Below are 1,153,433 nucleotides of genomic sequence, written 5' to 3' on the forward strand. Positions count from 1 at the left end.
CCACATATGAGCACTCTAGGCGAAACATGTCTGCCCTCCAGCACTTTGCCAGTCACTGTCTCTCACAATACTCATTCTGAGTTTTTCAAAGCCAGAGTCCTTCTTTGCAGTGACTATTCTGGCAAACAGAAGTGGTTCCAAATACAAGTCTATGACTTCCATATGGCATAGAAGAAAGAGAGAAAAAACAAACTGTCAGAAAAAGGAGATCCGCGCTCACAGAAAAAAAAACACTGAGGACAAATTCACGTGTAGACAGTGGTGAGATGAAACACTTACTTGGAAGGAGGGGGGTATGATGCACAAATGCCCCCTCCTCAGAGTGTCCACCACAAGGCATAAAGCTAAGCTTCAAGTCACCAGATGATTCTCCAGTCGTTGAAATCAAACAGAACTTTTAATACGGCAACGCGTTTCGGTGCAGAATAAAGCACCTTTCTCAAGCCATTAACATATAAAACAATATACAATGCAGATATTTATACACAGTTAAGAACAGACAATTAAGAAAAGACATACCCCTCCCATGTTCATCTGTGCTGTGTGTCCAGCATTCCCCAGGCTGGGCGTGCACTGATGACATCAGCGGCACCATGTGATCCGGGCGTGCACTGATGACATCAGCGGCACATTGTGATCTGGTAGCCGTACTTTATATGTACTAATCAAGTATCTAAGATGAGACATTCATTTAAGCTAACTCACACTAATGTCAGAGAGTGAAGTAACGTTTCAGTAGTACTCAAATGCAATAATCTAATTGCCGAGCGGGAGGGAAGTGACCCCAAAAAGAGGAGCCACCATGATTATGTTGTTATTAAAGGCAATGCCAAAAAGCCAGGAAACGGGGGGGCAGGATATGATAACATGGATAATAATGGTAATAGTCTATAGTTAGGATACCAACCTACAATCAAAAAAAAAAAAAAAAAAAAAAAAAAAAAAAAAAATAAAAAATAAAAAATATTTAAAAAAAAAAAAAAAAAAAAAAAAAAAAAAAAAAAAAATTTTTAAAAAAAATTTTTTAAAAAAATTTTTTAAAAAAAATGTAAAAAAAAAAAAAAAAAAAAAAAAAGGAACCTATTCTGAATCATAAATTCTAAAAAATAAAAATTTAAATTTAAATTTTTTAAAAATTTTTTTTTTTTTTTTTTTTTTTTAAATATTTTTTATTTTTTATTTTTTTTTATTTTTTTTTTTTTTTTTTTTTTTTTTTTTGATTGTAGGTTGGTATCCTAACTATAGACTATTACCATTATTATCCATGTTATCATATCCTGCCCCCCCGTTTCCTGGCTTTTTGGCATTGCCTTTAATAACAACATAATCATGGTGGCTCCTCTTTTTGGGGTCACTTCCCTCCCGCTCGGCAATTAGATTATTGCATTTGAGTACTACTGAAACGTTACTTCACTCTCTGACATTAGTGTGAGTTAGCTTAAATGAATGTCTCATCTTAGATACTTGATTAGTACATATAAAGTACGGCTACCAGATCACAATGTGCCGCTGATGTCATCAGTGCACGCCCGGATCACATGGTGCCGCTGATGTCATCAGTGCACGCCCAGCCTGGGGAATGCTGGACACACAGCACAGATGAACATGGGAGGGGTATGTCTTTTCTTAATTGTCTGTTCTTAACTGTGTATAAATATCTGCATTGTATATTGTTTTATATGTTAATGGCTTGAGAAAGGTGCTTTATTCTGCACCGAAACGCGTTGCCGTATTAAAAGTTCTGTTTGATTTCAACGACTGGAGAATCATCTGGTGACTTGAAGCTTAGCTTTATGCCTTGTGGTGGACACTCTGAGGAGGGGGCATTTGTGCATCATACCCCCCTCCTTCCAAGTAAGTGTTTCATCTCACCACTGTCTACACGTGAATTTGTCCTCAGTGTTTTTTTTCTGTGAGCGCGGATCTCCTTTTTCTGACAGTTTGTTTTTTCTCTCTTTCTTCATTATATCTGGGGGAGTTCTTCTTTTAGAACCCCCAGCCTGTATCTGCAGCTCTCCTTTATTTTGAAGGATTGGAGCACTGAGGAAAAGACACTTTGTGACCGCATCCACACAGCGTATCTTGTGTGGATTGGATCTACCTGTGGCGCTCTCCACTTTTTTCTACTTCCATATGGCATAGAAGGGTATATAGACAGGTTTCTAATAGAACAAACCTTTTAAAAAACAAGATATCATTAAGCCTAATTAAACATCTGTATACGTTTTATGCTATGGCTTGCCAGCCTTATTGGATCAGGACTGGGGTGACATCACAGCATGATCCCCACACCAATGCATATTCCCTATCATTTCGGCATTGGATGCCGACAAGCACTTCTCTGCTGATGTGTGGATGGATTGTTTGGCTTGGGGGGCTTGTGTCCCAGTCAGGCAATCTTGCTTCATTCTGGCTCTTCTTCACAGAGAACGCTGGTTGGACTACTAGCTGAAGGTGTTTCTAGTCGATGCTTGATTTTAGTGTTATCTGGGGTGAAGTTACATCTGTCTCCTGACTTGTTGCTGTGTATGCACATGCGTATCATCTTGTACAGAGTGTGCTTTAGTAATATCTAGCTCTACATACATTGTTCTACACTATAACTACCATTATCCATGTTTCCAACTAGGTAGAGTCAGGGTCGCTGTTGCGGCGGTTCTGGGATCTGTTCCTTTCTAGTAATCTGGTTCAGGTCTTGTATATGTTTCTCCATCTTCTGGCTCTGGTGGGAGTGGTATTAGGTGAGACTTGCTTGGTCTCACCTGTGGGTAATTTGGAAGGACTATTAAACCTTGCCTTGCGCTTAACTCATTTTCTCATGATGTAGAGAGTGAGTGACAATGTATGATTATGAAATTTTCAATGGTTTCATTCTCATTTGCAGTGTTTTCACACCTGCAATGCTGCATGAAAAAAAAATTGCAGCATGTCCTTACTTTTTGCGATATCGCCAATGGTTTTCAAAATGGCCGGTGGCAGCAGTGCCGGCCGCATTGAAAACAATGGGAGAACATTGCGATTCCTTCAGCCTCACGGAGAGTCCTTTCAACCGCAGCAGGAGTAGAGGGATTCCCCCTCGGGGATGCGAGGCTGTTTGCATGTGAAAGCACCTCACATCCAGGGGTTTCACATGGATTGCGAGGGCGATATCGCACCATGAATCGTAGCCTGATATCGCCCACGCCAGTGTGAAGGAACCCTTAGGGCAAACTTACATGGGCGTGTTTTCAGGCACAATTGACAGAAAATAAAACATTGATTTCGATGGGTTTGTTCACAATAACAAGTGTTTTTGCTCATACGCCCGTGTGAGTCCGCCCTTAGGACACGAGCGTAGGGATTTTTACGTGCCCGTTCAGATGGCCCAGGTCCAGTGCATATACGCCGAGTCTGGATTGCTGTCGAACGGGGGGGGGGGGGGGGGGGGACAGTTTAGCAGCTCTCGGCAAGGGAAGGGGGTGGGACAGGGTAGGAGCTAGTGTGCTAAGCTCTTCCCCTCTCTGCCCCTTGTCGGCTGCCCAGAGGATGGGGTGGGAGCTTAGCCTAGCTACTTCCCATCCCATCCCACACCCTCCCATTGCAAACAGCAAAGGGCGGAGAGAAGGAGGTAAGGCAGTGGGAGTTTAGCAGACATGCTGCTAAACTCCCTCCCACCCCCGTTCTCCGGCAGCTACCATAGGCTTGCATAGGAGTCTATGGCAGCGGCCGTATTCCGGCTGGGAAAGATAATTCCTGGCCTAAAAGTGCCTGGCTGAAATGCACTCCTATGCGCCGGCTGGGCGCTTTTACACCGCGGAAAATCACGCGTCTGATCTGATGCATTGGAATCCAGTGGATCAGATGGTAGCGTATACATATGCTTGTGTGAATAAAGACTTAGACTGAAAAAAGTTGCATCATAGACCACAATCTAGGCGCAGGAGCTTTTATAAATCTCCCCCGCATTGTCTCTGTACTTCTAGCACAATAAATGACATCCAATCGATAATAAGTATTTTGTGTCCAGTTCAGACATAACATTTTAAGCTTCATGCAGCCACTTAATGCTTTTCGAAAGCCTCCTGCTAGAGTTTTCATATAATACACATCTATTGGGGAGAACTTGAAATTGCCCACTGTTGCTTTGCGGACCAGGAGCTGAGGGCACTTATGTCAGTTGGTGACCCATGAGTGATCTCTATACTGTGCTCCTGAAAAGTGTCAGCCAGATGGTTTCAGAAAGTATTTCACACTTCAATAGGAAATTAATTGAGAGATAAACTCTTTTAAACACGTGTAGATTTCTCTAATGAAATGATGTGGGCAGTGGTGCTTTCTTTATTGCATGTGACATTTTGATGAGTTTCTATTACTTTGGAGAAATTGAGGTTCTCTGCAGAACTGCAATGTTCTAAATAACTGTAGGATCTTATCATTACAAATACAGGGGAGAGACGAACTCTGACAACTTAAATGAACTATGAATATAAGAGGTAATCAGGGCCACTTCTACCTGTTAGCTTTTTGCTTTCACTGTAGTTTTTAAACCATTCGGCATATGTGTAGGTAAAACTCTTGCTGAACCGCAAAATGTGATCTTATATGAGCTGACAAAACTAAAGGCATCCAAAATTATTCTGCATATCCATGAAGACAGATGGGAACCAAAGTCTATCGCATGGATTGAATATTTAAAAAGAAAAAAAAAAATCAACGTATATCGCAGTTACATGATCGTTCTGATCGGACAGCATTATTATGACAGTACAACTTGACCTCTTCTATTTTATAAGGACTTCTGCATATGACGGATCATAAGGGGATCAAATTTTTTCCAGGGACAGAGGGGTGTGGTCGGGGCGGGGCTTATCACAACGTATGATTTTACCTCCGTCGTTAGAAATTGTACAGGGCCATTTTAAAAAAGGACAGGGAGCAAATGCCGCAGCATTTCTGCATTCCAAAAAAACTGTCAAAATTCATATCACTGGTGTGGATTTTGACTGGAAATACTCAGTAGAGGTAATGACCCCACAATCGCCTCAGTAGTAATACTATTACTACTTGGGCTGATATAGAGGACACTATTACTAGTAATGTCCCGTATTTCGGCTCCAGTATTAATAGTGACCCCCACAGTAGCCCCCACCGAGACAGATATACTTACCTCTTCCTTGTCTAAAATATGCATTTATGTTGTTTTAATTACTATTACATACACAAAATAATATTGTTCATTATAGTCTTAGCAACTGGTTAAAGGTGTTATAATGAGTTTTATTTTACATAAGAAGGGTTCAGCCACTTCTACATTCCTGTAAGTTTGCAGGTTAGTTCCTCTGTTTTAGCTTTCTAATTCTTTTTCTGACATTAGCTATACTAAGGGCACTTTCACACGAGGGCTGTTTTAACGCAACTGGACGTACCCTTACGTCATAGGGATAGCACGACATTATAACAGATCTCGCTCTGTCCGGCAGCGGGAGCCGGCTATCACTGATAGCCAGCCTCCCGCTGCAACAGCGGGGGTGCATCTCTGTAGATCGCGGCAGCGAAAGGGTTCACAGAGGGAGCGTGCTCCCTCTGTGACATCAGCGGGTTCTCGCGATGGTTGCCATGGTAACAGGATGCCACGTGTTGCCATGGTAACAGGACGCCACCTACAGGCCTATGATTGCTGTAATCCATAAGGCATTGCAGGAGAGAAGTCCTGCAATGCCTTATCAAAGCGATCATTGGTGCTACAGTGTAAGTCCCCTAGAGGGACACAAATGGTGTAAAAAAAAAAGATCAAAATAATGTGCAAAAAATAAAAATGTAAAGAAAAATGTAGAAAAATCCCCATTTTTTTAATGCTTTTTCTCATATTAGCATAAAAAAAATAATTAAAAAGATCCCACATATTTGGTATCATCATGTCCGTAACGAAATGTACAATAAGTTGAACACGCTTTATATCCTGCACAGCAACATGCGTTAAAAAAAAAACAATAAAAAACTGAGGCAAAATGCTAACTTTTAGCATTTTGGCTCTCAAAAAAAACAATAAAAATGATCAAAAAAGTCATATGTACCCCAAAAGGGTACCAATAAAAATGACAGCTCTTCTCGCAAAAAATTAGCCCTCACCGAGCTCCGTCCATGGAAAAAAAAGGTATAAGCCTTTTTTTTCCAAAGAAAGGGTTTTTATTAGATAAAAGTGGAAAAACCTAAAAAAAATAAGAATTTTGGCATCGTTGTAATCGTAGCGACCCGCGAAAAAATGTATTGTGTCATTTATGCTGCATAATTACGCTTAAAAAAAAAATCTGTGGCAGAATTGATGCGTTTTCTCGCCCTGCGATCATAAAAAAAAAAAATAAAAGTTTTAAAATATAGTCTATGTACCCAAAAAATGGCACCAATAAAAACTACAGTTTCGACAAGCAAAAAACAAGCCCTTATACGGCTGTGTTGATGGAAAAATAAAAAAAGTTATGGCTTTTAAAAAAATGGAGATTAAAATTTGCCAAAAATCGTTGGTCCTTAAGCCCAAAAAAGGCCATGTCCGTAGGGGGTTAGAGGTGGTACAGTAGGTCCCCATTAGAGATGAGCGAGTATACTCGGTAAAGGCAATTGCTCGAGCGAGCATTGCCTTTAGCGAGTACCTGCCCGCTCGAGATGAAAGGTTCGGGTGCCGGCGCGGGGGAGCGGTGAGTAGCGGCTGTCAGCAAGGGGGAGAGAGGGAGAGAGAGATCTCCCCTCCGTTTCGCTCCGCTCTCCCCCGCAGCTCCCTGCCCACCACCGGCACCCGAACCTTTCATCTCGAGCGGGCAGGTACTCGCTAAAGGCAATGCTCGCTCGAGCAATCGCCTTTAGCAAGTATACTCGCTCATCTCTAGTCCTCATCTTTTCAGAAGTCTATCAAATTCTATACTTTTCCTATTGTTGACTCTCCTTTTGTTAATTAAGACCTTCAGGGAATATCTTTAAAGCATAGAATCCTAGAATGGTAGAGTTGGAAGGGACCTCCAGGGTCATCTGGTCCAACCCCCACTGCTCAGTGCAGGATTTCACATCTTAAGGCACATTTACACGCAATGATTACACAGCGCAACAAATGTTTTAAAAATTGACAGAACAGAAAGTCATTGATTGTTTCTGTAAAATTAAAACCTGCTGATTACACTGGTACAACTGAATACTAGCTTTTAAGGTACAAACCATTTCCTTTATTTAAGGTGATAACAGTTTGGACGTGCCGTAATATTACTATTCAACTAATTTTGGTGGAAAATGGCTCTTGGATCTTGACTTCCTCCTGTAAGAAACATTACTTTCCCTCTCTAAGAACCAGTAAAAGTCACCCATCATATTCGGTTTGTACTTCCCTTTGTAATGGTCTTCAGTGACTGAGATGTCGTTTGTGTGTGTGGCTTTATTCCCATGAGCGAATATACGCCGGGTTTTCACGCCTGGGTGTATATGCACTACCCATGTAAAGCATTGGTTCACTGTGCATTCATTCACATGGGCGATTATACGGCACGTAAATACGTCAGCACCGTGAAAGATAGAACATAAGTGGCCGAAATACGTCCGGTGTATACTATGGCCAAAAAGATAGTTCTGGAACTGTCTTTTGGCCAATATACGCCAGCGGGTCCCATAGACTCCTATGAGAGCAGGGAAAAAGAAGGGAAGGGGAGGCATTTTTGCAGCATTCAACGCAGCGAAAAGCTTATAGGTGCCTCTATATAGGCACTGGAAGACATCCCGAGGATTATGGCAGAGCGACTGTTTTCTGGGGTGCGGCGTATTTTTTCGCTAAAAATGATGCTCGTGGTCATGTGAATGGACAAGAAAACGCTGGCCACGATCACGGAAAAAAGCCCATTCAGGCGCTTATGCGGAGTGGGCATGAAAACGTAAATACGCCTTCGCCCTGTATCCGCTCATGGGAAAGAGCCCTAATACGCAGTAAATAGAAGCCATTGCTAGATCAGGATGTAATACTTGATTACTTAATGAGTGAAATGAATTTACTGGGACTTATTGTGCAGGCATGGAGGAGTTAATGACAGACTTGTTGCTGAAATGATTTTTGCTGTTTTTCATACTACTAAATTGCTTCAGCGAGTCTGAGAAGTGTGCAGATTTCCAAGGCAACTGGGGCTCAAAGGTCCGACTGTGTTTATTGCATTGCTGCAGCTCTTGTACATGGTGTATTCTCTGCTGTTAGGTAAAAGTGGCAGTGGATTGTATAATCATCTACTGAGTGGTCCTAGTTATGTGTCTTAAGTGGGTAATTGTTCATAATCTTTTGTTAAACCCTCCACAGGTCATTACATTAAGTACTAAGGAGAGTTTTGTATATTCCTACAGTGATACATGGAATCCTACATTGATACAAGTGATTTGTACATCCCTTAATAAGTAAACCTGTAATGGTTTTCCCTTCATAAGGCAGCAGAGTCCCATTTAATCAGTTGGCAAATAATATCGTTTTTTCTTCTTTGTTTCTGATAATAATTGTTGTTAGAGATGAGCACATTTTTCAAAAGTTTATTTTGAACCGGGTCCTAGGTTCAAATCTGACCAAGGACAACATCTGCATGGAATTGGCAAACTCCATGTAGATGTTGTCCTTGGTCCCATTGGATCGTAAGACTCCACTGGCAAGACAACAGTGCTAGATGCTGAGCTGCATCCCCTGAAAAGCCACCACTGCCCCTTCCACAGTGCTTAGTAATTGCTTTAGGGGGGTTTATGAACTTCCTGCTTGAGGTTCGCGGTTTCCCCAAACCACATTTTGTGCATAATTCAACCTGAATTTTGGTTCAACAGATTCAATTTGCTCATCTCTATTCTTCATTTATATAGTATCAACATGTTCCCCAGTACTTTACAAATCAGAGGGCACCTAAACGCAGAAAATAAGGTATTCTATACAATATTAAACATTTTGAACAATAAGAGCGAGGGCCTTACTGGCAAGTGTTTACAATCTATAAAAAGAGAGGGGTTACACAAGAGGTAAAAATGCTTGCTCTGTACAATGGTCCAGGGGTCTGAACTCACTCAAGGGCATGCTAGGATATAACTTTAGGATAGGTGCAGCAGATTGCTTATCCATACAGCAAAAAAGGTATGTCTATGTATACCAACCAATGGAGAACAAAGGGATTCTCTATGGACAGCATGGTGGCTCAGTGTTTAGCTTACTTGCCTTACAGGCCTGGATGTCTTGGGTTCAAATTTAACCAAGGACAACTTCTGCATTAAGTTTGTATGTTCTCCCTGTAGTTGTGTGGGTTTCACACTCCAAAAAAAATACTAATGGGCAAATATAGATTGTGAAGCCCCTTGGGGTCCAATGTAAGTGATGACAGTCTGTATACAGTACTGTGGACTATGCAGTATATATGTGCTATATAAATGAGCAAGTTTAAAATAAATCTTTTAGCCTCCATCAGGTGACCTATGGATAGATTTGATGTATGTGGCTGCAAAGCTTCCCCAATACACAAAACGTTGACTCTACAAACTGCAGTGTGAATTCACTCTTACATTCACATTATATCAGCAGTTGGTTTTGGCAACATGGATGACCATGCACATAGTATAAGGGGGATATGTTTCATCCTACTGGTCTCTTAGCTTTACAGTACGGCTTTAATGTACATAGTGTGCTGGTACCTGGGGAGATCAATATGGCAATGTCAATATAAAAAAACTTTTCGATATTTGTTTCCTGTGGTACTCATTGAAACGGAGGCATACTCAAAGATTGAGGAAGCTGAGATGTTCTTCGAAGGGGTCTAGGAGGTTCGAGTTATGCCGCTGACTGTGTTTATTGTTCTCTAAGCAGAGGCATATACAGTAGACGAGAGCGGTCAATCCCACCGCAGCAGTTCCATATAATATTCAGGTCCTTATAAGGTAATTATTGCAGACACCCACAGTGTCCAGCACAGAATACATACTGCTTCAGATAGTTGTCCTATATTACTCAATACGACATTTTATATTTTCAACATTGTGTATATTCCTTTTATGTGTACTAACTTTTAGAAGTTTGTGCATGTATTAGCTCTACTTCATTATAAGCATTGTAGCAATTGTGGTGTTTTATAAGTGCTTCACTGATTCTCTAGTAGTAGTCTTGTGCATATAGAAGGCAAACATCCTATAAATGAAATTCGATTAAATGTTGAACTCGGACAACTGTCTTGGCTAGACGGAAGGAAATGATTGTGTTTGCAAAAAGTAATTTATGAGTGTTATTTTCTGAAGAGCTCAAAATATGGAGTGACACCTAAACAAAATCAATAAGAGCTGTCACTAGTTGTGCAATCAGAATTCTAACTAATAGAAATGGGAAAAGTTCTATTAATCTTACAGGTGCCAAAATAAGAAAAGATGAATTGTGGAAATCTGAGAGGAAACTGACCATGTAAATGTTATTGCACAAGAGATTATGGCAATACATTTCATTATATTCTTATGTACTGGAAAGATGGAGAAGGCCAAGTCATTTATCAGAACTCAAATGTTCAGAACTTTTACCTAGGCTTGGGGAGCATTTACACTGTGGGATTCCGTCTGGGGATTCGTCACAGGTGCCAAAAACGGTATTATGATGGAAACCTCAAACAAAACCGTTAGCTCTCATTAGTCAAATGAACACCACTTTAGCGACTGCTTAGCAAGAGTTCTATTCGTTTCCACTGTATTCAGAGCATACAGTAGCATAGTCGACTGTTCCATCTATTGGTTCATCGATTTCAAATCCACATGAAGAAAAAAGAAGTGACATGTCCCTCCTCGATGTACAATATGTGCCGTTTCCATGTGGAATCTGCATTGGGAAATTGGGCAGCAGAAAAGCTAGACGCACCTCTGAGTATAAGTGTACAATGTGTGACTATGTATTAGCTTCTGTAGGGCTCTTTCACACAGGCTTTCTATACTGTTGTAAAGATTGCGTGAACGGGTTAATTCAAGCTGCTTGAAGTATCCCGTTCACACAATCCGTAGTGCCTATGGAAAGCACGCAGCCAAGATAGGACAGGATAGGATGTAAAACAGGTGGTTTGTCACAAGAAGGAGAGTTGCTAAATGACATCCAAAGGAACAGATAGGGACTGGAACCAAATCTCAGAACAAAAGACTGGGGTCACTCCACCATCCCACAGGGCTTGTTTAGTATTAGACATTCAGCATAATTAACTGGTTTTCCAGTGGTAGAGGTGTATAGCTGGGTGTCAGTGTAGAGCTGGTATTGGAGGATTGTTTGTCCAATTGGGGCTGTGTAGATAAAGAGAAGGGGACCAAGGACCGAGCCCTGGGGAACCCTGACAGCAAGAAGAAGTGGAGAGGAGATAGAGCCAGCGACAGAGACGCTGAAAGAGCGGTCAGAGAGGTAAGAGGAAAACCCGCAGAGAGCAGTGTCCTTTAGGCTGATAGAGCAAAGCAGAGTGAGAAGGAGGTCATGGTCAATAGTGTCAAATGCAGTAGAGAGGTCAAGGAGGATTAGTAGGGAGTAGTCACCTCTCGACTTTGCCATCATCAGGTCATTAGATACTTTTGTGAGGACGGTTTCGGTCGAGTGTAGGGGGTGGAAACCAGTCTGGAGGGGGTCAAGGAGAGGATTGTCAAAGAGAAAGTGTGTGAGGCAGGAGTAAACCAGTCATTCTAGTAATTTGGAGATGAAGTGGAGGTTTGAGATGGGTCGGTAGGTGGCAGCATCAGTCGGGTCAAGTGTTTGTTTTTTTTTGTAGAGGGGATATCATGGAATGTTAAAATGAGGAGGGAAAGGTGCCAGACATTATGAAGAGGTTGCAGATGGGCTAAGGTGGGTAATGAGAGCTGGTGAGAGGGAAGAGGGTCGCTAGCGCAGGTGGTGGGACGAGGAGCGGAAAGCAGTCTGGAGACTTCATCCTCTGTCATTGGTTCTAGTATGTAGGTGATGCAGTACTGCGGACACTGGGATCGGGGCTAGCTGTGCAGTTTTCAGAGATTTCTTTTCAGATGTTGTGGTTTTTTGGTGTTTTTTCATTCTTTTTAAATAGGTGGCTAGTTCTCCAGCACTAAGATCCGTCATAGCGGCCTGTTCTTTGAGGCTGAGGAAGGAGTGAAAGGTGTCGAAGAGTCGTTTTGGGGTTGTGGGATAGTGAGGAGACAAGGGAGATGAAATAAACTTGTTTGGCATGGTGAAGGGTAAGATTATAAGTTTTAAGCATGAATTTGGAGTGGAGGAAGTCTGCGGGCTGCTTTGATTTTTTTTCCACCTAGAGCACTGTCAGATGAAATGCATTTGGGGCGTGAGCCAAGGTTGTTGTGGTCTGCGGTGGATGGCTTGGCCTGACGGGGAGTGCATTTTCATCCAGGGCACATCTGAGGGTGGTGTGGTAGTGTTTGGCAGCCACGTTTGGGCAGGAGAGGAGATAAATAGGGGACAGGGAGGACTGGGTGGTCTCGATAAAATGATCAGTGCAGACAGTCTGGAGGTTCCTAGAGGTGCGATAGATGGGAGGGTCATGGGAGATGCTAGGGTGCCTGATGGAGAAAGAGGAGGCTGTGATCAGAGAGTGGAAGGGGGGAGTTAGTAAAGTGGGAAGCCGATTAGAGGTGGAGGAAGATTAAATTGAGAGTGTTGCCATCTCTGTGAGTGGGGAAGTCTGAGAGTTGTGATAGGCCGAGGGAGGAGGTGAGCGTTAAAAGCTGGGAGGCAGTTGAGCTGGGGTCATTGAACCAGGCAGCAAAGTGGTCCAGGAACAGGTGGGTGGGATCTGGAGGCCCGGTAGATTACTACTACGGGCAGGGACAGTGGGCAGAAGGATGTGGACTTCGAATGATTGAAAGGTGAGTGAGGGAGCTGAGGAAATGACCTGAAAGGTACAGTTCGGCAAGAGGAGAACGCCTACTCTTCTGCCGCGCCTGTCGTTTGATCTGCGTGTCGTGGAGAACTGCGTGCCATCATAGGACAATGCAGCGGGGGAGGTAGAATCGGACTGCTGTATCCACGTTTTAGTAATGGCAAGCAGGTTGAAGTGTTTGGTAAAGAGGTCATGGATAGTTGAGTTTGTTGCAGGCAGATTGTGAGTTCTGTTGGGGAGGTGATGGGGAAAAATGCATGTGGTAACAACTGGAGTCAATTCAGGTTGAATGGAGCAATGGAACGTACCATTCACACACAGGTTTTGATCTTAAGTGAAACATGGCATAATAGTCCAGCAGAGGGGAGTCATTTTAGTCACCACTCGTTTGACTATACAGAAATATTTTGTATTCTTTATAGCAATGATTGGCCTTTTTTGTGGTATTTAAAACCCTGTGTTATTGCCTGGTGTGTTTCTCATGTTTTCAAGAAGATGATGATTGTCTGGCATGTACAGAAATACAGAATTTATAGCTAAAAAAATAGAAACAGAAGAATGAGTTAACTAAATTTTTCCTTTTTTTTTTAATAATGGTATCCCATTCGCATTTTTGAAAGTAATTCAAAAGCAACCACTAGAGGGCAGCACAACTCTTTTCATCTACTTTTTTAAAGAAAAGTTAATGCCATATACAATACATAAAGTTTGCGAAAAGTAAGCAGTTTATTAATATGATGTAATTCATGAAATGTGCCTGAATAATAACATAATTACATTATTGTTATTATAATTATTAAAAATGGCTGGTTATGCAATATATTAGGTGAAAGGTTAAAGCAGTTAGAAATGTGAAAGAAATTGTCACTATCTATAATGCTAAATTTACTTTGGGAAAGACCTAAAGGATTTCTGTGCAGGAGAAGGAAGCAGAATGCAGGACAGTGGGAAATATAAGAGAGTCCCCTTTTTTCTATTGATTTCAGATAAAACCTTTATTTCTTAGGTTGGGAGCTTCTGGTTAGCTGAATCTCATCTACATCACATTAAAAGAAGCTAATGTCATGCTACATCATTGAACGGGAAATAGAACATAAAAATAGATATTTAAAACGCCTATTAAATTGTGGAACGGAGCAATTATACATAAAACACACATCTGCTTTGAAGGTGGTTGTCATTATTTACCTTGCAAATGCAATTATTGTAATTACATTCTTTGTGAGCACATTCTGATTTCATTTGGCTAGCAACTATATCAGAGACCATATTAGGCTGCATTCACATGGATGAGCGCGATATCAATTTTGATCATGGCGAGTCGGAGCTGTTTTGATTAAAAATCACATCGCTTCTGTGAAAATGATCCTCATGTGCGTGATAGGATCACAAGTCATTTCCATTGACTTCAATGGGAAACATGGCATTGCACTCGCATGCACATTGCACAGCATGTGAGTGCCATGCCATGTCTTTCATTGAAAATAATGGGAGAGGCGTTTCGACAAATTGCCTAAAAATGGAACATGCTGCAATTTTTTTTTCCCCTTGCTGCAAGGAAAAAAAATCACTTGTGAATAAATCCATTCAAACGAATAGCTTCCACATTCGCATGAGTTTTGTGCACATCACACAAAACTCGTGCGAGAATATCGTTCATGTGAATAAGCCTTTAACCAGTAAAGTTGTGACATTACTAGCAGGTAAATGGAACATTTCCACTGTAGCGCCACCTATTGGATGGCAGCATTCTTTCAAATTAATGCGTGACCCTTTTATACAGGTTTGTAGAACATGATGTTATACACTAGGGGTGTCCAACTCATTTTTATCAATGACTACATCAGCCTTCTGGTTGCCTCCAATGGGCAGGTTGTAACTGTAAGACTGTATAAATATAAGAGTTGCATTGACTTTCAAGGAGTAGTTATATTTATGTAGTCTTACATTTACAATGGGCCTACATCTAATATAAAAAGTCCCACAGGCTTTTCCTGGCAACACACATTGACCCCTTTGTGTTACCTTTGGTGGGGGATTTTTGGTGTCGTTAGATTTGTTACATCCTCCCCACCGCCGTAGCATCATAAAATTTGAGTTTGATGCATTGAGTGACTGTCAAGCAAGGTCAAAGTCCCTATGTTAAGTCTAGCTTCAGCCAACAGCGCCGCTAGGGAGAGTCAGGGCTCCTTCACACTGGGGAGGGCGATACCGGGCTGTAACTCATACCAAAGAATTGCAAAAAAAAAAGACATGCTTTGCCCTCACAATCCATGTGGAAACCCCTGGATGCAAGACATTTTCACATGGATACAGCCTCGCATCCTTGTGGAGCTGAAGGAATCCCCTGGAGCGGCTGTCACAGCTGTGGCAGGGGATCGTGATGTTCTCCCCTTGTTTTTAATGGGGCTGGTGCTGCAACCTGCTCCATTGAAACCCATGGACGATATTGCAACAAGAAAGGACATGCTGCGATTTTTTTTTCCTGCATAACATTGCAACATAGTGCCATGCAGGGAAACATCACAAATGTTAACGTAACCCATTTTATGTTCGCGTAGCGAACATCTCGTCAACCTAGAATTGTTAAATAACCTGCGACCCCACATCACTCACCATCCTCATCCATTGATCATGTTCTGAAAATAATAAACACTAAACAAATGCAAGCACAACCATTTAAATGGATTTCCCTGTTAGCTAGGTGCCCCCACTAGGTAGGTAATTTCCCCCAGTTGACAAACCCCCATATCTATAAAGTAGCATAGGGGGTTCTGTATAATAATTACACAGAAACCCCCTATGCTGTTTTATAGATAAGTGCCCCCCAGCCTCTAGAAAACCTGCTGCAGCCAGTGTGTGTGTACTAAATTGCCAAATTCTGGAGGTGCTGACTGTTCTCCGAGGTTCTCAGTGGCTCCCAACTTACTGGCTGCTGCTTCAACAACCAGGGAAGATAAGGCATTCGCAGTCCCGATTGGGTTAAAGACAGAGGTAATCTGCTATAACAGTCCTGACATCTTTAGCCCACTCACTGTCCCAGAGCCACACTCGATCACAGTGCCCCAGCTGTCTTGTGTGACTGATGCATGCAGTAAATGTCACTGTCAGGACTTGTTACTGCACTGAATAATGGGTAACTTAACTGCTGTGTTTCCCCGAAAACAAGACCCTGTCTTATTAAATTTTGCCCTAAAAGAGGCACAAGGTTTTATTTTCGGGGAATGTCTTCTAACAGCAGCAAAGCGCCGCGATTTCAATCACTTTTGCTTTTGGAGGCAGTGTTCCTGCCTGCGACAGCGGGTTTAGCACACCCCATCATTACTGAGGTGCGCTAAATGCAAAAAATAGAACAGGCAGCGCCCAAAAATCATGTTTGAGCACATGTCTGCGAGGCTCTCATTGAAATCAATGCGAGAGGTTTACCATGATTACCGTGGCATTTAAAACGATGCAGTAATCATGGTAAAAGGTCTGTGTGCTACTTACCTAGCCAGGTCCCTCCCGTTGGTCTGTGGAATTCCAGCAGCTTGCTTGCAGTCTCTGACAGAAGATCGATTTCTGGTAACCAATTACAGCCATCGCATAGAATGGCTGTGATTAAGCCATCAAGCGCTGCTTTGATTGGCTGAGCCGCAGAGCTCAAGAACCAATCAGAGCCATCGCTTTCTGGAGGCGGGGTTTATGAACTCCGTTACTGGGAAGCAATCTTTTGACGGCTGCTGAGGACTGCAAGCAAGCTGCCAGAACTCTGCAGAGTGTCGTGAGGGACCTTGACGGTGCCTGCTAGGTAAGTATTGCTTTTTTAAAAAAAAAATCTAGTGTGGCTAGGGATTATCTGCAGGGAAACACGGTACTTTCCCAGTAGACACCAAATATAGTCTGGACTGGACACTAAACCATATAAGCTACTAACTTTTTCCTATATCATTCTACCTCACCATTTTTCTGGACAATGAATAATATACCTATTGGATGAGTTGCCGGATTGTCTGTCTGGTTTCCGCACACACCACAACTTACATTGAAGTACATGTGGATGAGGATTTTAAACCCCATTTATAAGTAGATCAATGAATCTGGGCAGAATTCCGAATGTGCTGCGGATTTTCAAACATATACCATGCCTATACTATTGCTGGATGCAAAAGATGAAATCCATTGCAGTATACTCCTTGACTATAACCTGCGAATTTCATGTTGCCAACAAATCTAACCTAACCGGTCTCTTTTAGTCATTGTTTGTATGAATATTGAATATATTATGTCAAAACAACATTTTGAAGAGCAGAAAATTCCTTTCCGATCTGTTTTAAAGCTGTCCTGTCATTACTCATTACCCCAGAAGATTGACAAAATGTGATAGAGAAGCATAGTGACGGATCACCATGGTAATTTTGCTATTGGGGATTTCTTTCTAGTTACATTGTTACTTTTTCTTAATCATTATGTAGAACCATTTGTATTTAGATTTTGATATTCTTGTACCATTTTTTTTAATGTACATCTTTGACCTAATGCCTTCTGCCTTTTTATTATGGCATTTTGCAATATTTTATGGAAATAAAATAATAAACTATATTTTTAGTATTTTTGTCTGTACCTCTTTTTAAAAGTGTTTTTGCTGTTGAGTTAAATGAAACACTGGTAAATATTTGGAAGTGCTGTTAAGGCCTTATTCAGACAGGCGTATATCATTCAGGTTTTCACGCCAGGCCAATATACGCTGCCCCCTCTGCAAGGGGAGGAGGCGGGACAGGAGCCAGTGCACTGAGCTCCGGCCCGCTCTCTGCCCCTCGCCATGGTTTGCAATGGGAGGGGGCGGGACAGGGTGGAACTTAGCTCTGCCCCTATCCCGCCCCTCTAATTGCGAAGAGGGTGCGGGAGCTCAGTACATTAATTCCCGTCCTGCCTCCTCCCCTTGCAGAGAGGGGCAGCGTATATCAGCCAAACATGAAAACCAACCGATATATGTCCGTCTGAATAAGCCCTAAGGCTGTGGTCTACTCATCTTCATCCTCCTCATTCCTACTGGATGCAAACAGTCATTTTATGGAGTCTCAACTAAATGCTTAACTGGCCAAGTTGTTAGTGATAGCATATCCTTGTTTTCCAGCTCGTAGATTTGGACGCCCTCTACAAGTTAACACTGGATCAACATGGACTGAGGACCACTTCCTAGATTTTCTAGTCTTTACCTAGATGCATGTCATTACTGGCACTTACTAGCTGCAGAATAGCTGCCACAACCTGATGCTGATATTTCTGAATAAAATGTTATTGTTCCCAGTAAGAGAAACCAAATGATCTTGTTGATGTGATACATTTTAATGGCTAACAAATAAAATGATGATGTTAACAAGGTTTTGAAACTACTTGGTCTTCTTGATCAGACATCATACAACAAAAGTATGTGAAGAAAGCCTAGGCAGATAGATATTGTTTTATAGCCTGATGAAGAGGCCTCCGTAGTCTCGAAAGCTTACACTGTTACCTTTTTAATAGCTATGAAATAAAATGTTATCCTATCTAAAATATTATTTTCTTTCCCTTACTGAAAACCATATTTTGTTCTACTTTCTAACACATATCAAAGTTTTTGGATATTTCTATACCGTACGTAACAATAAAATAATGCTAAACTTTGGCTATAGTTCCAACTTCTAATTTACCAATATGTGCTATTTTTCAGCTTTGGGTGGAATTCCTCTTTAATGAATGATTACCATGAGGTTCCAATTCCATCTTCACAGTGAAGTTCTGCAGCAGCTGACTGATCTATTATTAGGAATAATGCACCTCTTACTTAGACTTCCATGAGCATTAAAAACATTATGGCTGTGAATGGTGTTTTTTTTTTCTTTGATCATGGATCTCCTTGGTGACTTCTGTATGCTCTACATCATCTCATACGTTTAATTGTGGACTGTGAAGCTAAAACTCACAATAGTTACAGGCTGGCTTGAAATATCTCCACATCATGACTTGTTATCAATAAGTATTCATTACAAAAAATTAGCTTAGACATCCGTACATGTAATGCCTATTTATTGTAGTGGAAACTGCAGCATTCTGAGTGCGTTCTATCATAAAATCAATAGTATATGTGTTCCTCCGTATAAAAATAATCTACGTTTTTTTATGTGAGCACTTTTGTTAAATCGTTTTGTGATTTTCAGCTCGGTCTAGCTTGACCTTTCTTTCTCACTATAACTTCATTTATATTTTTCACAAAATACTTAACAGATTTTACACAGTAATGTTGTATGATCAAGGCCAAGGTGTTCCCACTATTTTTTTTTGTAAATAAATGTACTGTATATAATGTAGTCAGTCTACTGGGTTTCATTCTCTTTGGAAAAACACAGACCAACTAGAACAACCTGCAGATGCAATATATATATACTAGCAGTCAAAAGTTTTAGAACACCTCAATTTTTCCCGTTTCTATTGATATTTACACAGTTTAATGTCTCAGATGTACTGTGAAATGAAAGCATAGAACAAATACTGTATATACTCGAGTATAAGCCTAGTTTTTCAGCACATTTTTGTGTGCTTAAAAAGCCCCCCTCGGCTTATACTCGAGTCAGGGAAAGGTTAAAAAAAACCCTTCATACTCACCTCCCAGCCGACATCTGTGTGGTGCGGCAGGCTGCTTGAATTCTCTCCGCTGTCATCCCCCACCATCCTCTCTGCTCGGCTCTGTCATTCCCCTCTGTCAGCGTTGTGTAAGTAAGAGCTGTGATTGGATCGAGCACCAGCCAATCACAGCCGGCACTCGATCATTCACAGCCAATCAAGCTGCTTTAGAATTCTCCCCACTGTCCTCTCCCTGCTCAGCTTTCAAATCCCCTGCTGTCAACGCTGTGTAAGTAAGCGCTGTGATAGGATCGAGCGCCGGCTGTGATTGGCTGGCGCTCAATCCAATCACAGCGCTTACTTACACAGTGCTGACAGAGCCGAGGAGAGAGGATGGTGGGGGATGACAGCAGGGAGAATTCAAACAGCTTGTTGCACAGACTGGGAGGTGAGTATGGAAAGGTTTTTTTTACCCAGTATTTACTAGAGTATAGCTCGGCTTATACTAGAGTCAATAAGTTTTCCCACTTTTTTTGTGGTGAAATTTATTGTCTCGGCTTAGATTCGGGTCGGCTAATACTCGAGTATATTCGGTAAGTTAAGATAAATAAAAATAATGGACTATAATTAACTATTTCACCAAATTAAATCTAGATTTTTTGACTCTTTAAAGCTGTTATATCAGCTAGAGGTCGCTGCTTTGCACATTCTTTCTACAATTGCATTCAAATATTGTTCAGAAATTTCTTTACAACATTGTTGCAGAGGTTCCCACAAATGTGCTGCACTTATAAGCTGCATTGCTTCCACCCTTCTGTCCAGTTCACCCCAAATAAGCTCAATTAGGTTTGAGGCTAGAGACTGTGCAAGCCATTCTATTCCTTGAAACCTATCGCATGCTTCTCGTATTTTTAAGAAGTTCTGACATAACCTAGAAATATGTTTTGGATCATTGTTTTGCTGTAATATTAACCCCTGACCAACTAGGCGTACAACAGAGGGTATTTCATGGCATATCAAAATACTGTGCAAGTTGGCAACTCTAGATCCAGCAAAACAGCCCCCGACCATCACGCTTCCTCATCCATGTTTGACAGTTGGTGTCCCACACTCAGAAGCCATCCTTTCACCAACTTAACGGCATACAGAAACCTTACATGATGTTCCAAATATGTCAAATTTTGATCCGTCAGTCCATAAGACATTCTACTCTTCGGTAGTTCACTGGAGGTGCTGCTTGGACCAGGCAAACTTTTTTTTTTAATTTTACTTTTCAAGCTCAGCAGTGGCTATCTTACTGATATTCTACCTGTCAAACCTGTAGATAGACCTCTTCTCTTCACAGTTGAAATGGAAACTTGTTTATTCTTTGCTTCATTAAGCTGTGCTTGAAGATTTTGTGCTGTGAGGTTCCAATTATGCAAACTGTTGACTCTCAAAAACTTGTCATCTGACTTTTAGTGGCTTTTGGTCTGCCAGACCTCTTCCTCTCAGTTTCCTCCAGTTTCCAAGTGCCTTTTCTTAGTATAGAAAACTGTACTGGCTGCCACTGTGGCATTCTAGGCAATTTCTCTGTAGGACAGACTTGGTACTATTGTATCTTGACGCCACAAGGAAGTCCTGCTGGAGTCAAGAATGACAACTGGGTGACACCCCCTCTACTTGATTGGCTGTAGAGATAGCTCCCCTGCAGGTCCTGCCAGGTCTCTTTCATTTTCATGTTCTGTCTCCGGTCCTGGCTCCTGGCCTTGATTTAAGGTCCTCGCTGCTGCCGTCACTCTGCCTGGCTCCCCAGATGTGCATTTCCGAATCCTGGCCCCTCTCCCATGCTCCTCAGGCTCTCTGCTGCAGCAGGTTCTTTCCCTGCCAGCTGTGTCGTCCCACCTCCGCTCCTTGGCTGTGCCCCGCTGTCGGCGGTGCGGCTCCTCATGCGAGGCAGTACAGAGAGCCGTCGTTCGGCACATATCTGTGCTCCTAGCGTTCCTGCGGCTCCTGAAGCACAGTGGGAGAAGCCTGGCGAAAGACCCGGCAGTAGCAACATGTCACTGCTGCTGAGCACCGCTGGGCCACACACACTGCTCAGACCCGCTGCATAGGGGAGGACATGGTGAGCAGTGGTGGGCTGCACAGTGGAGGACACTCTGAGCAGCGGTGGGCTGCATGATGGAGGACACACTGAGCAGCAGTGGGCTGCATGGTGGAGGACATGCTGAGTGGCGGTGGGCTGCACGGTGGAAGACATGCTGAGCGGCGGTGGGCTGCATGGGGGAGGACATGCTGAGTGGCGGTGGACTGCATGGGGGAGGACATGCTGAGCAGCAGTGGGCTGCCTGAAGCAGTGCTGTAGAAGCCAGTGGCCAGACCTGGTAGTCCATTGCAGCGCTACTGACTGCCGCTGTGGAGAGCCGCTGCAGCCGCCGCCCGCAGAGTACTGGAGGAGGAGGACAGCTGGGAGCCCATACAGCACGGAGGGACAGTCACTCAAGGCCAGAGGGAGGCCACAGAGGCAGGAGACAGTCAGTGACAGCTGCTAGTGGCTGACAAAACTGCACCCTAGGACCTTCCAGGACCCTGTACTCTAGCACCAATCGGGAGCTAGTGGTGTAAGAGGGGCATTCCCCCTGTCAAACCCCTAGCTTCCGTTGGCGTCAAGATACAATAATACCGACAGACTTAAGACCCTTTTACACGGGACGATGATTGTTCTGTTCATTCAGGCTCCTGCAGGGTTTTGAATGATTATCCCATGTAAAAGCATGCTGAAACTGAATGCTTAAAATCTGAATGACCATTTTTTTAGTGTAAACAGCAGCCTCTACATACTGAACGGCCTCTGCTTACAGTGAATGATGAGGTGTGGGGGAAGAGCGGGGAGAGAACTCTCCTCCAACCACCCCACCTCCTCCTAGCTGCGCTGTGAGCAAGCCAGCAGTACGCGCTCCTGTGTAACAGCACAGGAGTGAGTATACACAGGGACAAGTGTCAGGCATCGTTTGCCCTACACCCCTTTCCATGTAAAAAAGGGTCTTTGCACTTCTAAAGGTTATAATTGTCTCCCTATATTCTTTGGTTAATTTCCTTTTTCCTACCATTATGATAGTGATTTGCTCTGTCCTGAAGAGCAAAACTGTCCAAATGCTACAGATGAAAGAAAAACCTCATCCACTGAGGGCAGAAGTATAATGCTATATTCACATTTGCATTTGGCAGCTCTATTAGAGGTTCCACCAGCAAGAAGAGTACAGTATGCTATTTTTGGTGGCAATACATGAAAAAACTTGTTGGATCCCCAATGGGCCAACTTATAAGTCAATGGGGTCTATCAGATGCTACTAGTCAAAGCTATTGTACAACAGATTTGGCACACATCTGTGGTTTCTGCTATGAATGGAAGTCATGGAACAATTGTGAGCAGAGCCTAAAGCAGGATCAGCTGAGCTCTACAGAGAAGACGGCACACAGCTATAGTATAGTCACACTTAGCAGTAATTGTACAGTAGAAGGCCAGCTATTACTGCATTGAAAGAACACGTATATGCATGAAGTTTTGTCATGGTTTTCCTACAATTGTGGTAAACTTGTTAAATATAATAGTAACTATTCTTATTGAAATCTGCATTTTACCTGGTTCCTGTGTGCAGTAATGATGAGGCATTCTGCCTCACTGCTGCATATGAATGTATTACTGCTGGAGACCGTAGAATCAATAAACTGGGTTCCCGGAGAATCTGAAGGATTCACATTTTGGATAATCCATAGAGAATAACCCTTTTTTTTTTAAGATTCTTTCATCTCTATTCAGGAGCATGGTTGTTTTTCTTTTCGTTTTTTTGGTTTTCAGTTCTCTTTAAATATGTAAAGTCTGTCTAAGTTTTATATTTTGCTTAGACCATTAACTCTTTCTTCACCTTTGCTTGGCAATGAATACTAATTATGGTAATTCTAAAGAAAAGGCAGCACAAAGTCATATATCGGTGATAAAAGAAAATAGCCTTGTTGTTAATAGCCTACATAACACGTGATGACATATTTTGTATTAGTTCTCTACTTTGCACTTATACTTTTAGCACTACTTATTTTAACATTGGGTTGTTAAAATAAGTTAATAATCCTTTTTTTGTTATAATGCATAATTTACATCCATGTCTTGCCAAAGGGCAATTCCATTACAATCTCATTAGATGCCATTATTTTTCTAGCAAAAAGTAATAATTTGCTTATTTCTTGCTTGGCTGTCCCAGTAGCGCCAATAACATTATGATCACTTAAATATGCATAATATAGGATTACAAGGTAAAAAGTATTAACAAATTTAAAGAGGTATTCCCATCTGAGCACTTCCTGGCTGAGATGAGAAACCTACGGCTGGTTTCCTGACCTCTTTGCTGGGCATTATGGAAATAGCTGAGCATGGCAGCCTTATGCGGTTTCCATCATTCTAATTAAAGTGAATGAGAGTTATGGAAACCGTGTAGCATAGCATGCTACTATGTTTCCATAACTCTCATTGACTTCAATGGGAGTTATGTAAATAGCATAAGGCTGCCATGCTCAGCTGTTTTTGTTAGGTTTCTCATCTCAGTCAGGAAGTGGTGAGATGGGACAACCCCATTTTAAGTATATCTTTTAAAAACGATTGGTTTCCTGGACATCCATAAGGTTTAGGGTCTATTCACATCTCATTTGTGATCTACCTTTGGGATATGCAATGCATTGGGATAATTTCCTGACATACTGTTTATTCCAATGCGGCTATAGATATAAATGGGAAAGCATATATTAAAAGAGTGTCCATTTGGCATACTTTCTTGCTGAAAAGAGTAATTGATTATGCTTGTTAATCTAAAGAAATCCCACTTAAACACATATACCACAATACATTTTTTTTTCAATGTATTGATATAGACCTAGAGTTGTATTCAGTCATGGCCAAAAGGTTTGAGACTGGGGGCGTGGCCAAGCTATGGGAGAGTGAGGACGCACGTCTCTAAGCTCCGCGGCCGCCATCATACAGCACACTGGCATACAGCTGATACTCACCAGCCATGAAGACGAGAGGAGGGAAACTGAGGGGAGACCCTCCACCAGCTAACGGGACCCCGCTGCGCCGCTATCTCCACTGCACGGGCGCTGCTGTCGCTGCTACTGCAGAGAAGCTCCCTGCAAACATGGCGCTGGGGAACTATGTGGAGTCGGCACAGCAGAGCGGAGGAGAAGCGGGGAGCCCGCGCTCGCATGGGACTCCATGCTCTCCAGACAAGGTCAGTGCAGGGGACGAGGCTCATACTGGAGGCAAGACAAGGCTCTCCCTCCACAGCAGCACACAGTACAGCCAGAAAAAGGACACATATGGCCCCAGACAAGACCAATAGCTGCCTGGAAAAAAACAGCACTCACAGTCAGGAGGGTGCAGCACAGCAGCCAACCAGGGCCTTCTCAGGCATTATAAATACACCTAATGGAGGCACCATGACACTCACCACCCACCAGGCAGCTTCCTCATGAAAAAGCCCGAATTACATGCTCCATTCACCAGGCGACAGGGCTCCATTACCCGGTGGCAAAGCACCAACCCACAAGCTACCAGAGCCGCCATTAGATGACTCCCAGAACCTGCAAGCACTGTGGGTCATGGTCTGCGCCCTGCCGACAAAAGTGGACTTAGAATCACAACTCCAACATATTGAGGAGAAACACGAGCAGGCTTTTGCTGAAGTCAGTCACTCTATGCAGACTGTCAGACCAGGTTACCACACTAGAACAGACTCCGGGTGTGTCGTCTATGGATTTTCAACAACCATCACTCATGATTGAAAGGCAACAGAAACAGCTTAGAGACCTAACGTTCCACCTAGACGACATTGAAAACAGAGGAAGGCGCAACAACCTCAAATTAAGAGGTATTCCAGAGGATGTTCCACCAGATGCATTACATGAGTGTGTGACAACCATCTTTAACAAACTGTTGCAACGCCCAGAGGACAGAGCTATAGAAATGGACAGAGTCCATCGCCTCATGGGCGGGAGAACTCGGAACCCTAATGTACCAAGAGGCGTCATCTGTCGTATACACTTTTATAGGCAGAAGGAGTAAATCCAGCGGCTAGCATGGGAACGGGGCCCAGTCAGCTTCCACGGAACAGAAATCACAATCCTGCCGGATGTTTCAAGACTGACCCTTAATAGCCGAAGGCTAATCCACCCACTACTAGATGCAGCACGCAGGGCAGATGTGACATATAGATGGGGGCACCCGTTCCACCTGATTCTCCGCAGACGTGGACGCCTGTTCAGTCAGATCTCCAGCAGACCTTGAGGGGGCGTTCTCATTCTTAGAAGTCTCAGCAGTGCCGATCCCGGATTGGATGGTCCCAATGGACACGGCCCCTCCAAATGCGTGATGGAAAAGAGCACAGCTGGACTTCAGTTCTCCAGCCACAGTTCGGACTTTGATATATTTAGAATGTTCTTATGAACACAGGGCCCAATGCTACTCTCACCACAGAATTTGAACTGTTTGCCCTCTCTATCGCATAAAGAAGAGTGCGGGCAAAAATTCTCTGTCATACTCGGTTCTTCTTTTCCCAGATTAGGTTCCCGCAAGTTGCGGCCAAGCGGATGTGCCAAACAATCACACAGTTATTTGCTTAACTTTGAAAGGATAGAAGAAGACGCTTCTATTCTCTCTTTATACTACACACTCTCTGAGCCTTTTGATGCCCTTGCTGGCCCTACACATTCCCACGTTTCCACAAGTAGGGAATCAGGGGCCCTGGTTTATCCCCGAGTTTCGGGGGAACAGGCCTTCTGATTAGGTTATGGTTGCTAGTGTCAAGCTAGCGTAGAATTTAGTTTTCAGTGTTTGTCATTGTCTTGTGAGTATCCCCTTCTCTTATTCCTCCCCTCCTTTTCTCCTTTGTATTTGTTTCTTGCACACAGGGAGTATAACAACCTCTCTCTTCCCAACTATTAGACTAAATATTGCTGAACATGCCACCCGGATCGGCCAATCTCACAGTTATCTCTCTCAATGAGCAGGGATTGAATAGCCCAAAGAAAAGGTCCTCCATCCTCATCTTCTGTGGAAAAGAAAAGCGCAGATGGCCTTTGTACAGGAGACACATTTCTGTACAGATGCGTCCCCGAGGTTCTCAGATGCCAGGTTCCCAAATGCCTACCACAGCACGAACCACGAGTCGAAATCAAAGGGAGTCTCCATCCTCATCGCCAACTCAGTACCGTGGGAGCACGAAGAGACTCGCAGTGATCCAGGAGGTAGATATCTCTTCCTTAAAGGTAAGCTTGCCGACACACCGGTAACACTCGCAACGGTTTACCTTCCTAACTCCAACCAGGTACTTTTTTGGAAAGAACCCTAGAGGACTTAGAGGAATTCAAGGGGGGGCACCCTGATACTGGGGGGAGATTTCAACATTCCTTTAGACCCACATATAGACACTTCCAGGGGAAGTAGCAGCCTATCACTAGCTGCACACCGTAGGTTCTGTAAAACGCTCAACAAATACCAACTAGTCAACGCATGGAGGATCTTGCACCCCTCAACCAAAGACTACACATTCTTTTCCACACCGCACAACACATATTCCAGAATAGATTATTTTCTTTTACACCATTCGACCTTGTCTATCCTAACCTCAGCAGACATAGACAATATCACACTCTCAGACCACATCATGATTACTATATCTCTAGCGCTCCAATCAATAAACAACAGAGTACAGCATTGGCGTCTAAATGAATCCCTTGTTAACGACCCCAACACCTCTAAAGAAATTAGCAAAGCGCTACAAGAATATTTCCAACATAACACCTCAGACGTAGATCCACTAACAATTTGGGAAGCTCACAAATGTGTCATTCGAGGATTCTGTGTTAGCCTCAAATCACGTATCAAGAAAGAACGTAACGCACACCTCCAGGGACTACTCTCCCAGATACAGACACTAGAACTTATTCACAAATCCTCACAAGGCAGCGATAGGGGGCAGAGCTGATCCAGCTCAGAGAGAAAGTCCGCTCGCTCTGTCTAGGCCAGGCAAAGTCAGGCGCCAGTTCTTCGAATTCGGGGACAAACCTAGCCGCACATTAGCCCGTGCACTCCGCGACACCAGATCCAGGACATACGTACCTCACATTACAAATGCTAATGGACAAGTGCTACATATTCCCCAACGGATAGCAGAAGCGTTTAGGGACTATTATCATGCATTGTATAACTTAGCTCCCCCCTTGCCGGGCAAGGAGAGAATAGCCAGGAAGGCGACGATGGAGGAGTACCTATGGCGCTCAAACTTAGGTAGATTCCCACAGGAGGCTATAAATGCAATGGAGGCCCCAATCATACAAGCGGAATTAGCAGAAGCCATTTCAGAGTCTAACACTGGGAAAGCATCGGGGCTGGATGGACTCACCCACACGTACTACAAAAAATATTTCATCTGGGCCTATAATGCTATTACGTCTGGGAACAAACTGCCCAGGGACACCTTGAAAGCACACATCACGGTGATCCCAAAAGAAGGGAAGGACCCATCGCAATACCAGAGTTACTGTCCGATCTCCCTGTTGAATGCAGATTTTAAACTGTTCTTCAAAATATTAGCCAATAGGATTTCCCCATTTCTACAAGGCTTGATCCATAAAGATCAGGTTGGTTTTGTCCCAATCAGAGAGGCCAGGAAAAATACGCCGAAAGCCATAAATCTGATTTTAGTATAGCAAAAAAATCTGCAATACCCATCTGTTTATTGTCCACAGACACGTACAAAGCATTTGACAGGGTGGACTGGGACTTCATTTTTGCCACGGTGACCCACATGAGAGTGGGGCCAAATATGCTCTCATGGCTCGCAAGCCTTTACTCTAATCCTACGGCCTCTGTTAGGGTGAATGGCCAGCTCTCTACCCCATTCACGATCAATAATGGCACAAGGCAGGGCTGCCCGCTATCGCCCTTAATTTTTGTCTTATGCTTGGAGCCATTGTTGGGACATATTCGCTCTAATCCGGATGTTAAGGGAATCACACTAGCAGACATGGAACACAAGATCGCAGCATACGCAGACGATCTTCTGTTCTTCATCTCTAACCCGCGAATATGCCTACCCAACCTGTTAGCAGAAATTAACCAATACTCTACCCTATCGTATGTCAAAATTAACTATAACAAATCGGCAGTACGCAACGTATCACTACCTCAGACCTTGATATCGGAGCTTAGAGATTCTTTCTCTTTCTTATGGGCGGGAAACCATATACAGTATCTAGGCATCAAACTGACACCAGAGGTCAAGGGGTTATATGCAGCTAACTTTCCAGCCCTTCTGAGCAAGGTGAAGCAGGATCTCAGTGCCTGGACAAAAGGATTATTTTCATGGTTCAGTAGAGGGGCGATCATTAAAATGAACATTCTCCCAAGAGTGTTGAATCTGTTCCAGGCCCTTCCCATTCCCGAAGCAGTTCTTCCAACATCTAAACTCCCTTATAACCAAATTCATATGGGCGGATAGGCCCACCCGGATTACATGGAACACACTCTCTAGACCAAAAAATGAAGGGGGTATGGGCCTTCCCAACCTGTGCATTATTACCAGGCAGCTCACTTAACGCGAGTGGGTTTCTATAGAACAACATCCCACATCCGTGCCACTAGTGGTTTTAACCTGGGCACAGGATAAGATACCCCCGGAAGTAGTCAGGCATCCTACGATTGGACCTACACTGTCAGTAGTGACTAAAACATATCCTAGGATTGATATTTCCTGAGGCCTTCTCCAATGTTCCCTATCCTGGGCAACCTGACTTTTCCCCCGGGCATCGAAGACAGGGCTTTTCAAAACTGGCTCTCTGAAGGCATGTTCCGAGCAGAACACTTTTTAATGGATGGCCAATGGCTGTCGACTGACGCATTACTGGAAGTGAGGGATAGGGCACCGCTGACATTCTGGCAAACGATTCAATTATGGCACTTTCTCACTTCTCTCTCCCGACCTAGTACATTCCTGTGCCCCAAAACACAATTTGAATCCATCTGCGATGAAGAGGGTCCCTCAAGGCACACATTATCCAGAATATACAACATACTCAATTCACAACCTGCGGCCCTGCCACCGGGATACATACAGAAGTGGGAAACGGAACTAGGGTTTACATTCTCCCCTGAGGAAAGAGAAAAAATATTTACTATCATGCACTCCTCATCAATATCTAGCAAGATTCAGGAGTCGGGATTTAAGATTCTCTCGTGCTGGTACAGGGTGCCCTTCTTATTACACACGATATTCCCGTCAGTCTCGCATCTGTGTTGGAGATGTGGCATAGAGTGGGATACACTGTTGCATGTGTTCTGGGAGTGCCCGGCCCTGGCGAACCTTTGGTCTGAAGTCTGGTGGATCACGTCTAAGTTCATGGACCACTCGCTACTGAAATCCCCGCCGTTCTTACTCCTGCATCATAGCGACATACCTCTAGTAGTGTACAAAAAAATTGATGGTGTGCCATCTGGTGATTTCGGCGAGATCCTGTATCTGCAGATTCTGGAGGCAGGACACCCTGCCCACTTTGGGTTTATGGCTTAATACAGTAAACCGGATCATGGAGATGGAGGACCTTACGGCATCTCTTAAAGGATTACAGGAGAAATTCAGGAAGACTTGGTACCACTGGATAGCATTTCAGAGAAATACCAGCAACTACTCCGTGTGTAAGCTATCACTCACCCCTCTCCCCGGATCCCTCCCTTTCTTCTCCCTTCCCTCCCTTCTGTTGGTCGTTAGTCTGTCTCATATCTGTGTTCTGTTTTCATGTAAAATGGTTTGATATTGGAAATATGGAACTGTAAGCGATACAATGGGGATTACCACCCTGGAGTCTTTACAACACATACAAGAAGCTTAGAGTTCCAGCTACATCCCCAGTTACATCCCCACCAAATGGTGAAGAATCTAAACACAAGACTGTTCCATAGCCCATATTCTTCATCTTCATCTTTCCCCTCTTCTTATTATTGATGTTGTTTTTTCTTTTCCATAGTTATATACTAGAGATGAGTGAATATACTCGTTTCGAGTAATTACTCAATTGAGCACCGCGATTTTCGAGTACTTCCGTACTCGGGTGAAAAGATTCGGGGGGCGCCAGGGCCACCCACGGCGCCCCCTGAATCTTTTCACCCGAGTACGGATGTACTCGAAAATCGCGGCGCTCGGGCGAAAAAGGGACATGGCCGAGTAGGTTCGCTCATCTCTATTATATACGCAATGGTATGGCAGAGTGTTTAACGGTACTTGTAGTTATTGCTGGAAGACGTTTATTTTTGTTAATTTTGTTCAGGTAAATCAACTGGAGAATGATAAAGTAATTCAAAGAACGATCTTGCCAGAGTAGGAACATGAGTAAAAAAAGGAAACACTTAAATTAACCGATAATACACAACAACCAGGACAGAAATAAGTAGAGAACAGTAAGGCTGTGTTTAGTTAAATATTGTAAGATGTTCAAGGAAAACTGTTCTTGATTTTTGCTATTTTTTCTTCTGATATTGTAAGAAAATGGAAATTGAAAATGATAAATAAAGAATATATATATAAAAAAAGTTTTGAGACTGACGCAAAGTTTTCTGCTTCAGTGCTTTTAGATCTTTTGGGCTACATTCACATGGGCGAGCATGATATCAGACTGACAAACCTAGCCCGATATCACACTTGTCAACGTTCATTTTACCTGTGGATGTGAGACTTTTTTCTTGCAAAAGCTCCTCACATCATTTTTCTGAAATTCTAATCTTCCAGCACTTGATACAAATGTGTAGGAGAAATGGCAAGTTGGGGCGGAGCCTGACCGTGGAGCTTGATGGCCGCTTGATACCGGAGCTCCCACAGCACGGCGCCCGCAGAGGACTCACAGCACCGCTCACAGCTGCCAAAATGCCCAAATGCCTGAGGGACAAAGGAGGAGAACAACCCTGCACACCCAGGACATCCAAAAATCAGACGGGCATGCAGCGCTTCCTGAAGGAGCGCAGCTCCCGCTCTCCTCACCCGACCATCAAGATGGCGCCGGCCCACGAGGCTGCATCTGCTTGCAATAAGGAGGGGGAGGGAGAACTATCCTCTGATGAGGAAGACTCGGGGACTGTGTCTTGGGGGTTTATGAAAGAGCTGATAACAAACGCTCTGCACCCCTTCATAAACGACCTGACAGAGATAAAAGAAGACATAAAACAGATGGGGCGCAGAGTTGAAGACCTAGAGGCTGCCTCCACATCTATAACATCCCATGCCTTAACCATAGCCAAAATACTAAAAGACCCGCACGACAATTTAAACAAAGCCCTTATCCTCCAGGAGGACCTGGAAAGCCGTAACCGGAGGTGTAACGTCCGCTTTAAAGGCATACCTGAATCCTGGGCAGCAGAGGCCCTGGGTAAAGTAGCTACTGAAATATTCGGTCAGTTACTGGGGATGGAAAGAGCAGCGACAATTTCTGTAGAACATATTCACCGTGCTCTCAGCCCCCCCTCCAACAGAGCCTCCCAGGGATGTTATTTGCAGACTCCTTTCCTTCCAGGACACTTCTGCCGTCCTGAAAGCTGCAAGACTCCACAAAGATCTAACATATGGAGACTCTCCAATCCAAATTTTCCAGGATCTATCCCCAGCTACCTTAGCGAAGCGGCGCATTCTGCAACCTTTGTTAGAAGCCCTCAGAGCAAGAGACATTCGCTACGCATGGCTCTTCCCTTTTGGCATCAATATTTCCTACGGGGGCCATAGACTGTTGGTTCGCACCCCAGATGACCTCAGTAGCTGCTGGGAACACCTTGAAATGGACCCGATAGATTTACCAAATTCGCTACCGCCTCCAGAGTTCCCCAAGCTCCCAAAGCTAACTCTCCCGGAATCCTGGCAACTGGCGGGTAATCCAAAGTCACCTAGAGGGAAAAAGAAGAAGGCTAAAGACATCCCTGCTAACACCGACGGTTGAAAAAGGAGGAGTCATCCAGTTCTCCCCATTTACCTCCCTCTAGACGCTTCCTCGGCTTTGCCACCCTCCGATATGGCAGCCTTTGGGTTCACGGACACCCCAGGAGGCCTGCCCTCGTTGGGCTTCCCTCTACCTATTGGCAGAATTGGGCCAATGTCATTATTAACATAATGTTCTTTCTTTTGTTGCCTTAGGTATGATCACTGCTTTAATGCTGTATCTCTCCCTTGGCAGTTGATATGCGGTTACAACGCTTGATTTCCAATTTGAGTTCCTGTGGGCGCCTGTCTGATCAGGCTTTTTTTTTACGTAGTTGGTGAACCTTCTTTGGTGAGGCCCAGACAACTCGCCCCCCCCCCCCCATCACAGCGGGGCCCGTTTTTCTTGGTTCCGCTGACTTAAAATTACTATATTAGTGTTGTGCTGAGCAATAAGCTCTCTGCACCCAACCTACCCTTTTGTATCAACTCCCTTTCCCCCCTCTCTCCCTCTACACATTTCCCTCTACCCTCTCCTCCTAACTTCTGGTTCTAACCCAGGAGGTGGAGTATAAGACTCGACCTACAGAAACACCTTATTTGCATAACTTTGTTTCTTCTCTTCCTTCCATAGCAAGGAGACCGTCGCCCACTCCACGATACTGATATGGAGAAACCCTCCAGATCACCACCTTTAACGTGAATGGATTGAATTCTCCGAACAAAAGGCACCACGTTGCCCTTCTCCTGAAAAGGTATGGCTCCAGGGTAGTGTTTCTACAGGAGACTCACTTTAAGGGGGACAGATGTCTGTCCTTACCTGGTGGACAGTTCCCTGTGGCTTTCCATAGCTCCCATCCCTCTTCCGCCTCCAAAGGGGTGTCCACTCTAATACATAAATCCCTCAATTTTATTTCTGAGGCTCGCTACACAGATGAGGAAGGCAGGGTTCTTTCCTAAGAGGACGCCTTAATGAAACTAAAATAACCTTAGCTAACCTCTATGCTCCAAATAAAGATCAGATACTCAAGCACTTTGCCATCGGTCAGATAATCCTAGGCGGAGATTTTAATCTCACTCTCCTCCCCTGGCTGGATTCATCGTCCGGGAAATCCCAGATTTCGCAAAGGAAACTAAGTAAGCTCATCCGATGCCTCTCTCAGCTCGATATACTTGATGCCTGGAGATGCCTCAATCCATCCTCCAAGGACTATAGCTTTTTCTCGCAGGTCCACTCCTCCTTCCAGTGCCTAGACTATGTCTTTATCTCCTCTTCCCTCCTGCAACACACAAAAAAAGCTGTGATAGATACCATGGCCATTTCAGACCATGCCCCGGTCCACCTGACCCTCCACTTGCCAAATTCTCCCCCACGCGAATGGAGATGGAGGGTCAACTCCTCCCTCCTCGACTCGGCAGAGGACAGGTCCCAGCTAAACAAAGCTTTGGAAGAATACTTCCAACTCAACAACTCAGCCGACCTCTCGATTGCGCTAGTGTGGGAAGCCCATAAGGCATTTATGAGAGGACTTTTGATTGCCGCGGGCTCCAGGGCGAAAAAAAAGCAACAAAAAGACATTGATGATCAACTCATACAAATCACTAAACTTGAGCGTTTGACCAAACTCTCTCAAGGCAAAGCCGCTACAGAGAAACTAATTACCCTTCGAACAGAACTCAAACTCCTCCTGGAGACTAAATTCAATAAAAAACATTTATACCTCAAACATATCTCATATGCCCAAGGGAACAAGGGAAGCAAATTTACATCGACCCTTATTAAAAAAGCCCAAGCAAGAAACCTTATAAAAGCCATCAGATCCCCAGCGGGCCATCTTGTCACCTCTACATCTGAAATTGTTAAAGAATTTCAATCTTTCTACTCCCACCTATATAACCCCAGAGACCCGCTCACTCCTGAAAATACTTCCAACGCCCAAAAACAAATTGAATACTTCCTCAAGGACTTAAACCTCCCCAAAATACATGAGGACGACGCCGCATCCTTTTTGTCCCCGATCACTCCACAGGAGGTAGAGGATCTCCTGAAATCATCCCCCCCCCCCCCGGTAAGAGCTCGGGCCCTGACGGCCTTTCCCTTGTCTATTATAAATCTCTGAGTACTTCTCTTATCCCAAGACTAACAGCTCTTTATAATTCTCTTTTAAATGGGACCCCCCTGCCTAGACAAGCACAAGAGGCGCACATCACCCTAGTGCATAAAGAAAATAAAGACCCCGAATCCTGTGGGAGCTACCGCCCCATCTCCCTGATCAATTTCGACATGAAATTATGGGCCAAAATTCTAACAAAGCATCTGGAAAAACACATTGCTAGATTAATTAATATCGAACAAACTGGCTTTGTCAAGGGCAGGGAGGGGAGAGACAATTGCCTGAGACTTCTACATGCAGCTAGATACTCCCAAACCCACAACATATCACTCGCCTTAGTAAGCACAGATGCCGAAAAGGCGTTTGATCGTGTAACTTGCCTCTATATGGATTATGTCTTGCTGCACTTTAATATCCCCCCAAAATTCGTATCGGCGATTCTCTCTCTCTATGCTATGCCCCACGCAAGGCTTAAGATCAATAACTCCCTTTCCCCACCTTTTGATATAAAGAACGGTACTAGGCAGGGGTGTCTCCTCTCCCCCTCTCTTTTTATACTTGCCCTGGAGCCATTCCTCCAAAAAATTAGACTAGACCACATCATACAAGGCCTAAGAATAGGTAACGAAACCCTTTCGGTAGCGGCTTACGCCGACAATATCATCTTTCTCATCACTAACCCTGAAGAAGGGCTCCCCCGCCTCACCTCTCTGTTGGAGAATTTTGGAGACCTCTCTAACTTTAAAATTAATTTCACCAAATCTGTTGCTCTAAACGTCTCCATTCCCACCAACCGATTCAACGCCATCAAAAAGGCCTCCCCCTTTGCGTGGTCCGACTCGGCCATTGATTTTTTGGGCATAAAGATTACCAAGAAAGCGGAAGACCTGTTTTCGACAAACTTCCTCCCCATCCTCACTAAGATTAAGAAACTATTACGTTCCTACGATCTCCCCTTTATATCATGGCTAGGTCGTAAGAACATCCTAAAATCTTATGTCATTCCCATTATTCTTTACAAAATTAGGCTTCTCCCCATCTCTCTCCCATCCAGTTTCTTTAAAACACTTTGCTTAATTTTTTCTAGATACCTCTGGATGGGAAAGAGACCGAGACTGGCCCATGGCCTGCTGATTAGGAGACGGACGGAAGGAGGAGTGGACCTCCACTGCCCCCGGGAATTTTACCTTGCCACTCATCTGAACCATTGGATGGAATTAACGCATCCAAATAGAGACCCACTGATCCAACGTATGGCAAAGGGATCCTACGGCCCTACCTTGCTCGAGGACCTTTGGTTCCCAGAGAAAAGGGGCAGCAGGGATCGTAGAAACAATCCTCTTCTAGAGGGTGCGATGGAGTCCTGGGACGCCCTGGGGAGGACCCTAGCTCCGCCCCCCTCCCCTTGCACACCCCTATCCGCTCTATATAAATTTATGAATCTCCCACTTGAACCCTGCTCGACGCGGGTTTGGAGGATTTTCTCGGGGAAGCGTTTCCAGGACATTCATGCACTCAAACAGGAGGGCCCCCTTACCACTCTAGAAGACCTCCTACCTAACCTCTCACTCCCTTTTCTAGTATCCACCCACGTGGTTGGGGTCCTAAATGATTATCTAAAAACCCACAATTCTTCTAGGCCACTCACCCCTTTTGAAACAGTGATTGGAGGCCACCCTACCCCCTCTTCGAGGAAAATATCTTATATTCGCAAGAAGTTTATATCCCACCGTACCTCCACGAAACCTGCCTTCCTCATCTCCTGGGAGAAAGAGCTCCACATCTCCCTTTCAGAAAGCGAGACCAAACTTATTCTGAAGACGGCCTTTGGGCTCTCCCCATGTGTCACCGCCCAGGAGTCTCACTACAAGCTCCTGGCGCGATGGTACAGGACCCCACAGTGGCTGTATGACCGCAAACTGGTGGCGCATGATGAGTGTTGGAGATGCGGGGAGTCCACGGGATCTTACCTACATATTTGGTGGGACTGCCCGATTATAGCTCCCTTCTGGAGGGATCTAGGCGAAGAGATGAAAAAGCTCTCGCCCGAGTTGGTGCTCTCTCCTGAGGTGGTCCTTCTGTGGAGACCTACCCCCGCCTTTCACCCGATTAAGCACAGACTGGTTGCTCTCCTGATCGACACAGCTAGATCTCTTGTCCCAGTGCTGTGGAAACAGAAAGATCCCCCCCACGCTGGCTCTTTGGAGGGCCAGAGTGGACTTGCTGGCAGACTTAGAGGAGCTCTCGAGCTGGTCCAGCGGAACGCACGATAGGTTCCTGGAGATTTGGGGACCCTGCCATGGTATTAGGAGAGTAGACCAGCGCTAAGCTACTGAGGAACCACACGCGGAGCGGGCGACTAGGTTCCTAGATTATAGCTACTTCCCCCCTTTGATGCTGAGCCTCTTCCTCCTCCTGGGATAGATGACCCCCAAGGGGGTCCCCTCCTCCCTCAGCCTTTAGGGAGAACCTTTCGATCGGTCCTCCAGACCGCATCCTGGGTATCATCACTTTCTGGTATCACTAATCCCCCTCCCCCTACCCATTACACTCCCCCCTCCCTCTTCTACTCTTTCCCTCTTACCATACCCCCGCCCCCCCCAGGTGTCCGTCTTGTTTGGATAGAAAGTTATAAGTGGCTGACTGACCCTTTCATAGCTCTTTTTACTACGGTAACAGCCGCCAGTTGCAGAAGATGTTCACGACGTTTATGTTTACTTTGCATACTGTTTATCAGAGTCTCACAACCTGATATATTTAGCCTCCCTGAGCTACGTCATCTAAGGGTGGTACAAACTGTTCCCATAGAGGTGACATCGGGTCATATATGCACTGTTATCTCTGTTTATGTATGTATCAAAAAACCTAATAAGCATTGATTAAAAAAAAAAAAAAAAAGAGAAATGGCAAGTTTTTCCAATTGATTTCAATGGGTAACATCACATGACACTCATGTGCGCAATGCACGGCTTCCAGTATTTGACTGTCTCATTGAAAACAATGGGCGATGCGTTCTAAGGGACGCAAAAAAATAGGACATGCAGGGATTTTTTTTACCTTGCAGCATTCCTGTGATGGACAATATCGCTCATGTGTATGACTTGCTTCAGAGGGACACAAAAACGCTTGTGTGAATGCAGCCTCAGTCAGATGTTTCTATGGTACAATGCTATTTAATTATAAGCATTTCACTAGTTAACATAGTATGTAACAACGAAAAAAGACATATGTCCATCTAGTTCCATCTATTACCCTCCAATGTTGATCCAGAGGAAGGCAAAAAAAACTAGGCTGTAGAAGCCAATTGTATTGTCCCCCGATATATTTATACATAGTTATTAAGTCGCCCCTCAGACGTCTTTTGTCTATGCTAAATATCCCCAATTTCAATAATTTCTCTGGGTATTGTAGTCCGCCCATTCAATTTTTTACTTTAGTTGCCCGCCTTTGTACCCACTCAAGCTCTGATATGTCCTTCTTGAGTACCGAGGTCCAAAACTGTATACAATATTCCATGTGTGGTCTAACCAGTGACTTGTAAAGAGGAAGAACAATGTTCTTATCATGTCCACCTAGACCTCTTTTGATGGACCCTATGATCCTATTTGCCTTGACACTGGTTGCTCCAGTAAAGTTTACAGTTAACCAAAATCCCAAAGTCCTTTTCCCCAGTGTTTCCCAGTGGTTTCCCACTTAGTGTGTAATGGTGACATGTAATTACCTGCCAATGTGCGTAACTTTACATTTATCAGTGTTCAAGCTCATTTGCCACTTCTCTGCCCAAGCCCCCTTTTTTCTGTCCTCTCTTGTGTTAATTACTATACATAGTTTTGTATAATCTGCAAATGATATTTTACTGCACAATCCTTCTACCAGGTCATTAATAAATATATTAAAAAGAATAGGGCCAAAAACTGACCCCTGTGGTACCACACTATTGACCCAATCAGAGTATGTACCATTTATAAACCCCCTCTGCTTTCTATCACTGACCAGTTACTTACCCCCTTACACACATTCTCATCCTGACCAAGAATTCTCATTTTATTTACCAACTCTTTATGCGGCACAGTATCACTTATTAACGCTTTGGAAAAGTCCAGATGCATAAGATCCAATGACTCTTCCTGGTCCAGTCTAGAACTTACCTCCTCGTAGAAGCTGATCAGTTTTTAAACTCTTATTAACAAATTCATCAAGTTTAGTCAAAGACTCAATTTTTACAATGGTGATCTTTTTTCAAGACTTCTGCAATTTGCCCTGGCATGCTGGATATCTGCTTTTGGGCCAAATCCTGACTGATGGCAATCTATTCTTGCCTAACCAGTGTTTGAAGTTTATCACAATGTTTGTGTATTTGTTGCCCTTGGAGGATGTTTAGATACAATTCTTTTCTCATAGCAGTGTCCTTAGGCAAAATTGTGAGTGAGCCCACTCCCGTGGATGAAAAGTTACCCCGCACATGACTGGTCTCAGGATGCTTTACAATCATTCTTCCAGATGTTTCCAACAGTCTGAGGGGCTTCATCCAGGGAAAATACTGTACAGTAAAGTTATTTTCTGTAATGAACACCCGCTTCAGACTATTTGGGACATCTGGAATCAGCAATAAGTTATAGTTACTTCAACAGATATAAGTTACTTGCTATTTTAGTGTTTAGTTATTATTCTGCTTAAACCTAAGAATTTTTTTTCCAAAATACTTACATTTAAAGGGGTTGTCCCGCGGCAGCAAGTGGGTCTATACACTTCTGTATGGCCATATTAATGCACTTTGTAATGTACATTGTGCATTAATTATGAGCCATACAGAAGTTTTAAAAGTTATTCACTTACCTGTTCCGTTGCTGGCGTCCTCGTCTCCATGGTTGCCGTCTAATTTTCGCCGTCTAATGGCCAAATTAGACGCGCTTGCGCAGTCCGGGTCTTCTGCTGTCTTCAATGGGGCCGCTCGTGCAGAATGCCGGCTCCGTGTAGCTCCGCCCCGTCACGTGCCGATTCCAGCGAATCAGGAGGCTGGAATCGGCAATGGACCGCACAGAAGCCCTGCGGTCCACAGAGAGAGAGGATCCTGGTGGCCATCTTCAGCAGGTGAGTATGAAGACGCCGGACCGCCGGGATTCGGGTAAGTACTACCCGGTTTGTTTTTTTAACCCCTGCATCGGGGTTGTCTCGCGCCAAACGGGGGGGGGGGGGGGGGTGTTAAAAAAAAAAAACAAACAGTTTCGGCGCGGGACAACCCCTTTAAGTGCTTAAATTATTAATATTTATTTTTTTATTTTTAAAGAAAAATCAATAGATAGGGATTTCAAACTATAAGAATTTCTTTTCAGGGGTTGCCCAATGCTCAATAAATTGGTAAGCACTGCTTATATGTGATATGAACAGAGCCGAATGTTCCCAATATTATTTCTGCATTTTTAGAAGTTCTGATTTATTTCTTTAATCTAAGTGTACTATCTCAGCATTTTTTTCCATATATTTATATACTTCCAAAAATATGCATTTTATAGATATATGTATTCATCAATGATGTCTGATAGTCACTCTAACATATGGATAAAGAGTAAACTGTAAGGAAAGAATATTGATAGTAGCATAGGGTTTAAGAGTTGACTATACAGGGCACTGAATTCTGGATTTGCTGTCATGTGACTGCATTAATGTTGGAAAGTGACCTGTTTTCCCAGGGTTCTTACTAAACAGCAATCCTGCTATGCTGAATTATCACACAAGCCAGAAGACAGATTATATCAGTAGGCATTAAGAATTTGCCAAATCCAAAGTGAAACATAATATTCAAAGTAAAGTTAATGAACATTAACCTAAAATTCCATCGCACAGTGCAGGAAAAATAACTGAGTGCACATCAGAATTCATGCTTAATAAAATAGAAGGCGAAATAATAGCTAGTGTAGTAACAGGACCAAACCAGAATAATGGAGGAAAAGCCCAATTATGCTAATTATCTTAATGCATAATGTACATCATATTAAAATATTCAGCCAGTCTTCTCATTTGCAATCACCTTCATCATTTACAATATGCATATCCATTTGCAATAACCATTTACATCCGATCAGACATCCTACCCTTTAGTCTATAATCACGTTAATTTCTAAAATATCAGTCGAATACATATACTATACAAGAAAGGGTTTTGAGATTAATGACATATTTACAGGTTAAGAGAGATTTTAAATGTAAGCACAATAACATTATCAAATACATCTAGTAATGAGGAGTCCCTATAGTAAACATTGGATTGAAACCTCACATATAAATATAAAATATAGGCTAGGTAATGTGGTAATCCAGTCCATCTCTGGTAATAGATTACTTGCTTTACTTCGTCCTTGGCAGGATTTTTTGGCCTGATGCTTGTATGGCACTATCTACAGTGTAATGCAATACAAACATCCAACATCTAAAAATATGTTTAAACTTCATAGCGTCAAACTGGAGTTTAATGTGTCCAGCAGAGGAGATTATTTTGGGGGAATTTCTCCTTTATCTGCGCAGAACATGTATTAAGTGTTTATTATTACTTCTATAGGTCCAAGTCCACTTGCAGATCATCTGGTTCTTTAGTCAGTCAGTTTGATGTTGTTTTAAGGAAATACGATTGAATTCTCCATTACAATTTTGCAACTTTTCCTATTCCTAAAGGTCCTATTCACATCTGCACTAGATGCCCCATTCGGAGCCTTTGGTGCAGATCCAGCCCAAAGATTCTGTCTGGCATGCCAGAAGTCACATGAACCCTATTATGGTCAATGGAGTCCATCTGGTGGCATTCCGGTCGAGCATATGACAAACCGAGCAGTTCCAGAGACAAACAATGGAAATGACATTGTAAACTGGACGCAAATGTTAATTGGGCCTAAAAAGTTCTTTTGACAAAGGAGATGTCCTGTAAGGTCCACTTTGTTGTGACCAGTGTTTTAAATACACACAGTACTGTGCAAAAGTTTTAGGCAGATGGGGAAAAATGCTGCAGTATAAGAATGATTTTAAAAATAGAAGCGTTAATAGTTTTATTTTTTATTACTTAACAAAATGAAAAGTGACTGAACAAAAAAGAGATCTAAATCAAATCAATATTTGATGTGGTCACCCTTTGCCTTCAAAGCAGCATCAATTCTTCTAGGTACACTAGTGCACTCTTTTTGAAGGAACTCGGCAGGAATGTTCAAAACATCTTGGAGAACTAAGCACAGATCTTCTGTGGATTCAGGCTTGCAAAAAACTTTCTTTTCATGTAGTCCTAGACAGACTCGATGGTGTTGATTTTAGGTTCTGTGGGGGTCATGTCATCACTTCCAGAAGTCTTTGTTCTTCTTTATGCTGAAGATTAGAGATGAGCGAGCATACTCGCTAAGGCTAACTACTTGAGCGAGTAGTGCCTTAGTTGAGTATCTGCCCGCTCGTGTCTAAAGATTCGGCTGCCGGCGCGGGTGACAGGTGAGTTGCGGCTGTGAGCAGGGGGAGCGGGGGGAAGAGAGGGATCTCCCCCGTCCGTTCCTCCCCGCTCTTCCCCACCGCTCCCTGCCCGCCGCCGGCACCCGAATCTTTAGACACGAGCGGGCAGATACTCGACTAAGGCACTACTCGCTCGCGTAGTTAGCCTTAGCGAGTATACTCGCTAACCTCTACTGAAGATAGTTCTTACTGACATTGGTTGTATGTTTGGAGTCATTGTCTTGCTGAAGAATAAATTTGGAGCCAATCAAATATCTCTCTGATGGTATTCCATGATGGATAAGTATCTGCTTATATTTCTCAGCATTAAGGATATGGGTAATCCTGACCAAATCGCCAACTCATTTGCTAAAATGCAGCCCAAACTTGCAAGGAACTTCCACCATGCACTCATTATTGTACCTTTGGAAAACAAACTGCCTTCTGTTACAGCCAAATATTTTAAATTTTGACTCCTCATCAGGAGTACCTGCTGCTATTTTTTGGCTTTTGGTCACAATTCTTCCATGAAGTCCACTTCTGGCCAGTCTTTTCCAAACAGTAGATGGGTATACCTGGGTCTCACTGGTTTATGCCAGTTCTGAGGTAATGGCACTGCTTGACATCTTTCGATTTCAAAGGGAAGTATGACTTTCATCTGCTGCTTTAAGTTTCATTGGCTGACCACTGCGTCTACATCTCTCAATGTTGCCTATTTCTTTGTGATTCTTCAAAGAGCTTGAATAGCACATCTAAATTTCCCAGTGGGCTTTGAAATCTTTCCCTGGGAGAGACTTTGCTAATGCAGTGCAACTACTTTGTGTCTTTTTGCTGTGCTTAGTCTTGCTGTGGTGCATGACCTGTAACTTAAACAGCCTTCCGCAGCCTTACCTTTATAGCAGTGTTTGGCTGTGTCTCGCCCACTTTTAAGCTTCCTACACATAGTAATGTTGTATTAATAAATATAACATGTAATATTGTATCACTCAAGAAAGACTTCCAAGCCCCTCTTGAACTTTTATCAAATTAGTCATCACCACGACCTCAGGCAGAGAGTTCCATAGTCTCACTGATCCTACAGTAAAGAGCTCCCTTCTATGTCGGTGTACACAGCTGTATATGTTTCAGTTTAATGACTGTGTTTAAACAGGCATATGAAAATGATGATCATTATTACCTGTTTGGTATAATTGGTTAATCATACACTTGACTATAATTCTACAAAATCCATGACTTTGTGCAGGTGTTAGTAGAAGAATTGATGCTGTCATGAAGGCAAATGGTGGTAACTAGAGATGAGCGAGCATACTCGTCCGAGCTTGATGCTCGTTCGAGTATTAGGGTGCTCAAGATGCTCGTTACTCGAGACGAACACCACGCAGTACTCGTCTCGATTAAACGAGCACTGACCATTGAATTCAATGGAGCCGGCAATACAGCCGGCTCCATTGAAAGCAATGGGCTGCCGGCGATCGCGGGATGAATTGTCGGGAAGGGCTTAAATATATAAGCCCTTCCCTGCAATTCATCCAGAAATGTGTAAAAATAAAAAAAATATATATACTCACCTCCTCCTGGCAGACGGAGTTCAGCACGGCCGGCGGCAGTCCTCCTGAACTGCTCTGAACAGCTGTGAGTAGTATTCAGCAGCCGGGGATTTAAAATCCCCGCCTGCTGAATGAGCTGCCTCTAATTGGTCACAGCCTGACCAATCAGAGGCAGATCTCACTCACACACCCATTCATGAATTCATGAATGGGTGAGTGACTGCTGCCTCTCATTTGCTCAGCGCAGGGACCAATCTGATTGGTCCCGCTGACAGTGCGGGGGGGTCTCACTCTTGCCACTATTGTGGCTTAATAGTGGGACCTGGGAACTTGAGATGCAGCCCAACATGTAGCCCCTCGCCTGCCCTATCCGTTTCTGTGTCGTTCCCATCACTTTCTTGAATTTCCCAGGTTTTCACAAATGAAAACATTAGCGAGCATCGGCAATATACAAAAATGCTCAAGTCGCCCATTGACTTCAATGGGGTTCGTTACTCAAAACGAACTCTCGAGCATCACTGAAAGTTCGACTCTAGTAACGAGCACCCGAGCATTTTGGTGCTCGCTCATCTCTAGTGGTAACACCTAATACTGATTTGCTTTAGTTTATTCACTTTGCATTTTCTTAATTGACAAAAATTAACTAATAATACTTCTATTTTTGAAGATAGTTTTACTTTTGCAGCATATTTTCCACAGCAGTCTAAAATTTTGCGTTGTACTGTATATGTTAAAAAAAAGTTTATGGTATGGGGCATGGCTTGGCTATTTGAATGGCTGTGTGACTGGAATGCTGCTGAACTACCAGGGTTTCACAGTGACACCAAAGTGGTAAAATCACAGCCAAAAAGGTGCCCCCCCCTACTGCCTAAGTGTCCAGGATCCTGCGGAGGAGGAAGCACCCATCGCGCAAACTGGAGAAGCTCATTAACTTTTACTTTTTCAGTCCCCTGAATGTGACCAAGATGGCATGGCCAGAAGTTCGTACCGAGGCTCTCTGCATCTGAACCTGCAGAGTGAAGTGAAGGAACAACTCTGAGCCATCAGTTAGTGGAGCATCCCATTTAAGCCACACTAGTTCATTTGCAAATGCAAAGGCAAGTCCTGCAAAAGACAGGCAGAAGCCTCCGCAACAATGCAATCATAATTATCATCTTTCCGGCCACATGGCAGACATGGTTTCTTCCCCCCTCTTCTAGCCTAGCAAAGCAAAGACAGAAGTTGGACTCTCTGGGGGGATAATCCAGTGCAATAGTGAGCGATCACTCATTTATTACAGCATTAGCTGCTGTGGCAGACATATTTGATAGTATTCCTGTTAATGATGGATCATTCACTGACACCTCCATGAAAGCTATGCTAAAAATATTCCAAATTTCTCTGCAGTTCCACTTTGCTCAGCTTATCCAACCCCTCAACTCTGCTATAACTGAGGCAGTAAACAGAATCGTCACATGGCAACCTTATTGATGCACATTGTGCCCTGGAATCAGAATGTGATCAAAACAAAGTGGTGGACTTGGAGGACAGGTCACACTGTGATAATAAGTTGTGAGAGGTCCCTGAAACGGTGTCTGTTGCTGATGCAATATTTACAAAATCTGATGAAAACGCTGCTACCTAAATATTTCGCGGACCATGTGCAAATAGACATTTTGGCGCAAATTCACTTTTCCCATGTAAAAGCGAAGCTTCTGGAAGTGACCAGGAAACTAGGCCTACTATCGGCGCCATACCAAGCATTGTCTCTATTCTCAAACCTATCTACAGTGACTGTTTCAGAGATGACAACTGCCTTCTGTCACTACAACACTTCAAGATAACCAAATCGCATATAAATGGGGTTTCCCTGTATGTCTTCTGATTACTTACAGCAACACTATTTGTGTGATTTAAATCATTGGATGATGGGATTAGCCTATTGCGACAATGGAACTTAAATGTCTCCCCTCCCTAAGCAGTCCATGCAACAAGTAGTTGACAGTAGAGATGAGCAAGCACCAAAATGCTCGGGTGCTCATTGCTCGAGTCGAACTTTTCGTAATGCTCGAGAGCTTGTTTCGAGTAATGAACCCCATTGAAGTCAATGGGCAACTCGAGCATTTTTGTATGGGACCGATGCTCCGCATAGGTGATGACTTGTCAGACACCAGAAAACATCAGAAAGTCATGGAAACACCACAGAAACGGATTGGGAAGGGCAGGGGCAGCATGTATGGCTGCATCTGAGGCTCCCAGGTCACACTTTTAAGCCAAAATGGGGGCAAGAGTCTGGCGTCACCCCCCTAACAATTTACTTGGCACAAATCCTCATTAGCAAGACACACGTGCTGGCACATCTTAGCTAAGCACCACACTACCTGCAACCAAGGACAATCACTGCCTGCGGGTGACACCGCTGTCTCTTCTTCTCCTGGGTTACATGCTGGCATTGCTGTCCAATCCCCCTGCACGACCCGGCATTCACAGGGCACCCAAAATTTTCCCTGCACAGCATTCAGCTGGCCCATTGCCACACGCTCACTTCATAGCCACACCACCCTCATGTCTATTTATAGGTGTGTAATGGATGACGAGGAACCGGAGGCACACACTGCAGAGGGTTGGCAGGGCTAGGCAGTGACCCTCTATGAAAGTGTGGGCGATAGCCCACAATGCTGTTGAGAATTGATGATAAATTGATATACGATCATCATTCCAATCCCGTGCCACCTCCGGCACAAAATTGTCAGGAGCCGTAAATGTGGGCATAAAGGGGACTCAGGTGCCAGCACTTCTACATATCTCTACAATGCAGCAATACTCTGTGTGGGAAGCAGGCTCAGGCTCGGTCCCAGCCTTCTCCTTGTGTGACCCAAGGTGCCAAGAGTTACATAGCAATGGGAAATCCATGTGTCCCCACAAGATTCATTCTGTGTAGGTGTCAGATAGCTCAACACTGCAATAGGAAATCTTTGAGTTCCTTGGGCTCGCCTATGCGGTCGGTGCACAAAGATGGTAATCCACAGGAAGAAATCAGAGTGCACAAACATGGCAGAATTTTACCCTGCTAAGGCCGCAGCATGGGCCCACATTTTTTCCCTAGTCAGTCAGTGTATGTGTGCCAGACAGGTAAAACAACGCAATGGGAAGTCTTTGTGCACCCACAGCATAGGCGAGCCTCGGGAACCCAAGGAAAGTATTACACATAAAGAAATCAGAGCGCCCAAACAAGGCAGTTTCACTCTGCCAAGGACCTCAACCTCAGCTCACACCCTAGGTAATCGTGGGCATAAAGCGGACTCGGATGCTAGTGCAGCGGTGAATGTCTCATTAATGCAGTAACGCTCCTTTTCGTTTGGCCCAAACCAGTGTCTCAGATAACTGTGGTAACACGAGAGAAAATACATGTTGCCCAGCGCTGATCCCCAGACCCCAAGCAGGAGTAGGAGGTGGCATAATAAGGCCGAGAAACCATGACCGAGGTAGGACCCGCAATACTCTTTGTGGGAAGTACGTGAGCAGGCCCTGGGTCAGGCTCAGTCCCAGCCTCCACCTTGTGTGACCCAAGGTGCCGTAAGTTACATAGCAATGGGAAATCCATGTGTCCCCACACTATTCATTCTGTGCAGGTGTCAGATAGCTCAACACCGCAATGGGAAGTCTTTGAGTTCCTTGGGCTCACCTATGCTGTCGGTGCACAAAGATGGTATTACACAGGAAGAAATCAGAGTGCCCAAACATGGCAGAGTTTCACCCCGCCAAGGACCTCCGCCTCGGCCCACATTTGTGCCCAAGTCAGTCAGTGTATTTGTGCCAAATAGGTAAAACACCGCAATGGGAAGTCTTTGTACACCCACAGCATAGGCAGACCCCTGTAACATTTCTGTAGCAAAAGTATAGGCGAACCCCAGTAACATTTCTGTAGCAATAGTATAGGCGAACCCCAGTAACATTGGTGTACCAAGAGAATAGGCGAACACCGGTAAAAAGTTGATTACCAAGAGTATAGGCGAATCTTGGAAAAATTAGTTTGCTAACAGTATTGGCAATGGCCTAAAAAATTGGTGTACCAAGAGTACAAGTGTATCCCTGAAAAAATTGCTCAACTGTGAGGCCAGGTGAAACCCACAAACATTTTTGAAGATACAGCTCGTTATTGGTTAATTTGTAACAGAGCCTGGAGGCAGCCCTCTGCAATTTATCTTTTTTTTTTCTGAGAGGTATACACAAAGCTAATTCTCCCCTTTTTTGGTGTGATAGAGGATGCATTTTTCTCCTGTTGCAGCGAAAAGATTCTTTAGGATCCGTTGCTTTCCACCGGTGGAAATCCAGCATTTGTTCATCTTTAGGGCGAGCACCCACTGGCGTTTGCGTTTTCGCCGCGTTTCCCGCGTTTTTTCCGCGCATTTTTCGCGGCGTTTTTCGCGGCATTTTTGCGGCTTTTCCATTAATTTCCATGGAGAAAAATAAGGACACATATGCAACTGACAGTTCCTATGTTAAAAACGCAAACGCAACGCAAAAAAAACGCCAGTGGACAGGAACACATGTTATCTCTATGCCTGTGCAGGAAAAACGCAAAACGCAAAACGCAGGTAAAAAAACGCCAGTGGGTGCTCGCCCTTATGAGGGTAAGCATGTCGGTCCTGTCAGTTGACAGGTAGGTACATTTATCCGTGAGGATTCCCCCAGCTGCACTAAACACCCTCTCTGACAAGACGCTAGCGGCAGGGCAGGGCAGACCAGCACCTCCAAGGCTTACAGCGTAGGTTCGTGCCACGTGTCCAGCTTTGACACCCAATAGTTGTATGGAGCAGAGGCATCACGGAGGACGGTGGTACGATCACCTACGTACTCCCTCATCATCTTTTTACAGTGTTCCCTCCAACTCAGCCTTGACTGGGGAGTGGTGACACAGCCTTGCTGGGGAGCTATAAAGCTGGCAAAGGCCTTGGACATGCTGCCCGATCCCCGCGCCTCCCCTGCTAGTTGGTCCTCTGAACTGCGTCTTCTGCCACTAGCGCTGTCAGATGGGAACTTTAGCATCACTTTTTCCACCAGGGCCCTATGGTATTGCATCACTCTCATACCCCTTTCCTCTTCAGGAATGAGAGGGGAAATTTTCTTCTTCTACCGTGGGTCTAGAAGTGTGTACACCCAGTAATCCGTGTTGGCCAGAATGTGTCTAACGCGAGGGTCATGGGAAAGGCAGCCTAACATGAAGTCAGCCATTTGTGCCAGAATCCCCGTACGCAACACATCGCTGTCCTCACTAGGAAGATGACTTTCAGGATCCTCCTCCTCTTCTTCAGTCCATACATGCTGAACAGATGAGAGGCAAGCAGCATGGGTACCCTCTGCAGTGTGGCCAGCTGTCTCTTCCCCCTCCCCCTCCCACTCTTCCTCCAGAATGCGCTGAGATATAGACATGAGGGTGATCTGGCTATCAAGCGACATACTGTCATCCCCTGTCTCCTGTTCCAACCACAAAGCGTTGACCTTTGTGCTTAGCAGCAAACTTCTCAGCAGGCAAAGCAGCAGGAGGGTAACGCTAATGATGTCCGCATCTTGGTAGATTCCTCAAAGTTTCCAAAGACCTGGCAGATATCTGCCATCCATGCCCACTCCGCAGTAAAGATTTGGGGAGGCTGACTACCACTCCGCCACCCATGTTGCAGCTGGTATTCCACTATTGCTCTACACTGCTCGTACAGCCTTGCCAACATGTGCAGTGTAGAATTCCACCATGTGGGCACGTCGCAAAGCAGTCAGTGCTCTAGCAGATTAAACCGATGTTGCAGGGTCCTCAGGGTGGCAGCGTCCATGGTGGACTTGCGGAAATGTGCGCTTAAGCAGGTTAGACAAGTGGGGGTAGTTTTTCAGACACCGCTGAACCACCAGATTGAAGACGTGGGCCACGCATGCATGTGTGTGAGGCTGCCGAGCTGCAGAGCCGCCACCAGGTTACGTCGTTGTCACACACGACCATTTCTGGTTGGAGGCTCAGCGGCAAAAGCCAGAGGTCAATCTGCTCTGTCAGACCCTGCAACAGCTCGGGGGCCATGTGCCTCTTGTTACCTAAGCTGATTAGTTTCAGAACGGCTTGCTGATGCTTGCCCACCGCTGTGCTGCCACGCACAACTGACTGCTGGCGACATGCTCACACTGCTTAATTGAGAGGAAGATGTGGCGGAGGAGGAGGAGGGGGAGGGTTTGGAGGAGGTGGCATAAAACACTGCAGATACTAGCACCAAGGTAGGACCCACTATTCTGGGTGTGGGTAGGACGTGAGCAGTCCCAGACTCTGACTCGGTCCCAGCCTCCACTACGTTCACCCAATGTGCCGTCAGGGAGATATAGTGGCCCTGCACGCCAGTACTTGTTGATGTGTCCGTGGTTAAGTGGACCTTCCCAGTAACCGCGTTGGTGAGGGCACGATTTATGTTGCAGGAGACGTGCTGGTGTAGGGCGGGGATGGCACACCTGGAAAAATAGTGGTGACTGGGGACCGAATAGCGCGGGACCGCCGCCCCCATCATGTTTTTGAAAGCCTCCGTTTCCACAAGCCTGTACGTCAGCATCTCCAGGCTGATTAATTTGGCAATGTGCACGTTTAAAGCTTGTGCATGCAGGTGGGTGGCGGCGTATTTGCACTTTTGCTCCAACGCTTGTGTTAGCGACAGCTGAACGCTGCGCTGAGAGACATTGCTGGATATAGTGGAGGTGAGGGTGTAGGTACAGGACGGGAGGTGCTCGTGCCTGTGTCCTGGGAGGGGGATTGGATCTGTGTGCCAGGTTGTGGCTCAGGGGAAGAGGCAGTGGTGTGACCCGGATGCGGTGAATGACCTTCTTCCCACCTTTTGTAGTGCTTGGACATCATATGCCTGCACATGCTGGTGGTGGTGAGGCTGGTAGTGGTGGCTCCCCGGCTGATCTTGGTGTGACACAGGTTGCACACTACTGTTCGTCGGTCGTCCGCGTTCTCACAAAAAAACATCGACACCTTTGAACATCGCGAGGGGGTGCTTTGGGAAACAGTTGGGGGATTCTTTGCTCTGGCCCTGCCTCTACCCCTGGCCACTCCATTGCCTCTTCCAACCTGTCCTGCTGCTGCACTTGCCTCCCCCTCCGAAGCCCTTTCCTCAGTAGGCTTAGCAAACCAGGTGGGATCAGTCACCTCATCATCCAGCTGCTCTTCCTCAGAATCCTCTGTGCGCTCCTCCCTCGGACTTACTGCCCTTACTACTACCTCACTGACAGACAACTGTGTCTCATCATCCTCATCCACAAAAAGCTCTTGAGAAAGTTGCCGTAAGTCTCCAGCCTCATCACCCGGACTCCGGGAACTTTCCAACAGTTGGGCATCAGTCACGACAAACTCCTCAGGTGAGAGAGGAACCATTTTTTTCCCACTCGTGGCAGGGACCCGAGAACAATTCCTGGGAGTCTGCCTGCTCAGAATATGTGATTTTCATGGAGTGAGGAGGTTGGGAGGAAGGAGGAACAGCCAGAGGATTCAGAGCTGCAGTCCCTAGGCTGGGAGTAGTGGACTGCGTAGAAGACTGGGTGGTCGATACATTGCTGGACGCGTTTTCTGCCATCCACGACAGGACCTGCTCGCATCGCTCTGTTTGTAATAAAGGTCTATCACGCGGACCCGTAAATTGTGATATGAAGCTGGGGAGCCCAGAAACTTGCCTCTCTCCTAATCCCGCAGCAGCCGGCTGTCATTCACCACGCCCAGAAACTTGGCCTGTGCCCACACCCTCACTTCGACATCCACGTCCATGTCCTCGACCCTTGCCCCTACTCCTCATCATGGCAGATTAAGAATAGAGCAAGGTCCAAATAAATTACCCCACTGTACAGCACTGACAACTGTGGCTAATTCACCGCACACAGAGGCTTGTAGATAGCGGAGGCACTATGCTGTGACTTGAAAAAATTAACCCACTGTGTTGCACTGATACCTAGGGGTAATTTACTGCTCGCAGAGACTTGTAGATTAGAGAGGCTGTATGGAGTGGGAGAAGACTCTAAAGCCGGTGGAGAGTGCTGGTAACTGCGGCTATCTCAACCCCACCAAGGAAAAGGTATTGTGAGATGCTCTGCACTGTGGCAGAGCTGAAATAGTTTGCAGTGGCCCAGGAAATATTACAGTACTGTTTCGCGTTTAGACCTCTGTCTAATGCACTGCAGAAACAGAACTGTCTAACTGAACTACTTTGCAGTAGGCTAGGAAATTTTGGAGTGCAGTTTCATGGTGAGAGCTCGTTGTATAGCACTGCAGGCTGAGAACGCTCTAACTGAAAGGCTGGGAAGAGGCCTAGATGCGTAATACAAAAGTTGGTGCACTACTGCTCTCAGCCAGCCACATCTGTAAAGCACACGGTGAGATGTAGCCCTAAGAAGGAACGTTGGGGTTCTTGCACAGAGGATCAGGAGTCCTGTAAAATTTTCCCTATAGAAGTCGCTGTGTCTATAAACACTGCGTTATGCACAGCACACACAGAATGATGTAACTGAAGTAGTTTGCAGTAGGCTAGGAAATTTTAGAGTGCAGTTTCATGGTGAGAGCTCGTTGTACGGCACTGCAGGCTGGGAACGCTATTACTGAAAGGCTGGGACCAGCTTAAGTACTCGGCGGTCACCTGATTGGCCCAGCCACTTACTACTGTGGGGGGGGGGGGGAAGGGCTGGCACGTCACAGCAGGAAGTGGTAATGCCTTCCACACATGTTTATTGGCTAGAAAAGGGCGCTAAACATGCTGGATAGGAAATGCAATTGACTCGAGTACCACGTGGTGTTCGTCTCGAGTAACGAGCATCTCGAGTACCCTATTACTCGAACGAGCATCAAGCTCAGACGAGTGTGCTCGCTCATCTCTAGTTGACAGTGAAATCTCACAAACAAGCTGATCGCTAACTGATACATCTGCCCTGCTGGTTTGGAACTCTGGAAAAGTAAGAAAATTCGGAATTACTGGAGAACTTTTACCCTCACACTTTTTGACTAACTCTGGTTGAGCTGCTACATTTTCCTTCTCATTCACAGCTATGTGAAGGACTATTTACTGTTACTGTTGTCTTTTTCTATCTATTTTTCTTTTATTTTCTTGTTGTATATGAGGTACAGCCAAGGGCCTGCTTGGCATGGAAAAGATGCTCCTATAATGACAACACTTTAGATCTTTGAGCAGAAGATCCTTTGTAATTATGATATTTTATTTACTGTTACCGGTAACTATGGTGATTAAAGTAGTGTCGTTAAATGTTAAAGAGCTTAATAGACCCCCCAAAAAGCATTTATTTAAGAAAGTATTAAATTATACCCAGATGTTATTTGTGCACAAGAGATACATATATTATCAAAGGTTAAGAGTCCTAGCTCAGACACAGGCATGGGCATCACCTTTAACTTACGTAGCCATGCTCAATCTTTAAGCGACGTATGATGGAAGGAGGAACTTTTTAGTGTATGACGAGCAATGCATGGTGCTGAGAGGGGCTATTCCTTCTACTCAAACGTTCACAATAGTTACTCACGTGTTGACATGTTCATAGTAGACATACTACTGCATTCCCAAGAATCGGCAGTTGATATGGTCACCTGGTCTGGCCAGGCCATGCCATGACCTTGCTTACTCTAGCAGAATAATATAACTAGACACCAAGATATCTATGGTGAAATAATGATTTCCTGCTATCACAGATTGGACATAGGACTAATTTGGGGAAAGATTTAAACAAAGATTTCTCTTTTAATGTATCTCCAAATGTCAACCTGCCATCATGTTCTGTGAAACACTCCAAAGGCGTACATAAGAGGCCTGTTTATCAGGGTAAGACATACTATGAAAAAAGAAAGGCCTGACATTCTAAATAAGCTACTTAATAAAATAAAAGCTCTTGAAAAACAAATAAACAGCAGACAACCTAACTTGTGAAACAGCTCTTTCTATATAGACACAAACTTCAAAGCCACTTCAAAATTATGAGAGGAAATTAATAAGAATCAAGGATAAATACTACTCCCAAAATAATAAATCTGGGAAACTTTTGGCTTCTAGACTTAAAGCCCAGCATCTCAAATCGTAGATCTTGCTAGGTAAAAACAATAAAGAAAAGCTTATGAACATATACAAGGGGTGGACAAAAATATAGAAACACCGTATGAAATGCATGCCTTAAATTACGTGGGATTAAAATCCCATGCATTTTGTACGGTGTTTCCATATTTTTGCCCACCCCCTATAGATATAGCAAACAGTTTTAGGGGCTACTACTCAGCTCTATATAATTTAAAAGATGATCCCTTTTATGTTGTCAAGTGCAACACAGCAGATTCAAAAATTTCTACAAAATATTAATCTCCCTGCTCTTTCTGAGACTCAGAAGGAAATCCGAGTAGCGGAAGTGTTGGGACATATCAACTCCTTACACTCTGACAAATCAGCATGCCCAGATGGGCTTAAAAATGCCTACTACAAAACTTTTTGAGATATTCTATCTCAATATATGTGCAAGCCTTCCAGCTAGCGATCACGGAAGGTTCTTTTCCCGGTTTAGGAAGGATGACTATTAACGCATGTTGTCTTTCCTTGGGAAAACACACAGATGTCCCCCTATTTTTGGCCTATATCGTTATTAAATACTGACATTAATACTTCTACAAAGTTACTGGCCTCCAGACTGGCACCTATTCTGCTTTCAATTTTTTTTTTCACTGAGGCAAGAGTAGTCCAAATATTATCTACTTAACCTTTTCACTGGTTTGGACTATAAAATATAACCTTTAATGATGCAATTAAAATTTAAGACAGACTCATAAACACACGTTTCACATAAATAAGATGTAAGGTAATTCTCACTTATTCTCATGAGCAATATAATCAGGTTATATGTGGACTGAAGTTTTGCATCCACTATACAGGTTTTATCCAATTGTGTTAGGCGCTACTGTCAGTTATCAAGGATTAAAATGAATGACTGATCTTATACCTCCCCGAGGCAAAAGGGAGTCTCAGTTAAATCACTTTAGCAGAAATTCTCCCAAAGTGATAGTTAGGTCTCAGTCTGACTCATTTCACTCCAAAAAGGAGCTCCTCAGGGACCAAATGTACCTCTATAAGCAAAATTGTAGATGATTATAAAACACCATAGGTAACTAATTCCCATATATCTTCAACCAATATAAGGTGGTCATGTGTTGATATGAAAGGTTCATTTCTAATCATATCACACTACTGTATATGTCTCTCAATTTGCCACAGAATGGTTTTTAAAATTCAGTGCAAGAGGACATCTTTTTTTTCCACCTCATTTGGTTCATAAGGAGCCCAAGTCTATGTAACATCCCTGCTCACTGATAAGATTGCCCTTACAAATAATGACAACCTCTCTTTCACTCTGTCATTAGGCTCCTAGTTACGTCTCTATTTAGACACTCGTTGGAGATGCCAATCTGATAATTCCCTCACTGACAGACAGTTAACTCTCAGACAGCAAAAAGAAATTTAAGAGTTTCTCTCTGATCTGATCCAACTATTATTCCTTATTCCTATACCCCTTTCAAGTTTCTCATATAGTAGCCACCAATTTGGCTTATCGATGTATAATTTCAAGATTAGGAGTAACAAAGAGAAGAAACCAAAAATAAAAAAGATAGAGGAGAGACAGACCAACAGCCTTGGTCTTAGGCTTCTGGTATCGGCTACTATTCTGCTTTCTATGATGAGGGAAGACCTAGTTGGATTTGTGAAAGGTAGACAAGCTCCAGATATTACTAGAAGGGTCTTAAATCTCACACATTATGTTGAATCAACAAAAATTCCTAAACTTTTACCTTGCTCTGGATGCTGAAAAGACATTTGATCATAAGAATTGGTTATATGCTTTTGCAACCCAAATAGAATCATAGAATGGTAGAGTTGGAAGGGACCTCCAGGGTCATCTGGTCCAACCCCCTGCTCAGTGCAGGATTCACTAAATCATCGCAGACAGATATTTGTCCGGCCTTTGTCTGAACACTTCCATTGAAGGAGAATTCACCACCTCCTGTGGCAACATGTTCCACTCATTGATCACTCACTGTCAGAAAGTTTTTTCTAATATCTAATAAAATGGAATAAAACAGAATTAAATGGGATTTAAAGTTAGATATGAATAAGATCTTGTCTCAATTTGTCTGGGTGCAACATAGACCTTGCTTGGCTAGTACAATACTCTCTAGGCCTCCCAAACAGTCAAGATGATTATATTAATGCACATGTCTCCCAACTAGCTCTATGTACCTACAAGTACAACATTTTCTACATATGCATAAATTTCTATTATTCAGGGGTAACCCAACTATATTCAAAATATTCTCCAAAGGAATTAGTGTTAAAGCCTAGACATACCTTATTACATGATCGTGCTAACTTTCCAAAAAAAAACATATCTGTTAAAGTGGGAAAGAGTTGGCCCAAAAATTTAGTGAAAGATAATAGAAGCAAGCTTTGTTTTTGACTCACAAAGCACTTAAATGCAGCACTTGATGAACAGTCACTATTCAGTTGAATTAGATTTCCCAATCCATTAAACCATGTATGTTATGGCAATACACAAAGCCACTGTAACTTCTAAAGTATTGCAGAAATGCAACTTCTCTGGATCGAAGGTACCATACCTTCTCTCCTTTTTTAAAGCAAGTTTTTTTCATGAAGTCTTGGAATGCTAGGAGTTCTGAAGCCTTTTTTGGTAGTCCCAAAACTTGTGCCAAATTATTCAGCACATGCTGATCAAAGCCCTTATGAACTGAGTCATCTTTAATTTCAAAATCTTCATCATTGCTGTCGCTTAGCTCTTCACCATAATCATGTTATTTAAGAGAGGGTAGTTCAATGAAAACTGGCACTGGAATTTCAGCTGAATGTGCCACTGGATGTATAGCTGTTGGTAGACGGGGATGCTCTATTTTACATTTTTTTCCCTCTTGTATCCTGAAGTTTTCACTATACAAAAGTAGCAGTCACTGGAATGATCTCTTGACTGAGAGCCAGAGCAAGAGGTCCATAGAGAGGGACCTGGGCTGAGAGCCAGAGCAAGAGGTCCATAGAGAGGGACCTGGGCTGAAAGCCAGAGCAAGAGGTCCATAGAGAGGGACCTGGGCTGAGAGCCAGAGCAAGAGGTCCATAGGGATGGGCCTGGGCTGAGAGCCAGAGCAAGAGGTCCATAGAGAGGGACCTGGGCTGAGAGCCAGAGCAAGAGGTCCATAGAGAGGGACCTGGGCTGAGAGCCAGAGCAAGAGGTCCATAGAGAGGGACCTGGGCTGAGAGCCAGAGCAAGAGGCCCATAGAGAGGGACCTGGGCTGAGAGCCAGAGCAAGAGGTCCATAGAGAGGGACCTGGGCTGAGAGCCAGAGCAAGAGGTCCATAGAGAGGGACCTGGGCTGAGAGCCAGAGCAAGAGGTCCATAGGGATGGGCCTGGGCTGAGAGCCAGAGCAAGAGGTCCATAGAGAGGGACCTGGGCTGAGAGCCAGAGCAAGAGGTCCATAGAGAGGGACCTGGGCTGAGAGCCAGAGCAAGAGGTCCATAGAGAGGGACCTGGGCTGAGAGCCAGAGCAAGAGGTCCATAGAGAGGGACCTGGGCTGAGAGCCAGAGCAAGAGGTCCATAGAGAGGGACCTGGGCTGAGAGCCAGAGCAAGAGGTCCATAGAGAGGGACCTGGGCTGAGAGCCAGAGCAAGAGGTCCATAGAGAGGAAAACTATGAAGTTGCCCTGGAGAGTGGGTTAGAGACACAGTTGGACTGCTAATTAAAACCCTGAATTAAAAGGACATTTAAGTTATGTGCTGAAGAGCTGTTCTGAAACAAGCTGATATTGCTGTGAAGGCGGAAATAAATGAGAATTTGGAGTTTAACCTATTGGTGTCTACCTGTGATGTGAGTGAACGATCCCAAGCTGTTACACTATCTACCCAAGTATCTAATAAAGATACCCAAGTATCTTTATTAATTGTTCATATTAAAAGTTGTTTGTTTCTCTTTATAACATAATCCAGACAATATACAATGTCTGTTATTTGGAATGCTATAATTGACATTTATTTCGTACTTGCTAACCTGCTACCATATTTTACATGCTGTATTTTGTTCTGAAAATCAACATTTTAAATAAAGATTAATAAAACAAAAAAAGGTTTATGGTTGCCTAATTACATTAAATAAATGTAATAAAGAGTGATATATTTAGTTGGCTATGGCCATGATCCTTACAGATACATACCAAACTGCTGCAGTTGTTATCAACACCCCCTTTGCAAGTTAAGGTTAATTTGGTAAATTTTACAAACTTTCACCTGTTTGCAAAAAAAAAAAATCAAAGAGGAATTTAAGTAGCCCAATACAACTAATATAGCAAGTAGTATCTCCAAATTCAACCGTTAATACCACTTTTAATGACCACTGCAGTCTTAAGGTTCATTTAGACTGAATGATGATCGCACAAAAATCGCTGAAACGGAAGTTTGAGAGACAGTTTTGAGTGATCATCTTTGCATAACTCTTAAGTAGCTAAGTAGCTACTTAAATAGTTAAATGAAGGCAGAGCAGGACACTGCTGATTGCGAGAACAAAGCAGCTGTTTGCGTATACAAACAGCTGCTTTGTTCTTGCAGTTATTAGCAGTGTCCCGTTGAGCTGATAGCTCTGAGAAACAGCAAGAGCACTGACCGCTCCTTTGCTCTCAGCTTTCAGCTGGTATCCCGCTGGGGAGTCCCAGCAGGATACCAGCTAAAATAATGCTATCCGTGCCGCCCACTGAGAAAATCAGCGTGCTACACTGATAAGAGTCATCTGTGATTTTTCTAGCTTGCTAGAAATCAACGATGAACAAATAGTGCACGATGGCAGCGCATTTAGACAGAATGATTATCGCTCAAAAGATGGCTTTTGAGAGAATTTTGAGCGATAATTGTTGTCTAAATGGGCCTTTAGAATTATTCAAATCCCCGCATAGAATCCTTCATAAGAGTACACATTTGCAAATCAGCTGTTGTCTCAAGTACATGTAATATAACTAATCAAGCGTTTCATTAGTTGAATCAGAGGTGTTTTGAGATAAAACAGATGGAATAGCTAAACTGGCTATGCGTTTCTTCACTGCAAAGTTTGATTGCATGTTAGAAATAGTTTTTTTCAGCCATACCTCTCTTCCATCAATTTCAGGTGCTGTCTTTGGGCAAACAAGATAATTGTTGCCATTTTCTGAGTACAGCATTGGCCAATCACAGAGCAGGTATAGTGCATTAGTAGTGCAGCACTACCAATACATGATATGTGAATTGGTAATTAAAGATAATTTACAAATAAGACCCCCTCCAATCCAGGGACAGAATTTTGTTATGAAACCAGAGGGGCACTTTAATAAATCTACATGTAAGACTTCTTTCACACTGTCTGCAGTGTACGTTTACTATGCACTGAGAAATCTCCCTCCTATCCATCTATTAGAGACTAATTTGAGCTTGGTTGTGGTGATTTCCATCAGTATTTATATATTTTATTTTATGGAGTAGGACAGAGGTCTGCCACTATTCCATGCAGAGGCATCCAACAAAAAAACATACCATGTGATATATGTCTTTTTGCAATGGTAGCCTATGGGGTTACATTTCCATGTCGAAGGTTTCTGCGATTAATCCTTCTAATGAAAATATCAAGCCTACAGAAAAAAATAAAATTTCTAATGAGCCTAATACAAACTGTACAATTGATTGAAACTCTTACCTTCGTAAATGGCATCTACTATGTTCTCTGAACCGAAGTCTTTTCTCTTTATGCCCACTTATGTAAACAACATAAACATAAATAACTAAGGTTTAACAAAAATGTTTTAACTTACCATTCTGACTGTACTCTGCTGCTTCATAGAAGAATCAATAACTCACTAAATGTGCTTTATTTAAAATATTCAACAAGTTGTTCTCACAAATACATATGCCAAACACTCGGATACTTACAAGTACTCAAGAGATCTTGAGGCTATTATTCAAGTAGGTTGCTGCCTGTAAGCTTACTAAAGGCTGTGAGCTAAGAATAGCAGAGCTAAAAATAACTAAGAAAAGAGAACAGTAACTTTTGGTGGTGTTGATTGAGAGTCAAATAATGGATCAACTGTTGGCCTACATTTTTTATTTACCAGTGAGAAAATAATTATTTGATAACATTGTACTAAACCTTGAATGAAGCTCAACAAAATAAGGAAAGCGTTGAATCAAGGAGTGATAAATACGACATAACCCGAACATTTTACAGCTAACAAGTACACCTATGTCTAATATAGAACATAGTATATTGAATTACATGCATATACAGTTACTCTCATGTATTGATCACGTGTTCCAACACTACATCTAATGAAACCGTGCAACACAATTTTTGTAACAGATAAGCAGATAGGCAGCTTATAGTCACTGTAATGCGCTGAATTCAAATATGATATCCATTTTTTTCCTGCCACGTAAGGTTTTCCAGTTATGGGAAATAACGTAATCCAATTGCTGCTGCCTGCCTCTATTTACTGTAAACAGGCAGTTGCTCATACATTGAGCAACTCCTATTTACACTGAGAGAGAAGCCGCTCAGCAGTCATTACGTTTCAGTGAGCTGAAATGGAACGATTAGCGACAACTGACAGACTTCTCGCTTAGTGGCCTGTTGCTGGCCATATGTACATAGGCTGACAGTCACCTTTAATCGCTCATTTAAGGGAATATTCAGGCGACTATTGGCCCATGCAAAGGTACCTTAAGGGCATGTTCACACATTGCATATACTCTACGGATTTTCCATGGAGAAATTGACTGTGGGAAATTAGCAACAATTCCATTCACATGTTGCAAAAAAAAAATCTGCAGTGTATATTGACTTGCAGAGTAGATTGAAAATTTGCAGCATAAATTGACATGCTGCTGATTTAAAATGATTTCCTCTCTTCAAATGAGGGGTGAAATCTGCACTAAAATCTGCAGAATAATTTTTGTTGGGGAAAATACACTACATATAAATGTACCCTAAAGGTGGCTAAACAAACTAGATGAATATTCAAATCCACCAATCTCAGCAGGGCCAACAGATCTATTGTGTATAGGGGTGTCCTGACTGTCGCATAATAGCAGATGTCAGGGAAAAGATGGATTGATATGCTCAATTCTAGAGAGAAGAGTCTGGCAGTAGGTCCATTCCCTTCTCCTAATGAGAAAACATTGACCAAGTGTGCAGGCATATCAGGGGCTACCGTTGGGATTAACAGCTGTCAGGTGAAAGAGCTTTTCTCTTACAGCTATCCAAGGTGTATGGCCAACTTCATATCAGTGTACCAGCAGGGCCAGCCCTAGTGGTGTGCAACCTGTGCGAAAGCACTTGCCACATTGCAGAGTCCGAGAAGCGGGCCCACAGCCTAGGAGACAGTGGGGTAGAGTTTGGGCCTTGTCACGTGGCTCTACCATCCCCCACCCTGAGGGTAGCACGGGACCCATCCAAGGTGCCGTGGTTTACCTTGAACAGTCTTTTCTCATGTGTGACGCCACTGTTCCTTCCTCTGCAGTGACTCCGGATGTGTGAATAAATAGTCCATATACACAGGGAACTTTAAATAGCAAAGCAATTCAGCCTGCTGGAAAGGGTTAAACTCTTGAACACACTCATACATTCTCTTACTAACTCTGTTATCCATAAACATTACATCAGCATCTCTGTTTAGCAAAGTCCCTTTTAAAAAGATACTCTCTTAGTCTACATATGTCTAGCCATCATTTTCCCTGTAGTGTACACACTAAAATATTGGAAAGCAGTCTCATGAGTCCTGAAACCTGGACGTCTTCCTGATTCATGGCACCATCATCTACTTCTGGAACGGAGTCCTGTATGGGAAGGGAGCCTCTATCCCCTTCCATGCAGCATAACATCATCTTCTCCTATGAAGCGGGTGCTGTTCAGGGATGCAGTCCACTTGAGGCCTCTTCCCCCGCACAACCACTTTCCTGTGCAGCTACTGGCTGTTCACCTGCAAAGAGACATAGCTGCACTCACAGCTGGAATGCTTCTCATGTCTTTCTGGACTGCCTCCACCAATTTAATAGCCCATTCTGCTGCTAATGCTTCTTACTGCATCTCTCCCTGTTGTGTAACAACATTTTTTCAACCTAAATTGCATCACAATTTTTATGCAAAATTTGTCATAAACTAAGTCAACTAATAAATGTATAAAGTTAGACAGTAAAGTCTAAAGATGCACAAGATTTATTATTCAGCAGAGTCACTGTGATAAATGTGGTGCATTTTAAGTCAGTCTGTTCTAAGTCTGCACTGCTTAACTATTAGACAGTATTAGTAAATCTGCCTCATTGCATTTAAAGTTACACCTTTCATATGTAAGGAACACATTTGTAGTTAGGATTCAATAATTTGTATTTTATGTTCGCACTACACTATGTAGAAATACAGTTGTACAATATCTACATTGCTAGCACAACTGTACTGTTTGATATAATGTAGGTGCCAAATTGGGTGAGTGGTACGAGTTCAAAAAATCAATACACTTAATGCACAAAATGTTTTTCCTAATGTGAATTCTGCCCATGTTTGTTTCAGCAGTTGATATATTATTTTGAATAGAAACAATGCCCTACAGCAGGCCATTTACATGAATAGCAAGTTCTGTGATAACATACAACCAATCATAGCTTGTATTTGTATCAACGTATTAGCATATAATATTGAACTATTAGCAAATAGCCAATCGTAGCAGTTGTTAGTTGTAACCTTAATCCATGCACATGCTGTTTGTCTGTTAGTGAATATTTCAGCTCAAGGCTCCAATGTTGTCTGGTATTTGTTTATGGCTAGACCCAGCAAAATGGTGACAGTGTTGTCACTAATCTAAATGTTACTGGGAGACAGAATGTTCATCCTCACTTATCATTATACACACTGCAAAGGTCAACATCTTAATAGTTTGCTCTGTGAATCATGTGCTTTGCACCGATTATTGTAGCCCTATGTCAGGAACCTTGGGAGCTTAGTCAGGGGAAAATAGGGAAGATGGGTAATGCAGATGGAAAGAGCAATATATTACACAGTATTTGGTAGATGAGAATAAGCCCAGCACAGAATAATGAACCACTTAATCGACAGATGATCACTGTCTTACCAGACACCTCAGGCAGGACAATAACTGGTGCCCATGAAGAGGTGGGCCTGGAAAATAATTCCACTATGGTTGATTGGCTGGCTAAGGAAAATACCTCCCTGTTGGTCAATCAGTCCACACATCATAGGTGTTTTGCACTCATTGGTGCCCAACACCAAATGACAGGGTGCATGCGCCAAAGGCCAGGGCTGTCATTGTGATGTCACCCTGACTCCACTTTCTGATTGCATCTGGTGAACTGCAACACCACCATTCCCAATAGGTGACGGAAACAGCTCACCTACTCCCCCTCCCTGCACAGTGTCCTCTGCATATGTCAAGAGTATGCCCACATCACTCTCCAATAGAAGTCAATGAATCCCCTACTGTCAATTGTGTCTGTGACCCACAAGTTCTGCTGAATAGCAAAATCTCTGAATACTGTTAATTACTGCTCGGGCAAGATGGCCGACCCTGTAGTCATGTACAAAAAATAGAATTAAAAAAATCTACAGTCAGAAAATCATGATAGATTAGAACAATGGAATATGTTTCACTATCTGGTATTAATTAGCAGAAAAAAATATAAGTTCATGCTTTCCTTTTTAAGAGTAAAGGATGTAACAGATAAGTTACTTCATGACTATTATAAATCTTAAAAGGAATATTATTTAGAAGAAATGGTCATATAGGGATAAAAGACACCACAGTTAAGTGTAACTACACAGCAAAGCTGAGTATAAAATTGAGTGGCACAAAAAGATGTCTGAATAAAGGAAAGGGCCTCCTGATCAAATAAAATAAACTTATTACAGCTGTGTATTGATTCCTTCGAGCATTATTGTTCTGAGTTTTAAAAAACGCCTTGCATCCTTTTGCAGAATCTTTTTATCCCCGTATCCCTATGACTCAGAGGTCTTAAATGTTCAAGACCGATGAATCTCAGATTTTGAAACCTAGCCCATTGAGATTGTTTAAAAATATATCCCTAGTTATGTTATGTACAAAATTCTCAGAGCAGCAGACTACACCTTCAGGCTTCTGTCAGACAGCAGTATTCTGGTCCTTATTATGCATCAGTATTTGTAAGCCAAAACCAGGAGTAGAATATGAAGAAAACAAAAGTGTCATGGAAAGATTTGCAACCCTTCTACGTTCTGGATCCATTTCTGTTTGTAGTTTACAAATACTAATGCAACATACTGACCAAAATATTGCCATGTGAAAGCGGCCTTAGAAGGGTCATTCTTGAATGAAGAGTGCATTCAAAGGCATATGTACCATAGAGGGAGACCATACGGCTACTATGGGGCCGATGAAGAGAAGGAGCCCAGTTGTTTGGTCTCACCCTCTTTTCTACAGGTTGACTGCAACCAGTGCAAGATTCCTTCTTCCAGGGGACTGAATAGCTGGAAAACTGAACTCGCCTATCTCCGGCAATTCTTATTGCAGTAAACATTTTGTGGCATGCATGCGTGGCCACCACTGTCAAAATTTAAGGACCTAACAGAAAAGTCTGGATTGGTGGGATCAGACCCTTCCGTCAGACCCCCACTGATCATTAAGTTTTCCTCTATCTACAGGATGGGGAATAACATGCTGAGATGTGAATACTCCTTTAATATTGTTTTAAACTGTGGATTCAGTCTACTCTATATACATGAGTTTAACTTCAAGGGCAGCAATAAAGAAAATAAGATAGAGGAATAAAGTGCAAAGCACTGAAAGACCAAGAAAGGGAGGAAAAGTGACAGAGCAATGACTATAAGAATTTCATAGCAACCTTTGCATTTCTTGAACACGCTCAATGATGAGTGTGGTTATTATGGTTTGAAGACCACTTACAAGTTTCGCAATGATGCTCCTTAAGGTATGTTTAGATGGCGGAATCCAACACAGATTTTTTTGCTGGGATTCTGCCTCTAAAAACGAGAGCAGAAATGTGTGTCTGAGCAGTGTATTTCTGCCATGTATTTAGCTGTGGATTGACACACACATTTAGCCGTGTGAATTGGCAAAATTCATATGCAGAATTTTCTACTTAATTTCCTACAGATCAGCATTGAGAAGTGACATGTCACTTCTTGCAAATAAGGAAGATGGGACAATACCATCTTCCTTATTTGTATATATTTCCCAGAGGAGCATGCATGACCTTATAAGTTTCTGCACCCACCTCCTAGGTGTCTCCACACACCTTCTAGGTGCTCTCCTTAAGGAAAGATGATACCCCTCCCAACCCATGTCACTTCTTAACATGGATCCACACTGATTCACTTCAGACGTTCTGCACATAGATTTTGCCCATTCTCAGAGATAAATCTGTGTATGAATCCGCAGTAAAAAGAGACAGCAGAAATACACTGCATAGCCACACATTTCTGCTGTCCTTCTTAGATTTAGAACTCACGCTGAAAAAGCCACAGTGTATGTCTTCATGTGCACACATGCTTAGGGGTTACTCTATACTCTATTTTAGTTCTTATATTTCTTTCTTTGACCAAGAGGAAAGTAGCTGAATGCAAACAAAAAGATCTCAGTGTTAGCAGTCTCATGTGCAGAGTACATGCAGGGGGCAGTCACAGGTCTGTGCAGTGTAGCTTCAGCCCATATCAGCAGAGTACTGTTAAAGAAAGTAATGTGTTGGTAATGTTTCCTGTATGGTCTAGTACCATGTAGCTCTAGTTGCTATCACATCTGACCACAAAGGCCTGTAGTGTACAGAGCACCTTGCATTTGGGGACCCAGACTAAAATATATAACACCACTGGTAGCTTATATGACCATTGTAGCTCAATTTGTTTTATTTAAGTTACTGCATTGTATTTATGTAAATTACTGTTATGTGTGCTGCTGGGATCTGTAGTTCTAAGCTTCCTAGCAGAACAGACCTCACAGAGTTAATTGATTCAGCTGGCTGGGTGTGGTACTTTCTGCTAGCCAATCTCCTGAGTTTGTGCTCACATATAAACCCAGCTCCTGGTCAGTCTCTGTCTGGTGTTCAGGGTGAGCAGCCATGAATCCTTGTCTGTTGAAGTTTGCTGTGTGATTTGTGCCCTGTGCTGGTTCTTGTCCGTTTGTTCGTTCATATTCTGTCAGTATTGTGTTAGCTTGCTGTGTGACCTGCTGTGGTTTGTTGCAGTGTTCTGTGGGAACTGTGTCCGGTGCCGCTGGACTCCTGGTTAGTGTAGGGACTAGCAGTATAACCAGGAGCCATGAAGGGGCCTGCTAACTTTCACATTTTGTACAAAATGTCAACTAATACCTGGTATTTATATTCAGCTTCCTATCTGTTACTAGTGGTTGCATTTTGGCTGCTGTATGCTGTGTATTCTGGCTCTGTGTGTCCTGTTGTTCAGTCCCTGTCATGTGGCATGTGAATGCATCCTGTTCTGTTGCATGGCTCCTAGGATCAGTTAGGGCCCAGATCTGAAGACCGCTGGGCTGCCCTTATTGGGGCAATGTCCCCGCTTAGGTAGGGCCAGGTCAACCTCCCTATAGCTTGTGTGACCCGTGTGCGTACCCAGTCCTCCTTTGGTCGCCATCGTGTGGGCTTAGTTTGCCCACAATATCATAACAATTACTTAGAGTTTACCTTAAAAAATGTTCTACAAATGTAAAGTCTAATATTACATTTAGCTTTTTAAGGATCAGAAACCATTTCAGTTGATATGCAAGTAATGTCAACAATCATTAAACATTTTATAAAGGATCCCTTAATATTAAAAAATGAGCCACCACTAATATTTCACACATTTCCCTTTCAAGCTTTCAGTCTTTGATCTACAAGTCTCTACCTCGCTGTAATATCTTAGAAAAGAGAAAATAAATACATAGATGTCCTACAATCTCCTGCTGCTTTTTATCTATTTTATGCAAAATAAGTCAGAATAATTATTTCTTTTAATTCTATAAATGATGAGAAAAGCATATTTTAGTAGGCTAAGCCTTTACAAATTGGCTGTATTTGTGCATTCTGTCCACAGGCGAAATCATAACCTTGTACATTATTTCTTTCAGAACTTCAAATCAGATAATTCTGTTTGAATGCTTATTATTTGAAATACTGACATTGAAAAAGTAAGGGAAATTATGGAAATGCAAAAGCATAATGTGATCAGAATCATCAAAGTTATCTGTGAGAGAGGAAAAGATGAGAAAATATGACATACAACATTTTTGACAGCACATTTATAAAGTGACTTTTTTTTATTTAAAATACAGTTAAACCACCCATAGAGAATTATCAAAACTCTTTCATTTTACATCACTGTTGGCATTTATTGAAGTTTACATATTTATTTCAAATATGTTTGGACAAAACAATTGTCCTGAGGCATATTAGTGAATTGGAAACTAAATATTTGTCATATTACATATTTACTGCAAGTGACATTATGGTGGCTTCTTTTAGTTTAACTTAAGCTCTGTTCACATCAGCATTCTGATGTCTAATGCAGATGGCTTTCAATGGATTTCCATCGTGGTATCTATCATTTTTATGAGAAGAATAGTGCTGCATGCATGCTATTCCTCCCATCAGATGTGAAAGAATTTGCAGTGGAGGCTCTCTCCATTGAGCCTACAAAGAAGATGTGAACAAAGCCTTATGACAATGGTGAAAGAACATAAATCACAGTTTGATATCTAGCTGTTAAGGCTACTCCTACCATTGATCTTTGACATATCCATAAATGGAAGAACTGTGGTCCTATGCTTCTAGGCTTCTTTCCCACGAGCGTATATCAGCTGGCCTTTTTCATGGCCGGCCGATATACGCTATGTTGGGAAAGATAAAATTGATGAATGGGCACACAAATCAAATGTTTGTGCGCCCATTGAGATGGCATGGGTCCTGGGGCATATGCGCCGAGACTACCATGCCGTCGCCCCTTTTCCTTTTCCCCCATGCAGGCTCACCATTCTTCTCTGCCCCACAGGCTCTCTGCAATGGGAGGGGGCAGGGTAGGGGCAGAGCTAAGCGCCAGCCTGTCCTACCTCCTCACATTGATGGCTATTGACAAGGGGCAGGGAGAGGGCGGGAGTTTAGTTCCACCCACGTGCCGCCCCTTGTCCACAGCCAGCAATGAAAGGAGGCCGGATGGGACGGTGCTTAGCTCTGCCCCCATCCCGCCGCCTCCCATTGCAGAGAAGCAGTGGGGAGGAGAAGAATGGTGAGCCTGCATCAGGGGAGGAGAGCAGAGGGAGGGAGTTTAGTCTCTCTCACCTGCGGCCGCTGCCATGGGCTCCCATAGGAGCCCATGCAGCCGCAGACCTATTCCGGCCCAAAAGATAGTTCCAGGGCTATCTTTTGGGCCCGACGTAAAAACGCCCGGCGCTATATTGGGCTGGCCAGGCACTTTTACGCTGCAGGAATATGGTCATGTGATCTGATCACAGCCGGCTGATTTACGCTCCTGGGAAAGCAGCCTCAAAGGGATATTTCGATTACTTCATGTTTTTTCAAGTTTTCACTCATCAACTAGTTGGATTAAAACTGATAGATCTGCAGGGGTTCTTCTGATAGGACCCTCCCAATCCCAAGAATTAGGAGATCCCTTTTCCTATTACTCCTCACTTCCAGATGCAGTGACATCCTTGAATGGAACCCAAGTCACACTTGTGAGGCTGCCACTCTATTAATTTCAATGAAGTTGATGGAAATAGCCAAGTGCTTTATACTTAGCTGTCTTCAGCAGTCCCATTAAAAATAAATGAAGTAGCACTGCACTTGAGTGACCATCTCACCATGCAATCTCCTCCTCACTGTGGAGCTGCAGTGAACCCGCAGTGAGGAGAACGGAGGAAATTGGACCTAGGTTCGCAGAATCAGTGGGGATCCCAAAAAGTAAAACCTGCACCAATCAGCTACTTATTCCCTATCCCTTGGATAACTTATCACAACCAAAATGCCCCTTAAAGCAAAATTAGCGATCAAGGGATGAAAGAGAGAGAGCAGGTTATGCATGTGCGCTGCTCTCTCCATTAAAGTCAATAGGATTCATGAAAAGAGCTAGGTAAACTAGAAAGGTAGGGTAGCAACATTTTAAATTCTTTAGGGGAACCCATGCTGTTCTATCAACAGGCAAAGTGTTGTAGAGCTGCAGGAGCTGAGCAGATTGATAAATTAGTTTTAACAAAAGATTCAATATAAGTAGTAGTTTATTAACTTGGATCTCTGTTCTTTCTATGCTTAGAAGTCCAGTGGGTGGTCCTAAATTTTATTGACAGCATTCCCTATATGACTGCACATACAAAGAGAGCTGTCAATCACTGAGTAGAACTGGCAATTAGACTCCTAGGCATACAATGAGCAGAAATGTAAAAAATATACAGTTTTTAACCATATAAATAGTAAAAATATTAAAACTGAAAGTGTTGGCCCTTAAATAAATAATGTAGGAGAAATATGGAGGGTGATGAGGAGAAAACAAATCTATTAGCTTTTTCTCCAGTGTATTCACAGAGGAAAATGAAATGTTGGATGAGATTCAAAGTGATAATGTAAACTCTCCACTAAATGTCACCAGTCTAAAGGTTCATTAACATGCAACGATTATCGCTCAAAATTCGTTAAAACAAGGCCATATAAGCAATAATCGTTGCATGTAAATGCTCCCATCGTTTATTCTTCGGCTGAAAGATGATTTTAAAGTGAGCTTAAAATCACTGTGTTCTCCATGGGAGCGGCTGATTACATTGTATTCATGCCAGCAGCCAATGACAGCCCTTGCGAGAATGAAGGAGATGATTGCAGAACTCAGACTTGCTGAGTTCTGCAAGCAGCTCCTGGAGGCTCATTTGCACGTAAATGAAGCTGATAAAGTGCTAATGGTCATTAGTGTCCATTAATACTTTATGCAAAATGATCGCTAAAACTGTCAATCTTTCAATCATTTGAAAGATTGTCTTTGCATATAAATGCGCCTTAACCCAGGAAGATGTGCAGAGCCATCTTAAAAAGATTAAAATAGACAAATTGCCAGGTCCTGATGGCATACACCCCTGGGTTTTAAGTAATGTGATACATAGACCCTTGTTTCTTATAGTTAAGAACTCTATAGTGACAGGGTCTGTTCCACTGGATTGGCGCATAGTCAATGTGGTCCCGATATTCAAAAAGGGAACCTGGAAACTATAGGCCGGTAATTCTATTGTGGGTAAAATATTTGAAGAGTTTCCAAGAGATGCTGTTTTGAAGAACCTCAAGGAAAACAGCTGTATCACTCTGCATCAGCACACGTTTCTGAGAGATCATTCCAGTCAAACCAACCTGATCAGCTTCTACGAGGAGGTAAGTTCTAGTCAATGGATCTTGTGCATCTGGACTTTTCCAAAGCATTTGATACTGTGCCACTTAAAAGGGCGATATATAAAATAAGAATAGATACCATACTACTCACAAAATAGATTGCATGTTTGAAGTGACAGCTTTCCTTCAACAATGATTTCACACACAGCTTTTTTTTTTTTTTAATGTCATAGTTTTTGCTGCAGTTTTTTATTCAGTTCTTTGAGCAAAAGCCAGGAGTGAATTCAAAGGGAATGGGAAATACAAAAGAAGAACTTATACTTCTCCTTACTGCTGGATCCATTTCTGGCTTTAGCTCAGAAAACTTCCAACAAAAACTGAACTGGCATTTGTCCACAAAACATAGTACGTAAAACTGCCTCAATACCTTCTCTGTGGACGCTAGTAAATTACATTATATATTATTCATAAAATTGAAAAGTTTTACATATGCTGCAGCATGATGCCATCATTTTAAGCAAGAAGTTGTCACTATTCCGTAAATATGAGGATTAATTGAATATAAATCATATCATCACAGGGACACATACTGAATTTGACAAAGTACATACATACGTATAGGTCCTACACTTTAACCAAACTCATATGGTGGTTGGACCATTTATTTAAATTTTTAAATATAGTGTTGGAAATCTATATGTAAGGAGCTTGAATGGTCAATAACATTTCAACAAACTTATGTGATAGCCAATTTAATAAATAATAAACTCACTTAATTTACCTAAAATGATGATTTGCCCTGAAAAATCAATCTAAAGTGCTGGCCCCTAGGGGTCTCACATTCTTCTAAGTATGGCTTTACATGAAGTGACTATCATCCAGATAATAGCTCGACAGACCAAATGCAAACAAAGTTGTTCTGTGTAAAATGGCCACCAAAAGTGTAACGGGTGATAATTTAATCTCTGGTTATGGCTTATGTAAAAAGCAGAAATCTCCCTACAAACAATATCTCTTGTTATGTCCATCCTTCCACGCTCAAAACACAAACCCATCATACGTGCACACGTAACCAGATAGAATTGCTATAACAAATGCAGAGGGATGAGCCCTATTCTCATTTGCACAAAGAAAGACTAGAAGCAATGGGAAACTGAAAAGGAGGAGAGACAAATCAGATATTAGAAAAAACTTTCTGACAGTAAGGGCGCCCACCCACTGGCGTTTGCGATTTTCGTGCGTGAAAAACGCAGCGTTTTTGGCGCGTTTTCCGCGCGTTTCTCGCGGCTTTTTCGCGGCATTTTCGCGGCTTTTTCCGTTAATTTACATTGACATTCATGGGTGCATTAAGAGAAAAATAAGGACACATATGCAACTGACAGTTCCTATGTTAAAAATTGCAACGGACTGAAAAAAAAAACGCCAGTGGACAGGAGTACATTCAAAACTAATTGCTCTTGAGAAAAAACGCAAAACGCAAATGAAAAACAATCGCCAGTGGGTGGGCGCCCTTAAGGGTGATCAATGAATGGAACAGGTTGCCATGGAAAGTGGTCAGTTGTCCTTCAATTGAAGTCTTCAAACAAAGGTTCGACAAATATCTGTCTGGGATGATTTAGTGAATTCTGCACTGAGCAGGAGGCTGGACCCGATGACCCTGGAGGTCCCTTCCAACTCTACCATTTTATGATTCTATGATAAGTACGAGGTATTAGTTAGTTGATTGGCCAAGTCACTTGGGCCCGCAAGCCCACTTCAAGGGTCCTCGAGACAACTAACCCCATGAATTCTGCCTGCATGCATGGCGATTATCCTGATAGGGACAGCCCCACGCTGAAACCTAAGGAACTAACTTGCCCAGAGATGGTAAACGATACAAGCAGCATAGGACACATGTCAGTGTGAGTTGTAATCCTGTATTGTGGGACGCACCCAACCATTGGCTGGCTTCTATGGTATTGTTCACATTGCAAACTAGGTTTGTCTGAAGTCACCTTCTCCCCACTCTGGGCTGGGTTGAGTGGGTGGCTGTATATAAGTCTGCAGTGAACAATTTAGCTCCTCCATTTTATAGTCTGGCTTGCTGCTTTTTATTAGGCTCTACGGCCATTGTGCCTACCCTATGGAGATTGTGCCAGCCTTTAGGCAATTGTGCCTGTGATGATTATGCCTGCTCAGCGGTGATTGGGCTCTTTTCCAGTGAAACAAGCAGCATAGGACACAGTTCACACCAACACAGCATAGAATGCATACAAAACTAAACAGGACTGTCCACACCACATGTCTGGCAACCAGCTCAGACTCAGAACACATCGCAGCTCACATCCACAGAGCAACAAGCATGAATGCAAACACAAGGTGGAATGAGAAACACCAGCTCCCTCCAGCCAGAGGGCTGATATTTATATGCAACAGACCGGTGATGATTGGCTGGCTGGAGAACACCACACCCAGCCAGCTCAATCATGCCACTAAAACACTTACACTAAGTGTTTTACTGTGTTAAGGAGGTTTCATAGGAAAGGAGAATACACATGGCTGATTTACTCCATCTCAGAACAGACCTAAATCGCACCAAATGGATCCCATTGACTATAATATGGTCCATTTGGTTTCCACTTATTTACCAGGCTTTTAAGTGGAAGAAAAAGTGCTGCATGCTATGCTTTTTCGTCTGGTATTTTGATATGGATATGCAGCAGAATCTCCAACTGGAGGTCCCAATGCGATGTGAAACCACCCATACAGTTACAAAAAACATATATACTGTGCTCAGTACTGCTGTATAATGTCCTCCATGCTGCTAAGAAGATATCTCACTCTCCACTCTGGGCAGTGTATAAAGCAATCGTAGTAGACAGTCTTCACCCACCAACTCAGAGAAGACTGAATATTAGAGATTCAATCTGCAGAGGGGGAAACTGGGGAAAAATGCAAGATACAAATCATATAATGGCCAAAAATAATATTATTTCTCATTTGCACATTAATACTGAAAAATTAATACAGAAGGGCCTTGTGTGGATAAAGAGGTGTGCAGGATAAAGTAAATGAGCTTGCCTGAAAAGATATACTACCGAGCAGTAAAACCCGTATCATACATCCTTATCTTGCTTCTGAGAGAAAGCTATAGAGTGACCAAGAAAATACAGGGCAGTGCGCCAAAGCCAGGAATCTGAAGCTTAAAAGAATACTTTATTTCAGACAGCTTTACAATACAGGCAACACGTTTCTCCAACTGAACTGGCAGCTTCATCAGGCCAATATTTAACATAAGACTAACAGAGCATTTTAAAATCCTTAATGTCGACATAGCAGACGGTGGAGGATCTAACAGCCCCCATGTTATAACTGTTATAGCTTCCACCCTCTGCTTTGTCTACATTGAAACTTCAGACTCCTGGCTTTGGTGCGCTGTCCTGTGTTTCCTTGGCCATTTACACATTCATGGCAGCTTATTGTGATAAGTTATCTGAGCAGTTGGGTATGCCTTAAGGTGCATTCGTCCTTCACTGTTCTGGATTAGTGTGCTATCACCAATTGCATTTAATAATATGCAGAATATATGTAATAGCGGAAATGAATAAATATAAATTCAAGTTGGTACTTGAAAGCCCAATTTCATTGTGTATGATGATCATAGCAAAGCATTTTCTCTCTATCAAACGGAAAGACTTCAACAGGCCATTTGTGTTCAGCAACACAGTAAAAGGTCATTTGTGTAACTGTGTTTCCCCACTGATATTCTATTATACGTAAGGAGACCACCATAAAACAAAAGAGCAGGCAATCAATCAGGCAGTTGAAATCATGAATTTAAGTGTCTGCTTCCCAAAATAAATACTCCCACATCTGCCATATTTTACAAAAGCTGTTTTTTACAAGTTCACTACTTTTGTATTATTTTTTTCGTTTTGTGCAGAACATTTTATGCTGCATTACATAAGTGATAGGCTTTTATATTCTGAGTAATAAAAGCATCAGGATTCTGAACTCTGTAATTTAACTAATACAGACACAACATTTTCATTTATCTTTTCAGGGAATAGTTATATATTGTGAGAATGGCTAATTTCTCGCTTGAAACTGCCATTTGTTAAATGAAGCGGGGGGGCTTACGCATTGTATAGTACATTAGCTCTATGGATATGAACCACTGGAGTTTTACATACCCACTGATGTGGCTGTAGGGCCAAAAAAGGGCAAGAGGAGAACATTTAGGGTGCAGCTATCTTCATCCACTATTTGTTGTGAGTAGACTACCAAAAGCTCGCTGCATCTTCCTGGTATGAAGTGGAGTGCTGATACTTGATGTCAGCTCCGTTCTTTCAATGTGTAGTGTCCCAGAACCATCACTACATAATAATATTGAAATTCCTGGTACTGTTTGCATATGTAACATAGTAACTAAGCATTTAAGACCTCGGTCAGATGAATGTTTTCTTCCGCACACGAATAGGCGCGCAAAGAGATTGCTTCTATTAGAACCAATGCTTTGCTATGAAAGTGTTCACATGTACATTTTTTAGAGGCGCAAAATACTCGCATCTGCTAAAGATAGAACATGCTGATGCAACTCACATCAAAGTTCTGTTGTGCGCGAAAAGATAGGACCTGTCCTATCTTTGGAGTGTGCTTTCCATAGACTCCTAAACACGCACCTCTGATCGTGTGAACGGGCTACTTCAAATAGCTGGAATTCACCAAGTCATGTGATATATATATATATATATATATATATATATATATATAAATATATATATATATATATTTTTTTTTTTCCCCATACACGAGGGGCAATCTTTTTATGCGCCTAGTCGTGCATGGAAAAAATACTTGTCTGACCGAGGCCTAAGGCTGAAAAAAGACCTATGTCCATCAAGTTCAGCCTATTACCCTCAATGTTGATTCAGAGGAAGGCAAAAAGACCCCCATGAGGTAGAAGACAATTTTCCTCATATAGGGAAAAATTCTTCCCTGGCTCCAATTTGGCAATCGGAATAATCCCTGGTTCACCAACCTTTCTGAAGTTATTAATGATTATAACATGTAATATTGTAACGCTCAAGAAAGACAATCAGGCTCCTCTTGAACTCTTTTAGTGAGTTTGCCATCACCCTGTCCTTAGGCAGAGGGTACCATACTAAAGAACCCCCTTCTATGTTGGTGTAGAAACCTTCTTTCCTCTAGATGTAGCGGATGTCCTCTTGTTACAGTCACAGTCCTGGGTATAAACAGATGATGGGAGAGATCTCTGTATTGTCTCCTGATATATTATACATAGTTATTAAGTGTCCCTTTATGCATGTATATGACCCGGTTAAATACCTTCCTAAAAGTAGCCTGTCGTACATAATGCTGTTCTTTAAATATATGTATCATCTATTCCAGTTTCCTTTATTGTGTATGGTGAACTTTAACCTAACAACAAATTTTCACTAAAACCAATAAATCAGTGAATAATTAACTAAAGGTGGATCATCAGACATGTATAATCCTAAGTTTTTCTAGTTCTGTATTGATTTAGTACTTTTGCTATTAAAAGTCTCTGTTATATTTAGAATTCTAGTTCTGGCCTTGATATAACCCTTCTCATGTGGCCATGGTTTATGTTACTTTTAATCTCCCCATGCAATTTGCATCCAATTGGGTGTAGTGCCATGCTGTATTACCAAATGGGCGCATACATCTAGCAATCTCATTTGAATCTAAGAACTTTTCCATGGAGGCCCTCCATTTTTTTTAACACTTTCGGTGCTCTGGTTTCCGCACATTTTTCAATCTCCAATCTCTGCATTTTAAAAATGTGCTTTAGCTGCTGCAGTATTTCCGATAATGTTGGGGGCTTGGCCTGCAGCCATTTTGACAACAAACACCTTTTGCTTATTATGAGGATAGTATGTATAATATTAATGTTTTTCGTTACTAATCCCAATTTTGATATTCTCTCCGGGTATTGTAATCCACCCATTTCATTAATTGCTTTAGTTGCCCGCCTCTGTACCTGCTTAAGCTCTGATATGTCCTTCTTAAGAACCGGTGCCAAAAACTGTCCTCAATATTCTATGTGTTGGGATGAAAAATACTTTAGCTTTTTCTCCAGTTTTGACCTTAATTGACCTAATGGGACCTAATATATTATCTTGGTTTGTACAAAGGATAATATAAACTATACTATAGAAATCCTTTATGTGCCCAAAAAAAAAAAAAAAAAATTTTATTGTGCGTTTTTTCAAGAAAATCGACCATTATAAGAATGGGTGTCCGGATTACAGGACATTTTAACATAGTTATGGGGGCCACCTTTAGAGTTGTCTGCTGCTAGCTTGACAGATGAACTCACCGATCTATATTAGTTGACACAAAAAGAAAATTTTCCCCCGATGCAACACCTTTTTGGAAAAGATTACACTTTTTTTCCCACACCCACAAGACCTACACTTGCATAGACATGTTCTTTAATCTGTTTTTTCAATGTGTAATAAGTTCTAAAATTGGTATAATTACTTGATTCAATCACACACCAATCTCTCTAATTATTTCTTAAACATATAATAACCGCCCTACAATTCATTCAAAACTGAATGATTACTTTTTACATCCTCTAAAAAATCCTCATTACTGCTTGTTTTTTTTCATAACAACAGCACGTCTGAGATATCTCAGCCATCCGCAATATGGTGTGCTCATAAAGCTTTTATTAGGGGATACTTTATAAGTAACTTTATCAGCTGCAGAGAAGAACAAGTTAGGCCCAATGTCCATGGACAGATTTGATTTGCGGAAGATCCACAATTGAAAGTGCTCGTAGGGAAGCATTGGCATCCACAACTGAATTTAAGCATGGAGATTTTATTTGCAGACTGTTTAGTGCAGAAAACAAATTGCAGCATGCTCTATTTCAATGGGCACAGACGATCCGCAATGCATCCGCAAATACAATTGCGGAAGCGTGGAGGATTTGAAGGTTAAAATCAATTAGGGAAGTGGGGAGAATGCTGAAAGGTAAGGTTGTAGATTTTTTTCAGCAAGGATGATCCGCAGTGCATCTGCATACATCAGCATGGAAAAACCATTAGATCCGCAATCACTTGCAAATGGTTTCCACAGGTTTCCTGCGGCGGAAATCCGCATGCTGAATCCGATCTGCCCGTGGACATGAGGCCCTAAGATTACATCTCTTGAGTAATATTATTCATTTAAGTCAATTAAAGGAAGCAAAATACTTCCCAGCTCGATCAGACATGATACATAACCTCCAAGATCAGTCATATCAACTAGATTTGTGCATATCAACTTAGCTAGTGCATTTGCATCGTTCCTCAAATCTGGAGCTGCTAACTCCAAAATATCTTATATTTTTAAAACACATAATGAAAAAAAAGTTCAACCCTCAAACTATAGCGAATTCTGTAGCTGATTTATTATGCTTCACTTTATAATCTCCGAGATGACCCATCAACACCCCAACACACTACTGTGAACTTTTTAAATTCCCTTTCTCTGTCTAAGCTGTTAACGCAGCAGTTAGAAACATTATCTGCCCCTATAGCAAAACCAATAGGGTTATGGAGTCACTTAAACCACAGAAAACTCCTGGCCCTGATGGTCTAACATCATATGATTACAGTTAGAGATGAGCGAGCACCCAAATGCTCGGGTCCGAGTTATTTGAGTCGAGCTTTTCGTAAAATTCGAGAGCTCTACTCGAGTAACGAACCACATTGACTACAATGGGAGACTCGAGTATTTTTGTATGTGGGACGCCGGGTCCCGAGCTTTTTTTCTTGGTTTGTGTTCTCTCTCTCTCGAACACGGCGTGATGCTCGTTCGAGTAACGAGCACCATCGAGTACGCTAATTTTTCAGTCTACCTTATCCGTTCATATTCTTTCTTTTTTTTAAACATATACAAACAAGGGGTAGAATCCCAAAAGATTATTACTCAAAAATCCAATTTCGATTTACGAATCTCACCATCCCTATTCCAGAGTCTTACCTCTATAAACTACAAAAAATCCTTAATAAACACATTTGGAAATGGCAACGGCCCCATGTAGCAGCAAACACTTAATAGCTTCCCCTCCATAAAGGCAGATTAGGTTTACAACAAGTTTCTTATTACTATGCAAGAATAATTGATCAAACCAGATATTGAAAAGCCAATACCGTCACAATGCATTTGTTGAATATGGAAAAATTGTTCCACACACTATGCCTGCAAAGGTTTTATTATGGCTAATAACTCTGGGAGTTTTTGTACCTAAATCTCTTTATATTAGTATTGAAGCTCGGATCCTAGCATGGAAACACATACTAATTTCCAACCCTATTATTCCCTTCAGACTGCCTGAATTACCTTTACAGGTGAAACTCTTTATTATCCCAGATATCCTAATTAGTAACTGGATCACTGCAGGGATAATTCCAATCTCAGACATATGGAAAGGTAATCACCTAATGTCCTTTAACAACATTTCTGCAAAATTTCCCCTTCCTAACAAAGATTTCTATATGTTCCTCAGAATACGCCATTTTATTACTCAGACTCCTAATTGGTGTTCTCTTCCCCAAACTACATTTGAATTAGCCTTCTCTAATTTAAATAAAGTTGCCAAAGGCATCTCAAGACTTTATATGGTTATTTTAAATAGATCTCTGGGGGAGAGGCCCCCTTGCTCACTTCATTGGGAAAGAAATCTAGGTATCTCTATAGGCAGAGAAGACTGGAATAAAATGTTTACATTAGCAAACTCGTTTTCAAAATGTACATCTCATTTAGAGTTATTAAGGAAGCTTCTCTATAGTTGGTATCTCACTCCTATACGCCTTGCAGCTATTTATCCTATGAGTTCAGATAAATGCTGGACATGTTCTGCTGGCAAAGGAGTGTTAAAACACATTTATTAGGGGATTGTCCAAGTATTTACTGCTTTTGGAACCAAACTAAATTCCTTCTTGAAAATACTTCAAGTATTCCAATAATATAGAGCTGCTCCTCAGCATTGTTGCACGTTAGTATTGCAAGTTTAGCCCCTATTAATAAGACCCTAGTCTTCCATGTACTAGTAGCAGCAAAAGGTTTGATTGCAAAATTTTGGAAACTCTCTAGGGTTCCTGTGATGCCTGAGCTTATTGCCTATGTTAAGGCCCATTTAGACACAACGATTTTCGCTTAAAGCTATCTTTTGAGCGATAATCGTTGTGCCTAACTGCACTGACATCGTGCAGTTTTCGTTAACCAGTCGCTGATCTTTCAGCATGCTGAAAGATCAGCGATCAGTTATCAGGAATTCACAGTGGGATACAGTTGATACCATTGTTTCAGCTGTATCCCGCTCCCTAAAGACAGGCAAGGTTTGAAGAACACAGCTGTCCAGATGTGTTCTTCATCCCCCACTCAGAGCACTCGGCTGTATAACAGCCAGGCGCTCCAAGCAGAGAACAGCTGGATGCGGAAGACAAGCAGCCCCGCTTATCTTCTGCATCCCCCACTCGGAGCGCTCAGCTATATAACAACTGGGCGCTCCGAGCAGAGAACAACTAGGGTTCCCGTGATGCCTGAGCTTACTGCCTATGTTAAGACCCTTTTAGACAAACGATTTTCGCTCAAAGCCATCTCTTGAGCAATAATTGTTGTGTCTAACTGCACTGACAAGCCCCATACTAATCTATGTATGTTAACATTTCAATACACCTTGTAGCTAGAGATGAGCGAGCACTCTCGGATAAGTCAGTTACTCAAGCAAGCCACGCTCTTCTCGAGTAACTGCATTCTTTTTCCAAGCGTGCTCGGGGGGGTGGGGGGTGGGTGTCAGAGGTGAGTGGGGGGTCATGGGGAGTAGCGGGGGGGGGGGGGGAGAGATCTCTCTCACTCTCTCCCCTGCTATCCCCCGCCGACCCCCTGAGCACGCTCGGACAAGAATGCAGTTACTCAAGAAGAGCGGGGGTCTTCTGCATCCCCCGCTCAGAGCGCTCAGCTATATAACAGCTGGGCGCTCCGAGCAGAAAACAACTAGGGTTCCCGTGATGCCTGAGCTTACTGCCTATGTTAAGGCCCATTTAGACACAACGGTTTTTGCTCAAAGCCATCTCCTGAGCAATAATTGTTGTGTCTAACTGCACTGACAAGCATAGCGGCCCCATACTAATCTATGTATGTTAACATTTCAATACACCTTGTAGCTAGAGATGAGCGAGCACTCTCGGATAAGTCAGTTACTCAAGCGAGCCTCGCTCTTCTCGAGTAACTGCATTCTTTTTCCAAGCATGCTCGGGGGGGTGGCAGGGGTGAGTGGGGGGCCATGGGGAGTAGCGGGGGGGGGGGGAGGGGGGGAGAGAGATCTCTCTCACTCTCTCCCCAGCTATCCCCTCCTATCCCCCGCCGACCCCCTGAGTACGCTCGGACAAGAATGCAGTTACTCGAGAAGAGCGAGGCTCGTTCGAGTAACTAACTTATCTAAGCGTGATCGCTCATCTCTAGCTTCAAGGTGTATTGAAATGTTAACATACATAGATTAGTATGGGGCCGCTATGCTTGTGGGGCCTCAGGCAAGTACCCATCAGGCCTGTGCATTAAGGTGGCATTGAGTAAGACTATTAGTACAAAGAGCACATCTTCAAGTTTCCCACACAAATGCTTGTAAATATGTAATTCAGTAAAGATGACCTGTGTTCAGATTAGCTGCCTAGAGATGGAAATTGGTGGCCCGTACAATGACTGACTGTGTAGAGAAAGTTGAGCATGATGCTTTGCAAGAAAGAAATGCAGCACTGTAGCCTTATGAAGAAAAAGCCTCCCGAGAGCTCAAATATTCTGTAGTTATTAAAGGAACTTGCTGGTGGAGTGTTGTCTGGATCTGTCTTTATTATACCTTTATCAAGTATATTACAAAATGATTATTGCACTGCTGGTTTCTTCTACAAAAATTTTACCGCTATATAAGCAGTTTTGCCTCAGTTTATGTTAATAAAATAGATTCCAATATCATGAATCCAGACAGTCACAGCAAACAACCTAAAATATGGTACTACACTTAATAGGGTTTAAATATACACTAGCTTAAGTGCCAATATATTTTTCCTTTGCACAGATTCAGAACTGTAGTCATCATAATGCTCATAATAGAGTTCCTTTCAGAGTACTTTATGAGATGCTGAATAGCAAAAACATGAATTGTCCAGGTACATTTTGGCATCGACTTGACTCTTGAATTAGATTATTCCTTTCGTCCTCAGGCATATCCTACGTTTTTACTTATAGTGCATTTAAATTCAGTCACTTTCAATATTTTTTGGAAATTTTGAATCTCCGATAAACTCCAGGTAAAGTAAATAAATCAATTTCTGACAAAGAAAAAATACTAATATTTTCCCTTTGTAGCTATAACTCATTTTTAGTAAAAATAAAGCATACATCATTGCAACACATAGCACAGAATATTATTAAATATCACAGCCAGGCATCTTTTTATTGTAGTCTCCCTTAATCAAAGTTAATAGAATATTGACAAACTGTTTTAATTCTCCCCAGGGATCAGAAGAACGACACACCCTTCAACCCACTAGTGTTTGGAGCAGTGGTTTTCATCAATCCATTTAATGTCTATATAGATAGCCAAGCTAGGTCCTCGGCTAGCTCAGTCAGTCCTACAGAAATAAATGAAATGTTGGTTAGCCATGGGTACTACTGCTACATTCCCTATTGGAGATATGGGATGCACTGTTCTTGTGATCCCTGGAGGTACCATTGCTCAAACATTTATCGCTTATCCTGTGAATGGGTGATAAATCATTTTGGTTGGATGACCCCTTCAAAGAGGGATTTCTATTTTTGCCTTCATCATCCTGAACAAGAAATCATTGAAGCCACATACATCTGGGGTTTATGAGTTTGGATGAACAGGTCACTCATATCATTTCAAGTCTCCAGAAATACTGGTACATTAATATTTAATTTGTGCATATCCTTGTGCCAATTTAAGTAGACATTGCCACAGCTTGCCACACAACAATTTTGACTTTGGGCAATCTTAGTAGGCAGCACTTGAAGAACCCTAATTTTTACCCCCGACCCCCTCCAAACAGGATTTAGTCTTTGCTGTGCGGTTTCCAAGCTGTTATTCTTAAAGATAGTTTCGGTTACGTTGCTGCTGATGCTGCACAGGGCTGAGGCGCAGTACCTGATTTAGGCAACAGTGTCTTACCTGGACGGCTAGCAGTGGTAAGAACTGGCAGCACAACTTTAACAACGATATCCAGGTAGGGGTCAGGGCAGGTGATAGAAAGATAGCAAAGTCCAAGTGCATAGCCAAGGTCAGGTGCACAGAAATCTGATAGGTTAGGGAATAGGCAGAGGCCAGAATCTAAGAACAACTAACTGTGGCTTTATCACAAAGGATGGAACCATAGAATTATTTAAATCAATGGGAGCTGTGCCTGCAATTATGAGCACCAACCACTAAATAGAAGTCATAGTTAACAGCTTTTACTCCATACCCCTGTGTGTTGTGGTCCTGACAGTAGGCACCCGATCAACTGATCGGTTGGGGTCTAGAGAGGTGGACCAAGCCAATCAACTCATTGATGACCTATGCTGAGGATAGCTCATCAATAGTATTCACCTGCAACCCCCCTTTAACTCCTTCAATACACTATTCTCGACCACTGGGAATGTTATCATAAGCTCCTTTACTGCCCTAGACCACCAGCTACTTTATCATTCTAACTCACTTCCTACCCGAGACCACCAGGGATGTTGCTTGTAGCTGCAGGGGAAATTAGGAGTACTTGAGCAGTAGTTAGAGCCATAACAGCAAAAATGTATGATTGCTAAAAAGTGGGCATGTACTGTTTTTGCTCAGGGGTCTTAGCTATGGTTTTGGATTGAGCACAACTGATATTAAGGTGTCCATATACACTTGGCTATTTTGTGTAACATCTGTTAAAATTTCTAATTAAATTCCAGTTAGTAAATTAATATGTAAATAGATACTGAAAATAATTGTTTTCCTTGAATGTGGTATCATTAATTAGTGAAGTCATGGAGCTAGTGGATCCACAGCAGCTATAATAATAATAATAAGGGAAAACAAATTCCTATGAAGTAGAATACTTAAAAAAGGTGATGATAATTAAATTAGAGGTAATTAAAAGTATGTAAAACATGCTTGTCTGACAGTTAATATCTATATGTGAGAAATTCTCTGGTTTCTCAAGAATAAATCTCACATGATCTCGCATGCATAACAAGATTAAGACAAATATAATTTCAGTACAATTTGCACAGGGAATGCATTTAGTTATGTCAATTCCAGTGAATCCAACAACCAGGCAATGCAGAATAAAAGCTTACACCAGGTAATGATGCTGAAATTATCAGGAGAACAAATTTTACCACATATAGTTGATGTGTCGTGTGTGTGTGTGTGTATGTGTGTGTAATATATATATATATATATATATATATATATATATATATATATATATATATATATATATATATATTAGGGCTTCTACTCACTGGCATTCGACTTTCCTGCAATGCAAGAGTGAGTGAAAACACATGATAATGAAACCAATGATTTTCCATACTTTCATTCTCATTTGCGATGTCTTCACTCAAGCCTTGCAGTGCTAAGAAAAATCTGCGACATCGCCCATTGATCTTGATGGGGCCGGCAGCAGCAGTGCTAGCCCCATTGAAATCAGTAGGAGAAGATTGTGAAGCAGGCTAGGAATTCCCCAGAGAGAGGAGAGAGGGGGTGGAGCTACAGGGGATCTCTTACATATCTCCCCATATTTGGAGAGATAGGGGGCTTTACTAGGGCCTCCCCAAGAACAGGAAGTGAGGGGGCGGGGCTAGAGGGGTTATAATAGTGATCCCTCTCTAGCCAAGTGAGGGGGTGGGGCTAGCAGGTGGAACCCCGCCCTCTCACTTTGCTAGAGAGGGATCACTTAGATAATCCCTCTAGTCCCATCCCTGCTCTCGGGGAAGCCCTGGGAAAGCTCTTTAGCCCCACCTCCTATCTCTCCAAATACAGTAGGGGGAGAAAATCATTGGTTTCATTATCATGCGTTTTCACTCACTCTCGCATCACAGGTAAGTCTATCGCCAGTGGGTAAGAGCCCTTATACATGCACTGCCATACTGTATATTAAAAAGGTTATCCCACATAATAATTTGTCACCTATACACAGGATAGATGATGAATAGAGATGTGTGAACTTTTCAACAGTTTGGTTAGTTTGGTTAGCAAAGTTCGACCCAAAAGGAAGTTTGGCTTTTTCAATTCACCCAATACTAGTGATGAATTGATTGCCGGCAGTTCAACCACTAGGACCCCCAGGAATCATGAGAAAGATAACCTGGAGCCCCCCTAGTGAATGTGAATGGAGCAGTGGTGTGCATGTGTGATCACCATTCCATTTACTTATATGGGACTGAGGGAGATAAACGAGTGCATTACTCAGCTATCTTCATACAACATGAATTGAGCAGTGGTCCAACATATGCACTGCTACTCTAGCTTATGTGTTTCAGATCATGGGCTAATTGCTGGCATATTTATGTAAGGCGATGATCGAGCAAATGAATGTTTGTGCCTGATCATCGCCCTGTGATAAAAGGGCATTAACACTTTACCTCTCATAAGAAGCTATACTATCTAAGGAACATTATTTCTTTCTAACTTAAAAACAAATTCTATTTTTTATTAAACAAGTGTTTGGTTGTCTTGGTGTTTGGTTATCATCTTTGGCCTTAGGACATTCTAAACTATCAGATAATTCTGTGTCAGACTGCTGTATACTAGAAGAATTTTACTTAACACATGGTTTACAGGACTTGTTTAAAGCCTTCCAATAATAATAAAAAAGTGCACGGTATAATAAAGTTTGCAGCTCTGAGAATGTTAGTTTTTTTAATACTTTTTCTATAAAATCCTGAAGGCTTCATGCATATGTATGCTTTATGTACCAGCGCATCAAAAAAACATAATGATGATATATGGAAAAATAAAATGTTCTTACTAAAGGATGACACCTGGAATTGTTTCGCTAGAAGGACAAGTTTGGCATTGCAGCACATATACCGCAAACAATAGTAAAATATATTACAAAAGAAGAGAATCAGAAAATTATTTTTCCAAAAAAGTTCGATTACTGCCATTTAAGTAATTAAGTATATATCCACATGGGCATCATTAATTATCCACTGCAGGAAATGCAGCAGTGTGAAACACTAGACTTCCAGCTTTAACATGTTGCCCCCTCATTGATTACCTAAGCAAACCCTAGTTAAATATTGTGTAAAGGTCCATTTACATGGGACGACTGTCGGGCAAACGATGCCTGACACACGGCCCTGTGTGTCCGCGCTTCTGTGCTGTGACATGGGAGCTAGTAGTGCTGGCTCGCTCACAGAGCGGCCAGCAGGGGGGCGCGTCAGCGCAGGAGATTTCTCTCCTCTCACTCGCTGACCCCTCTCCATTGACATAACACAGCGGCTGTTCACTACTGAACGGCTGCTATTTAAACTGAACAATGAGCGATAAGCTCATAGTTAATGCAGCATAAACGATGGACGATGAGCTCATCACTGATCGTTCAGTTTAAATAGCGGCCGTTTACTAGTGAATGGCTGCTGTGTTATGTCAATAAAGAGGGGCGAGGGAGCGAGAGGGGAGAAATCTCCTGCACTGCCCCTTCGCCCTGCTGACCGCTCCATGAGCGAGCCAGCTCTGCTAGCTCCCTTGCAACAGCACGGGAGCGCGGACACACGGGGATGAGTGTCAGGCATCGTTTGCCCGACAGTCGTCCCGTGTAAATGGACTCTAAAATATTGAAAACTGAGCATAACCATTATTTGTCATTGCATTAAAAAAAATTATTCAGCAATATCTTTACAGTTAATGGCCATTTTATTAGAGTCACCCATCTAGTAGTGCGTTAGTCCTCTTTTGATCTTCTAAACCACATCAGTTTGTCATGGCATAGATTCCACTAGGTGTTGGAATCATTCTGCAGGAATATTGGCCTATATGAGCAAGAAGCTTCTTGTAGTTGTTGCAAGTTAAATGGAGGTATTAACATGTTCTGTACAGCTGACAGGAAGGGTTCATTGGTGCATGCTGCTTGTACCAATTCTGAACCTCCCATCAGCATTATGCAACAGAAATCTGGATTCATCTGACAAGGTGAGATTTTTCCACTGCGCAGTGATCCAATTTTGCACACTTTTCCCCCCCTAGAGTCAGCAATGGCACTCAAACTGGTTGTCTCCTGCTTTAGCCCATCCATGGTAAGAACTAATGAGTTGTATGTTCGGACGTACTAGCTGGAGCACCAGCGCTGGAATTTGCTTGACTGTGCCCCTTTCATTGACAAGTTGTTTATATCCACAATATTTCCTTTCCCTGGATGTTTTACCTCAGTCACACTATTCTCAGTATATACCATCGCATGCAAAAAAACACACATACTGCCTGTGCCTAGTATAGCAACTATGACCATGCCTTATTTAAAGTAACTCAGATCACTTGATTTTGACATTCTAATGCGGATTTACACTAAAACTGATCCATGGAAAACTTGCTCACTTGATCTAATGTTGCTTTCTGGGGTCACATGTCAAATTTCAATACAGGGAAGCTTCAATCAGGTATCTACAATAAAGTGGCCATTCAGTAGACATATATCTGTAAGTAAGACAATGTTGTAACAAAAATGAGCAGAAACATAAAACTAAGTTTGTTGACTAGATGACGAGACATTCATATTATGGGGTATACTCATCTAGGTAATCCTTCCTCTTTTTACTGCATGTGACAAAATAAGCTTCTTATCAATAAGCTTCAATTTTCACATCTCCCAGTAATGTAGATCTTCCATCCTGCTTATTAACTCCTCGCTATGAGAGGAACCAGGCTCCACTGCAAGCCAGCGCTTGCAAGGTTGCTACTATTTCCTATAGCTGATGGTCTGAATTTCGGGAGTGTGCATGGTCTCGCTATATTCAGTTCAATAGGATGACTTCTAAGCAGTAGCTGAAAATAATTGAGCTCAATAGCTCCTCTTTTTGGATGTTCCTACTGTCAGGACTTAACTCCAGGCCGTGATCTTTCCTGCTTAGCTATTCAGATTGTTTAGTTACTGAACATTGTCCTTGTTCCTGGTCCTGTTTCCCTGATTGGCTCCACCCTGTCCCTGGATTGCACAATGCACACCCCATATAAACCTGGCCTGCCCCTCCTTCCCTTGTGTGATTATTGTGCTTGCTGCCTTTAGTCTAGCTCTGCTATAACCGCTCATCTCTATATGATTGCTGCTACCCGTTACCGATCTCTGGCTTCATTCTGACTACACTACCTGCCTGTCCCCTTGTACTGCAACAGATATCTATCTACCTGATACCGACCCCTGGCTTCTCTTGACCACACTATTTTCCTCTCGGGTTACAACACGAGGCTCTGAACCTCCTTTAGATCGTAACAGCTACTGTGGTTTATCAGGGTTGTCAATGACCGTGTCTTGCCAGACAGTTACCTCTATATGTAAATGATAGCGGTAACAGACAAGACTTTAGACCTTGCATACCCTTATTCTTGGCAGCATGTGATTTTCTTTTTGGTGCAATAAAGAGAGAAGGATCTGGGCATTAGCAGGAGAAATTAACATGGAGCAGAACCTGGGTGAACCTGGGGTCTATAAACTGGGGGATCTTAATCGAACTGCCAATGTAACCGAGGACAGTGCTTTTCTATTCAGTGGAGAAGAGTGACAGGGATGGAAAGCATATGAAATGGAGACCATAAAGGTCTCTGTCTCATATCCTGGTACGTGCCCGTGTTCCAGGATGCGTGATGGCACGTCGATGACAGAGACAAAGGTGGCATGGCTCTCACATTAATATCTGGTATCTCTTGGCTGCAGCCTAACCACTACATACATCATCTCTGGTCACAGAACGTAACCTCAAATGCGCCTTACACACAGATTCTTAATCACATTGTAGACATCACTTATATCCAGAAGTCATAACGCATTACTTAAATCTGTATTATCACTTTTCCCTTAACTGCGCCATTACATACCTCAGCACAACCAGTTTAAATGACATTGGATACATTCAGTCATAACAGAATTACATATATGTATCACATACCTTATCCTAATGACAAACTATGCAAGGCCTTGCATTCCCCAAAATATGGTGCCATAATTATATTACACTAACGCTATCTCAGTCCCATGAGTCCATCACCTCCACCTTGTCCAGAGATTTTACATTATGGACTACTGAGGCTCGTAGTCCACTCATGCTTTATTGAAACCTCTTTAGCTGTCCTTCTTCACTTCCTTCGACCTAGTGCTATTTCTGTCACACAGGCCCCTTGAAGCATCCAGTGCAGGTCTTTGGCACCACCATCAGGGTGTCAGGCACTGTGGGGTGGGAGATTCCCTCTCTGACCATGCGCTTTGGGGCACTTCATCCCAGGAGTCCTAATGCTACTCCATCAGGCTTTGCATTTGGGGTCACTTCTTTGGTCCCCAGTTCTTTACGCTCTTTGGTCTCTTTCAGGACAGCACCTCAGCATAGGAAAACTACCTGCTGTATAACCCCTTTTAATGGCCTCTGCTACATCTGTTGTGGTCCTCTCAAATGCTGCTTCTCACTGGTGCTGTGTCGCTTTCTGCTGCTGTTACAGAACTCTCAGTGATGCAGCTATCATTCCGTATATATATCTGGCTTCTGAAGCACTGAAAAGGTTCTCACTCATTCCCTATGGGGGCTGTCTTAGCCCTCACACGTTCTCCTAACTGGGGCTATTCATATCACCATCTGTGTTATGGCGCTTTGACCCCGATTCCTGCTGCCTGCTCCCTGTCATTGCTGACTGGCAGGGAAGCAGGGACTTGAACCGGTCCCAAAGCACCTCCATTTGATCTCCCCTCCCTGGCCATGGCCCTGACTGGAGAAGAGGAGTCTCTGACACAGCACTGCAGTGCTGACAACAGGCACTGACAAGCACCATCTTCCTCTGATAGGCCCCAGGCAGAGAGGGTGATGCCTAGCACTGCGGCTCACAAGCCGCTTATTACCTCCTTACACACTGACCCCTATGGCTCCATCCAGGTTCTATCCTGCTGTCCATCTCTATCCAGTTTGTTGAATAAAAGATAGATAGCAGGGATAAAACCAGTGTTGGATTAAACAGCACATAATAAAAAAAAAAGCTTAACGTGTCTGTCTTTCTAGAGTGCTATGATATTACATGATATAGACATTAGGTGACCAGTGGGGTTGTTTATCTCAAATGTTGATCCAGGGATTACTCTGGCTGCCATTATGGAGTCAGGAAGGAATATTTCCTCCATAGTAGCTAATTGGCTTGCTGTTTTTTTTTTCTGCTTTCCTCTGGACCAACAAGGGGGAGGTTAAAAAAGGCTGAACTAGATGGACATTGACTATGTTACTATGTATGTTAGGTCGGCTGCACGCAATGCAAAATTAACAGACAGATGTAAATGATGGCAATCAGTCTTAATGGTGTTGTCTCTGTTCAAGCAAATGGTTGCTCTTTGCTAAATGAAAGAGTCCACAGACGAAGAGATAGTTTTCAAACCGGAGGTACGCGGTTTTTTTTCTTACAAAGTCCAACTTTGATTTTCCAAGTATAAAGCAAGATGACATCCTCAGACACCACACTTCTGGCAGGCTTCCTTCTGATTCAACTCTGTTGCAATGTGTGATTGTTCTCAGTGAGAGAAACCAAGTAATCTTGTAGATATGATACCTTTTAATGGCTAACAAAACTACATGATGTTACAGCAAGCTTTTGGGGATATCTCGCCCCTTCATCAGGCTATTGAATAAAACTAGTTTGGATGGCACATAATTATAACATACAGATGAAGAGGGGAGAACACACTCCTCTTGATCTAAATAAATGTTCACACAAAAATTTGAGACTGTTTTGCACTCAAAACTTAAAACGGACAAACAGAGCAGAGACATACATCATAAATCAGTCCACTAAGCACAGGACAGTTTTATGATGTGTCTTATCTCTCCTTCAACCTGCACATGGAAGGAGATGCAGCACCACCTATTGGATGGCAACATTATTACAAGTCAAGTTCTGAATTTTTATGAAGTTTTAAAGAAAGGAAAAAATATATTTTAAAAAATAAAAAATAAATAATAATATATGATTAGGAAGATGACATCCCTCTTGACCTCCTTCAGACCTTTCATATTTTCCACTTATGCAAGAATCCCAGGCTGAGGTTTATTCCATTCTTGAGGGTATGAAACATGACCTTAAATGTGTACTCCCAAATTCTTCTGTGAAGCTGCGACTTGAAATTGCCCTTCAGTATAATAACTCATCTGCTCTATGATATGTACCTGACCACAAAAATGTTTTGCCACAGGTTGTTCAGACTTTCCTTCTGTAATTGAGTGGCGATGAGATCTCATCCTGGCCCTCAGTTTTTGCCCTGTTTTCCCTGATATAAAGCCCCTCAACAGGACATTCACTGCACAGGATCAGATACACAACATTGGACATGGAACATGTGAATACCCCAGGGATCTTATGGTCCTGTTGTGTGCTGGGGATCCGTATCCTGTCCGCAGTCAGTATATGTGAGCAGGTCTTGCAGTTCCTTACCTTACAGGGATAAATTCCTTTTTGTGTGTCAAAGGCAATGGACTCCTCATTATACAGCTCCTCAAATTAGGAGGTTGCCTATAACACAGAAGGAGAGGGTCCGGAAATATGGCTTTCAGACGGTCATCCTTGTGTAGGGTATGATGGAGCTTCTCTGCAGTCTTCCTTAGTACCTCTAGCTGTGAATTGTAGGTCACTACTAGAGGTACACGTTTCTTTCTCCTTGTATTGGAGTAGTTGATTTCTGGGTATCTTCTGGTGATTTGGTCATCAATTGAGGTGGGATGGTAGCCCTGATTTAAAAATGTCTTTTGAGATTGTGTAAATGTTCCTCTCTGCCTGTTGGGTTGGAGCAGATCCAGTTGTAACTGATGGCCTGACTGTAGACTATGGACTTTTTGATGTGTTTAGGATGGGAACTGTCCCATTTGAGGTATGTCGGCCAATCAATCGGTTTCCGGTATAGGGATGTCTGTATTGAGTTGTTCGAAATTTTAATGGTGGTGTCCAAAAAAGTTGATTTCTGTATACGAGTAGGTTAATGTAAGGTTTATGGTGAGGTGAAATGCATTGAATCTCTCATGGAATTTTATTAGTTCTTGTTTGAAGTTGGTCGAGATGATTATGATGTCATCAATGTAGCTGACATAAGCAAATAGTTTGCTGGGACAGGAGGCCAGAAAGTCACTCTCCAGTTTTGCCATGAAAAGGTTGGCATATTGTGGTGCCATTTTACTGCCCATGGTGGTCCCGGTAAGTTGCAGGAATATCTCTTTGTCAAAGGAGAAATACAGTAGTTGTGTGTGAGGATGAATCTTGTGAGTTGTAACACCGAGTCAGAGTTAACCCCATTGGCCTTAAGGTGCACCTGGCAGCATGCATTGTTTTACGTGTCCTCAGTCTAAGTTATCTGTAAGATGATCCCCGGGAGTACACTTCTGACACAGTGGTTAACACACAACTCTTGCCTTTTCTTGTTTGCTAGTTACTCCTCTCGACTTGTCATATCAGGAACCATTACACTGAGCTTCAGCAAATGAGATAGCTATGATATATTTCCACAGCTCTGTGCAGGCAGAAGCTAAAGCGAGCTTCAGCCTCCCGCTGACATGTCCTCCTTCACCAACCACATCTCTGCACCTTCTCTCACTCACTACTCTAGACTCTGCCTCCCAACTTCTTCTAAACTCCCACAATGCCACACACAACAAAGAAGTTAGGGGAGACAGATTTTGCTATGACAAAACATGTTAGCACTTACATAGAACATAGATTGCAACACAATTACACACAAGACAGTTTACACAAAGTGGACATACACCTACTCTAAAGACACTACAGTTTCCCCCTACTTAAAGAAAGCTGACCCTGGTGTGCTCCGAAAACAAAAGGAAAAGTCTGGAGAAGGGATTCCCAAGTGTACTACCCCGTTATCGAAGGCTTCTAACCACTCAGTAAAGAGAGTATCTATTGCCTTCAAAAAAGAGTAGGCTGAATACTATAAACATCACTAACCGTGACTGGCACCAATATGGCTGATCCACAAATGATCTCACCCTTTGGTGAAGATCAAGCTTATAATCCCCCCGGCATGACTTTCTGGGATCTTACTTCCAGTGTCAGTCTTTATTTATAACAGCGTGTACTAAAATGAGGACTGGCCAGTCTTTTTCTTACACTGCTGAGCCAAGCTGAACCCGGGATGCTTCAGCAATTCTTATGGGGCCCATACATTATTCTTCTCTCCAAAGCCTGAAACGTTATTACATACTGATGTCAACACTAAGACAGAAAAGGGTGTCTGGTTAAGCAGAATATGGGTGGAAGTTGTATGACCTTCACTCCCCCCTTCTTGTACTGTGCTGCAGGAACATTACTACAGTCAAGACTAAAATTACAACACTTGCAGACAAAAATGGAAATGTGCTCCTGAGACTCTAATCTCATGAGGAAACATAAGTAGACACTGGGTCTCAAACTGATAACCTCTTAAGTGGAATTTATCTTATGTTATGTTTAACATATTTTTCTTTCTACACATTTAACCACATTAGACTTAATTACTTTAGAACATTACCTCTGGTTTCAAATATAAGGCATTTAGCTTGTTTTAATTTTTAACAAGAAAAATATGAAAAGAAACTGATGGGTTTTGTTAATGACCTGTTATTTTCTGCAATATGTACAGTAAGGTACACCTCTCAGGGTCCTTCCTCAGGCTTAATGGAACAAATCTAAAGACATATTTAATATACAGTATACACATGATCACATGGGAGGGTACGAACATGGTGTGCTTAATTTGCATTAGATAAATACCAGAGGCAAGATAAGAGGCCACATACATGCTGTGATTAATAGCACTTAGATAAATACCAGAGAGGGATGAACATAATAGTAAATAATTGGTCCAGTGAGAAGGAATGTGAAAGTTTATAGTATCTAAATTGATGTTAGGGGGTCACCACCAGGCCAGCATCTGACTTCCTCTCTGGGTTTCTCATATCTCATAATCTCCATTGATGTAGAAAATCCCCTTCAAGATTTATACCATTTCTGATAGTATTAAAGATGATTGTAGACTTATATTCCCAACTTCTTCTGTGATGTTGGTACTTAAAATTGCCTTTAAAGGGGTTGTCCCGCGAAAGCAAGTGGGGTTATACACTTCTGTATGGCCATATTAATGCACTTTGTAATGTACATTGTGCATTAAATATGAGCCAAACAGAAGTTATTCACTTACCTGTACCGTTGCTAGCGTCCTCGTCTCCATGGTGCCGTCTAATTTTCAGCGTCTAATCGCCCGATTAGACGCGCTTGCGCAGTCCGGTCTTCTTTTCTGAATGGGGCCGCTCGTGCCGGAGAGCGGCTCCTTGTAGCTCCGCCCCGTCACGTGCCGATTCCAGCCAATCAGGAGGCTGGAATCGGCAATGGACCGCACAGAAGACCTGCGGTCCACCGAGGGTGAAGATCCCGGCGGCCATCTTCACAAGGTAAGTAAGAAGTCACCGGAGCGCGGGGATTCAGGTAAGCACTATCCGGTTTTTTTTTTAACCCCTGCATCGGGTTTGTCTCGCGCCGAACGGGGGGGCTATTGAAAAAAAAACAAAAACGTTTCGGCGTGGGCCAACCCCTTTAAGTATAACTCTCATATGTTGTATGTTGTGTCCATGACTAGAAAAGTGCTTGCCACAAGTAATTTGTCTTTCTCTCTTTAATCGTGTGGCGATGTGATCTCATCCTGGCTTTCAGTTTTTGTTCTGTTTCCCCAACATAAAGGCCCCCAACAGTACATTTACTGCCCAGAATCACGTACACAACATTGGACGTGGAACATGTGAATGTCCTAGGGATCTTATAGTCTTGCAGTGTGTTGGGGATCCGTATTCTGTCCATGATCAGTACATGTGAGCAGGTTTTGCAGTTTCTTACCTTGCAAGGTAGCATGTATAATAACTAGAGATGAGCGAGCGTACTCGTCCGAGCTTGATGCTCGTTCGAGTATTAGGGTGTTCGAGATGCTCGTTACTCGAGACGAGCACCACGCGGTGCTCGACTCCATTACATTTCCTTCCCTGAGAAATTTGTGCGCTTTTCTGGCCAATAGAAACACAGGGAAGGCATTACAACTTCCTCCTGTGACATTCCAGCCCTATCCCACCCCCCTGCAGTGAGTGGCTGGGGAGATCAGATGACACCCGAGTATTTAAATCTGCCCCGCCCGCGGCTCGCCACAGATGCAGGATGAGAGAGATCAGGGAAAGTGCTGTCTTGCTGTAGCTGCTATAGGGAGAGTGTTAGGTGTTATTTTAGTCTTCAAGAACCCCAACGGTCCTTCTTAGGGCCACATCTGACCGTGTGCAGTACTGTTGAGGCTGCTTTTAGCAATGTTGCACTTTTTTTTTTTTTTTGTATATCGGGCGTGCAGACCATAGCGTCCTCAGTCTGCAGTCATTTTACTGAGTATAGGGGCAGTACTGGTGAGGCAGGGACAGTGGTACAGGGAAAGAGGCATACTGGCTATATAGGCAGTGGGCTTTTTCCCAAAAAGTGGAAAAAAATACTATTTTTGGCCGGCCTGTGACTGTCTTCAGTTTACTGCATGTCTGCTGGGGGTAGTAGTCGCTGATTAATACCCAGCCTTGTGCATAATTGTTTCCTGGCTGCACTGGGCTTTCAGTAACCACAGTCATCCTCCAACAGGGAAATCCAAATACAGGGTATATCAGAGGCAGTGGGCTTTTTCCCAAAAAGTGGAAAAAATACTATTTTTGGCCTGGCAGTGACCGTCTTCAGTTTACGGCATGTGTGCTGTGGGTAGTAGTCGGTGACTAATACCCAGCCTTGCGCATAATTGTTTCCTGGCTGCACTGGGCTTTCAGTAACCACAGTCATCCTCCAACAGGGAAATCCGAATACAGGGTATATCAGAGGCAGTGGGCTTTTTCCCAAAAAGTGGAAAAAAATACTATTTTTGGCCTGGCAGTGACCGTCTTCAGTTTACGGCATGTGTGCTGGGGGTAGTAGTCGGTGATTAATACCCAGCCTTGCGCATAATTGTTTCCTGACTCTGCTGTGCGTTTCGTAAGCGAAGTCAGCCTCCAACCACAGGCCAATAAGCGGCACATTTAATTACAGCGTTCTATTTCTGCTCTACTCGTAAAACACCATGCTGAGGGGTAGGGGTAGGCCTAGAGGACATAGACGCGGGCGAGGACGCGGAGGCCCAAGTCAGGGTGTGGGCACAGGCCGAGCTCCTGGTCCAGGTGTATCGCAGCCGACTGCTGCGGGATTAGGAGAGAGGCAAGTTTCTGGGGTCCCCAGATTCATCTCGCAATTAATGGGTCCACGCGGTAGACCTTTATTAGAAACTGAGCAGTGTGAGCAGGTCCTGTCGTGGATGGCAGAAAGTGCATCCAGCAATCTATCGACCACCCAGAGTTCTGCGCCGACCACTGCTGCAACTCTGAATCCTCTGGCTGCTGCTCCTCCTTCCTCCCAGCCTCCTCACTCCATGAAAATGAGACATTCTGAGGAGCAGGCAGACTCCCAGGAACTGTTCTCAGGCCCCTGCCCAGATTCGACAGCGATGGTTCCTCTCCCACCGGAGGAGTTTGTCGTGACCGATGCCCAACCTTTGGAAAGTTCTGGGGGATGAGGCTGGAGACTTCCGGCAACTGTCTCAAGAGCTTTCAGTGGGTGAGGAGGACGATGACGATGAGACACAGTTGTCTATCAGTGAGGTAGTAGTAAGGGCAGTAAGTCCGAGGGAGGAGCGCACAGAGGATTCGGAGGAAGAGCAGCTGGACGATGAGGTGACTGACCCCACCTGCTTTCTAAGCCTACTGAGAACAGGTCTTCAGAGGGGGAGGCAAGTGCAGCAGCAGGGCAGGTTGGAAGAGGCAGTGCGGTGGCCAGGGGTAGAGGCAGGGCCAGACCAAATAATCCACCAACTGTTTCCCAAAGCGCCCCCTCCCGCCATGCCACCCTGCAGAGGCCGAGGTGCTCAAAGGTGTGGCAGTTTTTCACTGAGAGTGCAGACGACCGACGAACTGTGGTGTGCAAGGTGTGTCGCGCCAAGATCAGCCGGGGAGCCACCACCACCAGCCTCACCACCACCAGCATGCGCAGGCATATGATGGCCAAGCACCCCACAAGGTGGGACGAAGGCCGTTCACCGCCTCCGGTTTGCATCACTGCCTCTCCCCCTGTGCCCCAACCTGCCACTGAGATCCAACCCCCCTCTCAGGACACAGGCACGACCGTCTGCCAGCCTGCACCCACAGGCTCACCTCCGCTGTCCTCGGCCCCATCCAGCAATGTCTCTCAGCGCAGCATCCAGCCGTCGCTAGCGCAACTGTTTGAGCGCAAGCGCAAGTACGCTGCCACGCACCCACACGCTCAAGCGTTAAACGTGCACATAGCCAAATTGATCAGCCTGGAGATGCTGCCATATAGGCTTGTGGAAAGAGAGGCTTTCAAAAACATGATGGCGGCGGCGGCCCCGCGCTACTCGGTTCCCAGTCGCCACTACTTTTCCCGATGTGCCGTCCCAGCCCTGCCCGACCACATCTCCCGCAACATTGTACGCGCCCTCACCAACGCGGTTACTGCCAAGGTCCACTTAACAACGGACACGTGGACAAGCACAGGCGGACAGGGCCACTATATCTCCCTGACGGCGCATTGGGTGAATTTAGTGGAGGCTGGGACCCAGTCAAAGCCTGGGACCGCTCACGTCCTACCCACCCCCAGAATTGCAGGCCCCAGATCGGTGCTGGTATCTGCGGCGGTGTATGCTTCCTCCACTAAACCACCCTCCTCCTCCTCCTACGCAACCTCCGTCTCGCAATCAAGATGTGTCAGCAGCAGCACGTCGCCAGCAGTCGGTGTCGCGCGGCGTGGCAGCACAGTGGTGGGCAAGCGTCAGCAGGCCGTGCTGAAACTACTCAGCTTAGGAGAGAGGAGGCACACGGCCCACGAACTGCTGCAGGGTCTGACAGAGCAGACCAACCGCTGGTTTTCGCCGCTGAGCCTCCAACCGGGCATGGTCATGTCTGACAACGGTCGTAACCTGGTGGCGGCTCTGCAGCTCGGCAGCCTCACGCACGTGCCATGCCTGGCCCACGTCTTTAATTTGGTGGTTCAGCGGTTTCTGAAAAGCTACCTACGCTTGTCAGAGCTGCTCGGAAAGGTGCGTCGGCTCAGCGCACATTTCCGCAAATCCAGCACGGATGCTGCCACCCTGCGGACCATGCAACATCGGTTTAATCTGCCAGTGCACCGACTGCTGTGCGACGTGCCCACACGGTGGAACTCTACGCTTCACATGTTGGCCAGGCTCTATGAGCAGCGTAGAGCTATAGTGGAATACCAACTCGACCATGGGCGGCGTAGTGGGAGTCAGCCGCCTCAATTCTTTACAGAAGAGTGGGCCTGGTTGGCAGACATCTGCCAGGTCCTTGGAAACTTTGAGAAGTCTACCCAGATGGTGAGCGGCGATGCTGCAATCATTAGCGTCACCATTCCTCTGCTATGCCTCTTGAGAAGTTCCCTGCAAAGCATAAAGGCAGAAGCTTTGTGCTCGGAAACTGAGGCGGGGGAAGACAGTATGTCGCTGGATAGTCAGAGCACCCTCCTGTCTATATCTCAGAGCATTTTGGAGGAGGAGGAAGAGGGGGAGGAGTATGAGGAGGAGGGAGAAGAGACAGCTTGGCTCACTGCTGAGGGTACCCATGCTGCTTGCCTGTTATCCTTTCAGTGTGTATGGCCTAAGGAGGAGGAGGAGGAGGAGGATCCTGAAAGTGATCTTCCTAGTGAGGACAGCCATGGGTTGCGTACAGGTACCCTGGCACACATGGCGGACTTCATGTTAGGATGCCTTTCTCGTGACCCTCGCGTTAGACGCATTCTGGCCACTACGGATTACTGGGTGTACACACTGCTCGACCCACGGTATAAGGAGAAGCTTTCCACTCTCATACCCGAAAAGGAAAGGGGTTCGAGAGTGATGCTATACCACAGGACCCTGGCGGACAAACTGATGGTAAAATTCCGATCCGACAGCGCTAGTGGCCGAAGGCGCAGTTCCGAGGGCCAGGTAGCAGGGGAGGCGCGGAGATCAGGCAGCATGTACAGCGCAGGCAGGAGAACACTCTCCAAGGCCTTTGCCAGCTTTATGGCTCCCCAGCAAAACTGTGTCACCGCTCCCCAGTCAAGGCTGAGTCGGCGGGAGCACTGTAAAAGGATGGTGAGGGAGTACGTAGCTGATCGCACGACCATCCTCCGTGAAGCCTCTGCTCCCTACAACTACTGGGTGTCGAAGCTGGACACGTGGCTTGAACTCGCGCTGTATGCCCTGGAGGTGCTTGCTTGCCCTGTGGCTAACGTCTTGTCAGAGAGGGTGTTTAGTGCGGCTGGGGGAATCATCACGGATAAGCGTACCCGCCTGTCAACCGACAGTGCCGACAGGCTAACACTCATCAAGATGAACAAAGCCTGGATTTCCCCAGATTTCTCTTCGTTTCTGTCTCATTCCCATCACTTTCTAGAATTTCCCAGATTTTCACAGATGAAAACCTTAGCGAGCATCGGCGATATACAAAAATGCCCGAGTCGCCCATTGACTTCAATGGGGTTCGTTACTCGAAACGAATCCTCGAGCATCGCGAAAATTTTGTCCCGAGTAACGAGCACCCGAGCATTTTGGTGCTCGCTCATCTCTAGACTTCACCCTTAAGGTTCCTATGGAATGCAATCAGTGGGAAAAACTGCAACTCCCAGAAGATGCTGAAGGTATTCAACTCTCAGCCCATGCCAGGTAACTCATCTTCAGCTCTCGCTGTGATATCATGGTAACATAGTAACATAGTTCGTAAGGCTGAATGAAGACAATGTCCATCTAGTCCAACCTGTCTAGCCTCCTGTTTTGTTGATCCAGAGGAAGGCAAAAAACCCCAAGAGCAGAAGCCAATTAGCCCTTTTGGGGAAAAAATTCCCTCCCGACTCCCTAATGGCAATCAGACTGTTCCCTGGATCAACCCCTAATAGTTCCTACCTGCCTGTATACCCGGATTAACAAATAATCTTAGATTTATAGCCTATAATATACTTCCTCTCCAGAAAGACATCAACTCCCCTTTTAAACTCCTCTAAGGATTTTGCCAACACTACGTCCTCAGGCAGAGAGTTCCACAATCTAACTGCTCTAACATGGTGGTTCAACATACTCTGGGCACAGTGCAACTTTCAAAAACTCATATCGGTTGGTGTCTCGAGGAGTCAGTGGGGGTGGTGCAGTGCTAAGTATATACTGCCATTTGGTATATTTTTTTACTGAAGATACCTTGAACAGCTGTACACCAGAATTGCTTGTTTGGTGGAAAAATGGACTGGGCTTACTGGATTTGGAGTTTATTCATTTCCTGCTCCAATCAGGTCAACTGCACTCGCATACTTAGTAGCCTCTTTTCCCTGAGCACACAGCACTTCTGGTGGACACAAGTGACACTTAGGTAAAAGCCAGCACTCTTTAGGGAAACTCCACAATGCTAGACTCTATATGCTCTAGCCCCACTTCCAGGCTGCAGCTTTCCTCCAGGAGGACTTTTCCACCTATTGAGCCATACTGTACCCCATCATTAATTTGTTGCACTGAGTCATAGCTGTTTCCATAGCTCCCATTCACTACAATGAGAATTGCGGATACAGTTCTGCACTAAGGGCTAACTCTTTGCTCCATATGCTCTATATGCTCCAGCTGGGTGGTCAGTAGCCATGGCAGCAGTTTCCCATCTCGGCTATGAAGAGCCGAGATGGGAATACCCTTTTAAAAAGTTTAGGCTGCTTTCATACCTTTGTTAGGGCTCACTTCAAGGATTCCATCACTCTGCTCCATTTTTGGAGGAGAGAAACTGGAATAAACTGCAATAAACGGAAATACACAGATTCATTTTTTCTCCATTGATTTCAGTGGGGTTTCAAAAATAAGAACGCAAACGGAAAGGCTTCCATTTGCTTCCATTCCATCAGGTTCCTGTGGTTTTTTATGAATAAATGATGCTGCAGACTGACATATTATTTATATTGACTGTTTGATTACCGCAAACTTGTACGATTCACTTTAATTGGTCAAGCCTTTAGTACTCAGAACAGCTGCTATATGTAATATGTTGTTCTACAATACAAGCACAATTGTGCTCACATGTTGAATAGCCTGTGGCGTTTGCAAGAACTCCGTAGACATCTCAATCAGCTGATCGGCAGGGATCCCAAGCGACAGAGCCCCACAAATCAGATACCGATGACCTATCCTGAGAGTGAGCACTCAATTTTTAAAGGCTGAATAACACCTATAACCATTATTGAACAGTCTATTTTGCGCTTTATTGATCAGGCAATTTTTTTTTTCATCGTCACATACCTTTTTCTTTTCTCATGGAGTTCACGGTATGGTATAAATGATGTGTTATCTTTTTATGTTTTGTGTTATTCTATAGGTCAATAAAAGAAATAATTGTATTTGCATTGCCACATGCCGGGATCTAAAACATTTATCTTTTTTTTGCCACCAGAGCTGTTAGATCATGTTTTTATGAGACAAGTTGTGGTTTCTATTGGTACTACTTTGAGTTACATGCAGTTTTTTGATCACTTTATATTGTTTTTTTTGGGGCATTCAGGTGAACAAAGAACAATTCTGGTACTTTTTTATAGTGCTCACTATGCAGTATATCTGTTAACTCTATTCTTTGGGTTTATGTGGCTACAGTGATACCCAATTTATATAATTTTATTTTTACTACTTTTGCATTACAAAAACCTTTTTTCTTTTATTTGAAAAAAAAAATTGCATTCACTTCATTGCATTCAATAACCCAAGACCAAAACACAATTTTTTTTTGCCAAATGAGCTGTGAGGTCTCGTTTATAACGACATGAATTTTTGTTTCCATTGATAAGATTAGTTTTGCAGCTTAATTTTTGTTTCGGCTTGATTTCTATGGGTTTCCTTTTTTCTCCCATCTCAATTTCTTTCCTACAGTCATGACGGGGCTAGGACCATACAACATATTCTAGCCCCGTCACAACCGGAAAACAAAAAGACTTCCAATAGAATGAATCTCCCCATTACTCAAAAATCTGGAGTATATAAATGTAATAAAAAGAATTGCAAATGCTGCCCGCATATTATACATGATAGGAAAGAAATTGAGATGGGAGAAAAAGAGAAGCCCATAGAAATCAAGCTGAAACACAAAATAAGCTGTAAAACTATTTTTTTCAGATATTTGCTAGAATGCCCCTGCGGCTTAAAATATGTAGGTAGAACTAACAAACAGTGTATCCTGACATTTTTCCAAATTCCATGAATGTCAAACAATACATCTCATAGTAACACCATTAGAACATCTTCCATCTAGATCCATCTGTTAGTTACGTAGAAAGAAGATACTTTGAATATATCGGCTCAAAACTCTAGTACTGCAGGATATGAACGAGGTTTTAGAAAAAATATAGCGATAATTATATATAAGAAGACTAGATATATTAATAAGGTTTATTTGAATCATTTTAAAGGTCTTTATACTGGGCATTATCATTTTTTTAAAGATATATAGAATATGATTGCATTATTACCGTATATACTCGAGTATTAGCCGACCCGAATATAAGCCGAGACAATAAGTTTTACCAAAAAAAACTGGGAAAACGTATTGACTCGAGTATAAACCTAGCTATACTCGAGTATATACTGGGTTAAAAAAAACCCTCCATACTCACCTCCCAGTCTGTGCAACAAGCTGCTTAAATTCTCCCTGCTGTCATCCCCTGCCGTCCTCTCTACTCGGCTCTATCAGCGCTGTGTAAGTAAGTGCTGTGACTGGATTGAGCGCCAGCCAATCACAGCCAGCGCTCAATCCAATCACAGCACTGATGGCAGGGGATTTGAAAGCTGAGCAGGGAGAGGACAGTGGGGAGAATTTTAAAGCAGCTTGATTGGCTGTGAATGATCGAGTGCTGGCTGTGATTGGCTGGTGCTCGATCCAATCACAGCTCTTACTTACACAGCGCTGATGGCGGGGAATGACAAAGCCAAGCAGAGAGGACGGCAGGGGAAGACAGCAGAGAGAATTCAAGCAGCCTGCCGCACCACACAGATGCCAGCTGGGAGGTGAGTATGGAGGGTTTTTTTAACCTTTCCCTTACTCGAGCAAAAGCTGAGGTGGGCTTTTTAAGCACAAAAAAATGTGGTGAAAAACTAGGCTTATACTCGAGTATATACAGTAATTAATTTATTTATTATGTAATACATTTATTTAATATGTAAGAAGATTGATTAGACTTAATTTATCATCTTTATTATGTTTATTATATTCACATATATCCAGATGTACATATGAAGTATATATGCAAGTATTTATTTTCCTTTGTTTTTTTTAAAAGGAGGGTTTCTAATTGTTTTTATCGATACAGATATCTATCAGATTCTTTACGTTTTTCATATGAATGATAATATATGTAGTGACTTTTTTATTTAAAGTGTGGAGCCGCACGGACCCGGTGCGGTGGACGGAATTACATCATCACATTCTTCCAATAGAGCGCATGTTGCTCACTAACTTATGAATAAAAGGAAGGTGGAACGCACGTTGCGTTTCACATAGGGAAATCTCTGGTCACATGAACAGAGAAACTCCTCCCACCATATGACGCTGCTGCCGTTGACGTCGGGCCGGCGTCTGCTACCAGCACCACGTTGGTGAGTACATTCCATGTGGTTTATACATATATAGGTGCATTTTTAATGTTGGGATTGTCCCTTCACAGATATAGATATTAAAACTTAATAACTTTTATTAAATGATTCTAAAAACGTGGGCTCACATATAACACTCACAAATGTTCAGACAATACAAAAAGATAACAAAAATTGTGGAGGATCGAACCTGGTTGGTGGTCGTGTAGGGTAGCACGTCTCCTGGATAATTCAGGGAGATTCCTATACTTTTATTTATTCACTCACGAGTAAACTTAAGACGTCGTAGATAGATATATACGAGTCTTTAAGATACCTTTAATAAAGATAGATGATGGAACGTTTTTGTGTAATGGTTGGGCCCAAAGTTGGGTCCCACACTTCACAAAGAGTATACCCACGTCCAAGTGGTGGGTCTTTGATCATTTAGGTAATTATGCGGTGCGTGAGTGATAAGTAAGTACCCAGTTGTACCACGATATTGTTTTGCATATCGATGATGCTAAACAGGAGAACTTTGTGTGAGTACCCAGTTGTAACACAATGTTATATTGCACATCAAAAGTGTTAGACAAGAGGGCTCATTGCACATCAATAGCGCTGAACAAGAAAGCTCAGAAGGCTCGACACATTTCCCTGTCCTGATACAGAACAGTTCCTCAGGAGCAAAGATGATTGTCACCATAAGTTGATATAAAGTACTTGTCAGGTAGATCGATAGTCACCAGGGTTCGGTAAGTTAGTTCCTTAGTTTAGATGGTGGGACCCAGTTTTGGGTGGTACCACCTGCTAAAAAATTTTTCCGTGAATCACGGTTACCACTTCCTTATTTCAATTTCCGACGCGGTGTCTGCATTCTCACCACTGTCGGATTTTCCAAGTATGTGCACTCTTGGGGAATATTTCGTTGATGCTGAAATATAACTTGGTAAGCTCCAGCACTTCTGTGGGTATATCAAGTTACACCCCAGATGTGGGATGGAAGGAGCCTAGCACCCCCAGGTCTAGGCTGGTCACTTAATGCATCATTGATGTAAAGAGTTGATGCTATGTGGTGACCCCCCGAGGTCTCACTGCTATAATATAATATTCCCCAAGGTATAAAAAGGTTTCTAAGGCATGCAAAAGGTTAGTCTGTCTAGTGCGGCACCCCAGTGGCTGCTGTGTCAGATAGTACCCTGCAATCCTAAGGAGTCTGCTGGCACACAGATTGGTATAGTATCAGTCTGTGTATAACAGGGGATAATACCCCATAGAGTAGGTGGCTGGGGTCATAAGCCGTAAGTGCCCCAGTCAAGCAGCGGCTGTCTCAGACAGGAGAGAAACTGTCTGGGTTAGGCCCAGGGATAAGATCCCATTTTTGGTAGATGCCTGAAAGCAGAGAAAGACAGAGCCCCTTTGGTGTCTGTCAAAAGTTGGATTAGACCGGGGTATGCAGCAGAGACAGAGAGAGAGAAGTGGTGCCTGCGGCTCTGATGGTGAGCGGCCGGCTAATGTTGGGATTGAAATTTATGCTTGAGGAAGGCATGTGAACGAGTTGCATTAAAAATTGGTCTATACAACTTACAGACCATCGGGTCTATTACAATCTTTGGAATCTTGGAGGGCAGTGAAACTATTTTCTTTTCTTTACTTTAAACTGGCTCCAAAACGTTTTTTGTCTACTTTGTGTATCGGAAAAAGTCTAGCATGGGTTTCCTATGTAAAAGGATAAATAGGTTGTGAAGTATACCTCAGGTTTTAATGGAGTATTTAGCCATAATGGGGAGAACAAGTACTTGAGCTCATCAGGTAAATACCGTAATATAAGTATACTGTAGATAGTGTCATATCAGCTAAGACTTTAGGGCTTTGTACTGTAGCTTGGTGAGCTGAAGTTTACACCTAGAAGAGCCCCATATAAAAGGGTGACCAAGGAAGTTAAGGGAATGGGTAGATTGACGATCCAAGCAAGGTTGTCAATCTTAGTATTATTCTATTTTGAAAAACCATAGCTCAGGGCTTATTGCAATGTACAAATATATGAATGGTCAGTACAGAGACATCTCTATTGATTTTACACCTAGGCCTGTAGCAATGAGAGGGTGAAATTTTCCCCTATCATGGAACAATTTTTCTAGATCAACAGAGTAGGATTGTAGATTGGATTTGATGGACCTATGTCTTTTTCTAACCTTTTTGAACCACTTTTGGCTGCTGGTTGTGGACCACTATTCTAGAGGTTTTTAGGTAACAGAAGCAAAATGGAAAATCCAGCGTCCATAAAACACGTTTAAAACTGACAAGCGGTTCTTAGTTGTAGCACACATGCAGCAAGGCTACAACTAGGGACTGCATGTTGGTCTGAAATGCATCAGAGCGTGTATACTATCTGTCTGTTCCTGTGGGATTTTATGCATTTGAGTAAAGGCCATGTTTTAATGGACATTGGATTTTTTGTTTCTACTTTTGGTTTCTATTGACCCTTACAATATCCATGCATCCTACATATTGGGTGAGCTGTTTTTTTATTATTATTGTTATATTCTGGGCTTTTAGGCAACAACCCCATCTTAATAAGAGTTATTCACTAGAGATGAGCAAGCATACTCGCTAAGGACAATTACTCGATCGAGCATTGCCCTTAGCGAGTACCTGCCCACTCGGAAAAAAAGGTTCGGGTGCCGGCGCGGGGCGGGGAGCGGCGGGGGAGAGCAGAGAGGAACGGAGGGGAGATCTCTCTCTCCCTCTCTCCCCTCCACTCCCCCCTGCTCACTCCAGCAACTCACCGCTCACCCGCGCTGGCAGCAGAATCTTTTCTTCCGAGCGGGCAGGTACTCGCTAAGGACAATGCATGCTCGAGCAATTGTCCTTAGTGAGTATGCTCGCTCATCTCTATTATTCACCCTTCTGTATATATGAGCAATGCACCCCAGAACTTTAACTTATCTTTCAATAGTGGTAATAGAGATTGGACATTAAGGGGAAACACCTGAGTGATATCTTTAGCTATGTGGATGCCTAATTATTTACAGTAGCTTGAGCTACAACTTTCAAGCCATATACTATGAGGTTCTCAAGGTTGGACAGATTTAGAATTACTTTAAAATTTGTTATGCAGATATTCAAAATATATAAGAAAATAAAATGGTTAAATGTAAAAGGGCAGCCTAGAATTCTTATATAAATACCTTTGATTTACAGTATATTGAAGCATATAGTATATCGCAGTGCCAACGGATGAGCCATTAAAACCCTAATCACTGTGAACTCATTCATTCAACCAAATTGTTAAAGAGCTCAATTTTGTCAACAATTATATTCATCTATTTTCTTTTCAATCTCCTCCCTTGCAATTGCCCTTCATCTGCTTCGTTTTTTTGCCACTTGACTGCATGCAAGGTCAGGGTAAATGAGAGGCAATCCTAAAAGAGATAAGAGCTGACAGAAAATGTAAGCAGTGGCAAATAGTATAAATAATCTTTTGGTGGTGATAATAGAAATGTCAAAGAAACTGGAATTATCTTATGCGTGAGGAATCTTCCCTGTGCTTGGTGTCTGTAATTTTAAACCTCTAAATGGGTCAATACAACTAAAAAAGAAACAGATTGAGACGACCATAGAAAAAGCAATTGTCTTAAAATACAAGCTATTAACACTTAAGACAAGCAGAGATGGTGCTCGATACAATGTCTATCGTTCCATTTTGAGGAGATGTATTACCTATTAGTGGAGCAGACTAGGCTGTAAATGGTTAATAATTCAATTGTACCTGCAGTATAAATCCTTATTTCAATACTGCTAACTTCGGTGAATATAATCAATGCGTTGATCCTAGCTCTCCCCTCAACAGCCACTTTACAGAATTGACTTTTGTAATTCCTAAAGAGTTAATCATTTTCATTTACTGTTCTTCAGTTTTTCTTTTAAGGCTCTAAACCAATAAAGATTTATAAGAAAACCTCCATTTAAACTATTAAACGAAAACATCAATTTTAGTAAACACTCCAGGGAAGGCTTCAAGGACAATTTTTGCTATATTGCCTATTATTACAGAGGAAAAAGTATAAGACTCACAACTGAAGTTTATTTGCAATCTCCTATTTATACTCAGTGGTAAAAGCTACTATATAACAGTCTAGATCACATAGATATATAATGTATTACAGACAGCTTCATGAGTATTACTAATATATTAGTCATTGATATGCAGTACCATTTTGGAAATGTGACGATAAAATAGACATTATCAACTTACTTGACTGTATGTGTCATTTATGGAATGCTTTTACATGGAACATAAAAGAATTAATGCAATGATCTGTAGTAATGATAGTAGATGTACTGCATTCTTACCTTAATAATTATGTTATGCTTGGTGTATAATAGTGATACTGAAAAATATATTTTATATATATTGTGACCTGCCAGTAGACCTAACAGTGGGGACCCATGGATCTTGACGTCAATCCACCCGGCTGATCTGTTGCTGGACGTATTTTATGAAATCATTATATAAATAGAAAAAAATGTCTCAGATGCTGTTAGAATCATACAATCATACTTTTTTTAATGTAGGGGTCATACAATGAATACAGACTTAGTAAAACATATTAGAATACATCACTGATCAGACATAATTTCCTTCACATCTTAAGGCCTCAGTCACACGGGCGCATCGGCACCCGTACACCAGCGCCGATGTGACTGCAGGAAGGAGATGAACGTACCTGCAGACGGCCGTCTCTCTGCAGCGCCGGAGGAAAGAACACATGACCGGCAATGAAGCCGGTCACATGTTCTTTCCTCCAGCGCTGCAGAGAGACGGCCGTCTGCAGGTACATCCGTCTGCTGGTGTCAGTCACACGGGCGCATCGGCAGCAGTGTACTGGTGCCGATGCGCCCGTGTGACTGAGGCCTAAGGATCAGCCCTTCATCTCTGTTAGGGCAAGAGTCATGCCTCTACCTTGCTAGGTCAATAGGTGAGCTGCTGCCTATGTATTCTCAAGCCCATCTTATATACTTCTTACAAAAGGAGTCTACATACCTACATACACATAGACATTCTATTGCTCGTTCGTGCTGGCTCATCTTAATCTTTGCCCAACTGTGTTGTTCCATTCCACAGTATTGGCAAGATCAATCAAGCAAACAATAAGATCTATTGATTTAGATATACGCTATCTTAAATACACTGTCAATAGACTGACTATAGAGAAATACAAGTACAACAGCAAACAACTTGATAGTTGAACTCTCATAACCTTCTGGTTCATATTTGAGAAAAGTTACCCATTAATTGTTGAGAAATATCAACCATCACCGTTATACGGATGACACAATTCTGTTTGCAGAAACAGAAGCAGGTCTCAAGCCGCTGATATGTAAGATTAAATCTGAACGTGAAAAAATGGGCCTCTACCTGAATTTAAAGAAGACTGAAATTATGACAACTGCAAAAAATGGCTAAATTCAAATCAAATCACAATCAGAGCTACCAGCAGGAGGGGATTTTAAATCCCCAGCTACTGATAGCTCAGCAGCGCTACAGAGTCAGGGACAGCGGCAGAAGTCCCCGCTGAGCCCCGGCAGCTGTTAGTGGCTTTGCAGGGAAGGGCTTCATAAGCCCTTCCCTGAAAAGCCTTTTAAAATAGTAAAAAAATTTAAAAAAATAGATACTCACCTCCCTTCAGCTGCCGGGGCACAGCAGCGTCTTCTCCTGCTGTCCCCTGCACTGTGGTGCTGAACTGCTGATCTATCAGCAGCCGGGGATTTAAAATCCCTGCCTGCTGAATGAGCTGCCTCTGATTGGTCACAGCCCCACCAATCAGAGGCAGCTCTCACTCACACCCATTCATGAATTCATGAATGGGTGAGTGCTGCCTCTGATTGGCTCAGCTCAGGGACCAATCAGGGGCAGCTCTCACTCACACCCATTCATGAATTCATGAATGGGTGTGAGTGAGAACTGCCTCTGATTGGTGAGGCTGTGACCAATCAGAGGCAGCTCATTCAGCAGGCGGGGATTTTAAATCCCCGGCTGCTGAATACTACAGAGAGCAGTTCAGGAGAACTGCCGGCCAGACGCGGCTGAACTCTGGCTTCAGCGGAAAGGTCAGTATACATTTTTTTATTTTTACACATTTTAGGATGATTTTCAGGTAAGGGCTTATATTTTTAAGCCCTTCTCGAAAATTCATCCCGCGCTCGCCGGCAGCCCATTGCTTTCAATGGAGCCGGCTCTATTGAATTCAATGGGCTAACATCGTTCTTCCCTGCCACAGCTGTTACAGCTATGGCAGAGGAGAACGATCTTTATGCTGACATAATTTTGTTTTTATTTTTACATATTTTAGGATGATTTTCAGGCAAGGGCTTATATTTTTAAGCCCTTCCCGAAAATTCATCCCGCGCTCGCCGGCAGCCCATTGCTTTCAATGGAGCCGGCTGTATTGCCGGCTCCATTGAATTCAATGGGCTAACATCATTCTTCTCTGCCACAGCTGTTTCTGTGTCGTTCCCATCACTTTCATGAATTTCCCAGATTTTCACAAATGAAAACCTTAGCGAGCATCGGCGATATACAAAAATGCTTGGGTCGCCCATTGACTTTAATGGGGTTCGTTACTCGAAACGAACCCTTGAGCATCGCGGGAAGTTCGACTCGAGTAACGAGCACTCGAGCATTTTGGTGCTCGCTCAACTCTAGTGAACAGGAATAACTATGAAAAAAAGAAAAGTGTCGATAGAGACAGCCGCACTGCTCTTTACTAGAGCTGCTTCAACTATGTTCTAATGATCAGCAAAGCCCCGTGGTCAGACCTCTGCCAATTGGGTATTGGTATATATATATATCCCCTTTATTAACAATTGTGCTGGGAATGCAGGGTGAGTTAAAAGTCTCCATACCAACTGTATACCTGTTTATTCCCAAACAAATATTACAGGATACTTCTCATGATAAAGTTTAAAGAATGTGCTCCCTGTCTGCACCCCATGACTGATTGCCTATGTGGACCTGCAAAAAACAAAACAAATCTGTATGGAGACTTTTGACTCACCTTGTAGAGCTTAACTTTACAGCCAGGCGAAAAGAGGCAGTTCATGTAGAGGAATATCTTGCATTGTGTCAAGTAATTGTAGAAAAGAAAACCGCAGCACTCCAAAAAGAAAACAAACGTGAGGGTTTATGCACGTTTTCAACTTTCCAACCTTCCAAAGGTCTTTTTTAAAGCCTCCAAAGATCTCTATGAAGATTAACAGAGACCTCTTGGATGATGAAACATTGCACATATCCCGGTGAATAAACACCTCCTGTGTGACTTTCATTTTGGAGTGTTGAGGTCTTTTTGAAGTATTGCAGTCTTCATTTGCCTCATGGTCCTGTGGGTTATGCAAAAACTGTAATGTCGAATACTATGCACGGTCTTCTTGGTTTTTGCATCGGTGATGCAGATGTTATTTGGCATTGTATTTGACAAAATGCTATGTTACTTCAGAAAGCTTCAGACTTCTTTCACAGATTTTTTTTCTCTCCAGAAGCCGAAAGTAAAAATAAAATGCCTATATCCAGGGGAACCAGAATACCTCTGCATGACCTTGCTTTGGAACCCACCTGCAAAGATATACTGACTTTTAATGTTTAAAAAGTATATGATTTTTTTTTTACTCGAGAAGTTGCTGGAGGCAATGTTGACCTTGAGGGTAAGATCAGAAGCATCAGTCATCTAAGTGCAAAACACTATACTCTATAGACCATACTATACACATAAAAGTCACAGAAGTCTTGGGGTAAAACAGCATTAGGATAGATACTTGCCCATGGCTTCAGTTCAAACAGAACAGTGTGTTGCTTTAAATGATATCAGGCATCATGCAAGCTAGACAACTGCTAAAACATTTATCATACATTGCCTGGGCTGGCACTTGGCTTAAGTTCAAGTTATGAATGTTATTTTTTTCCACTAGTTTTAATCTATCACAAAAACGTAGAACTGGGAAATTCTTCATTTGGTGAGGAAAGTTTGTTTTCAACTCATTTCATGTGACATTGACTTCAATAGATCTCAAAGACGTGTTATGGTAGCTCCAGCGATAAATGTGTTTTCTTATTATATACTACTATTATTATACAAAAATGTAGTTATCTAAACATTCATATAAATAGACTGTACCAAATGAAGCTTTATTGTTTAGACCAATGGTTCTCAACCTTTTTCAGCCCAGCACACCCTTTTATGTATTGGGATGGTGGCCAGTGCCCCCCAACCATTACTAGTTTAAACCCAGTCAAAGTTTACCTTGTTTACAAAGTTAAAAGTACCAATTAACCCCTTAATGACGCGGCCCTTTTTTCCCATTTTCATTTTTTCCTCTCCACTTATAAAAAATCGTAACTCCTTTATTTATCCATCAATGTCGCTGTATGAGGGCTTGTTTTTTGCAGGACGAGTTGTATTTTTCAATGGTACTATTTAATGTACCATATAATGTACTGAAAAACATTTAAAAAATTCTATGTGGAGTAAAATAAAAGAAAACCTGACATTCTATCATCTTTTAGTGCGGCTTTTTTTCCACGGCGCACAACCTGCAACAAAAATGAGCTGATAACTTGATTTTATGGGTCAGTACAATTACAACAATACCAAACTTGTATAGTTTTTTGTGCTGTACTACTTTTATTTTTTTTTTCAGATATTTAATTTTTTATTTTCTGCCACCATCTTCTGCGTGCAATAACTTTTTAATTTTTCCATTGACATAGTTGTACAAGGGCTCATGTTTTGTGAGACATCCTATAGTTAACATCGGTACCATTTTCGAATACATAAGACCTTTTGATCACTTTTGATTGCATTTTTTCTGGAAGACAGGGTGACTGAAAAAGTACATTTCTGTCGTTCTTTATTTTTTTTTTCAGATGACTTTTACCATGTGTGGTAAATAACATGCTACTTTGATAGATCGGACTTTTATGGACCCGGCAAAACCAGATATGTATTTTTGTTTTATGAAGATTTTTTTATTATAGATATGGCAAAAGGGGGGTGATTTAATCTTTTATTACTTTTCTTTTTTTACAATTAGTAAATCTTTATTGATCTGCTTTTTACTTTTTCTTTTAGTCCCCCTTGTGGACCACAACTAGTGATGCTTTGATCGCTCCTGCATTACATCATACTGCAATCTGACAGGCAGTCTATCAAGGCACCCCACGTAAATGGCTTGATAGGCAGTCCGCTAAGGCAGCCCTGGGGCCTTGCATGACACCCAAATGCCTCCCTGTGATTTCATGCGGAGGGGCCGTACGTTACCCCCGAACTACGTCCGGGGGATTTAAATGCTGCTGTCAGAACTGACAGTGGCATTCAAAGGGTTAATAGCCACGATCGACCTCGCGGCTGATTTCAGCTCTTGTCTGCGGGTGTCAGCTGTAATAAACAGCTGACGCCCATGCTATATGAAGAGAGGTCACCCCCTGATCTCTCTTCATACATAGACCGCCAATACAGGCCATCAAAAGACCTATCAGCGGTCTTTAACCCCTTAACGACCAGCTCATAGTGTTTTTACGTCCTGCCCAAGTGGGCTTTATTCTCTGAGGACATAAAAACATGTGTCCTACAGAGAATAAAGCCCCGTGGGCTATGGATGTGACAGCTCCATGCTGTCGGTGCCCGCAGGTAGCTGACAGCATGGAGCTGTCATCCCGGGCTGCGGGCAGTCCCCCCCGGCATTGTGATCGACGCTATCCAATGGATAGCGCCGATCGCAATAAAGTAAAAAAAAAGTTAAAGATTCAGCTGCCCTGATGGATCCGATCCATCAGGGCAGCTGAAATTACTCACCCGGCTTCCCTGATGTCTGCCGCGGAGAATGGGTCCTCCGGGACCCGGCGCGGCTCTTCTGCGCATGCGCACCAGATGAATGACATCACGCGCATGCGCAGAAGAATGAACCCCGGGGAGTTTAAGATCTCCTGGTTCCCGGCTCCTGAAGGTAGCTGGGAACCAGGGGATGTCCCCAGGCCCGCGATCGCTGCTATCTAGTGGATAGCGGCGATCACAAAAAAGTTTTAAAAAAAGTAAAAATAAGGTTAATTTCACCTCCCCTCATGGATCGGATCCATGAGGGGAGGTGAAAATACTCACCCCTGGTCCTCAGCGGTGTCCTGGTCTTTCGGGACCTGAGTCCCCTTCTGCGCATGCGCGCCTGATGATTGACATCGGGCGCGTGCACAGAGGGGCTCAGGACCCGGGAAATTTAAAATCCCTCTGCTCCTGGCTGCCATGTGTAGCCAGGAGCAGAGGGATGTCACTGCAAAGATGATCACTGTTATTCAATGGATAGCATTGATCATTTAAAGTAAAAAAAAGGTGTAAAAAAGTAATTAAAAAAAAAAGTTTATAAAGTAAAAAAAAAAGTTTAAAAAGTAAAAAACGCTTACATTTCATCTCCCCTCACGGATCATATCCGTGAGGGAGGATGAAATTACGTACCTAAGGCCCCCCGGATTTATCCGCGGACCTTACCACAGCTTCTGCGCACACGCCCGTCGCCGAAGCGGCAGACGCATGCGCAAAAGCCCTGGATTGCCAGGATAACTTAAAATCTCCCTGCTCTTGGCTACAAAACTTAGCCAAGAGCCTGGAAATTTCACGGGGGGGGGGCGCGGTGAGCAGTTCCTGATCACGTGTTCGCCGTCATCCAATGGATAATGGCGATCACGTAAAAGTAAAAAAGAAAAGTTAGTTTCATCTCCCCTCACCGATGCGATCGGTGAGAGGAGATGAAACTTTTTACCGGAGGCCTCCGTATTTGCACCCCGACGCAATCCTCATCCGTGAACTTACCCGGATTCTGCACATGTGACCGCCAGCAAAATACCGGACACGTGCAGGAGTCGGGGAGCCCAGGAAACTTAAAATCTCCTTGCTCTCGGCGACCAACGGTCACCGAGAGCCTGGAGCAGTGACGGGTGGCCTCGTTGAGCGGTCCCCGGTCACGTAATAAAAAAGTAGCGATCTAATATAGGTCGGTCTCACATGACCGGATAGGAATTACGGATTCTGCATGCGTCTGATCCACGGTATTACGCAGATCAATCACATTGGATTACACAATTCCGCTCACATTAGTGGGTTGGAATTGTGTAATCCACTCGCAGAAAAGAGAACGCAGCAGCTTCTATTTTACCGCTGCTATCCGCAGCATAGAGCCCATTGTGCTCCATGGTCGTGGATATACCCGTAGCCCATACGCTACTACATTGTGTACGGGCTGCGGGTACCCGTGTCATCGCTAAGCGACGGTGCGGGAAATACAAACAAAAAAAAGGTGTACTGCGCATGACCGCCTGTGTGAGTACGCACTTATGCGCAGTACATTACGTGGCCGTACGCAGGGTCACAGCCGGGCTCACAGCTGGGATCCACTGCGGGCCTCCGCAAGCGGATTTCGCCTACAGCTGTGTGAGCCCGGCGCTATTCAGACCGCTACCTGTAATAAGTATTTTACAAGCCCCCCCCCCCCCCCTGGGAACACTCGCCTTCCTGCAGTTGTTGAGCGTCTTCTGTGTGAGACCGCCACACCTCATCAAGCTTACGGAGACTCACAGAGCGCCACTTTTTACACCCCATACCCGCTACTGAGGTCACAAAATACCCCCCAAAAAGCATGAGAGGAGGGGGAATACCCGGTTTTCTTGCCCCATGTGCCCATGCCAACCAGCCTCCGTAATTACCCCTGTCTTCGGACATAAAACGCATTTTATATTATTACCTTTATCTAATAATTAGGGAATGCCAAAAACTGGGGATGGTAGGGGGGGGATTATTTTTAGAAAGTCAATTTTCTTTCCGTATAAGTGGGCAATGGGGCCTGGAATTTATTCAGTTCTGCCCTGAAATCTAGCGGGCATTCCCTCCATTATGGGCCTAGCCATGTGTTCTGTAAGTAGATTAGGGCCACAATGGGTATGTTTCTGAACACGGGACAAACGGGGGGAATCCATTTTGGGGTGAATGTCTTCATTCCTATGTACACTGTACAAAAAAACCAGTTTTTAAATTGACAACATTGCCAAAAAAATGAAAACCGTAATTTTTTCCTTCTGCTTTGCTTAGATTCATTCAAATACTGTGGGGTCAAAATACGCAGTACACCCCTAGATGAATTTGATAAGGGGTCTAGTTTTCAAAATGGGGTCATTTGTGGGGGTTCTCTATCATTTTGGCCGCTCAATGGCTCTACAAGTGGGCAATGGGGCCTGGAATTTATTCCGTTGTACCCTGAAATCAAACGGGTGCTCCTTCCATTATAGGCCTAGCCATGTTTCCTTTAAGTAGATTAGGGCCACAATGGGTATGTTTCTGAACACGGGACAAACGGGGGTATCCATTTTGGGGTGAACTTCTTCATTCCTATGCACACTGTACAAAAAAAACTGTTTTTAAATTGACACAATTGCCAAAAAAATGAAAATCATAATTTTTTTCCTTCTGCTTGGCTTAGATTCATTCAAAAACTGTGAAGTCGAAAAAGTCATCGCACCCCTAGATAAATTCATTAAGGGGTCTACTTTTCAAAATGGGGTCACTTGTGGGCATTCTCCATCGTTTTGGTCACTCAATGGCTCTACAAGTGTGCAATGGGGCCTAAATCTCCTTCAAGCAAAATTTCTGTTCCGAAAGCCACCGGTTGCTCCTTTCATTTTGGGCCCCATTTTGCATACAGACATAAGATTAGGGCCACAATGGTTATGTTTCTGAGCACAGGACAAAGAGGGGGATTCCATTTGGGGGTGTAAGTCTTCATTCATATATGTGCTGTACAAAAAAAATGCTTTTAAAATGACAGAATTACCAAAAAAATGAAAATCATAATTTTTTCCTTCGGCTTGGCTTAGATTCATTCAAAAATTGTGAAGTCGAAAAAGTCATCGCACCCCTAGATAAATTCATTAAGGGGTCTACTTTTCAAAATGGGGTCACTTGTGGGCGTTCTCCATCGTTTTGGTCACTCAATGGCTCTACAAGTGTGCAATGGGGCCTAAATCTCCTTCAAGCAAAATTTCTGTTCCGAAAGCCACCGGTTGCTCCTTTCATTTTGGGCCCCATTTTGCATACAGACATAAGATTAGGGCCACAATGGTTATGTTTCTGAGCACAGGACAAAGAGGGGGATTCCATTTGGGGGTGTAAGTCTTCATTCATATATGTGCTGTACAAAAAAAATGCTTTTAAAATGACAGAATTACCAAAAAAATGAAAATCATAATTTTTTCCTTCGGCTTGGCTTAGATTCATTCAAAAATTGTGAAGTCGAAAAAGTCATCGTACCCCTAGATAAATTCGCTAAGGGGTCTACTTTTCAAAATGGGGTCACTTGTGGGGGTTCTCCATCGTTTTGGTCACTCAATGGCTCTACAAGTGTGCAATAGGGCCTAAATCTCCTTCAAGCAAAATTTCTGTTCCGAAAGCCACCGGTTGCTCCTTTCATTTTGGGCCCCATTCTGCATACAGACGTAATACTAGGGCCACAATGGGTATGTTTCTGAGCACGGGACAAACGGGGGTATCCATTCTGGGGTTCAAATCCTCATTTTCATGTGTATTATAGAAAAAAGTCCTGTCTTTAAAATGACATATTTGCAAAAATATGACATTTTAGATTTTCCCCTCTAAATTGCATTGACTCCTAAAAAAAACTGTGGGGTTTAAATACTCATGACACCCCTCAGTGAATACGTTAAGGGGTGCAGTTTTTAAAATGGGGTCACTTGTGGGGTTATCTATCATTTTGACTCCTATGAGCCTTTCCAATCTTGGCTTGGTGCAGGAAAACAAAGTGTTCCTCAAAATGCTGAAAAGTAATGTTAAATTTGTACGTCTCCTAAATGGTTAAAAAAAACGAAAGTTTTTCCAATGTGCACCCAAAATAAAGTAAACGGATGAAAATATATATCTTAGCAAAAATTTCTATATTATGTTTGCACATATTTGAGATATTGCAGTTGGAATTGTGAAAAAATGACGATTTTTTCAAAATTTTCCCAATTTTGGCGCTTTTAATAAATAAACACAAATTCTATCGGTCTTTTTTTCTGCCTAAATGAAGTACAACATGTGGCGAAAAAACAATGTCAGAATCGCTTGGATATGCAAAACCTTTCTGGTGTTTTTCCATGTTAAAGTGACACGTGTCAGATTTGCAAAATTTGGCCTGGTCATTAAAGCGCAAACAGGCTTGGTCACTAAGGGGTTAAGGGATAATACCATCTTTTATTATCATTCGATAGAAACGTAAAACATATAAAGAAAATGCACAATACACCTTAAAGGGGTTGTCCCGCGATAGCAAGTGGGGTTATGCACTTCTGTATGGCCATATTAATGCACTTTGTAATATACATCGTGCATTAAATATGAGCCATACAGAAGTTATTCACTTACCTGCTCCGTTGCTGGCGTCCCCGTCGCCATGGTGCCGTCTAATTTCAGCGTCTAATCGCCCGATTAGACGTGCTTGCGCAGATGGGTCTTTTCCCTTCGGCTCGGCTCGGCAGCATCGGCGTTCTGGCTCCGCCCCCTTGTACGCGTCATCGCGTAGCTCCGCCCCATGACGTGTGCCGATTCCAGCATCCTGATTGGCTGGAATCGGGACATGTGACGGGGCGGAGCTACTCGATGGCGCATACAAGGGGGCGGAGCCAGAACGCCGCTCGTGCTGCGACCCAAGAGAAGGGAGAAGACCCTTCTGCGCAAGCGCGTCTAATCGGGCGATTAGACGCTGAAATTAGACGGCACCATGGCGACGGGGACGCCAGCAACGGAGCAGGTAAGTGAATAACTTCTGTATGGCTCATATTTAATGCACGATGTATATTACAAAGTGCATTAATATGGCCATACAGAAGTGTATAACCCCACTTGCTGCCGCGGGACAACCCCTTTAATCCTTAATGGTCAGAAAACTAATTAAAATGCAAGAATAATTAAATTCGAATAATAATAATGTTTGCCATAATCAATCTGTGTCATAAATGGCTGCCTTGGGCCTGATGAGCGGATGCCAAGTTCGCGATAACTGGTTCTATTTTTGTCAAGCACAGTCTCAAGCCATCCCTTACACATATCTGAAGTTTGTTTGTTGCTTCTGTCAGGAGCTCCTAAACCATACTGAAGCCCCTAGCCACTAAGTATGTAGATGGAAAAGCAAACACAAGCAATTTAACTTCTTGCCACAGGATAGGATAGGAATACTTCACTGTCACCCAAAAACATTCATAGCCACATTGTTGGAAAGTGCTTGCGATTCGCTATTGTATTTCAAGTCGATCAACTGCTCTTGTAATCTGGGATGAAATTCTCCTGCGTCTGCTGAAAATTGATTGAGTACCCACGTTGGTATTACAGGAGTACATAGATCATGAAACCTAGTTTGCATGTTGTCTTTGGCTTGTTTGAGGTGTGAGCAAAAAATGTCTAAGTCTGCATTTTGAAGTTTGTCTCCGTCTTCACGTGCAATTTCTTGAAGACTCAGTAACTAACAGGGCTCACGTTGACTCAGGTTATTGGTAAGAAGGTCCAGTTTGGCAATTAACAAAGACCTTTAGCCTTAATGAAATTTATTTTGTCTCCCTGTAGCTCTGTGTTGAGTTTGTTAAATATGTCTGCGAGATAGGCAACGTCAAGATGTCATAGTTCGATTGCATCACAAAGGCTTGGGTCAATCAGCCGAAGAAACCCGACTACTGTGTCAAAAAGTTTGTAGAAGCGTCATAAGCACTTTCCTCTTGACAGCCACCTTACTTTGGTGTGTGGGAGTAGACATTCGAATTCTTCGTCATGGTCTTGACAGAGCTTGCGGAAAAGATTTTTGCTCAAAGAATGCGCTTTTATGTGGTTAACAGCATTAATTACATAGTGCAGAGATTCATGCAATCTCTCACACAAATGTTTAGCAACAAGGTGCTGCCGATGGATCACACAGTGAACTGTCATTATATGGGTATAGCAGATTTTAAATGGGCCATAAATCTGCGATATTGACCAATCATGGATGCAGCTCCGTTGGGTGCACAAGCAAGTACATTTGTTAAAGGGATGTTTTTTTCTTGGAAAAATTCTTCCACTCTTTTGTATATAGAGGAGCCTTTCATGCCAGTGGTTACATTTCTGCTAAACAGTTCCTCCACTATCTCTTCATTCTGACTAATGAAACGAACATAAGCTAGCAGCAATGCTTCATTGTCTCTAACCCTTGACTTGTCAATTTGCATTACAAATTCTGTGTTCTTTGACATGTGTTTCGTCTGCATCAGCAGCCATCTCATCAATTCTTTTTGAAATGGTGTCATTACTCAAAGTAATCGATTTCACCATGGCACATGTGTCAGGGCCCAGTATAGTATAGTACTGTCTTTAACTGCAGGTAACTCAAGTGTTTCCCCAACAGTATGTGATTTGCCACATTGCACTATTAATAAAGAGCCTTTAAAAGAAATAAGAAGGCCTTTGTCAGCATTAAGAGCAGATTTTCCAAATAGCTTGGCTACAGTGCTGCAGTTCTCAAATTTTGACTTTAAACCTTTGAAAAATGAAATAGGCGTACCCACTTTGTCTGAATGCATTTTTGCAAGGTCATCACTCAGTCTCGAAGGCTTCATAGCTTCATTCAAAAATGCCTTTTCACAAATGAGGCACAAAGTAAGCTGCCCATTTGTGGGAGATGGGATGAGTCTGTATTTCAAGTACTCATTTGAATATTGACGGCATTTCTTCTTCTCAGCCATTTTTATAAAGTATGCTTCAATAATGCACTGCTTATGTCGCTGTATCATATAATGATGTATGACTTTTATAACTCCATGACTCTGCTGCAGATCAATCACAATGGATAACCTAAAGAACAACCAAACCCGCTGTATTCCATAATGCCACTGATTGGCATAGGGTATGATGTGCAGAGAAGATTAATATAGCATGCTAGTGGGAACAGATTCAGCATGCCCACTCCTAACCAGAAACACAAGACGATAACATTGCAGTGTAACATAAAGCTAATGGTTTGGGATTAATGATCCATTTTATATCAGTACTCCCCTAGAACTGTGCCTAGGAATAGCTCTGAAAGACTGCAAGCATGGTGAAGAACAACTGTCCCCCATTGTGAAGAATTCTATTCATCTCTTTATCTAAAGACAGATTTCCCACAGCAACAATCTTCGGCTGCACGGCTCAATAGGGATAAGGGCAGCATTTCAGGAACTATTTTCATTTAAAAACATCGAGAATTGGTTAAATAAACATAATGATGAAAGACTGTATTTTACTGTTTAAAAATTGAAAGCGGAGTTGTTATTCTATAGAAAACAAATAAGAACTTTTATCACAACAAGACATTTTTGGCAAAGTAAATATTCAAATACGAGAGGAATTTTTCCAATGAAGGCTACATACCTGTGTTGTGCATTATAAATAATGATAAATAACCTGTGATATCAAGGAAAAACAATCATTACATGTTTCACAGTGTGTGGGAATCTTTTCCATATGCAGCACAGTATGCTTTCTGACAATATTTGATGGATGTGTCACTTAGTGTCTATCACTGTCTATAGTTTAATTTGATAAAAATGGAATAGTATCTAAAAAACAAGGCAATGTGTTCCATAGCCTTCACCTTTAGAGGATAGCATTTTTCATATTCTTACACATAAACATTTGTTCGTCTTTATTCCTCTACTCTTAAGTTTTGAACAATAGAAAGACATATTAGCACTGTTATATTGCAATGCTGTTGTTTCTGTTCAACTATAGCAACATACGTTTTCTACATTGAGTTTATATAGTGAGTTATTTCGTCGTCTACTTGAATTTCTTTTGTCATATTCATTTTAAAGAACCACCAAGTATTGAGAAATAGAAAATGTATGCCTAATGCATTGAAAAAAACAATACCAATAGCAACATAATTACTAGAACTTCTAGTATTGTCCAAAAGAATAAGAACATCAGACAAGATACATACTATAATTGTGAACTCAAATATTTGAAAGCATTACTAATGGGAAAAAATCTAATATTTCAGTCCGAGCTTTAAAGTAAATTGTATTCTTTTCAGACAGTCTGTAATCTAGAACACATGTAGATTTACCACGTGCAAATATGACCTCTTCAAATTTTATTAACTCTTTAGTTGTATAGGAAAGCACATCAAACCACAAGACCGACAGAGTGAAAAAAACATACTCTTCAGTGCCAGTAAACATAGCCAAAGATGAAATAAGCTTCGATGATGATTAATAGAGATGAGCGAGCACCAAAATGCTCGGGTGCTCGTTACTCGGGACGAAATTATCGCGATGCTCGAGGGTTCGTTTCGAGTAACGAACCCCATTGAAGTCAATGGGCGACCCGAGCATTTTTGTATTTCGCCGATGCTCGCTAAGGTTTTCAGGTGTGAAAATCTGGGCAATTCAAGAAAGTGATGGGAACGACACAGCAACGGATAGGGCAGGCGAGGGGCTACATGTTGGGCTGCATCTCAAGTTCACAGGTCCCACTATTAAGCCACAATAGCGGCAAGAGTGGGCCCCCCCCTCCCAACAACTTTTACTTCTGAAAAGCCCTCATTAGCAATGGATACCTTAGCTAAGCACCACACTACCTTCAACAAAGCACAATCACTGCCTGCATGACACTCCGCTGCCACTTCTCCTGGGTTACATGCTGCCCAACCCCCCCTGCACGACCCTGTGTCCACAGCGCACACCAAATTGTCCCTGCGCAGCCTTCAGCTGCCCTCATGCCACGCCACACTCATGTCTATTTATAAGTGCGTCTGCCACAGGAAAAGCAGGCACACACTGCAGAGGGTTGGCACGGCTAGGCAGCGACCCTCTTTAAAAGGGGCGGGGCGATAGCCCACAATGCTGTACAGAAGCAATGAGAAATAGAATCCTGTGCCACCGCCATCAGGAGCTGCACACGTGGGCATAGCAATGGGGAACCTATGTGCCACACACTATTCATTCTGTCAAGGTGTCTGCATGCCCCAGTCAGACCACGGTTTTTAATTCATAGACACAGGCAGGTACAACTCCCTATTGTGAAGTCCCTGTGGACCCACAGCATAGGTGGCTCCCTGGAACCCACCGGCGGTACATAAAAATATCCCATTGCATTGCCCAACACAGCTGAGGTAGTAATGTCGTGCTTAATGCAGGTGGGCTTCGGCCCACACTGCATGCCCCAGTCTGACTGGGGTTCTTTAGAAGTGGAAACAGATGCATTTATAATTCCCTGTGGACCCACAGCATGGGTGGGTGCCAGGAAGCCACCGGCGGTACATAAAAATATCCCATTGCATTGCCCAACACAGCTGAGGTAGTAATGTCGTGCTTAATACAGGTGGGCTTCGGCCCACACTGCATGCCCCAGTCAGACTGGGGTTCTTTACAAGTGGACACATGTAGGTTAAACTCCGTGTGCACCTACAGCATGGGTGGCTCCCTGGAACCCACCGGCGGTACATAAAAATATCCCATTGCATTGCCCAACACAGCTGAGGTAGTAATGTCGTGCTTAATGCAGGTGGGCTTCGGCCCACACTGCATGCCCCAGTCAGACTGGGGTTCTTTAGAAGTGGAAACAGATGCATTTATAATTCCCTGTGGACCCACAGCATGGGTGGCTCCCTGGAACCCACCGGCGGTACATAAAAATATCCCATTGCATTGCCCAACACAGCTGAGGTAGTAATGTCGTGCTTAATGCAGGTGGGCTTCGGCCCACACTGCATGCCCCAGTCTGACTGGGGTTCTTTAGATGTGGTTTCAGATGCATTTATAATTCTCTGTGGACCCACAGCATGGGTGGGTGCCAGGAAGCCACCGGCGGTACATAAATATATCCCATTGCATTGCCCAACACAGCGGATGTAACGTCAGCTGTAATGCAGGTGGGCTAAAAATTGATTTGATTACACTGTAGGCGAGGGCCCACAAAAATTGCTGTATCAACAGTACTAATGTACATCAGAAAAATTGGCCATGGCCAACCAAGAGGGCAGGTGAAACCCATTAATCGCTTTGGTTAATGTGGCTTAAGTGGTAACTAGGCCTGGAGGCAGCCCAGTTTAACGAAAAATTGGTTCAAGTTAAAGTTTCAACGCTTTTAAGAGCATTGAAACGTATAAAAATTGTTTAGAAAAATTATATGAGTGAGCCTTGTGGCCCTAAGAAAAATTGCCCGTTCGGCGTGATTACGTGAGGTTTCAGGAGGAGGAGCAGGAGGAGGAGGAGGAGGAATATTATACACAGATTGATGAAGCAGAAATGTCCCCGTTTTGGATGGTGAGAGAGAACGATGCTTCCATCCGTGGGTGCAGCCTACGTATTGCTTAGGTATCGCTGCTGTCCGCTGGTGGAGAAGAGAAGTCTGGGGAAATCCAGGCTTTGTTCATCTTGATGAGTGTAAGCCTGTCGGCACTGTCGGTTGACAGGTGGGTACGCTTATCCGTGATGATTCCCCCAGCCACACTAAACACACTCTCTGACAAGACGCTAGCCGCAGGACAAGCAAGTACCTCCAGGGCATACAGCGCGAGTTCAGGCCACGTGTCCAGCTTCGACACCCAGTAGTTGTAGGTGGCAGAGGCGTCACGGAGGACGGTCGTGCGATCGGCTACGTACTCCCTCACCATCCTTTTACAGTGCTCCCGCCGACTCAGCCTTGACTGGGGAGCGGTGACAGAGTCTTGCTGGGGAGCCATAAAGCTGGCAAAGGCCTTGGAGAATGTTCCCCTGCCTGAGCTGTACATGCTGCCTGATCTCTGCGCCTCCCCTGCTACCTGGCCCTCGGAACTGCGCCTTCTGCCACTAGCGCTGTCGGATGGGAAGTTTACCATCAGTTTGTCCACCAGCGCCCTGTGGTATAGCATCATTCTCGAACCCCTTTCCTCTTCGGGAATGAGAGTGCAAAGGCTCTCCTTATACCGTCGGTCGAGCAGTGTGTACACCCAGTAATCCGTAGTGGCCAGAATGCGTGTAACGCGAGGGTCACGAGAAAGGCATCCTAACAAGAAGTCAGCCATGTGTGCCAGGGTACCTGTACGCAACACATGGCTGTCTTCACTAGGAAGATCACTTTCAGGATCCTCCTCCTCCTCCTCTTCCTCCTCCTCAGGCCATACACGCTGAAAGGATGACAGGCAAGCAGCATGGGTACCGTCAGCAGTGGGCCAAGCTGTCTCTTCCCCCTCCTCCTCATCCTCCTCATGCTCCTCCTCCTCCTCCTGAACGTGCTGAGATATAGACAGGAGGGTGCTCTGACTATCCAGCGACATACTGTCTTCCCCCGGCTCTGTTTCCGAGCGCAAAGCGTCTGCCTTTATGCTTTGCAGGGAACTTCTCAAGATGCATAGCAGAGGAATGGTGACGCTAATGATTGCAGCATCGCCGCTCACCACCTGGGTAGACTCCTCAAATTTTCCAAGGACCTGGCAGATGGCTGCCAACCAGGCCCACTCTTCTGTAAATAATTGAGGAGGCTGACTCCCACTGCGCCGCGCAAGTTGGAGTTGGTATTCCACTATAGCTCTACGCTGCTCATAGAGTCTGGCCAACATGTGGAGCGTAGAGTTCCACTGTGTGGGCACGTCGCACAGCAGTCGGTGCACTGGCAGATTAAACCGATGTTGCAGGGTGCGCAGGGTGGCAGCGTGCGTGTGTGATTTGCGGAAATGTGCGCAGATCCGGCGCACCTTTCCGAGCAGGTATGACAAGTGGGGGTAGCTTTTCAGAAAGCGCTGAACCACCAAATTAAACACATGGGCCAGGCATGGCACGTGCGTGAGGCTGCCGAGCTGCAGAGCCGCCACCAGCTTACGGCCGTTGTCACACACGACCATGCCCGGTTGGAGGCTCAGCGGCGCAAGCCAGCGGTCGGTCTGCTCTGTCAGACCCTGCAGCAGTTCGTGGGCCGTGTGCCTCTTCTCTCCTAAGCTGAGTAGTTTCAGCACGGCCTGCTGACGCTTGCCCACCGCTGTGCTGCCACGCCGCGTGACACCGACTGCTGGTGACGTGCTGCTGCTGACACATCTTGATTGCGAGAGACAGGTTGCATAGGAGGAGGAGGAGGGTGGTTTAGTGGAGGAAGCATACACCCCCGCAGATACCACCACCGAGCTGGGGCACGCAATTCGGGGGGTGGGTAGGACGTGAGCGGTCCCAGGCTCTGACTCTGTCCCAGCCTCCACTAAATTCACCCAATGTGCCGTCAGGGAGATATAGTGGCCCTGCCCGCCTGTGCTTGTCCACGTGTCTGTTGTTAAGTGGACCTTGGCAGTAACCGCGTTGGTGAGGGCGTGTACAATGTTGCGGGAGACGTGGTCGTGCAGGCCTGGGACGGCACATCGGGAAAAGTAGTGGCGACTGGGAACCGAGTAGCGCGGGGCCGCCGCCGCCATCATGCTTTTGAAAGCCTCCGTTTCCACAAGCCTATACGGCAGCATCTCTAGGCTGATCAATTTTGCAATGTGCACGTTTAACGCTTGAGCGTGCGGGTGCGTGGCGTCGTACTTGCGCTTGCGCTCAAACTGTGGCGCTAGCGACGTCTGGACGCTACGCTGAGAGACATTGCTGGATGGGGCCAAGGACAGCAGAGGTGAGGGTGTGGGTGCAGGCCAGTAGACGGTAGTGCCTGTGTCCTCAGAGGGGGGTTGGATCTCAGTGGCAGGTTGGGGCACAGGGGGAGAGGCAGTGGTGCAAACCGGAGGCGGTGAACGGGCATCGTCCCACCTTGTGGGGTGCTTGGCCATCATATGTCTGTGCATGCTGTTGGTGGTGCCTCCCCAGCTGATCTTGGCGCGACAAAGGTTGCACACCACTGTTCGTCGGTCGTCAGGCGTCTCTGTGAAAAACTGCCACACCGTAGAGCACCTTGACCTGTGCAGGGTGGCATGGCGCGAGGGGGCGCTTTGGGAAACAGTTGGTGGATTATTCGGTCTGGCCCAGCCTCTACCCCTGGCCACCGCACTGGTTCGGCCTGTGCCCACACCCTGACTTGGGCCTCCGCGTCCTCGCCCGCGTCCACGTCCTATAGGCCTACCCCTACCCCTCAGCATGGTGTATTACCAGTGATTTGATTTCCCAGGCAGGAAAGAAAGTGGCGCAAGCCTGCTGTTAAACGTAGCTGGCTGCGTCTGATTTTTTAACGTTCTCCACGCAGCACACACGTACCCAGAGCCCCGAGGACTGTCGGAGGCAGGCCAAATATACTTTTTTCCCTTTTTTTTAAAAGGAAAGGCCCACTGCGTCTATTCAATGAATAATAAGTTTAATAACTGTGTTGTGCCCCTGCAAATGTGTCACAGAACTTTAGTGTTGCAGAGTTATTAACTACAGCTGAGCAAGGAATTTCACAGGCAGGAAAGAAAGTGGCGCAAGCCTGCTGTTAAACGTAGCTGGCTGCGTATGAATTTTTTAACGTTCTCCACCCACCACACACGTACACAGAACGCTGAGGACTGACAGAGGAAGGGCACATAGAATTTTTCCCTTTTTTTAAAAAGAAAAGGCCCACTGACTATATTCAATCAGATAAGAAATCTGTTCCACAGAAATGCAGTTATATGAAGTGCAGCAGAGCGGTGATTTTTCCCAGGAAGGCAGGAAATAAATTGGCGCAAGCCTGCTGTTAAACGTAGCTGGCTGCGTATGATTTGTTTACTATCTCCACCCACCACACACGTACACAGAACGCTGAGGACTGACAGAGGCAGGGCACATAGAATTTTTCCCTTTTTTTAAAAAGAAAAGGCCCACTGACTATATTCAATCAGATAAAAAAATGTGTTCCACAGAAATGCAGTTATATGAAGTGCAGCAGAGCGGTGATTTTTCCCAGGAAGGCAGGAAATAAATTGGCGCAAGCCTGCTGTTAAACGTAGCTGGCTGCGTATGATTTGTTTACTATCTCCACCCACCACACACGTACACAGAACGCTGAGGACTGACAGAGGCAGGGCACATAGAATTTTTCCCTTTTTTTAAAAAGAAAAGGCCCACTGACTATATTCAATCAGATAAGAAATCTGTTCCACAGAAATGCAGTTATATGAAGTGCAGCAGAGCAGTGATTTTTCCCAGGAAGGCAGGAAATAAATTGGCGCAAGCCTGCTGTTAAACGTAGCTGGCTGCGTATGATTTGTTTACTATCTCCACCCACCACACACGTACACAGAATGCTGAGGACTGACAGAGGCAGGGCACATAGAATTTTTCCCTTTTTTTAAAAAGAAAAGGCCCACTGACTATATTCAATCAGATAAGAAATCTGTTCCACAGAAATGCAGTTATATGAAGTGCAGAAGAGCGGTGATTTTTCCCAGGAAGGCAGGAAATAAATTGGCGCAAGCCTGCTGTTAAACGTAGCTGGCTGCGTATGATTTGTTTACTATCTCCACCCACCACACACGTACACAGAACGCTGAGGACTGACAGAGGCCGGGCACAGAGAATTTTTCCCTTTTTTTAAAAAGAAAAGGCCCACTGACTATATTCAATCAGATAAGAAATCTGTTCCACAGAAATGCAGTTATATGAAGTGCAGCAGAGCGGTGATTTTTCCCAGGAAGGCAGGAAATAAATTGGCGCAAGCCTGCTGTTAAACGTAGCTGGCTGCGTATGATTTGTTTACTATCTCCACCCACCACACACGTACACAGAACGCTGAGGACTGACAGAGGCAGGGCACATAGAATTTTTCCCTTTTTTTAAAAAGAAAAGGCCCACTGACTATATTCAATCAATAATATATGTCTTCTGGCCCTGCCTACACAATTCTGTCCCTGTAGTATTACTGCCGGGCGCAATGCTCTGCACAGACGATTTTGAAAAAAAAAATAAAATGCAACACTGCTAACAGCAGCCTGCACAGTACTGCACACGGTTAAATGTGGCCCTAAGAAGGACCATTGGGGTTCTTGAAGCCTACACTCACTCCTAACACTCTCCCTGCCTAACCACCACTTCTGTCCCTGGACTATTAATGCAGGGCGCAATGCTCTGCAGACAGCCGATTTTGAAAAAAAAAAAATTGTGCAACACTGCTAACAGCACCCTCCACAGTACTGCACACGGATAGATGTGGCCTTGAAAAGGACCGTTGGGGTTCTTGAAGCCTACACTCACTCCTAACACTCTCCCTACAGCAGCTCCAACACAACAGCACTTTCCCTCAGCTAACTCACAACGCATCTGAGGCGAGCCGCGGGAGGGGCCGACTTTTATACTCGGGTGACATCTGATCGCCCCAGCCACTCACAGCAGGGGGGTGGTATAGGGCTTGAACGTCACAGGGGGAAGTTGTAATGCCTTCCCTGTCTTTCAATTGGCCAGAAAAGCGCGCTAACGTCTCAGAGAGGAAACTGAAAGTAACCGGAACATCGCGTGGTACTCGTTACGAATAACGAACATCCCGAACACGCTAATATTCGCCCGAGCATCAAGCTCGGACGAGTACGTTCGCTCATCTCTAATGATTAACCATTCAGTCGTGGCTGACTCTGGGTCACCCAATAGATCAACCCTCACCATTTTCGCCTGTCAAGTACAGCTTCTTCTAACTGGCAAAAATTCATGCCAATGTCTGCTATGATTGCGTCTAACCGGGGAATTCTTTGATAGCCTCTTCTTCGTGAACCACTGACAAATCCCAGCATAATATTCTTCTCCAGTCCATTTGCTTGCATGATATGTCCAAAATTAGAAAGCTTTTGTTTTGAAATCTTCACTTCTAAGGATGTTTTTGGCTTGACACGATCTAGTACTTACTTATTAGAGATTCATGCTGTCCATGCGATCTGCAGCATTCTTCTCCAGCACCATAATTCATCTTCCTGTCATTCTTTCTAAGTGCCCAAGCATAAATTACAATGGGAAAAATAATTGTATTTACTAGGTAGCACTTGGTTCTGAAACTGATGTCTTAACTTTTACAGATCTTGTCCATTCCTAGCCAAGCCACACAACTAGAGTTGAGCGAACATACTCTGCCGAGCTTGATGCTCATTCGAGTATTAGCGTACTCGATGGTGCTCATTAATCGAACGAGCATCACGCTGTGTTCGACCCCACCCCAGTTTTTGGCTCCCCCCTACTGTGACGTTCCTGTTTTGGCCCCTCCCCGTCGCGACACAGCAGGCGTGTCAATGAAAAATTTTTTGGCTGGCAGGGAGAGAGAGAGAGAGAGAGAAAGAGAGAGAGGCAAGAAAGAAAAAAAAAGCTCGGGGTCCGGCGTCCTACATACAAAAATGCTCGAGTCTCCCATTGTAGTCAATGGGGTGCGTTACTCGAGTAGAGCTCTCAAATTTTCCGAAAAGCTCGACTCGAATACTCAAATAATGCGGACCCAAGCATTTGGGTGCTTGCTCATCTCTACACACAACCCAGAGCTATTCTTCATTTAATTTCTGAACTGCAGTCACCATTGTGATTTATCTTGAACCCTAGGATTATGTAATCTGATACAACATCAATCTCTTCATTGTTCATTTTGATGGTGGTTATACCATTTCTAGCAGTTGTCATGATCTTTGTCTTTTTGATGTTTAAGAAGAGATCTTCTAGCTTTAGCATGGCATAAAAGACTATGAACCAACTGTAAGGGGTTTGTTTGTTAAAATGATGTTGCTTTATTTTGTTGTATTGTACCTATAAGAGAGGGCAGGATGGAGGAACGGGTTTTGAGCAGGAAGGAACATGGAAGTGGTTGGTGAGGGTGAACAGCTAAGCTGTAGATGGAGGTGAAAGGAGTTTCTCCTGAGTTGTTCTACAATGCAGTAAAAAAATATCCTAAAGATAGGGCTTCCCGGTGAGTACTGCAACATCCAAGAAGCGGGCCCACAGCTGGGGAGATGGTGGGGTAGATAAAGGCCTTGTCATGGGGCCTTATCATCTCCTCCCCTGGGGGTAGCTAGGGACCCGACCAATTTACTGCTGGGGGAGGTCACAGGAAAAAGTAACCAGAGGTTACCTGTAGTCTCTCTTGTCACTTGTGATACCACCATTCTGTCCTCTGCGGTGAACCTTGACGGCAGAATAAAGTTGTCCAAACACAGGGAAACATAATGGACAAACCAAGAACGGTCCGTATTGTCCACTTTCTGTAACTCCAGCACAGTCCTCTTTACAACAGCAGTTTGGCACATTTGCAACCAGAGAAGATGGTGTAAAAGGGAGGGTACTCAGGGTATTCCAGACAATCCACAGTCCTAGTTATCTGTGTAATCCGGCTCCCGGCGACTCTCTCTCTAATTCTCTATCGCTCAATACTCATGCTTCTAGTGCCTTTCTCTCGCCAAGTAGCAGTCCTTCCTTCTCATTCAGTACTTAGTGGTAGCACAGGCACATCCTGGGTAGACTGCTCCCAGGCCATGTGAAGGGAATCACTCTGATTCCACCATTCTCTCAACACACAGGCCGATCTCTGAAGTGTGGGTGTAAGACTTCTGTCACTTGTACAGACTAGCAACTCTTGCAAAGCTAACTCAGCATTGCATCCTTGCAAAAACACACACACACACGCAGTCACATTACACACAACATGATACATTATCCAGACATATTCCAGATATTAATCCATTCAGATGCAGTACACATACCAAATGCACCTTACAATTAAGACACTGACAAGACAATGGCACGAGACAGACATGTAACATTATGTAGGGGCCCCACTAACTCTGGGTCACTACAGTAGCAGGAGATTATAGAGACCAACACCAAGCTGAAGCTAGAAGGCAAGTGATTCATCCTCTACTGTGTTTCCGTGTCTGCGGGCCTGAACTAAAGCATACCTGGACACTGGGCAGTAGGGACTGTCAGAGTCTCCCGTACTAACAGGTCTAAAGACTGTGCTATAACTGAGATTCCATATAACTGTATAACAGTTTTGTGCTATTCCTGCTACCAATTGCAAATAAAACTGTCTGTTATCTCTGCAATGGCGGCTCTTTCTGGGTACATTACAACTGGACCCTCTGATCCATACCAGCTAATCCGAACCAGTAGGGCCGGAGCCTGGCCAGGAGTCCCTAGTGTTCTAGCTGCCCATTTATGAGAACAAAGGAATTATGACTACTGCAGTGCTGCTCGGCCTAGCCCTACCTGCTATAGAGACAAGTCGTCATAGTGTTGTTAAGGCTGCTACTGACCTGGGTCACTGGGATGATGCCAAACTCTCAACCTACTGGCCCGTTACACCACTATGACCAATTTTTGTTTTAAGTAGAAGGAAAAAGAGGTAGAAAGGACTGTCAAGGCAGTAAAGAGTAGCAGCGAGGTACAAGGTATGCAAGGGGATGGTAAGGTTGTGGAGAAAAAGAATGAATGGGAAGTGGGTCTATAGGAAAGAAGAGAAAAAGAAAAGAGTTTAGAAAAGGATGCAAAAAAAGAAGGGGAAGACGAACCCTCATACACTTCACAGGTGGCTCATATTTTTTGTGAAACATGAATGGGCGTACATTTTGCCAACACAGTTTACAGCAACTTAGTGTATATTACAGTGTCAAGCACAATGCTCCCTTCCTCTGCTTCATAGTGTCAACTGCAGAGCACTATGCACTTTAACAAAATGTAGTAATTAGCATGGTATTATGCATATACTTCATTAGCAATGCAATATGATATGTTTTTTTTACTTTTGTCAAATTACATTACGGTAATTTCAATGAGATTTTGAAATTGGGTTATGGTTTTCATAGACGTAATTGTATATTTGTGTCAAAAAGCGGCCCAATTAATGTTGAAAACATTTGCTCGATTACATTTCATAATTAACTATTTCATTATTTTTAGCTTCTAATTTAAAGCCTAATTACTGTCTTTTCAGAATGCAATTTAAAGTTTAATTAAACAATAACATTAGCATTTAAAGGTTCTATTTTATGTAAACAAAATATTTACATTGCCTAGAAAGAAAAGTTCTAATTATAGTATAGTAATAACAATGGAAAGATGATATATTAAACCTAGATCTGTATTATAAAATGTTAAAAAAATATATATAAATGAAAAATATGAGATTATAGGGTGAACGAAGTCTTAGGCCGCATGCACATGGGCGGGTCAGATTCCGCATGCATAATCCTGTAGCAGAATCCGGCCCTGGTAGCAGCGGTGTTTGTGCGTACCTGCTTTCTTGATCTTCATCTGTACTGCAGATAGTCCGCAATGTCAATGACCGTGGGTCGAATGGCTTCCATTGACTTCAATGGAAGCCGTCCATGCGGACACCACAGGAAGAGAGAGCATGCTGTGAGGGCTCATCCATGAATGCAAACCACAATTGGTTTCTGCTCGATTACATGAATGATCACTTTTGCATTGCATGCTATGGGCGGTATTTGCTCCATCCCTATCAAGTGTAAAAAATTAAAAATATACATAGTCACCTCACCGGTGCTGTAGGGGCTCAGGTGCTTCTAGCCGCTTGGTCTTAATGCACTACTGAAAGGGCTGTGTCTGATTGGCTGAGCGCTCAGCCGACCACAGGCAGCACTCAGCCATTCATTGAATGACAGCTGAGCGCTGCCTGTGATTGGTCACAGTGCTCAGCCAATTCCAGGCAGTGATCGGCCATTGAATCCCTGCTTGCTGAAAGAGCTTCAGAGCAGTGCCAGTGACCAAGCAGAGAAGATGTGCCTGAGCCCCAACAGCGGCGGAGAGGTGAGTATATATTGTTTTACTTTTTTACACATCCTAAGGATGATTTTTCAGGGAAGGGCTTATATTTATGGTTCAAAAGTATTTTATTATTATTATTAGCTGCATCAGGAAGTACGGTACAGGCATAGAAATGAACATTTTGCAGTCGTAGTCATCATCTTATCTTTCAGCACATTCTACAGCTGACCGGCCCCGTGCAGGTTTTTAAACGAACAAAACATAACATAGCAAATCGTAAATCATAAATCACCTTCCCCTGAAGCTTGATCATCAAACATCCCGTTGTTTGGGTGATTTATGGATGAACTTGAAAGTATCTGGACTTTTAGAAGGTGAAAGAGTCCAGAAGCGAAGAAGAAGTAGAGGAAAGAAAACAAGAGTGGGTGAAGGGGAAGGGTAAATGGTAAGGTTAGGGAAGTCTGTCCGGTCTGAGCACACCCCGCGGTCCAGTTCCTCCGTTAGGTGGGGCAAGTTGGCCTTATTGGTAGGAGAGTCCATGCCGGCTAAGTAGCGGTAGTGCCGTCACGTAGCCATGCCTCCAAACCGGGTGAGACCCGAAACTGCAACCACACCGCCCAGGTATTATAGAATTTAGAATAACGTAACTCGTCTTTAGCGCACAGTTCCTCCATTTGTTTTAAGTTGTCCATAGCTTCCAACCACATTACTCGTGTTGGAGGCGTTGTGGATTTCCACTTTCTAGGGATGATCTGCCTAACTGCTAATATGAAAAAACGCAATAGGGAGCTTTTTGTGCCGGACAGTGACCCCGGGAACATAGAGAGCAACGCCAGCTCGGGAGTAAACCTGGTCGAGCCTCTACAAGTAGCCAAGTATAAAGCCTCCACCTCGCGCCATAGTGGTTGAATGTGTGTGCAAGACCACCATATGTGGACAAAGGTCCCTGGTTCGCGGAGACACCTCCAGCAAAGATCCGAGTGTTGGGGGTATATTTTGGCCAATCCCGCCGGGGTCCTGTACCATCGGGTCAGGATCTTATAGTTCAGTTCCTGTAGTCTGCTAGAGATATTCAATTTATGGGTCAGGGCGTAGGCCTTCTCCCAGTCTTGCACTGATAAATCTGTCCCCAGTTCTTTTTCCCATGTCATTTCTAGCTTCCTATTCCCACCTGACGTGTCCTTCTCTAGTAGTAGTTTATAAATAGAGGAAATGGTTATTGGGGGGTCTGGATTTGACAGACAGATCTTCTCAAAGGTTGTAATTGTCTTCCCTAGTTGTTGTAAGCTACCCAACGACCTCACATAGTGACATAACCATAGATATTGGTACCATGCTCCGGCCCGGGCGCCCCTCCCGTCTAGGATCTCCTGAAGGGTCTTTAGTCTCGTGCCTGCCATAATGTCTCGAATTCTGGGAACCGAGTCTGCCGTTCCCACTATCAATGGGGAGCCCCCTGAGAACGTTGGTGCACCTGGGTTACCCACCAGGGGGGTGAGCGGGCCCGGGGAGGTGATCAGTCCTGATTTACCAGCAGGGCCGATCCAGGTGCTAAGCAGGTTTTCTATGAAAGGCGACATACCCAGGTCTCTGTGTCCGCCCTTTCCCGGAATCCAAATGCACCCTTGTACCCCGGTCGGCGTTGCGTCGTGTTCAGCTTCTGCCCATCTTTTGCGCCCTCTGCTATGAAGCAGGTCGAGTACGCATTTGGTTAGGGCTGCTCTATGGTACAGGGAGAAATTAGGAATTCCCATCCCGCCGCTTGTCTTGGGGCTGGAGAGGGCTCTCCAGTTCCTCCTGGGTCTATGGTTACCCCATATAAATCTCATGACTAACCGTCGAATCCGAGTGAGAAATGCTCCTGTTAATTTTATGGGTACTGTTTGAAAGATGTATAGGAACCTGGGGAGGGAATTCATTTTAACTGTATTTATTCTCCCAAACCAGGACAGTGGAAGCGACTTCCATTTGTCTAGGTCCTTCTCGAGGGCCGCGATCAGTGGGATGTAGTTTTTTTCAAAAAGCTTGTCGGGGTTCGCCGTGATAACCGTCCCCAGGTACCTAATTCCATCCTCTCTCCATGCAAAGGGAAATGCTAGCCGCAGTGACTCCGTCTCTTTCTCAGCCAGTGTTACATTCAATATCTCTGACTTACTGAGGTTGACTTTAAAGTTAGACAACCTACCAAATAATTCAAATTCCTTCAGTATGCATGGGAGAGCTACTCTAGGGTTGGTAATATACACCAGGAGGTCATCTGCATATAGCGCGACTTTGTGTTCTGTTCTGCCCACCTTAACCCCCTGTATGTCGTGGTTGGATCTCAGCGCCCCTGCCAATGTCTCCATCACTAATATGTAGAGGAAGGGAGACAGGGGACACCCCTGCCCGGTGCCATTGTTAATCTTGATTGGTTGGGACAGCCGCCCGTTGACCCGTACCCTAGCCACAGGGTCCCTGTATAGTGCCAAAACCCTGTCCAAGAAGCGTGGGCCTATGCCTACCATCCGCAGAGCCGCTTCTAGAAACCTCCAATTCACCCTGTCAAATGCTTTCTCGGCATCTACGGATAGCAGGCACAGTGGGTCCCCAGAGCGGCGTGCCCTGGACACCATTGCCAGAGTTCTGATTGTGTTGTCCCCTGCCTCCCTCCCGGGGACAAATCCCACCTGGTCTCTGTCTATCAGCATGGGGATGAGAGGTCTCAGACGGGCCGCTAACATACTAGAGTAGATCTTGGTATCGATGTTTAGCAATGAAATAGGCCTGTAGCTGCCACAGGCCAGGGGGTCTTTTCCAGGTTTAGGGATGACTGTTATGGTAGCTTGTAGGGCCTGTGGGGGGAATGGGCACTCGCGCGAAACGGTGTTAAAGGCATCTAGCATTATCGGGGCTATTGCTTCTCCACACATTTTAAAGAAGCGCGGCGTAAAGCCGTCAGGCCCGGGGCTCTTGCCTATTTTGAGGGTCTTGACTGTGTCAGTTAATTCCCCTAGGGAGAAGTCTTCTTCTAGTGAATACCGATCCGCCTCAGGGATGCGTTTAGGGCTATGCTGTGTTAAGTAAGTGTCTTGTAATGTTGCTGCCTCGTCAGTTGCTCTCATGTTGTCATTCTGTAGATTATATAGGTTATGGTAGTAGGAGTGGAAGCAGGGCTTATATTTAAAGCCCTTCCCCGAAAATCACTGCAGGGGTTGCCTGCATCCCATTGGTTTCAATGGGGTCACCGGCAGCAGCGACAGCCCCATTGAAGACAATGGGAGAACATCACAACCCTCTGCCACAGCTGTCACAGCTGTGACAACTGTGGCAGGGGATTCTTTACTCCCCGCGGGGAGTGCCATCATTACTGAACACTGTGACAGTGCTGTCACAGTGTTCAGTGACAAGGGGACTCCTTGCACGCGCCATGGACCTATGCAGGGCACGTATGTCCTATCTTTTGCAGGTGTGTGCATCATAGGAAACCAATGGTTCTAAATAAATGCGAGGTTTTGTGCTCACCTATGTATGCACATTTACATGCTCGCCTGAATGAGTCCTAAACCAGTTTCAGTGAGTTGTAGAAAGAGCTTCTGTAAGAAAAATGACGACTATCAACTAGCCTCTTTAAAAAATACTTGAACAAAAGCTGCCCCTCTTCCTCCCACTTTAAGACTTTGAAATCATAGAAAGTTGAAGAGGAAGGATTCTATTTTTCCCTATCTCTGAGTCTATGAGGTCCTTTTTTTAAGATTTACTTCACTGACTTCATCATTCTTGCACATTTTGGAGCTTTTGGTTTCAGACTAAGACAGGGCATAACAACACAGATATTTTCCTATGGATCTAAAGAAAGTATTACTTTCCTTATCAGTTTTTCCCATCAATTTATCTAATTCAGCCCCAGAAAAACTTCCAGATTAATATTCCATGCTGTGTAAAGCATTCTATTAGGCATCATGTCAGCTGCTAGGATTGCCAACCACATACCTCTGCAACCAGAAGTTGAGAGCACCATGTTATGGACTAACAACTTAATTCCCTGATGTAAAACATCACATCACATGAAAAGTGAAATGTATTTGAAAGCTCTGATGAGTTTTTCTCTTGGAATCCCATTATGTATGCAGATGAAAAAATCTAACCTCTTAAGGCAGCGTTTCCCAACTCCAGTCTTGAAGGCACCCCAACAGGCCATGTTTTTAGGATATCCTATAATAAGAACACCTGTGGCAATGTCTGAGGTACCGACAATAATTACATTACCCATGCAATACTGAGGAAATCCAGAAAACATGACCTGGGGTGCCGTGAGGACTGGAGTTAGGAAACATTGTCTTAAGGCTTTGCCTACTGCCAAAGAGGACACTGATACTCTAGCCTTAGCAGAGCTGGTTTTGTTAGAGTTTTTCAATGCTGACTCAACCTTATGTTCCAAGAGGTCATTGGGTCAAGCCTCATCCTCTGGCACCACTATTCTATTAAACAACTTATCCATTGCTATGTCCATTTTCAGGGGAACACTCTATTGCTTAAGCTGATCTTCTTCCAAAGACAAGAGCTCATTTGCTCAATACTGACACTTTAACTGACATGTTCTATTAAACCTCTTTAAACTGCTATCCTGTTCCTCTGCAGGCATTTCTTAATCAATTAATTTAAATCTTATAGGCTCGATAAGTTTATACATCTTATACAAGAGTAAATTGGTAGACTTTGGGTCTTCCTTTATTTCAGAAGATGATGACTACAGCCTCATCTACAACCCTTGGGTTATCAAAAACTGCATGAGACTTGCCAAAGTTGCACCTTCCTTCATCTAAGTGCTACAAGCAAGATAGTGAGAATCAGAGAGAGCATGTGTGCAGTACTACATTCCCTCACAGACTCCTGAGCAGACTCACCTATAATGAATATCATTTCTTGTGATGTGCAAACTAAGCGTCCTGATTCTTTACTGAGACAGCTTCTTCAAGATTTGTCTTCACATCTATCAGGTAAAGGAGTGTTACAATTTCTAAAATAATTATGTCTCCTTTTAGAAGACTTGGCACCTCTGGAGCCTTGTCTTCTAGATTCCTCCTTGTCTGGACTTCTACAATAGTAAAAAACATTAAAGGGCCATGAATACCTTTGGGGGCATTTTTTAGTTAAAGCATGCTAAACGTTTCAGATAACTTTGCAGAATAAGCTGCCATGTGTGAGCACATGAGGAACAACATCTCTCTGACCTTTATATGACTTGTATCCCACTCTCAATTTCTCCCTCTACAGGCTGTACATCTGATTCTCCATCCTCTCAGGACTGGTGAGGGTAGCCTACTGCTGTGCTATTTGTGCTGTGTTCTATAGACTGTACACAATGAATTAAAGAGATTCTGATGTCTAGCTGTCTGTTACACACACATAGGCATAACCTTATCATGTAAGACTGTATAGAAAGATTTAGCAGTGCATAAATGTGCAAACAGCAGCAGATATTGCAGCATTAGTTCCTGAAGCAGTCACATCTGTGTGTGAGTGTCTTGCCTTCCCCAGCTCTCCCTCCCTTTAATCTCTGAATACAGTGCAATACACATAGTGACTCATCCCCCTGTTCTGCCATCATAGTGTCCCCTGTCAATCATGAGAGACAGTGGACAGCAAGGTAAGGGGAAGGGAAACAAAAATGGTATTTTAGGTAAATAAACTTGATGATATTTGAATCTAGGAACTACCGTGTTTCCCCAAAAATAAGACACCCCCTGAAAATAAGGCACCCCCCAAAATTTGCAGAAGTCAAAAAAATAAGGCACCCCCGATAGTAAGGCATAGTAAGGTGTGCAGGCAAGTCAAGAGGCCTGTCCCCTGCTGCCATCCCCGTTGTCTCCTACCTCCAGATGTATAGGTAGATCTGCAGACAGTCTGCTGTTATCCTGTCCCTGCTGTGCTGTACAAGTGTGCTGTTGTGAGCTCCCCTTGCTGGCTGGAAAAGTCCATACTGTACGTTCTGTTCTTGCTGTACACGTCTGCTGGGATCTACCCCTGGTGGCCGGAAGCTGCAATACCATCCCTGCTTACAAGTGGTACAGGAACTTCTGTCTGCAGACAGGTACGTTACTTTACAGCCCTTATTTTTTTATGGCTCTATGTGTGAGTCAGGCAACCTGTGTGTGATTCTTAAGGCTGGGTTCTCACAGAGCGTATTTCCAGCGGAAATGTCGCAGTTTGGCCACAGCGATAAACAGCGAGATTTCCGCTGGGAAAGCACTGCTCCAAAACCCACGGCACTCAGCCGCTTGTTTTGAAGCGACCTGGCTGCACGCTTTTCCGTTTCTGTGGCCAGTGAATCCGCACCACAACACCGGCTTCTCCCAGCTTTGCCGTGACAGATTTGCTGTCCCATGTGGACGAGATTTGGGAGAAGTTTCGTCCACAAAGCTGGCCAATTGAGGGATTAGCGGCCACAGACAGATTTGCCGCGGCGAAATAAGACACCCCCAGAAAATAAGACGTAGCGCATATTTAGGAGCAAAAATTAATATAAGACGCGTCTTATTTTCGGGGAAACAGGGTAGAACCTTAAGGGAACTCTGCTAACCACTGAGCTGCATTCATTAAAGAACCACCACTACCAGCTACTATGGAAAAAACAATCTTCAATAAAAAAATTGATTTGGGTTGACCTGATCCGGTTCTGCGAAAATCATCCCAATTTTACCATCTACCTGATCATGATGAGCAACACTATCAGGCTCTTTGCTCATAAGTCCTTACACAGAGATCATAGTACTATGAGATTATTATCTTCAGCTATGTCATTGTTGGCACTCTACTTTACTGACCCTTATAATCAGATGTGTGTACCACATGTAAGACAGCTTGGAAATCAGGCATCAAATTCTAGGAGAATGCAATGTTGCAATTTTAGGCAAAACCCCGGGCTGGGGTTCAGTGTGCCTTGTGTTGTTATTTAAAGTGTTGATTTCTGCATATGATCACCATGTGGAAGGACATAATAAGGTGGACAACATTATTATTCAGGTTCCCTGTACATAAATGTTTCTTCTTAAAGGCTCTTTCACACTTTTTACAAAATTGCACAATTATCTTGCAATGCGAGAGAGAGTGAAGACGTATGATAGTGAAACCAATGATTTTCAATGGTTTCATGCTTATTTGCAATGTTTTCACTCCTGGGATGCAGCATGAAAAGAAATCGCAGCACCTCCTTTCTTTTTGCCATATTGCCCATTGAACAACAGTGGGAGAAGATCGCAATCCCCTGCAGTGGCTGTGACAGCCATGCCGGGGGATTCCTTCAGCCCCGCAGGGATGTGAGGCTGCCGCATCCAGGGATTTTTCCACATGTTTTCAATGTGGCCGGAGGTTGCAGCGCCAGCCCCATTGAAAACAATAGGAGAAAATTGCGATCTCCTGCCGTGGCTATGACAGCTGCAGCAGGGGGTTCCTTCAGCGCTGTAGGGATACGAGGTTGTATCCATGTGAAAACGCCTTGCATCCAGGGTTTTTTCAGAAGGATTGCAAGGGTGATATCAGGCCGTGATTCACAGCCCGATATCGCTCTCACCATTGTGCAGGAGCCCTAACATAGAGGGTGGCAAGTCTTTTATAATGAAAGTGACTGGATTTAATTTACAGTATTATAAATGTTGCAGCCTTAAAGTATTTGATACACTCATTAGACATAAGATTTTTATGTGGACCGAAGGCCCTTTTACATGCAACAATTATAGTATGAATGATCAAAAGACTAAACAAATTAATGACTTTTTTGTTCTTAAACATATAGATAATCATCTGAAATCCGCTCCATTTTCCTCATAAGCTAAACTAAATACTGCATATGTTGTTTGCTCAGCTGGGCGTGTGTTTATACTAGGAAAACTCTGGCCAGCATAAGCCATTGTCTTCTTCCAGCAGGAGTAAAGAAGTAATCATTGTGCAAACAATCACGCCTCTCCTCAAGTATTTCAGTCATTCAAAGACTGAAGGAATGTCATTTAAATGAAATAAAAAGTAAACTACCTAACGACTATTTTTATTCAGTCTGAAACTAAACAATAAACAACAAGTGAAAGATAAGGCCTCATGTCCACGGGGAAAATCAGTCCGGCTACGGATTCTCCATGGAGAATCCGTAGCGGGTCCCTCCTGCCCCGCAGACATGAGCGCTGAAAATAAGAATTAACTCACCTCTCGCCCGCTCCGGACCTTCCCTTCGCCGCGGCGTCATCTTCTCTGCATCGCAGCCGGATCTTCTTTCTTCGGCCCGGCGGATGCGCAGGGTGACGTCGGTGATGTACCCCGCGCATGCGCCGGCCCGAAGGAAAAATATCCTGCCGCGACGGAAAAAAGATGGAGCCGCGGCGAAGGGAAGAACCGGAGCGGGTGAGTAAATTCCGATTTTTGTCTCCCGCGGATCCGGACGGCTTCCATAGGCTTCAATAGAAGCCCGCGGGAGCCGTCCCGAAAATGGAGCATGGTCCAGATTTTTTCATGCTCCATTTTTTTAAAATCACTTTTATTGACCATCCGCGGGTATTTATCTACCCGCGGGTGGTCAATGCATCCCTATGGGATTCGGATCCGCGTGCAGGAGAAGAGTTAAAATCCGCTGCGGATTTTAATTCTTCTTTTGCCCATGGACATGAGGCCTAAGAGCATGATGGCTGTGCATTGACACATAACAATTATCACTCACTTCCACCCGTTTGAACGAGTTTTGAGCGATAATTGTTGCGTGTAAATGGGCCTTTACTTGTGGCTATAGTGTGACTCAACCATTTGACAGTCCGCTGCTTGTCTTTGGTCTTTGTTGTTTACAGCTTAAAAATCATTCTGGTATCAGAGAATTTGACTTGCTAGTATTTGAATGTTTCTAGTACTTCCCAGTTTCCAACAAACCAAACTAGACTGTTGTACATTTTTTTTTTGGTTAATATTGTCTGGAGGATTGGGCATGTACTGGTTAGTTCTAGTTTTATTGGGTACTCACAAGTGTAAAAATGAAGAAAACGAAATGAATTGTAAGGGTACAACTTAAATGTTTTAAATAAGATCTATTCTTTGAAAATAAACTACATCTACTGTAGAATGGATTAAAAGGCTTTTTAGCACTTTCTGAAGTGCTGTTTGCTTATTTCAGCATTTCTATTGAAGTAGGTCATTGTTTTGCTCACTGTGTATTTATGCATTATTTCATTTGTTCAAGTCTTGCTGAATCTGAAGAAGATAAGTGTCCATGGAGGACTTTTCTTGCTTGTGTTTTGCTAAACTTATTTTTTGTTGTCTATTTAAAATGTGAAGCATAGCCCCTTTGAGCTTCATTTAACATACTGTTTTAGAAAGGATGACCTACATATATTACATACATCTTTCAAAGACGCCAAAAAATTGCTAGCAATAAATGTAAAAACAATACAAGCCTTTCAAATAATGATAATCTCTAGTGTTTTTGATAGCTTGATTCTTGGGTACTAAAAAGAAAATGAGCATATAAAACTGAAAAATGCAATATCATACTGTATAAATATAGCAGTTAAAATAACGTGATCCCACAGAGCAAATCAATGTTATGTCTTATGCTTAAAGTGTTTTTTGGTACCACAAACTAGACTGCTTATCATCAGTATAGGCTGTCAGTATGAGATCAGTGGGGATCAAGCATCTGGATCCTCACCGATCTTCTGACAGAAGGTTCATCATGGCATTTCACTGAGCATCACTTCTTCATTGCTTAGCAGACACAGTTCCATACTTTTTAGAATGGCTGGTACTTCAGCCACCTAAATGGTACTACTACACTTGAGTGCCAAGCTGTGCTTGGTAAACAAATAAAGGGAAGTGATTAGTGATGAGCGAGCATACTCGCTAAGGGCAATTGCTCGAGCGAGCATTGCTTTTAGCGAGTACCTGCCCGCTCGAGAGAAAAGGTTCGGGTGCCGGCGGCGGGCAGGGAGCTGCGGGGAAGAGCGGGGAGGAACGGAGGAGAGATCTCTCTCTCCATCTCTCCCCCCTTCCCGCTCCCCTCTGCTGACTGCCGCTACTCACCGCTCCCCCAGTTCAGCACCCGAACCTTTTCTCTCGAGCGGGCAGGTACTCGCTAAGGGCAATGCTCGCTCAAGTAATTGCCCTTAGCGAGTATGCTCGCTCATCTCTAGAAGTGATGCTTGATGCAGTGCCTGAAGTGCCAAGCTCATTTAGTTAGGTGATTGGTGGGGACACTGGGAGTTGGTCCCCCATAGATCTGATATTGATGACTTATGGTAATACTTGTCCATCAATTTTGTAGCCTTGGAAAACTTGTAAAGAATCTCGGAGACAAACCGAATTACATTGCTAGGAAGTTGATCGCCAAACTGAAGCTAACCATTGTTTGCATCTTGGACATTTGCATGCACACACTAAATCGTTTTAGATTGTAAGTGCAGGCTCAGACTGGCCCATAGGGAAGCAAGGAAATCCCTGGTGGGCTTGTAAAGTAAGGCGATGAAACTACCTTTATAATAATATGCTGTGTACATTATTCATGCATTTTGTATTGTGTAGGTTAAGACAGTTAAATCAATAGGTAACAAGCCTTCCTAAGGTGGTGGTATCTGGGTATCTGTAGGTCAGGTGGAGTATGTTACTGTGGAAATGGCAGGGGCAACACTACCCAAGTTTCCTAAAGTAAACTATTTACAGTGTTCGGTTCCTGCATAGTGAGTTGTGTACATAGTAAAAGAAGCAAGTAGTGTGAGACACAATAATAGAGCTGCTAAATCTGGAGGCATTTTGGCCCGGCTATTGAAAAGTTTTAGTCTAAATAGCAGGAAATAGTACTTTTCACTTGCCAAATGGTGGACCTGGAGATAATTAGGATAGAGTACAATATTTCCAGTCCCGTGTGTTTCCACCTTCAAATGGAGCCCTTGAGTGGGACGCCATCACACATGGAGGTTATCGCTGGACTTTATCCTTATATATGTAATTTTGTCTGTTTTGTATATTTTGTCTTCTGAGGAAGGGGAACCAGTTTCTCTCTTAAATGCATTGATCTTTTATCGTGTCCAATAAAGGCATATGGTCACTAGCAACAACTTTACTTGGATCATTATCAGCACTTATTTTGGGGGTGCTGGAGTAAAAGAAAAATGCCTTCTTAGCTTCTAAGGGGTAAGCCAGATTTTGTTCATGTAACATAGTAACATAGCATGTTAGGCTGAAGGGAGACAACGTCCATCTAGTTTAGCCTGTTTCCATTCCCCCTTGTTGATCCAGAGGAAGGCAAACCCCCCCCCCCCCCCCAATGAGGCAGAAGACAATTTAGCCCATTTGGGGGAAATAATCCCTCCCGACTCCCCTTAGATCTCTAAGTATTAGTTACTTTTGGCTATTTTGGTGTTATTACACATCTCTGGGTACCTCCCTGAGTGCCATTTCCCCGATTTTTGCCTTCTATGTAGATTTCCGCCCTTTGATAATGAAAGGTTTTCTTTAGTGCACACTTCAGATTTTCTCCATACCTCCAGACATATTTTTGTTAAACATATTTGTCCGCTGATTATTCTTTGAAGGAGCTTGTTTTTGATCCTGCATGATTTTCATCCTCTGTTGAAGCACTTACCGTCTGGGTCATGATTTTGAGGTTTGCTAAAATAATATATTCAGCTTCTGTCAACAGCTATACTAGCTGGCTCTTCTTACTTTCTAAAGAAAAGGCTAGACTGTCTGAATGCCTTGCACTACTTATAAGGATATGTCTGTAAGCTGCTTTATCTTTCATCCCTTCACAGGCAGCTTTCTTTTGTTATTCACATCAGACTCAGACTAAGTTATATATTTCCTGATAGATTCTAAGTCTTCTTTAGTATCAGAATGAAAGAGAAATCATATCTACATTATCACATTGGCCGTATAAAGATACTAAAATGAAAATACTACACTGGCAAATCACATTTTGTGCAATGAATCATTCTTTCCCATTGCTGTCTTGTGCTTTATCTAATTACTATATATATACTTTATCAAAGTATTGATGCAAAAAGAGTCATGCAAAGGTATATGTAGCAGTTGGTACGTTATGTATAGTACCTACAGGTTAAATGCAGTTAAATGCAGTATTTTTTCTTGGGTTGCTTTAATGCCTTAAAGGAGATGTCTCGAGGAAGCAGTTAATTTTTTTTTTTGCCCAGTCCCCCCCATTAAACATACATTACTAAGCCCCCCTGTAAATGACATTTCTAGCTGGTTCGTACTTACCGTTCCAGCGTTTCAGCAACTTATAAAAGTTTCCTCAAGATGGCCGCCGGCTCTTTCCCAGTCGCTCGCTGCAGCCCGACGTGCGCGCTCCCGAGACGCCGCCAGCTGTGTCTCCATGGCAACCGGACGCATCGCAGCCGCCGACCAGACGCCCCGCAGCCGCCGACCAGACAGCAGGTAACCGGCGCTAGCCCCCGGCTCCCCAGCGCTAGCTCCCCCGGCGCAGCGACAGCCCCCCGGCCTAGCGACAGCCCCCCCCATCGCAGCGACAGCCCCCCCGGCCTAGCGCTAGCTCCCCCGGCGCAGCGACAGCCCCCCCGGCCTAGCGCTAGCTCCCCCGGCCTAGCGACAGCCCCCCCGGCCTAGCGCTAGCTCCCCCGGCCTAGCGACAGCCCCCCCGGCCTAGCGACAGCCCCCCCCATCGCAGCGACAGCCCCCCCGGCCTAGCGCTAGCTCCCCCGGCGCAGCGACAGCCCCCCCGGCCTAGCGACAGCTCCCCCGGCGCAGCGACAGCCCCCCCCATCGCAGCGACAGCCCCCCCGGCCTAGCGACAGCTCCCCCGGCGCAGCGACAGCCCCCCCGGCCTAGCGCTAGCTCCCCCGGCGCAGCGACAGCCCCCCCGGCCTAGCGCTAGCTCCCCCGGCCTAGCGACAGCCCCCCCGGCCTAGCGCTAGCTCCCCCGGCCTAGCGACAGCCCCCCCGGCCTAGCGACAGCCCCCCCCATCGCAGCGACAGCCCCCCCCGGCCTAGCGCTAGCTCCCCCGGCGCAGCGACAGCCCCCCCGGCCTAGCGACAGCTCCCCCGGCGCAGCGACAGCCCCCCCCATCGCAGCGACAGCCCCCCCGGCCTAGCGACAGCTCCCCCGGCGCAGCGACAGCCCCCCCGGCCTAGCGCTAGCTCCCCCGGCGCAGCCCGGCGCAGCGGCAGCCCCCCCCCGACCCATCACTTACCTGGGACGCTTCTCGGGGCTGCTGGGCTGGGCTGGTCTTCTCCGCTGGGCAGCTCCAGTTTCTGCACCTTCCTCTAACAGAGGATGGTGCAGAATGGCCGCTTCAGCGCGCTCCCGAGCAGTGACAGCTCGTCTGCGCATGCGCAGAAGAGCTGTAGCGGGGAGCACACTGAAGCGGCTCGTGCTGAATAGAGAAGACCGGACTGCGCAAGCGCGTCTAAAAAAGCAAGCTGCCAGCGAATTTAGACGGAACCATGGAGACGAGGACGCTAGCAACGGAGCAGGTAAGTGGAATAACTTCTGTATGGCTCATATTTAATGCACAATGTACATTACAAAGTGCATTAATATGGCCATACGGAAGTGTATAGACCCACTTGGTTTCGCGAGACCACCCCTTTAAGGCCCTTTTTTTCCATTTTCGTTTTTTCCTTTTCCCTCATAAAAAATCATAACTCTTTTATTTATTCATCAATGTAGATGTCTAAGGGCTTGTTTTTTGCGGAACGAGTTGTATTTTTCAATGGCATTATTTATTATACCATATAATGTACTTAAAAAAATTCTAAGTGGAATGAAATGGAGAAAAAATGAAATTCCCCCATCTTTGGGTGCGTCTTCTTTCTAGGGCATACATATTGCAACAAGAATGACCTGATAAATGTATTATGTGGGTTATTACAATTACGAGGATAACTAATTTATGTAGGTTTTTTTGCTGTACTACTTTTATCTTTATTTCTCTTCAAAGATATTTAATTTTTTAACCCTTTCCAATCCACTGTCTGACGTCTAAAGACATTCTGATTGAAGGCTGTACAGCTTCTGATGTTGGAAGACGTCCAGCAGGGGATTCTTACTGTATATTACTGGCCGCTCTGTTGTTGGGGATCTTTCCAGCATGTCCAATACCGCAGTACTGGATCTAGCCAGCAGGTGGAACCATTGTATAATGACAGAAAGAGAAAACCTCCTAGGAAACCCTAAATCCAAAATTGGATTGCAAAGGGTTAAATTATTTTCTGCTGCCATCTTCTGACAGCCATAACTTTTTTATTTTTTCGTCAACATAGTTGGCAAGGGCTCATTTTCGGCAGGACATCCTGTAGTTTCTATGCTACTATTTTAGAGTACGTATGACTTTTTGATCGATTTTTATCACATTTTGTCTTGGAAATGGGGGGGGGGGACAAAGAAAGCGCAATTTATGGACGCAGCAATACCAAATACGTTTTTTTTTTATTATTTAGATTATTTTATTATAAATATGGCAAAAGTTTTTTTTTAAAACTTTTATTAATTTTTTTTATATTAATTAGTAAAACGTTTTTAAACTTATTTTTCCTTTTTTTTTTAGTCCCCAGAAGGGACAAGAACTTGCGATACTGCAGTATGGTGTAATGCTATAGCATTACATTTTACTATGATCGGACAGTCTGCAATAGCATCCCTGGGTCCTTTCAGAAGCCCCCCAGCTGCCATGACAACCGCACGGCAACCTACGATCTCATCTCAGGGGGCTGTACGGGATCCCTGAATATCAGATCATATTGAAGCTGTTGCGGACAGGTATCGGTTGTAATAAACTGCCAATACCCACATTGTATGGAGTGGGATCAACCCACAATCCCCCTACATAACACCATGAATGTGTGGGATGTAAGTGTACGCCCTGTAGTGTTAAGGGGTTAAGGGCTATGTATACCTTTGCACCCTTGTTTCCTTTAATCATTGTGTTTTTGGAAATGAAAACTTTTTGTCATTGGTTTTCATTGGAGATGAGCGTGCTTGGGGGGGGGGGGCGGCGGGGGATAGTGGGGGAGAGAGATCTCTCTCTCCCCACCGCTACCCCTCACCGACCCCTGCTCACCGTCGCCTCCCCCCGAGCACGCTCGGACCAGTAAGCAGTTACTCGAGAGGAGCAAGGCTCGCTTGAGTAACTGACTTATTCGAGCATGCTCGCTCATCTATAGTTTTCATTAAAAATTTCTGATTGATGTCTATGTTTGTATTGTTTCCCATGGCACTGCAGAATGGAGGACTGAAATCTTAGGAATTTCTGTCAATGTAAACAGCTCCTCATCTAAGCTCCTCACATATTGTGAATGTGCATTTACTACCTTTCCACAGAGCTATTACAGAGGGCTGTATATTAGTTTTGGGGAATGTTGGAGAGGATCATGTGGATAGAAAGCAGAGCAGATAAAGTTGCTATTACAGAGGGTTGTAATTCACTCGAGGTGAATTTTCTGCTGTGAGGAGGAACCAGCAGCTATCTAGAGTGAGAATTAGATTGCCATAGAGATAGCTGTGTAGTATGGAGTGGGCATGGCCGTGCTACACAACCTCAGAAAGAGGAGAGGGGAGGGACCAGCTGATCAGTGCTGGGAACATCCCTAAGCCAGAAAGTTGAATATAAGAGAGCCTGCAAATCATGTATCAGGTTTTCTAAATGCATAAGAAGAAAAACTTAATGCAAAAAAGCAGATAAGTGTGTAATTTTTCTGCAGGAACTTTGTAAGCTATGTGGGACTTGATTTTTCATGCATAAAGATTTCCAGAGCCTTTAATGCCTATGAACATACCTTACTGATTGCCATGATACTTAGTAAATGACTTTATTACAGACACCCATCTAATGGCATGTTGGATCTCTGTTGGATTTGAGCACCACAGCAATTGACCTTGGCATAGATTTCACTAGGTATTTAAATTGTTCAGCAGGAATATTGGATCTAGGATCTTTTGCCCTCCTGGAGTCTTGCTTTTTTGTTTTTCTTAGACAGCAATGGCACTTGAATTGGCCGTCTGCTATTACAGCCCATCTGTGCTACAAAACAACAAGTTGTATGTTTGAACAGATTATTTGGGGCACCAGCATTGAATTCTGCTGCAGCTGGACTGCTTGTACATCATCAAAATGATTCTAGACATCCTTCACTGACCTCTTCTGTTTACAAGTTGTTTATTCAGGATCTCCTTTCATGGGATGCTTTTCCTTGATCACATCATTCTCGGTATACTCTTCCCACCTATGTACAAGAAAACCCCACAAGGTTTAAAGAGTATGGTCTAGCACTAGTGACCACACCTCATTTATTTAAAGTACCTTAAAACACTTGATTTTTGCCATTTTAGTGTGGAGATCTGCCGAAAACTTGCTCATTTGATTTTATGCTGCACTCTGGGGCCACTTGTCTAATTTTCATACAGGGAAGCTCCATTCGTAAAATGGCAGATGTTTCTAATCAACTGGCCATTCAGTGTACATATGTAGCAAAACTAGGTTGGCGATGTGGCTTAATGCATTTCCATTAATATATGTTAGTAAGTTCAGTATGTTATCAGTAACATGCAGTGCGGCCTTGAACTCCTGGGGAGCCCAGGGTGCCAGTGCCAGTGGTTCACCTGTGAGGTGCAGGTGCAGGGCAGCCTCTGGATTTAAATATGGCATCATTAATAGCCTGTAAGCCTACATGGTCACTACATTTATTGTGTGGCCTGACACCCTGTATATGCCTTTTTTGTGCAAGAATAGTAATAAGCATCTACCCTCCTCAATATAAGGCCACTTTCACATGGGCAACAAAATTGTGTGATTCTCTCACAATGCGGCAGTGCTACCAATCGCATACATGTGAAGCCCATGATTACCAATGGATTCCTTCACACATGTGATGTTTTGTAGGCTGCTACATAGTGAGAAAAACAATTGCGGAATGCTGAATATTGCCATGATTTGCAATGTTTTGTAGCCCATGTTTCCCTATGGAGCCTCTTTTTGTGTTGCATCTCATTGTACGAAATAGCGGTTCTCGTGTGGTGCGTTACAACTTTTACAGTAGGAAGTCCTACTGTTTTCCCTAAAATAAGCCCTAGCTGCATAAAAAAAACAAAAAAACAATACATTACCTAACAGTGCTGTCTGCTCTGTCTCGCACTTCTCCTCCCGAAGCTCCGGCAAACTTGTTTACAGTCTTTAGCCACCGTTTCCTAGTCAGGGGGTTCATAAATACCTCCTACAGAAAGCCCTGGCTCTGATTGGCTGAACCGCGGTGCTTGAGAACCAATCAATGCAATGCTCGATGAACTAATTACAGCCATAGCATTGAATGGCTGTGATTGGTTCATTGAGCCAATTGTGCCAGAGCTTCGGGAGGAGAAGTGAGGCGGAGGGTGCAGCCCTTTTTAGGTAATGCATTGTTTTTTTGGGGGGGTTATGCAGCTAGGGATTATTTTAGGGGTAGGGCATATATTTAAAGCTCCCCCCCCAAAAAAAATCTAGGCAAAAGAGTGCTAAAAAGTTGTGCGACTTTGTAGCGTGACAAAATCCTGATTGAGTGATATGTGGTGCTTCTACCTGCCCTCTTGTATCAGTATATCAGTAAATATATGGCCGCTTTCTGTGGTATTTTTGTCTGCCTATATTTTCCTTTTCTGTGATTTTCAGCATGTTATCACAATGTACAAAATGCTTAAAAGTTATTATACCCTTTAAAAATATAGTTCAATAGATACAGCTATAGAATTTTATGTATACGGTAAACTGAAATCTGTAAATGTTAATGAGAAACTTGCAGTTCTGTTTTAGTAAATTTGATTTTATTCCACTTTCTTAGTATACTGCGTTTTGCTGTTCCTTCTGTACACGTATGAATAAATTAATAATTTGGCGTTACCATTCCCCAGTCCATAAGGTGTTGCCCTGAATAGCTTGACATTGTCACATGATAATTGGACAGTGTTAGAGTGACAAGAGGCATAGTAATAACCAGTTACCTATTTATTCATCATTTGTAATGAGTAATAACAGTCACACTTTTCCAAATTTCTGCCAGGAATGAGCGTTGATTGATATTTTTTCAAGTTGATTGCTTCTCATTCAGTTCCATTTAAATGAAGCAATCAGCACTACTGTATGTGCTCAAATGATTTTTTTGGCACCTACAGTCCCATTGTTGTTTACGAAGGGCGTAAACGATTGTGCAAACTACCGGTATCCCCATAGCCATGTATGGATGTGAAAGCTGGACTGCGAAAAAAACTGGTAGGAGGATTGATGCATTCGAGCCATGGTGCTGGCGAAAGCTGCGTCGTATACCATGGATGGCGAGAGTAACAAACAGAGAAGTTATGATTCATATAAAACCTGATAAATCACTGGAGGGGAAGATAGCCAGACTCAGACTCATGTATTTCGGCCATGTAATCTGAGCAGGGTCGCTAGAAAAATCTATAATGCTTGGACAGATCAGTGGCAAAAGAAGACCTGGCCACCAAAGGACACGATGTCTGATACTGTCAGACCTGATACCGGCATGGATATCACACAACTGAAAGAAGCAGTGCAAAACCGAAAAACATGGAGGGAGCTCAGCTTTAGGGTCACTGAAGGTCATTAACAACTAAACAGCTAACAACAAGAGCTTAGATAACTTAAAAAGTGGCAGCTGTCTTCTTTTCCGAGCATCAGACGCAGGTAAACTCCCTCCCCCTCCCTTATTTTTCAGCTCCCATGCTTCACATGGTCGCGGTTTTCGGTCAACGTATTTAAAGCACTCGTGTGAATAAGGGGAATAAAGCATTTACTAAAGTAAACATGGCAGGCAAGCTGACACGTTACCTGTGAGGTTGCAAATGTGTTAAACTGACATTATCTGTTGTTACTGTTGACTGAACTGAACCAATAGAAACCTGTTTCAAATTGAACTTTGGTAAAATGTCAGTGTGGCAGGAACCCCAACCAAGTTTTTAGCAAAGTTCTACCTGAAACAGGGTTCTACTGGTTCTGTTCCCTCAAAAACTAGTCCTGAACACTGGTGTATAACATTTTCCAAGAGCCATAAAAAGCCAGTATAACATTATACAGGTATTTTATGGCTCCTTGAAAGTGTTATACCCCAGTTTAGGGGTTTTAGTGAGCTTCCATTTTATCTCAAACTAATTCAGAAGGAACTGAACTTTTTGCAAAAGTTCGGTGAACCAGAATAACCCAACTTTTTAAAAGGTTGCTCATCGCTATCTATTATCTTTTTATGCTTGAAGTATACTGGCATTCCTTTATTATTTCATGCCATGTAACACCACTATAGTATGGCAATCTTCAATGTATCTAACAAGTAATGTTATTCTCCCATATCTTGGAGGACTGTGGCCCAAAGCTATATAAATAACTATACTTTTGCATGCAAACAGTTATTATGATACCTGAAGTGCACCTGGCCCACTGGAAATGGGATTCCATTATATTCTTGTATCATCTGCTTGCAAATTCAACACATTCTAGACATCTGGAGAAAATGGAAAATTGATGCATTTTAATAAAAGCAACATCTGTCTTTGAGTATGTACATATATTTCCTGAATTCAGTGAACAGATTGTTACTCAAAAGGTTTCATGCAGTGAAAACAAGATTTATTGATTACATGTAGCATAAATATTTCAAAGTCACCTGGGTCCTTTCTCAAGACAATTGGATGTTAACACACTGAGTACAGATACCCACACAGATTGTGGAAATATACTAGGGATATGTGCTACATTTCATACGATGAAAGTGATCCATATTTGCAATTAAAATGCAAACACAACATTAAAATGTATGAGCTACTTCTTGTAAGCTGGCATCTCAGAGGGATTTTTATATGACGGATATAACTAAACTGTTTTACAACTTCTGAAAGTGTACAATTAGTATAACTTATAAGGAGCTTAGCTTGAAATGACCACGTAAGTAAAGTCTCTCTCTCTCTCTCTCTCTCTCTCATCTCTCCTCTCTCTCTCCAAACTACCGTTGACATGCGCAGCGTTGCAGCGGGGAGGGGTCAAATCTGACACGTCAGCGGCGAGGAGGGGACAAAACTGGGGCGGGGTCGAACACGACGTGATGCTCGCTCGAATAGCGAGCACCATCGAGTATGCTAATACTCGAACGAGCATCAAACTCGGAAGAGTAGGTTCACTCAACTCTACACAAGACACAAAAATGATAAAATCAAAACTTTGCAGAGGAGAGGGAAACAACATAGAGAATGATGCAAGGACATCATTAATCGCATCCGCTCTTCACTTTAACCCTTTCCAATCCAATATTGGATTCAGGGTATCCTAAAAGGCTTTCTCTTTTTTCTGTTATACAACGGAGCCATCTGCTGGCTAAAGCCAGTGTGTGTGTGCGCCAGAGAGGCCCCGACAGCGGAGTGGCTGGCAAGAAGATGGTAAGAATACCCTGTCGGACATCTTCTGACATTGGAGCTGTACAAGCTCCAATTAGAATGTAGGAAGACGTCAGACAGTGGATTGGAAAGGGTTAAAACAAAGAACAAAATCAGACTAACCTGCAGAAATCCCTGCATGGGGTTATGAATACTTCCAGAAATCACTGTCTGGGAACACAGTTTGTCGTGAAATCCACAAATGCAAGTTAAAGCTGTATCATGTAAAGAACAAGCGTTTTAATTAACCTGATTATAGCTAGAGTTTCAAGAATGATGCTATATGTAAAACTGTCAGCCATGAGAGAAGACAAAATTGAGCTATACATAAAAACCTGGCAACCATGGTGTGTTTCCCTGGATATACCTGGACTGCCTGGAGCATTCAATATGGGGTAGAAAATAAGCAGAAAGAATGTGTAAGAGAGGATGTATGTCAAAAACTAATGTCCTGACCCTATTTCCACCTGCCGTGTTTTGACCGTTTTAATTATTCTAATATTGGTTTCACATGGACTCAAGCGGAGAGGGATCGTCTAGGTTGTTATTAATGCACAGTTCAAAAACCTGCATCCCTGATGGTATGGGGTTGCATAAGTGCCTATGGCATCTTGGAAGGCGCTATCAATGCTGAGCAGTATATAGAGGTTTTAGAACAAATATGCTGCCATCCAGACAATGTCTCTTTCAGCAAAGGCCTTGGCAACAAGACAATGCTAGACCTTACATTGCATCCATCACAACAGCAATTGGTATCCTTAGTTGCCATATGTTTACAGACTGCTGTAAGAGGGGGATAAAGGCTCAGTCAGATAAGTGAATTTTAAATGCATGTGTAGTTACGTTTTCGATTTGCATCTATTAGAACCAATGCTTTCCAATGAAAGCAGTCACATGTCCGTTTTTTACATGCAAATTAAATTCGCACCTGCAAAAAATAGGACAGCGTTTCGCAATTCGCACACGATCCTCAAATTCGCACTTACAGTGCGGCCTCATTGAAAGCAATGGGAGAGGATTGCTTTACCCTGCTGCGGCTGTGACAGCTGCAGCAGGGAATTCTTTGGATGTGAAACCCCTGGATGCTATCACATCCAAGGGCTTCACCTTCTTCTCAGTGGTGCTGGCGGCAGCAGCGCTGGCCCCATTGAAAACATAGGGAGAAGATCACACTCCTGTACCACAGCTGTGACAGGATTTCTTTATCCCCATAAGGAGTCTCCTCACAATAAATTCAATGAATGGCTGAGTGCTGCCTTTGATTGGCTGAGCACTGTGACAATAAATGCCTGAAATCTGACTCTGATTGGTCACAGTGCTCAGCCAATCAGAGGCAGCACTTTCCGGAGGCAGGGATTTTTCAGTCCCCGGCCACTAGAATACAGATGAAGACTGATGGGGACGGAGAGAAGGGTCGGACAACGCTTCTAGGTGAGTTACACTTTTTTTAAGAGCCAGGGATGATTTTTGGGATAGGGCTTATATTTCACGCACCCCCAAAAATCATCGCTGCAGGGGTTGCCTTCCCATTGCTTTCAATGGGGCGGCAGCTGTGATAGAGGAATACAATGTACTCTCTATGTTTTCAATGGGCCGGGCGCTGCTGCCGCCAACCCCATTGACAACAAGGTGACAGCATTCAGGGGTTTCACATCAAAGGAATCCCCTGCTGCAGCTGTGATAGCGATAGGACCGCACACTTCATGTGCAAATTTAAAAATGCGTCTGCCACTTCGGTCCTGTGATTTTTATACATGAATTATTTCCCGCACCTATACATGCGGGAAAAATTTGCTCATCTGACTGAGCCCTAATAGTACACATGGCCCTGTCACAACTTATTTGAGATGTGTTGCTGACATCAATTTCTATATGAGTTCATTTTTTAAAATGACATGTAAAAACGTCTCACTTTAAACTTCTGATATGTGTCCTATGTTCTATTTTGAATAAAATATGATTATGGTATTGCATATATTACGTAACAGTTTTTTTTTTTTTCTTTACATTTAACAAAGTGACAACGTTTTTGAAATTGGGGTTGTACAGTCTTCTGAGGAAGGTGACTTGTTATTTGTATAGCACCAGCTAATTCTGCAGTGCTTTCAGGTAATTTATTTATTAACCCCCAGCAAGCTGGGTACTCACTTTACCAACCTCAGAAGGATAGAAGGCTGAGTCAACCTTGAGACAGCTACCTGAACCATTCAGGGATTGAACTTGCAACCTTCAGGTCCTGAGCGAGAGCTTAGAGCTGCATTTTGCTGCCTTAATACTCTGCACCACACAAGACACAATTCTTCTGGGAAAATCTTCTATGGAGAGATGAAACCAAATTAGAGCTCTTTGGCAATGCATTCTAACATTATGTTTATAGATAATAACTTTGAGCTTAAGAAAAGTGCCCCCCCTACCAATAGTAAAATATCTTGGAGTAGCCATAATGTCATGGGAGTGCTTTGCTGCCTCTGGGACTAGGCGATATGTATGATCATAGGTAAACTTTAGAGATGAGCGAACACCAAAATGTTCGGGTGTTCGTTATTCGTAACGAACTTCCCGTGATGCTCGAGGGTTCGTTTCGAACAACGAACCCCATTGAAGTCAATGGGCGACCGGAACATTTTTGTATTTCGCCGATGCTCGCTAAGGTTTTCATGTGTGAAAATCTGGGCAATTCAGGAAAGTGATGGGAATGACACAGTGACGGATAGGGCAGGCGAGGGGCTACATGGTGGGCTGCATCTCAAGTTCACAGGTCCCACTATTAAGCCACAATAGCGGCAAGAGTGCCCCCCCCCCCCCCCACTGTCAGCATAAAGATCGTCCTCCTCTGGCACAGCTGTAACAGCTGTAGCAGAGAAGAACGATGTTTGCCCATTGAATTCAATGGAACCGGCAATACAGCCGACTCCACTGAATGCAATGGGCTGCCGGCGATCGCAGGATGAATGGTCGGAAAGGGGTTAAATATATAACCCCTTTCCTGCAATTCATCCAGAAATGTGTTACACTAAAAATATATACCGGCGTATAAGACGACCCCCCAACTGTCACCTTATACGCCGGTAATACAGTGGAGCAAAGAATAAAAATCATTACTTACGTTTTTAGATGATCTGCGGCGCTCCTGCAGGCTGTCACTCCCTCCTAATCCACGGCAGACAAGCTTTCTCTATGAAAGGCTTTAAATCCCTGCCTCCAGAAAGACACGTGCCTTCAGCCAATCACAGCCAATGACAATGATGTCATTGAATGGCTGTGATTGGCTGTGTTTCTGGAGGCGGGGATTTCAAGCCTTGAAATCCCCGCCTCCAGAAACACAGCCAATCACAGCCATTCAATGACATCATTGTCATTGGCTGTGATTGGCTGAAGGCACATGTGCTTCTGGAGGCAGGGATTTAAAGTCTTTCGTGGAGAAAGCTTGTCTGCCGTGGACCAGGAGGGAGTGACAGCCTGCAGGAGCGCCGCAGATCATCTAAAAACGTAAGTAATGCTTTTTATTCTTTGCTCCACTGTATTACCGGCGTATAAGGTGACAGTTGGGGGGTCGTCTTATACGCCCCGTCGCCTTATACGCCGGTATATATTTTTAGTGTAACACATTTCTGGATGAATTGCAGGAAAGGGGTTATATATTTAACCCCTTTCCGACCATTCATCCTGCGATCGCCGGCAGCCCATTGCATTCAGTGGAGTCGGCTGTATTGCCGGTTCCATTGAATTCAATGGGCAAACATCGTTCTTCTCTGCTACAGCTGTTACAGCTGTGCCAGAGAAGAAGGATTTGTCTTCTATATGTTCTCAATGGGGTCAGCGCTGCTGCCGCTGGCCCCATTGAGCGCATATAGAATGCATCCATAGCGAGCAGCGGGAGGGGCAGATTTCAATACTCGGGTGACACCTTATCTCCCCAGCCACTCACAGCAGGGGGGTGGTATAGGGCTTAAACGTTGCAGGGGGAAGTTGTAATGCCTTCCCTGTCTTTATATTGGCCAAAAAAAAGCGCTAACGTCTCAGGGAAGAAAGTTTAATTTACCAGAACACCGCATGGTGTTCGTTACGAATAACGAACATCCCGAACACCCTAATATTCGCACGAATAGCAAGCTCGGACGAACGCGTTCGCTCATCTCTAGTAAACTTCTTTGCTAAACATATTTTGACATGCTCTTAATATATTCTAATGATACCAAGTTAGTAGGCATCCACGCATTTGTGAAGATATTAACATTTTTATACTAAAATTTCAAGGTCTCCTATACAGTTGTGGCCAATAATGTTGATCACAATTGTATAGGAGAACATGTAATAAAAATAATATAGCTAGCATGGATTTATGGTAAATATATGTTGTCCCCAATTTCCATGAGTTATCGGTCATCAATATAGTAAATTACATGTGGATAAATGTAAAGTTATACGTCTTATGGCTATACATCCTCATATGGATATGTTATTGAAGGTATAGAATAAGTAAGAGAATAACATGTAAACATCTTATTAAATGCCAATCTGCTGCCTCAAACTCCCAGAAGGATATCTTCTTTTATTGACATTGGAATGCTCTAAGGATAGGAACCTGTTCATACCACTTTACAAGGTATTAGTGCCTCCTCAGCTTGCTTATGCAGTTCATTTAACAATAGGAATATCCTAGAGCTGTACACAGAAGAGCAACAAGATTAATATAAGTGAGAACCTCAGTTATGAGACAGAATAACGGTATTGAATATTTCAGCCCTGAGAACAGGGGACTTGTATATAAAGTCCCCATGCAAAAGCAATGTGAAAATCTGTTTACTCAGATCTTACCTCAAATGACACAGAAACACCCTAAGCAACTGCAAGAATAAAGATTCAGTCTCCAGTGGTAAAATAGACTTAACTATAGGAGCTGTGAAGTTATGGAATAGCCTGCCGCAGGAACTGTTTTGAGCAGAAACAGCAAATTGCTTCAACCAAACATAAGAAGCTTTCCTGAAACAAAATATCATTAAAGTTTACTTAGAGAGGTTCTAAGACCTAAAAAAGATTAAAAACAGCTGCTATTGGTATGAAAGTAAAAAAGAAACAGTACTGACCTTGTGTTTCATCTGGCAGTCCAGTGTTACATTTCCATTGGTCCCCCCCACTGGAAGCAGGCAGCAATAACAAATTGTGGCTGCAGCGGTCACGTGCCATTCTCCTGGCATCATGACTCCCATCAGTGGGCAGAGATGCCAATAATCTGGACTTGCCCTCAAATATTCTATAAGCAAGTCAAACAATGGCCAGAAATAATGCTAAACTTCATGTAAACACATGACCGCTTATTCTGAAAAGTCACTTGTAGGCTTTGGTAAGTCTATAAAAGAACGCATTTTATAACAACAATGACAACATTTTCCATACATTTTAGGAAGGCCCCCCCCCCCCCCCTCATATAACTTTCACCTTCAGGCACCACTATAAGGTTGTTCCACCAATCCTTTTCATTCTACAATAATACTCAGAGAGGGCTCAGTCACAAGGGCGCATCGGCGCCTGTGTACGGGTGCCGATGCGCCCATGTGACTGAGCCCTCACTGCAGGAAGAAGACGGCCGTACCTCAAGACGAACGTCTCTCTGCAATGCTGAAGAAAGAACACATGACTGGCAATGAAGCCGGTCACATGTTCTTCCTCCCGGCACTGCAGAGAGACGTCCATCTTGAGGTACGGCCGTCTTCCTCCTGCAGTAACACGGGCGCCGATCCGCCCCTATGACTGAGCCCTAAAGGCTCATTTACGCACAAAGACAATTTTTCAAACAATTGAAAGATTGACAGTTCTAGCAATCACTTTGCATAAAATACTAATGTGCACTAATGTCCATTAGCAGTTTATTACCTTCATTTGCATGTAAATGAGCTTCCAGCAGCTGTTTGCACATCCCAGCATGTTTTCTGGACTTCGCACTCAGCTGTATTGTCTTCGCATAGGCTGCTGTGGACTGTCAGCTGAATACAATGCAATCAGCTGCTCCAGTGAAGAACACAGCGTGCAGTCCCTGCTATCTCTCTCCCGCTGAACAATGGATTTTATGCTCACCTATAAATCATCCTTCAGCCGAAGAGTGACAGATGGAAGTGTTTACAGTCCCAACAAGTAGATGGTATAGAGCAGCAACAGAGGTGCAAAAAAAAAGGTGAATACTCACATCCAAACCTTCAAGGTTTATACTTTATTCTGAGTCCACCGCATCACCTGCAACGTTTCGACTGGACTCACTAGTCTTTGTCAAGCATTTTTTTTTTGTTAGATGGAAGCGTTTACACGCAATGATTATCACTCAAAAGCCATTGTTTTAATGAATTTTGAACAATAATCGTTGCGTGTAAATGGGGCTTTAGGAACAGCACCCAAATGGAATAAACATATGTGTAACCTTGTGTTGCATGAAAGAAGGGGACTTACCTGGTGCATATGGTCTGACCCAACCCAAAAGGGGTCGACCAGTGCACCCTAGGAAATGTCACCCTTGTGCCAAATGGATATCAAGTCAGACTTGCTCCTCTCAAACTGGAGATGGTGAGCTGTTGGGCGTTGTCGCCGGAAAAACAAACAGCCCTCGGGATGTGAAACCGAGAAATGAATAAAAATTGTGGCTTCTTTTATGGAGCAAATGAACTTTTTCTCATGTGAAACAATATTCACTTACTTTTGTGGGAGGTGCCTCTTTCTGGAGGCCCCTCAAACCGGAAAGACACTCCTTATGATCTCAGACTGTTGGTAACAGAAACTCCAAGCCGTTGTTGGGATGTGTTTCCCCCCCCCCCCCCCAAAATACTTATTTCTTAAACCAAAAGATTAACAGCAACAAAGGAAAAACAAAACAAACAAAATATACAGGTACATCAGCATGTGGAGCGCAGAATCAACGCGTTTCGGGGTAATAGCACCATTTATCAAGCTCGGGGTAATAGTACCTCTTCTTCAAGTCTATAAAAGAACACATTTCATAGCAACAATGACAACATTTTCCATACATTTTAGGAAGGAGCCCCCCCATATAACCTTCACCTTCAGGCGCCACTATAAGGTTGTTCCACCAATCCTTTTCATTCTACAACAAACATGATGTGAATTCATCATGTTTAAATATTCAAAGTGATGAGCAGATTATAAAGAGAGCCAAGTGGTTAAGATACAGTACATCGACCGTATAGGTTCAGTCTTCCATGCCAGTGGAAGGAAGATGAAAAAAGTTCCAAAAAGCGCTGACTGTGTTCAAATATTAATATAAAAATCAAAATATGTAACTGACTTTGTTATACTGGGCTACAATGTTTAATGTGCCTGTATTTTTAATGTGAAAATCTCACCCTTCTTGCCAGAGGTTACTGAGCATGAGAACCGTTACTGCTGTATATGACACAGAACAATGAGTCAGATTTAATTTTGTATGAGCTATGGCGCTGCTCGGAATCGCAGTCAGTTCACTAACTTCTAAAGAAACAGTGCTCCTAGTAATTACTCAGACTACCCCAGTGATAATAGGTGTCTGCTCTAGTTTCCTTGCTGTTCAATGTCATAGAGATAATAATGAATCTTCCCGCCTACTATGACAGTTACTTATATTTAATAGAATTTGAAATGCTAATTAAATGCTGATATATGGAGGAAGAAAAATCGGAAAGCATGAGCTGCTGCACTCCATTACCTAATTTAACTAGTGAAGGCCAAGTCTTCTTGGATTTCTTTATTTAAGAAGGAATTTTGTATTCTGTAAGTAAGCAGTCGATAATGACTAATGTGCACAAGAGAAGAGCAGTGAAAAGAAAGGACGTGATTTTTAAACAGAGGTTGGGAGCGAAAGAAAGCCTGGTATAGCTAAAGCAATAAAATAAATGAATACTTAAGAACTGTGATTAATGGATTGGGAAACTTTTTATGGAGCAATCACATAAAGGAGTCATGAAAGCTGGCAGTCCTTTTATTCACTCAAAGCCTTTTTATTAACATAATGTGGTCAATTCTTGACATGATTTCTTCTGGGTGATATTCTCCCGATAACACATACATGTCCACTTCAATTACTGCACCCCATAACAATTTGTTTAACTTAAAAAGTATCTACAATTGCAAATTATATTAATATCATAATATATCATCAGTCGTCCAGTAACTTTAGGCCTCATTTAAACTGTGCTGTGTCTGTGTTTAACTGCCCATGTGTTCGATTTACTATCTGGACCCTCCTTGGTGCTATTAAACTAAGCTTACAGACACATTAAAGAGATCTATGGTGCTATAAGTTTGGTGCAACAAAGGTGTGGCGGTCTGCTGGTTACGGAAAGTAGACAGTTAAACACTAAAGCTTATTTGCAAACCCAATTCAGCATTGTTATATGTAAGGATAGTAGTTTTAAAGTAAATCTGTCAGCTGGCTCATGCTGCCCAAACTACCGGCAACATGAACCCGGGACAGATCTGCACAATGCCCGGCATGTAAGTGGTATTCTTACATGGTGCAGCATTTCAGAATAGACACACATTTTGAAGTTCAGCTTGGGAACAGAGCTGTTGAGTCAAAGAGGTGAGCCGTGCCGATTCTCCCCATGTTGATTGACAGCTCCTCTCCCTGCTTGTGTATAGGCAGAGAGCTATCAGTTTACATACTGCAGGTGGGGAGAGGAGCTGCAACATTTCTTCTGAAGACTCTTAAAAAATAAATATGCTGTTGGGCCGTCTTGACTATGGTAGTATGAATTGTTGCGGATTATCTCAAAACATATGAGATATAGTACTCTGCAAAAGTTTTAGGCAGGTGTGGAAAACTGCTGCGAAGTAAGAATGCTTTCAAAATAGAAGTGTTAATAGTTTATTTTTGTCAATTAACAAAATTCAAAATGAACGAACAAGAGAGAAATCTAAATCACATGAATTTCTAGGTGTGACCACCCTTAGGCCTCATGTCCACGGGGAAAATGAGGCCCGCTGCGGATTCTTCAAGCAGAATCCCGCAGCGGGTCTCTCCTTTTCCGCGGACATAAGGCCTAAAAAGAAGAATTACTTACCTGTCCGGATGCTGCGGATCTGCCCTCCGTCGCGGCCGTATCTTCTTTCTTCGGCCCCGCGGATGTGCTTGGCACGCCAGCAGCGTGCCACATGCATGTGCCATGCACTCTTTTTTTTAACTCCTGCTCTCCCACAGCGGAGAGCAGGAATTCAACTGCGGGTGTGCCGCGGATCCGGACGGCTTCCATGGGCTTCAATACAAGCCTGCGGGAGCGTCCCCGTGGGAGACCTGCACTAAAATGAAGCATGCTGAGGGGGTTTTCCCGCACACGCAATTCACGCATCAAGGGAAAATGACATCCGCAGGTATTTAAATACCCGCGGGTGTCCAATGCATCCCTATGGGGTGCGGATCACGTGTGTGGGTGACCCGCTGCGGATCTGTCCCCATGGATATGAGGCCTTAGCCTTCAAACCAGAATCAAGTCGTCTTGGTACATTCGACACAGTTTTTAAATGAACTTGGCTGGAAGGTTGTTCCAAACATCTTGGAGAACTAACTACAGATCTGTGGATGTAGACTTACGCAAATCCTTTTATCTGTTCATATAATTACAGATAGACTGGATAATGTTAAGATCAGGGCTCTGCGGAGAACATATCATCACTTCCAGGACTCCATGTTCTTCTTTACACTGAAGACAGTTTTTAATGACATTGGCTTTTGTTTGGGACGTTGACCTGCTGCAGAATAAACTTGGACCCAATCAGATGCCTTCTATTTTTGGAAAAAAATCTCATTTTATTTTTACACACCTGCCTAAAACTTTTGCACAGTGCTGTAGTTAACTCTAAAATTTTAAATCCCTTCATTATCTCCACTTTACTCTTGCCCATACCAATAGGGAGATGTTTTTGCCTTGTTTCCTGAAATTAGTAATCATTTCCTTGTTTTTTTTCCACATTCTCCTTAGACCATATCTCCAACCAGGGAATCTCAGACCGATAAGAGCTTTCATGCTTGTCTGTAATCAAGCCAATTAGCGATATGTTAGCTGCATATGTTTTGCTTACTCTACATTATTCATGACGGTTTTAAACCTATTTGATACCATAGCAACTCGACCAAACAAGACCATGCAGCAGCTTCTTAAGAAATGTGGTGCGAACATCATGCTTATTGGACCCATTCCTGTTTAAGAAACATCACCATGGAATATCTAAACTTGTACATCCCCAGTAGTAATTGTGTTTTGAAACATGCTTAATTAACATATTGATGCTTAATTAGTATGTGTTAATTTGAAAGTTTCAGCAAAGAAGAACAAACAATAACAGAAGAGTTATGATTTATTATACAGTATTTCAACAGCAATTGCTTTATTTGACATTGTGTAGCCTTGAAGCAAAGAAAACAGTTAAAACCAATATTGCTCATTAGACATTGTGCTATGGCAATAAGAGATAAAACTCTTTCTAAAACAACATCTATACCAATCTAATTTAAAAAAAGTAAAAAAAAACAACAATTTTTTATCTCTTAGTATCATGTTATTGACTGTATTACTTGTCAAGGTCAAAGATGACAGAAAATGAGATTATTATCACAAAAAATGTATTTTATCTTATACGATTATTATATATGGCTAACAGGTACTTATACTGTACGTACTGACAGAGGAGCTACTACAAAGATATTGGTAAAAAAAAATCCTATAAAAGCAGAGATACTGTTTTGTACCACTCCTTGCTGTAGTACTGGTCCTTTGTAGCCTGCCGACAAGGGAGCTGTGTTGCCCTTGCAACCAGCATGGTCCCATGGTGCACAACCAGTCACCCAGGAGGCTTGTTTAAGTGGAGAAGGGGCTCTTTACTTTTGCTTGGGTATCAGTTTCCGTCCTGGACACAATCTCCAACTTCCTGTCTGCTGCTTTCTGCTGTCTGTGTTGAACCAGTTTTTGATTCTGTTTGCTCTGTCTCTTCAATTTGTATACACCTCTTTAGTTTTAATTCTTTTTAGGCTTCTAGTTCTATTTACGGTTCCTTATCTGAGTTTGATGATCATTTTTCTTATCATCAAGTTCTGACTCACGGTTTACATGTGACTACCCAACCATTCTGAGACCCATGATATGTGACTGCAACAGGTTTAATGGATTGTTCGAGAATTCAACAAAATCACTGTGTGCAGCCTGTGGAAACCCATGTTAGGATGAGAGTATATGTCTTTAGACTGGTGAGAGAAGAGGGCAGGGCTGTGAGTGGGGCAGAAACTAATACTACACTGTGCATTTGTATGGCACATTTGTGCCTCGTCTTGCTTAGTGTGTTAATGCAGCAGAAATGCAGTCCTAAGCTCTCGCTCATGACCTGAAGATTGCAAGTTCAATCCCCGCGTGGTTCAGGTAGCCAGCTCAAGGTTGACTCAGCCTTCCATCCTTCCGAGAGCGGTAAAATGAGTACCCAGCTTGGTGAGGGGTAATAAATAAATTATCATTTATTGTAATTACCTGAAAGCACTGCAGAATAAGTTGGTGCTATACAAATAACAAGGTTTTTTTTTAAATTTAAGTTTACCTTTCAGCCTAACAGGACCAAACAATGTGGCTATAGATTCTACCTCCACCTCCATCCCTACCCCCACCCCTTTCCTTCTCCATTCTAGAAATGCATTATCCCATCCTAGGATCGCTTTCCACAGGCTTCACAGACTATAGTAAGTTTCCTTGAATGCTCGGACAACCTCTTTAAGTTCTGACTCTTTTGTGGGGGATCCCTTGGAGGATCCTTTAGACTGTGAAATTCACTTTAGTCAGTGCCAATCTGATTGCAGGGCAACATTCTACTTTTTAAAGAATGCCTGCATAACAAACACTCGAGTATACAGGAAGGTAATATAAAATATATATTATAAGCTTACTTATCAACTGTATTGGTGCATATTGTTAGGGTGTGCTGCTGGGATCTGTAGTACTAAGGTTCCTAGCAGTACATCTCCAGAGGTGAGGGTTAATTGAGCTGGCTGGGTGTGTTATTCGCAAGCAGCCAATCCCCTTTTGCCTGCAGCACATATAAACCCAGCTCCTGTCAGTAGTTGATGCTGGTCTTGTATTGTTTGGATGTATCTGTTTTGTTCCCACTCAGATCTGTGTTTGCATGTAGGTCTGTTGTGTCTCTCTGCTTTCCAAAGACGGTTTGGACATCTGTAGTCCAGCTCTTCTTTTCCCTTCCCCTGACAGGTGCGGCCTCCAAACGTCTTATATCTCACTCTGTGTGTCAGTTGGTGGATCCCTGACACAGTTCCCTATGTCAGAATGGTGGCTTACTGTCAATCCCCCCTGTATGAGGACACTTGGACTTGCTGTGAGTTTCATCTGTACGTATGTGTGCTCTGGGTAGAATCTGTGTGGGTTGCACTGTATGTTGTAGTCTGCTTTAAACCAGTGCCTGTAAGTCTCAGTATCCTGTTGTCTGTCCTGTACAGCTTGCTGTGTAACTTGTGTTCTGTTGTCTGCCCTGTACAGCTTGCTGTGTGACATGTATTCTGTTGTCTGTCCGGTGCAGCTTGCTGTGTGACTTGTGTTCTGTTGTCTGTGCCATTGCAGCTTGCGGTGTGAACTGTGTCCAGTGCCGCTAGACTCCTGGTTAGTGTAGGGACTAGTGGTACAGCCAGGAGCCTTGAAGTGGCCCACTGGCTTCCATGTTTTAATCAAAATGTCAACTAATACCTGGTATTTATATTCAGCTTTGCTATCTGCTATTAGTGTTTGCATATTGGCTGCTGTATGCTGTGTTTCTGGCTCTGTATGTCCTGTTGTTCTGTCCCTGTCATATGGCATGTGTATGTGTCCTGTTCTGGTGGCGTAGGATCAGCTAGGACCCAGTTCCGAAGACCACTGGGCCACCCTTTATCAGGGAGATGTCCCTGCACAGGGCCAGTTGTCTGAAAACCGTGCGTATCCAGTCTTTGGTCACTATCGTGGGGGCCCCGTTCTTAGTTTGGCCACATAATCGTAACACATAATTTTTAACAGGGTTCTGAAGCATATCTAAAGATAATATAAAACAGACGGTACCTCAGTACACCTCATAACAGTTTCTTTTTAATGTCCACAACTTAAATATACTGCCAAGCTGCCTGGTATGTCACTGACAGGCAAGTGATGTTTCTTCTCCTTCATCATGGGATTTTAAAGAGTTGTCTAATATTGAAAACCCATTTTTAAATAACTTAGAAGGGAATTCTGAATTGATTAACGGGGGATCTCTGTTCAAGATTGCTACATATTAGTCTGAGTGGCTTCTAATGGTGGGGCTGACACTGAAAGTCTTTCTATTATTAGGACAGTACTTTAATTTTAGTGGAATTGCGTAATACTTGATTTTCCTGTGGTGGTGCTTGATTAAGGCTGCCCTTCCATGTGTGATGATCCGCTGGCGATAAATTGCCCGCAGATCACACTCTGTGAGGCTTTCCATAGGGTTGCTATGGAAAGCACAGCGTCAGCGTCCACGAGCAGAGAATCATAGCGATTCTCCGCTCACGAGATTTAAATTGTGGCATGCTGCGATTGCCGCGATTCTCCTCAGATAGGCTCACTGCGGAGACCTGTCCATGCTCCACCCTTCTTCCCCGCGGCACAATATTGCTAGCGATATTCCACCTTGGCCATGGACAGGGAGCCTAAAAGTGGACACTTACTGACAGATTGAGCTAATCATTAGATGGCAGGTCTATTTTCTCTGTATGTTTTGCCTCCAGTATTGTATTGTGTGTATAATAATTTAGAAAACAAAAAAGTGAACCACACTTGCTTTTTGGCCCCAATTTTTCTTGTACACCTCTTCTGGCCAGACTTCTCCAAACAGTAGATGGGTGTACCTGGGTCCCACTGGTTTCAACCAGTTCTGAGCTGATGGCATTACTGGATATCTTCCAATTTCTAAGAAAATTAAGCATAATGTGCCTTTCATCTTCTGCCCTTCTGCCAAGTTTCCAAGCACTGCATCTACGCTTCTGAATATTGCCCATTTTTTTCTGCTTCTTCAAGATAGCATCAACAGTATATCTTGAAACCCCTGTCGGCTTCGAAATATTTGCCTGGGAGAGACCTTGCTGATGCAGGATAACTATTTTGTGTCTTGTTGCTGTGCTCAATCTTGCCATGCTGTATGACCTGTGATATAAAACTGTCTTCCACAACCTCCCCTTTATTGCAGAGTTTGGCTGTTCCTTACCCACCTTTTTAAGCCTTCTACACAGCTCTTTCTGTTTCAGTTATTGAATGTGTTTAATAACATTAAAATGATGATCATTATCACCTCTTTGATATAATTGGTTAATCATACACCTGACTATAATTGTGCAAAGATCCAGACTTTGTGTTAGTATATCTAGAATTGATGCTGTTTTGAAGGCTAATAGTGGTCATACCAAATATTGATTTAGATTTATATTTTGTTCATTCACTTTGCATTTTGTTAATTGACAAAAATAAACTATTAACGTTTCTATTGTTTAAAGCACTCTTACTTGGCAGCATTTCCCCCAAACCTGCCTAAATCTTTTGCACAGTACTGTATGTATGTGTATGTAATTATATTCATAGTTTGCTAAACCATTTTAAAATTCTGGGCTGGGGACGTCAAGTTTAAAAAATGATTGTCATATACAAATATATTTCCTTATAGTATATAAAGTACATTTATGATATTGGGATATTGTTTTATTTCATTTTTAGACCAGGATTAATTTTCTGCTGCATACTATGCACCCCCATATCATTTAAATATGGTTATACAGTTCTTGAATTAATTGAATATGTACAACTATTTTTTTTTAAGATAGAGAAAAGGAACTTCAGCAGTTGCTACAATTGGGTAGTATGACTGACTTGGAAGGTTTTAGCATTGTTCCATTTCAATGCACACTAAGTTGTTCTTCAAACATATTGATTTGTGTGCTTTGTAGGACAGGAGGAAACAGATTGTTTTTAAATTATGAATGTTGTGTTGCAGCTGAAACAAAGATATGCTTTCAAGATGTATTTGACCCACAGGTTTTCAAGGAAGGGCAACATCATTTGTTGACAAGACTGACATAGCTTAGCTTTCATTGTTACGCTTGTTTTTCTTGAAACTTTTTTCCAACAGTTCAGTAACTGATATCATGTGAAAACGGCCTTGAAAATTTTATATATTAAGTTTATATCCTACATTTTCTGTAAAAATATATACTTGTATATAACAAAATATATTCAGCGCGCATTAAAGAGAAAATGTCTGATACTATACAAGACAAATCTCCTACCTATTTAGGTCTGGTACATTTATTTCAATGATAGAGATATTTCACTAAGTAAAAGAATTGCGTCATAATCTTGGAAATGTTAAAGGTGTCTCTGACTAGACCATTGAAACTGAAAATTCAATTTAGTGTTGGCCAGATTTTCTGTTATAGATTCATGCACAGTATTCTGCATAAAAGACAACGGGAATAAAATGCTGAAATAAGAATATATATTTATAGGGGTTTTTCCATGACTTAAAATTGTTGCACAACTACTCTGTCCTTCCTGGTTCTAGATGAGTTCATGGTGACTGCTGCAGCCAACCACTGCTATACATGGTCACTGCTGTGGCCAGTGATTGGCTGTAGCAGCCATAGTTCCTGGTGAGCAGCAACCAGAAGAGACTAAGTGATTGGGAAGCAATTTAAGTTACATATATTTAACCCTTACATGACCAAGAGCTATTTATGCTCCTATGTCCAGGTAATGTTCTGCATTTCAGGTATTCCCACTTTGAAAAATAACTTCAGAAGGCAGAAATTTGAATATCCCACATTTCTTCCTCATGGGCATTGAAATCTCTGCTACACCCATACCTTGTTACTTCTCCGGTCTTGGTTTCCTGATTTCACACAGGTTGTCAGGACTCCTTTTTACTTTTGGGACCAAAAAACCCCTAGGACTCCAATTATTTGTAGAATCATAGAGTGGTAGAGTTAGAAGGGTCCTCCACGGTCATCGGGTCCAACCCCCTGCTCAGTGCAGGATTCACTATATAATCCCAGACAGATGTATGTCTAACCTCTGTTTGAAGACTTCCATTAAAGGAGAACTTACCAACTCCCATGGCAACCTGTTCCGTTTGATCCCATTGCTTCTAGTCTTTCTTTGTGCAAATAAGAATAGGGCTGATCCCTCTGCACTGTGACAGCCCTTCAGATATTTGTAGACAGCTATTAAATCTCCTCCCAGTCTTCTTTTTTGCAAGCTAAATATTCCCAGATCCTTTAACTGTTCTTTATAGGACATGGTTTTCAGACCACTCACCATCTTGGTAACTCTTCTCTGAACTTGGTCTAGTTTGTCGATGTCTTTTTTTTAAATGGGGCCCAGAACTGGACATAGTATTACAGATGAGGGCTGACTAAGGAATAGTAGAGGGGAATAATTACCTCACATGATCTAAAGTCTATGCTTCTCTTAATACATCCCAGAATTGTGTTTGCCTTTTTGGCTGCTGCATCACATTGTTGACTCATGTTCACTATGATCTATTAGTATACTCAAGTCTTTTTCACATGTGCTGCCGCTTAGCCCAATTCCTCCCATTCTGTATAGTTTTTAATTTCTCTTGCCTAGATGTAGGACTTTGCATTTCTCCTTGTTAAATACCATTATGTTAGTCGTCGCCCACTGTTCAAGCTTTTCTAGATCTTTTTGAATACTCTCTTTCTTCTTTAGTGTTAGCTATCCCTCCTAGCTTTGTGTCATCTGCAAATTTGATCAGCTTCCCCTCAATTCTCTCCTCCAAATCATTTGTAAAAATGTTGAACAACACTGGGCCCCAAACAGAGCTTTGTGGTACCCCACTTGACACATTCTTCCTATTGGATGTGCAGCCTTTTAAGACCCCTTTTTGAGTCCAATCACTCAGCTAGTTGTGAATCAACCTAACAGTTGCTTTGTCAATCCTATATTTGATCATTTTTTCAATAAGCATAGTATGTGGTACCTTGTCAAATGTTTTGTTAAAGTCAAGATATACTATATCTACCGCATTTTCCTGATCAACAAAGTCAGTGATTCTGGCATAGAAGGAAATTAGATTTGTCTGGCATGACTTGTTTGTTACAAACCCATGCTGACTCTGGTTAATTACAACATTTGCCCTTTTCCAATCTTCTGGGACTTCTCCTGTTCTCCAGGAATTTTCAAAGATTGTAGTGAGTGGCTCAGCAATGAGCTCTGCTGCTTCCTTTAGTACCCTAGGATGTAATTCATCTGGACCTGAACACATGAAGTCATTTAAGTTAGCTAAGTGTTCCCCCACCATCTCTCTGCTTATAGATAGCCTGCATTCATTTATTTTCCCAATAGCACAGGAAAAATCAGTTGTTGTATATTCTAACCAGCTGAGCTGATGAAGGGGCTTTGCCTCGAAACTCTTTTTCCTTGCTGGCCAAGCATGTTATTTAATAAAAGAGAAGTTTTGCATTGCATCTTTTACAATATTTCTTTCACGTTTAGAGTTTTAGGCCATTAAAAATAGTGGATAGTTACTGTATATACACAGCTCTATACACAGCATATGCGATGGACAGGTTAATACTGTACATCCTTACTGCACAGGATATGTTCAGCTAGAACATTAATAGTTGTATGTGTGTCACAAAAGAGGTTAAGCTTCCAGTGTTCTATAAGTAGAAATAGGCACTGAATGGCCACTTTCTTAGAGACACCTGTGCTTTCACAATTAGAACTTTCCTGTATGGAAATTACCCCGGACCCCGGGGTGCAGCATAAAATCTAGTGACAAGTGTTTTGTGGATTAACATGAGAAAGAAAAGATCAAGCAATCTGAGTAACTTCAAAAGAGGTCTGATCGGTTCTGAAATAGTTAGGGCCAAATTTGTGGGGTTTTCTTGTACAATAGTGTCAAGAGCCAAATGTTGATCCAGGGATTATTCTGACTGCCATTATAGAATCTGACTGCCATTATAGAGAATTTTTTCTCCCAAATGAGGTAAATTGGCTTCTCTCTCAATGTTTTTTTTCCCTTCCTCTGGATCAACAATGCGGCAGTGTGGGCGGGGGACGGGGGGTGGGGGACAGGCTAAACTGGATGGACATTTGCCTTGTTTCGGCCTAGAATACTATGTTACAATGTTAGGAATGGTGTAGTTGAGAAAAAAAACATTCAGAGAAAAGGAGATCCTTTGGATTTGAACAACTGATTGATGAAGGGAGCCAGATGAGGGTGTCACAAATGTTCTGACAAACAGGCAGTGCATAGTCAAGAAATTTGCAGCCAAATACAATGCTGGTATTCCAAGTAATTCACAACTTGCCATCCTTTAGCATGGATAGGCTATAACAGCAGATGACCACTTTGAGTGTGGCTGCGATTGCTGTCTCAAAGAAAGAGGAAGGCAAGACTCTAGTGGGCAAAAGAGTGCAAAACTTTGTACACTGAGCAGTGGAAAAACATCACTTGGTCAGAAGAATCCAGATTTTTGTTGTACCATGCTGATGGGAGGGCCAGCATTTGGTGTTAGCTGCATGAATCGCTGAACACTTTCCATTAGGTGTGACTATTTCAGGCTGGTGGAGTAAGGTTGAGGGGAATGTTTTCTTGACACACCTTGGGTTTCCTTGTGGATGAAAGCAACGATGAATTGCTGCAGTTCTGAAGGACAAACAAGAGTCAATGTGCTACTAGATAGCAATCTCTAATAAAGTATTTTTTTTCGTGTAACTCTGAAACAGAAATTTGGCCGTCTGCACAACACAGGTGAAGTGCATTTTCAACATTTTTGCTTAAATAGTAGATGGCCATGAACTTAATGTGGAATTATTAATCCACATTCAGTGACTTAAAATGAGCCTTATGGAATCATCTACAGAGTCTTGGTGAGAGTTCAGCATTTGAAGAAATACAAGCTTCCGAGAATGGATGTGTTTTGTCTGACTTTTCCAAACTGCCTTTAAAACTTGTCCTAGTAGGATATCATTAAAATTATTCTTCTTGCAAGACAGATGTGACTCTTTGTAAAATAGATTTTATGAGCTCTTAAAAAAGTGTCTATTAAGTGATTAGGTAGGCGTACCTGCACAGTCCACTTAAAAACCTCTTAAAATAAGCACCTCTGTGTGTAAATTCAACTTTCTAATCTAGAATTAAATAATAAGTGCTTTATATTTATTAGCTTCATTCAATTGCAAGCTACCTACTCCATTTATTACAAAGTAGGGCATGAGGAGTAGGAGGAGGCTTGAATCGCTACAGTCCTTTCCTTCCATCTGGCAAAGAGAAAAGTAGAGAGAGATAAATTGCTAAAGAAATAAAGAATGAGAGAGATAGAGCATCAGCTAAAATAACTTTAATATGTTACCCAAACCGGGAAAACCAAGCTCTTTGTGTCCGTAAAGGGAGCCTTTAAGTTAATAAAATCCTGTAAACAGAGCAAATTCCGCATTGATTCAATCAGACAGCCTTTCCATGTCTTTATTGTGAGAGAGCGGTGAGAGATGGAGCATGACAATCCATATGCAGTCTAAAGTTTTATTCCTTACTGGAAATATGCTTTAAGTAGCTTATATTTTTATTCATTGTCTAGAGTACTTGAGACTGACAATACATAAAGTCATGACTGTTGCTCATCCATGTGACCTCACAGCACTAAATCTTTGGGCTTTGCATATGCATTCATCCAGGGATTATTCTGACTGCCATTTTAGAGGATTTTTGTTCCCCAAAAACAAGGGGTAAATTGGCTTCTGCCTCATTGAGTTCTTTTTTTTGCCTTCCTCTGGATCAACAAGGGGTGAAAACAGGCTGAACTGGATGGACATTTGTCTTTTTTCAGCCTAAGATACTATGTTACTATGTTATATAAAGCATAAGAACATGGTCAAGGGCGTATGATACTGACAATAGGAGTAGTCGATATAGCCATGAGAATGTGTCCAGGGATCTTCTCTCCACAGGCTCTACAACATTACCAAACAGTGGTGTGGTAAATTAACCCAACAATCCCAAAAAGAAGATAGTATAAACAAGCAGGAATTCCTTTTGCCCAGGATGATTGTTGCGTTAGTAACTAGGACTAGAAAGGTGCTGGTTTAATCTTTGGTATGATGTCACAGCTGGCGATCAGATGATGTCATGGTGTCTGCCCCGGCCCATGTGATCCCCACGCATGCTCATTGTTTATTTTGGTGCTGAAAACTAACGTGGACACTTCTCTGTGAGTTTGTAGTTTGATTCGTTGGCTGAAAGGTGTGCATTTCAGGTGGCTAATAAGATTTCTGGATGAGCTGTAACAGCAGATGACCACTTTGAGTGTGGATTTGGTCACTGTCTTAAAGAAGAAAAAAGGCAAGACTTCAGGGGGCAAAAGAGTGCATAATTTGGAACACTGAGCAGTGGACAAACATCACCTGGTCAGGTGAACCCAGATTGCAGTTACACCATGCCGATGGGGAGTATCTGAATTTGTCCTTAGCGGCATGAATTGCTGAACACTTCCTGTCAGGTGTCACTTCTTTGTGAGTTTGTAGATTGATTGGTTGGCTGAGTGGTGTGTATTCCAGTTGGCTATTTAGATTTAGTTCACTATACAAAACAAGCACATCTACCCAGAGGTGTAGCTAGGCAGTCGTTGAGAGGTTGAGTTCTGTATACCAGATCTGCCAGCTTCTCATTGGCTTCCCCTACACCATCCAAGAAATATGCCCGCTAGTTGATTGGCTCTACTCATATTTCTATCTACTGTATTATGACTTTCATGTTCTCTACTGTAACGAGTAAAGAATTTGTTATTGCTTTAGAGCTTTTTTGCCACTTATATTGTACTTTGTATTTATTTATTGTAAAGCTTTGTGGAATGAAGTAGGAATAATTAACAATAATAGTACAATTAAATCTGTATTAATCATTCTCAAAAACTTGGTTAAGAGAGTAAAAGCCCTTCTATATAGCCCATTTATCAGGCACAAACTTCATAAGAATATTTGTTTGCCCAATTTGACCAGTGTAAAAGTGACAACGATCAATCAGCGAACAAGTGAACACACATTCGTCAGCTCATTGGTGGTATTCAGCAAACCAAAAATGCTTGATGGTCAAGTGTACATCTCTCTCTAAATGGGGTGATGTACAACTGACTTATATGGATGAACAGTCATAATTATGATTATTTGTTCCCCTAAGCCAATTCTCGGCTCATGCAAAAGAAAATTAAGCAAGCGCTGACCATCATGCTTGTCAATCAGCACTTGTTACATCAGGCCAAGAATTCGGTCAGTATAAAACCACCCCATGACATGTGAAAACTATTTTCTCATGCCTTGTACAGAAGAATATAAAATGAGAATGAAGTGATGCAACTAACACCATATATACCATACAGCTCTCTATGAGGCAGTGTTATAGCAGTCACTGGGCAGTAAGCTTAAATAAATCATAGGTTCACATTTGAACACCATTTTACAGTTTATATTTTGAAATTATCAACATACATAAGATTAAGCAATTTTATGGATACTGTAATTTGTGTCAATTATCTTGCTCTTACATGTTTTCGTACAGTATAGTCGTTAGTTATCTAAAGGCCCATTTACATGCAACGATTAACACTCAAAATTTGTTCAAACATCCAAAAATGAGCGATAATCGTTACACGTAAATGCGGGCAGTCATGCACTATTTGTTCATTTTTCGCTCATAGCTGGCTTTTAGCCCACAGAAAAATAGCCATTTGGCAGTCTGCTTTTCGTATGGTTTAAATGACAATCCTTCAGCCATTCAGCGATTCATGGGGAGGTAGTTATTGTTTTGTGGGGCATACTTGCTTGCATCAAAAAACGCTCTGCAATTGGCTGTTGAGACAAAAAAGTAAATCTTTTTACATGCCCTCCTAATGCTCAACCATTGGCTGGTAAACCATCGGCCGTTCTGACGTACACCACAGGAGCTACACATAAGATCCTCGAAAATACATTCGCCATCTTTTACTTCACTTGCTTAGGTCACTTCGTGGCTTTATGTATTTTTTCTTAACAGCAAATGTATTGCCACGTAGCACTGCTGTCAGGGGAATGTTTTTATTTGCCACTACAAAGAATATTTTGGCATGTTTACTCCCCATAGTTGGTTAAACAATGTGTTATTCAGTCAGATTCTGCAGTTCCGTAACAATAATACCAGCATATAATGTTGCATAAGATGCCACAATAGCAGTAATTTGATGCTGCTACATTTGTAGCACAGACTTTCCTCTGCGATATGCTAATTATTGTGCTATGCTAATTATAGTGAATGGCAGCTTTGCTACACAATTAGCATACCCGCACCAAGTTGCAACTTGGCACAACTCATTAACAGACTTGCGTGCTAACAAAGCATACATTAGTGCTGCTAGACCCATATAAGGGCAGTTTCAGATGACTGTATGCACAACTACGCTTGCTGCTATGGAGCGTAGTTGTGCATAAAAGAGTTTTTTTTTTCGTCTGCCATTTAAACTCTGCGTCATAATGCAGGAGTTTGAAAAAACCTATGAGAAGATAGGTCCTGCCCTATCTTTCACACACATAGTATTAACTACTTGCAGGAAAGATAGAGCAAGTCCTATCTTTTATCGCCCATACAGAGTAAGGGCGCCTACCCACTTGCGTTGCCGTTTTTCGCGCGTTTTTGCGCGTTTCCCGTGCGTTTTTCACGGCATTTTTGCGCGTTTTTTGCAGCCCTCCATTGACAATCATGGGTGCATTAAGAGAAAAATAAGGAGACATATGCAACTGACAGTTCCTATGTGAAAAAACCCCACGAAACGGAAAAAAAAACCCAGATGGACAAGAACCCATTCTATACTAATTGCTCTTGAGAAAAAAACGCAAAACATCACAGGAAAAAAAATCGCAAGTGGGTAGGCACCCTAAGGCTGGATTCACACGAATGTATATCAGCTCTCATCTGCCGAGGGGGGGGGGGGGGAAGATGGAGAGCCAGGAGCAGGAACTGAACTCCCGCCCCCTCTCTGCCTCCTCTCCGCCCCTCTGCACTATTTGCAATGGAGAGAGCCGGAACGGGGTGGGGCTAATTCTCAGAACTTAGCCCAGCCCCCATCCCGCCTCCTTTCATTGCAAATAGTGCAGAGGGGCGGAGAGGAGGCAGAGAGGGGGCGGGAGCTCAGTTCCTGCTCTTGGCTCTTCCATCCTCCCCCCCCTGCAGATGAGAATGACGCATATCGGCTCGGCGTTAAAACCGAGCCGATATACGTTCGTGTGAATGCAGCCCACTAGCAAGTCCTATCTTTTATCGCCCGTACAATTAACGGGCGAGAATCCCGGTAGTGAAAACGAAACCACTGAAATCAATGGTTTAGTTTTGTACCGTTATGTGGCCATGATTATCACTTCTGCATAACGAGAGAAAATCACGTTTGTCTGTTTAAGCCCTAAAGCACACAAAGGCTAATATATGTTGAGGAAAAAAAGAGAAAACAAACTGTGGCCCGTCGCCAAAAACTGTGGAATCTTGGTAAGGAAGGGTAATAAGTAGAGATGAGCAAGCATACTCGCTAAGGCAAACTATTTGAGCGAGTAGTGCCTTATGCAAGTAGCTGCCCGCTTTTCTCAAAGGATTCGGGTGCCGGCAGGGGAGAGCGGTGAGTTGCGGGAGTGAGCAGTGGGGGGAGAGAGTGAGAGAGAGATCTTCCCCCCCGTTCCCCCCGCTCTCCCCCACCGCTCCCCGCCCCCGTCCGGCACCGAATCTTTAGAGACGAGCAGGCACGTACTCACATAAGGCACTACTTGCACGAGTAGTTTGCCTTAGCGAGTACGCTCGCTCATCTCTAGTAATAAGGGATGATAGAGGAGGGGTATGGAAAGATGAGGATTTAATCATACTGATAAAGATGGAAAGGAATTAGTATGTCAAGTTTAATGAAGAGAAGGAAACTTTTGTAGCCAAGGGTTCCAACATGGTTAAATATTTCTAGTGAGCCCTGCTGAAGGGCAAGCATTTTTCATGAAGGCAGTTAGAAGCTACAGTATCATTAATATTTATTATAGTGGTAATAGCAAGGGCTTTCCAGTTTTTAACTAGTCCACATAGCAACATGAAGTATATGGCAAAAAAGCATTTTATTACTTACGCAAATTTCTTCAATCAACACCAGTAATATTGTGAATTTTGGGCCTTTAATGGATTAAGATTTAATTTGAAACGTGTTTCATATAGGTGCAGGGGAAATGTAGCATTACATCCCAGCCAGCTTTCAAATGAATGGGCATCCATGTGATTCATGGATCCTACAGGGCCACCACAATTGCTCTTTCTTCTGTCTTAAAAAGAGATTTCTGATAGGGTGCAACCTCCACGACAAACACATACCCTATTAGTGTTTGTAGAAGTGAGACAACTTCTTTACATTTTATTCTGCCCCTTGAGAGTGGTACAGTACAATCTGGCAATATGACTGTCAGAGCAGAAAATGTTGAGCAGCCTGATCTAGAGGAAAGAAAGTAACACAGTAACATAGTATGCAGGGCCGAAAAAAAGCCATATGTCCATCCAGTTCAGCCTATTATCCCCAAATGTTGATACAGAGGAAGGCAAAAAAAGCCAATGAGATAGAAGCCAATTTTCCCAATTTAAGAGAAAATTTTTTTTCCTGGTTCCAATCTGGCAATCGGAATAATCCCTAGATCAACAACCCTTTTGAAATTATTAATGATTATAACATATAATATTTTTGCAAATAAGGAAGAAGGAATAATACCTCTGCAGCGCCACCTATTGAATGGCAGCATTCCTTCAAATCAATGTCTGATCCTTTATACAGGTTTTTATAACAATGATTGGGAATAGGAAACCAAGCCAAAAAACCATACACAGACAGCTGTTTTGGGGTTTTTGCCGCTTATCAGTGTACAGTAGGTTTCTGGCTTAGCTGGTTAAAGAGACCTGTAATGTGGGTCAAGATGGGTGTCGTCTCATTAAGGAAAACATCCAAAAAGTGTGTAGAGACACCTAGCGGGGAGTTGGTCAGGGGATGGCGTCGTCTCTTCCCAAGGAGAACACCCAGAAGGGGTGTGAAAAGACACCTGAAAACTGAGTGAGGAGACTTATACAGCCTTGCACTCTCCTCTGGGTAATTTATGCAAATAAGGAAGATGGAATAATACCTCTGCAGTGCCACCTATTGGATGGCAGCATTCCTTTAAATCAATGTCAGACCCTTTATACAGGTCTTTGTAACAATGATTGGGAATACGAAACCAAGTGTTATGGATTTTTACAGAAAGTGAACCCACTGGGCTAACCAACCAGCCTGCTTATTACGCCAGAGTGGGAGACTAGCAGCTGACCCCAGCCAACAGGATTACCTACAGAAGTGTAGCTGGCCTTAAGGTAAGCAGGGAGATGGAAAGGTCCCTGCCTATAAGCGGAGTAATCGCCTCGATAGAGGCGGTCCCGTGCTGGAACCTGGGGCCTGACAAGCCCTGACAGAAACAGGGATGGAATATGAAACACTGAAACAGAAACACTGCACAGAACTACCTTCTACTGAGATGAGCAAGAAGGACAAACAGAAAGGAAATGGACACACATACAGATAAGGCAAAGGTACAAATGGAACAAGCAGACAAACAGTGAAATAGACTAGCAGTCCAGAAACAGGAGACCTAGCAGTGGAGTGACCACAAGAAACACCAATACTGAGGCAATCAAGAAGCTTAAATAGGAAAGCAATTGCTCATTAACTCCACAGCTGATCTGACAGCCAGAAGGCTTGTTAACCCTCTGAGTGCTGGACAAAGACAGACAAAGTGTCCAAATGCACAGAAACAGCAGAAAGATGCTTGTAGTTACCTGAAACTGCAAGAGGGCGGCAGACATGAGAAGCAGACCTTACACCAAGCCAGGCATAATATTGTAATGGTCAAGAAAGGCGTCCAGGCCCCCCTTGAACTCTTTTAGTGAGTTTGCCATCACCACGTCCTCAGGCAGAGCATTCCATAGCCTCACCACTTTTACAATAAAGAACCCCCTTCTCTGTCAGTGTAGAAACCTTTCTTCTAGACGTACAGTCAAAAATGGAAAAAGTAGGTCATGTTTTTTGAAAAATGTGAATTAATACATAGATTTACGTTAGCTCTTTATTACGGTCCGCAAAACATGAACCAAATACGGAGTTAAAATACGCTCGTCTGAATATAGCCTTAAAGCTGTGATACTATGGAGATTTCTTCCACATGTACTTTGTCTTGATTCATTCACCGATTCTAAACAGGTTTTTAATGCAGATGATTGACAACACTAATTAGGGAAAAGTCCCTTATGACTGGATTTTCCTGATGCATCGTTCGGCACCACTGTTCAGAGACAAGTACACCAGGCATACTGTCCCCATTGTTTTAAAGCCTTATGACCATTTTATAAATGTCCTTATTTAGTGTGTCAATGTCTCATGACTAGAGTGCAAACTCACTTTTTCTAATGTATAATTTAATTTGGCATGCATATTTTATTCCAAATGGAAATGCACTGTGCAATGAATGTACTGCAAAATAAATATTAATCGATTTGCAAAGTGAACAAGTAATGTTATGTATTACGGAAACAATGCGCCATGTTCATGTTGTTGTCTACAGTGCTTATTTCCGAATAATACATTGTATTCAGCAAGAAAACATTTTAAATATCATTTGTCATTTCAAAGGAAACATTCTCAGAAAGTCCCATCATGAATGTGACAGCTTAACTACTGCATACCAAAACATAGCTGTCATTGACTAAACAAAGCAACTCCGGTGTGTGCTCTTTTTGGAGTAATGTATTGTTAATAGATTCTTTTCAGTGCGGTGCTTTAAGCCAGTATCTGGAGATAGCATTTTCAATTTTGCTACTGGCAAAAATTGGAGCTCGAAGATATTACAAATAATGTAGAAATACATAAAGTAATTTTAAAGTAAATAAGAAAATAAATAATCCCTTGGTTAAAGACCCCAGACAGACATCATAATAAGCTGTAAAAAGGAGGAAATAAATGGAAGATTCCTATTTTATAATTTAGAAAAATTGAAGTAATTGTCCAAAAATGCTTTTGCCTTGCCAACGGCATTATCATAATGGTTGAAAATCTATGTTTTGTTTTTTTACTACATTTCAAGCTATTTTAGCAACATTACTGACATTATTTTTACAAAACCATCTATCTATCTATCTATCTATCTATCTCATATCTATCTATCTATCTATCTATCTATCTATCTATCTATCTATCAATCTATCTCACATCTATCTATCTCGTATCTGTCTATCTATCAATCTATCTCATATCTATCTATATACTATCTATCTATCCCATATCTATCTATCTCATATCTATCTATCTATTCTATCTATCTCATATCTATCTATCTATCTATCTATCTATCTATCTATCTATCTATCTATCTATCTATCTATCTATCTATCTATCTATTCTATCTATCTATCTCACATCTATCTATCTATCTATCTCATATCTATCTCATATCTGTCTATCTATCTCATATCTATCTATCTATCTATCTATCTATCTATCTATCTATCTATCTATCTATCTCATATCTATGTATCTATCTATTTATTTCAGATATATTTATGTATCTATCTATCTCATATCTTTCTATTTATGAAAATTGTCATCTTCTTTGAAATTTTGATGACTCAAACATAAGAATTTATTTGATTACAAGGAACCAGTCACCAGCTTGGAGACGGTGACACCAATGACACCAATGACATGTAGAGAACAATTCATTGTGGCAAAGGTATTATTTTTATGAAAGCCTTTAATGACACCGATGTCCAGCACAGGTGTAATTGGCTCCCTCATTGGCAGTTTAGCTACCTGCATGTTCAGGGGATGCAGCTATCTGCCCTCTTGTATCATCATATTGTGCTTGAGAAAGGAGCCATGAGAGCTCCGAAATGCATTGCACTACTTTGTCCTGTTCAATAAAATTCCACTTTTTCAAGCCATCACTGACAAGTCTTTTCACCTCATTTCATGAGTTATTGCACTTGACCATACCCATGTATGGCGTTTTGACAAGGTGTTCCCCCGTCTCAGGTTACCCTGAGTGCAGGAATTTTTTCTTTCTTTCCACTTCCATTGTTTCCCAAAGACATAAGCTTAGAATTGAGCCCAACAAGTTCAATCTTGGCTTCATCAGACCAGGCAATCTTGTTTCTTATAGTCTGAGAGTCCTCTAGGTGCTTTCTGGAAAACTTTAGGAAGTTTGGAACTGTGGCTTTAGTCAAGGTGGAGGGAATTATGAACTGTTCCAAATATCAGTCCATTTTGGCACAAACCTTCTGGCCTTTGCTAAAAAGCTGAAAATAAAGAGGATTTTCACCTTTAAGCACAACAACGGCCCAAAGCATACCTCCAAATCAATAAAAAAATGGCTTTGCCAAGATCAAAGTTTTGAAATGAACCAGACAGAGCCCCGACCTGAATCTCATGGAAGATCTATAAGCTGACCTGAAGAGGGAGCTACACACAAGACACCCTCACAATCTGACAGATTCACAGCACTTTTGCAATGAAGAGTGGGCAAAAATTACCAAGTCATGATGCGCCATGCTGTTTAACACCTACACAAAAAGACTGAATGCTTTCATAAACTCAAAGGGTACATCAACAAAATATTAGTTTAAGGTGTGCAAATTTATGAAACCCCATTATTTTAGTTTTGTTTGTTTTTTTCCACCCTAAAAGATTTCAGTTTGTTTTTCATTGGAATTGTACCGATAATGGTTCACATTGTAGATGGAAAAAAATCTGAAATGACTCATCTTTGTAGGATTGTTTAACATTACAAAAACATGACATGTTAATAGGGGTGTTTAGACTTTTTATATCCACTGTACCTTCCCTCATAATATAACACTCTATATACCTGCATATATGGCCTTCACACATCATATAGTGTTTCTCTACATCTGCATATGTGTTCTCCCTACATAGCACAGCACTAAAATCTATACAAATGTAGCTGCATATTGATATTGCATTACAGTGTAGTGCCGTTATTAGGCTACTTGCATGGCATTGTAACTTTGTGCTGTGCTCTTTGCCAGTGGCCCTGCCACAGGCATAGGGCATGTGTTGTGATTGCAGAGATTCTGTTTCATCTGCCCTGACATGTGCAATAGTGTTTAGTCTTTGAAAAAGATCTGCATTTATTTACCTTTAAGGTTTTACGGCAAACCTAAAGGGTAAAAAATATATTACATTTCGAAGGCACAGCATTAGAATTTCATTTTACGTATCACTCCCCAGACAGGTAGATATGAGTTTAATGTATAAACTTTATATTCAAATGTTGTTACAGACAATCTGACAGCATAATAATGTGGTGCTTTATTTGACATTGTTCCAATCTCTGCTTGAAACAATTTGAACATAAGTATTAGATTCTGTCTTCTGGGTTTAAAAAGAGGGAATGGTTCATTGAAATGATAATTGTCAAACTGACATTTTAACTCACAGGCCTATTTATCTTTAAATACTTGCAGGAAGCTGAGTGCCTAGATGCTTAACATTTATTTACAGGGACTTCATGTCTATTCATTGCAATATTAAAATATAATATAAAAAATTATGCCCATTATTCAGATATCAGCCTGATGACAATAAATTATTCTTGTATATAACAGTGCTCTCCGATCCCCAAATGACCTAAGACTTAGTTTTACCGTAGTCTGAATCTCCCATTCCTCATCTCCAAGACTTTTCCCAAGCTGCTCTAGTTCTCTGGAATGCACTATCTTGGACAATCAGGTGAATCCACAATACCCACAGTCTGCCCTAAAAACACATCTCTTTAGGGTGGTCTATCACATTCCTTAGGCTAGCCCATCACTATTTATCCCACTTCTACATTCTCCCTCAAAACCTGATCACTATAACCCATACACTCCATAAACCCTAATGCACTTCATATTTGTACACTCATAGATACTGTACTGTCTGATGACCGGTCCATGCAGAGTTATATATTCTACCCTATTAATTAAAAAGATGACTGGATCACTTGAACAGAACAAGTAATTTTACTTCTTATGTCACCCCTATTTCATAATAGTCTGTAGGGCCCTCACCCCTATTGTTCAATTTGTTTATTAATTTAATATTGTGTGTAATGTCTGATTTTGTTTGTACATGTTTCTTCAGATTTGTAAAGTGATGCAGAATATGTTGGTGCTACATAAATAAAGGCTATTATTAATATTATATAATGGTGACTTCTCCACTACCTTATAATGCAATCACTTAAAGACCCCCACAAAAAATATAACAATGTATGGTCACAAGTCTCGTAAGGTCAGTCCTACAGAAAAAGAAGTCACTCAACAAAATATTGCACATATATTAGTAGACTATGCAAGCAGAAACACATTCTTCACAAGAAATAATGGGCCAACCAATATATAAACATTTACCTGGAAGGTAAGAAGCAAGCAGAAGCTGTAATAGCAGAAGCTTTATATATCACTGTCTTGAATCCACTCTGAGCTGGCGTTTGCATGCTTTGTTTGTAGTGTCCCTCTCTCTTCCCCTGAAGATGGTCTGGTCACCCGCTGTCCCTCCCCTCCTTGTATTTTGGGGTGCATGCATTGTGCAGTGTGTGGTACGGTGACCACATAGGTGCAGGCAGCCCGCAGGTTTCTCCCTATCCCTGGGCAGGTGTGGCCTCCAGACGTCTGTTGTCCTATGTGTGTGTCAGATGGGTGATGCCTGACACTGTTCCCTATGTCAGCACGGTGGCTGACTCTCCCTATTCCCCTTGAGTAAGGACACTTGGACTGGTTATGATTTACCAGTGGTATGCATGTGAGCTCTGGGTGGGGTCCACGTTGTATGCACTACCTGTTGTATGTTGGTGTGAACAGTAACTTGTATTGTATATCTGTGCAGGTGGCCAGACATGTGCTTTATGTGCAGTCCTGTTCTATGTGGTGTACATTACCTGTTTTATATTGATGTGAACAGTGACATGTTCTTTATGTCTGTGCTGGTGGCTAGACATGAGGTGTGAACTGTCCTGTTGAGGGTTCAGTGTGTGTGAACAGAGTCGTGTCCAACCATGTGTGTTTTGTGCATCTCTCTAGGTTCCTAATCAGGGATAGCCGGGTCCTAGAAGAAGACAATGGGGCCGACCTTATCAGGACGATGCCCCTGCTTTTAGGCAAAGGATCCCCACTTCCCTGATTAGTAAAGACAGGGGTTCTTCCATCATTGCCTGGAGAGGTGTAGTTTGTAGTGCAAATACTATATTTGAGTGTTTGCGGTTTTAAATAGACACAATCCTACGTCTGCATGGAGGTGTGGTGCTTTAGTATGCCAAACGGGCGTAACAATGATAGTGAGACAAAAGCTGATGTGCTCATTTTTCCCAGCTGTGTAGTAGACACAGCAGATTGTATGCTTTAAACAGATGGATGCTCGAAGAGCCGGATGTCACTGGGAACTCCTGTAGACAGTCAGGAATATCACTGATTAATCTGAAGAAGGGGCCAAGGTGCCCTGAAATGCATTATCCATTCAGAGGGTAGACTATTGGTAGACTATTTCATATTGCCAGCCGTACTCTTACTGGAAGTTTGGTTTTATGTGGTGGCTATTCTTATGTTCATTAAACAATATACAGTATAGGAACATGTTCTCAATTGACCTGATGGACATTCGCTCCTGTGAATTGATTTAGCGTACAACCGGACATTTGTGCTATTGTATTTATGCACTACGCTATACATTATTTCATATGCTTAGTTTATTTTGATGCTAATTATTGTGTACTTACGTCTTGTTAACCCAGGCGGGGCTTAGGGCCCTTTCACACGGGATGACCTGTTGGGCAAAAACGCCTGACAGGTCATCCAAGCAATAATTGTTCCTGTGTTTTTACACAGGAACGAGCATCGCTAGTAAATGGAGGCAAAGTGGTATGGGAATTGTTCTGGCCCACCTATGTCCATTCACAGTAAGCAGGCAGTTAGTCATAAATGAACGACCACCTGCTTATACGGACCGATCCATCTTTCAGTTTTCTGCATGCAAGAACTGAACGACAAATGAGAAGCGAACGAATTCTCATTCATCACTCAGTTGGGGCTTGCATTTACAATGAATGATAATTGTTTTGATCCCTTCTGGATGCAGGTATCTGTATGATTTATCTGCTTCTGTAAAATGACCCCGAGTTGAGATTTCACTTTGGGGTTTCTATGCATTGTATCCAGGAACTATTATCTTTAAGCATTTTAATTAAGTAAAGATTGACTAGAGAATATTGCTTATGTAATTCGTATGGAGTCTGGATTTTATTGGCTTTTACTCTATAGCGTACTTGCAGGTTTTCAGTACATATTCTGCATTGAATATCCCCAACAAAGTACAATGCAAGTAGTTAGAGCTTCATAAAATACCACTCATATTCTCCGTAGAAAATCCTCATATATTTTAGAACATTCTGTGGAGTTTCAAATTAGAAATTACAATTTCAAAATGTGTGGTGATGCTTTTTCATTGTGTATGGTCAGTTCACATCCAAGAAAGAAATAACACTAACTTTAGAAATGTTTATAGGGTTCTGTGTTACTGCTGTGTAGGTTTCACAGTTCATTGTAGTTAATTATTTAAATTCTTGAAATGCAATCTATGTTTCATTTTTGTCAATTTAGCACCTGCTGGAAAACAGAATATTGAGTATGATAGAGTTTAGCATCTGAATCAAATTCATTTCATGTCAATTTTGCCAACCACCTAAATAAAGCATAAATTGACTTTCAGTGCTATTGCTTTTATAACATGCGGAATGAAAACGTACAAGGATTTTTCAATACATTGGTGGATAAAGTGTTCTTCCCTTAATTCAGAGGTTGCCCAACCTATTGCCCAGTGGCCACTTGTGACTTGCAATAGCATTCTGTGAGACACCAAGCATCTAGATACAAAAATACTTGTCTATATCTGATGGCTATTCACAATTAGTTGCTACGTCAGAGAGAAGGTGTTACATAGTGAGTGACAGTATGTCCGAGATGGACACAAAAACACCTTGTCCAGATCGAACATAATTTAATGGCCTAAAAGGATGTATATACACACAATGTAGCAACATGGAGAACACAAATATCTATAATAAAACCAAAAATTGGGGAACAGGAAATCTGACCCTAACCAACTAATTTGATGAGAGCCTTCCTAAAAGCTTAGCATCTACCCTTAAGAAACCTACAGCCACCCAACCGTCCCTTGTTGGAAATAGCGATAATGTTTGCTACAATAAAATACATAACATAGATTTAAAAGAACACACAATAAACCAGGCAATCTACTAATATTGATATAGCAAAGTCATGAGAAAGATGTTAGAACACCCCAAATATCCTAAATACCAAATACATTTATCTGACAGTGAACAGCACAGAAGTTGCCGACTAAACCAGAAACACCTTCAGACTAGAAGTTTAACTGACGTTTTCCATAAGGAAAAGCCAGAATAAATGTATGCAAATAGATTTCGATTGACCAGCTGGGACACACACTTCCCAGCTGACCAATCCACACACCCACCCGCAGAGAAATGCTCATGTCAGCATCCAATGCCAACATGGCACAAAGTATGTGCTTGCATGTGGATCATGAAGACCAGGGCTGAAGACATAACATCACTCTGATGAAAAGTGGAGATGGAAATCCTCAAAAAATTGTTTCATCCTTTAGGCCAAAATAGGCCACGTCCTTAAGGGGTTAAAAGAGTTCTTTCATGAAGACAACCCTTGTGACATGCCATATTAGGGCATATGGATGTCATAAAGTGGAAACAGCTGCTTGGTACGCTCTCTATGAGCCAGAATGGAGAGTCACTTTTTCATAGCAGTATGGCTCTTGCAAGCTTAAAGGGGTTGTCCCGCGCCGAAACGGGTTTTTTTTTTTTTCAACCCCCCCCCCGTTCGGCGCGAGACAACCCCGATGCAGGGACGTAAAGAAAGCTTACCGGAGCGCTTACCTTAATCCCCGCGCTCCGGTGACTTCAATACTTACCGGTGAAGATGGCCGCCGGGATCCTCTACCTCCGTGGACCGCAGCTCTTCTCTGCGGTCCATTGCCGATTCCAGCCTCCTGATTGGCTGGAATCGGCACGTGACGGGGCGGAGCTACACGGAGCCAGCATTCTGCACGAGCGGCTCCATAGAAGACTGCAGAAGACCCGGACTGCGCAAGCGCGGCTAATTTGGCCATCGGAGGGCGAAAATTAGTCGGCTCCATGGGAACGAGGACGCTAGCAACGGAGCAGGTAAGTAAAAAACTTTTTATAACTTCTGTATGGCTCATAATTAATGCACAATGTATATTACAAAGTGCATTATTATGGCCATACAGAAGTGTATAGACCCACTTGCTGCCGCGGGACAACCCCTTTAAGCTTTCCATATGTTACATGGATGAGCATTCATTTGAATGGCTTCCATGTAATACTACATTTTTGCTACAGCAACTGCTAACAAGGCAAGTTGGCAACCTCTTATAACAAGTAATTTAAGTGTAATAACTTACAATTTTTTTCTGTCCTCTATCAACATATGATAGTGTGAATACAGTAGAATTAAAGAAAACAGAAAAGCTAATTTTGTTCTGTTTCTGTCAGTCACACAATGTGTTTACCAGGGTTCACTTTGAGATCTTAAGAGTCCTAGGCCCAATAAGGGCATCCAGAATTTTCAAGTAATAATCTGTGTTAGAACATGCCTTAGGACATGTCATTTTACATGCAGAGGCAATAATGTAATGTTATATAAACATAAGACTTATCAAAACCTCTTTCTGCTGTAAACTGATATTGTTTGTAGATGCCAACCCAGCCATTCTGATCATCAGCATGTGGTCTGAGTGAGTGGCTCCACTATGACTCAGGCTATTACTGCCATGTGTACATCTGTTATTATGGCATGTGGTATATTTGCCAATCTCTTGTATACTGTGCTTGTATGTAGTTATCACAATTTTGCAATGGGCAATCTGGACCTGAGATCAATAGACGTATTATACTTGGTAGGATTGCAATGCGAGGAATGGAAGAGATCTGGAAAAGCAAGGATATTAGCATTACCACAAAAACCAGACTGGTCAATGCAATCATCTTTCCCATAACTACATATGCTTGCTAAAGTTGGAAGCTCAGGAAAACAGATAGAAGGAAAATTGATGCATTTGAACTATGGTGTTGGAGGAGAATGCTACAGATACCTTGGACCGCCATGACAACGAACAAGGTAGTGTTAGATTGCGCCAAACCAAAAATATCACTAGAGGGCAAAATCATCAAACAGCAGCTCTCTCTTTTTTTTTTGGACACATGATGTGCGCTCACTCACTGGAAACAATATTGATGCTTGGCAAAGTCAATGGAAGGAGAAGATCAGGACGACAAAGAACAAGATGGCTAGATACACTCAAGGCCACCATGAACATGTCAATCGTGGAACTAAAAGAAGCAGTGAAAGACAGGAATGCATGGAAAGCATTGATCCATAGAGTGACCGAAGGTCGGATGCGACTGAACAGATAATCATCATCATCTCAATTTTGTATATCATTCTGGCCCCCTGATAAACTGTTGTGAAAATGCATTGGAAAGAGTAGGTTAGATATTGTGGAGGGTGAAATAGGGATAGCTTATTGCACTGGTTCACCCTTTTTCGGGTAGGTGATATTCTATGGCCTAGTGACAAGTTTTAAAATAGGAAAAAATAAAATTCCACCATACGGGATAAAATAAAGGTATGGTTTTAATAATTTTAACAGTATAAGGAAGATGAAAAAACGTAGAATTGTTATTTTACCCAGCAAACCAAAAATTGCAAATTAATTAAACCCTATGAAATTTTACCTGGAAATGATTACAAAAGTGGAAAACTTGTCCATGAGGCTTCAAATAACTATGTAGCTTTAAAAGGATATTTCCATCATAGAGTTTTATGGCATAAAAACAGGAAACAACATAAAAGTTTGATAAGTGCAGGGACCGCACCTACCTCTAGTTTTGGCTCCCACTGTCTCCAACCCAGGTGGTTGGGCAGCCAGAATTACAGAAACACCCAAGTGGGCTTTCCTACCTTGTTTCCATAGCTCTTAGAAGCCAATATGAGTCACACAAACAATGTAGCAGAGCACGCTACTCAGTTTCTGTAACTTCTGAATTATATTAAACAAAAAGGGACTCACTGTGCTATGCTGTTTGCTTAACTCCCACTGACTTCCACAGGAGTTAAGGAAAGAGCATAGTTCAGCTGTGCTCAGATCCTTCCATTCTACTGGCCAACAGGCCACCTGATGTAGAGCAATGTTCCAATTGTGGCCATCTTTAATTGAGAAGGGAATGCCTTTTTAATAATTTCTAATAGAATGTTAGGAGACAAAACCAGAAAAATTCTCCTTACTCTGAAGGTCAAAATTCACTCCGCCTTTATGAGTTAAAATGCTTTCTGAGAACAAGCAAATGAGTTTCATGCCACTATACAGTGTTTTATAATTTGTATATATCTTTTATATGTTATTCACCAGCTTAAGTTCAGTATAAGTGCATTCTTACTTATTTGCATGTTTGCATGTTATTTTTCAGAGGTAAATGAAACATATACTGTATCCAGACATCTAAAAGGTCATATTAATACTCATAATACACTATGAACAATGAATAAAATCCAGCACCAACCATATAAAACCTGATGCTTTAGTTAATCTATTAAAGTGTCAACTTCACAGCCCCCTACGCGTTTCGAGTGATGACAGTCTTACTTATTTTTTAACATTTGTAATTCTATAAAATTGGAAGAAGAAAACTACATTTAAAGAAAAGAGGTCATTGAAAATCTTGATTGGTCTTTCCTGACATAGGCATCACCTTGAATTAATCTGGGCCTCTTAGTGTAGTGACGCTAAGCTCTATGGCCAGCCAAAGAAGATTAAAGTAAATGGGTACATTCTATAACTGCAGAGCATCAATTTCAAAACCAAATTTAAGAGGTCTTCACATCTAGCCCTTAGCTCTTGAATCATAATGATAAAGTGGAAACTGTTATTAGAAGGCGACAGTGTTTACAGCAACAGCAATTTTTGTAAAAAGATATGATTTTGGTTGTAACACTGAAAACTTATCTAGAATAACATTACGATCATTTTTCTCCGCAGGTAAATATGAGACTATGTTCCATAAATTTTGCAAATACCACTCTTATGAAGAACAGAGACCTTCAGGTATCAGAACCATCTGTAAAACAAGCCAGAAAATATTTCTTGGTTGGACAAAAAATGACTAAAATGTGGGGAAAAGAACTGTTTTCTGTGTATCAATCTTCACAAATGTCAAATAGAGGTAAAAGCAAGGTAATCTTCCCAGCATGTGCAGCCATCACTGCAAGAAAATGTCTTTTTATATTGTACCTCTTACATGTAAATGTTAAAAAGGAAATAGTTTTGATGGTTTTCTTAATAAAAGAACAAATTGAGTCAGATAAATGGTCTGAAAAATACAGTATATGTCGGCTTCCATTGAAGCGTAATTTGAGCACTTAACCTTTTTTCCATTTATGTTGTCTCAGGTAGTTATTACAGCTCTTTTTATCTTACTACTCACGGTCAATGTACTGTATCCAGGGCAGTCACTAAAATCTCTGTGTTAACTTTAGTTTTAAGACTATGCTAATGTCTAATTAAAGCCTATACTTACTGTTTCCCCATAAACTAGAGGAATCATCTCCCAGTAAACCACAGCCAAATTTGCTGTACATGTACTGCATACCCTGAAAAGTTTGTGGACTTATTTATCAAACCAGCAAATAAAATAACTTAAACTGAGTCACCAAAAAAATGACAAAAATAAAAGAAAAGTTTTATCAAAATCGGCCAATTTATAGCATAAAGTCCTGGACAAAATGGGACATTATTTTACATTTTTAGATAACACTTGACATGGTATAAATTCATAAATGTGGCAATAATAGAATGAACAAATACAGAAAAAGTTATCAGTAGCTGGCAAACACGTGTCTAATGGGTAAAGGAATTCACTGTAGGGTTCGAGAAGAAAACTAAAATATAACTTTTAATAAATAATATATTAAAAAGGAACTTGAATCTCAAGTTTCCAAAGGGACACACAACAAAAAAAAAAACAAAAAAAAACAAAAAACCATAAACCAGTTGCTTCTTCAGTAGGTAATCCCCACAAGGCTAGTATAATGAGGGATACCGTATCACCTGAAGAGCAGAAAAGAGGGCTCATATCAAGTAAAAGACCATTTTGCAGCTTGGACGATAGTCAGAGGCTACCCTGTAATAAATATAGTGTAACCACTGCCGTTTACTGAAAGGGTCAACCCCACTTATATATTCAAGATTTAGTCAGAGGTTTCCTTGGTCTACTGATGGAGATTTTAATTCCAATAATTTTTATTTATTTAACTGTTGACAAGTATCCACATTTACATTTTCAATAACATATTTCTAATCGGTACATATGGACATCTCTGTGCATCAAAACTTTATCATTTTTTTTTAAATTTTTTTTTTAACATATTTTGTGAACGTATGAAAGGGTAGGGAAGGTGGGGAGGGGGGGCTGGGGAGGGGGGGGGTTGACAGGGTTGGGGTGTGTGGGTGGGTATCAGGCACAAACAAATTTTGTGTTTCTTCAATTTGTGTTCGTTTATCTCATGTTATCCAGGTTCTTCTTGGGTTAGTATCCTAGTTGTGTTTGGTGCTGGTATGGCAGCAGTCCTTTTGTTATTCCGTCCAGCCAGGGTTTCCATGTCTCCCTGAAGTCATGCATTCTGTCTTGTTTAATCGCATACAGTTTTTCAAACGAACAGTGCTCAGTTACCATGTCGATAAGTTTATTTAAGGTGGGAATTTTTGTGGATTTCCACTCTCTGACTAACCATAGTTTGACACTAAGGAGTATGTGTGCTATCAGCTTTCTGTTGTGGGGAGGCGTTTTTTCTAGTTCTAATAGTAGTATAGTTGTCTGTGGTCCAAGGGAGGATCTCAGTCCTAGAAGTCGGTTAATCATTGCTAGTACTGACTGCCATAATGGCTATATATGTGAACATTCCCATAGTAGGTGTAGTAGGGATCCAGCTTTTCCGCATCCTCTCCAGCATAGTTTCGACACATTCGGAAAGAGTGATGCTAGTTTTTTTTTTTAAACAATCTCTTTTATTTATTTTTCTAGTGAAAAGATCTGCATTGCAATATAATGCAAACATAAAGAATTATGCAGTTGAAAGGTAATTTAGGTAGGCCACGCAGGACCTCCGAAACATAGCAAATAAACGGTTACATATACATATACGGGTCGGAACAATGCAAGAAGACAAATCACTGTTACAGAAAATCTATTTAGCTGTGTGTCAGATACCTGCCAGGCATATAGAGCACATAACTGTGGGTATTATAGATGTTGCGTATCTGTTATATACTTCTGTTTGCAAGTAACAGTTGGGTGAAGGATTGTTAACTTAAACGTTAAAGAATAACGAGAAATAGAGTATAGTAACGACAAGATGTTAGGTTTTGTATTGAGAAAGGTAGTGGTGCGCTAAGTTGAGGTTTAGTGGCAGATTAGTTTTGGAGAGTGTATGTTTTAAAGAGTGTCACCGGATCTTTATTGAATTGTTGCGAAGTAGAGAGTCCAGGGGTTCCAGACTGTCTGGAAGCTTTCTCTATTTGCTGTCTCCCACGCTAATAATTCCTCAAATCTGAAGATCTGGGAAACTTTGTCTCTCCAGAGGTCTATGGTGGGGGTTGACTTTTCTCTCCATAGGAGCGGGATAATTAGTTTAGCTGCTGACAGGAGAATTGTTGGCAAGTGTTTCTTCGAGGGTGTGAATTGTGGAGAGGGTTTCCACATAAGGACCTCTTCTGGGGTAAAAGTATATGAGGATTTACATATTTTATTTATTTGGTCAGTGATTTTTTCCCAAAAGGGTTTTATCGCCGGGCATTGCCACCAGATATGTAGAAGGGAACCTTTATCTGCTTCGCATCTCCAGCATTTATTGTTTGGTGAGAGGTTTGCTTTGTATAGATAATCTGGTGTTTTATACCATCTAGTGAGAATTTTAAAAGAGTTTTCCTGGATCCGGACACACCTAGAAAAACCATGCGAATTACTGAGAATTTTCTGAGTTTCTTTCTTGCTTAGGGAGATTTTTAGTTCGTTTTCCCATTCTCGAATAAACCAAGGTTTTTCTGTAGCTTGGTTAAATAACAAGCCCTTATATAGGAGGGTCATATTTTTCTTTGGAAGGGGTGTAAAGGATAGATAGGCCTCAAACCAGAGGGGGTCTCTTGTTCTGTTACAGAAGGTTGATTGAAATCTTTTAATAGAGTTATATATATCTAGTCTTTCTATGAAGTTGACTGGTTTTCCTGGTATTAATTTATTAATTTGGGATAGGTTAGTGAATCTGCTGTTTTTTAATATTTCGGATATAGTCGTTGAGCTGAGGTACGTCCAGGCTCTGGTCACCTCCATCGGTTTGTTCGCTAGTATTGCCGGGATTAACGATGCTGGGGTCATTGGTGCTAATTTTGTTGGGGGTTCTGAGGCCGGGCGTAGAGAGCGAACTACTTTAATGGTACCTCTTGTGGTCGGACTGAGATTTGATAATGTGTTTGTGGGAGAGTCGACTGACCAGAGATGATACTGATCTTTAGACTGTAGAATGCTTTTTTCGAGCTTTGTGTCTGGTGGGTTTTTATCCAGGTTAGATAATGATAGCCATCTGGCTAAATGTATGGCTTTGTAGTATAGTAAGACGTTAGGGAGGTTGAAGCCGCCTTGCGCTTTTTTCTGAGTTAGATAAGAGAAGGCTAAACGGGGTTTACGTTTGTTCCAAATAAAGTGACAAAAAGCTTGGTTAAGTTTAGTGAAGAAGCTTAGTGGTATTTCTATTGGTACAGTCTGTAAGGTATAAAGGATGTAGGGAAGGATGTAGGTGGAAATTAAATTTTTTCTGCCCATCCAAGAGAGGTGAGGCACGTTTAATTGCTGGAGTTGAGATTGGACTTTCTTAAGGAGAGGGATATAGTTGGCTTTGAATAGGTGGGAGGGGTTTGGGGTTAATAAGATACCTAAGTGTTTTAGGCCTGAAGAGGGCCATATGATGGGGTGTTGTTTTTTGAGTGCGTTTATTATGTAGTTTGGGGAAGTGATATTTAGGGCTTCTGATTTACTGTAATTTACTTTAAAGTTCGAAATCTTCCCGAAAAGTTCGAAGGTTTCTAGGCTTTTGGGGAGTGCTTCTTTAGGGTTGGACATTAAAATGAGAAGATCATCTGCGAATGCAGCTGTGGTATGTATCTTGTTTCCTACTTTTAGTCCTTTAATGTCTGGGGTTTGTCTAATCTTCTGTAATAAAGTTTCCATGACTAGTATAAAAAGGGTTGGTGATAGTGGGCAGCCCTGCCTGGTGCCGTTACTAATAGGGAAGGGGTTCGATAGTGAGCCATTCACCCGGATTCTGGCAGATGGTTTAGAGTATAATGTTGCAATTGCTGTTATAAATTGTGCTGGAAGGCCAAATTTAGATAGTGTGTGGGTCATAAAAGTCCACTTCACTCTATCAAATGCCTTTTCGGCGTCAGTACTAAGGAGAGTGAGTGGGGCTCCATTAGATTTGGCGTAATGAATGGCATTGATAATGCGTGTTGTATTAAATTTACCTTCTCGGCCTGGGACGAATCCCGTTTGGTCCGGGTGAATGAGTCTAGGGATTACTGGGGCCATTCGTTGTGCGACAAGTTTTGCCCACCACTTGAGGTCTGTATTTAATAATGAAATAGGGCGATAATTACCACAACTTTCTGGGTCTTTACCCTCTTTTGGGATCAGGGTAATAAAGGCCTCGAGTGCTTGTTTAGGCAGTTCCGCCCCTTGGAGCAGTGAGTTGCACAGATTTGTGAAATGTGGTAGAAGGGTCTTCGCGAATTTTTTATAATAAAGAGTTGGAAGGCCATCTGGGCCGGGGCTTTTCCCGCTCGGGATGGAAGATAGAGTGTCAAATACCTCCGAAGGAGTAAATGGGCGCAGCATCTGGGAGCGTTCTTCTTCATTTAACTTAGGGAGATTAAGGGAATTGAGGAAGGAGATTGTTTCTGCTGAATCTGAGTTCTGTTGGTTGCTAGTAGTAGAATTATTTAGGTTATATAGGGAAGTGTAATATTTTTCGAATTCTTTTGCTATCTCTGCTGTGGAGGAAGCTATATTGCCAGATGGAGATTTTATTTTGTGGATGAATGCTTTTTCTTTTTGTTTCTTGATTAGGTTTGACATAAGTTTGGAGCCTTTGTCTCCGTGCGAATATATTTTATATCTGGAAATGAGATGAGCTTTTGCTGTCTTTATGTTTAGTGTATTCTTCAGCCTAATCCTGACATTTTTTAGATCGTTTAGGACTTTGGGATCTTGTGAATGTTTGTGTGATAGTTCTAATTTAGAAATCTGGGTCAGCAGGTCGTTAATCTCTTTTTCTTTTTGTTTCTTTACTTTTGTGCCTAGGGCTATTAGTTCACCCCTAACAAAGGCTTTATGGGTTTCCCACAGAATCGGTTGTGATATTTCAGGGGTATTATTAAAGTTGAAAAATTCTTCGAGTTTGTTTATTAATGTCTTATTTTTGTATTCATGGTCTATTAATGTGGGGTTTAGTTGCCATGTCCACTCTCTTACCGGAAGGCTATTAAGGGTAAGTTTTAAAGAGACTGGGGCGTGGTCTGAAATTGAGATGGGCCCAATGTCCACTGTCTTGATGGCTTGAACATGTGACCCTGACAAAAGAATATAATCTAACCTATGATATGTGGCATGGACTTGGGAAAAATAGGTGTAGTCTCTTGTCTCGGGGTTTAGCAATCTCCAAACATCTTGTAGATTTAAGTCAGAGAGGGTGCTTTTGAGTTTACGAAGTTGTTTATAAGGGATCGAGGAGGAGTGGGTTGAAGTGTCTATTTCTGGGTCAATTGCTAAATTAAGGTCTCCTCCTATAATCACTATGCCTTCTGCGAAGTCTGCAAAATCGTTCAGGGTGCGGGTTAGCCATGGAATTTGATTTTTATTGGGCGCATATAGGTTTGCTAGTGAGATTTTTTTGTGTGCTATTGTGCCCTTTAAAAACAGGAATCTGCCGTAAGGATCTGCTTTCATGAGAGTTGTGTTGAAGGGGATGTTATTACCTATTGCTATAGAGACTCCTCGTGAGGCTGAGGTGTGGGTACTATGGAACCATTTGTTATAGTGGTAGGTAGGTAGTTTGGGAAGGCGGTTATGTCTAAAATGTGTTTCCTGTAGGAACACTATTTCGGCCTTCAGCTTCTTGAGTATGGTAAAGATCCGGCTACGTTTTTGAGGGGTGTTCATCCCTCTAATATTAAAAGATGTACATTTAATATCTGCCATTGGATTTGCAAGGGGGGTAAGTAGTATCAAGTAGTAATCTAAACCTCATCACATTTAGTTGGTGAGTCATCTTGTCAGAACAGAACATGTGAACAGGGCTCACTGTGTTAAATAGTGAGCAACGAAACTGAAGTATGCTCGGGTGAGAGCGAGACCCAAGAAAGGTGTCGGCTCGATTCCGCCCATCACATAGTGTACGGCGTGAGCAGACTTGTTGGGTCTCCCCTACACAGCCGTGCGTGTGGGGGTTTGGAGCAAACGTGTCTCACAAGAAGGGGGGGGGGGGGAGTTGGGCGAGCCGCCCAGACCTCAGGGTTATATAAGCGTCGAGGACAGTTGTTTTAGAGTGGGGGTGGGGGGGGGGGGGCGCGGGAGGGCGAGGAAACTCAGTACAACCGGAGTCGATGTCTCCCTCGTGGCAGCGTCTCCCGGTCCCCCATCAAAGGGTGGGGAGTAGGCATGAGCCGCTTATGGGCCGAAAGGGAGCTGCGCCATTCGTTCCCAGCATAGCGAACATGTGGGACATCGTGTTCAAGTGCGACTTCCTCTCCCCAGTGTGTTTTTGCAAGTAGTCGCCCTATTTGATGTGTTGCTTGTAAGCTATATCTCCCTCGCCTAGTTGGGCAGGGTGTCTCAGGCGCCAAGGGGCCCCCCGCCAGAGGCCGCGCCCCCCCCCCAACCCCCAACACGTCAGACGCAATGGGCGCCCGAGATGGTATAGTCATGGAAAGGGGGAGGGGGAGAGGGGGGGGGCCCAACCGAGACCCAGGGCGCCCACCGCATGAACAAAATGTAATCAACTGTAGGGGAGTCAACAACTCACAAGTCCCATAGAGGTGGATTTGTCCGAGTCCCGATCATCTGTGGTTCGCCAAATGTTCTGTGTGTGTGGGCCCGGTGCACCTGAATGGGGAAACAGAGTAGAAGGGAGGGCGACAGCTGGTGAATTTTGAGTATTGTAAATCAGCAGTCGGTTTGCTTCTGGGATTTTTTGCGCTTTGTAGTGAGCTTCCATCCATCTGGTCTCGTAAGCTGTGGCATCTGGTGCTGCAGCTGGGTTGGAAGCCACGAGGGGATGTCGATTGGTGGAATCTCTAATTTTTGCCAGGCTTCATTGAGGTCCTCTGGTGATCTGATAGAGATTTGTTGACCTTCTTTAAAGGTGGCAAGACCAAAAGGGAAGAGCCATTTTATTGGGAGCTTTTTTGCTCTCAGGGCGTCTGTTAGGGGTTTTAGGATCCGTCTCTTCGCTAGTGTGCTTGGAGCAAGGTCCTGGAAGAGTAAGATCTTGGAGTTTTCTAATAAGACGTTTTGAGCTTCTCGTGCTTTTTGGAGGATGGCTGAAGTGTCCACATAGCTAAGGAGGCAACAGATTACATCCCTTGGTGGGTCTGTGGGAGAGGGTTTAGGGCGCAAAGCTCTGTGTATGCGTTCTATTTTTATGTCTTTTGCGCGTTCTTCTCCAAGAAGTGTCTGGAAAATCTGCGAGGCTGTGGACTCGAGCGCTTCTCTGGCAATGGACTCGGGGATCCCTCTGAAACGGATGTTCTTGCGTCTGCTCCTATTTTCTTGGTCCTCGAGTAATAGCATGGCCTGATTCAGCTGGTGTTGTTGTGCTGTTAGGTTGGCCTGTAGCGCAGAGCTGTGGAGGAGTATATCCTGTTGGGTGTTTTCTAATTCTTCGACTCTGCGTCCTATGTGTCTCACTTCAGTTTTGATGTCAGCTAATTCCTTTAGGACAGGCGAGATAGCTTGTGTTAGAAATTGCTTGAAGAAAGCTTTGGAGATTGCTCCTTGATCTTGGTCCTCGTTGTGGTCTGAGATAATCGATGCGGTGTCTGCATCAGAGTCCTCTATATCTAGGTCTGGTTGGGCGTCATTTACTGTTTTGTTTTTCTGTGCAGCTGGGGAGCTGTGTTTTTTCTTGAGATATTTATCCATCTCGTTTTGATTTTTATTTGGTCTTGGTGTTCCCGTCTGATCTCTACTCCTATCCCTGTTGGTCTTTACCATTTTTGTGCTTGAATTTTAATCTTGAAGATACAGGAGGTCTATGCTGAGGTCTTGTGCAGGCTCGTCCCCCCTTAGTTTAAATTATGCATACGTGCGTTGCATTGTTCCCTGGTGGGGAACTCCGGATTTATTTTGCAGTTTTCACCTCTCTTGTGTGGGGGGAGGGATCTCCGATATATATCTCTCAGCGGGGGTGGGGATGGGGTCCCACTGACCACGTGTTTTATGCAGAGAGTGTCAGCCGTATTGTTCTTTTAGGGCCACTAGGTGATAGTAGGTTGTTGGTAATTTGGCTTGTTTGCCTAGTAGCAGGCTTTTTTTTTTTTTTTTTTTTTTTTAATGCTTTGGAGTTATATCTCTGTGTAGCAGAGAGGAGTTAGCATGCAGTACCTTTAGGTTGCAGTTATTGGGTGGGGGTGTGCTTTCTGCACAAGTCCAGGCCAACTTCTCCAGGACACAGGGGGTTAATAAGGCGCTCTGTTATGGAGGGTTTCTCCACTGTTGAGAGTGGGTAATGTGGAGGCTGCTTGATGGGGACCTTTGTCAGAGCTCCAAGGTATGAGAAACGAGAGGTGGGGGTCCTCTGCCGGGCGCTCTGTGTCCCCAGAGGCTAGGTGTATTGCTATTGCTGTGCTGACAATGCCGGTATACCGCGGACCGGAAGTGGGGTCTCACCGGGATCAGCGCTCCAGGAGAGGACTGCAGCCCCTGGTGGTATGTAGGCTGCGGTCCTGTGCCACTGATTCAGTGACTTTGTGAGCGCTCCTCACGTACCTCTTCTCACTAGGTGCCCCTGTCAGTCGCTGGGGGTGGGGAAGGAGAGTCTCCCGCTCTGCAGAAAAGACTGCGGTATTGCTCCGGAGTAGTTTCTCTTCACGTCCTCGCTCTTTACCAGCTTAGGCTGTGAATCAGCAGCGGCTTCAGGTAAGTTGCTATCGGGGCAAGTTTCGCTACTGTTTCACTTGTCTTGCGGAGCACGGGACTCCGCGCTTCCGGTCGGCCCCGAGATTTAGTCCCCGGCTTTCCTCCGTCGCTAGGCCCCAACTGTGAGATGTCGCCCGGATGATCGGGGATAGTCGGGGATCGCTGTATCTGTGTCCTCACTCGCGGGGCTGGTGATGGGGCACCGCTTAGAGCGTCAGGGGGTTTGAAAAAGCCTAAAAAACGCTGGTTTCTCTCTCCCAGATGGGGAGCGCTAGAAAGGCACGTCTGCTCGGTCTGAAGGTCAGGCCACGCCCCCCGAGTGATGCTAGTTTCAGCGGAGAGTAGTACCATCTCGTCAGTACCTTCTGATGGACTTCTAGAAGTCTAGAGCTCACTGTACTTTTGTAAGTTCTTCTACATGTTTTGGCCCAATATTCCATATCATAGGATACCTTCAAGTCTCTTTCCCAATTAAGTATGTGTATTTTTTTTTGTTTGTTTATGTCCCCCTTAGCTTCTCCATTTAGCACCTCATACCAGGTTTTTAGTCTCGTTTTTGGGGTTTCTCTGGCAAACAGGAATTTGTATAAGTGTGTGGGTAATGATAGTGTTGGGACTTTATTGTCCGTCAGGTAGCTTTTGATTTGTCTATACTGAAACAGGTTATCTCTATTTAAGTTCCTCTCTTTACATAATCTGTCGAAGGGTATCAACTTGCTGTTCTCTTGTATATCTGCTATTAGTTCTATTCCTTTTTTTTCCAGTCGGTAAGCGACAGGTTAGGAATTAGGAGCTCTAATGTGTCAATAGGAAGAGGTATTTGGCTTCTTGGTTGGTGAGTCTTGGAGATTTTTAACGTGTATATCCATGTTTCAATTGAAGTTCTGATTGCTGAATGTTTTGGGATTCTTATTGTTGGGTCTATTGCACTTGCTAGCAGTAATGTACCCAGATTTCTACCGCCCCCTAGGTGTTTTTCTATTTCTGGCCAACTCGTGTTGTTTTGGGGTTGGCACCATGATCTCATCTGCTGGAGAATTGTTGCTCTATGATAGGCTGTGAGGTTGGGAACTCCCATCCCCCCCCCCTATCTCTTGAAGGGCGAGCACCCACTGGCGTTTGCGTTTTCCGCGGGAAAAAAACGCAGCGTTTTCCGCGGCGTTTTCGCGGCGTTTTTCGCGGCGTTTTCGCGGCTTTTCCATTAATTTCCATGGAGAAAAATAAGGACACATATGCAACTGACAGTTCCTATGTTAAAAACGCAAACGCAACGCAAAAAAAAACGCCAGTGGACAGGAACACATGTTATCTCTATGCCTGTGCAGGAAAAACGCAAAACGCAAAACGCAGGTAAAAAAACGCCAGTGGGTGCTCGCCCGAAGAGTGTAATATTGCCGCCGCTACTCTTGGTTTTTTGTTTTGCCATATAAATGCCATCATTTGTTTTTGAAGGCTTTTGATTATTTTTTGGGGGAGGGGGCAAATCATAGTCCTAAAAATGTAAAGGACTTTTGGAAGTGCCATCATCTTATACAAAGTTATCCTTCCCAACCATGATGGTTCTGTTTTTTCAAATCTTTCCAGATCAGATTGGAGCGACTTAAGTAATGAGTTGATATTTATTTGAGGGGTGTCATTTAATGGGGTAGTTAGTTTTAGTCCTAGGTATGGAATCTGTTTGTCTTCCCAGGAGAAGGGGAATTCTTTTTTAATTATTTCTTTGAGAGTTTTGGGTATTCCCACTCCCAGTAGTTGGGACTTATGTGAATTAATTTTATAGTATGAGACTTGTCCGAATTTGTTAATGATTTTTATTATTGCCCTGAGTGAAGGTAGTGGGTTAGACATAAGTAGTGCGACATCGTCCGCAAAAAGGCCGATTTTATGTTGGCGAAATGGCAGTGGGATTCCTTTTATCTCTGGGTCTGTTCTAATTTTTTCTGCGAACGGTTCCATTGTCAGAACGAACAACAGGGGTGACAATGGGCATCCCTGACGGGTGCCGTTGGATATTTGGAATGGAGTTGAAAGTGTTCCGTTTATTAATACTCTAGCGGAGGGGACTGTATATAGTGCCTGTATGGCCCCTAGTATTTCTCCTTTGAATCCAAATTTTTTAAGGACCGAGAAGGCGTACTCCCAATGGATCCTGTCGAACGCCTTCTCCGCATCCAGGGTTAGGAGCAGAGAAGGCGTTCGCATCTCCGTCATCTTCTCCATCAGACCCAATATTCTCCTCGTTCCATCTGATGCCTGCCGGCCCTGGGTGATCCCCACCTGGTCACTATGCACTAATTCTGGGATGATATCTTTCAGTCTTTGTGCTAGGATTTTTGAATAGATTTTTATGTCACTATTCAGTAGTGAAATTGGTCTAAAATTTGTCGGAGAGGAGGGGTCTTTACCAGGTTTGGGAATCGCCACTATCGTAGCCTGGAGCATTTCTGCAGGCAAGGTTCCTGTTTTTTTTATTTCGTTGAATATTTTTATAAGGCTTTTAATTAGCTCTATTTTATAGGTTTGATAGTACTCATTAGAGTACCCATCCGGCCCTGGTGCTTTGTCTTTTTTTAGATCGCTAATCGTCTTTAGAACTTCTTGTTCTGTTATTGGGGCATTCAATTTGTCTAATTGTTCCTTATTTATGGTTGGGAGGTTGATGTTATCTAGGAATTCCCCAATGCTGTTTTTGTTAGGCTGGGTTACTGTCGGGTCGTCTTTCAGGTTGTAGAGTTTCGCGTAGAATTTTTTGAAAACCTCTGCTATGTCTTTTGGGTTATGTGTTTTATGCTCAGATCCTATTTCTTTTATGTATCGAATTCTTGCTTTAATTCTTGCTTGTTTGACCCTGCGTGCCATGTAGCTAGTGAACTTGTTGTTTTCTGTGTAATAAGTTGTTTTATATGTTCTGATCTGTTTTTCATGTTGTAACAGTAGGAGGTCTCTTAGTTGTTGTCTAGTGCTGAGGAGTTTTTTATGTAGCGTGTCCGTTGGTGTTTTTTGAATTTCCGTTTCTAAGTCTTTTAGTTGTGTGAGTAGATTGTCAAGGTTTTTTGTTTTTTCCTTTTTGTAGCGGGAGCCTTGCTGAATTAATATGCCCCTGATGACTGTCTTGTGTGTGTTCCATAATACAAATGGGTTGGTTTCGGGAAGGTCATTAAATGTAAAATATTCCCTAATGGCTTCTGATATTTGTTTTTTGTACGGGTCAGCCTTCATCAAAAACAGATTGTTTCTCCATATTTTTGGAGTGTTTGCTGATTGTGATAAGCTCATGGTTAGGAAAACCGGAGCGTGGTCCGACCAAGAGGTTATCCCAATTGAGGCATCTTTTGCCTTTGGTAGTAGGAAAAAGTCCACCAGGATCATATCGATCCTGGTGAAGGTTCTGTGCCTAGAGGAGTAAAATGTATATTCCCTGGCATTTGCGTTGATGCATCTAAATGAATCATACATTTCTTCCTTTAGTAGCCAAGGTGCCAACGTGGGTGATGCCGTTCTTTTGTTATTGGTGTCAATACCTCTATCATGGATCAAGTTAAAATCACCACATAACAAAAGCTGACCCTTTTTGATTTTGTTAATTTTCCTCATCAGCCTGTTAAGGAAGTGTATCTGAGCATTGTTCGGTACATATACATTTACAAGTGTTACCAGCAGATCATTCAATTGACAGATCAGTATTACATATCTACCATTCGCGTCCGATACTGACTCGATCAGTTCGAAGTCCACAGAGTCCTTAATCGCAATTAGTACTCCTGCCTTCTTCTTTTCCGTACAGGACATGTAGATTTCGGGGAACCTTGGGTGTGAGAATTTTGGATGTTTTTCTTTTATGAAGTGTGTCTCTTGTAGACAAATAATATCCGCCCCCTCGGCTAATGCATCCCTCCAGAGAGACGACCTTTTATGTGGGGAGTTGAGGCCTTTTACATTATATGACATAATCTTCACCTTCATGATGGCGGGATGTTTGGATGCTTTGTTTTAAGCTTTGTAATCCTAGGGTCGGGATCCCCTAAATTATCCTTCTCGTTTGGTGGTTTCTCTATTCGTTCTGTTTTGTTGTATTCCTTTTGTTTTAGCTTTGCTTCTTCTATTATATTGTGCCTTTGAGGTGGGTGGAGGTAATCGGGTAAAAACTGATCCCCTAACCAGGCGGGGAGAAAAACAAGAAACAAAATCAAAGTGAGAGCTTCTCTCTTTCGGCTTTCAGGCGTCTTCAGAGAGAGCATCACTTGTTGTTGGGGGGAAATAAAGTCCAGCCTGTGCGAGTGTCCAGGCCCTATTTTAACCTGTAACTGGATTTCGTAGAGGGTTCTTAGTTTTTCCTGTGTTTTTTTTTTTTTGTCAGCAAGCGAGGGGAGGGTGGCTCGTCGGCGGGTCTTTAGTTTTGCTTGTTTAAGGTATTACCTTCAGTCATTGGCTATTTCGTTCCATTCTGGGTCGAGACGTCTCGGGGCGTTGGGTCTTTCTGTATGTATGTTCCATTTTTTTAGAGTTTGAATGCCTTCTTCTGGGTTTTGTATCAAGTAATTTTTTCCGTCTTTGTTTATTATCAGTTTGGGTGGAAATCCCCATTTGTAAAGAATCTTGTTCTCTCGGAGAGCTAGCGTGATCTCTCGGAATTTCTTCCTTGATTGAATCGTCGCTTGTGAGAGGTCTGTGAACAGCTTTATTTGATTATATGGTGTTGGCAGGGATGTATTTTTTCTCGCTTCATATAAGAGTCTCTCTTTAATATGAAAAAAGTGGATCCTCACAATAACGTCTCTGGGGAGGTGGTTTGGCACTGAGCTAGACCGGGGCAGTCTGTGTGCCCTGTCAATTATTCTTTCCTCCTCCGTCGAGTCAGGCAGTAGGCATTTTATAAATTGTTGGAGGTATCTTTTTAGTTCTGAGTTCGGGACCGTTTCCTCTATCCCCCTTATTTTCAAGTTATTTCGTCTACTTCGGTCCTCCATATCTGCCACTTTTCTTTTTAGTGCTTCCAGTTCGTCTGCTACGCTGTAATGCGCGTCTATTAAATCATTGTGAGACGTCGCCATTTCTGCCATTTTGCCCTCCACGTGATCCACTCTGTTGCCCAGGTCTGTCACTGATGAGTTTAATGAGGCTGACATGGAGGACATGTCCCTTTGCAGGGACTCTCTCAGCGCTATTATCATGTTTTTTATAAATTTTTCAGACGCTGGTTGTTCTGAACATTGCATGTTCAGGATAGTGTCAGCAGAGTTAACTTCCACTAAGTTTGTGTTGCCCTGTTTTTCTTGGGTCTGCACAATCAGGGGATCCCGGGGGTTGTCATGTTCTGTGGGCTCTGTTGCTGTGTGTTCTGCCGCTGCATGACTTAACTGCTGTGTTGGAGTAGCGGGGGGTCTGCTAGCCGGCCTCGTGTCAGGCGCCATCTTGGGTGCCCCTGCCTGTGCCTCTTTTTCTTTCCCTAGCCCTGGGCTTCTTCTCAGTGCTGTGGCTAAGGGTTTTGAGGATAGGGGCATGGAAGAAGGTCCTTTACCTTTTTTTTGGGTATTTCTCTGCTCCTCCGTTTCGTCCGCTCTCCCCCCGTCTCGTTCGCCGGCTGCCCGCTCCGCTACCGCTCGCTCCGTCTCCTCTCCTCCGCTCGGCCGTGCTGCAAAGAAGTTGGTGAGCTGCTGCGGTCCCGTCTTAACCCTCCGTCTTGCTGCCATCTCCGGTGAGTGTTAGCGCTGTTTTTCTCCTCTTTAAATCGTTTTTTTAGTCGCTTTAAGGGCCGGTTCTCGCTGAGCTCAGAGGTTTGCGACTTCTCCGGTCTCCATCCAGGCCACGCCCCCTACTGATGGAGATTTTGATCATGAGTGTGCTTGGGAAGAAAAAAGTTTCACCTCACTAGCACATTTTTTAGAGACCAAACGGAAATTACTCCTAAGAGGAATAACACCCTAGCAGGAGAAAGTGCCTGGGATGTAAATAAATCCCCGTATTGCGCACAATCTCACCAACCAAAAAAGAAAATTAGGGTGGATTCCTTTCAAAAAAGGATGGTATCGGCAGACCAATACTAGCAAAAAAACAGCCTGGGGCTGTAAATAGAGGATAAAGACGTAGCTTTTTTTCAGTAAATTACGCAGTTCAACGTGTTTCTGCCGCAATCAATGCGGCGTTATCAGGAACCTATTTCTTAGCACAGCGTCTAATAGAGTAGTAGAAATATCCTCACTTGCTAGATAGTAGCGCTAGCTAAACTATAGCAAAGGATAGCGATAGGAGAGATAGATGATGCTATCACTAAGAAGGATTCAATATTCCCCCAAAGATTCCCCTTTAAAATAAAAAAAGATCAGAGTGGTAGCAGCACCAGCCCTTGTGGTAGGCTGGCGGCTACCACAAGGGCTGGTGCTGCTACCACTCTGATCTTTTTAATGGGTAAAGGAAAAGGTGATAACGAATAGTAAGCTTTCGAGATTACTTTGGCTAAGTAGTCTCAATAGCTTGCTAATTGTCATCATCTTCTTGGATAGCCTTTAAAAAAAAATTCTCTATTTTATCTTTTCCATCTACTGGATAACATAGTGCAAAGATTTTTTGGGGTGTTTTTAAATGGGTTTCCCACTAACAAAAATGACTGAATTAGCACTGGAACCCTGTCCCCTATACATTATTACTAATTAGTGCATAATTTTGTGGCTGTCCTTATTTTTGCTGATCTTCTGTATTACCATATTTGGTATTTACTTTCTGATTCTTTTGTGGCATAATGCTGTGACATTATGAAGCTCAATCTGCACAATCAGTCCTTTCACAGTGTCCCTACACTTCCCTGCTTATCTGCACACTTATCTGCACACTTTCTGGTTCCTCTCACATTATATTTAAGGGTGTGTCGACATGTGCAGATTTTCTACAGCAGCAACTATACAACCAAAATTATTGTAATTTCCATGTCAAAACCCGCATCCATATCTGCACCATCGGTGTGGATTTTGGTGCAAATCCACAGTTGACTTCACCTCTTCTGCTGAAAGTTTTAAGTCAGCTGTGGATTCACATGAAATCCACAGAAAATTACATGGAATTTGATGCAGAATTTCCACTGTGGAAAATCCACTAGACTCAAAAAAAACCCTAATAATATAATATAATAGGAAGTAGTGAAAAAAGGAGAATGAAATAAAATCTATCCACTGACATAAGAAATACTTGATATTGTGACAGCATTTCATCATTGCTGTGTGCATTCTCTATATAATATTGTCTTCTACAGGTTTCATTGAAATCAACAGAGCTCATAGAAGTCAATGGACGCAGCAGTAAGCACATATTGCAACAGAGGATGAGTTTTATTGCACATGCTCAGTGTATTAGTGCCTTCTATGGGCTCTACTGAAATACATGGAGCCCATACAAATCAATGATGTGGCCAAGCATAAGCATTAACGCATACACAGATAGTGTTACTGCACATGCTCTGCTTATTACTGCTGCAATGTGATCAAACTTGTGCAGAAAGAGGATGCACTGCTTATGTTTTAATAATCTTTATATCAGTTTGATGAGGGGGACAACAATTAAATTAGCACGGTTCAGTCCTCTCCTCTCATTTCTTCTGACACTCATGGTGTTAATGAAATATTCACCAATATATCAAATATACATCGTGTGATCTGTATTGCTTGATTGGGTAGTATTGCTTTTAAGATTGAAGTTTTCTCATTTACTTATATGCCATGATTAACCTTTTCCAATCCACTGTCTGACGTCTGAAGACATTATGATTTAAGGCTGTACAGCTCCGATGTTGGAAGACGTCTGTCAGGATTCTCTTACTGTATATTGCCAGCCTCTCTGCTGTCGAAGCCTATCCAACGTGTCACCTCATGCAGTACTGGCTTTAGCCAGCATATAGCGCCGTTGTTTATGGCCAGAAAAAGAGTAAGACCCTAGGAAAATCAGGATACAAATTGGATTGGATAGGGTTAAAAGTGGTAATGTTGGAAACACATTGAAGCTGTTATGATCACATTACCTGGATCATTTTTATAATGCAATGCATAAAAGTTCGTTCTTAACAGAAGTGATTTTTATAAAGAAAAGTTGGTTGCAGGTACATTTCAGTGCCTAGCTCCATCTTCCTTCCTTACCTCTACTTTTTTTTAATTTTGTTAGCTAAAAGCTACCTAGAAATAATAATAAGACGTGAATTCCAATCCTTGAACGAAGAAAGAAAAGATTTCACTTGAAAGATAACTTTTCAAAAGAAAAAGTACTTAGAAATTCTTATCATTTCTACAATGATTTACTTACCAAAGCATTTATCACCTGTCCACAACATAGATGATAAATATTTAACTGCTGGGGGTCCAACCTTTGGGAACCCCGAGGATCAGGAGAGTAGTGCACCTCGAGTAGACTGGGAGAATGGAGCTCCGTGTGACAATGTTAAACACTGCTGTAGTTTTGTAGTTTGCCAATTGTCTACTCATATATGTTTTTTTGTGCTAGCACTCAGTTGAATAAAGAGACAAACAGTACAATTTCCACATTTAGGTTCACACATTGTGGATTTGCTGTGACTATTCAGCTGTGGATTGGATTTCATGCCAAAATTATGCTGCAATATACATTACAATGTAAGTGAATGGAGTTTTAACAAACCTCATTCACTTATAAAGGGAAAAAAAATCAGCAGCAGAAGAGATAGGAGGATCTTTAAATACTAAGCATGCTCTATTTGTTGTGGAAATGGTGCAGATTTTCATTGCAGAATTCATTCACTGCGATGCAATGAGTGAAACCATACGCATAGATTTTAGCTTGGATTTTCCCCTCAGGGCTCAGTCAGACAGGCGATTTTTTTCTTCACATCTATTTGCGAAAATTTTGGATGTGCTAACTGCGCCTGACCATAGCTCAGTGCCCATTGCTTTCAATGCCCCATTGAAAAGATATGGAGAAGATTGCGATCCTCTGCCACAGTTGTGTCAGCTATGGCAGGGGATTCCTTCATCCCCGTGTGGACTGCAGGGATGAAGAAATCCCCTGCCCCATGTTCTCCCATTGCTTTCAATGGGACCAGCGCTGCAGTCGCCCATTGAAAGCAATTGGATGCAGTCAACCTCCGCAGTGAAATTTTGGGGAAGGGCTTGAAACATAAGCCCTTCCCTGATAATCATCCCTAACAGCTGTAAAAATTATATAAACATCACCTTCCGCCGCTGTCGGGGCTTCGGCGGGTATACTGTGGGGGATGCCTGCATCCCATTGTTTTCAATGGGTTGGCTGCAGCGCTGGCCCCATTGAAAGTAATGGGAGAAGATTGCAATCCTCTGCCAGTGCTGTCACAGCGTTCATTGATGAGGCGACTCCCTGCAGGGATTCAATACATGCAGCAAGAACCTTGCCAGTGCACACATGTCCTATCTTTTGCAGGTGCAAAGATTTCGCGCCTGTAAAAAATGGACATGTAAAGACCACATAAGACACTAATAGTTTCATCAGACGTGCGCTTTTTCGCACAGATAGGTGCGCACCCAAAAAATGCCTGTCTGACTTTGCCCTTTATGTGTAAAAATACCCTTATATGTTCCACATGGTATTATCGGAAGCCATGTTACTGTAAAGAGCAGGGAAGGTAAATGTTTGTTTCCTAGATTGTCACTGATATTTTTTCCCATCTGTATGTGACCATTGGACATTCAGATGTAGCAAACCATAACTGGACATTTATCACTTTTTGACACCTTAATGGGGTTGTCCCGCGCCGAAACTGGTTTTTTTTTTTTCAACCCCCCCCCGTTCGGCGCGAGACAACCCCGATGCAGGGACGTACAGAAAGCTTACCGGAGCGCTTACCTTAATCCCCGCGCTCCGGTGACTTCTATACTTACCTGTGAAGATGGCCGCCGGGATCCTCTGCCTCCGTGGACCGCAGCTCTTCTGTGCGGTCCATTGCCGATTCCAGCCTCCTGATTGGCTGGAATCGGCACGTGACGGGGCGGAGCTACACGGAGCTACACGGAGCCCCATAGAGAACAGGAGAAGACCTGGACTGCGCAAGCGCGGCTAATTTGGCCATCGGAGGGCGAAAATTAGTCGGCACCATGGAGACGAGGACGCCAGCAACGGAGCAGGTAAGTAAAAAACTTTTTATAACTTCTGTATGGCTCATAATTAATGCACAATGTATATTACAAAGTGCATTAATATGGCCATACAGAAGTGTATAGACCCACTTGCTGCCGCGGGACAACCCCTTTAACTACAAGGTACCACAAAGCACCAGTCATGTTAACAATTGCTCCATCTGTACCTTCGATGAAATTATCAATATGGAAATGCATGTCTTCTGAATTTATTGTCTGCAATAGAGTATGACAGAGCCTATATCTCTCTCCTATCTTCTGAAGGTACTTTTACATGGGTCAATAGTTGCTTAAATAATTGCTCTAACAAGCGATTTTGGGCAAGTGTCAGCCAAAGCAAACATGGCACCTGACAGGGTACTGAGCGAGAAATCTCTCAGTAGTCACTAGTCGCTTTGTTTCAGCTCATTGAATCAGAAAGACTGCTGAGTGGCTTCATGCTCAGTATAAACAGGCAGTTGTTTATGTATGAATGCCTGCCTCTTTGCCGTTAATGGAGGAGGCAGCTGAAAGAGATCTCCGGGAAACTCTTCCTCCATTTACTGAACAACTATTGCTTCTATGTGAAAGCACAGCAGAAATAGTCACCCCATCTAAGGACTTACTCACATGTGTGTATTTGCACGTTGCTTTGCCAGCTTAAAAACAACAAGTTCGGATACGGCTTTAAAGAAGGACAAGTGGGTTGATACAACACAATTTATTAATAAAAATGAATAAATGATAAAAATAAAACAATTACATAAAATAGGTGATATTGCATGTACGTTTTGTAAACAATTCTTAAACAATAGTTACATCAATACTCACATCACCAAGAACCTTAAGTATACGTATCTGCTTTGTGCATCAATCGGAGAAGCAGTAGTGAAAAGTCAGAGAACAGGGGGCTTCTTGGGAACCACACTGTGAGAGAGCATTCCCCATCACAGGTCCAAAATGTTTCTAACTCTCCAAAACCCTCTCTTGTGTATTATACTTGGTACGATCTATTGCTTGGATATTTGCATCACAAATCTATCTCATATCTATCTATCTATCTATCTATCTATCTATCTATCTATCTATCTATCTATCTATCTATCTATCTATCTCATATCTATCTATCTCATATTTATCTATCTATCTATCTATCTATCTATCTCATATCTATCTATCTCATATTTATCTATCTATCTATCTATCTCATATCTATCTATCTATCTATCTATCTATCTATCTATCTATCTATCTCATATCTATCTATCTCATATCTATCTCTCTACACGAGTTATATTGTATTAAAGTATTTATGTTGCTTTATTCTGAGGCCTTAGTCACACGGGCGTTTTTTTGCGCGATTTGCGGATCGCATGACGGATGCGCATCCGCAAATCGCGTGATCGGGGCCAAAAAATCGCCCGAAAAATCTGCTCCTAGCCGCATTTCATTAGAAATGGGCTGGAGCTGTCCAGCGCATTGAATTCAATGGAGCCGGCAATACAGCCGGCTCCATTGAAAGCAATGCGCTGCGGGCGATCGCGGGATGAATTGTCGGGAAGGGCTTAAATATATAAGCCCTTCCCTGCAATTCATCCAGAAATGTGTAAAAATAAAAAAAATATATATACTCACCTTGTCCCGGCAGACGGAGTTCAGCGCGGCCGGCCTGCAGTGGGTGTGAATGTGTGTGAGTGAGAGTTGCCCCTGATTGGCTCAGCGCTGAGCCAATCAGGGGCAGCTTTGAGTCACACCCCCTTCACACCCACTGCAGGCTGGCCACGCTGAATTCCGTCTGCCGGGACAAGGTGAGTATATATATTTTTTTTATTTTTACACATTTCTGGATGAATTGCAGGGAAGGGCTTATATATTTAAGCCCTTCCTGACAATTCATCCCGCGATCGCCGGCAACCCATTGCTTTCAATGGACAAACATTGTTCTTCTCTGCCACAGCTGTTACAGCTGTGGCAGAGAAGAATGATTTGTCTTCTATATGTTCTCAATGGGGTCGGCCCCATTGAGTGCATATAGAGAAGAGAACAGGAATCGCAGATTGCAGATAGGTGCGATCTGCGATTTCTGTTCTATAATTTATCGGACGAGCGCATAAAAAGCGCTCATGTGTCCGATACCATTGCAAAGCAATGGTTTTTAAAAATCGCCGGACGCATTCGCAAATTGCGCGAAAAAACGCCCGTCTGACTAAGGCCTAATAGTATATCAGTTTTTTCAATAAAATGAATCCTGAAGCGACATAGTTAACAAGCATAGCATTTGAATTATTTACTGTACATATAAGTTAAATAGCAATACCTAGAACATCTGTATATAAAAAGTCACTTTTAGACAGATTTATAATAATTTTGCTTTGTTTTTGCATCATTAATACCCATTAAAATAATGTACAGCATGTTCATGCAGTGTTCTTATTTCATATCTCATAAAATTTATATTATAATTGCATAATTTGCAATATATAAATTCTGAATGGAGGACATAAAATTATATTATCACATAATAAATTGCTGTATTTTGCTTTGTGGAATCTTACAAAGTTAAAGAAATGTAGCTGAAATGACTAAAAAGTAGAGTCATCATGGATGATAATTTAATAGTGGATGTATTAATCAGGAATGGCAGCTGTTCTTTAGTCCATTAGTTCCTATAAAGGCTTTGAAACAAACCAACCACTTGGATTTAGTATTAGCCGACACCTTTAAATCTATGATTTCTGTGTTTATTTCACATCTAAAATAACCATTTAGAAATACAATTACAAAAAAATGCCATTAAAATAAGCTTGAATCTCTGAAATGATGTCATAGACTCTGGAATAGAAGATTATGCATCTGTTATCCTGTTGATCATGGTTTTAATGTGGCTTTTTATATTTCACTTTCTATATCAACAGCTCTTGCAGTACTTTTAACTTTTTTACAATCTAGGCACAGTTTATCTATTTATGGTCTCCTTTAGGGCTCAGTCAGAGGAGCGTTTTTCTAATGGATGTATAAAATGGATGTATTAAAAACGCGAAACCAAAGCAGCAGGTGCGTTTTTTTTTTTGCACTTGTTGTGCGGTTATATGATCCTAAAATTCGCACATATAGTGCAGCCCCATTGAAAGCAATGGGACAGGATCGCTTTCGCCTGCTGAAACCCCTGGATGCTTTCATATCCAGGGTTTCACCTTTGTTGGCAACGGGGCCGGCGGCAGCAGCGCCGGCCCCATTGAAAATATAGGGAGATGGTCGCGCTCCTCTGTCACAGCTGTGGCAGAGGAGCACAATGCTATCCAATTGCTTTCAATGAAGCGGCACTGCTGCTGCCTCATTGAAAGCAATGGGATGAAGGGAACCCCCGCAGGGATTTTTAAGGTGGGGGACTTGAAATATAAGCCCTATCCCAAAAATAAGCCCTAGACACTGAAAAAAAGACAGTGATTGGTCAAAACACTCAGCCAATCAGAGGCAGCACTTCCAGAAGAAAACCACTCCATCTCTGTGTCCAGGTTTTTCATCGTACTTGGATATTTAGAGAGATTAGATGGTTTACGTATTGTATCTTTTGATGAGTCATAAATGATTACTCATCTGCTTAACCCCTGTCTGTAGTGTCTTTTTTGTTTGTTGGCCCATAAGTGTCTTTTTAAAGGATTTCAATAAAATTATTAATTTTAGTCTATACCTGGGAAGGTCTATTTTAATTTATATATAGACTTCTCTGCCCCTGTGATTCGCACTGAGAGAGTATTGGAGTGTGCTACAGGACAGCTGGAATAGAACCTAGAGAGAACAGCCAGAAGTACTCCTGCATCAGGATCATAAATGAGGTCAGTCTCATAAAACATCACATAATGTGCACACTTGTAGCAAGTTTGTAGAGACTGTGCAGACCTTCTATTTGGGTATTAAGATTGCAATCCTGATATCCTGATTTTGCCAGGGACAACTGGACATTAGAATTAAAGATTCCTCGGTAAAACTTCCTTTGGAGTCTGCTGTCGTGGTAAGTTGTGTTTCTTATCTTGATTGACCACGTGATAAAATTGTCCCAATTTTTATAACATAGAATCTGGTTAGTTCAAACTGATTTTTGGCAGAAATTGAGGGAAAATCTAATTTCCCATAATGCATGCTGCAGAGGTCAGTGTGCAGCCAATCAGGAGCCAAGGCACCTTGCTGATGTCACCAAATATGTACTTCATCTTGCATATGGACAGCAGTTTTATTGGATGCCTGCATCACATGACCTAGCCATATATAAAATAAGCAAAATGTAACCAGCGGCCATTTTACTTTTGAGCACAGGACAAAGAAGCTGCATCATGTTTACAGTATATGCCTGTATAACATTGGGTCTATTATTAATAGGGGCAGCTATTTTACAGAGGATATATTGCTGCTGGGTGTGAAAGCTTGTATACCATCAAAGAACTTTAACAGGGTTCTTTTGGAGGGAGCAAAGTTGTTACATCACATGTATATGCCTATTCGAACATTTAATCCGTACATTTAGAGAGGGTAAATTTATGTTGCTGTCAATGTACATAGCAGCGCAGCAGACAAACAAGAAACACTTTGATGTGGGGAATATTGCAGTTCTCAGTTTATAGCCTCAGATGTCATTTGCAGGCCTTATGCAGCTAGGAGTGGGGTTTGGGGAATTTAATTATGCTCCACCAAACAGTGACAGTTCTTAAATATTGTTCGGAGTCGCCAGTTTGGCCAATGAGAGTTATTTGCAGACCTTGCACAGCCAGCAATGGTTTTCTGCAAACTATAAGGCTAGCTCATATGCTACATAAAACTACACTAAAAAGTGAAAGAAGAAAATAAAAAAAAACAACTAAAAAGGAAACAAAGAAAGAAAGGGGCTTGTGACATCTCAAGTGTGGTGATGGAGGTGGCAGAGGACTTCAAAGAGCTCCCACTAAAGCAGTTAGAGACCAGAAAAGCCCACTGCCATTACATCCACATCACGCAGATCCCATCATAAAGTGAATGAAACAGCATGCCTGAACTACTACTACCTCCTCTTTCTCCGAATAGGAAGATGGGGGTGGGCCACGTATACTCAGGGGCATGTGGAATCAGAGGTGCCAACTCTTGGTGCTCAGTGTGACATATAGTCCACTCAGGAGAAGAAGGAAGAGGAGGTGGAATATTATGAGGTGCTTGGCCCAACATGGACAAACAGGGAAGAAGAAAAGGTAGATGTTGCGGGGCAGCAACCTGCCAAGGCAGCAAGTAGGGGGTTGCAGAAAAACAAAGGGTATTGCCACAACCCTCAGCTGCTACAAATTGCAGCAGCAACATCAGGCCCACAGCTAGGTCTGCTCACAGGACTTGTGCTGCCATGGCATTCTTTGAATATGCACGTGATTACAGAAGAGTGGTCATCTGTAAGATCTGCATTAAGTGTTTATAACATGGCAAGAACCTAAACAACCTCAACATGTGTATGAACAGTCACATGAACTCCCACCACCCACTTCCTTGGAGAGCCCAGCTGGGCCAGAGAGCAAAGAATCAGCCTCATCCTGCTCCCTATTCCGCTGTCTCTTCCTCCATCTTCCTTCCTGCTTATGCACAGAGAGGCAGTTTGGTTTAGGGCCTGTAGCACACCTACTTCAGTCCCTCTGCCACAATTGACAATTTTTGATCTAGAAAACCCTATTTGGTTTGTTTTTTGTTTTCAGTGACACCAATGTGCTACGATTGACCACTCTACACTATTTTGACCAATTTTTTGGAGGAGCACACTCTATCTTGGCTGTATTCCCATGCAATTTTTTTTACATCCATTGACTTTAATGGGAGTCGGAATCGGGCATTGTGATTCATGATGAATTTTGTGAAATTGGCCTGGTACCGACATGAACTGATTATTGCACTAATTGCTCATCTCTGGACTGTGAGCTTCATGCTGTAATTAGCTGCATTAGCAAACTGTAGTGAAGTTCAATTTAAGTGTTCTCCAGAGCATTGTGGACTTTGTAATTTTCTATATGACGTGAGCTATTGTCATTGCTTATTATGCATACAGTAACTGTTATCAATCTTAGTTAGACCATAGTTTGATGTAGTTAAAATTCAGTACTGTACCTTGACGGTCTTATCCGATCTCTGTTTTCTAAATCACATAACCATATTTCAATTCAGTTCAGTTGTTAAAATAAAAGTTTCTATTTTTGTAACTCTCGTGTCTGTCTCGTATCCTGTATTTGTGCTTCATGGAAACACCCAGAACATTTTCTCCATTCATATGCCTAAACTTGGAGCCACTATGGTTTATAACATACCAGCTGCATCTTCATGCCATCAAGCACAGAACTAAGGATATATTTACTTCACAAACATATTAAAGGGGTAGTCCGGGGAGAAAAATTTTAATTGAAATTCTCACAGTGCTGTGAAAAAACCTAAAAAGGTCATACTCACCTCACCCAATCTTTTGCAGTTCCCATCCCAATGGTGTATGATCCCCCACTACACTCTTCTTCCAGGTCCAGCAATGCCATCCCACTACTGCTGCTCCAATTATCGGATTTACAGCTGTATGTAACTCAAGATTAGCCTATGATTGCCTACAGTGGTTGCATGACCTTGTGATGGGACGTTATCACGGGAGCTAGAAGAGCAGTTCAGTGGACGCCTGAAACTGGTGTAACGATTTTATGCAGAGCTGAACAGATTACAATTCAATTTTTTCTCATCAGGTTACTTGATTTAGGCTGGTTTTACACACAATATCTTTGGGAAAAATGCCACTTTTTTGTCACATTTTTACAGAAGTTTTTTCATACCTTTATCATCAAAAACACGTTAGCTGAAAGTTTGTAGTAAATTATAAAATGCACTGTAGACAATATTTTGCTATTTGTGGCTGTATTGACTTTTTGATTAAATATTTTCATTCTTACTGTTTTTTTTTCTTTTAAATTGCAATGTGGTCTATGTATAGCATTTTTCTGCTATTGTTCCTATAAACCTCTCTATAGGACTTGAAAAATGCCAAAGCAGCACATTAAAAATGTAATAAATGGGAAAAATGTCACTAAAATACTTATTAAAAATAAGAAAGTCTTGAAATTCTTGATGTTTTTGTTTTTAAGAAAAAGTTGAGAAAAGTGTGTGTGATTTCAAGCTCTTCCCCGAAAATCATTGCAGTTGGTGCCTGCAGCCCATTGCTTTCAATGGGGCTTCCGGCAGCGGCGGCAGCCCCATTGAAAGCAATGGGTACAGTGCTTTGTTCATGCATTTTTTTGCACATCCATGCAGCACTGCTTTTTGCGCAGCACAGATGCGTGCAAAACAATGCTTCTGTCAACGAGGCCTAACAGAGTTGTTAGAAGTAAGTGACTTACAGAGTTTGGATAGAAATAGTGCAGCAGTGAAGGAGAGCTGTAACTGAAAGAGAAAGACGAAAGATAGAACAAGAAACAGAAAGAATAAGGAAAAGACAGAGACCATTAATTCTCTAAAATCCAAGGAAAGAGGAAAAAGGTGCCAGATACAATGCACAAGTGTTTTACAAGAATATTGATAATACAAGCGGTATCTCCAGTCATCAAACCTCTAGATTTTCGATGTAAAGGAGAATTGCACTGTATTTGGATGTTACTTTGTTTTGCCTTGAAATCTCAGAATAAAAGTACGTTTTACTGTTACCTTCGTCTCCTGGAGCTCTTTATTTGTAGTATGACCAAGTGGGAGCCAGAGTACATTGCTGCACCTCACTCTGGCATACTACAAATTTGCGTCATGAACTACAACCACTATTACTTTCACTTGCAACATAGCCGGATGAGATTCAGAGTACATAGTCACCTTGAACTCAAGTTGATCCCATGTCCCAATATGAAGCTTTTCATACCCTGCAGTCTCTTTGGAAACAGTTTTCCAGAACCAGTTCTCTTCTTCATTGTACCAGTATTACATTCAACTTAATGTTTCCTAAAGCTTAATGTTATAGTGTTGGAGATCAAGTTTCTTGATTTTTTATTAGCCAATACTTACAAGAAAATAAGACAATTTTTCCCTGCAGTTCTCATTTTACAACATATTGAGACAGTTTTTTTAATGATGGCATACAATTAATTTCTGTACAACCGATGAATAAAGATATTAACCCCCCAAAAAGCATAGACAAAGCAAACAGTAAACAAGTGCTGACAGAATTAAGCCTGAGACCAAAAATAAATGAAAAATAGCTGCACATTCATTATCCTTGGTTGCAATTCTCCTAATCTTTCCCCAAGGTTACAAATGAGCATCCTTAATGGTTTGTGATCCTTCTTTTACTTTTCTATTATCACAGTAATTATATTCACCTAGCAACGCTGCACAAAGCATTCAGGAGAAAATGCACAGTAATGTTTAGAGACAGAATGGGTTTATCATGTTTTAAAATGGCAAACAAATGAAGAATGTACAATTTAAAACGTTCACCATTTCTTGTAATTTTTATAAATTACATATTATTCATAAATTACTTTAGAGAATACTACACAGGCAAACAATGAGACAAAACTAGTTTTTCTTGGTTCTTTTTTTCTATGTTTTGGAAATGTATTGAAGTAACTCTAGTTATTGAGAATATTGGCAGACCAATGGGACTACCAATAGCTTTGTAGCTTCGGTAAAAGCATTGATTTAGTTACTTTTGTGGCTTGACTAGTTAAGATGACCCTATGCACAGGACCATATTTGGGATCTATACAAGAGTACAGTACCAAAAAAAAGTGCTCGGTGTTTAGGGTCTAAGGCAACATACCCAGAGCTAGTAGCATAGACGAAAGGCTAACAATGCAGGCAGACGCTACATGGAAAACTGTCTTAACTGCTAGTATCACATTTGTGAATGCAGAAAAGAAAAACTTGTGTGAGAACAGCGCTTAGACAGACCTAAGTGATGATGCAAGGATTAAGTTAAAGAGGAACTTCCCGTTGCAAGCGGTCAAGCCAGAAAAAAACTGGAACAACCGCTACATCCAGACACATGCCCTAAAACATCAAATGGTTGCTTTCAATTCTCAAAATCCCTGAACGCGAAGAGCTGCAGGATCAAACACCAGACATCCAAATGGCTCCTGGGATATGCAATGGAAAATAATAATGAAAAAAAGGATCTTGCGCTTTCTCATAGGGGTGGGCAAAAGTGAACACTGTAAGGAAGGTGTTTACTTACTTCTGTGGGGGGTCTCATGCCTTAAAAACCCCTCAAAAACTGGAGAAATTACTCCTTATATTGAATTCCAATGGGAACTTCCAAAATGGTACAAGGAGGTTAGCAAACCAGAATGTTGAATTTTTAAAAATGAAATAACTATTTAATAACTATTTTGTTCTGTATCTAAGTGAATTCAATATAAGGAGTCATTTCTCCAGTTTTTGAGGGGTATTTAACGCATGAAAGCCCCCACAGAAGTAAGTGAACACCTTCCATACATTGTTCACTTTTGTTCACACCTATGAGGAAGCGCAGGACCCTTTTTTTTACTATTATTTTCATGGAAAGAAAGGACACGGTAAAGCAAACAAGGCTTGTGGTAAGGCATTGCATAATATAACCATGTAGTGACCATATATATTGGTAGATACCAGTTCTACACAAACACTCTGCAGATCTTTACATGGGACGATTATAAGGACCAAATATTCCTCCAAATGTTTGCTCCCATGACAATTGGACTGTGTAAAAGGACCAATCATCAGCTGCCAAATGAGTAAATATTCTTTCGCTGGCTTATTGTTCAGTTTTAGAGAACATACAAAATGCTTTCTGATTGGCTGTACATCTCCTTGTGTGAACAGGAAGGTGTATAGCCATTGTATGGGGACAAACAAATGTAATTATAATCATTTGTCCCCCATAAGCTGATTTGTGGCCTGTGTGAAGAAATATGAAATAGGTGCCAATCAGCTTGCGTTTCGATTGGTACTCATTAGATTGGACCAAGAACTTGGCCAGTCTAAAAGAGCCATAATTGATTACAGAACAATTAAATGCAGTGACTCACAAGTGATGTCTCCTCCTCACAACTGCAGAGTTTACTGCTGGGACCTCTTTGACCCCTAGCTTTTTTGGCTATCTCCAACGTCTATGGCCCTGTGACCCAATATACTTCTCATAAATTACTGCCAGCCTGTATTCTACAAACTCATCATATCCTCTTCCCCTATATACGCCTTCAATGAGTAGTGCCAGTCTCTATCACTATAAACTTTTTTTTTAGCCCAGCCACCTGCCATGTTATAGCTCCAGATACTACCATCAAGGCCGGGACAAAGGGTAGGGGAAAGTAGACACTTACCTAGGGTGCCATGGAATCTCAAATATGAGGGAACACAATTTAATCAAGAAAAAAAATCATTCAGTCATTATGTTACATCTGAGCTCTTGGTTATACAGTGCAGAGTCAGTAATGTATGCCCAGAACTATAGAGGAGCATTGATTGGTTGTAGAGCAGTGTCTATAACACAGAAGGAGCCTGTAACCTGTGACAGATGCCTGCTCTCCTTTAGTGCAGGGGCAGCCCCCAGCTGGCATCTGCAGCAACATGAAAAGGGAAGCCGCTTGACGTGAAGCATAGATGGAGCACAGCAATGAGGTACACCTACTGTATATCCTGCATTCTTCATATGTACTAATAGGATCTGGCTGAGTAGGGAAGTACAGTAAGCCCAATTTAGTTGCAACAAAACCCCCTCACCTATTCCCTGCGTTCTCTGAAAACTGAGAATGTGGAAATGAAGAGAACTGTTCAGTCTGTACTGTTGCCTCCTAACTTTTGTGTGCAGGCAGGAGGTGAAGCTGTGGGTCAGCAGCTTCATCGGCAAAAGACAAAGTGTCACTGTCACTGCTGCAGTCAGGGTTAGTATTGAGCAAACTGAACCACTCAAACCCTATTTCAGATGAAACTTTGCTAACCTTTGGATTAAACCTTGGGCTGTTTTTCTCAATGCAACAAACTAGAAGAAGAAGGTAATGGTCCTGTGGCTCAGCAGTTAGCACTGGAAAGTGAAAAGTATCAAAGAGTCATTTAAGGTTGTGAGATACTGAGGAGATAAGAGAGGCAATGTAGACTTATTTGGCATTGTGGAGGGCTAGGTTGCAAGTTCTGAGCATGAATTTGTAGTGAAGAAAGTATGCAGACTTTTGTGACTTTCTTTACAGCTGTTCAGCACATCTAGAGCACCGCCGGATAAAGCGCTTTTGAGGCGTAAGCTAGGATTGCCAAGGCCTCAATCAGATGGCTTGGATCACAGGGGTGCAGCTTCATCCAGGGCATGTTTGAGAGTGGTGTTGTAATGTGCAGCAGCTAGGTTGGGACAGGAGAAGAGAGAGATAGGGGACAGAAAAAACTGTAGGTACTCAGCAAAGTTTTGGGTGTGAACAGCCTGAAGGTTCCTGTATGTACAGTATGTAGGAGGGTCTGGGGAGATACTAGGAAGCTTGACAGAGAAAGAGAGGAGGTTATGGTCTAAGAGCGGGAATGGGGAGTTAGTGAAGTGGGAAGCAGAGCAAAGATGGAGGGAAACCAGATCAAGAGTATTGCCATCCTTGTGAGTGGGAGAGGCTGTAAGTTGTAAGACACTGAGAAAGGAGGTGAGCAATAGAAGCTGGGAGGAAGATGGGGGCGTTTGTGGGGATGTTAAAATCACCTAAGATGAGGGTTGGAATTTCACAGGATAGGAAGTGGGGGAGCCAGGCAGTGTAGTGTTCCAGAAACAGGCGGGGAGCACCTGGCGGGTGGTAGATGACTGCTACTCGCATGGACAGTGGATGCAAAAGTCATAGTGTATGTACCTCAAATGATGGGAAAGAGAGTGTGAATACATGGGGGGAACGGCCTGGTAGGTACATTTCAGGGAAAGAAGAGCACCTACTCCTCTGCCATGCCTGTTTTTCAGTCTTGGGGTATGGGAGAACTGCAGGCCATTATAAGACAATGCAGCAGGGAAGGCAGTGTGAGATTGCTGTATCCTGTGAGAGCCAGCAGATTTAGAGATTTACCAGTAAAAAAGTTGTGGATGGTGGGAAGTTTATTGCATGCTGACTCTCAGTTCCAAAGCACTCATTTAAAGGAGTCAGGGGAGGGTAAACATGGGCTAGTGATTGGGCTTGAGAGGTATCTAAGTGAGGCAGGTAGGGGGTAATAATTAGGATCAGTGGAGGGTGGGCCAGGATTGGGAAAGATATCCCCAGCTGCTAGTAGCAGCAGGATAGCGAGGGTGAGCAGATGGTTAGGAGATTTTTGAGGGCGACTGTTATGTTTGTCAGTGGTATTAGTGGGTTTGAGACTCAGTAGGAAAGTAAAGAGTGCATTCAAACTGCGCATGGGTGAGGATAGGAGAGACGGACTGATGTGAATAGAATGCCCCAGAGGTGGGTGTTGGAAAGAGGTTCTGAAACTAACAGCAAAGATGAGGACAGAGGTGACTGGATTGGTGATAGTTGTGAAGTGCAAGGCTTTTAGGCAGAGTTTGTGGCCTACCTGTCTCCTGATCTGTTGAACTGCCATTTTTAACTGCATAAAACACTTGATCCACCTCACACTAAATGCAGCTCAAACACACATGGCTATCATCATTACACTAATTTTATAATCCAAGTTAAGATACAACAGGGATACAGCTGGGAGTGGCTACTTATGTTACATTGACTAGGCAGCGGGAGTTAGTATTGCAAACCTAACTTATTAAAGCTGACTTTAATTCCTATTGAAATCAATTGGAGTTGGAATTGTTTTTTCTCATTCACTATTTTTTGAAAATAGCTTAGGGTAGTCCCGAATATTTCCATAACTGCTCAACATTAGTCACAGGCAATTTATATAACAACTAATGGGTTTGTGCCAAGAACACAATGCCTGCTCATGTACTCTATTAGGCTAGCTTCAGCTTTCCTGGAACAAATCAGTTGTCTGCCCCATGTGCCACATATTGAAAGGGCTTGTTTCTGATGAGACAACTCCTTTATAGATGATCAGTCAGCTCTCATGACCTGTTTCTGTAAATACTTGTATTCCACATGAAATAAAAAATCTGCAGCCACCTTTTAGAACTCTGCACGCCACCTTTATTAACATCATCAGGAAAGAGCATTAGCAGCTCAGGAACAAATGGCCAGCGGACCACTTTTTATAGTACCTTTACATAGGATGACTATTGTCTAATTAGACACAGCCATTCACAGGGTGACGAGCAATAATTAATTTGCTCACTACTGGCTAGTCATTTTGTTTCAGCTTACCTAAAAAATAGTCACTGGGTGATCAAAATTTGTCATATTTGAACAACGTGTAAACAAATTTACACAGAGATTCTTCCTACAAATGATACATCGGCAAACAACTAATGAACAGTTAGCGCTCTGTGGAAAAACAAACAATTGACTGTTGTTTTTACGCTTCAGATACTTTTGCTTTTGGGCTCCACTTCAGCTTCAGGTGCTATAATAATACAAGCAGGTCATTAGTATATAAGGTTTGAAATATTGTACTTTCTATTTTCTTCTATTTTTTTCTTGATGGTGTAAGATTTGACATTAAAAAATAATAAGATTTACAATATTTTGATAGAAAAACTCTGCCACTCTGCATAGAGTATAGCTACACTTTTCAAGTACACAGGCATTATCTGCAATTTTCTAATCTATGTTCACTGGCAGGAACAATGTGATGTTAGAGAAGGGAAGCTGGAGGAAAATCACATTCACAGCAGCAGCTTCTTAATAGCTCTTCAACATGCTGCTTTACCATTTTCTATAATATAACTGCTACAGACAAACTACAGATGCAAGAAAAGGTAAATAAACCCTTTGGAATTAGTTGGATTTCTGCATTGATTACTAATAACATGCGGTCTGATTGTTATCTAAGTCAAATGATAGACAAACTCAATCTAACTAAAACTAGTAACACACAAACAGTTCTATCATTCATGTGCAGGCAGATTTTTTTCCCTTTTTGCCACACAATAAAAGGCCAATATTGCTTTAAAAAAGCATTGATTCTGTATTTGGTTTTAATTAGTCGATTTTTGCTGTTGTGTATTCCATTGTGAAGCACATTCCCGAGCCTGACATTTACTGCTTCCATTGCTTACCATGTTTGTGAATGTGCGTTTCGGTTTGGAGTGAATGCTTGTGGGTACACATTGGCGTCTTGTTCATTATTTGGGGCGCGTGCCTGTATGTTGTGGTCCATCCTGTAACGCATGTACTTTATCATTCGATTCTTATCTGCTTTCGCATTATCAAGTTATATGGGAAACAATTTGAATTGTTGGAGATTGGTATGTACGGCTACATAAGTGTTGCAAGGGCTCATTTCAGACTAACCCTTAACAAAGCTGGATATGAAATGTGAGTTGGGCCGCGGCGACTCCTGGGTCTGCATGATATGAATACTGATTAATATTTAGTGGTATGTTGGTAAGCTTGTTACATAATATTACATACTGAGGATATGTGGTATATTTGTGTTTATAATAGTTATGTATACAGGGGAGTTTGATGTGATTATATTTATGTAATGTTTACCCATTAGTTTGCTGTTTTAATGAGTGCCTTATGCTTTTTATTGTGATTTGTAATTATTTTTGCTAATAAAGAAATTGATTTTATTTACTTTAAGTGATGTATATTTTGTTGGTCCATATGCTTAGGTGATTATATATACACTATAGGTGATATCTTTGCTCTGGTATTTGTCATGTTGTGCTCCTACTGCCTGTAGTTTTTGGGTTTCCAGGAGCACACTTCCACAGGTGTGGGATGATTGAGCTGGCTGCATGTGTGTATAGCTCCAGAGAGCCAATTACCACCAGTCTGCTGCATATAAATACTAGCCGCTCTTGCTAGAGGGAACTGGTCATTTATTCATTATTAGAGATGAGCGAGCACCAAAATGCTCGGGTGCTCGTTACTCGGGACGAAATTTTCGCGATGATCGAGGGTTCGTTTCGAATAACGAACCCCATTGAAGTCAATGGGCGACCCGAGCATTTTTGTATATTGCCGATGCTCGCTAAGGTTTCCATTTGTGAAAATCGGGGCAATTCAAGAAAGTGATGGGAACGACACAGCAACGGATAGGGCAGGCGAGGGGCAACATGTTGGGCTGCATCTCAAGTTCCCAGGTCCCACTATTAAGCCACAATAGCGGCAAAAGTGGGCCCCCCCCCTCCCAACACTTCTCCTGGGTTACATGCTGCCCCCCACATGACCCAGTGTCCACAGCGCACACCAAGGTATCCCTGCGCAGCCTTCAGCTGCCCTCATGCCACACCACCCTCATGTCTATTTATAAGTGCGTCTGCCATGAGGAGGAACCGCAGGCACACACTGCAGAGGGTTGGCACGGCTAGGCAGCGACCCTCTTTAAAAGGGGCGGGGCGATAGCCCACAATGCTGTACAGAAGCAATGAGAAATCCAATCCTGTGCCACCTCCATCAGGAGCTGCACACGTGGGCATAGCAATGGGGAACCTATGTGCCACACACTATTCATTCTGTCAAGGTGTCTGCATGCCCCAGTCAGACCGCGTTTTTTTATAAATAGTCACAGGCAGGTACAACTCCGCAATGGGAATTCCGTGTGCACCCACAGCATGGGTGGCTCCCTGGAACCCACCGGCTGTACATAAATGTATCCCATTGCAGTGCCCTGGACAGCAGAGCTAACGTCAGATTAAATGCAGGTGGGCTTCGGCCCACACTGCATGCCCCAACCTGACCGGGGTTTTTAATTCATAGACACAGGCAGGTACAACTCCCTATTGTGAAGTCCCTGTGGACCGACAGCATGGGTGGGTGCCAGGAAGCCACCGGCGGTACATAAATATATCCCATTGCATTGCCCATCACAGCTGAGGTAATGTCATGTTTAATGCAGGTGGGCTTCGGCCCACACTGCATGCCCCAGTCAGACTGGGGTTCTTTAGAAGTGGACACATGCCGTTACAACTCCGTGTGGACCGACAGCATGGGTGGGTGCCAGGAAGCCACCGGCGGTACATAAATATATCCCATTGCATTGCCCATCACAGCTGAGGTAATGTCATGTTTAATGCAGGTGGGCTTCGGCCCACACTGCATGCCCCAGTCAGACTGGGGTTCTTTAGAAGTGGACACATGCCGTTACAACTCCGTGTGGACCGACAGCATGGGTGGGTGCCAGGAAGCCACCGGCGGTACATAAATATATCCCATTGCATTGCCCATCACAGCTGAGGTAATGTCATGTTTAATGCAGGTGGGCTTCAGCCCACACTGCATGCCCCAGTCAGACTGGGGTTCTTTAGAAGTGGACACATGCAGTTACAACTCCGTGTGGACCGACAGCATGGGTGGCTCCCTGGAACCCACCGGCGGTACATACTGTAAATATATCCCATTACATTGCCCATCACAGCTGAGGTAAAGTCAGGTTTAATGCAGGTGGGCTTCGGCCCACACTGCATGCCCCAGTCAGACTGGGGTTCTTTAGAAGTAGACACATGCAGTTACAACTCCCTGTGGACCCACAGCATGGGTGGCTTCCTGGAACCCACCGGCGGTACATAAATATATCCCATTGCAGTGCCCAGCACAGCTGATGTAACGTCAGCTTTAATGCAGGTGGGCAAAAAATTAATTGGATTACACTGTAGGCGAGGGCCCCAAAAAATTGGTGTACCAACAGTACTAATGTACCTCAGAAAAATTGCCCATGCCCAACCAAGAGGGCAGGTGAAACCCATTAATCGCTTTGGTTAATGTGGCTTAATTTGTAACTAGGCCTGGAGGCAGCCCAGTTAAAATAAAAATTGCTTCAGGCGCAAGTTTCAACGCTTTAATGAGCATTGAAACATATAAAAATTGTTTACAAAAATTATATGACTGAGCCTTGTGGGCCTAAGAAAAATTGCCCGTTTGGCGTGATTACGTGAGGTTTCAGGAGGAGGAGAAGGAGGAGGAGGATGAATATAATACACAGATTGATGAAGCTAAAAGGTCCCCGTTTTTGATGGTGATAGAGAACGATGCTTCCATCCGCGGGTGAAGCCTACGTATTGTTTAGGTACCGCTGCTGTCCGCTGGTGCAGCCTACGTATTGTTTAGGTATCGCTGCTGTCTGCTGGTGGAGAAGAAAAGTCTGGGGAAATCCAGGCTTTGTTCATCTTTATGAGTGTAAGCCTGTTGGCACTGTCGGTTGACAGGCGGGTACGCTTATCCGTGATGATTCCCCTAGCCGCACTAAACACACTCTCTGACAAGACGCTAGCCGCAGGACAAGCAAGCACCTCCAGGTCATAGAGCGCGAGTTCAGGCCACGTGTCCAGCTTCGACACCCAGTAGTTGTAGGGGGCAGAGGCGTCACCGAGGACGGTCGTGCGATCGGCTACGTACTCCCTCACCATCCTTTTACAGTGCTCCCACCGACTCAGCCTTGACTGGGGAGCGGTGACACAGTCTTGCTGGCGAGCCAGAAAGCTGTCAAAGGCCTTAGAGAGTGTTCCCCTGCCTATGCTGTACATGCTGCCTGATCTCCGCGCCTCCCCTGCTACCTGGCCCTCGGAACTGCGCCTTCTGCCACTAGCGCTGTCGGATGGGAATTTTACCATCAGCTTGTCTGCCAGGGTCTGTGGTATAGCATCACTCTCGAACCCCTTTCCTCTTTGGGTATGAGAGTGGAAAGGTTCTCCTTATACTGTGGGTCGAGCAGTGTGTACACCCAGTAATCCGTAGTGGCCAGAATGCGTGTAACGCGAGGGTCATGAGAAAGGCATCCTAACATGAAGTCAGCCATGTGTGCCAGGGTACCTGTACGCAACACATGACTGTCCTCACTAGGAAGATCACTTTCAGGATCCTCCTCCTACTCCTCCTCCTCAGGCCATACACGCTGAAAGGATGACAGGCAAGCAGCATGGGTACCCTCAGCAGTGGGCCAAGCTGTCTCTTCCCCCTCCTCCTCATCCTCCTCCTCCTCCTCCTGAACGCGCTGAGATATAGACAGGAGGGTGCTCTGACTATCCAGCGACATACTGTCTTCCCCCGTCTCTGTTTCCGAGCGCAAAGCGTCTGCCTTTATGCTTTGCAGGGAACTTCTCAAGAGGCATAGCAGAGGAACAGTGACGCTAATGATTGTAGCATCGCCGCTCACCATCTGGGTAGACTCCCACTGTGCCGCCTATGTTGGAGTTGGTATTCCACTATAGCTCTACGCTGCTCATAGAGCCTGGCCAACATGTGGAGCGTAGAGTTCCACCCTGTGGGCACGTCGCACAGCAGTCGGTGCTCTGGCAGATTAAACCGATGTTGCAGGGTGCGCAGGGTGGCAGCGTCCGTGTGGGACTTGCGGAAATGTGCGCAGACTCGGCGCACCTTTCCGAGCAGGTCTGACAAGCGTGGGTAGCTTTTCAGAAAGCACTGAACCACCAAATTAAAGACGTGGGCCAGGCATGGCACGTGCTTGAGGCTGCCGAGCTGCAGAGCCGCCACCAGGTTACGGCCGTTGTCACACACGACCATGCCCGGTTGGAGGCTCAGCGGCGCAAGCCAGCGGTCGGTCTGCTCTGTCAGACCCTGCAGCAGTTCGTGGGCCGTGTGCCTCTTATCTCCTAAGCTGAGTAGTTTCAGCACGGCCTGCTGACGCTTGCCCACCGCTGTGCTGCCATGCCGCGCGACACCGACTGCTGGCGACATGCTGCTGCTGACACATCTTGATTGCGAGACAGAGGTTGCGTAGGAGGAGGAGGGTGGTTTAGTGGAGGAAGCATGCACCGCCGCAGATACCACCACCGAGCTGGGGCCCGCAATTCTGGGGGTGGGTAGGACGTGAGCGGTCCCAGGCTCTGACTCTGTCCCAGCCTCCACTAAATTCACCCAATGTGCCATCAGGGAGATATAGTGGCCCTGCCCGCCTGTGCTTGTCCACGTGTCTGTTGTTAAGTGGACCTTGGCAGTAACCGCGTTGGTGAGGGCGCGTACAATGTTGCGGGAGACGTGGTCGTGCAGGGCTGGGACGGCACATCGGGAAAAGTAGTGGCGACTGGGAACTGAGTAGCGCGGGGCCGTGGCCACCATCATACCTTTGAAAGCCTCCGTTTCCACAACCCTATACGGCAGCATCTCCAGGCTGATAAATTTGGCTATGTGCACGTTTAACGCTTGAGCGTGCGGATGCGTGGCGGCGTACTTGCGCTTGTGCTCCAACACTTGCGCTAGCGACGGCTGGACGGTGCGCTGAGAGACATTGCTGGATGGGGCCGAGGTCAGCGGAGTTGAGGGTGTGGGTGCAGGCCAGGAGACGGTAGTGCCTGTGTCCTGAGAGGGGGGTTGGATCTCAGTGGCAGGTTGGGGCACAGGGGGAGAGGCAGCGGTGCAAACCGGAGGCAGTGAACGGCCTTCGTCCCACCTTGTGGGGTGCTTGGCCATCATATGTCTGCGCATGCTGGTGGTGGTGAGGCTGGTGGTGGTGGCTCCCCGGCTGATCTTGGCGCGACAAAGGTTGCACACCACTGTTGGTCGGTCATCTGCACTCTCAGTGAAAAACTGCCAGACCTTTGAGCATCTCGGCCTCTGCAGGGTGGCATGGCGCGAGGGGGCGCTTTCGGAAACAGTTGGTGGATTATTCAGTCTGGCCCTGCCTCTACCCCTGGCCACCGCACTGCCTCTTCCAACCTGCCCTGCTGCTGCACTTGCCTCCCCCTCTGAAGACCTGTTCTCAGTAGGCGTAGCAAACCAGGTGGGGTTAGTCACCTCATCGTCCTGCTGCTCTTCCTCCGAATCCTCTGTGCGCTCCTCCCTCGGACTTACTCCAATTACTACTACCTGAGTGATAGACAACTGTGTCTCAACGTCATCGTCCTCCTCACCCACTGAAAGGTCTTGAGACAGTTGCCGGAAGTCCCCAGCCTTATCCCCCGGACCCCGGGAACTTTCCAAAGGTTGGGCATCGGTCACGACAAACTCCTCCGGTGGGAGAGGAACCATTGCTGGCCATTCTGGGCAGGGGCCCGGGAACAGTTCCTGGGAGTCTGCCTGCTCCTCAGAATGCGTCATTGTAATGGAGTGAGGAGGCTGGGAGGAAGGAGGAGCAGCAGCCAGAGGATTCAGAGTTGCAGCAGTGGACGGCGCAGAATTCTGGGTGGTCGATAGATTGCTGGATGCACTTTCTGCCATCCACGACAGGACCTGCTCACATTGCTCATTTTCTAATAAAGGTCTACCGCGTGGACCCATTAATTGTGAGATGAATGTGGGGACGCCAGAAATAGCCTCTCTCCTAATCCCGCAGCAGTCGGCTGCGATACACCTGGATCAGGAGCTCGGCCTGTGCCCACACCCTGACTTGGGCCTCCGTGTCTTTGCCCGCGTCCACGTCCTCTAGGCCTACCCCTACCCCTCAGCATGCTGTATTACCAGTAGGGCAGAAACAGAACGCTGTAATTAAATGTGCCGCTTATTGGCCTGTGGTTGGAGGCTGACTTCCCTTACGGAACGCACAGCAGACCCAGGAAACAATTTTGCGCAAGCCTGCTGAAACGCTTAGCTGCGTATTAATTAGGACTACTATCCCCAGCAGACAGATACTGTAGGCAGCGTATAATATTATATATACTGTTTCCCTCTGGCGGGATGACGGCGGTGATGTAACAGAGACAGCAGACCCAGGAAACAATTTTGCGCAAGCCTGCTGTAACGCTTAGCTGCGCATTAATTAGGACTACTACCCCTAGCAGACAGATACTGTAGGCAGCGTATAATATTATGTATACTGTTTCCCTCTGGCGGGATGACGGCGGTGATGTAACAGAGACAGCAGACCCAGGAAACAATTTTGCGCAAGCCTGCTGTAACGCTTAGCTGCGTATTAATTAGGACTACTACCCCCAGCAGACAGATACTGTAGGCAGCGTATAATATTATGTATACTGTTTCCCTCTGGCGGGATGACAGCGATGATGTTACAGAGACAGCAGACCCAGGAAACAATTTTGCGCAAGCCTGCTGAAACGCTTAGCTGCGTATTAATTAGGACTACTATCCCCAGCAGACAGATACTGTAGGCAGCGTATAATATTACGTATACTATTTCCCTCTGGCGGGATGACGGCGGTGATGTAACAGAGACAGCAGACCCAAGAAACAATTTTGCGCAAGCCTGCTGTAACGCTTAGCTGCGTATTAATTAGGACTACTACCCCTAGTAGACAGATACTGTAGGCAGCGTATAATATTATGTATACTGTTTCCCTCTGGCGGGATGACGGCAGTGATGTAACAGAGACAGCAGACCCAGGAAACAATTTTGCGCAAGCCTGCTGTAACGCTTAGCTGCGTATTAATTAGGACTACTACCCCCAGCAGACAGATACTGTAGGCAGCGCATAATATTATGTATACTGTTTCCCTCTGGCGGGATGACGGCGGTGATGTAACAGAGACAGCAGACCCAGGAAACAATTTTGCGCAAGCCTGCTGAAGCGCTTAGCTGCGTATTAATTAGGACTACTACCCCCAGCAGACAGATACTGTAGGCAGCGTATAATATTATGTATACTGTTTCCCTCTGGCGGGATGACGGCGATGATGTTACAGAGACAGCAGACCCAGGAAACAATTTTGCGCAAGCCTGCTGAAACGCTTAGCTGCGTATTAATTAGGACTACTACCCCCAGCAGACAGATACTGTAGGCAGTGTATAATATTATGTATACTGTTTCCCTCTGGCGGGATGACGGCGGTGATGTAACAGAGACAGCAGACCCAGGAAACAATTTTGCGCAAGCCTGCTGTAACGCTTAGCTGCGTATTAATTAGGACTACTACCCCCAGCAGACAGATACTGTAGGCAGTGTATAATATTATGTATACTGTTTCCCTCTGGCGGGATGATGGCGGTGATGTAACAGAGACAGCAGACCCAGGAAACAATTTTGCGCAAGCCTGCTGTAACGCTTAGCTGCGTATTAATTAGGACTACTACCCCCAGCAGACAGATACTGTAGGCAGTGTATAATATTATGTATACTGTTTCCCTCTGGCGGGATGACGGCGGTGATGTAACAGAGACAGCAGACCCAGGAAACAATTTTGCGAAGCTTGCTGTAACGCTTAGCTGCGTAATAATTAGGACTACTACCCCCAGCAGACAGATACTGTAGGCAGTGTATAATATTATATACTGTTTCCCTCTGGCAGGATGACAGCGGTGATGTAACAGAGACAGCAGACCCAGGAAACAATTTTGCGCAAGCCTGCTGTAACGCTTAGCTGCGTATTAATTAGGACTACTACCCCCAGCAGACAGATACTGTAGGCAGTGTATAATATTATGTATACTGTTTCCCTTTGGCGGGATGACGGCGGTGATGTAACAGAGACAGCAGACCCAGGAAACAATTTTGCGAAGCTTGCTGTAACGCTTAGCTGCGTAATAATTAGGACTACTACCCCCAGCAGACAGATACTGTAGGCAGTGTATAATATTATATACTGTTTCCCTCTGGCAGGATGACAGCGGTGATGTAACAGAGACAGCAGACCCAGGAAACAATTTTGCGCAAGCCTGCTGTAACGCTTAGCTGCGTATTAATTAGGACTACTACCCCCAGCAGACACGCAGTAAACTGAAGACGGTCACAGGCAGCCCAAAAATAGTATTTTTCCTCAATTTTCTTGAAAAAGCCCACTGCCTATATAGCCTGGATATCTCTTTCCCTGCCTCACCAGTACTGGCCCTATACTCTGTACAATGACTGCAGACTGAGGACGTAATGCTCTGCACGCCCGATATACAAAAAAAAAAAAATTGTGCAACACTGCTAAAAGCAGCCTCAACAGTACTGCACACGGTCAGATGTGGCCCTAAGAAGGACCGTTGGGGTTCTTAAAGCCTAAAATCACTCCTAACGCTCTCCCTATAGCAGCTCCGGCATCAGCAGCACTTTCCCTGATCTCTGTCAGAATGCATCTGTGGCGAGCCGCGGGAGGGGCCGATTTATATACTCGGGTGACACCTGATATCGCCAGCCACTCACTGCAGGGGGGTGGTATAGGGCTTGAACGTCGCAGGGGGAAGTTGTAATGCCTTCCCTGTCTTTCTATTGGCCAGAAAAGCGCGCTAACGTCTCAGAGATGAAAGTGAAAGTAACTCGAACATCGCGTGGTGCTCGCCTCTAGTAACGAGCAACTCGAACACGCTAATACTCGAACGAGTATCAAGCTCGGACGAGTACGTTCGCTCATCTCTATTCATTATCTAATGCCTTTTCGGAAATCTTGTGCTTGGAGTGATACATGTTCTGCTTTGGGGTAAGCTGCATCCATAAGGTTCTAGGTGGGATTCCCTTGTTGGTTTGTTGGCGGGAACAGTGATGTGTTCAGTATCTGTTTGTAGCTGTTCAGACATTAGGTGTGAACTGTCCTATTCAGTGTGTGTGTTGTTTTTCCCTTGTCTTTTGAATCTAGGGTGAGAAAGGTTCCTAGTTTCCAGTGTGGGGCGGTCCCTATTGGAACGATCACCCCGCTTGTAGGAAAGACTCCCTTTTTGGGCTTTAGTTGTCTTGTAAGGCCGCCTGCACACGGGCGTAAATCCCGCGGCGGGATTTCCACCGCTCAAAGCCTGCATAGGAGTGCATTCCAATACGCACTCCTATGCAGACGGCCGCGGTTTGGCCGTGCGAAATGTCGCGCGGCAAACAAACCGCGGCATGTCCTATTTTTGTGCGGGGCTCATCACTCACCCGGCCGCCGGCTCCGGTCTGCGCATGCGCCGGCTGCCCGGCAGCCGGCATATGAAAGAGCCGGGCCGCCGGGCGCGAGTGAGTACGCGCTCGTCTCTGCAGGCGCTTAGGTCGGGTCCTGCGGCGAGAATTTTCGCCGCCGGATCCCACCCGCTCGTCTGCAGGCGGCCTTAGAGTAGGAACTCACAAAACAACAAGGACTTTTGACTAACTTATGAGCTTGTGTACTTTGGCCAAAATATTAACCGTTACCTCGTACGTACTAACTTATTAGATATTTCCATTTGTCTAGGTGTTGTGGTACATGGGTAAGTATTTTTGGCATCTGTTGCCTATTGTTGTTGCCTGTATGCACATTCTATTTTATGTTTGATGTTTGTGTCCATCGTGTATGCATGTTCCTTACTCCCCTTAACTGTCTCTAGCCCTTATTTGGAATGCATCCATGTAGGTTGTTATTTCCATGGCCTGCATGGACATAACAGTATTTATAAGTTAGGCTGTATTCAGACGAACGTATATCGGCTCAGTTTTCACGCCGAGCCGATATACGTTGTCCTCGTGTGCAGGGGGGGGGGGGGGAGGATGGAAGAGCCAGGAGCAGGAACTGAGCTCCCACCCCCTCTCTGCCTCCTCTCCACCCCTCTGCACTATTTGCAATGGAGAGAGGTGGGATGGGGGCGGGGCTAATTCGAGAAACAAATTTAGCATGAATTCTCATCAGTTTGGTGTGGAAAGATATCATGTACTTTCTGCATCGTGACTCAAAATAGAAATATATAGTGATATGTTATCTGGGTTTTACACATAAATGGAGGTAGAATTTACTAAGGAACAATGGATCTCATTTATCAAAATTGTCTGACAGTAAATCTGTCTTCGTTGCTCAAAGAAACCAATCAGGGCTCAGCTTACATCTTTGAAACTGCTAAGGTAAAATGAAAGCTAAACTCCGATAGGTTGCCATGGACAACAAAGACAGATTTAGTGTTGGACAATTTTGATAAATGAGGCCCAATATCTGTTTTACAACACTCATCTTTGCTTCTAAATGCTAAAGACAGAAAATTCTGCTGTCATTTTTGCAAGTCTAATTGGAAATTAACAAGTTAATTGGTATTAAAAGCAAGGCATTTCAAGAGGAATTTATCAAGTGATATTGCTTAGAAAAAGTCACAAATCATGGTGCACACTATATTTGTGCTTTAAATTGTAACAATTAACCACCTGTAAGCATAATACTATCTGCACTCTGACCAGCTTACAAAAATTGCAGCCCAACTCTTTTACTGCCATGCAGGTGTCTTGCATACATACAATCCTACACAGATATCCTATGCCAAACAATACACATCCATGGCTAAATATACAGATTTGCTATTGGACACCAGACCAGTTGTTTTATATATGGAGTTCCAAGAATTTAAGAACATAGTAATACAGTTATATAGTATATGCCTGAGAAAGACACATATCTATTCAATTCATCCTTCTATTCTGCAATGTTGATCCAGAGAAAGATGGAAAAACCCCATGAGGTAGAAGAGAATTTTCCTCCTTTTTGGGAAAAAATCCTTCCCAACTCCAAATCATGGCAATGAGAATAAACCCTGCATAAACAATCTGTGACTATAACATGTAATATTTTTGCACTCAAGGACAGCGGCCAGGCCCCTCTTGAACCCTTTTAGCAAGTTCATCATCACCATGTTCTCAGGCAGAGAGTTCCATAGACTTGCTGCTCTTAGAGTAAAGAATCCCCTTCTATGTCAGTATAAACAAGTTCTTTCCTCTAGATGTAGAGGATGCCCCCCTTTTACTGTCACAATCCTGGGTATAAATAGGTCGTGGGAGAGATCTTTGTATTGTCCCTTGATATAGCTATGCAAAGCTATTAAATCACCCCACAGCTGTTTTTTTCTAAACTAAATAACCCTAATGTTGATAACTTCTCTGGGTATTGTAGTCCACCCATTCCATTCAATAATATAGTTTTCTTTAAACCTACTCAAGCTCAGATGTGTCTTTGTTGAGTACTGGTGCAAAAAACTATACACAATATTCCATGTGTGGTCTCATGTTGAGCCCCCATACCACTTGTGATACACCCCATAATGCTTTGCCTTGCCAGTTGCCTGCAACTGGTTGCTTCAATCACATTTACAGTTGGCTCTGGAAATCTAAACAAAAATTGCAAATAGTTTTGATTAGTGATGAGCGAGCATACTCGTCCGAGCTTGATGCTCGTTCGAGTATTAGGGTGCTCGAGATGCTCGTTACTCAAGACGAGCACCACGCTGTACTCGTCTCGATTAAACGAGCACTGACCATTGAATTCAATGGAGCAATACAGCCGGCTCCATTGAAAGCAATGGGCTGCCGGCGAGTGCGGGATGAATTTTCGGGAAGGGCTTAAAAATATAAGCCCTTACCTGAAAATCATCCTAAGATGTGTAAAAAAAATAAATAAATAAAATTATGTCAGCATAAAGATCGTTCTCCTTTGCCACAGCTGTAACAGCTGTGGCAGAGAAGAATGATGTTAGCCCATGGAATTCAATGGAGCCGGCAATACAGCCGGCTCCATTAAAAGCAATGGGCTGCCGGCGAGCGCGGGATGAATTTTCGGGAAGGGCTTAAAAATATAAGCCCTTACCTGAAAATCATCCTTAAAGGTTCGTTCAGACGAGCGTGTTTTGGTGCGTGCATACGCACGCACAAAAACACGGTTGTATTTACAGCACTGCATTCCCTATGGTGTGTGCCCATGTCCGTACTTTGCAGGTGCGTGCCTGCAAAGATAGGACATGCGTGCACCATAGGGAATGCACTCATTGTTTTTAATGGAGCCGCGGCTGCTGCCGGCGGCTCCATTGAAAACAATGGCCTGCTGGCTCCCTGCATTCCTTTTCAGGGAAGGACTTTACATATAAGCCCTTCCCTGAAAAAGAAAGATTTTAGTGTTAGAAAGAATAAAAATGCAGGCATTCTCTTCAATGGAGCCGCTGCTGCTGCCGGTGACTCCATTGAAGACAATGGTCTGCTGGCACACCTGAATTCATTTCCAGGGAAGGGCTTTACATATAAGAGACCTTGGAGCCCGAAATGCAGCCCTGCATGTTGCTCCTCACCTGCCCTATCCATTTCTGTGTTTTTTACATGACTTTGGTGATTTGCTAAGATTTTCACAAATGAAAACCTTAGCAGAGCACCAGTCATATACAAAAATGCTCGAGTCGCCCATTGACTTCAATGGGGTTCGTTACTCGAAACGAACTCTCGAGCATCACTGAAAGTTCGACTCGAGTAATGAGCACTCAAGCATTTTGGTGCTCGCTCATCTCTAGTTTGGATTGACAGCTAAAATGCAGACTTATGAGCACATTGTTGATTTAGCCCTTTGTGCAGTCTAACCCTGACATAAAACCTACTCCTGACCTCTGTAGAGACATCTCTAATCAGAGTAATACACTCATTGTCAAAGAAAAAGCAAACACCTTGAAGGAGTTGTCAGAATTGAATGAAACTTTCTATATGTGATTGTAATATAGATATAAATAGGTGATTACAATATCAGATCAAAAGAATAGTTTATTGCGTAAAACTGAAGACTTGAATAGGAAGCTCTAGTACCCTGTTGGACTGCCTCTAGCTTGGATGCAAGATGTGATACAGGCGGGCTTGGAGGCTCTAGTACCCTGTTCTACCACCTGTAGCTTGGATACAAGGTGTGATACAGGCAGCGTGGCATGCAAGTTCCATATTGTATCCTGCAGCATATTGGCCCACATTTGCTGTAACTGAGCCTCTAGATTGTGCAAACTTGTAAGTTGTCATAGTTGTTGTCCCAGATGGTCCCATACATGTTCTATTGGAGATAAATTTGGTGACCAGGCAGGCCACGGAAGTGTGACAATGTTGTGGAAACATTCCTGCGACCCTCTTGTGTGTGTGTCCGAGCATTATCCTGTTGGAAAATGCCTCTTGGAAGCCACCACGAGTGGAACACATGTGGTTGCAGGATGTCCTGAACATATTGCTGAGCTGTCATTGCCCCTCAAATCACTACTAGGGTTGATCAACTGTCATATGCGATGGCCACCCAGACCATCACACAAGCAGTAGAAGCAATGTGCTGCTCAACAGCAAAGTCAGGATTAAGGTGCTCACTCCTAGGTTGACAGACATGAACATGGCCATTATAAGTGCCCGAACTCAACTTGGATTCATCACTGAACACAATCAAGTTCCACTCCGTAGCAGTCCAGTTTCATAGTTCACAACACCACTGCAAATGGAGGCAATAGTGGGTGTCAAAGATAGTACACTTATTGGGTTCTGTGAAACCAAATGTCCTTCAGCCAAGTGCCTAGGAATGGTTCCGACAGACATAGGGGCCTGTAATGATGGGACCATCTGTCTTAGAATGGCAGACAATGAAACAGATGGAGATAGGTCAGAACTGCCCAGGCAGTGGGCAATTTGTTGACATGACCATCCAGCTTCTTAAATTCCAATAATGCGCTTCCACTTAAACTTTGTTAACCGGACAAAATCTTTTCAATTGTGTCGTAGAAGTGTGTCCAGTGGTCCTCAAGCTCTAATCAAGGGGAAAAAGAGGTCACTACACACAAGTTGCCTCTGAGAGCCTATTTTTAGGACAAGGGTGGAACTAGTTTTAGGGCCTCTGGTGGGAAGGCCGCTCATCCAATAACACCACAACTCTATTTGCATATCTGCCTGAGATGTAACTGCATGACGAGTTTTGAAGCAAAATGACAACTCCTTTTAGGGGCTTGAATTTATCAAAATATAGCATGTTTTGAGTTGACTTGACAAAAAAAATACATGTTTTACAAGGAATGCCCACTAAGGTGAGAACATGCAGCTTCACAATCAAGGATGTGAAAGAAAGCAAAACAAGTGATCCATATAAATTTATTCATAGGGGTTGATGACCACTACAGCAACTTGAAGCAGGAGATACAACAGCTTTACAGCTGCATTTTCACTTCTCTGTTGTCAACAAAGTACCAATCAAGATTTAAGCTTCACAGCTGAGTCACTGTAGGTTTCTAGGAATGTAATGCCTACTGACCCCATTCATCTTAAAGTTTTGAAAGGCAGTATATACCTAGCAACCAATTTTGTCTTAAATTGCTCAACTACTCAGGTCAATATGAAGCTGCCACTAACCCAAGAGCAGAAAGATGATAAAGAAGCTTAGTAGAACTTAAAAGGGGTTGTTCAAGTTATATAAAGGGCCTCTGAATGGGTCCTTATCATGAAAAATAACAAACAGCTGATACTCACCTATCCCCACACCTCCCATGCCGCCAGCTTCGTTCTCTTGGCTGACAATGTCTTTACATGCTGCAGTCAGCCTGAGCTATCTATAAACAAGTTGCTGCAGCCAATGACAGTGCTCAGCGATCATTGCTGAGCACTGTCATTGGCTGCAGCAACAGGTTTACATTACGCCACAGGCTGACTGCAGCTTGTAAACAATAACATAACGGAGATCAGAGCTGGCGGCTGGAAATGAGTAGTGGAGCAGGGAGTATCAGCTGTTTGTTATTTTTCACAATGGGGGACCTGTTTAGAGGCACTTTATATAACTCAGGCAACCCCTATATAAATTTACATAGAGACCAACTTTCAACACATTATAGTACAAAATGTAAAAGTCCACATACTGACTAATAGACATATGTACAAAATGCAGATATATTTTAGTTACAGTGAGGATTGACATTTATTTAATATGGACCTGAAATTAACCACCAGAATCCGCAAAGAATACAAATTTGCAATATCTATATAAGCTTTAGGCAAGGACTATAAGTACAGTATATTCCTGCTATAATTGTATTCTGTACATTATCAGGTACAGAAATATATTGCCATACTATTTGACATTTTTAACGTACCTTATTTCTCCTACGTATATTGATACAATCATTAAACAAAATGTTTTTTACTCCAATGAAACCTTTTTGAAATATTGAGATATTATAATTTTAACATGGCTGGACACATTTTTTAAATTAAAAGTAACACTCCAGAAAATATATAATTCCCCCTTTGCATACCTTTTATCTTTGGTAAATCAAAAGGATTTATGTCCAATTTGGCTGAAGATAACTTTTTGAATTTACCTGTCAAGACCTTGGAATTGGAAAAAAAGGGCTCTGTCTGATATTAAAAAAAATCCATTACCCCATGTTTTTCCAAATAAATAGGATTCAATGTGAGAGATTCTCTTTAACCCCTTAGTGACGAAGCCTGTTTGCGCCTTAGTGACGGAGCCAAATTTTGGAAATCTGACATGCGTCGTTCAACGTGGCATAACTCCGTAAAGGCTTTACATATCCCAGTGATTCTGACATTGTTTTTTTGCCACATGTTGTACTTCATTTAGATTGTAAAAAGAGACCGATATAATTTGTGTATATTTATTAAAAGTACCAATATTGGAAAAATTTTGAAAAAATTGTCATTTTTTCACATTTTCAACCGTAATATCTCAAATATGTCCAAACATACTGTACAAATTTTTGATAAGATATGTATTTCCATCTGTTTACTTTATTCTGAATGCACACTTGAAAAACTTTTGTGTTTTTTTTAACCATTTAGAGGACGTACAAATTTAACATTACTTTTCAGCATTTTGAGGAGCACTTTGTTTTCCTGCACCAAGCCAAGTTTGCAGAGGCTCATAAGTGTCAGAATAATAGATACACCCACAAATGACCCCATTTTAAAAACTACACCCCTTAGTGTATTCACTGAGGGGTGTCATGAGTATTTTGACCCCACCAGTTCTTTTCAGGAATTAGTTCAATTTAGGGGCCAAAAAATAAAATTTCATATTTTTGCAAATATGTCATTTTAAAGACATATTTTTTTCCTATAGAGCCCATGAAAATGAGGATTTACGCACCAAAATGGATACCCCCGTTTCTCCCGTGTTCAGAAACATACCCATTATGGCCCTAATCTTATGTCTGGATGCATAACGGGAGTCAAAATGAAAGGAGTAGTCGGTGTCTTTCAGAACATAAATTTTGCTTGAAGGCGTTTTAGGCCCCATAGCACTTTTGTAGAGCTCTTGAGTGGCCAAAACCAAAGAGAACCCCCACAAGTGACCCCATTTTGAAAACTAGACCCCTTAACGAATTTATCTAGGGGTGTACTGACCATTTTGACCCCACAGTTTTTGAATGAATTCAAGCCAAGCAAAAGGAAAAAATTGTGATTTTCATTTTTTTGTCAATTCTGTCATTTTAAAAACAGCTTTTTTTGTACAGCACACGCATGAATGAAGCCTTTCATCCCAAAATGGATACCCCTGTTTCTCCCGTGTTCAGAGACATACCCATTGTGGCCCTAATCTTATGTCTGGATGCACAATGGGGCCCAAAACGAAAGGAGTAGTCGGTGGCTTTAAGAACATAGATTTTCCTTGAAGGAGTTTTAGGCCCATAGCACTTTTGTAGAGCTCTTGAGCGGCCAAAATCAAAGAGAACCCTCACAAATGACCCCATTTTGAAAACTAGACCCCTTAATGAATTTATCTAGGGGTGTACTGCCCATTTTGAGCCCACAGTTTTTGAATGAATTGAAGCAAAGCAAAAGGAAAAAATTGTGATTTTCGTTTTTTTGGCAATTCTGTCGTTTTAAAAACTGCTTTTTTGGTACAGCACACACATGAATGAAGACTTGCACCCCAAAGTGGATACCCCTGTTTGTCCCGTGTTCAGAGACATACCCATTGTGGCCCTAATCTTTTGTCTGGATGCACAACGGGGCCCAAAATGAAAGGAGTAGTCGGTGGCTTTCAGAACAGAAATTTAGCATGAAGGTGATTTAGACCCCATTGCACACTTGTAGAGCCCTTGAGCGGCCAAAACGACAGAGAACCCCCACAAATGATCCCATTTTGAAAACTAGACCCCCTAACGAATTTACCTAGGGGTGTACTGTGTATTTTTACCCTACAATTTTTGAATAAATCTAAGCAAAGCAGTAGGAAAAAAATTACAATTTTCATTTTTTTGGCAGTTGTATCAATTTAAAAACTGTTTTTTTTGTACAGCACACATAGGGATGAAGACTTTCACCCCAAAATGGATACCCCTGTTTGTCCCGTGTTCAGAACCATACCCCTTGTGGCCCTAATCTACTTAAAGGACGCATGGCTAGGCCTATAATGGAAGGAGCACCCGTTGGATTTTAGGGTACAACGGAATAAATTCCAGGCCCTATTGCCCACTTATAGAGTCATTGAGCGTCCAAAACTATAAAGACCCCCACAAATATCCCCATTTTAAAAACTAGACCCCTTAACGAATTCATTTAGGGGTGTACTGCGTATTTTGACCACACAGTATTTGAATAAATTTCAGCAAAGCAGAAGAAAAAAATTACAATTTTCATTTTTTTGGCAATTTTGTCAATTTAAAAACTTTTTTTTTTGTACAGTTTACATAGGAATGAAGACGTTCACCCCAAAATGGATACCCCCGTTTGTCCCGTGTTCAAAAACATACCCATTGTGGCCCTAATCTACTTACAGGAAACATGGCAAGGCCTGTAATGGAGGGAACACCGGTTGGATTGCAGGGCATAACTGAATAAATTCCAGGCCCCATTGCTCATTTGTACGGAATAAAAATTGACTCCCTAAAATCCCCCCCCCCCTCCACGCCCTTTTCGGCGTTCCCCAAATCTTAGATAAAAGTAATAATGTGAACTGTGTAGTATTTCCAAAGACGGGTAATTATGGAGGCTGGTTGGGATGGGCACATGGGGCAATAAAACTGGGTATCCCCCCTCCTCTCATGCTTTTTGGGAGTCATTTTTTGACCTCAGTGGCGGGGATGGGGTGTAAAAAGTGGCGCTCTGTGAGCCTTTGTAAGCTTGATGAGGTGCGGCGGTCTCACACAGAAGACGCTCAACAAGCTGCTCCTGGAACTGCAGGAAGGCGAGCGTTCCCGGGGCTTCTTGTAAATTGCGTATTACAGGTAGCGGTCTGAATAACGCCGGGCTCACACAGCCGTAGGTGGATCCCGGCTGTGAGCCCGGCTGTGACCCTGCGTACGGCCGCGTAATGTACTGCGCATAACTGCGTACTTACACGGGCGGTCATGTGCAGTACACTTTTTTTTTGTTGTTTGTATTTCCCGCACCGTCGCTTAGCGATGACGCGGGTACCCGCAGCCCGTATACAACGTAGTTGCGTATGGGCTGCGGGTATATCCGCGACCATGGAGCACAATGGGCTCTATGTTGCGGATATCCGCGGTAAAATAGAACCTGCTGCGTTCTCTTTTCTGCGAGTGGATTACGCAATTCCAACCCACTAATGTGAGCGGAATTGTGTAATCCAATGCGATTGATCTGCGTATTACCGCGGATCAGACGCATGCGGAATCCGTAATTCCTATCCGGTCATGTGAGACCGGCCAAAGGTAGATCGCTACCATTTTTTCACGTGACCGGGGACCGCTCAACGAGGCCACCCGTCACTGCTCCAGTCTCTCGGTGACCGTTGGTCGCCGAGAGCAAGGAGATATTAAGTTTCCTGGGCTCCCCGACTCCTGCGCATGTGTCCGGTGTTTTGCCAGCGGTCGCATGCGCAGAATACGGGAAAGTTCACGGAAGAAGATTGGGTCGGGGTGCAAATATGGAGGCCTCCGGTAAAAAATTTTATCTCCTCTCACCGATCGCATCGGTGAGGGGAGATGAACCTTCCCCTTTTTTTAACTTTTACGTGATCGCCATTATTCTTTGGATAACGGCGAACACGTGATCAGGAACCGCTCACCGCGGCCCTCCGTGAAATCTCCAGGCTCTCGGCTAAGTTTTGTAGCCAGGAGCAGGGAGATTTTAAAAAACCACGGCTTTTGCGCATGCGCCTGCCACATTGGCGACGGGCGCGTGCGCAGAAGCTGGGGTGAGGTCCGCGGATAAATCCGCAGGCCTTAGGTACGTCATTTCATCCTCCCTCACGGATATGATCCGTGGGGGGAGATGAAACGCAAGCTTTTTTTTAACTTTTTAAAACTTTTTTTTTACTTTTTGCACTTTTTTTTTTTTTACCTTTTACCCCTTTTTTTATTTTTATTTTTTTTACTTTTTGCACTTTTTTTTTTACTTTACATGATCACTGTCATCCATTGGATGACAGTGATCATGTCCCTGGTGACATCCCTCTGCTCTTGGCTACACATGGCAGCCAGGAGCAGAGCAATTTTGAATTTCCCGGGGCTCGAGCCCCTCTGTGCACGCGCCCGATGTCAATCATCGGGCGCGCATGCGCAGACGGGGATTTCGGGTCCCGGGACATCGGGACATCGCAGAGGACCGGGGGTGAGTATCTTCACCTCCCCTCATGGATCCGATCCATGAGGGGAGGTGAAACTTTACTTTTGTTTTACTTTTTAAACTTTTTCGCGATCACCGCTATCGCAATGGATAGCGGTGATCGCGGGCCCGGGGACCGCTCGCAGTGGTCCCCAGTAACACCTCCTGGTTCCCGGCTACCTTCAGGAGCCGGGAGCCAGGAGATTTTAAATTTGCCGGGGACACCCGGGCTTCTGCGCGTGCGCGTGACGTCATCGTCAGGCGCGCATGCGCAGAAGGCCGCCGGCGGGTCCGGGAGGACCAGATCTCCGGGGGACACCGCCGACAAGCCGTGTGAGTATTTTCAGCTGCCGTGATGGATCCGATCCATCATAGCAGCTGAATTACTACTTTTTTACACCGTTTTATTTACTTTTTTGCGATCGGCGCTATTCATTTTATAGCGCCGATCGCAATGCCGGGGGGGACTGCCCGCATCCTGGGATGACAGCTCCATGCTGTCGGCTACCTGCGGGCACCGAGAGCATGGAGCTGTCACGTCCTCAGGCCAGTGGGCATCAATCCAAAGAGGATGCATAAAACTACGTCCTCTAGGATTTAGGCCCACTTTCTGAGGACGTAGTTTCCCGATGGGGCCGTCGTTAAGGGGTTAAATCTAGGTGCTATGATGGAAATCATTCTATACATTATTTATTTGCACTTTACCTCACTCTCCCAATTGTAATATCCTGCAATCTTCCCTAGTGATCTAATTAGACATCAGGACAGTACTTAAATCATACTTATTTTAGAAAATACCAGAACTAACATTCCTCACAGTACAAAATCAATATACTCTATATCGCATTTTTTACAGCATGATGAAAAATAAATTTATAACAATGTGTTTAATTATTGAATATTGATAAATGTTGTTTTTTTCATCAGCTACTTTATAATGAACTGTTGGAGGGCACAGTAATATATATTCATAGGCTTTTAAAACTGGCAGAAAACTAGATTACCGTACTGTAGGCAAAACAATCAATGAGATCTTGTTTGTCTACAGTACAGTAAATTCTCTACAGTAAATATATCACTGTTAATGGATTGCTGATTAGAGATGAGCGAACGTGTTCGTCCGAACTTGATATCCGTGCGGATATTAGGGTGTTCGGGATGTTCGTTATTCGTAACGAACACCATGCGGTGTTCGGGTTACTTTCACTTCCTTCCCTGAGACGTTAGCGCGCTTTTCTGGCCAATTGAAAGACAGGGAAGGCATTACAACTTCCCCCTGCAACGTTTAAGCCCTATACCACCCCCCTGCTGTGAGTGGCTGGCGAGATCAGGTGTCCGCCTAATATAAAAGTCGGCCCCTCCCGCGGCTCGCCTCAGATGCCTGGTGAGTTAGATGAGGGACAGTGCTGTTTGTACCGGAGCTGCTGTAGGGAAAGAATTGGTAGTTAGTGTAGGCTTCAAGAACCCCAAAGGTCCTTATTAGGGCCACTGATAGCTGTGTGTTGGCTGCTGTTAGCAGTGGCAATTTTTTTTTTTCCTCAAAATCGCCTCTGCAGAGCGTTGCACCCGGCATTAGGGACAGAAGTGTTGCATAGGCAGGGAGAGTGTTAGGAGTGAGTGTAGCCTTCAAGAACCTCAACAGTCCTTTCTAGGGCCATATTTAACCGTGTGCAGTACTGTGCTGGCTGCTGTTAGCTGTGCTGCATATTTTTTTTCTTCTCAAAATCGCCTCTGCAGAGCATTGCACACTCCATTGATACTGCAGGGAAAGAATTGTGTAGGCAGGGCCACAACACAGTTATTATTCATTGAATATACGCAGTGCGGCCTTTTGCTTGTAAAACAAGTGAAAAAAATTCTATTTGACCTGCCTCTGTCCGTCCTGTGGAGTGTGGACACGTGTGAGCTGCGTGTACAACGTTAAAAAATCAGACGCACCCAGCTACGGTTTACTGCTGGCTTCGCCATTTGCTTTCCTTAATTGGGAAAAAAATACCTGCTCTGCCAGAGTTATAATAACTCTGCTACCCTCACGTTCTGTGACACATTAGCAGGGCCACAGCACAGTTATTAAACTTCTCATGTTCATTGAATATATGCAGTGCTGCCTTTTGGTGGAAAAAAACTGAAAAAAAATCTATTTGTCCTGCCTCTGTCCGTCCTAAGGGCTGTGTGTACGTGTCGGCTGCGTGTGCAACGTTTAAAAATCAGACGCACCCAGCTACGTTTTACTGCTGGCTTCGCCATTTGCTTTCCTTAATTGGGAAAAAAATACCTGCTCTGCCAGAGTTATAATAACTCTGCTACCCTCACGTTCTGTGACACATTAGCAGGGCCACAGCACAGTTATTAAACTTCTCATGTTCATTGAATATATGCAGTGCTGCCTTTTGGTGGAAAAAAACTGAAAAAAAATCTATTTATCCTGCCTCTGTCCGTCCTAAGGGCTGTGTGTACGTGTCGGCTGCGTGTGCAACGTTTAAAAATCAGACGCACCCAGCTACGTTTTACTGCTGGCTTCGCCATTTGCTTTCCTTAATTGGGAAAAAAATACCTGCTCTGCCAGAGTTATAATAACTCTGCTACCCTCACGTTCTGTGACACATTAGCAGGGCCACAGCACAGTTATTAAACTTCTCATGTTCATTGAATATACGCAGTGCTGCCTTTTGGTGGAAAAAAACTGAAAAAAAAACTATTTGTCCTGCCTCTGTCCGTCCTAAGGGCTGTGTGTACGTGTCGGCTGCGTGTGCAACGTTTAAAAATCAGACGCACCCAGCTACGTTTTACTGCTGGCTTCGCCATTTGCTTTCCTTAATTGGGAAAAAAATACCTGCTCTGCCAGAGTTATAATAACTCTGCTACCCTCACGTTCTGTGACACATTAGCAGGGCCACAGCACAGTTATTAAACTTAGATTATTCATTCACTAGAGGCAGTGGGGCCTTTCGTTTTCAAAAAAGGGAAAAAATTATATTTGGCCTGCAGTCTTGCGCCAATTTATTTCCTGCCTGTGAAATCAAATCACTGGTAATACAGCATGCTGAGGGGTAGGGGTAGGCCTAGAGGACGTGGACGTGGCCGAGGACGTGGAGGGCCAAGTCAGGGTGTGGGCACAGGCCGAGCTCCTGATCCAGGTGTGTCGCAGCCGACTGCTGCGCGATTAGGAGAGAGGCACGTTTCTGGCGTCCCCACATTCATCGCACAATTAATGGGTCCACGCGGGAGACGGTTATTAGAAAATGAGCAGTGTGAGCAGGTCCTGTCCTGGATGGCAGAAAGTGCTTCGAGCAACCTATCGTCAACACGCAGTTCTGCGCCGTCCACTGCTGCAAATCCGAATCCTCTGTCTGCTGCTCCTCCTTCCTCCCAGCCTCCTCACTCCACTACAATGACACCTGCTCAGGAGCGGGAACACTCCCAGGAACTGTTCTCGGGCCCCTGCTTAGATTGGGCAGCAGCGGTTCCTCTCCCACCAGAGGAGTTTATCGTCACTGATGCCCAACCATTCGAAAGTTCCCGGGGTCCGGGGGAAGAGGCTGGGGACTTCCGCCAACTGTCTCAACAACTTTCTGTGGGTGAGGAGGACGATGACGATCAGACACAGTTGTCTTGCAGTGAGGTAGTAGTAAGGGCAGTAAGTCCGAGGGAGCAGCGCACAGAGGATTCGGAGGAAGAGCAGCAGGACGATGAGGTGACTGACCCCACCTGGTGTGCAACACTTACTCAGGAGGACAGGTCTTCAGAGGGGGAGTCAAGGGCATCAGCAGGGCAGGTTGCAAGAGGCAGTGCGGTGGCCAGGGGTAGAGGCAGGGCCAGACCGAATAATCCACCAACTGTTTCCCAAAGCGCCCCCTCGCGCCATGCCACCCTGCAGAGGCCGAGGTGCTCTAAGGTCTGGCAGTTTTTCACAGAGACGCCTGACGACCGACGAACAGTGGTGTGCAAACTTTGTCGCTCAAAGCTCAGCCGGGGAGCCAACACCAACAGCCTCACCACCACCACCATGCGCAGACATATGATGGCCAAGCACCCCACAAGGTGGGACGAAGGCCGTTCAGCGCCTCCGGTTTGCACCCCTGCCTCTCCCCCTGTGCCCCAACCTGCCACTGAGATGCAACCCCCCTCTCAGGACACAGGCACTACCGCCTCATGGCCTGCACCCACACCCTCATCTCCGCTGTCCTCGGCCCCATCCAGCAGTGTAGTTCAGCGCACCGTCCAGCCGTCGCTTGCGCAACTGTTGGAGCGCAAGCGCAAGTACGCCGCCACGCACCCGCACGCTCAAACGTTAACCGTCCGCATAGCAAAATTCATCAGCCTTGAGATGCTGCCGTATAGGGTTGTGGAAACTGAGTCCTTCAAAAGTATCATGGAGGCGGCGGCCCCGCGCTACTCAGTTCCCAGTCGCCACTACTTTTCCCGATGTGCCGTCCCAGCCCTGCATGACCACGTCTCCCGCAACATTGTACGCGCCCTCACCAACGCGGTTACTGCCATGGTCCACTTAACAACGGACACGTGGACAAGCACAGGCGGGCAGGGCCACTACATCTCCCTGACGGCACATTGGGTGAATTTAGTGGAGGCTGGGACAGAGTCAGAGCCTGGGACCGCTCACGTCCTACCCACCCCCAGAATTGCGGGCCCCAGCTCGGTGCTGGTATCCGCGGAGGTGTATGCTTCCTCCACTAAAGCACCCTCCTCCTCCTCCTCCTCCTCTGTCTCGCAATCAAGATGTGTTAGCAGCAGCATGTCGCCAGCAGTCGGTGTCGCGCGGTGTGGCAGCACAGCGGTGGGCAAGCGTCAGCAGGCCGTGCTGAAACTACTCAGCTTAGGCGATAAGAGGCACACGGCCCACGAACTGCTGCAGGGTCTGACACAGCAGACCGACCGCTGGCTTGCGCCGCTGAGCCTCCAACCGGGCATGGTCGTGTGTGACAACGGCCGTAACCTGGTGGCGGCTCTGCAGCTCGGCAGCCTCACGCACGTGCCATGCCTGGCCCATGTCTTTAATTTGGTGGTTCAGCGCTTTCTGAAAAGCTACCCACGCTTGTCAGACCTGCTCGTAAAGGCGCGCCGGCTCTGCGCACATTTCCGCAAGTCCCACACGGACGCTGCCACCCTGCGCACCCTGCAACATCACTTTAAGCTGCCAGTGCACCGACTGCTGTGCGACGTGCCCACACGGTGGAACTCTACGCTCCACATGTTGGCCAGGCTCTATGAACAGCGTAGAGCTATAGTCGAATACCAACTCCAACATGGGCGGCGCAGTGGGAGTCAGCCTCCTCAATTCCTTTCAAAAGAGTGGGCCTGGTTGGCAGACATCTGCCATGTCCTTGGTAATTTTGAGGAGTCTACCCAGGTGGTGAGCGGCGATGCTACAATCATTAGCGTCACCATTCCTCTGCTATGCATCTTGAGAAATTCCCTGCAAACCATAAAGGCAGCTGCTTTGCGCTCGGAAACGGGGGCGGTGGAAGACAGTATGCCGCTGGATAGTCAGGGCACCCTCCTGTCTATTTCTCAGCGCGTACAGGAGGAGGAGGAGGAGCATGAGGAGGATGAGGAGTTGGGGGAAGAGACAGCTTGGGCCGCTGCTGACGGTACACCGGCTGATTGCCTGTCATCCTTTCAGCGTGTATGGCCTGAGGAGGAGGAGGAGGAGGAGGATCCTGAAAGTGATCTTCCTAGTGAAGACAGCCATGTGTTGCGTACAGGTACCCTGGCACACATGGCTGACTTCATGTTAGGATGCCTTTCTCGTGACCCTCGCGTTGCACGCATTCTGGCCACAACGGATTACTGGGTGTACACACTGCTCGACCCACGCTATAAGGGGAACCTGCCCACTCTCATTCCCGAAGAGGAAAGGGGTTCGAGAGTGTTGCTATACCACAGGACCCTTGCGGACAAGCTGATGGTAAAATTCCCAGCCGACAGCGCTAGTGGCAGAAGGCGCAGTACCGAGGGCAAGGTAGCAGGGGAGGTGCGGAGATCGAGCAGCATGTACATCCCAGGCAGTGCAACAGTCTTTAAGGGCCTGGACAGCTTTATGGCTCCCCACCAAGACTGTGTCACCGCTCCCCAGTCAAGGCTGAGTCGGCGGGAGCACTGTAAAAGGATGGTGAGGGAGTACGTAGCCGATCGCACGACCGTCCTCCGTGACGCCTCTGCCACCTACAACTACTGGGTGTCGAAGCTGGACACGTGGCCTGAACTAGCGCTGTATGCCCTGGAGGTGCTTGCTTGTCCTGCGGCTAGCGTCTTGTCGGAGAGGGTGTTTAGTGCGGCTGGGGGAATCATCACAGATAAGCGTACCCGCCTGTCAACCGACAGTGCCGACAGGCTAACACTCATCAAGATGAACAAATCCTGGATTTCCCCAGACTTCTCTTCTCCACCAGCGGACAGCAGCGATACGTAAGCATTACGTAGGCTGCACCCGCGGATGGAAGCTACGTTCTCTCTCACCATCCAAAACGGGGACATTTCTGCTTCATCAATCTGTGTCTAATATTCCTCCTCCTCCTCCTGCTCCTCCTCCTGAAACCTCACGTAATCACGCTGAACGGGCAATTTTTCTTAGGGCCACAAGGCTCACTCATCTAATTTTTCGAAACAATTTTTATATGTTTCAATGCTCTTAAAAGCGTTGAAACTTTAACTTGAACCAATTTTTCGTTAAACTGGGCTGCCTCCAGGCCTAGTTACCACTTAAGCCACATTAACCAAAGCGATTAATGGGTTTCACCTGCCATCTTGGTTGGGCATGGCCAATGTTTACTGAGGTACATTAGTACTGTTGGTACACCAATTTTTGGGGGCCCTCACCTACAGTGTAATCATAGCAATTTGTATGTTCTTCGCCTGCACTCATGGTACAGAAGTGTGTGTGGGGTTGGCCTACACTTTAGCTACATAAATGTAACTTGGGCCTTGGCTATACTAAGGCTACTGAAATGGAACTAAGACTGCGCTCCCACTATACTGCTGCTTCAGAATTGTTACTGGGGCCTGTCTTGAGTGCTACTATTGCTGACATGGAACGAAGACTGCGCTCCCGCTATACTGCTGCTTCGGAATTGTTACTGGGGCCTGTCTTGAGTGCTACTATTGCTGACATGGAATGAAGACTGCGCTCCCGCTATACTGCTGCTTCGGAATTGTTACTGGGGCCTGTCTTGAGTGCTACTATTGCTGACATGGAACGAAGACTGCGCTCCCGCTATACTGCTGCTTCGGAATTGTTACTGGGGCCTGTCTTGAGTGCTACTATTGCTGACATGGAACGAAGACTGCGCTCCCGCTATACTGCTGCTTCGGAATTGTTACTGGGGCCTGTCTTGAGTGCTACTATTGCTGACATGGAACGAAGACTGCGCTCCTTCTATAATGCTGCTAGTGATATGTTAGTGGGGCCTGTCCTAATGCTACGGCTGAAATGTTACGAATTCTGGGCTCTGCCTATACCGCTGCTAATGGTATGTCTCTGGGGTGTGGAAACAGAGGCTTCCCAAAGACATGATGGCGGCGAGGCCATTTCCCACCAACGCGGTTACTGTTAAGGTGCATATAACCACGGACACGTGGAGAGGACACGTAGTGCCTCAAAAACATCCCCCTCCTCCTCCAACAGGGAAAACATTCTTGGCAAATGCCTTTGCATTGGTTCGTCTGGTGGCAGTCCAAGAATTTCACCTTTACCGACACTACAAGAGAGCCCCCCCCACCATCCCCCCGCCACGGCCCACTTAATCCTGGCCACATTCCGAAAACCAACAAAATAAAACTGCGCTACTAGGTCCGCAGTCACCACCACATTACCACCAACGCGGTTACTGTTAAGGTGCATATAACCACGGACACGTGGAGAGGACACGTAGTGCCTCAAAAACATCCCCCTCCTCCACCAACAGGGAAAACATTCTTGGCAAATGCCTTTGCATTGGTTCGTCTGGTGGCAGTCCAAGAATTTCACCTTTACCGACACTACAAGAGAGCCCCCCCACCATCCCCCCGCCACGGCCCACTTAATCCTGGCCACATTCCGAAAACCAACAAAATAAAACCGCGCTACTAGGTCCGCAGTCACCACCACATTACCACCAACGCGGTTACTGTTAAGGTACATATTACCAGTCTGACTGGGGCATGCAGACACCTTGACAGAATGAATAGTGTGTGGCACATAGGTTCCCCATTGCTATGCCCACGTGTGCAGCTCCTGATGGCGGTGGCACAGGATTCTATTTCTCATTGCTTCTGTACAGCATTGTGGGCTATCGCCCCGCCCCTTTTAAAGAGGGTCGCTGCCTAGCCGTGCCAACCCTCTGCAGTGTGTGCCTGCGGTTCCTCCTCATGGCAGACGCACTTCTAAATAGACATAAGCGTGGTGTGGCATGAGGGCAGCTGAAGGTTGCGCAGGGACACTTTGGTGTGCGCTGTGGGGGGGAGGGGGGGCGGTTGGTCAGCATGTAACCCAGGAGAAGTGGCAGCGGAGTGTCATCCAGGCAGTGATTGTGCTTTGTTGTAGCTAGTGTGGTGCTTAGCAAAGGTATGCCATGCTAATGAGGGCTTTTCAGAAGTAAAAGTTTTTGGGAGGGGGGGGGGGCCCACTCTTGCCGCTATTGTGGCTTAATAGTGGGACCTGTGAACTTGAGATGCAGCCCAACACGTAGCCCCTCGCCTGCCCTATCCGTTGCTGTGTCGTTCCCATCACTTTGTTGAATTGCCCAGATTTTCACACATGAAAACCTTAGCGAGCATCGGCGATATACAAAAATGCTCGGGTCGCCCATTGACTTCAATGGGGTTCGTTATTCGAAACGAACCCTCGAACATCGCGGGAAGTTCGTTTCGAATAACGAACACCCCGAACATTTTGGTGTTCGCTCATCTCTATTGCTGATACCAGAAAAAAGAAGATTTCTAATTCTTTCTATCTATCTCACATCTATCTATCTGTCTCTAGAAGCAGAATCCAAGATTGGCAACAGCACGCAAAATAAATTTACTATCAGAGGTATATATACCTATAATCTAACCACATTAAATAATGCAAGGTTCTTAGTATGTAATTTGATCAAACTACATTGGCCCATCCACCAACGTCCAGGTGACCAAGCTCTCAGATGGGTCCTAACACTAATACCAGGTGGTTTATCTCAACCTGGGAAAGCTGAGTTCCTACCTCTCAGAATGCTCCTCTCTTAGAACTAAGCCTACAAATAAAACCAGGGAGGGTAGGATACCTTATAGATGTTTCAATAGGAGGGACAGGAGGTGAATGGGCGGCAGGTGTGCACGACCCAGTGAAGGCAGCCAAAACTTCACAATATATGTACAGAAAGGGAAAAAGGGGGTCAGCACTAACCATGGGAAATATATCCCAATAGAAATGTATAGGTGCACGTAGGTATATATACCTCTGATAGTAAATTTATTTTGCGTGCTGTTGCCAATCTTGGATTCTGCTTCTACTGTGTGTTGCAGCCATGGTTTAACGTGCACCTATACATTTCTATTGGGATATATTTCCCATGGTTAGTGCTGACCCCCTTTTTCCCTTTCTATCTATCTGTCTCTCATATCTATGTATCTCATCTCTCTCTCTCTCTCTCTTTCTCTCTCTCTCTCATATCTATCCATCTTATATCTATCCATATCCATCTATCTATCTCATATCTATCTATCTATCTCATCTCTATCTCTCTATCCCATCTCTCTCTCTATCCCATCTCTCTCTCTCTATCCATCTCTCTCTATCCATCTCTCTCTCTATCCATCTCTCTCTGTTTATCCATCTATGAAAATAGAATTTATACCTCATAATAATGGAATGAGCTACTTGAAGGGAAAGGGAAATAATGATTTTCATTAGTCATGAGCATTCATGGTAAAAATTATGGTGACATATTTTTTTTCTTTTTATGTACAGTTTTTATTTAAAGGGACCCTGTCACCACAGAACAGTATTATAAACTAAGGTATGGTGCTGTTCGGTGAGGTGACGGGAAGCCTGGGAATGGATTTTTCACAGTTACTCATTCCCACACTATCTGCTGGTAAAGTCTGTGTGTGGTCCAAAAATCAGACTCTTTTCAGACCGCTGTGCACGCACTCTCATAGACGTCCTTGGCAGTTAGCATGCACAGCGGTCTGAAAAGAATCAGATTTTTGAACCACACACAGACTTCAACAGTAGACATCATGGAAATGGGGAAGGAGGTGACTGTAGAAAAATATATTCCCCTCTTCCTATCACCACAATGAACAGTATCATAACTTAGTTTATGGTGCTGTTCTGTAATAACAGGTTCCCTCAAGAGTGCTTTTGACTATGGTATGGTCATAGAAAGTATCTCAGCTTAACTTAACAATTGAAACAGAGAGCCTGTAGAAATGCAGACCAACATAAAATCCCAAAATAATATACGTTACTGTTTTCCCGCAATCTCCTTTCAGTCTTCTGCTCCTGGTAACTTTTATATTAAGAGCTTCAGTATACTGTCATATTATAGATCTGTATTGTACATACGTACCTGTAAAACAACAATAGCCAACTATGAGCCTGTACTATACCTCCCTGTACTTGTCATTTTATAGTGCGATTGTTCTCAGTAAGAGAAACCAGGTAATCTTGTAGATATGATAGCTTTTAATGGCTAACAAAAATACATGATGTTACAGCAAGCTTTTGGTTTCTTCTATCGACCCTTCATCAGGCTATTAAAACTGGTTTGGATGGGGCACAAATATAACATACAAATGCAGAGGGGAGGGGTGGGCACCCCTCTTGATCTAAATAAATGTTCACACATAGAGCACAGTACCAATCTTTTTTTTGTAATTTTATCCATATGCATACTGCAGGTTTTTTATTTCTAATGAAATAGGTTTACTGAGGCTGAAAAAAATATAATTGGCTGGGAATGTGATAAAATAGAAAAATAAGTTCTACTCACCTCCGTAAATGCCCCCCCCATCCAGTGTAGGAACTATGTACCCATATGTTTAGTATTGCAGGATATGGTATTTGTTCCGGCATTGTTTTAAGACAAGCTACAGGGCAGTTTTAATAGGCAGAAAACATGGCAGCTCTAAAGGCATTCAGAAGGCCCCTGACTGTCATAACAATGGAATGGCACCCGACAATCTCATTGAGGGGGCATAAATGCTGCTGTTAGATATGACGCTGCGATTGGCATTGACTCTGATTGCAGCAGTTGTTGCCTACTATATGGAGTGGGCTTGGCTTCAAAGCTAGTGCCATATTACCCTCGAACATCTATGGTGTACATACATAACATGGGGCATGAAGGAGTTAAAAATAAGGTATGCTTAAAATTATATACGCTTTTATTGTAAATTTAATGTAAATGCTAGATATACATTAAAAACTTGATTTGAACAGCCCCTAACATGTAATTTATGATACAAAAAAGAAAATTATTCTGCCAAACAATGTCATGTGCATGGACTCCTAGATGCAGGGTCTGATTAATGACAGGAATTTTAGTAAGCTCCATGTATAACTCACTAAACATTATTTCTGTGCAGAATAGCAAAATAATAGATATTTAAAGGATTGTATATTTTTTTTAGAATATATTCACTTTTACGATACTGTAGGTACAAAATCAAAATACATATGACCACCTGTCCATCCATTCATGCGTGTGTGAGGAAGCGAGTTGCATGCTCCGCCCCTGATCACATGACAGCAACCTCATCAAAGGTCCTTCATCCCAAGTGAGTGAGTTACATGCTCTGCCCCAGATTACATAACAGTGACATCATCACAGGTCCTGTAAGCACAGGGCTGCTGTCTGGCTAGGTCTTCATTAGCATTCCATAGCAACTGAGGCTGTGGGGGTTTGTAGGTTATGGAATACTAACGAACACCCACAGCAGCCATGTGTTTACAGGAGCGGTCATGATGTCATCATCATGTGATCAGTCCCCTGTGTGGGAGGAATTATCTGACCAGGGGGGTGATCAGTGTGTGCAGAGCTCTGTTGGGCTGATTTTCATTCCTGTTGTATGAAAAATGTATGTAGCAGAGCTGTGTGTGACATACATGTAGCAGAGCTGTGTGGCACATTGTGCCACCAGAAACACTAATACTCTATAATTTCCTAATACTTACTAGAATGGATAGATAGATAGATAGATAGATAGATAGATAGATAGATAGATAGATAGATAGATAGATAGATAGATAGATAGATAGATAGATAGATAGATAGATAGATAGATAGATAGATAGATAGATAGATAGATAGATAGATAGATAGATAGATGAATGATAGAACTTTTCTTTTAGGAAAGAAAATCAGGACACAAAGAAAGTTTTTCTTTTAAAAACAATATTTTCAATTTAATTGTTTAGTAAAGGCAATATCACATAATACTTTAATATTTATTTCTTTTGTGGGATAAAAGTATACATCCAAAAATATTGAATGGAAAATTGTGCTTTAAAACAGTACAGTCTTCTTTTTTTATACATGGGATTGTATTGTTTTTCCAAGTAAATGTCCAGCAAATTAGCTTGCATATTAGGTGTATAGTTCTTTTTCCCCCCAGATTCCTGCAAGACAGAGACATGTGCTTCACTTCATTTAGCAAAGGCACCCATGTAATTCTCCTTTAGGTAACACTAGACTGTGATCATCCGGGTCTGGCCGACTTTTTCATATCCACCTCTATGCAAGATTCTTTCAAAAGTCACATAAGAATTTCAAGGCAGTATTGTATTCCCTCATACCCTGGAAGATGCTCTGCAGGCCATTAAACTGTTCAGTATACCATAACGATATCTGGGCCGAACCGTGAAGCAAATGTGAAGTAGCAAAAGGCTATTCTGGTGTGAGAAAACACATAGTTCCTTCAGCTCCACAAACAGATGTTGCTACTGGATTGACATGTGGAACTAGCTCCTGCTGGAGAAAGGTAGAGTTTGCCATTAGGACAAACACACAGCTCATAGACAGTCTGTCGAGGGCCTACTGAGCTTGAAGAAGAAGGTGTAAAAGAACCTTGTGGTAAATTTGCTAGTCTGATGCTGCCTGCATCTAAAATTATCTGTTGGGAAAAAAGAGAATAAAACATAAAAAATCATGATATCCTAATAAACACAATTATATATAGCCTCAGTAGCAAATAATGAATAGCATGGAAGAATAATTAAAAGTTCTTTAATTGAGGTGATGGACACAAATCTTCAAAAAGCAGTACAGTTGTAGACACCCTGTTATGACATATATTATATTGAAATATACAACCAACAATATGTGCAATAAACAGTTATATATCAAAATATATAACTTTATTGTATAGTCATAATTAATATTATAAAAGAGGCAATCTGACAATGCAAAAAAATACACCAAAAGGCATCATATACAGTAGCGTTAAGTGAATCAAGCCTGTATACTCCTGTTTCAGGCTAAACTTTGCTAAAAGTTTGGTTCAGCACAATCCCAAACCGAGCTTTTAGCAAAGTTCTACCCGAAACAGGATTCTATTGGTTTTGCTCACTCAACACTAGTCCTGAACACTGGGGTATGACACTGTCTTAGTCTAGCTTCACACAGGTGAGCACAATATGGGACGGTGAATCCCCCCCTCCTATATCACGTTCCCTACCATGTGAAAGCCCCATGGATGAGAGGTGTGCGAAAACAGCCTTGCGTCACTGGGGGGATGAAGGGAATCCCCCAGCGTGGCTGTCACAGCTGTGGTAGAGGATCACTGAGTTCTCCCATTGCTTTCAATGGGGCTGTTGCTGCTTCCGCAAAACAATGGGTTTGTGATGTGAGGTCATGCAGCCAGATAGAACGTGCCGCGATTTGTTTCCCACATGGCATTGCATCATGTGTATGAACCCATTTAAATGATTGAATATGATAGCACCTCAGAAATAAGTGAGCTGATAAAGTAAAAGGTACAAAGACAAAGGAATTACCTGGTGCTGGCGGGGAGGTAACACAGAGGAAGCACACTCACCCACCAGCACCTCCAGTCCTGATTAGCAGCAATACATCCTTCCAACTTCTTATGCCCCCTGGGGCATCCAAATGAAAGAATGGAGATCTGCACACCAGCCCAAAGATCAGAGGAAATTTGGTGTAGATGCAAACAAATGATAGATTTGTAAAAAATCGCCTGCGCTCATAACCGTTGCAAACCGTGTGTGGGAGTATACGCCAAGAGCCACCCCCCTCATTATCAAGAGGCAGTGTGAGTGTTTTTTTTTTTATCTGTGCCCTGCACAGGTGTTATTGGCTCCTCCATTTGGTAGTCAGCCACCTGCATGGTGAGAGGAGGATGCATCTATATGCACTCCTCACCCAGTAAGTAACGGCCATTTTCTGTGATTGTTTTTAATTTTTTATTTCCCCTTCTGTGATGCATTTATATTAGTGTAGGGACCCACTACAACGCAAGGAACGGTGAAGTGGTTAGTGGGCTCATATATCTTGGCCAACATCCAACCAATGCCTTGCATTTATTATCTATCATTCACATGCAGTGTGGCATTAAGACTCCAGGGGGAGCCCAGGGTGGCAGTACCAATGTGGTTCACTGAAGGAAATGCAGGGCAACCCGCCGAATTATCATGGCGTCATTAATAGGTTGCTGGTCTGCATGGTGAACTACATATATCAGAATGGTCTGGCACCCTGTATCCACTATGTGTGGGAGTGTATTCCAAGCATCCACCCCCCTCATTATCAAGAGGCAGTGTGAGTGGTTGTCTTATCGGTGCCCTCACAGGTGTTATTGGCTCCTCCATTTGGTAGTCAGTTACCTGCATGGTGAGAGGAGGATGCATCTATATGCACTCCTCACTCAGTAAGTAACGGCCATTTTCTGTGATTGTTTTTAATTTTTTATTTCCCCTTCTGTGATGACCTTACTATAAATGGAGTCCACATTGGACTTTTCTCTTTTTTTAAAGAATTTTAATCCACAGACATAAAGAAAAAAGCCATAGATGCAGACAAGGATATAGGGTGCAACACGTTTCAGCACTTATAAGTGCCCTTTTCAAGCATGAAATGACAGAAATCAAACACACATTTTTATGTACTCTTAATCAGAAGACTCACCAAACAGAAGGCGTCCTGAGAAATCACATCATTGCGGCCCCCGATAAGAGCGTGCGTTTTATTAAAGCAATATTTATCAATCTGGAACTATTCATTTATTATATATATATATATATATATATATATATATATATATATATATATATATATATATACACGACTCTAATCAATACATTTGGGCCCCAATCAATATATCCTATAACTTCATGGTCGCAACTTTTGTATCTTTTTATATTCAATAATTCGGACCCTTTTAATACATTTATTATATTAAATTAATAGTATTAACTTATTCATTTATATAACAGACTTCAATTGATTACATCTAAATCTTTATTAAAAGGGCACATTCATGTTATTAGTAGAGATGAGCGAGCACCAAAATGCTCGAGTGCTCGTTACTCGAGCGAACTTTCAGTGATGCTCGAGAGTTCATTTCGAGTAACGAACCCCATTGAAGTCAATGGGCGACTCGAGCATTTTTGTATATGACTGGTGCTCCGCTAAGGTTTTCATTTATGAAAATCTTAGCAAATCACCAAAGTCATGTAAAAAACATAGAAATGGATAGGGCAGGCGAGGAGCAACATGCAGGGCTGCATTTCGGGCTCCGAGGTCTCACTATTAAGCCACAATAGTGGCAAGAGTGAGACCCCCCCGCACTGTCAGCATAAAGATCGTTCTCCCCTGCCACAGCTATAACAGCTGTGGCAGAGAAGAATGATGTTAGCCCATTGAATTCAATGGAGCCGGCAATACAGCCGGCTCCATTGAAAGCAATGGGCTGCCGGTGAGCGCGGGATGAATTTTCAGGAAGGGCTTAAAAATATAAGCCCTTCCCTGAAAATCATCCAAAACTGTGTAAAAATTAAAAATATATATATACTCACCTTGTCCCGGCAGACGGAGTTCAACCGCGGCCGGCCGGCAGTTCTCCTGAACTGCTGTGAGTAGTATTCAGCAGCCAGGGATTTAAAATCCCCGCCCGCTGAATGAGCTGCCTCTGATTGGTCACAGCCTCACCAATCGGAGGCAGCTCTCACTCACCCATTCACAAGTAACAAGCATCTCGAGCACCCTAATACTCAAACGAGCATCAAGCTCGGACGAGTATGCTCGCTCATCTCTAGTTATTAGCAAACTTTAAAAAAAACATTTCGTCCAACCAATAGTATTTATCAGACTTGCATAATATAGATTCTGAAATTATGTATACCGCACAGATGTGAAGTAGCATGGAACTGAACATAAAACACTGAATTTGAGTATTTTCAATTGCCCATTTGGTTGGATTTAGAACTGCATCCAAAATAGCAGCCCTTATTCTAAATTTCACATAGTATTGCAAGTTCAATATTCTTTATAAGTAAACGATTAATAAAATAATGTCTGATTTAGATATGTTGTTCTTCGTAAGACATATGATGCACAATATGGTTTGCATGTATACTGACCTCTCCGTCTGTGGACTGTAAATTAAGTTCTTTTCTACAGTTGGCTCTAAATTCTCCTGCTACAGCACTGATTTGTACTCCTTTTGGTGCTTCCATTGTTAATGATCTTGTTGGAGATTCAAGTCTGGAAATTTAGAACAAAGAAAAAATATCTCAGCATACACTTAAGCCAAACAATAACATTATAAAGATAGAATGAATATTTTTTACATTACTACTAGAGATGAGCGAGCATACTCGCTAAGGGCAATTACTTGATCAAGCATTGCCCTTAGCAAGTACCTGCCCGCTCGGGAGCAAAGATTCGGCTGCCGGCGGCGGGCGGGGAAGAGAGCGGGGAGAGCAGGGAGGAACGGAGGGGAGATCTCTCTCTCCCTCTCTCACCCCCCCCCCCCGCTCACCCCTGCTCACCGCCGCAACTCACCTGTCACCCGCGTCTTCCGAGCGGGGAGATACTCGCTAAGGGCAATGCTTGATCGAGTAATTGTCCTTAGCGAGTATGTTCGCTCATCTCTAATTACTACAATGTGTTGTCTTTATTTTCATTTTATTAGTATTTTTAGAATCATAATTTAATTTTAATTAATTTTCTTCATTTCTTACCCTGCCCATAAACGATGCAATCGGATGAGTTTCAATGGGCAACAGTGACATTTTCTCTTTGTTAATTGTCAACCACGAGGGCCAGTGTTCTCAAAACAATGATAGTTTTAGTTTTATGGTTCAAAAATATTTTATTAACTGCATTAAATATTTCAGTACAATTGCAGAAATACTCAAGATGTAATCAGGACCAAGCCACATTCCCTCATCTTTACAGATTCCGCAACCACCCAACATCCCATACAGATTTTTATAAAAACAAAACATAACAAAACATGCCACAATCCCCCATTACATATATCGCTGAACATCCCATTATTTGGGGATTTGAAAAATTAAAATAAAAGTATCCAGACATAAGTGAAAAATGAACTAGAAATTTAAAAGATGGGAAAGGCCCTAAAAAGAGAGAGAAAGAGGGAAAAAAGAAGAAAGTAAGGAAATTAGGAAAGTCTGTCCAGTCTGAGAACACCCCGAAGGCAAATCCACCAGCATATTAGAGCACAATGTCCATAGTAAAAAATGTGTCCGAGCAGTTTAGGGAGCGACAAGGCCACCACACAACCAAGCATCCAGCTCAGACGAAGCCCAAAACTGAGGCCATACCACCCAAGTTTTATAAAATTTAGAGTATCTCATCTCATCTTTGGCACAAAGTTCCTCCATGTGTTTTAAGATATCCATGGCTTCCAGTCACATCAATCGCAAAGGGGTTGATCTGCCTCACTGCCAGTAGAAAGAAGCGCAGTAAAATCACTGCAGGGGTTGCTAGCAGCCCATAGCTTTCAATAGGGCCATCGTCAGAAGCAGCGTCCCCATTGAGGGCAATTGGCATGGAGCTTTGTTCATGCGTTTTTCTGCACATCCATGCAGCGCTGTGCTTTGCACAGCATGGATGTGTGCAAAATAACGCTTGTGTAAACGAGGCCTGAGGGTGTGCTCAAACGTAGGGAATTTTTCACAGCAGGAACATTTACAGCTGCACGAAAATTCTGTGCAAAAAATGTGTACCTTTTGGTGCAAGTTTGTAAACAACTTTTGGTGTGGATCCACAGCATATTTCATCCCTTAGGGCCCGTTCAGATGAGCGTATGCGCTAATCCGCACGCACATGCGCGCGTTTGAACGTGCGCACAAAAATGCGCGTGAACGAAGGTCCGTGCTTTACATATGCGTGTTAGCAAATGTGATGTTGGCTGCATGGAGCGCATGTGGATGCGCTTCATACCTTGAGCTGTATCAGCATCCCAGCCAATATACACGGCGCCAGTATTTCAAGTATTGATAGTTGTGAGACACACGATTTTTCGCGCCCCAGCGAACTTTTGATTACTAGGTTTCTTCCTTTATATAACAGGCTGCACATCGTTTATTGGTGTTTACAACCAAACACATCCGGAACACAACATGGAGTGCTTTATGCAAAGGGAAAGACACAATAAAAAAAAAAAATTTTACATTGCTGTCTATTGGGTCGTTCACACGACCGGACTCGCGTGCAGCGTGTCCCATAGGAGCCAATGTTAAGAGCAGCGCAGTACGGAGCAAACTGGTACGCATGTCCTTTATTCGTTGCTGCGCGCGTTCGCACGCAGTAAAAACACGGCCATGTGAACACTTCATAGGAACCCCATAGTTTTATATAGGAGCGCAGTTTTGTGCGCGCGTATATGCACGCGAAAACACGCTCATCTGAACGGGCCCTTAAATTGTAGATACATGTCAAAGTCTAAACACAATGGTGCAGATTTTGATACAAATTTACTATGGATTTTTTCCACTGCAGAAACTCCACCACATGTGAACATACCCTACGGGTGGGCCACTACTCATAGGCCAGTGTTTTTCATTTTCCCCTTATGCTAAAATTTGCCTGCCAGCCCCTGTGCAGCACTACGCACGACTGCAACTTACCTCTCTTGCCTGAGGGGACATCCCAACACTGTTATACCTACCGGTAGCATGCCTTACTATTATGGGGGAAGAGGAGGCACCAAAATACAATTTTGCACAGGGCACCATCTAACCTAAGGCCATCCGCAGCTCTGATTGCTCTGGATGTTTGCTGCAATGTATCAGTCTACTGTATAGGCTGTTTAAAAAATCCCAGAGCCTTGCCTAGACTGAATACATTAACATATATTTCTGAGCACTGAGTATTGGCAGCAAAGTAAGGTGAAGAATTAAATAACAAACTATAATAGAAAATTTTATACAGAACAACCCTTTAGGAATGTTTTGCATGAAAGTAGCAAGGTTATGTCAATTATGCCCTTTTTTGCAATATTTAAAATTGCAACTGGGAAATTGAACTTGTGTGCTTAATTAAAAATATGCCCACATCAATAAAATCAAACAGACATGGAGACATTTATCAACCAATAGTCCCACTTGTGTTGTAATGACATTATTAAAGTGTATTAGAAAATACTTCAGTTAGACTATTCCTGAAGGTATTGTATTTTGTAAAATAAAACTAAGCCCCTGGAAGTTGTTCTTTTGCTGCAAGACTCGGCATGCAGTTACATCAGGCAGATATGCAGATGATTAGAGTTGTGGCGTGATTAGATGAACAGTGTTACTGTTGCATCCTAACCTGACGAGCGGCATACACAAACAAAAGAATAAGCACAGCTGTTCGTAACACAACCAAAAAGCACAACCGTGCAACGTAAATACAAAATGCAACTAAGGGAAAACCTTTCCCTGAAAACCCCCAACCTCAGAAGGGACCCCTGCCTAATCGGCAGACTGACTCCTCTGATAAGCACAGGCCCACACGCGTACCTTGACCACTAACAAATCCCTACCAGGGAGCCCTGAACACAACAATGAACAGTACAAGGTAAAAAAACTGTGCTACTTAGCTGGTGCAGTAGTTTGTAGCAGGGAACTGAAGCTCCAGAGACAGGCAGTACTCCTCACCAGCAGGGTCAGAAACGCTATCTTTTCTCCTTAGGGAAAACAACTATACTAGAAACTAAGTGAGGAGACTCAAATGGCCATGCACACTCCTCTGGGTAATATGCAAATAAGGGAGATGGAATAAATCCTCCACAATGCCACCTATCGAAAGGCAGCATTCCTTCAAGCCAAAGTCAGACTTTTTATACAAGCCTTGTTATAATGACCGGGAATTAAAAGCAAAACCAGACTCCATGTACATACAGCTGTTTCAGGGTTTTTGCCCTTCATCAGTGTACAGTAGGAGTCTGGCTTTGCTAGTGAGAGGCCTAGGATGGGGGTCAGAAACGCTATCTTTTCTCCTTAGGGAGAGCAACTGTACTAGAAACTAAATGAGGAGACTCAAATGGCCATGCACGCTCCTCTGGGTAATATGCAAATAAGGGAGATGGAATAAATCCTCCACAGTGCCACCTATTGAAAGGCAGCATTCCTTCAAGTCAAAGTCAGACTTTTTATACAATTCAGGAGCAAACTGAATTGGCCCGCACTGAAGTCAAACATAAGATAGACTAAATAGGGCAGGGAAACTAGAGACAGGTGAGAACTGACATCACTCACCTGACAACAGGCCCCTAAGCCCCAGGAAAGACAGATACTGCTAAAACTTGGTCCGACCTGAAAGCAAGGCGAAGATCTCAGAACCACTGCAACAGTTACCACCTGAGGCCCTAAAAGTGTTTCAAGCCTTGGCCTATAAAAAGACTCTCAAAAGCTACTTGTATATAGTAGACCTCTTTTTCGCTTGTGTAGAGCTTGTTGACCACTAGGCATGCTTCTACAAAGAGATTTTGCTTAGTAACAGAATTTGAGAGGAGGTAAATTATTGGAATGCGAGAAGCTGGATGCTCATATCGATGAATTGCCCACTACCTGGGCTTTTTTGACCAGATTATTAGGAGGTGTTGTGAACAGTGGATGCTTGATGGCATGCACACAAGGAGACCGGGCTCACGACACCATTGACACACCACCAATAGAAAGGATTATCTGACAGGAATGAACAACTGTAACTGTTTTATTGTCCTCCATCCAGAGACAGGTAACACTATCATTACAAGCCCCTGTGTATGTCAGAGCTATTTCTAGGCACTTTGCCAAAAGACGTTTGGTCTCATGGTGTCTGTCATGAGTACTGTCTATGACACCCACCTATTGCCTCCTCTGCTTGCAGTGGTGTTGTGAACGACAAAACTGGACTGCTATGGAGTGGAATCGGGTTGTTTTCAGAGATTATTCTAGGTTGAGTTTGGGCACTGATGATGGCTGTGTATGTGCCTAGAGACCTAAGGGTAAGAGCCTCAATCCTGCCTTTGCTTGATGTGGCACACTGCCCCCACTACTAGTGTGATTGTCTAAGGGGCCATCGCATATCACAGTTGGTCACCCGTAGTAGTGGTACGAGGGACAATGACAGCTCAGCAATATATTCAGGACATCCTGCAGCCACATGTGTTGCCAGAACTTCCAAGGGTGTCACAGGAATGCTTCCACAACATTTCCATACTTCCATGACCTGCCCAGTTGCAAATTACTTGCCAATAGAATATGTATGGAACTATCTGGGCTGCCAACTTTGACAGCCTGCGAGTTTTCGTGATCTGAAGGCTCAGTTACAGCAAATGTGCAACGATATGCCATAGTTTACCATATGGAACTTGTATGTCTCCATGCCAGCCTGTATCATATCTTACATCCAAGCTAGAGGTGGTAAAACAGGGTACTAGAGCCTACATGCCTACCCGTATCACATTTGGTATCCAAGCTAGAGCTAGGGTACTAGAGCCTCCCTTCAAGTATTCAATTTTCCCTTAATAAACTAACTTTTTGCTCTGATACTGTAATCACTTACTTATATCAACATTACAATGACACATATAAAGTTTCATACAAACCAGACAACTCCTTCTAGGTTAGGATATGTCATGCACATGTATGCTTTTTTTTTCGATTCAGTGCATCACTTTTCTTATGTATTGACAAATTCAGAGTTGATTGGGTATAAAAAAATTGGGGGGAAGCCATTTTTGTTCCCGGCAAAACACAATTTACTTAAAATTCTGAGTTTTCCCTAAAAGTTGACTGTTTCCGTCATAACATTTGCTATTATCGGTGATTATTCCTGTGCCTGTGTGCAGGCCATCTAGGTAAAGATAAGAAATACCTCATATGTGATAGCAACAAGGTGTTTCGTGCCAAAGAGCATGCTATGAAGTACTTGAGAGCAGAGGAGAATTGCAATGTTGCAAAAAGTAACATTTTTGTTGATAGCAGGGAGGATAACACTTTAATTCTTATGCATGATGAGACCACAGGCACTTTCAGGAAATGCACCATCAAGGAAAATCATATGACCATTACAGAAGAGTCTAAAGGTTGCTATCTTACTCTCCATACACCAGAGTCCAAAACAAGAACCTCAAAACCGAATAAACAGTGTGCAATTGGATTATTTAAATGGTTAAAGGAATGAGGTATAGATCTTAGCCTCACACTAATTGGCAGTGATACCACTAATGATATGCTTGGCTGGAAAAGTAGCATGCTTCACTGTGTTGAAGAGCTCCTCAACCAAAGACTTTTTAGGTCTTTCTTCTGGCTTCACATCAATGAGCAGCCATTCCATCATATTGTGGCAATGCTTGATGGACCAACCTCTTCAGATAAAGGCTGGTGTAGTACATTTGGTAGACTCTTTTCCATAGTTGAGACTCTGGATAGAAAGACTTAATTTGATCCAATTCCATTTCTAAAAAATCTCTTGTTGATATCAGTGAGAATATTGCTAGCCAAATGAGCACTCACAGCATAGTAGCATGAAAGTATTTTCATGCAATAGTGAAAGGCAAGCTTGATCCTGAAGTAGCAGCTCTTAAATGTGGTCAACTATCACACAGCAGGTGGCTTACCTGTGGCATGAGGGGCATGCTGCTCTATATGAGCAAGCATGATCTTGGACCTGAGGCTATAGAGGTCTTGAAGCTGCATGAAACCTGGGTAACACAAGTTTACGTTCCTATGTTCTATGAGATTAAGGTGAAACATGAGATCAAGTATGGACCTTAACATCTCATAAAGTTAATTCAATTTTGGCAGAAGCAAGATGCAAGGGTCAAGAATGCCCCAAAGCCCTGCCTAAAAGGCAGATCCTGGTGGGCTCATCCTGAGAATGTACTCGTCGCTCTTCTTTGTTCTGATGATACAAGACAGAGAGTGTTTGCAGTTGATACAATGATGGCAGTCAGGGCTGGAAGTGAACAAGTTTCCACTGCAGTGCAGTCTTTTGTAGTTCCCGAAACATTAAACCTCGATGCTTGCAACCCCAAAGCGCTCATTGATTGGGAGGCAGAAACCATCACTGAACCAGTTTTCAAAGCAAATAAGTCTTTGGCACAACTTGATGCATTGCAAGTTGCCCACCTGGAGCTTCCTCCATATTTACTACACACTCAAAGTTATGAGAGAGCAGTCCAATTGGTTACAGAGGCAGCTGAATCAGCGTGTGATTGGGCCAAGAGAGATGGCTTTATACGAACACAGTTGCATAATTGGGAAGTGATGCCTTCTTTGAAAACTTTCTAAAAGTGTTTCAAGCTTAAATTATAACTATATCGTTGACTGTCTGGAGTTTTGCTTTTGTGCACTAAAACAGAATGCGAATATATTGAAATTTACTGGTCATTTATTACTAGCAGTGACTAAAGTAGGTTTTATATTACTTCCATCTTAATTATTAAATGAATGTTATTAATTTATACAAAATGTCTTTATAGTATCAATAAAAGCCAAGTGTAATATGATTAATAGGAACATTATCGCATAATTTTAATGACCATTTCCTGGTATGTAAACCTCAATATTTTACAAAAATAATACCAGAAATGAATTCTCCATATCCAAATACATTAGGTTCCAAATGTGCAAGCCAATGTATAAAAAAAATTGTGATTTTCACTGACACATGACATACCCTATTCTAGGTGCTTGATATTTTTTGACAATGAGTGTACATAATAAAAACACATATTTTGCAAATGACAGTGGAAACACTGTGAGCTTACGTTGCTTCAGGTTACAATATTGATACATTTCGCAATGATAGTTACTGATTAGATATTATTTTGATCTCCTAGAAATTAAATGTCACTCAGCATTATGGTAACTTTAGAGGTGACAGTTACTTTCTATAATACTGCATGTTTTTATTAGTAAAAGTAAAGAACATCTAGAGTTCTAGTACCACAAACTTCAGTGTAATAGTCCAGGCACTAAATAGTTGTTCTTGCTTGTTTTCTGTAAACATTTTTTTTTGTATGTTCAGCCATTGTCAGGGTCAATTCGAAGGCCTGTTGTACAGATGTGTATTTCTCTTTACAGATATTTCTATTTATGACAACATTCTTCTTTTTATGTGTTTTCCTTTTCAATGGCTGTTAAACCACCACTAAAATAGGAATTGCTGTAAACCTTATAAAACTTAAAGAAACTTGTAAGTTCAAAAAAATATACCATTCATACAAGAGAAACTAAAGGTGGCATGAAACACAGGCTAGTAAAAAGGAAAATGTAATGTACTTTATGCTGTCCTCGCTGAAGGCGTCATAAAGTAGTGTAAGACGTGGATTTCAGCTGTGTGTCACTTATAGGGTAATGTGCAGTGCTTTTTAAGAGCTTACAGCTTGTTGCTGTATGTTTCTGCAGCTTCCAGCAAGAGATAAGTTCAGTTTATTCATGAGGGCCTAGTAGCCCCAGCTACCCACCCAGATTAGCAGCTTTCTAAAGGTCTATTTACACTTAAAGGGGTTGTCCCGCGCCGAAACGGTTTTTTTTTTTTCAAACCCCCCCCCCCCCCCCCGTTCGGCGCGAGACAACCCCGATGCAGGGGTTAAAAAAGAACACCGGAGAGTGCTTACCTGAATCCCCGCGCTCCGGTGACTTCTTACTTACCTGCTGAAGATGGACGCCGGGATCTTCACCCTCGGTGGACCGCAGGGCTTCTGTGCGGTCCATTGCCGATTCCAGCCTTCTGATTGGAATCGGCACATGATGGGGCGGAGCTACACGGAGCCCCATTGAGGAAAGAAGAAGACCCGGACTGCGCAAGCGCGGCTAATTTGGCCATTAGACGGCGAAAATTAGTCAGCTCCATGGAAACGAGGACGCTAGCAACGGAGCAGGTAAGTGAAAAACTTCTTATAACTTCTGTATGGCTCATAATTAATGCACAATGTACATTACAAAGTGCATTATTATGGCCATACAGAAGTGTATAGACCCACTTGCTGCAGCGGGACAACCCCTTTAATGATTATCAATCAAAATTCATTTAGGCGAACGCATTTGAGCAATCATCATGCAGTGTGAATGCGAAAAAAACGCTTAGTTGAAGTTTTTGGTTGTTTAAGCTGATTTTTCAGTGCTGACAACCTTAGCAGTGACATCAGCACTCATGCACTTGTTCAAAAGACTGTCAGCGTATGAAAAAAGGTCTTAAATATACAGTGTAATAGCTAGAAGACTTGCTGGCAGTTGCCGTAACAGACAGAAATGTGGTAAACTCTTAAAAAACACTGCATATTACCCTATAAGTAACAGACCATTGAGATCAGCATGTCTGTCACTACCTTATGAGGCCTGCATAAAGTACATGACAGGTTCTCTTTAAGATATTAAGGGGGTTGTCCCACTTTTAGCTGTTTTACTGCATAACGCAGACAGCTCCATGCATTGAGCAATGGCCCAACTGGGTACTGCAGGCTGTGTCCTACTGAAGTGAATGAAAATCGGCCTGCAGTCCCAACCCAGGCCACCGCACAATGTACAGAGCTGCCTGTTTCCTGCAACAAAACAGCCAGAAATGGGGCAACCCCTTTAATGCTAAGAACAGAAACACCTCTGATTGAATGGAATATATTAGGGTCATTCCACAATAAATATGCAACACAAGCACAGAGTTGAACCTGAGTAACTTTTAGTCATTACCTACGAACTAATGAAAGTAACCATGCTGAATATGTATGAATTTATGTAGATCGAATGTTGTCACCATTATAAAGCAGAAACTGTTGGTAACACATTCTTGAGAGGTCGGTAAAATGAGTACCCAGCTTGGTGGGGGTGGGGGGTGGGGTAATAAATTACCTAAAAGTCCTGCGTAATAAGTTGGTGCTATACAAATAACAAGATTTATTTTATAGTAATTCAGTGAATGGAGGCATGTCAGAGGTTTCTTAAAGTCGCCCACTTATATTCACTGTGAGCTGTTAGTCATTCATCGATGATCAACTGACTGTTTACACTAAGAAGGAAGTCACTCCTTAGCCTTCTCGTTTCAATCAGATGAAACAAAGTGACTAGTGACTAATGAGCAATTTCTTGCTCAGTACCATATCATGTCCTGCTTCTACACGGGACAACTATCACTCAAACAAGTGATGTTTCAGCCAATAGTCGGCCCATATAAAGATGCCTTTAGCCAACCAAGAGCCAACCAACATGTCTAACATGATGCACTAAAGCCGGTTTCACACAGCCAAGATTCTTACGTGAGAATTGTGCCTTGCAAGATGCACAAATCTCACAAAAATATGAACCCCATTATTTTCAATGAGGCTAAACACATGACTGATATTTTTTTCCCACATCACACTGCGATGTGGGAAAAAATTAGAGACACGTCTTGTCTTTGGACATGCCCTTGCATTACATCGCCCATTGTTATTAATGGGAGATACTCTGTGATCGCTACTTCCCCAAAATGATGCAAGGTGGTTTTGATACAAAAAACCCCTTACAGGGAAATTTCACACTGGTGAGTGTGATATCGGGCCACGTTTCACGTCCCTATATTGTACTCACCTGTGTTCGCCATTGTGATGGATTTAGCACATCTTCTACCTGACTGGTCTAGTTTTTATACTGTCTTAATTTTAGACAGCATTAATAAGTTTGCCCCGATGTCTCCGTTCAAAAGTTTTGCTTTCAAGTTGCATGATAACTATATAAAGTATCATAAAAAGGCCGTCCTAATAGAAACCCTTCTTCATTCAATATGTCAGAAATTGTCTTCAAAGTGCTTTTCAGCTTGTATAGCAATTTTGAGTGCTTTCTGTGATCTGGTATGACTTCAAGCCGGCAATCTATTCCATTAGATGACTTCTACCTGTAACAATACTATACAAAGATATGGAAGGTGTGCTATTTTTTTTCTTTTTAGATCTATTCTACACCTTAAAAGCTAAGGAATTTATTATATGTAATCAAATAGTTGTATTTTAACATAATGCTACTTTATGAAGTTCTGCTCTATTAAAGAGTTTTTATTGAATAAAGCATTTGCTCTACGGATGTAAAGATACAGTGTGAAAAATACATCATTTTCAAACAGTAGTCTATGAGAGAAAATATTCTTTGAACATCCAATGCTTTCTTGCTGCATGAACAATTTCCATCTCATTATGCTTAGCATTAGCTTTTAGGATTATCAAGCAGTCATTATCTGAAAGTCACTGGCATCCACTAACAATGTCGCTTACGCTGACATGTAAGAAAAAAAGCTATTAAATGTGATCTCCCTCTTCTCCCATGGGCCTCAAGGGTGAAAAACAACAACAAAATAATTTACCTCTATATTAAAGAGGTGAAAGAGGCCACTATTTCTAACATGAATCTATTTACTTTGTCTGATGCATTAATATCCCTTATCTGTAACTAAAGGATAAAAGCAATTAAAAAGTATAATTAGGGATCAAATAGAATTTAACTGCAAATTAAAATGTTCATTTGAGCATAGGTAAGTTTGTAGGCTTTACCCATTTACTGTATATTGTTTTTTTAGACTTTTAAAGACACACTGTTTCATAAAATGTTCTTACATTTTATTATATTTGGAATGAATCTAAAAATGTTATACAGTATTTTGCCACATTTATATGTGCTTTAGATTTACTATGTAAATGAAAAACTATTCCATGATGATCTTAGTATAATACCTTTCCAGCTCAGCCCACTCTGAGAAGTCCTTTTTGAGTAGACTAAAACAAGTAAAAAGTTGAAGGATGTACTGCATATTCACTATTGAATTAAAAGTTCTGTGGATCTCTGCATCAACCAACCAGATTCCAGATGTCCTCTCAAAACCATGAATATTTTGTGTAAGAATCAAAGGACATGGATCTGGTGTGCCACACTGATTTGTCTTTGGGATAAATCTAGAGATGACACCTGAGGAACCCCGGCCTTTACCCTTTTACCCCATTCGTTGGGATCTGGACATTGATATGAGATCCTGAGGCTTTACACTAGAATTGATCCCAATTATGTGGCTTTTAATGCAACTATAGACATAAGCATGCTACTTGATTGGGTGAACAGAGGCCTAGTCAAAGGAGTCCGGAATCAAGGCTGGCAGTATATACTCTAACATGAAATACAGTTTAGGGCTCAGGGCACAAACAGCAGGTTGATCTGATTGATGTACAATATACTGCAATACTTCAGTATTGCAGAATATTGTACATTAATATATATTCTAGCAAGCCCTGTTATAGGCCTTAATAGGAAGACATGTATAAAAGGTCTGGGAGCCTTCATAGGGCCAGTCTACCTTGCTAACCAAAAAGCATCCCACAATCTTGTCACAGGGATGCCAATAGGAAACACAGGACAAGTTATACAGCTTTTAGTTGCTTACTTTTCTATATAGGATCCATTAATCCACAAACTTTAACACGGTGATCATCAGTACTCTTGCCGTCGCTATTCGCCAGGATGTAAAATTATCCCAATTTTCGCCAAATTGAATTGGGTAAGTCTTAGCTAATTTTTTACAAAAATTGTAGAAAAATCAAATTTCCCAAAAAGCCTTCTAAAGAGGTAAGTGTGCAGCCAATCACCAAATGTGCCCTTCATCTTGCATATGGGCAGCAGTTTCACTGGAAGCTATATATAACTTAGGCACAGTGTAACCATTGTACATTTTACAGCTGTGCACAGGACAGAGAACCTGCTTCATGTTTGCATGACAATACAAAACTTGATGTGCACTTAAGGAGAGATATTGTGCATAGGATATATTTCTGACAGTGTGAAAGTTTACATACTACAAAGAGATGTTGAATGGGGTTGTATTGCTGGGACAGGAGAAAGAAGATGCATCATGTTTAAATGCCTATACAAAACATTGTCTGTACATTGAAAAAGATATTCTTCAGAGCTTATATTTCTGCTGCTGTCACAGGATATAGCAACAAAGAAGACAGACAAACTATGGTTTAATGTGGAGAATATTACATATCTCTATTTGTGGTCTCAGAAGATGTTCAAAGTTGTCCAACCACTAAAAATTATTTGCAGGCCTTATGCAGCTACCTGTGGGTGAGGGAAATAAAATTACACTGCACAAAAAGGGACAGTTCATAAAATACAAGGTATACTCTGTGGCCTACCGTTCTTACCTATCATGCCACCTAGGGATAACAGCCTAGTAAAACAAAAAGAAATCCAAACAGAAAGCAGCAAAATGCATAGTGTGTGAATGCAGCCTCATATGTTTTTCAAAATCATAGGTAAAGCTACCACAAATTATTTGCAGGCTTTAAGCTACCTGTAGTCTTCTGCAAACTGCAAATTAAGCTGAAAAGTTACATATAGCTAAACTAAAAAATAAACCCTAATAAAATTTTTAAAAAGTAGAAAGAAAGGAGTAGAGGATGCATTGGTACTGGTGGGGATAGAGGTGGCAGAGGATGGGCCAATTTGGCATTTCAAGCAGCTCCTACTGAAGTAACAACTCCATGTTCTTAAGGAGGTGAGGCAAACCTATGATAGAGAATAGATTTATGCACTCCAACAACAAGAACAGGTGTGCGGCACTCAGGAACTAGTATCTTCATATGGTATTATGAAAAAATTCAAACTATTTATTGTGTCTCAATGGTATCCATCAGATATGCAACGTTTCGACCTGTGTGGTCTTTGTGATGCTTGACAAAGACCGGACAGGTCAAAACGTCGCATATCTGATGGATACCATTGAGACATAACAAATGGTTTGAATTTTTTCATAATACCATATGGAGTAAGATACTAGTTCCTGAGTGCCGCATACCTGTTCTTATTGTTGGAGTGCGTATAGAAGATCGATGGGTCAACGGTCGCTGTGTTGCTGGCACCTAGCATTGTTTTTCTCCCCCACTGAGTGGATGATTGCGGTGTGCCGCTGCCTGCTTATCTGCTTCAGAGAATAGATTTACATCAAAGACCACACAGCTCTCCTCCTGATTCCTCCAAGTTTCCTCCTCCTACTTCTCCCCCATATGAACAATATGTCTATATGGAAATACAATATATATTAAAAAATGTTAAACAATATACAACTATAACTGGAAAAATATAAAGTTTAAAAAAAACTGCCCATGCCTCCATCATTCCCGCCTTGTTCACCCAAACTCCACATCCAGAATTATATATCAAAATGGTCATAAAAAAATAGGGAATCCACTTTAATAATTTAGTCAGTTTGAATTTGCAAATTTAAAGGGAACCTATCACCATGTTAATGCTGCCTGAACTGCATAATTTGCAGATTGATTTTAAACAAAGCTTCGTGTTAAGGAGGTGGGGCTGCACACGCCTTTTCCCTCCTGCATTATCTAGAGTGACAGCTCTCTTCCTATACATAGAGAGCTGTCACTCTAGGTGATCCAGGCAGTAAGAGGCCGATGCAGGCTTGCCCCTGTGACTTGGAGCTCTGTTTGGAATGAATCTTCAATGTATGTGTTTATTCTGAAACGCTGTGACCTTTTAGAATAGGGCATACATTAGTGCACTGCACTTGTCTGTGCCATGCAGCATGAACATTTTCACAAGTTCGCTTTAAAGAATAAAGATCTGCTAATGAAAAGCATATTTTTAAAAACATTTTGTTCACATTACACTTACTAAAACAAAAAAACTGTTTGCAGTTTAAAAGTAAACTTTGCAGTGCTCTTTTGCTGGGATTTTTGGGGAGTGAAGGCTTGAAATTTAAGTCCTACCCCGAAAATAACCCCTAGCCGCATGAAAAACAAAAAAAAACAATACATCACCCAAGAGGCATTGTCCGCTCCACTGCATGTCCTCTGCATCTCCAGAACAGCAACTCAATGTGATGGCTGTGATTGGTTCATCAAGCGCTGCAGTGATTGGCTGAGCCGCAGTGCTCAAGAACCAATCAGAGGCAGTGCTTCCTGGAATGGGGTTTTCGAAACCCCTGACCAGGAAGCGCTGCCTGAAGACTACCAACAAGCTCTGGCTGTAGACAACCCCTCTTAGGTGATGTACTAGTAATTATTAGGAAATTATAATACCAGTGTTCCCCTTTTCAAATGCGTTGGTCAGGCTCTGTGTTTTATATATGTTGTAGGACCTTCAATTACATCACTAGGGGATGGAGTGATGACATTACCAGGATAGGAGCATGAGAAGCACTCACATACATACTCACTGACAAATGGTCATTAGTAGTTTGATTGTCTTATTTTTTCATGCAGCTAGGGCTATAAAAGTTGCATCGTACTGCATGAAAACTGCGTTTTTGTGCAATGCGATGCAACAGAAAGGAAGGCTCCATAGGGAAACATGGGTTACTAAACATTGCAAATCGCAGCTGTATAGAGCATGCCACGATTTTGTATTCTCGCAATGTAGCAAGCTGCAAAACATTGCTAATGTGAAAGAACCCATTGAAAAGCATGGGCTTCACATATATGCGTTTCGTAGCACTGCCGCATTGTGAGAAAATCGTGCGATTCTGTTGCCCATGTGAAACCAGCCTAAAAAAGAAAGGGTTGTTACACCACCATGTGTTCAAAATCACTAGAATGTTTGTAGCCATTTAGGACCAAAACAGATGGAAATATACCATTACTTTTGCTGTAAAAGTTACTGAAACCCCCAAAATTCCTACTTCACAATTGACCTCTCAAAGTCGATTGAAAATAAGTCCAAAAAAGCCGTCGAACTCAATTATAAATTGGTTCCATGATGCTAATGTACACAAAGCCTAAAGGCCCATTTACACGGAGCGATGATTGCTCCAAAATCGATAAATAGCGATTGTTTGAGCAATAATCGTTGAGTCTAAATGTGTGGCCATTGTGCACTTTTCAGACACTGCTAGCTGATAGTTAAAGGGGTTGTCTCGCGAAAGCAAGTGGGGTTAAGTACTTCTGTATGGCCATATTAATGCACTTTGTAATATACATAGTGCATTAAATATGAGCCATACAGAAGTTATTCACTTACCTGCTCCGTTGCTGGCATCCCCGTCTCCATGGCTCCGTCTAATTTTGGTGTCTTCTTGCTTTTTTAGACGCGCTTGCGCAGATGGGTCTTCTCCCTTCGGCTTGGCTCGGCAGCAGCGACGTTTTGGCTCTGCCGCTTGTACGCGTCATCGCGTAGCTCCGCCCCCGTCACATGTGCCGATTCCAGCCTCCTGGCAACCCCTTTAAGTTCAGGCCAACCTAAAAATCGTCCTTCAGCCTTATCAGTAGTTCTCCACGGGTAGTGCTGATAGCATTGTTACCCGTCGGAGAACAAAGGAACTAAAAGCTGAGTAGCTACTTAATAGTTTATGCAAAATATGCAGATATAATGGAAAATACAAATAATGTCTTTCTATTGCAGTGTACAGATACTTGTACTAGGGCATTTAATTTTCAGCATATGATCACTTTAACCTATATTTATACACCTTCCCAAATGCAATGTTTTAGGTAAAATGCTATTTCAGCTTTTCTCAAAAAATGTTTAAGAGCAATATGATTTAAATTCACTGGTGAATATATTATGTATAATTAAATAACATGTAGGAAGCTATAGTTATAAAGCTGGGATGAACCAAAAACACCTTGTTGAACTTTACATTTTTACTGCAAATATAGCAAGTAAATATGACCCCTATTGAGGGCATGCACCTTCCTGATAATTATACTAGGCATATTTCTTATGTTTGACTTAAAAATCTTTTATACTGAGATTTTTATCATAATATGAAAGAGCTAGAGAGCAGTTCATCTCTCTCTGACATAGAACTATAACTAAAATAATGATGCAAGGAAGCAACAACATCCCTGAGGAGCATACAGAACCAAAATGTAGGGCAATGCTATTATCATTTCCCCTGAAGACTGAAACAAAACTGTACAAAAAAAATCTACTGGTTCTAACCCTTATTAGGAATATTCTAAAAAGATAGTTATGGAAAGAAATCACATATTGAAATAAATGTGAAAGCTAGTTATTAATGATTTTTTCTCAGAAACTGCATTAAGAAAATATAAATACCATCAACCTAATATGGTGAACTGTGAATATTAAACTACTATATATTTTATTAACTTAAGGGCTCAGTCAGACGAGCAAATTTTTCACACATTATAGGGGCGGGGAAAAAAAATCGCACATCGTGTGTAGAAAAAAAATTGCATGAGTGGGTGCCTTTGCACTCACATGTCCTATATTTTCTGCTTGTAAAAAACGGACATGTGACCGCTTTCATTGGAAAGCATTGGTTCTAATAGATCAGTTTTGAAAACGCGCCTATACATGTGTGAAAAATTCACTCGTCCGACTGAGCCCTAAGTGTTCAGGTCCAGGTTTCACAGGTATACAAGAGGCTAAATGAAAGCAAATTTGTACTAAATGATTTACAAATATGCAACATTACTATAACTATAGTCGGTCCCATGAACAGAATGGAGCCAATATCGGTGGCTTTGAGCACATCACTCCACCATTTGGGGATTAGCCACCTGTGAGAAACGTCACTGGTACCGACTAAGTGACTGTCTCTGTTGACCCAATAAAAAGCAAGGGTAGGACAGGTGGCCAACTGTAAAACGGCGGAGTCATGCACTCAATGCTGCTCCTATCGGCTGCATTTTCGTTGTGAGACAGACTATAGATTATAGCATAATACACAGTACTCTACAAAAAGGAAAATATGCTCTGCACACCATTCATGCAAATGGCTATGGTGCTCATAGCAACAACAGTCCAATAAGTAGTGTCGCAAGGCAGTACACAGAATAGCCTGCAGGGGGATTTAGAACAGGCATGTGGAGGTGCTAATGAGCAGGGACAGCTATGTGGGAGTGTCGGGAGGAGTTAAAACCTACACACACATTGTGTTTGGTTGATGAAAGCCAGAGTAAGGAGCTACTCCTTGGGAGAGAAGCTGGGAGGAGGCTGAAAGCCTGAGGTCTTTGGCTGACCAGGCTGTGGTACGGCCACAAGTCTGATAGGGAAGGACGTCCCTAGACTGACACTCTGGTTGGGTATGCTGTTGGACAGTGCTGTGACATGTAGTGGCACTAGGGCACTGTGTTAGATAGGAGAGGATCCTATGTAAGTTAGTAGCCAGACAGCTAGGATTTCAGTTGGTAATGCATTTGTGCACTGTGACTAAACAACAGTGCGAAGAGTTGCTACTTTTGTAACTATTATTTACTGTCAAAATACAATGGAGTTCCTGAATTTTAGTACCTAACAGGGTCTGGATATGGGTCATTGAAGTGTGGCCACCCACCTAAGTGGACGAAAAGTGGCAATCCTGTGAGGTGACTAATCTTATAATTGTCACAGTAGCTAGAAAACAATACTCATAAAACTTGCAGTGAAAAAAAATCAAAATTTCTTGTTCAGTGATTAATGATTAAGTGATTAGTAGATCAAAGTAACAATCATAATAGTAAATCAAACATTTCGGTCCTTATGACATTTGTTGAAGAAATTGGCTGAAATAATGATAAGAAAACAATTAGTAAAAAAATGAAACAAGAAAAGACAGATTTGAAAAAAAAGAAAGAAAAAAAGAAAAACAAAATAAGAATTAAAAAGCAAACATAAAATACAGCAACAAATTTATGTTCAGATAATATAATAATTGCATATGACCAACAACCCCCAGAAACTAGTACCCTTAAGAAATCCAAAAATTAAAAATGTAAATATTATGAAACCTCATAATATGTCTTGACATCACCAACCCGGAAAAAACAGGAGCATAAATAATAAAGTCAACCTCAAATCAAAAAGAAAAGAAAAACAGCTCAATAAAAAAGGCAAACTCAATATCTGCAGACTGCCTGACCAACCTGTAGAATGATATTATCTGAAGGAGCAGCCTGGTATGCCTCCATCCCACTCTTTACATAGTTTATATAGTGATGGCACATCCGTGTCAAATAAGAGAGGTGGAGATCAGACAAGTATTGTTGTGTTATGGCAGCCCATTAGCATTATGAAGAGTACTCATACATTTGCTCCTGGAGCAAAACAAGCCACTTCAACCACTTTTCATTGACAAGGGTCATACAGATGTAAACATTCTATTTACTATTATGGCTGTTACTTTGATCTACTAATGACTTACTAAGTATGTATATTTGTTACATGCTGGCTATGTATTACCTCATAACCTGAATACTTCCTTTTGATGAAGAATACATTTTGGATTTTTTTTCTACTGTAAGTTCCATATGTGCTGTGAATTGTTTTCTTGCTACTTGGAATACTTTATAAAATTCTCTATTAATTTTTTTTTATTTACAGTCAAAACGATCATTAAGAAAAAAAATAGAAGGCACGAACCGAAGATTGCATAAGAACATCAACAGCAAAATACAATATGACATTTTTCTGTGTTTCATATTTTTATCCTTTGAGTTTTATTACACTATTCTTCTTGTGTTTTTATAGAAATCTGCAGGTGTATTTTAGCATACATCTTCGTGGTAACACCTCTTAATGTATCAACAGCCACATTTTCAAAATCATCTGTGTGTTTGAACCTTAAAAGCTATCTCGTCAGAAAAGCCAACAACCTACAGTAACCCTGCTGCAACCACTGTAGTACATGAGCAGAGTCTACCTTCACCTACTGTCTCCTTCCGCCTTTGCTTGTAGACTAAGCCATCGCAGGCAGAGTCCTTTCTCCACCTGTATCCACTTGAAACTAATTTTGTTTATTTTTATTGTACCTGTTGTTTTTTAAATGTAATGTATTTAAAGCCATGATTTATATGTGCAGCACCCTAGAATTAATGGCGCTTTAAAATAAATAAATAATAATCTACATACAATATATAAATGTTACTACATAGTGTAGAGGTGTCTGAGTAACAGCTGGATAGACAAATTAGCCTAGTTGCTACATTTAGTATGGATTGGAGCTTGTTTGGTGCGGGGTAGGCCGATGAATAGCGAGTTGCAGTAGTTGAGTTGGGAGTTGATGAGGGTGACCATGAGTGTCTTTAGCGTGTCCGTCATGAGGAACAGCAGTATTTTAGCAATATTTCTGAGGTGCATGTGGCATGTTTGGCCATAGACTGGATATGGGGGGTAAAGGAGAGGTCAGAGTCCAGTGTAACCCCAAGGCAGCAGGCATACTGTCTGGGGGTTATGATGGTGCTAGACACTGGAATGGGGATATTGAGGGGAGGTCGATTGGAAGGTGGAAAGTGAGAAGGTCAGTTTTAGACAGGTTAAGTTTGAGAAAAAGGGAGGACATAGTATTAGAGACAGTGGGCAGACAGTCAGTGATGTCTTGGAGGAATGGTTCAGAGATCTCATGGAAAGAGGTGTATAATTGGGTGTCATCAGCATAGAGATGGTATTGGAGGTCAAATTTGTGGATGGTTTGTCCAGTTGGGGCTGTATAGATAGAGAAGAGGGTATTATTGTATCTTGTCACCACCAGGAAGTAGGGGTAGAGACAAAATTTACTGTGTGCTGACGCCCTCTGTTCCTGATTGGCTGGCGGCTGCCTCCCTTTCCTCGGCATCACAGGTCCTGCCAGTCACTGAGAATGTTGTCCGGGCAGGTGTCGGGGACGATACTTCAGCCAGGAAGCTACTCAGCTCCCATCTGCCTCTCAGCAGGGGTGGCGCTAACAGGTGCTGAAGGTAGAGGAGGCAGGGGAGCAGTACCAGACACTGGCCTCCTATCTCCCCTTTACTGGCCCCACTGTCACTCTTCCTGACGTGGAGGAAGCTGATCGAGCATCTGGCTCCTGAAGCAGTGGGGAGAAGACAACGGAGAGAGCTGCTGGAGCGTGAATCCATCCCCCCTGTAAAGTGAAGAGTTGGGCTGCTACCGCTAGCATACACAAGTGGGGGGTGAGGAGGGAGCGTGCAGGGAGGCTTCAGTGAAGGGGCGTAGCTGAGCTCTGCTGAATTAGTGTTTCCCTGTCAGAGCAGAAAGAGAGACACACAGAAACCACAATATACAGCTGTGGGTTGCAGGAGATGAAGGTGGACAGCTGCTCCGGGGACACTGATAGCAGCAGCATCTGTATTAATTTTAGCCTGGCCTGGAAAGTTAGGCTTTGTCCTTCTGTTAGGTTTACATTATTAACTGTAAATGCTTCCATGTTACACCTGTAACTTGGAAACATATACAGCAAATAGTCTAAGCCTAACAGGAAAACTAACCCCAGGCAAAAATCCATACAAACGCTGCTAGGACCTTCATCGACCTTCACGATTCCAGACAATTGGGAGCTATGGGTGTGACAAGGGCATTCCACCATGCAAGCCCTGTCAAACCACTAGCTAACAGTGGTGACAGTACAATAGTACTAGAGAAGAGAAGGGGACCAAGGACCGAGCTCTGGGGTACCCTGACTGCAAGAGGAAGTGGAGAGGAGATAGTGCCAGAGAATGAGACACTGAAAGAGTGGTCAGAGAGGTAGGAGGAGAACCAGGAGAGAGCAGTGTTCTTTAGGCCAATAAAGCGGAGCATAATGAGATGGTCATGGTCGACAGTGTCAAATGCAGCGGAGAGGTCAAGGAGTATTAATAGGGAGTAGTCACCTCTCGACTTTGCCGTTGCCAGATACTAAAAAAAAAATATTAAAATGAAGAGAATAAGCGCTTCTTCCAGAAACTAAGTTGTGATTTCACATTTGTGAATTCATTGAAGTTCTCCTAGCATAGATCAATCAGGGTTTATCTGTACATAACAAAATGATTGCTACTGTTTACTGAGAGACAGATCCCTTTTAACATATAAAGATCTCAAAGTGACATTAAGCGTATTGTATGCCTTGTTATTGCCCTTATACTGTAAACTAAGGAAAATGCTGCATCCTTTCAAGATGTTAATCCACTATTTGCACTAGATTGGCATTTCTGTTTAGAACTTTATGAATAATGCATGAACAAACATTTTGTCCTTCACAGTTTTTTTTTCCATAGAGTTATTTTTTCAGCAAAATGAAAAAGTTCAGAGATAATTTTAAGATGTCATACTGCACACTGACAAAGTCACGGGTAAATCTTATATTTTCGCATTCTGTACATCACTGACATTGGGTTCAACCAATTTGTTAGTGTTCTAATAATGCATCAGTTTCTATTTAATTATAAATAAAGATAACATAAAAGAAAGAATGCCCTGGGCAAGGAATTGGTTCCTACATAGCACAAATAACTAAAAGGGTATAGCGGCCCAGGCTTTCGCTGATAAACTATTAAAATGATTCTTCTTATTAGATAAAGTTGAGCTAAACAAATGGGTAAAGAAAAGAAAAGGAAAACACAACTAAAAACTGGAGATGTGTTTTGGCAAATTACCACATTGTTTTAACATATACATAGGTTTTATTTGATGCACCATTGAATGTAAAAGCATGCAGAAACTGAATGACTGCACAAGAATCATCCAATCATTCAGTTTTAGGCCTTAGTCAGACGGGCGTTTTTTGCCGCGATTTGCAGATCGCATGACGGATGCGCATCCGCAAATCGCGTGACCAATGCGCGCAAGTCGCCCGCAAATCGCCCGAAAATCTGCTCCTAGCCGCGTTTCATTAGAAACGGGCCGGAGCTGTCCAGCGCATTGCATTCAATGGAGACGGCAATACAGCCGTCTCCATTGAAAGCAATGCGCTGCGGGCGAGCCCGGGATGAATTGTCGGTAAGGGCTTAAATATATAAGCCCTTACCTGCAATCCATCCTAAAATGTGTTAAAATAAAAAAAAATTGCATTCTCACCTTCTGCTTGCAGCTCCGGGCAGCCGTCCTGCAGTGGGTGTGAAGGGGGTGTGAGTCAGACCTGCCCCCTGATTGGCTCAGCGCTGAGCCAATCAGAGGCATGCCTCACTCACACCCATTCATGAATTCATGAATGGATGTGAGTCAGACCTGCCCCTGATTGGCTCAGCGCTGAGAGGCAGCAGTCACTCACCCATTCATGAATTCATGAATGGGTGTGTGAGTGAAACCGGCCTCTGATTGGTCAGGCTGTGACCAATCAGAGCAGATCATTCAGCAGGCGGGAATTTTAAAGCCCCGCCGGCTGAATAGTGCCGAGAAGCAGTTCAGGAGAACTGACTGCGGCCGCGGCTGGACTCCGGCTGCAGCGGAAAGGTGAGTATACAATTTTTTTTTATTTTAACACATTTTAGCATGAATTGCAGGGAAGGGTTTATATATTTAACCCCTTCCCGACAATTAACCCCGCGCACGCCGGCAGCCCATTGCTTTCAATGGAGCGGCTGTATTGCCGCTCCATTGAATTCAATGGGCAAACATCGTTCTTCTCTGCCACAGCTGTTACAGCTGTGGCAGAGAAGAATGATTTGTCTTCTATATGTTCTCAATGGGGTCGGCGCTGCTGCCGCCGGCCCCATTGAGCGCATATACAGAAGCGAACAGGAATCGCAGATCGCAGATAGGTGCGATCTGCGATTTTTTGTTCTATAATTTTTCGGACGAGCGCATAAAAAGCGCTCATGTGTCAGATACCATTGCGAAGCAATGGTTTTAAAAAATCGCCGGACGCATGCGCATGCGCAAATCGCGGCAAAAAACGCCGTCTGACTAAGCCCTTAAGCAGCTTAAAATCCTGAACAACGATTATTCGGTGTAAACAGCAGCCATTCAGTACTGAACGACTGCTGCTTACAGTGAATGGAGAGGAGCTGGGAGAGCAAGGAGAGAACTATTCTCCAGTTGCCCCACCTTCCTGCCGGCCGCACTGTGAGAGATCCAGCAATACTCTCTCCTGTGTAACAGCACGGGAGGGAGTACACACAGGGAAGAGTGTCGGGCAGACACTCGTTACGTGTAAAAGAGCCTTAAGTGAGGAAAGGGTCCAGACATCTCAGCTTTCTCTATTTATCTATTAGCCAAACACCAAATTTACTAGGCCTAGCATTTCCTGCATTTGGGCTTAGTAAGATTTTCTCCAATGGGCTTAGTAAGATTTTCTCCAGTGCACAGTGAGCCAAATACACGAAAAGGCACATGCCTCTTCATGTATTCAGCGCATTCCCGACTCCTCTGTGTGCCTTCTGAGAAATGTACACCTGGTCCCAACATTTCTGGCCTAATTAAGTGGGTTTCTGGTGTAAATTATACATAAATCTGTTGATCCAGAATAGCAATGCCCTCTTCAGACATGCCCTGCTCACTTTTCGAAAAAGCTGCAGGGCAGGAGCGAGAAAAGTAGCAACATTTTTGCAACTTTTATATGCCAGCATTCTGGTGTACTGCATTTGGTAAATGTGCCCTCTAGATTTTCAAAATTTCAGAGGCGCAAAACAATATCCCTGGCTGTTGTATGCTGTGTTTTCTGGCTCTGTGTGTCTGCTTGTTCTGTCCACTTGCCCTGTCATGTGGACAGAACAAAAAAGTGTAAAAAAAAGTCAATAAAGTTTAATTTAATGAAAAAAGTACACTTTTTTCCCACAAAAAAACTATTTTAGGATGATTTAATAGATAAAAAAACTTTTAAAAAACTAACACATAATGAGTATTAACATGTTTGTATCAACCCAAACAATTGAAATATTTTGTTATTTATCATGCATGGTGAACGCTGTAAAAATAATGTAAGTAGTATTATTGGAATTGGCATTTTTCTTTTGCTTGCTTCCAAAAAATGTAAGAAAAAACGTTCCAAGACTCATATGCACGTCAAAATTCTGCATATCAAAACTACTACTGTTCCTAAAAATACAAGACCTCATATAACCGTGTTGCTTAACCTATTAAGGACCAAGCACTGTAAATTTATGGCGCTTGGTCCCGGGCTTAAAGCCCAGCATTATGTAAAATTACGGCGGTGATTAAAGCTTCCTGCTTCTGCAATCAATCAGAAGCAGGATGGGTGGTCAGCTGTTAGTAACAGCTGATAACCCGGAGGAGGAGGGAGAAGTGGGTTTTAACCCTTTCTGCCTCTTCCTTTGTTTAGTACACATCGCTCAATGAGCGCTATGTACTAAAAAAGTGAATGTGGAAAACTTTCTTTCACTATGCGAGCCGTCAGTCAGTGACCGCCGGGATTCCCTGCCACAGCAGAGCTGCAGGGTCCTAGTAGACCCTGATCAGCTCTGCCAGTGACTATTGTTATTATAGGGATGTTTTCCCTGTTATGGGGCTCCCATGGATGCCTCAGCTACAGTGTAAAAATGTCAAATAAAAAACTAAAAAACACGTGATTGTCCCCCAGAGGTCTTGTATGACATCATGGGGGACATAGATAGTAAAAAACATAATTACATAAATAAGTAAAAAGATCACAGAATAAAACAACAATACATACATACATTGACTACCTGCAATCTGGCCTCTTGGACCATTATTGAAAAGTTTATAAAAGAGGAATTAAATATATGTATGGAAAAATCCATCACATCAGAACTAGAGATGAGCGAACGTACTCGGTAAGGGTGATTTCGCAATCGAGCACCGCGATTTTCGAGTACTTCACTACTCGGGTGAAAAGTACTCGGGGGCGCTGTGGGTGAGCGGGGGGTTGCAGCAGGGAGTGGGGGGGAGAGGGAGAGAGAGAGGGCTCCCCCCTGTTCCCCGCTGCTACCCCCCACTCCCCTCTGCAACCCCCCGCCCCACAGCGCACCCGAGTACTTTTCACCCGAGTAGTGAAGTACTCGAAAATCGCGGTGCTCGATTGTGAAATCGCCCTTACCGAGTACGTTCACTCATCTCTAGTCAGAACTATTATTATGCTACAGTCACCTGGGCATGTGGGTTGTTATTAAGCCATCAGAAATTCCATTTACTTAACCTGTGATTTACAGTGTTTTCTTGTATAGAATAGATAGCCCAGAGTTAAACATAACATAACTCAAATGAGTAGTTTGACAGCAAACAGAGTCACCTTTACAGTCCTTTTTCAACATCAGCTTATTACTTCCAACATGTATAGCCTATAATGTAATGTATTTCAGACATGCAGAGCAAAGCTAATTCATATTGAATAAAATATCTTATTTATATATATACGCATATAATTAGCATTTATCTTGTATAAACATATACAAGGTGATATAAGTATACATATTTGCACGTATACCGTGTGATATATATAGTATTTAAACATTTATCTTGTATAAACACGTATATGTGTTATAAAATAAAAGTACCTGAGGTCTTGTGAGGGTCCTGCTCGTATATGTGGGGTTTCCACTGAATGGCCAAATACAGCTCCTTCTGTTCCTGCAATAAAACGACTCATGTCAGCAATCATTTCAGTAGTTTCTTAAAGTAATAGTTTGCTTTCATTTTGAAATATGCCCACAAAGCTGTCTTTAAAGTAATTGTTTTCTACTTCTCTTCAGGGAGGCAGAAGTTGTTTTGCAGTGACGAGTGGATATTCTTATGTTTTTCTATAAGCAAACCTGTTCAGTAAAAAATCAAATCAAACATAAATGTACAGTATACCAAATTAAATCAATTATTTCAATTTTAACTATGTAAATAATACATTAAAAGATATATGACCCATAATAATAATACAGTTTATGATAAGAAAATAGGGCATTAGTTCTTGGTAAGTCTAAAATGATACATTAAGGCACAATGCCCCCGGACGGATTATTGTTTAAGAATTTAGGGTCAGATGCCTGCCGCGAATTCCGCAACAATGTCTGTCCATGACCATGCCATGTTAAAAGATTCTTCCCTACCCATGAGCAGAAATCAACTGCGATTTTCCGCTCAGAGGGAAGAATCGCAGCATGTTCTATTATGTGCGGAAGAATCGCACAGACGGCTTCCATTGCAGTCAATGGAAGCAGTCTGTCCCGCGGCGAGTCGCAATGGATCCATGTCATCGACGGCGCAATGGCAGCATCATGCCCTACACTGCGCATGCGCACCGGCCAAGACTTTTGCTGCGGATACGGACAGGTCTCTGGCCATCACCAGGTCTGATTCCACAGCGAGATTTCGCAGTCGGAATCCGACCCAGCCGTGGGCATGAGGCCTAAACCTTATTTTTCCTGATGCAAGGATTCAATAAGCAATAATATTTGAAGAAATTCCAAATGCAAAAGCTGCTCATGGGCTAAGTGTCATGGTGCCGATAGCGCCGTAACTTCCTGATTGCTAGCACTGGTCTATGCTGGATACTGAAGCATTACTGACATCTCTCTTGGGTTCCAGTACTGAAAAGCTGATGGGGTTGTCTTTCAGCCCAGTCTGCCTATCAGGTTCTTAGTGAGGGTATTTAAATCGCCTCCTTTGTACATGACAGTTATACTGTTAGTTTACTGGTCAGAGCTCACAATGTAGCGTTTTGGTGCACAGTGCGGTGGTTAGTGTTGGTGTTCAGTGGTCTGTGGCCCTTGATCCTCCCTGAATTTGGTCTCAGCTACTTTCCAGTAGTACTGCTACTTTTGGTGTCAGCTACTTTCAGAGTGGGTGCTCCATTTAAGTGGTGGGTTAAGTTAGGGTGGTTTAGGAAGCATTATAATTAGAGATGAGCGAGCGTACTCGTCCGAGCTTGATGCTCGTTCGAGTATTAGGGTACTCAAGATGCTCGTTACTCGAGACGAGCACCACGCGATGTTCGAGTCACTTCCATTTTCTTCCCAGAAAAGTTTGCACCGTTTTCTGGCCAATAGAAACACAGGGAAGGCATTACAACTTCCTCCTGTGAAGTTCCAGCTCTATCCCACCCCCCTGCAGTGAGTGGCTGGGGAGATCAGGTGACACTCGAGTATATAAACTGGGGCCGGCCGCGGCTCGCCACAGATGCACGTTGAGAGACATTAGGGAAAGTGCCGTCCTGCTGTAGCTGCTATAGGGAGAGTGTTAGGCTGTTATCTTCGTCTTCAAGAACCCCAACGGTCCTTCTTAGGGCCACATCTGACCGTGTGCAGTACTGTTAAGGCTGCTTTTAGCAGTTTTGCACATTTTTTTTTTGTATATCGGGCGTGACCATAGCGTCCTCAGTCTGCAGTCATTTCACTGAGTATAGGGGCAGTACTGGTGAGGCAGGGACAGTGGTACAGGGAAAGAGATATACTGGCTATATAGGCAGTGGGCTTTTTCAAAAAAATTGGAAAAAAAATCTTTGGGCTGCCTGTGACCGTGTTCAGTTTACTGTGTGTCTGCTGGGGGTAGTAGTCGCTCATTAATACCCTAGACTGCTACTACTACTGAAATGGAACTAATACTGTGCTCCCCCTATACTGCTGCTTTGGAATTGTTACTGGGGCCTGTCTTGACTGCTACTATTACTGAAATGGGCGGTTGGGCAGCATGTTACCCAGGAGAAGTGGCAGCGGAGTGTCATGCAGGCAGTGATTGTGCTTTGTTGGAGGTAGTGTGGTGCTTAGCTAAGGTATGCCTTGCTAATGAGGGTTTTTCAGAAGTAAAGTTGTTGGGAGGGGGGCCCACTCTTGCCGCTATTGTGGCTTAATAGTGGGATCTGGGAACTTGAGATGCAGCCCAACATGTAGCCCCTCGCCTGCACTATCCGTTTCTGTGTCGTTCCCATCACTTTCTTGAATTTCCCAGATTTTCACAAATGAAAACCTTAGCGGAGCATAGGTCCCATACAAAAATGCTCGGGTCGCCCATTGACTTCAATGGGGTTCGTTACTCGAAACGAACCCTCGAGCATTGCGGGAAGTTCGACTCGAGTAACGAGCACCCGAGCATTTCGGTGCTCGCTCATCTTTAATTATAATGCCAAATATCTAGTCCTTTACCATTATCCATTCTGCTTCCTAAGTCAGACTTTAGTTTTCCTGTAAATCATATCTCAGCCTATCCCAGTGTCCAATCCCCTAGCTTCATGTAGTCTGAGCTGACATGATACCAGGTCTGAGCTGACATAACTGAGCTGACTTGACACCGAGCTCTTACTTTCAGCTACTGACAAATCATCCTGTAATGGCCATAGGGTTGTAATCGGTTACATTTTGGATCTGAAATATGGGGAAGACTCACCCATAAGTTAGAAAATAGCCTTTTTCACACAGCACAGTTTGATGCAGTTTTTAAGTGTTTATACAAAAGCTATATAGGATTCTTAATGAGAAGAAGTATCAGGACATCTATACACTTTTACTTTCTTTGGCAACCACACTTGGCAATGATGAAAAAAAAAAATCAAGGGCTTCCAATTTCAACCCTGTGATTTGAGGATGTGATATGATTCTTCCTCCTAAGTAGCCTCCAACCTAACTAAATTGCACTTATAAGGACACTAAACTGCTTGATGACCACCCGCTGGTCCCCCAGGGTGATCGACAGCACCAGGCAATCTCACCACACTCTTGCCATTGCTCTGTAGCAGTCAGAACATGGGTGGGCACAGGGCGTCGCATCTCCTTAAGCAGTGATTATGTTTTCTGTGCACTGATTCCTGAACCCCTCAATATATGTATCTTTCCCTTTGCAGTTTGCCTTGCTAGATACCTAAGTTGAAGACAGGCATAGAGTTACATAGTATTTTAGACTGAAAAAAGATTTGTATCTATCCAGTTCAGACTATTATTCCCTCAATGTTAATCCAGAGGAAGGCAAAAAATCCCATTGAGGTAGAAGCCAATTTTCCAAGTTTTCTGGGAAAAAATTCCTTCTCTATTTCTAGTTTGGCAATCAGAATAATTCCCTGGATCAACAAGCTTCCTGAATTAATCAGTGACTATAAAATTGACTACAAGATGTAATGTTGTTACGTTCAAGAAAGGTGTCCATGCCTCTTGAACTCTTTTTGTGAGTTTGCCATTACCATGTCCTCAGGCACAGAGTTCCATACTCTCACTCTTCTTACATTAAAGAACCCCCTTCTATGTTGATATAAAAACCTGCTTTCTGTTAGGTCCAGCAGACCAAGGCATCATCCTGTCTCCTGAGTCTGCTTCTGTTTCTTTCAGCATTCACAGGGTTACTGTGTCTAGCCCCTCCACACAGCTGGTGGGGATTTGTAATCAGCTTCCTATTTAAACCCTCCAGACCTTACCCACAATGTTTGGTGTTGTTGTTCATTCCCTGGGTGATTGCTCGCAAGCTGCTGGTGCAGCAATCTGTATGTATATAGTTCTTTATGTATCCATATATTGTGTTTTTGTGTGTTCCGAGTTCCCTGTGTGTTTTGCTGCTGGGTTCTGTTTGTCTTTCTGTTTCCTGTATCTGTAATCTCTGCACAGGACTGGCTCCGTTTTCCATCTGACATCCACTCCTGCATTTCCATGTGGCTCGGTACATCTGGCTCTGGATTCCCATCCTCACCAGGTATGTAGAGATGTTTAGGAGTCAAGGTTAGGTAAGGCGACCTGGATCTCTCCACCACCAGGAGTATATAGTTATATACAAAGTTATTAGGTCATCCCTCAGCCGCCTTTTTTTAAACCAAATAACCCTAATTTTGATAACCTCTCTGGGTATTGCAGTCCACCTATTCCATTTATTACTTCAGTTTCTCACCTTTTAACCCATTCAAACTCTGATATTTCCTTCTTGAGTACCGGTGCCAAAACTTTACACAATATTTTATGTGTCGTCTGACCAGTGATTTGTAAAGAGTAGAGATGAGCGAGCATACTCGTCCGAGCTTGATACTCGTTCGAGTATTAGGGTGTTCGAGATGCTCGTTACTCGTAACGAGTACCACGTGATGTTCGAGTTACTTTCACTTTCTTCCCTGAGAAATGTGCACACTTTTCTGTCCAATAGAAAGACAGGGAAGGCATTACAACTTCCCCCTGCAACGTTCAAGCCCTATACCACCCCCCTGCAGTGAGTGGCTGGCGAGATTAGGTGTCACCCGAGTATTGAAATCTGCCCCTCCCGCGGCTCGCCACAGATGCATTCTAAGATTAGTTCAGGGAAAGTGGTATCGTGTTGGAGCTGCTATAGGGAGAGTGTTAGGAGTATTTTAGGTTTCAAGAACCCCAACGGTCCTTCTTAAGGCCATAAATCTTCTCTATATGCGCTCAATGGGGCCGGTGGCAGCAGCGCCGGCCCCATTGAGAACATATAGAAGACAAATCCTTCTTCTCTGCCACAGCTGTAACAGCTGTGTCAGAGAAGAACGATGTTAGCCCATTGAATTCAATGGAGCCAGCAATACAGCAGGTTCCACTGAAAGCAATGGTCTGCCGGCGTGCGCGGGGATGAATTGTCGGGAAGGGGTTAAATATATAAGCCATTCCCTGCAATTCATCCAGAAATGTGTTACAATAAAAATATATACCGGCGTATAAGGCGACGGGGCGTATAAGACGACCCCCCAACTGTCACCTTATACGCCGGCAATACAGTGGAGCAAAGAATAAAAATCATTACTCACTTCTTCTGACATTCTGCGGCGCTCCTGCAGGCTGTTGCTCCCTCCTGGTTCCCGGCAGAGCATTGATTTCTCTACAAAGGGCTTTAAATCCCCGCCTCCAGAAACACACGTGCCTTCAGCCAATCACAGCCAATGACAATGATGTCATTGAATGGCTGTGATTGGCTGTGTTTCTGGAGGCGGGGATTTCAAGCCCTGCGTCCAGAAAGCAATACTCTGCCGTGGACCAGGAGGGAGCAACAGCCTGCAGGAGCGCCACAGAACGTCAGAAGAAGTAAGTAAATCTTCAAATAGAAAAAACTCTTTCCGCGCTCCTGCTGGAGCTCCTCTTCGGAAAAAATGAACTGTCGTAGCAGACAGTATTTATATAAATTAATCATAAGAGGAAGCTCCAGCAGGAGCGCGGAAAGAGTTTTTTCTATTTGAAGATTTGCTTGTTTTAACCCATTGAGGGGAGTTTTCTCTCTTTGGGATTGCCTTCATTCCGGCGGCTCTCCTTCCCTATCGAAGGATATCTGAAGTCTCTTCGTGTATTACTACAGGCATACTCGGATCACGGGTGCTGGCGGGTTGTTCCCCAAGGATTTGGCGGTCTACGGGAACCCCGCTGTGCACCAGGTGAGTCATTCTCATTGATTATTATATGGTGGCGCGGATCGTTACTTTGAATTAGAAGAAGTAAGTAATGATTTTTATTCTTTGCTCCACTGTATTGCCGGCGTATAAGGTGACATTTGGGGGGTCGTCTTATACGCCCCGTCGCCTTATACGCCGGTATATATTTTTATTGTAACACATTTCTGGATGAATTGCAGGGAAGGGCTTATATATTTAACCCCTTCCCGACAATTCATCCCGCGATCGCCGGCATCCCATTGCTTTCAGTGGAACCTGCTGTATTGCTGGCTCCATTGAATTCAATGGGCAAACATCGTTCTTCTCTGCCACAGCTGTTACAGCTATGGCAGAGGAGAACGATCTTTACTCTGACAGTGGGGGGGGGGGGGCACCACTCTTGCCGCTATTGTGGCTTAATAGTGGGACCTGGGAACTTGAGATGCAGCCCACCATGTAGCCCCTCGCCTGCCCTATCCGTTGCTGTGTCGTTCCCATCACTTTGTTGAATTGCCCAGATTTTCACAAACGAAAACCTTAGCGAGCATCGGCGATATACAAAAATGCTCGGGTCGCCCATTGACTTCAATGGGGTTCGTTACTCGAAACGAACCCTTGAGCATTGCGAAAATTTCATCCCGAGTAACGAGCACCCGAGCATTTTGGTGCTCGCTCATCTCTAGTAAAGAGGGAAAACAATGTTCTCGTCATGTACCCCTATATCCTATTTCTTTTAGTAGCAGCTGCCTGATCTAGGTTGCTCCAATTAAGTTTACGGTTAACTATAATCCCCAATTCCTTTTCCATGTCAATTTTTATCCATTTTTTTTTTACCATTGAGTGTGTATAGTGACATATATTTCCCCTGCCCATGTGCATACCCTTACATTTCTCAGTATTAAACCTTTTTTTCCACTTTTCTGCCCAAACCCCCAACTTATTCAGATCCATTTGCAACAGTATACTGTCTTCTCTTGTGTTAATTACTTTACAAAATTTTGTATCATCTGCAAAGATTGATATTTTATTTACGCAATCCTTTGACAAGGTCATAAATAAATGTATTAAAAAGAATAAGGCCCAGTACTGACCCCTGAGGTACCCCACTAGTAATGGTCACCCAATAAGAGTATGCTCAATTAATAACTACCCTCTACTTTCCATCACTGAGCCAGTTACTTACCCACTCACACACATTCTCGCCCAGATCAAGTATTCTCATTTTATATATCAACCTTTTATGTGTCACAGTATGAAACACTTTGGAAAATTCAAGGTATACAACATTTAGTGACTTTACCTGGTCCACTCTAGGACTCACCTCCTTGTAGAAGCTGATCAGATTGGTTTTACAGGAGTGACCCCTAATAAACCCATGCTGATATGGAATTTTACAGCTATTTTCATTGAGGTGCTCCAATACAGCATCTCTTAGAAACACCTCAAAGATTTTATCCACAATAGAAGTTAGACTTACCAGCCTACAGTTTCCAGGTTCAATATTTGACCCCATTTTAAATAGTGGAACCACATTTGCAATGTGCCAATCCAGTAACACAGACCCCATCACTATAGAGTCCTTAGATATAAGAAGCAATGTTTTGTCCATCACATTACTTAATTCCCTTAGAACCCAGGGGTGTATGCCACCAGGACCCTGGCTATTTGTCTTTTTTAATATGTTTAAGGTGGCTCTGTCCTTCCTTCTACATTAGACTAGTGACATTTAATGGAGAGTTTACTTTTTAACTATATATTTCACCTGATGTTTCATTTTCCTGAGTGAATACACTGATGAAAAAACTATTTTATAGATTTGCTTTTCCTCATCACCCTCTACAATTTCTCCTACATTATATAGTAAGGGCCAACACTTTCAATATTAATCTTTTTACTATTTATATAGTTGAAGAACAGTTAGGGTTTAGTTTTACTCTTTTTTAAAATGAGTCGCTCTGTTTCTACCTTTGATGCTTTTATCTGCATTTAAATAATTTATTTTTTCATTGCTTCTCTACTGAAGTGGAGCAAATAGAAGAATGGAAGACATACTCCTCTTCTTCTTGCTGAACCTGGCCATGTAGTTGGGGCCAGCATCTTGGGAGTCTTCAGCTACATCACAAATCAGCAAAGCAGTTTACATCAGTCTAGCAGGAGCCTAGAGCACAAAGCTCCTCCATTACCTTGCAGAGAGAAATAATTATATGCAAGCTTCTACCAACAGGGACATAAACAGAAGTACTGGATAGTAAATTTATAAGTGACTGAAATCTTCTTCTTCACTCTTCTGGCTACCTTACCTCAGTGCACATGCAAATAGCACCACTGGCACAGTTAGATCCAGCTCTGATAGAATACATAAGCCTGAACTCAAGCCTTAAACCGGGCTACTGTATCTTTGCATCAACCATTGGTAATATACTGGTCTTTGTTACGTATTAAACAGAAACATACAGCACCAGCCTCCCAATGTAATCATGAATGGCAAGTCAATGAACATCTCTAGTTTACAGGTTCTTATTAAGCACATGACTGATGTAAAGTATATCTCTGAATGCTATTAAGATGTCCAAGATGGCTGCCCCCATAATCATGTGCAAACAACACAATAAAAAAATCTAAATCAGAAAAAATAGGAATAAAAAAAATTATGATTCACAATCAGGTTTTACCTAGATAAAATATATGTAGAGCACTCATTCCTTTTAAATCCAAGTCTCCACTGCAACTTTTTTTGAGTGATAGCTGCAGTTCCCTGTGTGGCATGCAACTCAAACTAATTTTTGATATAGCCTAATAGTTAAAATTGAAAAGTTGTGCTAGGAAAATTCATAGAAAAGCTCTAGCCTAAATGAGTTCTCCAGCATAAGAACATTTATGATAAGCAACAAGAACCAAAAATAATTCTGGGAGCGTGAATAACTGATTGACTTCATAAAAGTGCATTGCTAGATACACTTTTGTTAGTCTCATTGGTCTGATCTTGAAATAATATCCCTTTTGAGCAACAGCAAAAATTGTTCTTTGAACAATGGTTTGGGACCTGAAAGATCAGTACATTTACATTGTAAAATGTTGTAATACAAGGATGTTAAAGCTGTTAAGGACTTGGAACATTGGTGGATGCACATGTAAAAGAAATAGCTACTTTCAACTTAAATCTCTGTTTCTTCCTTTTCTGTTATTCTTTCCTTTAGAGAACTGCTTGTATAATGTTGACAAAAATCTTGTAGAACATAGAGTTGTTTTATTGTTTGGAAGACAGAAGCAAACTTTATGTCCTTTTACTTTATTTAGTGTAAGTAATCTTGGGAAAAATGCACTTGAAAGAAAAAGCAGTATCTGCACTGGACTGCTTGGAACTTGTTAAGTGCGTAAATGTGTGGCAATAAGTCACTTGACAGACTTGAGTTGTGCGCAGTAGAGCAGAAGATTAGAATACAACACATCTCCTGTAGAAAATATTAACAGAGATTAGTCTCTCATTCTATAGTCGAGACCCATTTAATATGTCCTTTTATTCCCCATAACAATATAAAACTAGCGCTCCAATAACAAGCTTATATATTCTAAATCAATTATAGTACATTAAGTATCACCCTCTCTTACAAGCCCTTCTGAGCCAGTTTTATTCCAGCTTTAAATTTCATTTTATTAATCTGAATTCCTTTGACTTGAACAAAAAAAATCAACATATCTGTCATTTTGGTTACTGGGTAGTAAATGATTTATTATTAGCTTTCCAGAAAGAGAATTTGACTATGAATGACATTGAATAAAGTCAGAAGATGAGCCAAAAACCTCAATGAAGATGTTTTAGGTAGATGTATTGGAACTCCTTTAAGGGTTAAGGTTTAAACTTAGCATGGGTGTAATGTTTGAGAGCTGATCAAATATGCATATATATCCAACCTCTATCAAAGTCAGAAATTTTGGTGTATGGAGTTAAAATTCTATGATTTGGAAGACCTGCTCAGCGATAATTTATGGACAAAAAAATGACCTACTTACAGTATATATATTGTATGTGTGTGTACTATACATAGAGCATTTTTTGTCCACAGATTATCACTGACCAGGTATTCCAAATCGTAGAAGTGTAACTCCGTACACCAAAATGTCTGATTGGCTGAGCACTGCCTCTGATTGATCACAGAGCTCAGCCAATCAGAGGCAGCACTTTCTAGGGGCGGGGATTTTTTAAATCCCCGGCCACCAGAATATAGAAGAAGACAGCCGGGGATGGGGAGAAGAGTGAGACAGCACTTCTAAGTGAGTTAACAGCTAGGGATGATTTTCGGGGTAGGGCTTATATTTTAAACTCCCCCCCCAAAAATCATCGCTGCGGGGGTTGCCTTCATCCCATTACATTCAATTGGATGGCAGCAGTGCTGGCCTCATTGGAAGCAATAGGATAACATCATGGTTCTCTGCCACAGCTGTGATAGCTGTGGCAGGGGATTCTTTCATTCCCGCGGGGAATCTCATCATCACTAAACACTGTGACAGTGCTGGTTGGGTCTCAGTTATTCCTGCTTTGTCATAATTTTTCTTAGACATTATTACTACCAGTTCATCTACTTTATTGGTTAGACTTTTAGCACTAGGCACAATACAGTTTTCAAGGTTTGGTTACAGCTACGTCAGCCCAGTTCTCTAAGAACCCAAATCCCTCTATCCTACATCAACTCTTCAGCAACTTGTTTGCCTCTCTAATTTTCCACTGCCTTTCTGGTGTGGCTCGTGGTTCAGGTAGTATTTAAAAAAATACTACTTTGGAGGTCCTTGCCCTAAATTTACATCTGAGTTTCTTGAAATCATTTTTAAGGACCTTCCGCCTTCCTTTTAACTATTTCACTGGTGCCAATGTGTATCATGACCGCTAGATCCTTACCAGCCTCTCCCAATAATCTGTCAACCCAATCCACAACATGTTGAACTGGAGCGCAAGGAAGATAATACACCATCATATTATGAAATTTCCCAAAAGAATGACTGCAATGCCATGTCAGTACAGAGAGTAGTTACTCAATCGATACAGGACGGCTCCAGTACTCACAGACCTGGCACAGTAGGATAAAGCCACATGAAGACCACCAAACTGTGTGGATGGCAATTACTGATAGACGGACAACTGCAGCACAGATGCAAGAAGTGGCTGGAGTCATAGTCACCTTATGATCAATTGTAAATTGATTGCTTCATGCAAGGTTGTATTCTCTGTCCTCCATGCAATGTATTCCATTAACCTGATTTCACTGCCAGCAACAACTAACCTGGTGTACTGCTATATACAACTGGACACATGAATGGTGAACAGTTGTGTTTAGTGACAAGTCTTGATTCTGTTTGGGGCAAAGGGATAATTATCAACTGTAACAACTTCGGATTGTTTGCTCGCATCACAGGTAGACACCAACAGGTTAAAATCCAAATTCTTATTTATTTTCACCTTCACAGCAATATCAGCTTTCTTCAGCACTGCTCTTTAGCACATAAACTTAAATGTCCTTTCAATTGAAGGTTTTAATAAACAGTCCAACTGTGTTTCTCACTCACTCTCCAGGGCAAACTTCATACAGTTCTCCTCAGTCCATGTCTCACACAGCTTTCCTCAGGAACGCTTCACCCAACTTTCCTGAGGCACACGATCAGTCTTTTCAGTGTCCAGGTCTCTCCCTGGACATCTCTCTGCCTCCCAGCCCAGGTCTCTCTCTGGACCTCTTGCTCTGGCTCTCAGACCACTTCCCTCTCTCTTCACATCTCTCAGGCTTCCAGCCCACTTTACCACAGAATGTAGCAGGAATGAACACCTACCGGTATATCCTATTCCTGCCCACACCTGTGGGTGTTTTCCCTTGTCTCAGGCACCAGAATGCTTGTCTGTTGCCCCCTAGAGGCCATTCTGTGTAGTGCACCTCTACACAACATATTTGTGGACATTTTGGAGAAAGGGCCTACCTTGCAGTGATTTTAGGGCACCACACAGATCCAACCCACACAGAACTGTTGTTCTGGACTTTGTTTCTGTGCATGTGCCACCCATCATATGAGGAAAAGATGGCAATCCTGGTATGAGTACTCATCTGTTGCATATATATGTGGAGATTGGTATTTAGTAGAGATGAGCGAGCATGCTCGTATAAGGCTGATGCTCGAGCGAGCATTGGTCTTTTTGAGTAACTGATTACTCGTCCGAGCACCATGCGGGGGGGCTGCGGGGGGCGAGGGCGGCGGGCAAAGAGTGAGAGAGATCTCTCGCATCAGCCTTAAACGAGCATGCTCGCTAATCTCTTGTATTTAGTTGTTAAAACCTTTTTATGATATTGCAATTTAAACTTTCTTGTGGTGTAATTGCAATGTGTTAAAGCAAGAATGCCATGATTAATGAATAATCTGTTGCTAGGCAGCTTTTGATTGGCTGTATGAACACTAGGGCATGCTTTAAGCATTTGTTTTATGTGTATAGGAAAAGCATATAATTCTATTGTAAATTACAATTGCTATTGTAGTCTAACATTTGTCAATACATCTTATGTGATTCCATAGCTATTGTTATCATCATTAGCCGAAGACACAGTGGAAGTCCATTAAATGTTAATCTAGTCATACATTAAGGATTTCAGGCAGCTATTGTTTGAACAGCTTGTCATTCATAATTGGCCTATGAAGGTTTCCTCTTGGATGATAATGCCATAACACAACAAATTGGACAACACAATTGATTGTGGCCTACTTTGGGCTTCCATTGATGAAGTGTAAATCTGTTCCCATCAGTATGAGTCACTATTCAACTACAACACCCAACAACAGCCAGAAACAATCCAACATAGCAGATCAACTATTGGGCAGATATCTATAATTTTCAGAAACTGGTCTAAATTGGCTTTTTCGGCCATGCAAAATTTCTAGTGTATGGTTACCTTTAGTTTTGTAGATGTATGGACGAAGAGGAACATCTAGTTTATTGGATATAAATATGTAAGCACAGTAAACAAGATATTTACTGATTAGAGTAGTTTAAACTATTGAACACATAAGAAAATAGCAAATTCAGTATTATCACTGTTAGGATTCTGGTTTTAACTGTCCATCTTGTCTCCAGTCAGCCATTTTATAAGATTCAGTTTAATTCTATTTGCAAACTAGCTAGTGTCTCCTTTAAGCATCCCACACCCTTTAGATCATTTCTCCTTTGGAAATTGAGATATGAATTTTCTAGGCGTGCAGCTAGCATCACTAGTGCAGCGATAGTCATGAAACATATCTAATTGTTATGTCTTAAATTTAGTGATAAAATGTATTGTTTGTCTATTTTTCAATCAAATGTCTGTTTCTCATGACTATACTTACTATATGTTTAAACTATGTACATGTTATGCAGCGATACGTGTTATCATTTGTCGTCTTGATATTTCTCTGACACAACATCATATACAAGAACAAAACACAAAGACTAAACACAGGCTCAATATCAAGCCAGGGATTGAAGTTATATGAAAAAAGCCCTATGATCAGTTATAACCAGTCAGGGAGCCGGTAACGCAGTGTATCCGTGGTCACCAACAATGTCCAGTGACCATATGCTGAATATTAGATGTCACTTAATCTAGGTATGGCCAGGTAGACTAGTACCGATAAAGGCCCTACTGGACGTGATTTGGGGCTAATGACCAAATGATGGTCAGTGGCTCATAAACTTCCAAGCACATAAAGGTTTTTTACTCTGGGTAAATACCCTGATTAGAAACAGATGGATGACTAGAAAAAATGTTGTCCAGGAAACACGGACATCGATTAGGATAGGTTCTCAAATATAAATTGGTTCAACGCGTTTCTGTCAGGTGTTGACGCATCAGGAACCCAATATCAGATAGCTGTCATCTAAATGATGGGTGTCATAACCCATAGATACCAATAATGTATAATGTGGCTGCCGTATGTTTGAGTTGGGGGTGGGACTGGATGCTTCATTACTTGTAAATTGTAGTCAAAGAGTAGTTGACACATGAGCGCTTTTTATGCGCTAGTCCGATAAATTATAGAACAGAAACCTATCTGCGATCTGCGATTCCTGTTCTCTTCTCTATATGCGCTCAATGGGGCCGGCGGCAGCAGCGCCGACCCCCTTGAGAACATATAGTAGGCAAATCATTCTCCTCTGCCACAGCTGTAACAGCTGTGGCAGAGAAGAATGATGTTTGCCCATTGAATTCAATGGAGCCGGCAATACAGCTGAATGACAGCTGAGAGCTGCCCCTGATTGGTCCCTGCGCTGAGCCAATCAGAGGCAGCACTCACTCACCCATTCATGAATTCATGAATGGGTAAGTGAGAGCTGCCTCTGATTGGTGAGGCTGTGACCAATCAGAGGCAGCTCATTCAGCAGGTGGGGATTTTAAATCCCCGGCTGCTGAATAATACTCAGAGCAGTTCAGGAGAACTGCCGGCCGGCCGCGGCTGAACTCCGTCTGCCGGGACCAGGTGAGTATGTATATTTTTTTGGTTTTTACACATTTCTGGATGAATTCCAGGGAAGGGCTTATATTTTTAAGCCCTTCCCAAAAATTCATCGTGAGATCGCCCGCAGCCCATTGCTTTCAATGGAGCCGGCTGTATTGCAGGCTCCATTGAATTCAATGCGCTGGACAGCTCCGGCCCGTTTCTAATGAAACGCGGCTAGGAGCAGTTTTTTCGGGCGATTTTTCGGCCCCGGTCACGCGATTTGCAGATGCGCATCCATCATGCGATCCGCAAATCGCGGGAAAAAACGCCCGTGTGACTAAGGCCTTAGAGAGATTATAGTACAGACCAAGCTAGTGACCAGCTAAATCTTATATTGACTATTTTACTAAGATAAATAATAGATCCTAATAAATTGACGTCTGATCTATAGAGTATTTGGTCTAAACTATTTTAATACCCTGTCCAATAGAGGTTACTAGGCTAGTATAGGGGATGAGCCCCAATTCTATTAAAGCAGAGTGGAAAGAAAGAGATGTGGCAGCACCTCCAGTCTGGATTGTAGACTGGAGATCAAATTCCTTTTCTCCATAAAGCTCTGTTTGTAGAATAAATGATATAATTCTTTTGAATACAGTCAACTGTCTGCATGTCACTGATTCCGATTATGCAGGCCTGCTTAAACTTAACTACTAATTCGGAACTCGGCAGCATATCAACTGAGCGGTCCCTAGAATATCTCTAACACCACTTAAAAATATTTCCTTTTCTCATAGATGGTTCTTTGTAAAGTAACATTATTATTTTTTGAAGTTTTCCATAGCAATGTAGTCACATCCACTGAATAATTTTAGAGGAGTTAAATTATAATAGTGGTCATAGGGTAGAGTAAGATGATTAAGTTATATGTTCTTTACATTGATCATTACCAATAAAACAAATACGGAATATGTACAGCAAATACATCAGGATGATCCTCAGCATTTCCAGCCGGACTGGAAATGAATAAAAACATATAGAACTACCAGTAAAGGACATTGATTTCAGTAAACTGTCAATCTCTCATTGCTATAGTGCTTCACAATATTTGTGCTTGTACGGGACTGACCATAATGATATACAGTAAATCAAGAACCATGCACATAATTCACTCTTGCACACTGAAGCACTTAGAGGAGAGGTAAGAAGCCTCCAACATAAGAAAAATAAATTCACTCTTACTGTGCTTAGTACATATTACCACTCTGTTTTACCTGTTCTTAGATGTGATAAAAGCCCCCGGTACAATATAACCAACAGGATACTTAAGCAATGTCAAAGGCTCTCATTTTATCATTGCTTGTCAAACTATCTCTCCAGCATTTACTGATAGTTCTCTGTTTTGCAATTGCCTGACAAATCTAACAGCTGCAGAAATGAAGCAAGGATGTGCAGGTAATAGAAAACTAGGATCTACAGTGACGGGTCAGCAATGGTTTAAAATTGCTTGTAATCATTCAGTCCCTTTTTCAGTGCTCTTCAATATAAAAATAACTTACTGCTTACATTTACTGCTTTTTAATTTGATTCTGTTTATGTGATATCTCATTTTAAACACACATCTATTAATTGTCTTTAAAAATTTCAACACAACTGTTCAATCAAGATAAACAAGAAGATAAAAAATGAAGGGAGTGAGCAAATCCCTATCACACCCTACTAAGATAGAGCACCCGTCCAAAAAGTGGCGACCCCAACATCAACTTGCCTCTAGTCACCCCTAAACGGGCCATGATAGGGCACAGAGCGCAAGGGAATAAGATGACAGATAAGAAAAGTAACCAGATGTTAAATCACCAAGATTCACCAATATAGGGTCAATATAAACCCACATGATGAAAAGTGCCAACTAAGGGCAGCAAATATATATTGTAAGAGGCTTGCTGTTTCAAATGACAATGGCTCCTGAGGTTCCAGTGCATTTCATCTGCAGATATATGAACTCATCATGGAACCATTTATTATAATCATATAATGGAGGAGACCAGAGAATAAACATCACCATAGTCCCACAAGTGCAATAAATGAATAATCAACCATTAGCGCAAAAAACACTCCGTGAGACCCATTCTTCTAAGAGTTCACAAACAATACTTGCAGGTGCTGTCCTGACTCTAGATTAATGTACTCAGGGAGTGGTAGAAGCAGCAATAAGTGAGCTTGATACACGTCTATAGGTCATGATGTTAACCTGTGGAGGTGTATCAAGCTACCTCAGTGTTCCTCCTACCATTCTCTGAGTGCATTCATCTACATGCAGAAACCATAAGAAAGGGAGTGTGACCTCTGGAAACTCTGGATGACAACGGGTCTCAGAGGAGTTGTACCTCGGCACATGAAGGTCTCTGTGTACTTACAAGCAAAGTCTGTATAGTTGTGGAAAAAGAGCTCAGGAAAATATCCTGCATCTAGTATTTTGTATAATACTAACAAGTGAGTAGATAAGGTTGTATGGACAATATTAATTTGTCACTGTAGGGTTCAGAACTAAAATATAACTTTTATTGAACTTTATAAAAAAGAACTTGATGAACAAGTCTCAAATAGGACACACATATAGCTAAAAGAGAGTACTCCTTAAACAAAATTCCCAGAGATAACGGAGTGGCCGTATTTCGGGATAGAGAATTTAAAGCTATACAGCTTTAAAAGGAGTAGACCATAGAAGGTTCAAAACAATCAGTGATTTGCTACAGAATTATGTAGTGTAGCTATAACCTTTTACTCAAAGGGTCAAACTAGCTAGTACGTTCAGAAGTTTCTCAGAACACCAACAACCTCGAGAAGTCTCCGTAGCCCTCTAATCGAGGGGTTAACTCGGTGATTGGGTTCAGAATTTTTGGAACTTCACACGTTACCCCAGCCTAGTTTAGTGCACAGGAGTATACATAAATCCCTCTAAATTGCACTCCAATAGAGACTTCAGGGTAATCTCAGCAGAAAAGAGAAGATCCACTCCTCCCAGATCTAGTCCACTATATATAGATAACTTCCCATGTGGCTATATCTGATGGAGAATAGACCATTGATAACTTAAAAAAAAAATTCCAAAATTGATTACTTCCAATCCAAAATAAGGAGAGGAAAGATAATCCATCAATTATATGGAATAATCTTAGGACGTCACTTCTTAAGAAAAATTACGCGGTTCGACGCGTTTCTGCTACAGTTAGAGTAGCGTCATCAGGAACCAAATTCCATATCTGGACGTCAAAAAGTCAGTAAACAACGTCCTTAAACTGCTCGACAAATTAGATTGTAGCGGAAGTTGTAAAGGTAAAGGAGAGGTAGACGATGCTAGCATTCAAAGGGTTAAATATCCCCCAGAGATTCCCCCCTAGAAAGCAATAAGAACGAGAGAAGGTAGCAGCACCAGCCTCTGTGGTAGGCTGGCGGCTAATGACCCATAGTGTGTCTCAACAGGGTTTAAGTAGTGGATAACTCCTCCCTTGATTCAGGGGTGTGTCGTCATATAGCCTATTAAAATAGAGTGCCTTGTAGCTCCACCTAATCTGACATCATTCACCTGTCACTTTTTTTTTTTTTCTCTCTTTATTGAATTCATCTGTCACATTCAACTGGTTGTTATGCTAATCAATGTTAATGCTGTGGGGTAGCTGGTCAGTTTGGAAGTATTCCACAGACTGTCCAGGGACTTGTTTATGATGCACCTCCTTGTTGTGATCCTGTTGTAAGCGTGCCGTTGCTATGGGGGCTCGGCTCCGCGTCCAGCGCTACCACGGTCCCATGTGATCAAACGTGGTGACGTAGGACGCTGAAAGGGTGCATAGGGAGAATTGTCATCTTCTCACCGTGCGCGCGCCCACGTGATCAAGCGCGATGACGTGGAGTGCTAGAAGAATGCACTGGGAGAACTTTGAAAAGTTATAGTTTCCCTGTGCACGCGATCACGTGTCTTCTCTGATTACAGGACCGAACCTGGTAGGAGAGTAAATCAGAGGGATGTGTAAATATCTACCCCTTACATCAACATGGCTTATCTTGTACTTATACTCCGATCATGTGACCGGTCCTGTTGGTGAAAATGATGAATGAGCCGTGTCTGTAACCTCCCCTAATGGTCACATGATCATGGCCGAGGACATGACTGGTAGTGTCCTATAATACTGTTGTGTAGTGCCCAAATAGACAGCGCCGAGGTGGATCATCCACTCAGTGCCCCTATTGGTAATTTGGTACCAGAGTGTCCCCAACGGTACACATAGGTAAGTATATCTTTAATAGTATATGATCATAAGACTTCAAAATTGGGCAAGCTTGTAGATAAACAGCTATCATATAATGTATTGCCAGCTAGTCCGGGTACCGACATAGTGGAAGACTATATCCACCCCTGTATGTTTTTAAGTATACAGGTAAGAGGGTTGGATTCTTTAATGATATCAACATGATGATGGGCATAGAATCATGTTCCACCATCAAATCTAATACACTTGTGGTCGGAATAAATGTCCAGGGCTTATTAGATAGATATAGGCAGATAAAGTCAATTTATGATGTTAACATCTGGTGCAATATTAGGCATACTCTATTAAGGCTGTATTCATATGACGCTTATAGGAGGAGATTGTATTGATAACACCTCATATCCTCTTAATAAATATCCGAAAAGAGAACAAAGGGGGCTAGATTACTAGAATGTATTGTTCAACTCAGGAAAGAAATATGACAGAGTTTAGTCCCAGTTCATATAAAGCATGCAAAAGAAAGGGTTTCATTCAGGCCCTTTGGTTGTATGCAGTCCATACGATAGGTCCATTGTGACTCCTTTTGAAGGAGGCTCTTGTCAAGGTCACCTCTCCTCCCATAGCTCCTGATGGATTCTACCCCCTGAAACATTAGTAGGTCAGGGTTACCCCCATGGTGTTCTCGCATGTGGTTTGCTACAGGTGTTTTGTCGGCTCGTCGTATATTCCCAAGGTGGGCAAGAATTCGTCGCCTGAATTCTTGCCTTGTCTTCCCTATATAGTTCTTCTTACAGGGGCATGTTGCCATATACACTAAATGGGAAGAACGGCAGTTGAAAAACTCTCTTAGCGTGTACATCTTACCAGCATAGGCACTCTTGATAGTGTCTCCCTTAAGGATATTTCGACACGCTAAGCAGTCAGAACACGGGAAAGTACCCATAGGTCTCGATATAGTCAGCCAGTTACCAGATTGTGGTGTCTTCAAGTGGCTCTTGACTACTCTATCCTTGATGTTACGATCCCGTCTGAAGGTTAGGAGCGGATTTGGAGGTGATATAGTTTTAAGGTCCGGGTCTTCTTGGAGAATCCCCCAATATTTGGAAAGGATGTTGCGCATATAAGGAACTCCATTGTCAAAAGTGGATATGATACGTAATTGACTATCTGGGTTCTTAATTTTAGGGACTAGCAGTTCTGGTCTGCTTTGTTGTTTAGAGAAATGATATGCTTTCTCTATGGAGTTAGTGGGATAACCTCTGTCTGAGAATCTGTTTTTCAACTCCGTGCTTTTATCTTCAAAGTTATTAGAATCTGAGCAGTTTCTCCTAAGGCGTAAAAACTGTCCTTTAGGTATCCCATTTTTCAGGGAATAGGGGTGGGCACTATCCCAAGCAAGCAGGCTATTGGAAGCGGTTGGTTTCCTGAAGAGAGAGGATTGTAGGTAGCCATCGTTAGTTTTGCTGATACAAACATCCAAGAAAGAAATGGAGTTCTCTTGGATCTCCATGGTAAGTTTGAGGTTGATTGAGTTGTCATTCAAAACATCAACAAACTCCATGAATGACTCATTGGTTCCAGTGCATAGGATCAGGATGTCATCAATAAATCTCAACCAAAGTGGGATGTTATCTGTCCACTTGGTGTGCTCTTCTGTGAAGACCATCTGTGTCTCCCACCAGCCCAGGAACAGATTTGCGTACGAAGGGGCACAGGGACTCCCCATCGCGGTGCCCCTGAGCTGGTGGAACAGATGGCCCTCGAACAGGAAGTAATTTTTAGTGAGCCCGAAGATCAGGAGATTTTCAACGAACTGGTTGTGATGCATGTATGCCGTTCCTCTCTGCTTCAGGAAGTGTCCAACCGCTTTAATCCCTTTATCATGGGGGGATAGAACTATACAATCCTTCTACATCTAAACTTGCCAATAGGGTACCGGGTTCAACATGAATTCCACCTATCAACCGTAATACGTCCGTAGTGTCACGGACGCATGATGGAAGCGCCGTGACAAATGGACGCAATATACGGTCTATGTAGATTCCTGCATTCTGTGTGAGATTCTCTACCCGAGAAACTATGGGTCTGCCCTTTAGGGGGTCCAGGCCCTTATGGACCTTGGGCAGACTGTAAAAGGTGGAGATCCTGGGATGAGCTGGCAGGAGAAAATCATGTTCAGAGGAATTAATACAACCCCAAGCCTTGGCCTGTTGCAAGATTTTTCTGAGATCAGTTAGAAATGTATCGGTTGGATCCGATGTTAATTTATAAAGATTCAATAAAAGTTATATTTTAGTTCTGAACCCTACAGTGACAAATTCAGTTTGACCATCTGGTGTTCCTCCTGCTCCTATGGACAATATTAGGATCATGTATACAGGCAACTTCCATTATCTGTGACACTTAATTAGAGACACCCGTTTAGTAATTTGTTGGACTTTCGTTGAGTTTAAGAACTGCAGCCACCCATTGTGATATAAATTTCACTACGTACTGAAATTGTTTTGCAGGAATATTGACCCATGGGATAACTTCTTTCCGTTGCCACAAATTAGATGGAGGTAGTGACATGGTCAAAGGAGTAAAAAAAGCAAGTTTGTGCCAGCAGCACCAATAATGTCCCACACTGGGTCAGACCGCTGTATGCAACAGCCAGTTATGGAGCATTTCTCTATTATGGTCTAAAGAGGTGACAGGAAGGATTCATCAATTCCTCCTGCTTAGGCCCAAATTCTAATCCTCCCATCAGCATGGTGCAATAAAAATTTGGATTCATCTAACTTGGTGATGTTTTTCCACCACTCGATGATTCAAATTTCTGCTCTTCTGCCCACTTGAGTCTTTTCTTTCTGTTTCTCTTAGACACCAAGAGCAATCAAACTAGTCATTTGCTGTTATAGGTCATCTGTACTACAGAACAATGTATTTTGCATTTGGACACATTAGTTGGAGCACCAGTACTATATTTGGGTGCAATTTGCCATCCCCATTGGAGCCCTTCTGTCAACAAATTGTTTACATCCCCAAGATGCCCTTTTGTAGGATGTTTTTCTTTGATCACACCGTTCTTCATATAGTCTTCACACCATTAAATGAGAAGACTCCAGACAGTAGGCAATGTGTGAAACACTGGTCCCCCGCTAGTCTCGCACTGATGACCAGGCCTCGTTTCAAGCCTATCCGATTGCTCAATTTCCTAATGTAGATTCATTCTGAAACTGATCTACAGAAAACTTGTTCACTTGATTTTATGGTGCACTTCAGGATCATGTGTCTAATTCCAGTACATGGAAACTCCAATCGTAAATGGGCTGGTGTCTCTAATAAAGTGGCCAAACAGTGTACTTATGCTGTAGGTATTTGATCCATGAGGTTGTCGCATCACATGACTTCAAAATAGGTTTATACGAAATGAACATATTTCAATTATAGTAAATAATCTGATATACTTCATTTTCCTATACGCCACTTGACGTACATGTCATTATTTTTTATGATCACATTTTGTTTACTCCTCCAATGACACATTTTCTGTATTTCCACAGTCTCTTTTTTTATCATTTTACACTTTGAATTTTACTTTGTATACTTCAAATGTTTCTGCTCTGTTGACACAGAAGAGGTCATTAAATATCAACTGGCTTTAAAAAAAAACCTTAGTCTTCACATGATATTTGTTCTCAAAACATTACCTGTGACTCTAAGTCGTTCAGCACCAATAATGATTTCCTCCTCATCAGCTGAGAACAGCATCTTCCCATCCTCATTTGACTTTACTTCAAATCTTTTACACTGTGCTTCCACAGCATCTGAACCTGCATTGCAAAGAGAAGACACATGGATTTAAAGGCAACATGCATCAAAGTAGATTTAGTGAAGGACCAGCCAAGTGTTGAGTTGATAGATGGTACGCACTTAGCATTACTTAGCAAGACATGGCTTTGCTTGAACATAACTGAGAGATAAACTGTGCAGATACCAGTAAAGAAAAACTGTTATGTACTGTATCACATGCGACTTGTAGTTTTGAATATATAGTATATTATACCTATAAGATGTGTCATGGTGCGCTGGCTGTAACTCAAGAACTGATGTCACGGCATGAGCCCCAACCTACATTATTCGCTTATCGGCAGATGTGTACTATCATTTTGCTGTGTAGTCATATGACGGTGGCAGCCAATCACATCTTACTATGGGATGTGGTATAAAATATACGAAAAAAAACCTGGTGCTCCAGTAAGTGGATAGAAAGGATATAGCAAGAAGAAGGACGTACTTAGCAGGGGTGTCAGTGAAAATGACACTGACACCCCTGCTAAGTAAGTCCTTCTTCTTGCTATATCCTTTCTATCCACCTACTGGAGCACCAGGGTTTTTTTTTTTGTATATTTTATACCACTTCCTGTTGCCTCTGGTATATGCTTTTACCTAGAGTTACCCTGTGATGCTCTCCCCTATTGGGATGTCCCTTTGACTAGCTATTTGGATATATTGATGACATCACCCACTTTTGACATCACCTACCATCCAGGACCATTAGACGAACCGTGACCTTTCCCATAGGGTCCGGTTACGTCTGGGGTAAGTTTTTTTCTGCTTTTTTAAAATTTATTGTCATCCCCTCCACCTCAAATTGGAGCGCTAATCTCATCTTTTTTACCTATCTTACTATGGGATGTGATTGCTAGCCTTGTACATGAGATAATACACATCGTAAATGTCTGCAGGGCATGGAAAGAGCTGCAGCAATGAATGATGGAGACATTAAGACAACAAGTATGAACCAACTTGACTAGACACAAATGCCATATGTAAGTAGAATCCAATACTTTAACTTTAATTTTTCTTTTAAAGCTATTTTAGATAATTATGTTCAAATACATGTCTATAGTGAGTGCATATCCTTAATGTTTTACACTGGTTTCTCCAGCACTGTAGTATAGAATGCTACAGTATTTGCATCCTTTGCCTTATCACACTTATCAGAAATCTCCATAAAACTGTCAACACTTTGTGGCATATATCAAAAATATGTAACAATACCAAACAAAAGCAACTCAAAGTTACAGTTTACCTTCTGGTGACTGAACCTATAAAGATACTATAATCTAGATAAACCTATCACAGCCTACAATGTTTCAAAATCAAAATAATGCACTTGGTTGAACTCAATTTAAATATGTATGGTTAACAATACTTGAAGATGTAGGGCAGCTTTAGGGCACTCACCCACTGGCGTTTGCGATTTTCGTGCGTGAAAAATGCAGCGTTTTCGTTGCGTTTTTGGCGGCGTTTTCGCGGCTTTTTCGCGGCATTTTTGCGGCTTTTTGCGTTAATTTACATTGACATTCATGGGTGCATTAAGAGAAAAATAAGGACACATATGCAACTGACAGTTCCTATGTTAAAAATTGCAACGGACTGAAACAAAAAACGCCAGTGGACAGGAGTACATTCAAAACTAATTGCTCTTGAGAAAAAACGCAAAACGCAAAGGAAAAAAAATCGCCAGTGGGTGGGCGCCCTTAGGTTAAAGCTACTATAAAAAGGAAATTATAATATAAAATAATGACCCATCCTTAGGATAGGCCATTAATAGAGATGAGCGAGCACCAAAATGCTCGGGTGCTCGTTACTCGGGACGAACTTTTCGCGATGCTCGAGGGTTCGTTTCGAGTAACGAACCCCATTGAAGTCAATGGGCGACCCGAGCATTTTTGTATTTCGCCGATGCTCGCTAAGGTTTCCTTGTGTGAAAATCTGGGCAATTCAAGAAAGTGATGGGAATGACACAGCAACGGATAGGGCAGGCGAGGGGCTACATGTTGGGCTGCATCTCAAGTTCACAGGTCCCACTATTAAGCCACAATAGCGGCAAGAGTGGCCCCCCCCCTCCCAACAACTTTTACTTCTGAAAAGCCCTCATTAGCATGGCATACCTTAGCTAAGCACCACACTACCTCCAACAAAGCACAATCACTGCCTGCATGACACTCCACTGCCACTTCTCCTGTGTTACATGCTGCCCAACCGCCCCCCCCTCCCCCCCACAGCGCACACCAAAGTGTCCCTGCGCAGCCTTCAGCTGCCCTAATGCCTCACCACCCTCATGTCTATTTAGAAGTGCGTCTGCCATGAGGAGGAACCGCAGGCACACACTGCAGAGGTTTGCACGGCTAGGCAGCGACCCTCTTTAAAAGGGGCGGGGCGATAGCCCACAATGCTGTACAGAAGCAATGAGAAATAGAATCCTGTGCCACCGCCATCAGGAGCTGCACACGTGGGCATAGCAATGGGGAACCTATGTGCCACACACTATTCATTCTGTCAAGGTGTCTGCATGCCCCAGTCAGACCGGGCTTTTTAATTCATAGACACAGGCAGGTACAACTCCCTATTGTGAAGTCCCTGTCGACCGACAGCATGGGTGGCTCCCTGGAACCCACCGGCGATACACAAAAATATCCCATTGCATTGCCCAACACAGCTGAGGTAGTAATGTCGTGCTTAATGCAGGTGGGCTTCGGCCCACACTGCATGCCCCAGTCAGACTGGGGTTCTTTACAAGTGGAAACAGATGCATTTATAATTCCCTGTGGACCCACAGCATGGGTGGGTGCCAGGAAGCCACCGGCGGTACATAGAAATATCCCATTGCATTGCCCAACACAGCTGAGGTAGTAATGTCATGCTTAATGCAGGTGGGCTCCGGCCAACACTGCATGCCCCAGTCAGACTGGTAATATGTACCTTAACAGTAACCGCGTTGGTGGTAATGTGGTGGTGACTGCGGACCTAGTAGCACGGTTTTATTTTGTTGGTTTTCGGAATGTGGCCAGGATTAAGTGGGCCGTGGCAGGGGATGTTTTGGAGGCACTACGTGTCCTCTCCACGTGTCCGTGGTTATATGCACCTTAACAGTAACAGCGTTGGTGGGAAATGGCCTCGCCGCCATCATGTCTTTGGGAAGCCTCTGTTTCCACACCCCAGAGACATACCATTAGCAGCGGTATAGGCAGAGCCCAGAATTAGTAACATTTCAGCCGTAGCATTAGCGACAGGCCCCACTAACATATCACTAGCAGCATTATAGGGGGAGCACAGTCTTAGTTCCATTTCAGTAATAGTAGCAGCCTACACAGGCCCCAGTAACAATTCCGAAGCAGCAGTATAGTGGGAGCGCAGTCTTCGTTCCATTTCAGTAATAGTAGCAGCCTACACAGGCCCCAGGAACAATTCTAAAGCAGCAGTATAGGAGGAGCATAGTCTTAGTTCCATTTAAGTCATTGTAGCAGCCTACACAGGCCCCAGGAACAATTCCGAAGCAGCAGTATAGTGGGAGCGCAGTCTTAGTTCCATTTCAGTAGCTGCAGTATAGCCAAGGCCCAAGTTACATTTATGTAGCTAAAGTGTAGGCCAACCCCACACACACTTCTGTACCATGAGTGCAGGCGAAGAACATACAAATTGCTATGATTACACTGTAGGTGAGGGCCCCAAAACATTGGTGTACCAATAGTACTAATGTACCTCAGTAAAAATTGGCCATGCCCAACCAAGATGGCAGGTGAAACCCATTAATCGCTTTGGTTAATGTGGCTTAAGTGGTAACTAGGCCTGGAGGCAGCCCAGTTTAACTAAAAATTGGTTCAAGTTAAAGTTTCAACGCTTTTAAGAGCATTGAAACATATAAAAATTGTTTAGAAAAATTAGATGAGTGAGCCTTGTGGCCCTAAGAAAAATTGCCCGTTCAGCGTGATTACGTGAGGTTTCAGGAGGAGGAGCAGGAGGAGGAGGAGGAATATTAGACACAGATTGATGAAGCAGAAATGTCCCCATTTTGGATGGTGAGAGAGAACGTAGCTTCCATCCGCGGGTGCATAATACGTATTGCTTAGGTATCGCTGCTGTCCGCTGGTGCAGAAGAGAAGTCTGGGGAAATCCAGGCTTTGTTCATCTTGATGAGTGTAAGCCTGTCGGCACTGTCGGTTGACAGGTGGGTACGCTTATCCGTGATGATTCCCCCAGCCACACTAAACACACTCTCTGAGAAGACGCTAGCCGCAGGACAAGCAAGCACCTCCAGGGCATACAGCGCGAGTTCAGGCCACATGTCCAGCTTCGACACCCAGTAGTTGTAGGTGGCAGAGGCGTCACGGAGGACGGTCGTGCGATTGGCTACGTACTCCCTCACCATCCTTTTACAGTGCTCCCGCAGACTCAGCCTTGACTGGGGAGCGGTGACACAGTCTTGCTGGGGAGCCATAAAGCTGGCAAAGGCCTTGGAGAATGTTCCCCTGCCTGCGCTGTACATGCTGCATGATCTCTGCGCCTCCCCTGCTACCTGGCCCTCGGAACTGCGCCTTCTGCCACTAGCGCTGTCGGATGGGAAGTTTACCATCAGTTTGTCCACCAGCGCCCTGTGGTATAGCATCGTTCTCGAACCCCTTTCCCCTTCGGGAATGAGAGTGCAAAGGCTCTCCTTATACCGTGGGTCGAGCAGTGTGTACACCCAGTAATCCGTAGTGGCCAGAATGCATGTAACGCGAGGGTCACGAGAAAGGCATCCTAACATGAAGTCAGCCATGTGTGCCAGGGTACCTGTACGCAACACATGGCTGTCTTCACTAGGAAGATCACTTTCAGGATCCTCCTCCTCCTCCTCTTCCTCCTCCTCAGGCCATACACGCTGAAAGGATGACAGGCAAGCAGCATGGGTACCGTCAGCAGTGGGCCAAGCTGTCTCTTCCCCGTCCTCCTCATGCTCCTCATGCTCCTCCTCCTCCTCCTGAACGCGCTGAGATATAGACAGGAGGGTGCTCTGACTATCCAGCGACATACTGTCTTCCCCCGGCTCTGTTTCTGAGCGCAAAGCGTCTGCCTTTATGCTTTGCAGGGAACTTCTCAAGATGCATAGCAGAGGAATGGTGACGCTAATGATTGCAGCATCGCCGCTCACCACCTGGGTAGACTCCTCAAATTTTCCAAGGACCTGGCAGATGGCTGCCAACCAGGGCCACTCTTCTGTAAATAATTGAGGAGGCTGACTCACACTGCGCCGCGCAAGTTGGAGTTGGTATTCCACTATAGCTCTACGCTGCTCATAGAGTCTGGCCAACATGTGGAGCGTAGAGTTCCACTGTGTGGGCACGTCGCACAGCAGTCGGTGCACTGGCAGATTAAACCGATGTTGCAGTGTCCGCAGGGTGGCAGCGTGCGTGTGGGATTTGCGGAAATGTACGCAGAGCTGGCGCACCTTTCCAAGCAGGTCTGACAAGCGTGGGTAGCTTTTCAGAAAGCGCTGAACCACTAAATTAAAGACATGGGCCAGGCATGGCACGTGCGTGAGGCTGCCGAGCTGCAGAGCCGCCACCAGCTTACGGCCGTTGTCACACACGACCATGCCCAGTTGGAGGCTCAGCGGCGCAAGCCAGCGGTCGGTCTGCTCTGTCAGACCCTGCAGCAGTTCGTGGGCCGTGTGCCTCTTCTCTCCTAAGCTGAGTAGTTTCAGCACGGCCTGCTGACGCTTGCCCACCGCTGTGCTGCCACGCCGCGTGACACCGACTGCTGGCGACGTGCTGCTGACACATCTTGATTGCGAGACAGAGGTTGCATTGGAGGAGGAGGAGGAGGAAGGTGCTTTAGTGGAGGAAGCATACACCGCCGCAGATACCACCACCGAGCTGTGGCCCGCAATTCTGGGGGTGGGTAGGACGTGAGCGGTCCCAGGCTATGACTCTGTCCCAGCCTCCACTAAATTCACCCAATGTGCCGTCAGGGAGATATAGTGGCCCTGCCCGCCTGTGCTTGTCCACGTGTCTGTTGTTAAGTGGACCTTGGCAGTAACCGCGTTGGTGAGGGCGCGTACAATGTTGCGGGAGACGTGGTCGTGCAGGGCTGGGACGGCACATCGGGAAAAGTAGTGGCAACTGGGAACCGAGTAGCGCGGGGCAGCTGCCGCCATCATGCTTTTGAAAGCCTCCGTTTCCACAAGCCTATACGGCAGCATCTCCAGGCTGATCAATTTTGCAATGTGCACGTTTAACGCTTGAGCGTGCGGGTGCGTGGCGTCGTACTTGCGCTTGCGCTCCAACACTGGCTCTAGCAACGTCTGGACGCTACGCTGAGAGACATTGCTGGATGGGGCCGAGGACAGCGGAGGTGAGGGTGTGGGTGCAGGCCAGGAGACGGTAGTGCCTGTGTCCTCAGAGGGGGGTTGGATCTCAGTGGCAGGTTGGGGCACAGGGGGAGAGGCAGTGGTGCAAACCGGAGGCGGTGAACGGGCATCGTCCCACCTTGTGGGGTGCTTGGCCATCATATGCCTGCGCATGCTGTTGGTGGTGCCTCCCCAGCTGATCTTGGCGCGACAAAGGTTGCACACCACTGTTCGTCGGTCGTCAGGCGTCTCTGGGAAAAACTGCCACACCGTAGAGCACCTTGACCTGTGCAGGGTGGCATGGCGCGAGGGGGCGCTTTGGGAAACAGTTGGTGGATTATTCGGTCTGGCCCTGCCTCTTCCCCTGGCCACCGCACTGGCTCGGCCTGTGCCCACACCCTGACTTGGGCCTCCGTGTCCTCGCCCGCGTCCACGTCCTATAGGCCTACCCCTACCCCTCAGCATGGTGTATTACCAGTGATTTGATTTCCCAGTGATTTGATTTCCCAGTAATTTGATTTCCTGCAGCCAAAATAGAATTTTTTCCCTTGTTTTTCAAAGGACAAGCCACACTGCGTGTATTCAATGAATACTACTAAGTTTAATAACTGTGTTGTGGCCCTGCAAATGTGTCAGAGAACTGCAGTGATGCAAAGTTATTCGCTCCAGCAGATCAGGGATTTCCCATGCAGGAAAGAAATTGGCGCAAGCCTGCAGCCAAAATAGAATTTTTTCCCTTGTTTTTCAAAGGACAAGCCACACTGCGTGTATTCAATGAATACTACTAAGTTTAATAACTGTGTTGTGGCCCTGCAAATGTGTCAGAGAACTGCAGTGATGCAAAGTTATTGGCTCCAGCAGATCAGGGATTTCCCATGCAGGAAAAAAATTGGCGCAAGCCTGCAGCCAAAATAGAATTTTTTCCCTTGTTTTTCAAAGGACAAGCCACACTGCGTGTATTCAATGAATACTACTAAGTTTAATAACTGTGTTGTGGCCCTGCAAATGTGTCAGAGAACTGCAGTGATGCAAAGTTATTGGCTCCAGCAGATCAGGGATTTCCCATGCAGGAAAGAAATTGGCGCAAGCCTGCAGCCAAAATAGAATTTTTTCCCTTGTTTTTCAAAGGACAAGCCACACTGCGTGTATTCAATGAATACTACTAAGTTTAATAACTGTGTTGTGGCCCTGCAAATGTGTCAGAGAACTGCAGTGATGCAAAAGTTATTCGCTCCAGCAGATCAGGGATTTCCCATGCAGGAAAAAAATTGGCGCAAGCCTGCAGTAAAACGTAGCTGGCTGCGTCTGATTTTTTTAAACGTTCTGCACACAGCACACACGTACCCAGAGCCCTGAGGACTGTCAGAGGCAGTCGAAATAGAATTTTTTCCCTTGTTTTTCAAAGGACAAGCCACACTGCGTCTATTCAATGAATAATGTATGTCTTCTGGCCCTGCCTACACAATTCTATCCCTGTAGTATTAATGCCGGGTGCAATGGTCTGCACAGCCGGTTTTGAGAAAGAAAAAAAAATGCAACACTGCTAACAGCAGCCTGGACAGTACTGCACACGGATAGATGTGGCCCTAGAAAGGACCGTTGGGGTTCTTGAAGCCTACACTAACTCCTAACGCTCTCCCTACAGCAGCTCCTGCACGATACCACTGTCCCTCAGCTAACTCACAAGGCATCTGAGGCGAGCCGCGGGAGGGGCCGATTTTTATACTCGGGTGACATCTGATCGCCCCAGCCACTCACAGCAGGGGGGTGGTATAGGGCTTGAACGTCACAGGGGGAAGTTGTAATGCCTTCCCTGTCTTTCAATTGGCCAGAAAAGCGCGGTAACGTCTCAGAGAGGAAACTGAAAGTAACCGGAACACCGCGTGGTACTCGTTACGAGTAACGAGCATACCGAACACCCTAATATTCGCACGAATATCAAGCTCGGACGAGTACGTTCGCTCATCTCTAGCCATTAATGTTCAATAAGTTGAAGTCTGGTACCCTTACTGATCACACAGGGATGCCCTATTCTAAAGAATAAGTAATTAATAATTATGTCTCTTGTTGCAGATCAGTAGCGTGGTCAGGGGAAGCCAGAGGTTGGTACATGGGTGGTATCAGTTTGTAGTACAAGAGGAGCAAGTAGCATAGTCAGTGGAAGCCAGAGGTCGATACATGGGTAGCATCACTTCGTAGTACAAGAGGAGCAGGCAGGTACTATTGTCAGTGGAAGCTAGAGGTCGGTACACGGGTAGTATTAGTTCGCAGTAGAAGAGGAGCAGGCAGGTAGCGTAGTGAGTGGAAGCTAGAGGTTGGTACATGGGTAGTATCAGTTTGTACTACAAGGGGAGCAGGCAGGTAGTATAGTCAGTGGAAGCCAGAGGTCAGTACATGGGTAGTATTAGTTCACAGTACAAGAGGAGCAAGCAGGTAGTGTAGTCAGTGGAAGACAGAGGACAGAAACGCTGCTCTAGCAAATTTCCCATAGGGTTTTTACTCTCACAACTATACTCATTTATACCCTATTGCAATCAAAAAGTGCTGTGTGTAGCATAGCAGAGCTGTGTGTGTGCATTGTATAGCAGAGCTCTGTGTGTTTACAGCATAACAGTGCCCTGTGTTTATAACATAGCAGAGCTGTGTGTGTGCATTGTATAACAGAGCTCTGTGTGTTTACAGCATAACAGTGCCCTGTGTTTATAACATAGCAGAGCTGTGTGTGTACATTGTATAGCAGAGCTGTGTGTGTACATTGTATAGCAGAGCTGTGTGTGATATGGAATAGCAAAGCTTTTTTGTGTGTAGCATAGCAGAGCTGTATATGTGTAGTGTAGAAGGCATGTGGAAACATACAGAAAAGGTCACACCAAATATAAGGGTCATTTCAGAAATAACGCAATTGTTGCACAATTTTGTCTGCACTTTGCACGCCAAAGTTCTAAACCAAAGTAGAGTACAATGTATGTGAATAGAGTTTTTAGAGAAACCATTTACTCTCAGCAGAAGAAATATGAAGCAGAAACTTTCGAATTCGCAGCATGCTCTATCACAGAAAAGCAGTGAATTTTCACAGCAGGTTTCATTGACGGCAATGCAATAAGTGAAAACTGTCATGAAAATCCACACCAAATGAAGTCATGTGTGGATTTTGGTGCAGATTACCCTTAGGGCTCTTTCACACAGGTGTATTTGCGTTCACAAAATTTTCATGCAATACACGAAGACTAGAACCAATTGATTTCAATGGGTTCGTTCTCATTTCCTTTTTTGGCGCGCGGAAAAAAAAAACAGCATGCTTTATTTTTGTGCACATTTGCAGACCAAAAGTCTGTGTGGGGTGCGCAAATGTAGGCACAATGCACAATGGGATGCACAATACGCTGCAAAATTCTGCAGGAAAAAGAATAATTCTGGAACTGATTCGGCTAAAGAGTCATTTAAATTGGGGTGTGGTTGTATTCTGTGCCCAAAAAACCATGTCCTGCAAGCACAAAATGTACAGTAAAATACACAGATGCGTGCGCAAAAAAGCGTTGTACTGTGTGCGATTACGTTGTACTAAGGTGTGCGCAAAAAACGCATACGCCAGTGTAAAGCCTTCAGAACACCAAGTAAGGAGGTTCTACATTAGACCACCAAGGTTAATCACATTAATCCCTCTTTTTCAGACCACCAAAAAAGTTTTAATCATCATGAAATATATTTTTCCCATTTTTTGTTGTCTAAACCTGGGTGTGTCTTACAGTCTGAATGCACGGTGATTCCCAAGCTCAATATTGTATTGATCTGCAGATAACATATATACAGTACGTTGGCTTCTAACTTCAAAGTTTGCAGTAAATGGGACACAGCTAATAATTGATGACGTTTGGTACAGCAGATGCTTGGACAGAAGATAAAGAAGAACATTGTACACAGAATAACACTCAAGAGCCAAGTCAAATTAATGAGGCATTTTTATGAGTGTGCTAACAAAGCAATATTCTCTCATTTTAACCTCAAATGGAAAGGATGTGAGAATAGAAACATACACTGTAAATCTCCATAAAGGGTCTAGAAGTAATGGACAGTGAACATGTTTCAAGTACTCGTTTATTGAAATTATCTATCAGTAGGCACTAATAGAGTCATAATCTCTTACATCCTTCCATTTACATGAAACAAATATCATCTGGATGGGCAGCAGTTAACAAAAGGCAACACTTCGGCATATAAGAAATGTAACAATGTAATCCTAATTTACAAAATGACCTAAAATAGAACTACATGTAAAAATAAAATAAATACTGATAATTACTACACTAACATGGAAGTCTAGTATGTCTAATACTTGTTAGGATTCTGAACACCCTTTTACATATATAGTCTCTGCTTTTCTTTAGAATCACCTCATTTAAAAAAATACACCTTTCAGGAGGCGAATAGTAATGTTGCAGGGCACTTACATTCCAATACATCTGACCAGCGCAAAACAACAGAATCAGTGATTAAATGCGATAAACATTGAATTAGCAAGTGCAGGACCAGATAATATGGAGGGCAAAAGAACAATAGCCGAAGGGATTTCTACAGCTTTGTGCCTTCACCCTCCAGTTCCTTTCATTGCTTTACAGATACTCCCAGCAGACAAGGGAGTTGCTAAGGTCAAACGTATAAGCATACCAATATTTATTACTAGGGCTTAAAATTCCATTTTCTTGTTGACACAGCTAACTAGAAATCTGGTAGTTGTGCATGGATGTATCCCGTCATAGGTCTCCTGCACAGAGGCAAGAAATACCACGGCGGGATTTCCCGCAGAATTTCCGCCCGTGCCCGCTGCCATAGCATTGCATTAGATAATGCAATCCTATGCTGACAGACATGATTTAACCGCGTAAAAACTCGCCCGGTAAACAAATCGCAGCATGTCCTATTGCTGTGCGAGCCTCACAGAGGCCCACACATAAATGTCACGGCTGACACGCAAGCTCTGCCCTGCGCATATGCCGGCTGGGCGGCAGCCGGCACATAGCAGAGCGGAGAAGACGCCTAGAGAAGGTAAACCATGGTGGTCACTGCAGGGGCACGGCTCGCATCCTAGGTTTAAATCTGATCAAGAACAATATCTACATGGAGTTTGTGTGTGTTTTTTCCCCACACTCCAAAAACATACAGTGTTATTAGGTGAATATAGATTCTGAACCCCAATGGGGACAGAAAATATCAATCGATGTAAAGCACTGCATAATATATAAAGGTGATTATTATGAAACACAAGGAGAGCTTACAAGCACCATGCAAATACTGTCAGGATCAGACTTAGTACCCCAACACTGAGCCAGAGGAGGATCTCCTCCTCTATTCAAACCAAACGTTTTTCTTAAATTCAGTGATCCGCCTAAACCAAACTTTTTAAAAGTTCACTCATCTGTGTTAATGTCCAACATCAGTGATCCACATATTATATGACACGAGGAAACAGGCAATCATCACATTTTCTTCACCAACCATATGTGCATTTAAGTCATACAATTGGCTGAAAAAGATGGGCCTTTAGGGCTCATGTCCACGGGCAAAATAAGAATTAAAATCCGCAGCGGATTTTAACTCTTCTTCTGCCCGCGGATCCGCACCCCATAGGGATGCATTGACCACCCGCGGGGTAGATAAATACCCGCGGATGGTCAATAAAAGGGATTTTAAAAAAAATGGAGCATGAAAAAATCCGGACCATGCTCCATTTTCATGCGGGTCTCCCGCGGGGACGGCTCCCGCGGGCTTCTATTGAAGCCTATGGAAGCCGTCCGGATCCGCGGGAGACAAAAATCGGGATTTACTCACCCGCTCCGTTTCTTCTCTTCTCTGCGGCGCCATCTTCTCTCAGTCGCGGCCGGATCATTTTGCTTCGGGCCGGCGCATGCGCGGGGCACGTCACCGACGTCATCATGCGCTTCCGCCGAGCCGAAGAAAGAAGATCCGGCCGCGAGGCAGAGAAGATGACGCCGCGGTGAAGAGAAGAAACGGAGCGGATGGGAGGTGAGTTAATTCTGATTTATTGTTATTTTCGGCGCTCATGTCCATGGAGAATCTGCAGCGGATCTGATTTTCCCCGTGGACATGAGGCCTTAGGCCTCCTTCCCACGAGCGTGATGGGCTCCGCCGCGTAATATTACGCTGTGAAGCCCGTCACGGCGCCCCCCAGAGCCCCTATACTTACCTGCGGGAGATAGCGTGAAATCGCTTCCCCGCCCACCGCCGCCGCGTCACCGCCCGTCACCGCCCACCGCCACCGCGTCACCAGCCGTGTCACGTGACGCGGCCGGCCGCGTCATATGGCGTCATATGACGCGCGGCGGTGGGCGGGAAAGCGTTTTTTCACGCTATCTCCCGCTGGTTACAGCGGGAGATAGCGTGAACGGACGGCTTCCATTGACTGCAATGGAAGCCGTCAGTGCGTACAGCCCGTCCTCACCCCCAGAAAATAGAGCATGCTGCGGGTGAGGACGGGAGAAATCGCGGTGCGTAATTCCGCGGTGGAATTACGCATCGTGAGCATTGTGCTATTAGGTTCAATAGAACCTAATAGCTGCGGGCAACGCAGCGGATTTTCGCCGCGAATTACGCGGCGGAAATCCGTTCGTGGGAAGGAGGCCTAAGTGATGCACTAAGAGACGTAACGACACTGCAGAAACCTTATGGATCAGTTAAGAATCATTGATGTTGGCTATGCTATTTTTTCCGTTAAAATTACAGACACCATAATGCAAACTAAGCGGACACCATTATAGCCAATGGGCTTTATCAGGCACCAATAGTGCGCATCATGCAACGTATATGGCCCTGCCATTATTTTAGTTTTTCTGTTCATACAATGGAACAAGAAAATGTAAACACGACGCAAATGTGAACCTATTCTAATTGATAGCTGTTCAGTCTGTTAATGGGTTTCCTAAAGGCCCATTTACACTGGACTATTATCACTAAAAATTCACTAGTCGGCGATCGTTTTAGCGATAATCGGTGTGTAAAAATGAGAGCGGAGCACCCACATTTCGAGCACTTTTTGCTGATCCTTAAAATCAAGCTCACCTAAAAATCATCTCTGACTTTTATCAGTTGTTCTCCACGGGGAGTGCTAATAGCATTGTTTCCTCCGTAGAGAACAAAGGATCTGAGCACAGATAATAGTGAAGGCTTCATTTGCATACATAATTGGTATGTAAGTAGCTGAGTAGCTATGTAAATACCAAATTTTTTAATGCAAAATAATCGCTCAAAGCTGTCGTTTGAGCGATCTTTGAGCAATTATTTGCTCGTGTTAATGGGCCTTTAGCCAGAAGTATCAATATTTGGCTTTATAGTGTTTGTTTGTGAAAGCGTACTGTGTGGAGATGCACAGATCTGTCCACCCTTAACCTTCTGCAGATTTTGTTAAGATCTCCAACTTTCATGACACAAATTCGATACAGTATTGTGACATGCTAACCATTGACAGGCTGTGGTTCACATCACAAAGATTGGGTGGCCAGATATAGACAAAAATAGCATGTACACCCTCTGACAGACGATTGTAAAATCATGTTTTTTTCCCAAGCTGGTCGTTTTAGAACTGATAATGAAAAATAACTATTGTGGACTTTGCTTATAATCAACTTAATAACTGCAAATGTAAAATGATTGTTCTTGTTTTAATGTTATGACCTTTGTAGTGTTTTCTATAGTTTTAAAACTATGTGTTGCATCATTAACAGGGACATAGCAATCACCGTCTCAGGAAGTGTGTCTGTGACCGGGCCCAGAATGGAAGGGACATGGACCCCAGTGAAAATTAAGGGGATGTACAGAGCCATTGGCTCCTTCCCTGGCACTTACATTGGTCAGTTCTCAGGCTTCTGCCTAGCTCAAGCAGAGTGATGATATCACTGCATTATGCCACCTACATCAGCCTGCCAACAGGGGAAGAATTATCCACTGTGATGGGTACCCTGCTGATTACCCCTTTGTGGGAACAATGGTTAAAGGGGTTGTCTCGCGGCAAACATCAAAATTTTACATTACCCCATTCCCCCTGTCACCCCCCTGGCATAAAATAGCAATTTAAAGTGGTTTTTAAACCGCTTGCTACTCAACGATCCGACGAAATATGGAGTTATAAAAATCTTTTCCCTAAAATGGCCGCCGGCCCTTTCCCAGGGATGCACTGCGGTTTTCTCCCATGGTGCACCGCGGGTCTTCTCCCATGGTGCACCATGGGCTCTGTGCGTTCCATTGCCGATTCCAGCCTTCTGATTGGCTGGAATCGGCACACGTGACGGGGCGGAGCTACGATGACGACGCGGTGACCAGCTCTCCGGCACGAGTGGCCCCATTCACCAGCCAGAAGCACGGACTGCGCAAGCGCGTCTAAAAACGCCAGAAGACATCAGAATTAGACGGATCCATGGTGACGGGGACGCTAGCAACGGAGCAGGTAAGTGAATAACTTCTGTATGGCTCATATTTAATGCACGATGTACATTACAAAGTGCATTAATATGGCCATACAGAAGTGTATAACCCCACTTGCTGCCGCGAGACAACCCCTTTAAGGGAGTTTTTTTAATTGGCACAAAGTGGGCACTATCTGTATGTGGGAGCACTATTACTATATGGGGGTACTATTACAATATGCATCACAGTGGGACTCCATACCTATATGGCTCACTATTATTTCATGGGACAGTATTACTGTATGAGGGAACATTGGATGCACTATTGTTTTAGATGTAGCACTAGAAGCAGTTCTAATTCATGGGGGGTAGAGTGGGGCTCTTTTAATATATGGGGCAAGGTTCAAAAGTTAACCTCAGGCCAATTCAACTCTAGTTACATACCTGGCTACTAACAGCTTTGGTCATTAACACGATAAATTTTGTGCAGCTGCAGTGCAGCTTAAAGAGGTGGTCCAGAGTTAAAAAAAACTTTGCCGCTTTCTTCCAAAAACAGCACCACTATTGTCCGTGGGTTGTGTTTGTTATTACAGCTCAGTTCCCATTTTCTTCACTGGGGTGGCACAAGGGTGGCACTATGTTTTTCTAACCCTGGATAACCCATTTAAAATCATACTGACATGCAGTTTTACCACAAATTTTACAGTGGTTGCTAATAGCCACATAGTTGTCTGCGTTAAAATGCTATTTACCTGCAAAACCACATGGCAATTAACAATCATTTTGTAGCCACATTGATTTCCAAAAAATGACACAGTACAACATGGCAGTGCTTTTTTCCTCTGCAATGTGTCTGTACTAGAGATGAGTGAGCACCAAAATGCTCGGGTGCTCGTTACTCGAGTCGAACTTTCAGTGATGCTCGAGAGTTCGTTTCGAGTAACGAACCCAATTGAAGTCAATGGGCAACTCGAGCATTTTTGTAAATGACTGGTGCTCCGCTAAGGTTTTCATTTGTGAAAATCTTAGCAAATCACCAAAGTCATGTAAAAAACACAGAAATGGATAGGGCAGGCGAGGAGCAACATGCAGGGCTGCATTTTGGGCTCCAAGGCCTCACTATTAAGCCACAATAGTGGCAAGAGTGAGAGCCCCCCCCCCCGCACTGTAACAGCTGTGGCAGAGAAGAACGATGTTAGCCCATTGAATTCAATGGAGCCGGCAATACAGCCGGCTCCATTGAAAGCAATGGGCTGCCGTCGATCTCAGGATGAATTTTCGGGAAGGGCTTAAAAATATAAGCCCTTCCTTGAAAATCATCCAAAACTGTGTAAAAATTTTAAAAAAATATATACTCACCTTGTCCCGGCAGACGGAGTTCAGCCGTGGCTGGCCGGCAGTTCTCCTGAACTGCTGTGAGTAGTATTCAGCAGCCGGGGATTTAAAATCCCTGCCTGCTGAATGAGCTGCCTCTGATTGGTCACAGCCTTACCAATCAGAGGCAGCTCTCACTTACCCATTCATGAACTCATTCCTGAATGACAGCTGAGAGCTGCCCCTGATTGGTCCATGCGCTGAGCCAATCAGAGGCAGCACTCACTCACCCATTCATGAATTCATGAATGGGTGAGTGAGAGCTGCCTCTGATTGGTGAGGCTGTGACCAATCAGAGGCAGCTCATTCAGCAGGCGGGGATTTTAAATCCCCGGCTGCTGAATACTACTCACAGCAGTTCAGGAGAACTGCCGGCTGGCCGCGGCTAAACTCCGTCTGCCGGGACAAGGTGAGTATATATTTTTTTTTAATTTTTACACAGTTCTGGATGATTTTCAGTGAAGGGCTTATATTTTTAAGCCCTTCCCGAAAATTCATCCTGAGATCGACAGTAGCCCATTGCTTTCAATGGAGCCGTCTGTATTGCCGGCTCCATTGAATTCAATGGTCAGTGCTCGTTTAATCAAGACGAGTACCGCGTGGTGCTCGTCTCGAGTAACGAGCATCTCGAGCACCCTAATACTCGAACGAGCATCAAGCTCGGACGAGTATGCTCGCTCATCTCTAGTCTGTACCCTAAGGCCTCCTTCACACGAGCGACAAAGTTGCGCGATTTTGTCATTGCTACAATGCTACAAATCGCATGTATGTACAGTCCATGCTCTCCTATGGGTTACTTCACACATGCAATGTTTTGTAGCATGCACTATCCTGACACATAAACCTCGCGGGTCCAGCAATATGCCTGCGACATGCAAGGTTTTGTAGCCCATGTTTCCCTATGGAGCTTTCCTTCTTTGTTGCATCACATCTCACGAACACGTGATTTTCTTGCAGTGCGATGCAACTTTGACAGTAAGAAATCCTACTGTCAAAGCCCTAATCTAAATCCTGGCTGCAAGAAAAAAAAACACATACATCACCTCTCCAGCGCTGTCAGCCTTGCCGCATTTTCTCCCCAGGTCCCCGGCACTATTCCCCTTCATCTCTTCTGCCCGGGGATTAAAAAATCCCCGCCTTCTGGAAGCACTGGCTGGGATTGGCTGATGCTTAGCCAAACACAGCAAGTGCTCGATGAACCAATCTCAGCCATTCATTGAGTGTTGGCTCTGATTGGCTAAGCATCAGCCAATCACAGATAGAGCTTCCAGGATGCGGGGATTAGGTGCTGCATGCTTCTTTAAAAAAAAAACTCTGCAGTTAGGGTATATTTTCAGGGTAGGGCTTACATTTTGAGCTTAAATTTCAATCCTCTCATGTGGTACTACAAAGTCGCGCAACTTTGTAGCATCACATGTGACTTTGTAGCGCTACAAAATCACGGTATTGCCATGAGAAGACACAGAAATATTGCACAGTGCAGCGATGAAATATCGCTGTGATTTTCTTGCAGCGATGCCATGTCGCCAGTGTGAAGGAGGCCTAATAGTAACATTAGTAAGACTATAGCGATAACTATATATTGTAGCAGCATAGTAGTAAACCTTACACAATCATCAAAGATCTGATGTCTGTCCATCACTTCGCAGCCAATATGTAACGGCTGGGTTATCTAGAAAAGCTAGCATTCATCCAAACAGTTAAAATTAAAACACATCATGCAGGAATTTGTCATAGTAAACCTGCTGACATCTGGATTTTAGGATTGCTTGGCCTTTATTCTCCAACTATCATTGAAGTCAAAAATACATGCAGCATTTGTCAGTTTGTGGCTCAAGCCTTTTAATAATGGGAAATAACATAAATGTTATTTATACATGCAAATAACCCTGAATACTAAGCCAACAGGCATTTTAATTACTTCTAAAACACCATGCTATGAAAAGAGAAGAAAAATCCTTAGAACCGTTAGCTGATTAATCAATGTACATTTTAAATTCTATGGATCGCAGTTATTACATTAAACCTACACAATTCTATTAAAATCCCTCTTGACTTTTATGTCTTTCAACCATTCACTTGCAAGATGGCATAGGCTATTTAAAATTAATGATGTGTCTAAATGTCAGACAGAAAAAAATGCACGAAAACTCAAATCTTAATACCCTTTCATGGTCTCAGAAGTCAGTATATCATCCGTCTACAATAATTGTTGGAAGACAGATTGAAATAATAATCTGACAAATACTGTAACATAGTTTTCATGGTTCACCAGGCCATTTATTATGTTGTACTGGATATAGGAATATTGTGCAGTGAAATTATTTATTTGGAATTAAATAGTGTACTGATATGGCCAGCATCAGGAATGGGAGTCTACCACTTCATACAGTAGAGCCTTAGGTCAAAATAGCTGCAGGTAATAATATATTCTATCTATAATAGTGTTTGTCTTGCTTTTGTACATTAAACTCAGATTGATTTTTAAAGAAGTTGTACCAGAATTTCGAGTTATTCCCCATCGATAGGATAGGGGATAATCATAGAATGATAGAGTTGGAAGAGACCTCAATGGTCATCATGTCCAACCCTCTGCTCAACGCAGGAGTCCCTAAATAATCCCGGACAGATGTATGTCCAGCCTTTGTTTGAAGACTTCCATTGAAGGAGAACTCACCACCTCCCGTGGTAACCTGTTCCACTCATTGATCACCCTTACTGTCAAATGTTTTTTTCTAATATCTAATTTGTCTCCTCCCTTTCAGTTTCATCCCATTGCTTCTAGTCTTTCCTTGTGCAAATGAGAATAGGACTGATCCCTCTGCACTGTGACAACCCTTCAGATATTTGTAGACAGCTATCAAGTCTCCTCTCAGTCTTCTTTTTTGCAAGCTAAACATTCCCAGATCCTTTAACTGTTACTCATAGGACATGATTTGCAGATCGCTCACCATCTTGGTAACTCTTCTCTGAACTTGCTCAAGTTTGTCTATGTCTTTTTAAAATTGCGGTGCTCAGAACTGGACACAGTATTCCAGATAAGGTCTGACTAAGTAAGAGTAGAGGGGAATAATTACTAGAGATGAGCGAACGTACTCGTAACGAGTACTTACGCACCCGAGTACCGCCATTTTCGAGTACTTCAGTACTCGGGTGTAAAGAGCCGGGGGGCGCCGGGGGGCGGGGAGAGGCGCGGCGGTGCGGGGGGGAGCAGCGGGGAACAGGGGGGAGCCCTCTCTCTCTCCCTCTCCCCCCACTCCCCACTGCTACCCCCCGTGCCGCCACGGGGCCCCCCGAATCTTTACGCCCGAGTACTGCAGTACTTGAAAATGGCGGTACTCGGGTGCGTAAGTACTCGTAACGAGTACGTTCGCTCATCTCTAATAATTACTTGATGTGATCTAGACGCTATACTTTTCTGTCGGGGCTCAGGCATGTCTTCTTTGCTTGGTCCTCTGCACTGTAGTGAAGCTCTTTCAAAGGGCTTCGCCCGATTGGCTGACCACTCAGCCAATCACAGGCAGCGCTCAGCCATTCACTGAATGACAGCTGAGCGCTGCCTGTGATTGGTCACAGTGCTCAGACAATCACAGGCAGTGATGAATTCAATGCTGAATTCAATTGCTGAAAGAGCTTCACTACAATGCCGGGAACCAAGCAAAGAAGACGCGTCTGAGCCCCAACAGTGGCGCACAGGTGAGTATATATATATTTTTTATTTTTTACACAAGCTACAGTTGATTTTCTGGGAAGGGTTTATATTTCAAGCCCCTCCCCGAAAATCACTTCAGGGGATGTCGGCATCCCATTGCTTTCAATGGGGCCGCTGGCAGTGGCAGCCCCATTGAAAACCATGGGTACAAAGCCTTTTTCATGTGTATTTTGACAAGTGCATGGACGCGCAGTTTAAAATGTAAATAACATATTGTCTTTAAGAAAAATTGCTCTCCATATTCTGAAACCTGTAATTTTTTAATTTATTCCTCAATTGGGCTGTGTGAGAGCTTGTTATTTGAGGGATGAGCAGTGGTTTTTACTAGTTTCATTTTGGGAAACATGCATCTTTTTGATTACTTTTTATTTACATTTTTGGGAAGCTGGGATAAGACAAAAATGCAATCTTCCATGCTTTATGGCCATCACTGTGCAGGATAGCTATTGTGATATTTTAGTAGTTCGTACTTTTATATACACGATGCCAAATAGGTGGGATTTTTAAATTGTTCAAATTTTTATGGGAAAAATGTGAAAAGGGTTTATTTTTTAACTTTTAATAGTTTTTTAGTGTTAAAAAAACGTTATTTAATAATTTTATACACTTTTATTTAGTCCCCACAGGAGACATAAACTGATCACTTGTATTATATACTGAAATAAAGTACACGGCCACAAGCATAAAAAATTGCGTGGGTCATGCATGGTTTTACTGCTGTGGAGCTGCTGGTGACCTGGCCTATTGCCGCGTATGTCACCAAAATAGTACTGCGTATGACAGCGCATCTCACGCATGTGTAGCGCACGCGTAATACTCGGTAATTATATGCTCGTTCAAGCCCGGCCTAAGGGACTGCAAACAAATTTTTACGTAGTCCAGGAAATGAGTCATGTTTGGAAAGCTTATGCCAAGGGGATAGATCATGTATGTAAATTTATTTTTCAGCGCGGTTTAAGTATGAGTAGGGGCACAGGTTTGTTGGTCCCAAGCAGAACTTTTGCACCCAGGCCCCTGAGCCTTTAGTTATGCCGCTAAACTGTACTACTCTTTCCCTCTGATACATATACTATACTGTTATCTACCTGTACTATATGCATTGCCTTATTATCTACCTGTGCTGTGATGAGAAGCTCCAATACTTTTACTATTGACTGTAATATAAACACAAAGTACAAAGAGTTACACTGTCCTTTACGTCAGTTTTTTCCAACTCCAGTCCTCAGGGACCCCAACAGATCATGTTTTCAGGATATTCTATAGCAGTGTTCCCCCAACTCCAGTCCTCACACCCACCAACAGGTCATGTTTTCAGGATTTCCTCAGTGTTGCACAGGTGATGTAATTATTGTCAGTGCCTCAAACATTGCCACAGGTGTTCTTACTATAGGATATCCTGAAAACATAAGTTGGGAAACACTGCTCTACATAGAAAGTGATTCACCAGCTTCAAGCACTTCTTGCTGACTTTTAGATAAAAGGACGTGCACTGCGGGATAACAGGGAGGATATAAGAGACATGTGCACAAGGTCTTCTGTCACTTAGGTTTCTTAGGGGGTCTTCAGAAATCTCACTCTAGAGCTTAATTACAGTAAATGCAATATCATAAAATAGAGTAATACAGCTGAAAAGGAAACCTCTAAAGTTACAGTACATCATTTCCTTGGTTTAATGTAAAAAACAATAATATAAATAAAAGGTAAGAATGTGCACCCAAACTTACAAAATTAAAACAAGTCATTTAGGAGTCCCTCATATGATGTCCAATAACTATATGGTGCCATGCCTTCAGAATTTTCAGATTTAGTCATATATAATAGCTAATATACCTGGCTTAGCCCAAATTAATTTGGTACAGGTGTTTACGTGTTGTTCGCATGGAAAATTTTATGAAGTCATGGTTATTTCAGAGGAACCGAGGAATAAAATATGTATACACATAGAGGAACATTAGATTCTGCTCAGACTGCATGTAGCGATGTCCCTCTGCCACCCTTCCCAATCTCCTCACTTTTTACTCTTAAATGTAACATCCTTTTTAATCTAATTTACCCCCAGACTAGAGGTTGCACCCCCTTCTTATCCTTAAAGGCATGCTCCATTCCTGCAGTCCATGGCTGCTTCCTTATGTACTTTACAGCCTTTCAGTAAATACACACACAGGTCAGTTATATTCTCTCCAGTAAATTGACACAGAGGTCACTTAGATTCTCTTCAGTATATACACACAGAGGTCAGTTACATTTTCCCCTGTATATATATGTAGAGGTGAGGTAGTTTCTCCTTAGTTTACAAATCATTTCCCTATCCTGTATGGTTTCTGAGCAATGAACTATCTCATGGATTTTCGCAGTGTTTCATGCTTAGAATTCAATATTGAAGTTGCGACCACTTTGCTTTTCCTGTTTAGGACCTAAAGAATGGTTATGCCAAATTCCACGTTTGTGCGGTACAGATGTGTGTAATTAGTTACATTTCATCGAATGTCACTTACGTTTGCACTTAGCATTGAATAATCAATTTGCAACCCCTTTACATTTCCTATTTAAGACCTGAAGAATGGTTGTGCCCAATTGTAAGTTTGTACGACAGCAGAAAGTTAAAGTATTAGTTTAGGTACATTACACAGCGGGTCACTTAGTGATCAAATAGTGATGAAATACCGATGATGTACGGTTGTAATGTCATCTGTAACATATCTAATACGAACCCATATTACGGACATGTTACAATACGCTCATCTGAAAGTGGCCTATTACTGATATATATTTCACATTTTTATACTTGTCTTGACATAAAAAATTCATAAGTGATCACACTGACATCAGCAAGAAGTGAGTGCTTTTGATTTTGTGTGGAAGCAGTAAGACTGTGAGAGTATGATTATGAGGGCTGGACTGACAGCCAAAGGGACATGGTAATTATATTATGAGAAATGGAATGAAGGGAAGCAGAAAAGCATAGATGGACAAAAACCACAATGTAACTCACACTGAGTTACAGTAGTAAACTGAGTAGTAAAATAAAACGCCAGTGAAGCAAATGTCATACATATCTCATATCTATGTTAAAGTAATTGCAATGAAATACTAACGCAATTTTTGAAGAAGAGTAGAGAAAACTCACCTACTATCATTTGACCTGTTAAATGGCCATTCTGGTTTCTTGCATTCACTGTTACATTCCTGTCTGACTGTAACAGCAGCGCACTGTCCTGAAACATCAAAGAATCATTTTGTAAGAATATAGACATGGTTACGTATATATTTTAAACACTAGTAGTAGCAGTGTTACAAGGATGGAAAGCCTATTAGGCTATGCTCACATGTTGCTGATCCACTGTGGGGTTTCTACAGCGAAAAATCTGCTGGGGTTATGCAGCAGGTTTGGAATCTGCACTGCATGTCGGTTCTGCCTCATATTTTACATCTTTTTTTTTGTCTGAACCATGTGGATGAAATTTGTTAACACCCCATCCACTTGGCTTGTACTGTAAGTGCTGTGGATTTCCCATGCAGAAATTCCATCCAGAAAAACCACAAAATTTACAATTTATGTGAACATATCCTAAATACTACAAATTTTTATCTGTACCTTTTATTGATTATATTAAGCACAGTGAATGCACACTGACAGTGCAGGGATAAAAAGTAAGCGAAGCCTTGAATTTAACAAACCATAGATCAACTTTTAGCAGCAATCACTTCCACTAAAGGTTTTCTAAATCTTCAAGTAAGATTTGCAAAGTTTGAGGTGGAATTTCAGACCAGTCCTCTCTGGAAATGTCTTTCTGTTCATCAATATTTCTGATATGTCTTGCATGCACAGTCCTTGCCTTGCTGTATCACCCAATGTCTCTTCAGCTTAACCTTGCAGACTGCTATCCCTACAGTACATTTTCTTTAGAATTAGATACATCTAATAATTGCCTCAATGATCGCAAGATACCCAGGCCCTGAAGCACCAAAGTAGCCCCAATCCACAATGGAACCTCCACTTTGCCTCGCATTTGGGATGAGATTTTGATATTGGTGTGCAAGGTTATTTTTCCTCCAAATATAGTGTTGTGTATTTGTGCTGAAAAGTTCTATTCCTGTGTCATCTGTTCATAGAACATTTTCCCAGAAGCATTGTGGAACAGGCAAGTGGTCTTGGGTATATTTGAAGTGGACAAACTTCAGGCATGGTGTCCTCCCAAGTATACTGTTCTCATTCGGTGCCTTTTAATGGTAAACACATGAACAGAGTTTTTTTCAGTGTGTACAGTCTTCTGTAGATTTATTGCTGTTACCCTTGTTTTTTTCTGGCATGTTGTGCTCCACTAGTGATCTTAACAAGATACCTACTCCTAGGGAGAGTAGCAACACTAGCAATTTTCTCCATTTTTAAATTATGGCAAATGTGGATTGATGTACACCCAGGTTTTTAACAATGCTTTTGTAGCCTTTTGCAGCTTCATAGGCTGTCTAACACACCTTCTAAGGTCTTCTGAAAGTTGATTGAATCTTGGCCTAGTTTACCCTAACCAATCTTAATTAAGAAGAGATTTGTCAGTAACCTGGCTTTGTTTTTCTCTATTTAATGAGCAATGCACCTGTAAAACCAATACATCCATCTCCTCTTCCTAAATGAAGCACATTTTGCTAATTAGCTCTGGGAGATGTAATTAACCCAAACCTTCATCTACTTTTTTTTCCTTGCGCTGTGGATGTTTACTCATTGTGCTTGACAATCCTGGTATATAGGCAGGTAGGAACTATTAGGGGTTGATCCAGGGAACAGTCTGATTGCCATTAGGGAGTCGGGAAGGAATTTTTTCCCCAAAAGGGCTAATTGACTTCTGGCCTTGGGGTTTTTTGCCTTCCCCTGGATCAACACAGTAGGATAGACAGGCTGGACTAGATGGACAATGTCTTCATTCGGCCTTACATACTATGTTACTATGTTACTATAAGTTATACATGGCATAACTGTTTGTATGTTATTAGTTTAGTTAGAATATTTTGCCTATAACTGCGAGTTAATAACAATCAGACTGCATTTTATTAGCAGCCAATGCAGAAATGCTTGTAATTCCAAAGGGTTCACTTGACACTGTAAACATAAAAGCAGAAATAAGCAGCAAAAATATTTAGCAAACCTAGATGAACCTTTTACTCAAAATCGTAATAGATGGTATATATGTACTAATATGGACAATTGTAAGACCCGAGGAAAGTGCAAAAATGCATAGCCTCCACCAATAAATCTTCAGAACCACCTGCTGTGTTTCCTCCTCCTTGCTGTGGCTCTCTTGTCAAGTAGCACTGTTCCCCTTGTTGCGTTCATCCTGATTTATGCGCAATTATACTGACGTCAAGTCATATTTTTACCTTCATTATCATTGTTATCATTAAAAACATAGTGTATATGTATATTACAATAGTTTACATGCTGTGCTGGCTACATTTGATGCATGGATTGCTATATGTGAAAACTTAATTATACTAGTTAGATGCTTTTTAAAGATGGGCCACGGCAAAGATAAAATGTCAGTGTAGAGTATGGCAAGGAATAAAGTCTGTGCAGACTCTGTAATGGGAATGCATTAGTATTAATGATGTTCACACACATTGGAATTAATGTTGGTGTGCTGCCTATATTTTACCGCCTCATACAACTACATATAAATATTGATTCATTGGATCCTTGACACCATTAATCTTGTGCCTTGTGACATTGATTACCAATAATCTTTATTTTCAACTTCATTATGTCCATTTAGAATGACTACAAATTGAATATAATGAAGTGGCAGCACCAGATGCAATAATAATAATTACGATAATTTAGTGACCTGTTTGCATGCAGCTTTAGCACTGCCAATTACTGGACATATATAGAAATCCTTGCAGCTATTTTTACCCTATGAGCTCTGTATGCTATCTAGTTAAGTTTGGTGAATGTACTGTAATCGTGTAATTATAATAGACAATGTCACTGTGAGTTTATGTTATATGTGACATGATAGAGGTAAGAAACGCATAGAAATGATGAACTATATTATATTAAGGAATCAAGCAGGTGAACTATCTTATTTCAAATCTTTATTATTTAGTTTGCTAACATCTAAAAATACATTAAAGCAACCCTCTGTTTTCAGGACAAAATTCTTTCCCGGGACAGAAAAGGCAGGGGGTAGATTACCTACAGTTCTTCTCTGCTGCCCCTCTGATCCACCAGTTTCTGGCTTTATTTTCAGTTGTCCAAGGTGGATGTAGCAATTTTCTAACTAGCTAATGCACACTATGCACTGCTCTCTGATTGGCCAGTGCTGATCACATGAGAAGCTCCGGCCAATCACAGAGCAGTTACAGTGCAATAGTAGTCTAACACTACCAATGCAATGTGGAGATTACGTAGCCTGAAGCTTGTGTCGGCCACTTTGGACAGCTGAAAACAGGACCCAAAACCTGTTGATTGGAGGTATGGCAGAGAGGGATAACTGCAGCTAATATACTTCCCTACCCCTCCTGTCCTGGGACAGAGGTTTGCTTTAAATATTTTTAGGAAAAAAATGTCTTCCGTTATTTAAAGGCAATGTATCAGCTATATTTTTTATACTAATTAAAACCAGTTAGGGAAACATTTTGCATTTTTCTATTCTGCTTTTATATTCTGATAGTTTTTAATTCCCTTAGTTGCATATGACTGTGAGCTGCCATCTTGTCGGAGCAGATCAGCATTTAAAGATATGGTTTTAAAGGAAATTTTCAGCTCAAACATACTGTTCAAACTTCAGACATGATGTTATAGAGCGGGAGGAGGTGAGCAGATTGATATATAGTTTTATGGGGAACGATTCAGTATAACTTGTAGTTTATACATTTATATCTCTGCTCTTTCTGAGCTGAACAGTCCAGTGGGCGGTCCTATCAGTGACTGACAGCTGTGTATGACTGTACATACAGTCACTGATAGCTCCGCCCGCTGGACTGTACAGCTCAGAATGAGAAATGGTTTAAATGAATAAAATACAAGTTATACTGTATCTTTCCCCAATCGCTTGGTGATTTTATGTGAGCTAAAACCAAGGACTCTAAGGACTCTTTCCCACGAGCGCATATTGGCCATCCATTTTCATGGCTGGCTGATATGCGGTGTGATCTGATCCATTGGATTCCAATGCATCAGATCACATGGGCGTATTTCTGAGATGTAAAAACGCCTGGCCCAGCCAATGTAGTGCCTGGCATTTTTTCGTCGGGCCCAAAAGATAGTCCTGGAACTATCTTTTGGGACGGAATATGTCGGCTGCTGCATGGGCTCCTATGGGAGCCCATTGCAGTGGCCGTAGGCGGGAGGGAGTTTAGCAGCGTGGCTGCTAAACTCCCTCCCTCTGTTCTCCTCCCCCCCATGCAGGCTCACCTCTCGTTCCTCCCTGCTCGTTCTGTGCAATAGGAGGGGACGGAGTGGAGCTAAGCGCCAGTCCACCCTGCCTCCTTCTATTGATGGCTATGGGCAAGGGGTGGGATGTGAGTGGAACTAAGTGCCTGCCCTCCCCCCACCCCTTGTACATAACCAATGGGAGGAGGTGGGCCATGGTTAACTCCGCGCCCGTCCGGCCCCTCCCATTGCACAGAAGGAGCTAGGAGGAATGACAGGTAAGCCTGCGATGGGGAGGGAGGGGAAATGGGCGATGGCCTGATGAGCTCGGTGCATTTGCGCCGGGCTCAACAGGCCATCTGAATGGGCGCACAAATGTTTGATTTGTGCAGCCGCTCACTAGATTTTCCTCTCCCAATGTAGTGTATATCTGCCGGCCGTGAAAACGGCAGCCGATATGCGCTCGTGGGAATAAAGCCTAACCCATGTTTACATGTGATGACAGTCAACCATAATTGCTCTTTTGAACAATCACTCAAGCGACTGTTGGCCCATCTAAAAATACCCTTATGGGTATGCTCTGGGACTTCTGCAGAGTTCATTGTGCAGAGAGGGGGAGTAGATAACCTGTGACCATCACCTATTATGGATCTAATGTTAGCTATATATAGGTGTTACCTATCATTTTAATCCTATCTGTGAGATAATGAGATGACCGCTGAAAAGTTTTCTCTACTGAACAGAAAGTGTCAGACTATTATTAGGCTCTGTAGTCAGTGTAGAAATTGCAGGGTTTTAGAATTGCATTATTTTTCATAGAGATTGTGAGATTGAAAATTAATAGAGATGAGCGAGCATACTCGCTAAGGGCAATTGCTCAAGCGGGGGAGCGGTGAGTAGCGGCAGTCAGCAGCTCCCTGCCCGCCGCCGACACCCGAACCTTTTGTCTCGAGCGGGCAGGTACTCGCTAAAGGCAATGCTCTCTCGAGCAATTGCCCTTAGCGAGTATGCTCGCTCATCACTAAAAATTAATTTAAAAAAGCATAGAAAACATGATTTATACAATAGGTTATTCCGATGCCACATTCCTTTTAGAGAGGTTCGAAAGCATCATCAAACATTATAAAGGGAAATTTACTCTACATGAAAAAGATTGGATAAGCATACAATGTCTTGTCATAGAATACCTAGAATGTTAAACAATGCATTTTTAGCATTGTTGCATTCTGAATTTTTCATGATGCTCTTACTTCTAAAAATTCTAAATAAGTGCACAACGGGCTTTCTGTATCAGTAATTCCTGCCGCAAACAATCAACGCTCTATGCTGTGTGACCACTGTCTCTTCACAGCACACTGCATTGATGCACATACAACACACTCTCCACTTCCTCTCCTGCTGCATGAGATTATTCCATGCCTTCCTACTCCCTCTCACTCTACTGTCTCCTCTGTGCTTTTTTTCCCCTTACTGTGTGAGTTTGTTTTTGGGTAACGCTGAGTCAAGTTCTTTCTACCCTCTTCTACCACTCCAGGCTGTAATGCCTCTTCAGTCTTCAGTAGAGTAACATTTGTATTGTAACTGTTTCTTTTTTTGGACTGTACTTGAAGAAAAGAAGAGCATAGAAAACCACATAATGATATCCTGATAGCTGTCACCAAATAAAAAGCTCAATGGCACTCCGTTGTTAGCATGAGCTCTTTCATCTGCACACATTTTATATTCTTGTTTTACACAAGTTTGAAGAAAACTTAATTGCGAAAGAAAAATCCTAATATTTAATTTTTTTTATGTTTATAACAATATTAATAGGAAATAAATACATTTGCATTAAAGTATAAATTACTAGACCGGGCTGACAAGAGCGGGTCGGATTGCACATGCAGGAGGCCTACAGCCGACTCCGTCGGTGAACCCAGCCAGTCACCCTGAGTAGCAACCCTTAACTATACAGCGGATGACAGCAGAGGCTTGGTCATGCTCAGTGCAGTTTTTTTTTGTCTTTGCTTGCATGTTAATTGCATATATCGGCTGCGTTTTCACACCCAACCGAAACACGCGACCCTCTGAGGCATGGGTTTCCAATGCATTTGTTCACATGGGCGAATATACGGTGCTTAAAAATGTTGCACCATAAAAGATGGAACATATGTGACCGAAATATGCGAGGACGAATATAGGGGGGTAAAAAGATAGTTCTGGCTCTATCTTTTGACCTATATACAGCGGCGGCTGTATATAAAGGGAAAAAAAGGGGAAGGGGAGGCATTTTAGCAGCGTCCAATGCTGTGAAAAGCCTACAGGTGCCTCTATGTAGGTATTGGAAGGATTTATGTCAAGTGATGGCTTTCTGGGGTGCGAAGTATTGTTTTGCTAAAAATATCACACCCAGTCGTGTGAGTGGACGAGAAAATCCTAATTAAGCACACAATTTGATCGCGGAAAATCGTCCATTCATGAGTATTTACGACACGGACGAGAGAACGCAAGAACATATTCGCTCGTGTGAAAGAGCCCCTACTCATAGTAAAGCTCCAAAGCACTACTCCAGTGTTTAAAGGCACACAAATGCCCCTTGACGCATGCCAGGGCATATATACAGTGTGTGCTGCCCTAAGAACTTAGAATGAATATGTCCCATTAAGTGCTCATTTACATTGGTCAATTATTGTAACAATTCATTTTTTGGTGATCGTAACATTATTTGCCCACTATTAATGAAGAAACTGAATGATAAAATCATTATTTACTAGAGATGAGCAAACGTACTCGTCCGAGCTTGATACTCGTTCGAGTATTAGCGTGTTCGAGATGCTCGTTACTCGAGACGAGTACCACGCGATGTTTGAGTTACTTTCACTTTCATCTCTGAGACGTTAGCGCGCTTTTCTGGCCAATAGAAAGACAGGGAACGCATTACAACTTCCCCCTGCAACGTTCAAGCCCTATACCACCCCCCTGCAGTGAGTGGCTGGGGAGATCAGGTGTCACCCGAGTATAAAAATCGGCCCCTCCCGCGGCTCGCCACAGATGCATTCTGACAGAGATCAGGGACAGTGCTGCTGATGCCAGAGCTGCTATAGGGAGAGCGTTAGGAGTTATTTTAGGCTTCAAGAACCCCAACGGTCCTTCTTAGGGCCACAACTAACCGTGTGCAGTAGTGTGGAGGCTGCTTTTAGCAATGTTGCACATTTTTTTTTTGTATATCGGCCGTGCAGAGCATTGCGTCCTGCAGTAATTTTACATTGTCCAGGGCCAGTAGTGGTGAGGCAGGGACAGAAGACATATTTAGTGTATATAGGCAGTGGGCCTTTCCAAAAACATTTGGGAAAAAAAATCTATTTGGGCTGCCTGTGACCGTCCTCAGTGTACTGGGTCTCTGCTGGGCGTAGTTGTCTTAATTCATACGCAGCCAGCTAAGTGTTACAACAGGCTTGCGCAAAATTCTTTCCTGCCTCTGTGTTGCCTCTTACATCACCGCTGTATTCCTGTCCACAAGTGTACTGGGTCTCTGCTGGGGGTAGTTGTCCTAATTCATACGCAGCCAGCTAAGTGTTACAGCAGGCATGTTTGTCAAAATTCTTTCCTGCCTCTGTGTTGCCTCTTACATCACTGCTGTATTCCTGTCCACAAGTGTACTGGGTCTCTGCTGAGGGTAGTTGTCCTAATTCATACGCAGCCAGCTAAGTGTTACAGCAGGCTTGCGCAAAATTCTTTCCTGCCTCTGTGTTGCCTCTTACATCACCGCTGTATTCCTGTCCACAAGTGTACTGGGTCTCTGCTGGGGGTAGTTGTCCTAATTCATACGCAGCCAGCTAAGTGTTACAGCAGGCTTGCGCAAAATTCTTTCCTGCCTCTGTGTTGCCTCTTACATCACTGCTGTATTCCTGTCCACAAGTGTACTGGGTCTCTGCTGGGGGTAGTTGTCCTAATTCATACGCAGCCAGCTAAGTGTTACAGCAGGCTTGCGCAAAATTCTTTCCTGCCTCTGCTGTGCGTTCCGTAAGCGAAGTCAGCCTCCAACCACAGGCCAAAAAGCGGCACATTTAATTACAGCGTTCTGTTTCTGCACTACTGGTAATACAGCATGCTGAGGGGTAGGGGTAGGCCTAGAGGACGTGGACGCGGGCGAGGACGCGGAGGCCCAAGTCCGGGTGTGGGCACAGGCCGAGCCAGTGCGGTGGCCAGGGGTAGAGGCAGGGCCAGACCGAATAATCCACCAACTGTTTCCCAAAGTGCCCCCTCGCGCCATGCCACCCTGCAGAGGCCAAGGTGCTCTAAGGTGTGGCAGTTTTTCACAGAGACGCCTGACGACCGACGAACAGTGGTGTGCAACCTTGTCGCGCCAAAATCAGCTGGGGAGCCACCACCACCTGCATGCGCACGCATATGATGGCCAAGCACCCCACAAGGTGGGACGAAGGCCGTTCACCGCCTCCAGTTTGCACCACTGCCTCTCCCCCTGTGCCCCAACCTGCCACTGAGATCCAACCCCCCTCTGAGGACACAGGCACGAGTGCCTACCGGCCTGCACCCACACCCTCACCTCCGCTGTCCTCGGCCCCATCCAGCAATGTCTCTCAGCGCAGCGTCCAGACGTCGCTAGCGCAACTGTTTGAGCGCAAGCGCAAGTACGCCGTCACGCACCCGCACGCTCAAGCGTTAAACGTGCACATAGCCAAATTGATCAGCCTGGAGATCCTGCCGTATAGGCTTGTGGAAACGGAGGCTTTCAAAAGCATGATGACGGCGGCGGCCCCGCGCTACTCGGTTCCCAGTCGCCACTACTTTTCCCGATGTGCCGTCCCAGCCCTGCACGACCACGTCTCCCGCAACATTGTACGCGCCCTCACTAACGCGGTTACTGCCAAGATCCACTTAACAACGGACACGTGGACAAGCACAGGCGGGCAGGGCCACTATATCTCCCTGACGGCACATTGGGTGAATTTAGTGGAGGCTGGGACAGGGTCAGAGCCTGGGACCGCTCACGTCCTACCCACCCCCAGAATTGCAGGCCCCAGCTCGGTGCTGGTATCTGCGGCGGTGTATGCTTCCTCCACTAAACCACCCTCCTCCTCCAACGCAACCTCTGTCTCGCAATCAAGATGTGTCAGCAGCAGCAGCACGTCGCCAGCAGTCGGTGTCGCGCGGCGTGGCAGCACAGCGGTGGGCAAGCGTCAGCAGGCTGTGCTGAAACTACTCAGCTTAGGAGAGAAGAGGCACATGGCCCACGAACTGCTGCAGGGTCTGACAGAGCAGACCGACCGCTGGCTTTCGCCGCTGAGCCTCCAACCGGGCATAGTCATGTGTGACAACGGCCGTAACCTGGTGGCGGCTCTGCAGCTCGGCAGCCTCACGCACGTGCCATGCCTGGCCCATGTCTTTAATTTGGTGGTTCAGCGCTTTCTGAAAAGCTACCCACACTTGTCATACCTGCTCGGAAAGGTGCGCCGGGTCAGCGCACATTTCCGCAAGTCCAAGACGGACGCTGCCACCCTGCGGACCCTGCAACATCGGTTTAATCTGCCAGTGCACCGACTGCTGTGCGACGTGCCCACATGGTGGAACTCTACACTCCACATGTTGGCCAGACTCTATGAACAGCATAGAGCTATAGTGGAATACCAACTCCAACATGGGCAGCGTAGTGGGAGTCAGCCTCCTCAATTCTTTACAGAAGAGTGGGCCTGGTTGGCAGCCATCTGCCAGGTCCTTGGAAACGTTGAGGAGTCTACCCAGATGGTGAGCAGGGATGCTGCAATCATTAGCGTCACCATTCCTCTGCTATGCCTCTTGAGAAGTTCCCTGCAAAGCATAAAGGCAGATGCTTTGCGCTTGGAAACGGAGGCGAGGGTAGACAGTATGTCGCTGGATAGTCAGAGCACCCTCATGTCTATATCTCAGCGCGTTGAGGAGGAGGGGGAGGTGCATGAGGAGGAGGGGGAAGAGACAGCTTGGCCCACTGCTGAGGGTACCCATGCTGCTTGCCTGTCATCCTTTCAGCGTGTATGGCCGGAGGAGGAGGAGGATCCTGAAAGTGATCTTCCTAGTGAGGACAGCCATGTGTTGTGTACAGGTACCCTGGCACACATGGCTGACTTCATGTTAGGATGCCTTTCTCGAGACCCTCGCGTTACACGCATTCTGGCCACTACGGATTACTGGGTGTACACACTGCTCGACCCACGGTATAAGGAGAACCTTTCCACTCTCATACCCAAAGAGGAAAGGGGTTCGAGAGTGATGCTATACCACAGGACCCTGGCGGACAAACTGATGGTAACATTCCCATCCGACAGTGCTAGTGGCAGAAGGTGCAGTTCCGAGGGCCAGGTAGCAGGGGAGGCGCAGAGATCAGGCAGCATGTACAGCGCAGGCAGGGGAACATTCTCCAAGGCGTTTGCCAGCTTTATGGCTCCCCAGCAAGACTGTGTCACCGCTCCCCAGTCAAGGCTGAGTTGGTGGAAGCACTGTAAAAGGATGGTGAGGGAGTACGTAGCCGATCGCACGACCGTCCTCGGTGACGCCTCTGTCCCCTACAACTACTGGGTGTCGAAGCTGGACACGTGGCCTGAACTCGCGCTGTATGCCCTGGAGGTGCTTGCTTGTCCTGCGGCTAGCTTCTTGTCAGAGAGGGTGTTTAGTGCGGCTGGGGGAATCATCACGGATAAGCGTACCCGCCTGTCAACTGACAGTGCCGACAGGCTTACACTCATCAAGATGAACAAAGCCTGGATTTCCCCAGACTTCTCTTCTCCACCAGCGGACAGCAGCGATACCTAAGCAATACGTAGGCTGCACCCGCGGATGGAAGCATCGTTCTCTATCACCATCAAAAACGGGGACCTTTTTGCTTCATCAATCTGTGTATTCTATTCATCCTCCTCCTCCTGCTCCTCCTCCTGAAACCTCACGTAATCACGCTGAACGGGCAATTTTTCTTAGGCCCACAAGGCTCAGTCATATAATTTTTGTAAACAATTTTTATACGTTTCAATGCTCATTAAAACGTTGAAACTTTCACCTGAACCAATTTTTATTTTAACTGGGCTGCCTCCAGGCCAAGTTACAAATTAAGCCACATTAACCAAAGCGATTAATGGGTTTCACCTGCCCCTTGCTGTCGGTCCACAGGGACTTCACAATAGGGAGTTGTACCTGCCTGTGTCTATGAATTAAAAAGCCTGGTCAGGTTGGGGCATGCAGTGTGGGCCGAAGCCCACCTGCATTTAATCGGACGTTGCCTCAGCTGTGATGGGCACTGCAATGGGATACATTTATGTACAGCTGGTGGGTTCCAGGGAGCCACCCATGCTGTGGGTGCACACGGAATTCCCATTGCGGAGTTGTTCCTGCCTGTGACTATTTATAAAAAAACGCGGTCTGACTGGGGCATGCAGACACCTTGACAGAATGAATAGTGTGTGGCACATAGGTTCCCCATTGCTATGCCCACGTGTGCAGCTCCTGATGGCGGTGGCACAGGATTATATTTCTCATTGCTTCTGTACAGCATTGTGGGCTATCGCCCCACCCCTTTTAAAGAGGGTCGCTGCCTAGCCGTGCCAACCCTCTGCAGTGTGTGCCTGCGGTTCCTCCTCATGGCAGACGCACTTATAAATAGACATGAGGGTGCTGTGGCATGACTGCAGCTGAAGGCTGCGCAGGGACACTTTGGTGTGCGCTGTGGACACTGCGTCGTGCGGGGGGGGGGGGGGGGTTGGTTGGGCAGCATGTAACCCAGGAGAAGTGGCAGCAGAGTGTCATACAGGCAGTGATTGTGCTTTGTTGGAGGTAGTGTGGTGCTTAGCTAAGGTATGCATTGCTAATGAGGGCTTTTCAGAAGTAAAGTTGTTGGGAGGGGGGGGCACTCTTGCCGCTATTGTGGCTTAATAGTGGGACCTGGGAACTTGAGATGCAGCCCAACATGTAGCCCCTCGCCTGCCCTATCCGTTGCTGTGTCGTTCCCATCACTTTCTTGAATTGCCCAGATTTTCACAAATGAAAACCTTAGCGAGCATCGGTGATATACAAAAATGCTCAGGTCACCCATTGACTTCAATGGGGTTCGTTACTCAAAACGACACCTCGAGCATCGCGATAATTTCGTCCCAAGTAACGAGCACCCGAGCATTTTGGTGCTCGCTCATCTCTATTATTTACCAATTATTTATCACTTGTGTGCGGTGGCCGAGTGAAGGCGAGCCATTGAAACCACAAGGTTCTCAAGATGGTTGTCACAGGTGGCACTGTGATCTTTCCTGACAATGGCTGCAAAGCGCCCAGCTTGGTCTCGTACAGTGCAAGTAAAACAGGCACATGTAAGCAATGGTAATTAATCCTAACAGTGTTGTCACGTGACACCAGTACCTCTTTTCCAGTAGACGGTTGCTCATCGTTAAATAAAGGCGTCCACAAACAAAAATAGTTTTTTGAAGGTACATGGTTTTCTTTACTCACTGAATCCAGCTTTGATTTTACAAGAACACAACAAGTTGACAGTTCAGAAACAGCCCTTCTGTCAGGCTTCCCTCTGATTCATCTTTTTTACATACACACTCTCACGCGTTCTTCTAGGAGGCACTTAACTTCCCGATTCTAGGTGTCCTCAGTCCAAGTTATCTGATTAGACAAACCCCAGGGGTACACTCCTGACAGGGTGGTTTTCACACAATTCCTGCCTTCCCTTGCTCATTGGCTACTCTTCCAGCTGGTCCTGCTAGGAGCTGTTACTCTGAACTTCAGTCCCCCTAAAGAGGGGATATCTCACCAAGAGTGGGACAGGCCCACGGCTCTGTGTAGGCAGAAGTGAGCTCCAGCTTCCTGCAGGCACGTCCTTCTCCACTGACTATGTCTTTGCAGTTCCTCTACTTTCTTCTCCACACTAGACTCCTCCTCCCCACTACTCCTAACTGTCCGCGAGAACATCCAACTGACAAGTTAGGTGGAGCTGACTTGATTCAACACAGCTTGTTAGCACTCACATAGAACATATATACATAAAACAGTATACACAAGACAGACATACACCTAAACTAAAGACACCCCGACCCTGGGCCACTACATTTGTTGTTAGAGAAACAGTACTAGAACTGAACTTACTACATCAATACAGTAACAGAAGCAAGCTTACTACATTGATAAGATGCCAGAACCAGGCTTACTGCATCAATACAGTACCAGAACTAAGCTTTAAGAAGTTTTATCACTACACTACAACATTTTCTAGCAGCAGGGGTTGGCTTTCATAATATGGCCCGCTGGATGTGACCACTCTAATTAGCGCAGCGGTCGCCTGACCTCCACCAGGCTGTACACTCAGATTCCAGACCCACGGCCATAGGAGCTGCTCAGATGCATCTTGGAGGGCCAAGGAGAGGTGAATAAACTTTGTTTTTGTGGTGTTTTTTTATGCTGGGCCCTTTTGCTAAAACATTTTTGGGACACATAAACGCAGGCACCATTTGTTGACATAGGTGAGGGAATCACCCCCACCCTGATTTAAATGGCTTTTAAGCCAAATTAAGTTCACTAGTATGCACAGTTTTTTTCGCATACCTGCACGTACATATGTATGCATTCCCCCTCCCTCCATAGACAACTATGGGGACCTTTGGTGCGCAAAAGCACACAAAAATAGAGCATGTCGTATTTTTTTTTTTTTGCGTAAGCAAAAAGAACAGTGGGAAGGAACCCATTGAAAACAATGATTTTTTTTTCTCTGCGCAATGTGTATGCAACCGCTCCCGTGAGAGGGAGCTCTAATATATTATATACTACCAGTATTTAAAAAAATAGATCCTTCAAATACACCATCTAGCCGACAATTACATCACATTCTTGTAGCATATGTGAATACATTTAAAAACATAGTGCGGATCACGTCTTTGTGGCCTTTTACATGGGCAGTTGACTGGGAATGAATGTTCATTAGCCTAATCATATGCCTATGTGAAGATGATGCCGAACAACTGGCAAATAAGACTTGCTGTCATGTGATCACATCCTTTATGCATCAAAAATGATGTCAGCATTCGCCCCATGTAAACAGTGATGTGTAGCCATCAACAATGTATATGCTGTATGTGCCTAAGTGATCACACAAAGGGTATGTTCAGATGTAGAGGAAAGGGTGCGGATCTTCCGCAACACAATCTGAGGCAAAAGCCATGTCAACATCTGCACTATTGGTGCATATCCGCAACAGACTTCACCTCTTCTATTGAAGGACTGCAGAAAATTCACTTCATTTCCACTACATGAGAACATTCCTTAAGGGTGGCGTCGCACAAGTATATTGCAGAATATACTCGCTCCTACACAACTTTTTTTGCACAAAAAACAACTGTACTTTGTACGCATGACTGGGCACCATACTGTACACATTTGTGCGGGCATTGCTAGTCAAACTACTAACGACCACTTGTCTGTGAGTATGTATGTATGTGTGTGTGTGTGCGTGTGTGTGATTCTTATGCTTTACCCCTGGTGATGTCATCGCTCTGCCCCTGGTGACGTCATTGAAGGTCCTTCAACATATATAAAACACAGAGTCTGACCGACAGAGGAACAACACAGTTAGGGCTCATGGAAGGGGAGGACAAAAATAAGAAAATGAGAATACAACTAAACCACTATTATGTCAGACACAACTCAGCAGTCCTGACAGAACACACTGACCTTCCTCCACCACAGTGATCTGGTGGGCTGAAGGACCTGTGGTGATGTCACTGCTGTGGAAGGAGCCAAGCTGTGTTTGGCTTGGGTGGTAATCAAGCTACTGTGTGTGTGATGTGCCACCAGATACACTGGGACTATAATGTCCTAATAATTACTAGTTCATATGGGTGAGTGAATCACTCTGCCATGATTTAAATGGCTATTAAGCCAAATAAGGTGCTGGTGGGTGCGGGTTTGTGCAGCGATGGCACATATCCATGGGTACATATGTGTACATTTGTACACCTCCTATGGGGCCTCTTTGGTGTGCAAATGCGCACAACATACAGCAGGCCCTGTTTTTTTGCGGCTGCGTGCAAAAGGAAAAAAATGAAGATGAATCCTTCAAAATAAATAGGTTATATTCTTCGTGTTTGTGAGTAGGATTTTTCCATGTGCAGAAATCCACTCTTGTGACACCGACCTAAAGCTGACTGGTTCTGAATGAGAGCCATTTACATGGAGCAATCGACTTGTAAAAAAAAAATACTGATTGGCGCTCATTTTCTAGAGAAAATATGCCAGTGTAAAAGTACCATAAGGGTTTACACGTGCAGATTTGGTGTGGATTTTCTACTGCAGAAAAATCCACACCAAAATTCACAGTATTTGTTGCAGATTTTGATGCGCTTCTGCAACAGCCCGCCCCATTAACTGAAGGTGGATGAGCCTCAAAATTAGCACCAATTGGTGCAGATTTCGAGACTGATTCAGGTGCAAATTTTTCCACTACCGAAAATTCACACCACATCTACTACATGTGAAAGCACCTTTAGGCCCTTAATCACACGACCGTATATATACCGCTATTTAGCTGGATCCAAAAATCATTACCATCTGAATGCATTCATTCAGATGAGCGATTTTTAGCAGTGTGAAAACAGCACATTGGCAAACATTTTTGGTTGCCAATTGTATACACTGTGTCCAAACACATGTATTGCCCTATCTTTGGTCAAAATATGCTTGAAGCTCCCATAGACTCCTATGGGAGCTGAAAAAAAAGGGAGAGGGTTTAGCTGTGTCCAACGCTGGGAAAATATTAGCAGTCATTCCCAGGATTTCAGCAGCATTCAACATGTGTTCACATGACACGGATTTTGAAATCAACATCACGGAAAAATAGAATCATGACATGAAAGCTGCATTAGGAGGCCACCTGCGGATTTGCACCATAGACTGGACCTAAATCAGAGTGCTGGTCCTCATGTAAATCTACCAAAGAATTTCAATGTTCAGCTTCAGATTTCTGCCACGGATAAAGGGTCACTTCCCCATCAGATAAATCCGCCATGTAGCTGGCAATTAATTAAAGGGAACTTGCAAGTAACACCATAAACTATGTGTTGAAAATAATTTTTTTTGACGCAAGGATTGTGTGTGTCTTGAAATCACATAGAATTCATGTGTAAATACCACCCATGTAAATACAGCCTTAAGCCTCCTTCACATGAGAGCAGATACAGATAAGCTCGCATTAACTCGACCTTCAAAGCACAAAAAGTTGTGCTATTTTGCCCGTAGCTAAGCTTTCTGTACTTTATGCGTTGCTGGGGACCTCCACAAATGATTGAAAAGGCTGTAAAGCCTAATTACTCCCCGATGTTAACGATTTTCTCGAAAAATTGTGCAGCTCAGTTTGGTGCACAAATGCGAACCAAAATAGGGCAGGTTGGGTTTTTTTTGGCATGCGTAAAAGCGAAAGTGAGAATGAACCCATTGAAAACAATGAGTTCTATTCTCTGTGTAAGGCACGTGGAAAAGTGCCCATGTGATTAAGCCCTCAAGTTAGCTTTACACTGGACGACTGTTGGGTGCAGAAGCACCTGACGGCTGCCACATGACTGTCGCTTTTGTGCTTTTACACCAAAGTAAGTTGCACTGTGAATTGAGGCAGACAGCTACCTGCCTCCATTCACTGCAAACAGGCAGTTCATAGCTGAACTGCCTGTTTACACGGGCCAATAGTTCCTTGGTTTTGAGGTCAGCTAAAAACCAAGTGACTTTGAGAAGTGAGTGATTTCTCAGTGACCTGTTGGCAGTCACTTCTACACAGGATGACTATCGCCCAAATTTACTTTTTCTAGTGATGATTTGGGCAATAAAGGTATCTTAACACAGATATACACATAGAGTCACGGTTTTACACACATACACATACTTAAACACATATAGATGAACATTTACTTACATACATACACCATACATGCATTTCACGTGCTATACACTATTACAGATGCAGTTGTACATACCCTACTGGCTATCGCCTGTGCAGTGCTAAGCAGGACCGCGGCACCTGGAGCCGAAAAAAAGGCAGTGGTAGCTCAATTGCTACTTCCTAACTTGCCCTGCCCTTGCAGTCAGGAACGCCACTTGCCCCATCTGCAAGGGAAACTGCAAACTGCCCAAGAAGCATAGAGGGAGCCCCTCTGCGTCTGCCCCGTCCCCCTACCCACCCGACAGATGATGAGGTCCAGAAGAGGTTAGGGGACCCAAAAAATTAAAAACAAAGCAAAAAAGTTGCCGACAGCTCCTGGGGCAGCCCCTGCCTGCCTTGATGCCCTGGGCACTGGTCTTCCAGTGCCTAGTGGCAAATTCGTGCCTGATGCATGTGAAACGTAATTAGTCACGTGCGCAATTATTTTAGCCAACTAATGGTCAATATATCATCATAAAAACATAGGATATCATGAAGAAAAAGAACTATATATGGATTCTGAACACATCCAGATACATTTTGTTATACAGTTAAACTCAATAAAAACAAAAAACACATGTCTGAATAAAAAAGCAGGTAAAAAAAGTATAAAAAAAGCATGAGTGTGAATGGTAAGAAAAATAAAGGAAAAAAATGAAAATGGGATGGGTTTAAGGGCAGCTTCAGATGAGCGTATGCGCAAATATGCTTGCCTCAGTGCAATGTATTTGTGCAATGAATGAGGCCTGTTTGCGCGCATGCCTGCGTATTGAACTGTACGTATTTGCGCAAGCATGCCATGTTCACGTGTGCTCTGAAATACTGGAGTAACACTTTGGAACTTTACTATGCTAAGACGAAAAGATACGGCTGTAGGCACAACTACGCTCACCAGTACGGAACATAGTTGTAGCTGAACGAGGGAAATTTCTTCTCCTTTGCTGGCCATTCAAATAGAGAGCGCAGAAGTTTGAAAAAAAAAAAAGGGAAGCTACTTTTCTTTTTGAACCTTTAATATATACATATATTTTTTTACTATTATAAAAACTTATTTTTTATACACTTTTATTTAGGCTTCTTAACAGGCAAGAAAAGAGCTGATAAAAACAAAGCCACTGAAATCCATTGAAATCAGTGGTTTCGTTTTGTCCCATTATGCGGCTGTGATTATCACGCCTATTCGAAACATGTAAGAGCCTTCCTGTTTTTATCCTATGCTCCTGCACTGGCTGTGCTTTTATCAAGATGAAATAAAAGTTGAGTTTTATTTATTTACTGGAGTGCTGGAACTTTTCTGTAACTTTTGGATTCCCTGTGTCGGTTGTACATGGGGACGGAATTTTCAGTCTCTTAATATAAATAATGTATGCTTTTATTTCCTGTCATTCTGCAAATGCTAAAGAATAATAACACATTCTAATTATATAATTAAATTTGATTTGCATAAAATCAGAAACGACTTTAGTGTAAAGACTTCTAGGGTGGAATTTATTATATAATTCCTACAGGTGCAGGAACAGATGTACGGCTTTTCATACAGTAGTTGCATCTCAGGCTATCTGTGCATCTAAAAAGAAATCTATATTTGACATAGATTTCTGGTAGATTTTCACAGGTTTCTGGTGTAAATTATATATAAATCTATCTGATTGAGGTGACCATGATGTGTCCAGACAAATCACGCCCCGTTTTCTTTAACCCCTTAAGGACATGGCCTATTATGACCTTATTTTTCAAATTTGACATCTATCACTTAATGTGTAATAACGTTTGAATGATTTTACTCATCAATGTGATTCTAAGAATGTTTTTTTCCGTAACATATTGTACTTTATGTTAGTGGGAAATTGAATTGATAAATTTTGTCTTTATCAAGATAAAAAAAAGCGAAATTTACTGAAAATTTTAAAAAATTCACAATTTTCAAAGTTTGAGTTTTTATCTTCGTCGGGGCTCTTTCACACAAGCGTAGGCATTTTGACGTTATTTTTACGTTTTCTTGTCCACGTCGTTTATTAGCATGAATAGACGTTTTTCTGCGATCACCACCAGCGTATTCTCACCCATTTACACATTCATGAGTGTGTATTTTAGTGAAAAAATACATTGTACCGCGGAAAACCATCGCTCTGCAAAAATCCTCGGGATGCCTTCCAATGCTTATATAGAGGCACCTATAAGCTTTTCCCAGCATTGGATGCTGCTAAAATGCCTCCCCTCCCTTTCTTTGTCCAGATCCCATTGGAGTTTATGTCAGGCAAAAGCTAGTTCCAGAGCTATCTTTTTGCCCAGCGTATATGCGTTGGCACGTGTTTTCACGTGCCGTATATTCGCCCATGTGAATGGATGCATTGGAAATCAATGGCTCAGATGGTCACGTATATCGGTGGGGGCGTACAAACGTCGCCGTTTCTGCGCTCGTGTGAATGAAACCTCACAGCTGTGGCAGAGGATTGCGATGTTCTCTCATTGCTTTCAAAGGAGCTGCGCTTCTGCAGTCCCATTGAAAGCAATGGACGGCCAGCAAGCCCTGTAGGGATTTTCAGGGAAGGTCTTTAAATATAAGCCCTTCCCTAAAAATCATCCCTAGAATGTGTTAAAAATATAAAAATATATATACTCACCTCTCCTCAGCTGCCAGGGCTCAGGTGCGTCCAACCTGTCTTCTCCCTGCACTACTCTGCCTGCTAAAAGGGCTGTATCTGATTGGCTGAGTGCTCAGCCAATCACAGGCAGCACTCTGCAATTCATTGAATGATAGTTGAGTGCAGGCTGTGATTGGTCACAGCACTCAGGTAATCACAGGCAGCGCTTGGCCATTCATTAACACTGTGTTCAGTGACAAGGGCACGTCCCGTGGGGAACATTTACCTTGGACGCCTTCTCGGGGGTACTGGGAGTTCAGACTCGCTTGATGATGAGAAAGAGGGTAATGCCAGAAAAGCAGAGTCATCCCCACTATCTGATTCTGCTATGAAAAATAACTTTTATTAGGTGAATGACTACAGGACACTGCGGGATCACTGGGACGGAATGACCGCGGGATGGGGTCAGAAACACAGCAGAAACTTTTGTGTTTTGTTATTTAAACTAATGGATACGCCGATGCTACACTGACTAACCACATGCTACACTAACTAACCACATGCTACACTGACTAATGACGGGATGGGTGACTACAAAATGGGTACACAGCAGGAACGTTTTTTGTTTTTTTACACTGATAGGACACTACACTAAATACACTGACTAAAAGAACACACAACTGATCACACTATACCTACACTACACTAATATATGGATCACTATACCTACACTACACTAATATATGGATCACTATACCTACACTACACGGATCACACTACACTACAGATCACAGCTACACTGCACTGATCACACTATACCTACACTACACTACAGATCACAGCTACACTACACTACACTGATCACACTATACCTACACTACACTACAGATCATAGCTACACTACACTACAGTGATCACACTACACCTACACTACACTGATTACACTATACCTACACTACACTAATATATTGATCGCTATACCTACACTACACGGATCCCACTACACTACAGATCACAGCTACACTGCACTACACTGATCACACTACACCTACACTACACAACACTGATCACCATATACCTACACTACACTAATATATTGATCACTATACCTACACTACACCGATCACACTACAGTACAGATCACAGCTACACTCCACTGCACTGCTCACACTATACCTACACTACACTACAGATCACAGCTACACTACACTACACTGATCACACTATACCTACACTACACTACAGATCACAGTTACACTACACTACACTGATCACACTATACCTACACTACACTAATATATTGATCACTATACCTACACTACTCTGATCACACTACACCTACACTACACTATAGATCATAGCTACACTACACTACACTGATCACACTATACCTACACTACACTATAGATCACAGCTACACTACACTACACTGATCACACTATACCTACACTACACTAATATATTGATCACTATACCTACACTACACTGATCACACTATACCTACACTACACTACAGATCACAGCTACACTACACTACACTGATCACACTATACCTACACTACACTAATATATTGATCACTATACCTACACTACTCTGATCACACTACACCTACACTACACTATAGATCATAGCTACACTACACTACACTGATCACACTATACCTACACTACACTATAGATCACAGCTACACTACACTACACTGATCACACTATACCTACACTACACTAATATATTGATCACTATACCTACACTACACTGATCACACTATACCTACACTACACTACAGATCACAGCTACACTACACTACACTGATCACACTATACCTACACTACACTAATATATTGATCACTATACCTACACTACTCTGATCACACTACACCTACACTACACTATAGATCATAGCTACACTACACTACACTGATCACACTATACCTACACTACACTATAGATCACAGCTACACTACACTACACTGATCACACTATACCTAAAATACACTACAGATCACAGCTACACTACACTACACTGATCACACTATACCTACACTACACTACAGATCATAGCTACACTACACTACACTGATCACACTATACCTACACTACACTAATATATTGATCACTATACCTACACTACGCTGATCACACTATACCTACACTACACTACAGATCATAGCTACATTACACTACACTGATCACACTATACCTACACTACACTACAGATCACAGCTACACTACACTACACTACACTGATCACACTATAACTACACTACACTACAGATCACAGCTACACTACACTACACTGATCACACTATACCTACATTACACTACAGATCACAGTTACACTACACTACACTGATCACACTATACCTACACTACACTAATATATTGATCACTATACCTACACTACGCTGATCACACTATACCTACACTACACTACAGATCATAGCTACATTACACTACACTGATCACACTATACCTACACTACACTAATATATTGATCACTATACCTACACTACACTGATCACACTATACCTATACTACACTACAGATCACAGCTACACTACACTGATCACACTATACCTACACTACACTACAGATCATAGCTACACTAAATACACTGATCACACTATACCTACACTACACTACAGATCACAGCTACACTACACTACACTGATCACACTATACCTACACTACACTAATATATTGATCACTATACCTACACTACACTGATCACACTATACCTACACTACACTACAGATCATAGCTACACTACACTACACTGATCACACTATACCTACACTACACTACAGATCATAGCTACACTACACTACACTGATCACACTATACCTACACTACACTACAGATCACAGCTACACTACACTACACTGATCACACTATAACTATACTACACTACAGATCATAGCTACACTACACTGATCACACTATACCTACACTACACTACAGATCATAGCTACACTAAATACACTGATCACACTATACCTACACTACACTACAGATCACAGCTACACTACACTACACTGATCACACTATACCTACACTACACTAATATATTGATCACTATACCTACACTACACTGATCACACTATACCTACACTACACTAATATATTGATCACTATACCTACACTACACTGATCACACTATACCTACACTACACTACAGATCATAGCTACACTACACTACACTGATCACACTATACCTACACTACACTACAGATCATAGGTACACTACACTACACTGATCACACTATACCTACACTACACTACAGATCATAGCTACACTACACTACACTGATCACACTATACCTACACTACACTACAGATCACAGCTACACTACACTACACTGATCACACTATACCTACACTACACTACAGATCACAGCTACACTACAGTACACTGATCACACTATACCTACACTACACTAATATATTGATCACTATACCTACACTACACTGATCACACTATACCTACACTACACTACAGATCACAGCTACACTACACTACACTGATTACACTATACCGACACTACACTAATATATTGATCACTATTAGAGATGAGCGAACACCAAAATGTTCGGGTGTTCGTTATTCGGAACGAACTTCCCGTGATGCTCGAGGGTTCGTTTCGAACAACGAACCCCATTGAAGTCAATGGGCGACCAGAACATTTTTGTATTTCGCCGATGCTCGCTAAGGTTTTCATGTGTGAAAATCTGGGCAATTCAGGAAAGTGATGGGAACGACACAGTGACGGATAGGGCAGGCGAGGGGCTACATGGTGGGCTGCATCTCAAGTTCACAGGTCCCACTATTAAGCCACAATAGCGGCAAGAGTGCCCCCCCCCCACTGTCAGCATAAAGATCGTTCTCCTCTGCCACAGCTGTAACAGCTGTAGCAGAGAAGAGCGATGTTTGCCCATTGAATTCAATGGAGCCAGAAAAACAACAGGTTCCACTGAATGCAATGGGCTGCCCGCGATCGCAGGATGAATGGTCGGAAAGGGGTTAAATATATAACCCCTTTCCTGCAATTCATCCAGAAATGTGTTACACTAAAAATATATACCGGCGTATAAGGCGACGGGGCGTATAAGACGACCCCCCAACTGTCACCTTATACGCCGGTAATACAGTGGAGCAAAGAATAAAAAGTATTACTCACTTTTTCAGATGATCTGCGGCGCTCCTGCAGGCTGTCGCTCCCTCCTAATCCACGGCAGAGTATTCCTTTCTGCACGAAAGGCTTGAAATCCCCGCCTCCAGAAACACAGCCAATCACAGCCAATGACAATGATGTCATTGAATGGCTGTGATTGGCTTGAAATCCCCGCCTCCAGAAACACAGCCAATCACAGCCATTCAATGACATCATTGTCATTGGCTGTGATTGGCTGACGGCACATGTGTTTCTGGAGGCGTGGATTTAAAGCCTTTCGTGGAGAAAGGAATAGTCTGCCGGGAACCAGGAAGGAGCGACAGCCTGCAGGAGCGCCGCAGATCATCTGAAAAAGTGAGTAATGATTTTTATTCTTTGCTCCACTGTATTACCGGCGTATAAGGTGACAGTTGGGGGGTCGTCTTATACGCCCGGTCGCCTTATACGCCGGTATATATTTTTAGTGTAACACATTTCTGGATGAATTGCAGGAAAGGGGTTATATATTTAACCCCTTTCCGACCATTCATCCTGCGATCGCCGGCAGCCCATTGCATTCAGTGGAACATGCTGTATTGCTGGCTCCATTGAATTCAATGGGCAAACATCGTTCTTCTCTGCTACAGCTGTTACAGCTGTGCCAGAGAAGAAGGATTTCTCTTCTATATGTTCTCAATGGGGTCAGCGCTGCTGCCGCCGGCCCCATTGAGCGCATATAGAGAAGATTTATGGCCCTAAGAAGACCGTTGGGGTTCTTGACACCTAAAATACTCCTAACACTCTCCCTATAGCAGCTCCAACACGATAGCGCTTTCCCTAAACTCATGTCAGAATGCATCCATAGCGAGCCGCGGGAGGGGCAGATTTCAATACTCGGGTGACACCTTATCTCCCCAGCCACTCACAGCAGGGGGGTGGTATAGGGCTTAAACGTTGCAGGGGGAAGTTGTAATGCCTTCCCTGTCTTTATATTGGCCAAAAAAAAGCGCTAACGTCTCAGGGAAGAAAGTTAAATTAACCAGAACACAGCATGGTGTTCGTTACGAATAACGAACATCCCGAACACCCTAATATTCGCACGAATATCAAGCTCGGACGAACGCGTTCGCTCATCTCTAATCACTATACCTACACTACACTGATCACACTATACCTACACTACACTAATATATTGATCACTATACCTACACTACACTGATCACACTATACCTACACTACACTAATATATTGAACACTATACCTACACTACACAGATCACACTACACTACAGATCATAGCTTCACTACACTACTCTGATCACACTATAACTATACTACACTACGGATCAGAGCTACACTACACTACACTGATCACACTATACCTACACTACACTAATATATTGATCACTATACCTACACTACACTGATCACACTATACCTACACTACACTACAGATCATAGCTTCACTACACTACTCTGATCACACTTTTCCTACACTACACTACAGATCATAGCTACACTACACTACACTGATCACACTATACCTACACTACACTACAGATCATAGCTACACTACACTACACTGATCACACTATACCTACACTACACTACAGATCATAGCTACACTACACTACACTGATCACACTATACCTACACTACACTACGGATCAGAGCTACACTACACTACACTGATCACACTATACCTACACTACACTACAGATCACAGCTACACTACACTGATCACACTATACCTACAATACACTACAGATCATAGCTACACTACACTACACTGATCGCACTATACCTACACTACACTAATATATTGATCACTATTAGAGATGAGCGAAGGTACTCGTCCGAGCTTGATACTCGTTCGAGTATTAGCGTGTTCGAGATGCTCGTTACTAAAGGCGAGCACCACGCGATGTTCGAGTTACTTTCACTTTCATCTCTGAGACGTTAGCGCGCTTTTCTGGCCAATAGAAAGACAGGGAAGGCATTACAACTTCCCCCTGCGACGTTCAAGCCCTATACCACCCCCCTGCAGTGAGTGGCTGGCGAGATCAGGTGTCACCCGAGTATATAAATCGGCCCCTCCCGCGGCTCGCCACAGATGCATTCTGACAGAGATCAGGGAAAGTGCTGCTGATGCGGGAGCTGCTATAGGGAGAGTGTTAGGATTGATTTTAGGCTTCAAGAACCCCAACGGTCCTTCTTAGGGCCACATCTGACCGTGTGCAGTACTGTTGATGCTGCTTTTTGCAGTGTTGCACATTTTTTTTTTTTTTTGTATATCGGCCGTGCAGAGCATTGCGTCCAGAGCATTGCGTCCTGCAGTAATTTTACATAGTCCAGGGCCAGTAGTTGTGGTGAGGCAGGGACAGTGAAAGACATATACAGTCTATATAGGCAGTGGGCTTTTCCAAAAAAATTTGGGAAAAAAAATCTATTTGGGCTGCCTGTGACCGTCCTGACTGTACTGCGTCTCTGCTGGGGGTAGTTGTCCTAATTCATACGCAGCCAGCTAAGTGTTACAGCAGGCTTGCACAAAATTCTTTCCTGGCTCTGCGTTGCCTCTTACATCACCGCTGTCATCCTGTCCAAAGTGAAACAGTCTGCAGTAATTTTACATAGTCCAGGGCCAGTAGTGGTGGTGAGGCAGGGACAGTGAAAGACATATACAGTCTATATAGGCAGTGGGCTTTTCCAAAAAAATCTGGGGAAAAAAATCTATTTGGGCTGCCTGTGACCGTCCTGACTGTACTGCATCTCTGCTGGGGGTAGTTGTCCTAAGTCATACGCAGCCAGCTAAGTGTTACAGCAGGCTTGCGCAAAATTCTTTCCTGGCTCTGCGTTGCGTCTTACATCACCGTTGTCATCCTGTCCAGAGTGAAACAGTCTGCAGTAATTTTACATAGTCCAGGGCCAGTAGTGGTGGTGAGGCAGGGACAGTGAAAGACATATACAGTCTATATAGGCAGTGGGCTTTTCCAAAAAAATTTGGGAAAAAAAATCTATTTGGGCTGCCTGTGACCGTCCTGACTGTACTGCGTCTCTGCTGGGGGTAGTTGTCCTAATTCATACGCAGCCAGCTAAGTGTTACAGCAGGCTTGCGCAAAATTCTTTCCTGCCTCTGCTGTGCGTTCCGTAAGCGAAGTCAGCCTCCAACCACAGGCCAATAAGTGGCACATTTAATAACAGCGTTCTGTTTCTGCACTACTGGCAATACAGCATGCTGAGGGGTAGGGGTAGGCCTAGAGGACATGGACGCGTGCGAGGACGCGGAGGCCCAAGTCAGGGTGTGGGCACAGGCAGAGCTCCTGATCCAGGTGTATCGCAGCCGACTGCTGCGGGATTAGGAGAGAGGCACGTTTCAGGCGTCCCCACATTCATCTCACAATTAATGGGTCCACGCGGTAGACCTTTATTAGAAAATGAGCAGTGTGAGCAGGTCCTGTCGTGGATGGCAGAAAGTGCATCCAGCAATCTATCGACCACCCAGAATTCTGCGCCGTCCACTGCTGCAACTCTGAATCCTCTGGCTGCTGTACCTCCTTCCTCCCAGCCTCCTCACTTCATTACAATGACACATTCTGAGGAGCAGGCAGACTCCCAGGAACTGTTCTCGGGCCCCTGCCCAGAATGGGCAGCAATGGTTCCGAATCCTCTCCCACTGGAGGAGTTTGTCGTGACCGATGCCCAACCATTGGAAAGTTCCCGGGGTCCGGGGGATGAGGCTGGGGACTTCCGGCAACTGTCTCAAGAGCTTTCAGTGGGTGAGGAGGACGATGACGATGAGACACAGTTGTCTATCACTCACGTAGTAGTAATTGGAGTAAGTCCGAGGGAGGAGCGCACAGAGGATTCGGAGGAAGAGCAGCAGGACGATGAGGTGACTGACCCCACCTGGTTTGCTACGCCTACTGAGGACAGGTCTTCAGAGGGGGAGGCAAGTGCAGCAGCAGGGCAGGTTGGAAGAGGCAGTGCGGTGGCCAGGGGTAGAGGCAGGGCCAGACCGAATAATCCACCAACTGTTTCCCAAAGCGCCCCCTCGTGCCATGCCACCCTGCAGAGGCCGAGGTGCTCAAAGGTCTGACAGTTTTTCACTGAGAGTGCAGACGACCGACGAACAGTGGTGTGCAACTTTTGTCGTGCCAAGATCAGCCGGGGAGCCACCACCACCAGCCTCACCACCACCAGCATGCGCAGACATATGATGGCCAAGCACCCCACAAGATGGGACAAAGGCCGTTCACCGCCTCCGGTTTGCACCGCTGCCTCTCCCCCTGTGCCCCAACCTGCCACTGAGATCCAACCCCCCTCTCAGGACACAGGCACTACCGTCTCCTGGCCTGCACCCACACCCTCACCTCCGCTGTCCTCGGCCCCATCCACCAATGTCTCTCAGCGCACAGTCCAGCCGTCGCTAGCGCAAGTGTTGGAGTGCAAGCGCAAGTACGCCGCCACGCACCCGCACGCTCAAGCGTTAAACGTGCAGATAGCCAAATTTATCAGCCTGGAGATGCTGCCGTATAGGGTTGTGGAAACGGAGGCTTTCAAAGGTATGATGGCGGCGGCGGCCCCGCGCTACTCAGTTCCTAGTCGCCACTACTTTTCCCGATGTGCCGTCCCAGTCCCACACGACCACGTCTCCCGCAACATTGTACGCACCCTCACCAACGCAGTTACTGCCAAGGTCCACTTAACAACGGACACGTGGACAAGCACAGGCGGGCAGGGCCACTATATCTCCCTGACGGCACATTGGGTGAATTTAGTGGAGGGTGGGACAGAGTCAGAGCCTGGGACCGCTCACATCCTACCCACCCCCAGAATTGCGGGCCCCAGCTCGGTGGTGGTATCTGCGGCGGTGTATGCTTCCTCCACTAAACCACCCTCCTCCTCCTACGCAACCTCTGTCTCAAAATCAAGATGTGTCAGCAGCAGCACGTTGTCAGCAGTCGGTGTCGCGCGGCACGGCAGCACAGCGGTGGGCAAGCGTCAGCAGGCCGTGCTGAAACTACTCAGCTTAGGAGAGAAGAGGCACATGGCCCACGAACTGCTGCAGGGTCTGACAGAGCAGACCGACCACTGGCTTGCGCCGCTGAGCCTCCAACCGGGCATGGTCGTGTGTGACAACGGCCGTAACCTGGTGGCGGCTCTGCAGCTCGGCAGCCTCACGCACGTGCCATGCCTGGCCCACGTCTTTAATTTGGTGGTTCAGCGCTTTCTGAAAAGCTACCCACGCTTGTCAGACCTGCTAGGAAAGGTGCGCCGACTCTGCGCACATTTCCGCAAGTCCCACACGGACGCTGCTACCCTGCGCACCCTGCAGCATCGATTTAATCTGCCAGTGCACCGACTGCTGTGCGACGTGCCCACACGGTGGAACTCTACGCTCCACATGTTGGCCAGGCTCTATGAGCAGCGTAGAGCTATAGTGGAATACCAACTCCAACATGGGCGGCGCAGTGGGAGTCAGCCTCCTCAATTCTTTACAGAAGAGTGGGCCTGGTTGGCAGACATCTGCCAGGTCCTTGGAAACTTTGAGGAGTCTACCCAGATGGTGAGCAGCGATGCTGCAATCATTAGCGTCACCATTCCTCTGCTATGGCTCTTGAGAAGTTCCCTGCAAAGCATAAAGGCAGACGCTTTGCGCTCGGAAACAGAGGCTGGGGAAGACAGTATGTCGCTGGATAGTCAGAGCACCCTCCTGTCTATATCTCAGCGCGTTCAGGAGGAGGAGGAGGAGCATGAGGAGGATGAGGAGGAGGGGGAAGAGACAGCTTGGCCCACTGCTGAGGGTACCCATGCTGCTTGCCTGTCATCCTTTCAGCGTGTATGGCCTGAGGAGGAGGAGGATTCTGAAAGTGATCTTCCTAGTGAGGACAGCCATGTGTTGACAACACATGGCTGACTTCATGTTAGGATGCCTTTCTCATGACCCTCGCGTTACACGCATTCTGGCCACTACGGATTACTGGGTGTACACACTGCTCGACCCACGGTATAAGGAGAACCTTTCCACTCTCATACCCGAAGAGGAAAGGGGTTCGAGAGTGATGCTATACCACAGGACCCTGGCGAACAAGCTGATGGTAAAATTCCCATCAGACAGCGCTAGTGGCAGAAGGCGCAGCTCCGAGGGTCAGGTAGCAGGGGAGGCACGGAGATCAGGCAGCATGTACAGCGCAGGCAGGGGAACACTCTCTAAGGCCTTTGACAGCTTTTTTGGCTCCCCAGCAAGACTGTGTCACCGCTCCCCAGTCAAGGCTGAGTCGGCGGGAGCACTGTAAAAGGATGGTGAGGGAGTACGTAGCCGATCGCACGACCGTCCTCCGTGACGCCTCTGCCCCCTACAACTACTGGGTGTCGAAGCTGGACACGTGGCCTGAACTCACGCTGTATGCCCTTGAGCTGCTTGCTTGTCCTGCGGCTAGCGTCTTGTCAGAGAGGGTGTTTAGTGCGGCTGGGGGAATCATCACAGATAAGCGTACCCGTCTGTCAACCGACAGTGCCGACAGGCTTACACTCATCAAGATGAACAAAGCCTGGATTTCCCCAGACTTCTCTTCTCCACCAGCAGACAGCAGCGATACCTAAACAATACGAAGACTGCACCCGCGGATGGAAGCATCGTTCTCTATCAACATCAAAAACGTGGACCTTTTAGCTTCATCAATCTGTGTATAATATTCATCCTCCTCCTCCTGCTCCTCCTCCTGAAACCTGATGTAATCACACCGAATGGGCAATTTTTCTTAGGCCCACAAGGCTCAGTCATATAATTTTTGTAAACAATTTTTATACGTTTCAATGCTCATTAAAGCGTTGAAACTTGCACCTGAACCAATTTTTATTTTAACTGGGCTGCCTCCAGGCCTAGTTACAAATTAAGCCACATTAACCAAAGCGATTAATGGGTTTCACCTGCCCTCTTGGTTGGGCATGGGCAATTTTTCTGACGTACATTAGTACTGTTGGTACACCAATTTTTTGGGGCCCTCGCCTACAGTGTAATCCAATTAATTTTTTGCCCACCTGCACTAAAGCTGACGTTATATCAGCTGTGCTGGGCACTGCAATGGGATATATTTATGTACCGCCGGTGGCTTCCTGGCACCCACCCATGCTGTCGGTCCACACAGAGTTGTAACTGCATGTGTCCACTTCTAAAGAACCCCAGTCTGACTGGGGCATGCAGTGTGGGCCGAAGCCCACCTGCATTAAACATGACATTACCTCAGCTGTGCTGGGCAATGCAATGGGATTTATTTATGTACTGCCTGTGGCTTCCTGGGACCCTCCCATGCGGTCGGTCCACACGGGCTTCACAATAGGGAGTTGTACCTGCCTGTGTCTACTTATAAAGAACCCCAGTCTGACTGGGGCATGCAGTGTGGGCCGAAGCCCACCTGCATTAAACATGACATTACCTCAGCTGTGATGGGCAATGCAATGGGATATATTTATGTACCGCCGGTGGGTTCCAGGGAGCCACCCATGCTGTCGGTCCACACGGAGTTCTAACTGCATGTGTCCACTTCTAAAGAACCCCAGTCTGACTAGGGCATGCAGTGTGGGCCGAAGCCCACCTGCACTAAACATGACATTACCTCAGCTGTGCTGTGAAATGCAATGGGATTTATTTGTGTACTGCCGGTGGCTTCCTGGGACCCTCCCATGCTGTCGGTCCACACGGACTTCACAATAGGGAGTTGTACCTGCCTGTTTCTACTTATAAAGAATAGAGATGAGCGAGCATACTCGTCTGAGCTTGATACTCGTTCGAGTATTAGGGTGTTCGAGATGCTCATGACTCGTAACGAGTACCACGCGGTGTTCGGTTACTTTCATTTTCTTCCCTGAGAAATTTGCGCGCTTTTCTGGCCAATAGAAAGACAGGGAAGGCATTACAACTTCCCCCTGCAACGTTCAAGCCCTATACCACCCCCCTGCAGTGAGTGGCTAGCGAGATTAGGTGTCACCCGAGTATTAAAATCTGCCCCTCCCGCGGCTCGCCACAGATGCATTCTGAAAGTGGTATCTTGGTGGAGCTGCTATAGGGAGAGTGTTAGGAGTATCTTAGGTTTCAAGAACCCCAACGGTCCTTCTTAAGGCCATAGAAATCGCAGATCGCACCTATGTGCGATCTGCGATTTCTGTTCTCTTCTCTATATGTGCTCAATGGGGCCGGCGGCAGCAGCGCCGACCCCATTGAGAACATATAGAAGACAAATCATTCTTCTCTGCCACAGCTGTAACAGCTGTGCCAGAGAAGAACGATGTTTGCCCATTGAATTCAATGGAGCCAGCAATACAGCAGGTTCCACTGAAAGCAATGGGCTGCCGGCGTGCGCGGGGATGAATTGTCGGGAAGGGGTTAAATATATAAGCCCTTCCCTGCAATTCATCCAGAAATGTGTTACAATAAAAATATATACCGGCGTATAAGGCGACGGGGCGTATAAGACGACCCCCCAACTGTCACCTTATACGCCGGCAATACAGTGGAGCAAAGAATAAAAATCATTACTCACTTCTTCTGACGTTCTGCGCCGCTCCTGCAGGCTGTCGCTCCCTCCTGGTTCCCGGCAGAGCATTGCTTTCTCTACGAAGGGCTTTAAATCCCCGCCTCCAGAAACACACGTGCCTTCAGCCAATCACAGCCAATGACAATGATGTCATTGAATGGCTGTGACTGGCTGTGTTTCTGGAGGCGGGGATTTCAAGCCCTGCGTCCAGAAAGCAATGCTCTGCCGTGGACCAGGAGGGAGCGACAGCCTGCAGGAGCGGCGCAGAACGTCAGAAGAAGTGAGTAATGATTTTTATTCTTTGCTCCACTGTATTGCCGGCGTATAAGGTGACAGTTGGGGGGTCGTCTTATACGCCCCGTCGCCTTATACGCCGGTATATATTTTTATTGTAACACATTTCTGGATGAATTGCAGGGAAGGGCTTATATATTTAAGCCCTTCCCGACAATTCATCCTGTGATCGCCGGCAGCCCATTGCTTTCAGTGGAACCTGCTGTATTGCTGGCTCCATTGAATTTAATGGGCAAACATCGTTCTTCTCTGCCACAGCTGTTACAGCTATGGCAGAGGAGAACGATCTTTACGCTGACAGTGCGGGGGGGGGGGGGCACTCTTGCCGCTATTGTGGCTTAATAGTGGGACCTGGGAACTTGAGATGCAGCCCAACATGTAGCCCCTCGCCTGCCCTATCCGTTGCTGTGTCGTTCCCATCACTTTCCTGAATTGCCCAGATTTTCACAAACGAAAACCTTAGTGAGCATCGGCGATATACAAAAATGCTCGGGTCGCCCATTGACTTCAATGGGGTTCGTTACTTGAAACGAACCCTCGAGCCTTGCGAAAATTTCGTCCCGAGTAACGAGCACCCGAGCATTTTGGTGCTCGCTCATCTTTAATAAAGAACCCCAGTCTGACTGGGGCATGCAGTGTGGGCCGAAGCCCACCTGCATTTAATCTGATGTTAGCTCTGCTGTCCAGGGCACTGCAATGGGATACATTTATGTACAGCAGGTGGGTTCCAGGGAGCGACCCGTGCTGTCGGTCCACACGGAGTTCTAACTGCATGTGTCCACTTCTAAAGAACCCCAGTCTGACTGGGGCATGCAGTGTGGGCCGAAGCCCACCTGCATTAAACATGACATTACCTCAGCTGTGATGGGCAATGCAATGGGATATATTTATGTACCGCCGGTGGCTTCCTGGCACCCACCCATGCTGTCGGTCCACAGGGACTTCACAATAGGGAGTTGTACCTGCCTGTGTCTATTAATTAAAAACCCCGGTCAGGTTGGGGCATGCAGTGTGGGCCGAAGCCGACCTGCATTTAATCTGACGTTAGCTCTGCTGTCCAGGGCACTGCAATGGGATACATTTATGTACAGCCGGTGGGTTCCAGGGAGCCACCCATGCTGTGGGTGCACACGGAATTCCCATTGCGGAGTTGTACCTGCCTGTGACTATTTATAAAAAACCGCAGTCTGGCTGGGGCATGCAGACACCTTGAAAGAATGAATAGTGTGTGGCACATAGGTTCCCCATTGCTATGCCCACGTGTGCAGCTCCTGATGGCGGTGGCAAAGGATTATATTTCTCATTGCTTCTGTACAGCATTGTGGGCTATCGCCCCGCCCCTTTTAAAGAGGGTCGCTGCCTAGCCATGCCAACCCTCTGCAGTGTGTGCCTGCTGTTCCTCCTCATGGCAGACGCACTTATAAATAGACATGAGGGTGGTGTGGCATGAGGACAGCTGAAGGCTGCGCAGGGACACTTTGGTGTGCGCTGTGGACACTGGGTCGTGCAGGGGAGGGGGGGGTTGGGTAGCATGTAACCCAGGAGAAGTGGCAGCGGAGTGTCATGCAGGCAGTGATTGTGCTTTGTTGTAGGTAGTGTGGTGCTTAGCTAAGGTATGCATTGCTAATGAGGGCTTTTCAGAAGTAAATATTGTTTGGAGGTGGGGGGGGCACTCTTGCCGCTATTGTGGCTTAATAGTGGGACTTGGGAACTTGAGATACAGCCCAACATGTAGCCCCTCACCTGCCCTATCCGTTGCTGTGTCGTTCCCATCACTTTCTTGAATTGCCCAGATTTTCACAAATGAAAACCTTAGCGAGCATCGGCGACATACAAAAATGCTCGGGTCGCCCATTGATTTTAATGGGGTTCGTTACTCGAAACGAACCCTCGAGCATCGCGAAAACTTCGTCCCGAGTAACAAGCACCCGAGCATTTTGGTGCTCGCTCATCTCTAATCACTATACCTACACTACACTGATCACACTATACCAACACTACACTACAGATCATAGCTACACTACACTACACTGATCACACTATACATACACTACACTACAGATCATAGCTACACTACACTACACTGATCACACTATACCTACACTTCAGTAACATATTGATCACTATACCTACACTACACTGATCACACTATACCTACAATACACTACAGATCATAGCTACACTACACTACACTGATCACACTATACCTACAATACACTACAGATCATAGCTACACTACACTACACTGATCACACTATACCTACACTACACTAATATATTGATCACTATACCTACACTACACTGATCACATTATACCTACACTACACTACAGATCATAGCTACACTACACTACACTGATTACACTATACCTACACTACACTGATCACACTATACCTACACTACACTACAGATCACAGCTACACTACACTGATCACACTATACCTACACTACACTAATATATTGATCACTATACCTACACTACACTGATCACATTATACCTACACTACACTACAGATCATAGCTACACTACACTACACTGATCACACTATACCTACACTACACTGATCACACTATACCTACACTACACTACAGATCACAGCTACACTACACTGATCACACTATACCTACACTACACTAATATATTGATCACTATACCTACACTACACTGATCACACTATACCTACACTACACTACAGATCATAGCTACACTACACTACACTACACTGATCACACTATACCTACACTACACTACAGATCACAGCTACACTACACTACAGTGATCACACTATACCTACACTACACTAATATATTGATCACTATACCTACACTACACGAATCACACTACAGTACAGATCACAGCTACACTGCGGTGATGACACTATACCTACACTACACTACAGATCATAGCTACACTACACAACACTGATCACACTATACCTACACTACACTACAGATCATAGCTACACTACACTACACTGATCACACTATACCTACACTACACTACAGATCACAGCTACACTACACAACACTGATCACACTATACCTACACTACACTAGAGATCATAGCTACACTACACTACACTGATCACACTATACCTACACTACACTACAGATCATACTACACTACACTACACTGATCACACTATACCTACACTACACTACAGATCATAGCTACACTACACTACACTGATCACACTATACCTACACTACACTACAGATCATAGCTACACTACACTACACTGATCACACTATACCTACACTACACTACAGATCATAGCTACACTACACTGCACTGATCACACTATACCTACACTACACTACAGATCACAGCTACACTACACTACACTGATCACACTATACCTACACTACACTACAGATCATAGCTACACTACACTACACTGATCACACTATACCTACACTACACTACAGATCACAGCTACACTACAGTACACTGATCACACTATACCTACACTACACTAATATATTGATCACTATACCTACACTACACGAATCACACTACAGTACAGATCACAGCTACACTGCCGTGATGACACTATACCTACACTACACTACAGATCATAGCTACACTACACTACACTGATCACACTATACCTACAATACACTACAGATCATAGCTACACTACACTACACTGATCACACTATACCTACACTACACTACAGATCATAGCTACACTACACTACACTGATCACACTATACCTACACTACACTACAGATCATAGCTACACTACACTACACTGATCACACTATACCTACACTACACTACAGATCATAGCTTCACTACACTACTCTGATCACACTATAACTATACTACACTACGGATCAGAGCTACACTACACTACACTGATCACACTATACCTACACTACACTACAGATCACAGCTACACTACACTACACTGATCACACTATACCTACACTACACTACAGATCATAGCTACACTACACTACACTGATCACACTATACCTACACTACACTACAGATCATAGGTACACTACACTACACTGATCACACTATACCTACACTACACTACAGATCATAGCTACACTACACTACACTGATCACACTATACCTACACTACACTACAGATCATAGCTACACTACACTGATCACACTATACCTACACTACACTACAGATCACAGCTACACTACAGTACACTGATCACACTATACCTACACTACACTAATATATTGATCACTATACCTACACTACACGAATCACACTACAGTACAGATCACAGCTACACTGCCGTGATGACACTATACCTACACTACACTACAGATCATAGCTACACTACACTACACTGATCACACTATACCTACAATACACTACAGATCATAGCTACACTACACTACACTGATCACACTACACCTACACTACACTATAGATCATAGCTACACTACACTACACTGATCACACTATACCTACACTACACTACAGATCACAGCTACACTACACTACACTACACTGATAACACTATACCTACACTACACTACAGATCACAGCTACACTACACTACACTGATCACACTATACCTACACTACACTACAGATCATAGCTACACTACACTACACTGATCACACTATACCTACAATACACTACAGATCATAGCTACACTACACTACACTGATCACACTATACCTACAATACACTACAGATCATAGCTACACTGCACTACACTGATCACACTATACCTACACTACACTACAGATCACAGCTACACTACACTACAGTGATCACACTATACCTACAATACACTACAGATCATAGCTACACTACACTACACTGATCACACTATACCTACAATACACTACAGATCATAGCTACACTGCACTACACTGATCACACTATACCTATACTACACTACAGATCATAGCTACACTACACTGATCACACTATACCTACACAACACTAATATATTGATCACTATACCTACACTACACTGATCACACTATACCTACACTACACTACAGATCACAGCTACACTACACTACACTGATCACACTATACCTATACTACACTACTGATCAGATCACACTACACTACACCACATGAACGACAATCACTACATTTTGTCTCTGATTTCACAAAGTCCTCTCTTTGCAAACACCACAAACACACTGCGGTGCTTGCAGAGAGAGAGATTGCACTGTAAACAGTGCAATCTGGGCTGCTGTGCTGTGATTGGTAAGTGAGCGCTTCACTGACCAATCACAGTGATCGTGGGCGGCGGGCTTTGATTGGTCCCCTGCCTACAAGTAGCGATTGGCTGCTAACTATGTCACCAATTGTGTGTCTCAAAACAAATTTCTCTGTGGTGCAAAAGGTGCCTCATACTGATGTGACTATATCAGCCATTCCCTGGCTGTAGCAGTGATGTGTCTACCTCTCCACTATGACAAGAAATATAGCTGTTTGAGAAAATTTGTAAGGTGAGTAAATTTATTTTTAACCCATATCCTGCTTGAAAAGTTTATGGAATATATGCTTTAGGCCTCGCAGCAGAATCAAACCCTATACTCACCTGCCCGGATTTGCCGCGAGTGTCCCACCCGGCGAGCACATGCATACTGCAGCACAGGACGCGCCGGCACTGGGCTGTTGACATGGATTCCAGTGATACTTCGCAGTGCCTACAGCATGGAATGTTGCAGAACGAACAGCTTCCATTAACTGCAATGGAAGCCGTCTATGTGAATTTCCACACAAAATAGAACATGCAGCGATTCTTCCCCACGAGCGGAAAATCACAGTTGATTTCCGCTTATGGGCAGGGGAGAATCTTTTAACACAGCATGTCTATGGACGGACATTGCTGCAGAATTCGCAGCAGGCATCTGGCTGTGAATTCTGCAGCAAATCTGTCCATGGGCATTAGCCCTTAGCATAATAAAACACTTGTCATTTTTAAGTTTCTTTTAAGACCCTCTTTATATTTAGTTTAGTCATTAATAAAAAAAAAAGAATGGAACACTGCAGTTTACTTCGCCATGTAAGCGAAGCAGTATTCTGAATCAAAGACCTATTTTCTTGGAATGCAAGCTCCATGAATTATGCACAAGCACTACATTCTGCCTCAGAAACAAAAGAGCTCTTGGTTGTGGCAATCCAATGCAAATGTAACATGAAATAGAATTCTGAATTGGTGTGCAAATGCTAACGCCTGGCTCAAAATCAATGCACTGTGCTATATTTACTCATTTATAAAGCTCTATTTGAGGAATAAATCTATGGCACAGTATGCCATTTTTGATCAGCAACAACTAAAATGAAGTCTCACCAGTCTAACCAGCCTAACCAAGACTTCTGATCGGCTGAAATTTCTTTTTCATTTCTTTTCTATTCAAGCATTCATTATGAAATCCGTCTTTTCTTGCTGAAAAGATGACGAATTGGACATTGGATGTTAAGGTCATCACTCTGTTCTAATATAGGAGTATAGAACTTTTCTAACTTTCACCAAATACAGCAAAACATAATTATTTGAGACAGGCTACAGCAATTTAATCTGAATGGTTTCTATCTCTATCTATCTCTAATCTATCTAATTATGTATCTATCTCATATCTATCTATCTATCTCATATCTATCTATCTCATTATCTATCTATCTGTCTATCTAGTATATATATATATATATATATATATATATATATATATATATATATATATATATATACATACAGCATATACACATATATAATCCCTTTTATTTATATAGCGCATACATATTCCACAGCACTTTACATCACTTGAGATTATGGGTTCTGGCCCCATTAGAGCTCCCAAATTTTTTAAACTCAGTTATCAGCATGTTTTTGACATGTTGGAAGAAACCAGAGTACCCAGAGGAAACCTACATAAACACAGGAAGAACAATCAAACTCTTTGCAGATATTATCCTCAGTCCGATTTGAACCCAGGACTGCAACAATGCTAAGGGCTGAACCACCATGCACACTATACATATATATATATATATATATATATATATATATATATATGTGTGTGTGTGTATAAGGTACTGTGCAATGGTTTTAGGCAGGTGCAGAAAAAATGCTGCAAAGTGAGGCCTCAGTCACACGGGCGCATCAGCACCCGTACACTGGCGCCGATGTGCCCGTGTGACTGACACCAGCAGACGGCCGTACCTTAAGACGGCCGTCTCTCTGCAGCACCGGAGGAAAGAACATGTGACCGGCTTCATTGCCGGTCATGTGTTCTTTCCTCCGGCGCTGCAGAGAGACGGCCGTCTTCAGGTACGTCCGTCTCCTTCCTGCAGTCACACGGGCGCATCGGCGTCGCTGTACGGATGCCGATGCGCCCATGTGACTGAGGCCTAAGAATGTTTTCAAAGATAGAACTGCTAATGATTTATTTTTGTCAATTAACAAAGTACAAAATGAATGCGCAAAAGGGAAATCTAAATCACTTCCATGTTCGGTGTGACTACCCTTTGCCTTCAAAACAGCATCAGTTCTTTTAGGCATACTTGCACACAGTATTTGAAGAAACTCAGCAGGAAGGTTTGAACAGCACATTTTGAAACCCCAGACTGCTTTGAAAAGTTTGCCTGGGAGAAACCTTGCTAATGCAATATAACTACTTTGTGGCGGTATTATTGTATCTTGATGCTACCAGAAGCTAGGGGTTTGACAGGGCTTGGATTCCGGAACACCCTAGTCATGCCTCTAGCTCCCGATTGGTTGAATGCAGTAAGACAGTAAGGTCCTAGCAACAGCGTCTACATTGATGTTGTGCCGATGCTGGAGGATTAGGGATTAGTTTTCCTGTTAGGCTTACATTATTAGGTGTAAATGCAGAAGCCTTTACAGCTATTAATGTAAGCCTAATGGGAAAACTAACCCCTAACCCTAACCCTCCAGCACGGGCACTACATCAATCTACATGCTGCAGCTGGTCCTGAGCTCCCTCAGTGCTCTGTGCGCCCCCTTTTTTCGGCCGCCAATTGCCTCAGGCACTCACTCATGCGGTCCACTGTCCCCCTACCGGCGCTGGCGGTGCTGCTGGTCTTTGCACGCTCCTCCTGGCATGTCAGAACGGCACTTTAGGGGGTTCTACAGGCCACCACTCCCATCCTCGCCGGTCTCCTCCGGCGCATGTGCCTCTGCTGCCGCTCCCACCTCAATGCCTTGCCGCTGCTCCCTCAGTGTACGCCGCAACTCTCTGGTCCCATGTGCTGCCAGTGCAGGGAGGTCACCAGGGAGGCTGCTGTCGCCACCAGAGAAGGAGCCGCTTTGCCTCTGGGGAAGCCGCTCTTAGTGAGCGCCAGGACCTGAGAGCCTGAGCAGGGGGAGGCAGCCCAGCAGTCAATTAAAAACTGGGGGCATGTCCAGGCTGTCAAGCAACCTGTATCTTGTCACCACCCACACTTCCAGTGGTGGCAAGATACAATAATACCCTTTGTGGCTTGCTGCTGTGCTCAATCTTTCCATGGTACATGACCTTTGACATGAAACTGTTTTTAAACAGCTTCACCTTTGTAGCAGAGTATATCGTTTTTCCAGCAAAAATAAGACCTACCCCGATAATAAATTCTACCCTGATTTTCAGGGGGAAGGGGAGAGGCTTGAAATATAACTCCTCCTCTGAAAATAAGCCCCAGCTACACTACATGAAAAAAGAAAAAAGCAATAATCACCTAGTAAACGGCGTTGGGTCGGTTTGCGCTGGGCTGTGGTGCTGCTGCAGGCTTCCATGCAGTCCTGAATGTCGACAGAGCATTTCTTCATGGTAGCGGCGCTTGAATACCTCGCCTCCAGCAAACAATTGCTCTGATTGGTTTATCGAGCGCTGCATCAGACAATCAGAGCCAGTGCTCGATTAACCAATCACAGACATTCAATTATGTAATTCAATGAATGGCTGTGATTGGATGGTTGAATGCCGGCTTTGAGTGGCTGATGCGGCGCTCGATGAACTAATCAGAGCAATCGCTTGCTGGAGACAGGGTATTCAAGCCCCGCTACCAAAAGAAATGCTCTGTTGGCATTCAGGAATACACGGAAGCATACAGCTGCACCACAGCCCAGCACAAGGGACCCAACCCAATTTAGTAGGCGATTATTATTAGAGACCGCCGAAAATAAGACGCTGTGCCTCTTTTGGGGCAAAAAATAATATAAGACAGTGTCTTATTTTCAGGGAAACGCAGTAGCTGTTCCTCACCCAGCTTCTTTATTCTGTAATAAATTTTATTCATACAAAGTCTCATCAAAAGATAATTGTAGTAAATAAACAATTTTGCATAAAAAGGTCAATTTCTTTTTTAATTACAAAAAAACATAAACTCTAATAAGATAACCGGTGGATTGCAAATATCGAATACTTCTAATAAGGTTCTATTTTAAAACTCGATAAGCTTATATGAACACAAGGTAGAAGAATAAAGTGATGAATTTATCAGTTTTCCCCAATTAGCAGCATATTTTGCATTGCTCCCATGCACACTTGCTAATGTCCCCTCCAACCTGCAAGTGTTGCTAACATAGGCAGTAAGCTCAGACATCACAGAGACCCTAGAGATTTTCCAGAATTTTGCAATCTAACCCTTTGCTGCTAGTAGGACACAGAAGACTATAGTCTTATCAGTAGGGGCTGAACTTACAACGTCTATGTGCAGCAGTGTTCCTCCCCCAGTTACAGAAAATCATGCTCATTATCCCCTGTTTGGTATGATAAGTTAATCATACACTTGAATATAATCCTACAAAGCCCCTGACTTTGTGCAGGTGTTAGTAGAAGAATTGATGCTGTCATGAAGGCAAAGGCTGGTCACACAAATATTGATTGGATTTAGTTTTCTCTTTTGTTCATTCCCTTTGCATTTTGTTAATGGACATAAAAACTATTAACAATTCTATTTTTGAAAGCATTCTTACATTGCACATCTGCCTAAGGCCACATGCACACGATTGGGTCTTTTCTTTTGTGCTGTAGATGTGCCGGCTGGCACAGATGCACAGTGCAGATTTGACCGTGCCACCACTAGGCGATGATGTGGGTCCCAATGATGATTGCAGAAGGGCTGCAGGATGGATGGATTCCATTGATGTCCCGCACTAAAATAGAGCATGCTGCGATTTTTTTTTATTTTATTTTTTCCCCATGAACAGAAAACCGCAATTGATTTCCGCTTATGGGCAGGAAAAAGCGTTTTTCCATAGCATGCTATGGCAGGTGTTTGCTGCAGAATCTGGAGGCGGACACCCTCTCCAGATTCCGCAATGCAAACCAGGCTGTGTGCATTCAGACTAATACTTTTGCACTGCACTGTATGTAACAATAGCATATCATCATAGGCTGTCACTCGTGACCGAGCATGATTGCCTTCCAAGTATAGGGGCTTAGCGGTGACTCCGTAGGTGACTATAAAGACATATTCTAGATCCACAGGTTCTTTCGCTGGGGAAACATCGGTTTCCATGTAGAAGATTGTCCCGAAATGTGTTGACTTGATGTTCTTTCCTCTTAATAGGTTTCTCTTTTTCTGTTCTGGGATTCTGGGAGGATGTCTTCTGAAATGGGTAGAAGATGGTTTGCAAGGATTCTTGCAAGGATTTTCCCAGCAGAAGTTAGAAGGGAGATACCTCGATAGTTCCCACGGTCGGTTCTTTCCCCCTTTTTGAAAAGGTTGATAATAGAAGCGTCCTTAAAGTCTGTCAGGATTTTCTCTGTCGCCCACACTTTTTCAGTCAGCTGCTGGAGTTGTTGTGTCAGCTCAGGTCCACCCTCTTTAAAGATTTTAGCAGGGATGCCATCAGGTCTGCTGGCTTTGTTATTTTTTTATTGGCTGATGACTTTGCTGACTTCTTCCAAGCTACAGTAGGCAGTTCTACAAGCTTGGCCCTGACTTCTTGTTGTGGGATTTGCAAGAAAGACTCTTCAGCCACCTTGGAACTGCAGTTAAGGAGGTTATGATAGTGCTCTTTCCGACGTGGTTGAATTGATTTTTTTTGTCCTTTGGAAGCTTGGTTCCAGCTGATGAACATAGAGGGTGTACGCCATGATTTGTTGGGTTATAGATGACCTTTGTGGCTTTAAAGAAACCCTGTGTACCATGGATATGTGCAAAATATTGGATTTCTTGAGATATTTTTTGTCCACCAGATGTTCTTGAGTTCTTTAGCCCTTCTTTGGACCTTAGCTTTTGCACTGGTGTAGATCTTTTTCTTAGCAATACAGTTGGTATCTTTTTGCCATATTTGGAGAGCTTTCCTTTTCTTATCGATTAGTTGTTGGATCTCCTTTTCATTATCATCAAACCAGTCTTGATGTTTCCTAGTTTGGTATTCAATGATTTCTTCACATGCTGTAGTAATGGGGATCTTTAGTTTATTCCAATGTTCCTCAACGTTTCCAGGGTATTCCATGGATAAATGATGCTTGAGTGTTGTTTGGAGAAGGATTAAGAGGGCATGTGAAGGGCTTGTGTATTCATTTTACTTCTTATCTTTCTGCCTTGGAGTCTGCATTTGGGGCCGATCTTGATGGCCATCATAGATTGAATTAACCCGTGGTTTGTCTAGTAATCATCAGTACCTGTCATGGCTCTTGTGAGAAGTACATCACGGTGGTCTCTGGTGCATATCATCACAGTCTAAGAGGTGCCAATGCTTTGACTGGGTTGTGTATCCATGATGTCTTAAATTTGTTTTTGTGGTGGAACACCATGTTAGTGATAACAAGGTTATGTTCCGCACACTTGGTAAGAATTAGAATGCCATTCGAGTTGCTGTTTCCAATTCCATTTTTTCCCATAGTCCCTGGCCACAGGTCAAAGTCTCGGCCAGCTCTTGCATTTAAATCACCCAGGAGGATGATTTTGTCCTCCTTTGGTATCTCCAATAGGATGGTGTCCAGCTGACAGTAAAATTTTTCCTTGATGTTTTGTCAGCATCTAAAGTTGGTGCATAAGCACTTATAGTAGTTGCCTGCTGTATTTTTGACAAGATTAATTCAAAGAGTTGAGAGTCATTCATTGATGCTGATGGGTGCTTCAGACAGATACTTCACCAGGTCGTTTTTAATTGCAAAGCAAACTCAGTGTATTCTTTGTTCTTGTTCAGGTAGGCCCTTCCAAAAGAAGGTGTAGCCTCCTTTTTCTTCCTTCAGCTGTCCCCCTCCTGCTCTCTAGGTCTCTTGGAGTGCTGCTATATCGATGTTAAAGTGCCTCAGCTCCCTTGCTACAATAGCAGTACTGTGCCCAGGGCATTCATTGTCTGCATTGTCCAATAGTGTCCAAATGTTCCATGTTCCGAAATTCACTTTTCTTTTTTGACCGCAAGGTGGTGACCCTCTGGATGCAATAGTCAAGTCAGGGAAGAGAGAGGCAGACTATGTTTAGGACAACTTTTCTAGCCCCCTCCCCATGTGGGGTGAGCAGAGTGGGTCCTATATAGGGCTGCTCATTTGTGGATAAAGCTACCAAACTGCTTAGCTGCCTCAGTCCCTGAGATAGAATTACTAAATCCATATACACTACCTATGTGCCAGTCTGTGACTAAGGGCTTCCAGATTTCACAGTCCTGCGCTCGTCACCACTCGCTGATCCCATTGGGACTTTTTCATTTTCTCAGAAGATGCCAGTGCGTGAATTTGATTTATGTGTGGAGATTAGTGCACACCTGATCAACACACAGTCTACACAGAAAGAAGTTCACATCCAGTGGCATGCTTAACCCGACAACTAGTGGCTTCTCATTTGTTGCACCCTTCCTCTGCCTTCACAGCCATTGTAACATGTACTATGTTGTCATCTACCTGCTCCACCATTGAGGACTTCAGATTGTGCTTAGTCTGGTTCTTCCTTCGTGGCCTTACCGTCCAGGGAGGCCCCTCTGAAGTCAAATGACTCTGACGGCTTCGCAGACAGGTTCACTGAAACACTGGAACCATAACATATATATTTTATACTTTTTTTTTTGACAGTTCTAGTTTTATGGTCCTTGTGATTTTTAAGTACCCACTTGTGGTGCCTACTTACAGTAACTTCTATAAATGCCTCTGTTCTGTCAATGTCAGCCACACCAAGAGTCCCAACTTTACAGATATGAATGAAGTTTATTATTGCATTGAAATAAGTTGCAGCAGGAACTTGTGTTTCTTTTGACTGGTGCCTGCTACAACATATTGGATCTCCTTATGGAGATGTGAACCTCACTGGACTTCTTGTCTTTTTGAGAGGACAATCTACATATAGTACTCTCTTTTTGAACGTATGCCTTGTAGCCTGAGGGAGGCAACTTGTCCAAAACATTGCTACAGTCACGGTAAAAAATTATTGAAACCCTTTTGAAAGAAAATAAAGATATATAAATTTTACTTGTGTAAAGCCTATGGTGTGATTTTCCTCTTTGTTTGGATTATTCTTGATTAAGGTCCTACTGCATTAAGGGTCTGGACTTGTGCACAGCAGTCCAACTTAAGGCCAGGTAGACAGTAACAAACAGTACATCAAACATATCAGAATATAAATTATAGTGAAATCCTCGGTTAAAAAGCAAATAAACAGAAATCTAAATCTGCTTAAAAAAATGGATATCGATTTAGGGTGTAAAAATTGACCTAATGTCTATGTTACCATACAGCGCGGCGCGTCGCTCCGGCGTCGGCTCCGGCGGCCTGGAGCCCTGTGTCGAGGTTATCCCAGCAGCTGTGGGCGGCGGCATGGGCGTGTCCGCCCGTAGGGTGCCGCCCGCCCTCCTCCGTTCTTCTTATACAGCAGTGGGCGGAGTTCCCTCCTCCCACTCTCCGCCCCTGGGCGGAACCTTGTGGTTAAAAGACTGGCAGTGAAGTGAGCTCATTGCCAGTTATTGGTTCTGCATGCACCTAGCCAGTCTGTCTGCGGTTCACCTCAGCCAGTCCCTAGTTGTCGGTCAGCTCCCTCTGGTCCCCTATTACTCTGTCTGTTTGTGTTGGTTCCGTTTGCCGCTAATCTAGTCTGGCCCAGCCAGCACTAGTTGCTATCCAGCACCCTGCCAGTTTGCCTGTGAGTCCCATCTCCAGCCTTGCAAGTTTTGTTGGTCTGATTCATCTGCCTCCTCTGTCGGCACTCTGTTTCCCCCATTAGGTAGTTTCCTGCTTGTCAGTCGCCAGGTCCCTAGCCAGGGCAGGGACCGCCGTCCAGTTGTCCGCCTGGGGTTAGCCAGGGCCGAGGCAAGTAGGCAGGGACAGTGGGGGTGCGGGAGATCAGGGCACCCCAACTGGCGCTCGGGGGGCAGAGTGCCGTAACATAATAACTGGCCCTTAAAATACTGTTTTTCTTTTCATGGCGGCGATCAGCGCCCTTGCAAACCAGCTGCAAGACCTGGTGCCGGTGATCCAGGATTTGTCAGCTCGCATGGTGGCCCAGGAGCAGTGGGTGTTGTCGCAGGGGCAGAACGCCTCTACCTGCCCCGAACCCAAGTGCCCTCTTCCTGAGGTGTTCTCTGGGGAGAGGAACAAGTTTTTCGTTTTTCAACAGGCGTGTCGCCTGTTTTTTCGGATGCGTCCCCGCTCTTCCGGCTCGGAGGTCCAGAGGGTCGGGCTCATAATGTCCCTGCTGCGGGGCTCTGCCCAGACTTGGGCCTTTTCCATTCCCGAGGGTTCCCCCTCCCTGCATTCGGTGGACTCCTTTTTTCAGGAACTCGGGGGCATCTTCGATGAACCGGATAGAGTGGGGTTGGCGGTTTCACGGTTGCTGGCGCTGCATCAGGGGTCGCTTTGTGTGGAGGATTATTGCTCCAGTTTTAGACGCTATGCGGGCGATACTGCATGGAACGATAGCGCCCTGAAAGACGTGTTTATGCAAGGCCTCTCGGACGCGGTCAAAGAACTGTTGATCTCCCATCCTGTCCCCGGGTCCTTAAAGGAGGCTATGGAGTTAGCAGTGAAGGCAGATAGGAGGCTCAGGGCTGGGAAGCAAGATAGACCGACCCATAGAGTCAGGGAGGTCATTTGTCCTGTCCCCTCCCCGTCCGTACCAGTCTCTGTTCCCGAACCTATGGAACTGGACCTGCTGGACCCCGAGGAGCGACGCCGGATTCGGTTATTACATCATCTCTGTCTCTACTGCGGGAAAGCTGGACATCGGTTGATAACCTGCCCCCGGAGGCCTCAGCGTCCACAGTCTGAATCGGCAGAAAGACTTCCAGTCCTAGGCGATTGCAGGGAGGGTCGCCTAGGACCTCAGGTACGTCCTAGACTTCTGATACCCTGTCAGGTTAGATTCCGGAACTTCTCCCGCCTAGGGCAGGCGTTTATTGATTCCGGAGCAGCTGCTAACCTGATAAGCATGCGTCTCGTTGAGCCCCTGAGGGCTGAATTTGTGGCGCTAAAGACGCCAATTCGTTTTGCTAGCATTGATGCTACTCCTCTTGCTTCGGGCTTGGTACGATGGAGGACCCCAGTGTTACAACTCACGGTGGGGGGTCGCCATTCGGAAGGTCTATCGTTCCTGGTAATGGAGAAAATGTCGGTAGACATGATACTAGGGATGCCGTGGCTGGCGTTGCACAACCCCCAATTCGATTGGGCCACTGGGGAGCTAACCCAGTGGGGGCCATCCTGCCATAGCCATCACGCTTCCCTTCCTCCCTGCCCAGTCGATACCGCACTCAGTCCCCGAGGTCTCACTTACCTTCAAACCCCGTCCGCCCGCCCTGCTGCTGATGTCGCCACCGATGCCCTGCATAGGGGACGGAAGAAAGGGGTGGGGTCTCGTATGCAGTTGCGTTGTGAGGAGAGTCTGTCGGTATTTGAGCCGTACAGGGTGGGACAGAAGGGGTACCGGTCCTCTGGAAATCGCAAAAGGAGGGGTCGCAGGGGGTTCCATAAGTCGTTGTCGAAACCTGTTGTCTCTTCGGTGATGCCCACCTCCGGTCCCCCGCCGCCCACCCTGGTCTGTGATGAAGTTGAACACGAGGCTCAGGAGATCCCGGATTCTCGCCGGGGTACAGGAACCTTACAATATTTGGGGCCCCGGAAGAGTTTTTTGGAGTATGATAGCTCAGATGACAGTGATTTTAAAATTGGAGTTGCCTCATATTTCGAAGACAGCGACATTGGGAGCGAGGATGGGACAAGAGATAGTGGTGAACGTTCGGGCATTGACTCGGAAGACGACCTGAAACACGACGATATGTCAATGGTTGGTCCTGAAGAAGATGTAGAAAGGAGAGCCCCTGAAGGAAATGGGGCAGCCACAGGCTACCGAAGTCATGGACCTGAGGATCAGTCCATGGTGACCGCTCGGGAGGGTCACATTCTCGGGTTGGTACAGCGTTTTCACAGCCGTTTTTTGGATAAGCCTGGTCGAGTTTCCGGGGGCCCGGAGGTCCCCCGTCAGAGGGGGGGTAATGTTACCATACAGCGCGGCGCGTCGCTCCGGCGTCGGCTCCGGCGGCCTGGAGCCCTGTGTCGAGGTTATCCCAGCAGCTGTGGGCGGCGGCATGGGCGTGTCCGCCCGTAGGGTGCCGCCCGCCCTCCTCCGTTCTTCTTATACAGCAGTGGGCGGAGTTCCCTCCTCCCACTCTCCGCCCCTGGGCGGAACCTTGTGGTTAAAAGACTGGCAGTGAAGTGAGCTCATTGCCAGTTATTGGTTCTGCATGCACCTAGCCAGTCTGTCTGCGGTTCACCTCAGCCAGTCCCTAGTTGTCGGTCAGCTCCCTCTGGTCCCCTATTACTCTGTCTGTTTGTGTTGGTTCCGTTTGCCGCTAATCTAGTCTGGCCCAGCCAGCACTAGTTGCTATCCAGCACCCTGCCAGTTTGCCTGTGAGTCCCATCTCCAGCCTTGCAAGTTTTGTTGGTCTGATTCATCTGCCTCCTCTGTCGGCACTCTGTTTCCCCCATTAGGTAGTTTCCTGCTTGTCAGTCGCCAGGTCCCTAGCCAGGGCAGGGACCGCCGTCCAGTTGTCCGCCTGGGGTTAGCCAGGGCCGAGGCAAGTAGGCAGGGACAGTGGGGGTGCGGGAGATCAGGGCACCCCAACTGGCGCTCGGGGGGCAGAGTGCCGTAACAGTCTAGTTGAATATTTCCACAAAAATGTGCGTTACCTGAAGAATTAATAATAGCATTAAAGGGGTTGTCCCGCGATAGCAAGTGGGGTTATACGCTTCTGTATGGCCATATTAATGCACTTTGTAATATACATCGTGCATTAATTATGAGCCATACAGAAGTTATTTACTTACCTGCTCCGTTGCTAGCGTCCCCGTCGCCATGGTGCCGTCTAATTTCAGCGTCTAATCGCCCGATTAGACGCGCTTGCGCAGTCCGGTCTTCTCCCTGGTGAATGGGGCCGCTCGTGCCGGAGAGCTGGTCCTCGTAGCTCCGCCCCGTCACGTGTGCCGATTCCAGCCAATCAGGAGGCTGGAATCGGCAATGGACCGCACAGAGCCCACGGTGCACCATGGGAGAAGACCCGTCGTGGGTGAAGATCCCGGCGGCCATCTTGGTAAGGTAAGTAAGAAGTCGCTGCAGCGCGGGGATTCGGGTAAGTACTAAACCTTTTTTTTTTTTTTTAACCCATCCCTTGGGTTTGTCTCGCGCCGAACGGGGGGCCTATTGAATAAAAAGAAAACCCGTTTCGGCACGGGACAACCCCTTTAATAATATTTTTTATTATAATTATTTCTATAAGCTGTTGTTCCTGATTATCCAATGATCTGTTTAAAAATGACATGTAAAAACAGGATTACCTTGACAGCTTTATCCTATGGAAAATTTGCTTATCAAAAGGGCAATGTGCAACTGAGATTCAACAAAACAAATGGCAAATTGAAAATGCAACAGTATCGTTGCTCATCTAAATCATTTACAGACAAGTGTAACAGAAAGTGCAATTTACTCAAATTTCAAGCTGTCAAACACCCAAGGTTACAAGGTAAAGATGCAAAAAACATATTGTTTACTCTTTGAAAATCAACACACAAGATGCCTTTCATCTTTTCTTCAGTACTATATATGGAAATGTAAACTGGAAAGATCTTCACTAAATTACATGCCTTTTTTTCAAGAGGTTTTAAGTTTTGACTATGTTATCATTTCAATTTTTCTGCCTGACATAACTGAGACTTTTAATATGTGAAAACTAATTTTCTCTTGATGTTTTTGAAAGATAAATGATGATAATAGTTTGTATATTCAAGCCATAGAGTAAGCATTGCATTATTTAAGTTATTGTATTCATATATTTTATTTTTTTATACATATTCTTTATTTTTCAATTTTAGTAGAATGGGGGGAGGGGTTGCAACAAAAGTAAATCAGCGGATAATCACATTACAAATCAATCAATCCTTTAAACAACAAAGAAACAGTGACAGCTCTGTTGAAAATACCCTAGAAACATCAGTAAAAGAAAAAGAAAAGATACAATGCATAGAACACTTGTGTATTGCGATCATATAATAAAATGAAAACAATCCAATGTTTAGGGAGCATCAACAGTTTATGGTAGCGGGCCAGGGACTCCATGTAGAAAAGTGAACCAGGGGTTCCAGAGATTTGTGAATTTCTCCAGGTGCCCTTCACATCTGGCTTTGACCTTTTCAAAGGAGCATATAATGTTCATTTCCTTATACCACTCTAGTGTGGAGGGAATTCTGTGGTCTCTCCAGTATCTGGGGATTAAAATTTTAGCTGCATTTGTGAGAAATTGGACAATAGATTTATATTTAACTAAGAGATCTGGGATATTCATGTTCAAGAGGATGATCTCAGGTGTGAGGCCTCAGTCAGACGGGCGTTTTTTCACCTGATTTGCGCATGCGCATGCGTCCGGCAATTTTTTAAAACCATTGCTTTGCAATGGTATCGGACACATGAGCTCTTTTTATGTGCTCGTCCGATAAATTATAGAACAGAAATCGCAGATCGCACCTATCTGCGATCTTCGATTCCTGTTTTCTTCTCTATATGCGCTCAATGGGGCCGGCGGCAGCAGCGCCGACCCCATTGAGAGCATATACTAGACAAATCATTCTTCTCTGCCTCTGATTGGCTCAGCGCTGAGCAAATCAGGGGCAGGCCTGACTCACACCCCCTTCACACCCACTGCAGGCCGGCCGCGCTGAACTCCGGCTGCCGGGACAAGGTGAGTATATATATTTTTTTTATTTTGACACATTTCTGGATGAATTGCAGGGAAGGGCTTATATATTTAAGCCCTTCCCGACAATTCATCCCACACTCGCCCGCAGCGCATTGCTTTCAATGGAGCCGGCTGTATTGCCGGCTCCATTGAATGCAATGCGCTGGACAGCTCCGGCCCGTTTCTAATGAAACGCGGCTAGGAGCAGATTTTCGGGCGAGTTGCGTAGGATATCTTTTACTTCATCTGTCGTGAAGCTGGTGTTTAGTTCGAACTCCCATCAGGGAATAAAGGAGGGTTGTTGCTCATTCTGTATCAGAGCCTTATAGATTTTGGAGATTGTGTTTTTAAGGGGTTGGGGGTGGCAGGATAATTTGTTAAATAATAGACTCTGATCTGTGTCGACAATGTCTGGGGAATAGATCCCAGCCGTATCCCTGATGGTGCGCAAATCTTCATCATTAAATATATTATCTCCCAGTTGGTTTAAGAACTGGAAATCCTGTGGTACACAATCATCTGCTAGGAAGCGATGGGATTGCAGTGAGGATAAGCAGATATCTTTATAATCTTTTGCTTAAGTGCTATAAATTTGTTGAGGATTAACGAGAGGAATGGGGTAAAGCAACTAAACTGAGGTACCAGTTTGTGTTTTTTGTTGGATTTATGCCACAGATTCAAGGTTAGCTGGGTAAAAGGGTTTTGTATCTCTTTTAATTTAGTTTTATTGTATGAGGTGGACCATGTTAAGAGTTTCTGGTCGTTGGTTAAGGAAAAAAGTTCCAGCTCCACCCAAAATTTAAGATTTGTTTGGCGGGTCAAGTCCACCATGCGGTTTAGGTGCAACGCAATCCAATACATTTCAAAATCTGGGAGTCCTATACCACTACCTTTTTTTTGTTTTGATAAGAGTTGCGTGTTTAACCTTATGTTCTTTATGAAAGTGTTCAATTTGGCGAAGAAGCTCTGTAGGACCTCTATTGGCAGAGTTTGGAGTACATATAATATTTTTGGTAGGCGGGCCATTTTGAATACATTCTTCCTGCCAAAACAGGTAATAGGCAAAGCGCTCCTTGAGGTGAGATCCTTTTCAATTTTCTCGAGTAGGGGGACAAAATTTAAATTATCAAGATCTGTGAGGTTCCAGAATATTCCAAATATGTAATTTGCTCACTTGAGTTTTTAAATGGTGAGACTTTTAAGATTTCTGTCCATGGCTCATGCTCTATATTTATATTCAACAATTCTGATTTCGAAAGATTTAATTTAAAGTTTGCTATTTGGCCAAAGTTCTTAAACTCTTGTAGAATGTAAGGGAATTGAAGTTTTGGGTTCTGTAAAAAAAGAACAACATATTGTCTACGTAGGAGGCTGATTTGTGTTCCTTAGGACCACATTTCATGCCTAAAATTTAGAGATGAGCGAGCATACTTGCTAAGGGCAAATACTCGAGAGGGTATTGTCCTTAGCGAGTACCTGCCTGCTCATGAGAAAAGATTTGGGTGGCGGCGGGGAGCGGCAGGGGAGAGCGGGGGTAAACGGGGGGAGATCTCTCTCTCTCCCTCCCCCTGCTCCCTCCTGCTTACCCCTGCAACACACCGCTGACCCCGCCAGCAAACGAATCTTTTCTCACGAGCAGGCAGGTACTTGCTAAGGACAATACTGGCTCGAGTATTTGCCCATAGCGAGTATTCTCGCTCATCTCTACTAAAATTTTATCATTCAATCTGATTTTCTCCAGAAAAGTTTCCATACTCAGAACAAATAATAGGGGGGACAGGTGGCATCCCTACATGGTGCCTTTGTTAATATGGACTGTGGGATAGAGTTCCAAGTTAATTTTAATTCTACCTGAGGAGAGGGAGTACAGCACCATAATCTTATCTATGAATAGTTCTGGGAAAACAAAATTTTAAAGGGATATCCTAAGAAAAAAGCAATCAACCCTATCAAAGGCCTTCTCGACGTCTGTGGTGAGAAGGGCTAATGGGGATTTGTTGTGTTGAGCGAGGTGTATCAGGTTTAGTAGTTTTGAGGTATTGTCCTTTGCTTCCCTATTTGGCACAAAGCCCGCCTGTTCGGGATTGATTAGACAAGGGAGGATGAATTTTATTTTGTTAGCTAAGATTTTAGCGTATAATCTAATATCGTTGTTGATTAAAGATATGGGTCTATAGCTGCTGCATAGATTAGCATTTTTTCCTTCTTTGGGGATTCAGGTTATATGGCTATCAACGCTTCCTTTTGGAACGGATTTCCAGTGCTAATGGAGTTGAAATACTTCTTATATTTTATTTTACATCTATATAATAGGTAACATAAGTTCCTTAATATTAATTTACTTCTGTTTTGCCTGTTAGGGCTGCCTCCATGTTTATGTCATCACTTGGGTGCTTGACAGATAGACCCCTGACAGAAATGGCAGTATAACTGCATGTATGGTAGATGTAAGAGAAAACAGTTTAGCTATTTAGTAAACTAAGGGTTAATGAGGGCTTAAAGGTGTTGCATCAAGATTACAACATTATCCCCTATCCACAAGATAGTGGATATCTTGCTAATCAGTGGGGATCTCCCCACTTAGACCCCATCCATCTCAAGAGTGGGGGTCCCCTGTCCTTCGTCCTCACTGTGGATTTACTGCAACCCCCACAGTGAGGAGGTGAATGCTCAGGTTTTTCTGTCAGCCCTAATGGAGCATCAACTGTGCATGCTCGAAAAGCTCTCCATTCATTCTGATGTCACTGTGAGGGCAAAAGTAACAGTTAGAGGAAGACACGGGACCCCCCTTTTCTCAAGGTTGGCGAGGATCTCAGCTATGAAATCCCCATTGATCAGCAAGATATCCCTTATCCTGTATGTTACATAAATGGAAGCTTCTTAGGTACTTCTCCTGAGTATTAGTGAGGGCAGCATAAAGAACATGCCAAGCTCCATTTAAACACTACAAAACTAGGGATTTTTTGTTTTATATTTTTGTTGCTTTTGCTCCCGCTTTCCAATAGCTGTTATTTTTAATTTTTCTATCATAGCTGTATGAGTGTTTTTTTTGTATCATGAGTTGTATGAGTTGATAGGGTTCTGATAGCCTGTTTTTTTGCAGCGCAAGCTAGAGTTTTTGTTAGTACAATTTTACGTTGCATACAGCTTTTTGATCACTTAACATTCAATTTTTTTTGGAGACGGGGTAAGTAAAAACAACAACAATTCTTGCATTCTTTTTTTTTTCTTACAGTGTTCACCACACAGAATAAATAGTGGGATATTTTAGTAGTTCAGAATTTTACAAATGCACAGGAATACAAAATATGTTTTCTTATTTGTTTAGATTTTAAATTGGAAAACTTTTAATATACTTTTTTATTTTAAGAATGTATGAAACTTTTTTAACCCCATAAATTTGTTCTATATACTACAATACTTCAGCACTGCAGTAGATAGTACTTTTTACTGTTGCCTATTAATCCCTGCCACGTGTATTGCAGCCCTGGAAGCATTCATTAGGCCCCAGGCTGCCATACTAACCCATGGATGCAATCTTGTCACAAGGGCATAATGAGGTGATATGGGCCCCCCATTAGGCTAGCTTCTTAGCTGCGCTGTCTAATTTGAAAGTGTACAGGTAAAGAGCCACACTTGTGATTTTTTTTTTCCATTCATTATGTAACAAGCCCCCGAGTATATAAAGGGTGGCTTGTTATTCATTCTTTTCCATCCGAAACTTCGTGGAGCCCTTCTCCTCAGGTGGCTCAAGTGATATCATTGTGACGATTGAAAATTAACTTGTCTTTATGTTCATCTCAAAAGTTAGTTTTCAGTCAGCATCATTCGTATGCGATGGACTTTACCACACAAGCTTTATAGAGAGGGCCACAGAAACTCTTATCACAGTTACTGCTGATATTAAGAGACTCCTGTCACACAGCTTTAATAACACATATGATAGTTCATCCTCCTGACTGTATACGTATGGCCTTTAGGTTATTTAGTTAACTATAGAAGGTAATGATAATTACACTGTCCTCCCCACAGGCAGAGATGGTAAAGGCTCTAGCTGTTCCTGTTATGATGTGCTGATGCATCATAGGATTGATAGCACTAAATAGTGAAAGAGAAAGCAGTTAAAAATCTCAGCATCAAGATTGTGCCTGATAAGCATCAGACAGGAGGTTGCACTGGATGAAAATGGCTGCAATATGCATAGAAAAATATGTTTTCACGAAGTGGCCCTTTAATGAGCTCTGATTGTGACTGTTGCCAGCAGCTATCAGCTATTGAAAACAGTTAACAACCTCAAGGCAATGAGTGGATGAGGTTCATGATCCCAACCTGCTCACAATCGCATGATGCATATTTACATTATGTGGTCGGGAAAGGTTTAAGGACATGGCCATTTGTGGCCTAGTATGGCAACTAACAACTACTCATGGCATATATCTTTATCATGGAGCAAGAGTAAGTTATTCTTTGAAACAGATATCGATTACTCAGTTGCTGGGAGGCAGGAAGTGGAACTAAGTAGCTCATGCCTATAAGAATTGATAGTTGATGTTTCACGGTATGACAAACTCAAGTGTCTGATTATGAAGAAAAATCATATTATTATTACTAATACTACTAACTAAAGGATCAAAAGCTACTGTACAGTATTTTATACTATGGTGTATAAGATAATTGTGATCAATTAAAACACGCAATCTTGCAGTCTTCCCATAATACAAAAACACACACATCATTGCAACCAGAAATCATTCTGTCTAAAATCATTATAGCTTTCTGTGACACCATATGGATGTTTAAAATGTAAAGCATATTTCATTTGCACATGCAGAGAATGAGAATTCTCCAGTAGCTAGAGCATGAAGACCTGAAGACTTCGGGATGATTTCAAGCTGAGAACTGCAAAACCAAATAAATAAAAAAGCAGCAGCGAATAATTTAACCTAAATCTTAAGCAAAGCACATATGTTGCTTATCACAGCAGGACGATACCTTGCATAACAACATTTTGTACCCTGGTAAAGCTTTAGGAAGCTAATGATTGCCATTTACTCTACATGTTGTTTTCCTTTTGTCTTAAAAATGTATACTTCATTACCAAATTGGGTCACTCCTATAGAGATGTGCCTTGATGTACATTAGCAACTAAAATAAAATTACAAATATATACAAAATGTAGACCATGTAGAAAATTAAACTATTTTTACATTTCTGTCCTATTGTTAATTGATGGACTGTTACATTTTATGCCCTGTTTTTAAAAAGAAAAAGTATACATTATGCAAATAGTTAAACAAACTAATCAGTTTGGGGGACTACTATGAAAACTTCACAATATATTTATTAAAGGAAACAATAACAAATCATTATTTTGGTATCCTAATTATTAATCAGGGTGTCCTTCAACTTGCCTTATGAATAACATTTTTGTACACATTTAGCTGCATAATAACCTGAATGTGTTTGAGCACATAGCAAGAGAGTAATTGAGAAAATCCTATCTCAGCAGATTTCCTTCATTACAAGTTCATGCTCAAAGCTCTACCCTTTGGGGGACATGGCTTTCTGTAAATGGAGTAAGTGCCCTTTTAGGCACAATGAGAATATCATGATTCTTGTTTGCCAGAGCGAATGAGCTGGTGATGTCATCACTATCTTCTTTGCCTTTAGGCAGTCTGTTTTGACTGCATGATTCTGAACACTAAACGATAAATGTTTAAACTTCCTGACAAGTGAACGAGTCGACATTGATTTATATGTCAGCTGAAACTGAACGACGAATGGGAGCTGCACGATTCTCGTTCATCGTTCAGTCATTGGTTCATGTTTAAACTAAATGATTATCATTCAGTTTCACTAATTTAAATAATGTTCTGAATCATTCAGTCTAAATGCACCTTTAGCCACACTTTCTACTTAAGGCTCATTTACACACAAAGAAAATCTTTCAAACGATTGAAAGGCTAAAAGTTTTAGCGATCATTTTGCATGAAGTGTTAATGGACACTAATGTCCATTAACGCTTTATCATCTTCATATGCATGTGAAAGGGCCTCTGCGAATTGTTTGCAGAGCCCAGCATGAGGGCTGGGCTCTGCACACAGCTACATTGTTCTCGCATGGCTGCCAGCAGAATACAATGTAATCTCCCAGCTCACGCTGAGAACACAGCATGCAGTTTATTGAGAGACACTTTATCTCTCTGTGGCTGAATGATGGTTTTTAAGCTCACCTTAAAATCATCGTTCAGACGAAGAGTGCATGATGTGCGCATTTACACGCAATGATTTAACAAATTTTGAGCGATAATTGTTGTGTGTAAAAGAGCCTTTATTCCATGCCCTGGACACTTATGCGACTCTCTGTGGCTCCCTGTAAAATAAATCTGCCTCATACTCGATCCCTTGCAGATCACTCACCTGACTGGCAATATAGGGAAATCTAAAAAGAAACCTAGCTCCACAGACTCATGTTTTTTCCCCTTCCTAAGCTCAACATGGTGTGGACAGCATTATTCACAGCGCTGGAAATCAAGGATCCTCTCCAGCATAATCACCCTTGCCTACCTCCTCTTCTCTAGCCTCCTCATCTGATGGGCATGCCAATTTTCCGCATCTCAAACCTGAATGCAGCTGTCCTGCAGATCAATGCCTGTATTCCCCTCGTGGCTGTAAGTAGTGTTGGCAGCGCTGTGCATTTATCTTAGCATATCTCCTCCACTCAGCCACATGCTTCTCCTTCTCAAATTAAGCCTCTGCATTCCTTCTCATCACCTCCATCCTTCTAAACAGTTTCTGAAGACCCTCTCAAAACAATGTTAGCTGAATTGAGAGCTTCCTTACAAAAAGATATTGACTCTGCTTTTAACAATATACAAGCTGAATTTGCAGCATTAGGTGATTGGCACATTGAAACAAAAATGCCGACGTTTTTAACAGCTCATAACAATTTAGCAGATGCAAATAATGCCTTTGAGGAGGAGGTTCAAGCCTTAAAAATGAAGGTCACTGATTTAGAGGACCAATCACGCCAAAGTAATGTACATTTCTGTGGCATACCTGAATCAATAAAAACGGAGCAACTGAGGGAGTTTCTCACAGGCTTCTTTGTTGAAATGCTATCAGACACCCCTTAAAATAATCTTTTCATTGATGAAGTTCACCACATTCCCAAACCCAAGATACATCCTCCATCCACTCCACAAGATTTTATTGCTCACCTGCACTTCCATCATTTTAAAGGGAAACTTATGTTGGTGGTCAGAAATGCTGCAAATATTCCTGATTTCAGGGGCTTGTTTTTATTTGCTGATCTGTCCACTGTCAGTTTGTCAAGACGCTGTGACTCAACCAACATTACTAAGATTCTCCAAGGTGTTTCCAGTTAAATTGATAATGACCATAGAAGGCAAAAGACTTATCGTTGACTCCCCAACCAAATTAATTTGCTTCATTCAAGATTGGGAGATCAAATTTGCTTCAACCTCTCATGCCAATCATTCTTTGCATTTGGCAATGAGGGGTTCTTTTTATACCTGCGATTTAAGTATTCTTTACTATTTGGATGATTATAATTGTTAGCTGCCTATATATTTGTATAGTAACCAGATTTAAATGATCTGATTCAAACTTTATTTTGTAATTGTAGTGGCCCGGTACATGCTTTCCTGACTCTCTCCATAATGTCATACATGTCATGTCTTATGTTGGTGCACTGTGCAAATCTGTCTAGTCATTCTGTTATGTGTATTGCACAGCTGCAGCATGTGATGGGTTAAGTGTTTGCCAGAGCCTGCAGATTGCCTGTGAATGTATCAATTTATGTCCTGTCACGTCATATGAGTGAGGCTATAAATGTAAGTGTGTGAGAGCGGGAAAATCTCCATTCTTCAAGTTCTATTCTTCAGAGGTCCATTCTTCAAAGGTCCATTTTCTTCTGGGTTCCTGATAAAGAGTGTCGGCTGCAGGAGGGTACCTTTAACTCTCATGCAGTGAAGAATGGAAGAAGAGAGGTTCCCTGGATTGACTGTTCTAGTATGAGAAAAGAGTGAGCCCCAAAGAGAGAGAGAGCGTTAGTGCAGAGGTACTCTTTGTCAATTGTTCACACCCGAGCACCCTGAAGTCTGAGACTACCGTATGGAGGTACTCTTCTCCAAATGTTCACGCCCAAGCGTCCTGAAGTCTGGTACCATTGGGTGGAGGTACGCGTCTTCAATTGTTCACACCTGGGCGTCCTGAAGCCTGGGATTGCCGTGTGGAGGTACTCCTAATCAAGTCTGTCTAAATGCCTGCACTTGGAATAATGTCTACTTTGCCTTGTACTGTTAAAATTACCTTCAAGTAAAGTTCTGTTAGGCTCTTACCATTCCCAGGGACCTGACGTACGCTATATCTCGCTGCGGCTCCTTTATTCTCCTCCGAAGGTCATTCCAGAGTGTGACGGAATGGTAGCATTACCCGTGACAACTACTATCCCTGCTCTACCATTTATTGGGCATCCCTTTTCTAGGGGTGTCTAGAAGAGGCCCAGTGCTGCTCTGGCTAAGACTATATACGTCCCTCTGGGAGGGAGCGTGGTAAGTGCCGCCGTAACAAGCCAGCATCTGCTCCTCAATGTATGCCCTGAGTCCGAGGTCACCCTACGGGACGCTGCATAATTATTCTTTTTTTCTGTATTGAACCTAGGAATTGCCAACGTGTACTTCTCCAGTTAGATAACCTCTTTCAATGCCCCCCTAGCATTAATATGCAATTGTGATGAATTTCTCTTCTCAAGTTCTCCATGATTGAGATCTCATGGGTACTACTTAATGATACTTTCTGTTCTATGAAGTTTTTAAGTACTGTTTACTACCTATTGTGCCTTTGTGATTGGCTCCCTGTCAACCTTTTGTTTAATTCACAAGATTATATTTTCTTCACTGCACATTTTTATAACTCCAGTATGGTATTTCACATAACTTTGATTAATGCTAAAGCACTCAATAGTCCATTTAAATGTTCAGTACTCTGGATTGAAGACAAAACTTCACATGCAGATTTCTTGCGAATCCAGCGGAACACATATTAGCCAGGCAGGTATATTTAGATTGAAACATAAGCAGTTTTCTCATGTTTTTGCGGTTAAGGGTTCTCTGGCCTTTTCTCCTCTTCATTCTTTTATTGACCCTCTAGGTAGATTTGTTATCCATACCTGTATAATAAACTACCTGATATACCCGGCTTCGCCCGAGTTAATTTGGTACTGGTGTTTATCTGGTGTTTACACGGAAAATCCTATGAAGTTGTGGTTACGTTAGAGATACCGAGGAAAAAGATATGTTCTCCATTTTGCATGGTTCTTTGTGTTACCCAGGAAACACCACGTGGAGGTAACCATGGGACGTTTCCTTTATATAAAATGACATCAGGAAGTGAGAGAATTAGATTACGTACGTAAAATTTGGACACTAATTCTTTTGTGCTTAGAATTGAATAATTGAGTTGGGACCCATTAGCTTTTCCTATTTATGACATAATCAATGCTCATGCCAAATTTCAAGTTTCTATGACATCGTGAAGTGAGAGAATTAGATTCTGTACGTAAAATTTGGACGCTAATTCTTTTGCGATTAGAATTGAATAATCGAGTTGGGACCCATTAGCTTTTCCTATTTATGACATAATCAATGCTTGTGCCAAATTTCAAGTTTCTATGACAGCGGGAAGTGAGAGAATTAGATTACGTCCCTAAAATTTGGACACTAATTCTTTTGCGATTAGAATTGAATAATCGAGTTGGGACCTATTAGCTTTTCCTATTTATGACATAATCAATGCTCGTGTTAAATTTCAAGTTTTTATGACATCGGGAAGTGAGAGAATTAGATTACGTATGTAAAATTTGGACGCTATTTCTTTTGTGCCTAGAATTGAATAATCGTATTGGGACCCATTAACTTTTCCTATTTGGATAATAAGCTATGCTCGTGCCAAATTTCATGTTTCTACGACATCAAGAAGTTGGAGAATTAGTGGCGAGTCAGTCAGTCAGTCAGTCTGTGAATCAGTGAGGGCTTTCATCTTTATATATATAGATTATGATGAGTATACCTTAGGATCTCTGTATGCTCATAAAAAGAAGCAATCTATGTTCTACTATGAGTTTTTTAAGTACTAAAAAGGATCAGTTCTGATTGTAAGTGACTTTAATAAAGTTATGTGGACATCGTTAGATTCTACCACTTCTAATGCAATAGACATACCCCTGGATTTATATCAAGTTACACAGAAAGAAAATGTCCTAGATGCTTGGAGACTAAAATATCTTGCTGAAAAGGATTATACCTTATTTTTCTCATCCTCACAATACATATTCCTGGAAATATATGTTTTTCACAGATCATTTGTTATATCAAAAGGTTTTAAAATCTACCATAGCTGTAATAATGTGGTCAGATTATGCCCCTATATCTTTGGTTATCTCTACATCGTATAATAACCCACCAACCGTACCCTGAAAGCTAAATAATTATCTTCCACAGCCTGCCACAAACCTAGCTAAATTCTCCTATGCACTCCTTGCTTACTTTAAGAATAATTCCACTCATGTTGTCAATATTTCTAAGATCTGGTGTGCTCATAAAGCATATATTAGAGGTCACTTTATAAGTTTAGCCGCAGCAGAAAAGAAACATCTGAATTGTGTTTGCATCTTTATAAGAGCATTATCCACTTGAGCCAACTAAATAAAATAAAATACTGCCCTATCAGGGCCAATATGCTTAGTAACTTGCAAAACCTATTGCGCCAGCTATACTGATATAAATACAAACAAGCTCTTCATAGAATCAAACCTCAATTTTATGATCAAGACAATAAAGTCAGCGCACTGCTTGCTTCATCTCCTAAGTCCCATTCAGCTAAATCTAAAGTAGGCTATGTATATAACACTTGAAATGAGAAAGTATTCAATCCACAAGGCATATCAGACACTATAGCAAATTTTATGCTGGCCTATATAATATCCGCAATTATCCAACCTCCCCAAAACCAAACAGCTTAAAGATATCTGATTTTTTAAAATGTGTAACTGCTTTTGGTATCTCCACATCACTCAGAAATCTTCTCTGTCCCAATATCTTCATTTGAAATTTCTTGTGCTATTAAATCACTTAAACCAAACAAGGCCCCTGGCCCAGATGGCTTGACTAATGATTACTATAAGATATTTCATACTAACTTAGCATGTCATATCCTCTAATATTCCCAAGATACTTTCCATACAGTCCTATGGGAGCTGGAAAGCACAGAACACGCACCTCAGATCGTGTAAATGGGCTACTTTCAGGTAGCTGGAATTAGCTTGTCCGTGTGATCTTTAGAGCAGTAGAGCCACAAGCTTTGCACGCAGCTATACTGCGCGTCCACAATGCTCATGTGAAACAGCTAAACGGGGGAAAAATGTTAGTTCTTTGAAACATTGGGTGCTTATGAAAAGGCAATTTCCTAAAACACTACCTGCTGATGTTCTCCTATGGCTGATCTCTCTAGGTTACCAAGCAGGCATACCATCCTACTTAACTGTTCAGGCAGATATAGCAGCTTGGAAATGTATTAATATTGCTAAACCTCTTATTCCATTTAGAATTTCCGAGCTGCCTCTCCAGGTGATAAACTATTTAATTCCAGAAATTGTGATCAACAACTGGATAAATGCTGGTATCACTCTAATCTCAGATATTTAGGAAAACTCCTATTTAATGGCTTTTCATGTTAATGCAAGTCCATCTGTATGTCTAGCAGAGTGCAGTCACATGGCAGAAGATCTGTTAACAGCTCTGTAGACCCAGGCTGACATGTGGTTGACTTTGCTGCCAAATCTGAAGTCAAGCAATGTGTGTAACAATGGGGCCAACCTTCTGGCAGCACTTTGGCCCAGCAATCTTACACATGTAGCATGATTGGCCCATGTCATGAACCTGTAGTGAAGTGTTTCCTAAACAATTATCCAGGTTTGTTTCCAGTATTGGAAAAGTGCACTCTGTAAAGCTGTATTCGCACTTTCTGTGTTCACACTCAGCCACCTTTTGTCTGATGCAGTTCTGTCTACAACTCTACTGTCTCATCTGTGATGTGCCTATATGGTGAAATTCCACATTGCATATATTGAAGGGGCTAAGCCAGCAAAAGAGAGCAATCATGAAGTAACAGATGGTGTATGCCGTTAGCAGACACTGTATGAAAGTTTGTCACTTGACGCCTGTAGAGTGGCTACAGATCAAATTAATTTGTGCCAATTCACCTTGCTTTGAGGAAGCAACCTAAATACTGTCTAAGCTGCTTGAGTGGCCAGAGCTTTAGAGGTGCTTGTCTGCCCCACTGCCAGTGTGCTATCAGAAAGAGTGTTCACCACAAATGGGGGTGTGATAACTGACAAACACATCTGCCTGTACACAGACAATGTGGATTGTCTGACATTTATAAAACTAAATCGGGCGTGAATTTCACCTGCATTCTGCATCACCATGTCAGATCCCACTGCTTAGTTAGCACAAAGTTTTATTCAGATATGACTGAGCATAGATTTAGATCAAAGACTACACTGCACCCTCAAGGTTGTGCTGGTGGTGGTGGTGCTGCTGCTCTAGTCTTCCCCAGGTGTATGGCTATATTCCCATACAAATTAGGCTGCATTGGGGATCTTCTGGAGGGCAAATTAGTGAACCTGATTTTTACTCCTGTAGACTATAATGGAAGTCGGAATCCTTTATCCCGAATCATGATGGTTTTCATGAATTGGCCTGATATTAACATTATTTGTCTAATTGCTCCTAACTAATAATAATAATGTCAGGTACATCTTCCAACAATGATTGAATCCAAGGTCTTGCCATTGTTATGAAGTTAAATATATATAGAATTAACCTGTGCATTGAACGTCAATGCTGTGATAGAAAGAAAGGAGAAAGATACCATTGTTCCCTGGACTCCCGCTGCTTCTTCCTAAGATTCTTTATCCATGGAGTCTAATTCATGTTGAAACTATTCTTGTTTATTATTTAATAAACGTAATAGTTTTTAATTTATTTAAAGTAAATTCAAGCTTTTGTTCTATCACATTAAGAAGGATGACTATTGATTTCAAGAACTAGCTTGGCAAGCCCAGTTAACTTTGGTTAATTTTGAGTTAACTTTGTTTAATTTTGTTGACTGACTAACCAACTAAGGGGGCAATTGCTATTTCACAAAGGGCTATTTGGTATTGAGTAAGTTTTTTTGCCCAATACATATACAGAAAGGGCTCCTTCCCACAGACGGATTTCCGCCGCGTAATACACGTCGGGAATCCGCTGCGTTGCCCGCAGCTATTCTATTGAACCTAATAGCTCAGTGCTTACGGTGCAGAATTCCTCTGCGGAATTCCGCACCGTAAAATCATCCGTCCTCACCCGCGGCATGCTCTATTTGCCGCGGGTGTACGCGCGGACGGCTTCCATTTCAGTCAATGGAAGCCCTCCGTCACGCTATCTTCCGCTGTAGCACAGCGGAAGATAGTGTGAAACTGCTTCCCCGCCTACCACCAGCCGCGTCATATGATGCGACCGGCGTGTCATGTGATGCTGTGGGTATGTCACAATTTCTACACTGTTGATGCTGCCGCCTCCTTGGACACCATTGCTGTGGGTGTGTCATATGACGCGGCCGGCGCACCACATGCTCTATTGTGCATGCGCCCCGAAGCGTCTTGCGGGACGTAGGACGCCAGATCCGGAGGTAAGTATTCGGGTCTCTGGGGGCGCCGTGACGGGCTCCGCCGTGGAATTCCGCAGCAGAGCCCATCACGGCCATGTGAAGCCGGCCAAATACTTCACAGTCTTTTGGCGTTTACTGAGCTTGTCTTTTTCCTAAAGTTTGTTTATAAATCTGAAACTGTTATGTTTGACAGATTTGTTAAAACAGAAGAAATAAAAAAGTGAGTAAATTCTTCTTTTCATGGCACTGTAAACAATTAGCCTACGTGTGCTCTTGGGTTTAGTTCCTCTACAACTTATGAACTGCTATACATTAGATGCTTGCACTAGAGCTCATGAGTTAAGGTTATTGCAATTGTTGCACCCTTGAACTTTTTTACCAGGAGGTACGTGCATATATTTTGGATGATTTTAAGGGGATAGTATATTGCCATACCACCAAGTTTTTAATACTATCTTCAACCAATGACAAGATAAATTTTTGCACTAAATCATGATTCTATTGAGGGATAAAAAGAAAAAAAAAGGCTTGCACAGTGAGAGTTGTAGAAACTAAAATTAAAGGTGATATAAGCAGATAAAGAATAATATAGCCAGTCAGCTACATATAATCCCTTTTGATATCAGTATTTTGTCTCCTGAAAATACTGAGATAACTGAAGACCAACTATGCAACTGACTGTTCAATACAGGGGGAGGAAAGATATTGTCTCCTAATATATTTAGTGCAAACCCAGCTAATGTATGATAAGTTTTGTATGTGTTGCCTTCTATAGTATGTTTTCTGCTTTCCAAACTGGCAAACACATTCACTATAAGGCCTTAGTCACAGGAGCGTTTTTTTTCATGCACAAACAGGCGCATGAAAAGAGCGTTTCCAAAGGAACCAATGGGTTTCTATATGAGCATTCACATGAACGATTTTTAGCTGTGTAAAATTCTCGCACCTGCCAAAGATAGAACATGCAAGTGCAACTCGCATCTAAGGTCCGTAGTGTGCACAAAGATAGGACCTGTCCTGTATTTGGAGCGTGCTTTCCATAGTTTCCTATGTGAGCTGGAAAAAGTGCACCTCCAATCATATGAATGGGCTACTTCAAATAGCTGGAATTCACCCAGTCATGCAATCTTTTTCACACGTGAAAAGCGATTTTTCTTGTCCACCTATTCGCGTGCGAATAAAATGCTTGTGTGACCAAGGCCTAACAGTGCATTCACACGAGCGTGGTTTACACTGCTGACATGCAGGAATTCTGCGGTGAACAAGCTGCTCCATGCTCCATGGAGCAGCCCATTCACAAGTTCGTGCTGCAAGCGGAGTGCTGTCGTGGCTCCCATAGGAACCCGTGGTCAGCACCACGGACAGCATCTCAGCACAGAGCTGACAGGCTAGTCAGCACTCGCTGATCTATCTTTTTTACCAGTGCAGCTTCTTATTGGTTGCTATAAAAGCATGGTTTACACGTTGCTGTTGCAGCGTGTAAACCATGCTCATCTGAATGCACCTTAACTGTCTAGTTAAAGAAGACCCCTTCAAAAAATAATTGTAGTATGAAAAAAGTAAAAAGGCTGGAGTGAGGTACAACACTCTGAAATGTGCAATACTCAAAGTATGATTATTACTCCTTTTTATTGAGTAAAATTTCAAGCCAGCATTAAAACACGTTTGTTATGCATGACGTCAGTTTGCAGTGAAAAGAGAGGGAGGAGAGAACTTCAGGATTGTGCTTATTTAAATGGAGCAGATTTCGAAAACCTCAACTTTGTCTACGTATGAAAGTGCATGATTGTACATATTTCAGAAGTCAAATATCTAAGAATGGGACGCAAAAAGCAATTTATAAAAAATGTGCTAAAGAAGATGGCTGATGGATTTTATTGCATTAACAGTTGTCAGTACCATGCTAAGACTTACCACCTGTAACAGGGGATGTATGTGGGAAGGACAGCATGCCTCCAGCCTGGCAGAATAGCAGGATTGATTTGCACAGGGTGGGCTGGATTTAATAAAAGACCTTGGTTCAAAATGACTAAAAGGGACACTGAGGAACGCCGTACCATCAGGGAAAAACTAGCGGATGCGTAGAAAAAAGGTGGCTAGGAGCATATGAAGTGCGCATGCAACTGCTAACAGCCAGATCCCATGAATGGGAGGGCGCTGCAGGGGTTGAAAAATCTGAGGAATGAAAGAGAATGAGAGAAAAGCTGGAATATACTAATGAAAAGTACAGGGGATAAGGGCAGTTGTAGACAGAAAATGGGCAAGAAAATATAAATAAAATGAGTTTGAAAAGCAACACATGGATGATGGAACAGATGACTGGAATTAGAAAATAACATGAAATAATGACATTTAAATAAATAAATAGAAAATGAGGAGGTGGACAAGTAGAGGAGAGGAGGGGAAGTGGGCCTATTGAAGATGAATGCTGGGAGAACTGGGAGGATGAATGTAATAAAGCATACTACACTAAATGCAAAGGGACAAATAGATTATTGAAAAATGATATAAAAATGAATTTGGAATAAATGTGCATTATATAGAGGGGTGGAAAAAGAGGTGAGGGGAAAGAAATTAAGTGGCCAAATGTCCCAATAGGAAATAAATACTGGGAGGCCTCTGAATATAAATGTGATAATATAGGAAACTGCTCTGAATGGAAAGGGGGGCTTAAGTGGGAGGTAATGAGTAGGGGAAAGTGGGAAGAGGGGAAAGAAGAAGAAAAAAAGGGAGAGAAAAAAGGGAAGGGAAAAGCTAGGATAATGGGGTCCTTATTAGCCCTCGTATATATTTACTAATGTTTCATTTAGAAACATTGGCTTTAAAGTATTGAGTTTTCTTGCTTTTTTTTAGCATTTTGAATTTATTTGTTACTAGCTTACCCGTCGCGTGTTGGTGCGAAGACAGACATACATATATACATTTGTTTTTATATATCTAGATAACAACCAATCACAGCGCAGCTTTCAAGTTACCTCAGCGGTATAATATATAACAACCAGACATCAGGAAGTAAGAGAATTAGATTCCATACGTAAAATTTGGACGCTAATTCTTTAGCGTTTAGAATTGAATAATCGAGTTGGGACCCATTAACTTTTCCTATTTATGACATAATCAATGCACGTGCCAAATTTCAAGTTTCTATTACATTGGGAAGTGAGAGAATTAGATTTCGTGCGTAAAATTTGAACGCTAATTTTTTTGCGCTTAGAATTGAATAATCGAGTTGGGACCCATTAACTTTTCCTATTTATGACATAATCAATGCTCATGCCAAATTACATCGGGAAGTGAGAGAATTGGATTCCATACATAAAATTAGGACGCTATTTCTTTTGCGCTTAGAATTGAATAATCGAGTTGGGACCCATTAACGTTTCCTATTTATGTCATAATCAATGCTCATGCCAAATTTCAAGTTTCTATGACATTGGGAAGTGAGAAAATTAGATTCCGTACGTAAGATTTGGAAGCTAATTCTCTGGCGCTTAGAATTGAATAATCAAGTTGGGACCCATTCACTTTTCCTATTTATGACATAATCAATGCTCAAGCCAAATTTCAAGTTTCTATGACATTGGAAGGTGAGAGAATTAGATTCTGTACGTAAAATTTGGACACTAATTCTTTTGCGCTTAGAATTGAATTATTGAGTTGGGACCCATTAACTTTTTCTATTTATGACATAATCAATGCTCATGCCAAATTTCGAGTTTCTATGACATTGGGAAGCGAGAAAATTAGATACCGTACGTAAAATTTGGATGCTAATTCTTTGGCACTTAAAATTGAATAATCGAGTTTGGACCCATTAACTTTTCCTATTTATGACACAATCAATGCTCGTGCCAAATTTCAAGTTTCTCTGACATTGGGAAGTGAGAGAATTAGATTCCGTACGTAAAATTTGGACGCTAATTTTTTTGCGCTTAGAATCGAATAATCGAGTTGGGACCCATTATCTTTTCCTAATTATGACATAATCAATGCGCGTTCCAAATTTCAAGTTTCTATGACTTGGAAAGTGAGAGAATTAGATTCCGTACGTAAAATTTGGACGCTAATTCTTTGGCGCTTATAATTGAATAATTGAGGTGGGACCCATTAGCTTTTCCTATTTATGACATAATCAATGCTCGTGCCAAATTCCAAGTTCCTATGACATTGGGAAGTGAGAAAATTAGATTCTGTACGTAAAATTTGGACGCTAATTCTTTTGCTCTTAGAATTAATTAATCCAGTTGGGACCCATTAGCTTTCCCTATTTATGACATAATCAATGCTCATGCCAAATTTCAAGTTTCAATGACATTGGGAAGCAAGAAAATTAGATTCCGTATGTAAAATTTGGACGCTAATTTTTTTGCGCTTAGAATCGAATAATCGAGTTGGGACCCATTATCTTTTCCTAATTATGACATAATCAATGCGCGTTCCAAATTTCAAGTTTCTATGACTTGGAAAGTGAGAGAATTAGATTTCGTACATAAAATTTGGACGCTAATTCTTTGGCGCTTAGAATTGAATAATCAAGTTGGGACCCATTACCTTTTCCTATGTATGACATAATCAATGCTCGTGCCAAATTCCAAGTTCCTATGACATTGGGAAGTGAGAAAATTAGATTCTGTACGTAAAATTTGGACGCTAATTCTTTTGCTCTTAGAATTAATTAATCCAGTTGGGACCCATTAGCTTTCCCTATTTATGACATAATCAATGCTCATGCCAAATTTCAAGTTTCAATGACATTGGGAAGCAAGAAAATTAGATTCCGTATGTAAAATTTGGGTGCTAATTCTTTTGCGCTTAGAATTGAATAATCGAGTTGGGATCCATTAACTTTTCTTATTTATGACATAATCAATGCTTGTGCCAAATTACATCGGGAAGTAAGAGAATTAGATTCCATACGTAAAATTTGGACGCTAATTCTTTTGCGCATAGAATTGAATAATGGAGTTGGGACCCATTAGCTTTTATTATTTATGAAATAATCAATGCTTGTGCCAAATTTCATGTTTCTATGACACCGGAAAGTGAGAAAATTAGATTCCGTAAGTAAAATTTGGACGCTAATTCTTTTGCGCTTTGAATTGAATAATCGAGTTGGTACCCATGAACGTTTCCTATTTATGTCATAATCAATGCTCGTGCCAAATTTCAAGTTTCTATGACATTGGGAAGTGAGAAAATTAGATTCCGTACGTAAATTTTGGACGCTAATTCTTTTGCGCTTAGAATTGAATAATCGAGTTGGGACCTATTTGCTTTTCCTATTCATGACATAATCAATGCTCGTGCCAATTTTCAAGTTTCTATGACAATGGGAAGTGAGAAAATTTGATTCCGTACGTAAAATTTGGACGCTAATTCTTTTGCGCTTAGAATCGAATAATTGAGTTGGGACCTATTAGCTTTTCCTATTTATGACATAATCCATGCTCGTGCCAAATTTCAAGTTTCTATGACATTGGGAAATGAGAAAATTAGATTCTGTACGTAAAATTTGGACGCTAATTCTTTTGCGCTTAGAATCGAATAATCGAGTTGGGACCCATTATCTTTTCCTAATTATGACATAATCAATGCTAGTTCCAAATTTCAAGTTTCTATGACATTGGAAAGTGAGAGAATTAGATTCCGTACGTAAAATTTGGACGCTAATTCTTTGGCGCTTAGAATTGAATAATCGGGTTGGGACTCATTACCTTTTCCTATTTATGACATAATCATGGCTTGTGCCAAATTTCAAGTTTCTATGACATTGGGAAGTGAGAGAATTAGATTCCGTACGTAAAATTTGGATGCTAATTCTTTGGCGCTTAGAATTGAATAATTGACTTGGGACCCATTAGCTTTTCCTATTTATGACATAGTCAATGCTCGTGCCAAATTTCAAGTTTCTATGACATTGGAATGTGAGAAAATTAGATTCCGTACGTAAAATTTGGACGCTAATTCTTTGGCGCTTAGAATTGAATAATTGACTTGGGACCCATTAGCTTTTCCTATTTATGACACAATCAATGTTCGTGCCAAATTTCAAGTTTCTCTGACATTGGGAAGTGAGAAAATTAGATTCCGTACGTAAAATTTGGACGCTAATTTTTTTGCGCTTAGAATCGAATAATCGAGTTGGGACCCATTATCTTTTCCTAATTATGACATAATCAATGCGCGTTCCAAATTTCAAGTTTCTATGACTTGGAAAGTGAGAGAATTAGATTCCGTACGTAAAATTTGGATGCTAATTCTTTGGCGCTTAGAATTGAATAATTGACTTGGGACCCATTAGCTTTTCCTATTTATGACATAGTCAATGCTCGTGCCAAATTTCAAGTTTCTATGACATTGGAATGTGAGAAAATTAGATTCCGTACGTAAAATTTGGACGCTAATTCTTTGGCGCTTAGAATTGAATAATTGACTTGGGACCCATTAGCTTTTCCTATTTATGACACAATCAATGTTCGTGCCAAATTTCAAGTTTCTCTGACATTGGGAAGTGAGAAAATTAGATTCCGTACGTAAAATTTGGACGCTAATTTTTTTGCGCTTAGAATCGAATAATCGAGTTGGGACCCATTATCTTTTCCTAATTATGACATAATCAATGCGCGTTCCAAATTTCAAGTTTCTATGACTTGGAAAGTGAGAGAATTAGATTCCGTACGTAAAATTTGGACGCTAATTCTTTGGCGCTTATAATTGAATAATTGAGGTGGGACCCATTAGCTTTTCCTATTTATGACATAATCAATGCTCATGCCAAATTTCAAGTTTCTATGACATTGGAAAGTGAGAGAATTAGATTTCGTACATAAAATTTGGACGCTAATTCTTTGGCGCTTAGAATTGAATAATCAAGTTGGGACCCATTACCTTTTCCTATGTATGACATAATCAATGCTCGTGCCAAATTCCAAGTTCCTATGACATTGGGAAGTGAGAAAATTAGATTCTGTACGTAAAATTTGGACGCTAATTCTTTTGCGCTTAGAATTAATTAATCCAGTTGGGACCCATTAGCTTTCCCTATTTATGACATAATCAATGCTCATGCCAAATTTGAAGTTTCAATGACATTGGGAAGCAAGAAAATTAGATTCCGTATGTAAAATTTGGGTGCTAATTCTTTTGCGCTTAGAATTGAATAATCGAGTTGGGACCCATTAACTTTTCTTATTTATGACATAATCAATGCTTGTGCCAAATTACATCGGGAAGTAAGAGAATTAGATTCCATACGTAAAATTTGGACGCTAATTCTTTTGCGCATAAAATTGAATAATGGAGTTGGGACCCATTAGCTTTTACTATTTATGAAATAATCAATGCTTGTGCCAAATTTCATGTTTCTATGACACCGGAAAGTGAGAAAATTAGATTCCGTAAGTAAAATTTGGACGCTAATTCTTTTGCGCTTTGAATTGAATAATCGAGTTGGTACCCATGAACGTTTCCTATTTATGTCATAATCAATGCTCGTGCCAAATTTCAAGTTTCTATGACATTGGGAAGTGAGAAAATTAGATTCCGTACGTAAATTTTGGACGCTAATTCTTTTGCGCTCAGAATTGAATAATCGAGTTGGGACCTATTTGCTTTTCCTATTCATGACATAATCAATGCTCGTGCCAATTTTCAAGTTTCTATGACAATGGGAAGTGAGAAAATTTGATTCCGTACGTAAAATTTGGACGCTAATTCTTTTGCGCTTAGAATCGAATAATTGAGTTGGGACCTATTAGCTTTTCCTATTTATGACATAATCCATGCTCGTGCCAAATTTCAAGTTTCTGTGACATTGGAAAATTAGATTCCGTACGTAAAATTTGGACGCTAATTCTTTGGCGCTTAGAATTGAATAATCGAGTTGGGACCCTTGATCTTTTCCTATTTATGACATAATCAATGCTCGTGCCAAATTTCAAGTTTCTATGACATTGGGAAATGAGAAAATTAGATTCTGTACGTAAAATTTGGACGCTAATTCTTTTGCGCTTAGAATCGAATAATCGAGTTGGGACCCATTATCTTTTCCTAATTATGACATAATCAATGCTAGTTCCAAATTTCAAGTTTCTATGACATTGGAAAGTGAGAGAATTAGATTCCGTACGTAAAATTTGTACGCTAATTCTTTGGCGCTTAGAATTGAATAATCGGGTTGGGACTCATTACCTTTTCCTATTTATGACATAATCATGGCTTGTGCCAAATTTCAAGTTTCTATGACATTGGGAAGTGAGAGAATTAGATTCCGTACGTAAAATTTGGACGCTAATTCTTTGGCGCTTAGAATTGAATAATTGACTTGGGACCCATTAGCTTTTCCTATTTATGACATAGTCAATGCTCGTGCCAAATTTCAAGTTTCTATGACATTGGAATGTGAGAAAATTAGATTCCGTACATAAAATTTGGACGCTAATTCTTTTGTGCTTAGAATCGAATAAACGAGTTGGGACCCATTAACTTTTCCTAATTATGACATAATCAATGCTCGTTCCAAATTTCAAGTTTCTATGACATTGGGAAGTGAGAGAATTAGATTCCGTACGTAAAATTTGGACGCTAATCCTTTGGCGCTTAGAATTGAATAATTGAGTTGGGACCTATTAACTTTTCCTATTTTTGACATAATCAATGCTCATGCCAAATTTCAAGTTTCTATGACATCGCGAAGTGAGAGAATTAGTGGCAGTGATGGAAATCAAACGATCTACGTGGGGGGGGGGGGGCGCAACTGTCGACGACGCTCGCACGCACGCCATTTATCGTAGGATAGTTGTACTATGCCTATAATCTTCCCAGGAGTGTACTCAACAACTTCCCAAAGTTTCATGGCGATCGGATGAATGGTGTAGTAGCGCATAAAGGACAAACACACACACACAGACAGACAGACACACAGACACGCATACATTCAATTTTATATATATAGATAGTGTTTTATATCTGATCTCTAATGGTGACTGAAAAAAGATCACTGTTGTGGACAATTGTGGTGTGTCTTGATATGCTCCGATTAAGAAAGCTATTGTTAACGCTAGATCTTTGCTTATTTATGCAACATCACAGAGTGGTTTGACCCACATATTGGAGGTGGCATGGGCATCAAGAAGATAAATAACAAAATTAGAGGAGCATTTTAGAAAGGACTTGATTTGAAAAGAAAGTTCTCCTTAGTGACCTTGCTCCTAAAAGTAGTCCTTTTGCTGTTAATACTGCTGCAACATTTGCACTTTTTGAATATTTGGGAACAGTAAATAGTTTATCCAAGCTGGTTATTATTTCATCTGTTAAATAAGGGTCTTGGAGTAAAATTGACCAGTGATTTTCCAAAATAGTACATACAAGGGAATAGGAAGAGGTAGGATTGAATTCATATTTAAGAGAACCTTTTCTGTTGCATGAAGCAGGAGGGTGGTTTCTGGCTTAATGCAGATACTACATAATTAATTGGTGTGTACAGCATTTATGTTTAAATCTATTGACTAGGGTTTTACATTGGATGTCAAAGTCTTCAGTCTTTGTGCAATTATGCCTGATACATATAAACTGTCAGTAAGGAATGTTAATCTTCCATCTGTTGTAATGTGCACTGCTGAAGTCTAGAAAGCTATTACTGTTAAAGGAGATGTCCCGAGGCAGCAAGTGGGGTTATACACTTCTGTATGGCCATAATAATGCACTTTGTAATATACATTGTGCATTAATTATGAGCCATACAGAAGTTATAAAAAGTTTTTTACTTACCTGCTCCGTTGCTAGCGTCCTGGTCTCCATGGTGCCGACTAATTTTTGGCCTCCGATGGCCAAATTAGCCGCGCTTGCGCAGTCCGGGTCTTCTGCTGTTCTCTATGGGGCTCCGTGTAGCTCCGTGTAGCTCCGCCCCGTCACGTGCCGATTCCAGCCAATCAGGAGGCTGGAATCGGCAGTGGACCGCACAGAAGAGCTGCGGTCCACGAAGATAGAGGATCCCGGCGGCCATCTTCAGCGGTAAGTATTGAAGTCACCGGACCGCCGGGATTCAGGTAAGCGCTGTGCGGGTGGTTTTTTTAACCCCTGCATCGGGGTTGTCTCGCGCCGAACGGGGGGGGGGGTTAAAAAAAAAAAAACCCGTTTCGGCGCGGGACATCTCCTTTAATGGGCTTAAAATATGTTAGAATTCTATTTCCCTCATACCTCAGCACAAGATCAAGATATTCAATGGACAAAGGATAACGTTTCCCTTAGAAGATCAGATTCCAATCATTACTATTCAGCTGAATGGTAAAATCTTCAAATTCCTTTGCAATTCCCTCACAAATGAACACAAGATCATGATGTAGCATTCGTAGAGTATGATTTTTTTGACCACTTGTGATTGGATGTTTTCAAACTCTCCTACAAAAAGATTTGCAAAACTAGTTGCAAAGTGTGTCCCAATTGCTGTGCCTTTCACTTGTCTGTATAATCGGGAATTGAATAAAAATAAATTGTCCTTATGGATGAAGAGAATGCCATCAGTAAAAGCTTTTTTGTCTGTCAGATGGAGAATAGTCTTATGCCAGTATAGTGGAGATGGGATTAATTCCGAAATCATGTGGGATATTGGAATAAAGCGAAGTGACATCTAAAGGCCCATTTAGACACAACAATTATCGCTCAAAATTCACTCAAAAGCTGTCTTTTGAGCGATAATCATTGTGTCTAAACGCACGGCTATCACGCACTGTTCGTTCATCGCTCATTTCTAGCCAGCTAGAAATGAGCTATAAACCTTATCAGCGCTGCCTGCTGCTTTCTCAGCGAGCGGTGCTGATAGCATTCTTTAAGCTGGTATCCCACTGGCAGTTCTCAGCATGACACCAGATGAAAGCACCGAGAACAATGCAGCTGTTTGCATATTCAAAACAACTGCATTGTTCTCATTGAGCTATCATAACGGTATCCCCCTCCACCTGCATAACTCTTAAGTAGCTAATTAGCTACTTAGAGTTATGCAAAAATGATCGCTCAAAAGTGTCACTCAAACTGACGTTTGAGCAATTTTTGAGCAGTCATCGCTCTATGTAAATGGGCATTACAGTGGCCCAGTGATAAGAAAGTTTCTATTCAATATTTAATATAATAGTAATAAAAGATAGGTATCTTTCAAGAAGGAATCAAGGTGAATAATGTACTTTTGTAGCAGTTTATCATTGTATTGGACTGAATAGCGAGTAATGGGGTCAATGCCTGATATTATGGGTCAGTACAAGGTGGATAAGTGACATTCTTGTGGATTTTGAAAATGTGCTAGATGGTGGGAATACAGGGATTTTACTCAATAAAAACAGTTGTAATCTTTTTTTGTGTGTTGTGCATTTCAGAGAGTTGTGGCATTCTCAAGCGTTTACACTTTATTCATATCACAAATTTTCACACCTAATTTCAATAGTCATCAACCTGGTTGGCAGCACCTATGCACAAACTTGCTCCACCTGTTTCCTCACTTTTTACTTCAGTATTCAAAAAGTGATTGGCCTTCCAGTGATATGGGAATCGAAAACATTGCAATTCTTCAAGTTGATCACAGAGTTGGTTATTTTGGTTGGTCAATGCTTTGGTGATACAGGCACGCAGTATGGTGCTTAAGTTTTAAGCATTCTCAGATGTGTGATGCAAATACATATTGTATGTGACAGCATCTTTCTTTGTAAAAAAAAAACACATTTTCTAAGAAAACAAAGTACAAAGTTTAGGGAAGTTTGTGATTGCAATTCGGGGTTAAATAAGTAGGGATCTTGGGTGCTGCTGCTGATACAAAAGCAAGGAATATTTCAGAGAGATGAACTTCTCTTTATCCATGATCAGTTGTGTTTCGACAGGAATCCTCCCACCGGTTTGCACTTTTAAATTCAGTTGTGTTATCTATAAGCAATCTTATGAAGCTGGTCGTCCGGCACAAAAACGTGGAATTGATGCTGAATAAACAGAAGATTCTCCTTCAATCTGTATCAGCAGCAGCCAAGATCCCTGGTTGTTTGACCTTAATTCCAGTTTCACGGAGGTCATTCTGCCTTTCCATTCCGAGGAGGCAGCAGCTGATATATACCATTATCTGCTGTTTTGCCTGGTTTGCAGAATTTAACAACTTGAGTTCTTTTGCATCACATTCTTGCAACTTTTATTCTGATGATATGCGGCACAATGGAAGCACTTATTTTTTCTTACAGGGAGTTTTTGATCGGCACCAAGATCTGCACTTCTAATATTACAGAGAAAGTAACATTCTTGCTATTTTCGCACTTTTGGTACTGTCAATAGTACTGCATTAACTACCAGACTACTGATAGCGAGCATTACTAGCCTTAGTACTACTAAGGTTGGTACAATATTAATTGTAAGAGTTCCCATTTGTACTGCAGAAATGTGGAAATAACAACTTCAAGTTGACTTACTGTAAATTACCTCTTCAAAATGTTATATATAGTCAAAACATTTGTATTGGAAAAAAAATTAAGCTAGCCATGTAAAATAAAAAATGCATTATTATCAAATGAATTGCCCTAAATTGAATCTCAGGTGAAGTATCTCTAAGCAGAAGCTTTAGAATACAATTGAAGCCAAAACTAATCAGAATAAGTATCCTTGATAATCGATCTTTGAGCTTTTCAAGATAAAGGTCAGACTATTATTAATTTTTTTTTTTTAAACAATTTGTTCTTTATTGGAAAATATTTTTTAACAATAACACATAGATACATGCATTGGTAATCAGTGAAAGCATGAATACATAAAAGGTACGCAACCTTTGGATTTATTAACAGGTATAAAGGATCATGTGACTTTATTTCACCCAGAGAGTTTGCAGAAACTAGGGCTGCGGTCAATGGGAACGTTAACAACCCATCAACGGTGCAATAGTTACTCAGCTGGATTGTGAGATGAAGCAAACGTTGTATAATTCTTTCAATCATTTAAGCCAAGAACGTATATTGAAATAACAGTGGGATAGAGGGGGGAGGGAAGGGGGGGGGGAAAGGAGGGGGGGGGAAGGGGGAAAATAATCAGTCATTGTTCGAATAACAGAGATATTAGGACTGACAATTTTGTAACCATGGATTCCACTTTCTATAGTATTTTGCATACTCCCCATTTTTTAGGGCATATAGCTTTTCATAAGTATTATGATCAGAAATCACCTGTCTCAATTCCGAGATACTGGGGACCTCGGCAGCTCTCCACTTCCTTGAGATCAGCAGCTTGGCAGTAAGGAGAATATGGCCTACTAGATTTTTTATAGGATGTGGGATTTGGTTGCCGTCCAATAGTAGGATGGCCAGTTCAGGGGACTTAGGGATACACACCTTCGTAATTCTACTTAAAAATAAGAAGACTTCGTCCCAAAACCGTAAAAGCCTTGGGCAGCTCCAAAAAATATGGTGGATGGTACCTCTGTGGCCGCATAGTCTCCAGCATCTATCACCCGAGTCGGGGAATGCTCTTGTCAGTGCTACTGGGGTGAAGTACCATCTCGTTAATAACTTTACATGAACCTCTAAAATATTTGCATTGATGGTTGTTTTGTTAGCCCATGCAAAGGCCATGAGCCATTCCTCAGGTGCAAACCTTCTCCCCAAATCCCTCTCCCAGTTGAGAACATGTGCCCGCTTTGTTCCTCGCATGTCACCCGAAAACATGTTATAACAGGTTCTCACCTGGGAGCGAGACGTCGGACCGGAGCTATTGAAAACTCTCAAAAGGTCAGCTGGGAGTTTAACCTTGTCTAGTTTTGTAGTTTGAAGTAAAGACCTTATTTGCAAGTATCTGAGAAATTCTCCCTCAGGCAGGTTAAACCTTACCTTCAGGGATCGGAATGAAGTTATGCCCTGCGCAGTGGATATATCATCAATATTTGCTATTCCCCTCTCTAACCATGTTTTCAAGTGAAGATTGGGAACACAGAGCTCCAAAGCTGAAATGGGTATGTGCTCGATTGTCTTTCTCACGCCAGGGTTGGGTCTCTGGGCCAACAACCTCCACGAGTCTAAAGAGGCTTGCATCGATGGGGAAATACTACTGAAATTATAAATTGGGAGCGTAGGAGAGGAGGATGAAGTTAATAGGGACGCCAGGAGAAGAGAGCGGAGAGGTCTACCACCATTCAGTTGAGTTTCAATTTGCAACCAGCTTGGGCCTGGTCCTGATTTCAACCAGTATCTGGATTGGTTGATATTGGAAGCTTGTAGATATGACCACAAGTTTGGCAAACCCAGTCCCCCCTGATTCCTATTGAGATACAGAATAGAGGCGGCTACTCTCGGTCTCTTACCTCTCCACACAAATCCCGCCAGTTGTTTTTGAAATTTTTGCACTTCCTGTCTGGGGATTGGGAGGTTAATTGTGCGGAAGATGTAGAGTATTTTGGGAAGGATAAGCATTTTATATATTGTGACTCTACCCATCCACGACGGCTCTTTCTTTTCTAAGACTGTCAGTTCTCTTTGAAGGCCAGATAACAAGGGAGAAAGATTAGCCTGAACAGTTCTTGATAGAGGGGAACAAATTTTTATCCCTAAGAACGGAATGTTGTCCTCCCCCCACTGGAATGGGAATTCCTTTTGAATATTTAGTTTTAGAGAATTGTCTATATTGATGGCAAGTATTTGAGACTTGTCTATGTTTAATTTGTAGTAAGATACCATGCTAAATTCCTGAATTATGCGGGACACCTCCCTCAGTGATGCAATGGGGTCTGTGAGAAGGAGCAGGACATCATCCGCGAATAAACTAATTTTATGCTGTCTCTCCCCGGCCGATATCACTCTAATATTCGTGTTGAGTCTAATCGCCTCCGCCAGGGGTTCCATGACCATTGTAAATAGAAGGGGGGATAATGGGCAGCCCTGGCGGGTGTCATTAGTAATTTGAAAAGGCGTAGAGGTGACCCCATCAACTAAGACCCCGGCAGATGAAGCGCCGTATAGAGCTCGAATGGCTCTGAGGATATTTCCCCGGAAACCAAACTTCTCCAGAGCAGCGAAGGCGAACCCCCAGTGTAGCCTATCAAAGGCTTTTTCAGCGTCTAAGGTAAGTATTATGGCTGGGGTGTGGTTCGCCTCCGCTACTGCGATCAAATTCAGGACTCGCCTGGTGCCATCTGACGCCTGTCTCCCCTTGGTGAAGCCCACCTGATCCCCGTGCATTATTTGTGGGAGGATTTTTAATAAACGTTGGGCCAGAAGCTTCGAGTAGATCTTCGTGTCACTATTTAAGAGTGAAATGGGCCGAAAGTTAGCAGGGGAGGACGGGGGCTTCCCTTGTTTGGGGATTGTTACTATGGTGGCATTTAACATTTCTTTCGGGAGAGATCCCGTCGAGATCGCTTTATTAAATGTGTCTACCATACAAGGCGCCAGGTCCGAGGCAAAATCCTTGTAGTATTCATTAGAAAATCCGTCCGGACCCGGGGCCTTGTGTGCTTTCAGAGATCCAATTGTATCTAAAATTTCCAGGAGGGAGACCGGGGCGTTCAATACACTCAGATGGTCCTCACCAATAGAAGGGAGATTAATCCCCTCTAGGAATTTGTTGATTTGATGGGTATCTGGCTGGTGAGTGGAGCCATCTTTGTTCAGATTATAGAGTTTGGAGTAGAACAGACTAAATTCATCCGCTATGGCCTGGGGGTGAGATATTTTGGAATTTGATCCATCTTGTCTGACCAGGAAAGGGATTTTAGTTGGAGCCTGACGTTGTTTTATAATCCTGGCCATCAGTCTGGAAGGTTTATTGTAGGCCGTATAGAAATTCATTTTGGAAAAGTTTGCAGTTTTGATATAGTCCCCGATCAGTTCCTGACGAAGACTATGGCGGAGAGACATGAGTTCCCTATGAGATTCAATGGAGGGGGAAGACTGAATATTTTGCTCTACTCTAGCGATTTGCTCCAGGATGTTGTTAATTAGAAGTTGTTTCTTTTTCTTATAATGAGAGCTGATCTTAATTAGTATCCCCCTCATGAACGCCTTGTGGGCGCACCACGTAGAGAAGACATCTGTTTCCGGGTTCAGATTTAGTGAGAAGTACTCGTTGAGCGCTTCTTTGATAAGTTTTTTATGCTCAGGGAGTCTCATGAGGGAGGTGTTAATTTTCCAACTTCCCACAGTCGGGGGAGTTTTTGCTAGCAGCAGTGTGAGATAGATAGGGGCGTGGTCTGACCACGTGGTCTTACCTATATCTGCATTCTTGGTACATGGGAGGGTCCACTTGTCCACCAAGAATAGATCGATCCTTGAGAAGGATCTATGGCGGGGGGAGTAATAGGTATATTCTTTAGCATTGGAATTAAGGCACCTATAGGAGTCAAAGAGCGCCTGTTTTTGGAGCCATGTTGATAATGTAGGGGATGTTCTATCAGACGTACTGGTAGAGTCAAATTTCTTGTCGGGGACAATGTTAAAGTCACCGCATATTATGATTTTCCCTTTTTGAACTCTGCGGATTTTTTTAGCAATCTTATTTAAGAAAGAAATCTGAGAGGAGTTTGGGGCGTAGAGGTTGACCAGGGTTAATGGAGTACCATTAAAGACGCCTACCAAAATTATGAATCTGCCTCTCGAGTCAACTATCTGTTCAGAGAGTGTGAGATCTACCGACTCTTTAATAGCGATTATAGTCCCCGCTCTCTTCTCCCGGGCACAAGAAAAAAAAACTTGGGGGAATTTTTTATGCGTAAAGAGACGGCACGACGCGGAGGTAAAGTGCGATTCTTGAAGGCATAAAATATCGACTCTCTCGCGCAGTGCGTCTCTCCAAGCTGCTGACCTCTTAAAAGGAGAATTCAGCCCCTTGGTATTTAGGGAACAAATTTTTAACGCCATGTTACAGGAGGGTGGTATGCTATAATTTTGTGGAAACATAGATTTTTGTCGATCAATGACCTGTCAAAGAAAGGGTTAGAAACACAAACAGTCATAACAGCAGTGTCTGGCCCATAACACTGGAACATATGGCCAGGAAACATTTTTCCTTTTTTAGCAAAAAAGCTAAATACGTGGTAGTAAGGAGTTGTAAACAGCGAGCTGGTATCAGCTGTTTTGTGCAGGGGTTCAATCCTGCAAAGGAATGGGGGGTAAGAAAGTTCACCTGACTAAAGAGGGATATCTTTAACCTCCAAATTTACGGAGAAGAAAAAAAAACTGGGTTCAGCGGGGTGGCTGGGTTGGTAGGACTTCTTCAAGCGGCTCGCGGGAACGCTGGTTGGACGGTTTATTGTGGGGCTCTTCAATAATTTGGAAACCCCAGGAGACTAGGGATTTTTCCCCCTCTTCAGGCTTGTTGAATATGTGTGTGACGCCTTCTCTGTGCAGGATGAGCTTTGTGGGGAAACCCCACCTGTAGGGCACATTTTCCTTCCTAAGAGTGGTAGTGACGCGGGAGAAGGCTCTCCTGGACTGGATAGTAGCCGCGGATAAGTCCACAAATAACTTGATATTTGAAAATTGCGGGGGTAGATCAGGCATTTTTCGGGATGCAAACATCAACGCCTCTTTAACGTGAAAAAAGTGGATCCGCGCAATCACATCACGGGGTACATTTTCCTGCAGGAATTTCGGTTTCTGCAAGCGATGCGCCCTGTCTATGATAAGTTCCTGGACAGGAGTACAGGGAAGGAGTTTTATCATTAACTGCATGAGAAAGTCCTTCAAATCTGGTGGACTGATTTTTTCGGGGATGCCCCTAAATTTGACGTTGTTACGTCGGTTGCGGTCTTCTAGGTCCGCCATTTTTACTTTGATCTGATCGACTTCTTCCTCCAAAGTGTAGTGGGCGTCAATCAGTGTGTTATGTGACTTAGTCAGCTCTCCCATTTTATTCTCTATATGGGAAGTACGTTCTTCCACCTCCATTATTGCATTGTTAAAGGAGGCTGAGAACGTGTGTAAGTCCTCTCTCATGGTGCTTCTTAGGGCAAGCATCATTTCCTTTATAAAAGCCTGTGATGCAGGCTGGTCTGAAGTAGGGACCATATCTAGATGTTCTGCACTGCTGGAGAGAGGCAGAGAGGTGTTAAACGCCTCCTCTAGCCTTTGCCTTCTTTTTTCTGGGCTTGAAGATGGGGAGAGATTGTTCCCAGGGGCTGACATGTGGCCGGGCGCCATTTTAACTGTGTGAGGGGAGTTGTGTGTAATGGCTGCGGAAGTGTCACTCACCCCCTCCAGGCTCAGGGACCGGCGCGCATCACCTCGGCAGGAGCTGGGATCATCTGTCAGTGTCTCCCGGGGCTGTGCTGAGTCGTCCACGGACCTTTGTGAGCTGCTTCTTGAAGAGAAGCGCGCTGCAGCCGGAATCTTCCTGCCGCTCCGAGCGGTGAAGAAGTCTATCACCGGGACCGGAGAAGCTTTCGCTGTCCTGCGTCGGGTCATGGCCGGTTGCCAAGGTAAGCAGAAGCGTCTCCGGGGGAAGAGAGAGACCCGCTGATGCTATTTCAGTTGCTTGGAGGTGTCGGACGGAGCGGAGCTCAAGAGCTTGCGACTGCCACCGTCCTCAGTCAGGCCACGCCCCCAGACTATTATTAATTTTGATAATAAGCATTGGACTGCTGAAAAAGGAATTTCCCAATTTTATAGTGTTTTCTTATACTTTGAATAAGTAAATTAATTATTCTTCTAAGGGCTCAGTTACACGGGTCTTTTGACGAGCTTTTTTCCGCACGTAAAAGAGATCGCACTAAAAAGAACCAATGCATTTCAATGGCAGTGGTCACAAGTGCGAATTTTACATGCGGAAAAACATCTACAGTAAAAACTATAGGACTCATTTTTGAAATCGCAGGTAACTGTGGCATCAGTGTTTTTTGATTATGAAACCCCTGGATGCCGTTGCATCCAGGCGTTTTACCTTGTGCTCAATGGGGCCGGCAGCAGCAGCGCCAACACTATTGAGAACATACAGTGAAGATCGCGAAACTCTTGCACGGCTGTGACAGCTGTGGCAGAGGAGCGCTATGTTCTCCCATTGAATTCAATGGAGCCGGCGCTACAGTCAGCTCCATTGAAAGCAATGGGCTGCCAGCAAGCTCTGCAGGGATTTTCAGGGAAGGGCTTTACATATAAGCGTTACATCCCTAAAATGTGTGAAAAATAAAAAATATATATACTCACCTCTCTGTAGCTGCCGGGGCTTAGGCTCGTCCTGCCAGGTCTTCTCCTGCACTGCTATGAAAAGCTTTCAGCAGGCGGGGATTTAAAATCCCCACCTGCTGCAAGGGTTGCCTCTGATTGGCTGAGCACTGTGACCAATCAGAGGCAGCTCTCAGCTATTGAATGACAGCTGAGAGCAGTCTGTGATTGGTCCCTGCACTCAGCCAATCAGAGGCAGCACTCACCCATTCATGAATTCATGAATTCAATTTCATCTCCCCGGGAAATCCCATTGTCACTGGACACTGTGACAATGCTGTCACAGTGCTCGGTGACATGGGGACTCCCCGCGGAGATGAAGAAATCCTCTGCCCCAGCTGTCACAGCTGTGGCAGAGTATTGCAATATTCTCTGTATGTCAGTGGCGCCGCCGCTGCTGCTAGCCCCATTGAGCAAAGGTGAAACCCCTGGATGTGACAGCATCCAGGGGTTTCACATCCAAGGAATCCCCTGCTACAGCTGTCACAACCACAGCAGGGGAAAGTGGGCAGTGCACTTTTTGAGCGGAAAAATGCAGCCAGGTCCGATTTGTCCTGCGTGCCGCCCAATTCAGCTGCGCAAATTTTTGAATGCATGTACAAAAAATTGCACGCCAAAACGCCCGAGTGACTGAGCCCTTAGCTGGTAAATATCTCATTAAATACTAAAACTTTTTTTTTACCTCAGTTGTCATTTTATGCACTTACTAGAAAAGACCTTGTTCAGTTTAATGTCACCTAGCTTTGGTATTTGACTGTCTGTTTGTTTCATTTTCAGATACTATGATACAGAATCTCCTTCAAAAATGTATAAATGCATTTACAATGAGTCTCATCACAGAAAGGTTGACCTTGTCCTAGTTTCTTGCTTTTTTCTATTTATGTATCCTCTTTAATGTTTAAAGAACCAACAAATAATGAAATGTGTAATCTTAGAAGCAGGGAATTTGTTCCGAAAACAATACACTTGTGAAATGATCTTTCTGCTTTTGTAGCGAGTGCATTAAATAAACAAAGAGCGGTTTTATCTTCAAATATCCAGCCCACAAAAGAAGCTCTGATCTTTTGACAAACTAATATTACAAAAATGTAGAGGCTTTGTCCTGCCATCTTTCAATCATATGGAGAGCTAAGATATCACTGGTATAAATTAAAACCAGACAAATCCACAGCATGAGTAGAAAGAGAAGGAAATTGTGGAGGTGAAAAATATTTATGGCTGGAGAACCGCTGAATAAAATTACCATTAATTCAAAAGAAACAAATGTCTGAAAAAAAGGATCCATTTATCAATGTGATTGAAATAGGAACAAAATTGTGACAAAATATGGTAATGTGAGAGCAAAAATATTTTTGTATAATAATGTTTATCGTACCAGACCTCAAGGAACCCCAACAGGTAAGTTTTATTATTTCCCATAAAGGAAACGCATATGCTAATTATTGATGTACAATAAATATCCTGTGCAATATTAACCCCTTTTTTGGCAGATTTTCATCTCCATTTTTTAAAAGCCATAACTTTTTTATTTCTCTGTTGACACAGCCGTATAGTGGCTTGTTTTTTGTGTGGTGAACTGTATTTTTTATTGGTGCCATTTTTGGGAACATAAGACTATATTGAAAAACTTTTATAATTTTTTTATGATAGCAGGGAGGGAAAACACATTAATTCTGCCATTGATTTTTTTTTACTGCGTTAATCATGCAGCATAAATGACACAATACATTTTTACTGTAGGTTGGTACGATTACAATGATACCAAGATTCTTATATTTTTTTTAGGTTCCTCTTTTCCGCAATGAAAACCCTTTTTTTGGATTTTTTTTTTCTAAATTTAAAGTCTTATAACATTTTTATTCTTCCATGGACGGAGCTCTGTGAGGGCTTATTTTTTTAGATGAGCTGCAGTTTTTATTGGTACCATTTTGGGGTACATACGGCTTTTTTGATAACTTTTATTGCGTTTTTTTGGTAGGCAAAATGAAAAAAAATAAGCATTTTGCCTCAGTTTTTATGCTTTTTTTCAATGCTTTTTATTATGCAGGATAAAAAGCATGTTCAACTTATTGTATGCGTCATTATGGATGCGACGATACCAAATATGTACAAAAAAAAAAAGAAGAAAAAGGCTTATACTCAATAAAAGATTGGAGACAGCTGACACTGAGAAAAAAAACATATTTGTCTCAGATGTTGCATGTATATGCCTATTTGATATAGAAACATCATTTACTGGTTTGGAGGGATCTCTCCATGAGTCCCCCCTGCAGCGTGCCAAGGCAGTTGAGAGAAGTAATCTTTAGAACTAAAGGTGGTTCAGTTTTGGGATTTATTCGGTAGGAACACAGTAGCAAGTAGAAGGCAATGCATTTCAGCCTTAGCTACGCATTTTTCCAGCATTAAAACATATATATCACATCGGTATATATATAGGGCATGTACTTACAATCTATCTCGTGGTTAATCGGTAGCGTTTCAGCTTCAAATGATGACATAAAAAAGGGGATGTCGCCTGTCACATGACTCCTAATGGAGTAGAGCACAAAACATGCACCCCAAAAGATAAACGTGGTGACATCCCTGGCGGCTCCTAGTGTTATCCGCACTTTCTCATCAACGTTAGGTAGATGGAGTAGTCGGAACACAAAACGTGCATTCCAGAAAGAAACATGATGACATCAGCACGTCGCTAGCGGCTTTCAGTAATATCCCCGCATTACATCAAATTCAAAGAGAAACGTGGGACGCAAAACGTGTGTTCCAAAAGGAAACGCGATGCCATCATTACATATTTTAAAATAACAAGTTCAAATTACCCATAATCAATTATAGAGTGCATAATGGGTACATTTACAATTAAAATGTCCTTTGAACAGAAATTAAAAAGAAATCGAAGCTGATGTAGGAAAAAACTAAGGATGAAAGGAATATATTGTTGAAAGTGTATATTGAGAAATACAATGGTGATGTAAATATTGAACATTGAATGGTCTGCGGTATTTGTTTTGTATAAAAAAGTATATATATTCTATGTATAAAGTATAATTTTATCTATGTGTTGGCTATATAAAGGGGTGAAATGTAATGTATATATCAAAAGTTTGTATAAAAACCTTAATGTACATAAAATATACTTAAAAAGTGTCATTATCAACATTATTAGACAAAAAAAATATACATAAGTCAAAAAATTCATAAACATGGATTTAGTACATAGAAATTAAATTTTTTCGACCACTTCATTTAGGCTATTTGACAGAAGACAATTGAGTGAGAATATCCAGAGCATGTCCTTCTCTTTTATACTGGTGAATTTACCCTGCTCAATTTTCTCTAAGGGCAAAGTCAGATGAGTGTTTTTTGTGCCTATGTGTGCAAAAAAAGCACGTCTGATAGAACCATTGGTTGCCTATGTAGTGTTCAGATCACTGTCTTTTACAAGCGCAAAATACTCACACCTGCAAATGATAGGACATCCGTGTGCTGGGGAGGTCAGTGCTGCACAGAAAATATTCCTGTGGGGAGTCCCCTCATCACTGAACATTGTATTCAGTGACAAGGGGACTCCCTCAGAATTCTCACATTTCTTTCAATGGGCTGGCGCTGCAGCCACCCCATTGAAAGCTGGTGTAAAAAAATAAAAAATATATATACATCACTTTCTGCCACTGTCAGGGCACCAGTGTGTCTTGTCACTTGGTCTGCGGCACTGCTTTGAAGCACTTTCTGCTGACCGGGGATTTAAAAATCCCCACCTCCAGAAAGTGCTGGTCTGATTGGCTGAGAGCTCAGCCAATCACAGGCAGCGCTCAACAATTGATTGAATGACAACTTAGCGCTGCCTGTGATTGGTCACAGAGCTCAGTCAATCAGAGGCAGCGCTCAGCCATTCATTGAATATAATATTATCTGTTAGAGAGCAAAGGCCAGGCCATAGAGCTATTTCATAATCAAGTCCTGGCTGACTTCACTACGCTCTGCCAGTCAAGAAAACATTCCTCGGATAATTTAACAGAAGCTCATCATTGAAGGTTTGGCAAACAACCAAAACATTGTGATAAAAATGCTGACAAAGGGGGAGCAATAGTGATTCTAGATAGGAGCAAATATGAACAAGATGTGACAAATATATTAGGTGATGCTGCCTATTACATGAAGCTGACTTCTAATCCAAACCAAATGATCCATAAAAATCTACATATCCTATTGGAGAAGGCATTGGGAGATAATGTAATATCCAAAGAAGAAAAAATTTTAATTGGGTACCCAATCCAGAAACACCCTACTTTTATTTCCTTCCTAAATTACTTAAGGACCCAATCAATCCGCCCGGACGACCAATAATATTAGGCATTGACTCAAGTACCAGTCATTTATCAGAATTCATTGACACTCACCTAAAACAATACGTCCTGACACTTCCATCATATCTAAGGAACACGGGCCACTTCTTAGAATGCCTCAGAGGGGGAGTGGTGACAGCGGCGGAGAAGCTGGTGTTGGAGGGTGATGACGGCAAGGTGATTGAGGACGACTTGTCCCTCGACAGCTGTCATAATGCGACTCACTTTTCTCCATTCCCCCCTTTATATTGTTTATATTGTTTACAAGGTTCATAATTCTAGATGTTAAAAGAGATCTCAGTCTCATATCTCAGGCCAGATAATAAAGCCTTTAAGCATACCTGAACAGGCTGGATGAAGATCCTCTGATGCCGTCTCATCAAAAAACTTTCTTGCTAACTGCGGTAAAATTCATTTTGGAAAATAACTATTTCAAATATGACAAGTTGTTTTACATACAAGTGAAGGGAATGGCCATTGGGACCAAATTTTCCCCATTGTACGCAAATTTGTATATGGGTGCCTATGAAAGGAAGATCCAAGGCACACACATCATATTATATAGACGTTTCATAGATGACTTTTTCTTCATCTGGAACGGTAATCTATCTGAATAAATCTGTTTATTTATGATTTGAATCTAAATGACAGACGTGTGGAATTCACTTGCGCGAAAGCTATTGTTTTTTTGGATCTAGAAATCTATGAGTATGGCTAGTTTCAAAGACTACGGAGGAATTGCACCAAGACAGGTATCTATCTATATAGAACAATCTGAACCTAAAAAGAAAGTTTGTGGAGAAAGGCTACCCCCAGACTCTTGTCAAAGTGGCTTATTCTAAGGCACTAAATGAAGCTTCTATCCAGACAACATATAGGGATAAGGCAGAACCCAATATGAATATATACAGTACAAGAAATTTTCTTTTATTACAGATTTTAATAGTCAACATGCAAGTCTCAAGAAAATGTTCAACAAACATTGGGAAACCATATATATACCATTCCTCCTAGGCTCAATATAGTGTTTCGGAGGGCAAGTCCCTCAAAAATCTCCTGGCACCATCCTGTCTACGTAAAAACAAATTAACACCTAGGGGTATTCTATCCACCCTACCAGCAGGATCTTATAAATGTAAGCAGAAAAGATATAAATGCTGCAACAATATAACACACAACATACAACAAATTGAGATCAAGCCAGGTATATTTACTCAAATAAAAGACCACCTTAACTACTTGATTGAGTGCCCCTACCATTTAAAATATATTGGGAGAATTACTAACCCGCTCAGACTGAGGCTTAACCAACACTGCTGCAATATTAAAAAGGGTTGCCAAAAACACAGCCTGTCTCGACATTTCTTTAATTTTCATAATTGCAATTTTGAAGGCCTAAAGATTACTCCTTTTTAGAAAATTGAGCAGGGTAAATTCGCCAGAGTAAAAGAGAAGGAGATGTTCTGGGTATTCTCGCTCAATTGTCTGTGCCAAATGGCCTAAATGAAGAGGTTCAAAAAATTTAATTCCCATGTACTAATTCCATGTTTATGCATTTCTTTATCTATATATGTTTTTTTGTCTAATAATGTTGATAATTACACTTTTTAAGTATATTTTATGTACATTAAGCTTTTTATACAAACTTTGATATAAACATTACATTTTACCCCTTTATATATCCAACACATAGATAAATATACACATAGAGATGAGCGAGCACCCAAATGCTCGAGGCCGCATTATTCGAGTCATGCTTTTCGTAAAATTCTCTCTCTCTCTCCTGCCAGACAAAAAAATTTGCCAATGACGCGCGCTGCGTGACCCAAACAGGCACGTCACAGCGGGGAGGAGCCAAAAACTGAGGCAGGGTTGAACACGGCTTGATGCTCGTTCGGGTAATGAGCACCACCGAGTATGCTGATACTCGAATGAGCATCATGCTCGGCAAAGTATGTTCACTCAACTCTAATACACAGCAAATACTGAATTCCATTCAATATTCAACATTTACATCCCTATTGTATTCCTCAATATACAATTTCAACAATATATCCCTTTCATCCTTAGGTTTTTTCATACGTCAGCTTTGATTTCTTTTTAATTTCTTTTTAAAGGATATTTTAGTTGTAAACGTACCCATTATGCACTCTATAATTGATTATGGGTAATTTGAACTTGTTATTTTAAAATATTTAAATTATGTAATGATACGATCGCGTTTTCTCTTGGAACAACCGTTTTGCGTCCCACACTTCACTGTGAATTTGATGTAATGTGGGAATATTACTGAAAGCCGCCAGCAACGCATTGACATCATCATGTTTCTTTCTGGAATGCACGTTTTGCGTTCTGACTACTCCATCTACTTAACATTCAATAGAATGCGGGGATAACACTAAGAGTTGGCAGAGATGAAATTATGTCACCGCGTTCATCTTTTGGGATGCATGTTTTGCACTCCACTCCATCGGGTGTCATGTGACAGGCGACACCCCCTTTTTGATGTCATCATTTGACGCCACTGATTAACCATGAAATACGTTGTAAGTACATGCCCTATATATATACCAATGTGGTATATATGTTTTAATGCTTGAAAAAGGCCTAGCTAAGACCGAAACGCGTTGACTTCTACTTGTTACTGTGTTCCTACCGAATAAATCCCCAAACTGAAGCACCCTTGGGTCTAAAGATTACTTCTCTCAACTGCCTTGGCATGCTGCAGGGGGGACTCATGGAGAGATCCCCCCAAACCAGTAAGTGATGTTTTTATATCACATAGGCATATACATGCAACATGTAACAAAGATGTTTTTTATACAGTGTGAGCTGTTTCCAATCTTTCATTGAGCATAAGCCTTTTTCTTCATCTTTTCTTTTGTATTGACTACCCTGGATTACTGTACACACCTTCCGGTGTCCGGGCTGTTTGCTCTCCATCTTGCTGTGGATAAAGAACTTTTGAAACAGCTTACCACCTGTTTTAAACTGTTGCAGCGCTGTCTCTTACTTATTTGATACCAGATATGTGGGATTTAAATTTTTTAAACACTTATTTTAATCTAATATGGGAAAAGGCACACAAAAGGGGTTTTTTTACATTTTTTTTTACATTATTTTTATCTTTTTTTACACTATTTATGTCCATGTAGGGAACTTGTATGATAGCAGCTTTGATGGCTATGATAAAGCCCTGCAATGCCTTATTGCTTGTTATAGCGATCATAGGCACTGGCAATGCAGGATGCCTCGTCGGGCCCTCTGTGATTACATTGCAAGCGTCCGATGATGTCACAGATGGAGCTCGCCCCCCCCTGTGAACCCTTTACATGTCATGATATATATAGAGCGCAGCAGGAGGGGATTAACTACGGCAGTCGCTGTCCCGATGCACCCCTGCTGTTGCAGGGGGAGGACGGCTATCGGTGACAGTCGGCTCCCACTGCCACATAACACGAGATCTCTTATGATCGTGCACTGTCCACAGGGCGTAACTATACGTTCTGTTTCGTTAAGTACCAGGGAACCAGCACATGGTGGGAAGGGGTTAAAGTCAATGTCTGGCTTTTTGACTGAGCAGTCACTATGGGACCTCTATGGCCAATGTTTAGAACTTTTGTATTCCCAATTCCCTAACAGATTTTCTTCTTGTTAGTGAATAGAGTGGGTGACAGTATGTTGATAGGTCACAACAGCTCTGCATTCATATAAACTGTTCTATTGTCTGTTAGAGATATTATAGTTGTCTTAGGTTGGCCATACATATTAGAAAACTGTCTTTCAAATGCTCATTCAATCGACAGCTGTCTCATTTGACACCCCCATACACATGCATGCTTGGCATATGTGCGCTTGGCATGTAAACTGAAAATGGACATAGACAAAATTTGCTTTCAGGCACTTTTGGCAGCAGCTTATATTGCAGAGAACAAAAGAATCAGGCAATTGAAAGCTAACATTAAATCGTTATCTGTCAAAGGGAGATTTGGGAGGCCCACATTCATAGATCATTGGCAAGACTCTTTGAAATGTATACTCTATCTTGCACCCTAAATCAACACTAGAGGAAAACAATATTATGACTACCACTGGGATTGTGATAACAAATAACAGCTGCTAGTGTGATTATAGGAAATAGGAATTACTTCTAAAGTGACACACTGGACAGTCACTTTAAGGAATTTCTCAAAACATAACCTATTGGGATTTCATAAGCACTAAATTGTAAAACACAGTTCAATATCAACAGATAACCAATGGCATGGAGAATAAACAACTTAAGGGCTTAGTCACATGGGCGCATTGGTGCCCATATACGGACGCCAATGCCACCTTGTGACTGAGCCCTTATGCACTTCAGGACGGACAACTCCCCGCAGCGCCGAAGAAAGAACACATGACCGGCAATGGAGCCGGTCACGTGTTCTTTCTTCCAGCAGTGTGGAGATTCGTCCGCATCTGCAGTGCGGCCGTCTTTAATTCCTAAGGGCTCAGTCACACTGGCGCATGGGCGCATGTGTTACTGCAGGAAGAAGACGGTCGTACCTCAAGATGGACGTCTCTCTGCAGCGTCCGTCTTGAGGTACGGCCGTCTTCTTCCTGCAGTGAGGGCTCAGTCACACGGGCATATCGGCGCCTGTGTACGGGTGCCGATGCGCCCGTGTGACTGAGCCCTCAGTTAAATCACAGAACACAGAATTGGTCCTCTAAATTGGTCAATGCACTGATTATACAGTCATACAATATAGTTGTCATCTTTGTGCAGGGCACAACTACAAAGCCCTCCATGAACATTATCAACATGTCAAGTAGCTACTTTATTAAGTATAGCTTTCTGATAATCAATATGACAACATTTCTTACAAACCATGGTCAAAACTAGCAGCATCAAACCATCATAGCTTCAAATTTACCCCAATATACCCCAAATGTGGCTTATTGGATTGAGATCTGGTTACTATGTAAGGTATTGGTGAACACTGAAGTCATTGTAATATTTAGCTTGAGATAATTTATGCTGTGTAGTATTGTGTGTGTCTGATGTAGTTATTCAAGATTAGAGGATACACATGATCTGCAGTACCTCTAAGGATAGGTCATCAGTAGTATTTGCCTAGAAAACCTCTTTAAGATTAACCACCTGCGTCGCTGAGAATAAATTGGTAACTTATAAACATTGATGAAATTTGCTTCAGGAAAGCTTACAGATATCAGTTCTCAAATTCACCTTTGGAGATGGCTACAAATATACACTAGAAACTGCCCAACAGCTGGCTGAACCAACTTAGAAAGTCAGATATAAGATATATTCGAGCTACGAAATTAAAAGTTTGGGTCAGGTGTCACAATACAAAATTGAAATACACAAACAACATTATAAATACGCAGAAGTATTGATGAGCATAACAAGCAGACATTCCTATAGAAAAGAGTTAAATAAGAAATTCTGCTCTATCCTAAAGCCTCCAACATACAGAAAACATGGATGCACAAGAAAGGCAAGGTTCAGGAGGTGTCTACAGAAAAGAAAAATAAGTTGATGATGATTGGTAACAGACTTGATTGTGACACTTTGCTGTATTTCAGCAGCTAGAATAGCTTGCATTCTTATATAATAGTACATTTACTATTGTATTTAACTGGAAGTAGAAACCTTAAAGTTTAATAAATACACCCAAATGAATTACTGCATGTTATACAGATGGTAATGTAGATATTAACATCAAACAATTCATTTTTGTTCACTTCTGCTTCATGCTTTTTCCTTCTGTCCTCCTGGGGCTAGATCAAGAATTTGGTTGTCAAAATATCAAATTGGTAATGAAGAAGATTATTTGTATTTGATGCAGAAACAGCTTTGATGCTACTTTTGCAGTAAACAAAGCTTATGTTCCTTCCATGAATTTTATAAACCTCTTTTTCATTTCAATATTCATTTTTAGGATAATGAGATACAGAAAGCATTGCATGTGCTGTTTGTTTATTTTCCATGTTGATAGCAAAGATCAGACTCCTCATTGACCCAATAACTGTTTAATTATCATTTTTTGCTGTTTAATATAATAAAAACAAGTTTACCAATTAACAAAAAAGAAAACTGTGAATTCCATATTATCCAGACTGAGATTCATGTTCATATACTGTATTTCTTTGTAATGTAAATTAATGATTGGACCCAATTTAGCAATTTGAGTTATGGGGCAAATTGATATTCGTCTGGTCAGTTTAAAATGTTTTGAAACAGTAAAAAATTAAGTTAAGGTATATTCTAATGAAAAGTAAGAAACTAATTTTTGTCCAGGATAGGAGAGCTTTTCCGACCTGATCTGAGGCCCTGTGATGAGATCATCTGGTGCTGTTATCCTAATATAGCCTGATCCATCACCTCTTTACTTATCAGGTGGGTCTGGCCTCCTCAGGATGATATATGTAAGGATTTTCAGAAATGGGCATCAGATCAATCAAAGATTGAGCTGGGGAGAGGGTGGTTCCATTATTCTGCATATTCTGAGAGGGTGCCATAAAAGTCCTATCATAGCAGGTCTGCAGGCCCTTCCAAGCCCCCTAAATGCCATGAAAACTGCCAGTACCCCAAGGTTGCATCATAGCGGGCTAATTGGGAAAAAGACAGAGACCTCTCTCTCTGTCTAACTGCTAAGATGCCGCTGTCTCTATAGGCTATGGCATTTGAGGGGTTAAATAGCCAGGATCAGATTTCTTTCTAATCTGTAGGTGAGTATCAGCTATATCGGACAGCTGGTGATGCCTTCATAGAATTTCTGTAAAGAAGGAGTTCAGATAACTGCCTGTCCCTCATAGTGAACAAGTGAACAACTAAGTAGTTTCTTGGTATTACAATTTCAATTATGATGTCTGCTTTTCCATGAGTTATATGTTTCAACTTAAGTTAAAGTGTAGGATACCATTGAGCCATGGATGACTTCTGTTTTGTAGCTGATTGGTATTGCGTTGCAAAGACCAGTTCTGATGCAATTTTCTTAATTATCTTATCTTGTGTTTCAAGCCTTAAAGGGGTTGTCCCGCGGCAGCAAGTGGGTCTATACACTTCTGTATGGCCATAATAATGCACTTTGTAATGTACATTGTGCATTAATTATGAGCCATACAGAAGTTATAAAAAGTTTTTCACTTACCTGCTCCGCTGCTGGCGTCCTCGTCTCCATGGTTGCCGTCTAATTTTCGCCGTCTAAAATGGCCTAATGGCCAAATTAGACGCGCTTGCGCAGTCCAGGTCTTCTCCTGTTCTCTATGGGGCTCCGTGTAGCTCCGCCCCGTCACGTGCCAATTCCAGCCAATCAGGAGGCTGGAATCGGCAATGGACCGCACAGAAGAGCTGCGGTCCACGGAGGTAGAGGATCCCGGCGGCCATCTTCACCGGTAAGTATAGAAGTCACCGGAGCGCCGGGATTCAGGTAAGCGCTGTGCTGTTCTTTTTTTCAGTCCCTGCATCGGGGTTGTCTCGCGCTGAACGGGGGGGGGGGGGGGTTGAAAAAAAAAAAAACGTTTCGGCGCGGGACAACCCCTTTAAGTTACATTCCGCTTGTATGTGCAGTGTTCATTTTGTTCCAATTCTTCCTGCAGATGCTATTTTGTATTTTTAGAATACTGTATTTACCTTGCATACTAGCTTAATTCTGAGAGGACACAATGCTTTTTAATAGTCCTAATCAGCCTTTTTGAGGATTTTCAAAAACCCCCTTAGATTTTGAAAAAGTTACAGCCCTAGTAAAAAAAAAGCAGAAAAGCTGAGTATTTGTATTTTGGCATTGCAATAAATGTAATAATTTGGGCTGATGAGGATAAGAAGACAGCTCTGTATTTAGACTCTTACTATGCTCAAAGAAAAAATAAAGTATGAAAACCCTTTAGAATCTAGACTTGGACAACATTTATAATGAAAATTGTGTTGGCGTACAGTAGCAGCTTCATAGATTTAAGCAAAAGTTACCTAATCTTAGAAAAAATGAGGTTTTGCTGGAATTCTAGTTTTCTTTTACCCCCAGAAAACTATAACATGAGCTGCCCACTGAGGATCATCTGTCCAGTACATTATTGGTATACTTTAGTTCTGGTGTATCAGAGAGTTGTCATCTATTTGTTCTGATAAATTGAAGGGGCCGTGGTTATAGTTGTGATACTGGATCCACTATAGTCTTTGCTTAATTATGTAGGTAGCTAAAAAATTCATACTGTTCTATGGACAGCTGTGTAGCATGGAAGTCAGTGGCTGTCATCTGGGCACCCATCTCACAGACCAATACATTTAAGTGATTTAATTATATATTTTTAGGGATTATGAAAAATAAAACAAATTATCAGCATCCGCACAGCCATCTATATTTTATTCATTCTACTAAATCCATACAAAACTTAATTAAGTAGAAGAATGATACAGTTCTGAACAAAGACATTGATTCCATGTGTTAATTAAGTAAATAATTATATGTCATGCAGAGAAAATGCCTTGAAAATATCACAAATATCACATTTTAAAACATTCAGCTTAGCCCACATTAGGCAATAAATAGAGATAAGATTACTCATTACTATCAATTTCAAACAATAATGATAATAATGTAATTTTGAATATTCTGATGTAACATTTTTCAATCCTTTATATTTTGTTTCATACGGTATAAATAATTGAAAAAGTGTGCATTTACTGTATTAGTAAAAGTCTTCCTATTTTGATTTGTTTTCCTATTAGATACTACTTGACTTTTCAATGATCCCAACTTTAGCCTTGATAATTAAAATGGATTTCTGTGTAGGCTTAGGTATTTTCACTTCAGCTGTTGTTCAATGTTTTCTAAATTATTTCATTAATTCTAATATATTTGTCTTGAGAATTTGTAGATTAGTATTCAAAGTAACATGAAACTAGACAATTGAATGCCAAAAAGCAAAAAATAACAAGTACTTCCATTCACTAAATAATACAAAATTCAATTTCTGGAGGGAGATTAAACAGCCTTTGTCACCTGAGCTCTTGGATTTCATTTGAATAGTATTCTTTAGATAAATCGTACACAATTGTTTAATCAAATCAATAAAGTAAATATCAAGTTTCTAGTTTTCCGTCATGTAAAAAGTTTCTCTATTATCTAATTTCTTGTAGAATCCAAAGACACAATTGGTCCAGGCATAAAATGTTTTTTTTTTGTTCTTGTAATACGAAAAAAATAGTATAATAAATTTTTTTTGCTGAGAAATTATACTATATGAAAAGAAATATTTATTTATGGTTCAAAAGTATTTTATTAAAGGACTGTAGGATACAATGAGAAATGGTTTTACATTCAAAATATGTTTTACAGCAAAATGATACATTTCCTTTTTTCTAACTTAAAATTATTAATTCTTGTGTTTTAATCTATATAAACAGTCTTAGAAAAACTAGGTCTGCTCTCTCACCAGATACGCTCAGACCTTAACTATAACAACAGAGAAGGGATAATGAGGAGGGAGAGGTAGGAGGGGGTGTGGGAAGGGGTATGTCCAACAACCAAAAGGTCCTATTTTACTTATAGTGATCATTTTATTAGGTGGAGAATAAAGTAGATTTCATGGTTATGGAGTTACAACACCAAATGCCAATCACACATCCAAGTGGGGTGAAGAATGGAATATTATCCACGCTGCCCATGTATTGTAGAAACTGTTTGTTGTCGTAATCAGTGCCAAGCTCTGCCATATGCATTATATTATCTAATGCTTGTAGCCATAACAGCCATGTAGGGGGTGATGTTGTTTTCCATAACTTAGGGATAAGTTGATGCATGGATAGGAGAAAGAATCTGAGTGGACTTGCTTTGGTCTTTGCCAGAGGTCCTGGAAACAGTGTAAGGTGAGGCATTTTTGGGGAGAAGGTCAGGGAGAAGTTAAAAGCCGCATTGCATAGGCTATTTATGTCATACACATAGGCGGGAGTAAGGGTCAGGACCACCATATATGTAAGAAGGAGCCTACACCTGAGGAGCATCTCTATCAAATGTTTGGGGACTGGGGAAACAGTTTGGCCGGTCACGATGGAGTTCTACTGGGTTAGAAAATTAAGTTGAGTTCTTGGAACTTGCTGGACCTAGAAATTTTATGTGTCAGGATAAGGATTTTGGCACATTGTACGTCTGTGAAAGTTTTACCTATTTCTTTTTCCCAACCTTGCTTAAATACCAGTGGGCCTTTCCCTGTCCCCTCTGCCAGCAAAATATGGTATACCTGAGAGATCTCTTTTGTCAGTGGGGTAGATTACATGCATAATTTTTCAAATTGAGATAGAGGAGCTATGAGTTGTGTACTAGGACTGAGATATTACATGTAGGTACATATCTGTAAATACTGAAACCATGCCCCAGCCAACATGTCACCTCTGCAAATTTGCTCGCATAGTAACCTCATATTTAACTCTGAAACCAAGTCACCTATATGCGGCAGATCGGTTTCTAATCTAGAGAGCAATGTGGAACCACTAAACAATGTCATCAAGTCTGGGTTGCCCAGTAGGGGTGTGAGTGAGCCAGGTCGAGATGCCAAACTTGCCAGATTAGCATGTTACTAATCTATCCCATGTATCTAACAGATTGCTCATGAGTGGTGTTAAATTGGTTATTTGTCAGAATGCTCAGCAAGGTAGCCAAAAGATACCCTATGCTTTGTACGGTATGGAGTCTTGCTCCATCTCTACCCATAATTTGGAAGAGCAATTATGGATGAGGTCCAAGATATTTTTACATATGGCAGCACTATGGTGTAAGGCGAAGTTGGCAATCCTGTCCCTCCCTTCTCTTTTCTCTATGTAAGTGTTCTGAAACTAAGCAGTGGTCTGGTGTTACCCCAGACAAATTTCATTGTGATGCTATCGATACAGGACAATAGTATCTGGGTAATTTGATGGGGAGAGTTTGGCATATGTATAGGAAGTTAGGAAGAGAGTGCATTTTTCGTATGTTAATCCTGCTAACCAGGAAAGTGTAAGAGGTCATCCTTTCTGTAAATTTGTGTCTAGTGACGCGAGCGTAAGTTTATAGTTTAAGTTGCATAACTGGATTGGGAATCTTACACATACTACAGCAGCATTCACGGACAACCCACTAGTACTCATGACCAATCCAAGCGAGGCCTTCTTAGCAATTCTGGAGATCTTTGATCAATTTAGCAAAATTTCAAACTTTAAAGTTAATTACAAGAAATCAGAAGCATTAAATATCTCAGCTCCAACTAACACAGTTAAGCACATTATAAAAGAATTCCCATTTAAATGGCCGGCATCTAGCATTAAATACTTAGGTGTCACCTTAACATCTGACCCTTCTCTCCTTTTCAAAGCAAATTATTGCCCTCTTCTTAAAAAAGTACAAAACCAACGAAAACACATAAAAACACCCTTCATATCTTGGTTGGGAAGGAAAAATTTGATTTCCACCTATATTTTACCATGCATCTTATACACTTTACAAACAGTCCCAATAGAAGTACCTAGCCATTTCTTTCCCAGCCTACATCAGATTTTCAGGAAGTTAATTTGGAAAAAACAAAAGCCATGGCTAGCATTCTTCTACTTAAGACAAAAAAAGCCACAGTGAGGCTTTGGTCTCCCAAACATCCTTTTCTACTACAAGACAATACATATATCCAGATGGATTTTCTTGGTGGACCACACAGTGGAATCACCCTCCTTTAACCTAGAAAGGACCCTAATTGATCAAATAGGGCAATACCTTCTATGGACAAGTAGCAACTCCTTATGTAGAATGCAAGCACTTAGTCCAATTACAAGAGGCACAATCAAAGTTATATGCTCTCTTAGGTCAGGAAGTAGTGACCACCATAGTTTGGCACCAATGACACCTGCATCTTTAGTTCCCTCTATCTTGGTCAACGAGATACTAAAAACAGTGAACCCATGGACAAAGCTCAACTCATTGACAGTTTATAATATTATTAAAGGAGACTAAATTGATAACCCTTGAATTTTCTGGAAAACTTGAACATATATTCCCCACTCAAAAAATTTCAAGTAAGGTACCGAAACGATCTGAGAGATCCTCTGTGGTTTGAAACTTACCTCTCCCTCCCTGAGAGGCCGCGAAAGCTTATGACGCATCTTTACAGAGGCTTATTACTGGGGGTATCCTCTGACAAACCATGGTTTCTCAGGATGTGGGAGAGGGAATTAGGGGTCACTTTAAATAAAGAAGATACTGGGAGAATATTGAATAACTCTCATGGTTTCTCCAAGTGTATCTGCATTCAAGAGAACTCGTATAAGTTACTCACCCGATGGTATAAAACCCCAGTATCACTTTGTAAAACCAACCTTTCACCGGCAGATACATGCTGGAGATGCGATTCAGGAAGGGGCAATGTATTACACATATAGTGGAACTGTCCAAACATTAAGCCCTATTGGCAGGCGATAACGCAACAAACAAATAAAATCTGTGGATCCTCTTTTTCATTCTCTCCCGAGGAGGTTCTGCTCTGGAAATATTCAAAACAGTTTAAGCCCTCAAAAAATACTTTCCTACCACTTTGATCGCAGCAGCAAAACTCCTTATTCCTCTATTTTGGAAAGAAAAACAAACACCTACAGTGTCGATTTGGAGAGACAAGGTATCACAATTATATAGATTTGAGGAATTGGCCGCATGGGAATCTGGATCAAGAACCACTTTTCTTAAAACCTGGACGCCATGGACGACACATATAAGTGAACACACACCATAAATTAGCCCACTTCACTTTCACCACGGTGATACTTTCAAATCACACAATTATAAAATTCCTTCTGACGAACAGCTTGTTGACCTAGTTCTACCTTTTTTTTTTACCTAGTTTCTTTTAAATGTTCTATTTTACGTTTTCTCGGCTAGCATTTTTACATAGATATCACATTGCTGTGAAGTAAGTCACACTAACCGAAAGGTCTAGGCCAGGAAACATACAACCAATTCTACATATTTGAGAAAGTAGTTGATAGCCCCGCCGTGGCCCACTAACACAAAGAGTTTCCCAGCCCATCAATGTTTCAACATTTTCATTTAGATATACAGTGCTGACTTACAGGTTTTAGGACTTAGCGGTTCAGTTTTTAAGAATTCTAGACATTATAAGATTATAGACATTAATTGGATGAGTGCTTAACCCTGCTCATAGCTCATAAGATTAAATTCATGGCCTAGGTTTATCCACATAGAAGAACAGAAACCTTTTGCTGTAATTGCTACTATGTTGTAGGAGATGTTCTTTGACCATTTAATTACCCACGGCCCTTATTTCTCACCAGGGGTTGAAGTAGTCAACATGGGGGGTTGAGATGTGGGGGGCTGGGGGCTGGGATTCTTGAGCCCAATCTAAAAAGTCTACTGCCGATTTAAACCAGAATTGGTGTTGGTGAAACGGGTCTCATCCTTCACTCAGTTTACTAAATGATTTAGATGCCTTTTACAGACATCTCTTGCAGTGATATAGAGATCCATCCACACTGTTCTCTCCTGGAATGAGTACAGTAACAAGGGGGCTCTGGTGATCACAGCCACCGCTCATGAGCAGGGTTTTTGTTTAGATTCTGTTAAAGACCAGGATTTTTTAATCTAAATCTGCTATGACTGTCTAATTTTTTTGAATGAATAATTGTTGTCTCACAACTACATCTAACATCTAAACACACAAATTGAACATTTTTTTTTCTTTTATAAAACAACTTCGAAATGTTTGTAATGCAGTCAATTCCAACTGCTTTCTATGTAAAGTCTCATTTTCAAATTTGATATGCAAATAAAAAGAGATTGTTCCAAAAAAAAAGTTGCATAACTGGGCCAGATCAACCGACAAGTATATCCCCAGATATTTAAGGGTGTCTTCATTCCAATGAAGTGGTTTTATGGATTTTAATTGGGATGCTTCTTCAGTTGGGAGGGTTATATTGAGGATTTCCGATTTGTGAATTTTGACTTTTAAGTTGTTGACTTCTTTGAATTTTTCAAATTCTTTTAGGATGGTTGAGAGAGAATTCTAGGGTTCGTAACATACATTACGAGATCATCAGCGAATAGAGCTAATTTGTGACCATACAATCCCATTTTGATTCCCTGTATATTAGGATTTTTTCTAAGTTTGCCAGAGCCTCCATTGTGAGAATATATAAAAGAGGGACAGAGAGCATTCCTCTCTGGTGCCATTTTTAATTCCTAATGGTGATGTAAGCGATCCATTAATTTGAACCCTTGCTGTTGAATGGTTGTATAGGGCTATAATCCATACAATTGGGGACCCATATCTGTTTTCCTGGGATGCCTCTAGCAACCTCTAACAAACTCTATAAAAAGCTTTCTATGCATCTATTGATAATAGAAATAGAGGATTCCCAGACATGCAAGCCATGCAATATCGATTTTATAGTATTATCTCTAGCTTCGCATACTGTAATGAAGCCTACTTTTTCTTTATGGATCAAAGAGAGAATCAAGTTTCCAGGATCTTGGAGTATAATTTTGTGGTTATATTTAAGAGAGATATGGGCTGAGAGTTACTACAGGAGGAAAGGTCCTTGCCCAGTTTCGGAATTACTGTTATGAGTGTCTGGAGAGCTTGGGAAGGGAAAGGAAAGAATTTGGCTCTATAACATAAGGACAATTGATCGAATTGATGGAGAGTTTGCTGGTGAAGGTCAGATATCTTTGCACATAGCTGGTCAGTTGGTAAGGATTTGCTGGTAAGTTCTAGGAAGTCTAGGTTTTTGAGGAGGATTTCTAGTTTATGAGACTTTTTTTTTTTAGCTTGGACCCATGTGATATGAGTACTCCCTAAAGTACACACTAAAGTTCATCCCGCTTAATAGGAGTCAAAATAGTGTTTGATATATGGTCATTGCAGAAATGTTTGATTGCTGAATGTATTTCTTTCAAGCAAAGTGCATAATTTTGCAGATTGTCGTTGAAATGCCAGGTGTGAAACCCTCTCTCAGCTGGAGTGCTACTTAGGGCACTGCAAACTGGGGCATGGTCAGACCACAGAAAAACATCTATGGAGCAAGAGGGTGCAAAATCTTCTAAGCTGTGTGAAATAAACAAATAGTCTATTAGGCTATAGCTGTTGTGTGCTACTGAGTGATGGCTGAAATCCTTGACTCCCAGATATAACACCCTCCAGAAGTCAGAGTTTCAATGAGTAGAGATCTTTCTTCAGTTTACGTGTTGCAGCAGAGGAGACATTGAAGTTACCCAAGGATGAATCCATGAACGGATCAAAGCAGAAATTAAATTTGCCCCCAGGATTATGCTTGAGCCTCCAGCAAATCGTGTTAATGCTTCCAGCATTTGAGATCCGACTAAGACCTCAGCTTGATTGGGAAAATATGTGTTAGCAAAGGTATAAACTTTCGGACCCACTTTAATTTTTAAAAATAGGTATCAGCCTTCTGTATCAATCTCAGATTCAATATATTGATGATGGAAGTTTCTGTGAAGGGCAATGGATTCTCCACTGGATTTTTTCGTAGGATGAGAACAATGGTACCAGGTTGTATAGTGGCAAGACCTGCATTGTGGTATGTTGTTTGATTGGAAATGGGTTTCCTGCAATAAGGCTACCATTACTGTTTTTTTGCTGAGGAATGACAGAATCTGCCCCCTCTTTGCAGGCTTGTTTAATCCTCTGGTGTTGTATGAACAAAAAGATATACTAGTCATGGTATCGGTAATGGGGTGAGGTCACTAGCTGTTTGAGCATAAGGGAGGAAGAAAAGAGGAAGCTGAGAGCAGAGAAGGGTGGGTGGTAGGGTATTTACATTCGGATCAAGGCTCAAAACTCTAGTCTACATGTTAGTACTGAACTAGCATTGTGACAATGCATGTTGTTGACCCTAGGTAGGGGCAAAGAGGCAAGAAAGGGAGGGGCCCCATCACTGGCTCCTTTATATTAAGAGATGGAACTCTTGCGGTTTCTTGTATATCAGGCAAGAATCATGAAAACTGTGATACTTTGGTCAGCGAGAGATTTTCCAAACCAAAAAGCTAAGAATTTTCAAACATCAGTAATAGAGATGAGCGAACGTGTTCTTAACGAACACTTACGCACCCGAACACCGGCTTTTCCGAGGACTTCCGTGTTCGCGCGTAAGTATTCGGGGGGCGCCGGGGGGCGGGGAGAGGCGCGGCGGCGCGGGCGGCAGCAGCGGGGAACAGGGGGGAGCCCTCTCTCTCTCCCTCTCCCCCCCACTCCCCGCCGCAACCCCCCGCGCTGCCACGGCGACCCCCGAACTTTTTTCGCCCGAACACGGAATTCCTCGCGAAGTTCGGTGTCTGGGTGAAAAGGGGCGGAGCCGAACACGTTCGCTCATCTCTAATCAGTAACTTTGCCTAGGAAAACTGGCAAGTATAGTTAAATCGCTTTTTAACAGAATAAAGTAACTTTTAACTGGCACTAAATGACAGTAACAATAATGTTCATTCATGACGCTTAGAAGCTTCTTGTTCTGTGTCTTGGCAGGAGAAAACGTCTCCTTCAGTTGCCCATGTCTTATACAGGCTGATTATGTAGGCAATGGTGGTCCCTACATTGCCTTGAAGGTACCGTATGCCACTGCTCTCTAAATGCTGACACTGGGAGGGGGAGTCCTAAGGGCCACTCAGACAGGAAAGTCATAGGAAGTTCAAATGTGCTTAGGAATTTTGGCAGATCTTCCAGTGAGCAGAAGGTTGCAGATCTATCATCTTTTTTAGCTGTGTGTTGGAACAGGAAGCTCCACCAGTATGTGGTATCCCTTTCTTTTAAGTGCTCCAGTAAGTGTTTAGGAGCCCTACGTAGCTGCAACTTGCATTTAACTTGGTTCGGAAGAACCAGTATGAGGAGGCTTTTATACTGAAGGCTGGGAGATTCCAGTACACTTCTCAGAATGACATCTTTATCTTTGTAGAAATGGATGCAGCAAATAATGTTCCTGGGTCTTTTAGGATCTGAAGGCTTGGGGCCCAGTGCTCAGTGGATACGATCAATCTCTATTCAGAAGGCATTGTAGCATGACGTTGAATATGGTGTGGGCCCACGGTTCAATTTGAGTTGCAGTAACATCATTTGGGAAACCCTGAATATGGAGATTATTTCTCCCGTGCCTGTTTTCAAGATCATCAATGTGGGTCAATATGTCCACAATTTGAATGGATTGTACTTAGATAGCCTGACTATGTGCTTCTATAATAGGCAAAACCTGTTTTGGGGTCTCTTCTATGGCAGAAACCATAGTCCCTATTTGATGTGTTTCCTTCTTTATAAAGGCCCTTTTACGTTCAAAGATAATTTTTCAACAGAATGAAAAACTAAAAGATTTAGCAATCTATTTGCATAACGTGTTAATGGCCATCAATGGTTATTAACACTTTATCATCTTAATTTGCATGTAAAAAGACCTGCATGAGTTGTTTGCAGTCCCAGCATGTGTTTAAACACACTCCCAGCTGTGTAAACAGCTGCTGACACATTTCCTTGTTCCCCTTGCAGCTAGTGTAAACATGCCAGGAGGAGAACATCCTGCAGTCTTTTGAAAGATGAGCGAAGTACATTCAAATAGAATGTATTTGCTTAGTATTTCAGTGGCTGCACAATGGATTTTAAGTGAACCAATATCCATCTTTCAAATGAAAAGTGCGTGATGCCAGTGTTTACATGTAACAGTTATTCATCATTTTCGGGCGTTTGGGCAAATTTTGACCAATTAATTCTGGCTGGGAAAAGGGCCTTAAGGGACATGGCCTGCTTATTAGATGTTGCCAGGTTTTGGAAGAGAGTGTGTATCTAATTTCTGGTGGGGATAGCTCTAATGTGAGCTTTCCAATTCCACTCTGAAACTTCAATGGGAGATACTGATATGGCAGAGTCGGAGGGCTGCTGTGCAGCTGCATTGTGTTCAGGGGATGAATCATTAGATAATGAACTCCCAGGGCTTGCTGGAGATACAGAACATTATGTGCTAATTAATCCTGATGTGGATGTGTGGGGGAGATCACACTCTTTCCACGGCTATTGTTTTTCCCAGTGCCTGGGGATTCAGAGGCCTGGTGAGAGAATGGTCTTATATCTTCAGACTCTTATAAGCACTCACGTGTGGGTGCCATCTTGGGAGCAGAGTCCCGTTGTCTAGAGGCATTGAAGAAGCTGCCTCCTTTCTCCTGCTGTCATCTCTGCTGGTCTACCAGAGCCTCTCCTGCATCCCATGGTTCATCTTTTGTAGAGGTGAAAGTTTCCTGATGTGGTCTATAGAGTAGATGTGTAGCAGGAGCTCACTCTGTGTGTGACCTACTCTTTTGCCTGCAAGCCACACCCCCTCTAAGGCCTCGGTCACATGACCATTTGTTGGTCCGATCTGCAGATGCGCTTGCGATCTGCAGATCTATAGACCAAATGCATCCCAATGGGAGGGGTTACATGTACGCTTTTTATGCGGATGTGAGATCAATTATAGGACACAACGATGCGCAGAACGTGCCTATCTGCGTTCTACGCATCGCTGTGTTCTATATATGCGCTCAATGGGGTCGGCGGCAGCAGCGCCGACCCGTTTGAGAACATATACTAAAGATCGTTCTCCTCTGCCACAGCTGTAACAGCTGTGGCAGAGAAGAATGATGTTCGCCCATTGAATTCAATGGAGCCGGCAATACAGCCGGCTCCATTGAAAGCAATGGGCTGCCGGCGAGCGCGGGATGAATTTTCAGGAAGGGCTTAAAAATATAAGCCCTTCCCTGAAAATCATCCTAAAATGTGTAAAAAAAAAATGTATACTCACCTTTTCCCAGCAGCCGGAGTTCAGCCGCATCTGGCCGGCAGTTCTCCTGAACTGCTCTGTGTAGTATTCAGCAGCCGGGGATTTAAAGTCCCGGCCTGCTGAATGAGCTGCCTCTGATTGGTCACAGCCCTCACCAATCAGAGGCAGCTCTCACTCACCCATTCATGAATTCATGAATGGAGGAGTGAGTGCTGCCTCTGATTGGCTGAGCGCAGGAACCAATCAGAGGCAGCTCTCAGCTGTCATTCAATAGCTGAGAGCTGCCTCTGATTTGTCCCTGCACTCAGCCAATCAGAGGCAGCACTCACTCACCCATTCATGAATTCATGAATGGGTGAGTGAGAGCTGCCTCTGATTGAAGAGGGCTGTGACCAATCAGAGGCAGCTCATTCAGCAGGCGGGGATTTTAAATCCCCGGCTGCTGAATACTACACAGAGCAGTTCAGGAGAGTGTGGGGCGTTTCACTGAAAACGCTGCTAGGTGAAGCTTTTTCAGTGAATCGTCGGCCCCGGTCACGCGATTTGCGGATGCGCATCCGTTATGCGATCCGCAAATCGCAGGAAAAAATGCCCGTGTGACCGAGGCCTCAATATTTATTTAAATACAAAATAAGTACAGATAAATATATAACAAAACTGAACCTGTTAGTTAACTAGATATTTTGTGATACCCTACCCATGTACAATAACTTAAAAGGCTTACAATCATGCATTTTTTTTTACCAAAAATGGACATATTCATATTTGATCTTCAATCAAATGGTGTTTATTGATAAAGATAATGTAATTGAGCAAACAGAAAAAAATGACTTGAATAATTTGTTAAATTCTCAAGAAGGGGGAATGAGGGGAGTATAGAGAAAAAAAAGATGATATAGAATCAGGGGGTTTCACAGCTGCAAAGCTATGCAGCCGCCAACACTGACCCGAGAACATGACAGGTCCTCTTTAATAATATAGTAATAATAAAGCCCACATAAGCTTATAGAACAAAGTGAGCTTATTGAATTATACCCCATAGGTTAAGAACGGCTTTACTAGATGTTTAGGAACCCCATAGGTTAAGAACGGCTTTACTAGATGTTTAGGATACGGCAAAATGGTCTCCATGGCTCTCAATACCTAAGTTCTTCAGTATAAGTAACATAAGTTTCTCTGTGGTCACTCTTATTCTCTCACTAATAAATTTCATAAACCTAATGCTCATCAACAATTCATAAATGTTAAAAATTTCCAAAAAATATAAGTATTGCTTCTAAACAACTCTGTGGCCAACTGAACTCCTTTGCTTCTCTATAGCGCAGATGCACTTTACTGAAGAACACACAGCAGTATTTAAAAACACTATGACCTTGGCAGGATGTGAATGTGTTTTAAGTCCCTGCAGTTTTAAAAGGAATCATAATATATGATAAAGTACAAATTGTTAAAGGGAATAACAATACATTACATATATTGGTTAATTAATTAAAACCAGACATTGGTACACATTTTTTTCTTAACATGTTCTTATTTCCAGATTGTATATTTTTATTTTATGCAAATCACTATCAGAGTAGCCATCCCGTCTGAGCTGCTGTTAACAGCATTCAGAGATATGTTTTACAGCAGGTACATGGACCATAGCAGTCATCAGATGACTAACTTCTGTAAGAGAATGTTCTTGGCATGCTTTATAACCTCTGCAGAGGTCATTGTTCAGGGAATGGAGGAGGTGAGTTGTGACCATATCCTATTTTGAAGGATGGATGCTGTCTTATTATTTATAGGCGCTACCTTATTATCATCATAGGCAAGATAATGAGGAAATGTGACTGCTGAGTAGTGAACACTACAGAACAGGAAGTTTCAGTCTTGTCAGTCTATCATGAAACTCAGTGGCAAGAGTGAAAACTGCAATATTTCCGTAATGTATTATTTATAGATAGTGATGTGGAAAATTAAAAACAAACATTACCAACAATCCTTAATTTGTTTTAGCATAGAACACTTAATTTAAACAATAGGGCATTTTTGATGAAATTTTTAAGATCTTTGCTTGATGACCTGTTTCATAAGATCAATAGACCTATTGGATTCACTCATTAACATAGTAAAACAGTGACTTATGTACAGAATTGTGGAACAAGTTAGTGCTATAGTGCAAAACTAACAGTAAATAAATAAAAAAATAATCTAAAAATTGAAAACTAGCATAACATTTCTTGGCATCACTGCATCCACCACTTATAATGTTGTTTTACCTTTAATGTAGGCCCATTAAGCATAGGAGCCCAGTGTGACAACAACCCCTACAACCCTCATCACTGTGTCCTTTCTTTTGATTTGTTGGACTGACATGTTGGAAGAGCTTTTTCTGGAACACCATTTTAACTTAGGCCTTCCTCACACAGGCGTTTGCAGAAATGCAGTGTTTTGACAGCGTTTTGACTGAGTTTTTAACTGCTTTTTCAGCACAGCTTAAAACACAGCCAAGGGAGCTGAAAAGAATCCAAAAAGCAGTAATCACCTAGCAGACGCCGTCAGGTCCCTGCTGCTGTTCTCCAGAGCCCTGTGCAGGCTTCCCGGCACTTGTAATCCCCGACCATCTTGTGCTGGTACTAGGGTTGAAGACCATGCTTCCAGCAAGAGATTACTCTAATTGGCTGAGCTATTCAATGAATTGCTGTGATTGGCCAAGTGCCTCAGCCAATCAGAGAAATCTCTTGCTGGAGGTGGGGTCTTCAACCCACGTTACCAGCAAAAAAAATCTGTCGGGGATTACAAGCGTCCATCAGCCTGCATAGAGCCCTGGAGAGCAGGGGCATGGACCCAACGGCGTTTGCTAGATAAATATTGATTTTTTTCTCAGGTAGTGTAGCTTGGGCATTTAGTGTTGCCAAAAACGCGGTACCAAGTTGTGCCGCATTTTTGGCAGCGCTTAAAACCTCTACCCATTCATTTCAATGGGCAACATAGAGTCGAAAATGGCCAAAGATAGAACATGCATTGCTGTCAAAGTGCAGCGTTGGAAACACTGCATTTTGATGCTTGTGTGAGCAGCCCTATTAAAATGAATGGGTGAGTTGTACAGCATTTGGTGCTGTGCTGAAAAATCAGCTAAACTCTGCACAAAAACGCCTGTGTGAGGAAAGCCTTAGTCTTGAATACTGAATAATATAAAAGTAAATAACAACATACTATATGTGACACAGTATATTTTCTCGAGTATATAGTATAATAAACAGAATAATTAGTAGAATTTTGTCTGCAAATTACTAAAAACCAGAAGTTGTATTACTCTAACTGCCTGCTATATCCAGGATTTAGCCATGCATTCATCATTACTTATATATTATAATGTTGTCGTATTTAACCATTCTGAGTTTTCTAAACATTCCGAGATTAGAAACACTCAGGCTTTAAGCACAATATACCCAGTAACATATGGTTCCCTGGTAAATATTACATGATGCTTCTCAAGGGATTTTCATGCTGTGTTCTCTAGAAAAGCTAGAATTATCAAAATGTTTCAAATCATGAATACTTGATGGCACTGCACTCAGGGAGGGTATTTCTAAGTATGAATAACTTCTGAGTTTGTTATCCTTGGGGCAAGGTGAGATTAAATTTGTGAATGATTATGCCACGCTTTTATAGGAAATTATCCATGACATATGTTTGCAAATTAAAATTATGATCTTGGCCAGGTCTGGTTTTAGAAATATGTAAGTTGTTTAATGGACACTTTTAACTACTGTATTTTTATATACATGCAAATGCCTGAGCTACACTGATGTAATATTAAAATCTTGGCTTTCAGTAATGCGCTATTACATTTTGAGTTTGAATTTAGACAGGTTAAAAATACTTATATAAAATATTCTAGAAGGGTTATTCTCATCATCATGTACTCCAGCGTATTATTAAAAATCGGGATCAATCAGCTGCTATATTTAACACAAAAAAGATTAACAGAAAACACATCAATTTTTTAATTAAATAAATTTAATGCATTGTTATTTATTTAACCATTAGGCACCTCAGACCATTTTTTGTTATTTTTTTTATTCTTAACTTACAAGAGCTAGTCATTTATTTTTCTGTAGACATAGCCATATCAGGGATTGTATGGTATGTAGGATGAGTTGTATATTTTAGTAGCACTATTTAATGTAACATATAATGCATTGAGAAGCTTAAAGAAATTATGGGATGGAATAGAAAAAAAACCATAAATTCTGCCACTGCTTTTTTTTACATCTGCACGAAGATTGTATATTCTCTCTGTATTTACATGGGTTTCCTCCTAAGGCATAGCAATTTGAATTGTTAGGCTCAACATAAGTCTCTGTACATCAAATCAAATACTGTAAATTTCATTTCAGATCAAATTCCAGTGACCTCCATACCGAGAGTAAATACTTTCTGTTTATGGGACTAGGAGATATACCGGTGCATTGCATGGCAATTTTATGAATAGCAGTCCTAGAATACACAGTGGGCCACAAAAATGAGCCCAGCACCACACTCTTATGAAAACTGCCCAAAAGAAAATCTGTGTTGCCCATGGTAACCAATCACAGCGCAGCTTTCACTTTAGCTCAGCGGTATAAGAAATAGCAACCAGTCACAGTGCAGCTTTCATTTTACCTGAGCTGTGTAAGAAATGAAAGCTGAGTTCTATCAACCAATCACAGCGCAGCTTTTATTTTACCTCAGCAGTATAAGAAAAAGCAACTAATCACAGCACAGCTTTTATTTTTCTTCAGCTGTGCAAGAAATGAAAGCTGAGCTCTAGCAACCAATCACAGTACAGCTTTCATTTTACCTCAGCAGTACAAGAAATGAAAGCTGAGCTGTGATTGGTTGCAATAGGCAACAAAAATTACAGGGGAAGTCGGTGAGTTTTCGATTTTTTAATTACGCCACTATTTGTCACCTAGTGCTGAAGAACGCTCATGCAAAATTTCACTCGAATTGGACCAGAACTGTGGATTTCTATATGACACAAACAAACAGATTTAGCATTTTATATATAAGATGTTGGGCAACAGATGCCCGACAGGGTGCCCCAGTGATAGTCGTTTCTGTGCTTTTACACAGGAACCAGCATTGTTGACTGAACGGAGACAGAGGGGACCAGAGATCATTTGGTCCCGCCTGCCTCCATTCACAGTAATCAGCCAGTTGCTCATAATTGAATGACTGCCTGTTTACACGGAATGATCCATCATGAATGCCAAACGAAAAGTGAACAACTTCTTGTTTGTCATCCGGTAGGATCATGAATTTACACTAAACCATAATTGTTCAGATTCACGCTGGATCGCAGGAACGATAATTGTTTTGTGTACTGGCAATTTTATTTGGATCAACCAGTGGAGATTCTTGACAACACATGAAATAAGTAATGACATACAAATGTCAATGTAAGATTTGCCGGTCTGGCTGTGTATTAATATAACGAGATGCTGACATGTTGCAGAAATTTCTGAGAGTATTCCTTACAGTACATCAAAATGGGTTTGAAAAAATCCATTCACCTACTTTTGAAACAACCCTATTCATTTATATAGAACATAAGTAAATAGAACATAACCTTGTAAAAGGCTCAGCTTTGTGGTCTTCCTATATCCCATAAACATGGGGTCGGTTCAGGTTATTAGTCCACTTTTAATGTCATCATGTTTAAAAAAAATCATCATTTATCTTTAGAACTAGAATGAGAAAGTTTTGTTGATGTGATACTAATGAAAGAAAGACACAAGTATCCTGGAAATGTAACAATTTCATTTTCCAGCACATAAAGGAAATAAAAAGTACCTTAGAGATTCATTTGGAGCTATTCATCTCATATGGGACAGTACTCCTACTTTTTATGTTTCTAAATATAATCTATCAAATCCACAGAAGTGCTAATGTTTTGCCTGTCTATGTTATACGGTATTACAGTGCATACCAATGCAGTCTTTCTTTTTGATTGATATAGATGTCTTTTTTATTGTTCCAGAAATGCTTATTGAAGCCGTAGAAATGCATTTTCCAGTATTTCATACCAGCTTTAGAAAACTGGATTGTGAAGGATTAAGCTTTAGTTCCATTTGCTACTAATCATATTCTAAAACATATACTACATATAATGGTAAACAGTTGTATAATGCTACATATGTATAATTACTAAATTTTAGCATTTTCATGTTTTCAAATTTTCTATGTGCTCTTTTGAAAGTGAAGCAATTTTACAAATATTGCATTTTGAAGTATGCCTGCCTAATGCATTACCTCTTTTTAGTTAAAGCCTTTCTAAAGCTCCCTCCAAAGTCCTGCCTTTCAATAAATTACAAAGAACCATAATGAGCTTAAAAAGTCAAAACCCCACAATATTAAATTTTGACTGCATTACCATTCTTTGAATTTATCCACATTGAAACCTGGATAAGTTTTGTGTATTTACAATATACTTCAACAAAATGCACTTCAGACAGACAAAAGGATGAATACATTTTCATAAACAATTAGATTATGGTAGACTAATCTGGAAGACTAATACAATAATGCTGTATTTCCCAAGTCCAGTTCCTCTTTCTCCTTGTAAACCATAACTTTATACTAAAATCATTTTAAATCTAAGTCAATGAAATGGGTAAGCATATTCAGTATGTCTTATGATGTGACTCAGAAGAATCATCACACCTATGTTACTTTAGAAAGTCTACCATGGGACTCTGTATGTATTATTACTTTTATACCATGGTACCCATAATGACTATGCAGTCAGGAGATTGGGTAGTCTGTTGATATTGACCTTGGAATCTGAGCATAACATGTACCAACATTCAATTTTTGTTCAAAATGGTCAACTCATCACAATATACGGTAATTGTATCTCATGACAATGTAACCATTTTCACTGATACTTAGCACTTGATCATATTTGGCATAAAGGGTTTTTTAAGAGAATATGTCATTTTAAATAGCCTATTATTTAAAGGGGTTGTCCCGCGCCGAAACGTTTTTTTTTTTTTTCAATAGCCCCCCGTTCGGCGCGAGACAAACCCGATGCAGGGGTAAAAAAAAAACAAACGGATAGTACTTACCCGAATCCCCGCGCTGCGGCGACTTCTTACTTACCTTGCTAAGATGGCCGCCGGGATCTTCACCCACGGTGGACCGCAGGTCTTCTCCCATGGTGCACCGTGGGCTCTGTGCGTTCCATTGCCGATTCCAGCCTCCTGATTGGCTGGAATCGGCACACGTGATGGGGCGGAGCTACGAGGAGCAGCTCTCCGGCACGAGCGGCCCCATTCAGAAGGGAGAAGACCGGACTGCGCAAGCGCGTCTAATCGGGAGATTAGACGCTGAAATTAGACGGCACCATGGAGACGGGGACGCTAGCAACGGAACAGGTAAGTGAATAACTTCTGTTTGGCTCATATTTAATGCACGATGTATATTACAAAGTGCATTAATATGGCCATACAGAAGTGTATACCCCCACTTGCTTTCGCGGGACAACCCCTTTAAGTCATGTTTAATTGGTAAACAGATTTGTAAGAATTTTTGGTGATACAAAAAGCATGAAATCTTGCTGTTTTCGTACTGACTGAGTCTTAATTATCACAGGCAGGATTACAATGAAAGATAACACCTCTATATAGATAACACTGGATTCACCATTCACAATACATGAGGGTCAGTGCTCACCTCTTCCCCTCCCTGCACATTACCTCTACACAGGTTACAGGGCATGCCTGCAACACTTTTCCACAGAAGTCAATGAGTCTCCTCCAATCTACAGGTCCTTAGTTAGTGTCTAGTTTTAATTAAAAACTATAAGTGATAAATTCCCATTTAGATCTGTTAGGATAAGTAATGTCCACATTCAATTTAAGGTACGGATCTTGCAGGTGCCAAATGAATATTCCTGCTACTAAATCTGAATATGCTGATCTATCATATGGTGCCTTACACTATTTGCATAGCCATTAACAAATAATGACTGTCGGGCTGTGCAGATAGCATAAGCATGCTATAATAACTATGTAGCACCCTGAGAAATTCTGTTTAGACAATGCTGCATTTGTAAGAAAAAAAAAAGTGCAAGAATATAACTATACTATATTAAGGGGGTTATCCAGTTACAATATAATTTTTAATGACAGGTACACAGGGCTTAAAATAACAAAACCAGTTGTACTTATTCATCCTCAGCCCCAGTGGTTCAGCACTGTCACCCAACCATCATCCTGGTCTTTGGAACGGACGCTGCTGACCGCTGCAGTCAATCAAGGCCAGAGCAGTTGGGTGCCATTCTCCTGGAATATCTGCTCAAATGATGTGAGCAGTCATATGGTGTCCATTCCAAAAAAAGACTGGGAAGACTGCAGGGCTGCAGCACTAGATCGCAATGCTCAGGATGAGCAACTACCATTTGTTTTCTTATTTTAAGCCTTGTGCACCTATCATTAAAAAATCATATTGTAACTAGACAACCTTTTTATACGCACATTAATAAACACTGTAACTATACTGTGTAACCATGTCTGTAATCAATCATACAGAATGTAGTATGTTCATATAACTTATATTTAATAACATAACCTTCGTACTCTATTATATGGAGACATAATATTTAACTAACAAAATAGTGCAACTGCAAATATAACAATATTAGAATCAACATACACTACACCACAGAGCATATAATCCCCATGTTCTAATAACAAATGTTAAATGAATTAGAAACCTTTTTTAGAACTTTTGCATAACTAGCAAACAATGTAATTTATACTGTTTCTGTAATTCAGTGTGTGAGTTAATAAGAGTTTCTCCTGAGACCAACCCAGTAAAATATATTTATTTACATTCATAACAGCAATGCTCATCTATAAAGAGAAACTGTCCAGACAAGGAATATACACCAACTTCTGTGCACTTATCTTGTCATAAGAGATCATTTCAATGTGCAAATGAAACTAATACAAATGTACTATACAGTGTGTAATGTGAACCGTGGTCTCCAGAATCTCCTATCAGGTATCACTTTCAACACATTATATGTGAATAACACAAACTAGCTAGTTAAACAATGTTAATAAAATCTTTATGTCCGCCTTACCTATTATGTAATTTTACAATACAGTGCGATGGAGATTATCAGAACAGATAGAACAGATACTGTGTACTGGACCTCATCTTTACCTACCTCTGCTGTTTATTTAATATTTCTAACTTATCTCTCTATCTGTCTGTCCACCATTTACTTACCTTCACTTACCTTTTCTCTTCCCTGTTCTGTCCCCCTGGCACACCCCCCATAAGTACCTCAAGCATCTTGATAGTTGCACAATCTCTGACAACCCCCTACTACTCTCTCCAATATCATCACTCCAAGACACAGGCATAGAAGCTGCCTTTTATTAGACCACTATTATCTCACTCCTAGACTCAGTCCTCTTAAACAGAAAAGGACCTGATGAATCAATAGACAACCATGACATTATAACCTAACAAAAAACTGAGGTGAGCCTCCAGGGTTGTAGAGGGGCAATGGAAGAAAATTCACTCCAAGGAAGACTTCACAATGTACAAACAATCTGTTCTCAATTTTTAAATCTGTACTCAACTCTGACAAACAGCACTACTTCAATAGTCTCTCTCTCGCCACACCAGACAACTATTTAATACATTCAACTTCCTTCTTCACCCTCTGTGTCTCCCCATTCAACTCTTCTTCAGAGCTAACCTGTCCTGCCTGCTCTTAATCTACTTCCTCATCATTATTAAAGACAAGCTTTCACCTAACTCTGCAAATCACACCTGAGCACCTGTGTACTTTATCCAATCCCATCTCACCTCATTGCCAGCCTTACCAACTTATCCCTGCCCTAACATATATTTTCAACCTCTCACTGAATACTAGTGTTTTTCTTTCATCCTTTTAACATCCATCACACTCATTCTCAAAATGACATCCCTCAATCCTTCCTCTCTGACTAGCTACCATCCTATCTTGCTGCTCTAATTTGTATCAAAACTCCTGAAACAGCATGTCCACCTGGAACCTCTCTAGCCCAAATGTTACCACTCCTATTCAGAATCCCAAAGTGGCTATGTTCACTTTCTTCTCCTCCTGCATTCTAAAACTTAATATGAAAAAAGATGAACTCATCATCTTTACCCCTATCTCACTCAACCCCCCCCCCCACCAGTCTTATCAATTACAATCAATGGCTCTATACTTTCACCAGTCACACAAGTCCACTGTCATTTGACTCCATCCTTGCCTTCAAACAACACATACAAGGTCTAACTACCTCCTGACATCTCCTGCTCATAAAACATCTTTTGAATATGCTCTTTCCTCGACCCCAAGTTAACAAAAATGTTAGTGCATGCCCTCAGTTCTATGGGAGTTATGGAAACAGTGTAGTGCAGTTTGCTTTTCTGCTTATGTGTTCCTATTGCAGACATCATGGGCTGGGGTGGGAATACTTCTTTTACTTTTTTGCAACACAAATAAATAGTTTGAAAATAAGAGTAAGGGCTCAGTCACATGGGTGTTTTGGCGCACAAATTTTTAAACGCATCAGTTATGTGTTTAAAATTTGTGTGACCGAAGCAGGCGTGACGGCGGAAAAAACACTGCTAGCAGCATTTATCCACTCAAAAAGAGCACTTCCCACTGTGCTGTCACAGCCGCAGCAGGGGATTCCTTGGATGTGAAACCCCTGGATGCTGTCACATCCAGGGTTTTCACCTGTGATTAATGGGGCCGGCGGCAGCTGCGGCCGCCCCATTGACATACAGAGAACATTGCGATCCTCTGCTACGGCTGTGACAGCTGTGGCAGAGGATTTCTTCATCTCTATGGAGAGTCCCATTGTCACTGGACACTGTGACAGCATTGTCACAGTGTCTAGTGAAAATGGGACCCCGCAATGCAGCTGGCTCAATTGAAAGCAATGGGCTGCCGGCAAGTGCTGCAGTGATTTTCGGGGAAGGGCTTAAAATATAAGCCCTTCCCTGAAAACCATCCTAAAAATGTGTAAAAAATAAAAAAAAAGAAATCTATACTCACCTCTCTGCAGCTGCCGGGCTCTGAGGAGTGTTCAGCAGGCGGGGGTTTTTCCCGCCTGGTGAATGGGCTGCCTCTGATTGGCTGAGAACTGTAATCAATCAGAGGCAGCTCTCAGCTATTGAATGACAGCTGAGAGCTGCCTCTGATTGGTCACAGTGCTTAGCCAATCAGAGGCAGCACTCACCCATTCATTAATTCATGAATGGGTGAGTGCTGTCTCTGATTGGCTGAGCTCAGGGTGAATTTTTTGATGTGCGGAAAAGCGCCCATTAGAAACGCCGGTGTGACTGAACCCTAAAGAAATGGAAATTTTAACATCTTGTAATCATATTTTGTGTCATACTCAATGAATTCTATGTTTACCAACAATAATTTGAATACCTTTTGCATTTGATAAATTCCAGCTATTTCCTCTTCTCAATGGAAACAATAACATAAATAAAATATAAGCAAAATAAAACAAGGTTGATTATTATCAAAATAAGTTTTGTCCAATAAACATAACTTGCTTTTTCTTCATTGCATGTATTTACCATATTTATGTCTACATAATAAACAGTCGTTCATAATGCAATATATGAAAATTGGTATAACAGATCTGTAACTTACCTTTCTAGACTGTATTTCCTTCACATATAATGGAAGAAGAAATTCAGATACACCTTCCAGTCTTACTCCTTTCTTGGTAATTCTTAAATTTCCCATGCCATCCTGTAAAAGTAAAACACATTGTAATATTTTAGACTGTTTAGATATTTTAGCTCACAATGCATGCCAATTAGAGATGAGTGAACGTACTCGTTAAGGGCGATTTCGCAATCGAGCATCGCTATTTTCGAGTACCTGACTACTCGGGTGAAAAGATTCGTGGGGCGCCGGGGGTGAGCGGGGGGTTGCAGAGGGGAGTGGGGGGGAGAGAGAGAGAGAGCTCCTCCCTGTTCCCCACTGCTACCCCCCGCTCCACCATGCCGCCTCCCGGCGCCCGCCGAATCTTTTCACCCAAGTAGCCAGGTACTCGAAAATAGCGATGCTCGATTGCGAAATCGCCCTTAACGAGTACGTTCACTCATCTCCAATGCCAATAAATAAAGACATAGATACTTTCTCTGCATTGAAATTCTTATATATTATCCTATCTGAAGAAAGAAGTTTACTTTTAACTTACAGTAAGCGTATTACAAATATGCACAATATGCAGCAGCACAATTCTATACATGAAATTCCAAACCATTTCATTTCAGATATGCAAATAAAATATATTATATCTAGCCTTTTAAAGAAATATCTTCTTAAGCCAAAGAGTCACATGAGAGAGAATTCTGCAAGGTACATCAGTTGATGAGTTGTTTCTTATGTATATGATTGTGTCTTTTTGAAGGGTGAGAAAATGTTAGTGTTACCTGAGAGAACACTTTGTGGTGGCAGCCTTACTATCTGGTCTCTAAATTAGGGATATTCAAATGGCAGTAGGGTATGCAAAAAGAGATTTGCTATTATTCCAAGGGCCCCTTTAAATGGCTCAATTAGAGCCAGATGATGAATGCCGTTTGACTAGTTTTGCACAATTTAAACATTTTTTTTGTGTCTCCAGAATCCCAGACCAGAGTATTTTAATTTTTTTGTCAACAGAGCTGTATGAGGGCTAGTTTTTTACAGGACGACTTTTATATTTTAATAATATATAATAATAATCTTTATTTATGTAGTGCCAACATATTCTGCAGTACTTACAAAACAGGGGGAAAAGAAACAAAACCACAGTTACATGAAGTAATCAATTGAAGTAAACAGTAGGGGTGAGGGTCCTGCTCCAACAAGCTTATATACTACAAATAATGGGGTGATACAGAAGGTAAAGGGGCTGGTGATGTGTACGGTATAGTGAGATGGTACCTCACTATATTTTGATAATTTTTAATTTTTGGCAGAGCAAGATTAACAGAAAATGGCTATTTTAGCATTCACCTTTTTTTAAAGTAATTTGCTGTGCTGGATAAATAATGTACTGTTTAACATGCATTTCGTATTTGTTATTTTAATATTTTCAATATTTAAAAGCCTTGTGTAAGGGGCAAAAACTAAATTTTTTTCTTTAAAAACAATTAGATGTTTTGGTCAGCAATGACTGAAGCATCTACATGGTTAAAAGATGTATAGGAGTTATGAGATGAGAAGGTCTTCATCTTTTCATTCTTTTTCTGTGAAATAGACCCTCATGTGTGATAATGAGAAAGCAAAAATACTCTCTTTATGATAGGGTTGATAACATGAAGAAAAGTCCATGTCACTCCTCCCCCTGGGACAAGGGGAAAGACAGGAGAATCACAGATCTTCTATGCTGCCTGTCCCCCCCCCCTCACTCTCCCTACCTGCTTTGCTGCAAAAATGATATTTGTACATGCAATATTCACAATTTGATTTCAATTTGCTTTAGCCTCAGAGCTAAAAGTGGTAACGACTAGTATTGCTTGTCTTAATTATCCAGGCAATAAAGTATTCCGTAATTTTTGCTAAACATATCAGGTTAGTTTGGAAAAATTTGCAGGAAAATTGAATTTCTCATAATGCCTGCAACAGATGTCAGCATGTAGCCAATGTAGCAGGCAAGATGCCTTGGTGATGCAAATAAACATATCCTTCATCTTGCATATGGGCAGCAGTATCATTGGATGCTTGTATCACATGACCTAGCCATGTATAATATAGGCACCGTGTAACCAACAGCCATTTTACAGTTGAACACAGGACAGAGAAGCTGCATCATTTGTATATGCCTGCATAAACCATGTTCCGTTGTTAGGGACAGATATTCTACAGAATATATATTGCTGCTGGGTGTGAAAGCTTGTATACCGGCAGAGAACTTAAACTGGGTTCTATTGGAAGGAGCAGAGAAAGAAGCTGCATCGGGTTTATATGCCTATACAAAACTTGGACTGTGCATTTAGAGAAGGTATATTTCTGTTGCTGTCAATGTATATAGCAGCAAAGCAGACAGACAAACGATGCTTTAGCTTGGGGTACATTGCAATTCTCTGTTTGGAGCCTCATATGTTGGCAGTGCAGCCAATAATTATTTGTAGATCTTACGTAGTTAGCAGTGGGGTGAGAGGAATTTAATTACGCTGTGCCAAACATGTATAGCTTACAAAGATACATGCTAAATAGAGATGAGCGAACGTACTCGGATAGGCACTACTCGTCCGAGTAATGTGCCTTATCCGAGTACCTCCCCGCTCGTGCTGAAAGGTTCGGGTGCCGGCACGGAGCGGGGAGCTGCAGGGGAGAGCGGGGAGGAACGGAGGGGAGATCTTTCTCTCCTTCTCTCCCGCCCGCTCTGCCCCGCTCCCCGCTGCGACTCACCTGTCAGCAGCGGCAGCTCCCGAACCTTGCTGCACGAGCGGGGAGGTACTCGGATAAGGCACATTACTCGGACGAGTAGTGCCTATCCGAGTACGTTCGCTCATCTCTAATGCTAAACTCTGTGGCCTTTTGTTCTCACATATTGTGCATTCCAGGGATTTCAGCCTATTTACTACACAGTGTTTTTTTATGTTAACACATAATGACAAGAAACCTAAACAAGGAAGTATCAAAGCACACAGTGCCTGTTAGCAGCCTCAGCAGTTGTTCAAAGTCAGCAGTCCGACCACTACAAATTATTTGTAGGCCTTATGCAGCTATCAGTGGGCTGAAGAAAATTCAATTATGCTGAACCAAACGGAAAGCTCACAAAGATACAAGCTATACTTTGTGGCCTTCTGTTCTCACATATCATGCCTCACAGGGATTGCAGATTAATTAGTTGTTGGTGTTTTTTTGTTAATATAAACAAAAAGAAGACCCAGTAGAGAAACAGCAAGTAGACACAGTGCATGTCAACGGCTTCAGATGCCCCTCAAAGTCGCCAGTCCGGCCATCATTAATTATTTACAGGCTTACGCATTTAGCAATGATTTTCTGCAAACTACACAGTTAGCCTATAAGTAAAAAAGAGACCTAAATAAAATTAAAATAAATAAAAAGGAAACATGAAGAAAGCAAGGGGTAAGGGGATGTGTAGGTAGGGGTGCAGATGGTAGAGGATGGGCCAAATTGGTAGGCTCCCACTGAAGCTACAGCTCCACATTCTACAGGAAGGGAGGCAAGGCCACTGCCATTCCTTTGATGTGGTTTTGCCCATACGTTACATTCACAGCTCGCAGAACAGGTCATAGAGTGGATGACACAGCATACCTCAAGTACCACCACCATCTCTTTCTCCCAGTTGCAGGCACACAGTAGTTAATCTGAATTAAACAGCTATGAGCATCCCCCTTCTACTTCACCCCAAAATAAACCTCCTGCACCCTCCAAACCAATCCACATGGATCGGTTTGAGGAGCTATTTGATCATTCAGTGGATGTCAACTGGGTGGTCCAAACAACCAGAGGTAAATGACCAAGACATTGAATGCACTGATGCCCAACCATTTTTTTCCTCTAAAGAGGAAGATGATGGTGGCTCAGTGCTTGCAGTCAATTCTCCACAGACATTGTATACTCGGGGGGGGGGGGGGGGGGATGTGGAAAAAGGACAATAAAGGGGAAAAGCAAGTGGAAGATGATGGGGTGATTAATCAAACATAGATAGACAGGGAGAGTCATGATAGCAGCTTGCAGGTGGAAGAGGGAGAGGTGGAGATTGTGGGGCAGCATCATGCTAATACAGGGAGTAGGGTGTTGCAGAGAAAGATAAGGGCTGTACTCTCTCCATTAGCTATTACTAGTCACACCAGCACAAACATTAGGACCTCAGCTAGGTCAGATCACAGGACTTGTGCAGCCTGGGCAATGTTTGATACCACACATGATGACAGAAGAGTGGTCATCCGTAAGATCTGCAGTAAGCATTTAAAATGCAGCAAGAACATAAAAACCTCAACAACATGTATGAACAGTCACATTGATTCCCACCACGCCCTGCCTATGAAAGCCCACCTCGATCGGAGGACAAAGACTCAGCCTTATCCTGTGCCCTCTTCTGCTGCTGTATCTTCCTTTCCCTTACTGTTCATGCAGTAGCCTCTGAGCACAGAGAGGCAGTTTTGTGAAGTATCACGTCTACTGCAGGCCTCTACTCCACAATTGATGATTGGACTGCAGGCTTCAGAGCCAAGAGTGAGAAACAGAAAGCAGAAGGTGAGCCACAACCATCAACACCACCTGCATCAACATTGATATCTACCCCATATTCCATGTCCCAGGTCAGCAGCTAGTCTTCCATTGCACAGCTATGAGAACATAAATAAATATACCTCCCCAACCATCCAAAAACAAAGAGCCTATACATCAGCACTGCACAGCTGCTTGCAATGGAAATGCTACCCTGCAGGCTAGTGGAAACAAATGCCTTCTGCAACATTATACTCTGTGCTAACTCACAGTATCAGATGCCCAGCTGCCATTTCTTTGCCCAAAAAGCTGTCCCTACCCTACACCGCCTGTGAGTGATAACATGTCCCTGGCATTAAAGAATACTCTGCATATTTTCCAGAGGCTAAGTCAGCAGCAGAGCCTTATCACAGAGTACCGGATGGTGTATGCCATATGTGTACCAGATGCTCATTTGACGCCTATGGAGCCGCTGTAGGTCAAAGTCTTTTGTGCTATTTTAGCCTGCTTTGAGGAAAGGACCAAAATGATCATTTGTGATTATGTAATGATCAGTATGACCATCCCTGTTGTTTGCATTGCTGGAACAGACACTACAAGGCCTGAGGGACAATGACAATAAGGAGGAAAAGAAGGAGGAGGAAAAAGAAGTGGTAGAAGAGGGGGATAACATAGTTCCAGAAGCAGGGAAGGGGGCTATGCAACAGTCCTTAGAGGTGCTTGCCTTCCCTTCTGCCAGTGTGCTATCAGAAAGGGAGTTCAGCACATCTAGGGGTGTGATAATTGGCAGATGCTTACGCTTGTCCACAGACTGTAGATTACCTGAGGTTTATAAACATGAACCAGTCGTGGATGTCACCTGATCTCTGCACCCCCATGGCAGATTCCACTCATTAGTTAGCACTCTGGCAATTTTTACTTACATATGACTGAACAGAGATTTATGTCAAAGACCACACTGTGCCTTCAAGGTGCTGTTGCTGTTGCTGCTGCAGCTCTCCTTCTCCCACTTCCACCATGTTTTCTCCTCCTACTTTCCCGCAAATGAAGAATAAATCAATATGGAAATATGGTCCTACAACTCTCATGTTTCTATGAGAAACGCACGCTGCCTTCAAGGTGCTACTACTGCTGCTAATGGTGATGCTGCTGCTCTACTTCTCATGCTTCTGGCATGTTTCCTTCTTCTATTTTAGAAAGCACCACTAAGGAGATGGCGGGGTAAATGTTTAGGGTTGTCACGGTGGCACTACCAACTCCTCCCCTTATGGATGTGTGCAATCCTTGACTATGGCCCTGACAGGCCTCTCAGGCAATGCCGATGCAGCGGTTACCTGAATAAATGGTGTAGTGAACTTGAAGAGTTCTGTCATGGGTAATGCCACCGTTCCTTGTCCCACAGGATGTCTGACGGGAAAATAAGAGAGTCCACTCACGTTTAACTTGATAACACTCAGTTGCTAGGAATGGTCAGCAACTGGAACATTACTTGCAATCACTTTCTTGACACAGATTTACAATTCTCTGTGGTTAATTTCACACGCCAGTGCAGAAAAACAAATGAAAGAGGTCAGGGAGAAAAACACAGGATAACACCGGGCCTACAGTTGAGTTATCTGTATGACTCCGCTCCTGGACACACACACTCCAGAAGAGGACAAGAACACTCCACTGACACTCACTTTCTGAAGGCTTCTAGACACTGCATGGTGGACTTATTTCTCTTCTTCTCACTCACTCTTTCTCTATTAGGGTAGGGGTCCTGGGAATAGACTTCCAGAGTACCTCTCTTTCTCCTCCATTCTTCACCACATGAGGGTTGAAGGTACCCCCATGCGGCCAGCACTCACTCCTTCTCTCTCTGACAGGATCTCTCTAGGAAGCTCTCCTCGTTCTCACCTTGCACCCACATATATCTCTAATGCTCACGTGACATCATAAATTGTTACTTTTCCCGACATAACAAAGACATTCACAGACATTAACCTCCCATATGTTACAGATGTGCAATACACATAACTAATGACAAGACAATTTGCACAGAACATCCTAGTGAAGACATGACATTTAAGACAATTGTGGAGGGGCCAGATATAGGTATTTCGGGCCACTACACAACCATCCCAAATTATGATGATTTTCATCAAATCATCCCAATACAAACAAGAACTGATTATTCCACTACTTGCTCATCACTAGTAACAATATGCTTTTGGTGATATTTAAAGCATGTTGATAGCGCTGATAGAACCAGAGCTATAGCCTTTTGAATTAAAGCAAGTTCTATTCATCCAAAACTGTAATGCTCTTTTCATGCAGAACTAAAAGGGCTCAACCTAAACTGTTGGGAGGTTTGGGTTAAAGGCCTTCTTACAATCATTACAATTTTTTATCCATCATGGTCTACAGCAAATTCCTTGTTTACACACACGTATAAGATTTGATTACCTGACAAATGAGCATTTACTTGTTTGTTAGCCGATCACTGACCACTTCAGATGAGGCAATAATTGAATGAAAGAATGTTTGGATGAACTATTGTTCTTGATTAGAGATGAGCGAACGTACTCGGTAAGGGCGATTTCGCAATCGAGCACCGCGATTTTCGAGTACTTCACTACTCGGGGTCGCCGGGGGGCAGGGGGAGGTGCGGCGGAGCGGGGGGTAGCAGTGGGGAACAGGGGGGAGCCCTCTCTCTCTGCCTCTCCCCCACACTCCCTTCTGCAACCCCCCCACTCACCCACAGCGCACCCGAGTACTTTTCACCCGAGTAGTGAAGTACTCGAAAATCGCGGTGCTCGATTGCGAAATCGCCCTTTCCAAGTACGTTCGCTCATCTCTATTCTTGATCATTGGCCTGCTTAAAAGGAACTTTACTGTTGTAGACAATTGTCTAAGTTATGTAAATGCTTTCTACTTTAATAAACTAAATTATTATCTCTGGCGCTGACACTTGGGTAGTTATATTTTTTAGTACAGCTAGAAGTAAAAAACACCTTGATAGCTTGAAGGAGCTATCATCGCTAACTTTGTAGACTATTATACAGCATGGGAAAAAATGTACATGAATTTAAAATAGATCCATTATATCGACCACTGAACCACATAAAAAAATCACATTATACAGTCTATTGAAATAATATGCTAAGCATTCTTTGCCTTTACGTAATTCATTTTATTACTATTTGTTACATTTGAATGTAAATTCTGTAAATGCATACTGATTTTGAATTATGTTTGTAAACCCTGAATAAAACATACTAGATTTTGTACAGACTTGTATAGCTTTAATTTATCAAAGAAATAAGAAAGATCAAGGTTTCTTGCTGCTGACTACTTGCTGATGTCTATGAAGCCTATTATTGAAAGATGCTACATTGAATTAAATTATACTATTATAGAGCTTCATCAGAGGCGCTAATTTAATGTATCGTATGTGACTGAAGAATTTTCTATTGAGCTCATAACATATTTTTGCAATCTTCCCTGAAATTAAATAAATACATAAATCATGCTAAGGGTTCAGTCACACGGGCGCATTGGTGCCCGTGTTACTGCAGGTAGCAGACGGCCGTACCTCAAGACAGACGTCTCACTGCAGCGCCAGGAGAAAGAACATGTGACCGGCTTCATTGCAGGTCATGTGTTCTTTCCGTCTTGAGGTACGGCCGTCTTCTTCCTCCAGTAACGGCTCAGTCACACAGCGCATCGGCGCCTGTGTACGAGTGCCAATGCGCCCGTGGGACTGAGCCCTAAGTAAAGTATATGCAAGATTCTATAGTAGCGTTGAGTGAACCAAACCAGTATAATCCGGTTTTGGATTGAACGTTGCTAAAAGTTCGGTTAGGCACAAACCCAAACTAAGCTTTTAGCAAAGTTCTAACTGAACGAATCTCTACTATTTCAGTTCACTCAACACTAGTGCTGAACACTGGTGTATAACACTGTCTAAAAGTCATAAAAACCCTGTATAACACTCTCAGGGCTTAGTCAGAGGGGCGTTTTTTCACGCGATTTGCGCATGCGTCCGGCGATTTTATAAAACCATTGCTTTGCAATGGTATCGGACACATGAGCCCTTTTTATGCGCTCATCCCATAAAATATAGAACAGAAATCGCAGATCGCACCTATCTGCGATCTGCGATTCCTGTTCTCTTCTCTATATGCGCTCAATGGGGCCGGCGGCAGCAGCGCCGACCCCATTGAGAACATATAGAAGACAAATCATTCTTCTCTGCCACAGCTGTAACAGCTGTGGCAGAGAAGAACGATGTTTGCCCATTGAATTCAATGGAGCCAGCAATACAGCCGGCTCCATTGAAAGCAATGGGCTGCCGGCGTGCGCAGGATGAATTGTCGGGAAGGGCTTAAATATATAAGCCCTTCCCTGCAATTCATCCAGAAATGTGTTAAAATAAAAAAAAATGTATACTCACCTTTCCGCTGCAGCCGGAGTTCTGCCGTGGCCGCCGGCAGTTCTCCTGAACTGCTTCTCTGTACTATTCTGTCATTCAGCTGAGAGCTGCCCCTGATTGGTCCTGCTGAGCCAATGAGAGGCAGCAGTCACTCACCCATTCATGAATTCATGAATGGGTGTGTGAGTGAGAGCTGCCTCTGATTGGTCAGGCTGTGACCAATCAGAGGCAGCTCATTCAGCAGGCGGGGATTTTAAAGCCCCGCCGGCTAAATAGTACAGAGAAGCAGTTCAGGAGAACTGCCAGCGGCCGCGGCAGAACTCCAGCTGCAGCGGAAAGGTGAGTATACATTTTTTTTTTATTTTAACACATTTCTGGATGAATTGCAGGGAAGGGCTTATATATTCATCCCGCGCTCGCCCGCAGCGCATTGCTTTCAATGGAGCCGGCTATATTGCAACAATGAAACACGGCTAGGAGCAGATTTTTCGGGCGATTTTTTGGCCCCGGTCACGCGATTTGTGGATGCGCATCCGTCATGCGATCAGCAAATCTCAAGAAAAAACGCCAGTGTGACTAAGGCCTCAGAGTGTTATACAGCGCTTCTATTGCTCTTAGACAGTGCTGTACATCATATTAAAGATTCTGTTGAATGTCTGGTTCAGTTCGAAATAATTTAGAATAGAACCAATCTGTTTGCAAAAGTTCAGTGAACTGGCCAAACCAAACTTCAAAATTTTGTTGATCACTGTTCTAAAGTCACTGGATATTACTAAAGGGAAACCAATTAATCTAGCTTTCATGAATACATTTTGACCTTTTTTACTCTTCTGAAAAATTTTGTTAAGAAAATCCCAAATATGTATTGTTCATATTAAACATAACTAATTTTTCTGGTGACTCTATTGCATTACGAACTGTATTTGCATCATGCATTTAGCAAAGAGGCATAATGTCATTTATTTGCTATTGGGACACTTATTTACATTATGAAATAAACATATAAGATGTGTCCTTCTCTACCTTTTCTCGTGGTTTCAAATATTTTAAGTTGAGTGGAGAAAGATGACCATCTTCGAAAAAAAAACATGATTTTGAGTTACTCTATTCTCCCAAGAGAGTAACACAAAATCATTTTGTTGAAAGTTAGTCAATTTGAAGGACTCATCTTGGTATATTTCATACCAAGAGGAATGGTAAGGAACAATATATATAGGTAATGAACAGGCCCTCTGGTTTATACCGGTGGTTGATTTTTTTTCACTATATAATTCATTTTATTTGGCAATATTTTCTCTAAAATCTCGCAGGGTCATATAATGGATGACAAAGACCATTGTTTTGGACATGCATAGCTTCATAGCCAAACACAAATTAAGTAGGGTTGATGGCAAACCTGTTTGACTAGGATTCATCATAATATATAAGAGGTGGCTGGTAGATTCCCTTTTAAAGAAACAGTTGCAGACAGAATCAGTTACTGTAAACAAAAGTCTTTACTTCTTTTTTTCACATAACAGTAGCATAAAATGTTAGGGTACTGTTCAGATTACAAGGCACAGTATGCTTAACATTTAAAATACACTCAGGGTTGCACCATACACTTAAGGCCTTTTTTCACGCAAAGATAACACTGTGCAACACAATTTTTGTAGCAGATAAGCAGCTAGGCAGCTTATAGTAGCTTTAATGCGCTGAATTCAAATATGATATCTGTTTTTCTCTGCCATGTAAGGTTTTTCAATTATAGGGAATAATGTAATCTAATTGCCGTTGCATTGAATTTTCTGGAAATCTGTCTATACAATTAATCCAGTCGGCTCGCCATTAACCATTAATAAAAGAAATAACAAAAGTGATTGCGCAACAATTTCACAATCACTGTTACACACCGCATGCTGACTGAACAATATAAGGGTAGGTTTATGTAAAATATAGGGTATGTTTCCACGTGGTGGAAACACTGCAGATTATCCATCAGTAAGTTGCAATTAATGAACTCTGTTTTTACAGCTGATTTGTTAGACTAAATAAAAGAATCAAAATCATAAAACAAAAATACATGTTTAGTATCGCTGCGTCCGTAAAAGTCTGATTTATCAAAGTAATGCTTTATTTACCCTGCATGGCAATGGTCATCTGAAAAAATAATTAAGAATGCCAGAAATGCGTTTTTTTTTTGTTTATTCTGTCTTCAAGAAAAAATGCAATAAAAAGTTATCAAAAAGTCATATGTATTCCAAAATGGTACTAACGCAAACTACAGCATGTCCTGCAAGAAATTAGCCTTTGCATAACTATGTGGAAATAGTTGAGACAATTATTGCGTGCAGAAGATGGCGACAGGAAATAACATGTTGATTGATAAATAAAGGAGTTACGATTTTTTAAAATGAAAAAAATGTTTGGTCACTAAGGGGTTTAATAGCTTGACAATGAGATGTGCTAGCTATTATTCAGTTTGACCAGTGGAATCAGCAGGTTTTAATTTTACAGAAACATATCAATTACTTTCTGCTACGAAAATTTTTTAAAAATTTGTTGCACAGTGTAATTTTTCAAACGATGAAAAGATTTAGCAATCTACTTGCATAAAGTCTTAATGTCTATTAATGGCCATGAATACTTTATCACCATCATTTGCATATAAAAGGACCCCTAGGAGTTATTTGCAGAGCCCAGTGTGTGTTTAAACACACAACCAGCTGTGCAAACAGCTGCATTGTTCTGCTCCTGGCTGCTGGCAGATAACGTTGTTCTTTCCTGCCTAGTGTAAACACATGACATAGATAGAACAGCCTGCTGTCTATTGAGAGATAAATGTGTTTGCTTTATCTCCTTAGTAACTGAATGGACGGTTTTAAGTTAAACTTAAAATCATTGTTCAAACGAAAAATTGCACGATGCCTGCATTTACATGTAACGATTACCGCTAATTTTCATCCATTTGATTGAATTTTGTAAATAGGCCTTTAGTGAATACTGATCGTTCTTGGTGACACAGAACACTTGATCATTATCGAACACAACTTGCAACTGATATCTCTAAAACCCCATAGACTTTCTAGGGCTCACTTTTCCCAAGACTGATGATGCTGCTAGCCCGCATTAGCCCTGATCACCCTACTCCAAACATAACTCCACAAGCAATCCTCTATTACTGCTTCCCTACATCAGCTAACATCTGCTCATTGGTGGAAGTCTTCACTTTTTGTTAAGCAACCCCGAGATTTCACCTCTTATCTATGGGTTTCCACAGTACTCTAGATGATCTACTAAATAGTAATTCCACTCTCTTCCTGGCCTCCATCCCATTGTTACTCTCATGATGAACAAGCCCACTCTGGCCTCTAGCCTACTGTCACGTCTATGATGGACAGGCCTACCCTAGACTCCAATCCACCAACACTTCCAGAATGGACAAGTCCCACTCTATTGCTCATAACCCAACTGCAGGTTTTATCGGCACCTCATGTGGACCCATCACAAACTCTTTCTTGGCACAAAAGCAATTATCTTTATGTGTTTCTCTCTTCCCCTCCTATTAGTGTTGTGGCACATCCCTGCTTCGTCATGATGTGGTGTCATTGCCACACAATTAAAGACAAAAAAACAGAGTTCTCCCTGGTAAGCATTTTAGTAGCCAATAACACAACAAAGCACAATAAAGTTGTATTAATATGGAATTTCATATCCCAAAGAGTGTGGGAATACAAATGTATGACCATCTTAGAAACATAACTGAATGTTTCACAAGAATTCCTCATGCTACAACATCTAAGGATTCTAATCCAGAGTTAGTGAGATGCCAAGTCTCTAAACTAATATCAATTTAGAGTATAAAACTTTCACACTGCTTATCTGTGAACTAATTAAGGATTTACTCTCCTAACTAATTATGTTGCTCTGCTCTTTTTTATGCCCATTTATTACATTAGCACATTAATAGTCCTTTACAACGCATCATGTTCCTGTGACTTTATCTGTAAGTGACTGTAATAATAAAAGAAGTCTGTCACCTACCTAACTGTTCTTCGGTAGGCACTAAGAAAACATGTTGAAACATATTTTTCACCTTTTTATATGCGGCACACTCTATGCATTTCAGCTTCAAACTTTTTAATGGATGTATTTGAATACAGAGCATTATAGATAAAAAAAGCAATATCTCCATGAAGGCTGTACTTTTAAGTGAAAAGTAGACAAGATGTAGCATGTATCCTTAGTGCCTATTAAGTGTTGGGATTGGTTAAGGCGGCATAAATTTGGTGACAGACTTCCTTCAATATTACAGCTACATACATATAAATCGTAAGTTTTAATGATTAGTTGTAATGTAACATGCTGGCTAGCCGCCTATTGATCATGGCCATGCTGTTAGATCAGACAAATTTTCATTATATCACACAAGTAGTGGCACCCCATTTTCCCCCAATGTCACAAGGGCAGACTGCATCTTACAAAGAAAAAAAAAGGGTTGCCGAAAATACTGTATTTCGGTCAAAAAATATCTTACATGTGTAAAATTATAATACTAAACAGCTACCTCACTCGTGGATGGTAGATGTGTGAGGCCTCATGTCCATAGGGAAAATCAGGCCTGACGCGGATTCTTCATGCAGAATCCCGCAGCGGGTCCGGCCTTTCCTGCAGACATGAGGCCTAAAAAGAAGAATTACTTACCTGTCCGGACGCTGCGGATCTTCCCTCCGTCACAGCCGGATTTTCTTTCTTCGGCCCGGCGGATGTGCTCGGCACACCGTCAGCGTGCAGCGCGCATGCGCCGTGCACTTTTTTTTTTAACTCCTGCTCTCCCGCACTCCTGCGCCGAAGAGCAGGAATTCAGCTGCGTATGTGCTGCGGATCCGGACGGCTTCCAGAGGCTTCAATAGAAGCCTGCAGGAGATGTCCCCGCGGGAGACCCGCACTGAAATTCAGCATGCTGCCGGTGTTTTCCCACACACACAATCCGCGCTTCAGGGGAAAATGACATCCGCAGGTATTTAATTACCTGCGGGTGTCCAATGCATCTCTATGGGGCACGCGTGCGGGAAACCCGCTGCGGATCTGTCCCCGTGGACATGAGGCCTGAGTGGATTAGGTTTTTGTACCTGTGCTCATTCCTCCGTATAATACTTCCCCTCGTATTTTTGGTCTGTAACCCGCTAGGATCTAGTATTTCAACCTACCCTTGTATCAGCAAGTATGGTTTCTTTCTTGAATTATTTAGAGGATATATTAACTTCTCTTTTCTGTGTGGAAGAAAAGGTGAAAATACTGCTTCAAATTAAGATGACACTAACACTGTTATAATGAATTCTTGCTGCAAAGTTGGAGCTATAATTTAAGTTGACAACTTTTTAAATTTCTATTAACTAATTAATTTTATTGCTAATTTTTTTGGTCTACAATCACATTTATATGTAAAGCATGAGAAGTGGGATCTGAAAGGTGTCATGGATAATGGTTTGGTAAATGAATAAAATTAGGAAAAAATATAATGGCAATTTAATAAGGAGTTATCTATTCGGAATACAAAATAGCCGCTCTTACAGGTCAAGTATAGTTCTCAAGTGGAACATTTTCAATCACAGACACACACACATTTTACACTATCCTTCCAAAAGTAATTAGATACCCTTAGCAAGAATGAAAAGTAGTATTTATTTAGATATGTCAATACTTAATGGGGCCTCCTTTGGCCCTAATGACATTGGATACTCTCCGTGATATACTTTTTTACTGATACACTTCAACTGGTATTTCTCTCCTTTTAACCTGCAAATGTCTGCCTTCCTACCTACTTAAATATATGCAGTATCTATCAATGAAATAATTACTTTTATAAGTGGAAATCATCCGATACTAGCAGATGAGAGCAAGGAAGCTGTGAGGAATTCTAATTTACTGTTATACAGTATTCTAATGAGAGAGATGAGGCTACATTTTATGACTGCCTAGCCGTCTGAATTTTTATGGACATGCAGAAAAGGGGAGATTATAAAACCTTGTCCCTCTCACTATAAGGGCTCGTGCAGACAAGTGTACTTGTCAGAAAAGCTCACTGCTAACAGCACTGTGAGGATCACGTGAACGGGCTGCTTCAAGCTCTCACTATCTTCAAGCTGTCCTATCTTTGTTAGGTGCGCAGAGTTTCGCGCAACTAACAATCCTACACGTGAACGCTTCAATGGGAACCTATTGGTTCTAATTAGGAGTGTGTTCTGTGCTCTGCTAGTAGCGCAGAAAATACGCTCATCTGAACGAGCACTAAAACGTGATTGTTGTCATAAATTGTGCTTGGTCCATATTGCTTTCTAATCAACAATAGAGATGAGCGAGCATACTCGTCTGAGCTTGATACTCGTTCGAGTATTAGGGTGTTCGAGATGCTCGTTACTCGTAGCGAGTACCACGCGGTGTTCGGGTTACTTTCATTTTCTTCCATGAGAAATTTGCGCGCTTTTCTGGCCAATAGAAAGACAGGGAAGGCATTACAACTTCCCCCTGCAACGTTCAACCCCTATACCACCCCCCTGCAGTGAGTGGCTGGCGAGATTAGGTGTCACCCGAGTATTAAAATCTGCCCCTCCCGCGGCTCACCACAGATGCATTCTGACATAGTTCAGGGAAAGTGTTGTTGATGCCGGAGCTGCTATAGGGAGAGTGTTAGGAGTGATTTTAGGCTTCAAGAACCCCAACGGTCCTTCTTAGGCCATAGAAATCGCAGATCGCACCTATGTGCGATCTGCGATTTCTGTTCTCTTCTCTATATGCGCTCAATGGGGCCGGCGGCAGCAGCGCCGACCCCATTGAGAACATATAGAAGACAAATCATTCTTCTCTGCCACAGCTGTAACAGCTGTGGCAGAGAAGAACGATGTTTGCCCATTGAATTCAATGGAGCCGGCAATACAGCAGGTTCCACTGAAAGCAATGGGCTGCCGGAGTGCGCGGGATGAATTGTCGGGAAGGGCCTAAATATATAAGCCCTTCCCTGCAATTCATCCAGAAATGTGTTACAATAAAAATATATACCGGCGTATAAGGCGACAGGGCGTATAAGACGACCCCCCAACTGTCACCTTATACACCGGGAATACAGTGGAGCAAAGAATAAAAATCATTACTCACTTCTCCTGGCGTTCTGCGCCGCTGCTGCAGGCTGTCGCTCCCTCCTGGTTCCCGGCCGGCAGCCCATTGCTTTCAATGGAGTCGGCTGTATTGCCGGCTCCATTGAATTCAATGGGCAAACATCGTTCTTCTCTGCCACAGCTGTTACAGCTGTGGCAGAGAAGAATGATTTGTCTTCTATATGTTCTCAATGGGGTCGGCGCTCCTGCCGCCGGCCCCATTGAGCGCATATAGAGAAGAGAACAGGAATCGCAGATCGCAGATAGGTGCGATCTGCGATTTCTGTTCTGTAATTTATCGGACGAGCGCATAAAAAGCGCTCATGTGTCCGATACCATTGCAAAGCAATGGTTTTAAAAAATCGCCGGACGCTTGCGCATGCGCAAATCGGGCGAAAAAACGCCCGTCTGACTGAGGCCTCACAGTGTAAGTGAATGAGAATGACTGAAAGATTGGTATTTAAACCAACCGATTAGTGAGCGAGCCAACTAGGATTTTTATACCTTTATAAATTGAACAAAAAGCGAATGATTTATCGTTCGTTGTTCAATCGTTGGCTACATATACACTGAACGACTATTGTTCATTTTCCTTGTTTGAACTTTTTTTTTTAGAAACAATAGTTTTTATTGAATTTTTGACAATATTTTTATACAGAAAAAAACAAAGCAAGATTTTGATATATGCATATGAAATAATAAAATCTCAAGTTACATTGTTTGAATTGAAACAGATCAGAACAGTTTTAATGTAAAAGTAAATAAAATGTAACTTAACTGAAACTGGTCAAGTCATGATTTCACAAATTATGTACAGTAATTATGTCATGATTTTAGTAGGTCAAGGGTAGATTTAATGTTATCAGAGTATCAATTCCAGAAAGCAACAGTCAAATCTGAACCTCCCCCACTTACGGAAAGCACTGGAATGCATGCCCTCGAACCAACATTGAACTTGTTTTTGAACGATAATCGTTCTGTGTAAAGGAACTTTAAAGGTGTAGTCCACTTTTTAAAAATCCTTTGTTGTTAGAAGTTCCTCCAAAATAACCTGACCATTATTTATCCTACTGCTGGGATCCCCAGCAATTATCTGTAATATGCCAGGGAATCCATGGCATATTACAGATAATCATGAACTTGTGCCCACTGAAATCAATGAGCTGTATTACACATGAATATTCTGGTCATCTACTGAGGGAAATTCCAGCTCTTTGCAGCTCTGCTCTGATGAGATTTTTGTACAGTGCACTAAAAGATCACGCGGCCGGAAGAATATTGCTGCTGAACTATACGGGTGCGCACGCCAATTTAGCAGGGGATTTTTTCCAAAGGGAGATTGCTATAGAGACTTTGTTAAATTGTGCACAAAAGAGATGTTTTGGATCTTCCTTTTGGACACACCCAAGGGACTAAAGGAAGCGCTTGAGGATATTTGATTTTAATGTCAATTTTAAATATCTCCTGGTTCTCCTTTGCCTAGCCCCCATCTTTTACATTCTTTAACCTTTTTAATTCTATATTTTATTTAATAATTTTTATTGCCTTTTAACAAATATGTCTTTTTGTACTAATTTGATTCATTTACAGTTTTCTAAGCTGTAAATGAATTTGAACTCTATTCCCCCCACATACTCCACAATTAACCTTACGGTAGTGTATTTTAACGTATTTTAAAACACTGACCAAGTGCTTTTAATTCTTTTTATATACACCTTCACCTAATATGATAATTAGATTTTATATGAATAATTTTATGATTTTATAATTTTACATATTTTTGTAATTTTCTAATCAACATTTTTCAGTTCTAATTTTATTTCATTTTAAGCATGTATTTTATATAACTCTTTTATGTATGTTTTTACACAAACCTCGCATGGTGCTCAGACTAGTAATCAGTTACTCGAAAAGACCGATGCTTGCTCGAGCATCAGCCTTAAACGAGCGTGCTCGCTCATCTCTAATAACAATATTTGTTCAGTTTAACTGTTGAATTACCATTGGACTAAAAGGATTTTCTGGAGAAAACATATTGATGACCTATCCTCAGAATAGGTAATTAATATCAAATTAGTGGGACTCTACCAGACAGGATCCCTGCCAATCAGTTGTCTGAAGTGGCTTTATCGCTCAGGTGACTGTCGCTATCAGTTCCCAGTATATCAGGCACAGTGTTGTACATTTCATAGTGGTTGTGCCTTATACTGCAGCTCAATCCCATTCACTTGAATGGAACTGAGCTGATCTAAGGCCATGTGACCAATGAACGAGATGTCACTGGCCTGAAAAGAGATGCGGACTCTACAATTAGCTGATTGACATGGGTCAATCTGAAAATGATGATCTTCTCACCCAAGGAAACCCCTTTAAACTGATCAGCCTGCAATATCCAGAAGCACAGCTTTGCTTCCATGCTGCTGAGCCCTCAGAAATGTAAAATGTAAACATATCAGCCCTTCCCTGCAATTCATCCAGGAATGTGTTAAAATAAAAAATATATATATACTCACCTTGTCCCAGCAGCCGGAGTTCAGCGCGGCCGGCCTGCAGTGGGTGTGAAGGGGGTGTGAGTCAGACCTGCCCCCTGATTGGCTCAGCGCTGAGCCAATCAAAGGCAGGTCTCACTCACACCCATTCATGAATTCAGGCCCACTGCAGGCCGGCCGCGCTGAACTCCGGCTGCCGGGACAAGGTGAGTATATATATTTTTTTTATTTTAACACATTTCTGGATGAATTGCAGGGAAGGGCTTATATATTTAAGCCCTTCCCGACAATTCATCCCGCGCACGCCGGCAGCCCATTGCTTTCAATGGAGCCGGCTGTATTGCCGGCTCCATTGAATTCAATGGGCAAACATCGTTCTTCTCTGCCACAGCTGTAACAGCTGTGGCAGAGAAGAATGATTTGTCTTCTATATGTTCTCAATGGGGTCGGCGCTGCTGCCGCCGGCCCCATTTAGCGCATATAGAGAAGAGAACAGGAATCACAGATAGGTGCGATCTGCGATTTCTGTTCTATAATTTATCGGACGAGCACATAAAAAGCGCTCATGTGTCCGATACCATTGCAAAGCAATGGTTTTTAAAAATCGCCGGACGCATGCGCATGCGCAAATCGGGCGAGAAGACGCCCATCTGACTGAGGCCTTAGACTAAATTTCAGGTTTAGAAAACACACAGCGACAATACAGCCACACAAGGTTGATCCACTGAGGATTTTCTGTAAATCTGCAGAAAGTCCATAGTGGTAAAAAGTGTGTTTTTTTGTTGCAGATTTGGGTAGGGAAATGCTGTATGCTTGCCACAGATTTTACTGAACAAAATCCATTCTGAAAATCCACAGCATAAATTGACATCCTGCGGATGTTAGTCAGATTTTTTTCTCAGCGTGTAGACGAGATTTGTTAAAAATGAATCCCCTTTGCTGCTGCCCAGCATGCTGCAGATTTTCTGTGCAGACGTTTTGCATGTAAATTCCACTGCATTTATGCTTTATGTGGACCTACCCAAACACTTCCATCCTGCATGCTCATACACTGCAATACACTTTACTTGAACACAGCACACCTTATAGACACACAGACATACTTTTATACTTAGACATACAAATACTGAAGGCTTGATTATGCATACGCACATAAGCACAGTTTTGCACACGTGCACAAACGCGCTTTTATAATACTTGCATACATACATTTCACATTCATATAGAGGCAAACACACATGCATGAAAACCTGACATGCTACCTATAGGCCTCCTTCCCACGAACGGATTTCCGCCGCGTAATTCGCGGCGAAAATCCGCTGCGTTGCCCGCAGCTATTAGGTTCTATTGAACCTAATAGCACAATGCTCACGATGCGTAATTCCAGCGCGGAATTACGCACCGCGATTTCTCCCGTCCTCACCCGCAGCATGCTCTATTTTCTGCGGGTGAGGACGGGCTGTACGCACTGACGGCTTCCATTGCAGTCAATGGAAGCCGTCCGTTCACGCTATCTCCCGCTGTAACCAGCGGGGGATAGCGTGAAAAAACGCTTTCCCGCCCACCGCCGCGCGTCATCTGACGCCAAATGACGCGGCCGGCCGCGTCACGTGACACGGCCGGCCGCGTCACGTGACACGCTCAATGACGCGGCGGTGGTGGGCGGTGACGGGCGGTGACGCGGCGGTGGTGGGCGGGGAAGCGATTTCACGCTATCTCCCGCAGGTAAGTATAGGGGCTCTGGGGGGCGCCGTGACGGGCTTCACTGCGTAATATTACGCGGTGGACCCCGTCACGCTCGTGGGAAGGAGGCCATAGAGTGGGTAGAAGACTAACAAGATAAGCCAATAATGGAAGAAATTGGTCAAAGGACTGATTCTCCATTGGAGAGGAGTCGTCACTGGGAACAACCTCACCTCTTTATGGTAACAGGGGTGCCATTACTGCATGGTTTGGGCAACCATGAACTTCTAGGCAGCCACCCAAACTTCATCTATAAGGATCCACCATCCATATACACATATTTATACATATTGCATCCAAATACAAACATATATATATGCACATTACACATATTATGAGCATATAGACATGCATATTGCACAAATATATAAATACACATTACACACAAAAAGTTCAGTTTGGTCTGAATTAGTTTCAATTGAACTGCAACTTCATCAATACCTCTAAAATTGGTGTGTAACATCAATGTGGTGGTGGTCCTGTGGTCAGTGGTTGGACACAGGATGTTAAGGTAATTGTTTTGGTCTTATATAGGAGAATAGACTTTTCTAACCTTTTGGAAATAAAGAACAACCTGATGATTTGAGACAAGCTGCAGCAATTTCATCTGTATGTATTCTATTTATCTATCTATCTATCTATCTATCTATCTATCTATCTATCTATCTATCTATCTATCTATCTATTAGAGATGAGCGAGCACCAAAATGCTCGGGTGCTCGTTACTCTGAACGAACTTTTCGCGATGCTCGAGGGTTCGTTTCGAATAACGAACCCCATTGAAGTCAATGGGCGACCCGAGCATTTTTGTATATCGCCGATGCTCGCTAAGGTTTTCATGTGTGAAAATCTGGGCAATTCAAGAAAGTGATGGGAACGACACAGCAACGGATAGGGCAGGCGAGGGGCTACGTGTTGGGCTGCATCTCAAGTTCACAGGTCCCACTATTAAGCCACAATAGCGGCAAGAGTGGGGCCCCCCCCCCTCCCAAAAACTTTTACTTCTGAAAAGCCCTCATTAGCATGGCATACCTTTGCTAAGCACCACACTAGCTACAACAAAGCATAATCACTGCCTGGATGACACTCCGCTGCCACTTCTCCTGGGTTACATGCTGACCAACCGCCCCCCCTCCCCCCCACAGCGCACACCAAAGTGTCCCTGCGCAGCCTTCAGCTGCCCTAATGCCACACCACCCTCATGTCTATTTAGAAGTGCGTCTGCCATGAGGAGGAACCGCAGGCACACACTGCAGAGGGGTTGGCACGGCTAGGCAGCGACCCTCTTTAAAAGGGGCGGGGCGATAGCCCACAATGCTGTACAGAAGCAATGAGAAATAGAATCCTGTGCCACCGCCATCAGGAGCTGCACACGTGGGCATAGCAATGGGGAACCTATGTGCCACACACTATTCATTCTGTCAAGGTGTCTGCATGCCCCAGTCAGACTGGTAATATGTACCTTAACAGTAACCGCGTTGGTGGTAATGTGGTGGTGACTGCGGACCTAGTAGCGCGGTTTTACTTTGTTGGTTTTCGGAATGTGGCCAGGATTAAGTGGGCCGTGGCGGGGGGATGTTTTTGAGGCACTACGTGTCCTCTCCACGTGTCCGTGGTTATATGCACCTTAACAGTAACCGCGTTGGTGGTAATGTGGTGGTGACTGCGGACCTAGTAGCGCAGTTTTATTTTGTTGGTTTTCGGAATGTGGCCAGGATTAAGTGGGCCGTGGCGGGGGGATGGTGGGGGGGCTCTCTTGTAGTGTCGGTAAAGGTGAAATTCTTGGACTGGCACCAGACGAACCAATGCAAAGGCATTTGCCAAGAATGTTTTCCGTGTTGGAGGAGGAGGGGGATGTTTTTGAGGCACTACGTGTCCTCTCCACGTGTCCATGGTTATATGCAGCTTAACAGTAACCGCGTTGGTGGGAAATGGCCTCGCCGCCATCATGTCTTTGGGAAGCCTCTGTTTCCACACCCCAGAGACATACCATTAGCAGCGGTATAGGCAGAGCCCAGAATTCGTAACATTTCAGCCGTAGCATTAGGACAGGCCCCACTAACATATCACTAGCAGCATTATAGCGGGAGCGCAGTCTTCGTTCCATGTCAGCAATAGTAGCACTCAAGACAGGCCCCAGTAACAATTCCGAAGCAGCAGTATAGCGGGAGCGCAGTCTTCGTTCCATGTCAGCAATAGTAGCACTCAAGACAGGCCCCAGTAACAATTCCGAAGCAGCAGTATAGCGGGAGCGCAGTCTTCGTTCCATGTCAGTAATAGTAGCACTCAAGACAGGCCCCAGTAACAATTCCGAAGCAGCAGTATAGCGGGAGCGCAGTCTTCGTTCCATGTCAGTAATAGTAGCACTCAAGACAGGCCCCAGTAACAATTCCGAAGCAGCAGTATAGTGGGAGCGCAGTCTTAGTTCCATTTCAGTAGCTGCAGTATAGCCAAGGCCCAAGTTACATTTATGTAGCTAAAGTGTAGGCCAACCCCACACAAACTTCTGTACCATGAGTGCAGGCGAAGAACATACAAATTGCTATGATTACACTGTAGGTGAGGGCCCCAAAAAATTGGTGTACCAACAGTACTAATGTACCTCAGTAAAAATTGGCCATGCCCAACCAAGAGGGCAGGTGAAACCCATTAATCGCTTTGGTTAATGTGGCTTAAGTGGTAACTAGGCCTGGAGGCAGCCCAGTTTAACGAAAAATTGGTTCAAGTTAAAGTTTCAACGCTTTTAAGAGCATTGAAACTAAAGATGAGCGAACACCAAAATGTTCGGGTTCGAGTTATTCGAAACGAACTTCCCGCGATGTTCGGGTGTTCGTTTCGAATAACGAACCCCATTGAAGTCAATGGGCGACCGGAACATTTTTGTATTTCGCCGATGCTCGCTAAGGTTTTCATGTGTGAAAATCTTGGCAATTCAAGAAAATGATGGGAACGACACAGCAAGTTCTCCTCTGCCACAGCTGTAACAGCTGTGGCAGAGGAGAACGATGTTAGCCCATTGAATTCAATGGAGCCGTCAATACAGCCGACTCCACTGAATGCAATGGGCTGCCGGCGATCGCGGGATGAATTGTCGGAAAGGGGTTAAATATATAAGCCCTTTCCTGCAATTCATCCAGAAATGTGTAAAAATAAAAAATATATATATACTCACCTGGTGCCGACAGACGGAGTTCAGCGAGGCAGGCTGCAGTTCTCCTGAACTGCTCTGAACAGCTGTTAGTAGTATTCAGCAGCCGGGGATTTAAAATCCCCGCCTGCTGAATAAGATGCCTCTGAATGGTCACAGCCTGACCAATCAGAGGCCAGCCCTCACTCACACCCATTCATGAATTCATGAATGGGTGAGTGAGGGCTGCCTCTGATTGGCTCAGGGGCACTCTCCTGCCCCTGAGCCAATCAGAGGCAGCCCTCACTCACCCATTCATGAATTCATGAATGGGTGTGAGTGAGGGCTGGCCTCTGATTGGTCAGGCTGTGACCATTCAGAGGCATCTTATTCAGCAGGCGGGGATTTTAAATCCCCGGCTGCTGAATACTACTAACAGCTGTTCAGAGCAGTTCAGGAGAACTGCAGCCTGCCGCGCTGAACTCCGTCTGTCGGCACCAGGTGAGTATATATATATTTTTTATTTTTACACATTTCTGGATGAATTGCAGGAAAGGGCTTATATATTTAACCCCTTTCCGACAATTCATCCCGCGATCGCCGGCAGCTGATTGCATTCAGTGGAGTCGGCTGTATTGACGGCTCCATTGAATTCAATGGGCAAACATCGTTCTTCTCTGTCACAGCTGTTACAGCTGTGGCAGAGAAGAAGGATTTGTCTTCTATATGTTCTCAATGGGGTTGGCGCTGCTGCCGCCGGCCCCATTGAGCGCATATAGAAATGATTTCTCAGGGAAGAAAGTTAAAGTAACCCGAACATCCGAACATCGTGTGGTGTTCGTTACGAATAACGAACATCCCGAACACCCTAATATTCGCCCGAGCATCAAGCTCGGACGAGTACGTTCGCTCATCTCTAATTGAAACATATAAAAATTGTTTAGAAAAATTAGATGAGTGAGCCTTGTGGCCCTAAGAAAAATTGCCCGTTCAGCGTGATTACGTGAGGTTTCAGGAGGAGGAGCAGGAGGAGGAGGAGGAATATTAGACACAGATTGATGAAGCAGAAATGTCCCCGTTTTGGATGGTGAGAGAGAACGTAGCTTCCATCCGCGGGTGCAGCCTACGTATTGCTTAGGTATCGCTGCTGTCCGCTGGTGGAGAAGAGAAGTCTGGGGAAATCCAGGCTTTGTTCATCTTGATGAGTGTTAGCCTGTCGGCACTGTCGGTTGACAGGCGGGTACGCTTATCTGTGATGATTCCCCCAGCCGCACTAAACACCCTCTCCGACAAGACGCTAGCCGCAGGACAAGCAAGCACCTCCAGGGCATACAGCGCGAGTTCAGGCCACGTGTCCAGCTTCGACACCCAGTAGTTGTAGGTGGCAGAGGCGTCACAGAGGACGGTCGTGCGATCCGCTACGTACTCCCTCACCATCCTTTTACAGTGCTCCCGCCGACTCAGCCTTGACTGGGGAGCGTTGACACAGTCTTGGTGGGGAGCCATAAAGCTGTCCAGGCCCTTAAAGACTGTTGCACTGCCTGGGCTGTACATGCTGCTCGATCTCCGCACCTCCCCTGCTACCTGGCCCTCGGAACTGCGCCTTCTGCCACTAGCGCTGTCGGATGGGAATTTTACCATCAGCTTGTCCGCCAGGGTCCTGTGGTATAGCAACACTCTCGAACCCCTTTCCACTTCGGGAATGAGACTGGGAAGGTTCTCCTTATAGCGTGGGTCGAGCAGTGTGTACACCCAGTAATCCGTAGTGGCCAGAATGCGTGCAACGCGAGGGTCACGAGAAAGGCATCCTAACATGAAGTCAGCCATGTGTGCCAGGGTACCCGTACGCAACACATGGCTGTCTTCACTAGGAAGATCACTTTCAGGATCCTCCTCCTCCTCCTCATCCTCCTCAGGCCATACACGCTGAAAGGATGACAGGCAAGCAGCAGGGGCACCGTCAGCAGTGGGCCAAGCTGTCTCTTCCCCCTCCTCCTCATCCTCCTCATGCTCCTCCTCCTCCTGAATGCGCTAAGATATAGACAGGAGGGTGCTCTGACTATCCAGCGACATACTGTCTTCCCCCGCCTCCGTTTCCGAGCGCAAAGCGGCTGCCTGTATGGTTTGCAGGGAACTTCACAAGATGCATAGCAGAGGAATGGTGACGCTAATGATTGCAGCATCGCCGCTCACCACCTGGGTAGACTGCTCAAAGTTTCCAAGGACCTGGCAGATGTCTGCCAACCAGGCCCACTCTTCTGAAAAGAATTGAGGAGGCTGACTCCCACTGCGCCGCCCATGTTGGAGTTGGTATTCCACGATAGCTCTACGCTGCTCATAGAGCCTGGCCAACATGTGGAGCGTAGAGTTCCACCGTGTGGGCACGTCGCACAGCAGTCGGTGCACTGGCAGATTAAAGCAATGTTGCAGGGTGCGCAGGGTGGCAGCGTCTGTGTGGGACTTGCGGAAATGTGCGCAGAGCCGGCGCACCTTTACGAGCAGGTCTGACAAGCGTGGGTAGCTTTTCAGAAAGCGCTGAACCACCAAATTAAAGACATGGGCCAGGCATGGCACGTGCATGAGGCTGCCGAGCTGCAGAGCCGCCACCAGGTTACGGCCGTTGTCACACACGACCATGCCCGGTTGGAGGCTCAGCGGCGCAAGCCAACTGTCGGTCTGCTCTGTCAGACCCTGCAGCAGTTCGTGGGCCGTGTGCCTCCTATCTCCTAAGCTGAGTAGTTTCAGCACGGCCTGCTGACGCTTGCCCACCGCTGTGCTGCCACGCCGCGCGACACCGACTGCTGGCGACGTCCTGCTGCTGCTGACACATCTTGATTGCGAGACAGAGGTTGAGGAGGAGGAGGAGGAGGAGGGTGCTTTAGTGGACGAAGCATACACCGCCGAACATACCAGCACCAAGCTGGGGCCCGCAATTCTGGGGGTGGGTAGGACGTGAGCGGTCCCAGGCTCTGACTCTGTCCCAGCCTCCACTAAATTCACCCAATGTGCCGTCAGGGAGATGTAGTGGCCCTGCCCGCCTGTGCTTGTCCACGTGTCCGTAGTTAAGTGGACCTTGCCTCTAACCGCATTGGTGAGGGCGCATACAATGTTGCGGGAGACGTGGTCGTGCAGGGCTGGGAGGGCACATCGGGAAAAGTAGTGGCGACTGGGAACTGAGTAGCGCGGGGCCGCCGCCGCCATCATAGCTTTGAAAGCCTCCGTTTCCACAACCCTATACGGCAGCATCTCAAGGCTGATAAATTTGGCTATGTGGACGGTTAACGATTGAGCGTGCGGGTGCGTGGCGGCGTACTTGCGCTTGCGCTCCAACACTTGCGCTAGCGACGGCTGGACTGTGCGGTGCGAGACATTGGTGGATGGGGCCGAGGACAGCGGAGGTGAGGGTGTGGGTGCAGGCCATGAGACGGTTGTGCCTGTGTCCTGAGAGGGGGGTTTTATCTCAGTGGCAGGTTGGGGAACAGGGGGAGAGGCAGCGGTGCAAACCGGAGGCGGTGAACGGCCTTCGTCCCACCTTGTGGGGTGCTTGGCCATCATATGTCTGCGCATGCTGGTGGTGGTGAGGCTGTTGGTGGTGGCTCCCCGGCTGATCTTGGCGCGACAAAGGTTGCACACCACTGTTCGTCGGTCCTCAGGCGTCTCTGTGAAAAACTGCCAGACCTTTGAGCACCTCGGCCTCTGCAGGGTGGCATGGCGCGAGGGGGCGCTTTGGAAAACAGTTGGTGGATTATTCGGTCTGGCCCTGCCTCTACCCCTGGACACCGCACTGCCTCTTGCAACCTGCCCTGCTGCTGCCTCCCCCTCTGAAGACCTGTCCTGAGTAGGCGTTGCACACCAGGTGGGGTCAGTCACCTCATCTTCCTGCTGCTCTTCCTCCGAATCCTCTGTGTGCTCCTCCCTCGCACTTACTGCCCTTACTACTACCTCACTGCAAGACAACTGTGTCTCATCGTCATCGTCCTCCTCACCCACTGAAAGGTCTTGAGACAGTTGGCAAAAGTCCCCAGCCTCATCCCCTGGACCCCGGGAACTTTCCAATGGTTGGGCATCAGTGACGATAAACTCATCTGGTGGGAGAGGAACCACTGCTGCCCAATCTGAGCAGGGGCCTGAGAACAGTTCCTGAGAGTCTTCCCGCTCCTGAGCATGTGTCATTGTAGTGGAGTGAGGAGGCTGGGAGGAAGGAGGAGCAGCAGACAGAGGATTTGGATTTGCAGCACTGGACGGCGCAGAACTCTGGGTGGATGATAGCTTGCTGGAAGCACTTTCTGCCATCCAGGACAGGACCTGCTCACACTGCTCATTTTCTAATAAAGGTCTCCCGCGTGGACCCATTAATTGTGCGATGAATGTGGGGACGCCAGAAACGTGCCTCTCTCCTAATCGCGCAGCAGTCGGCTGCGACACACCTGGATCAGGAGCTCGGCCTGTGCCCACACCCTCACTTGGGCCTACGCGTCCTCGGCCGCGTCCACGTCCTCTAGCCCTACCCCTACCCCTACCCCTCAGCATGCTGTATTACCAGTGATTTCACAGCGAGGAAATAAATTGGCGCAAGCCTGCAGGCCAAATAGAATTTTTTCCCTGCTTTTTACAAGGAACACCCACACTGCGTGTATTCAATGAATACTAAGTTTAATAACTGTGTTGTGGCCCTGCCAATTTGTCCCAGAACTGCAGTGATGCAAAGTAATTCGCTACCTACAGCAGATCAGGGATTTCCCATGCAGGAAAAAAATTGCCGCACGCCTGCGGTAAAACGTAGCTGACTGCGTCTGATTTTTTCTGAACGTTCAGCGCACAGCACACACGTACACAGAGCCCTGAGTACTGTCAGAGGCAGGCCAAATAGAATTTTCCCCCTGGTTTTTACAAGGAACACCCACACTGCGTGTATTCAATGAATACTAAGTTTAATAACTGTGTTGTGGCCCTGCCAATTCGTCCCAGAACTGCAGTGGTGCAAAGTAATTCGCTACCTACAGCAGATCAGGGATTTCCCATGCAGGAAAAAAATTGCCGCACGCCTGCGGTAAAACATAGCTGACTGCGTCTGATTTTTTCTGAACGTTCAGCGCACAGCACACACGTACACAGAGCCCTGAGTACTGTAAGAGGCAGGCCAAATAGAATTTTTTCCCTGCTTTTTACAAGGAACACCCACACTGCGTGTATTCAATGAATACTAAGTTTAATAACTGTGTTGTGGCCCTGCCAATTTGTCCCAGAACTGCAGTGATGCAAAGTAATTCGCTACCTACAGCAGATCAGGGATTTCCCATGCAGGAAAAAAATTGCCGCACACCTGCGGTAAAACGTAGCTGACTGCGTCTGATTTTTTCTGAACGTTCAGCGCACAGAACACACGTACACAGAGCCCTGAGTACTGTAAGAGGCAGGCCAAATAGAATTTTTTTCCCTGCTTTTTACAAGGAACACCCACACTGCATGTATTCAATGAATAATGTATGTCTTCTGGCCCTGCCTACACAATTCTATCCCTGTAGTATTAATGCCGGGTGCAATGCTCTGCACAGCCGGTTTTGAGAAAAAAAAAAAAAATGCAACACTGCTAACAGCAGCCTGGACCGTACTGCACACGGATAGATGTGGCCCTAGAAAGGACTGTTGGGGTTCTTGAAGCCTACACTAACTCCTAACACTCTCCCTGCCTAACCCCCACTTCTGTCCCTATTGCAGGGCGCAATGCTCTGCAGATCCAATTTTGGAAGAAAAAAAAAATACTGTGCTAACACAGTACTGCACACTAGTAGATGTGGCCCTAAGAAGGGCCGTTGGGGTTCTTGAAGCCTACACTAACTCCTAACGCTCTCCCTACAGCAGCTCCAGCACGATAGTACTTTCCCTCAGCTAACTCACACGGCATGTGTGGCGAGCCGCGGGAGGGGCCGATTTTTATACTCGGGTGACATCAGATCTCCCCAGCCACTCACAGCAGGGGGGTGGTATAGGGCTTGAACGTCACAGGGGGAAGTTGTAATGCCTTCCCTGTCTTTCAATTGGCCAGAAAAGCGCGCTAACGTCTCAGAGAGGAAACTGAAAGTAACTGGAACATCGCGTGGTACTCGTTACGAGTAACGAGCATCCCGAACACCCTAATATTCGCACGAATATCAAGCTCGGACGAGTACGTTCGCTCATCTCTACTATCTATCTATCTATCTATCTATCTATCTATCTATCTATCTATCTATCTATCTATATATATCTATCTATCTATCTATCTGTTCCTCCTTTCAATAGAATGCCATCTAAGGAATGCTAATAAATAGTATATTGTAAGAATATATTAATTTGCTAGCTATCTAGTTATCTATCATATAAAAAGGCATATACTCAAACATGATCACCTTTATTTATGTATCACATACATATTCCTCAGCAATTTACATCACTTTATATTATGGGTTCTGTCCCCATTGGGGCTCCTGCATTTTTGAAATCCAGCTGTCAGCATGTTTTTGGGGTGTGGGAAGAAGTCGGAATACCTATAGGAAACCCACATAACAAAGGGAGAACAAACAAACCCCATGCAGATATTTCCCTTAGTCGGATTTGAACCTTGCACCACAGTACTACAAGGCAATAGACCCACCACTATCACCCCTTAATGGGTTCAGTCGGAGTGAAACACTCACCGTTCAGGTTCACTCTGAACAAAACTTTTAGCAGAGTTCGGCCCGAAACATGGTTTGACTGGTTTGGTTTGCTCAACACTAATGTTTAGAACATCTCTAAAGTTTTTTTTTACTAACTGAATAACTGTTCTCATCATTATAAAGTAAAAATGTGTAATTGTTGAATAAACCTCTGCTTGTGCACAAATGTATACCTGCTTCTATAAGTACATACAGGGGCATAACTATAGGGGATGCCGGGGATGTGGATGCACCCGGGTTCAGAAGCCTTAGGGGGCCCGTAAGGCCTCTCTTTTCCATTCAGTGAGCCCAGTACTATGAATAAAGCATTATGGTAGGGTGGGAGGGGTCTGTTATAGATTTCACATTGGGGCCCAGGAGCTTCAAGTTACACCACTATGTACATATACATAGTACACATGCATAAGGGAAATGATCTGAAACTTAAAAAAAATAACATTTGTAATTGATGTAAGATCATGTAAGCAACAGGAAATACTAATAAAAATCAAAAAACATCCAACTTTGTTACTTGAGTTGTTAACATGCATGTGCTAAAATTAAACATCGCAAGTTATAATTAGTCACAGCATAATAAAGAAACAAATAAATAATATATAAACTTTACAATCATGTTAAGCAGCCTAGAGGCACATATATGGCCTTCAATGAATGTATTTAGATGTATTTTATAAAGGGAGAATTACATGATGTAAAGGTTTAGGCTTGAATTGAAAGAAACTAATCGTGAGTACAACCTTGGAATTCAGTCATTTTTCTCCTTTACTTCAGCTTAAAGTGCCATTTAGTATGTATCTTTGATTTATACAGAACTGTCTAATATTTATTGCTCTTTTTCTCAATTTTCCTACACTCCAGACTGCCATAAAGACTTATCTACAAGGAATTAATCTTACCTCAGAATAAATGTATTTAAATTTATTTTTTCTTGATATTGTAAAAGTTAAAGCATTTATAAATAAGAACATGAAGTATAGCTTAGCCTTAAATATAGTCTTGGATAAATTAGTTTCAGAGTCATACAGTCTTATATTGTATTTTTCCATAATACATTATGATAAAGTAATGATCATTGATTTTATTTTTCTAAGATTTTGAAGAAAAACATATTTTATGTGTTTTCTAAAATACAAAACTGTTGCCTTTGACTTACATAATTCTTTTTTATTATGAGCTGTCTGTGTCGACAACTTCTAGCAGTCATATTTGTTCCGACACATTTTTTCAGGCTATCACTGAGTAAAGTATTCTACTAACCATTCTGAAGCACAAAAGTAATTTTGATACTGGATTTGAAGCAATCAAGGTGAAATTCAATCGAGACACATTAGTTTGAACCCATTAACACCAGTACGATAGCTGGATGGAATAAAACATCAATGATTCTAAACCTCCAAACAAGTGCAAAAGGTCATAAACCTAAATGTAACACATCAACTTTTTGGCAAAATAAGAAGTGAATGAAAATAATAAAAGTATTGACTTTTATGAAATTTTAGAGTGTAATAACCAACAATTGGATACAAAGGGGTTCCTCAAATTAAAATAAAGATTTTAGGCATAGGAGTTAAGGTATAAACATAATCAAAGCTTTGTTTTCAGGCTATCAAAGTCATGACTAAATTGTTGATTTTAGTAGTTTACTGATGATGATTTATCCGTTCAGTCGTACTACCAACCTTTAAATATAAGAGATGGTGTTGAGTCACCATTAATACTAAAAGGAAAAAGCTAATTACATATATGAACAAAAATGAACTGCCAGCAATATGATTTTAAGACCAGTACCAAATTCTAGTAGGTTATAATCTGTGCCATTGGTGCACAATAATATTTTGGGGCACAAACAGTTGAGGAGGCACATGAGGGTAGCCCAGGAGCCACTTGTAGCTGAGAGTGAAGCACTGGAAATCAGGTTTCCTAGTTTTTTATGTCATGTATATGATTTTGACCCTAATGCCACGTTTTGTTATGGCATTCCTAGTCCCACTTGTGTACTATAGGATCTGACACTGCAAGCAGCTGAAGAACCCTACAAAAAGCAGTTCTGAAAGCTTAACATGTGCAACATGCAGGTTTTCTTTCCACTTTTCTAACTGTTCAGTGTGTTATCTTCAGTCTCTTTTGCTACTCTTCCCTTTGCTGTTGGGGACTCTCAGGGTTCAGCCCTATGTCTTCACCTCTTTTCTCTCTATACAAGACCTACTAGACAAACTATACATAAATTTGGATTTCAGTACCAACTTTGACACCCAACAGGACATTATCCCTTCACTACTACAAAAGAACAGTGATTGACCACTTTCTCTAACATTACGTCTAGAGATGAGTGAGCGTACTCGTTAAGGCAAAATACTCGAGCGAGTATTGCCATTTTCGAGTACATGCCCGCTTGTGAGAAAAGACTTGGGGGCCAGCGGGGGTGGCAGGGGAGAGCAGGGAGGAACAGGGGGGGAGATATCTCTCTCTCCCCTCCCCCCACCCCCCGCTACCCCATGCTCACTCCCGCAACTCAACGCTCACCCCCGCCGGCCGCAGCATGTCCATTCTTTTTTTTTTTTCTGTTGCGGCCACACTCCCCTTTATGGGAGCACCGGCCGCAACAGAAAAGCGTGTGGCCAAGCTGCTCCAAAATCTGTGGCTAAGTGCCACGGGTTTTGAAGCAGCACTCCCCCGGCAGAAATCTCGCAGTTTTTCGCTGTGGCCAAACCGCAAGATTTCTGCTGGAAATACGCCGTGTGGGAACCCAGCCTAATCTCTCTGACTGCTCTCTGCCCAAAGATTTTAGCACTATGGGCGGAGATGACAGCAGTGGCAGCTCCCCACAGTCTCAGCCCGACTGCTCTGCTGGTCAGGACAACTGATGGGAAATTGGAGCCCTTCACAGCCACAGAGGGGAGGGAGGGGAGGGGATGAAGGGGGGGTTAGGGAGTGACTCCCTGCAACTATAGAACCATCGGGAGCTTCATTACACCTGCAAATAATTGGGATTTCTCTCCCAACCTTCAACCTAGACAAACAAAGTCCTGAGACTGTGGGGATACCTGTAAACTCAACAAAAAAATCTCTGAACTCCACTTCAGATCTTGCTGGTCACCCCCTGTCACAGTGACAACCTGCCACAATAAAACAAAATGATTATTTCTTTACTCCAAACATAGACCTTGCAACTCTAATATCAGAAGACCAAATTAAAGATCTACACTCTACAGACCAACCAGCTACGAAAAATTTTATAAAAGAAATAGTGCTAGCCCTCAATCCAAATGGACCTGAGAAATATTTGCGCTACTCTTAGTGCATCTGTCCAAGACCTCGGAGATAGAGTTGACTGCTCAGGATCCAAAATGTCAGAGCTAACCAAATCACACAATGACTTAATTGATGCCCATTACTCACTACAGGACGAAGTTCAACAGCTTAAACTCAAGTTAGCCGATATCGAGGACCACAGTAGGCGCAACAATGTTAAAATCTGAGGAGTCCCCAAGTCAGTTTCTACCTTAGAAATCCCAGAATTTATTAAATGCCTAATGTTAAAATTACTCCTGGAAACATGTGCCCCTGAACTCATTGTTGACAGAGCGCACAGCGTCCCCAAACCTAAATTTATATCTGATGCAACACCATGCGACATCATTGCTCGCATTCCCTTTTCATGGATGCCCTAATATCAACAACTAAAAGAATGGACAGCCTACCGAGCCCTTATTCAGGATTACAAATTTTTACAGACTGGTCACAAGTCACTAACCGGCCAGAAGGTCACTTCAACCCATATCTACTGCCCTCAAACAAGTGGGCATTGCCTACAAGTGGGGATTCCCTACTAAATTATTAATAAACAAGGACGGTCATGTGAATATTATACACAACCTTTTAACAGGAAAACAAACCCTTAAATCTTGGGCTATCCCCTTGGTTACAGCAACATAAATAAATCAACCCTCCAATCCAACTAACTGCAACTCAGAGTGGAATCACAAGAAGCATACCCGTTAATTACAAGAACCAGTGATTGCGACAGAGAATTAACCAAATTTAAAGCCACTATATATTCTTCAATAGGCAAAGCATCCAAATTCCTAGCGAAGTAAGTTAAGAGAAATCAAGACCAAAACAAAGATCACCTTCATGGGGGACCCAGGGGGCAGAGCTTCAAAATTTGTCATCCGGAACAAATAGCCGAAACCTTTAGAGCATATTATATAACCTAGGAAATGATCTGAACCTTCTGCAACCCACTAAAAAACTTTCTACACCAAGCTATTGCCAAAGAAGTTGATGAAAAGCTTGAGGCCCCATTTACTCTATCACAGATAGAGGAAGCAGTGTCTGCATTAAAACCTATGAAAGTCCCAGCCCTAGATGGGTTTGCAAATGAATACTTTAAACTATTCACATCCCATTTATCTTCATTTGTACTAGAAGCATTCACCTCGGCAGCACAATTAGGAAGGTTTCCAGATTAATTCTTACAAGCTACCATAATAACTTTACCAAAACCAGGGAAAGACCCTGAGTTTTCCTGGAAATTTTCATCCTATTTCCCTTCTGAACACAAACACAAAAAATCTACGCCAAGATAATTGCCAAACGCCTACTTAATATTCTCCCTTACGTTATCCATTCATCACTGAAAAGAACTAAGTTAAAATATAACCTTTATTGATAAAATCTAAAAATGTCTAGGCGTGTGCACATAAAGACTAATACTCTTGTAAACTGATAATTATTTCTACTGTAATCTTACAGTTTTATAATTTATAATCGTTGGTTATAAAGCCATATCAATCGGAGCGGATTTGCAAATAGCATACATAACGGGAGTAGTATAACCCTGTTTATACTCAGAGCATAGCACTGATATTACTCTTTAAAACTCCTGTTGGAAAAATACTTTAGCCCCTTATTGACGTCTCTACAGCACAAGATTAATCTTTATAAATCACACTACCTGTCTGAGTACAATTTTGGTTTATAAAATGTTTACACTCCCTAAACTTGACTCTCTAACAGTACCCAAAAAGATTCTTAGTAAATTTCAGAAGCAAATCACAGACTTTGTCTGGGAAGGGAAAAAGCCTAGAGTGGCACTCAATATTCTATCATTGAGGATGTGCAGGGGTGGAGTGGGGGTGCTGAAATTGGAGACATATTATAAAGCCTCTATTATATATATAAACAACACAATGACTAACTCCATCAAAGGGTGTAGGGTGGGTGGTCTAAAAGAAACATCAATAGGTCAAGGATCCTTGACTGCCATATTATTGGCAACCACGATATGCCTTTCAAAAGATGCTCCACCATAAAATATTTAAAATTCAAAATTATCCCCTACCACACAAGCTTTGCTAGAGAATTGGAAAAAAATTATGCACCTCCAACCAAACAACCTTAGGGTGACTGCATTTATGGCAAAGCACAGACCCTCTTTCACGTGTGTTTTTGCACGTACATAGGTGCGCACTTATGTATGCACCTATGTATGCACAAAAACATACTCTTGTGAAACCACCCTTAGTCAGCATAAAAAGCATTGTTGGATCGCAAGATTCTCGCTGTATGTAAATGCTCCAGCTCAAAGCTTCACATAGCGAGAATCCCGTGATCCAGAGGTGAATTCTGCCTGTCTAAACACTCTGCACAAGCACTAAAAACCTTAGAGGTGATGTCTGCTCTCGTGCAGTCGTCGATTGTTGTCCTGTCTAAGGGCTCAGTCAGACGAGCATTGTTTTTTACGCACCTTAGTGCGCAAAAAAAAAAAAAAAACGCTCCACGCATGTTAAAAATGTGCATAACTGAAGCTCTGTGCCACTGCTTTCAAGGGGGCTGGCGCTACTGGCCTTGAAGGAGCCATGAGTCACTGCATGCATGTGAAATAGCACCAGAAATACAAGCAAGAGTGCAGTGACAGCTGCAGGACACTGGGAAAGAAAGCCTAGAACTGGAGATTGAAGGTGAGTGAGATGCCGGACACAAAAGAGCAATGGTGTATGAAAGTAAGACTCCAAGGGTAGGTAAGAATTGGGTGGAGGGACATGACAATTATTATACAGATTGATCATATGTTTACATTAGTTTTGGAATGTAAGAGGGCTTAACTTAGTAGCTGCAGCTTAAAAGATTGTGTTACACAACTCTGGGTTTTTCTGTAGTTTATGCTGGGGCTATCAGGAGTAACTGTTTGGCTGTCGTTGCAGGGCTTACACCTGCTGCTCAGAGTTCCTCCGTTGCCACTTCCTGGCTGGCACAGAACACCTCTTTCACCCACTCAAACACCTGATCGGCAGTGGCCAAGGCACTCAGCCCCAGGCAGAGCTGCAGAAGTGGAGGAATGTCGTGGGATTACTACCTGCCTACTCATACATTCCTCTAAAATGAAGCAATAGAATAATTGAGTAGTAATAAATATCCATTAGACCAACTTTCATAGTAGTATTGAAGGACTTACAATACAGTATAGCAAGGGAATACTGTCACAGCTGTGCAGCTTTTGTTCTCCGTAGCTCCTACACTTGTCAAAGTGACATGCTGCAGGGCTAATGCATCATGAAGAGTTTAAAAAGAGCAGTAAATGTGAAATAAGGACTTCTGCTCTGTGATTGGCTAGCATGGGACAGCCAATGACAGAGCAAATCTGTCTGTATAAAACCCAAAATGGAAGGGAACCAGGATGCTGCTGGTACAGAGAACATCAGCCACATCTTGGAGCAACGGCTTTGGCCATTGTTCCTCCAGGTAATTCTAAGGCAACAGCAGCAAGTAATAGCTGCACACAATCAGCTAGCTTAAGGGTGCTTTGCCACTGTCACGTAGCTCCACCACCAGCTACAAGTGGGTTTATTATTCTTTATTGACAATCATCTGCAAATTAATAATTTCGCTATTCTTTAATGAAACCCTAAAATTTCATCCTTACTGCTTATAGTTAAATTGGTCATTAAATTGGATGTGAAAATAGTGAATGTTAAATACAGGCGCAGCAGGTGACTTTCCCAGCTGTAATGACATTTTTTAGTATTCACGGTAAATAAAATTTTAGATTTCATTTCAGGGCTTTGACATCTAACAAGATTTTGTTCTGTATTTTCATCAGATTGTCATAGAATTAAAAAAATTCAGGGAATTGATTTCATTGCAATACACTACTGTACATACAGTAATGTTCAATTTACTGTACTGTTAACAGTTTCATGTACCGTCTGGTGGAGAAAGTGAGATACTACAACTAGCAATTTTCTTTTTTCACTGAAAAGACACCGTTGTGGGCTACAATATATTTCCTCAACTAGTCATAGAGCATTACCCTGGCAGGTTATTGCATTAAGCCAAGCTAAAGCATTAATGCATGTCCCGTTTGTATGTAATGTAGCAGTTACTACAGTAGTTGGGAAGCATTGCTACAAATGCCTAAACTGATGACTGGCACAAACTACAGAACTCTGGGAGCCAAACTCACTTTAGAGGACCTAATCTGCCTCTGCGTTTCAGTGTTTGAAAGTTAAACCATGTATAGATGTAGCACACTTTAATTTGGCTTCAATTGACCACAATAAGGAGCGCTGCCTTCTTCTACACTTCCAGTTCTGTCCCCAATGCTGATGTTCAGCTGCATGGCGCTAATAGCAGTCTGGAGGATCAGCTAATTAACCAGGATCCTGAGTGGTGGACCGTTTCCAATCAACTAATCATCAATAGTAAGTCCCCAGCAAACCTCTTTAATGCGTAAAGATAACTTTCTGTGTCTTGCTTTACTTGCCCTTACACTTTGTTTTAATCGTTTAGCAATGGGTTCTGTTGTTTTAAGCAGCTTCTCAATAGAGTAAGAAAAGATCACTTGTCATAGAAAGTTATACCCCTCAAGTTAATCATTGCTATTAGAGATGAGCGAACGTACTCGGTAAGGGCGATTTCGCGGGGAGTGGGGGGGAGAGGGAGAGTGAGAGGGCTCCCCCCTGTTCCCCGCTGCTACCCCCACTCCCCTCTGCAACCCCCCGCCCCACAGCACACCCGAGTACTTTTCACCCGAGTAGTGAAATACTCGAAAATCGCGGTGCTCGATTGCGAAATCGCCCTTACCGAGTACGTTCGCTCATCTCTAATTGCTATCTATCTATCTGTCTATCTATCTTGGCAATTTAGGGGATATTGAGCTCTTAGGAACGCCATCTGAGTTCCACCTAGATGGGTGGCTTCACCTCAGTCACCCATGTCCAGGCCAGAATTGATGGTAAAACTCAGGAAGTCCATTTATTTTGAAAACAACAAAATCTTTGCACTGTTGTTAGTCACAGTACACACTTATGATATACATCCATGGCCGTATGACTGCTAAATTACACCGGTTATCTCGCACCAGCTATATCAGCCCTAGTGCCTCAAACATAAAGTCCTTCACGTTTATTACCAAAGCAGGGTGTCATCTTAGGGGCCGTCAACCCCTGTCAGGATCATGGCTTCTAGCTTCACTCAGTAGCCCCAGTGCTCAGTATGTCTGGAGGTTTTAACTCCTCCGGATACACCCATACGGCTGTCCCTGCTGAATAGCACACAAAAAGCCTGTTTTGCAGCCCTCTGCAGGCCATTTTGTGTATATATATATATATATATATATATATATATATATATTGCGGCAGGGCAGTATACAGAATGGCTTTTTTGTGTCCTAATCCGCAGGGACCGCCGTATGTATATATATGTGTGTGTGTAGAGAGAGATTATTTTCCAGACTTCCACTAATATAATGCAGTCATGTATTTTATGTAAATTTTTGTTTCTAGTATTATTGGCAGATTCAGATTTCAACCTCCAGTATAAAAGGTTAATTTATAATTAAACAGAAAGATTGATTTATTCCTCAAAGATAAGAATGTATAATTATAAAATATGTTTTATCCAGTAAATAATTGCAACATTCTTATCAGGCTACTTTGCTGTATATTTTTTTTGCAAAGTAATATCATCATTGCTAAGTGGAATATTTCTTGACAAAAAAAATCTTCTTGCCTAATTATTTTCAATGGCAAGTAATCACATTTTTACTGCTGATACATTATCACTCATATTTCACTGAGAAACGAAAGGACTTTTAAAACATAACTTATATTCTGTGTTTTATTACAATTTTACTGGACTGGAAAACCCAGTGACATGTAACACTGAGTTTTTGAATCCAATATAATTTTAAACTAATATATAATAAAAGTACTGTTTTAGGAGTCCTTTATTCTCACTGAAATATTAATTTCTAGAAAAGACAGCTAATTTATCCATAGAGGAATTCCATGAATCTTTACACATTATCATTTAACCTCCTCCACTGCACCAGCGCTAGTTTATGGTCGGCAGTGGTTAGAACTGTTTCCTTGCAGTGCTGGGGTTCTGGATTTAAATCTGATTTAGGACAACATCTGCATGGAGTTTATATCTTTATCGTGTGCTTGTGTGGATTTCTTTCCATACTCCAAAAACTTGCTAATAGATAAATATTAGAGATGAGCAAACGTACTCGGCCACGCCCCTTTTTCGCCCGAGTACCGCGATTTTCGAGTACTTCCGTACTCGGGCGAAAAGATTCGGGGGGCGCTGTGGGTGAGTGGGGGGTTGTAGCGGGGAGTGGGGGGGAGAGGGAGAGAGAGAGGGCTCCCCCCTGTTCCCCGCTGCTACCCCCCGTGCCGCCACGCCTCCCACCGCCCCCCCGGCGCCCCCCAAATCTTTTCACCCGAGTACGGAAGTACTCGAAAATCGCGGTGCTCGATCGAGTAATTACTCGATTTGAGTAATTACTCAAAACGAGTACGTTCGCTCATCTCTAATAAATATAGATTGTAAGCCCCAATGGGGACAGAAGCCATAATATCAAGTAAATATGTAAAGTGCTGCAGAATATGTATGTGCTATATAAATAAATGTTGCCATTATTATTGAAATGAAGCAATCTAAATGGCATTTCAGGTCACATATTCCTCTTTAAGACATCACATAAGACGAAGCAAGTCCAATGTTGGTATGTTGGCTTTATCATACAGAAGAATAGGACAGAAGTTAACAATGACAGAGCTCAGAAAGTGTTTGGACCAGCTCAAGTACACCATAAAAATGTTCACATCTTCCAGTCTTCAGGTGGCGCACAGGACAAATAATTGCCACTGTAGCCTGAGTATGTTTTCTCTTTCGTTGATATATAATGCTGTAAATAATGTTGCTTAAACACAAGATTAACCCTTTCCACTGCGGCCCTTCTTTGCTTTTTAGGTTTCGCTCTTTCATCCCCATTTTCAAAGAAATCATATCTTTTTTTAATTTTTCCTGCGACATAGCTATATGAGTGCTTTTTTTTTGCATTTTCGATTGCTTTTTTTCCAGCTTTTTCATCTCAATACTTCAGTATTGTAGTAGATCATACATTTATAGGCATTCTATTAAAGCTTTCCTTGGGCAGGGATTAATAAGCAAGATATGGCAGGTCTGGTGGCCTTCACAAGACCCCAGGCTACCATCATAACGGAATGGCAGCCCACAATCTCATCACAGGTAAGCTATTTTGGTGAAAGATGAAGCCTTCTTTCTCTGTCGGATGATTTAAATGCCACTGTTGGATTTTACAGTTTCATCTAAAGCGTTAACAGCAGGTTTTGGAGTTTTCTACGATAATTGTTTACATCCACAGGATTTTCTTTTGCTAGATGTTTTTCCTTGACCATTCTATTCCCAGTATATTTTTGATCTCAACAACCTTGCGTGAGAAAATCCCAAAAGCTTGGCGATATTTGGCTCTGGTTAATCTAGCACTGATGACAATGCCTCATTCAAAGTTGCTCACGTTTTTCAGTTTTCTCATTCTAATGCTAATTCACACTGAAAATGATCTACGAATAACTTACTTGACTTTATGCGGCCGTTTAGGGTTGTGAGGCTAATTTGGATACTAGGAAATTCCAATCATGCAAGGACAGATACCTCTAATAAAGTGTCCATTTTCTATGTTGATTTAATAGGTTAATCTCCTTATAAGGGTATGCTTATAGTGGATTTTGCCACCTGCAGAAATGTACTGCTGCAGCCAAATGTACTATTCCAGTGCAATAATTTTATAAATTGGATTCACATAAGGTTATATAAAAATGCATGGTTCTTCAGGGCACACTGTGATTTTTTTCATAAGTTACCAGAATGGTATTTTCTATACTACACTGCCTCCAGTTCACTCTCAACATTTGACCCAATACTGTATTTCCTCAAAAATAAGACAGGGTCTTATATTAATTTTTGCTCCAAAATATTTTTTTTACATGTAAAGCTGCCTTGACACTATTTAAAAAATAATGCTAGGGCTTATTTTTGGGGTATGGCCTATTTTCAGGGAAAGAGGGTAACACAAAATGTCTTGTTCTTTCCCCCTTCTTCTCAACCTATTACTTGCTTTAGTGTCCCTATTACATCGCATGTGTGATTGCTCTCAGTGAGAGAAAGCAAGTAGATATAATACCATTTAATTGCTAACAAAAATGCATGATGTTACAGCAAGTTTTCGGGGATATCTTGCCCCCATCGTCAGTCTATTAAAGGGGGCGAGATATCCTCGAAAGCTTGCTGTAACATCATGCATTTTTGTTAGCCATTAAAAGGTATCATATCTACTTAGTTTCTCTTACTGGGAACAATCACACATTGCGCTACTGGCTAACACGGTACCAAACCTTTTTTCGTTTTACATCACACACCCATCAGTCTTTCTCTCCGGCTGTCATCAGTCATTTCACTACAATAGTTAAACTCTCTATTTCTTCTGGTATTTTTCCCTCCTTCTTTAAACATGCTATCGTATAGCCATTTCTAAAAGAACCATCTCTTGACCCTGCGCTGCCAACTACTAACCCATCTGTAATCTTCCCTCCATCTTCAAACTCCTGGAATACTTGGTCTACTCTTTTCTTATTCAGGAATCACGATCTCTCTACAAATTCTTTTCTTGACTTCTTACAATCTGTTTTTTGTATACCACATTTTACAGAAAGCACCCTTATGATTGTATCAAATGATCTACTGCCAGCTAAATCTAATGACAACTACTCTCTACTGATTGTTCTGGATTTTTATGCCGCATTTGACCCTGTAGATCACAGCTCCTCCTCAGTATGCTGCACTTTATACAGTCGACCTTACGGATAATGCTCTCTCCTGTTTTACCACCTACCCATCTGACTGCTTGTTCAGTGTATCACTTGCTGGCACTACTTGTTATGCTCTTACCATTGTTGTTTGGGTTCCCAAATGGCTCAGTCCTAGGTCCCTTTCTCTTTTCCATCTACACAGCCCCTATTGGGCAAGCTATAAGCAGATTTAGCTTTCACTATTATCTCGAAGCTGATAATTTTTTGTACACCTCTTTCCAAGACATCCCCCCTGCAGTGCTTAGCATGTAAGTTTTTCCTTCTGCTTCCTTAACTGCTCATTAAGTGTCTCATTTTCTGAATCTATTGCTTCTGTTCCACTAGCTATTTGGGATTTTCAGTGTTCAGTCCTACATTCTCACCTCTTTTCTCTCTACACAACATATAATCGACAAACTATCAGTAAATTTGGATTTCACTACTATCTCTATGCTGATAACACCCAAACATATATTTCTCCTATGACATAACTCAATCACTATTACAAAATACTAGTGATTGTGTGTCTGCTGTTTAAAGGGGTTGTCCCGCGGCAGCAAGTGGGTCTATACACTTCTGTATGGCCATATTAATGCACTTTGTAATGTACATTGTGCATTAATTATGAGCCATACAGAAGTTATCAAAAGTTTTATACTTACCTGCTCCGTTGCTGGCGTCCTCGTCTCCATGGTGCCGACTAATTTTCGGCCTCTGATGGCCAAATTAGCCGCGCTTGCGCAGTCCGGGTCTTCTGCTGTCTTCAATGGGGCCGCTCGTGCAGAATGCCGGCTCCGTGTAGCTCCGCCCCGTCACGTGCCGATTCCAGCCAATCAGGAGGCTGGAATCGGCAATGGACCGCACAGAAGAGCTGTGGTCCACGGAGGGAGCAGACCCCGGCGGCCATCTTCAGCAGGTGAGTATGAAGACGCCGGACCGCCGGGATTCAGGTAAGCACTCTCCGGTTTGTTTTTTTAACCCCTGCATCGGGGTTGTCTCGCGCCGAACGGGGGGGGGGGGGTTAAAACAAAACAAAAACCCGTTTCGGCAAGGGACAACCCCTTTAAGTCCTCTCCCTATTTAAATCTTCCAAAGACTGATACTAACCAATCTAATCCTATTTCCATTTCAGTGTGTGCTGCTACTTTAACTCCTAGGCAGTATGCCCGCTGTTTTAGTGTCATCTTTGAATCCATTTTTTTCCTTCACTCCTTACATTCAATCACTCATACCCTCATGTCACCTGAATTTCAAGAACATCAGCAAAATTGGTCCTTTACTTAGTTGAAATAGCAAAAACTCTTATTGTTGTCCTGATCCATTCTCATCTTGACTACTGTATCTCACTACTGATCGGTCTTCCATGCACTAAACTCCCCTCTTCAATTCATCATGAACTCAGCAGCCAGGTTCATCTTAAATTTAGTTCCGCCATTGTATGAACTACAAACTTCTGTCTTCAAAACGTTTCCTGAGCTGCTACAGTTCTCTACAAAGTGCTACCATGACCAAACAGATTAATCTACAAACTCCACAATTCTAAGCATGCATTTAAAAAGCATATTTTTTAGGAAGGCATATTATATCCTTGTTACGTGTGCTGCTGGGATCTGTAGTTCTAAGCTTCCTAGCAGCACAGCTCCACAGGTGGTTGAGGGTTAATTGAGCTGCCTGGGTGTGGTATTCTCCAGCAGCCAATCCCCTTTAGCCTTCAGCACATATAAACCCAGCTCTTGTCAGTCTGAAGCTGGTCTTGTACTGTTTGGATGTATCTGTTTTATTCCCACTGTGATCTGTCTTTGCAAGTAGGTCTCTTGTGTCTCTCTGCTTCCCTAAAGATGGTTTAGACACCTGTAGTCCTGGTCTGCAGTACATGCAGCTCTCTTTTCCTTTCCCCTTTACAGGTGTGGCCTCCAAACGTCTTATGTCTCGCTCTGTGTGTCAGTTGGTGGATCCCTGACACAGCTCCTTATGTCAGCTCGGTGGCTGACTGTCTATCCCCGCGTATGAGGACACATAGACTTGCTGTGAGTTTCATCTGTGTGAAGTGTGCGCTAGTTCATGTCCATTTGTATGTTTATTTTCTGTCAGTTTTGTGTCAGCTTGCTGTGTGACCTGTGATCTGTGTCCTGTCCTGTGCAGCTTGTTGTGTGAACTGTGTTTGGATCTGCTGGACTTCTGGTTAGTGTATGGACTAGCAATATAACCAGGAGCCGTGAAGTGGCCTGCTAGCTTCTATGCTTTGTACAAAATGTCAACTAATATCTGGTATTTTAAATAGCTTATCATCTGCTATTAGTGTTTGCATTCTGGCTGCTGTATGGTGTGTTCTGGCCAATGTGTGTCCTGTTGTTCTGTCCCTGTCATGTGGCTTGTGTATGTGTTCTGTTCTGGTGCATGGTTACTAGGAGCAGCTATGGCCCAGATCCGAAGACCGCTGGGCCACCTTTTATTGGGGTGATGTTGCCGCTTAGGTAGGGCCATGTCATCCTCCCTTGTAGCGCAGGGTCAGTTGTCTTTAACCCGTGAGTACCCATCTCTCTTTGGTCACGATCGTGTGGGCCCCGTTCTTAGTTTGCCCACACGATCGTAACAATCCCCTATTCTAAGTATAAGCCATTTGTCCCATTTCTACACTCTTGTAAGTTCTTGTGAGCAGAGCCCTCACTCCACACATTCAATTTTGCTATTAATTTTATACTATATGTAACGGCTGATTTTGTCTGTACATGGACCCTCTGATTTGCAAAGTGCTTTGGAATATGTTGGGACTGTATAAATAAATATTATTAGAGATAAGCAAACTTTCCGCTGAATTTAGTCTAAAATTTTGCTTTGGTACGAATTAGCTCAAACCGAACCAGAGGTTCATAAAAACCCTAGTACGAGACACTGTCTAAGTTCAATTGTTAGCACTGCTTTCTTGCAGCATTGGAGACCTAGGTTCAAATCTGAGCAATAACAGCATCTGCAAGAAGCACAAAGAGCATACAAACTCTAGGCAGAGTTTGGTATTTGAACCTAGGACCCCACAATTGCAAGGCAACAGTGCTAAACGCTCAGTCACCATGCTTTTTCTTCCTTCTGATTTTTTCTGTTTTTGCTCCTTCTTTCTACTTCCTTCTGCTCCACTTTTGGATGAAGGATAAGTGGAAGAAAAAACAGGAGAGAGAGAAGGATATATTTCTCTTCTTCTTTTTGCCCTCCTCCTTCTCAAGAGGAAGAAGCAGGAGGAGAAGCTCATTAACTACCACTGTTGTCTTGCAATGCGATACTCTGAGGTTTGAATCTGATCTAGGATAACATCTGCATGGAGTTCGTATGTTCACTGTGTGTTGGAGTTTCTCATTCTGCTTCTCTTCCAGACAAAGCAGAAGAAGCATGGTGGCTCAGTTGTTAGTACTGTTGCCTTGCAGTGCTGGAGTCCTATGTTCAAATTGGACAAAGGACAACATCTGCGTTGAGTTTCACAAAGTTCATGCAGATGCTATCCTTCATCAGATTTGAACCTAGGTGCTTAGCACTGCAAGGTAATAGTGCTAACCACTGAGCTACATCCATTGAACCAACACTACCACTGTTGTTTCAGGACTCTTAGTCAGTGTTCCATTCTAGTTTTAGGGTTTCTTATGAACTTTTGGTTTGGTGAATACAAACCATCTAAGGTTTAGGTTCTTCCCAAACTGAACTTTTAGTGAAGTTCAAACTGAAATTAGGTTCTGCAGGTTCAGTTTGCTCATCTCTTATTATTATCATATGATGTGTTAAATGTCTTACTCGATTAATACCGGTATTAAGTGCTAAGTCAGACATTCAGTCAAGGCAGAGCAAAAATTAAACCTGTGTGTTGTTTTTGTGTGAGTCCAGGTCTAAAAACTTTCTGATGATGTGACATGTATTTAGTATAGCTGCTTTCTGCAGCAGCATGGATATTTTTGTGTTTAAATGTAAAGTATCTAGACTTTTGTGTGGTGTGTGCGGTACAACCCCAGTGGTAGAAAGGATGACAGGCACAATAAGTATCCTATTTGTTCTCCACAGGTGTCTTATCTCCTGTGTGAGTTCAGTGTATGTAGCTATTTTCTCTGGTCTGTTTTGGTGCATTGTCCTGTCTGTGATAATGGCTCTGTCGTAGTACAATTTGTGCGTCTGCGTAAATTATCTGTCTGTGCCAGAAGCTTTCAACTGGAGCTCAGGTGTTGTATTATTTCTGCCATGATGCGACATTTTCTGCATGTGTCAACAGTAAGTTTGGTGTCTTTTAGGGTGTGTTTTTTGTGTTTATAACTTGATCCTGTATGGCAAGCATGAACCGCTCTGTTTATCCAAAGAGGTTATCCCAAGCCAGCTGTCATATCTGCTGGGCTACCTTGCTACAGCATGGATGCTGTCAGAACCGGCAACTCTCAGGGCCTCTGTGCCCGCACTGCCAGTCCTACCACCCGGGTTGCAGGAGTGCAGCACAGGGGAGCCCCGGTTCTAGTGATATCCCCTGGTCGCTGTAACTCTGGTCACCACCGGGTTGCTATGGGCGCAGCGAGTGCCGCCCCACGGCGCGTCCCCATTTCCATGACTACCAGGCGTGCTTCCTTGGCGGTGTTCCCAGCGTCTCCTTGAATGGGTCCTGCTGCTGTCAGGCTCCCCGCCCCAATCAGCTGCTGGGGCAGGAGTTCTGACAGCATTTAAATGTGTCTGTTTCCTTCCAGCATTGCCAGTGTTAGTTTGGTCTTCCAGCTGCCCCCGCATATTGTTTTGACTCCTGTTGTGACCCTGGCTTTCTGACTTCTGCTGTTTGGACATGACTTCGTTCTTGCCTGACCCGTTTGTACTGCGTACCTTCCTATTACCGACCCGGATAGTCTGACCATTCTACTTTTTGTTTGTCTCCAGTGTCTGGTTGTCTTTCCCGTGTCCCGCTTCCCTAGTGAGTGTAGGGACCGCCGCCCAGTTGTCGCCCTGGGGGTTAGCCCATGGGGGCAAGTAGGCAGGGACAGGGGTTGCGGGTTTTCTCAGGGACTTCCATTATCCCGGACCCTGTCCTGACAGATGCAGGGTGACGTTCACACAGAACGCAAAAAAATACACCAAAACTATGCTGGACAGTGAACACCACTCCAGGAATGAAAGATGGAAAAACTTGTCCCCTACCTAACAGGGAACTGAGGAGCCCCTGCCTAAAAGCAGAGTATTTGTCCTGATAAGGACAGCTCCGCTGTCTTCTCCTGGGCCTTGACTATCCCTTGCAGGAACCCCCTGGAGAGGTGCACTGACACTGCAAAACTAAACAATAAAGATAACAAAAAAACAACAGAAATGATCACCAGTAATTAATTAATTTTGGAAGTATTTGACCCAGCATAGAGACACCAACCTACTCCAATCACTCCGCTAAAGAACTGAAATCAACAGCATGGGGAAGAGGGCATGGTAAGAGTATAAAGCTCTCCACACCTGCTGATAGGTAGAGCAGCTAGAGAACCACACCCCAAACTCTCTCTCAGGTCAGTTAGCCTACAAATATGCATATAACGGAGAGTTATCAGCCAGCAATCCCTGCACAAAGTGCATTAACCCTTGTCCTGCATAGTAACAGGGTGATGGGCCAAACCCTGTGTCATGGCCACCATGCCACGACGCCATCATGACTGACAAGCCATGACACCAGGTAGCAGTTTGACACAGTTTTGTCAACATAATCCCGACTGATTATTATTATTCTATTGTAATCACTGGTTTTATTATATTGATGCAAAATTGTAGAACATTAAACAATAAAAAATCAAGTATTAATTATTTGCAATGTGAAAGTTTTTCTTGAATTATTGTGCAATTGTTGTTTTGTACTTGAGTTTTTGAACTGCCAACTCTTTACCCTGCGAGGTCATTAAGCATGGGAACATGTTGTGATTGCAATCTTTGTAAAGCTTAATTTTATGTTACTTTGAACTAGAAATTCATTATGGTGATGACCTAGCTAAATTATGTGAGCTAAATTTGACCGGCTATTATCATAAAATCAACAATACTTATCATTAGAAAAAACAAGAAGTAATGTAATAAGATGCAAAGTACATAGAAAGCCTAAAAAGTTGTTTACCTTAAATCATAAGATTTGATTTTGTTATTTTATCAGTAAGTGAATCATGAAAACAGAAAAAAAATATGAAACATAGATATTCAGACTTCAATGGAAAAAAAAAATTCCTGACTAATGAGAACTCACACCTACAGAATCTCTATAACAGCACAGAAAATAGGACTGGATAGGCCTCTATCGAACATTTTGTTCTTGATTTTTTTCATGCTTATCAAATTCCAGGGTTTCACTACCTGAAATGACAGTTTCCATGGCAATGTTCAAGATAGTAGCAGTTGTAAGACTTTATTTTAAATAAGGGAGGCCCGAAATAGCTACAAAGTACAAGAAAGAGTTCACATCAAAGATAATAATATAATCCGAGCACCTAATTAAATTTTTGGAGAAACTAGTTCTTTAAAGCTGTCCAATTATAGATTATTGGATAAATACTTCCAGATTTGGAGGATTAAATATTAATGGCTCATGATTACCACAAGTTGACGTTTGGAGCAGTTCTACTTGTTTAATGAGCCACCAGCAATGTTTTTTAACTGAATAAATCATAAGCTTTCATACTATATGTAAAAAAAAAAAAACTGCAAAAAGATTTACAAAACTTTATAAGCATAATTCTTTATAGATCTAATATGGAACATAAATAAATGATACATTTTAACCCTACCCATCACAGTCATTGTTTCAATTTTCCATAGTCACTTTTTCATCCTCACTTTCAAAGAGCTATAACATTTATATAGATGCATGAGGGCTTGTTTTTTTTAGGAAAATAAGTTGCATTTTAATAGTACCACTTAATGTACCATATAATGTATTGAATGTCCTTTTAAATATGTATTGTGTGGAATAAAAAATGGATGCAATTCTGCCATTGCTTTTCATTTTAGTTTTTACTGTATTTACTGAGCAGTAAAACTGACATATTAACTTTATTCTGCATGAGGCCTCAGTCAGACGGGCGATTTTCCGCGCGATTTGCGCATGCGTCCGGCGATTTTTTAAAACCATTGCTTTGCAATGGTATCGGACACATGAGCGCTTTTTATGCGCTCGTCCGATAAATTATAGAACAGAAATCACAGATCGCACCTATCTGCGATCTGCGATTCCTGTTCTCTTCTCTATATGCGCTCAATGGGGCCGGCGGCAGCAGCGCCGACCCCATTGAGAACATATAGAAGACAAATCATTCTTCTCTGCCACAGCTGTAACAGCTGTGGCAGAGAAGAACGATGTTTGCCCATTAAATTCAATGGAGCCGGCAATACAGCCGGCTCCATTGAAAGCAATGGGCTGCCGGACAGCGCTGGATGAATTGTCGGGAAGGGCTTAAATATATAAGCCCTTCCCTGCAATTCATCCAGAAATGTGTTAAAATAAAAAAAATATATATACTCACCTTGTCCCGGCAGCCGGAGTACAGCGCGGCCATCCTGCAGTGGGTGTGAAGGGGGTGTGACTCAAAGCTGCCCCTGATTGGCTCAGCGCTGAGCCAATCAGAGGCAGGTCTCACTCACACCCATTCATGAATGGGTGTGAGTGAGACCTGCCTCTGATTGGCTCAGCGCTGAGCCAATCAGGGGGCAGGTCTGACTCACACCCCCTTCACACCCACTGCAGGACGGCCGAGCTGTACTCCGGCTGCCGGGAGCAGGTGAGTATATATATTTTTTTTATTTTAACACTTTTCTGGATGAATTGCAGGGAAGGGCTTATATATTTAAGCCCTTTCCAACAATTCATCCCACACTCGCCCGCAGCGCATTGCTTTCAATGGGGCCGGCTGTATTGCCGGCTCCATTGAATGCAATGCGCTGGACAGCTCCGGCCCGTTTCTAATGAAACGCGGCTAGGAGCAGATTTTCGGGTGATTTTTCGGGCGATTTTTCGGCGCCGGTCACGGGATTTGCGCATGCGCATCCATCATGCGATGCACAAATCGCGCGAAAAAACGCCCGTGTGACTAAGGCCTAAAGAGAAGTATACCAGAACAATTGCTAAAGAGGTGCCATTAGAATAAAAAGTGAAGCAAGGGTCTCCCTAAAGAGAAGGATAAAGGCTACATGGGTGGCTGGGTTGTACCGCATACAGGATTAATGATTTATTTTATTAGGTTGGACATTTTCAGAGCAGGCAATACTAATTAAATTTTATATTTTTAATATAACCAATGGGAAAGGAGGAGAGAGAGTCGTGAATTTTAAGGAAAAACTGTTTTTTGTTTTTCTTTTACTTTTTTTAATTCTTTGATATATAATACATTGCAATGTTTATGTGCTTCAGTGTACTGTGTCTGTTCTGTTATCATATTGCACCCAACCAGACACATGCTGTAATAGGTACACTATGATGGTAGGCCTGAAGGCCTTCACTAGGTTTCTCGCTCCCAGGTAGACTGTTTGGTGCTTTGCAGTTGCCTCACAAGGGCTGATCAAATGACAGAGGGATCACTTAGTTGAGACAGTCAGAATTAAGGCTGTGTTCACATAGCGAAATCGGATGCAGAATTTTCCACACTGATTCTGCCTGTAAAACCGCTGCAGAATTTATGATTTTTGCTGTGAATCCACAATCAGATTTAGCTCTGTTAACAGGCAAAATCCATGCTTAGAATTCTGGTGCATTACTACACAGATCACCATAAGGCCTTAGTCAGACGGGCGTTTTTTCGCCCGATTTGCGCATGCGCATGCGTCCGGCGATTTTTTAAAACCATTGCTTTGCAATGGTATCGGACACATGAGCGCTTTTTATGCGCTCGTCCGATAAATTATAGAACAGAAATCGCAGATCGCACCTATCTGTGATCTGCGATTCCTGTTCTCTTCTCTATATGTGCTCAATGGGGCCGGCGGCAGCAGCGCCGGCCCCATTGGGAACATATAGAAGACAAATCATTCTTCTCTGCCACAGCTGTAACAGCTGTGGCAGAGAAGAACGATGTTTGCCCATTGAATTCAATGGAGCCGGCAATACAGCCGGCTCCATTGAAAGCAATGGGCTGCCAGACAGCGCTGGATGAATTGTCGGGAAGGGCTTAAATATATAAGCCCTTCCCTGCAATTCATCCAGTAAAGTGTTAAAATAAAAAAAATATATATACTCACCTGCTCCCGGCAGCCGGAGAGCCGCGCGGCTGGCCTGCAGTGGGTGTGAAGGGGGTGTGACTCAGACTTGCCCCTGATTGGCTCAGCCTGAGCCAATCAGAGGCAGGTCTCAGTCACACCTATTCATGAATTCATAAATGGGTGAGTGAGTGTTGCCTCTGATTGGCTCAGCGCTGAGCCAATCAGGGGCAAGTCTGAGTCACACCCCCTTCACATCCACTGCAGGACGGCCGCGCGGATCTCTGGCTGCCGGGAGTAGGTGAGTATACATATTTTTTTTATTTTAACACTTTTCTGGATGAATTGCAGGGAAGGGCTTATATATTTAAGCCCTTCCCGACAATTCATCCCACACTCGCCCGCAGCGCATTGCTTTCAATGGAGCGGCTGTATTACCGGCTCCATTGAATGCAATGCGCTGTACAGCTCCGGCCCGTTTCTAATGAAACGCGGCTAGGAGCAGATTTTCGGGCACCGGTCACGCGATTTGCGGATACACATCCGTCATGTGATCCGCAAATCGCGCGAAAAAACGCCCGTCTGACTAAGGCCTAATGATGTATCTAATTTCCTTCTATGACAGAATTACAGATCAGGGAAATGCGCTAGATATAGTATATCTTGACTTTAGTAAAGTATTTGACAAAGTATCTCATACCATACTTATTGAAAAAATGACCCAATATGGGATTGGCAAGGCAAGTGTTAGGTGGATTCACAACTGGCTGAGTGATCGTACTCAAAGAGTGGTCATAAATGGCTGCACATCCAAATGGAAGAATGTATCAAGAGGGGTACCACAAGGCTCTGTCCTAGGCCCAGTGCTGTTCAACTTTTTAATAAATGATCTGGAGGAGATAATTGATGGGAAACTGATCAAATTTGCCGACGACACAAAGCTAGGAGGAATAGCTAACACTAGGAAAGAGAGAGTTACCAAGATGGTGAGCAGTCTGAAAATCATGTCCTATGAGGAACGGTTAAACAATCTACGAATGTTTAGCTTGCAAAAAGAAGGCTGAGAGGAGACTTAATAGCTGTCTACAAATATCTGAAGGGCTGTTACAATGCAGAGGGATCAGCCCTATTCTCATTTGCACAAGGAAAGATTAGAAGTAATGGGATGAAACTGAAATGAGGAGACACAGATTAGATATTAGAAAAAACCTTCTTACAGTGAGCATGATCAATGAGTGGAACAGGTTACCATGGGAGGTGGTGAGTTCTTCTGCAATGGAAGGCTGGACAAATATCTGTCTGGGATGATTTAGTGAATCCTGCACTGAGCAGGGAGTTGGACCCAATGACCCTGGAGGTCCCTTCCAACTCTACCATTCTATGATTCTATGAGGAAAAAGACAGTCCAGAAAATAAAAACTTAGCACTAAACGCAAAGCTATACACATAATCCCATATACCCTAGGGCTCTTATCACCTAGGTATTGTGATAATGGTTAAAAAAAAAAACAATATCACAGTAAGGTCACTAATACTATGGAGCAGTACCCAGGAGCTACCCACCTATCTAACAAATAATCTCATTTCAAGCAGTCAAATACTCTACCACTAATCCAATAGCAAAAAGGACTACCCACTACTGCTACACAAACACTGTTTATGTCTATCAATCCAGGAAGCAGCATCCCTAGAATTATCAAAGAAAAATGTTTCTCCCAGCCATGCAGGATACCAAATAGCTTAAGGCAGCTGTAAACCCTGTAACCTACTCTCTTTCCCCGTAACATCATGAAACTACTAACATTTTTTGTATATCCACTGCATAATATAGAATGCACCTATACAATGACCATCCACAGTTAACTCTTTAATTTCTCTTGCTTTCTTTAAAATAATTCCCTGATATTTATAATGCAGGAGTTTTATCAAAACATTTCTCGACGTGGCACCAGGTGGAGATGGTTTAGTAGAAAATCTATGGGCCCTTTCCACAGTAGAGAAGGCGGACAAAATATCTTTCCCAATTACAAAATGCAGCCATCTCTTCAAAAAATCCTGTCGGATGCAATCCTTCCACCTTTTCTGGAAGTCGTAAATTATTTCTTCTCAGTCTATTTTCCCGATCATCTGCTTTATAATACAAAGTATTAATAGGCGGCTCGCATTTACTAATAGTATCCTGCATTAGAACAGTTTTTTTCTTCCAGTTCATTAATACATATTTCTGCTTTAGACAATTTCTCAGTAACTTTCTGCAAGTCTTGTCTCATAAGTCCAGCTTTCAAGAGTTCCTTCTCTAATCCTGCCAAATTTGAAAATATTTCATGCTTTAGAGACCAATTGATACCTAGGAAACGGCAATAATTATGTTTCATCTGTTTTAGAGGAGAAAAGCAAGTATCACAATAACTCTGTAATGCTGCTTTTTTGTTCTTGGAGAGTGGAGCCGGGAGGAGATGATTGCCTGAGTGCTTAGTACTAAACACCGCAGAGCATGTGTGTGGGATTTGGAATGGAGGGGTACATGTTTTATTTTGTACATAAAGCTGTCGCAGTGGCCATATGGCTTGCAATGTACTAAGGGATGAGTTAATACTTTGCTTGGGAGGTATTTGAGACAATATATGGGGACCCTGCAGCTTGATCTTATGGATAGCATTATATATGTATGGCATGTAGATGACAATGTATTTACAGATATAACAAACTTTAATTTGACTCTTAATACTTTAGAATGACTTTCTGTGCAAAATTTACTTGACTATTTGTTAGCCTTTCAATGCCTTGTGTTGTGTTAACCCCTTAGTTACCAGCCTATCGTGTTTTTACATCCAGCAGATGCAGGACGTGTATGAAGGGAGATCACGGGGCGACCTCCCTTCATACATCCTAGGTGCCAGCTGTTTCTTACAGCCGACACCCGGCAGCAACAAGTGCGATGAGCCACGTGGCTCATCGTTGCTGTTAACCTCTTAAATGCCACTGTGAGTTCAGACAGCGGCATTTAAATCCCCTGATGTTTGGGGTCCCGTACGCCCCCCCCCCCCCCACAATGGGATTGTAGGGAGCCTTGCGAGTGTCAAGGTAGCCAGGGGCCTTCTGGAAGGCCCCAAGGCTGTCATAGCAGAATGCCTATCTAGCCATCCCCATGGAGTTACTTGAAAGACTGCCTGTCAGATTGCAGAATGATGTAATGCTATGGCATTACATCATAATGCAGGAGCGATCAAAGCATCGCTAGTTGTAGTCCCCTTTCATTTTTTTCCATTTCTCTCCACTATGAATTTTTTAAAGCTTTTCAGTGCATTGTATGGTACATTAAATAGTACCATTGAAAAATACAACTCGTCCTGCAAAAAACAAGCCCTCATACAGTGACATCGATAAATAAAGGAGTTACGATTTTTTTTTAAAGGAAAATGGAAACACGGAAAAAAGCTTGGTCACTAAGAAGTTAAAATTACAAAAGATTATGTGAAATAACAAAAAAATGGCATAAGATAAGATTGCATGTAGCAGAAAGTTATCATAGTCAAGTTAAACTTTGCTACACCTATTTGTAATCCTGTGACTAAGGGCCTGTTCATACAGGTGTGTGCAAGTTGCACTCGAGATTCCCAGGTGTAGTTCGCATTGGTCAGCACTTGACTACATATCCATGTGCTGTCCGAGCGGCTGGGGTAGAGAACATTGCATGTTCTACTCTCATCCATTATACAGTACAGACCAGAATAGGACATACAGTACTGTTTTTCACATGGACTATTGGTCTGTGTACAAAAGCACTCATGTGAATAGCCTGATTGGCTATAAAGGGTCAGCACATGGACAGAATATATGCGCATCTGAAAGGGCAATAACACTGTACATAGGAGAAGATATTGCTGTATGAAGTGGGATGGATTTCACTTTATTTGTTAAGCACTAAGAAAATCAGAATACAAAGCAAGCTAGTGCCCCTCTTTCGACTGTCAAAGGGTTTGGAGCTATGGAGATGGCACTGACTAGATGTGCATACATGATTACCACAGCAAAAGGTTTGGATGAGTTTGCATTTGCATTACAGTCAGAGGTTAATTGAAGTACACAAGACAAGTCTAGGGGAATGTTTACACCTAACAACCTTTGGAAGACAAATATGAGACTGTGCTGGATATGGATCTGTAAATGTTCCTCAGATTATGTATAGAAAGAATTAGGAAAATAATAAATTCTCCCAAATTTTGTTTTATTACATTCTAGATTGACTAAGGCCTTAGTCACACGGGCGTTTTTTCGCGCGATTTGCGGATCGCATGACGGATGCGCATCCGCAAATCGCGTGACCGGGGCCAAAAAAATCGCCCGAAAAATCTGCTCCTAGCCGCGTTTCATTAGAAACGGGCTGGAGCTGTCCAGCGCATTGAATTCAATGGAGCCGGCAATACAGCCGGCTCTATTGAAAGCAATGCGCTGCGGGCGAGCGCAGGATGAATTGTCGGGAAGGGCTTAAATATATAAGCCCTTCCCTGCAATTCATCCAGAAAAGTGTAAAAATAAAAAAAATCTATGTACTCACCTTGTCCCGGCAGACGGAGTTCAGAGCGGCCGGCCTGCAGTGGGTGTGAAGGGGGTGTGAGTCAGACGTGCCTCTGATTGGCTCAGCACTGAGCCAATCAGGGGCAAGTCTGACTCACACCCCCTTCACACCCACTGCAGGCCGGCCGCTCTGAACTCCGTCTGCCGGGACAAGGTGAGTATATATATGTATTTTTAATTTTTACACATTTCTGGATGAATTGCAGGGAAGGGTTTATATATTTAAGCCCTTCCCGACAATTCATCCTGCGCTCGCCGGCAGCCCATTGCTTTCAATGGAGCTGGCTGTATTGCCGGCTCCATTGAATTCAATGGGCAAACATCGTTCTTCTCTGCCACAGCTGTTACAGCTGTGGCAGAGAAGAATGATTTGTCTTCTATATGTTCTCAATGGGGTCAGCGCTGCTGCCGCCGGCCCTATTGAGCGCATATAGAGAAGAGAACAGGAATCGCAGATCGCAGATAGGTGCGATCTGCGATTTCTGTTCTATAATTTATCGGACGAGCGCATAAAAAGCGCTCATGTGTCCGATACCATTGCAAAGCAATGGTTTTAAAAAATCGCCGGACGCATGCGCATGCGCAAATCGCCCGTCTGACTAAGGCCTAAAAGTAAGCTAAATAGCTTTTTCCTGAGTTTTTGCAAACCTAATATAATTTGCAGTTCTTTAACTCCTGGACAGTATGCTAGTTCAGCCCACTTGCAAGAGGATATGTGCAATACTGAAATCTATTAGACATCATTTTGCCTGATTTAGTTTTCCTCTATATTTTATGTGCACTGGTTTACAAACTCAAAAACCTTCCGGCCCAGTTATTGCCAATAATGGTCTCTTAATGAGAGTTGCGGCCCCAATATAACTACTGCCAAAGTATTAATGATTCGGTGCATCCGATTAGTTAATATATTTATTAAATGACCTACACTGTTTGTTATATGATAATATATGTTAAAAGCTTCTGAAATTAGTAATTTGTACACTGTAATTTGCTATGAATAAATAAATAACATATTATGCGTACAATATGGTAAGTGTTACTCTCTCAGCGAGTACTTGACAAAAATTTAAATATCTGTTGATGTGGAAAATGTTGTCAGATGGTGGACACATACTGAGATGCTAAAAGTATATTAAGATCATGTCACAGTGAGACACAATGCAGCTGTCAGTTAAAAGCAAGCATCTAAATGAAAGACTAGGATGATAGTACAATCAGATAAATAATTAAAAACCACTGTAACTATTAGAATGGATGCATTTGTCATACGAGCCAGATGATGGAGAATTCAAAATCTATCACTGGGGTCCATGTAGCAAAAAGACTGTCAAAGGATATGAAATGGGGAAGTTACTTATGGCTGCTAATAATAAAACGAGCAGTGTATGAAATTGCAATTATGTATGTTTTAATTACAAGTGTTATTCATAGTATAAAATAGATGATAAGTTCATTTGTCATTTATTCTTAATAACATTGAGTTTGCTGTGGTGACGATAAACAAACATTTGCGCTGCTTTTAAGCTTTTCACTGGACATAACTAAATTGAAGCTGCCATCCTCTACGGATATGATAGACCTGTAATTGAAGGTTTTGTGAGCCTTCTCACCCTCGATTACTGCAATGAAACTTGGAAAAGAATAATGGTATCTATGTATTTTGACTGTGAAGCAATATTGCAACTATCTGCAGCTAAGCACAAAAATAGACACATTATTGAAATGTGTGAAGCTGGATGGTCGTATCAACGAACTGCCCACCGGCTGGGCCATTCTGACCAGACTGTGAGGAAGTTTGGGATCAGTGGATGTATGAGGGTACGCACACAAGGCAACCGGGCTCAGGATGCTCTTGACAGACCATCAGTAGAGAGGATCATCTGATTGTCTGACAAGCAGCTCCAACTGTTCCATTGACCGCCATTCAGAGACAGGTGGCACCATTTATACAAAGCACCTATGTCTGTCAGAACACTTAACTGAAGGATATTTGATCTAATAGCGCCCATTACATGTACTGCCTTTGACACCCACCCAACTGTCGCTTCTGTTTGCAGTGGTGTTGTGAACGACAAAACTAGACAGCTACAGAGTGGATAAGGAATTGTCTTCAGAGACAAATCTAAGAGACCTAGGGGTTAGCGCCTCAATCCTGCCTTTGCTGTGAAGTGGCACATTCCCCCAATACTGGTGTGATGGTCTGAGGGTCCATTGTATATGGCAGCTGGTCACCCCTAGCAGTGGTTCAAGTGACAATGACATCTCAGTAATATGTTTGGGGCATGCTGCAGCCACATGTGTTGTTTTTTATGCAGGGTTTCCAAGTGGCGTTTTCCAGAAGGGTAATGTTCAGCCGCACACAGCAAGGGTGTCACAGGTATTACTTCACAATATTGCCACATTTGCATAGCCAGATTTATTGCCAAAAGAACATGTATGGGACCATCTGGGAAGCCAAATTCGACAGACGTTGGTCTAATATTTTAATCACTTACTTATGTCAATGTAACAATCACACAGAGAAAGTTTCATTCAATTCTGACAACTCCTTCTAGGTGCTTGCTTTTTTTGGACAATGAGGGTGATTAACAATGGATTTCCTAAAGCAGGCAATCCCTTTAAACTGGTTATAGGAAATGTTGTCTTCAAATCTACGTTTTAGAACCTTTGCAAGTATGATCAGGGAATTTTGTTCATACAGCCATCTCCATTTCTAGTCTCTTGTCATAAAAATTCCATTATGTTCAATTTATGCAAAGTCATATAACAGGCCACAAAATATCTTGTTATTAAATAGATGTGCTTTCAATAAGCATCTTAATAAAAAACTAACTTTTTATAAGTTATTCTAAAAAAGTTATTATTGATTTTCATCAGAAATGTCAACAAGCGATGGAAATCCACCTACGTCAATATACATAACATTTGCACCTAGGCTGATGATGACAATTTTGCTTGGACTTAGGTGAAAAGACTTAAGAATTCACTGTATGAAGTACAAGAATGACATGATTTTAATTAAAAATGATTGCGTGCTATAAACTATTTGACATTCTAAACTGTGACAGATATGGTATCTGAATAATGAAAAATGTGCTTTTTAAACAGTAGGCCAAATGTCAAGCTAAGGTTTAACTAACTTTGGGTGAACTCATTTATAATTATATATTAAGATTACTTTATTCATAATAAAACATTATAATTGTCAGCTCAATTTATTTATTTTTCATCTAGGTAGACCTACTACCTGTCAGACCTGTATTTATCAGCTAAGGCAGTGAGCAGCGTGATAAATTTATCATAAAGGCGGGTTCCAAATTTTTCTAAATTTTGTACACATTGATCAACACAAAAGAATCCATTATACCATGTGTTCTATATACATGTCTCAGAGTAGATCTTTGGAATATATATATATATATATATATATATATATATATATATATATATATATTTATTTATTTATTTATTTATTCAATAGTATGGCCATCAAGCATGGGATTGAAGATGCAAATAGTTGATGCCCAATATCAGTGTCACCCCTTTTAGTGATGACAGGTCATGGGTCCTGTGTAACTGCACAGGTGGTGCAACCCTAAAACTATTGCAGTACATCTTACAGTACAAATACATACAGCATGTAACTATACAGTTTTAATAACAGCTTGTTTTGTCAACCTAAAATGACCAATTTGAGATCTGGCATTGTTTTGGTCTTTTGAATGTATACATTAAGTCACATTTTATTGAAATATGTATTTTATATGATTTATTACAATTTAATTATGCAAAACTTTTTGTCTGTGCTTTAATTGGCCACTAACTTTTCAAACAATTTGTATTTATGTGATAGCAAATGTGATAAATAGCAAAAATGAAAGCCACTTTATTTATCTAAAATGTCCTTTTTCTGCTGAAAAATCACACTAAAGGGGCTGACCACTAGGGTCCTCCGCTTGTTCTAATAAGCTGTCCACTGCCTGTTGTCAAGTGATGCTTGCCTCTAGCATCACAGATAACGACATGGAGAACAGGAAATGGAAGAGGATGACCATGCTCCCCTTAGAAGTCCATGAAGAAGAGAAGAGGGGTTGAGTGAGCTTGTAAAGGAAGAGAGATTCATACACAGATGTGCCAGCAGATAATAGTAGGTGAATTACAGCTACTAAAATCAATTGTGTATGAGTGTTGAAGCATGTGTTTCTGTTATTGCTTTTGTTGCAGCCATGGCTTACATACACTTTCACATTTAATCTATGTATTGGAAGTGCTGACTTTGTCTTTTTGCTGGCATTCAATTTGCAGAGGACTGGCTGCCTTCACTTTTGTCTTGTACGCCATTCCCCATGTGTCCCAGGGGTCTTAGGCCTCGTTCACACGAGCGTTGTTTTGCGCACAGGCAACCACTGCAGTGGTTTTCGGGGATGAGTGCTGCCTGTGATTGGCTGAGTGCTCAGCCAATCAGACACAGCCCTTTAAGGAGGCAGGGATTTCAAAATGTTGAAAGAGCTTCAGAACAGTTCTGGGGAGCCAAGCAGCAAGATGCTCCAGTGGTGGAGAGGTGAGTATATATTTTTTTTATTTTTTACACAAGCTAGGGATGATTTTCAGGGAAGGGCTTATATTTAAAGTCCTTCCCTGAAAAATCACTGCTGCGGTTGCTTGCATCTCATTGCTTTTTATTGGGGCCACCGGCAGCAGCGGCGGCCCCACTGAAAGCAATGGGAGAACCTCGCAATCCTCTGCCCCACCTGTTACAGCTGTGGAAGGGGATTCTTTTGTCCCAGCTGCAGTCCCCTCATCACTGAACACTGTGACAGTGCTATCACAGTGTTCAGTGATGAGGGGACCTTCGTAGAGCAGCTGCAAACTTTGCCCGTTCATGCGTGTTCCGAGGAGCACTTTTTTTTTTGCGCACCTACGCATGCAAAAAAAAACATGCTCGTGTGCATTAGGCCTTAATGAGAGTATATATACAGGTATCCTACTTTTCCTGAATCAATTTGGAGGCCTTTGGCCCACAGAGATGTATATTTTAGAGTTAGAAAAGTATCCAGTGAGGTTCAACTTGACCTAGTGCATGAGTCCATATGTTTTGATGAAAATGTGCTTTAAGAACCATGCATTTTCATGCAGTTTGCCTAAACAACTATAAAAAAAAGCTTATTTTTCAGATAGTAATGTGTAAGTTTCCACCAGCTCAGTGATAACTAAAAACTAGATAAACATCCTGCAGAGGGAAAAACTTTTGATAAATTCAACATGCAATTCATATAATGGTCACATGCAGTGTTAAACCTCATGTACATCCATATGGTAGCTTACTCTTAAAAGTCATCTGAAAAGCTAGGAACATTTTAACTAAAACTGTAAGCATATGCAGAACCTCTTATTACCTTGGAAAGGGCATGAAAATACACAATGTATTTTAATAGCCTGGCTTGACTTCTGTTTTTCTGTATATTGCTTCATTATTTGCCTTCCAAGTGTTTGATAGGCAGGGAACTGTGTGACAGGAAGGCTAGAACATAAAGCTGTTTGTTGCCATCTTTAGAAGCAGGATCACACATTTTTATGTTTGCCCTCCCTCTGGAGAACATAACATAAAGTGACTTTTTTAACATAGCAGAGCAAAAAGTGTTTTGCTAAGGGGAAGCAGAGGTCACTGATGAATCTATCAAGGTTTCTTGTATCCATCTGTATGATTTTTTGATCCCTTTTTACTAGAGAAGAAAATAAGAACACAGAGGGTGAATGTAATGAAATGCTCCCCGCCTTTTGCTCCATTTTAACTTTCCCAAGTTCGAGACAAATTTACAGTGTATAAAAAAGTCAGTTTGATTCGAGATGTGCAAAGATTACTTAATGATATATGACATTCTAGTTTTTACTGGGATAAGCCATGATAGACATTGAAAGTAGCCTTATTTGTTCTGTCAATCTCTCCAAAGACACTGATGATAAAATGTAATGTAATGTCAGAGATTCGGATATCAATTTTTTTTTTATTTTGAAGATTAGGAGAAATAGCTTTAGTTTGAAAAAACTCCGCATACTGCCTTGTTTGTGACGGCGCCATATGAGAGAAAAAATGTATCTAGCTATTTTTAAGATTATCAAGGGATATTACTATAGTGACAAGGATCTATTGCCAGAAGCTGCAGCTCACAGATGTCACAAGCAATTTAAGAATCAATCAAACCTTTATATTGTTTCAGTGGAATAAAAAGGCTATAATAAACTATATGACTAGAAACTCTTCATGCTTTGGTAAGGACAATGTGGCCTATCAGCGAATGAGGTGTTGAGTTGATTTGCTGTAGACAGTTTTCATATTCGGAAAATTGTTGTAGATGAACAGAAAGATTGCAGTTATATATTATTATGGGCTGACATAAAATTTTAAATGGAATGTGTCTTCAGAAAATAACTTATTGTTTAAATCACGTTTTTGGTATATTATGGTGATTTTTTATTGTTTTTCATGGGATTATGTAACTTAAAAAAAAATTATCCTAATACTGTACCTTGCAGTTTTCACACTGACCACTAAACGTAATAGCAGTCTGACAATTCCTGTTGTGTACAGCAGTCTTAAGGACCATAAATGCATTAGGCTAGGGGTACTCATTGACTTCTATGGCAGACTGTTCTAGAGCTATGCAGATGTCACTGTACAGGGAGATGGACAAGGTGAGCTGTGGCCATCAGCTATTGTGAATGGTGGATCCTCTGTTATCTATATATAGGTGCTTCCTTTCATTGTAATCCTGTGGTGATTATGAAATGACTGCTAAAAAGTTCGCTCTACAGAATAGGATGTGTTAGACTGTTATTAAGCTTCGCGATCAGAGTGAAAACTTGGAAGCATTAGGATTTCTTTAATTATACACAGTGACATGGAAATAAAAATCACATTTTTAAAAAATATGTTTAATAGAGATGAGCGAGCATGCTCGTTTAGGGCTGCTACCCGATCGAGTAGCAATCTTATCGAGTAACTGTGTACTCGTCCGAGCAGCATGCGGGGGGGGGGGGGGGGGGGGGGCGGGGGAGAGTGAGAGAGATATCTGCCATAACGTGCTACAATATTTCCTGGATCCAGTTACATAAGGAAGTAGTCTTGCATACATGCATAGTGTGCATATAATCTTAGTGATATTGGTAATGATGTTTTTATCTATTAGCATTCACCTATCATTTTGTGTCCATAGCTTCTACCCATGCATAGTTTGATCCTGCAGTGACACTCTCTTCCATTTATCCTCTACTTTTTTTTTTTACTAATGTGCATTTGGTAACTTATCAAGAAGTAAGGTAGAGATGGTTGGCAAATTGACTGCAGGATCAGACCACACAGGGTTTTTTAAAGTCTATTTTCTATGGAAACACATAGATTTTCATAGGAGCTGTATACATAAACTTCTGGTATATTTGTAACTAAGACTATTTGCAAAGTTAAAATCAGAAGGCTTCAAGACTAACAACATAAATTAAGTGACAAAATGACTACTATAGCCCACTATGTCCGTTCATTGGTGGGACCCACTAGAATTAACATAAGAGATCCCGACCTTCCGTATATGGGTCAAATAAGAGGTGTATGATCTCTATTCTCATGGAACAAAACAAAGGGACCCCAGATACCAGTCTCCTTAGGTTAAAATTGTAGTCACACGAAATGTACAGAGGAACTACAAAGGCCACAAGACCTCGTATAGTGTCCTCAAACAGCAAACAAAGTGGGCCATTATTAAAGGGGTTGTCCCGCGAAAGAAAGTTGGGGTATACACTTCTGTATGGCCATATTAATGCACTTTGTAATATACATCGTGCATTAAATATGAGCCATACAGAAGTTATTCACTTACCTGTTCCGTTGCTAGCGTCCTCGTCTCCATGGTGCCGTCTAATTTTCAGCGTCTAATCGCCCGATTAGACGCGCTTGCGCAGTCCAGTATTCTCCATGTTGAATGGGGCTGCTCGTGCTGGAGAGCGCTCCTCGTAGCTCCGCCCCGTCACGTGTGCCAATTCCAGCCAATCAGGAGGCTGGAATCGGCAATGGACCGCACAGAAGACCTGCGGTCCACCGAGGGTGAAGATCCCGGCGGCCATCTTCGCAAGGTAAGTAAGAAGTCACCGGAGCGCGGGGATTCGGGTAAGTACTATCCGTTTTTTTTTTTCAACACATGCATCGGGTTTGTCTCGCGCCGAACGGGGGGGGGGGGCTATTGAAAAAAAAAAAACCGTTTCGGCGCGGGACAACCCCTTTAAGCACTTGAGTTCAAATCCCCATAAAAAATATAGCAGGGATACAAGGCAAGTGTAGGACTTTAATTGGTTAGTGTCCAAACTTTTTAGTTTCAGGGAACAGAGGCAGATTTAAATCTGTGTTAATGAAAGTCTCCGATTCACCATACTAACTCTGAATGGACATCATAATACTGGACTGACTATATCCTAATGATGATATTTTATTTATGGTGTATGTCAGTATAACAGTATTGTTATGATCCAATTCTCCGTTTCTTCGCGCGATTTGCAGATGTGCTTCCGATCTGCAGATATATATACCCAATGCTTTGCAATGGGATCGGTCACGTGGCCGTTTTTTATGCAGATGTGCCGAGAATTATATGACACAACAATTCACAGAACGCATGTAACTGCGTTCTGCGCAAATCGTTGTTCTTGTATATGAGCTCAATGGGGCCGGCGGCAGCAGTGCCGACCCCATTCAGAACATATACTAAAGATTGTTCTCCTCTGCCACAGCTGTAACAGCTGTGGCAGAGGAGAATGATGTTCTCCCATTGAAGTCAATGGAGCCGGCAATACAGCCGCCTCCATTAAAAGCAATGGGCTGCCGGCAAGCGCTGTATTAATTTTCAGGGGAGGGCTTCAAATATAAGCCCTTCCCTGAAAACCATCCAAAAAAGTGTAAAAAGTAAAAAAAATATATACTCACTAGAGATGAGCGAGCGTACTAGCTAAGACAAACTACTCGAGCGAGTAGTGCCTTATGCGAGTACCTGCCTGCTTGTCTCTAAAGATTCTGGTGCCGGCAAGGGGCGGGGAGCGGCGGAGAAGAGCAGGGAGGAACGGGGGGAGATCTCTCTCTCACTCTCCCCCCCCCCCCCGCTCCTCCCTGCTCACTCTCGCAACTCACCGCTCTCCCCTGCCGACACCCGCATAAGGCACTACTCGAATAAGGCACTACTCGCATAAGAGACTACTCGCTCGAGTAGTTTGCCTTAGCGAGTACACTCGCTCATCTGTAATACTCACCTTTTTGCAGGTGCCGGAGATCAGCCGCGTTCACCCAGCTCTTCTCCTGAACTGCTTTTTGTAGTATTGAGCAGCCGGGGATTTAAAATCCCCGCCTGCTGAATGGGCTGCCTCTGATTGGTCCCAGCCCTCAGCCAATCAGAGGCAACTCTCACTCACCCACTCACCCATGATCATCTATACAGCAAAGCAAATTACAGCATTGTGAACTGTAGCATAAGTATTCGACTTCACATTACTTCTTTACTTCCACCTGTGAGACCTTGTAATAACTAGTCTATACCCCTAAGTTTATACGGGAATGACATAGGTGGCACATCAAGATTCTGATTCTGTGCACACCAATTCCATAGGTTAGTCGCCTATTTGTATGATAGACATTCTCAGTAAAAGACAATTTCTTATTACTTATATTTAGAGAATTACTTGTTTTTGCAGACAAAAAAAATCCCGTATAGCGGTGCAGGCAGGCTATACAGGAGTGTACAGGCGCTGTGCCAATGTGCATGAGCCCTAACAAGTATAATGCATTCTGACAAAAAGAGCATTTCTAGAACACAAAATTGATTCCTTGAAGATGTATAATGTCATTTGAAAACAAGCAATAATATGATTTATTAATCAGTTTTCCATCTTGTCGTATAGTACTGAACTGAGAAAACACTAAGGGAGACAAAACATCACATTAGAAGCTTTCTCCATTTTCCTTCTCTGTAAGTCTACTGAATGTAAAAGAATTGTAACTAAACATGATTACAGACAGCCTCTACTGATGATTCATTGGACTTTTGGCATTTCATTTTTCATGGAATTAGGCCTGCATACTGTCTGGTAAATTTTGTGATGGGACTGACACTTTCAATTTCTTTTTGTTTTTATAAATATGCTGACAAAACTGGACTTGAAAATCAAACTGTAACTATGCATTAGGTTATTTAGGTATTCGGACTTGGACAGGATTGTACAATGGATTTCATACAGTAGATTAATTATACTGTTTAGAACTGGCAAATACTGTTTAGAACAGTTCAATCATCATCAAACAGCATTTCTGCTGGTATCTAGAAAATGACTGTACTCTAGATATTTGGCATCTATCCCCTCTAGTCTATCATTCATTTATCTATTCTATGTAGAAAAGAGTTTCTCATTGTAATGAGGTCAAAGCTTGAGAACTGCAGATCAAATGAAAATTTTCTCTTTTGTATATCCTTCATTTGTCTGTCCAAACGTGTGAACCTCTCTTAAGGACATCTCAACTGCTTTGGAGTTTATTAAGTCGACTACTAAACTACTAAATTATTAAATCTACTGTAGCTACTTTTTGACATTGTAACTGGGAAAACTGTCAGTGTACGGCTCTGTTCACATCTGTGTCATGGCTTCCATTTATAATGACATTGATGTACTGCCAAGAACAAAGACTTCATTTTAGCTTTACTTGTATAGTTGCAATCAAAATTATTCTGCCATCATTACAAATTAACTTTATTTGTCAAATTTGCAAACTTTTAGCAGTTTGCAAAAAACAATTAAATAAGAACAATTTAAATTGCTCAACACAACTAAGTATACTTTTACATGGGCCGACTACTGGCTGAAAAATCACTCAAATGATCGATTTCGAACAATGGTCGTCCCATGTAAAAGCAGGGCCTGACATTGTACTGAGTGAGAAATTGCTTCTTTGTTGCTAGCTAGTTGTTTTATTTAAGCTCACTGAAACAAAGTGACTAGTGAGCAACTTTTCACTCCGTGTAAACAGGCAGTTGTTTATATATGAGACTGCCTGTTCATTGTGAATGGAGGCAGGTGGCCAGAAGAGACCTTCGGCACACTCCACCTCCATTGACTGAATGATTATCACTCACGTGGGAAAGCACAGGAGCAGTAGTCATCTCAAAAAAAGTACCCTAAAAGTACCCACGAGTGAACAAGTGGCTCCTACAAATTCAACACAAAATGTCCTGAAGTTTAGATGCAACATGGATGATAATTATCCAGATACAGAAATTTTTAGTGATAAGAAGATAGGCTAGAACAGGCAAAAATTGATGGCTGGAGATGATCATTGTATGTTTTTGTTGTAATGTACTTTATGTGTGTCTGGGATATATAAATGTCTCAACACCTGACACCAAAGCAAAACACAGGAAGAATGTACAAACTCCATGCAGATGTTGTCCTTGATCAGTTTTAAACCTAGAACCCCAGCGCTGCAAGGTAGCAGGGCTAACAACTTAGCCACGGTGCGTTTTCTTTCTTTTGCCTTCTTTCTACTCCTTACTCCAGAAGAGGAGGAAAAGAAGATCTTCCCTGGTGGAAGTACAATGGTTAGCACTGTTGCCTTGGGTTCAAACCTGACCTAGGACAACATATGCAAGGAGTTTGTATGAATGTTTGCAGAAACCCCCACAAACATCCAGGTAAATGTTGTCCTATGTTAGATTTAAACCTAGAACCCCATTTCTGCAAAACAACCATGTAAACCACCGAGCCACATTGGAGGAGCAGAAACCAATTGAACTTTTCAAAAGTTTACTCATCCCTAGTTATATGTATAACTAGAGTGTATCAAAACTCATTGATTTGAAATCACATTTCCTTGAGATGGGGTTAATGAGATCGTGGAATTAGATAGGAGATAATCTACAGGTTGAAACAGTCAACAAATAGAGCTCAATAAATATATATAATCATTGGTACAGAACACAATAAACAATTTCTACATTTTGCTTAGGTATAAGCCTATGTAAATAAATCTTTTAACCCTTTCCCAACATGCATTGTACATGTATGGTGCAGTGGGACAGTAGTTCTCACATCCTGCCATTTATGTATGGCGCCGGTTTTGAGGGGGCTCAGAAGCTGAGCCCCCCATAATAAGAGCAAGATTACAGCTGTAATTGATAGCCAGGGCCTCACTGCAGCCTCTAGGATCAGTGTTAACTCAATTTCTGGCAGCTTAACTACTTAGATGCCACAATCAATGGTGACTGCGGCATTTAAAGCGTTTAGAGCTGCCTTGCCCCATTAGCCCCACATTATGATATCGGGGAATGCTGATGATTGCCATGGCCCCCGGAGACCAAATAATGGCCTCCTGATCTGCCATCTACAGTAGCTGATTGGCTCCTGTGAATGAAAAATGACAGTTTGAAATAATGCACTAAACTACAGATTTTGCAGATCTTCTGCTCATTGGTTTTATCCAATTAGATATTTTATACTGTCAGCCTCAATTAAGTAGATATATTAATCAGTTTTAATTATGATCAGTAAACATTAGATAATCATATTCTAAATCCAACTTTACTTTAAGGGAAATGTTGAATACAATTATGCTCCTTTCTTGTTACATAAATATCATGTTATAAGGTTATGACAAGTGATATTGCCATCATGTTAAGATGCATTAAACTGTCCATTTGAATCAGTAATCCCAGTGCTGGTGCATATGGTCGATTCACAGACACCACTGTATAAATTTCTAAAAATCTAGGACATAAGAGAGACCAATAAGCAAGACAACTGGAAGCCCAGATGCTGCTGCTGTTTATCTACAATATATGTATTCCAATGTACCATCTGTTGTCTGCAGCAGCCAAGTAAACCTTATGAGTGGTCAGTGGCATTTGCTTTACTATCCAAGCACCTTTAGCAGCACACTTAGAAATTTATAGAGATGAGCCTAGTGCCAAGATTAAATAACAAGAATTGAACTTGCCAGCTTCCTTATTTTTTAAATGACTTTTTCTAGGAAAGAGAAAGAAAAAATAATGGTATAATGGAAAACAGTAAAACTGTGTATTGATTTAAATAGTTATTCTACACATAGCCCCTACTGACAGTGGCACCTGGGAAGCATTTATCACCTTCTGACAAATTCTGCTTTTCCTTCTCTGTTCATTGCTATATTTGTCTTTCTTGATCTTTTTACCTATTACAGTTGTTTCCCATTCATTTTGCCAGATATTCCTCCAGCAACTTAAGAAATTTTTTTTTTCGTGATCACTGAGTAAACTGTTAAGTAAATTCAAATAAAATACTATCTATCTATCTATCTATCTATCGTATAGATATTTATCTATATCATATCTATCTATCATCTCATATCTATCTATCTATCTATCTATCTATCTATCTATCTATCTATCTATCTATCTATCTATCGTATAGATATTTATCTATATCATATCTATCTATCTATCTATGTATCTCATATATATCTAATGTCTATCTATCTATCTTTCTATCTATCTAATCTATCTATCGTATAGCTATCTAATCTATCTATTCTATTTCATATCTATCTATCATCTATTTATCTATCTCATATCTATCTAATATCTATTTATCTATCTATCTCATATCTATCTAATATCTATCTATCTCATATATATCTATATCATATCTATCTATCTATCTCATATCATTCCATCTCATATCTATCCATCTCATATCTATCTATCTATCTAATATCTATTTATCTATCTAATATCTATTTATCTACCTATCTCATATCTATCTTCTTTCTATATATCTATCTATCTATCTCATATCTATCTTCTATGTATCTATCTATCTAATATCTATCTATCTATCTCATATATATCTATCTCATATCTATCTATCTATCTATCTCATATCATTCCATCTCATATCTATCTCATATCTATCTATCTATCTATCTATCTATCTATCTATCTATCTATCTATCTATCTATCTCATTATCTATCTATCTATCTCATATAATTCCATCTCATATCTATCTATCTATCTATCTATCTATCTATCTATCTATCTATCTATCTATCTATCTATCTCATATCATTCCATCTCATATCTATCTCATATCTATCTATCTATCTATCTATCTATCTATCTATCTATCTATCTATCTATCTATCTATCTATCTCATTATCTATCTATCTATCTATCTATCTATCTATCTATCTATCTATCTATCTATCTCATATAATTCCATCTCATATCTATCTATCTATCTATCTATCTATCTATCTATCTATCTATCTCATATAATTCCATCTCATATCTATCTATCTATCTATCTATCTATCTATCTATCTAATATCAATCTATCTGTCTATTTATGAGTTTTTGAATTGTGCTTGCAATTTACTAGGCTTCTACAGAAGATTGTACACTCACATGTTGTTACCTGGCCACAAGATGTTTCACTGCATTTATATAAACTCTAGAAATGGTCTTCCACATAATTTTGCTTAATTAATAAAGGCTTAACAGACCTTTCAAAAGGTCTCTACTCTGGAAAGAGCTTAAAATCTTGAATGCAGATATTTTGTGCCTACAAGAATCGTACCTTAATTAGATGGATATTTCCAAGTTAACACACAAACATTTCCAGCAATTAATAATAAAGGAGGAGTAGAAATTACAGTAAAAAATACTATATCTGTCTAAATTGTCTTGATACCTTAAGGAAGCCAAACTGTAATTTAAGATGCTGCTAACAGGCTGAGGTTGATAAGTGATCATGTTATCCACTGCAGCATGAGCTATGATAATGGGCTGCTCATTAGAGTCTGCTTCACTCATTGATGGTTTTTGCTATTGCACTTAAAATAAAATGTGACTGTCCTTCATTTCTTAAAGTAATGATAAACTAATTATTTTTCTTTCTTGTTGGGTTGTTCTTGGGACTACAGGTATACATAAAAGTTGACAAAAGCCTCTAATCAACATCACTAACTGTGATAGAAGAGTCTAAAGAGCCTGTATGGCAGGGTCCATCGTACAGGAATTATGCTGACTAAAAAACTGAGAACATAAAGTCATGTTATTTTCGGGTGGTCAAAATTGAGATCACATGACCCACCTGAGGAGAAGAACTCCAGGAATTTTCAAATAGAAAAGAATGACTAAAACAGAGAATACTGGATGCCTTATATGTACTGGAGGGACAGTTGCATAAAGAATGAAAAAGATTCACCAAATTGGCTTTTTAAAAACAGAAAAAAATGACAGCAACACTGTGATTGGTTGCTATGGGCAAAAAATACTTTTTTTTTTTCTTTTAAACAATTTCATAAATCTCCTCCATTATTTTGGGAAGCTCTATACTACTACAAGTTCTGAGTAGAGATTTATTATCCACTAGAACCCTAAGTATCATTGCACGAAAAATTTTCTATAAAATTATTTCCACCCCTAAGAGTTTATTCCCAAATACCGTATATACCGGCGTATAAGGCGACGGGGCGTATAAGACGACCCCCCAACTTTCACCTTATACGCCGGTATTACAATGGAGAAAAAAAAAATCAGTACTCACCTCCCCCGGCGTTCTGTCGCGCTCCGGCAGGATGTCGCTCGCTCCTCGTCCCCGGCGCAGCATTGCTTTCTAAATGCGGGGCTTGAAATCCCCGCCTCCAGAAAGCTAATACACACGCCGTCAGCCAGTTACATCCATTCAATGACATCATTGAATGGCTGTGATTGGCTAAAACACACGTGGCTTCAGCCAATCACACTATTCAATGACATCATTGAATGGATGTGATTGCTAACACACATGCGCCTTCAGCCAATCACAGCCATTCAATGATGTCATTGAATAGTGTGATTGGCTGAAGCCACGTGTGTTTTAGCCAATCACAGCCATTCAATGCTGTCATTGAATAGCTGTACCGGCTGACGGCGTGTGTATTAGCTTTCTGGAAGCGGGGATTTCAAGCCCCGCATTCAGAAAGCAATGCTGCGCCGGGGACGAGGAGCGAGCGACATCCTGCCGGAGCGCGACAGAACGCCGCGGGAGGTGAGTAATTATTTTTTTTTACACTTTTTTTTTTTTTTGTATTACCGGCGCATAAGACGACCCCCGACTGCAGAGCAGATTTTTCGGGGTTCAAAAGTCGTCTTATACGCCGGTATATACAGTAGGTTGGCATTGAGTGATTTTTTTTTTTCTGGGGGGGGGGAGGGGGGTTCACTTTATGTGAATTTAGGGAAATAATTGAAAAATTCATTTAGCTATTAAATCATCCACAATTATTAATCTTTCTCTAATTTGTGACTATTAGTAGGGTACTTTAGATTGTAATTCTTTGCTATAAAGTAATGCTACCTTGCCAATCCCCTGTTGTTCCCATGCTAATGCTCCCCCCACCAGTAGTCTCTGTTTTTGCTGTTCCAGTGATGATGTGTTGACACAATATGTGACTGATCCAGTCAATCACTGTCTGTAGAGGTGACATATTGACGCCACTGAGGTTACTGGGTTACTGCTGCAAACAGCAATTATCTGCAGAGGTTAAATGTCATGTCAACACATCATTACTGAAGCGGGAATAACAGAGACTGGCAGGGGACTCAGCTAGACTTGGCACTGGAGCGGTGAGAGATTGGTAAGGTGAGTATTGCTTCTTTTGTTATTTGATAGTACTGTAAGCTATTTGAAAAAAAATTAACGTGTCTGGGCAACCCCTTTCATTAGGGCTCTCATGATTAGGAGACAGCACGTGGAAATAAAAGAAATATGTTGTATATTCTGTATATATAATTTTCTCTATATTTATTTGCATAATGAATAGGATAAAGATTATATTTTATTCACCCATAATTATTTCAAAACATTATTTATTTTTATAAAATTTAAAATTGAGAATTTCTGTTCAATGCATCTCACAAAACAGTAGAAGAATGGCTAGAATATGCATGTAAAACCTTGTAACTGATGAAATGTAGCCTCTGCCAAACTCAAGTGGCTGCTGTCCCATTTGCTTATTTTCCAGCCACTACACGTACAGTAGTTTGGATCTGATATTAGAGGCCTGGAAAGATGACAATTCTCATATTGAAACTTAATGGATTTCAATATTTCTTTTCTGTCACTTCATATTATTACATGCTTTGTTTAAATCAGATTGTAAGCTAGTATGACACGCTACAGGATTCTATTGCCAAAAAAGCTCAATGATCCATGAACCATATCCCCTAAACAGACTGTAATACTGAACATGTATATCTGATACATTTAGTCACCTTGACAAATATCTCAGTGATAACACTGCACAGTTAGCTACAGAGAAAGAGAACAAAACTGATAGATCATTTCTGATCTTTTAGTAGCGTAATGATTGATGGTCAGATGTCAGCGGCATGCATATTTAAGTCTTTGACAGTACAATGTTTCCCCCGGATTCAATTAATATAATGTTATTAGAGCACAAAAGCTTAAAACATGAGATAAATATTAAAGTTATCTACTTGGTAAGGTTGAGAATAGCAAAGGACAGTATGCAGTCTAAACATCACATTTTAACTCCTGTTTCAAGAAAATACCCAGACTCTATATCTAGGAATATGTTCTGTAAATCAACTCGGTAAGGCAGTTACTCGAGCGAGCATCACAATTCTCGAGTAACCGCTTAGTGATCCAAGCAGGCTCGGGTGGGCTGCGGGGGTGAGCGGGGGGAAGAGAGAGAGAGAGATCTCTCCTACTCTTCCTCCCGCTCCATTCCCCCTGCCCCCCGCAGCCTGCCCGAGCTTGCTGGGATCACTAAGCAGTTACTCGAGAAGAGCGATGCTCGCTCGAGTAACTGCCTTACCGAGTAGTCTCGCTCATCCCTATTAATGGCATATCTTTCTGCATAGTGGTGCTTCCTCAATGCAGTAGCTAACACAGAAATGTTACTGTGCATTTGGCTATATCTGGTGCTGCACTAATTCATTGAGCTGAGCTTTATTTCTACATTCAGTATACATATAGCATGCATGAGCGCATGATGCTATGTTGGTATTGCAATTTAGGCTGCACACCAGCATATCAGTGATTGTTGAGGATCCTGGAGTTGGAAACCTTCACGAATCATGCACTGATGGCCTATCCCAGGGCAGGACCGATAGCATAAAATCCAAGAAAAAAACTTTATCTGATTATAAGGATATATCCTCAATTCTATGAGGGAATCTGGCAACCACCTTCTCTGGATGAATGCTGCATAATAATATAGTATGTTTCAACACAGAATAGAGAAGAAACACACAACGGAATGTGCACAACCATTATATAAATCAATTTGTTCATTTACCCATTTTTTGACCATAGAACAGAACAAGATAGATTAACCCTTTCCAATCCAATTTCTATCCTAGTTTTCCTAGGGGGCTTACTCTTTTTCTTCCTTATACAATGGTGCTATATGCTGGCTAAAGCCAGTACTGCATGAGGCGACACGTTGGATAAGCTCTGACAGCAGAGAGGCTGGCAATATATAGTAAGAGAACCCTGATGGACATCTTCCAACATTGGAGCCGTTTAGCCTTAAATCATAATGTCTTCAGAAGTCAGACAGTGGATTGGGAAGGGTTAAAAGAAGTAAAACAAGTAAAAAGCAAAAACTTTACATAATTGATCTTAAGTTGCCAATCTAATGAAAGGCAAAACACTCCACAGTACAATAATAATGCAAATAGAGCCATAACCACAGAAGGACTCCCTAAACAAAAATATAAAGCAGCAAAATATGCATAATTGTATTTTAAAAAGTTAATGTAAATTGCAAAATTGCATACAAATAATGTGTTAACAATAAGGCAATGTGACATTTAATATAAAGTAGGTAATAAGGTAAGCTGAACTAGCCTGAATACATCTTTCCACCCTTTATACATAAGTATTTATATCCCCAATTGTGTTACTCCAAGTATGGATTTTTCCACTTATATTATTAATTATTAGTGACAACATGGATATCAATATAGAATAGCTTGTTTTTCATGATGCAGTTAATTAACCCCTTAAGATTCAAGCATGGTAAATATACGGTGCTTGGTCCTGGACTTTAATCCCGGCCGATAGCAGAAGTAAGGCACGGGATTAAAGCCTCTGCTCCTGCAATCAAGCAGGAGCAGGTCAGATCCTCAGCTGTAAGACACAGTCGAGGGCCTGAAGGAGAAGGTAGAAGCATTTTTTAACAACTTCTGCCATCTCCTTTCCAAGCTACACACCGCTCAATATACTGAAAAGTAAAAGTCTAAGTATTACTTCCACTACACGACCTGCCAATCACATGACCACCAGGTGTTCTCTGTCACAGCAGAGTTGCCGGGTCCTAGCAGACCCTGATCATCTCTGCTAGTGACTATTGTCACTACAGGGGGATATTTTCCTTTGTAAAGCCCCATTTCGACACATAGATTATTGTTCAAAATTCATTATAACGATAAAAATAAGCGATGGTTTTGCTTTTAAAGACGGACGTTTTTTTCCTAATGAAAATCGTCGGAAAATGTCGGGCTTTTCAGTTGTTGTATTATCGTTGTGTAATGCTTGCATTGAAAACTCATTTAAAATAGCTGAATGATGTCATTTTGACCAAACAAAAAGCAAAAGGCCGAATGATGGATTTTAAGTGGACTGAAAGACAATGATAAGAGAATCTTTAACGAAAACTGTGCAAGATGGACACAACGATTTATCGCTTAAACGATGGCTTTTGAGCGAATTTAGAGTGATAATTGTTGTGTCTAAATCAGCCTTAGCTTGGGCGCATATGGATGCAGTGGAAAAGTACGAAAATAATAATAAAAAAACAATGTGAATGTACCCCAGAAGTCTTATATGACATCATGAGAGATATAAATAGTAAAAACAGTTACAAAAATAAAAACAAAATTTACAGAATAAAATAAAAATATATACATAAAAAAGAAAATGACCCACTGCTGATGCCAACCAAAACCATCGCCATATGTGCCCATAGTCCAAAACTATACAAATTATGTATCAAAACATCCAAAACAAAATGAGGAACCCATTCAATTTACTTTATTTTAGAGTAAATATACTAATTCTAGAAATAAACAACTATAAATAAACTATTTTTTTGCCCCCAATAGAACAAAAAACGGAAAAAAAAACAAAGTGAAAAAAGTTATGGAAAAAAAATGCAGCAAAGGTAATTTTGGTAGCTGAAGAAAAAAAAATAGGGCAGTAAAACAACCACATGGGTAAAATCCTTAAAAAGTGCCTGGTCCTTTAGGGGTTAATGGATTTTGATGATCCTACATACAGTTATTCATTTTACATGAAAGTTCCACTAATGATATAGCAAATAATTAATTTGAAAATATCCCTTTAATAAAAAGATGAGTGGGGCTTAAATGAGAGTCTCTTCCCCAGTAACATTGAATAACTATGTAGAAAAATGTGAGCTATTATGAAGACTTTCCAGTGCATAGTCCTCTTGTAAATGATCCCCTCCCTTTAATTTGTCAAATGTTAAGGTTATATCAACTATGGCTAAAATGAAACAAGATAACACTTTTCAAGGTAAATTGATGTTACAATTCACTGTTGAATGTTAATCAAGATGAATAGCAGATAAGAAAAGTTCATTTTTTCATTACCATAATTACCATATGTCTTAGAAAGCTTGTTCATACACTCTCTTTTAGCTGCAAAGCACTTTGTTCCTTCTCAGACCTTTTATGTGTCAGCTTGAAAACTGTTTGAAAGTGTTAAAAACAGTTAGGGTAAGTCTCCTGGAGGAGCAATTATAATGAGATGACTCTTACGTCTGCTTGTCATTTATCTTTCACTTTTTTATATGTCAAGGTCTGAAGTGCCTGAAATGTACCTGACACACTGATTATCTGTGAAATATCTGTGGGATTTAATTATCAAATTTCTTTAGTAAAATTACAATAAAAAAATAATCATTACTTGTGAATTTTTTTTGCACTCATGATAGCATAACATTCTGATCAGCTAAATGAGCTTTATTTCTAATTAACAGCAACCCTCCTAAAGGGGTTGCCCACAGAGTAAATTTTTTAGCATAAACCCTGTGACTTCTTGTAGAATAGTAAACCAGACTATAATCACCTGCTTTGTCCTTGATACACAACGCTCTGATCCCCCTAACCTCTATTCACTTCTGGGTAGCTCTATCACAAGACCATCTAGGCATGTGTCCACCAGGAAGTGAGCACAAACTGGTTGAACCAGAGCATCAGGGATTGGAGCCCCTGAGGGGACACAACACAACATATAGTCTGGTTACTGTTTTATAAAAAGTCACAGGCGTTCTGCTAAAATTGTTACTCTCTGGGCAACTCTTTTAATAGCAAGATCTGAGCTTGACTTAAATAAATTGCATGCTATTGGAATAGGTCTAAGTTCTGGCACTGCACTTCAGCCATATTCAAGCAAATGGAATGGAGCTGCTATACTGGACACAGCTGCTACAAAATGTATGGTGCAGTGCATGGTATATAATCATGGCTTCTTCAAGCAGCTGACCATCAGGGGTCCAGGGAGACAAACCCACATCAATCTTAGGCTTCATTCACATAAGCGCATATATGACGTGTTTTTACAGCCAACTGATATACATGACCATCTGAGACATTGGTTTCTAATGCATTCGTTCACATGGGCGCGTAAAAATGTTGCACCATAAAAGATGGAACATATGCGACCAAAACGCGGCAACGGCGAATATATGGTGGGTAAAAAGATAGTTCTGGAACTATCTTTTGACCAACATACGGCTGCGGCTCCCAGTTTAGCAGTGTCCAACAATGCAAAAAGCTTACAGGTGCCTCTATTTAGGCATTTTAAGGCATCCTGAGGATTCATGCCGAGCGAGGGTTTTTCAGGGTACGACGTATTTTATTGCTAAAAACGACGCTCACAGTCATGTGAATGGATAAGAAAACGCTAATTATCTCTAGCCATGATCACAGAAAATCGTCCATTCATGAGAATTTATGGCGCGGATGGGAAAACGTAAAAACACATACGGTCGTGTGAAAGAGCCCTAATAATGATGAATTATCCTGAGGTCATCAATATCCAAATCTCAAAAAAGTTCTTTAATATGAGTTGTATATTTGTCTTTTCTCTTGTTGACTAAACTCTAATCTATCCCATAGAAACAGTTCTTGTGTGGCATACTTGCTTTGTATTCTGCATTGAAGTCAGTTCAGCTCATTAGACCCACACTCAGGCCTGGGTTTGTGACCATAATATTATAGTTATGTGAAAGTGGCCAGACACACATAAGCCTGTTCCGTATTCTGCAATCCCCCCGCACCAACTGTGAAGAGCCATGAATCATCTTAATATTAGTATATCTACTAATTCCTGTAATCATTTAACGTGAGGCTTGCTGCAAGCTATAGCTCTATAATGTGAAGAATTACTGAATTATATGTTTTACTTGTGATATGTTTCAATCGGTTCCTATTATAGAAGATGAAAATAGCAGACACGGACTGGAAGCTCATTATCATAAAAAGAGTAATTGAGAACCATTTACGTTGCCATTTTGGTGTATGTTTTAAAAAGCTGTTTTAAACACCCTTAAAATATATTTAATTTTGTACTTCAGATTGATACAAAATATAGCTTGTTTACGCCTGTAAAATATACATTATCATGGTGCTACCTTAACTGAGATGCTGATTAGGGCTATGTGCAATTAGGCCACAATTATACTTGTTTACAAGACATTTTCAAGCAAAATTAAGGAAACGTAAGCAATTATTCACAGCATCCTTCAAAATGTTCTTTTAGAGTTTCTCATTATAAATATATGTTTTACATTGATATTTATAGAATTTATTGACAAAGATGGAGGGTGAAGTGAATATTGCTGATATTGATGTCTGATGATATCTAAAAAGTTTAGAAGGCAATGAAGAAGAAAGAAAGATATGAAGAAGACATATGGTGGTACTAAGCCACCTTCACACACTAGGGCAGATATACTAATCCTGTCTATTATTCAGTCATCATAAATTTAGACTAGACAGTTTAAAAAACATCACAGAATAAGAACTGGTGCTACTCATAACCCATGGATTATGTCACAGCTCATTGTTCAGTTCTGTTTCTTTTTGAGGTGGTCCTCAGCATAAAACCCAAAGAGAAATCAAAAGAACTTCACCAATACCAAATAAAATGTATCCTTTACTTTAGTGCTTCATAACAGATTTACATATGAGAGACCACAACATCAGACAAAGAATCGATTATGTTGCTCAAATTTCATAGTATGGTATATGTAACTTTTTGATTTTCTATGGTTTTCTACATTGCCAAAACTCTGCAAGCATTGCTTATACGGTTTCAGGAATGCTCATATTAACTGAAAATAGGATTGAGTGTTCCCAGGTTCATTTCCTATATTAAAGAAAGGTGTGAGGAAAATGCACATTTCTTGATCAGCAGCACATGAAGGGTTAACCCTTTGCAATCCAATTTTGGATTCAGGGTTTCCTAGGCGGCTTTCTCTTTATGCTATTATACAATGACGCCATCTGCTGGCTAGAGACAGTACTGCAGTATGGGACATGCTGGAGAAGCCCCCGACGACAGAGCAGCCAGTAATATACAGAGCTGTACAGCTTTCAATCAGAATGTCTGAAGACGTCATACTGCGGATTGGAAAGGGTTCATACTCTTCCTCCTCCCAGCTAACTATGATATTTTAGGCCAACTGTCGTCTGGTGTAAACACAAAACCTGACAAGGCAAGTAAGCAATATTCACTTACTTGTCGTTGTTGATCGCTTTCAGCTGGGCAACTGTTGGCCCATTTAAACAGGCAGTTGATATATGAATGCTTCCTGTGCTCTCTGAATGGAGGTGGGAGGCCAGAAAAGATCCGGCACTCTCTGTCTCCATTCAGTGAGCGATCATCACTCCTGTGTGAAAGCACAAGAACAATAATCACTAAAACAGTTGTCAGGCAATGAAGTACTCAACAAAGTCCTCAAAGGCAGATGACAAAGATAGATAATATCACCAGGTATTAATTAGTTAATTGCACCAATCACCCTATCACAGCCACACTCACCCTTCTAAAACAAAACCAGAGGCAGAGAACAGATATGTTTTATTCTTTTGTCCCAGCAGGACAGTGTGTTTATTTCTTGGCTTTAGAGTTCAATTTTTTGGGGGTCTGTCCACCAAGTGGAAACCTGCGAGAAATCCAGGTGAGTCAAACTTATGTCCCCTTGTTAGGAATATGCTGATTTTCTTATTTACACTTTTATTTTACTATTCTCAGATATACAGGAACTAAAAAGTTATTTTTATGTTCTAGACAAAAAAGTAAAGTACATGTTAAAGAAAGATTTTAAGATGTGTATTTCTTAAGCGTAAGTTAAGCACACAGTAAAGAGTTATGTTATTGTGCATCTGCGAGGAGGATCAGCTGTGTATGTTTTAGATAAAGACTGCACACAATAGGTTTGTTTTTCTGTCTCATGAGAAAACTGATGTCATTCTGTCATGAAGACTAGGAAATCGACACATAGGCATTTTTTTGTAAAATAGTATAAAAGTTTTACTTTCCGAAACCAACGTAGAAGCCATTCAGATGAGTACGAGGACGCTCTGCTCATTGGATGCATCTAGGACCTCTGCTTGGCAGCATGTATGATCTTTGGTTCAGGATATCTCTATCTATTGCATCTTCCCTGACAGAGGTGTAATTTGAAGCTTCTGGGCCCCAATGCAAATTCTATAAGAGGGCCCCCAATTATAATTTTTTATTCATTGTACTCGGTTCCCTATATGGAGAAAAGAGGCCTTATGGGCCCCCTAAGAATCCTGGGCCCGGGTGCAACAGCATCCCCTGCATCACCTATAGTTACACCCTTGTTCCCAAATGTCCAGCTCACAGTGCAGTGTGAGAAAAGGTTAAAAAAGACTAGACACAGGCAGTGCTTTAAGTGTGCTCAGCCTTCAAAACTAAATAACAAGTGCCTCTCAAAAATGGTAATTTCCATGCTGCTTTGTCCTGCCAGACCAGACACATCTAAGGTTTATTCCAGCAATTGGATGACGTTCATCTCAAGGTGCTGTGAGAATGATCAGTGTCCTACTTCTTTGCTGCCTGTTCTGGAATTTCTGCAAGAGGGTTTCCACAAAAAGCTGGAATTCAGCACTTTGTAGGTTCACTTTTCTGAAATGAATTTTCTTTCTGAATACACATTTTCTAATGAGCCACCGATGAAGAGGTAATTTAAAACTTTTAAAAAACCTTAAACTCCTCTAAGATCTCCAGTTTCCTCATGACACGTAATTTTGGTTTTGAATAATCTCTGCAATCCTCCTTAGGGCTCAGTCACACAGGCACATAGGCACCCGTGTTACTGTAGGTAGCAGACGGCCGTACCTGAAGACGGACGTCTCTCTGCAGCGCCGTAGGAAAGAACATGTGACCGGCTTTATCATCGGTGTACAGCGCCGATGCGCCCGTGTGACTGAGCCCTCAAGCCTCTTCAGGATTCCGCTCTCCCTTTTTTCACATGTACTTTTTCTAGTTGCATTCCCTACTACAAAAAAGCTGGGTGTACTTCAAGTGCTTACTTCCAGGGGTCTGTATCTGAAATTTTGGCTAGAATGTCTTATCCTAAGGACTTTCTCCTGAAAGTAGCTTCAGTATATAATATTAACGATTAAATTGTTCTTCTCAGGCCAACAAAGGAAAATTCTTTGGGGACTATATCTCCTCACCCTCTAAATATTAGGCCATATTTACATGGGTGACAAAAGTTGTGCAAGTTTTGTGTGTTTGTGAGATATATTAATCCATTATTTCCAATGGATTACTTTACACATTCGTTTTTCCTTTTGCACTGATAATGCAAGACGGAAAAACTGAAGCAGGTCCTATTGTTGTGCAATTCCCATGCGAGATTGGGATTTGAAATGTGCGGGATGATGTTTCTGGTTGTCCACATGTTGTGTGATGCAAGTCGTGCTCTAGAATTCAGGTGCAACATGGTATTGATTGCGTAACTATGGCATTATGAGAGCTTTACAGTGCTGCAGTGACAGCAATAATGTGTTTTGGTTCTAAGAAACACTATTTCTTTAGTTTCAAGCTACACGTAAAGGAGAAAAAGCCTCTTGGTCATCCCTGAGCCATTTCATTAAAAACTTCCTGTTATACACATGATAACCTATCTGTTCCCTTCGATCTCTGGGCACATTTTACAATAGCAGCCTCCACCTTATAATAGTAAGGGCCCATTTAGACACAACGATTATTGCTCAAAATTCACTCAAAAGCCTTGTTTTGAGCGATAATCGTTGTGTGTAACTGCACTTACATCGTGCAGTTTTCGTTGAGCCATCTCTCCTTGTTATCTTTCAGCGTGCTGAAAGACAACGATGAGCCTTATCAGGGATTCACAGTGGGATACACCTGTTACTATTGTTTCAGCTGTATCCCGCTCCCTGATGATAGGCTGGGTATGAAGAACAGAGCATTCCAGCTCTATTCTCCATACCCCGCATGGAGCGCTCGGCTGTATAACAGCCGGGCGTTCTGTGCAGAAAACAGCTGGATGCAGAAGACAAGCTGGGACACACCGCTTGTCTTCTGCATCCTCCGCTCTGAGAGCTCGGCTGTACAAGAGCCGGGCACTCAGAGCAGGTAATAGCTGGATGCAGAAGACAAGTGGGGACACCAGCCTTGTCTTCTGCATCCTCCACTCGCAGCGCAAGGTGATCACTCATCTTGAGCTATCATCTTGCGCTGTAAAAGACACAACGATGATCGCTCAAATGTCACTACATCATAGTCATCAGTCAACATGTTTATAATGCCCTAGAGGCTGTTTGTACAGTATTATGCAAAAGCTTTAGGCAGGTGAGGAAAAAATGCTGCAAAGTAAGGTTAAAAGAAAAGTTGAAGGTGTTTATTTGGCTTCAAATTTATTCTGCAGCAGGACAACAACTTCAAACATAAATCCAATGTCATTAAGAACTATCTCCAAAATTAAGAAGAAAGTACTGGAAGCAATGATTTGGCCCCCACAGAGCCCTAATCTCAACATCATCCAGTATGTCTGGAATCACATAAAAAAACAAAAGGATTTGAGCAAGCCAACATCCACAGATCATCTGTAGTTAGCTCTCTAAAATGTTTGAAACAATCTCTGTGCTGTGTTCCTTCAAAAACTGTCTGCAAGTGTGACTAGTAAAAAGTTTGCAGTTTGGAAAGCAAAGCATTGTCACACCAAATGTTGTTTTGAATTAGATTTCTCGTTTGCTCATTCACTTTGCATTTTGTTATTTGACAAAAAACTATTAACACTTCTTTCTTGGAAAGTATTCTTAATTTGCAGCATTTCGTCCACGCCTGCATAAAAAAACTAAAACTTCTGCACAATACTGTATCAAAATAAATAAATGCAGAAACATCAATCTAAATATATCAAATCTTTATTACATCTCCTAAAACTAACAAATAAATAAAAAGGGTATCACAGCAATATGGAACATCTCACTCAGAAATATAAAGTGACATATCACAAAACACACAGCCAGTATATAGTCCTAATAAATACTTCAGCATAAAAAAATGCACTGGTGCAACCAAGTCGATACACATAAATCCGTGCTGACAAAATGTGTGGAGTGACCAGAAGAGACAGTGTCAGCCCCAATATGTGTTTTGGTACTACCTTCCTTAGGGTATCACATCCTGGTGTTACTTTTTTGGATTACAGTATTGTATCAGCTGAAGGGCTCAGTCAGATGAGCATGTTTTTCATGCATGAAGAGATGTGCTTAAAAAACTGTTCTATTAGAGCCAATGCTTTCCAATGAAAGTGGTCACATGTCCGTTTTTTTACAAGCACTAAAAATTTGCACCTGCAAAAGATAGGACAGTGTTTTTAGCCACATCTGAGCGCAATACGATCTCATGGCAGAGGAGCGCAATACGATCTCATGGCTTTAAATTGGGGCCGGCTCTGCTGCCACCCCATTGAAAACAATGGGATGAAGGCAACCCCTACAGGGATTTTCAGGGGGTGGGGCTTGAAATATAATACGTACCCTGAAAACAAGTCCTAGCTGCAGGAAAAAAAAATACACCACTGTGGGGATGAAGGAATGTGGCAGAGGAGCACGATCTTCTCCCTATGTTTTCAATGGGGCCGACGCTGCAGCCACCAGCTTCATTGACAACAAGGTGAAACCTCGAAATGTGACAGCATCCAGGGGTTTCACATCCAAGGAATCCCCTGCTGCCGCTGTCACAGCCACAGCAGGGAATAGCAATCCTCTCCCATTGCTTTCAATGGGGCCACACTACTTATGTGCAAATTGTAGCTTTGGTCATGTGTTTTTTATACATGCGTTCTGTGGGTTTTTATTCATGTGCCTATACATGCATGAAAAAAACGCTCAAAGTACCGTTTGGTAGAAAAGTACGCGAGGTGGTGAATTTCTAGGATGGATTTTCCTGAATTGCTTTGTTCTCAAAAGGTAAAGTCCCCTGGTGCAAGCACCAAGTCATAACTGACTCCTAGGGAAATGTCAAATTGTGACGTTTTCTTGGCTGATTATTTTTGCGGGGTGGTTTGCTATTGCCTTACCTTACCAGTCAGTCATCTTCTACCCCTCAGCAAGCTAGGTTCTCATATTACTGACCTCAGAAGCATGGAAAGCTGAGTTAACCTTGAGATAGCTACCTGAACCACTCAGGGATTGAATCCACAACCTTCAGGTCATGAGCGAAAGATTAGGACCACATTTCTGCTGCCTTAACACTCTGCATCACACAAGGATCTCTGAAGACAATAGGAATGGCTTAAAGCAACCCTCTGAGCCTGGACAAACAAAAATTGCTGCACCAGTTTCTCTGACTAACTGATGCTCACTGTGTATTAGTATCCATCATTAGTCTAAGACACTACATTTGCTTTGATTGACCAATGCTGTCCATATGAGCATTACTGACTAGTCAGAGCAGCATGTGGTATCTAAAGGTCATCTTACACAGGACGAGTGTCGGGCCAACGATGCCCGAGACTCGTTCCCTTGTATACTCACTCCCGTGCTGTTACACAGGAGCGAATATCGCTAGATCCCTGACAGCCCGGTGGCGGGGCATCTGGAGGATAGTTCTCTCCCCGCTCTCCCCCGCCCCTCTCCATTTGCTGTAAACAGCGGCCGCTCAGTACTTATTGGGTTTACATTGAATGATCGTCGTTTGGGATTTTCTGCATGCTTTTACATGGGACAATTATCATTCAAAACCCCACGGAAGCCTGAACAACCAGAATGGTAATCGTCTTATGTTAAAGGGCCTTTAGACTACAAATACATACTAATTCACAGTGTGCATAAGCTTGTCAGAGAATTTGTTCTGTCATCTTTGTTTGTCCAGGCCCCGGGGGATTTGCTTTAAATTGTATTACCAAATTTCTTTCTGTGAGTCTAAAGGCAGCACAATGTTTTCTTTGTATTTATATTTATTTAAATTTTTATTGCTTCAAATCTGCTTTGCAGTCCTCTGGGCATGTTTAGAGAAAGCGAGTGTGGCTATGATATCCTGATTGGTTCAATTAACTAAATGCCCTTTTACATGGAATGATTAGCATTCAAAAATTGTTTAAACAAGCAAAAATGAACTAGAATCGTACCGTGCAAACGCAGCCAACCATAAAACGATGAACGATAATTCATTGGCTTATCGTTCATCGTTCTTTTCATGCAAGCATAAAAGTCATCATTTGCTCATTTGCTAATTGTTTGGTTTAAATATAGATCATTCAGTCATTCTCATTCACTGGTCCAGAGTTTTTTGAGCCAGAGTTTTGGCACATTTAGCTCTGTAAATCTCCATTTTTTGCAGTGTTTTAAATGCTTCTTAAAAAGTAATGTGTTTCAAGCATTTCTATGTTGTATCTTGTGATGTTATTTGTTCTGTAACATTTAAAACATGTTTCTAAAGTTCTGTATAGAAGCTAATGGTAGGAATGCAGAAAAAAACAATATCCAGAACATGTTGGATTTTGAATAAACAATGCTACAAATGCTAAAAATGCCACAAAAGCACCATAAATCAAAATACTTTTTATGGAGTGGATTTTGTGTTTCACTGTAGACTTTAAAGTAATAGTTAAATGCAAAAAAAAAAAAAACAAAAAACGCTGTTAAAAAGGCCCATAAAAATTACGAAAAAAATGCTTCTGTGTGAATCCAGGTTTAAATTAGTGTTTTACAAAATTTAACTCTCTCTCTGATCCTGGCTTTATGATGGATATGAGTTCGGAATAACTATCATGATATGGTTTCCATTTATCTATATACACAGAAAGGAGATGTCCAAAAGGGGAATAAATACATTCATTGTGCTGGAAGACACATTTCTTTTTCTTTTAAAATAATATACCAGGCAGTCCTTTGATTTTTGTCTCATTATAACATAAAATGTACTTTTGCTAGTAAAAACATACAAGGATCATACTGTATTCTTTTTGTAAGATAGTTTTTTCTTCTTCTTTAGTTCAGATGAACAAAAAGTAATATACTAAAGATAAATAAGAAATACTGTGCCATTGAGCTAAAACTACAATGCGTTACTGAGTGAGGCTTCTGATTTATGAAATCAGAAATAATACATAGTCAGTGTACTTATTAACTAATTATTTAGTAATCCTTTGACCCTATAGAACTTGCCAGAGGCATGCAGGCAATAAGCAGCATGAAATCAAATATGCCATATTGTCTGGCATCTGGTTTGTAACTCTTTCTGAAGTCTTCCTACAAAGAAATGTCAGCTTTGAAAGCGCCAGACTAGATAAAACCCAAAGATGATCGTCTTTTGTTTGATTGGATGTGCATTCAGCATTTTCACTTATAAAATAAATACTACTCTAGTTTATCTAGTGTAATATTTTCTAATATCAATTTGCAGCCTCTTGTGTTTGTTCTCTGTGAGTCATACAAGAACAAACACTTCAGACTCATGTGAGGTTTTTACATTATAATTAACATTAACGGAAACCTGTCATGAACTATAAGTACAATAAACTAAGTTACGGTGCTTATAGTTTAATTGATGATGAGTTTGGGAAGTTGAATCTCATTCTCACCTGGTCCCCCATTGCTGTTGTTTCTCGCAGCAAAGTCATTGCATGCAAACTAGCCTGACTCTTTTCAATAGGCTGTGCATGTGCACTCCCATAGAGATGAATGGGAGGTGCATGTGCGCAGTCTTCTGAAAAGACTCAGGCTGATGTGCATGCGCTAACTTTGCCAGTAGACACCATAGGATTAGGAGTCAGGGTGAGTATGAAAAGAGACTTCATGTCACCTAAATTCTAAACACCATAACCATGTTTATGGTGTTTATAATTGATGATTTAAGCAGAGCCATTAAATACGTATTTAATAAAGCACTAGATTTTAAATGTGGCATATTACTGTAGGTCGACACTTAAAGCATTTCCCTTCAATGAAATTTGTAACTTTCTATTAGATTTTTAATCTACTATATTTGACTCAGTGGATCACCCCCACATCTTGAGTCGGATTCATACACACATGCTTTCTCGCTCTATGGCTATATGTGTAAATGTAGCTCTTACCATGAAGGCACATATGTGGTCTGTAGCAATGCTGAGGTAGGTGGTATGTGTCAAAGTAACATTCATACTGATTCTAGGACCCCAGGTTTTTTGGCAGAACATTAGCCAGAGCCTCAAACTGCCTTTACTAGCTTAACTTATTCCCATAGTACACCCTGGTGCCATCTCTTCCTGCAGGTAAGTGACACATGTGGCCCTGGCAAGTCACATGCTGTAAGAGAAAGAGTGATACAATTGAGGGCATAAACCAGACTTTTCCACAGAACTACCCCTGAGTCATTAACTCATTTTATGCAAATAATTGGGCAACCACATTTATCAAACTAACCTTCACTAATCAAACTGACTCTCTATTTTTAGAACTGCTGAGGTCACAATTGGGGAACCCTAATAATAACACTTTCATGCAAATTCTCTCAACATTCCAAAAGGATTCATAGAAAAACTGTGACTACTATGTTCCACCCACTTATCCTCTATGAAGTTTTCCAATATATCTATACAACACTAGCTCTCTTTTCCACTGTTAGGCAGTATGCATGAAAAACTGTCAGTCACAATGCTCCTTATATAGTGGCATCCCTAAATTCTACACCAAGTAGAACGATCCACAAATGTATGGTGTCAGCCTGTGTCACAAAAATGTTATTCATAGTGTACCATACAACATATAGTGCCATGCACATATGTTTACATACAATGTTAGATATCTATGCTCCAGGGTCAGCCATACTGTAATTTCTCTGAAAATAAGCAACTACAACTATGTCCATATAGTGCTCTCCATAAATATCTCTATATAGTGTGAATATCACTCAACTAGTGATAGCAACTCTACCATCCATAAATGTCCCAATATGGTGCCAACCACCATTCTCGTCATATTGTGCATCAAACAAGTGGCACAAATAAATGCTTATAATAATGCTCCCTAATAAGTGAAACATATGATATACCCCCAAAATACAACAATGGCTGTGTACTCAGCTCTTCTGCAGATAATTGATGATATGAGAACATAATGACTTAACTGAATTAATATAATCTACAGTGTGGTCCAAAGGTATGGAGACACCTGAATAAATAGATATAGTAATTGCGAACACCATCCTGTGTGTTGCATGTTGCTAAGGAAAAAAATCTGAGAGAGGTGGTGTCCAACATGGTGACCATTTGGAAATTCGCAAGCTATGAACCAAGTCAATATTTTCAAATAAGAAGAAGTGCATGTGATATATGTATCTGATAGATAATTTGATGAGGGATCCAAAGGTGTGCTTAAATCTGACATAACCTTATTCCTTAGAAAGGTATTATTAATTTTACTTTGTTACAGACACAGATGTGGCTGCGAGATTAATACACGAGGAGAGGACAGCAATTGTACTGATCTTCGAGGAGCACAGTACCAAAGTCATTGCAGCTGATTTCAACGGCACCCATACAAGATCTAGTTGGTGCATTATCTTAATGAGGATGCTCTCAATCGCTGTCTTGAATCAGCGGAAAAGTTGTCACAGCATTTACAATGGGACCCACATTGTGGTGCAGTGTGTGGACTATGGAGACAGTGGGCCCAATCTTCATCCATTGTAAATTTACTGCTGCCAAGTATCTGCAGTTGTTATCTGATGAGGTGTTTCCATCACTGTGCAATGAAGAAGGTACCTTCTCAGTGTTTTTTCCAGCAGGATGGTGCTTCCCCATATTATGGACATGTTGTCTGTGAGTTTTTGGATCAGTTGTTTCTGGGAAAGTGGATCGAGCATTGTGGCCTAGTGGAGTGGCCTCTGCACTCACCGGATCTCACCCCTTTAGGCTTCTACCTTTGGGGTGATATTAAGTTTAGGGTTTATGCAGTGAAAATCCAGAGTGTGGCGCACATGCAACAGCGGATCCTGGATGCCTGTGCAAGCATTTTTTGCTGAGATGTTGTGAATGGGAGAAGAGGATAGCCTAAATGATGTGAAACAATCGTGAGCACATAGAGCATATCCTATAATGATCGTCGTGTTCCATGTCAAGGAAACTTTGTTAATAACTTTGGCCTGAATAGTGATACTTGACCTTTAAGTGCATATTTGGATTCCTCTTTAAAATCCTCATCACGTGCATATGTCTCATGCATCCCTTCTTGTTTGAAAATATTGACTTGTTCCAAGATAGTGCCTTTCAAAATGGCCACCATGTTAAACACCGCCGCTTCTAAAATTTGCTCCTCCTCCTTAGCAACATGCAACACGCAGGATGGCATTCCCAATCACCATTTTTCATTTATTCAGGTTACTCCATACCTTTGAATCACCCTCTATAGAGAATTGTTAAAAAACAATTTGCATGTAAAATATTAATAACCCTAAATAAACTAAGAGGGAAATAATATAAATTTTGCCACAGGAGGTAGAAAAAGTATATTTTTTAACTAATTTTGCAAAAAAATAAAAAAAGCAAATTGCAAAGGCTTAAGATTATATGCAATGCAGAGTGTTGAAAATAATTTATGTATACAAATATAAAATGCTTTTTTCCTCCTCCATTTCCCTTAATCATTTAATGTGTTATGTTAAAATCAATAAACAGTTTTACTAAAAGCTTGGTTTGTGCTCTGATCATATTCAACAACATGTTTGTGTAATTAGCAATTGATTTATCTTTGTCAATTTTACCAACAAACATCATTCTGCAATTAAAACAAGTAACACAATGCATAAAGATGACACACTTTATGTTTGAAATGTAACAAACCTTAACTGTTGCATCAACATTAATAAGAAATACCTAGAAAAGAAGCTGGATATGTATATAGAAATATGTAAAAGTTACAGCAGGTCAAAATTAGCTTTCCATTTACCTGAGTAGTATAACATCTACATGTTTCGTCAAAATGACCCCTTTTAGGAAAGTGATAGGTACCATGCCCCCAGTCCTTTTTTTGACCCTTGTGATAACGTGATAGCCGCCCCCTTCAGGAGGCTGAATCCCCGCCCCCATTAGCCTTTGTTATTATGCTGCCCCCTTAAGTCCCTCCCAAATTAGCCCATGATAGCAGAAATCCCAGTCCTATGATGTGTCAATCATAATACACTCTGTGGGGGGAAAAAAGCATGTTATGATTATGGAAAGCTTTATCTACAGCCTTTATAAGAGTGTCATGAATCTATCTACCTACATGTCTAAAAACACATGTGATTATAAGGCTTTATCTACAGCCTTTATAAGAGTGTCATGTAGCTATTTAACCAGACTACCACCTTTTTGTTTCACAAGAACCTAATATAGATCAGGCAGCAACCTGATGCAGAAGTTTTAAAAAGCTTTAGTGAAGGTATGGATGAATACATAAATTGTTGTGAGATAATAAATATGGTTTATAGAATAAATACATAAATATAATTCATATAGCTACAGGAGTAATACATACACAATTATATTAAATATATTGTATAAAGTAAAGCACTTGTATAAAGTTAAATATGCCCCAAAAGAATAGTTTGATTTGCAAGTTACAGCCATCAAGATTTTTATAAGCAACAGTCCAGCAGTTTTAACAGCCATCAGGGCTCTTATTTTAACAGAATCCATGTATGAAACAAGGATTTTTTTCTTAAAATTTTAGGGCAACCAAGGCCTTCACTAGATAATCAATATTCAAATTCTCCAAGACCTCAAGTGTTCAGGGGTCAGCAACGACAGTAGAAGGTATATATTGATCTCCTTCAGAGCGTACATGAAGGTGGTCGATCCAAGAGGTAGACGCTTTCTGCTGTTGCAGCGACTTTGTGTTATATGGAGGATCAAGTCCAGTATGCTGTGTCCGGTGATGCTGCTTCCCTTGTACATGAATTCCCCTTTATAGTTCCACGTTATTACTTTCCCATTTCGCGTCAGTCTGTGTAGCAAAAGCACGGCGCCGTGCTTGAATCTTGGGGCTAAATCACTTTGCTGTAACACAGCAGCCACATAAGCATTGTGGCGGTCTTTATCCTTCTTTCGCGGGGGCCAAGACAGCTGGCAAAGAACATTGCGTAGAATCCATAGCTTCATACACCATGGCTTAGACGGCTGTATAAAGCTGCGAGCTCATCAGCCTAATAAAGAAGAATGATATTGTTTCTGGGCAAGAAGAGTGCAAAATGCAATGCCCACAGGGGCATGCATGCTAATGAGGGGGGGGGGTGTATAGATTTGAATGCTGAATGAGGGGAGGCATGGAAAGAAATGAGTTCATGCAGATATAAAAAAGCTTTCTAAAGCAGGAAATAAGGACACTTAATCAGGTCTACATGTGTCATTCATCCGGTTGGAGCAAAATGATTTAATGAGTCTGAATAACGACGTCCAGCTTATTGGTGAAAGTTGCTCAATGACCTAAAGGGAAACATCCTTGGCTGTACGTGCAATTTGGTCTACATCAGTTTTTTTATGAGAGATAATTTGCACTTTACAAAATCTGCCATTAATCTATGATTTGTTTTAAAATTACCACTAAGGAAACTTAAGGCCTTTTTATGAGACACCCTGTAGCAATTTGGTAAATTAAAAATGCACAATAGTGGCAGCATTATGCGCTAAGCATATCTTGTAGTTGATTATTCTGATATGTGTACATGTGACAGTTCCTTTCTAAAAAGTTTATAAATTCCTTTGGAAATAACTTGCTCGTCGGAGGTAATACATAGGTGTCAAAAAATAGGGATTTCTCATCATTACAGCATGATTAATATCCAATGGCATCCTCGCTGGCTGAAATCATTGGTGTTGACAATATAGGCAGCCGATTTTTGAGTTACAATGTAGCACAGTAAGAAATCGCAGTGAAATACACCCGCAAACAGATGGTCAGTATAAGAATCCGATTTCAAAAGATTTGTAAGCTGTAGCGTGTTCACAATTAATTGTAATCATACAGGACTTCTCTTCTGTGGTTTATTTCCAGAATAGCGGGATTGACAGTGTATACTATCATATTTACAGTACGTGGCGCTGGTGCAGTAAATCTTATTTCCACACACAGGTTCCCTGTTTTAATGAGGGAGAAGTGCATGCTAAGCTCCTGATCTGGAGAAAGGTCAAAAGAAAAAATTTGTACCCCTGTACAAAGTCTTCTCTATCAATTGATAGGCTGATATCCAACTTTTGCTTACTGGATATATGCATGAGAGCCATGTATTCTCTAAAGGCTGATTTGGCATAAAAATTAGGCTGGAAATGCCTGGCTGGGATCTGTTGTCTGTCCAGATACAATGCAGCATGGTTTACAGCATAATGATGAAAGCAACAAGAGTTTTTTTTGGTAGCTACCACTACAGGCTCCATTATTGACAAACCCTAATATCATGGTTTTAGTAATCTGTCCCAGGAACATATTTTCATGGTTGGTAATTCTTGTCACTGAAGGTAAACTGTATACTTTCAAGTATGCTCTATCAAGAGCGTATTTAGCCAGGGCCGATAGAAGGGCTTGGCTGTGGCCCAATCTGACAGCCGGTGACACTTGCACTCTTGTCACAAACAGGGATGCTTGCATGATCTGAATTTTAAATGAGTCTAGTTCCGAGGACATCAGACAGAAAGAGTCTTAATTTCTGGTAAGTTTGATCTTAGGATTCCAGCCGTTCAATATGAGCTGTGGCGATTAAATATGTCCCCATAAACAGGGCCCAAAAGTTCCACAGGTTTAGAACAGAGTGTGGCCTGGGCTCTGTTGCTGAAGCCTAAATTGTCGCCGTCAAGGGTCCTTTTATGATGCTGCCCGGCTGTGTCTTTGTAGAACAATACGGCTGTAAATTGCAATGCCAGGGTTTGAGAACTGTAATTTTAAAATAGTCTATGATATACGCTTTATAGCTGTAAAGGTTATCCGATTGTGAGATAAGACAATCGCCCAATGTGATGTCCACTTGATTGAAAAGCGTGGCTATAGGATAATTGATAAATCCCACACAATTACCGTCAGGGACAACCGTGTTATCTTGTTTTAATATATGACAGTTTAGATGCAAGAGGTATTGTTACCATGCGGCGGTGGCTGGTCCTACGGAGGCGGCGAGGTGCGGGGTCCCACGGTCAGGGTGCGTCCCCCTGGCTTGTGGTCCGACTGCCGGGGGCGCGGGTGCCTGGCCAGCGTGGGCGGAGTGGTGCTGGTCGCGCGTAGCACCATGCGCACGCACCTGTGAGTGCAGCTGCCATGCACGAGCTCCGTTTTATTATGTTCTGTTGGGAGTTGGCTGTCTCCCTCTCTCCGCTCTTGGGTGGGGGCTTTTGTTTAAAGGTCTAGCAGAGACTGGCAATCACTGCCAGTTATTGGTTTCCCTCAGTGTGCTAGCTTGTCTGCCTATGTTGGTCTTCTGCTTCTGTCATCTTGTCTGCTATACTGTGCTATTATCCACCAGGTTTTTCCATCTGCCTCAGTTCTGCTTAGTATTGTTCGTGTTGGTTATTTACATCTGCCTTTTCTGTCACTATTCTACCCTTTCTATCCATTTACGCCAGCGTCCCTTTTTCGGTCCCTAGTGAGAGTAGGGACCGCCACCCAGTTGCCCGCCTGGGGTTAGCTAGGCGCGAAGGCAAGTAGGCAGGGACAGGGGTTGTGGGTGAGATCTACGGCACATGGGCTGGCCTGTTAATGGTAGAATACCATAACAGGTATTATTTAAGTTGAAAAAATATTCGCCGCTACCTGATATGATGAATTAAAATAACACATTGTCAGCAAGAGCAGCTATAGGCTGGACTTCAACAAACAACAATTTTTCAATACTTGTTTGTTTGGGCAGAATGATGAAAATATCCAATGTAGATAGCAGACCCCCTCCTTTTTTGTTTCACAGGAACCTAGTATAGAGATCACGCAGAAGCCTGATGCAAAGTTTTAAAAAGCTTTATTGAACACACGTATGAATACATAAAATGACGTGCGATAACAAATAATGTGGGATAAAAAAATATGGCTACAGAATTAATACAGAAATATTACACAGTGATTCTAACACAGATATAACCACATTTTTACAATATTTGGCAAATTTAACCACGCAGTTTGAAGTAATGGTAGAGTCCTCTTTTTAGGCAGCAAGCTGGCCTGTGTTAGTCCTGGAGGTGTGAAAGGATAATGGTGGCTTTTTCCCTGTGGGCTAACGTGTGCAGAACCAGCGTTCATGTCCATTTTCAGAGTTTAGAGACTTTCTCTAGTGCTGTGGTTGCTAATGACCATAGAAGGTATATTAATCTCGACCATCGTTCGCATAAAAACGTCCCAACTCGGAGGCAGAAGTTTCTTGGTAGCGTTATGGCTCTTTGTAGCATGATGGATCAAGTCCAATATGTAGGAGCCTTGAATGGTGACCCCCTTGTATATGAACTCATCTTTCTTGTTCTAGGATGTAATATATCACCATTTTGTGATAACCAGTTTAGCAAAAGTTCAGCATTTTTTTTGAACCGAGGATTGACATGACTTAAAATTTCATGAACAGCATCAAGTATCTTTGTTAAACATTGGTGTATTTTTTAATTTTCAGATCATCTGGTAGGTCACTGCTGTAAAATAGTACTAATCTTGTCATCAAGGCAATGATTCTCTCCTCCCTGTTCTCTCAGCGCCATACATGACTACTCTTATGGCTTAGACTGTGGGTGCTGAACATGCTGGAATTGCTGGGGAGGTGAGGGGCAAGGGGAAGCCCACTCACCACTTCTTCTGGGTGCCGTGTCCCTGCCTCCCGCTGCCTCCGGCTCCTCACCACACTCAGCGCCGCATGCTGTGTCCTCCATTGTTGGCTCCTCTGCAGTGCCGTGTGCCCAGAAGAAGTCTGTCAGGAGCTGGGGACCCATCTTTGTCTGTTTCCTCCTTGTCATCGCTATGTGCATGAGCTCTTCTGACACCTTCTGAGTGAGTTATGCGGTTCTCCTTTTTAATCGACATACTGGCTGCTCAATTTTTTTCCTGGGAAAATTGTTTGCCGTGTACTTGTTACAGCTTGGGTCTTACTCACTGAAGGTGGAAGGATTTTTTGCTGGAGCTGGGACTGCGTGTGATGAAGTAAAGGTAGCAAGCAACTTTTTTCTCTTCTATCTAAAAGACGTCTGCCATTAGTATCATCCAGGCCATGCCCAGTGTTCCAGTATTTCTTGTTTCTCACAATCCCTGGCTGTTCTAGACTAACAGATTTTTTCTTCTCTTGCGCTGATAATCCCAAACTAGATCTTTTAGACTGTCAAAATTTACCTGTTGTATGTTAGCAACATTTAAAGTTATGCATTTAACTTTTAAGATGGTTTTGCCATGTTTAGCTTGTAGCCGTAGGTTTTGGGACCCGCAGATGCAAACTCTGTGATGTATGTGTCATCGGGTATTTCGCTGATTACCTCACCCAGATAATCGCCTAATGGCAGATTCCACTCACCTTCTTAGTGCACAAATTGACCAAATCTGTGTTGTGATAGACACCTCTCCTGCAGTCGGTCCAGAAAACAGTACAACTCTAGTCTAGCATAAGTGGTTGTGAAACAAGCTATAAAGATGTTTGTGTTTCTGTTGATCTTGTGATGTTTTTTTGCATATTTCCAGTTGATGCTGGCTGTCTCATCATCAATATAATTCAACCCTGAAATCTCATAGTAGGGGATAAACACATTACTTGCAGCCAGCTGTAAAACACTTTACTAGCAAAGAAACGATTCTTACAGCAGTGGATACATGGTGCGTGTTTTGTGGGAGCATGAGTGGGAAAAAATGGTTGAAAAGGTTTCAAACCTTCAATCATTTGTTCTGAAAATGCAATTCCCTTTTCCGCTAGACCGCATGATGCCATTTATGGCCTTAGAACGAACGCCATGAAGCTCTATCACAAGCAGGCTGCTGGGGAGATGATAAATTACAATGATTTCACCAGTTTGCATGTGTTGCGGCTTGTCAGTCACGACAGCGTCGTGCCACGGTGGCCTCAACACAGGCCAACACCTGTCTCCTTGTTATGCAGGACAAGGGTTAATGCACCACATGCAGAGACTGCTGATGCTGTCTGTCTTTGCTGCATCGGTGCATGCTTGATTAGTCATGCCTGGGAGTAGGCTGAAGGTGTAGTTTTCCATTCACTCTGCTAGTTCCCAAGTGCATAGTGACTATATATTTTCACCCCTCCCTTTGCTCAGTGTTGCTTATTCTGTTCCATAGTGGAGTCCCTGGAGTTTGGAGCTCTTCTGTGCTGGGTGCATTTCGTCTTGCAGATAAGATTCTGCGTGTTTCCTTTTCAGTTGCATTTCTGCTTTTGTATTTTTGCTTTGCTGTTTGATTCATCTCTCTAGGGGTCCTTTCAGGGACAGTCGGGGCCCAGGATGAAGACCGTGGGGTCGCCTCTATCAAGACGAATACTCCACTTCTAGGCAGGGACCTTTCACCCCTACTGCTAGGTTAGGGCCAGGCTTCCTCCTCCCTGGAGTGGTGCTACCATTCAGCATAGCGTGGTGTGCGGCTAGTTCCTACAGTGTGTACTTTCCCTGTTGACGTGCGGAGTGTAGTGCTCTGGTGTCACACAGGCTTTTCGTCTGAGTTAGATATTTCAGTTGTGGTGCTGAGCGTAGTGCTTGTGAGCTGCACAGACGTGATAGTATGCCTTTGTCAACAAAACAAAAACATATCCTGTAGATCACCCAGAGATCATTTATGAAAATTTTGGATCCATCAAAAATTACTTTGTTCTTGCAAATTTAAAGTATATTCTCCCAGAGATTTGTTTTTTCTAGTAATGCTGGTGAAAATTAACAAGTAATTGGTGTTTCCCTTCTGTTACAGCTGCACTCTAAATTCACAGCCGGAGCCATGTGCGCATACTGATGAGGAACACGCTATCATCGGTACTTGGTGTACTATAAAGCTAGAGATGGCGATGGAGAAAGGCTACAGGATAGCGCACATCTATGAAATCTGGCATTTTTCTAGAACTTTGGATGATCTGTTTGCACCCTACATTAAACTGCATCTTAGGGATAAACAGGTGGCCTTGGGTTACCGTAACTGGTGCACAGAAAGCAAATACATCGCCACCTTTCTTGAAAAGGAAGGTGTACAACAACAACCCAGTAATGTAGGTGTAAATCCTGCTAAAAGGCAAATCTCCTAAGTTTTCCTAGATTCCTTGTGGCCTTCCATGTACCAGCATTGTGACTAATCCCAATGAGCTTTTTGAGTTTGTGGTTCTCCCCCACTACAAGATTTCAAGTTTGATTTTTATTGATGGTGAGACCGCCAACATCCCCTGGAAACACGCAATAGAACATTGCAAGGTCAACAGAAACACAAACATCTTTATAGCTTGTTTTACAACTGCTTACGCCAGACTAGAGTTGTACTCTCTTCTGGACCGACTGCAGGAGAGGTGTCTTTATCAAGACACAGATTTGTTCATTTTTGTGCACCGAGAAAGTGAGTGAAATCCGCCGTTAGGTGATTATCTGGGTGAGTTAATCAGCGAAATACCCGATGACACATACATCACAGAGTTTGCATCTGCAGGTCCCAAAATCTACGGCTACAAGCTGAGCACGGATAAAACCGTCTTAAAAGTTAAAGGCATAACTCTAAGCGTAGCTAACATGCAACAGGTACATTTTGACCGTTGATTAGTTTTGGATTATCAGCGCAATTCTTCCCTTGAAACACACAAATCTTTTAGTATAGAAAAGCCAGGGATTGTGGAAAATAAGAAATACTGGAACATTGAAACAAGACCTCTGCGCAAAACACAAAGATGCGTTTACACAGAGACACTTGTTAGATGATTTTACAGCATTGCCTTTTGGTTAATAGTTTATGTGTCAGACGGCCATCTGACACACTCGTATGCAACTCCTAAAATATCATTTGAGTTTACGTATGTTGGCTTCCTAACCAGACTTTGTAAGAAATAAGAAGTATCAGGTCTTTTGCGTGGCTGTGCTACGCAAAGTAGAAAAACGTGTGAGGAGATGATTATTAGATGAATTTGCAATATAACCTCATGGTTATTAGTGGAGAAATAATAGGCACACGCTTGCAAAACCCCTTCTTGTGTATTTTAGCTGGTCCTTCTAACTCTTGGAAAAGTTACTTTGTAAAACAGTTCTTACATATATATCACACAAGCCCGATAATATTGTTTAGTTTTATGCATGCTGGCAAAAACTGTATGATGAAATGTCTAATTCTTTTCCTAACATCAGGCTTATCGAAGGTTTTTTGCAGACCTTTATAGATGACAACTTATTTCTGCCTGATAAGGTAAATTTGACTATTGTTGATGATCTCATGGAGAGCGCTAGTGAAAACTGCGAAATAGAAAAAACATTTACCAAGTATGTGCACCACAGAAATCTAAGCATTTTCTATCTTGCGCAGAACATATTCTGTCAAGGTAAAAAAAGCTGAAGGATAACTTTAAACACCAAGTACATGGTCCTTTTTAACAATCCCCGCGATAAATTGCAAATTGACACACTAGCGAGACAGATGTACCGCGGGCAGACGCGCTTCTTCTTAGAAGACTTTGAGGATGCAACACGTGAACCTTAAGGCTATTTGTTAGTAGATTTAAGAGGCAATGCGCTGGAGGAATTCTGCTTGAGAATGGATTTCTTTCCACCAGCTTTACCAGCTGTGTATATTCACAAGAAAAACACCTCTAAACTGTGAGTTTGCCATTTTGCAGCCTATTTTATTCATTGTGTGTTGCGGGGACGAGATGTCTGAGAGAATACGTCATAATTGGACTCTCTTAAAAAGGTTGGTGAAAGCAAAACCCGTCATCAGAAAATCTATTTTACACAACACTAGTAATGATTTCATTACAATCATAGCAGAGATCGCTTTAAATATTTTAAAAGGTCCAATACCCTTAAATGAGCATCAAAGAAATACTAAGAAAGTGGTGACGCAATATCAGAAGTTTGGGTGATAAAACCCTGACAATATTAAAAAAAAAACACATAGTGAATGACGTGGGAGGTTTTATAGGTTCACTCTTGGGCTTTGCAATACCGATAATAACGAGTCTGCTTGCCAACCGATAATGGAGCATGCAGAGAAAATGAACTTGGCCCCTAAACACGTAATTACAAGATAAGACAAACCATTACAACGACTCCTAACATACGTCAGGCTGCTATTCATCACCTTGGTGATGAGATTAGCTCTATTTTACAGCATAGTGACCTACCGGATGATGTAAAAATTAAAAAATTTATTTTTTAAAAGCAATACAGCTGGCTCCATTGAAAGCAATGGGCTGCCGGCGATCGCAGGATGAATTGTCAGGAAGGGGTTAAATATATAAGCCCTTCCCTGCAATTCATCCAGAAATGTGTAAAAATAAAAAATATATATATACTCACCTGGTCCCGACAGACGGAGTTCAGCGCGGCCAGCGGCAGTCCTCCTGAACTGCTCTGAACAGCTGTGAGTAGTATTCAGCAGCCGGGGATTTAAAATCCCCGCCTGCTGAATGAGCTGCCTCTAATTGGTCACAGCCTGACCAATGAGAGGCAGATTCCACTCACACACCCATTCATGAATTTATGAATGGGTGAGTGACTGCTGCCTCTCATCTGATTGGTCCCGCTGAGCCAATCAGAGGCAGCAGTCACACACCCATTCATAAATTCATGAATGGGTGTGTGAGTGGAATCTGCCTCTGATTGGTCAGGCTGTGACCAATTAGAGGCAGCTCATTCAGCAGTCAGGGATTTTAAATCCCCGGCTGCTGAATACTACTCACAGCTGTTCAGAGCAGTTCAGGAGGACTGCCGCTGGCCGCGCTGAACTCCGTCTGCCGGGACCAGGTGAGTATATATATTTTTTTTATTTTTACACATTTCTGGATGAATTGCAGGGAAGGGCTTATATATTTAACCCCTTCCCGACAATTCATCCCGCGATCACCGGCAACCCATTGCTTTCAATAGAGCCGGCTGTATTGCCGGCTCCATTGAATTCAATGGGCTAACATCGTTCTTCTCTGCCACAGCTGTTACAGCTGTGGCAGAGGAGAACGATCTTTACGCTGACAGTGGGGGGGGGGGGAGTCTCACTCTTGCCGCTATTGTGGCTTAATACTGGGACCTGGGAACTTGAGATGCAGCCCAAAATGTAGCTCCTCGCCTGCCCTATTCGTTTCTGTGTCGTTTCCATCACTTTCTTGTGTTTTGCAGATTTTCACAAATGAAAACCTTAGCGAGCATCGGCGATATACAAAAATGCTCGAGTCACCCATTGACTTCAATGGGGTTCGTTACTCGAAACGAACTCTCGAGCATCACTGAAAGTTCGACTCGAGTAACGAGCACCCGAGCATTTTGGCAGCCCATTGCTTTTAATGGAGCCGGCTGTATTGCTGCCTCCATTGAATTCAATGGGCTAACATCGTTCTGCCGGGACAAGGTGAGTATATATATATTTTTTTTTTTTACACATTTCTGGATGAATTGCAGGGAAGGGCTTATATATTTAAGCCCTTCCCGACAATTCATCCCGCGCTCGCCGGCAGGCCATTGCTTTCAATGGAGCTGGCTGTATTGCCGGCTCCATTGAATTCTATGGTCAGTGCTCGTTTAATCGAGACGAGTACCGCGTGGTGCTCGTCTCGAGTAACGAGCATCTCGAGCACCCTAATACTCGAACGAGCATCAAGCTCGGACGAGTATGCTCGCTTATCTCTAGTTATCACAGAATGGTGATATTACATCCTGGAACAAGAAAGATGAGTTCATATACAAGGGGGTCACCATCCAAGGCTCCTACATATTGGACTTAATCCATCAGGCTACAAAGAGCCATAGCGCTACTAAAAAAACTTCTGCCTCTGAGTGGGGATGCTTTTATGCTATCAGTGGCCGAGATCTATATACCTTCTACGGGCATTGGAAACTGCAGCACTAGAGAAATTCTCTAGACTCTAAAAATGGACAAGAACGCTGGTTCTACACACGTTAGCCCACATGGAAAAAGCCGCCATTATCCTTCCACACCTCCAGGATTAACACAGGCCAGCTTGCTGCCTAAAAAGAGGACTCTACCATTACTTCAAACTGCGTGGTTGTATTTGCCAAATATTTTTAAAACGTGGCTATATCTGTGTTAGAATTACTGTGTAATATTTATATATTAGTTCTATAACCCTATTTTTTTATTGCACATTATTTGTTATCGCACGTCATTTTACGTATTCATACATGGCGTTCAATAAATCTTAAAACTTTGCATCAGGCTTCTGCGTGACCTCTATACTAGGTTCTTGTGAAACAAAAAAGGTGGGGGTCTGGTATATGAATTGGATATTTTTGTCATTCCGCTCAAACAAATGTATATTGGAAAATCATTGTTTGTTGAAGTCCAGCCGACAATGTGTCGTTTGAATTCTTCACATCAGGTAGTGGTGAATATTATTACGACTTAAATAATAACTTCTTGCGTCTAAACTGTCATATAGTGAAACAAGATAACATGGCTATCTTTGACGATATTCGTGCAGGATTTATTAATTATCCTACAGCTATGCTTTTCAATCAAGTGGACATCATGTTGGGTGACCGGCTTATCTCGCAATAGGATAATCTTTATAGCTATAGAGCGTATATCAAGACTATTGTAAAAACAGTTCTTAAACCCTAGCATCTCAATTTACAGCTGGTTTGCCCTACAAAGACATGGCTGGGCATTATCGTGAAAGGTCCCTTGACGGCGACAATTTAGGCTTCTGCAAAAGAGCGCAGTCCACACTCTGTTCTAAATCTGTGGAGCTTTTTGGCCTTACTTATGGGGACATATTTAATCGGCCGCAGCTCATATTGAACGGCTTGGATATTAAGATCAAACTGACCAGAAACAAAGACTCTTTATGTCTGAAGTCCATGGAACTAGACCCATTTAAAATTTAGATCATGCAAGCGTCCTTCTTCGTGACAAGAGTGCAACTGTCACCAGCTGTCAGAATAGGCCACATCAAGCCCTTCCATCGGACCCGGCTAAATACGCTCTTGATAGAGCATACTTGAAAGTATACAGTTTACCTGCAGGGAGAAGAATTACCAACCATGAAAATGTGTTCCTGGGACAGATTACTAAAACCGTGATATGAGGGTTTGTCGATAATGAAGCCTTTAGTGGTAGCCACCAGAAAACCCCCCTTTGCTTTTATCATTATGCTGTAAACCATGCTGCGTTGTATCTGGACGGACAACTGATCCCAGCCAAGCCTTTGTAGCCTAATTTTGATGCTGAATCAGCCTTTAGAGAATACATGGCTCTCATGCATATATCCGGAAAACAAAGGTCAGATATGAATTGACAGAGAAGAGTTAATACAGGGGTACACATTTTTTTCTTTTGACCTTTCTCCAGATCAGGAGCCCAACATGCACTTCCCCCTCTTTAAAGCAGAGAACCGGTGCACAGAAATAAGATTTACTGTACCGATGCCACATACTGTAAATATGATAGTATTCACCATCGATCCTGGTATTCTGGAAATAAACCACAGAAGAGAAGTCCAATATGATTACAATTAATTATGAAAAAGCTACAGCTTACAAATCTTTTGAAATCAGATCGTTATACTGATCGTCTGTTTGCGGGCGTAGTTCACTGCTATTTCTTACCGCGCTATATTGTAACTCAAAAACCGTCAGCCTACATTGTAAACACCAGTGATTCCAGCCAGCGAGGATGCAATTGGGTATTAATCATGCTGTAATGATGAGAAAGCCCTATTTTTTGACACCTACGTATTACCTCCGACGAGCAAGTTATTTCCAAAGGAGTTTATAAACTTTTTAGAAAGGAACTGTCACATGTACACATATCAGAATAATCAATTACAAGATATGCTTAGCACATACTGCAGTCACTATTGTGCATTTTTACTTTACCAAATTGCTATTGGGGTGGCTTATAAAAAAAGCCTTATGTTTCTTTTGTGGTCATTTTAAATCAAATAATAGATTAGTGGCAGATTTTGGAAATCACACTATATCTCTCATAAAAAACAGATATAGACCTAATTGCTCATACAGCCAAGGATGTTTCCCTTTCGGTCATTGAGCAACTTTCAAAAATGAGCCAGACATCCTTATTCAAACTCATTAAATCATTTTGCTCCAACCTGGATGAATGACACATGTGCACTTGATTAGGTGGTCTAATTTCCTGCTTTAGAAATCTTTCTGCCTTATTAAGTCATTTTGCACCAGCCTGTATGAATGACACATGTGCACCTGATTAAGTGCCCTTATTTCCTGCCTTAGAAAGCTTTTTTATATCTTTGTGAACTCATTTCTATGCACGCCTCCCCTCATTCAGCATTCAAATCTATACACCCCCCTTAATTCGCATGCAAGGGCATAACATAGAGCTGATGAGAGCTATCATACTGAAAGGCAACTTCAAGTCACAGCATCACAGAAGAGTATTGGTTTATGGCCATGTTTGACACCCTCAAGAATGGAATGAACCTCAGCCCGGGATTCTAGCATAAGTGGGGAATATTTAAGGTCTAAAGGAGATCAAGATGGGTGTCCCCAACCCAATCATTTTTTGTTTTTCTCATAAGAATTCAGAAATTGATTGTAAGAATGTCTCCATCCAATAGGTGGTGCTGCTGAGGTAGTATTTCCATCTTCTTTGATCCTCTTCTATATGCATAAGAGGCATCATAAAACTGTTGCATTCCTCAGCTGAGTAGACTGATTTAGTACTTGTTTCTCTGCTCAGATTGTCTTGTGTTTTTTTAAGTTTCAAAATTTCTGTGTGTGAACATTTATTTATATCAAGAGGGGTGTCCTCCTTCCCCCTGCATCTGTATGTTATAATTATGTGCCATCCAAACTAGTTTCATTTATTAGCCTGAGGAAGGAGATATCTCGAAAACTTGCTGCAACATCATGTATTTTTGTTAGCCATTAAACTGTATCATATCTACAAGATTACTTGGTTTTTCTTACTGAGAACAATCACACATTGCTCTACTGGCTAACACGGTACCAAACCTTTTTTCATATTACCTAAGGAAAGAAGCAGGCATGTTTTCCCAGTCCTGGACAATCTTTTTAACAACACTGGTAAAATAATGAATCAAGAAAGTCTCTAGGACTCAATAACAGTAAACCACCTAAGAAATTCAATTTGCTTACATTTTCTCCTTACTGTGTCTATTAGGGTGAAAACTACCTATACTATTTGAAGCATACAGTGTTAGAGATCAGACTCCCTAGCCTCCCTGCTCAAAACTAAATGCACTACATTGCCTACCTGTATTGTTACATTACTAAAAATTTATAATAGGGAAAAACTATATCTCGTTATAAAGTATAAGCTGGCTGCTTGCCAGTCATGTCATTGGCTGAAGTTCCTGTTGCGGAAATAAAAAAATTACTAAAACATGAAAAGCAATTTTCAGTAACATTGGATTATGTTGGACACCAGCCATTGTTATACTTGCAACTATTCCATTTTGCAATGATATATTTTCTGGTATGGAAATTATTGTACCTTTATTAGCTGTAATAGATCTTGTTCTTCCTTAGTGATTTAAAATGGTGAAAAATGCTGCAAAAAATACTATAAAAGTAAAATCTTTATACTCATTGATTAAATACACAGTAAAAATACATTGTGGATATTAAAATAAAAGTTATTATTGTTAACATATTGAAAGTATGACTGTAATGAGACAAAGGTCAGGGCTGTATTAACAGGTAGTGCTTCTCTAGGCCTAGAGTCTAAATGTACCCATATAAAGCTGGGCTTACAATGTGATTTACTATTCACCCAGCCTTTCTTTCCCAGGGTTGTGTCCGAATGCTGTTTTTGACCTAGGATGGACTTTAATTAGTTAAACTGAATCAAAATGTGCCTCCGTTTGATATGGTTTTCATTATTCTCTATTTATTTCTGGAAGACAGAATAGCATAGTCGACTACATTATTTTGTCCTCCAAAAATAACTCTTTGAAGACTGTGGTTCAATTTGACTCCATAAAGTCTATATTTCTGTGGGCGATTTTGTCAGTGCTTCAGATCTAACATCAGGGACATTCAGAAAATGTGCATAACGTGGTGTACCTTATACTATGCCCATATAAAGACGATAGGCCACCCAGTCAATGATATTTGACCAGACCCTCTAATGAAATACAGACCCTACCCTCTAAATACAACCCCCAGACCATACCCCCTAAGCAAATAATGATACCACACCCCATTAATACTGACTCTCAGACCTGACCCCCCCCCCCACAGACCCCAGATCAGAGTAACTCTCAAATTAGTCTCCATATATGCTGATTCTCACAGCTCCTTGTTATTTCAATCTTCTTTGTTCCCTAAACGCAAAACTTGTTAGATTTGCTGAGTCTTCTAAGAGTCCAGGGGAATTAGCAAATATCACATTAACATTACGCACAGTACAAACACACACATATTTACACATATACAAATATTATTGTAGATGCAAATTTGCCCTAACACATGTGCCAATTTCTTCAAGGCTGAGTCCCTGTATGTCTGGGAGCCTCTTTTACTTACAACTTTGCTAAGTGGTGGATGGGGGAGGGGAGTTATCCCTGTAATACTTTGGAGAGAAGCCAAAACGGTGGAGAGGTCATGAACCCTTCTGGATGTTATCAGCACAGATACAGATGTGTGCTGATTTTATTGCTACTAAACTGCATTGGAGCTGGATGGTCAGCAACACTAAGATTACACAAACATAATAAACTGTAAATTGTAGCTATAAAGTGATGCCCACCTCCTTTTGCATTCCCTTGGCACATGCCCTCAAGTGTCTTGTTATAAAAACGGCCCTGACAATGGCCGCTGAAATGTAGGCATCTAAATGGTACCTCAGAAAAGCATGTATTCAGGAGAGTTGAGATACAATAAGGGTTTAAACAGACGAATGTGTTTGCACATGTTTTTGCATGTGTGAATCTCAAGCCCGCAGAAGTGTAGAATCGTACCCTTTGATTTCAATGGCTTTGTTCTCATGAGAGTGTTTCTTGCATGCAATTCCTGTGTACAAGAAAAGATAGGAATTGCTCTATCTTTCTGTGTTTTACGCAGAAAGCTGCCATAGTGGTGTATGGCAGGTTAAAAAAAGCAAGGGGAAGGGTGTGACCCGGCGGACAACACAGGGAAAAGAAGACAGCTGACCCTTATTAGGCCTTAAATAGCCATTCTATTCCATGGAAAGGGAGTATTGCCATCTTTAAAGCTAGTCCATGCACAAAAAAAAGCTCAGTTGCGGCGAGCATATTTGTACATAGGTTCATGTATCGAAGCCCAAAGACTTCCATTTTCCAAAAAGGACACGTAGGTGGTGCTTCTGGAGGACTGACAGCGCTTTACATCAGAAGTACAGCTCACCCATCTTTTAGAGAGTACTGGGTGCTTACATAATAGCATCCTCATACTCAGGTAGTGCACTGGACTGTCTAACTTCCCTAAGACTTCATGCACATGATGTGAAGAGGCAGTGTAAGGCCCCCTGTCCATGGGCGTGATTTCGCCGGCAGTAAATCACTGCCGAATCACGCTGCCTGAAGGTTTCCATAGCTTTGCTCTGGAAAGTGCCGGCCCCGTGTCCACGAGCGGAGAATCATGAGCTGCACATGATTTACAAACTTCAGCAGCTCGCTGGGGAGGCATGTTTGCTCTGCCAAGATTTACAAACTTCAGCTGGTGGCTGAGGTGAAATCGTGGCTATGTCATGTAAGCTGCATTAGCTGCATGGCGGCATTGAACTCTCTGTGGTGACATGTTTGCACAACAGTGATGGTTTGTTTTGACACCGGACAACAATTGAAAATTGGATGAAGGTTTTACTGGTGTTGAAAAGTACGAAGGTTTGATCCAGCACCAATTTTTTTTTAATAAAAAAAATCACTTCTTTATTGGGTGCATATTTTAAAAATTCCCATGCGCACAGGGATTAAAAGACAAGCTGACAGGTTTCGGCTGTTATACAGCCTTAATTATAGCAGCCGAAATGTGTCAGCTTGTCTTTTAATCCCTGTGCGCGTGGGTATTTTTTAAATATGTACCCAATAAAGAAGTGATTTAAAAAAAGCAAAAAAACATTGGTGCTGGATCAACCTTCGTACTTTTCAGCTCTACTCCAGGACTGGGCTCGGCCTGTTACATCCATGCACCTGTGGATTTCTCTGCAAGGACATTTGATCATTACATGTGAACATCTAATGGTGAGCTGTATCGTTTTTTTCTTTACTGGTGTTGGTGACATTAGCACTCACTTATGATGACATGATATCACGTTTTGTGAGCTGACAGCTGTGGCCAGGAATCGCGATCTCTGTATGTTGTCAATAGGCCCCATTGACCACAAGGTGAAACCCCTGGATGTAACAGCATCCAGGGGTTTCACATCCAAGGAATCCCCTGCTGCAGCTGCCAGAGCTGCAGCAGGGGATAGCAATGGCACCGCACTATATATGCGAATTTTGAATGCACCCAAGTGTGATTTTTAGAATGTGCTGCCCACTTTGGTCACACAAATTTTTGACACATGCATTTTGCGTTCGTTTCACGCAAAAAATGCACCAAAAAAAATGCCCGTCTGACTGAGCCCTTACACTACTGCCCTGTCTAACATAATAAAGCCATAACAAACTCATCAGAAAAGCCGTGTATAGACAGCAGTTTCCCTGAGCAGCAAGTAAGAATAGCTGAGGTAAAAAGGTTATCAAGTAATTGCTGCTAATACTGAGAAGCAAACAGGCGTTATTGGGGCAGGGAGTCCAAAAGTTTTCCTTTAGAGAGGTTGTTCAGGCAGTGCCGGCTGTCAGTACCAGGCTACAACGGGGTCGGGGTGGAAGCTGCTGTTCCGACCCCCGTGGAGTATCGGCATTCGTAATTACAGTCAAAGCTCTCAATGGGAGCTGCACTTATAATTGGCTGGAAAACCCCTTTAAGGCACTTCTCTTCTATAGCGCACAACACACTATGCTTAATCAAAATGTTTCTAAACAGTAACCTGGTCTAAGAGTTCTGACTATTTCTGTATGTATGGAGGGCATATAACAGCTAGGTTTACCATTCAATCCTTGAAGAGTGCAAGTCAATGTCAATTGCAATTTCACAGTGAAGTCTTACGTTCAGGTTACAAGATCAATTTGTAGTTCTAATGTATGCAGTTTATTATAGCTAGCAAAAAAGATTGAGATGTATCACATAAAATACTGTCACACTGCTGGGAATATATGCAATTTTCCGGGTATATACCTATTTATTTGAAATCAATAAAACAATGTTGAAGGCAAGCATTTGCTAAAGATGGATGATATAAACTCTACAAGCCAAATCCTTTTCATTACATTTTTATTTAATCAATGGAATCATTTAAAAGAAATCACTCAAATAACTAAAGTAACGTTACCTTTTTTTTTTTTTCCTGTGCCATGAATACAAATAATCACAGAGCTTTTAAAAGTATTCCAAAAAAATACACAGTAGTAGATATGTTTTAGAATAAAAATGTTCTACCACATATTAAATTGATATACACCTACATTTGGCTCACTTCACACAGGCGAGTGTGATATTGGGCCGTGAATTATGGCTCAATATCGCGCTCACCAACATGCGATATTCCCACAGTTGCAAGGTGTTTTTATATCAAAACCGCCTTACATCAACTTGTTTTCAATGGGGAGACTTCGCATTAAATCGCATTGCACTCGTGTGCACCTAGCACACGGTGCGATGCTGCTGTCGGTCCCATTGAGAACAATGGAAGATGCGATGCGAGGGCATGCCCAAAGATAGGATGTGCCATGATTTGTTACCTACATCATATCGCGGTGTGATGCAATGCAGGAAAACATTGCTCTTTAGTATGACCCCATTCAAAAAAATGGGGTTCATATTCATGGGAGATTTCTTGCAAAGCGATTTTCTCAGCCATGTGAAAATGACCTATCAGAAATACTTCCTATAGCTGGTATTTAACTCAAGGAGATTACATCTGATTTAGTAACAAATGCCCAGATGCCTTTATACAGCAGTTGTTAAGAGGCTTTATATCATTGCATGCGCCTTTTTGCAGTGCTGCTTCAGAAGCTTGCTATGGGTCCCCCATGCTAGGGGTACCGGGGGCTCAGCTGTTTCATGAAAGCTGGACACTAGCCTAAACGGCGGGGATTAGAGAAATTCCCAATCCCTACCATTTAACCCGCATGTAAATATGAGAACTGTAAGTCCATATTTCCATATTGACATATATTTCATTTGAGGGAAAGTAGGAGGAAACATGGTAGAAGCAGAAGGAGAGCAGCAGCAGTTTTGTTACCATCACCAGCAGCAGCAACTGCACCCTGAGAGCAGAGTGTGCTCCTTGTGGAAACATGAGAGCTGTATATCCTTATTTCCATATTTCATTTGGGATGAAGTAAAAAAAAACATAGCGGGAGTAGGATAAAGTAGGATAAAGAGAGCAGCTCCACCACCAACAGCAGCAACAGCACCTTGACAGTCCAGTGTGTTTTTTTATATAGATCTATGCTTAGTCATGTTTCAGTAAAAATTGCCAGCATGCTAACTTATCAGTGGAGTCTGCCATGGAGGTGCAGAAATTAGGTGAAATTCATCCCTAGTTCATCTCTATAGTTGTCAGGTGATCCATATTGTCTGTGGACAGGTGGATGCATCTATCAGTTATCACACCCACAGCTGTGCTGAACACCCTTTCTGATAGCACCCTGGCAACAGGGCAGGGAAGCACCTCTAAGGCACATTGTGCAAGCTCTGGCCACTCGTCCAGCTTAGACACTCAGAAGTCAAAGGGGCCAACACCATGTCTGAGTACATCCACAGCTAACATACTCTTAGACCATCACGAATAAGGGCTGATTGTGATTGTCAGTCCTTTGCTTTTGATGCAGCCAGCAATGGGCTGAAAAAATATCCTACACCTCTACTAGCTTACTGCTTGTTCACCCTGAGTCATAGAGCTGCGAACCATTACGCATGCATCTCCGCGGCCATTAGAAAATATTGTGCTCAAGCTGCCTAACAGTCTGTCCTGATACTGCTGCATTTCCTTCTTCACTGCTGGAATGGGATTTGTCATTTTGGCCTTGCAGTACAGATGGAGAGTGGCTACACAGAAATGATCTGATGTTTTGATGTGGTCTATGCAGGTACCCCCTTTCTTGCCCAAAGCCATCCTCCCTGTAGTATTGACTAAGGGTGGACTGGCCAGACAGTTGGGAGAGTGGTATCTCTTCCTCCTCCTTCTTCTGTGACAACACGTCATTGTCTCTGAGAGTCTGCAGCATTTGTTCAAGTAGGTAGACATTACAACTGACCATTTTGGTCGCTTCCTCAAAGCGGGCTAAAACAGCACACGTCTTTAATCTGAAGCCATTCAAGTGACCAAACTCCATAATGGCTGCTAATGGCATACAGCATCTGGTACTCCATGGTCACTCTCTGCTGCTGGCTTAAAGCCCATTTACATGCAAAGATAATCTTTCAAATGACTGAAAGACTGAAAGATTTAGAGATCTTTTTGCATAAAGTGTTAATGGTCATTAATAGCCATTAACACTTTATTTTTTTATTTGCATATAAAAGGGTCCCCACAAGCCATTTGGAGAGCCCAGCATGTGATTAATCACATGCCCAGCTGTGCACACAGCTGTATTGTTCTTGTCCTGGCTGCTGGCAGATTAAAATGTTATCTGCCAACTCCCTGCGGAGATAACAGCCTGCGGTCTACTGAGAGATAAATGCGTTTGCTTTATCTCCAGGAGCTGAACGATGGATTTTAAGTTCACATAAAAATCATAGTTCAAACTAAAAGCGCCCAATGCTCGCGTTTACATGTAACGATTATCGCTCATTTTCGGTCATTTGAATGAATTTCAGCGATAAACGTTAATTGTCAATGGGCCTTTAGTCTCTGCAACATATGTAATGTGGAATTCCACCAATGAGATGGTTGAGTGGTAGCCCGAACTGTCACTGCACCTCTACCAGATGAGATGTGGCTGGGTCTGAATGCCAAATTTATGAACCCAGTTTTCTGGCCTTTTTCAGCACATGTGTTCACCTAAGTAATCAGAATATTATGCACTTTTCATTTGCCTCAATATATTTTTCAAAAGGGCCATTTCAGAACTTGGTAGTTTATTTCTTTGCATTAAAAGGGCCGCTACACTTTTTTGTAGCTAATATTAGTTATCACAATACAATTCTGTTTATTCATTCAAATATTTTCTCTTTATAATTAAGGTATTCTGTATGCATTATATTTGTATCCCTACATTGTACCGAATACTGTTATTTTACTTTTTTGACAGATATTTGAGAAAGGCCCAGTTTTGGGTCAAAAAGTCACATGAGACTTTGTGATTTCTCACTGATGGGATTATTAAATATACTGTATCTTGCATTTATTTGAGTGCCAATTTTCCACAGATGTATTATTCTATATACTAGACTGTATAGGAACTCAGACCCTGGCACATAACCGTTAGGTAAATATTTGCATTTATTTATATCTTTTTAGCGATGAGATGCTCCCAGAGGTGCAGGGAAAGAGAGTGATTTTTTCTTATTATAGGGGCGCCGCGAGATTAAATCTTTTTGATGAGGCGTGCGATTTGCCAAAAAGGTTGGGCAACACTGATTTATTTATATAAAGGGGTATTCTCATCTAAAGAACGCATAACATATCCTCAACTATAAATGCCCGATACGCCACCTGCATGTAGTTGGAGAATGGAAGTGTCTTTGCCATACAAAGCATTGAATAGTGATTTCTTGTTGCATCAACTTGAAAGGAACTCTCACATATGGCATTAAAGAATTATAGCAAATCCCATGAACATGCCAGATATGTCTAAGGGCTCAGTCACACGGACGCATCAGCACCCGTACACCGGCGCCGATGCGCCCGTGTGACTGATAGTTAGAAGACGGCCGTACCTGAAGATGGCCATCTCTCTCCAGCGCTGATCATAGAACACATGACCGGCAATGGAGCCGGTCCCATGTTCTTCCTCCCGGAGCTGCAGAGAGACGGCCGTCTTCAGGTACGTCCGTCTGCTGGCTGTAGTCACATGGGCGCATCGGCTCCGGTGTACGGGTGCCGATGCGCCTGTGTGACTGAGTCCTAAGAATAGTATATCTTTTAATTACTATTTATATAGCATATATCATATTCCACATAATTTGTAACTAGAGATGAGCGAGCACCAAAATGCTCGGGTGCTCGTTACTCGGGACGAACTTTTCGTGATGCTCGAGGGTTCGTTTCGAGTAACGAACCCCATTGAAGTCAGTGGGCGACCGGAGCATTTTTGTATTTCGCCGATGCTCGCTAAGGTTTTCATGTGTGAAAATCTAGGCAATTCAAGAAAGTGATGGGAACGACACAGAAACGGATAGGGCAGGCGAGGGGCTACATGGTGTGCTGCATCTCAAGTTCACAGGTCCCACTATTAAGCCACAATACCGGCAAGAGTGGGCCCCTCCCCTCCCAACAACTTTTACTTCTGAAAAGCCCTCATTAGCATGGCATACCTTAGCTAAGCACCACACTAGCTACAACAAAGCACAATCACTGCCTGCATGACACTCCGCTGCCACTTCTCCTGGGTTACATGCTGCCCAACCCCCCTCCCTCCTGCACGACACAGTGTCCACAGCGCACACCAAACTGTCCCTGCGCAGCCTTCAGCTGCCCTCATGCCACACCACCCTCATGTCTATTTATAAGTGCGTCTGCCATGAGGAGGAACTGCAGGCACACACTGCAGAGGGTTGGCACGGCTAGGCAGCGACCCTCTTTAAAAGTGGTGGGGCGATAGCCCACAATGCTGTACAGAAGCAATGAGAAATCCAATCCTGTGCCACCTCCATCAGGAGCTGCACACGTGGGCATAGCAATGGGGAACCTATGTGCCACACACTATTCATTCTGTCAAGGTTTCTGTATGCCCCAGTCAGACTGGTAATATGTACCTTAACAGTAACCGCGTTGGTGGTAATGTGGTGGTGACTGCGGATCTAGTAGCACGGTTGTATTTTGTTGGTTTTCGGAATGTGGCCAGGATTAAGTGGGCCATGGCGGGGGGACGGTGGGGGGGGCTCTCTTGTTGTGTCGGTAAAGGTGAAATTCTTGGACTGCCACCAGACGAACCAATGCAAAGGCATTTGCCAAGAATGTTTTCATTGTTGGAGGAGGAGGGGGATGTTTTTGAGGCACTACGTGTCCTCTCCACGTGTCCGTGGTTATATGCACCTTAACAGTAACCGCGTTGGTTGTAATGTGGTGGTGACTGCGGACCTAGTAGCACGGTTGTATTTTGTTGGTTTTTGGAATGTGGCCAGGATTAAGTGGGCCGTGGCGGGGGGATGGTGGGGGGGCTCTCTTGTTGTGTCGGTAAAGGTGAAATTCTTGGACTGCCACCAGACGAACCAATGCAAAGGCATTTGCCAAGAATGTTTTCATTGTTGGAGGAGGAGGGGGATGTTTTTGAGGCACTACGTGTCCTCTCCACGTGTCCGTGGTTATATGCACCTTAACAGTAACCGCGTTGGGTGGAAATGGCCTCGCCACCATCATGTCTTTGGGAAGCCTCTGTTTCCACACCCCAGAGACATACCATTAGCAGCGGTATAGGCAGAGCCCAGAATTCGTAACATTTCAGCCGTAGCATTAGGACAGGCACCACTAACATATCACTAGCAGCATTATAGGGGGAGCACAGTATTAGTTCCATTTCAGTAATAGTAGCACTCAAGACAGGCCCCAGTAACAATTCCGAAGCAGCAGTATAGGAGGAGCATAGTCTAAGTTCCATTTAAGTAATAGTAGCAGCCTACACAGGCCCCAGGAACAATTCCGAAGCAGCAGTATAGTGGGAGCGCAGTCTTAGTTCCATTTCAGTAGCTGCAGTATAGCCAAGGCCCAAGTTACATTTATGTAGCTAAAGTGTAGGCCAACCCCACACACCTTTCTGTACCATGAGTGCAGGCGAAGAACATAGAAATTGCTATGATTACACTGTAGGTGAGGGCCCAAAAAAATTGGTGTACCAACAGTACTAATGTACCTCAGTAAAAATTGGCCATGCCCAACCAAGATGGCAGGTGAAACCCATTAATCGCTTTGGTTAATGTGGCTTAAGTGGTAACTAGGCCTGGAGGCAGCCCAGTTTAACGAAAAATTGGTTCAAGTTAAAGTTCCAACGCTTTTAAGAGCATTGTAACGTATAAAAATTTTTTAGAAAAATTATATGAGTGAGCCTTGTGGCCCTAAGAAAAATTGCCCGTTCAGCGTGATTACGTGAGGTTTCAGGAGGAGGAGCAGGAGGAGGAGGAGGAATATTATACACAGATTGATGAAGCAGAAATGTCCCCGTTTTGGATGGTGAAAGAGAACTATGCTTCCATCCGCGGGTGCAGCCTACGTATTGCTTAGGTATCGCTGCTGTCCGCTGGTGGAGAAGAGAAGTCTGGGGGAAATCCAGGCTTTGTTCATCTTGAAGAGTGTTAGCCTGTCGGCACTGTCGGTTGACAGGCGGGTACGCTTATCTGTGATGATTCCCCCAGCCGCACTAAACACCCTCTCCGACAAGACGCTAGCCGCAGGACAAGCAAGCACCTCCAGGGCATACAGCGCTAGTTCAGGCCACGTGTCCAGCTTCGACACCCAGTAGTTGTAGGTGGCAGAGGCGTCACGGAGGACGGTCGTGCGATCGGCTACGTACTCCCTCACCATCCTTTTACAGTGCTCCCGCCGACTCAGCCTTGACTGGGGAGCGGTGACACAGTCTTACTGGGGAGCCATAAAGCTGTCCAGGCCCTTAAAGACTGTTGCACTGCCTGGGCTGTACATGCTGCTTGATCTCCGCACCTCCCCTGCTACCTGGCGCTCGGAACTGCGCCTTCTGCCACTAGCGCTGTCGGATGGGAATTTTACCATCAGCTTGTCCACCAGGGTCCTGTGGTATAGCAACACTCTCGAACCCCTTTCCTCTTCGGGAATGAGAGTGGGAAGGTTCTCCTTATAGCGTGGGTCGAGCAGTGTGTACACCCAGTAATCCGTAGTGGCCAGAATGCGTGTAACGCGAGGGTCACGAGAAAGGCATCCTAACATGAAGTCAGCCATGTGTGCCAGGGTACATGTACACAACACATGCCTGTCCGCACTAGGAAGATCACTTTCAGGATCCTCCTCCTCCTCTTCCTCCTCCTCAGGCCATACACGCTGAAATGATGACAGGCAAGCAGCATGGGTACCGTCAGCAGTGGGCCAAGCTGTCTCTTCCCCCTCCTCCTCATCCTCCTCATGCTCCTCCTCCTCAACGCGCTGAGATATAGACAGGAGGGTGCTCTGACTATCCAGCGACATACTGTCTTCCCCCGGCTCTGTTTCCGAGCGCAAAGCGGCTGCCTTTATGGTTTGCAGGGAACTTCTCAAGATGCATAGCAGAGGAATGGTGACGCTAATGATTGCAGCATCGCCGCTCACCACCTGGGTAGACTGCTCAAAGTTTCGAAGGACCTGGCAGATGTCTGCCAACCAGGCCCACTCTTCTGAAAAGAATTGAGGAGGCTGACTCCCACTGCGCCGCCCATGTTGGAGTTGGTATTCCACTATAGCTCTACGCTGCTCATAGAGCCTGGCCAACATGTGGAGCGTAGAGTTCCACCGTGTGGGCACGTCGCACAGCAGTCGGTGCACTGGCAGATTAAACCGATGTTGCAGGGTGCGCAGGGTGGCAGCGTCCGTGTGGGACTTGCGGAAATGTGCGCAGAGCCAGTGCACCTTTACGAGCAGGTCTGACAAGCGTGGGTAGCTTTTCAGAAAGCGCTGAACCACCAATTTAAAGACGTGGGCCAGGCATGGCACGTGCGTGAGGCTGCTGAGCTGCAGAGCCGCCACCAGGTTATGGCCGTTGTCACACACGACCATGCCCGGTTGGAGGCTCAGCGGCGCAAGCCAACGGTCGGTCTGCTCTGTCAGACCCTGCAGCAGTTCGTGGGCCGTGTGCCTCCTATCTCCTAAGCTGAGTAGTTTCAGCACGGCCTGCTGACGCTTGCCCACCGCTGTGCTGACACGCCGCGCGACACCGACTGCTGGCAGCGTCCTGCTGCTGCTGACACATCTAGATTGCGAGACAGAGGTTGAGGAGGAGGAGGAGGAGGAGGGTGCTTTAGTGGAGGAAGCATACACCGCCGCAGATACCAGCACCGAGCTGGGGCCCGCAATTCTGGGGGTGGGTAGGACGTGAGCGGTCCCAGGCTCTGACTCTGTCCCAGCCTCCACTAAATTCTCCCAATGTGCCGTCAGGGAGATGTAGTGGCCCTGCCCGCCTGTGCTTGTCCACGTGTCCGTAGTTAAGTGGACCTTGCCACTAACCGCATTGGTGAGCGCTCGTACAATGTTGCGGGAGACGTGGTCGTGCAGGGCTGGGACGGCACATCGGGAAAAGTAGTGGCGACTGGGAGTTCAGTAGCGCGGGGCCGCCGCCGCCATCATAGCTTTGAAAGCCTCCGTTTCCACAAGCCTATACGGCAGCATCTCAAGGCTGATAAATTTGGCTATGTGGACGGTTAACGATTGAGCGTGCGGGTGCGTGGCGGCGTACTTGCGCTTGCGCTCCAACACTTGCGCTAGCGACGGCTGGACTGTGCGCTGAGAGACATTGGTGGATGGGGCCGAGGACAGCGGAGGTGAGGGTGTGGGTGCAGGCCAGGAGACGGTAGTGCCTGTGTCCTGAGAGGGGGGTTGGATCTCAGTGGCAGGTTGGGGCACAGGGGGAGAGGCAGCGGTGCAAACCGGAGGCGGTGAACGGCCTTCGTCCCACCTTGTGGGGTGCTTGGCCATCATATGTCTGGGCATGCTGGTGGTGGTGAGGCTGTTGGTGGTGGCTCCCCGGCTGATCTTGGCGCGACAAAGGTTGCACACCACTGTTCGTCGGTCGTCAGGCGTCTCTGTGAAAAACTGCCAGACCTTAGAGCACCTCGGCCTCTGCAGGGTGGCATGGCGCGAGGGGGCGCTTTGGGAAACAGTTGGTGGATTATTCGGTCTGGCCCTGCCTCCACCCCTGGCCACCGCACTGCCTCTTGCAACCTGCCCTGATGTTGCCCTTGCCTGCCCCTCTGAAGACCTGTCCTGAGTAGGCGTTGCACACCAGGTGGGGTCAGTCACCTCATCGTCCTGCTGCTCTTCCTCCGAATCCTCTGTGCGCTCCTCCCTCGGACTTACTGCCCTTACTACTACCTCACTGCAAGACAACTGTGTCTCATCGTCATCGTCCTCCTCACCCACTGAAAGGTCTTGAGACAGTTGCCGGAAGTCCCCAGCCTCATCCCCCGGACCCCGGGAACTTTCCAATGGTTGTGCATCAGTGACGATAAACTCCTCTGGTGGGAGAGGAACCACTGCTGCCCAATCTGAGCAGGGGCCCGAGAACAGTTCCTGGGAGTCTTCCCGCTCCTGAGCATGTGTCATTGTAGTGGAGTGAGGAGGCTGGGAGGAAGGAGGAGCAGCAGACAGAGGATTCGGATTTGCAGCACTGGACGGCGCAGAACTCTGGGTGGATGATAGCTTGCTCGAAGCACTTTCTGCCATGCACGACAGGACCTGCTCACACTGCTCATTTTCTAATAAAGGTCTCCCGCGTGGACCCATTAATTGGGTGATGAATGTGGGGACGCCAGAAACGTGCCTCTCTCCTAATCGTGCAGCAGTCGGCTGCGACACAACTGGATCAGGAGCTCGGCCTGTGCCCACACCATGACTTGGGCCTCCGCGTCCTCGGCCGCGTCCACGTCCTCTAGGCCTTCCCCTACCCCTCAGCATGCTGTATTACCAGTGATTTCCAAGCCAGGAAAGAAATTGGCGCAAGCCTGCAGCCAAAATAGAATTTTTTCCCTTGTTTTTCAAAGGACAAGCCACACTGCGTGTATTCAATGAATACTACTAAGTTTAATAACTGTGTTGTGGCCCTGCAAATGTGTCAGAGAACTGCAGTGATGCAAAGTTATTCGCTACAGCAGATTAGGGATTTCCCATGCAGGAAAAAAATTGGCGCAAGCCTGCAGTAAAACGTAGCTGGCTGCGGCTGATTTTTTTTAACGTTCTGCACGCAGCACACACGTACCCAGAGCCCTGAGGACTGTCAGAGGCAGGCGAAATAGAATTTTTTCCCTTGTTTTTCAAAGGAACACTGCGTCTATTCAATGAATAATGTATGTCTTCTGGCCCTGCCTACACAATTCTATCCCTGTAGTATTAATGCCGGGTGCAATGGTCTGCACAGCCGGTTTTGAGAAAAAAAAAAAAAAATGCAACACTGCTAACAGCAGCCTGGACAGTACTGCACACGGATAGATGTGGCCCTAGAAAGGACCGTTGGGGTTCTTGAAGCCTACACTCACTGCTAACACTCTCCCTGCCTAACCACCACTTCTGTCCCTATTGCAGGGCGCAATGCTCTGCAGATCCAATTTTGAAAAAAATAAATAAATACAGTGCTAACACAGTACTGCACACTATTAGATGTGACCCTGAGAAGGACCGTTGGGGTTCTTGAAGCCTACACTAACTCCTAACGCTCTCCCTACAGCAGCTCCAGCACGATACCACTGTCCCTCAGCTAACTCACAAGGCATCTGAGCCGAGCCGCGGGAGGGGTGACATCAGATCTCCCCAGCCACTCACAGCAGGGGGGTGGTATAGGGCTTGAACGTCACAGGGGGAAGTTGTAATGCCTTCCCTGTCTTTCAATTGGCCAGAAAAGCGCGCTAACGTCTCAGAGAGGAAACTGAAAGTAACCGGAACACCGCGTGGTACTAGTTACGAGTAACGAGCATCCCGAACACCCTAATATTCGCCCGAGTATCAAGCTCGGACGAGTACGTTCGCTCATCTCTATTTGTAACCACTCATATAATCTTTTAGTGGGGGTCATTCTAATTCTACAATTCCAAACACACACTTACACACACACACAATTTCAAAGTATCAAATCACTTCAAAGTCATTTTTTCTAATAAAAGATCACAACCTTCTACTACTCCCATTCCAAGACTACAATTTGACGCATATTGTAGACTCTATTATAAAAATTCCAACAATTACTAAATTCTAATTGCAATAAAGCATCTAGACACAAGTCAGTGCATTTTAATATTTCTTTTATAACACTTGAAGTGTTATTTTTCTAAAGTCATTAAGCTTGAAGTAGTGTAATTACTTGAGCCACATAACTTCACAGGTTACTGAACCAACACCTCAGATTTTCTACACGGTACCAGGTAATAGCTCAGTGGACAGAAATGTTTTAGTCACCAACTTTAACATTTCACTGCATACTTGATTGAAAAGAATTTGCTCTGCACAAATACATGCATTTAAAATACCCTTTAGTTCTAAAACATGGAATTGTTGTGCAATGGGCCTTAAAATCTGACATTAGCAGCTGTATCATAAGGATAAAGCTGTTTTATACATGTTTTTGCAGTATGCAGAAATTATTTTCTATGGCACACGAAAACCTTACACATTTTTCATGCTGAGAATAATATACCACATGCTATATGATAGCAGATGTAGCTGTTGCTTTTGTAGCACATTTAATTGCTACTAATTTTCATGAATAAATCACTTTGTCTGTATATGTTAATTTTATAAGAAGAATCTCTTCTTCTGATGTATATGACTCTAACATTCATGCTTTGGAAAATGGCGTGTTAAAATGGGATTTAAAAATGGACCTCTTAGCAATGTTGTGTTTTCTTACAGTTGTTCTCATAGTAAATAATTGCACTAGGGGGTTCATTCACATCTGCACTGCAGACTCCACATTGAGCCTTCAGCACAAATACTCATAAAATCCTGGTTTAAATATTGCAAAAGGCATGCTGGAAGCAGGATGATCCGCTTTATAGTGAATGGGATTAGAGTTGAGCGAACGTACTTTGCCGAGCTTGATGCTCGTTCGAGCATTAGCGTACTCGATGGTGCTCGTTACTCGAATGAGTATCACACTGTGTTCGACCCCGCCCCAGCTTTTGGCTCCTCCCCACTGTGACGTGCCTGTTTTGACCCCTCCCCGCTGCGACGCAGCGCGCGTGTTAATGGCAAATTTTCTGTCTGGCAGGCAGGGGGAGAGAGAGAGAGAACCAAGAAAAAAAAAAAGCTCAGGACCCAGTGTCCCACATACAAAAATGCTCGAGTCTCCCATTGTAGTCAATGGGGTTCGTTACTCGAGTAGAACTTTCGAATTTTCCGAAAAGCTCGACTCGAATAACGTGGACCCGAGCATTTGGGTGCTCGCTCATCTCTAAATGGGATCCATCTGTCAACATTTGGGTCTGGTATAAACTAAATTCAGCATCTCTGGTCTTCATCTTGTTCAGCTCTGAGCAACGGAAGCCAAAAGCACCAGTGTTAAACAAACTCTTAAGTACATCTATAAAGCATGAGTAAATGTTCTTATCAAAGTTCATGATACATATAAGTTATTTTTTGTCAAATTGCTTCATGCTTGCTGCATACAAGGAAACTGTACGAACACAAGTGGAATCCTTGTGAGCCTGTACCATGGAGCTCTAGGCATTTCATGCATCACCATTTACTACATGTACCTAGGGGCAAATACCTCTGTAATTTGGCATCTAATAGAAAATGTTACAATTGACAAATAGGATCTGGCGGAAGAAAGCTTTAGTATACTTTTATATGAAATGAGAGAAATATGGAGGTACCATTGGGTTCGAAAATTCATAGATGTCATATTATGGCCTCAGTGAGACGGGCGATTTTTCGCGCGATTTGCGCATGCGTCCGGCGATTTTTTTAAACCATTGCTTTACAATGGTATCGGACACATGAGCGCTTTTTATGCGCTCGTCCGATACATTATAGAACAGAAATCGCAGATCGCATCTATCTGCGATCTGCGATTCCTGTTCTCTTCTCTATATGCGCTCAATGGGGCCGGCGGCAGCAGCGCCGACCCCATTGAGAACATATAGAAGACAAATCATTCTTCTCTGCCACAGCTGTAACAGCTGTGGCAGAGAAGAACGATGTTTGCCCATTGAATTCAATGGAGCCGGCAATACAGCCGCTCCATTGAAAGCAATGGGCTGCCGGACAGCGCTGGATGAATTGTCGGGAAGGGCTTAAATATATAAGCCCTTCCCTGCAATTCATCCAGAAAAGTGTTAAAATAAAAAAATATATATATACTCACCTGCTCCCGGCAGCCGGAGTTCCGCGCGGCCGGCCTGCAGTGGGTGTGAAGGGGGTGTGAGTCAGACTTGCCCCCTGATTGGCTCAGCGCTGAACTACTGGTAAATGAGGTTTAACACTGATAAATATAAGATTATGCACAAGGACATGGCAAAACCTGGGCAACTAAAGTAACAAATGGAATGGTCGGACTACAATACCCAGAGAGGTTATCAATATAGGGGTTATTTAGTTTAGAAAAAAGACAGCTGAGGGGTGACCTAATAACTATGTATAAATATGTCAGAGGACAATACAGAGATCTCTCCCACAATCTATTTATAGCCAGGACTGCAACTGTGACAAGGGGGCGCCCTCTATGTTTAGAGGAAAGAAGGTTTCTATATTGACTTAAAACGGGGTTGTTTACTGTAAAAGCAGTGAGACTATGGAACTTTCGGTCTGAGGATGTGGTGACAACAAATTCAATAAAAGATTTTAAGAGGGGCCCAGAAGCTTTTCTTGGGTATTACAATGTCATATGTTATAGTCGCTAATTATTTCAGAAGGGTTAGGGATCCAGAGATTATTCTGATTGCCAGACTTGGAGTCAGGAAGAACAGGGGTGTTGGGGAAAATAATCTGAACTAGTTGGACATATGTCTTTTTTTCAGCCTAACATACTATGTTATATAATTTAAAGTTTTAAGAAGGACATAAACTTATACCCTACATGAGATTGATTCTTTCCTAAGGGGTATTTCCCTCACGACTCTTGGTGAAGAAGATCATTTGTGAAAACAAGAGAAAGTCCTGGTCCAGATGGATTCCGAGTTTCCTACTATAAATTCTATTGCCACACTTTGTTAGCCAGTGTGTGGCTCTTAAAGAAGTAGCTAGGCTACTAAAACAAGCCTTGGAAGCCACCATAACTATCATTCCTAAGGAGAGTAGAATTTAGAAAAATGTGAAAACTACCATCCCATATCTTTGTTGAATGTGGACATGAAGATTTGGGCAAAATTGATTGCCAAACAACTTTGGGAACTCTTTTCTAAGCTAATAAATCCAGAGCACACTGGGTTTAATGAGCAGATTTCCTAATTAGCTGTTTAAATCACAAGAGACTCCTCCCAGCTTTACAAAGCTAAATATATTAACTTGCTATCGAAAATTCAAGACCAGCTATTTTCTTTACTTTTTCCATATGTTTCATGGGCAGGAACAAAGAGCTATTTAAAAACCTACATTCTTCCAAAATCTCTATATATTTTACAACTGATTCATATACAGCTCACATCTGGGATTTTCCAAACAAGTTAGGTCATTGTTCATCTCTTTCTTGTGGAATGGAAAGAAACCTAGATTTAAATATGACAGATATATTAAATAAGGTTTTCAAGGTTTGCAGTCTCTCAAATATTCATACTTATTACCAAGCCATACAATTAGGGAGATGGCTCCAATTATGTCAAACAAATTACAGAGTTTTGGGTTTAGATATAAAAGTAGCTCTTGTGGACTTCAATACCTCTGCGAGACTATGGGGAATTTACAAACTGGTAAAAATTCATAATTATATTACTAGGAGCGTCAGTGGGCATCCTCTGAGATTTGAACTCTTCACATAATTATATTGCTTATTGTTTGTCCCAGATGCCAGCTAGTTTTATCTCTTGCTTGGTGAGACCGTTAGGAGACTGCTGTCAGTCTTTCCTGGAATAGACTCTATAGCTTTAAAATCTCAAACTTGTGACCACCTACTGATTAAATGACTCAAACATACTTCTTCTCGCAAGAAATCAAAAAATTACTCAACTTTTTGCAATTGAAAAATCTTAAATCATCATGTAAAGCTTTTGTGATTCGTTTTCCTGTTGTCCAGAACCAGACATGGTTTGAAAAACTCACAAGCTAAGATAAAGTACCACAAAAAATGACATCCTTGCTTTACAATTATATTCTTACTATGCATGCATCCAGGACACCTGTGATTATTAGGGAGCAAGAAAGGGGTTTAGGTAGGAAATTCTCAGAACCACAAACAACATGTATCTTGTCTCGTTCCCAAATATTTTCCAAATGTGTTTGTATTCAAGAATACTCATTTAAATAACTGACTAAGGGGTACAGAACACCCCCTTTTTTAAATTTGATAAGGTTATCAGACTCAGACTTGTGCTGCTATTGCAATTCGGAGACTAATGTTCATGTAAGGTGGTTAGTTCTCTCTGGAGAGTGATTGAGAGATACATTAAAAATAATTGCACAGTTTCTATTCAATTGCAATCAGTGTTGCTTTGGCTGCCATCTCTTCCCTGGATCCCCAGAAAACATAACCTTGTATTACAATTAATTCAAGCAGCAAGGCTAGGTATCCCTTTGAGATGGAAAACCAGAGAATCCCCTAAAATTAGTGATTGGATAAAGAAAGTTGATAAAATCTATAGATTTCAGGAACTGGTCAGCTGGGAAATGAGAAAACATGTTAAATGGGTTAATCTTTGGAAACCATGGAAAGACTTTACGGAAATTGTGAATAATGACGGGTAACAATGTATGCATTTTTCTCCTCCTCCGCAACTCAAAGAATGATTTGGAGGATCTACTTTATAGACACATGGATTTATATTGGTCTACCTGCTTATTCTTTCAGACGTTACCCATGTTTGCCCCTCTTTCCCCTTCCCATTTTTTTTGGTTCCATATGAAATTATGCTTCTTTTAATTGTTTAACTAGTTAATAGTTGTAATATTGCTTATAATTTATCTCATTATTTTGCACCTTTTTTTCTTGGATGTAATGGTAATTTCACTTTAAGTTCCTAAAAAAAGAATAATGCTAAAAATAAAATTCTGACAGCGGCCTCTAAATGTTCCTATCAGTATTACAGGGTCCCAAATTGCCACCCGGTAAGGCTATTGCGACGTGCTGTTTGGTTGCCATGGCAGCCAGTGGCCTTCTAAAGGCCCCCATGGCTGCCATCGCTGATTACATATGTTCATAAGTGACATAATAGAAGGTTTAACAGGAAAGGTTTATATGTTTGCCGATGAAACAAAAGTGTGCAGTAGGGTTAATACTCATACTGATGTCCTGAACATGGAGAATTATTTAGCCCCACTGTATAAACAGTCAAAATAATGGGAACTGCAGTTTAATGTTTCCAAATGTAAAAAAGTGCACTTGGGGAGAAGAAATCCTGAGACTGAATATCATAACATATCTTCTGTGTTATTCAGGACTTCAGAAGAGAAGGATTTAAAGGTTCTGATTTCTGACAGCCTCAGAAGGAGTCCACAGTGTGGTCAAGCACCAAAGAAAGCAAATAGGATACTTGGCTACATAACTAGAGTTATAACCTGCAGAAAGAGGGAGATTGTTATGTCGCTGTATAGAGCTTTGGTGAGGCCACATCTGGAATACTGTGTTCAGTTCTGGAGACCCCATCTACAGAAAGATATTGATAAAATAGAACAAGTCCAAAGACGGGCTGCAAAATAGTGGAAGGTCTCAGAAACAAAACTTATCAGGAAAGACTTAAATAACTTAATTTGTATAGCCTGGAGGACATGACCAAAACGTTAAAATATGTTAAAGGTTTAGGTAAGATTCAGGAGGAGAAGTCTCAGGTGGGAAGTGTTTTTATAAGAGAGCTAAACATTAGAACAAGGAGGTGCAAAGTCTGGGATAATTCGGGGGGAAAATCCAAAGCAATGTCAGGACATTTTTTTCTTACTGAAAGAGTAGTAAATGCTTGGAACTAACATCCAGATGACATGGTTGTAAAATCAAAAAGGGAAGTAATATAAGGGCAGACTAGCTGGACCATTTGGTCTTTTGCCATCAACCTTTTATGTTTACAATCTTGAAGTAACCATAACCAAGCATAGCAATTAAACATTAATTAACCTAAAAGAAATAATATTACTTACCACTGTAAAATTCATAACCTTCAAAATCCATATTGTCATTGCTAAGTTAACAATCATGGTAACCAACAGCAGTAGCACAAAGAAGTACAAGCACCTCTTCCGCCATCCATAAATTCCAACTGGATAAAACTGAGTGTTTTCTGTCCGTAGATTATTTTGTTGTGTGGCCAAAATGTACTGTTCTCGTGTCATCTAAAACAGAAGAAGAGACAACAACAATAGGATAAACCATACTTTAGGAAATAGGCATGATAATTCTAATAAATAAATTGAACTTTTTAAGATGTTTAGAGAACATAAAACATAATTCTGTAAAATATATATAATATAACATTTTCTTTCCTGGTATGTCAAAAATTGTGCACTGATTATATTTGAATACACTGCATGTGAAAACCTGACCATCACAACTACATGAGTTGTTGGACATTCCATTCCAAAACTATGGTTGTTAATATGGCCTCTTTTGCAGCAAAAACACAAGATTTTGGACTGTGTCTATCAGAATTTGTGCGGATTCAGCTGAAAGAGCATTTGTTAGGTCAGACACTGAGAAGGTCTAGTTTATGTGTTGGTGGCAGACCTGAGGAAGGGTCCAGTATGACCCTGAAACCCCTTTTTTCTCCTGCTAAAATAAAAAATTATACTTACCTCCTTATGGTGTGTGCTGGATCATTTCCTGTGATCTTTTCTGCACTGGGTAATAGTAAGCTGTTCTATGGTTACAGATAGGCAGCCACAACTATTTGATGAGCTAATTTTCTGCTGTGTATGAATACAACTACTGCAGGTGAGTCGATAAACTATTGACAACTTATACATTATATCTTATGGGCTTCACCTGTAGTGCTTCTTTTGTTTCTTTACATGATCTTAACGAGTTTGGTGCATCTTTGGATTTCTGTCAACCCAAAATGCAAATTTATGCCAGCAGGCATAAATAACATTAAAAGTCATGCAGGTTTCTGGTGTGAATTATAGTGAATGTTTCACTCTGCGGGAGACCATGCCCCTTACTGCTAAGCCCTGCACACTTTTCTGACCACTTTACAAGAGGTCACAAAGTGGCAAATTACTGCACTACTTGAGTATGTGACATAATTTGTGATATTTTTTTACACCATAGTTGTGGCACACAGCCTACAATAAATTTTCCTCATACACTTAAACAATAAAATTCTGACACATTGCTGCCACCTCTAAGAGCTTTACATATGCAAATGTATTATTGAAAGTGTATAAATCTGTCTTCAGTACGTTTCTTGTACTAGTAGCTGCAGGCAGTCAGAACTCCATCACTTAACCTTATCCATTTGCTCTATGATAGAGGAATTACCAAGAATGACTTTTATCAGTGCTGATACTCCAACTTATCCAGAGAATCCCCTGTTCCCCTCTCTTCCTCACTGCACCATCTGCAGTATCGTAGAGATTGAATGGAGCAGCAGCCAAGCATGCCTGGTGCGGCTCCATTCATTTCAATAGGGCTGACAGAAATAGCAGAGTGTAAGGGCTCAGCTATCTCCGGGAGTCTTTTGAAGATGAATGGGGTAGCACTGTGTATGTACGGCCGCTGCTGCATTCAATGTCTGCTTCACTGTAGGGGGCCCATAGTGAGGAGAAGAGGGTGATATGGGACCTCCGATCTCAGGGTCAGAGGGGGTCTCACCTATGAATAAGTATTAAAACTCACTCTTGGAAATACCCCTTTAAACCTCACCTAAAGTCAACATTTTAGTAAGAAGACGTAGGGATGGTCAGCAGCAACAATCCCCAGCAATCATCTTTTTTGATTGAAGGACCCGTTTTACTCTAATGGGTTATCCAAGACACAATTATTTCTTTACTTTTATATCTGAAGAGAGTCGCGGGATTTGGAGCTTAACAATAGTAAAACAGCTACAAACATCACAGAGATATAATATAAAGTGTATCAAATAATTTGGGTTATTTAGATTAAAAATATGCCTTCTGACTAAATTGATATACTTGGACTGCTATAAGGGTTTTAGGAAACCTACATGTAAAACTGAAGATCACAGTGAAACAGTTTTACCAGAATGTAGTTAATTGAAAAACTGGTGAAAAAGGTTTAGAAGATTGTCAAAGACGACATGCCTCATACATATTTGTACACTTGTAATTCCATTGTACACTTGAATTTTGTGTTTGCCACTTTTGTAGATTTGCAGGTATAGACTATACCTAGCATAGACCTCGTGTCTGTTTCCGAACATTGATTAGTATGTGGGACACCGATCATGAGCAGTGAATTTTTACATAATCTATTGTAGGCAATGCTCAAAGTAATGTAGTCTCTACTTGAAATCTGTCTCAAAACTTGACAGTATTAATAAATCTACCCTATATTGTTTTATTACAGATGAACAAGTGTTCTGCCGTAAAGAATACTGAGTTGATAAGACAATGCAAAGACAATACTGAATTTCTTATAAAGAATAACTGAACAGAAACTTGAAGAAAATAGGGAAAATATATACATATACTGATGTGTCTGGGTTAGTTTATAATAAACTGAAAAGGGGAATTCTTGTTTCAACAAATAAAGTGAGTTCACTATACAATAAAAAGTTGTACACTTTTCTAATATCCCACAGAGGTTTTAAAATATCTGCTTGCAATCAATGAACGGGGTCCTTTATTGTTTACTTCCTAGTCATGATGCCTGAGGAATGATTCTGTGAGGATCCAAAAGCTCGCTGAATCATCATATATAGAGATGAGCGAGCATACTCGCTAAGGCAAACTACTCCAGCGAGTAGTGCCTTATGCGAGTACCTGCCCGTTCATCTCTAAAGATCGGGTGTCGGCGGGGGACGGGGAGTGGTGGGGGAGAGCGGGGAGGAACGGGGGGAGATCTCTCTCTCACTCTCCCCTCCGGCTCCCCCCTGCTCACTCCCGCAACTCACCGCTCTCCCCCGCCGGCACCCGAATCTTTAGAGACGAGTGGGCAGGTACTCGCATGAGGCACTACTCACTCAAGTAGTTTGCCTTAGCGAGTATGCTCGCTCATCTCTAATCATATATTTTTGTTAGCCATTAAAAAGTATTATATCTACAAGATTACTTTTTTTTGTCTTACTGAGACGATTCTAGTCATGTGATGGACAAACAGTGAATAACTTTTTGTAACTACAGTGCAGTTATCAGTCTTCCAATTGGCTGAGCACCTGTGTGCCTAGCACATGACCAGAACAGATTTGCATTCTCGGGAAGCAATGAAGGATCCTATTAAATAACAGCAATCTGGGATCCAGAGCAACACAATAAATAGATGCAGAAAGTACAGCATATTAGAAAACTGATTAACTTTACAGTTTACAAAGAATGTCACTTTTCATTTTTTACTGTAATAAAATACCCCCCTAATTGTCTGAATTGCTTTAGCCCAAATTCTTCTTTCATTCTTGTAAAGCTCTCTAAATGATCTATAAGCAAGTGTTTCAATTTTTCTTTGCCCTAGTTTTGATAAAGCTCTCCATTTTAGTAGTAGCTAAAAATCTAGAGGAAAGCAAATGGGCACTTCCAACTGATATTTTGACCAAACAAATTAGCCAATGCAATAAAATAAACACTTAAAAAACATTGCCAAAATAGCCAGTTTCTGCGCTAATTTTATGCTAGTCCTAGTTAATTGAGGAGGTACTGTAATATCACCAGTCACATTTATTATATATCCGCAGAACAAGATTTACCAGTCAGAATATCTCTTAAAAACTCCTGAATATAGAAATGACCGGCAATATATCCCTGTTGCTAATATCACTGTATGATTGTTCTCATTAAGAGAAACGAAGTAAACTTGTAGATATGACACATTTAATGGCTAAGAGAGAAAAATTATGGTACATCAAGCTTTCAAGACTATGTAGGTTTTTCATCAGGCTTCATCAAAAGCCTGATGAAAAATGTAAGTAGTTTTGAAAGCTTGCGTCAATATTATTTCTTTTTGTTAGCCTTTAAAAAGTATCATATCTACAAGATTACTTTGTTTCTCTTACTGAGAACAATCACATTTAGTTTGACTGGCTAACACGTACCAAACTTTTTTCTTAAAACCACTATGATCATGATAACCACTCTTGCTGCTATGTAATCGACTAAACCAGCCTATCCAACTCCTCTCTTCTACATCAGTTCTATCCTACCATATTTCCCTTCATCATCTGTTGCTGCTTTACTTCTCATAAAGTTGGTATATATAATGCATAAAACCAGCAGCATGGGTTTATAAGTGAGCAGAAACGGAAACATATATTGCCAGTCCCTTATAGGATATAATGAATACACACTCATGCATGGTGCTCCCTTTTTCTATCTAAAGTTTTCTGCAGTCTCACTGAAAAGCTTGCAAACCATTATACGACTTTATATTGACCTCATTAGGGCCAGATTAAGGCTGCCTACAATTTACAGCTGTGCAGTTATGATGAGGTCCCCCATAACAATGCTGCTATGTATCCAAAAACTACAGTATTGTAAACCATGCCCCTAAAATATAACACCAAGTACTTATTAATCAAGTAAAAACGCATGTTTTTCAATATTCATCTTACAATTGCATTTAATGAACTTGTGTTTAGCTTTGCTAGGTGAGATAAAGGTTAGAGATGAGCGAGCACCCAAATGCTCGAGTCCGCGTTATGCGAGTCAAGCTTTTCGTAAAATTCGAGAGCTCTACTCTAGTAACGAACCCCATTGAGTACAATGGGAGACTTGAGCATTTTTGTATGTGGGACGCCGGGTGCCGAGCTTTTTATGTTTGTTTGTTCTCTCTCTCGTTCTCTCTCTCTCGCCAGCCAGCCAAATTTGCCCATGACGCGCGTTGCGTCACGGCGGGGAGGGGCCAAAACAGGCACGTCACAGCAGGGAGGAGCCAAAAACTGGGGCTGGGTCGAACACGCCTTGATGCTCATTCGAGTAACGAGCATCATCGGGTACACTAATGCTCGAACGAGCATCAAGCTCGGCAGAGTACGTTCGCTCAACTCTAATAAAGGTACTATCACAATCAGGGCTGCTATATTTTCTAAGCATGTTTGTTCACATGGGCATATCCATGTTGTACTCATAAAATTTGAGTGCAAAAAACATTAGCAAGTACACGGATGCCAAGCGTGTGCTGTTCAATGTTCACAGGTGGCCAACATCGTATGACCTATTCTTGTCCATGAAAATGCCCATTGGACTATCACCAGAAGTGTCATACAAAGACCACAGTGCAGCACAAAGGAGCTTCATGTAAGCGATATACCAATACCACAGTTCAGTAAAAATAACCTTGTCCAGACGCGCCATACACATACCACAGTGCAGCACAAAATATGTTCAACACGATTCCACAGAATTAGGGTAGATCAATGGATGTAAGAATTCCAGTATAGATTTATCCACAAATTTCCTGGCAAATCCATTGCAAAATTTAAATCATGCAAATTTGGCTATAGAATTCACTGCAGATTTCAACCTGCTATTCTGAAAGGGATGAAATATGTGGTGAAAATCCACTGAAAAAAATCGATATACTGCAGATTTAAAGGGGTTATCTGGGCAGCCTTTTTTTTTAAATGAAATCACTGTGCAGTAGGAACATAAAAGAAAACTTACTCACTTTCCTTGCTCCCCCACTGATTTTGTGCTGCATGTGCCTGGTGCCTGCTCGTCTTCACTTCTGTGTGCAGACTGACTGATTGGCTGCATGCAGCAAAAAACACGTGGGGGAGTAGGTAAAGGTGAGTATGTCATCTTTTATAGTCCTAATACAGAGAGACTGTTTTTGGAAGAAAAAAAAAAACAGTCCCCCTGTTAACAATTCCCCACAATAGACAGCACTATGGCTCCAATAAGTAGGCGGATTAAAGCAAAGCTCCATGTAATCCAACCCAGATTGTATGGGGCTTTGCTTCCAACTCCCCCTCTCCAATACCAGGTGCAGAAAGATTTACAGGGCTTTGCTAGTTCCAACTTTTTCCTCCTGAAGCTAGTTACTTCCTCTGTTACTCTGCTCCGCCCTGGCACTCCCCCAAAAGTAGGGCTTCATTTACTGTTTCTGGTGGGTTTTGAGGGTGTGGCTTATATGAAAGGGCATTACTAACAGAGCAATCACAAAAGAGAATGCAGAAGAGACAGACACATTATGACAGGGGGAACAAAGAAGTGGGTGTGAGAATGAAAAAGTGATGGACGGATACACAGAGAACAAAAAAGTGTCTGTTGTGTGACGTATCCAGGACAAGCGAAAACCACAGCATAGATGTGAATAGAGCCCAAACTAATCTCTGTTTAATGGACAAAAGCTACTTTCACATAACGATTTCACGTTATCCCCCTCTCTGTCGCACACACTGAACACAAAATTGGGACAGGACTCTGGACAGAATCAAAAAATTTAATCTATGAAATGGAGACCTTTTTGGTCTCCAACTAACAAGGTTTTTGTGTTTGTCAGTCTTTTCAGCTGGACGGAAAAGTGGCACCCATTAAGTTTTTCTATCCTTCCAAAAAGGACTGACCGGGAAGGAAACCATGTAAAACAGTGACAAAAAATGTTTCTATTTCCCACATTAAGGGCCCATTCACATGCGTGTATTTCTCATCCGTGTGCTGTTTTTTCAAAATAAATTACAGCATGTCTTATGCTAGGGAGGATTGCACAGGACACAGATGTTCATTCATTCATTCATTCATTCATTATCTAACTTTACACTCAGTATATATAAGTAAGCAAGTATTATCTTGGTTAGTCATTTCTCTCTGTCTGAAACTTCCAGCCTCTTTTTCCACAGATGGTCTCAGTGATCTCAGTTCTAACCAGTTCAGATTTGCTTAGCATTATATGTTTGTTTTCTTAGCCTGCAATTTGTTTAATTTCTCAGCCTGTGTGATGCTACTACACAGGATTTGGCTGCAGGGGGGCACAGTAACTGATGATGATCACACAGCTCCTGCCACACAGCTATGATAGAGGACATCACAGCTTATCCTTCTGGTTGTATACATATGGGCTGTAGTTTATTTAGGAGCTAATAGTAATTAAATTATCCCTTCCTGCAGAAAGAAATAGTATAGCTGTGCTGATGCATCATGGGATAGATGTGAAAGTGAAACCAAAATCTTTCAGCATCTAGATTGTGGCTGATAAGGGGGCTATACTGCAGGGAAGTGGCTGAAATAAACAGAGGAGACCTTGAGAATAAAAATGGAAATATGTGTTTTTACCAGAGTGGCCTTTTAGCATAGCACTATATTATATTGCCTACTAGCGTACCCGTCGCGCGTTGCTGCGAAGACAGACATACATACATACATTCGTTTTTATATATCTAGATGACGGCAGCAGCGACCACTGAGGTTTTGTAGGCTGCTGCTTCCCCCTTGCAGGCTGAATAAAATAGCCGTTGTGTGGAACATCCAATTTATCCGGCTGCTGTGGCTTCTTGGGAAGATAGCCTAGTACATGTTTGCCCACTTCCAACTCCAATGGAGACTGGCTGTAAATGGCTGGCGTGCTCTAGTATTTATGGTTTCAAGCTGTACGTGTCATTGCATACAGTCTATCTATCTATCTATCTATCTATCTATCTATCTATCTATCTATCAGGGTTATTGCATACAGTCTATCTATCTATCTATCTATGACATCAGGAAATTAGAGAATTAGATTCCGTACGTAAAATTTGAACGCTAATTCTTTGGCGCTTTGAATTGAATAATCGAGTTGGGACCCATTAACTTTTCCTATTTATGACATAAACAATGCTCGTGCCAAATTTCAAGTTTCTATGACATTGGGAAGTGAGAGAATTAAATTCCGTACATACAATTTGGACGCTAATTCTTTTGCGCTAAGAATTGAATAATCAAGTTGGGATGAGACATGAGGCCTTGCCCATAAGCATTCCCCGACATCACAATGCAGCTTTATAGAACATGTTGGGGCATGTTCAAGGGCGTCCGATGTTGATGACATCAGTGATGACATCACAATAGCAGGTGGCTTACTTATTCGATCTACGTGGGGGGGTGGTAACTTTCGATGACGCTCGCGCGTGCGCCATTTATCGTAGGATAGTTGTACTATGCCTATAATCTTCCCAGGAGTGTACTCAACAACTTCCCAAAGTTTCACGGCGATCGGATGAATGGTGTAGTAGCGCATAAAGGACAAACAGACACGCAGACACGCACGCAGACAGACATACATTCAATTTTATATATATAGATGAAGCTCAGCTAGAGGCTTAGTCTCATAGGCCACTATATCTGTCTGACCTGGAGGCCATCTTTAAGTCTCCAGATGCCATAGCAATCCATCAGAATTCTGGGATTACATCGCTGGGGTCCGATGGGTGACAGATGGATTTACTGCTTAGGGCTTAGTCAGACGGGCGTTTTTTGCCGCGATTTGCGGATCGTATGACGGATGCGCATCCGCAAATCGCGTGACCGGTGCGTGCAAGTCGCCCGCAAATCGCCCGAAAATCTGCTCCTAGCCGCGTTTCATTAGAAACGGGCCGGAGCTGTCCAGCGCATTGCATTCAATGGAGACGGCAATACAGCCGTCTCCATTGAAAGCAATGTGCTGCGGGCGAGCCCGGGATGAATTGTCGGTAAGGGCTTAAATATATAAGCCCTTACCTGCAATGCATCCTAAAATGTGTAAAAATAAAAAAAAATTGCATTCTCACCTTCTGCCGGCAGCTCCGAGCGGCCGTCCTGCAGTGGGTGTGAAGGGGGTGTGAGTCAGACCTGCCCCCTGATTGGCTCAGCGCTGAGCCAATCAGAGGCATGCCTCACTCACACCCATTCATGAATTCATGAATGGATGTGAGTCAGACCTGCCCCTGATTGGCTCAGCGCTGAGAGGCAGCAGTCACTCACCCATTCATGAATTCATGAATGGGTGTGTGAGTGAAACCGGCCTCTGATTGGTCAGGCTGTGACCAATCAGAGCAGATCATTCAGCAGGCGGGGATTTTAAAGCCCCGCCGGCTGAATAGTGCCGAGAAGCAGTTCAGGAGAACTGACAGCGGCCGCGGCTGGACTCCGGCTGCAGCGGAAAGGTGAGTATACAATTTTTTTTTATTTTAACACATTTTAGCATGAATTGCAGGGAAGGGTTTATATATTTAACCCCTTCCCGACAATTCACCCCACGCACGCCGGCAGCCCATTGCTTTCAATGGAGCGGCTGTATTGCCGCTCCATTGAATTCAATGGGCAAACATCGTTCTTCTCTGCCACAGCTGTTACAGCTGTGGCAGAAAAGAATGATTTGTCTTCTATATGTTCTCAATGGGGTCGGCGCTGCTGCTGCCGGCCCCGTTGAGCGCATATACAGAAGCGAACAGGAATCGCAGATCGCAGATAGGTGCGATCTGCGATTTTTTGTTCTATAATTTTTCGGACGAGCGCATAAAAAGCGCTCATGTGTCCGATACCATTGCGAAGCAATGGTTTTAAAAAATCGCCGGACGCATGCGCATGCGCAAATCGCGTCAAAAAACGCCCGTCTGACTAAGGCCTTACTGTGAATGGAGACGGGCAGTTGGAAGCAATCTCTGGCCCGCTCAGTCTGCATTCACTGAACAATTATGGCTTCTGTATGAAAGCACAGGAGCGATAAGAGACGACTGTTGAGGGTTTAAGCTCCGGATAATCGTCCAGTTTGGAAGGATCCTAAGTGGGCACTTGAAATTAATTGTATAATGTTCTTCGGATACAGGTAAAACAAGCAAACAGATGTCTGTTACATGCCTATGCTTGGTATGCTAATAGCTATATTTAAGGCAAAATAACTCAAATGTTGATTGCATAAAATAACTCAAGATTGACTGACTAAATTAGCATTTTGAGGATACTGTGAGGACATCTGCATGTTTACTGATAACTAGAAATGAGCGAGTACGCTCGGTAAGGTCAATTACTCGAGCAAGCCTCGCTCATCTCGAGTAACTGCCTTCTCCTCCGAGTGTGCTCGGGGTTGCGCCAGGGGTGAGCGACAGGCGGCGGTGGGTAGCGGGGGGGAGAGAGAGATCACTTTCACTCTCCCCCCTTCTCCCCTCCGCTCTCCCCTGCCGCCCCCACCCCCCATCCCCGCGCTGTCCCACCGAGCACACTCGGAGTAGAAGGCAGTTACTCGAGATGAGCGAGGCTCGCTTGAGTAACTGACCTTACCAAGCATGCTCGCTCATCTCTACTGATAACCCTATGATATGCCTATTATTAGAGAAAATTATTATATTATGCCCATTAGTCATGCACTATTACCAAATTAAATGACACAGTATTCAGCTGATGCCATGGATCACTGGTAACATACATTGCCTTTGTATAGTTATCTACTTCATGGAGCTCATCAAATATTCTATTTACGAGATTTTACATAATTTTAGAAGACACAATTTCATATTGAAGTCAATATCTTATTTACACACATGGGTTCCGTCCATATCACTATCGGACGGAACTAGCCTATGAAGCTTGCCCCTTAAAAGTTCAAGGTCTAAAAATCTATGTAATTTTACATTTTTTTAGAATATTCCAACAAAAAATAAAGCAAAATAGTAATACGACTAAGTATTATGTTTGTGATTTTGCTATGAATATATTACCATGTTTTTCTGGTGTATGCATCTCATTCATCACTGACCCATGCTCCTTTCTAGTCGTTATTATTGACCTACTCACAGCTTTTCAAGCAGATTACAATATGTGACATGCTGAGAACATAATGAATTCCTTTAGAACATATTTTAGTGTAAGCTACATCATCACATCTTCCATAAAAATATTAAGTGTAACAAACATGGGTAAAGCCATCAGATAACTGAGGAGTATGCAGATAACAACAGCTTATCAACTGCACAAAATAACTAATTGTAAGTGATATATAAATATAGGTACTGTACATGAAAAATGATGAATTTGATTGCATGACAAAAACTCTCATTTCCTTCCACTGACATAAAGCTCCATTGGATTTTTTACTCTTCTCCAAGAAATCTATTACTGTTCATGTAAATAATTAACTAATCAAGAAGAGTAGAAAGAACAATTATCAAATATACCCTGCTATATTGTACAAATATAAAGAGCCACTCCAGGCAAAAACTTACAATTCAACTTTTGTTAATTCACTTTTTATTGAAATTGGGCAGCATCATATATATCTACAGAAAAAGCCTCAAATTTTCTTCACTTGAAATATACTACAACTGTATGACATAATATAACAATGAGGACTACCGTCTGCAGGATAGTGATAAGGCATCAGTGATGATTGGGCTTGGAAGCTAAAGGAGCTTTTACACGGAATGATTATTTTCGCTCAAGCTCATTCGCAGTCAGTTTAGAACCAAAGATAATTTTTTTGTTAACAGGATCGTTCAGTTCACTGTACCAGTAAATGACAACGACTAAATGAATGGTGTTTCAAACAAATGATTAGTGAATGAAGTGAATGAATTATTATGCATCATTCAATTGTTGGCCGACTTGACATTGAACGATTGTTCATTTTTTCTCATTTAAACAATTTTTTTTGAACGATAATTGCTCCATATAAAGTATATAAATGCCTCTGTTTTAGGTGAGGCTCCACAATACATAATTTTTACCATGATGGGAGGGGCTTAATTGTGTGCACCTGCCCACTGACATCTGTATAGTGTGAGGCAATTAATAGCTGCCTTAATTACCAGTCGTGATAAAAATTAAATGATGGAGATATAAGCCATTTGACATACTCCAATGTAGAAAATATATAGTAGTTTAGGAAACATACCAGTTGCAAATAATAGGAACACAAAGACTTTGCAGTGTAGGGAGCAGAGCTTAGCTAAGCTGAGGAATGTCAACTTGATCATCGGGCTTTCACAATACATCATCTAATATATGTGATGCCAAACTTGCTTATTCACCCGTTGTCTGACTAATTATTGAGGACTAGAGATGAGCGAGCATACTCGTCCGAGCTTGATGCTCGTTCGAGTATTAGGGTGTTCGAGATGCTCGTTACTCGAGACGAGCACCACGCGGTACTTGTCTCCATTAAACGAGCACTGACCATTGAATTCAATGGAGCCGGCAATACAGCTGGCTCCATTGAAAGCAATGGGCTGCCGGCGAGCGTGGGATGAATTTTCGGGAAGGGCTTAAAAATATAAGCCCTTCCCTGAAATTCATCCAGAAATGTGTAAAAAGTTAAAAAAAATATATACTCACCTTGTCCCGGCAGACGGAGTTCAGCCGCGGCCGGCCGGCAGTTCTCCTGAACTGCTGTGAGTAGTATTCAGCAGGCGGGAATTTAAAATCCCCGCCTGCTGAATGAACTGCCTCTGATTGGTCACAGCCTCACCAATCAGAGGCAGCTCTCACTCACCCATTCATGAATTCATGAATGGGTGAGTGAGTGCTGCCCCTGATTGGCTCAGCGCAGGGACCAATCAGGGGCAGCTCTCAGCTGTCATTCATCCCCCGCTCACCGGCAGCCCATTGCTTTTAATGGAGCCGGCTGTATTGCCAGCTCCATTGAATTCAATGGGCTAACATTGTTCTTCTCTGCCACAGCAGTTACAGCTGTGGCAGAGGAGGACGATCTTTATGCTAACAGTGCGGGGGGGACTCACTTTTGCCACTATTGTGGCTTAATAGTGAGACCTCGGAGCCCGAAATGCAGCCCTGCATGTTGCTCCTCGCCTGCCCTATCCATTTCTGTGTTTTTTACATGACTTTGGTGATTTGCTAAGATTTTCACAAATGAAAACCTTAGCGGAGCACCAGTCATATACAAAAATGCTCGAGTTGCCCATTGACTTCAATGGGGTTCGTTACTCGAAACGAACTCTCGAGCATCACTGAATTTCGACTCGAGTAACGAGCACTCGAGCATTTTGGTGCTCGCTCATCTCTATTGAGGACCTATCTACCTGTCTCCTGAAGCAATATATGGCACAAGTATCAGCTAGATGTTGCTCTGTGCCTAAGGAAGTTTTTCAAATCCTCCTCGTAGATGATCTTATAACCACTCTGCAGGCATTTCCACCAGCAGCTACAGACATGAGATCTCTGAAGCCCTCATGGACTGCAAACTGTCCTTAGAGTCCTCCAAGGTTTGCCTTCTACCTCTTGGCAGCCATGATAATACAAGGGGAAGCACCAAGAGGATAGTCATTGCGCATTATTGTTATGCTTTTGTTTTCCTCTTATAGATATGTTTTGAATACTCTAGGATCTTATATACCCTCTTTTGCAAACTTCTCAGCGAGAAAACTTTCTGTGCATGTAATTTTATTTCTATACCTGTCTGTTTTTTGCTTAACCTCTTATATTATTCCTTTGATTTCCTCTTTTTTAAGGTTCTTCTATACTTTTATAACAATTGTAGCTGCACCTCACAAGCTGTGATGTTGCTTCCTTGTCTGTGTCACCTAGCTTTTTCCTAATTTGTAGTGTCTGTCATGTTTCATCTGTTGTATAAATTCTGTATCATCCTTTGAAACTTGTTTTAAAAAAAATCAAAGGATTGTAAAGTATAAAAGTGTAAAATATAAAATGATCCAAGTAACCTAACTAGTGATAAAAGAAAACATATAATCACATTGTAGAAGATGTTTGGTGCCTTTACATTTCAAATGCTTTGTAATATTTGCTGTTACTATGTGTTCTACATTGTAGCACTAAATCACAATGTGTGAGTTTTTTTCTAGAGCAGGGATAGTTGTTTGTCCTTCCTACTCACGAGTCATTTAGCAGGTGTACACGTGTGTTTGATAATTGAGCTTTGCCTCCTTGAGAATTTTTGGAAATGACCATTGAAGTTAACACATAATGGGTCTAGTGAAAGTAAAATATTCCTATGTTCTAACACTACATTTTTATGCATGATCATCAGTAAAGCCCACATGACATCATACATAGGAATTTCTACACATGCATCTATACGATTACTGCAATTTTTCTTTTATTCTAAGGTACATTTATCCAAGTAAATGTTTCAAATTGAGTAGTTTTATCAATTCCCACCATAAATTAAGTAAATACTGAGCAGCCTTCATTCCTTTCTAGTTTAACACTGCACACTTGAGGCTTATTCACACAAGCATATATCAACCGCCATTTTCACGGCCGGGCAATATACGCTACCATCTAATGTATTGGATTCCAATGCAACAGGTCACAGGGGCATATTCCCGTTGCGTAAAAGCGCCCAGCCGGCCAATATAGTGCTGGGTGCTTTTACACCTAAGCAGGAGGGATAGTCCTGGAACTATCTTTCCTGGCCGGAATATGGCCATTGCCATAGACTTCTATGGGAACCAGTGACAGCTGCCGGAGAGGGGAGGGGGGAGGGAGTTTAGCAGCATGCCTGCTAAGCGCCCTGCCCCTTATCTCCTTCTCTTCACCCCTTACCAGTTTGCAATAGTAGGGGGCAGGACAGGGCAGAGATAGTTAGTAAGCTCCTGCCCCATCCCATTGCTGTCTGCCGGCAAGGGGCAGAAAGGGGGCGGGAGCTTAGCACATTAGCTCTGCCCCCGTCCCGGCTCCTACCATTGCTAAGAGACAGATAGGGGGCAGAGGGAATGGGGAGAAAGCTTAGCAGAGCTAAACTGTCTCCCCCCACCCAACGCATATGCGCTAGGCCCAGTCTGTTTGAACGGGCTCACAAACATTAGTTTTGTGCACCCGTTCACGTGTTTTTATGGCACCAGTAGGCGAACATAAAAATGCTGATGCATGTGTGAAGGAGCCCTTAAGGTGAATGTGAAATAGGTAAATGAACTATTGTATAAATCACAACACTAATCCTTGAGAGATTATGCAAATCATACACAGAAAATTATTGAAGTTTAATAGACTTTCTTGTCTTAAAAGATAGATCATCAAGAATGGTATTACACTCATCTGGTATTTTACTGTCAAGCACTTTTTTTTACCCTTTTGTAGCTGTACTCATTTTTATATTTGATGGCTTATTATTTCTATTAGGGCTCGGTCAGACGAGCAGAGATACGCACGTTTTTTTTCTCGCAAAAAAAAATGCACCGTGTGTGCAGCCAAAAATCCGCACCTAGATAATAAACTCGAAAGGGCTCAGTCACATGGGCGTATTGGCGCCCGTGTTACTGCAGGAAGGAGACGGTCGTACCTCAAGACGGGAGAAAGAACATGTGACCGGCTTCATTGCCGGTCATGTGTTCTTTCTTCAGCACTGCAGGAAGAAGACGTCCATCTTGAGGTACGGCCGTCTTCTTCCTGCAGTGAGGGCTCATTCACACGGGTGCATCGGCGCCTGTGTATGGGCGCTGATGTGCCCGTGTGACTGAGCCCTAATATTTGTAATGTTCATTGTACAGATGTAGCAGCGTCATTCTTGTAGGATGGCACAGTACATTTCTGGCATAGACCACCAGGCACTACTATACTATTTGTATTGTATAGCCACTGCTATTCAGTTTGAATGGCAGCTACTATATGCAAATAGTGAAGCTGCGCTAACTCACTCCTCATTAACTCGGTAGCCCGCTAACATGACAAGTGTTAGCACTGCAATATCTGTAATCTAATATTTATACTACATATCACAAAAAATAATAGTATGTCTTCTAATCTTTCAATCAGATATTAAAAAAAAAGATAAGTAGATGTTAAAACGATTTCTACAAGAATTGGATAACTATTTTGAGTCTGAACAGTGGTCAAAGTAATTGAAGCAGCAATTATCACAGGTTATGGCTAGTAATCAGAGAAAGACTCTACTACATCCTTCAGAGTTTATGGCATTGAAAAATAAAAAGATCACCAAGCAAGGGTGTAATTAGAAAAGGCTGTGTTGTAGAAAAATGTTGAATCCTTCCTCCTCGAAGCATGAATATTTACTAGCCTCATGTAAACATTTAGTTATGGCTCACTTTCCTGCTGACTCATGCTAAAAAATTAAAATATTCCAAGACCAGCAGTATCAATAATAGTCCTATATAATGGCTGAATAATACCGACACACCATGATCATATATTATCACAAGATCATGACTGAATAATACCACCATACTGTTACAAAATAAATAACATTACACTAAGATCAATGTGACCAAGAATAAGATTATGTGAGGGGCAAAGACCTCCCGACCATGACCTCATATTACCACTGTACTATTACTGAAAAAAATCCTTTACAAAGATGAATATAACAACCATACAATGGCCAGTGGTAGCTACCAGATTTAAACTGGCACTCTGCAGACTGAGCAGACAGAGCAAATAGCAGGACAAGGAGCCAATGGTTCTGTGCTCTGCCATATTTTTCAATTTGAGGGAGACTATTAACTTTAATATAAGGGGGACCTGGGAGCCGAAGCCCCTTTGAGATACAAGCCACAAAGTAGCTTCTGTGGCTGCTACAGTAATAGTTACACACCTGTTTTCAAGAAAGGTTGACTGTAGAAGGTCTAAGAAATGTATTAGATTCTTTTACTCAAACACAAGGGCACCCCATGGTTTAAATTTGAAATGTAAAATTATGTTTTATTAATTAATTAATTTTATAGATAGTTCATTGCCGAGTATCTTTTTTGATTCCTACCATTTTTTCCTGTTCTTCTTAAATTGCCAGTGAAGCAATATTGAAGTCATATTATTGCACACTACTGATGGCATGGTATATACAAATGCAAAGACCATATTTCACCACTTCAATTTTTAGCAAGTTTCTGACCACACAACTTCTATACTCACTCCCCATCCAACCGCATGTCTGTAGCTATCTCTGCAGATCGTTAGATTGGAACTCTGCCCGGCTTCCCAGAAACATAACATGCCTGTCATCATATATTCTCCACTATCAGCTCTCAATTTCATTTATAATTGCTGTTAATCATCATGATAGTATTACATGGTCTTATTTAAAAATTGGCTATTTAAAAATTCATTACATCTTATGCTTAAAATTACTAGTTTTGAACCAGAATTAGGCAAATCTCAGAAATGTAAGATTAGTTGTTTTTGTTGGATTGTCACCTTGTCTTGTTTTGTAAGCACCAAATGTGTCTTTGTGGTCTACTTCATTATAAGTTCTGTTTTGGTAGTTTGGGATGACTGGCTCATTTTTATTGGATAGGACATAACTTTCAGATTGGTGGGTGGCTGACCTTTACCAATCTCATGAATAGAGCTCCAGCAGTTTCTAAAGTGTGGGCAGTGGCAGTTGCGCACTGCGACTTCATTCATTTCAATGGGACCTAGCTAAATTCAAATGCACACCTATCTTCAGTGGTCCAATGAAATTAAGGGAATGACAACGCCCATATTTGACCACTGCTGCCCAAACTTTAGGACACACCCACACCAGAGCTCTTTTTAAGAACTGGTGGTGGTTCCGCTGACCTAAATGTTATCACCTATTCTACTAATTGGGGATAACTTTCTATCATGACACAACCCCTTTTAAGGGTTTAAAGAATATACCTCAGTTTAATTTTGTATTTTAAATGATCATGTTTGTTTCTGATATTCCTATAATCCATACACTTAATTTGAGGCTCTGTTATAAACATATAGTTTGAAGCCAGATCCTGTCATTTATTTTAAAAGCTGAATGAGCCAACAATCCCATGTTCATGACACTTGGAAACCTTTAGACCAAGACCGCCAGAGAAAACAAAGTTCCAACAGGATGAGTTTATTCTATCAAAACGTTTTGATATCCCTTATAGATAAACTATTGTCAGCCTGTTATTGGTCCAACTGTGTGGAGCCATAGTTAGGCTCCCATTCTAATGCAATGGGGCCTCTACTGTACCTCAAAATGCCACTGATTTCAAATGTAAAAATCTAATAGAAATTAATTGTGGCATGCTCCATTACATGTCATATATAAGGAGCTTTTCTCCCCTGCAGAATATTTATTTTTATAAAGGCTCTGATATAATGGTTTCAGGATATTTCATCCAATCCATAGATTTTGTTCATTGATTTCCTCGTTCCCTAGGACATTTTGCCAAAAATATGCAGAAGCTTCCCTGTCTCTGAGTCCACACCATGTGGTGTGGAAGTAAAGGCAGGGAAGACCGTGGCGGAATCCGCTCTCCCTCAATGACAGAGCATTGAGAGGGGGGGGGGGGTACACAGCAGAGTCATCATACATATTATACCACCTAAATGAAGAATATATATTGCAAAAAAACAATGTCAGAATTTGCGGAGTTATTCTATGTTAAATTGACACATGTCAGATTTCAAAAATTTAACATGGTCATAAAAAAGCACACAGGCCTAATCACTAAGGGGTTACAACAAGTGGCTCGGAATTACTTTTGTGCTTCCAATGCTAAGTGGATAAAATCTATGTTGAATATAGTGATATATAGGACAAATTGAGATTGGACGAATTGTTCGCCCAGACGAGCTTTACCTTGGACAAACTTATGAAAGGACAAGAAATCTTGAACCAACTGCCCTCAAACCTATATAACCAGTACAGCACAGATGCAGTGGAGCTCTGCTATATATTCATGGGGTGCTAGGTTGTTTTTTGATTAAAATAGCATGCATATTTGGTCTAAAACTAATGTGTATATTAATGGGGGAATCAAGGCTGTTAACTGTATATGCTCTTTAATTTACATATTAATTATAAGCTCTTCATAGCGGTTTAAAAAAGAAGTCAACATAGTAATAACAGATATAAACACACGCACACTAATGAAGTCTTTCTTCTAATAGAGCTAAATGTTAATTATTTTTTTGAAGATTATTATACTGTGTTTGCAGTTTTAGGGAAGGACACACTTTCATGCTGTTAAAGGATTTTATACTATCCGTAAAGAAAACTGTATAATGTTCTTCTGAGGCCTCAGTAATGCATGCCGATTTACATGTTAATTATTTAGTTAGTGATGAATTTGAGAGTATTATGCTACGAATAAAACTGTCCAAGTCAACTAAATCTGTAGGATTTACTTTGATCCTTTAGCAGCCAGAGGGGGAAAACCAATTTCAGGAAAAATCGTGTATCAGCATTAGCAACAAATACTATAAATGTAACCACATATTCTGTCCAAAGTGGGCATAGTACTGCGGACAAAATACCAATAGGTGAAGCTCTAATACATTGTTATTGTATTTCTTGCTTTTGTTTGTTAAATTACTGCAGTATTAATATAAGGCATAAAAAGTAGGCTATAAAAAAGATGAGGGTGGAGGAGCTAAAGGGAGACTAAAATGTCCTAATCTACATTTCTACAGGGTCAGTGCTAATTAAACTTACAAGTGTGTTCTACAGTACTGTATATTGAGCAATGTTTAGTAAATATGCTCAAAAATGTTACTTTGTGTTTTTTTCATGGCTGATATAATCCCATAAACAGGTAATAAACTGATAAAAAATTATGTTAATATGTTTCTTGTCAACAAATCATATTTAGATTTTAAATGGTCAAGCAGCATGTGCTTATGTGCTTATTTGATTGTCAATGTGATAACTAGCAAAAGTGCAAATCACTTTATTTACCAAAATAACATTTTTGTGCTGAAAACCCCCTCTAAAATGCTAATTAGTTAGGGTCTACCTTCCTTTGTATTTTGCTGTCCACTGCCTGTTGTTGTCTTTAGAAATAGAGAGAACTATATTAATTACAAGAAGTGGAAGAGGGTGATGACTCATGCTGCTCTATGAACTCTATGGAAAGTAAAGGGGAAGAAGGTGAATGACAAAAGCAAAACCATGTAGAGATGTGGCTACTACAGCTAACCATGAGTTATTTGCTGTGTTGCAGCTACTGAAATCACATCCGCAGTGTTTAGTACTACTGTACACTGTCCCATATAATGATGTTATTGCCTCTGTGTGTGCTACAGAGATGACGTTTTTTTGCTACTTTCTCTATGTACTGTATATAGAGGACAGCATGACAGCAGGCTCCTTAGAGGTAACTAGGTCAGAGATAACTGAAAATTAAATATATAGAGCCTACAGGGAAGAAAAATGGTGATAAATGCAGAATCCAAGTCATATACTGTCCAGTAATAGTGTTACTTCTTAGTACACATATGGCAGTTTATTCTGAGAAGTTGTCTGAAAAGTTAGGCAAACTATGAGTTTATAAAATATTGGATTCTGATGGAAAATACACTTGGCTCATAAGGACATTCTCCTCCCAAAAATACATTGAAGCCATGTCTTCCATAAATCCAGAACGATGCTGCTGTCAGTCAATACAGATTTATATTCATTCCTTTATGCTTTATTCTGCTTCTCCCCTCTCTTCTGCAGACATTGATAAGCTCCATAATATTGTCTGAAACTAGCCTAAAGGAGACAGATGGTGTCAACCTTAGAGCTCAAAGCAGCCCGGAACTTGGTGTCATCATCCATGTCATAAACAGCACCATAGTCAGTCATTTAAAAGAACTGCACAAACTCTACATCAGCAAAATAGTAGGGAATATTGAATGAAAACCAAGTAGAAAACTTTTTAGTAAGCATTCGATGATGGGGAAAAAAAGTAAATGCAGAGGTTTGTATCAATTAATCAATTAACAGAGTGACAATAAAAACTGGCCTGACTTACTGGGGGACCATAAAACACAATGTGTATAAATAAAATAGAAAAAAAAAAAAATATATATATATATATATATAGATATAGATATCTATAGATATGTATATGCATACATACGCCTAGATAGATAGATAGACAGACATTGTGTTATACATATATTGCTAGATGAATAGAATGATAATTAGACATATTTAGGAAAATGTATAAATTTTTGCAAATAGTTTGAGTATTTCTTAACAGTGTAATAAGTTAAAGGACCAGATTTTCTGCTGAACCAAAGGTAATAGTTTTGACATCAATGTCAAGTAGGCTTAAGTCAGCATGTCTTTTTTGATATGGCAATTTACTTGGCTTTATGTTGTCAATTAGAATTCCACATTCCTGCTAAGTCAATACAATTAGATTACTACAGAGACTTCATTACAGCCACAAGCAGGACCGCAGCTGAGGTGTATACAATTTTCTCCCTGTGATGCCGACACAGCTAAACAGCTATTAGAACAACTGCTATAAACACTACAATATGCCATCAAATAGAAAACACTATCAGCTGGTGAAACTAGATAATGATCTCAGAAGCATGCTTGGTCTTGCGAAGTTTAGTAAAAGTAAATTCAGAGATTTTGTCGGATTAATTTTTGGTACATTGTAATATCAGAAACAAGAGACATTAGGGTAGATTTACTCAACTAACTGTGTCTAATAGTTTAACAGTGCAAACTTAGACTAGACAGTGTTAAAATGCAGAATGGACAAATGCAAAAGGGAATCCAGCAAATGTAACTTCGCTATTGAGACTTGGTTAAAAATGCATGGTTGCACCACCAATGAAAACGCCTACAACCAACATATTTTAGACCTACAAAGGTCCTTATTCTTTGGGTTTTGTTTGCTAATGTATTATATCATGTGCCATTAGATTTGAGTGGCTATTCCCATCAGCAACATGCATCTTTTCAGTCCTTCAGGTCTCATTCACACGAGCACATATTTGTGCATGCCTATGTGTGCATAAAACCACGCGTCTATTAGCACTAGAGATGAGTGAACGTACTCGTCCGAGCTTGATACTCGTTCGAGTATTAGCGTGTTCGAGATGCTCGTTACTCGTGACGAGTACCACGCGATGTTCGAGTTACTTTCACTTTCATCTCTGAGACGTTAGTGCACTTTTCTGGCCAATGGAAAGACAGGGAAGGCATTAGAACTTCCCCCTGCGACGTTCAAGCCCTATACCACCCCCTGCAGTGAGTGGCTGGTGAGATCAGGTGTCACCCGAGTGTTTAAATCGGCCCCTCCCGCGGCTCGCCACAGATGCATCCTGACATAGATCAGGGAAAGTGCTGCTGGTGCCGGAGCTGCTATAGGGAGAGCGTTAGGAGTGATTTTAGGCTTCAAAAACCCCAACGGTCCATCTTAGGGCCACATCTGACCGTGTGCAGTACTGTTGAGGCTGCTGGGATCTGTGTTGCACTTTTTTTTTTTTTGTATATCGGCCGTGCAGAGCATTGCGTCCTCAGTCTGCAGTCATTGTACATAGTATAGGGCCAGTACTGGTGAGGCAGGGACAGTGAAAAAGGTGAAAGAGATATACTGTCTATATAGGCAGTGGGCTTTTTCAAACAAATTTTGGGAAAAAAACTATATTTGGGCTGCCTGTGACCGTCTTCAGTGTACTGCGTGTCTGCTGGGGGTAGTAGTCCTAATTAATACGCAGCTAAGCGTTACAGCAGGCTTGCGCAAAAGTGTTTCCTGGCTCTGCGGTGCCCGTTACATCACCGTTGTCATCCTGTCCACATTGAAACAGTATACATATATACGCTGCCTACAGTATCTGTCTACTGTCTCAGCTCTGCCGTTCAAAAAATAGAAGCAAAATACTTTAGGCCTACTAGTGGCGTCTGGCCACTTGACTGCTTCTGCGCTGTGAATTCCACTATCTCAGTCATACGCACCTACATCTCACTACAGGCGTGCGCAAAATTCTTTCCTGGCTCTGCTGTGCGTTCCGTAAGCGAAGTCAGCCGCCAACCACAGGCCAATAAGCGGCACATTTAATTACAGCATTCTGTTTCTGCTAATCTCGTAATACACCATGCTGAGGGGTAGGGGTAGGCCTAGAGGACGTGGACGCGGGCGAGGACGCGGAGGCCCAAGTCAGGGTGTGGGCACAGGCCGAGCTCCTGATCCAGGTGTTTCGCAGCCGATTGCTGCGGGATTACGAGAGAGGCACGTTTCTGGCGTCCCCAGATTAATCTCACAATTAATGGGTCCACGCGGTAGACCTTTATTAGAAAATGAGCAGTGTGAGCAGGTCCTGTCATGGATGGCAGAAAGTGCATCCAGCAATCTATCGACCACCCAGAGTTCTACGCCATCCACTGCTGCAACTCTGAATTCTCTGGCTGCTGCTCCTCCTTCCTCCCAGCCTCCTCACTCCATTACAATGACACATTCTGAGGAGCAGGCAGACTCCCAGGAACTGTTCTCGGGCCCCTGCCCAGAATGGGCAGCAATGGTTCCTCTCCCACCGGAGGAGTTTGTCGTGACCAATGCCCAAGCTTTGGAAAGTTCCCGGGGTCCGGGGGATGAGGCTGGGGACTTCCGGCAACTGTCTCAAGAGCTTTCAGTGGGTGAGGAGGACGATGACGATGAGACACAGGTGTCTATCACTCAGGTAGTAGTAATTGAAGTAAGTCAGAGGGAGGAGCGCACAGAGGATTCGGAGGAAGAGCAGCTGGACGATGAGGTGACTGACCCCACCTGGTTTGCTAAGCCTACTGAGGACAGGTCTTCAGAGGGGGAGGCAAGTGCAGCAGCAGGGCAGGTTGGAAGAGGCAGTGCGGTGGCCAGGGGTAGGGGCAGGGCCAGACCGAATAGTCCACCAACTGTTTCCCAAAGCGCCCCCTTGCGCCATGCCACCCTGCAGAGGCCGAGGTGCTCAAAGGTCTGGCAGTTTTTCACTGAGAGTGCAGACGACCGGCGAACAGTGGTGTGCAACCTTTGTCACGCCAAGATCAGCCGGGGAGCCACCACCACCAGACTCACCACCACCAGCATGCGCAGACATATGATGGCCAAGCACCCCACAAGGTGGGGCGAAGGCCGTTCAGCGCCTCCGGTTTGCACCACTGCTTCTCCCCCTGTGCCCCAACCTGCCACTGAGATCCAACACCCCTCTCAGGAAACAGGCACTACCGTCTCCTGGCCTGCACCCACACCCTCACCTCCGCTGTCCTCGGCCCCATCCACCAATGTCTCTCAGCGCACCGTCCAGCCGTCGCTAGCGCAAGTGTTTGAGCGCAAGCGCAAGTACGCCGCCACGCACCCGCACGCTCAAGCGTTAAACGTGCACATAGCCAAATTGATCAGCCTGGAGATGCTGCCGTATAGGCTTGTGGAAACGGAGGCTTTCAAAAGCATGATGGAGGCGGCGGCCCCGCGCTACTCGGTTCCCAGTCGCCACCACTTTTCCCGATGTGCCGTCCCAGCCCTGCACGACCACGTCTCCCGCAACATTGTACGCGCCCTCACCAACGCGGTTACTGCCAAGGTCCACTTAAAAACGGACACGTGGACAAGCACAGGCGGGCAGGGCCACTATATCTCCCTGACGGCACATTGGGTGAATTTAGTGGAGGCTGGGACAGAGTCAGAGCCTGGGACCGTTCACGTCCTACCCACCCCCAGAATTGCGGGCCCCAGCTCGGTGGTGGTATCTGCGGCGGTGTATGCTTCCTCCACTAAACCACCCTCCTCCTCCTCCAAGCAACCTCTGTCTCGCAATCAAGATGTGTCAGCAGCAGCACGTCGCCAGCAGTCGGTGTCGCGCGGCGTGGCAGGACAGCGGTGGGTAAGCGTCAGCATGCCATGCTGAAACTACTCAGCTTAGGAGAGAAGAGGCACACGGCCCACGAACTGCTGCAGGGTCTAACAGAGCAGACCGACCGCTGGCTTGCGCCGCTGAGCCTCCAACCGGGCATGGTCGTGTGTGACAACGGCCATAACCGGGTGGCGGCTCTGCAGCTCGGCAGCCTCACGCACGTGCCATGCCTGGCCCACGTCATCTGCCAGGTCCTTGGAAACTTTGAGGAGTCTACCCAGACGGTGAGCGGGGATGCTGCAATCATTAGTGTCACCATTCCTCTGCTATGCCTCTTGAGAAGTTCCCTGCAAAGCATAAAGGCAGACGCTTTGCGCTCGGAAACGGAGGTGGGGAAAGACAGTATGTTGCTGGATAGTCAGAGCACCCTCCTGTCTATATCTCAGCGCGTTGAGGAGAAGGAGAAGGAGCATGAGGAGGATGAGGAGGAGGGGGAAGAGACAGCTTGGCCCACTGCTGAGGGTATCCATGCTGCTTGCCTGTCATCCTTTCAGCGTGTATAGCCTGAGGAGGAGGAGGATCCTGAAATTGATCTTCCTAGTGAGGACAGCCATGTGTTGCGTACAGGTACCCTGGCACACATGGCTGACTTTATGTTAGGATGCCTTTCTCGTGACCCTCGTGTTACACGCATTCTGGCCACTACGGATTACTGGGTGTACACACTGCTCAACCCACTGTATAAGGAGAACCTTTCCACTGTCATTCCCGAAGAGGAAAGGGGTTCGAGAGTGATGCTATACCACAGGACCCTGGCGAACAAGTTGATGGTAAAAGTCCCATCCGACAGCGCTAGTGGCAGAAGGCGCAGTTCCAAGGGCCAGGTAGCAGGGGAGGCGCGGAGATCAGGCAGCATGTACAGCACAGGCAGGGGAACACTCTCTAAGGCCTTTGACAGCTTTCTGGCTCCCCAGCAGGACTGTGTCACCGCTCCCCAGTCAAGGCTGAGTCGGCGGGAGCACTGTAAAAGGATGGTGAGGGAGTACGTAGCCGATCGAACGACCGTCCTTCGTGACGCCTCTGCCCCCTACAACTACTGGGTGTCGAAGCTGGACACGTGGCCTGAACTCGCGCTGTATGCCCTGGAGGTGCTTGCTTGTCCTGCGGCTAGCGTCTTGTCAGAGAGGGTGTTTAGTGCGGCTGGGGGAATCATCACGGATAAGCGTACCCGCCTGTCAACCAACAGTGCCGACAGGCTTACACTCATCAAGATGAACAAAGCCTGGATTTCACCAGACTTCTCTTCTTCACCAGCGGACATCAGCGACACCTAAGCAATACGTAGGCTGCACCCGCGGATGGAAGCATCGTTCTCTATCACCATCAAAAATGGGGACCTTTTAGCTTCATCAATCTGTGTATTATATTCATCCTCCTCCTCCTGCTCCTCCTCCTGAAACCTCACGTAATCACGCCGAACGGGCAATTTTTCCTAGGCCCACAAGGCTCAGTCATATAATTTTTGTAAACAATTTTTATACGTTTCAATGCTCATTAAAGCATTGAAACTTGCACCTGAACCAATTTTTATTTTAAATGGGCTGCCTCCAGGCCTAGTTACAAATTAAGCCACATTAACCAAAGCGATTAATGGGTTTCACCTGCCCTCTTGGTTGGGCATGGGCAATTTTTCTGAGGTACATTAGTACTGTTGGTACACCGATTTTTTGTGGGCCCTCTACAGTGTAATCCTATTAATTTTTAGCCCACCTGCATTAAACCTGACATTACCTCAGCTGTGCTGGGCACTGCCATAGGATATATTTATGTACCGCCGGTGGCTTCCTGGCACCCACCCATGCTGTCGGTCCACACGGAGTTGTAACTGCATGTGTCCACTTCTAAAGAACCCCAGTCTGACTGGGGCATACAGTGTGGGCCGAAGCCCACCTGCATTAAACCTGACGTTAGCTTTGCTGTCCAGGGCACTGCAATGGGATATATTTATGTACCGCCGGTGGCTTCCTGGGACCCGCCCATGCTGTGGGTCCACACGGAGTTGTAACTGCATGTGTCCACTTCTAAAGAACCCCAGTCTGACTGGGGCATGCAGTGTGGGCCGAAGCCCACCTGCATTAAACATGACATTATCTCAGCTGTGCTGGGCAATGCAATGGGATATATTTATGTACCGCCGGCGGGTTCCAGGGAGCCACCCATGCTGTGGGTACACACGGACTTCACAATAGGGAGTTGTACCTGCCTGTGTCTATGAATTAAAAACCCCGGTCAGGTTGGGGCATGCAGTGTGGGCCGAAGCCCACCTGCATTTAATCTGACGTTAGCTCTGCTGTCCAGGGCACTGCAATGGGATACATTTATGTACAGCCGGTGGGTTCCAGGGAGCCACCCATGCTGTGGATGCACACGGAATTCCCATTGCGGAGTTGTACCTGCCTGTGACTATTTATAAAAAACCGCGGTCTGACTGGGGCATGCAGACACCTTGACAGAATGAATAGTGTGTGGCACATAGGTTCCCCATTGCTATGCCCACATGTGCAGCTCCAGATGGCAGTGGCACAGGATTATATTTCTCATTGCTTCTGTACAGCATTGTGGGCTATCGCCCCGCCCCTTTTAAAGAGGGTCGCTGCCTAGCCGTGCCAACCCTTTGCGGTGTGTGCCTGCGGTACCTCCTCATGGCAGACACACTTCTAAATAGACATGAGGGTGGTGTGGCATGAGGGCAGCTGAAGGCTGTGCAGGGACACTTTGGTGTGCGCTGTGGACACTGGGTCGTGCGGGGGAGGAAGGGGGGGTGGGCAGCATGTAACCCAGGAGAAGTGGCAGCGGAGTGTCATGCAGGCAGTGATTGTGTTTTGTTGGAGGTAGTGTGGTGCTTAGCTAAGGTATGCATTGCTAATGAGGGCTTTTCAGAAGTAAAAATTGTTGGGAGGGGGGGGGCACTCTTGCCGCTAATGTGGCTTAATAGTGGGACCTGGGAACTTGAGATGCAGCCCAACATGCAGCCCCTCGCCTGCCCTATCCGTTGCTGTGTCGTTCCCATCACTTTCTTGAATTGCCCAGGTTTTCACAAATGGAAACCTTAGCGAGCATCGGCGAAATACAAAAATGCTCGAGTCGCCCATTGACTTCAATGGGGTTCGTTACTCGAAACGAACCCTCGAGCATCGCGAAATTTTCGTCCCGAGTAACGAGCACCTGAGCATTTTGGTGCTCGCTCATCTCTAATTAGCACCATTGTTTTCCTATGGTGTGTTCACGTGTCCGTGTTTTACATGTGTACAAATTCGCGCACCTGCAAGCACTACGATATGTGTGCACCGCATAAGTCTGTGCTATGCTTTAAATATTCTCGTGGGGAGTCCTCTCATCACCAAACACTGTTACATCACTGTTAGGGCTCCCACCCACTAGCGTTTTTTTTTTCCCACTGCACTGCGAGAGTAAGTGAGAACTCTTGCAGAGCAGTGCGAGAAATCGCAGCGATATCGCTGCGACAGTCTTTTCAACGGGGCCAGCGGCAGCAGCGCTAGCCCCATGGAAAAGACATGGAGAATGCCACGGACTTCTGCCACAGCTGTGACAGCTGTCGCAGCTGTGGCAGGAGTTTCCTTCATACCCGCGGGGACCGCGAGGATGAAGGAACCCTCTGTCACCGCTGTGACAGCTGTCACAGCTGTCACAGCTGTGGCAGAAGTCAGCGGCATGCTATCCCATTGCTTTCAATGGGATCAGCACTGCTGCCGATCCCATTGAAAGCAGTGGTTTATGACAAGCCCTGCAGAATGATTATCGGAGAAGGGCTTGAAATATAAGCCCTTCCCCGATAATCATAAAAAAGTGGTTACAAAAATAATTAAAAAGTTACTCACCTCTCCTGCTGTCAGCCGCGTCCTCCGGCTGGCTCCCCGGCACTGCTACTGAGCTCTTTCAGCAGACGGGGATTTAAAAATCCCCGCCTCCTGAAAGGGCTGTGCAGATTGGCTGAGGGCTCAGCCAATAGCAGCTACTGCTTAGCTATTGGATGAGCGCTCAGCCAATGGCAGATAGCTCTTAGCTATTCATTCATGAATAGCAATATCTTAGCTATTCATGAATGAATAGCTAAGAGCTATCTGCCATTGGCTGAGCGCTCAGCCAATAGCTATGCAATAGCTGCTATTGGCTGAGCCCTCAGCCAATCTGCACAGCCCTTTCAGGAGGTGGGGATTTTTAAATCCCCATCTGCTGAAAAAGCTCAGTAGCAGTGCCGGGGAGCCAGCCGGAGGACGCGGCTGACAGCAGGAGAGGTGAGTAACTTATTTATTATTTTTTTAACCACTTTTTAATGATTATGGGGGAAGGGTTTATATTTCAAGCCCTTCTCCGATAATCATTCTGCAGGGCTTGTCAGAAACTACTGCTTTCAATGGGATCGGCAGCAGTGCCGATCCCATTGAAAGCAATGGGATAGCATGCCGCTGACTTTCGCCACAGCTGTGACAGCTGTCACAGCTGTGATAGAGGGTTCCTTCATCCCCACGGCAGAAGTCCGCGGCATTCTCCATATCTTTTCAATGGGGCTAGCGCTGCTGCCTCTGGCCCGATTGAAAAGACTGGCGATGTTGCAGCCATATCCCAGCAATTTTGGGATATTTGCCTGCATTTTTCTCGCACTGCGATGTGAGACTTTAACTTTGGAATCGCACCGCAGTGGAGAAAAAAACGTCAGTGGGTGGGAGCCCTTAAAGTGTTCAGTGAGGATAGCACTCCCCGCGGGGAGTAAAGAATCCCCTGTCACAGCTGTGGCAAAGGAACACAATGTTCTCCCATTGCTTTTAATGGGGCTGCAGCTGCTGCTTGTGGCCCCATTGAAAATAATGGAGTGCAGCAACCACTGCAGTGATTTTTGGGGAAGGGCTTTATATATAAGCCCTTCCCTGAAAATCATCCCTAGCTTGTGTAAAAAAAAAACAAATATATATATATATATATATATATATATATATACTCACCTCTCTGCCGCTGTTGGGGCTCAGCGCATCTAGCCGCTTGGCTTGCCGACACTGTATTGAAGCTCTTTCAGCAGGCAAGGATTTAAAATCCCAGCCTTCTAAAAGGGCTGCATCTTATTGGCTGAGTGCTCAGCCAATCACAGGCAGTGCTCAGCCATTCATTGAATGACAGCTGAGCACTACCTGTGATTGGTCACAGCACTTAGCCAATCACAGGCAGCGCTCAGCCATTCATTGAATTCAATGAATGGTTGAGTGCTGCCTATGATTGGCTGAGCGCTCAGCCAATCAGACACAGCCCTTTCAGGAGGCGGGGATTTAAAAGCCCTACCTGCTAAAAAAGAGCTTCATTACAGTGTCGCCGAGCCAAGCGGCTAGATGCGTTGAGCCTCGACAGTGGCAGAGAGGTGAGTATATATATATTTTTTTTTACACAAGCTAGTGATGTTTTTTAGGGAAGGGATTATAGTTAAAGCCCTTCCCCGAAAATCCCTGCAGGGGTTGCTGGCATCCCATTGCCCCCTGTTGAAAGCAATGGGCATGCAGCTTGGTTCATGCACTTTTTTCGCGCATCCGTGCAGTGCTGTTTTGCACGTACATACGCATGTGTAAAATAACGCTCATATGAAAGAGACCTCAGAGTCTTCACCTTAGCCATAAATGTTTTAACCAGGTCTCCATAAAGAAATGACATTTTATTTGGTGCTGGATTCCTTTTGAATTTCTCCATTCTGTTAGTACGCCAGGAGCTGGGTATTTTATGTGGATTTCATGGTGAGCCTCTTTTTTTCTATTTTGTTAGTGTTAAAGTACGTCAGTTTATCAGAGAGGCTCTTGCTGGATGATAAATCAAAATCCTCTTCTTTTGATTCATTTGTGTAATTTTTTACCACCTGTTAGCTGACTTAGTTTACACCAGTCTTTGTGTCATTGTTTTATTGCATTTTTTTGGCACACAATGTCACATTTAGGCCATGCCTCCTTCCTCATCACATCACATCAATTCCACAAAGTCAAGCCTTCTTGTCAGACACAGGTGCAAAAGTGCCTGAAAGTGTCTAATAAATGTGAAACTAGGCATGCAATAGTTTGTTGGCACAAACTGGCAATGTTTCAATGGTCGATCTGCTCCATTATCTTTAGACAAAAGGAGATTCATACTATGTTCCTGTGTTTAAATTCAAGTTGTAGACAAACTAGATCAACATGCTTTCAATTGTACACCATATAACTGCAGGTATACAGTGGATAGAAAAACTTTACACACCTCTGTTAAAATGCCATATTTTTGTAATGTTAAAAAATCCAACAAAGATGAATCATTGAAGATTTATTTCCACCTTCAATGTCTTCCATTATCTGTACAATTCCATTGAAAAACAAACTGAAATCTTTTAGGGTGGAAAAATGTGGTTGCATAACTATTCATACCCTCTTATATTTGAGTATGTGGTTGTGTTCAGAATTAGCAATCACATTTAAACTCATGTTAAATAGTAGTCAGTACACGGTTGCAATTATTTACAGTGATTCTGATTTACCCCATATAAAGTTCAATTCTTCTAGTAGGATTTTCTTAGTTGTATTTTTCACTAAAGCCATGGTCCTTAAAGATCTTGCAATACATGAAAAGGATCTGATTGTGGAAAGGTATCAGTCAGGAGAAGGGTACCAAAACATTTCCGAGACATTACTTATACCATGGAACACAATGAACACGGTCATCAAGAAGTTTATTAAATGTGGCACAATAGTGACCTTACCAAGAACTGTCCATCCTGCTAAAAAGACCAGAAGAAAATTGGTCTGTATGGTTGCCAAGAGGCCCACAGGAACACTAAAGGAGCTGCAGGAATTTCTAGCAAGTACTGGTGGTGTATTGCATGTGACAACCATCTTCAGCATTCTTCATTTGTCTGGGCTGTGAGATAGGGTGGCAGGACAGAAGCCTTTTCTAACAAAGAAAAGCATCCAAGCCTGGCTATGTTTTTCCAAAACCTACATTAAGTATGCCAAAAGTATTGGGGGGAATGTGTTATGGTCTGATGAGACCAAGGTTGAACCTTTTGGCCATAATTCCAAAAGTATGTTTGGAGCAAAGTCAACGCTGTGCATCACTAGAACAGCATACCCTCAGTGAAGATGGTAGAAGCAGCATTATTCTTTGGAACTGCATTTCAGTTGCTGAAACTGCGGCTTTAGTCAAGGTGGAAGGAATTATGAACAGTTCCGAATATTAGTCCATTTTGGCACAAAACCTTCAAACCTTCAGACCTCTGCTAAAAAGCTGAAGATGAAGAGGAATTTCACCTTTCAGCACAACAACCCAAAGCATACCTCCAAATCAACCAAAAATATGGCTTCAAACAATAGAATATCAAAGTTTTGGAATGGCCCATCCAGAGCCCAGACCTGAATCCCATTGAAAATCTGTAGGCTGACATGAAGAAGGTGGTACACACAAGATGCCCTTGCAAGCTGACAGATTTGTAGCACTTTTGCAAGTAAGAGTGGGCAAAGATTGCCATGTCAAGATGCACTATGCTGATAGACACCTACCAAAAAGACTGAATGCCCTTGTAAAGTCAAAGGGTACATCAACAAAGTATTAGTTTTAGGGTGTGCCTATTTATGCAAACACATTATTTTATTTATTTTATACCCTAAAAGATTTCAGATTATTTTTAATGGAATAGTACACATAACGGGTCGCATTGAAAGTAGAAATACGTCTGAAATAATTCACCTTTGTTGATATTTGTAATATTACAAAAATATGGCATTTTAACAGTGGATGCATACTTTTTATATCCACTGTAACTTCAGAATTAATCAAAAGATGATTGTCCACTTTTTATAGTCATTTGCTCTTAGTAGAGTCTCACTAAAATAATGTGATCACAAGTATTGCATATGGGAAACCCCTAGAGATGAACTGTGCTATGTAAGGGAATCCAGCGTTAAAGGGAGTTTCCAGGATTTTCAGAAATTTCCTGCGAGTAGAGAATGGTATAAAATAAAAATAAAAAAACAACCAGTACTCACCCGTTAAATCCCAGCCTAGCCTGCTGCCTTCTATTTTTTCCATCAGTTTTAGATGTGACACTTCACACTGACATACTTACAGTCAATGAATATAAGTCTTAATTTCTTTTGTCAGCCTGTTTAAATCTTTCGTGTGCCTTTGACCAAACCATTGCTGCTCTAGTATCAAAATCCTTTGATGAAGATGAAAGTTCTGTGAGCAAAGAATATTGACGGTGACCTAGCTATTCACAGCTCATGCCATTCAGTCATGTTTGATGTTACGTTTAATGTAGAGATACACAACCCCATATAATACAAAATGATATTGTTCTCATCATGCTGAACCAATTTATGTTTTTAGCAAATTTTAGAATTGTTTAATGTCATTACTAAAGCTTAGTAAGTTATATACGAAAAGCTATAATAGTGTTCATGTCAGCTATACAAAGCGATAGTTCAACATCAACACGTTATAGCAATGAAAAAAATGCTGAAAGCTATTTTAGGGTGACTAGCCACTGGCGTTTGAGAATTTGCTGCGTTTTTTTTTCCAGGTGTCTATGGGGCTTTCTAATGTTAAAAAAACGCATCGCGGCAAAATTGCGATTTTAACATTAACAAGTCCCATAGACACCTGGAGAAAAAAAACGATGCAAATTTCGCAGTGAAAAAGAACTGTAGTGGGTAGTCACCCTTAACCCTTTTCCAATCCACTCTCTGACCTCTGAAGACATTATGATTTAAGGCTGTACAGCTCCGATGTTGGAAGACATCCGTCTGGGTTCTCTTACTGTATATTGCCAGCCTTTCTGCTGTCGAAGCCTATCCAACGTGTCACCTCATGCAGTACTGGCTTTAGCCAGCATATAGCGCCGTTGTATAACAGCAGAAAAAGAGTAAGCCCCCTAGGAAACCCAGGATACAAATAGGATTGGAAAGGGTTAAAGATAATAAATTATGAGCAACGTGATGCTGGTAGAATATTGAATTCACAGAATGTTTTTAGGTTGGTACTTGATCTTTTAAGGACAATTTCCAAAACCACTATGACAGCGTGTTTATTTAATATTTTGCTGTTCAGGATTTTTTCTTTTTTTTTAAAACATAGCATGCTCTTCGCATGGTGATTTTCAGAATATTAAACTCCATAAACTTCAAAAGTCTGTTTTTCATATATGTTGAAAATGCAATAAAAATGTATGTACAAAAAAGCATCATTTGAAAAATGTGATTGAACGCACCATAAAAATATACAACTTCAAACTTCAGGTATCTTTGAAACAGTTTTTTGATGCGATTTCAAACACAGTTTCAGAAAACCACAGTTCACAACTAATATTGCCAGGGGACATTGCAGCCAGCTCCTCAATGTGCAATATGCTATTATGTAGTACCTGTTCGGACAAATGGCTAACAATACAATGCCCAAGTTGCCAGAATGGAAAATACTCATGCTATTCCAATCTAGCAAATATGCAGTAGAGGAGTCCTGAGCAGAAGACCTCCTTTATGATACCCACTGTATTGTTTTGTCCTATGCCTGACAGGTTACCATCTGAATGCTGACATTTTAGAGCATCCAAAATTATAGTCTATTATACTATTTAATTCTGCAAAAATCTATATGATCCAATGTACTTTTTTTTTTTTACAAAGGAAAAGGACACAGATATTTGTAAGATATGCATACTGCTAGAATGATACTTGAGCCATCAATCAAAAACCAGAAGAGATTGAGGATCACATAATTCAGAAATTCCACTCTTTAGCACTGAATCACCCATTGGACAATTCTAGCCCCATTTATATACAGTCTATGGTGATATCAAAAGCTGAATTTAGGTTTCCTAATGAAGTATAAGCAGCATAGAACTTATGTGAGGCCCGTCCTCAATGGCAGCGTCCCTGCAGTGCTACTGGTTTAGCAGATCCAGGGATGCTGACAGATGTCCTTTGAGACAAATTTACTGTCTTCTGTCATTACAAAGGTAAATAGTAATGAGCAAGGCACATGTCGAACTCACACTTTTTAATCTCATCTCCTTAATTGAAACATCTTTTGCCAATTAGCTCTTGGAGAAGTTATTAGGAATACAGTCTCACAGTGCCTTAACTGCAATGCAGCCCGAATCCTCACCTACCTATGATATCTGGTGGTCACCAATTATGTCAATAATACTGCTTTCTGGCCACTTCATATGGACGAGAATTTGTCCCTTTGGGGTTACCATACTGTGAAACAATATCCCAACACTGTGGTTCACTTACTTTTTCTCCTTGCACTATGCATGTTTACTAAATCTGCTCCATAAAAGACATGAACAGTACAAATATGGTATATTAACAGATAAATGAAAAATTTATGACTCTAAAAATATGACAATGGAAATACAAAAACTGCTGGGTTATTAAGACCCGAAATAATCTAGTCCTTAGGCATTAAGTTTAACTTTAGAACTGATATATACTATATCCTAAATGTGCTATTATTTTATTATGTGTGGGAAGTAAAATAGCAATGCTGAAAAATATTCTTATCTTTGCTACTTTCTAACACTCTTTGGTCATCTAAAATAATATTGCTCATTACTGTGGCCTAGATACATTAATCATGTCATACGCTGGTTGACATGGCATTTTTGTAGAACTCATAGGGAGTGATTTATCTTGAGAGGCATAATTACAGCCTATTTTTGGGCTTTGTTACTTCGCCATTGCAAAATGCAACAAGTTTACCAAATACTGTGCAGTAGTTTAATAAATTTGTCCCACTTTGCACTAGTGAAGGAAAAAAAGAGCGCAGCCAAAAAAAAGACTTTATTTATGTCTCTCATGTTATCTAATTCACAAAAATAATAATAATCTTTATTTGTATAGTGCCAATTTATTCCGCAGTGCTTTCAAAGCATGGGGGAGCACAAAAAATATGTTGATTACATATGGTATACAATTAATGTCAATAAAATCTGGAAAAGTAGGGATATCAGTATAGCAACTAAACATCGATTAGTGCAAACCACCGTTTCCCCCATAGCCATGTATGGATGTGAAAGCTGGACTGTGAAAAAAGCTGATAGAAGGTGGATTGATGCATTCGAGCTGTGGTGCTGGCGAAAGTTGCTGCGTGTACCCTGGATGGCGAGAGTAACAAACAGAGAAGTCCTGAATTGCATAAGACCCGATATATCACTGGAGATCAAGATGGCTGGGCTCAGACTCATGTATTTTGGCCATGTAATGCGAGCAAAGTCGCTAGAAAATCTATAATGCTTGGACATGAGGGGCAAAAGAAGACCTGGCCACCAAAGGACACGATGGCTGATAATGTCAAAGATGATACTGGCATGGATATCACACAACTGAAAAAAGCAGCGCAAAGCAGAAAAACATGGCGGGATCTCGCCTTTAGGGTTGCCAAAGGTCGTGAACAACTAAACGGCTAACAACAACAACATTCAATTAATTTGCCCCGTTCATCACAGAAGTGGGCCTTCACAAATATTGTGTTAGTTTTTGTTTTTTTAAAGTCATAAATGATAAATGTGAATTAAATAATTATTTAATCCAAACCATGACTCCCATTTACTGACAAAATAGTAAACAGCAGGGCATAGCACAAGAGCAACAGAACATGGTGCAAAATTGTGATAAATAAGATGAACAGAGAATAAGCGCAATTTACACAAAAAGGCACAAAGCAAATAAAAAATTTTCCCCATCCTGCTTAGAAACCAGTAAAGCATGTAAGCAAAAAATTAAGCATGTAAGCAAAATCTCATGAAGACAACCCGTTTTTAGAGTGGTCTCATTAACACATGTAGTACATAGGCAGACCAGGTTGGCCAGAATGAGCACCAATTTTTTGTTTCTGCCTTTCTACTCTGGATGATGCAGGGGAGTCACAAGAGGGAGATACCTCGTAGGGTTAGTACCAAATAGCGCATATTAAGAGGGGTTGTCTTCGTGAAACGTACTAATTGCCTTTTGTGGCAAGGAATAATGAAAAACCAAATAAAATTATGAGATAAAGAAAAGTCTTTCGAAAAGGACTGAAAACTTTATCATTACAATTCCACATTTTTCTAAAAAGTTTTCTTATTAAAGTAAGTGACTAAAGCATGTCATTACTATAACCCTTAGGGTGCACACACATTGGTTACATTTGTTTTGCGGATAAACTCTTTCACTCTTGATAATGAATTCTAAATAGCATGTAATTGATGTCTGGTTTCTCATTATATATTATATCTGCTCTTGAGAAGAAAGCAGAACATTTACCATGGCATTCTACTTTCCTTGAATTAACTTTGTTTCCACAAACCAATTGAATTTTCTGCTATATCAGGAACACGTCACCATTTGAAATGTTATTCTGGTTGCAGAGAAGAAGCGTTCATGCACAGACTTCTATATAATCCAATAATGGATGCAGTTAGATTTGAATTACAAGCTGCCTTACTCTATCTCTCAAAAGAATGCAAGTCAGATACTCAAATAATATATCAATTGTACAATAGACATTGCAGTAAGTTGAAGATAAAAAAGCCACAGCAGACACTACATATCGAGCAGTATTGCTCAAAATATACAATAGTACTGTCTTGCATAGTTTTCCTGGATAAGAAGCCATCATGTTCATTATACATGAAGAAAGTCATTGAAGGGTAGAAAATGTTAATTACATAATTCTCTAGACACTGTAGAGTAATGTACCAGATCATCAGCCAATATAAATGTACTTTAAGACACTAGATTTAGTGGCCTACCTACCATAGAAGCAAACCAATATGTTACTTTATGTATAGAAGTGGTTGGTGGGAATAGCTAAACAGAACCACGCTTACAATAAGTGCCAATTCTTGATTCTAAAATTGTTTCCTCAGTAAGGTGTGCCTATATCAGTGACTAGCTTAGGGTGTACCAGGGGATTGGTTGCGGTGATATTGTTGCATTTAGTCATGTAAGAATTCTGATCAGCCATTGTTAGACCTTTGGGAACTCCACTAATGAGAAGAACTTGAATTAGACTGCTCTTACATGCGACGACTTGTTGGGTACAGATGCCGGACAGGTCATCCCAGTGTTGATTATTTCTGTGCTTTTACACAGTAACGATCATCGCTAGTGAATAGAGACAGAGCGGGCCACAAATCATTCCAGCCCTTCTTCATTCACAGTAAACAGGCAGTCATTCATAGATGAATGACTGCCTGTTTACATGGGCTGATCCGTTGCTCAGTTTTTATGCATACAGAAACTGAACGATGACTGAATTTATCGTTCACCATTCAGTCGTGCAAGCATTTAGACTGAAAGATAATCATTCAGATTCTCGATGATCACGGGAATCTGAACAATTTCACAGCCCATGTAAAGGAGCCCTTAGGCAGAGTTGTAGTACCTGGCACAATGGTACATATGGACATGATGATATATTTAAACATTTAAGGGCTGCTGGAGCTGTTGAAGGCAAGTATATCTAAACACTAGTGTTGAGCAAAGTAAAACTGTCAAACCTTGTTTTGGGTAGAACTTTGTTAAATGCTCAGTGCAGCACAATCCTAAACCTTTTCGTGAGTTTGTCTTCAGCAAACCCACTAAAACTGATCTTCTTCTCCTCAGTTTTAAGGATACTGGTGACGTTTGGGCTTTGTTCGAACTAATTTGGACTGAACTTAACTTTTTGCCCAAATTCTGCAACTTGGTCAAAACAAACTTTTAAAAAGTTTGCTTATCACAACTAAACACATAAATACTCTAAATACATAAATTGATAATGCATCTTCTAAAGGGCAAGGACTCCTCTTATTATTCAACAGATATGTTGTTACTTAACACATGAAAGCTATTTGGTAAAAAGCTAGTTCATTTTGTCAAATTATCCTCTTTTAATGTCCTCCATTGATTTCAATGGTAGATGTAACAGTTCTGCTACCATGATATTCTCATATACTTTGAATGTCATGTCATTCAACTTTAACTTTTCCGAGCTGTTGGCTGTATAATCACAGGGAGTAAAGCTTACTCCATATACAGCAGTTGCTGGTAGTGTTATAGAAGTGACATGCATCTGCAATGGCTGAAATAGAAATAATTCATTTTGCTTAAAACATAGATTCCATGGTCAGTAGTGACCATGGCATTTACACAAAGCAAAGGGGCTCCTTGTATTAACCTATCGAAACCCCCATAATTGAACTGCGAGGTGCTGCTAGATTTCTATGGCATCTAGAGTCCTTTTAATGACTTGCAGGTCTGCTAGTTACAGATAAAACAAACATTAACCCCCCCCCCCCAAAAAAAAAACCCAAAACATTTTGAATTCGTTATGAAAGAAATATATATAATTAATAAAAATAAACCTAATTGGTATTTTTGAGTCTATAAAAGCCAAACTATTGTACTCCAGTAAACTTTCAATGAAATTAAAATTTCAGATTTAATTTTTCATAAAACATGGTGAACACTGTAAAAAATTGCAGAATTGAAAAAGGAAGAAAAAGTAATCAAAAAGTTGCATCCACCCAAAAATGTTGCCAATAATCCTAAAGCTGCCTCTGCAAAAGCTAGCTTCCACTGGTGATTAAAAAAAACAATTTATTTTGAAGTTTTTTATTTTATTAAAAGTAGTAAAACATAACAAAAGCTATATACAGTGGTTAATCAAAATAATGGAAACACCTAGATGAGCATTATCATACCTAGGAAGATTTTGATAAACATTTGGAATCACCATAGTTTTAGAAACTCACAAAATAGAGCTAAAATGTCATTTTACTGCACAGTGGATGCCAAGAAATGAAATCCAAAAAACACTCCACAAATTTGTGCAATTTTTTCCTTGAATATTATACAAATTTTTTTTTCCAAGTTTTTCCTTACATTATATGGTACATTAAGTAATGCCATAACACAAAAAAAAAAACAACTAATCCATCAAAAAGCAAGTTCTCATACAGCCATGTGAACAGAAAGATAAAAGACATGGCTTTTGGAAAACAGGGTTAAACTAAAATCTCACCATTAAAACTGACTATGGTGCCAAGGGGTTATGGGAAAATATTGGATGTTTGTTCACAAACTGTAAGAATTGAGCATGAAGTGAATTTTGTCTACAAGCGGCTCACAATATCCCATATTATACAGTATGCTTACTTCATTTGCATGTTTAGACTTTTGTTTTGTTGCTTCCCATTGTTATGTACAGATGTAAACAGTGATTTTGTTTTATAGAATGTTAGAGTTTTCTGTTTTCTCATCTGTCTGATAACTTAATTTTCTTCAGTTCTACTTGTCAACTGGTCTGCTTAATAAGCCTTGAAATATTCCCCCATTTGCATCAACAGTCAATCTCAAATGTAATATTCCCAGCTCCTCTACTGCACATATAGAAGCTAGTTTAACATGAGTCAAATAATTTACCCAAAACATCTTGTACCACAAGTTTGTAATGATGTAGAGCAATAATATCCTATATTCACACAATGTACAGCACATTATAAATGAGTCACGTTTATTGCAAAGTTAGTAGATTTTATATATTAACTTTATGCTGAAAGAATAGATACAGAGCATTAATAAGAACAAGATCTAGTCACTGCGGTTTATGGACCATAAGCCTCAGCCAAATGTTGTTTTCTTAGTATTTCGACTTAGTATACAGATGTACAAGTAAATACTATTAATATACAGAATAGGATTTGATATATATATATATATATATATATATATATATATATATATATATATATATATATATCTGATTCTTTAAATACTACTAATTACATATTACAATAGCAATACAAATATTTTGCTTTGACAAAACAGTAAATTAAAAAAGAGGGTACTCATTATAAATATCATTTAAATGTGTATTTCATTGGATAGGGGATAAATCTTACATCGGATAATGTTTGATCACTAGTAAAGGTCTCCATATAAGCATTTGTGTTATGTAGTCCAGCCTTCTAGTAATCAGTGAGGACGCAGTGGTTGTACTCCCATCCATCTATCATTTATCACCTATCCTGTGGTTAAGTGATAAATGTTTTATTATAGAATACCTATTTAGTAGATAGGTCGAGAATGTATATTGAAATTATAGATTTATGGATGTCCATTGTCATCAACTTAAAAAGTCACTTCAGGCAAAAACTGAAAATTCCCCTATTGCTTAAAGGGGTTGTCCCGCGCCGAAACGGGTTTTTTTTTAACCCCCCCCGTTCGGCGCGAGACAACCCCGATGCAGGGGTTAAAAAAACAACCCGCACAGCGCTTACCTGAATCCCGGCGGTCCGGCGTCTTCATACTTACCTGCTGAAGATGGCCGCCGGGATCCTCTGTCTCCGTGGACCGCAGGGCTTCTGTGCGGTCCATTGCCGATTCCAGCCTCCTGATTGGCTGGAATCGGCACGTGACGGGGCGGAGCTACACGGAGCCGGCATTCTACACGAGCGGCCCCATAGAAGACTGCAGAAGACCTGGACTGCGCAAGCGCGGCTAATTTGGCCATCGGAGGGCGAAAATTAGTCGGCTCCATGGGAACGAGGACGCCAGCAACGGAGCAGGTAAGTATAAAACTTTTTATAACTTCTGTATGGCTCATAATTAATGCACAATGTACATTACAAAGTGCATTATTATGGCCATACAGAAGTGTATAGACCCACTTGCTGCCGCGGGACAACCCCTTTAAAGTCATTAAATAGGCATTGCACTTACAACAGTAATAATAATAATAATCTTTATTTATATAATTCCGCAGTGCTTACAAGACAGTGGGAATAGAAACAAAACAAAACCACAGTTACATGTAGCAATCAATTGAAGGAAACAGTAGGTGTGAGGGTCCTGCTCCAACGAGCTTACAGAGGCTGTCATTCAATAGCTGAGAGCTGCCCCTGATTGGTCCCTGCGCTGAGCCAATCAGAGGCAGCACTCACTCACCCATTCATGAATTCATGAATGGGTGAGTGAGAGCTGCCTTTGATTGGTGAGGGCTGTGACCAATCAGAGGCAGCCCATTCAGCAGGCAGGGATTATAAATCCCTGCCTGCTGAATACTACTCAGAGCAGTTCAGGAGAACTGCCGACCGTGGCTGAACTCCGGCTGCACGGACAAGGTGAGTATATATATTTTTTTATTTTTACACATTTTTGGATGATTTTCAGGGAAGGGCTTATATTTTTAAGCCCTTCCCGAAAATTCATCCTGCGCTCGCCGGCAGCCCATTGCTTTCAATGGGGCCGGCTGTATTGCCGGCTCCATTGAATTCAATGGGCTGGACAGCGCTCCTGTGATAAGGCCCGTTTCAAAGGAAACGCGGCTAGGAGCAGATTTTTCCGGCGATTTTTTGGTCCCGATCACGCGATTTGCGGATGCGCATCCGTCATGCGATCCGCAAATCGCGGCAAAAAAACGCCCATCTGACCGAGGCCTTACAGCTCACTGACAGATTAGATTACATTCTAGCTATAAAAGTTTATGGAGAGGAGAGGATGGAAGAGTAGCAGAGTGAGAAAGAAGCAGAGAGGCACACAGAGAGATAGTGCTACAGATAATAGTAAGTGTTTACTGTCGTACAGCTACCGGATTCATGATAATACTACAAAGTTCTTTTCTACAATGCCCCCATGCTGCAGCTACTTCTCTAAGTATGAGATATAGGAGAATGGGATCTCATCTACTTTTTGTCTTGTTATACACAGTGTAAAGGGGACTACATAACAGGTAATTTACTCCCACCAGCTCAAGGAAAGCTCGGAATTAAAGATGGAGTCTGCAGAGGAAAAAAAGTGAAAAGTATAGGACAGAATTTATATAATGACCAGAAATAGTTATTCCTTATGTACATAAAAGACAGTTTATTCTAAAAAGTCACCTGAAAATGTAGGTACACATAAAGCTCTACATGCACCCAATATTTCATTAACCTTAATAGAACTTGTATAAGCAACATCCAGTTTTATCTGTCTTTATAGAGAAATTGTACTGTTGAAAAAAAACATGCTTATTCTGTATTAGTAAAATTTCCACCTGGGTGGGCCTGTAGTGTGACTGACAATTCTACTCTCAAACAATTAAGATCAGTACACTCCCATGAGTACTCTCAAGCATTACTTCCCACTCATCAGCACCAGATACATAAACAAGACAGAACAAATAGCAGTTAGAGAGAAATGGAGTTAAACTTTTCTCTTTGCTTCTATTCCATTAGGTTTACAGTCTTCTTAAATGGGCTTTCGTAGGCAAAATACACTATTGATGACCTATCCGTGGGATAGGTCATTAATAGCTGATTGGCCGGCGTCTGTGCTCAGCAACTCGACCGGTTAGCTGAGCAGGCACATGCTGTCAGCACTGCTACACACAGGGATTGAAGTAACTGCTCTGACCCCGTGTAGTGGCTGACAATTGTAATTGCAAGCGCAGATTCCGAAAACTGTGCCAACAAGCACCATCCACTATGCAGGGATCAGAGCAGCACTGACAGCATGCGCCCACTCAGCTGACCAGCCAATTCCCGAGTCATGGACCCTGGCCGATCCCCTATTGATGACTTTTCCTAAGGATAGGTCATTAATAGTTTTTGTTCATGGAAAACCTCTTAGGGCTCAGTCACACGAGCGCATCCGGGCGCCGATGCACCCGTGTTACTGCATGAAGAAGACGGCCACACTGCAAGTGCGGACGACTCTCCACAGTGCCAGAAGAAAGAACACATGACCGGCAATGGAGCTACGCATGTTTTCTTTCTCCACACCTGCAGTGCGGCCGTCTTATCCTGCAGGAAGACAGGCGCAGCGGTTTCCGGATGCACCTGTGTGGCTGAGCCCTTAAAGAATTGGAAAACATGAAATGGAATGAAGGTAAATGTAAACCTCTCTATTTGCTTTCAGTGTTTTTAATAATCCATTGAAATAAGTTTCAATGGATTATTAAATGTTTAATTCTGTTCCTCTGCTCCAAAAAATGGAACAGAGAGATTGAAAGCCCTAATAGACCCATGACTTAGATGTGAAGTGTGAATTCACCGTAAGGCCTCGTTCACATGAGCGTTGTTTTCCATGAACGTATGTGAGTGCAAAGCAGCACTGCATAGATGTACAAAAAAAGCGCATGAACAAAGCTCTGTGCCCATTGCTATCAATGGGGCCGCCGCTGCTGCTGGCAGCCCCAGTGAAAGCAATGGGATGCTGGCAACTCCTGCAGTGATTTTCGGAGGAAGGGCTTTAAATATAAGCCCTTCCCTAAAAAAACATTCCTAGCTTGTGTAAAAAAATAAAAAATATATATACTCAGCACTCTGGGCTTGTTGCAACTAGCTGCTTGGCTTGCTGGCACTGTGCTGAAGCTCTTTCAGCAGGCAGGAATTTAAAATCTCTTCCTCCTGAAAGAGCTGTGTCTGATGAGCACTCAGCCAATCAGACAAAGCCATTTCAGGATGTGGGGACTTTAAATCCCTGCCTGCTGAAAGAGCTTCAGTACACTGTTGGCAAGACGCGCCGAGCCCCAACAGCAGTGGAGAGATGAGTATGTATTTTTTCAATTTTTTTACACAAGCTAGGGATGATTTTCAGGGAAGGGCCTATATTTAAAGCACTTCCCCGAAAATCACTGCAGGGATTGCAGGCAGCCCATTGCTTTCAATTGGGCTGCTAGCAGTAGCGCCAGCCCCATTGAAAGCAATGGGAGACTATTGTGTTCCTTTGCCACACCTGTCACGGTAGAACACTGATGAGAAGAACACAGCATGCAGTCCTGCTTATCAGCTGTTTTGCCAAAGGATGGTTTTCAAGCAGAACTGAAATTCAACATTTGTCAGAAAACTGAAAGATGGGCACATTTACACTCAACAATTATCATTCAAAAGATGGCTTTTGAGCTAATTTTCAGCGATAATTGTTGTGTCTAAATAGGCCTTTACACAGAAGTGCAAGAACTAAAAACTTCCTGTGAACAGAGCTTAAAAATGTAGAAAATACACACAATGCAATTCTGCACTTCCTCCATTTACAGAATGATTGAAGTACAAATGTTGCAAATGTGAGAATAGACAGTAACATAGTATGTTAGGCTGAAGGGAGACAATGTCCATCTAATTCAGCCTGTTTCCACTCCCGCTTGTTGATCCACAGGAAAGCAAACAAAACCCAGTCAAACGAGCATCAAGCCTTGTTCGACCCCGCCCCAGTTTTTGGCTCCCCTCCACTGTGAAGTGCCTGTTTTGGCCCCTCCCCACCGTGACGCAGCGCACATCATTGGCGTTTTTTAGGCTGGCGAGAGAGAGAGAGAGAGAGAACGAACCTAGGGAAAAAAAGAAGAAAGCTCGGCACTCGGCGTCCCACATACAAAAATGCTCAAGTCTCCCATTGTAGTCAATGGGGTTCGTTACTCAAGTAGAGCTCTCGAATTTTACGAAAAGCTCAACTCGAATAACACAGACCCGAGCATTTGGGTGCTCGCTCATCTCTAGTTCATATATAGAGTTATACACCAGTTTAAGGGGTTTTGCTGAACTTCTGGTTTGGTTCAAACTAATTCGGACCAAACTAATCTTTTTGCGAGTGTTTCATGAAGTGGCCCGAACCGAGCTTCTTAAAAGTTTGCTCATCACTAATAAAAACTTATATCCCCTGCCAGGTAAAGTCTACAAGAAGAAATGTTAACTGCTTCATAGTCACATATTATTGCACCATATATTCCAAAACTGTCAAAATTCTAAATTTACATCTCAGCGCTGTAAATTGGTATGAAAAAATTAACTGCTCTTAGCAAAAAATTATTTTTTATCAAAAGATCAATCATAGTTATTTCTCATCACTCACACTATCAAAACTCATCATCCCTTTATCACTCTTGTACTTACACTTAATCATGCGCTCTCTCATGCTGACCTGTGCTTGCTCACTGGAGCTCATATCATGTTTACTCACAGTAGCTTACTTTTACATCTCTCGCATTCACTCAGGGCACTTCATACATCAAACTCTTAGAGCACTGACAGTTATGCTCAGTCATATTTCATCTGCTAAGGAGTTGAACCTTCCTATAACCCCATGTACACACCTTGTGTGCGAGTTGCGCCTGAAAGGACCACATTGAACAACACATGCACACGATTTACACGGAAAGACCACACAGAAAGGCTTTATCATGTCCTATTTCTTGGCTGTGATATGGACAGCAACAGGACATGTGATGAGTTTTTCACACGGACCATCGGTCCATGTGAAAAAACGTCAATCTGCATAGTCCCACAGACTGTAATGGGGCAGCGTGCTGTCTGTGAATTAACATGGCCCCAAATATATTAGTTTGCCGGAGGCCTACATGTGCAGCACTCTCTCTTAACATGCTTTGCTCAAATATACTAATTTATACTCTTTAGTTACATATAAGCCCTTCCCCCCTCCAGCAAAGGTATCTTCAATTTGTTTCTTGCAGAATACATTTCAGAACTAAATCTGAGTGGTTTTCAACATGGAAATCTTCTTCTCAATGGAGTTAAACTGCTTGTAATTTAATGGGGCATATTATCTGTATATCTTAACACAGTAATATCCATTCAGAATAGTACGGTAGTAAAGATAATTCAAAGTAAAATAAAAGTCTGTGAAGAAAGACTTTATGAAGATTAATTGTATTTAAGCAACCGATCAGTATTAGAAAACAGAAAAGCAAGTCAAGCATTTTAAACAACCAAAATGCATTAAAACAGGCAAATAATAAGAACATAGCACTGTAGGAAAGTTATATCTGCCTCTAAAATGAATCGTTATTAGAGATGAGCGAACGTACTCGTTACGAGTACTTACGCACCCGAGTACCGCCATTTTCGAGTACTGCAGTACTCGGGCGTAAAGATTCGGGGGGCGCCGTGGCAGCACGGGGGGTAGCAGTGGGGAGTGGGGGGGAGAGGGAGAGAGAGAGGGCTCCCCCCTGTTCCCCGCTGCTCCCCCCCGCACCGCCGCGCCTCTCCCCGCCCCCCGGCGCCCCCCGAATCTTTACGCCCTGAGTACTGAAGTACTCGAAAATGGCGGTACTCGGGTGCGTAAGTACTCGTTACGAGTACGTTCGCTCATCTCTAATCGTTATCAATAAAATTACAAAATAATAAACAAAACGATTACCACTGAGCTCCAGTGAAGTGTCCTGGTCACAATTGGTACTTACTTGTCATCACATATTAACATTACATTGTAAATTCATATCTCTTACATTTTATATATGTCTACCAAGTCTGGGAATGTCTTTTCAACTAAGCAATTATTGGTAGCAGAGATCCTATGCCAAACAAATGTGGTTCTCAATCTGTTGGCAATTGACAGTCAGAGAAGCCAAGTCAGGGTCTGTCAAAAGCTCCGAGATGCATTTGAAGCTGAGGAACAGGACTTCTTAAAAAATGTTGTCACTCAGGACTAGCACCATAGTGGTTCTCCATGCCCCCCAAAAATCAAGCCTGCCAGACTAACACAAAAGCAAACTCCTCAATTTTTCCAATCTGTATTTCATATTTGGGTTCAATGATGGCATAAACGTATTACATGTAATTGGGATCATGCGGAGCACTAGTTTCATGTACGGGAGACTTCTGGCTATAATCTATGTCCCTTTTGCTTTGATCTGTTCATTAATAAAGTTGCGGGACAATAGAGGCATTACGTTTACATTTCACCCATATAACACATATCTATATATTTATTCATAGATAAACGTGTAGGTAAATGGATAGATTATTTTTTATCATTGAAAGCTCCCTAAGTTTCAGACAGCAAACCACTAGTCAGAGACATCTTTGGAAGGTTCACCACCAGGCCGCCAAGACCAGAAAACTTGAAAGTTCGCCCACCATATGCCAACAGTATGCAAGGATCTTACGCGAGCAAAGATCGGATGCATTGAGGAGTCAATAAATAAGTACAATATAAGGGCTCAGTCACACAGGCGCTACATTGCCGGTCATGTGTTCTTTCATCAGCGCTGCAGAGAGACGTCCGTCTTCTAACTGTCAGTCACACGGGCGCATCGGCGCCGGTGTACGGGTGCCGATGCGCCCGTGTGACTGAGCCCTAAGCCATCAATGTATTTGACTATTTCTTCCCAATTCTATATTTTTAAGGGGTGTTTCCAAACTTCTGTGCATGTATATATAGACCAAAAAAATGATCATTATTTCTCTCATTGGAGTATTACAGTCCACATGCAGCAATGCCAATGAATCTGTGAATCCACAGCTAATCTGCATGTTACACATTTCGCCACAGGTTTTACCATGGATTTTCAGTATATTTCACTCTATGAATTACAAAGGGTAAAGCCCACTACTGGAAGATTTGTGGCATTTATACTGCAAAGTAGAAGATTGCTTAGGAATGCTGAATCCCTTATGAATCATGAAAAAATCTCTGGAGTCTTCATATGAAATTAGAGAATAGCCCTACATAACTCTAAGTGCCGTAGTAGGGATCCATAATATATTGCTGGTCATAAGTAGAGATGAGCGAGCATACTCAGTAAGGACACAAAGATTCAGGTGCTGGCGGGGGTGAGCACTGTGTTGCCGGAGTGAACAGGAGGAAGCGGGGGGGGGGGGTTAGAGAGGGGGGAGAGAGAGAGTTCTCCCTCCCATTCCCCCCGCTCTCCCCGCTGGCACCCAAATCTTTGCGGGCGAGCAGGCAGGTACTCGGTAAGGACGATACTCACTCGAGTATCTGTCCTTACCAAGTACGCTCGCTCATCTCTAGTCATAAGCCTTTAAATAATGCCAAAGTTCATCAGTCAAAGAATGGACACAAAACACTTTAAATGCACAGTACTATCCTAGTTACTATCTATATCATTTATTCAACTTTCTACATTTCTTAAATCCCCTTTGTAGTTGACAAAATGATCCAGGACAAAATGCATACACTATACAAAAGTTTTTTCATTAAGCTGAAAGCACAAAACTTTTTTCAAACCTTTACATGTTTTTCCCCATGGGAACAGTTTTATTTATTTTTAGTTTTTTTTTTTTTATTATTTTAGTATTTGTTCAGCCATTACAGCCTTTCCCCATGGTTTTCTCTAAGTACATGCACTCAAGAGAATAAATGTGTAACTATACAGAAAACTCATCTCCCGCAGTACAGAGATTGAATTCCTTTGACAGGAAAATTACTGCAAGCTCATCTGAGTAAGTTTTATTTTTGTTTTATCAAAAATTAACTCCAAATATTGTAACAGTCAGACAAAAAGGGAAACATTTGTTCCAGCACTTACATAATTATTCATTAAACTGTGCCATAGCTTTAGTGTTGTGAATTAATTTAAATAAGCTATTTTCATCAATATTGTTGCATCCATAATATTGAATGTTTACAGCAAAACTCACATTATTTTCTGAAAATGATATCATGTGTATAATTGTATCAGCTGAGAAAACTGAAATGTTTTATTCACTTCATATTAAACCACAAAGATAAATTGATACAAATGTATTGTGTTGTTAATTATTTTAAGTACAGCAACATCATACAAACAGAAAAGATGGTGACCAAAATAGAGATATAGATGAAGTAGAAATGTTCAGACCAAGGTCTTTGAGTCTGTATTGGGGCACATGGAGCGCTTGCAGGCACCTTGTATACCACCCTTATAAGCACTCCTTATAGCACTTATATCATAGAGTTCTTCATCCCTGGAAACAATGCTTCTAAGGAACAATACCTACAATAAGCTACTTGGCATCCAACCAAACATGGCCCACTTCTTATTATTTATATAGAACAATACAGGGAAGGGGGGAAGTGACCTGTTACTTGTATACTGCCAACTTATTCTGCAGTGCTTTCAGACAATTTTTTTATTAATTACCCCCCAGCAACATCAGAAGGATGGAAGGCTGAGTCTACCTTGAGCCGGCTACCTTAACCACACGGGGATTGAACTTGCAACCCTCAGGTCATGAACTAGAGCTTAGGATTGCATTTCAGCTGCCTTAATACTGTGCGCTACACAAGCCCCCATGGACGTCTATAAGGGCTATATTACAGTATCATGCAAACATAAAGCTCTAGAGGTTACAGATTGTACGGAGCTAATATTTGCTCAAATGCAGAAGAAGTGTTTATCCTGGTGTGCTATTTATGTGTTTTGTCAAAATAAAATAATGGCAAGGTTCTTTTCACATATTGCATTCATTTGTATGAAAAAATAGGCATAGGCAAAGCCATATAATGGCTTTGGGTCTTAAAAAATAATCAGATAAAAAACTGATATAAATGGATGTCATTTTTTTGTATCAATTATCCAACCAGTTTGTATCAGATATACAAATAAGCATACGGCAAAAATACAAATAAAGTTGTAATGGATGGTTTCTTTAAAGTCAATTTCAAAATGTTATGCCTCACAGTGAATTCAGTAAAGTTTATTAGATTCATTCTGACCAATATAAGTACTTTGTCAACCAAACTAGAATCAAACTGATTGAATTCAGCTCATTCAACACACACTGCCTTTTACTTTACCTTAAAAATACATTGCAATGAAATATCGAGAAGGACAAGTTATATCTAGATAAATTCTCATGAGCTATCCAGAATTCAGGAAGAATACAGTTTCATAAAGAATATCTTAATATATATACATCTTAGGCCTCCGTCACACGGACGACAAAGTCACGTTGCTACAATGCTACAAATCGCATGTATGTGAAGCCCGTGTTTCCCTATGGGTTCCTTCACACATATGATGTTTTGTAGCATGCAACAACCCGACACAAAAACCTCGCGGGTTTGGCGATATGCCTGCGACTTGCAAGGTTTTGTAGCCAATGTAGCCCTATGGAGCCTTCCTCTCTGTTGCATCGCACAAAAATGCGATTTTCATGCGGTGCAATGCAACTTTGACAGTAGGAAATCCTACTGTCAAAGCCTAATCCAAGCCCTAGCTGCAGGGTAAAAATAACAAAAAAACACATACATCACCTTAAAAGCGCTCTCCCCTGTCGCCGCAGCTTCTCCCCATGCACTGTCTCTCTGCATCATCTTCTGGCCTTTTTCTGAACCAATCACAGCCATTCATTGAGCAATGGCTGTGATTGGCTAAGTGTCAGTTAATCACAGCCAGCGCTTCCAGGAGAAGATGAAGATGAAGAAAAGAAGCAGTGCCAGGACCCGGAGAGAAACTGCGATGGCACCCCAGACAATGCAGGAGAGGTGATGTATACTTTTTTCTTCTTCAGCTATAGCTTATTTTTGGATTAGGGCTTATATTTTAAACCCACGCCACCCCCTGAAAATCCTTGCATATAATGCTACAAAGTCGCGCAACTTTGTAGTGTCACAAGTGACTTTGTGGGGCTACAAAATCACAGTATTGCCACGAGAAGACACAGTGATATCGCACGGACCATGTGATATCGCTGCGATTTTCTCGCCGCAATGCCGTGTTGCTATGTGAAGGAAGCCTTAGACTGATGCGCTGCAGTTTGTTATCTAAACACCTCTGCCCTCATATGTATGCATTATGAAACTACACAGTATGCCTCACACTCAGTCATCATAGCATCTACAGGTTGGGCCATAGAAAAGCAGCATGGCACCATATTGTTATAAAAGCTGTCTAAATGAAAATCTGTCTTTGTTGCCTATAGCAGCCAATCTCAGTACAGCTTTCATTTCTTGTACTGTTGAGGTAAAATGAAAGCTACCGTGTGATTAGTTCCCATTGCAACAAAGATTTATGTGGTCCACCCTGTTCAAAAAACTTGGATTGTTGTTAACAGGGAAATATTTGAAATAGATGAGCTGAGAATAAAGGAAAAGCCTGCAGAGACATTTGAAAAATTCTGCCAGTCTCTACAAAGGTAGGCCAGTGAGGCAACACGCAAAAGGACCTCCATGTTGGTTTGCCCTGGTATTCCAGAGATAGTTTTCCCTAGAAGTATTGCTTCTACAGGAAAATATCTCCCATAAGTCATGTGGCAACCAGTCCAATGTGTCACACGTCTCTTCTAATTTATAAAGAACAATTCAGTATCCCCAATAGACTTTTTTAGGTGCTATATTATAGTTCCATGTGAACTCCAGAAACTGATTGATTCAATTCACCTTGTTCAACACATACCGTACTCTCTTTTACTTTAGCCATATATTGAAAAGATATTGCAACAAAATAAAGAGAAGGACAAGTTAAACCTAAATAAATTCTCGTGGACTATCCAGAATTCAATACAAAATACAGTTGTATAAAGAAGATATATGTGTGTGTGTTGCCTATGTGAGAGCTGCAAAATTTGACTCTCTGCCTTCGTTTGAAGGAACTTAAAGGGGTTGTCCCGCGGCAGCAAGTGGGTCTATACACTTCTGTATGGCCATATTAATGCACTTTGTAATGTACATTGTGCATTAATTATGAGCCATACAGAAGTTATCAAAAGTTTTATACTTACCTGCTCCGTTGCTGGCGTCCTCGTCTCCATGGTGCCGACTAATTTTCGGCCTCCGATGGCCAAATTAGCCGCGCTTGCGCAGTCCGGGTCTTCTTCTTTTATGAATGGGGCCGCTCGTGCAGGATGCCGGCTCCGTGTAGCTCCGCCCCATCACGTGCCAATTCCAGCCAATCAGGAGGCTGGAATCGGCAATGGACCACACAGAAGAGCTGCGGTCCACGGAGGGAGCAGACCCCGGCGGCCATCTTCAGCAGGTGAGTATGAAGACGCCGGACCGCCGGGATTCAGGTAAGCACTCTCTGGTTTGTTTTTTTAACCCCTGCATCGGGGTTGTCTCGCGCCGAACGGGGGGGGGGGGGTTAAAAAAAAACAAAACCCGTTTCGGCGCGGGACAACCCCTTTAAGAGAACTTGGACTACTAGTTTGGATAGTTTGAAGGCTATAGGAGTATGGACACTATTGTACTGAATTTCTTTCTGCAACCTAAAGTAACTTTCTAATTAATCTTCATTTAAAATGTTTAGGGCTATCTATGGTTTTTAGCGAAAAGCAGAAGTTGAGCCTGAAAAAAATGGCTTATATATTTTGCTTTTTGGATCCTCTCCCAATGTTTTCAAGGTGATATAAAAAATACAGGAGCTTGGAATATCTGCATTAAAGTGCCAAGTTTAACTGTAGCTTAAGGCATTAAAAAGACAATCACAAAAAAACAGTTTCATTTGGAGAGACAATAAGAGATTGCAAACATAACATATTTCATTTTTAAGAACAGCCTTAATTTACTTTCTTTTACACAGAAGCATAGAGTCTAGATCACGTGAGGTAATTATTCCCCTCTACTCTTCCTTAGTCAGACCTCATCTGAAATACTGTGTCCAGTTCTGCGCACTCTACTTTAAAAAAGACAGACAAACTGGAGCAAGTTCAGAGAAGAGTTACCAAGATGGTGAGCGATCTGCAAATCATGTCCTATGAGGAACGGTTAAAGGATCTGGGAATGTTTAGCTTGCAAAAAAGAAGGCTGAGACTTAATAGCTGTCTAGAAAATTTCAGAAGGGCTGTCACAAGGATATGTCTGGACATACCCTTAGGGTTCATTACATGGCATGATCATCATTCAGATTCTCATTGGATTCTGGAAGTCTGAAGACTAATCACTCAGTGTAAATGCTCACAACAACTGAATGGCAAATAATAATTCATTGGTAGATCAGTTTCTGCAGGCATAAAAATCAAATGATAAACCAGCCTGTGTAAATATGCCATTAATCATCTATACACAAAGGCCTGTTTCACAGATGATAGAATACAAATAAATAAATCTTGTTATTTGTATAGCGCCAACTTATTCCACAGTACTTTCAAATAATTTATGTATTACTCAGCCACCAAGCTGGGTACTCATTTTACTAACCACGGAAGGATGGAAGGCTGAGTCAAGCTCGAGCCGGCTGCCTGAACTGTGTGGAGATTGAACTCACAACCTTCAGGTCATGAGTGAGAGCTTAGGATTGCATTACTATTACCTTAGCACTCTGCGCCACACGCAACAGCACTCTGGAATATACTGTCTCGGAATTCTGCATCAAAATCTGCATATCTTTCTATGGATTTTGATGCAGAATTGTTGACAGAGTTCTGCTATTTTCCACAGCACTGTTACTAAATATTCCATCCTGTGTTAAAGGTCCCTTACTGTGAATGGAGGCAGGCAGGCTCAATATTGTTCCAGCCTGCTCCACCTTAATTTCCTGAGTGATTATTGTTCGGATGATTGTTGGTTGTTGAATGGAAACAAAAATAAACACAATTCGGCGATGGTATGACTCATATACCATAGATATTTCAAGATCATTCCATGTTTTTTTAGAGTTTTGCACAGCATGTTCTTAGTGTTGCAGGGCACAAGTAGGACACCGCTTATGAATTTCAAATACACATCTGACCAAGACATAATTTATGTCTACAATGGAGCAATATAGACGTATATTACCAAAATGTGGGAAAACAAGATACAACAAAAAATAGTAATAGACATACAAGGATGGGGACACTATTCCTAACCCACTTTGGTGTGGCAGACTCTGCTTAGAAGCAGGGCAATTTCCCCAATAATGGTGGCTCCACGTCAGGAACCTACGGAGCCTAGTCCATCCCTAGAGGAAAGGGAGGTTGTTTTATGCAGACGAAAAGAGCAATCTATACAAGATGATATTATTTAGAAGTGAATAAGCCCTACATACAGTAAATAGCAACAGGTACGTAGCTAACAGGAGTCCGCTGCCTCACCAAACACCTCAGGCAGGACAGTAACTGGCACGTATGTAGAAATGGGCCGATAATAAATACACTTCTGTATAGCTGATTGTCCAGCTAAGGGAAACATCTCCCTGCAGGTCAATCAGTCCATATACCACAGGAGTTGTAGCAGGATTCAGAACAAGGGCGTATTATACAATGAATCCACTGAGGGATTTCCAACAGATTACACCTCAGGGGCCTTCTGCATGACAGGAAGAAAACACGTATTAGCAGCCAGTGCCAAATGACAGGGCACATGTGCCAAAATCAGGGTCAATTGGACTGGAGCCAACATCATAGTGTCATCCCAGCTTCTCTTCCTAATTTCGTCCAGCACGCCACAATACTTGACAGTTTAAGACATACCCATAGCCATGTAGTAGAAAGAAAGTATGATACTACAATGTCTTATAGGTGAAATGTTAGCAAAATCCCTGTTTTACTATAAGAAAGGATTTTCCCCATTTTCACACAGCTATCATTAAACTAATGCACGCATCCTTTTTTATGACTTTGACATACAATGTACAGTAATTTAGAAAGTTTTCCTTACATTTTGAATTAAAATCACAGCTTTCTTTTTCGCAGGTGCTTTGGAAGATTCGAGATTTGAAGCTTGTCCCTAAACAAAGTACATTGGAAAGAAAGCTACTGATTGCTCATGAAAGAAACATTTTTAAGCTTATAAACAGAACATTAAAGTTGATGAAATATATTTACATATACTTATCTAATGAGATTGGTAGGCAAGGAAATATTTTAACATTCCCAATTTTCATCTTTACTGGTTCCTTGACATGGAGCGCAGATGGTTCTTTGAGGTGTCCTGGAAAAGAAAATATATTATTATTTAAAGAAGAAGAAAAGAAACCAAGTTGTGGAAGAATAGCAGAGAAACAGAATAAATGAGACAAAACAAGGCTTTAAGAGATGCAGAATTAACTGAGACACCGCGGATAATAGCCAGCACATTTAAGAGTCCATTACATCTCCAGCTGGTAAAAGTGCTTCTTCCAAATGTAATTCTCCATATTGTTTATAAATAATGCAGATTTTTTTTCTGCTCCTCTACTATTCATATTCAAAGCACCTGAGTGGTCAACTGTTAAAATGTGGCTGTTCTTTATCTCACATAAAATTGTAAAATTACTTGCAGCCACAGTGCATGCTACGGCTTTATCAGTCATGCCACATAGACATATGCACTTGTCTTCTATGTTGTACATGTTTATTTTATCAGAATGCAAAGTATCAATATTGAAAAATGCTAGCAATAGAAAGTTTTAAATATTTGAGTTAAAGCTTTCTATATATTAAATTTGTATTATTTTCAATAGAAAAGAAAAAAAAATGAATTGAGCTAAACAACGACTAATGTAACAGAAAAAATATCACCAGCCTTTGGGAGTTCCATCTGCCCAAATAATCCATAGATTCCTGTTTGTCTCATTTAATTCTGCTTAGGATTTTTTTTGAAGTAAGCCTGTTATCTCATTGTTCCAAATTCTCTTTCATTTATCTCCCTTTTCGTTCTTTCCTCTTTAAATAGTAAGTTATTTTCTTTTCAACTACAATTTGAACATCATTCTTTATAGTATGGAAGATACCGTTTAAAGCAAAAGTAAAACAGTTGCATGTCATTTCATAATTATCTAGAATGTTTAACAAATTAATTGTTTCAAGCAGACAAAAAGAAAAAATTATGCTATCTTCACAGCTAAAATTGGAATCTACAGAAAGTTAAATGTTAGAAAGGGTAAGAGAACATTCAAGTGCTTGATCATGAAATGTAACATTTGGGTAATTCAGTATAATTACATTATATCTCAAAGGAAATTCAGAAATCTGCAACTATTGTTGAAAATTCAACTGTTGTGCACAGAAAAAGTATTGTTTGAAAGACATACAAAATATTATTTTTTTTTAGCTCAAGTTGTTAGTTTATACTATAGTTAAGCCCATAGAGAAGGAGAAAGAGATACATTTTCATTTTACAATATTCGATTCTTAAAGGGGTTGCCTGTTTTCTTTTTGAAATTTAAATATCAGATGCAGATGAGGTAAAATAACAAATGCAGCAGTACTTACCCATCCTCAGCCATGGTGATCCCAGCTGTTCTCCTGATTTCTGTTATCAGAAGCCAAGTAACCACTGCCTACCAATCAGAGGCCACAACATCACCATTCAAAACACCTGACACCATGGCACCCAGGATTTGAGCGCTGATGCCACGAGAACAGGTGACGATGTTGTAGCTGCTAATTGGCACAGTGCTCACTGTATAGAAAACAGCATATCAACATACTCCTCCCACCAGCTCAGAGGGAACTGAAAATCAGAGATACAGCATGCATAAGGGAAAACATATAGATATAAATCATATAATGCCCAAATATAGTCTTATTCCTCATGTACACAGCTTATTCTGAAATATCACCTGAAAGTGCAGGTTTTTTTTTAAAGGAGGTTTCTGGTTTGAAAAATCCCATTTTTGTTAGAATGGTACTCAGACAATTTGCTGATCTTACAGTGATTTGCTGTTGTTAGTTCTCTGGTAGAATCTGTGGCACAACTCAGCAGTAAGTGTTTGCAGCTCCAGCATGAGAAAATGAAGAATTACACAGTTTCCATTCAAACCGATATTCTGTGCTTGTAATAAGTATACTAGCTGGCTCCCAAAAATCCTCATAGGGTATTTAATAAAGAGAACAATCCCTTTAAGCTAGTGCTACTGGTTACAATACAGAAATACCTGCACGGACTACAAGTGGAGTTTGCATCAAATTTGTGAACAATTGTTTTTAGCCTAACAGATTCATGTAATTTAAGAATCAATGAATTATAATAAAGGTATACATTTTAAATGCAGAATATAGTTGACTTTGACAATTATATTCACGCCCAGAAAAACACTAATATTTAATGCTGACTATTATATTTTAGGTGTGATTTTTTTTACCACTTAGGGCTCGATCAGATGAACATGGTTTACACTCTGCTAAGCAACGTGTAAACCAGGCTGCTGACATACAGAGATCATGTGTGTGAAAGGGCTGCCCCATTCACATGTCCGTGTTGTGGGAAGCCTGGTTTCACTGCTCCGATAGGAGCCTATGGTAAGCACCATGGACAGCGCACACCACAGAGCTGAAAGGCGAGTCGGCACTTGCTGTCCAGATTCTGCACATCTAAAAAGGGTCTGTGTAAGCGCTTCCATAGCAACCTATTGGTAAACCACGCTCATCTGACCAAGCCCTTAGAGTGCAGAAAATGGGAACCTGTTTGCCAAAAATCTTTGACACTCGACTGTGCGTTATTGCTATGCAAGTTGGGAATGCAGTGCTGCATCATGCTTATAGAAATATAGATTACCATTACTTGAAAAGCAATCATTCATTGGCATAGCTATATATGTTTAAATTGTGGTGTCCCATTGTAGGACATTCTTCATTTCAATTGCCTATCAGTTAGAAGTGGATTGTTTTCTTTTCATTAGAAGATTGTATATTTTATTAAGCAGTTAAACAATATATTTTCTGAAGAAAAATAAAGCAGTACTATTTTCCAAAAGAGCAAATTATAATCTAACAGTGCTATTCTTTTCTGAAAAAAAAATTATGAATACATAAGTTTTTATATTTCTACTTCCACACAGTTGCCCCTTTTGTGTGACTTTCCATATACACTGTTTTGAGGTATGCAAAATCTAGAATTTGATATTCATTAATTTAATTTTGATGGCACAAAGGCAAAAAAGACTCAAATTTTTTATTCCATTTTTCACCATTTGTCGCTGACAAATATAATTGCGGCACTGACATGTTTAACTGTCAAAATCTGAGCTTTTTCTGCTCCTTGTAGTTACGGTAGGTGCAGTGCTGTGTAAAACAGCTATGCTTTTGCTGTCAATCTAATGGGTATATTAGCAGTACCCACAAGATCATCATGATGGACATTTTCATCACAGTGGAGGAAATAACAGATGCCTTTGATAGATATATCCATCATAGCTCATAAATGGCTTAACAACCTAAGCTAACTAGATGTACTCCTTTCTCATCTTACATGGGAGGAAATAGAAGATTACTAAAATGGGAGACTCTGTCTTGACTTTTGCTCTCGATGTCCCTATTCTCTATGTATGCCCAGAAATTCAGACATTTGTGATCTTACATGTTCAATTTTATATACATGTATCTGAACAATAGCTGTTTTCTCTGTGTGTCACTGCAATATATATGTAAGAGAAACCAAGTAATCTTGTGGATATGATACCTTTTAATGGCTAACAAAAATACATGATGTTATAGTGAGCTTTCGAACCTACTCAGGGTTCGTCCTCAGACTTAATGGAATAGATCATCAGAGGCATATACATATATTCACATACATATGACAAGGCATGGGCATGGTGTGATTAATATGCACTTAATAGCAGAACAGAATGAGCATAAGAGTAAATACTTAATTAGCGTGTTATCTCTGCTCCAGATTTATCATATTCTCCGCTGATTCAAGAAGCCCCCTCCGATGTTCATTCCGGTCCTGACGGTGTCAAAGGTTGTTATAAATTTGTACTCCCAAATTCTTCTGTGACGTTATGATTTAAAATTGCCTTTTAATATAAAAACTTTCATATTTTCTATGTTGTGTCCACAGGTAATTCTGTCCTCTCTTTAATCGTGTGGCAATGGGATCTCATCCTTGCTCTAAGTTTTTGTCCTATTTCCCCAACATAAAGGCTCCCAACAGGACATTTAATGCACAGGATCAGGTACACAACATCGGATGTGGAACATGTGAATGTTCCAGGCATCTTATAGTCTTGCTGTGTGTTGGGGATTTGCATCCTGTCCGCGGTCAGTACATGTGAGCAGGCCTTGCAGTTCTTTACATTACAGGCATAGGTTCCTTTTTGTTTGTCAAAGGGCAATGCACTCCTGATTATAAGTTCCTCACATTTGAAGGTTGCCTGTAACACAGTCGGGGAAGGTCCGGGAATATGGTTTTCAGACGGCCATCCTTGTGTAGGGTATGAGAGAGTTTCTTTGCACTTTTCCTTAGTAGCTCTAGCTGCAAGATACTAGAGGTACTGGAGTGAGGATGAGATCACATCACCACACAATTAAAGAAAGAAGGAAAGAATTACCTGTGGTTGAACATTTTTCTAGCCACAGACACAACATAGAAAATCTGAAAGTTATTATAATAAAAGGCAATTTTAAATCCCAATGTCACAGAAGAATTTGGGAGTACAAATTTATAACAACCTTTGAAACTGTCAGGACCAGAATGTACCTTGGGGGGTGTTTCTTGTATCAGCGGAGAGGCCTGGTGACCCCCTAACACAAATTAAGATACCATAAAACTGTCACATTCCTATCAGCGGACTAATTAAGTATTTACTCCTATGCTTATTCTGTTTTGGTATTGTTTTAAGTACAAATTAATCACACCATCCCTTTGCCTTGTCATTTGTATCTGTGTGTTGTTATATATGCCTCTTCTGATCTATTCCATTTAAGCCTGAGGAAGAATGCTGCGAAAGGTTCAAAAGCTCACTATAACATCATGTATTTTTGTTAGCCATTAAAACGTATCATATCTATAAGATTACTTGGTTTCTCCTACTAAGAACAATCACACTTTGCTCTACTCGCTAACACGGTATCAAACTGTTACCATAAGGCCGGTCAGGGACCATGGGTGGCAGTGGTGCGGTTCACCGCGGGTGTCTGGGATGGTGTTGCACCCACGTTCGGGTCGGTGAGCAGCGGCGCTGTGCTCCGATGTGTGGGCACAGCATGTGGCGCACAAGGCTGTGCGCGCGCGTGCCTGCTATGAGAGGCGCGCGTTCTATGTCTGTGAGTTATAGTGGCTGGCTGGGAGCTCCAGTCATTCTGAATATATTTTGGCAGCTGCTGGTAGCAGTTGCCAGTTATTGGTTCCGTTCCCTGTGTGTCTGACTTCGGTCCTGCTCCAGTGGAAGTTACCTTGTCTCGATCCAGCTCTGCCTGTGTTCTGTGGTTTTCCTGTCGGGTTTGCTTATTCTATCTGCATAGCCTGTCAGTACTAGTAAGTTTTCATCTGCATAGGTACGGCGGTTCCTTCCTGCCCTGCCACTAGGCAGCATAGGGTCAGTGTTGGTGGCCTGGACCTGTCCATCTTTGGGGCTACCTCCAGGAAGGGACATTGGCGTGGGTGAGGGTCAGAGAGTCCCGCGCCGTGCATACTTGTGCACACTACTAGTACTGTAACACAAACATTTTTTATTTTACAATATATCATTTATGGTTAGAGAAGTTTCCCAAAAAGTTGATCATGGGTGACTCTGCTGCTCAACACTCTAATGATCAGCTGAAATTCCCAAGCATATACAACAAGAAGTGTTCAGTTCCTCTAAGGTGTCAACACAGGGCTAATGAAGCATCCTATGTTACTCAGTGAAAAATAACAGAGCATCTGGTCTGTGTACTGTATGATGAGTTCTCCAGAAAAAATATGCATTCTTTGTATGTTTTGTTTGCTTCTGCTAATTAAATACTCCCAAACAAGGGGCCCCTCTCTGCTGGACAGAAATCTGCCAACAGGTAAATTAATTTCCTACCTGTCCTTTATGAAACTATATTTTAGACTGAATTCTGGATAGTTCATGAGAATTTATCTAAATATAACTTGTCCTTTTTATTTTGTTGCAGCGTATTTTCAATACATGGCTAAAGTAAAAGGCAGTATGTGTTGAACAACCTGAATTGAATCAATCCATTTCTGGAGCTTTAAATTAAAATTAAACTGTAATATAGCACCCACAAAAGTCCATTGGGGACCTACTGTATTGTTCTGTATAAATAAGAAGAGAAGTGTGACACATTCTATTGGATTCCACATGACTTACTGGAGGTTTTTTCTCTTAGAAGTATTTTTTCTAGGTAAAAATATCTCCAGTGCTATAAAGAGGCCCACATGTGCCCCTATACAGGCCCAGAGACCCTGGTCTGAAAGATATATACATATATTAGTAGAAATTCCATCTCAAGTTGGCAACTGCAATCTATATATACGAACAACAATTCCCAGGAAAATGATTCAGTGGAATTCGCAATAATTGTAATGAATTAAAGGCTTCATCTATTTCAAATACACTAAATACTTGGAACACACCAATGTGGAGGACCCTTTGTGTGTTGTCCCACTGGCCTACTTTTGTAGACAGTGGCGGAATTTTTCAAAAGCCTCCACAGTCTATTCTTTTATTCTTAGATCTTCTAATTAAAATATGTTCCTGTAAACAACATTCTGGGGAAATACTTTTTTCACTATTTTCAATAATCTTCCCTGCAAAGGGGAATCCAGAACCTTTACTTTCAAGTTTGTTCTTCTCCTCGCTCTTTAAAAGGCAAAATACAATTGTCCTTGCCCAAAAACTGTCTCTGGCAAATAAATTCCAACACAATCAACTGTTTGACCTTTTTAAGCATGCACCAAGAAGTCAGCAGCACATGATGCAATATAGCCCCAAAGGTTAGGATGTTTGTATTAAGCAGAATGCTCGCCACACATAACAAGGTTTGGACCAAAAACTTGCTTTAGTAGTCCTCCAAATAAAGAAAGATGTGACAGCAAAGAAGATGCATACATCATAAACTTTATTCCTCCATAGTTAGTCAAAAACAGTGACGTTTCAACCAGGTATTGGTCTTTCTCAGCCTCAGAGCTTGAGAAAGACCAATACCTGGTCGAAACGTCGCTGTTTTTGACTAACTATAGAGGAATAAAGTTTGCTATTTTTATATGCATCTTCTCTACTGCCATATCTTTCTTTATTTCAAAAGTTTGGCCTTGTGATTTATTAATTGTCATAGCAAATAGAAGTTTTACTGGAAACTTCTGCCACTTTAGGTGGAATGGCAGCTCAGTTTCAGATGGACGTAAGTCAATATGTAGAATTACCACTACTATGCCTTCAGCAGATCCCGTCAACACCTCTGCTTCAATTGTAAAAGAAAGTCTTTGTTGCCCATAGCAACCGATCACAGCACAGCTTTAATTTCACCTCAGCAGTATAAGAAATGAACAATGCACTGTGCTTGGTTGTTATAGGCACCAACCTCTCATAAAAACGGTCTGAAAGAAAATCTTTGTTGGCCAGCAGTATTAGCAGCAAAGACAGATTTTCTTCTAGACAGCTTCCATAAGAGTACCACACTAGACTACTTTTCAGTGGCCCTCCCTGTAGATGCTCTGGTGATGATGAGTGAGTGTGAGGCATAAAAGATGGGACACAGTTTAAAATGTAAATAAGTGTAAGGAAAAAAAAAGAATGTAATGAACTGGAAATCTCATATAGCCATATTTTATTCACAGTAGAACACATATCAAAAAATGAAAGTGAAACATTTTTTCATTTTATTTAAAAAAAAAACCTGATTTAAAAATTGATGGCAGCAACACATTTCAAAAAAAGTCTGGCCAGGGCCACGTCTACCATTCTGTAGCATCCCCTCTTCTTTTTACAAAGGAGACCAATTGTTGGAGTTGTGGAAAAGGTATGTTGTCCCATTTTTGTCCGATGTAGGCTTCTAGCGGCTCAACAGTCCTGAGCTATCTTTGCCAGATTTTCATTTCATAATTTGCCAAATCTTTTTTATTGGTATAAGGTCTGGACTGCAGGCTGGCTAGTTCAGCACCTGGACTCCTCTGTAAAGCCATGTAGTTGTGATAGATGCAATATGCGGTTAAGCTTTCCCTGAAAGAGGTGTCAACTAGATGGGAGCATATGTTGTTCTAAAAGCTATATATACTGCTCAGCATTGACAGTGCCTTTCAAGATGTATAAGCTGCTCATGCCATAGGTACTAATGCGACCGCATAGCAACAAAGATGCAGGATTTTGAACTATGCACTGATAACAAGCTGGATGGTTCCTCTCTTCTTGAGTCTGTAGGACACAGTGTCTGTGGTTTCCAAAAAGAATTTCAAATTTTGATTCATTTGACCACAGAACAGTTTTCAATTTTGTCTCATTCCTTTTTAAATGAGCTTTAGTCCAGAGCAGAGTTTCTGGATTGTGTTGATATATGGCTTCCTCTTTTCATGATACAGATTTAACTTGCATTGCAGAGAATGATTTCTGGAAGTATTTCTGAGCCCATGCAGTGATTTGCATTACAGAATCTGACCTGTTTTCAATGCAGTGCTGCCTGAGGGCCCATAGATCTGAAGCATTCAATATTGACAATCGGCCTTGTCTCTTGTGTATATGAATTTCTCCAGATTCTAAGACTCTTTTGATGACAGCAGGTATGCTAAATGGTGAGATATTAAATGTTTTTGCAATTTAATGTTGAGGCACATTTTACTGAAATTGTTCCACAATTTTTAGTTGCAGTTTTTCACAAATTGGGGAACCCCTGACCTTATTTGCTTCTGAGAGACTCTGCCCCTCTAACAAATCTTTGTATACACAGCCAATTGACCTCCCAGCAGTTTTTCATTAGTAGTACTTTCAGGCTGTTGTTAACCCTGTGCCAACTTTTTTGAGATGTGTTGCTGCCATCATTTTCTAAATCAGCAATTTCTTTAAAATGAAATGAAAAAATGTCTCACTTTAAATATGTGTTCCGTGTTCTATTGGGAATAAATTATAGTTATATGCAATTTCCAAATCATTGCATTTTTTTCTTTACTTTTTTTACGTTTTACGTAATGTCCCAACTTTTTTGGAATTGGGGTTGTAGCTACGTAAAGCATACATATAAAGGCAGAGTTTTTTTTCATAGCAAATTCCACCACATCAGGCTGATATATATATTTAAGTATCAATATATATAATCAGTTATGCATAAAATATACATAGATGATGTATATTGCTTGATAAAATTATTTATTTTTCCAAGATTAAAAGAAGAAACCTTATTAGGTTATTCATACCATTGTGAAAATGAGGTTTGGCCTTGGGCATGACTTTACGCTCCTTGCAGTGTTTAGATTCCGGACTACTAGCCATCCATTACAGGTTCATTTTATTCAAGAGCTGAAATTAATGACCATCATTTTAAATATATGACTATGTGAGAATGAGATAAAAGTCTCCTATTAAATCTAGCAAACAAGTCTTGAATAGAGATAAGCGGGAATACTCGCTAAGGCTAACTACTCGAGTGAGTAGTGCCTTAGCCGAGTATCCTCCGACTCATCTCTAAAGATTCGAGGGCTGGCGGGTGGCGGGGAGCAATGGGGGAGAGCGGGGAGGAACGGAGGGGAGATCTCTCTCTCCCTCTCTTACCCCCGCTCCCACCTGCTCACCGCTGCAACTCACCTGTCACCCGCACCGGCAGCCGAATCTTTACAGATCAGCGGGCAAGTACACGCATAAGGCACTACACGCTTGAGTAGTTTGCCTTATCGAGTATGCTCGCTCATCTCTAGTCTTGAACAAACAAAAAAGTCCCACAGTGTATATTTTAGATTTCAGGAGTTTACATATATCCAGAGAACTGCAGGTTATTTCATTTACTAGTGAAGAAACCTACATTCTCGTGACGAGCATCGTGCTCTCTTGCTATTACCACGAGTAAATAATTGATATCACTTAAAACCTACAACACTTTCCTATGTGCATTCCATTACTAATTCATTTAAAACAACAATGATAGTTGCAGTATGTATGCAGTATAATCATATGTTGATGTGTACTTTGTGGTCATTTAAAGCATTTAAAAAAACATTAAAATAACTTAATCCCTTTGAAAAACAGACCATTTTCTATGCTGCTTAGACTACATTTATTTTAAGAAAATTGTTAAGGAAAATGATCTTTCTCATCATTTGTTTTACTTGTCTCATCTTTTCTTTAAACACGTTGAACGTGTAAAGAATAAAGCAATGTCAAAGAACTCACTGGCAAAAATGCTTTTGATTTAATGTTTAAAGCCAGAATTAGAAAACCTTGCTTTATAACTACATGAAAATATGAAAAGAACAGACAGAACCAGGGCTTACATTTATTTTCTAGCAGAATTAAAAAATCTGCATTGGTCGAGTTGATATCTTGCATGTAGATGTTTTCTTAATAGAGATGAGCGAACGTACTCGCCCGAGCTTGATATTCGTGCGAATATTAGGGTGTTCGGGATGCTCGTTACTCTTAACGAGCACCACGCGGTGTTCGGGTTACTTTCACTTTCCTCTCTGAGACGTTAGCGCGCTTTTCTGGCCAATTGAAAGACAGGGAAGGCATTACAACTTCCCCCTGCAACGTTTAAGCCCTATACCACCCCCCCTGCTGTGAGTGGCTGGGGAGATAAGGTGTCACCCGAGTATTGAAATCTGCCCTTCCCGCGGCTCGCTACGGATGCATTCTGACATTAGTTCAGGGAAAGTGGTATCGTGTTGGAGCTGCTATAGGGAGAGTGTTAGGTGTATTGTAGGCTTCAAGAACCCCAACGGTCCTTCTAAAGGCCATAAATCGTCTCTATATGCGCTCAGTGGGGCCGGCAGCAGCAGCGCCGACCCCATTGAGAACATATAGAAGACAAATCCTTCTTTTCTGCCACAGCTGTAACAGCTGTAGCAGAGAAGAACGATGTTTGCCCATTGAATTCAATGGAACCAGCAATACAGCAGGTTCCACTGAATGCAATGGGCTGCCGGCGATCGCAGGATGAATGGTCGGGAAGGGGTTAAATATATAACCCCTTCCCTGCAATTCATCCAGAAATGTGATACACTAAAAATATATACCGGCGTATAAGGCGACGGGGCGTATAAGACGACCCCCCAACTGTCACCTTATACGCCGGCAATACAGTGGAGCAAAGAATAAAAAGCATTACTCACTTCTTCAGACGATCTGCGCCGCTCCTGTAGACTGTCACTCCTTCCTGGTGTTCTGCGGTGCTCCTGCAGGCTGTCGCTCCCTCCTGGTTCCCAGCAGAGCATTGCTTTCTCTACGAAAGGCTTTAAATCCACGCCTCCAGAAACACACGTGCCTTCAGCCAATCACAGCCAATGACAATGATGTCATTGAATTGCTGTGATTGGCTGTATTTCTGGAGGCGGGGATTTCAAGCCTTTCATAGAGAAAGCTTTAGTCCGTGGACCAGGAAGGAGTGACAGTCTGCAGGAGCGGCGCAGATCGTCTGAAGAAGTAAGTAATGCTTTTTATTCTTTGCTCCACTGTATTGCCGGCGTATAAGGTGACAGTTGGGGGGTCGTCTTATACGCCCCGTCGCCTTATACGCCGGTATATATTTTTAGTGTATCACATTTCTGGATGAATTGCAGGGAAGGGGTTATATATTTAACCCCTCCCGACCATTCATCCTGCGATCGCCGGCAGCCCATTGCATTCAGTGGAACCTGCTGTATTGCTGGTTCCATTGAATTCAATGGGCTAACATCGTTCTTCTCTGCTACAGCTGTTACAGCTGTGCCAGAGGAGAACGATCTTTACGCTGACAGTGCGGGGGGGGGGGGGGGCCCACTCTTGCCGCTATTGTGGCTTAATAGTGGGACCTGTGAACTTGAGATGCAGCCCAACATGTAGCCCCTCGCCTGCCCTATCCATTGCTGTGTCGTTCCCATCACTTTCTTGAATTGCCCAGATTTTCACACATGAAAACCTTAGCGAGCATCGGCGAAATACAAAAATGCTCCGGTCGCCCATTGACTTCAATGGGGTTCGTTACTCGAAACGAACCCTCAAGCATTGCGAAAATTTCGTGCCGAGTAACGAGCACCCGAGCATTTTGGTGTTCGCTCATCTCTATTTCTTAACCATGTATGATTATGCAACTAAAAACTGCTATGGTAAGTGAAATTCATACATTTTTGATGGCCTATGTTAACAATGTGTTTCTCACTAGTGATGAACAATTAGTAGTATAATTAGTTTTTTGTTGGTATTGGGCCAATTTCACGAAAATCATTGTGAATTGGGACGGTTGATTCTGACTGACTGAGTCAATGAAAGTAAAAATTGGGTTCACTAATTTGTTTTTTCTCCCCAGTGCAGCCAAAGCCCACAAAACTGCATGGGAATGCAGCTACACATTTGGGGAACATTGCGCTCCTACCAAAAATTGGTCAAAATAGTTTACAGTGGTGTAGGAGTCAATCGTAGTACAGGGGTGTCACTGAAAACAATAGAAGGCACACTTAGGGTCTCCTAGTTTAGAAATTGCACCACGGAAGACAGCAGTTGTGCTGCTTGTTTTAAAAGAACAGTTATAAAGTTTACAAGGAGAAGTTCTGCCAGGTAAAAACAACACTCAAGCATGGGCCTGCTCCAAGGAACAGCTGCTGAGCTACCAAAAACTTTGCTTTTCAAGACAGCAGGTATGCTGCTTGTTTCAAGAGAACTGTCATTAGGTTTGCAAATGACAAATTCTAGCAGGTGAGCAGAATAGCCAAATATGAGTCTTCTCCAAAAAAAGCTATACAGCTTCGGCTGTTTCTTGTTCTTCAGAAAATTTTCATTTTGGGAGAAGGAGGAAACATGCCAGAAGCAGAAGGACAGCAGGAGCATCACTACCAGCAGCAGCAACTGCACCTTGAGCGAGGAGCGTGCTACCCATGGAAACATGAGAGCTGTAACTTCATATTTCCAAATGTTTCATTTGAGGGGAAGTAGGAGGAAACATGGCAGAAGAAGGAGAAGGAGAACAGCACCACTACAAGCAACAGCACCTTGACGGCACAGTGTGGTCTTTGCTAAAAATCTATGCTCAGTTATATGTGAGTTTTCTCATTCCCCTGAGTACACATTGACTGTGCAGGGTTGACCACGTGCAGTGATATATCCTCATCTTCCTGTTTGAAGGAAACAAATGATTGGGCATCAGTGCATTCAATGTCTTGGTCTTCTCCCTCTGGTTGTTTGAACTGCTCTGGTGACATCCATGGAACTGAATGATCAAACAGCTTTTCAGAGGCTTCTCATGTGTACTGCTTCAGAGGGAGCAGGGGATTTGGCACAGTGTGAAGTAGAGGGGGGGGGGTGCCTATAGCTGACTGGTGCAGACTGCTGTGTGCCTACAACTGGGAGGAAGAGGAGGTGGTGGTACTTGAGGAATGCTGTGTCATCTATTCTATGAGCTGTTCTGTGTGCTGTGGAGGTAATGCAGGGCAGAACCACTTCTAAGGAAGTTGCATATATTTCCCAGAGGAGCTTGCATGGCCTTGTAAGTCTCCTCACTGATCTCTTAGATGTCTCTACACACCTTCCAGGTGCTCTCTTTAAGGAGAGATGATACCCTCCCCAATGGTGTTTGGATTAATGACTGAAAGCCATGTATTCCACAGCAAACAGCACATTAACAAAAGCAACAACATGTAAAGATTTGGATCATGTGATCGAGTGGTGTAACTCAACAATACCGCTTATTGAGACAGAATGCATATTATACAGTACTAGATCTCAAGATGCATGTTAGAAGGGCATTATTTCAAAATCTGACTGGACAACCCCTATAACTTTACTCCACAGACGTTATAAGGTTTAATGGTTACAGGCACATTAGGTAAAAGGCCTGTGGTTACAGAGTCTTTTAACAGTACAGAGCTTTTCAGCTACACACATAAATGTGGCACAGAGTGATTATCCATTGTGGCAAAACAGTCTATAAGTACAGCCCTCAACATAACTCCAACAGGTGGTTGCCAATGGTAATGGTAACTGTCTTTTGGCATCAGCCACATTGTAACTTTCAGTAGAAATTTACAGGACCAGTATGCCCAGTTCAGAATACAATACACAGTAGTCAACCATAATACAATTGTCACTGCCAATAGAATCCCTGAATAGTCTTTATTAGGGCTTCTTCAGACAAGCGCATTTGGCAATATGTAGAATATACCCGTGCGTGTTTGTGCACCTTCCATAGACCTATATGGGTCTCTTTGGTGTGTAAATACGTACAAAATAGAGCAGGTCCTATTTTTTTACGCCTGCTGTTATCTCCAGCAATCCCATTGAAATGAATGGAGTTTAGATGTACGTGCACATCATCCACTGCCAATTGTTTAGGACATGCATGGATTCTTGGGATCAGTTGGGGATTTGGGGGGTGGGCATCAGTCAGATCCACTCCAATCAGCAAGTTATTACCTATCCTGTGGTTAGACGACCCCTTCAAATGGTAATCCTATTAAGAGGCTCTGTAGCTAAAACGAAGGATGCAAGATTTGCTAGATTTTTTGTAGTATAGTGACATGGAAAATTAAAAACTAGGAAAAGGTATAACTAAACATTGGGAAATAGCATGTTAACATACTAAGTATACAGCAGATTTACAGATAGTAGATCCTTCTTGTTAAAGTGGAAAAGCTAAAAAGAATTGTAACAATTCTTTAAAATGCTTATGTAATCAGATAATGCTGCTTCTTGATGGATATATGTGATGATCTTTATCACTATACTAAACATGAATTATGCTGAAAATACAAGACTTAATAACTTACATTCAATCTACTGGGATATGTTCATTAACAATAGCATTCGGTAGTGTTTATTTTGATAATAAAAGTGTATGCATTGTCTTTTACTGAAATAACTACATTCTGGTTTATTGAAATACACAATAAAACAGACGACCTGTATACCACTGGGAATAATTTGCCCTACAGAAATGTGTTAAAACATTTAAATGAAATTGTTAATCAGGGACTGTTTACAGCTGCACCTGTTCCAAGTTGTTCCATTAAAAGCTGCAATCACTGAAACCCCTTCTGCATCTAGGTAGGAGATAATTATTAATGCAATGAAAGAATAATAAAAGACACTCCCATCTGTTACAACTAGAGATGAGCGAACGTACTCGTTACGAGTACTTACGCACCCGAGCACCGCCATTTTCGAGTACAGCGGTACTCGCGCGTAAAGATTCGGGGGGCGCCGTGGCGGCACGGGGGGTAGCAGTGGGGAGTGGGGGGGGGAGAGAGAGGGCTCCCCCCTGTTCCCCGCTGCTACCCCCCGCACCGCCGCGCCTCTTCCCGCCCCCCGGCGCCCCCTGAATCTTTACGCCCGAGTACTGAAGTACTCGAAAATGGCGGTACTCGGGTGCGTAAGTACTCATTACGAGTACGTTCGCTCATCTCTAGTTACAACCTTTTCTGCAAAATTGAACATGTCTCATAAAGGTACCTATTAGATAGATAGATAGATAGATAGATAGATAGATAGATAGATAGATAGATAGATAGATAGATAGATAGGATAGAGATAGATAGATAGGAGATAGATAGATAGATAGATAGATAGATAGATAGATAGATAGATAGATAGAGATAGATAGATAGATAGATATGAGATAGATAGATAGAGAGATAGATAGATAGATATGAGATAGATAGATAGATAGGTAGATATGAGATAGATAGATATGAGATAGATAGATAGGATAGAGATAGATAGATAGATAGATAGATAGATAGATAGATAGATAGATAGATAGATAGATAGATAGATAGATATAGATATGAGGTAGATAGATAGATATGAGATAGATAAATAGATAGATATGAGATAGATAGATAGATAGATAGATAGATAGATAGATAGATAGATAGATAGATATGAGATAGATAGATAGATATGAGATAGAGAGATAGATATGAGGTAGATAGATAGATATGAGATAGATAAATAGATAGATATGAGATAGATAGATAGATAGATAGATAGATAGATAGATAGATAGATAGATAGATATTGTAAGTGAACACAATAAAACGCCTTGCACATCATGTTCAGGAGAGCCATTCTCCTGTACATTTTTTAGATCACAAGAAGGATCAGATCACAGCGCAAGAAAGAGTGGAAACATTCACTAAGGAAATGTTATAGAAAGTTTTCCCTCTCCCTTTTACTATGATCCAATCCTCCATTTGATCTGGAAAGACATGATGTGCAAAGAGCCTGACTTGTTACTTGAGTGCAGTAACTTACTTTAAAGCATACCTAACTTTTGAGACAACTTGTGTTCATCAAATAACCCGTGTGTGTCTCATCAATCTTTCAATATGCTTTGATTAAAATGTTTTCGCTTCACCACTGTAAATCAAAGCATAAGTATAGCCCCTCTGTAATCCACTGCTTGTCGTTAAACATGTAGTTGCGCTAGCGACTGTGATGTTCGGAGTTAGTTATATATATATGTATATATATATATATATATATATATATATATATATATATATATATATATATATATATATATATATATATATATATATATATATATAGTGTGTGTGTGTGTCTGAGGGTCTGAGATCAGTGTTAGTGCAGGGAAGCTGACCTGTGACAGCCCCTTTCCCACAACTATGATGTCCTAACTCCTAAAATGCAGAGGGGCTGCACTTCAGCCTTGATTTTCAGTGGTAAAAAAGCTAAAAAAATAATGAAAGTATATTTCAAGAATGATGAGACACACACAGGCTATTAAATGCAGTTCAGTTGTTTAAAAATTAAAGGCCCATTTACACGCAATGATTATTGCTCAGAATTTCGCTCAAACAATGTCTTTTGAGCGCTAATCGTTGCGTGTAAATGCTACAATCGTTTACGTTTCGGCTGAACAATGATTTTTAGGGGAGCATAGAACCCATTGTTTGGCGGAGAGCTGATAGCAGGGACTGCAACCTGTGTTCTTCATAGGAGCACTGATTGCATTGTATTCAGCTTGCAGCCCCATGGCAGAATAAGGGAGCTGTATGCAGTGAACAGACCACCTGCTGTTCTCTGCATACAACTCCTGGAGGTTCATTTACATGCAAATAAAGGTAATAAGCTGCTATTTATCTTTTGAATGACTTTTGAGCAATTAACTTTGCATGTAAACGGGCCTTAAGTATGCTTTAAAAAAAACTGGTATGTACTTTGAAGGCATCAGTTTTGTTCAGAACATTGCCTTATACCCCATCAGACACTAAGGCTCTGAATCACATGAGTGTTTTTTAATATCTAGTCTTTCTCACATATGAATCTACCAAAAACAATTTAATGCATTTAACACATATCAGCTAGATTACTGAAACACTTTCTGTGTGTTCTGCCATTGACCAACTGGCAAACTTACAACTATGTTAATTGACTTATTTATTAGTTCCTGCAGTTACCAAAGCACACGAGATAATACTTATTCGATAGACAGCTACCTCTCCCAATCCCTCCACACACACACACACACGCATGCTCAGCTCTGCCAAGTGTGCATGTATAGTAATAAAAGAAAGCTGCAGCTAAATATCTCTTAACAGCAGTTTATCTCTCGAGAACAAAAGGATTGGGCAATTAATATCCAACACCCTGATCCTTATCTCCCCTGGGAAGGCAGGTTCAGTTTATATATATCTAATTTGTATGGCCACCTTTACATAAAAGGTATTCCACTTTATCACTGACTACCAATTATACTTAAAATATAATTCAAAATTGTAAAGCTAACTTACAAAAGTTAGTTCAATTCTGGATACTACATTCCTTAAATACATCTTTTCTAGTACTCTCTACTGCTTAAAGTTTTTTCTGCAACTCTTATATCCCAAACTTCTCTTAATCTACCTCTTTTTCTGGCATTCCCTACTCTATGCTAGTGGTGGCCAGCCTATGGCACGCGTGCCAGAGGCGGCAGGCAGAGCCCTCCCTACTGGCACGTGCCGCCATCGGCCGCTCACCACTCGTGAATACCAGCAGGGGCCGCGGCTCCCCTGCCAGCATTCACCCAGCTGCACTGCTAACAGCGTCGATCCCGGCGCATACTGTGACGTCAGTGTGCAGCCAGGATCCTCCTCCCCTGATGTCTCCTTGGTACTGGTATATTATGTTGCCACCGGAAGTAAGGGATGGCGACATAATATACCTGTCAAGCTACTGGTTCACACCCCCAGCTTCTGATTGGCTGGGGGCAGAGGACTGCGGCGAAGCTGAGAGCGCCGGCACAGGCAGCGCAGAGCCTGCCCAGCGGCCCCAGCATAAAGGACAGCAGCGAGGCTGGAAACTGCGGCGGCAGAGGCTAAGGCGCAGGATGAGAGCACACCACAACTATGAGTGACAGAGTGGGGAGGCCGCTATGGGATGTCACTATTACTCTGGGGGCTGCTATTGGATGTCACTATTATGCTGGGATGTCACTATTACACTGGGGGCCACCATGGGGTGTGATTATTATTATGGGGGCCGCCATGGGATGTTACTATTACCCTGGGGGGTGCCATGAATTGTCACTATTACGTGGGGATGTCCCTATTATGCTGGGGGCCACTATGGGATGTCACTATTACTCTGGGGGCTGTTATTGGATGCCACTTTTATGCTGGGATGTCACTATTATGCTGGGAGCCACCGTGAGATGTAACTATTACGCTGGGGGCTGCAGTGGGATATCACTATTACGCTGGGGGCTGTCATGGGGTGTGACTATTACGCTAGGGGCCACCCCGGGGTGTCACTATTATGCTGGGGGCCACCATGGGATGTCACTATTACGCTGGGGCCGCCGTAGGGTGTCGCTATTATGCTAGGGGCCGCCATGGGTTGTCGCTATTACGATGGGGGCCGCTGTGGGGTGTCGTTATGATGCTGGGGGCCGCCATGGGGTGTCACTATTACGCTGGGGGCTACTATGGGGTGTCACTATTATACTGTGGGCCATTATGGGGTGTTGCTATTACACTGGGGTCCGCTGTCGGATATCGCTATGATACTGGGGGCCGCTGTGGGGTGTCACTATGATATTGGGGGGCCGCTGTGGGGTGTCGCTATTACCGTTGGGGACCGCTGTGGGGTGTCGCTTTTACACTGGGGTCGCCGTGGGATGTAGATATGATACTAGGGGTCACTGTGGGGTGTCGATATTACCGCTGGGGGCCGCTATGGGGTGTTGCTATTACTGCTGTAGGCCGCTGTGGGATGTCGTTATTACCACTTGGGGCCGCTGGGGAATGTCGCTATTACCGCTGGGGGATGTCGCTATTACCACTAGGGACCACTGTGGGGTGTCGCTTTTACACTGGGGGCCGTTGTGGCATGTTGCTATTACTACTGGGGGCTGCTGTGTGTTGTTGCTATGACTACTGGGGGCCGCTGTGGGATGTCGCTATGACTACTGGGGGCCGCTGTGGGATGTCGCTATTATTGCTGGTGGCCACTGGGGGATGTCACTATTACACTGGGGGCTGCTGTGAGGTGTCGCTATTACACTGGGGGTTGCTGTGGGATGTCGCTATTACTGCTGGGGGCCGCTGGGGGATGTCGCTATTACCGTTGGTGGGCACTGCGGGGTGTCGCTATTACATTGGGGGCTGATGTAGGGTGTCGATATTACACTGGGGGCTGCTGGGAGGGTCACTATTACCACTAGGGTAGTCACTAGTACTGCTGTGGCTGCTGGGGTGGGGGTCACTAATACCCCTGGGGTATGTTTACATGTGGTGAAAGTAGGCAGGGCTGTTTTTAAATAGACAGCGTGCAGATTTTGACTGGTTTTTGGATGTGGAAATGCTGCAGAATTTTCCACAGAAAGTTCCGCTGAGGACATTCTGCAGTATTTCCGAATCCAAAAAGCAGTCAAAATCTGCATACTGTCTATTTTGAAGCGGACCTGTCCTTTTTAGAACGACGGGGGTAAAATCATACATCGTGATAAGCTCCGCCCGTGACATGTTGGCAATTTGCGATAAATAAGTGGGTTTTGGGTTGTAGTTTGGGCATTCGGTCTCTAAAAGGTTCGCCATCACTGCTCTATGCCATAGTCACCAAACCTTAAAAACCTTTAAATCCAACCTGAGAATTCATATGAGATAGTGGTACAATAACCCTTTGGCAACAAGTGACATACATATACAGCGCAGCAGCCAAAGTGCTGTCATAAGCCGCTGCAAATATACAGCACCCACACTATGTGGACTCAGGCACTGAGGCTACATAGTGCAGGAGACAGCTGTAACTGATAGCCATACTCCTACCTGTTATATCCATCTATGTTGAGTAATACAATGCATGTAATTATCACACTATACATTTATAAATGAAGGACTGGATGTATTCATATTGGCATTTGTTTTTATTTCGATTATATTTGCATAAGTACGTATTTGTAATTAGTTCATAGAAAAGTTCCATATAAAACTGATTCATTCTCTTGTCACTTTACACCAAATGTGTAATGATTAATTTTTGGAATAAGCTAGCAACTTTTATCTTTCATTGGCAATTGTTTGACAAGTTGGAGCCAGATCTATTATTGTTTGGATCTTCCAGCTTGAAGTAAATGTAGCAATTGTCATTCTACTTTAATCAACCATATGGTCATAAAATGTGTTCGGCTGTACTTTTGTTAAAGAGTTTGAGAGGAAATGTTCATATAAGTAATGTTTGGTTGTGTTAAAGGCTTATCCTGGTTTTAGAAAATATTGTAAATGAGAAGTATAATGAAGAGCTTTTCAATCTTACAGTATACCTTGATTCTTTGTCTGTAGTGGTTAAATGAATGGAAACTCTTGAAAAAGAGGGTATTTAGCCACTTAAAAACTAACAACCTGTTGGGCCTAAAACAGCACGACTTTACTGAGGCCAGATCAAGTCAAACTGAGCTCACCTATTTTTTTGTCTATGTCACAGAATTGGTGGATGCACGTGCTGCAATGGATATCACCAATCTGGATTTCAGTAAAGCCTTTGATACAGTTCAATGGAAACAGCTTACCGATAAGTTATTGAAAATTGGACTTAATCTTTTGATAGTGCAGAGGATTCACAGTGGGTTAAATGATACACTATCCTACCAAAAGTATTCCCACACTCTTATCAGTAGAATGGATTGTGTCTTGTTAGTATGTCACATGTCCTAAAGTATGCTACATGAGATGCAAACTGTTGGAGGTGTGATCATAGTTTGCCTTGCTTTGCTTCACTTCACATTTCTCAAGCCAAGCAACTTACAGAGCTTTTACATGGTTGTCACAATAGTGAACTATCAGGTTGTGACACTTCTGCTTAAACCTATTTCGCCAGATCAAATGTGAGTTACATGATCACAAGGTGGAGGAGAGAGGGACATACAATGTCTAAACTATAAACCGGACAACCCAAAATATCAACTGAAGGGCACAAATGACCACTGGGAAGAATTATTCACAGAACTTGGTTTTCCACTATCCAAGAGTACACCGAGAATTTACAAGTGAGTGGAAGTAAAGTCAGTTTCAGCACCATATGACACGAAATGTATACTAATGGACATACAGGTTAAACCACTGCACACAAGCCATCCATCATTAAGCACAATGCATTGGCCCATCTACAGTGGTGCAAGGACCATCTTCATTGAACAGCTAAGCAATGGAAGAATGTTGAATGGAGTGATGAGTTACCCTACTCCATATTCAAATCAGAAGGATGTACCCAGTGTAGAGGATGCCTAGGGAATGCCTTCTGTCTGAGTGTGTTATGCCAACAGTGAAGTATGGCATATGTTCCGTTATGGTCTGGGGAAGTTTTATGTGGCATGGTCTCAGTTCGTAGGTTGTAGTGGCAAGAACCATAAACACAAAGGTATACCATGAGATTCTAGACAATAATGTGTTGCCAACAATGTGGCAATACTCTGGGAATTGTCAGCCATACTTCCAACAAGACAACCTGCGTTGTCACAGATTCAGTGCTGTTTTATGTTGCCCTGAGGATATGGATGTTCAACGATTTGACTGGCTGCACAAAGTCCCAACCTGAACCTCAGTGAACATCTTTGGGACAAACTGAACCATTGGGTCAGAAAATATAAACAGCGTCTATCTTCTCTGAAAACACTCGCTAGATCTTTGCAGGGTTATTAGAGAGAAATATCAGCTGTAGTGTATCAGACATTAGTAGAAAGTTTGCCACAGAGAGTATTTGGTGTCTTTCGAGCCAAAGGAGACTCCCACTAAATATTAACATATGTAAATAAATACTATTTTTCATTCTTACTCAAGTGTCCAATTCCTTTTGATAGGACTAGTAATTATTAGGACATTATAGCAGCAGTGTTTCTGGTGGTGCACACTCACAGTAGCTTGATTACCACACAAGACAAACACAGTTTGGCTCCCCCCACACCAGTGACATCACCACAGGTCCTGGAGCCTACTAGATGTCTGTAGTGGTGGTAGATCAGTGTGTTCTGCCAGGACTGCTGCATTGTAGTACCAGTATTTCTGGTGGCACAATGACGTTACCAGGGGTGGAGCACAGGAATCACTCACACACATACATACAGACAAGTGTTGTTAGTAGTTTGATAGTGTAGATACTGATATTGGTAACAGAGTGTATTCTGAACTGGGACAAATTACAAGTCGTGACCACAAGGGTTTTTGTTTCGTGGATCCAGTTCTTTTTAACATGTACATAAGTGACATAGGAGAAGGTTAATAGGTAAGATTTGACTGTTTGCTGATGACATAAAAGTGTGCGCTGGGTTTAATATGCTTGGTGGTGTCTTGAACATGGAGAATGATTCAGTTTTACTGTATACAGTCAAAACAAATGAAACAGCAGTTCAATGTTTACAAATGTAAAATAATGCACTTCGGGAGAAGGAATCCTCAGAATGAGTATCATATTGACTTTTCTGTGTTATCCAGGAATTTAAAAAAAAAAGATTTCGGGGTTCTGATTTCTGCCCATTTCAAAATGACTCCAGAGTGCAGTCAAGTAGCAGGAAAAGCAAGTAACATAGTAACATAGTATGTAAGGCCGAATGAAGACAATGTCCATCTAGTCCAGCCTGTCTATCCTACTGTGTTGATCCAGAGGAAGGCAAAAAACCCCAAGGCCAGAAGCCAATTAGCCCTTTTGGGGGAAAAATTCCTTCCCGACTCCCGAATGGCAATCAGACTGTTCCCTGGATCAACCCCTAATAGTTCCTACCTGCCTATATACCAGGATTGACACTTAACCTAATATTTATATCCTGTAATATCCTTCTTCTCCAGAAAGACATCAAGTCCCCTTTTAAACTCCTCTATGGATTTTGCCATCACCACTTCCTCCGGTAGAGAGTTCCACAGTCTAACTGCTCTTACAGTAAAGAATCCCCTTCTATGTTGGTGATGAAACCTACTTTCCTCTAATCGTAGCGGATGTCCTCTTGTTACCGTGATGGTCCTGGGTGTAAACAGATCGCGGGAGAGATCCATGTGTTGTCCCCTCATGTACTTATACATGGTTATTTGGTCGCCTCTTAACCTTCTTTTTTCTAGAGTAAATAGTCCCAATTTGGATAGCCTCTCTGGGTATTCCAGTCCCGTCATTCCATGTATTAGTTTAGTTGCCCTTCTTTGAACCCCTTCAAGCACTGTGACATCTTTCCTGAGCACCGGTGTCCAGAATTGTACGCAGTATTCCATGTGAGGCCTGACAAGTGCCTTATATAATGGAAGGATAATATTCTCGTCCTTCGCCCCTATACCTCTTTTAATGCACCCCAATACTTTATTTGCCTTTGCAGCAGCTGACTGGCATTGGTTACTCCAGTTTAGTCTATTATCCACTAATACCCCCAGATCCTTTTCCATATCACTTTTCCCTAGTGGTACCCCATTAAGTGAATATTTGTGACATCCGTTCCTCCTGCCCATGTGCATAGTCTTACATTTTTCAACATTGAACTTCATTTGCCATTTTCCTGCCCAAGCCCCCAGCTTATCCAGGTCTGTTTGTAGCCGCACATTAGGATACTCGGCTGCATTGCTATAGGTATAACCAGTAGAAAGAGGGAGATTGTGATCCTGTTGTATATAACTATGGTGAGCCATATCTGTAATATTGTTTTCAGCCCATTAGACCTCGTTGCACAAAGATAAAATAGAACGACTCCATCGATGGGCTGCAAAGAGGGTGAAAGGTCTCAAAAACACAACTTATCAGGAAAGACTTTGAGAATTTAACTTATATAGCCTGGAGGAACATGATCAAAACTTTTGAACACGTGAAAGGTATAAATAAGTTTCAAGAGGGAAGAGTATTTATTAGGAACTAAACACTAGAACAAGGGGGTATAATATGAGATTAGTTGGGTGGAAGATAAGAAGCGACGTCAGGAAATACTATTTTACTGAAAGAGTAGTAGATGCTTGGAACAAACTTCTGCCAGACATGATTTGAAAATCAACGATAATTGAATTCAAGCTGCCTGGAATAAGCATAGATCTACCGGAAGAGGAAAATAAAAAGGAAATAATATAAGGGCAGATTAGATAAACCGTGTGGTCATTTTCCGGCGTTATTTGTCTATGTTTCTATGTTTACTTGCAGTGGATAAACCTCTACTGGTCATAAGATGGACATACAGGTACACAGCTTACAAGACAAGGTCAGAGTTTTAGCCACTGCAAGTAAGCAATGAAGGTTCTTATTGGATGACAGCAAGTGGAGATCTTGAAACTGTGAAGAATTGATGCATAAACGATATTGGAAGATTGTATAACATTTTATCACGTAAATCTTAAAATGTATTTGCTGTTAACCAGCTACCACTTTAAATGGATACTTTACTGTCTTCAGCTTCTCAAAGCCAGTGTTTTCTTAACCCCCTAGAAAAGCAAGCATATGAGAATATTATCATCTTGACAAGTAAAATGTTATTACTCACTGACGTATTTGCTGTCTAAGATCAAGATTGACATCCCTTTTGGGGACAATGACTAATGTGACAGACAACACTTGCTTCATATTCCTGCAGAATACATTGGCATTTTAGACATTGGAAAAGAAGTGCTAAATAAATAATTCATTAATGGAGAAAATTTAAAATATGTAAATGTTATAGGGAAATATCTGCTAGATCCATGACTTATACTTCAAGATGACCAGATTTTAAAAAATGATTTCACAGTACTATGTCATGGGATCTCTATTTTATATGTGTCTGTGTGGCCCCCCAGTGGTTGTGTTGTGTATAGCGGATGGTTAGTGGTTTGACTAGCATGACACATTAATGTGTTGAATTGGTTTCATGAGAAATTGGATTCCTTAACCACATTTCAGAGACGGTAAGGATGGACAAATCTATGTATGATATCTAGTGTTCAGTGCCATCTGAAAAGAATCAAGCTGCATACGTGCAAAGTTTGCGGGGATACAGCACAGGAACAAGGGACCAGGTGATTATATAAAAAATACTTCTATGGACTCTCTATTCCCTCAACTTTGAGAATCATAACATAGTTTATGCTGCTTAAAGGTGCTGACAGAAGCCCTTTAAATTTTCTTTAGCAATCACATCATTAATTGTCCATAATAATTTAGTACTCTCATAGCAAAACTTTATAATGTTATTATATTGTAGTCATGCCCAACTGCATATGACTGTAATCTGAAATACATTAGAAATAATTTTTCAGGTCCCTAATTTATATTGCACATGACATAGTCATAAGAAAGTATAGTGTGTATAATATTATTGTAAAAGTGGTATTAACTGAATCATTAAAGCAAAAGTTACTTAGGATTGCATCCATTCATTCTAGCACTTGATGGAGGTCTAGTCATTGAGTGTAGTTATATACTGCCACTTGCTCAGGTGAGAAAACCTCTTAAGGGATATACTGTATTTACAGATACTGAAAATGCAAAGGTTTTCGATGTATATGAGATTTAGTATAGATAGGGGAAAAAATAACATTCTTTGGTGGAAAATGGAGTGGTTTCAAAAAGAATTGTGGTTTAAACCGCGAATACATAACTATTAATGGTCAGATTCAGACATATGATTTACTTGAAAGTCATGACAAGGATCTATCTCTAGCTATGCCTCTAGCTCCACAGTATAGAGTTGATGGGATTATGTGGGCCTCTGTACAAGGCCTTTGTGCACAGGACTCTTTATCATGGAATCATAGAATGGTAGAGTTGGAAGGGACCTCCAGGGTCATCTGGTCCAAACCCCCTGCTCAGTGCAGGATTCACTAAATCAATCCAGAGAGATATTTGTCCAGCCTTTGTTTGAACACTTCTATTGAAGGAGAACTCACCACCTCCCATGGCAACCTGTTCCATTCACTGTCAGAAAGTTTTCTCTAATATCTAATTTGTTTCCCCTCCCTTTCAGTTTCATCCCATTGCTTCAAGTCTTTCCTTGTGCAAATGAGAATAAGGCTGATCCCTCTGCACTGTGACAGCCCTTCAGATATTTGTAGACAGCTTTCAAATATCTCCTCTCAGCCTTTTTTGCTAACTAAACATTCCCAGATCCTTTAACCGTTCCTCATAGGACATAATTTGCAGACCGTTCACCATCTTGGTAACTCTTCTCTGAACTTGCTTCAGTTTGTCTATGTCTTTTTTAAAGTGTAGTGCCCAGAACTTGCATGGTATTCCAGATTAGGTCTGACTAAGGAAGAGTAGAGGGGGATAATTACCTCACGTGATCTAGACTGTGTGCTTCTCTAAATACATCCCAGAATTGCGTTTGCCTTTTGGTTGCTGCATCACATTGTTGACTCATGTTCTGTCTATGGTGTTTTAGTATACCAAAGTCTTTTTTACATGTGCTGCTGCTTAGCCTAATTCCTTCTATTCTGTGCTGCTTTTTTTTCATCTTTCTTGCCCAAATGCAGGATTTTGCATTTCTCCTTGTTAAATACCATCCTGTTAGTCGCCGCCCACTGTTCAAGCTTTTTTAGATCTTTTTGAATCCTCTCTCTCTCTTCCCTAGTGTTAGCTATCCCTCCTAACTTTGTGTCATCGGCAAATCTGATCAGTTTCTCATTAATTTCTTCCTCCAGATCATTTATAAAAATGTTGAACAACACTGGGCGTAGGACAAAGCCTTGTGGTACCCCACTTGATACATTCTTCCACTTAAATGTGCAGCAATTTATGACCACTCTTTGAGTACGATCGCTCAGCCAGTTGTGCATCCACGTAACAGTTACCTTGTCAATCCCCTTTTTAGTTATTTTTTCAATAAGTATGGTATGCAATACTTTGTCAAATGCTTTACTAAAGTCAAGATGTACTATATCCACTAAATTTTCCTGATCAACCCAGTTGGTGATTCTGTCATAGAAGGAAATTATATTTGTCTGGCATGACTTGTTTGTTACAAACCCATGCTGGCTCTGGTTAATCACTCCATTTTCATCCAAGTACTTGCATACATGCTGTTTAATAATTTATTTAAATATCTTTCTCGGTATAGAAGTCATGCTCACAGGCTTGTAGTTTCCTTGATCCACCTTCTTCCCTTTTTTGAAGATAGGGACAATATTTGCCTTTTTCCAATCTTCTAAAACTTCTCCTGTTCTCCAGAAATTTTCAAAGATTATGGCGAGTGGTTCAGCAATTACCTCTGCTGCTTCTTTTAGTATCTTAGGATGTAATTCATCTGGACCTTGAGACTTGAAATCATGTAAGTTAGCTAAATGTTCCCTCACCATCTCTCTGCTTATAGATAGCCTGCATTCTTTTATTCCCTCAAAAGCAAAGGGAAGATCAGCTGGTGGTCCATCTACTTTCTGAGAGAAAACAGATACAAAATAGGAATGTAAAAGTTCGGCCTTTTCAACATCATTTTTCACCAATTCACCATTTTCATCTTGTAAGCATCTAATAGTATCTTTGACTTTTCTTTTGGACATATCCCAAAAATCCTTTTTTATTGTTTTTGGCCTCTGCCGCAAGCCATTCAATGAATGACAGCTAAGCACTGTCCATGATTGGCTGAGCTCTCAGCCAATCAAAAGCAGGCCTTTCAGGAGCCAGGGATTTTAAATCTCCGCATGCTGAAAGAGCTTCACTACAGTTCCGGGGACCAAGCAGAGAAGACGTATCTGAGCCCCAACAGTGGCGGATAGGTGAGTATATATTTTTTACACAAGCTAGAGTTTATTTTTAAGGAAGGGCTTATATTTAAAGCCCTTCCCCGAAAATCATTGCAGGGGTTGCCGGCATCCCATTGAAAGCAATGGGTACAGAGCCTTGTTCACGCATGTTTTGACACGTGCGTGAATGCATGTATTTGCACATGCATATGTATATTCAAATCGATGCTCATGTGAATGAGGCCTAATGCCAATAGGATGCTGTAACATAGAATTTATATATGTGCTTTCAATTTGTATACCAATAGCGAAAGTTGCTTGGCAACTTTGGCATGTGTGCCTCCAGTATGTAGCACCTTTCAGATCAATCACATCAATATGTAGGGGATAGCATGTAGGAGATAGCATGTGTATGAGCACCCGGGGCTGTCTTTCTTGCCAAAGTGGGGATATTGATATTGCAAAAGCAGTCTAGGGATATTAAGAAACCATCCATTTTCCTTGAGAAAGCTGGAAGAAGTGGTGTATTGTACAATGAAATTATTTATAAATTGAACTTTATATCTAGAGTTATACTGTTGTCGCAGTCTTGGCAACAAGATACTATTACTATATCTCATTAATGTTCATGGTGGGTTCACCTATGGCTGACCTAATAGGACTTTGTATGTGTTTTCAAGTTGTTTTTGACCGTTGTACTGTATTTCATGTATGTATAGTTGGTTTACAAATCAAGCATGTTAGATAATTGTTTTGAAAATGCACCTTTATACACACTACTTTGTTTTCTTTTTGCATTTGTGGTTCATACTCATGCATGATGCTTTGCATCGGCTATTGGTTCAATCATCAATCGTGTCTACCTTTTTTGGTTGTGTTTCCCTGGAGAGAAAACATTGAACTTTAGTAAAGAAAGCTACTGTACAATTAGTAGTTGGTAGATTTCGCATACTTGAGTAATTATTATCAGCTCAGGTTCTCATAGTTAAGAAATATGAGATTTGCACTTAGAATGGTAAACATAAAAGAATTAGAAAATGTTTTCAAATGTAATGATACTTCTATAAATGGATTTTCTATGGATATTTATGAATATAATGGCTGTAAATTCCAGAAGGAGGATAAGAATATTATTAATGCATTTGAACTTGGCTTTAGCACAGACTTTTGAGAATGTAATTGTGAATAGAAAGGAAAGCAATCAAGTATTTTATTGAACAAATAAAGTCTACTCTTCTGCTGGAGGATAACATGAAGAGCAAGAAACTTTTCTTATACTTTGAAAAAAAAAAAACTTATTAGAAACAACTAAGCTTAGAAGAGTTAAAATTAAAAGTGTAACAAGTGGAACAAGCATGAAGATGATATGAATAATTTAAAACATATAGAAAGAAATTTAGTCTTGAACCAAAGAAAAGTTAGTGTGATATGTATAAAATTTATTACGAGGCATTTTTGGCCATCGATGGGGCAGAAATTGAAATTTTTTCACTATAATTTCTGGGGCAAATTATAGCAAATCCATGGAACTGATGGTGGTCTTGTCCCTTACCACTTAACCCTGCCACATTTCTCACCAATTTTAAAAGGTAGTAAGAGAAGTAAAAATTCATACATTTTGGCACAATATGTATGAACAAATATTTTCATTTTCTACATCAAAAACTGATGTAAACCATTTAAGGAAACCCCTCCATGTTGCTTAGGCCAAATACCATGTTTATGAAACCTCTATGCCATAAACTATGTTTTAAAATAATAGGAAGTGCAACTCATTTCTGAGCTGTTCTAATACTTTTCTTCTCATAAATCTGAGAGAAAATGCCACCATAATTGACCTGGATGTTTTTCTTATACCAGATTCAATATTAGGCATGAGTTTTGTTGATTAAACTGGTACATGATGCAAAATTTAGAAATATTACTGCACTGCTTGCACATTGCATCATTATTAACATGTTTACCCCATTATTTAAGTCGTGCAATCAATGTAGAAAAAATCCCCGCGCTCCAGAACCCATAGGAATCGAAAGTAAGAATCTTGATCCGTGGATACTATTTTATTATGATATGCTTGAGAAAGGCAATACTGTGATTGCTGAAACATGTCGCATTTAATAAAATAATATCCATGGATCAAGATTCTTACTATCGGAGCGCGGGGATTTTTTCTACATTGATTGCACTTTTCCTGAGTCCCACAGCCCAGATAGGGGCTGTATCCCGACGACGACTCTCCAAGAGGTTGGATTGAGAACCCAGGGTGGTTTACAAGCTATCACGTATATCGGGTGCCAGTGGATTCTCTATCCAGAGAACTCCACTGTGCACCAGGTGAGTACCTACCTACCTGTTTTCTCCATTATTCCTTTGGTGGACTATGAGGCACTGATTGATATATTCATATTATTCAAATGGTGATTATGATTAGACATGTAAATGAACTCAATAACATATAGTAATATAATTATAATAATGCCCCCATCAGCACCGATTTTAAGTTCCAGGGGTGTTGCATGCTCTGATGATGTTGAGGGCTGTGTTTATGGTGGTGTATACTATCAGTAAGGCCTCCCATGCCAGATTGGTCCCAACTGAGAAGGCAGACTAAGTGTGCTCATCCATTCATGGTTATGGTAAGACAAAAAAAGACTATACTGGAGCAGTTGTTTCCTGGGTCCACAAGGACTGCGGCGGGTATTGCAATCTCTGGACATACAATAACAAGTGGGCTACAGAACTCGGAATCTGTCGCTGGGCAACCAGGGCCAAGTTCTGCAGGGTTATTGGAAGAGAAACAACTGAAAAGCGTCAGTGAACCATATCATAATTACCTGTTGCTATCTCTCAGAACCGGACAGATGTGGATATGTAAAGCAGATGTATGAATTATTGAAAGAAGAACATCCAGAATCAGTGAGCAACACTTGGCCAATCAGTAACGGTCTATCATCAGAAATAAGGTATTCACTGAAATGGAACTTGAGGAAATACATAAAAATTTGGCAGATTACACCCAAGAAAGAAAAGAATGGACACTGATTTAATTGAACAATGAAATTTTTTTTAAAGTACAGCAAATAAAACAAAAATATCAGAATGAAACAGTGAAAACTCGGCTTGCTAACCGACACAGCAAAGCATTACATGGACAATTTGCAGGAAAAAAAAAATCGAGGGTAAAGTGGATAAAGAAAAGACCTGGTTATGTTTAACATCGGAAACTCTAAAAAAAGAAACAGAAGGACTGATTTCAGCCACACAAGAACAGGCGATCAGGTCTAATGTATTAAAAACCAGGGTAGAAAAATCAATAATGGATGCAAATGCTGACTCTGTAAAGAAGCCAACGAAACAATTGACCACTAATTCAATTGTTGCAAAAAAAATTGCAAAAACTAAGTATAAATAAAGACACCCTTCCATGGTAAAGATGATTCATTGGAACCTTTGTAAAAACTACCATCTGCCCAGAACAAAGTATTGATATGACCATAATCCCGGAAAAGTGGTTCAAAATGAAGCAGTAAGACTGCTATGGAATTTTTGTATACAAACAGACAAAGTTTTGGCCTATTTTAGAATATGATGAATAGAGAGCAGCACAGCAAAATATTCACAAAGGCACAAGTCAGCCAAAGGTGCACGATCCGAAAGTAGATCCGGACCTGAAGATCCAAGTAAAGCTTCTCAGACAGTCAATAAGCAGATCAGCACTCCTGGGTTTTTATAGTTGCTTGAAAAACATCCATATAGCAGTTTTTATGCTGAGGAATAAAGGTATTTTACTATAAAAACCCAGGAGTGCTGAAAGTTTTGGCCTATAACATGCCTAATTTGATCATCATTGAAAAGAAAACGGTGTGACTCATCAACATTGCTATACCCAGTGATGGCACTGTCGAGGAGAACAAACAACCAAAAAGGTCCAAATATGAAAACTTAAAGGTTGAAATACAGCATCATGGCACAAGGCAAGAGTGGTGGTCCCAGTGGTAATTGGTAGACAGGGTGGCATGCCAAAAGACCTTGACAGCCACGCCAAAAGACCTTGACCGGCACTTGAAACAACTCAATATCAAACAAATTAACATTTGTCATTTACAAAGGCCACACTCAAGAGCTCTGCATGCATTTTACACTGACATATAATGTTAGCCTAGGTTCCTGGGTGGTTTGCGATGCGCTATGAATACAAACTACATAGCTGTGATCTTGTGCTTGTGTTGTAATAATAATAATAATAATAATAATTTTTGTGAAAAGTCAACATATCTCATTAAAAGTAGAGGCACAATACAATACTTTTGCATATTTCCATTTTATTATACACCAATCAGTCATAATATTAAAACCACATGCCTAATATTGTGTAGGCATGTGATTTTAATGTTATGGCTGAGGTCTTGTGGAGTCCATGTACCACTTGTGCTGCAAAATAGATCAAGGCATGGACTGCACAATACCTCTGAAGGTGTCTTGTAGTATCTTGCACAAAGACATAAGTGGCAGAACCTTTACCTAAGCTTTGAAGTGCGGCCGCCGTGGAATGGATGTGATTTCCCAACACATCCAACAGATGCTTAATTGGATTGGAATCTGAGGAATTTGGAGGCCAAGTCAGTTCCTTAAACTCTTTAACAAAAGAAACTTGTTTGTCAGCTGTAAACACTTGCATTTACCTCTCAGATGCAAAACAGTGTGAGGCACTAATTAATCCAAACCAAAAAGTCAGCATGGACTTATAAAATTCACAGAATTCTTTCCAATTTAGAATGAATAATATCAACTTCTTTTGAGGTTCTTAGTCATAGCATGAACTCATTTTGTTCCTCAAAGAATTCTTAACAACTTTTGCAATGTGGCAAGGCACATTATCTTGCTTGAAGAAGCCAACGTCATTAGAGTATACCATCATCATAAAGGGGTGTACTTGGTCTGTTTAAGTAACTGGTATATGTCAAACTTTCTGTACATCCACATGAATGACAGGTCCCAAAGTTTGCAAGTAGAATATTGTCAAGTGCTTCAAACTGCCTCCAGCGGCTTTGTTTCTTCCCAAAGTTCATCCCCGTTGTATTACTTCCCCAGTAAACAATGCTTATGCACCCAGCCATCCATATGATGTAAAAGAAATCATGATTTGGCTGACCATGCCACCTTCTTCTATTTCTCCATGGTTTAGTTCTGATGTTCACATGTCCATTGTAGGTGCCTTCAGTGCTGGACGGGGACCATTATGGGCACTCTAACATGTCTAGGCTAAGGAGCCCTATATACAGCAAGTTGTGATGCATTGTGTTCTGACACCTTTCTATGTCGAATTAGCTTTTTCAGCAATCTGTACCACAATAGCAATTCTGTAGGACCAGATGACTAGCCTTTGCTTACCATGCACATCAGTGAGCCTGGGATGCCAATGATCGTATTGCTGGTTCACTGGTTGTTCTTCCTTGAAACACTTTTAGTACATGTAAAACTTTTCACTGATGCAGAGAAGTGTATGTGTTAGTTTAGACGCCCTTCACAGTATAGACATATAATAAAATAATTCAAGTTTAATAAAGCTATTTTAAAATCAGGGCACACAGTTTGCATACGTGCATCAATAAAGAGAGAGTATGTAGGCAACCAGTCATACATACACATATAACTCAGACAAACACAGTTGAAAGAACTCTCATAAGTGGGTTCCTTACTAGTAATCGGATTCACAATACTCTTCGTTGTTATTGAAATAGGAGAGGATATAAACCCAATTAATAAGTCTGCAAAGGCAGAGTCAAAGTAGATACAATTAGGATAGAGGTTCATTCAGAATTTCTTAGAACCCCCTTGATTAGTATTCATGAGCGTGATAGATATGTCCTCATTTCACTTAACAGGTAAGTTGGTTCATGCTTTTTAAGAAGCAAGTTGGTTCGTGGTTCACTTAACAGGTAAGTTGGTTTGTGGTTTATAAGAAGCATGTTGGTTCATGGTTAAACCTGTTCCTCAGCGAGATGCACGTAGGCAAACTGTGTGCCCTGATTTTAAAATAGCTTTATTAAACTTGATTCTTTTATTATATGTCTATACTGTGAAGGGGTTTTAGTGCATGGTAGCTACAGGATAAGGGGAATGCCGCAAAAGACCAGCCATTTTGAACATCCTCTGACCAAGTCATCTAATATGTCCTACTCCATTACTGATGTCATCATGATGAGATAATAGTTGTTGTTCACTTCATCTCTCAGTGGTTTTCATTTTATATCAGATTGGTATAAAGATATATGGAATATGCAACTCCATAATGAAAACACATTTTAGTGGTGAAAGGCCACCATTTTTTTTTGCCTATCAATAGTGGTTAATGTTTTAATTGTATACAAACCATATCAAGTATGACTATGTTAGTATAAGAAGATATTACTGTCTTTGTTCTTAGCATTTTAGTGCAAATAAAAGTTTCAGTGCACGGAAGAAAATGAACGAATTATAACATTTAGCATAAAATGATACAATTTATGTAATTTAAGTTGTGCTTGACATAAAGCAGTATAAACATGATAGAAACACAATATGCGAGTCTATAGTTTAGTTTGTGTCATTATGTGTTATATTTTTGCTACATCATTGTAATCCAGACTGACATAAAGCACATAGCGCATATACAAAACAGATGCATGATTCAACTCTCTCTGCCCTTTTACATTTCCATGTAAAATTAGACATCTGGTAAATATGACAAAGTTGGAAGCAAGAAATGAATATTATGTTGTTTAGATAAACATGCAAATCACCATTATGATAAGCATTAATATTAAGCTTTGCATATGATATACTTTATTGCTGAAAGTTCATTGAACTGTCAGATTATACTGCGATGATGCATCAAATACAATTGACGGAAAAAGAAATGCTTGGAAAAGAATAAAATGTCATCAGTTACTCGAATATCACATGCAGAAATATCAACAAAGTCAAATAAAATATAAGCACTAAGAACACTAAGGGCTCGGTCAGATGAGTGTTTTTTTTCTTCATGCATGAATAGCCACGCTAAAAAAACGCACATTGCGTGCAGAAAAATCATGTGAATGGGTGCATTTGCACTCGCATGTCCTATCTTTTGCAGGTGCAATTTTTTCGTGCTTGTAAAAATTGGACATGTGACCACTTTCATTGGAAAGCATTGCTTCCAATAGAGCCGCTTTGTTCGCTCCCCTATTGATGTGCAAAAAAAACGCTCATCTAATCATGGCCTAATTAATAGAAGAGGAGCAAGTTTATAGTTTTCCCCAGTTAGATGACTGGAAATTTTTGATGCACATATTTTCCATGTTCAGGTCATCTCTAGATCTTATAGAAAGCAGTACTGTAAATTGAGTTTACATTGTAAAATATGCTTAAAGTGGTGCCCTAGTCAGGGGCTCAAAATTGACAAAGAGTACTTTTACATGGGGTGACTTCCAGCGCCTATGTGCCCATTAATTATCGCTCCTGTGCTTTTAGACAGGTGCAATCATTTCTCACTTAATGGAGGCCGAACGTGCTAGAGATCTCTTCTGGCTGCCCACCTCCCTTCTAAGGAAATAGGCAGTCATTCATAGGTGATCACTTGGCTTTTAGGTGAGCTGAAAACTATGTAACTCCAACAAATGAGTGATTCTGGCTAACGTGCCCTGTGGGGTTCCATGTGTATATAGGACAACAGTCACCTGTAATCGCTTTTTTTGAGTGATTACTTGGTGACTGTTTGCCCATGTTAAAGTACCCTACGTTAGTACCTGCGGAGCATGATTACCTGCTATTTATTTTTCCTCAGATCTTGCTCCTTTTAACTCAGCTCTTTAGGATAGAGTTGTGATCTGTGACTATCATTTAGCAAAAGTGCCTAAATTATTACATTCAAATATTAAAGAACTAAAATATCAAGAGCATATACTATAATTTATGGCTCTACAATGTAATCCAGACTACATAAAAAACCTTTATGCAGATAATGCATATAAAAAGGTATGCACAAGCAGCATACTGTAAGAGAAACCTAAAGGGTTTGTTCAAAATGAGTCAAAAAATGATAACATCCATAAAAAATGACCTCTTTTATTAAACTCCCATTGGTGAGCAATAAAGAAAGTGATTTAAGATTGATACTGCAATCTTTTGACTAGTTTTGAGTCTATGATTTGAGTGGTTTTGCTTGCAGTATGTGCATGGATTTCTGCAAACTTCATTCTAATGAATGGTACAATTGCAGAAAGTTCTTCAACAAATCTGCCGTGATGAGAGGACCAGTAATTTCATAAGGCAGTGATTTTTAATGATATTACCATGGGGAAGCCCTGAAAAAAATCCACTCTTACAAAACCCCTTCTGCCATGCTAACCTGGAGGAATCTTAGTGTAATGGTGGGTAAAGGTTTCCATAATTATGTATTCTGACTGAGCTTTGCAGTCTTCTTTGCTTGTCCCATGCCAACTGTCTCCAAGGTTGATTCTTTTAAAATTTGTTGAGCAGCTATTCCACTAGTATATATAAGTGAGCTAGTGTTACCTTAGTTAGTTATTCTGTTTATATCTGATACTTCTGGCCTCTTTCTCCTCAGATAGTTATGTGATCTCAGTTGTGATCAGCTCAGATTTACTTGGAGTTATGTTGTCTAAAATTAGTCAGTTTCTCAGTATGTGTGATGCTTTTATATGGACCCTACCACAGACTCTGCCTAGAGGGGGACACAGACACTTTAATCATAATTACTGATTATGATCACAAATCTCCTGTCACACAGTTATAATAGAGGAGATCATAGCTTAGGCTTCTGACTGTATACTTGTGATCTGTAGCTTAATTAGGTAAATACAGACAGTTATGAAAATTAAACTGTACCCCCATCAGGCAGAAATGACACAGCTTCCAGCTATTGCTGTGCTGATGCATCATCAAATAGATGTGAAAGTGAAACCAAAAAATTTCACCATCAAGATGATGCCTGATCAGGATCAGAAAGGAGGCTGCACTGCATGGAAATGACTGTGATACCCAGAGAAGACCTCCAGAGTGTAACAAGCAATCAGGTGAGTAGTACAACAATAGAAAAATGTGTTTTTGCCTGAGTAGCCCTTCAAAGATTTAATCACTTTAGAATCCATACTTTAAAAGCCACAAAACAGAACCTGTGCTTGTTTTCTAGGGAATGACTAACAAGGTTTCAAGGAACTCCAGCATTAAAAAATCTGTTTGGAAAGAAAAGTCCTGAACATAAAAAACTAATTAGCGAATTAGCATAATTTTACCTTAATTTTCCAGGAAAAATATTTTACAGTCTCCAGCCTTTAAAAATTGACAGCCTATCCTCAGGATAGGCCATCAATATCTGATCAGTTGGGGTCCATCACTCAGGACCCCATGATCAACTGTGAATGTCTTCAATCTGAGGATGATCCTGTTGATGCTTAGAATGCCATCTTATTTATAGCGGCCATTCTGAATACTATAAGCTTGTTTAATTGAAGCGAATGGGCTAAGTTTGTAGTATTCAAGACTGTCCCCTACCAGTCATCATTTTTTAAAGGCTGGATTACCCCTTTAAGTTTAAGGATACATCTGTAGTGAATACATGACTCAAAATACATGAGTTAATTAAAAGCTCATCACTAATCAGTCAAACGAATTCAATGACATGACAATATTTAACACTGTCCAAAACAATAACCTAATGAACACAAGGGAGAATATATCAGGTGTAGTTAAAACTCAGGTTATTTAATAAGATGCACGGAGTTGCTTTGACAAACCATTATGAGATACTTAAGGCTTAAAGCTAAACACTCAAAGAAAACTAGATAAATCACTAAGAAGAGAAAGAAGATATCAGTTACCAAAAAAACAATTATAAGTTAAGAAATCCCATGGAGCATAAAGAAAGATTGAATGCACAATACAATTCTCAAGCAAATAAATTATGATTTGAGTATATCACACTGTGGTATTGGAAATAGCTGAAGAAAAAGATCAAGATTACACTTGCTGAATTCACTTCAGAGCATTTAATCGCATTGAGTTAACCAGTTTTCTGATTAGAATATGCTGAAAACCGATGGGGAAACAGAAATTGATTTTATTAAGCATTAAGTCACGCAGTGAACTATATTTTTACTTGATAAATAGGATAAATAGTGCTGGTAAGATGAATTTTGCACTGTTAGGCTATGTAGGAATGAGAACACAATGATTCTTTCACTTCTTTGATCAATGTCTCAGTAAAATAATAGTGCTTACACCTCTGGTATAAGATTGAAGATAAACATGGATTCAATAAATGAGATTCAGGCCTTATGCAAAAGGCAGAGACGTTTCTAGTAGGCATGAAAAGTGCTTGCCGATTTATACTACAAAGCTGTAGGCATTTTATGTGTTGCCTCATGGTGCTCCATGCCTCATCAGATTGCAGAGTTATTCTCCCACAAAACTATGCTTCTTAGGAAAAATAACTGCAATACTGCACCTGATGACATTTGAGGTATGCAGATAGTAGAGCCCTAAAATGATATAAGAGCTTTTAATAAATTAGAGGTTGTATGGACCCATTATAAATGTATCTATATGCCGGTATTAGTGTATCTTGACGCCACCGGAAGCTAGGGGTTTGACAGGGTGAACGGCCCTGTCACACCCCTAGCTCCCGATAGGGTCAAGAAGCAAAGGTGCTGAAAGGACCTAGGAGCTGGGGAGGTCACTTACAGCGTGGGGGAGCCAAAGCAGGAGAGAAGCTGCTGGAGGACTCACACTCAGGGACATGACTGACAGCACTCCCGGCTGCTTCGCAGGGTCAGCCGACATGGGAGGCTACAGTAGGCAACTTGATCTGGGGACAGCAGTGGCAGTGCTGCGGGCTGCTTGCCTCTTAGGGGGAGCACAATGGGGATGCTACTTTGCCGGTGGTGCAGGAGTCCCACCCGGCAACAACAGCGCAGACGCGACTTACCAGGCTCCAGTCTTCTTTTGGCGCGGGGGGAGCGTCAGCGCCATTGCACAGAACCGGATGCTGGGTGAGCGACAGCATCAAGGACGGCACTCCATGCGCTCCTGTCTGCTTCGGCCAGTGGGGGAGCCGCAGTGGGAGCACCAGGTGCCGTAGGGGGGATTTGTGGGTGGGAAAAATCCTGGCAGCGGTCAAGCAGGGGAAAGTAGGCGTCCAGCAATTTGTGTCACAGATGGAGGGTTAGGGTGAGCGGTAAGTGTCACAGTTAGCCTTATATTAAAAATGTAGTGCTAACTGTGACGCTTACTCCTCACCCTAACCCCTCCATCCGTCACATAAGTCATTACACTGTGCTGGGTACAACAGAGCTGAAGGTCTCCATACATGTATGAGCTTAGTGGGCTGCAAGGACCTGCAGCCCTTCCAGCTCAGCAGCCAATTACGTGCTGGGGGAGTCACCCCCCTCTCAATCTTCACTCCACCAGGACTTCCTTGTGTCGTCAAGATACACTAATACCCTATATGCCTACGGTCTCATACACAAGTTCAATTTTGTCATTCAAATGTACTTTGCTTTGGTCTATAAAACAGCGCTGCGGAATAAGTTGGCGCTATACAAATAAAGATTATTATTATATAATAGAGCCACTGTAGGGCTGTGGTCACACGGGGTGTAAATCCCAAGGAAATCTCACGGAATGAACGCAGTGGGACCACACGGAAATTCTGCAAAATTTCCATGACAGATGGGTAGCTTCAAAACCTGTGCCATTCGGCGTGGGGCTTGAAGCAGCTTCACCGCCTGTATTCTGCTGCAGCCATCTCTCTCCATAGAGAGGAGAGAGATCGCAGCAGAAACTGCAAAATAATTGACATGCTGGAGCTTTGAATTCTGCGCGGCATGTAAATTTCATCGTGGCTGGTCCACAACGGATTTTACACAGCCAATCTCATTCACTTTGCTGATTAGGCTCAGGTTTAAGATTGACAGCGTTATTTCCGTGCGGACAGACCACCCGGAAATTCTGCAGCAATTTAGCCACATGTGAACCCAGACTAAAGCTAGCAATTTATACTATATGAACATCAGTCAAAATTAACGATTTATTGTAATAATTAGATGGCTAACATTTGACTGATGATTGCCAAAAACTTTTCACCTAGGAGGCAGAAATACTGTAGCAGCTAGTTAATACTATGCCAATGCATCATGGGATAGATGTGAAAATGAAAGTAAAAATGTTCACCATCAAGATGATGCCTGATAAGAATCAGACAGGAGGCTGCACTGCATGGAAGTGGCTGCAGTGCATATAAGAGACCTCCAGAGTGAGACAAGCAATCAGATTGGTGTGCAGAGATGGAAAAATGTGTTTTCACAACAGTGGTCCTTTAAAAGTAAATTTGCATTGCACCCTTGTATAAATGAACTTACTCTAATATGTATAGCCTCTTTTAAGTAATGAAACAAAGCCCACATCCATGCATATGAGAAACACATAGCTCAAAAGGGAGCTTGCTCCATCAGATGTCATACATTATGTCCCCATAGAAGTGACTAGAGCCTGAATAAAAAGGACAGCTAATATATATGTATATTCTATATTTGTATGACATCAATTTTATTTAATGCAGTTTGTATCCGCAACATAGTAGAAAATGCAGATATAGCCATAAAACTATAAAGGGAAAACACTTAACTAATGCAAAGCTTAAAATATAAAATACTGACAAAAAAATTGTCGTAAGGGCTTCTTCACATGACTGTATTTTCACACGTTTCTGCACGCATAAAATATATGTGCACAATGTGCAGACAATAGAACTGATTGTGGTCAATGGGTTCACTTTAATGAATGCGTTCTGCATGCGCATTTTGTGCGCACACAAAAAAATAGGACCTGCTGTATCTTTCTGTGTATTGCACAGCAAGGCTCCAGTAGAAGTCTATGAGAAGTGCTTAAATCTGTGAACAAATGCGCAATATGCTACACAGTTCTGCGAAAAATAGAACACATCTGGACCTCATTAGGCTAAATAGCCTTTTAATTCAGGGCGGGTGTGTTTTGCTCGTGCATGTGAACAGGTCCTGCGTGCACAAACAGTACAGTACAATGCGCCGATACATGCGCAAATCTATCTTGTTCTGGGCGCAAATGCGTTGCATTAAAGCATGTGCAATTGTGCTTATGGCCATTTGAATAAGCCCTAATGTTTCACATTATCTTTATATCTGTGTATTAGCATTGTTTCACAATTACGTCATATATGAAGCCTAATATACTAAACTCTGCCTAGCAATAGCAAATATATAACGCTATGAGACTGTAGCTGTATCTAGACTTTATACTGAATTCAGTGGCTTCTCATTCAATACATATTGTATTTCTGGCACAATTTCGCAGTATGATTACCATGTACAGATTGTGCATTCATAAATGATGCTGTAATGCTGGCAAATATGCCTGTGTGCAAAACTTAATGACTATAAGTCTGGCACCTAGTAGAAGCAAGCAAGACAGTTTAATCAGAGAATGAGTTCCTGCTGTGCTTTCCCAACCACTGCGCTCCCCGTCTTCTTCCAAGATTACATGCAAACATGCAGAAATATTCAGATATTCAGATACATCTATTAGGTAATATCACGGAAGCAAGGAATAGATAGGCAAGAAAGAGAAGGACTACAATATCAAGGAAAGAAAATATAAGGATGAAAAGAAAGAAACAAGGAAGAGAAGAAAAGGAAAAGAATGGCAAGAGCTACTATAAATTAATGAACAATGCTGAAATACTACCATTATGGGAAGGAATATTACAGTAATGAAAGACTAAATAGACTGAGGAAAGTTCAAGCAAATTCTTAAAACTCAAAAGTGTATTGTATTTCCTTTTTTACTGTTAACCTTTTTTACTAGTCTACACCAACATTGTATAGAAAAGACATTAATGCCCATCCACATACACATTGATCTAGTGCTTCTTAGCAATATTTCTAGTCATGAGATTCTCTGTTACATTTTGATAAAATTGTATAGGCCCACTAGCCACTTCATGGCAAACCCATTTTAGTGGGTTCCTACACTACTGGGTGAGGCACCACATCACTACACTTGCTGCCACGATACAGCACCTGCAGAGGATGAAACCCAGTTGCACAACAACACCGCTGCTGTTAGGCTAAGCCCCCACGGTTCTGGGCCACATCATGCTGCAGACACTGCACCACAGCAATAGTAGCAGCCATGTAGCACCAGACCATATGAACAGGCCTCTGCAGATTTTCATTAATCCCTTTGGGGTGTACCGTATCCAGTCTAAAGATCCAAGCCGCTTCTTTCTGAAGAAGCAGTGGATCAATATCAACTTTCCTTATATCCGTCTTAAGCAATTTAATTCCTTGAATTTTTAAACAGTCAGGATCACCGTGATGCTTCTCCCATGCATGATTTGCTAATGGGGTATTTTCCTTTCTGCGTATGTTGCCCACGTGGACAAGTATGCATCTTCTCAGTTTTGCTGACATATTGCATTGGACATGGGCAGGTAATGAGATATGCCACGTTCCTAGTATGGCAGTTGGTGAAACACCCGTCTAATCTGCGGAGAAACGTGTTGAACTGTAAATACTACATATGCAACTCCAATAACTTAGATGTGCTGTCCCTTGGACCGCACTCTGCATATCAGAGTTTACAGTAGATAAGTGCTCAAGCACCTACCACTGTGAGCCTCTCAGACATCCAATATGGACCGATACTACACAGGGAATACACAAAAAGCAGCCTATGGTCTAGGCCACCACCCAGTAATAACTAATCATATATACTGGGTTCCCGTGGACAACATCTAGGGCACATGCCCTGACACACCATTTTATGTCTGTCCTGTAGCGGATATCCTATACCTTAGGGAAGTGTATCTGCTAATTTCTGTTAATGGCCCCCCTTGTGTGCCCTTTTTGTGGTTTGTGTTTTAATTGAACCAAATAAAGTTTAAATCTTTTAATCTAAGTTCATGGAGAGACTCGAATGCAGAACAACCAATGGCATGAACAAATGAACAATAAGGTAAAGATCTAAGTTTCTACAAACGTATCTTGTTGTTATTCCAAACAAAAAAAATCCACTCATTCAACAAGTTTTCTTTCTTATCTCTTGGTTGTATGAATAATTTACTGCCTGGGTTAGAAACATAGGTAGAAGTTTCTTTACCTGAATAAGGCCGGCTTCACACGAGCATGACAGGCTCCGCTGCGGAATATTCCGCGGCGAAGCCCGTCACGGCGCCCCCCAGAGACCCCATACTTACCAGCGGAAGATAGCGTGAAGACGCTTCCCCGCCCACTGACGCCCACCGCGTCACATGAAGCGGCTGGCCGCGTCATATGACGCGGCGGCGGTAGGCGGGATAGCGTTTTCACGCTATCTTCCGCTGTGTTACAGCGGGAGATAGCGTGAACGGACGGCTTCCATTGACTGCAATGGAAGCCGTCAGCGTGTACACCTGCGGCAAATAGAGCATGCTGCGGGTGAGGACGGGAGATTTCACGGTGCGGAATTCAGCGGTGGAATTCCGCACCGTGAGCATTGTGCTATTAGGTTCAATAGAACCTAATAGCAGCTGGCAACGCAGCGGATTTTCGCCGCGAATTACGCAGCGTAAATCTGTTCGTGGGAAGGAGGCCTAAAAGATTCCATTTTGTGCCTCTCAATCAAAAATGTAACTTTGTAGGCTTGTAGTTTACATTTGTAGGGTTCTGTATATTTACTGCTTGCTGCAGGTTTTACCCAAACATTTCTATTGGGTTCCAATCAGGACTCTGAGCAGTCCAAATTAAGCTTACAAGTTGGCTTATATACAGACAATTTCTCTCCTTGAAGGGATATTCCCAGAATTTATATTTATCATCAATCCACAGGCTTATTATACCTTGGCACAAGTTCACACTAAACGGGTGGTGTTGAATAAGCAATGATATTTCCAAAGCCCAGAAGTTATATATGTATTATAGTCAAAATGAAGCTCAATCAGATTCACATAGCTACTACAGTATGTCCATGATATGACTCAATTACTAATTAAACATGCTCAGAATATGACTCTGGTATACATCATGAAGGACTAAACAACAGACTATTTAAATAATGAATGACAAACCTTTAGTGCAGGAAGTTTTTGCCTTAGTTTTATTCTGCCAGTTGGCATTTTGTAAGACAATCTCAGCTCGATCAAAGCGTGTAAGTACAATTTCCTGACATGTCTTTTTCCTATACTAAAACAATATGGGCTCTCTGTAATCCCACGCCCCCATCCAAACATCTTTGGCAGTGCAGGAAGAAATACTGCGTTGCTTGCAGGATTAAAAAACTCACAATTAAACTCAGAAGAAAAGTACATCTATGGGAGCTGCTTAAGTGAGTCAAACCTAAGTTATGGGTACTTAGTCATAGCGTGACTAAAAACTCATGACCTGAGTATAAAACATATAAGTAGGTTATATGGATGTATATTGATACTAATTTTAATGTGAAGCTACTGGTGATATTTTAACGGAATGAGCGATGGATTCTACATGCATGCAATATGGAGTCTTTTTGCTAGGCTTTTTTTTCATTTTCTTCATTTTAATGAGAACTTTAATAAATCAAATTTTTTGTTTTTAATTTGGAGGGAAGGGCTTGCAATACCAGGGTTTTAATAAAAATAATTATTGAAGGCTGCAACAGTTTCTCATGGGCATTACCATTTCTTTGGAACCAGGTCACATGCATTGTTTAGAGTAATGAACTGATTGCCATCTTTTTGGGTTTTTTGTCACACAATATAGCAACATTCTATATGGCAAATACAAAAAATCAAATAACCTGGATAGCTTTGAATAAGCTTATCACTCTAAATGATACATATGACCTGGTCACACCCCATAAATAGATTTGATTGAGGACTTTCATGCTACTGCCACATTATTTGGCACTTTTTTTAATGATTTCAATTGACTGTGCAAAGGCTCAAATATACAAAAATAACAATGGAAGATCTAGAATAGTTATTATACGTATTCAAGACTAGATAGTTCAAATAAATCGACTTATCCATCTATCATGAAAAGAAAGTGTAGGTAAAGGAATGAAAGGAAATGTATCATCTATGTTTTACTAGATGTTACCTTTCATCGAAATTTTGCCTGTTGGGGACACGTTAAAATCTATTTAGCTATTAAAATCATGTGCCTTGGTTCAGTTGAGATCAGAGAGTAGGCATCCAGACACCACTCTCGTCCACACTATATAATGAAGGTTTATCACTAAATACCCCAATAATGGAGACGATACTGTGAATTCACAAGAACCATGTCAGTTTTTTATTTGATTTTTCTTTTGAAACTCCAGATATAATTTAACATGATTTATTAAAGTTTTGGTTAATGAAAGGCTAGTCACTATTGGGGCTTATCACCCTTTATAATCATTTTGGTTTGGGATAATTTCCTTACCAAGGTTATTGCGTTATCTTGCATTCTTTATCTCTAATTTTGAGCTAAAAAGTTCAACTTTTGTCACATTTTTCCATAGAATATTTTTTGAGAAGTATTGTAGAACATCCAGGTGGTTGCAAGTAGAGATGAGCGAACGCGTTCGTCCGAGCTTGCTATTCGTGCGAATATTAGGGTGTTCGGGATGTTCGTTATTCGTAACGAACACCATGCGGTGTTCTGGTAAATTAAACTTTCTTCCCTGAGACGTTAGCGCTTTTTTTTGGCCAATATAAAGACAGGGAAGGCATTACAACTTCCCCCTGCAACGTTTAAGCCCTATACCACCCCCCTGCTGTGAGTGGCTGGGGAGATAAGGTGTCCGCCTGATATGAAAGTCTGCCCCTCCCGCTGCTCGCTATGGATGCATTCTATATGCGCTCAATGGGGCCAGCGGCAGCAGCGCTGACCCCATTGAGAACATATAGAAGACAAATCCTTCTTCTCTGGCACAGCTGTAACAGCTGTAGCAGAGAAGAACGATGTTTGCCCATTGAATTCAATGGAACCGGCAATACAGCCGACTCCACTGAATGCAATGGGCTGCCGGCGATCGCAGGATGAATGGTCGGAAAGGGGTTAAATATATAACCCCTTTCCTGCAATTCATCCAGAAATGTGTTACACTAAAAATATATACCGGCGTATAAGGCGACCGGGCGTATAAGACGACCCCCCAACTGTCACCTTATACGCCGGTAATACAGTGGAGCAAAGAATAAAAAGCATTACTTACGTTTTTAGATGATCTGCGGCGCTCCTGCAGGCTGTCACTCCCTCCTGGTCCACGGCAGACAAGCTTTCTCCACGAAAGACTTTAAATCCCTGCCTCCAGAAGCACATGTGCCTTCAGCCAATCACAGCCAATGACAATGATGTCATTGAATGGCTGTGATTGGCTGTGTTTCTGGAGGCGGGGATTTCAAGGCTTGAAATCCCCGCCTCCAGAAACACAGCCAATCACAGCCATTCAATGACATCATTGTCATTGGCTGTGATTGGCTGAAGGCACATGTGCTTCTGGAGGCAGGGATTTAAAGTCTTTCGTGGAGAAAGCTTGTCTGCCGTGGACCAGGAGGGAGTGACAGCCTGCAGGAGCGCCGCAGATCATCTAAAAACGTAAGTAATGCTTTTTATTCTTTGCTCCACTGTATTGCCGGCGTATAAGGTGACAGTTGGGGGGTCGTCTTATACGCCCGGTCGCCTTATACGCCGGTATATATTTTTAGTGTAACACATTTCTGGATGAATTGCAGGAAAGGGGTTATATATTTAACCCCTTTCCGACCATTCATCCTGCGATCGCCGGCAGCCCATTGCATTCAGTGGAGTCGGCTGAATTGCCGGTTCCATTGAATTCAATGGGCAAACATCGTTCTTCTCTGCTACAGCTGTTACAGCTGTGCCAGAGGAGGATGATCTTTATGCCGACAGTGGGGGGGGGGGGGGGCACTCTTGCCGCTATTGTGGCTTAATAGTGGGACCTGTGAACTTGAGATGCAGCCCACCATGTAGCCCCTCGCCTGCCCTATCCGTCACTGTGTCATTCCCATCACTTTCCTGAATTGCCCAGATTTTCACACATGAAAACCTTAGCGAGCATCGGCGAAATACAAAAATGTTCCGGTCGCCCATTGACTTCAATGGGGTTCGTTGTTCGAAACGAACCCTCGAGCATCACGGGAAGTTCGTTACGAATAACGAACACCCGAACATTTTGGTGTTCGCTCATCTCTAGTTGCAAGCTAATTTGTGACAGACTACATTTTTTTTAAATTCCACTGGCTTCATTTATGGTCTACTTCCATGAAAGCAATGCTTGCTCAGTGTTTTTCTAATAGTGAACACATTATCAGTCTGTTGAATTTTCTGTCGGTCTTTTATTATTATTCTTGAGTTCTTTCTCAGCTCTTCCAGAATTCCCATTGTGCTATTGAAGAAATACTAACCAAAAAACATTCTTAGAGAGAGTAGCAGTCCAGAAATTGCACAATCTCTACATAATTTATCTCATTGGATTGATGTACACAATGTTTTTATAGACCTCTCCAGCATATCTATAACACATTTTCTGAGGTCTTCTGAAGACATTTACATTGTGGAGTGTGCTATTTATTGAGAAAATGATCACCAACTTCCCTTACCATCTCCCTTTGATGGTCACAGCCTCATCCCTCTTTTTCTTTCACTGGTAGCAGTATCCTTCCCTGCCACAGGCCATTTCTCATTGAAGTTCTGTAGCTGTGCAGTTGTACTCAGACTGCCTCCTAAACAGCCGTCAGTTTATCATCTGCGCTGAGGCTGCTGTTGCTCTTTTATTTTGTTTATTCTGGGTACCTGGGAAGGATTTGGCTCTGAGCTTTTGCATGAAGCGTTGGATGGTTGGATCTTAGGGTATCATGAAGCTCTGATTTATCTAGGGAGCATTCATTAAGATCATATATCACTTTTTCTTTGTGGGTGCATATTAGAGGCTCCCGGCGCTTGATATCTAGATGCCAGTCAATTCTACTTCAGACTGGTTACCATATAAATTGACCTACATGGTTCCTGACAAATTGTGATGTTCAATAGAAACATGTCAAACCTATAACTTTGTTTCATTGGGATTGAACCCATAATCCTGTTCTATTGGGATTTTTTATCCCCTTTTGACAGAATTTGTCAGATGATTATATCTAAAGTCGTTCCACACTTTGGCATTCTATGAATCTTTTCAACTACTAAATTGAACAATGAACAGTAGCAATTGGGCTTTATGGCCCAATAAGTATATATGCATGTGTTGAATGATCTGCTTCCATCTCCTAAACTTTAGGATTGATGTAATCTGTGTCCTAGTTTTTGTGGGTCTATAGTGGACCAAGATCATTTGATATACTTCACTTGCTGCTTTGATCCCTTCTCTTATTGTTCCTGAGAGGGTTCACTGGTTAAACTGAGGTGACCCCACTATAAAGACCCTTAATTTGTTTCATGTTAACTTATAACACTGTTTTTTATATAGGAGATTAATAAAAGTTATATTTTAGGGTTCTGCTACTGTGATAGGCTCTCTCGTGTACAAGGGCATTATTCATCCCAACTGCTTTTCTGTTTTTTGATCTCTGCCTGTTCCTTCGAACTTTCCCATCTTTTCCACTCTGGGCCTTGGTTTGTTTATTGACCACTCTTACTCTATCTGCTGCATGCCCTGACTATTTACTTAATTCATTGTTATGCAATAATTCTGCCTCTTCTGACCTCAACTCTGCTCTGTGCCCATATCTTTTGTCTACTCCTCAGGTACAATGTCATGGTAACCCTGACCAATTTGCGTCAGCTGCCACATAACCAAGACTGCTTCTGGGGTAATGGTCTGGGATTTCCTACAGTGATGACCATATTCAAATTGGTGGGGTTAGTGGGTGAAACTCTGAGAACCCCCGGTGTTGCCCCTGGGTCTAGCCATAAGCCAAATGTGTTTTGTGGCACAGTGGATCTACATCCATTGTTTATTTTCCTAACAGTGTTGTTCATATTAACCAATCTTTCAAGAACATACTTGCAATATCTAACTGATTTCTGATCAATCAGACCAAAATCAATCTAAATTGGTGTGTGTAAATGGTTAAGTATCTGTCTTATCTACCAGAAAACTGACCTGTTGTGCATAAAAATGTGTCTGCCAATCATGATTGTAGTGTGTAAAAGGCATCTGAAAGCTACTTGAAAGACAACTGCATTTTAGGGCATATAAAGGTTTTACTTTAGGATAAATGAGGATGATAATAATTATTTCTAACCCAACTATATATCTACATGTATAAATGGCTAAATCAGACTAATTTCATTTGTAAGTTTGGCCTGATTGGTGAGAAATATGTGTGTATAAACCCAGTTTTTAAGTGACCAAGTTTTGTGTGCCTTTATTTTATGAACAAAGTATCTGTGTAACCTACACTTCCAATCTCATCTCCTATATTTAAGAATTAGCTATTAGAGAAGTCATTAATACAAAAATTCACTTAACTTTTCTCCCAGCACTGTGATTGCCTACTCAATTTGCTCAATAAAAGACATGAACAGAACAACTATTTGTGTGTTATTAATTTAGCATGAATGTGTTTTGTCTATAATTGTGACTTAGAAATTCAGGTAATTCCCAAGGACTTACTTGCAACCTGAAGTACCAGTCGGTAGCTGTGTTACAGGCAACCAATAAACTGCCTGCAAATAAAGTGTTGTCTATTTATGTATCTGTAGCAACACTCAGTTTTCTTATGATTACCCACACACTACACAATCTTCAGCAATGCCTAATATTTCATGGACTAAAAGTTGTGTTTAAATTGACAGTGTGTAAGATTTCTATACACCTATAATAGAGACATTTATCTGCTTAATATCATTTCCACCCCTGAACACTAATAACAATAGAGGCATAGCTATAGGATAGCAGTCACGCCAAGGTCATAGTGCCTAGGGGAGCCCAAATGCCATTCTGCCATATAAGAAAACACCAGTAATATAAATGGCACACAATAGTTCCTGGGCTCTGTTAGAGATTTTTCACTGGCAGTTGTGCCTCTGAATAAAATTGCTTAGCCATTATAATATTTTTAACTATTCATCTGAAGAGCTGCAATATAATTTTGCATTAGCACACTTACACATTACTTACTTGATTGCTTTATGATAATATATAATCTCTCATATCGGTATGAAAATGTAATAATCACATTCAAAATATTTATAGAATATGATTGACAGCAAATGTCGAAAAAAACCATTACCTCTGATGATGGAAAGATATCCCACATAGTTACCTGCATTTCCTTACACTTTGTTTAAAGATTTGTTGCATTGCTATAAACCTCAATTACGGATAACGCAAGCTCCTTATCTTATTGTATTTATTTTAAATGCTACCTTCACATGCTGAGAGCTGCCCCTGATTGGTCCCTGATCTGAGCCAATCAGAGGCAGCACTAACTCACCCATTCATGAATTCATGAATGGGTAAGTGATAGCTGCCTCTGATTGGTGAGGCTGTGACCAATCAGAGGCAGCTTATTCAGCAGGCGGGGATTTTAAATCCCCGGCTGCTGAATACTACTCAGAGCAATTCAGGAGAACTGCCGGCCGACGCGGCTGAACTCCACCTGCCGGGACCGGGTGAGTATATATTTTTTTTGTTTTTACACATTTCTGGATGAATTTCCAGCAAGGGCTTATATTTTTAAGGCCTTACCGAAAATTCATTGTGCGATCGCTGGCAGCCCATTGCTTTCAATGGAGCCGGCTGTATTGCCGGCTCCATTGAATTCAATGGGCAAACATCATTCTTCTCTGCCACAGCTGTTACAGCTGTGGAAGAGGAGAATGATTTGTCTACTATATGTTCTCAATGGGGTCGGCGCTGCTGCCACCGGCCCCATAAAAAGCGCTCATGTGTCCGATACTATTGCAAAGCAATGGTTTTATAAAATCGCCGGACGCATGCGCATGCGCAAATCACGCGAAAAAACGCCCGTCTGACTGAGCCCTTAATGCTACAGAATTTTTGCAGCAAAATCCACTGTGGAAATTCCATAGCATTTATGGTCTGTGTGAAGGCAGCTTAAATTCTGCACAATTGTATTTAAAAATGAATCAAACTTGGACCAAGTAGCAAGCACTTTAATTTATATTGTTTGAAAATCATCATCTTTGAAGAAAAGCATAAAGACGGAATTTTAGAAGCCAGTTATAATATTGGACACTGTTTGCATATGTTTACAGATATCCTTCACTAAAAATATGTAGATAGACGAATAAAGCAATTTAAGTTTAAAGTGGTCATAATCAGCATACTTTGAGCATACCAATTCTATGCCTAAGGGCCCGTTCAGACGAGCGTGTTTTGGTGCGTGCATACGCACGCACAAAAACACGCTTGTATTTACAACAATGCATTCCTGATAGGACATGCGTGCACCATAGGGAACGCACGCATTGTTTTCAATGGAGCCGCGGCTGCTGCCGGCGGATCCATTGAAAACAATGACCTGCTGGCTCCCTGCATTCCTTTTCAGGGAAGGACTTTACATATAAGCCCTTCCCTGAAAAAGAAAGATTTTAGTGTAAAAAAAAAAAATGCAGGCATTCTCTTCAATGGAGCCGCTGCTGCTGCCGGCGGCTCCATTGAAGACAATGGTCTGTTGCACACCTGAATTGTTTTTCAGGGAACGGCTTTACATATAAGCCCTTCCCTGGAAATCAATTAAAAGTGATTTAAAAAACAAAATAATAGATACTCACCTCCCTTCAGCTGCCGGGGCACAGCCGCGTCTTCTCCTGCTGTCCTCTGCACTGTGGTGCTGATCTATGAGCAGCCGGGGATTTAAAATCCCCGCCTGCTGAAACAGCTGAATGAATGACAGGTGAGGGCTGCCTGTGATTGGCTGACCTCAGCCAATTACATACAGCTCTTTCAGCACCACAGTGCAGGGGACAGCAGGAGAAGATGCGGCTGTGCCCAGGCCGCTGAAGGGAGGTGAGTACCTATTTTTTTTATTTTTTTTTTTACTATTTTAAAAGGCTTTTCAGGGAAGGGCTTATGAAGTCCTTCCCTGCAAAGCCACTGACAGCTGCCGGGGCTTAGCGGGGACTTCTGCCGCTGTCCCTGGCTCTGTAGCGCTGCAGAGCTATCAGCAGCCGGGGATTTAAAATCCCCTTCTGCTGGTAGCTCTGATTGTGATTGGCTGAAGCAATTCAGCCAACCACAATCAGAGCTACCAGCAGGCGGGGATTTTAAATCCCCGGCTGCTGATAGCTCAGAACTACAGAGCCGGGGACAGAGCTAGAAGTCGCGGCTGGGCCCCGGCAGCTAAAGGGAGGTGAGTATTTTTTATTTTTTGCACTATTTTAAATGGATTTTCAGGGAAGGGCTTATGAAGCCCTTCCCTGAAAAGCCATAGACGGGATGCGGCAGCAGGATTCTCTACCGCAGCTGTCATGTGTGACAGCTGCGGTTGAGAATTGAAGAATTCCTTTTGCTGCATCTGCCACAGATGTGGCAGATGTAGCAGCAGGGAATTCTTTTAACTAGCGGGGGTGAAGGATACATCTGCCGCATGCGGCAGATGTGTTCTTCATGCCCGCGGGGGTCACAGTAGCGGCGGACAGGTAAGTTTTTTTAATTCTTTTTTGGTTCCATTGAAAACAAGCACGCAGCTGTGTTCACGCGTGCTTTTGCTCGTACCTAGGTGCGGACGTATGTACGCACCTAAGTACGCACCAAAACACGCTCGTCTAAACAGGCCCTTAAGGGTGGCTTAACACGAGCGTGTGCGCCCCTGTACAAGCAAAAACATGCATGTGTAAAGGTCCGTGCATTGCCTTCAAAGGAGCCGAAGCTGCTGCCAGCGGCTCCACTGAAGGCCATGGTCTGCCAGCACCCCTGAAGTGATTTTCAGGGAAGAGCTTTAAATATAAGCTCTTCCTTGAAAAATCATCCCTTTTAGTGGAAAAATATATATATATATTTACCTGTCCGCCGCTGCCAAGTCCCCCGCAGGGATGAAGAACACATCTGCCACATGCAACAGATGTTTTCTTCATCCCCTCAGGGAATAAAGAATTCCCTGTTGCACCTGTCACAGATGTGACAGATGCAGCAAAGGAGTTCTTTATCCCCGTGGGGAATAAAGAATTCCCTAGTGCAGCTGTCACAGATGGCAGCTGCGCTAAAGGATCCAGCTGCCAGCACCCCTTAATTGTCTAGGGAAGGGCTTTAAATATAAACCCTTCCCATTGAAAGCAATAGGATGCCAGCACCTTCGCAGTGATTTTTGGTGAAGGGCTTTAAATATAAGCCCTTCCCTGAAAATCATTCCTAGCTGTTGTAAAAAATAAAAAAATATAAATACTCACCTCTCTGGCACAGTCGGGCTCGGCGTGTGATTGGCACCGAGCCCCGACAGCGGTTGAGAGGTGAGTATTTTATTTTTTTATTTATTTTTACACATTCTAGGCATGATTTTCAGGGAAGTGCTTTTATTTAAAGCCCTTCCCCGAAAATCATTGTGTGGGTGCCAGCATCCTATTGCTTTCAATGGGTCCGCAATTGAAAGCAATGGCAGAACATCGTCATCCTCTGCCACAGCTGTCACAACTGTGACAGCTATGGCAGGGGATTCTTTACTCCCTGTCACTTTGCTGTCACAGTGTTCAGTGACAAGAGGACTCCCCGTGGTGAATATTGACATGCAGCACGGACCTATGGTGCACGCATGTTCTATCTTTAGAAGGTACGTGCGTTTGCATGCCTTTTAAACATGGACATGTAAACACACCATAGGAAACCAATGGCTCTAATAGACACGTGGTTTTGTTTGGACGTATGTACGCACATAAACACGCTTGTCTGACTGAGCCCTTATGGTTGTTTATTAATGCTTATCATTATACAGTGCTATGCTTCTTCCATTAATAAAGTAATATTAGCATACAATTACCCATAATTATTGTGCATCTCCAGCAGGCTGTAATTTATTGCAACTTTACATTTAAAAATATAAACATTCAATAGGTATAAATTGGTGAATGGTTACGGCAAAATGTAAAGTGAAATAGCTTTACAAAGGGGTACTTCTTAAGTGTAATGACTTCTTTCTTATTGAAGACAAAACTATATGGTTGATCAGAGGTTTAAGGCTAACATAAAGAAGTTGTCTTCAATTAAAGATAAGGATTAATCACTTTTGGGAGAAATGTTTGACTTAATCTCGAAGGCGGGCCAATTAATTGTATTTCCTGAACCAGAGCTGGAGAGCTGGCTAGGCTGAACCTGGGGCTTGATCTAAGCTCCATTGAAGACTGATGTGTGACAGTTTTAAGAGTTACCACTTCTGAGTTCTTAATTATTTCACCATTGAGATCACCTCAATCTCTGGTTTTAACTGAAGTAATCTATAAGATCAATACAATATGAGTAATGTATATGGATGCAATTTTGATGTCTGGTGTTTATTGCCATATGAAAATTTTGTCACTTAATTGTACCAATGTTTATTTTTTTATGATTTTTTTCTATTTAGTCTGCATTTATCTATTTTGGAGTGCTACAGTTCTTTGTCACTGTTAGTCCTTCATTTACTGTATATGACTATCGAGTAAGGCTTATTAGGGTCTTATTAGGGTCTTATAAGAGGTTGGAGCATTGGGGCGCGCTTCTTGGGCCAATGACTCTATATTAAGGGACGTGAATATCAGGATCACAATAGGGTGAGCTCAGGAGTTGTATATCCATGTTATCTCCCCTCTATTATTGGATTTTTTTTTAATGCTTGTTGAGTATGTGTTCCAAGAAAAGCTCTGACGGCTTCAAGACTTTTTAATATTGAAATAAAGGTTATGTTTTATTACCATATATAAATATTACCATATACAGTAATTGATTAATTATAGAGGTCATTTATATAATTCAGTGATATTAGGGGATTTGTACTAGCAGTAATATATAGCAGTATTCAATAATATGCAATCTTATCATATGATAAGTATATAATGAAAATAATAACAAGAACAATTATAGTAATAACAATGGGTATGTTCAATTTGAGAATTGTGCAATATCATAAATAAACCTGTAAATTACTCTCCCAACTTTAGGGCTAATGGACGAGAGTTCTGAATATGATGATCTCTGCCCCACCTTCTATGAACTCAGAATTCTCTAATAGAGCATTTGAGATTAGATTTTCTTAGGGTGGTTTGTTTAGGAAAATGCCACCTTCTTATGTACAGAATAAAATTTAGATATAAACTAGTAATAAAGATGAAGAAAGTTTGAACAGACATACATTTTCTTAAATCATATTGCATTTCACATATTTTAATACAGGGGCAGAACCAAACTTTTATTTCAACAAATGTCAAGATCTCCATTTGCTTTATATTTGAAAAAAAGGACTAAAAACATAAAAGAGAAGATCCAAGCATTTTATTGCTTTTTACCAATATTATGTGACCTCTTTAAGTCAAAAATCTTTTAAAAGTAAGCATATCCCAATTCCATCATTTCACACTTTCTACTACTTATCCTCTTATCAGCTGGCATTTCATCAGACACAAAGATAAAAACATAAAGACAAGTGTGCAACAGAGTATACAAATGCAAAAATGAAAATACATTTAGAAGAAATAAGACTGTAGATAGTCTTAACTCCCAGAAAAGAAGTTGTCTATAAGACAACTAAAGCAATGAAAACTTATCTTGTGAGATGTAACATAAATAGAGATGAGTGAGCATTAGAGATGAGCGAACGTGTTCTTAACGAACACTTACGCACCCAGACACCGGCTTATCCGAGGACTTCAGTGTCCGCGCGTAAGTATTCGGCCGGCGCCGGGCGGCGGGGGGAGGTGCGGCGGCGCGGGCGGCAGCAGCGGGGAACAGGGGGGAGCCCTCTCTCTCTCCCTCTCCCCCCCACTCCCCGCCGCACCCCCCCGCGCTGCCACGGCGACCCCCGAACTTTTTTCGCCCGAGCACGGAATTGCTCGCAAAGTTCGGTGCTCGGGTGAAAAGGGGCGGAGCCGAACACGTTCGCTCATCTCTAGTGAGCATACTCGCTAAGGGCAATTGCTCGAGCGAGTTTTGCCCTTAGCGAGTACCTGCCCGCTCGACAGAAGAGGTTCGGCTGCCGGCGGGGGTGACAGGTGAGTTGTGGCAGTAAGCAGGGGGGAGCGGGGGGGGGGGGGGGGGGAGAGAGGGAGAGAGAGATCTCCCCTCCGTTCCTCCCCGCTCTCCCCTGACGCTCCCCGCCCGCTGCCGGCAGCCAAACCTTTTTTCTCGATCGGGCAGGTAATCGCTAAGGGAAATACTCGCTCGAGCAATTGCCCTTAGCGAGTATGCTCGCTCATCACTAAACATAAACAATCAATTCTGTAAGAGTATGGTAAAAGGATGAGTTGTGCTTACGAAGCATCAAGGAACACTACCAGTATGTTCATTAAGATTGAAACAAGATGCTTCGAAAAAATAGAAGGGTGAATTAACAAATGCATAATCACGCAAAAGAAGAAAGTTAAAAAGTATAGGTTTCAGGGGCCAAAATCAGTCTTTCCCTACCTCCTCAAGTGGTAACAACTTATTATTTATGTATTAAAAGAAAACATAAAAATGTATCTCTAAGAGGTTCGAAATCCGACACCAGACACATTAACCCTTTCCAATCCACTATCTGACGTCTAAAGACATTCTGATTGAAGGCTGTACAGCTCTGATGTCAAAGGATGTCCGGCAGGGTATTCTTACTGTAGATCACTGGCCACTCTGTTCTTGGGGGCCTCTCCAGCATGTCCCATACCGCAGTACTGGCTCTAGCCAGCAGATGGCACCATTGTATAATGGCAGAAAGAGAAAGCCCCCTAGGAAACCCTGAATCCAAAATTGTATTGCAAAGGGTTCAGACCAATTATACAGTTAGACAATAACTAGAGATGAGCGAGCATACTCGTTCGAGCTTGATACTCGTTCGAGTATTAGGGTGTTCGAGATGCTCGTTACTCGTGACGAGTACCACGCGATGTTCGGGTTACCTTCATTTTCTTCCCTGAGAAATTTGCACGCTTTTCTGGCCAATAGAAAGACAGGGAAGCCCTATACCACCCCCCTGCAGTGAGTGGTTGGCGAGATTAGGTGTCACCCGAGTATTAAAATCTGCCCCTCCCGCGGCTCGCCACAGATGCATTCTGACATAGTTCAGGGAAAGTGTTTTTGATGCCGGAGCTGCTATAGGGAGAGTGTTAGGAGTGATTTTAGGCTTCAAGAACCCCAACGGTCCTTCTTAGGCCATAGAAATCGCAGATTGCACCTATGTGCGATCTGTGATTTCTGTTCTCTTCTCTATATGCGCTCAATGGGGCCGGCGGCAGCAGCGCCGACCCCATTGAGAATATATAGAAGACAAATCATTCTTCTCTGCCACAGCTGTAACAGCTGTGGCAGAGAAGAACGATGTTTGCCCATTGAATTCAATGGAGCCAGCAATACAGCAGGTTCCACTGAAAGCAATGGGCTGCCGGCGATCGCGGGATGAATTGTCGGGAATGGCTTAAATATATAAGCCCTTCCCTGCAATTCATCCAGAAATGTGTTACAATAAAAATATATACCGGCGTATAAGGCGACGGGGCGTATAAGACGACCCCCCAACTGTCACCTTATACGTCGGGAATACAGCGGAGCAAAGAATAAAAATCATTACTCACTTCACCCGGCGTTCTGCGGCGTTCTGTGGTGCTCCTGCAGGCTGTCGCTCCCTCCTGGTCCCCGGCAGAGCATTGCTTTCTCTACGAAGGGCTTTAAATCCCCACCTCCAGAAACACACGTGCCTTCAGCCAATCACAGCCAATGACAATGATGTCATTGAATGGCTGTGATTGGCTGAAGGCACGTGTGTTTCTGGAGGCGGGGATTTCAACCACTGCGTCCAGAAAGCAATGCTCTGCCGGGGACCAGGAGGGAGCGACAGCGTGCAGGAGCACCGCAGAACGCCGCAGAACGACGGGTGAAGTGAGTAATGATTTTTATTCTTTGCTCCGCTGTATTCCCGGCATATAAGGTGACAGTTGGGGGGTCGTCTTATACGCCCCGTCGCCTTATACGCCGGTATATATTTTTATTGTAACACATTTCTGGATGAATTGCAGGGAAGGGCTTATATATTTAAGCCCTTCCCGACAATTCATCCCGCAATCGCCGGCAGCCCATTGCTTTCAGTGGAACCTGCTGTATTGCTGGCTCCATTGAATTCAATGGGCAAACATCGTTCTTCTCTGCCACAGCTGTTACAGCTATGGCAGAGGAGAACGATCTTTATGCTGACAGTGCGGGGGGGGGGGAGGCCCACTCTTGCCGCTATTGTGGCTTAATAGTGGGACCTGGGAACTTGAGATGCAGCCCAACATGTAGCCCCTCGCCTGCCCTATCCGTTGCTGTGTCGTTCCCATCACTTTCTTGAATTGCCCAGATTTTCACAAACGAAAACCTTAGCGAGCATCGGCGATATACAAAAATGCTCGGGTCGCCCATTGACTTCAATGGGGTTCGTTACTCGAAACGAACCCTCGAGCATCGCGAAAAGTTCGTCCCGAGTAACGAGCACCCGAGCATTTTGGTGCTCGCTCATCTCTAACAATAACCCAAAACATTGAGGGTAAATGTTAATTCCTTCAAAAAAACATGCCAGCATAGTATGTACACATTTTCATCATTTAAATTATTTATAGTTATTTATATACCATTTTGACATAAAGAGTTGCATAACATATATTGTGATTATAAATGTGAAAGCTTGACTGTGCTATTTGCCATGCACTTAACATCTATTTTAAAGACTTTTCATGATTATCCTATTTGTACTTTGATCAAAGATGATAGCCAAAGGTCTTAAATGTTATTTTTTTTAAATGTTATCTTGTGACATGTGTAAAGGACATTCAACAATGCTAGCTTAAAGAATGTTTCAGATAAAGTGTGATCCAATAATTTGTGTTATTACTGACATACTTTATTAAAGTAATTCAATATATCACATGATATTAATCAATTACGTTAGCAACCAGAACAAAATGGAGAACACTATGGTGCTACCACTTGCGGGGTCTGATAATGGAAAACTATCTTCTCAAAATGAATCCTGTGGGTACAAGTGGTAGTGATGATCATACTACTTTTGAGGAATGGTGGATGATTTTACAGATTTCTGCAGGAGTGGGGAGATCTTGGAAGCTCTCCCCATTGACGTTAGTTACTGATTGCACTCTATTGCTGCCTTAAAAATATAATGAGAATTCCTTAATGAAAAAATACTATAATGTACAAAGGAAAAGCCTAGACAAATTTTTATGCATTGTGCAAAGTAACATTTGATTTTTGTTTGTCTCTTTTTTACCCCAGTTTTGATAGAGATAGAAGTGTTTAAGTTACTCCTTCACCTGTAAATACTATTACTTATCTTATTAAATATTAACATAAACATTAAATATTAACATAAATAGATATAATATAAACTGCATATATCCATAATTAAGACAAGCAAACGAAAACAATATCAATAACGGGAAAGTATACCAAAATTGATTTTAATCTCATTCTTTGTATCCATATCAGTTTTCAGATTCCTTTATAAGCAATCCAATGTCTGATGGTTTTGATCCACAAGAACAATACAAGAAAATCTATTAAAGTGGAACTTGAGAAGGCACATTTTGAGCTGTTACAGCCTTTACAAACATGATGTAAAAATTACAGTGACAATGTGAGTTAAGAACAATGCTTGTTGATCACTTAGCCTTTGAGTATTCATAGATGCAATGTAACAAATGTTTAAAGCACAGTATGGCTGTGTTTACCTAAGGAAAAGTATTCAATGCATTCTCTACTTTTGCCATACCAAATAGTAAGCTAAATAATATTTGTTCTGCAACTTACAAATGAAGAAAGGTCAGTCAAATATTTAAAAAAACAATGACGTATAAAAATGAAACTTTGAAATACCAATCCAGCTTCTCTCAATTGATGTCAATTAGAATCGATTATAGATCTATATTTTAGAGTCCATTAACCATGCACTTTACCAATATTTCCTCTTGTGGTGGCTTCACAGAAGCATGTTTTTATGCGTGCATACGCACGCACAAAAACATGCATCTATTACATCCAATGGATTCCTTATGTTGTATTCGCATGTCAGCGTGTTATACAGGCATGAGCCTGTAAAGATAGGGCATGCGTGCACCATAGGGAATGTACGCATTGCCTTCAATGGAGCTGCGGCTTCTGCCGGCGGCACCATTCAATGCACTGGTTTGCCGGCACGCCTGAATTGTTTTTCAGGGAATAGCTTTAAAGGGGTTGTCCCGCGCCGAAACGTTTTTTTTTTTTTTTAACCCCCCCCCCCCTGTTCGGCGCGAGACAACCCCGATGCAGGGGTTGAAAAAACAAACCGGAGAGTGCTTACCTGAATCCCGGCGGTCCGGCGTCTTCATACTCACCTGCTGAAGATGGCCTGCTCCCTCCGTGGACCGCAGCTCTTCTGTGCGGTCCATTGCCGATTCCAGCCTCCTGATTGGCTGGAATCGGCACGTGACGGGGCGGAGCTACACGGAGACGGCATTCTGCACGAGCGGCCCCATTGAAGACAGCAGAAGACCCGGACTGCGCAAGCGCGGCTAATTTGGCCATCGGAGGCCGAAAATTAGTCGGCACCATGGAGACGAGGACGCCAGCAACGGAGCAGGTAAGTATAAAACTTTTGATAACTTCTGTATGGCTCATAATTAATGCACAATGTACATTACAAAGTGCATTAATATGGCCATACAGAAGTGTATAGACCCACTTGCTGCCGCGGGACAACCCCTTTAAATATAAGCTCCTGCCTGAAAAACAACGATTTTAGTGTAAAAAAAAAATTATATATTTCCCTGTCCGCCGCTGCCGTGTCCCCCGTGGGTATGGAGAACACATTGGCGGCATGCGGCAGATAATTCTTCATCCCAGCAGGGAATAAAGAATTCCCTGCTGCACCTGTCACATCTGTGACAGATGAGGCAAAGTAATTCCAAATCCATGGGGAATAAAGAATTCCCTACCGCAGCTGTCACACATGTCAGCTGCGGTGGAGGATCCAGCTGCCGGCACCCCGTAATTGTTTTTCAGGGAAGGTGCTTTAAATATAAGCCCTTCCCTGAAAAACAAGACAAAGTAGTGTTAAAAATAATAAAAACCCCATACTCACCTTTCTTCAGCTGCCAGTGCTCAGCCGCGTCCTGTCTGCGCTGTCCCCATCTCTGCACTGAAGTTCTTTCAGCAGGCGGGGAATTAAAATCCACGCCTGCTGAAAGAGCTGCTTGTGATTGGCTGAGCACCTCTCGTGACCGGGTTTGGTCATGTGAGATACATGGGGATTAGGGTTGTGTTGCAACACTATGTGCGACGCTGCACAGCGATGACGCTCATCTAGGTGTGGCAAGGGCTCATTCAGTCCATTAGTCAGTGGGGGATGTAGGTAAGATTGATTGGCTGACATTCCCCCTATTAACTTCTGTTAACCATGACCTACCTGGTGAACATTAAATTAGTAGATATTCAACTGAGATTGGTGACTTGGCATCAAGAAGACATGAAGGGGTTAATTCACTTGATTAATTAGGTGATGTATTGTACCTGTGCTTTGTGGTGTTGTTGTATATTTAAATGTGAGTTTTATCACAGTTAACTGAGCTTGACAAAGACCGTATTTCTTTCTGTAAACGGTCGAAACGTTGCTAGTTAATGTACTTTTATGGAGGAATAAAGAAGATTTAATTTTATTATTTTGATTGGGAACCAACCTAATCCAAGGCTGAAAGTAAAGAAATGCGAATGAATACTCTTTTCTTGCATCTTCTTATTGGATAAAATGATTTATCTTCCTTTAACAGAGCATATGAACTGGCAAATGGTTGTCCAATTTTAACTGTTTTTACTTTTTTTATTTATTTAGCCAAAGAATTTGAAATTTTCCAATAAATATGTTTTTAAAATTCAGCTAAAAAATAATAAAACAGATTATAATCACCTGTCTCGGCTCTCTGCAGCTCCAATGCTGCCTCTCCATTCACCCCGCCAGGTCTGTTTAGAAGCTGCAGAGTCAGTCTGTAAATTGAATGTCTAAGGCTGCTGCAACCAGTCATAGACTTCAGAAGCCGACTACTGAAGCTTGTGACTGATTGCAGCAGCATTTGATGTTCTGTCAACAAGCTGACTGCAGCCTATAAGTAGAGGACCTGAAAGGTGAACAGAGACACAGAGCAGGAGCTTCCGGGAACTGGGATGGGTGATATAATCTGTTATTATTTTCCACATGGCCAGCATTTAGAAAAAAAAACTCATAAAATCCCTTCAACTTATTTTTAAGCCATATTTATGTATACAGCTGTCTCGTAAAATACTCTAGCAGCTGTTTTTTCTTTTTTTTTTGAAGCACAAAGGCTGAAAATGAAATACAAGACACTGCAGGTGACTAAAGCTTCAAAACACCTAACTCTTCCCATTCAAAAATATATAGTGATTCTTTCTCACTAGGTCAGTAGGCTACAGCTATTGCAAGAATTCTGCTCACTTTCAAAATGTAAAATTTTAAAAAAATGTCACACAGACAACTTAGAAATGCCCTCGGGGATGCCAAAAGAAAGAATAAATCCCAAGCTGTCAGGTGGCCCATTGTTAAAAATATGTAGTCTTTTCATTTATGACCCACTGTATCATTACTGAATCAGTGAAAGAAAGCAACTGTAAGAGAAAGTTAACTTTTTCAACCTGTAGCTAAATTAAACTCTGTATGAAAAGAATAGATTGCACCATGCCAACTGTTGAACACCAGACTTTTGTTCCTGCTATAATTGCAACTATAGAGGTCTAAAATAAAATAAAAACATAATACATTCCACTTAATATCACATGTTTCTGTTTGTATGTAACATCTACCAATCACAGATGAGCAATAAACAAATCCAGGAATCAGATGCCTGCAAATGAACAACTGAAAAAATCTCTGATATGGACTTGCAGAAGTCAATGATGTTTAAACATTGTAACTACATTGTATCACTATAAGTGGTGCTACTTACTACTTCCTTTATAATACCACATATCCATTTATTAGATTTTATTGACACCCAAGGATGGCTTCCTACGAGTGTGTACATATGTGCGCACACCTGTAAGCGCAAAAACATGCGTGTATGCAGGTGCATGCATTGCCTTCAATGGAGCCACCCCTTAATTGTTTTTTCAGGAAGAGCTTTAAATATGAGCTTTTCCTGAAAAACAACCATTTTAGTGTAAAAAAATAAATAAATAAAAATGTACTTACTTGTCTGCTGCTGCTGTGTCCCCCGCGGGGATAAAGAACACATCTGCCACATGTGACAGATGCGGCAAAGGAATTCTAAATCCCCAAGGGGATTTAAAGAATTCCCTCCCACAGCTGTCACACATGACAGCTGTCGTAGAGGATCCAGCTGCTGTCACCCAGTAATTGTTTTTCAGGGAAGGGCTTTAAATATATGCCCTTCCCTGAAAAACAAGGCAAAGTAGTGTTAAAAATAATAAAAACCACATACTCACCTTTCCTAAGCTGCTGGGGCTCAGCTGCGTCCTCTTGTGATTGGCTGAGCACCTCTCGTGACCAGGTTTGGTCATGGGGATTAGGGTTGGATGCTGCCAAGACTATATTTATTTTCCTGTGAATGTTGTGGAGGTGTGATCCAACCTCCATCTTGGCTCTGCATTTTGCACTCCCGGGCTTATTTTTCCCTTTTTTTTAGGCAGTGAATGCCACCCGCTGCTCCTGCTATCGGATGTAAGGGTATCTGCTGCTGGTGACTGAATTATTAGTTACCTGGTTCACAATCAATGCAGCAAGGTTTATTGTGTCTGCTTATGAAATGTAAAATTCTGTACTTAAAAGAGTTACCTTACTATTACTAAAATATGGCCTCAGTGTCATATTGATGGAAATCTGACAACTGTGCCTCATTTGCAACATGCGGTGTTACTAAGCTGCATGGTTTGGCACTGACCATAGTAAGTTGATTATGTGAACTTCAACTAAAAGCAAGGTGATTTTCATCAATGTCTTGACTGAGGGAGCCACTTTAATGCAGATTGGGCAAGTATTAATAATGATTTAAGTAGTCAGCAGCACACAAAAACACACCTCATTTGGGAAGCTTGATACAGCTGCACGCTCAATCCTGGATTCAGACCAAGGATCAAATGCCAGAATAGTCCATAAAAGAAGCATGATCAGCATACTGGAGCAAAAAGAATTTTCACATCCGAAGGATGCCTCGTCATTCATGTGGATTCAATAAAAAGGCATACTTTGGATGTGAAAATTCTTTTTGCCCCTATACGCTGCTCAAGCTTTTTTTATGGACTACTAGCTTACCCGTCACACGTTGCTGCGAAGACAGACAGACAGACAGACATTCGTTTTTATATATATAGATAACAACCAATCACAGGACAGCTTTCATGTTACCTCAGCGGTATAATACATAACAACCAATCACAGTGCAGCTTACATGTTACCTCAGCTTTATAATATATAACCCCAAATCACAGCACAGCTTTCATGTTACTTCAGCAGTATAATATATAACAACCAATCACAGCACAGCTTTCATGTTACCTTAGCGGTATGATATATAATAACCAATCACAGCACAGCTTTAATTTTACCTCAACAGTAAAATATATAACAACAACCAATCACAGCACAGCTTTCATGTTACCTCAGCAGTATAATATATATGAACCAATCACAGCGCAGCTTTCATGTTACCTCAGCAGTATAAGAAATAGCAACCAATCACAGCGCAGCTTTCATGCTACCTCAGCAGTATAAGGAATAGCAACTAATCACAGCGCAGCTTTCATTTTACCTCAGCAGTATAAGAAATAACAACCAATCACAGCGCAGCTTTCATGTTACCTTAGCAGTATAAGAAATAGCAACCAATCACAGCGCAGCTTTCATGTTATTTCAGCAGTAAAGAGAAATAGCAACCAATCACAGTGCAGCTTTTATTTTATCTCAGCAGTATAAGAAATAGCAACCAATGAGGCCTTAGTCAGACGGGCGTTTTTTCCCGCGATTTGCGCATGCGCATGCGTCCGGCGATTTTATAAAACCATTGCTTTGCAATGGTATCGGACACATGAGCGCTTTTTATGCGCTCGTCCGATAACTTATAGAACAGAAATCGCAGATCGCACCTATCTGCGATTCCTGTTCTCTTCTCTATATGCGCTCAATGGGGCCGGCGGCAGCAGCGCCGACCCCATTGAGAACATATACTACACAAATCATTCTTCTCTGTTTGCCCATTAAATTCAATGGAGCTGGCAATACAGCCGGCTCCATTGAAAGCAATGGGCTGCCGACGATTGCGGGATGAATTGTCGGGAAGGGCTTAAATATATAAGCCTTTCCCTGCAATTCATCCAGAAATGTGTAAAAATAAAAAAATATATATATACTCACCTTGTCCCGCTAGACGGAGTTCAGCCGCGGCCGGCGGCAGTTCTCCTGATCTGCTCTCTGTAGTATTCAGCAGACGGGGATTTAAAATCCCCGCCTGCTGAATGAGCTGCCTCTGATTAGTCACAGCCTGACCAATCAGAGGCAGCTCTCACTCACACCCATTCATGAATTCATGAATGGGTGAGTGAGTACTGCCTCTGATTGGCTCAGCGCAGGGATCAATCAGGGGCAGCTCTCAGCTGAATGACAGCTGAGAGCTGCCCCTGATTGGCTCAGCGCAGGGACCAATCAGAGGCAGCACTCACTCACCCATTCATGAATTCATGAATGGGTGTGAGTGAGAGCTGCCTCTGATTGGTCAGGCTGTGACCAATCAGAGCCAGCTCATTCAGCAGGCGGGGATTTTAAATCCCCGGCTGCTGAATACTACAGAGAGCAGTTCAGGAGAACTGCCGCCAGCCGCGGCTGAACTCCGTCTGCCGGGACCAGGTGAGTATATATATTTTTTTTATTTTTACACATTTCTGGATGAATTGCAGGGAAGGGCTTATATATTTAAGCCCTTCTCGACAATTCATTCCGCGATGGCCACAGCACATTGCTTTCAATTGAGCCGGCTGTATTGCCGGCTCCATTGAATTCAATGCGCTGGACAGCTCCGCCCGTTTCTATTGAAACGCGGCTAGGAGCAGCATTTTCAGGCGATTTTTTGGCCCCGGTCACGCGATTTGCGGATGCGCATCTGTCATGCGATCCGCAAATCGCAGGAAAAAACGCCCGTCTGACTAAGGCCTCACAGTGCAGCTTTCATTTTACCCCAGCGATATAAGAAATAGCAACCAATCACAGTGCAGATTTCATGTGTCCTGAGCAGTATAAGAAATAGCAACCAATCACAGTGCAGCTTTCATGTTACCTCAGCAGTATAAGAAATAGCAAAAAATAACAGCGCAGCTTTCATGTTTCCTCAGCAGTATAAGAAAGAGCAACCAATCACAGCACAGCTTTTATGTTCCCTCAGCAGTATAATATATAACAACCAATCACAGCGCAGCTTTCATGTAACCTCAGTAGTATAAGATATATAACAACCAATCACAGCGCAGCTTTCATGCTACCTCAGCAGTTTAAAAAGTAACAACCAATCACAGCGAAGCTTTCATGTTACCTCAGCAGTATAATAAAAATAGCAACCAATTACAGCTCAGCTTTCATTATAACTCAGCCGTATAAGTAATAACAACCAATCATAGCACAGCTTTCATGTTACCCCAACAGTATAATATATAACAACCAATAACAGCGCAGCTTTCATGTTACCTCAGCACTATAGGAAATAGCAACGAATCACAGCATAACTTTCATTATACCTCAACAGTATAAGAAATAGCAACCAATCACATCGCAGCTTTCATGTTACCTCAGCAGTATAAGGAATAGCAACCAATCACAGTGCAGCTTTCATGTTACCTCAGCAGTACAATATATAAGAACCGATCACAGCGCAGCTTTCATGTTACCACAGCAGTATAAGGAATAGCAACCAATCACAGCGTAGCTTTCATGTTACCTCAGCAGTATAATAAAAATAGCAACCAATTACAGCTCAGCTTTCATTATAACTCAGCCCTATAAGTAATAACAACCAATCATAGCACAGCTTTCATGTTACCCCAGCAGTATAATATATAACAACCAATAACAGCGCAGCTTTCATGTTACCTCAGCACTATAGGAAATAGCAACGAATCACAGCATAACTTTCATTATACCTCAACAGTATAAGAAATAGCAACCAATCACAGCGCAGCTTTCATGTTACCTCAGCAGTATAAGGAATAGCAACCAATCACAGCGCAGCTTTCACGTTACCTCAGCAGTACAATATATAAGAACCGATCACAGCACAGCTTTCATGTTACCACAGCAGTATAAGGAATAGCCACCAATCACAGCGCAGCTTTCATGTTACCTTAGCAGTATAAGGAATAGCAACCAATCACAGAGCAGCTTTCATGTTACCTCAGCAGTATAAGAAATAGCAACCAATCACAGCGCAGCTTTCATGTTACCTCAGCAGTATAAGAAATAGCAACCAATCAGAGCACAGCTTTCATTTTACCTCAGCATTCCCAATATCCAGCAATTGTTTTCGGCGGATGCATTATTTTGTAGTTGAACACGCATCCCGTTGGTCGTAATGCCTTTTCCTTTCGTGCTTGAGATGGAAATCGAACAATCTACGTCTGGGAGGCATAACTGTCGACGATGCTCGCACGTGCGCCACCTATCGTAGGATAGTTGTACTATGCCAGAAACCTTCGCAGGAGTGTACTCAGCAACTTCCCAAAGTTTTATGGCGATCAGGTGAATGGTGTAGTAATGCATAAAGGACAGACAGACAGACATTCATTTATATATATATATATTAATGCATACTTGGGATGGTTTCACAAAAATATATTCATAATCAAAGTATTTGGAAATGGTATATTTCTGTGTATATCATGTATGCACTGCTGTATATAATGTTGAGTTTTGTCCCCCAATAATACAATTATCTGCAAACATTTACAGCCATTAAACCAATGTTTTCAATTCGTATACATATTATTTCCCAAGAAAGTCATCAACAACTGCTTATGTAACACTTTCTGTCATTCTTGATATTTTTCACTCTTTCATCAGCCTCTATACAGTATGTTTAGCTTTTGTCCACTGGGGCCATGATATGCAGCGCTCTTCAGTACAATTAAATATATTATTGAGAACAATCAGCCACAGCTTCTGCTCTCATTCAGGTTTTTTAATTGCTAAAGTAACTAAATAATTGTCAGTGGAAGAACAAAGTATAAAAAATGAACAACACAAAAAGAATTACTATATAGTGATAAAAGTAAAACTAATTATAGATGTAAAGAAATACTATGCTCTATAGGAATCTGTTAGTAGGAGATACATACTTGTATAAACTCATTTTAAAACTTTAGCCATTGCTGAAAAGTTACAGAATTATTTAATAGTGTTTTCTTGTTCACCTGTGAAGCATGGATAAAGTTAACATAAAGCTTTGAAAATTTACCTCTCAAAAGCTATAATTTATATGTAAAGATAACTTTCTGTGCCGTGCTATCACAAAAAGCTAAAATGTGCCGCATCTGTATGTTTCAAAATGCCACTAAGGTAAGGCAAAGCACATACCAGTTCCCGTAATTATCTCTGTGGAAGAAGGGAAGTCACAACTGTTCTAGACATTAGCTGTAGTACCGTAGATGTTAATGCATATCAGGCACGTACAGTTTCATCTGCAGACATTAAAAGTAGATATAGAAAACTAATATGAACTCTGATTTTTTTTCTAGTTAGAAAACTGTATCCATATGTTAGGCTGAAATTAAACATTTGTTAATCTAGTTCACCCTCCTCCCAATGTTGAGGCAGAGAAAAGCAAAACCCCTAATGAGGTAAAAAACAATTTTCTTCATTTATGGGCAAAAAAACCTTCCCGACTTCAAGTTTTGCAAATGGAATAATCCCTGGATCAACAACCCTTCTGAAGTAATTGGAGACTATAGCATGTAATTTTGTAATGATCAAGAAAAGTTTAATTTTTTAAATCAAATTTGCTATCAACATATTTCCAGGCACAAAAGTTCCAAAGTCTGACTGCTCTTACAGTAAAGAACTCCCTTTAATGTTGGTGTACAATCCTTATTTCCTCTAGATGTGGAGGATGCCCCCATGTTACAGTCACAGTCCTGGGTATAAATAGCTCATGGGAGAGATCCCTGTACTGTCCTCTGATATACTTAAATATAGTTTTTAGGTAGTCCCCTGAGCCATCTTTTTTCTAAAGTGAATAAGCCCAATTTTGATAACCTCTGGATATTGTAGTCCACCCATTCCATTTATTACTTTAGTTGCCTACCTTTGAAACCGGTCATGCTCTGATATGTGCTTCTTGAGTTCTGGTTCCCAAAATTGTATCCAATATTCTATGTGTGGTCTGGCCAGTGATTTGTAAAGAGGAAGCATAATGTTCTAATTGTATGCCCCTATACCTCTTTTGATGGACCCTATTATCTCATTTGTCTTGGCAGCAGCTGCCTGACACAAGTTGCTCCAATTAAGTTTACAGTTGACTAAAATCCCCAGGTACTTTTCCATCTCAGTTTGCCCAGTGCTTTCCCATTTAGTGTGTAATAGTGACATGTGTTTCCTCTGCCCATAAACCAGTTACTTACCCACTTACATACATTCTCCCCCAGACCAAGCATTCTCATTTTTATATACCAAACTTTTATGTGAAACAGTATTGAGCACTTTGGAAAAATCCAGATACACAAGATCCAATGACTCTCATCGGTCCAGTCTAGAATCTACCTCCTCGTAGAAGCTGATCAGATTCATTTGACAGAAGCAATCCCTCATAAACCCATGCTAATATGGAATTATGCAGATATTTTCCTTGAGGTAATCCAAGATAGCATCTCTTAGAAACCCTTCAAACATTTTACCTACAATAGAAGTAAGACTTGCAAGCCTGTAGTTTGCAGGTTCACTTTTTGAATACTGGCACCACATCGGTTATCCTGTGGAAAAGACCCTTCCCCAAAAGGAAGCACTGGTCTCTACTAACAAGGGGTTGTACTAAAGTGGCAGAATTTGAGGTTCCCTTGATGATGTCATATAAATGTGATATGCATTTGAGGAATACATTAGTTAAACCAATGCATAGGATCGTTGGTATACAGAAATAAACTGTTTTGTTCCCTCCTAAGATAAGGTAACTTAAGCTGTCTTAACTGCTCTCGCTGCAATAATTTGTTGAGGGGGTCATAAATTTACTCACCCCTTCACAGGTAGATATTTTTACATATTAAAAATAGATATACCTGTGCTTCATCTTATGTGATATTTGTGATTACAAACCCCTGTTGTATATGGCAACCATGGATGGTTTAGAAGCCTGCCAATGTTTGGGGGTGGGTTGATTTTATTTGCGACTTGAATTAATAAAGAGTCATTTGTCTATGCATTTTACTATGCACGAGCTAACACTGATTATTATTCCTTGATTGCTAAGGGTTGATGAAGGAGTTAGGGGAAACTGTTATATGATGTTTTTATCATGCATCAGCACATCACTGGTATTTAATATGTGACTTATATCCAGTGTAAATTTTATGTGTTACATGTTTGTATACCAATATGGGGGGTCCTTTTGGACTTCTATTTGGTTTTTTGGAGGGGCCTTTTATGTAGATCATTAAACAAACTATCGGGGTTTTTTTTTAAATTGCCAGGTATGCATTCTTTTCCCACAACACTTTGGACATGTAATACCATGATAGTGCAATCGCTGATTTAAATGTGTGAACACTCGATGTGGAGACAGTACTTCACAAGTTTGCGGTCGATTAATTCCATGTAAATGCAAAGACTGATAGGGTCTGATTGAGGGTTGACTTTTTGTTGAATACTGGTAGAACGATACATATATATATTGATGATGTTATAGATTGACTGTTATGTCCCCCCTGTATCATTCATGTATGAGTTTGATTTGCGAGCTTGCACATAGGTAATACATTAAATGATTAATTGAGTGCAATGGTTTGATGTATAATTGTAATGTCCCCTTTACATCACGTTTGTCTGAATTTAACGTAGGTACATAGGTAATACATTAAATTATTTGTTTGGGTGCGATGGTTTGATGTAATATTATAAAAAAAATCCCGTGGGATTTGGAGATTAAACTCCCGCAGTTGCACAGTTACAGTGTCCGGATGCCAAATGGTGTGAATGTCACCGTGAAGGATATGCACACTGTGATGAAGGCTGATCAAAGATGATGTAAGTTTATTTCATTTGCTATTGGGAGTGGCCTATATGACTAATTATCTTACTGGTAAATACATATATGAGACACTTTATTTATGTGCATTCTTGACAAAGGTCCTCTGGTCGAAACATTGCTATCATGTTCTTGGAGGAATAAAGTCTTTTGAATTTTGCACCTTGAATGTTGTCATAGCTCTCTTCTATGATTCTAGATTGGATCCATGAATTTGGGATCCAGGTAACTTTCAATGTTGCCTAACTATTGGAGTGACCTGCTTAATCCAATAGTAGGAGCAGCATCAGAGGTGTAACATAGCAGTCCATATAATCAAGATAACTTCAATATCAAATAGCAATTTTCTTTTATTCCATGGTCAAGACAGCGACATTTCAGCCCACCCTCTGGGTCTTTCTCAAGCTGATTGGAGTGTTCTGGTTTGTGCTGCTGGCACTGTGTTTATTTTTCAGTTCTGTTATTATTGATCCTGACTTTTCTTGACAGCTATATTTGTGTCACTTTGCCACTGGTAAGCACTTATATTGGTACGTATTACTTTATCTTGGTTCCAAATGTTATTTTTCCCAGTAAAGCCCCATTTACATGAGATGACTGTTGGGGAAACACTGCCCAACACTCGTCCCCACATGTACTAGCTCCCGTGCAGCTTGAAATTCTGAATGATGTTTGTTCAGTGTAAACTGCAGCCATTCAGTACTGAATGTCCGCTATGTTAAGGCAATGGAGAGGGGCGGGGGGAGCTAGGAGTGAAATATTCTCCAGCCACCAAGGTGAAGCAACGATATTTGCTCCTGTGCACCAGCACAGGAGCGAGTACATGCAGGGACGAGTGTGGGGCATCATTTTCCCAACAGTCGTCCCGTGTAAATGGGGCTCTAGAGAAACAAAATAATCTTGTATATATGAAACCTTTTAATGGCTAACAAATAGAGATGATGTTAAAGCAAGCCTACATGGCTTCTTGGTCCCTTCATCAGGATTATTTTGTATCTCTTAAAGCAAGCCTACATGGCTTCTTGGTCCCTTCATCAGGATTATTTTGTATCTCTTAAAGCAAGCCTACATGGCTTCTTGGTCCCTTCATCAGGATTATTTTGTATCTCTTAATAGGAACAATAACATGGTACCAAACGTTTTTTTTAATCTTGGTTGGTACATATGAAGACAGAAAATTAATTGCTGAAGATCTAGCTTATCTTAAAGGCTTGGGAGCAGTACAGTACAAAGACTCAAACCAAAATTAGAGAAAACTGCACCCTTCAAAATAATCATGTGTAGTGAGAGTATTACTGAAAATCTGTATTCACATCTGCCAGACTTCTCAAAGGTAAATATTGTACAGCCTAAGGCCACTCACACACAGATAGTTTTTTAAGACCGTTGTAAGACGTCTGCTTTGATTTCAATGGGGCTTCTCAAATGAGAGTTCAAGTGCGGTGTTTCTAACGCTGCGATTTTTGAAAACGCAGTTTGCTGTATTTTAGTACGTTTCAGCAATTTTTAACGCACCTCATCACCTGTTGCAATGATGGGGTGCATTTAAAATGCTGTTGAATGCTGTCAAACATGTTTAAAAACGCAGTTCGAAAATGCTGTCAAATGTTACATTTACATTGCTGCGTTTCACAGATCCCTGTCTGAGAGGCGCTTAAGCACCTGATAGTCATCCCAGTGATTATTGCTTCTGTGCTTTCACACAGGAGCAATGATGGTTCAGTGAATTGAAGTAGAGCAGGCCAGAGATCACTTCTGGCCACCTACCTCCATTCTCAGTAAACAGGCAGTTATTCATAGTTTACACAGGCTGATCATTGCTTAATTTTTAGGCTTGCACAAATCAAGTGACAAATGATAGGCAAACAAATTATCATTCTTCGGTTAGCCGCTGGCAGCGTTTGCACTGAATGTTTATCACTCACATTTGCATGATGCAGTGATAATCTAAATGATAATTGTTCTGGGTGAAATGGCCCTAAAACGGGAGCCCCCAGAATAATAACTTCTTGGAAATAATCAATGGAAAATAGAGGAAATGTGAAAGATTGTTTTTTTTTTACAGTGAATATGTTGTACTTCACAAAGAAACTACACAAACTTACATTTCACAAAGAGTTTTATTAACTGAACATGAAGTCCACTAAATATTCTAGAGAGTAAAGAACAATATTTATTTGCTTATTAAATTTATGATAGAGACAAAACTGTGTTAAGTAATTAGCACATGAGAGGATAGAATGTGGTGGCAAATTGATCTAGTTGTGGGATCGGGCTGAAAAGTGGTAAGTAAAATTTAACACTGATAATTCAAGGTTGTGTACATGGGCAGGGAAATACATGTCACCATTGCACACTAAATAGGAAAACACTGGGCAAAACTGACATAGAAAAGGACTTGGGGGTTTTGGTTAAGTAAAAACTTAACTGGAGCAACCAGTGTCAGGCAGCTGCTACCAAGGTAAATTGGATAATGGGGTGCATCAAAAGAGTTACAGAGTCACATGATGAGAAAATTGTTTAAAAGTCACTGGTCAGACCCCACATGAAATATTGTGTACAGTTTTCGGGACCAATACTCAAGAAGGATATGTCAGAGCTTAAGTGGGTTCAAGGGCGGGGAACAAAATTAATAAATGGAATGGGTGGACTTAAATACCTAGAAAGGTTAACAAAATTGGAGTTATTTAGTTTACAAAAAAAGACGGCTGAGGGGTTACCTAATAACTATATATAGATTTATCAAGGGTCAATATAGAGATCTATCCCATTATCTATTTACACCCAAGACTGTGACTGTAACAAGGGAGCATCATCTACATCTAGAGGAAAGAAAGTTTCTACACCGACATAGAAGGGATTGTTTACTGTAAGAGGAGTGAGACTGTGGAACTCTCTGCTGAGGACGTGTTTATGGCGAATTTGATAAAAGAGTTAAGAGGGGCCTGGATGCCTTTCTTGAGCATTATATGTCAGTAATTACTTCAGTAGAGTTATAGATCCGTTATAATATAGTTATAATATAGTTATCCGTTTATAGTTATAGTTATAGAGTTAGCATTATTCCGATTGCCAGACTTGGAGTCAGGAAGGAATTTTCTTTCCCTTAAGGCCTTAGTCAGACGGGCGTTTTTTGCCGCGATTTGCGCATGCGTCCAGCGATTTTATAAAACCATTGCTTTGCAATGGTATCGGACACATGAGCGCTTTTTATGCGCTCGTCCGATAAATTATAGAACAGAAATCGCAGATCGCACCTATCTGCGATCTGCGATTCCTGTTCTCTTCTCTATATGTGCTCAATGGGGCCGGCGGCAGCAGCGCCGACCCCATTGAGAACATATAGAAGACAAATCATTCTTCTCTGCCACAGCTGTAACAGCTGTGGCAGAGAAGAACGATGTTTGCCCATTGAATTCAATGGAGCCGGCAATACAGCCGCCTCCATTGAAAGCAATGGGCTGCCGGCGAGCGCAGGATGAATTGTCGGGAAGGGCTTAAATATATAAGCCCTTCCCTGCAATTCATCCAGAAAAGTGTTAAAATAAAGAATATATACATACTCACCTGCTCCCGGCAGCCGGAGTTCCGTGCGGCCGTACTGCAGTGGGTGTGAAGGGGGTGTGAGTCAGACCTGTCCCCTGATTGGCTCAGCGCTGAGCCAATCAGGGGGCAGGTCTGACTCACACCCCCTTCACACCCACTGCAGGCCGGCCGCGCGGAACTCCGGCTGCCGGGAGCAGGTAAGTATTTATATATTCTTTATTTTAACACTTTTCTGGATGAATTGCAGGGAAGGGCTTATATATTTAAGCCCTTCCCGACAATTCATCCCACACTCGCCCGCAGCGCATTGCTTTCAATGGAGCGGGCTGTATTGCCGCTCCATTGAATGCAATGCGCTGGACAGCTCCAGCCCGTTTCTAATGAAACGCGGCTAGGAGCAGATTTTCGGGCGATTTTCGGGCACCGGTCATGCGATTTGCGGATGCGCATCCGTCATGCGATCCGCAAATCGCACAAAAAAACGCCCGTCTGACTAAGGCCTTAATGACAACTGGAGTTTGAGAATTAAAACTATATATCGTGGAAATTCCCAGGAGTTTGGAAACTTTCATATGTTCATATACATGACTTAAATTGTAATGACATAAGTAAAGCTAAAATATCTATACTTATTGAAATGCCTGGAGATTTATTACATCTTCCTCATGGCAATTTTCCAGAACATTGCTGATCAGCCAGACTGATTCTGCCAAAATAAGTATTTTTAATTCAATGTTTTGAACGTGAATTTGGGTTTATAATGTTATGCAATAAAGAGTCATATTGCACAACATATTTTGGTATTCATAGTTCTTTGTGAGGTGCTGTGTCAATAATTGGGATGTTTACAAAATTGATATTTATGTGGCATTTTCAGCACTTTTTGCCACTTGTGAATATATCCAGTTATTTTCACAACAATATTTTATTTTCATAATCAAATTGGGAGTATTTGATTAATTATATGTTTGGATAAATGGATTTATGCATTTACTTTCTGCCATCATTGATGGAACAAAACTAATTCACAGAAATAACTTTCTTTAACAAACCTCAAACATATTTATGAAGATTTTGGAACTTGAAATAATTTAAGTATCTACAACACCACAATGGAACATCCACTGCAGATTAGAGTTGGGAATTACAGAATCAGTAAAATGTTATTTTTATTTCTTGGGGGGCGATTGTGCCCGATAGTGTCTATGTTTTAAACAAAAGTTATCTAATGAATCTTTAATTTTAGCGAAGTCTAGTCTGTGAAATGGTGAATTACACTATAAGATTATTTCCTGAAAATGCCAAGTGAAACACAATTGCATTCTCTAGAATATTCAAAGCAAATGTACTCACATAAGAGGTTCAATTGAATTATTTTGTAATATTATATTAGAGTATCAGATTCAACTAAATTGATATTTTTATTGAAATTTTGACAGCAAGTTACAATCTTTGATATTAGAATTACTCAAGGGAGTATTTTTTTTTTTTTTTAAAAACTGGCTTAAGTGCTCTTTGAATGTAAATGTTTCAAATTGTTGTTTACTTAAAGTTTTCCCCTTCATGAAGAGCTGATGTGTTATAAAGTCTGTACCAAAGTTTTTTTTTCTTCAAAAAGATATCTCATGGATTTGAATAAACCTATTTTAGTAAATACTTGTATTCTTCATGAAATAATAATTTTGCAGCATCTTTTCTTAGAATTCCAGTTATTCTTTTCATAAATGCATAAATTGACAGTTGGGTGTTACTGGTTAGGGTATGTCCCCACACAATCCAATTGTCCAATCAATGCTGACCATGCCAGACTAGAAACATTGCACTATAACAAGAGGAATAGCAAGAGCTAGTTGTTAATTTATTCATAAATATTCAAGAGAAATAAAAGAGGATGGCTTCTGAAATTGTTATATATTGGCAAATTTAAGTATTTAGTAAGGAGATTCAGAGCAGTGCAGGGAGAAGATGCGGCTGGACGCGCTTGAGCCCAGGCAGCTGAGGAGAGGTGAGTATATATATATTTTTTATTTTTAACACATTCTTGGGATGATTTTCAGGGAAGAGCTTATATTTGAAGCCCTTCCCTGAAAATTATTGCAGGACTTGCCGGCAGACCATTGCTTTCAATGGGACTGCAGAGGCGCCAGTCCCATTGAAAGCAATTGGAGAACATTGCGATCCTCTGCCACAGCTGTTACAGCTGTGACAGTTGTGGCAAGGGATTCTTTACTCCCTGCGGGGATCAAGAAATCCTCTGCCACAGCTGTGACAGCTCTTGTAGGGGATTTTTTACTTCCCACGGGGAGTCCCCTTGTCACTGAACACTGTGACAGTGCTGTCACAGTGTTCAGTGACAAGGGGAGTCCTGCTGGGGAATATTGACATGCACCATGGACCTATGGTGCATGCATGTCCTAGTTTTTCAGGTACATGCGTTTGCACGCTTGTAAAACACAGACATGTCAACACACCATAGGGAACTAATGGTTCTAATAGACGCATGGTTTTGTAGGCACCTATGCAAGCACACGCTCATCTGAAAGCACCCTATATGCCATTACCTAATCTACATTTAATTTCAGAAGTGGTACTACACCAACAGCTGGTCTGTGAAACTCCACAACAACTAAGAGTATGGCTGACTACTGCCAGGCGAATTTTATTGTCCCCTAACATCCTTTGCGGGTGCTAAAAACCTGTTTCTAAATGTATTGGGTATTTTGTTTTTACCGTCCTCCCAAACAACCAATTTTTATGCTCAGCACCACACCTCTTAGATGGGAGGTATACTCTCTTTTCTGAGTTCATTTTTCTTTTTATATTTTCTTCTATGATTATTAAGTTTGTATGTTTTATATTGTCACCATCCATCAGATATCTATGGAATATTATCTTAACATTTTTCTAATATGTCAGTTAAAATATTGTCCCAAAATGCCAAGGGGCTGAATTTCCTTTTCAAAAAGGGCTCAGGTGTGGAAAGACGTTGGTAGGGCCATTGCAGATATTTTGTGTCTACAAGAGACATTTTTTGGCAAAGGCATGTCCTAAATTCTCCAACAAAAAGTTTTCTAAGATCTTAATGACTTGCGCCCCAAAAAAGCATGCAGTGGTCTCTTATAGCTTTCAAAGATAACTTAAAGTTCACCTTGTCTGAACAAGTAAAAGATCCAAAGGGAAGATATCTCAACCTTATGGGATTCATAAATGAAAATCCTGTTACCTTGGCTAATTTATGCCCTGAACACTGCCCAGATCTTTTTCTTCAATAAAATTATTTTAAAAATCAAAAAAATCCAAAAGGGACATTTAACTTTTTGTGGGGATTTCAACATCATCATTGATAAATGCACAAATTCTACGGCTAGAAATAGAACCGCCCCCACCCTATGCCCCTGGTTACATAATGTAGCCTTATATGACGAATTTAGATGTCTCATCTCTTCATCAAGAGAGAGCATACCTATTATTCCCATGCCATAAAACTTTTTCATGAATAGGTCTGTTTCTCATAGACAGATGGACTCTCCCTCTGATATCTACATCAGAAAAAGGCACGACTAATCTTGGGCCCCCTCAATGTCATACAAGAATATGGCGGAACAATATAAACCTACTTAAGTCCCCAAAATACCAAATTCTGATAGCGGAGACTCTGAGAGAGTATTTTGAAACAAAAGACAGTCCAGAAAAAAGTAGGTTCTCTCTGTGGAATGCTCATAAGGCAGTCATTAGAGGCACTTTGATAAAATTGGGAGCACAACAAAAGAAAAACATTTTTCTAATATGTCAGTTAAAATATTGTCCCAAAATGCCAAGGGGCTGAATTTCCTTTTCAAAAAGGGCTCAGGTGTGGAAAGACGTTGGTAGGGCCATTGCTGATATTTTGTGTCTACAAGAGACACATTTTTTGGCAAAGGCATGTCCTAAATTCTCCAACAAAAAGTTTTCTAAGATCTTAATGACTTGCGCCCCAAAAAAGCACGCAGTGGTCTCATAGCTTTCAAAGATAACTTAAAATTCACCTTGTCTGAACAAGTAAAAGATTCAAAGGGAAGATATCTCAACCTTATGGGATTCATAAATGAAAATCCTGTTACCTTGGCTAATTTATGCCCTGAACACTGCCCAGATCTTTTTCTTCAATAAAATTATTTTAAAAATCCAAAAAATCCAAAAGGGACATTTAACTTTTTGTGGGGATTTCAACATCATCATTGATAAATGCACAAATTCTACGGCTAGAAATAGAACTGCCCCCACCCTATGCCCCTGGTTACATAATGTAGCCTTATATGACGAATTTAGATGTCTCATCTCTTCATCAAGAGAGAGTATACCTATTATTCCCAGTATACCTATTATTCCCATGCCATAAAACTTTTTCATGAATAGGTCTGTTTCTCATAGACAGATGGACTCTCCCTCTGATATCTACATCAGAAAAAGGCACGACTAATCTTGGGCCCCCTCAATGTCATACAAGAATATGGCGGAACAATATAAACCTACTTAAGTCCCCAAAATACCAAATTCTGATAGCGGAGACTCTGAGAGAGTATTTTGAAACAAAAGAAGGTCCAGAAAGAAGTAGGTTCTCTCTGTAGAATGCTCATAAGGCAGTCATTAGAGGCACTTTGATAAAATTGGGAGCACAACAAAAGAAAAATAAAAACACCCAAATAAAAGCCAATGGTTTATGCGTGCACATTACTACTAATCTCAGGACAAACCTACAAAACTAATGGCCAATCTAACAAAACCAAGATGAGTAAAGGCCAAAATCCCAGTTATTATCAAAGCTAATAATCCCGCAGCTAAATTGTTTCATCCACAGGTCATAGCCGAGGAATTTAAATGCTTAAATGTGAAACTATACAATCTAAAGGGTGATCTGTCGATACCCTAACCTAACCCGGATAATATAAATAACTTCTTAAAAAATATCCCTACCCACTATAGATGAAGTAACTAAATCTCTCAAAAAACAATAAGTCACCAAGCCCTGATGGATTCTCTAACGAATACTTCAAAATTTTCTCACATATCCTGACCCTATATCTCACCAATATCTGTAATGAAGCAATGAACAAAGGTGTTCTCTCGGCAGAGATGTTACAAGCCATAATAGTCACTATCCCCAAACCGGGTAAATCTCAGGAATCAGTAACTAATTATAGACCAATTTCTCTCCTCAATTCTGACACGAAACTCTACTCAAAAATTTTAGCGACTAAATTATAAGAAATCTTTTCTGAAAAAGCTCATAAAGATCAAGTTGGTTTCACAAAAGGTAAGCAGGCCTCGGATGGCACAAGGCGAACTATTATTATATTGGCTACCATGGGGTCGAGTCGAGTGGCTTCTCTCTTCCTTGCCCTGGATGTGGAGAAGGCGTTCAATAGACTCCATAGGGGGTTAGCTTTTGCCACCCTACAAAAATTTGTCATTAAAGGGAATTTTTATGTTCAATCGAGACCCTGTATTCCAATCCTTTAGCCAGAATCCTAGCAGATGGAGCCCTTTCCTCAACTTTTCAGTTAACGGATGGAACTAAACAAGGCTGCCCGCTTATCCCTTCTATTGTTTATAATGATTATGGAACCCCTGGCTGAATTGAGTCAAGGGGGTATCCATGGGACCGAAACAGCACAAAAAAAGGCCTTTTTGCGGATGATGTGCTTCTTTCCCTTTCTAATCCCTTGCACTCTCTGAGAGGGATAGAGGACATAATTTTCCTCTTAAGTGAGGCCTCCTACTATAATCTAAACATAAATAAGTCTCAGATACTGGGTGTCAATATAGATGAAGAGCTAAAAAGAGATATACAAAGGGAGTTCTCCTTTAAGTGGAGCTCTGAGATACCATGCCTAGGCATAAAACTTTGTCACCCATTGTCTAATATGGTGTCCATAAATTTCAATCCCCTGCTCTCTTCCTTGCACAAAGAACTGGAATCGATGGAAAAATTAGAGCCCTCTTGGTGTGGTAGAATGGTATTATATAAAATGTTGATTCTACCTAAAATCTTATATTTATTTTGGACAGTTTGTGTTCTGATTCCTCAATATGCCATAACAGATTTTCAGAAACAACTAATAAGATTTATATGCAAGGCAAAAAGACCGCAGGTAGGAGCATCAATTCTATATGTACACAGGAAACAGGGAGATCTGTGAGATTTAGGGTCATACTACGAGGCGACAATTTTAGATCAGTTCTCCACCTAGCTGGACGAATCCTAGACAGCCACCAGAAGTGTCATAGAAAAACAATTAAACAGGAATAGGTCATTGATAGAGATGAGCGAGCACGCTCGGATAAGTCAGTTACTCGAGCAAGCCTCGCTCTTCTCGATTAACTGCATTCTTGTCTGTGCGTGCTTGGGGGGGGCAGCGGAGGTGAGCGGGGGGCGACACTACATAAATTCAAAACATTCTCTGATAGGAAATGCCTCAAGTTACCTTTGGAGACCCTTGAGTATATCATCACTAATATAAATATTAAGAATTGGAGAATGGGAGGTATTAACTTTACAACAGATCTCATGGATAAGCAGAGTATAATACCCTTCCATAAACTCAAGAAGAGACACATGCTAAATTCTAATGATGTGTATACATATGGTCAGATACACTCCTTCCTTCGCATCTCCCACCTAGAGAAAATTAAATGTCCAACCAAATTGTTGGCATTCCTCTCAGAGGGGATGAACGCACAGAGTTCTCTGACTAGAATATATTATAATGTTCTCACAGGGGATATGGGAGAGAATAAAAAGATCCACTTAGTAAATTGGGAAAGGGACCTGAATGTAATATTTTCCCCAGAGCAATTGCTGGTCTCATTTAAATGGGCCAACAAATCCACGCTTTCCGCCAACCTCCTGCATATTCATTATAAGGTCCTAACTAGATGGTATTGCACTCCTTCAAAGTTGGCGAGATGCTTTCCAGGGGGAAGCAACAAATTTTGGAGAGAATGTGGACAGGAGGGTACATTGTTTCCTATCCTTTGGGGATGCCCCGCTATAATCCTTTTGGAAATAAGTTTTCCAAGTTATCAAATATGTAACGGGTACCACTATAGCTCACCCTCCTGCTTATTGAGTGTAACTGCATTCCACGGAAAAATAGAAAGTGGGTCTGCCACTTCCTATTAGCAGCTAAAATCCTTATAATAAGGAAATGTTATTCCTGTGCCGCCCCTAATCTGAAAGAATTAATAGACTTATGGCCGATCATTATACCTATGAAAAAAATTATGATAGATTTAATAACAAATTAGACAAATTCAATAACATCTGGAACCCATGGTTGCGATATGTGTTGTTGTTACAATGTTCAGTTAAGTTATGATTCAACTCATATCTCCAAAATTATCTGAATTTAACAAATATTGTGCAAAGAAATACTATATAACTTTGATTTCCATCAGTATTATTATGTCAATAACGTAGATGCTTATCAGTTGAGCATAATGTTTCTTTTTGTATATGCAATGTATGTTGCAGAACTCCTTGATACAACTGTAAGCCTTGGAAAATTTCTTGTAAATCCAATAAAAAATATTTTGAAAATACATGTTTTACTGACACATTTCTGGTGGATAGCAGATCTCACAAGAGAATTTATAAGTGTGGAGGCATACCCAGTCATATCTTATCAATTGCATTTCTGGTCACATAAGTTACATTTTAGAGTGCACTATCTGTAATCACCTATATTGCAAATTTACCACTAAGAAGCTTAGGATTTGCTTTGTGGAACATCTCAACGATATAGGGTCATCATCTAGTCAAATTATATCCAATGATTCCAAACACTTTATTTGGATCACAACAGGACTTTGTCCTCCATTAAGGTTCATGCTATTGAGATAATTTGAAGATCAATTATGGGAAAATCTTAGACATCTCCTAAAATGTGAGGCATATTGGATATTAACGTTAAATACTTTTGTACCATTTGGTCTAAATTATCACTTAATACATAACATTTTTAATGTTTCTCAGTAAAAGTAAATTTTTTATTTTTTTTCATAAACTGGCTCAGCTGGACTTTTTCATTTATGCTATAGCCCCTCATACATGTTCAAAATCACATTTAGCTGCATAGTTCATTGCAATACATCTACTAATTAACTCACAGTACATAAACATCATACATAATAAATGCCAAGTAGCTAGATCTCTCCAATGCGGATGTGTTAGGTCTTCGGTGTGCAGATGTCAAATTCAGCTAGGCGTAACCATCACCAGACAATGCCTGGGGTTGAATTTGCAGGAGTTAGATAATAGATTACATGATCCATCCATGGGGTGTTGTAGATAATGATGCTCCATGGAATGGTAGGATGCATCTTTTATGCATGCTTGGTTACTCTCCTACATGTAAGATTGGGGACTGAGGCACTAACAATAGACGGATGAATTAATATTTGTGTGTTCGGTCTTCTCCTGGTCTACTCTAAATGGTGAATGTCATAGATCAGAAAATAAGTCATGGCAGGTCAGAATGTGTTGCCTGGTGATGGTGATACTTGGAAAAATTTGACAGTTACATACTGAAGATCTAAAAGCTCATTTACCTCTGTGCCAGGGTTTTCCACTCTCCTGCTTCATTCGGGGAAAACAGCAACCCCTGGCTGAACTGAAGCATCCTATGATGGAACAGAACAGCACCGAATGGACTCCATTGACTACAATGGAGTCCATGCAATTTAGAGCTGGCCATCTGGTATTTTGCTGGATTTCACAGAAAATAAAATGCACTGCTATTGTGTCCTGTTTTTTAGAGTAAATCAACAACAGAGGTGCCAAATGGAACTGCCTTTCACATCATAGAGCAAAATTGTTGCACCCATAGTTCTGCGTATTTTTATAATTACCGTATCAATAAGGTGATATATTTAACAATCCTATGACAGAATAATTACAATAACTGACAATTTCATGAGGTTTTTCTGAAATAAACAGAAATTATTTTCCAAAAATGATTCCTCTGTATGTATAGAGTTTACAAATATTACTGAATAGCAAAGTGGACTATAAATTTCAACTATGTTTCAACAGACAAAAGCTTACATTCATATGAAATTTTAGTTGCTTGATCATTTTTCACTCATTTTACATTTCAGTCTTAGTTGTGTACAATTATGAATTTTAGGAAAACATGAATGGCACAACCTAAAGTGTTTACTTGAAGCATATTTTCCATGAGTAGATTTTAGCAATCATGTATTTTAAAGTCAATCATTTTGTCTTTGTTGGGCAAGAAGTGGCTGGCAATTAGATGCTGAATTTGGTAAGAATCAAATAAGCATATTGAAATAAAAATAAAAATACTCCTTTCAAATTAATTCCTTTGTACATGAATAAAAGGTGTTCTTGTACAACATTAAAAATGTAATTTGAATAATAAATAGTCAGCAGCAAGACATCCACAATATAAAATGTTGATAATGTCAAAAGTCATTTTCTAACATGCCTTACAATTATGCGAGTGAAAATGGTTTAAAGAAACAATATAAGATAAACATGTTTTTCTTTGCAAAGAAAAAATCATAATTATATTTAATTTTACAAAAAAATAATGTTTTTAAGTTCACAAAACTTGCAATGTTATATTCAGCATTAAAAAGCTAAACAAATACAATTGTGATGGTGAGTAAAGAAAATGCTTTCATATTTCCATGCTAGTTTTTAAAACTAATACAGTATGGCCTTTTGCAAAATCAAGATGGCATTGAAGCATAAATCACCATATACCCATCAGTCTGGTTAGGGCTGTGTTCATGCCGTTTACAGTACATTATTTTCAATGAAAAGCCATGGCAGAAATCCATGCATTTAACTATGGATTTCTGCAATGGATTTGCATTACCGCTGACCCTTTAAGATTATAGTCACAAAAGTCATAAATCATTCAAACTGTAGCAACTAAGTGATTCCTCAAGTTATTCTATGATCTTTTCTAGGCCACTGCAGCACGATACCACAATTAATTTGCAATGCTACACATGCAGCTGATCTGTGCATGTAAGATTGAGAGACAATCAGCACTCATACAACTGAATTGCATGCACTTATTGAATGTCCAGTAGTACCTCGCAATTGTACAATATAGGCACGCATGCGTTGTTCTATTTTGATGAGTTGCTCCTTCTGGTACACCGTGTGTACCAGCTCCAGCCCTCAATAGAGAGAGTGATTTCTATCTATCTATCTATCTATCTATCTATCTATCTATCTATCTATCTATCTATCATATCTATCTATCTAGTACCTATGTTTGCATCAGAAGCACTAAATATTTATGGGAAGCAGCAAGGAAATGAAAATGAGTTTTAAAGGGGTTGTCTTAATTCTGTCTCTAGCATTTCCCAAGTAGTAACAAAACAAATAAGCTAATGCTAATCTTTTCCCATTCTTGTTGTGCTCCATGCCAGCGCTTAGTCCCTCGCTTTGGTGTTTTTTTACAACCTGCAGTCCCTCCCAATTATGGAACATCACAGGTGCTGCAGCCAATAACAGAGCTCAGTGCTGAGCTCTGTAATTGGCTGCAGAGTCTGTGACGTCCCATATACAGGTTGGGGCAGCTTATAAATGTGATGTCAGAGGAGAGACCCAAGCAGTGGTGCAGGATACAGCAGAAGCTGGAAGAGGTAAGTATAAGCCTATTTGTTATGTTACTGATGGGGGAATGGATTTTACATCGAAGCTAGAACTTGGACAACACCTTAAACGCCCTTCACTTAAAAAAAAAAAAAAAACTTTCAGAATTGTCAACAAACATTTGTGGGAGAAGCAATTCTGTTGTGGAATGAAGAAACTTAGAGTTTCCTAACAGAAGCTGTAGAATAAGTATCCTCTATTTCAAGGCAAGGAATTTTAGGAGACTGTTTTAAAGGGGTTTTCCTATATATATATATATATATATATATATATATATATATATATATATATATTTTTTTTTTTTTTTTAAATTAGCGCCTGACCCAATTTTTAAACAATTATCATGAATCGGAATAGCTGATTTCAACTCCCATTAAAATTAACGGGGGCAAAATCAGATTCTTTCTTGTATTGGTGTGCAGTTTCTATGAATGTGGTTCAGCTATTGGCACTGTTGCCTTTTAGTACTGGGGTGCTAGGTCCAAATCCCATCAAGGGTATCAAACTATCATTTTTACGTTTGGGGAGCGCTAATTAAAAAACGTATAAAAAATATAACTCAGACAATGCGTTTAACTTCTGTTAAATAATAGACTGACATTTGGCTTAGGTTTTCCTATACCCAGTGCAAAAGATTAAGTTTATTGCTTCTGCTCAAGTATTCACAATTAGAGAAAAACCTGGATACGAATTGTGTGTTGCAAAGACACAAAGCTGCTGCTGAAATAATAGCATTGCCATCTACCTCTGGTTTGTGCTGTGGAAAGAACATTTTAGCATAAGAATTTTTTGGTACAAAGGCACAACACTATATTTGGAGAAAAAGAACACTGCACACCAACAGCAAAAACTAACTTCAACTGTGAAACATAATGGGAGGAGCATCATTGTCAAAATTGAGTAGCTATGCACCATTCCAGCACCCACCTTGCCCTTACTCCATAGTATGTCTGGGTCACATGTCCCCAACTACTCTTCTGGGGGCACAAAAATAGTTCTGGCAGTGAAGTATTTATCTTTTTGGAATGATATGTATCAAAAGGATTTATAGAAATAGTAGGTGTGGCAAGGAACTGGAGCTTAATAGTATGAGCCCTGAATGCTGTGTTAAAGGGATTGCCACCAAGCCAATCCAACCTAGCCACTGAACCATGCAGAAGTACATGATACTGAATTGTTAGCATGGGAAAAGGAAAGCTGAGTTACAAGATCATGACATGTACTATTTATATGTTTCATCTGTCCCAGGTTGTGGCAAATATTGGCCCTTCTACACCTATACATTTTTAAACCACCAATTGGTTCCCTGTTTACAAACACACCCTGTGAAGTTATCTCCAGCCATATTCATATATGACTATTCCCTTGTTTTTGCCAACATACAATTAGTAGGTTAACAAGAAGGGGACAGATGCATGGCAATGTGATTGCAGATTCTAACTACATATTGTCTGTAACCATGGAGACACATAGGTCTGTACGGGAGTTGCAGACACAATGATTTGAGCTTTGTTTTAGATACGTTAGAATAATAAGAATGGTTTGCTAATTTATTCATAGTCTTTATGTCTTACCCTGTCTACTTAGAAACAATGTAAAATGTATAGTTGGATTTTCAGTGCATAATTAAAACTAAACTTTGAGCTTTGTTTAATACTGCATTTTTCTTCCAACAAATATCCAGCTAAAAAACTATTTAAAATTATCAGGATTGTGATACTTCAATGAGCATTCTCTGTAAAATAATCACAAGGGACATACAGGGATTTAAAGTGTAATACCAGAAAATGTTTTGGCAAATTGTTTATCAGTTGCAGCAGAAGGTATATGGAAAAGAAATATGAACAAGAAGAAAAATTGTCTTAACTGAAGAAAAACTGTAGCTAAACATTTAAACGTCCCTGTTTTTCCAGTCTTCCCCTTCAAAATATAAAATAAAATATGATAATCCCTGGCCTTTCTATACATTTGTTATGCGAAATTTATGATTTAGCACTAAAAGTGCAAAACTAAGTCAGTGTTTGCAATATTTACAAATATGTTCTCAGCCACTTAAAGGGAAATAAACATTTCAAGCTGCATTAGCAGTAAAAACTGAAAGACGTATAAAAAAAACCTCACACAAAAATAAAATGTACTTAATCCAATTATACAGTACAGCCCTCTTTGATTAAAGATTTTATGTTTGGGATATTTCTGTATTTTATGTTTCTTTTCCCCCTCTTCCATTATATTCATAATTATAGTTGGTTTATGTTCTCTGACAATATATCAAATTAAATTAGGTAAATTGTTTATCTCATGGTACTTTTATTTACCTATTTCTCTGAAAATGACAGCAGACATTAAAAGGAAAAAGTTGTATTTTAACATAAAAGATCTAACAATTATTAGTTGATGACAATACAAGGAATTGTCTAGTTTAGAAAGCCAAATTTAAAAACCTCATTAGAGCATCCCACGTTAATTGAGAAATTAACCAGATCAGAGCACAACATTTCTCTTTCTCCGGAGAACCCATCATGTCTAAACAACACCACACAGGTGGGTCATTGATTTTAATAGGCACTTTCTGATTTTAATGTAATCTTTCAATGTCTCCTATGGTAGCACTGCAGGAGATTTAAATATTTACTGTCAGGTTTGTAGGTTTTACAACTAAAAACTAGAATTTACAACAGGGAGAAAATCTGTCATCAATTGATTTGGGAAAACCTGTCTGATAAAAAAATTACTAATTATAACTCGTTCATTACTGAAATAATTTTGATTTGAATAAGTTTTGTTTAAATTTAGATTGAACCTATAATACAATTCACTTTAAAGGCGCTGCACATGTCAAATACATATGTTTTTAAATGCAATAATATATAAACATACAATAAAAACAATAGTTGAAATGAGTTTGCAAAATGCCAATTTGGTAGAGGAGATTATTTAAAACTAACTGATGTAGTAAATTTACTGCAGTTTATTAAATATACAGTAACATGTTTAAGAAATTATGATATTGCTAACCTCATCCCATGTATGGCTATATACACCATAACTGCACATAACACGTGCAGTTAGGACGTACCGTATATAGTGATGTCCACAGCATATGCTGTGTATGCGCTTGGCTCAGGACACAAGTCTCTTACATACACAGCAAGTATCGTCTGTCTTTGTCGCCTGCAACAGCTGTGATCATGAGATAACTCAGATCGCAACTGTCATCTCTCTCACTCTCCTCCCCGCTCCTCCCGAATATGCTCGGACCAGTAAGCAGTTACTCGAGAATAGCAATGCTCACTTGAGTAACTGCCTTAGTTGAACATGCTGGCTTATCTCTACGTATAAATCCCAAAATGGAACTGAGGGCTCAGTCACACGGGCGCCTCGGCACCCGTACACCGGCGCCGATGCGCCCGTGTGACTGACAGTTAGAAGACAGCCGTACCTGAAGACGGCCGTCTCTCTCCAGTGCTGATGAAAGAACACATGACCAGCAATGAAGCCGGTCACATGTTCTTTCCTCCGGTGCTGCAGAGAGATGGCCGTCTTCAGGTACGGCCGTCTGCTAGGTGCAGTACCACGGACGCCAATGCGCCTGTGTGACTGAGCCCTAATAAAAACTGTAGGTCACCCTGTACAAAACAAATAAAATTTTATAGCATTGTAATAAGTAAAGTCACCCTGTGCATTTCACTAAATAGCCTACTTTGAAAATATAGTAGGATAGAACAAAGGAAAGTGCTTGACAAGATAACATGTTCAGAGAAATGTATAAGAGGAAACATAAATCCGTATTCACATTTTTTGGGGTCGGCCTAGGATAGCCTGGCTCAAACTCCCCAATAATCCAAAGAAGCATCAAATACACAGATTTAAGCAGAGCTCTTAATGGTCATCAGTATAAGTTTAGCTTTAATCACACTAGTAAAATCACAGCAAGCTTAATGCATTCAGGGCGCATATTAGCATCTTCTGCTTAGCTTAAGCAGCGCTGCTGATTAGAGCCACCTGATTGGCTCTTCGGCACCACGTGACTACACAGCGTGCACGCGCATTGCCTTCAGCAGCCGTGCACTACACACTACAGTTAAGCAGACGTGCGCTACACACTACACTTAAGCAGTACGGGGTTAGGTTTAGGGTTAGGTTTAGGGTTACCTAAACCTAACCCTAAACCCTAACCCTAACCCTAAACCTAACCCTAAACCTAACCCTAAACACTAACCCTACACCTAACCCTAAACCCTAAACCTAACCCTAAACCCTAACCCCGTGCTGTTTAAGTGTAGTGTGTAGTGCACGTCTGCTTAACTGTAGTGTGTAGTGCACGGCTGCTGAAGGCAATCCGCGTGCACGCTGTGTAGTCACGTGGTGCCGAAGAGCCAATTAAGGTGGCTCTAATCAGCAGCGCTGCTTAAGCTAAGCAGAAGATGCTAATATGCATTCAGGGCTAAGCAGATGCTCTTAATCAGAAGATAGGCACAAATTATGTACTAACAAACATAGCAAGGTTTTCCTCCAAAAGGTGTGAGTATGGATTTATTTTTCCTCTTATACAATCTACTGGATATATAATCTTGCAGATCACCATCCTCCATTTTGTTCTTACTCCTACAATTGTTTTCCGCCAGTCGGTGTGTTTCAGAAAAGGTGGCTTTCTTTTGTGGATCTTGGGCTGGATAATTCATGTTAAACCTTTATACCTATATGCGTTTTTGAAGGCTTCCTGGATTTTTGTTAGGTATCATCCGGTGCCCCACACATGGTGGGTTATTGATATTATCCTACACAGTTTATACAATCATCTAATCCCATTGTAGTGTGAGCACCACTGAGTCTGTTTTCTTTTTCTCCGCTTTGAAAATATAAAACTCTAACTTGCTTATAAAATAGAGATGAGTGAAGAAAGATGAATGACCTTTTAATCTCAAAGCTATATATTATGCTGAAATCTTTCTAAGGCGATATCTCATTAAGAATGTGAATACTTTTATACAGTATAGTGAAATTTATTGAAAGTCAACTTACTGACTTACAATATAATTTCATTATTGACACTGAATGCTCAAGATTTTATTAATATAAGGTTAACAAAAAACTATGAAGAAGGAAGGAGCTAAATAATAAATGCCAAGTGTTAAAATATTGCACGTATGACCCTATTTTCAGTTGACCTTATTTTCAGTTTGTAACTTTCTGCTTGTTATCATTCACTCACTTACATCAAGCTAAGTTTGAAGATAAAACAAAAAGGATTATGTATCTATTTTCTCGAGACAATTACCAGGTACTAATTCTTCACAGATCACTAACTGCAGGTGAATTTTTGGGGACCTGAACTTGCAATTATTTGATTGCTTGTACTATATACTGTAGTTCTTCGGTATTGCAGTATATAGTGATTTTTGATATTGCCTTTCAGAGCTTGTTAGGTGTCAATGCATGCCAGCTCTGGGTACTAACATAATAATGCTCAAATATAAACATTGATAAGGCTACATTGCTGGTAGAAGTGTCACTATCCCTTCAATCAGCTGATTCGCAGAGATCCTGAGCAGCAGATCCCCACCCATCAGATAACCTATCCTAAGAATAGGCCATACATTTTTTATAGATGGGTAACCTCTTCAAAAGCGAATTATTCAAGGTTTACAATTACATCTCTGCTTAGCGCCATTTTCTGGAGGCTTTCCATGACCAAATTCTTATCATAATTTTTTTTATTCTTTTTTTCAACTATTTTCTACTATAGTTTAACAAAAGCCGCAGGGCATCATAAATCATATATCAGGGGTAGAAAAACAATGAGGACAGCGCCCCTCTTACGGATATCCAAAAGACACAATATGGTGAAGTAAAAATTGGAGATGACTTACCCGGTGTGAGTGGAGGGTGCTTCCCATGAGGGGCAAACCCTTCCACTCCACACCTCCAAGTCCTGGTTGGCACGTAAAATCAAACGGCGAATGTCAGAAGAAAACAATGGAATGGTGAATGTATTCCTTCAATAACACCCCGTGGCAACGGGGAGGAGCGTGCCCAAGTATGTTATACCCCCAAAAACAAGGGGATACAACTCCTCAAAGAGGAATACAAATGAAAGAATAACCAAAAATATCTCAGGCGCTCTAAAGGAACATTCGTATTTAAATATGAATACAGGAAATTCCTGCTGAATTTATTCGAAGATAAATAAAATCATGGCACAGAAAAAACAAAATGCCAATAACAAATTATGCAGATTATGCAAATATGCAACGCGTTTCGTCGCCCCTATGGCGACTTTCTCAAGCATAAACATAAACACTCACATGTGAGTGTTTATGTTTATGCTTGAGAAAGTCGCCATAGGGGCGACGAAACGCGTTGCATATTTGCATAATCTGCATAATTTGTTATTGGCATTTTGTTTTTTCTGTGCCATGATTTTATTTATCTTCGAATAAATTCAGCAGGAATTTCCTGTATTCATATTTAAATACGAATGTTCCTTTAGAGCGCCTGAGATATTTTTGGTTATTCTTTCATATATCAGGGGTAGATAATATCTATCTCATATAACCCATACATATAACAAAAAGTCCCTTCTTTGATATATATCAAACAGAAGAAAAGCAAACTGGAGTGCAGGACTTATAAAATACATGTATTTATTACATATTGAAAAGTCATACATCCAAAAAGAAAAGACATAGAAATACACACAAGTATAAAAATGCATTAAATAAAAAAAATCCCCGCACATTGATATAAGTCCCTGAGTGCTTAACACAAATCCATATAGATGTGTATCTTTAGGTATATCCAGAGCAAAAGCCATCAATGCATTTCTAGTATTACTCCCATCCAAGAAGAAAAAGCAAAGTGCATGTCACAGATAATGCAAAGAGTTTTAAATACCTATAAAGAGTACAACGCTCTCCAGAGTTCCACCATAATGTGGGAAATAGACCCCTGACACACGTTTTCCAGCAGCCTTTTTCAGAGCCCCCTCTGAAGTACTCTGGTGGGAAACGCGTGTCAGGTGTCATGCATTGATGGCTATGTTTTATACTTGTGTGCATGTCTGTGTCTTTTCTTTTTGGACATATGAATTTCATGTATGTAATAAACATATATATATATTTTTATAAGTTCTGTTCTCCAGTTTGCTTTTCCTCTGTTTGATATTTTCTACTGCAACCTAACATTTAGGTTAACTTCAATTAGCTTTCACCATGAGACAAAACAGTTTCTTTTGAAGGTTTTCATATCACTTTGAAAATCCTCCCAACGTATATCTCAGGGCTCAATCACACGGGCGCATCGGCACCCATACACCGGTGCCGATGCGCCCGTGTGACTGACAATTAGAAGACGGCCGTACCTGAAGACGGACGTCTCTCTGCAGCGCTGATGAAAGAACACATGACCGGCAATGAAGCCGGTCACATGTTCTTTTCTCCGGCGCTGCAGAGAGACGTCCGTCTTCAAGTATGGCCGTCTGCTGCATGCAATAACATGGGCGCCGATGCACCCGTATGACTGAGCCCTCAGGTGGATACTTCAGACTCAGTGTGAAAGCATCCTGAGGCCTCAGTCACACAAGCGCATCGGCACCCGTACACCGGCGGCAATGCGCCCGTGTGACTGACACCAGCAGACGGACGTACCTGCAGATGGCCGTCTCTCTGCAGCGCTGGAGGAAAGAACATGTGACCGGCTTCATTGCCGGTCATGTGTTCTTTCCTCCGGCACTGCTGAGAGATGGCCGTCTGCAGGTACGTCCGTCTCCTTCCTGCAGTCACACGGGCGCATCGGCGCCGGTGTACGGGTGCCGATGCGCCCGTGTGACTGAGGCCTTACGCTGTTATAACTTAGTTTTGTGGTTGCATCTTCCTTATCTGTACATACCTATAACACTAGGTATATATCGGAACTAGCTAACACCCGGCTTCGCCCAAGTTAATTTGGTACACCACATAGAGGTGACCATGCAGACAGAAACGATCCGGATGAATAATTACCAGTTTGTGTTACATTTTCCATCAACAATAATGCATTCAATAGACATTTTGTTAAGAAATACATTTAGATAAAATAGATTTAATATTTCAATGGGAAATAGATTTAATTTTACATACCAAATTTTCAAGATTCACAATTTGATTATGAATTATCGCAGTTGGACAATGAATTTCTCAAAAGGCCTGTTTAGTATGCCTCCACAAACTGAATGTAGTGTGTGTGCAAAAAATCATTTTATGGTTTCAGAAAAAAAACCCTCTCTCAGGTATTACGGATTTTTGCAGATTTCCGCACTTCGAATTAAATAATCAAGTTGCATACCCTCTACTTTTTCAATTTAGGATCTAAAGAATATTTATGGTGAATTTCAAGTTTGTATGACGCTGGGAAGTTAGAGAATTAGTGAAGAGTCAGTCAGTCAGTCAGTGAATAGGGCTTTGGCATTTATGTATACTATATATATATTACACACATGTGAGGTAGATTCTCCTCAGTATATGGACAGATAGGTAGGTTAGATTCTCATCGGTATAAACACATAAGGCTGCTTTCGCACAACTAAGAAAATTGCATTAGATTTGTGCGTTGCGGGAAAAAAAAATCGCAGCATGTCCATTTTTTGGGCATTCCCTTAAAACACCTTGCCCATTGTTTTCAATGTGGCTGGGAAAAACATTGCATGACATGTGAGGTGCACATGATGCGAGGCTCCCCATTGAAAACAATTGGAAACACTTGCCAATCCAGAGGATCGCTACTTCCCTGAAGTGATGTGAGTTTTTTTTGCCACAAAAATGCCTTGCATCCGCAGGGACATTGCATTTTGCTGACTGCGATGTTGGGGCCCATGTGAAATTAGCCTGAAGGTGAGTTAGATTCTTTTTAGCTTATACACGTTAGGGCTTCCTCACATGAGCATGATTTAGTCCTGCTATGTGGCCGTTTGGTTTTGTTTTCAGTAGCTGTAGTAATACCTATGTGCAGGAAAGATAGGGTAGGGCCTATCTTCCCGCTGTTTTGTTCAAACTTGCGCATTGTAGCACAGAGCTTGAATTATCTGAGAAAAAAACAACAACCTTATTCATGCGCAACCACGTACCGTCAAGTGTAGTTGCGCATATGCCCCTGTGTTTTTGCCCTAAAGATGAGTTGGGTTCTCCTCAGTATATGCACATAGAGGTGAGATAGATAATCAAGTTGTGACCCCCATACTTTCTCTATTTACATACTGAACTTTCAAGATTCATATTTTGATTGTGAATTATGAAATTCCTCCTCAACCTGAAGGTAATGTTTGTGCAAAAATCATTTTCCTGGGGCTTTATGGTGTCTGAGAGAACTATCTCATATATTCCAGTTTTTCATGGATTTTTGAGCTTTGAATTGAATAATCAAGTTGCGACCCTTTTACTTTTCCTATGTAGGTCCTAAAAAATGTTTGTGGCAAATTTCAAGTTTGTACGGGAAGTTAGAGAATTAGTGGCGAGTAAGTCAGTCTGTGAGTGAGTCCTTGAATGAAGGCTTTCGCTGTTATATATATAGATACTATCTGCATTTTTGTGGTAATAAATGTGGTAGTAAGAAAAATAATTCAGACTACATACTTTTAGCTATCAACATCCAAGCAATGTATAAGCTTAAGCATCCCTTATTCAATATCCATGACCCTTATTCAATATCCATGACCCTTATTCAATATCCAGATATGAGATATTTACAAATTTCAGATATTTTCTATATTCTTTAGAGTTTAAAAATGCATGTGGATATAACAAAAACTACAAACAATTTGTATAGTTAAAAGTTTCTAATTTCAAGTTAAATATTGAGAACTAATTGCAACACTAGTCAGAATAAACTAGAGTGACCATTTATGTTGTTGGCAATGTCCATGTTACTACCTCCTCACATATAAGAGTCACATATGTTTTAGGACTGTCTTACCCTAAAAACCTTCATATTGATCAGACTATGTGACCCTGATTTCAAACCTTGACACCTAATTATAACGTATTACTTTGACATAAATCCTTGATAGGCAGCTAAACTTATCAAGGTTTTACATCAAAGTACCTCACTCTATCTGAAACCGAAAACTGAACCTGACGCATCACACTTGACTCTGATACCTAATTCTGATAACTCGCCTGTTGGCTGTTCATGATAACTGCTCCTTATACAATAACTGATGCGATCTAAAATTGATAACTAAACCTCATATCTAGAACACTATACATATGTTATGTTCAGTTCTGTCAGGATTAGAGTATGATTTAATGACAAGAATAGAACAAAAACTGTAGTGTTAGTTGTGCAGTAAAAGAAAAATACCAGGGACTTGATAGTGCTAAAAAAAAGTAATCAATATGGCTTTCAGTAATAATTAAATGGCAATAACTTGTGAGTTCAAGACATTCATATTCCTGTATACTTTTTGCATACTGGTTTGACATTTGCCTTGAACATTTCCTTCCAGGTCATATGCCTTCAATTACTGAATGTCTTTCATGTAATCTTATTGTAAACAATTGTTTAGCCCTAGGAGAAGTGTCCGTTCCTTCTCCTATGTACATAATTCAAGGTTTTGTCAGACCTGCAAATGTCAGTGTTTAGCTCTAACCAAAATAATCCAATGTGACTAAGAGTGTGTTCATTATATTAACTCATCAATGAAGGGTCAGTAATGGCCCAATCAATATGTAAGTTGGTTCTTGTTGAAAGTTATCTAGAATTCTACCTTTAAAGCATATTTCATGAACAAGTAGGCAGCTATTCTTACTATCCCTTGGCAAAATTTCTCTGGGCCAGCATTCTCATTTTTTGCTACATTCTTTTCCTTAATGTGTAAAACTTATTTTTACTTTGTAACTTTATTATTCTAAGTAATTGTTTCTTTCTTAAGTCTCATACCATGAGACTAGGTTACTTTGGTGCTATCCCATATATGGATTTTACAGACCCCCTTTTAGGCCAACCATATTTATCAAGATTCCCTTAAGGACAAAATCTTTAATTTGACAAGATTTGGTCAAGCACCCATCAAGCTTTGATGCGTGTATGAAGAGAGCTATATATTGATGATTGTTATAGTATGTATGCTTGAAAAATAACCTATACCTGTCATGATGACTGACCCTGATAACTGATTAGACTGTGAGATCTGATCTCAATCTACTGGTCTGCTAGATGCATGTGGAAAGCAGTTGCAACTCACAAAAGCCTGTAATATCATTTTCTCTCATGTTTGGTACATGAAAAATCAATAATTTAAAAAAATAAAACTTAAACAACGCGATATCAGTGGTGGAATGAATATACAACTAATAAAAAAATTACCTTTGAGTCCTTTGAAAGGGATTAGAGCAAAAATACTTAGATCTTATACAATTAATTAATTTAGTGCTGGAATAGTTATTTGCAATCTGTATCATTGTGTAGTAAAATAAATATAAAAAGGTCAGCCACTTTGCAAAACACTACTAATGTAAGCAATCAAAGGAAATACTTATGCTTCAAGCAATATGGCAAAAGGCCAACGTTCTTTTATGTATGATTCCTAAAATCCCTTTCATCAGGTGATGTACATGCTGGTTTATTAAAGATTTGGGAGTGATTTCCTATCTTCAACTTTCAAGACATACAAAGATAAAACATCAGTAATGCAATAATGAATTAGGAAATACATGAAAATATGTTTTAGAAAAATGAAACAATATGAAGAAATAGTAATCTATTTTGGTAAAATGTAAGGGGTTGCCCCAAAAGGGGCTAACAGGTAACTATGCTAATAGATTGTGAGATGCAGTAACCTATGTGACAAATAGACTTGTGTGGCAATTTTTGCAACAATTTGAATTGAGCATGCCCAGAGGAACTGGAGCTAATTGCCTGGACTATAAAAGAAATTGTTTACTGTGGCACAAGAGAGAGAAGAGAGTGTTGCTGTGAGCAAGAGATGTTACTGCCGAGACAGTTCAAGAGATGCCAGAGGTTGCAGGGCAGTGACTGTCATCAGGAGACAACGAACGGGACTTAGCCCCAGGAGTTCGAGAGGCCCAGCATCTAAGAGAGTGAGAAACATTGGAGGGCTACAGAAGGGGCAATGATCTTCAGGAAGAATAATAGTTGTAAGTGTTGTGCCGGGAGGTCATTTAGAAGGAAAAATCTGTACAGTGACGAGTCCCTTTTCAAGCAACAAACTGTAAGTGAGGTGTCCTCAACACTAGTAGTAAGTGAACATTAACAGAGGCTAAAGTAGCCATGCAACAGGCCCCTTGTTGTATAGGGAAACACTGCAGCAGTTAATTAAAGGGTCATTGCTTGCAAGTTACAGGCCAAGACCAAATGCTATACACCAAAGCAAGCCCTTGAAATAAAGACACTGTGTGCAGTTATATTTCCTTAAAAGTAGCGCAGTGATAGCCTTTCTCAGGACTGTGTATTGTATCACATGAATTATATTTCAGTGTTATAGGACTAATTTTGGCAAAGTATCATTATTACTGTTTTCTAAATATAGTTGTTACCTGAGTACTATTCATAGAACTGAATTAGTACAGAAAGCATTAAGTGACCATAAGGTAAAAGTATGGTTTTTACTTATTCTCACGTCAGTATTGCTCACACCTCTTTATTCTTCGCACACCATTTCCCACTACAAATACATATTTTAACATTCTTCAGTTACATACAGTACATAACTGGGAAATCTCATATTCTGTTTTATTCTAATGTCCCGATTACAAAAATATTACAGAAATACCAATCCTAGATATTATAAGTACATATGAGATAAAATTGTGCAACAAGTGCCTAATTTTGAAAGTTACTACAAATTTCAGTCTTGTAGAAATCTTACAGATAACATGGATGTTACTTTCTTCCTCATCATTTCCAATCTCCTTAAGCAGGTGACAGAGCTTCATTAAGTGGGTGGAGTGTAATATGTCTGGTATCCTATTGCAGACAGAACAGTGAGGGAAGCTTCCTACTACAGACAGTCGCTTTCCCAACAGAAAGTAAATTGAGCAGCACAACCAGTGATCCCAAATAGTACTTCTTTATTGATCATAAAGGGCAGAGCAGCAACATTTCAACTCCTTCCGGAGTCTTTGTCAAGCTTTCCCAACCAGACACAACTTTATGAAAAGAAGAAGAGGAATGTTTGATCTTCCGATAGCCATATACAAGTACTGTCATTTTTATATATTTCTCAATGTTTTGATTACAATATGAGAATAGGATGAAAGGAGATGAGGGTGTTAAGGGAAGAAATTTAATATTACGATACAAACAATGTGAGACGGCAATAAGATTAGTTTAGATAATGAAAAGTAAGTTGCTACACAGAGCAAAGTAAAGCCCAAATTATAAATGTATCAATATTAAAAACGCAAGAACAGCACATTTAGCTCAGGACATTTGATAGTGAGAGCTGAGCTCAACAAGAATTTCTTTCTGCATTTAAAAAGAAAAAAAAAAGATATTTTATAACTTTTTACAATGACAAAAAAATAAACATCTCCACTGGAAACAGAATTGCTGTCCCAGGGGAAATTAAAAATAACAAAATAACATGCATAAAGCAACAAGATAATTCCTGTTTCAAATTGTCAGAAAAGAGTGTGGGAGAGAAAATACAAAAAAACATGTATTTCTCCTTAAACCTAAGACAAGACAGTCTGAATTGATCTGGACCAGGAAATATACTGTAAATACAGTACAGGGATCATATTGCCAACCCTCAGAATACAAAAGCCCAAGACAAATTCATCAATGAAGGTGAGAGTAACTCGATTAAAACTCAAATTAAATTTGGAGAAGCTACCGGTTTTACCCACCAGCCACACAGTTTATCTAACTCTGTTTTAGATTCTCCATATTCAAAGAGCATTTTATGTTCTTCTTCATTTGTCTCATGTACAGCAATAGGAAAAATAAAAGATTTTTAACCAATCAGAGCTACATAAAACTTGTTATATTGTATAAAATGTTACTGGACTTTGCACAATAAATAAATATCATATAAAAATGTGAGTACGAGTTCCTATTCACAGAGTGTGTTGACAGAAAATATAGTATATTTTAATATTTCTTAATGTACTGGCTTTTTAATCTCTATAAATATGGAAATCATAATTTATAATACCGCAAAACTTTATTTTAACACTTCATACCATTTGAAATGGTATAATTTATTCAAAGGATTTATATTTGTATTGTATTGGTACTGTGCTATTGATTATACTTCATGTGGAATATGCTATTATTAGTGCTATTTCTGTGTTCATGAGTTACATGAGGTTATGAAATGTTATATATTCTGGTTAATGTGTTTGGTCTTTGCAAAAATAATGGGAAGCTGACAAATTAGGTTGAATGTAAATTAATGTCATATTATGTAAATGTTTTATATTTTTACTTCAAACTACCCTATTGCTTAAATGTCTTAGTCTACCTGAACAGTATTGTTGACCATGAGTATTGCTACAGTACTTGGCCATTGGCCACCATTTGATTTTGAAAACACACCATATCACAAAAAATACATTACCTCAAGTTGGTTGTCAAGGACATCAGAAAAAAGTTCAGTGCACTTTATTGACTTGCACAGTCACCAAATATCCATCCAAAAAAGTCCCTTTACCATGTGGTGAGGCAAAAAAAACATAGCAAAAATATGCAGCATTTCTGTGACTTTATCATGTCTAGATGAACTAGAATCTTTAGGGAATATTTCCAGCATCTTGATGGATCAAATCTACTCTGCTGTTACTTCCCTACCCTTGGTCTATTGATGACTTCCCACTGACAGCCCAAATATTATGCTGCCAGCTGCTGGTTATGTTAGGTTAAAATGCCAAATAATAAATTCTGATTACATGAATCCTGGTGGTCAAGAGGAATCCAGTCTGACACCTTCATCTGTACACTGAGGTATTTCCATTCTTTAGTATATTGTGTTTCACCCTGAGTCTAGCTCTGACCAGGACCTTAGCATTGCCATTCTGTCCATGTTTCACTTCTTCTTATTTGTCAACTAGTACCAACAGTCCAATCTCTAGGTCAGTGGTGGTAAACCTATGACATAGGCCAGACGGAGCCCTCAGAGCTCTGTCTGTGGGCTCACACAACATTCGTTACTAGTACTACCAGAATAAGGTGACCAGAAGTCCTGATTTAGGCCGGACATCTGGCTTTGGGATACTCGGGGACATCTTTTGCCCCACTTTCAGCTGGTAATCACTCAGTGGTGCTGCTACGGGTGCACAAACTGACAGCAGTGTATGCACCCAGGTTCCTACTCCCTTGGTTCAGCTTGATTAGCTGGAGAAGGGAGGAGGAATCCAGGTGCACACATTTCTGCCCGCAGCAGTGACAAGCAGAGGAGCAGTGGTGCTTTGAAGACAAGGAGTAGGTAAATACATCGGTCTCAGGTAGGCACTACTGCTACTGGAGCTACTGTGGGGGTTATTATTAGTACTGGAGCATATATAGGGGACACTATTAGCACAAATCTCACACGAATATGGACCCTATTCTTTTGAATGGGGTCATATGCATGAGCAAATATTTTCTGCATTGCGGAGAGGTAAAAAAATCGTGGCAGTCCTATCTTAGGGTGTTGCCTCAGAACATATCGCTTATTGTTTTTAATGGGACAGGAAAATACATTGCACGGCGTGTGATTTGCAAGTGAGTGTGATGCTTCTCATTGAAAACAATGAGAAACACTTGCCAATTCTCCAACAGGGCTGAAAGCCATGCCAGAAAATTGCAAGCTCGAGTACACGAGTGTGAGATCAGGCTTGGGCCTCAGTATTCACGTTAAAGTGCCACCCAAAAGTGCTACCCAAAAGAGAAAGGAATCTTCTTCTAGTCAGCAGGGCAGTACTAGTTTAGGCTTCTTTTGCTAGGTGAATGTCTGCGGAACCCTTCTGAGGCTGTACGCCAGCCAATGATGTTGAGGTAGATTGTGTTCGGCTCCAGTGATTTTTTTCCAACGAGTTTTTCAGTTTTTAGCCTATTTTTCACTGAAGCCGAATACAACCTTCCCCAACAATGATGGCTGGCATACCACCTCTGAAGGATTATGCTGACATTTACCTAGCAACAGAAGCCTGTTATAGTAATACCCCACCCAGTAGAAGAAGATTGCTGTTTCTTTTGGGTAGTTTCTTGTACTTGTGTAATAAAAAAAGATCCCTCAATAGAAAAAAATGTCATAAAAGCAAACTGCAGAGATGTTAATATAATCAATAAGTTTATAATCTAGGGGATTTAAGTTGTTTCTCCATATTCCTTAAGAATATGTTTTGTGTCATAGCGTAAATATTAGACTAAATCTTACCTTATTTTTGTGTGAGATGGGTTTTTTTGCCTGTCAGTGTAGACAATTTTTCAAATTGGAGTCCATAATCAAGAAGCCGTGTTGTTGACAATATCCAGACAGCAATATTTCATTACAATATGTTTTGTGTATGTAAATCCAGATATGTCTGAGAATCTTTTATCATTTCGAAAGCTGTGGCCTCTGCTACAGAGGAAAGACAATTATTGGCATACCTTGGTGAAAGGAAGTGGAGGGAGGAACATCAACAATGATGGACAGGGGGTGGATCTAACATGATATGCTTTCACAAGGGCTTTTCTCAGAAAAAGTAATTATTTCACTCTAGATGAACAGGTAGAATTTTTTTCACTGCAATTACTAATTTAGAATTGACAGTAACTAAAGCATCAGATAGGAAATAAATAATAAATAAGTAATTATAGTTAAGCTGTATTATTCACTCATACTCAAAAAGGAGTAATATATGTTAGTGATGGGAACTCATAATTATTAAAAATAGAATACCTGGAACGAATAAGTAATTAATGTCTAAGCCTGATTAGACTGTGGAAGACTCATTGAACAAGTATCAGAACATTTCAGGTAATTTCAAGCTTAAAATTTAAATGAATTGCATTACTGAACTTACTTAAACTGACTCTCTTGACTATTCTGTAAAATGCCTAGCACATACTTTTTAAGTTGTACCTCTGGAATTGTAATTTGATCAGTGTAATGACTTTTATTAATTTGGCCATATTTTTTATCTATACACTTAAAGACCACCCATTAGTTACTTTGATATCCACTCATGATGGCCATTAAGTAAGAGTTATTCTCTTTTCAGTGTTAGAAATAAATGGCAAGAATATATTTTACGGAAAATATAGCAAAAATCCCCAACACTAAGCATTAAATCAATCTATATTCAATTTCTCCATTCTTGTGCACCTGCTACTTTCTCTCTTCCATTCTTGCAATCAAACAAACTAATGATAAACAGTAACTGTGTCCTCCCAGTAAATGTTGTTCCTATTGATGGCTCTAAATATCATATCTGGAGTTGGTGATTTGTTTTTGACGGAAAGCACTATAATCAATGTTAAGTATACAGAAATTATAATGTAACATGCCATATCCTCTGGAATGCTTAAATTAAAACAAATAGGAAACAAGACCAAGCATACTGACATGAATGACAAAATGGACTTATCAAGGAAAGAAGCTGCTGGTGCTCTAAAAGCAATAGGCTGGCCACGCTATGGATCATTTTAAGATGCTAAATTAAAAGTATGTAAAATAGTGATTTCCTACTTTTTCTATTTTATTAACCTTAAATCATTGAAATACTGGATAGATTAAATTTGATACTAATGATTCATTATGTAAATAATATATTAAATATAATTAATAGCACATATAATACACTGCTCAAAAAATAAGGAAACCATTAAGCACCACAGTAGAATCCAAGTCACTTTTACATGGGCCAACTATCTGCAGAAAAAATCACTCAAATGAGTAATTTTGACCAATTGTCTTCCTGTTTAAAGGTGGAGCCAGACAGAATACTGAGCGAGAAATTGCTCATTAGTCACTAGTCGCTATGTTTCAGGTCACTGAAATTAAGCAAGTAATGAGCGTCTTCTCACTCAGTGTAAACAGACAGTTGCTCATCTTTGCACAACTGCGTGTTAACAGTGAATGGAGGTAGGCAACCGGAAGAGATCTCTGGTACACTCCACCTCACTGAGCGACTATCGCAGCTGTGTGAAAGCACAGGAATGATAGGCGTTGGTACAGCGATCATGCATTTCAGTGCCAGACAGTTATGCCATCTAAAGGTACCTTTTCACTTCAGGGATATCAATTTGTTCACTTAGGAGCATCATTGATTGTAAATCAATTTTACCTGATTTAATGTAACAACTGGTGCATGAAGAGTCAACAGCAGGGCAACCCCTAAAAAAGTAATGGTTTTGTAGGTTGTGGCCACAGATAATTACTCCCAGATTATGCTTTCTGACTGATTTTTCTCTACATTTGCATTTTGATGGTGTCTTTGTCACTACTGATAGAATGAAGCAGTACCTGCAGCCCAACCAGTTTTCACAGGGAGTCTTGCTCCTCCAGGATAGCATATCCATATGTGCAATCACAAACAAGTTTGCTGTGTCTCCCAACACAATCTCAAGAGCATTGGGGTAGATACAAGGAGATGACCATTTCACAAGCTGGACAGGACTGGTATCTGGTCCATTGTGCGATGCAAAACAGGAGTAACACTACCAGAACCCTACAAAATCACATCCAAACTGTCAGAAATAGACTCCACTATGGTGAGATATAAATGTAGTTGGAGATATGCTTACAGTCCAGCACTGTGCAGCTCGATTGGCATTCACCAGAGATCACCAGATCTGGTAAATCCACCATTGCCACCTTGTTATCTTCACAGATAAGAACAAGTTCACACTGAGTACATATGACAGATGGGAAACAGTCTGAAGTCATCTAGCATAACAGATATGGCGGTGGGTCAGTGATGTTCTGGGAAGGTATATCTTTAAAGGGTTGCACAAACCTCTATGCGATAGCCAGAAAAGAAAAAGAAAGAAGAATGCTTTGGTAGAATACAGGGCCAAAGTAAAAGATGGTATATAAAACACACTATATTACTTCAAACTATTCCTTCTGGTGCAGGACAATGCCAAGTCTCATGTGGTCAGAGTGTCTAGGCAGTTCCTGGATGACAAAAGCATTGATACCATTGACTGGCCCTCATGACCCCCAGACATGAACACCATTGAAAATCTCTAGGGAATTCTGTATCAGCTCTTCAGGAGCTTAATGATGCCCTGATCCAGGTCTGAGAGGTGATCCCACAGGATTCAATTTGCCATCTCATCAGGAGCATGCCCGGGCATTGTTGGGAGTCCATACAGGTATGTGGGCATCACACACATTACTGAGTAACATTGTGAGTTGCTGTGATGAAATTCATGGAAATTGATTTTCTCGGTGATTTGGAATCCAGCCCTCAATTAGTCGGTGATTTGGATTTCCATTGACCAATGATCTGTCATTTCGTTCTCAATGAACTACACAATCTATATCAGAAAAGATTTTCAACCTGAATTTTTTGTTTATCGAGATCTGGTTTGATTTAAGGATTCTCTTAAAGGGGTTGTCCCGCGCCGAAACGGGTTTTTTTTTTTTTCAATAGCCCCCCCGTTCGGCTCGAGACAAACCCAATGCAGGGGTTAAAAAAGAAAACCGGATAGTGCTTACCTGAATCCCCGCGCTCCGGTGACTTCTTACTTACCTGCTGAAGATGGCCGCCAGGATCTTCACCCTCGGTGGATCGCAGGTCTTCTGTGCGGTCCATTGCCGATTCCAGCCTCCTGATTGGCTGGAATCGGCACATGACGGGGCGGAGCTACGAGGAGCCGCTCTCCGGCACGAGCGGCCCCATTCAGAAAAGAAGAAGACCGGACTGCGCAAGCGCGTCTAATCCGGCGATTAGACGCTAAAAATTAGACGGCACCATGGAGACGAGGACGCTAGCAACGGAACAGGTAAGTGAATAACTTCTGTATGGCTCATAATTAATGCACAATGTACATTACAAAGTGCATTAATATGGCCATACAGAAGTGTATACCCCCACTTGCTTTCACGGGACAACCCCTTTAAGTTTTTGAGCAGTGTATTTTCCAATGATAACAGATGTTGCATTCTACTTTCACTGTCTGAACAAATCCAAATATATCGCAGAATGACTGTAGATGATTGACTTCTTTTTTTTTCCTAGAGAAATAGAGCCACTTTTGTTTATGAGTTGCTTCCAGTGGTGCTACTCACTACAATTCAAATGAATAGGTATGAGCTGCACCTTGGACCCTGATCATGGCTAAAAGTAAGGTGTTTTTTTTAAACTAAATTCTCATGTAATATGCAACCCATTTTAATGTTTACTGAATAAACAGCTTGATATTGTAATTTTTTATATATCACTTATATTAGAAAACTTCAAATAACTCATGTCTTTTTTGCCAAAGCAGATTGCTCTCATTTTATTTCCATAGGTTCTCTTGCTTTTTCTAACATATTGTATGAATGAGACCTTATTGTTACTATCGCCATCACAAGAAAATTGTATAAATAGCCACTATGAAGGCACTGGAAATAGTGTGTATAGAAAAGCAAACTATACTACATTTGCAGACTGTACCACCATTTTCTTCTGCGTAGCAGGATGGTCAATCAAAGAAGAGAGTGCATTATGTAGCGTTCACACTGACAGCTACTTTGCTGACATCCTACTATTCCTGCTCATTGTTATTTTTGCCTTTGACCTAGATTGACTGACTTTCTTGAATTTTAACATACTGTCATCTGTAATGCCAATTCTCTCCATTTAATGATCTTGGTTATAGCTTGTGTCTTTTGGTACTGACTTTTTGGCTTCTATACTTACTTTTCTGTACTAACCCTGGCTAGTTTGTAACTATATTTTGTTGTATGCTTAGGTGGTACACCAAGCTGCCAACTCGTCTGACTAGAAAACTAAGAAACTGCCATTGCTGCTTGACAACTATTCGCTCCATTAAAGATACCCAAAGAGTTAGTTATTGGATAACCAACATAGGGCTCAGTCAACAGAGTTCCAAATCAGAAGTTAGGAAAACAGGTGAAACGTGCCATCCACTTTAATTTTTTCTGTGGGTATCAAGGAACCAAACTTCTTACACCCAAAATCACTCTTTTTCTTTAAAGAAAATAAGTTGTAAAATGTTTTCTAAAATGGTATTCGACAAATCAAGGATTGACCACAATAACATGCTTATTGATAACATTTTGTTCTGCTTTGAGATTTCTAAAAGGTGACATTTTACCAGCATATCTTCCACTTATGTGCAAGAATACAAGTACTGGAATAAAAAACACTGAAACTACCACTTGCCATTACTCAACACATCAGTTCAGGGAAAATTTATGTTAGCATATAAACCAGCATGTAAATAGTTGGCTCTATCTTTAGCATCCAGCACATATCCTAATGATATTTAAAAAATGTATCAAAGCATCTTTAAAACTATAGTAGTGAACATCCTAGCAGTTAAACGCTTCAGATGTTCACTACCATGGTTTCAAAAATACTTTATTTTTTTTCTTTTTAAGCTCAATTGGACATGCACTGGATACCTCAGAGAGAATAAAATAGCCCAAAATGCTTTGTAGAAGTTATTGTAACAATGTTCTATAACATTCTGCACGTCACACAAATATTGTACCCGCAAATTGTATCTCAGAAATGATTATGTCAGTGTTCATTCTCTGATCCTAGAACTCATTCAAGATCCTACTAATGAAGATATCAATAGAAGTAGAATAGAAATCTCTGCAAACAGTAAAAAGCCTCTTTTAAATGATAAAAGCAAATGATAATGTATTAGTGTAGTTCCTATCCAAATAGGACTGCTTGAACTACAGTTCATAAAAAGCCCTTCATACAAAGTATGTAAAGAGACAAATGGGTTAATTTGTTTAAAGCAGTAATTGATCCACTTCTAATTATACTATAAAAGACTTCATATAATGTAGTAATGTATAAACCAATGGGAATGATTCCGATAGAAGACTGAAGATGAATAGAAATAGCTGGGTTTGCCAATAGTACATAAAGTTCAGTTTTGTTCTGAATATTATCTACACTAATTTCACATGATACAGAATATTCTGGACGATAATAAACGATTTCTAGGCTATGAAGATAGTAAGACTCTAGGCAATATTCATAAACAAATATTAGTAAAAAGTCAATACAATGCATTATATAAATGATACCACTAAAAGAAATACTTCCTGTTCCACAAAAAATAATCTCCATATTGCTATGTCAATGAAAAAATAAAAAAGTCATGGCTCTTTTAAATGAAGATTAAAAAAAACAAAAAAACAACCAAGAAAACAGGCTCATCATTAAGGGGTTAAATATATGGAAATCTGATGAATAAATCTAAATTCGACATATTCCTGGAGAACATTACCTACGCAAATGCATAGTTAAGTCTCATTCCTATGGGCGCTGTAAGCACGCATGAGAGGTGCACACAGAAATCGCTTCTACGGCAACCATGAATGATTGTTAGATGCGCTGAATTAGCAAAAATAATACTACTTAGTGAACTAAGTTCAAATTGAGTCAAAACCACATTCTAAAGAAGTACCCACCAGTGGAGCCAGGAAACACACACGTGTTTCTCAAGGGGGTAGATGTGCACTTTGCTTCTCCTCTCAAGGGGCAACAGACAAATATTCCCACACTCCTTGCCATACCCAAACTATGGCTAACAGAAAGAATGAACACAGAAGAAAGTATCCATCCTAGTGAAAGAGTTTGACAAACGCAGTATATCCCAATATATAAAGGCTCCAATACACATTAAGGCCTTAGTCAAACGGGCGTTTTTTCGTGCGATTTGCGCATGCGATTCGCGCATATATAGAACCAATGGTTCGCTATGGTATCGGTCACATGTCCGCTTTTTATGCGGATATGCGATAAATTATAGGACACGACGATTCGCAAATCGCGCCTATCTGCGTTCAGCGTTTTATGTGTGCACCAAAATCATTTTTTTCGCCGGTCAGTCTAAGTTTCATGCGCATTTTGATGCGCACGGCGATTTTTCTCCGGTCAGACGGGCGTTTTGCTGCGACGATTAACGTTGCTAGGTGCAGATTTTTCCCGCGATTTTTCGCCGCCGGTCACGCGATTTGCGCATGCGCATGCGACATGCGATGCGCAAATTGCGCGAAAAAACGCCCGTCTGACTAAGGCCTAAGAAACAGTCATCTAAACCTGGCAGGACTGGCTGACTGTTGTATGTGAATTGAGGCCTCCCAACTCTCTGCAACAGATCAGTACAGAATAAAAAAGGATCACATGCATTAAATTTCAGTGCCCTATGCTTTTGTTCCTTTTGGTAATAAGCCACCACTAGCGGAGTCTGGCTTTTGTCTTTCTACATCCTCCCATGGATGACACATGAAGGTTGGCCAAACCTGGTGTTTAATATGTTTATGGGGGTGATGGGAATGCCGCAGTCAGATGAAAGTCTATGGACACCTTAATGGTAGTGAAAGTCTCTCCCACTTCACTTAGTTATGCTAACTGTAATACCAATACTAATATCAGCTGGTGAATTGTTCTTTAAAAGCGATATAACAGTAAAGTTTATGCATCAACAGGTTCTAAATGGCAGCTATTACTTATTATATGAGCTGTGACATTTTATTTACTTATTCAGTGTAAAAGCAGATGTATAAAATACTTTATTGTATTATTTTTCATTTTCTTGTTTGCCCTTGTTTTCACTTTGCTTTGATAATAGAAATTCAAAAGTTCATGCTGTATCAATCAATATGAAAGTAGGTGGCAAAGCCCAGAGAAGGTAAGCACTACATTATCTCCATGAATTATCACAGTACATTCCATTACCTTGATTGTATAGTAACACATAAAATGAAAATGCACTAGCTACAGTTTGTTCCATACTTTTGTACAAAATAATTCTAATAATAAGGTGGCAGTTTATCTCCAAAGGATAACAACCATCAATTTTCCTTACCCTAAATGTGAAATGGGCATCAACTTTTTGCAGTTGCACTAACTTTACACTTTCAAATATTCAGACTACACGATAAAAAGAGACATATTTTTATCAGCCTTCAATGTTATTCAGCACAACAGATGAATTGTGAAACAAAGGCTCAAGGTTTACAGTTTCCTTAATTCGTTCTTAATCAATGAACTCTGAGGGCTCAGTCACACGGGCGCATCGGCGCCCGTCTTACTGCAGGTAGCAGACGGCCATACCTGAAGACGGACATCTCTCTGCAGCGCCGGAGGAAAGAACATGTGACTGGCTTCATTGCTTCAGTCCGTCTTCAGGTACGGCCGTCTTCTTTCTGCAGTAACTGCTCAGTCACACGGGCGCATCGGCGCCAGTGTACGGGTGCCGATACGCCCGTGTGACTGAGCCCTTATGCTGCATTTATATGTAACGATTATTGCTCAATAAGTTGTTCAAACGACCGAAAGTGAAAAATAATCATTTGGTTGAAATGTGAGCCAATGACCGAATGACGAACGAGAATTGTGCACTTTTCGTTTGTTGTAAAGTTTCAGCAGGACTGAAAATCATCATTGACTCGTGCACTGATTGTTTCGTTTAAACACTTCCTACTTAGTGTATCACATAGGAATGGGAAATACCGAATGAGAAGTGAAGAATTCTTAACGATGATTTGCGTATCAAAACAAGCTGAACAAGTGCAAACGAGTTAGTGGTGACTTCACTCGCTCATTCAAACGAGAATCGACTTGTCTAAAAGCAGCATTGAACTTGCCATTTCTAACACTAACATACTCTTCAAAATTACATTTGGCCCATCTGCTGGTAGAACTGGGTGCCCAGCACATGTGTGTCTACCAAATTCTTTGAAGAGACTATAAAAATCACTGTAATGTCTTTAACGGCAAATGAATCAATAATAGAACAGAGACCCCCATTTTTAAGATCCCTTAATATACCATCTGAAAAGCTGTGTTCTTTTTTGCCAAACAGTACCTTTTGTCATACCATTGTTGCTACTACCTATAATATAATTTTCACCCTATTAAAACCTGCCCCAGTTACCATTGTCTCTTATGCTGTCAACTGCCTAGCACTTCTTTTGTCTCTTTTTGCCATCTATATACTGCTTTCTCTTTTGACCAAAACAATGGACACATTAGTAATGTGGAATAAAATGTATCATATACATTGCCCTCATGGCCCTTTTACAAAGGACAATTGTCGCGCAGAATCATTCAGATTCCTGCGCTCTTGCGGGAATTTGAACAATAACCGTTTTGCGTAAATGTATGCGGCGACTAAATGAGAACTATTCAGTCATTCAGTTTCTACATGCAGAAAACTGAACGACAAGCTATTCAGTGTAAACAGAAGTCATTTGCTTCTGAACAACTGTCTTCTTACAGTGAATGGAGGTGGACGGAGGGAGAACATCCCCAGTCCACTTCGCCCCCATGAATTTATGAATGGGTGTGAGTGAGACCTGCCTCTGATTGGCTCAGCGCTGAGCCAATCAGGGGCAGGTCTGACTCACACACCCTTCACACCCACTGCAGGCCGGCCGCGCTGAACTCCGTCTGCCGGGACAAGGTGAGTATATATATATATATATTTTTACACATTTCTGGATGAATTGCAGGGAAGGGCTTATATATTTAAGGTCTTCCCGAAAATTCATCCCGTGCACGCCGGCAGCCCATTGCTTTCAATGGAGCCGGCTGTATTGCCGGCTCCATTGAATTCAATGGGCAAACACCGTTCTTCTCTGCCACAGCTGTTACAGCTGTGGCAGAGAAGAATGATTTGTCTAGTATATGTTCTCAATGGGGTCGGCGCTGCTGCCACCGGCCCCATTGAGCGCATATAGAGAAGAGAACAGGAATCGCAGATCGCAGATAGGTGCGATCTGCGATTTCTGTTCTATAATTTATCGGACAAGCGCATAAAAAGCGCTCATGTGTCCGATACCATTGCAAAGCAATGGTTTTAAGAAATCGTCGGATGCATGCGCATGCGCAAATCGCGCGAAAAAACGCCCGTCTGACTGAAGCCTCAGGGTAAGTTCACATTGTGTTTAAACCTTATATTTATTGTGGACGCCAGAAAGACAGTCCTTTTGGCTTCTGTCTGACTGGTATACATAAATGTACTGCTAAAAAAAAAATGGAATAGTGTAGTAGATTAGACTATTCCATTCTGCGGAGACAGGTTAGAAGAACATATAAATTAAAGGGCCACTGTGGTAATTATTTTTTCATTCATTGTGTAACTATCCCTCCAGTATATGTATGTCAGCTAGTACTGCCTTGGTTAGTTATTCCTTTCCATCTAAACCTTCCTGTAGTCCTTCTCCTCAGACATTCATGTGATCTCATTCTGACCACCCGAGAATTACTTGACTTTATGTTGCTCATAAAGTTAGTTTTTTAGTAAGCATAATTCCTGTGTGATGGACCCTACTACAGAAGGCGAGGGGTGGAAAAAACGTGTTTTTGCCATAGTGGCACTTTAAACATATACAGTGCATTTTGTTTACATGGTAGCCAATGGGTGGTGGATGCCACAATATGGCATCAGTCAAAAGAATTTATTAAACATAATTCATGAACTGCTTAATATCTTTTCATGATTTATCCGTTAAACAAATGCTATTATAGTCTATAGGTGATGGAGGCATTAAATAGGTGCCTAACAGTGGCATTCGTCACCCACAGGTTATTATCGCATCCATTTCACAGATGCATTATGAAAAGCTGTTGAAAATCTAATGATCTTATACATACCCAAAGCCTACATGTGACGAATACCACTATGAGGCATCCATCATAGCCCCCATTTAATGTATATGCTGAGAGCTTTTCCTGGCATGTACTGTAAGTTAAAAGGAGACCAAAAATGGAATGTGGATATAGATTAATATTTACCAAAAACTAAGGAATGTCTCAAACAAATTCCCCTGTATAACTAATGTTACATATCTACAAGCATTTGTGATGCAGGTAGCAGATATATTTCATATGATGAGCTTGTTTTAGATGTGATGAAAGATACATGAGTATAACTCTTTCTGTACCCGTTCTTCAGTACTGTCTTCTGTAACTTTATATTTAGTCAGCACAAAACAAGCTTTCTTGAATTAGAAGAGCCATAGAGTTTTTTCTTAGTGAACAAGAATAAAGAAACTACAATAGAAATACACTTTTTGATTCTTTTTGAGACTTGGGAGCAATAAAACAGAAATGTTCCTAAAATGAATGGTCCTATAAGTCCCATTTGTACTTTAAAAATGATCTGCTGCAAAGTATATTCATGTAGCCATTCGATATTCCTTTTGAAAGAAAGAATGACTATGAAACATTTTTCCACTAAGTATACAAAATGATCCTAAACATTAAAGTGGTTTTCTGAGGACAATTTGTTTTCTGCAATCTGGTCAGCCTGCTGTACCAAAATATAAAAGACATAGTCACCTGCTCTACTGCCCGGCCACTCCTGTTCTACTGAACCCCAATGCCTCACCGGTACTCATTTCAATCTGCAGAGCAATGATGTCCTGACACCAGCGCACATTACCACTGCAGCTAATCACTGCCTGACATGAGTTGGTGATTATCTGCTACAGTCATATGGCTCTGGTGTTGCTGACGTCTTCGATGGCTCCCTGCACCTGGAAGTGATGACCAGCAGAGGACCAGGCACTGGCAGAAGAAGCAGGGGAGGTTAATATGTTTTATGTAATATTGTAACAGCAAGGTAAGAATATTTTCAAAAAAAAAAATCGGTCTCAGAATAATGCTGCATTTAGACGTAATGATTATCATTTAAATGCGAACCACAGGATCATGCACTTTTTGTTCATCGTTCAGTTTCAGCAGGACTAAAAATCATTGCTGGCTTGTTTACATATTGTTGCGTTTAAACACACCATGCTCAGTGTTTCACATAGGAATGTGCAAATAAGGGAGATGGAACAATACCTATGCAGCGCCACCTATTTGAAGGCAGTATTCCGGCAAGTCAATGTTAGACTCTTTATACAAGCCTTGTAACAATGACTGGGAATTAAAAGCCAAGCCAGAATCCATATATAGACAGCTGTTTTGAGGTGTTTGCCCCTCATCAATGTGTAGTAGGTTTCTGGCTTGGCTAGCAGGAGGCCTGTGATGTGAGTCAGGAACGCTATATTTTCTCCTTAAGGAGAGCACCTAGAAGGTGAGTAAGGAGACTTATAACGCCATTATAGGAGATATTGTTCCATCTCCCTTATTTGCATATGACCCAGAAGAGCATGAATGGCCTTATAGGTCTTCTCACTCACCTTCTAGGTGCTCTCCTAAGGAGAAAAGATAGTGCTCCTGACCCACATAGGAATGTGAAACACGGAACGAAAAGTGAACGATTCTCAATGATCATCTGCCTGTCTAAACAGGCTGAACAAGTGCAAACAGGTCAGTTGTTAGGTCACTCACTCGTTTGCTCGTTCAAACAAGAATTGGCTCATCTAAATGGAGCATAATCCCCTCAAGCAAACTGATTTGACTCAACATTTTGTAGATAAAGATAACTCTTATTCTCTGCAAATTAAGGCTATGCAAACTTTCACTCCATTTTAATTGCACCAAAAAGAAACAAAAACAGAGGAACTTTGCAAACACAGTGTTTATATGGGAATGTTAACACAACATTTTTTCCTATGCAAATCTGCATTATAATCTGTTTCTGCCATAGATTTACATATGCAGCTGCCTCTATCCACATGTGGATTTGATGTCGAATCTTATTTTCTTACAATGCAGTATTCAAATGTGTGCATAGAAAAGGTACAGCACGAATTCCCATTCAAAAATTGGGGCACATATTTGGAGCAAATTCTGTGCGGATACTGAGTCAAATGTGCATGAAAATATGCTATGTGGTCACAGCCTATAGTTACAGATTACAAGCACACTCTGCATGTAGTGTGATTCTACAGTTATGTGTTAAGCTGGCCATACGAATACAAATTGATCACTGAAAAACCATTGAATGAATAACCATCTGGTGAACGTTCATTATGCAGACACAGACATACACATTTTATTCCATATTAACCATCACAGTTGTTCAATGACACTGGGTGATGGGCGAAAGATGTTTCTGGGAACATTTTTTCAATGGAAGAGCGCTTGTGCACAAAAGATCTTTCTTTGAAGGGTAAATCTTTTATCTGACTATCAGTCAAAAATTTCAAACATGGTCAATGATGTGTTTAGCTAACCAATGCTGGAGGCTTTGGTCAACTAAAATGATCCTACATTGTAATATTTCAATTGCTGAATGATTGTTTTGGTAGAAATCATTCATTCTGATCAACTTTAGTCTAATGTGTCTTAATGTCATCTCTTCTTGCTAAGCTAGAAACTGTATAAGAGGGGACATATGGACATATCAAGAATAGGACTACATAAAGGGTGCTTTTTGTAGCCTTTAATCAGGAAGCATGTACAGATGTGTCAAAACGTAACTTTCAATGAATTATGTTAAGAACTCCAATTTCTCAGAATATAAGTTTGATACATTTTTACAAAATGATAACAAACACTCAACATGAAACAATAACAGAAGCTGGGTGGTCACATATAGAAAAACATAGCATGTATATCTCCTGACTGAGTTTCTAAAGCAAGCTATCAAACCATACATCTCCAGATGTGTTGGGCCAAGAGAAAAGGGTTTGGAAGCAACCATCGGAAGATCTTCACACATGCTTTATAGTATAAGTGGTTCTACTAGTGTATGTTGAATTAACAGTATTTGCACAATTTCTTGATTTTTTTCTTATTTTGCATGTACAGTATTTTTCACTCTGTAGGACGTACTTTTTGCCCTCCAAAGTGGGGGGAAATGGTCAGTGCATCCTATAGAGCGCATGTACTGAAATCGGACCCGGACGGCAGCTGAAAAGGATTGCAAATCCTTCTCACAGGGCTCCCGTCCATTTGCATACACAGCAGGCAGAGCAACAGAGCAGAGCGGCCCATGCAACAGCTGATTGCTGGAGGCTGGGGAGCAGCAGGGAGCTCAGTAATCAACTGTTGTACAGGAGGGCAGCTCTCCTGCTATGGGGCCGACAGTGTGATATTGATCGCAAGTCAGCTCCATAGCAGCACCCAGCGCCCATACAACAGCTGATTAGTGAGAGGGAACTGCCCCCCCCACCCCCCGCCTCATCAATCAGCTGTCGGTATAGATGGCTCTCACATCTGCTGGCTACATAGCAGATAGAGGGGGAGAAAACGCTGCCTGTATGGTGTATACATTTGTACCGATTTGTGCACAAATGTATACACCATGCATCACCATAATGAGACATGTCATGCAGGATCCTGGAAAGTTGGGTGACAACTACTGGACTCATCATTACATTGTCACTCAGCTTTTTCAGGATCATGAATGCCAGCTGCAGAGTTATGCATGCATGTATACCAAATACATTGCTATAACTAGTAAACATGGCTTTCAGGGCTCCTAGAAAGTTGGAGGACAAGTAATAACATCACCATTATATTTACACTCAGCTGTCTCTGAATCCTGAATGGCAGGCTGACAAGTGGTGTATACTTCATTCCAAGGCAGTACTGCTGCTCTTTATCCTTCCTGTAATACCTCCCTCCCTGCCTGGTCTGGGGGAGTTCAAAATATTTTTTCCCCATTTTCCTCCTCTAAAACCTAGGTGCGTCTTATCATCCAGTGCGTCTTATAGAGTGATAAATACGGTATTTGAGCTGCATTAAACTAGATGTGTATAGCCTTTAAACTTAAATGACTTTGGATACCGACTGAGCACTCATACACACAAATACTGTACATGGTTTTATGCATTAACTAGTAATCTGATGTTTGTTTTTGCAAGTATGTAGAACATACAGATGTTTGATTCTCTAAGAACTATGTAATGATTAGTAAAATAGCTGAAACCAAAATCACAATAGTCACAGTAGGCAATGCCCTTTGTCTGTACATCCCAGAGAATGCAAAGATAATAAGGATATTTCTGTGCTGCTCGCCCTGCATGGAGCTTCACATAATAGCAAAAAGAATGCTAATGTATTCATAACATATTCTACACCACTCATCCATTTCACTGTTTTGATATTTGTCATTAAAAAGTGAAAGCATGTTTGACTGCCAAGTCAGCATTTACCATATCCCAATTACTCAGATTTAATGCATTCCATCTTTATGTAAATGTTGAATATTAAAGGCATTAGTGATTCCACACATTAAGAATGATTCTGTTAATGGAGTTATGACTTTCTTCTAAAGCATACATTCACATTCTATCTCCCCTTCCTTGTGTATTTACTGCACAAACAAACAGGTAATTCTAAATAGAAACATACAATAGACAACCAAATGTTTAGCTCCGAACACATTCTACATTCAAGATAAACTGCAGTGCCTAGAACGCACCAGACAAGAACAATTAATTGGATGGGTGACACATGTACTTTTAAACTGGTATTTAATTCATCGTCTATTTAGGTTGTAATCGACCTTTCACATCGGTAAAATTAGCCCGCATTCTCCACCAAAATGTATAGTCTTCCTGTGTATTTTGATGAGGTATTGGAAGTGAATTCTGCAGCAAAAACTGTAGGAAACTGCAGGTTTTGCAGCAGAATTTAGTGCTGATTTTGGTGCTGAATAGAGATGAGCAAGCATACTCGCTAAGGACCATTGCTCGATCGAGCATTGTCCTTAGCGAGTATCTCCCCGCTCGGAAGAAAAGGTTCGACTTCCGGCGAGGGTGACAGGGGAGTTGCGGCCATGAGCAGGGGGAAGCAGTGGGGGAGAGAGGGAGAGAGAGATCTCCCCTCTGTTCCTCCCCGCTCTCCCCCGCCACCGGCAACCGAATCTTTGCTCCCGAGTGGGCAGGTACTCGCTAAGGGCAATGCTCGATTGAGCAATTGCCCTTAGCGAGTATGCTCGCTCATCTCTAGTGCTGAATATTCCACAGGAGGGCATATTGCGCAACGCAATTTACTCACTGTCGTCATCTTTTTACCCCATAACCATTTTTTATTTTTTTTTATTGATGGGGTTATGTATGGGATTTGTCTTTGTGTGGTGTGACCTGTAGCTTTTATTGGTGCCATTATTACTTTTTGATCACTTTTCGTTCAATTTTTTTCCTCAACATGGGGTAACCAAAAAAATTGAAATGATGGTATTGCATATTTTTTTCTAATGCTCTGCACTGTGCAGGATTAATAATGTGATGTTTTAGTAATTCATTTTTGGTGGATTCACATGAGTGTGTTTATGTGCGTACAGTTGTGCGCACAAAAACACGCTCCTATTAGAAACATTGGTTCCCTATGGTGTGTTCACATGTCTGTGTTTTACAGGCGTGTAAACGCACATACCTGAAAAACATAGGACATGTGTGCACCATAGGTCCATGGTGTGTGTCATATTCCCCAGTGGGGAGACCCCTTGTCACTGAACACTGTGACAGCACTATCACAGTAATCAGTGCCAAGAGGACTCCCCGTAGAGAGCAAAAACCTGTGATAGCTGTGGCAAAGGATTTCTTCATCTCCGCGGAGAGTAAAGAATTCCCTACCACAGCTGTGGCAAAGGATCGCAATGTTCTCCCAGTGCTTTCAATGGGACCGGCACTTCTGCAGTCCCATTAAAAGCAAAGTGCTGCTGGCAAGCCCTGCAGGGATTTTCGGGGAAGGGCTTTAAATATAAGCCCATCCCTAAAAATCATCCTCTCCTCAGCTGCCGGGGCTCAGGCGCGTCTAGCCTGTATTCTCCTGCACTGCTTTGAAGCTCTTTCAGCAGGTGGGGATTTAAAATCCCCGCCTGCTGAAAGGGCTGCATCTGATTGGCTGAGCGCTCAGCCAATCACAGGCAGCTCTCAGCCATTCATTGAATGACAGCTGAGTGCTGCCTGTGATTGGTCACAGCACTCAGCCAATCACAGGCAGCACCTGGCCATTCATAGAATGTACAGCACACGCACACGTTCATGTGAAGCCCCCCTTATACTGTATTTCAACCAGGCATGTTTTAATAGGAAAATATGGGGACTCTATAGAATGATATCCAACATGTGCCATACAAGGCACCTCAGATAAGGAGGCACCTCAGAGTTTTTCAGGGTCAGTTAACAAGACCGTAAGAGAGTGTATAGGGTACAGTGCTGCAAGCCAGTACACACCTGCTCTATGATATTGAGCAGTGATCCATGTTTGAAGTTGGTCCTGCTGAAAGGACTGAGATTCAACCTGATAGATATGGACTGCTTCCTTCATCTGATCCTGATCTGTACTGCTGCCCTGATTCCATTGAAAGGTTGCAGAGCACTTCAAAGTGCAACTCATGCTGATTGTACTTTGGCCATGAAGAAAACCAGGCACTGATTTTTTGTGTGACCAGAGACTGTGACCCTGCCCTCTCAGGTTCATTGAAGTGAATGTGGCTAAGTTGCAGTACCACAGAAAAGCCATGCACAGGTGTGGTGCTGTTTATCAGAAGAAAGCAGCCATGTTTTTCTAATAATGAAGAATCCCTTTATTGATTGGAGACCGCACCCAAATTCTGACCCTCTTATGCGCATTTCACACATAGGCTCTAGGTGGTAGTTTTTGATGCACTTGTTTGAGCCAAAGTCAGAAGCGGATCCAACAAGATGTATAACAGTAAGTGCAGACATCTCTGAAATATTCTGCAATTAAACTCACAATGAAATTCGCACATTACTTTTTTGTGGATTTTGATGTGGATTTTCACCAAGAATTTCACTCATTGCATTACAAGGAATGAAATATGGAGTGAAAATCCACCACTTTTCCACAACTGATAGAGCATGCTGCAGATTTGAAAAGCCATATCATAACTAGATTCCACAGCAGACTTCTCCCACTGTGAGTGAACGGGGTTAAAACCCCATTCACTTACATTGTACTGTGGTGTGTTGCAGACTTCCAGTGCATATTCCACAGCTGAAATTCTGCAAAAATTCCACAATCTGTATATGCACCCTAAATCCTTTTATATTTACTATTGTTTTTGAATCCACTTCTTTCTTTGGGTCAAAAACATTGCATCAAAAATTGCCACAAAAAACCCTATGTGTGAAGTAATCCCTACGCTGTAATACATTCTGTATGAGATTGATGAAGTCCAGATGCAGTGTCCCCCACTGATGGCTAGAATGGCTCTGGTAACTTTGTGTCTTCTAACTCCATAGAGAGTGCCAATGTACATGATTGAATGCTGCTCAACTCCTCCTCAACAAAGACGTGCTGGAAAGAAGTGACAGGGAAATCAATTTCCATTTTTGGTGATAGTGGGGGTTCCATTGATTGAACACCCACTAGCATTTATCATCTATCCAGTGGATAGTCAGTAACAGTAATGCTCAGAGCAGAAATATTCAGATATAAAGCACAGTGAGTATTATTTTCACACTTAAAAGAATATGTGAAAAAAATTGAAAGTGAATGTCCATTATGCCTTTTGAAATATAAACTGATCCACTTGTGTCATAGGGAGCTGTAATAAGGAACTCAGAAAGGTGCATAAGACAAACCATTAATTTATACTATCATACATCTTTCTTCTATTGTATTAGGGTGGTTTCACACATGGCAATGTATTTATAGGTAAAACACCCCCTTTTGCTGTACTTTTTACATCTTCCAAGTTACAAAAATGCTACGGTAAGTCAAAGACTTAGAAAAGGCACTATAAACAGCGCAGTTTCTTTTCGTGGTCTTTCTCCTTAGCTTAGGTGTGCTTTTTGCATCCATAGTGTTTTTTTTCAAAATGCAGCGTTCCATACAGACAAAATCACCTGAAGAATGCATGTCTGCATTAAAGGGGTTTTCACACTTTATAAAAGAATTTTAACAGCTGGGCATGGCCTAAAATAACAAGAGAGGCAATACTCACCTCTCTTCAGCCTCCCCTCTCCCCAAGAAACAATTGAGTGGCCGAGCGGCTCTGAATCCCAGAATGTATGTCAGAGGCTGCAGTGTCACTGTCCCAAACTCATGCCATCATGGGGCCCAGTATGATGGCAGGAGAATGGTCGGTGACACTGCGGCATTTGATTGGCTGCAGTGGTCACCTAACTTCCACCTGAGCCACTTAGACACTCAGCTGTTTTCTGGGGGCCTAAAGAGAGGTGAGTATTGTCTCTTTTGTTATTTTATGCCATATCTAGCTATTATATGTTTATTTTTTAAGTGGGAAAAAAGCCACCAAGAAGCTAGTAAAAAAAAGCTTGAAATTCATACCTTTTTTTACAAGCTGGTAAAAATGTCACGGAAATACTAACAGGAGGGTACATTAAGTTTTAACGTTCGGTGATCTAAGACTAGTCTTTAGCAACAGGGCACTAAAGTAATATACACCAAATTATATTAAGAAATGCGTAAATACAAATAAAATCTCACTTGGGACTCATCAAGAACATTGTTTATTTATGTATACACACAATGGAGTTAAATAGCCTTTAAGTGGTGTCAGTTCCAACACACAAAAGGGTGGCACAAAATTTTGCAACTTTTGTACGCTGTTTTCTGCTGTAAAAATAAGAAATTCTCCCAATTGATTTTACTGAATTACTCCAAGTGCCAATGAAGCGCCAACATCAGAAGAGGACAGCTAGTACCTTTAGCTTTGCAAATATTTTCAGTTTTGAGAGTTAACATTTGCTTTGAGATCGGTTAGTTGCAGAATCTTACAAATCTGTTACCCACACTTTTTCGTCAGCCAAATAATCTGGAATTCAGAACCTAAAAAGACAATTACTCAAAGATTGTTACATTTAGAGCACTAATATTTTGTACATATTCACACTGTTACTAAACTAATACATGGATAATACTTCGTATGCAATCTGCATTACTGCAGTGAATCGATACCGCACTCAGTAGAAATACCTTTCATGTAAAATGAAACATAAATCAAACAGACAGGGAGCTTAAGGCAGAAACATGAATAAACTCATCACAGTCATTTGCAGAGCCTGTTGTAGTACATCCTGCAATCCATCCAAGTATACCACATTTTAGATTTCATAGTTAAACAACATAGATTATTCTGTTTAGCTTATTTTCTGTAAGGTGCAATCTAGAGAGTAAAACCTATTGGACAGCTCACTTCCTATCCATTCTAGAAGAGACAAGTTCTTCTTTCACTTGATTGCTGCCTATGGAGAGGAGCAGTCCTCCATAGTTTTAGTGCTATAACAGACAAACGGCATTTTGTCATGTTTTGCAGCCATGAAAATCGCAGCCGCAAAATAAGACAAAGCGAAACCATTGGTTTCAATGGTTTCGTGTTCACTAGCAAGATTCTCGCACATTAATAATATGCGCGAGAAAGGATAGGACTTGGCATATGTTTCTTGCACATAGTTTTTATACACGTGAGAATAGATAATGCAAAACCTATCTTCCTGCTTTTTTTAACCGCAATAGCGCAAAATTTGAACCGTAGAAAGAAAAATTTTTTGACCGATTCATGCGCTAATACGCTCCATAGCAGGGAGCATATTAGCGCATGCGCCCGTCTGTTTGTCATTAGGAATTAGGATAGACTCCTCTTCATGGTCACAATATAACTGTAAGCGCACATTCAGTCTCAAAAAATTACACTTTCTCTTTCTTCATTCTCAACTCATGTTCAAAAACTTGCAGATATATAATTCTACCTGACCTCTGTCAATGTCACACAGCTATATTATGGTGCTTTTAGATGGGCACAATGATTCTGCATTCCGCACGCAGATTTACTGATTTGCAATGGCTTAAATCAGCCTACAATATTGCATCAAATTCCACAATGAGACTTGTGGTTTGAATGTGGAATTCCTAGCAGTGGAATAAGCTACGGATTCGGGTGCGGAATGTGGAATAATTCGGCCCCATGTGAAAGCACCCTCAGGGCTTATTTATACTAGCGTATGTTTTCACGGCCGGCCGATTTACATTTCCATCTGAGCAGTCTCCCCTTTCCCTCACCGCCTCTCCCTTTCTCCTGCCCCTCCAGCTATTTTCAGTGGGAATGGGTGGGATGGGGGTGGAGCTAAGCTCCCGCCCCTTGTCCCCAGCTAGCAATGGGAGTGGGCGGGGCAGAGTGAAGCTTAGCCCCCCCCTCCCATTGCAAACACCAGAGTGGAGAAGAAAGGCAGAGAGACGGTTAGGGGGAGGGAAAGGGGGAACTGCTCAGATGGAAGCGTATATCGGCCAGCCATGAAAACGCCAGCCGATATACGCTTGTATAAATAAGCTCTCAGGGTGTTTCTTAATTATCATTTCTCTTAAGCTGCTTTCAGATATGCATATTTTAGACCGTTTTTGGTCCATGTTTTGCAGACCGTAATATAGAGCTAATGTTAATCTTTGTGTCTATTCACATGGGTGTATTTTTCACAGCTGTGGTTTTAAAAATGCAGTATGTGCTACTTTTCGACATTTTACATGAAAAATATGCCCAATATAGTCCATGAGAAGGGATTAAAATATGGAAGCATCCATATGTCATTTAATCTGTATTTGCCTCAATATCTGCATGTACAGTATTGGCAATATTTTCGATTGGGTAAATATAGTTCAGTATAAAATAAAACTAATGACAGCAAATACATTATTTTTAATGGCATCATTTATCCCCTTCAGTGGCAGGTTTATTATTACCATGTCATGCTTCACAGGGCAGGTTTTTTAAATAAGAGTCAACAATGCAATTAAGTCTCGCAAGTATTTATTAAGGAATTCAACAATCACATTGCAACATTTTTTTGTAATGAAAGAATACATTATACCAATTTTGGAAAATAAATAATTCCTCCAAAATTTGAAGAATTTCAAAATTTTGGAGGAAGATTTTCCGGGCGTGCCACTAAAGGGGTTAATGCACCACATAACCTTCTGAGAAACTGTAAGACCATTTTTAGAGAGATTGAATTGAAAGAAACTGTGCCATTGCTTTTTGTGTTTCATTTTTACAACATTCTCTAGGACAGTACGATTGCAGCGATACCAAATTTATATAGTTTTTTATGTCTTACTAAATTAAGACCTTAAAAAAGTGCTTTGTGTTCATATATTCTAAGAACCAAAACTTTTATTTTTCTGAGCTGTGTGAGGGTTTGATCTTTTTCGGCGTGAGCTTTAGTTTTTATTGGTGTCATTTTGGGATACAGTACATACAGAGTTTTGAGCGCCTTATATTCCAGATTTTGGGGGTAGATAGGGACAAAGAATTGCCAATTCTGGCACTGTTTTACAGCATCACTATTAGGCCTTAGTCAGACGAGCGTTTTTTCGCGCGATTTGCGCATGCGCATGCGATTTGCGCATATATAGAACCAATGGTTCGCTATGGTATCGGTCACATGTCCGCTTTTTATGCGCATATGCGAAAAATTATAGGACACGACGATTTGCAGATCGCGCCTATCTGCGTTCGCCGTTTTATGTGCGCACCAAAATCATTTTTTTCGCCGTTCAGACGAAGTTTCATGCGCATTTTGATGCGCACGGCGATTTTTCTCCAATCAGACGGGCGTTTTGCAGCGACGATAAACGCGGCTAGGTGCAGATTTTTCCCGCGATTTTTCGCCTCCGGTCACACGATTTGCGCATGCGCATGCGACATGCGATGCGCAAATCGCGTGAAAAAATGCTCGTCTGACTAAGGCCTTAGGGATAAATGATGCAATATTTCAATAGTTCAGACAATGCAATGCAGATGATGTCATGCACTGCACAGCATGCAGATTGTAATGCTCATACTATACTGTAGTGCATATGTAGCAGGCTTCAGTGACGATACCCATACAGTGAGAAATATCAGCTATGGTTTCAGTGAATATTGGTAATCAGTTGTTATCAGCAGTAGAAGATGCATATGAAGGGTCATTTATCCTACTGTGTCCACTGCAGGGAAAATGCAGAATTATATAGCACCCATTCTATCTAATTGGCAACCATGTGATCGTAATCGGGTCAAGTCTACCAAAGGGGAAGTTTTTGTAGCAACTTATCTTTGCTTTTTTAGCCTCTATGCATTTTCTAAACCATATATATAGAGAATAAATGTTTAGGTCAACTACTTCAAGCAACCCTCCTGACCTGGACAAACAAAAGTGTCCGTACAGCTTTACTGACTACCTGGTGCATGCTATACATTAGTATACATCATTAGTCTAAGACACTACACCTGCTTTGATTAACCAGTGCTGCCACATGATCAGTGCTAGCACGTCAGATAAGCATGTAGTGTCCCAGACTACCAATGTTTGCTATTGTACAGTGTACTTACATCAGGTAGTCAGAAAAGCGGTGCCGCCATCTTTGTTTGTCTGGAGGGTCGCTTAAACATCTTTTCGATTTTTATATTTTGTTATTTGCAGGTTTATTAACTATTTCAAATGTAAGAGGGCTATATAGTAACAGGCTTGTTATTTGTGATTTACAATGAATCAGATCCAGGTATTCAAAGCAAATGCTTAGCAAACGGCACCAAGAGCCATAAAATATCTGCAAGTGCTTTAACCCCTGAAGATGAGGACATTATGCTGAACCAAATGTTACCAGGTTCCGATTCATATTAGTTATGCTTTCTTGGCAAGTCAAGTAGATCAGGGCTGTTCTTTAATACATTTCAAGTAGACAGTTATGAAGTCTTAAAAGCTTTTCCTATCTGCTTATCTAATGAAGTGCATGATGGTCTGCTAAAATATTATAATGATTTATTTATAAGCTCCAGCTTATTGTGTGGAGTAGCTCAGATGGACAGATACAATTGTTAAAAAAATGGCATGTAGCTGTAACCATCTGCAAGAAAAGTACAGTAATAGGCGGGGGTCTGGATCTGTCATCTCTTCACTTTAACCTTTAGTAAATGTTAAGCTACTCACTTTTTACTGAAAAGGTAGAAATATATAAGAAACCAACATTGTTGAGCTTTCAGTTACTCATTAGATTTTCTTAAAACCAGAATAGTTATTTCTTATTGTATTGTAAATTCTGACAAATTGTTATGACTGATAGAAAGTGCACAGTTGTCAATATGGGAGGCTGGGTGGCTGCGGGGACCTTAAACAGCTGAAATAGTCAATGTGTACCTGAACATTCCGTTATTCAAACACACATGATAGCCATCATAGAGGACATTAAGAAGTACTGAGCAGTGTAGCTGTGGTGTCAGTAGTTATAACACCAGTTATCTGCAAGCATTTCTGTGTGTCCATCCCTCCTTTTCTATAGACTTCTATGAGCAGGATGAGTCATCACCCCAGCCCACTTCCTTTTTCCATCTTGTTATTCACATTACTAGTGGCAGGGATCACTTGCTTCCAATAACAATGAAACAGTATGAGGGATGATCGCATGAATGACCACTCATCTCTCATACTTCCTGAATTGAACGGAATAGAAAAAGAATGGTAGAGAAACTCCCGCTAAAAAGGTCCTTTTTTGGAGAATAATGGATTTAAGTCTTTGAATGAAAGGGAAATATTTCCTACATATGGCAGGTGCAGCCATCACCAAGTAACATTATATCCAACTGGGTAGACATTTAGACATCAAATATCAGAAAGTATAAAAAATAGGGTATAAGGCACAACCTTCAGACATAGATGATTACATGAGGTATATTTTCCAAACTTCTTGTTTATAAAACTAACATATATACTCGTTCCGAGGTCATCAGACCTCTTCCTCAATAATTGCTGGATACACACTATACGTATTGCAATAGCCATTATTAGGGTAAAAGGGAAAGCAGGATGGTATACAATGTAAAATTTGTCATTAAAAAAATTGAATACAAGGGCACAATTACAAATAAATGTGAAACTAAAGATATAAGGAGCAAAACGATAAGAAAAACAGTAACCTTTGTTAAAAAAATACATATTAGGTGGAAAACAAACAAAAAATAAAGGACAACTTCATTTCCATTTAAAATAAATGCATGACAGATATGAATATATGCGCTATAGTTAAATTAATTAAAAATGTAGGGGTTACAAACCTGAGCAATTCATTCTTGGGTTATATGGCAGAGTGTTAGCTACCAGAGTTAAAAATATATATATATTATGACAATATCCTCAAAAATATTGGAGTTAAAAATAAAATGGAGCAAAAAAACCTGAGGAACAATTCATTAAGAAATTGCAATTCCTCACATAGACAACACAAAATCCACTGTATGGTATCAATAAACAATTGAATGACATGTATAGATCAGCATGCTCATTGTAGTTGATTAATTGCACTTCTTTTCTCATGCAATTATCAAGTCATGTAAAATGCATGAATGAGTAATAATTAATAAAAGAAAATCAATATGTGTGCAGAGATCTGATGTGTGTATAATTAAGACAAATAGTTAGTTAATAAGTAAAGATGACCGCTAATTAATTTGTTTTTAGTCAGATATTTGGTGAGTGAATTGGCTTGAGAGAGACTCCAATTATATAGCTTGGGTGTTTTTGCTATGCTTCTATTTAGATTGGTTTGCATATGAATATGTGGAGCTAATTGGTGTATATTGTTTGGAGGAAGGTGTTAACCCTTTCCAATCCACTGTCTGACATCTTCCTACATTCTGATTAAAGCTTGTACAGCTCCAATGTCAGAAGACATCCGTCAGGGTATTCTTACCGTCTATTGTCAGCCACTCCGCTGTCGGAGCCTCTCTTGCACACACACACTGGCTTTAGCCAGCAGATAGCACCATTGTAGAACAGCAAAAAGAGAATGCCTTTTAGGAAACCCTGAATCCAAAATTGGATTGGAAAGGGTTAAAGGACATTTTTTACGGGATAACATAAAAGAACGTAAGGGAAGCACTTCCAAAGGGCTGCCACGGAGTAAAGCCCAAGATGAAAATAGGGATTTACAATATAAAGAATAAACAAGAATTTGATAAGGACTCACCCAGGTATTACTGGGATGGTTATTACTCAAAATTAGTTTAAATTAACTCATTTGAGCATTAATTGTCCTGTGTAAAAGTTAAAAAATTGTTTACTATTCGTTCACTATTTATTATCGTTGACTTTCTGTCAGCATAAAAAACATTGCTGGATCGTGACTTGTCCTAGCGTGTAAGTAGAATGTGAAGCGCTGAACAAGAAGCCAGCTGTGAAGTCTAAACGCTCTGCATGAGCGCTAACAACCTTAGCAGTGACATCAGCGCACATGCAGTCGTTTAGATGACCGTCGTCCCATCGAAATGGGACATTACTCTTTGGATGCTGTCAGGTGTCTTTAGAGAAGGTTCCGCATTGTCACAGTAAAGTGCTGGGGCGCTATTTAAATTGCTAATTGGCAGGAAAAAGAAGGCGGCCAGTTTGAAATGACCTAAGGACCTTAAAATGTGCATATATGCTGATTTTATAAATAAACAGAGAAGTTTGGCAAAATATACCTCAAATACACCGAATCATCTTTGTCTTACAACTAGAGATGAGCGAACGTACTCGGATAAGCACTACTCGTCCGAGTAATGTGCCTTATCCGAGTACCGCTGTACTCGTCTTGAAAGATTCGGGAGCTGCCGCTGCTGACAGGTGAGTCGCAGCGGGGAGCGGGGCAGAGCGGGCGGGAGAGAAGGAGAGAAAGATCTCCCCTCCGTTCCTCCCCGCTCTCCCCTGCAGCTCCCCGCTCCGCAGCGCGTCCCGAATCTTTCAAGACGAGTACAGCGGTACTCGGATAAGGCACATTACTCGGACGAGTAGTGCTTATCCGAGTATGTTCGCTCATCTCTACTTACAACCTATTTGTTATTCTGTATTTTCACTATGGCAGAAGAATCAATTACTTCTAAGATTCTTTTCAAAGGAAATATTCTTGTTTCTTTATTAAAAAAAATACCTTTATTGAAAAATACTAAAATCCCTAGAGCCAAGCTACTACTAACAAACACACAAACATGAAGAATTTTAACCTATAAGCTAAATTCATCTTACAGAGAGGTGCAGTCTATACCTTAAACTCTTATGGTAACACATTACGTTAACATATTACTGCACTATTCTGAAAGTAAAATCCTGTATCCTGTTTGTTAGTAGTAGCTTGGCTCTAGGGATTTTAGTATTTTTCAATAAAGATATTTTCTAATAAAGAGACAAGAATCTTTTCAGAGAAAACTATTTTTTAATCTGAATTGGCCTGTGTGAAGTTCTCATTACAAGGCTTAGATTACTGAATCCAAGGATCCAGGGGGGAGTTGGAAACAGGCCAAAATCAGAGACAAACTATTTTTGGGGGGAGCTGGACATCATAAGGGGAAAAGACAAATTAATAGCACAGTAGCTGAGAAAGCGGGGCAGATGGGCAAACACATAGGGGCACTGTTATGAAAAGTTTATTTGCTCAAAAATTGCAACTTTTCTCCATTCTCTACTGGCAACGTCACTTCTTCAAAAAATTAGCAGGGCTTGTCGGAGGAGCGAAGCCACCCTGGACCGACAGATTTATGCATAATTTATGCCAGAAATTGGCATAATTATATCAAAAATGTATGCCAGATCAGGTCACTGTATGCCTTTCTATTGCATCAAGCAGCACTCACTCGTTGCCCCACAGTGGCGGGATCCAATTTTTGCAGCCAATTTTTAAGACAGAGGAATAAAGTTTGCTATACTTTTTATTGCATGCTGCTTCTACATTCTATTTTCAGCGTATCTTAGGTGATGTATTGTTTTTTTTTATGTAGCCAGGGCTTATTTTCAGGGCAGAGCTTAAATTTCAAGCCCCCCCAAAAGAGCGCTACAAAGTCGTGCAACTTTGTAACAACACAAAATCTCGATATTACACAGATGCGATGTTGCTGCGATTTTCTGTTGTCCATGTGAAAGAGGCTTAAATCAGCAGCATGAATAGACATAGTGCAAATTTAAAATGTGCAGCGCAGATGAATTTACATGTTTTTTCCTACAATGTGTGGATTTCTTGAAATTTCATCCACGTTGCTTGTACCGTAAAACGATTTGGATTTTCTGCAAGCAAATCTAAAGCCTTTACGCTGTATGTGGATGTACCCTTTCATACATTCAACACATGTTGTATCAACGTATGCAGCCCTTATTCTTACAGCATATCTAAGGTAGAAAGACATATCCATTACCTGTAGCTTACTTGCAACGCAAATGTTCATGATATCATTAGTTCAAACAATCCATTTCTTGGGAAATTGAAAATGTAATTCTCGATGAAGCAAAGGCAAGTACACTTGCTCTTTCCGACCAGGCAGTGCTGTGGCTGCTTGATATCTACTCAAAGCCACAATCACCTTCTGATCTGAGGAGCAGGTGACTGAGAGAGATCCTGTAATATCATGGCAACGTTACATCTTAATCAGACAGATAGTGATGTGTAACATTTCAACTCCTGACATTTCATTCACTTAAACAATCTGCTTGACCTTTCCATAAATGCAACATGCACTATCATCATTTTCATTCTTTCCTGAAATGGCAATTGCTGATACATGTAGGAAATCCAAGTCAAAGGCTGGACATTATGAAAACATTGTAGAGATTTATACTAGTTTAAGTAGCTATTTCTGGTGATGCTACAGATGCGGTAGTGCTGCCAAGTGATGATCACAAATATTATGGAGACAAATATTAGTAACACAGAAGCATTATGTCTGTTCTGATTTTGGAGCTAAGGTAAAGCATGCAATGCCTGGAGAAGCTCATGTATGGCGCCAGTTAATTAGTATACAAGCCATGTGTGAGACCCTTTATGCACTGTATGTTTGCCTCACCAACTGTAGCGACTATAGTCTACTCCATATTACTCCATGCCCAATGCTAGATCAGGTTGGAGAGCAGAAATGTACAGTAGTAATCGTCTAAGTCAGTGTTTCCCAACTCCAGTCCTCAAGGCATCCCAACAGGTCATCGTTTCAGGATATCCTATAGTAGGAACACCTGTGGCAATGTCTGAGACACCAACAATAATTACATCACCTGTGCAACACTGAGGAAATCCTGAAAACATGACCTGTTGCGGTCCCTGAGGACTGGAGTCAAGAAACACAACTCCAGTGGTGCTTTCACACGGCAGTTTTTATGTTCAGCTTTTTGTGAGCCAAAACCAGGAGTGGAGGGAAAGTATAATGGAAAGATTTGCATGTCTTCCGTATTTTGGACCCACTCCTGGTTTTGGCTCGCAAAAAACTGAACATAAAAACTGCCTTGTGAAAACACCCGAAGGCCTCTTTCACATGGGCTAAAAAATCATCGCTACAAAATGCATGAAGATGAAGCCCATGGTTTCCAATGGGTTCTTTCACATGGGTCGGAATATGTCTGCCGCTGCATGGGCTCCTGTGGGAGCCCATAGCAGTGGCCATAGCTGGGAGGGAGTTTAGCAGCGTGGCTGCTAAACTCCCTCCCTCTGCTCTCCTTACCCCCGTGCAGGCTCTCCACTCTTCTCCTCCCTGCTTGCTCTTTGCAATGGAAAGGGGTGGGGCGGGAGCTGAGCTAAGTGTTGTCCTGTCCCGCCTCCCCCATTGATGGCTATAGACAAGTGGTGGGACATGGGCGGAGCTAAGCTACCGCCCTCTCCCTGCTCCTTGTCCATAGCTATCAATGGGAGAAGGCGGGGCAGTCCAGCGCTTAGCTCTGCCCCTGCCCTGTCCTCTCCCATTGCAAAGAACGAGTGGGGAGGGACGAGAGGTAAGCCTGTGATGGGGAGGGAGGGGAAATGGGTGACGGCAGGGGCGTAACTATAGAGGATGCAGGGGATGTGGTTGCACCCGGTCACAGGAGCCTTGGGGGCCCATAAGGCCTCTCTTCTCCATATAGGAAGGCCAGTACTATGAATAAAGCATTATAGTTGGGGGCCCCGGTCCAGGTTTTGCATTGGGGCCCAGGAGCTTCAAGTTACGCCTCTGGGCGACGGCATTGTGAGCTCGGTGCATATGCATTTGTGCACCCATTCACAAGTTTCTACGCGCCAGATGAAAACGTATATTGGCCGGCCGTGAAAACACTGGCCAATATGTGCTCATGTGAAAGAAGCCTGAAGCTCATGGTTTCCAATGGGTTCTTTCAGGCTACAAAGCATCTCTCATGTGAAAGAACCCATTTGAAACCATGGGATGCACATACATGCATTTTGTAACGATGATTTTGTAGCAAGATTGTGTAGCCCGTGTGAAAGAGGCCTAAGGGCACTTTCACACGGCAGTTAGTGTGTTCAGTTTTTTGTGAGCCCAAACTAGGAGTGGAGGGAAAGTATAATGGAAAAATTTGCATGTCTTCTGTATTTTGGACCCACTCCTGGTTTTGGCTCACAAAAAACTGAACATAAAAACTGCCGTGTGAAAGTGCCATAAGGGCTCAGTTACACGGGCGCATCGGCACCCGTACACCGGCTCCGATGCGCCCGTGTGTCTGACAGTTAGAAGACGGGCGTACCTGAGGACGGCTGTCTCTCTCCAGCGCTGATGAAAGAACACATGACCGGCAATGAAGCCGGTCACATGTTCTTCCTCCCGGCGCTGCAGAGGGACGTCCGTCTTCAGGTACGGCCATCTGCTGGCTGCAGTAACACGGGCGCCGATGCGCCCGTGCGACTGAGCCCTAAGGCTTATTTTACACGAGCATAATTTTGACGCAAAGTAGGCGCGTCTATTGGAACCAATGGACTACTGTTCTTTCAGACGAAATTATTTCTTGACGCACCTAAAAATTGCACGTCAAAAGATAGAACATAGGCATGTTATTTTAACACCAACATTTCTATTGCATCAAAAGTTGGGTTTTATCCTATCTTTTAATGCCAAAATGCTGAAGACTCAATAGACTCCTATGGAAGTCTATGGAAGTCATCTAAAAAAGGGAAGGGAATGGAATTTAACAGCAGGTAGTGCTGCTTAACAATAAGAAGTGCCTCTAGTGAGCAATGTAGAGGGATTACAGTAGTTTTGCCGATCAAGCTATTTCGGGGCTGCAGTGTTAGTTCACTGCAAGACGCCACAGCCAGCGAAGAATAGCCATGACTTGGTCGCGACTATTCTTTGTTTGTGCAATTTTGAGCTCCGTTAGCAGCGATTTTTTGATGCTCGTGTGAAGGAGGCCTTAGTATTTGTTTTAACCTACATATATAGTTTAACTTAATGATATATTTATGGCAACACATAATTTACAAACTTATAGCATATACATCTCCAGAGAGTAAAACAATATCATTTTTTTTCTTTCAAAGCTTTTCATAATTTATCATTCAGAAAGGTAAGAAAGGACACATTTATAAGTAGCTATAAATAAAGGTATGGATGAAAACATCATATATCAGAGAATCCACACAATACTGCTAGAAAGCAGAATTCCACCAACATTTAAAACCACACAAGAAGGAACAATGTTCTGGCACCTAAGTGAGCCCTCTTAACTTTTAGTCTCCATGGCAGCTACAGCTATAGTTACACCCATGCCTCAGATGAATAATACAAATAAAACCATAGAAAAGGATAATTACATGTGTACACAAACATATATCATCATGGGTGCCAAGAATCCTCTAGCTGTCAGTTTGTTGTTGCATGCAGTATTTAAAAAAATGTTCATTTCTTTACTTAGTTGCTAACAGTGTGCCACAAACTTCTTTACCACTGGGAGATGCCAAGAATCTTGCAAGCCGCCTGTTTGTTAAATAAGAGAACAAGTCACATATTTACTATTTACATATTTTTACAGTTAGCATGGTTGAAAAATATATACTGCTTGTTTGTCAAGGTTAAAAAAGAAAAAGGGAAGGGCAAAATAACAGAAGATAATTGCACAAAACCCTAGTTGATTTATAGAAAGGCAAAAACACCCTACCGTTTTTTTTTGCAATTGCCTAGGAGCGCAAAAAAAGTGTGTCTACCAGTGTAGAACCATTGGTTTTCTATGTAGTGTTCACATGTCCGTCTTTTACAGGCGCAAAATACTTGCACCTCCAAAAGATAGAACATCTGTGTGCTGGGAAGGTTCGTGCTACATGTAAAAAATCCCTGTGGGGAGTCCCCTCATCACTGAACACTGTGACAGCACTGTCACAGTGTTCAGTGACAGGGGGACTCCTCACGGCAACGAAGGAACCCCCTGCCACAGCTGTGACAGCTATGGCAAAGGAACGTGATGTTCTTCTATTGCTTTCAATGGGGCCAGTGCTGCTGCCGCTGGCCCCGTTGAAAGCAATGGAATGCAGGCAACCCCCACAGTGATTTTTCAGGGAAGGGCTTTAAATATAAGCCCTTGCCTGAAAATCATCCCTAGGTGTAGAAACCCCCCCCCCCAAAAAAAAACATTATTCACCTAGTAGGACTGTTTGGGCTCCGGCGCGTCTTCTCTCTGCAATCCCTGCCTCTTGAAAGTGCTGGTCTGATTAGCTGAGCGCTAAGCCAATCACAGGCAGCGCTCAGCCACTCATTGAATGACAGCTAAGCCTGTGATTGGTCACCGTGCTCAGCAAATCAGAGGCAGCACTAAGCCATTCATTGAAAGCAATGAGTATGGAACTATGGTCACACACATTTTCCTAATCTGACCGAGCCCTTAGGATTTATTAACAAGTGCCAGTTTTGTTGTGACGGAGCTTTGTTGTCAAATTCCCAACAAAATCATGATAAAAATGGCACTAAACAATACAATATACTCTTATCAGGGAATTGTTCATTTCCTGTCTGACTCCTGGTAGTGACTGAATTGATTAATGGCCTTATATATTTAAGGTTCCCCTTAAATTTGCATGCAGGTCAAGGCACTGGCGTAACTATAGGGGATGCAGGGCATCCGGTTGCACCCAGGCCCAGGATCCTTAGGGGGCCCATAAGGCCTCCCTTCTTCATATAAGGAGCCTAGTACTATAAATAAAGCATTATAGTTGGAGCCCTATTGCAAGTTTTGCATTTGGGCCCAGGAGCTTCAAGTTACACCTCTAGGTTAAGGGGTTAAGAGAAGTTGGGGGGCCCCAAGATAAACTTTTGCACCCTGGCCCATGAGCCTTTAGCTATGGCCCTGGGTCAAGGGTATTTCGTGGATGCCTTTTTCATGCACAGTTCTGCTTAGAAGATTGCTTTACAATGATGTTATGTAATCACATATACGTCAAAACATAAAAAGTTACATTCATTATAATTATAAAGCAGAAAAAAACGTAAATGGGTTTTCCACTAGGATTTCCTTTTTATTGTATCCATCCATTTTTTCTCAAGCATTCTACAGCCTGCAGCCAAGACGCATCCCCACAAACCACTGTCTTTCAAGATAAATAATACACACACTCCTGAATATAAGAATTCATAGAAACCAAAGGCAAGGTCAAATTGTCATTTTTCCTAAGCTGGAAATCTGATTTAAATAATTTTAATGCCCATAATGAGTATGCTAGAGGAAAAGAAGCTTTAAGGGAACCTGTGACGACTGAAATGACAAGGAGGGTATTGTTGTATCTTTACTAGAGATGAGCGAACGTACTCGGTAAGGGAGATTTCGCAATCGAGCACCACGATTTTCGAGTACTTCACTACTCGGGTGCGCTGTGGGTGAGCGGGGGGTTGCAGCGGGGAGTGGGGGGGAGAGGGAGAGAGAGAGGGCTCCCCCCTGTTCCCCGCTGCTACCCCCCACTCCCCTCTGCAACCCCCCGCCCCACAGCGCACCCGAGTACTTTTCACCCGAGTAGTGAAGTACTCGAAAATCGCGGTGCTCGATTGCGAAATCGCCCTTACCGAGTACGTTCGCTCATCTCTAATCTTTACGCCACCAGGAAGTCCTGGTGGAGCCAAGATTGACAGGGGAATGATGCCCCCTGTACCTCATTGGCTGCACAGCTGGTTGGCCTGTAGGTCCTGGAAGGTCACTAAGGATTCCCAGAAAGGGCCTTCACTGGCAGTGGAGCACAAGCGCGGACTGCAGCAGCATAGCGAGCGGTGAGCAGGGGAGCGGCCCTCATGGAGCAGAGTGGGAGCCGTGACCAGGCACAGTGGGAGCAGGGGAGCAGGCCTCATGCAGCACAGAGGTGAGGCCTTCGCTAAGCTGACAGCAGCAGAGAGGTGCCGGGCGGCAAGCTGTCCCAGGAGCGGACAACAAGTGGGGCCAGTGCCAGCATTGTGAGCGGTGCCTGCGGCAACATTGGGTGTGGTGAGCGGAGGAGCGTCCGTGAGGGAGCACAGAGGCGCTGCCCGGCACAGAGCTGACAGTCGGCTGCCGGGACGCAGCACTGAGGTGGTGGCTGGCCCAGAGCTGCAGCTGTGCATTGATGTGTGCCTGCCCTGCAGCCTTAGGCAGAGTACATTGTCTTCTTAGGCCTCAGTCACACGGGCGCATCGGCACCTGTACACCAGCGCCGATGCGCCCGTGGGACTGCAGGAAGGAGATGGACGTACCTGCAGACGGCCGTCTCTCTGCAGCGCCGGAGGAAAGAACACATGACCGGCAATGAAGCCGGTCACATGTTCTTTCCTCCAGTGCTGCAGAGAGACGGCTGTCTGCAGGTACGTCCGTCTGCTGGTGTCAGTCACACGGGCGCATCGGCGCTGGTGTATGGGTGCCGATGCGCCCGTGTGACTGAGGTCTTAGGCTTACATGATTAGATGTTAATGCTGCCATGCTACATGGCAACATTTACACCTCATAATGTAAGCCTAAGAAGACAACTAACTCAGCCTAAGGCTGCAGGGCAGGCACACATCAATCCACACTGTGCTGCTAGGACCATCCAGCCTTGACCCTATCGGGAGCTAGGGGTGTGAGATGGGCATTCCACCTGTTAAACGTCTAGCTTCCGGTGGCATCAAGATACAATAATATTGACAAGGAGACGGGGGAGGTATGTTTTATACTCACCCTCTTTGCTATTCCCATGATATCCACTGGTGAAGTCCAAGTATGATCTAAATAGCTGACTTTTTTCACACTGCTGTGCGCTTCCATAGACATTTATGGGAGAGCATGTGCACAGTAGTCTGGAAAGAGTTAGAGTTTCAGACTTTGCACAAACTTCACCGCTGAATATTGGAGGTGTGGGTGAGTTCTAAATAAAACCCCCCAGGCTCCCGGTCATCTCATGTAACCATATAGATGGAACAAATTTTACCTTAACTGATAGCACAGCCTAGAAAGTTATCGTAACTCACTAAAAGCTATTGTTTTTTTAACACAACAAAACCCATTGTAAATGATTCATAGTGTAAATAAATGACCCCCGAGAGCACGGGACATCATAATATCACATCGCGTAAAGAGTCAAGCTAAAGCATAAAGTATCTGTAGCTTAGGGTCCTTTTATACGAGACAACTATTGGTTCCAGTGGTTCCAGCAATTATCATTCCTGTGCTTTCCCACAGGAGCAATGATGAAGAATGCCCTAGGAATTCTTTGGGTTATATAAACATAATTCTAGTTGCCAAAGGCATAAAATACCCATAGGTAAAATCCTCTAAAATATAAATGCTTTATTATTCAAAAATAGACAAGGGCAACATCAAATAATATTATTGTTAGAGATTGGGTTACCACTAGGGGCGCTGGGGTCTAGGTGGTGCTGGCTGCTCGTCATGGCGTGGCTGAGGCCCGGGCTGGTGGCTCTGTCCAGAGTTCCCCCACTCTGGTGCTTGGTCGCAGCGGCTGGTGGTGCGTCCCACGTCCTGCGCGGGCATGCCAGTCCAGTGGTCGGCTGCGCGGTGCTCGGGTGGGTGAGCGCCGCTGGGAGTAGGTGGCTTTATGACTTCCTCCAGTCATCATGTGACTTATCCCTGCCCCTCTGGGCGGGGAGGACTGCATATCAACCCTGCTGGCCCAGACTCCAGTGCCAGTGTTTGTTTTGACTTTTCTGACTACATCCGCAATCATTGGCCTGATGATAGTGTGTATGACCTCTGCTTGTATTTGACTCTGCTTCTGCTTTGCCCTCCTGTATCCCGAACATGTCTTTTGGTTTGACCTTGGCTTGCATTTGACTCTGCTTCTGTTTTTGCCCTCCTGTACTCCACTGGTGACTTTTTGGTTTGACCCTGCCTGTTTTCTTGACTGCTCTCTGGTTGGTTCATTGCTGTCCTAGTCAGTTCACGGTTCCCACCTGTCTGTCTCTTAGTCTCTCCTTCTTGGGGTCCCTGACACTAGTGCAGCACATGGACCGTCGCCCAGTTATCACCCTGGGGCCTAGCCCAGGGGGCAAGTGGGTAGGAACATGGGAGAGGGCTGGTGTAGGGATCCCCTGTTCATCTGCCCCTGCTGGCAGTAACAATTATAAAATAAAGGGGAAAATGGTGGTAGCAATATAGTGTGACCAACAGTCATCAATCAGTATCATGTGTAATTGTACATATACACACTTAAACATAGGCCTGGATGGCCAACTTCCAAAAGCCTATTTAGAAATTAGTAGGTCAGCGCCACCAGTACCCTATTAAAAGTCTAACCTATAGCCACCCCGACATGTTTCAGTTTACGATATCCTCATGGAGAACAACAACCAGAGCTATAGTATATTTTTTTATGTTGTCCTTGTCTATTTTTGAATAATAAAGCATTTATATTTTAGAGGATATTACCTATGGATATTTTTTGTCTTTGGCAATTAGAATTATGTCCAGTTAATATGGCAACCCAACAGCCCTTCGCGATGACATCACAGTGGGTAAATGATGTCACAAAGAAGGCGTTCTCTCTACGAGCCCTTTACATGCCGTGATCAACATTGATAGTAGTATTAAGGGATTACCAACGGGGATCTGTGCTCTCACCAATTCCCGCAGTTGCAGTGGAACATTGGCTGTCAGTCACAGCTGGCTCCCACTGAGGATCGGATAGGCTTCTGAGCCCATGCCATCCACAGAACGTAGCATTACATCCTGTTGTGTCAAGTACCAGCCGCCCAAGATGTAAACTTACGTCATACAGTGTTAAAGAGTTAAACTTTCCTCGTGGTAGTCATGTAGCAAGGAGAAATTGGGAGCTTGGAAACCTTGCTCTAGTGATTGCTAGTGGTCCCAATGTTGGTCCCTCAGTGATAACATATTTATTACCTACCCTTTGGATAGATGATAAATGTCATTAATGGGAAAATATCTTTTATTTGTATCAAGTTGATAAACCTCTGTAAAAGTGAAACCTTGGTAGGCTGACATAAAAAGAACCAAAGTCCATTTCAGCATGTTATTGTTTTGTATTATATAACAGCAGATTAAGAGACTAAATAGTAGATGGAAAATAACATTAATTTCATTCTGCCTAGGAGATAAATTACTTTGGTAACCTTCTAACAATGTTCTTATTTTCCATTTGTTGAAATGATTTTAAATTCTAATTGGAAAGAAAACTCGGAGGTTCCTGCAGAGGCAGATCAAAGTCCCTAATATTTAACCCATGTAGATTTATTAGTGCAGAAAATCATTATAATTATAATCTGGTCTTTTTCTCTTGTGTTTAGATAACACAAAAAACTAAAATAAAACACAAGAAGTTAAGTTAAACTGAGCTACAGGAAAGAAATTACTTCAAAATGAGGCCTAATATTTAAAGTGAGATGCTTTTTGTCCTCTAAAACATTACATATTATAATAACCACATAAATTACATCTTCTGCTGCAAGAAAATTATACTTTTGTTTTAAATATGCAACAGTTTTTGTTAAATGTGAGGTGCAAATATCCATTGTCCAACCACTGTAATAGTTCTTTTTTTGATAATAGAAGACGATACTACTCCCCTGCTCCGATGCTGACAATTTCACAGGTCACACGATAAAGAATAAAATTAAACAAAGGCAGAGCTCCTGGGATTGGAATCCAGAGAATAATAGCTCTAACAAAAGGCAGACTTACCTGGCATGAGTGGACCGCCCTGGGTTGAGCAGTCCACTACGCCTTGGGTCACGGTAGGCGATGAAATTAAATGATGAATGTTAACAGAGATACAGATCCTCCCTGGTCACATGGACATCCGAGATACAGGAAAGCATCAGTGGGGACTCCAAGTCCAACGCAGGTGGAGGGAAACAAATAGACATAAGATGTATAAAAAAAATAGCACTCCAGGGGGTAGGTCATAAACAAACAGGTAATAACTTACTTTACAGGGGGGTCTTAAGCAAGAATTCCCCCAATCCTGGTAGGCGATGGTAAACCAGACACTTGAAGAAGGTTTCTGAGCACACAGAAATGTGTTGTCAACCCCCATACCAGTATGTTTATGCATTACTTTTATTTTTGTTTGTAATTTATGGGGCTTTCAGCCAATAGTGTTGTAATAAAATACTTTTGGATATTTACACAACCGCTGGGAGCACTGTTGTTTATCATCGCCTACCAGGATTGGGGGGTTCTTGCTTAAGACCCCCTTGTGAAGTTATTACCTGTTTATTTATCACTCGCCCCCTGGAGCTCTGTTTTTTTATACATCTTGTGTCTATATGTTGCACAATAGTCTTTGTTCTTCTTGCTCCAGTAGTGATGTGTCGAAATGACACGTGATCACTGCAGCCAATCATTAGTCACAGCTCTGATCTCAGATAGACCAAGTAGCAGCAGCAAAAACCCTTATGGTCATTAAGCATACTGCTATGGCCAAAGCCACACTGTCAATGGTCGTAGCAAAAAAAAACTCCAAAAAAATGGCGAACACATACTCCAAGATCAAGACCCTTGAGCAAGCCCTTTATCAAGCCCTTTAACTACAGCACTATCTTCTGCTGCCAGGAGGAGCCAAAAAGCAGAGAAGATAGCCGAGGGAACACAGTGCTCAAGTGAACACTGCAGCCACCTCATTCTAATGATCAACGGGTGTATTAGCAGTGGGATCCCCACTGATCAATACTTTTGATGTGTCTCTATGACATGTCAAAAGTTAGTTAAAAGTGCAGCTACTATTTAATCCCCATGAGACTGAGACATCATATGACCTTTTATTCACTACTAAGTAAGAGTGAATATAATATCTTCAGTCTATAGGGTTACTAAGACATAGATCATTCTCTTCGAATACAAATGTAGTATAGCTTAATTTAACTGTGATAACTTTCTGCGGTTGTAGTACCTTCATCTATTTAAAATCTCTTCTTATCTGATCTCAATGCAACAAAAGCCATTGTAAATCAGTTGAAAGAGTACATAAGCTGTGGCATAAAAAGTTATCTAAACACATGAAGAGTCAAGTTAAACTTTGCTACATTTGTCCATGCACCATATTTTTCATGTTTCTGCCACTGTGGTAATTTGGCGATTCTTTTTGGGCAACAGTTTTCTCACATTTTAAAGCAAGTTATCCATTGAAATATGCAGAATATAAGCTCCAATTAATCCTAGAACTAAACTACCTACAGATACAAAAGGTAATTGTATATTCATATGGTAATGGATTCATTTCTAACTTGTGCATGCAGAAAATCATAGAAATTATTTTACAGATAACTTTAAAAAACTTATCGTAAGGTCTATAATTGTTTCATCTGAATTGAACTGCCTTTTCCCTACAGTTTTAAAGCTATATATTATCATTTTGACTTTGGAATTGTCTGAAATGTAATAATTTTTATGACCAATGCTCTAATCAGTAAAATACCCACAGTATAATAATTATTATTACTATTTTCCATAATTGAGACATGTCAGACATTAGGATTGATGAGAATTCAGGTTCTAAGACCCTAACAATCACTAAAACGAAGGAGTTTAAGGTCTCAACTAATACTAATGTTATAAGTAGAGTACTGTTATTATGAGTGGAGTACCTTAGGGGTTTGTAATGGAACATTTACTGTTTAACCTGCCTATAAATTATGCAGATGTTGGAGTACATAATACTTTATCTGTATTTGCAGATAACACAAAGCTCGGTAGTGATGTACATACAGTCCAGAACTTCCTATTTTTACAGGATGACCTGGATAAACTGGCCAAATGGTCAGAAAAATAGCATATTACTTTAAATCTTAATAGGGTTAGTGTAAGGTTATATTGATCATGATTATTTTTTCAATGCACTAATTATGTAACTGCCTATTTAACACCCATCAGGTATAACTAATCGCACACAGTAAGCTGCATGGAAGTATAAACAGTAGAGCGGAGAGCTTGTGCCTCTAATTGTTGACACTGTTCTATGAAATACAGATGTAGCAGGTACCAGCTGAACCTTTGTTGGACCGAATAAAGATTAATTCTGCACTACGAATACTCTTAAGCAATGCGAATGAGCAGTGTACTAGACAAATAGAAAATAAAGCCATACCAATTATTTTAACACTTGTTATATCCACAGATGTAGCAAGTTGAACTTGAGACTAGTGTGTTAGACTTAGCGTTAGGCCACTGGCACACTAGCATATCTGGGGCCATGTGCTGTCCGTTAACGCACAGCACATGTCCCCATCATAGAACTATGAAGAAATGCATACTGAGGTTTTTGTACACGGACCCATGGTTGGTGTGAAAAAAATCATTAAATGTGCACAGACCCATGTAGTTTGGCGGGCTGGGCCTGTTTACTATGAATGGATGCAGGCAGTCTCTGTCTCCAACCACTCAGCGATCATTGCTCCTATGTGAAAGTACAGGAGCGATAATTGCTAGAACCAATGTTGAGCACTTAAGTGCCGAATAGTCGTTCCGTATAAAAGAACCCCAAGCTACAGATCTTTATTCCTTAGCTGGACTCTTAAAGGCCCATTTACACTCAACAATTTTTTGAACAATGGAACAAATTAATTACTTCTTTACTTTTTTAAATGCTGAGCATTTACATGTAGAGATAATCCTTTGAAATCCTCATCATTTCCCTCATTAGCTAAACACTGTATAAGTTGTTTGCTCAGGTGGACGTGTGTTTATACGAAGAAAAATCCATTGTCTACTGCGGCATGAGTCATTATGTTTAGCTGGACAAACAATTACCCCGCCCCTCAAGACTGAATGACTGAATGCTTACCATTTAAACTTAATGACAAGTGAAGAAACTAATGACTATTTTTATGCAGGCTGAAATTCAGCGATAAACAACTAATAAACGAATAGTGCACAATGGCTTCACATTTACACGTAATGATCATTTTGGCTCCTCCGTGCTGTGATGTGCCTGTTTTGGCCCCCTCCCCGCCGTGACGCAGCACGCGTGTCAACGGCAAATTTTTGGGCTGGCAGGCAGGGAGAGAGAGAGAGAGAGAACCAAAGAAAAAAGCTCGGCATACGAACGAAAAAAAAACCTCGGCACCCAGCGGCCCCATAGAAAAATTGCGTGAGTCTCCCATTGTAGTCAATGGGGGAATAACGAGCACCCGAGCATTTGGGTGCTCGCTCATCTCTAGTACTCACCCATAACTCCTATATTCGCGGGTGAAGTCTATTTGTAGTCTGGGCCAGTCTACCCAATAGCCAGCCAAATCAAACTAAACCTGCAGAGTTGTGTTCCTGTCAGGGCATAGTACAACAATAGGAGCCCCAGGTGACACACCATAACAAAAAACTTTTTTTAAAACAATAGGTACATTTCAGAAATAATTCTTACTTCTATTCTTTGCCTCAAATCATCCCTCTGATGTTCAAGAATTTTCAAAGTGCAAGCACAAAAGCATAAAGTCAGTGAGTGGAACCTAACTGAATGTTTTTACCTCCTACCCCATCATTCACATCGTATTATCATACATATTGATAGTAAAGAATCTTCTCTGCATTCTCTTTGGACCAGAGAGAGTGTCATGAATTACAGTAACAATATTGTTTCCTCTAATGAAAATCTTTAAGGGATATGAACACTATCATTTAACTTTGTCTACATGACCAGATTTAATTCCATTTAATATCTAACATTTACAAATAAATACAAACAGAACAATATAATTTATGATTATTATCTCAAAACTAGTGCAAGAATCCAAGTGATCTGATTAAGAATCGTCTACGAATGAACAATGAGAATGGATGTCACAGACCCAGCACTGAATACCCATGTGTAGCTTTTGTAAACTACCTTAGTACAAATGAGCTGTTGAAACACTTTAATTGAAATTAGCGACAATTTCCCCCAGAATTGTACGACATATAGAACATGTTGTAGATTCACTTTATTTGCACCCTGCAAATGAGGCTTTCTAAAAACGTCATTCAATGCATTGCACTGTACTTGTTTCAGCGAACTAACAGTGGAGAATGCGTCAATTTCATACTGGATGCTAAAACATTTTTAATCTGCGATGAAGCAGCTATAATCTAGAATGTATTGTTTAAAGTTTGTCATGTAACATTTGTCTCTTGTTTTAATAAACGTCTAACAGATGTTTCACATAAAAAAGACATTAATCTGAACCTTACAAACAGGGAAATTGTAATTGGATTTCATCTTAAATCCAGATAATTAATGTGTGACTGCAATTAAATTTATCTGCAACCTCTTAACCCCAAAGAGCAATTATTATTTTAATTCTGAAATCACATAGGGCATATCTGTTCCAGAAGTTACATATCAGCTGCGTTTAGGCAGCTCCAGCTGAATGGCGTAGTTACCTAAAATCAAACACATTATATCACCTTCTTTATATTGCCATACATACATTGTAAGCATAATCACCGCTATAGTTGTCTTTAGGAAAAGAGTTAGATATGCACTGCTAAATGAGCACTATGTGGGGCAATGCACTATACTATTGTAGAGCAATAAGTAATTAATAGAGATGAGCGAACGTACTCGGTAAGGCCGCGAGCACCGCGATTTTCGAGTACTTCACTACTCGGGTGAAAAGATTCGGGGGGCGCCGTGGGTGAGCTGGGGGTTGCAGAGGGGAGTGGGGGGGGAGAGGGAGAGAGAGAGAGAGAGCTCCCCCCTGTTCCGCGCTGCTACCTCCCGCTCCACCACGCCCCGCCCCCCGGCGACCTCCGAATCTTTTCACCCGAGTAGTGAAGTACTCGAAAATCGCGGTGCTCGATTGCGAAATCGGCCTTACCGAGTACGTTCGCTCATCTCTAGTAATTAAATATTGCTAAGAGGATAGATGCCAGTTGGAAAAGGGGGTCTGTGATGTTTTTTTATTAATCCAGCCAGAGTCTCATACCCTAACCCTAGTTTACATTGGTCAACTAGATGGTCGAGTAGACAGGCAAGATAGTCAAAGTGCAACTGCTTGACCAGTGTGAACACACTGATTGAGTGGGCAGTAAATGGGCAAGAACTGGGAAGAGTCAAGTGGTAGAGAAGACAGCATAATTGCCGTGGACATGAGGCCTTACACAGAATATCCAGAAAGCCTGCATTTATTATCTTCTCTACAATTAGTCTCCTTTTGTCTTTCTTTTGGTTTTCTAAAATGTATCCCTATACATTAAGACATAGTTTATTTGTATTTTGAGGTTCTACCATCCAAATAAATGAACATTAGGCATAGCTACAGTATATGCGGTACAGAGGTAGCAATTGAAAAAGGATTCCACTGCTATGTAAGATGATACCAATATTATAATTGACACATGTAAGTTCTATAGGCCTTATGAGAAATTTTGCATGGGGTCCCAGGAGCGTCAAGTTATGCATCTAAAGGTTCTTGTTATTGGGGTCAACTATATGGTAACTAAAATAGTACCCATTGATGAACAATAGTTCAGCTGATGGTTCCAGAATTTTATTTACATTATATAGTGTCTCAAACCATAATGTATTGGACCAAGTGGTGAAATTCACATATCCTCTGTAAATGTACTTGCTCTGCATTGATGACATCTAGGCTAGAAACAAAATAACTTATCAAACTATTAAACGATCTTTTTAAAGCTTGATATATTGTCATCAAGAAGGTGGGAAGAAAGTGGATTCACAGCCATACAGTTAATATTAAAGTGCTTCACTTAGTTTTTATTTTTCATTTAGCAATTTTCATCTTCTCTATGAGTGGGGTTATTTTCTATGTTAAATTACTATATTGGCACATCAGTTCTTTAAAGCAAACGTTTTACTGTCATCTCAAACTGAAAGTCAACCTCACGGCAGGGGATGGAAAATCAATCATTTCTAATACCTCACTTTTCTTAATGAGACCATGTACCTCCACAATTAGGTTACAAAGTTATCCCTTGTCATATGCAAATGAGCAAGAAAGAGTCATCTGGCCAAGAAGAGATATATTGATTCATGAGCTGCCAAGCTAGCTATTCCAACTTTCTTTTGATAAGCAATGTTTTCTTTGTAATGAAGAGAATCATAGAGTCGGAATAGACCTTCAGGGTCATCAGGTCCAACTAAATTCACTACTGATGTCTGTCCAGCCATTGTTTTGAAGACTTCCATTTAAGAAGAACTTATCACCTTCTATGGCAACATGTTCCACTCATTGATCACCCTGTCAAAAAGTTTTTTCTAACATCTAATCTGTGTCTCCTCCCTTTCAGTTTCATCCCATTGCTTCTAAGCTGTCCTTGTGCAAATGAGAATAGGGCCGATCCTTATGCACTGTGACAGCCCTTCAGATATTTGTAGACAGCTACTAAGTATCCTCGCAATCTAGTTTTTTGCAAACGTAACATTCCCAGATTCTTTAACCGTTCCTCATAGGACATGGTTTGCAGACCACTCACCATCCTGGTAGCTGTTCTCTGAACTTGCTCCAGTTTGTTGATGTCCTTTTTAAATTGGAGTGCCCAGAACTGGACACAGTATTCCAGATGGCTCACAGACTTGAGCATCCATCATTTGGATCCTTCATTCCTTTTTTCTGAGTCCATTAAAAGCTGCCTTTTCTAAATCCAGCCTTGAAGTCTAACCCTCACAGGTCTTCCTGCCCTTATTATCCAAAATTCAAGGATAGCATAATCACTGGCTTCTAGTGTCCCAGCCACCCTTACTTCCACAACCATTTTCTTCCTGTTGGTATAAATAATGTCCAAGATAGCAGATCCCCTAGTTTCCTACTTGTGGAAGATAAAGTTGTCTACAAGTGCGGATAAGAATTTATTGGACCCATTACCTTTGCCTGAGAGAGATTTGAAACAAATGTCTAGATAGTAAAAATCTTCCACGATCACCATGTAATACCTTTTTGAGAATTTAGCGATCTGCTGCAGAAAGAGTTCATCCGTATCTTCTGCTTGTCCAGGCAGCCTATAGTAAATGCCTACAATGTTGTCCTTTCCTAACATACAATTCAACATCACCTCCTCTTTTATTGTTTGTTTCTTATAAATAGGTTGTAGCCTTCAAGCCTTGCATTCCAATCATGTGTATCATCCTACAAATTTTGTGGGATGCTTATGACATATTTCTCTTCCTGTGTTAGGAGCTCTAATTATCCTTGTTTGTTTCCCATGCTCTTCGCATTTGTATAAAGACATTTTAGTTTGTGACCGGTGCCTCTTGCTCCTCTACTTTCCTTCAAAATTTTTTGTCTTTGGTCTTTCTTTCCACTTCTAATAACAAGGTTCTCATTTGTATTCATTAGCTATATATTTTTGCCTGGACTTTTACTTCTCTTTCCATATTGTATAGTGTAACAAGGCACCTGCTAAATAAATGCTCTTCTGTCTTTGTAAGGTGCAACCCATCTCTAGCAAGGAGTCCATCTTATAGGTGATTTACTCCATGGTCTAAAAACACAAATCCTTGCTGAAGGCACCATCAACACAGCCAGTTGTTCACCTTTAGAATTTTGTTCCATCTACTTATTCCACGGCCATCCACTGGGAGGATGGATGTGAATTGCACCTGTGCTCCCAGTTCCCTCACTTTCTTGCCTAGGTCTTTATAGTCTCCGAAGATAGTTGCAAGGTGCATTTTTGTTGTATCATTTGTCCCTAAATGTATTAGTAGGAATGGGTGGTGTTCTGTAGAACTGAAAAGTCTTGGTAGCCTATCAAACACATCTTTGATTTCTGCACCTGGAAAACAGCAGAACTCTTGTGAGGTTATGTCAGGTCTGCAGACAGTGGCCTCTGTTCCTGTCAATAGGGAATTGCCCACCCTCCTTTTCTACTTCCCAACAACACTTTTTTCGTAATTTAAGATGTTTCTGAGTGCTTATTAGGATTAGAGATGAGCGAACACCAAAATGTTCGGGTGTTCGTTATTCGTAACGAACTTCCCGTGATGCTCGAGGGTTCGTTTCGAACAACGAACCCCATTGAAGTCAATGGGCGACCAGAACATTTTTGTATTTCGCCGATGCTCGCTAAGGTTTTCATGTGTGAAAATCTGGGCAATTCAGGAAAGTGATGGGAATGACACAGTGACGGATAGGGCAGGCGAGGGGCTACATGTTGGGCTGCATCTCAAGTTCACAGGTCCCACTATTAAGCCACAATACCGGCAAGAGTGGGCCCCCCCCCCCTCCCAACAACTTTTACTTCTGAAAAGCCCTCATTAGCATGGCATACCTTTGCTAAGCACCACACTAGCTACAACAAAGCACAATCACTGCCTGCATGACACTCCGCTGCCACTTCTCCTGGCTTACATGCTGACCAACCGCCCCCCCTCCCCCCCACAGCGCACACCAAAGTGCCCCTGCGCAGCCTTCAGCTGCCCTCATGCCACGCCACACTCATGTCTATTTAGAAGTGCGTCTGCCATGAGGAGGAACCGCAGGCACACACTGCAGAGGGTTGGCACGGCTAGGCAGCGACCCTCTTTAAAAGTGGCGGAGCGATAGCCCACAATGCTGTACAGAAGCAATGAGAAATAGAATCCTGTGCCACTGCCATCAGGAGCTGCACACGTGGGCATAGCAATGGGGAACCTATGTGCCACACACTATTCATTCTGTCAAGGTGTCTGCATGCCCCAGTCAGACCGGGCTTTTTAATTCATAGACACAGGCAGGTACAACTCCCTATTGTGAAGTCCCTGTCGACCCACAGCATGGGTGGCTCCCTGGAACCCACCGGCGGTACACAGAAATATCCCATTGCATTGCCCAACACAGCTGAGGTAGTAATGTCGTGCTTAATGCAGGTGGGCTTCGGCCCACACTGCATGCCCCAGTCTGACTGGGGTTCTTTATAAGTGTACAGATGTAGTAAAAACTCCGTGTGCACCTACAGCATGGGTGGGTGCCAGGAAGCCACCGGCGGTACATAGAAATATCCCATTGCATTGCCCAACACAGCTGAGGTAGTAATGTTGTGCTTAACCCTTTCCAATCCAATTTGTATATGGTTTTCCTAGGGGGCTTACTCTTTTTCTGCCGTTATACAACGGCGCTATATGCTGGCTAAAGCCAGTACTGCATGAGCTGACACGTAGGATAGGCTCCGACAGCAGAGAGGCTGGCAATATACAGTAAGAGAACCCCGACGGACGTCTACCAACAACGGAGCTGTACAGCCTTAAACCCTAATGTCTTCACAGGTCACACAGTGGACTGGAAAGGGTTAATGCAGGTGGGTTTCGGCCCACACTGCATGCCCCAGTCAGACTGGGTTTCTTTATAAGTGGAAACAGATGCATTTATAATTCCCTGTGGACCCACTGCCTGGGTGGGTGCCAGGAAGCCACCGGCGGTACATAGAAATATCCCATTGCATTGCCCAACACAGCTGAGGTAGTAATGTCGTGCGTAATACAGGTGGGCTTCGGCCCACACTGCATGCCCCAGTCAGACTGGGGTTCTTTAGAAGTGTACAGATGTATTAAAAACTCCGTGTGCACCTACAGCATGGGTGGCTCCCTGGAACCCACCGGCGGTACATAAAAATATCCCATTGCATTGCCCAACACAGCTGAGGTTACGTCAGCTGTAATGCAGGTGGGCTAAAAATTAATTTGATTACACTGTAGGCGAGGGCCCACAAAAATTGCTGTATCAACAGTACTAATGTACATCCCAAAAATTGGCCATGGCCAGCCAAGAGGGCAGGTGAAACCCATTAATCGCTTTGGTTAATGTGGCTTAAGTGGTAACTAGGCCTGGAGGCAGCCCAGTGTAACGAAAAATTGGTTCAAGTTAAAGTTCCAATGCTTTTAAGCGCATTGAAACTTATAAAAATTGTTCTGAAAAATTATTTGACTGAGCCTTGTGGCCCTAAGAAAAATTGCCCGTTCAGCGTGATTACGTGAGGTTTCAGGAGGAGGAGCAGGAGGAGGAGGAGGAGGAATATTAGACACAGATTGATGAAGCAGAAATGTCCCCGTTTTGGATGGTGAGAGAGAACGTAGCTTCCATCCGCGGGTGCAGCCTACGTATTGCTTACGTATCGCTGCTGTCCGCTGGTGGAGAACAGAAGTCTGGGGAAATCCAGCCTTTGTTCATCTTGATGAGTGTTAGCCTGTCGGCACTGTCGGTTGACAAGCGGCTACGCTTATCGGTGATGATTCCCCCAGCCGCACTAAACACCCTCTCCGACAACACGCTAGCCGCAGGACAAGCAAGCACCTCAAGGGCATACAGGGCTAGTTCAGGCCACGTGTCCAGCTTCGACACCCAGTAGTTGTAGGGGGCAGAGGCGTCACCAAGGATGGTCGTGCGATCCGCTACGTACTCCCTCACCATCCTTTTGCAGTGCTCCCGCCGACTCAGCCGTGACTGGGGAGCGGTGACACAGTCTTGGTGGGGAGCCATAAAGCTGGCCAGGCCCTTAAAGACTGTTGCACTGCCTGGGATGTACATGCTGCTCGATCTACGCACATCCCCTGCAACATGGCCCTCGGAACTGCGCCTTCTGCCACTAGCGCTGTCGGCTGGGAATTTTACCATCAGCTTGTCCGCAAGGGTCCTGTGGTATAGCAACACTCTCGAACCCCTTTCCTCTTCGGGAATCAGAGTGGGCAGGTTCTCCTTATACCGTGGATCGAGCAGTGTGTACACCCAGTAATCCGTAGTGGCCAGAATGCGTGCAACGCGAGGGTCACGAGAAAGGCATCCTAACATGAAGTCAGCCATGTGTGCCAGGGTACCTGTACGCAACACATGGCTGTCTTCACTAGGAAGATCACTTTCAGGATCCTCCTCCTCCTCCTCCTCCTCCTCAGGCCATACACGCTGAAAGGATGACAGGCAATCAGCCGGTGTACCGTCAGCAGCGGGCCAAGCTGTCTCTTCCCCCTCCTCCTCATCCTCCTCATGCTCCTCCTCCTCCTCCTGTACGCGCTGAGAAATAGACAGGAGGGTGCCCTGACTATCCAGCGGCATACTGTCTTCCCCCGCCCCCGTTTCCGAGCGCAAAGCAGCTGCCTTTATGGTTTGCAGGGAATTTCTCAAGATGCATAGCAGAGGAATGGTGACGCTAATGATTGTAGCATCGCCGCTCACCACCTGGGTAGACTCCTCAAAATTACCAAGGACATGGCAGATGTCTGCCAACCAGGCCCACTCTTCTGAAAGGAATTGAGGAGGCTGACTCCCACTGCGCCGCCCATGTTGGAGTTGGTATTCGACTATAGCTCTACGCTGTTCATAGAGCCTGGCCAACATGTGGAGCGTAGAGTTCCACCGTGTGGGCACGTCGCACAGCAGTCGGTGCACTGGCAGCTTAAAGTGATGTTGCAGGGTGCGCAGGGTGGCAGCGTCCGTGTGGGACTTGCGGAAATGTGCGCAGAGCCGGCGCGCCTTTACGAGCAGGTCTGACAAGCGTGGGTAGCTTTTCAGAAAGCGCTGAACCACCAAATTAAAGACGTGGGCCAGGCATGGCACGTGCGTGAGGCTGCCGAGCTGCAGAGCCGCCACCAGGTTACGGCCGTTGTCACACACGACCATGCCCGGTTGGAGGCTCAGCGGCGCAAGCCAGCGGTCGGTCTGCTGTGTCAGACCCTGCAGCAGTTCGTGGGCCGTGTGCCTCTTATCGCCTAAGCTGAGTAGTTTCAGCACGGCCTGCTGACGCTTGCCCACCGCTGTGCTGCCACACCGCGCGACACCGACTGCTGGCGACATGCTGCTGCTAACACATCTTGATTGCGAGACAGAGGAGGAGGAGGAGGAGGAGGGTGCTTTAGTGGAGGAAGCATACACCTCCGCAGATACCAGCACCGAGCTGGGGCCCGCAATTCTGGGGGTGGGTAGGACGTGAGCGGTCCCAGGCTCTGACTCGGTCCCAGCCTCCACTAAATTCACCCAATGTGCCGTCAGGGAGATGTAGTGGCCCTGCCCGCCTGTGCTTGTCCACGTGTCCGTAGTTAAGTGGACCGTGGCAGTAACCGCGTTGGTGAGGGCGCGTACAATGTTGCGGGAGACGTGGTCGTGCAGGGCTGGGACGGCACATCGGGAAAAGTAGTGGCGACTGGGAACTGAGTAGCGCGGGGCCGCCGCCTCCATGATACTTTTGAAGGACTCCGTTTCCACAACCCTATACGGCAGCATCTCAAGGCTGATGAATTTTGCGATGCGGACGGTTAACGTTTGAGCGTGCGGGTGCGTGGCGGCGTACTTGCGCTTGCGCTCCAACAGTTGCGCTAGCGACGGCTGGACTGTGCGGTGCGAGACATTGGTGGATGGGGCCGAGGACAGCGGAGGTGAGGGTGTGGGTGCAGGCCATGAGACGGTCGTGCCTGTGTCCTGAGAGGGGGGTTGCATCTCAGTGGCAGGTTGGGGCACAGGGGGAGAGGCAGGGGTGCAAACCGGAGGCGGTGAACGGCCTTCGTCCCACCTTGTGGGGTGCTTGGCCATCATATGTCTGCGCATGGTGGTGGTGGTGAGGCTGTTGGTGTTGGCTCCCCGGCTGAGCTTTGCGCGACAAAGGTTGCACACCACTGTTCGTCGGTCGTCAGGCGTCTCTGTGAAAAACTGCCAGACCTTAGAGCACCTCGGCCTCCGCAGGGTGGCATGGCGCGAGGGGGCGCTTTGGGAAACACTTGGTGGATTATTCGGTCTGGCCCTGCCTCTACCCCTGGCCCTGGCCACCGCACTGCCTCTTGCAACCTGCCCTGCTGATGCCCTTGACTCCCCCTCTGAAGACCTGTCCTCCTGAGTAAGCGTTGCACACCAGGTGGGGTCAGTCACCTCATCGTCCTGCTGCTCTTCCTCCGAATCCTCTGTGCGCTGCTCCCTCGGACTTACTGCCCTTACTACTACCTCACTGCAAGACAACTGTGTATGATCGTCATCGTCCTCCTCACCCACAGAAAGTTGTTGAGACAGTTGGCGGAAGTCCCCAGCCTCATCCCCCGGACCCCGGGAACTTTCGAATGGTTGGGCATCAGTGACTATAAACTCCTCTGGTGGGAGAGGAACCGCTGCTGCCCAATCTGAGCAGGGGCCCGAGAACAGTTCCTGGGAGTGTTCCCGCTCCTGAGCAGGTGTCATTGTAGTGGAGTGAGGAGGCTGGGAGGAAGGAGGAGCAGCAGACAGAGGATTCGGATTGGCAGCAGTGGACGGCGCAGAACTGCGGGTAGACGATAGGTTGCTCGAAGCACTTTCTGCCATCCAGGACAGGACCTGCTCACACTGCTCATTTTCTAATAACCGTCTCCCGCGTGGACCCATTAATTGGGCGATGAATGTGGGGACGCCAGAAACGTGCCTCTCTCCTAATCGCGCAGCAGACAGCTGCGACACACCTGGATCAGGAGCTTGGCCTGTGCCCACACCCTCACTTGGCCCTCCGCGTCCTCGGCCACGTCCACGTCCACGTCCTCTAGGCTTACCCCTACCCCTCAGCATGCTGTATTACCAGTGATTAGATTTCCCAGGCAGGAAATAAATTGGCGCAAGACTGCAGGCCAAATATAATTTTTGCCCTTTTTGGAAAACGAAAGGCCCCACTGCCTCTAGTGAATGAATTATCTAAGTTTAATAACTGTGCTGTGTCCCTGCTTATGTGTCACAGAACGTGAGGGTAGCAGAGTTATTATAACTCTTGGAGAGCAGGTATTTTTTTTCCCAATTAAGGAAAGCAAATGGCGAAGACAGCAGTAAAGCGTAGCTGGGTGCGTATGATTTAGCAATGTATTTCACGCAGCTCACACGTCTCCACAGGCGTTAGTACGGACAGAGGCTGGACAAATAGATTTCTTTTCAGTTTTTTCCCACCAACAGGCAGCACTGCGTATATTCAATGAACCTGCGAAGTTTAATAACTGTGCTGTGTCCCTGCTTATGTGTCACAGAACGTGAGGGTAGCAGAGTTATTATAACTCTTGGAGAGCAGGTATTTTTTTTCCCAATTAAGGAAAGCAAATGGCGAAGCCAGCAGTAAAGCGTAGCTGGGTGCGTATGATTTAGCAATGTATTTCACGCAGCTCACACGTCTCCACCGCCCGTAAGGACGGACACAGGCTGGACAAATAGATTTCTTTTCAGTTTTTTCCCACCAACAGGCAGCACTGCGTATATTCTATGAATAATAACTGTGTTGTGGCCCTGCCTATACAATTCTTTCCCTGCAGTATCAATGGAGGGTGGAATGCTCTGCAGAGGCGATTTTGAGAAGCCCAAAAAAAATGCAGCACAGCCAACAGCAGCCTGGACAGTACTGCACACGGATAAATATGGCCCTAGAAAGGACCGTTGAGGTTCTTGAAGGCTACACTCACTCCTAACACTCTCCCTGCCTATGCAGCACTTCTGTCCCTAATGCCAGGTGCAACGGTCTGCAGAGGCGATTTTGAGAAAAAAAAAATCCCACTGCTAACAGCAGCCAACACACAGCTATCAGTGGCCCTAATAAGGACCTTTGGGGGGTCTTGAAGCCTACACTAACTACCAATTCTTTCCCTACAGCAGCTCCGGTACAAACAGCACTGTCCCTCATCTAACTCACACCGCATCTGAGGCGAGCCGCGGGAGGGGCCGACTTTTATATTAGGCGAACACCTGATCTTCCCAGCCACTCACAGCAGGGGGGTGGTATAGGGCTTGAACGTCACAGGGGGAAGTTGTAATGCCTTCCCTGTCTTTCAATTGGCCAGAAAAGCGCGCAAACGTCTCAGGGAAGTAAGTGAAAGTAACCAGAACACCGCATGGTGTTCGTTACGAATAACGAACATCCCGAACACCCTAATATTCGCACGAATATCAAGCTCGGACGAACGCGTTCGCTCATCTCTAATTAGGATGTATTTTGTGGGCAAAGTCATTCTTGAACATTTTTGTTGTTCTCCTGTGTGAGAGCCTGGTAATGGTTCCTGAGCACAGATGAGCGAATATACTCGTTTCATATGTAAAATTACGGTGGCACTTTAAGCCTCTTGCCTCTGCAATCAATCAGAGACAAGAACGGGTAATCAACTTTTAGTGACAGCTGATAACCCGGAGAAGAAGGCAAGAGGGGTATTTAACCCTTTCTGCCTTCTACTTCCCCAAGTACACAGTGCTCAATGAGCACTGTGTACTTAGAAAATGAAATTAACGTCTAACTTTCACTTCAGGAGCCAGGGGGTCATGTGACCGCCGATTTTCCCTGTTACAGCAGAGCTGAAGGGTCATACTAGACCCTGGCCAGCTCTGTCAGAGACTAATGTCACTGCAGGGGCTGTTTTCCTCTGTACCTCGGGCTCCTATGGACGCCCCAGCTACAGTTAAAAAATGTAAAAATAAAAAAAAATTGTTAATGTCCCCTAGAGGTCTTATATGACGTCATGGGGGACACAGATAGTAAAAAACATAATTACATACATCAGTAAAACAAAATTACAGAATAAAACAACAATACATACATAAGAAAGAAAATAACCCCAAACCGACGCCAACCAAAAACGTCGCTATAAGCTCCCTGTAATCAAAAACCATACATATTATATATCAAAACATCCAAAACAAAATGAAGAACCCGTTCCCATACTTTATTTTAGTGTAAATATACTAATTTAAAAAAAATAACTAAAAATGTTTAAAAAATCCTTTTTTTTTAGCTTTTTACCCCCAATAAAACTAAACAACGGAGAAAAAGTCAGTAAAAAAGATATTAAAAAATAGCCCTATATGTCACGGAAAAAAAAAACACAGTAAAAATAGTTTTGATAGCTAAAGGGAAGAAAAATAGGGCAGTAAAACCACCGCATGGGTAAGATCCCTAAAAAGTGTCTGGTCTTTAAGGTGCAAAACAGCCTGGTCCTTAACGGGCTAAAGGATAATGTGCTACATTCCCTCCTTAGTCTGACTGGAGCATAATATGGCCACCGTCATTGAGTTTGAATGAGACTGCTATGTAAATAGCGCAGTCACACCAGCACCTCACAGTGTAGCTCACATGGCACCTCAACTTGTAAAATAACAAGTCAGAAATGAGAAGATAAGCAGGTAACCGCTACACATATACTAAGTCTCAATAATGGCACATTTATAATATGCAATGCTATGCCTAATTCAGGGCCCGATAGAACAAGAAGTTATGCACCACCCCTTCAGGCCTTGCACTAAGCATATCACAGTTTATGAGGTTTTTAATGCAGTTTTCCTTTTATGTTTACAAAAGCAAGCAAAACAAAATATAATTAAATTAAATGTAAACTATAATTCTACTTTAGGCTACAAACATACAGCAGCCTTAAATATGTGATGCTTTAAAGTTCTATGAATTTATTTATTGAGTAGTAGGATCAAAACCAAGTATTATACAGAAATGGCATCCTATGCTAACATTGATGAAAGATCTATCAAAGCTGCACATGGTGAGGAGTAAATGCCTGAATAAATGACCATATGTGTTTTAATGTACATCCAAAGCTAATATTTGAATTGAGTTGTATTTACACTCTTTTAAGACCACAGTTCTCTTTTAATGAATTTAATTCAATCCTTCCTTTAAACAGCTTTGAGGTTCATCATTATTAAGCGATTTATCTTTGGAAATGTAATTTTTATTGTGAACAGATAATTGACTGTCAATGATGAAGCCTCAAAGGAAATTCACGACTTTCATATCTGTTATAATACATTGGCTTTGTCCTTTTGGTGACAGTTTCACATTAAAATTGAGAATAAAGCATGAATCTGGTAACTATTAGACTCTGTTCTTACATATACGCACGTCTGCAAAAAGAAGTCAAGTTACGGAACTCCAATGTAGCAGAGCTAATTATGTAATTAAAAGGGGATTTTCCACAGGAAAACTACTAATGTTCTATCCATAGAGTAAGTCATCAATAGCAGATTGTCGGGAGACTATCACTCGGGACCGCCGCCGCAGAACATCTGATGATAAACTGTCACAGATGGCTGTAATGCTTAGAAAGTCGTCTCCAGCGCACGGGGCACGGTTTGGTATTGCAGCTCTCTCATTGGGAGAGATCTGCAATACCATTTAAGACCACTGTGCTACGGCAAGGTTCGGAGCATAATGGCTCTCTGTAGCAACTTCTCATCAGCTAAATGGTAGGAACCTAGAGTAGCGAATCCATCCGATCCATTATTGATGGCGTATCCTAAGGAAAGATCATTAATAGGTTTTCCTCCGGAAAACCCCTTTAACTGTTTTAGCAGCATTATAAGAAGCAGAATAAGTGTGTTACACCATTGCCACAACCAGGGCTGCTCTGCTACATCATTGCCAGAACTTGCTCCGTACAACTGCACCACACCTACCAGCATACGAAGAGTGAATCCTCCCTGTTCTAGACTCTACCATTCATTACTGTTTCTGATCTCTAGATCTAGACCTGCTATATGTCCCCTGATTTAAGACCTGAGGTTCTGCATTGTTTCGACAGAACGGTTCTGTTTTCTGTTTTCCTGTCTGTGCATTCTGCCTTTGGTCATCCTATTGCTAATTATTGCCTGTTTTTTGTGATTCTCCTGGTTATGATCCCAGCCTGCTTTTGACTTTTGCTTTTTGCCTTGTCTCTTGGACATTATCTGTTATTCCTGTCTTTAACCCGTTTTAACAGTAAATTTACGGCGGCTGGTCCTGGGCTTAAAGCACCGCCGATAGTAAAATTACAGCAGCGCTTTAAGTCTTCTGTCTCTGCAATCAATCAGAGGCAGGAACGGGTTATCAGCTGTTAGTGACAGCTGATAACCCGGAGCAGAAGGCAGGAAGGGTTTTTAACCCTTTCTGCCTTCTGCTTCCCCGATACACAGTGCTCAATGAGCACTGTGTGCTGAAAGTAAAAGTAACATGTAACTTTCCCATCGGGAGCCCGGGGGGGTCATGTGCCCTCCCGGGATTCCCTGCTACTGCAGAGCTGGAGGGTCAAACTAGACCCTGGCAGCTCTGCAAGTGACTAATGTCACTACAAGGGTTGCTTTTCCCTGTAACTGGGGCTCCCATGGATGCCCCAGCTACAGTGGGAAAGTGTCAAATAAAGAAAAAAAAAAGTGAATGTCCCCCAGAGGTCTTGCATGACGTCATGGGGGACATAGATAGTAAAAAACACAATTACACAAATAAGTAAAATAAAATTTCAGAATAAAACAATAATATATACATAAGAAAGAAAATAACCCAAAACCGACACCAACCAAAAACGTTGCTATAAGCACCCTGTAAACCAAAACCATATATATTATATATCAAAACATCTGAAACAAATAGAGGAACCCATTCCCATACTTTATTTTAGTGTAAATATAAAAATAATGAAAATAAAACTATAAATGTTTAAAAAAATCATTTTTTTAGCTTTTACCCCCAATAAAACTAAAAATCGGGAAAAAAAGTCAGTGAAAAAGATATAAAAAAATAGCCCTATATGTTACAGAAAAAAAAAGCAACAAAAATAATTTTGATAGCTAAAGGAAAAAAAATATAGTAGTAAAACCGCCACATGGGTAAAATCCCAAAAGAGTCTGGTCCTTAAGGTACAAAACAACCTGGTCCTTAAGGGCCTCTGTTCAACATTCGTTCCTGTGTATGGTTACTGTTTAACATCCAATTAGAGATTCCACATCCCTGGTACCCACAGGATGAATAACACAGAGGTTTATTCTAGAGTTTAATACCATCATTTCACTATGAGTCATGATCCATGACTGTCTTATTAGTACTAAGTCCAAGAGGGTATTGTGCAAGTTAAACTATTAGCTACAATACATTAGTCAGGTTGGCCGAACAAAGTCAAGCTGATTTCAACAAAGCCTGATTTTCCTACACGCCGGCCTCGGCAAACAGCTATTTGGCAAGAGTCCTAGGTAGTAATGAGCGAACTTTTGAAATGTTTGGTTTGTATGGTTTGCTGAGCCTTTGTAAAAACTTCAGTGCAATTCAAATTAATTGGAACCAAACCACTATACACTTTCTAAGAGCCATAAAAGCCCTGTATAACACTCTGAGAATGTTACACACCAGTGTTCAGGACTAGTGTTGAGTGAACTGAACCAGTAGAACCCTGTTTTGGGTAGAACTTTGCTAAATGCTCGGCTTGGGTTCCTACTGAGCAAAACTTTCAGGAAAGTTTCTGCCTGAAATAAGGTTCTACTGGTTTGGTTCTCTCAACACTAGCCCTAGGCAGCAAACTCCTGCCAATCAGCTATTGAATTATTCTAAAAATAAAACCCCTTACACACAGCATGACTATCAAGCAGATTGCTCAATGCATGGAGCAATTTGCAGAATAATTGTGAATGTATGCAGTAAAAGACTGATCAATGATGAATCAGTGATCAGATCTTTCATGCAGACCTAAAAATGATCGCTGGTCTGCCACCGCATTGTTTAGTTATAAGGCAGTCATTTATCTATGAGTGATCTTTGGCCCATGGCACTTCCATTCACTGAGCAATGATCGCTCCTGTGTGAAAGCGCCTGTGTAAAAGAAGCTTTAGTCATCAGTTGTTCAGGGCTGGAAAATCCCTATAACTACTGAACTAAAAACACAAATATGATAAACCAAGATCCATCCATCCAAAACATTTTCTCACCCTGAACAGTAGAGGTCATGTACACCAGTTTTGCATCAACGCCTCAAAAATAGAAAATGAAGTAAGTTTATGAAAAGGTCTTACTTAAAAATATCTAAAACTATTTTGTATATTTGGCTTTTATTCAGATCTACATGTTTGAACATATGGGAGAGAAACAAGGGATTATGACTGCAATAAAGGTAATGTTTTGCCTATAACTATTCTGTATGTCTGCAATGAAACTGGAAACAAAAAACGTAATTGGATATTTTAATCAAAACTATTTGCAAAGATGCTTTATTTTTACTTTTGATGTGTTTGAAAATTAAAAACGATTGTAAAGGTGGACGTAGCTTTTAACATGTGATCCATCAGAAAAGAGTTATACAATGGTGCTATATGCTGGCTAAAGCCAGTACTGCATGAGGTGACACGTTGGATAGGCTCTGACAGCAGAGAGGCTGGCAATATACAGTAAGAGAACCCCGGCAGACGTCTTCCAACATCAGAGCTGTACAGCATTAAATTATAATGTCTTTAGACGTCAGACAGTGGACTGGAGAGGGTTAAAACTTTTTTGGAGGGGGGAAGAACTGTCCACAGAATGAGGTGCTACAAGCAGAATACACCAGATGGAAATACAATTCCTACTGTAGGCAACATTTCACGTCTTCTTCACTGACTCCAAACAGGACATGACACGCCAGAAAACAGATTCTTTATTTCAGAGCACTAATATTACACATACATTGCATGTGCACGGTATTGATCTTTCCAGTGATAGTAAATATTAGCATTTTCCCTAACAACAAGTATTGTGCTTTTATCTCACAAAACAGACTGTAGGAATAATTTCAGTTAAACTGGCGAAATGAGTACAGAAGACAACTGATCTTGTATTATGCGCGGAAAACACTAAAAAGGTCTGACTAATAGATGCTAATTTAATGTTGACTTTGTCATTTGCTCAGTTTCATGTGTTAGAATCGTTAATTAGGACCGTTTGGTGATATTTTTGTTCAAACATCATAACAAGAAGCATAATTGTTAATTATGTCACAAAAAAATTATCAAGCATCTGTTCCCTTCAAAGGACTGCCGGAACAATCATCCAGTTATTGATATTATCACCAATGCTTTATAAAACATGGCTTACCTGTATATTATAACTAGTGTTACATGAACACACAAAAGCCTGGCAATCAGCTGATGGATGCCGGTTTGACTCCTGAAATATCTGGCAATCAACTGTTATCTCTAAGGCGTCCCTCACACAGGCGTTTGCAGAAATGCAGCGTTATTCAATGCTGCGTTTACTGCTGTTTCAGCAGCATTGTCATGCATTTTTGATAATGTTTTGGATGCTGAAAAAAAAATCAATACTCACCTAGCTGGCGGTATCTGGGTCTCTCCTGCTGCTCTCCAAAGCTCCCAGCACTTGTCAGTGCCAGCGGAGGATCTTTTGCTAGTGACAGGGTTTGAAGACCCCGACTCAAGTGAAAGATTACTTTGTTTGGCTCAGCCCACTGACACTTAGCAGGCTCAGCCAATCAGATCAATCTTTCGCTGGAGGCGGAGATTTAAATCCTAGTCACTAGCAATAGATGCTTTGTTGGTGATGACAAGTGACGGCAGCCTGCCCAGGGCTCCGGAGAACAGCGGTGCGGATCCCGACGGTGCCTGCTAGGTGAGTATTCCCTTTTTTAAAAGTTAGTGCAGCTAGCGCTTGCATTTAGCGCTGCCAAGAACGTGGTACTAAGTTGTGCCACGTTTTCAGCAGTGCTGAAACCGCTGCCCATTGATTTCAATGGGCGATGCAGGGCTGAAAACGGCCAAAGGTAGACGATGCATCACTGTCAAAGCGCAGCATTTCAACGCTGCGCTTTGATGCTTGTGTGAGCAGCCACATTGAAATGAATGGGAGCATTGTACAGCGATTAGCACAGCGCTGAAAAGGCAGCACTAAACACTGTACAAAAACATCTGTTTAAGGGCGCCCACCCACTGGCGTTTGCGACTTTCGTGCGTGAAAAACGCCGCGTTTTTCGCGGCGTTTTTCGCCGCGTTTTCGCGGCGTTTTCGCGGCTTTTCCGTTAATTTCCATTGACTTTCATGGGTGCATTAGGAGAAAAATAAGGACACATATGCAACTGACAGTTCCTATGTTAAAAATCGCAACGCAACGCAACGCAAAACGCCAGTGGACAGGAGTACATTCAATTCTAATTGCTCTGCAGGAAAAACGCAAAACGCAAAGAAAAAAAAATCGCCAGTGGGTGGGCGCCCTAAGGGAGGTATAAGAGCTTCTGCACACTTACTTTTTTTCACATGTTTTTTTCATCCGATTTTGCTGCATTTTTTAAAATTCGAAATGCAATAGGATTTTCTTATGTTAAAAATGCATGAAAATCACAATGCGTTTTTAACATTAGTAAGTCCTATTGATTTTGGTGTTTAAAAAACACAGCAAAATCACATGAAAAAATGCACTTGAAAAGCGCATGTGTGTAGGAGCCCTTAAGATCGCACGACTTTTGTGCAATGCAAGAGTGAGTGAAAACACAGACTTATGAAACCAGTGATTTTCAATGGTTTTCTTCACATTTGCGATATTTTTACTCATGCGATGTTACGAAAAAAATTAAAATCGCAGCATGTCCTATCTTTCTGCGTATTGTGTTTTTTAAATCTCCCATGTTTCCCTATGGAGCCTCCTTTTTATTGCATCGCAAAGCGAAAATTTGCGTTTTTTGGGCAATGCAATGCGTTATTAACATTAGAAAGTCCTGTTGACTTTCATGTTAAAAAAACACACGAGATAAATGTTTTTGCAAAAAAAAGCATCACTGACGCTCAAACATCTCATAACAAAATTACAATTTTGCCACGATAATAATTTTTTATCACGGTGATATCGAGATCGCTGGTGTGAAGGAGCCTTTAGGTCTTAGTCAGACGGGCGTTTTTTCGCGCGATTTGCGGATCGCATGACGGATGCGCATCCGCAAATCGCGTGACAGGTGCCCGAAAATCGCCCGAAAATCTGCTCCTAGCCGCGTTTCATTAGAAATGGGCCGGAGCTGTCCAGCGCATTGCATTCAATGGAGCGGCAATACAGCCCGCTCCATTGAAAGCAATGCGCTGCGGGCGAGTGTGGGATGAATTGTCGGGAAGGGCTTAAATATATAAGCCCTTCCCTGCAATTCATCCAGAAAAGTGTTAAAATAAAAAATATATATATACTTACCTGCTCCCGGCAGCCGGAGTTCCGCGCGGCCGGCCTGCAGTGGATGTGAAGGGGGTGTGAGTCAGACCTGCCCCCTGATTGGCTCAGCGCTGAGCCAATCAGGGGACAGGTCTGACTCACACCCCCTTCACACCCACTGCAGTACAGCCGCACGGAACTCCAGCTGCCGGGAGCAGGTGAGTATGTATATATTTTTTATTTTAACACTTTTCTGGATGAATTGCAGGGAAGGGCTTATATATTTAAGCCCTTCCCGACAATTCATCCTGCGCTCGCCAGCAGCCCATTGCTTTCAATGGAGGCGGCTGTATTGCCGGCTCCATTGAATTCAATGGGCAAACATCGTTCTTCTCTGCCACAGCTGTTACAGCTGTGGCAGAGAAGAATGATTTGTCTAGTATATGTTCTCAATGGGGTCGGCGCTGCTGCCGCCGGCCCCATTGAGCGCATATAGAGAAGAGAACAGGAATCGCAGATCGCAGATAGGTGCGATCTCCGATTTCTGTTCTATAATTTATCGGACGAGCGCATAAAAAGCTCTCATGTGTCCGATACCATTGCAAAGCAATGGTTTTTTAAAATCGCCGGACTCATGCGCATGCGCAAATCGCGGCAAAAAACGCCCGTCTGACTAAGGCCTTAAGGTATGTTAATTCGTAGTGGAAATTCTGTGGATTTTCTGCAGAAAAAAATTGCATCAAAATCCACACTGGTGCGCATTATCACACAGATTTTGGTGCAGAACTGCAGCTAATGTCAGTCTTTCCTATAAAGGGGAGAAGTCTGCTGTGGATCTGATTTTTGTTGCAGAAATGCTGCATTTTTTGCTGTGGAACATCAGCTGTATTTCCAGTATGTGTATATGTACCCTAAGAGAGGTTGTACCCGACATACATGGCTGTAATACATGGCTGACACACATTTTACTTATTTAACGGTTCTCTACTCTGGTTAATGGTGTAAAATCCTCTTTTGTAAAACTCATGTACCATAATAGAACATAAAGACAACCCTTTAAAAATGATTGGCTACTTTACGCATTTTAGAGTTCCACTCAAGAAAAGTCTCACAAGCTGAAAATTGGGCATCCGCTTTGTTTGGCTAGGAAATGCTATTTACCCTTTTATATTGATAGGTGGCTTAATATTAACATATTTATGGTTCTTTCATTCAGAGAACATTGTAAGGGACACTATTTCTTTCTGTGAAGATCCATGCTACATAGTATGAAAGGAGACCACACTCTACATGTCTTCTTGCAGAATCTGCTTGTTGGTTATTTGCATGTAGGAAGCGATCAGACGTGATGTATTTTGGCTCCGTAAAAGTTTTTCTGAAATGTAAATAATTTTATAGAACCAAAATGCATCCTGATACACAATTAACAGAATCTGCAAGTGTTGTATACACTTCTATCCATATTTAACCACAGATTTCACAGCGTTGACTGAGCTTAATATACCATGCTACATAGTGACTAGTGTTAACAAACTAAACCAATAGAACCCTGTTTTGGGTTGGACTTTGCTAAAGGTTTGGTTGAGTGAAAACTCAAACCTTAGGCGGTTAATTTCAGCTGAACTGGAAGATCATAAAAACTTCTTAAATTAGTGTTGAACACTATCTAAGATCCATGAAACAATCCTTTAATGAATGTGCCTCAGTGGTTCAAATCTGACCAAGGACAACATTTGTATGGAGTTTTACAACCACCATCATTTCAGGGTTCTTAGATGGTGGTCACTACTCTCTTTAGGGGCTTTGTTAATTTACAGTTTGGCAAGCTGGTTGAACTAAATTTTTGAAAAGTTCACTCAGCTCTAATAGTGACTTTCTCTATATCTATCTATCTATCTATCTATCTATCTATCTATCTATCTATCTATCTATCTATCTATCTAGCTTTGTGTGTAGGGGAGAATCTGAGGAATTACAAAGCACAATTTAAATGATTATTGTTATAGATGCAATGCAGGATATATATGAATATTATACACAGGACTGCGATGGTAACGAGAGGGCACCCGCTACGTCTAGAGGAAAGCAGGTTTCATCACCAACACAGAAAAGGGTTCTTTACTGTAAGAGCAGTTAGACTGTGGAACTCTCTGCCTGAGGATGTGGTGATGGCAAAATCCATAGAGGAGTTTAAAAGGGGACTTGCTGTCTTTCTAGAGCGGAAGGATATTACAGGATATAAATTTTAGGTGACCAGCGGGTTGTTGATCAGGGTTTACAGTCAGGTAGGAACTATTAGGGGTTGATCCAGGGATTAGTGTGATTGCCATTAGGGAGTCGGGAAGGAATTTTTCCCCCAAAAGGGCTAATTGGCTTCTGCTCTTGGGGTTTTTTGTCTTCCTCTGGATCAACAACACAGGAGGATAACAGGCTGGACTAGATGGACATTGTCTTCATTCGGCCTCACATACTATGTTACTACGTATGTCTCTCTCTCACTCTCATACTGCCCTTTGTCATTTCTTAGATTCTCACCTACACCCAAAGCAAAAATACAAATGGCTTTTGTCGAACCACCTAAAACTGTATATATAGATATACATGACATGACTTGAAACTCAATATCAACTAAAGCGTAGATAATATTTTAGTAGACGACTAAGTAGAGATGGTCATTACTTAGTGAGACATCATTTTTTCACTGATGGTTTCTTTTCACGTTGAATTTCTATACAATAGTTTTGCTTATGCTACTAGGTTAACTGACCATAATCTTAAATTTTTTAAGTGTTTGAAATGCTAAAGAAGGTAGCATTTTCCATGTGAATGAATTTATAAGCAGTCTCCCATCATGCTTAGCTTGTACAAAATAAATGTGATCAAACACAATGTTAAGCAAAAGTTTGAGGATAAAGTTTCCTACAGAGGATATTAATTAAAAATAAGCCAAGAACATGAAGTTAACATATTCTGATAGCATAACTTTAGCTTTCACCTTTTCCTTCACCTCCTGTATATCAAGTATGAAAGAAAGTGAATCAAATGCTAGAATCCTCTGAGACATCAAGGTAAATTTAAGATGCAGTATACAGTATTACGCCACACAGACAAGGTAAACAGAGATAAGATGACGGCAGTGAAACAACACAGGCATTACTTAGGGATAACTTTTCTATAAATACATCATTATCTGTAAATGACAGGGATACTTTAGACTTTGCTAAAGAGATAAAAGGTATGGCAATTCCAAAACAAGCAGAAAAATATCAGGTGCAAATCTTTTTTCCCTGCACAGATTTAAAATGGGGAAGATAATTACATAGTTGCTAAGATTACAGTGCTTACTCTAGAGGTAGCCATATAAAGTTGCGCTTCGACAATAGTTTTATTCCACAAGGTTATTCTACTCTCAGCAGTCAAATCATGTATCAAGCATTTGTATAAATTCTCTAATGCACATTCCACTTTGTGACACACATACTAAAAGACTTTTATAGAGGATGGTGCAGTCATGTCGAGCAGTAAATAAATAAATAATTTCGAAAAAGTCTATTTAAGATCTGTTGTTTCATGATAACATTCCCATCGGATTTGCTTATGCCAGAAACCTCATTTACCTCAGTTTTGTTTCATATTCCTCAAAACACAGAAAACCTTGACTTCAATTATACCGTACGTACATACAATACATGGAGATGCATATTAAGCATATAGCCATATGGTCCACATCAATAATTCCTATAGAATTTATGTTTTAAATACAGTATATGGAAATCAATAATATTGTGCGCTGGTAGTAAGTAGCTTCCAATATTATCAGAGGCTGATAATGGGAACTGGGTATAAGGCTAATCAAAAGTAGGCAGTTTGATAATGTTATTGGAATGCAGCATCATTCAGTTGTCAATGTGTGTTGGCATTTCTAATGACCATTTTAACATATAAGGAAAATGTGATATCTGTTATTAAACAGATATGCTCCTACCTCAGTACATTGGTAATGGCTCAGATATCCCCCCAATGTACTTTGTCTTCAAGTTATGCTTCAGCCACCACCCTAGAAGAAATACAAAGAGAATCAAATGTTATGTGATGTACTGTGAGCAAACAACAGTGAATGTTACAGCAAAAAGCACAAATTATATCTCAACTATGTTATTACAATGAAGTTGGGTGAGTATAGTAATACAACAAGACATGAATCATCTTTACAGCTAAGACTAGTACAAAAGAGATATTATATTAGTTTTTTCCAACCTTTTTAGCCTTCAGATACCCCTGGAAAATATATTTTTTGCCTCAGGGCACCCCTACCAAATACTTTTTTTTAGAAAGTAAAAGGCTAAAAACACCTCCCTTTTCACAGCATAATCACATACAGAGCTTCAAAACATCAGTATACATATGGCGAAACCTAGCCCCCCCCCCCCCCCCCAGTAGTGTACATGTGGCCAAATTTTGAACAAGTCACTGAAAATAGGATTTAAACAAAATAATTCATGTTTATATATATACATTATGAGATATCTCATAACATATTGGTGTGTGTGTGGGGGGGGGGGGGGGGGGGTTAGGAGAAGAGAGATGCACCTGCCTCTCTAATACCCCTCATCATTAGTAAAAAATCTTCTCTACCCTCCCACATCTGAAACAGAATGTCCATGACAATATATGAAATCCTAACAGCCTTAAAATTACTAAATTGGAACAAATTGTATCTATCACCACAAACTACAAACCCAATTTCTTAGAAGCATTAAATCTTTATAAACTACTCACAAAATGTATGGGTCTATCTGTCCCCAGATCTTGTAAAGAACTAATCTCTAGGCTTCATAGGGAAGTACTCCTAGATTCGACCCAAAACAAGCTGTGGTACTTAAGGGAATGGTAAAACAATTAAACATCCCCTTGTCTAAAGAAAATACAGACAAAATCCTAAACAACTCTCATGGTTTCTCATTATGAGTCCGCATTCAAGAAAATTCTTTTAAACTTATAACGAGATGGTACAAAACTCCCCATCAACTATTCAAACTGAATTTAACACCCTCTGATAGCTGTTGGAGATGCGGCCATCAAGGGGGCACCTTCCACTACGTTTGGTGGAATTACCCAGGGATAGTTCCATATTGGAAACAAATATTTTCCCAAATCAACAAAATCTGCTCGACCTCATTAAAATTTACACTGGAGGAGGTATTACTATGGCAACCATTTAAAAAAACTTTACACCAAGAAAAGACTCCCTGCCAACAATCCTAATATCCACAGCCAAGCTACTCATCCATCTGATGTGGTGGGACAAGGAACCCCCTTCCCTAACCCAATGGAAAAACAAAGTACACTAAATATATCACTTTGAGGCACTCATAAGCTTGGAGAATGGCACCAGAAATAAATTTCTAACCATTTGGTCACCATTGATTGATTAAAAAAACAAAAACAGAAGGTCACAATAATATAAATCTAGTACCCGACTTCCGCTTAACTCAAGCACTTTCCCCTCATCCATTGAGGCTTTCACATACAGTTACGGAGGAAATACCTCATAAATAACTAAATAGAAAGTCTTCAAGACAGAATCTATTAAGAACCTACATAGATGACTCTCTACTCTAACCCTACTACCCTCACCTTTACCCCCTTTTATTGGTTTATAGGTTACTGTTTTTATGGTTATTGACCCCACCATTGTCTTATGATGTGCTTAAAAGACATAATCCTCATAGAATTAAAATATTTATGAGAACATTCCTGAGCGTTTAAATCTGTGACAGATTGTATCTCTTGCGAGACCGGCATGTCTCAATCATAAATGTACGTCTTCCTTTATATTTAAACAATCTGTATGCATATGTTTCTCAGACTTATATGTTATGTTAAGCATTTCTTAATAAAAAGAGATTATTTTAAAAAGATATCTCATAACAGATCGTGAGACTCAATCTGGTAATTGAAGCAGTAGGTATCCGATACTTGTGTTTTATCGTGTGAAAAAATGCTAAGATATGATAAGCAGAAACACTTAATGTTTGCACACAAGACAATTGAAAAGATTTTCTGATCTTATAAAGTGATGACATTTATCTAGATCTAGGATATACCATCCCTTTATGAGCAATAGAAAAATCGACCTTTGGGGCTCCCAGCAAACCTGAGAATGAAAGTAATGCTATGAGTGGGGCTGTCTGCAGTTTCCTGCATAGTTAGATTGCCAGGAGTGTTGCTGTGCAGGAAAAATGAAATAGTCTCTAGTGTTTCAAACAACTTATGCCAATTAGCAAAATTGCTATTTACTTTGTTTACCCAAAATGTACCAAAAATTAGAATCTCACAATTTTTTTTTTGCCTTTCTCTGGACCAATAAGAGGGAGATTAAAACAGACTGAAGTAAATGGACATTGTCTTCATTCAGCCTAACATACTATGTTACAAATCTCTGTAAAGTGCAACTACTAGAGATAGCACTGCAGCAGATCAGGAGGGGGAAAGCTGGGGATGGATCATAGTGCTCACTGAAGTCTATGAGAGCAGAGGGGAGGGTGATGAATGAGTGGAACAGGTTGCCACGGGAGGTGGTAAGTTCTCCTTCAACAGAAGTCTTCAAACAAAGGCTGGATGGACACCTGTCTGGGATGATTTAGTGAATTCTGCATTGAGCATGGGGTTGGCCCCGATGACCCTGGAGGTTCCTTTCAACTGTAACATTCAATGATTCTATGAACTGCAAATTTAACTCTCTCTACAAAACACAGCACAGCAGTCAGGCTTCCCCCACCAGTTCTGAGAGAATTGAGAATCAGATGTGCATCCTGAAGAGGGAGAAAATTAGGAAAAAAGTTGCAGACAACTGATATAATGAACAGAAATAGTGTTATACCGGCGTATAAGGCGACGGGGCGTATAAGACGACCCCCCAACTTTCACCTTATACGCCTGTATTACAATGGAGAAAAAAAAAATCATTACTCACCTCCCCCTGCGTTCTGTCGCGCTCCGGCAGGATGTCGCTCGCTCCTCGTCCCCGACGCAGCATTGCTTTCTGAATGCGGGGCTTGAAATCCCCGCCTCCAGAAAGCTAATACACACGCCGTCAGCCAGTTACATCCATTCAATGACATCATTGAATGGCTGTGATTGGCTGAAGGCGCACGTGGCTTCAGCCAATCACACTATTCAATGACATCATTGAATGGGTGAGATTGCTAACACACGTGCGCCTTCAGCCAATCACAGCCATTCAATGATGTCATTGAATAGTGTGATTGGCTGAAGCCACGTGTGTTTTAGCCAATCACAGCCATTCAATGCTGTCATTGAATAGCTGTACCGGCTGACGGCGTGTGTATTAGCTTTCTGGAAGCGGGGATTTCAAGCCCCGCATTCAGAAAGCAATGCTGCGCCGGGGACGAGGAGTGAGCGACATCCTGCCGGAGCGCGACAGAACGCCGGGGGAGGTGAGTAATGATTTTTTTTTTTTACACTTTTTTTTTTTGTATTACCGGCGCATAAGACGACCCCCGACTTCAGAGCAGATTTTTCGGGGTTCAAAAGTCGTCTTATACGCCGGTATATACGGTATTCCTCATGTACAAACACAACAGCTTATTCTGAAAAGCTAGGTACACTTTAATGCAGTGGCCCTTTCATTCTCAAGACCAGTGAGGACCCTGTAGGTCAAACTCCTCCAATCATAAAGAGATGGCATATCTTCACCATACAGTATGTCATCATCACTTTATAAGATAAGAAAACACTATTTAATTTTGTTTGTGGAAAGATTATTATTATTATCATGTGGCATGTTTAAATAAAATGTATACCTTTAACCCCTTAGGGATGCAACTAATGTTGGGTCTCAGAAGGTCCCAAAGGAATGCATCAGCAGCACTACAAATGCCCAGTGATAATTGAAGACTATTTTTACAGATTTCGCATTTAATTTTAAAGCTTCAAGTTATTCCAACTATCTGCACAAAACATGAAAAAGAAGCTGGTAAACCACCTTACTAAGATGTTGTACATTCAAACTGGATGATGATAATGACTAGTGTTATTTTTCTATGCCCTACATGTAAGGGGTTATACATGTATATATACTACAGGCAGTTTTGAAGCAAAATTGATTGAAAATAATAACTAGATTCTAAGTCTTACATAGCAGGTATTACTGATTGATATCTAGACCAAAAAAGTTTGCAAAGAATGCCTCACACTTTTATTAAGAAGGCCTAATTTCATTTTACCATTTCATGCTGAATAATAATAAAGCAAATATATGCTGGAGGAAATTGCATATAAAATGTAAACAGGCTGGAACATAAAATGGTAATACAGGTGCCCAATGCATGGTCGAACTGTAATTCTGTTTGACTATTCAGTTCTTTTGGTGAAATCACTAAACCTTGAAACTTAGCAGTTGTTTATGTCAGCACATTTTTGAGGAATGTGAAAGCAAGGTTGCAGAATTGCATATTAATTGTCTATACCATCTATTAGACCTGATGCATAAATACATTATTTTGTGAATATCAAGCATATCATGCATAACAAAGTATGTACGCTTCAAACAGTTCTACATGAAACAAAATTAGTTTAAATGTATTCATCATGTAAATGGCTGGGCAGACTATATTATGCCTGCTTTACAGTTCTATGTACTATTTGTTCTTTGAAAATGTTATTTACCATTTCTATACCTATAGGGGTCATGTGACAATAGCATTATTAGTATAAAGCATATGATTGACACCCGAATGTGAAAAATATTAATAAAAATATCATATGATACAGGGGAAGACACAGACAGATGACGGCACCCAGGTAAGAAAAGTGTATGCATCCCGTTGGTCTTCGAATACTCCCCTTGGAGCATCCTGCTTATTTCTTTCCAACAACCCACCAGTAATTGAAAAAAAATGAAGTTCATTAGGTGAGCCCCTACGAGGACTCTGATTGACACTTAGAAGCTGCTTTTAAGGCCTTAGTCAGACGGGCGTTTTTAGCCGCGATTTGCGCATGTGCATGCGTCCGGCGATTTTATAAAACCATTGCTTTGCAATGGTATCGGACACATGAGCGCTTTTTATGCGCTCGTCCGATAAATTATAGAACATAAAATCGCAGATCGCACCTATCTGCGATTCCTGTTCTCTTCTGTATATGCGCTCAATGGGGCCGGTGGCAGCAGCGCCGACCCCATTGAGAACATATAGAAGACAAATCATTCTTCTCTGCCACAGCTGTAACAGCTGTGGCAGAGAAGAACGATGTTTGCCCATTGAATTCAATGGAGCCGGCAATACAGCCGGCTCCATTGAAAGCAATGGGCTGCCGGCGTGCGCGGGATGAATTGTCGGGAAGGCTTTAAATATATAAGCCCTTCCCTGCAATTCATCCAGAAATGTGTAAAAAAAAAATATATATACTCACCTTGTCCCGGCAGACGGAGTTCAGCGCGGCCGGCCTGCAGTGGGTGTGAAGGGGGTGTGAGTCAGACCGGCCCCTGATTGGCTCAGCGCTGAGCCAATCAGAGGCAGGTCTCACTCACACCCATTCATGAAATCATGAATGGGTGTGAGTGAGACCTGCCTCTGATTGGCTCAGCGCTGAGCCAATCAGGGGCAGGTCTGACTCACACCCCCTAAACACCCACTGCAGGCCAGCCGCGCTGAACTCTGTCTGCCGGGACAAGGTGAGTATATATATATATATATTTTTTTTTACACATTTCTGGATGAATTGCAGGGAAGGGCTTATATATTTAAGCCCTTCCCGACAATTCATCCCGCGCTCGTCCCCGGAGCGCATTGCTTTCAATGTATTGCCGGCTCCATTGAATGCAATGCACTGGACAGCTCCCGCCCGTTTCTAATGAAAGCAATGGGCTGCCGGCGTGCGCGGGGTGAATTGTCGGGAAGGGCTTAAATATATAAGCCCTTCCCTGCAATTCATCCTAAAATGTGTTAAAATAAAAAAAATTGTATACTCACCTTTCCGCTCCAGCCGGAGTCCAGCCGCGGCCGCTGTCAGTTCTCCTGAACTGCTTCTCGGCACTATTCAGCCGGCGGGGCTTTAAAATCCCCACCTGCTGAATGATCTGCCTCTGATTGGTCACAGCCCTGACCAATCAGAGGCCGGTTTCACTCACACACCCATTCATGAATTCATGAATGGGTGAGTGACTGCTGCCTCTCAGCGCTGAGCCAATCAGGGGCAGGTCTGACTCACATCCATTCATGAATTCATGAATGGGTGTGAGTGAGGCATGCCTCTGATTGGCTCAGCGCTGAGCCAATCAGGGGGCAGGTCTGACTCACACCCCCTTCACACCCACTGCAGGACGGCCGCGCGGAGCTCCGGCTGCCGGGAGAAGGTGAGTATACAATTTTTTTTAATTTTAACACCTTTTAGGATGAATTGCAGGGAAGGGCTTATATATTTAAGCCCTTACCGACAATTCATCCCGGGCTCGCCCGCAGCGCATTGCTTTAAATGGAGGCGGCTCTATTGCCGTCTCCATTGAATGCAATGCGCTGGACAGCTCCGGCCCGTTTCTAATGAAACGCGGCTAGGAGCAGATTTTCGGGCGATTTGCGGGCGACTTGCGCGCAGCAGTCACGCGATTTGCGGATGTGCATCCGTCATGCGATCCGCAAATCGCGTGAAAAAACGCCCGTCTGACTAAGGCCTAAAGTGGTATTAGGTCCCTTTATCTATTGGGTCCCTATACAGCTGCAATGATAGTATATTTGACCCTGATTTAGTTAATTTGTTGTAATTTAAATAGCATGCATCACAGATCTAGACTGTAATACAAACTATGATATATACGTCATATTTAGTCAAGATTCGGAGAGTCACCTAGGGAAAGTGCAAGCTGTACTAGATTCCCTTAGAAGGGCTGGGTTTACAATTAACCCCCCCAAAAGTGCAATTTGAATGGAGGAAGTCAAATACCTCGGCTACATAGTGGGAAGAGGTTTGATCAAACCTCAAGTTAACAAAGTGGAAGCCATACAAGATTGGCCCGTCCATTAGCAAAAAAGCAAGTAAGAGCATTCTTGGGGACGGTGGGTTATTACAGGTGCTTTGTTCCTAATTTTGCCACAACAGCAGCCCCCTTAACAGAGCTAACCAAAGGAAAACAGTCAGTGATGGCTCAGTGGTCATCAGAGGCACAACAGGCTTTCCAAACCCTAAAACGTATGTTTTGTCAGCAGCCCGTTTTGGTAGCACCGGATTTCACAAAAGAATTTATAGTGCAGACAGATGCATCAGATGTAGGACTAGGGGCCGTCATGACGCAGGAAGTGAAGGGAGAAGAGCATCCAGTGATGTTTTTAAGCCGGAAACTGTCTCCCTGTGAGAAAAGTTATGCCATCATTGAGAAAGAGTGATTAGCTGTAAAGTGGGCGCTGGAATCACTGAAGTATTATCTCCTAGGAAGGAAAATTAAGTTAGCATTTGACCATGCCCCCTTGAAATGGTTGAATAAGAGAAAAGGGAACAATACCAGAATTACAAGGTGGTTTTTGGCTTTACAGGAGTTTGAGTTCGATGTAGAACATAGGCCAGGAAAACTACATGGCAGTGCAGATGTCCTTTCAATGGTCCATTGTTCAGTGGAAGTTGGTGCCCAGCCCCCCGGCTTGGGGCAGAGGGGGAGAGTATATAGCAGGGTGAGGGGAGAAGTCAGGGATGGAAGGTATGCATCGCAGAGGTTGCTCAACTCGGTGATGTAGGCCTCGGATCCTCTCTCCAGTACAGGTTTTCACCTGAAACAGGGAACCAGGTGAAAACCTGTACTGCCCTTGTCTCATCTCCTGCCCTTGTACCTACTATATCACCCGACCCCATTTGTTGCCAAATAATTGTACACCATATGTAATTGTCATATTATTTGTGTTCCCGCATGCTTGAAAGCACTGCAGAATAAGTCGGCGCTATACAAATAATGATTTATTATTAGTATAGTAGAACCTCCTGCATACCCCATTCCTGGCTAGTCCAACAAGATATTAGTCCAGCATACCAAGAGTAGATATTTAGAAAGCTTTTATGAAGTCCGGGGTACATGTGCAAAGCGTTTCAGAGGTTTCTATCAGCTAACACCTCCTTTTTCAAGCACAACGATACAGTAAATAAACAAGTAGGTACAAATATATAAGGTGGGCCATGGAAAATTAGCCAGGCACCACACTCGTATGAAGACTGTCATTTTATCTCAGTAGTATAAGAAATGAAAGCTGAGCTGTGTTTGGTTATTATGGGCAACAATGACAGATGTGAGGTGCCGACCTACTTTTCCGTGGGCCACCCTGTATATACATATGCCAATATTGGTGTCTATGGATTAGATGCGGCACTTAGCAGCTGAGAGCAGCATGTATGCTGATGACTGGAACTACATAATTGAAGTTTGGGTCTGCATTCCACAGCTGCATGGTGGCAGAGCTGTAAGATGCGCTTCAACAGCTGGAAGCCACCTCGCTGAAACGCACAGCAGAAAAAACACCTCCATGCTGGAGAGTGTACTCCAAAAGACAAAAGCACTCTAGCATTTACAACATTGGTACACGCTTATTATATCAAGAACTATTAGGGCTTATGCCCACCTAATAGCTCAATGTTCATGCTGCGGAATTCCACGGTGGAATTCCGCAGCGTGAAATAAACCATTGCATGTTCTAAATGCCGTGGGGATATGTGCGGCCGGCTTCCATTGTAGTCAATGGAAGCTAGCCGTGATGCTATACTTCTGCCGCAGTACAGTGGAAGTATTGCATGAATATTCAGCCCCGCCCACTGCCGAATGCATTATCTGAAATTGTCGGCACGTCACACGCTGTACTGCACATGCGCGCCAGTCCTCCATGCGGGACATGTACGGCAGATACGGAGTGGTAAGTATGGGAATTCGGGGGTCGGCGCCGTGGCGGAATTCATCACGGCCTTGGGCATGAGGCCCTTAAGTTGATTCCCACAGTGAACTCGATGTTGATGCATAACATATCAATTCAGGCACTAGTGAGTATTAAACTAACATTTAAACAAGAAATGTTAAAAAAGCATAAAACTTGTTTTATGAAATAGTATAAAAAAGAATGAAATTAAAATCTATAAACATGAAAGTTTAGCTAGCAAAATATTACAAAATATTTTTTATCTATATATACAAAAATGTCTGTCTGTCTGTCTGTCTCTTCTGTCTGTCTGTTTGTCCTTTATGCATTACTACACCATTCATACAATCGCCATAAAACTTTGGGAAGTTGCTGAGTACACTCCTGCGAAGGTTTCTGGCATAGCACAACTATCCTACGATAGGTGCCGTGCGTGCGAGCATCGTCGACAGTTATGCCCCCCTAGACGTAGATCGTTCGATTTCCATCTTTAGCACGAAAAAAAAAGGCATTACGAGCTTCAGAAACAGACGAGCAACGAGATACGTATTCAACTGCAAAATGATGCATCCGCCAAACGTTTCGCAAAACAATTGCTGGATATTGGGAATGGGAAGATGGCAATCGACAGATCAACACAATGTATCACATTGCCCACAAACTTTGGTAAGATGACATCACCCAAAGACGAATTGATTCAAAAGGTTTTCCCAAATATCACGCGGAATTCCAAAAATCATCAGTGGCTCAGTGCACATGCTAAATTAGCAATTACAAAGGTATAATGAAAGCTGTGCTGTGATTCGTTGCTATTTCCTATAGTGCTGAGGTAACATGAAAGCTGCACTGTGATTGGTTGCTATTCCTTATACTGCTGAGGTAACATGAAAGCTGTGCTGTGATTGGTTGTTATTTCTTATACAGCTGAGCTATAATGAAAGCTGAGCTGTGATTGGTAGCTATTTTTTTATACTGCTGAGGTAACATGACAGCTGCGCTATGATTGGTTGCTACTTCTTATACTAAGGAGGTTACATGAAAGCTGTGCTTTAATTGGTTGCTATTTCTTATACTGCTAAGTTAACATGAAAGCTGCGCTGTGATTGGTTACTTTCTAAACTGCTATGGTAGCATGAAAGCTGCGCTGAGATTGGTTGTTATATATTATACTGCTGAGGGAACATGAAAGCTGCGCTGTGATTGGTTGCTCTTTCTTATACTGCTAAGGTCATATGAAAGCTGCTATTTCTTATACTGCTCAGGTCATATGAAAGCTGCGCTGTTATTGGTTGCTATTTCTTATACTGCTGAGGTAACATGAAAGCTGCGCTGTGATTGGTTGTTATTTTTTATACCACTGAGGAAAAATGAAAGCTGCACTGTAATTGGTTGCTATTTCTTATACTGCTGAGGTAACATAAAAGCTGCGCTGTGATTGGTTGCTATTTCTTTTTTTTTTTTGTAACAATTTTTATTCAAAGTTTTCACTTTTTTCAAATTACAATAACAATAATCACAATCAAAGCTGGACCTTAGACAAAATCGGGTCTTATACAGAACACCGTTAAAGACCAATAAAACTTTCAGCATGTAAAAAAGAGTAGTTGTGCATCTTTAGTTCTAATGTCCATATATTCGGTTGGGTCCTACTATATGCAGTAGCCTAACGCGCGGCTATCCTTTACACAAAATATCTAACAAATATAACATAAAACACAACATGGGGGGGTGGGATAGGGTAAGGTGGGGCAGGGTCGAGGGGGGGGGGGGTAGGACAGGTGTGTGTTGCTCTTCCGAGTTTACCTTTCTCCCGAGGGGGTGGGCGCTCGCAGACTCCACCTCTCCCCGTATGTCTCCATGGTCATTAGCTTTTGACTCCTACTGTGGGGGCTTCCTATGGGAAGCACCTTGTTGAGATCTCCTCCAACGTCCGGGGTGTCCCCTCCGCAGGGCATGGCGTCCGCAACTTGAGTGTAGAAGCTCGTTTTGTGAGGGAGTGAGATGATGCTACATCCCCCCCGGAAAGTCCAAGGGAGGGCATATCTCCTCCTGTCTTTGTGGATTAATGTGTGTTGCGAGGCTTAGCTCATACGTTTCCACAACTCCCACTCCTTAATGAATTTGTCGTGGGTGTTCCTCTTCCAACTAATAAGTTCCTCTATGTTATAGATCAAGTCAACCTTTTCTCTCCATTGTGCCCCGGTGGGGGCTAATTTTTGTAGCCACCATGTCGGTATAAGCGCTTTCGCCGCGTCAATCAGCAGGGCGATCAATTTATCTTTCGTGGGGTGGAACTCGGAAGACGGCTTCCACAGGAAAATTATCTCCGGAGTCAGCACAAAGTTGGGCCTAATGGTTTTTATAGAGCGTTCAATCTCTTTCCAGTATGGGATGATGGCTGGGCAGTCCCACCATATGTGGCGGTATGAGCCGCCGTCGGCTTCACATCACCAGCACCTGTCGTGCGAGGCCAGTTTGTGCGTGTGTAGCCACTGTGGTGTTCTGTACCATCTAACGAGGGCTTTATAATGGCATTCTTGCAGTGCCACACACGGAGACAGGCCAAAGGCTAACTTTAAGGTAAGTTTTGTGTCCTCTGCTGTGAGGTGAATACCAAGCTCTTTTTCCCAAGAAGTGAGAAATGCGGGCTTGTAGCCTGTGGTGGGATTGATAAATTTCTTTTGTACTCTCACTATTTGTTTTTGTTTGGCCGCTCCATCCGAGAAAAATTTCTCGAAGGGGGTTTGAGGTCTGGTAGATCTGTGTTTCCTGAGAAATTCTTCTGTTATTTTGCTGATATGTGCTCTGTGTAAGAAAGAGATTTGTAAATTAGCAGTCAGGATCTGTCCAGCCTCGCCCGGTTTCTGGTTTGCCAGTGCCTGCGCGTCTCCTATCTGGGCACCAGCAAGTCCTTGCCATATATTCCTCATGTTCGGGTCTGTTTCAATGCCCACCAGATCGCACATGATGCTCAATGGAGCTATTGGGGAAGGGTCGGGTGCAAGGTTGGGCCTGTATATATCCCAGGTCTCACAGGGGGCTCTCAGTAGGGGATTGAATTTTTTGGAAGTGTAGCGCTGTCTCCCGGGAAGCCACAGGTCTTTGACCATGTCTTCCCCGTGTGCGTGTTCTGCTAATTTTTGGAGGAGGAGATCTCTACTTGGATGAGTAAGGTCCATCCAGTACGTGAGCTGTATGGCTCTGTATATATTAGGGATATTGGGCAAATCCATCCCTCCTTCCTCTCTTCTTTTGGACAGTAAGCTAAGTGCTATTCTTGGCTTTTTCCGGTTCCACACATACGAGGCTAGTAATGAATTGAGGTCTCGGAAGAATGGTTTAGGAATGTGAGTCGGGATCATGCGCAATTTATAAGTGATGATGGGGGTCACATAGGATTTGACAATATTCTTTCTCCCGAACCACGAAAGGTATGGCAGGTCATATGTTCCCAGCAGATTTTTGATCTGTGTCAGAAGGGGTTGAATGTTGTATGTGTATAGATTTTCTACCCTCTTCGTGATTTTAATCCCTAAGTACTCGATATAGTCCTCTTTCCATATTAGGGGTGATTCGGCCCTCAGAACACTGCTAAATTTTGGAGACACCGAGACATTCAATATCTTTGACTTTGCGTAATTTATTTTAAAGTCTGTAATGGATCCGAAAGTGTCCAAGGTTTTAATTAATGTGGGGATCCCTTTCCGCGGGTTCGATACAACGAACATAATGTCGTCGGCGTAAGCCGCCAACGAAAGCGTTTGACAGCCTACTGATAGCCCTTCAATCTCTGGATGTCTCCTAATCTCCTGTAACAGGGGCTCTAGCGCTAGGACAAAGAGGGTCGGGGAGAGCGGACACCCCTGTCTTGTCCCATTGCGTATGCCAAATACCTGCGAAAGGGAGTCGTTAATTTTTAACCTTGCGTGGGGGTTACTGTATAAGGATAGTATTGCTGCGACCCAGGGGCTTGGGAAGTTGTAATTAAGCAGCACTCTCTCTAGATACGTCCAGTTGACGCGATCGAACGCTTTTTCAGCGTCAGTGCTGATCAGCACTGTAGGAATTTTGCGTGCTTGGGCAAACTTTATCACGTGTAGCAATCTGTATGCGTTATCCTTCCCCTCCCTGCCCTTAATGAACCCTGCTTGCTCTTTATTTATTAACTTAGGGATGTGGTCCTCCATCCTCCTGACGAGGAATTTGGCCCATAATTTCACGTCGACATTAATAAGCGAGATTGGCCTATAGTTTGCACAGTTTACTGGATCTTTATCCCCCTTTTGAATGAGGGCTATGTGAGCTTCCAATGCTTGTTTAGGGAAAGCTTCGCCTTGTAATAGTGAGTTAAAAAGATTTTTTAAGTGAGGGATAAGTGTTGCTTTAAAAGTCTTGAAATATGTGGCCGAGAAGCCATCCGGCCCTGGACTTTTGCCTGTGGAGGTAACTGTGATTATGTCTTCTATTTCTTGATCTGTGGCTGGTGTCAGAAGGGCTTGCGCATCCGTCTCATTTAGTCTGGGGAGTGTTAATGGCTCTAGAAAAGCGTTTATTTTACTTATATGTAGGGTTTGCTCTGTCGGGGTTGGACATTCTCTTAGGTTGTACAATTTAGTATAAAAATCCTGAAATACTTTGGCTATTTCCTGCGTTGAAGTTTTTATCAAACCCGCCTGATCTTTTATTGAGTAAATATGATTTCTGGATTTGGCTTTTTTAAGAAGAGCCGTCATATACTTACTCCCTTTGTTCCCCTGAATATATACTGTCTGTTTAAGAAATAAATGCTTTCTATTGAATCTGGATTGCAATAGCCGGCTCAATGCCCTTCGCTTTTCTATTAGCTCATCCAGATTGTTCTTGATAAGTGACAGTTTAGAAGCGTTTTCCAGCTTTGCAATTTGGGATAGTAATATGTCGATCTCTCTATTTCGTTGTTTCTTGTGTTTGGTCCCTAGGGCGATAAGTATCCCCCTCATATAGGCCTTATGGGCCTCCCATATCACCGGGGGCTTGGGGCCTTTCTCTCCGTTTAATCGGAAATATTCCTCCATAAGTTCCGTTAATTTGGCCCTATCCTCCTCCCTGTCTAATAGGGTGTCGTTAATTCGCCAAATCCACTCTCTGGGGCTCTCGGTTGCTATAGTTATGTCTATATGAATGGGGGCGTGGTCCGATATTGAGATCACATCTATTTCTGCTCTGGTGACCTTTGACAGAAGGGTTGTGGATGTAAATAGATAATCCAATCTTTGATACGACCCATGTTGTTGTGAAAAATGAGTATAATCCCTGGTTGAGGGGTATCGTGTGCGCCAGACATCTGTTAGGCCAAGGTCCCCGGTAGCTTTAATGAATTTACTAATGCGTCCCTGTGAGACCTGGGATCTGCCCTTTGATGAATCAAGATAGGGGTTCAGGGTAAGGTTCCAGTCACCTCCCATCAAGATTTCTCCACTGGCGAAATCTTTGAGAATTTTGACTTGTTTGAGCAACCATTCAATTTGGTGGGTATTGGGAGCATAAAGGTTTGCTATAGTGAGTCTAACTCTTGGTTGCTATTTCTTATACCGCTGAGGTAAAATGAAAGCTGAACTGTGATTGGTTGCTATTTCTTATACCGCTGAGGTAACATGAAAGCTGCACTGTGATTGGTTGCTATTTGATTATACTGCTGAGGTACAATGAAAGATGCACTGTGATTGGTAGCTATTTTTTATACTGCTGAGGTAAAATTAAAGCTGTACTGTGATTGGTTGTTATATATTATACTACTGAGGTAACATGAAAGCTGTGCTTTGATTGGTTGTTATATATTATGCTGCTGAGGTAAAATTTAAGCTGCGCTGTGATTGGTGGTTATATATTATACCGCTGAGGTAACATGAAAGCTGCACTGTGATTGGTGGCTACTTCTTATACTGCTGAGATAACATGAAAGCTGCACTGTGATTGGTTGCTTTTTATTATACCACTGAGGAAAAAGGAAAGCTGCCCTGTGATTGGTTGCTATTTCTTATGCTGCTGAGGTAACATGAAAGCTGCGCTGTGATTGGTTGCTATTTCTTGTACTGCTCGGGTAGCATGAAAGCTGTGTCGTGATTGGTTGCTATTTCTTATACCGCTGAGGTAAAATGAAAGCTGCGCTGTGATTGGTTGTTATATATTGTACCTCTGAGGTAACATGAAAGCTGCGCTGTAAGTGGGTGTTATATATAATAAAGCTGAGGTAACATGTAGGCTGCGCTGTGATTGGTTGTTATATATTATACCGCTGAGGTAACATGAAAGCTTTGCTGTGATTGGTTGTTATCGATATATATATATAAATGAATGTATGTCTGTCTGTCTGTCTTCGCAGCAACGCGTGACGGGTAAGCTAGTATATGTATAAATAATTTCATCCTTCAAGAGTAGATCCCTCGGGAGGATATCCCAAAGTTTAGTTAAAGTCTTTTTTAAATGCATGTATATTGGGTATTACACCGAGTTATAAAGGCCACATTTGTTTTTTCTCCCAGTAGTGTGTTTTCTGACGTATGAAAATACGATCCTTGGTCCAGGGTTCCAGCCTGATTAAATGCTGTCTGAATTAATGAACTTGAATAACTCCTTTGTATGCATTATATATATATATATATATATATATATATATATATATGTTTTTCTGTTTTGTCAATACTTTGATGTCTAAGATGCGATTTAGCAGGGCCACAGTGTAATCTTTGATCCTGCAATGAATGCCACAGCCAAAATTACCATGTAACCCTAGTCCAATGTATTAAAGTATGCAGTAATCTCTTAAGCTCCCCCTGGTGGTGGCTGCAGCACCTTAAATGTTATTGTTTTACTGTGTATCTATGCAAGGGATATAGAGTTGTATATCAGAGAAATAAAGCTCACGCCACTATAAACATAAATTAAGAAATGCATTGGAACTGAATTGATTGAGAATATAAAACAAGATGGACTTTAAAAGGCATTCATTTAAGTATTAAGAAAGACATGTTTAACAATACACTTGGTGGCAAGGAAATTAACAAACATATCCTTCACTGAAACCAAAATCAATTCTTTTTTTGTAGACAAACGAGAGAGCGAATGTCTTTTTGCTCACATTATAAGAAGATTCATTTAAGTAGCGATATCTATTATGCTTGGTTGGGTTGAAGGGAAAAGTAGAAAATGATAGGCAACATGATGAATAGACAATATTGTTGAAAATGTGAACACTTCATTAAGAAGCCTGAAGATTAAGCAGAAAATGAGACATTCTAGAGAAATATTTGAGACAACTTGTTAGGATGGAAAATCAAGAAGAAGGGATTGATGTCAAGTGTGTCAAGTGCCATATATTACATATTTTACCTCCTAAACTAAAGCAAGATGGAATTTCTACTGATAACCATAAAAATCATTTGAATAGCTGCCTAACAGAAAACAAAAAAGAAACAAACTTCAGCTTAAATTTCCTAGAATGGTTGTCCATTTGTAAACTAGTGAAGGCCCTATATGTAGGATAGGCAATCAATTGTATATGAGCAGGGGTCTGCCTCCTGGGACCCCACCAGTTAATCGTTTGCTGGGTCAGTGTGCTTGTGCACTGAGCTGATTTCTGCAGGAAGCATACAACGATAGCCAGGTTTAATACTGCAGACCAAGCCATCATTGAAGTAAATGGGAACTTTGTTTTTAATACCAAGCCCCACCACTGCAGTGGGAACGGAGCTGTCTGCTTCCTGCAAAAATTATCTCAATGCATGAGTGCATTGACCTGACAAACAGCTGATTGGCAGGGATCCTGGATGGTGGACCATTGCTGTTAGACAATTGATGGCTTGTCCTAAGAATAGGTCATCAAAATGTAACATTTGGACAATTTATTTAACTCCTTAGTGATTGGCCATTTTGCATCTTAAAGGGCCATTCGATTGTTTTTTCATTGCATTCCAATGTTACCTCTATTTTGAGAGTTAATACAATTGCAGTCATACCAGGGTCAAAAAAGCTGGCATGCATGAAAGATTGCAGTGATTTTTGGGGAAGGTCCTTAAATATAAACCCTTCCCTGAAAATCATCCTTAGCTTTAGTAAAGAATAAAAAATATATAAACTCACCTGTCCTGCCGAGGCTCCGTCTTGTCTAGCCGCTTGGTCCCTGGCACTGTAATGAAGTTATAACAGCAGGCGGGGATTTAAAATCCCTTCCTGCGGAAAGGACTGAGTTTGATTGGCTGAGCGCTGTGACAAATCACAGGCAGCGCTCAGCTGTCATTCAATGAATGGCTGAGTGCTGTCTGTCATTGGCCTGCTGAAATACCTTCATTACAGTGTTGGGGACCAAGTGGCTAGATGCGCCTGAGCCCTGGCAGCGGTGGACAGGTGAGTATATATTTTTTAAATTTTTTTACTACAGAAAAGGATGATTTTCAGGGGAGGGCTTATATTTAAAGCCCTTCCCCAAAAATCACTGCGAGGGTGCCGGCATTCTCTTGCTTCAATGGGGTCGCCTGGCATCCCCATTGAAATCAAAAAATATAAATAAAAAATATTAATATATCACCTAGAAGCGCTGGTAGTCTTATTCTTCATGTTTCTCTGGCCGGGGATTGAAAAATCCCTGCCTCCTGGAAGCGCTGTCTCTGAGTGCTTTGGCCAATCACAGTCGAATAGCCATTTCCCGGTCAGAAGAACATAAAAAAGAAGAAGTCGGGGATCTGGACAGCACTTCTAGGCGTTTTTTTTTTCTTGCAGCTAGGGGTTCTTTTTGGAGTAGGGCTTATACTTGAAGCACCCCTCCCCCGAAAATCCCTGCGGGTGTTGCCTTCATCCCATTGCTTTCAATGGGTCAGCAGCAGCGCCGGCCCCCATTGAAAGCAATGGGATAGCATTGCACTCCTCTGCCACAGCTGTGACAGCTGTGGCAGAGAAGCGAAAACTTTTCCCTATGTTATCGATGGGGCTGGTGCTGTTGCTGCCAGCCCCATTGACAACATGGTGAAACCCATGGATGTGACAGCATCCAGGGGTTTCACATCCAAGGAATCCCCTGTTGCAGCTGTCACAGCCACAGCAGAGGATAGCAATCCGCTGCCATTGCTTTCAATGGGGCCACACTATATGTGCAAATTTTATCTTCGTGTGACCATACAACAAATGCGAAGAAGAAATGCACCTGAAGCTTCAGTCACACATTTTTTATACCTGCGTTTTGTGTTTTAGTTTCACGGACCTATACATCCATGAAAAAAACGCTTGTCTGACTGAGCCCTTAGGGTTTACTGTGCAGAACACAGCAAATCTTAAATGTCCTGACCATTGGGATTAATATATTCAAAAGTATGGTTTCTAATGGCAAAAAGGCAATTTTTTTCTTTTGGGCAGTTTTATTGCTTCTGCCCATATGGTGAACCACCTAGGGTATTCTCCAGACTACAGTGATCAGCCATTATGATAAAACCACTGACAAGTGAAGTGAATAGCATAGGTCATCTCATACAATAAGACCTGTAAAGGGCTGGATATATTTGACAGTAAGTGAACAGCTAGTTCTAGAAGTTGATGTGTTGGAAGCAGGAAAAATGGGCAAACATATGAATGACTTTCACAAGGGCCTAATTTTCATGGCTAGATGATTGGGTAAAAAATACTGAAAAATGGCCATACTTACTAGTATGAGGGTACAAGGGCAGGTACATAGACCAGCTCCCAGCAGCATGCAGAAATAAAATCCTATATGGGGTAGGTAGCAGGTGCAAAATACTGCTGAACGTATTAAAGGGGTGGCTGCTTAGTATTATATTCCAACGGCTAAAAAACACAGGCGTAAGGGATTTTTGATTGCACAAATACATAGCGCATTTTAATGACCAAAATGTACCATGTGAACAACCCCTAATTGGAACCCCCATAGTGACCGGAGTAGTAATAGTGACTCACTGGCCTTGTGTTTGACATCTGTGTTCTAGATGATTGGCTAAAAGCATCTCCAAAATGGCAGATGTTCCCACTATACAATAATTAGTGCCCACCAAAAATAGTCTAAAGAAAGATAACAAGTTAACTGGCACCAAAGGATTATGGGAGTGATGGCTAACATGTCTGTTTCAATCCTGTAAAAAAGCTATTGTAGCACAAATTTCTAAAAATTGCCAAAAAAGCTAATACTGGCTATAATAGGAAAGTGTCAGAACACACAGTACATTGAAGCTTACTGTGTACTGGACTACGTATCCACAAACCAGTCAATGTGTCCATACTAACCCTTGTTCACCAGCGTTTACAATGGGCACTTGAGCATTACAACTGGACCACATTTTCTTTTACATCATGTGGATGTCTGGGCATGTATGTATCCAGTTACTTTGAGAAGAAATTGCACTATGGGAAAAAGGCAAGATGGTGGAAGCAGTGTCTTCTCCCTGGCTCCCCGACACTTTTTGTAGCATTTCTTGTGGCCGTGGATTTAAAAATCTCTGCCTCCTGAAAGCACTGGCTCTGAATGGTTGAGTGCTATGATCAATCAGAGACAGCGCTCAGTTGTCATTCATTGAATGGCTGAGCGCTGCCTCTGATTGGTCATAGGGCTCAGCCAATCAGAGGCAGCGCTTTCAGGTGCGGTGATTTTTAAATCCACGGCAAGAAGAAACGCTACAGAAGAGTGCTGGGGAGCCAGGGAGAAGATGCGCCTGAGCCCCGGCAGCATTGTTAGGTGATGTATATATTTTTATATATTTCAAGCCCTTCCCTGAAAATTCCTGCGTGAGTTGCCTTCATCCTATTGCTTTCAATGGGGCAGCAGCAGTTCTGGCTCCATTGAAAGCAATGGGATGGCATCGCCGTCCGCTGTCACAGCTGTGACAGGGGATTCTTTAATCTCCACAGGGAGTTCCATCATCACTGAACACTGTGACAGTGCTGTCACAGTGTTCAGTGATGAGGGACTCCCCACAGGGATTCTTTACGTGCAGCATGAACCTTACCAGCATGCATTATAGGCACCAATGACCTATCTTTTGCAGGTGCCTCTAAAAGACGGACATGTGAACACTTCATAGGGAACCAGTGGTTCTAACAGACATAGGCACACACAAAGGCGCACACAAAAAAACGCCCGTCTGACTGAGCCCTGATATTGTCATCACTTACTTATATCAACGTTACAGTAACACAAAGAAAGTTTAATTTGATTCTCACAACTCCTTCTAGGTGCATGATTTTTTTTACGAGTGTTCAAATTATATTATTTTGGTGAAATTTTCCTATGAAATGAACATTTGGTATATTTGTAGATATCTTATGCTGCAAATAAAATATTTAAATATATTTTTTCTGAAGCTTTTCATATTTTCATAAAAGAAAAAATACACTACAATTAACTTGTGCAACCATAAATGTGCACTTTATAAATAAAAAAAGCTTTAACTTGGTTCAATGGAAAGAAACATATTACTGCTGCTTACCCCAGAACACTGACCAAGTTTAACAGGAATTTCTGATAGCACAATGTCAAGCAACCTAGAATGCTAATTATCTGTTGCTATGGATACTTTCTTACTTTAACAAGACAGTATAATCTAGATATAGGCCTTCAGCTATTGTACAGTTTAGAATGTATTTCATGGATTCTCTCAAAGACTAATTTTGGCAAGTTTGCTAAAAATATAAATTTGCCTTTCAGCAAAAGTGAGATAATCAAAAGTTCTCTCCATCAAATTTATGCAATAAGAATAGTTTAATGCAAAATTATTTTGTGACACATATGTTAGTGTTAGCCATGGAAACTTTTTGTTGGTAAAATGTAATGTGCAGTTAAAAATAGAGCAGTAAAGGTTCAGGGAATTATTTCATTGTGCTTGTAAAACTGCAATATGCATTGTACTTATAGGAAATATTGTCATTACCATATACAGTAAATAGCTCTTAAACACACAAATACTAGCACTGTACGATAAAAAAAATGCTAATGTATCAATGTATGCTTCACCTCACATTGATGACTTACCAAGTAAAAGATTATCATGTTATGTTGCTTAACCCCTTCAACAGGTTGTCCAGGGAGTGGAAATACTTACGCGAACCAACTGTGTTAGAATCTCCACTTCCGGTCCAGTTCCAATGTCAGGCAGTATGGATCTCAGGTGGCAGGAGGAGAAATAGGGTCCTCGAGTTTGACTTTCTAATTGGTTGGGTCCCAGTAGTGGAGCTTCTAATGATCATGCATTTATGACTTATTCTGCAGATCAGTGTTTGTAGGAAAGCCTTTTTTAATTATGCTTGTGCATGTAAAATGCACAGCTATCTGTTATGGGATATCCTAAGTTGGTGTTTCCCAGTCAGCCCCGGCAACCCCTATGCCATGGCTGACAGGAATAGAGGAAAGGTTATCCTTTCCTTTTGTGTGTGCAGCACTCAACATCGATCACATCGATTAAAAAAAATAAAATGCCATTTTAAAAATATATATTTTCTGTTGCCCTCTTCCAATCACAATAACTTTTTTATATTTCCATCACTAGGGTTATGTGAGAGCTTCTTCTTTGTGGAAAGACCTGTGATTTCTATTAGCACCATTTTGGAGTACATATGATTTTTTCATCAATTTTTATTGCATTTTTTTTCTTAATTTAGTGACCAAAAAAAGTGGAATTCTGGCATTGTATATTATTTTCTAATGACGTTCACCATGCAGGATAAATAATGTGTCATTTATGGCTTTTATAGATGCAGTGACACCAAATATGTTTTTCTTTTTACTATAAATACAGGAAAATTGAGTTCTTATAACTTTTAATAACCTTTATTTTTTACAAAATCAAACCCCTTTTTTCACTTATTTTTAGTCCTTATAGGGGACTTGATCTTGCAACTGTTTGATCAGTTATACTATATACTGTAATACGTCAGTGTTGCCATATATGGTATTTCTACCTGCATTCTAATTAGAGAGATCATATGTCTTTATAATCAGAAATACATGGCAGCTCTAGGGCCTTCAGATGGCTTGGGGCTACCATAACAATAGTACCTTCTGATCTCATCATAGTGTTGGGGTTGGAGAGAAGGAAGGGATGACGTATGGGACCCCGGAACTCCAATTTGGGCATTTAAATGCCATTGTTAGAATTAACAGCTGCATTTTCAGAGTTAACAGCCACAATGGTCTTGAATACTGATTATGACAGTTGTGAGCAGGTGTCAGCTATCAAGCAGCCGCTGTGTATGGAGTGGGCTCAGCTCCTGGGCTCGCTTCATACAGACTCCACCTCTGGCGGCCATACATTTACACCCTTTAGTGCCAAGGGGGATAAGATTTCTTTATTGGTCCAAAACATTTTAAATTAAAAAGGTAATTTCACAACCATGTTTTAATTCTCACAAAGAGTCAGCCATTTTGTAAGTAATTGATTAAAATTTGCCATCACTTTATATATACAGTTGTTATGGGGACGTTTACATTTTCATAGTAACAGAATTCAAACAATTTGTATGTTTTGCGTATGAAAGTCACCATATTAAAAGGCAAGTTCAAATCACAAATCCATGGAAGAATTTGGGAGTACAAATTTATAATGCCCTTTGACATTTTCATTAGAGGCGTCAATTGTTCAAGAGAATTCATGCGTGACTGGAAAGTATGAGAAACCTATAGTACAGACAACACTCTGGCCTGGTGTCCCCCTAACACTAATTCAGAGACCATAAAACTTTTACATCTTTATCAGTGGATTATTTAGGTATTTATTTATTTCTCTACTCATCCTGTTGTGGTATTTTTTTAAGTGCAAATTAATCACATCCATGTCTGTGCCTTGTCATATGTATGTGTTAGAGATGAGCGAGCACCAAAATGCTCGGGTGCTCGTTATTCGGGACGAACTTTTCGCGATGCTCGAGGGTTCGTTTTGAGTAACGAACCCCATTTAAGTCAATGGGCGACCCGAGCATTTTTGTATTTCGCCGATGCTCGCTAAGGTTTCCTTGTGTGAAAATCTGGGCAATTCAAGAAAGTGATGGGAACGACACAGCAACGGATAGGGCAGGCGAGGGGCTACATGTTGGGCTGCATCTCAAGTTCACAGGTCCCACTATTAAGCCACAATAGCGGCAAGAGTGGGCCCGCCCCCCTCCCGAAAACTTTTACTTCTGAAAAGCCCTCATTAGCATGGCATACCTTAGCTAAGCACCACACTACCTCCAACAAAGCACAATCACTGCCTGCATGACACTCCACTGCCACTTCTCCTGGGTTACATGCTGCCCAACCCCCCCTCCCCCCCCCCCACAGCGCACACCAAAGTGTCCCTGCGCAGCCTTCAGCTGCCCTCATGCCACACCACCCTCATGTCTATTTAGAAGTGCGTCTGCCATGACGAGGAACCGCAGGCACACACTGCAGAGGGTTGGCATGGCTAGGCAGCGACCCTCTTTAAAAGGGGCGGGGCGATAGCCCACAATGCTGTACAGAAGCAATGAGAAATAGAATCCTGTGCCACCGCCATCAGGAGCTGCACACGTGGGCATAGCAATGGGGAACCTATGTGCCACACACTATTCATTCTGTCAAGGTGTCTGCATGCCCCAGTCAGACCGCGGTTTTTAATTCATAGACACAGGCAGGTACAACTCCCTATTGTGAAGTCCCTGTGGACCCACAGCATGGGTGGCTCCCTGGAACCCACCGGCGGTACATAAAAATATCCCATTGCATTGCCCAACACAGCTGAGGTAGTAATGTCGTGCTTAATGCAGGTGGGCTTCGGCCCACACTGCATGCCCCAGTCAGACTGGGGTTCTTTACAAGTGGAAACAGATGCATTTATAATTCCCTGTGGACCCACAGCATGGGTGGGTGCCAGGAAGCCACTGGCGGTACATAGAAATATCCCATTGCATTGCCCAACACAGCTGAGGTAGTAATGTCGTGCTTAATGCAGGTGGGCTTCGGCCCACACTGCATGCCCCAGTCAGACTGGGGTTCTTTACAAGTGGAAACAGATGCATTTATAATTCCCTGTGGACCCACAGCATGGGTGGGTGCCAGGAAGCCACCGGCGGTACATAGAAATATCCCATTGCATTGCCCAACACAGCTGAGGTAGTAATGTCGTGCTTAATACAGGTGGGCTTCGGCCCACACTGCATGCCCCAGTCAGACTGGGGTTCTTTACAAGTGGACACATGTAGGTTAAACTCCGTGTGCACCTACAGCATGGGTGGCTCCCAGGAACCCACCGGCGGTACATAAAAATATCCCATTGCATTGCCCAACACAGTTGAGGTAGTAATGTCGTGCTTAATGCAGGTGGGCTTCGGCCCACACTGCATGCCCCAGTCAGACTGGGGTTCTTTACAAGTGGACACAGATGCATTTATAATTCCCTGTGGACCCACAGCATGGGTGGGTGCCAGGAAGCCACCGGCGGTACATAGAAATATCCCATTGCATTGCCCAACACAGCTGAGGTAGTAATGTCGTGCTTAATGCAGGTGGGCTTCGGCCCACACTGCATGCCCCAGTCAGACTGGGGTTCTTTACAAGTGGACAGATGTAGGTTAAACTCCGTGTGCACCTACAGCATGGGTGGCTCCCTGGAACCCACCGGCGATACACAAAAATATCCCATTGCATTACCCAACACAGCGGATGTAACGTCAGCTGTAATGCAGGTGGGCTAAAAATTCATTTGATTACACTGTAGGCGAGGGCCCACAAAAATTGCTGTATCAACAGTACTAATGTACATCCAAAAAATTGGCCATGCCCAACCAAGATGGCAGGTGAAACCCATTAATCGCTTTGGTTAATGTGGCTTAAGTGGTAACTAGGCCTGGAGGCAGCCCAGTTTAACGAAAAATTGGTTCAAGTTAAAGTTTCAACGCTTTTAAGAGCATTGAAACATATAAAAATTGTTTAGAAAAATTATGAGTGAGCCTTGTGGCCCTAAGAAAAATTGCCCGTTCAGCGTGATTACGTGAGGTTTCAGGAGGAGGAGCAGGAGGAGGAGGAGGAATATTAGACACAGATTGATGAAGCAGAAATGTCCCCGTTTTGGATGGTGAGAGAGAACGTAGCTTCCATCCGCGGGTGCAGCCTACGTATTGCTTAGGTATCGCTGCTGTCCGCTGGTGGAGAAGAGAAGTCTGGGGAAATCCAGGCTTTGTTCATCTTGATGAGTGTAAGCCTGTCGGCACTGTCGTTTGACAGGTGGGTACGCTTATCCGTGATGATTCCCCCAGCCACACTAAACACACTCTCTGACAAGACGCTAGCCGCAGGACAAGCAAGCACCTCCAGGGCATACAGCGCGAGTTCAGGCCACGTGTCCAGCTTCGACACCCAGTAGTTGTAGGGGGCAGAGGCGTCACGGAGGACGGTCGTGCGATCGGCTACGTACTCCCTCACCATCCTTTTACAGTGCTCCCGCCGACTCAGCCTTGACTGGGGAGCGGTGACACAGTCTTGCTGGGGAGCCATAAAGCTGGCAAAGGCCTTGGAGAATGTTCCCCTGCCTGCGCTGTATATGCTGCCTGATCTCTGCGCCTCCCCTGCTACCTGGCCCTCGGAACTGCGCCTTCTGCCACTAGCGCTGTCGGATGGGAAGTTTACCATCAGTTTGTCCACCAGCGCCCTGTGGTATAGCAACACTCTCGAACCCCTTTCCTCTTCGGGAATGAGAGTGGGAAGGTTCTCCTTATAGCGTGGGTCGAGCAGTGTGTACACCCAGTAATCCGTAGTGGCCGGAATGCGTGTAACGCGAGGGTCACGAGAAAGGCATCCTAACATGAAGTCAGCCATGTGTGCCAGGGTACCTGTACGCAACACATGGCTGTCTTCACTAGGAAGATCACTTTCAGGATCCTCCTCCTCTTCCTCCTCCTCAGGCCATACACGCTGAAAGGATGACAGCCCAGCAGCATGTGTACCCTCACCAGTGGGCCAAGCTGTCTCTTCCCCCTCCTCCTCATCCTCCTCATGCTCCTCCTCCTCCTCCTCAACGCGCTGAGATATAGACAGGCGGGTGCTCTGACTATCCAGCGACATTCTGTCTTCCCCCGGCTGTGTTTCCGAGCGCAAAGCGTCTGCCTTTATGCTTTGCAGGGAACTTCTCAAGATGCATAGCAGAGGAATGGTGACGCTAATGATTGCAGCATCGCCGCTCACCACCTGGGTAGACTCCTCAAATTTTCCAAGGACCTGGCAGATGGCTGCCAACCAGGGCCACTCTTCTGTAAATAATTGAGGAGGCTGACTCCCACTGCGCCGCGCAAGTTGGAGTTGGTATTCCACTATAGCTCTACGCTGCTCATAGAGTCTGGCCAACATGTGGAGCGTAGAGTTCCACTGTGTGGGCACGTCGCACAGCAGTCGGTGCACTGGCAGATTAAACCTATGTTGCAGTGTCCGCAGGGTGGCAGCGTGCGTGTGGGATTTGCGGAAATGTGCGCAGAGCTGGCGCACCTTTCCGATCAGGTATGACAAGTGGGGGTAGCTTTTCAGAAAGCGCTGAACCACCAAATTAAAGACATGGGCCAGGCATGGCACGTGCGTGAGGCTGCCGAGCTGCAGAGCCGCCACCAGCTTACGGCCGTTGTCACACACGACCATGCCCGGTTGGAGGCTCAGCGGCGCAAGCCAGTAGTCGGTCTGCTCTGTCAGACCCTGCAGCAGTTCGTGGGCCGTGTGCCTCTTCTCTCCTAAGCTGAGTAGTTTCAGCACGGCCTGCTGACGCTTGCCCACCGCTGTGCTGCCACTCCGCGTGACACCGACTGCTGGCGACGTGCTGCTGACACATCTTGATTGCGAGACAGAGGTTGCGTTGGAGGAGGAGGAGGAGGAAGGTGCTTTAGTGGAGGAAGCATACACCGCCGCAGATACCACCACCGAGCTGTGGCCCGCAATTCTGGGGGTGGGTAGGACGTGAGCGGTCCCAGGCTCTGACTCTGTCCCAGCCTCCGCTAAATTCACCCAATGTGCCGTCAGGGAGATATAGTGGCCCTGCCCGCCTGTGCTTGTCCACGTGTCCGTTGTTAAGTGGACCTTGGCAGTAACCGCGTTGGTGAGGGCACGTACAATGTTGCGGGAGACGTGGTCGTGCAGGGCTGGGACGGCACATCGGGAAAAGTAGTGGCGACTGGGAACCGAGTAGTGCGGGGCAGCCGCCACCATCATGCTTTTGAAAGCCTCCGTTTCCACAAGCCTATACGGCAGCATCTCTAGGCTGATCAATTTTGCAATGTGCACGTTTAACGCTTGAGCGTGCGGGTGCGTGGCGTCGTAGTTGCGCTTGCGCTCAAACTGTGGCACTAGCGACGTCTGGACGCTGCGCTGAGAGACATTGCTGGATGGGGCCGAGGACAGCGGAGGTGAGGGTGTGGGTGCAGGCCAGGAGACGGTAGTGCCTGTGTCCTCAGAGGGGAGTTGGATCTCAGTGGCAGGTTGGGGCACAGGGGGAGAGGCAGTGGTGCAAACCGGAGGCGGTGAACGGGCATCCTCCCACCTTGTGGGGTGCTTGGCCATCATATGCCTGCGCATGCTGTTGGTGGTGCCTCCCCAGCTGATCTTGGCGCGACAAAGGTTGCACACCACTGTTCGTCGGTCGTCAGGCGTCTCTGTGAAAAACTGCCACACCGTAGAGCACCTTGACCTGTGCAGGGTGGCATGGCGCGAGGGGGCGCTTTGGGAAACAGTTGGTGGATTATTCGGTCTGGCCCTGCCTCTACCCCTGGCCCCCGCACTGGCTCGGCCTGTGCCCACACCCTCACTTGGCCCTCCGCGTCCTCGGCCGCGTCCACATCCTCTAGGCCTACCCCTACCCCTCAGCATGCTGTATTACCAGTGATTTGATTTCCCAGGCAGGAAAGAAATTGGCGCAAGGCTACACTCAACCGTAGCTGGTTGCGTCTGATTTTTGTACGTTGTCCACGCAGCACACACGTACACGGAGACCTTAGGACTGACACAGGCTGGCCAAATATAATTTTTTGTCCTTTTTTGCAAAGGGAAGACCCCACTGCATATATTCAATGAACAAGAAGTTTAATATCTGTGGTGTGGCCCTCAAAAAGTGTCACACAACTATAGTGTAGCAGAGTTATTAACTCTAGCAGAGCAGGTATTTGCCAGTCAGGAAAGACAATGGCGCAAGGCTGCACTCAACCGTAGCTGGTTGCGTCTGATTTTTGTACGTTGTCCACGCAGCACACACGTACACGGAGACCTTAGGACTGACACAGGCAGGCCAAATATAATTTCTTTTCCTTTTTTGCAAAGGGAAGCCCCCACTGCGTATATTCAATGAACAAGAAGTTTAATATCTGTGGTGTGGCCCTCAAAAAGTGTCACACAACTATAGTGTAGCAGAGTTATTAACTCTAGCAGAGCAGGTATTTGCCAGTCAGGAAAGACAATGGCGCAAGGCTGCACTCAACCCTAGCTGGTTGCGTCTGATTTTTGTACGTTGTCCACGCAGCACACACGTACACGGAGACCTTAGGACTGACACAGGCTGGCCAAATATAATTTTTTGTCCTTTTTTGCAAAGGGAAGACCCCACTGCGTATATTCAATGAACAAGAAGTTTAATATCTGTGGTGTGGCCCTCAAAAAGTGTCACACAACTATAGTGTAGCAGAGTTATTAACTCTAGCAGAGCAGGTATTTGCCAGTCAGGAAAGACAATGGCGCAAGCCTGCAGTAAACCGTAGCTGGTTGCGTCTGATTTTTGTACGTTGTCCACGCAGCACACACGTACACGGAGACCTTAGGACTGACACAGGCAGGCCAAATATAATTTCTTTTCCTTTTTTGCAAAGGGAAGCCCCCACTGCGTATATTCAATGAACAAGAAGTTTAATATCTGTGGTGTGGCCCTCAAAAAGTGTCACACAACTATAGTGTAGCAGAGTTATTAACTCTAGCAGAGCAGGTATTTGCCAGTCAGGAAAGACAATGGCGCAAGGCTGCACTCAACCCTAGCTGGTTGCGTCTGATTTTTGTACATTGTCCACGCAGCACACACGTACACGGAGACCTTAGGAATGACACAGGCTGGCCAAATATAATGTTTTGTCCTTTTTAGCAAAGGGAAGGACCCACTGCGTATATTCAATTAACAATAACTTTTAGAACTGTAGTGTGGCCCTGAAAAAGTGACACACAACTTTAGTGTAGCAGAGTTATTAACTCTAGCAGAGCAGGTATTTGCCAGTCAGGAAAGACAATGGCGCAAGCCTGCAGTAAACCGTAGCTGGTTGCGTCTGATTTTTGTACGTTGTCCACGCAGCACACACGTACACGGAGACCTTAGGAATGACACAGGCTGGCCAAATATAATGTTTTGTCCTTTTTAGCAAAGGGAAGGACCCACTGCGTATATTCAATTAACAATAACTTTTAGAACTGTAGTGTGGCCCTGAAAAAGTGACACACAACTTTAGTGTAGCAGAGTTATTAACTCTAGCAGAGCAGGTATTTGCCAGTCAGGAAAGACAATGGCGCAAGCCTGCAGTAAACCGTAGCTGGTTGCGTCTGATTTTTGTACGTTGTCCACGCAGCACACACGTACACGGAGACCTTAGGACTGACACAGGCAGGCCAAATATAATTTCTTTTCCTTTTTTGCAAAGGGAAGCACCCACTGCGTATATTCAATGAACAAGAAGTTTAATATCTGTGGTGTGGCCCTCAAAAAGTGTCACACAACTATAGTGTAGCAGAGTTATTAACTGTAGCAGAGCAGGTATTTGCCAGTCAGGAAAGACAATGGCGCAAGCCTGCAGTAAACCGTAGCTGGTTGCGTCTGATTTTTGTACGTTGTCCACGCAGCACACACGTACACGGAGACCTTAGGACTGACACAGGCTGGCCAAATATAATTTTTTGTCCTTTTTTGCAAAGGGAAGGACCCACTGCGTATATTCAATGAACAATAACTGTGTTGTGGCCCTGCCTACACAATTCTGTCCCTGTAGTATCAATGGAGGGTGCAATGCTCTGCACAGACGATTTTTAGAAAAAAAAAAATATGCAACACTGCTAACAGCAGCCAGCACAGTACTGCACACGGTTAAATTTGGCCCTAGAAAGGACCGTTGAGGTTCTTGAAGGCTACACTCACTCCTAACACTCTCCCTGCCTATACACCACTTCTGTCCCTAATGCCGGGTGCAATGCTCTGCACTGCCGATTTTGAGAAAAAAAAAAAAAAAAACACTGCTAGCAGCAGCCTGCACACAGGTAGATGTGGCCCTGAGAAGGACCGTTGGGGTTCTTGAAGCCTACACTGACTCCTAACGCTCTCCCTACAGCAGCACCAGCACGATAGTACTTTCCCTCAGCTAACTCACAAGGCATGTGTGGCGAGCCGCGGGAGGGGCCGACTTTTATACTCGGGTGACATCAGATCCCCCCAGCCACTCACTGCAGGGGGGTGGTATAGGGCTTGAATGTCACAGGGGGAAGTTGTAATGCCTTCCCTGTCTTTCAATTGGCCAGAAAAGCGCGCTAACATCTCAGAGAGGAAACTGAAAGTAACCAGAACACCGCGTGGTGCTCGTTACGAGTAACGAGCATCCCGAACACCCTAATATTCGCACGAATATCAAGCTCGGACGAGTACGTTCGCTCATCTCTAGTATGTGTGTATATACATGCATGCCTCTTCAGATCTATTTTATTATGCCCAAGGAAGAACCCTTAGTCGGTTTGAAAGCTCGCTAAAACATCATGTATTTTTGCTAGCCATTAAAAGATATCACATCTACAAGATTACTTGTTTTCTCTCCCTTCCATCTGTCCCTACTATTGCTAACCTACCCAAGTAGGTATGTAAGTTATGCAAGAAGTGGATGAGAGATGAAAGGGTGTGTATCTGCAGAATAAGACCACACAGTGCTTGCTTCTGGTCTTTTAACATGAAGATGCATAGCTCTGCATAGGAGCTCTATATATAAAAAGATATGACATTGAAATCAAGACTATTTGCAAAGTTGCAGACAGATTGGGACAATTTAAAAAAAATGTTCTGAAGTTGATAATATCTAAAATTATACTTCACGGCAGCATATCATAATATTAGTTTTAAGTGCTTTCTTATTAAATAATGACAGAATGGTAATGGTTCCTGTTACTGAACATCGATGTCAGCTCTTTAGATAGACAAAACAGTTGAGCCTGCAATTTTACTGCACAGCCATTTATAACCATACTGTCAATTTCTTTAAAGCCAACATATAGTAAAAGAGATTACATTTTGTTCACACTACTCCATTAAGCCCTATGATGTCACAGCTACTTGATGAATGGCAGTGGTGGTATTCAGATATGTTAAATGGTTTTCCAAGCTGATAAAAATATAGAAAAAAAACTTTAAATCTGCTAAATGGTCACAAAGCAATCCCGTCATCAGAAGTATTGTAGTTACTTAACCTTGCCCAGCTCTGTGTTACATGTTTGTTCTGATGTTGGTACAACTTGCAGTGGGCAGGATTTCTATGAAAAGAACTACATTTCCCATGATTCTCCTTCCCTCTCAGAGACATTAAAGGGACTGTCCGAGTTGTATGTTCTCTGTGAAATCTATTTCCCATGAACCAACTTATCAAATAGGCATATAATCACCCCCCCCCTACCACCCACCACCACCCACTGTGCCCTGCAGTGCCATTTGGTCCTCTGCTCCTTGTTTGTTTATAACCTGCAGTCCCACCAGGTTTGTACTTTGCTTACTGCACAATTTGTAGTCCTGCATGTGAAACACGATCCTCCCAAAGATATAGAGGGAGTAGGAAGAGTTGGGAAACCAAAAAGATAGGAGGCATGTGCTCTGTGGCATTACGTATGTCAGGCAGAAAATGGACATAATAATTTTAGAGCATAGGATGTTTCATAAGCAAGCAAGAAACACCAAGGACGAGGTCATGGGACTGCATGTGAGAATAGCTTACAGAGGTATTTCAATTACAAGTAGTTTTCCTGGCAGTAGCAATTGATCATTGTCCGTTCAGTCATATCCGACCTTTGGTCACTTTATAGAGCAACTTTTTCCACGCATTTCTGTCTTTCACCGCTTCTTTCAGTCTCGTTCATGGTGACCTTGATTGTATCTAGACTTCTTGTTTTTGTTGTCCTAATCTTTCCACTGACTTTGCCAAGCATCAATACTGTTTTCAGTGAATTATCACGCATCACATGTACAAAAAAAGAGAGTCGCTGTTTGATGATTTTGCTCTGTAATGTTATTTTCGGTTTTGACACAATCTAACACTACCTTGTTTGTTGTCATTATGCTGGTTATTAGCAAATAAAGATATATTCTTTTGAAACTCAAAGACATGCATACTCATCTAAGAAGTTTCGGCAACCTATCAGTGTTTTTCTTCCCTATCCACGCATTGTTCGTTGTCATGGCAGTCCAAGGTATCCATAGCATTCTCCTCCAGCACCAGAGTTCAAACTCATCAATTTTCCTTCTGTCTGTTTTCCCCCTCCAACTTTCCAAACCATATGTAGTTATGGGAAAGACGATTGCATTGACCAGTCTGGTTTTTGTGGTAATGCTAATGTCCTTGCTTTTCCAGATCTTTTCCATTCCTTGCATTGCAATCCCACCAAGTGTAATTCATAGTCTTCTTGATCTCGGCTCCAGACTGCCCATTGCTATTGATTTTGGATCCGAGGAAGATTAAATCATGTCCCAACTCGACTTCTTTGTTGTTAATTTTTATGTTCACTGTACCGTTGCTTACTGTGGTCATGACTTTTACTTTCTTGCTGTTGAGGTACAATCCCATGCATTTGCTTCCCTTTTGCACTTGTTAAATAAGGTATTCCAGGTCCCTTTCACTTCCTGCCGGCAGGGTGGTTTCATCTTGAAGGTTGTTGACAATTCTGTTCACTGCTGTGGACTCTAAAACATAACTTTTAATATTACTGTTAAAAATTTTTTTTTTTACAAAAGCTCACAAACAAACAATGTTGACGATTCTGCCACTGATTTTGACTCCGATTTCTAATTCATCCAAGTTGCATTGCTTCATGATCGTTTCTGTGTACAGATTGAAATGGACTGGTGATAGAATGCAGCCTTGCCGTACGCCTTTCTGGATTCCGAACCAATTCGTTTCCATAAGCTGTCCTGACCGTTGCTTCTTGGTTGTTGTAAAGCAACCTTATAAGCTGTTCAATAGGTTCTGGGATGCCAATTTGCTTCAGACACTTCCAAAGCTTGTCATGTTACACACAATCGAATGTTTTGCTGTAGTCGATGAAACGCACGTACATGTCCTTTTGATATTCCCGGATCTTCTCCATGATGCAGCGCAGGTACGCAATTTGGTCTCTGGTCCCACGTCCTTTGCAGAAGAATGCTTGAAAGCAGTTCCCATTCAACAATTGTTGCAATGCATTTTTGTATGATCTTTAGAAGAATTTTGCTCACGTGAGGTATGAGGGCAATAATTGGAACATTCTTGAGCCTCACCTTTTTTTTGGAAGTGATAGTAGCATTATTCATTGGTAATGTAAGATGGCATGGCAGAATAGATATTCGACAATCCTTTTTTGCATGCTGCACTGTAGGTGGGTACTTTGGCTGTCAATATAGGTGCACTGTGACTATCATGTGCTAACGCAACTGTTATAGTTTATACACAGTTATAAGACTCAATAACCATTTGCTGTGAAACTTTCAAATGGGTGTGTTATCATGAGGTCCAAAACACTAATCAGCTGTCAATCACAGCCGATGTAAATAAAATGTAGTGTTACATTTGGCAATTAAAATGAATAAAAAATAAATAGGCATCCATGTACTACCCCATATTCCACTGAGGAGAGCCATTGATTCTTAGAGGTTCTCTGCTGTGGCTTATACAAGGGGTACCTAGTAGAGATATCTCCCCTCTATGGTATCCATATGCTCTTATAAGCCTTATTTATAAGTGTTGCCCTGATGAGTCAGTCCTATGTACATTTACTTTACTATTTGAGCGCTCAGCTAATCAGTGACGCAGCACTCAGTCAATCAGAGGCAGCGCTCAGTCTGACGAGCGTTGTTTTTTGCGCACCTATGTGCGCAAGAAAAACCCTGCTCCACACATGTCAAAAATGCACATGACCGAAGCTCCCTGCCCATTGCTTTCAATGGGGCCAGCTGCAATAGCAACGGCTCCATTGAAAGCAGTGGGCACGGAGCTTGGGTCATGTGCATTTTAAACATGCGTGGAGCAGGTTTTTTTGGCACACATAGATGCGCAAAAAACAACGCTTGTCTGACTTAGTGCTGAGTTTGATAGGCTGAGTGCTGTCTCTGATTAGCTGAGCGCTCAGCTAATTAGAATGGTTGAATGGCTGAGTACTGCCTCTGATTGGTTGAGCACTGTGACCAATCTCAGGCAGTGCTCAACTGTCATTTAATGAATGGCTGAGCACTGCCTGTGATTGGCTGAACACTCAGCCAATCAGACCCAGCACTTTCTGGAGGTGGGAATTTTTAAATCCCCGGCCAGCAGAAAGTGCTTCAGAGCAGTGCCAGGGACCAAGCGAGAGGACGCGCCAGAGCCCTGACAGCGGCAGAAGGTGATGTTAAATATTTTTTTTATTTTGTACAGCAGCTAGGGATTATTTTCAGGGAAGGGCTTATATTTCAAGCCCTTCCCCGAAAATCACTGCAAGGGTTGCCTGCACCCCATTGCTTTCAATGGGACTGCTGCAGCAGCGGCCCCATTGAAAGCAGTGAGACAGCATCACAATACTCTGGGGATTCTTTCCTCCCCACAGGGAGTCCCATCATCACTGAACACTGTGACACTGTGAGTTCAGTGATGAGGGGACTCCCCATGGGGATATTTAACATTCAGCATGGACCTTCCTGGCGCACGGATGTCCTATCTTTTGCAGGTGCGAGTATTTTGCATCTGTAAAAGATAGACATCTGAAAACTACATAGGGAACCAATGGTTCTATCAGACGTGCTTTTTTTGTGCACATAGGCGCCTGCAAAAAAAAAACGCTCGTCTGGCTTCGCCCTTATAGAACAAGATGTATTATAATTGTAACTTAACTATCTGTTGTATAATGATGAACATGTAGTACAAGAAAATATTGTATGCAATTTTAAAACCTGTCATCTTCTTAATAGATAATATCCATTCTAGTATATTATTAACATTAATATTAAACATCCACAACATTTATCTCCATCACTGACTCTGTTTGCTAATGTTTTATAGCTCTCGGGCATCAATAACTACTCATATGAGACAGACAACATGATGGCTAGTTATTCTGTACAAGAGCACATTTATGTAAATATGTGAAATGTGACCATATGATTTACTGATACTATAAAGTCCTGTCATAGTGATACATGTGAATGGAGAAAATAATTTCCTAGTGCTATTCTCATTTGCTAAACAGGGTCTTTCTATGCTTCTAATATATATTAGCATCCCAGATCAATGAACTGATGTCACATTCTCTTGTAGTTGTTGTGCTTTGAAAAAATAATTAACTGAAATGAATATTCATATGTAGAATTATTAATCCAAATTATACTAGCATAAAGTTACAAATGTCAGACCGACGCCAAGGACAACTGAATGTTTATTCCAGTCAATCACTAGGTAGCTTTCTACAGAGAACTTGTCAGCTTAAACATGCTGTCTACATTGCAGGTATCATGCTATACAGCAAGAGCAGCTGAGCAGATTGATATATAGTTTTGTGGGAAAATATTCTGTGTTACTTCTATATTATTTACTTAAATTGCTGCTCCTTCTGAGCTCAGAGTCCAGTGGGCGGTCCTATCAGTGATCGACATCTATCTGTATATGACTGTACATATAGAAAAAGCTGCTAATCACTGATAGGACCGCCCACTGGACCCCTAACCTCAAAATTAGCAGAGGATTAAATGTATAAACTGCAAGTTATAATTAATCTTTTCCCACAAAATTATATAATATACTGCTAGGCTCCTCCTACTCTATGATATGCTGCATGCAGTTTGGACAATATGATCACGCTGACAGTTTCCCTTTAAATTATTTCTGAGTTAATGAAATATCCAAAAAGGAATGAAGTGAATCCTGAACTGAAAATAATGAGACTCATTCATCCTGTATCTTTAGGATTGTGTGGAATAGGCCCTTTTCACATCACTGCAAGGAATGTGCCTTCTAACTTTGAGTTAAATTATTATTGATCCTGCTTTTGATTTTAAAAAAAGAAACACAAAAGATGTATGTGAGGGGGATCTCCCACATGTGATTCTAATTTATTTATCTAATCTTGAGATATTCATAAACATAAAGCAGAAAAATCACTCCTTGTCATCTAACGCTGCTGATAATCCATATATCTCCATGACACCAGGATGTATTAAAACAAGCATTACTATATTTGGCAAGGTAAAAACATAAATCTTTTAATCCCGATATTAGATCTTCTTCAGGTACAGAGTAGTATAGAATAATCACTCCTTTTAAATCGAACATATGGTAAAAAGATGTTGGCACGAAAAATACATTTTAGAAAATGTTTTTAACTTTTAAAAGTAGAAATGTAGCAAAATTTAACTTGGTTAACTTATATCTTAAGGTATTGAAAAGTTATTGTTATCTTAACATCATAGCCATTTTAAAGCAAATGAAACGACAAATAACCTGTGGCACTGAAAGTTATCTTAAAGTTTACAAGGGCATCATGATTCAGTCATGATAGTAATAAGAGAATCTTCTCCAGTGGTTTTCTTGTAGAGATGAGCTTATTTTTGAAAAGTTCGGTTCAGCCAGTTCGACGAACTTTTGCAAAAAGTTTGGTTCAGTCTGCATTAGTTTAAACTGAACTTGAAGTTCACAATAGTCGCTAAAACTGGTGCATAACTCTGTCTAAGAGCCATAAAAGCCCTATAAAACACCATGAAAGTATTATACCGAGCTGTTAGACAGTGTCATACACCAGTGTTCAGGACTACTGATGAGTGAACTGAACCAATAGAGCTGCGTTGCAGATAGAACTCAGTTTATGCTCATGGTGAACCAAATGTTTAGCAAAATTCGACCTGCAACGGGTTTCTACTAATACTATTATCATGACAAGCCATCAACATAATTAGTTGTTAATTTCTAAGGGAGCTTATAATGTTGTCCAGTAACTGGACCACCCTTTTTTTAACCCTTTCCAATCCACTGTCTGACGCCTTCAGACATTCTGATTGAAAGCTGTATAGCTCCGATGTCAGAAGACGTTTGGAAGGGTATTCTTACTGTATATTACTGGCCGCTCTGTTGTTGGGGGCCTCTCTAGCATGTCCCATACCGCAGTACTGGCTCTAGCCAGCAGATGGCACCATTGTATAATGGCAGAAAGAGAAAACCCCCTAGGAAACCCTGAATCTAAAATTGGATTTGAAAGGGTTAATAGTGCTACCTGTAGTAAAATAATAAACACAGAGGTACTTACCCTTCCGGAAATGTCGGGATCGAGAGCTTCAGCCTGCTGTGGTCCTGGGGTTTGTTGTGACAGATGATGTTACCGGAAATCACATGACCATTACAGCCAATAAGAGGCTGTCATAAGAATCTCCAAAACTACAGCAGTATTGTATTTCGGTGGCCACGAAGGGATAAGTATATCAATGGGCGTACATATAGTGGGTGCGGGGGGTGCGGTCACATCTGGGCCCAGGAGCCTTAGGGGCCCATAAAGTCTTTCTTCCCCATCTTGAAAACAAATGCTATCAATGAAGCTTTATAGCTGGGGGCCCAGTTCCAGATTTTTCACTGGGGCTTGCAGCTTCATGTTACGCCTCTGAGTATATCTGTTACTTTACCCAAGAGAGTCCTATGGAAAACAGGTTGTAGGGTTCATGGCCAAGCCCCTTGTAGTTCCCATAGTAACATATGAACAGTGTTTGATTCTAATGCCATTCTCTTCAAACTCAGAGAGGAGGACATAATGGAAATGTATAATCTTGTGGGTTTTGTTTACTAATTAAAACTACATGCTAAAGAAAATTGTTTTTGTAATTGTTTTTCATTTTCTGTTCTTTATATATTCTATATTCTCTACATAATTATGTGGGAGCCATGTTTTCTGAGCTTCTGTCTGCAGCATTTATAGACATGTTGGATGATAGGAACCTGTAGATTGGAGATAACTCGTTGACTTTCTTTAAAAAAAAACAACTTGTTTTATTGAAAAGGAATAACAAATCTTTTCAAACAGTTGCTGTATCAATATTTTGTTTCATACATTAAATAAATATTTATAGAAAAATGAACATTTGCGTTGTGATTAATTTTTGTTTACAATCGAAGAGTTTCTACCATGCATGCTGATAAATCATAGGGATGTAAGAATACACAAGAGGGTGATAAGAAAACACAAAGAGCCGTAACGCTATAATAATCACTGTTTCTATCTAACATAACAGTGTAGTTGGTCTGTAAGGAATTGAAAATCTTTTTGTGTAAAAATTGTTTTTGAAGAATTGCACCATATATCCCAATGTAATGAACATTTCCAGGACAATCGATTTTCAAAGATTTTTTTTTTTAACGGAATGATATTGTTAACCTTTGGGGCATAGTTGGAGGTTGCTTGTCCATCCATTTGTGTGCCAAAATAGCATTTTGCATAGTAAAATCTGTACATGCTCTTGCCATTGTTCGTGTCCAGAAGTCCCAGTAACAAATCTCTGGGACTCGCAGTATTAGAATCCCCACAATCTTACTAAAAAAATCAGTCACTTTGCACCAAAGGTTTGAATCCCAATACATCCCAACATCAATAAATGAGATTTCATAGTGTTAACCCCTTAGTGACCACCTTATAGTGTTTGTTTTAACATCCTGTAGTTGCAGGACGTATATGGAGGGAGGTTGCGCGGCTGTCATTCTCCATACACCGCAGGCGCCGGCTGTTTATTACAGCTAACACCCGTGGGCAACATCTCTGAAGAGCCGCGCGGCTCATCGGGAATGTTATCCCTTTAAATGCCACTGTCAATTCTGACAGCGGCATTTCAATCCTCCGACCGATGCTCAGGGGTCCCGTACGCCCCCCCCCCCACAATGAGATTGCAGGGAGTAGTCTGGGAGTCATGGTAGACTGCCTGTCAGATTGCAGTATGATGTAATGCTGTGGCATTACATCATACTGCAGGAGCGATCAAATCATCACAAGTTATGGTCTCCTAGGGGAACTAAAAAACACAGTAAAAATAAAATCCACAAAGTGTTACTAATTCTTAAAAAAAACTAATAAAAGTTTACAAAAAACTTTTTGCCATATTTTTAATAAAATAATCTAAATAATAAAACAAAAATACATATTGGGTATCGCTGCATCTGTAATTGTCCGATCTAACAAGGTAATGCATTATTTACCTTGCTCAGTGAACATCGTCCAAAAAATAAAGAACCCCAGAAATGCGCTTTTTTGGTCATCCTGTCTTGAAGAATGAACGTAATAAAAAGTGATCAAAAAGTCATATGTATTACAAAATGGTACTATTGCAAACTACAGGACAACCGACAAAAAATGAGCCTTTGCACAACTATGTTGACAGAGAAATAAAAAAGTTACTGCGCTGAGAAGATAGCAGCAGAAAATAATTGAAAAAAATTAAATATATTTGAAAAAAAAAATATAAGTAGTACAGCAAAAAAAAACTATTATAAGCTTGGTATCATAATAATCGTACTAACCCATAGAATAAAGTTATCACATCATTTTTGTTGCAGTTTGTGCCTGTAGAAACAAGACGCACCGAAAGATGTGACAGCTGTGGCAGGGGATTCTTCACTCCCTGAGAGGAGTCTCCTTGTTACTGAACACTGTGACAGTGCTGGAGAATATTAACACGACAGAGGTGGAGAGGTGTATATATATATATATATATATATATATATATATTTACTTTTTTTTAAACCAGGGATGATTTTCAAGCCCTTCCCTGTAAATCACTGCAGGGGTTGCCGGCATCCTATTGCTTTCAATGGGGCTGCTGGCAGCGGCCCCATTAGAGTAATGCTACACGGACCTACATTCACACGTGTTTGTGCAAGTACGTGGGTGTGCGGTTTTGCAGGCACCTATGTACGCACACACACATGCTTGTGTGAATGCACCCTTACCCTGCAATCTTAGCCTTTTTTTGCATGTGCATCATAATTATTGTTTACAATGTAGACCATGAGTTTCTGAATCAGTCAAATGATGGATACCAGTGGTACCTAAAAACCCAGCTAGCTACTAATGGGGTCCATTTGCTTTGGTCAAGATGTTCCTCATTTTAATCAGAGAAAATGTCACTGGTGTAGCCTCCAGAACTCTATTTGCTACTGTTCTTTACAATGGTAAATTCTTTCAGGATGACCATACATTACGTTTGTGTTTATTTTTTGCAAATGTTAAAAAAATTGGATCCTGTATTCTTTAATTAAAGGGAATCTGTCATCACCCTAGAGGTCCATAAACTTCATTATGGGGCTCAAAGGTGAGGGAATGGGAAATCCATGGAAATGTGTTTCATGTAGAGATGAGCGAACGTGTTCGTCCGAGCTTGATATTCGTGCGAATATTAGGGTGTTCGGTATGTTCGTTATCCGTAACGAACACCATGCGGTGTCCGGGTTACTTTAACTTTCTTCCCTGAGACGTTAGCGCTTTTTTTGGCCAATATAAAGACAGGGAAGGCATTACAACTTCCCCCTGCAACGTTTAAGCCCTATACCACCCCCCTGCTGTGAGTGGCTGGGGAGATAAGGTGTCCGCCTGATATAAAAGTCTGCCCCTCCCGCGGTTCGCTATGGATGCATTCTATATGCACTCAATGGGGCCAGCGGCAGCAGCGCTGACCCCATTGAGAACATATAGAAGACAAATCCTTCTTCTCTGGCACAGCTGTAACAGCTGTAGCAGAGAAGAACGATGTTTGCCCATTGAATTCAATGGAGCGGCAATACAGCATGTTCCACTGAATGCAATGGGCTGCCGGCGATCGCAGGATGAATGGTCGGAATGGGGTTAAATATATAACCCCTTTCCTGCAATTCATCCAGAAATGTGTTACACTAAAAATATATACCGGCGTATAAGGCGACCGGGCGTATAAGACGACCCCCCAACTGTCACCTTATACGCCGGTAATACAGTGGAGCAAAGAATAAAAATCATTACTTACGTTTTTAGATGATCTGCGCCGCTCCTGCAGGTTGTCACTCCCTCCTAATCCACGGCAAAGTATTCCTTTCTCCACGAAAGGCTTGAAATCCCCGCCTCCAGAAACACAGCCAATCACAGCCATTCAATGACATCATTGTCATTGGCTGTGATTGGCTGAAGGCACATGTCTTTCTGGAGGCAGGGATTTAAAGCCTTTCATAGAGAAAGCTTGTCTGCCGTGGATTAGGAGGGAGTGACAGCCTGCAGGAGCGGCGCAGATCATCTAAAAACGTAAGTAATGCTTTTTATTCTTTGCTCCACTGTATTACCGGCGTATAAGGTGACAGTTGGGGGGTCGTCTTATACGCCCGGTCGCCTTATACGCCGGTATATATTTTTAGTGTAACACATTTCTGGATGAATTGCAGGAAAGGGGTTATATATTTAACCCCTTTCCGACCATTCATCCTGCGATCGCAGGCAGCCCATTGCATTCAGTGGAACCTGCTGTATTGCCGCTCCATTGAATTCAATGGGCAAACATCGTTCTTCTCTGCTACAGCTGTTACAGCTGTGGCAGAGGAGAACGATCTTTATGCTGACAGTGGGGGGGGGGCACTCTTGCCGCTATTGTGGCTTAATAGTGGGACCTGGGAACTTGAGATGCAGCCCAACATGTAGCCCCTCGCCTGCCCTATCCGTCACTGTGTCATTCCCATCACTTTCTTGAATTGCCCAGATTTTCACACATGAAAACCTTAGCGAGCATCGGCGAAATACAAAAATGTTCGGGTCGCCCATTGACTTCAATGGGGTTCGTTATTCGAAACGAACACCCGGACATCGCGGGAAGTTCGTTCCGGATAACGAACACCCGAACATTTTGGTGTTCGCTCATCTCTAGTTTCATGCTCTCTAGGCGGCCTGTTCCTACGCTTTGTCCCCATAGGGTTTTTGTCCCCACAAAGTTTCAGTCAGCTTTCTGCCCGTTCTCTCCCATAGATCTGGGAGATATGGCTGATGTGGGATATTTGCCGTTCATTTTTTCAGAGGCACTGATGGTTTGCAGTGGATTTATTAAAATTCTGCTTGGTATAAAACCACCTAAAAAGTTATCTGTGACATTAAACAAAATAAGCGTTGTGACAACACGGGGGTTACATATCACGCTAAACGGTCACTTTTCTTCTTTACTTGCACTTTATTCACACCATCTTTAACAGCAACATAAACGACTGGGTCTCCAGATAAATAATAAATGATTTCAACAACAAGAGTCTCTTTTAAACATCCCTTCACAGTCCTTTTTAGAGTCCCCTCAGTACAGTCCTCCACAAGTCCACTTGATTTGCACAGACCTGTGGATGTCCAGATCGCAGCTGTTCCTTAGTCTATCGTGCCTTCAGACCCCTAGTCCCAGGGCAGGCATACTTCAGCGGTCCTGCTGGAACCGTGTAGTTCCTAGTCCATAACATCTCTCTACTGCATACAACAGGAGTCACCTGTTAACTGCAGCCTGAATCTCCCAGGCATACACACACCTCTCCTAGGTGTGGAGGTGAGGGCGTCTCCCTGTCCACCTCTGGGCTTCTTAGCCACACACTGGGCCTGGCAGCCCCAGCTCCACTGGGCTGTCACACTGTCTCTGGTGTTGAGGTGAGGGGCATCTCCCTGTCCACCTCTGGCCTTCTTAGCCACACACAGGGCCTGGCAGCCTGGCAGCCCTGCACTCTCTCTGGCTCTCTCAGCCAGACACTGACTCCCTTGCAGCAGGGTGCAACCCTTTTTATAGCACTGACCACACCTGTGGGTGTTTTCCCTCTTACTGCAGGCATCAGACTGATTGTCTGTTGCCCCCTACAGGCCATCTTCTGTAGCGCACCCTTACAGCATCAACATTCTTTTTACTTGTATATTAATAGATGATGTCACTAAGCTCATAAAATCATTCAAGACTTGAAGACCCTTGCTTTACAATCCTCTTCATTTTTACCCAGATCATTTTATTTTACTTCTGTGTAATTTATTTATTCACTTCGACATAGACATCAAATTAGAAAATTAAATATCTTTTATACTCCAAATGAGATTTGTCTATTTGCAATACACCCTTTAAATATCTTTTATATGTCCAATAGAATTTTTCTATTTAAAATTCAACCTTTACTTACTGCTTTTAATTTTCTCTGTAATTCTGAAGATTTACTATTGAGGCTTCCTAAATAAATATTTTATGGAAAATAGAAATACTTGTGCTACTGTCACTGAGTAAATCTTGAATTCTTTCATCTAGATATACAGCACAGTATTACTAAATATGTGTTACTTTGTTACTGGCAAGACCGAGATATATTGACTTTGACATGTCGTAAACAAGAAGTCTGTTGACAAGACAGCTTATAACAGGGAGTCTGTCACTTAGCAATGCAGTGCAATTGAGCGGAATGCAAGATATTGAGTAAATAGACTCAATATAAAGAATAACTTCTGTTGTGGTGCTGATGATGAACTTAACCCCTTCCCACGGTGCCCTTTTTGTTTGTTTTTTTCATTTTCAGGTTTTTCCTCCCCCACCATTTAAAATAGCATAACTTTAAATGGCATCATTTAACATATCACAAAATTTCTAAGTGGAGCCAAATGGAAAAAACACAAATTTTTTTTTGAGGGGGGAAGGGCGAGGAGGGTTGGTTTTGCAGCATTCACTGTGCAGTAAAAATTACATGTTATCTTTATTGTGTGATCAGTATGATTATGGCAACACCAAATTTATATAGTTTTTGAATGTAGTATTCCTTAAAAAATAAATACCTTCTTAAACAAAATGCTTTCTATCACATTTTTTGACGACCCTAACTTTTCTTATTTTTCTATCAATAGGGCTGTGTGAAGATTCATTTTTTTGTGAGGTGACTAAGGATGAGCGAGTATACTCGCTAAAGCACTAGTCGTCCGAGTAATTTGCTTTATCCGAGTATCGCTGTGCTCGTCCTTAAAGATTCGGGTGCCGCCGCGGGGCGGGGAGCTGCGGGGGAGAGCAGGGAGGAACGGAGGGGAGATCTCTCTGTCCCTCTCTCCCACCCGCTCTCCCCTGCTCCCCACCGCGACTCACCTGTCAGCCGCAGCGTTCCCTGAATCTTTATGGACGAGCAGAGAGATACTCGTCTAAGGCACATTACTCGGATGAGTAGTGCTTTAACGAGTATTCTCGCTCATCCTTAGAGGTGACCTGTAATTTTAATTGATATAATTTTAGGGTCCATACGTCTTTGTAATCATGTTTTATTCTATTTTCTTTTGAAGGAGGAGTGACCAAAAAAGCGCCATTCTGCCATTGTACGTTTTGTTTCAGATGACATTCAGCATGCAGGATTAATTATGTGATATTATAATAATTTGGAATTTTACTGATGCAGTGATTCCAATTTTTTTTTGATGCAATGATTGAAAAACTTTTGTTATTTTTTCTAATAATTAAAAAAACTTTCTTTTACTTGTTTTTGCTTTTTTTTTTTAAGTTCCCTTAGGGGACTTGGGGAATCACTGAGACAGATGGGACCTCAATCTTGTGTAGAATTCACTGAAGTGTTTATTTTTTTCGTTACAACATTATTAAAACATAACTTTTAATTTTTATTGTTAAAATTAATTCCAAGTACTAAAAACTAAGTGTGAGTAATGGTAATATTTTTTATCATCTTCTTATGTATACAGTAGTTGTCTCTTACAACCACATGAAAATGTGGCAGTTGTAGATGATTGTTCTGACAGTAGTTTGATCGCGGAGGTTTAAAGCAGTCACAATATTTGAAACCATAGATATGAATTTTTAACAACATTCTTTGACACTACATATTCACTTACCTCTTAAACATCTCCCAGGCAATGGCTGTCAAAATCAATGATACTACAATAGACAGATGTTGCATCATTATTTATTTTATGTATGTATTTTCTGCTATATATGCACAGTGAGGATATATTCTGAAGCACTGTGCTATTGCATATTCATTCTCATCAATATGTAGCACTAAACCCAATAAGTGCACTTTTTCAAGTCAACAGAGATAAAATAACTTTTTTCTGCTCTTTTCTCTAGCATTCCTCCCAACTTTTTGGATGTTTTAAAAAGAACATTTATTTCTAGGTGCTTGAATAGTTTTTTATTTACACTTTTACATGACCACACAATTATCTGAATGTAGACAATTGTATGATACAAATTGTATCATTTATCAAACAATGAAAATATACACATGTTTAGTCTAATAGATGGCTCGGAACAAGGCAAACATTTTCTAGAGTAATATGGTAAATTCTTTTGAAATGGAAATCTGTTATTAGCTAGGAGGAGGGGCAAATTTTAGACAAATGTTGACCGGTTCCTTCAGAAAAGGAACGCTGGGTAGGTTTGCCTATAATATAAGCTAATATAAATTACATGCTAATGTGTATGTACCCTAAAAAAGTTTCAAAAGAAGTCATGCTTTTCAATATTATGGCTGCCAGATTTGTAAAAATTAAGTTAAAGCAGATAAAATAAAATTAGCTGTATTTTATTTTTTAAGTTGAAAACTTCTGCTGTTTTTGATGCAGTTTTATTTACCTAAACCCAAAAGTAAATTTATCACATAGTAGAAATAGAAGTCCTTCCTCTATATTTCCCAATCACTTGGAATCCATTTCTGGATTTGGCTCAAAAAAATGCATCAAAATTGGTCACAAAACCTTCATCTTTTTTGACAGAAAATGCTGTGAAACAACTCTTAGGCCTTAGTCACATGGGCGCATCGGCACCCGTACACCGGTGCCGATGCGCCCGTGTGACTGCAGGAAGGAGACGGCCGTACCTAAAGATGGCCGTCTCTCTGCAGCGCCGGAGGAAAGAACACATGACCGGCAATAAAGCCGGTCACATGTTCTTTCCTCCAGTGCTGCAGAGAGACGGCCGTCTGCAGGTACGTCCGTCTGCTGGTGTCAGTCACACGGGCGCATCGGCGTCGGTGTACAGGTGCCGATGCGCTCGTGTGACTGAGGCCTTAGTGTATTTCCTTTAGCCATAGGTATAGTTGGTTTCCTATTTTTGTCCATCTATTATGCATGCCCTAGTAGTCAGGAATATTGGGTATTTTTCATATTGATTGTCATATTAAAAAAATGTAATAAAAACTTATATAATACATACCTGATATAAATAAAAAGGCATTTTTTGATGATACATTGACTAGCTCACATAACATGCCATATACCTCTTATATAATATTGCAATTCAATTCCTAAATGATACTGCCACACACCGCTAAATACTGGGTACTTTGATTTTAAAGTAGGGCAATCCTTGGGGAGTCCTTGACAATTGTAAAGTTTGCCACCACGAAGTGCTAGCCTTGTAATTACATACGCAGCTATTGATAATGTAGAGTTACATTTTAGACGTGATTGAAAATACAACACTGCAATCCACAAGGCATTCTATGATCATTATTTTCCCGGCAGGTAAGAATCTGCATTCAGGTAACTCATGAGGCCACTTAGCTATTTATACCATCCACATATCTGATATAAAAATGCATATATTTATTCAATACAGAAGCTAAACCTACATTACAATTGAAAATTGATGACTTTTCCTGTAAGCGATGAAAGAAAAGGATTTCTCAAAGGAAGTGCCGCTGTACCATCTTGGCAGTCTGGTTTGGAGATAAAAAAGCACTGTCACTCTATCAAGTGGGTTGTCAAATATTATAAGATATTATCCTTTTCAAGAGGGGATATTACCAGGAGAATGGATCACAACCCTACTAAATAATTCAAGAGCATAAAATGAAATAAAGGAGTTTCAAAAATAATGGCGTATTTTATTGCAAGCTTAGCAATTTAACAACTGAAACGGCTTCATAAAATTTCAAGAGAAATTTGGGCAGATTGCCAATAGCCTTTTTGAGTGACATATACGGTAAGGGTAGATGTCCTTTCAAAACCTTTCAGCAATAAGTAACAATATATACTGTAGGACAAAATATATTCTAAGGTTTACTCTTGTATAAGTCATAACCTGGACTTAAACATTTAATGCTCGATATTTATGTATCAATATATAGACTCGGTAAAATTTATGTAGTCCTTGACTAGAGTCACGATATTTCATCATCGCCGTAATGACAAGGTTCTTTCTATATTGGCAGACACAATTAAAAACATTAAATGCAAATTGCAAGCAATTTTGATTCTTTCTTAAAGCCACAAATACCTTTAAATTTAGCCTGTTATTATATTAGTGATTAGAGATGAGCGAACCTACTCGGCCACGCCCCTTTTTCGCCCGAGCACCGCGATTTTCGAGTACTTCCGTACTCGGGCGAAAAGATTCGGGAGGGCGCCGTGGGTGAGTGGGGGGGAGAGGGAGAGAGAGAGGGCTCCCCCCTGTTCCCCGCTGCTACCCCCGCTCCGCCACGCCTCCCCCCGCCCCCCGGCGCCCCCGAATCTTTTCACCCGAGTACAGAAGTACTCGAAAATCGCGGTGCTCGATCGAGTAATTACTCGAAACGAGTACGTTCGCTCATCTCTATTAGTGATACAACTTGTACATTTTTTTTTTACACATGAACATACATATTGTATAGACAAACATATCTGGATCACCGAGTGCACCCATATATTATAGCTTTGTGCATTAAACAACAACTAAGGCTAAAATGGCTTGCCTTTCTTTTTATAAAATTAGTTTCTTATTCACATGTAGGTATATAAATGAGTCTAGAGGTTCTCAGAACTGTGGATACATTAGCTAAAATAATGATTGTTGAAGCAAAAGTGCCTTGCAGATCTGAAATTACATACTATTTCATATATCATACAGTAGTTGGAGCTTGTTTTTCTGACACAGAGATCAAAATCCCCTCTAATGGATGCCATAAAATTGTATCTACCACTCTTAGGCTATCATGTAAAAAAAAAAATACAAATCTAAAGGATACATGTTTACTGGACTCCACATAGTCTACTATGCAATAGTATTTCCAATTTTTTCTTTTTGCAATATATCAATGTATATTGCCCAGATGGAGGTCAAAATGACACTATTTTGGCTTAGGTCTGATTAATGGAGCCTTTTGGACATATTTAGTATTTATATTGGGAGCTTTCTTGGTATATATGCTAAAGATTAAAGAGATTATTTAGTGATAGCTTTGAGTCTTCATGCCCAAAACTATATGAAATAAATATATTCACCAAGGCACTGGACCACTGTTTCAGCAGTTAAGCACCATGGCATCTGCCAGGTGACATCACCTGTCCAGAAGGCCTGGTGACATCCTGTAAACCTGCTATGTTGACTCGTTATGTAGAAGCCTCCGGCAAGTTTACTGGGTGCCATCAGGGATGTCCCTGTTGGGTCTTTTATTGGCTGCAGTGGTTACGTGGATAAGCAACCCACGTGAATGTTGGAACTCTTGTGGAAAGAAGACTTGAGCACCAGGAGCATGTGGTGGGGAGCATAGGGGCAGCAAGAGGTGAGCATTGTTTTTTCTTTCTGTTGACTGCATTCCCCCACTGTCACCAATGACCTTGGAAAAACCCCTTTAATAAAAAAGGTCATGTAAACTGGCCCTTAACTGTATATCTAACAATAACAACTGATAATAAGTGAAATTCTGTGGAATTCTATGTGAAATCCAGCATTCTGATTAAAATATTAAATGCTTTATTCATATGGGTTAACCCTTTCCAATCCACTGTCTAACCTCTAAAGACATTATGATTTAAGGCTGTACAGCACCGATGTTGGAAGATGTCCGTCGAGGTTCTCTTACTGCATATTGCCAGCCTCTTGGCTGTCGGAGCCTATCCAATGTGTCACCTCATGCAGTACTGACTTTAGCCAGCATATAGCGCCATTGTATAACAGCGGAAAAAGAGTAAGCCCCCTAGGAAAACCAGAATACAAATTGGATTGGAAAGGGTTAAAATAGTGGTCAGCATAACAAGACCTTGCATGTTTATGGCACGGAGCTTAGAATCTTATCAATACTGAGAATGAAAAGGCCTTAGTGCTGGTTTAGTGCTGCATCCCCTTTACCGTTTTTTCATGCAAAGCAGTGCTACCCACTTTTGCAATTCTCAGCCTGAAAAAGAAAAATAGTCTGAAACATTGATACATCTTGGAAACCCTGATAAAATCAATAAAGTGTAACCAGTTCTAAACTGCATCTAATCCTAAGTCTGTAGTGCATTTCCTTTATGTAAATTTGAGACCCACAAGTCAGTAGGGGTCTGAAACCGCACAAAGTGCTTAAAGAATGCCAGTTAGCTCATGTAATCATTGTAAATATACCTATAATGCAGGGAGCTGCAGCCAGCCTCATTCATTTGAATGGGGCCTACTGCCTTGCCTTGCACAGCCGAGTGGTCTTGAGTGGCACTGTGCAGGCGAAATAAAAAAAAGTGGAGATAGGAAGATTATCGAAACCTTTATACTGTAATGAATCAAACAAGGTGAAGAAAAATGTTGAACAAGTTTTCTCACTATTCTATCCTCGAGATAGGCCATCAATAGCAGATTGTCGGGAATCTGCTGCTTGGGTTCCTGTCTAATCAGCTGATGATCTGGCCTGTTGTCCGTGTAGCAAGGCCAGATGTCTGCATCAGTGGTTAGGGCAGGAAGTGCATAAATGGCTTCACTCTCATTAATTTCAATGGGAGTGAAGCTGTCTATTGCACTTAAAGCACTAACCAGCTGGGTGAAATGTCCACACTGGTGGTCAGAGCAGGAAGTGTAATAGACAAATTTACTCCCATTGACATTAACGAAAGTGAAGCTATCTATTACACTTCCTGTCCTGACCACCAATGCGGACATCTGGCCGTGCTGCACTGACAGCAGGTTGAATGATCAACTGATCAGCAGGGATAATTAGCATTTATCCAAAGAATAATTATCAATAGTAAAAAGTGAGAAATCCACTTAAACAAGAGTTGTTCAGTTGTTAAGTTTCTGCATGAAGAAAACTGAACAATGTGCCATTCAGTGTAAACAGTAAATGTTTACTTTTGAACAACTGTTTGCTTACTGTGAATGGAGGTGGGTGGGGGAAAAAATGCTCCCTAGCCCGCTCCGCCTCCATTCCGGTAGTGGTGTGAGCAATGCCAACAATACTTGCTCCTGTGTAATAGCACAGGAGCGAGCATCACTGGGATGAGTGTTGGGCATCGTTTGCCTGATAGGTTGTCCCATGTAAAAGGACCTTTAATGGTCAATGATGGTCTGATCTCTGGGACTTTCACTCTTCCAAATAATGAGTCCACAAAGCTAATTGTGTCTCCTAAATTTTACCTGCACAGTTGCGCACATGCTTTAACAGGAGAACACAGTTGCCCCCCGTCAAGAGAATTTAGCTATACCCTACCAAATGTGTTTCTAAGATTTTATTTCTATACACGATCTATAATATTTTGATCACAAATCCAGTGCAGTTTTTGTACTCTGTCTGATGGTTGGGCTGTATATTTTATTTGTCTGTACACATAAATCTTCTTTAAAGTAATGCACCACCATAGACCCATTATGGACCCTATTAGTGAATTTCATTACCCAAAATCATTTGTCTATTAGAGCAGGGCGGACTATGGCAAAGAGCAAGCAAGACACAGTGAATTAAAATTCCCCTTAACTGCCCTTCTGGTGCCATGAGCAAAAATGCAGGAAGCATTTCATTTTTGGAAGCTTGTACTCTCTCAATGGAAAGCTGAGGGGCTGGTCACTTATCTTTTATTCTGCTATAATAAAACATTCTACTGGAAAATCTACACATGCTAAATGACTCTATACAATTATACCTTTCGACAATACTCATTCATGTACTTATGATTATTCATATGAAAATCATGCAGAATGAATGTAACTGGTGGAATTATGTTCAGTCTGATTGAAATTGGTAGTTACAGCATCCTTGGTCTCATAATGGGTGGCAATTGATTTTGCTCAGTTTGCTCCAACAATGTGCTTTGGCTGGCAATGCCATTTTATTCTAAAATTAAACAGATACAATTATTGCTTTGGCAGTAAAATGATAACATAGATCATAAACATTTTCAGAATGTCCACTCTGCTAAATTAAATATGTTAAATAAAAATATGATTGAAATGACTATAACCCATATTACAGTATATTTATTATAGCGGATTACAAACTGCCTTATTATAACACGGGCTTGATAATACTTGCATTTATGGCTGATGTTGGAGCAAGGAAAAAAATATGTTCCTTTGCATGTGACTCTAAGTCATTCTATTATGCGGTACTATAATTCTGCGCAAACAGAGGAGATCTTTATCTGCCCTTAAATACTAAAACATATATCTGCTTGATGGAGTGAAGAAAAAGTCAAAACAACTTTGGTCCAATGTCTCTGTACTTTTTAACTTCTGCATATCTACATTTTTTGGCTTCTAAACCGCCAAATACACCCAGTTCAAAGTGCTACTATCCTTGTTGGTTCGGGCAATCATGTGATCACTGATCTCATGAGATATGACAGCTTCTTTAAGGCTTTTTTCAAACCAATATTTTCTCTCCATCCGTCTCTTGTCCCAGGTTTATGTTTCTTTTATGCTAAAAATGGCATTGAGACAAAACCACAGGTTTAATGTCTGAGACCACTTAAGTCTACATTACACAAGGTCTCCATATCTTTCAGTCTTTTTAGCTATATATTGCTTTCCAATCCAGCTAAAAAGACTGATAGGAATGGAAATCTTAAAAAAAACAAGAATAAAGATCCCCATTTCACACATTAAGGCCTCGGTCACACGGGCGTTTTTTGCCGCGATTTGCGGATCTCATGATGGATGCGCATCCGCAAATCGCATGACTGGGGCCGAAAAATCGCCCGAAAAATCTGCTCCCAGCCGCGTTTCCTTTTAAACGGGCCCGAGCAGTGGAGCGCTGTCCAGCCCATTGAATTCAATGGAGCCGGCAATACAGCCAGCTCCATTGAAAGCAATGGGCTGCGGGCGATCTCAGAATGAATTTTCGGGAAGGGCTTAAAAATATAAGCCCTTCCCTGCAAATCATCCAAAAATGTGTAAAAAGTAAAAAAAATACATACTCACCTTGTCCCTGCAGACGGAGTTCAGCCGCGGCCGGCCGGCAGGTCTCCTGAACTGCTGTGAGTAGTATTCAGCAGGCGGGGATTTAAAATCCCCGCCTGCCGAATGGGCTGCCTCTGATTGGTCACAGCCCTCACCAATCAGAGGCAGCTCTCACTCACCCATTCATGAATTCATGAATGGGTGAGTGAGTGCTGCCTCTGATTGGCTCAGCGCAGGGACCAATCAGGGGCAGCTCTCAGCTATTGAATGACAGCTGAGAGCTGCCCCTGATTGGTCCCTGTGCTGAGCCAATCAGAGGCAGCACTCACTCACCCATTCATGAATGGGTGAGTGAGAGCTGCCTCTGATTGGTCAGGGCTGTGACCAATCAGAGGCAGCCCATTCAGCAGGCAGGGATTTTAAATCCCCGGCTGCTGGATACTACTCACAGCAGTTCAGGAGGATTGCCGGCCGGCCGCGGCTGAACTCCGTCTGTGGGGACAAGGTGAGTATATATTTTTTTTTACTTTTTACACATTTTTGGATGATTTTCAGGGAAGGGCTTATATTTTTAAGCCCTTCCCGAAAATTCATCCTGAGATCGCCCGCAACCCATTGCTTTCAATGGAGCCGACTGTATTGCCGGCTCCATTGAATTCAATGGGCAAACATCATTCTTCTCTGCCACAGCTGTTACAGCTGTGGCAGAGGAGAATGATTTGTGTTGTATATGTTCTCAATGGGGTCGGCGCTGCTTCTGCCGGCCCCATTGAGTGCATATAGAGAAGATCCGGAATCGCAGATCACAGATAGGCGCGATCTGCGATTTCTGTTCTATAATTAATCGGACAAGCGCATAAAAAGCGCTCATGTGTCCGATACCATTGCAAAGCAAGGGTTCTATAAAATCGGCGATCGCATGCGCATGCGCAAATCGTGCGAAAAATCGCCCGTGTGACCGAGGCCTAAGCCCTGTAGTTCTGTTAGGGTTTTTACTTCAATGTAATTTCAGCATGAAAGTCAGAAACCCAATACAAAGAGGAGCACAGTGTAAAATTGTGCAATGAAAATAGCCCTATTGGGGAAATTGCTAGTCTGAAAAAAAAGCTATGAAATATTCAAGTTCTTAAAGTTGTTTTGAATTCTGACAGATCCATAATGTGAAATCATTCAGGTCTAATAAACAGATTAAACTAAGAAAAGGCAGACAGAAGATTCTAGCCATGTGCACATTGGATTGATTACGCGGTTTTCATAAAAGGATTGATTTTTTAAGGCAATACCTTTGGATTAGCGCTGGACTTCTTTTACTATTATTCTGTTTTAAAAAACGAAAAATGGCTTGGATTATATGCTTTCGGGCACCTCTTGGATATACCAGTGAGGACTTCATATGACTTTTTCAATTTCTATGGACAAAGAAAAATTATCTGTACCTTTTTAATTTTTTGTTAAAATCAGGAGATGCACCAAATTAATCACAGTGGCGCAAGATAAGTGATCAGTTTGGCACATGTTAGACTCTGCCCTTCCTTAGTGGCATACCTTAGTCTAGTTTTTGATGACAGAAATGTGCTACACACTATTAAACAAATCTGTGAAGTTTTCCACTTAACAAAGCGACACCTCCTTTTCTAGACACTTTTGAAAATCTATCTAAAACACATTAGAAATGTCATAAGTATATTACATATCTAAATGTGCATATTATCCCATCATACGGTTCTCTAGTTTCGGCCAACTTTCCCCCCTACAGAAAGGAGTTAACAACCTACTTCGTAAATGAATGAATTTTCCCTTAGAAGGTATTGCAACAATTATAATGGCTATTCTTTCTCAATACTTTATATCTATTTGAGACACTTCTGGTCATGGCCCCTAAAACTTTCCTCAACACAGCCCAAGGAATGCTACTAGTGTTTGCTTGGAACGCTAAGAGACACCAAATCGCTGAGTCAGTTCTAAATACAGGGTCTTCATATGGGGGTCTGGCCTTTCTAGACTTAGCCTGCTACTTATATGTGGCTCATTTCTGCCACATAGCCTCAGGGACCACCCTGCTTTCGTTCAACAGGTGGACTGAGATTGAATAATTATGGCTAGCCCCAACTCACCATTGGATCTTGATATGGGGACCGGTGTCCCAAACTCCTTTTTGGTTATTTCTAGGCCCAGTCAAATTAACATATGATATTAGATGGCAGACCCAGTTCAAATTTCATTTGGAATCCTTCTAATCCCCCCTCCACTCCCTTCTCATATACTCCACCACTGTCTGATAGCTTTTCTTCAGCATTTGTTCAGCCCTGGCATTCTGATGGTGTCTTCCATTTATGTGACCTCTACCTACTCACCAGCGGTACCATTTTTCGTCCCTAGCTGAAAAATTTGCTATTTTGCATAAGACATCTTATCTTATTTTACATAAGGCGTCTTATCGCTTTTGCCAAATTAAACACTACGGCTATCTATATTCGATCTTTTCCCTCTTCCTGCTCTTACCATGTTTAAATAGTATCTTCAGGGTCGATCCTGGTCTGGAGCAAAGAAAAACTTGATGTGATGCATGCATAAAGAAAAAGTGTAAAATCATGATGGTATGATACCTCACTGCAGCTTTATTGAAAAAACTTAATGGAGCTAATCCAGACGTGTGCTGGCATTGCAATTTCCATACTGGTACACTTTACCACATCCTTTGGGACTACCCAATAATTCTCTCTTTTTGGGTCACGATACAGCCTATTCTTCAGGTTTTAAAGCCAATATCCTATTAGACTAACTTACTTACCTATTGAATGACCCTCCCCATTCAAAAAAAAAAGAGTTGGTGAAATGGAATGCCTGGCTGCTCCTTCTCATACTCACGGTGGCCAAAAGCCTTATTACTGTTTTTTGGAAATGTACTGTTTATCCCTCAAGGTCTGGTATCTATAGCCGTATCCAAGATATATGATCAATGGAGTATCTGACTGCCTGCAATCAAAATATGATACACAAGTTTGACTCTATATGATCCACCTAGAACTTTTATGCAGTCACTATATACTTATAAAGGCTGATTCTTCCCTTTTTACTGATGGGACCCTAACTCTATTTTGGATTGTTCTTTTCTTTGTTTACATTGTTATATATGTGTTGAATAATATATTCACATTATTACAAGTAATATGGGTAACCTGTACAAAAGAGTTTTCGAATGAGGTATATTTGGGTAAGCAATTTCGTTCCAACCGCTCTGGTGTCTCTAGGTCTTACCATTGACTGTAAATGGAACTTTGATATATTACTATTTTTGTAATGCAGTTTACATATTTTGCTATAAGGTGACTCTTACCCTTTGTACTTTATTATGATGAAAAATTAATGAAATTACAATTTAACAGAAATATGGTACCATGTTTCCCAGAAAATAGGTCCTACCCTGATAGTAAAACCTACCGGGTTTTCAGGGGAGGCTTGAAATATAAGTGCTCTCCGAAAATAAGGCCTAGCCAACCTGCCTCCGCCTCCCCCAAAAAGATCAATTCTCACCTGGTCCACGGCGTCCCAATGGTGTCCGGTGATGCTGGAGCAAACTGCAGAATCCTCCCCGTCTGCCATCTCAGCTTCTGCTGGTGACGGGGCTTTGAATACCCCGCCTCGAGCAAAGCGAGCGCTGTGGTTGACTAATTGAGTGCCAGCACCCAATCACAGCAGGCGCTCGATGAGCTAAGCACAGCCAATCAGTGAATGACATCACTGAATGGCTGTGATTGGCTCATCGAGCGCCAGCTGTGATTGGCTGCTGGCGCTCGATTAGCCAATCACAGCGCTCACTTTGCTGGAGGAAAGGTATTCAAAGCCCCATTACTAGCAGAAGCTGAGATGGCAGATGGGGAGAACTCTGCAGTTTGCTGCAGTGCCGCCAGAGATCATCAGGACGCCGCGGACCGGGTTAGTATAAGGCCCTCCCTCCAAAAAAATAAGACACTGTGCCTCTTTTGGGGCAAAAATGAATATAAGACAGTGTCTTATTTTCAGGGAAACACGGTATGTATGTCAGTTTTTTTACTTATCTAAGGCAAGCCATATGGGGCACGGACATTAGTAAAGCTGACCCAGTATTTCCTTTTTTCCATGTTCTAATATATTTCTAATGATAAAATGTTATGATGGGAATGTGGATAAAAACTGTCATTTACTATGTTGTACAGCAAATTTCAGTCCAATCTTCCGTCATCCAAAAGGCATTAGAACTGGGTGGTAAGATATTGAATGTTTTAGACACAGTAAATTAACAGTAAATAACTTGTCAGATTGTCAATTTTCATATTAATAAAATTCTTATTAACTTGTTACTGCTATCAGAATACATTAAAATTCAATGTCAGTTTTGAGATTGTCACATTATGTGAAACTGACTGCAATTATACGGAAATGACTGATTCATGCAGCTTTATATTAAGGTGGCATTAAAAAGAAAGATGAAAATGTGTTTACAAGGCACAGAACCTGCATACCTGGTTTCTTCAGACTTAGTGCCTATTCAGATTGTCGCATTTTTTTGGTCCATGTATGTTTCACAGGAAGCACAATGACCCTTTATAGTCAATTACGCTATACACACAGGTGAGTTTTCACACAGACCAATGGTGAAAGTATCATGGAAGAGAATTGGATATGCAATACCCACTGCCAGCAGGGTTTGCAAAGCACATGTGCAGCGTCCCGTAGGATAACCCCGGACACATGGCATACGCTGAAGAGCTGGGAGGGCAAGATGCTGGCTTGTCACGGCAGCACTTACCACATTCTCTTCCACATGCCACATGTACACATGCCTCTTCCCGCATGGAGACGCTCAATAAACATTAGGTGAAAGGGTTGTCACGGGTGATGCCACCGTTCCGGTTCCGACTGGTATGAACATCGGCGAGGAAATAAACGAGCCACAGACAGTTGTATAGCATCTCAGGTCCCTGGGAACAGCCAGGGCCTGGATTAAACTTTACTGGAAACTTTTAGTAGTACAAGGCACCAATGACAAGTTTAGAATATGCAGGAATGAGATGAAGTAAAGAACCTCTACACGGCAGACCCAGACTGCAATTGCCTATGTGTCATTCTTTAAAGACGTGTACCTCCACTCAGCAGGACTCAGCCTTTTAAGACGCTTGAGTGTGAACAATGAAACTGTAGTACCTCCACCTGGTGGTCCCAGACTGTCGGATGCGCGGTTGTGAATTGATTAGATAAGAGTACCTATGCCCTAGACCTTGCCACAAGAACACGCACGCTTAACTCACACTCTCACTCTTTCGGTGGGCTCACTTTTCTAGCAGCATTTGGTAGTGTGCAGGAAATCTCTCTTTCTCCTCCATTCTTCACTACATGAGGGCTGAAGGTGCCCCATGCAGCTAGAAATCGTTTACAGGAACCCAGAAGACATGGACCCTTTCCCACTCTCATGAACTCTCATTTATACCTTCTCTCACCCCATGTGACAGGACAGAATTATTACATTTATCAGACAGTCTCCATGCTTTGCAGACATTAACCCATCACACGCTGTAACTGTGGAATACACATAACATAATGACAAGATAGTTTTGCACAGAGCATCAACACAAAACATACATGTATGACATTTATGGAGGGGGCCAGGAAAGCATGTACTGGGCCACTACAAATGGACACGTGTCTCTGTGCTGTCCGATATGACTTGCACCTGCGAATCTTGCATATGGCTGTGTGAATATGGCCTTAAATTTATTTTATTTTTGTTATTTCTAAGAAAAAAAATCAAAGCAAACTCACAGTATGTTCCCTTTTACTTAACTATGTATTCAGAAGAGCAATTAAACAAATGAATAAGAATCTTAATTGACTATCTAACAAAAATGTCTTCCAAGTTGTTAGTCATATCACCTACCTCACCTCTATCAATGATGAACATATAGTAGTTGCCACCAAGTGGTAGACAAATCTTTATTTTTGGTCACCAGGCTGTTGACTAGCTTAATTCTACGCAGAAGTGGGAAAATAGCATCCTCATAGGTTTGCATATTATTGTGTGTCATTACCTTTTTCTAGTGAATCACTCATTGGCACATCACACAGATACCTGAAATATTTGTGCATTCAAAATATTAAAATCAAGGTGATTAAAAGATTGAAGATATTCATTCTATTCAATGCTTAAAAGCATGTCTTAAATGCTTATAAACCATTCACTATCTATATGGAAGCCATGAAGTTCTTACTGAATTATGAGCTGCCCACTCCTAGGCTATTCACATATTATGTAGAAATATGTACCACCACTATCCTCCATTTCTCTTATTGTCTATACGGTTAGGTATTATAGCATGCTTTCGCTACGGCTCACTTGCTACTGGAGTCATGGTTGGAAGCCACTGTCCATTTCCTCTCACATGCTGGTCTCTGTCCTCTTCATGCGTATTCGCTCTCTAACTGCTGCCCATAGGGCATGCAGACTCTCCATCCCATCATAAAGCATCAGAACATGTTTTTAATTCCTTTCTTTACCAATCTGTATCTGTCTCCTGCTATATTAGGCATCCTTCGTCGGAGGATACTTATGCAATCTGTCAATATAAGCCACTGTAGCAAAGCTCCAGTTTGTGTATTCCAGTTTCTGACTTTTACTCTGACTCTCAACTATTCTGATCTCTCTGTTTCTTGGCCTCAGCTCTGGTTATTGAATTGTTCTATTGCTCACTGCCTGCCCCAAACTTTTGCCTGAACCTTCTTTCCGCAGCTGTGTCGACAGCCCTGACCTTTGCCTGTCAAGCTACTATGCTACTGCACAGACCATTAGGTACTGCATCATGACTCTTCACAGCATCAGCCACAACACCACTAAGACCATCTGTGTGAGTTATGGCTTGGGTCAGAAATGCTATCTTTTCTCCTTATGGAGAGCACCTAAAAGTGAGGAGACTTATAAGGCCATTCATGCGCCTCTGGATAATATGCAAATAAGGGAGACGGAACAATACTTCTGCAGTGCCTCCTATTGGAAGCATCCCTAATAGTCAATGTTAGACTCTTTATACAAGCCTTGTAACAATGACTGGGAATTGAAAGCCAAGTCAGAATCCATACACAGACAGCTGTTTCAGGGTGTTTGCCCATCATCAGTATGTAGTAGGTGTCTGGCTTGGCTAGTGAGAGGCCTGTGATGTGGGTCAGGAACGCTATCTTTTCTCCTTAGGGAGAGCACCTAGAAGGTGAGTGAGACCTATTCCATTTAGTATGGCATCAACATGCCAAGGAAAGGGAGTTCTAGGGAAATCATATATTTGGATGTATTTTTGGTCGGAAGAGCACAAATTTGTAGATTGTCAGGGAAAATATTATTAGTACATAACAAATGCCATTGTCAATACTTAATGCTTTAAAGTATAGTGGTTGTTTTTTAAAAGCAAATTGTTAATATTAATGCTGTACCTTGTGTAACTGGAAATCTTAAGCTCCATGTCTCATAATGCACATCAGTTTTGAGCACCATCTTGCAGTTGGAATTTAAACCTAAAACTTTAACATTACTATTAACAGATGTAACAAATTGGGAAGTTGTCTTTCCAAGGTGTATAGCTGCCACTTTTTTTTGCCATATCTCTATGGGCCACTCTAATGGACATGTGTCTTTTTTCGGCCTTACATACTATGTTACTATCCTTTAATTTCATATTGACACTCTCAGTCACTGTTCTGTATTTGTTTTTTTCTGAATTTCAAACATTCTAAATCCTTCTGTATGAAGATACTGTAGTGAGCACAAGTAGACAGTTGGATTCATGATACACCTGTGTTGGTAAAAAATTGAAGTTACAAAAGGGATTTGTATTGTTTTATATGATCTCTCACAATAATAAAAGCCTTGTAAATGCAGGGTATCTCACTACTACTTCACAAAATACACAAATCAAGTGATATATGCAACACATTTCTTATGCTTAATGTATAGCATATGTAACAGTGTACATTAAATGTAACAAATTCCAGCATATAGATCAAAACTTCCATTGATCTTTCTTAAAGTTTGAGGAAGTTTAGCAAAGAACAACATCTCCATTCAGCTTAATGATTCTCTCATATTCCTTTGTTTCCTACCTTTACTTGACATTGCTTCAGGTTATGAAGAAAACTTCAAAGATTTTCCAATTTTATATGCAGCGCTCATTTTTAACATACACTATTACAGTTTGAACTAAAAAATAAAAACAATGTGTGTCTAGTTTATCTTTTCATATTCAAGGTTTTTGTTAAATACAAAGAACTAGAGCTTTAGCCACTGACTCCAATTATGGTGCCCCAAGTGACAAAACAATATCATCCTCTCTGTCCTTTTTTTGCCACAGAACAGCTGAAACATCAGATAATTTAAAATATGTGTTAAAAACTAAGAAATTCATTTTACGTAAGTTTGCTTCAATGAATCTAAAATAATACACATAAAGAAACTTTGTCAATAGTTGAACTGTTTGTTGATTGTAAAAATTTGTCTCCAGCTTGCATGCAAATCTGTGTATCCATGGCTACAGTCAGTTACTGTAGACCCACTTTGTCACAAACTCATTTGACTTGGGGCTATTTTTGAAGAAAGCATCTGAGATACACTTCACTGCAGGGCCAAGGGTCAGGGCAGGCAGCAGACAGAGACACTATGTTCCCAAGTTGAGCCAAGGCCAGGAGAGGAGAAGTTGGGAAAGTTTGTAGAATAAGCACAGGTTAAACCAGGAATTAATCAGAACAAGCACACACTTTTGCATGCCAAGCTGGACTAATTGATCAAGCACTCTCCAGTGGTGAAGGGTGCCTTAAATAGCTAGAGGCTTATTCAAATTGGTCGGGGATGGGAAAGCTGTAGGCTGCGAGTTGACTGTGAGCATTCACCCTATGGGGACTAGAAAACTGATAGTAATGCAGTGTCCACTGCAGAGGACCTGAGGGACACAACAATGACCATGTTTGAAGTCAGGAGGAGGTAGGGAACACCATGTACCATGACCATTTGCTAAAACAGTGCCCCCTTTACATCTCTTTCACTTAAATCTGGGCAACATCTGGAAGCACTTACAATAGTGGTCATGGCATGGATATTCTGTGTTGGTTTCCAGCATTTCTCTTCTGGACCATAACCCTTCCAGTTCACTAAATAAAACACCCTCTTTTAATATAATAATAATCATCTTTATTTGTATAGTGCCAAAATAGTCTGCAACGCTTACAAAGACAGGGGGAATACAGAAAGACAAAAGTACAAAAATTACAGAACCACGGTTACATAGTAATCAGTTGATGGGAACAATAGGGGTGAGGGTCCTGTTCCAATGAGCTTACATATTACAAATAATGGAATGATACAGAAGGTAAAGGGGCTGGAGATGTGCATGGTATGGCGAGGTGGAGAGTGAGGGAAACTATACACAAACAATGGTCAGACATTTAGCCGTGTGACAGCAGAATCAGTATGACTACAAGGGCAGTTGATGATGGCTAGCAGAGATTGCAGTCAATTGGTCAGGGAGCAATGTTATCAGGTGGCGTACAGAGGGGTTTGTTTAGGGAATGCGGTATGCCTCCCTGAAGAGGTGCAATTTTAGAGCACGCCTGAAATTTTGTGAGTCTGGATTGCCCGGATAGCCTTTGGTAGTGCGTTCCAGAGGACTGGTGCTGCTCTGGAGAAGTCTTGGAGGCGGGAATAAGAAGTTCGAATTAGTGGGGCACACAGACTAGTTTCGTTAGCAGAGTGGAGAGCCCTAGGTGGGTGATGGATTGAGATTAGGGAGGCAATGCAGGGTGGCGCTGGGCTGTGGAGGGCTTAATGGATGAAGGTAGTGAGTTTAAATTGAATTCTGTAGTTGACGGGCAGCCAGTGCAGTGACTAGCACAGGGAAGAGGCGTCCGAGTAGCAGGTGGACAGGAAGATGAGCCTGGCTGCCGCATTCAGGATGGATTGGAGAGGGTATAGTCTGGAGCAGGGGAGGCTTATCAGCAAGGGGTTGCAATAATCAAGGCGGGAGTGGATGAGGGCAATAATAAGCATTTTTAGTGTGTCCACGGTGAGAAAAGAGTGGATTCGGGCAAGAGATTGGATGTAGGGGGTAATTGAGAGATCGGCATTGAATATGACCCCAAGGCAGCGGGCGTGCTGTCTGGGAGTTATGGTAGTGTCACACACTGAGATGGAGATGTCAGGATGAGGTCGGTTAGTCGAGGGAGGAAATACCAGTAGGTCAGTTTTAGAGAGGTTTAGTTTTAGGTAAAGACAGTGGACAGACAGTCGGTGATATTTTGGAGGGAAGGTGCAGAGATGTCATGGTCAGATAAGTAGGATGAAAACCAGGAGAGAGCAGTGTCCTTTAGGCCGATCGAGCAAAGCATACTGAGGGGGAGTTTGTGGTCAACAGTGTTGAATGCTGCGGAGAGGTCGAGGAGGATCAGTAGGGAGTAATTGCCCCTCGATTTAGCTGTCAGGATACCCTTGTAAGGGCAGTTTCTGTTGAGTGTAGGGGTTGGAAGCCAGACTATAGGGCGTCGAGGAGAGAGTTCTCTGATAGATAGCTTATAAGATGGGAGTAAACCAGGCATTCCAATAGTTTGAAGATGAAGGGGAGATTAGAGATGGGTCAGTAGCTGGCAGCATCAGTCTCGTCAAGAGTCGGCTTCTTTAGCAGTGGGGATATGATGGCGTGTTTGAAAGAAGAGGGAAAGATGCCAGAGGTCAGAGAGAGGTTGAATATAGTGGTGAGATGGGAGATGACCACTTGGGAGAGAGATCGGAGGAGGTGTGAGGGGAGAGGGTCACTAGCGCAGGTAGTGGGGCGAGCAGAGGAAAACAATCTGGAGACTTCTTCCTCTGTTGTTAGTCTGAGTACAGGCAGTACTATCTTCTTTGCAACCAAGATTCCTTTCACTTTAAATTTGTGGCACGTTTTGTAGGCTACCACATAGTCGCATATGTCTCTGAGCATGAAAGACAACCAATAGTGGTGAGAGATGAATTCCATAGTCTTTTCTACTGCGGGTGTCCAGCCAGTTTAAAACCGCAATCGACCATGGGAGATAAAGACAGGGTAGACCCAGCTGATATGGATTTAGAGACTTAGCTAAAGCATACATGCAAAAATATATCTTTTCAGTATCTACTGAACCACACGACCATATGATAAAACACTGCATATAAAATGCAGAATTTTACTGGTGTGTAGAGCTGTGCGTCAACGAGTTTATGATCACGAATGCCTGCGCATGACAGTGTATCTCGCACACTCTCATGAATTGGCTTCCTGCTTTCTTTTTTTTCAACTTTTAAGTTAAGTTTACTAGCAACATGCATAAAAAACACCATACATATGCAATGTAATTGTGTATGTACAGCATTTTCATACACACAGAGAGAACAATAGGGTGTATCGCTTGTAATCTGCAGTAGTATAGAACATGCTGCATTCTTTTTTACACACGTATTATATGCAATGTATATACGCAAGTGTCAATAGATCAATGAAAATCAATGTACTCCATTCACCACATATTATACGCGGGTACATTGCGTGCATAATATGCAATTAACTTATGCCTGTGTGAGCACGGCCTTAAGCAATTTTAGATGAAAACCAGCATGGCTGTGAGCAGTAGAAAAATAAACACAATTTCCGAGCTGCACGTTGTTTATATGAATCAGCCATCACAAAATAGGTGAAAAACTGAACAACTTGTTGAAAAAAAAATCAGTGGAGCCAAACACAACTTTCCCCAACAATGTCAACTGGCATACCGCCTCAGATGGGTTCTGCAGACATTTACCTAGCAACAGAAGCCTGTACTAGTAACACCCCACCCAACAGAAGAAGACTCCTGTTTCTTTTGGGTGCCACCTTGTATGTCAAGTGATGAAGCAAATGTTTTAAGCAGGCATCATGCCAGAAAAAATGTTCAGCATGCTGCATCTGTTTTTTAAATTAGTTTTCTATTAACTACCGAGCCAAATAAATAGCGTAGGTATGCTACATGAACTATATAGCATGTCACGATATACAAGATAAGCACATCCTTATAACAAAACAAAATCTTTGTTTATCATTGTATGAATGGCTCCATTGAACTGCTGAGCTAAAGTTTTCTTCCTTTACCCAGTACAAAACTCAGTTTACATCTAAATATCTTGCCCAAGGCAAAGTGGCTTGTTGGCACCTCCTCTAGCACCAAGCACTTGAGGGATATTCCTCAGTGCCCCAGCCCAGCTACAATGCTGTGAAATGCATTACCATTTCAACACGTGATTCCAAATATTGTATACATGAGGCCTTAGAAATTCTGTCACATACCCAAGGTGAGACATGTTGTCTGCTTGTTTTAATTACCCTACTTTTTGTCTTGCTGAATGAACTTCTATGTGTCTTGGGAACTACTTCACTTAACACAGAGTGGGGATGAAAATTCATATCATATTCTTTCTTGCTTGCTTTATATTGCTCCGTCCTTGTGTCTGGAACTCAGTGATATATCTTTGGATAAAACTTTCCTGTCTAGTAATGTATCCTCATGAGCACTAAGCAGGGTATAAATTATTCCATTTTATTACTAATTTGTGCAGTTGGGGGATGGTTCGAATGTCTTTATTTTACCCTTTTTCTCCCTGTTTTTTTCTAAATCAGAATTTTGTTTTGATCGAGTAGTTAGCTTTTAATGATCATTTTGCTCCCTGATGAATTCTTTACATTATTTTTTAATGACTTCAAATTAGTAATTTGCCAATCCATAACATTAAGTAACACAGAACGGTCTAAATACTTCAAATTGACAGCAGTGTAGATTTTTAATTATTCGTACATCTCTAGTGCTAATATGATTTACCTGATAAACCACTGAATAACATTGCAGTACTAAGCCTAAGGCTGATTTATTAGAAACAGAAGTTTGCTGCCTTCAAAGACCACATTACCACCTTTACTGTATAAAGCTAGGGCTACACTTAGACTTTTTTGTAGCGCTATAGACTTTAAGCACTTCATACTTGCATAAATAGGTGCAACTTTTTGGACTTTCTGCAACCCCCTTCACCTTCTTTCAAAAGTGTGACAAATTTACTATAATTTACTCCAAAATCAACGTAAATGACATTAAAAATCTATGTCAGCACATAGCTAGCGTAGATTTGACTTCCTGCATACAGAATGTGAAAAGTTTATTAAGAGACATGCACCTTTTAATAAGTTTTTCACACCTTACTTCAGAGGACACTTCACGAAGACTGGCTTATGAAATAACGGTTTTCATAAATGTGCCACGTTAAGTTATATGTAAACTTGTGGACTGCAGCTGTCACTCAATAGTTAAACTCAATCAGTAGTAATACAAATTAAATCTCAGTATAGCCTAAGACTTAAACTTGGAATACTATTATTTGACAATAGAAACAGGGGTCATTTGAAGCATTGGGAGAGGACTGGTTCTGATCATTTATGTTAGGTACTTCACTCTCAAAATGTGCATCCTATCTAGAGTCGAGAAAAGGTCTTTAGCGCTGGTACTTGACTCCCACCAGTCTAGCTACTATTTATTCCTTAACACCTGATAAATGCTGGAGATGTTCCAATAATAGGGGAACAATAAAACATATATTTTGGGACTGTCTAAATATAAATTCTTTTTTTAGGTTGAGATTACACCTCTCCTTGGATATGTATTGAAGATTTCACTAGATTGAAACTGCTACTTAGCACTACTGGATGTAGGGGTGGCAGATCTACTTACCGAGGACAGAACTTTAGTGAGAGAGCAATAAGACACAGAGACAAGAAAATCAAACCAATTAAGAATTAAGAAACAAGACAAGACAGATACACCCAGGGAAAAAGCAAGCATGAAACTGCAAGGTTGAGAAGCAAAGACAGGACTAGAAATAACCACAAGATCAAAACCTTACTAACAAAATATTCAAAGCATACAAAGAACAATGGATTTAAATGCACATAGCTTAGACTTTAAGCAGCAATACGCCACAGAAGTCAAGAATATGTAAAGAGAGACTAACTAATCCAAACTCCTTTACAAATGATCCTTAACTGCAGCAATGGGGTTGGCTGATCCAATCTAGTGGATCATCTGTAAAGGTCCTTTTGCATGGGACGAGTGTTGGGCAAACGATGCCTGACACTCTTCCTCCTGTATACTCACTCCCATGCTGTTACGCAGGAGCGAGTATCGCTGGATCACTCACAGCACAGCCAGCAGGGAGGCAGAGTGGCTGGAGAAGAGTTCTCTCCCTGCTCAACCCCCACCCCTTTCCAATAACTGTAAGCAGAGGCTGCCCATTACTGAACGGCTGCTATTTACACCAAAAAATGGTCATTCAGATATTGAGCATGCTTAAAATCGAATGACTGGACGATTCTCATCCAGCAATTCAGTTTCTGCATGCTTTTACATAATTATTGTTCAAAATCCACGGAGCTTGAACAACCAGAACGATAATCATCCCATGCAAAAGGGCCTTAAGACAGATGTATAGCAATTGCCCCAACAACAAACTAAAAGACAAAAGATTACTAAAAAGCATGAAAGCAGGAGAAAATTGGAAGCAAGTAAAACACTACACATACCAAAGTGAAATTAGTGGCCTGTGTTGACAAATATGCTAATCCTTTTTTTTAAAGCTATAAATGGACTTTGTAGCTGGACTCTATTCTGACTAATAAATTACAGTCCTGTATGGGGGATGCCCTCTTTAACTTAGAATTCTCTAATGCCTAATTTAGATACAACAATCATCTTTCAAAAGTTACTCAAAAGGCATCTTTTGAGCCATAATCATTGTGTGCATTTACACGGCAAGATGATCGCTCAAAATTGATACAGCTCTTTCAGCAGGTGGGAATTTAAATCCACGCCTAATGAAAGAACTTCAGAGCAGTGCAGGGAGAAGACGCGGCTACATGTGACTGAGCCTCGGCAGCAGCAGACAAGTGAATATATATTTTTTTATTTTTTACACATGCTATGGATGATTTTCAGTGAAGGGCTTATATTTAAAGCCCTTCCCCGAAAACCACTGCGGGGGTTGATGGCATCCTATACTCCTGCTGAGTTCACAAAGTACACAGCTGGTATACAGCTGTGTGCTCCATGAGCAGTATGCAGAACACAGCTGGAGCACTGTCTTCTGCATATTCCTACTGTGTTCTCCAACCAGGATACCAGCTGAAACATTAGTATCAGTGGTATCCCGCTGAAAACTGAACACGCGGCACTGATAAGGTCCATCATTCTCTTTCAGCTTGCTCAAAGAGAACGATGATTGACTCATTAATGAACTGCACTATGTCCGTGCAGTTAGATCCAATGATTCTCACTCAAAAGATGGCTTTGAGCGATTTTTGAGAGAGAATCGTTGGGTCTAAATGGACCTTTATATGGTATTAGAAAATTGGTCAAACCAGACAACCCATGTAAAATAAATGTATTTTCTCTTATTGCGAAGGCTATTAAATAGAGATGAGCGAGTATACTTGCTAAGGCACATTACTCGAGCAAGTAGTGCCTTAGCCGAGTATCTCCCCGCTCGTCTCTAAAGATTCGGGGGCAGGCGCTGGTGACAGGTGAGTTGCGGCGGGGAGCAGGGTGGAGCGGGGGGGGGGGGGGGGATAGAGGGAGAGAGAGATCTCCCCTCCGTTCCTCCCCGCTCTCCCCCACCCCTCCCCACCCCCCGCCGGCCCCCGAATCTTTAGAGACGAGCGGGGGGATACTCGACTAAGGCACTACTCGCTCGAGTAATGTGCCTTAGCGAGCATACTCGCTCATCTCTAGTATTAAACTCTACAATAGACCATACATAACAGAAAATTATAGAAGAGATTTAAAATTTCACTGCTTCTAAAGCTAAATGTTTATTCTAAGCCACACATACAGCACATAGAAATAACAATGTGCAAATAATTAGATAATTGTGTTTATAAATAAAATTAAATTGATATATTTAGATCATTTAATTATGTGCACATCAAATAAATGTCTACATTTAAGCCATAGTATGAAAAATGCAAATTATTTCACAATCAACCTAATAAATTGTGACAATGGATTCACTTAGTCTTAATAAACTTGGATTATTCCAAAAATAATATTCAACCTCCCATTGTTCCACAAATGAATAATTCACATCTTTTTGCCAAGTAATAATACAAGAAGACTTATTGTAAATTCTGAAGAGTGAAGGCGAGACAAAAGACTTCTTTCAAATTAGTTTAATTGAATGTTAGTGCAATGGAGAGTAAATTATAGTAGCCAATGTCAATAAAAGTTTGGAAATATGACAGATTAGGTTAAAGAAGGAAACAGGGAAATGCCAAAGTCAAGAGACTTATTAACAGTCTACAACTTTAAATCAGTGCTTTACATGACTTTTAACCATCCTTCCTCTTCACTGTCACTACTTATTTTAGACTCCCAGGAACAAATGGAACATTCACTAACACAGATAGAGCTGTCAGCCTGAATGAGTCATTGGCTGAACAGAGATTGTTAGCTTCTATTGCCATGTGCACTTGTATTTGCATTTTAAGTAGCTTGTGGTACAATTTCTGTACTTATCTGAAGTGTAGAAATAGTAGCCATATTTCACCATAGCAATATAGGACTCTTTGTGTCCTATATGGCTATAGGGGAACATACAGCTCATCTAAACAGTGCTAGGAGTTTCTTATTTTCAGCATTTTTCAAAAACTTTCTAGACAGACAAGTTGTACTGTATTTGTCATGTGCACTTTTTAAGCTAACCACACGAAAAGTAGACTTACCCATAATGTGATTGACCCACAAGCTGTGAAAGCACAGCACTGTGTAAAACGTTTAGCCAGGTGTGGGAAAAATGCTGCAAAGTAAAAATAGAAGTATTAACCCCTTAATGACATGGCCTATTTTGGCTTAAGGACGCAACGATTTTTGGCGGATTTTCATCTCCATTTTTCAAAGGCCATAACTTTTTTACTTTTCCGTCGACGCGGCCGTATAAGTGCTTGTTTTTTGCATGGCGAATAGAGATGAGCGAACCTACTCGGCCATGCCCCTTTTTCGCCCGAGTACCGCGATTTTCGAGTACTTCTGTACTCGGGCGAAAAGATTCGGGGGGCCCCGTGTGTGAGTGGGGGGTTGCAGCGGGGAGTGGGGGGGAGAAGGAGAGAGAGAGGGCTCCCCCCTGTTCTCCGCTGCTACCTCCCGCTCCACCACGCCTCTCCCGCCCCCCGGCGCCCCCGAATCTTTTCACCCGAGTACGGAAGTACTCGAAAATCGCGGTGCTCGATCGAATAATTACTTGAAACGAGTACGTTCGCTCATCTCTATTAGTGATACAACTTGTACATTTTTTTTTGCGAGACGAGCTGTATTTTTTATTGGTACCATTTTGGGGAATATATGGCTTTTTTGATCACTTTTATTGCATTTTTTGGGAGGCAAAATGCTAAAAATTAGCGCTTTGCCTCTTTTTTTAGGGTTTTTTTTTACACTTTTTTGCCATGCAGAATAAAAGCATGTTCAACTTATTCTACACGTCGTTATGGACGCATCGATACCAAATATGTGCCATTTTAATTTTTTAAAATCTTTTTTCATGCTAATATGAGAAAAAGCATAAAAAAGGGGGGGGGTTTTTTACATTTTTTTTTACATTTCTCTCTTTTGGACATTTTTATTATCTCTTTTTTACGCCATCTATGTCCCTCTGGGGGACTTAACCCCTTGAGTGGCACGCCCGGAAATTTTCCGGGACGAGCTCCACTGCTCATAGCAACATAGCCCGGAAGATTTCCGGGCTATGTGTCACTATGGGAGCTGCAGAGCACAATGCCACAAGCTGTGACAGTGTGCTCTGCCTGCACAGACCCACACAGAGAACAAAGCAAGGGCTTTGAAAAACCAGCAGAAGATATTGCCGATATGCCGGCAATATCTTCTGCTTTGTTTACAGGTTGCCATAGAGACCATCGGCTTGTCAGAAGCAAGCCGATGATCTCTGTGGCAGGAAGAGCTTGGTGCTTGTCTGTCAGAGGACAGCTAGGTACCTGCTCTTACAGCAGAGATCAGAGAAAACCTCCGATCTCTGCTGTGTTAACCCTTTACATGCTGCAGTCTGTGACGGCAGCATGTAAAGGGCTGTCACTGCAGCATGTAAAGAGCTGTCACCATCGGACCCCCGGAATGTGATCAGAGGTCCTGATGGGTCCCTGTGGAAGTCCACTAAAGGGGAAAAAAAAAAAATAATTTAAAAAAAAAAAAAAGGAAAAAAATTATTAAAAAAATAATAAAAACACTTGTCTCCCTTTACTTTGTAAAAAATCAAAAATACAATCACACATGTGGTATCCATGCATCGTAATGACCCAGAGAAGGAAGTTAATACATTATTTAACCCCTTAATAACATGGCCCCTTTTTTGCTTTTTTCCCCATTTCTTTTTTTCCTCCCCCCTGTTAAAAAAAATCACAACTTGTCCCGCAAAAAACAAGCCCTTATATGGCTGTGTCAATGGAAAAATGAAAAAGTTATGGCTCTTGAGACGCAACTGCAAAATTAGTTGAAATTCAATGATTAGACCATTTTAAAAAACCTGCCCTGGTGGGCACGACACGGTGGTAGGAAACCCGCCACTCAAGGGGTTAAAGCACAGCACTGATGATTGCTGTGATAAGGCATGGCAGAACACATGCTTTATCGCTTATACAGCGATCATAGGCTCTGGCAACACAAAACACCAGTATCTGGCATCCTGTTTCAATGGCAACCAGCCGGGCTCTCTGCAATTATATCGCGAAAGCCTGGCAACTTCACAGAAGGAGCGTGCTCCCTCTGTGAACCCTTACCATGCCGCGATCAACATAGATGGCGGCATGAAGGGGTTAACAGCGGGGGGGCATCTCCAATGCACCCCCGCTGCTGCAGCGGGAGGCCGGCTATGAATGACAGACAGGGTCCCGCTGCGGGATAGCGTGAGATCTGTCGTGATCTCGCGCTATCCCTATGACATAAGGGTACGTCATTTTGCGGGAAGTACCCCGCTCCCCTGACATAACCTTACATCATGGGGAGGGAAGTAGTTAATAGCGTTTTGTCAAATAAAATACAAAGTGAATGAAGAAAGGAGCAATCTAAATCAAATCAATATTTGGCGTGACCAGCCTTTGTTTTCAAAACAGCAGCAAATCTTCCAGGGACACTTTCACTCTGTTTTTGAAGGAATTTGCCAGGGAGGTTGTTACAAACATCTTGGAGAACTAATCACAGATCTTCTGTGCATGTAAGGTTGCTCAAATCCTTCTAACTCTTCATGTAATCCCAGACAGACTTAACAATGTTGAGATTAGGGTTCTTTGGGGACCATATCATCACTTCCAGGACTTCTTGTTAATTTTTATGCTGAAGATCGTTCTTAATGACATTTGCTGTATCTTTGAAGTTGTTGTCCTGCTTCAGAATAACTTTTGAACCAATCAGACATCTTCTTTGTTTTAAAAAAATCTAACTCTGCAACATTTTTTTCCACACTTGCATGAAACCTTTTTACAGTACCGCAGCAAACTCCTTCGAGCATAATTTGTAGCCAAAAAAGTAAAGTTTTGGGGTTTCAATCTCCTATGTACAATAATGTGAAAATTCCTACCCTGATAACGGTCTAGAAAACTTGTGCATAATCCTTTTTTTATTTTATGCAAAAGTTATAGTTCTTTCTAAAGTGCATCCATTGTGTGATATATGAATTTACGCCTAAGGGAATCTGAAGAAAATGTTTCACATTTACCATATACATGTCATATGCATATAAAAAAGATAAAATCCAATGGACAATTTACAACTCTGTTCTAGCTCCATAGCTTTTTAATACATACATTAGGATAACCACATCTTCTCTTTACTATATATACTGACAATTCATCTTTATGAAAAATAATTACGAAATATGTTGTTTTCTGTTTAGTGTGTATTTTTCGATGTGCTTGAATACATTTTGCACAGGAATGTGTCTTTCACTGTGGCATGGAATATTAATCAAGGAAATGTTCCACAGTGAGCTGGTCTTGGCTTAAAGATTCATGAAAATCAGAACAGTGGATGTGCTCAAGCATCAAATGCCAGCTGTATATTCACAGTGTCTTTTTTTAAGTTCTTCCTGCTCTGAGGCTAAGATAATGTCACTTAAAGTGTTTGGAAATCACTGTGCATTCATCGCAGAACTGCTTTTCTAAATAGTAAATGAATCCTTAAATACAAGTGAAGCCAGGTGAAAGAGGAAGCAATCCTGTAAATATAAAACCAGCAATTTTATTTTTTTTTCAATAAAATGTCCATTGAACATAGTTTATTGGTCCATGAAAAGCACAAATTTTATTGCACAGAAAATTATTTTCTAAATTAGCATATGCTCTAACAGCATAAAATAGATTACCAGAGCCACAAACGCCCTCGAGCATCTCATGTGAATGATAATCTTTTCAACAAATAAAATACAAATGGCTCTGCATAATCTTTGCACAATGCTATACTCTGTGGAGGGATGGCTTAAAGTTGTAAACGCAGTTCAGCGGCTCCAGTAAGTTATGCTTCTCACTAGAAGTTTATCATAATTAGGATTATAGTTTAGTTGTAGAGACGGGATTCAATTCCTACTATGTAGCGGAAAGAGACAATGAATATTATAATTAATAGGATACTTACCTTATATATAGTGCCTGTCAGCAGCAGAGATTTTAAATTCTATTACTCGGTTTTTTTGCGAATGCTGTACTACAAAATAACTGGAAAGTTATCAAGATCTCTTGGACTGTAAGCAGGAAAGAGAGAAAGCAGCAGAATTCTTCCTTTATGGAGCAAATACCTGTCAGAGAGCAACTGCTGGGTGTCATCAAAATGACAACAATATCGCATATGGGCATCCTGGTACCAATATTCCCTTACTATGCGGATCCGGAACCCCGCGGTCTTTGCCCAGACTACCCCCTGTGATCTGAGTCAGCCTATAAATGCTTCCTCTATACACTCTGTTTAACGGGAAGTGGCTCAAGTGAAACCATGAGATTGGAAGAACTCTATAGACCATGCAGATATGAAGGTGCCCAGCCTCTAACCATTCCCCCTCCCCACATATAAACCTCGTGTCTTGTCCTCAATAACCCTCTCTATTCCCCCCCCCCCTTTTTTTGTTAATGTTTCAGCAGTTCTAATTCTGGATAATTATTTCTAATGATTATATTTTTGACTTGGATAAAAAAAAAGTTTGTTTTTTAGATTTTGACAAGGTACTAATGACCTTCTATCAAGATTATACGTTTCATTGATGTATCCTATATATGGCGTTGATCAAACAATGACTGCTTTGTTTATATTTGTTTTAACGTATTATTACTCTACTGAAAATTCAATAAAATTTATGAGAAACAAGATGACAGCAATAATGGGCAGTAAAGATCCTAGAACAATGCAATGATGGTGAAATGCCATGTTGGAGGCCCTTTGGTCTTAAAGTTTGAATTTGACTAAGGAAAATAGAAAGAATAGGGATAAGATTCCTCAGCACCTCAGAAAACAGTAGGCTCCATAGGCTACAAAGTTAATGATGGGATGTAGATAGGATAAACAGTAGACAGAATACCTATTGTTTGCCATAGGGCTTTTCCAGGCAGTTCTATCTGTGGGTTTAAAGCTGAAATGCATGTCTGAGGAATACATGTGAACATTTGGGGGATATTCAAGGCATACAATACTGAATATTTTTTCTGTGAAATTGCCAGTTGGAAGTAATGATCTGGAGGTAAATATCTGAGCCAGAGTGCTACATTATAGAGATTTAGTAAGGGTAAATAAAACAAATTTTTAAGAAGAGAACTAAATTTAATGAACGGGTAAAAAATAAAGAGGCATCAGAACAAGAAAGAGCTTTAATCTATCAATCCATCTAAAATGTATATGTTTGAACTTCAATTCCCATTTCGAAGTGACAACCAGCATTTTTTTCAGCTTCCACTACACTTATAGGTGGGTCCAAAAAAGACTACAAATATCATAGTCTGGTAACGGGCTCAAGGTTCAATGGCTGAGACAATCTGAATAGATGTAGTTAATAAGGCAAACTTAGCCAACAGTAAAGGCACGAACTATGGGAACAAGTTGGACTATAGATGGAAGTACAATAAGGTGACAAGAAGGAAGTACTAAGAGGCCATTTTACATAGAAAGTCAAAGCTGGAGATAATTAGCAATCAAAGAATTCCAAGAGGCGATGAATTAGGTCCTGCAAATAAGCTGTCCAGAATCAGTAATAGTTCAATGAGAATAGCTACTGCCTGGAACACAGAAGCCACTGCGGTCAAATCCTGATAACATGTTATTAGCATCTAATAATTAGCAGTCAAAATGTTTGCCCTGCTGTACAAATTTCCAAGGCGATTGCCCCAGTACATAGTATCCTGTTATTTAAAGCACTAGCCCTCCTGTAAGGAAGAGATAAGTTTGATGTGTAAGGCTGATGCACACGGGCACGCACGGATTCCGCATGGGGAATCCTCCATGAAATCCACCTGTGCCCGCGGCCAGTGACTCTGAGTACCTGTCCATGTCTTCTTTCTTTAAATCTCCTGCTTTTCCCACAGAATCCGGGGCCCATCCACAACGTCAATTGCAGGAAAATAGAGCATACTGCGATTTTTCATCCGCGAGCGGAAACCGCAATTGGTTCCCGCTCGTGTACATATAGAATCTTTTTTGCATTGCATGCTATGGGCGGTTATTGATACAGAATCCGGAGGTGGACGCCCATTCTGGATTCTGCAGTGAAAATCCGTTCGTGTGCATTGGACCTAAGGCAATTCCATGTTCGTCAAACTGTACTATTGTGCTATTAGATGTAACATTTTTCCAAAACCATTTATGTTATCGGGAAGAGAACTTGGGCTCAAATTACTTGACTTAAATATACACAGAATGCTGATCTAGAGTATCAATAGTAAAATACACTGCTGAGAGAAGTAATGCAGAGTTTGCAGTTGATTAATTGTAATAATATGATGGCTCTTAAATGTATCTCTGCATCTAGAAAGTTCCATCTCTCATCCATCAAAGGACTTGTATGCAGGAACATAACTATAGGGGTGCAGAGATAGAAGTCACAGTCAGCCCTGTTGCCTGAGGGGACCTCAAAGCTCTGCTACTAGATATGAAGATGTCAGTTGTCATGATTTTGTTCAGTTTCAAGAATCAGTCACTAGCTAGCTTCTTGCTTGGGCCTACGTACGATCACAAGGAAAGCCTATTCCTTAGCCTGAGTATTGTGACTAAGCTCTGTTTGCCTAGCTCCAGTCTTATGCCCTAGAGGAGTCTCTTTCTCAGACTGTTCCTGTAAACCTACTGATTACCAACTACCTGGTGATCACCTTGTGAGCTACCTCTCTTAAGATCCTTACCAAATATCTTCACTGTGCTCAGCTCTCCACCTCCAGGCAACTGGATTCCAGCTGTGAACCACTAGTATCGTAACACCCGTATTAGAAATGGCACATGGTAGAAGAAAGGCTCTGTAGTAGGTTTTGCATTAAGGCTCAGAAGCTTTGAGCTATATCTTTGCTTTAATGGTTCGGACAATCTTTTCAAATTCCTTTTTGCCGAAGACAACACATTAGGAGCTACTTACTGGGATTTTCCTCTAATAGTACCACATCACACAATCAGCTATTATCAGAAGTGGCTGCGTTCCCCAGAATGAGGTCTGTCATTGCTAGTTGTTTTCTGGTTTGACTAATGTCACATTCAGACAGCCATATGTGAGTTGCACCTGAGATTATCGCGTGTAACTCACATCGGAAAAGCACACAAATGCACGTTCATGTGCTGTCTGAGCAGCAGGGGCAATGGAGATTGCATGTCCTACTCTTGTCCATTATACAGACCAGAATAGGACATGCAACATGAAAACCTCTCACGTAAATAGCTTAATTGGAATTGGCTATAATGGGTCTGTGTGGTGCCTGTGAACTACACTGACAGCAAATGGATGTGGAAAACATTAGTCCTAATTGACCCTTATAGAGGAGGCCCTGAAAAGAGGATCCATTCTAATTAGGGCACTCGTCCAGGATTGGAAACTAGAGTGTTCTGTGTTTGCAGGAACAGCACCATGTCTGTTCAAGGGCTGAGTCTGGTATTGTAATTCACTTCTATTCACTTAAATGAGGATGAAATGGAATACCAGACATAGCCCATAGATAGACATGTCACTGTAAAAACAGACTCTTTTTTCTAATCCTGGACGAACCCACTTAATTGAGAATGCCCTACTGCGTCACTTAAAGGGGATGTTTATCCAGGCAAAAAGTCTTTATGCCTGTTACTTAGGAGCTCCCTTTTTAACATGCATGTTTGTCTATATCCAGAGGACCTCTTGACATCAAATATGCCAAAGTTTATTTCAGTTTTGTCAGCTGTTGACCCTATGCTAAATAGAGGAACCTGATGGACACCTTAAGAAGACTGGCATACTGTAAGCTACCAATTTTTGGATCAAATTTAATTTTCAAGCCAAATAAAAAAATGCTGATCTACCTATTCTCCTAAAAGGTCTCTTTTCGCAAAAGGCAAAATTTTGACAGTTCTTAGAGCCTATACACGTATTTAATGAAATTCTGTTCACACAGTGTAATTCACGTGCAGGGTACAGGTGTATCAAACATTAACTTGACATTCAACGCATTATAATAACTTAACTACAATTTGCTACAAAGCTGTAAATCAAGTTATTACAATGTATCTGTCGTGTTAACAGTTCCTACGTCTGTATGTTCTGGGCATGTTTTCTGATTTCACGACAGCACAGTAACATTGAAAACTGCTGATATAAATGACTGTTATTACATTTAACCCAGGGACACTGATTCCCAAAAGCAAAAAATCTAGAAACCCCGATTCTTCTAGATCTGATTCTTTAATAATACTATTGAAAAGGATTCCATGTATTTACCACCATGTATGTATGCAATCACATAACCACAGAGCCTGAACTGGTAATAATTATCTCTAAAAACTAAAACGCCGGTGCCTACTTTTCTTAAACACTGTGTTTTTTGCAATTCTTTTTAAGTTAGTGAGAGAAACCAAGTAATCTTGTAGATATGATACCTTTTAGTAGCCAACAAAAATACATGATGTGTTTTGCAAGCTTTCAACCCTACTTAGGGCTCTTCTTCCGGCATAATGGAACAAATCTACAGATGTATTTATATTAACACACATACACATGATCACATGGGAGGGTACAGACATGGTGATGAATGTCTGTAGACATATATTATGCTTGAAGAAGAGCCCTAAGTAGGTTCGAAAGCTCACAATAACATCATGTATTAATTGTTAGCCATTAAAAGCTATCATATCTACAAGATTACTTGGTTTCTCTTACTGAGAAGAATCACACTTTGCTCTACTGGCTAACATGGTACCAAACTCTTCTTGTTTAATCTCCAGAATGGGACTCCCAATGCCCCTGACTTCCTCATTGGAGAATTACTGGATCCCTGCAGTAAGGAGGAGACTGAATGGAGCACTGGTTGCCCTGTGGATAACTTTCAATTGTGGCACAACCCCTTTAAGTACATGGCAGAGTCACTTGGATGAAGGCTGTAAGCAGAGACACTAGCTCTCTGCACTCCATCCTGTACCACGAAGTCTATAAGCACAACATGTTTTACCATATGGTGCTCTATGATGCTATATTTTTGACTTATTGACCCCTAGAAGGACAATAGTATGACAATGACATCTAATCGAGCATTCCATAGTTGTTTACCATAGGATTTAGATTGAATCTGACAGAAAGAATAAAAACTCAAAATGCCTTTGTTTCAAATAGGAGGTATATGGAGGTACAAGATGTCCCACCAATATCCTAAAGTGTGGTATTACAGCTCAACACAAAAGTTGTTTGGGGCATTAGTGTGATATATAGATAGTTAACTAATGCTCAATGTGGAGACAACTTCTTCTAGGCATGTCTATGATAGGAAAATAAGTCAAGTTGTTCAATAGTGTATTCATTTAAAGTGATGCAAATTTGCCGACAGCGCATTGTAATAGAATCATCAGATGAACAAACGAACAAATAGGTCAAACCTGCGAGTAATCATATAAAAGGCTTTCATACGAATTCATGCAAATATTTGATACAAAATGCTTTGTGTAGAAAGATAAAAGTTGAAAGACTCAGAAAGTCTAAATCACAAATACATTTAGCTGTTATATTCATATTCATCAGACAACTAATGAATAACTGCCAAGCAAATGTTCACAGCTGCATGTTCTGCACAATAGACTTTCAATTATTGCTCAGCAGTGCCACCCTATACACACTTTACACATTATGTAAATCAATGAGCTTCTAATGGAAACATCTCGTTTTTAGCTTCATGTTAATTTACATAAATCAGTTATCTGGCCTCCTTCCTGATACCCCTATACCAACAATTTATCTAACATGCTACACAAAGGATAATTTTATAGTGCAGGAGTTCTTGCTCTTCATTTATCACCTAATTGTTATTTCATCCGGTCATGAGTTTCTCTTATAAAGATTTATATTTCTGTATGCCAGCTTACAGCTGAGCCATGATTTCATTAAACTGCACCTTTTCACAGACCTTTTTTTAATCTCGCATGGCCTTGCTAGTATTTAGATTACAGGATAGCATTTCATTCTGTGAAAAAGATTGCAGGAGTCCTTCTGTTGAAGCCAAAAAATATAAACACGTTAAATGAGAAAAAGATTGATATGGTTCAAAAATTCAATACATTTTTACTATAATATTAATCCTTTTCAATCCACTGTCTGACGTCTTCCTACATTCTGATTGAAGCTTCTACAGCTCCAATGTCAGAAGACAGCCGACAGGGTATTCTTACCATCTATTCCCAGCCACTCCTCTGTTGGAGTCTCTCTGGTGCACACACTAGCACTAGCTTTAGCCAGCAGATGGCACTGTTGTATAACAGTAAAAAAAGAAAGCCTTTTAGGAAATGCTGAATCCAAAATTGGACTGTAATTGCTGCAACTGCAAATGCATTCTGCTGCAGAAGCCCCTGGATGTCAAAACTGAAGCATCAGTTTTAGTAATAGTAGCAAATTCCGGGTACCGCAAGAACATAGGATCTGTGTCTTTGAAGATGTCACCATCTTTTTTCACCCTTTTCTAAGGGCAGCATAAGATAGTGACAGGCACACTGATTACAGTGATGTGTCTGTTGTATGTATCTGTGCAGTAGTTTTGGAGAAACTTGCCTTTTATCAGTAGCATCACATTCATAGAGGATTACCTAAAATAGTCCTGTATATTCATGAGATGCAGGCTACTAAAGATGAGCGAACGTGTCCGTTACGGACACATCCGCACCCGGACACCGGCTTTGCCGAACACTGCAGTGTTCGCGCGTAAAGGTCCGGGTGCCGCCGGGGGGCAGGGAGATGCGCGGCGGCGCGGGCGGCAGTAGCGGGGAACAGGGGGGAGCCCTCTCTCTCTCCCTCTCCCCCCCACTCCCCGCCGCACCCCCCCGCGCTGCCACGGCGGCCCCCGAACTTTTTCGCCCGAACACTGAAGTGTTCGCAAAGTTCGGTGTTCGGGCGAAAAAGGGGCGGGGCCGAACGTGTTCGCTCATCTCTACAGGCTACCTACAACCTTCCGAACTACCAGCCACTGATTTACTGCTGTTTACCTATTACTGTGCATAGAGAGAAAGCTTCCAATCATTGGCTGGAGGGTGGGGTGGGTGTGGCTAGCTGCAGCTCGTGAATATACAGGACTAATTCTGTGTCTGGATGCTACTAATTAAATGCCCATTTCTCCAAAACTATTGGACAGATCCACACAGCAGACATATCACTACAATCAGTGATATTCAAAGGAATGCAGCATTCATAACAAGCCAGCCAGCGTGTGCTGAGGTGACCCCAGGGGCACAGCAGAAGCTCAGTGAGGAGAAGATATGGTAAGAAGACTGATGGGGAAGAAATAGGTGAGTATAGAATTTTTTCTTAATGGCAGAACCTCTTTAAGGGCTTATTCAGACGACCGTATGTGCAAAAATGCTCACAAGAGCGCAATGTACTTGTGCATGAAAAATGTTTTTGAAGTAGATCTGCACGCATAGTTGTGCATAATGCTATACTTTTTTTGTGCATGCAGTGTTCATTCACACATGGCCTTGACACACCCTTTCCATGGATTAAAAGGCTAATTAGCCTAATGAGGTCCAGATGTGTTCTTTTCCCCACTCATCATGGATCTGATTTGCACCTTTTACTTGGAGAAACAGGAACATGATTATGGTCCTATGCTCTTCCACACTGAGATGCTGCCATATTCACTTTGGCCCGAAAAAAAAAAGATAAGTTAAAATCATAGGTGGTCGATTTTTGCATCATTGAATATGGACAAATAGACAAGTACACCCTGCAATTTACAGCTTCCTAGCTCATTTTGTTCTGGGTAAGGCTCAATCGTTATCAGCACCCCCTTGTATTTTAACCCTTTGCAATCCAATTTTGGAATCAGGGTTTCCTGGTTTTTTTTTCTCTTTCTGCCATTATACAATAGCGCCATCTGCCGGCTAGAGCCAGTACTGTGGTATGGGACATGCTGAAGAGGCCCCTGACAATAGAGCGGCCAGTAATATACAGTAAGAATACCCTGACGGACGTCTTCCGACATCGGAGCTGTACAGCCTTCAATCAGAATGTCTTTAGACGTCAGGCAGTGGATTGAAAAAGGTTAACTGGGTGTACTTTTTTGATATGATAATGTCCCCTTGCAATATCTTTGTTGAGCCTTTTTATACATATTTGGTGCGCCTATGTATACTAGTGGAATAATCTGTGGTAACCTTGGACTATGGTATCCAGGGTGCATGCATGGTGGCTGACATTAATATCACAATAAGGGATTATGCTAGGTACCCTTGCACACTAATATTTTTATGTGTAGTAGTGGTAATTTGGTGCATTTATAAAGTTTTTTTGTAGGCAATCAATTGATAATACATTACTGTGATGCAATAATATTAATAATAAAAGTCCTCATGTTGGACATGCACTTGGCACATTATTTCTCTTGACTATTATAGGTTTGTGCATAACACCATGTTTGGGATCTTCGGTGTATCCTTTTTTGCTAGACTTTTCAGTTTTAGTAGTGTGGATTTAATAAAGATTATTATTCTTATTGAAGTAGCATATGACTTTCATTTTAGGTGCATCGGCAGAAAAAATTGTTCTGAAGGTATACACAGCCTTCAAGGATATGGTAGAGCCAGAGTCCCTGCCACTTTGTTTTATGGACTCCTAGGCACTCTCTGTCTGGACATATGGCGCCTGCATGAGGCACAATATTCTTAAAGCCGGAAGATAAAATTTATTCATTAGTGAAACTAAAAGACATCTGCTGCAAAACTGCATACATTTACCTACTGATTTACAGGTGGATTTTGCTGCATATTTTATCCATGTCAATAGACTTTACGTTTTAAGCAAGAGCAACACACTGGAAATACTAAAAAAGATTTTGGTACTGTGTTAGCCAGTAGAGGATCCGAAAGCTTGCTGTAACATCATGTATTTTGGTTAGCTATTAATAGGTATATCTACAAGATTATCTGGTTTCTCTTACTGAGAACAATCACATTGTGGAGATACTGTAACAATGAACTCTGAAATATATATAAAAGAAATTTATAGACTATTCACCATAACAGCAAAAACACAACAAAATGGTAAAGTCTAAATGGGCATGAATGTTAAAGGGCCACGCCAGTGAAAACACATTTTTCCATCCCTGCCCCCATCACCTGATTGCCTGTCACACTCTGGAGGTCCATTCTGAGTATTGCAGTCACTTCTTTGCAGTGCGGCTCCCTGTCTGATGCTTATCAGATACCATCTTGAAAGTGAAATTTTTTACTTTCACCCTCAATCAATCACATGATGCAACAACATGGCATTAGCTGAGGCTATATGATTTTTGGCTGCTAAATGGCAGTTGAATTCTCATTACCTTTTATATTCGCCTAAATAAGCTGCAGACCATAAGTATACTGTCAAGAGGATGAGCTGTGATCTTTTCTACTATAGCTGTGTGATAGGAGCCTCTAATCATCAGTAACTGTGACAGGAATGCCAGTAGGCGATGGTAGATGCATGTAACAGCATCACACAAATTGAGAAACTGACTAAAAAATGAATATATTACCCCCAAGCAGGTATAAGCAGGTCAGAACTAAAATCAACTGACCACCTGATAATAGACTGTGAGTGTCAGACAGAAAGAAATAACTAACCAAGGCAACGCTAGTTCACGCATATATGTATATATGCCAGGGAGAATAACTACATAATGAATTAATAAAAATGCTCGGAGGAGCCCTTTATGGTTGGATTAATACTTGGATAACGACCTGTCACACACCATATGGGCTATGCTTAAGCAATTTTGCATCATTACAAAGTATTTCCTTGTTTCCCTTGTTCATTTAGGTATAATTAAAGGTGGAGAGTATTTTCCCATCATCCAACTAGTTTGCCAAACTTCCACAATTTTGTTAAACATTCGAAAGCATGCCTACTGTGAGTTTACACAGAAGTGATGATCACTCAGTGAATTGGGGCAGAGCAGGCCAGAGATCGCTTCCACCTGCCTGTTCTTAGTTAAACAACTGCTTGTTTTATAGAATGGTAGAGCTAGAATATTACATACGCGCTCAGAAGTTAATAGTAAAAGTGGTTTGCAGTACTTACTGGGAAGGGGGAGATCCTGGTAACTTGAAGTTGGGCAGATCTCCTCCCTTGCAACCCAAAGAGATGGAAGAAGAACTTTAGCAGCGTGTTGAAGTAAATCTTCTCTTTATTCCACTTATAGGCAGTGAAGGGTTAACAGCATACAGGTGGTAAAGGGTTAACAGCAACGCGTTTCGGCGTAGATAGCATGCCTTTCTCAAGAATGGTAGAGTTGGAAGGGACCTCCAGGGTCATCGGGTCCGACACCCTGCTCAGTGCAGGATTCACTAAATCATCCCAGACAGATGTCTGTCCAGCCTCTGTTTGAACACTTCAGTTGAAGAAGAACTCACCACCTCCCGTGGTAACCTGTTCCACTCATTGATCACCCTCACTGTCAGAAAGTTTTTTCTAATATCTCAAATAAAATTTGTGTCTTCTCCCTTTCAGTTTCATCCCATTGCTTCTAGCCTTTCCTTGTGCAGATGAGAATAGGGCTGATCCCTCTGCACTGTGACAGCCCTTCAGATATTTGTAGACAGCTATTAAGTCTCCTCTCAGCCTTCTTTTTTGCAAGCTAAACATTCCCAGATCCTTTAACCGTTCCTCATAGAAAATGATTTGCAGACCGCTCACCATCTTGGTAACTCTTCTCTGAACTTGCTCCACTTTGACTTTTTTAAATTGGGGTGTCCATACCTGGACACTATATTCCAGATAAAGTCTGTCTAAGGCTGGCTGCAAACGGGCTGATTTTTGCTGCGGAATCCAGAGTGGGCGTCCACCTCTGGGTTCTGCAGCAAATACTGCCCATAGCATTCTAGGGAAAAAGTGGTTCTTCCTCCACACGAGTGGAAACCAATTGCGATTTCCACTCGCGGAGGAAAAATCGCAGCATGCACCATTTTCCTGCAGCGTCCGCACGGACGGCTTCTATTGAGGATATGGAAGCCATCTGACCCGCGGACCATCCGCAATTGACATTGCAGATGGATTGCGGATTACGCAGGAAAAGCAGGAGATTTTTAAAAAAAATCTGTACTGCACATGTCTTATAGTGGCTCGCTGTGACCACCTACAGTACAGAAAAGAAGAAGAATGACAGGTACTCAGAAATCCGCCTCTGCCAGGTGCAGGCAACTAAAGTTTTAACGCCCGTTCACATGATTTTCGACCGTGCTATGGCCGTGACTCGGCCGGCCAAAAATCTTCACGCCTGTGTGAATGAGCCCTCAGGTAGAGTAGAGGGGGATAATTACCCCACCTGATCTAGACTCTGTGCTTCTCTTAATACATCTCAGAATTGTGTTTGCCTTTTTTGCTGCTGCATCACACTGTTTATACAGGTCGATCATCGTTTGTTTTTTATGCCTCCTGAAACTGAACAAAGAACTATTTTTCATTCGGCATTCAGTCGCTGGCAACATTTACACTGAACGTTTATCGTTCAGATTCCTGCAAGAACCTGAACAATCATTTGATGTAAAATGGCTTTTATAAATGTCGCTTTGCTGATTAAGGGCTCCTTCAGACGTATTTGCACTATGAACGAGGCTTTATTGCGTGTGTATAGGTGCATTTTACTGCACTCTCAGGGCATGCTCATTTGCACATGGCAGACAAACATGTCCTGATTTAAATGGCTATTAAGCCTAATTAGTTCCATCTGTATTCTCCTTCTCACGGAATTGTGCAGCCTATAGCGCATTGTGCATGCATTTACGCAGCCCCATAGACTTCTACGGGTACGTTTGGTAGACCCGGCTGGCCTGTCTCAAGTATTCAGTGGTGTTCAGTAACAAATCCAAAAGGGCAATGGAACACTCCAACAAATAGAGTTCAATACGTGGCACTTACTGGATTCTTTTACAAAAACTTTATTCCACAATGATAAGCATATAGAAACAGCGAGCTGGAGCAAAGTCTAAACTGGCGACAGCCGTTTTGCATAGCAATCTTGCTTTGCCAAGCCTCCAAAAATGATAAATATCAACATTATTAATTTTTAAAGTGCAACTAAATACAACATGATTATTCTTGTGAAAAAACAACCTTGACTTGTTTCCTATCTAAAAAAAAGTATGTCAAAAAAGCCTGGAGAAACCAAAGGATGCTATACATTTGCTCATACCATATTTTTTTAATATTTGTATAATCTATAGCATAAATCCTTAGTGAGCAGGGCTTAATAAGTCATATACTTTGGCATATAGGTATACATTCCTATACAATCCTATAGTACTGCCCCAAAGCAAGCTCTGAGCTGCATAATACGCTCATTTGAATTTAAGGTTTTCTAATTCTGGGAAGATCTGTTAAATAGTAGCTGAACATAGATCTGGGACTGTTAAAGACACTCTTGAGGTTTGCTTTTCTGTCAGAGGTATTATCTCTCATGTATCTATGTGGTGTAATTGTATTTTTAGAACTATTTGTATAAATTATACATTCACTATGTGTAAAAAGTAACACCATGGTAAATCCTCTGTTGGGAAATGTAATAATTGCCATGACTGATCGGCACAGGGATGTTTAAAACCTTTGCATATGATAATACATGTGTTATGATTCTAAATATACATATATATTATCATACCATTAAACCTGATAATCCTTATGACTACAATAAGCAGTTTTTTATTGCATGGCCTAATTACTCTGATGATCAATTATGCCTATACACTGTAGTTTTGGCAAAGACTTTGAGTTCTGTTAATGGGTACTTTGTAAAAAATACAGTATATGTAAAGTATTTCAACATCGAATATGGAAATATAGAAATATTGGAAACTTCAATTACATTTAGGCCTAATGCCCACGGCCGTGATGGGCTCCGCAAGCGGAATACCACAGCGGAGCCCGTCACAACGCCCCCCCCCCAGAGACCCAATACTTACCTCCAGATCCGCCGCTCGACGTCCCACATGACACTCCGGCACGCATGCACAGTAGAGCGCATGACACGCTGGCAGTGTCATGTGACACGCCAGCAGCATCACATGACACGCTTCACCACGTCATATGACGCGGCCGGCGGTAGGCGGGGAAGCGTTTTCATGCGGAAGATAGGATGACGGACGGCTTCCAGTGAGTGCAATGGAAGCCGTCCGCGCGTACGCCCGCGGCAAATAGAACATGCCGCGGGTGAGTACGGAAGAATTCACGGGGCGAAATTCCATGGTGGAATTCCGCACCGTGAGCATTACGCTATTAGGTTCTATTGAACCTAATAGCTGCGGGGCAACGCCGTGGATTTCCGCCACGTGATATGGAAATTCGCCCGTAAGAATTAAAAGGATATTGTGATAGAAAATTAGAAACAAACTAATAAATATTTGTAAATAGAACTTCAATTCATTCTTACTATTGCTTTGCAGGTTTAATAGTGTTTTACTTTTGCAGTTCTTTTCAGTTTTGTTTTCTTATTCATGAGACCTAGAATGCAATGTTCAGGGGTGCACCCATGGGGGAACAATCAAAAGACAGTTTTTAGAATTTTTTTATGCATTTGGATCCCTCAGGTGGCAGCAGTGCTGGACAGGAAACAAGTGCTGTGGCTGTCTTGCGTCTTGCTCATCTCCTTAAGCAGCCTGCACCATCTTCTGCTGCTGCTCTTTTTTTGTGCCAGGAGGAAGGGAGTACTCAGTAGCGACACAGTTATTTAGTGCATCTTCTACCATTGCCCATTATTATTATGCGTTAAATGTTTAACTCGGTTAATACCAGTACCAAGTTGGACAACGGTCAAGGCAGAGCAACCAAAGCAATGCAAAAATTTTAACTTAAAATTTAAATAGAAGCGTCCTGACAATGTGACATGTATTTAGTACAGCTGCTTTCTGCAGTAACATAATTATGTTTGTGTTTAGACATAAAGTTTCTAGACTTTTGTGTAGTGTATGCCGTACAACCCCAGTAGTAGACAGAATACTGACAGACACAATAAGTAGGCTATCCGTTCTCCGTAGGCATCTCAACTGCTGTGCAAGCTCAGTGTATCTATTAATTTTCTTAGTGTATGTATTGTGAATGTTGTGAATGTTTGGAATGGATATGTTTATGATGGATGTGGTTTTGTTATGTTTGTCAATGAGTGTGATGTTCTTTTCTGTTGTGGAGGATTGTTTTGTCTGTCATTATGGCTCTGTTGTACCTCCCTACAGCCATTTGTGCATGTTGTTTTCCAGGTTTGCCTGTGCAGTATATTTGTAGTATGAAATATGAGGTTACCCTGAGCCAGCCAGCAGTTTGGAATTGTGTTGGCAACATGATCCCAACGGAGGTCAAAGACATGCCTATCATGGAGATCCTTCTTGGCCCATCATTGTTTAATGGTGTTGCCGTCTTTCATGTCTTGTGCAATGTCTAGATTACAGGAGTGTAAATTTAGTGGACGGCAAGAGTAATAAACAGAGAAGTCCTGAGCCGTATAAGACCTGATATATCACTGGAGGGCAAGATGACTGGGCTCAGACTCATGGATTTTGGCCATGTAATGCAAGCAGAGCCACTAGAAAAATCTATAATGCTTGGACAGATCAGTAGCAAAAGAAGACCTGGCCACCAAAGAACATGATGGCTGATACTGTCAGAGCTGATACTGGCATGGATATCACACAACTGTAAGAAGTAGTGCAAAACCGATAAACATGGAGGGAGCTCATCTTTAGGGTCGCCGAGGGTCGTGAACGACTAAACGGTCAACAACAACAACAAGAAATTTAGTGGTGAGTTGCTTCTCTCTGCTAGTTACTACTTTATGTAGCTGTAATGTAAAGCTATGTAAAAGAACTCTCACAGTGTCTGTATTTATTATGTAAGGTTATCATGTTAACAAGGCCCCATCCTCTTCTTTACAAGGAAGAATTATCCTCTTTATTGCAGACTTTGGTGTTGCTTATGTTTTGCTAGTGTTCATGTTTTTCATTGGAGTTGTTCTTGTTCTGTGTGTGTCCAGTGAATAACTCCAAAGGAATAAGTGAGCACTGGGATGGCATATGTATTTATAGCTTTGATTGGGTGTTTGGCATTCAGGTGTGTTCTTACAGTGGAGATGCATCTGTTGTTGTACGCTTCAGATTATCCTTGTTTTATTTGTGTGTGTTCTGTAAATTTGGCCTCCTGGAATCCTAAATACATCTAGATCTCACCATCTTCAATGAATTCAATAATGCCTCCATTTGAAAGCGTAAAGTCTTCCATCTTTAGCTTTCCTTTTTTACAAGTGTCTAGGCCAAACTCCATGTGTATGTCATTGGAAAATGTTGTGCTCATGTGGAAGCATAGAGTTTCAGGTCATCCATGTACATCAGGTCTGATAATGTAAATTGTGATATTATTATATACAATGTCAACTATTATTATTATTTCTATTACATAGGGTGTTGTCCCATATTAGTAAATACAGCATTGTTCCTTATTATCATATACAATGTCATCTCGTATTATTATTTACAGTGACAGATGCCACTGTGTGTGATCTGCATTTGTTTAGATGGTCTAGTGGGTGTTATGTATTTATTTTGGAAAGTACTCAACGGGGTCTTATGTACTATTTCTGATTCAAATGCCATTGGTTGATCTATATAAATGAGTGAAGCATAAGGGAAAAAAATAGATTTTTTTCATATTCTCAATATTATCCCCACAATGTCCCTTTTCAAAAGTTTGCAAGTATGGTTATGGGCCAAATCACGATAAGAGCCTGACACATTACATTGAGGTTCGGTGTCAAATTATAGGTAATGCCCGAAATGTAATGATTGAATTGTTCGTATCTCTTTTTTCTTGCACACCAAAACTAGCCTGATACATTTCATTGCATGCAATACTTGACACAATCTACGGAACCTCCTAGACATTAAATCTCTGGTGCACCTGTCAATGAGGGACATTGTAAATTTGTTAGCGTGCAGCTAGATGGATGAGGATTTATTTTTAATGCGTCTGCTAATAATGCATTGTGTTGCCGATGAGTGTTTTGCTGCGATGGCTAGCAATAAAGCTGGCTGAGGCTAGACTGAAAAGAAAACCTGTTGTATTGAAGTGAATTACTTTGCATGCCATCCATCTTGCCCAGGAGATGATGACCCAGCAAGATGCCTAAGGGTGGTTTTACATGGGATGACTGTTGGACACATAGGCACGCTACAGTCATTCCAATGACTTATCACTCCTGTGCAAATGCTTTGGAGCTGCTCCTTTCAAATAGGAAACATAGGACCCATGGTCTGACGATTGGTGAGAATTCTGGTAGTTGAACCTTTACTAATCCCAGTGGTTGAACCCTCACTGATCTAGCAGTTATCACCTATTTCCAGTGGAAAGATGATAACTTATTAATACCAGAATACCCCTTTGAGGGCTCAGTCACACGAGTGCGTTGGCACCCGTACACCGGCGCGATGTGCCCGTGTGACTGAGCCGTTACTGCAGAAAGAAGACGGCTGTAACTGAAGACGGACGTCTCTCTGCAGCGCTGATGAAAGAACACATGACCGGCAATGAAGCCGGTCACATGTTCTTTCCTCCGGCGCTGCAGAGCGACGTCCGTTTTCAGGTACGGATGTCTGCTACCTGCAGTAACACGGGCGCTCATGCGCCTGTGGGACTGAACCCTAACCTTGTATATTATATAACACCTATATGTTGACATAGTAACATGGTAACATTTAAAAAGACACAAGTTCAACTATTTGAACCTATTGTTCTAAAATATTGATCTAGCAAGAGCAACACACTATCATGTAATTGCCATTCATGTCTACTTGAATAGGGAAGAGCTGTAAGACTAGACAACAGCCCATGGAAAAGAGTGACACAGATTTTAAAAAAAATAAATCAGACCCCTTTTCTAATTCTGGCAGCCCTTTAAATTGGTTATCAAACTTATAGCTGTTTTCCTGCCGGAAGCAGTGAGCTCCATACAGATGTAGCAGTGCCATGCTTAAAGAATGGCGCGCTACATCAGCAGTGTAGACCATACAGTGCCTTTAAGCAGTTAGCATAGTGCGTCATGACTCATTATCTTAGTAGCTCACTAATGCATCATGTGTTAGTGCTCTCACATCTGTACATTGTGCATTAGCTGGGCTTGGTACTGCAGACAAAATCACATTCACTTCAATAGGACTCAGCCTGCAGTACCAACCCAAGCCATTGCACAATGTATGGAGCCACCTGCTTCCTGCAACATAACATCTAGAAGTGGGACAGTCTTTTTAAGAAAATACATTGTAAGATAATATGGATTCTAATTTTAATCAATTGAAAAGAAAACTTATTTTGAGATAGGTCAGTCAAGCATTTAAAGCGAGGGTTGGTGAAACCTGACACAAGGAATCTCATGCTATTGAGATGCTTTTATGTAAGCACAGTACTTACACGGTATAATGATCTAGAAAACACTACTCACAGTTAGATTGTAAAGCTAAGGTCACTGACTAAAATCATACACAACAATTCCTCATTTCAGAAACAAATGGCCATTTCCTAGCAACTGATGTAATGTTTTCCTTTTAGTGATAATGGTAGGAATTATCCTTGAACATCAATGTCTAATGAAAAAGAGAACACAGTTACATGTCTAAATGACTGTATCTAATTCTTTTGCAATTTTAATGTCAACCTTTTGTGGATTTCATCCATTATAATTTCCTTGATATGAGTCATAGTGGACAACAGTTTGCAATTTCAGCATGGTAAAAGCTACTGCGTGTATTAAATACCATATTTTCTATCGCTTCTGGTAATCTCTGTGTAGATTTAAAAAAGCCCCGCACAATTCCGCTGTACTTTTTTTTTAACTGTCAGACGTTTTGTATGTTATTTATGATACTTTATTATCTTAACTTTAATAGTACTATATGATATTTAATATCATCTATAAGGTGAAGAAAGCAAATAATTACTGTATTTTTTGTATTATAAGACATACCTTTTAGCAATTAAAAAACATTCTAAAAAGTTCCTGTGTCTTATATTCTAGTGACAGGGGGTCAAGCATTACCAGACCCCCCTGACAGCCTCCCTAACGATTAGAGTTGAGCGAACGTACTCTGCCGAGCTTGATGCTCATTCGAGCATTAGCATACTCGATGGTGCTCGTTATTCGAACGAGCATCATGCCGTGTTCGACCACACCCCAGTTTTTGGCTCCTCCCCGCTGTGACGTGCCTGTTTTGGCCCCTCCTTGCCGCGGCGCAGCGCGCGTGTCAATGGCAAATTTTTTGGCAGGCAGAGAGAGAGAGAGAGAGAACCAACCAAGAAAAATGAAAAAAAAGCTCGGGACCCAACGTACCACATTCAAAAATGCTCGAGTCTCCCATTGTAGTCATTGGGGTTCATTACTCGAGTAGAGCTCTCGAATTTTCCGAAAAGCTCGACTCTAATAACTGGGACCCGAGCATTTGGGTGCTCGCTCATCTCTACTAACGATCTATTGGATCATTGAGAGAACGATGCAGCCATACATATCACGGCTGCACACTTCTCTCCCCAACTCTAAGAGAAAATTAAATACTTAGCAGATGCTTCAGTGGTAAATGTAGAAAACTATACAGCAGCCATGGAGCACAGACCAGCAATAGAAAACATGAAAGGTTTTAAAATAAGCTGAAGGAACTTTTAATGATGTCACCATCATGTAACCAGTCTTGCTGGGGAATAAGACTATTGTGATATGCAGTAAGAAGACTAACTTTGAAAGTACGTTCACACAACACAGCGGAAATAGTGCTGATTTTTCACAGTAGAAAATCCACATCAAAATTTGCATCATTCCTGTATCAAAAAATGCATCAAAATCCGCACTATTGGTACAGGTTTTGGAGCAGATTTTGGCCCCGCTCATTTCATGCTTCAATAGAAAGGGTGAAGTCTGTTGTGAATTTGCATCAAAATCTGCTGTCTGTATTCTGATGTTGTTTTTGATGCTGAATTGGCGTGTTTTTTGTGCTGCAGAAAATCTGCACCATTTCCATTATGTGGGAATGTATAGTGAAGTACTGTAAGGGCTCAGTCAGACGGGCGTTTTTTCGCGTGATTTGCGCCCGGCGATTTTATATAACCATTGCTTTGCAATGGTATCGGACACATGAGCGCTTTTTATGCGCTCGTCCGATAAATTATAGAACAGAAATCGCAGTTCGTACCTATCTGCGATCTGCGATTCCTGTTCTCTTCTCTATATGCGCTCAATGGGGCCGGCGGCAGCAGCGCCGACCCCATTGAGAACATATAGAAGACAAATCATTCTTCTCTGCCACAGCTGTAACAGCTGTGGCAGAGAAGAATGATGTTTGCCCATTGAATTCAATGGAGCCGTCAATACAGCCGTCTCCATTGAAAGCAATGGGCTGCCGGCGATCGCACAATGAATTTTTGGGAAGGGCTTAAATATATAAGCCCTTCCCAGAAATTCATCCAGAAATGTGTAAAAACAAACAAAAAAATATACTCACCTTGTCCCGGCAGACGGAGTTCAGCCGCGGCGGCCGGCAGTTCTCCTGAACTGCTCTGAGTAGTATTCAGCAGCCGGGGCTTTAAAATCCCCGCCTGCTGAATGAGCTGCCTCTGATTGGTCACAGCCTGACCAATCAGAGGCAGCTCTCACTCACACCCATTCATGAATTCATGAATGACAGCTGAGAGCTGCCCCTGATTGGTCCCTGCGCTGAGTCAATCAGAGGCAGCACTCACTTACCCCTTCATGAATGGGTGTGAGTGAGAGCTGCCTCTGATTGGTGAGCCTGTGACCAATCAGAGGCAGCTCATTCAGCAGGCGGGGATTTTAAATACTACTCAGAGCAGTTCAGGAGAACTGCCGGCGGCCGCGGCTGAACTCCGTCTGCCGAGACCAGGTGAGTATATATATTTTTTTTATTTTTACACATTTCTGGATTAATTTTTACGGGAAGGGCTTATATTTTTAAGCCCTTCCCGAAAATTCATCGTGAGATCGCCCGCAGCCCATTGCTTTCAATGGAGCCGGCTCCATTGAATTCAATGCGCTGGACAGCTCCGGCCCGTTTCTAATGAAACGCGGCTAGGAGCAGTTTTTTCGGACGATTTTTCGGCTCCGGTCACGCGATTTGCGGATGCGCATCCGTCATGCGATCCGCAAATCGCGGGGAAAAAAAACGCCCGTGTGACTAAGGCCTCAGGAGGTAGTCATCATTCATAGAACCAATGTATAAGGTGTGTGTATGTATGCAGTAATGCTGTGTCTATTAGCTGTGCGCTGCAGATTGCTGTGTGTATAGTGTGCATGTAGCAGAGCTGTGTATGTTTTGCACAGTTGTGGTTGTATAAAATGTGTGTCCTGCAGAGCTGTGTGTGTCTAGTGTACTTTTGCCAGAGCTGTGTGTATATGTCTATGCTGCAGTGCTGTGTTCGTAATGTAGTTCTCCAAATGTAATAATAAATCTATCATATCTCCGCTGTATAAATGGTCAGAAAATGACAGGGGTTAAACACACTGGCGCATATGCAAATACGCTCACCGCTACGCAGTGTCTTTGTGCATGATCCAGTGAAAAGGTGTTTTTTCATCTTTTAAATTCTGCACTATTGCGCACGGTAAAAAGAAAAAGAAGAAAATTAGGTCCTACCCTACCTTTTCTCGCACATAGCTTTTCTCATGCATAGTAATATAATGCGAGAAACATGCTAGTCAAAACAAAACCATTAAAATCAATGGTTTCGTTTCTCAGGCAAGATTTTCATGCCCGAAAAATGAGCTGAAATCATGGCCATGTGTATAAGTCCTTAAAGGGATTTTGTCATAAAAAAAAAATCTATACTCTTCTATTTCTCCACCCCCATCCCCACCCCCACAGTCTTCTTACCAGAACTTCTCCTGGCTGAGCTTCTGCATTGCCCAGGGTCACCTCACCACATGCCGGCCTGGCTTGTTATGAAGGCTGCATTCCTCACTTTCCTTCCGGCTGGGTCAGTAAATATCAGGTCCCTGTGTCATCGTATTTACTGCCTAGGAAGAAATTCTAATCTATTTCAGAGGCAGCTCACATGAGCAATCTCTGAAGAAGATCGGCACTCCTCCTGCTGGCCTGTGAACTGTGACGTAATGTACATTGGCTGGCAGGAAGAAGACTGCCAGCAATGTACGTAACCTCACAGGAAGGAGAAGAATCAGGCAGCTGAAGGTAAAGAGACCCCCCTGGACTGCAGGAGACAGGAAAAGATGAGGGAGGTGAAGATTTGGTAAGTAGACTGACGGGGGAGGAATAGGTAAGTATAGAAGTTTTCTTTTTTAATTACAAAACCTCTTTAAAGGTGTTATCCAGGACATCTATGTGTTCAAAAATTGGCTAGGCCTGCAGCAAGAACATAAAGCCGGCTTCACATTGGCATATGCACAAAAACGCACATGTTAGCACAATGTATTTGCACTGAGAAAGTCATGCTTTGCGCGGGTTTTTGCACATCTTACTGTACTTTTTGCGCTGTTGGAGACATTTCCCACAGCATCACACCCATGCCATGATTTAAAAGGCTATTTAGGCTAATTAGTTCCAGATGTGTTCTTTTTCCAACAAAATTGTTCAATTACGCAGGTATAGACTACTATAGGGCAAAGAATAGAGCATGCTGTTTTCCTTTTTTATTTGCATGCAGAATGCACGCGCAAAAACAAAAATAGGATTAACCCCTTCCCGCTGCAGGGCGTAAGTTTACGTCCTGGCAGCCTGGTACTTCCCGCAACAGGACGTAAACTTACGTCCTGGAGATAGCGCGGGATCACATATGATCCCGCGCTATCCCGCAGCGGGAGCCGGCTGTCAGTCACAGCCGGCGTCCCGCTGCAACAGCAGGGGGGCATCGGAGATGCGCCCCCCGCTGTTAACCCCTTCCCTGCCGCGATCTAAGTAGAGTGAGTCACTGGTTGCTATGACTACAGGAAGTAGGCATGGTAGGAGGCGTCCCAACACACAGCACAGAGCTTCACAGGCAAATTTGTAGAGGGAGATAGGTAGTATTTCTTGCCAATGCAGGATGTAAGAATGAAAAATCTGTAGTAATGAATTCCTCTTGTGAATTTTTTTTGCAGTGACTGAAATAAAGTCACGCTGGAGAAGCGCCTGAAAAAAGTTACATGGATCAACCATGCCCACAAAGACATCAGCTCACCGGGTGAAAGCATGTTGCCAGAATAATTTAACGGTGCTCGCACAAGCAAGAGGGACAAAACAGAGTCTGGGTGTTGGTTTTTAAGCTGTTTTCCAAGGAATGGGCAGTTCTCTAGGGGTTGGGTTTACAATAAGGGGTGGCTGCTGGTTTTTCTGCGCGTTTTTTTCCGCAACACATCCGCGTATATCCGCGCGTGATTTTGTCACGCATCCGCACCTATCCGCAAGCACATTTAGGTACCATACACGCGTGAAAATCCGCTAGCGGAATCCGGAACGCTCGTGTGCAGGCGGCCTAAGGCCTTCTTCCTTTGTTTAACATTTCTTACACAGTTAGACAGTATGTGAATATTTAGCTGCATCTAAAGTTCCAGCACGTCTTCCACTGTAGGACAATTAAAAGGAAGCATTAAGTGATCTGAATTCCATAAGAAATGTAACTATTTTTATGGACAAGTTCTCCCTGCCTCTCCAACTACCAATGTTGCAGATTATATAATTCGTTATATAATCACTAGAGATGAGCGAACGTACTCGGTAAGGGCGATTTCGCAATCGAGCACCACGATTTTTAAGTACTTCACTACTCGGGTGAAAAGTACTCGGGTGCGCTGTGGGTGAGCGGGGGGTTGCAGTGGGGAGTGGGGGGAGAGGGAGAGAGAGAGGGCTCCCCCCTGTTCCCCGCTGCTACCCCCCACTCAACTCTGCAACCCCCCGCCCCACAGAGCACCCGAGTACTTTTCACCCGAGTAGTGAAGTACTCGAAAATCGCGGTGCTCGACTGCGAAATCGCCCTTACCGAGTACGTTCGCTCATCTCTAATAATCACCTTATTGTAGTTTGTGTACACTATACTTTTAGAATAGTTATTCTTTTCCATATTGTTTCCAAAATAATCTAATCAATAACAATGTTAGACTCTGTTCAACATTTCAATGGAGTCTCAATTAGGAGTCTACATTGCAAATGGCAGACAACCCAATAGAACCCCATTATAAGTCAATGGGATCCGTTAGGAGTTTGTGACATCCATCATATTACACATCTGGAACTGAGTCAGAGATTCAATTTATGAACAGAAGCAACCAGGGATGTGAACAAAGCCTAAGTTATGAGCATCACCAGTATCAGGGATGCAGAGCACAAGCATCAGATCTTTAGCCTTGTGCCCCAGATACTTAGGCGAGCATGGCATTCAACTGTATTGGCATCAGTAATCGATCACTGAGCTCTGTTATTGGCTGCAGTCACTGTAATGTCCCATAAACTGAGCAGATCTGCTGCTGTCAACAGAGCCCGAAGCAGGAAACCGAGCATGGTCGCGGGACACAACAGGATCAGCAAGAGGTAAGTATATGACAGTTTGTAATGTTACTGCACAGGGAAGTGGTTCTCCAAAGATAGTACAACTCGGTGAAGCCCAATAAGAATCAGTCGAGAAAAAGAATTGCTTAATGAACTTGCACAGTAGCCAAATGGTTTGGCAAGGTTTGCAGATTCTGGGGTTAAATTTGGGCAAAAGCAACCACTGAGTGACTTGCTTTGTATTTGTGACTTTCCTTTGGGTGTTCTAGTTTTCTCCTGCATGCTAAAAATATACTAACAGCTTATCTAGTTTCTTATGAAATTGGTCCTAGTACCTGAGGTAGGAAAATTAGACTGTGAGCCCCTTTTGGGACAGGGACGAATATGAATATTGACAATCTCTGAACATCATTGTGGAAAATGTTGGCACTATATAAGCAACAGGAAATAAAAAAAAAAGATTCTTATTAAAAAAAATTATTAGTTATCTCTAGAGATGAGCGAACATGTCCGTTACGGACACATCCGCACCCGGACACCGGCTTTGCCGAACACTGCAGTGTTCGCGCGTAAAGGTCCGGGTGCCGCCGGGGGGCGGGGAGATGCGCGGCGGCGCGGGCGGCAGTAGCGGGGAACAGGGGGGAGCCCTCTCTCTCTCCCTCTCCCCCCCACTCCCCGCCGCACCCCCCCGCGCTGCCACGGCGGCCCCCGAACTTTTTCGCCCGAACACTGAAGTGTTCGCAAAGTTCGGTGTTCGGGCGAAAAAGGGGCGGGGCCGAACGTGTTCGCTCATCTCTAGTTATCTCTTTTGATATAATTAATGAATGTACTTTATTAGCCTTTTTCTACATGTATAACCATTCAAGACACACCAACAAATTAATATGAAAAAAAAAGCACAGTTCAATGACTTGGCAAATCCCAATAAAACATACGTATCACCATGAGAAAGATTGTCTTTATAACTGCTAACCCTTCTGGAAAAGAAGTAGATTTCTAAGGGCACACATGACAATATCCTTTCAGTTCTAGAAATAGAAAAAGATGAGTCGACAGCATTGGGTTTTGCCATTTCACAGCTTTAAAATGTCATTTCTAACAAAAGCTAAATAATAAATCTGTAAATCTTTCCCGCTTTATGAATATGACCGCTGCTCAGAAATAAGATCTTAGAGAAGAGTGACCATAAAAGCAGTGATTGAATGACTAGTTTCCAGAGCTTTGTGAATGTTACTAGCATATGACAGAAAGTTATTAGGAAAAATGTTCAATATCAAGTTAGATTCAGTAATAATAAAATAAAAAAAACCTTGATAATTCAGACACTCCAGAGACCTCCTTGGACAACAGTCAGGCGCATTGTACAGTATGAGTACAGGAATTCCCTCAAGATAAAGTATCAACCTGAAAAGAGCTACATGGTTAAGACTGGTGAATTCTGCTTCGGCTGACAATAAACATTCATCTGGAACTGCAAGTTCACTCAACCAGCACCATCATTTAAAAGATGAGGCTGCCAGAGTCAGGAAAAATATCTAAAAACCAATGTTTAAAGAAAATCAGGTAGAGAATTTACTGCTTATTGGAGTTTTTTTTCATTTTCGTTCTTACGTCTTATGTCATCTGCTCACCTCTTTTCTCTCCTTTCCTTAATTAATACACAAGTGGCGTCCCGTTAAAAGAATTTTCACCTAAGAAAACCAAATCTTAAAGTATAACTAATAGAGTCCTCTTGTTAAAATATATGTAGTTGTGTTTTATTACTTTATACAGGTATTTGTTTCTGAGGAAGCTGGGTAATAATTTATATGGCTTTTTTCATATATATAATTTTTACTTTAGGAAGAAATACGCTTTACCTCTAAATTAATATAATAAATGTGTTGTGACGCTACAAAGGGCTATGGTGAGCGCTAATTTTATTATTATAATTTGTGACTGGCAATTAATTGTGATTTCTTTTTTTTTGGATTGTTCGGACACCAGTGTCCTTGGGCACAATTTGTAACCATGAGTAGTGAGGTGTGGAATACATGGAGTCAGATATTTTGCTTAACTTGTTGTAAACACAATATTATTAAATACAGCAGTTTTCTTCATCACATTCTGTGCATAATAAATGATACACAAATTGCAACAATCTAGACACCTGTATCTAAAGGCCCATTTAGACACAACAATAATCGCTCAAAAGATGTCGCTCAAGCGACTTTTGAGCGATCATCATTGTGTCATTTACAGCGCAAGATGAGCTCAAGATGAGTGATCACCTTGCACTGCCAGTGGAAGATGCAGAAGACAAGCGGGCCGTCCCACTTGTCTTCTGCATACAGCTGTTCCCTGCTCCGAGCGCCCAGCTGTTATACAGCCGAGCGCTGGGAGCAGAGGATGCAGAAGACAAGCAGGGTGTCCCGCTTGTCTTCTGCATCCTCCGCTGGCAGCGCAGGTTCAGGGTGACTACCCACTACAGTTTTTTTTCCCCTGCGAAATTCGCAGCATTTCTTTTTCTGCAGGGGTCTATGGGACTTGTAATGTTAAAATTGCGATAGCGCAAAATCGCGATTTGAACATTACAAGTCCCATAGACCCCTGCAGAAAAAGAAATGCTGCGAATTTCGCAGGGGAAAAAAAAATGTAGTGGGTAGTCACCCTCACTGTCAAATCTGGCTCTCCTTCTCAGTTAAGGGCTCCTGCACACTTGTGTTTTTTTGCGTTTTTCTTGCGCATTTTTTTCACGCGATATCACTGTGTTTTTTTCACGCGATTGTCGATGGGACTTTCTAATGTTAAAAACGCATCGCAAGTTGGTGCTTTGCAATTTTTGTGCGTTTTTAACATTAGAAAGTCCCATTGACAATCGCGTGAAAAAAACACAGTGATATCGCGTGAAAAAAACATGCAAGAAAAACGCAAGTGAGTATTCACCCTAACTCACGGTTTCTCAGATTTTTCTCTTGTTTCTCTTCCTGCGACCGTTGTCCGGCTATGTATCCCCTTTGTCACTTGACCAGTTTGTCTGCAGCCAATCACAGCCTATCGGGTTGCTAGGCTACCTATCTCATCTGAGTCTCTATGCATTTTTTCTATCTTGTGCAGCTGGATAAAAACGTCCTAACTGGTTGCTAGGTTACCAGCATCCCTTGTGTAAACTGACTCAGATTAACCCCTAGGGCCGGTTATTATATTACTGGTCCCCATAACTAAACAGCGCTATGTAGTGCCTTTTTCAGGCCACTACAAATGTATGCCTCAAATATTACATCTCGTTTAAGTAATTAACTAAAATGTACAAGCAGTATACACTAGAATAGACACACACAATATGTAGCCTGTGTGCAGCATGTGGGCCTGAGATGCATTTTTGTGTAACCCATAGTAGGAAGAATATTCCTAATAAACTGCAGACTTTGTATATTCTGTATTGTCTTAATGCTTGATATATAGTATAATCAGTAGAGTGTCAGAGACAGTTGTATTTTACAGCACGTAGTCTGGCTTTAGATGCTGGGGGAGCCTTTGGTGCCGGTCCAGTATGGTTCACTTCGTATGCCTAATTATTTTGCTAGTATAATATTAAGCAGCCACTCCTTTTCATTATGCGGTAGGCATGGGTTGTTCATCAGTATCCTGCACTTGTGCAACTCTCCTCAATATAGCAATCTGCCGTCTGCTGGGGAGTGGTGTTTGTACCTGTCCTTGTATATCTTTGTATTAGTATATAGGTAAACAAGGTCACTGGCAGTGATATTTTCTTACAGTCTTAATATAGTAGTGTGAGGGATTAAATACACATGCATATACTGTTTATCTATGTATACTAGTACTAAAGTTTATATATGTTTCTGCTAGAACCTTCAGAAAGGTCACATGACTGTGTTTTGTTTTACTCTAATTTTGCTGCTGTTGCGTGGCTGATAGTATAAAAAGCAAGTGCTGTTCCAGGGTTCTGTTTTTGCAGAGAGCCTTGAGAAGAGTGTGCTGTCTCAGTGTTACTGGAGAGCTGAATTTTCTTGTACCAGAGAAAGAGAGAGAGTGCAGCTGTTGAAATGCGAGTGCCAGAGGCAGTTTTGCCAAGGAAACATTAGCTGCAATTACCAACTGGCAAATGCCAAGCTGTCACCGAGAGAAAACACTAATAAAGGCAGATAGACCGACAGCAAGTATCTAGAAATTCAGGTTTTGATTGTGTGTAATAGCAAGTACTATCACTCTGGATCTTCACCAACAGGGTTGTTTTGACTTCATGACTGTACAGCCTCCTTCAAGATGCTGTGCTAATAATTTGTTCATGGGACAGTGCCTGCATATTTTAGTTAGCAGACTTAGTAATTTGGTTAACCAAAGATCCTACAAGACTGTTACTTCAGAGAAGACTCCTATTTTCAACCAGCATCTGTGGAGCTACGTACGAGGATAAATCACTCATTGACTGTGAAAATTAAATACTGCATGCACAATTTTAAAGTCACTCAATTTTCAGGGTATGGACAGAGTTATGGTATGAATCAAATGTTAGTAAACTGTTTGCATTGTATCCATATTATACATAGAATCATAGAATTGTAGAGTTGGAATTGACCTCCAGAGTCATCGGGTCCAAACCCCTGCTCAATGCAAGATTCACTAAATCATCCCAGACAGAGGTCTGTCCAGCCTCTTGTTGAGGGAGAACTCACCACCTCCTGTGACAACCTGTTCCACTCATTGACCAAACTCAATGTCAACAAGTTTTTTCTAATCTAATCTGCCTCCTCCCCTTCAGTTTCATCCCATTGCTTCTAGTCTTTTTTTGTGCAAATGAGAATAGGGTTAATACCTCTGCCCTTTAGATATTTGTAGACAGCTATTAAGTCTCCTCTCAGCCGTTTTTTTCAAGCTACACATTCAGATCCTTTAGCCGTTCCTCATAGGAACCATCCTGGTAGCTCTTCTCTGAACGTATTCCAGTCTGTATATGTCTTTTTTAAATTGGAACTGGACTCAGTATTCCAGATGAAGTCTGACCAAGGAAGAGCAGAGGGGAATAATTACTGTACGTGATTTAGACTCTATGCTTCTCTTAATACATCCCAGAATTGTGTTTGCATTTTTGCTGCTGCATCACACTGTTGACTTTTGCTTAGTCTGTGATTAGTATACTCAAGTCTTTTTTCACATGTGCTGCTTAGCCCAATTCCTCCCATTCTGTATGTGCTTTTTTCATTTTTCTTGCTCAGATGTAGGACTTTGCATTTATCCCTGTGAAATACCATTCTGTTAGTCGCAGCCCACTGTTCAAGTTTATCTAGATCTTTTTGAATACTTACTCTCTGTTTATTCTCTGGTATTAGCTATACCTTCCAGCTTTTTGTCATTGGCAAATGTGATCAGATTCCCCTCAATTCCCTCATCTAGATTATTTATAAAAATGTTGAACAATACTGGGCCTAGGACAGAGACTTGTGGTATGCCACTTGATACATTCTTCCACTTGAATGTGCAGCCATTTATGACCATTTTTTGAGTATGCTCACTCAGCTAGTGTTGAATCCACCTGACAGTTGCCCTGTCGATCCCATATTTGGTCATTTTTTCAGCAAGGATGGTATGAGATACTTTGTCAAATCCTTTGTGGAAGTCAAAATATACTATATCCACTGCATTTTTCTGATCAGACCAGCCAGTGATTCTGTCATAGAAGGAAATTAAATTAGCCTGGCAAGACTTATTTGTAACAAACCCATCATGGCTCTGGTTAATTAATCCATTCTCATTCCAGTACTTGCATACATGCTGTTTAATAACTTGTTCAAAGATCTTTCCCAGTATACAAGTCAGGCTCACAGGTCTGTAGTTTCCTGGGTCCACCTTCTTCCCTTTTTTGAAGAAAGGCACAACATTTGCCGTTCTGCAATCTTCTGGGACTTCTGTTATCCAGAAATTTGTAAAGATTATGGAGAGTGGTTCAGCAATGACCTCTGCTATTTCCTTCAGTACCCTAGGATGTAAGTCATCTGGACCTGGGGACCTGAATTGATTTGTTAGCTAAGTGTTCACTCATCACCTCTCTGTTTACAGATAGTCTGCATTCTTTTATTCCTTCAGTAGCACAGTATTCTTTATTGTACATTCAGTAAAGCATAGTTTGCCCGACTAAAATGGTATAAAGCCTCTCCGTAACCAGCATCATATTCTGCCCTTGTTACAATAGCATCAGTAATACTTTGGTTAGAAATACATGATGATATGTGTTTTCAAATCCCACATACAATACTAGGAGTAATTGAAGCCCACTCACTACATACAAACACACATATATACACTTTCTGTCTGTGCATGCATGCACTCTGCATACAGACACATGCATTGATAAATACACACTCTCTGCATACTGTACATGCATGCTCACACATTGTATACATTTATGCACACAAATGAACTACATACATACCTACAGGCATGCATAATAATTTGTGTACAATTACCCCTGTGCAGGTATCAGACTCAATGGAGTGCACCGTTAGGCAAAACAGGTTGGTTTGCAAAAGAGTGGTTGAGTGATTCCTGTCTACTCCCTGTAAATCTCCAGGCTTTGCTTGGTGACGTCGGGATGACAAATCTTGCTTATGGGTCACCCAAATATTTCCCAGATGAACCACTGAGCAGTTGCAGCCCTCACATCATACAATCCAACCTCTCAGCAGACCAATGCTTCCAGTGAATAAGCCCACTGTGGACCCCAGTTCACTGATGTTTCTCCAATTACATTTCTCACTATTAGGGTGTAGTCAGACGAGCGATTTTTTTCACGCATGTATAGGCGTGGGGAAAAAAAATCGCACATCACGTATAGAAAAAATCAAATGACTGAGTGCATTGGCACTCATCTGTTCTATCTTTTTCAGGTGCGATTTTGTTTAGCGCATGTAAAAATTGCACATGTGACCGCTTTCATTGGAAAGCATTGGTTCTATGTAGATGTGATTTAAAATCGCACCTATACATGGGCTAAGAAAATTGCTCGTCTGACTGCATCCCTAGCAATATTATTAAAATTTCTCTCACAGCTAAACTCTCCAGTAAAAAAGTTAATCCAACTCTTCAAAGATGTCAACTGGATTATATATGGAGTCTGTCAAGAAAGCTTCAAGTGGCAACTAAGTATTGATTTGCCTTACTTTGCTTTTAACAAAATCAAAACTGAAGTAAGACTTTGTAGTAACTACATATAGACTTTGCAATATTTCAAATGGGTTTACCTTACTTAGAGCCATGTTAATCCAATTATCAGTCAAAAATGAATTCTACAGAAGTCACATAGATGAGAAATCAGAATGTGATGTCAAATATTCTGTCTTTAAATTCTGGTCATAAGTTATGTCATTTGTTAATTATGTTTAACACCATTTGGTATTTCAGACTATAGCCCTATTACTTATTTCTATAGTAAAGGTACCGTAGAAACCCCGCAGAACATAAAAAAGTCAAATCCAGGTAAAATGATCTTCTGAAATGCCATAGATTGGTAATACCAGACTGGCGAAGTAAGGGCTACAGTACATACAGTCTTCTTGTGATGATGTGTGACCCTCTCAGAAAAAATTCATATGTAGCAGCTGTCATTAGACATTAGCACTCCAGAACAATGAGTGCTTTGTCCTACTATAACAAACAAGAGAGATCCTGTTTTTTCTTCTATTACAGGGGTACTGTGGCATTAAATACATCTACAAAAGGCTTTTACCTGTACCTGTGCAATATTTTTCCTCTTTTTAGATAATTATGTGGAGAAAAAGTTAGCAACAAATACAGCATACACATGTGAGCCTACTTATGGGCTTACTCTTGATGAATGTGATATGCAAGGTTCTGAGGGATTCAAAGACTACATTTGAGGCCCACAATAAGTTGGGTTGACCACCACTGTTATAGATGTATGCGTGAATATCACATTGGTAATGTTTCCATACATTTTTGCTTATTCAAATACTTAATTAATCTCAGAATACAGCTGCTCTGCATGCCATCAGTGAGGTATAACCACTAGTACAAGACAATACATGAGTGGAATTTATTAAGGGAAGTTTGGCCTTCTGGCTGATTCCATTAGATATTGCAGTCTGGTAGTGCCGATACCCTGAAGGGTCTGGATCTTATTTACCTAGCATTTTATTCTGTAGTTGAGATGGAATGAACAAATCATAGGAAACAATATTTAATCCTTCTGCACAATCACTAAATATGGGTTTTTTTAGATTTAAAAATGCAACACATGTTGTTTTACATAATCTGAAAATGTGTGAAGAGTAATGACAAACGACGTTGTAATTGCCAAGAAAGAACTTTTAGACATTTGAAATATAAGTTTCACATAAGTCTCTTCATAGTGTGGCTTGGCTGTGAATATAGTCTAAATGTCACAGATACACTTCTACACATCTGCGGCATTTCACGACTAGTGGCAGGAGACAAGGTGTTGAAGAAATGTTGGAAGCCAGCCGTTGTATGGTATACAGAAAAGGAACAAAATACACAAATAACATCACTGAACTCTGTCATCCAGCCTTTACATTCAAAATGTGTCCAATGTGTCTTCTCTACGGGGATCAGCGTAACTCTCCATTGTGTAATATAGCACTGAAGCACAAAAGTATCCAGTGGTACTTAAAAGGAATCCATAGATAAAAGGGTCACGCAAGCGGTATGGATGTCTGTGTTTTTGCTTACTCTTACACATCCATACAGAGATCCATACATACTGTATATGCATAGCATTACCATATGAATGTGATTGTGTAAATAAATGAACAACTATACAATACATAAAGTACATTCTATGAGATATTGGTTTTTGAACTTAATTTCTATAAAGAATAAATAAAAATGCATGTGTGACTCTTCTTGGCAATGGCTCATTCTTTAGTTCTTAAATAGTCACAAGTCCTATAACATACGTTTAATGAATCAATAGCACAAGCAATAATAGACATTCCAAAAGTCATGGAAAACCAGTATGTAAATTGATTATGAAGTGGCAATACCTCAGGTGATGTTTTGGAAATGCCCACACCTATATAAGTCATGAGGTGTTATCTTGTGGGTGAGGTTGAACACTGGCCAGCATGCTAATGGCAAGGCAACATGCATTATGAGAGGTCAAACATGGAAGGATAGGGGGTTCCACATGGTTGTGACATTTCATTTCAGAGGTTATGTGAGCACTTAACATTGCTCAATCCACAGTGTCATGTGCGTACCAGCAAAATGTCATTGAAGGTATTACCAACCACAGTTGACAGTGTATTGGCTGGCAAGGGGTGCTTAATGATAGTGACCAGCGGCATCTGGCAAGAATTGTTCGTGTGAACAGACAAGTGGAAGAAATCATATTCACATTTAATGCAGGAAGCTCCACACATATCCTACAACTTAGTGCAGTGTTCTTCAGCTTCCATGGGATATGGGAGAAAAAGACTCATCAGAGTGCCTGTGTCAACACTTTGAGACTGTACACAGCTCCTAACCTGGGCTTGTAAGGTTGCTACCTAGGCCCTTAGGACTGACATGTGATGTGGTCTGATGAGTCATAGTAGCAATTGTTTCTGGTTGATGGTTGGGTCTATGTGTGATGCAGACCCCATGAAGCCAAGTAAATGTAATTTAAGAAAAACTAAAAATGCAAGTAAACATAACCAGTAATCACAATACAATGCTGGTCAACCTATAGTCAGCCTATTAAATTATCTCAAATGCACACGGTACAATATCAATAATGCTAGCAAACATCACCCCATGAATATACAAGAAAAAAAAAAAGAAATAATCACTATCATAATAGCATAGGTCATCAGTATTAGATCATCTGGTTTGCGCTGATCAGCTGTTGGGGAGCCCGCTGTCAGTTCTATGACACACAGTAGTCGGAATGGAAGTTGCTGCTACGACCCTTGTGGAGTGGCCAGCGCTTCTAACTGCAGGCTAGGGTATCATTAAAATCAATGGGAATTGCCCCTGCAGTTACAAGCACCAGCCACTACACAAGGATTGGAGTACTAGATTCTTCTCTGATCCCCTGTGTATCGTGGCGAAACCAAAAGGTGCCCCTTATCAGATGATTGGCCGGGGCCCCGAGCGGCGGATCCCAGCTGAGGACTGAGGATAGGTCATCAATAATATATTGCCTGATAAACCCCTTTAAGATTAGAATGTATAAAATACAAAAGGGCTATATAAAGCCATTTGTTTCAGACCTATGGTAGAAAAGATACCCACACCCATAGCACTACATCAGGCTTTATCAGTGACGGTTTTCCATATCTCAATCCACAAATGTTTACATGAATATTTAGGAATATCCGATTTTACAATAAGCTTTCTGCTATTGTCTTACTGGTCAATTAAGAAGTTAATACAAAATGTAACCACATTTCAATCTTAACTTATACAGAAACCTTTTCATTTTATACATGACATTTGTATAAATAAAATGCAAAATACATACCACCATTGATGTATAGTTTCATCCCCAGGATCACCAGTCTAAAGGTTCTGAGTCACTGAGTCTTTGAATGCATGGTAACAGCCTGCAATATGAAACATATAGACTTATATTGTTTCCCCTTGTATACTGTGTAATACAGTTTTCATATTACTTTACATACTGTTAGATGGTGTTACTGAATCATATGCAGCAAAAGGAAATGAAATGCTCTTTCCATGTTGGACAAGCTAGTTTCTAGCTGAGCTTTCATATCAGTTACAAATAATGGGAGGACTGCTGGGAGTGGATCAGTAGTTAACAGGAAGTTTATCAGAACAATTATTATTTATAAGAAGGGTCTTTGGGGTCCAACTGAGAAATTCAGAGGTTCCTTTTTTTATTTATTAGAAAGGGTCCCAAGCATGTGCCCGCACGATATACATTTGTGCACACATATGAACTACATACATACATACTTAGGGCTTAGTTACACGGGCACATCAGTGCCCGTACACGGTTCTGATGCGCCCGTGTGACTGAGCCATTACTGCAGGAAGAAGACTGCCGTACTTCAGGACGAACGATTCCCTGCAGCGCCGAAAAAAGAACACATGACCGGCAATGAAGCCGGTCACATGTTCTTTCCTCCGGCGCTGCAGAGAGACATCCGTCCTGAAGTACGGCCGTCTTCTTCCTGCAGTCACACGGGCGCCGATGCGCCGGTGTGACTAAGCCCTCAACATGCATGTATAATCATTATGCAGTACATACTCACAAAATAGAATTTACAACGAATTCCTTTATTATATAATGATTAAAAACAGAGCAAAACATCAGTCTTTGTAGCCGCAGAGTGATTACTATGGCTGCCGGTCACCAGGTTATAGAAAAATCCCCTGTATAAGACCACAGCCTAATTTACAAATAAGGAAACCCAAACAATAAATAACCCCCTATTTGTAGGCAAATGGTAACTGCTTTTATTACTTGGAGTACTGAGACATATGGTTGCCACACTTGTAATAACAAGGTCACTTGTCATATGCGAATGTGTTCATATATAGGTTAATGATGGAACACTCATTTCACACTAAGGCCTTAGTCACACGGGCGTTTTTTCGCGCGATTTGCGGATCGCATGACTGATGCGCATCCGCAAATCGCGTGACCGATGCCCAAAAATTGCCTGAAAATCTGCTCCTAGCCGCGTTTCATTAGAAACGGGCCGGAGCTGTCCAGCACATTGCATTCAATGGCGCCGGCAATACAGCCGGCTCCATTGAAAGCAATGCGCTGCGGGCGAGTGTGGGATGAATTGTCGGAAAGGGCTTATGAATTCATGAATGGGTGTGAGTGAGAGCTGCCTCTGATTGGCTCAGCGCTGACCCAATCAGGGGCAGGTCTGACTCACACCCCCTTCACACCCACTGCAGGCCGGCCGCTCTGAACTCCGTCTGCCGGGACAAGGTAAGTATATATATTTTTTTTATTTTAACACATTTCTGGATGAATTGCAGGGAAGGGCTTATATATTTAAGCCCTTCCCGACAATTCATCCAGCGCTGTCCGGCAGCCCATTGGTTTCAATGGAGCTGGCTGTATTGCCGGCTCCATTGAATTCAATGGGCAAACATCGTTCTTCTCTGCCACAGTTGTTACAGCTGTGGCAGAGAAGAATGATTTGTCTAGTATATGTTCTCAATGGGGTCGGCGCTGCTGCCGCCGGCCCCATTGAGCGCATATAGAGAAGAGAACAGGAATCGGAGATCGCAGATAGGTGCGATCTGCGATTTCTGTTCTATAATTTATCGGACGAGCGCATAAAAAGCGCTCATGTGTCCGATACCATTGCAAAGCAATGGTTTTAAAAAATCGCCGGACGCATGCGCATGCGCAAATCGCACGAAAAATCGCCCGTCTGACTGAGGCCTTACAGTGTATTGATAATTCACAGCGATGCGTAATCACTTGTCAAGATGTGAACATGGGCTTACACCTGCAGATTTGAGCACCAACCTCACATTGACAGTGTCCTAATTATCCATAGCAATACATTGCATACATACTGACCCTAGTCTAATGTAGATGCTACCCTACAAAAAACCTGGTCTGATAGGAGAACTTCAAATGGGTGCTAGGGTCTATTGTTACATCAGATAAATTCGATAATGACCAAATCTGACACTCCTAGAGAAGCAGTAACTGTTTCTGGATAAGCTGGGTATTTCTAGGAGCACCCTATCTGTTCCTATATCAACACTCTCAAGCTCAGGCCTTAGTCAGACGGGCGTTTTTTCGCGCGATTTGCGCATGCGCATGCGTCCGGCAATTTTATAAAACCATTGCTTTGCAATGGTATCGGACACATGAGCGCTTTGTATGCGCTCGTCCGATAAATTATAGAACAAAAAATCGCAGATCGCACCTATCTGCGATCTGCGATTCCTGTTCTCTTCTGTATATGCGCTCAATGGGGCCGGCGGCAGCAGCTCCGACCCCACTGAGAACATATACTAGACAAATCATTCTTCTCTGCCACAGCTGTAACAGCTGTGGCAGAGAAGAACGATGTTTGCCCATTGAATTCAATGGAGCCGGCAATACAGCCGCTCCATTGAAAGCAATGGGCTGCCGGCGTGCGCGGGGTGAATTGTCGGGAAGGGGTTAAATATATAAACCCTTCCCTGCAATTGATCCTAAAATGTGTTAAAATAAAAAAAAATTGTATACTCACCTTTCCGCTGCAGCCGGAGTCCAGCCGCGGCCGCTGTCAGTTCTCCTGAACTGCTTCTTGGCACTATTCAGCCGGCGGGGCTTTAAAATCCCCGCCTGCTGAATGATCTGCCTCTGATTGGTCACAGCCCTGACCAATCAGAGGCTGAAAACACTCACACACCCATTCATGAATTCATGAATGGGTGAGTGACTGCTGCCTCTCAGCGCTGAGCCAATCAGGGGCAGGTCTGACTCACATCCATTCATGAATTCATGAATTGGTGTGAGTGAGGCATGCCTCTGATTGGCTCAGCGCTGAGCCAATCAGGGGGCAGGTCTGACTCACACCCCCTTCACACCCACTGCAGGACGGCCGCTCGGAGCTCCGGCTCCCGGCAGAAGGTGAGTATACAATTTTTTTTTATTTTAACACATTTTAGGATGGATTGCAGGTAAGGGCTTATATATTTAAGCCCTTACCGACAATTCATCCCGGGCTCGCCCGCAGCGCATTGCTTTCAATGGAGACGGCTCTATTGCCGTCTCCATTGAATGCAATGCGCTGGACAGCTCAGGCCCGTTTCTAATGAAACGCGGCTAGGAGCAGATTTTCGGGTGATTTGCGGGCGACTTGCGCGCACCGGTCACGCGATTTGCGGATGCGCATCCGTCATGCGATCCGCAAATCGCGCGAAAAAACGCCCGTCTGACTAAGGCCTCAATGTGTTTCTAAGGTCAATTGAATAGACCTCTCATCAGGAGCCAAGTCAAAGTGATAGAAATTAGTTTTTTGTTAATCAAGCTCGGGAGAGGTAGCATTTCTCCTTAGGGAGAGCACCAAGAAGGTGAATGAGGAGACTTATAAGACCATCCATGCTCCTCTGGGTAATATGCAAATAAGTAAGATGGCACAATCAAACTGTCATGATAATGTGATGTTTTTCATGCCATATATACATGCATATACAATTAATACCTATGCAGGTATCAGCCTTAATGGAGTGCATAATTAGGCAGTGCAAGCTGGCGTGTACGAGAGTGGTCGAGTGGTTCCTATCTGCTTCTTGTAAATATGTAGGCTTCATGTGGTGATGTCGGGATGAAATATCTTGCCTCTGTGTTACCCAGGCAAGGTTTTCCAGATAAACCACTTAGTAGTTTTTGCAGCCCCCACATCACACAATGCAATCTCTCAGCCCACCAACACTCCCCCAATGAGCAAGGCCACTCTAGACTCCAGTTCACTGACGTTTCTCAGTATTAGCAATATTATTAAAATTACGAAGACAGTTAAACTCTCCAGTAGAAAATGTAATCCAACTCTTCAAAGATGTGAACTGGAATGTAAATAGAATCTTTCAAGTGAACTTCAATTATTAACGGACATGAGTGGCAACTAAGCACTGATTTGCCTTACTTAGGTTTAAAAAAAGACAATGTAAGGTTTCTTAGTAATTACTAGAGATGAGCGAGCACCAAAATGCTCGGGTGCTCGTTATTCGGGACGAACTTTTCGCGATGCTCGAGGGTTCGTTTCGAGTAACGAACCCCAGTGAAGTCAATGGGCGACCCGAGCATTTTTGTATTTCGCCGATGCTCGCTAAGGTTTCCTTGTGTGAAAATCTGGGCAATTCAAGAAAGTGATGGGAACGACACAGCAACGGATAGGGCAGGCGAGGGGCTACATGTTGGGCTGCATCTCAAGTTCACAGGTCCCACTATTAAGCCACAATAGCGGCAAGAGTGGGCCCCCCCCCTCCCAAAAACTTTTACTTCTGAAAAGCCCTCATTAGCATGGCATACCTTAGCTAAGCACCACACTACCTCCAACAAAGCACAATCACTGCCTGCATGACACTCCACTGCCACTTCTCCTGGGTTACATGCTGCCCAACCCCCCCCCCTCCCCCCCACAGCGCACACCAAAGTGTCCCTGCGCAGCCTTCAGCTGCCCTCATGCCATACCACCCTCATGTCTATTTAGAAGTGATTCTGCCATGACGAGGAACCGCAGGCACACACTGCAGAGGGTTGGCACGGCTAGGCAGCGACCCTCTTTAAAAGGGGCAGGGCGATAGCCCACAATGCTGTACAGAAGCAATGAGAAATAGAATCCTGTGCCACCGCCATCAGGAGCTGCACACGTGGGCATAGCAATGGGGAACCTATGTGCCACACACTATTCATTCTGTAAAGGTGTCTGCATGCCCCAGTCAGACCGCGGTTTTTAATTCATAGACACAGGCAGGTACAACTCCCTATTGTGAAGTCCCTGTGGACCCACAGCATGGGTGGCTCCCTGGAACCCACCGGCGGTACATAAAAATATCCCATTGCAGTGCCCATCACAGCTGAGGTAGTAATGTCATGTTTAATGCAGGTGGGCTTTGGCCCACACTGCATGCCCCAGTCAGACTGGGGTTCTTTAGAAGTGGAAACAGATGCATTTATAATTCCCTGTGGACCCACAGCATGGGTGGCTCCCTGGAACCCACCGGCGGTACATAAATATATCCCATTGCATTGCCCAACACAGCTGAGGTAGTAATGTCGTGCTTAATGCAGGTGGGCTTCGGCCCACACTGCATGCCCCAGTCAGACTGGGGTTCTTTACAAGTGGACACAGATGCTTTTATAATTCCCTGTGGACCCACAGCATGGGTGGGTGCCAGGAAGCCACCGGCGGTACATAGAAATATCCCATTGCATTGCCCAACACAGCTGAGGTAGTAATGTCGTGCTTAATGCAGGTGGGCTTCGGCCCACACTGCATGCCCCAGTCAGACTGGGGTTCTTTACAAGTGGACACATGTAGGTTAAACTCCGTGTGCACCTACAGCATGGGTGGCTCCCTGGAACCCACCGGCGGTACATAAAAATATCCCATTGCATTGCCCAACACAGCTGAGGTAGTAATGTCGTGCTTAATGCAGGTGGGCTTCGGCCCACACTGCATGCCCCAGTCAGACTGGGGTTCTTTACAAGTGGACACAGATGCTTTTATAATTCCCTGTGGACCCACAGCATGGGTGGGTGCCAGGAAGCCACCGGCGGTACATAGAAATATCCCATTGCATTGCCCAACACAACTGAGGTAGTAATGTCGTGCTTAATGCAGGTGGGCTTCGGCCCACACTGCATGCCCCAGTCAGACTGGGGTTCTTTACAAGTGGACACATGTAGGTTAAACTCCGTGTGCACCTACAGCATGGGTGGCTCCCTGGAACCCACCGGCGGTACATAAAAATATCCCATTGCATTGCCCAACACAGCTGAGGTAGTAATGTCGTGCTTAATGCAGGTGGGCTTCGGCCCACACTGCATCCCCCAGTCAGACTGGGGTTCTTTACAAGTGGACACAGATGCATTTATAATTCCCTGTGGACCCACAGCATGGGTGGGTGCCAGGAAGCCACCGGCGGTACATAGAAATATCCCATTGCATTGCCCAACACAGCTGAGGTAGTAATGTCGTGCTTAATGCAGGTGGGCTTCGGCCCACACTGCATGCCCCAGTCAGACTGGGGTTCTTTACAAGTGGACAGATGTAGGTTAAACTCCGTGTGCACCTACAGCATGGGTGGCTCCCTGGAACCCACCGGCGATACACAAAAATATCCCATTGCATTGCCCAACACAGCGGATGTAACGTCAACTGTAATGCAGGTGGGCTAAAAATTAATTTGATTACACTGTAGGCGAGGGCCCACAAAAATTGCTGTATCAACAGTACTAATGTACATCCAAAAAATTGGCCATGCCAAACCAAGATGGCAGGTGAAACCCATTAATCGCTTTGGTTAATGTGGCTTAAGTGGTAACTAGGCCTGGAGGCAGCCCAGTTTAACGAAAAATTGGTTCAAGTTAAAGTTTCAACGCTTTTAAGAGCATTGAAACATATAAAAATTGTTTAGAAAAATTATGAGTGAGCCTTGTGGCCCTAAGAAAAATTGCCCGTTCAGCGTGATTACGTGAGGTTTCAGGAGGAGGAGCAGGAGGAGGAGGAGGAATATTAGACACAGATTGATGAAGCAGAAATGTCCCCGTTTTGGATGGTGAGAGAGAACGTAGCTTCCATCCGCGGGTGCAGCCTACGTATTGCTTAGGTATCGCTGCTGTCCGCTGGTGGAGAAGAGAAGTCTGGGGAAATCCAGGCTTTGTTCATCTTGATGAGTGTAAGCCTGTCGGCACTGTCGTTTGACAGGTGGGTACACTTATCCGTGATGATTCCCCCAGCCACACTAAACACCCCCTCTGACAAGACGCTAGCCGCAGGACAAGCAAGCACCTCCAGGGCATACAGCGCGAGTTCAGGCCACGTGTCCAGCTTCGACACCCAGTAGTTGTAGGGGGCAGAGGCGTCACGGAGGACGGTCGTGCGATCGGCTACGTACTCCCTCACCATCCTTTTACAGTGCTCCCGCCGACTCAGCCTTGACTGGGGAGCGGTGACACAGTCTTGCTGGGGAGCCATAAAGCTGGCAAAGGCCTTGGAGAATGTTCCCCTGCCTGCGCTGTACATGCTGCCTGATCTCTGCGCCTCCCCTGCTACCTGGCCCTCGGAACTGCGCCTTCTGCCACTAGCGCTGTCGGATGGGAAGTTTACCATCAGTTTGTCCACCAGCGCCCTGTGGTATAGCAACACTCTCGAACCCCTTTCCTCTTCGGGAATGAGAGTGGGAAGGTTCTCCTTATAGCGTGGGTCGAGCAGTGTGTACACCCAGTAATCCGTAGTGGCCAGAATGCGTGTAACGCGAGGGTCACGAGAAAGGCATCCTAACATGAAGTCAGCCATGTGTGCCAGGGTACCTGTACGCAACACATGGCTGTCCTCACTAGGAAGATCACTTTCAGGATCCTCCTCCTCCTCCTCTTCCTCCTCCTCAGGCCATACACGCTGAAAGGATGACAGCCCAGCAGCATGGGTACCCTCACCAGTGGGCCAAGCTGTCTCTTCCCCCTCCTCCTCATCCTCCTCATGCTCCTCCCCCTCCTCCTCAATGCGCTGAGATATAGACAGGCGGGTGCTCTGACTATCCAGCGACATACTGTCTTCCCCCGGCTCTGTTTCCGAGCGCAAAGCGTCTGCCTTTATGCTTTGCAGGGAACTTCTCAAGATGCATAGCAGAGGAATGGTGACGCTAATGATTGCAGCATCGCCGCTCACCACCTGGGTAGACTCCTCAAATTTTCCAAGGACCTGGCAGATGGCTGCCAACCAGGGCCACTCTTCTGTAAATAATTGAGGAGGCTGACTCCCACTGCGCCGCGCAAGTTGGAGTTGGTATTCCACTATAGCTCTACGCTGCTCATAGAGTCTGGCCAACATGTGGAGCGTAGAGTTCCACTGTGTGGGCACGTCGCACAGCAGTCGGTGCACTGGCAGATTAAACCTATGTTGCAGTGTCCGCAGGGTGGCAGCGTGCGTGTGGGATTTGCGGAAATGTGCGCAGAGCTGGCGCACCTTTCCGAGCAGGTATGACAAGTGGGGGTAGCTTTTCAGAAAGCTCTGAACCACCAAATTAAAGACATGGGCCAGGCATGGCACGTGCGTGAGGCTGCCGAGCTGCAGAGCCGCCACCAGCTTACGGCCGTTGTCACACACGACCATGCCCGGTTGGAGGCTCAGCGGCGCAAGCCAGTGGTCGGTCTGCTCTGTCAGACCCTGCAGCAGTTCGTGGGCCATGTGCCTCTTCTCTCCTAAGCTGAGTAGTTTCAGCACGGCCTGCTGACGCTTGCCCACCGCTTTGCTGCCACGCCGCGTGACACCGACTGCTGGCGACGTGCTGCTGACACATCTTGATTGCGAGACAGAGGTTGTGTTGGAGGAGGAGGAGGAGGAAGGTGCTTTAGTGGAGGAAGCATACACCGCCGCAGATACCACCACCGAGCTGTGGCCCGCAATTCTGGGGGTGGGTAGGACGTGAGCGGTCCCAGGCTCTGACTCTGTCCCAGCCTCCACTAAATTCACCCAATGTGCCGTCAGGGAGATGTAGTGGCCCTGCCCGCCTGTGCTTGTCCACGTGTCCGTAGTTAAGTGGACCGTGGCAGAACCGAGTAGCGCGGGGCAGCCGCCGCCATCATGCTTTTGAAAGCCTCCGTTTCCACAAGCCTATACGGCAGCATCTCTAGGCTGATCAATTTTGCAATGTGCACGTTTAACGCTTGAGCGTGCGGGTGCGTGGCGTCGTAGTTGCGCTTGCGCTCAAACTGGCACTAGCGACGTCTGGACGCTGCGCTGAGAGACATTGCTGGATGGGGCCGAGGACAGCGGAGGTGAGGGTGTGGGTGCAGGCCAGGAGACGGTAGTGCCTGTGTCCTCAGAGGGGGGTTGGATCTCAGTGGCAGGTTGGGGCACAGGGGGAGAGGCAGTGGTGCAAACCGGAGGCGGTGAACGGGCATCGTCCCACCTTGTGGGGTGCTTGGCCATCATATGCCTGCGCATGCTGTTGGTGGTGTCTCCCCAGCTGATCTTGGCGTGACAAAGGTTGCACATCACTGTTCGTCGGTTGTCAGGCGTCTCTGTGAAAAACTGCCACACCGTAGAGCACCTTGACCTGTGCAGGGTGGCATGGCGCGAGGGGGCGCTTTGGGAAACAGTTGGTGGATTATTCGGTCTGGCCCTGCCTCTACCCCTGGCCACCGCACTGGCTCGGCCTGTGCCCACACCCTCACTTGGCCCTCCGCGTCCTCGGCCGCGTCCACATCCTCTAGGCCTACCCCTACCCCTCAGCATGCTGTATTACCAGTGATTTGATTTCCCAGGCAGGAAAGAAATTGGCGCAAGGCTACACTCAACCGTAGCTGGTTGCGTCTGATTTTTGTACGTTGTCCACGCAGCACACACGTACACGGAGACCTTAGGACTGACACAGGCTGGCCAAATATAATTTTTTGTCCTTTTTAGCAAAGGGAAGACCCCACTGCGTATATTCAATGAACAAGAAGTTTAATATCTGTGGTGTGGCCCTCAAAAAGTGTCACACAACTATAGTGTAGCAGAGTTATTAACTCTAGCAGAGCAGGTATTTGCCAGTCAGGAAAGACAATGGCGCAAGCCTGCAGTAAACCGTAGCTGGTTGCGTCTGATTTTTGTACGTTGTCCACGCAGCACACACGTACACGGAGACCTTAGGACTGACACAGGCAGGCCAAATATAATTTCTTTTCCTTTTTTGCAAAGGGAAGCACCCACTGCGTATATTCAATGAACAAGAAGTTTAATATCTGTGGTGTGGCCCTCAAAAAGTGTCACACAACTATAGTGTAGCAGAGTTATTAACTCTAGCAGAGCAGGTATTTGCCAGTCAGGAAAGACAATGGCGCAAGCCTGCAGTAAACCGTAGCTGGTTGCGTCTGATTTTTGTACGTTGTCCACGCAGCACACACGTACACGGAGACCTTAGGACTGACACAGGCAGGCCAAATATAATTTCTTTTCCTTTTTTGCAAAGGGAAGCACCCACTGCGTATATTCAATGAACAAGAAGTTTAATATCTGTGGTGTGGCCCTCAAAAAGTGTCACACAACTATAGTGTAGCAGAGTTATTAACTCTAGCAGAGCAGGTATTTGCCAGTCAGGAAAGACAATGGCGCAAGCCTGCAGTAAACCGTAGCTGGTTGCGTCTGATTTTTGTACGTTCTCCACGCAGCACACACGTACACGGAGACCTTAGGACTGACACAGGCTGGCCAAATATAATTTTTTTGTCCTTTTTAGCAAAGGGAAGGACCCACTGCGTATATTCAATGAACAAGAAGTTTAATATCTGTGGTGTGGCCCTCAAAAAGTGTCACACAACTATAGTGTAGCAGAGTTATTAACTCTAGCAGAGCAGGTATTTGCCAGTCAGGAAAGACAATGGCGCAAGCCTGCAGTAAACCGTAGCTGGTTGCGTCTGATTTTTGTACGTTCTCCACGCAGCACACACGTACACGGAGACCTTAGGACTGACACAGGCTGGCCAAATATAATTTTTTTGTCCTTTTTAGCAAAGGGAAGGACCCACTGCGTATATTCAATGAACAATAACTGTGTTGTGGCCCTGCCTACACAATTCTGTCCCTGTAGTATCAATGGAGGGTGCAATGCTCTGCACAGACGATTTTTAGGAAAAAAAAAATATGCAACACTGCTAACAGCAGCCTGGACAGTACTGCACACGCTTAAATTTGGCCCTAGAAAGGACCGTTGAGGTTCTTGAAGGCTACACTCACTCCTAACACTCTCCCTGCCTATACACCACTTCTGTCCCTAATGCCGGGTGCAATGCTCTGCACTGCCGATTTTGAGAAAACAAAAAAAAAAAACACTGCTAGCAGCAGCCTGCACACAGGTAGATGTGGCCCTGAGAAGGACCGTTGGGGTTCTTGAAGCCTACACTGACTCCTAACGCTCTCCCTACAGCAGCACCAGCACGATAGTACTTTCCCTCAGCTAACTCACAAGGCATGTGTGGCGAGCCGCGGGAGGGGCCGATTTTTATACTCGGGTGACATCTGATCGCCCCAGCCACTCACAGCAGGGGGGTGGTATAGGGCTTGAACGTCACAGGGGGAAGTTGTAATGCCTTCCCTGTCTTTCAATTGGCCAGAAAAGCGCGCTAACGTCTCAGAGAGGAAACTGAAAGTAACCGGAACACCGCGTGGTACTCGTTACGAGTAACGAGCATCCCGAACACCCTAATATTCGCACGAATATCAAGCTCGGACGAGTATGTTCGCTCATCTCTAGTAATTACATATAGACTTTGAGAGGTAGTGCTTCATAGGATAAATCTGACAAGTGGAATACACAGAATTATAGCGGTATATTAAATTAGTAATAAATAGATCATATGGTGGAAGATCTTAAGAACAAAACTTATCAGTAAAGACTTAAAGAACTTAATTTGTATAGCCTATAGGGAAAAAAGGGGGACCTGATTGAAACCTGTAAATATGGTAAATGTAGGAATAATGTTCATGAAGAAGGGAGCACAATCTGAGATTAGTTTGGGGAAAGCAATGTCAGGAAATATTATTTTACTGAAAAAGTAGTATATGTTTGGAACAAACTTCTAGCAGATGTGGTTGTAAAATTAACAAAAAATGAATTAAAGCTGCCTGGGATAAGCATAGATCTTTCCTAAGAGAGAAATAAAAAGGAAATATAATAAGGGCAGACTAGATGGACCATAACTGTTCTTTTTTTTCTCCATCATTCTCATTCCCCTTGTGTAACTCTTAAAAAATGTAAAACAAAAGTTTGATAACATTTTCAAAAATTCTCAAAATGCAATAAAAAACACACTTTCTATCACGGCATCCATAAAGGTCTGAACTATTAAAGCCCCTCATTATTTATCCCATAGAATGAATGCAGTAAAAAAGGGTTTAAAGGAGATGTCCCACGCCGAAACGGGTTGTTTTTTTTTTAAACCCCCCCCCCGTTCGGCGCGAGACAACCCCGATGCAGGGGTTAAAAAAACCACCCGCACAGCGCTTACCTGAATCCCGGCGGTCCGGTGACTTCAATACTTACCGCTGAAGATGGCCGCCGGGATCCTCTGTCTTCGTGGACCGCAGCTCTTCTGTGCGGTCCACTGCCGATTCCAGCCTCCTGATTGGCTGGAATCGGCACGTGACGGGGCGGAGCTACACGGAGCCGCTCTCTGGCACGAGCGGCTCCATAGAAGACTGCTGAAGACCCGGACTGCGCAAGCGCGGCTAATTTGGCCATCGGAGGCCAAAAATTAGTCGGCACCATGGAGACGAGGACGCTAGCAACGGAGCAGGTAAGTAAAAAACTTTTTATAACTTCTGTATGGCTCATAATTAATGCACAATGTACATTACAAAGTGCATTATTATGGCCATACAGAAGTGTATAGACCCACTTGCTGCCTCGGGACAACCCCTTTAATGATGGACAAGGTTCAGAATTTATATATTTTTTATTACACAATGTATGGCTTGTAAAAAGTACTTCTCATACATCTTACATGTGCAAAAAAAGCATATCACAATTCATGTATATGGGCTCAGTCACATGGGCGCATCGGCACCCGTGTTACTGCACGAAGAAGACGGCCGCACTACACATGCGGATGACACTCCACACCGACGGAAGAAAGAACACATGACCGGCAATGGAGCCGTCTTATTGTGCAAGAACACGGGCGCTGATGCGTCTGTGTGACTGAGCCCTAAATGTGACTATAATGGAGAAATAGAAGCCTCATGCCAATCAGTAGCATTTTGCAATACAAAATGAATTCTGTCCCATTAGTCTCACTACATTGTTAAAGATGTCTGATTACTGAGACCCTGCTAATGGAACACCCACTGTTCAATTGAATGGGGGGCTCTGATCCCCCAATCTTCTTCTCTGCGGGGCTGCAGTGAAGTGTAGTTGAATGAAGCAGTGGTCATGCATGTGTACTGCTGGCCAATTCAATGTCTATGTGGCCAAGAAAATGCCATAGACATATGGTCATTCAGTAGGCAGTATTGGAGGACTCAGGACTCTCTTTCTAGATAGCATGGGGGGGAAGGCAACAGTGGTGTCCCTAGTGATAAGACATCTATCATCTAATATGTTGATCGAAGATAAATGTTCTTTGTGAGACAACCCCTTTTGATCATTTCAATTTGTAGAAAAACAATATAAAAGAGAATTTGATAGTAAAAAGAAAACTTTTATGTAAGTTGGATCCTTATGTTATTTTAATAATAAACCAATACATAATTCAGGACATATATAAAACAAATGCTCACAGGGAAGTATTCACTGAGAGTTGTACTCAATGTAAAAATCAATAATCCTTTTAAAATCAACAGTTACTTTCTAATGTTTACAAGGTTAACATGCACTTTGCAGCTCACTGTCAAACCAGCCCCAGACAAATGCATTCCACTTTTTTTGTCCTGAAAGAAGGAGAAAATGATAGTACTCATAATAATAGTCATACAGAGAAGAAGCTCAGAGACTTACTCTTTGAAGGGAGCATTCAGCCCCCCTCTCTTGTGGTTGCACGGAGAACAGGTAGAAAAATCCTGTTTTTCCAACTCTAGGTCTCAAGCCACCAGTACCAACCAGCTATACTTTATCATACCTGGTACCATAAAAATGGAATGGGTCTGCCACTATATTCATAGAGGTTTACTGAATAAGTAGAGAAATACAGCCATACCAAACATATATGTTGATTTTTTTTTACCTATGCTCCATATGCTCTCTGGATCAGATGTTCTTCTTGGATGAGGATCGTGTGGCTAACAGAATATATATGTACAGCTCTTCTGTCTATTGGTGTTAGGATTGGACTGGTTTGGTTCAGCCCTGGTGCCCGGTGAGTGCATTCTGTATTTTTATCACTAGTATATTGGGGCACTGTTCTCCTATTTTTTTATGCATTATTTTTGTGTCCTATTGACACAAAATAGTCAATTGTCTAAAACATTGACACACAGCTGTCAGGCTAATTTATTTATTGGAAAGACTTTGCCCATGTGATCAGGTATGAGCACTCCTGAATGCTGAGTGGTCTGTCCAACCATGAAGAACAGAAGAGCTACTCTCTTTTCTCATCTGTCATGATGGTACTGTGGCATTATTTCCATATCTAGAAGTTGTGATATGTGAGCATATGTCTGATAATGTTATGTTATCTATTAGAAACATGCCTGCCAGAAGTACAGCTGTACAAAAAGAAATTGGTGTCTGTGTTTACCCACTGACACATTTTGCTTAAATATGTATTGAGTAAAAAATATGCATGATTACCAAAATGTCATCATTTCCAAAAAGAAAAAAACTCAGAACACTTGCATATCTATTTCCAGAAATACTTCTACATTTTATCTAGGTAATAATTCTAGTAAATATTCAAGTCCATTAATAATTTAATTCAAAGGCATGTAATGTTCACAAAAGCTCTACCCTATTGTGCACACAATAAGATATGTTCTACTAGTAGGCTATAAGCGTTAAAAAAATTACATTGGGTACTTATGGTTAAGAAAGTTTTTGCCAACTACTTTAATCTTCTCATTTCTGGTATTTAGGTCAAATAAATCAAAATTTAGAGGCATAATCGAAAGGTTCCAATATAAAATCTTTTAAAGAGACCCACCTACCATTTGCCATTAATAATACCAGTGCCTTCTTATGTAGCAGAGGGGTCTTTAGACCCCCATCACGGATGAATACAGCTTGGGTAGAATAACTAATTACTCTACACCATTTCCATAATTATTATGCCTCCCCATGCAAAAAAGAGGCAATGCTGTGCACCACAAACTGTTTTATTTTAACCATTTTTTTTAAAATGTTGTCAGTTCTGAAACCTGCCTAAAAAAAGGAGGTGTTTAAAAGATGTTATAAAATGTAGCAAATTTATTACTAGTGTTAAGTGAATTGAACCAGTAGAACCGTGTTTTGGGTTAAACTTTTCTTAAAGTTTGGTTTGGCATAAAATCGAACAGAGCTTTTAGCAAAGTTCTACCCAAAATAGGGTTCTGCTGATTTGGTTGGCTCAACACTGGTCCTGAACACTGGTGTATAACATCTAACTATCTAAGAGCTATAGAAGCCCTGTATAACACTGTATTATACTGGGCTTTTATGGCTCAAAGACAGTGTTATACACCAGTTTTAGCGGTTTTGATAAACTTCCGGTTCAATCTGGCTCTTATTGCAACGTGATATCATAGTGTTCCGTGCTATCAGAGTGCTTTATTTACACTTTGAATTACTTTTACAATGAGTTTTGTTGTGTTCAGATAACATAACAATAGATATTCAATGGGTTACGATAAGATAATAAATGTCCCATCTGATATCCCATCCATCCGTGTCTCTGGCGGTGATGCCGCAGGCTGCTTGAATTCTCTCTGCTGTCATCTCCCGCTGTCCTCATTGCTCAGCTCTGTCATCCCCTGCCGTCAGTGCTGTGTAAGTAAGAGCTGTAATTGGATCAAGCGACAGCCAATCACAGCCTGAGTTCGATCATTCACAGTCAATCAAGCTGCTTTAGAATTCTCCCCGCTGCTATCTCCCTGCTCGGCTTTCAAATTCCCTGCCATCAGTGCTGTGTAAGTAAGCGCTGTGATTGGATTGAGCGCCAGCTGTGATTGGCTGGTGCTCAATCCAATCACAGCGCTTACTTACACAGCACTGACAGAGCCAAGCTGGGAGGTGAGTATGGAGGTTTTTTTTTACCTAGTATATTCTCGAGTATAACTTGGCTTATACTCGAGTCAATAAGTTTTACCAGTTTTTTGTGGTGAAACTTATTGTCTCGGCTTATACTCGCGTCGGCCAATACTCGCGTATATACGGTATATATATATATATATATATATATATATATATATATATATATATATATATAAATAATGTGGCAAGTAGGGGTTACTTGCCTGCGGATCACCCACCTTTCATACCGGAATGGCCACCACATGTGCAGAACCGCTCATGAGATGTGAATTCTCTTTATCTGGTGCCTCCCAGTCTTTATTCAGCATCATATCACAAACACAGTCCATATATCATCCTTTAGCACCCCGCCTGGGTGTGCATTTAGGGTTGTCGTCCCTGTCAAACTCAAGGCCTTATCTGAACCTCATTGGACCTCAGCTTGCAGCCTTCCTAGCTCTGCTAAGCTCTCACTTCCAAGCTCTGCTTCTGGTAGGAACTGGCTTTTATGTAACTAATTCCTGCTACACCCATCAGATGTTAACCTTCTCTTTTCCTTTTCCACGTATCAAACTGCCTATTTAACACCCTCTATATATATGTATATATATATATATATATATATATATATATATATATACATAGATAGATAGATAGATAGATAGATAGATAGATAGATAGATAGATAGATAGATAGATATCACCTTCTTACTTTTCGATTAGCACCAGCAGATAAAGTTGAATGAAGGGGTTATGTCCCCTCTTCAGTCCTTAGATAGAAGAGGTCACAGCATTAGCTAAGCTACTTCACACTGTTTTCTTATACAATGATACATTTGACCACCTGCTATGCAAAGAAAATACAACTTAAGGCTGATTTACACGCAACAATTATCGCTCAAAATTCATCCAAACGGTAGCTTTTGAGCGATAGCCGTTGCATGTAAATGTGTGCCCATCGTGCACTTGCCGTGCACTCTTCGTCCATCGCTGACTTCGAGTCAGCATGAAAGCCATCATCCCTGATAAGAGGAACCGCACGCTGAGTTCTCTGCTGGCAGTGCTGATAGCATTGTATGCAGCCGTCAGCCCACTGGAGAGCAAAAATGATGTATTTAGAGAACAAAGCACCCGCTGTTCTCTAAATACATTCAAATGAAGCTAGATAGGATCTAATAGGCTGATTAGCTCATTAGTAGCAAATGCAAAATGATCGCTCAAAACTGTCAGTTTCTGACGAATTTTGAGCGATCATCTTTGTGTGTAAACTGACCTTTAGTCCTATTCACTTGAATGGAGCTGTGTTGAAATTCTCTGCACTGTAAAAGAAAAAGCCAAAGGGGCCTAGAGGGTTCAGATCCCCACCAATCAGAATGTTATCTTAGGGATATACCATAATATTCTAAGATGTGAATATGCCTTCAGCTTCTCAGTGTCATTTGAGTGCATTGCTATTATAGATAACAGGCACCAAATTGGAAACTTGACTATGCCTAGTATGAATGTTTTATATGCAAATTAATGAATAGATAGAACCGCATACATAAATATCCAAATTTGAATAACTAAGCAAATGCATGACGATGAATACAATGAAAAATATAAAAGATACTGATTTAAAACTTTGCTGAAATTCATTTTATGTTATTTGAAATGCAGATGTTGGCTTACATATTCCGTTTTTGCGTACATTTTATGTAATTGTGTAGAGTTATAATGATAATGAACAGGAGAATGATATTGTTCAAAGAAAGCCACTGCTTCTATTCATAACACCTGTGGATGTAAAAATGAGAATTCTGGCAAAATCCCAACTATGGATTGAGGCAATTTGTTTATTTAGTTACGTGTCCTGACAAACACAATGCCTTGTTATTCTATGTGCAAACATACAAAAAAAAACAGTGCTTTCATTGCAGCACAACTTTGTAGTCAATCACATCATCAAGCTTACTTTTGCTAAAAAGTGTTCAACAAAATGCAAGCACTTAAAGCTATACATATAGGATACTGACAAGGCTTATATAATGCTAAACATCTTCAGATGAAGTTTTTACAATTTACTCTGAGGGGATGTGTCATTTTATTACCCTTTGCATAAATCCTTGCAAGGAAGAATACAAAAACTACCATAAAACATTAAATTTGGTATTTCTTTAAAAAGAATGAGCCTTCTTCTTTTCTTTCACAGAGATTGCTGCTCACCAGCAGCTTCTACTGCTAGGACAACTGGGCCACACATAGCTTATACACCTTCTGCGTCTATGGCTGTATACATTTTTTTCACTTTTTTGTATATGGCTAATTTCATATCTCAACTCTGGTTCTTGTATGCTTGATTGACAATATCAATTATTTATTTATACCTGACCAGTTTACTGCGCACAGAAATGCTATCAAGAGTTTCTGAAAACCATACAGTAAGGCCTCCTGCACACGGGCGTATATGCATTGTGGAGTCCGCGGTGGACGTCCGCCTCCAGACTCTGCAGCAAATACACATCAAAGTTTACAGGAATTGAGCAGCATAACCGGGTTTGTCAAATATGCCTCTATATCATGCTTCTTTATTATTCCATATAAAGAAAATAAACACAACGTTTCAACCCCTAGGGGTCTTTCTCAAGCTAAAGTACAAGCATAACAACCTGACAATAAATAAACAACATAGACCAGTCATGACATACAATTAAAAATAGAACCTCCTAAAATAGGTGTCCGCACTTGCTAGCAGCCTGGCAGCAGATGTGGGACTTAGAGTGGCAATGGCCTGCACAGCAACTCCATCGGCTTCAAACAGATAGCGTTCTAGAGTTCTACTGCGCATGCGCAGGATTGCAAAGTTCTCGTGGGGACAGCAATGAGAGTTTAGGCTGAAGAGACTATTACGCCTATTCCGCAGCAAATACATTCCCATAGCATTCAATGGCAAAATGCCATTTAATCTCCATGAGTTTAAATCGATTGCGATTTTCCACTTGCGAAGAAGAGATCGCAGCATGCTGTTATTTTGTACGGGTTACATATGCCAGGCTTCCATTGAAGTCAATTGAAGCCATCCGTGCTGTGTCACTTCCTCAAAGAGCACTGCGTAAGTATTGTGGGATACATGAAACCCCCCCCCTCCCCAGCGCCAGCGGCTACTGCGCATGCGTGACGGAGTGCCAGCACATCTGCAGCGATCGCAGAAGACGCCGGACAGGTATGCAGAGGTGAATGGCCAGGCACCGGGTTGAAATCCTGTACAGGAATCCCGCATGTGGGATCTGACCCGTGCGTGTGCGGTAGGCCTAATGATAAAAGAGGGCATTTGAAACTAACAATTTTCATGGTAAACAGTGTATATATTGCAGCCAGACTATGCAGTAACTAATATTGTAGTACTTGGTGCTATGTAGAAAAAAATGAATAAATATATTCATTAAATAAATAATTCAATAATAATAATACATTAAATAAAAATATAATAATTAAATATATTTCCAAAGTATAATAATCCAATAATAAATATTTCAATAATAATTCAATAAATATATAAAAATTATTAGTTATGAGCAAACCTTTGAAAACTTTGGCTTCCCTGGTTCACCAAACATTCCAAAAAGTTTGGTTCGTTTGTGCTCCTCGGACCTGAGGCTCTGTTGGGTTTCCAGGAGTGCATTGCTGCAGGTGTGGTTGATTTGGCTGGCTGATGGTGTGGCGTTCTCCAGCCAGCAAATCATCATTGGTCTGCTGCATATATATAGCAGACCCTCTTTGTAGAGGGCGCTGATCAAACTAACATCATGAATAACACTAAAGCCTCATTTACACTGTATGAATGTCGGGCAAAAGATGCCAGACACTCATCCCCACATCTACTCACTCCCGTGCTGTTGCACAAGAGCAAGTATCGTTGCCGCATAGCGGGGCGGCTGAAGATTTCTCTCCTTGCTCTCCCCGTCCCTCTCCTTTCACTTTAACAGTGGCAGTTAAGTACTGAATGGCTTCTGTTTACACTGAACAATCATTGTTCAGCTCATCTTTCATTGTTTAGGCTGCATAAACGATGAAAGATGAGCTGAGCGATGATTGTACTAAACGGCTGCTGTGTTAAGTGAATGGAGAAGGGCGGGGGAGAGCAAGGAGGGAAATGTCCTTCAGTCGCCCGGTCTCCTGTTGGTCAATCTGTCAGAGAGTCAGTGCTACTCGCTCATGTGTAACAGCACGGGAGCAAGTATGTGCGGGGACAAGTGTCGGGCATCGTTTGCCCAACACTCGTCCTGTGTAAATGGGGCTTAAGCTCCGAGTGGGAAGGAGATAAAGGATTAATAAATTAAGTGTTCCTCCCATCTTCCCTGAGGATGGTCTGGACACCTGTGTTGCTCATCTGCATCTTATGCAGACCCCCTCTCTCTTCCCCTTTGACAGGTGCGGCCTCCAGACATCTGATGTCATACTGTATTTGTTGTCAAGTGGGCAATGCCTGATACTGTTTCCTTTACTTCTTTTCAGTGTATGATGCTCTTTCCCCTTGATGTGAGGATACTTGCACTTGCTTCTGTTTAATATCTGTATGCGGGAGTTTTCGTTTTGGAAAATTCTTGAGCATCACCTTTTTTTTGGAAGTGTGGTGAAGACCGATTTTGTCCAGTCTTGGGCCATGATTTGGAGCTCCAGATCTTTCGACATAGGTTGGTTATTTGATTTTCTTGTAATAATTTGCCATCCTTGTCATTCATGGTTGCTGCCTTGCGTGGTGCAAATGGTATCCGGATCTTCTTCATATGGGCGAAGAGAGCTTGGGTGTGGCTTTGCTGGTTCACTTCTTCCGGTTTTGCACACTGGTCATTCTACTAGTGCTCCTTGTCTCGCATGACTTTCCTTTAAAATTCCGCATCTAGCTGTTTGAATTCAATAATGGTGCCCACAGCTTTAGCTGTTTGGTGCTTGGTGGTGATTTTGATGGATTCATCCGATAGCCATTGCGGTCATTTTGCTGATTTTCCTGAAATGGATGGTTTGTTCAGCTGTATTCCACATTGATCAACCTCAACCTATCCATCAACCATTTGTCACCATAAGATTCTGTGTTTAAAAAAGTACATTTCAACATATAGCTTCTTTCACTGGATAACTATGACAGATGCCTCCAACAGATGCCATCTGTTGACCTTCAATAACCCACAGAATAACATTGAAAAAATATATTGGTATAACGCAAACCTATTTTTTGAATGGCACGAGATTGTATAGATTATTTAGTATCCTGAAAAAATGGAGCCAAAAAAGTTGAGTCGATAAACATGTAGCACATAAACCTGCCATAGATCTACATAAGATCAGCCACAGTGTCTATATAACACAAGTCACACTGTGCAAAAAGTAAATTTCATATGCATGGAAGTTAAATACAGTGGTAATTGATTTTAATGAGGTTCATGTATCACAGGTATCTTGTTATGCAAACATTGCAATTTAATTTTGCAAACATTATTAAAATCTGGTTGGATGCACGGGGTTGTAGCTAAACGGAGTGCAAAATTAGCAGCTGCATCTCGCCTCTGGAGTCTGATGGGGCCCAAAGTTTCCTCTACCACATAGAAAAACATCAGTATTATAAATGGCAGTTCACAGGATCTGTTACAGATTTTACATTGCTGCCTAAGTCTACCTCTGAGATTTATGAAGATTGTGACACTAGAAGAACCAACCATACTAAAAATATACAAAGGAGAACATTTGAAATGCAGATTTCCTATGAATTAGTCCATGCAATTTTTTCATTGCACCATTTACATTGCCCCACAAAGTTCTTCATAGAAAATAATGCTGTATTTATGGTGTCCTCCTAAACACCCTATAAAATATATGGCCCCATGTCATATATAATGTGCTACAACCACCCCATATGGTGTTTTATGTAATGTTTAATATAAAACACTGTGCAGATGGTTTGGATGGTCATGAGCTACCCTGGAGGCCCAGGTTTCATGAATTCATGAATGGATGTGAGTGAGAGCTGCCTCTGATTGGTCAGGCTGTGACCAATCAGAGGCAGCTCATTCAGCAGGCGGGAATTTTAAATCCCCGGCTGCTGAATACTACAGAGAGCAGTTCAGGAGAACTGCTGCCGGCCGTGGCTGAACTCCGTCTGCCGGGACAAGGTGAGTATATATATTTTTTTTATTTTTACACATTTCTGGATGAATTGCAGGGAAGGGCTTATATATTTAAGCCCTTCCCGAAAATTCATCGTGAGATTGCCCGCAGCGCATCGCTTTCAATGGAGCCGACTGTATTGCTGGCTCCATTGAATTCAATGCGCTGGACAGCTCCAGCCCGTTTCTATTGAAACGCGGCTAGGAGCAGTTTTTTCGGGCGATTTTTCGGCCCCGGTCACGCGATTTGCGGATGTGCATCCGTCATGCAATCCGCAAATCGCGGGAAAAAACACCCGTGTGACTAAGGCCTGAGAATGATTTATTAAGACCAGTGTTTCAGAAGTAAATCTGAACAGTAGCATCGTTGTGCAGAATGCGCTTAACCCTTTCCAATTTATTTTGTATCCTGGTTTTTCTAGGGGGCTTACTTTTTTTCTACCATTATACAATGGTGCTATCTGCTGGCTAAAGCCAGTACTGCATGAGGTGTCACGTTGGATAGGCTTCAACAGCATAGAGGCTGGCAATATACAGTAAGAGAACCCCGACAGATGCCTTTCAACATTGGAGCTGTACAGCCCTAAATCATAATGTCTTCAGAGGTCAGACAGTGGATTGGAAAGGGTTAATATACCAAAAGGCACACGCCTGATGCATCTCTGCTCCTCCATGCGACCACACAGAAATCTACACCAGCTAGGAGCAGGAGTAAATTTCTAGAAAACTTTATGTCACTTTCTGGATTAAATTATATGTAAATGCGTTGGTCTGGGGCTGCTATGTACGTTGTGACAAGGTACAACCTCTTTCTGGGGAAGTGCCACAGAGTGGCACACCGCTCAAAAGTTGCAAAGTAGGGCACGGCTTAAATTTTGCAACTTTTTAACATTTAAAAACGTATGATAAATTTCTCCATATATCTTTTCCCTTAACTTATTTAGTATTATAGATCTGACTCTTAAGGCCCATTTACACATAGAGAGGATCGCTAAAAAATTGCTAAAAAGCGATCATTTGAGCGATAATCATTGCATCTAAATGCGTGGCCATCGTGCACTTTTCGTGCACTGCTAGCTGATCGTTAAGTTCAGGCTAACCTAAAAATCGTTGTTCAGCCTTATCAGCAGTTCTCCACGGGTAGTACTGATAGCATTGTTTCCCGCTGGAGAACAAAGGAACTGAGAGCAGATAAGAACCCTTGGGCTATTAACTGCTTTCAGCTAATGCTTCATTTGCACACTGAATAGCTATTAAGTAGCTGAGTAGCTACTTAATAGTTTATGCAAAATGATCGTTCAAAGCTGTCACTCAAACTGTCGTTTGAGCGATCTTTGAGCGATCATCGCTCCGTGTAAATGGGCCTTAAAGGGTATACTTGAAATGTGCCCATTACCTTTAGAGAGTACTTGATTCCAAACTAATTCAACACAAAGAAAACCAAAACAAAAAAATCTATCTGCAAGGTTAGATCTTAGAAATACGCATAACATAGACAGGTTTGGAAGAGATTGCTATACTGTTTATCATTCTATAAAGACAATGCATGTACACAGGACTATATGGTAAACAGTTAGATGTGCTGTGGCCTTGTGTATTGTTCCTACACCATTCTTCATGAGAAAGCTGAATTCCTGCAGCAGAACACTATGAACTGAACAATCCCTTTCAGTCTTTATATAATGAACCAGAAAATTGTTCTAAGGAAAATGAAAAAGAAGCTATATAGGCTTTTTGGATATGCAGCATTTCCTTGTAGGATTATAGGCATTAACTTGCAGAAGTACAGACATAAGCAGGTAATCTCAGTGTAGCTATTTTAAATTAGGAAAAAATTAGAAGCTCATTAAAATAGATCATGCCTAGTATAACTGTAATTGAAATCTATATTAGTGACCAATTTATTGTTATACTGCCATTTTATTATGCCTCGGGGCTCACACAATTGAGTCACCATTCCAGAATAGCTTGATGTTCACTAATCATACATAGACGACATAGCAAAACGAGGCCAGAGAACTGCAACATTAATCCATTTAAATACAGCCTAACCTGTAATTAATGGAGTACATAGACAATGAGACTAATAGAATTATAATAACCAAGAAGAAAGATCACTTGCATTCAGTTGTAATAAAATACGCTACCTAATGGAGAACATAATGGCCTATCCTGCTTAACGTGGATGTTACTCAATGGGTATTTTGCCTTAGGGAATTGTTAAACATGTTCTAACCCATCACGGATTTAAAAATGTCAGAGTCAGACACAGTGAGGAGGTTATATACAGTTATATAACACCAAAATCAAAAATATTCATAGCAAACTTAGATTGTATTGTAGGCTTCAAGGCTATGGAAACCTTTAACATGAAACATAATTTTTACACATTAGCTATTACACTGAGTCAAAAAAAGTTGCATTAACCTTCAGACTGCAATCTTCATTCCTTCATTCATTATCAGATACCCTGATATTAAATTTGAAACATGCTCCTAGTTTCTGATTTTTCTCATGTTGATGTGTCCCTCCCAGTAATATATGCTGGAAGTGAGGTCAGGACACTGCCTCCATAAGCTCCAATCTATCAGCACAGCTTAACTCCTGTACTCTTCTCTCTTAATAGTAATCGCAGGTGACATCTTCTATGATTAGAGATGTCTGCTTTTGTATTTCTTATCTTGGTCCAGACCACCATGAAGATTTCTTCTAGCCATTACTTGTCTCTGCACACTCTCCCCATCCGGCTAGTGCTCCAAATAAACCTCTCAGTATCCCCATAGTAGTAATATCTTCCTTTGTGGTCCCACTTACTAACAATTTTCCTCCCTCGTGGACCCAATAAGTAATAATGCACCCTTTGTGGCCCTGATGACTAACAGTGCTCTTTCTCTGTGACCCCACACGATGATAGTGCACCCCCAATGGTCCCAATCAATAACAATGCTCCTTTTGTGGCCCCGGTCAATAATACTGCTACTATTGGATCCTAGTTACACCATCCAGAAGCAACCTGTTCTTGACACACACGACTTCTAGACTCCACTTTGCACAGCTCGCACCTAATTCCTTTCCACACTCTGAACACACCATACTCACAGTCACAAAGAATCAAGTATGAGCTATACAGAGCAGCTCCTCTGTGGCCCCTTGCAATTCATATAAGACGCTGTCTGTGTCCACATGCCATTCGCATCGGACCCCCTCTCTTTTCTGTTGGCGAAACACCACTGTATTCAGCTTTGTTCTTGCATACTACTTTGTCTCCCAACCAGGTGTTACTTTGAACATCCAGACAACTGTAAAGGGGGGCTCATTTGTAGTCCTATCTAAATTACTTTCACGCAAAACCACCACCAGCCGTATATAGCCATTACACAGATTCCACAGCAGCAACAATGTAAAGAATAATATTTACAAATGTACTTGATTTTCATTTAGGAAGCCAATACACATTACCAAATTTGAAACATGGAAGATCGAAAGCTGAACATTACTACATTATCCATCTAGACTCCTTATATAGTAGTTCTTATTATTTTTTCTCTTAGTATAGACATATGTTTAGCCCAGAAATGCTCAACACTACTTACTGTTGGTTTTCCAACCAAAATTCATTGCATAGGTGTTCATAGGACCTGCCAGTTTCCCTGCCATACCTGATTTGCTAAAAATTTGCATTCCCCATAGAATATTCTGGAATATTGTTTCTTAAAACCTTGCATTATGTAAATTCTCTGCTATTCTTCCTGAATACATATATATACTAATGTTGAGTATTAACCCCCTTTCCCCTGTCGTTCATCTTCCTGAAATATCTACTACATAGGTTTCAAGCATCTAGAGTACATACGAAGTACTACTCTATTGACATAGTGCACCCTATATATATATGAATACATTCACAACTGTTTATTACTTCTCCTATTATCCCATTCTAATATTGTACTATCAATGCAGACAGCGAGAGAATGTGTAGGGACATGGATATTGTCAAGGCGCATTGAAATATCAAATTACAATATAAAAAGGTTGTGTGATTTGGCCCTTTAATGAGATTTTGAGTTATTGAGGACCTGTCAAGTCTATGCTTTATGTAGAAAGAACAATGATTTCAATGCTCACTGTATAATGCGTAATTTCCTTTAGGGTATTGCTGCCTATTTTCCCAAAAGTTTACATATGATTACTGTTCATCAAGAGCAAGATTCCCTGTGATCCACTTATCCTTAGGGCATATTTCTAGCATAAAGTACTTTTCCCAAATGGAAAACCTCTCTAAAAGTCTTTGCTTACAGCTTTTCAGACAGAACTACCAAGGAACGTCCATTTGCATGCAGAAAAGTCTTGTGCAATATTGATTTACACGCAAATAATTATGTTGCTCCACCAAGTGAAGCAAACTACTATTGTTTCATATAATATGCATAGGCGAGGTTGATAAATAACATAGATAAGTTTGAAGAACTCAGAATTTGAGCAGCTATTCAAAGCAAATATTAACTCAATAAATTGAGGGAAACACTGCATAGTAATCAAGGGTATAACAGTTGGGAAAATGCAAATAATTTTATCTAAAAACAAACATGCAACAACTCATTTCTATGAAGTTATTTAGCAAGTCAGATGAATTGTTCATGAAATGGTAGGTTATTTAGAATTACATTAGCAATTTTCTTGAAAGTCGGAATGTATTATGGCATAGAATATACCATCACTTTCATTAGGTTTCTTTGTCATTGTGATTTATATACAGCTTTTAGTCTAGAAAAATATCATAAATTACAAATTTAAAGTGTATTGAATGAGAAATGTGAGTGTTCATGATCAAAATTCACCTTTACTCAATGCTTATAAGCATTTGGCACTACCCATATGCCAATGGTCAAAGTGATCAACAGGCCTACAAAGAGGTGTAGACCAGACATTAGAAGCCCTTGCATAGTCATTCTCACATTTTGAGATGCCAATTCTGCTATGACCTGGGGACCAGAATGCCACTTTTACCAGTCCACAAACATTCTTCTAGTAAAGTTTATTGTACGAAGGAAGCCTGTAGCCACTGAAGAGAAGATGCAAAAAAATGACAAAGCCAGTCTCAGCCAGAAGAAGAGAAAAGGAGGTCCAAAGACGTGAAGCAAGCACTCATGGTACAGATGGTGCACTACTCTATATATTTACCACACTGTTCTTATAGACATGCTATTAGAAGGGCGCACTATGTCAATAGAGTAGTACTTAGTATGTACTCTAGATGCTTGAATCATATGTAGTAGATATTTCAGGAAGATGAACGACAGGGGAAAGGGGGTTAATACTCGACATTAGTTTTTTTAAATTGGCGACAAAATAAACCCTGAGGTAGTATCCACCTTTTTGGTCTCACTTACTAACAATTAGAGATGAGCGAGTGTACTCGGCCACGCCCCTTTTTCACCCGAACGCCGCGATTTTCGAGTACTCCCGTACTCGGGCGAAAAGATTCGGGGGGCGCCATAGATGAGTGGGGGGTTGCAGCGGGGAGTGGGGGGGGGGAAGAGGGAGAGAGAGAGGGCTCCCCCCTGTTCCCCGCTGCTATCCCCCGCTCCGCCACGCCTCCCCCCGCCCCCGGCACCCCCCGAATCTTTTCACCCGAGTACGGAAGTACTCGAAAATCGCGGTGCTCGATCGAGTAATTACTCAAAACGAGTAGGTCTGCTCATCTCTACTAACAATGTTCCTCCTTTGTGGACCTCAACATCGAGACAACTGTAAAGGGGGGCTCATTTGTAGTCCTATCTAAATTACTTTCACGCAAAACCACCACCAGCCGTATATAGCCATTACACAGATTCCACAGCAGCAACAATGTAAAGAATAATATTTACAAATGTACTTGATTTTCATTTAGGAAGCCAATACACATTACCAAATTTGAAACATGGAAGATTGAAAGCTGAAAATTACTACATTATCCATCTAGACTCCTTATATAGTAGTTCTTATTATTTTTTCTCTTAGGATAGACATATGTTTAGCCCAGAAATGCTCAACACTACTTACTGTTGGTTTTCCAACCAAAATTCATTGCATAGGTGTTCATAGGACCTGTCATTTCCCCTGCCATACCTGATTTGCTAAACATTTGCATTCCCCATAGAATATTCTGGAATATTGTTTCTTAGACCCTTGCATTATGTAATTTCTCTGTTATTCTTCCTGAATACATACATACACACACACACACACACACACACACATATATATATATATATATATATATATATATATATATATGAATACATTCACAACTGTTTATTAATACTCCTATTATCACATTCTAATATTGTACTATCAATGTGGACAGCGACAAAATGTGTAGGGACATGGATATTGTCAAGGCGCATGGAAATATCAAATTACAATATAAAAAGGTTGTGTGATTTGGCACTTTAATGAGATTTTGAGCTATTGAGGACCTGTCAGGGGAAAGGGGGTTAATACTCGACATTAGTTGTTTTAAATTGGCGACAAAATAAACCCAGAGGAAGGTCAATAGCCATTATTATTTAGACCAAACTAAATAAAATAATACAGCTACACTGAATAGCACTTTTTAGGGTATAAAAGCAGGTCTAGCAGGAAGCCCTAGCTGTAGTTGAGATTTAATGCCAGCTGTCATGTTTTATTGGTTTACAATACAATCTAAACTTTTGAATGAGATTTAATGTAAACCAAGATAAGTATTTAATTTTATGAAGAAGACATACATTCTGGTCTACCATCAACATCTACCTGGTAAGTATATGGCAGAAAATCTGTAATGTATGTGGGCTATATTACATCCATATAGACTTCTTACAGGGGCTTTCATTCATTGGGTTCATATATTTTTACTTCCCCTACCCAACCACTATAGCATGTTTTATGTCTAATCTATATCTAGTTACTAAGCCTGCCTCAGATTTTACATTATAGTAGTAAAATATGCTTAATGAGGACCTATTAGCTCTCGTGTGTGCTCTAGTAAAATACTTATATTCCCCTTAGAATATCAATTCTTGCTGTGCTGCTTGAATTCACTTCTATGGAAGTTTTGGAACCAGTGTAGAACAGACAGTTTGTATATTTCTTTATTTGCGGCCACCGGTAGTAATGGTATACAGACTTTATTGTTATATCAGCCATGTTTGGTTGACATTGAATTAATCATTTAAATACGAGTATATAGAGTTATTAGTCTTCATAAAAACTTCATAGTCTGCCTCGTACTTGTTGCAATATGACATGTGCATGTACTGTATAAAGTTCATATACATAAACTTATTTGTATCATTTGATATACTGATTTTTCGATATAAATGAAGCAGTTTTTCATTTCATAGATAATGCATTTTTACTTTATCAGATTCCTCTGCACTTCTTTTAATTAGCAATCTACAATTTTTACCATATCTAAATCATATCTAAGAATTTTAAATGAATTTATAATTGTATTTATTTACATGTATAATTAAAAGATGAAGCCTGATCTGACTGAGATCAAGGGGAAATGTGTACTATACTTTTATTGTTGCTTTTCAGATAATGAAAGAGGCATGAAGCAGCGAATTATTTAAAAAAAAGGATAGATAGATAGATAGATCGATAGATAGATAGATAGACAGATATGGGATAGATAGACAGATATGGGATAGATAGATATGAGATAGATCGATAGATAGATAGACAGATATGGGATAGATAGATAGATAGATAGATAGATAGATAGATAGATAGATAGATAGATAGATATATAGATAGATAGACAGTTATGAGATAGATATGAAATAGATAGATATAAGATAGAAAGATATGAGATTGATAGATATGAGATAGATAGATAGATAGATAGATAGATAGATAGATAGATAGATAGAATAGACAGATAGATAGATAGATAGATAGATAGATAGATAGATAGATAGAATAGACAGATATGGGATAGATAGATAGATAAAGATATAGATATGAGATAGATAGATAGACAGTTATGAGATAGATATGAGATAGAAAGATATGAGATTGATAGATAGATATGAGATAGATAGATATGAGATACATAGATAGACAGATATGGGATAGATAGAAAGATATGAGATTGATAGATATGAGATAGATAGATAGAATAGACAGATAGATAGATAGATAGATAGATATGAGATAGATAGATTGATTGATAGATGTGAGATAGATAGATAGATGTGAGATAGATAGATATGAGATAGATAGATAGATAGATAGATAGATAGATAAAATAGACAGATAGATAGATATGAGATAGATAGATTGATAAATATGAGATAGATATGAGATAGATAGATAGATATGAGATAGATAGATAGAGAAATAGATAGATATGAGATAGATAGATAGATAGATAGATAGATATGCAGGTGAATGTGTTTGTGATTTGTTTTTTAACTTAGTATTGTGCTATTTTACAATTTTGTGTCTACCAGATGGAATTCTGTGACTAGATATAGACCCAGGTATAACAGCACACAGGGTCCTAGGAGCCAACTGCAAATTATAAAGTACCGAGCATAATAAATAATTAAATACGGAATTAGTATCCAATACATGGGACACTTCTGGGAACATGCAGATAATTATACATTATACAGCTCATTTATCAACAATGCTGGGAAGCATTCCAGGTTTCACTGTCCTCCATGGGGAAAGTGAACAGACTGTATTACAGGTTAGCTAAGACTTACATTCTTGGCACTTTACTAACAGTTCAGGTAACAAGTGCCATCTAGGGCGCACAATGCAAATATCTTGGGGATTAACTCGTAATACATGACCTACAATGTCACTAATACAACTCTTTACATATATCAAATACTATAAGCAATATATAATCTAATGTTGAGATAGTAAAATATGTTTTGATTTATTCCCAACAGTTCAGTTTATGTTGTTAATGTTGTTTATTGAATTTAGCATCTTGCTACTTAGGCCTCTTGCAAAGCTTTAAAGCGAGACAAACTGACTTGGTAAAAGGAGATAGAATGAGTTATGCCAAATTCGTACAGTAGGCGCAGACCTAGGAGCATTAGCTGGCTTCTTTTTGTTACGGCAGTGGTGTAGTGCCACGTTTCTCCAAGCAAAAACTAAAAAACAAACTTATGTGCAATCTCAATTGGCTGCATACAGTGCAAAGCACCTAGCATAGAGCAGACTGGCTCTACAGATGTAGCAATCATGCTTGGCACGCTATGCTAATGGCCTAGTGCACTGAACATATGTACTGTGTGCTATTTGCATACAACCACTGTAATAGAAAGTAAATGAATAGCTGTGCTTTGCAAATAGTGTAGGAGCTCTTTGTCAACACCATAGTACACCGCACTGGTTCTTATAGCATATGTTACACGTAGCTGAATTCCAAGAAGGAGCTTTGGGGGGATGTTGGCTCGTTTTTCAAAGGATTTCATTAAGAAAGGGGGACAAGTCAAGTTGTTTGGGAGAATTACTGAGTGTCATGAAAACTACGTTCCAGTAAGGCTGAATGCCCATGGATGGGTTAACGCAGTGGAATTCACAGTCAGACAACCGCCATGAATTCCGCAGAAATGTCCATCCATAGACATGCTGTGGTAAATGATTCTCCCCTGTCCACGAGTGGAAATCAACTGCGATTTTCCTCTCGCAGGGGAGAATCACACCATGTTCTATTCTGTGGGGAAAATCTCGTGGACGGCTTCCATTGCAGTCAATGGAAGCTGTCTGTCAAGCGATATTCTGTGCAGTGGGCACTGCGGAAGTACCATGAGAATCCACGTCACAGACCAGCACTGGCTCGTCATGCACTACACAGCACATGCGCAGCAGCTCGCTGGGTGAGACACTCATGGTGGATCTGGAGAGGTAAGTATAGGGTCTCTGGGGGGTGCTGGGTCTAATTCTGCTGCAATATTTCACAGGTGGAATCCGACCCGGCCGTGGGCATGAGGCCTAACTGAAAATGCTAAACTTATTGATAGCCATAAGTGGAATCAATGACATGTTGGAAGATTGTTTAAACTTGCTTTCCTTATCCATCAAGTTCTTAAATATACAGATCTCAGCCTCACCAGACTCCTGGTTCTCACTGAATTATGAGCTCTTGGTCTCTCAAATTGACAGTATAATTAATAACTGAAAAATTCAATTCATTCCCTGGATTGGAAGATCGAATTTACTCAAAATCATACTGAAAACAGCATACCTAAAGCAGACTTTTCCAATTTATCTGCCCAATAATCTAATTTTCTCTCTTCGTAAAAAGCTCTTGGGTTATATCTGGCAGAAAACTGGGCATATAATAGCTTACAAAACTCTCACAAGATCTAAACACTTAGGTGGCATAAATCTCACTAATGTCAAAGTATTATATCAAGCAATTCGGTTAAGCAGAATTTTAGACTGATTTAGGAGGCCTAGGCATAAACTTTACATAAATACTGGAGAATCACTTTATGGATCGTCCCTCACACAGGCCTTAATTCAACCGGCAGCTAAATCTAAACCTCCTCATAAACTGAGCACTCTGACTAAGGCATCTATAGGTATGTGGAGAGAGCTTTCAAATAACAGAGATTTATGACCTAACACCTCACTATTAATAAAATTACAGAATCAGTGGACTTCGATACATCGGATAGTACAGTTTGCCGCCCCCTTCAGTTAAATTGAAAGGAAAAAAATTAGGTGACACCCTGGAAGATGATGCAATCATCTCACTAAATAACGTATTTCCTCAAATGCCAATTAATTTTCTATCACATTCAGATCTAGTATCTAACTTCAAGAAACTAACAGTAAAAGGCTTGTTCATCAGAAATTTGTCTTGGTTTGAGCAAATGATCACCTCTACGAAGACAACCCAGAGGGCAATCTTGAGAATTTACAAAACACTAATGCCTCGATTTGATGAAACCATTCCTATTTACATTCGAGCTTGGGAAAATTGCCTATTGAACCGTCAACTTCAGAAACACTAAAGTTTATACAAATTGTTGTGGTCCATCAATGTGTAATAATTTACAGAAAGCATGTTAGAAGCTGACTTGTAGATAGTACAAAACCCCTTGAGTTACTTCACAAAATAGATAAATTGATGCCTAATGTATATTGGAGAGGTCTAGCCTCAACAGGCTCCTATAAGCATGTATGGTGAGAATGTGATAGAATAAAATCATTTTGGTCAAAAGAAGCAGAACAAATAGCAATCCTGTGGTCATGGACCTCCAGGTTATCCCTGGCCTGCCCTTTTTAAATCTGGTGTCTTCAGTCCTGCAGACCTTTAATAAACCTTTGTGGTCCTTGCAGCCAAGGTCATGATTCCTTCCTACTGGCATACTCAGCCAATGTATCATCTGATGAGGGCTGGGCTGTTTTGAAAACAAGCCATACCACATCAGGCTCAGATGTATATATTAGATGTGAGACTTAGTTAGGAATTGCAAAATGATGATAATTACAGTCACAAAAAACTGTACAAGCTCCACTAGGCACAACTACCATCCTCCTATTTTATCAATTGTCTAGAAATCTATAGATGGCTGGCAAACTATCCTTATACCTTTTGCTCTTTTTCCTAATTTTAGAAATCATATTTCCACAGTTATTTTATTACCAACACTGAATTTGAATCACCTATTACTTTGGTTTAAGCAATCCCCAAACATATAATTACATTTGTGTTAGCAGATTTAGATGAAGTGTCAACTGCTGCCTTTAACTTAACACAATATGCCATAGTATAAGAAAGAGACTCAATTTCCTCTCAACTTAATTCATTTGTCATAGACGTATCATCTAAAATACACTGTTTGATGTATATCCCTGATCCAACAGTTACACCTGTCATATAATGTGATATCTGATGATAACTTCTTTATTAAATTGTCAATGTTTAGTCAATCAAACTGATTCACTCTAGACTAACAGATAGATGTTGTGCAACGTGGAAGGAAATCTAAAGCATTCGACCATTTCCCCTACAGAAAATTCTTTATTTATATATATAATACCAAGTGCTAATTGATTTTATTTACACTCTCATTAACTTTTAACTTTTATAGTTGGTAGACCTTTTGAAGGTGATATATATATATATATATATATATATATATATATATATATATATATATCCTTAAAGTTACATCACACATTAAGGTAACATTTAGGGATTTTCATTAGCACTATGCTGATTAGCAAAATTAATATAAAGTTGCAATACTTTTCAGACATAGTGGTCATCCTATGAATCAAAGGGGTTCTCTGCGAGTAAAACATTAATGGCCTATCAATGGGAATTCCGCATCCTGGACCCTTGCCAGTTATCCGAATAAAGAGGCTAAAGGTGCTCCAAATAGCCACATGGCTATTTCATTGTTTAGATAGGTGAGGAAACTCATCCATATCTATAATTGTGCATAATGTAACAAGGGGTCGCCCTCTACATCTAGAGGAAAGTAGGTTTCTAGACCGACATAGAAGGGGGTTCTTAACTGTAAAAGCAGTGAGATTATGGAATTTTCTGCCTGAAGATATGGCAATTGTGCATTGATTAAAAGTGTTCAAGAGGGTCCTGGCTGCCTTCTGGAGTGTAAGAATATTACATTTTATAGTCACTAATTACTTCAGAAGGATCAGTGATCCAGGGATTTATTTTGATTACCAGATTTGGATTTGGGAATGAATTTTTGGCTTCTACCTCATGGCTGAACTGGATGTATATTCATGTATATCATCCTTTTGCCTTTCATACTATATTACTATATAATCTTTCAGTTCAAGTCCCATTTAACTCCATGTATAGACAAGCCTTTGAGTACAGCAGTCTATTATTTCTGATGACTCACAGTATGAAATTACTGTATTTTCAGACTGTGAGATGCACCCAGGCTTAGACCACAGAAAATAAGAAAAAAAACATATTTCATACTGATTTAAATGTCTTTGGTGGTCTAAGAGAATGGAGGGGTTGCTGTCCCTAGTTTTTGTCGTTTGTGGTATTTTAGTGTAGAACAGGGGATCAGTTGCTAAGAGTTTGTTCCCATTAAACGTAATGTATTGTCATTCTCTGACCATTGAAACAATGGCACATTTGCGCTAATTCCCTTATTATGTTTGGCCAACCACATTACATATACACGGTCACACACACAATCTTTCAGCACATGCAGTATACACATACAGACACATAACTCTGCAGAACATACACTATATAAATACACAGCACTGCTACATTTATATACACACACAGTTCTGTTGCTGGTATTTTAAACACTCTAAGCTGGCCTCCTTCCAGAGCTGGTCACATGACTATGATATTATGAAAGGTCCTTTAGCCCCCTGTTTACAGCAGGATCTTTCATCTACCATCTGTCAACACTGTGCAATGAAGTCAGGATCTTTAACTCCAGGAGTTATGCATAATCTCAGTCCTGCATTTCCACTTTTAACATCTGCTGAACATGATGATGTTCAGTCTGTACTTCAGCCCTGGACTGATCTGAGAAATCTGTGTGGGGAGCTAGAGAGAAATCTGCAGCTGCAGTGTGTATTGCTGTGTAGTTCTCTCAACAACTGGGCAGAGTGCTTTATAAGTGCTCTGCTGGGTCATTAAGAAAGTGTTCAGGGGGGGTCTGGCATTGCAAGAGCCCCCCATGACTATGGACTATATGACGCACTAATTTTTTAGCAAGATTTTTTTCATATAGTCATAAAAATACAGTAACAGTTTGCCCGATTTATTTAAAATTAATGGCCTATGCTTAGCATGGGCCATAAGTATTAGATTTCTGCAGATCTGACTCCTAGCACCCTTACCATTCAGCTCTTTGCATTGCTCCATACAGTCCTCGTAAAAGTAGCTGTAGCAAATTATAATATCAGCTGCTTATAAAAGTATGAAGCTTTGCCTGGTAATAATAAAGGAAATGTGGCACAGCCCCTTCAAACAGGTTCCCAATTTTAGACCCGTACTGAACTAATATTGATGGCCTATCCTAAGACCATCAATATTAGGTGCAATATTTCATTAATTCAGGGGCGGCTCAACGTCCACTAGAATGTGAGCTGCTCTTACTTTTCATTCTGGCTCATTGAGTGGTGATATAAGCATAGGACTCCATTCTATGACATATGGACAGGGGCTATGTTCTTTCCACAACTCCTTTAAAGGCAAATGGTGCCAAACAGTGATCGTCCCCATCTATATCCTAATAATATATAACTGTCAACATATTTGTTCTAGCAACTTCATGCCACATTAAAAAATATTTGCTCCGTAATTTAATTTTAATAGTAATAGACAATTTTATTAGGTAGCTATTACGTATCTGCTATTTAAATTCGACTTGCTTAATAGCAATGATGAAGGCACAATATTGCTAAGTGGGTGATTCAATTAAACAAGCTCATGCGCTGTTATAGTACTTGGTGGATGCTAATTAAACACACTTAATTTTTGGCATTATTAGTACTCTGCTCAAAGTTATAAAGATATTGCAAGAAATTATTCTAGACATAAAGAATTGTACCCTGTCATTCATTGAAGGTAAAGTACAAAGCAGCAATCACTCTTATCTGATGAATTTGGATAAAACTGTATTAATAAGACCTCTAGTATAGTTTGCATGGCATCTCACTCTTCATATGAATGATATTTATAAGTTAGCTGCCTCTATTTAAATGGATGCAAATTACAGGAGAGATGAATAATGGAGATTATGCTAAGATATCAGTCATTTATCATAAGTTATTGCTGCAGATATAACAAAACATGATCCCATTTGTTGCTGCGCTAGTTCTATAGCTTGCTGTGATTAAAATCTAATACTTTACCGCACTTTAGCTCATCTGAGATTTGGCTATTTTCTATACATAGTCTGTACAAAACAGAAAAATAGTAAGCCTTTGTAATATACTCATTAAAATCCTCGTTTCATAAGACTTGAGTATTGTCTGGGCCTCAGTGATGTTGCATCCCTAATGACAAAACTATCAGTCAACCTGTCTAGGAGATCTAAATAAAGGGAATCTTCGGTATCATGACTAGATTGACATTAAAGTGAGATGTGGTATTACAGATTCACCCTTGACCCTTTAGTTTCCAAATGGATGTAGTCAGTCTTGAACAAGAGGTGTAGAATGTAGTACCAGAGGGAAAAGTATACTGTAGTCACAGCCAGAGGCGGAGCTTGAAGCTGCTGGTCCCCACACAAACTCTGGAGTTTGACCCCAACTACAAACCTTCATTGATAGTTTTGGTTTGCAATATGGGGAAGATAAGCCCCCTAGGGTCCCTAGGTCCATATGCAACCACACCCTCTGCACCCCCTATACTTACACCCTTGGTTACAGCAAAACCTCAAAAGTCAAACCAAGAAAATGAGACAGACTGAAGCGACAAACTAGGAGATGTTCCATTCTAGTTTCCCTTCTATTTATACGCATAGTTAATTGTAATCCTAATATGTGACAGGTTGATTGACTGCATTGTAATAGATTGGTATGTCAGCTACAGACTTTATGCAAATGGGTTTACTTTGTACTGTTGCAAAACTGAATAAAAATCTTTAATGATTAAAAAAAAATAAAAAAGCTGATGAAGTGATTCCAATTTCTTTGTAGTTGACTGCTTCTTTAACCTCTACCCAATCTAGCTCTTTTTTTCTTTTTCATTACCACTTGCAAAATTCCTAACTTTTTTAGCAACAAAGCAGCAGGAGAGCTTGTTGTTTAATGCTGGACAAGTTGTAATTTTCAACAGTATTGCTTAACATACCATATAATGTACTGGAAAAGTTTAGAAAAAATTCTAAGTGGGGTGAAATAGAAAAAAGATGCAATTTCCACATTTTTAAACAGTGTTCTCAGGGGGTTCATGATGTGGTAAAAATTACACGTTATCTTTTTCCTGTGGGTCACTACAATTATAGATTGGAAACACCAAATTTAGATTAGTTGTTTTTTCATGCGGTACTTAAAAAAAAACAAAAAACTTCTTTTTCTATTAAAATTTGCTTTCTGTCAGCATATTTTGAACCTCAATAACTTTTTAAAATTTTTCTATATAGTTATTTTTCTATAGTGTGCCGACTCGTTTCCTTCATTGTAACATGTATTGTAGTATATTGTATTTCTGCAGACGTTCTATTAAGCCCTGCCACAGGCCACAAGCATGACTTAACAGGCAGAAATAATTGATAGCTCACAAGACGTTTACAAAGCCCCAGGCTACCAAGATGACCGAACGGTCGGCTGCTCTGTGCTATAAAACCCGACACACACATTACATGTATGGTGTACGTTGGGAAGATGTTAAAAGCTTAATTCCTCATTGATTCTTCAAACTGCAAATCATTCTGTGTGTAAATTTTTAATCTTACAAATAAATTATACAATTTTGAATAATAACTGATGAGCAATGACATCAAATAAGAAGTCATTACCAAGAAGAGTAAAAAGAATTCTTATGGCTTAGGTTATGTCCACAACATCCTACAAACAAGAAATGGAAAGACTGATTTGTTCTATGATGGTGCCAAATGGACCCGATTGACTATAATAGGGTCTCTGGCCTCCTATACTGTTTGTGATTTTTGGACAGATCCATGTAGAAGGCCGAAATGAAGGTTGTGATAGCTTAAGAGAAGTTGTAAAATATAAATGTATTAAGTAAGCACCATATTTTGTTGCAAAAAATTGACTCAAAGCATTTCAGTCATGATGTAGTATAAGGAAGAGAACATGTCTAGTGAGTTGGACAAAATTTTTAATTCCACTAATGCCATTTTGATAAATTTTTGGTGTTTGAATATTTTTACCATCTGATAACATAATGCATTTATAGTATTATTATTTGCAGCAAGTAGATGAAAAGACAAGTCTTGCTGTACTAGATCAGATCAGATCTGTACAATTGCTAAAGACAGAGGTTACTGTATTGGCCCCATTTAAGGATCACTAATATGTATGGCATCATGCCAGCCAGCTATTGTGATGCACAGTGCAAATGCATTCTGTCTTCAGGGAGCATAATGGATTGAGGTTCCCATAGAGAGCTGAATCAAGTAATATTGCTTGGAATGGGAATGGGTTATGTACGATGATACTGTTCAACTGAGAATTTGTAGCTCTGTTTGAAAATAAATATTCACTCGCAGTTCCTATGCAATTGTTATATTTGCATTTTCATTACTATATTGGAAATTACAGTGTGGTGGATTTTAGAATTTTTTGCATTAGAATGACTAAGAACTTTGGCTCGAAGGGCATCAGATGGAAGTGATGATTTTAGTCATCATCATATGGAAATAAGGCTACAAATCTTACTGGTCCACGCAGAGTGCTGGATTCTTTCTTTGTTCATACTTCATTACAATACATTATACTTCCAAACTCTATCTGAAAGATACTTTAGAATAGCATTTTCATGGAATAATAGTAAGGCCTCATGCAGACTCAATTTTGTATGGAGCCATCATAGGTCAGTCATCTGTAGGGATGCATGGAGTCTTACAATTAATTCATGGTCTTCTGATTTCATATAGAGGAATACATTGATTTTTTTTTCTAAATTAATATTAGAGAAGTAACATTGTGGCATTCCCATTGTATGTGATACTTCAAAGCTAATCTTCTGAGGAGCATTGCCTCTGAGGAGAATAGTTGTGTACATGCAACTTCCGATGAAGCATGGTAGAGTGGCACATATTGTCCATGCCATGCACCGCTTTACAGCCTCCTGCACATGACTCTGCTATGCGAATAAGGCCTTGCCATATTTGCATTCTATGTTCTATTATTTGCGATATTTAAATGGGACAGTAAATACAAGCGGTTAGCTTTGTAATCGCATTATTAACTGCTTCAATAAATTTAATCTATTTAAGTCTTGTGATTCTATGATTCTTGTTCGTATTTCACTACCTAGATTTTTCCCATGTTGGTCACAGCTCAGCTCGAGATATCTATGACTAATGACGGGGAAAAGCATCTAAAATGGTTTAGATGTTGTATAAACGAGAAATAAATGAAGTTTAAATAAACATGACAACTAACCTTAAACGACTTTGCTATTAAATATTGCAAAATACATTACACAATGTGACACATCAATATTAATGCTTTATAGGTAGGAGTCAGAAAATTACATTCTCAACACTCATCGACTTTGCAATGCTTCATCACATTGAAAGTACACAGGAAATCACAGAGATTGAAAATACGGCAATGTATAAGAATTGCAGAGAGAAAAGACTTCCAAACTAGATTAAAGGTATTCTGCCACCAGGTTTATGCTCGGGCACCATAAACCTGGGAGAGGGAATCCTGTTGCCCTATGGGTGTTTTATTGTGAAACCCTGTGGAGTTTCAGAATAAATACCCTTTGAAGTTTGACTCAGAGCTGAACTCCAAGTCACAGATGTGGGCTGCAATGACTCTGCCAGGTAATACAAATTAAAAGAAAAACTTTTTACATACATAGAATAATAAAAAATATATATTTTGCATCATCTTGTCCGATCTATTAAAGTAATGCATTATTTACCCCATATGGTGCATGCTGTCAGAAAAAAAATGCACAATATTAGAATTGCTCTTTTTTGGTTATCCCATCACCCAGAAAAATGTAATAAAAAGTAATCAAAAAGTCATATGCACTTCGAGGGCTCGGTCAGACAAGCGTGCAATTCTGCGGTGTTTAGCAGCGAGAATGGGCTGCTTCGAGCTCCCTGTAGCAGGCTGTTCACATGCTCTGTGGTGTGGGCTGTGTGCTTTCCAGGCTCTCATAGGAGCCTATGAAAAGCACACAACAAACACAGGACATGTCCTATCTTTGCTGGCACCATGGAGCTGAAATGCGAGTATGCACATGCAGTCTTTTTTTTTGTTAGGTGCGCAGAGTTTCGCGCACCTAACAACCTTCATGTGAATGATTCTATAGGAACTTACTGGTTCCTATTAGAAGCGAGTGCTGTGCACTGCTAAACAGCATGGAATTGCACGCTTATGTGACTGAGCTCCAAAGCACCATCAATAGAAATTATAGGACATTCTGCAAAAAATGAGCCCTCACACATCCCTATACATAAAAAAATAAAAAAGGATGGTGGTTCAGAAATGGCAGCAAAAAATTTTTTATATGTTTTCAAAGACTTTTTCTTTTCTGAAGGGTGCATTCCCACGAACGTATATCGGCTCGGTTTTCACGCTGAGCCGATATACGTCATCCTCATCTGCAAGGGGGGGGGAGGATGGAAGAGCCAGGAGGAGGAACTGAGCTCCCACCCCCTCTCTGCCTCCTCTCCGCCCCTCTGCACTATTTGCAATGGGGAGAAGCGGAAAGGGGCGGGGCTAGTTCTCAGAACTTAGCCCCGCCCCGTCCCACCTCCTTTCATTGCAAATAGTGCAGAGGGGCGGAGAGGAGGCAGAGAGGGGGCCGGAGCTCAGTTCCTGCTCCTGGCTCTTCCATCCTCCCCCACTGCAGATGAGGACGACGTATATCGGCTCGGCGTGAAAGCCAAGCCGATATACGTTCATAGGAATGCAGCCCACAGTAGTACAGCAATAATGAATCTAAATAACTTTGGTATCATTGGAATGGTGCTGATCCACAAAAAAAAGTTGTCGTGTCATTTTTGCCTTAACATATATGCCATAAAAACAAGACCCCAACAAAGATTGCAGAATTGCATTCCATTTAGAAATTAAAAAAAAAAAGTCTATAGTGCATTATATGGCACATTATTAACACCACTGGAAAAACACATGGGCCTCAAGCATGCAGCAAAGACATGTTCTTGGAGTCTTTAAGTGGCACAGGGAGGTTCTAAGGCTCCATAATAAATAGATAAAGTTTTAGAGATTTGCATATCCATCATTATAGCTCATGGCAAATTATATATTTTTGCAAACATTGTGGAATTGTAATTCTTCCTTTTGCCCTTATATTTTCAATTAAAGTTCAATCTAAAAAGAAATAAGTTCACTAAGAACTTTTCAAAATTAATGGGATTTTATCTGTCAATGTAGTTTGCTCAGGTAAATGATACAATTAAGGCCATAGCATTGGAGAAAATGAGGTTTATTGCTTATACGTACTTTAAAATGATTAGATTTCCTTTTTATCTAGAGACTTTCATAGATTTTACAATAAATTAGAATCTTCTGCAAAGTTTAGCCAGTTCTGAAATATAAAGCTCTCTTTGATTGAAAATTAATTAAAGGTGTATGTTTGAAATTCTGATCACCTTTGAATTCCTTCTACAGCTGGTAAGGGTGCTATCACACATGAAGGTATTTAGGTATTTGGATGCCGTTAATAAAGCCAAAAGCAGTTGCGGATCATAAAAGATGAGAAAGCATAAAAAACCAATCCTATTTCTTCTCTTTTTTTAATCCACTCCTGGTTTTGAAAAGAAAAGCATTTTGGCAGTTTGCCATTTGAGGGATATGGTGCCTCTACCTGCCTTTTCCTTTATCTCTTTCTGTCCTCCTGGAGCAGCAGTGCTTTTTTCAGCAACACGCAGCTCCCAATTGTGTGAATGGGCAATTTCACTGCAAACAAAGCTCGCAGGTTAGCCACATTTTTTTGTGCGGCTAACTCCTGCATGATTTTCATGGCCATGTGAATGAGCCCTAAGGAAGGTTTGTGAGTGGTTGTTCATCAGTACCTTGCACTTGTGCAATGCTTCTGCAGTAAGCATTTTTTGTCTGTTTGCACACAGGCATTTAAACGGGCGTTTTTTCGCGTTTAAAAAAGATCGCACTATATAGAACCAATGCTTTTCAATGGCAGCGGTCAGATGTGTGAATTTTACATGCGCAAAACGTCTGCAATGAAAATTATAGGACACCTTTTTTATAATCACAGGTAACTGTGGCATCTGTATTTATTGATTGTGAAACCCCTGGATGGGCTTCACCTTGTGCTCAATGCCGCTGGTGGCAGCAGCGCCGACCCCATTGCGAACATACAGTGAAGATCACGAACCTCTGGCACAGCTGTGACAGCTATGGCAGAGCAGCGCAATGTTCTCCCATTGAATTCAATGGAGCCGGCGTTACAGCCTGCTCCATTGAAAGCAATATGGTGTTGGCAAGCCCTGCAGTGATTTTCGGGTAAGGGTTTTAAATATAAGCCCTTCCCTGAAAATCATCCCTAAAATGTGTAAAAAATAAAAAAAATATATGTACTCACCTCTCTGCAGCTGCTGGGGCTCAGGCGTGTCTAACCAGGTCTTCTCCTGAACTGCTATGAAGAGCTTTCAGCAGCCGGGGATTTAAAATCCCAGTCTGCTGAAAGAGCTGCCTCTGATTGACTGAGCACTCTGACCAATCAGAGGCAGTTCTCAGCTATTGTATGACAGCTGAGACGTTTTTTTAAATGCACGTTTTTTTAATGTGAAAGTCAATAGGCCAGGTTTGTTGCGTTGTAATGCAATAAAAAGGAGGCTCCATAAGGAAACATTGGAGATACAAAATCGCACATCGCAGAAAGAGGATGCTGCAATTTTTAGTTCTCTTAACATCACATCAGTTGAAACATCGCGGATGGGAAGGAAACTATTGTAAATCATTGGTTTCAAAATCTGCTTTTTTGCTGAATCTCACATCAGACGATAATTGCACGATTTTCTTGGCCGTGTGAAAACACCCTAACTCAGGCTTGGCTAATATCCCTAGTCATGCTTTAAGGCTTTTAATGAGTCAAAAATTGACTTACGGGGTAGATATGTTTAGGTGGATTTACAAACAAAGGTTTTTTTTTTGTTTAGGAAGGTAGCTATATTGTATTGTATATAGAAAAATGCTGTGATGACACAAAAAGAGAACATAAGCTGTTCCTCTAGAATGCAAGAAAATAAGGGTTCATTCACGTTAGCGTCGGATGTTCAATTCAGAACATCCGTGGCTGATTTCCTCTGGAAAACGGGACAAAATAGCGCTGCAAGTAGCCCTAAATTATTCTGTAAATTCAAGTCAATGGAAAGCCCTTCGTTGCTGTCTTGTGACGGAACCATTCGGTCAGTGGGTGCTGTTTTCCCTAAATGGAGCAGGAAAATGCAAACCCCTAACACTGACGTTAATTATGCCTAAGGCCTTAGTCAGACGGGCGATTTTTCGCGCGATTTGCGGATCGCATGACGGATGCGCATCCGCAAATCGCGTGACCGGTGCGCCCAAGTCGCCCGCAAATCGCCCGAAAATCTGCTCCTAGCCGCGTTTCATTAGAAACGGGCCGGAGCTGTCCAGCGCATTGCATTCAATGGAGACGGCAATACAGCCGTCTTCATTGAAAGCAATGCGCTGCGGGCGAGCCCGGGATGAATTGTCGGGAAGGGCTTAAATATATAAGCCCTTCCCTGCAATCCATCCTAAAATGTGTTAAAATAAAAAAAAATTGTATACTCACCTTCTGCCGGCAGCTGGAGCTCCGTGCGGCCGTCCTGCAGTGGGTGTGAAGGGGGTGTGATTCAGACCTGCCCCCTGATTGGCTCAGCGCTGAGCCAATCAGAGGCATGCCTCACTCACACCCATTCATGAATTCATGAATGGATGTGAGTCAGACCTGCCCCTGATTGGCTCAGCGCTGAGAGGCAGCAGTCACTCACCCATTCATGAATTCATGAATGGGTGTGTGAGTGTTTTCAGCCTCTGATTGGTCAGGGCTGTGACCAATCAGAGGCAGATCATTCAGCAGGCGGGGATTTTAAAGCCCCGCCGGCTGAATAGTGCCAAGAAGCAGTGCAGGAGAACTGACAGCAGCCGCGGCTGGACTCCGGCTGCAGCGGAAAGGTGAGTATACAATTTTTTTTTATTTTAACACATTTTAGAATGAATTGCAGGGAAGGGCTTATATATTTAACCCCTTCCCGACAATTCACCCCGTGCACGCCGGCAGCCCATTGCTTTCAATGGAGCGGCTGTATTGCCGCTCCATTGAATTCAATGGGCAAACATCGTTCTTCTCTGTCACAGCTGTTACAGCTGTGGCAGAGAAGAATGATTTGTCTTCTGTATGTTCTCAATGGGGCCGGCGCTGCTGCCGCCGGCCCCATTGAGCGCATATAGAGAAGAGAACAGGAATCGCAGATCGCAGATAGGTGCGATCTGCGATTTTTTGTTCTATAATTTATCGGACGAGCGCATAAAAAGCGCTCATGTGTCCGATACCATTGCAAAGCAATGGTTTTATAAAATCGCCGGCCGCATGCGCAAATCGCGCGAAAAATCGCCCGTCTGACTAAGGCCTAAGAAATACCCTCTTTTATTGAAAAAGAAGAGTATACAAACACATTTTTTTAGTAAATGCTATTTGGCATGAATAAGGATTTTCTCCTGCCAACTCCACGTTCTGCTTATGAATATGGAAATATATTACACAACATGATACCTTCTTAGGATTTTATCACAGACTTCTCTTTATTAACCTAGCCTTGTGAAGTAAGCAGTTTTACTTCTAAGGTGTCTTTTAAAGTTATTTCATATTTTAAAAACCTTGATTCTATAAATCTATGGCAGCAAACTTGACATTTATGAAACATTTACTTGCCGTATATCTTAACTTTAATAAACAGATGGATGAATAAATACTTTACTAGGGACTAGATTGAAGCAGCCAATATTAAACCGATCTGTTTAACAAGTTCCACATAAATGTGTCAGTATAAAGGGATGATGTGAACAGTTAACATTGCTGAAGTACTAATAAAATATAAATTAGACAAGCGATCAGACTAGTAGACGGTCTTCAGATATGGATGGAACATAAAACCACAAAATCAATCCTGACAGTTGACCTTTGACCTATAACTTCTTGATGGCATAATTGAATGTCTGCGGAAAGAAACTGACAAGGCTGAGTTTGCATGTACACTTTAAAAGGTCTTCACCCAAGGCAGCATTCTCCAGTCACACAGCAAACTTACCGAATAATGTCAAAGTTCTACCAATGTAATAAATTATTAAAAAATCTCAAAAAAAAAATTAGGAAACAATTTGCAGAAATGAGCATCTGGAATTTATAGGCTTCAATGAACATTTTGTACTGTTTATTATTTAATGATTTAATAGGTGAATATTTATCTCTAAATGTGTTCTTGTAGTTTTACAGGAGTGTAGTCATAGGTAGTACCAGTGTACTGTGGCAGTTGCAAGAGGATCCTATTACCTGAGGGGATCGTAAAGGAGTTTTACAAGTTTTTTTGCCCTAAACTGTATAAACAATATATTCACCATGGCGATGGACCGCCGTTTTGGCGGTCCAGCGCCATGACATCTGAAGTCACCAGGTGAGAAGACCTGATAATGTCCCATAAATTTGTCACATGGGCTTCTAATGTAGAAGCCTCAAGGCAGGTTTATGGGACATCACTGGTGACATCCCTGTCCGGCCTCCTATTGGCTGCAGCAGTCACACAAGTGAACAACCCACATCACCACTACAGCGCAAGCAAATGAGGCACCAGAGGAATGGGAGCAGTGGTAGGGGAGCAGCATGGCAGTGGAGAGATTAGGGTTTTTTTTCTTATCTGTGTCACTCCCTTCATTGCCACTAATGCAAACTCCCTTAAAAGCTCTTCTGCCACATAAGAAGATGTGTATTTTCAATTGTTTTAACTATATTTGACAAAAACTTGTTAAATTTTAATTTAAATGGTCATTGTTATTGTTAGTCATTTAGTTGTTCACGACCCTCGGCGGCCTAAAGGCTCCCTTCCTCTATGTTTTTCGGTTTTGCACTGCTTCTTTCAGTTGTGTCATATCCATGCCAGTATCAGCTCTGACAGTATCAGCTATCGTGTCCTTTGGCAGCTGGGACTTCTTTTGCTACTGATCTGTCCAAGCATTATAGAGTTTTCTAGCAACTCAGCTCGCATTACATGGCCAAAATACTTGAGCCTGAGCCGGGCCATCTTACCCTCCAGTAGTATATTGGGTCTTATATGATTTAAGACTTCTCTGTTTGTTACTCTCGCCATCCAGGATATACGCAGCAGTTTTTGCCAGTATCACAGATCAAACACATCAATCCTCCTTCTATCATCTTTTTCCGCAGTCCAGCTTTCACATCCATACAATGGTCCTTAACTTTCCACTAACTTGTGCTTATATGTCCACTGTCTGTAGTAGATGGGAAATCCATCTCTAGCAGCTGAGGCACTAAGAAAGGAAGTATGAGTGAAGCTGCGCTTACTGCTGTATTTTGCTGCCCATCTAGTTCTATAGAGGAGGTGGAAAGATGATGACATGATACAGAAAACACAAAGAGATGTGACTGCAGCACCTAGTAAATGCTCTACTTCACCCCAGTGCTGGATTCACAGCTACATTGCTCAGTACTTCTGTATAATGGTCTCCATGTTGTTGTTGCTTCAGTTTGTATGTGAGGGATAGAAATAGGGGCAAAGAATGAAAGACATCATAGCAACTAGTTTCCACTCAACAGTTCAGGGTAAACTAATAAATAGATATAGAGTATGCAGAGGGTGAAACTGGTAAAAAAAATACCACATCAATGTCAAATAATAACCAAAATAAGTATTAGGCTGGGTTTACACAACATTTATTGCAACATTCACTCTTTCTATCCTGAAAAGTCGACTATGCTATTCTGTCCTCCAAAAATAATGGAAACTAGCATAAACCTGGTCAAATGGAGGCCAAAGTTTGTGGCTGTGGTCTCCATTTGAGCAATTAAAGAGAATCTGTCACCTCCCTAAATTACGATGCTGCTAGGGAAGGTGACAGGAAGCAAATGATTTATTTTTTGTACTCAACCGTTCCCTTGTTCCCATTGTGACTTCCTCTAAAAATCACGCGCCACACTGAAATCTGACTTTTTTTCAGATGACAGTGCAAGCTCTCTCCCATGCAAGTCTAAGAGAAAGTGTGCATGGGACTCTAAAACAAGTCAGATTTCCATGCGCTGCATGATCTTCAGAGGGATATACTGAAGGAATAAGGGAGCAAGTGAGTATAAGAACTACATCACCCAGCGCACTGTCACCTCTCTTAATATCACTATAACTTAGTTCATGGTGAAGTAGGGTGGTGATAGGTTCCATTTAATGTGAATGGTTCCATTTAAGCTTTCAGACTGGAAAGGGTGAACGTTAGGATAAATGCTACATAAATCTAGGCCTATTCTTCATGTTCGTACACAAGAGCTTATTCTGAAAATTCACTTGAAAAGTTACATATCCTTTTATATGAGTTCTTATTACAAAATATGAGTTAGTAAATTTCAGAAAGGCTCCAACTAACAAAGGAACTGATTAAAGTGTACATAAATCAATGAGAAAGTTTTCTGTATATAAAACATGTATAACCTGTAGCCCAGATGTCATTTGCAGCCCACAATGTGTTTCTGTGTGCAATCAGTAAGGACAAGCGTAATGCAGAGTGAATTGAAAGTGGTTTTCAGGTTTTCAGTGAACAAGGGAAACTACATATAATAATGTGCAAATGTCAAATGTGATGTGAACTTTCATATACATGATACATAATTGTAATCTACTAGGCTGATCTTTCTATGCAGAACATCACCCAGAGGATTCTCATTATTAAAAAAATAGGTATTTTAGCTCGGAATAGACTACATTGTCTGCCAACTCAATAATGAATAAAAGTTTGCCCTGTCCACCACAACTTTCTTACACACTAATTCGCATTCAGTGGAAAACCCTCCAGAAGAGTCATAATTTTCAGGCTACAAGACACAACCGACTATAGACAAGAGAAAGTAAGGAAAAAACATTGAATTAAATTAAACTTTCCTGGTGGTGCAGAAAGTGAAGAGGTTAATGCCACCAGTCCTGGCCATCTAGGACAGTGAAGACATTAATGCCATTTTTGGCATAAGGTAGTGGAGTGGTTATGTGCTCATTATGTTACACATTACTTTCTGTACTGATCATACAGATCAGTGCTGAAGAGGGACAGAGAGATACTATAATTGAGCAGACCATTTCATGAGCACTAGTGGACAGAGGGCTTTGGCATAGATTTCCAAAAATCTTGTTAGTGCCCCAAGGAAAGGACTGAGCAATAGTGCAATTATGAAAATTTGAGTAAGGCCTCCTTCCCACGAGCGTGACGGGCTCCGCCGCGTAATATTACGCTGTGAAGCCCGTCACGGCGCCCCCCAGAGCCCCTATACTTACCTGCGGGAGATAGCGTGAAATCGCTTCCCCGCCCACCGCCGCCCCGTCACCGCCCACCGCCGCCGCGTCACCGGCCGTGTCACGTGCACGGCCGGCCGTGTCACGTGACGCGGCCGGCCGCGTCATATGGCGTCATATGACGCGCGGCGGTGGGCGGGAAAGCGTTTTTTCACGCTATCTCCTGCTGGTTACAGCGGGAGATAGCGTGAACGGACGGCTTCCATTGACTGCAATGGAAGCCGTCAGTGCGTACAGCCCGTCCTCACCCACAGAAAATAGAGCATGCTGCGGGTGAGGACGGGAGAAATCGCGGTGCGTAATTCCGCGGTGGAATTACGCATCGTGAGCATTGTGCTATTAGGTTCAATAGAACCTAATAGCTGCGGGCAACGCAGCGGATTTTCGCCGCGAATTACGCGGCAGAAATCCGTTCGTGGGAAGGAGGCCTAAACGTACACTTTAATTTGACATGAATCCATTATTTTTTATCTTAAATTTGTACAAAAGTGCTATTTTTAGTTTTATCTTTCTATCTTTTCAGCATCAGATACAACAATTCTTATTATAATAAATTGAGGACATCTTTTTGCTGGGTATTCCCCAACAGATAGTCTCTGGACCATTTCTTAAAGGGGTGGTCTCGCGAAACCAAGTGGGGTTATACACTTCCGTATGGCCATATTAATGCACTTTGTAATGTACATCGTGCATTAAATATGAGCCATACAGAAGTTATTCCACTTACCTGCTCCGTTGCTAGCGTCCTCGTCTCCATGGTTCCGTCTAAATTCGCTGGCAGCTTGCTTTTTTAGACGTGCTTGCGCAGTCCGGTCTTCTCCTTCCAGCACGAGCCGCTTCAGTCTGCTCCCCGCTACAGCTCTTCTGCGCATGCGCAGACGAGCTGTCACTGCTCGGGAGCGTGCTGGAGCGGCCATTCTGTACCTTCCTCTGTTAGAGGAAGGTGCAGAAACTGGAGCTGCCCAGCGGAGAAGCCCAGCCCAGCAGCCCCGAGAAGCCACCCAGGTAAGTGATGGGTCGGGGGGTGATCTTGACTAACAGGTGAAGGTCCCGGGCCACAGCGGTAGGCCCCGGAGCCCAGCGCTGGGCTCCGGAACCTAGCGCTAGGCTCCGGAACCTAGCGCTGGGCTCCGGAACCTAGCGCTGGGCTCCGGAACCTAGCGCTGGGCTCCGGGGCCTAGCGCTGGGCTCCGGGGCCTTCACCTGGGCTCCGGAACCTAGCGCTGGGCTCCGGGGCCTAGCGCTGGGCTCCGGGGCCTTCACCTGGGCTCCGGAACCTAGCGCTGGGCTCCGGAACCTAGCACTGGGCTCCGGAACCTAGCGCTGGGCTCCGGAACCTAGCGCTGGGCTCCGGGGCCTAGCGCTGGGCTCCGGGGCCTTCACCTGGGCTCCGGAACCTAGCGCTGGGCTCCGGGGCCTAGCGCTGGGCTCCGGGGCCTTCACCTGGGCTCCGGGGCCTAGCGCTGGGCTCCGGGGCCTTCACCTGGGCTCCGGGGCCTAGCGCTGGCCTCCGGGGCCTTCGTCTGTTGTCAGGGTCTAGCGCTGGGGAGCCGGGAGCGTAGCACTGGGGAGCCGGGACGGTAGCGCTGGGAAGCCGGGAGCGTAGCGCTGGGGAGCCGGGGGCTAGCGCCGGTTACCTGCTGCCTGGCGGTGGGTGACTGGTCGGCGGCTGCGGTGGGTCCGTCGGCGGCTGCGGGGCGTCTGGTTGCCATGGAGACACAGCTGGCAGCGTCTCGGGAGCGCGCACGTCGGGCTGCAGCAAGCGAAGGGAAAAGAGCCGGCGGCCATCTTGGGGAAACTTTTATAAGTTGCTGAAACGCTGGAACGGTAAGTACGAACCAGCTAGAAAAGTCATTTACAGGGGGGCTTAGTTATGTATGCTTAATTAGGGGGACTGGGCAAAAAAAAAAATTCACTGCTTCCTCGAGACATCTCCTTTAAGTATTACTATCTTTTGTCACATTTTTGCTCCCAATTTGAGCTCTATCAATTCAGTTTTGTAATTTCCTTTTTCTCTGCTGCCCTGTTGTTTTTAATCCACTTACAGGTGGGGAACAGGTTCTAAGCCAGCCATTCTGCTGATACTGTACTCGCTGCGTCTTTCACTCCCACACTTACCATGCTGCCTTGTATAGCCCTTCTCTAATCAACAGCAAGGCAACATCTGAATACCTGACCCTCTGTAGCATGTAGTAACTAGCAGTGTCCCCATGTACCTGTTACTAGAGAAGTCAAGTGTCTAATGATAGGCAATTTGCGCACCGTATGTGCCCACAAATCCGTGCGTCAACGGACGTGCCGAAACATGTGTGAATGCTGGTTATGCTCATTGCTTCAAAGGGGCTGCCACTGCTGCTGGCAGTCCCATTGAAAGCAAAGAGCTGCCGGCAACCCCCGAGGTGATTTTTGGGGAAGGGCTTTAAATATAAGCCCTTCCCTGAAAATCATCACTGGCTTGTAGAAAAAAAAAATACTAACCTCTCCGCCACTGTCAGGGTTCAGGGGCGTCTTCTTTGTTTGGTCCCCAGCAGTGTAGTGAAGTTCTTCCAGCAGGCAGGGAATTAAAATCCCAGCCTGCTGAATGGGCTGTATCTGATTTGGTAAGCGCTCAGCCAATCATGGGCAGCGCTCAGGTACTCAATAAATGACAGCTGTCAGCTGATTGGTCACAGCGCTCAGCCAATCAGAGCTATTCATTGAATTTGTTTTAAATTGATAGATTTATTGCCAAAAGAAAATGTATGAGACTATCTGGGATGCCAACTTCAACAGCATATGAGTTGACACGATCTAGAGGCTCAGTTACAGCAAATGTAGACTAATATGCTGAAGGATACCATATGGAACCTGCATGCCTCCATGCCCACCTGTATCACATCATAATCCAAGTCAGAAGCCGTCCAACAGGATACTAGAGCCTCCCATCAAGTGTTCAGTTTTCCACGATAAATTATCCCTTTGCTCTGATATTGTAATCACATATCAACGTTACAATCACACATATGAAATTTCATTTGATTACGATGACTCCTTCTAGGTGCTTGATTATTCTTTTAACAATGAGTGTATTTACCTAATACAATTTGGATAGCTGTTTACTTCATTAGTGTAACACATTACTTTGGAAATGTAAGTAATGTAGTTTACTTAGTTTCATAATATTTTGTGACTCAAAAATATGGCTCTTATCTGCACATCTGCAAGGCAACAAGCTGTCCAATATTTAATAGGATTTGTAAGTAGGTGAGCACTTCTGTGAGTAAGGCCAAGTTTACATGAGAGTATACATATGTACGCTGCATTTTTCTTTCTGAATAGGGCATTGCGTTTTTGCATATGCATCGGTGTATTTTACTGTAGTTTTTTCCCACGCAAGTCTTGCTTAAATGCGCACGCAAAAGATTATGCACTGATGCCCTCAACCATTGAATTGGTCAATTATATCTCAAGATGTTCTCTTTTCCTGTACAAATGCGCAGCGAAATAGATGCTGCATATGTGTTTATGCAACCAATTTGTGCATGCCATATACGTGCATGTGAATGAACCCATTGAGATAAATGAGTTCTATTTTCTGAATATTGTGCACCCAAATTTTTAGTGCACAAATAAGTTTGCAAATAAGGTCACATAATTCCAGCCTTAGGCCGCGGTCAGATGCGCAATTTTTTTTGGCGCACTTATGTGCACAAAAAAAATCCACATCTATTAGAATCATTGTTTTCCTATGAAGTGTTCACATGTCTGTTTTTTAGAGGTGCAAAATACTCGCACCTGCAAAAAATAGGACATGTGTGCCTTACATGCGCGCAAGTAAGGTCCATGCTGCGCGTAAAGACAGAGGTGACAGTGGATAAGGGGACTCCCGAAGGGTTCTGTTAATCGCCGCGGGGAGTCCCCTCATCACTGAACACTGTGACAGCACTCTTACAGTGTTCAGTGATCAGGGGTCTGCAGCGGAGACTAAAGAATTCCCTGCCACAGCTGTCACAGCTGATAAGAGTCACACCAGCAGCACAAAAACAATCCCTGTAAGGGCAGGATTCAGTCAATGATGCAGCAGCCACTGAGATAAAGACCAAATCCCTCACAGCAGATAAAGTAAAGATGAAGTGACAGCATCGATTTGTCCAAAGCTCAACTTGATTTTATTCTCCCATAATCAGATAAAAATAGCAAAGTTTCGACCTACTGATGTGACCTCAGTCACAGCTGTCACAGAGGACTGCGATGCTATCCCATTGCTTTCAATGGGGCTGGTGCTGCTGCCGCCCCATTGAAAGCAATAGGATGAAAGCAATCCCTGCAGCGATGATTTTCGGGGGGTGGGGGGTTAAAAGCCCTTCCTTGAAAATCATCCCTAGGTGTAGAAAAAAAAGATTTAACTTACCTAAAAGCACTGTCCGGCTCTTCTCCTCGTCCCTGTCAGTCTTCATCTGTATTCTGTTGGCTGGGGATTAAAAAATCCCTGCCTCCTGAAAGCGCTGCCTAAGCTTGGCTGAGCGCTGTGACCAATCAGAGGCAGCGCTCAGCCATTTATTGAATGACAGCTGAGCATTGCCTCTGATTGGTCACAGCACTCAGCCAATCAGAGGCAGCGTTCAGCCATTCATTCTATGGCTCTTCACTGGTCACAGCACTCAGCCAATCAGAGGCAGTGCTTTCTGGAGGTGGGAATTTTTCAATCCCCAGCCACCAGAATACAGATGAAGACTGACGAGGATCAGGAGAAGAGCCGGACAGCTCTTCTAGGTGAGTAAAAAAAATTTTTAACAGCTAGGGATGATTTTTGGGGTAGGGCTTATATTTAAAGCCTCCCCCTTTCCCAAAAATTATTGCTGCAGGAGTTGCCTTCATCCCATTGCTTTCAATGGGGTGGCAGCAGTCTTTTGTGGCAGAGGATTCTTTCATGCCCGCAGGGAGCACCATCGTCACTGAACACTGTGACAGTGCTGTCACAGTGTTCAGTGTTGTGGGGACCTTCATGGAGCAGCTGCACTTCTACAAGCACAGCTGCTCCACACACATGTAAAAACCAGCATGGAGCTTCGGTAACGTGCATTTTGCACATCCATGGAGCACATTATTTTGTGCACATAGGTGTGCAAAAAAAGCTGCTTGCCTGATCAAGCCCTATACAGTAAACATTGCCCAACAGATGTGCTTTCTATTCTTGTAAAAGTCCATTTTTCTATAAAGAATGTTATGGAAAATATCAACATTAGGTTACTGTATTGAATCAATGAAAATCCCTTTATAGGAAAGCTGTAATATAAACAGAAAAATCTTTATTTCATAAACCAAGAAGTGAACTGTTATAAAACCACGTATCAAAACCAACAATAGTAGTAAAAGAAACATTTGATACAATGAAATGGGCAATGGCAAACAAGAAAATGATGATTATTATGATAAAAAAAATATCTCATATGTATCTATAGCAGATTAAGTAGACCATATACCCTGGGCTGTTCTCAAACTTGTCCCCCTCCTAACCACCACTCTGCCATGCCATGTCTATGGTTAACACCAGTGACCAATGATTCACAGTTATATCTCTCTGTAGATGTTTTACTTTTCTTGCTATAACAGCTTCTGTCAACCACTGTACAGTTTGCTGCCAACACATCTTTGACCTCTAACTTCTGTAGCCTTCTTCCGCCTCTATGGCAACACATCTACTGTGTCTATCTATGCAACTATCTATCTATCTATGGCTCTTCACTGACATTAAAGGGATTGTTCTATTAAGACAACCCTATTAGAACATATGAAAATCATATTTGGTCGGGAGTACCCTTCACTATATATTCCTTTATTAGTCATAGTGAAGAGTGACTGCATAGAATGATTATGGCTCTGGAGGACCTAATGCAACCATAGGTTGAATGATTACTCATTCATTTGAAAGATGGCCATGTACACATGTACCTCCCTCAGCTTTTCCCTTAATTTGACATACTGTATCAGAGATGTGTGGCATTAGCTGAAAAAGTACACTTCTGATTTAAACAGAAACTATATGTCAGCCATCTGTCATGATAGGCTACGTTTTTGAAAAAGTCTATGTTAAACATGTACATATTTTTATGTGTTGGCTGTGACGAATGCCTCCAATGGATTCATCCATTGGTAATCTGTCACAGATAGGTATGTTAGAAAAAAACATATGTTTAAAGTATATTTTTTTTACCGGATGGCATAAGAATGTATTGTTATCATGCCCTAAGAAATTGGAGGTAAGGATGAACACATCTGTAATATCATATTTTCCTGAAACAACATCTGTAGGACACAAATGTAACTGTTGGCATCCAAAGACTATTGGAGATTTCAGATAGGATGTTCTTTCAATGGAATATTGTTACTATGCCTCTGTACTGTGTTATATGATATGTAAAGATATCTGTGTTATCTTTTGTTGAACCCCTTAATGGCCACAAACTGTATGTATAAAGTCTTAACTGTTGATGCACCGTGTAGCTAGGACGTATATATAAGTCATCGACTTTAGTAGCAAATCTCACTGTATAGCGCTCTGCCAGTAAAAAGATTAGGACAGTACTTTGACAGCTAAACGCTAATAAAGTGATAGGGAGTTGTAATGATCAGTCTTCAGCCATGAAAAATGATAAACATAGCAGTCAAAGCGAGCTGAATTACCACCAAATGACAGGAGATAACAAAAATATATATAGACAATATTGTTCTCAGGTACTTCAGTGTTGACAAGCTAATTGGAGTACACATATTTGGTATTAATATACATAGGAGTGTAAGATCTTTTTTTAGAAATATGTTTTTGTTTTTCAAGTGAATTACACTTACAATTAGAAATAGAAAAAAATGAAGAGAATTAGAATTTTATACTATTTCTGCCAATTTTTCTCTACACAAAAGATAAAATTAAAAGGTACTGGCTCTATCCAGGTACCATAAGAAAGGATAGCCCATGCCACATATGCAAAAAATAGGCATCAACTAAAATATTAACCCTTAGGGCTCAGTCACACAGGCATTTTTTCGCGCGATTTTTTGTGCACAAAACTGATGCACACAAAAAATCACGTGACCGAAGCCAGTGTCACGGCTGAAAAAAACGCTACTAGCAGCGTTCATCAGCCCAAAGGGCTCGGTCACACGGGTGCTACCTGCTATCCTCTGCCACAGCTGGGCCACAGCTGTGGCAGAGGAGAACGATGTTCGCCCATTGAATTCAATGAAGCCGGCAATACAGCTGAAAATTTTTTTATTTTTTAGTTATACATATAATGTATTATACAGCTTTAATTAATATCTTTTGGGGTTTGAACAGGTGAAAAAAGAGCCATAATTCTGCCTTTGTTTATGCGTTTAGTTTCTAGGGATTTGACCATGCATGCTCTCTGAAAAAAAACACTGAAATACTTCCGTATTGCAATGTATTATACTGTTTAGTCTTCCCTTCACAGTTTAGACTCAATAAAATATAACGTTTAATAGTAAATCCTTAAAAACATAAACCACCCTAGGGCACACCTAGCAGGTAATGCTCAACGTCCACCATCAGGGCTATGGGCACCCATTATTATTTTGTGTGCTTGGGAGACACTTGAAATATGGAATGAATGTGATATATTCGTGTGGTAACATACTATTGAGTGGTTTAATTACTAGCAGCCAGGAGGTTTGCTGTCTCCAGAATATCAGGAGTGAATGACAAATTAGTACCTAATGGAGTGATTGAGCCAAGTCTCTCCGGCTAGTTAGACTCTCCTACCTTGGTGCACTTTACTTCTCAGTGTATGACTAACGACAGGGTCCTGTCATCACACAGACCCTGATCGCGCAAACTTTAGGAGAAATAGACTTCTCACCACACACCTTTCAATATTATATCCAAGAGCACACTCTAAGGGGTTAATCCCCCTCAATACTATGGAATGAGTGTGATACTTTTCGTGTGGTAACATACTACTGAGTGGTTTAATTACTAGCAGCCAGGAGGTTTGCTGTCTCTCCAGAATATCAGGAGTGAATGACAAATTAGTACCTAATGGAGTGATTGAGCCAAGTCTCTCCGGCTAGTTAGATTCTCCCTCCTTGGTGCACTTTACTTCTCAGTGTATGACTAACGACAGGGTCCTGTCATTATACAGACCCTAATCGCGCAAATCCTAGGAGGAATAGACCCCTCACCACACACTTTTTACTCCTGTATCCAAGAGCACACTCTTAGGGGTTAATCCCCCTCAATACTTACCTCCCACTGCCTCATCGACGTTTTTATTTATTATTCATTCTCTAACTGATACAAATCTTCCTGATGAACCGCCGATCTTACAGGGAAACACGTCGAAGATCATTATCATAGTTATTGATTAGTAGAGAATATCGTTACTACAAGTTAGGTTCGACTTTCCTCTACAACCAGTAGATTCAGTGGAGACCTCTCTACACCGTTCAGCAAGCCGCATAAACCTACACAGACTCCCATCTGGATGCTATTAAGCACCCACAACCTAGGAATAATCTATGCCGCCTTTTTAACGCCAGCACACTATTCTGCTGTGCGCATAATCTGATCAGGCATCCGATATTGGGGGTGTTTATTCCTATTGTGTCACCAGGATAATTTAAACGGCCTGTCTAACAGAGCAGCACTCCGACTGATATCTCCGTACAGGGTTGCTATTCGGAGGCTAGCTTTCATTAGATTATATATACGTCGACTATTCGTTCCATGTGTTGTATGTTAGGTGTGCCCTATGGTGGTTTAAGTTTTTACGGATTTACTATTAAACATTATATTTTATTGAGTCTAAACTGTGAAGGGCTTCTACTGTAAGAATTAGTCTTCTTCCCTTTTAAATTGTATATACGGTTTAGTCTTAAGCTAACAAAAATCTTATTAGGAGTTTAAATGACTGCAAAAATTGTAGAAATGAATAGGCTGGCAGTTGCCAAATAAGCCCATCAGCAATCCATTATCACAATGCTGCTGGAGCAAGATAGGAAGCTCTCTTCCTCTATCTAACTGCTTAGATGCTGCAGTTTATATTACCCACGGGATCAAAGCTAGCTGTTACAGATGACACCTGCTGCTGAAAGTGTGCACTCATATATATACTATGCTCATATGTACTATAAAATGACAGTGCCGTATATATACAGTGCAGAGTGGGAAGGGGTTAAGGCACTGCCTAAGCAGTAACTTGTAGAATGCACATAAATGTATCTATCCCATTTTATGCATGCACTAGCTGAGTGACACAAGAGCTATTGATTTCTGCTACTCAGCTTCCACAATTGTGCCTTTTGATGCTTAGTCAATAGGCAAAGTACAATGAACATTTTGCATGTCAATTTAAGAGGAATTTTGGACAAGTTCCATCTGTAAATCTGAGGAAATATTAAATTGTTTCCTACTCTTTTATACATTGTATTTGAACAGCACATAAAATATTTCCTGTAATTTAAACACAAAGTTTGACATTTGCTTGGCTCATCAGTCTCCCGCTGCCAAACATTATAGTCACAAAATCCTAACTAATAACACCCCTTTTACTCTTCAGTGACAAAGAAAGAAATTGTAGCTTCTGATATATACAACTGTGAAGAAAGCAGAGAGCTCCGGTGTTTTCTCAATATGTAGCACTTAATCATACTACAGTGTTTTGTTTCTTTGCTTCAAATTGTTTTCCAGACTATTTCATTTCTCACAGTATTATGTTCCTCTTTATGAATTATAAGTAATAATTGCTGTCCTGATGTATAGTTTAATAGTAAGGTTTCTCTCCATGATCTGTACATCATCCCATAGTTTACATGGTCATCTACCTATCTAATTGTTTCCTAACATTGCGGTTCCACTGGAGTCAGGTTCTCACTCCCCCATTAGCAAAGGTGACATAACTAAACAGGACTCCATGACCTTTCCAGAGCTGTGCCAGTCCTCTGGAACACACTACCCCAAAATATCCGGACTATCCCCTACGCACAAAATATAAGATGCATCTTAAAGACACATCTCTTCAGAGAAGCATACCAAATTTCATGAACAACCCCCACTAACCCCAATCACACCCCACAACCATACCCCCATCCCTTATACACATCTGGAATACTGCCTACCCACAGGTCCATACTTTCATTTTGCCTTCCATGTAAATCCCATTCCCCTGTACCTCTGGCACTACCCTGGTGCAGACCCCCCAACCCTTATTGTCTCTTTCTATTTGTTTATCACATGTAATTGTTGCACCCCTGTGTTTGAAAACACAGCGGAATAAGTTGGTGCTAAGATTAATAATAATAAATAGGACTGGTCCTTATCTCTCAAAGGGCCACTTAGCAGCTTCATTCGTACCTACATGGTTTGTTTGCCCTTGACAAATTGTAAAAAATGTATGAAATCCTTTTTCTGATCAACCTCATTAATGTAATCAGTCCCACGCCTCCCACCTTCAGTACATCAATACCAGATATTTGCTCAATATCCAATTTTACTGTAATGCCTAGAAATTAGGTTGTGATTGCAGTTCTTCATAAGCATTAGAGATGAGCGAGCATACTCGCTAAGGACAATTACTCGATCGAGCATTGTCCTTAGCGAGTACCTGCCCGCTCGGAAGAAAAGGTTAGACTGCCGGGGCGGGTGAGAGGTGAGTTGCAGCAGTGAGCAGGGGGGAGCGGGAGGTAAAGAGGGAGAGAGAGATCTCCCCCCCATTCCTCCCCACTCTCCCCCGCCGCTCCCCACCGGCCGCTGGCAGCCAAACTTTTTCTTCCGAGCGGGCAGGTACTCGCTATGGGCAATGCTCGATCGAGTAATTGCCCTTAGCGAGTATGCTCGCTCATCTCTAATAAGCATGTTCCAGTATATTAAAGCAGTAATGTAATGTATTGGAATAATAATAATCACCTTTATTTATATAGCACGTGCATATTATGCAGCACGTAATATTGGGTTCAACTCCCATTGGTCTGCCATATTCCTATAAATTATGGCAAAAAGTTATGTTCCTACAGATGTAGCATTCAACACCTTGATTATCAGTACACAGGGGCACACCAGCCATAAAGTGAGGTAAGCACTTGGCCTCAGGCAGCGCTTCATCCTGACAGCAGGGGAAGCAATTTCCGGGTCATGCATCCAAAAGAGAGAAGTTGGCACATGAATTTCTGAATGTTATTTATAAGCCCCTAAGTTCTGGCAGTCAGTCAGCAGTAGCACACAGAAATCAGTCTAGATTTTCAATTTTACAGTGTCCTATTTTGTCAGGCCAAGAATTTGCTTAGTTGGAAGTTAATTGGTGACAAGAAATAGTCCTGATAGTTTAGGGCCGTGCAGTGGTTCATAGAGAAGGATTAAGAAATTCTGTCTGTAATTTAATTCTATTCAATCTAAGTTGATCCAAAAATCTTTGTAGGGGCTCAAATCTCTGCTTTCCTGATAAAGAGAGCTCCAAATTCTGTCTGTCTGTGGTCATCACTGAGGGGGAGCTCAGAATATAGGGAAAAGGAATCCCAGAACCAGAATGTTGTAAAAAATGAAATTCAGCAGCAAACGTTTTGCAACGTTCTGGTGCTGGAATTCCTCCTCTGCTATTGGCTTTTATTAGTATGTTGGCTTTACATTTTTTTTAACTATGTAAGGATTGCCATGGCTCCCATTGAAGCAAAAAATAAATTAACATGCAGTGAGTTCTGTCTAGTGAACATAAAAAGTTGTTTTCTTTTTCATTTAAGGGTGAAGCCTCACAATTTGGTTCTGCGCATGACCAAAATCCTACTCACTCACACTGGTCAATGACTGCACATAGAGATGGACGAACGTACTTGGTTCGGGTGTTTTTGGACCCGAGCACTGCTTTTTCCGAGTAACTGACTACTCGGACGAAAAGATTCGGGGAGCGCCGGGGGGCAGCGTGGTGGAGCGGGGGGTAGCAGTGGGGAACAGGGGGGAGCTCTCTCTCCCCCCCACTCCCCTCTGCAACCCCCCGCGCACCCCGGCCCTCTGAATCTTTTCGTCCGAGTAGTCAGTTGCTCGGAAAAAGCGGTGCTCGAGTCCAAAAACACCCGAACCAAGTACATTCTCTCATCTCTAACTGCACACTTTTACTGCAAAGTACAACAGTTCTGTCTGGAGCTGTGCCGAGCCCCTTGATTCCCTGTTCAATAACACTCTTAGAACATCCTCTTAGCGCCACTTTCACTGTTCTCATCAAATGAGGTATGGGCCTGATGAAGAGGCCTAAGTAGTCTTGAAAGCTTGCTGTAACATCATTTATATTTATTAGCCATAAAAACTTATTACATCTACGGTATTATTTTGTGTCTCCCAGGGCTTCATCACACTGCCCCATAATAGCCTATAGGGCTATGCAGGCTGATGTATACTCTTCGCACTGATGGTCCACATAAAAAATCTCATCACGTGTCTTATTCCTGTTCATATCACAGATGAGATATGGGACATGCTAATGCATGTCTATGAGCTGTGCCCATGTAAGTTGGACAACGCTGATGCAAGTTCCACCATACCCTCTTGGGCACTACTCGCACACGTGAGATGCATATGTCAGAGGCCTTGCTGAGAGCAATAATATTTTAAGCTGAAAAACACATAATTCTGGTATATTAAATGACTCTATTAGGGCTCCTTCACACTGGCAATCGCGATTTTGCAGTGGCTCCATAGGGAAACATGGAAGATTAAAAAAAAGCAAAACGCAGAAAGATAGGACATGCTGCAATTTTTTTTCACGCAACATTGCATGAGTGAAAACATCACAAATGGGAATGAAACCATTAAAAATCATTGGTTTCATAATCCTGTCTCTTTTCTTACTCTCACATCACGTGAAAATAGCGCAATTTTATCACAAGTGTGAAGGCACTCTTAGATTCATTAAACTATTTACATTTGCCCAGGCTTTCACAAAAATCTACTACACATTCTGAAAAAAACACAACAAATAGAAAAATATCCATAGGAATCAAAGAGTTATGATGCAGGAATCGAAGAGGAGTTAAAAAGGACAAATAGCAGACTGGATTAGAAGATTGTTGAATTAGTATCACATTTTAATGAAATATTTAAAACATGCAAATGTTCCAAATACAAGTTGTACTTGCTGCATAATCCAGGATTGTAACGTACCAAACCCTTCAGTCTACAGCACAGTGAAATTTAAGTTAAACTCCAGATTTAAGAATGATGGTTTATTAACATTGCCGCTGTTTAGTTTTCTATCAAAATGTATCTGAAGTGTACAACATATTTCAGAGTAAGCTTCACAATATCTCCTGAATGTAAAACACTTTGTACCTGTTGGACTGAATGATCAAATGTGTAATACTGAGACATTTTTTACAAAAATCTTTGTCTGGGTCAAGCTTTATACAGCAGAATATGGCTTTAATCTTTACATGACATATTGATCCCGCTCGGCTTGTCAGCATGCTGCTCCCATACTTGCCCTTGGAGAGCAAACGTAGAGTCTAGTGAGTGGGAAGAAAAGCATAAGTCATTGTCATTGCTTCCTTTTATGTTTTATTACAATCAGTCGCTGACTAAGAAAGTACAAGCCGTATTAGAATCTCAGAGTACAGTACAGAAGTTCAACTTTGCCTTGCATCTCATGTTAAAGAAGGAAAACAATTGCTAACCACTGTAAGGTTTCTTATAACTCTTTTAATGCAATTTAAACTTATTTATATGCAAATGATAGAAACCTTGAAGATACAGTATGTACCTCAATGGAACAAAGGATTATGTCTCGAAGCAAAAAGAAAGCTTGATTAATCAAAATGAATTTTCAGCATGAATATCTCTTACGCTGCCGAGCAGTTTTGCCATTGAAAGTATCAAATTGGGCACATTAGTACAGCAAAGCACAGCTTGGAAGATAACCTGCTTATTACAGTTTAGTACGAAAATACATCATCATTGGAAGAAGTCTATCAAGGTCAGGCATTTCTGAATTCCAACAATACAAAAAAACATACTGTGGTAATGATCTATCAAGGAAAATAGAGTAATACCAAAAGGAACGAAAGTGTCAATCATAATAATTGAATCACATAGAACATTCCATCCCTATAATGCTCAGACAATAGTCTTCACTGCCTTCTTTGATGAAATATTTTGCATGCTAAGAAGCTTTTCACTAACAATATACAGCTGCAAGAAAAAGTGAGTCCTTTGGAAATACGTGGATTTCTGCATCGGTTACTAATAGAGATGAGCGAGCATACTCGTCCGAGCTTGATGCTCGTTCGAGTATTAGGGTGCTCGAGATGCTTGTTACTCGAGACGAGCACCATGCGGTACTCGTCTCGATTAAACGAGCACTGACCATTGAATTCAATGGAGCCGGCAATACAGCCGGCTCCATTGAAAGCAATGGGCTGCCGACGATCGCGGGATGAATTGTCGGGAAGGGCTTAAATATATAAGCCCTTCCCTGCAATTCATCCAGAAATGTGTAAAAATAAAAAAATATATACTCACCTTGTCCCGGCAGAACGATGTTAGCCCATTGAATTCAATGGAGCCGGCAATACAGCCGGCTCCATTGAATGCAATGAGCTGCCGGTGATCGCGGGATGAATTGTCGGGAAGGGCTTAAATATATAAGCCCTTCCCTGCAATTCATCCAGAAATGTGTAAAAATAAAAAATATATATATACTCACCTGGTCCCGGCAGACGGAGCTCAGCGCGGCCAGCGGCAGTCCTCCTGAACTGCTCTGAACAGCTGTGAGTAGTATTCAGCAGCCGGGGATTTAAAATCCCCGCTTGCTGAATGAGCTGCCTCTAATTGGTCACAGCCTGACCAATCAGAGGCAGATCTCACTCACACACCCATTCATGAATTCATGAATGGGTGAGTGACTGCTGCCTCTCATCTGATTGGTCCCACTGAGCCAATGAGAGGCAGCAGTCACTCACCCATTCATAAATTCATGAATGGGCCAACATCGTTCTTTTCTGCCACAGCTGTTACAGCTGTGGCAGAGGAGAACGATCTTTATGCTGACAGTGCGGGGGGGAGGGGGTCTCACTTTTGCCACTATTGTGGCTTAATAGTGGGACCTGGGAACTTGAGATGCAGCCCAACATGTAGCCCCTCGCCTGCCCTATCCGTTTCTGTGTCATTCCCATCACTTTCTTGAATTTCCCAGGTTTTCACAAATGAAAACCTTAGCGAGCATCGGCGATATACAAAAATGCTCGAGTCGCCCATTGACTTCAATGGGGTTCGTTACTCGAAACGAACTCTCGAGCATCACTGAAAGTTCGACTCGAGTAACGAGCACCCGAGCATTTTGGTGCTCGATCATCTCTAGTTACTAATACTTCCTCAGTCCCATAGACGCGAACGGAGAGGTGGTCATGGATGCTTACACAGCTCTATTCATTCAGTGACACTTGGGATCCCTGTTGGGGGGGGGAAGGTCCCAGCTATCCGACTCTTACCGACTACACATTTATCACCTGTCTGTTTTGGTGGGATAACCTATTTAAAACTTTTTTCTTACTGGTTCCTACTTAAATTACATTACAAACTCTGAAGTTTTAGTATATTCCGCTAGCTGGTAATACTGTATCATCACTTACATACTGTTCTCACAAAGTATGATTCTCTGTATCCCACTGTACTATCAAGAAAACTGAAAATAGAACATATGTACTGTGATTCAGTGAAAGGGTGATTAGTATACATATTGTAGATACATTTGTAATATGCTTTGAAAAAAAAGCATAAAATAACTAAGCTAAACTAACCGCTAACATAACCAGAGAAAGGGTGGAATTCTATTCATCTTTAAACATTCTGTCTTCACCCATCCTATTGATAGGCTTTCATGTCTGCTACATTAAAATGTCGGCTTCTCACTTTCAGTTTCCAAGCTGAAAGCAGATTTTTTTTTCTTCGGTTTTGTGCTTGCTTGAACAGAAGAGATATAGAAAATCCATTGCATATTCATGAGTTATATACTTGACTGGAAATACTGATGCAATAAAATAGTTTAATGTGTTTTTATTAAAAACCTATGTAAAAGCAATCTTGTGTGTCTAGTAAAAATGCAAGAACAAGGGAAAAATAAGCAAGAATGATTATCAGAAATTGTTCTCATATTTTGATTCGGATGAAAGGCATATTTTTCTCCATAATAGCAACGTAAAAATAACTTACATAGAGAATGCAGCATAAGGTCGGATTCACACAGACATATTGCAAGTGGGTGCAACTCACAGCGGACAGCACACGGACACCCATCTGATCTGCATGGACATTGCATGTCCTATTCTCGTTCATGAAAACAGACAAGAATAGGACATTCAGTGAGATTTTTCATGTGGAAGATCAGTGCATGTAAATAGTTTCATAGGCGATATTGTGGTTGTGTGATGTCCGTGCAATACACTGATAGCACATGGCCTTAAGTCCATTCTTGAGAATGCCATTGAATGTGTGGTGATCACAAAAATAGATGACATAATTTTTCTTCAGTAAGTGAAAACTTAGAATCATAGAATGGTAGAGTTGGAAGGGACCTCCAGGGTAAACTGGTCCAACCCCCTCACCCAGACAGTTATGAATCCACCTAACAGTTGCCGTGTCAATGCCATATTTGGTCATTTTTTCAATAAGGATGGTATGAGATACTTTGTCAAATGCTCTACTAAAGTCAAGATATACTATATCCACTGCATTTCTTTGATCAACCCAGTCTGTGATTCTGTCATAGAAAGGAATTAGATTAGTCTGGCATAACTTGTTTACTGGTTCTGTTTAATTACTCCATTCTCATCCCAGTACTTGCATACATGCTGTTTAATAATTTGTTCAAATATCTTTCCTGGCATAGAAGTAAGGCTCATAGGCCTGTAGTTTCCTGGGTCCACCTTCTTCCCTTTTTGAAGACAGGGTCAACATATACCCTCCTTCAATCACCTGCGCCTTCTCCTGTTTTCCATAAATTTTCAGAGATTATGGTGAATGGTTCATCCATTACCTCTGCTGCTTCCTTCAGGATGTAATTTATCTGAACGTGGAGACTTACATTCATTTAAGTTAACTGTTTCCTTACCATCTCCCTGTTCATAGATGGCCAGCATTCTTTTATTTCCCCAATAGCACAGGGAAGATCAGTTGATGTTGTATTTATTTTCTGAGAGAAAACAGATAAAAAACAATTTAAAACTTCTACCTTCTCAACATCATTTTAACCAATTCACAATCTTCATCCTGTAAACATCCTTATAGCATGTTCGACTTTGCTTTTGATGTACCCCAAAAATTGTTTTTTATTGCTTTTGGCCTCTCTTGCATGCTTTAATCCATTATTAGCTTTAGCTTTTCTGACTTGCCCTACAGTTTCTACAGACTGCATTATATTCTTCTTTAGATATCACCCCCCTTTTTCCATTTGATAAACATATTTTCCTTCCTTTTTAGCATGTATTTAAGTTCTGTGTTCATCCATTCTGGTCTCTTTAAGTGCTTCCCATTCTACCTTCTTTTAAGGATTGTTAACGATTGTGCTTTGAGAATCTCATTTCGCAACATTTCCCAACCTTCTTGGACATTTCTGTCCTTAAGAACATCCAGCCATTGGATTCTTCCTACCCTCTTTCTGATTTCATTAAAATCTGCCTTTCTGAAATCCAACCTTGAAGTCTGAGTCTTCTCAGGTCTTCCTTCCCTTGTTATCCAAGATTCAATGATAACAGGATCAATGCCTTCTAAAGGTCCAGCAAACCTTACTTCCCTTACCTTTTCCTTCCTGTGGGTAATGGCCCAGTTACACATATTGATTATCACTCAAAATACATTCAAACAAACAAATTTGAGCAATAATTGTGTAAATGCAAAAAAATCACTCACTATTTGTTCACAAGTTATCTTTTTCAGTCATCATAAAAGCTATTGCTGATTCTCTGGCTTCTCATTTGATGTAAATGCTCCCCACTCAGTGCTTCACATAGAAGGTGAAATGCTAAGTGTGGAGCCAGTGAGAACCCAGAGATCCAGTGGCAAAATCTGTCAGTCTAAATGCTCTGCATGAGCGTCATTTTTAGGGGTGACATCAGCACTTGTTCAGTCACTTAGCTGAGTGTCATCCCGTGTAACAGGGCCATTAGAATTAGGTCCAAGATAGCAGATCCCTTTGTTTTATCTTCTACCTTTTGGAAGATAAAGTTGTCAGCAAAGTCGCATAAGAATTTGTTCTACCCATTACTTTAGCCTGAGAGAGATTCCCAACAAATGCCCAAATAGTTAAAATCTCCATAATCATTATATCATACTTTTTTGAGAACTTGACCATCTGATGTACAAAGAGTTCATGCATATCTTCTGCTTGTCCAGGTGGCCTATAGTAAATGCCCACAATGGTATCCTTTCTGTTGTTCTCTCCTTGTCTTCCAACCCAAACACTTTCTACAGAACTACCATGCTCTGAAGCTTGAACCTCTGTGGAGATGTATGCTTTCCTAACATACAACGTAATACCTCCTCCCCTTTTATTAAGTCTGTTTTTATAAATAAGTTGTATCTTTCAAGACTTGTATTCCAATCTTGTGTATCATTCCACCAAGTTTCTGTGATGCCTAGTACATCACATTTCTCTTCCTGTGTTAGGAGTACTAATTCTCTAAAACTTAAGGGCCATTTACATGGGTCGATTATCACGCATAATTTGTTCAAACAAATAAAAATGCATGATAATCATTATGCCTAAATGCTAAACATTGTTTAGTACTCGTTTACTTTTCGTTTGTCGCTCACTTTCAACCAGCATAAAAATCATCGCTGGATTGCTGACTTCTCACTGTGTGTAAATGCTCCCAGCTCAGCGCTTCAGATAGAATGTGAAGCACTGAGCGAGAAGCTAGCAAGACGTCAGCAATAGTCACCTGTGATCTACCTTTCTAAACACTCTGCATGAGCGCCAACAACTAGCAGTGACGTGACCTGCTCATGTTGTCGTTTAGAAGACAGTAAATGTAGCATTAGATCATGCAAACATCAGCTTTACACAAGAGCAAACTATGATAATGAAGAAATACATTTTAGCGTGGAAACATCACTAATTGATTAAGCCAAGTATACACAAGACCAAACGTAGGTGTAAAATGCCTTATCTGTCTTGCGCTGATTTTGAGTTGGACTATTATTAGGTCCACTGTTCAGACTCGTTCCTCTCTCCCTGAGTCTGGCAGACGTGGCTACATACTTACTTCTAGCACTTCTAGGGTTACTTGCTCCAGGGCCTCCAGCTCAGCTATAGGACTTTTGCCAATCACTGCCCTATATCGCTTAGCTGGACACTCCACTCTCTGCTTCAATGTTTACAAGTAATATGGGAACAGCACTCCTCCACAGAACCAGTAAGGTAGGACCCACAGATACAGAGCTGCCAGCTACAGCAGGAGTCTGGATCAATAGACTCCACAAAAGTGTCATCTGCTTCAATGTTGTTGTGAGTTTGCTCTCTCTGACATCCTGCTTAGTTCCTGCTTCTGCATTTATTCTGTTATTCAGTATGTTTCTGTTTGTTGTCCCTCCGCTTTTGCACTATTTCTGTCAGTAGTCTCATTACCTGTTCCTCTGTCTTGTCCTTGTATGCTTGTCTGCCCCTATGTTTCTCTATTACTCCCAGTCCTGATTTTCCTTTGGTGTATAGGAGTTCTAGCTGTAAGGGTCAGCTAGTGCTTAGAGGAAGACCACGGGGTCGTCCTTATCAGGATGAGTGCTCTGTTCCTAGGCAGAGCTATCCCTCCTTCCTTGCACTAGCTTAGGTCAAGGTATCTTCTCTAGTTCACCTCCTCAGACTGATTACTGTCATCTGGCATCCTTACCTCCAATTCTCTGAGTGTCAGCTATCAACCTCCCTGGACTGGGGCTTTGCCTACCTGGCAGGTTGATCCAGTGGTTCCACATCCAAAGTCCTAACACCTATATTACAAAGCCACATTTAATTCTGCTAAATTTAGAGCTGAAATCTCCCACCATCCCTGTCTCAATGTCAGTACAGAGATTATTCTTATAATCTGTATCCTAGGAAGCATAATCTTTCATCAGGCACTGTGCAGTAATTTGTTGGAATATATACCGGTAATGTCAATTTTTGAAATCCAAAGCAGGTACATACCCTTTATTCCCACTATAGCTACGGGATAACCAGTAAATGTCTGATATGTGTAGATGGCCAATGAATGCACAGGTGACCATGAATGAAAGTAGCTCTCTTCATTAATTTCTACAAGAATAATAGAAACAGCCGAACATACTTGACTTCCATTTTGAAGATAGTACAGACATTTATGGTATATCCTGTAGATATGCTAAAACTGTGTCTGTCAGGGTAAGAGACCTGTCACCCAGGGGCAGACAGGAAAGTCGACTTATTTCCAGCTCCCAGGTCCCTGTACTAATGCAAAATGGAGCCCAAATTGCACTCTGCATAGCCTAGCATACCCACACACACTTTGCTGCCACCGTTGACTGTTTCTTACAGGTAGATCAGCTACCTATGTTTCCACAAGCCAACAAACAATCAACACACTTCAGGGTTATGTATCACTTAAAGCAATACAGTATGCTAGGCTGAAAAAAGACAAATGTCCATCCGGTTCAGCCTGTTTCTACTACCCATGTTAATCCAGAGGAAGGAAAAAAAAACAATGAGGCAGAAGCCAATTTACCCCTAAAATCCCTTCCCGACTTCATAATAGCAGTCAAAATCAATTCAAGGATGATTAAATAAGCTTTAAAGCTTTATTCTAAGATGAGTTAGCAGTGCTTAGAAAAAAGAAGATATGTACACAAAACAGTGTAAAAATAAAAAGGAATAAAATCATAGAAAATACCAATCTTTGAAGTTGTTTCAAATAGTCTTGGGGTGATAAGTATGCAGGAAGGTGGACAGGCCTGTATTCAGATGCAACTCCTGGGACTGATAATTTGGAGAGGGGACCTCCCTTACTTATAAGGCCTTCTTTAAGTCGCACATTCACTTTCCCTTTGTGACACTAAGTATATACACAGATCTTCCAGATGAAAAACCCAATTTAACATTTTGGCCAGATTATCCTAGGAGGCTCTCCAGTGGGGAAGCTATGGTCGCCATATTTCATATCATGAATTTACCTATATGTGGATACCAAACATGAAATATGGCAATTAGCTTTGCAAGTATGTTATTCTGTGAGTTCTGGGAGTCACACAGCAATAGGAGTAAATGCACTGCTTTTTATGGTCCACTCATGGTTTTAAAAATACAATTGCTGTTGAGCTAGGACCTTCAAATGCCCCATTATTAATTTCTTTTGGGGGGGGGGGGGATTCGTAGTCAGCAGCTCTGGAAGGTGCATATTGGAGAGAAAGAGAGACAATGGGATCTCCTGTAAATGGCTAATATGTTATCATTACAACAAGGGGCTTCCTTGTTGGTCCAAAAGAGCAAATTGGTATAGATGTGAAAGGTAGTGGAATGAATGTTGATGAACTCTGCTTGTCAGGAAATACACTTAACAATCTGCCAAGAAAAGAAAGCTGGCAGATTGACATGCAAAGATCACAGTGTCGATGGGATCTGTTATTTGTATAGCACCAACTTATTCTACAATGCTTTCAGGTAATTCATTACCCTCCAACAAGCAATCTTGGAAGGATGGAAGGCTGAGTCAACCTTAAGCCGGCAACCTAAACCTTGTGGAGATTGAACCCGCAACCTTCAGGTCATGAGTGAGAGCTTAGGACTGCATACTGCTGCCTTAACACTCTGCAACACACAAGGCCTTTAAATTACGATATTCTGAACAAGCATGACTAGTATGGTTACTAATAGTTTCAATTATTTTAATGGATCCCTCATATATAGTAGAGCTGATTTTCCCTGATGAAGGGGAGTAAGTTGTGATATTTAATATATCTCACTGTCCAAAATATAAAGTTGTGCTTGATATACAGTAGTTTTAAGGACTTTTTTACATGGGTCAATAATCAGGCAGGAATGTTTGTTTGCCCAATCGTTAGCCTATCTGAATATGCCCGCAATAAGCTGACAAACAAGCAAATGCTTGTACGTCGGCTGACTGTATTTTTTATGTAAACATAAAAATGTTCTCTCGTCAGCAGCACATCAGTGAGATGTACTGCTGACTAATGCTATCTGTATGGGAATGAACAATTGTATTAATGATCATTCATCCCAATACTACCGCATGTGAACAGCAGTAACGAGCGCCGATCAACATGCTATTTGTCAATCAGCACTCGTTAGAGCAGACAGAGAATTGGCCTGTGTAAAAGATCCTTTATATAGGACTGCAGTTAAACCTGTTGCATTATCTCTTCCCAGAGTCAAGTTATAATAGGGTACAAACAATGCAATGGACTGCTTGGAGTTACTTAATTATATGTAAACTAATTAAAAATCAACAAAATTACATTTAAATATCCTTAATCTATTCATCGGTAACATTCTGAAAGTCTTGATGCTGGAGTAGTAAGTGTTCATATAAAATACCCCTTTAATTTAAATCTCCTCTAATCTGCGGCACACACTCCTTAACAAAGAATCATCACTTTCCCCTAAAATGTATCGTTTCTTTCTGTAATTAATGTACTCCTGTAAACAACACAGCTGTGAAACAAGAAGATTATAACTGTCAAGTGGCAGGAATCCTGGCACATTTCCAACCCATGTAATAAAAATGACTTTTCTCGTGAGTCTATATGAAAATAGAAATGATTTGTCCTATATCTATATATCTATGCTCAGATCAGTTCTACTAAACAATCATGCAGATACTTTTGATAGCAGCTGGTGTCTCATGTAGTTGCATGTACACACTGCAAAACTACAGATCGCATTATACAATGAACCAGATAGTGATGCACAATTGGCCCCAGAATGGCTTCTAGATTTTCCCATCTTGGCCACAAAAAGCTGAGATGGGAATACCCCTTTAAAGGGGTTTTCTGGGCAAATGCTATTGACAACCTATCCTCAGGTTAGGTCATCAATAGTTGATTGGTTGGTGTCCACTGCTGATCAGATGATCGGGTGGCCACTGCCCGTGCCACAACACGCAATGGTATGTAGCTGAAGCAGTTAGGTCTGACCTCTGTGTGGTTGCCAGTACTTGGAATTGTAGAGTAGCTGACAGTGATTTTAATGACAGCTGCACCTCCAATAACAATCACAAGCCACTGCATAGGGGTCAGAGTGATTAGCTTCCATTCCATACCTCTGTGTTTTGTGGTGCTGACAGCAAGTGCCCAAGCAGTTGAACACACAAGGTCAGGGGCGTAGCAGTACGGAATGCAGTTACACCTCTGGGTATGGTTACAGAAGGAGGGGGGGAGGGGCCCATCTGAACTGTTGCACCCGGGCCCCTGAGCCTTTAGTTAGCCTCTGCCCGAGGTCCCAAACAGTGGACCCCAGCTGATCGAATTGATGACCTATCCTGAGGATAGATCATCAATAGCATTTGCCCATAAAACCTCTTTAAGTGAAAATGATCAAAATTTAGATTTAAACTTTGCTTTAACTCAGGCAAAGAAATTGTGCTGCCCTATCCCACTGGTTTGTGCTGCCCTATCCCACTGGTTACATGCTTTGGCTAATGCAGAATGGCTTGCTAGCATCCAAATGCAAATGCTCTGCTACCTACTCCTCTAAATCTGCACATGCATAATGCCAATTCAAGTAGAATTATTAGACATTGATGGAAATATTTACCATGTATCATCAGCTCTGTGCAGAGGCATAATAACTTACTGACATAATGTGCACAATACTGCTGTGGTTAGTTAGGTATCTGCACTCTCCAAACCTCAGGCCCATTAACAAGAGGTTTGGTAGTCATTAGCATGTGAAAGAAAAATCAATTACTGGATATCTTAAATAACTGTGATGTGATGCTCCAAGACAGATCTTCATTTGGATAAGGTCAAATGCAGCGTCTGCTGTGTGACTAAACTGCATCAGAGAAGCATCAGCGAGTCGCCAAGAATAAAGGCCCATTTAGACACAACGATTATCGCTCAAAAGCCGCTCAAAGCACATCTTTTGAGCAATAATCGTTATGTGCATTCATAAGTCTCACGCTGTCTGCAGAAGACAAGCGGGACCGCTATCTTCTGCACGTAGCTTTTGTCTTCTCAGAGTGCTCAGCTGGTATACAGCTGAGCGCTCCGAGCGGGATATACAGAAGACAGCTGGATCGCTTGTCTTCTGCATACTTCTGCTATGTTCTCTGAGCGGGATACCAGCTGAAACAATAGTATCAGCGGTATCCCACTGAGAACTCACAGTCCTGATAAGGCTTATCGTTCTCTTTCAGCTTGCTGAAAGACAATGATGAGTGAATCATTAACGAAAACTGCACGATGTCCGTGTGTTTAGACCCAACGATTCTCGCTCAAAAGACGGCTTTGAGCGAATTTTGAGCGAGAATCGTTGGGTCTAAATGGGCCTTCAGACTTTATTGCAGCTCACAAATTATTTAAGTGGCTACTGTCTGTAAATTGTGAACAGCACCATAGTTTTAGGGAATGCATGTCGTCATTAACAATGAACAGTCAGCAACCTCTTAAATTTGTGAACCTCACTGAAGCAGAGCTTTTGTCACATCGCGAACACATCTCAGGTGTATGGTAGGACCCGACCCTTAGATTATGTAGTAGCACATACTGCATTAGTGCAAGTCTGTACTTAAATTTGTACAGCCTGGAAGAAAGAATGGAGAGAGGGGGACATGATTGAAACCTTTATATATGGTCTAGGTATAAATAAGGTCCAGGGGGGAAGCGTATTTATTAGGAAGCTAAACACTAGAACAAAGGGGCATAATCTGAGATCAGTTGGAGGAAAGCTCATAAGCAATGTTAGGAAATATTATGTTACTGAGACAGTAGCAGATGCTTGAAACAAAATTCCAGCAGATGTGGTCAGAAAATCAACAATAAGTGAATTCAAGCTGCCTGGGATAAGCATATATCCTAAGGCCTTAGTCAGACGGGCGATTTTTCGCGCGATTTGCGGATCGCATGACGGATGCGCATCCGCAAATCGCGTGACCGGTGCGCGCAAGTCGTCCGTAAATCGCCGAAAATCTGCTCCTAGCTGCGTTTCATTAGAAACGGGCCGGAGCTGTCCAGCGCATTGCATTCAATGGAGACGGCAATACAGCCGTCTCCATTGAAAGCAATGCGCTGCGGGCGAGCCCGGGATGAATTGTCGGTAAGGGCTTAAATATATAAGCCCTTCCCTGCAATCCATCCTAAAATGTGTTAAAATTAAAAAAAATTGTATACTAACCTTCTCCCGGCAGGCGGAGCTCCGCGTGGCCGTCCTGCAGTGGGTGTGAAGGGGGTGTGAGTCAGACCTGCCCCCTGATTGGCTCAGCGCTGAGCCAATCAGAGGCATGCCTCACTCACACCCATTCATGAATTCATGAATGGATGTGAGTCAGACCTGCCCCTGATTGGCTCAGCGCTGAGAGGCAGCAGTCACTCACCCATTCATGAATTCATGAATGGGTGTGTGAGTGTTTTCAGCCTCTGATTGGTCAGGGCTGTGACTAATCAGAGGCAGATCATTCAGCAGGCGGGGATTTTAAAGCCCCGCCGGCTGAATAGTGCCAAGAAGCAGTTCAGGAGAACTGACAGCGGCCGCGGCTGGACTCCGGCTGCAGCGGAAAGGTGAGTATACAATTTTTTTTTATTTTAACACATTTTAGGATGAATTGCAGGGAAGGGCTTATATATTTAACCCCTTCCCGACAATTCACCCCGCGCACGCCGGCAGCCCATTGCTTTCAATGGAGCAGCTGTATTGCCGCTCCATTGAATTCAATGGGCAAACATCGTTCTTCTCTTCCACAGCTGTTACAGCTGTGGCAGAGAAGAATGATTTGTCTTCTATATGTTCTCAATGGGGTCGGCACTGCTGCCGCCGGCCCCATTGAGTGCATATACAGAAGAGAACAGGAATCGCAGATCGCAGATAGGTGCGATCTGCGATTTTTTGTTCTATAATTTATCGGACGAGCGCATAAAAAGCGCTCATGTGTCCGATACCATTGCAAAGCAATGGTTTAAAAAAATCGCCGGACGCATGCGCATGCGCAAATCGCGGCTAAAAACGCCCGTCTGACTAAGGCCTAAGAGAGAAATAACATGGAATTAATCCAAGGGTAGACTAGATGGACAATGTGGTCTTTTCTATCATGCATTTTTTCTGTTTCTATCTTTCGATGGTACAGCAATACAGCGTATGTCATCTCACTGTTCCTGGGACAACCTAATAACATTGCTGTGTAGCAGTTGCAACTAGTGTTGCTTGTGTTCGTCGAAGTGATAAAATAATGCTGAGTTTTGCAAAATTGGATGGGGTCACCCTGACCAGATTTTTAGCAAAAGTTGACTGAAATTCGTTTTACAAATACAAATGTGTGTTTTCTATGAGCAGGGCTCAGTTGTTAGCACTGTTACCTTTTAGTGCTTCATCCTAAGTTCAAATACCATTAAGGATAACATCTGCATGCACTTTGGAAAACTCCATCCAGATGTTGCCTTTGGTCAGATTTGACCCTAGAACTCCAGCACTACAAAACAGCAGTGCTCAGAAATGAGCTACACCTGTCCTTTCTGCTCCAGAGGAGGGGAAGGACAGAAAGAATAAACACAAAGAGAACATGCAAACTCCATGTAGATGTTGTCCATAATCTGCCGTGATCTTAAAACCCCAACACTACAAGGCAACATTGCTAGCCACTGAGCCACCAAGGTTCTCCCTCTTCTTCATCTTCTTCCCATCTTTCTCCTCCTCCAGGAAAGAAAGAACAAGCATGGAAATGTTGTCATCATGAGCTGGCTTCCTGCTGGGCATGTGCTTATATATAACAACCATTCCGAACAAGCAGAGCTGCAGTGTACAGCTTGTATCAGAGGGGTTCTGTCTTAAGAGACAAGAAGATGAAATTCATGCTACAGCACATCAGCCTTTAGACAATGCATCCACTGTGGATTCAGAACATATGTTATCTTATAGAGTTTACGCATTTAAAGCTTAAATAACAGTTAAAGGGGTTGTCCCGCGATGACAAGTTAAGTTAAACACTTCTGTATGGCCATATACATGCACTTTGTAATATACATCGTGCATGAAATATGTGCCATACAGAAGTTATATACTCACCTTCCCTGCGCTGGCGTCCCCGTCTCCATGGTGCAGTCTAATTTCAGCGTCTAATCGCGCGATTAGATGCGCTTGCGCAGAAGGGTCTTCTCCCTTCTGGTCGGTCCAGGCACGAGCAGCATTCTGGCTCCACCCCCTTCTATGCGTCATCGCGTAGCTCCGCCCCGTCACGTGTGCCGATTCCAGCCAATCAGGAGGCTGGAATCGGCAATGGACCCCACGGAGCCCATGGTGCACCATGGGAGAAGACCCGCGGTGCATCGTGGGTGAAGATCCCGGTGGCCATCTTGGAGGAAAAGAAGGAAGAAGTTGCAGAGAGGGGATTAGGGTAAGTAATTTTTTTTTTTTTAATTTCAACACATCCCTTGGGTTTGTCCTGCGCTGAACGGGGGGCCTATGCAAAAAAAAAAAAATGATTCGGCGTGGGACAACCCCTTTAAGTAATCAATAATGAAGAAAATAAAAAACTGGTAAGTACTCACCAGGTGCGGAATTACAGTATATATGTAGTCCATTTTATACGTCCATTTGACGATAAGTCAAACTATTTAGTGCAGTGTACTTACTAGTGTTATTAGAAGTGTTATTTAGTTAGATACGAGGGGCTGCTGATAAGTCTTTGGCTTTACCCAGAAAGAAACAAGATAGGAAGATTAAACTTTACATTTATTCCACATACTCTCCACTGATGTCCACACACGTCTTACATCGGTATTCCTAGTTCTGTAAGCCTTGCAAAAAGAAGGATTTTGGTTGTGCCTCATCCGTAGCAGCCATGGCATCAGAAATGGTGTGAAATTTGGTACCCTTGAGGTGTTTCTTCAGGTTTGGAAACAGATGATATTTGGAGGGAGCTAGATCTGGTGAATAAGGTTGGTGGTCAACCAGCTGGAAGCCTAGCTCCACCAGTTTTACTGTGGTCGCTTGTGCAGTGTGAGCAGAGGAGTTGTCTTGCAGGAACAAGATTTCTTTGGACAGCTTGCAGCGCCTTTTGGCCTTCAGAGCTGCCTTTAATTTGTCCAAAAGTTCAATGTAATACCTTGCATTGATGGTGGAACCATTTTCAAGGTAGTCCACTAGCAGTACGCCCTCCTTATCCCAGAACACAGATGCCATCACCTTAGTGGCTGATTTTTGCACCCTGAACTTCTTTGGGCGAGGAGAACTACTGTGCCTCTACTCTCTTGACTGCCCCTTGGTTCAGGGTCATACAAATAAATCCAGGTCTCATCCATAGTGACCAGTCGATCCAGGAACTTCTTATCAGTCCAGAAATGCTGATAAATGACTTGGGAAGTTTTCACTCGCATGCTTTTCTGATATGTTGTCAAACATGTGGGGACCCACTTTGCAGATACCTTCTTCATGTTCAAATGTTCATGGATAATGACACAAACATGTTCACGAGAAATCCCCATGATGTCTGCTATTCCTGCAGCTGAAATTAGCCGATTCTCCAGTATGAGGTTGTGCACAGCATCGACGATCTCCAGAACAACAACCTCTCGGTCGTCCAGGACGTTCCTCATCATTGGTGCTGAAGTGGCCCATTTTAAAATTGGAAACCCAGTTCTTAACTGCAGAATATGAAGAACATTGATCCCCCAATGTCTGTGACATATCACCATGAATATCCTTTGAGGACTTTCCTTGCAGAAACAAGAATTTTATCACTCCTCTGCTCTCATTTGCTGTGAATATCGCCTTAGACTCCGCCATTTTGTTTTCCCATGTGCCTAGATCACTGTTGCCATAAGCTACAAACACAACATTTTGAAAACATATATTAGACACATAAGGCTTTCATGTGATGTAACATTCATTACCATAGAAACAAAAAAAGAACACAAAGCCAAAGACTTATCAGCAGCCCCTTGTACATATAATTTACAGTTTGGTATACCCTTGGTACACATTCTTTTTTTTGGTCTGCAGTCAACATCACCATCTTGCAATACTGATACTTGGGCTCAGGTACTGTGCGTGTTGGTTAGAATATGCAAATGCATGTCAATGTGTATCGGACAGTACATGGGCAGGTGTCCGAATGGTATCTGATGCAAGTTGTGCCCGAGTCTCTCCAGTGCAACTCAGGCACAGACCAAGTGTGTTGGAGGCCTTAGTCTAAGCAAGAGATCTGCTTCGATTGACCAGTAGGAGTAGCATGTAGAGCCTTATATTACCAATCCTTATTAATGCATACAACTTCTCAAAGAAGTTATTCAACCATCTTTGTTTGTTCAGGCCTGGATGGTCATTTAACCCCTTGAGTGGCAGGTTTCCTACCACCCTGTCGTGCCCACCAGGGCAGGTTTTTTTAAATGGTCTAATCATTGAATTTCAACTAATTTTGCAGTTGCGTCTCAAGAGCCATAACTTTTTCATTTTTCCATTGACACGGCCATATAAGGGCTTGTTTTTTGCGGGACAAGTTGTGATTTTTTAAACAGGGGGGACGAAAAAAAGAAATGGGGAAAAAGGAAAAAAAGGGGCCATGTCATTAGGGGTTAAATAATGCATTAACTTCCTTCTCTGGGTCATTATGACGCATGGATACCACATGTGTGATTGTATTTTTGCTTTTTTACCAAGTAAATGGAGACAAGTGTTTTTATTATGTTTTTTATAATTTTTAAACTTTTTTTTACTTTTTTTTTTTTTTGTCCCTTTTGGGGACTTCCACAGGGACCCATCAGGACCCCCTGATCACATTCCGGGGGTCCGATGGTGACAGCCCTTTACATGCTGCAGTGACTGCAGCATGTAAAGGGTTAACACAGCAGAGATCGGAGGTTTTCTCTGATCTCTGCTGTAAGAGCTGGTACCTAGCTGTCCTCTGGCAGCCAAGCACCAAGCTCTCCCTGCCACAGAAACCATTGGCTCGCTTCTGACAAGCCGATGGTCTCTATAGCCACCTGTAAACAAAGCAGGAGATTGCCGGCAGATCCGCAATATCTTCTGCTGGTTTTTCAAAGCCCTTGCTTTGTTCTCTGTGGGTCTGTGCAGGCAGAGCACACTGTCACAGCTTGTGGTATTGTGCTCTGCAGCTCCCATAGTGATACATAGCCCGGAAATCTTCCGGGCTATATCGCTATGGGCAGTGGAGCTCGTCCTGGAAAATTTCCGGGCGTGCCACTCAAGGGGTTAAGTTGCTGCTATATATTTATTTCCCAGTTGAAACATTTTTTTATTTGCATTCTGCAGCTACTGTACATAGGATGTTATCAAATAACCAGGTAACACCCTTTTGTACCCAAACACTGACTTCCATCTATCTGCAACCAGTTGAGATGCACAATGTTTATAGTAGGATTCCCTATCATAGAACATCCATTTAGCCCTATCCTAAATGCCACTAGTACTAATATATCAACCTGTATCTATTACCTTCTTGTCATTTATTGGTGATATTGGACTTTTAGGTAATTAGAGCAGATATATTTCAGCCACTGACAATGTTTACCCCGTGGCAGGAAAAAGAGACAAACTTAATATTATGGCTTGTGTGTCTCTTGGGAGTCGATGAGATAGAGTAAGTTGATAAGGAAATGAAGTTGAGCAATATGAGATCCAAGTACATTGCCAGGAAACAAATCCTATTAAATTGGATTAAGGAAGATCCTCCTAGAATTGAGGTTTGGAAGAGGCAGTTAATTAGATGTATTCATCATGAAGGAGCGGCCTGTCTAAATATTGCCTCGTGCCAGAAATGGAGTATGAGATAGAGCCAGTTATTAGAGAATATTCAAATAGCTCCCACATGAAGGATGCAATTATTGAGAATTCAATAGCATTTATTTGTACTCCTAGGAGGAAGGCTGGGTGGTTTTTTTGAACACTGTGTAAACAGTTTATATGGATTTTGTATTACCTATTTTTGGCAAAAAGTTTCTTTTTGCATAAAGAAAAAATAAGACAAAAATAATATAACTAGAAATTTACAAACATGGACAATATGCATTGCCTTTAGGAGGATAATAAGCTGGCATTTGAAAACCCATACAGTGCAACACAGTGCATGTGCTGGGACTCTGTGTTCTGCTGCATAGTCTCTGCCCACACAGCTTTGCTTTGTTGAACCTAGAACTGTTGATACTTGATCTTAAAAGGTAAAGTCCACTAGTGCAGTGTTCCTCAACTCCAGTCCTCAGGGACCGCCAACAGGTCATGTTTTCTGGATTTCCTCAGTGTTGCACAGGTGATGTAATTATTGTCGGTGTCTCAGACATTGCCACAGGGGTTCTTACTATAGGATATCCTGAAAACATGACCTGTTGGCGGTCCCTGAGGACTGGAGTTGGGGATCCCTGCACTAGTGCAAGCTCTGAGTCATGACTGTCTCCTAGGGTGACGTCACATCATGTCGTTTTCTAGGCAGACTGTTTTTGTGGGGTGGTTTGCCATTGCCTTCCCCATACTTGATCTTAGGATTGTATTATCTCTTCTTCACAGAGACTTTATTACAGTGAAGCATATGATCTCTGTTCAGCTATTTCTGTTACTTCCATAGGTGTCAATGGAGAGAGTTACTCACCTCTCTGTTGATTTCAATGGGGAAAATGACTGGAGAAAGCTGCTTTGAGCCACTAAATACAGTTTGTTAAAAAAAATAGCCATTTCTCTGTAGTCTTCAATGTCATACTTCTAAAAAAAATGATACATGAATTTACACATAGTTAGATGGAAGAGGTGCAATAATTCTTCATGGTCTTAATGCCCTTTTACACAAGCTGATAATCAGGTATGAACATTCATACAAATGTTAAATTACCTGATCATCGGCATATTTGCTCTTAAGTAAGTCGGTGAATGAGTAAATACCTGTACAGCATCTGATTGGATCTTTTATGTGGGTATAAAGCTGCTTGCCTGTCAGCAGCAAATCCCTACTCTAGGTATGCAGGGAGATGTACTACTGTCAAATGTTATCTGTATGAAGATGAATGATCATATTAATGATCATTCATTCCAATACCAATGATCATCTGCCACATCTGAATGACAGTCATGTATTTGTTGATCCTCTGAAAATATTCAAAAAGCTGATGCTTCTTCTTTTCATTTATTTATTAAAAAAGGTTGTACAATATTAGTAATTCATAGTTTCTCTCTTTCAAAAACGATGCTACAACTGTCCATAAGCTAAGCGTGGTATTGCAGCTCGGAAGTATTCACTTCAATGTGGTTGAGCTGCAGTTCCCAACACAACCCATGGACAGTGTTGGCACTACTTCTGGAAGACAGCAGTCATGTGTTTCTAATTTTATACAACCCCCTTGAACCTTAAAGGGGTATTAGGGTAATATAAAGTTACCCCCTACTGGATTGGGATAACTTTCTAATAGGTAGGGGCAGAGGTGTAACTAGAAGCTCTTGGGCCCCGATGCAAAACCTGCAACAGGGCCCCCTCCTACCATGTGCTGTTTATATTATTGGTGTCTTCTTATGTAATGGTTTTGGGCCCCCTAAGGCTCCAGGGCCCAGTAGCAACTGCTACCCTTACACCCCCTATAGCTATGCACCTGGGTGGGGGTCCAACTGCTGGGACCCCTATTATCACCAGAATTCTGGTCCTGTGTCCCTCTGTGAGGCAGTCAATAAATTGAGTGACAGCATGCATGCCCGGCCAACTCTTCATTCATGTCAATGGGAGCACTGAAGATAGCTGACCATGCGCTCTGCCTCTCTATTTATTGCCAGTCTCACAGTGGGGCACATGATCTCTATTACGGCAATCAGTGAGGGTCCCAGAAGTCAGACCCCACTAATCAGATATTTATCCCCTATCCTGTGGATATAAGATAACTTTATATTACCAGAATATCTTTCATTTAAAGACAAGCTATTTGTGGGTTTTGCTAATAGCAAACGTTTCTTTTTTCAAAGCATAGAATCGTATCTCTGGCATTCAAGACAATGAAGGTTAAAAAGAATCACCCTTTTAAACGTATTTTTTATTATAGGTGATATCTAGTTTTGAAACTCTGAATTTGTGTAATAGCAAATTAATTAAATATGCAATTTTTCCAAATTCAACCGTAGTTAAGACTATAAATTAAGTTAGGGAATATTGAAATGAATAGGGCAGACCAGAATTACTGTTGGGTAGCAGGATGACGGCTGGCTCTATCTAAAGTATTCTTACGTAATGGAAATAAATAAAGTGCAACATATAAAGCTAATAAACTATTTGACTCTTGTGGTTTGTGCATCATTTATAACTGTAAGGGATATAGTAATTACTGTAACTAATTATACACATGAATCAAAGCAATAAGAATTTATGAAGGAGGTAATGCACACTTCAGTCTTCTCACTCCATTAATAGCTTTCATCAGAATCACTTTTTGAAATGCAGCTAGTTAGAATTGCAAACTTTGATCTTTAAATGCACCATAAATCCTGTATTAACTTACAATTTGCACACAATATACAGTAAAATGAAAAAAGCAGCAGAACAAATGCTCTTAAGATGTAGATCAACATTTAATGTGGGGAAGCAATCAAACATATCTTAACATTTTATAAATGTTTATGGCCATTGTGTTGAACCTTTGATTTCAATGTACTTTTAATGCCTAAAATGGATATTCCCATTGTAAGTCGTTTTTTCAAGTTTTCAGCTCAGTGAAATGGGAAATGCAATTATGCCAACTTTGAGGGAGGACGTTCTTGCTTCTACTGTGTACACATTGCAGCAAAAATAACATGATAACTGCAGTCTATGGACCAGTTCACTTACAATCATACCAAATTTACAGTTTTTTTGTTGTTGTACTATTTTAAAAAGGTATATATATATACATATATCTTTGAGGAAAAAACACATTTATTTCTTGCTGCCATCTTCTGGCACCCCAACCACAGCAAAATCAAATGTGCTGGGGGGGGGGGGGGGGGTATTTATTTATTATAAAAATGATTTTTTTTTTAATCTTTATTTTTCTAATAATTAATAAAACTTTTTAATTCATTTTTAAATTTTCTTTTATTCCCCATGGGGACTTAAATTTGCAATTGTTTGAGCGCTTATACAATATTATGCATAGTATTGCAATATATCGCATTCTGACAGTCAGTCTATTAAGACATGCCCACAGGGACATTTATTGGGACATTTAAGGGGTTAACAACTAGAATCTGGGATCGCCATTCTCACTGATCGCGGCTGTTGCGGGCAACTGGCAGCTGTCAAAGGCAGCCAATACCTGTCATGTATGGAGCAGAATTAGCTACCATATAAATCCTGCACTCTTAAGCCTGGTTTAGACCCAATGATTATCGCTCAAAAAATCTTTTGAGCGATTTTTGAGCAATAATCGTTGTATGTTTTTTTACAGTGCAAGGTGATTGCTCAAACGTTGAGCGGGGCCACTTGTCTTCTGCATCCAGCTGTTTCCCGCTCTGAGCGCCCGGCTGCTATACAGCCGAGTGCTCCAAGCGGGGTATGAAGAACACAGCTGGACAGCTGTGTTCTTCATACCCCACCTGTCTTCAGGGAGCGGGATACAGGTGAAACAATTGTATCATCTGTATCCCGCTGTGAACTCCTGATAACTGATCGCTGATCTTTCAGCATGCTGAAAGATCAGCAATCAGTGACGGCTTTACGAAAACTTCACAATGTCAGTGCAGTTAGACACAACGATTATCGCTCAAAAGATGGCTTTGAGTGAAAATCCTGTGTCTAAAAGGGCCTATAGGACGTGACTGTACTCCCTGAGGCATGGAGGGGTTACCGCTTGATGACTCTACTTGTCGGACAATAGTATTTAAGATTTGTGGTTGTTATTTTTCAAAGCTATTAAGCCAATGACATTTCAACATAAGGTGAATATATTTGATACTCTATCACATTATATCCAAAGGAGTGATAAGGCATAGTTAAAATTTGCTAAAAATGAATGCAAAGCTTCCATTGACCAGACCAACAAAGTAAATCTTCTATGATATACGTGTATTCACCCATGTTTTTACAGTAACATTTGAACTCCTTATTGGAGCCAATTTCAAGCCTCCAACTAGAAGGAGCATCTCATTGAACAGAGAGTAGAAGGCTTGCACTCCAGGTTCTGTCTCCTGCACATTTTCTAGATGGTTTGTGGAATTAAAAGTTGATTTTCATAGTCCTGCTGATGATGCAAGCTTCCAGAAAGGTAAGTATATTAACCCCTCTTGACCCTATATGGCACTGTCAACAGTTTTGCTGATGCCAAATTGCTGATAAACTTAAAATAGATACATAATTAAATTAAGCATCACAGAATTTAAAGTCTCAAAAACAGAATCCTTGATATTAATTTTTATAAAGCTATAATTAGAGATGAGCGAGCACCAAAATGCTCGAGTGCTCGTTACTCAAGTCGAACTTTCAGTGATGCTCGAGAGTTCGTTTCGAGTAATGTACCCCATTGAAGTCAATGGGTGACTCGAGCATTTTTGTATATGACTGGTGCTCCGCTAAGGTTTTCATTTGTGAAAATCTTAGCAAATCACCAAAGTCATGTGAAAAACACAGAAATGGATAGGGCAGGCGAGGAGCAACATGCAGGGCTGCATTTCGGGCTCCAAGGTCTCACTTTTAAGCCACAATAGTGGCAAGAGTGAGACCCCCCCCCCCCGCACTGTCAGCATAACGATCGCTCTCCTCTGCCACAGCTGTAACAGCTGTGGCAGAGCAGAACGATGTTAGCCCATTGCATTCAATGGAGCTGGCAATACAGCCTGCTCCATTGAAAGCAATGGGCTGCCAGCGAGCACGGGATGAATTTTCGGGAAGGGCTTAAAAATATAAGCCCTTACCTGAAAATCATCCTAAAATGTGTAAAAAGTAAAAAAAATATACTCACCTTGTCCCGGCAGAACGATGTTAGCCCATTGAATTCAATGTAGTCGGCAATACAGCAGGCTCCATTGAAAGCAATGAGCTGCCGGCAATCGCACAATGAATTTTCGGGAAGGGCTTAAATATATAAGCCCTTCCCTGCAATTCATCCAGAAATGTGTAAAAATAAAAAAATATATATATACTCACCTGGTCCCGGCAGACGGAGCTCAGCTGCGGCCAGCTGGCAGTTCTCCTGAACTGCTCTCTGTAGTATTCAGCAGCCGGGGATTTAAAATCCCCGCCTGCTGAATGAGCTGCCTCTGATTGGTCACAGCCTGACCAATCAGAGGCAGCTCTCACTCACACCCATTCATGAATTCATGAATGGGTGAGTGAGTGCTGCCACTGATTGGCTCAGCTCAGCTGTCATTCAGCTGAGAGCTGCCCCAGCGCTGAGCAATACAGCCAGCTCCATTGAATTCAATGGGCTAACATCGTTCTGCAGGGACAAGGTGAGTATATATTTTTTTTACTTTTTACACATTTCTGGTTGAATTTCAGGTAAGGGCTTATATTTTTAAGCCCTTCCCGACAATTCATCCCGCGATCGCCGGCAGCCCATTGCTTTCAATGGAGCCGGCTGTATTGCCGGCTCCATTGAATTCAATGGTCAGTGCTCGTTTAATCGAGACGAGCACCGCGTGGTGCTCGTCTCGAGTAACGAGCATCTCGAGCACCCTTATACTCGAACAAGCATCAAGCTCGGACGAGTATGCTCGCTCATCTCTAGCTATAATACATTTGGAAGAGTTAGGACCCATTGTGCATACTTATCATTCCTGTGTATGCCCCCTTCATATACAGTATGTACATGTGACTAAGTTCTGAATAATGAAAACAATGTTCATTTTACTTACTGGCTTTGAAATAAAGAAGGTAAGGAAAACAAGCAAAACTCACTTATTGGACCCGTGAAGTACTCAAGATGAAGATTCACCTTTGGTTAACATCTTACTGATCACCCATACATGTTTTCATTTCATGGGCATCTGAGCTTTAATCTACAAGGCCATAAATACATGTTGGACCTGTAGAGTAAAGTCCCGGGGTCTCTGCATGTGACAGTTCCCTTCTATTGGCTCCCGGAGGTTAAAAAAAGTTAAAGTTTCATCTCTTTTCACAGATCATATTCATGAGGGTAGATTCATTTAATTACCTGAGGCCCCCAGATTTTTCCCCAATGGGATCTTCATCTATGGACAGTTTCCCAGCTTCTGCGCATGCGCCCGTTGGCAAAATGGCAGACTAAAGAGCAAAGGCCGAGGATTGCCAGGTAAATTTAAAATCTCCCTGTTCCTGACTTCCAGACGTAGCCAAGAATCTGGAAATTTGACAGGGGGCTGGGGTATGCAGTCCCTGGTCATGTGATCATTGTTATTCAATGGATTATGCTGATCACGTAAAAGTAACAAAAAGTTAAAGTTTCACCTCCCCTTATGGATCATATCTGTGAGGGGAGGTGAAATTACTTACCTAAGGCTTCCGGATTTTTCCCTCAATGAGATCTCTATCCGCTGACCTTCCCCAGTTTCTGCACATGTGCCTGTTCGCAAAATGATGGACGCAAGCACAGAAGCTGGGGAGGACCTTGTAAATTTAAAATCTCCTTGCTCATGGCTACTAAAGGTAGACGAGCCTTTAGTGAGTGGTCCTTGGTCATGTGATCGCCATTATCCAATGGATAATGGTGATCACATAAAAGTTTTTTAAAAGGTTGAAGTTTAATCCCCCTCAATGATGCAATTGGTGAGGGGCAATGAAACTTCTTACAGAAGTTTGAACCCCAAAGCGATCATCATCCACTGACCTTCCCCATCTTCTGCACATGCGCTCACCGGCAAAATGCACACATGCGCAAGAGCCGAGGATTGCCCGGGAAATTTAAAACCTCCTTGCTCTCAACTACTCGAGAGCCTGGAGTAGTGACCAGTGGCCTAGTTGAGCGATCCCCGGTCACACAATAAAAGGATAGCGATGTACCATTAGGCCAGTCTCACACGACTGGACCGGATAGGAATCCGCTAGCGCCACGGTAATACGTAGATCAATCAAATGCATTGGATTACACAATTCTGCTCAGATTAGTGGTTCGGAATTACATAATCCACTCGCCGAAAATAGAATGCAGCATGTTCTATTTTACTGCTTTCAGTTTGGGCTCTGTTGTGCATACAGACATAATATTAGGGCCACAATTGCTATGTTTCTGAACACAGGACAAACAGGGGTATCCATTTGGGGTGCAATTCTTCATTCATATGTGTGCTGTACAAAAAAATGTTTTTAAAATGACACAATTGCCAAAAAATTGAAAATCGTATTTTTTTTCCTTCTGCTTTGTTTATATTCATTCAAAAACTGTGCGATCAAAATATGGAGTAGACTCTCTAAAGAATTATTTAAGGGGCCTAGTTTTCAAAATGGGGTGATTTGTAGGGGTTCTCTGTCCTTTTGGCAGCTCAAGGGTTTTACAAGTGGGCAATGGGGCTCAAAATGATCCAGGGATTATTCTGCTGCCATTATGTATTTAGGAAGGACTTTTTTCCCCCCAAATGGGCTAAGTGGCTTCTGCCTTATTGGGGTTTTTTGCTTTCCTCTGGATTAACAGTGGGGGGTGGAAACAGGCTGAACTAGATGGGCATTGTCTCCCTTCAGCCTAACATACTGTTACTATGTAAAACACCTTCAAGCAAAATTTCTGTTCTGAAAGCTACTGGCTGTTCCTTTTGGTTTGGGCCCCGTTGTGCATGCGGACATAATATTAGGGTCCTAATGGGTATGTTTCTAAACACAAGACAAACAGTGGTATCCATTTTGGGGTGCAAATCTTCACTAATATGTTTGCTGTACAAAAAAACTGTTTTTTAAAATGACATATTTACAACAATATGAAATTTTATTTTTTTCTCCTCTAAATTGCATTAACTCCTGAAAAAAAAATGGGGTCAAAATACTCATGACACCCCTCAGTGCATATATTAAGGGGTGTATTTTTTTTAAATGGGGTCATTTGTGGGGGTAGCTATAATTCTGACACCTATAAGCCTTTGCAATTGAGGCTTGGTGTAGGTAAAACAAAATGTTTCTCAAAATTTCAATTAATGTTACATTTGTACATCTCCTAAATGGTTAAAAAAAACTAACATTTTTCAAATGTGCTTCCAGAATAAAGCAAAGAGAAAAATAAATATCTTATCAATAGCTTGTACCGTATGTTTGCACATATTTTAAATATTGCAATTGAAAATGGGAAACAAATGACAATGAAGTACAATATGTGGTGATAAAACACTATCAGAATTACTTGGATACGCAAAACCTTTATGGAATTATGTATGTTAAAGTGATACATGCCAGATTTCCAAAATTTGGCCTGGTTATTAACGTGCAAACAGGCTTGGTCACTAAGGGGTTAATGTTTGCTTATAAATTAGGGGTTTGTACTTAAAGCAATTGCCTAACATATCGCTACTTTAGCTCCATACTGTTCTAACTCCACTTTTGGCTGGTCTCACAAGACAGAATTTGTGTTACGGATTCCACAATCTGCGTCCCATGCGGGCATTGAAAGGCACTTAGTTTCAATTTTTCCCTCAGACTTGCAGATATGAATTGCATATTCCATGAGTGGGCAAAAAATCCCAGCATGCTTTTTTTTGCTGTGGAATCTGTGTAGATGGCCTCCATTGATGTCAGTGGAGGCATCCGATTCACAGCCCATACGCAAATTAAAACAACACAAACAAACACAAAAAACTGTACTGCGCGTTTCCATCTGCGAGCCACCGCAGTCATCCACAATACAGTTTAATGAGGTATGCAGAGTCGTCGGCGGGGCTCACTGCCAGAATCCGCTGCGGGCCTCCTGAATCGGGAATCCTACTTGTTTGTATTGACATGGCCTCTGACTAATTCTCTGCTAAAGGGATACAAATCTTTCTATTTTGTTCTAACTCTCCAGGATACCGTATTGTCTAAGCCATAGTGTTCCAACTCCCCTGACCAATAGCCGGCTTGTATTTTCTCAGCTGACAAGCGAAATTGTAATGTCCATACCAAAGTTGTCCTTTTTTCATCTACAATACATTTCTACAAGAAGATTTGAAATTCCAGCAGGTAAGCTTTGTGTATCAAATAAAAACTAGATGTAGAGTGATAGAAAACATTCTTCCAGTTGTAAAGTAGAAAACTAACAAACCCAACGTCGAAAAACTAAAAGTGAGAGACATTAGTAACCTGTACGAAGACTTTTCAAATGAGCACAGAGCATGTTGGGAGGCTTTTCTACAGTGACCACTGTGTTCGCACTTGGTCTTTTTGTTGTGGTTTTAAATTGTGTTTTTTCTTGCAATTAAAAAACGCATCAAATTAGACATGCAGTTTTCAAAAGCTATATGCATTTTTTAGAAAATTGCAAGTACTGCCAAAAACCACATGAGTTTTTGATGAGGTTTTAAATTGCGGAATTCCAAGATTTAAAACCACAACAAAAACACCAAGTGTGAACGCAGCCTTAGTATTACTTTCCATTTAACATTACTTGTAATGCTTTTAAAGCAATGCATAACTAACATATAAACAGAGTCTTTGTATGCAAATGTTATCATTTTCAGATTTAGAACTGAAAAGAATGTTTTTATTGACGTTATTATATAAAATGGTAAGCTTAGACCAGGAGTTAGAATACGTTTTGTTCTGTAACAATTTATGCAGATAGAACATTGTTCTAAATCCAAGGGAACAATTATGTTAACACTCTTAACAATCAATGTAAGCCTAATGTATTGTAAAATGGCATTTAACAAACATATTTTTTGCCAAGGAAGAGGTGTATACTTTAAATTTCCAGATTAAGCAGACACGTTAACTGTACAAATGTTAAAACATCCTAGGTGCCATCATGAAAATTGGGAGTTAGAACACTATGGAACTAAGCAAGCGATATACCATTTGGCCAAATCACCAAGCAGCAGGTGATTAGCTCAGTGAAAGTAAATCATTTACACTTTTTCTCCCTACTGCCATTAATGGCTCTTTTAATCATGGGGAAGGCTGCAAGGAAGTCTTCTCCACTCTCCATTGGCTGAATGAAAGCACCAGTGAGGAATTGCTATAAATCAAGAGTACACAACATGCATACCACAACGATATTCTGAGGAGCCCTTAACCATCTAGATGCAGAAATGTTTGTCTGTTGTGTGGCTGCGCACATGTAGTTGTCATATTATAGAAAGGAGGAATAGCACAAATCTTAGGAGCAAGGACAGGTACGTACCAATGGTCCAATGTCTAGTCATCCCTGGGTCCTCCATATACCAGGAGAATGGAGTCTCTTGACCGCTGTTTAGTACACCAGAAAGCAGTATGTGCATCAGAGTTGGTTGAATATGCACACAGAGTTCTCTGTTGTAATTTATGGTAGTTGAAAAACGGTAGGCTGTTACCACAACTCTCATAATGTACAATGGAAATAACCACATGCATACATGGTCTCATCCTCACTGATTGATGAAGAACTGGAATCCATTCTTCTCTCAATACATGGAACTCCTGAAAATGGAACCTGCATCTAACCAACATTTATGGAATATATTTTTATATAATTCTATAATTGTCTTAGATAGTAATAGCCATTCAAGTTTTAGGGTGTCTTCACACAGCATTTTGGGGGGAAATGCACTTGCAGGTTTTGATACAGTTTTTTTAAGTCAAAGCCAGAAGTGGATTCAGCAGGAAAATGTTCAAGTTCTTTCTTTATAGTTCTTATTCTTTTTTACTCCATTTCTGGCTTTGGCTTAAAAAACTGCATCAAAAACTGCGAGTGCATTTTCCAAAATATGCTGTGTGTGACGCCACTCCTATTTTGGATCTAGGGAGTGGTTCAACATGACAATATGGCTTATGGACAAGAAAAAGTTGTCCACCTCTGGTATGCATGCAGCAACCTGATTTATAAGAACATTTTTCTTACACATTGGTTCTTTAAAGGGTATTTAAAAAAAAATCTGATCAGTGGGGGTGTCACCGCTGAGACTTCCACTGATTCTAAGAAAGAGGGGTGCCATGTTCTCTTCCTCCTCACTGCAGACTCACTGCACACCCCTGTAGCAAGGAAATTGAATAGAGTGGTGGTCGCACATGCAAAGTGCCACTCTAGTCACTCCCAGGCCCCAGTCACACGGCGCATCGGCACCCGTACACTGGTGCCGATGCGCCCGTGTGACTGCAGGAAGGAGACGGACATACCTGCAGACGGCCGTCTCTCATGCAGCGCCGGAGGAAAGAACACATGACCGGCAATGAAGCCGGTCACATGTTCTTTCCTCCGGCGCTGCAGAGAGATGGCCGTCTTCAGGTACGGCCGTCTGCTGGTGTCAGTCACACGGGCGCATCGGCGCCGGTGTACGGATGCCGATGCGCCCGTGTGACTGAGGCCTCAATGGGACTGCTGGAAATAGCTGAGCACTTGTACTTGGTTATTTCTGTTAACTCCCTTAAAATGAATGGTGTGGCTTCAAAATTGTGGGACCACCTTTCTTTTTAAATTTCATGTCAGTGTGGGTGGGTGCAGAAAGCCTGCAGTGGCAAGAAGAGGGGGGCACAGGACCCTCATTTTCAGGATTGTGGAGGTTTCAGTGGTGAGACCCCCAAGAATTAGACTTTTATTGCTTATCCTATAGATAGACGATAAAAGTCAATTTTGGTATACCGCTTTTAAAATGCATACTTTTAGTTCTCAAATAAATACTGTATATTCATAAAGGCAAACCAAGTCTACAACAACAATATAAACTAACAGTTTTTATGTGCTGGAGGAAGCTAGGGGGCAACTGCCCAGGTCACAGAACAGATTGCTGAAAAATTATATCCTATAAAAGACCGGCACATCAATTGTACAAGGAGGCTATGTTTTATAATAGTAAGTTCAAAGTCTATTTCTTTGTACCAAAATTTATATACATAGTATGAAAGAACAAAATTGATTCGACCACAATAGAGGTCAAGCTTTCTAAAACAGTTCTCACCTTGTCACTTATCCGGAAAATAGATAGAGTACTGCTTTAATGGGAGCAATTTGGCACTAGCAATGAGCAACGCAGCTAGCCAGAAATGTTTCAAAGTGTATTCTGACATACTATGCTATAGCGAAAAAGAGGAAAAATATCAAATTAGATGAAAAGCTTCAGAATGATTGTTTTTAATGTAACAGTCTGGATTGACAATTTTGTTAGCAGTGGGAATTCAGACATATAGATATATATTAGTTAAAGAGAATTAAAAACAGAGCATATTCAGTTAATGAAATCCCATAGTAGTAGGATGCTTGCTTTTCAATGTAAGGCAAAAAAAAGTACAATCATTTTGCAGTGAAAAGAAAATTGCAGTCAAAAATCTTCTTTAAGAGGGGCGGTCCTTTCAAAAAAGAGGGGTAATATATATGAGAAATAAAATTTGGTCTCGATCACAAATGGTTTTCTCAAATAAGTGGGCTTTTGATTCAGTTGTGCTGTATGTTATCAAACCGCCTTGAAGGATAACCATTACAGACAATGTAGTCTTTAAAATACTTTTAACCCTTTGCAATCCAATTTTGGATTCAGGTTTCCTAGGGGGCTTTCTCTTTCTGCCATTATACAATGACACCATCTGCTGGCTAGAGCCTGTACTGCGGTATGTGACATGCTGGAGAGGCCCCCCGACAACATAGCGGCCAGTAATATACAGTAAGAATACCCTGTTGGACGTCTTCTGACATCGGAGCTGTACAGCCTTCAATCAGAATGCCTTCAGACGTCAGACAGTGGATTGGAATGGGTTAACACAATGTTGTTTTTCAGTCAAAAATTAATTTCTTAATAAATATTACTAATAAGGGGTCCATTTATCTGAAAAAGAACTCTAAATCTCCTGCATAAAGATTTAAAGAGCCACTCTGGTGAATAAAAAAAAAGAAAAAATATCACGTAACTCGTTCCCCAGTGTGTATATATATATATATATATATATATATATATATATATATATATATATATATATATATATACACTTTATGGGCAGAAGTATTTAAACACTGCGTGTTTTTCTGAAAAAGTGCTTTATTATTCTATTTAGTGTCGGCCCTCCCTTTGCTTGCGAGGCATACTTTCCACAAGTTCTCTGTAAGGCCTTAGTCAGACGGGCGTTTTTTCGCGCGATTTGCGGATCGCATGTCGGATGCGCATGCGCAAATCGCGTGACCGGGGGCGAAAAATCGCAGGAAAAATCTGCACCTAGCCGCGTTAATCGTCGCAGCAAAACGCCCGTCTGACCGGAGAAAAATCGCCATGCGCATCAAAATGCGCATGAAACTTGAAAATGATTTTGGTGCGCATATAAAACGCCGAACGCAGATAGCCGCGATCTGCGAATCGTCGTGTTCTATAATTTATCGCATATCCGCATAAAAAGCGGACATGTGACCGATACCATAGCAAACCATTGGTTCTATATATGCACGAATCGCATGCGCAAATCGCGCAAAAAAACGCCCGTCTGACCAAGGCCTAAGTCTGGGCCATTCCTCGTGCAAGGCTGTGAGAAGAGATTGTTTTGAGGATGGGCATGGTTGGCAGTGTCATACCCATCTCTCGTCCCACAAATGCTCGAACGGATGAATGAATAGTTATTACAAAATTAGCAGCTTTTTTTTTAACCATGCCCTTCCCTGCATACCACTCGGCAAACTCAGTATTTGCATATTTGCTGATTTTCTGCAGTGTCCAAATACTTATGTCCATATAGTGTATAAGTCGGCTTGTATTACTTTGGCTAGTATCTGAAACTTTCTGGAGTCCTCTTCAGGTGCTCATGTGATCTCACTCTGACCACCTGAGAATTACTTAGCTTTGTGTTTTTGGAGCGAGCATAATTGCTTTGTAATGGACCCTACCACACAGGTTCTTTAGAGCAGTGTTCCCCAACTCCAGTTCTCAGGGACCACCAACAGGTCATGTTTTCAGGATTTCCTCAGTGTTGCACAGGTGATGTGTTATTGTCTGTGCCTCAGACATTGCCACAGGTGTTCTTACCATAGGATATACTGAAAACATGACCTGTTGGTGGTCCCTGAGGACTGGAGTTGGGGACCCCTGCTTTAGAGAGAGGAACAGAAATTTCTAGCATAGTTACTGTTGATGATTAGAAGCTCTAGTCACATAGTTATAATGAAGGAGATCACAGCTCATCCTCTTGACTATATACTTATTGTCCTTAATTTAATTAGGTGAATATACTGTAAAACACAGAATGTAGTTGGCAGTTTCCTCCCAACAGGCAGAGATCGTATAGGCATGTAAGTGACTCTTATACACATAGGAAATACATAGGAGACTTCCAGAGTTAGAAAAGCAATCAGGTGAGGGGGGCAGGAATGAAAAAATGTGTTTTTGCTGGAGTGGCTCTTTGAACGATAATATGCTGACAGCCTGAGGCCACCACTAGAGGGAGCTTAGGATCTTACTGCAGACTAGATTATCATGGAGCTCAATGTATAAGCAGTATACAATTAATTCTTAAGCCCCTTGTAGTGCTGATGTCTATGTTTAAAGGGGTTTCCCACAAATAAAATTGAGTTACAGACTACTTTAAACTTAGACAAAAAACAGTTTTAAAACGGTTACCTCTTTCTTATCTAAATCCTTACTTTAAGGGTATAGCTACACAGGGCATAAACTTTATGCGTATTCCACAGTAGAATTGCGTGTGGAAAATCCACAATGTTTACAGTGCCTCTGCACTCCTCCATGCTTTTGTCTGTGCTAGTAGCAGCACCTATGGAGGGAGGATACAGCAAAAATCTGAAAGTACCGACATTACCTCTGTCTATTGAAAAGAAAGCAGCGGATGTGGCAGACACCCAGTCTGGCAGATGGACATGAAAACTGCCTCTCAGGACTCAGTCCTGGCAACTGTGCTAACATACAGTCTGGCTTGATTAGTCACGTGCTCAGTCCCACTCGGCCACTTGGCGATGTAGCTGCCTCATTACTCACTGTTGGTCTTTGTTTTTTTTTTACCCGTCTCCTCATTCTGGACCTCCTTTTTGGCCTACTGTCCTAACATTACCTTTTCTTGAAGCAATCTGACAGCACTTAACCTGAGCAGGATATTGGAGACACGGAGGATTTTCTGCTGTTCTACAGAGTGGGCCATGAAAAATTAGTCTGGCACCACACTCTGGCTAAAAGAAAATCTGTCTTTGTTGTCAATAGCAACCAATCACAGCACAGCTTTCATTTTACCATAGCAGCATAAGAAATGAAAGCTGTGCTGTAATTGGTTGCAACAAACACAGATTTTCTCCTCCAGGTCTCAAGCGGAATGTAACCTATCTTAGCTGCATACTAGGATGAGTCTTGGACAGGCAGTCTGGACAGAAGTCATTTTAATTTTACCGCAGTGATTACCCCCTAGACAATCAAGGATTTGTAATTAATTAAAGTTAGTTATGAATTTATTGATATTGACTAGGGATGAGCGAGTATACTCGCTAAGGCACTACTCGCTCGAGTAATGTGCCTTAGCCGAGTATCTCCCCGCTCGTCCCGAAAGATTCGGGTGCCGCCGCGGAGCGGAGAGCTGCGGGGAAGAGCAGGGGGGAACAGAGGGGAGATCTCTCTCTCCCTCTCTCCCGCCCGATCTGCCCCGCTCCCCGCCGCAACTCACCTGTCAGCTGCGGCGGCCCCCGAATCTTTAGGGACGAGCGGGGAGATACTCGGCTAAGGCACATTACTCGAGCGAGTAGTGCCTTAGCGAGTATACTCGCTCATCTCTAATATTGACATATTTTTTTCCCATTTCCCAGAGAACCCATTTAAACATGTTCTCATTTTTCACTAACATTCCCATGTTTTTCAGTTTTTCTTTTGTCACTGGCACAATTCAGAACAATGTGAATCACAAATTGCACTGGAATGGACATCAGTATTCATTTTATTTAATACAGATCCTCCATTCTTCATCATCTTTTTTATCAAAAATGTGTTTTATGTTCTTTTTCTTGCTCATATCTTCATGATTTGAACAGAAAGAGTTGAATAAAGAACAGCATGACTATAATAGAGAAAGTTTTGAGCATGTCAGATTGCTAAACTTTAATGGTTTATTCCATACAGGAAAGTAATATAATATATGTCAATAGGGCATTTTGATACATAGATCTTTTGTCTGGAAATGTTGCTTTTTTATATGAAATGCTGAGTCAGATGTCAGTAGCTTTCAATAAAATTATACTACCTACAATAAAAAATACTTCAGCCGACTTGACTGTGGAATAAGAAACAAAACAGATTTGCAGTGTTTTTTCATAGTCATATTGCTAGCAGTGAAAAATTACTATTGGTGACTTTATGATTGTGAATTTATTAGCAGGTCATGAAGTCAAACAAGCGTAAGATATCATATATTATAATAAACTTAGTAGAGAAAGTGTATTTTATCTTCTCTTTTTCCATGTATGTAATGAAAAGGAACATGAAAAACTGGAAACTAGTGTTGTAGGGAATACAGCATGTAAGGTTCCATGAGTTGCCCCTAGCTGTCTACATGATAAAGATGTGCCTGATCAAATTTAGACGTACACCTCTTAATTAATTTGGCGCATTTAACTCCAGCGCATTTCAAATTAAGATGTGTGAAAAGAAAAAAGCCTGTCTAGTTAAATTTTCCCCATATGACTGTACAGGGGACTTTTTTAGGGCTCAGTATCAGAACAACAGAATTCCGTCTGCTATAATGTATCATGAGATTAATTAGCAAAGACTTTTGAACTGTAAGGACAAAAAGTAGAAATGGAAACTTTAGCTCAGAAATTGTGGTTTTTCTCAATTCCATCCCTAAGGTAAAAGGTTGTAGACATAGGTTATCGTAGCTGCTGGCTGAGAAAGTTGTGTTTATAGACTCCTGCAGATGTGTCCTTGGTTAACTTGTCTCTAAATTAACATATCCCGAGATGTATGGCATAAGGTGGTGAATAAACATGAAAAATGTAGAATTCCATAGGAAGTCTCTGCAAATGCCATCCATTGGCCATCCATCACTATAGACTCTTAAATAGTTATGCCCAACCTTATGTTAGCTCACACTTGATTAAGGACAATTCAATACAATATCACAACATACTACCAAAACCCTTGCCAGACTGTAAATCAAAATACAACCATTGGTATGCCCTAATAGATGCATATAGGATGGACATATTGTGGCAGACTATCACAAAAAACAAGTTTATATTTTCAAAGCTTGTGATTTCAGGCCACATATCTCATGAGATGTTGAGACAGGTTGTATTTAGATAATATTAGGACCTTCCAAGGACGTGATCATAGATGAACGAAGATACTCGCTAAAGGCAATTGGTCGGGCGAGCATTGCCTTTAGCGAGTATCTACCCCGCTCGAGACTGCAGGTTCGGGTGGCGGCGCGGGGGAGTGGTGAGTAGCGGCTGTCAGCAGGAGGGAGCGGGGGGGAGAGAGGGAGAGAGAGATCTCCCCTCCGTTCCGCCCCACTCTCCCCCGCAGCTCCCTGCCCGCTGCCGGCACCCGAACCTGCAGTCTCGAGCGGGGGAGATACTCGCTAAAGGCAATGCTCGCTCGACCAATTGCCTTTAGCGAGTGTACTCGCTCATCTCTAGACGTGATGTAGTAATATTATCTCCTGATACTCAAAATCATAGAATTCAAAGACGGTCTACTTAGTTTATCTCATGACTGTAAAGAAGTAGATAGACACAGTACTGTGGGCAGCAGGAAAGTACAAGAAAGTACAAATAGAACAAGAAGAGGTTGCCCACTCAGAAATAATGCAAGAAAAAGTAATATATTTAGAGGCCATGCAGAAGGATAAATAAAGTTCCAACATATTCCGATTAGACTGCAATACATCAAATACATGTCTGCAGTGATAGTGTGTCTGTCATTTTTGCTCTAAGCAATATCAGGCATGCACAGTTTTTCATCTAGTCACGGGGTATAGGTAGACAAATCTAAAGTAAATGTTATGTAAATAGAGGCTTATCATTCTGTAATGAAAACAACTTTATGAAATAGTTAGAATTTTAATATAATACTGTTTTCATGTTCTCTGTTTGCTGTCAGTGAACGGGAAATTACTGTTTACACTGAGAAGCTGAAAACCGATACATATCTAATCCTGCTCACAACATAGAGTTTGTTAAACCCGCATTCATTTTAAACTCTCTTCTGTGAATTAAACACATCGACAGCACAAATATCTCCTGCCGCCAGGACTACTTTTATGATATAGACAATTTAAAAGTAAATGTGCAAATTTGAAATGTATGCAAGAACTTTAGAGGGCATGTGATATCTAGGATGCACAGCTGATCACACATCACGGGCAAATAATTAACCCTCAGCATGAGGCCTCCTTCACACGGGGACCTATGCACGCAAAACGTATGCGCTGAAAAAAAATTGCTACTATTAGAAACAATGGATTCCTATGGAAACGTACAGATGAAAGAATTTTAAGCACGTAAAAAAATTGCATCTAAAATAATAGGACATGAAATTCTGCAACTGAAATTCCCTGCTGCATCAAAAGAAAGGACCTGACATATATTTGGTGCACGATGCGCAGGAGTTTCCATAGCCTCCTATGGGAGCTGGAAGAAAGGGTGGGGGAGTTTAGCTGCTTCCAACACTGACAGTAGTAATGCCCACCTTAGGTGCTAGTAATTATGCCCCCTTAGACCTCGGTCAGACGAGCGTTTTACTGCACACGAGTATACACACAAAAAGATTGCGTCTATTAGAACCAATGCTTTCCTATGAAAGTGTTCACATGTGCAGTTTTTAGAGGTGCACAATACTCACACCTGCCAAAGATAGGGCATGCTGGTGCAACTCACATCTAAAATCCGTGGTGCGCGAAAAGATAGGACCTGTCTTATCTTTAGAGCGTGCTTTCCATAGACTCCTATGGAAGCTGGAAAATATGCACCTCCGAACGGGCTACTTCAAATAGCTAGAATTCCTCCGGTTCACACGATTTTTTCCACATGCGAGGGGAGATCTTTTTGTGCACACCTATTTGTTCGCGGAAAGAATGCTCGCCTGACCGAGGCCTAATGATGCCATTGAGTATCCCAGAGGAAAAAAAAATTAAACTTAACTATTGCCTTGATCAGCACAGCGTATCCTACTACATCGTGCCTCCTGCACCAGCAGGATTACAGGAAAGAAAAGATACGCTGTGCTGATAGGAGGAATAGGTGGGTATAATGTTTATTTTTTCTTAATTCACATAATGTGCAGTTAAAGGGCAGAGAACCTCTCACTCCCTGCTCTGCTAAAGTTATTAACTGTTTTGGCGTACTATGGATGCCGATACAGTGGACAGCAGCACTTGCCCGGAAATTTGAGACACCAGTCTAAAGGCCCAGGCCAGGGGGACCAATATCTTCATTGCTAGAAGTGTCCCTTAGGTGATCAGAAAATCATATCCACCAAAAATCCTAGCAATAAAAGTTACAGCTTAGTGAGCATTGCTTAGACTGAATTCACACTAGCATTTTTTCGGTGGATCCTGTTATACAAAAAAAGCCTGAAAAATATAAAGGAAAAATGGATAAAAGCAGATTGCTTTTTGTTTTTCTTTCGGTCTCTCATTGACTGCAATGCAAAAAAAAATAATCCATTGTTGCTTTTTTTGAACTGGAAGCAAAAGCCCAGCATTCTGCACTTTTGTTCCAGTGTGGGCAGGAAAACAGAAACATTTGCTTTCCATTTGTTGCTCCCATGATGGAACAGCTAGATGGAAAGCAAAACCGCTACTGTGAAATGGTCTTTATTAGAGTAGATATAACAATATCCTCAGTTGAGAGTTGGACTAGGTACTTATACAGTTGCATCTGAATGTAAACGGGTGTTCTCATTCACAGACTGCAAACTAACATCTTGAGATTGCTGGAGAATTAAAGCACAAAATATGTTAGAAAGTGATTTTATTTCATTATACAGTGATTAAAGGAGCACTCTGGGGAAACTAATTATCATTGCAGAGTAGGACATTTAATGTACTTATCCGATGCTTCATTGATGATATATGCGGTTCAGTTTGGTCCCCCGTTGTCCCATACAACCTACTTTTATCTTTGCTTATAGGAGTCAAATAATATATTTTTTTACTTGTGATACAATACAAGTAAAGCAATCCTATATACAATTTACACGTGCAGAACATGCTGCAGATTTCAATATACGGTGCAGTGAAATATAAGACATCTAGTAAGGAGGATAAACCTTTATCTGCTTGAGTAAAATTGATATTCACCAGAATGAACACCTTGCTGTAGCTTAGCGTATTTTTAGAGTAGGACGGTTCTTCAGTATCACTGTCTACTATAATATACTTCTTTTTGTAGTGCTGTCAAACACTCTCCATTTAAGCCTTATCAGGAAACCATTACTCTTTCCATTCTCTATTTTAATGACTTCTGTCTCCTTTTCATTGCCTTTCATCTGATTCCATTCCTTGTGAACATAATATATGTACAGTAGACTCATTGGTTCTTCAGGGGAAAAGCAGTGAACAAATGATAGAACACTCACTTGGAAAGATGGTACTACCAAGACTGAAATCACAATAATGGTCCGTCTAGCTGATAAAAGCTTCAGATATATTTGCCTTTATGTGAACTAAATAATTGACTTACAGTTCCTGTTTTCTTTATAGTGTAATCAGTAAATCCTTTATTTAACTTGGAGTCGCATCACCAACATTAACTGGTTCAGGTCCAGAGTATATGGGGTTTTAGTGCCAGCCACATTTTAGCCATGAATGTACAATTAATGTCATTTTTATCACTTTTTTGTGATCAATATGGCGTTCTGTTTTCATTTATCCCCAGAAGAAAGAGGAAATGCATAACCAGAATTCATTGAGCGTACATTGGAGAGAGACTGGCATCACCTATAAGTAAGTCAGAGCTCCAATTGTTGTATATCGAACGTATACAAGTATGCAAGGGTGAAAAGAGGATGTGCATTAAGGCTCTATGTATAAATGTAGCAATCATTAGCATGACTGACACATCGTGATGAATTGACTTACAGAGTTGTAGTACATTGTAGTTATCAGAATGCATTAAGGGCGGCTTCAGACGACCAAATGCGCAATTGCGTATGCTTCAGCGCAATATGTTTTCACGGTGAACAAGGTTCGATTAAGTAGATTTGTATTGATGCAAAGTACTGTACTATTTGCGCATGCAGGGTCAGTTTTGGTGCACACGCAACACCCGCCCCCCTCTTCCCGCCATGATTTAAAAGGCTATTTAGCTTAATGAGGTTCAGATTCGTTCTTTTTTTTCATGGAATTGCACATTTATGTGCTTATTGAGTGCACATTTGCCGTCTCTCATAGACTTCTATAGGGTCTTTAGTGCGCTAATATGCAGAAAAATCAAACAGGTCCTATTTTTTTCTTGGTGTAGCTAAAGCGCATGAAAAAAAAAACACATTAATGAGGACGAAACCATTGACAGCAACGCCTTGTGCTCGTATATTTTACACACGCAAAAACGGATGCAAATACGGTCATTTGAAGAAATCCTAAATGACAAATTAACATTTGTCACAATTATCTATATATATATATAGACAAAAGCCCTCACTGACTCACTGACTGACTGACTGACTCACTCACTGACCCACTAATTCTCCAACTTCTCAATGTCGTAGAAACATGAAAGCATAGATTATGTCCAAAATAGGAAAAGTAAAGGGGTCTCAACTCGATTATTCAATTCTAAGTGCAAAAGAATTAGCGTCCAAATTTTACGTACGGAATCTAATTCTCTCACTTCCCGATGTCATACAAACTTGATATTTGGCACGAGCATTGATTTTGTCATAAATAGGAAAAGCTAATAGGCCCCAACTCGATGAATCAATTCTAAGTGCAAAAGAATTAGCGTCCAAATTTTACGTACGTAATCTAATTTTCTCACTTCCCGATGTCATAGAAATTTGACATTTTTTTCACAAGCATTGAGTATGTCATAAATAGAAAAAGTTAATGGGTCCCAACTCGATTGTTCAATTCTAAGCGCAAAAGAATTGGCGTCCAAATTTTACATACGGAATCTAATTCTCTTACTTCCTGATGTCATTTTATATAAAGGAAATGTCGCATAGTTACCTCCACATGGTGTTTCCTGGGTAACACAAAGAAATATGCAAAATGGTGAACATATTTTTTTCCTCGGTATCTCTAAAGTAACCACGACTTCAAAAGATTTTCCATGTGTACACCAGATAAACACCAGTACCAAATTAACTCAGGCGAAGCCGGGTATATCAGCTAGTATATATATAGCTTTTAGTAACATATTCTAATAAAGCATGGACAATATAAGGATGCAATAAAGAAGTTTAAAAGTTCTCAGTAACTACCAAGAGTACTCAGAGTACAAAAAGAGGATATAAAAAAGGACATGAGGTACAAACAAAAAATTAACTTAACCTTATACAACTCTTTCCTTGCATACCTAAAGCTACAGTCTTAAAAAATACAGATCATGGTGATGCATTATCCAATAAATACAGGTTACAGTTTCATTTCTGTCTGGTTCCCTATGAAAATTAACATGTATTTCCCTCGTATGTTACAAAACAATGTCTGTCTAGAGCATATGCTGATCATGCCTCCTCCAGAATCCAAGCACTTTTGTATGTGAGTCTGCATATTGGCAACAACATCTGCTAATGTGACATCGGTAATGACAGCAATCTTTTGCGTATCACATCTTTAAGGGCATCAACCATAAAAACAATATCGAACATGTTTCTCCAGATTCACTGGAAGTAACTCTTGTACTATGAACACAAGATATGGATGCAGTTTTACTTTTTTAGCAGCCTTTTGGCACATGAAATAAGGAATGCCAGTTTCTTGCAAAAATCTTCTTAAAAATTTTCTTAGCAATGCCAGTAATCGATTCTTCACATCCTGCACTGTGGGGTCAGACATCTTCTGGCTGCATGCATGTTAATCAAAACACTTGTGGTTGTCTCAAATTTTTTCCCCAATTTGTGAAGACAGCATTTTGTAGTAACACTTCCTTTAATATACATATCTTGAAATTCTGTTTGATGTTGTTCAAATGAACCCATTCGCCAATATTCACAATAAGCACATGCTGTTCAACCTAATCACATCTTTGGGACGCACTTAGTTAAACACCTGTTTGGCAGTCACATCTGGACATCAAAGGTGCAGCTCACTTCATTGAGATATGTAATAGTTTGGTGGACATGGGGGGAGATTTCTTCTTTGAAAATGAAAACTAATCTGGGATTGGTTGCTATGGGCAATAAAGACAGTTTTTTTCTTTTAGACAATTTTCATAAATCTGCTCCATAACATTTGTCTATGTCAACCTGCATTGCGAACAATACAAAATTGAAACTGCTATCCTATGCATTTGAGTAAAGTAATAATACTCAACTTTAACCCCTTCATGACCAATGACGTACCGGTACGTCATGGAGCCGCGGGGTATGTATGAAGAGAGGTTGCGTGGCAACCTCTCTTCATGCAGTGCGGGCGTCAGCTGTTTATAACAGCTGACACCCGCGGGCAATAGCCGCGAGCAGCCGCGTGGCTGATCGCGGCTATTAACCATTTAAATGCCGCTGTCAATTCTAACAGTGGCATTTAAATCCCCCGAACGATGTTCGAGGGTCCCGCACGGCCCCCCGGTGGTGAGATCGGGGGAGCCGCGCAGGTGTCATGGCAGCCGGGGGCCTAATGAAAGGCCCCAGGGCTGCCTTAACAGACTGCCTATGAAGCCATTCCCGTGGGGTGGCTTGATAGACTGCCTGTCAAAAAGCAGTATGACGCAATGCTTTAGCATTACGTCATACTGCAGGAGCGATCAAAGCATCGCATCTTAAAGTCCCCCAGGGGGACTTCAAAGTAATGTAAAAAAATAATCAATAAAGTTTTTTTTAATTGAAAAAAAAAAAAAAGTTGTAAAAGTTTAATACACCCCCCTTTTGCCATATCTATTATTAAAAAATCTAAATAATAAATTAAAAATATGTATTTGGTATCACCGCGTCCATAAAAGTCCGAACTATCAAAGTAGCACATTATTTTTCCTGCACAGTGAACGTCGTCCGAAAAAACAAATAAAGAACGCCAGAAATGCACTTTTTTAGTTACCCTGTCTCCCAGAAAAAACACAATAAAAAGCGATCAAAAAGTCGTATGTATTCCAAATTGGTACTATAAGAAACTACAGGACATTACGCAAAAAATGAGACCTTGCTCAACTACATTGCCGAAAAAATTTAAAAGTTACCGCGCACACAAAATGACGGCAGAAAATAACTGAAAAAAATTTAATGTCTTTGAAAAAAAAAAAAAAGAGGAGTATAGTAGAAAATAAACTATACAAGTTTGGTATCCTAGTAATCGTACTGACCCATAGAATAAAGTTATCATGTCGTTATTGTTGCCGTTTGTGCGCCGTAGAAACAAGACGCACTAAAAGATGGCGAAGTATAGTTTTTTTTTTCATTTTACTCCACTTAGAATTTTTTAAAAGTTTTTCAGTACATTATATGATACTTTAAATAGCACCATTGAAAAATACAACTCGTCCCGCAAAAAACAAGCCCTCATACAGTGACGTTGATGGATAAATAAAGGAGTTACGATTTTTTAAAGGGGGGAGAAAAAAACAAAAATGGAAAAAGAAAAAGGGCCGCATCATCAAGGGGTTAAAGACAACATACCCTATCAACCAAGATGGTAGTAACTCCTTTGTAAGACTGAAGAATAAATATGAGAAAATACAAAGCATGTGATAAAAAGATTGAATAGTGGCTGAAGGAGGACAGAGGTACAAGTGCCCCATTCATATTGAATGAAGTTCAACAGTTCCTATGTCCTTTGGCAACAGATGGTCATCAGGGTCAGGGCAATTAAGTAGGGTTTGGTTTAATTTAATCTAAGGTGATTTGAAGGAATTTAGGATGGTGTTCATGAGAAATGGAGGGCATTTTTTAAGAAGGTAGTGTCTACTTTCTATTATTTCATTTCCTTTTTTATTTGTACAGTACCAAAGAAGACTACTGACAGACTTTATTATTTTCATGTCTTTTACACCAAGGGAACCAGTTATGTTAAACTGATATTAAAGGCCAGATATTTACTAATTATCTGGTGGATGGAAGGTGATGAATGAGACAGTATTTGCTGAAACAAACTGTACTTAAATAAACAACTTCATCCTTGATCGTGCAGCTCTCATCTTTTTAATCCAAGGATGCAGTGAATAGTTATGACATGTATAAATGACAAGATGAAACAGCTCATCAGAATTGATCCAACCCAAAGCACACAGAAACATCCTTCTCTGCATGACAGGATGGCAAAGGCCAAGAAAGCCAGCAGCCGCAGGACCTATCAAAATTAGACAAACACATGACAAAATTCATTACCTAGCTGTTACATCACCTATCTAGACATCAAAAACAGGAAAAGGTGGCACATCACAACATCCTCATGTCTCAGGTTGTGAGGCCGAATCACATACCCAGATCCTACAAAAGAGAAGCAAGTGTATATACATAGTACAACATTTATACAAAAAGCAATTCTAAAAGGTCTCATTGCTGTGATCTTGTATGAGGACCATGAAATACCCCACCCTATTCACTCCATGTTAGAATCAATCATTTTGGCCAAGATCCGCTGTATCAGTACACCATCCCTTAACATCCCTTAACAATAATATGACCATAACAAGTTCTCCAGCTTAGATTCTCACCTCACAGCTTACGTTCCAACCCGGGCCAGCAGTTTCTCAATACAACAGGTAGAATTCACACAAGTTTTTGGTTACTAATACATAGCAGCACTCCTTACTAACTGCGACTCTTGTGTTGAGAGTCTCAGTCCTGTTATTACTTTGAAACCCCTATGGCTTTATCGAGCACTGCACTGGGACTTGCCACCTCATACCATAGTTAACAGTTCTGTAGATGTTTTAGCCATACTTTGGCCTTAAAGGGTTGCTCCAGCCAAACCTGAATTGCTGCTGTATTGCTGGACAATGCAGAGCTTGGAAATCAGTTCCAAAAAGCTCTAAAGTTCTCTTCTCCAGAGAGGTACACTGGTCTGAGGTAGGTAGGTGTCTAAGGCACATCAGGTTGGTTCTCACTTTGTGATGGCTACTCCCTAGCCCGAGAATACAGACAGCCATGAGGCAGGCCTGCAGCCTTGATCATGCTCTATTGTGGTGATAGTCTCTGCTACTTCACATGTGCTGTTACAGTCCCTCAGAAAATGGTGTTGAGTCAGCCTTTATTAATGTCCAAGTCCCGAAATGGAGGCCAATTTCTCCTTCAGCCTCTCCAAAGATGGCCACTGCCTCACTTCCTTTTAAGGGCAAGGCTACAGTCCCCATAGTCCTGTAATAGTTACATTGATTTTTATTAATAACAGTAATTGGAGCTCCCTCTGAAGATCAACTGGAATAATACAGTCTGTATCTCTGTCTATTAACTTTAATGAGGCTTAATATTTGGGACATTCATTGAGAGCTCCGTCTAGTATCTCAGAACAGCAGTGGCCACCAGTAAGCTCAGAAAGAGGATGAGAGCTGCTTCCACCCTCCTACAACTTCAGTAAAAAACCTGTTAATTTCAGAAGATTTTAATTACATGAATTACAATTTAACAATCTGTTTAAAAGCACAATATTGCATAGTGATCCTTACTTACATTTTAAGTTAAGCAAGTGTAAAAATGAATTCATATATATGTCAGTACTTAACTAATCTATTCCCATGGCTGACACACAAAAGGTGCCCTTTATTCTAAGCTCTCAGAATGAGATGTATTGATTTTCTATATCTGTATTTACTGTAGACTTTTGTCCTTCTCTGTGTATTTAACATGTTTTTGTTACCAGGAAAGTCAAAAGCAACTATTAATATTACTGCAGTTTCAGAAAACACAATCCACCTATGCAGATTTCCTTTCCATTAATGTGGCATTTTATCAATTGTTTAAATCTCTGTGCATGAGCAATTTAATCAACAGTCAAGGTTTTGAATTATATTCATTTGCTATAAACATTTAGAATTCTAGCCATATTTCACCTTGTGTATATATCATAACTGACCTTAGAAATTGAATTGCTGTGCATATGCTAATATTATAGAAAGCCACAATAAACACTGTCACCTTCTAATTAATTAGCAACTTCAAATCATTTCTATCCGCCATTTATAAACACAACAAAGGGCCTTTGAATAATTACATTAAAATTGAATCAACATAATGTCTCATGTTTTTAGCTGGATATTAAATTTAACTTAGGAAGTTGTCTATCTCAGCTGCACGCTGCATTTATCGTATGTTATTGGTGGTTATTATATAATCGCTTGCTATGAAGGGCAGAGGCTAATTGATGGAAAGTTTAACAGGAATTAAATGGAAGCATATTTAAAAAAGTACCTCGTGTGAACATCTGTGGCACTGTAGCAAACGTTAAAATGGTGTTATTGCTCCTCTTGATCAGCTGTGACTCACACAGCTAGGGAAGTGCAAGAAGAGAACCTGGTGGCTCCTGACTCCATGCAACTAAAGCTGGTATGTAGTTAGGAGAGAACAAGCTCTATCGGTGCTTACATAGGAAAACCAAAAGAGCTGAGTAAGGGTTAATATGTTCTGAAAAGTTCAGCAGACACAACAACAGAGTATCGCTATTGGACAGACAGCTTCCTCAAGTCATCATCTGTCCAATAGCGAAACATGTTGTCTTTGTATCTGCTGAACTTTTCAAAATAAATTAACCTTTACTCACATCTTTTGGTTTCCCTGTGTGCGTCTCTTGTTGGCTTGTTCTCTTTTCATGAAAGGTTAACAGGTGATGCATAGTACAGCTGAAGGTTTTCTCCAGGTGTTGGAAAGCTACAGATGTGTCCACTCTTAAATTGTCTCTAATTTGGTGGAGGACTGTAATTTCTCTTGAAATGTATTGAACACAATACCCTCAAATTCTGCAAATCTCAAATACTGGGTGATCACAATAGACACATATAGGATAGAGATCTTGTGACAGAATATCACAAAAACTGGTTATCTCATGATATATATAGTTGATCATATCTAGCAAAAAGGAAAAATAAGGAAGGACATATCTTTAGTTTATCACTGGGACATTAGAGAAGTGCTGACTAGCCAGTCAGTAGAGGCAAGACCAATTTAGAAGTGGTAGTGTAAAACAGAACTGGCTGTGGCCTAGGGAATGTGTGTATGAAGAAGATCCTGGCCAAATAAACATTTAATAATACTTGGTTTGGTTGGGGTTTACTCATATATTTCACTAACGCCTCACTTTCCTGGTCCATTTAGGTGTGTATCTAAGTACCATAGTGTGGTATTGTCATAAACACTTCCCAACTATAGATGTGTCCTTCCTTACATTTTCTCATCATTTCTCAAGATATGTTGTACAGAATAAAAGCTGGCTTTGAAATGAAATGAAACAATAAATTCACAAAAGTCTGTCAGGAGATGTATATGTTTATTTGTCTATGTGTGGACCCCAGGGGTTGTGATGTGAACTGCAGCCTGTCAAGGGTTTTACTAGTATGTCATGAAAATGTATTGAATTTGTAACGTGAGAAATTGAAATCCGTAACAAAAGTTGCAGAAAGTTAAGACTGGGAACAACTATACCTTGTACAATAGTAAAACTTGTCTCATGTTTTGAAGAGACGAGAGACATTACAAAAATGTTTTTTTTTGTCCAGAATCAAGTGCATTCTTGTCCATGGGCTGTGTCTGATATTGTCGCCCAGTGCTATTGACTTTAATGGTGATCAGCTGCATTAGCAGACCCACCCAGTTATAAAAAGGCTGCATCATGCTACTGTATAAAATATAAAACTAATTTATCATGATACTGTATACATCATAAAGTTCTGGAACATGTACACAAGCAATATCTACTAAAAGTAAAGCCAAGTATGATACAAGTATTTTAGTAACATTCTCCATGAACCAGTTCTTCATAAATCTGTATGACTTTCTTGGATTATTACAGTTGTTAAGGATCTTTCTGAGCTTTGATTTCCAAACTAATGATATATATAAACACATTGGGGCATATTTGCTATTGGAAATTCTGTGAGAAAATTGTCGAACATGTTTTGTGCCATATGTACTGTGTTTTAGACACTTTTGAACACTTTTTATGACTTGTCTGACAAAGGGGTATTTCATTTAAAAATCCCCGCCTCCTGAAAGGGCTGTGTCTGATTGGCTGAGCGCTCATTGAATTCATTGAATTTAATGAATGGCTGAGCACTTCTTCTGATTGGCTGAGCGCTGTGATCAAATCACAGGCAGCGCTCAGCTGTCATTTAATGAATGGCTGAGCAATGCCTGTCAATCAGATAAAATGAAAAAAAGGTTTGGTACCGTGTTAGCCAATAGGGTAAAGTGTGATTGTTCTCAGTGAGAGAAACCAAGTAAACTTGTAGATATGATACCTTTTAATGGCTAACAAAAATACATGATGTTACAGCAAGCTTTTGGGTCTTCTATCGATTCTTCATCAGCCTTTCAAACAAGAGGGGTGTCCTCTCTGCATTTGTATATTATATAACCAGTTCCATTCTAGCCTGATAAAGGATCGATACATGATCCGAAAGCTTGCTGTCACATCATGTATTTTTGTAAGCCATTAAAAGGTATCATATCTACAAGATTACTTGGTTTCTCCCCACCTACTGAAAGAGCTTCAGAACACTTGTACAGACAAGACATGACGGAGCCCCGACAGCTGCGGAGAGGTGAATTTTTTTTTGTTTTTGTTTACACGAGCTAGGGATGAATTTTAGAGAAGGGCTTATATTTTAAGCCCTTCCCCAAAAATCACTGCGGGGGTTGCCTGCATCCCATTGCTTTCAATAGGGCCAGCACTACAGCAATTGAAAGCAATGAGCACAGATCAATGGTCACGCGCATTTTGCTCGTCTGACTGAGCCCTTATAGAACGAAAAATATGGTATATAACTTTTATCAACATTTATAAAGAAACTCATATATTATTAATTTAATTTTAGTTGGTACTGGATACAAATATCTACTGGTCTGTAATATTTCCATGTAGGCTACCTGCTATAATGTAAACCTTTAATATGAATATGTTATTCTATAATGAGAGCAACTAGCCTATGAAGTCTCTAAAAGTAAGGTCATTTGATTAATCTCATTTACAACAAATACATCATTTCTTTAGTGCAAAAGTTTTATTTAGCTTTAGCAGCCAAATAAAAAGAACATCATAGTACCTCTTATTCAAAATCAAAGTTCTGCAGTTCCTTTGAACATTATTTTATGTATTTAAATGCAAATTCAGATTTGTATCTGTTAGTGGCATCTATTAAATAGAGACCTCAATCCATTTGTTTATGACTCATCTACAATGCTCAGTCTAGTTAGAATTAGAACATGTGCCAATAAGCAATTATTTTTCTGTAACTTAGAATTTGTTTGCACACAATCACAATAGTCTTTTTATTATAGTAACTTGTTGATGTACTCAGTTGTATATTATTAACATAAATTAGGATCTACCTATGGCAGTAAGTACTGGAAAAACTAAGGATAAAATGGCAACTCAATGCAAATACCATATATTGGTCTTCTATGGTAGAGTATAGAGATGAGCGAGCATACTCGTCCGAGCTTGATGCTCATTCGAGTATTAGGGTGCTCGAGATGCTCGTTACTCGAGACGAGCACCACGCGGTACTCGTCTCGATTAAATGAGCACTGACCATTGAATTCAATGGAGCCGACAATACAGCCGGCTCCATTGAAAGCAATGGGCTGCCGACGAGCTCGGAATGAATTGTCGGGAAGGGCTTAAATATATAAGCCCTTCCCTGCAATTCATCCAGAAATGTGTAAAAAAAAATATATATATATATACTCACCTTGTCCCGGCAGAACGATGTTAGCCCATTGAATTCAATGGAGCCGGCAATACAGCCGGATCCATTAAAAGCAATGGGCTGCCGGTGATCGCGGGATGAATTGTCGGGAAGGGGTTAAATATATAAGCCCTTCCCTGCAATTCATCCAGAAATGTGTAAAAATAAAAAATATATATATACTCACCTGGTCCCGGCAGACGGAGTTCATCGCGGCCAGCGGCATGAATTTATGAATGGGTGTGTGACTGCTGCCTCTGATTGGCTCAGCGGGACCAATCAGATGAGAGGCAGCAGTCACTCACCCATTCATAAATTCATGAATGGGTGTGTGAGTGGAATCTGCCTCTGATTGGTCAGGCTGTGACCAATTAGAGGCAGCTCATTCAGCAGGCGGGGATTTTAAATCCCCGGCTGCTGAATACTACTCACAGCTGTTCAGAGCAGTTCAGGAGGACTGCCGCTGGCCGTGCTGAACGCCGTCTGCCTGGACCAGGTGAGTATATATATATTTTTTATTTTTACACATTTCTGGATGAATTGCAGGGAAGGGCTTATATATTTAACCCCTTCCCGACAATTCATCCCGCGATCGCCGGCAGCCCATTGCTTTCAATGGAGCCAGCTGTATTGCCAGCTCCATTGAATTCAATGGGCTAACATCGTTCTGCCGGGAGAAGGTGAGTATATTTTTTTAAAATTTTTACACATTTCTGGATGAATTGCAGGGAAGGGCTTATATATTTAAGCCCTTCCCGACAATTCATCCCGCGATCGCCGGCAGCCCATTGCTTTCAATGGAGCCAGCTGTATTGCCGGCTCCATTGAATTCAATGGGCTAACATCGTTCTTCTCTGCCACAGCTGTTACAGCTGTGGCAGAGGAGAACGATCTTTATGCTGACAGTGTGTGGGGGGGGGGGGGGTCACTCTTGCCACTATTGTGGCTTAATAGTAGGACCTGGGAACTTGAGATGCAGCCCAACATGTAGCCCCTCGCCTGCCCTATCCGTTTCTGTGTCGTTCCCATCACTTTCTTGAATTTCCCAGGTTTTCACAAATGAAAACCTTAGCGAGCATCGGCGATATACAAAAATGCTCGAGTCGCCCATTGACTTCAATGGGGTTCGTTACTCGAAACGAACTCTCGAGCATCACTGAAAGTTCGACTTGAGTAACGAGCACCCGAGCATTTTGGTGCTCGCTCATCTCTAGTAGAGTACTATTTCAACCATTTTCTACTAAAATATAACCTATGAAACAACCTAAGCTTTCCACTCTATCAGATAGTTTCTACTTTTTATTTGACAATAAAGTGACCCTCTGGTTTCAGAACAAAATTTTGTCTTGGGACTAGAAGCACAAAGGAACATACTACCTGCAGTTGTTTTTTCTCTGCCATCTTTCCAATCCACTAGTGCTGGGTCCTGTTTTCGGGTGTCCAAGATGGCCAACTCAATTTTCAGACTACCTAATCCTCATAGTGTTTTAGTAGTGTTAGGCTACTCATGTATTATACCTGCTCTCTCTTTGGCCAAAGCTGCTAATGTGATCAGCACTGGCCTATCAGAGAGCAGTGAACAATGTGCTTTATTTAGAAAATTACTGCAGCCATCCTGGACGACCAAAAAAAGCTTCCAAAGTGGCAGAATGGAAGTGTGGCAGAGAACAACTGCAGGCAATATACACATTGTCTCTCCTGTCCCAGAACAGAATTGCGTCCAGAAACCGGAGGGTCGCTTTGACTCTATGACATGCATTTTTATGGTTACTGCTGTCTTAGAATTACTATATATGTCTTGTAAGAATGCAACTATGATCACTAGTGGTCACTAGTTCACCTGAGTATCTGTCTGATACCTGAGAGGCTTGGCAAAAAGGAAGCATGCCTCTCAGACCTGGCTCCTAATCCGGTGTGGAAGCAGATTGCTTACAAGAGCCCGTGGGAGCCAGATACTCTATGAAGGTATGCAACCTAACCTCTACTGATGTGCTATGGCATTAGGCCTGATAGGTTAGTTTAATATTTTTGAGCTAGACGCCAGATGTCCAGGTGTTTAAATTCGATGTCCTACAGTCCTAAAGGCTGTAAAACAGTGTAAACCTACATTGCTCTGTTGGAAAGAAATAAATTCTGATGAAACCAGATTTTGAAGAAAACTACGCTGTTGAGTGCATTCCTGACTGTGACACCACCCATTTTATGAGGGAACAATGGAGATCTGAGTGTGTCGAACCTCCAAGTTATCACAGTATGAATGTTTAATTAGTCAGTAGACCCAATAATTAATATGATGTATTTATATGTAGGTAAGTTATGTACAACCAAGGACAGTGTGGTAGAAAAGTGTTTAGGACCATTTCCTTCTAGCAATAAAGACTTACACCACTTGCATTTTTCTGTAGCATTTTATGAGAATGACGTGTGTTTTATTCCACTGATCTGCCTCTGAAATGATACCCAGCTTGTTAGGAAAGACTTTGTGCACTTTGTGACACTTAAGTATAAACTTCAAATCTCATCAAAAGCAAAAGGAAAATGCAAGTGGTGTCAGTCTTTATTACTAGAAGCTGAATGAGTGTGCGGGCTCTTGAACTGCCATCATACAGTCTGGTTCCTTCTTTTGTTGCAATTTATTGATGTAGAACTGTTTCCTTGCAAAATTGGAGCCATGAGATTGACCCCTAAGTAATATCTTTACAGAGTTAGTCTATTCTAATCTATGAAATTCCCATTAAATATTGGTGCACTTCCATTTGGTTTCCCACAATAGTTTAAAACAGAGTCAAGCTTCAGCTCTTCCTGCCCAACATTATACTAGTATGTTGCAAGAATATCATTATTCCCATGACGACTCCATAATGATGTAGGCTCAGGAGCTGTGTCTGTGCTATTACTTGTCAACTCTATTATACAACTATTACTCCACACTAACGTCCTGGATTGGTCTTAACTCGGATCACAGCCGTTTAACCCCCTAGTTGCTGCTATCAATTTTGATCACAGCTTCTAAGTGGTTAACAGAAAGGAGAGTGTCATATCCTCACTTTGTCACATCATCAGCCTCTATAATAAAATTGCAGGATGCCAATCGGCTGCCTCTGAAGGTTCCAATAAAGTAAATGGAGCAGTGATGTGCATGGTTGGCTACCTGTTCCTTTGGAACTGAGCTGTTGCTAGGGTGTCTGCATGACTGGTTACACCTGTTGTGAGACAATCCCTTTAAGTATTAAATTAAGCCACATCATTAAGGGGTTAAAGGTGACAATCATTAGTTTAATATACTTTTAACTGCTGTAATGAGCGTTTTTTTGAATATAATAAACTTAAAGTATCAAGTGTCCTACAGTAATATAAATAATTTAACCTGTTTAGGACTAAGCGCAGTAAATATACAGCATTTTGTCCAGGGCTTTAACTCTGGTCAATAGGGAAAATACAGTGTGGGACTGAAGCTCCTGCCATCTAGCAGAAGCAGATTGGGTGCTTGGCTTTCAGAGACAGCTGAGGGCCAGGAAGAGAAGACAGAACTATTTTTTAACCACTTCTGCCTTCTGTTTTGCAGGCTATACTGTGCTCATTCGGGGCTTTGCCTGGATAAAGGAAAAGGCAGTGCCGTTTTCTCTATTGATCCCAGTGATCACGTGATCACCAGGTGCCCCATGTCATAGCAGAGCTGCTGGGTCATAAACTCGCTCCCACCTCCCTTCTCCGGCAGCTAGTATAGGCTCCCATAGGAATCTATGCAGCTGCCACCACCAGCATGAAGGCACCCGGTCAGGGGCTTTCATGCCATCAAAATACACCCCTGTGCACTGATGCATTGTAAGCCAATGCATCAGAGGGGCAGTGTATATCGGTCAGGCGTGAAAACATGGCCGATATACGCCCATGTGAATAAGCCCAAAAACGGTGAAATTAAAAAATGACATTGTGAATGCCCACAAGAGGTTTTATATGATGTCATCGGAGGCGTATATGTTAAAAAATAGTTACTAAAATAAATTTATAGAATAAAATAGAAACATATAGACAAAAAAGAAAATGACGCACTGCCCATGCCAACATAAACTATCCCCAAAGGTGCCTTGCAGTCTGAGACTATACAAGCTATATATCAAAATGTCCAAAACAAAGTGTGGAACTCATTCCTGTACTTTATTTCCATGTAAATATACTAATTTAAAAAATAAAGAACTATAAATTGAAAAAAAAACTTTTTTTACTTTTTGCACACATTACCTCTCAGAAAAGAAAAAAATAAAGTTGGGATGCAGTAAGAAAGGCTATAACAAACGGAAAGTGGCGTGAAACCTTCTTCAAAATAATTCATGGTGCGATATATGCCTTTAACATTTCCCTGCACCATGGAACTCCAGACAGGCTACAAGTGTGCCCTAGATGCTCGCAGGCAAAATCTGGTCTTCTGTATGGCCTCTGGTACTGCTCTAAAATCAAAAGGTATTGGAAACGAGTCCAATCGTTGATACAGGAGATAGGGGAGGTATTTATCCCTTGACCCCACAGGCTTATGTATTCCACTCCCTTCCTAACCATGGTAAACACACTAAGGTAATACACAGTATCCTTATAATAAGCAAAAGATGTCTTTTGTCAAACTGGTTACAGGCAACTCTTCCGACATTTCTAGATCTAATAAAACAATTCAAATATCTATTAAAAATTGAGAGAATGGAAATAGAAAGATGCGCAGAATCGCAGGCACCAAGGTTTTTCGCAAAATGGCAAATTTTGATAGAGAAATTCCTAGACCCTGTTGAGATTATTGCGTGTAGAAATACATCTTGGTACTATATCCAGACAGACACCAACCGCATGGGGAGACTTAAAATAGATTAATATAAATTAATATCGCCACAACATATGGGAAAGGAGGTAGGCAGAAATAAAGGATAGTTATAAAACTAGACTATGGTGTGTTGTAAGTTTTAGTTCTAAATCCAACTTCTGAAAATAGTAGAAAGCCCAGGAAAAAGTACAGGATGATATCAATGCAATGATCACCTATAGAAAGAGATGTTAATTTACATGATTTTTTTTCTTCCTTTTCCTATGTTTAGTTTCTTTGTTGATTCCAGCTGAATTGGTATATTCAGAAACTAATGAGCTGCACCAAGGACCTTTCGATTGGAGCATGTTATATATATATATTATTGTACTTATGATTAGAGATGAGCGAACACCAAAATGCTCGGGTGCTCGTTACTCGGCATGAAATTTTCGCAATGCTCGAGGGTTCGTTTCGAGTAACGAACCCCATTGAAGTCAATGGGCGACCCGAGCATTTTTGTATATCGCCGATGCTCGCTAAGGTTTTCATGTGTGAAAATCTGGGCAATTCAAGAAAGTGATGGGAACGACACAGCAACGGATAGGGCAGGCGAGGGGCTACATGTTGGGCTGCATCTCAAGTTCACAGGTCCCACTATTAAGCCACAATAGCGGCAAGAGTGGGCCCCCCCCCCTGCACTGTCAGCGTAAAGATCGTTCTCCTCTGGCACAGCTGTAACAGCTGTAGCAGAGAAGAACGATGTTAGCCCATTGAATTCAATGGAACCAGCAATACAGCAGGTTCCACTGAATGCAATGGGCTGCCGGCGATCGCAGGATGAATGGTCGGGAAGGGGTTAAATATATAACCCCTTCCCTGCAATTCATCCAGAAATGTGATACACTAAAAATATATACCGGCGTATAAGGCGATGGGGCGTATAAGACGACCCCCCAACTGTCACCTTATACGCCGGCAATACAGTGGAGCAAAGAATAAAAAGCATTACTTACTTCTTCAGACGATCTGCGCCGCTCCTGCAGACTGTCACTCCTTCCTGGTCCACGGACTAAAGCTTTCTCTATGAAAGGCTTGAAATCCCCGCCTCCAGAAACACAGCCAATCACAGCAATTCAATGACATCACTGTCATTGGCTGTGATTGGCTGAAGGCACGTGTGTTTCTGGAGGCGTGGATTTAAAGCCTTTCGTAGAGAAAGCAATGCTCTGCCGGGAACCAGGAGGGAGCGACAGCCTGCAGGAGCACCGCAGAACACCAGGAAGGAGTGACAGTCTACAGGAGCGGCGCAGATCGTCTGAAGAAGTGAGTAATGCTTTTTATTCTTTGCTCCACTGTATTGCCGGCGTATAAGGTGACAGTTGGGGGGTCGTCTTATACGCCCCGTCGCCTTATACGCCGGTATATATTTTTAGTGTATCACATTTCTGGATGAATTGCAGGGAAGGGGTTATATATTTAACCCCTTCCCAAGCCATTCATCCTGCGATCGCCGGCAGCCCATTGCATTCAGTGGAACCTGCTGTATTGCTGGTTCCATTGAATTCAATGGGCAAACATCGTTCTTCTCTGCTACAGCTGTTACAGCTGTGGCAGAAAAGAAGGATTTGTCTTCTATATGTTCTCAATGGGGTCGGCGCTGCTGCCGCCAGCCCCACTGAGCGCATATAGAGACGATTTATGGCCTTTAGAAGGACCGTTGGGGTTCTTGAAGCCTACAATACACCTAACACTCTCCCTATAGTAGCTCCAACACGATACCACTTTCCCTGAACTAATGTCAGAATACATCCGTAGCGAGCCGCGGGAAGGGCAGATTTCAATACTCGGGTGACACCTTATCTCCCCAGCCACTCACAGCAGGGGGGTGGTATAGGGCTTAAACGTTGCAGGAGGAAGTTGTAATGCCTTCCCTGTCTTTCAATTGGCCAGAAAAGCGCGCTAACGTCTCAGAGAGGAAAGTGAAAGTAACCCGAACACCGCGTGGTACTCGTTAAGAGTAACGAGCATCCCGAACACCCTAATATTCGCACGAATATCAAGCTCGGACGAGTACGTTCGCTCATCTCTACTTATGATCTATAAGATGTTGTAATATTTTGAGCATGCTGAAAATTTTAATAAAAAAAGGGTTTATAAAAAGAAACAAAAAGCTTGAGGAATTTACTAAAAAAGTTCCATATGTCAAAACATACTCCAAAAAAACTTTTGGAGCCCAAGAAAATGAATAGGGCCATAAAACTATCTAATGCGTAAAATTGCTAAAAAGTGCCTAGTTGTTTAGGACCAAAGCACTCTAATCCTTTACGGGTTAATAAACTGTCTGTAGAGAAATTCATATGTTTGAGACCCTAAAAGTTAGACATAAGCAAATCAAATTGGGTGTTTTATAGTTACAATTAGAAGGAGGTGGAAGAGAATAATAAAGGAGGAGAAAAAAGTTACTAATACATAAATATAATAAAAAATATATAAATAAGAATGTGTATTTGATGATTTATTTTTCTGCTTAATACTCAGGTTTTCTTTCAGTTGTACCTATTATAAACAGCGCATACAGCTCTGTCCTTCCGGCAATCCAATTAGTTGCCTTGCTACAGTTTTTTTTAACTATAACACATACATAACTGGTAGTAATCACCATTTATTGCTCCACTAGAGCTAAACCTCATAGCTTGGAAATGTACATGGTGTATTCATCCTCTTAATCTTATTATGAGTCCTATGTTGATACTAGAAGATTTTAATTTAAACATTGGTCTTCCCCAAAGGCAATTATTAATATTGTCCCTGTCCTTTCATTTTTACACAGTACAACACACTAAAATATTTTAACATTTCATTATTTTATTGCTTTTGGCTCAGTTTTCTAATTAAAACAGCTGTCCAGCATATTACATAATACTGCGTTAGCTAGCACAGTGATGTGGGAGAACACAGAGCTGCTGTAACAGCCCGTACTATATTTTTTAGCTGTTTCATTTCAGATATTGAGTTTCTTTGAAAAAAAAGCAATGGCAAACAAATAAACAAGTTAAAAAACTGAAGTTTTTCTTTTTTTCGACTTCTTAAACTTTTATGCAACAGTTTGTTAATTCCAGCTGTTTGTAAGAAACAGTATTACAGGTCTGGCAACTTTATAACTGTAAAAATAGTTAAGTGTTGATATTTGCCACAGGACATCTGCTTTATTTTAGGCGGGTAAAAGTTTATAAGAGTTTTCAAACAAAGGAAGGTGGGAGATTCAGATACATTACAACATTCTGTGTGCTGATACTTCATTCTCATAGGGAGGTATTTGTAAGGTAGCTGTGAGCTCATTCACTGGGGAAGAGCTTTCATTGAGCATGCTCTATTCATTCTTGACTTGCTGTCAAGGAGAAATACTTCCTGTGTTTTTCTCCAGTCATTTCCTGTTCTTTAGACAAAGACATTCCTTTTTGCCATGCGGCTGTAACTTGAGCCTTGGTGTCTTATGCTGACACCATACCAGTCTGATTTGCTTACATAAGCAATACATAGCTCCTTCATTTCCCATGGGGAATGGTCTCTTCCCCCCAAGAGGTCTAAAACTAGAGACACATCTTTATAAAAAAGAACTTGATGAACAAGTCTCAAATAGGACACACATATAGCTAAAAGAGAGTACTCCTTAAACAAAATTCCCAGAGATGACGGAATGGCCGTATTTCGGGATAGAGAATTTAAAGCTATACAGCTTTAAAAGGAGTAGACCATAGAAAGTTCAAAACAATCAGTGATTTGCTACAGAATTATGTAGTGTAGCTATAACCTTTTACTCAAAGGGTCAAACTAGCTAGTACGTTCAGAAGTTTCTCAGAACACCAACAACCTCGAGAAGTCTCCGTAGCCCTCTAATCGAGGGGTTAACTCGGTGATTGGGTTCAGAATTTTTGGAACTTCACACGTTACCCCAGCCTAGTTTAGTGCACAGGGGAATACATAAATCCCTCTAAATTGCACTCCAATAGAGACTTCAGGGTAATCTCAGCAGAAAAGAGAAGATCCACTCCTCCCAGATCTAGTCCACTATATATAGATAACTTCCCATGTGGCTATATCTGATGGAGAATAGAGCATTGATAACTTAGAAAAAATTCCAAAATTGATTACTTCCAATCCAAAATAAGGAGAGGAAAGATAATCCATCAATTATATGGAATAGTCTTAGGACGTCACTTCTTAAGAAAAATTACGCGGTTCGACGCGTTTCTGCTACAGTTAGAGTAGCGTCATCAGGAACCAAATTCCATATCTGGACGTCAAAAAGTCAGTAAACAACGTCCTTAAACTGCTCGACAAAAATTAGATTGTAAAAGGTTATAGCTACACTACATAATTCTGTAGCAAATCACTGATTGTTTTGAACCTTCTATGGTCTACTCCTTTTAAAGCTGTATAGCTTTAAATTCTCTATCCCGAAATACGGCCATTCCGTCATCTCTGGGAATTTTGTTTAAGGAGTACTCTCTTTTAGCTATATGTGTGTCCTATTTGAGACTTGTTCATCAAGTTCTTTTTTATAAAGATTTAATAAAAGTTATATTTTAGTTCTGAACCCTACAGTGACAAATTCAGTTTGACCATCTGGTGTTCCTCCTGCTCCAGTGATTTCTTGTTAAAACTAGAGACACAAGTCCAGCTTAAATCTACACAGCTGAATCTACAGATAATACACATAGAAAATGGCAAACATCTCCGTCATCTTCCCCAGTGGTCACATGTCCATTTTTTAGAGACAATAAATAAATGCACCTGCAAAAGATAGGACATGCGAGTGAAAATATACCCGGTCACGTGATTTTTCCACACGTGATGTGTGATTCTTTTTTACATGCTTATTCATGCACGAAAAAAATCGATTGTCTGACTGAGTCCTTAAATATGATAAAGGTATAAACAAGGATCTGGAAGGAAGTGTATTTAATAAGAAGCTAAACACTTGAACAAGGGGGCAAAATCTGAGAATATTTGGGGGAATATCAGAGGCAATGTCCAAAAATTTTGTTTTACTGAAAAAATGTTACATGCTTACAGCACACTTTCAGCAGATATGCTTGGAAAATCAACAATGAGGCTGGCTTCACATGGGCTAGAAAATGGCGCCAGATTTGTGTGTTGTGAGATGTACCAACCTTGCATGAATATGAACCCCATTCTTTTGAATGGGATCATATGCATGAGCAATTTGTTGCCACAAATCGCGGCATGTCCTATCTTTTTTTTTTGCACTAAAATTATTGTTTTTCAGGGAAGAGCTTATATGTACAGCTCTTCCCTGAAAAACAATTCAGGGGTGCCGGCAAACCATTGTCTTCAATGGAGCCGCTGGCAGCAGCCGCAGCTGCATTGAAGACAACGCGTGCATTCCCTATGGTGCACGCATGTCCTATCTTTGCAGGCACGTACCTGTAAAACACGGACATGTGAGCACACCATAGGGAATGCATTGTTTCTAATAGAAGCGTGTTTTTGTGCCCGCGTATGCACACACAAAAACACGCTCGTGTGAAGCCACCCTTTGTGCATACTCTGGCATCACATCTCTTATTGAATCAATGGGAGAAACTCTGCGACATCTTGGTGAGTGCAAAGTGAATCACGGCCTAATATCGCACTCGCCTGTGTGACGTTAGCCTAGGGCCGCTCTCGTACAGCCTGCTTTTTACAGCGATTAGCATGCCATTTCTAACACCATGCTAATTGCAGTACAACACCTCTATTGATTTCAATGGGGTCTCGCAGACCTCTGCTCAAACGCAATGTTTCTAACGCCGCTATTTTCGTGTGCTGTATGCTCTGCTTTAGCGCATTTTAGCACTTTTTAAATGCACTTAACCACCCATCACAATGATAGGGTCGGTAAAAAATGCTGTACAATGCATTCAAAAACACTGCACTAAATTGCGTTAAAATGCCAGAATTTCAAAAGCGGCGTTTTGTGAATGCATGTGTAAGAGTGAATTTATACATAAGATAAACATATTTCCTAGGAGTAACAAATAAAGACGGAATAAAATGAGGCCAGACAAGATGGACTATGTGGTCTTCATCTGCTGTCAATCTTCTCTGCCCTTGATTAATCATGCAGTATCTTTCTATATCACCATGAGCTGTAGCAGTGGTCAGATATAGCTATAGTACCTTTGTAGCTACAGTTTATAGATTGTTAGGACATAAACATATATTTAGATAGCCTCATGTGGTGCAGAGTGTTAAGGCAACAGAAATGCAGTCCTAAGTTCTCACTCATGACCTGAAGATCGTGAGTTCAATCACCGTGTGGTTCAGGTAGCCAGCTCAAGGTTGACTCATCCTTCCGAGGTCGGTAAAATGAGCATCCAGCTTGGTGGGGGGTAATAAACAGGTTACCTGAAAGTGCTGCAGGGTAAGTTGGCGCTATGCAAATAACAAGACTTACTTATTTCTTTTTAGATAGTAGTTATTACATCTGCAGTGGGGCCTGGAAGGTAATGTGGCCTCATCATAACATGCTATGAGCACTCTTGTTCCTGAAACACGTAAGCAGACTGCTGTACTACTGTATGTTGTCTTATTCTGTTGGGAGTTTAATATTGTGCCGTTAAATGAAATGGAAGGTTTTATTCATGACCAATTCAGAGTTACATAAAGTTGAATTAAATTCTGTATTTTCATTATATGGCCTGTACTTTTCACAATTTCTTTTTACCTCTTTCTATCAGCCTCCATATTATTTTCCAAACAATAGCTCTCTCATATAAAACAATGCACATGTAAATGTAATTACTTCCAGTAAGACAGGCCAGGAACGCTCATCTTAATTGTTTCCTGCCAAAACAGAATTTCTCTACTGTCTGAAGACACAATATATTTTTGCCAGAAATAAGTGATGTATTTAAACTTTATTCTGTAACAGGAAATTGAGTCACAATAACAACTTACCAAAAACTGTACTGAAAATCATAAACTGAGTGATTGAAGAATGTTCTGTATATTACATAGCCAAAGAACATTTTTATTTATTTCCTCTCAGTCAGGGGTAGATCATCAAATGTTAGGAAATATGTCGGAGAATACTGCCAGCTTCTTTACAAAAATGATAAAAATGCATCTATTTTGTGCTGAAGCTCTGCATTCGCAAATCAGTTGTGTGCAATTTAACAGCAGAAATGAAAAGACTCAAATATATTTAACTGTTTAAAGCTACAAGTGTGGCACTACATACTTGGCATATTTTTAGCACAATTTTATAGCATTTTTGCTTATTACAAAAACGAAAATGCTCGTAATACTAAGGCCACTCTGACACAGGCGATAGTAAAAACACTGCTTCGTACAGCATTTAACGTGAGCCAGCCGATGACATCACCACTTTCACTTTCCCTCCTGATGGCATAGATCATTTTTGACAGTGTTGAAAATTTACTTTACTCTGAGTTTGGGTCCGTTTCTTTTGCTTTCTTTTTATTTTTTTATGAGTGGAAAAAAGCGCAGCTTGTAGTGCTTTTTTTCCCATCCAAAAAAAAAAAGTAAAGTGAATGGAAAGCACCTTTCTGTTTTTTTGTTTTTTTTTGCATTAAAGTCTATGACAAACAGAAGCAAATGGAAGGCTTCCTTCTGTCTTCCATTTTAAACGGATCCCTTTTAGCAGACACTTCTATAAAGCAAACATCATGTGATCTGAGGGGGAGGGAGAAGCTATTTGCAATGCTCTACACCAGAGGTTACCAAACTTTTATACCCTGTGGACCACTTGCCAATTTTTTTTGTTTTCCTTAGACCCTCTGCCTGCTAAATATTGAATTTTTCTTAACTTAATAGAGTCAAATGGGTTTTTCCCAGCTAACACGGTGCTGCTCACTTAGGTAGGGTATTTTGTAGAGTGGACAATTGTAAAAAAAGAAAAACATGCACAATTTTTATTCAGATCTTTATTAGAGATGAGCGAGCATGCTCGTTCGAGCTTGATCGAGCATTAGTATACTCGAAAGTTACTTCAGCGAGCACCACGTGGTGCTCGGGTAAATTTCAGAGGAGGCAGGGAGAGAGAGAGAGAGAGAGAGAGAGAAAATCACACACCCTCCCCTATGCAGAGCGTAAGTCATCTTGAAAAATGCTTGTGTCTCCCATGGGGTTCGTTACTCAAACAAAGCTCTCGAGAATTACAAAAAGCTTGGCTCAAGTAACGAGCATCCGAACATTTTGGTGCTCACTCATGTCTAATCTTTATTGAAAAAACACAAAATACACGTAAATATTTGGATTTGGGATGAAACAAATGAGAACCCAGTAAAATGCTTACATAAAATTACTACACAAATAATGCTGTTAATGGGAGGGGTGAGCCCGGTGCTCTGATAGTCTCAAATCTCTACATCCCGTGATTTGCAATTGATTTCTTATTTTTATAAGATTGGCGACTGTGCTAAAACCCCTTTCCACGAAGTATCTAGATGAAAAAGCTATCAAAAACTTTCTTGCATTAGTTCATAATGCAGGATAAGCAACAGGTACACACGTGATGCGTTGCTGCTGGTATGAAAACTTGTAATAACTTACACATGAACATAGCACACCAGCAGACAGGTATAGTTCATGCAAAACTTCTTGGGCTCTGGCAGATCCTGTGAAAACGATGTGCAGTAGAAACTCCATATGTAAATTAGCTACTGTGCAAGCCTGTTTTGTCTATCGCCAAAGCCCAAGAAGTTTTGGGCAAACTCTAAATAAACAATTTTATGAAATATCAAAGAGAGTAATTTCCATGTCTTTTATAAGTATTATGTACACAACTTGTGTAAGATGTATTATGTTATTTGCAGAAAGCCTAAATGTTGATGATGACCTGCTTAAATGGAGTCCGCTCACGTTGACCCCCATTTACATCTTGTGCACCCCCAAATTTTTCACTTGTATAAAGAGTTCTGAGGCAGCGCTCCAAAGGGAGATGAGAAGGAGAAATACAATAATAATAACAGGTGGAATTGATTCACCCAATATAACAATCGAATATAACAAAGAAATAAGGATATAAATGTCCGTGGATGCATGATCCAGAGTCTCCTTAAATCATGAGGAAGATCCGCTGATCAAATTGATATCTCATGCGGTGCAGGAGAGCTTCCTGAGTGTGCTCCAGTCATAGGATATGACAGAGAGAAGAGCAAAAAATGGATAATAGAAAAACCTCAGCACTCCAGCGGTGTTCTTATAGGAAAAGTGGTGACAAAGCGCAAACAACTTACTTCATGGGGGTGCCTAGGCTCAGGCATCCCCCAGTCCCAGTAGGCGTATAAATCGTAGTCGGCAGCAGGAATATGTTCCACAAGTTTATTCCGTACAACGCGTTTCGGCCTTCACAAATATAGGCCTTTTTCAAGTTGTACTGCCGGGGCTGGAGGGAAGAGCCGGACAGCTCTTCTAGGTGAGTAAATTTTTTTCTTACAGCTGGGGCTGATTTTCAGGGAAGGGCTTATATTGCAAGCCCTTCCACAAAAATCATTGCTGCCGGATCCATTGAAAGCAATAGGATAGCATTGTGGACTTCTGCCACAGCTGTGACAGCTGTGGCAGAGGATTCCTTCATCCCCATGGTCTCTTTGGAGATAAAGGAATCCCCTGCCATAGCTGTCACAGCTGTGGCAGGAGTCTGCGATGCACTCCCTATGTTTTCAATGGGGCTGGCGCCATGTAACTGGAAGCAGTGGAAATAGGTTACCATTGCTCGGCTCTCTCCGGCACTCACATTAATTTTAATGGGCATGCAAGAGAGTGCTGAGGTCTTGTTGTTTACAGCTCTCCCAATGAAATGAAGGCAATGGTCATGAGCAGCGCCACTCCATTCCTTTTGCCTATATCAGGTGGATACATTAGACGCTTATTATAGCATTTGGTGGGTTGCCCTAGCGGTCAGACTACTAATGATCAGTGATTTATGTCCTATCTTGAGGGTAGGGCATAGCTTGTAACCACAATACCCCTTAAAAATTGATCTTAGATCAGGAAAACTTCTAAAAGCACCAAGAAGAGTTTTAAAATATTCTAACTGTACATATATATATATATATATATATATATATATATATATATATATATATATATATACATTTCTAATTCCTTGTCATACTGGTCTTGATATATTGAGAGAGCTCAATTATATTGATATGTTTTAGTGTTCTGTATCCTACCTTGTTTTGTAAGCATATCCAGGAAACTTCTTTAATTTTAAATCTTTCCTCCTTTTTTTTAAAACTATGACAAGCATAGGTCCCAGTTGAACTGGCTAGAGAAGACAATGCCCCTGCTGGTCCCTCTACACAACGCCCATCTAATAGGGATGCTCCCACTCTCTGAGCACCAAACTGTGATCCCAATATAACTCCTCCAGTAGCTATTGAAGCCAGTTTTCAGGACTTATATTAGTAGAAAAGGTCTGGTCACAGAAGCCAGTGGAAGTGGGAGGATCTTGAAAAGTATACTCACAGTGCTTTGCTCAGTGTGGATGAAGGGATAAGGAGGAATTGAGAGGATACCCTCTCTTTGGCTCATCGATTGGAGGAGGTGGGATTGGAGAATCAAATCCCAAGTGCTCACAATCACTTTTCCCAACTTCTTCTTCCAATCATGAAAAAAATAATGCCCAAACAGTTGTACGAATGTCATACTGTGTTTTACAGGAATGCCTGGGAAAACCTGCACTGCCCCCCATCCCACTGCTATCCCCCATTCCATTCCTATTTAATCTCTGACTGCAACATTCACAACTATCCACTCACACTTCAGCAGTTTGCTGAACACCAACCAGCAGCTGCAGCCACGCAAGCACACATACCATCCTTCTCACTTGCTTCAAACACCCTCACACCAAGTCACATCCTACCACACTGATTCATTCCTCAACTGGCCAATCTCATCTTGCTCACATCAGTATCCCACTTTTTCTGATTCTAACCCCCCCATACAGCTAATGTAACAATTCTTGAAGGGTTTCACAGACCTTCATACACTGGCTCCCAGGGACCGTTCAAAGACATGGCCGCATGGTTCTGAAGCATTAACACCCTGTAACCATCAAGTTCATTAAACAGTTTTCTTCTGGGAGTTTGAAAGTTCTTCATTTAAAAAAAGTTAAAGACCAAGCAATGAAGTTTGATATTTTATATTTCTAATTTTAAAAAAGTTTTCTCTGCGTGAAAAAAAACGTTATTTTTGTACTTTTCTAAACAAAATATAATTTAAAATGCAACAATAAAGTTGTATCTTTTCAACGGTGGAATTAGGCGATGGAGCAAGCAGGTTTATGCCCAGAACAACCAAGTGTCCATTTTATGAGAGAGAATTTGCCGTGGCTCCACTGCATGCAGCGCTTTTTCTTATGGTATTTTATGCCAGATCTGCAGAAGAACCTCCGACAAGAGGTTCTAATACAGGGTACTACCGGAAACGCCGAACCTGCAGTGAAATAAGACATCCCCCAAAAATAAGACCTAGTGGCTCCCTTGGGGCAAAAATTATTATAAGACAGGTTCTTTTTTTTTCGGGGAAACACGGTATTACCACACGAGAATCTTGTTAGTGGAAACAAAACCATTAAAATTAATGGCTTTGTTTCATCCCATTATGCGGTCATCTATTTAAGCGCTTAATCATTAATTTTGCATCTGTTATCAATTCATCCCATCTACAGTGTGTTAGGGATTCTGCCATCATGCAGCAAACCAGGATCAGGGTGCATGATGTAAGTATTCTGGTCTGTATTTTGCATCAGTATTTGTAAGCCAAGTCCAAGAGTGGATCCTACAGAGAAAATGAAGAATTGAAAAGATTTGCACATCGTTTGTGTTCTCGATTACACTCCTGGTTTTTGCTTACAGATACTGGTGCCAAATACTAACAGAATACTGGCATGTAAATTGAGCCTAAAAGATGTAAGAGATTCAACATTCAGACAGTTGGGTAATTGACCTGAAATCTCTCTAGTATCCTCCCTATGTATTTCATACCAATATGTGGACTCTTTAGAGAATTTCTTTCCTAACACATTAAAAGAGTCAGAGAAATGTAGGGAAGTACAGCAGCTAATTTAATAAAAAATGATTAATTAAACCTAATCAAATATGTTAGAGAAAAATTAATGATAGAATTCTGAAGGCTGAAATCTATCCTTCAGACATTTCATTTTTCATCTACAGTATACCTGAAAAAAAATCTATTGTCATTAATTTATTTTAATTTACCTAAATCCATCACTGTAAATAAAGCATAGATAAAAAAGAAAGCTACAGTAAAAGATGAAAAAAAAGTAGAAGGCACTTTCTAAAGGCCTATTTACACAGGACGAATCTTGGGCAAATGATTCCTGACACTCGTCCCTGTGAGTACTCGCTCCTGTGCTGTTACACAGGAGCGAGTACTGCTGGCTCGCTTACAGAGCAGCCAGAAGGGGGCCGGTACGGCTGAAGGAAATTTCACTCCTTGCTCTTCCCAGCTCCTTTCCATTCACTTTGGAAGCTTAAAATCCTGAACGATGATCGTTCAGTGTAAACAGCAGCCATTCAGTACTGAACGGCCGATGTGTTAAGTGAATGGAGAGGGCGGGGGAGAGCGAGGAGTGAAACTTCCTCCAGCCATCCTGACCCCTGCTGACTGCTTAGTGAGCAAGCCAGCAATACTTGCTGCTGTGCAGCAGCACTGGAGCGAACACACACAGGAACGAGTGTCAGGCATCGTATATTGATTGCTAAATGTTTTGCTTTATTTACCATTGGAACCCTTTACATTTTTGTTTAATTTTAATTGGTTTAACCTACTGCTATGGGATTATATCATGTCATTGTTATCCTCTTTTGCAATGTCTTTCCCCTCCATACAGAGTAACTACTGTTTAATTTTATTTGCATACATCAGTGGTAAAGGAAGAAGTAAGAAACTTTGTATTATATGTTATTACAGAAAAACACTTATTTCTCCACTTATCAGACTCCCTCGCCTACACTTTCTGCACTGAATTTTTATCCTAAATCCACTGATATATGTACTCAGGATGCCATACATTCACATATCAGGTTATTTAGAGGGGAAAAGACAGAAGAGAGCTCCTTTAGCAAAATAGGGAGAAAGAGATACACAGATGCAGGTCCAGCTTCTCGTAAGTGTTTTATCTTACCTCATTACTGGATTTATATCTACAGTATTGCATATATAATGTCTTCCATGCAGCTGCTGCCTCTGTATTTGTTTGAGACAGTGATAAAGAATAAAATATTCTGCTGACCTATGTGTGCAGTGTACAGGAGACATTATAGCAGCCAGTTTCCACCTACCAGCTTAGAGAGAGAGAGAGAGAACTGATAATTATAGAGATAGAGCCTGTAGAATAAAAAAATGGTGTAGAGTGCAGGATACAAGTCATGTATCTCTGATATCAGAGGCATAACTTGAAGCTCCTGGGCCCCAATGCAAACCTGTAACAGGACCCCCAACTATAATGCTTTATTCATAGTAATCGGCTCCCAATATGCAGAAGAAAGGCTTTATGGGCCCCCCCAAGACTCCTGGGCCGGGGGGCAACCACGTCCCCTGCTTACCCTATAGTTACACCAGTGTCTAATATAATATATGTCTCATTCCAGCAGTCAACAGCTAGAAAATTTGCAACATTTAAACTCAAAATTTATTTTTCCCTCTTCTCTCGAGTAGTAGTTAGAAATACTATATGAGTAAGCTAGCTAATGGATTGTGTACATATAGGAAGTTAGGGGAAAAGGCTATTCACACTTTAAGACCACTACTGTTAGATACTGCCAAGCAATGCTTTACTAACTAGACTACTGCCATTATCAGGAAGGAGCTCACTGAAACTCCTAGTGGTTACTTTGGGAGAAACATTGCTTAACTCCTTAGTGACCAAGCCTGTTTGCGCCTTAATGACCAGGCCAAATTTTGCAAATCTGACATGTGTCACTTTAACATGGAAAAACACGGAAAGGTTTTGCATATCCAAGCAATTCTGACATTGTTTTTTCGCCACATGTTGTACTTCATTTAGGCGGAAAAAATAGACCAATAGAATTTGTGTTTATTTATTAAAAGCGCCAAAATTGGGAAAATTTTTAAAAAATTGTCATTTTTAACTGCAATATCTCAAATATGTGCAAACATAATACAGAAATTTTTGAAAGGATATATATTTCCATCCGTTTGCTTTATTTTGGGTGCACATTGGAAAAACTTTTTTTTTTTTTTTAACCATTTAGGAGACGTACAAATTTAACATTACTTTTCCTCATTTTGAGGCCTCAGTCACACGGGCGCATCGGCACCCGTACACCGCCGCCGATGCGCTCGTGTGACTACAGGAAGGAGATGGACGTACCTGCAGACGGCCGTCTCTCTGTAGCGCCGGAGGAAAGAACACATGACCAGCAATGAAGCCTGTCACATGTTCTTTCCTCCGGCGCTGCAGAGAGATGGCCGTCTGCAGGTACGTCCGTCTGCTGGTGTCAGTCACACGGGCGCATCGGCGCCGGTGTACAGGTGCCGATGCGCCCGTGTCACTGAGGCCTGAGGAACACTTTGTTTTCCTACACCAAGCCAAGATTGGAAAGGCTCATGGGAGTCAGAATGATAGATACCCCCATAAATGACCCCATTTTAAAAACTAAACCCCTTAATGTATTCACTGACAGGGGTCATGAGTATTTTAACCCCATAGTTTTTTTTCAGGAGTCAATGCAAAAACTAAAATTTCATATTTTTGCAAATATGTCATTTTAAAGACAGGACTTTTTTCTATAGTACACATGTCAATGAGGATTTGCACTCCAAAATCGATACCCCTGTTTGTCCTGTGCTCAGAAACATACCCATTGTGGCCCTAATATTATGTCTGTATGCACAATGGGGCCCAAAATGAAAGGAGCAACCAGTGGCTTTCAGAACAGAAATTTTGCTTGAAGGAGATTTAGGCCCTATTGCACACTTGTAGAGCCCTTGAGTGACCAAAACGATGGAGAACCCCCACAAGTGACCCAATTTTGAAAAGTAGACCCCTTAACGAATTTATCTAGGGGTACGATGACTTTTTTGACTGCACAGTTTTTGAATGAATCTAAGCAGAGCAGAAGGAAAAAATTACGATTTTCATTTTTTTGGTAATTCTGTCATTTTAAAAGCATTTTTTTTTGTTCAGCACATATATGAATGAAGACTTGCACCCCAAAATGGATACCCCTGTTTGTCCTGTGCTCAGAAACATACCCATTGTGGCCCTAATATTACGTCTGTATGCACAATGGGGAACAAAATGAAAGGAGCAACCGGTGGCTTTCAGAACAGAAATTTTGCTTCAAGGAGATTTAGGCCCAATTGTACACTTGTAGAGCCCTTGAGTGACCAAAACAATGAAGGACCCCCACAAGTGACCCCATTTTAAAAACTAGATGCCTTAACGAATTTATCTAGGGGTATGATAACTTTTTTGACTTCACGGTTTTTGAATGAATCCAAGCAAAGCAGAAGGAAAAAAGTAACGATTTTCATTTTTTTGGTAATTCTGTCATTTTAAAAGCATTTTTTTTGTACAGCACATATATGAATGAAGTCTTGCACCCCAAAATAGGTACCCCTGTTTGTCCTCTGTTCAGAAACATACCCATTGTAGCCCCAATATTCTTAGAGGATGCATGGCTAGGCCTATAATGGAGGGAGCACCCGTTTGATTTCAGGGCGCAACTGAATAAATTTCAGGCCCCATTGCACACTGGTAGAGACAATAAACTGCCAAAATAGTAAAATGCCCCTCACAAGTGACCCAATTTTGAAATCAAAATCCCTTAGCTAATGTATCTAGGGGTGTACTGAGCATTCTGACCCCACATTTTTAATTTTTTTAATAATTATAATGCGAGTGAAATATAAATGCGATTTCATTTTTTTTCACCAAATTTGTCACTTTTAGGACCATTCTTTTTGTTTCAAGCAGGAAAAACTGGGGAGACGCACTAATAAAAATAAAATTGACTCCCTAAAAAGACCCCCCCACACCCCCTTTTGGTGTTTCTTATATATGAAATAAAATTAATAATGTAAAACGGTATAGTATGTTTCAAAGCAGGGGTAATTACAAAGGCCTGGGTGTGAAATTTTGCAACATTTAAACTCAAAATTTATTTTTCCCTCTTCTCTCTCGATGGGGCAATAAAATCGTTTATCCCTTCTCCTCCCTTGTTTGGTGCAGACGCGACACTTTTTTGAGGGGTATTTTTTGCCCGCAGTCTCAGGGATGGGATGCAGAAAATGGCACTCTGTGAGCCTTCGCACCTCAAAAGATTGTAATGCATTGGTGCGGCAGTCTCAAATAAAGGGTGCTCTACAAGCTCCTTCCGAAACTGGAGGAAGCTCAGGATGCCCCCGGATAATTTAAAAATGACATGAGCATTATACGTAGCGATCTGTATTAGGTAGATCGCTACCTTCTTATACCAGGCTCTCATTTTGCGCTTGACGAGATATGGCTGTAGAGCCTGGTCGGACAAATCGACACCCCCCATAAATTCATTATAGTCTGTGATGCAGACCGTTTTAGTTTTCTCTGCTGCAGCCCCCTCTCCTGTACTGCAACGGATGCATCTGCATGCACAGTGGGCAGCATAAAAACGTCCTTTCAACATGCTCAATCCTTTTTTGTTTATAAGAGAGATAAGCCACAGTTAGAGGTGTACAACAGTGTCGTATCCCCCTCTCTCTTTTGAGAATATATGCACTGTTGACCTAGCCAAGCATGCATATGTATGGGGCAGGAAGGGTTGGAAAATTAGCTGTCATTCAAATAAGAGTTTGATCAATGGCTGTCTAAGGTATATGGCCACCCGCAGAGTCTAATAGCCTGTATTCATAGGCTTAGTAGAATGCACTACATAAGTAGTGCAGTGTACTATCCAAGTGATCAAATGCCATAAAAAACAAAACCCAAAGAAAATGACAGACTGTTTGGAGCATTTTTCCATTTCCCCCTGAAAAAAAACTGTAATAAAAATCATAAAACACATTAGATGTACCCCAGAGTGCTGTCATTAAGAAGTACAACTTGTACCCAAGTAGACAAGCTGTTATATGACTATGTCAATAAGTTATGACTCTTGCAATGCAGCAATGAAAATTGCTTAGTCCTGAAGGCAAGAAATAGGTTCTTCAATAAGGTGTTAAGTTCTAAATACAAGAAATTCACAGTCCACAATTTGAAACTGTTAAAAACTAAATCTGATGGTAGCAATATTAGATTTATAATATGTTGTTGTTCTACCTAATTGTCATATGAAGCCACTGCAACGTAAATAAAGGAAAGAGTCTTAATCAGGTAGTTGCACTAAAGGAACAGTAGATTGATGGCACAATTCAGGAATCCCCTTGCTTCAAATTAGAGTTTTGCAAGAAGATGCAATTTTCATAATAGATAAGTCATGTCAGAAGCTCAGAAAGAAAACTGAACTGAAAAAGAAGATTGTTTTCTCGCACAGCAATCCATCTATATGTTTTATGAAGAGACTCTGCTTCTCAGAGATTAACTACAATACCTAGGCTTCTGTTGCTTTTCTGTTCTCTATAATCTTAATATAAAATAACAAAGAAGCAAACTAAAGTTTCTACATGACAGGTACAGAGCACATTGAAAAGTTCCTTTGTGTTCTCATTTTCTCTTGATGTTTATTGCACAACTTATTAATTTAGGCAATGCACTGACTAATACTGTATATCAGAAACTTATGTATACTGCTATTGATATTCATACATACCACACTGCTGCAGAATATTAAATAGCTCCAAGATAGATAGATAGATAGATAGATATGAGAGAAAGATATGAGAGAGAGATAGATATGAGAGATAGATATGAAAGATAGATAGATAGATAGATAGATAGATAGATAGATAGATAGATAGATAGATAGATAGATAGATAGATAGATAGATAGATAGATAGATAGGTAGATAGGAGATAGATATGAGATAGATAAATAGATATGAGACAGACAGACAGATAGATAGATAGATAGATAGATAGATAGATAGATAGATAGATAGATAGATAGATAGATAGATATGATAAATAGATATGAGAGATAGATAGATATGATAGATAGATATGAGAGAAAGATATGAGAGATAGATATGAGAGAAAGATATGAGTGATAGAAAGATAGATAGATAGATATGAGAGAAAGATATGAGAGATAGATAGATAGATATGAGAGAAAGATATGATAGATAGATAGATAGATAGATAGATAGGAGATAGATATGAGATAGATAGATAAATAGATAGAGATAGATAGACAAATAGATAGAGATGGACAGACAGACAGACAGATAGACAGCCAGATAGATAGATAGATAGATAGATAGATAGATAGATAGAATAAATAGATATGAGAGAAAGATATGAGAGATAGATAGATATGAAAGATAGATATGAGAGAAAGATATGAGAGATAGATAGATAGATATGAGAGAAAGATATGATAGATAGATAGATAGATAGATAGATAGATAGATAGATAGATAGGAGATATATATGAGATAGATAGATAAATAGATATGAGATAGATAGACAAATAGATAGAGATAGATAGACAAATAGATAGAGATAGATAGACAGACAGACAGATAGACAGCCAGATAGATAGATAGATAGATAGATAGATAGATAGATAGATAGATAGATAGATAGATAGATATGAGAGATAGATAGATATGAGAGGTGGGTAGAATATCTATTAACCTGCTTGCTAGAATTTTTGAGTAGATTTTAAGATCCATATTAAGTAATGAAATAGGCTTAAGGTTAGAGGGAGCATCTGTCGATTTCCCGGGAGTTGGTAGGGTCACAGTTAAAGCTTTTAACATTTCAAGGAGAAAGGTCCCTTTCTCTCTAACTTCATTATACAGTTTAACCCCTTGAGTGGCGGGTTTCTTACCACCCTATCAGACCCACCAGGGCAGGTTTTGTAAATGGGCCAATCATTTAATTTCAACTAAGTTTCCAGTTGCGTTCCAAGAGCCATAACTTTTTCATTTTTCCATTGACACAGCCATATGAGAGCTTGCTTTTTGCAGAAAAAGTTGTATTTTTTGATGGCATCATTTTTGGGTATATATAATGTATTGCACAACTTTTGTGAAACAATTTGTAGGGAGATTGGGGGAAAAAAAAATTCTGTCATTTGTTTTTTGGATTTCATTTTTACGGTGTTCAGTGTGCAGAATAAATAATGTGATAACATTATTCTCTGAGTCAACACAATTCTGGCGATACCAATTTTATACAGTTTTTTTTATGTTTTGCTATTTTTGTACATTTAAAACATTTCTTTTCTTAAAAGTTTGCTTTTATGTCGCCACATTCCAAGAGCCGTATTATTTTTTTTTCCATTGCCAGAGCTCTAGAAGGCCGTGTTTTTTTGCGGGATGAACTCCAGTCTTCATTTGTCTAATATTTAGGAACATGTAAAATTTTGATCGCTTTTTATCCCATTTTTTCTAGGGGCAAGATTAACAAAATCTGTACTTCTGGCATGTTTTTTTTATTTTTCACTGCATTCTCTGAGCAGTATTAAGGATATATTAAAGTAATTCTACAGGCCAGTACGATTATGCCAATACCAAATTGTAATAGTTTTATACTTTTTCGCGACTTTTTCACAGTTTAAAAAAAAAAAAAATACAGGTTTAAATCACCCTCCTTTTGCCATATCTATAATAAAAAAAATCTAAATCATAAAAGAAAAATAAATATTTGGTATTGCCACGTCCGTAAAAGTCCAATCTATCAAAGGAGTGCATTATTTACCCCACACGGTGAACGTAGTCCAAAAAAACCCCCGCCAAAAATGCCCTTTTTCAGTCACCCTGTCTCCCAGAAAAAAATGCAATAAAAAGCGATCAAAAAATATTCCGAATTAGTACTAATGTAAATTACAGGTCATCCCACAAAAAATGAGCCCTTGCTCAACTACGTCAACAGAAAAATTAAAAAGTTATTGTTCACAGAAGATGCAGCAAAAAAAATTTTTTTTAAATTAAAGGTCTTTGAAAAAGAAAATACAAGTACTACAGCAGAAAAAACTATACAAGTTTGGTATCATAGTAATCATACTGACCCATAGAATAAAGTTATCATGTCCTTTTTGTTGCAGTTTGTGTGCCGTAGAAACCAAACGCACAGAAAATGGTGGAATGTCATTTTTTTTTTTCATTTTACTCCACTTAGAATTTTGTAAATGTTTTTCAGTACATGATATGGTACTTTAAATAGCACCCTTGAAAAATACAACTCGTTCCACAAGAAACAAGCCCTCATACAGCGACGTCAATGAATAAATAAAGGAGTTATGATTTTTAAACAGGGGGAGGAAAAAAATGAAAAGGGGAAAAAAAGGGGGGCAGCGTCAATAGGGGTTAAATAATGTACTATCTTTCTCTCTGGATCATTATGATACAGGGATACCACATATGTAATTTTGTTTTTAATTTTTTACAAAGTAAAGGTAGAAATGTGTTTTAATTTTTATTTTTTTTTATAATTTTGTAACTTTTTTTGTGTCCCTTTACGGGACTTCCACAGAAACTCATCAGGACTCCCTAATCACATTCCGGGGGTTTGATGGTGACAGCCCTTTAAATGCTGCAGTCGCATAGACCGCGTCATGTGAAAGGTTAACACAGCAGAGATTGGAGGTTTTCTCCATTCTCTGCTGTGTAAGAGCTGGTGCCTGGCTATCCTCTGACAGCCAAGCACAAGCTCTCCCTGCCATAGAGACCATCGGCTGGCTTCTGACAAGCTGATGGTCTCCATGGCAACCTGTAAAGAAAGCAGTTCAGGGGTTTAAAAATAGAAGCGGGAAGTTGCTGGTAGATTGGTTACATCTTTCTGCTTCTTTTTTTAAAGTCTTGCACTGTTCCGTGTGGGTCTGTGCAGGCAGAGCACACTGCCCCAGCTTATGGCATTGTGCTCTGCAGGTCCCATAGTGAAACATAGCCCGGGAATTTTCCAGGCTATATCACTAGAGGCACTGTAGCTTGTCCCGGAAAATTTCTCGGGTGTGCTACTCAAGGGATTAAGGCTAAATTCATAATAGCAAGATGGCGAGATGCACAAAACACGCCAAATATGAACTCCACTCCTTTGAATGAACTTATTCACATGAGTAATTTTTTCTGTCACAGCGATGATAAAAGACACAGCATGCTCTATCTTTTGGTGTTCTCTCGGAACACCTCTCCTATTATTTTCAATCTTATCTTTAAATACATTGCATGGCACTAGCATGCCGTGCAATGTGCATGCAAGTGCGATGTGATGTTTCCCATTGAAATCACTGGGAAACACTTGCGATCCACTGATGTGTGTGAAATACGCACATGAGGATCGCAATTTCACAGAAGTGATGCAAGGCATTTTTGAATCAAAAATGGCTTGCTTCTGTATGAAAAACGCTCGTCGGCAATTTGTCTTCCAAATTGTTGGAAGCATCAACAAGACCCTTATGGACAAATGCAAGTTCACCAATTTCGTTTTTAATATGCAAAGTACAATCTCTAATCTTTTAATTATGGAGAACTTGCTTTAGATCAGACTGGATGGATGCTTAAAGCTCTGCCATTAGTATTCTCATTAGTGTTCAAACAAAGGCTGGAAAAATATCTGTCTGGGATGACTTAGTGATCCTGCACTGAGCAGGGGGTTGGTCAAGATGACCCTGGAGGTCCCTTAGAACTCTATCATTCTAGGATTCTAGGATTTATAGTAGTCTCAATCAGAGGGTTGGAAGCTGAATGATTAAAATAAGTGTACAAAGAGAAGCTGCAGCTGCTTCAGGCTTTGAATAAATTAATGCACAAGTTGAGTCAGAAGACATGATTGAGGAAAACGCAGGATTACCTTATGAGTGAGATGATGATCTAGCTGGGAATGTTCCAGGTGATCGCTCCTGAGTCTCATTAGGTAATTCAGGTAAGGATCTTGCAGATGTTGAGCTCTCTGAAGAAGACTTCAGGGAGATCAATGGGTCCAGAACAGGCAAGTAGTTACCTGACTCCTCCGTGATGTTCTCTGGAGTAGAAAGCACTGAAGCTGTCCACCCTTCAGCCTACTCAGTGACATTTTGTGCAGGCTCTGTGCCCGGGTTAAACTTTGTCAGTTTAAGTCATCTGTTCTTCTTTTTCCCATGCACCATGCTGCCACTCTTATCTGCAGGAGATAATCCAGTGGACAGGATAAAAATGTGGGTTGTATACTCAGCTGGGTGCTACTCAGAAGCCAACATACGCCGGAGCTGTGCTATCACACAGCAACCACCATGTGCCTCAAACCATGCCTGACCTTCATGGCCATAGTTCTAACCACTGTGTTGTCTGTTCTACTATAATGTGTATACCTTTGTATTTGCACAAAGTAAATCACATCACTTTACATTATAATTGAAGGAAATCACATCAGTCTCCTAGAAATCTGAAAATCAAATAAAAAATATATAAAATAAGCAGAAAAATAAACTTCCCCATGAAGAGGTTGGGAGGGGGTGATTCAACTATGAGGCACTTCAAATAAATACATAATTTAGATGTTGTCTCTAGAATGAGTGGAGAAACCAGTGGGAGGTTAAACTACAATAGACTGAAACACCTTTTATTTTATTATTACTGAGATCTTTTTATCCCGTACAAAAGAATATATCTATTTTATTAAACAAAGAAGGAGCTGAGTATCTCTCTGAAGTTCTGAACCCAGCTGAGAGATCCATCCTTCTACTGGAAGACTGTGGTTCCTACAGTGATTGTGAATATTTAGGTGCATCTTTGGATATGGATTATTAAATAACTATCTCTTAATTCATGACACATAGTTTACCTATTCCTATACTATATTTCATTAAAAGATCCAGTTTGTATGAATTAATCAAGATTATTTCAGATGTTCACATAAATGTATCTATACATATTAACCCCTTGAGTGGCGGGTTCCCTACGACCCTGTCGTGCCCACCAGGGCAGGTTTTTTAAATCGTCTAATCTTTGAATTTCAACTAATTTTGCAGTTGCGTTCCAAAAGCCATAACTTTTTCATTTTTCCATTGACACAGCCATATGAGGGCTTGTTTTTTTGTGGGACAAGTTGTACTTTTTGATGGCATCATTTTTGGGTATATATAAATGTATTGCATAACTTTTGTAAAAACATTTGTAGAGAGATTGGGGGAAAAAAAAGAAATTCTGCCATTTGTTTTTTGAATTTCATTTTTACGGCATTCAGCATGCAGAATAAATAGTGTGATAACATTATTCTCTAAGTCACATGATTCTGGCGATACCACGTTTATACAGTTTTTATGTTTCGGGGAGAAAAAAAAGAAATGGGGAAAAAAGAAAAAAAGGGGCCATGTCATTAAGGGGTTAAATAATGTACCAACTTCCTTCTCTGGGTCATTACGACGCAGGGATACCACATGTGTGATTTTATTTTACATTTTTTACAAAGTAAAGGGAGACAAGTGTTTTTATTTATTTATTTTTTTTAATAATTTTTTTACTTTTGTTTTTTTTAAAAACTTTTTATTTTTGTCCCTTTAGGGGACTTCCACAGGGACCCATCAGGACCCCCTGATCACTTTCCGGGGGTCTGATGGGGACAGCCCTTTACGTGCTGCAGTGACAGCCCTTTACATGCTGCAGTCACATAGACTGCAGCATGTAAAGGGTTAACACAGCAGAGATCAGAGGTTTTCTCTGATCTCTGCTGTAAGAGCTAGTGCCTGGCTGTCCTCTGACAGCTAAGCACCAGCTCTCCCTGCCACAGAGATCATCGGCTTGCTTCTGACAAGCCGATGGTCTCGATGGCAACCTATAAACAAAGCAGGAGACTTAGAAGCAGGAGATTGCCGGCATATCGGCAATATCTTCCTGCTTCTCAATGTCCTGCTTTGTTCTCTGTGGGGACTGTGCAGGCAGAGCACAATGCCACAGCTTATGGCATTGTGCTCTGCAGCTTCCATAGTGATACATAGCCTGGAAATCTTCCGGGCTATATCACTATCAGCAGTGGAGCTTGTCCCGGAAAATTTCCAGGCGTGCCACTCAAGGGGTTAATAATCAAACTGTAAAAATAAAAAAGTTTAGTATTGTCTTAGTTGAAAAAAGTAACATAGTATGTTAGGCTGAATGAAGACAATGTCCATCTAGTTCAGCCTGTTTCAACTCCCTTGTTGATCCAGAGGAAGGCAAAAAAAAAAACAAGAGGCAGAAGCCAATTAGCCCATTTGGGGGAAAATTCCTTTCCGACTCCATAATTGCAGTCAGAATAATCCCTGGATCAATCTTTGATAGTTCCTAATTGAATGTATGACCCGGATCAACAACCCGCTGGTCACCTAATGTCTATATTAGAGATGAGCGAACTTACTCGTTTAGGGCGTTTTTGCACTCGAGCACCGCTTTTTCCGAGTAACTGACTACTCGGATGAAAAGATTCGGGGGGCGCCGGGGGGCGGCGTGGTGGAGCAGGGGGTAGCAGCAGGGAACAGGGGGGATCTCTCTCTCTCTCCCACCCCCCCACTTCCCTCTGTAACCCCCTGCTCACCCCCGGCGCCTGCCGAATCTTTTCGCCCGAGTAGTCGGTTACTCGAAAAAAGCGGTGCTCGACTGCAAAAACGCCCTAAACAAGTAAGTTCGCTCATCTCTAGTCTAAATCGCTCTAGAAAGACATCTAGTCCCCTCTTAAACTCCTCTATGGATTTTGCCATCACCACATCCTCGGGCAGTGTGGGTCCTCAAAGTGTTACTATTAATGAGTGAAACAAAACAATAGCTCTATAGTTATCATAGGTTAAACAGAGAGCTTTGAAAAGTAGTTAGTTTTTTTTCAGCGGGCAGATATAATAAAGTATCATAAAGAGAATGCATCACCAATATTTTTACTGATAAAATGTTTAATGACACATTTTCTAATGTGTTTATTTTCCAATTGTAGATTTTTTTTATTCTATGTATTGTATATGTCTAAACCGAAGTTTGCAGTATCTAAAGATGCATTTTAAAACCAGTCTCATGATCCATAGACGCAATAGACAGGAGGTCACCTGCTGACTTCTATGAGACAATGTTCCAAGCATGTTCTGTGGCATGTGCAAGGAGGGGAATTAAGAGGAATCTACCATTAAAAATGATAAACGCAAATCACCTAACTCTATATAGGCATTACCTTTCATTGTAATGCTACCTGTGATGATAATGAAATGACTGCTGAAAAGTTGTCTCTAGAAAACAGGAAGTGCCAGACTAATATTAGGTTTGGTGCTTAGTGTGAGAACTGAGGAATATTTGGATTTAATTTTAATATACTGTGGGCCCTGACAACAAGAAAACAATCAACAAAACTTTGAAAATATGTTTAATGTAAAAATCTGATTTACATAATTGGTCATTTTCTGATGACACATTCCCTTTAAGAATCAGGTAGAGATTGTATACATAAAAGAACAAAAAAGTTTTGTAATAAATGGACATTTAAAAAAGTAAGATTGTAGTCTAAATCCTTATTTAGTCCATAGATAAAAGTGTGGAAGCTTTATTGTCTCTAAATTGGTTAGTTCAAAGAACTGATGTCTCCACTCTCTCTAAGGGCTCAGTCACACGGGCGCATCGGCACCCGTACACAGGCGCCGATGCGCCCGTGTGACTGAGCCCTCACTGCAGGAAGAAGACGGTCGTACCTCAAGACGGACGTCTCTCTGCAGTGCTGAAGAAAGAACACATGACCAGCAATGAGGCCGGTCACATGTTCTTTCTCCCGGCACTGCAGAGAGACGTATGTCTGGAGGTATGGCCGTATTCTTCCTGCAGTGTGTGACTGAGCCCTAAAACAGATTCTTTAGATTTTGTAGCATTAGATAAATCTTTACAAAAATTCAAAGGTGCCCATAGACATAAGATTAAATTCACCAGAAAAGGCCAATTTTGGCCATGTTGGGGAACAATCATTTGAAATAACTCTGTATATGATCGTCTGCAATAGACAATGTCAGACTACAGTCTGTGTAGACTGTGATCCAGCATGCTGTAAGATGTCACTCATAGTTGCAAAAAAAAGTATGCCTGTCCAATTTTTGGACAATTAATTACTCACCAGCTTGAACAAGTCAAGTATCTTTTTTTTTTTTAATCTAAGGCTTCTGGGCACTTGTCAGCGCCGACAGAGCATCTTTTGCTAGTGACAGGGTTTGAAGACCCTGCCCTCAGCAAGAGATTGTTCGGATTGGTTCATCAAGCGCTGGCTCAGCCAAAAAAATGCTGCGTTCCTCCAAGCAACTGTGTCAGGGAGGCCAAATGGTTGTAAAAATATATTATAAGATGATACAAAATATTTTCAAAAACAAGTGTTTAAAACAAAAAAAAATAGAACTGTTGTTTTCTTTTATCTGATCTGTAAAATAGCACTAACGTGAATTTTTAACATTGAGAGCTGATTTACTACATCGGCAAGGTAAGCAAAATTATAAGGGAACGGAAAGCAAGCATTCGTTCTTATTTTCCATCTGTGTCATGTATAGCTTAGATGTGTAGAAGCAGCTTGCTTGGAGATTCAGTTGATTCTAGTATTATTTTATATCTGGTCATGTGTGTCTGGGCTTTAAAGTTGGTTCAATTAATGACCTAATAATGTCCATTCAATGTAAACACCAATTGCTGAAGCTGTAGTATACATGCAATTAGTACTAAATACCAAATATGTTTTTTATGCAGCTGAATATGTTTATAATTATTCAAAACTTATGTATTTCACATTTTTTAATTGAAAGTGAAATTCCAACTTTAAAAAGAATTTCCCAGTTAAAATGATTTTAAAAAGTAGTAGCTTTACAACTTGTGCCTCAGTCTCAATTTATTTCATGTTATGCTCTGCGAAATATAAGACTTTTCTTAGAGGAACTCAGCAACACTCAGTCCTCAAGGCATAACCTCCCACAGAATTATGCACTGTTTATACCTATACATTATATTCTAATTATATTCACGCCATTTTTCAATTCTATGTTTTTGTATCCCATTTGACAGTTTAACATATTGAGAAAAAAATTGCATAAAACAATTATTTAATTTAAAGACATACAAAATAAACATGGTGTATTTAAATAAAAAATACCAAAACAGAGAAAACATACATACATACTCTAGCCTACCACAGAGGCTATGAGTTACCATTTGTTTTTGGTTTTTTTACCTCTTATCTATTACCTATGGGGGGAAAACTTTGCTGGGAAAGGGAGATATGTACCATACAGCCAGCAAACTCTAGTATTACCTAGTGCAGCGTAAACCATTCAGCTCTTTACAATAGGCATTTACATTTATTACTGCATCTCACCTGAATGGAGAGATTTGCATAAAAAAGCCAATTTGTATCAAATAGGAGCAAAGTTTACACAAACGATTTGAGCAATTTCCTTTCTTTTTTTGGGGGGATAATCCCCCAGAAAGACAAGTTAGATTTGATACACGATATTGCTCCCAAAAAATCTCTAAGTGACCAAGTGGATGTTTGCAAGCGTTTGCTTGCCAGATATAAACCACCAATATTCTGTATCTACTCCCTAATCCCAAGAATAAGGGATAAGAATAAAATTACTTCCTGATGAACTGCATTACTAGCGGGGAAACGCACCAAAGTTGTTTAAAGCAAGAGTATAGAAACTGTTACCTCGTAGAATAATAGGCTACAATACTTGTATTCATGAGTGAACAGTGAAACCAACTATTGAGTACAGAATTCACTTCTTCGTGAAATAAGGTCATCTATACTCAAGAAGGAACGGTAAAGGTGATGGGACGTATAGTCAATCATCCAGCAACCAGGGATTAGTAAATCCCCATTTGAGTGGAAAGATCCTAAATAGAGATGAGCGAGCATACTCGCTAAGGACAGTTGCTCGAGCGAGCATTGTCCTTAGTGAGTACCTGCCCGCTCGGAAGAAAAGGTTTGGGTGCCGGCGCGGGTGAGCGGTGAGTTGCAGGAGTGAGCAGGGGGGAGTGGGGGGGAGAGAGGGAAAGAGATCTCTCCTCTGTTCCCACCTGCTCTCCCCCGCCGCTCCCCGCCCCCCGCCGACACCCAAACCTTTTCTTCCGAGCGGGCAGGTACTCGCTAAGGACAATGCTTGCTCTAGCAATTGTCCTTAGCGAGTATGCTTGCTCATCTCTTATCCCAAACAATTTAAGTAGTTCCAACAATACAAATTGGGTAAGCTGGTTGGGCTGGGTCCTTGTTCCCCAAAATGGGGAAATAATATCTTCACATAGTCTTTAAGGGCTGTAATTGTTTGTCTTTGTTGTGTGTGCCCTATGGGATATATGTTAATTAGAGATGAGCAAACGTACTTGGTAAGGCAAGAGCACCGCGATTTTCGAGTACTTCACTACTCGGGTGAAAAGTACTCAGGGGCGCTGTGGGTGAGCGGGGGGTTGCAGAGTGGAGTGGGGGGGAGAGGGTAGAGAGGGCTCCCCCCTGTGCCGCGCTGCTACCCCCCGCTCCACCACGCCACGCCCCGCCCCACAGCACCCCCGAGTACTTTTCACCCAAGTAGTGAAGTACTTGAAAATCGCGGTGCTCATTTGCGAAATCGGCCTTACCGAGTACGTTCGCTCATCTCTAATGTTAATGAATTACAATAAAATTTAGTTAATTATTTAATCTATATTGTGAAGGGAAAACAGAGGAAGTTAAAGTATTTGGTTCAAATTGTATAACATGTAGTGAAAATAATAAAATAAATTAAAAGTTCAATTTGTTTATGACCCGAATTGGCAATTAAAATGAGACTACATAAAAATTAAGCTAATTACATGAAAAGAAAGCTGAATTTGAATCTTTCAGTATAGGATCTGAAAATGTTTCACACTTCAATCTCTGAAAAATTGCAATTTTCTGATATAATAATCTTTAATAAATCTTTAATCAAAATAGAAGTTAAATTAAAGGATAATGTAAAAATTTATATATATCTTTTCTTTCTAGTTACAGGTGCTAAGCACCTTTTAACACAACAATTTCTAATGTGTACAGCATGCTCCTGACTCTTTACCATTCAGAATACATACAAGCTTGGCTGAGGGATGGGGGGGGGGAGGAGGGGTTGGGCTGTAAGAAATGGGGGGTTGAAAGGAATAGTTGTCGGTTGACAGCCATCTAAGCTTACTTATGCTTTTCTTTCCAGCTGGCATTTGAATATAAGACGCAGGCACTTTTTAGTATACTTCTAGCCTACAAAAATATACATAGTAACATAGTATGATAGGCTGAAGAGAGACAATGTCCATCTGGTTCAGCCTGTTTCCACCCCCCCTTTGTTGATCTAGAAGAGGGCAAAAAAAACAATGAGGCAGAAGCTATATAGCCCATTTGGAGGAAAATATTCCATCCCAACTCCATATTGGCAGCCAGAATAATCTCCGGATCAATGTTTTGAAAGTTCCTACCTGACTCCAAGACCCGGATTAACAACCTTGCTGGTTATTTAATGTCTATATCCTGTAATATCATAGTGCTCTAGAAAGGCATCTAGTCCCCTCTTAAACTCCTCTACAGATTTTCCCATCACCATGTCCTCAGGAAGAGAATTCCACAGTCTCACTGCTCTTACAGTGAAGAACCCTTTTCTGTGTTGGTGATGAAACCTGCTTTCTTCTAGACATAGCGGATGCCCTCTCATTACCGTCGCAGTCCTGGGTATAAACTGATCATGGGAGAGATCCTTGTATTGTCCCCTAAAGTATTTATACATAGTTATTTGGTCGCCTCTTAACTGTCTTTTTCCAGGGTGAATAATCCCAATTTTGATAGCCTCTCTGGGTAGTACAGTCCTCCTATTCCGTTTACTAATTTAGTTGCCCTTCTTTGAACCCCCTCAAGCACTGCAACATCTTCCTCAGCACCAGTGTTCAGAACTGTACACAATATTCCATGTGAGGCCTGACAAGTGCCTTATATAGTGGGAGAATAATGTTCTCATCCCTTGCCTCTATACCTGTTTTAATGCACTCCAAGACTTTATTTGCTTTTGCAGCATCTTACTGGCATTGATTGCTCCAGTTAAGTCTACAGTCCACTAATACCCCCAGGTCTTTTTCCATATCACTTTTCCCTAGCAGTACCCCATTTAGTGTATATTGGTGACATCCGTTTCTCCTGCCCATGTGCATAACCTTACATTTATCAACATTGAACTTCATTTGTCATTTTTCTACCCAAGCCCCCAGTTTATATAGGTCCTTTTGTACATTGTACTCTGTTGTATTAAATACCTTGTATAATTTCATATCATCTGCAAATATTGATATTTATACAGTGGTAAAAAAGTAGCTGCTTAGAAGATACAGATCTATAGCTGTTTGTTTACTGTGCGGAATGATTATTCCATGCTTTATGCTATTTGCGTACCCATTGACAGATAATCACTGTCAGGCTGTGCAAATAGCGTAGATGGGCTATGTTAATGACATACTGTGCCGCAAAAATCCTTTAATCCCTTTTAGAACTACTGAATCAGTAATTTGGATTAAAATATTGTCTTTTTATTCATCTTGTTTATAATTATTGTGCTCTTACTGTATTGTAAATCAGCTCTCCATGTGTTGAAGACCTGGTAGGGTTTACTGGTCCTTTGATAGATTTTAATATAAGCAGCTGGTGCATAATAATGTAATAATAAATCTAATAATACACTGGTCAACACTGAAATTGTTACAGACTTAAAAAGGTCCTAATCTGCAGTATCTTGGTGTGCTGAACATGAATAGGACCATGAAAAAAGTTTATTGGCTCTTATTTTGAAGATATCTCATATAGTTCAGTTTCTGTGTTTCACCACGTAAATTTATCCGGTAGGACTGTAACATCCTTACAGTTACACTTACAATTTGAGCCAGGCAGCAACTGTGTGCTTACAGGACCTGTGATGATTTCACCATCATGTGATGAGTCACTGCCTCTGAGCTCGTTGCCTCCCAACTAACCCCAACGTAACCAGTACACCATGTTAACTCCCACATTACCAGTGTACGTATGAACACCTAATCCCTAGTGTACTATATAGAGCCTAGTCGGAAAGGTTGAGCATTTAAAATATTTCAGACTTCGTGAGATACGGTTTATTTTATCCACTTAATTACAATACAGAACACTAATGCCTCGAAAGTGCCTTAATACCATGGACAATCTTCGCTATATTTGTGGGGAAGTGATATTTGCCAACCAAAAGAAAAGTATCACTTCTCGAGTAAAGAAGGCATATAATCTTTACTACGGATGCAAGATTGGTTACCAAGAGAAGCCTTGGGCCCCGCATATATGCTTCATGTATAACACAGCTTTCACAGTGGTTGAATTGCAAAAGACCATCAATGGCATTTGCAGTCCCCTTGGTGTGGAGAGAGACAAGCAACAACACCAATGATCATTACTTCTGCCTGGTTCCTCCTCTATCCGGCAGAATAACAAACCAAAAGAAGTCAAGAATACTCTACCCCAACATATTGTCTGCATTGAGACCAGTTCCACATGGTGAGGGACTTCCTATTCCAGAACCTCCAGCAGAATATTCACTTGATTCAGCTGATGAGGACGAGGGTGAGTCAACCTGTTCTTCTCCCAGTTCGTCGGCATGCAGTGATCCAGATTTTTACTGTGGTGCATCACCAACCCCACACTGAATAATGTAGGAAGAGTTAAGTGACTTGGTTCATGATTTGGACTTATCCAAGTACAAGACAGAATTACTAGGTTCAAGACTCGAACAATGAAATCATCTAGAAGAAGATGTCACAATTACTTCATATCGAATATGGCACCGGCAGTTTGAGCCTTTCTTCAGAAAGGAGGGTAATCTGGTATTCTGTTTCAATATTGAGGTCCTCATGAATACCTTAGAAATCACTCATGACCCACAAGAATGGAGACTAATTGTAGACTCTTTGAAACTGACTCTTAAGGCTGTGCCTTAGCACAATAGAAACCATCTTCCATCTGTTTCAGTAGCGCATGCTGTCCACATGAAAGAAACATACGATAACTTAAAGCAGCTACTGAATTCAATTGAGTATAACAATTACAGCTGGTCGCTCTGTGGTGATTTGAAGGTAGTTGCCCTTTTAATGGGACTACAGCAGGGATATACAAAATACATGTGTTTCTCATGTGAGTGGGATAGCCGAGCAAGGGAATTGCACTACTTTTGGAAGGAATGGACTCACAGACAAAATATAGCAGTTAGAGAGAAGAATATCCAGTACCCAGCTCTGGTCAAGGCTCACAAAATCCTGCTACCACCCCTTCACATCAAACTAGGTTTGATGAAGAACTTCGTGAAAGCCATGAACTGGACTTCACCAGCTTTCCGATACCATCATGGTACAAACATTTTTTGTGGGTCCTTAGATTCGAGAGCTCTTCAAACATGACTGGTTCAATAACTTGCTGCAGGGTGATGAGAAACAAGCATGGAATGTTTTTCGCCAAATTTAATCTGCCTTAACGATTAAGTAAGTTCTAGACTGGAACTGGGAGAGTCTATCGATCTCATATATCTGGTTTTCTGTAAAGCATTTGACATCGTGCTGCATAATAGGTTGACATTAGAGATGAGCGAACGTACTCGTCCGAGCTTGATACTCGTTCGAGTATTAGCGTGTTCGAGATGCTCGTTACTAGAGGTGAGCACCACGCGATGTTCGAGTTACTTTCACTTTCATCTCTGAGACGTTAGCGCGCTTTTCTGGCCAATAGAAAGACAGGGAAGGCATTACAACTTCCCCCTGCGACGTTCAGTGAGTGGCTGGCGAGATCAGGTGTCACCCGAGTATATAAATCGGCCCCTCCCGCGGCTCGCCACAGATGCATTCTGACAGAGATCAGGGAAAGTGCTGCTGATGCCGGAGCTGCTATAGGGAGAGCGTTAGGAGTGATTTTAGGCTTCAAGAACCCCAACGGTCCTTCTTAGGGCCACATCTGACCGTGTGCAGTACTGTTGAGGCTGCTTTTAGCAGTGTTGCACAATTATTTTTTTTTATTGTATGTCGGGCGTGCAGAACATTGCGTCCTCAGTCTGCAGTCATTGTACAGAGTATAGGGCCAGTACTGGTGAGGCAGGGAAAGAGATATCCAGGCTATATAGGCAGTGGGCTTTTTCAAAAAAATTGGGGAAAAATACTATTTTTGGGCTGCCTGTGACCGTCTTCAGTTTACTGCGTGTCTGCTGGGGGTAGTAGTCCTAATTAATACGCAGCTAAGCGTTACAGCAGGCTTGCGCAAAATTGTTTCCTGGGTCTGCTGTCTCTGTTACATCACCGCCGTCATCCCGCCAGAGGGAAACAGTATACATAATATTATACGCTGCCTACAGTATCTGTCTGCTGGGGGTAGTAGTCCTAATTAATACGCAGCTAAGCGTTACAGCAGGCTTGCGCAAAATTGTTTCCTGGGTCTGCTGTCTCTGTTACATCACCGCTAGAGATGAGCGAACGTACTCGTCCGAGCTTGATACTCGTTCGAGTATTAGCGTGTTCGAGATGCTCGTTACTCGTAAAGAGCACCACGCGATGTTGGGGTTACTTTCACTTTCATCTCTGAGACGTTAGCGCGCTTTTCTGGCCAATTGAAAGACAGGGAAGGCATTACAACTTCCCCCTGCGACGTTCAAGCCCTATACCACCCCCCTGCAGTGAGTGGCTGGCGAGATCAGGTGTCACCCGAGTATAAAAATCGGCCCCTCCCGCGGCTCGCCACAGATGCGTTGTGACATAGCTGAGGGAAAGTGCTATCGTGTTAGAGCTGCTGTAGGGAGAGTGTTAGGAGTTATTGTAGGCTTCAAGAACCCCAACGGTCCTTCTTAGGGCCACATCTAACCGTGTGCAGTAGTGTGGAGGCTGTTTTTTGCAGTGTTGCACTTTTTTTTTTTTTTTGGTATATCGGCCGTGCAGAGCATTGCGCCCTGCAGTAATACTCCAGGGACAGAAGTGCTTAGGTAGGGAGAGCGTTAGGAGTTATTGTATGCTTCAAGAACCCCAACGGTCCTTCTTAGGGCCACATCTAACCGTGTGCAGTAGTGTGGAGGCTGCTTTTTGCAGTGTTGCCCTTTTTTTTTTTTTTGGTATATCGACCGTGCAGAGCATTGCACCCTGCAGTAATACTCCAGGGACAGAATTGTGGAGGCAGGGACAGAAGACATATATTATTGATTGAATATAGGCAGTGGGCCTTTTCTAAAAAATATTGGGCAAAAAATCTATTTGGCCTGCCTGTCACTGTGCTCAGTGTTCTGGGTCAGTGTGTGCTGGGTGTAGTAGTTCTACAAAATCATACGCAGCCAGCAAAGTGTTACAGCAGGCTTGCGCCAAATTATTTCCTGGCTCTGAAATCACCGCTCTGTTGCAGTTAATAACAGTGCAACACTGCAGTTCTGTGACACAGTCCAGGGACAGATTTGTGGAGGCAGGGACAGAAGACATATATTATTGATTGAATATACGCAGTGGGCCTTTTCTAAAAAATATTTGGCAAAAAATCTATTTGGCCTGCCTGTCACTGTGCTCAGTGTTCTGGGTCCGTGTGTGCTGGGTGTAGTAGTTCTATAAAATCATACGCAGCCAGCTAAGTGTTACAGCAGGCTTGCGCCAAATTATTTCCGGGCTTTGAAATCACCGCTCTGTTGCAGTTAATAACAGTTCAACACTCTGCAGTTCTGTGACACACTCCAGGGACAGAAGACATATATTATTGATTGAATATACGCAGTGGGCCTTTTCTAAAAAATATTGGGCAAAAAATCTATTTGGCCTGCCTGTCACTCTGCTCAGTGTTCTGGGTCTGTGTGTGCTGGGTGTAGTAGTTCTACAAAATCATACGCAGCCAGCTAAGTGTTACAGCAGGCTTGCGCCAAATTATTTCCTGGCGTTCCGTAAACGAAGTCAGCCTCCAACCACAGGCCAATAAGCGGCACATTTAATTACAGCGTTCTGTTTCTGCACTACTGGTAATACACCATGCTGAGGGGTAGGGGTAGGCCTATAAGACGTGGACGCCGGCAAGGACGCGGAGGCCCAAGTCAGGGTGTGGGCACAGGCCGAGCCAGTGCGGTGGCCAGGGGTAGAGGCAGGGCCAGACCGAATAATCCACCAACTGGTTCCCAAAGCGCCCCCTCGCGCCATGCCACCCTGCAGAGGTCAAGGTGCTCTACGGTGTGGCAGTTTTTCACAGAGACGCCTGACGACCGACGAACAGTGGTGTGCAACCTTTGTCGCGCCAAGATCAGCTGGGGAGGCACCACCACCAGCATGCGCAGGCATATGATGGCCAAGCACCCCACAAGGTGGGACGATGCCCGTTCACCGCCTCCGGTTTGCACCACTGCCTCTCCCCCTGTGCCCCAACCTGCCACTGAGATCCAACCCCCCTCTGAGGACACAGGCAGTACCGTCTCCTGGCCTGCACCCACACCCTCACCTCCGCTGTCCTCGGCCCCATCCAGCAATGTCTCTCAGCGTAGTGTCCAGACGTCGCTAGCGCCACTGTTTGAGCGCAAGCGCAAGTACGACGCCACGCACCCGCACGCTCAAGCGTTAAACGTGCACATTGCAAAATTGATCAGCCTAGAGATGCTGCCATATAGGCTTGTGGAAACGGAGGCTTTCAAAAGCATGATGGCGGCGGCGGCCCCGCGCTATTCGGTTCCAGGTCGCCACTACTTTTCCTGATGTGCTGTCCCAGGCCTGCACGACCACGTCTCCCGCAACATTGTACGCGCCCTCACCAACGCGGTTACTGCCAAGGTCCACTTAACAACAGACACGTGGACAAGCACAGGCGGGCAGGGCCACTATATCTCCCTGACGGCACATTGGGTGAATTTAGTGGAGGCTGGGACAGAGTCAGAGCCTGGGACCGCTCACGTCCTACCAACCCCCAGAATTGCGGGCCACAGCTCGGTGGTGGTATCTGCGGCGGTGTATGCTTCCTCCACTAAACCACTCTCCTCCTCCTCCTCCTCCAACGCAACCTCTGTCTCGCAATCAAGATGTGTCAGCAGCAGCAGCACGTCGCCAGCAGTCGGTGTCGCGCGGCGTGGCAGCACAGCGGTGGGCAAGCGTCAGCAGGCCGTGCTGAAACTACTCAGCTTAGGAGAGAAGAGGCACACGGCCCACGAACTGCTGCAGGGTCTGACAGAGCAGACCGACCGCTGGCTTTCGCCGCTGAGCCTCCAACCGGGCATGGTCGTGTGTGACAACGTCCGTAACCTGGTGGCAGCTCTGCAGCTCGGCAGCCTCACGCACGTGCCATGCCTGGCCCACGTCTTTAATTTGGTGGTTCAGCGCTTTCTGAAAAGCTACCCACGCTTGTCAGACCTGCTTGGAAAGGTGGGCCGACTCTGCGCACATTTCCGCAAGTCCCACACGGACACTGCCACCCTGCGCACCCTGCAACATTGGTTTAATCTGCCAGTGCACCGACTGCTGTGCGACGTGCCCACACGGTGGAACTCTACGCTCCACATGTTGGCCAGGCTCTATGAGCAGCGTAGAGCTATAGTGGAATACCAACTCCAACATGGGCAGCGTAGTGGGAGTCAGCCTCCTCAATTCTTCACAGAAGAGTGGGCCTGGTTAGCAGCCATCTGCCAGGTCCTTGGAAACTTTGAGGAGTCTACCCAGATGGTGAGCGGTGATGCTGCAATCATTAGTGTCACCATTCCTCTGCTATGCCTCTTGAGAAGTTCCCTGCAAAGCATAAAGGCAGACGCTTTGCGCTCGGAAACAGAGCCGGGGGAAGACAGTATGTCGCTGGATAGTCAGAGCACCCTCCTGTCTATATCTCAGCGCGTTGAGGAGGAGGAGGAGGAGGGGGAGGAGGATGAGGAGGAGGGGGAAGAGACAGCTTGGCCCACTGCTGAGGGTACCCATGCTGCTTGCCTGTCATCCTTTCAGTGTGTATGGCCTGAGGAGGAGGAGGATCCTGAAAGTGATCTTCCTAGTGAGGACAGCCATGTGTTGCGTACAGCTACCCTGGCACACATGGCTGACTTCATGTTAGGATGCCTTTCTCGTGACCCTCGCGTTACACGCATTCTGGCCACTATGGATTACTGGGTGTACACACTGCTCGACCCACGGTATAAGGAGAACCTTTCCACTCTCATACCCGAAGAGGAAAGGGGTTCGAGAGTGATGCTATACCACAGGACCCTGGCGGACAAGCTGATGGTAAAATTCCCATCCGACAGCGCTAGTGGCAGAAGGCACAGTTCCGAGGGCCAGGTAGCAGGGGAGGCGCGATCAGGCAGCATGTACAGCACAGGCAGGGGAACACTCTCTAAGGCCTTTGACAGCTTTCTGGCTCCCCAGCAAGACTGTGTCACCGCTTCCCAGTCAAGGCTGAGTCGGCGGGAGCATTTTAAAGGGATGGTGAGGGAGTACGTAGCCGATCGCACGACCGTCCTCCGTGACGCCTCTGCCCCCTACAACTACTGGGTGTCGAAGCTGGACACGTGGCCTGAACTCGCGCTCTATGCCCTGGAGGTGCTTGCTTGTCCTGCGGCTAGCGCCTTGTCAGAGAGGGTGTTTAGTGCGGCTGGGGGAATCATCACGGATAAGCGTACCCGCCTGTTAACCGACAGTGCCGACAGGCTTACACTCATAAAGATGAACAAAGCCTGGATTTCCCCAGACTTTTCTTCTCCACCAGCGGACAGCAGCGATACCTAAACAATACGTAGGCTGCACCAGTGGACAGCAGCGGTACCTAAACAATACGTAGGCTGCACCCGCGGATGGAAGCATCGTTCTCTATCACCATCAAAAACGGGGACCTTTTAGCTTCATCAATCTGTGTATTATATTCATCCTCCTCCTCCTGAAACCTCACGTAATCACGCCGAACGGGCAATTTTTCTTAGGCCCACAAGGCTCAGTCATATAATTTTTGTAAACAATTTTTATATGTTTCAATGCTCATTAAAGCGTTGAAACTTGCGCCTGAACCAATTTTTATTTTAACTGGACTGCCTCCAGGCCTAGTTCCAAATTAAGCCACATTAACCAAAGCGATTAATGGGTTTCACCTGCCCTCTTAGTTGGGCATGGGCAATTTTTCTCAGGTACATTAGTACTGTTGGTACACCAATTTTTTGGGGCCCTCGCCTACAGTGTAATCCAATTAATTTTTTGCCCACCTGCATTAAAGCTGACGTTACATCAGCTGTGCTGGGCACTGCAATGGGATATATTTATGTACCGCCGGGGGGTTCCAGGGAGCCACCCATGCTGTGGGTCCACAGGGAGTTGTAACTGCATGTATCTACTTCTAAAGAACCCCAGTCTGACTGGGGCATGCAGTGTGGGCCGAAGCCCACCTGCATTAAACCTGACTTTACCTCAGCTGTGATGGGCAATGCAATGGGATATATTTATGTACCGCCGGTGGGTTCCAGGGAGCCACCCATGCTGTTGGTCCACACGGAGTTGTAACTGCATGTGTCCACTTCTAAAGAACCCCAGTCTGACTGGGGCATGCAGTGTGGGCCGAAGCCCACCTGCATTAAACATGACATTACCTCAGCTGTGCTGGGCACTGCAATGGGATATATTTATGTACCGCCGGTGGCTTCCTGGCACCCACCCATGCTGTCGGTCCACACGGAGTTGTAACTGCATGTGTCCACTTCTAAAGAACCCCAGTCTGACTGGGGCATGCAGTGTGGGCCGAAGCCCGCCTGCATTAAACATGACATTACCTCAGCTGTGCTCGGCACTGCAATGGGATATATTTATGTACCGCCGGTGGCTTCCTGGCACCCACCCATGCTGTCGGTCCACACGGAGTTGTAACTGCATGTGTCCACTTCTAAAGAACCCCAGTCTGACTGGGGCATGCAGTGTGGGCCGAAGCCCACCTGCATTAAACATGACATTACCTCAACTGTGATGGGCAATGCAATGGGATATATTTATGTACCGCCGGTGGCTTCCTGGCACCCACCCATGCTGTCGGTCCACAGGGACTTCACAATAGGGATTTGTAGCTGCCTGTGTCTATGAATTAAAAACCCCGGTCAGGTTGGGGCATGCAGTGTCGGCCGAAGCCCACCTGCATTTAATCTGACGTTAGCTCTGCTGTCCAGGGCATTGCAATGGGATACATTTATGTACAGTCGGTGGGTTCCAGGGAGCCACCCATGCTGTGGGTGCGGAGTTGTAGCTGCCTGTGACTATTTATAAATAAAAGCGGTCTGACTGGGACATGCAGACACCTTGACAGAATGAATACTGTGTGGCACATAGGTTCCCCATTGCTATGCCCACGTGTGCAGCTCCTGATGGAGGTGGCACAGGATTGGATTTCTCATTGCTTCTGTACAGCATTGTGGGCTATCGCCCCGCCCCTTTTAAAGAGGGTCGCTGCCTAGCCGTGTCAACCCTCTGCAGTGTGTGCCTGCGGTTCCTCCTCATGGCAGACGCACTTATAAATAGACATGAGGGTGGTGTGGCATGAGGGCAGCTGAAGGCTGCGTAGGGACAGTTTGGTGTGCGCTGTGGACACTGGGTCGTGCGGGGGGGGGGGGTTGGGCAGCATGTAACCCAGGAGAAGTGGCAGCGGAGTGTCATGCAGGCAGTGATTGTGCTTTGTTGGAGGTAGTGTGGTGCTTAGCTAAGGTATGCATTGCTAATGAGGGCTTTTCAGATGTAAAAATTGTTGGGAGGGGGGGGCACTCTTGCCGCTATTGTGGCTTAATAGTGGGACCTGGGAACTTGAGATGCAGCCCAACATGTAGCCCCTCGCCTGCCCTATCCGTTGCTGTGTCGTTCCCATCCCTTTCTTTAATTGCCCAGATTTTCACAAATGGAAACCTTAGCGAGCATCGGCGATATAGAAAAATGCTCGGGTCGCCCATTGACTTCAATGGGGTTCGTTACTCGAAACGAACCCTCGAGCATCGCGAAAATTTCTTCCCGAGTAACGAGCACCCGAGCATTTTGGTGCTCGCTCATCTCTAGTTGACATATAAAATGAGGCAGCTCGGTCTGGGCGAAAACGTGTGTATCTGGGTAAAGAACTAACTCGGAGATAGAACACAGAGGATGGTAATAAATGGATCATACTTTGATTGGGCCACCGTTGCTAGTGTGTTGCCACCTGGTCAGTATTAGGCCCTATTCTGCTCAATAAATTTATCAATGACCTGATAGTGGGACTGCACAGTAAAATATCAATATTTGCAGATGATACAAAATTATATAATGTAATTAATACAACAGAGGACAACATACAGCTAAGAAAGGACTTAGATAATCTGGGGGCTTGTGTAGAAAAATGGCAAATGAAGTTCAATGTTGATAAATGTAAGGTTATACACATGGGCAGGAGAAATGGATGTCACTAATATACACTAAAAAGGGTACTTCTAAGGAAAAGTGATATGGAAAAATTGCTGGGGGTATTAGTAGACTGTAGATTCAACTGGAGCAATCAATGCCAGTCAGATGCTGCAAAAGCAAATAAAGTCTTGGAGTGTATTTAAAGAGGCATAGGGGTGAGGGATGAGAACATTATTCTCCCACTATATAAGGCACTTGTCAGGCCTCACATGGAATACTGTGTACAGTCCTGAACACCGGTGCTCAGGAAAGATGTTGCAGTGCTTGAAGGGGTTTAAAGAAGGGCAGCTAAATTAATAAATGGAATGAGAGGACTAAAGTATCCAGAGAGGCTAACAAAATTGGGATTATTCACCCTGGAAAAAAGACGACTAAGGGGAGATCAAACAACTATCTATAAATACATTAAGGGACAATACAAAGATCGCTCCCATGACCTCTTTATACCCAGGACTGTGACGGTAACAAGAGGGCATCCTCTATGTCTAGAAGAAAACAGGTTTTATCACCAACACAGAAGGGGGTTCTTCACCATAAGAGCAGTAAGACTGTGGAACTGTCTGCCTGAGGACGTGGTGATGGCAAAATCCATAGAGGAGTTTAAGAGTGGACTAGATGTCTTTCTAGAGCGCTATGATATTACAGGATATAGACATTAGGTGACCAGGGGTTGTTGATCCAAATCTTACTGCCATGTAGGAACTATCAAACGTTGATCCAGGGATTATTCTGACTGCCATCATAGAGTCGGGAAGGTATTTTCTCCCCCAAATGGGCTAATTGGCTTCTGCCTCATTGGATTTTTTTGGCTTCCTCTAGATCAACATGGGGGGGGGGGGGTTGAAACAGGCTGAACTAGATGGACATTATCTCCATTCAGCCTAACATATTATGTTACTATATATTGTCTCCAAACTTTCTCAGGAGTGTTAGGGCAGAAAACTGCAAAGAACTAGTACAAGACATGCTGATGCAGTATCAGAAACTTGGCTGCAATATGTCTCTAAAGATTCATATCCTTTATTCCCATCTAGATTTCTTTCCAGACAACTGTGGTATGGTTAGTGATGAACATGGTGAATGGTTTCATCAAGATATCGCAACAATGGAACAAAGATACCAGGAAAAATGGTCCAATACCATGCTGGCTGACTACTGCTGGACACTCCACAGAAAATGCTCCTGAACAGCTGTACAGAAGACAGGCAAAGAAATCTAAGACGTAGTCTGTGACTTGATTTTTTACAGGTATTAACCATAGGCCTATTACTATTGGCATGCATTTTGTGATGTAAACAACTATTACAGATTACGAAAAAAATTGAGCCAATTTTGCATTTTTACTGTCATATTCGTGTTGAGCACATAAAAATTGATTACTTCAGTAACATAACTTTTGTAAAAATTTGTTGACCATATTAATAACCCAAACATATTAATACGAATATTCATAGAATTACTTATATAATTTTCTATTATTATATAATCATTTTCTTCTTAATATTATAATCACTATTATTTATGGTTTGGATATATTATAAAAAAAATTAAACTGCTGCTTATCAACAGGAATTGAGATTGATTGATTTGAAATTACTATATAAACTACAAGATCAAAAATACACAGTTAGGCCTTAGTCAGACGGGCGTTTTTTGCCGCGATTTGCGGATCGCATGACGGATGCGCATCCGCAAATCACGTGACCGGGGCCGAAAAATCGCCCAAAAAAACTGTTCCTAGCCGCGTTTCAATAGAAGCGGGCCGGAGCTGTCCAGCGCATTGAAGCAATGCGCTGCGGGCGATCTCACGATGAATTGTCTTGAAGGGCTTAAATATATAAGCCCTTCCCTGCAATTCATCCAGAAATGTGTAAAAATAAAAAAAATATATATACTCACCTTGTCCCAGCAGACGGAGTTCAGCGCTGCCGGGCCGGCAGTGGGTGTGAGTGAGAGCTGCCCCTGATTGGTCCCTGCGCTAAGCCAATCAGAGGCAGCTCTCACTCACACCCATTCAGAATGGGTGTGAGTGAGAGCTGCCTCTGATTGGCTCAGCGCAGGGACTAATCAGGGGCAGCTCTCACTCACACCCACTCCGTCTGCCGGGACTAGGTGAGTATATATATTTTTTTTATTTTGACACATTTCTGGATGAATTGCAGGGAAGGGCTTATATATTTAAGCCCTTACCGACAATTCATCCCGCGTTGGCCGGCTGTATTGCCGGCTCCATTGAATTCAATGGGCAAACATCATTCAACTCTGCCACAGCTGTTACAGCTGTGGCAGAGAAGAATTATTTGTCTAGTATATGCTCTCAATGGGGTTGGCGCTGCTGCCGCCGGCCCCATTGAGCGCATATAGAGAAGAGAGCAGGAATCGCAGATCGCAGATAGGTGCGATCTGCGATTTCTGTTCTATAATTTATCGGACGAGCGCATAAAAAGCGCTCATGTGTCCGATACCATTGCAAGGCAATGGTTCTATAAAATCGCCGGACGCATGCGCATGCGCAAATCGCGCGAAAAAACGCCCGTCTGACTGAGCCCTTTAAAGGTTGTCCAGGAGATAAATATAACATCAATAGATATAGCAAACTTTAACCTGACATTTAATGCATTCCAACTTAACTACAATGTACTTGTTATGGCATGTTGGAGACAATTAGAAAATGGAGCCGGAGTAACATCAAGATTTCGTCTCCATTCCACATAACCGTGCCTTCAGTGCATGCAATCTGTCATTCGATGCAGGGTTCAGTTGAGTGCCTTCTTCCTATCACTTCAGAAGCCTTCTAAAGAGTCAACTGTCGGAAATCCCTCAGTGGGCTCAGTGTATTATGTGCCCGTGTTCTCAACCCTACGGCAACATCTCCTGTGGCATATGGACTGATTGGATAACAGGGAGCGATTTCCCTTAGTCAACCAGTCATAATGGAAGTGTGTTTATTTCTAGGCCCACCTCTACATGGGCGCCAGTTACTCTTCTGCCTGAGGTATTTGGTAAGGCAGCGGACTCCTGTCAGCTAAGTACCTGTGGCTATTTATTTTGTGTGGGGCTTATTCCCTTCTACCAAATACTGTGTTATATACATTGTTCTTTCCTTCTGTATTAAAGATCTTTCCTATCTTGCATCTAGGGAGAGACTGGGCCCTATCAAGGCAATATCCTTGCTTCTACGCAGAACCTGACACACAACAGTAGGTTAGGAATAGCATTCCAATCCCTATATTTCTGTTACCTTTATTAGCCCTATCTTGTGTTCTCTGAGTTCTGTTGAGATAATATATGTCTCTATTGCTCCATTGTGGACATTAATTATGTCATGGCCTGACATGTTGTGCACAAACGTAACAGCAATACCATGGTGTAAATTGAGTTATCACAATATGCCAGTCATGTTAACAATTGCTACGGCTGTATGCTTTATGCAAACACAAATGAGAACAAGTACTTGCTTACATTCTGACAATTCATTTTAAAACTGCCTGCTAGGGAGGCAGTTAATAAGACAAAATAAAGTTAGGCACTTCAATCCCTCCTCAACATTGTACAAATCTTATTTGCTGTTGCAAGAAACATTTGGTGGAAGTGATTGCTGCTAAAGGGGGATCTATAGGTTATTAAATTCATGGGTTTACTTGCTTCTCCTTGCATGGATGTTTATTTAATGCACTCAGTGGATGTTTATTCAATGCACTCACTGCACTCTGTAAAAGAAATGAACAGCATAACTGCATGCTATTAGTTGAGTTAGATTGTGTTTGTCTATAATTGTAACTTTGATGACAATCAGATCACATTTTATTAGTAACTAGCTGATTATCCGACGTTGCCCATGTATTTTATTTTTACAAACAAAAAGAATTTAAATATGCGTGTGTGTATATATGTGTGTACTGATTTAATATATTCGTATTTGAGGAGAAGGAAGTTGTCTGTGTAAGATATTATCTGAGCAGCAGCATGTCTGTGTAATACTGGCATAATTAAAACCCAAAAACTTACTGACTTTCCCTGTAATTTTTGTTGCCAATAGCAACCAATCACAGCGCAGCTTTCACTTGTTATACTGCTAAATTAAATGAAAGCTGTGCTGTGATTGGTTGCTATGGGCAACACAGATTTCCTTTTGCACAGCTTTCATTAGAGTGGGTACTGGGCTCATTTCTGTGTGGTACATAGTGGCTTACTGCTGGTGGGAAGCTGTGTGGTAGTTGGAGCAGAGGAGGAGGTTGTCTGTGTAAGATATTATCTGAGGAGCAGGACGTCTGTGTAATATATTAGTATTTGAGGAGGTCGTCTGCGTAAAAGATTAGTGTATGATGAGGAGAAGGTAGTCTGTGTTAGATAAGACTGTGGACTAAAAACCTTCTGCTCAGGTGCAATTCCAGCATTCCGACTGTGTTATCCCCTCCCCCCAAAGTTTGTCCTCATGAAATGAGTTATATATGTATCAAGTTTGGTTGAAATTGCTGCAGGTGTTCATGACTTATGGTGGCACATACACACATACATACACACATACATACATACATCTTATTATATATATAGATAAGTTCAGAAATCCAGGTAATGCCAAAGCTTTAACTTACGTTTTTTTGAAACTACTTAGAGTGTATAACAATTATATTACATGTTGCTATACTTTGTGGTCCAAAGATGAAAATGGAGAATAAAGAGGACTAAAATGTATGCATATAAAAAGAATCACTGACCTGCAAATGTTTTGAACATATTAGTGCTACTAAAATGTGAACATTTTATTATTTGTGCCTGTAATAGTATGCATTACTATTCCTTTTATTTGTTCCATCAGGTTAAATCTCAACAGCAGAAAAAACATTAAACGTTTCCTTTTAGTGAACGGATAATTTGTTTTTTTACATTTGAAAATGCATACAAATGTAACTTTTAAGAGGCAGGTAGCAAATAATTCACCGAGTTAAATAAGCAGTTTTAATTGTAATACGTGCTGGTAGTTCAGCAGGACATAGATAAATGAATCTAAGTATGAGAAAGTGCAGTCACTGATTTAATAGCTGGTACATTTATGGGTATTTATCTGTGCATATTTGCAGCCTGTCGCAGCCTACAAAAGAATATATTAATTGTCTGCACCACTAAATAAGTATGGACCAACCAATACAGACTAATAGAAGTTGACCTGTTTATTTGCACATATTTATTGGTCTTTAAAATAAGGAAATATACTAGTCACAATGTCTAATGAGATTTTCATAACTCTTTTATACTGCATTCTCATCAGTTCTCTCCCATGAAATCTGTAGAAAAGAGTGTTTATTCTTTGTAAAATTGTATACTGTTTATTCCTACAGCAATTTCTGATCAAATTACCCACAATTCCCTTACTACTTTAGATATTTATTATACTTGTTGATGTTGAACAAAACAAGCCAAAGGAAAAGCTAGACTGCTAAGTGCAATAGTTTACTACTAGAGATGAGCGAGTATACTCGCTAAAGGCAATTGCTCGAGCGAGCATTGCCTTTAGCGAGTACCTGCCCGCTCGAGACTGAAGGTTCGGGTGCCGGCACAGGGGAGCGGTGAGTAGTGGCAGTCAGCCGGAGGGAGCGGGGGGGGGGGGAAGAGAGATCTCCCCTCCGTTCCTCCCCGCTCTCCCCCGCAGCTCCCTGCCCGCCGCCGGCACCCGAACCTTCAGTCTCGAGCAGGCAGGTACTCGCTAAGGGCAATGCTTGCTTGAGCAATTGCCTTTAGCGAGTATACCTGCTCATCTCTATTTACTACATAACTGTCAAAACACATAGCGCCAAGTAATGTCCATATACCCTATTAGGACATATGGACCTCATAGATGGAGTCCTGTACTCAATGCCTCTTTTATAAAAAAAAGTAAGGAGAGTCACTAAACAAGTGCAACTCCTGCTCTGGTAAATAGAGCCCATCTATGCATTACATGGAAGCACCATCTCTTGATGATAGCGTTCGAAAATCTGGAGCAGTAGCCCTCAGCTGATTGCCAGGCCTAATTTTATTTTAAAAGAATTTCACTTTATTAGATGGTGCCTTAAAATACAATCCAATAAGGTTCATTGATGGACTCTAAAAGCTCCATTTGTCCAAAAGCAGTCAGATTAAAAAATGTATTGTCTACTTTTCTGGCCTCCAAATAACTATTATCCACAATGATAAGATAAAAGTCATCTAGGAAAAATATTAATCAACTTAAAGGAGTATTTCGGTTGTTCAGTGCTATCTCAGTCAGTCCCATTGAAATGCATGAAATAGCAGTAGGCATTTCAGGGAACTTCCATATACCTGTTATGGCAACACGTGGATGTCTTAGTTGTCGGCCAACGCTTACTATCATTTTTTTACCCAGAAGATAACGTGAAAAACATTAAGTACCTGGAATACCCCTTTAAGTGCAGTCCAGTATTCATTATAACAGTATTCTTCATAAGAGTCATGTTATTCCAACTGATAATGATGAGATATTGAGATACAATATTGGCTTTACTAGGGAAGTGTGCAAGAGGAGGTTATGAGGTTAAAATCCCACCAGATGAAACTATCATGCAGTGTGCAACTATCTTTTTAATGTCAAGACCCCAAGCAGAAGTAGCATACAGTCCATGTTACTGGATGACACTGGCGTAACTATAGGGGATGCAGGGGATGCGGTTGCACCCGGGCCCAGGAGCCTTAGGGGGCCCATAAGGCCTCTCTTCTCCATATAGGGAGCCCAGTACTATGAATAAAGCATTATAGTTGGTGGCCCTGTTACAGGTTTTGCATCGGGGCCCAGGAGCTTCAAGTTACACCTCTACGTTAAGGGGTTAAGAGAAGTTGGGGGGGCCCAAGATAAACGTTTGCACCTGGGCCCATGAGCCTTTAGCTACGCGCCTGCTGGATGACACTGTGCTTCGTGAGTGGGACTGCTATGTGGCTTTCATTATTCATGCTACCAGTACAGACACTCAGTGGCTGAATAGCCTGGTAACAAGAGAATCCTCAAAAATAGGATCTCCTCTGATATTATAATGATTTGAAAATCTGTACCAACCCTAGGCATAGTAAACATACAGACTTCTTCCATGGTTCGCTAAGAGGTTCATCGTTATATCACACTGCAATCTATGAAATTGTCCGTAATAGACAGAAAGAAAATGATTTTTGTTTCAGAGCCAAGGTGATCTTATGTTATTTCTTTGGAATATGCCCGGAAAAGACAATAACATTCTGGTAGGTGCAATCTTAAGATAATGTGCTATATTACCTAGAGTATTTTTCTAGAGTACTCCAGATAACCCTCTCATTTTCTGTGGTAAACATGATTATTGCAAGAACTAATATTCTACTGGCTCTGAATTAATAAAATGTAATTTTATTCTTGAATATTTTTGAGTTCAATGGTTCATGCATATCTATCTATCTATCTATCTATCCATCTATCTACCTCATACCTATCTATCTATCTATCTATCTATCTATCTATCTCATATCTATCTATCTATCTCATATCTATCTATCTATCTATCTATCTCATATATATCTATATCATATCTATCTATCCATCTATCTACCTCATATCTATCTATCTCATATCTATCTATCTATCTCATATCTATCTATCTATCTCATATATATCTATATCATATCTATCTATCTATCTATCTATCTATCTATCTATCTATCTATCCATCTATCTACCTCATATCTATCTATCTCATATCTATCTATCTATCTCATATCTATCTATCTATCTATCTATCTAGCTATCTAGCTATCTAGCTATCTATCTATCTATCTCATATCTATCTATCTATCTATCTATCTCATATCTATCTATCTATCTATCTATCTACTTTATTTATCTATCATGGCAGAGTGGTGAAATTGTGCCACAGTGGCTAAATTATAGGAAAGTGGTCTGCAGGGAGAGCGTTTTCCCTGCATGGAAGCTGGCTAATGAGGATAATTAGAAGCCCAGCAGAAAAGTTCAACAAAAGCTGCCTGATCTCTTTCTACATCTTCAGGAGTAAAGGTCCTTTTGCTTAGAATGATTCCTGGATACTTATGTGCCTAACAGTCATCTCAAAGATTATAATTATCGCTGCTGTGCTTTCACACAGGAACAATACTTGTTCCCTGAATAGAGCTAAAACATGCCAGAGATGGCTTCTGGCTGCCTCCATTCAGAGTTAACAGATAGCCATTCATAGATGAATGACTGCCTTTTTTCAGGGGTCAATTAATTTTTATGCCTGCATAAACCGAGTGACAAATGCTAAGTAAACGAATGATCGCTCATCATTGAGTCACTGGCAGTGTTTACACTTAATGATTATCATTCAGTTTTGTACGATCCAGCGATAAACTGGACAATAATTGTTCAATGTACAAGGGCCAAAAAACAGGCTATTGGCAAAGACCTGTTTGAGCCGGCACATCAAGGTAAAGACGCTGTTTGTAATATAGTTATGAGGTCCTGGAGGTAGGCCTGCATCTGATAACGTGGGGTGACTAAACAGCAAGGATTTGTTTTGCATATGTACTGTAGTGCACAAAGTTTTGTACCACATGAGGGTTCAGTCACACGGGCGCCGAAGAAGACTCCAAGACATTGGATTCTGGTTTAAAACTAGTCATACCAACTTGTATTATGCTTCAGGGTCAGTCACATGGGCACCGATGCGCCCGTGTTCCTACACGGTAAGACGGCTGCACAGCAGATGCAGACGACTCTCTGCACAGCTGGAAGAAAGAACACATGACTGGCAATGGAGCTGATCATGTGTTCTTTCTTCCGGCAGTGCGGAGAGTCGTCCGCACCTGCAGTGTGGCCGTCTTATCGTGCAGGAACACGGGCGCATCGGTGCCCATGTGACTGAGCCCTAAAGCATAATAAAAGTTGGTATGACCAGTTTTAAACCAGAATCCAATGTCTTGCAGTGTGTTTTGTATGTCTTGCAATCATCTTACCCAAAAAGATGGCAATCCATTTAGCTGACATCCCCCAAATTGCCACGTTATATGAATATATTTATCAGCCATTTGACAAATGTTGGCTTCATTACTGATACAAAATAAACAAACGCACAAACAATTTTTCGGTGTCATAGCGTTCAAACTTCAAGTACTTCTCTATCAGGTTACAAATGAGGAACAGAAATGTACAGTTTCTTTTTACAAAACAAGTGCATTGCTGAGCACAGAATAAGAAGAATCAAAGCCATTCTCAAGTCAGTTTTTGATTTAGTGTGAGAATGAGTGGAGTGGATGCCAATAGAGATGAGCGAGCACTCAAATGCTCGGGTCCACGTTATTCGAGTCGAGCTTTTCAGAAAATTCGAGAGCTCTACTCGAATAACGAACCCCATTGACTACAATGGGAGACTCGAGCATTTTTGTATGTGGGACGCCGGGTCCCGAGCTTTTTTTTTTACTTGGTTCACGTCTCTCTCCCTCTCTCTCTCTCTCCCCCTACCAGACAAAAAAATTGCCAATGACGCGCACTGCATCGCGGTGGGGAGGGGCCAAAACAGGCATGTCACAGCGAGGAGAAGCCAAAAACTGGGGCGGGGTCGAACACGGCTTGATGCTCGTTCAAGTAACGAGCACCATCGAGTACGCTAATACTCGAACGAGCATCAAGCTCGGCAGAGTACGTTTGCTTAACTCTAGATGCCAACCCTTCTCACACATCCAAGTCAGAACAAAGACAATACTCTCTTCTTATTTTGGAATTGAAAGTCGAATGGCTTTCTACTGAAACCTAATTTCTTTTTGTTTGAAAAACATGCTAATGGTAGGGTTATCCCGATAAAGGACCCATCTCAACTGCAGCAGGTGCTAAATCATAATGGCATTGGCCCATGTTGAAGAATAAAAGATTATAGGAGGGAGAGAAACCATGTTAAAATAATATTTTATGATAAAACAAATGGCTCTACACTACAGTAAACCTAATAACGAATCTAAAAATAGCCGAGTTTGCTGATTATCTGCCATGAAATACCGATCTGAGGGAATCATGATTTCTAATGACTGCTGCGCCGTTCTCTTGGATTGGGTGCACTCATGCATATACACCATTCTCTTAATTTGAGATAACTGCTATGAACCTACTATGTTAAATAGGTACACGCAGATATAGATGCCTTTTCACGTTTGCTTACAATTTGCCTTTCTGCTGTTTCATTAATTCATTTCTTCAGAAGTCTTAACAAATGTAAATGCAAAATAATATTTGGCTCAGCATGAAGTCTCATGTTCACAACTGTTCATTTTCCCATTTATATACATAACAAAGAAGTCTTTTTACCCAAGATAAAGAAAAAAATTTCAGCTCTCTACAAACAGCATAAAATTCATTTCATGAAACTCAAATTTGCCAGGCAGACCCATCTTTATAGAAAATATATTAACATATTTTTTATTTAACCGTTAGAAGTAGATGAAATGGTTATTTTGGTTAAAGCACTAAAAAAATGGATCAATCCTGGCGAGTTTGTTAACATATCCAGGAACACGCAAAACAGACCTTTTGAACATTGTGAATGCAGGAATAAACAAATGGCATTTTATTTTACAGCTCCAATCAACCTATGGGAATATTTACTTCTCTATAAACATTTGGTGTGCAGAATATTATTGCAGGCCATTGTATTGATTTCAACTTAAAATGTGTTTGATAATGTAAGGGAGAAAAATAAGACTACTCAGCTAGCTGAAGACATATGTTTGCTGAGGTGTGAAATTACATTTAACTTGGTAGCTATGAAAACATGTTTATGAAAACCTGTTCAACTTTTAAGCATGTCTTAAGCAAACTGTGCAATATACAGTCTCAGGAAAACACAGTTTTCTCTATTCTATTATGATGCCTTGACTTATGCTTATCTAGAGCAATTGAAGATAGCATTGATATACCGTACATGTTCTGCAGATATAGGTATTAAAATAAGTAATCAGTGTAATGCATTAGGAATAAGTGAAATGCTCTAGTAATGGGAGATGATCTATCATACAGTGAATGTCTACATATAGTTTTTGGAAATTTATGATTGGTTTTGAAAGCAATGCTGACATTTTTTTCAAATAATATAAAAATCGGTGGAAAAAACTGTTAAACCATGCGCATCATTATATTCACAACTGAGGAAATAGAAAGAAGAATTAACAGCCACTAAGGAATCAAAATACAAAAGATATATAATAATTTTCATACAGATATGGCTATAGCTACACTGTGATTGTCTTCCCCATAGCAATGAATGGCTGTTAGACTGGGATAATGAGTTGTGGGAGTTGGAAAAGACAGTTGTTCATCCCGTAGACAGGAAAAATCACCAACTAAAAAATCCTCGATCACATCAAGCAAAAGACCTCACAAGACGCTGAGATAACTGAGCAGAAACTATTGTACTTCAAACATTTTATGCACAGCAATTAACTTGGGAGGGCACTCCTGCAGGTGATAGTCAGTGGAAGTAGGAGGAAAGACCATCCAAGAATTCATTGGCTTGATACTGTCAAATCTGACTCCAACATGAGTGAACTCGGGGAAGCAGTAATCAGTAGATGCATATGGAGGAGAATTGTCCATAGAATGACCAAAAATCAACCTTGATTGAATGGACAATTGAATTGAAATGTTACACTAGTCTTTAGGATCTGTCCCATCAAGGTTCTGTTGCTTCAAAAGTAAAAAAAAGGAGGCTGCTGTGCTTCTTCTACCTAATTACAATAATAGAAACCTAACATAAGCCAGACAATCCTATTACAAGTCAGTAGGATATACTAGAACTTGCTGGAAACAGAACTGTCAGAACTGTCATGGGTCCTTGACAAATAAGGTCAGTGAGAATAGAGGCTCGATTAAAGGGTTTGTATGAATAAGATAACCCCATTTTGGAGAAGAAGAATTTGTCTCTAATTCATAGTTGACTAATATGTAGCCCATAATACCACTCTTTATGGCTCATAACAAAACTCATTGTGTTACAATATACTGGTGTGTCACTGTTGGAATCCAATTGTCTGGCGAAGGTGAACTGAGCACAATGTAGATTATTGATAGGGATCTTCATAGAAACAGCATGCAAGGAACACAATGTGGTAGGTAATCCACTAGAATACCAGTCTGGTAAAGAGAGTTTGCTGGGGCACAAGAAAAGACCTATATACACCAAATTAGTCACACAATACTCAAACATAGTGTAGGCTTTCTATGAGAACTTACACAGAGCCAAACAGGAGAGAAGATGAAAGAGACAATATCAGTCATCTTGTTTAAGGGCAGGTTCATGGAATCAACAATAGCTTCCATTATCAAGGAGTTAATGCACAGCACCAAACTTGAAAGTGTGAAACAGCAGCCACTAGTGGTAAATCGATGGAAAAACAACAGAACAGTTGCAGGCTATCATAATACACAATGTAACTGCCACAATTTATCACTGGTGCTAAGCCTCAGGGTGGAAATAAAGAAGCTGTCAATTTTTACATCAGCAAAATAATTCTATATTATTGCAAAAAAATAAAGTCCAACATTTGATTGCACCAAAATTAAAAACTCTCTTGTACAGTAGTAAGTCTTGCAGCTTGGATGAAATGTTTCAGATGAAATTCTTATTCATAGCATGTAATTATGGCTATGGTGAAGAACTTTGTCTGAAACATATAATCCGAGCCGCACAGATTTCTATAATGGATCTTTTTATTTGCTGTGATAAAATGTTGAATTTTATTTTTTGCAACAATCTGTTGGTAGAAATTCTTTCTTTACTATTTACTTACATCGGGAAGTGGTCTCAAGTCCTTCCGAACAGAAGTGTGCGAGTTCACGGGATGTGAATTGGGGTGTCAATTTTTATATGAATATAAGTTTATTTAGTTGAGTGCTAACATTTTTTTAGATATGTTGCATTTCTAACATATATTATATTAAAAAGTTAGTACTGGCCTGATAAAAGGAGCAAAATGAGACTCGCTGCAGGCTAGCTATTGTTTCATTATTCTGTCACCAGAGCACTTGAGATAAGGACAGTATTGTTGACATCTGCAGCTAATATAGTTTCTTATATATTACCTAGTGAACATCCAAGCCAATAGATACATTTTAATTACAATACTATATAAATTAGTGGTAGCAGATTTTGCTTAGTTTGAGCATAGAAACAGGAAAGCTAGCTATCTGAAATATTTTTGATTTACACTACCGTTCAAAAGTTTGGGGTCACCCAAACAATTTTGTGTTTTCCATGAAAAGTCACACTTATTCACCACCATGCTTTGTGAAATGAATAGAAAATAGAGTCAAGACATTGACAAGGTTAGAAATAATGATTTGTATTTGAAATAACATTGTTTTTACATCAAACTTTGCTTTCGTCAAAGAATCCTCCTTTTGCAGCAATTACAGCATTGCACACCTTTGACATTCTAGCTGTTAATTTGTTGAGGTAAGCTTGTGAAATTGCACCCCACGCTTCTAGAAGCATCTCCCACAAGTTGGATTGGTTGGATGGGCACTTCTGGCGTACCATACGGTCAAGCTGCTCCCACAACAGCTCAATGGGGTTCAGATCTGGTGACTGCGCTGGCCACTCCATTACCGATAGAATACCAGCTGCCTGCTTCTGCTGTAAATAGTTCTTGCACAATTTGGAGGTGTGTTTAGGGTCATTGTCCTGTTGTAGGATGAAATTGGTTCCAATCAAGCGCTGTCCACTGGGTATGGCATGGCGTTGCAAAATGGAGTGATAGCCTTCCTTATTCAGAATCCCTTTTACCCTGTACAAATCTCCCACCTTACCAGCACCAAAGCAACCCCAGACCATCACATTACCTCCACCATGCTTAACAGATGGCGTCAGGCATTCTTCCAGCATCTTTTTATTTGTTCTGCGTCTCACAAACGTTCTTCTTTGTGATCCAAACACCTCAAACTTGGATTCATCCGTCCACAACACTTTTTTCCAGTCTTCCTCTGTCCAATGTCTGTGTTCTTTTGCCCATCTTAATCTTTTTCTTTTATTGGCCAGTCTCAGATATGGCTTTTTCTTTGCCACTCTGCCCTGAAGCCCAAAATCCCGCAGCCGCCTCTTCACTGTAGATGTTGACACTGGTGTTTTGCGGGTACTATTTAATGAAGATGCCAGTTGGGTACCTGTGAGGCGTCTGTTTCTCAAACTAGAGACTCTAATGTGCTCATCTTCTTGCTTAGTTGTGCAACGCAGCCTCCCACTTATTTTTCTACTCTGGTTAAAGCCTGTTTGTGCTGTCCTCTGAAGGGAGTAGTACACACCGTTGTAGGAAATCTTCAATTTCTTAGCAATTTCTCGCATGGAATAGCCTTCATTTCTAAGAACAAGAATAGACTGTCGAGTTTCAGATGAAAGTTCTCTTTTTCTGGCCATTTTGAGCGTTTAATTGACCCCACAAATGTGATGCTCCAGAAACTCAATCTGCTCACAGGAAGGTCAGTTTTGTAGCTTCTGTAACGAGCTAGACTGTTTTCAGATGTGTGAACATGATTGCACAAGGGTTTTCTAATCATCAATTAGCCTTCTGAGCCAATGAGCAAACACATTGTACCATTAGAACACTGGAGTGATAGTTGCTGGAAATGGGCCTCTATTCACCTTTGTAGATATTGCACAAAAAACCAGGCATTTGCAGCTAGAATAGTCATTTACCACATTAGCAATGTATAGAGTGCATTTGTTTAAAGTTAGGACTAGTTTAAAGTTATCTTCATTGAAAAGTACAGTGCTTTTCCTTCAAAAATAAGGACATTTCAATGTGACCCCAAACTTTTGAACGGTAGTGTACATTTACAGTAGAAAACTAAAGTAGATCACATGTTAGTTTTACTTCATTCTTAGCATTTGTCTTATTGCCCAATACTGCAAGATGCTATCATCCAATATCACTATTCTAAGTAATACAAGCCTATTTAAGCCATAAGAGATCAGTTGGAATAGATATGAGCAAATAAGGAACTATTAAATGTGCTAAGCTCAGGTGCGTACTCCCTAAGCCCATTGCTGGGGCCCACTGCCCAAAATACGTGAAGTGGATGAAACACATAATAAGGACAGGATTGATTGGTGCCATAGAATTAGATTTGTTTTAGTGAAATGGATCCACAATTATTAACATTTTGGTGATGCACATGTAGTACTCATCAAAGACAACCCCTTTCAGAAAGCCATAATCACTGCACGTCTGACTCCTTGCACCCCTTGCAAACAGTTGAATTTACCAAGGGAAGCTGCAGTTAGGCAAACATTTTTTCTGCAGCAGCCACTGCAAAGGTGTTGTAGTATTATATTATGGCTAGTCACATAAATAGCATTCAATGTAACACAGGGATGGCTCAAGTCCAGCACAATAGGAGGTGAACTTACACATTGCTTACCTACCATGTATTATTTATAAAGGCCTATTTAAATATAACGATTACCGCTCAATATTTGTTCAAATGACCGAAAATGAGCGATAACCGTTTCATGTAAATGCGGGCATTGCGAACTTTTCGTTTGAATGATGATTTTAAGGTGAACTTAAATTCCATTGTTGAGACACTGAGAAATAAAGCATCTCTCAATAGACTGCATGCTGTTGTCTCCAAGGGAGGCAGTAAATAACATTGTAATCTGCAGGCAACAGGAGCAGAACAATGCAGCTGCTTGCACAGCTGGGCATCTGATTAATCCCATGCTGGGCGCTGCAAACAGCTCCAGGAGGCCCTTTTACATGCAAATGAAGATGATAAAGTGTTAATGGCCATTAATGGCCTTTAACACTTTATACAAAAAGAACACTAAATCTTTCAATGATTTGGAAGATTATCTTTGCGTGTAATTGGGCCTTAATACTGGTATGTCATGGGAGCCTTTAAATCCCTTTAGGCAATGGATCCCAGGTGAGACTGCTGCCTCTGTACCTCCTTTTGCTATGCCTCTGCTGATAAGTAGCAGACAAGGTGCCGAAATCTCTAGTTTCCTTTCAGCTTTGTATGCTAATAATGGAATGCTCCAGTAGCTATGCCAATCAATGCAACTCCATATTAGAGCCTTAGAGTAAGAAAGTTAAGAGCACTTTTGAAAACCTAGCTTACAATTTAAAAAAATGTACAGAAAGAAGATTGTAAGAGATTGCAAATTGTAAATATGATGACAACATTTTTGTATATAGTCACATCTCAGGTTCAGTAATTCCACAGAAGTGCTGGTGTGACTAGGAATCCTGTAAAGAATGAGTAAGAAGTTGTTCCTGAGATTCAACCAATGTCAATATCCTTCAATAATTCTACATGCAGATTCACACAGAGGTCATTGAAGCCTCTTAAATTCTTTACAAATGCGATTGTTACTGCGAGCTTTTGAAATTTGAGCGTGCGAGACACTGGAAGTAAAGTATGAAAATCGATAAATGAACAATGCATTGCTTTTAAGTGACTCATTTACATGACAAAAATGTCCTGGCAAGAAGCATCTCATCAATACTGATTATCTCATTGTATCTGATGGATTTTCAGATCTCATGGTAACTTTTTCCTTCTGCAATCTATTCCTATGTAATTTCATCATCTTTGAAGGAGCACCTTAAGGGATGTTTGCATGAATATCCTGTATTAATTAGTGCATGACGAATCTCTAAAATGCCTACTTTTTCTAATCACATTTAAACCATTTTGATTATCAACGCAGATCATTTATCAAATTACAGCTCAGTTTAAAGTTTGCTTAAGGATTCGTCTCTGTCGGCTATTTTTTTTCAGCTCCCATCTCTGCTTACATTAAAATTCCATACTTGCAATACAGCTTTAACCTTCACAAATGTCCCCTTTAAACATAGCTTGAGAGTGAGATCGTCTGAAGCTTAACAACTTAGGTTGAATCCAATCTTTCTTTACTTCCAATGGCCAAGGATGGATATAGAAAGAAAGATATTAATGAATTTTTCCTGGAAATATTAAGACCCAAGACTGTATTATATACATTATTACACACCATTGCTGTTCATACTATATACTGGGAAAAAAGCATATACTGTGTAACATTTTTAGCAATTACTGGATTTCCAAGGACTAAATAAAAAAAAAAAAAAAAGATGAGGCAGAAACCAAGAGCGCTAATCTAAGCGTAGTAAAACCAACTGTTGAAAGGCAGTGAGAAAATACGTTAAACTCTCAACTGGTCCAGTTATGCAAATGATGAGCACAATTCCATTGATTAACCTGTAATATCCACATTATCAAAGGCAGACCATTGCCAGACGTGATAAAAGTGGGGAAGTTCTGGTCCAATAACCTTCAGTGCACTCACATAAAGCAGACCCTGATTTCAAAAGACATCATCTAAAGGCGCTGCTAGTTTGCTTTCTTTGAAACACTTGCAAATATCAAAAAAGGGCACTATCGTGGTACAAAAAGTATCCCACTGATTTTATTGTGCCAAAAAAACATAATAAAGTATGACACATTTCAACCAATAACGGTCTTCATCATACAACACTAGGAAGATCCATTTTAGTTGGACCATCTATACGTTGATTTAATAAAAATAACAGATGTGATAAACGGTACATTTCAGACTACTGATCAGCACTTTAGAGACTTATTCCAAGAAGCAGATCTTAATTACATAGTGTAGTAGTGCAGTACACAGAAGGGCCTGTAGAGGGCTGCAGACAGGACTTCTGGTGTGATGGTTAACACAAAGGGGTGGAGCAGGAACTAGAAAAGGACCAGTTGCTGCCAGAATCAGGTGAGAGAGAGAGAGAGAGAGAGGACCAGCGCAGCAGAGCTGAGGTGCTGCAGGCTGGTGGGCTAAAAAAGACCAGAGTCCGACAGGAACGACCACCCTGGACTCACCCAAGCACAGAGGACCAGCGCAACAGAGTGGAGGTGCTGCAGGTTGGTGGCCTAGCAAAGGCCAGAGTCCAACAGGGACGACAACCTCGGACTCACACCGAAGTTGAGAGAGACGTTGGCTGTGAGTAAAGAGCCAGGTTCGTGAAGCTGCAAGGGCTGCTAGCCCAGGGTCTAGTGCAGACCAGGAGTTTGACAGGGAAGACGACCCTAAGCTCTACACCCAGGTGGGGTGCTCACATGAACTGTGTATTCCATTGTTATATGATGTGCTGTGATGAATAAAGGCTGGCAGGAGCCAGATAAAGAAATCCAGATCTCCTGAGCAGTTTTTACGTGTGGTGCGCCATTTCCATATAAGAGAGCTCAACGATCCGAGGCAAGTGTACCCCGCTTGCCACAAAAGGGTTCTCCACTTTTATTGAAATATAGCTTATGATAGGAATCAATATAGGATTAGTGGGGCTCCAACTCTCGACCCTACCAATCAGCTGTTTGAAGTGGTTCCTTTATTGTTAACCAGGCACAACACTGCACTTTTAGCAGCGGCTGTGTTTGACACTGCAGCTTAGGCCCATTCACTTCAATAAGTTGAATCTGTAGTAAGCTACTATACCAGATATAGCTGCTACACCAAAAGTATGGAGCAGTGTCTGGTAAACAATGAAGGAGATGTAGTGCTCACTGAAGTGCAGCAGCCCTTTTAAACAGGTAATTAGCAGGGGTGCTAAAAGTTGGGCTCTCACCTAACTCATATTAATGGCCTATCCTAAGGATGTCGCTCACTTTAATCACTGTACTAAAAAAAAGTTCGACATCTTTCTAATGTACTTTGCATTTTAATTCCTCAACATTTTCAATAAATTAGTTTGCAGTCAGAACTCTCAGAAGCAGCGGACCTGTATCAGTCTCAACTTCAGGCTGCTCAAAAACATCTGATTCTAGAACACCCCTTAATGTCCAGCAGAGTGTCTCATATAAACTTTGCAGAGTAACCCACATAAACATTACTGCCAGAAGTCTTCCTTCGGTACAAGCAGTGCCAACAAAGTGACATACTCAATGACCAAGTTCTGGTTTCCAGTAGACACCACTACAGGAGAATCACTACATACATATTTATACAGCTCCCATTACAGTCAATGGATATTTCTAAATACATGTGTAAGTAGTTCCCGCCAATAACATCTGTCAGCAGTCCTTTGAGAGAGGCTTGTCTGGTCTGTGCTGCCAGAGGTCAAAAAGTACAGCCTTATATTGAGACACAAATGGACAATCCGGGACACTATTATAGTATGGTATAAAGGCATGTGTGATGCATTTTTTGCTCTGGTATTTTACGTTGGCACACTATGTGAAATATTAAATAAAAAAGGAAGAATGTGCAAGCTAATCAGAATAAGTAAACAAAAAAGGGAGAAGAGGAGTGCATCTCTCTTGAATCGCTTCAAAGTTTCAACTTTGCTCAAGTTTGGTTATCTGCCATCTCAGAATTTTTTAGGGTCAGTGATTCAGATAGAGTTTCCATTAGGGATATATTTAGGGATACTCAGGTATAGTGGTGTTTGGTGTTAGGGAATTAGACATAGATTAGGGGAAGACTTTAGGAGAGCTAGAGTTAGGGTCAGATTATTATTTGTTCATCAATCCCATCTGCTCCATTATCTGATATCATTTTCATCATCCACATCACCGGGTTACCGTTACCATTCTGTTTCTGTCATGTATTGATGAGTTCATACAGTAGTGCTGCATTTTGTTACCTAGTGCTGGTGTGTAATATTATTGCTCATTCAATTGCATGGATGTCACATAATTCAGCTCTACCGTAAAGGGCCATTTACACGAGACGATTTTTTCGCAAAATTAATTCAAACAAACGAAAATGCCCGATAACTTTTACATCTAAATGCAAAGCCAAAGTTTACTATTCGTTTACTTTTCCATTGTCGCTCACTTTCAACCAGCATAGAAATCATCACTGGTTTGCTCACTTCTCACTGCATTTAAACGCTCCCCGCTTCATATGGAATGGGAATCTCTGAGCGAGAAGAGAGTGGTTCTCAGCAGTGATCTGCCTGCCTAAATGCTCTACATGAGCGCTAACAGCTTGCTGTGACATCACCGACTCATGCAGATGGTTTAGCCAACAGTCATCCCGTGTAAGTAGGGCATAAGTCCTAGGGTATCTGAGTACTGAGAGATACCATTAACACTTGTAAAAGTTGACTGCTATACGTGGAATCCACCTCTGCTATCTTGCGTCTAGTCAGCATTGTGTTTGTCCATGCGACTAATGGGGCATTTACACAAAAGGATTATATCTCAAAAGGCATTCAAATGAACAAATTTGAGCTACAATCGTGCCGTGTAAATGCAAAATAATTGCTCACTATTCATTTGCAGTTTGCTATCGATGACTTTTAGTCAGCATAAAAATTATCGCTGGATCGCGGGCTTCTCATACCATGTAAATGTTCTCCGCTCAATGCGTCACATAGAAGGTGAAGCATTGAGTGAGAAGCCCACGATCCAGCGGTGAGGTCTATCTGTATTAACACTCTGCATGAGTGCTAACTAAAGGCCCATTTAGATGGGACAAATGTCGGGCAAACGATGCCTGACACTCGTCCCCGCATACACTCGCTTCTATGCTGTTGCACAGGAGCTAGTATCACTGGCTCGCTCACAGAGTGGCCAGCAGGGGACAGGGACACTGCAGGGGATTTCACTCCTTGCTCTCCCAACCCCTCTCCCCTGACTTAACATAGCGGCTGTTCAATACTGAACAGCTACTATTTACATTGAACGATCATCGTTAAGCTCATCATCCATTGTTTTTGCAGCATAAACAATGGACAATGAGCTGAATGGTTAGCGTTCAGTGTAAATAGCAGTCGTTCAGTACTGAAAGGCCGCTATGTTAAGTCAATGGAGAGGGGTGGGGGAGCATGAGGGAAGAAATCTCCTCCAGCCACCCCGCTGTGAGCCAGCAATACTAGTATGTGTGGGGGGGATGAGCTAGTATGTGTGGGGACGAGTGTCGAGTGTCGTTTACCCGACATTCGTCTCGTCTAAATGGGCCTTCGTTTACCAGACTGTCGTCCTGTGTAGAAGGGCCATTAGATAACAATCAAACCAAATACGTCCTCTTGCAACTGTACCTAATTATCTACTAGCAGTCTTAGAAAAAGGAATGCACTAACACCCCTTAATAATGGGAAAAACAAATGTGAAAGTCTAATAGTATATGATAAGAAACACTTGATTGTAAATACAGTATTTCTGTTAAAGCTTTTGCAGCCAGTAAATCCAGTCAAAAACGGTGTTATGTGTTTAGTGTAGTGTAATATTACCTTACTCATGGTCAAAATCAACCACGTGTGACAGATAGATAAGAAGATATCTGGAAGGGGCAAATATCTTTTCACGGCACTGTACTAGCTGCCCCCGTCTTCACAAGATTTATTGGTTTATGTTTCCTTGTGCACAGATTCTGGGTAATCTTGTTATTGGACAAAACTGTTAAGCGCCACTTTGATATGATTTCCTCACAAGTAACGTAACAAGTAATTTTATGGCTATATCTCTCCATCTTAAAATCCTACACCAGAACGTCAAAGTGTAGATCAGGAAGCAGCATGATATATAATTACTTTGGAGACAAAATAAGTTTCCTAGAGAGATAAATCATTGAAAAAGCAAAAAAAAAATCTATATATTTCAGAAGAGGAGCTAAGGTTAAGATACTGATTGAAATCTTGCAGGAATTTTACCATGTACTAATACCAGAAATGAAGAAAAAAAGTATTGGTTCCTTCTAGCAAAAAAGGCATTCCAGACTCCAGTGTATTCACATAAAATATGAAATGAATGCAGAAGACATCAGAATAAATGTACTCTGAGCTCCTCTGACCAGTACACAACACGATGAAAAAGAATATGGAAGTTTCCCAAGGTTTTTTGCATGCGTCGACTAAAGAAAAAAGGATTCGCAAAGCAAAAGTTTTTCCCAACATAGTCAACACATTAAAGAATTCAGTATCTGAAAACCCTGAACTGCATCTGAGGTAACTATGTGAGCCTATTTAAATAGCTTAATTATGATCTATTTCATAGTATAGGTGTTCTTTCAGGCTAACTTCACACAGGCGAGTGCCATATTCACACAGGCGAGTGCCAATCCCCACCATGTGAATTCCCCGTGGATGTGAGGCGTTTCCTATGACAAAATCGCATCACTTTGGGGAGGTAGGGAAAACTGCCTTGCATCAGTTTGGCTGACAGCCGCAGTGAAGGATCGCAGAGTTTCTCGTATTGTTTTCAATGGGAGACCTCGCAGAAAACAATGGGCGCTGTGATGCAAGAGCACGCAGAAAGATAGAACATGCCGCAATTTGTTGCCTGCAATGCATCGCGGTGCCATGCAGGAAAACATCGCTCATGTGTATGACCCAATTCAAGAGCATGAGGTTCATAGTTTTGCGGGATTTGTGCATCTCGCAATGCACAAATTTTGCGTGGTTTTCTCGCCCACGTAAAGGCAGTCGAAGGGTAAAGTAACTTTTCCATTCGTTTGTAGTCTGCAACCATATAGACACAGAGGTTTGCATACAAGTTGCATATTCAAAATGGTAGTTTGCTTTAAACCAAGCCTTTTTTTAATTGCTCCATTTCTATTTTAGACACACTGGTGATTAAAAAAAATAGTTGCATAAGCAGAAACAATCTATACAGTAATTGTGGCACTCTATGAAATTAAGTAATGGTCCCCATATACCTGTTGTACAGTTACTGTGCAGAAAGTTCTGCCGACAGTTTAATGAAGAGTTGTAACATTGCTGTTTTATATGAAATCACATGTCCAGCAAAAGCGCTATCACATTCTGACTTTGCGCTGGTTGCTCTGGCTAGCAGCATATAGGGAGCACGGGTCTTCACCTTTAACCCCTTTTAGAGGTATATGGCCTTTGCTGCTACAATCCCCAGCTTAGGTTCCGAGAAAAGCCACTGAGCAAACAGGTAACAGAGTCAATCAAGCCAAGGGTCAGTGTTGGAAAGTCAGAAAGTATCTTAAGAAAGGGGAATCCAACATCAGAGCCAGGCACAAAGACAGCTCAAATACCAGGTAGATTAAAGGAACCAGAAGGACAGGTAAAAGCAAAGTTCTGCAGTCCAGGTCAGATTCTATAACATCAAAGTGAGAGTTATCTATAAGCAGGGTCCAAGGCAAGCTGGATCAAGTGTATAGAAGTCAAAGCATGAGTAGCGCCAGAGTTGCATTCATTAATCATAATTACCATCAAAGGATTCTGAGTGAGCTGCCTTACAAAGCCTGGCTAAACTGGCTAATTAGCAACTAATGGGCGCAGAGCAAAAGGGAAAAGTTAACCAAGACTGGAAGTATAACCGATGTCTTTCATGAAGAGGAGCCAGTATAAATGTGTACATATAGGTGATAATTGGCCGGTTGGGACATACTCCTCCTATCTAACCATTCCATCACACACCTGCAGAGAAATCTGCGTCCAGTGCCGAAATAACACTGAGTACACATCAGTGTGTGGATCACGTGGGCTGGGGCTGATGCCATGATGTCACCCCCGGTCCTGATCCAACACAGCCGGCAAGCTATAAGAGTAGATATCTACACTTTCTGTTTTAAATCTCTTCTATAGGTCCTACAACTTTAGCAAAAGTGGCCATAGGGAAACTTTCCAAGAGTTATGGAAAAGACATGGGGGCAAACAAGAATCAAGACTCTCAGTCCTAGGTAGTTAGGGATGCTGTGATTGTTGACCAGCACCATGAAACAGCCCTATTTTGTAATTTTCTTTTGGGCTTGCTTACAATATAAGAAGGAAAAAGCTCACCTCCTTTTAACTCCTTCTCTGCACTTAAGAATGTCCACAGAGCACATTCAAAACAGTCTCTCCCAGAAGTAAATAGATCATTAGTGCTTTTGTATTTTATGTTTAGATATTTGGAATAGCTCAGAATCAAGACAGCTGTCCCTACAGTCATGGAAATTACTAGATGAATGCCATTGGAATAAGAATAGTTAGAAAAAAATAGTGGTATCAAAGTAAAGTGATACAGAGACTACAAAAGTTAAAAGATGGGACAGACTATTCTTGATTCATGACGATGAATTCCTAAATAACACTATTTTCAACTATTCAAATATTAACCTATTTTGCAGCAATACTTAATTATAATGATTGACTAAATGACTCTATGTTTATGAATGAAGAACATTATTTTTCCATATACCAACACTGAGGTGGAATTCTCTATAGGGCTGTCTTATTCTGTACACAGATCATTAACTGCCTGAGACTTCCATTTGTCCTGTGACATTGAGGAAGGAAATTGTACTTCTTTTTCTTGGATTTACTCCAGTACTCAAATTGCTGCTACATTGCTTTAGCATTTGTCACCATTGATGACTTATTGTAGCTGATAAAGGTGTCAGGTTTGTTAAGTTATGATACATGATGCTGCTTAAATATCTTACACAAATGTAATATTAACCCAAAATACCTGTTCAATAGAAGCTTCTTACACAATAATGGGATATGCGAAAATACATGAGAATTTAAAAATAGAAAAAAGAATTTGTCCCAGTAAGATATTTTCCAATTAATATTTTAGCAACAATAATATCAATCCTCATTTATCACTCAATTCAAGTTCTTTAACGCACCAACTTAGGCAGATGGTCTGTTCTACTGAAATTGGTAAAAACCCATTTACTCTAAAATTCTTGTTAATGCCCAATTCCTGTCATCTCCAAGCATTTATATCTTTCCTAAGATCAAAGTTCCTTGGTCACCCTTTCATTTTTCATACAGTAAGTTCACCAAGTCACTATTTACTGATGTAGAGGATGAGAACCCTTTTCAATAATATGATCTTGTCTAAAAAGAATCCATTATTACGATAGACCCCTTAAAGGCGTTGTCTAAAAAGTGAAAAAAAATGGTTGCTGTCTGTGTAACCTATTAGAAATCATACTAGAATGCAACTTGGACAGGTTTAAGAGACCCTAGGAAGGGGGCAGAGCTGTAGGCAGAGGTAAAGCCTTAACCCTTTCCAATCCACTGTCTGACGTCTTCCAACATTCTGATTAAAGCCTTTAAAGCTACAATGCCTGAAGATGTCGGGCAGGGTATTCTTACTGTATATTACTGGCTGCTCTGTTCTCAGGGGCCTTTCCGGCATGTGACATACTGCAATACTGTCTCTAGCAAGCAGATGGCGCCATTATATAATGGCAGAAAGAGAAAAACCCCTAGGAAACCCTGGATCCAAAATTGGATTGCAAAGGGTTAAGCTGCATTGTTTATTCCAAGGAACCAACAATGTAGTTTTAGGCCATAGCCCTTACCATAGCTCCACCCTACACTCCTCTCCCCCTGTCCTTCAAGTCTCATCAACCTGTCCGGGCTAGATTCTAGGGTCGGCTTTTCCAAGGCTCCAAAGTCAACAGCTATTTTTAAAATTTCATAGACAAACCCTTTAAATTTGAACATCATTGTGATAACTTAATAATAGTGACTGTAATTGCATACACTAAACAGCCCCCAAAAGTAACAAATCTGGTTCTATTGGGTCATACATTCCCTTAAAGGAGTCCTTTTAATTGTAGCAGCTATGAAAAGGATCACGTGACTCATTCCAGAACTTGTCTAAAACCGGAGTCATGGGCAGATCCTTTTCAGAGCTGTTGACTTTTGAATACTTTGTCAAGGTTATCTTAGGCAACGAGGAGCAAGAAAACATTTCATTCTGTGGTTTAATACAAACATTAGTGAGAACCAAATATGAGAGCTGACTTTCCAATATGTAATTAAACTTGTTAATGGTACTGTTGTTCTTTTTCTATAAAGCTCAATAATTGTAGCTTCAAACACTTTACCGTCACGACACATGGCAAGTAAACTGTCACATGTCACATAATAATTATGTTTTAGACAAGACGCTTGAATACCATAAGCAATCAGTCACACACTGAACAGGCAAATATTAGCATTATAATTGTATGCCTCTCCAACATTGCTATATTGCTGTTAGGAAAAATCTTCTACTATAAAAGGAGAATGATTTTCTACATTACACAGGATATATTTTGCTACAGCATATTGTTATACACTATATATGTATGTTCTAGTATTCACTATCGCAAATACAGTATGCGTACAATCCAGAGAAAAAATGTAATACATTAATGGACCTTGTTACAGATGTTAAACTATTTCACTGAGGCAGAAGAATGAAAAAAATGTTAACAACTTTCACCGAATTCATTCTAAGACGTAACTTTTAATAATCTACATTAAAATTTATTTTTGGACTGTATACACAGAAAGCACCAATACACCCAAGAGTATTTCCACCACCCTTAGTATTGTCCTGTTGGTGGGAGAAGACAATAACCTATATACCAAATACTCTCTTCAGGATAATTAAAACCCACTGATCATATTTAGATCAACGAGGGTTTATGACAGAAAAGCACATTTCACTATAACCCAGATTGAGAATGAAATTACCCCCTGGGTAATCAGACAGGATTAGATGGAGAGGGTACCAGTCCTCATATGAACAAAAAGGCACATAGTGAAGGCTCAAATAATTATAGCCCGCTATGTGCTAATGCATCAAAAAATTGAGGAACAGCAACCCACACCACCAATTGTAACCATTGTACCCTAGTGAAATAAAATGTTGGGTGTAGCATCACATACTGTATGTGATGCTACACCTATATGAGTGATATTGGACTGATATTGATTTACACATAGATCAAAGGGGAGCTTAGATGGAAAAGAAAAGCTTCTCCCGGACAGTGAATTGATTTATCTATCAGAGCACACATCTGATGATACTATATTAATCTATAGTAATAATCCAGCACACTAGTATTTTTAGTTGTGTTTATTTAACAAAAATAACTGCCAGCATCTAGTTTTTGCCAGTAGCCATTAGATTCCAATACTTTAGATTTCCTTTGGTTCAAGATTTGGGTTCAATGCTTCATCAGGAACCATTTATTACAAATATACAGACATCAGATGTATATAATAACGACTGTATGTTGTACAACTTAGGAAAGGCAGATACAGATTCACCAATATATAGTGAAAGCTAAATACCACCCACCTACGTAATCACATGACCTAACTGAGAAGTTCTTGGATGTTGAATAAAAACACAGCAAGATGCTGTTCTAATGATGGACTCCCTAAGCTAATTGTAGCGAGATCAATATCTACAAGCTGAACCCCTAAGTGTTCGTGTTATAATAATCACTGCACCTATCTAGAGCTCTTCAGATAATAATAGAAAACTAAATTAGAGCTACAGGCCATAATAAGCATAAAAATAAATAGAGAGGAGCCTAGCAGAATCCCCAGCCTGGATGGCTGGAGATGGCTGGAGATTCCGCTAGGCTTCTCTCTATTTATCTAATTAGTTTATGTTTCTTGTGGTCTGTAGCTCTAGCTTAGTTTTTTATATTATCTTGTAGATATTGATCTTGTTAAGTTAAGTTTTAGAATCAATTCGGTGAAAGTCGTTTAGGGATGTTAAAGCAGTAAATATGTATCCATTTTGTGTTGTGTAGCCTTGATTTCCTTGACAACCTTGATTTTTGAGCGACTTGAACTAAGAAAATCAGACTGACGGTCTTGATGTTATTAGCACCAGCTCTCCAAGACAAAGCCATTTCCTGCTTTGTACATGTTTGTTTTAGTAGGCTTATCAACACATTAAAGAATATGTTCTGCTTTACTTTACCCTATAAGCTGAGATGTACCGCTAATAAAGACAGAGATAATTTCCAGTCACATCCAATGTTTGTGTGATTTGTAAGCTTCCTCGGTGCTCAAGCATTGAATAGTTAATTTGGATACCTAAAACATACCAATTAGTACCTTTCGCTAACAGGGACTATGGGTTTCTTACAGGTGAATCTCATACTTGGCGTCCTTCTTTATGAGCCTTTTAGAGTGTCGCTAAAATGATTTGGAGAAAATGGCATAAGTGCATGAGAAATTTTTAGCTGAAGGCATATACATAACTTGAAGCTGCTGAGCCCCAATACAAAATGTGTAACAAGGTCCTCCACTATAATGCTTCATTTATAGTACTGATTTTCTTATGGGCCCCTTAGGCTCTTGGGCCTTGGTACGACAGCACCATCCACATCCCCATCAAGATCAGTTATTTGCCAGGGGTCTCAAAAGCTGTACCCAGAGACATAATCAGAGAGGAGGCTACTATGGTATTTTATTGGATTAGCGATTTAATATATATCGGCTTGCATACTTACCCTTCTTACTTCTGGCTTTTGTTCAACTCTGGGTACACAGAATGTCTTGATGCTGTACAGCATTAAAATCCATTACAGCAGTGCCTGAGGATGAGCAAGAGCCTGCAGCAAGAAGGCTAAATATATAGTCTGGTTTGGGGACTAAATTAAGTTTTGGGGGCTTGGGTCTGAATATAGCTCTGGGGTCTGATATTAATATAAACAGTATGAATATATTTAAAGGGTCTGGTCAGGAGGTGAATTAATTTGAGGTATGATCTAGGGATTGAATTGTTTGTCTGATCTGAGGTCTGATTTAGGAATCTGAAGTAATGTAGGTGTCTACTCTGAGGTCTGAATAATTTATAACATTGCGTACTGTTTATGTGTGCAAAATAGCAGTACTATTTATGCATTACTGTCATAACAAAGTGTAGTTGCAGTGCTACATTTGTAATTGGGAACGCGTTTGTTTTCTTTTCTTATAATAATTTTGCATTGCCACATCTGAATCTTAGCTTTTAGTCAATGAAAGCCTAGCTAGAGCTCTATGGTAGCTATACCAGCAACGGTCACCTGTTCGCATCTGAGGCCCTTACATTAGAAGCCTGTCTGTGATGAGACTTTAAAATGAGATTTTAAAATAAATTAAGCTAAATAATTGCTAGGATGATAATGAGCAAACAAATCACAACAAAAAATAGAGTATTATGGTTTGTGGGAATTTTATAATTCATCTTATTCTGTATATCAATCTTTATGGTTCTCAATATTTCTATAACCAACATTAAATTGAAACCTTCATTTTTACTTCCAAGGCTAAAATTCTATCCTGGTCATATAATTATCGTTCTGGTATACAGCTCATTGCAGTCATAGTTATCATTATAATACTGTAGTTCGCCTTTGTAATGAGCCAGGCACATGTGAGATCATCACATCACCAGGACAGATTTTACACTTAAAAGTACAATCAAGCTTTTCATTGAAATGCTATAATTACTGATCTTGAAAACTGTGAGGAATTGAGACAGAATGTATATTATTTCATTGTACAATGAATACGCTTTACTTGCTGAATCTGAAACACCCTTTTAATTACATGCTTATTAAGATAATGTGGTAAGGTGTAATGTCCTCAGGACATCATTAAGGTAATTTTGTGTGCAAAAGCAATTACTGACTTAGGGCTTAGTCACACGGGCGCATCGGCACCTGTACACGGGCGCCGATGCACTCTTGTGACTGAGCCCTTGCTGCACGAAGAAGACGGCCGCACTTCAGGATGGACGACTCCCCGCAGCGCCGAACAAAGAACACATGACCGGCAATAGAGCCGGTCAAATGTTCTTTCTGATTACCAATGTAATCGCCATGTGTTTCTTTGGAGGTACTTTTTTTTGTAAATTGGTGAGCACTAACAGTATGATGGAGCATTCCCTGAAACTATCAAGCATAATAGTCACATGTGATACATTTCATATAGCCTTCGCCCCTTTGACAGCCTTCTAGGCCACGAAAGGCCCTTTTACACAAAACGATTATCGCTCAAAATTTGCTCAAAAGTCATCTTTTGAGCGATAATCGTTATGTGTAAATGTGTACCCATCATGCACTTACCGTGCACTTTTTGTCCATCGCTGAGTTCAGCTCAGCTTAAAATTAATCAGAAATGATAAGACGAACCACAGGCAGAGTTCTTCATGGGCAGTGCTAATTGCATTCTTTCAGCTGCTGTCCTGCTGGAGAACAATAGGGATGTATTTAGAGAACAGACCACCCACTGTTCTCTAAATACATGCAAATTAGGCTAGTTAGCTAATAATGGGCTGATTCACCTATTAGTAGCTAATGCAAAATGATCACTCAAAACTATCAGTTTCTGATCATCTCTGTGTGTAAATGTACCTTTAGAGAAAAAACTATTATAGGCTGTAATAAAAAACACAGATTTAGGGCTTAGTCAGACGGGGTTTTTTTGCCGCGATTTGCGCATGCGCATGCGTCCTGCGATTTTTTAAAACCATTGCTTCGCAATGGTATCGGACACATGAGCGCTTTTTATGCGCTCGTCCGAAAAATTATAGAACAAAAAATCGCAGATCGCACCTATCTGCGATCTGCGATTCCTGTTCGCTTCTGTATATGCGCTCAATTGGGCCGGCGGCAGCAGCGCCGACCCCATTGAGAACATATAGAAGACAAATCATTCTTCTCTGCCACAGCTGTAACAGCTGTGGCAGAGAAGAACGATGTTTGCCCATTGAATTCAATGGAGCGGCAATACAGCCGCTCCATTGAAAGCAATGGGCTGCCGGCGTGCGCGGGGTTAATTGTCGGGAAGGGGTTAAATATATAAACCCTTCCCTGCAATTCATGCTAAAATGTGTTAAAATAAAAAAAAATTGTATACTCACCTTTCCGCTGCAGCCGGAGTCCAGCCGCGGCCGCTGTCAGTTCTCCTGAACTGCTTCTCGGCACTATTCAGCCGGCGGGGCTTTAAAATCCCCGCCTGCTGAATGATCTGCTCTGATTGGTCACAGCCTGACCAATCAGAGGCCGGTTTCACTCACACACCCATTCATGAATTCATGAATGGGTGAGTGACTGCTGCCTCTCAGCGCTGAGCCAATCAGGGGCAGGTCTGACTCACATCCATTCATGAATTCATGAATGGGTGTGAGTGAGGCATGCCTCTGATTGGCTCAGCGCTGAGCCAATCAGGGGGCAGGTCTGACTCACACCCCCTTCACACCCACTGCAGGACGGCTGCCCGGAGCTGCAGGCAGAAGGTGAGAATGCAATTTTTTTTTATTTTAACACATTTTAGGATGGATTGCAGGTAAGGGCTTATATATTTAAGCCCTTACCGACAATTCATTCCGGGCTCGCCCGCAGCGCATTGCTTTCAATGGAGACGGCTGTATTGCCGTCTCCATTGAATGCAATGCGCTGGACAGCTCCGGCCCGTTTCTAATGAAACGCGGCTAGGAGCAGATTTTCGGGCGATTTGCGGGCGACTTGCGCGCACCGGTCACGCGATTTGCGGATGCGCATCCGTCATGCGATCCGCAAATCGCGGCAAAAAACGCCCGTCTGACTAAGGCCTTAAGGCATAAACCTGACATGTCTTTTTTTAACACCAGCAAATATAATGTGTTTCAGGGTATTATGTGCCTTCATCGGATAATGCTGAACTATGCCCTGTTAAAAGGTTTGTTAATGGAAATTATAGTGCATACAGCGGGAGAACACATAAGTAAAGATTCGATGAAAGATAAAAAAGATAAAGAATCAAAAAACAATAAATGAGCATACCATAACTAAGTGTTTTATCCACTCAGGACTACGTGGCCTTCATGGGAATGAATGTAATGTACTAAAAGGACAGATATGCACACCATATACTCGGGAGAAGAATAATATATATATATATATATATATATATATACATATAATGAAACCAAAAAGGGAGGGAACAAGAAATATAACCCCAACCCACTAATGTGATGAGACCCTACCTAAAAGCGATAAATAGCAGCACATGTTATATAGATATTAAACAGCACGCAATAAATCAGATGAAATACTAACGCAGAAATAGCATATAAAAATAGTATAAAATACTGAAAATAAACACATTAAGTATTCTCATATCCTGCGACAGCTATTGTGGTACTATATACAAAGTTTGTTGACCAGGTTATATTTACTTCCATAAAAAGCATAATTTAAAATAATATACTATAAATAATAGAATAATTTCAACAAAATGTTAAAATAGAATATCCAGAGGCACAGAAAGCCCAACTCTGAGATAATAAACAGTCATAAAACTTCCTTATACGTAACCACAGTAATTGGTAAAATATAGTTTTTAACTGGCAAACAACAGTAGAACTATTGAACAAAGGAACACTTGCAGAAAAATATCTTCCCTGCACTATTCACAGAGAACCCCCTGGGGTGCTCCACCTTTTAGCACTTATCTTTCTAGGCCACTAAGACCACCAAGAGTGCTTGTACCATTTATTTTGAAAATCTATTTTGCTACTGACATTAGTTAATATGCTCAGATTTGGAAACCATGCTGTAAGCTCAACTATGGGAGTTTAGCTCATCTCCAATTAACACAAAGAACGCCAAATAGAATTGGACAAAGTCACAGCAGGAGAAACCATTTCAGGATACAGATTATTATTATTCTGCCGAAAAAGTGTAGCAAAAAGTTTCTACATTCCGTGCCCGTCTTGTTGAAAGTGTCCCACAGGGTATAAATCATATCACTCTACTACAGAGGAAAAAGATTAATTGCTATCAACTTTATTCATTCTAGAGGCTGCAAAGCCAGAAATGTTTTATTTCTGACAAAGAGTGCCCTAGACAAGAGTTTGCATTTTTGCTTATATCATTTATGTGGTCCAATAGATATTTTCAGTCGCTATGGGACTCGTCAAAGATGGATTGGGCAGGAAGACTGCTGTAAGCTAGAGCTGATCTACTGCTTGTGCTTCTTTCTAAGCTTGATAGAGATCTAGACAGGTCCTAAAAAGGTAAACAACACATTATAACTATTCATGCCAAATACTGCTGACCTTAATAGAGTTCAACAGGTTCGAAATTATTTCTTAATTATTAAAGATGCAGAATGATGGAAATGTACAGTATTTTCAGCCATGGGAATGTTCTCCAATTAAACTGGACGGAAGTGAGCTGAGATTTGGAGAACTCTGCGGCATGGATATGAGATGACTGGGGCATATAATGAGGTGTCAGCAATACTTTTTATTACTGCTGCACCTGAAATACTCTTCTGGATAGAATGGGGTAACTGTATAATGGATGTGAACATTAAACATTTACACTTGTGTCAGTGTTTTTTATTTGCTGTATTTATTTCTACTTCAGAAAATCTTCAATAAACGTGTTATGAAATAAATTACCAGAAACAAACAGAAATGAGCAGCTAGTATTTTTCCATTGCAACAATTTGGATATGATAACACCATTTTGATAGTTTGCATACTTTGTATCCTGTTGTTTAACTGAAAACTCACTCCCTATCAATCAACAGCACAGATATTAACAGCCTGACATTAGCAATTAACAGCTACTGATAAGAGTCTACAGTATAAAATATTACATTTTTACTCTGTACGTTTCCCCTTCATATACATATATCTATACTAAAAAAAAAAAACAGGACAATGAACATAAAATAATACTACTGGTAAAAGAATGAAGTCATTAAGGCTAGGGATGAGCGAACGTGTCCGTTACGGACACATCCGCACCCGGACACCGGCTTTGCCGAACACTGCAGTGTTCGCGCGTAAGTGTCCGGGTGCCGCCGGGGGGCGGGGAGATGCGCGGCGGCGCGGGCGGCAGTAGCGGGGAACAGGGGGGAGCCCTCTCTCTCTCCCTCTCCCCCCCACTCCCCGCCGCACCCCCCCGCGCTGCCACGGCGGCCCCCGAACTTTTTCGCCCGAACACTAAAGTGTTCGCAAAGTTCGGTGTTCGGGCGAAAAAGGGGCGGAGCCGAACGTGTTCGCTCATCTCTAATTAAGGCTCATTCACACCTGCATTAGGGTTTCATTCACAATTCTGCTTCTCTGTTCCATTTTGGAGCAGAAAACTTAATTAAAAGGGAAATATATATTTCCATTATTGTGCCTGTAATAAAATGAGAACCTAACAGAACAGAAGCAAATTGATAGCATTCCATTTTTTCTGAAAACCCTTGGAAATCAATGGCGAAAAAAGGAAAGTTTAAATTTGTTTTTTTCTGCTCCAAAAATGGATCAGAGAAACAAAATTGTGATTGAAAGCACTAATGCAGCTGTCAATGGACCCTTACGGTGCTCTTAGATCCTCGCGTACAGTGGCTTTTTGGAACATTTCCCTTCACAGCTCAGCCATTAGAGTTGCAGACACTTCTTTATGTTTAATTAAATGACACAAAGTTTTTATCTTTTCTACGATGTTATACATAAAGTGGAGCTGCAATCCTGTCACTGTTTCTACAAGCCTGCTAGTTCACATTACTCTTGACACTCTTCTTTCCACCTCTTTCTACTTTCAATATCCTCTTATAGTGATAGCCCTCTCCCAAAGAAGAGACTGTGTGCTTTAACCCTTTGCAATCCAATTTTGGATGCAGGGTTTCCTAGGGGGCTTTCTCTTTCTGCCATTATACAATGGCGCCATCTGCTGGCTAGAGCCTGTACTGTGGTGTGGGACACGCTGGAGAGGCTCCCAACAACAGAGCGGCCAGAAATATACAGTAAGAATACCCTGCCGGAGGTCTTCCGACATCAGAGCTGTACAGCCATAAATGAGAATGTCTTTAGACGTCAGACAGTGGATTGGAAAGTGTTAATAAGTACCAAAACTTTGCAATTATTGGGCTCTAATAGCTGGCAACTTCCCTTTACACACAAACTGTATCTATTTTTCTATTTGTGTAAAGGTGCTTTTGCACGGGCTGATAATTCTAATTGTTCGAATTTCTGAGATTCAGCAAGAATCTGAATGATTATTGTTCAGTGTAAATGTATGCCATGACGAATGAGAAGTCGTTTGCTTCTTGGTTGTCATTCAGTTTCAGCATGTAAAAACCAAATGATGAATCAGCCCATGTAAAGAGGCAGTCGTTCACTTATAAGCAACTGCCTGCTTACTGTGAATGGAGGCAGGTTGTCCCTTGTAGAAGCACTTTGAGACCTCTTTCACATGAGTGTGACATAATTACTCTCATGAGAGCGTGATGTAATTGCGCTCTGAATGGAGCCCAAGCATGTCTTCTTGCGAGTGTTCTGTTGCAGGTAAGTATCTTCTTCTGTGCTGCTGGCCCTGTTCACATCAATGTGGGAGACATGTTTGAACGGGCAAGGCATTCCAGTGAGTAGGCGGGCCAGCCTATTTAGTTGGCGGGCCTGCATGCTTAGTCCCCGATGTTAATCGATTAACAGCACAAAATTGTGCTGTAAATAGCGCAATTTTGTTCAGGATAAGGGCATATTTGTGTGCACCATAGACTCCTATGGAGCCTCGAGTGTGCAAATGCAGCCCAAAATAGAGCATGTTGCATAATTTCGAGCAGAAAATCAACCAATGTGAGTGACTAAATTCACACTCATTCAAACCTATGGGTTTTAATGGTTGCGGTTCCCTTGGCCGATTTTCTGTGAGCAAAAACATGCAGAATAGTGCTTGCTTGAAGGAAGCCTGAGAGCAAAAATTATGTGTGATAAAGGTCCGGCAAGTCCTATCTTTTCTCGTGCGTAGTATTAACCCACGAGGATTCTGATTGGAATCAATGGTTTAGTTTCAACCTGTTATGTGGTCATGGTTTTTATGGCCACATAACGGGACTAAAACATGCCCATCTGTTAAAGGCCTGAAGCTTCAGATGAGTGGATGCATAAATACATTCGCCTCAGCACAACATATTTGCACAGTGAACAAGGTAGATTTGCACCCCTGCCATGATTTAAAAGTCTATTTAGATTAATGAGGTCCAAATGTGTTTTTTTTTCACGGAATTCTATGATGCCCATAGGGCCTAAATATGGAGGAAAATAGAGCAGGTCCTAATTTTTTTTGTATGCGTGCAAAATATGAAAATTAGAACGAACCAATTGAAATCAATGGGTTCAATTCTTTGTGTATTTGGGCAATTTATGCACAGATACGCTTATCTAAATCTGCGCCTTAGACATTCAAGTTATTTTACCTATCTATCCTTATCCATGGGACTGCCTAGTGCTTATGCTGTGCTTGATTATTTCTGGCAGTTCACCCAGATGCCTGCGGGAGCCCCATTCTCATGATTCGTGGGGTCTCAGTGGTCGGACCCTCAATGATCAGATACTTATCCCTATTCTGTGGATAGCAGATCAGTTCCTTTGTTGGGACAACCCATATAAAGTGAAGCAGCCAACTATGAATAAAATACATGATTGAAAATCTGAACCATGCATTGGATCATAATTTGAAGTATGATAGCATCCACACATATGGTTTTTACTTCTTTTATTGTTACATTTTATACTAGAACCACAGCCTCCATTCCCCTATCTAAGTTAAAGGTCAGGGACAGCTGTGAAAATTACAACAGAGTTGTACTCACAGTAGACGTCAAAACCTGAACTTCAGTAAATGGAAATTTTGCACTTGTATCTTGAGAAGAAGACCCCCTTCCAGGCTAAAAAAAATAAATAAATGTGCTAGCAACATAGGCTGTTTTGGTGTAGATATAGTTTACATGGATGATTTGTTCACGTAGTATACATTTCAAATAACACAGTCATCCCAATCCCTACTGTATGCTCAGATTACAAAAATGGCAATTTTAATTTCAGCAAAGCAAAGTCAACCGATTGTGCACGTAAACTGACCTTTCTTGCTTTATAAGTATGAAGTCTGTTTAATTTCATGTTTGATTGGCTGGCTGGCATTTGGGAAATAAAAAGCTTACTTTACTTAAAGTGACTTGGTAAAGGTCAGCTTCAGTACTTTAAACAAACCACATTTTGCTTTGCCCATAGTAAAAGTGTGAAATACATGAAATTCCCAAGCAGCCGATGCACTTGCCAACATATTGAAGAATAGTTTACCCTAATAAAACGAATAGTATTAAAGGACATTTCTCATAAATTGTTCTTGTCCACAGAGCAATTCTAATAAGAATAAATATTATATAAACATAAAATGTGAAAAAAAGAAATCACAGTAAACTACATACGAAATTAATGGCACCATTCTGCAAATGTGGTCAAAGAGAGAACTTATGATTTGTTTCTAGTCTGTGTTCGCTATGGTACTTAATGTACAAAATATAACCCACCTGAGAAAATGTGAAAAATGAGCCAGAACTACAGTTCTACACTTCTGAATTATGTTGTAGCTTTAGTAGCAAACTACCAGCGTTATGCATTTATCAAAACACGCAATGATGCCAAATAAGAATTATGTCGAATTAATAACAAGTTGCTGACATATAAAAAGAGCCTAATATGACAAGCGAGAGATCTAGGCTGCACATTTAAAACTGTTCCAAAACACCTGCTAAAAACCTGCTTTAAACGGGTTTTATAGAAGAATAATCAATAGATGACCTATTGTGATAGGTCATGGGGGTCCATAGCCACTGATCAGAAGGAGCTGTGGACATCCAGAACTGTCAAAACATCATCCATAGCATAGTGGCCTGGTTTAGAAGAGCAGATTTCTCACATTCACATCAACTTACATACCCCCGCTGATCCACTATTGGTAATCTATCCAGAGGATAGGTCACCAATACCTTTCTTCTGCAAGATCCCATTAAGAATCAGATCCAGATGTAGGGTTTTCTTCACCCAGAAAAGGGTTCAATGTGTTATCTAGAGATGAGCGAACACCAAAATGTTCGGGTGTTCGTTATTCGGAACGAACTTCCCGCGATGCTCGAGGGTTCGTTTCGAACAACGAACCCCATTGAAGTCAATGGGCGACCAGAGCATTTTTGTATTTCGCCGATGCTCGCTAAGGTTTTCATGTGTGAAAATCTGGGCAATTCAAGAAAGTGATGGGAATGACACAGAAACGGATAGGGCAGGCGAGGGGCTACATGTTGGGCTGCATCTCAAGTTCACAGGTCCCACTATTAAGCCACAATACCGGCAAGAGTGCCCCCCCCCCTCCCAACAACTTTTACTTCTGAAAAGCCCTCATTAGCATGGCATACCTTAGCTAAGCACCACACTACCTCCAACAAAGCACAATCACTGCCTGCATGACACTCCACTGACACTTCTCCTGGGTTACATGCTGCCCAACCGCACCCCCTCCCCCCCACAGCGCACACCAAAGTGTCCCTGGGCAGCCTTCAGCTGCCCTCATGCCACACCACGCTCATGTCTATTTAGAATTGCGTCTGCCATGACGAGGGACCGCAGGCACACACTGCAGAGGTTGGCACGGCTAGGCAGCGACCCTCTTTAAAAGTGGCGGAGCGATAGCCCACAATGCTGTACAGAAGCAATGAGAAATAGAATCCTGTGCCACCGCCATCAGGAGCTGCACACGTGGGCATAGCAATGGGGAACCTATGTGCCACACACTATTCATTCTGTCAAGGTGTCTGCATGCCCCAGTCAGACCGGGCTTTTTAATTCATAGACACAGGCAGGTACAACTCCCTATTGTGAAGTCCCTGTCGACCCACAGCATGGGTGGCTCCCTGGAACCCACCGGCGGTACACAGAAATATCCCATTGCATTGCCCAACACAGCTGAGGTAGTAATGTCGTGCTTAATGCAGGTGGGCTTCGGCCCACACTGCATGCCCCAGTCTGACTGGGGTTCTTTATAAGTGTACAGATGTAGTAAAAACTCCGTGTGCACCTACAGCATGGGTGGGTGCCAGGAAGCCACCGGCGATACATAGAAATATCCCATTGCATTGCCCAACACAGCTGAGGTAGTAATGTTGTGCTTAACCCTTTCCAATCTAATTTGTATATGGTTTTCCTAGGGGGCTTACTCTTTTTCTGCCGTTATACAACGGCGCTATATGCTGGCTAAAGCCAGTACTGCATGAGCTGACACATAGGATAGGCTCCGACAGCAGAGAGGCTGGCAATATACAGTAAGAGAACCCCGACGGACGTCTACCAACAACGGAGCTGTACAGCCTTAAACCCTAATGTCTTCACAGGTCACACAGTGGACTGGAAAGGGTTAATGCAGGTGGGTTTCGGCCCACACTGCATGCCCCAGTCAGACTGGGTTTCTTTATAAGTGGAAACAGATGCATTTATAATTCCCTGTGGACCCACAGCATGGGTGGGTGCCAGGAAGCCACCGGCGGTACATAGAAATATCCCATTGCATTGCCCAACACAGCTGAGGTAGTAATGTCGTGCGTAATACAGGTGGGCTTCGGCCCACACTGCATGCCCCAGTCTGACCGGGGTTCTTTACAAGTGGACACATGTAGGTTAAACTCCCTGTGGACCCACTGCCTGGGTGGGTGCCAGGAAGCCACCGGCGGTACATAGAAATATCCCATTGCATTGCCCAACACAGCTGAGGTAGTAATGTTGTGCGTAATACAGGTGGGCTTCGGCCCACACTGCATGCCCCAGTCAGACTGGGGTTCTTTAGAAGTGGACACATGTATTAAAAACTCCGTGTGCACCTACAGCATGGGTGGCTCCCTGGAACCCACCGGCGGTACATAAAAATATCCCATTGCATTGCCCAACACAGCTGAGGTAACGTCAGCTGTAATGCAGGTGGGCTAAAAATTAATTTGATTACACTGTAGGCGAGGGCCCACAAAAATTGCTGTATCAACAGTACTAATGTACATCCCAAAAATTGGCCATGGCCAGCCAAGAGGGCAGGTGAAACCCATTAACCGCTTTGGTTAATGTGGCTTAAGTGGTAACTAGGCCTGGAGGCAGCCCAGTGTAACGAAAAATTGGTTCAAGTTAAAGTTCCAACGCTTTTAAGCGCATTGAAACTTATAAAAATTGTTCAGAAAAATTATTTGAGTGAGCCTTGTGGCCCTAAGAAAAATTGCCCGTTCAGCGTGATTACGTGAGGTTTCAGGAGGAGGAGCAGGAGGAGGAGGAGGAATATTAGACACAGATTGATGAAGCAGAAATGTCCCCGTTTTGGATGGTGAGAGAGAACGTAGCTTCCATCCGCGGGTGCAGCCTACGTATTGCTTACGTATTGCTGCTGTCCGCTGGTGGAGAACAGAAGTCTGGGGAAATCCAGGCTTTGTTCATCTTGATGAGTGTTAGCCTGTCGGCACTGTCGGTTGACAAGCGGCTACGCTTATCTGTGATGATTCCCCCAGCCGCACTAAACACCCTCTCCGACAAGACGCTAGCCGCAGGACAAGCAAGCACCTCCAGGGCATACAGCGCTAGTTCAGGCCACGTGTCCAGCTTCGACACCCAGTAGTTGTAGGGGGCAGAGGCGTCACCAAGGATGGTCGTGCGATCCGCTACGTACTCCCTCACCATCCTTTTACAGTGCTCCCGCCGACTCAGCCGTGACTGGGGAGCGGTGACACAGTCTTGGTGGGGAGCCATAAAGCTGGCCAGGCCCTTAAAGACTGTTGCACTGCCTGGGATGTACATGCTGCTCGATCTACGCACATCCCCTGCTACCTTGCCCTCGGTACTGCGCCTTCTGCCACTAGCGCTGTCGGCTGGGAATTTTACCATCAGCTTGTCCGCAAGGGTCCTGTGGTATAGCAACACTCTCGAACCCCTTTCCTCTTCGGAAATCAGAGTGGGCAGGTTCTCCTTATACCGTGGATCGAGCAGTGTGTACACCCAGTAATCCGTCGTGGCCAGAATGCGTGCAACGCGAGGGTCACGAGAAAGGCATCCTAACATGAAGTCAGCCATGTGTGCCAGGGTACCTGTATGCAACACATGGCTGTCTTCACTAGGAAGATCACTTTCAGGATCCTCCTCCTCCTCCTCCTCCTCCTCAGGCCATACACGCTGAAAGGATGACAGGCAATCAGCCGGTGTACCGTCAGCAGCGGCCCAAGTTGTCTCTTCCCCCTCCTCCTCATCCTCCTCATGCTCCTCCTCCTGTACGCGCTGAGAAATAGACAGGAGGGTGCCCTGACTATCCAGCGGCATACTGTCTTCCCCCGCCCCCGTTTCCGAGCGCAAAGCAGCTGCCTTTATGGTTTGCAGGGAATTTCTCAAGATGCATAGCAGAGGAATGGTGACGCTAATGATTGTAGCATCGCCGCTCACCACCTGGGTAGACTCCTCAAAATTACCAAGGACATGGCAGATGTCTGCCAACCAGGCCCACTCTTCTGAAAGGAATTGAGGAGGCTGACTCCCACTGCGCCGCCCATGTTGGAGTTGGTATTCGACTATAGCTCTACGTTGTTCATAGAGCCTGGCCAACATGTGGAGCGTAGAGTTCCACCGTGTGGGCACGTCGCACAGCAGTCGGTGCACTGGCAGCTTAAAGTGATGTTGCAGGGTGCGCAGGGTGGCAGCGTCCGTGTGGGACTTGCGAAAATGTGCGCAGAGCCGGCACGCCTTTACGAGCAGGTCTGACAAGCGTGGGTAGCTTTTCAGAAAGCGCTGAACCACCAAATTAAAGACGTGGGCCAGGCATGGCACGTGCGTGAGGCTGCCGAGCTGCAGAGCCGCCACCAGGTTACGGCCGTTGTCACACACGACCATGCCCGGTTGGAGGCTCAGCGGCGCAAGCCAGCGGTCGGTCTGCTGTGTCAGACCCTGCAGCAGTTCGTGGGCCGTGTGCCTCTTATCGCCTAAGCTGAGTAGTTTCAGCACGGCCTGCTGACGCTTGCCCACCGCTGTGCTGCCACACCGCGCGACACCGACTGCTGGCGACATGCTGCTGCTAACACATCTTGATTGCGAGACAGAGGAGGAGGAGGAGGAGGAGGAGGAGGAGGGTGCTTTAGTGGAGGAAGCATACACCTCCGCAGATACCACCACAGAGCTGGGGCCCGCAATTCTGGGGGTGGGTAGGACATGAGCGGTCCCGGGCTCTGACTCTGTCCCAGCCTCCACTAAATTCACCCAATGTGCCGTCAGGGAGATGTAGTGGCCCTGCCCGCCTGTGCTTGTCCACGTGTCCGTAGTTAAGTGGACCGTGGCAGTAACCGCATTGGTGAGGGCGCGTACAATGTTGCGGGAGACGTGGTCGTGCAGGGCTGGGATGGCACATCGGGAAAAGTAGTGGCGACTGGGAACTGAGTAGCGCAGGGCCGCCGCCTCCATGATACTTTTGAAGGACTCCGTTTCCACAACCCTATGCGGCAGCATCTCAAGGCTGATGAATTTTGCTATGCGGACGGTTAACGTTTGAGCGTGCGGGTGCGTGGCGGCGTACTTGCGCTTGCGCTCCAACAGTTGCGCAAGCGACGGCTGGACGGTGCGCTGAGCTACACTGCTGGATGGGGCCGAAGACAGCGGAGGTGAGGGTGTGGGTGCAGGCCAGGAGACGGTAGTGCCTGTGTCCTGAGAGGGGGGTTGCATCTCAGTGGCAGGTTGGGGCACAGGGGGAGAGGCAGGGGTGCAAACCGGAGGCGCTGAACGGCCTTCGTCCCACCTTGCGGGGTGCTTGGCCATCATATGTCTGCGCATGGTGGTGGTGGTGAGGCTGTTGGTGTTGGCTCCCCGGCTGAGCTTTGCACGACAAAGGTTGCACACCACTGTTCGTCGGTCGTCAGGCGTCTCTGTGAAAAACTGCCAGACCTTAGAGCACCTCGGCCTCTGCAGGGTGGCATGGCGCGAGGGGGCCCTTTGGGAAACAGTTGGTGGATTATTCGGTCTGGCCCTGCCTCTACCCCTGGCCACCGCACTGCCTCTTGCAACCTGCCCTGCTGATGCCCTTGACTCCCCCTCTGAAGACCTGTCCTCCTGAGTAAGCGTTGCACACCAGGTGGGGTCAGTCACCTCATCGTCCTGCTGCTCTTCCTCCGAATCCTCTGTGCGCTGCTCCCTCGGACTTACTGCCCTTACTACTACCTCACTGCAAGACAACTGTGTCTGATCGTCATCGTCCTCCTAACCCACAGAAAGTTGTTGAGACAGTTGGCGGAAGTCCCCAGCCTCTTCCCCCGGACCCCGGGAACTTTCGAATGGTTGGGCATCAGTGACGATAAACTCCTCTGGTGGGAGAGGAACCGCTGCTGCCCAATCTAAGCAGGGGCCCGAGAACAGTTCCTGGGAGTGCTCCCGCTCCTGAGCAGGTGTTATTGTAGTGGAGTGAGGAGGCTGGGAGGAAGGAGGAGCAGCAGACAGAGGATTCGGATTGGCAGCAGTGGACGGCGCAGAACTGCGGGTAGACGATAGGTTGCTCGAAGCACTTTCTGCCATCCAGGACAGGACCTGCTCACACTGCTCATTTTCTAATAACCGTCTCCCGCGTGGACCCATTAATTGGGCGATGAATGTGGGGACGCCAGAAACGTGCCTCTCTCCTAATCGCGCAGCAGTCGGCTGCGACACACCTGGATCAGGAGCTTGGCCTGTGCCCACACCCTGACTTGGCCCTCCGCGTCCTCGGCCGCGTCCACGTCCTCTAGGCCTACCCCTACCCCTCAGCATGCTGTATTACCAGTGATTTGATTTCACAGGCAGGAAATAAATTGGCGCAAGACTGCAGGCCAAATATAATTTTTTCCCTTTTTTGAAAACGAAAGGCCCCACTGCCTCTAGTGAATGAATAATCTAAGTTTAATAACTGTGCTGTGTCCCTGCTAATGTGTCACAGAACGTGAGGGTAGCAGAGTTATTAACTGTGGCAGAGCAGGTATTTTTTTTCCCAATTAAGGAAAGCAAATGGCGAAGCCAGGAGTAAAACGTAGCTGGGTGCGTATGATTTTTAAAGGTGTCACACGCAGCCGACACGTGTCCACCGCCCTTAGGACGGACAGAGGCCCGGACAAATAGAATTATTTTCCGTTTTTTGGCACCAAAAGGCAGCACTGCGTATATTCTATGAACATGAGAAGTTTAATAACTGTGCTGTGTCCCTGCTAATGTGTCACAGAACGTGAGGGTAGCAGAGTTATTAACTGTGGCAGAGCAGGTATTTTTTTTCCCAATTAAGGAAAGCAAATGGCGAAGCCAGGAGTAAAACGTAGCTGGGTGCGTATGATTTTTAAAGGTGTCACACGCAGCCGACACGTGTCCACCGCCCTTAGGACGGACAGAGGCCGGACAAATAGAATTATTTTCCGTTTTTTGGCACCAAAATGCAGCACTGCGTATATTCTATGAACATGAGAAGTTTAATAACTGTGCTGTGTCCCTGCTAATGTGTCACAGAACGTGAGGGTAGCAGAGTTATTAACTGTGGCAGAGCAGGTATTTTTTTTCCCAATTAAGGAAAGCAAATGGCGAAGCCAGGAGTAAAACGTAGCTGGGTGCGTATGATTTTTAAAGGTGTCACACGCAGCCGACACGTGTCCACCGCCCTTAGGACGGACAGAGGCCGGACAAATAGAATTATTTTCCGTTTTTTGGCACCAAAAGGCAGCACTGCGTATATTCTATGAACATGAGAAGTTTAATAACTGTGCTGTGTCCCTGCTAATGTGTCACAGAACGTGAGGGTAGCAGAGTTATTAACTGTGGCAGAGCAGGTATTTTTTTTCCCAATTAAGGAAAGCAAATGGCGAAGCCAGGAGTAAAACGTAGCTGGGTGCGTATGATTTTTAAAGGTGTCACACGCAGCCGACACGTGTCCACCGGCGTTAGGACGGACAGAGGCCGGACAAATAGAATTATTTTCCGTTTTTTGGCACCAAAAGGCAGCACTGCGTATATTCTATGAACATGAGAAGTTTAATAACTGTGCTGTGTCCCTGCTAATGTGTCACAGAACGTGAGGGTAGCAGAGTTATTAACTGTGGCAGAGCAGGTATTTTTTTTCCCAATTAAGGAAAGCAAATGGCGAAGCCAGGAGTAAAACGTAGCTGGGTGCGTATGATTTTTAAAGGTGTCACACGCAGCCGACACGTGTCCACCGCCCTTAGGACGGACAGAGGCCGGACAAATAGAATTATTTTCCGTTTTTTGGCACCAAAAGGCAGCACTGCGTATATTCTATGAACATGAGAAGTTTAATAACTGTGCTGTGTCCCTGCTAATGTGTCACAGAACGTGAGGGTAGCAGAGTTATTAACTGTGGCAGAGCAGGTATTTTTTTTCCCAATTAAGGAAAGCAAATGGCGAAGCCAGGAGTAAAACGTAGCTGGGTGCGTATGATTTTTAAAGGTGTCACACGCAGCCGACACGTGTCCACCGGCGTTAGGACGGACAGAGGCAGGACAAATAGAATTATTTTCACTTGTTTTACAAGCAAAAGGCAGCACTGCGTATATTCTATGAATAATAACTGTGTTGTGGCCCTGCCTATACAATTCTTTCCCTGCAGTATCAATGGAGGGTGCAATGCTCTGCAGAAGCGATTTTGAGAAGCAAAAAAAAATGCAGCACAGCTAACAGCAGCCTGGACAGTACTGCACACGGATAAATATGGCCCTAGAAAGGACCGTTGAGGTTCTTGAAGGCTACACTCACTCCTAACACTCTCCCTGCCTATGCAGCACTTCTGTCCCTAATGCCAGGTGCAACGGTCTGCAGAGGCGATTTTGAGAAAAAAAAAATTGCCACTGCTAACAGCAGCCAACACACAGCTATCAGTGGCCCTAATAAGGACCTTTGGGGGGTCTTGAAGCCTACACTAACTACCAATTCTTTCCCTACAGCAGCTCCGGTACAAACAGCACTGTCCCTCATCTAACTCACACGGCATCTGAGGCGAGCCGCGGGAGGGGCCGACTTTTATGTTCGGGTGACACCTGATCTTCCCAGCCACTCACAGCAGGGGGGTGGTATAGGGCTTGAACGTCACAGGGGGAAGTTGTAATGCCTTCCCTGTCTTTCAATTGGCCAGAAAAGCGCGCTAACGTCTCAGGGAAGGAAGTGAAAATAACCAGAACACCGCATGGTGTTCGTTACGAATAACGAACATCCCGAACACCCTAATATTCGCACGAATATCAAGCTCGGAAGAACACGTTCGCTCATCTCTAGTGTTATCCTAGCGCCAAATTTAACTAGCCTTGCCAAGACTTGTTGACACCCAGTATCCAAGGTTCACGCACTGCTACAGATGTAGCAACCATAAACTCTGTATATAACGTGTTATGGTACTTAACTCTAATGTACTACAATGGTGTGAATCGAGTTATCACGGTGCACTGGTCCTTTCAACGATTGCTACATCCGTAACTTCTCAGAGCTATATGCCAAGAACTGCAGCACTGGTCATGCAGACTATGGCCATCTTTTGTGAAATTTTTGTTAAACGTCTATGGGTAGAGAATACTCTAAGGCCAACTTCATATGTGGTTTTCAGAAGTGGAAAACCAGCACCAAATCCACAGTGGCCGAATTCCCACATAAATGATCCAGATGTAGCCATGTTTTTCATTGCGGATCTGCTGCAGAATTTAACGCTTGTATTTCAAGGTTTGAATCCCGCAGCATAAATATATATGATGCTGATTTAGAACCCGCAGCGTTTTTCAAATACACCGAGGATTCGTTGCAGAAAATGTCTACATCAAGTGAAGGGGATTTGAGAAATCTGCACACGGCGTGTACTGTAAATGCTGCAGATATTCTGTAGCACTTATGGTTCATGTAAAGGCACCCTTAGGGTATGTTCACACACAGCAGAAATGCTATTGATTTTTTATAGTGGAATTTGAGTATGCATTTACGCACCTCCCATGAACCTTTGCCCGTGGTGCGTAAATGTGTGCAAAATTAGAACAGGTCCTATTTTTTTCTGCGCATGCGATGCGCATGCGCAAAACACATTCTTGGGCTCGGGCCTTTTAAAGTCAATGGGTTCTATTGTCTGTGCATTGTTCGCACATATTTTACGCATGCGAAAATGGACACAAAGACGGTTATCTGAGGGAGCCCTAAGACCTTCTTCAGACGACCATGTGCGTAAACGAGGTTGATGAAGCAGATTTGCGTGCATATTGGCACATAGTACTGTACTATTTGCGCATGCAGGGCCTGTTCACATGCGCACACAAAACACCCCCGCCCTAGTTTGAAATACGAAGAAAGAGAGAGTAGGTCCTCTTATTTTAGGCGCACAAAAACGTGCATAAAAATGGTTGTCTGAAGAAGCCCTAACGTTTGAAGTTGTTTTTTTTTTAAATCATCTTTATTAAGATTTTCAAATATCAAACATACAATGCTTACATAGAATATACCTTCAGAAATATGTCATCGGCCTTAAGGTCACCTGAGGTAACACTCAGTGGTTAGGTAGTGCAGCCAAAAAAAATCTCCGCTACTGCAGGTGACACCTATAAAACTATTCTATAACAATTGTTTTAGATATGCAAATATAGGTCTTCGTATAAACCTAATATATAATATTCTGTTAACGAATAATGCAAGGAATGAAATAAAGAGGGAGGGGTTCAGATGAGAAGGGTGGGGAAGGGAAGGAATAATAAAGGGATATATGGTATGGGGGGAAGAAGGGAATAGCTCTTGAGTGGGCCGAGTTCAGAACACCCCACTACACAAGTCAAAATACAGTCTATGTCTCACTCCCTCCAACGCTCAGGTAATCACTTGTTTTTTCCGAGATCCTTCTTAGGCCTCAGTCACACGGGCGCATCGGCGCCCGTGTTACTGCAGGAAGGAGATGGACGTACCGGAAGACGGCTGTCTCACTGCAGCGCCGGAAAAAGGAAAATGTGACCGGCTTCATTGCCGGTCATGTGTTCTTTCATCAGCGCTGCAGAGAGACGTCCGTCTTCAGGTACGGCCGTCTTCTAACTGTCAGTCACACGGGCGCCTCGGCGATGGTGTACGGGTGCCGATGCGCCCTTGTGACTGAGCCCTTAAACAAATGCCAGGGATCCCAGATGTGTATAAAATTCTCATGCGTGCCTTTCGACCAGCTAGATTTTAATGCAGATTGGAACTAAACTCTGCAGAGGAGTTTCCTCCATGAAAATTACGCTGTGCGTGAACGTAGCCTTAAAAGCGATACAACTACAGTAGGATACATTTTGGAAAACATGTCAGTGCGGAAGAAAAAACAGGAAATGCTACAAACAAAATCCCACTGGCCTCATATATCATAAATGTCAAAAAGTCTGACCTTTGTTGCTCTTAGTAACCATGGCTCATCGTTCATTCTTCTACAGCAGCTTAGTAAATGAAAGCTCAGCTTTTACTGCCGGCTGCGGACAACCAGGCAAGCTCTTTTCAGTTAGATTGAGTTCACACACAGCAGAATTGATGCCGAATATGAGCTGAAATTCCGCAGCAATGCACAGTACAATATAAGAGCATGGAGGTTTATCTGGAAGTCATGCTGCAGATTTTCAAGCATGCTTTATTTTTTGTGAAAATATAGATTTTTACAGAGGAATTTGCTCATTCCAAAGCACAGAGTGAACTGCACTGTGAAAATCTGCACCAAATTTCGCATCAAAATTCGCACACGGATTACGGAAAGGATTTTGGTGCGGACTGAGGCCTCATTCAGACGAGCGTGTTTTCACATGCATATACGTGTGCTCAAAAGCGCGCACCCACGGGTGTATCAAAACACGCGTGAATGAAGGTCCAAGCCCATTGCTTTCAATGGAGCTTCGGCTGCTGTGAGAGGTGAGTATATTTTTTCTTACACATGCCAGGGATGATTTTTCAGGGAAGGGCTTATATATAAAGCACTTCCCCGAAAATCACTGCAGTGGTTGCTTGCATCCCATTGCTTTCAATGGGGCTGCTGGCAACGGACCCATTGAAAGCAATGGGAGAACATCGCGATCTTCTGCCACAGCTGTGGCAGGTGATTCTTCACTCCTGCGGGTAGTCCCCTTGTCACTGAACATCGTGACAGTGCTGCCACTGTGTTCAGTGACAAGGGGACTCCCCACAGTTAATATTTACATGCACCACGGACCTATGCAGTGCACGCATGTCCAATCCTTTGCAGGTGTGCACATTTGCATGCCTGTAAAACATGTACATGTGAACACATCATAGGAAACCAACGGATCTAAATAGATGCACAATTTTGAGCACACCCATGCACAGACATAAACACACTCGTCTGACTGAGCCCTTACTCCATAATGTGTGGACATACCCTTAATTTTGATAAGCCAAGCCCACTGTTAGAGCTCCTTCACACAGGTGTATTTGTGCATGTTTTTGCATGCGGATATACGCTCATGCAAACTGCAGAAAATAGAATATATTAATTTCAATGGGTTCGTTCACATTACACATTCTTTCCTTAGTAGTGAAAAAATATGCATCATGCTCTATTGTGAGCATTTGCGCACCATTAGAGTCTATGGAGGTATGCAAATGTGCACAAACTCTGCACGAACATCCGTGAAAAAAGGTGTAATCACACAGCCACCTGTCACGATGCTATAAAGTTTGCAGATAATTGCAGAGAAGGCACGGTGGCCATTTTGGGGATTGTTTAGGATCATCTCATTTTGAAAGCTCAACCGAATTGAGATGGAGATGCTCATCAATTTAGTTCAGCAGAAACCACCAATCTGGGCAACCAGAAGATGGACTTGAACTGCCGAAACCTCCTTCTACGAATATCCTCGGCCATTTCACGTGACTGCAAAAATCTGCAACCAAGGTAAAAGAACATCCTCGGCATCAGAAGACGCCCCCAACCTCAGCTACTCTCTCACAAACCCAGAAAGTACCAGAAGCCCAGCAGGATAGCATCACGCCGCACACGTTGAATACTTACGGGTCATTGCAGTGCGCTTGGTCACTGATAACAGCATGATGTACGGCTAGCGGGTTTTTATGCACACACAAATGCGCAACTATTGCAAACGGAAAAGAAGATAAATATCCTCAGTTACATGCGCAAAAAAGACACATTCACTGCGCAAATGTGTTGCATAGAAGTGAGCGTAATTGCGCTTATGCCCGTAAAGGAGCCCTTTCTTTTTGGAGACACACAGAAAAGATGCGATACAAGTTCAGTGTCTGAACTAAAATTAATTTTTTATATGCAGCATTTTATACTTTTGGATATACATGTGGGAGAAAAATTGGTAACCAATCAGTCACTGCAAAGTAGGATTATTTAGGACGACTTCATATTTGTGCGTGAAAAATGTATGCGCACATTGTGCAGAGAATAAAGCTTATTGTTTTCAATGGGTTTATTCTCACTGTTCTTTTTTGCGCACGCACTTCTATTTTTGTGCGCATTTATTCACCTAAGGCAACATAGCACCCGATCCCTGCAAAATAGTGCAATCAACTGCACAATTTTGCAGGGAAATCGATAGCAACGTGGACTAATTAGGCTGCACAGACTTTACAATCACAGGGCGGGTGTGTCCTGCGCCAATGTGAATGGTCCACAGCAGTGCAGAAAATACAGAAAAATGTGCTAAGACGCACACAATAGCGCAACCTTCTTAGTACAAAAAGTCATGCTGTCTCAAGCGTTTTTGCTAATATGGTTGCCTGAAGCCGCCTTTAGAGTCATGCTCTTACTGATATGATATCCGCTATTATTTCATTACATTAAAATGTTACAAACGTATTTGGGAACAATTTAGTAATATTAGCAATTTCCATGACAATTCTCATAATTATTTGCAAAAGTTATATCTCGTCATAACAATCCGTGAAATGGTATAGCAGCTACATTTCCAGTAAAACAACTTTCTTGATTGCTAGGAACAGATCCTAAGAATATAAGGAACTCCAGACACTAAAAATATGAGGCACATATAACAAGTTATGAGGAACACATAACAACTTCCAAATACTGTAATTTTCCAGCAGCACTCATTTTATGTTCTCAGAATGTAAACCAGCTCAGCAGACATCTTATGCCGATAAACAAATTTCACTCTCATTTCCTCTCTCTGATGATTGCTATCATTATACTAATCTGCGGAGAAAGAGAAGAATTTGAACCTTTGCTTGTCCAGACTTTGTAGAGGTGCAGTTTTTATAACTAGGGGCAAAAACACATGGGCATATGTGCTAATACACTCGCTGCTATGTGGTGTATTAGTGTATGAACCGGGATTTTTTTGACTATTCAAACTGACCTATTGCGCGCGAGTTAAAAAAAAAAACGTGAAGGTCGCGCCCTATCTTTCTTGCACGTAGGAGAACTATATGCGAGTAAGATAAGCCAAGTCTGAGGGCGCCCACCCACTGGCGTTTGCGTTTTCCGCGGGAAAAAACGCAGCGTTTTCGCGGCGTTTTCGCGGCTTTTCCATTAATTTCCATTGACTTTCATGGGTGCATTAGGAGAAAAATAAGGACACATATGCAACTGACAGTTCCTATGTTAAAAACGCAAACGCAACGCAAAAAAAACGCCAGTGGACAGGAACACATGTTATCTCTATGCCTGTGCAGGAAAAACGCAAAAAGCAAAACGCAGGTAAAAAAACGCCAGTGGGTGGGCGCCCTGATAGTGAAAGTAAAACCATTAAAATCAATGGTTTTCTTTCGTTCCGTTATGGGGCCGTAATTTTCATGGCCGCATAACGGCACTAAAACATGCCCATGTGTTTAAGCCTTAAGGCTGTATTTACAAAGACAAGTGCAATAAGACTTTGAAAAAAGCAGATCGATATTGCACTTATAAACCTACAACTTTACACGCAAATGCGATACATATTTACATGCAAGTGTGATGCAATCCTTTAAACTATTCCCTTGCCCCTTCACAGATCTGTCAGCAGTTTTGCAATGTAAGGGCTTAGTCATACGGGCGCATCGGCGCCCGTGCTACTGCAGGAAGAACACGGCCGTACTTCAAGATGGATGTCTCTCTGCAGCGCCGGGAGAAAGAACATGTGACTGGCGCTGCGGGAAATTGTCCGTCTTGAAGTATGGCCGTCTTCTTCCTGCAGTGAGGGCTCAGTCACACGGGTGCATCAGCGCCCGTGTACGGGTGCCGATGCGCCCGTGTGACTAAGCCCTAAGGGTTACTACAAATGCCAATGACCAGTGGTATAGCTGAAGGCTCATGGGCCCGGGTGCAAAGTTTATCTTGGGACCCCAATTTCCCCAATTTCTCTTAACCCCTTAACATAGCGGGGTAACCTGTAACAGAGCTCCAAACTATGATGCTTTATTCATAGTACTGGGCTCCCTATAAGGAGAAGAGAGGCCTTATGGGCCCCCTAATGCTCATGGGCCCGGGTGCAACTGCGTACCCAGCATCCCCAGTTACGTCAGTGCCAATGACTACCTCACCTCTGCATTCATACAGCAGTGATTTTAGTGAATAGAGGTAGAGCATGCCGGAGATTTCTTCATCATTGGACAGTTAAGCAATGGAAGAACATTCTATAGAGTGATAAATCCCGCTACTCCAGCTTCAAATCAGATGGATGTACCTGAGTGTGGAGGATGCCTTGGGAACAGCTTTTGCCTGGGGATGTTTTACATGGCATGGTCTCGGTCTGTTGCTTGTAGTGGCAAGAACAATGAACACAGAGATGTACCTTGATATTCTAGACAATTATGTGCTGCTGACAATTTGACAATAGTCTGGGAATGGTCAGCAATACTTCCAAAAAGACAACGTCCTTTGTCACAAATCCAACGCTGTTTTACATTGCTTTGAGTATATGGATGTTCCACTATTGGCTGAGACTCAACCAGAACTCTATTTAGCAACTTTGGGACAAACTGGAATATTGGGTTAGGAAATATGAACAATGTCCAACTTCTTTGAGAGAACTTGTCAGATGTTTGCAGGATGGATGACTGCTGAAGTCTATCAGTCATTAATAGAAAGCATGCCATAAAGGGTATCTAATGTCATTAGGGCCAAAGGAGCCTGCACTAAGTATTAGCATATGGAAATAAATACAACTTTGATTCTTGCTCAGGTGTCCAATGACTTTTGGTAGGAAAGTGTACATTTTGAAGCAGTGACATTTCATAATCTAGTCACATGTTCATCTCCTGACATTAAATACACAAAATACAAATCATCACAGTTTATGTGATCAGATCCCTCTGCACAGTGATGTCCTCCTAAGGAATCATCACATATCATGTGAAGATCAACATTCTATCTTTCACTAAGTGTTCTGTGCAGCATCCTATTTTCAAGCTGTGGAAGGCAGCAGACATTAGGCTGAGATAGTGCCAGGTAAGGACAGCACTGCTGTGTGTGTACTTTATGTCTCACAGAAAAGGAAAGGAGTGGAGCAAACCCAATGATATTGGAGGTTTTAGTCCCAGATGATGTTTGGAGACCAAAAAGCCTTGTAATGACTGTGAAAATTGAATGAGCTGTGTAGGTGCTGCCGACCAGGAGAACCCACCACTGGTGGGCACGACAGTTGTGTGAAAAGCTACATTGAGAAAAGACTGGTGGATAGGTGCAACTCTTCAAAAAATATAGTGGGATAGTAGGATATATTATCCAACTTCTCTTTTATTGAGTATATTAAAAACCAGCATAGGATACACGTTTCGGGTAAACTCCTTCTTCAGTCACGCTGGGTGGGGCTAATACATACATAATATGCAAAGTCATAGAAGTGGTAACAACATATAACACATAAGTTGCAAATGCAAGAACAAAAAGAGAATAAAAATTGAATAAGATTTCCCAGATATAACACTTTGCATTTTCTTCTTTTAAATGCTATTCTGTTGGTCACAGCTCACAATTCAAGCTTTTCTAGATCTTTTTGAATCCTCTCTCTCTTCTCTAGTGTTAGCTACTCCTCCTAGCTTTGGGTCGTCTGCAAAGTTGATCAGTTTCCCCTCAGCACCCTCATCTAGATCATTCTTCCACTTGGATGTGCAGCCATTTATGACCACTCTTTGAGTACGATCACTCAGCCAGTTGTGAATCTACCTAACAATTGCCTTGTCAATTCCCATATTTCTTTCAATGATAGCATGAGACACTTTGTCAAATGCTTTATTAACCCTTTCCAATCCAATTATTTTTTCTCATCCATTCTCCCCAGCTCCAAATAAATTGGAGCTGGTGAGAATGGATAAGAAAAAATACATTTCCCTGCACCCTCCTGAACTGACAGAGTTCAGGAGGGTGCAGGTGCTCACTGCACCGTGGGGGGGGGGGGGCTACTTACCTGTCCGGCATCTTCCGCATTGTCCCTCTGCCTCCCAGCTCGGCAATCATGTGACCGCTGGGGTCAGGTGGCACCCAGCGGTCACATGATCGCCGAGCCGGGAGACAGAAGGGAGAATGCGGAAGACGCCGGACAGGTAAGCAGGCCCCCCCACGGTGCAGGCTCCCGGCTCGGCATTCATGTGACCGCTGGGGGTCAGGTGACACCGGCGGTCATATGATCGCTGGCCGGATTCTCCGTGCATTACATAGCGCTAATTGAGTGCTATGTAATGTGTAAAAGAGAAGGCAGAAAGGGTTACAAACCCTTTCTGCCCTCTCCTCGGGGATCCTCGATGAGGACCAGTGCAGGAGTGCATCTGCACCCGATGTGTCTGATAATCGGGTACAGATGCACTCCTGCACTGCAGTGTCGGGACTGCCCCGACATCAGAGCTGTGGAGGGAAATTATGATGTCGGGGCAGGCCCGACATTGGATTGGAAAGGGTTAAAGTCAAGATATACTATATCCACCGCATTTCCCTGATAAACTCAGACCGTTATTCTGTCATAGAATCACAGCATCCAGATCTTTTATGTTGTATTTTACAAGTGTCAATTTTCATATGAGGCTGTTTATACTTCTCCTGAGTAATATGTGCTAGTCTGTAGCTAAATGCTGATTTTACAGCTTGTGGGATACAATCAGAGGTCAGCAAGGAAAGAGGGCAGAAGTGCTTGATTGACACAGACTGGAAGGGGGGTGGGGGGCTGTTCTTGAAAGGAGGAACTTGGAAACAGGAAATCTTGGGAGATATAGTTTCCCTGTTTCCATTGCAGCATAGCACAACAGAGCCGCTGCAAACATTGATAAGTCAGAAAAATGTTAAAAATGTAATTAAAAAAGAGTTAATAAAAAAATAAAAGTTTTATGTACAAGTTAGATAACCCCTTCAACACAACAAAAGGAACTAAAAAGCTATTGAAAAGGAAGGAAAAAGTTTTGTGCCACAGTGCCAAATTAAACTTTACTACATTTGTAGCATCCTCTGGGAGGTCCACATTGCGGTTCCATCTCCGCGTTCTGCTAATTACAACTGTAAGGACCCATCAGGCATGGAAATTGTAATTTAACACCCCCTGTCTCCCTATGCTAAAATAATATCTGGCTACAGTGTATAGAGCTTAAAAATGCAATAAAATAAATGTCAAAAATGCTGTACTGAATCATAAATATTCACATTTGAAAATGAACAGTATCTGGTCTACACCCAGTCTGCATTAAACCCCGGTCACATGACTATCAAATTGGAACTGATACTATTCACACTTAGAGAATGATTAACATTCCTGAAAACATTCCTTAAAAGTTTCCGACACTATTTAGCTTTCTTGCAAGGACGTAATTGCTATACAGAAGTTATTATACTTAGCTCATAAAATAATTGTGAGTAAATTGCTTTCAGATGACGTTCCTTCAATCTCCAAATGGAAAAAAGCTCTTTACTATTCTGTTTTATGAAAAACTATATTATGCCATGATTAATCAACTCCAGACATTCCTAGAGTTATTAGATCCATGGATTAGGTCTCTGTCTCTTGAACAAAGAAATGTTTTCTTAGGTTATTATTTGTGTGTGTGTCTTGTGTGTTTTCTCTGCTGTGGCATTGTGGGTGGGTGGTTTGGGTTTATATAGAGAAATATGTTGACTTTTTTGTATAAAGATATAATAACTAAGTTAAGTATATATTTCTTTATTGCTATTATATTTGTTTTGTCTATATCAATAAAAAGGTAAAAATTAGTGATGAGCGAACACCAAAATGTTCGGGTGTTCGTTATTCGGAACGAACTTCCCGCGATGTTCGAGGGTTCGTTTCGAACAACGAACCCCATTGAAGTCAATGCGCGACCAGAGCATTTTTGTATTTCGCCGATGCTCGCTAAGGTTTTCATGTGTGAAAATCTGGGCAATTCAAGAAAGTGATGGGAATGACACAGAAACGGATAGGGCAGGCGAGGGGCTACATGTTGGGCTGCATCTCAAGTTCACAGGTCCCACTATTAAGCCACAATACCGGCAAGAGTGGGCCCCCCCCCCTCCCAACAACTTTTACTTCTGAAAAGCCCTCATTAGCATGGCATACCTTTGCTAAGCACCACACTAGCTACAACAAAGCACAATCACTGCCTGGATGACACTCCGCTGCCACTTCTCCTGGGTTACATGCTGACCAACCGCCCCCCCTCCCCCCCACAGCGCACACCAAAGTGTCCCTGCGCAGCCTTCAGCTGCCCTCATGCCACGCCACACTCATGTCTATTCGCCATCAGGAGCTGCAGACGTAGGCATAGCAATGGGGAACCTATGTGCCACACACTATTCATTCTGTCAAGGTGTCTGCATGCCCCAGTTAGACCGGGCTTTTTAATTCATAGACACAGGCAGGTACAACTCCCTATTGTGAAGTCCCTGTCGACCCACAGCATGGGTGGGTGCCAGGAAGCCACCGGCGGTACATAGAAATATCCCATTGCATTGCCCAACACAGCTGAGGTAGTAATGTCGTGCGTAATACAGGTGGGCTTCGGCCCACACTGCATGCCCCAGTCAGACTGGGGTTCTTTAGAAGTGTACAGATGTATTAAAAACTCCGTGTGCACCTACAGCATGGGTGGCTCCCTGGAACCCACCGGCGGTACACAAAAATATCCCATTGCATTGCCCAACACAGCTGAGGTAACGTCAGCTGTAATGCAGGTGGGCTAAAAATTAATTTGATTACACTGTAGGCGAGGGCCCACAAAAATTGCTGTATCAACAGTACTAATGTACATCCCAAAAATTGGCCATGGCCAGCCAAGAGGGCAGGTGAAACCCATTAATCGCTTTGGTTAATGTGGCTTAAGTGGTAACTAGGCCTGGAGGCAGCCCAGTGTAACGAAAAATTGGTTCAAGTTAAAGTTCCAACGCTTTTAAGCGCATTGAAACTTATAAAAATTGTTCAGAAAAATTATTTGAGTGAGCCTTGTGGCCCTAAGAAAAATTGCCCGTTCAGCGTGATTACGTGAGGTTTCAGGAGGAGGAGCAGGAGGAGGAGGAGGAATATTAGACACAGATTGATGAAGCAGAAACGTCCCCGTTTTGGATGGTGAGAGAGAACGTAGCTTCCATCCGCGGGTGCAGCCTACGTATTGCTTACGTATCGCTGCTGTCCGCTGGTGGAGAACAGAAGTCTGGCGAAATCCAGCCTTTGTTCATCTTGATGAGTGTTAGCCTGTCGGCACTGTCGGTTGACAAGCGGCTACGCTTATCTGTGATGATTCCCCCAGCCGCACTAAACACCCTCTCCGACAAGACGCTAGCCGCAGGACAAGCAAGCACCTCCAGGGCATACAGCGCTAGTTCAGGCCACGTGTCCAGCTTCGACACCCAGTAGTTGTAGGGGGCAGAGGCGTCACCAAGGATGGTCGTGCGATCCGCTACGTACTCCCTCACCATCCTTTTACAGTGCTCCCGCCGACTCAGCCGTGACTGGGGAGCGGTGACACAGTCTTGGTGGGGAGCCATAAAGCTGGCCAGGCCCTTAAAGACTGTTGCACTGCCTGGGATGTACATGCTGCTCGATCTACGCACATCCCCTGCTACCTTGCCCTCGGTACTGCGCCTTCTGCCACTAGCGCTGTCGGCTGGGAATTTTACCATCAGCTTGTCCGCAAGGGTCCCGTGGTATAGCAACACTCTCGAACCCCTTTCCTCTTCGGGAATCAGAGTGGGCAGGTTCTCCTTATACCGTGGATCGAGCAGTGTGTACACCCAGTAATCCGTCGTGGCCAGAATGCGTGCAACGCGAGGGTCACGAGAAAGGCATCCTAACATGAAGTCAGCCATGTGTGCCAGGGTACCTGTACGCAACACATGGCTGTCTTCACTAGGAAGATCACTTTCAGGATCCTCCTCCTCCTCCTCCTCCTCAGGCCATACACGCTGAAAGGATGACAGGCAATCAGCCGGTGTACCGTCAGCAGCGGCCCAAGCTGTCTCTTCCCCCTCCTCCTCATCCTCCTCATGCTCCTCCTCCTCTTCCTGTACGCGCTGAGAAATAGACAGGAGGGTGCCCTGACTATCCAGCGGCATACTGTCTTCCCCCGCCCCCGTTTCCGAGCGCAAAGCAGCTGCCTTTATGCTTTGCAGGGAATTTCTCAAGATGCATAGCAGAGGAATGGTGACGCTAATGATTGTAGCATCGCCGCTCACCACCTGGGTAGACTCCTCAAAATTACCAAGGACATGGCAGATGTCTGCCAACCAGGCCCACTCTTCTGAAAGGAATTGAGGAGGCTGACTCCCACTGCGCCGCCCATGTTGGAGTTGGTATTCGACTATAGCTCTACATTGTTCATAGAGCCTGGCCAACATGTGGAGCGTAGAGTTCCACCGTGTGGGCACGTCGCACAGCAGTCGGTGCACTGGCAGCTTAAAGTGATGTTGCAGGGTGCGCAGGGTGGCAGCGTCCGTGTGGGACTTGCGAAAATGTGCGCAGAGCCGGCGCGCCTTTACGAGCAGGTATGACAAGCGTGGGTAGCTTTTCAGAAAGCGCTGAACCACCAAATTAAAGACGTGGGCCAGGCATGGCACGTGCGTGAGGCTGTCGAGCTGCAGAGCCGCCACCAGGTTACGGCCGTTGTCACACACGACCATGCCCGGTTGGAGGCTCAGCGGCGCAAGCCAGCGGTCGGTCTGCTGTGTCAGACCCTGCAGCAGTTTGTGGGCCGTGTGCCTCTTATCGCCTAAGCTGAGTAGTTTCAGCACGGCCTGCTGGCGCTTGCCCACCGCTGTGCTGCCACACCGCGCGACACCGACTGCTGGCGACATGCTGCTGCTAACACATCTTGATTGCGAGACAGAGGAGGAGGAGGAGGAGGAGGGTGCTTTAGTGGAGGAAGCATACACCTCCGCAGATACCACCACCGAGCTGGGGCCCGCAATTCTGGGGGTGGGTAGGACATGAGCGGTCCCAGGCTCTGACTCTGTCCCAGCCTCCACTAAATTCACCCAATGTGCCGTCAGGGAGATGTAGTGGCCCTGCCCGCCTGTGCTTGTCCACGTGTCCGTAGTTAAGTGGACCGTGGCAGTAACCGCGTTGGTGAGGGCGCGTACAATGTTGCGGGAGACGTGGTCGTGCAGGGCTGGGACGGCACATCGGGAAAAGTAGTGGCGACTGGGAACTGAGTAGCGCGGGGCCGCCGCCTCCATGATACTTTTGAAGGACTCCGTTTCCACAACCCTATACGGCAGCATCTCAAGGCTGATGAATTTTGCTATGCGGACGGTTAACGTTTGAGCGTGCGGGTGCGTGGCGGCGTACTTGCGCTTGCGCTCCAACAGTTGCGCAAGCGACGGCTGGACGGTGCGCTGAACTACACTGCTGGATGGGGCCGAGGAGAGCGGAGGTGAGGGTGTGGGTGCAGGCCAGGAGACGGTAGTGCCTGTGTCCTGAGAGGGGGGTTGCATCTCAGTGGCAGGTTGGGGCACAGGGGGAGAGGCAGGGGTGCAAACCGGAGGCGCTGAACGGCCTTCGTCCCACCTTGCGGGGTGCTTGGCCATCATATGTCTGCGCATGGTGGTGGTGGTGAGGCTGTTGGTGTTGGCTCCCCGGCTGAGCTTTGCGCGACAAAGGTTGCACACCACTGTTCGTCGGTCGTCAGGCGTCTCTGTGAAAAACTGCCAGACCTTAGAGCACCTCGGCCTCTGCAGGGTGGCATGGTGCGAGGGGGCGCTTTGGGAAACACTTGGTGGATTATTCGGTCTGGCCCTGCCTCTACCCCTGGCCACCGCACTGCCTCTTGCAACCTGCCCTGCTGATGCCCTTGACTCCCCCTCTGAAGACCTGTCCTCCTGAGTAAGCGTTGCACACCAGGTGGGGTCAGTCACCTCATCGTCCTGCTGCTCTTCCTCCGAATCCTCTGTGCGCTGCTCCCTCGGACTTACTGCCCTTACTACTACCTCACTGCAAGACAACTGTGTCTGATCGTCATCGTCCTCCTCACCCACAGAAAGTTGTTGAGACAGTTGGCGGAAGTCCCCAGCCTCTTCCCCCGGACCCCGGGAACTTTCGAATGGTTGGGCATCAGTGACGATAAACTCCTCTGGTGGGAGAGGAACCGCTGCTGCCCAATCTAAGCAGGGGCCCGAGAACAGTTCCTGGGAGTGTTCCCGCTCCTGAGCAGGTGTCATTGTAGTGGAGTGAGGAGGCTGGGAGGAAGGAGGAGCAGCAGACAGAGGATTCGGATTTGCAGCAGTGGACGGCGCAGAACTGCGGGTAGACGATAGGTTGCTCGAAGCACTTTCTGCCATCCAGGACAGGACCTGCTCACACTGCTCATTTTCTAATAACCGTCTCCCGCGTGGACCCATTAATTGGGCGATGAATGTGGGGACACCAGAAACGTGCCTCTCTCCTAATCGCGCAGCAGTCGGCTGCGACACACCTGGATCAGGAGCTCGGCCTGTGCCCACACCCTGACTTGGCCCTCCGCGTCCTCGGCCGCGTCCACGTCCTCTAGGCCTACCCCTACCCCTCAGCATGCTGTATTACCAGTGATTTGATTTCACAGGCAGCTAATAAATTGGCGCAAGACTGCAGGCCAAATATAATTTTTTCCCTTTTTTGAAAACGAAAGGCCCCACTGCCTCTAGTGAATGTATAATCTAAGTTTAATAACTGTGCTGTGTCCCTGCTAATGTGTCACAGAACGTGAGGGTAGCAGAGTTATTAACTGTGGCAGAGCAGGTATTTTTTTTCCCAATTAAGGAAAGCAAATGGCGAAGCCAGGAGTAAAACGTAGCTGGGTGCGTCTGATTTTTACAGGTTGCACACGCAGCCGACACGTGTCCACCGCCCTTAGGACGGACAGAGGCAGGACAAATAGAATTATTTTCCGTTTTTTTGCACCAAAAGGCAGCACTGCGTATATTCTATGAACATGAGAAGTTTAATAACTGTGCTGTTTTCCTGCTAATGTGTCACAGAACGTGAGGGTAGCAGAGTTATTAACTGTGGCAGAGCAGGTATTTTTTTTCCCAATTAAGGAAAGCAAATGGCGAAGCCAGGAGTAAAACGTAGCTGGGTGCGTCTGATTTTTACAGGTTGCACACGCAGCCGACACGTGTCCACCGCCCTTAGGACGGACAGAGGCAGGACAAATAGAATTATTTTCACTTGTTTTACAAGCAAAAGGCAGCACTGCGTATATTCAATGAATAATAACTGTGTTGTGGCCCTGCCTATACAATTCTTTCCCTGCAGTATCAATGGAGGGTGCAATGCTCTGCAGAGGCGATTTTGAGAAGCAAAAAAAAATGCAGCACAGCTAACAGCAGCCTGGACAGTACTGCACACGGTTAAATATGGCCCTAGAAAGGACCGTTGAGGTTCTTGAAGGCTACACTCACTCCTAACACTCTCCCTGCCTATGCAGCACTTCTGTCCCTAATGCCGGGTGCAACGCTCTGCAGAGCCGATTTTGAGGAAAAAAAAAATTGCCACTGCTAACAGCAGCCAACACACAGCTATCAGTGGCCCTAATAAGGACCTTTGGGGGGTCTTGAAGCCTACACTAACTACCAATTCTTTCCCTACAGCAGCTCCGGTACAAACAGCACTGTCCCTCATCTAACTCACACGGCATCTGAGGCGAACCGCGGGAGGGGCCGACTTTTATGTTCGGGTGACACCTGATCTTCCCAGCCACTTACAGCAGGGGGGTGGTATAGGGCTTGAACGTCACAGGGGGAAGTTGTAATGCCTTCCCTGTCTTTCAATTGGCCAGAAAAGCGCGCTAACGTCTCAGGGAAGGAAGTGAAAGTAACCAGAACACCGCATGGTGTTCGTTACGAATAACGAACATCCCGAACACCCTAATATCCGCACGGATATCAAGCTCGGACGAACGCGTTCGCTCATCTCTAGTAAAAATGGAAAAGAAACATTTCAGCAAATAAATAAATTGTGAGTTTCCATATCTACTCCATAGTACCTTCACTATATACTATACATAGGCATATAGCATTCCAAGTAGTGAGATAAGTGTGAGCTTAGGCACTTTACTTCAGCCTTCGGGTGCCTGCACACGAGCGGAATTTCCAGCGCGTTATTTTAGGCACATTATATCTGCCCCAGACCGCAGCCAATATACTCCTATGAGGATCCGCAGTTGTCCCCAGACGGGCGGATTTGTATCGCGTTTTTTCACGCGCGTGAAAAAATCTGCGACCTGTTCTAATTTGGGTCGGATTCTGCGCGTGAAGCCTCCAATACAAGTGAATTGGTGCGTTGTTTCACGCAGTACATCCGCAGTGCAGCTGCAGATGGAGTCACTGGTTGCTATGACTACAGGAAGTAGGCATGGTAGGAGACGTCCCAACACACAGCAGAGCTTCACAGGCAAATTTGTAGAGGGAGATAGGTAGTATTTCTTGCCAATGCAGGATGTAAGAATGCAAAATCTGTAGTAATGAATTCCTCTTGTGAATTTTTTTGCAGTGACTGAAATAAAGTCACGCTGGAGAAGCGCCCGAAAAAAGTTACATGGATCAACTATGCCCACAAAGACATCTGCTCACCGGGTGAAAGCATGTTGCCAGAATAATTTAACGGTGCTCGCACAAGCAAGAGGGACAAAACGGAGTCTGGGTGTTGGTTTTTAAGCTGTTTTCCAAGGAATGGGCAGTTCTCTAGGGGTTGGGTTTACAATAAGGGGTGGCTGCTGGTTTTTCTGCGCGTTTTTTTTCCGCAACACATCCGCGTATATCCGCGCGTGATTTTTCACGCATCCGCACCTATCCGCAAGCACATTTAGGTACCATACGCGCGTGAAAATCCGCTAGCGGAATCCGGAACGCTCGTGTGCAGGCGGCCTTCATCTAATATTTTCACCTACTGTATCAACTATCTGCTTCTGATAGAGTGGATAAGTACCACACTGCAGCTACTCTACAAGATGCATCTTTCATTTATTTCCTTTCCAGTTAAAGTCAACTTGTCACCAGATATGTAGATTTCTTTAACCCCTTCATGACACGGCCTATTTTGGCGTTGAAGACCAAACGATTTTTGGTATTTTTTCATCTCCATTTTTCAAAAGCCATAGCTTTTTTATTTTTCCGTCGGCGCGGCCGTATAAGGGCTTGTTTTTTGCGTGGCGAACTGTAGTTTTTATTGGTACCATTTTTGGGTACATAGACTATATTGTAAAACTTTTATTATTTTTTTATGGTCATAGGGAGAAAAACCACATCAATTCTGCCATAGATTTGTTTTTTGCTTTTTAAAGCGTTAATTATGCAGCATAAATGACACACTACATTTTTTTCTGTGGGTCGGCACGGTTACACCGATACCAAAATTCTTATATTTTTTTTAGGTTTTTCCACTTTTCCAGAATAAAAACCCTTTTTATGGAAATTATTATTTTTTTCTAAAATCACTGCATGAAAAATCCTATAACTTTTTAATTTTTCCATGGACGGAGCTCTATGAGGGCTTACTTTTTGCGAGACAAGCTGTAGTTTTTATTGGTACCATTTTGGGGTATAAACGTTTTATCACTTTTAGGCCTTAGTCAGACGGGCGTTTTTTCGCCCGATTTGCGCATGCGCATGCGTCCGTCGATTTTTTAAAACCATTGCTTTGCAATGGTATCGGACACATGAGCGCTTTTTATGCGCTCGTCCGATAAATTATAGAACAGAAATCGCAGATCGCACCTATCTGCGATCTGCGATTCCTGTTCTTCTCTATATGCGCTCAATGGGGTCGGCGGCAGCAGCGCCGACCCCATTGAGAACATATAGAAGACAAATCATTCTTCTCTGCCACAGCTGTAACAGCTGTGGCAGAGAAGAACGATGTTTGCCCATTGAATTCAATGGAGCCGGCAATACAGCCGCCTCCATTGAAAGCAATGGGCTGCCGGCGAGCGCGGAATGAATTGTTGTGTTATTGTTGTGCGCATCACTGGCCTTGACATTAATAAGGAGCATGAGCAGTGCTATATACAAGGGGTTAAAATGAAATTACAACTATTTTAGGTTTGTATACTAAAGGTATTGTGAAATATCCTATAGGCTGGTTACAGACACATATACAGAGCACTTTAAAAAAACTGCATTTTCCAGCCTCTTCTTCACTACACGTTTCTTTCCATACATACAATGAAGCACATTTGCTATTGGAAATACTGACTTACGCTAAATTTTGGTGCAATTTTTGTTATAAACCAAGCCATAATAAGTGGAATGGTTTATGATAAGTGGAATAAAGTTAGACTAGGCAGTCGACATATTTACCATTTAACATAAGCTAATGTGATGAATCTGGCACATTTTAAGGCCTCGGTCAGACGGGCGTTTTTTCATGCGATTTGCGCATGCGTCCGGCGATTTTATAGAACCATTGCTTTGCAATGGTATCGGACACATGAGCGCTTTTTATGCGCTCGTCCAATAAATTATACAACAGAAATCGCAGATCGCACCTATCTGCGATCTGCGATTCCTGTTCTTCTCTATATGCGCTCAATGGGGTCGGCGGCAGCAGCGCCGACCCCATTGAGAACATATAGAAGACAAATCATTCTTCTCTGCCACAGCTGTAACAGCTGTGGCAGAGAAGGACGATGTTTGCCCATTGAATTCAATGGAGCCGGCAATACAGCAGGTTCCACTGAAAGCAATGGGCTGCCGGCGTGCGCGGGATGAATTGTCGGGAAGGGCTTAAATATGTAAGCCCTTCCCTGCAATTCATCCAGAAATGTGTTAAAATGAAAAAAATATATATATACTTACCTTGTCCCGGCAGCCGGAGTTCAGCGCGGCCGGCCTGCAGTGGGTGTGAAGGGGGTGTGAGTGAGACCTGCCTCTGATTGGCTCAGGCTGAGCCAATCAGGGGGCAGGTCTGACTCACACCCCCTTCACACCCACTGCAGGCCGGCCGCGCTGAACTCCGGCTGCCGGGACAAGGTGAGTATATATATTTTTTTTATTTTAACACATTTCTGGATGAATTGCAGGGAAGGGCTTATATATTTAAGCCCTTCCCGACAATTCATCCCACACTCGCCCGCAGCGCATTGCTTTCAATGGAGCCGGCTGTATTGCCGGCTCCATTGAATGCAATGCGCTGGACAACTCCGGCCCGTTTCTAATGAAACGCAGCTAGGAGCAGATTTTCGGGCGATTTTCGGGCACCGCATGTTTGATTTATTGTACAGGTCTTTATGGACACGAAAATACCAAATATGTGGGATTTTTTATGCTAATATGTGAAAAAGCATTAAGAATAAGAAAGGGTTTTTTAAACATTTTTTTTACATTTTTATTTTTTGTACATTATTTTTATCTTTTTTTTAAAGCCATATATGTCCCTCTGAGCGACTTATACTGCAGCACTGATGATCACTACGATAAGGCATGGCAGGACTCTTCTCCTGCCATGCCTTATCGCTTATTACAGTGATCTTAGGCAATGGCAATACAGGATACCGGTATCTGGCCTCCTGTTGCCATAGCAACCAGCCGGGCTCTCCCTGCGATAACATCACGAGAGTCGGCTGAAGTCACAGAGGGAGCGCGCTCCCTCTGTGAACCCTTTCCCAGCTGCTATCTACTTAGTTCGTGGCAGGGAAGAGGTTAACAGCGGGGGGCGCATCTCCGATGCACCCCACTGTTGCAGCCTGAGGCCGGCTACTAGTGACAGCCAGCTCCCGCTGCGGGATAGCGCGATATCTGCTTTGATCTCGCGCTATCCCTATGACGTAAGGTTAAATCATTTTGCGGGAAGTACCCCGCTCCTATGACATACCCTTACGTCATGGGGAGGGAAGGGGTTAAAGTACAGTGGTCTATTACATGCCATCAGATCATATGATAATAGAAGTTTTCTGCTACATCAAATACACAAAAGGTTGACTATCCAATCATTGGGTATGCTTAGTGCTGACTTCCTCTATCATTGCAGGCATCTAAAAGATGATTTAAAGTGGTTTTACAAGCAAATGTTACTGATGACCTATCCCCACAGGGCCACGACTGATCAGCTGTCCCGTCGCCCACTTTTACTGGTAAAACACACAGGGTAAGGTTTGGAAGCAGATCGCTCCAACCTCTGTGCAGTGGTCAGCACTGGTAATTGCAGGCGCAGCTCACAATAATAATTATTGAGAGCTGAGTCCACAGTTACTAGTTCCACCCACTGTATAGGGGTGAAGTAATCTGTGTGTTTTGTTGGTGAATACTATGGTTCCCTACATACTCTGACACTGTTCAATCAGTGCTGGTAATGTCAGAATGCAGGTGACACCCAGTGAGCAATTTATTTAATCATTTACAGAGGTAAAAAAAAAAAGAAGAGAGTGCAACAAAGTTCTAAGAAAATGTGCTCTAGCATTGTTATTTCATGGGGAATACTAGTACAAGTAGTTACTAAAACGAACTTTAAGCTTATTTTTTCTTGACAATGTTGTTTACTATATAAATCACCCAATCATCATAACATTAAAGGGCCGTTCCCATTACAGGTATTTATTACATATCCACAGGATAAAAATATGATAGATTAAGGGTTCCTTCACAAGGGCACTGCGACCTCCAGCCAGCCGCGTCACGAACGCAGCGCGGCCGAAAATTGCGTGTGCAAGAGGCAGCCGTGACCAAGTCACAGCTGCATCTCCCGTTTATACACCCATTTAGACAGCCTGGGTGTGGTGAGTATATGCCGAGCCCAGGATATCGTTGGGGGTGGGGAGACAGTTTAGCTCTGCTAAACTCCCTGCCCCTTCCTGCCACCTCTTTGCACCTTGCCGACTGTCGTCAAAGGAAGGAGGCGGGACAGAGAAAGAGCTAGTGTGCTAATTTCCCAACCCCTCCCACCCCATCCTGCCCCCTCCCCTTTGCCAACAGCTGGCAAGGGGCGGAGGGGGGGGAGGGAATTTAGCAGAGCCTCTGCTAAACTCCTTCCAACCTTCCTTTTTCGGGAGCTCCCATAGGAGTCTATGGGACTGGCCACCATATTCCGAAACTATTTTTTTCGGCCAACATAAAGATAGCCAGAATGCGCACTGTATGCGCTGTCTTTTCCAGCCATCTGAACTGATGCATTGGAATCAATGCATCAGACGGTCGCGTATATCGGCCGGCTGTGAAAATGTGCTCAATATACGCTCGTGTGAATAAACCTTAAGGTTGTACCGCTGGACCTACATTGTCTCTAAATGAGGGCCCCAATCTTGTACCGCCTCATCTGATCTACATTTGCATCCAGGCTCACAAAGAAGGCTAGGTTTTGCAGAAATAGCCGAGCTCCCTGTGCTACACTGCTTCTGAAAATCCGATGGAAGGGAAAGGGAGCTACATAAACACCATGACAAAACTCAATGGGGCAGATTTACTAATAATAATAGTTTAATAATAGGCAGTGCAAATTAGACAGCCTTAGGCCTCGGTCACACAGGCGTTTTTTGCCACGATTTGCGGATCGCATGACGGATGTGCATCCGCAAATCGCGTGACCGGGGCCAAAAAAACGCCCAAAAATCTGCTCCTAGCCGCGTTTCATTAGTAATGGGCCGGAGCAGTGCAGCGCTGTCCAGCGCATTGAATTCAATGGAGCCGGCAATACAGCCGGCTCCATTGAAAGCAATGGGCTGCGGGCGATCGCAGGATGAATTTTCGGGAAGGGCTTAAAAATATAAGCCCTTCCCTGAAAATAATCCAACCTGTGTAAAAAGTAAAAAAAAATATATACTCACCTTGTGCCTCAGCTGAGAGCTGCCCCTGCGCTGAGCCAATCAGAGGCAGCACTCACTCACCCATTCATGAATTCATGAATGGGTGAGTGAGAGCTGCCTCTGATTGGTCAGGCTGTGACCAATCAGAGGCAGCTCATTCAGCAGGCGGGGATTTTAAATCCCCGGCTGCTGAATACTACTCAGAGCAGTTCAGGAGAACTGCCGGCCGTCCGCGGCTGAACTCCGTCTGCCGGGACAAGGTGAGTATATATATATATTTTTTTATTATTACACATTTCTGGATGAATTGCAGGGAAGGGCTTATATATTTAAGCCCTTCCCGACAATTCATTCCGCGCTGTCCGGCAGCCCATTGCTTTCAATGGAGCCGGCTGTATTGCCGGCTCCATTGAATTCAATGGGCAAACATCATTCTTCTCTGCCACAGCTGTTACAGCTGTGGCAGAGAAGAATGATTTGTCTACTATATGCTCTCAATGGGGTCGGCGCTGCTGCCGCCGACCCCATTGAGCGCATATAGAGAAGAACAGGAATCGCAGATCGCAGATAGGTGCGATCTGCGATTTCTGTTGTAAAATTTATCGGACGAGCGCATAAAAAGTGCTCATGTGTCCGATACCATTGCAAAGCAATGGTTCTATAAAATCGCTGGACGCATGCGCATGCGCAAATCGCGTGGAAAAACGCCCGTCTGACCGAGGCCTTAAAATGTGCCAGATTCATCACATTAGCTTATGTTAAATGGTAAATATGTCGACTGCCTAGTCTAACTTTATTCCACTTATCATAAATCATTCCACTTATAATGGCTTGGTTTATAACAAAAATTGCACCCAAATTTAGCGTAAGTCAGTATTTCCAATAGCAAATGTGCTTCATTGTATGTATGGAAAGAAAAGTGTAGTGAAGAAGAGGCTGGAAAATGCAGTTTTTTTAAAACGCTCTGTATATGTGTCTGTAACCAGCCTATAGGATATTTCACAATACCTTTAGTGTACAAACCTAAAATAGTTGTAATTTCATTTTAACCCCTTGTATATAGCACTGCTCATGCTCCTTATTAATGTCAAGGCCAGTGATGCGCACAACATTAATTCTCATTTCTGGCGGCCTCAGAAAGATAGAATTTTATTATTAACTGTCTGATCACTGCAAGTGAAACAAAGCAAGAGTTTTGGAGGTCTATGTGTGAAAATGCAGCTCAGACCCCTAGAAAGATATATTATGAAATTATGATAATAGAATTTTTAGCGTAAGAATGTACTGGTGAAAAATAACTATTGAGAAGAACTAATATACTAGAGAGAACACTTATTATGTAGGGCTAATTGTGAGGTGTGTTATAGGGCCATATAAATTCTTTGAACGCTCATGTTGAAGGTCACACAACACCTGAAATAGTCCCAAAACGTCAGAAAAAAACAAAAAAGTACTTTGTGATTAGGTATCCCATAATTATATAAGATTGCTAGATGAAGATTTTCAAACAACCTTAATTTAAACTAATTTTAGCACAATTACTGTAAAACTTGCAAACATTTCTTACTTTCCATGGTTGATAGCATTTGGAGTATATTTCACATACAAATTAGTATAATTGTGAAGAGCTGCACTGACATGGATTCTACAGTGAAAATGTACAATCATCATATATTTGCATTCCCATCTGTTTTGCACCTAATTGAACCTCAATTAAAATGAAAGTGTATTTCAGTATAGAAGAAGTAAATCCAGCAGATATACAGCTGATACTTAGGAAAGTCTATTTACTTAGATCATATCTTGAACACATTTTATATACCAGGCACTACATGGATCTCATATAGAGCAGAATGTTTTGGTGCTAAAGGACGAGAAATTTTGCTCATGTGGCGGTTTTAATGCCCTTTTTTTTTCTTGCGCTGGCAAAAATATTTTTGTTGAGTTTTTCTTTTTTTTCATGTGTGTATGTGTGACCTATAGGGCTGTTTTTTTTAATACCTTTTTTCACAGATTTTTTTTCCATTATTTTCTGTTCGTTTTATTAGGGGTAATGTGTAAAAAAAAAGTTTTGAAAAATCCTTACATTTATAACTAAATATAATTAATTTGGTTTGTTATTTTCTTTTGGACATTTTGATATTTTATTTGTATAATCTCGGATTGCAGAGCGGATATGTCGATGGTTTGTGCTGCGTTGGCGATGGACCATTTTATTTTTTATACATATATCTATTTTTATTTTATTCTGTAATTTTTAAAACTTATTTTTGTAACTTTTTTTAACATCTTTGTCTCCTGTGACGTCATATAAGATCTTTGCAGGACATTTACACTGTCTGTCTTTTTTTCATTTCACAGTTTTCCACTGTAACTGCAGCATTCATGGGACCAGCACCCATAGGAGCCCCAGTTACAGGACAAAACATCCCCCTATACGGACATTAGTCACTGTGAGAGCTGGGGTCTGCTAAAGCCCTGCAATTTTGACAAGCATGCTGCTCACACGAGTGCCTCACATGGTGCAGAGTGTTAAGACAGCAGAATGCAGTCCTAAGCTCTCGCTCACGACCTGAAGTATGTGAGTTCAATCACTGAATGGTTTAGGTAGGCTTCCCAAGGTTAACCCTTTCCAATCCACTGTGTGACATCTAAAGACATTGTGATTGAAGGCTGTACAGCTCCGATGTTGGAAGACATCTGGCAGAGTATTCTTACTGTGGATTACTGGCCGCTCTGTTGTCAGTGGCCTCTCCAGCATGTCCTATACCGCAGTACTGGCTCTAGCCAGCAGATGGAGCCATTGTATAATGGCAGAAAGAGAAAGCCCCCTAGGAAACCCTGAATTCAAAATTAGATTGCAAAGGGTTAACTCAGCCTTCCATCCTTCTGAGGTTGGCAAAATTAGTATCCAGCATGGTGGTGGTGGTGGTGGTGGGGGGGGACGTAATAAATAAATTACCTGAAAGCGCTGCGGAATAAGTTGACGCTATACAAATAAGATTTATTTAGTTTTTCATTTTACATGCGGCAAGTCTCTGGTAATCACTTGATTGCTGGGTCCCAATCAGGAAATGCCACTGACGCTTTCTATATTCCCTACATAGCACTCATTGAACAGTAGTCTGCAAAAGAGAAGGCAGAGGTGGTTATAAACTGCTTCTTTTTCTCTTTCAGGTCCTCGGCTGGCCTACTCTGAACACCTGACCTACTCCTGCTCATTGCAAGAGCTTTAGTTCCGTGTCCTTACTATCCTTCATGCTTTAAAAAATTCTAAATGAGCGACAGAGTTTAGCAGTGTTCTCTTAAAGTTTCTATCAAATATTAGATGTAAAATGTTAGTTTTATTCTAAAAGCCCTAACTATGTATGGAAACTTCACAACATTTTATTATGTTCAGTTAACCCCACAACAATCATGTCAAAATTGAAATCCCTCCCGAAAATGTCACATCTTTTGTTGTAGATTTTGAATTTATGTCTTATAAACATAATTTGCACAAAGTACATTTTTAATCCCTTAGTAACAAAACTAATTGTAGCCTTAAAGGGGTTATACCAGAATATCAAGTTATGTCCTATCCACAGGTTTCCCCCTTCTTGAGATCGGCAGAGTTCGCAGTGATAAGACCCTCACCAAATCAGCAAGCTATCCCCTATGAACAGGAAACTTTATATTTTGGCACAATCCCTTTAAGGCCTTAGTTACACGGGCGTTTTTTCCCGCAATTTGCGGATCGCATGACGGATGCGCATCCGCAAATCGCGTGACCGGGGCCGAAAAATCGCCCGAAAATACTGCTCCTAGCCGCGTTTCAATAGAAACGGGCCGGAGCTGTCCAGTGCAGTGAATTCAACGGAAAGCAATGCGCTGCAGGCGATCGCGGGATGAATTTTCGGGAAGGGCTTAAATATATAAGCCCTTCCCTGCAATTCATCCAGAAATGTGTAAAAACAAAAAAAAAATATACTCACCTTGTCCCGGCAGACGGAGTTCAGCTGCGGCCGGCGGCAGTTCTCCTGAACTGCTCTCTCTAGTATTCAGCAGCCGGGGATTTAAAATCCCCGCCTGCTGAATGAGCTGCCTCTGATTGGTCACAGCCTGACCAATCAGAGGCAGCTCTCACTCACACCCATTCATGAATTCATGAATGGGTGTGAGTGAGAGCTGCCCCTGATTGGTCCCTGCGCTGTAAAAATATTTAGATCCCATGGTCAGCAATGATTGCAGCATCTACACGGTTAAACAACGTAGAAGAGTGATTCAATTAGCTAGTCCTCATCATTTGCTTTCTGGAGAAAACCTCATATGTGAAAGTCAGAGAGCAAATATGCTCTCTTAGTGATATGGGGGTGATAGCATGAAGAAAAATCCATGTAATTCCTTCATTGGGAATCGGTAAGAGACTCTACACACACTGACTGAAAATGACAGCTGTAAATTCAATATTCCTGACTAAACTTCAAGTGGCTGAAGTTTTGGTTCTGTAAGGGCTACAAACATGCTTTTGGTGTCATTTAAAAAAAAATCTCTAATAGAATGAGCTTTGTTCATCCAAAACTGTAATGTCCTTTTCCCTCAGAAGGAACAGAGCCCATTCTAAACCGCTGGACGGGGGGGGGGGGGGGGGGGGGGTTATTGTGAAGAGCTCCATAGTTTTACCAGTTATCAGACAGGGACTACAGAATGACAGAAACTTAAATATCTGGAGGCTATAGAATGAGATGACAACTCTGAAAAAATACATGATATTGTATAAGGAGATACATGTGCTATGCTCATCTGTGTGGCCACACAGTAGTTATTTGAAATGAATGTGAATACCCCTTTAAGATATTTCACAAAAAAAACAAAATTATTAATATTCTATGCATTGTATACTAGAACAATTATTTAATGGTCTCTATGTTATACAAAATACCCTCAACTACTGGTACCATGCCTCTACATAAGTGAGACACATGGAAGAGGTCATGACTTCACTTTTCTGAAGGTAGACTTTGAGATAAATAAAAAAGTAAACTAATCTGCTCCTCAGTAAGCAGGAGAAATTAAGGTTCTGTACACACGAGCACCCTGGCGTCCATTCATAATGGAGATGTGACAGATATGACAAATCTGTTTTCAAATGTGGTTAGGTTTCTGTCAGACTACACAATTCTTAGTTTCAACAGTACCATAGGCTCTAACAGAGAGTGAATAATGCCAGTTTGAATAGCAACTTAGATAGCTTTTGTTCATTCCCTTCCTAATGCCGCCCCACAATTTTTACTACAGGAACACTTTGCTTCCCTGTGTGTCTTTCAAACTCCCCTGTCCAATACTATTCCCCACTTTTCCACACTCCTCAATCTTCAAACCCTCTTGTTTCTCCTCTAAGGCCGACTGCAGACGGCCGGGTCAGATCCGGCTGCGAGAATTCTTGCAGTGGGACCCTACCCGAGTGTCTGCAGAGAGCATCGTGGGCAATCACCTCTCCCGCAGCCCCGGCTCTTTCATGTGCTGCCGGCGGCCAGTGAGTGACGTTTCTGTGCGGGGCTCTGCGTGAAATTTCGCACGGCCGTCCGCATAGGATTGCGTTTATTAACGCAATCATATGGCAGCTTCCAGTGGCGGAAATCCCGCCACGGAATTTACGCCCATCGGCAGGCGGCCTAAGGGTGCTTTCATATGTGGCAGAATATTCTGCAACACACAAGGGAATATTTTGTCATGGAAATGCGCACCAAAATCTGTATATCCAACATGCATATTTGACACAGATTTGCAGCGGAATTTAGCAATTTGCTAATTAATGTCACAATTTAGTGAATATTTTTTCCACATGGTAGAATATTTTGCTGTGTGTTGTGCAATATTCCACCACATGTGAAAGCACCTGTACTCTCTCATTGGTTGATTCTCTCATTCTTACCACTTCTTTCGCTTTACATTTTGATGTTATCCCCCTTAATACAGTTATTTCCTATATCTCCCCTTTGGCTTTCAATATGATAATAGACCCCCTGTTATTGTTGCTATAAAATTAGTTATAGGTTTTTTGCTGTACATTTCCTGAGTGTCAGATACATACATTATTCATACCGTTTTATTATATCAGGCTCCTGCTGAATGTAAAATTACATTTATATGCTTCCTTTTAACAAAATATATTTTAATATATCAAAGTATAAGACTTTGATTGCTAGGATGGTTGGTTAACCATGCTATCCAAACTATGACTTACAGATCAGTTCTGAAAACTGAGCCAAGTAATTAATGCCGACTTTCATCAGTTCAGTATTGCAAATGTCCCAGTAGAAAATAAGGTTGTTGATTAGGAAAATATTTCCAAAAAGTTGCATACTAAATCTAAAAACAAACCAATAAGTTAATATGTAGCCAAGGTCAAGGGCTCACATCAATGTTATTCTCCAACATTTCTGAAAGAAAGCTAGGCTGGATTTTCCCTATAGGGCATATCCAAACATGCCAGAATTGTTTCAGAAATGTCTTAGACTGTCCAGTTCATCTGACTAGGGTTGGTAAAAACAACCTCATTCAGAGCAGTGGAACGAATTTACAGCTGCAGATCATTCTGTAACAATGCTGCTGTATGTAACACTTTCAGCATAAGAGAAACATTTGCATAAAAGTTCATAATGATTGTCAAATATTGCAACTGTTGCTAACAGAAGGGGCAGATACTCTGCCCATGCTAACAATCACTGACCAACAATACTTCCATTACCAGCAGTCTTTTTACTCATCTCGACAATAAGCATGTCTCTGCTATCTCAGAATAATTGCTCTATGGGGATAACCAATCGTTAAAATGATCATTTGTCCCCATATAGCTTCTTAGGCTTATCATTGGTCCCTTCACATGGCTTGGTTGTTATACAAACAAGCGTTCAGAAGAACACTTGAGCCAAATAATTGGTCCATGTATAAGAACCATAAGATAGCTAAATCTGGAGTGATCAACTTAGTGATCAACTTAATAAGTCATATGACTATTACAGGGAAAAGATAATAAATGAACTTCAGAATACGGTCAAAATAAGTTGCAGTAGATCAGCTTTTGTAAGAGAAGATCCAGCTGAGCGTCACCTCATATGTACAATCTCAAGTTCTTGCAAGATCCTTTCTTCAAACATGCTATAGTCACAAACTACCAGGTATGGAATATAATAAGAATGGTACAACCATATCCATAGTAACTTCCTAGATCAATATAGAGCACCATCTTTTTTGTTTATAAGGTAAAATTATGACCACATCAGTTGAAGTTGGCAACAAGATGAATACATGATTCTCCAGAGTAAATATATGCTATATAAGTCTATTCTACTTAGTTCAATAAAAATACCCTTTTTATAAGTTCACTATAAACCATAGCTCAGAGCACAGCTGAGAGCTTCAAATCCTATAAGCCCCCATAGATCTTCTCACTGTGACCTTCCTTGGTAAACATACCTTATCAGAAGACAGTGCTACTATAGTGAAGACCAGGAAAGAAATGGTGTATCTGTTAGCCTTAAAGGGGTTGTCCCGCGCCGAAACGTTTTTTTTTTTTTTCAATAGGCCCCCCGTTCGGCGCGAGACAAACCCAATGCATGTGTTAAAAAAAACAAACGTTTAGTACTTACCCGAATCCCCGCGCTGCGGCAACTTCTTCCTTACCTTACTAAGATGGCCGCCGGGATCTTCACCCACGATGCACCACGGGTCTTCTCCCATGGTGCACCGTGGGCTCTGTGCGGTCCATTGCCGATTCCAGCCTCCTGATTGGCTGGAATCGGCACACGTGACGGGGCGGAGCTACGAGGACCAGCTCTCCGGCACGAGCGGCCCCATTCACCAGGGAGAAGACCGGACTGCGCAAGCGCGTCTAATCGGGCGATTAGACGCTGAAATTAGACGGCACCATGGAGACGAGGACGCTAGCAACGGAACAGGTAAGTGAATAACTTCTGTATGGCTCATAATTAATGCACGATGTACATTACAAAGTGCATTAATATGGCCATACAGAAGTGCTGAACCCCACTTGCTTTCGCGGGACAACCCCTTTAAGACATGTTATATATGCTGGATGTTTTCACTAAACAGATGAGTCAGGTCAATTTCAAGATTCTGGTCTTTTGTTTTATTGTAAGAAGGTCGCACCTAGTGCCAGTTTTTTCACTCAATGCTACAGAATATGACAGTGAGTCACAGCTAAGTAATACATTGTGACCATGAAATTATCATTACATACATGAATTCATCAGTAAACTCTGAAAATGATTGAAGATAAACTGAACAACTTTCAAGGCACGCCACATGTATGATAAGATGGCTTAACTTACAGAGGTTATCCCACCAAAAAAACGATTCCCTCTCTACAGAGTACAAACCTTCTGCAATCTCCACCAGTTGCTTTGAAATGAATGAGGCAGTAGTGTATATGTGTGACCATTGCTCCCCTAATTAGGAGACCTTTGAGACCCCCATTATCATAATCAATGGGAGTAGCACAGTCTGTGGCAGCACAACGATGCAATAGAAAAGTAAATAACTTTTTATTCCTCCTTTTCATAAGCATGGCTGCAACGTTTCTACCAGTACACCACCGTCTTGACAAAGACCTGTGGTATACTGGTCGAAACGTTGCAGCCATGCTCTGAAACAGATGAATAAAAAGTTTTTTACTTTTCTATTGTATCGTTGTGCTGCCGCATACTATGTGTCTTCTATGAGTAACTTTGGAACTACAGTCCGGATTCCCTTTCTTGTGGCTTTGCACTGCTAGATTCCGCCCTATGGGCAATAAGTGAGGGCTGCTTGTGCAAATCTCTTTCTTGGAATCAATGGGAGTATCATTGGTTGGACCTTTACAGATAAGATTGCTATCTTCTATTCTGTGGATAGGGGATAACGTATTTTGGTGGACAACCACTTTACAGTGTACATCCATATTTGCAACCACTTTTTTATTACTCCAATGTATATAAAATAAAAAAACAACTTTACAACTAATTTTAATTAAATTACATAGGCATTTGATAGATTTTGCAGATGTCTACTGTCAGCTACCAAGTTTTTCTCAGAAATATTAGGTCATTTTTGAATTTCCACAACAGATTTTGACCACTAATGTAGCACAAATGTGTCTAGACAAGTTGTTTAGAAAATAGTTTATTCTATGAATTGGACTGAACAATATATTACTTACTATTGGCTTGGCTGTTTATATCTTTCATGTCACTATTGGGTGCTGTTTTGGTTTACTGTATGCTTACATTGGAAGTTTATTTCTCATGCGTTCTGAAATGATTGCTTAAGGAAGAAAGTAAATTGTACAATATTAGAAAGGCCCAGTCTAGCATTGCTTTGCTTGCATTTACACCAAACATTTCAAAGCAGACATATTAAGTCTTCATAGGTAGTAAAAGACATAGTTTAACCTGCAGGGGTTTAAAAGAACTGTGAGGGAATTGTAAGCACTTCAATTTCATCCATTGAAATTCTGTTATCGCAAATCATTTTCTTTCATAAGGGTGGACAGAAAGAGGGAATTTCTTTGGTACAATAAAATTATAAAGCATAAAGCAGCGTGTAGATTTCATATACAGAAATATGCACAGGTTATCACTCATGGCTCCATGATCCATATAAATGTTCCCCTTTTCCTACAGTGCAATAAAGCAATAATATCAAGATTACATCTGTGCTTACTATAAAGTGGGCTTGGGCATTACTGCCTTTACATCCTGGGTAACCCAAGACATTATGTTAATGTACCATACTGTAATATACGTCCTCCTTCTCAATTACGTGCCCGTCCTTCTTAGTTCATGACAAATTTGATATAAGGTTAACCCATATTACCCTGATGGATCAAGTGTGGGTTATGCATAACAGGTTATCATCAAGAGTATTATCTCTATAAACATGATTAATGACTGACTGATATATATTATCACCCTCTGGGGTAATGTATGTCCTGCAGGCTCCATTTCCCAGAACACAGACTGTGTTGCCAAGATGACTGTGCCCCATGGCATCTTGGTTACGCTGCATCTGGTTACTATGGACACATGTCACTCCCAAGTCATGGGGCCACACCGCTGGATGTCAGTGGGATGCGCCTCGGGCCCTGCTGTCCAGTACGCATGTGCAAGATCGCGAAACATAGCGATACTGTGGCAGTGTGGTGTGGACGGATACCGAACGCTCATAGGAGCAGAAAGGACAAGACCCCAGTAAAGGATAGATGGGGATAAGGATATTTAAGCCCCTCTCTGCACCTGACTTACCCTCTCTGTACTATCTATTTATCACAGTGTAAGGCCTCATGTCCACGGGCAAAAGAAGAATTAAAATCCGCAGTGGATTTTAACTCTTCTCCCGCACGCGGATCCGCACCCCATAGGGATGCATTGACCACCCGCGGGTAGATAAATACCCGCGGATCGTCAATAAAAGGGATTTTAAAAAAATGGAGCATGAAAAAATCTGGACCATGCTCCATTTTCGTGCAGGTCTCCCGCGGGGACGGCTCCCGCAGGCTTCTATTGAAGCCTATGGAAGCCGTCTGGATCTGCGGGAGACCTAAAATAGGAATTTAAAAGAATGAACTCACCCGCAGCGGACCGGGAAGGTCTTCTCTTCCTCATGGCCGGATCTTTCTTTCTTTGGCTCGGCGGATGTGCCCGGCGCATGCGCGCGGCACGCCGCCGACGTGCCAGCGACGTGCCGCCGGCGTGACGAGTTCATCCATCAGCCGAAAAAGAAGATATGGCCGTGAGGAAGAGAAGACCTTCCCGGTCTGCTGCGGGTGAGTTAATTCTTTTAAATTCCTATTTTAACCGCTCATGTCCGCGGGGCAGGAGGGACCCGCTGCAGATTCTACATGTTGAATCCGTAGCGGGCCTGATTTTCCCCGTGGACATGAGGCCTTAGGGCTAGTTTATATCTACCTCTAAAACTCCATCCCGAAGAAACAACTTTAGAAACTAAGTTGTAGAAACGTGTTGATGGGGGGAATGGGGAGTAAGAGAAGAAAATATCTGGCTCTTCTAGACAACTGGTAGTTCAGAAAGGCTCATTAATAGACATCTGACACCAATGGGAGAGAGGTTATTGGGCAACAGCTATTATAGGGCTTAGACTATACAGAAATCAATTAAGCACAACCTATCCTATAGGGAATAGCTTAGATTCAAACCTATCAATTTTGGTGATGTATGAATGAGAGTGAAAGCCAGAAGTGCTCTCAATTGCACTTCTGGCTAATCTATAGCAAGGACATATTGAATTAATATATCATCCTATAGTATTTAATTCACTTGAAAGTGGTGATGCACCTTTATAGCAAGTGAATATATTCAAGAATTATCTGAGCGACCCAATCAAGAAAAGGATAGGTTTAGTGTTATGCTTGTGTCAGTAATGACGCTTCATACATCAAATAATTGTTATTTTCTGATAACCAGAAAGTCAAAAACATATGAGAAATCTTTCAACCATTTTAATCAGTGTGAGGCTTTGGTCACTCAAAGGAAGTAATTTACATATAGACTCACTATTTTAAATTGAGAATATTAAAAGCTATATTTTATAATTATTGGCCCTTTCGGTGATACCCTGCTATTAACAAAAGGACTTTTCTGCCATGGTGACAAATAAACAGTTCAAAACAGACATATTAAGCCTTCAGAGGTAGTAAAAGACATAGTTTAACCTGCAGGGGTTTAAAAGAACTGTGAGGGAATTGTAAGCACTTCAATTTCATCCATTGAAATTCTGTTATCGCAAATTCTTTCATAAGGGTGGGCAGAAAGAGGGAATTTCTTTGGTACAATAAAATTCTAAAACATAAAGCAGCGTGTAGATTTCATATACAGAAATATGCAAAGGTTGTAAGGAAGACTTGCCAGCTCTCTTACATATCTGCTTTAGTATGTACTTGTAATCCTCATAAAATCTGGAACATCTTGTAAGTTTATGAATACACTGACGGATTATGCTATCTAGAATCCCAGAGTCTCTATTGGCTACATGCTACTTCTTCTCCCTCACTATGAAATTTAATATGGAGAAAGCAAATTCACCATCTTTCTGCATTTCACTCAACACTCCCATCAGTCTTATGAAACATAATCAGTGGCTCTATACTTTCAGTAGTCTTATAAGTCCACTGTCTCGGAGTAAAACTTGACCCCTCTCTTCAAACCACACATACAAACCCTAGTAACCTTCTGACACTTCCTCCTCGAAAACATCTCTTGGATATCATTGTTCATCAACTCCAAATCAACAAAATTCTAGTGCATGCCCTCATCATCTCCCATCTAGGCTAGTGCAATAGACTTCTCAGTGACCTTCCATCCAATACTTTGGAACCTCTCAAATACATCCTCAACTCAGCTGTCTGGCTAATTCACCTCTCCTCCTGCCTCTTTTTCGCTGCCAATCTGTACACTAACTACCAATTGTCCACAGAATTCAATTGAAGATATTATCAGAAACATACAAGGCCGTTCACAACCTGTTCCTTCCATACACCTCTGAACTAATATCCTGATACCACCCCACATATACTGTATTTTTGGACTATAAGAAAAAAACTTGCTAAAAAGTTCTGGTATCTTATACTTCAAAATCGAGGGGAAGGCGACAGTGCTAGTCCCTCCTAACCACTGGAAACAAGAACTGCCTCCATAACTTATGCCCGACTGCCTGGAACTCTGTTGGCACTCTGTTTATTAAAACACTACCAAAATTCCCTGTCACTAGCAGCCAGTCAGTTACCTACCCCATTCATGAATTCATGAATGGGTGAGTGAGTGCTGCCTCTGATTGGCTGAGGGCTGGGACCAATCAGAGGCAGCCCATTCAGCAGGCAAGGATTTTAAATCCCCGCCTGCTCAATACTACAGAAAGCAGTTCAGGAGAAGAGCCTGTTGGACGCGGCTAATCTCCGGCAGCTGCAAAAAGGTAAGTATATATTTTTTTATTTTTTACACTTTTTTGGATGCTTTTCAGGGAAGTCCTTCCACGAAAATTAATACAGCAATTGCCGGCAGCCCATTGCTTTCAATGGAGCCGGCTGTATTGTCGGCTCCATTGAATTCAATGAGAGCTGTGGCAGAGGAGAACGATCTTTATTATATGTTCTCAATGGGGCTGGCGCTGCTGCCACCAGCCCCATTGAGCGCACATACAAGAACACCGATTTGTGCAGATAGCAGTTACTTGCGTTCTGCAAATCGTTGTGTCATATAATTTTCGGCACATCCACATAAAAAACGGACATGTGACCGCTCCTATTGCAAAGCATTGGGTATATACATATATGCGGATGGCAAGTGCATCTGCAAATCGGGCAAAAAAAGCCCGTGTGACTGAGTCCTTATAGTGCAAAAAATACGGTAATCCTAACTCTTTGTAAGACTTCTTTCTCCGCTCTCTTTTACTTTGCTCCTCCCATAATAGTCTCCAGGATTTCTTTCATCAGTCACTTATACTGTGGAACTTGCTACTTCAACAATTCAGATACTCTGTCCTCATGAAAAACTTCAAAAAGAATCTGAAAATCTACCTTTCCAGAAATGCCTACAATCTACACAACACAAAGACCTTTTATCCTCATCGCTATCTTTTACCTTTTACCCTGCCTCCTTCTCCCATCCTTGTAGTCTCTTAGCTCTCGTAGACAGAATCTTCTCCCCATCTTTATTAGTTTGTTAGTTATGTAGTAGATGTTTATTATATTTAAACCCATGTTGTCAAATCTCCAGCACCCTGAAATTAATGTTGCTTTGATATAAATAATAATAATAATATAAATGAATTTGCAGTATTCCATATCAATACAATGAAATAAAGGATTTGTTGCTATATGAATAGTAGCTCTATTATTCTTGTTCATGATGTGAGAGAGGTAGCTTCATTATAGTGTAAGAATCTACAGTATATATCCAATAAATCATAATATGCTAGGCTGAAGCTATTCAGGTCTGTATAAATATGGTGACAAAAAACATACAAAAAATAATAAAAGCAGCTTTAATAATAATGCATATTTCTACAAGTGTTTGGCAGGTCATCTGTTTTATAGAAAGCTGGCATTTGCTATGCAAACATTTGCTGGAGATCCATTAGATTTCCCTTCTGGGAGATACTGTCCTCTCTATCCATCCTAAAGATAAATGCCACAAAAAAACTAATTATAAGTTGATCTCTATTTATCATATTTTTTTATAAATATTTTAGACTCATTATTAGTCTCAAAAGCATACCAGATTCCTGAATACACATTCCATAGGAAAAACATGAAGATGAATGTGGTTTATTTCACCAACGTTTATACATTCTATGAATACAGCTGTATGACATATTTGCAATTCAAAAAATTTACATTTTTGACAATTATTAATTTCTGGAATTCTTCCATGGTGGGCAATGCATTTGTAAACTAATTTTGAAACATAAAATGTAGACACTCGGGTTGATGCAATATTTCAAGCGGTGGAGACTGTATATACAATCTATTGGGTATACTGCTTAAATTACCATAACTAAACTGCAAACTAAAATGAATATTTCCAAATAATGCAGTAAACTAAAGGCATTCATGCACAAGATCTAATATCTTAGGGGCTTTAGGCTCAAATTATTCTCTTTTCCTAAAAACAAAGCATCAACAGAAGAAGATAAGAAGACCACCAAAACCTTCTATTAAACTGCAGGTACACAGGCCATCATTAACTGACCGGACATAAACCAACAGATTTGGGCTAATGCAATGATCTGACAGTATAGTCACTAGCTTAAAGCATTCAGTATTGTAAAAAAAATGTCTATGCTCTCCCCTTTGCCATAGCACAGCTCTATGATCAGGATTAGAGATGAGCGAGCATACTCACTAAGGCAAACTACTCGAGTGAGAAGTACCTGCCCGCTCGTCTCTACAGATTCGGGTGCCGGCGGGGGGCGGGGAGCGGCGGGGGAAAGCAGGGAGGAACGGGGGGGGGGGGGAGGACTCTCTCTCACTCTCTCCCCCCCGCTTCCCCTTGCTCACTCCCGCAACTCACCGCTCTCCCCCCCCGGCACCCGAATCTTTAGAGATGAGCGGGCAGGTATTCGCATAAGGCACTACTCGCTCGAGTAGTTTGCCTTAGCGAGTATGCTCGCTCATCTCTAATCAGGATGTGTTCATCCTTACCTTTCTGCAAATTTAGTTACGGACTATATTTTTTTGCAATACAATATTGTCAGATGCTTTCAAAACCCTCTACAGGTTGCAAGCTACATCACAACCACTAGGCGCAGACATAAATAGCATATATATGGCCTGACAGAGTATCACAAAATAATGGTTTTTTTTGTCAAGTTGGTCATCTTAAGCTATGCATCTCAGAATATGTCAAGCCAAGAGGGAAGATAAGATATATATCTTATGCTAAGGACTATTAGAAACTTTCAAATGTTGATCCAGGGATTTTTCTGACTGCCATTATGGAGTTGGGAAGGAATTTTTTCTCCTGAATGGGGTAAATTGGCTTCTGCCTCATTGGGGGCTTTTTGCCTTTCTTGGGATCAACAAGGGGGGTGGGAACAGGCTGAACTGGATGGACATTTGGCTTTTTTCAGCCTAACATACTGTTACTATGACTGTATTTATGTCCAAAGAGTCTGGAGACACAGATTTTCTGTCTTCTTATACTCCACGTATCAAGTTGACAACACCTTATCATTTAATCTATACTTACAAAATAAAGCAGTACAATGCAGTGGGCGTTAAACAAAATCTTAAGGCCCATTTACACAGGACGAGCGTCGAGCAAACGATGCCTGACACTTGCCCTGTGTCTCCGCGCTCCCGCTCTCCTACACGGGAACTAGCAGAGCTGGCTCGCACACGGAGCAGCCAGCAGGCGGGCGAGGCAGTGCAGGAGGTTTCTTTCCTCTCCCTCCCCCGCTCCCCTCTATTGAGATAACACAGCGGCCGTTCGCTACTGAACGGCAGCTCTTTAAACTGCACGATGAGTGATGAGCTTCATCGCTCATCTTTTATGCAGCATAAACAATGAGCGATGAGCTTATCGCTCATCATGCAGTTAAAACAGCCGGAGTTCAGCAGTGATGGGCTGCTGTGTTATGTGAATGGAGAGGGGCTGCGGAAGCGAGAGGAGAGAAATCTCCTGCACTGCCCCATCCCCCTGCAGGCCGCTCCGTGAACCGGCCTGTTCTGCTAGCTCCCGTGCAGGAGCATGGGAGCGTGGAGACACAGGGATGAGTGTCGGGCATCGTTTGCCCGACACTTGTGCTGCGTAAATGGGCCTTTACCCAGCACAGAAAAATGTTTTCACTGCAAATGGCCAAATTTACCTATATACTAATACAAAGATATACAAGGGCAGGTGCAAACATCCCTTCCCAGCAGAATGCAGACAGGTTGATTGCTATATGGATGAGCATTGTACAAGATACTGATGAACAATCACACACGCCCATCACACATTGGAGTGAGGGAGGAGCTTGGCTATCAAGTACTGTACCATATACTATATAGTACTAGGCAGCCACTACCCCTCTCCAATGTGTCATGGGCATATGGGTGGCTGTTCATTCTGCTGGGAAGTGCTGTTTGAACCTGCCCTTGTATATCCTTGTATTAGTATATAGGTAAATATGTCCATTTGCAGTGAATTCTTTTCCCTTTGCAGTAATATGCTTTTTCAGCACAGGGAATACACATAATTTACATAAGAATACATTATGGTGTCTTTCCCAAATGGCTGCTTATCAACACAGCCTACAGGTTAATTTAGTCCTGTTTGTGTATTTTTATTTGTTTAATTTCAGCAACACTAAGTATAGATATAAAATATAAATTTTTGGACATTTTGGGCGCCTTTCAAGGTAATTCAATAATGTTATTTAACTTTATCCAACTGAAGTATAACCAGCTCCATACTCTGTGACATTCTGCAACACTTCTAGTTTTCCCAGAGTGTTGTGCTTAGAATCAACAGCTATGAGCTCCTCAAAACACCTGACTAGACATCTTAAGAGAAAGATCAGTGACTCTCACAGTGCAGGAGGAGGCTAAAGAGATAAGATGCTTCCTGCTTACAATTGTTTGCATTGTTCCCAATGCTCTTAAGAAATGTAAGGGAACTGTTGAAGTTAGGACATGATCCATAAACTTCATTTAGGATGTTTTAATGTTTCCTTAAGTTTTACATTATATGATGTTACTCAGTAACATAAAACAGCTGGTGTTTATTGCTGCCAATGTCTCTCTATGCAAAAATGTAGAAGCAACTTGAGCCATCCTATGGCTATTTCCGGTACTGCAAAATAATAAAGAATTCAGTACAATGCCACCTTATAGCCATGCTGTGACACAAAGTGCAGACACTGTATGTCTAAATAAGTATGTTTAAGCTTTTGGTTACATTTCTTAAGTACACGATCTATTTTGGCCCTAAAGACGCAATTTTGGGGGTATTTTCATCTCCGCTTTTCAAAAGCCATAACTTTTTTATTTTTCCTTCGATATGGCCATCTGTGTGGCAAACTGTAGTTTTCATTGGTAGAATTTTAGGTATATATAATGTATTGTAAAACTTTTATTATTTTTCTGGAGGGTAAGGAGCAAAAATACTTCAATTCTGCCATTGTTTTTTTACGGCATAATCATACAGCATAATTGGCCTGATGATTTTTTTTCTGTGGATCAGAACAATTACAATGAGTCCAAAATTATATTTTATTTTTCATGTTTTACCATATTTGCCCAAAAACAAACGCTTTTTCGGGATAAAAATGTTGGCATTGCTGCATTCAAAGTCCCACAACTTTTTCATTTTTCCATGGATAGAGGTCTGTGAGGGCTTGTTTTTTGCATGACAAGCTTTAGTTTTTATTAGTACCATATTAGAGTAGATACGTCTGTTTTTATCCCATTTAATGCCTTGTTGAGGGAGAGAAATGACCGAAAAATCATGTTTGCTCCATTTTTTTTAGTTTTACACTTTTTACAGTTTTTGCCATGCACGATAAATAGTGTGTACTATTTTTGTATACTTCCATATGGATACAATGATACTAAATATGTGGGTTTTTAAAAAGTTTTTTTTAAACAAAGAGGGGAAAATGCCTAAAACCAGGGTATTTTAACATTTTTTTTTTACATTTTTTATGTCACTGTATGGGACTTGAACCAGAAAAGCCATGATTGCTATGACAGCACATTGCAGTACTTATGTAATGCAATGCATTATCACTTACAGTAGTGATCACAAGCCATGGCAGGATCGGCCCCATTGTCTGGCGTCTGGTCGACATGGCAACCCATCAGCCTTCCCTCTGTCAGTCTTTTACATGCCATGATTTATATTGATTGTGGCATGTAAGGGATTAACAACAAGACGCCAGCTGTCGGTCACAGTCAGCTTCTGAGCCTATGTCATCCACAGCATGTACGTTTACGTCCTGTTGCGTTAAGTACAATGCTTCCAGGACGTAAACTTACGTCTTGTAGTATTAAGGTGTTAATAGTCTAGCTATACTTAAGCTTTATTTGCCAAAAAACGTACAGGTATTTATTTATTTGAACTACTGGTTACAAAATAAATTGTGTAAGTAAATATTTTAATTGTTATTTCAAGGCCATTTCCATTGTATAGTTAAATTTTGTGGCTGAGCCTACTGTAAATTCTAAGACTAACAGAAGTCATCAATAAGTGCTAAAAGCATATAAAAGAATGGGGCTGTGGGCTTTGTGCACTTACATTTGTAATCAACATGATTCAACTGCCATTGTAAATTAGGTTTATTTACCAAATCTACAAACTTTCAATTGTTTGCAAAAAAGCAATCAAACAAGAAGAATTTAAATAGATCAACACAAGTAATGTAACAAATGGTTTCTCGAAATTTAATACAAAATGCCACTTTTAATGATTACTGCAGTCTCCGAACTATTCAACCCCTTCATGACAAGCATCTTTAGCACTTAGTAAGGTACCTTTTGCTGTTAGGACCTGCTGTGAACATGATGCATAGCCTGACACCAGCTTCTGGCAGCATTCCTGAAGAATATTAGCCCATTCTTCATAGACAATAACCTCTAGTTCACTAATATTCTGGATTTGCATGTTTCAACCACTTTCTTCAAATCCCACCAAAGATTTTCTATGGGGTTCAAGTTAGTTGACTGTAACGGCCACTCCAGAATCATCCAGTAGTTCTTCTGAAACCAAACCTCTGTAAACTTTGAGGTATTGTTAGAAACATTGGCCTGTTGTCCAATGACATTGTTCAGGTTGTGCATCTGGGACCTGTGGTTCTACAGGCTTCCTTGTGCACACCTTCACAGGTAGAGGTTAATTGAGCTGGCTGGGTGTGGTATTCTCCAGCAGCCAATCCCCCTGGCCTGCAGCAGATAATTACCAGCAAACTCTTGGGAGAGATTGCTGGGTAATTTAGTGGTTTGGTTCTTCACTGTTAATCCCACTCAGAGCTGGTGTTTGCATGCTTGTCTGTAGTGTCCCTCTCCCCTCCCCTGAAGAGGGTCTGGACACCTGCTGTTCTCATTTCCTTGCGTTCTGGGGTGAGTGCATTGTGTAGTGTGTGGTACGGTGACCACGTAGGTGCAGGTGGCCCACAGGTTTCTCCCTATTCCTGGGCAGGTTTTGCCCCCCAGAAGTCTAATGTCTTATGCGTGTGTCAGATGGGTGATGCCTGACACTTCTCCCTATGTCAGCACGGTGGCTGACTTTCTATTTCCCAGGTGTGAGGACACTTGGAGTGACCATGGTTTACCATCTGTATGTATGTGAGCGCTGGGTAGGGCTCCTGTTATATGTTGTATGCACAACCATGTGTGTTGGTGTCAACGGTGACGTGTGTAGTATGTCTGTGCAGGTGTCCAGATATGTACTTTATGTGCAGTCCTGTTCTGTGTTCAGTGTGTGTGAACAGTGTCATGTCCTGTGTGTGTCTAGTGCGCTTCTACAGGTTCCTGATCAGGGATAGCCAGGTCCCAGATGAAGACAGTGGGGCCGACCTTATCAGAACAATTACCCCGCTTTTAGGCAGGGGTTCCCCACTTTTTCCTGGTTAGTAAGGGAGAGGGGGACTTCCATCTATGCCTGGAGAGGTACAATTGGTGTTATGCAACATGAGGGGTGGAGCGTTAGTGCGCCCAGCGGATGTAACAGACATGCTAGCATGGGGCATATCTGTTAAATCTAGAGGGACTATTTTTTCATTACCGTCATGGAGCATTAGTGACCATTTTTGTCACCACCTAGAGACATAGCAACTTTATAATGATCACTGGCATTGCTGAAATATCACTTTTTTAATTTTTGTTAAAGAAGGGGAGCAATACATCAGTCAATAAGTAGTTAGCACAAAAGAAGAAACTTACTTCTTCAAGAAGAGATAAGTATAGTCTAAGGGCCTTTTTACATGGGCCGATAATCGTTTGCATTCCCACGATCCAGCGAGAATCTGAACAATTATTGTTTAGCACAAATGCATGAATGACAAACAAGAATTTGTTATCTTCTCATATGTTATTCAGTTTCTGCATGCAGAAAACTGGACAACGGATTAGCCCGTGTAAATAGGCAGCCATACAATTATGAACAACGGCCCGCTTACTGTGAATGGAGGTGAGCGGGCCAGAATGATTCTCAACCCGCTCCACCTCCATTCACTAGCAATGATTGTGCCTGCGTAAAAACGCTGGTACAATTATCGCTGGTATAATCTGTCGGGGATCTACTCCCGGCAAGTCAAGCCATGTAAAAGCACTTTATGAAACACCCCTAATGTTTGCACAATCTTCAAGAAACAACATCACCATGTAATGCAAATATGGTATTATTTACAGATATGTCAATCAAAAACTTTCATTGAAGTGTATTATATAGTAAAATATTTGACCTCTTTCATCTCTCCATGTGTCTCCTGTTTCATTGGACAAATTAAATTGGACAGAGCAAAGTAATGATGTCACCTTCTACAAATCAAGCACCTCGTAATTGTACACATCTCTTGTCATTACAAATATCAGGAACACAATGTGTAGCATTTTAGGTACTAGATTTGGGATCGTATACACAGTACTACTGGCATTCTAAGAAGCTGATGGCTTCTGTCTTTAATTAAATATCGACAAAATCCACCATGTCTGTACAGCAGTATTTCATTTAATCAGTGATACAACCCATGCTACTTATACCACTGAACAAATAGTTGTCACAATCTTCCCTATTGTATTAGCACTTCATTCCAACTCCAGTCGTATATGATCATTATTACCCTGATGGCTTCTGTATTCTTCATCAATTTATTAATTTTATAAGACTGTGTGAGAGAAAAAATCCCCTATAAACAATATACTGACAAATCATAATATGTTTAATATCAACATGACAGTTATAATAATGGTTTCCTTCTATCTGTAATGTCATTCCATCCAGAGGGTACAACCACTGCACGCATATGAAATAACCACTTAGCTACACTGTTGATTTATGCCATATTTCTGAGTAAGACCAGAACTGTCTGTTCTGAAAATCTATGTTACAGTCATTCACAATACGAATCTTGGACATATGCAAAAGGATGTGCGCAACTGATGCGTATTCTTTTCCGAGGGCATAGCTATAGATGATGCAAAGGCACTGCTGTGCCTTTCCTTAACCCCTTAAGGACCAGGCTGTTTTGTACCTTAAGGGCTCATTGAGAGGAACGTGTTTATGTGCGTACAATCGTGTGCACATAACCGCACGTCTATTAGAACCATTGGTTTCCTATGATGTCTTCACATGACCGTGTTTTACAGGTGTATAAATGCACGCACCTGCAAAAGATAGGGCTTGGAGCATCTAGCTGCTTAGTTCCCCTGCACTGCTCTGAAGCTCTTTTAGCAAGCGGGGATTTAAAATTCCCGCATGCTGAAGGGGCTGTGTCTGATTGGCTGAGCATTCAGCCAATCACAGGCAGTGCTCAGCCATTTATTAAATAACAGCTGAGCGCTGACTGTGATTGGTCACAGCGCTCAGCCAATAACAGGCAGCACTCAGCCATTCGCTGAATTATTTGATCATATCTCCCCTGCCCTCCTTACTGCGAGCTCATTGCATCCCTGCAGTGAGGAGGAGACTGCCACTCCATTAAGATTGCCAGAGATAACCGAGCAGCAAGCTCCTTTAAAATTATTGCTTGACCAGTCTTCCATTCAGTGTGACATTACTGCAAGTAAGAGAGGCATCCCCACAGTGATGAAAACAGGGGGACCCCCATTCTCAGGATCGGCAGGGTTCTCAGCAGTGAGGCCTTCATCAATCAGCATCCTGTGAATATGGTAAAGCTTGTAATTTTGGTACAACCCCATTAACTTGTCTCTAAATCTGACATAACCTGATATCCATGGCACAAGATTAAAAAAAACATTAACTGGATAACCAAAGATGAATTTAAAATCCTCGCCTACTGAAAGGGCTGCCTCAGATTGGCTGAGCACTGTGACCAAATAAAAGCAGCACTCAGCTATTGAATGGTTGGTCACAGTGCCTCAGCCAATCAGAAGCAGCCCTTACAGCAGGTGGGGATCTTAAATCCCCGCCTGCTGAAAGCATTTCAGAGCCCTGACAGCTGCGGAGAGGTGAGTATATATATTTTTTTATTTTTTACACATTTTAGGGATAATTTTTTAGGGAAGGGCATATATTTAAAGCTCTTCCCCAAAAATTACTGCAGGGCTTGCCGGCAGCCCATTGCTTTCAATGGAGCTGGCTGTAGCACTTGCTCCATTGAATTCAATGAGATAGCATTGTGACAGCTGTGGCAGATGATTTCTTCATCTCCTCGGGGAGTCCCCTTGTCACTGAACACTGTGACAATGCTGTCACAGTGTTCAGTGACAAGGGAACTCCCCGTGGAGATGAAGAAATCTTCTGCCACAGCTGTCACAACTGTGGCAGAGGATCGTGATCTTCTCTATTTGCCAATGGGGCCGCCACTGCGGCCGTTGGCCGCATTGACCAAAGGTGAAACTCCTGTATGTGACAGCATCCAGAAGTTTCACATCCAAGGAATCCTCTGCTGCAGCTATGACAGCCACCACAGTGAATAGCGGGCAGCACACTTTATGTGCGCATAAACGCTGCCAGGTGCATTTTTTCAGTGTGACGCCCGCTTCAGTCACGCAATTTTTTTTACGCATGCGTTTTTGCACGCATAAATTCTCACATAAAAACGCCCCTTTGACTGAGCCCTAAGATGTATTTGTTTTAAACTGAATGGTGCAAGATTGTATTGAATTTGTGTCATGGCAAATTGTATAACAACAAATTCAAGAAAAATTAAGGGTGGACACATCTGTAGCAGTCATAGTGCCTGAGGGGGTCAACAGCTCTTATGCTACTTAAGAAGATATCACTATTATAAGTGACTCATAGTAGATAGAGGACTCTGTCAGTGATTTTGCATTTCAGCCCAGGAGTTCAACGTTATGCTTGTGTTTTAATCAGTTCTATTCTTCTATTGACCACAATGTGAAAAATGTTACAAAACAGCAAATGCTTCTCCCCTCACAAAAAACAATGATGTTAAGCCCCCTTTACATGGGACTATTATCCTGCAAATTGCTTGTTAGATCAAGTGGTTTGCACGATAATTGTGCAGTGTAAACGTATGCAATGAAAGGCCGATCAGTGATAAATTCCTGATCGGATCTTTCATGCAGGCTCTAAAATCACGGTTGGTTTGTCCCTGCATCATTCAGTTTA

General features: G+C 42.0%; 1 protein-coding gene across 1 annotated transcript; it reads right to left on the reverse strand.

The window, feature by feature from the left end:
- Positions 1–256,512: 256,512 nt before the first annotated feature.
- Positions 256,513–905,411, reverse strand: SGCZ (sarcoglycan zeta). Its single transcript, XM_066574655.1, has 9 exons — positions 905,365–905,411; positions 798,438–798,509; positions 576,923–577,114; positions 451,013–451,114; positions 331,465–331,552; positions 308,371–308,493; positions 286,192–286,264; positions 260,192–260,315; positions 256,513–256,707 (listed from the first exon to the last, which is right to left on the reverse strand). The coding sequence occupies exons 3-9, from the start codon at positions 577,112–577,114 to the stop codon at positions 256,513–256,515; spliced, it is 897 nt and encodes a 298-aa protein (XP_066430752.1). The 5' UTR covers positions 798,438–798,509; positions 905,365–905,411.
- Positions 905,412–1,153,433: the final 248,022 nt, after the last annotated feature.

Source organism: Eleutherodactylus coqui, chromosome 7 (assembly GCF_035609145.1).
Source record: "Eleutherodactylus coqui strain aEleCoq1 chromosome 7, aEleCoq1.hap1, whole genome shotgun sequence".
NCBI lineage: Eukaryota > Metazoa > Chordata > Amphibia > Anura > Eleutherodactylidae > Eleutherodactylus > Eleutherodactylus coqui.

Coding starts and splice junctions, on each gene's coding strand:
- SGCZ (XM_066574655.1), bottom strand. CDS start 577,114: ATGACACGAGAACAGTACATTTTGGCCACACAACAAAATAATCTACGG. Junction 331,553..451,012: donor AGGAAATACAGTCTAGAAAG/GTAAGTTACAGA, acceptor TTGATGTTTCAG/GACAGTGCGCTGCTGTTACA. Junction 256,708..260,191: donor TACAGTCCACAGACGGAGAG/GTCAGTATACAT, acceptor TTTTCCCAACAG/ATAATTTTAGATGCAGGCAG.